This window comes from Stegodyphus dumicola, chromosome 12 (genome assembly GCF_044657685.1).
Source record: "Stegodyphus dumicola isolate Sdum_Otavi_A_Nest chromosome 12, ASM4465768v1".
NCBI classification, from domain to species: Eukaryota; Metazoa; Arthropoda; class Arachnida; order Araneae; family Eresidae; genus Stegodyphus; species Stegodyphus dumicola.
The window spans coordinates 40,222,347-41,332,057 of record NC_140779.1 but is presented as its reverse complement, the minus strand read 5'-3'; the positions used below and the strand labels follow the sequence as shown (position 1 = coordinate 41,332,057).

At 33.2% G+C, this 1,109,711-nt stretch overlaps 3 protein-coding genes and 1 long non-coding RNA gene across 4 annotated transcripts; 3 read left to right on the top strand and 1 right to left on the bottom strand.

Moving 5' to 3' along the window:
• The first annotated feature begins 6,436 nt into the window (after nucleotides 1–6,436).
• Nucleotides 6,437–7,744, top strand: LOC118192497 (uncharacterized protein F54H12.2-like). The gene has a single exon (XM_085827397.1). The coding sequence runs from the start codon at nucleotides 6,437–6,439 to the stop codon at nucleotides 7,742–7,744; it is 1,308 nt and encodes a 435-aa protein (XP_085683523.1).
• A 248,241-nt stretch (nucleotides 7,745–255,985) lies between these two features.
• On the top strand, nucleotides 255,986–677,771 carry LOC118196595 (tyrosine-protein kinase transmembrane receptor Ror-like). The gene is made up of 8 exons (XM_035368066.2): nucleotides 255,986–256,321; nucleotides 388,773–388,881; nucleotides 473,678–473,736; nucleotides 476,350–476,715; nucleotides 490,742–490,814; nucleotides 664,660–665,117; nucleotides 668,645–668,878; nucleotides 673,799–677,771. The coding sequence occupies exons 1-8, from the start codon at nucleotides 256,186–256,188 to the stop codon at nucleotides 675,244–675,246; spliced, it is 2,883 nt and encodes a 960-aa protein (XP_035223957.1). The 5' UTR covers nucleotides 255,986–256,185; the 3' UTR covers nucleotides 675,247–677,771.
• A 1,355-nt stretch (nucleotides 677,772–679,126) lies between these two features.
• Nucleotides 679,127–753,152, bottom strand: LOC118196596 (PP2C-like domain-containing protein CG9801). The gene is made up of 6 exons (XM_035368067.2): nucleotides 752,870–753,152; nucleotides 695,876–696,189; nucleotides 694,280–694,390; nucleotides 688,763–688,944; nucleotides 686,557–686,758; nucleotides 679,127–681,526 (listed from the first exon to the last, which is right to left on the bottom strand). The coding sequence occupies exons 1-6, from the start codon at nucleotides 753,016–753,018 to the stop codon at nucleotides 680,565–680,567; spliced, it is 1,920 nt and encodes a 639-aa protein (XP_035223958.1). The 5' UTR covers nucleotides 753,019–753,152; the 3' UTR covers nucleotides 679,127–680,564.
• A 36,547-nt stretch (nucleotides 753,153–789,699) lies between these two features.
• On the top strand, nucleotides 789,700–1,109,503 carry LOC146993546 (uncharacterized). Its single transcript, XR_015044398.1, has 2 exons — nucleotides 789,700–790,085; nucleotides 1,108,836–1,109,503. It is a non-coding gene; the product is annotated as an uncharacterized LOC146993546 (long non-coding RNA).
• Nucleotides 1,109,504–1,109,711: the final 208 nt, after the last annotated feature.

Sequence of the window (1,109,711 nt, the reverse complement as noted above, 5' to 3'; positions counted from 1 at the left end):
TTGAAAGCTCCTTTTAACAAAAGTGATAATTCTACCGCCGGGTCCGGTTTCTAAATCCGCACAGTAAGTAGCACAGTTTGCGTGAAGCACTTTCAGTGCAGGTTTCAAATGTGTTTCTTGTATAAGAATTACGGCAGGTTCAGGTTCCAGAAAAAGATCGCCAAACTGGTCTTTTCTGCTGAATAGGCCGTTGGCATTCTATGAAAGAATTTTGATGTTTCTCAGGTTAATACTGCGTAATGTGTTAAAGGCAATTACTAATTTTGTCAAGAATATCCACAATTGCACTTAATTTGTCTACAGGCGAAGTTTGCTTCTTCATAGTTTTGAGGCCTTCTATAACAACAAACTATATTGTTTTTAATGAACTGCATGAATGTATGTAGTATGTTTCTCTCCCTGTGAAAAACAACGGTATCTGAGGGCCATCAAATTTTGAATAACGTAGTTCTCTACTCGAGCATGTGAACCTGAAGCCCGAATTTTGTATTTCATATTTTGTAAAATTTTAATGACTTTTTAGCAAACTCAGGGATTTGAAGTGGCAACACTGTACGATTTTTTCCCCATGGCAGGCACTTGCCTATAGTGGCATTGGCCACTCCTAAGGCCAGAAGTGGTGGTCGTTTTATTGTGGAGGCACTGAACAGGTGCCACCATTACCTCCTATGAAGGGATAGACAATTTGACATCCATGCCTTCTCAAGGATCCGAACCTGGGCTCTTCGGTATCGCAGACAGACTTCCCTAACCTCTATACCGTCTAAGCAGCACACTGTACGAAATAAAACGTTTTGTCTCTAGCGCGCAAGATTATATATCTGAAATTCTAAAGATATGCTGTTTTTAAATACTTTATGATTTTCGTATTGAACTGATTTTTATGTGGCCTAAGTGCGGAGAATATATTTAATAATAAATTTAACACACAAAAACGTTAATAAAAAGAAGACAAGAAAAAGTTTTTCAATGCAGTCTTCATGACTCCACTTAGCGAAGGGTAATGAACTATGAAGGTAATTATAAAACTACAAAGGCATAAAAAATTCTTTTTGGTTTATTATAGATTACCCGATTGCTTAAAAGAAATACGGTCGACTTTCTTAGGTTCTAATTAATAATTAATATTAAAAAGAAGGAGATGAGAATGATAGAAAATTATATAATACAGATAGTTCTGCTTATATGTTTATAAATATATATGTGACCTTGAATATAGACTGAAACTGCTTGTAAAAGACTTGAGCAGCATTTGATTTATCATATTCTGCCCCATAAGCCCAAAAGTAACACTTTGTACAGAAACACAGAAAGTCAATTTTGCCTTATAATATTTTTGATAGTATTGAGTATGATAACAGATTATTATTTTTTGCAGAAAAATTATAATATATGAATACTTTTTAGGGGAAAACGTTTTGCGTTCAAGCAGTAGATGGCAAGATTGTGTCTTCTCAGTTTTGTCATCTTTTTCAAAAGAACTGGTAGCTATATGATCAATTTTTTTCGAAACTAATTACTTGTACAAGAATTGTTATTTAAAGTTTTTTTTTTTTTTTTTCTTCCCGTAAAATTTTAGCTTTTCTTACCCGTAAAATTTTAGCTTTGGTTTGAACATGCTTGGCTGAAGTTCAATTCTTAACAAAAAATCTAAATACGGAAGTCTGAAACAATGCAAGAGATTTGTATGATTAATAAAGATACATATTAGCAAATTATAAATAAAGACATTATTATATAAAATAATGTCATATATAAAGATATTATTAATATTGTAGAGACATTAGGTATTTTAAAAGCAGGAAAGATGAAAAATGAGCAAACGCCTTCGTCGGGAATCGAACCACGGACCTATGGAATACGCGCCCAGGGTGCAGACCACCACACCACGAAGGCATGCCAAGAAAGCGGGGAAAATACCTTATATACTCCCCCCTTTTAAAGGGCGACTGGGATTTTTAGGGGACCCAATCGCTAAGTCCTGGGTGAGAATCATCATCCAACACCCTATTAGTTCGGGTACCACTGTAGAGACATTAGGTTAATTGGAAAAGCCGGAGAGATGAAAAATGAGCAAACGCCTTCGTCGGGAATCGAACCGCGGACCTCTGGAATACGCGTCCAGGGTGCAGACCACCACACCACGAAGGCATGCCAAGAAGGCGGGAGAAATACCTGATAATCTAACACAATGAGGTCAAAAAATCTGATGTGCGCACCACATGACTCCGTTGTACGTAATATTAAATTATACGCATTTTTCCTGCATTTCATTTAACCACGTCTGGTTTTAATCACATCCTGATTTTAACCACGAGAAACGTCTAAGCCTAATTGCCCACATGCCTGTACAACACATTAAATTTTCTGTCTTTATAATACAGATATTTAGCCACAAAATAGTAACATAATGAAGTCAAGTGGTTTATACACTAGTTGCTTTGAAACATCTAATTGGGGCTGAATTTCTTATAAATGTATTTCCTCCTGGGTTGCGTACACTGGCTTAGTATTTTATTATGACAGTCGCGGCTATGGGGCGGAATAACACGGACCCGTTTCTTACAGCCAGAAAGGGCAGCTCATGCAGTCCTGGACGGTTGTAGTTTAAGCCATCTGAGTGTGCTATTACGATAGCCAGAAACACAGTGCCTCTCCTAAACTAATTTGCCCCTCCGCCTTGGTGGTCTCCGAGACTAGAGTTAAGAACAAGCGCCTGGTGGCCTTGGAGGTTTAAAGTGAGAACTCATTCAAAATGTTTGCGTTGAGGGATTAAGGCGTATCAAGTGAATGCTCTTAAATCCTCGTTTGAGGTTTTTCTATGGATACTGTTCGGTCCTCCCGCCTAATATTGATGATGCTCACGCGATGTCGCCCTAGCTGCATTTAGTTGCAGGAAAGGTTAAATAAATATGGCTTATAATTCCTACCACTGGGGCTAGATACACTTATTGCCTGAAAGGGGAGCTATGCTGTCCCGGACAGTAGTGGCTTCGGCCGTCCTAGTGGGTAGAGTGACAATCAACGATAGGTTTTTCAATAAGTTTCCCACTCTTTGTGGTTTTCATGCTTCTGGGAGTGGTGACCTTGGAAGCAAAGGATTTCCTTTCTTGGGAAGCCGGTTCAGCAAGGAAAAGCTTAAGAGAAAGTTCAGATTTTAAAACTCTGCTGCTTGTGGTTTAGGTCTTCCCTTGCGTGCGGTTTATGAAAGCTCTTTACAGATCTCCTCATCGGAAGCTTTTTGATTCGATTCCCCACCTTCCGCTTAATATAAAGGTGTGGGGTCGGTCCATATAGTGCTATAATTCAGACTTGAAGGAACAGTTGTAATGAGATGACTTATACTTGTAATACATTTACAGGAGCGGCTTTGTACCCACAACAGATTCTCAGTATTGAAATTCCATTGAAACTCCTGTGAAAATTTGCAAATATAATGCTGATTTTTGTTGTTTGATTTCTAAATTAATATTTGTTCGGAGTGTTATTTTTAACTAAGTTAAAGTTGTTATTTTTAACCTAACTAAGTTGTTATTTTTAACCTAAACTAAGATCCAAGCATCAAGAGTAGATAGAAAATGGGGGTTCACCGACACGCGGTGTGGGGTGTGGGCGTGGCCAATGACGTCACACAGAGGGCGGGACCAAAGGCAACGTCATCACACTATAGGAGGCGTGGTCACGAGTGGAGTTGAGGTGTTGGTAGATTGCTGATTGAGTTGTAGACCTCCTGCTTTTCATTTAAAGTTAGTTTTTTTTAATTTGGCAACGGAGTCATGGCGTCCTCTAGGGACGAAAAAAGAAACTAATTTATTTTAGAAGTTTCTTTTATTAAATGTTCTATGATTCAAAATATAGAATTGAACTCTCAAACAAAATATCTCACCAGCTGAGTAGTTTGAAGATTTTAACCACTAAGCTGACGGGATACATTCAGATTTAGGTAAAAAAAGCCTATATAAGAAAATGCAATTTGAATCAGCTCATCAATTGCAATTATGCCTGCCCCAGGAGAAGCCACCGTTGCGGTGTGTTTATACACTGTTTTATGTGTTATTTTATCATCCATCTATATTTTTACAGAATTTCATAAAATTCCTATTGATTTTACGCTACGTCTTAACGACAGTGGGAACTTATCATTATCCATATGAAGAATAATTCAATAGGCTATGAATATGAATTTAATTTATCGTATCAGGATCCGGCTCATGTTACAAGTTTTGGTGGTGTTGAAGCTTTACATCGTGCTGCAGGAGGTAAAGTTTCCAGGAAAGAGATTCAAACATGGTTAGAGGGAATAGATGCGTACACGCTTCACAAGCCAATTTGCCGAAAATTTCCAACGAATAGAGTAATTGTGTATTCTATAGATCAACAATGGCAAGCTGATTTAGTGGATGTTTCACATTTACGTGATCATAATGATGGTTATCGATATATATTAACCTGTATTGACATATTATCCAAATATGCATGGGCTATTCCTCTGAAACAAAAGAGAGGAGAAGATATTGTGAAAGCGTTTCAAAAAATAATGAGTCAACGTAAACCAAAATTCCTTCAAACGGATCAGGGCACCGAATTTAAAAATAAAGTGTTTATAAAATTTTTAAAAAGAAATCAAGTTAAACTTTTCAGTACATTCAATACTACTAAAGCATCCGTGGTGGAAAGGTTTAATCGCACTTTGAAAACAAAAATGTGGAAATACTTTACGACTCGAAATACATATAAATATGTAGATGTCTTGGACAAATTAATAGAAAGTTATAATGCTACTTTTCATTCAAGTATAAAGCGAGCTCCCATAGAAGTCAATTCAGAAAATGAGAGTGATGTATGGTTTACCTTGTATAAAGATCATCCTTCTAATGTTTCTAAATGTATATTCGCTGTAGGAGATGTGGTACGTGTTTCCAAACTAAAGCTTACTTTCGAAAAAGGCTATGAAACCAATTGGACGGAAGAACTATTTGTGGTGACAGAGTGTGTTAAAAGACATCCAGCTGTGTATAGAATTAAAGATTTACTTGGAGACTCAGTAAAAGGAACGTTTTATGCACAAGAATTGCAGAAAGTGAGACTGAAAGAGGAATATCGCATTGAAAAAATTTTAAAGAAACGTATACATAAAAATCAGACAGAATACTTTGTAAAATATCACGGTTATCCCGACAAATTCAATCAATGGATTCCAGCTTCTAATTTACTCTCGATATAAAGTGTGAGAAAATACTGTATTCGAATCATTTATGAAAATGAGTTTCTACGTAACACTTCCGAGCGATAGCTCTATGAATTATTTCCCCGAAAATAAAATTTCACATTTTATAACACGTTTACCTGTTCCCATTGAATTAAAAGGTATGTGGGAAGTTGGTTTGGTTGAATTGCTATATCCGCACACATGGCACAATGTGAATGCAGACAATAACTTAATTGGATTTGTTTTAGAGAAAGATGGTGAAATGTTAGGTCGTAGATTACCTCCAGGATGTTATGAAACAGTACCTGATATTTTAAAAGCTATTTATATTAAAGAACATCAAAACAAAATAATATTTAATTATAACCCAGTAACAAAACGAGTGAAAATCAAAGTGAAAAATAACGCTAAAGTGATTTTACATGATGGGTTAGCACAAATGTTAGGTTTTGAACCTATGGAAATTACATCTACAGATGATAGTTCCGAAACTGTTGTAGAAAGTCCTTTTGCAGCCGACCCCTGTGCACATTATCGTGTATTAATGATATATACGGATATTGTAGAACCTCAAATCGTAGGAGATGTTTTAGCTCCTCTTCTTCGAATTGTAAGAGTAACTGGTAGCGATGGAGAAGTGGTGAGTGCACTATTTGATAGACCTCATTATTTACCTGTGAATCGGAAAATGATAGACACTTTGGAAATCGATATAAGAACGCATATGGGAGCATTTACGCCATTTGAACGAGGAAGGTCATACGTGAAACTTCATTTCCGTCAAAAATACTTGTCATAATGTATGTACCTTATCAGTGTTGTCAAAAATCTTTTGAAGATTATTATGTACAACAAACAGGACATGGATTGAATTATTATCAAGGTAATCTTTATCAGAGAGGATACGGATTAGGGGGTCTATTCAGATCCTTCTTTCGCGCTGCCGTACCTCTTATTAAATCAGGAGCCAAAGCAATTGGAAAACAAGTATGGCATAGTGGACTGAATTTGTTAAATGATGTATCACAAGGACAAGATGTAAAAGAGGCTGTTAAGCGTCGACTGAAAGAAGCCGGAAATATATTAACAGATAAAGCTGCTACTAAAGTGAAGAACATGATTGGTTCTGGACGAGTTAATAAAAAGCAGAAACGTAGGAAAAAGCGTACCATTTCTCACCGATCAAAGAAGGTGAAAGCACAGGATATTTTCTCTTAAAAAAAAAGTATGACTTCGTATATTCATCGAGACTCTCCCGTTTGCGTCAAATCTGAATTAGATTTATTTACCATTCCTCCTACGCAAACAGCTATAGAAAAAGGACAGTTTGTGGAATATCACCCTCTCGCAAATATACGAGATGGAGGACCTATCGAATTTAATATTTCTGGCAGTGGTGAAGACTATATTGATCTAGCTGCTTCTTATATACACGTGAAATTTAAAGTAGTTAAGGCAGACGGATCCAATCTAACAGACAAAGAACCGGTTGCCCCTGTAAATTTATTTTTACATTCTCTCTTTTCGCAAGTAGATGTAAGTTTAAATGAAAGAAACATTTCATCTGCGACAAATACCTATCCTTATAGAGCCTTCATCGAAACATTATTGAATTATGGGGAAGATGAAAAGAAAAGTTTACTCACCTGCGAAGGATTTTTCCAAGACACTTCACCTAATAAAATAGATGTCTTAGCTCAAGATGCGGATGCTGGACTAAAAGCTCGCGGTGAACTTATAAAAAACAGTCAAAGTGTGGATTTGATAGGACAATTACATTGTGACATTTTTCAACAAAATCGACTCATGTTAAATTTAGGTGATGTGAAAATTAAAATGGTGCGCAGTAAATCTGCTTTCTGTCTAGTTTCTACTGAGAAAGATGCCGATTATAAAGTGATCTTGGATCATGCTTCTTTGTTTATCAGAAAAGTAAAAGTAAACCCTGGAGTCTCTCTCGGACATGTAAAAGCATTGGAAAAAAGTTCTGCTAAATACCCTATAGATCGAGTATTATGCAAAACATATTCAGTTTCTAAGGGAAGTTGGTCTTTTATGCAAGATAATGTATTTTTAGGATTGATGCCCAAGCGAGTCATTATTACTTGTGTAGAAAATGCTGCAATGAACGGACAATATTCAATGAATCCTTTTCTGTTTGCCCATCATCATGTCAACTTTATATCGATTTATGTAGATGGACAACCCGTTCCATGTAAACCAATGGACCTTGATTTCGAATCTAATCATTATGTGCGTGCTTACCACAGTTTATTTTCTGGATTTAATCGCGACAAAGGCATCTATTTATCTCGAGAAGAATTTGTGAAAGGACCTGTGCTATATGCTTTCGATTTAACTCCAGATATGTGTGATGGATCTCATTTTAACTTACAGCATCAAGGCAATTTGCGAGTAGAAATTAAATTTGCTAAAGCTCTCTCTGTGACTCTCTCGGTGCTAGTCTATGCAGAATTTCAAAACGTGATTGAAATAACAAAATCTCGTCATGTACTATGCGATTTTGCTAATTAAGCAATGGACAGCCTTGAAATAAACAGAGCACTCTCTCAGAATGCAAAGACACGAAAAGCATTTCTGGGAGTTTTTGCAAGTGATCGACTCCCTATCGAGATCAAGAAATATCCAAGTTGCTTTATAGCTAATGTAGATCGTGCATCTGAATCCGGTAGTCACTGGTTAGCCTTTTACATTTCATCCCCACAGCATTTAGAATTTTTCGATTCCTATGGACATGACCCATCCTATTTTCCTGGACCGATAGCCAAGTATGCAGAACGATTTCCACAGATGGACTTTAATTCGTTGACTCTCCAAACTAATGTAACAGCAGTATGTGGTCAATATTGCATATACTATTTACATTGTAAATGTCGTGGACAATCTCTCAATGATATATTGTTATCTTTCATACCTCAACATATATCTAATGATATTAAAGTATATAATTTTGCAATCAAGAAATTTCATGTAAGATCTTCTTTCTATCAATAAATACATTTAAACTTTATACATTATGTGTCTTGTCTCATTTAATATGGAATTTCCAAAGCTACAACATCTTTTCACAATGGTGATTTCGGGACCCACTGGATGTGGGAAAACCTATTTTGTACGAGAACTGTTAAAGTATAAAGAGGAAATGTTTTCAACGATTCCCGATAAAGTAGTATGGTGTTATGGAATTTACCAACCTCTGTATAATGATATACCGAATGTTACTTTTGTCGAAGGTTTACCAATTAAATATCAAGAATATTTAGGTTCCAACACATTATTCATCATAGACGATTTGATGAGCGAATGTGGGAATGATAAACGTCTGACTAACTTATTTACAAAAGGAAGTCATCCTTTAAATTTAAGCGTTATTTTTATCACACAAAACTTTTTTCACAAGGGAAAAGAAATGCGTGAAGTGACTTTAAATGCACACTATTTGATTTTGTGTAAAAACAGAAGAGATGTCAGTCAAATCGTACATTTAGGAAAACAGCTCTTTCCGCGTCATTTAAAGTTTTTTCAAGAAGTATATGAAGATGCAACCAAGAAACCTTTTTCTTATTTATTCATTGATCTGCGCAGTGAAACTCCGGAAGAATTACGTTTACGCACCCAAATTTTACCTAACCAAGTACAGTATGTTTATCAAATGAAACATTATTAAAAAATAATAAAAACAACAGCTTTATAAAATGCATCATCATTTTATAAAATGACGCTGGTCAAGAAACAGCTAAGACAGTTACAGCTGTTAAACATTTGTCCGTTAAAGTTACGGAAACAGCTATTAAAGAAAATTAATATCAATTGCATAAAAGCTATATGCGAATGTAGTTTAAACATACTCAAAGGAAACGTTCCATTGTCAGAGCAACAAAAGAAGTCTCTCTGTAAGCATAAAACAACTTTACGAAAATTAGGAAATCGTAAGATTTCTCTTGTGAAGAAACGAAAATTAATTTTACAAAAAGGAGGTTTTCTAAACGTTTTGATTCCTGCTGCTCTCAGTGTTCTTACAGGACTAATCAATGGAGTTCACTAAGAAATATGTGTTAGTTCCAGAAGAGATGATGACAAAGCATACCATTTCTGATAAACAGTTAAGTGAATTGGATAAAGCCATGATGCATATTTTAAACAGTTCAGATGACGATCGTGAGAAATTAGTGCGTTATTATGAACTTTTACAAAAGAAATTGAACTTAAAGGAATACAATTCACCCTTTAAACCTCCTAAAGACGACTCACAAAATTCTTTAGACGATTCAGCTGAGATGAAGAAAGTGAAAGAGGAAGAAGAAGCCCCCTCATCTGTGACAGACGGCGACAAACAGATGACTGTAACTGATTATTCTACTGTTATCTTAGACAGTGTACCTTTACGAATGAGAAGAAAAGCACAAAATGCATTAGCTATTTTAAAGCGACATCCTGATATTCTTAAGTGGAATGATAAAGGCGAGGTACTTTATCATAAGGAAAAAATTAAGCATTCAAATATTATAGACTTATTCAATATTCTTTTTACAACCAAAAAGAAAAAGATTAATATTCCTGCTAAAAACGAATTTTTAAAAGCCTTGACTGAAATCAACATGCCAATGGACTATATCAAAAATGAAAATTTACAGAATCATGAAGTTAACATGAAAAAAAAAGTATTGCATGTTAAATCTGTAAAACATATACGTTCTCCACGAAAATGGGAATCTTATTAAATGAATAAAATTATTATTTTTACATATAGACTCTTTCTTCTCTCTACAATCAATATTTATTTTACATCGTTTTTAAATGTTATGAAAAACATTCATTTCACAAAGAAGCTTTTACCTTTCAATACATTTATTTTCAAAGAATAAATTTCTGTATTATACATAAAATATACTTGGAATTTTCTTTCCTTAGTTAATATCAAATTAACAGCAATATCCATTTACTAACATTTGATATACACGTTTGCTTTAAAATTAAAACTAAAATTTCAATATATTTCTATTAAAAACATAAGGAAAAAAAATAATCATAACATCAACCAAACATAGAAATTTAAATAGAATAGCTGTACTTATATTAATGCATTTTTATAATCTTCATAACATTTCGATTCAAAAAACCTATCACAAAATAAATGAACAATTTTTTTTTCTGCCTTAAAGAATCTCTTATATTTTTAAAATTAATACATAAAAATATATCTTCACCAATATAATTCATCAACACTTACCGTAATACATTCTTGTCTTGTCTTGTTTGGGAAGGACAGTCTATAAGGCGTCATTATATTATTGCGTTATCAGGGTAAGATAGGTTAATGGAAAACTCTGATAATCACTGAAAACTTATTTGAAAGAGTTGTTATTCTTAAGTTTGACATTACTTATACATATATGCATAAGGGTAATCTTAAAAGCATCATCCACTTATCATGATAGAGTAATGGAAAATTTCTAAAACTTTTATAATCATATGTGAAAGAATGTATTATCTTAAGGTTGTTGTTGCTATTCCAAGTTTGACAATACATACAGAAGTGAAGGAAGATCCTTGATAAGCGTTGTAGACTTCACGTTATGATAAGGGTTAATGGAAGTTGAAATCGTATTCGAAAGAAAGGGTTATCATAATGTTGTTGTTGTCCTGGTTCAGATTATACAAATCTGAAATGTTTCGAGAACATTCTTTAATCCCTATAAAAGGTGTTTCAGAAATGGAAAAAGTCAGTTCTCTTCTCAACCTTGAAAAGAGCAAGTCTTCCTGATTTGATTCACAGAGCTTAATATTTTTTTGCGATGGCTTTTGAACAAGATCACCAATCTGTTTCTTCCAATGTAAGTATTAGAACTGTTATATATTATTTTAATTATTATTTTTTTTTCAGACTAGATGAACTTTTTAAAATGAATTATAATCAATCTATTTTTTTAATACATGATTTATATGTTTGCTTCAAGTATGATTTGAATTAAATAGCCTGCTTTTTACATAGTTTAGAGCTCAAAAAAATTTTTTTAAAGCATTTGTATGAGTCTGAAGGAAATCAGTCGAGTTTGTATATCGTTGCATGATATTTTTAATGCATGAATGAACTATTTTTTATGAGAGAAGATGCTTTTATTTTGAATCTTTATTTTAAAAGTATATTTATTATAAGATAATGAATGAAGTATCAAATACTTTTAAACAGCAGTCATCATTTTTGAATATTCTAAAAAAAATATTTTTTATTAACACAGTTTTTTCTCTTTTTTTTTCTTAGTTTATTGACTTTGGAATTCAGGAGGAGGAATTCAACTCTCTAACTTCTGAAAGAATGGAACCTCAACCAAGTACAAGAGAGGTAACATTTTTTTTTTTCTTTTTAATAGTGACTTGCAGGTATAGTTATTTATTCAATGGTTCTCTTTCCCTTCAGTCGTTGTTGTACAATGTGTGATTATTAGGAAAAAAAGTAGTGAGAGAGAGATTTTTAAACTAAATTAAAATTCTTTAAATGTAAAGAGTTAATACTAAACGATTTCTAAAATGATTTATGTAATTAACTTTTTTTTAGTGAGGGATAATTAAAATTGCGTAATTTTATAATGAGGAAAGCATGCATATTGAAAGCCACTTTTCTATCTTTCACAGGTTTGCGACATATGTGGTCAAAGTTTTAGTAAAAAGAGTAATTTAGTTCGTCATTCGAAAACACATGAGGGAAAAATCTTTCACTGTGAAGAATGTCAGGCTCAGTTTACGAGAGCAGATAATTTACGAAGACACATACAAAATATTCATGTTAAAAAAAATACCTTTTCATGTGAAAAATGCAACGACGTGTTTAGCAGAAAACATGATCTAATGAAACATGACCGTACTCAACATGGTACTGTTCAAAGTATTAAAAGGAAAAGTAATAATCCCCATCCATTAAACAAGCGAATGAAGCGTCGGCCTTAAACGTCTTCAGTTCTTTTACAATTATCGCCACCAAAGAAATTAATCAAGATCTAGAAATATTTTTAAATAATATCAAATTAAATATTATGTCGAAACTCGAGGAAGAAATCAATGAGAAAAAGGCTTTAAAATGGTACATTATAGTAACAGCACAGTTCTCTAGAATAGGACATGATGGGGACGAAGAGGTTATTAAACCACATTTTAGATCTACCTGCCTCACAAGTTTAACAATAGAGAATGTTGAAGAACAATTGAATGAGGCCTATAACAAGATAAAAAATCGTTTGAAGAATTTTTACAAAATGGCTCGGGATGGACATTAGATAAAATTGAAAAATTAGAACTCTGCACAGCTCGATATCATCCCTTAGCCGCTAGTAGTTATATACCTCTTCCCAAAGAACTTGCCATGAAAAAAGCCATTTTAAACATTCAAAATGAGGATCAAAAATGTTTAGTGTGGTGCTTACTTGCACACAAATATGATCTTTCTAGAGAAAATAATGCAAACCGAGTAAATCATTATAAACCCTATGAACATGAAATAAAATTGGGAAATATTGAATGCCCTGTTCCTATTACAAAAATACCATCTATTGAAAAACTAAATAATCTTAGAATAAATGTATTTGGATATGAAGAAAAAGAAGTCTTTCGCCTCTACATTTCAAACGGAAAAGAAACTGATTGTATTAATTTACTTTTAATCAGTGATGACAGTAAACAACATTATTGCTTAATAAGAAATATGTCTCGGTTATTAGGTAATCTCACAAAACATGATGGAAATATGTTCTATTGCATGAGATGCTTGCATAGATTCACCCGTGAAAACCTGTTAGAAGAACATGCAAAATACTGTCAACATCAAAACATACAGAGAATTAAAATGCCCTCAGAAGAAGAAAAAATATTAGAATATACTAATTATCAATATGAAGAGTCTATTCCGTACATTATTTATGCTGATTTTGAAGCTTTAATTGAAAACATAGACACTTGTACACCTGATGTAGCTACTGCGTCTTTTACAGAAAAAATACATCATCATAAAGCTTGCGGATATGCTTACATAATTGTAGGACCTGATGGGAAAAGCGTTAAACCTGTAACAGTATACAGAGGTCCTAATGCAGTAGACCATTTTATACAAAATATTTTACGTGAAGAAGAGGAAATAGCTGAAAAATTATATAGTATTGTACCTCTTTCCATGACATCTCAAGATGAACAAAATTTTAAAAATGCAACTCATTGCTACTTATGCAAAAAACATTTGAATAATGATCGTGTAAAAGATCACGATCATCTTACGGGAAAGTATAGAGGAGCTCTGCACAATAAGTGCAATTTGAAATTTAAACTTCAAAAGAAAATTCCTGTCGTATTTCATAATTTAAAACACTATGATGCACATTTAATCATACAAGGCATCGGCAAAATTCAAAACAGGGAGTTTCATGTTATACCTAATAATATGGAAAAATATATTTCTTTCAGTATTAAAAGAAAATGGAATAATCTAAGAATATCTTTAATTTTTATTGATAGTTTACAGTTTATGAACGCGTCTTTGGAAAAACTTGTATCTAACTTGCCTGAAGAAAAATTTAAGATTTTAAAAGAAAATTTTCCCAATGATCAAAACATAAAATTATTATTACGGAAGGGAATATATCCATATGAATATATCAACTCTTTTGATAAATTTAAAGATACTCAGTTACCATCCATAGAGAACTTTCGAAGTACTTTAACTGGTGAAAGTATATCTTCGGATGATTACATTCATGCTCAAACTGTTTGGCAAGCTTTTCATATTCAAAATTTAGGTGAATATCATGATTTATACGTAAAAAGTGATGTTTTACAATTAGCAGATGTGTTTGAAAATTTTAGACAGCTTTGTAAAACTTACTATAGTTTAGATTGTGCGCATTTGATGACTGCACCTGGATTAGCTTGGCAAGCCTGCTTAAAAATGACTGATCAAGCTTTGGAATTATTAACGGATGTTAATATGCATTTATTTATAGAGCAGGGCATTCGTGGAGGTGTGTCCATGATTACCCAGCGTAAGTCTGTAGCAAATAATAAATATCTGAAAAATTTTGATTCAACTAAAGAAAGTAAATATATCTTATACCTTGATGCAAACAATCTCTACGGGTGGGCTATGAGTCAACCCTTACCCTATGGAAGTTTTGAGTGGGTTGAACCTCATAAGAATGTCATAGAAAAGATTTTGACTTTATCAGAAGACAGTTTGGATGGATACATCTTGGAAGTAGACCTGGAATATCCCAAAGAACTTCATAATGCTCATAACGATTATCCCTTAGCTCCAGAAAAAATGAAAATAATAGCTAATCATCTTTCACCTTATGCAGTCAGTGTACTGAAAAATAATAAATTTATCTCGAATACTAAATTAGTTCCTAATTTAAATCCTATATTTAATTATGTCATCTATCATAAAAATTTACAGTTATATCTCTCTTTAGGTATGAAATTAATGCATGTTCACAAAATTATAAAATTTAAACAAAAAGCTTGGTTACAACCTTATATACAGTTTAATACAGATCAACGTAAAAATGCACAGACAGGATATGAGAAAGACTTTTTTAAACTAATGAACAATAGTGTGTACGGTAAAACTATGGAAAACGTGAGGAAACATGTTGATGTCCAATTAGTCAATATAGAAAAAAGAGCGAAAAAATTGGTAGCTGCACCAACCTTTCATAATTTCAGAATTTTTGATAACGATTTGGTTGGAGTACAAAGGTTGAAAAACTGTGTTAATTTAAACAAGCCCATTTATGTAGGATTTGTCATACTAGAACTTAGTAAATATCATATGTACAATTTTCATTACAACCATATCAAAAAACAATATGGAGAAAGAGCCAAGCTACTTTTTACTGACACAGACTCTCTCACGTACGAAATTTTAACAGAAGATGTATATCGAGATATGAGTTTTTATACGCATCTGTACGATATGTCAGATTATCCGAAGACTCATGCTTTGTACAATATCAATAATAAAAAGAAAATTGGATGCTTCAAAGATGAAATGAATTCCGAACCAATACTGGAGTTTATAGGACTGAGGGCGAAAATGTACTCTCTACTGTTGGATGAAAGTGAGAAGAAAACCGCGAAAGGAGTTAAACAAAGTGTTATTAAAGGGAAACTTAAACATAAAAATTATAGAGATTGTTTAGAGAAATCTATCTTCACCAGAGAATTACAATATAATATTCAGAGTAAGAACCATCATCTTTTTACCATGGCTATAAATAAAATCGCACTTTCAGCTTTTGATGATAAAAGATATATTTTAAAAGATGGAGTACACTCCTTAGCCTATGGGCATATCAATATAAATAATGTTTAATGGAAAACAAAATGGATTATTTTTAATGTGGTCAATGCCTTCACAGTGGAGTTATGGGAAGGGGCTGGCACCTGGGTATTCAAAAAAACCCCATGACTGTGAAACTGTGAAGAGAGACCCTCAGGTGTCAGAAAGCTGAGGCTTTCGATAAAAGCCCATGTGTGTGTGTGTGTGTGTGTGTGTGTGAAATTTTAATGAGTATTATGTTATTCTTTCCAATATTTTAACAGTTATTTCTTTCCAGAAAAGCAGATATTTTGTTTCAGGGTTCGATCCTATATTTTGAATCATAGAACATTTAAAAAAAAAAAAAAAGAAACTTCTAAAATAGATTATTTTCTTTTTTCGTCCCTAGAGGACGCCATAAGCAATTCCTAAATAGATTATTTTCTTTTTTCATCCCTAGAGGACGCCATAAGCAATTCCTAAATAGATTATTTTCTTTTTTCATCCCTAGAGGACGCCATGACTCCGTTGCCAAATTAAAAAAAACTAACTTTTAATGAAAAGCAGGAGGTCTACAACTCAATCAGTAGTCTACCAACAACACAACTCCACTCGAAACCACGCCTCCTAGTGTGATGACGTTGTCTTTGGCCCCGCCCTCTGTGATGTCATTGACCACGCCCTCAGCTCCTCAGCTCCTCCTGATGCAGAACTGTCATTTTCATGCTACTATCAAGCACCAAGGGGCACATGATTTTTAAAAATTTTAATTACAAATGGATGAGAATTTAAAAAATAATTTCGTATATGACAAGTTTAAAGTTTCTTTCACTTTCAATTAACAATTTTTTAATTGAATTTTAACGATTATTCTAATACTGCGTCTTTTGTGTTTAATGAGTGAATATATTATTATCTAATATACTAAGGTAAAATTTCTTCCATTATTATCGAAGTTTTAATGAAATATAATTAATATTAATGCATTTTATGGTGCCCTTTATTGTGACTCGCCAGAGTTGGCAATCTTTAATATAATGCTGCTAACTCATGATGTTACGATGCAAGAATAGTAGGTTGCATTGGTGGAGAATGTTTAAGCAAAAGTCTTATTCGAAACATATCGTACTCTAATTTTCGGAATTTAAAAGTTGGTAGGATTTAACCACAACTGGACTTTTGATCTATTATTTACTTTCCAACTGCTTATTTAATTGCATTATTTTTATACATCTAAAATTGTAATTTTACACATTAAGAAAGTGAATGTACATAACTATAACTGTATGTGCATCTTAGTCAGTAGTGTAGTCGCGCTCGTCTTGCCTGCAGAGCATGTTTCTTGTAACTTGCTTCTGTTTGATATGGAAGTTTTTAATGCGAAGATGGCTAATGATTTTATTAAGTGAAATCGTTCTCAGTACAACAACGCGTACAGTGATCTAGTACACTGTAGTGTTGTACCACCCGATGTACTACAAAGTATTCGATAGAAATATCCCAAAGCAAAAGTTATTACCGAACCAACATTATTAACTTTTCCTTCTTCTTACTTAGTGGAAGAAGGTTTCAATAAGTCAGCAACTTACTTACGGAAACAAGAAACAGGTACAGGTAAAAGTTAGGCCAGTACGTCTGCAGGACCACAGGTGATTGAGGAAACAAGAAACAGGCTGGATATTTTTGAACGAAGTGATTTAAAAATCAAGTTAAGCAATTTTCTTCCAAATATTAAAAAGAAATTGCTTCAATAGATCAAACGAAGCCATAACATCAATTAAAATCAAACTTTTATGCAATTACATCATTTAAATTAAAATCAAACAAATGAATAAATAATTAAAATAAAACTTTGTGCAACAAAATTACAGGTTAATGTAACTTTTTTCGGAAAATATATTTATGTTTCAAAAATTATTATAAATAATAAAATATAAATATAATAACCATTTTTTTCAAAACTTTTATTCATATTTTTAATCTAATTTTTGTCTTTACGTTATTTATGTTTAGCTGTTTGTATTACGATTATGTTGCATGCTCTATATATATATTATACAGAAAATCGGGGAGTGAAAAAACAAATTTTTAAAAAAATATCGATGCAAGAAAAAGGTCGGGAATCTCTGATCTAGAACACTGTATATAATTCCATTGAAAATAGTCTAAAAACTTGGAAAAGCAGCCGAGACGAATACAAATTCGTAACACATGATGAGAAAGAATACTTATTACAAATTACAGCACCTTCTTCCTTCCGTCAAAATCGATCATAAGAACAGAAAATTTAAGTCTTCAGACTATTTTACAGCGTGGAACAATTGCAATAAAATACCAAAATCGTTACCTCATATGAAAAATGTAATTTACTAATATTACTCCTCAAGTTGTGTGTAATCGAAGGGGTCATCTTAACGGGTGCGCAGTGACTAGGCGTTTTATCTATCACTTGGGGCTGTAGTTTTGGCGATTTTACTAGGTCGTGCATATTCGAATTCTAAATCCAACAGATCAGCGCAATCATTTAAAATGTCATCAGATAGTACTGGCTTAAAAAAGCGCCAATGGCGATGAAGGAGAGTTGTTAACCCTTCAATTGTTTACATGTTTTATTCTAAAAACTTCAGATTCCCAAAAAATTTTATAAAAAACATATTTTATTGTTCATAATTTTAAACTACCCCCTGCTTTTTTACCTAGAACAGGAGTCGACAACCTTTTTCGGCTGCGGATCAAAATTAAGCAAAATGTGTATATTAAGAAGGCGCTTCGGGTCAGTGGTATTTTCATTTTAGACCAGTCTTTCTTGGTGAATAATAAGATAAATTGATTGAAAAAATCATTACAATACGCTTTACACATAAAAATTAAAATAATTCTAATCATTATAATAAATTAAATATTATTTATTAAAATAAAAACAAACATAACTGAATGAACTTTATTATTTTCTATTATTATTATATTATTCTTTATTATTTCGATATCAATGGCTCCCCTGATGGTGTACTTGTGATGTCAATTTGGTCAAGTCTGGCTTATAGTTAGTCGTCTTAAGATGATACAAGCATCTGAATTTTCGGTAGTTAAGGCTGCTTCTGTTCTTATTTAAAATAAATTCCACGTGTGAAAATATTTACTCACATTTATAAGTTGAACAGAATGTCGACGAAATGGCAAAAGCAGTTTTTGGAACTATGGATTATGCATCGGATATCAATAATCTATTATGGATTATTGGTCAGAATTATGGATTATGAATTAATCATTAATATTAAAAAAAATAAAAATGTGTATTCGTTACTACCACTTTGTAATCAACCAAAAATGAATTGTTATTATTTATGTTCGGTTTATTTTTTTATATATTCTTTAAATGCTCTAAGTGGAACTCAAGTGGTCACTTGAAATTATGAAATAGGTCACTTTGTGACCCGCGGGTCATAGGTTGCTGAATCCTGACCATGGAGGTAAAGCAAAGAATTTGTAAGAGAGCAAATTACTCCCTTACAAATTCCTTGTACGAAGTAAGAGGAGAGGCCAACTGGTTTTTCCCAATTCACTGCCTTGAAGTATTTATTGTCTCACCACTCGTTGAAAACAAAACATTAGTGGCTTGCCATTAAGATTAGTGGGTTTTGACATGAGCGGAGGTGTGAACATTTTGTAATTACGTCGTAAATATACACATAAATGTACATATTTCCTTTTTCTACAGTAGTTCAAAGTCCTAAGTATGTGAAAAGAATACATTTTAAAGCAAATTTCGTTCTGAACGGAATTAAATGCTATACGTTTTCGGAAACAGTTTGCTCAGAACAGTTTAATTTGAATGAAACAGTTTTACAATTTTTCGTTAATTACATTACAAAGAAATTTTAAGGTAATTCGATTTTATTAGGTTAACGATTATAAAAATTATATCAAAGTTTATTGTATTATTAATATTAAAATTATGCATTATTTCTTTTCTATTTACAGAGCCTCTTTCAGAAATACTTTCTCAAAAATGAGACGATTTTTTAGCTTTTGAGGCATCCTTTAAATCAAAAATCAGAGTCACTTTTTAATTAATCTCTGTTCGGTTTATTTTAAATTAGAGCACCTTTTATTTTAATAGTGAAATACGTTAAATATTCTGATGATTTCCATGTACTTAAAAAAAAAAAAAAAATCTGAAATGTTTCAGATTTTAAATTACGTCTAAAGGGGCGTTTTTTAACATTTTGTGTGTTACCTTTCTTTATTAAATATCATGTTCCTCGCACTTAAACCATAAGATCCAGTGCAACAGCAATATCGCAAAATAGTTTTAAAACGAGCATATCTTTAGAATTTCCGATACAGAGACTCACGCGCTGGAGATAAAAATGTTTTTTCTGCACAACGTTGCCATTGCTCGCTTTGAAATCCTTGAGTTTGTTAATCAAAAATTCGTCAAAGTTTTAAAAAATAGGAAATCGATCATAAAACAAATTTCAAATTTCAAATTTGGTCTTCCACATGCTCATATTCGTTGGAGGATTACGTTATTCAAAATTCGATGACTCTATGTACCGTTGTTTTATCACAATACGAGAAATATACATACATTTATGCAGATTTTTCATTATTTAATTTCTTCAAATATAATGCAGGACTCTAACATTTTGTGGCAACAGTTTGAAAAGTGAACCGACATTTATGAGTCCGACGCAAAATGCCAAAACGAAACTAATAGTCCTTCGGGATTCAAATCCCTTTGGACTAAAAATATCCGAAAAAGGTTTTCAGATATTTCTGAAAAAGTTTTTCTTCTTTAATATTATTTAAAACTTGTAACTGAGTTATTATAAAATGTAAGAAAATTATTCTTTTAATTCTTATCAATTTTTTACCCTTAACTTTAACAATACATATTCTAAAAATTCTTCTTTATTACTTCCTTAAATACGCGTCTCATAGACTTATACTCATAAGTATAAGTCTATGAGACGCGTATAATATATATTCTCATAGTCTCATAGGTAGATAATACGCTTCAACACCTTTTAACAGCTTGCTTTCCAGTATGAATAATTCTTGCTTTAATAGCTTTATAAATGTATTTTTCAAAGAAATTTCAATTTATGTTTACAATTAAATGTTAATGTTATTATATATTTAAATAATATTGATAATCATTGCAAAATTAGCTATATTATATAACTAGATTTCTTCACAGCAACATTCACAGGAGTTTATGAATGCATAAATCCTTAATTTCCAAATTCATTTATAAATAATTTAATACATATTTACGTAGTTCGTTAAAGGTAAATACATGCTTTTTACAAGGATATGCATTAATACCCACATATATTTAATATTTTTCATTTTCGACGTGTGCGAATCTTTAATTTCTGGGCATTCACTAGACTTTTCCATTTACAATAATTTGGCATATATCAGAATTTTTCCCATAAGAAATATGTATAAATATAAACTGAATGAAAATTACATGAATTAATGCTATTTTGATGTTGTGGTGCATTCACATGGTCACATCATCTTAACCGCATATGATACTTCCGCCGAATTGGCAAATATTTCTGTGTACAATTTTACACAAATGCGTGATTATAAATAAAGGAAAAGTTGATTTATTAGCATATCTGTCTATATAATTAATGAATTTTGACGAGGATTGTAGGGTTTCGTGGTATTTTCATGTTTCAGTTAACCCAAAGTACTAAATATGTTAACCCAAAGTGATTATTTTTCAATTACATAAAAATAAAATGATGAGTTTAAAATGAGCAACTATTAAGCCTCTCCCCTAAAACGTTTAAAGAAGTACATGTTACAGTATTATGTGGATGACAAAAATATGTTTTATTTAAAATCATTTTGATATTCGGAGTACAAAATAAACGTAGCGAATACTCTATCAAGGGAATCAAAAGCAGTATACGAATTTTCACGCTTATACCACTTAGTTATAACGAAATTGAGGTTTAAAGTGTGTTCTCTTTTTGTGATATTTTCACATTTTAAAGGTACCTTCAGACATTTTTCATTTTTTACAAATTCTTTGAGTTCACTAGAATCTATACTTTTGCAGTCCAGTAGCTTAGAATTTTACGAAACAAATTCATAATCAAAATTGCTGTTGCAAGTTGTCGAAAAATAACCAAGATGTGATTTCTGGGTAAATGCCGCTAAGCTATGCAAATTTCTGTTACCCCATACAACAATGAATGTTTCTTTTATGCGGAAGTGTCCTCCTTTTTCGATTTGTGTAAAACTGTCATCTACGGAAATATCAAAGCGCTGTCAAGGATGTCTTGGATGAAAGCAGAAAACACCCCTTCCGGAGACCAAAGCTTAGAAGCACTACTTTGTCGTAGTGAGGGGTTGGCGACTCCTTTTATTCGTATCTCCATGGTCCTGACCTAGAATCTTTCTCTTCTCTTAATAAAAATTACAGATATAGAAGTTGAACAATTTATTTAGAACTTTTCAACGGATATAGTTACAAAGGAATAAAAAATTACCAAATTTCAAAATTTTATGCAATTTTTACTGATTTATCGATTGACATAAGACATATTTTTTATGAGAAATGCACCTGGAAGGATAATTATTAAAAAAGTAGCGCGTATTTCGACACCTAGAAAGTATTTAGACGCTCTCAAAACTCATTTTCTTATTGCCAAGACCTAGAAAATCATTACTTAGGTTGAAATTAAAAATATGGAGTTAACAGAAGGTATTCTTATATCTGACGCAGACAAATTCACAGCTATTACAAATGATGTGAAAAAGGTCAACAACAGCTTCTTTGAATTGGGATTAAGAAGGTACTTCCGTTTTCTTATGCGAATATTTTATTCATTAGTTCTTTCCGATAACTCTTAGCATGTCTGTTATTGAAGCACTATGGTACAATGTTTACGGCAGACATCTTTTTCCTTTTAAACAGAATAAATAAATAAATGAGTAATCCTTCACAACAACCCCTGACGAAAAAAAAAATCGCTATTTCTTATTAACTTTCTTTGACTGTTTATGGCGTCATATGATTCCCTGCTTCCGTCGACTCTGCTCCGGAAGCTCGTCGATCATCCATAAGTTGAGGGAAATGATGACTCGGAAAGTTCAGGAACGTATCAGTACAAACATTTTCGCTTCGTATGTAATTACTTCAAATATTCATAGATGGCGCTGGTGGAATAACTTCAAATATCATGAACACTCACAGACAATGTCATCTCCAGTTTTCCAGCGCCTTAAAAAAAAATTAATAAAAAAAATAAATGTTGAAAACAGACGGTGAACAAAGAAATTAGTATGAAAGTGGTTAAAAAATCACATTTCAAATGTTTCAATTTAATTAAATTTTGATGATGAGGGGGAAACCGTGATGACAGAAATCTTTTTTTTTTTTTTTTTTTTTTTTACTGTTAGGAAAGGGAGGCTTAAAAGAATTTAAAAACAAGAGAATTTAGTCTCAGCATAACCTTTCTAACTGAGTGAATAAGGATATCTTGAGACTTAATCAATTTATAAAGAATTTTAATGATTTTTAAAGCGAACCTTCTTCGTGTCGCCCAGTACCTCTAGAAAACTGCTAAAAATATATGAGGAAATATATAAAAACATATTATTTTATCTTAACTGCAACATAAACAGTCTAGAAAGTGAATGAGTTGTAAAAAATGACAAATCTTTCTCAGAATTTATTTGCAGCACCTAGCTTACAATCACTGAATAAGCAGCTCAAAATAAAAAAAGCAAATAATATTAATTTGAATTGAAGCATGAATCGTTTTTAATTCACTGAAATGTAAAGTTTTGTGTCTGAGAACTCATATAATTCAAAGAAAAATTCGTTTTTTAAAAATTATCGTTTGAATTCTCTCCTCCGCGGCCTAAAAGGGCCATTAGTCTCGAAACAAAATTTTATATCGATTCATTTTAAATGTCGTGTACTGTAAACGTGTTGCTTCACTTTTCATTCAAATCCGTTGCCATTCGGTAAAATGTAAGATATTTATTTTTCAAATTTAATCTGCTTGTTACTGATTAACAATTAAGTTACCAAAAAGGAACAGATGCAATTCTTCAGAATATTATTTTCTAATTTTTTGGTTCGATCGATTGAAATAAAAATGTATTTTATTCATAATCTATCTAATTAAAAATATTAAATATTTTCATATAATTAAGTTATATATTTTCTGTTTTCAAATGTTGAATGATCTAAAATTCACTTATTTCGAAAAGAAGTTTTTCTAATACTTGCGCAATAGCTACAAAGTAAGATAATAATTTATTTACTAAAGAAATATTGGACCTAACTTTAATTTGCCAGTTTGGCATCATCATTCTTACTTGAGTAAAAGACGAAACATCTTCTTATTTATTCGCATTTATTAACTATTGTTCATTGAACGGGAGTTGGTTTGTTCCCCTTGAAAAGTCAACTAATTTCCGATCAATAGCGATAATTACTTATTTTTAATTATTAATTTCTTTTTCAAAGTTTGAAATTTTGGTTTCATGATTTAAATTTAAGTCCTCGTAAAACATTTATTCATAATTTACATACAAGTTACTTTAAAACACAATATTCGGAATTAAACTTCCTACATATGGGTTCCTTCTTTTATGATACTTCTACTAAATTTATATTAGGAGATAATATAATTAATATTTCTGTTTTCAAATATACAGGAAATATCTAACATTCCCGTGTTTGTATGTCTACTCATCTAGTACGCATCTTATAAGTTGTTTAGCTCTCTATTGATAATCTGTACTAATAAACCATATCAAACTTTAAAAGAGCCTTTTTAAGTCAACATTAAATTCTGCACCCTTTTAGATTTTTAAAAATTCATTTTTTCGGGTGTATTTTAAAAGATAATAATAAAAAAAAAGTCTGAAAGGTTTCAGATTTTAAATTACCCAATTTCAGATTTTAAATTAAAGGGGCGTTTTTTTAACGTCTTGTGTGTTACCTTTATTGATTAAATATCAAGTTCTTTGCACTTAAATCATAAAATTCAGTTCAACAGCAATGTCCATCGTGGCAGTTCAACAGCAATCCAATGCTTGTCATCGTGGTGTAAGTGTTAGCACATCCGCCTAACAATAAAAAGATCTAGAGTTCGAATCCCAACGAAGTCATTGCTGAATTTCCATAGAAGTTTCTCTATCCGTTCATGCCAAACCTCGCCAAATGTGGCAACCCCGACTTCGCTTGCCATTTTATGGCAACCCTAAACCTGCTTTGCGGAGAAGCTATCTTATCGAGCCTGGATATTTCGTAACAGTATGACAAAGTCCACAGAAACCCTTTATTAATGACCCTTTATTAACTATCACAGATGGAACCGACTCGTGCTTACAAAAACCAACACTTTTGTCTTAACTCGAAAGGTAACAAGTAACTTAAAATACAATAGAATTAAATTAGCCTAAAGACCTTTCAGAGGTTACTTAGCGCGCAGGTAAGCTCTGACTCGTAAAAATCGGCGTAAACTAGCTTAATGGCTAGAAGCTCTCAACGGCACAGAAATCTAATCGCTAGTAAATCAAAAATATCAATGTGGCCTTCAGGCAGCAGAACACGCTCTCCTCTCTTTTTGAATTCACTTTCCAAAAGCTCCCCATAAATACTATCTTATATCTACCTCATTTAAATATACATGTGCTGAAAATATTCAAAATATTCTGGCTAAAGCGAGGGTTGAAAAACGAGAATAATAGGAAAAGTTGTTTCAAAAGTAAAATTAACTGTTAGATAAATTTAAAAAATACCCACAAACTTATATTTCTTCTTATTATTATTATAGTACTTACATGTAGTACAACCATTAGATTAGGAAAATAAGAATAAGAAACAGAAGATTTTGCTGAGACCATAGACAACAGCTTTCTTTTATAATATATGTACAGAAATGTTAAGAATGCATGAATAAGAAAAATAGAAAAATGGAAATAAGAAAAGAAAAGAAGAAAAATGGAACTCAACTGAATCTCTCTTAAAAACTTATCAAGTTTGTCACTTGATTACTTGACAAACTTATCAGTTCAAATACAGTTAATAGTTCGTCAACTACAAAGTTAAAAAGTTTCTAAACAGATAATAAAGTTTTTAAATAACGATACTAATTTTAAACAATGTGACATCAGAAGCTATCAAAATACAACTTTGGAGAAGAAACTAGCTATAAATTGAGAAATTCTGTATCCAGAAAGGAATGCCTAGTTTGCATCTCCATATGAATTTGCTCAAATTGCTTACAATTTTATGAAATAAGTAGATTAGAATCTACCTGTTTCTGAAATACCACACCATGATAATTTTTTTCTCATATTATGAGAAAAGAAACTTTTAAAAAGTCTATAACAATACTCGCTTCTCTTCCTAAACCAGCTTATTTCATAGTTATTTCCCACCTAAGTGACTTGATAGCATATTATTAACATTTTCATAAAATTCATGAAACATATTAATATTTTTCCTAACACAATGCTTACAAGAATAAAACATTGCCATTAAAATGGCCTCCCAAAAGAATATAATTAAACATGTTACGCTTTTTGCAGGAAGTTTTCTTCAGAAACTTGGAAAAGGCTCATTCACGCTACAGAATTGCTCACGAATTCACGAAGACTCCATTTAAGAGAACACTTCTTATCTTCTGTTATTAAAGAGAAATCTTTGACATATATATAAAACAGGCTGCAACTTTATATCACTTTATTAGCAGATAAAAAATATGGATTCCTAAAATATTTGACAAGTACCAAGCAACTAATCGAGACATGTGAGACTCTAAGTTACTTAAAAAAAAAAAAAAAAAAAATTAGGATCAAATGGAAGAGAAAGAGGCCGACCAGACATAGGTCCCTGTTAAGTTAGAATATAGCGCCAACTATTGCAGAGAAAGAAAATACTCACTTAGCCACTGGATTCTGCTAAGACAACATGCATAAGCATGTCATTAATTATTATTAGTAAATAATATTAATAAAGTTGTTAATTTTTCTTGGTACAGCCCTCTCACTTAGTTTAGCACATCATACATATTCATCTGACTCTTAAGCCGGAATAGAAAACAAAAATTCTGGTATTCGACAGAAGTAAAAAAGCGTTAAAAGCGGAACTAACTAGAATATAGAATGTAGTTAGGGAATATGATAATAGTGTAAACAAAAATGAAATTCAAATAAAGTATATATTGCTTCAAAATATTCAAATGGACATAAGAAACAGATATTTCGAAAACACTGAAGAAAAAGAAAGATATCACCGCCATCGATGAAAAGACCGCCGAAATGGAAGAAAGAACGGAAGTTTTGGAGGTAAGAATTATGGAAATTTTTTTATCTATTGTACATTCTGAACATGAAAGTGATTGTAGTAAATTTGATTCTAAACTACAAATTCGTTTGCCAGAATTTATGATTTCTTAAATTTTCTAGTAAATACACCAAATAGAATAAGTTGCAATTTGGCAATATTATTGGGAATAACACTCAATTTGCAGAAGTTCAGAAGCTCTATTATTTAAAAGTTACATTAATTGATGAAGCAAAAAATGTTGAATCTGCTCATGATATATTCAGTTCTCTATTTAATCTTAAAAAATTTACAATATTTATTTTGTTAATATCTGATTTAGAGAGAAACTGCAACTGAGAATGACGCTGGTAATAAACATTTCGAAAAAATATTTATTAGGTACTTCTCCATGTTGCCAGTACAGGCGATAAAGTCGCCAAATATGATACAACCGACGCCAAACAAAATATCCCTCGCTGGTAACCTTTTACCGCACATTTTCAAAACAAGCCGCGGCCATTTCTTATCAGTCCCTTCTTTTCCCTAATATGTCAAAAATGGATTAAAAACCTATGAAAATTTAGGTTTGCCCAGAACAGAGGAAGGATCTGTCAGATTCTTTTAAGCGAAAGGCGTTTTGCCTAAAACTGCTACTTGAGATAATAATCATGAAATGAAACTGTATTTCGGAGACTAAATTCAGTGGCGTTGCAACCTTTCAGCTTGTCGCAGTAAAAGAAGTATCCAGAAAGGCACATGGTTTGTCATCGCAACTGAGTTTCTTGGAAGTGTGTGAGATTTATTTATGGTTGGAGCAAAGAATTGACTTTCATTAAATCATGTGAAAAGCAGCTGGAAATCAATTACGGAACAGTTGTGGACTGGAATAACTACATACGAGAGGATTGTGTGGATTCTTTGTTTAAACTTCAACAACGGAAAATCGGAGGACATATAATGATTCTCGAAGTGGATGAAAATATGTTCACGAAGCGCAAAAACAATGCTGGACGGACTTTTCTATTACAGTGGATCTTTCGTGGTGGTGTGGTGTATTTAATTATGGCAAAGCACACTAGGGCTATCTGCCTAAGGGGAGGGATGCCTTCGTGGAGGACTTCCTAAGGGGAACTGGCTGGTATACACAGGATCTTTGGTGGAGTCTGTCATGAAACAAACGAATGTTTCGTTGTGAAGGTGCCAAACCGATCCATGGACATTATATAGAAGCAATTAAGGAAAATATCGAAAAAAGAACTATAATATATTCCAGTTCGTGGAAATCATATTGCACTGAAAAAGGAAATTTTCGAACATTTCAAAGTGAACCACTAATACAATTTTGTCAATCCGGAAACTGGAACTCATACACAAAAAATAGAAAGACTGTGGGGTAGCGCCAAATGACGAAATAAGAAACACAGAGAATGGCACGTCATCATCTGGAAAGTTATCGCTCGGAATTTATATGGAGAAGGGAAACAAAAGACCCATTTGAAAAAATATTAAACGATATCCAAAATGTTTTTGCTTCCAAAATAAAGAATTCTTAGAACTAGTCTTTTTTTTTTTTTTTTTTTTTTTTTTTAATGTGCGTACTGTGTGTTATCGCCAATAAAGTCTGCTTGGCGAGATTTGGAGCATTATGAAATTTTTTTTATGTCTATTCTGTGTGTTGTCGCCAATAAAGTCTGCTTGGCGAGATTTGCGCCTGTAAAATGGAAAAGTACCTGACTTACGAAAAAACTGCAACTCAGACTGACACTGGTAATAAATATTTTGAAATTCTTTTTTATTATTTATATCAAATTGAAAGCATTCATTTTTAAAATTAAATAACAGCAGAGTCGAAATTTCTGAATAGCCCACAGATTTTTATCTGTGCAGCAGTTTTTCTTATTATTATGTTACTGAATAAATATCATATATCGATCTCGAAACAATATGAGAATCTAAACTCTATCTGTTAATAGAATCCGTTAACAAAGTCCAAATTCGGGAGACATTTTATTATAACTTGGATAGAACGTAACAAACATATTTCACCGATTTTAATCAAATTCCATTTCACACATATTATTTCGCAATGCATTTTAAACTGTATGAACACAATCAAAATTTAGAACTATAATTACGAAAAGAAATACATTACAGTATCAGCATTAGTTCAATTAATTGCATGCAAACTTAAATTTGCGGAACTATTCCAGAAAAATAATAGTTTGAGTGCATATCGTATTATGTTGCGCTGAATCAGTTATCCGTTTGCGTTTCGATCAGGCCATAAAAGAAACGCTCTTTATCAGCTGCTAAAGCAAACTAATTCTAGAAATATGGATCAAATAAAGAAGAGGAAAAAAGAAAAGAAAGCGAAAAGAAAAACCAAATTCTTTCCCCAAAAGCATTCGAGCGGTCGCTAGAAAACGCAGGGTGCATTTGTCGAATGTATACAGCAGGCTTCCATAGTGGGCATAATGGTGGCATGGCTGTCCACTATCCCTGATTGAAAGCGATGATTTATCGCCTCGGTAGCAGAGGCCGTATTATTTTGTACAAACATTGGATCCTACTTATTCTTCTGCGGGTTTTATTTATGGTTGTTGGACTTCATCGGCGAACTTTTACAACACTATGCTAGTTGCGTCAGAAGGAGGCTACCACAATAGAGAGAAATTCCCCATCCCCCGCCAAGAGCGCCAAAACAAACTACAGTTTTGTAAAATTCTCGAACAAATTTCAGCATTTGAAGATAGCAGTAAGGTGATGATCAAGTATACTACTAATTTAACCTTCAGATGTCGTTTATGCCATAGTGGTAGTAACCTTTAATAATTAATCTCTGCTTAGTGTACTTAATGATAGATTGTCGAAAAAGTTTTTGAATAATTTCGAGTCTATCCATGAAGATGAGCTGTAACGGTGGCAGGGTTTAATTTCTAAAATCAGAAGTGCTGGAGCCCTATGAAAGGCCGTCAGGAAGAAGGGGAAAATAAAATAACTAATAAAAAATAAAATGACTAATGATTAAAATAACTAAATTAAAATTGAAATTAAATGAAATATAAAGATATAAAAATAATTAATTATGACTTAAATGTCATTCAGAAAACTAAGCAATAACTTAGGCGTCCTCCGGCTGAATTCAAGCGGTATAACGTACTATTTTAAAGGATGAGAAAAATAGAAACCATTCTTTTCCCAGCGTACCAATGAAAAAAAAAAAAAAAAAAAAAAAAAAAAAATAATAATAATAATGAAACTATTAAAGCGGAGAACTGAGAGAATTATAGAAACAATATGGGCGTATGAAAAGAAATTTTAATGGAGAAATGTAGCTTCGGAAACAGAGAGAGAGAGAAGAGTCCTAAGCTTTCTGACCGCGATGCGCCACCCGCATAATTCTACCTTTCAAGCAGAATGCGACTGGGCAAAAAAAAATCCTTCCCCGAGTCCTATCTGATAACAACATAATAACAAATGTAAGATCTGTACAAATGAAAATTTTTGTGCCTCGTTATTTGGTTGAATAGTTCAAGTCTGCTGGAGCTCTGCAGTGAAAGGTCACTGGCGCTGGAAGTGCACAACCATGATAATCATTTTTAGTACTTTCGGGAACAAAACATTTTACCCACTCTCATAAATTAATTAAACTACTTCGAGAATAAGCCTTTGACATGTGGATGGAGGATTTTCTTTTCTTAAAACTGTTAACACCTCCGTCCGTTTTTCCCCGGAGAAAAGCAATTCGGAAGTTATAATCAACTTTTAACGCATATTTATTTTAAAAATAAAAATTTCCCAGCTGAAACTGTGTTCCATTTACATAAAAAAAGTGCCGGAGCCCTTTTATGTAGGGTTCTGGTGCACTCCGGCTAGAATCACCATTTACTTCAGAAACTGAAGAAGTACCGAAATCTGACTCCGGTGGGCTCTGGCGCAATTTAAGCTCTGAAAGGTGAGCAAGTCCTTCATGATTGAATTATAGCATAAGTGTACATTCATAATGAACATCCATGATTGAATTGTAAAGTATAAAAGAATACCTTGATGGAGAATTTTAAAGGCAGACTAGGTCGTATTCACTTTACTAGCATATTTTAACTTCACAGCATCAAATTATGGGACTCTTGTCACCGTACCAACAGCGTCAGACTAAAGAACAATAACGAAATTTTCCATCCTTCATTTTAATGGGCGGACGTGATCCCCATTGAAAGAAATCATTGAAAAACGAAGAGCCGCATGACTTTGCATATTCCTGACTCCTTTTTTTTTCCTAAGAATTTGATTCTCTGGACAAGAGTATGTTTCCTGTTAAATCTCATTTACCTCTCCAAATGAAACATTAAATTAAGACGAGAAATCGCTAGATGTCTTTTCAATTTTAAGAATATTCGCACCTAAAATAAAAATAAAACGAAAATCTGGCACGTGCGTGAGTAGAAATAAATAATTATTATTGAAGTTCATACTATACTTTTTAAAGAATTAAATCAAAGTGGCTTGTTTATGTCATTCAGAGATTTGCAGTCCTACTACGTAGTTTTGCTTCTAAATTTTCATTGTCTAGTGTGTGTGTTGGGGGGGGGAAGGTTAATCTTTATGTTATTAAATTTGAAGAGAGATATTTGTAGCAATTTCTAATATAGGCTTACACTATTCTTGCTTTCTTCATACAGCAAACACTCTCTAAGACGACCACCCGGGATCCAGATGATTGTGGTCTATTCTGTCGATGGTCATCTTAGAGAAGTGATGTTCAAGTTTGATATTTATTCATGTGTCCTACAGTAATGGTCATTTTAAAAGTCGTCTTATGTGGTTATTATAACAAGGCTCACTCTAAATACAGCAAACCTTATAAAATTAGGTAAAAACACAACCTTGAAGAGATTTTTAAAGAAAACTTCCGAAGTTCTTTGGTTAAAGGTAACAACCTAGTTTCCGAATTTGTGGCGGAAGTAGGAATTCTTGTCCTTTCGTGGACTCCAGTCTTATCTGATGTAGCTTTACTTCCTATCTGTTCTTGAGCTAGTACATCCAGTGAACCCAATTTTGCCTAATGGCCCGTATCTGATTCAAAACAGATAAACAGTGTTTACTTTAGTATTGTGAACGTTTATGGACTTCTCATGCATTTCAGGGCATGCAGAAAAGTCATGCAGATTATCGATTTTCCAGCTCTGACATGATGAGAAGTGCAGTGCTGGTTGAACTAAAGAACTTTGAAGAACCAAAGAATTCTTTGGAAGAACAGGCTCCAAAAAGAAGAGAATTTAAAGATACATGTAAGCATTAGCAGAAGTATGCTGCCTGCGAAAAGGTATTACTTTGAATGAATCTCCACTTTAGAGTTATAACTAAAAAAAAGCCATAAAAAATATGGACTCAGTTCCTTAACTTTTGGATCCATATATATATAACAAGCATCTCATGCAAACATTACATTTACAAAGAGTTTTATATACATATTCGTACCACAGGCTGAGTATTAAAGACTGAAGGTTGGTATATGAAAATATAAACTAAAAACAATATCTGAAAGGTTTCAGGTTTTAAATTACGTCCAAAGGCTTTTTTTTTTAAATATTTTGTCTGTTACCTTTATTGATTAAATATCACGTTCTTCGCACTTAAACCATAAAATTCAGTTCAAGGGCAGTATCGCAAAATAGTTTTAAACTGAGATCCTTTAGAAATTCCGATACAGAGTCTCACGCGCTAGAGATAAAAATGTTTTTTCTGTACAACGTTGCCATTGCTCACTTTGAAATCCTTGAGTTTGTTCATCAAAAATTCGTTAAAGTTTTATAAAATATGAAATCGATAATAAAACAAATTAATTCCAAATTTCAAATTTGGGCTTCCAGATGCCCATATTTGCAGTAGGATTACTTCATTCAAAATGTGATGGTTCTAGGTACCGTTGTTGTATTACGATGCGAGAAACATACATACATTTATACAGATTCTTCATTATTTAAGTTTTTCAAATATAATACAGGGCGATAATATTTGGTGACAACAGTTTGAAAACTGAAACAGATGTTCAGAGTGATTCGACGCAAAATCGCAAAACGAAAACAATAGTGCCTCAAGGGACAAAGCCCCTTTTGGACTAATAATTTCATTAATATTCCAGCATTAGAATGGTTTTATTATATTTATGAATTCAGTTTTATCCTTGAGGTTTCTTATGTACAAAAGCTATTCCTAAACTGCACAAATATTTTTCGCAGTTCCGCAAAAAATATATTGCAATTTAGCAAAAAACACCGCTTTTAGATTTTTAAACCTTATGAAGTATCTGAAATATCTTCAGCAAATCCACATTTCATGTGCTCTTATTTAATAGCTTTAACCTTTTGACTACTTATAACCCACATTTCATATGGTCTTATTTAGTGGCTGTAAATTTTAGTGGGACATATACATATATGTCCTACTATATATATATGTCCCACTAAGAGTTTAAAAATTACTGCTGGGTTTAAAAGTACCTAGCATCTTCTGAATGTTGGGGATCATCTTCCAATAGCTGGAAAATCAAGACGCCGCTGTACTCGTTGCACACAAATGAACACAGTGTAGAGTTCCTCACTTTGTAAATTCTAAGTTACTGTTGGAAGTGAAAAATCTTATGAACTGATAAGCGAATAATCGCTTGAGTTCGTGTGACAGGAAACAACAAGATAGAAGGGTAAACTAACCCTTTATTATTCCAACTAAGATTTAACAAATCTCCGTCTTGGAGTGTACAGTAAAGCCGACACTTGGGCTTTAACTTAAGAGACTAAGAATAATACTAAACTAATCTAAACTAAAGAGGTATAACCGAAGCTATCAACAATTCTAGCAGAGTTGGCCCCTTAACCTTAATAGACTGCGAAGCTATCAAGAGCCTAAAGTAAGGCCGAGCGTGATAATACCTTACGAGAGAGTAGCTTAAAAAAGGCAGACGCCTGCAGACAGAATACCTGGTATCCCTCTCACTAAGACCGAAGAACTTCGTGGTTAAATACCACTCTTCCTCATTATGTATCCAGACGTGATTCTAAAACTTCGTTTTGGCCGGAAGTAGTAAGTTGAAGTTAAGAATCGACAGGAAAGGAACTTTAACTCAAAATTTAACTGTTAATAAAATTAACATAATCCTTACAACAGAGAAAGGAACAAATATGAGTTGCCAAATATGTAAAGTTGGGCTATGCAAAGAATGCATAACCAATATTACATATTTTGACATTGTACCATACGATGCAAAATCTATATCATATAATAAAGTTTTCCAGAGTAATAGGTGAGCTTATAGCTGTATGTGAGACATATCTATCCCACCGTTAACTAGGTCTGGGACATATGTGTCTCAGCCTTTGGCCTGAAAACCGTTTGTAAAAAAAATCCCAAATGCTAAATTTACCTTATTTATGACATATTTTGTTCACTTGGATAGAAAAGAGTAATATATTCTTTTTAAATTTGTTGTCAAAGGGTTTAGTTAGTTTAGTGGTTTTACGTTTCCCGTATTTTCGAGTACAAAATTTCTATTGAACACAGGCAGATAAATCCGAAATAAAGGCAACCAATTTCTATTAATTTTTGATGCCCTGAACATTAATACAATTATTAAAACTGCCTCATGGTTTCCTGTTTTGAAAGCCCACGAGAGTGAAATAAATCCAAGATTGATACTGTGGTCAACGAAACAAAACGGCTTGTAGCTGCAAAAATATTGGCTATGCAGTTTTCTTTTATCCAGATCTGAAGGTCTGGAGACGTTTTCACTAAAGACCACTAAATTTCAGGAATATAATTTTCAGTCAGAGTTAGATATCATTTAATTACAACTGCAGTTGATTGATAACTGAATTACAAATAATTCTAAGTATAAGTAATTCAATTACAATTAACTGTAATTATAAATCTTGCAATTGCAATTAAAATTGAATCAGTTATATTGCAATTGTATTAAAAACTTTTTAATTAGAGCATAATTATAATTGCAGTTAATTTAATAACAAAGCTGTTATAATTGCAATTAATTCAAATCCATTGTGATTGTTATTGCACGATTTATGATTGAAGTTACATAAGAATTACAGCTACAATATAATTATACCCTTATACCCAGTGACGTGGCATGTGTAACGCCCAAAAATTTTTCTTGTATAAAAAATTCATAAACATTAAAGATTGCATTATTTTGTTAATTTTTTAGTCAAAGTGATCTTTTCGAAATGTCTGTTGCTCTAATTTCTATCTTTATGGAAGAAATTACATATGCCTATTTTTTTAATATGTATATTCCTATTATTCACTAAACAGTGGAAGAACATACATTGTAGTGATCAAGCTAGGAAACAGTTAATGCGCACATGTGTTAAAAGCGCGTTCTGAGAAGTGCTGAGGGTATGCTAATTAAAACGATCTAAATTTAAGATATACTTTAGAGCCACGGAGAGCCAGTTAAGATCATGCTTCTAACCTTTGAGCCCAGCTAAGATCGCAATTGCTGAAATCGCCCTTGAAAACAAAAAATTAAGAAATGGGCTAATTCAGAAAGCAAACAACAAAAATCAGCGTTATATTTACAAAATTTCCACAGGACTAGTTTCGATGGTTTTACCGAACCACCATCCTCAGCTGCAAAACCGCAAATGAACAAGATAAGAAAAAATTATTAGATAAGATAAGAAAGCCTGGACAAGAATAAGCAAGTGGCGCCATCTGTTGGTGAAACCAGAACTAAAACATAATTTCTTTAAAGGCCGAAGGCGAATTTGGATTGGAATTAGGATCGTTAACTAGAACAGAAAGATTTTTATGAATGTGAAATGCCTCTAGAAAATTCATAAAACTCACATTCATAAAAATCTTTCTGTTCTAGTTAACGATCCTAATTCCAATCCAAATTTGCCTTCGGCCTTTAAAGAAATTATGTTTTAGTTCTGGTTTCACCAACAGATGGCGCCACTTGCTTATTCTTGTCCAGGCTTTCTTATCTTATCTAATCATTTTTTCCTATCTTGTTCATTTGCGGTTTTGCAGCTGAGGATGGTGGTTCGGTAAAACCATCGAAACTAGTCCTGTGGAAATTTTGTAAATATAACGTTGATTTTTGTTGTTTGCTTTCTGAATTAGTATTTATTCGCCGTGTTATTGTGTCTTAATTAAGAAATGGGCCGTTAGGTTCGTTTAGGACCCCACGCCCTGTTACTTTATGGAATGCTTCAACTTCTCTCGTAGAAGAGAAAATGTCCCTTTGCTAATCTTAGGTAAAGGATATTAGTTATTTCTTTATCCTTCTGTCCTGTCATTCGTTTTACTACATTTCTCAATATCAGGTTGTTGCTTCCTAAAACAAGCACATTCATTTCGTCTTTCCGTTTAGACTTGCACTCCAGATTCGAAATAATCTTAATTTGTAGCATTAGTGAAGAATAACACCATTCAGTAATAATAATCATTATTAATTTATGATCGAGCAATCCAAACAGAAAGATATAGTCATGAAATAGGGTCCAACCACTAATTTCAAAATGAGTAAGACGAAACAACATGCCCTTTAAATTATTTTTTAAATTATCACGAAGGTGAATGGAAAAATGAAATGCAAGCAAATAACTGTCCCATGCCATGATGTGTCTTCGCAGAGTGCTAAGATTGAGAGGCAATACAAAAATACGAGTGCTAAAGATAACGTTAGCTCTAAGTTTCACCAGAAAGCTAAAAGTAAACTCATTGGTAAAGTTTTACTTCTAAAGTACTTTTATTCTAATTCAGATACCTCTACGAACCCTTAAGAGGGAATTAAAATCCATCTCCAAGAAGAAAAATATAATGTATCAAATTTCGTAAATCGTAAATTAACTGAAGAAGAGAAATTTGCTTTTCTTGAAAATACTTGGGCCCAACAGCTAAGTACGTGCTTCCAAGTTCTTCCTTTACCAGTGAAATAGTAAAAAAATGTATGTTATTATTCGAATATCCTTGGCTAGTTTATTCTAAAATTAAAGATGAAGTGTATTTTTAAATATTGCGTAATATTCACCAAGGGGCATGCAGGCTAATCAAATAGTCAAGCTTTAGAACAATCAATAAACGACCATTTTCACAACTGGAAAAATTTCCAGGAACACCAAGAGAAGAAATATCATAAGCATCCTTTATTATCTGCTGATACTTTAAAAATATTGTTCTTGATCATAGCAATCCAAAGCTGATAAAACTGATATTGCCAAGGCTCGTCAAACTGAAGAAAATCGAAAAACGTTTATTGGAAAATAAAAACTATTATCTTCCATGGGTGAAATGGATTTTCATCAGTAGGTCATCGTGATTATGAGTAAAGGAATGTAAATGATAATATTTTCGAATGTCACCAGAATGTAGGGAGCTGTTTTCACATTCTGATGAATTCATCCAGATTAAAAAAATTCATTCGGATTTCGAACAGAGGCAGGAGATGATACATTGAAAATCATTTAGAATCCTGTAGCATTAACGCAACATATTGTTGCGGTTTTCTTTTCTGACACCAACGTTATTTTCTTCCTTCATGTTCGTACGGGGTTTGTAGATTTGGAGTGAATAGCGACGACACTTGATGAAGTATCGAAACACACTCTATTTAGCCAATACTGATCAGGACAGCTCCAAAGTCACGTTTTACAGTCGTCGAAGATCTATTATAAATACGCTGACACAATCAGCGACACAGCCTTCAGGTTATCAGGCTATCACGATGGAGATAGCTTCACTGCAAAGCACCAGAGTACAGCTCCCGACTCTGCTTGGTCGTTCTCGGAACTCCACGTACTCTCTAGACTCTCCACACTACAACTCGCAATGCACTCGACGATACACAAGAGTATAGCTCTCGACTCGGCACAGTCTAAGACAAAACTCGACGATGCACTAACTCGCGATACACTAAAAGACTCTCTCGATGCACTTGACGACCAGCTCGGCGCTAGGCTTCGAGACAGTCGCTCAATGACTGACTATCAGCTCGCTAGACGAGGCACACACTCTCGCCCTCTCGCCGAGGCACTCTCTCGATACTAACTAACTCTCCGCATACCAGCAGGGTTTATATAGCTTTTGACTGGTGTTCGAGAACATTCTGGGCTAAACCGGTAAGAAGTCCTTCCAGAAGGTTCTCCATCCGTCCATGGCATATTGCCAATTTTGCCGCCAAATGTCTCCAAATGAGCTATTTCTCGCCAAATGTGGCAACCCGGTCTTCCTTACATTTTATGTCAACCCTAAACCTGCTTTGCGGGGAAGCTGTCTCACCGCGCCTGTACATTTCGTAACAATATATTTATTTTACTGTTGTTGTTGTTGTTGGCTAATGCTCACTTGTCTGACTTATAGTCAGCTCAAGCTCACGAAATTCATCGTGGCAACGCGCAAGGAGCGCAAGATACGCCTGTCGTTGGCAACAGCACTTTTCAGGTGACAGTGTGATTTAGCTCAGTTCCGCTCCCGAGGGGCGGGTCCGAGGGTCTCCCACCCTTCTTCCCCTACCACCAACCTTTTGAGAGGATTTTCGGTTCGCCGCATTTTTAGAATGCCCCCATGCCACACAAATATTATACATTTACAAACATCGCCTTTTCCGAGATTCGAAAGCGGGCCCTTCGGGACGGCAGTCAGCGACACTAACCGCTATACCGGTTGGGCGGCATATATATCACTAAAAATATAAAATGAAAGCAAAAATGCCTCGTGTAAAACTATGTTATGAAAGCGAATGTAAGCAAATGCTTTTCAGTTAAAGCTAATAAAACTATAGGCATCTGTTATCAAAAGCAAGTAGCTATTTGCGTCATCTCCTGCATGTCTGTGTCCGCTCCTTAATTGGAGTTTCTATTGGCGCAGGATCTGGTGCGTCTGCCAAAGAGTGCTTAGACAGTCCCCTTCATATGGTTAAAAAAACAAATGACGCATGGAGTCCGGGCAATTATCATGGTTTGAATGCCATCACTATTCCGGACCGTTATTCTATATTTACAACATTATATTTAATTCGCACGTATCATCATATCCCTGTTAATGCAACCGATACTGAAAACACTTTTGTAACAACCCCATTTAGTTTATTTGAATTTCTGTTTACGCCATTTGGCCTGTGTAATGCAGAGCAGATTCGGCAGAGGTATGTACATCAGGTGTTAGGTGGCCTAGGTTTTTATATACTCTATTTGGATGATTTTATAGTCCTATTGTCAAATGAGAAGCAGCACGAAAGCCATCTTAGGCAAGTTTTAGATCGCCTCAGGTATTATGGATTGAAACTGAAACCAACTAAATGTGTTCTAGAAAAATCATCTGTGGACTTTCTGGGGTGCACTTATAACACTTCTGTAATAAAACCTTTCCCTTAAAAACTCAATAGCCAAATTTTTAAAACTTGAAACTATTACAGAGTTACGACGTTTTTTGACAATGCTTAATTTCTACCGTGTTTTTCACTGCCCAAACCTCAGCTACCTCGCATGAACTGTTGAAAGACTCCAAAGAAATTGACAAAAGGACATTATAATTACCAATAAAATTGACAATTATAATTACCTACTACAAGTACATTGTACAATACAATTACTGCAATTTTAATTAAAAAAGGAATTGCACTGTAATTGTTATTACAAAGTAATTGCATAATCTAATTACAATATTACATTTTGTCCAACTATGTTTTTAATTAGTTTGAGAACTAACTATAACTAATCATTCTATTCCCTTGTTATTTTCATTTTAAAAAATTGTCATTTCACAAATTTCATAACGAGGTTTATTTAACATACGGGATGCAGGAAATAATAAGTTGAAATTTGTAGTTCAGTGATAACAACGGAAATATTAGCCTCTGGTCTTTCGAAATTCGCTTAGACGCAGAAGGAATCCATCATCTCGATTTGCAGCTTTCCATAATAATTGGTCAATGTAATCTATGCTAGCCAATTCCTTTACTCTCTAGGGATAACATTTTTTGAGCGTCTAATGGAGAAGTCTTGTTTTACTTGCAAAAAGCAAGTATGTAAACTTCGTTTATTTAAAAATTTTCCTACTTAAGGTTATTCACCACGGAAAAATCCATGTAAAATAAATTAATTTTCTTTCCTACAAGCCTCAAGAGCATGTGTTTTGTCCCCATCATTCATTTACTGTATTGATTATTGTGTGCAATGTTAGACTTTTTTTTCGTTTTTGTTCATTTTGATAATGAGTTGCGGTTGGGCTATATTTAATTTTGACTTCTACAATTAGCAGTATGACAGAATGGTGAAGAAGGAAGAATAAGCTGTTCAGAACAGAAGCTAATTATTTTTCAAAAAATATTTGCCAGTAATTATTATTTTAAAAGAGAAAATAATAGATTTAATTTTGATGAATTTCTGATTAATATTCAGCATTTGCATTATTGCTAACATAAATTATACGTTCTATTAATATAAATTCCAATTACTATTTGACTAAAAGTCAATCAGTGAGCTGAATGGTCCTCAAACTGTACTCCTCGGAAACCTGAACTTCCATGCAAGCTCCACCAATAATCAAAACTTGAAAGATTTTTTAGGATAACATTTGTAAACATCTAGACTAAATATTTGAAATAATTAACTAAATAGTTTGTTTTGTTTTTCATTTCTGTTGCTATTACTACCTAAAATATCATGAAGAAAATCAGTTTTTATGAGTACATGATAACAGAATAATAACTTTCTTGGATTTTTCTACTTAGAATGCATGCAAAACTGATATATTCTGAGCGCGTTTTTTTTTTTTTTTTAATTAATTTTTCCAAAAATAATAAGAATCCCAAGGGGCAGAGTTTTATCGATTCCTCGAGTTCGTAAAATTTGAAAACAACTTTTTTAGCTTATGCAAATATAATTTTTTAGAGTTTAATATGTAACCTAATCACGCATATTTTTAACCTTTAATCTAAGATAAAAATTAAAACAGACCGCTTAGGAATTCTTTTTCAAACTGGTAACAAAAATAATGATGAAAATTTGACAGCTTCAGGTCACTGTGGAACATGCAAAATTCCAAGCGAAATTCTTTCACCCAAAAATAATGAATCCTTTACTTTCATTGTATAATCCTCATCACCTGCAGAATATATAAATCCTGAATTAAATGAAAAAAATTATCGAAACTTTTTGACTTTCCTGCTTATAATTATTTTTTTTTACTTGAAAACATACAAACTCCCGGTGCACCACAAATGTACAACACGGAGCTTACAGAAGTAAGTTAACTAAAGCATTGAAAGTTGCATACGTAAATAAAAGGAACAAAAGCAGAGAACAGCAGTCTGGACTTCACGAAAACAGATAAGTTCACTGGCCAAGTCACTACGAACATTTCCAAATCGTTCTGCAAACATAATCTAGGGTCATCAAATGTAGGGCATGAGAAAATCAGATGTTCCACAATCTGAGGTACTGTTTTTGAACATTCACATAAATTGTTTGATCTTGGATTAAAATGAAACAGGTAACTTGCAAGTTTACCGTGACCAGATAAAAACTGAGAAACTTTCGAATTAATAATGCCACCAAGCATTACCAAAAGCCCCTTTGAATTCCAGAAAAATAAGAACTAGTAAACTTCATTTTCTTTCCATACAACAAGATATTACAAAAACGAATGATGGCATCTTCAGTAAACTTCCGAGGAATAAACCCGAACTGAGAATCATTATAAAAACATTTCTGTCTCAAATACCAATTTATTCTGTTAATGATGATAATTTCAAGACATTTTCCAAAAGTAGGCAAAAGACTAATGCATCTAATATTATCAAGATATTTATATATTATATATATTCCTGCTTATTAATGAACCTTTTTTTTAAAAAAATTTCTCGCTCACCATCTTAAAATTCAATACTTATACAGATATAGGTGTAACTGTATTAATTAAAATTTCTTAATATGTGTATACATATTGTGTTCATGTTAGTACTATTTATATTCGATAAAGTCTGTTACCACAATCATTAATGCAAAAATTAAAACATAAATTAGTACTTTAATGCAAATTTAGTACATATTGTTACGAATTTGGTATTTAAAAAGCTAATGTTAGTTCAATTATAAATTAAATGGTTTTATTTCTCGCGCAATGCAGCGCGTGACGAATATTAAAAGAAAGCTAAGCCGGAAAATTGAAAATACAAAAGCGCGTGCATTAAATAAATAAATATCTCTTTTTGATTTCGAGAAAGTACTGGAAAATTCTAACGCGTGATTTTAAAATCTTATAAAAGGAGGAAAACATCTCAGTTTGTAGAGTTGCTTAGTTTGTTGTTGTTTAGAAAACTACTCTTGTTGATTGTAGCGAATTCGCGGATTAGCGTTCTTTAGCTGTTTTGAATTACGTTCTATTGGACATTTGAGTAGTTAAAAGAAAACTACTGTGAGATATTGTAATACTGCGTGATAATTTGAGAAAATTTAAGCATTTTTGTTGTGATAATAATAAATTTTTGTTCATTTTTCATCGGACTTGTGCATTCATTTCATAACGAACCCGTACGCATGCAACAATTTTTGGTGTCAGGAGTGGGGTTTGAATGCCAATAACAAGAGCGATGGAAGAGCAGTTAAGGCAGTTGATATCAGCCTTTGCCTCGTTTAAAGAAGAAATGAAAGAAGAGATGAAATCTAGCCAAGGAAAGATGGAAGGGGCCGTCAACTCCGTTAAGGACGAAATGAAAGCCGTTCAAGCTGGTCAAGAAGAAATGAAAAGAGAAATTACTTGCACAATAGAAAATAAATTTGAAGCTATGGAAGGCAGAATTGACGCAGTTGAAAATAAAGTTGGACAAATTGAAGAAAAAGTTTCTTCCATAAAAGATCAAATTGAAGAAAGAGTTTCTTCGGTGAAAGAAGAAATAGAAGAAAGAGTTTCTTCTGTAAAAGAACATATAGAAGGGAGAGTTTCTGCTGTGGAGGAACGAATTGAAGGAAGAGTTTGTGCCGTCCAACACCAAATCGAACAACAAATTGATGAGAGAGTTTCTTCAGTTGCCAAAGAAATGGATACTTTAAAGAAATTCGTAGCGTCGGCAGGGAGCAGGAGTGATGATTTTAAATTCTTACCAATGCCTGCTCGTCCACCTCTGAAGCTATCCACATATGATGGGAAGACCTCCTGGCAGGTGTATAAGACACAATTTTCTATCGTGGCGGATGCGAATGGATGGGATTCCCAAGCTAAGGCCTGTCATCTCGCCGCTTCTTTAAGAGCCGACGCAGCGGATATCCTTCAGACGCTTCCCGAAAACCAAAGACTTGACTTCGAAGCTCTATCCGGCGCATTGGAGCTGCGCTTTGGCGAGAAATGTTTAAAGGACTACAGCAGGCTTCAATTAAAATCCCGTCAACAGAAGCCCACCGAAACACTTCAGGAGCTCGCCACAGATGTTGAAAGGCTGTCACATCACGCCTTTTCGGAGTGCCCGACAGAAACAAGAGAAATCCTGTCGCTGCAATATTTCATCGACGGCATCCGGGATCCTGAAATGCAGAAAGCTCTTCGAATGGCAGATGTAAAGGACATAAAAAGCGCTCTGTTGTACGCCATGAAGTTCGAGGCAGCCCAGCAAGCAACTAGTAGAGATCGCTACCCAGTTAGAGCTGTGCGAGTCCATGAGCCAGTGGATCAACTGATGGCTCGTTTAGATGATTTAGCCAGACAAGTCGACGCTTTGATACGGAGTAGGAGCGAGAAGAAAGTGGCTCTAAGGTGTTGGAGATGTGGTAGTAAAGGTCACCTAAGACGGAATTGCAGAACGCCCCAGGGTACGGAATATAAAGCAGATGATTTTACCAGACAAGTCAGCGGCTTGAGACGGAACAGAAGTGAAAAGAAACTAGTTCTAAAGTGCTGTAACTGCGGAGTTGAAGGCCACATACGAAGAAACTGCAAAACACCCCGAGGTACGGAAAATAAGACCATTTCCCAGCAACGACGCAGTAAACAAATTAGTGACCATATCGAGGAACGGAGGTTGCCATATAATGAAAAACCTTGTTTTAAAGCGCTTAAAATTTATACAGTGAGTGGCAACAGTAACGGACTGTCCATTAATGGGAATATCGATGGAGTTCCTTGCAATATGATCACTGACACAGGAGCTAATGTTACCATCATTAGGAAAGATTTAGCTGAACAGTTTAAAGATAAACTTATTTGGACGCCATCCTGTGTTACCCTTCAGACTGCGTCTGGTGATAAGATCGATATAACTGGGAAGTTAAACGTAAGCATCACGTTTGGAAGTGCCGCCTACCATCACACGGCATATGTGGCGGATATCACAGATCCATGCATACTCGGATTGGACTTTTTAAGGAAATACAATTTTTCCTTAGACTTGAAAAACAACAAACTGCTTTCAGCATCTGATGGCATGACTATCCATCTTCAAAAAGGATCCTCGCCTGGAAATGCCGACGCCTTGTCCGAAAGATCCAGCTTGGGAAGTTGCCGAAATCATACTAGGGTCGAAAAGAAACGCAAGACTACCAGCTCTTCTCCAGCCCAGATGCTCTTCGGTCGAGACCTTCGTCTGCTTTGTGACCGCCTGTTTGATCGCCGTACGGATGCGCCTTCATCGCCTGAGGAACACATCCAAGATGTCCAGGCCCGTTTTGAAGTGATGCCCCGTTTCGCACGAAAGCGAGTGAACTTGGCGACGGAGAAAGGGAAGACCAGATACAACACGAGAGCTACTGGACATAGATCCAACGAAGGAGACAAGGTGAGGTTGTGGAACCCGATTCAACGAAAAGGACTCAGTCCTAAACTACAGTCACCTTCGGATGGTCTATGTACAGTGCGGAACAGACTGAATGACGTCTCCGTAAGTCTTCGAACTCTAAACCTAAAGTCGGTCATTACGACAGGTTAGCTCATTACTATGGCCATAGTACGTAATTTAAATAATTGTAAATAGTATAAGACCATGGTCCTTTTTGTTTTTAAATGTGTATTTGATTTGATTTGTATTTAGTATTTGATTTGTATTTGATAGCATTTGATTTGTTTAAGTTAGTTATTGCATTTATTGTTCATGTTGTTTGATATTGTAATGTAATGTTTATGCCTCAGTTGCATTTATGCCACAGTTGTAAGTTTAGCTTCCTGTCCAGGGATTGCACTGCCCGGGACGTGCAGTCCTTGGGAAGGGGGCAGTGTTACGAATTTGGTATTTAAAAAGCTAATGTTAGTTCAATTATAAATTAAATGGTTTTATTTCTTGCGCAGTGCAGCGCGTGACGAATATTAAAAGAAAGCTAAGCCAGAAAATTGAAAATACAAAAGCGCGTGCATTAAATAAATAAATATCTCTTTTTGATTTCGAGAAAGTACTGGAAAATTCTAGCGCGTGATTTTAAAATCTTATAAAAGGAGGAAAACATCTCAGTTTGTAGAGTTGCTTAGTTTGTTGTTGTTTAGAAAACTACTCTTGTTGATTGTAGCGAATTCGCGGATTAGCGTTCTTTAGCTGTTTTGAATTACGTTCTATTGGACATTTGAGTAGTTAAAAGAAAACTACTGTGAGATATTGTAATACTGCGTGATAATTTGAGAAAATTTAAGCATTTTTGCTGTGATAATAATAAATTTTTGTTCATTTTTCATCGGACTTGTGCATTCATTTCATAACGAACCCGTACGCACGCAACAATATCTAACTTTTCACAGGAAGTAAAATCTACGGTTTTAAATTTACCCATAAATGATTCGGGAGTAAGTGCAATCAAGTTATTAAACAACACAATAAGCATCGTGTGCGTGTTTATTTTTAATAAGAAAAATATGCGTGCGCTTCTAATAAGTGATCCATTTTCTACATATTTTTTTTCCCTATTTATAGCTAATTTTACACTAAAATATCCTAGATTTCTCAGATCATTCGTAATATAGACACAAATATATTTGCTAATATCGCAGAAAACTCTTCCTCATCTACAAATGAAAATGTGTAAGGACATGCATTTCATCATTTATTAGAACTTTTTATTAATTGTTGAAACGATGTTACTGTCTCTAAATCATTGAAACTGGTATTTGAATCAAAATAATTTAAAGTTTCATTTTGATAAATCTCTATTATTCCGTAACTCAGAGTTTGTAGTTAGGCCATTTTCCTAAATGATTTTTATAATACAAAAATTGCTAATTGTACTGACTTTAGAGAAATTTGTTTCAACTTGTCTCAAGTAGTACATTTTTGAAAACATAACGCAGCACTCAAAGCTGCTGTTATATATTTTTTAAGGATACAAAAATAGTTAAAAGTAAACTCAGTGCTGTTAATGGACCTTCAAAGAAAAAAGATGGAAATGCAAATAATAATAATAATAGTTATAATAATAATAATAAAATGTACTTAAATTCAGCCTGGGTTCTGTAATTCTCAGTTTTTGAATTAAACTGTTACTTCAGCCTAAACGAATAACAGTTCTAAAAAATTATGAAATTTGTTTGTCTAGGTATAGTAGCTCCAAATGTTAATTAATTATCCGATAGACTCTGGTGGATAATTATTATAAAATTAAATCGTAGTACTAACATCTAGCAATACCGCAATACCAATTGGAAAATTCCATTACTTAGGGAAGATTTTTTTTAACAATTACCAAAACTTTGATAACAGTATTAAAGATTAAATGTTAAATTTCACTTAAATGCTAAGTTTTTACACTTGAATGTTAAGTTAAGAATGTTAAGTTTTTACTTAAGATACGTTTCGGCTTATTAGTAGCTGAATATATAAGATCATGGAACAATAGCATGCAGGTTAAAAATTTCTGGTGATGGGCTAGCAGAGTCACTTTTTACTTATGAATATAAATTCCAACTAAGTTTAAATAAGAATGAATTAAAGCTATTTGCACATACATTTAGATACATAGATGATATTATAACTTCCAATAATAATTCTGCTTCCGAGCAATTCAAAATTTACCCAAATAGTTTAACACTTAATAAAACGAATACGAATCAAGATACTATTGAGTACCTAGACCTGCTAATTATTAAACACAGCAAAATTAAATTATATGATAAAAGAAGGAATTTCTATTTTCATACTATTAAGCTAATTAATTGGAACTCTAACATCTCTAGAAAAGTAATAGAAAACACGTTTCATAGCCAAATAATCAGAATAAAAAATATATGTACTGAAATAGAAGATTTAAAGGAAGAAATAATAAAGCCAATTAATGTTCAAGTTGATAACCAAGTACCACCAAAATTTATTAATTTATATATTAAAAAGGCAGGCATTAACTTTAATTTATAATTTTTTAGCTCTTTATGGTACGATAACATCACCTTAAACCTTAGCTGGAGGGTAATGGAGGATATAGAAGAGTAAAGGAATTTTCTTGTAAATTTTTATTGTAAATAAATTTGTAAATATGTATATTTAATCAATACTGGATTCTTTCCTTTTACTAATAAAGGGCCAACTCTTTTCAAAAGTCTCAATTATAGACCGAATTTAGTGAAGATTTTATTCTTCTTCTAATTTTCCATACTTTAGCCAGTGTTTAGTAAAGTTTTGATATACCAGTTGGAATCAAGTTTATTAAAACTTTCAATTTTCTTTCTTTAAATTTAGCTTTTATTAAACATTTTTTAAGGCATTGGGAAAAATTTCTGGGAATTTTCTTTTTTAACTTACATTTTCTTTCTTTTAATTTAATAAATAAAATTTTTTTTAAGGAATACATTTCAAAATTTAAATTTAATAAATAAAAAAATTTTTAAAGGAATTTTTTTTCAGGAATTCATTTCAAAATTTAAATCAGTTTTACTTAATTACTTTTTAATTATTACTTTTTAATTTGCAATTTTCACAAAAAAATAATTTTTTAACTTAACGTTTTTATTTGCCTTATTTACACAATTTTGCAACAGAACACACATTTACATTACAAACAAGTTTTCATTTATTAATTCACAATAACCACTTAACTCTACTTCAATTAGAGTACCGTTTTTATGATATTTGCAAAGCAAACTTACATCTCTTGATTGGCTCAGCTACTAAACTCCCTACCTTAAATAGTTGGTCAGTTAAAATTAAAACTTGAATTACATACTTTTAGGATATTCTTTGATTTTTTCTAGATTTATATTATTTAAATATTTTAATATTAAAGTTTACAAAATTTTTAATAAAACAGAGATAGCAGCTTGGCACTCAACTTTACTTTCATTAGCGCCATCTACATAATTTGCAGAACACACTTACATCACTTAAAAAATACTTTTGCAGACCCCAACGCTAATATGGTAGGTAAGTTAGAATTAAAACTTACTATTTACTTGCTTTTAAGTATTTTTAAGTATTTTTATGTATTATTTTTTAAGTATTTTTATGTATTATTTTTTAAGTATTTTTATGTATTATTTTAAGTATTTTTATGTATATTTTTAAGTATTTTCTAGATATTTAATTATATTTTTAAGTATATATTTGTTTTTTATAAATTATGAATTAGTTCTTTCTAGTTTCTTATTGGTTTATATAAATTATGTCTAGTTTCTTTTTAGTTTCTTTTTGATTGATATGCATATTAGTGTCGGGGAGGTTTCTGTAGACAAGGGTTTCTAAAATGCATTGGTTTCTAAACTAATTTTTCTGGAAAATTTAATTTTTAAAAAAATTTAATTTAATTCTAGACTTTACATTGTTTATTTCTCAAAATACTTCATTATTGGTATTTTCCTTTTAGACCTTTAATTTTTAATTGCTAATTTCTCAAGGTACCACTTTATTGGTATTTCTTTTTGCACATTCTTCACTATGTATTTACTTTTGGTTTTGACTTTTACCCTTGCCTGCATGAATGACGAAACACGAATTGAATGATTATAGAGTTAGGTTTGCAGGCAACTTCCCCTTGATAAGTCTGTTTCCTGCCTGCTCAACAGTCATTCACTTATGCATTTAAAAAAAAAAAATTTAGATTAATTTTAATTTGCTAAATTGGTGAATTTATTTTCACCAGTTGGTTTGGTTTTGCACTTGATTTACTTATGCTATCTGAATTTAAATGATATTGTAGATTAGTTCGAAAATTAAATCTTTTATATGTTTGCACATTTTTTTAAAATTATTTTAACTTTAAATTTGCTTTTTACGTATATACATATATGTTAAAACTTAGATTTCATTCCTTGCAGCAATGGTGCAAAGAATTAATTAAATTTGTATTTAAATTCAAATAATTTTTTTGAAAGTTATAATAAGTACTTTCTTTTTTTAATATGAGGAAATGGTGAAAGAGGAAGACAAATGTGCCCAGAATAGGAACTAACTAGTTCTCAAATATTATACATCAGTAATTTTTATTTTTAAACTTGAGACAAAACTACAGATAATTTAAATGAATTTCTGATTAACTTCCCACGTTTGTATTGTTGCTAATACAAATTATACACTGCTGGCCATTAAAATTGCAACACTGTGAAGAAAAGCAAATAAAAAAAAAAAAGATATTTATTGCACGTAAACAGTATGGCATGAAGACAAAATGATTAAATTTGTAAGTATTTTAGAGGTTTACAGGGGTGCGAAATTAGTTATGCCAGGGGAGGGCAGCTAAAACGGCCCTTACCAGTACCTCCTATATACGAAGCCACGGCACGCCGCACACTACGTCACTAAAGTCGTCCTTATGTATAGAAAGCATGGTTGCCACATGAAACCACTTATCGCTGTTATTCCTTTAAGAGGAGAGAAAATGAAAAGTAGTTTTTATTTCCTTGCATAAGGCTTACTATATCGTTTGGTTTTAAATATATATATATATATGTGTGTGTTCAAATATATATATATTCCGATTTGATTTCATCGACTGCATTTTCTAATTTCAAATACCTAACTTTCCTTATATATTTTTACGCTTAAAATAATAACAGTATAGTAAAGAAATTAATTCAACATACTTCAGATTAGTAGTAATAAATATATACTGAATATCTGGCTGATGCTGGTTTGCTTTCTGAAGAATATATATTTTATTAAATATTTTCTTCCTTAACAAAGAGGATAACGCATAATTAAGCAAGTTTACAGTTGATTAACACTAAAAATTCTTAAATTAATTTTAATCAATTTTTAACGGCATTTTCTGTTTCTCGTAAATACAAATTTACACATAATTGTTTAGTCATTTTCCGCTTTTTTTTCACTTCAGTGTGGGACTGAATTTCTTAACAGATGAGAAACCTGGAGAATGATTTGAAAAATACTATTTTTTAGCATCTATCAATATTTATTCATTGGTAGTTTTAAAATACGGTAGCAAAACATTTCATATATTTAGGCATTTTAAATTAGATCATTATTTGAGAATACATAACTGCATCTTCCCCAATAATAAAAAAAAGAAAAATTGTAAAAATTCAACAAACTTGACACTTGCTAGGAATTCAAAATTCTTATGTTTCATTCTTATTGTTAAATGTTTGTAACATCTCTTTTGTCTAATTATGTGCATATATATTTTTTTGTAACTTGTAAATTTTTGTTCCTGAAAGCATTTCATTGTAACTTATTTGAGAATTTTTTAGCAAATGATAAATATGAAGTTTATATATGTACTTACCGGAATTTTTATCAGGGTAATCAGTAGGAACTTTTAAAACATCTAAATAGATCAAATGTCCTCAATTCTTAGAATTGAAAGAATAACAAGTTTTATGTATTTTCCTATTAGAAATGAAAATAAATATAGCCTGATTGTTAAGATGTTGTAAAGTAAGATTTAAAATTTTCAAAATAATTCAGATTTTTATTAAAGGAAAGCAACACAATTAGGATGCAAAACATATAAAAAGGATTTTATTTATTTATTTATTTTTTTGGCCTGAATTTTTGTACTAGTAAATTTATAATTGGAAGTAATAGGAAATGGCATTGCATACTACAGTGGGAAAAAGGGTGGGATGACTATTTATTTATGTAACTTGATGCTACTTATTTTTTATTACAGTTAAGTCTCTTTAATATCAAAATAGTTTAGTATAACTGCATGAAGCCTTACAGCTGGGAAGGATTAAAAATATTTTTTTATTCAATTTATTTTTGATAAGTTTTTCCCTGTATATGTACAACCACATCATTAGAAATTTTAATTCCAAAGTATTTCATTTTAGTTTTGACAGAATTTAGCATGTATTACAATGAAAATATTGTATAAGAATACAGTGAATTTCCTCCATAAAAATGCATGAATATCTATAAAATAACTCATATGGAATTGTAGGTAAAAACAAATTGTATTTATTTCCTTCTTACAGTGTAAAATTAATGTAATAAACATGTCTGCTTCAATTAAAATAATATTAAAAAATTGCAAGATACTGATTTCAAAATCTAAACAATAGTAATATTAATTGGCAAAGTATTTTATCTTCAAAAATCAATATTTCTCTAGTTTACAATAAATACACCTATTTTGCACAAAATGATATTATATAAGAGACTTAACAACTTTAGCACTTTACTGTCATAATTAGTTAACTATTACAAATGCTTTTTTTGTGTGTGTGTGCATACATTTTGAAAGAGTTGGTAAAGATTTCACAACACAAATAGAAAAAGCACTATTTTTTTATTTAACATACTATCCACATTCTGCAAAAAATATTCATTTAAATAAAATGAATTACAAGTTAAGTCTGAAGATAATAAGAAACAATAGATTAGTGTCACTATCTTATTTTATAAAGTTTACTAACTTATAAACATAGTATATGTCATTTCTGCTGTATGCATAAATTATTTTTTTAATGTTTTCAATTTCCGTTGCTTATTTAAATTGTTACTTAAAAGATTATCATTCAACTTTTTGCAGTAATTATTTAGAAAAATATTCGTTGATGCTTGTATGATGTTTTTCAAAATAATTTGAGGGTCATGAAGTTTAGGACAGTCATTCAACTCTAAAAAAAATTTTCATGAAGTAAATTTAGAGTAATTTTACACACTGTAACTCGTGGATTTGCCGAAAATAAAAATTTTTGCTCATATTCATCTGAAATAAGTTTCTTAACAACAATAAAATTGTATATAACAGCATGTAAAATATCAGGATGAGGATACATAAGACCTCTATCAAAAACCTTAATCCATGAATGAATATTTTCATCGTTTTCTAAAGCTAACTCCTTATCAATAGTAATATTGGATTTACATACATCACATTTTAACTTTTTTAGCATACTATAACAGCAATATCCAGCTATATAAGTCAAAATAGGTACATCCAATTTTATGTCGTGTATATCACTATCTTCAACTGTTATTTCATCTATAAATGTTTGTACATCAGTGTCATCAAAAGTTTGTTCTTCGGTGTCTTTAAAATTAGATACATGAAGAGGAATATTTCCAAATTTTGAAGAATTTATTAGGGTTGGTAATGTACTCTGAAGTCTTAATTTACCCTCTATTTCATAAACCTGTCTGATAGAAATATTATGGTGAGCTCCAGCCAGTTGCCTGTACTTACCAAATCTAGCCTCTAACATATCTGTTTGTATTTTTCCAAGTAAAAGGTATTTAAAACCCAACTCATTTATACAATACCTTGATATCTCAATTAAAGCATACGTTGTATGGTATACTGCAAAGTGAGTTTCTTTGGTTAGGCAACCAGAGGTTAAATTCAAATTTTTCCAACTATCTAGCCAATTCAAAAAGTTATTCATAAAAACATATTTTCATCATTTTCTGCCACAGTGAAAGGTGTTTCAAATACATTATTTTTATGAACCCCTTTAAAAATAGATTTCACATTTACAATTGACCACCATGTGTTTATTATTTTAATAAAGTTTCCAGTTTCTTGGAAATTTATTATTTCTTTCTGCTGCCCAAAAGAAAATAATGCTTCAACAACATTATCATTAAAAATCTGCAATGCAAGCTTTACACTTTGTTTTTCTAAGTTAGTTGGATATAGAGCTTTTATTGTCAGACCATAAGCATACTTTAATAACTTACCAGTTTCAGATTCATGTAATTTTTTAATACAAGAAAAAGATGCAGTTTCAATATGTGAAGCATCATCAAAACTTGGGAAAAACATGCTCTGATTATTATTTTTTTGATTTATCCAGTTATTTCTAATGCATTTTAAAATATGCACTGTATCAATAATAAAAAACATTGGCCTAGATTTGTCAACAGGGTTTTGATAAACAATACTAACTTTAGGTGGTTCTGAAAACAGAGACATAGCCTTTTTATTAATCGAATTATTGTCAGTGACAATAGCAATAATTTTAAACCCAATATTTTCTAATCCCACAACAATTTTTTTAATATAAATATACAAATTATCCGCACTGTTTTCACCGGCAAAATATGTACAACATCCTTATAAACAGATAATAGGCTGCGAATCATGAAAACATATGCACTAGACGCAGCATTTTTGCAATTATATGCCATTCCACACAAATTACCACCTTTATAATCAAATGCTTGATTTAGATGAATTTCATCAATCATTAAAATAACAAGCAGATCTTTTTCTGATAGTTCTTGAAATTTAAATTTTATGTAGCTTAGTAACTTTTGGTTGTATTGTTCATTTATTGGATATATATTAAAATCTGAAAAAATTTTCTGAATGGTCCGTGGATGAGGCATAATAATATTTTCTGAATTTCGAATAAAATTATATGCATGTGGTGAAATTGTGTGAAGTAAAGTGGAAAATATTAGAAAGTCTGCAGAATACCTATATTGTTGTTTTTCTGAATTCAAGTTTGATAGTTGCTCAAGGAGAAAATTTATTTCATTGTTTTTATGTGGAATTTTCTCTTTTAAAATTGTCATTAATTCATTTACAATTCGTAAATAATTTTGAATACTGTCTTCAGATGAATCATTTGAGGCAAATAGGTCTAATTTCTCTAAAATACTTAAAAGATCTTTAAGGTTGTTAATTTTTGATGGGATTACATATTGCTTCAGTGATTTAATAGGTATATTTCTAATTGCTACAGATATATTCAAATTACAATCAATAAATAATGATTTTAGAATTCTTGGATGATTGTCATTAGAAATATTAAGAATCATAGTATGTATAGGCCTGTGTATAACTATCCAGTTATCTGGTAAATTCACAGTATTAAAAAAAATTTTTAGTTCATCTAAATTATAAAACATTTGTTTTCGATCATACTCTTCCTTTTCAGCTAAGCTACAGGCTAAGGCTTTTTCGAGTGCATCTTGTTCTCTTTTGAGTCTTTTATGCTCTGGTGATTCCCTTGATGAAACACTGGAACTAAGATGACTCGGACCATCAGGAAACAGACTTGGAATTGCACCATTCTTTAAACGAGGATATGACAATGGTATAATGATCTTCTTTCCAGTTTTCTCATCAAAGAATTCAGTTTCCCTCAGAACATCCTCTTGCTTGAAGTGAAGTTCACACACCTTTTAATATGAAAAAGAACAAATAAATAAACATGCATCAAAAGGTTAAACAATTATAAAATCGTAAGCATTCGCCATCCTTTAAATACATGCACAGTCTAATAAGGGTTTTATTGTATTTTTATTTAATTATGGCAAAGCACTCAAGAGCTATCTGCTTAAGGGAAGGGTTACCGTTGTGGAAAACGTTCATCATTTAATTTCTTTAAAAATAATACAGGGCGATAATGTTTGGATGGTAACAATTTGAAGAGATATAGCCATTTAAAGTGCACAACGCAAAAAAGTGATGCAGCCATTTAGAGTGAATAATACAAAATCTTAAAACAAAACTATTAACTCTTTTGGGCTAAAAAGAGCCATGGATGCTGTCATAAAGTTTTGAAAAGTGCAAATAATTAGCACATGTTTGTTGTCATATGTCAAATGCATATAACATAAGTAATATTTAATTGATACATCCTCAGGTAACATACAATTGCTCATGTAATATATAATTGCTACATCCTAAATATTTCTTTCTTCAGTTATTTGAAAACAACACTTGGTTATGGAATTGCATTCAAAATGATGATAATACAGTTATAAAAAGAATAAGATTAACCATCAGTTGATGGATAAGAATAAGATTAACCACATTCATTCGTACCATTCAAATATAAAGTTACTGGCTCTTTTTCTAAACATTTTTACAAATGATATGTTCACAACCAGAAGTACAAATTTACTTGTGTGCCTATGAATGTTTATATTTAAGAGCATAAAACATCATTAGTCATTAAAAAAATTCATTTTTCTTGAATTATTGAAAACAAGTATAAGTGCTAAAATATGATACACAAAGAAAAAAAACAAGAATTTGTATATTTAACAGTTTATTTGCAGTAATTAAATATTTTAGGCTATTCTTATGTAATTCTTATGTATTATGTAATTTTTGTGAAATATTCACATTCATCAATCGTGTTTGACATTATATTACTGTGGAAGGCTCACTAGATTGCTTATTTTCCATATAATTTTCTTAACTTTTTTCAAAAATTTTAAAAGTTATATAACTTATTAATACAATGAAGCATTTTCATATTCCACTGCAACAAGTATAAATAAACAAAACCCCTTATATAAGTGTTTTTAGATAAGAAATTAATGTAAATTTCAAGCCCACAAGAACTTACTGCCAATAGCAAGTGAACCACTGTAACAAGGTAGGTGTTATTGGCATAAGAAACTCGTACTTTTATAGATGTGTGTGTGAGTGCATGAAACAATTTAATAGGCTAATTAGGATTTATGCTAACATGTAGTGAAAACTAGTAAGCTTACAATCTTAGGCAATATTATTTGTACAAGACAGTTTAATTTAAACACCTTGTAACTTATTCCAGAAATTAAAATAATTACTGTCAAAACTAGTCCATTTATACGATTGTTTTCTTTTACATATATTTCATAATTTTTTTAAGGATTTTAGAATTAATAAAGTTTAGAACATTGCATAATTAGCATTAATTTCCTGTTCAGATGAGTTACGAGCAAAATGCATTCTCAAATGCTCCTAGCATATAATAAAGGGGCATTGCATACATTCAGTTTTAAAAATAAAATAAATAAATAAAAAAAAAAATAAAATAGGTCGAACGAGACTTATCTAAATCAAAAAAAATAGTATACCCAAACAGTTAAATACTTATATCTAAAACAACTTTAAATTGACGGCTTTAAAATTACGACTTGAAGCATTTTATATTTATCTACTTAAAGTTATAATATGAACATTATAAGGTTGGTAGATTTTCTATTGACTAGTTATTGAGAAAAGGGTCCATTTTATAATCACTTTAAAATTCAGTATAAGCTCTGTATAACATAAATTCCTGAAAGATTAATCAATCCCAAATCAATGTGCGTGTTATAAAGATCCCGACGCCGAAAATATAAATTACTGAAAGAATTCATTAATAATACTCATTCATAATGGGATAAGAGAAATTTCTGCCTAGTAAATAAATATATAACTATGCTTGTATAGAAAGTAATTAAAACTTCGTTTTATTTTCTATGGTTGAATGCAATGGAACTTTAGTAAATTATTTCCCTTGCAATCAGAATTTTTTGTTTTCACATTTTCAAGTCATGTTTCTTTCAATGACATTAATTTTTCAGGAATTTTCTAATTTAAAAATGAAATGCATGCTTACCTTTGAACGTTTCGTAGGCTTGAATCCATCTTTTCGTTTGCAGTTCCAAATCCATTGTTTTCTCAGTTGTTCTTCCGTAGGAAAACTAAATACAGCCACCTTCGGGCCATTCTTATAATTTCCTTTGCATGTTGCAACACAGCATTTATGTGGCATAATAAAAAATAAATAAAGTAATTTAAATGAAAAATGTTCTATTAGAGCACACTATACTTTCAAACAACAGTCAGTTCACTACGCTACGACACCGAAGAATATTCTTTCATTCTTTGCCGCGAGGAAGGTGGTAGGAATGACGACTTAGATGACGTCAGAACGTTCAAGCAACCCTAGAGGCTTGGCTTCGTATATAGGAGGTACTGCCCTTACCCCATTAGGCATGGAGTCTAACTGGGCTTGGATGACAGAAATGGGAAACTCATTCCATGTTGCTTCACGCCTATGCCATTCTTCATCAACGTATTAGCTGGAGAGGGGTGGCAGGCCAGTTTCTTTGCAACCCATGACCTGATGTTTTCAATGGGTGACGTATCTGGAGACTGAGGTGCAGGCCACGGCAGCAGTCGAATACTATGTGTATCGAGAAAAGTCAGAACACGACGTGCAACATGTGGTCTTGCATTGTCTTGTTGGAAGATGGCGTTTGGCAGGCCTCGACGATAGAGCACAACCACTGGACGTAATACGTCAGAAATGTACCGATCTGCGTCCAAATTACAGTCCATCCGAACTAGAGATGTGAGTGTCGTGTACCCAATGGCTGCTCAAATCATCACGCCAGGTGCAGGGCCCCAATGCCGATGCAAGCAGTCGACGTGGAGTCCCCTCGGAGCCTCTAGATACAGAATCACGAACACGGGCATCAGAATACTGCACGCAAAACCGGGAATTGGCTGAAAAGACGACACTGTGCTACTCCTGTATCCAGCTTTGTCGGTCGGCGCACCACAGTCACCATCTCTCTCTATGCTGCATTGTCAAGGGACGCCGAAGTAATGGTCGCCGTGCCGATAGTCCACGCTGCTGCAAAAATCGACGCACTCTACGAGCACATACTATGTCTCTCTTCTCGGGCGTTAGTCATGGGAGGGCACTGAGATCCTGTATGACCCTCAGAAACCCATTGATTCCATATTCGCATGACAGTAGTTGGATGTCGACCAGTGCGACGGGCGATATCATGGAACGATAATTCACACTCTCGATAGGCAACGAACCTGCCTCTATCGAATTCCTACACTTGTTGGTAAGGATTTCTTCTTCTTATTCGAGGCATAACACAATATTCTGAGCAAACTCTGACCTTACAAAGCGCTTTTCGAATGAAAAAATCCACTACACAACTTTCCTTTTATGTAGTGCTTCAGACGTCGTTTTTTCCTCCTGCACCGTCTAAATGCGCTGAAATACTAATCATTTGCATATCCCAAACTCTTCTTCTTTTCGTGCGATTTTGATGTTTGCCAGATCATTCCTTCCTGATGTTGCAATTTTAATGGCCAGCAGTGAATTAAAAAAAAATTAAGATATTTTATTTAATATTGAAATAAATAAACACATTCTTAAACTTTTTTTTATTATTAAGTTCTCTGATTTTCATTACGGTAGCTTTCTTTCGCTAATTATTACAAAGCCAGGGCTTTATAAAAATAAGTAACCTCCTTGCATTATATCCACCTACTTTCTATTAATTATGTTCAATATGTTTTCTGATATCTTTATTGATTCTTGCGCTTGTTTGTTAATTATCCTGTAAGCAACAAAGACAGAGAAGCTCTAAAGATAGCATTTTTGTATAGATGAAATATCAGTGAGAAAAATGCACGCTTTTAACTATCAATCACAGCAAAAACTAAATTATTACTGACTGAAATTCATCTCTGAGATATGAACGCCAAAGCGTGCAAGTATCGGTTTAGGCATATTTGCTTCGATTGTGTTTTGAGGAGCCTTTAAATCCCTGCTTTTTAAATAAACACGTTTCTTCTCCCCTCAGTTCTTATTTAAATGAAGCTGTTGTACTTTTCAGTGCTATAACACAAAATTTTAGAAATATAAAATTCAGAGACAATTTTAAGTGGCCTTCTGCTGAGATCAAACTGCTGAGATTTTTTATTTGCTGTTTATTATAAGTTCATTTCATTTTTTTACTTGTAGAATTTTTTAGCTGTCAATATCATGCTTTTTTGTGAGACTAATGCTGATGCCTAAACAACTTAGCATTATCATAAAAGCTATGGCACCTACAACTGACAATAGAATTTGTATGACCGCATTCGGTGCACACATGACTTTCTACAATCATTTATTCCATGTTGGAAAGGATATAATAATTTTTCAAAATGACTTGGAAACTTTAGTATACCCAGATACTCATAAGACGTCATTTAAGCAACATAACTTAATTTTTCACGAAGAATAGTTTTCTAAGTTTATTTTTATTCTCCTTCCATTTTTTTCGCTTGATTTGTTCTCAGACTTATTTGAAAATTTATAGACACGCATCCACAAGGTGGGACTTTAAAAAAATTAAAGCCCCATCTTTCAAGGCAACAGAACTAATTCAATCAATTAGCTCTGTTGAACACCCATTAACGCCTGAAATTTTGCAATGTCAAGAATTCCTAAGAACTTTCAATTTAAAGGGGAATAACTCGTTCTCCAGTGGATGCCTGGCCATTGAGACTTTTAGGGCAATGGACAAGCGGACTTACTTGCAGAAAGAGGTGCCAACTTACTACAATATTCTAATACAGCCATTTCGTGTTGGAGGGTTATGGATCTAAAATATTCGTTTTTTTTTTTTTATGTTCTTAAACGGTGATTTTCCCTATTCACCCTTTGACCACTTCTAGACGATCCTTCCCTCTTTTCAGACTCAAAAAATACATAACATTTATTTGAATTCAAATAATTTTTAATGCGTTTTGAAAATAGATCAAGAAAATGTACAGAAAATATTGATAAATTCCAAAATATGAATAAAATAATTTTTATATTCATAAACTAAAACTAATTTCTTAACAGGCAAATAAAAGGCTGACCGCATCCCCTCTGAAACTACGAAATTCCTTGTTGAGAACCCATATTCTGAAATATTAATTATGCAAGTATTATAACGGCAAATGCATATCTGGCGGATTTCATTTTTTGTTTAAAAACTAAATTTTTAGCTATCTTGCTCCCTTGTACGATGGTTTCTTCCTTATAACTTCTTATAAGTATTTTGCTTAGTAATTAGAACATAAAGAAAATTGACTGATATCGCTAGCTAGCACCCGTTCGAAGTACAGAACTAATTTTTATAACAAAACTGTGTACGGTTTTACAAGGTAAGCATAATAACAAGCTTCTAAACATGTATGTGTGAGTAATGCTATTAGGATAAATGATGACAAGCAAGTAATGTTACAGAACTAATCTCGAAAGAATGCAGAAGGATATTTTCTGTATAAAATTAAGATAGAACTCAGGCTCCTGGTAATCAAATGAAATTGCCTGAAGCTCGATTTTATACTTGTGTAGTTAGTTACACTTAATATTCAGTGAAGAAAATAAATATGTATGTTTTTGCCATTTAGCATTCTCTTTAATCATAACAACAGGCTGATATGTAAAAGATAATGAACTAACTAATTACCTGTTACGGCGCACACCCATTATGACTTCAACCCTACCTCAGTCCCCTGCTATCAATTAAAACAAGGATGTGATTTTAATTGATAAATGACTAGGAAGGAGATATATAAATGCTTAAAATACTCATATTTAAACTGTGTGGCATATAATCTGTATCTATTACTCATTTTCTAATTAGACTTTTATTTATATAACATGCGATTTAAGCACAAAAACAATATATACAAAGCAAAAATATCTCATTTTTACTTCCTTGTACGAAGTAAAAAGGAAGTATTGTAATCGCGAAAAGTTTCAGGCACCATATTTCAACGAAAATATCCATTTTGACCGCTATCGAATACTGCTTTAAAATGAATTCTGAAGAGAATTTTTCGTGGCGTCTATACGAACGTATGTACGTACGTACGTACGTATCTCTCATAACTCAAAAACGAGTAGCCTCAGAACGTTGAAATTTTGTATATATTACTGCTATAACATGTAGATGTGCAACTCATATTTTGGTTGCAATCAACCGCACCAAACGTATATAAATATATTTATATATATATCCACTCTGTTACTCGGCTCAGGGATCTCAGTTTCTTTACTCTTATATGTTTGTAAATTGTACATTTTTTGCTTTAAAAAGGATTGAATTACGTTGTTATTATCTTCCGGTTAAGGTTTTTTAATGCCTTTCGTAAATCTGGAAGCAATATTTGTACAATTATCAGCAATTTAAAAGCTGTTTAAGTGCGGTTAAGTTTTAAATAACATAGCGGACATATTTGTTTACATTTGAAACAGCAGAATAGTAGATTTGTTGCCAATCTAGAGAGACTATGCTACGCAACAATAAAGATAACGCATTCATTTATTATTGCGAATTAAATCATGCTTAATTCTTTCTGGAATTTTTTCGAGGAAATATGTCTTTAAGATTCACTTCGTAATTTTTAATACAGATATTTTGAGTTTTTATGTATTTTTGCGAAGTGATATCGCGAAGTGAGAACTGAATTAATTGCATGAGAAATACTGAATCGTCTGTGAAAAACTGTTTCTTTTTTGTTTTGTTTGCTTAATTTCTTTTATACATCATTCTAGCTTTATTACAGTATTTGAATAGAACATGTGGCAACGATTAGATAATTCTATTCTTTAAATGATATAAATTTTGTGCATTATGAGTTATAATATGAACGAAATATTAAGTGAACCTAACGCCAAAGTGTCGCTATGCTAAACAAATATAGTGAATTTTAAAGAGTGTATTTATTCTATTGTGGTTTATGCGCTGTAGATTTAAGTAGATTTAATTCAATCCAATACGTTTAAATGAAATGCAAGAAAAAATGCGTATAATTTAATATTCCGTACAAGGAAGTGACGTGGTGTACACACCAGATTTTTTATATTGCTAATATAGTATCTAGTAATTTTTGACAACGTTTAAAAAATAAATATTTTTCAACGGCAGGAATTAAAATGTATTTATGTGACAACTAAGAAGAAATACTGAATATATTTCTATAATAAATGAATAATCTGAAAAAGAAAATTAAAAGTATCTTTTGCATAGTAATGGCAAAATAAATAAAAGTTAAGCAGTTGAATATTTCGCGAGATTTGCTAGCGTTAATCCCAAGTGAGGGTCCACAATGACTGTGGAAATTTCATTTTGAGTTTTTATCAAACATTTAAATTTTTTATACATTTTTATCAACGATTCAAACTTTTATTTAATTAGTTGTGCTATCTTTTCCTTTTTAATTTTATTAATGCATAAAATTCTCTTAAAAAGAGTAGGCATGTTGAAGGAGCAAGAAAAATGAGAGCGATCGAGGCATTAACAGAGGAACTAAGCTAAGTTGCTATTATTGCTTAGACAACTTTCCTGGCCGTGCCATGAAGAGGCGAATTTACATGTGAGCAGAATTTTGTAAGAAAATTTGACAATCTTAGTATAAGTTAGATTCTATGACATTCCCTATAAAATTGGGAAGAGATTTCTTGGATCTTGGATCATATCTTTGCTTCTGGCTTCTACTAAGAGTTCTAACCAATAATTATAATCAATAATCACTATAATATATAACCAATAATCACTATACCAGAGGCTATTTAAATTTAACAAAAAACTAGAGATGTATGTTATAAAATACACCAAAGGCGAGAATCAATACTTGAGTAAACTCAGTAAATAAGCATTTGAGGAAATTAACATTTGAGGAAATTAAGATTTGAAGGAATAATTAAGCAATTGATGGCAAGGCGAGGACGGCAATCTTATGGCAATAGGCAAGTAAACTTTGGCGACGATGCATTAGCAGGAGAAAAAGTAAGAGATTAGATTATTTCTTTATTATTATTAGCTGATTGGTATGTATGGGTACTAGTAGCTATTAAACTTGTATATAATTATCTTCATTATAGCTCTTTTTATTTTTAGTATGATATAATGAATAAAGTATTAGTCACCGATAACAACATTAACACTATTTTAAATTAGACAAAAACAACAATTTTACCTTGGTGTTTAAAATAATTTTAAAAGATTAAGGACGATCACGATCCGAAGCCACCCAGGTGATCCCATGCAAGACTCAAGATCCTAAGTAAGTGAAGACTTGGCATTCCAAGTGATCCCCAGTAACAAGAAAACTAGTTAAGCATCTGTTAAAATTTCAAATTATTCCGTATATGTTCATTTCTTTGTGTTTGCAGATCTCCAAAGAAATTGTTTGTTTTTTAGTCATTTGTAAGTACATTAACTTAATGTAATCTACTAGCGAATATAATAGGGTAGCGATTATGTATCATTCCAGAAACATTTCATCATCTTCTCTCATATACTGTGGATATTGCTCTTAAATAGGGCGGGACTATGCGTACTGTTTCGTATTTTCCATTATTTCTCGTAGAAAATATCTGCCAAGGCTCAGGTAAAAACCCACAGATGGCCTGAAAGCTAGCCATGTTCGAAGTAATTTGGCGTAGTTTTTGAGGGCAATCAGACACAGGTCCTTCTTCTTCAGGAGCATTTTCCCCCCACAAATTTCAGGAGCGTAACAGTTTTATATAAAAAGCAATGGAAAGACCTGAGTTATATGAGTCACTAGGATTATTTCGAAGCAGGAGATGTGAAAAAATGAGCAATGCCCTCTCCGAGAGTCGAATCTCGGACCTCTCGAATACGCGCCGAGTGTGCTGAGCACTACATCACGAAGGCATGGTAAGAAGGAGGGACAAATGCCTTATATACTCCGCCTTTTAAAGAGCGACTGAGGATTACAGGAACCAATCGCCAAATCCTGGGTGTGGAGAATCATCATCCACCACTTTTTTTAGTTCGGGCGCCACTGTTGAGTCATTAGGATTTTTTTCGAAGCAGGAAATGTGAAAAATGAGCAATGCCCTCGCCGGGACGCGAACCTCGGACCTCTCGAATACGCGCCGAGTGTACTGACCACTACTCTACAAAGGCATGCTAAGAAGGCGGGAGAAATACCTTATAGATTGAAGCGAAAATGAACGTAATGATATCCAATTTAGAAAAATATTATTGAAAATGATGGCTTTACATTTCTAAAATAATAATTTTATATTTGATTATCTGAATAAAAGGGAAACTTATATTTCCTGAAAATGTTCTTAAATATGATGTTCATAATAACCAGTCACAGCTCATCACCAGTCTTTCTATACACGCTTTCAAATTATTTTCTTGTATAAATTTAGAGTCTTGAAAAGAAAATTTTAAATTAAGCATTGCCATTTCAGTATTTCTTTGCTTTCTTTGACGCTGATTGATTACGAATTATTTCAGGGTTTGGTAAAATATTTTAAGCTCCTCTCTTGGGGAGGGAAAATAAAATACTACGTTTGTATTGAAATATTTGTTGGATACTGAAATTTCAGAGTTCTCGAAAAGTCTTTGTTAAATTTTTCATACACTGTGTTTTTTCATACACACACATACAAGTCCTAGGTATCCACCGAAAACATCACGGACGAAAATGTCGCGGAGAAAATAAAACATTGGGAGAGAAAAGGAAGCAAGGGAAAAAACACCGCATTCTAAAACATTGTCGTAGAAAATAAAGCGGTTTAAAAACACTGAAGTTTTAAAACATCATAGTAAAAAATGTCGGAGTAAAAAATAATGTTGTCTCTGATTTTGCAAATGCGGCCTCTAATTCCGCCGTTTAATAGTTGTAGTTATGTACTTACAGTTACTAAAGTATTTTAGTTCCTGTTTGGCATTTCCAAATTTATAATATCTATTTTATAAAAAACTACAAATACTAACGTTTTATACGGTTTCCCCATCCACATACCACTTATATATTTTATATATATTCTAAAAATCAACACATAAATGTTTAAAACATAAACTAGAGATATTTAACATCAAGTTTGAGATTTTTGCCTTCATTTTCGGCTTTCTTTGAAAATCCAGTTAAAAAATAAACTGTATTCTAATTCAATTTTTCCTTCTTTAACGTCTTTAAAATAAACTGAAATTATTCTAGTTTAATTTTTCCCCCTTTAATGTCTTTAAAAATAAACTAAAATTATTCTAGTTCAATTTTTCCCCTTTAACGTCTTTCGGTGCTATTTCTTAATGATTTCATAGGGAGCTAGACTCTTTAATTTATAACTTTATTGCATTTGATGTGGCAAAAACATTTTCATAATAGTAGTTTTTAATTTTCTAAATGCTAAAAATGTGTTTTTAACATTCACATGCAGTTCTATCACTTTTGGATCATCATTCATACTAAAAAAGAGGTTGTTTATTAATTTTCGCATATATTATTATGGATTGCTTGTGTGCAATTGCTGAAGCCTGCCAAGGTTGTTTACCAGGATACGAATTATATAAGACTTTGTGAATAAGATCTCTCTTTTAGGAAATTTGTATTAATGAAAAATTTCACGAAATTTTGCGTAAAAGACTTCTGATCTAATTTATTAACTTCAGAAATATTTTTCTAAGCTAATATTTTAGTTTATGTACAAATTTAAATCTTTCACTCTTAAATTGGGGAACAACTCCCTCAACGTAATTTCAAATTTTAAAATTAAATACCTTATTCAGTTCTTGTGGTACGGCAATTAAACATCTTGAGCTTTATTTATCATAAAGAGTATAAACTATTACGAAACATAATTGTAGGAATTAAGGGCCATGCAAAGGGACAGATTTCGTAATTTTTACAAAATTGATTTTTTTAAATTACGAATGCCATAACATGAATTATTCTTGCTGAAAACATTTTTGTTTTTGGAAGCATATCTCCACGACCAGCAATTGAAAAACAGAGACCGCGTATGACTTTACGAACGCGGTGTATATTTTATTGTGAAAGAGCATGTTAGAGCAATTTTTAGGATGTTTTGGTTACCTACGAATAACTGGAGGATATAAAAAGAAGAATGTATCATTCTGAAAATTCGGCATACATTCGTATTTCAAACATTTCACATATACCTGAATACACAAAAAACTTCAATTTTCAAAGTGGGAGAGGTAAATTTGTGTTTTTTGGAAGACATAAACATTAAGTTGTGATGTTGCGCGGCCCCAACTTGCCCGCAACCGTAGTAGTGACTGCTATGAACTGAAAATTACACAAACTCTTAAGAAGGGTTTAACTCCCTTTTTATTCCACTTATTAGAAGTTATAGATGATGCTCACAAACTACGCCGACCCGGCGGTTAAATAAAAATCAGAAAGTACAACTAAAAATAAATAACAGGCTGAATAAATAAAGAGGTCACTACCTACGAGGCTCTATAAACGTGACTAACTTAACCGCGTTCTAAGATACAGCTGAGATTTCAGCAAACTTTCTGAATAAGAAATTGAAAGATTCAACTAACTGCCGAAGTAGGCACACAGGCCGAAACGCGCGGTTCTTAAATTTCTACCTAGCAACCTTCACGCTCGTGAATCAAGAAAGCACACCTACGAACTCGTTTCCCTTCTATTTAACTCAAATTACTTCTGCTGAAAATTTGAATACTCTGTGCGTTCTACTAAAATTTACATACCCTGGCATTGGCAATTCCAGGGGAAAGTAAAGGCTTGACAGGAAAGATAGCTTAAAATAAATGTTAGTTAAAATAAATATAAACCCTACAAATTATCTTATTAGTTTCTTGCCTATTTTATTGTCAAATCCTTCGTTCAGTTTAACGTGGCATTCTCATTAAAACCCCCTTTTAACTTGTAGTCCGCCAAATTCGGAAGATGAAATTATATGTTATTATAATGAATGAATTTCCTTTTTTCCTCTGGTGTTCATTATTAAAGTTCAACTGCTCATTACAGTCGTAATGACGAATCTGGATTTTAGAACATATTAAAGCACTACACACACTTTTAAATAGCTGCTCTATACCTACATTAAGTAAGAATCACTACTATTAGTTCGAAAACTACAAAAACAAACAAAAAGTGCTCAAAATATTATTCCGAAAAAGTAATTCAAGCATGAGAGATAAATTAAATTTTTTAACGGAGACTCCATTACATATTGTTATACGCGGAACGTCTAAATAAAATACTAAAACAAAACTGGAAATATTTCCGCTGGATTACTTTAATTTAAAAATATGGACACCTACGGAAAAAACGCTTAAATACCAATTTATCTCAACAAATAGAAATCCCTTTTTTCCTCTCCCCGACTTTCCAATCCCTCTTGCTCCGATGCGGGAAAAAGGTAAGGAGGAGAAAGGGAAAATTTATCTGCTTTAATATAGCCGTCTTAATCATGACGAACTGCACACTCGCCCTGAGGGAACAATCATTTCAATGGGAAGGAACTGAAATGAAGTGAGAACAAGAAATGGATCGATTCCAGTTTTGCCACTATTCGCAATGGCATAAGATTAATTCGCTCGCAATTAGTTCCCCCTTGTGAAAATCAATCCGGATATTAGGGATTTTATCCCCACCACTCAATTTGATTGGTTTAAGACACGAGAAGGTTGCTGATAGTAATAACTTCATTTTATCTTACCCTATAGGGGTTTTCATATTTTATACGTAAGCATTGATTTTCCAGCCAAAAATTCCTCTTCAAAGATTCCTGTTTCCCAAAATGTTCTAAATATCTACAATATCCTTTCCTATATTTGTAAAATATTAATCCTATATGGATAACAATATCTAAAGTTCCAAACATACTTCTTCTCAAAAGTGAATGGTATTTGATAAAATGGAACAAAATGAAACAAGAAACTGACCATGTAGAAGACTTTTACTATCAAGATTTATGTTACTCTGCGTGCACTGATGTCCAAGTTAATTAAAACGAAATCAGTCATTCTCTAAAAATAAATTAATAATTTAAACACTTAGAGACAAAGTGAAATGAATGACCCTCATATTAAATACTCAATAAAAAATTATCCTGCAACTTTAAGAACGTCCAAATTAAGACAAAAATGATCTAATAGTAAAGATGTAGGGTTTACTTTATTTTTCTAATAGTTTATTTTTAATAGTTATTTTGAAATAAGCCTTTTCTATACATCTTCATTTACCACCTACGTTTCCCTGCGAGAGATTTCGGGATTACGATTACGTAAATGAGGTAGAAACGAGTATTTAAGCTGAAGTCTGGGTCACTTCAGTTAAGAGAGCGTATTCTGCCTTTCAGCCATGTTATTGCTGCTAGTCTAAACTTATTGTTTTACGGCCGTATTGTTACGTGCCTGCTAGTATACGCCAGTGCGCTTAAATAAGGGCCAACTCTGTTAGTTGATTTTGTGCAGCTTCGGCTGGTTAATTTGGGTTAGTATTAGATTAATTTTATAATTTCTATCTTGAGTTAAAGCCCAAGGGGGAGGCTTATTGTAAGCCCGAAAGGGGGTCGTCTGTTAATTTATTTAAAGGGTAATTTAACCCTTCTTTGGACTTGTAACTTACAAGAACTCAGCGAATAATCACTACACAGATTTAGATTTGATACATTAAATTATAACAACAACCAGGAAGCATAATAGGAATGAAAAAGAGATTATAGGTACTCGAAGACACCGTTATCTGGCTTTCAGAGTGGCGACTGACACTCAAGTAACCCCAGAGCTCTAATCCAATTCTTTAATTTCAATAACAGGAAAAGAGAGTTACAGAAAGCTCAGTGAAAAAAACATTATTATTCAAAAGCGACAATGCCTCTCATGCACTTCTTTCACAGAAGCATCCGTCTGAGATGACGGAAATGATATCAGGCTGAAATCCCAATAAATGAGCTTGTGCGGAGTCCGTAACAAGACATAATAATAATAAGAATGAACAGCCCGCCAATGTTAAGTTCACTATTAATAAAAATTCACCATTAGATTGACATTGGTTTCCTAGGAAAAATCTGTTGGTTTCGAGAAATATCAGGAATGGAGCACTTGTTCTTCAAGGAGCAAAGAGCTTCTTTTTGCAAAAATCGAACTGGTCTTGAGGACGTTTGCTTTTCTAAGAAGGAAGACTCCACACTTGTCATTCTGAGCCTCAGAATATTTTGTTCTTTCAAGAAAAGTGAACTCATATCTACCGAAATTGGTAGAGTTTTTCTATGAAAGCAGTGTTAATCTACGGTGGATTTTTGCCTACCTTTACAAGTTTATATGAATTAATATTGACCAACAATGATCCCCCCGAAATATATCTTTTAGCCCCAGCAATATTCACCATTTTGGAGTTGAAACCACAGTACGAAATGACATCACGATGTATGTAATTACGTGTCCGCAGTTCCCTTGATTGTTTTAAAACATACGGATGGTAACTTAGAACAACACATAAGGTTTTGTAGACAAGATTTTGGCTTTTTGAATATTAGAATTGATCATACTCTTCAAGGGGAGAGTTAATGAATAAATATTTTGAAACAGAGGACAGTAAGACAGCCAATCGAAACCTGATCTCCATACGTTGCCTTGTTTGCTCTCAAAGAAGTCTCCGCCAAACTCTTAATATCTGACAGGATTAAGAACAGCTTTTGCTGGAAGAATGAGATTCGTTGCCGTAATATCCTTGTAATGTTCTAGATTCTGGGAAACAGTATGAAATTTTCTTGTCAAATTTTGGGGAAAAAATAGAAAGGGACAGAGAGCTCTTCAAAATACAATCTGTTTATAACTTAGGACTGTCAACTTTCAAGATCGGAAAAAGAATAAATAGTTTTACATTTTTGACTTATTACGACATACACTTCTTCATCGAATTTTAATAAATATTTTGCACATTTCATGACAAAGGTCTGTAATTTTTTCTATTAATTTAATTTTGGAACTAAGTTCGAAAAATAGTTATTCAATCAACTTTCGATATATCAAAATTTCTTATAAGCAAAATTTACTAAAAATGGACAAAGTCTGGGGATCATATTAATAACTGAATCGTGGTGAAGCTGCGTTATGTATTTTATTGATATTTGCTATCATAAGATTTTTTTATAACTTTTTGATTTTTTGATAACCAAGGAGTTTTGATAACTAAATATTCATCTTTTCTTTTCTGTTTTTTGGATATTTAACGTTCTCTCTGCATAATCCTTCACCTTTTGAATCACCTCTGAAATCTTCAGCAAGACATATTTCAGTCATAACTTCTGCAGATTATTTTGAAATGGTTTTTCCCCCATTTCATCAACAAAATTCTCAGAAACTACATCTTTCGAGCAGATCAAAATTAACTCCTCAAATGAAATTTTCTCTCAGATTTCGGGTTTAGTTCAAAATTAACTTTGTTATCTGCTTTCTATGGAGACAGTTTCTAATTACGGTAAATATACTGAATTCCAAACAATATGCAGTGGGCGTTGTATTCAAATGCGTATTAGTTTTCGTCTCCTTGTTTGCAATTAAATTGAAAATAATCAGCGTTGTCTCCTCGTATAACAGACTTTCGTGCACAGGTGTCGCTTTTGATAAAAAGGTGCAGTTAGGAGGTATTTTTTGGTAATATACTCAACAATTCGATTGAATCTAGATTAATGGAAATTTTATAGTCAGAAATTTTGTTTTAAAAATGTAAGAATTTTTTATTTTTACTCTTTTTTTACCTCTTTGAACGAAGTGCTGTTGGTACTTGTACAAAGTACTGTGAGTGCAAAAAATTTCGGTTTTCAAGCTTTAATGGAAATATCCATTTTGACTGTTTCTGGATCCACTTTGACTAATATCGTCGTGACCGTACTATGTCGCATAACTACAAAACGGTTCCCTGTAAAATGTTGAAATTTTTTATTTAGGACTTTTCAATACTTTCGGCGAGGCGTCTGTACCTATGTATGTACATACATACGTATGTACATGACTAAAAAACCATTAGCAGTAGAATGTTGAAATATTGTCTATGGACTACTCCGACATTTGTATATGTGGGAAACAGAGAACTCTTGATCGTTACACTTCCCTTAACTGAAAATAATCATATAAAATCCCCACAACTGACTTCCAAAGGTTTGTTTCTAATTAAAGATAAACATCAGTATCCGAAGTTTAAAAAAATTACGCAACGACTCTCTTCCTATGGTCTAGACCTTTGCGAAGTATAAGTTTTCATACTGCATAAATTTAATGAACTTTTACATCCTGCGAATATGTTCGAAAAGATTCAACTTGTCAACTTAATAATCTGTAATAATTTTATAACTGTAATAACCCCGTAGACACGTCTTTATTATTATTATTACAGTTTATTTTAGCATTGTGTTCCCAGTACTTATTCTATTTATCCGTTATGTTCATCTGTTATTTTTGTTACATTGTAGGGATTTATATTTATTTTAACTAACATTTTAAATTTTAAGTTCAGACTTTTCTATAAGCCTTCATCCCTCTAATTGTCAGTGCCAGAATAGTTAAATGTTGTAGCGCGCGTGAAGGAATGCAAATTTTCTATGTTGAAGGAAGTAGTTAAAAGCCGACTTTCGGTAAGAGAAAGAGAGAGAGTTAGGTTTTAGCTGCCGTCTCTGCCGTAGGTTCGTTTGTTTATTTGCTGGTTCAAGTGGCTTAATTGCATTGCTTTGCTGCCACCAGCTTAGAAGGGGGTTGAAGTTCGGGATCTCGCTGAGCCCTGTAGGCTAGTTTACGCATTGTAAATTTTAAAGAGTTAATAAAAGGTTTTAACCCTTCTTCTGTGTAGTTTCCTGCTACTCCAGTATACAGTTAACCCACTTGGACTCTACAACATTAAAGTAGATGTTAAATTTAATTTGTGAATTTCATATTGTATTGAAACTGCATTGCAATCTCTTTATGTCCTAAATCATTATTTTGAATAAATACTAGATCTGTATATAGAACTGCTATAACATCTAGTTGTGGACCTATCTTTTTCATTCCAATCGTCAGTGCCAAAACGACACTTTGAATTAGGAGATCGTATCTCACTTTATTAAATTAAATAAGATTAAATGAAGTGCAGCAAAAAAATTTATAATTCAATAGGCCTACAAGGAAGTCATGTAGTGTCCATATCAAATTCTTTGTTTCTTTTTCTTAACCAAAGTTCGAATAAAAGAAGTTAATTAAGTTTCTAGATTATGCGAAACGTCCTCTAATAGTCCGCGTGAAACCTTTTGAAATGCTAAGGTCTCTTAAATTTACCAAAGGCTATTGTTCTGCTTCTGCTGTCTGTTGAAGGCAAGGGCTATAAAGTGTTCTTTACAGTATTTTAAAAATTGGCATTTTTTGCTTTTGAATGTTAGATTTTTATCAGTCATCTTTGGAAAAGTAAAAAAGGCTCTTCGATATTTTAAATATTTCGTGCATCATATTTTGAGAATATTAGATTAATATTTAACTTCCTTTTATCAACGGTTGATATAGAAGCACAGATAAATTGCCCTTACAGCTAGTGTTTGGCTTATATACTGGTGCAAAGTGTCTAGCTTTTTCTTCCAAAAGAGCACTGCTGAAATGCAGATTTCAGGTATTAATGTTGTAATACCACAGACCATTACGAAAATCAGATCTGTGAAGTTAAAAGCATAAAACCTTTATTTGTGGACTAAAACACAAACGAATAACTATTTACAATCAAAATCATCAAAGAAACATCATTATCGCTCTTGTTGTCTGACGAAACTATTCGCATTTTTAGATGACGCAGCTCTAGTAGTGAGTGATCATTCAAGAGAAATTCTGCAACAGAATGTGAGCGAAATTCTTGAAATTTTTTTAAAAAGATGCTAGAAAAATTTCAGTTTAGTTGAATAAAGACTGTAGTTGCTCTTTGGATGTGATAGTTACCAAAAATTAGTATTTCGCCAAGAAGTTAATGTGAAAAATCCCGCTTTAAGAGTTTTGGTGCCTGGTACTAACATTACCGTGAGAAAAAGAACTCGCAAGAATAGTGACTTACAGAATCGCTTATAAGAATGTTGGAACTTCCGGTGAATGAGGTTGTTGAGGCTTATGCCTAAACGTAACTTGAAGAATATCCTCTAATAGACATGCAAGCGATTTATCAGTGTGTCTAAGATGGAAAAAAAACTTAAGAAGGGTGTAAAGACTTTTATTTAAAACCAAGTAAGTTGAATACGTGGTACTTAAAAATCAGCCAGCATTATGGCGTGAACTCAAAAGCAGAATTTTAAGTTGAAACTAAATCTAGGTGTTTATTAGCCAAAGGCAACGTAGAGATATTTAAAAAGCGGAAATTGCCTCTTAAGCCTACACCGACGTGACAGCACTGTCGGCAAGAAAATAGAAACGCCATAGCCAGTAACACTTATTTAGATTAACAACTAGTAACGTAGCCTTCACAGAATACGCTTTGACTAAAGCAATCCCAAACTCTCACTTAAATACACGCGAGCTAATTTGCATTTTGGCAGAAAAACGGAAAGAGAGAAGTGACAGTACAGATTCAAAACATGAAATAATTGGTTGATTAATATAAGTAAACCTTACACGATCACAGACAATAAACGAGCTGCTGGTCAAATTTAACGCTGCTTTACGAGCTGCTGGCCAAACTTAAAGCAGGTTGAACTTAGAAGTTTAAAATAATATTTCTTTCTCTCGTGATTTCCTCGGAAGGAGGAAAGCAGTTGCTGCAGAGAAGTACAGTTAGGGGGATTTGAACCCTCCTTGTAAAGAGAGCTTAATTTTATCGTGTTCTGTGTTTTTAATATTTTAACAAAGTTTTAAAAATCAGGAAGTATTTAGTTAACAAAATTCGTTTAAACTGTAACATAAATTGAACTGAAATAATTTGATAAAACAGAAGTCAGTAATAATTTTCTCTACTACTGCACTTGTTTTGAAATTTGAAAACTCAGAGTGTTTCTGTATAAAAATTGCACTAAGTATTAGAAAAGCATCAATATGCTAGCTATATAAAACAGCTTTAGTACTAATCCAGCCACTTCGACAATTTTCTTTCATTCTTCATTCTTATCTGTCAGTTTTCTTAAGAACAGTACTTAAGGTTTGTTCTGGTCTTTCTTGAGAAACTTCTTGCGTTTCCTATTCAGTGTTTAGTTTATCACTTGCTCTCCCATTTATTTGATTAAATATAAAGCTACTAGACTTCTATAATAAGTGATTATGGTAATTAAACATATCGTTCAAGAAAAATATCAGATCAAAGGAAAAGACTACATTTAAAAATTTCCATCACGTGTTGTATTGGAGTATTAATTTCAAAAAATTAATTACTCATATAGTGTGCTTTAACTCGCTGCTGGCTGAAGTGTATCTCTAAACCCATTACCGTAAAAGTTAAAGAAATGAAAACGATTCATAACTTATAATAGGTGACCTAGACAAAATCGGGCCGTCAGTGAGGATGTTCACACATTTGTGTAACGATTTTGTGTAAGATTTATGTATAATAAAACCTTTGAATTTTATCCTCTTATATATTCACTCTGATAGCCCTTTTGCTGAACTATCATATTACATCTTTATTTCCAGGATAAATGTCCTTTTCTTAAAACATCAAGGTTGATTATATTCCACTCCTCCTTCACAATCTTCCAGAGCCCATCCAATGTTTTGAGATACCGCTTATAAAGAGCTTGTTTTAGAAGTCCAAATGCACAGTAATCTGTAGGAGACACATCAGGGGATTTGAATGGGATACATTTAAAAGAAATAGCTCCAATTCTGGTTTCAATTCTCATTTAAAAAAAAAATTAAAAAAAAAAAAAATAGAGCAGTATAAAGGTATGACCTGGAGCCTTATCCTGATGGAATTTAATTCAGTGAAGATTGTTTGGATAAAGAGATGGAATTTCTTCTTTAACAATAGGTATTAAAACATATTTCTAATAGCAATCCGAATTAATTTGACTTTTTTTCTACTTTCCTTAAGTTTTCCGTTATAAGAAAATCCAGTAATAACTAGAACCTTTAGAAAAACTTTCCTTGTTTTCTCTGAGCCAAAATATTCAAGTATTTTTCTTCTCTTTTTCGGTAATAAATCGATCTTTTTCTATTGCAATCAACTAAGTATATCCAAACTTCATCAACTGTAACTTTATATTTCCATTTTTCACCTGCCAAATAGTTTTCATTCAGCAATCTGCACCTAGTCTTACGATGAGAAACGTGCTTCGGGGTTAGGTGATGAACATCATGTTTTTTTTTTTTTTTTTTTTTTTTTTGTTTTCATTAGCTTTAAATCAGATTTTAGAATTTTGCTCACAGTTCCAATAGAGATATTTAAAGATTACGTAATAGCTCTTTGGGGGGTCTGGATTTTCCTTTAAAACATGCGACTTTAGATTTAATAAGAGCTGTATGTACCTTTGTTGGGTATACATTTTTTGCCCAGTCAGATGTAAATTGTGACGTTTCTTTCCTTTTATATTAATTATATCACTTACTTTGCGAGTAGAAATCTTTTTTTTAATAATTTAATAAGAGAATTTCTCTTCGGGCAGCCCAAAAATATAGCCTTCGATCCATTGTTTATTTTTCAGCGACATTTTAAAGAAAAGAATATTTTAAATGCTGCAGACGGATAATTAAACTTTATTCCAATTTGATGCTAGTCATGTTTACATTTTAAAATTAACATTTAGATTCATGGAGGAAATTAAAATCGTTACAAAACAGTGTGAAAACCCTCTGAACGTGGTAAATTTTCAAGAGTGTCCATCAGTACTGACTTTCCAATGTAGTCTTAATAGCGAGTTAAAATATGCACGCGCTATTTGGACCGATTATTTCATTTCTTATGTAACACTCACTATTATTAACTCTTCAGGTGTTACCTCTTGTGTGCTCACTGGTACTATTACTTGAGGTGCTGCTTATTATCTCTCGAGTAAGCAACAGTGAGCTGAAACATCAAAATTAGTCTCAAATACCAGAACTCCAGATACCACAAATGCACAGTTTGGTGAATAGTATGCTTTATGATTACTTTATCTAATATTATCGCTTATTATACCTATTTTATCTTAAAAGTTTTCTGTTTATATACTTTAATGAAAATCACTAAATAGAGCTGTTAGTAACCTGGGGTTTCATTCGGAAATAAATCTTGGAATGTGATATTAGCTAAGGTTATGAAAGACTGTTTTACTTCTCAGATTAAGAGGAGTCAAAACAATATTTTGTTAAGGGAATATGTTTTAATTTTTGGATGAATGACATTGTCTTCGGGAAAGGAAGAATCCCTTTCTCCACGGATTGCGATATGAAAGTTTAATTGTACCATTACAACTACACTCTGCGTGGAAGATAATCTATAAAACACGGCACAATATTTGAAGCGTTCGTCTAATGGTTCATGTTTTCAAATAATGAATAATGCATTTTTAAGGGCTTGCTTGGATTGCTTTGCAAAATTTTGAAGAGAAAAGGAAAGAAAGTAGATCAAAAAGTCGTTCCATCATCATCTTTATTGTCAATATTTACTCTCGAACATTGCACAAGATTGTATGTCAGAATTAATCGACCACTTTAGCCGTCCATTTCGGGAGCGGAAAGGCATCAGGATTCAAATACGTGTTTCATGTATAAAAAATAAGCCCACCAAACATTTGCCCCCCAAGAAACCATCATTTTTGATAACAGACTATCTTTCCTGTATCCAGCATAAAAAACATCCCCTCATAAAAACACATTGCAATCGTTTGCTTGTCGTTCTATCATCGATATAGCCATTCCGCTCTCCCTCATTCTATCTTTACATTCCGAATGAAGACACTACGGTAGCGATGCGAATGTATCCCTCCGCTGTTATCATTCATAACTCATTTCTTGCGCCATCTCCGCAGGTTAGGGAGAGCGTGAGGGAGCAGGTCTGAGTGCTTTCTGCTTACGTGGATGCTGGAGTGCCAGAGAAAGTGCTCAGCGTGCGTGCGTGTGTGAGTATGTGCGTTGACTGGTGTGTGTATGTATATATTGATCGAGGTTTGTTGAAAGGTGGGAAGACACCGGTTGCTCGATGTAGAGAAAATTGAGGTTTCAAAGTAAACGGAAAGCCTTCGCAAGGCAGGGAAAACAAAGTTATTGTATGTTTTCTCCGTTTGAAACCATGCTTGTCAAACAGTCGAGGAACTTCTCCAAGGCAACTACAGATCAGTCACCTTGACATTTACTATTATATATTTGCTATCACTATACTATGCTGGTGTATTCCAAAATAAAATGCAAAATATGACTTTAGTCAGAAGCGCTTAAGTATTTATATCCCAATTACTACACACTTTGCTATTTGATTTTCCAGGTTATCTGTTTTACACAACTGGAGCCATTTGAAATTAATTTTACGCTGCGTTCTACTAACGCGGAATGGGCTACCTACGTGGAATTTTACATCATTCATCTTCCATATATTACAAGAATGAAAATTTCATGTAAGAAGACCTCTATAACGTTCCTTTGACGTACACTGCGGGGAAGAAAAAAAAAAAAAAAAAAAAAAAAAAAAAAAAAAAAAAAAGGGCACTCTATATTTTCCGTTCTATTGGGCCGATTGACAAAATTCAAATTGAGTTTTTCATGTCTCGAAAGCGCGACTTAGGATACGTATTAGATTTATATATAGCATCGTTCTAATATAGGTATTTTGACATAAAATTGGACTTTTTCTGAAAAAAAACCTACCAATTTTTTTCCATATTTCAATTCTACGACTCAAATTACGCCAAACTACCAAGTTTTGTAAAAATCGCACGAGTAGTTTTTAAAAAAATTAACTCTCAAAATGATAGCTTTTCAATGTTAATTGAGTTTGGTATACATATTTATTAATTTATCTTTTTTTATTAAACTTATTTGGTTCTTCCGTTCACATTTCGAAATTTAGGTTCATTCCAAATAAAATTCACTCATTTTTTATGATTTATTTTTAAAATTTGTATTTTTAAATAATTTTTATAAAGTTTTCAAAGAACTTTTGGAATTATAATCTATAAAAATTTTACCATCATCTTAAAGTAAATATACTTCTAAGCATACCTGCAAAAAATTACAGTATTTTATTCAAAATTTCCAAAGATATACGTGAATTTATAATTGGCCCGTTTTGAAATTTGGCATATTTGTTGAAAGCGATAAAACATCACATGTGGTTTAGACACTTTGCTAAAATTATTTGGAAGAAGAAACGATGTGTGATTGGCATTGTGTAATTCGTGTTATTTGTGTAGTTGTGTGATGATTTTTGTACTGGCGTATATGGTCATAGGGCAAACTTTGTTTTGCAAGGTGGACCGGGCTGCGTCCTAACACAACAAAACAAAACGAAAAGAATTTCTTTCAGCTCATGCACAATGTAAAAAGGGTAGGAACGAGGTGCCTTTTTTCCCGCTCCGGCATAATGGAAGGGAAAGGAAAATTGATTGCCACATATTAGGAAGTTCGCCAAGTGAATTATTCTTGGCGCAAACTTAAAAAATTTCGCCAAGATAAATTTTTGAATTTCTCCGTAAATTTCGCACCAAATTTTTCAAAATCTATCTAGGCATAATTTGAGTCGTAGAATCGAAATATGGAAAACAATCGGTAGTATGTTATTACAGAAAAAGTCCGATTTGTGTCAAAATACCTAGGTTAGAATAATGCTATATATAAATCTAATATATATCCTAAGTCGCGCTTTCGAGACATGAAAAACTCAATTTGAATTTTGTCAATCGGCCCAATAGAACGGAAAATATAGAGTGCCCTTTTTTTTTTTTTTTTTTTTTTGTTCGCAGTGTACATAGCTTGAACTACAGATGAACTTCGCTGTTAATTATATAAACTAACCTACTAACTCTTTAAAATACTACTAATACATAGGATGTTTGCACATTTTTAGACCATTTTCATTGTATTTACAGAAATATTTTACCTAAAATTTTTGTGTTTAAATATCTCATTTGATAACCCTTATTCTTCACTATCTTTGTACATCGTAATTTCCAAGGTAATAAAGATTTTTTTTAGTAGCGGAATGAGTATTTTATCCCATTCCTCTTGAACAGCTCTCCAAGGAGGGTTGTAGGTCAATGTCTGGACAATGCGCTTTTTAAAAGTTCAAGTTCAAAAGCCTAAACTCCGTTGGCCAGGAGATCTAGTAGGCACATTAGTGAAGGGTATGCCTTGATACACGTTTCTTGTTCCAGTTTTTCCAGGAAATGAGCAGTGGATTTTGGCGTGCAATAGCTTGCTTTGTCTTGATGCAGTTCTATTGATTGATAGCCCTGTGGGTAAAGAGATGGTATTTCATATTTGAAACTTCGGTATAAAATATGTTCTTTATAATATGTGGAGTTGAACTTAACAGTTTTCTGCACTATCTTTTATTTTTATTTATCGTTATATCAAAACCAACAACAATCACAAAATCTCTCTTTAGATTCTTTGAACCATGTTATCAGATTTTTCCTCCTCTTTGATGATAATAAATGTATCTCTTTTTATTGCGGTCATTTCAATATACCCAAGATTCATCTATTGAGACAACATTTTTCCATTTTTGTCCGAATAATTATTTCTCATAGACAGCTCTGCAGCGCGTTCTGCTTTCGGTGATATGTTGTAAAGAAAGACGAAGCACATTTCGTTTTTTTTTTCGCCTTTTCAAGATCAAATCAGCATTAACCACTTTGTTTACTGTTAACACTGAACATTTTAATGATTATGCAACTGTTCTTGGACTTCGAAAATTTCCTTTTTACATTAAAGTTCTTACTTTTGCAACATTCGAAACATTCCGTTTTTTTTCCCTTGGATATGTATTTTGAACAATTTTTCTCCTTGAAGGCAAAGATTGACGTTTTTCTCCTTTCCTGTTGATAATATTATCTACCATTGATTTAGATACTGAAACATCACGACTTTCACAGCATTTTTAAATAACTAATAACAAATAATTTTCTTTGAAAAGAGCATAAACGTAGCCTTCCGGCCATGCTTCTTTAAAAGCCCCTTGTGCATGAAAATAGAAGTGTCAAATAGCAGACGATAATTTGTACTTTTAAAAATATACAGTGTCTCACTAAAGTGATGGAACACTTGCGCTTCACAAAAGGACACTGTAATAAAATAAATTAAAAATACATGTAAAAATTTTTTGTGGGTGTGTTTCATACTTAAATTTAGTAACAATTATTACATAACATACATTTTCTCAAAATATTTAAATATTAATTTAATAAAAATACAATTGTTTAGAACGGAGCAAAAAATGGCTCACATAAGTGATGAGACACCATTAGATACTACTACGTACTACAATAAAAATATCTTTTTTGGGTTTTTACTTTTACTCAAAAGCAATTGGGAATAATTTATGAAATTGTCTGCAGTATTTCTCTCCAAATTGTTTTGGAATTTTTGTGTGTTTTAGCTCTGTGCAGCCATGAATGCTAAACGAAAAAGAAACTTTACCTGAAATTCGAAAATTAGTTATTAATTTGCATATTGAACGTGAAAAATCTATTAGAGAAACTCCTGAAACAGTTAACTTGAGTCATTCGACAGTTTAGAATATCATTAAACGATATAAAAAGAATCATATGATTCAGGATAAAAGAAGACCTGGCCGACCATCAAAGCTATCCAATGGAATAAAGCGAATTATCGTTCGAAATATTAAAAAAAGTCCAAGAATGAGTGCTCCTAAAGTTGCTGCTGATTTACAAGCATTATATGGAGTAATTGTTAAACCTAAGACTATTAGAAGAGTAATTCGATCTGCTGGATATCACGGTAGGGCAGCCAGGAAAAAATTCTTCGTAAGTGAAAAGAATAGAAAACTCAGACTGGCTTTCACAAAATCCAACATAAATAAGAATTCTGATTACTGGAATGAAGTTATATTTGCTGATGAGAGTAAATTTAATATATTTGGTTCTGACGGTAGAATCGTGGTGTGGAGAAAACCCAGGGAAGAATTTCGAAAACAGAACTTGGTGCCAACAGTAAAACATGGTGGAGGAGGAGTTATTGTATGGGGGTGTATGTCGTCCGCTGGAGTTGGTACTCTTGTTTTTATTGACAGTATAATAGATCAGTACAAGTATATTGGCATTTTAAATCAAAATTGGAAATCTTCAGGGCGAAAATTGAACCTTCATAACGATTTTAAATTCTACCAGGACAATGACCCCACGCACACTGCTTTGAACATTAGACTCTGGCTGCTGTATAACTGTTCTGAAATAATAAAAACACCACCACAATCTCCAGACTTAAATCCCATAGAGAATATTTGGCAAGAATTGGAATCATGAATTCGCAAACACACTATTTCTTCAAAACAACAATTAAAATCGGTACTTCAAGAAGAATGGGGTAAAATCACTCCAGAAATCACAAAAAAAAATTAGTCGAATCCATCCCAAGAAGATTAAATCATGTTTTAAAAGTAAAAGGAAATCCAACAAAATATTAAAACCTTTTAAAAAGTAAACTTTTTGGATAAATATTTGATGGAAAAGTAAGTGTCCCATCACTTATGTGAGCCATTTTTTGCTCCGTTCTAAACAATTGTATTTTTATTAAATTAATATTTTAATATTTTGAGAAAATCTATGTTATGTAATAATTGTGACTAAATTTGAGTATGAAACACACCCACAAAAAATTTTTACATGTTTTTTTAATTTATTTTATTACAGTTTCCTTTTGTAAAGCACAAGTGTCCCATCACTTTTGTGAGACACTATAGTTGGAATTAAAAAAATTTCCAAGCAGGCGATTTCTCTTTATATACAAGCAAAGTAGTTTTAGAAATGTGCGAACTGATTCTGTGTATTAAATAAGTTGGCAAATAACATAAAATTCCTCCCCATTTTGCATGAAAACAAAATTGTCTCTCTCTCTCTATATATATACATATATTAACCGCATATATATGAACAATATATATATATAGTTAAATTTTCAAAAATCGGAGCGAAAAAGAATGAAATGCCATTAGCCATAATTTTCAGCTGGAAATGCTTAAACATTTTGTCATCATATTTTACTTGCTTGAAGATATTAAAATTTAATAAATCAAACTTTCAATAAATTGATTTTATCAGTTTTTTTCCAGATACTTCTATTACGCGACAGGCCCTTTTGTTTTTGATAGTCATAAATACACTAAATTTATTTACATGTTATCACTAAATGTAGAGGAAAAAACTTGTAGTAGTATACTCAACCAGAACTGTAACAAATTTTAACTAATTTTTCAGACTGCTGATTCATTCAGTTATATTGACTGAAACTTGTCTGAGAGTTTCTCAAACACAAAATTTTTTCCTTCCTGTGATTTCCAGCAAATTTACAATGTATCACTAAATGTAAAGAAAAAAACTTCTTAGTAGTATACTCAACCAGAACTGTAATAAATTTTAACTAATTTTTCAGACTGTTAATTCATTCAGTTATACTGACTGAAACTTGTCTGAGAGTTTCTAAAACACAAAATTTTTTCCTTCCTGTGATTTCCAGCAAATTTCTTTTTAAATTTTACAAGTTCTCGGGATCCCAGAAGTAATTACTTAATACATAATTAATAATTTTCTTATTATATAATTACTAAATTAATAATTATTAATTTTTTAATCAACAGGTGTCATGCAAATTTCCATTTTAGCTTATGCTCTGATTATATTATTATACTTACGTATAAGACTTACTAGAGTACTCAGATTTTCATGAAGAGCCTTTTATGGCATGTCTTACAAAGTAACTTTTTGTGGCTTTGATAAACAACCATCAGCGATTACTAATTTGCTAATAATTTCTTTTGGAACTTTTTTGTCTTGCCAAAATATTTTAGGTAATATTCCTTTTCCTTTAAACCTAGTAAAGCATATTTCACCATGTTGTTTATGCTTGTTTATGCTTTCACAAGTTGACATCCTTATCTTCATTTCTCATTGCAATCATCTTCTGTAATACTGCTTAAGTCTTAATGGTGAATAAAACCGCTTATTGCTTATTCAAGGCATGATAAAATTGCACTGAAATTTAGGCAGTTAATGCTTTCCTCTTCAGTGTTTTCTAAATATTGCTCGATAAAAAATTTTAAATTAAATGAGCTATTTCAATACATGATTATAATTATCTAATGTGGATATTACATGACTTACATGTATGGCCTATTTAATTATATACATCTTATGCTTCATTTCATTTATTTACTTATTTCTTCGAATTTCATTAAAGATATATTTCGCATTCATTGATTCACTTTACGGCAAGGCAGAAATACATTAAAACTCAAAAACGTGTTCATTAAAAATTGTAAAATGCAGAAAAACATAAAATAACAACTACAGCTAAAACAGTTAAAATAAAACAATTTTTACAATTAAAATTCGAGCTTCTACGCAAAAACAAGCAATTCGGCCAGCAGGCAGGAAGACCGATTTTTCGGTGCACACAATTGAAAGTTTATTTCTTGTCCTATTCAGCAAAAAGACACTGAAGTTGGTGCACATACTGATTTAATTCACTGTTTTACTAAGAGTTTCAAATGTAAACAATTGGCAATCTCGTTAGGCTTAGCGCCACTTAAACTTTTAAGGGAGGTGCTCAGCTACACATTATAGCAGTTCCATATACAAAATATCAATGTTCTGAGGCAACTCGATTTGAGTTATGAGAAATGAATACATAGGTACGTAGGTATGTATGTACAGACGTCACGAAAAACTCTTCTGAATCCATTTGAAATCTATTTTACAGGCCGTTTGGGAAAAAGAGTCCTTTATTCTGTCCGTACGTACAGATGTCAGGCAACAATATCGTTCAAATGGATTCGAGAGCGGTTAAAATGGATATTTTCGTTAAAATATGGTACCCGATATTTTTCGCTATTACAATATTTCGTATAAGGAAGTAAAAGGAATGCGAACATTATTTAATTAATTGCCTAGATAAGAAGCCAGTTCGGTTTTTGATAAAGTTACACGTCGTTCGGATGAAAAATAATTCAGAATTTGCAATAGTCATGTTTTAAAAAAATGCTATATTTAATAAAGAGCTATCTTGTAATAAAAAATAATAAACATAATCAAACCAGTGAAAGACTAATAATAATAACAAATATCTAGAATTTAGCATCCATAGAATTGCATTTATTGTTTAATTAACTCATCACGAGTAGCATCAAGTAACTCACATCAAACTGCTTATCGTCAAATCATCAGGATTGGCAAACCGCCGTTTTATTACCAGATTATAGGACATGATTCTATATCATAACTTAAAAACATATTAGTTGAATAAATTTAGTTATTCCCTGGAAAAGCAATCCTATCCGGAAAGCAAAAGTTTTTCCAGGAATTGATAAACAATAAAACAATATATTTTCCAAGAAAAACGTAATCCTACGTTCCCGAGAAAATAAACCTTAACTAAGAGTGATAAGGATAAATGGAAACCCTGTGATATATTCCTTAAGTATCCGTGGATAACTGCTTTCCATGCAAGTAACACTATGCGCAATGCTTTCATAATAAGAGCTTATTTTTATGAGAAAGCGATAAATAGCCAAATATCGTGCTGTATTTGATTATTAATTTTTCTTTCTCTATACGCTGTCCATTGCCATCTGAGAACGTATTCTTGACAGTTATTGTTCCTTCATCAGATCAGTGGCGTAGCGAGCATAACTGGCGCCCGGGGCAAAATACCTTTTTGGCGCCCCCCCACAAAAAACTTTCAGTATTATAATGTATAGAATATATTCGTAATAAGAAAAAAATGCAAATAATAATAAAATGCTGAATCTGCCATAAAATACTCAAAAATATATTAAGAACACTCACTACCTAACTACACAAGCCATGGATTCGGAAATGCATCTATGTCGGCGAAAAAATCAGACATACGATGATCTAGAATTTGTTAAAAAGGTGTTATTTATTTTACATATTTATATAAGTGTTTTTAAAAAATACAATTCTTAAACAATTAAAAGTTTAATATACATTATAGATAAATAGATATGTGGCAACTTGCCTACTACAACTCAACTCTGCCAATCTGGTAACCCATAGCAACCAAAAACAAAATAATATTTATTCTATTCAATTGTTATAATTATTTAACGATCTGTCTCAAAAAATTGTACTACCATAATTGGTGACCGGTATTTATTAAGAATAGCTACCTTCAATGTTGCACGAATAAGGAGTTTATATGTCAAAATTCTGAGCACCAGTAAGTTATCCAGTGTGATGAAATGCAAGTAACACATTTCACATGTGATTTCAAGCGTTCTGCCGCATTCCGGTGACTCAACATATTTCTGTCATAATTTCATCGTCTGCTGCATTTGAGCCGCCAATTTCTCTGATTTCAAGTACCAGGAAACTGTGTCACTATATACATATTGATTATTTTTTCATACATATTATTACTGTGCATATTTGATTGATCTAAAGTGGTTGACAACAATGCTGCTTCACAATTGGCGCGAGTGGCAATTAAGCCATCACCTTTTCGTCGCTGAGACCCATCGTTATGGTTCCTTCAATTGGATGCGCAGTTACTGCCGACGAAACGCAATTTTATACAGCGATCGCCGCGTTAGAATCAGAGGTGCTGCAATCAGCTCGTGAAATAATTTTGAATCCACCGGTGACAGACAAATACAAATCTTAAAAAAAAAATTAATTTCTGTTTATGAAGAATCCGAGACAGTTAAAATCAAGCAGCTGTTGCACGTTTACAGCCGGGTGGTATAAGGCCTTCTCAATTGCTATCTAAAATGTCAGACTTAGCCACCGGTAACCTAACGGATAACATTCTTAAAACATTATGGATGAATAGACTCCCATCTAACATGCAAACCATTTTAGCGGCCAGTAGCGAGCCACTTAAAAATCTTCCCGAAATCGCTGATAAAATTCACGAGCTGGCCATTTCTGCGCAAATACACGCAGTGCAGACTCCTAATTCAGGTATTGTGGCGTTACAGGCTCAAATTGATGGTTTGTCCAAACAGGTTGCTCAGTTAGTAGCCAATCCAAACTGAACATTTTCAGCGCAACCGCTCTACATCACGTGGTCGAAATACACGTCGTAGTCCACTGAGGAAACGTTATGAAAGCCCTCCTCCGGGTATTTGTTTTTTACCACCACAAATTGGGAAAAAAAGCAAACAAATGCCGCACACCGTGTGTCGTTATAGCGACCAGGGAAACGAGAAGGGCCGTTGCTCGAAGTCGTGAATGACAGCGGCCGAAATCGTTACCCAGTCCTGCACATTATCCAAGTTTTAGAGGGAAAAGCTATTTTTACAACCCTTGATCTTGAGCGGGCGTATCACCAAGTGTCCGTTAACCCAGCTGATATTCCCAGCTGTTAACCCGTCAACCCAGCTGAAACTGCGGTTATTACGCCTTTTGGACTATTTGAGTTTCCGGTCATGACTTTCGGCTTATGCAGTGCTGCTCAAACGTTCCAACGCTTCATGAATCAGGTGTTAATCGGCCTCGAATTTCGTGTACCTTATTTTGATGACGTCTTAATCGCCTCCTCTTCAGACAACACCTATCACATTTGAGAACAGATTTTGAACGTTTTCAAAGGTACAGTGTCAGTCTTAAACCTTCCAAATGCGTTTTTGGCCAACCAAGAGTATCCTTTCTTGGTCATGAAATTTTCGCTGATGGCGGAAACATCTACAGTGAAGGACTGAAGAAGATTTCTTGCTATGCTCAATTTTTATCGACGTTTCTGACCTAGTGCACAACCATACAAGCACCTCTAAATTCTTTTTTGGTTGGAAGCAAGAAAAACGATAAACGTGTTATAAGCTGGACCACATAATTTCGCAAAGGGTTCCAAAAATGATTTAATTTCGGCAACAAATTTGCAGTATCCTTCCGCATCTAAACCATTATCACTCTACGATTATAAGGTATTTCTCCAGCTTTCCTAGCGTGCCTTCGTGGCGTAGTGGTTCTGCACGCTAGGCCAGTACACCAGAGGTCCGCGGTTCGACTCCTGGAGAAGGCGGTTGCTAATTTTTCAATCTCTTTTGTTTCCAAATATCCTAATGTCTCTACAGTGGCGCCCGAACTAAAAGGGGTGTTGGATGAGGAATCTCCACACCCAGGATTTGGCGATTGGGGTCCCCTAAAAACCCCAGTCGCCCTTTAAAAGGGGGAGTATATAAGGTATTTCTCCCGCTTTCCTAGGCTGTGTCTGTGGTGTAGTGGTTCTGCACGCTGGGCCGGTACTCCAGAGTTCCGCTGTTCGATTCCCGCGAAGGCGTTGCATATTTTTCATCTCTTCTGCTTCCAAAAAATAACCGAACATCTCTACACGTTGAGGCATCAACAACAGGTATAGGGGCAGTTTTACAACAAAAAGATCCAAGAATTATGGAGACATATTTTTCTAAAAAACCCTCAACAGCACAAACCAGATACAGCACTTGCGATCGCGAATTATTAGGAATTTATGAAGCTGTCAAATATTTTCGACATATGCTAGAGGGACGCGTTTTCATGATCTTCACAGATCACAATCTATGCTTTTCACCAGGATAAAACTTCTCCTCGTCAAATGAGACACCTAGACTTCATAGGGCAATTTTCAACAGCTATTCGTTATATTGAGGATTCGCAGGATATTGTTGCAGACACCTTGTCTCGTATTGAAGAACTAGCCGTTCCTTCGCCAATAAAGTTTGCTGCCCTTGCGGATGAACAACACCGGGATTCAGAACTACAAACCTTCTTGAAAAGCAAATTTTCCATCAATCTCAACTTGCAGCTAATGCAGCTGTCCCCTGGAAAATCACTTTATTGTGATGTTCAGGATTCAAGATTTCGACCTTATGTTCCCTCCGGATTTCGCCATGCCATTTGTAGTCAGTTACATCGTCTGTCACATTCTGGCATCAAGGCTTCGAGGAAACCGATACAGCAACGTTTCGTATGGCCTAACATACAAAAGGACATAGGCAAATGTACACGTTCGTGCTTGGAGTGCCAAAGATCTAAAATTCTCAGACACACCACTAGCCAACTTAAAAATTTTAATTTACCCTCATCTCGCTTCAATCACGTGCACCTCGACTTAATCGGGCACTTATATTTATTAATAATAATATAATACATGAATACAATTAATTACTGTGCATACATTTTTCTTACTTTGGATGAAGCAAATTTATTATTTACTTCATCAAAGTCGACGCTTTCAAATTGTTCTCTTTCCACACCTAAAAATGCTAGATGACTTAAATCTTGTCTCATCGTTGATTGTAAATATGTGAAAATTTATTTTAATTTGCGGAACGAACGTTCATAGTTAGCATTTGATATTGAAATAGTAAATAGTATTTGAAATGCGACTCTTAGGTTTGAAAAAACATTTTCTCTATAGATCTGTAGTGGAGTTTTAGGTTCCGTTTCTTTTCTACTGCGGAGTAACGTCATGCAGTCACACTCACTGCTCAAAACAATTAGGGAATATCGTGGGTTCGGTATGAAATAACCATATAATCGACAACCTTTTTGAACAAAAGAAAATAGAAGAGATTATAAAGGAAAATTATAACGTTTACAAAGATGGGAATATACAAATTTTGTCTATGACGTCGAAAACTGTGGGTTTTAGATAAGGAGTAAGGAGCGACCTGCAGTATTCCTTTTGTAATAGGAGATTAAAAACAATTGACATGCGTTGAATGCTTCGTAGCAGTTAATATACAATGTCTCAGCAAGATGACTTAGTTGAATCGGTAGTCAGGAAGGCCATCAGCCGTTTACAGGAGAGTCAAACGCAATCCATTGTAGCGGAAGCGTTAGGATTTTCCCAAAATGTCATTTCCAGATTATGGAATCGGATTCTGGAAACTGGATATGTTTGAGAAATTCGGGACGAGGTCGTGTTATCGTTTTAAAATAAAAAGCGGGAGATATACGTGCATTCCGTTTAACAAAATAAAAATATATCTCTGCTTTGGAGAAATAAAGTGGTCAGGAAGAACGTTTGGTTTATGTGCTGCAAACATTTTATTACACATTTTACCAGACAAATCAAGGAAATAAATAATTAATTATATTACAATAGTTATTAATTTTAAATATATTTTCCAGAAATCGATCAAAATAAAAACTGAAATTTTCCGGAAACTCTTGTTTGTAGACCATTTGGCGCCCCTCTACGAGCTGCGCCCGGGGCATCATGCACCCCCTTGCCCCCCTCTCGCTACGCCACTGCATCAGATGATCGAGTGGTTATCAGAAACTCACCTCCTGCGGAGGAATATCTAGTCACTTATTCATGTGTCGGATATTCTTCTGAAAGTATCTGTGTTGAAGGGAACAGGTAGAAATTCAGAATTATCTGCCTTATGCGAGGCGCATTTATTCTATCTCTACAATATATGCATTTTATGACCGAGGAACTAACAATAAATGAGCGTAACTGCAGTTCGGAGTGTTCTAAGCAAATGGGCAACGATCTGAAGTTTATGATCATGATTCTATTTGTTTACTGTTACGTTACACGTTAAATATTGTTATACTGTATATTACAGATTAATATAATCTATTTAGGTATTATCACAGGAAATTCTGTAAGCAAAGAAATCATTTTTTCTCTTAAAATATTCCGTGAATATTCATTATATTCTGTGAAACGCATGAAAGAAAGCTTTACCCGTCAACATTAATAACAGTCTATCAGCTAGTGCTTTATAATATGATTAAAATATATAGAAGTAATTTTTGGGGGGGGGTCATTTTCATCTTGCCCATTGAAAAGGATCTAAATTTTCTCGTAGCAAGATATGCCGGAACATATAATTACAACTGTTTTCAAGACAGATTCAAGTGTCCAGAAAATGAGAACTAAGAACGTAATCAGAATTTCAGCAATAGAAAATGTAATCGTTGAATTATTTAAAAAGGTGTCACTGAATATGAATTTCAAATTATTTATTTAATTAATTTATGTTCCTATTTGTTGATATGATTCTTAGAAAAATGACAGACCTTTGAAATAAAAGGCTGTACGGAAGGTTAAATTTTAAAGCAGGTAAAAGAATTTTAACAAAATAGGTAGCCGAGAAAAAGTTAAAAGGCTTTCTAATACAGGTTGTCCTTGAAAAGTTCATTCTTTAAATAAAGAGTTTACCAAAAATGTTTCCCACATTAAAATCTATTATAATTTATAACGAACAGAGAAATTTCCACGAAAGAAAGTTTGTACTGCCAAGCAATCCCTAGAGCTTTAACTGGTATCACTGCACTCTGAGAGGATCATTGACTGAGAATAAACATGTTATACTTATATGGCGTTTATTCAGAAGGAGAAGCAGTACGTTCTTTAGTATTCTAGAATTGAAAGTTGGTAGGCGTCGTCTGCTCGACAGCGTGTGATCAAAATAAATAAAAGCATCAAGAAATGGCATGAAAAAGTTTCTGAAATCGTCGTAGGTGTATCGAAAACTGGGAGGCCGAGGATCCATTCACACTACGCAGATGGTTTAGAACAGCGATTCTTAACCGGTGGTACGCGAACCACTGGTACGCAAGGATAAAATGGAGTCTACACAAAGAAACAAAGTGTTTTTAACTTATAAATTCAAAAATTAATTACCCCAACATCCAGCAAGCTTTTACTGTAACATTCCTAAATTTATGCGATCTGAACTTTGTTCAATGTAAATAGCCGCTCATAGACTATAGCAAAATAATACGTTTTTATTTTCACAATTATACTTTTAGCCATAGACATAACAAATTTTTTCATAAAAGACGTTTTTAAAAGATTGACAGAAATGGATGTTGTATTTAATGGCAAATAAAAATAAATTTCTATAAAAAGCTAATAGTGTTCAATTAATTCTTTGAGAGTTGACCGATTTATTAACATGTTATGTCGCCACCATTTCCAAACTCAAATTGCTCTCTTTTCAGTTAGAATCAGTTTTTTACGTCGATTTGCAGTATCTAGCAACAGGTTATTTTGTCGTCTTGCAAATGGCTAGGATTGACTAAGCGGAAAAGTGATGATTCACATGTGATTGATCCAGAACAATCTGCTACCGCTAATAATACTGAAAAGAAAAGAAAAATAATATATAAAATGTAATGAAAGTTAAATGGACCTGCAAACACCAATGTGTTATTTGCAGTCAACTTTTATCCAATCAAAGTATGAAACCATCGTTTCTTAAAAGACGTCTTGAATCTGAGCAAGCCAATTTAAAGGATAAATCTGAAGAATATTTTAAGAGGAAATTATCGAAGCTAAAATATAGTAAACAAGAAATGAAAGATTTTGTTACTTTAAATGAAAAGCTTTGGAAGCTAATTACCTGGTAAGCCTGAGAATTGCCAAGACTGGACAGGCTCACACTATTGAAGAAAACCCAGCAACTCGATATCGCTTTAATATTATTCAACAAAAACGCGGCTAACGAACATAATAATATTCCGTTAGCAAATGACACAGTAAAGTCGACGAATTCATGAAATGGCAAATTCCGTAAAAGAGACACTTATTCAAAAAAATAAAATACTTCGTATTGTAACTGGATGAAAGTACTGATACAACGAGCTTTGTTCAATTAGTAGTTTACAAAGTTTCGAAGAAGATAAACGAATTGCCGAAGAGTATTTATTTTGTGAATCTCTTATAAGATTCATGATAGAGCAACTGCATGATAGAGCAACTGCAAATGAAATTTTCAAAATAACTGACAATTTTGTCTGAGAATAATAGCCCTTGGAATAAGTGTATTATCGTGACGGAGCTCGGGCTTTATTAGAAAAACATTCCGGTGTTATTTTTCAAATACAGAAGGTCGCATCTGAAACAAAATTGCTCCATTCATCATGAAGCTTCCGTAGCCAAAACAATCCCTGAAAATCTAAAATCGTTTTGAGTCAAGCTGTGAAAATTGTCAATTTTACTGAAAGCCGAGCTTTAAATTCAAGAATATTTACAATTTTATGCCAAGAGATGGGCAGTGAACATGAAACGCTTTTGTTACATTCCGAAGTAAGTGGTTATCCAGAGGCGAAGGTTTAAATCGCCTTTTTAAACTTGGATCAGAAATTCAAATTTCGATCTGAGATTCATAATTTTAAATGCAAAATTGATAATACAGTGAATTATGGTTGGCGCGTTTAGCATATTTAGCTGATATTTTGGGAAAGATAAATGAATTAAATTTAGGATTTCATGGACAAAGTGTTAATTTGTTTACCATTCGGAATAAAATAAATTCAATGATAAAAAAAACTGGAGCTAATAATGAGAATTGGATAATAATATTTTAAACTTTTTACAACTTTTATAAAGTTTTCTAATCGAAATTAATTTGAAAGTGAAAAAAGAATTAGCATCCGAAATTAAAAATCATTGTTTTTCATTGATAAATAATTTCAACGTGTATTTACCCGAGAATTATGAAAAAGAAAATTGAATTAGAAATCTATTTTTTTCAAATATACCCGAAATTTTATCTCATGAAGAAAACGAACAACTGATAGAAATTTCCTGTGATAGAATTTTAACTAAAGATTTCAAAAATAACACACTTAATAACTTTTGGCTGGACCAAAAAAAAAAAAAAAAAAAAAAAAAAAAAAAAAAAGGAATTTAAAGGCATTTCAAGTAAAGCTATAAATTTTTTATTGTCGTTTGCAAAAATCTATTTGTGTAAACAAGGATTTTCTTCCATTTTATATTTGAAAAACAAATACAAAACAAAATTAAAAGTGGATACTAATTTGCGGTTAAAACTAAATGAAATAAGACCAGACATGAAAACAAGATCAAATTTTGGACTAAATTTTAGAATTAAGTTATTATAACTTAAATTTTGATAATTAAAATGGTAACCAATTTTTAGTATATCTTTTTATGCGCGCATATTTAACACTAATAGATTGTGCAAATCTCAAAATATATACATTTTAAAAAATATTTCTATTGAGGAATTGAAAAATATTGATTGTAAAATGTAGTGCGGGTACTAAAGTTTTTCAGGTTTTGTTTAAATGGTACGCGTTAGTCAAAAGGTTGAGAACTACTGGTCTAGAAAACTGAGTGTTGTGGTTTGCTATTACCTCCAAATATTTTCGACCACTTAAGATTCGATTGTACAATACAGGATTTTTGAAGAGATTATTCCAAACTCCGCACCACACTTAGAGGGACAACTGTTCCTGATGAGTATCTTTTTGTTGCTGTGATGGATTTTCAAGTGCGAATAAAGTGATTTGCATGGATTTAACAAACAACCCCCTGCGATCGAATATTGTCTTGCCCGTCTACGTTATTTTAGCCAAGAAACCTGGTACATCTAGTACGTTCATCACGAAGTTGCTTCAGACAAATCGCCACTGATAAAAATCTGTTGAAAGCAACCCTTCGTTAGTGTTGCATTTCACGGGTAAGTTCGCAATTCATACAAAATTTGCAATACATGACCAAATGTAAGGCCACAGGCTACAGTGAAGTCTCTCATAATGCAGTGTGGGTAGTCTAGAGCAGAGGATAGGTTGTCCATTGTTGCACATGCACACCTGTACGTTTCGGCCTACCTGAACGGTGACAACTTGCAATGCTCCCTGTTTTTCTGAGCTGAAGAGTGAAATTGAACATAATAGCTCTAGAAAGATTGAGAAAACATAATGCATAACTGCTCTTTTCCTTCTTTTGAACAGCGACCGCATTTTTCCTTTAAGAGAATCATCTTATTTTTCAATGCAATGAATACTCTTCATTAGAATAACTAACCACGTTTAGACTAGAAGATTCAATCCATTTACTATCTGATGAACTTTCATTGACTGTCAATTTATACTTCATAATCAGTATGCCGAGGGTTTCAATTTATATATTTTCGCATGAAATCCATTTTGGGCGCCCCACCTTGCAGACAATCATCATACAAGGTATCATCCATTCATCACTGTTTTCGTGGTAGATATCGTTTAACGATTAACGCAATTCATACAAAATTTGCAATACATGACCAAATGTAAGGCCACAGGCTGCAGTGAAGTCTCTCATAATGCAGTGCGGGTAGTCTAGAGCAGAGGATAGGTTGTCCATTGTTGCACATGCAAACCTGTACGTTTCGGCCTACCTGAACGGTGACTACCTGAAAGCATTAGCAACGCTTTACATTTCATTTTGCTTATTACAACGCATTTATTCTGGCGATGGTTTACAAAGTGATTTGAATTTCAGTCTTCCTATTCAGGTTATTGGTGTATATAAAAAGGGGATTCTTTTTATACTAAATCGGTAATATACTACACATCTGGTATTGATCTGTTTTAGTATATTTCATAATTTTTGTGATAACGATTGCTAACTTCCCAAATTCATCTCAAGGGGTACTGCAGTCTGCCCGATAATGATAGGTTACTTTGCTGTAGGTGGGCACAAATTCCATAACTCTAATTTCCCGCGTTCAGGAATAACTTTGGTATTATATAAGAATATATAATAAATCTTACACCTATATACAGGTATTCAGCATTAATATTGTTACGAAATGTGCAGACGCGGTAAGATAGCTTCCTCGCAAAACAGTTTTAGGGTTGCTATAAGTGGCAATGGAAGGTAGGGTTGCCCCATTTGGCGAGAAATCGCCCATTTTGCAACATTTGGCGACAAAATTCGCGATATACCATGGACGTTTGGAGAACCTTCTGGAACGAATTCTTACCGGTTTAGCCCAGAATGTTCTCGAATACCATCCAAAAGCTATATAAACCCTGCTGGTACGCGGAGAGTTGGTTACGAGTTAGTGTGTGTGTGCCTCGTCTAGACTGCGAGTTAGTTAGTATCGAGTTGTTGTCTCGTCAATCCTTGCGGAGTCGATCCGAGTTGACAGCTGGGCAGCGAGTGCCGAGTGGGTCGTCGAGTTCACCGAAGGAGTCTCCTAGTGTATCGCGGTTAGTGCATCGTCGAGAGAGCGTGTTGAGCTCCGGAAGAGACTGAACCGAATGTCTACACATGATAATTCGTGAGCTATTAGGATAGGCAAGCAAAAACAAGGGCTTCAAAAACCGCATTCCTAAATTCTCTGAAATATGTAAAAATGAAATCACGTTTAAAACCAATGATGATAATAATTAAAATCAAATATACTAATAATTTCTTTCAGGGTTAAGTTTCTAGCAAAACAAGATGGGTTTATGCATTGTAATGAAAATATCTTAAAGTATTTCCTCAGAATATTTCCTACAAAGGCAGATCTTCTTAGGTAGATATCCGTCATATTCTTTGCTGCAATTTCATACCTAACCTAAACTAACCTGAAACATATAAATCCATCAGACGAATAACGTTCAGTATTTTAAATGAATGCAACAATCGTTTTTATTAATAACTGATTAATATAAAAACGAGTTTCCTCTTTTAAATAAATTTAATTAAAATAAAAATATCTGTAAATCCATGATTTAAAATTTATCAACTTGTTTCTGATGCATGTAATACTAAGTCTATAACATAGTTCTATAAAATTTTTACGTAAAAAATAATGAGATTATCAATTCATTCGAACAAGTTGTGGTATAGATACATGAACAAATCAAAAATAATCATAATCACTACATTTCGATTCTCCAGTGTAGACAGTACCTCTTTCAACAAATTTTGCATCCTGTGACTCACCTACACGTTGTACTGTTTAGTAATAACTGAAGCGGTGAACTGAAATTACAGTAATAAAACACTCCGAAGCAACAGAGAAAAGCGCAGAATTCACCAGCGTGTAACGAAAAGGATTACACTCTCCCTATTCTCCTAAATTATTTACTGTACTAATGGAACTCGCTCTTTGGTTTCTTTCTTTTTTCTTCACTTCCTTTCAAAAAGCAATAGACTAGGAAAGAACTAAAGAGAGGCAGTCAGCTGTCGCGGCTTCTAATCAAAGGAAGGATAATAGTACCACCCCTTTTTTAACGATGAATGTAAATACACCTTTAGCACCTGGTTAAACTGAAATGAAGTAATTAGCATTTTTTTTTCCTTTTCGAAACAGCTGCTTCATTTGTTTCGGCTTCAGGTATTCTGTTCGTTTGACGACTGTTCTGTGGACTTAGCAGTCAGTGGCTTTGGGTAAATTGGCTTTAAACGACGCAATAGTGACTGCAGTGCGGATGTTTCTGGAGTAACAAGTAATAATATACACTCCCATAAACTTATTTGATTATCTGGACATTACAATGGAAGGAGTCTGAGAGGTGCGCGGGTTTATTGCAGCATATTAAAATTAAAAACGAAATGAAGCCGACAAGGCGCTGGGACAAGAAGGGTTGGGTCTCCCTCGAATAGTTCACACTCCCATAAACTTTTACCGGTTCTTTCACTAAAACAAAATATTTCATTTGTCTACGACTTATTATAGAAATATATTGGCTATATAAAATGTACAGGTAGTTGCCGACTTCGATTCAACATACTCTTTATTCGACGAGAGAAAACTATACTCTTTAAAAACCATGCTTCCGAATTTTCATCTTTGATCTTTTCTGATGAGAAATAGTGGCTTATATTTGTTTCAGGACACTTGCATTTTAGAAAGTTATTTGCATAGACTGTACTGAATTTTGAGACACAAACTTCACATTTTTTTCTAATGCACTATTTTGTCTCTATTTTAAGACTTGCTTGTTACAAAATAAATATTATGAAAACATTTTTGTGATAAAATAAGTTACATTCGAAAGTTTTGGTATAGGACGTTTCTATTATATTCAGAGCCGTGACAATGATGATGCAGGTAAGGCATTTGCTTCAGGTGAACGGCTAAGAGGGAAAACAAATTAATTGCAAAATTTTAGAAAAGCAGTTTTCATACTTATCGAGAAGCATCATTTAAGTAGAGCACTCAAAGCAATAAAAAACAGCTATATTCTCTTCAGCACTTGCATACAAAAATTTCACGCTTAGAAGAATTAACCTAATATCAAATCTCGACGAATGGGTTGGCTGCATAAAAGACTTCGTGGTTTCCCACATATGTAATGCAAATACAAGCAAGTTTCTGCTAGAAAGTCCTCCGCGAAGGTATCCCTTTACTTAGACACATAGTCCTTAAATATATTACGAATTTAATTAAAAAACAAATATATACAAGTAATGTAAAAAAAATTAAGTCAATTCATACTTAGGTCAACAAAGAAAAATTTTTAGTTACTTTTTATTAAAATTTTTCCATTTCTAATTTATGAAGCTATAATTTCTCATTCTATCCATCTCTTGTAATGCTTTATTATTGCAAGAAACCTTTCCAATGAATTTCGAGCATTCCAATTCTTCAATTAATATTCCATCCAATAATTTCACACTACTCAAGGCGACATATGCTTGACCTGCAGCGAAGAGTTTTCGCAGGAAGCTTTTCTTGGCGCTTATGTTTTTTCTTCTCTAATCGTCGTCTGCGTTGTGTTGTGGCATTTTTTTTCGCTTTTTTTTCGCATTCTCCGTGAAGCAAGGGACATTTTAAAGGGTTATATTTTAAATATATATTATTATCCCGTTAACATAGAAAAATGGAGAGAATTTTCACTACATAATGGGATATTACATCCGCTTTATCCAACTCTATAAAACTACAATTCTTCAATTCCATACACTTTAAAAATCTTTAGAACTCTGACTTACTGCTGAGACTTATTTTTGTTAAATATTACAATCCCATTTATCACAGTTATGTACTATTATTTATAAGTTGTTATAAAATTAATTTTTATAGCACGTGAGAATTCCTAATAAACGGTCATTATTTGTAAGTCTTTTAAACTATTTAATAAAAAGAGCATATCTTTAGTTCCGAAAAAAAAAGGAATAAATAAGTAGGAATTGATATTAATATGTGAAAAAACTGTATTAACATCAAGTGTCATCCACTACAAGTTAAAAAAATGTATTTGAACTTGAGTGGATGAATAAAATGTACTTTATTAACGATTGAAAATTTTAACTAGATATAGGGAGAGTGTGAGCTACTGGTAAGAATTTTAAAAGGAATATTTCTTTCTTTACGATAAAAATGTGAGAAAATATTCTTTTGGAATGTGAAAATTCAGCTGTTCTGTCATTTAGCTGTAAAGGCAAATAAATTAACAGAATATCAAAAGGAGTGAAATCATAATGTTAATAAATCAGATTGGTAAAAATCAATTCATTAAAAAACTAATTTTATTTGAAAAAAAATTTTTTTTCATTGTAGAAGTAAAAGAAATAAGAAATATTAAAATTTCCCAACTAAAACAGAGATGTAAAAAATAAATGAGATAACTTTTGATTTCCAACTTCTAACTGATGGAAAATTCATTCCATTGGATTTAACAAATCTGAAAATAAGCAGCAAGTATTTAAATATACAAATAATGAAAATGCTTCATATATTCAATCAGAAACTAATTTTAACCCTCTGAGCGTTACGGGTTTAGCCCTGAAATTTCAAAGTTTCTCAAAATGTCATGACTAAGTGATATTTTCTTGATTTTAATTAAAAAATGACGCTTTCATTTTGTACCTTGATTCCTTTTCTTCCAATATACATCCAAACTGAAATCATATACATTAAAAGCTAGCCGAAATTTTCATGTATAATGAATGTGGAAGGCAACCTTCTGCACGGAATTTTCCGGCCCTAACGCTGAGAGAAACCATGTTATTAAAAGTTCTTTAAAGATAATTCAGGAATGCAGTCTACTTGAAATCATATTTGAATTAATAATATTTGAATCATATTTAAGGTTGTATATCTCAGTTTATTATTTTATTCATCATTTGGAGCCTTCTTTTCATGTGGAAGTTCTGATTGAAAATTTTCGGCTTTCCTTTTAATACTGTTGCTTATTTTGCGCTTAGAAATTTAGTACTCTACATTTCACAACGTTTTTTGAATTTTTGAATGGGAATATTTCTCTTTGGAGAGCGCAAAAACATATTTTTTAATCCACAACTTACATGCAACATTATGAAAGAAGAACACATTTAAAAGCAGCAAATGATATCTTTCATTTCAAATAATACGTTTAATAAGAAATTTTTATTTCGAAACATTTGCCTTTTTAAAATTCTTTACCGACATCGTTCTAAAATTGTGCAAACACTCTCTGTATTTAATTATTTATTGATAATTTTCTTTGTATCTCTCCATGCCCCCATGATCTTATGAAAATTTCAGTGAATTTGAATAAATGCTTCTCTTTCTGACCAATGTTTTTTCACTCGTTTTTTACCGCTTGACGAAGAGTGTAAAACAAGGATGTCAAACTCGCGGCCCGAGGGCCGCATGCGTCCCGCAACAAATATTTTTGCGGCCCGGCCAGTATATCGGCAAATAATAATATATAATAATAAAATAACATATCGACGAAGAAAAAAATGAAATGTTTACTGCTAAGTAATTAACGATAATTTATTCAGTGTTGTTAGATTACTCACAGCGAGCTGACACACACACTACTTAAATTACAAATGCGTGTGAGTAGCTTGCGTTCAGCTACCTTCGGCTTTTGGGGGACACGTGCACTCAGAACTTGTACGCATCCCCCGATAGCCGAATGTGGCCGAACTCGTCGTCTCAGTTTTCCAATCATAGTTTTGTACGATATATTGATGCATGCATGTGCATGCACTTTGCTTTATTATTAATTATTACTTAATTCATATTGTTACGGATTTCATAGTTATTTATTTATTTAGTTCTTTTTATTTAGAATTGTAATTAGATTTGCTTCATGTTGCCTTAGCAACGCAGACAATTTTTGAAAAGACAGCTGCGTTGGAAGGTTAAAAATAGAACAGCGCGTGCATTTAATACCTAATAAATAAATATCTCGTAATTGCTGTTGCCATCCACAAAAATCCAGATATTTATAGATGTTTCCAGTATATTCGAGAAATTAATTATAAAGCTTATAAAAGCCGAGAACAAAAAACTCATCTCAGTAGTAGCTGTAGTTCTAGCGAACTGTTTGTTTACTTAATGCTGTGATTGATTTGTAGCGATTTCGCTGTGAGATAGAATTAGTTTCTCTGTTTTTAATTGATTTTTGCTAAACGTTTGACATTTTGTGATATTGTTAGAATATTTTTGAAGAAATATTTCAGCATTTTGATTTATCTCTTGTGGAAAGAATAAATTTTTGTTAACTTTTTAACGTTAACCGTGTTTATTCCAGCCCTTTGTATTCAGTATGTCTATATCAAAACCAAGTGGTAGTAAAATTAAACGAAAAATCGCTGACGAACATAGAATATTCCAAGTAAAATGGGAATTAGAATATTTTTGCTGTGAAATAAAAGATAAAATAATCTGCTTGATATGTAATAATACTATTAATGTACCAAAGTTATATAATATTAAACGTCATTACGAACAACACAAATCGAAATATAACAATTACGAAGGATTAATGAGAGAAGAAAAGTTGAAAGAGCTCAAGTTAGGAGTGAAAAAGCAACAGTCCATGTTTAGTAAAGTTTTGCAAGAAAGTGAAGCCGCGGTACATGCAAGCTACGCCTTGTCCGAGTTGATAGCTAAACATTCGAAGCCTTTTACTGACGGTGATTTCATAAAGGAATGCCTAATGAAAGCTGGAGAAATTGTTTGTCCTGGAAATGTGAAGGCTTTTCAATCAATTTCATTGTCTCGAAATACAGTTGCGGAAAGAGTTACTGATTTAGCCGCGAATTTAAGTGATCAGATCAAAGCAAAATCATCTAGTTTCGAAAGTTTCTCCATTGCCTGTGAAGAGAGCACGGACATTAGTGGCAAAGCTCAATTAGCAGTGTTTCTTCGTTCTTGTGGCAAGAATTTTAACATTTTTGAGGAATTACTGGAACTAATACCGATGCCTGGTACTACCACAGGAGAAGATATATTTACTTGTGTTTTTGGACTTCTGCAGAAATACAATCTACCTTTGGCAAAATTAAATTCTGTAGCTACAGATGGCGCTCCATCAATGACCGGGAAAAACAAGGGTTTTGTAGCATTACTAAGAAAAAAACTTAGTGAAATTCACGGTTCAAACAGTCATCATATGCATTGTATTATACATCAAGAAGTTCTATGCACGAAAGTAATAAATATGGAGAATGTTTTGTCATATATAAAAAAAGTTATAAATTTTATAAGATCTCGAAGTTTAAATCACCGTCAATTCACTGCTTTCTTAAGTGAGTTGGATAGTGAATATTCGGGTTTGTCCTACTATACCGAGGTACGTTGGTTATCTTGCTCCAAGATTCTCAAACAATTCTGGGATTTGAAAGAAGAAATATGTCAGTTTTTAAAAACGAAAAATCAAGACGTAAGTTTGTTTTACGATCCAATATGGATACAAGATTTATCTTTCTTGGTTGATATAACCAAACACTTAACCGATTTAAATTTATCGTTACAAAAAAAAGATCATATCATTACGAACATGTTTGACATAATTAAAGCATTCAAATGTCAACTAGTTCTTTGGGAAAAACAACTTAAAAATGAAGATTTGATGCACTTCCCGACGTGCATCATGAACAAATCAAGTTTAGATGATACTTGTTCGTATCAAAAATACGCAGAAAAAATTGCAAGTTTAACAACTGAATTTGAAACGAGGTTTAATGATTTTAGTTCCCTCGAAGACAATTTCTTTTTTGTTTTGTTTTGTTTTCTTCGATTTTTCTCAATAAGTATTGACTCAGTACCCAGCCATATGCAGATGGAGGTGATCGAGATTCAATGCAACTCAAATTTGAAAGCAAAATTCATTGAAGTGGGCGTGCCTGAATTTTACAAATATTTACCAGCCAGGTTTGGAAATACTCGAAAATTCGCATATGAAATTATTTCCATGTTTGGTAGCACTTATCGGTGCGAGCCGTTATTTTCAGTCATGAAAGGTAATAAGTCTCCTATTAGAAACCGTATTAATGATGCTCACCTTGGTTCAGCGTTGAAAGTTATCACTGCAAACAAAATTTCTCCCGAAATAGGAAAGATAATAGCAGAGAAGAGATGTCAAGTATCAGGACATAAACATTAAATTTTTCTTGTTCTTTTCTATATAAATATATATATATATATATGTTTATTATTGTATTATTCGAAATAAATCTACGTTTCTATGAATATTGATTTTTTGTTTTTTTGCGGCCCGCCTAAAGTTAAACCTTGTTTGTTTGGCCCAAGTGTACCTATGAGTTTGACATCCCTGGTGTAAAACAATAGTGCTAAGCCCATGTACACTTCCATAAAAAGAAATAGAAATATTTACTAATGTATACAGAACTTAATGCCTAATATGAACACGTTTAATGTTAATGCGAACGTGTTATTGCTATCCAATTAAATTACTATAAACTGTAATTGATAGAAAAGTTCATATGAATGTCTTAATTTCCACTACAGTTCACCGAAAGCTTTTGGAAGGAAAACTCAGCTATTTCTCTGATAAGTTGTCTTATATATGCTCAATCGAATTGAATTGTGGTGGCTGAGTCGCCGTTTGTTTAGATGAATTCCGCAATATTGAGTGCCTTAGTTGACTAGCGTTGCTATGTGCGGCCTAACGTTATGATCCTTAAAGACAAATAAATCACTTACTATGTATTGCAGTAATTCGCACCAAATGCTCCTGAAATAAGCCGTTATCATACGAGAGGCGTACCAACAAGCAATTGGTGTCAGTACAATCATCCAAAGTGTCTGTTGTTAAGCAGAATATAGCGGTTTTGGTAATACCCCTTTTGAAAATTTCACACAGGTTGTATCTTGTTGGTTTCCTTTTCCAAATAATGGTCAGGCATGAATCAAAGTGTATATTGCTAGGATTCATTTATGAATATGATTGAGCTCCATTTTTTGTCTCTTCCATCTGAATCCCTAGCATAGTTCAACTGTGGTGTAAATGATTCTGTGAAGACATTAGCGGTCTTCTGACAAACAGTTTTTTCCCTCAAACCTTCTTGTCACAGTTAATCGTGACAAGACCCTGTCTTCATTATACCAGACGGTGTCTTTATTATATTTATTGTACATATAATAAAGTTTGTTATATATATACATATATGTACTGGTTCCTAAAACAGAGGCCTATAATTACCTCTGTACAGTTGTTCTTTTTACCCTCTTCATGTAAGATAATGTTGGAGGCTCTCATTTCATGAGTGTGTGTAAATATTTTTATATTATTATTATTTTTTTTATTGTGGAATGTATTAGTGCAGTTCTCAAAGGCCAGTTACCTTATGCAAGGAACGGAGGCCTTTTCAAGTAACTGCCTAGGCACCCTGGGCCACCAGTGCAGAGAACACACTGGTTAGCTCAAGAGGACAGCCCTACTGATGGATATGTTTGTTTAGAAGTATTGCGAGGCCTTCCAGTTTGGTAAAATCAGGAATTGGAAATGAAAGATAATAACAGTGAAACCATAATTTCTGAAACTGTTACTCCTATTATATTTATGGTGTTAAAATATAATTTATCAGTATGGAAAATAGTATCATAAATATTTATGTGCGTTTACATTTAATTATAAGTAATGATTATGTAAAAGTTTTATTTTGTGATAATCTGCGATAACAAGAACCTTCCCTGAAGAATTATGATTATGTGAACTCGTGAACTCTCAAACAAAAAGACTTTTGGACTGAAATGCTGAAAAATTTAATAGGACTCTAAAAATTAAATTTATTTTTTTAAAAAATTGATATTTATAAATTATACTTTACAGGATCAAAATTTTATAATTTTATGATTTATGTTTTTTTTTTTTTTTTTTTTTTTTTTTGAAGAATATGTTAAAGATTAAATTAGCAGCGTAAATTAATTTCCCTTCTCTATTCTAAAAATAATAACTCCTCTCTGCACTGCGTCATTTCGAGAAAAATTTATGTCATATGACTCTTACATAATTCTGATGATGTAAACGGAAATAAAACTCTTAATAGCCAATAATAATTTTACAGCAATATTAACCATCCAATCAGAATGCTTTGAGAACCGAAACTAACTCAGTCTGACTTGAGATCTCATCCTGAACATTACGCACTTCACTTTTAGACGATTTTCATTGTATTTAAAGAAATATTTTACCTAAAATTTTTGTGTTTTAAATATCTCATTTGATAACCCTTATTCTTCACTATCTTTGCCACCAGTGGCCGAGCGGTAATGTCGCTGAACACTGGTAGTTCGGTCCGAGGTTCGAATCCCGCGAACCGGCTGGCTGCATGGGTGTTTTCGTGGTTTTCCCCATGTGTAACATGTATACGAGCCAGTTTCCCTTAGAAAGTCCTCCATGAAAGGCATCCCTCCCCTTAGGCAGATAGCCCTAGTGTGCTTTGCCATAATTAAATACACACCACACCGCACTTCACTTTGCATCCTGTCCTCCGGACACACTCATGCATTCACCATACCTGCAGTGTACTTATTAATTCATGACAGCCAGTATAGTACAGAAAGCAAGTGCGTAATTTCCTTTCCACGTTTTGGCCTAGTTACACTTCTGTCTGTCTGTTGCTTCCTTCTTGCTAAACTTATCAAAAATGTAAGCCCTTTGGAAAAGGCACATTTAATGTGCCGACTTGTGTGTAACTGCTACATGTTGCTGAAAATAATATTGAAGATTTAATCTGCATTCGCCTCCAAATTTCCTATTCATTGTGGATCGTTGTTTCTGCATTCTAAGTTTGTTCCTTCTTCTACAACCCCTGCTCCTGAATTTATTACAGATATATATATATATATTTGTAAGCAAATATAACCTTTTGTTAGTAAAAAATATTATGCTGTTATACAGCAAATGAATTTCCTTTGCACGAAAAGCCCAGAAAACGATCATCAAGTAGGGACTGTATATGGTAGTCGACGTGACATGCTCTTCTGAAAATTACAGACTTGTAAAGAGCTGATTGCTCACCGTATTGATGACACTGCTCTTGAAATTTTCATACTATGACGGTTTCTTTTCTTTTCTTTTTTTTTTTTTAAACAGCCAGTTGTTTGCCATATTCTTGAGTTAGACAACATTTCGGACAAAATATTTTAAATATCTGCTATGATTTTATTCCCCTCGAAATAAAAGCATTAATGCATAGTAACATATCGGGGCTTCCGTGTTGTAATATTAAATAAATATATATATATACAATGGTAACGTAATACAATGGTAAACAAAATTTTCAAGCCACAGACGATAATTTTGATTTTTAAAAACATGGTACAATTGCAATTACTTCTTTTGCAGCAAACGATTTTTTATCATCGTTTACCAAAATCGTCTAAAAAATGTGCGAACAGCCTCTGTAAAATGTACTCAGAAGAGACGGCTCGGTGAGCTCAATCTTTTTTTTTTTTTTTTTTTATTTCTGACATTTTAGTAAATTAAGCATTCTCTCTTTTGGGGGGGGCTTTAAAAAGGATTGAATTGTGATATGCTTATGTTCCAGTTAAGGTCTTTATGCCTTTAGTTAATCTGCATGCAATAGTTGTAGAATTATCAATAATTTAAAACTTCAAGTGAGGCTAAGCCTAACGAGGCCGCCATTTATTTACATTTGAAACTCTTAGTGAATTAAGTCAGTTGTGCACCAACAGTGTCTTTTTGCCCAGCAGGAACAAAAGCAAACTTTTAGTTTGTGCACTGAAAATTTTTCTTCCTTTCCGTTGGCGGAATTGCTTGTTTTGGCGTACAAACTCTAAAAACAAAACAAAAAAAAAAAAAAAAAATTACTGTTGTTAATTTTAAATTACAAAAATTGTTTTTAACTGTTATTTTTTTAATTGCTTTTTAACTGCATATGGTGTTTAGATTTTTTTGTATTTTACGATTTTTATTGATGATTTACTTTTTACGCATTTTTAACTTACTACAAAGTGAGAACTGAATTGATTGAATTAAAATTATATCTCTAATGAAATTCGAGGAAATAAGTTTAAATGTGTGTAATTTAACATACCGTACAAGGAAGTCTTGGGCTGTGCACATCAATTTTTTTTTTTAATGCTATAGAGGGAAACCTTAGTTCCTTCACTTTCGGAAGGTAATATGGTAGTGTATTACGTATCTGGTAGAAACCTATTATTATTATTTGCAATACATTTAGTCTCGTCTAACTTTGCAAAATGACGTTGGAATAAAACTATATTTCACCTGTCTAGCATGATTTTTTGTTTATCTGAATTTCAGTTGGCACGTGAAAATATTTTGCAAAACCTCTGTGCTGATTTTGAACTGTGTTGATTGCGATGTTAAAAAATTTGAGACCGTAAATGGGTAAAAATAGTAAAAAGAAAATTAGCTTCTGAAATTTATAATTTTTTTTTAAACTGCTAAGCACCGTATTTTTACTCGCATATTTCCGCCTCCTTTTTCATACTAATTTTAGGTTTGAAAACCTGGAGGAACACAAAATATGCGGTATGTACCGTTTCTGAAAAGAAGACCTAGAATTATAAACATCTCACATTAAAAAACACACATAAAGCCATACTAATGTATTTCAAGGGACTTATCAACTTCAATAATATTCTTTTTACTAACACAAGATTCATTCTTATCTGTGGATACGTTTTACACTGTTATCATAAATCAAAATTTTCTAAATCATACACTGAAAAAACTAGGGCTGAAAGCACGCGAGGCGAGAAATATGCGAGTAAAATATGGTAATTTAAGATTCTGGATCAAGCTGCATCTGCGGTAATCGTAAAGTCAGACATAGAAAGAATAATTTCTGAATGAAAATTTCATATTTCTTGCTCAGTTTTGATGTGCCTGATGAATAGTTATATTTCGTTTGAAAATTTGCATTTCAGATTACTTTCAGAACGCAAGCAAAATAGTTTAAGCAAACACGAATAAAAATGTTGATAATTTTCTGTCATTTGTATTTAAGTAAAAACTACAGAAAGTTAAAAAAAGCTTAAGAAACTATTCACAAAATAGTTTTTCTAAAATGGTAAATAATGAAGGAATTAAAAATTGAAAGCGAAGCAAAACACAAAAATGAATATAAAATAAAACTTTAAAAAATGGACAAATTTAAGAAATGTTAACTCTACATTATTATACAGCAGCACATTTAGTATAGTGTATCTGGAGTGTTTATATTCATAAATAAATTAGGGGTGGTTAACGTGTTTTTACGATGCATTAGTGGCGATTGATTTAAGCTTTCGTAAATGGCGGTAGAGGTTTTGGCCGATGATGAAGGTCAAGAAAAGTCGAAACGCACTCAAACATTATATCTAAAAGACATATACACAGAAGAGAAAATTTTGTTCTTCACTTAACTGTTCCGCTGCATGCAGCTCTCTACTCTTTCCACATTCTTATACGGCTTTGGATCCTCTCTTATGCGTTGTTCTGTAACTATAATTGTGCATAATAGGGTTATCGTATCTAAAAACGCGAGACTCTAGAAAGCACTTTTCCCAGAAACGAGCTTTTCTTTCTCCAGCCATTAGAAGGCTGCTAGCCGAAACAGTTTCGCTGGAACCAATGTCTCCACTAGCTACGCGGGACATTTTGCATGACAGATGAAAATGTTTCCCTTGAAACTTTGTTCTTTTCAATTTTGAGAAAATAACTAAACGAAGTATGTTATCAGTAGCTCATAAAGTTTTTGGTCTTGACGGATATACGGCTCCGGCTATGCTTTACCCTAAGATAATGCTTAAACAGATAATGCTTATAAAGATAATGCTTAAAAAAGGTAATGCTTAAAAGATAATGCTTAAAAAAAGCTTAAACATGCATGTGAAACAGGACACAGATATCACTGGTAAATTGAGGAAAGAATTATTGCAGTGGTTTCCAGAATTAATGGAAGAGATACATATTTCCAGATGGATTCATGTCACACCAGAAAATCTGAAGCATTGACTAGCTCTTACTTTCAAAGATGCCTATGCAGCTGTTGTATTTTTGAAATTAGAAGAGAAAGGTTCGGTTAAAATGCCACTGCTTGCTGCCAGTGGCGTAGCTAGGATGGGGCAAGGGGAGACATCTGTCCCCGGGCGCAGCATTCAGGGGTCGCCAAATTGATGTTACGAAATTTTAGAATGAAATGTTTTCCCTTCTTGGCGCAGAGAAAGAGGCGCAAAATCTTTAGTTGTCCCCGGGCGCCGGAAACCCTAGCTACGCCTCTGCTTGCTGCTAAATCCAGAGAGACGGAATTGGTGGTTGCAAGATTGACAAATTCGGAACCAGAAGCACTGAACTGGATGGATGCAAAATGTTATTAGTGGAATAATTCAACTACTGTACTCGCATGGATGGTTAGAAAACAGAACTGGTCAGTGTTTGTTAGGCATCGAGCATTAGAGTTAAGAAAACTAACTTCTTTTTTCGCATGGAACCATGTAACTGGTGACCTGATTCTTGCCAACTTGTTGTGTATGGGCTGCACACAGGTTTTGTCACTCGGATTATGGGAGGGCTCACAATATTTGACTAAACCATGGAAGTGTAAAAGCATCTTAAATAAAGACATGATAGAAAGGGAAAATTAAACATCTACAAAATCTTTGGTTAACATTGCAATAATATTGTAAAACCAAGCAGAGAAATCGTCTGAATATTTTCGAAAGAGAAGATCTTCTTTTCTTCCTTACGAAAATTCAACCAGACATCAAATATTTAGTTTCGCAGCATCAGGCTCAAAGATTTCATTTATAATTAATTAAGACTTTCACATTCAGTTATCCTTTTTTCATAGTTTTTGTTATTTTTTAATAAATTTTCTAATGTATCGAAAGTATAAATTAACCTATTTGGATAGTATCTGTATTTCTAGTCTCAACTACTAAGAGTTTTTATCAGTACACTGAAAATTATAACCATTTAGACATTTGCTTGGTTAAATTAACCTATTGTTACGGATTCGGTATTTGAATAGATAATGTTAGTAGAATTATAAGTTAAATTGTTTTATTCCCCATTCAGTGCAGCGCATGACGAATATTAAGGAAAGATAAGCCGAAAAATTAAAAATACAAGAGCGCGTGTATTTAAATATCTCTTTTGATTTGATAAATAAATATCTCTTTTTGATTTCGAAAAATTGCTAGAACAGTCTCGTGCATTTAAAAAAGCTTATAAAAGCGGCATGAAAACCTCTCAACTCGTTAGTTAGTTGTTTTATCAGTTTGGTTTAGAAAACTGCTGTTTGTTTACTGTACCGAATTCGCGGATTAGCTTTCTCTACGTTTCTCTGTTTTTGAATTCAGTTCTTTTGAACGTTATAGTAGTTTGAAAGGTAACTACTGTGAGAAATTGAGATAGTATACGATTATCGCTGAAGAAATTCAAGCATTCTGTTTTATTTGTTGTGATAATAATAAATTTTATTCATTTTTCATCAGACTTGTGCATTCAATTCATAGCGACCCCGTACGCACGCAACACTATTTATTTTTTACTAAATCTCAAAAATTTACTTTGCGCTAAATTCAATTACTGCAGAGCCATTGGGCAAGAAATTTTACTATTTACAAAGTGGGCAGTAGTTATAAAATGGCTGACCTACGTGGTGTAAACTGAAGTTGAGAGTTCAGTTTTAGTAAATGAATGATTTTGTATGGTACTATTTTTAAAATGTTTTGTTTCAAATTACCATATCGGTACTTTTCTGTTTTGCCGGAGCAGGCGATAAAGTTGCCAATAATGGTGCAACCGATGCCAAACGGAATATCCTCGCTGGTAACCTTTTACGCCTCTCTTATTAGATTGATTGATTCTATCAATACTGGCATACAATTACACAGAATTTTTACCAGATAGTTCAGTTTTATGCCCTAAGGCCATTCGCGGTAATAAATCGATTAGGATGCAATCACACCGCTCACCCGAAGGCGAAAATATAGAAAAGGCAATATCAAGGGTTAAATTCATCAAATTTAATGAGAATGCACTAGCAAAGTAAAGCACTGCGGTTTTACATAATTTCGGAGTAAGCTATTCGTACGAATTAAAATAATTCTTGCATTGAAACTTGTATTCCAAAATAAGATTTAACTTGAAATTAATGTAGATAATTACTGAGAGAATTAGATTTTTGTACCGTAGTTCACGTGAGATGAGATCATTTGGGGTCACGTGATATGAACCGGCGAATCAGGATGTACCATGAAAGCATATTAAATTCTTAAATTAATGACTTTTTACAAATTTATTGCCTCTTTTTATAAAATTTTAAATGATATTACAATGTTTATGCCTTCAAACAACAGTTGTTAACATTTTTTACGTGTATGCTATGGGTTGCCAATAAAGTCTGCTTGGCGAGATTCGCGCCGGCGAAACGGAAAAGTACCAAAATATCTTAATTGAAAATGCTAAATAGATTAAATGTCCCAAACACTTTAAATAAATGAGAGGTCAGCAAGCTTGTCATGACTTTTCTGGTAAACCTAAGTTTCATTTTAATATTCAAAATATCTGAGTAATATTTGAAAATACGGTGAAGTTCAACAGATTTCTTCAGAAGCTCCAACATAATATATATTCCGATTCAGATAACATCGTCTACCTAGAGGTAAAATTAGCATTAATGAAGATAATAAATATGCATTTCCGCATCTTAACTCTACCCTCATTATACGTTTTCAGCATTTTAATGCTATTTTAATAGCGTTACTTATTCGAGAAATTCCAATGTATGCAAATCTAGCGGGATTATACGGAACGAAGGAAAATGAGTTGCCAAACGTCAGATAACAAATTTTAACATCTATTAGCACAGACGATCCGCTGAGAGTTTATTCTTCTTCTTCTGATTATTCTAAATATTCCGCTAATTTTCCCCTGTTGCTGTCAAATATTATGGACTAGGCAAACATGTATTCATTCTAACGTTGATAGATTATACTGCAAAACGTTTCTGGGAACTCAAATATTCTTGTAAACAAGTTGTTGCAATTCGCTTTCATCAGCAAAAATAGGAACTTTGAAAATAAATCTATTGCGATATCAAAATTATGTTATGTTTGTATTATATTATTAGTCTAAGGGCTGTTAGTCCCGAAACAGCATTTCGCATCGAATTATTATAAAAGATTGTATCACGTTTCAAATTGTTACCACCAAATATTATCGCTCTATATTATAGTTAAAGAAATTAAATAATGAAGAATCTGCATGAATGTATGTATGTTTCTCGCATTGTGAAAAAACACTGATACCTAGAGCCATCAATCTTTGAAGAACGTAGTCTTCCACCCGAATATGGGCATCTGGTAGCCCGAACCTTGAATTTCAAATTTGTTTTGTTACTTATTTCATATTTCGTAACACTTTAACGAATTTTTGATTAAGAAACTCAACGATTCCAAAGCGAAAAGTGGCAACAAATAGTGTACGGAATAAAAAAGTTTTGTTTTCAGCTGGCGAGGCTGTCTTTCGGAGATTCGGAAGATATGCTGTTTTTAAATACTTTCAGGCCAAAGGGACGTTAGGCAGAATTCTCTCGAAACCTGTACGTATCTGCAAATGAAAAACCACGCCTTTCGGAGTAATTTTTAGTTCAAAGTGGTTTGTCCCTGAAGGACTATTGTTTTCGTTTTGCGATTTTGCGTCGAAAACTTTAAAAGGCTGTATCGCTTTTCAAATCGTTGCCACCAAATACTATCATCCTGAATATTTGAAAGAAATTAAATAACGAAGAATCTGCGTAAATGTATGTACGTTTCTCTCCTTGTGATAGAACAACGGTACCTAGTGCCATCCAATTTTGAATGAGGTAATCCTGCTGCGAATATGGGCATCTGAAAGCCCAAATTTGAAATTCGGAATTTATTTTATTATCGATTTCATATTTTGTAAAATGTTAACGAATTTTTGATTAACAAACTCAACGATTTAAAAGCGAGCTATGGCAACACTGTACGGGGGGAAAAAAAAAACCTTTTTATCTCCAGCGTGCGGAACTGTGTATCGGAAATTCTAAAGATATGCTCATTTTAAAATTATTTTGCGACATTGCTGTTGAACTGAATTTTATGGTTTAAGTGCAAAGAACATGAAATTTCAAAGGTAACACACAAAACGTTAAAAAAAAACTCCCCTATGGACGTAATTTAAAGTCAGAAACCTTTCCGACTTTTATTACTTTTCTAATTCGTATGTTACATTTAATATTTATTATTATTATTATTATTATTGTTCTGTAATTGTATTATAATTTGAATATCGTTTCATATCATGCATTTTAACAATCAATAATTTGATTTTTAAAGTTGCAAGATAATTACTGTAACAATTATTCTAATAATTCCGGCTTATAAGTGCGCCGGTGTATAAAGCGCATCTTTTCTTTATGAAGAAACCTGAAAGATTCATGTGTGATACTTTTACTTTTTGAAGTCATTCATTTGAAGTTTTTCCCAGACATTCGAACAGTGGTATACTGAAAAGACAAGCAATAAGGGGAACAATACGTGTGTGCGGGTGAATGCTAGAGGAAGTAAATAATTCTGCAAGGAAGTGGGTTGTACTTTCAGTGCAGGTGGGCACAAGAATATTAATCTAGGTGCTTTGAAAAAAAGAGGAATATAATTTGGGGAAATAATGCTCTTCCGACCCAATGAATTCGCGGAATTAAGCGTCAGATGTTTCCTCTGTAGTCACTTGAAGCCGTGATTTTGAAATGAACATCGTAGGCTTTAATAAATTGCATTTGCTTTATTTGAAAAACAGTTGATTTAGTGTTTCTTTTGGTATCGAATACGGTTCCCGCCAAACTTAACAACACAGTGCTGGTTTCAAATACAAAGCCATCTAGTTTGCGAAAGAAAGTACGGCATTGCTTTAATTGTCAAAGTATGAAACAAAACCCTCAAAAAACTGCATTTCTATAACTTCCTTCGTAATGATGTTTGTGGAATTTGTAGTGGCTGTCCGGACAGCAGAAGCGACATACATCGGCAATAAGCTGCGTTAATGATAAACATTAAATCCTACCAAACGAAGTCGTAAACATAATATATGTAAAAGACATAATAATATTAAAAACATGTCTCGGATGATCCAGTTCATACCTAATGAATAGTTAAATGATTTAATGTATAATCTGCTTATGCTGGTCCTCATTTAGTGGCAAGCCAGTAACTAAGCCATTACTTTTTTGTGCAAAACTCCTGATAACTTGATGGTTTAGTTTACAATAATTTCCAAATTTCAATTTCAGTTTCACCGCGACTATGATGATGAGTTCTATTTTTCAAATTACTCTTTTAGTCCTTTTCTGAATGTTGCCAACTGGCGGCCAAGTTGTCGCTGAATATTGATAGTTACACCCGAGTTCGAATCCCGGCTATCGGTTTGCCTAAATGGGAGTTTTCTTGGTTTTGCCCAATTGTAACGTAGATAAGAGCCAGTTTCCCTTACACTGTTATCTACGAAGGCATCTTTTCTCTTTGCTTTAATCAATTAACCCAGTGATCTCAAATTCAAATTGCCTGCGAGTCGAATGGACGTCTTAAAAACAGCTGGTGGGCTAGCCTTTCTTTTAAGCAAAATTAAAATTTTATATCAAAAATAGATGAAGAAAGAAAAACTAAATTTTAAATTTTGTTTATTAAATACTTGCTAAAGCATATATAAATAATAATAATAACGAAATGGAGGAAAACTCCAAATTTATCGTTATTTTCAATCTGAAAACTATTAGTTTGGTATTTGCAAGACATTTTTGTTGGTTACTACTTCATATTATGTATTAAAACTTTATATTATTTATATAACAAATTTATTACAACTAAATATTAAAACAACAGAGTGATATTTTTTCAAATAATTCCAATATATTATCTAATATCTAGTTTCTAATATGTTGTATATAAATCATTAAACAACTTGCTTAAACTAATAATGAAAACTTCCCAAGATAGGTAAAACTTGAGAATAAATAATGACAATTTAGTCTCTCTCTTATTTATTAAAATTTTTCTTCACGTAAGTAAAAATACACGCGTTTGCATGTAAGTAATTATAAACTTGTTTATTTCTTGCTACAGCTTGACACTTGGTGGTGTTTCGATTCTGATACAGTTTTTGTAGCTTTGGAGAGAACTTACTAGAAATTACCTTCATGGCGGATTATAGATGTTCATCGGTCAATCGGGTTCTTTTCTTCTTAATTTTCGACTGTGAAAAAAGGCCACTCGCTTATAAACACATTTCCAAACAAAATGCTTATTCTTAATGCAAAAATTCGTAACTGAGAGTACTTATTTTTTAACAAGTATAGATAAATGCCCATCAAATCTGCATTTTCAAAATCTTTGAATAACATTTAAATCACATTATAAATTAATTAGCTTAATTTATAGAATTTTCTGTGCAAGTTAGAGACCAATGAATTAACCTAAGCCTCTAATCCAAATTTAAATTTATTTCTCTTAAAATCAACCGATAATTATAATTAAAAGAAAATGCTTGATTTTCTCTTCAAAAAGAAAAATGATCACATCTCCGAAATGTTCAAAATTTGTGAATCGTTCGGACATTTTTTCCTGAATACAGCGTAATAACAACAAGAATTATTTTAATCGTGTGTAAAAATTAGCTAATAAAATATACGAAATTCTTGTTAAGTTATTGGAAACGTTTCTTTCTATCCAAAAATTGCTTTATATTCAAAAGTTATTGCGAAGGAATAAAAATATAGCTTGAATACGTTTTGAAAATTTAGCTGTGGGTCTTAGAATTCTTGAATTCTTATATTCAACTTCGAATGACGTTAAATTTTGCCATTTCTGGTCTGTAAATTAAATTTTCCCCATTCCGTTGCGTTGTACTACCAAAACTTTTATCATCACTATAAGTGTACTAGATCTTCTTGTACACTACATCATCAACGTAGTCTAGCAGCTTACTGAGATGTTGCCATTCTCCGAGACATAAGATGTTTAATTTATTATTTACGTGACATGTCAAATTGCCAATTCTAAGAAGTAATGCCATTTCACGTGCCATAAGATTGTTAATTCATCACTGAGCGATTTTAAACTTCTTTCTTAGTAATTTATATTACTAAAAATATTGAATAAACATTTACACTGTAAAAGGTAGTCAATAACAGAACCATGTTTTTAACACCACCTGTTATAGCTGAAAACATTCATCTGCATGACATGAAAATTTTTAGTCCAAAGGGCCAATTTGCCCAGAAGGACTATTAATTTCGTTTTGCCATTTTCCGTCGATTCACGATAAGCGTTCTTTCATTTTTCAAACTTTTGCCACCAAATGTTATCGCCTTGTATTATATTAAAAAAATAAATAATAAAGAATCTGTATGAATGTAAAGATGTTTCTCGCATTGTGATAAAACAACGGTACCTAGAGCCATGAAAATTTGAATAACGTAATCTTCCATAGAATACGGGCATGTGAAAGCCCTAATTTTAATTTGAAATTTGTTTTATTATCGATTTCATATTTTGTTGCACTTCAACGAATTTTTGATTAACAAACTCAACGATTTAAAAGCGAGCAATGGCAAAACTGTACGGAAAAAAAAAATTTTTTTACCGCCAGCGCGTGAGACTCTGTATCAGAAATTCTAAAAGACATGCTCATTTAAAAATTATTTTGCGATATTGCTGTTGAACAGAATTTTATGGTTTGAGTACATAGAAAGTGGTATTTAATAAATAAAGGTAACACACAAAACGTTTAAAAAAAAAAAAAAAAAAAAAGCCCCTTTGGACGTAATTTAAAATCTGAAACCCTTCTGAAAAAGAATTTTTATTTATTTATTCCCCCTTTTTTTTTCTATATGATTGTGTCAATTGCTTGAAATTTTTATGACGTTTGTTTTCATTTTATTCTTATATATTTGTCTATATTATATACAGTGGCTCCCAAAAGTGTTCGTACACTTATGATTTTCATTGAAATAGGGCTCTATCCATTAATTAAAAGTAAACTTTCTGAATGAGATTTTAATAATAAGATCTATAATCTATTCGTAACAAAATTACATGAAAAATTTTTAAAATATAGCGAAACTTTATTTTTAAGAAATTAATAATCAAAAAATGACAAGCATTTTATCTCACAAAAGTCTTCGTACACTTCAAAACAATCTTGACATATTGGTAAATATTTTCATTTTACATTAAATTAATACTTAGTAGGATATCCTTTAGCATCCAAAACAGCTTTTAAACGTCTGGGAATAGATTTTACTACTTTTTTTTGTAATTTCTGTATTAATGTTCATCCATTCTTCCATCATGGCTGTTTTGAGTTCGCTTTTCGTTTTGATGTCGTGTTTTCGTACTCTAACCTCCAGTTCTTTCCAAATGTTTTCTATGGGGTTTAAATCATGCGACTGAGGTGGTGTTTTCAAAACCTGCGGACAATTATAGAGACACCTCAGGCGAACGTTGAGAGCCGTATGTTTAGGATCGTTATCATGATTAAAAATAAAATTGTTTCCAATACCCACATTTTGGGCTGATAATTTTAAATTGTTTCTTAACATATTTAAATAAAGAGAATGATTCATTATGCCATCAATAAATACCAAATTACTTAGTCCTGATGCTGCCATGCACCCCCACACAAGAACACCTCCACTGCCCTGCTTAACTCTTTCCTCTAAGTTCTGAGAATGAAGTTCCTCATTTTTTCTTCTCCCTACAGTTATTCGACAATCGGACCCAAAAATGTTAAATGTGTTTTCGTCAGCAAATAGGACATTATTCCAGTACGTTTTGGGTGTGTTTATCATTGATTTTTCGAATGAAAGCCTAAGCTTTCTGTTTTTCTCACTAATAAAATGTTTTTTACGGGCAGAACGCCCATGTAATCCAGCTTCTCTGAGAACTCGTCGAGCAGTTTCAGGTGAAATTGAAGTAGAAATCTTTGCATTAAATTCTGCAGAAACTTTACAGCACTCAAACGTGGTTTTTTCACAAATTTTCTAATAATAAATCTCTCATCACGTTTAGTTAACTTTCTCGGTCGACCTTTTCTTACCTTGTTTTCAATCCGATTTTCTTCTTTAAAGCATTTTATCACATACTGTATTGTAGAATGGGATAAATTAACTAATTTAGCGACATTTCGAATTGATTTACCACTACAGTGGCGAAAAATTATCGATTTTCGAATGCTGTATGTAATTTCTTAATGACTGCGACACATTTTTCGATTAATAAATAGAATATTATGAAGTAAACAATAAAAAATTAAAGCAAACGATTTTTTAAATGCCACCACAATGCAAAAATTGAGAAAAAAAGCGACAAACGATAATTCTAATTTTGATTTTATCCAAAAATATTTCAGTGTACGAAAACTTTTGTGAGATAAAATGTTTGTCATTTTTTTATTATTAATTTCTTAAAAATAAAGGTTCCCTATATATAATGGTTAAGGAAGCCTACTGCGATACCGAAGGGTCCGGGTTAAATCCCGGAGAAGCACGGCTATTTGTAAATATATAGTGTCTATGGGGCATGGGGCACTCTAAATATGAGGCGAGCCGATAGTCCCCTAGAGAGGTTGCTGGTAGAGGAAAAGGGGGATGGTAGACCCTCGGACCCGTCTTCCCGGGGTGCTCTCCTTCAAAACTGGGAGGTGGAACTCAGCGAAGTCATACTATCACCTGTATAGTGCTCAAGGCCGTTGCAATCTTGTCCTCCTTTGTCACAATGAATTTCGTGGGCTTGTTCTGATGTTACTACCAGACAATAGAGATAAGTCACAACAACAACACACTGGCTTCGTTTCTGTTAGTTCCATGGACTACTTATCACTTTAATTATTGTTTGAAAAACAATTTTTTTTTCAAAAAACTGAAAAATTTTCTAACAAAATTTCTTAGCATAACTAAAGAATATTTCGTCAGTTAGTGAATAGAAACATGGGTATCTAAAATAAGTAACGAAAGGGAAAAGAAAATCTATAATGTGAGACTTAGGTAAAATTACACAACTTTTCTTAGGTCCACCTCAACAATGACCTCGGGCATATTCAGGTTCTGCCTTGAACCATGTTAAGATCAAAGATTTAATTTCATCGTCCAACCTCGAACCCCGACTGTCACTCAAACTTAATAGCACAGCGGGGCAAATGACTAGCAAATCTTTTTCTTGAAAGCAAGAAGTCCAAATAAATTTCGACGAAGCGCTGATGGAAATTCTTATTTGAAAGTGTTTGCCGATAAACTTAACAAATAGCGTTAAGATCCTGCAGCGATAATTTCGTTTTAGGGTTGCAAAAGGACTTTTTCGCCAATCCGCCAAGGGGAAATGGGTTTTCTTAGTACATTTTTGAGTACTATATTGCAGAGGTTTCTTTTTTTCAGTGTTTCATTGATAATTGCATTTTGAAATAAAATTACATTTAAAAAGTAATTTTATTAGATATTTGTAAGAAAAAGTGTGATGTGTTGAGTGTACATTTCTTCCTTCAGAGAAGAAGTATATAAACGGATTTTAGAGAATTGTGTACAGAATTTATTAGTCTGTTGTCTAATACAATAACGTCACATTTCTGTTGCATTTTCTTTTTACCCCTTATGATTTCAAATGAACAATATATCAGTTTTCATAAAATTAGTGTATACTTCATCCAAATTTACTCCTTTGATATTAAAGACTTGGGATCTGGAATCCACTGGCTTATTTAGAATTTAATTTTGAAGGATGCAATCTCCACAACGTCAAAACTACCATTTCGCAATTTTTCTTATTTATTATTTTTTCATTTTAAAATTTAAATTTAATCTAAAATCATATATCTGTAATTACATTAGGTTATTTAAGTACACTCAGAGCTTAAATCGCACAGAGCCCATCTTTACTATTTTTCCGTTTCTGAGATAAATTGTAATTTTAATCGGAGCGGTCTTCTGAATACGTACCTGTCCTTCCCTGGGAAATAAACCTTTTGACGGAGGTTGAGATATTTAAAAAAAGAAAAAAACCCACCCACATGTTATAAAGTGTTTTCTCCTTTCTTCATGTTTTCGTGGTGTAACAGTAGCACACTCGGCGCGTATTCGAGAGATCAGGTGTAAGTCCCGGCGAGGGCATTGTTCATTTGTCCCGTCTCCTGCTTCCAAAAAATCCTATTGACTCTTTAGCAGACATGGCCAAACTGCGGCTCGTGAGCTACTTGAGATCCTTTGCCATCTGAAACGCGACTTGTTTTGAATAAATGTAGTTTAAAATTTTAATAAAAATGGAATTTGAAACAGAAATCATGCAGTGCCATGTTTCTTTATTAATCGCTAATTTAATATCTGATACTGTGAATGTAAAATTTGGACATATTTCAAACTTTCCACTGGTGGCTTATCATCAGAGCAACAAAATTACAAATAATTCCATTTCTGGTAATTACTATTCCGGTTACTCTACTTAAACAGGTAATGGTCATCGGAATACCCTAATATTAAGTTAATGTAAAACACAATGCTAATATTTTTACTTAATTATTCTCCCTGATATTTTTTCTCTCAAATTAATTTTGCTTTAGGCAGTATCTGCTAACATTTCTGTGTAATCCCATTGTTCACACCACCTGGAAGATTTGCTATTCGTTCTAGGGTACTAACCTTTATTTAATTCTTCAATTGCGTGAGTAACTGCTGAAGAAACCTGTTTTGCCTTGCAATCTGTGTAGAGCTCTTTTAATCTGTTGAAGAATTTTACGAGGATTTTACTCTTGATGGAGTCTCAACTTTCTGCAGAACTCCTTTGAAATTAATTTCCTATCTCTACGCAAGTTAGACATTTTGATGCAATTGCTTCACAGATTTCGCAACCATTTACAATAATACGCTTAATGAAAACTTTCAAACACGAAACTATTATCTTTCATAATAATTCCTTGGTAATCCTAGGCAGAGATCATAATTTATTTTACCAATGGTTATGCATGCTGAAATATTTGGAGTCGTGGGCAGAATCACAGGTTTAACAATGACTTAAATTTTAGTTAAAATGTTTAATTCCCATTTCATAAAACATTGTTATTCCAGATAGAGATCTTTCACCTTAATCATCGAATCTTCATACCAACAACGTTGGGTCAAGCAATGAGAAATCAACAGAACACAAAAGTCTCTCTTCTCCAAAGTTTCTATCAAAATCGGCATATTGATATTGGTGAAATCTCTTTAGCTTGTGATATATTCTCGTATTTTTTCATTTCTTGTTTGATGAACTTTTTCTTTATACCTCGCACTACGTTAGAGGCACTTTGGTGCTCTAGGTTACAGTCGCCGGTAAATATTGCAGTAGGTTAGAGGCAATTTTGCTGCCCGGCATATCTAAAATTTTTCACCCCTTAGTGCCGCTATGCAGCTACACCGGTTGCACAGGCTCTAATGCCAGCATTACGCTTCTTTTGCTGCATTGATGTTTTTTTGCCTTCCTAATATTCGATCATTATGTACGTCTTACACGTTCTTCATGAAAGCTTAGTAGCCAAACGAAAAGTTGTACAATGAACCAATACTTGATCAATACAAATTTAAGGCATTAATATGAAATTTTACTCCCGCAAACGCTTATTTTTAAAGTCTGATCTTTTATTTTCCAAAGTATCCTCTGCCTACAGACTCCTTTTCCTAATCCATTTGAGATTTATTTTCTGTACACAGGTTAGGTAACCCAATGGAAGTATAGAAAGTTGTAAACTTTCTATACTTCTTTTAATACTATAATTTATTTTAAACTTTCTTCTGAGTTATTTTACTTAGAAATTCAAGACAGGACCGTGAGTCATTTGACCGCTTTTATGGGTCCAACAGCTAGGAGTATGGTGAATCCGTACACCTATTTGGCAAGGGCTTAGGAACTAAACTATTGTGCAGACGTCTGCCGTGTTACAAAAGGTCTCCATATCGAACATCGCTGCATGTTCATAGACATAGGAAGAATTACGCGTTCAAGTTATTGCTGCAATTTTCGAAATAAATTTATTATAGTAGTGACAGGCATGTTTCTTTCTGCAACATTAGTTTTGAATTGCCATGTATTTGAAAAACAACTCAAAATTAACCAGGTAGGTTGAAGAGTTCGGCTGGTAGACAAGTAGAATATCTGCTTGGCGAAGCGTTTGTATAGCCCGGCAGGAACTTTTAGATTTATTGGCTATAGGTTATGTATGTACAAAATTATCGTAACGATTCAAAAGGTGGTTTCGCACAATGTTAGACTTTGGTTCTTATATAAGTGTCCAGAAGTAATTAAGTCACCACTCCAGTCGCCAGATCTTAATCCTATTGAACACATTTAGCAGGAGCTAGACTCGAAAATTTGAAAAACAGAGCATATCTTCGCTGCAGCAACTGAAAGCAGTGATTCAAGAAGAGTGGCATGAAATAAGTCCAAGAATAGCTAAGGGAACTTGTGGAATCGATGCCCAAAGATCAAATGAAGTGAACAAGTGGTAATCCTACAAGACATTAAGAAGCAAAAACAATGGAAGTTTTTGGTCATGGTTTTTGTCATGTTTGGCTGCCCTCATTAAACAAACTGTATTGATTTTTTAATTTAATTTTCATCTTTTCGAAAATGTATTTACTATAAAAAATGTTGAATTTATATATAATCAAAATAAAAGCCTTTCTTTTTGTTTTAATTTCTTTTTAGTTTTTATGTGCATTAAAGAATACAAAAATTCAAAGTATCCGATCATTTTTGTGAGCTACTGCATATATTTTTGTGCCAGTGATTGCAACCAAAAAGAGAGATGCACAACTACATGTTACAGCATGTTTGTACAGTCTCATGTACAAAATTTCAACGTTCTGAGGCTGCTCGTTTTTCAGTTATGCGAGATACATACATACGTACGTACGTACAGACGTTACGGAAAAAAAAAGAACTCTTCTGAATTCATTTTAAATCCATTTTACAACGCATTTTGGAAAAAAGAGTCCTTTATTATGTCCTTACGTACAGATGTCACGCAAAAGCATCGCCGAAATGGATTCGAGATTGGTCAAAATGGATAGTTTCGTTTAAATATGGGATGCTCGAAATTTTTCGAGATTGCAATACTTCCTTTAGTTCGCACAAGGAAGTTAAAAATGTTAATTTAGGCTAATAACTATATTATGCTATTTATTCCCGAGTTCAAGTCTCTTATTTTTAATTGGGCGTATTGCTAACTTTCTACGTACTTAAAGTGTTAAAAAATTTTAATTTATTGTATCAAAATCATAAACAAATCAAAAAGTATTCTTTTTCTTATTTATTTTGCAACCATAACATACAGACTCTTTTTTTTTTTTTGTACTTAGCACAAATAAAATAAAATTAATTTCTAATTTATAATTTCAAAATATAGCATAACTACTAGCATATTAGGGGAAATGCTTTTAGTTAAACTTTAAATTAGTAAAAACGAAAACATAATTTATTATAAAAATACGAAACCCAATACTTTAAGAATTCATTATAAGTATCTGTAATGCAGTTTTGTATTTATGTATTTTTTTTTTGTTATGTTATAGTATAAAATACATTCCATTCTTCATACTTTTTTTTTTTTTTTTTTTTGCATATAAGTAAATTCTGATATAACGGGAAGATAACGTATTTTGTAACTTAATGAAGCCTGAGAGAAATGTAATGAAGTAAAATTTCCTTATGCCGGAAATATTCCGCATGTTAAAACAACCATTATATACAGTCGGTTTCTCCAACGGAATTAAGATCTCGAATTTGCTGCCTTCTTCCTCCCTTTCTATCACTTTATAATCACGGTCATAGTTTACCTCCATTTTTGAGCTAATTGATCTTGATTCCTTTCGCTTAGAGGTCAATGGACTAAACATATTCTTACGGAATGCCCAGCCGCGGTAAGATAGCTTCCCCTCAAAGCGGGTTTCAGGGTTGCCAGGAAATGGCAAAGAAAGGCAGGGTTGTCAGATTTGCCGCAAAATCGCCCATTTGGCGACAAAATTGGCGATATGACATAGACGGATGGAGAACCTTCTAGAACGAATTCTTACCGGTTTGGCCCAGAATGTTCTCGAACGCAAGCTAAAAGCTATATGAACCCTGCCTGTACGCGGGAGTCAGCCAGTCTAGTGTGTCACGTCAGAGTCTCTTGGTCGATTGCGAGTCTATCTAATGTCTGGTAATCTAGCGAGCTGATCGTCAGTCTAGTGTCGAGTTGGTCGTCGGTGTATCGCGAGTCTAGCCAGTGCATCGTCGAGTCTAGTCGTCGAATCTAATTTTAAAAGACTGTAGGCTTTGTGAATATGCTGGCTGCATGGGCGTTTTCGTTGTTTTCCCCATATGTAACGTGTATACGAGGCGGTTTTCCTTAGAAAGTCATTCACGAAGACATCGCGAGTTGTAACGTGCAGAGTCTCGAGAGTACGTAGAGTTCCGAGAACGACCGAACCGAGTCGGGTGCTGTACTCTGGTGTTTTGCCGTGAAGTTGTCTTCACCTATATAGCCTGAAAGCTGTGTTGCTGCTTGTTTCAACGTGCTTGTCGTAGTTTTTCGACGACTGTAAACGTGTTTTTGGAACTGTCCTGAGTAATACTGGCTAATAAATTGTGTTTTCATGCTTCATCAAGTGCTGTAGTCAATCATTCCAAATCCACGAATCCATACGAATTTGTACGGGTCCGTCCGATTCGCGGATTCGTACGGAAACACGCAACAATATTATGAGTGTTACATTTTAGAATATCTATTGATAAACTTTCAGGGAAATTTGAATGTAGTTCTCGACGTTTTTTATTTTCATGGCCTGTTTTATGGCAAATATTAAATTCATTGTTGTATCTACAGTTAAATATATCAGTTAAACCTCTGGAGATAACAAGGCTATGTATATATGTATTGTCTGCTGGTATAATATGTTCACAATGCGTTTTTATAAAAGCCAGTGCTTTGATGATACAGGAGTTATTCCTACAGGAGATCATTTTCGAAACTCTAAAACCTAAAAACACTTCTTTTGTGGAACTATGCTTAGAAAATGCGTTACTGCTCACGAATTATATATAAAGATTCCAAAGATTTATGTTTTAAGTTTTCACATTAGAAGTCTTGATATAAAAGAACCATTTTTTTCAATTAATCAAGTTATTCATACTCATAACGTCGTTCAAAACTTACAGTGTTCTTCCTGAATTATGTTGTTCATTATCAAGTTTGCTGAAATTAAATTCTACATATGCTACATCCCTGCGTTATACGTTAGTTTGAATTATGTAAATTTAAGCTTCAGAAATAGGAGAAAGAGAACCAGACTTAAAATATTAAATTTACATAAAAGCAAGTGGATGTAAATTGAAAGCGGTATAAAGTTTATGGGATAAATTCTATTACATATGTATTTGAAATCATCAGCATAGAACGATAATTTCCATCAATTCTTTTTAAGAATCTATTTTTCTCTGTCAAGTTTTATTTTTAGAAAAAAGTATCTGATCGGTTTTTGACAGAGTCAAACCTCGACATCACAGATGCATGACAATCTACCATTAATTATTTGTGACAAAGATGGATACGAGGAATGACTTTGAGATTGGATGGTTTCTTCAATTTGCTCGAAACATGTCAAAGTTACCCCAATAAATCAGTTCAACTACCGATTACAATCGTTACAGATATATATGAGTTTTTATTTCTTCTGCCAATGGTAAGTTAACCCTAAAACAATTTCGAGTTCGAAGTTTTAACAGAAATGCTTTACTTTGCCCCTCGAGTTATATTTCTGCACTGATAATCTCCTGTCTGGTGGTATCTATTTGTGCGTCAAACTATGAGAATGATGCTACAAATAACATGTTTTAAATTATGCCCATTCGTTTATTTGTATTCGGGCCTTCAGCCGAATTCGGCTTGGCCACTACTAAAGCCAGAAAGGGTGTTCACTTTATTAAGGAGGCACCTAATAGAGAGGCCACCTTTGCCTCCTTTGACGGGACGGACAGTTACAACTACGCCTTCTCAGGGATTCGAACCCGGGTCCTTTAGTATCGTAGTTGGCTCCCCTAACCACTATACCGTCTGGGCGGCTTTTATCTAATGTTACTATCAATAAAATACATTTAATTTCATGTTGACATTTAAAAATTAAGTTAATCGAAGAAAATTCATATTCGTTTTTAGAAATTCAAGACTATTAAAGTTTCAATATACTACAGTTATATAATAATATAGTTTCTTATATAATTAACTAAAATTTAAATAAACGTTGGTATACTCACTTTAATGAAATGTATGAGCCCCTAGAGTATAGCACAGCTGTTCTAAGCTTGGATACTATATAGATAAATTTAAGTCTGAGATCACTCCATACATCGATTTCTGTACTTTGTCTTTATCCGAGTTGATGAAAATCCTTTCTTCCACAATACACAGAAGCAGTTTGAATTGTAATTGTTCAAACACCAAGGTACTGTTCATTATACTCCATTTTCATTAGTAATAAGGTCCAGATATTAACCATATCTTCTGCTTGGGATTTTATTTTAATACAGGTATCATTTGAGAATTCAATTAAATGTTCTCTTTCATTCAATGATAGTTTGTTAATTTCAATATTGCAGTGAGAAATGATCCTGAACCTATGAAAATTCGTTATAGTTCTTCTTCTTCTTCGATGGCTTCACAGCCCTTGGGGAGGCCCTGCCCTTCTCCAGAAGTCATCTCCAGATATCTAAACTTTTGGCAACTGTTTTCCAGTTTTTAACCTTTAAAATATTAATATCTTTTTACACACAATCAATCCATCTTAGCGGGGTATGCCCCGAGGTCTGTTTCCCATGGACTTTTCCTGAAAGATTTTCTTCCTATATTAGATCTTTTTCTCCATGATCCATTCACTTGGATCCCACTAAGAACGCAACGTAAGATCTTTCGCTCAAAAATTCCCAGAGCTTCCCCAATTACGTAAAGTCAATGCCAAAGTCTCCGATGCATAAGTCAAGACAGATCTTATAAGAAATCGTTATATTTACCACTTGAAAAATACGTTTCAGACTCCGTTTCGAGATGTTGAAACACAATTTTAGACTTATTTTCCTACTTTTCCACCATGCACATTACATTTCCCAAGGCTTCCATTATGCACACTGAATTTCGAGATGCAAACATATGTTGCTATAGTATTCTTTTTCAATAACGGTATGATTTTCCACTGAAAAAAAAAATTAAAGGTTGGAAATGGTTAAAAATTTCTCTGTTTTATACAATTAATTCACAAAAAAAGTTTACTTTTGAACTTCTTCTTCTTCTTCTTCTTTTTATTTTTTTTTATTTTTTTTTTATTTTTATTTTTATTTTTTTTTTATGATGAATATTGAAAGAATTACCATATAGACAGCATTTAGTTTTGAGAATATATCTGAAAAATATGCGTATGTACTAAGCCACATGTCATCAGCAAAAAATAATGTGGAATCTTCATTAATTTAGTTAATAAGCAACAATATTTCCTTTCTTAAATGAAAAAGCATTATGAATACGTTACTCTGTGAAAGAAGCTGTTTATCCCTGCTGTTTAAGTCAACACAAGGTAACGAAAATATTCTGCTGTTCAGAGGCTCTGCTTAAAAAAATTATCTTAATGGTGTCTTCCAGCAGAGGTTTGAATTTATATTCTATATACAGGGTGTTTCATATATCATGGGACAAACTTGGAGGGGTGGTGAAGCGTACTAAAACATGCATTTTTTGAATAGGAATGTAGGGTCTAAAGTGACGGGTGAAGGCAGGAACGAAAAAAAAAAAAAAAAAAACCCGACACGAGAGGAAAATGTGTCTATGTATAAAATCAACGCAAAGTGCTTCTTTGCAGCAATACAGTATTCACAATAAATGTTCAAAAAAGAGTACACTAACAGTAATAGGTACTACAGCTGTGATTGCCTGGCAATGCAGCGGTAGAAGGTGGTAGTGAGCCGGACAAACCACGATCCGATGCATCAGAGGATCATTCGCAACTCTGATGTCAAGCGTGATGGGTGATTTACAGGAAAAAAGCTGACATGCATCTCATGTATGGTGCTGCTAATGGGAACGGCAAAGCAGCGCCTACGGTAGTACCAGGAACGGTTTCCGAACAGACATATGCCAAAGCACACAATGTTCGAGAGGTTGCATCGGTCTCTGTGTGAAAACGGGTCATTTGAAGCCACCTCTGGCACTAGTAGTGGAAGAAGAAGTGCACGACAACCTCGCACTGAAGAATCCATCTTGAACATTGTGCATGAATCACCTCAGATAAGTACAAGAGCTATTGCACGTCGTCTGCAGCTGAGTCATTCCACAGTTTGGAGAGTATTGCATGAAAATGGTTTGCACCCATACGATTTGCAAAGAGCCCAAGCCTTGCAAGAGACAGATTACCCTCTTCGAGTTCATTTCTGTCATTGGTTCTTGCAGCAGTATGCGGCGAGGCGGATTTCCCATCGGATGTGCTATTCACGGATGAGGCAACTTTCTCACAGGACGGCATCTTCAATAATCATAACATGCACGTGTGGGCAACTCACAATCCACACGACACACGTCCACATGCATTCCAAACCCGCTTCTCCGTGAATGTGTGGGCGAGTATTGTTAACGACTACCTCATAGGCCCATACCTCTTACCTGCACGTACAAATGGCTTATGTTATTACACTTTTCTGCAAGAGGTGCTACCGGAATTGCTGCAGGATGTTTCGGCTGTCGTTCGTGATCGCATGTGGTTCCAGCATGATGGTGCACCAGCCCATAACCACGTGTGCGAGTCCGCAATTACTTGGATGGGACATTTCCGGGCCGATGGATTGGCCGTGGTGGACCCATTCGATGGCCACCCCGTTTGGCGGATTTATCCAGCTTGGGTTTTTTTTATGGGGCCATCTGAAGAGCATCATTTACGAGACTTTTGTTGACTCACTGGAGGACCTCGTTGCACGACTATCCATTGCGGCTGCAAGCGTGCGCGAAATGCCTGTCGTTTTTCAAAATGTTCGTCAATCCCTTCTGCGACGTTACCAAGCATGTATTACTGCTGGTGGTAGCAATTTTGAACATTTATTGTGAATACTGTATTGCTACAAAGAAGCACTTTGCGTTGATTTTGTACATAAACACATTTTCCTCTCGTGTCGTTTTTTTTTTTTTTTTTTTTTGCGTTCCTGCCTTAACCCGTCACTTTACACCCTACATTCCTATTAAAAAAATGCATGTTTTAGTACGCTCCACCTACCCTCCAAGTTTGTCCCATGATCTATGAGACACCCTGTATTTGGACGCCAAGGCTTCCCTGTAAATGAAACAATGGGTGTAGGTAAAATCAAGTGCAACAGCTCTAACTTCAGCTACAATTCTTCTATAAATACCGATGAGTACATGCTATTGTTGTTGTTGCTAATGCTCATTTGTCTGGCCTATAGTCAGCCAAAGCACACGAAATTTCTCGTGGAAAGGAACGCAAGTTTACGCGTTCCTGTCGTTGGCAACAGCCTTAAGCACCTTACAGGTGACAGTGCGATTTATTTCAGTTCCGCCCCCAATTTTGATGGAGAGCATCCCGGAGGGACGGGTCTGAGGGTCTGCTACCCCTCTTTCCCTACTACCTATCTCTCGAGAGGCCTTTCGGCTCGCCGCATATTTAAAGTGCCCCATGCCACACGAACCCTATACATTTTCAAACATGCATGCCTTCTCCGGGATTCGAACCCGGGCCCTTCGGCACGGCAGTCAGCAATGCTAACCACCATACCAGTTGGGCGGCGATGAGCACATGTGCCTCATCTGAACGAAACCTTAACATTTTCCCCAACTTTATGCTCTTGTATATATTCGTTCAGGATTTTAAAAATTTGTACTCGAGTTGTACAAATTGGCATATCTTCATGAATGTCATTATTATACTCATGTCTGACGTAACAAAACAGCTGTGCATCATTGGAAACATTTGTTGTCTCGGTAAATGTGAACTGAATAAAATACATTTCTTTTTAGTCTACTAATTAGCCATGTTGTTGATTCGGAGTGTAACTGTAGCATTTGAGAGTGGTATTAAGTTAATGTCCATACATAATTTTTCAATAAAGCTAGTTTTAACTATTTCTTTTGTAACTGGATGTGAACGTCTCACCTGTAAAATAGGATGCCCCATTCTTCGCATTGTGAAGACTTGAAATATAGGAAGCTTTTGAGGTCTGCTTAGTTACGGAACCTATATTTGAAACAATTTTGATTCCTCTGTCAAATCCTTCAGCACATCGTTGGAAAAATTCTATACGTTATCTTTATACTTGTGTGGTTAGTCTCTAAGGTCTGTTTTAATTTCGCGGGGTTCATGCACTCGTTTTTGCAAACACTTTGTAACATATACCGACCGCATTGAAGTTTGGTTCATTCTCATTACCACACCAAATAAAATCAAATTCCAAATAACTATTGTCATATTTACGAAAGTAATTTTTCTTCGAACAGCTACAAGTACTACAAGTTGTTTCCTTCACAGTTTGTTTTGTGTAGCATTACTTATATTAAAATCACAATCACACAGATTCTGCACTAATAGCTCTGCTTAAATCAAATGTATCATCGTGTTTTTTATCATTTCAAAGATCCCTTTTGAAGGCAGGTTTCCATTATGTAAAATGGGCATTGTGTAATAAAGACAACTACTACGATCACTGGAGAAGGATTACAAACAAATATATAACTTTTAATTAAGTAAAGCAATAAATTTGTGTATGGCACACGTTTTAGTCAAGCCTCTATCGATTTTGAGGGCGAACAGGTACAAGTACCTCTTCCTCAGAAGCAGAAATCTTCGGAAAGAAATTTTGGCAGGTTTCTTTGTTTCTGATAAAGAGGAACCTGTACATTTTTGCCCTAAAAATCGATGGAGTCTTGACTAAAACCGACGCTAAACCGAAAATAGTTGCTTTGCCTAATTTTATGTCGTGTTTCTCTACTCTCTTTAACTACATAACTATTGGACTAATAGACAAGCGACGAATCGACGACGCATATAATTTCAGATGTGCAGCGAAAGGATGGCAAAAAGTACCACAGTCGTTAATCCTTCATAAATTTCATAAAACGTCAAGTCTTGGAAGAAAACGTGACAGATGATTGCCATGTGTAATTTCCAAACTCTGAGATTTTTATCTCTTGTGTAGTATACACATTTAACTAAAATTGTATTAGTTTTTTTCGGAAATCTGAAAGGACCGCAAGGGCAGGCTTCGAGTATCACTTGTGGTCCACAAACCACATTTTAAGAAACGCTGGTTTAGAAAATAAATCTAAAGAATAATATTGTTTACACAATTCATTATGCCTCTTTTAGAATTCACTTCGCAACGCTGTTAGTTTTATAGAGTATTTTTCAAGTGGGGAAGAGGTAGATTCAGAAAGATGCTTAAAAAGAGTTAAGTCTTTTTTGCGAATCCTGGCTACTAAAGTATGAGCATGCTCACCAAAGCATTGATATGATCAAACAGACTGTGCAACAGTTGATCTTCGAATTATAACTGCCTATCAGGTCATTTATTTGCAAAGAAGATCTCAGTAACAAAGGAAGGTCTGTCATCTAACATTTGGATCACTGAATTTAACAGCATACTTGTTTTACATTGCATACATTTACATTACATAAACTGCAATGCAAATGTAGCAGTTTATGTAAAATGTTGTTTTACATAAACTGCTACATTTCCGTCTGATGTCAAAGATTTTTTCAAACAGTTTCTCTCTTCTCAACTAATGTATTCACTATACTATACCACGTTATCGTGATATCGTGATCTATTTCGCACTTTTGAATCAAAAACTGTTAGAACTGATCATAATTCAATACTTTTGAGCTCAAATAATATCACACTTTGAAAGTTACTATTATTTGACATAAAGAATTGCATTCTCGTCTTCTTTCGCAACATTAAACACTTTGAGACTCACGCTGAACATAAGCGACTTATCGCTATGTCCAGTAAGGAGACACAGAACATGGGAAAGGACATAGACGTAGGACTGTGTCTTTCCTATGTACCTATGTTCTGTGTCTTATGTCAGACCTATGTTCTGTGTCTGACATAAGACACAGAACATAGGAAAGGCACAGAACATACGTAGTTTTCGTCATCTTAATTATAGGAAAGGTGTACAAGACCATTTTATTAAGCTTAGTAATTTAACGGAAGGCACTTCTTCTACTTAAAAACCAACCAGCATTTATGGCTTTTCTCAAAAGTTAACGCCATTTTACCCAAAAGCTAACGCTATTTTACCCGGAGCCAGTTATTTATTTTAACAAGATTTATAACAATTACATTCTTGTATTTATTTAATTTTTGAACCACTACGTACTTGTTTTTTTTTTTTTTTTCCCTTTCCTGACTATCGTAGACGGAAAAAGACCTTTTAAAGTTTTATTCTTCTTTTGAATTGCTGTAACGAATTATTGTGTGTGGGGGAAGTAGAGGCTTCTTTATTTGCATGAAAGGGTCACTCAGCTGTTTTCTTATCAACTTTTGACCCTTCACAAAAAGTGTGCCACCTAAATTATTCTTCAGAAACAGTTTACCCATCATTCAAGCCCTGGCGACAAGTCTCCCTTTCCCTCTGCTCTTCCGCAAAGATAAGCAACACAATGGAGATTTATCTTCGCGAGTGCACCAAGGTGAGTTTACTCTCCTCGCGTCGCCGTTGTCTAAACCTATTCGAAAAGCTGTCTCTATCACAAATCGTCTGCTTGTAGGTGGTCCCATCGCCCAAGGCAATAAAAAATAAAATAAAGAAAGTTCAAGACGAAAAACTGATAGAGGAAAGTCATAAAATTATTGGAGATGGAAGAGCAACGAACAAATTATGACCCAAATGGCGCAGTTGAACTACAGAATTTACGGCGACGCCTAAAACACGAATGACGACTTTATCTTTTCGTTAGCAGTAAAATGGAGAGTTCATAAATTTATATCGGATCCTCAGTGATCTTTGATTCTTAAGGAACCTTAATGAGTCTTATATCAGAAGTGGAAGCCTGTTTGTACTTGGAAGTGGAAATTAACGACAGTGTTAACGTACTAACTTTCATTTTCCCTCACTGTGTTTGAGGATGACTTTAGTTTGTGGTGAGTTATTTCTTGGAAGTGGGAAGAAACTACTGTAGTTATTTTCAGTCTCAGTCACGTACGGGGAAATAAGATAAAAAATGTGAGTGAGTGTTACTCTGGGTATTAAACATTGATAAAATTTAGCCATAGACTGGCGACGCTCAGAACGTTACGGTTGATTGTTGAAATGTTGTAAACCATTTTAAACACACAAAGACTCTGAAACGGAAGATATTACTAAAGTTAATGTCGTCAAAGTCATATTACTCCACTTTAATTTAATAGAGCAGAACAAGTTCTCATTAGATCTCCCAAAATTAAAGCATAAAAAATTCTTTTGGGTTCTAGGTATAAAATTTGGTCTTTAGAAGTCTTAGCTTATTTTCTCTTATATTTGCGAAGATAAACTTGATATTTGGAATGAGTATGTAGAGACATTACATAATTTTCATGCGGGAGACTTAAAAATGAGCAATACTATCGCCGGAACTCGAACCCGGACCTCTAGAATACGCGCCGAGTGTCCTAACCGTTACACCAGTAAGACATGAAGAAAGGAGGAAGAAAATACATATAAATAAATTGAATTATAACTTCATCGCAGGGATAACAAGCGTTTATTAGGACAATGAAAAGGTAAGCATTCGTAATCCTGCGATCAACATTACTACGATTACTATAACTGAAGTTCAGACCTTAAAAGTTGGCAGATTGCCCAAAGCACAGAATGCGTCATTTAATGCTCTGAGAGGAAAATACAAGATAACATAGAGAAAAGAAATCACATTAATCATTGCATCTCGGGACATTCGGAGGTATAAAATAGCAACAATATACTCCCCCCTTTTTTAAAAGGAGATTGGGGACCTGGGGACCCAGTCACCAAATCCTGTTGATGAAGAATCATCATTCACCACCTTTTAGTTCGGGTGCACTGTAGAGTCTTTAGAATTTTTGAAGTAGAAAACACGAAAAGTGACCAATGCCCTCGACGGAGCTCGAACCTGGACCTCTCGAATACGCGCCGAGTGTGCTAACGGTTACACCACGAAGGCATGCGGAAAAGAGAGAGAAATCCAAACTTCTCCGTTTAGCGACAAACTCGGCTGAACATTTAATACCGCGAAAAGCAATACATTAAATTTCCAATTATTATTATTGTTGTGGTGGTGGTGGTATTAACACTTATTTAATTAATGCTAAGTGTGGGCTTGATATGTTCTATGTAGTTTGCTACATCTGCTGTAACTATTGATGGGGTTGCTAGCAATTCAAAATGCACTTGTCTGTTTCAGTATTTAGATCTTACTTTTGTCAATCCGCATATAAGTTTAATGTTAAAAGAAGAGGCAAAATGTGTATTTAGAACTACGATGATGAATACTGTCTTTGTCCAATAATTGAAAAGACATTAGAACTTTTATCAGAGCAGAAAACGGGGAAAATGACCAATATACTCGCCGGGATTCGAACTCATGATCTCCCGATTGTTAGCTAGCCATTTTTTTAATTACATTATGAAGGCAATAGTAGGCAGAGAGAAAATACCTCTCTTTTTCCCCCACGTAAAGGACGACTGGAATAGCGTAGACTCAACACCAGATCCAGCTGGGGACGAATCATTATCCAACTCACTTTAGTTCAGGTGTCACATCAGAGTCATTTAGAGTTTTTTAAGGCCAGGAAACAGAATAAATGTGCAGTGCTCTCGCCAGGAATCGAACTCTTGTCCTCCCGATTGCCAGCCGGACGTACTTCCAATTCCACTAAGAAGGCAGGCGGTAAGAAGGGAGAAGATAGCTTACAAAGCGTCTAAACATTTTGTCTTTACGGCAGAGTAACTTGACAAGTATAACAACTAATTTTTCTCATCGAAAATTGAGTAATACTATGTTTGCTACTATCAACAAATACTTCAAAAGAAGAAAATGGCAAAATAAAGAAGTAAAAAAAGCTCAGTTAAACCTCACGTTGATTCTTTCCTGAAAGCCCTTCCTCATCCGAGGTGTTCGTAAGCCGAACCTATTTTACTCTAGGAATTAATGTAAAACGGATTAATTTATTCCTTGACCAAAGATAATTGCTTATTTTAAATTTACTACAATACACTGCGTATAAATTTAAATACTAAACCAATGAAAATTATGTGAATTCGAAGACAAAAATTAAGTAAATATAATACAATGCAGATAAAACAAACTGAAATTATTTGAGTAATTTTAAATTGTGCTACAAATGCATTAACCATGCACGTAATTTGAAAAATGCCATTTTAAGAGCTGTTGCCATTTCTCCTGGCTTTTAATTTAACTTTTAATTTACGTTTCAAATTCAGCATTTTGATATGTATTTTAACTTTTGTAGAAGAATACTTATCGGATTGTAATGTGCATTTTTTAAAATTGATCCTTTCTCAAAGCTCTTTCACATTTATCGAAGTTTTGAACAGTATGAATTTTTCATACATAAATTTAGGTCCAAACGGTTTATTCCGATGGGAACATGAATTGTAGTTTATATTCGACATATCCGATTATACCTATTCGAAAGTGTTTGCTAATTTGAAGAAACAAATCTGTAAAAATTTTCAAATTCATCTTTTTCTTAAATAATCATATTTTAAGAACTACATCTATTCTATGAATCCTTTAAAATTTCAAACTGTAATCACGAAGAAACCATAAAAAATGTATTTGCGAATAAATCTGTTTTCTTTCCTTTCAGCGGGGAATTGTTAAATTTATAAATTAATTAACTAAATCAAAGCGATGAGAAATCTTGATCTTCACAAAGAATAACACGAATGATGATAATAGTAATGGTAAATAAAAGAAATAATTTTAGGTGATTAATGGTATTAATTTAATAAAATGATAACCGCTACACTAAAGTTGTCCCTTAAATTGAAAAAAAATTATCTTCTTTCTTATCGGCTCTTTTCAATACTTATTTTGCTTGAAATAATTAAAACTATATTTAAAAATAGAATTTATCCCGAGAATATCTTTTAAATCAAGTGTTTCAGAACCTTCTCATTAATGTCTTCATTTTTCTTAATAACTCTCATTAACTCCTTCCTTCATTTTTTTTTCTCTGATTTTGCTTCAATTTTTAGTAAACAGCTGTTATTTCTCCAATTTATAAGCTAGGTCAAAACGCTTAAATCTCCTCCAACCATTCCTAATTAGTCTTCTCTTTATTTCATGACTAATGTTACCTTATTTTTACTTCTTATTACTTCTTACTTCGGAGAAAGAAGCTCAATCATTCTAGAACAATTTAGTCTTCTTGTCAAATATTTTAACTTTTAAAACGTTTATCGGCTTTTTCCTTTTGTTGAAATCATAACTAATGAGCGTTGAGGTGTTAAAGAATTAAAAAGTATTTTTCTTCATGCTGGGCGTTATTTAATGAATACAACATCTGGATCTGATTTGTAAATGAGGCCATATTAAGTTTCTTGACAGATTTGACCGTGTTCATTTGTTGCATCTTCAGAGAAGAACTGCAATCTCTAGTATTCTTAACGAGCACAAACTAACTAAACGTCAATAGAATGTGTAAGGAATTATCCTTATGAACGAAAACGTCCAGAGAAAGAGCGTAAAGGACTCTTTATTGACTAAATATATTCACAGATGGCACCGATTCCTGCTCATAGAAGCCAACACTTTGGGCTTAACTCAAGTGGGAACAAGTAGCTTAAATAGAATGGAATTAAGTTAGCCTAACGGTTTTTCACAGGTCACTTAAGGCGCGGGAAGGCTCTGACTCGTAAAAGTCGGCGTAAACAAGCATAATGGCTAGAAGCACTGAACGCCGCAGAAATCAATGGCTAGTAAACCAAAGATGAGGCACATTGATATCTTTGGTTGGCCTTGAGCATGCTCTCTTACTCTCTCACTCGCTCTATTCAACTTTCAAAACCTTATCTTAAATACCGGGTTTACTCGCGTAAGTTGCCCTTGCGTAATAGTTGCACCCCCGTTTTGAAGCAGAAAAAATCGTCAAAAGTGTACAATATTGTGTGCTAGATTTCCTTGTATAATAGTCGCAGTTAGACATTCACAACGAAAATTGACAAAAGTGCGACTATTACTCGAGTAAATTCTTTCTACCTCATTTGAATACATGCGCGCAGACTCATTTTACATTCTGGCCAGTATGCATAGGTTGAAAGCGAAAATAATAGGAAAATTGCTTCAAAAAAATTAACGATTAAATAATTTAAATAAATCCTCACTACTTTAAACTATCAGATAATCGTTCTTATTATAATTCTAAGTGTCTTTTATCCATTTCGAAATTAGTTTACAGTTTTTCACATAAATCACATAGATTTTCCAACTTATGATCGTTCTTTATTTGCTTTTCAAACTGCCATCTACTAATATTAATATAAATTTTCAACTCAACATATGTGAATATTTTAAAATCAACTGAGCTTTTCTCAAATCAATACCAGCGTGACATTTTTTCAATAGAATGAAAATACAAAACTTTGGGTAGAAAATAATCTATTTTTGAGATGATTAACTTGAAGTAATATTACAAACAAACAGGAATTAAGTTTTCTTTAAAGGAATAATTTTTTAACAGGATAAAAGCCGATATCATAACTGCATACATTGAATTCATGTCCCAAAAATTTAAAACATTATTCATTTGCGGTTTTGTAGCTGAGGATGGTGGTTCGGTTAAACCATCGAAACTAGTCCTGTGAAAATTTTGAAAACATAACGCTGATTTTTGTTGTTTGACTTCTGAATTAGTATTATTCATTTTTATGGAACCGCTTTTCACAGAAATCTGTAAAAATTATAAATAATAAATAAAAAAAGTGTTTTAATTAAAGTTTTACTTTTAGTATAAAATAATGACTAGAATAGGAAATTTTCATATGGAAATTATGAAATGTTTTTTATACAAATTGCACTACATTTAGGAAATTTTGTTTATCCTGATAGCAGAATATAGACATGTATATTTTAAAGAGAAAAGAAGAAGTCAACGAGTTGAGAAAAACGTACGCTAGTAGTAAAAGAAAAGAAAAAATTAGCAGGAATCCACAAGTATTTTCTATTTGTGTATTTTGAAGCAAAAAGTTTTTTTATCTGTGTCATTGTGTACATGTAAAATATTTCTTTTTTTTTTTTTTTTTGTGTGTGTGTGTGTGTGTATGTGTGTGTGTGTGTGTGTGTGTTAGAAAGCTAAGACAAATAGGGAAAACGAGCTAATTCAATGACACTTCTCGTTCTAAATATTTGACAAAAAATTAAGTATTGCGTTTACAAGTCTCAGTGAATGTCAGAACGAAATTTGTCTTGACTGTCTTATTAATCGACCAAGTATGGAGCTTCAAAACACTTTTCCCTTGATAAGTTCTGTTATGAAGCTCCAGACAATGGAGATTAAACTTTTTTGCATAATTGTTTAATTTTGTGCATAATTACTTCCCTTGTTTACTTTCTTAGTTCAAATCAATGTCTTAGTATCTTAGTCTTTTATTTCTTCTTTCAAATCAATGTCGTAATATCTTAGATTTTTTACTTTTATGTAGTTTATGTATTAATTTACTTGGTAAAATTCGGGTCTTATTGCTGATGAGTTGGATCTAACAATACTTTTAAACATATATATTTTAATATACGTCTCGACAGAAAGTGAACGTACACATAACATGCATGCCCAAATTCATTGCAAAATTCAAATTTAAAGAAGTTGAAAAAATATCTGCCCGTAGATTCTAAGTATAAAAGTTAAATCATTTATTACTTGTAAGGTTTACTATTGGTTTACATTAACCATATAGTTACATTTTGGATCTTTACTGTCACTTCTACCTCCCGTTTCCTCGCCAAAATGTAAATTGGTCAGGGCTAGTTAAGCTGAGATTTTTAGATACAAAGAGAGAGCGTGTTTCTGCCTGTATGCGAGCACATTACTTTCCTCCCCAGTTTTAATAGCTCGGATTTTTCGGCTTTGCATTATTTGCTCCCAACATCTGAATATCTAAGTCGGTTAGGTTCGGGAGCCAACTTCGTGTTAAACTGAACTGTGTAGTCTCCGACTACTAGCTTATCTAAATTTAAATTACATTTAGTTATTAGTTACAGTTAGTTAATTTAAATTAAATTTAGTTATTAGTGCATTAGTTAATTTATTTATGATAGCTAAGAAGACCAAACTTTGAATACTTATTAGCTGTATTTGAGAGATATTTCTTCCGAGAATAAAAGTTAATTTTGAAAAGAGTTACAGTCATTTCAAAGCTTAGATTGTCAAAAATTTCGAATATTTATATATTTTCCTTTATTTTTCAATTATTCAGTAGATCTCCCAAATACAGCTGCCAATCTTAATGATTCTCAAAACGTTCATCAAGTACAAACTGCAGTTAAGACGAAATATTTCTCTAGAGTTGATCCTAGAAGACAAAGCAGATAAAGTGTGCTTTCCGGTAATATTCGATACACGCCAGTAATTTGCGTGATAGGAAACTACAATAAAATCAATGTGTTTAACTACTTGTTTAAAATTTCTATTAAAAAGCACATGCAACTACTTTTATTCAGTGACGTCTTTTTATCATAATAAGGAATGTATTTTTTAAACTTCTTTAATTTTCTGTAAAGAATTTGTTTTATCTGTGGCTTTTACGTCTAAAATAATAGATAAAAAAAAAGACAGTAAATATTTCTTGTTGTTGCAATTTATCTCAGTTGTCTGGCAGTAACGTCAGAACAAGCCCACAAAATTCATGGTGTCAAGGAGTGTAAGATTGTACCTATTGTTAGCAAGTGCCTTGAACACCGTACAGGTGTACAGTACGAGACAGTAAAAATTCAGTTAATGAATACAAAATTATATTTAAAATAAAAATTCATTACACAGATTCCGATTTCCTTGCTTCAATTTTCTTCACTCGGAATTTATGTTACGTGCCTCTAACTGAAATAAGAAAATACAACTGTTGGACGCATTGGAAGCGAAGTTTCCTCGCTGATCAAGGATGGAAAACATTTTATAATTAAATGTTTTCCATCCTTGGCAAGCAGTAGGGGGCGCGAAATCTTCAGTTGTCCCTGGGCGCTGAAAACCCTAGCTACGGCTCTGTCGCTGATTAAGAATAGGGACTTTCTTTTCAACGATCTTCTAAAATATCAGAACTTCAAACGTTCTTAGGGAAACTGAGAGGGGAAAATTAATGTGATAGATTAAAGGGGCATATGAAAACTTAAATCTTGTCGAAATTAGAAAGAACATCTTTAGAGATATCGATTTGAATGAGTAGCTTGTAAGGTATATTTTAATTTTATAACAGTTATTTTAATTTTAAAATCCCTTTCCTATCAATTCTTGTTTCCACTTACTACTCCCTACCAGAATGTGTTCTTAGAATCGCGCTGAATGCAAATGAGTTAGAAGTAGTATTTAAGGAAGGTTCAGAGCTAGGAATCCTGAGTAGCGCTTGTTTGCCTTTGGGCTAAATATCTCTTGAAGCTGTTACGTTCGGCCGTATTATAAAGGGCTAACTACGTTGGATACTTGTGTTTAGATTCGGCTAAGTCTCCTTTAGTTATTTAGTTAGTTATAGTTTAGTTCCTTATTTCTTATTCTGAGTTAATTTAAATTCTTAATTTTAATTTTATACATCCCCTCTCCAAGGCCTTATATTGAACCATGTTGCATTATGCTTTTCCTGCAGAAACCGCAATGCAAAATATTTTGCTCATTTGCTGCTGAGAATTAAACAAGGATTTCCGTACTTTTAAATACTGCTACAGTTATTTTGCTGCTTGCTCTGCCTGCTTCATTAAGCTTCTTTTTCTATTATCTTAAATAGAAACTGCGTATACAGAAATTCCGGGACGCGTTTAGTAGCAGTGTTGCACCAATTTAAACAAAAATGTATTTCTGAATAATTGGTCCTGTTCAACATAAAAAATGGTGTTTCAAACATCAACCCCGTTGTGAGTTTCGCTCCAGTCAGATCTCCCACCAGTTTTTCTCGGCCGAGACTAAAGAGAGAATTGGTTTCACGTTGCAAAAAATATACAACATTACATAGATGTGTATGTGTGTACAAATATGCATGTGTATATATGTAGGCATATACGTATGGTTATTATAGAAACAGATTCTCTTAAATGTAAATATTTTGTTATCTATCTGTATATCGATAGAAGCAATGGCAGGAGAGAAACGCTGAAAAGAAGAAAAGAGAAAAAGTTGAAAATTGTTTCCCATTCTCGAAAAGCCTATTTATGCCCTAGTTCATACAGGCTGTTCTGACACAAGATTTCTGAAGAGTTTTCATAAATTTTATGTCTTATAAAAAGTGAAACAGCTTAAATATTCTTTTTTTTTTATTTTTAAGTGAGGGAGGGGTGGTGAATGTCATAAAAAGCTTAGGAAAAACAAAATCAAGAGCCTAGTTGAATCAGTCAGCTGCTTATGGCATTTGCCCCCCCCTTCTTATTATCTTTTCTCCTTTTCCCTCATCCTTTTTTTAAACAAACACAACAAGCTGTACTTCCTTTCTTGAAATATCGCCCATTTTTCATTGCATAATGACGAGGGTCCATACAGCTTTATTCTCTTATTTTTGTTTATGATTTGTTTCGCTTTCGAAAAAATAAATCTGCTGCTCGTTATTTCGGCACGGATTGCACTGCAGTAGCTTAAATCTTCCATAGACAGCCAACTGAAAAGGGTAAAGAGAAAGGGAAATGAAAGAAAATGTTTGCTTTTATTCGTTAACTTTTGTTCTTCGTAAATGGCAACGTGTGTAGGTTCAAATGAGTTCAAAATCTCCCACTGTTCGCGTCATTATTTTTTTTGCTCGTGTCTTTACTTAGCGGTACTCGTTGGATTTTTCGGACGATAGAGAGCTTTTCATTCAAAACTGACTTTATCCCAAAATGGAATAACAAAAAGCGACAAGAAGAGAAGAGGGGAAAAAAAAAAAAAAAAAAAAAATCATGAGCTCTCAAAAACATTTGCTCATTATGATTCTGTAAAACATTCAGAGAGTGAGTATCTTTAATAAAAAAAAAGAGATTTCATAGGGCTTTCACTGGGTTAAAATTAAAACTATGATTTTTAGCTGTAAATCAAGGAGACGAATTTAAACCAAAATCTAAATCTTAAAGGCTAAACTTTGACATTTCGATGCCCCAATAAATATGAAAAAAAAGGAAACAGTTCAAAAGCAACATATATAAAAGAAAATTGTTATTATTATTTTTATAACATAAGCTTTTATTTAAAACTCGTGAAATAATTAATGAAAGGGGAAAAATAATTTGTCACACCGTATAATTACATTAAACAAATAGCTAGGTAAGACGAATATGGTGGTGTATTTAATTATGGCAAAGCACACTAGGGCTATCTGCCTAAGGGGAGTGATGCCTTCGTGGAGGACTTTCTAAGGGAAACTGGCTCGTATACACGTTACACATGGGGAAAACCACGAAAACGGCCATGCAGCTAGCCCGTTCGCGGTATTCGAACCTCGGACCAAACTACCAGTGTTCAGCGATTTTACCTCTTGGCCGCTGGTGAGCCGTAACACGAATATGAGCGAGTTGTTCTTAAAAAGGTACTCCATGAAGGCACCTCTTCTCTTAGGCAAATAGCTCTCATGTGTTTTGCCATATTCAAATAAATTAACTACCTGATAATTTTATAGCATGTATAATAAATGCGTGAAAAGCCATTGATAAATTTTTAAAGGTAATAGCTTATAATTTTCACAGTGCAAGTAGATTATTAGATTTCGTTATTTAGGTAAAAATGCTTATATTATTCGCCATATAAAATTATTGATGAATTTTATATAAAGACAATTATTTAACCTCTTGCTTCTATAAATTATATGATAAATTATTTTTCTTCTTTTACTTTATTAATGATTTTATGAAATTTAAATAAAAGATTATAAGTACTTTTTCCTTTATTTTATCTTTTTAGTCTCAACGACCAAGTTATTCAGTTAAAATAATATATTTCATCTTTTTAGTCGCAGTTATTCACTGTTAAAAATTCATTTTTTAACAATGAATAACCATTCGTTTCTTTACAGTTTGTTACGTCAAATAGTTAAAAAAAAAGCTAGCAGGTTTGATAAAAAAGTTAGAAATTGAATCAAAATTTCATATAAACTTCATTTAAAAGAATTTTTTTTTTTTGGCTATATCCGATGGTGCAAACAATAAAATTCTGTGGTTTTTAATTTGTTCGTTAAATGGACATGTCTTCAGACAATGGCGAGCGGAAGATGTGTTTTAACATTAAATTAAAAAATTCTAAGCCGAATTTTGAAAAAAAAAAAAAAAAAAAAGTCTCTTCATTGTATTGTGCCATTATCTATAAACAGCGTGCGAAAAAAATTTGAACGCATCAGAATGAAATTCAAAAACCGATAACAAACTTTTGACTATAGTAACAAACATCATTAGTGAACTAAATAAAAGCTTGTATAAAAAATGGAGAGGAGGGCGAGCATTTAAATATTATGTTCTTCGCACTTAAACCATAAAATTCAGTTCAACAGCTATATCAAAACATAATTTTCAATCTTTCTTATTTTTAGAATTTCTGATACACAGGCTCGCGCGCTGGAGATGAAAATGTCCCCCCCCCCGTACAGTGTTGCTGTTCCTCGCTTTCAAATCGTTAAGTTTGTTAATCAAAAATTCGTTAAAGTTTTACAAAATATGAAATAGGTAATAAAAACAAATTCCATATGCCCATATTCGGGTGGAAACGAACGTTATTCAAAATTTGATGCCTCTAGGTACCGTCGTTACCATACATCATAATAGGATTTCCATAACATTCAACTACTCAGGTTACCATGAATGAAACAACTTAGCGATAATCACAGAATGAAAATTATTCATTATTCTGGCGTAAACACTGTCTACAATAGTGTATTCTAGACCCAGTTGACTGTCAGCAGCTAGCGTTTTCATCGTGTTCCAAGCATAGTCACTCAAAATTAAATTCAGTGAGCACGACGAAAATTCGGGAGTTTCCACACTATAAGCCTGCAAAATATTTTTAACTAGCTTCTGCTATGTGTAGACTTGAACATAATAAAAAATGAATTTTCGATTGCAGGAGCATAATATCCGATTTCACAAATTGCTGCTTAAAATCTGCACACTATTAGATTAAAAATCATTCCGGTTAGAGTAGATTTAAGGGTGCCTTTTGGATTATCGCTAAGTTGTTTCATTTATGGCAACCTGAGTAGTTGAATTTTATGGAAACCCTATTATGATGTAACTGGTTGCGTGATAGCGGTGAATTTGAATTATGGGAAAAGATTTGTAAAGGCTTGTGTATGTGTGTGTTGGTTAGGAAGTACGTTGGTTATTTTGTGTTTTACACGGTAAAATGGCTGAATATGGTAAGATTAGATTTGGAACGAAAGGGTGAAAAAAGCATTGACTGGTGTGTAAATGAAGGTTTACTTAGTGGGCATTAGAAGTGTCCTGTTTGTAGGAAGGAAATGCGTATGGTCGAAAGATACCGGCACTACGGAATATAGTTTTGACTCTTATTTTTGTAAATTTATGCGACGATGCCATTATACAGATTCTAGTTCTGATAATTTTAGGAAGTTTCTGGATGCTATTAAGGAATGTTGTGAATGAAACTGAAGAAACGAAAATCTGTAAATAATGTGAGTGGATATTTCCTTTGTGTTAGTGCTAAGATGAATTTCCTTTTTTTATGTTATTTCATTGTTTGATTTAAAATGTAGTTTATTGAGATTATATACTTTTTGTTGGCTGCTTTTTTAAGTGAATATAGATCGATGTGTACATGGACAAAGTCAAGGAAGTGCGCAATGCCTAGTTTGTGCAATTCTCTGATGTTTTTTAAGTGAAAATAAGTCGATGTGTACATGGATACCGAGTTTGTGCAATTCTTTGACTTGTTTTTACTTCCTTGTACGAAGTAAAAAGGAAGTATTGCAATAGCGAAAAGTTTCAGGCAGCATATTTCAACGAAAATATCCATTTTGACCGCTATCGAATGCAATTTAACGATGTTTTTGAGTGATATCTGTACGTAAGGACAGAATAAAAGACTTTTCCTTCAAGAAAATTATAAAACTGCTTTAAAATTAATTCTGAAGAGAATTTTTCGTGGCGTCTGTACGAACGTATGTACGTACGTGCGAGCGTACGTACGTATCTCGCATAACTCAAAAACGAGTAGCCTCAGAACGTTGAAATTTCGTATATAGGACTGCTATAACATGTAGATGTGCACCTCGTATTTTGGTTGCAATCGGCCACACCAAACGTATATAAATATATTTATATATATATCCACTCTGTTACTCGGCTCAGTGATCTGAGTTTCTTTGCTCTTATATGGTTGTAAATTGTACATTTTTTGCTTTAAAAATGATTGAATTATGTTGTTTTTATCTTCCGGTTAAGGGTTTTATGCCTTTAGTAAATCCGTGTGCAATATTTTTAGAATTATCAGCAATTTTAAAGTTGTTTAATTGCCTCTAAGCCTGTTTTTAATGGCGGCCATTGATGTTTACATTTGAAACAGGAGACTAGTGGATTTGTTGCCAATCTAGAGAAACTTAGCTTCGCAACAACAAAATTAACGCATTCATTTATTATTGCCAATTAAATCATGCTTAATTCTTTCTGGAATTTTTTCGAGGAAATAAGTGTTTGAGATTTACTTCGTAATTTTTAATATAGATATTTTGAGTTTTTATGTATATTTGCCTTCTCGCGAAGTGAGAACTGAATTAATTAAATGAGAAATATTCAATCGTCTATGAAAAACTGTTTCTTTTTGTTTTGTTTGCTTAATTTCTTTTATACATCGTTCTAGCTTTATTATAGTATTTGAATAGAACATGTGGCAACGATTAGATAAATCTATTCTTTAAAATGATATAAATTTTGTGCATTATGAGTTATAATATGAACGAAATATATACGTTAACTGTTATATAATTATTGGATTATATAACAGTTAACTTAGTTTCCGTTATATAATTATTATATAAGTTAACTGTTATATAATTATTAATACCGTTGAGTGAATCTAGCGCCAGAGTGTCGCTGTGGTAAACAAATACTAGAGTGAATTTTAAAGAATGCATTTATTCTATTGTAGTTTATGCGCTGTCGGCGAAGTAGATTTAATTCAATCCAATAAGTTTAAATGAAATGCAAGAAAAAATGCGTATAATTTAATATTCCAATACAAGGAAGTCATGTGGTGTACACATCAAATTTTTTTTAAGGAGTAAAATAGAACATTTTTAAGGTGTAAAATGATTTTACACAAGTTTTCAAAGCATGGTAACTTCCAACTGCGATAGTTATTATTAATAACATCAGTGGGCTGAGATCTTGAAAATATACTGTTTCATACATGTGTATATGTATATACAGTAGAAACCCTCTATAAGGAACTTTAAGGGATCAAAAGTTCGATTTGCTATATCCGACCCGGTAAGGAAAATGGATTATCTCACAAAAAAGCACAAAAATTGATTGATAAATATATAAATAAATAACGATTAATATTGTCCCAACTACCAAAGAAAGCGAATGATAAATCTAATTTAAAAAATCGCACTCATGTTTACTTACAATTATTATCAAGCTCAATTATTAAATTTGTTGTTCTTTCTTTTCTAGTTTCATAGTAAGTTAATAATTTTACATGATAAATTACTTAGCAAAAGTATCATGATTCGGATCTTTCCTTCAAATTACATATTTCTCTCTAAAATAAGCATTCTTAATTATGAATCATTTTTGGCCATAAAATGTAAAAACTCTAAAAATGAATAGCACAAAAATATTTATTGATTTAAGTTAACTTCTTTGTACAAAAATAATCTGTACTTTTTCACTGGCGTGATGCAGGGTGCAAGAAAAATTTATCCATTTTTATTTTGTCCAAAATTGGAGATTCTATCAGTTTTGGTTTCGGCTTCTGTGAACAAACACTTATGAATGTTATTTATGATATACATCGTTGCTTTGACATTCACTGTGGTTCATTTCTACCGAATCAGAATTCTTCCTCTTCAATATAGATTTGAGCCGGAGCTCTCTAGAAAAAGTGGAAAAATAAACAGATAAAGTAAATAATAATTAAAATAAATTTTAATTAAAATTCAATACAAAAATCTTAAATGATTCAGATTTTAAATTACGTCCAAAGGGGCGTTTTCTTAACGTTTTGCGTGTTACATTTATTTATTAAATATCATGTTTTGCACACTTAAACCATAAAATTTAGTTCAATAGCAATGTCGCAAAATAATTTTAAAATGAGCCTATCTTTAGAATTTCCGATACACAGTTCGACGCGCTGGAGATAAAAAGGTTTCCCCCTCCCCGTAGAGTGCCATTGCTCGCTTTTAAATCTTTGAGTTTGTTACTCAAAAATTCGTTAAGTTTTACAAAATATGAAATCGGTAATAAAACAAATTCCAAATCTCAAATTTGGGATTTCAGATGCCCATATTCGCAGGAGGATTACGTCATTCAAAATTGGATGGCTCTAGATACGTTGTTTTATCCCAATGCGAGAAAGATACATACATTTATGCAGATTTTTCATTATTTAATTTCTTCAAATATAATGCAGGACTCTAACATTTGGTGGCAACAGTTTGAAAAGTGAACCGACATTTATAAGAGTCCGACGCAAAATGCCAAAACGAAAATAATAGTCCTTCAGGACTCAAATCCTTTGGACTAATAAATATAAGGATATAAATAAAAATTTGATAAATTATTAAATAAATTATAAATAGTTAACTAAAGGAAATAAAATATCGAACTTCGTCTTATTTGGAGCTTCGACTGGACTTACAATTTCAAACAAAAACTTAAGAAATAGCTGAGCCGTATTGCTTCTGAATTTAGACTCTAAATATACAGTACAAGGTACGATTTCAGTGGGGGAGCGGACTTCTTTTCCCAGCACGCCAGCGAAAAAACGTAAAACGATTAAAGCGTCACTAATGAAAATAGAAAGAATGTTAGAAACAATATGTGAGTATGGAAAGAAATTTTAATGGAGAATTGTAGCTTCGAAATTTTTAACTTTTATTTAGGGCTCCGGTGCGCTCCGGCTTGAATTACGATTTACCAGTACTGAAGCCAAGCACTGGCGCAATTTGAGCTCTGTATGCACATATAAAGAAACATAATAAGAGGCTAAAAATTAAAAGCAAATTTTTATACCCGTCCTGCGCTATAGCTGCAGGATTGAAGAAAAATAGACTTAAAGCATCTAAAATTAAAAGTAAATTCCCAGTAAAAGTAAAATTGAAATTAAAAGAGTCAAAGCAAGGCAGTTCCTCAAAAATATTAATAACTGCAACCGTGCACAACAGCTAAAACAAATCAAATTTGAAATAAGAATTCATAGTAGTACAAACTCTAATAATAAAAATGAAAATGCGAAAGGGATATACAAGATAATAAAAAGATAAAATTATATAAATTAATCTCCTTTTACTGTAATTCTTTTTACTCCAAAATTCAGAACGCATCAGGGCAAAATGAATGAAAGCTTCATAAAAGTCCATTAATATTTTTCGAAACAGTGTTTCGTTCTCCTGGTTTATTTGAGATCGAAAACTGAAAAAGAATCTGTTATTTTTCATTTAAAACCGAAAAATCGAATCTCAAATGCACTATGACACACGCCTTCGAAATATTTGATTGCCCGTCTGTTACCTAGCTCGGTAAGCTCTTTTTTTTTATTCTTATACATTGGTAAATTGTACATTTTCCCTTTTAAAATGATTGAATTACGTTATTTTTATGCCCCGGTTAAAGTTTTTATACCTCTAGTTAATCTGCATGCAATAGTTGTATAATTATCAACACTTTAAAAGCTTAAGTGGCGCTGATAAGCTTAACGAGGCCGCCATTTATTTGCATTTAAAACTTACAGTAGAGCAGTGAATTACGTCGGCTGGTGCACCAACTTCGGTGTCTTTTTGCCCAGTGTAACCAAAAATTAACTTTCAGTTTTTTGCACCGAAAAACACAAACGTGTTCAATTTGTCTTCCTACGCGCTGGCCGAATTGCCTGTTTTTGCGTGGAAACTCCAATTTTAATTGTAAAAATTGTTTTTTAACTGTTTTTAACTGCATTTGGTGTTTTAGATTTTTCTGTATTTTACAATTTTTAATGAAAATTGAATTTTTATGTACTTTTTCCTTGCCGCGAAGTGAGAACTGAATTATTTGAATGAGAAATATATATGTAATGAATTTCGAAGAAATGAGTTTAAATGAAGTGCAGCAAAAAATAGTGTATAATTTCATAAGCCGTACTTAGTCATGTGGTATCCACATCAGGTATCGTGTTTTTAATTTAGAAAGGCTAACATATTATATTTAAATAGAGCAAACTCGAAATTGATGAGTCAGAATGAATGTTTAATGTACTGTGGCAAAATGGACAACTTGCTTTTGTGATAACTACTTACCTGAAAGACAAAAACCTGATGGAAACTAACTTCGTGTTTACACGGCACTTGCGGAAAATCACAGGATATTAGATATGCTGTTTATTCAAAAACAGTACTTTAAAATTATAAGATTTCCCTCCTTGTAGTTTAGCAGAATATAAAACACGTTATCTGAAGCCAAAAAATTCTTTGCCTTTTAAAAGGTCAATCAAGGCTAATTGCCTATTCACGAGAAATTCGTAAGTGCTAGTACTTAATTAACTTTTTGGAAGTCGTAAATCTTTCATGCATAAATTTAACTTCCTTCGGCTACCTTTTGTTTAGTTTTGTTTTCAAAACAGCCTTCCTCGGGATGGGTAGAGCACGCCAATCTTTTCTTCTACTCTTAATTATGTTACTAATTAAGTAACTGTAATGCAAGCATTAAAGCAAAAGCTCCGAAATACGGCCGCTGTTCTTTACTAGTATAAAACAGCGCCATCGTTAAAATAATCAAACATCGTTTGATAATTAATCCTAGTAAAAATTGGAAAAATAATTAATTAAAATCTTTCTTCGTCGAGATCTATATTCATGAGAACGGGCATTAGGGAGATTAAAGGAAAATTTATATGAATAAATTAGCAACTTGAGGAAAATTGCATGTTTTTTCAGCAAGGCAATTTTTCACTAGAATCCACATCAACTGGTATAAGAAAAGCAAGTTATTATTATTCATAAGATCCAGAACTAGGGAAACGATTTATTTGTTTATTTATTTATTACGAAAAGCTTAATCTATAATTTATTGCTTCGCATTTCACACTGAAGTTTACAAAGAAATCACACTATGGCAACTCTAGCATAAATTAGTTTGCGTGATTACAACAGTTACTGTCAACTGAATATTTCGTTTAGAACACAAAAGCTTTAATTCTTTCACTGTAATTTTAATTTTTTAGTTATTTTGTGCATGTTTAGCTTCATGTTACTTATAAAAGTATTTCCATCGCAATATTTTGAAGCAGAAATATTGAGAAACCGTTTATAATTATGTTTAAAAGACGTGTTTTATAAATTCCGACTGAAAACTACTATCATAGTATTTAAGTATTTGCATTACTGAAGCTCTCGGGCTCTGTTTGTATCCTGCATAAGGCCTTTTTAGGATTATTATAAACTTCATCAACGAAGGCTTCTTGCACTGCAGTATGATTCGGCCTATGGTTAAACTCCTGACTGAATTTTTTAGAAGTGTTCAATATACTATTTGGTAATTCGAATATGGAAAGGCAATAAGGACTATCTGCCTAAGAGGACAGATGACTTCTGGGAGGACTTTCTGGAGGAAACTGAATCGTAGTTGACATTACATGGGGGACAAAACCACGAAAATCAGCCACACAGTTATCCGATCGCCTGGGATCCAACCTAAATCAGGTTGAACTAGCAATATTCAGCGGCTTTGGCCAATAGGAGACTCATGTTGCTTTTTATATATGTACTTTAAAATATGAGCCACTTCCTTCTCCTTTGGGAAGAAACTTTTCTGCAGAGCACAATGCATTAACTTGGGAAAAAGTTCTTGGAGCTTACGACAATAAAAAGCCAACATCACCAGGCCTATATTTTGAAGCCTTCGAGAATTTATTAACTCAAATTAACATGGCACATTGGTAGCCTCCTTGTCACGTCACTATGAAAGGGCATTACATACATTTAAATTTATTTTAGAACAACGAGCCATTTTTTACTCATACATCATGGATATCTTAAAGTACTTAGTTGCTTTTTGAGTAAAGAAACATAAACACATTGCTTGCCATGAAAATTGCTACACCAGGAAAGGAAAGCAAATAGCTGAATCTTATTTATTGACCACTCTGAAATAAAAAAAAAAAAAATAAAATAAAATAAAGAGAGGCGGACAGTTCTATATCTCTCGTTTTACCGGGCCGTTTGTCGGAATTTAACTTGCGTTTTTCATGTCTCGAAAGTGCAACTTAGGATATATATTAGATTTATACATATTGCTTCTAACTTAAATATTTTGACAGAAAGTCGTACTTTTTTTTGAAATGACAACGATTTGTTTCATATTTGGATTCTATATAGTTTGATTATGCTAATTATTAAATTTCACAAAATTTGGTAAGAAACTTACCGAGAAATTCAAAAATGTATCTGAACGCACTTGTTTTCAGTTTCCACCAATAATAATTCACTTGGCAAAATTCTTAATTTTTAGTAACCTATTTTCCTTTCCTTTTTACTTCCTTGTACGAAGTAAAAAGGAAGTAGTGTAATCGCGAAAAGTTTCAGGCAGCATATTTCAACGAAAATATCCATTTTGACCGCTATCGAATGCAAGTTAACGATGTTTTTGCGTGATATCTGTACGTAAGAACAGAATAAAATACTCTTTTCCTTCAAAAAAATTATAAAACTGCTTTAAAATTAATTCTGAAGAGAATTTTTCATGGCGTCTGTACGAACGTATGTACGTACGTGCGAGCGTACGTACGTATCTCGCATAACTCAAAAACGAGTAGCCTCAGAACGTTGAAATTTCGTATATAGGACTGCTATAACATGTAGATGTGCATCTCGTATTTTGGTTGCAATCGGACGCACCAAACGTATATAAATATATTTATATATATATCCACTCTGTTACCCGGCTCAGTGATCTCAGTTTCTTTACTGTTATATGTTTGTAAATTGTACATTTTTTGCTTTAAAAATGATTGTATTATGTTGTTGTTATTTTCCGGTTAAGGTTTTTATGCCTTTAGTAAATCCGTGTGCAATATTTTTAGAATTATCAACAATTTTAAAGTTGTCTAAGTGCCGCTAAGCCTTTTTTTAATGGCGGCCATTGATGTTTACATTTGAAACAGTAGACTAGTGGATTTGTTGCCAATCTAGAGAAACGTAGCTTCGCAACAACAAAGATAACGCATTCATTTATTATTGCCAATTAAATCATGCTTAATTCTTTCTGGAATTTTTTCGAGGAAATAAGCGTTTAAGATTTACTTCGTAATTTTTAATATAGATATTTTGAGTTTTTATGTATTTTTGCCTTCTCGCGAACTTGACACTTCACTTGACACTTCTCGCGAACTTGACTTTCTGCGACACTTCATGAGAACTGAAGTAATTAAATGAGAAATACTCAATCGTCTGTGAAAAACTGTTTCTTTTTTGTTTCGTTTGTTTAATTTCTTTTATACATCATTCTACTTTATTATAGTATTTGAATAGAACATGTGGCAACGATTAGATAATTCTATTCTTTAAATGATATAAATTTTGTGCATGAGTTATAATATGAACGAAATATATAAGTTAACTGTTATATAATTATTGGATTATATAACAGTTAACTTAGTTTCCGTTATATAATTATAAGTTAACTGTTATATAATTATTAATACTGTTAAGTGAATTTAGCGCCACAGTGTCGCTATGGTAAACAAATACTACAGTGAATTTTAAAGAATGCATTTATTCTATTGTGGTTTATGCTCTGTCGGCGAAGTAGATTTAATTCAATCCAATAAGTTTAAATGAAATGCAAGAAAAAATGCGTATAATTTAATATTCTGTACAAGGAAGTCATGTGGTGTACACATCAGATTTTTTAATAATACTTTCTGATAACATTTGGTGGTAATAATTTGAAAAATGATTCGGACCCAAAAGTGATACAGACAAAAAGTGAGTTTCGAGAGAGTTAGCATCTCTGGTGCTAAAAACCTGGAAACTTATTTTTTTCCATTGCGCACGAGAAGGAAAAAAGGTGCATCGTTCATCCTTTTAGCAAATTTTAACAAAGTGCGTAAAACACATTTTTTGTAATTGTCGCTTACAACAAATATGCCTAATTTGAAAACAAGCCAGTATGTAAATTCACGTATATCTCGGGAAAGTTTGAATAAAGAAATCTAATTTTTTGCAAATATGCCTAGAAATACAGCTACTTTAAGCTGATGGCAAAACTTTTATAAGTTATAATTCCAAATGTTTTTTCGAAAAATTATAAACGTGACTAAAAAATACAAATTTTAAAAGAAGTAAAAAAAAGTCTGTGAATTAAATCATTTTTGAAAACTTGGGTAGTTGCATTAATTATTTAAGAAGAAATACTCAAGGAATCATAATTTCTTGCTTAATAATGTCCAACAAAGTTACTATTTTTTCCTTATTAAAAGATTTTGGTTAGGAAATTAATTATTTCTAAATAATTTCACAAAATTTATTCGTTTAAAGAGTTCACGACTATAACTTCTCACAGGTACTTGAAATATCCCATTCGTGTCTCTAAGCGTCGCTAAATTCCAAATGAGATTTCTGCGACACTTCCTGACTTAATATTTCGTCACTTAAGGCAAGAGATACATACTCGCTGAGAATACAAAACGTTTCATATACCTTCGTAAATCTCTACCGCAGATCGTCTGCGGTTACTGGAATTCCAAATAGTCTCAAAGAATGAAAAAGAAAGCAATTTAAGTCGTTCCGCTTCTCCCTTAATAGCAGAGGAGGAGTTCCAAATTTAACCTTTCGAGAATGGCAACACTCCGTCACGGAACATTAATTCAGAGATTACATGAAACTCGGTTTCATTTGTCATCATCGGATAAACAAAGCTAAAACCGCACCGAAGTCAGGTTCTAATTGCACTCCTAAAGCAGAAGATGTGGCTCATTGAATATCATTCGTAAATGTCTCCTAAAATTCAACAAATTTCGCTTCGTTTGTAGTTGAAGATTTCAGGAAGTATGTACAAAAGCCAGCTACAGGTTTAATTCGAATGCTATTTATAAAACTCAGATCTCTCCCTTGCATTTGCGCTACATTTATAAATTTCGAGCAACGAAATGCATTCATAAAATCAGAATAGCGTAACATTGTCCGCGAGGTTGGATTAAGACTTTTACAGTCCCTAAGTACATAAAAGATTTTGGTGCCAATATAATGAAAAACTAATATTCAGATTGAAATTATCCGATCTGGCCTATCATATGAGCATTTAAATTTCGAAGTCAAACCGAAAACCAGAGTAACTAGTATGATATATTACGACTTGGACAGTTAAAATTGGATAATTCGAATGGTAATGAAACTGGATAATTGTGGCGACAGTAGATAGAAAATGGGCGTTCTGCATCAGGAGGAGCTGAGGAGCTGGGGGCGTGGTCAATGACGTCACACAGAGGGCGGGGACAAAGGCAACGTCATCACACTAGGAGGCGTGATCACGAGTGGAGTTGAGTTGTTGGTAGACTGCTGATTGAGTTGTGGACCTCCTGCTTTTCATTTAAAGTTAGTTTTTTTATATTGGCAACGGGAAATATTTTGACGAAATGGCGATACTGCCCTCTCTTGACGAAAAAGTGAATTATATGTTTTAAAAATATATTTTTAAGTCTGGTGTTAAATTATTCAATGCGCGACTCTGAAAACAATGTAAAAGAAACAAATATAAAAAACACTTTCCTTTAATGATAGTTCATCATGTTATGAAAATGTAACTACAAGATAATTTGTTTTTATTACTCAGTTTATTCTGATACGTTTATCCTTTCTAGTTTTCCATGAAACTTTAACTTATTTCTCAGGTTTTCTGTTCATAATAACATATTCATTTACTGTCATATTTTTTAATACGTTTCTAATTTGTAATATTTTATTTAATTACCACATACTATTTTTTTATCATACCTTTCATAAATTTCAGCATACCCTGATTTTTAACTTGTAAGGATCTTAAGTTTTACTAACGTTTATTTTTACTTTAAATCTTTACTATCACTTCTTATTTTCTACTTCCGGCCAGAATTAAAAGCTTTAACTTATTTATGCAAATTTGTCTGGCGAACGCCAATTACTTAAGTTGTGGCTTTTTGCCAAGCGAGAGAGAGGAAGGAGTTAGTCGAAGCAGGCCGCTTACCTTAGCAGTTTTACTCGGTTGCTGGTTGCCTTCCAGGCCAGAGGTTTAATCCTCGTGATAATTTTAAACGTATTGTAGTATTAACAGTTCTCTGTACTACATACGGCTTCCTGTTAATATACGGCCAATCTTCCACGTAGGCCCTTGTTTATTATTCCAAATTTAAGTTAGAGTTTATTTAATATTTTTATATTCTTCCGTTCAGACCACAAGTAGTTGGTCTCTGCATTCCGAAGTACGGAAATTATTGTAAATAGAGAAAAATAAAGGGTTTTGTATACCCTTCTTGTGTATCCTGTCTACTTCCCACAGTTATTGAACATAGCTTTAGTAAGCTCTGTGTTCCGAGTCAGGTTCCTCAATGTTCCCCAAGCAAGTAAGGAGAAACACTGAACCTGATAGTGGCACCCAACGAAGAAGAATAACCATGGCCGAGTTTCAAGAAGAACCTGTGCTGCCTGCAGAAGCGGCTCAGAATCCAGAAATGCCAGCTGCCGCCCTGGAAGGATTTAGTTACATCGTCCAAACCATGCGCGCTTCGATGAAACCAGAAGCAACATTTAATGGAAACTCACCGATAACCAGTTTTTTGGAAAAATTGGAGGACCACTTCATGATGTATCCCGTGTACGAGTTCCAAAAAGTCACCTTAGCTACCAGCGCTTTGAGGGGCCAAGCGCTTAACTGGTTCAAATGTATAGGCAGAAGTCTCTTGGGTCAAGCAGGAAGTCCCACCTATACTTACGAAAATTTCAAGACTGCCCTACTAAAAGCCTTCCCTGTCGTAAGGGATCGTGCGAAATTAGAAGCGGAACTTTTCAGCATATATCAGCAAAGAATCGAAAATCTTTCCACCTTTATTTTAAGAAAAATTCACGTCTTCAAACTCTTGTATGGAAACCGTCCGGATCCTGAGATAATTCAAGTGATTTTGCCGAGGTTACTTCCCCAAGTACAAGACTTTATTGAATTAAGGAATCCGACTACACTGGAAAAGTTATTTCAGCTAGCTATCCAGTTTGAAAGTCGAAGAACGGCGGACATTGAAAGAAGACGCCAATATCAGCAACGAAACCAATTTGGTGCGCCAAGACCACAGCAAAGTCAAGCACACGGCTACGGAAGCAAAGCGAATCAGTGGGCAAGGAAACCCGAACATCCAAAAACAGCCGGCGAACGTCGACAGTTCAATAGCAATCCAGGAAAAAAGTCTCAAGGCCAGTGGAAAAAGAAGGAAAGCATGGAAATGGAAAATGATTTAAACTAAAACGGATTTCTGCTGACGGGAGGGAGCGGAAATCCGAAGGCCAAGAAAACCCCTCTTCCTTCAAGTTAAATACAGTAATGGTGAAAAATTTGACTCTTCCGAAGATTGAAGTGTTGGTGAATAATATCCCAGCCACCGCACTCCTGGATACAGGCGCGCAGCGTTCCTGTGTGGCAGAAGATTTTTTTAGGAAGTATTTTCGTAAATATCGCATATATAATTCGGATAATACGACAGTGTTAGCTGCGCAAGGAGAAAAATGTAAGTGCATAGGTAAATTACCGCTATACGTCCGTATCAAGGACGAACAAGTAAAGGTTATGTTTTTATAGTAAAGAATCTGCAAGCACATATTATCTTAGGAATAGATGGATTTTAATGAAGCGTCCCTTAAGCTGACGATGAAACCAGTTCGAGAAGCAAAATCGGAGCCGCCGATGTTAAACCTTGACCCCCTATCTAATGAAGAGCAACAAAGAATCCGACAAGTGGTAAGTGAATTTGCTTCGTTATTTAGTGACATTGCAGGATTTACTCAAGTTACTAACCATAGTATTGACACCGGAGATTCAATGCCAATTCGCCACAAAGCATACCGGTATGATAAGAATAAAGAAAAAATTATAGAATGGCACATCAGCGATATGCTACGTAAAAAGATCATAACGCCCATCTCAAGTAGTTATGCTAGCCCGGTGGTTTTATGTAAGAAAAATAATGACTATCCATTAACACATCCAAAAAGGTGGCGTTTCGCGGTCGACTATCGTAAATTAAACTCCATAACTAAATATCCGGTATATCCGTTACCTATTATTGAAGAAATTCTGAGGAACATAACGTCTACCAAATATATGACGACTTTAGACTTAACGACTGGTTATTTTCAAATAGGGTTTAGACCTGAGGACGTGCCTAAGACTGCTTTTATAACCAAGTCTGGCACTTATGCATTTCTGCATATGCCGTTTGGCCTTTCAGGGGCACCGGCAACATTTCAGCGATGTATGGACATTGTGTTAAGGCCTGTTCTTGGAAAGTCCACATTTATCTATTTAGACGATATCATTATTACTAGTGATAATCTCGACCAACATGTACAGGATTTAAGACAGGTGTTTTCTTTATTAAATGAGGCCGGTCTAAAAGTTAATGTCGAAAAGTGCAAATTTGCAGCCCCTGAATTAAAATATTTAGGTTACAAAATATCTCAGAAAGGAATCGAGACAGACGAATAAAAAATAATCGCTGTGCAAAAGTATCCGCCACCGAATACGGCGAAGAAGCTCTCTTCTTTTCTAGGACTTTGTTCATATTATAGGTCCTTTATAAAAGATTTTGCAGCTATTGCTGAACCATTGTTAAAATTAAAAAAGGAAAAAGGTAAGATTTTCGTGGACGGCCGAAGCCAATAGTGCTTTCGAAAAATTAAAGCAAGCATTAACGCAAGCCCCTGTGTTGAAATTTCCTGAAAAGGATGAGAATTTAGAAATTTCAGCGGATGCTTCGGATTATGCCGTAGGAGCGGTACTTTCGCAAAATCAGCAGCCCGTGGCATTTTTTAGCCGAACTTTAAATCAAACACAAAGAAATTATTCCGCGACCGAGAGAGAGGCACTTGTAGTTCTGTTAGCAGTGCAAAAGTTCCGAGTCTATTTTGGAAAGGCGCCAATAACAGTATACTCTGATCATGCGGCGGTAACTAGATTGTACTCAGGGAAAAACTTATCCCCAAGGTTAATAAGATGGGCACTCAAGCTACAAGAATATAATCTGGTAATCAAGCATACCCCCGGAAAGGAAAATATCGTAGCAGATGCCCTATCCAGAATTAAAATAGATGAAGAAGGTAATACTGTAAAGGTGGCAATGCTCACAGCATGTACAATAAATTCCCGAGAAACTGTAATAACCGAACTGGGTAAGGATCCTGAGTTTGGAAGCATTTATGAGTATTTAAAGGATCCTCAAAATTTTAGCCACCAAGATATTGTGGCGATAAGAAATAGGGCGGCCCATTACGAACTAATAGATGGTCTATTATTTTATACAAAAACTACAAATTCCAACAACGAATTTCGACCTGTTATCCCAGCTAGTCTTAGATTAAATATCCTGGAGGAGTTGCATGACAGCCCTTTAGCTTCTCATGCTGGTATTCGAAAAACTATCCAACGCGTACGCGAGGCAGTCTACTTTCCTGAACTGCAAAAGTTAACAAGGGCGTATGTCCAGTACTGCCCAACATGTCAAGCAGTTAATTATATTAATTTCCGCCCGGCCGGGTTTCTAAATAGTATTAAATCCGAATTTCCAAATGAAATAATTGGCATCGATTTATTGGGCCCTTTCCCAAAAAGTCAGTTAAATAAAAGTCGCTATCTCCTTGTTATGGTTGATCATTTTAGTAAGTGGACCGAAATTGTTCCCTTAAAACGAGCCTCCGCGAAATTAGTTACTGATTCTATTTTAAATAAATATATTTTAAAATACGGGGCGCCCCTAAAAGTTATATCGGATAATGGTCCTCAATTTGTAAGTAATATATTTGAAGAAATGTGCCAAAAACTGGGCATACGTCATTTAAAAATGGTCCCGTACCGGCCGCAATCAAATATAGCGGAACGGGTCAATAGAAATATAGTGAAAATTATCCGTAGTTATGTTAAAAATTTTCATAAAAGCTGGGATAACTATGTCAATGAATTTGCTTTCGCCCTTAGGACCGCAAAACATGATACAACGGGCAAAACTCCTGCTGAGTTATTTTTAGGCAGAAAGATTATAACGCCGTTAGATAAATTATTTTATGTGCAACAAAGAGCCCCAGAATTTAAAATGGGTGATATAGAAAAATTAATTAAAGAAGCAAAAAAGAATACTGAAGTAGTACAGAGAAAACAAAAACTTTACTACGATTTGAAACGACGGGGAGTAACTTATAAAGTAGGAGATGAAGTATTAAGAATTAAGCATTCACTTTCTTCAGCACCAGAAGATAAAACCGCCAAATTTTTTCCACGATTTGAAGGACCATATGTCATAGAAAAAATAACTCACGCTGTAGTGGTGTTAAAAGTCAGGAATGGTGAAACATGCTCCGCAAATATTGATCAAATAAAACCCTACTATGACCGTAATAAAATGCAAATATTCACAGATCTTTTGCAGGATCCGGCACGGCAGGCACAAGCTCCAGAGGTGGAACAACGACAAGTACAAGGGCAAGCCATTAGGAGGCAGGAGCAATTGAAAAGAAAGTTTTCCCGTTGGAAAATTGAAGGTAACAAGAAAAAGAAGCCGTTCCACCGTCCAGAAAAGAGAGCTCACGAACACCCCCAGAATGAAGAAGGGAGAAGTACGACGAATGCAAAGAAAGCCAGGAGAAATAACGGCAACTATAACCCGGCTCCCAAACGGAAGATCTACTCATCGGACAGGACTCTCCGCAGCAAATGTCGCCGAACTGCGGAAGGGCCACTAGCGGCGGAGGAAAAGATACAAGGAAAATTTGAACGGCCAGCAACGAGGTCCAAGCAGGAACGAGAGAAAAGTATCCCTGTTCCGCCAAGACCAGCTGCCATCAAACGGCCAAGACCACAGGCAGAGGCGAAAAAGAAGATATTCAAGGGTGACCGAACTGGAGGAAAAAGAAAGCTTCTAGAGGAAGGCACTGAAGGGCGAGCCCGCACAAGAAGGAGGATAAATCAAACGAGAATCTGTGCCACCTTCCAGGACTGGGCTCAGAAAAGAATGTCCGAATATCACAAAGATAAGTAAAATTTTATGTTACTTTGCAAACTTAAGTTAATCTTTCATTCTTACTGCAAGTGGCAAATTTCAAGAAGTTTTACCTCATATGAGGTCTACCTTTATCGCCAAAAAGGCGAGAAATGAGTTGTTACCGATTTTGGTATTATGTTTTTCAATTACTCGCGAGTAAAACTAAAGTTTATGTATAATAGGAATGTGTAAATACTTGAATATTGTAAAAGTTATTGTACAAATTTTATTTAAAACATTCTGGCAAGAAAGAAGTTTTAGTCTGAAAGACTTTTGAAATGTAGTATTTCAATGTAGAAGAATTGGCACTTGCTTGGAAAAGAATAGAAATTAACAATGTACTACTAATGTATGTTTTAAAATGCGTAAAATTAACGGCATGTTAATATGTTCTTATATACAATGTGAACTGTTATTTTAAATGTCAAGAAATACTGTGATATGGTAAAAGTAAAAGTAATGCCAAAAAATTTTAAACTTATTCGTGTGACTGTAAAAAGACCAAATTATGGTGAATATGTGTTAAAGGTTGAATGAATGTAGTTAGGCTCTCTGACGCTACACTTCAGAGTTAGCCACTTTCAGAATAGTACCTCAGGGTTTAGAGTTGAAGATAGTGTGTGTTACGAGGTCTTGTTATGTTGAATTTTAACACGTTAGTGTTTTGATTGTAGGCGGCAGTGTTGAACACGTATACATAAACACATTCGTGTTTGGTGTTCTTTTACAACACATGTCAGAGAGCACGGGGAGAGATAATTAAAATAAAGTCATGATGGAAATAAGAATGTTAAGAGAAATATAAATATTCGTGTTACTTCCATTTAATTGTGTAACATTTCATTAAACTAGTTTTCCTTCCAGATCTCTGGAAGGAACCAGATTTGAATAAGACCTCCTGTTTAGATGCAGTACAGATGAAAAAATTGGTTGTCCATGGAGCTGATATTGTAAAAACAAATTTTTTTTTTAAATTTCTAGTTTCTACTGAGAAATGTTTGTAAAAGATTGGCCTCGCGTTAGATTCTAGAGCTAAAAGTTTTCAACAAGGTCGTTTTAGACCTCAGTTTCAAACTAATTAACTCTGGCGGGAAGCATGTAAGGATCTTAAGTTTTACTAACGTTTATTTTTATTTTATATCTTTACTATCACTTCTTATTTTCTACTTCAGGCCAGAATTAAAAGCTTTAACTTATTTATGCAAATTTGTCTGGCGAACGCCAAGTACTTAAGTTGTGGCTTTTTGCCAAGCGAGAGAGAGGAAGGAGTTAGTCGGAGCAGGCCGCTTACCTTAGCAGTTTTACTCGGTTGCTGGTTGCCTTCCAGGCCAGAGGTTTAATCCTCGTGATAATTTTAAACGTATTGTAGTATTAACAGTTCTCTGTACTACATACGGCTTCCTGTTAATATACGGCCAATCTTCCACGTAGGCCCTTGTTTATTATTCCAAATTTAAGTTAGAGTTTATTTAATATTTTTATATTCTTACGTTCAGACCACAAGTAGTTGGTCTCTGTATTCCGAAGTACGGAAATTATTGTAAAGAGTGAAAAATAAAGGGTTTCGTATACCCTTCCTGTGTATCTTGTCTACTTCCCACATTTATTGAACATAGCTTTAGTAAGCTCCCTGTTCCGAGTCAGGTTCCTCAATGTTCCCCAAGCAAGTAAGGACAAACACTGAACCTGATAAACTTATATGTTATATTTCACAAACGTTCCCGCACATGCTGTTTATTTGTTACATTACTTAATTTTAGATGCAATTTCACACTTTTTTTAACGTTATAATGTTCAATATATTCTGAATTTTAACTTCATTTACTTTTTTTAAACCATTCTAGTATTCTATACACACTTTAACTTAGTGCTATGAAATTGTATTTAAAAAGAAACGTTTATTTTTCGTGATCTTAATTCTTTTACTAAATTTTCTACAAAATTTCTAATTTCTTTCACGTGTTCAACAATATCTTCCTTACATTACCGAATATTTTTTTTTTTAAACTTAAGTCTATAACTGTTAATTGCTTTTCTTACGTTCATGATTTCCCTTCTGTGTTTATATTTCTTAATTCTAGTTTAACTTATTTATTATAATGTTTTTATTTCTGTCTCATCACTCGTAATTCCAACATTTTATCCCTTTTTTTTATTTTAACGATATGGATTGTTTTCATTTACTCCATATTCAAACACTTCCTTACAATTTTTAAAATACTTGTTTTATTCTCCGATCATAATAGATCATCTACAGGTTTTACTCAGAAATTTCCATTCACAACTTTACAGTTTAAAACATTTATATCTAACTGTATTTCTTTCTCATATAGTTTTACGATCTTCAAAGTTTGTAACATCATGTTTAGTTTTAAATATCTATTACCTTTAAGTGTGTTGATAATTTTCATTTCTAATTTTACAACCACATTCAGTGTTTCATCCACACATACCAAAATATTTCTTACATCTTCTGATATTTAGTCCATGTCATATTTAAGTACTTCAAATGAATTTACACTGCTCACATTATTATTTTTTCATGTTTTAGAGACACTGACTATACTAATTTTACTATTTTTCCTACACTAATTGCATCTATGTCAGCACTCATGATAAACTAGCAATTGTTTTGCATCACATGCATAAAGAAATTCTTAAAACCAACTTTTTCAATATCGTACTCAAATTACTGTTTTCCAGATGGGAAATACCAGTATTCTTTGGTTTTACTCTGTTACATCTTTTTAAATTTTAACATCTTACTTTTAATTCTAACATACATCTTTTGAACAGTTTTTTCTTTTAATGATAGCCTTACCTTATTTGTTCAAATTAATTCTTTCATTCACCTTCTTTACTACCTTTCAGTACCTTCATAATTCACTATGCAAACGCAATGTCTTTCACTGACATTCTGTTTAATAATACTACAAGTTTCGTTAATTGACAAAAAGCAAATTATTTCTCAGTTCAAAATAGAAAGATTCGCATCAAAGCATGTCGCATTCGAATGTGGTGTAAGAGATCACTTTTTCTTTTAAACACTTGTAAACAATGGATGCAATTTATAAGAGAAGTATCATGCTGTTTCAAAACATCATCATCAGCATATTTCTGTTTCTTTTGACACCAGCAAAATTTAAAAAAAAAAAAAAAAAAAAAAAAAAAAAAAGGTTCGTGAGATTTTCTTCAAATTCTGTTTTACTTGAAAAAATGTCCAAACATTCAATACGATGTAAAGATTCATATTGTTTTAAATTCTTATGCTCACTAAATATTTTTTATCATGATTTACTCTTAAAAGTAACTTTATAAGTTTTCATATCCTTTTTACATGAAAATAACTTGTGATTATTCACTACAAAATTCTAAGACGAGAATATTCGCGACTTTTCAAACTATAAACTTAAATTTCTTAGGACATACACTACATCTGATGTTTCTTTCATGAGATTTCAAATATCTCTTCAGATTACTCGTGTTCAAGAAACCTTACAAATATATCACATAAGTTCAGCGAATAATCGCTTCATAAACTGTTAAATTTTAAACACGAGTGAATCACTTGAAGCATATACTGCACTGTAAACATACAATACTTAAAAAAATTGTTATAAAAAATAAAAATACATTCATTTATTTAAAAATATAAGAGATTCTTTAAGGCAGAAAAAAAATTTTCATTTATTTTGTGATAGGATTTTTGAATTGAAATGTTATGAAGATTATAAAAATGCATTAATATAAGTACAGCTATTCTATTTAAATTTCTGTGTTTGTTTGATGTTATGACTATTTTTTTTTCCTTATGTTTTTTTTAATAGAAATATATTGAAATTTTAGTTTTAATTTTAAAGCAAACATGTATATCAAATGTCAGTAAATGGATATTGCTGTTAATTTGATGGTTAATTTCATAGTAAATGGATATTGCTGTTAATTTGATGTGATGATTGTTAATTTGATGATGTAAGAAAATTCTAAGTATATTTTATGTGTAATACAGAAACTTGTTCTTTGGAAATAAATAAATGTATTTAAATAGAAAAGCTTCTTGGTGAAATGAATGTATTTTTATTTTTTATAACAATTTTTTTAAGTATTGTATGTTTACAGTGCAGTATATGCTTCAAGTGATTCACTCGTGTTGAAAATTTAAGAGTTTATGAAGCGATTATTCGCTGAACTTATGTGATATACTTGTAAGGTTTCTTGAATACGAGTAATCTGAAGAGATATTTGAAATCTCATGAAAGAAACATCAGATGTAGTGTATGTTCTAAGAAATTCAAGTTTGTAGTTTGAAAAGTCGCGAATATTCTCGTCTTAGAATTTTGTAGTGAATAATCACAAGTTATTTTCATGTAAAAAGGATATGAAAACTTATAAAGTTACTTTTAAGAGTAAATCATGATAAAACATATTTAGTGAGCATAAGAATTTAAAACAATATGAATCTTTACATCGTATTGAATGTTTAGACATTTTTTCAAGTAAAACAGAATTTGAAGAAAATCTCACGAACCTTTTTTTTTTTTTTTTTAATTTTCCTGGTGTCAAAAGAAACAGAAATATGCTGATGATGATGTTTTGAAACAGCATGATACTTCTCTTCTTATAAATTGCATCCATTATTTACAAGTGTTTAAAAGAAAAAGTGATCTCTTACACCACATTCGAATGCGACATGGTTTGATGCGAATCTTACAAAAACGAAGAAACGTTGACATCGTTAATACATGCAAGTCTTCTAAAATCGCAAGTCTTAATAGTATGTTCGCAATTGAATCAATTTGCTAGACCATAGAAAATGATCATGTCTTAGATGTACTTCTTGAATATATAAAATTGCAGTTAGTAGGGAAAAAATGAGTTATGATGTAGTTTTACACTGAGTTATGATATCGGTGTTTGAAATGGTAATCAATAGTTACATTTAAAATGTGTCGTGAGTGTGAAAATGCAGAAATAAAAGAGCTTTGTCGAATTTAATAAACGTGGTTCAATGTGGTTGATGGAAAAATTTGTTCCATGTGAATTAAATAGTGTAAGATATGAACCTCTTTCTCTCAATAGTTAATTATTTAATTGTAAGACAATTAAACTTTAAATATATATGCATATAGTACATGTAATGATTAATATTACATTGACTAATGTAAATAACTGATGACATGTGTATTAACATAGTGAATGTTCGCTTTTATGAAGTTCTAAGCATTACTTTAAATACCATTTATAAAACTTTTATCTCATACATACAAACATGACAATATCTATTGAGTTTTCGTTTATTCTTTGGAATGTATGAAAGTTTAAATATTTTTTTAATTTAATGTAGATTGGAGTAAAATATCTGTATCTTTCTTCATTTCAATCGGTAATATCTGTATGCTGGTAAAGGTACGTATGTTCGTAAGAATTATACTGTGTCACATTTTTGACAATCTTCTTTCATTCATATTAGCTAATAAGAGAATTACTGAAGTTAGTAAAGTAATGAAAATCAACGTTATTGAAAGAAAACTCTAAAAGCATTTACATTTCCAGAAATATATCAAAGTTCCTTTTCTAAAAAACAGCAGGTGTATCGTAGTTTTTATTTCGTTAAAAGCTGAACTTGTAAAATAAAAATTTTCTTTTAGTGTAAGGTAAACAAAAAGAAAATCAAGAGAGAATCCGTATCATGAATGAAATTCAAGTCTTACATCGGATTTAAAAGAAATATTCTGAATCTAAATGTTTATGCCTATTTAACACAAAATGTGTTTATTTGTCTTATAAATTTAACTAAAACCATTTTTATAACAGTATGTTGCCTTTAAACTGGGTAAAAATGTTAAGTATATTTTCTGATGGTATTGATATACTTGTCAAAAGAAGTTCTAGAAACTTCAAATGTCGAAAGAGCATATGATAAGAGTCTCCTTTCCTATCGCTATGTCAGTTACAGGTTAAGGGGTGTCTTGAATGGATAAAGGTAATGTTTGTGCAAAAATATAGTAGTTCTATTTTGAACTGAGAAATAATTCGCTTTTTGTCAATTAACGAAACTTGTAGTATTATTAAACAGAATGTCAGTGAAAGACATTGCGTTTGCATAGTGAATTATGAAGGTACTGAAAGGTAGTATGAAGGTACTGAAGGTGAATGAAAGAATTAATTTGAACAAATAAGGTAAGGCTATCATTAAAAGAAAAAACTGTTCAAAAGATGTATGTTAGAATTAAAAGTAAGATGTTAAAATTTAAAAAGATGTAACAGAGTAAAACCAAAGAATACTGGTATTTCCCATCTGGAAAACAGTAATTTGAGTACGATATTGAAAAAGTTGGTTTTAAGAATTTCGTTATGCATGTGATGCAAAGCAATTGCTAGTTTATCATGAGTGCTGACATAGATGCAATTAGTGTAGGAAAAATAGTAAAATTAGTATAGTCAGTGTCTCTAAAACATGAAAAAATAATAATGTAAGCAGTGTAAATTCATTTGAAGTACTTAAATATGACATGGACTAAATATCAGAAGATGTAAGAAATATTTTGGTATGTGTGGATGAAACACTGAATGTGGTTGTAAAATTAGAAATGAAAATTATCAACACACTTAAAGGTAATAGGGATTTAAAACTAAACATGATATTACAAACTTTGAAGATCGTAAAACTATATGAGAAAGAAATACAGTTAGATATAAATGGTTTTGAACTGTAAAGTTGTGAATGGAAATTTCTGAGTAAAACCTGTAGATGATCTATTATGATCGGAGAATAAAACAAGTATTTTAAAAATTGTAAGGAAGTGTTTGAATATGGAGTAAATGAAAACAATCCATATCGTTAAAATAAATAAAAAGGGATAAAATGTTGGAATTACGAGTGATGAGACAGAAATAAAAACATTATAATAAATAAGTTAAACTAGAATTAAGAAATATAAACACAGAAGGGAAATCATGAACGTAAGAAAAGCAATTAACAGTTATAGACTTAAGTTTAAAAAAAAAATATTCGGTAATGTAAGGAAGATATTGTTGAACACGTGAAAGAAATTAGAAATTTTGTAGAAAATTTAGTAAAAGAATTAAGATCACGAAAAATAAACGTTTCTTTTTAAATACAGTTTCATACCACTAAGTTAAAGTGTGTATAGAATACTAGAATGGTTTAAAAAAAGTAAATGAAGTTAAAATTCAGAATATATTGAACATTATAACGTTAAAAAAAGTGTGAAATTGCATCTAAAATTAAGTAATGTAACAAATAAACAGCATATACGGGAACGTTTGTGAAATATAACATATTAACATAGTGAATGTTCGCTTTTATGAAGTTCTAAGCATTACTTTAAATACCATTTATAAAACTTTTATCTCATACATACAAACATGACAATATCTATTGAGTTTTCGTTTATTCTTTGGAATGTATGAAAGTTTAAATATTTTTTTAATTTAATGTAGATTGGAGTAAAATATCTGTATCTTTCTTCATTTCAATCGGTAATATCTGTATGCTGGTAAAGGTACGTATGTTCGTAAGAATTATACTGTGTCACATTTTTGACAATCTTCTTTCATTCATATTAGCTAATAAGAGAATTATTGAAGTTAGTAAAGTATTCAAAATCAACGTTATTGAAAGAAAACTCTAAAAGCATTTACATTTCCAGAAATATATCAAAGTTCCTTTTCTTAAAAACAGCAGGTGTATCGTAGTTTTTATTTCGTTAAAAGCTGAACTTGTAAAATAAAAATTTTCTATTAGTGTAAGGTAAACAAAAAGAAAATCAAGAGAGAATCCGTATCATGAATGAAATTCAAGTCTTACATCGGATTTAAAAGAAATATTCTGAATCTAAATGTTTATGCCTATTTAACACAAAATGTGTTTATTTGTCTTATAAATTTAACTAAAACCATTTTTATAACAGTATGTTGCCTTTAAACTGGGTAAAAATGTTAAGTATATTTTCTGATGGTATTGATATACTTGTCAAAAGAAGTTCTAGAAACTTCAAATGTCGAAAGAGCATATGATAAGAGTCTCCTTTCCTATCGCTATGTCAGTTACAGGTTAAGGGGTGTCTTGAATGGATAAAGGTAATGTTTGTGCAAAAATATAGTAGTTCTATTTTGAACTGAGAAATAATTCGCTTTTTGTCAATTAACGAAACTTGTAGTATTATTAAACAGAATGTCAGTGAAAGACATTGCGTTTGCATAGTGAATTATGAAGGTACTGAAAGGTAGTAAAGAAGGTGAATGAAAGAATTAATTTGAACAAATAAGGTAAGGCTATCATTAAAAGAAAAAACTGTTCAAAAGATGTATGTTAGAATTAAAAGTAAGATGTTAAAATTTAAAAAGATGTAACAGAGTAAAACCAAAGAATACTGGTATTTCCCATCTGGAAAACAGTAATTTGAGTACGATATTGAAAAAGTTGGTTTTAAGAATTTCTTTATGCATGTGATGCAAAGCAATTGCTAGTTTATCATGAGTGCTGACATAGATGCAATTAGTGTAGGAAAAATAGTAAAATTAGTATAGTCAGTGTCTCTAAAACATGAAAAAATAATAATGTGAGCAGTGTAAATTCATTTGAAGTACTTAAATATGACATGGACTAAATATCAGAAGATGTAAGAAATATTTTGGTATGTGTGGATGAAACACTGAATGTGGTTGTAAAATTAGAAATGAAAATTATCAACACACTTAAAGGTAATAGGGATTTAAAACTAAACATGATATTACAAACTTTGAAGATCGTAAAACTATATGAGAAAGAAATACAGTTAGATATAAATGGTTTTGAACTGTAAAGTTGTGAATGGAAATTTCTGAGTAAAACCTGTAGATGATCTATTATGATCGGAGAATAAAACAAGTATTTTAAAAATTGTAAGGAAGTGTTTGAATATGGAGTAAATGAAAACAATCCATATCGTTAAAATAAATAAAAAGGGATAAAATGTTGGAATTACGAGTGATGAGACAGAAATAAAAACATTATAATAAATAAGTTAAACTAGAATTAAGAAATATAAACACAGAAGGGAAATCATGAACGTAAGAAAAGCAATTAACAGTTATAGACTTAAGTTTAAAAAAAAAATATTCGGTAATGTAAGGAAGATATTGTTGAACACGTGAAAGAAATTAGAAATTTTGTAGAAAATTTAGTAAAAGAATTAAGATCACGAAAAATAAACGTTTCTTTTTAAATACAGTTTCATACCACTAAGTTAAAGTGTGTATAGAATACTAGAATGGTTTAAAAAAAGTAAATGAAGTTAAAATTCAGAATATATTGAACATTATAACGTTAAAAAAAGTGTGAAATTGCATCTAAAATTAAGTAATGTAACAAATAAACAGCATATACGGGAACGTTTGTGAAATATAACATATTAACATAGTGAATGTTCGCTTTTATGAAGTTCTAAGCATTACTTTAAATACCATTTATAAAACTTTTATCTCATACATACAAACATGACAATATCTATTGAGTTTTCGTTTATTCTTTGGAATGTATGAAAGTTTAAATATTTTTTTAATTTAATGTAGATTGGAGTAAAATATCTGTATCTTTCTTCATTTCAATCGGTAATATCTGTATGCTGGTAAAGGTACGTATGTTCGTAAGAATTATACTGTGTCACATTTTTGACAATCTTCTTTCATTCATATTAGCTAATAAGAGAATTATTGAAGTTAGTAAAGTATTCAAAATCAACGTTATTGAAAGAAAACTCTAAAAGCATTTACATTTCCAGAAATATATCAAAGTTCCTTTTCTTAAAAACAGCAGGTGTATCGTAGTTTTTATTTCGTTAAAAGCTGAACTTGTAAAATAAAAATTTTCTATTAGTGTAAGGTAAACAAAAAGAAAATCAAGAGAGAATCCGTATCATGAATGAAATTCAAGTCTTACATCGGATTTAAAAGAAATATTCTGAATCTAAATGTTTATGCCTATTTAACACAAAATGTGTTTACTTGTCTTATAAATTTAACTAAAACCATTTTTATAACAGTATGTTGCCTTTAAACTGGGTAAAAATGTTAAGTATATTTTCTGATGGTATTGATATACTTGTCAAAAGAAGTTCTAGAAACTTCAAATGTCGAAAGAGCATATGATAAGAGTCTCCTTTCCTATCGCTATGTCAGTTACAGGTTAAGGGGTGTCTTGAATGGATAAAGGTAATGTTTGTGCAAAAATATAGTAGTTCTATTTTGAACTGAGAAATAATTCGCTTTTTGTCAATTAACGAAACTTGTAGTATTATTAAACAGAATGTCAGTGAAAGACATTGCGTTTGCATAGTGAATTATGAAGGTACTGAAAGGTAGTAAAGAAGGTGAATGAAAGAATTAATTTGAACAAATAAGGTAAGGCTATCATTAAAAGAAAAAACTGTTCAAAAGATGTATGTTAGAATTAAAAGTAAGATGTTAAAATTTAAAAAGATGTAACAGAGTAAAACCAAAGAATACTGGTATTTCCCATCTGGAAAACAGTAATTTGAGTACGATATTGAAAAAGTTGGTTTTAAGAATTTCTTTATGCATGTGATGCAAAGCAATTGCTAGTTTATCATGAGTGCTGACATAGATGCAATTAGTGTAGGAAAAATAGTAAAATTAGTATAGTCAGTGTCTCTAAAACATGAAAAAATAATAATGTGAGCAGTGTAAATTCATTTGAAGTACTTAAATATGACATGGACTAAATATCAGAAGATGTAAGAAATATTTTGGTATGTGTGGATGAAACACTGAATGTGGTTGTAAAATTAGAAATGAAAATTATCAACACACTTAAAGGTAATAGGGATTTAAAACTAAACATGATATTACAAACTTTGAAGATCGTAAAACTATATGAGAAAGAAATACAGTTAGATATAAATGGTTTTGAACTGTAAAGTTGTGAATGGAAATTTCTGAGTAAAACCTGCAGATGATCTATTATGATCGGAGAATAAAACAAGTATTTTAAAAATTGTAAGGAAGTGTTTGAATATGGAGTAAATGAAAACAATCCATATCGTTAAAATAAATAAAAAGGGATAAAATGTTGGAATTACGAGTGATGAGACAGAAATAAAAACATTATAATAAATAAGTTAAACTAGAATTAAGAAATATAAACACAGAAGGGAAATCATGAACGTAAGAAAAGCAATTAACAGTTATAGACTTAAGTTTAAAAAAAAAATATTCGGTAATGTAAGGAAGATATTGTTGAACACGTGAAAGAAATTAGAAATTTTGTAGAAAATTTAGTAAAAGAATTAAGATCACGAAAAATAAACGTTTCTTTTTAAATACAGTTTCATACCACTAAGTTAAAGTGTGTTTAGAATACTAGAATGGTTTAAAAAAAGTAAATGAAGTTAAAATTCAGAATATATTGAACATTATAACGTTAAAAAAAGTGTGAAATTGCATCTAAAATTAAGTAATGTAACAAATAAACAGCATATACGGGAACGTTTGTGAAATATAACATATAAGTTAAAAATCAGGGTATGCTGAAATTTATGAAAGGTATGATAAAAAAAATAGTATGTGGTAATTAAATAAAATATTACAAATTAGAAACGTATTAAAAATATGACAGTAAATGAATATGTTATTATGAACAGAAAACCTGAGAAATAAGTTAAAGTTTCATGGAAAACTAGAAAGCATAAACGTATCAGAATAAAACTGAGTAATAAAAACAAATTATCTTGTAGTTACATTTTCATAACATGATGAACTATCATCAAAGGAAAGTCTTTTTTATATTTGTTTCTTTTACATTGTTTTCAGAGTCGCGCATTGAATAATTTAACACCAGACTTAAAAATATATTTTTAAATCATATAATTCACTTTTTCGTCAAGAGAGGGCAGCATCGCCATTTCGTCAAAATTAAGATGCAGAAAATATTTCCCGTTGCCAATATAAAAAAACTAACTTTAAATGAAAAGCAGGAGGTCTACAACTCAATCAGCAGTCTACCAACAACTTAACTCCACTCGTGATCACGCCTCCTAGTGTGATGACGTTGCCTTTGTCCCCGCCCTCTGTGTGACGTCATTGACCACGCCCCAGCTCCTCCTGATGCAGAACGCCCATTTTCTATCTACTGGCGACGAATATCGGAATATAAAATGGATTATGGTGGAAATGAAACTAATCAAGTATTGTTTGCTGCAAATGATCTTGGATATCAGATTTTAAATAACAAGATCGTGTCTTCTATTTAAGACCGAATAAATTTAAAACTTTTGTTAGGGTAATAAAAAAATAATTAGGTCTTTAAATGCTTAAAAGCAGCTCTGCTTAAGCTTTTGAATTTTTTTTCTTTTTTCATAGCTGGTAAAAACGCTTTTCTGATCCAGTTTGACTTTTACGCCTAGAATAAATTCGCAATGTGACTGCATGCTATTTTTAGCCCAAAACGGCTATTAGTTTCGAAAAACTTAAATGCGTTATTTCACTTTTCGTTCGAGACTGTTGATATTCGGAAAAACGTAAGGTAATATTCTTTCATATTTAATTTGTTTGTTTGTTGTTGTTAATTAACAAAATAAATATTTAAAAGTGATAAACGCAATTCATAAGAGTATTATTTTTTATTCCATTTAATTGATTTAAATAAAATGCATTTAATCCTTGATGCATCTAATTAAAAACATTAAATATGTTTAATGAAATTACGTTTATAGTCTCAATTATCATCTTTTGACGAAACTCGCTAAAGGTATTAACTTTATTCGAGTTTTGAGCTGCTTTTTCCTTGATAAATCCGGCTCAAACCTCGGGTTGAGCTAATTTTCCATTTGTTGCAATTTTTTGCTCATATTTACTGTATATTTGAAATGTATTTAATTTTTACAAGCGTCGTTTTAAAATAATTTGTGCATTAAAATTTCTTAATTTTTTCTCACCATTTTTGATTTTGAAGTCATATCGATTTATAATTTTTACATTTAGTTTTTACGAGGTAACTTTTACTACTTTAGTATTGTTTGTTGTTGTTACATGATTTTACATTTTTGCTAAGGAACTATAGTGTCAAATGTATTTTTAGCATTAGCTTTTAAACATTCCTTTTAAACAAAATCGTTGCCAGTTTGGCGATATTTCGCCAAATTAGAGAGATAGCCGTTACTCAATATAAAATAGATTTGCCCCTGTATTCTTGCTTTTCCAGCAAGCTTCGTATCTAGGTTTTCATATTACATTATGCAGGGAAAAAATATAGCAATTTCACATATAATTGCACTAAAATCATCTGTCTATGTACAAAATTCGGAATAATGTATAAAATATGAATTGATATTACGCTATCTTGAAATTTAATAATTCTAAAATTCGCTCTTTCCTTGACATTAGTTTCAATAAAAGAAACTCATTGCATTTTTTGAGATAACAGTACGAGTCTCTTTTCATTAGCAACACTGAGCGTCTTTTAATGAACTTTACTCCAAATTTAAGGGTAATTTAACGGTAATAAAACTGCAATATCTCGTAATATACTATTATAGTATAAATCTTATAAATAAAATTGTTGTAATAAATATACAATATTACATAGTATACTATAATATAAATCTTGTTTTAATAAATAAAATTGTTCAAATGGGATTTTTAGGAATCTGCTCATGTTGATTTAAAAAAAAAACAAAATAGTTACTTTATTTGTTTACCGACTTGGAAATCAAATTCAATGCTGTATTGTTCCGGGAAAGATAAAAATTAAGCTTTGTAATTTATAAGATGGCAACAAAACACAATTCTGTTTTGTTTAGTTTAAATACAGTTCAATAATCAGAATGAAAACAAATTACCATCTATTTTAAAGCAAGTATCTCGGATTTAAGTTTAAACCTATGCATTGCAAATTTACAATCTTCGCTTGAATTAATTATGTACGACAAATCATTATGCTCAAAAAGTTTAAATATGTTTTGCCACAATGGCGATACCTTAGAAGCAAACTACGGTTCGAGTTTGGTGCAAGATCTGTCATCCATGGAAACACCTCAACCTCACTTCATTCCTGGATACACGGGATGCACTCCTGGAGCAGGACCTCAGAGGCATTTCACCTTTGGTGGTACTTATGGGCATTATACTCACGATCTCCTCATTGATCATCCTGTTGGAGGTGGGCGCTTAAGTGTTTTAGCGGGAGATAACCGAATTATTAAACAGTGTGTAGATCGACATCATGTAGATCCTAAGAAGCTACAGGACAATCCTCACTATACTCTAGAGCCTCACGTCATGCCTGGATACACTGGTTGGATTCCCGGATCTGGTGTCAAGCGATCTGATGTTATTGGCGAGACTTACGGTCGCATGTCTCACATTCGATTTGCCAAACACCCAATAGCTGGAGATCGACTTCGTCCAATCCACCATCGGAAACCAGAAACTGTAGCGTCGGAGGAAGAGGTAAAATTTTTCTGCTATTTGCATGAAATCACAGCGAATGATCTAAAACGAAGAGCAGGAACTGTTCCAGGCTATACAGGTCATATTCCCAGGGCAACATTTCGTTTTGGAAAGTGTATGACGAAGATTACGCATGAGGCGACTGCAGAGTTCGAGAAAATACAGGAAAGGAAAGAAGTGTGTAATAACGGAGATCATTAAATGGCTGACTATTGTAAAGCATAAATTTCATGGAATACAATAATTTTGTTAGATTTTGAATGTAAATAGTATTCGATTATTTAGAAGCAAATGTTCTACACGCATATTTTTGTTTCATTTATATAGCAATTTCTGAAATAAAAATAAATATTTTACAAATCATTTCCTTGAATCTTAAAACTATTATTTTGGTTATCGTTGGATCACCCAATTTGTTTATGGCATGATATTAAAAGTTTAAAGCAATAACTTTTTATAGAAAATATGCATAATATATGCTCACTAAATAATCGGATTCTTCAGTTCCATCAACTAAGTCAAAAAAAAATTGTTTTAAAAATTTTTATTGATATTTTGTTGAATTGCAAATAGTTTTGAAAACATAGGTTTATCTTCATAGTTTAGAATCATCTTAGTTTAAAATAATCATAGTTTAGAAAATCATAGTTTATAATGAATTTAACGTTATTTGGAGACTGAATTTTCTCTGCCATCTACCTTATATTACATATTTCGCCTATTCGTTTAAAGAACTACTTTGTTTCCGAATTTGTATTCCATTACCTGCCCCCCTTTTCTTAGATCAAATAGTCCTATATCTGCTTGTTAAGCATTTATTATTTAAGAAATGGCGGCAATGTCAGTCATTAAACAGTCTCATGATTAAGAACTTTGCCCAGGATGCACCACAAGGGATGATCGATATTAACGTCCGCGAAGAAAGAAAGAAGATAACACGAGTACAGATTCGTAAATAGATTGAATGTACACAGAACTGCTGATGGCTTGATAAGATTTATTTTACCAAAAGAAATACTTCATAGTTCACAAAAAAAAAAAAAAAAAAACACTTCACTTCACTTTACACAAAAATACTCGTACAGCTCTCCACAGTATCACAGAGTACAATCAGTAGTTACACTTCAAACTACTAACAACGTTAAACACGGAGTAATGCAAAGCGCATCTAAAAAGCTCACACGGAGACCTCTCAGTACTCCGTACCCAACGCTCAACTGAACAACTGAGAAACTGATGTTCTCCCTAGTCTTATATAGTCTTTCTTCAGTCGCCCAGAATTCTCTAGTACCTTCCAGTCCTAGAAATTACTGGAAGGCATATGAAGCCCGGATACGGTTACACTTACATATAGGGATCAATTACAATGCCAATTATAGTTATACAGGAATCTGTACAAAATGTTCCCAAATTGTTGCCAAGTTTGGCGACTTGTGGCGACCATTCGCCAAATTTGGAGACAACAATCAATCGCCTAAACCTGGTGACATCTCGCCAAATTACTAAGATAGCCATTTATAAGGCATTTCTCCCGTTTTCTTGCGTGGTATAGTGGTTGGCATGTTCGTAATGTCTTTACAGTGGCGTCCGGACTAAAAAAGGTGGTGGATGATGATTCTCCACCACCAAGATTTGGTCCCCTAATCCCCACTCGACCTTTAAAAGGGGGGATTATATAAGGTATTTCTCCCGCCTTCTTAGCATGCCTTCGTGGTGTAATGATCAGCACGCTCGACGCGTATTCGAGAGGTCCATAGTTCGAGTCTCGGCGAGGGCATTGCTCATTTTTCATGTCTTCCGCTTCGAAATAACCTGATGTCTCTACACATTTACCTGAATGTTAGATACAAGTGAATTTGACCTCTGTAATCTTATTTTTCCGCAGAGCTTCGACTCTTTCAAGCATTTCGTGTTACATCATTTAAAAATACTACAATTTCACTTATAATTTAACTAAAATTATTTACATATATACAAATTTCGTAACAATATTAATAGCTAAGCCTCACAAAGGAATTTAGTCTACATCTTATATTTTGGACTGGTAATCCGCCTCCGCTAACACCCTACAGTCCAAAGCTGCTACTTTCCAAACATGTCCGACAGATTTTAACTGTGAACATTTAGAAAGTGTTTTGCACATTTCTCAAGGTAGCTAAACATCAGGCAGAATCTCACGTTCATATCAGTATGCTTAGAATCTCGGATGATGAGTCTCGGATGAATTTAGAATCATTTTGGATGTTAATATTTTTGTGCTAAAGGTTTTAAAATTTATTTCCAAATATCAGTGTATTTGTCCTGATCTAGTACACCATTAATAAACTTATAATTATGGTTTTCCTGGACGACTGGCGAGCTAACTACTATTTCTCTTCTCAATTCTTTCACCACCATATACTACAGTTAGTTCTGCTTCTTTGTTGGAATGGTAGTATGACAGCCGGCTGCAACAACCTTGGGCTAGGCGAAAATCCCCTTGAGAAGCTGGTGATAGGGGAAAAGATAGGGAAGACTCCGTCATACGGGGATTTTCCCTCAAATTTACAACGGAGCGGAATTTAGTCTTGTTATTTCTTTCACTTATAAGATGCTCAAGGCCTAACCCAACAACAGATGCATTCTTGCTTCTTGACCACGATAAAATTCGAGAGTCTCATTTGGCTGCAGGTGCAGATTAGAAGGATTAGAAACAACAAAATACTGTTCCGGTTGTAAAGTTCATATTTGGAGGTTCTCCCTTCTATAAACCGAGTATCCCAAGCAAAGATATTAAATTACTTTTCATAAGCAATTTTTTAGCTATGTAAGTATTCAAATTTCGTATTTCTTATAAATTTTGAGCATGAAAGTTGGAAGATCTTTGACATTTTAGTAGCACTGATTGTTTTCCCTCGCTACCCGTCTACTGAGTTGATCGGGCTGCTATTTTAAAATCTCTGGGTAGACAGATATTCCACAAATGATTTAATATATCCTGCTGAAAATTTGGCAGAACTCAGTCTTGATATGTTTCGATATATTCCACAGGACATCAATGATGGTCTGTTCTTTCATTTTGACTTTATGATGATTTGAATAACATCTCATTTTATCAGAAATTGTTAAATGAATTAAATGAATTATTTAAATTATTTCAGCAACTTTTCTAACATATTTTGTTACTTTTCAACGGCATACTATGAAAAAATTTACAAATTTCTAATCACATCTGCTTTTCTGAAGTTGCGTTAATCAAAAAACAGAGAATAAGAAAACAAGATTTCTATCAAACAAATTACTAAAAAATTTGAGAAGACTATATTTTTATCTACTGCTTATCATACTTAAGTGCAAAATGATGTCATAAATCCGTTTACATTGATTTGATTATTTTGATTTACACAAAAATCCGCTTACATTGCATTTACATTTTACATATTGAGAATATTTTAGATGATTTTCTTTGCAGACCGAAAAATTTTCTTATACGATTTTCCTAGCTAAAAGAGAAGACGTATTGATATTTCATTTTTCAAACAAACAAAAAAAAAAAAAAAAAAAAAAAAAAAAAAAGCTTTAAAAAAGAGGGCATGTTAATTCTTCACTTCAGATAAAGCTGCAACAATAACTGCATTCTTACTTCTTCGTCAACAATAGCTGCATCCTTGCTTCTTGACCACGATTACATTTTGCAACTTCAACAGCATTTGAAATTTTTGTTATTATTTTCGTACAATAGAATGTCCGATTACTTTCATGAAACATTCTGTAACCTTAAGGACATTTAAAAAATTAACAATGCAGTAACAGCAAGCATTTTTAATGGCCTCCACAGCGTTTTTAATAGAAATATCCGTGTAAATATATAGCCAGTTTGCAAGAGGGTATTTTTCGTAAACTTTTTGTAAGAGTAGCCATCTTAAGTTCTGTATCTGTAGAATATTTCCTTCTTACGAAGTGAACCAGGTCCGGATTATAGTTAACAACATTAGTATGTTTCCGACAGATGGGTTTTAAACAGAGGATTTCTGTTAAGGCACGTCAAATTTTTGTTGAATCTTTTACCAAGTCGGAGAATTTTTTAAAGTAATTTTGTAAACGTAGGCTAAAAACTATCGCATCTCAGATATTTTACAAACAGTTTCCAAGAAGACCTTTGACTCCTATCAACCAATCATTGCAAATGGAATGTGAAGCAAGATAGCTATCACTGTAACAAGAGAAGGACTTCACAGGGCGATAAATGTGCAGGGCTTTTGGAAAAAAAAAAAAAAAAAAAAACAAGAGACAAATAGGCGACTGATATCACATTGTGACCTGAACCACACGTAACAAGAAGCTTTCTCAATAATCACATCATTGAAGTCCATGTGCGATTTGTACACTGATGTCGGCTTCAGCTGCAATAAATTCAAAATAAAAAATGTTTAAAATTGTAACTTTAAACATTAGCTTTACATGAAAGAACATTAAAAACAAATTTGATTATGTGTAGCAGCAGATCGTTTATGTAAGAAAATCTACGAAGACATCCATTAAGATATTCGCCATGTGCTTTATCATTACCAGTTAGACAAACAAACAAAGCAAAGTTAGTCTTATTGCTGTTTTATTTAGTAAAGGCAACTAAGACAATGTATGACATTGTTTGTTTTCCATCAAGATGTGCTAGTCATTTACACTCATGTCCATAAATTAAGTATAATGCCAGCTCTCGCAAATAAAGCTTCAGAAACAAAATAAACGTAATTTATTCACAAAGCCCATTTATTAAAAGATAAAAAACAAAAAAGATGATGTATGTATGATATCAGCCATAAAAATCTGATGTGTACACTACATGACTTCCCTGTACGGAATATTAAATTATACGCATTTTTTCTTGCATTTCGTTTAAACTTATTGGATTGAATTAAATCTACTTCGCCGACAGCGCATAAAGTACAATAGAATCTTTAAAATTTGCTCTATTTGTTTACCTAGCGACACTCTGGCGCTAGGTTCACTTAACAGAATTATATTTCGTTTATATTATAACTCAGAATGCACAAAATTAATATCATTTAAAGAATTACCTAATCGTTGCCACATATTCTATTCAAATACTATAATAAAGCTAGAACGATGTATAGAAGAAATTAAGCAAATAAAACAAAAAAGAAACAGTTTTTCACAGACGATTGAGTATTTCTCATTCAATTAATTCAGTTCTCACTTCGCGACAAGGCAAAAATACATAAAAACTCAAAATATCTGTATTAAAAATTACGAAGTAAATCTTAAAAACTTATTTCCTCGAAAAAATTCCAGAAAGGATTAAGCATGATTTAATTCACAATAATAAATGAAGGCGTTATCTTTGTTGTTGCGAAGCTACGTTTCTCTAGATTGGCAACAAATCCGCTACTCTGCTGTTTCAAGTGTAAACAAGCAATGGCCGCCATCAGAAAAATTATTAGGCTTAGCAGCACTTAAACAACTTTAAAATTGTTGATAATTCTAAAAATATTGCATACAGATTTACTAAAGGCATAAAAACCTTAACCGGAAGATAAGAACAACATAATTCAATCATTTTTAAAGCAAAACATGTACAATTTACAAACATATAAGTGTAAAGAAACTGAGGTCACTGAGCCGGGTAACAGACTGGATATATATATAAATATATTTATACACATTTGGCGCGGCCGATTGCAACCAAAATACGGGGTGCACATCAACATGTTATAGTAGTCCAATACACAAAATTTCAACGTTCTGAGGCTACTCGTTTTTGAGTTATGCGAGATACGTACGTACGTACATACGTTCGTATAAACGCCACGAAATATTCTCTTCAGAATTCATTTTAACGCAGTTTTATAATTCTTTTGGAGGTAAAGAGTCTTTTATTCTGTCCTTACGTACAGATATCACGCAAAAACATCGTTAAATTGGATTCGAAAGCTGTCAAAATGGATATTTTTGTTGAAATATGCTGCCTGAAGGTTTTTGCGATTGCAATACTTCCTTTTTACTTCGTACAAGGAAGGAAAAAACTACGATTTTTGCTCCTGGGAACAATCGCAAAACATATCTCCTTTACAAAACTTAACATTGCATGGTTGGTATGATGGTTAATACATTGTGTGTCTCCCAGACGATGAAATACAGTCCGTACAACACCTAGGCATGCTAAGTATCAAATTATCGAGCTAATCTTGGAGAAGATTAGTCAGCAATAAATGCTCTCCGAAGTTCCGGTACACATGTAGGAGGTGCTTGAAGGGCTGCAATTCCTCGACCAAGCATGCCCCACACATACTGCATCGGATACTTTGAAACTGTTCGCTGAAGATAGCTGACGATATAGGTCTGATGCTGAGCTCCATCTGCTTTTTTTGGCAGTTGCTGCCATATACGGTTGTCATTCGGCGTTGTAACTTGGAGAACTCCTGTACTGTAACGTCTATTGACATTTCTGTCATTTTGGAATAGTTGTCTAAGCCTAGAGATGACACGGTTGATCTTTACATTATGGTAACTTGGCGTTTTTTTGGCGAAAATTTGGCGACCAACTCTACTACAGCAACCCTCTATTTTTTTTCCCTCCGCCATTTTGTCTTCACGAAGTAAAGACATGTTTCTTTTCTTTTTATCTACTGAACACTTCTTCCAACAATCTACTAGCCGAATTACACTTATGCTAGAAATTTTATCTAACAAAACTGCTTAATCATGACAAATATTCACTGCAAAATTGGGAAAAAGTGCACAATACCATACTCCTTACGCGTTTTTCAAAATAACACATACACATAAACCATGTACACGCCGACTTATTTTTACTTAAAAAAACATCCCAGAATTGCACAAAAATGGCATTGCGCACACTCTTCATTATATCCATGTACACTGCTTTTTACTCATAAATTAAAAATTTCACGAAAATACATGACAATTTTCTCAATCTTTAAACCCGGTAAAAAGAACATATATGAAATTACCTGATCGCGAAAAAGTATTTACCCTTTCCAAGTATGAACATTTCCACATATAAAATAAATAAAATATCCAAAAACTTTTACCTCTAAATCATCTATTACATTATACACGTCACCAACGAATTCATACCGCAACCATTACAAATACTTAGTGTCAGATATTTAAATTATTTCCATGCACGTTTACTTCAACTAAAACGTATACCAAATTCCTACAAACAAAAAATTCACAAAATAACTATCATTTAATTAAAATATAATTAAATTCAAAAACACTACTTAAAATATAAATGAGCACATACATTAAATTAATACATACATAAATACCCATTTCGAATTCACTTTAGTTACGGCCATGGGATCCAAAAATTCACGAACACTGTTTCACACAACACAGAATAAAGCCAAATACAAAATTTCCAGATTTTTTCCCGATTTCCCCCCTTTTCCGATTAAAGAACCGTAATTTGTCCATTAATATCACATGACATATCCCATGATCTCTCATTTCCCTCACACAAAATAATGCGTAATCGGAACTCAGTACTGCTCACATTATTACCAAAGTCCCAGGTAGTAACCTTTATCGCCTCCAAAATGTCGCCAAACTACCAGTTACCATATTGTAAAGATCAACCGATGACACTTTGGGCTATTCCAAGTACCTGGGATACTTCCATCTGAGTACGCCCACAATCCAAGCGGCCGATAATTCTACCACGTAAAAAAATCATCCACATTCGTCCTCTGTTGCATAACTATTTGGTTGTGGCACTAAGCGGCTTACAAAACGCTTGTGAGTAATTTTCTTTCTTTGCTACACTTCTCTTACACTCTCGTCATTGTGACGGACTATCGGCGTCATCTGATATCTTCCTGTAATTTGCATATTATTCTTAAAGATGTGTTCGATAATTTTGCAGGTGAAATTTTTTATTTAGAGTTCGATTTCCGTATGATTCTCAATTATCCTTAAGGTGATTTACATCATTCTGTAAGACGTATAATGAAACTAAATTTACAAAGATTATATTCTAATGTTTATCTTGTTCAATATATCGATACAATTTTCAGCAGTCAATGTATCAACATTTAAATGTAATTTATTTCCCACATATTTTCCCCAAACTAAAAACTCTCTAAATCAAACAGCAGTCTTATCTTATCAATATTTCTGTATTAGAAATCAAATCATTAACTTCTTTCATCCAAAAATGCGTTGAAAAAAATCTGGTAAACAGATCGATATTCTTATGCACAGATTTCGTTCCCTTCAATAAAATGCGTTCAGTATTTCTATTTTATACTAACTTACTATACCAAATTCATTCTCAAGTAGAGATCATTCTTTTTTAGATTTTTTTTTTTTTTTCTTTCTTTTCTTCCCTCCCCAGAAACTCTTGCGCGAATTTAAATAAATTCATTTTTCTTCCATTACTAGCACAAACATTGAATGAAAAGACTCTTAAGATATAAAAAATAAAACAAAAGAACAAATACTGTAAAATGTTTTCGTGCGTCACGTAATCGCGAGCTATTCGGAAGGATTCTGCGCTTTTAGATTGCAACGTTTCTTCTTCAGAAATTACACACGAACGCTTTTAAATGGAGGAAAAACATTTTTTTTTAAATATCCTATTACTTGAGTGCTTGTTGATATCGATTAAAGCTGTCTTATATTCCATCGCGTGACATCTTATAGAAAAGAATAGGTCTGTCGTACGGAAATTATTCTCCAATGATTTTTTTTTTTTTTTTAACTAGTCGCCATTAATGGTGTTCTTCGTTTTAAGTTTCCTAGTTTTTCTTCATAAATGCCATTTTAAGGGTAGAAGCGCCATCTAGTATTTAAAGTATTTTATATTGAATGTTATAAACAACTGGAACTACTCTTATATACGCCCTCGCTTGGCAACAAATTGAAACTCCACGGTGTCATATTACTATCCAAATTTTTTGTCTACATTTCGAACTTTAAACCTAAAATGTCTCCAAAAACGCGGTTGTCGCACATGCAAAAACCACGTTTGAACACACAATTGAAGCTAAAAATCCGAAACAAAAACAAAAAAATTAGATAGCAAAAACGTAAAGTTTCTAACCAAAAATATTTGACAAGAATCCATGTACACAACGATATGTTTTAACTTAAAAAACATCTACGAATTGCGCAATCTAGGCAACGAAAGAATATACGAACTACTCACACCTCGCTTTAATAAATTAACATAACAACAATAAATTTCAAAGAATACCATGTACATAGATAGCATCCTGTTAAAACTTACTAAGAATTGCACAATCTACGCATTGCGCACAAATCAACAAAATAAACTAACTAAAATTACAAACAATTCAAAAAACAACAATAACAAAAAAAATTCATAGTAGAAAAACAATGAACGTAACATTCTACAAAATAAAAACAATAAAATAAAATGCACATTAGTGCATAATACATTAGTGAATAAAATTTCGCCAGTCACACAACGTCTGTGAACAAAAGTGCCACGATTTTGCTATATCACGTCTTTCTGAGATTCAAAATTTCGAAAGTAACGATAAAAACTTCTTCCAAATGTAACTTACTACACGAAAACCACGACCCAAATCTTAAACTCCGCTGATAGCCACATACTTTACCAACAGCCATTTGACTGCAAACCCACACAAGTCTGTCAGAAAAGCCTTTTTCGTCCGAGTTCTCATATCAGCTTGATATTTCGGACTCCGTTTTAAAAGTCCCACAGAAATTCCAAAAATGCACTTCGATCCACATAAACACACCCGTGAACAAAAGACTCGTTAATAACTCCAACAATAACTCCTTTTATTACTATATTTACTTTCCACACAATTTAAAATACGTGACTGAAATATTGCCACCACGTCTATCATTGCAACATAGGCTATTTCAAAATACGCGGGGCACGAACCAATGAGCAATTAAACCACTGCAGCAAAAGAGTTAAGTTTCAACGTCAAAAGGGTTGCCATACAAACAGCATCGTCCCCAAAACCACCGCACAGCCCGCAATCGTGACAAAAATTAGCGCAGAACAGATATTGCCACATTTGGTGATCTTAAGGCGTATATAAGAGTAAAGCCAAACAAGTTAATTAAGAATTAATTTTTGTTATTCATTTTATGTCGATGTTAAAATTCAGAACACAAAGCAGGACAAAAAGGTAAAATTCCAAAAGTACTAACATTTTAGTTAAGATACAGTTGGCATTTTATTCTTAAAGTGATATTTTAGCTCATTTATATTTAGTTCATCACATTTAGCAAAGGGTCGTTTGCCTAGAGGGCCTGAAAGCTTTCAGTTTTCAGTTCAGTTAAATAATGAAGAATTTGCATGAATGTATGCAAGTTTTTCGTGTCGTGAAAAAACGTCGGTACCTAGAGCCATCAAATTTTGAATAACGTAGTTCTGCACTCGAACATGGACACCTGGAGGTCCGAATTTTGAATTTTGAATTTCTTTTATTGTGTAGTTTGTATTTTGTAAAACTTTAACGAATTTGTGATCAACAAACTCAATGATTCCAAAGCGAGTAATGGCAACACTGTACGGGAAAAGACATTTTTATCACCAGTGCACGCGAGTGTCTATCGGAAATTGTAAAGATATGCTGTTTCTAAATAGTTTATTGTGTATTTCAAATATCGTAAAACTTTAACGAATTTTTGATTAAAACCTCAACTATTTCAAAGTGAGCCGTGGCAAAACTAATGCGGGGGAGGGGATTTATCTCCAGCTTTGCAAGACTGTCTATGGGCAATTCTAAAAATAGGCTGTTTTTAAATATTTTTAGCCCAAATGTTCTCGAAGCCAGTATGGGTGTGTAAATGAAAAATAACCGCCTTCAGGTCGTAGTATAAAATCTGAAAACTTTTAGATTTTTTTTCTTTTTTATGATTGATTTAAGTAAAAATTAATTTAATTCATGATATGTCTAATTAAAATTTTTTATATAATTACATTACGTACTTATTCACTTTTAAATATACAGAAGCTATATAACATTACCATGTTAGTCTAAATGCATATTCAATTAATATCTTACAAAATGTTTCGCTATTTCACCTGGGCCAACTCTATTGATAATCTCTACTAATAAACCATGTTAAACTTTATAACAGCTCTTTTGTGCGATCTTAAAAATCTGATCCCTTCAGAAATTTTTTTAATTTTGTTTATTTTTTATTTTTGCAAGCTTCGCGAAATTTAATTTTAACTTGCAGTCAAATATGACTGCCGAAATATAAAAATTGGAAAGATACAGATGTAGATTTTAAATTCTAATCTGCGTCTTCATTTAGTGTTGTAAATACATGAAATGTGGTCTGAATATTGTTTCAAAATTATAAAACGAGTATTTGGCATTTATAGATAATATTTATGAGGATATTAAACTGAAAAATCTGGTTTTCTGAGATTTTTAAAGGATATGAAAATGTAGAAGAAATTACGCTTGACGAAATAGCAGAAGAAATTTTTGCCTCAAAGGCTGAAAAACCTGGTTCTAAAAATGAATCAGATGACATATTTTAAAATAAACTAAAAATTTTTTCGTCAACTAATAAATTTGACAGGGGGAAAAAAAAAGAAAGAAAGAAAGAAAGAAAGAAAAGAGGAAAAAAGAAACTGAAATCTCAGACATGTGTCATGGGATTAATTATAAGAAAAAAGTGGTAAAATTCTGGCGTAATATAAGAAACGCTTAAAAAAAAAAAAAAAAAAAAAAAAAAAAAAAAAAACTGAAAACTTTTGGTTTTTGCATTACGCCCAGAGGGACTTTTTTTAACCTTATAACGTTGCGCGCCTCTAACTTGCACGCAACCAAGAGGTGACTGTGAAAGCTTGTATAAACCACAGAGTCTTATAAAGGGTTTAAGTCCCTTTTTATTCAACGTAATAAATTACAATGGCGTCCTCTTGACGCTTACAGACTGTGCCCACTAGGCAGTCAAAATAAAAATAATACCCTGAAAAAGAAAGTAAAGACAAGATTCTAACTACGAGGCTCTCTAAAATAACTAACTCACCGCGTTTTACAAATACCGCAGCTAATGCAGCAGACTTGAAGCTCACTGGAACAATTGCAACTACTTCCCGCCAAGCACATAGGCCGCAACGCGGGGTTCTTCAATTCTCGATAACTACCTCCGCGCTCGCTAAGTAAGAATAACTCTCACCGAACTCGTTTCCTTCTATTTAAACCATACTACTTCCGCTGATAATTTGAATGCTTGCGCGTTCTACTCAAATTTACATATTCTGGCATTGGCAGTTCCAGGGGAAAGTAAGGCTTGACAGGAAAGATAGTTTAAACTTAAAATAAATGTTAGTTAAAATAAATATAAACCCTACATTTGCCGCTGCCAGAATTTGGAAAACTTGGAAGCAGGTCCTACAAACGACCTGTTGTAAGTTTATCTAATTCTGAACTAATTGGCGAGAACCTCGTTTACACACAAAAAAAAAAAAAAAAAAAAAAATATCTTATGTAACCATTTGTATACTAAAATTCTGTTGAACGTTACAAAGCTCTCTTCTTACAGCAACTTTTCCTGGACTTCATCAATCAATCTTGGTCTTTCCTTCCAGCATCTGGAAGGAATAAGTATCAGTATCTTTCTACATACATTATAATTTACACTTTCTTGACACAATAAATTTTTGTTTTTAAACGATTCGTTTTTCTTAGTTATTGCTTACTTCACATTCATTCAATTTTTCAAGCATTAATTTAACTTTACCCTGGCTCTCCACCGTGTGTGGTGTCAAACGGGAATATTCGTGTTTTAGTCTTACAACACTTCCCCTAACCACCATGATTTGTTAGAATTCAACGACCAAATAGACACACCTTACTCGACATTCTACAACTCAATGAGCTACTTTAATAGTCTTAAAAATTCAAATGTAGGTGGAGAACCCTACAAAACACATTCATTCTAACTTCCCCCTCATTCATCTTTAAACATGCAGGCTTTCGCTCTAAAGCATGACTTTATCTACAATTTACTACTTAAATTTTGACTCCATTGCTTTTAAGCATTCACTTTTAGCATCTACAATTTTATGCTTATAGACTAAATTCTACTTTTACATAACGTTCAAGTATTTACATACATTTACAAAAGTTTAATACATATGCTTTTTACAATTTACCATAAAATGAATAAGAGAAAATAAATTTTTACTTTACTCATTCTTCGCCAAGCTGGCGGCACTGAAAGTAAAATTCTTATTAATACAAGAATACGAAGTTATTTTTATCTTCGGCCAAATTTTGGCTTTAACATAACAGAATTAGTCTTTCGACCAACAGAAAATGCTTGTTTTTAGCTTTTACACTTAAAGAAAATAATACTTTTGCCTTAGCTAAATAAAGTAAAACAAAACTAAGTCTCAACCGAGACATATTGACTTTCGTCAAAACATAGAACTTCGTACTTATGCATAACATTTCGGAACAAAAGAGAAAAAAAAATTATAGAAGGTTTTAACTTATCTTTGAGTTTTCGATGCTTGAAACTCCGTCATCCGTTTTTGACAAAATGGATCCCAAGTTAGAGGTGTCATGGATGTCAATCTTCTCCTTATTGATCTCCGAGTGTCGTCCCCGTTGCTCTTTCTTTTGCGTCCTCTACATGCTGGCCTCTTGACGGAGTAATCGTCTGGTTGTTGGCCTTTGCGTTTCTGCCTGGGACGGCTGGTCTTGACGTCCTCCGGTCTGGAGTCCTTGAATTTCTTCTGTTCCTCGTACTTCTGTGCCTCCTGTTGGCGTTTCAGTTTCCGGAACGGCGGCCTTGCTGGCATCTGACTCTGTGACCGTGTGCGCGTTCTCCTTGATGTGTAATTTCTCCTGCCATCTTTTGTAGGTGGTGTTTTCGTCTTTACCACGGTTTCTTTACCCGGTTCATCTGTATTTTTGTTTTTCTTAAACGCCGGAGTTTGAAAATCCTTTTTTCTTTTTGATACCGACGTCCGGGTTGTAGAAGTGCTAGGTCTCTCTTCAGTTCTCCGTTTCTTGGGTGGTGGAATAGTTGTTGCAGTCTCTGGCCCTTCTATTTCGTTTAGACTTGAGTCCTGCAAGAAACTTTTAAGGATTTCAAAATCATTTGGATTATAGTATTATTTCACCTGGTCGGGACTTGCTTTACAGATTTCCCCTCTCTCGTTTTTAAGATATAAGACTACTCCTTTGGTTTCCTGAATTACATAGGGGCCTTCAAACTTTGGAGCTAGCTTTGCCATAAAATTGTCTGGGGCACTTGATAAAGAAAATTTCCGTTTCAATACTTTATCCCCAACTTTAAAATCTGCTTCACGGCGTTTTCTATCATAATAAATTTTCTGTCTATTTCTTGCCGTATCCGAGGTTTTAAGCGCCTGATCAATTAGCTTTTGCACGTCTTTTTGTCTAAATTCCTGCTCTCTTTGTTGCACAAAGAATAATTTATCTAAAGGCGTAATTAACTTTCTGCCTAAAAATAATTCTGCTGGAGTTTTTCCCGTAGTATCATGATGTGCCGTTCTTAAAGCATAAGCTAATTCATTTATGTAGCCATCCCAGCGCTTGTGATGTGTGCTAACGTAACTGCGAATTATTTTTACAATGTTTTTATTAACTCTTTCTGCTATGTTAGCCTGTGGTCTATACGGAACCATTTTGATATGGCGTATATCAAGTCCATTGCATATGTTTTCAAATATTTGACTAATGAATTGTTTTCCGTTATCGCTAATGACTTTTATCAGTGCACCGTATTTTAAAATGTATCTGTGTAAGAATGCATCTGCGACTGTTTTGGCTGACGCGCGTTTAAGTGGAACAATTTCTATCCATTTTGAAAAATGATCTACTATTACTAAAAGAAAACGATTTTTATTTAACTCGCTCTGGGGGAAGGGACCAAGGAGATCTATGCCTAAAATTTCATTCGGAAATGTAGCGCGAATGCTATTTAAGTACCCGGCCGGGCTGTAATTAATATCATTTATTAACTGACATTGATTGCAGGACCTGACATACGCCGTTACTATTTTGTATAATTGCGGGAAATATACCGCCTCGCGTACCCTTTTTATAGTCTTTCTGACCCCGAGGTGGCCCGCTGTTTTTTTTTCGTGCAACTCCTTCAAAATGCTTAATCGAAGCGAGGCTGGGATGACTGGCTTATACTCAAGATTTTCGTTTGTTGTTTTCGTATAGAATAATAAATTATCTATTATTTCATAGTTTTTTGCTCTATTTCTTATCGCATCGATATCTGTATGCTCAAAGCTTTCGGGGTCTTTCAAATAAGCATAGATATTTCCAAATTCAGGATCAGCTTTCAGTTCAGTAATAACCGTATCTCTAGAATCTAAAATTTTTGAAGTCAACACAACGGATTTAATTTCATTACCTTCATCGTCCAGTTTTATACGAGAAAGTGCGTCAGCTACATTGTTTTCCTTACCCAGTTTATATTTTATTGTGATATTATATTCTTGGAGTTTTAAAGCCCATCTTTATTAACCTGGGCGTTAGGTTTTTTCCCGAGTAAAGTCTACCAACAGCCGCATGATCCGAAAAGACTGTTACTGGCGATTTGCCGAAATAAACTCGAAATTTGTGTACAGCCATTAATACGGCTAATGTTTCTCTTTCTGTAGCTGTATAATTCCTTTGCGTTTGATTCAATGTTTTACTAAAAAATGCCAGCGGATGGTTATTTTGCATAAGAACCGCACCTACCGCATAGTCTGATGCATCTGCCGCAATTTCCAGGTTTTCATCCCCCTCAGGGAATTTTAAAACAGGGGCATTAATAAGCGCTTCTTTTAATCTTTCAAAAGCTGTGTTAGCTTCAGCTGTCCACGTAAATTTACTCTTTTTTCTTTTGATTACTAAGAGTGGTTCAACAATATTAGCGAAATCTTTTATGAAAGATCGATAGTAACATAGTCCAAGGAAAGACGAAAGTTTCTTGGCGGTGTTGGGCGGTGGGAAATTCTTAATAGCTTTTATTTTTGAATCTTGCGTTTCTATACCCTTTTGCGAAATTTTATAACCGAGATATTTAAGTTCTTTAGTTGCGAACTTGCATTTTGAGGCGTTAATTGTAAGACCGGCCTCTTTTAATAATTTAAAAACTTGTTCGAGGTCATAATTGTGTTGTTCCAACGTACTACTCGTTATAATTATATCATCTAGATAAATTAAAGTTGATTTTCCTAGGACAGGCTTTAGAACAATGTCCATAGCTCTCTGGAATGTTGATGGGGCCCCACACAACCCAAAAGGCATGCGTAAAAATGCATAAGTGCCCGATTTTGTTATAAACGCGGTTTTATGTATATCTTCGGGTCTCATAGCTATTTGATAGTAGCCAGACGTTAAGTCCAAAGTAGACATATATCTTGTCGATTTGATCTGTCTAATGATCTCGTCTATAACCGGCAAAGGGTAAACTGGGAATTTAGTTATGCTATTTAGTTTTCTATAATCGATAGCAAACCTCCAAGCCCTTTTATCCGAAGGAGGAAACTCGTTCTTTTTCCTACATAGTACGACTGGACTCGCGTATTCACTATTTATGGGCGTTATTATTTTATTCTTTAACATCTCCTGAATATGTTCTTCGATGATTAAGTCTTTTTGTTTATCATAGCGATACGGTTTAGTCCTACAAGGTTTTTCGGCATTTAATTGAATCTTGTGAGTCACGATCTGACAGTTTCCCGGTTTTTCTGAAAACAAATGAGAAAAATTACTCACCACTTGCTGTATTGCTTTACTTTCCTGGTCATTCAGATGGCTAAGGTCCAATTCAGGTGTCTCCGCAGGTTCCACCACCCTCTGGTCCATCTCCAGCACCACGGAACTATCTTGAAAATTTAATTTGGCCCTCGCGGCCCTTAAAAAGTCCATACCTAAAATAAGAGAGTGTTGGAGGTCTTTCACCACAAAAATTAATACTTTGAGATTTTCCTCTTTTATCTGTAAGTTTAATGATACTTTCCCGATGCAGTGACATGTTTTTCCTTGCGCCGCTATAATTTCCGTATTTCTGGTTTTGAATAGTCGTATCCTATAAAAATTCTTTTTGAAGAACTTTTCACTCATGAAATTTCCTTCTGCCCCTGTATCGATGAGGGCTTCTACTGGTACATCGCCAACCAGGACTTGTATAATTGGTAGCTGTGAGCTTTTACGATGACTGTATTTAGATGTCTATTTGAGGGTTTTTCTAAAACTTCCGGGGTCTGGACCCTCCCTTTCACAGGCCCCTCTAGTCGTTTAAAGCTTTCCTTTCAATCTGTGTCTTCTGGGTACGCGGATGCTTATTTTCAAATTTTCTTTTTGGGCCTTGACCTTCGAGTTTCGATGCGTTAGCTTGATAGTTCTTTCCCCCATATGAGCGATTTCCATTTCTGGTTTCCTCCTTCCTTCTGGTACTTTGAGAATATGTTTCCCCTCTCGCTTTTTCCGCTATTCTGCGATTTTGAAATTTCACCGCCATTTCGAAAAGTTCCTGCAATGTGGTTGGGTTTCTAATTTCAAAGTAGTCTTGGACAGCGGGTAACAATCTTTGTAATATTATTTCAATAATCTCCGCATCGGGTTTCTTGCCATACAGCATATCCGTTAGCTTGATTTTTCGTAAAATAAAGTCCGTCAATTGTGCTGTATCCCGTTGATAGAAACTATATAGCTCGGCTTCCAGCCGTGCGCGATCTTTCACTATGGGGAAGGCCTTTACTAACGATTTTTTGAAATTTTCAAATGTATACGTCGGGCTTCCAAATTCACCTAGAAGAAATTTGCCTATATTTTTCCACCATAGCGCGGCCTGTCCTCTTAGTGCTGATGTGGCAATAGCAACTTTTTGTCTTTCAGGCACAGGATAGAGCTGAAAGTGGTTTTCTATACCTTCTAAAAATACGGACACCGAATTTTTTCCGTCGAAATAGACGTTTGGCTTGATTGATGCTCTCAAAGTCTGGACCAGGTATCCAAATCCTTCTAACTGCGTTGTCATTTCTTGGTGTTGTCCAGCGGCTTCCATCCAGTTTTCGGCCATTTCAGTTCGATAAGTGTTCGGGCGCCAATATAACGTTGCGCGCCTCTAACTTGCACGCAACCAAGAGGTGACTGTGAAAGCTTGTATAAACCACAGAGTCTTATAAAGGGTTTAAGTCCCTTTTTATTCAACGTAATAAATTACAATGGCGTCCTCTTGACGCTTACAGACTGTGCCCACTAGGCAGTCAAAGTAAAAATAATACCCTGAAAAAGAAAGTAAAGACAAGATTCTAACTACGAGGCTCTCTAAAATAACTAACTCACCGCGTTTTACAAATACCGCAGCTAATGCAGCAGACTTGAAGCTCACTGGAACAATTGCAACTACTTCCCGCCAAGCACATAGGCCGCAACGCGGGGTTCTTCAATTCTCGATAACTACCTCCGCGCTCGCTAAGTAAGAATAACTCTCACCGAACTCGTTTCCTTCTATTTAAACCATACTACTTCCGCTGATAATTTGAATGCTTGCGCGTTCTACTCAAATTTACATATTCTGGCATTGGCAGTTCCAGGGGAAAGTAAGGCTTGACAGGAAAGATAGTTTAAACTTAAAATAAATGTTAGTTAAAATAAATATAAACCCTACAACCTTTTGTGTGTTACCTTTATTTATTAAATGTTCTTTGCACTTAAACCATAAAATTCAATTCTTCAATTCAACAGCAATATTACACTATAATTTTAAAATAAGCATATCTTTAGAATTTCCGATTCACAGTCTAGCGCGCTGCAGATAATTATTTTTTTTTGAAGTTTTACAAAGTATAAAGTCAATAAAATAAATTTCAAATTCCAAATCAGGGCTTTTAGATTTCCCTATTCGGTGGAAGATTACTTTAATCAAAATTTCACGGCTCTAGACACCATTGTTTTATCACAGTATCATACATACATTTATACAGCTAAACATACATACATTTATGCATATTCTGCATTTTTAACTATAATAAAGGGTGTTTTTTAACTTAATATGTTTCATAAACAATAATCAACCAACAAATGGACTGTATTCCTTCACTTTTATTTCATTACACTAATTATAAATAAAATGTCAGCGATGCGAAATAATTGATACAAAATAAGCGAGCCATTCTACATGGCTGTCACAAACACAATTCTATCAATCAATTATCTTGTTGCCACACATAAAGTTCAAAACTAAAGGAAGAAAAACAAAAGAAAATTACGCTGTTTGCAACAATAAAATGAAGCAAACGATAGTCACATAAACATCCTGGCCCTCGCTGAAATCCCAGGGGATTTCAACAGTGAGAGCATTTTGAAACTTCTTAGTCTGTAATAAAAGATAAACATAAGAAAAATAATACAAAATATTATATGCGAAGCAGTTCATAGTTTTTAGTCTAAATAGGAAGAGGACACAATTTCACGACTGGTCGTTTTATGACACCATGACCAGTTTTAATACTAACAACTCTGACTCTATGATCTGAGCCCGGATGAACAGCAATTATTCTCCCTAACCTCTATTTAAGAGGCGGAAGATTGTCTTCTTTGATGAGGACTAAGTCATTGACTTCTAAATTGTTTTGACTTTTTTGTCATTTCGGTCTTTGCTGAAGCTGAAACAGGTATTCTCGACTCCATCTTTTCCAGAAATGCTGAAAAATAAACTGTCTCACATGCCATCTGTAAAGGTGATTGAAGGAACTATAATTTAGGTCTGGTTCAGGTATGGCAGTTAAAGACGTTCCTATTAGAAAATGACCTGGTGTTAATGCAGTTAAATCATTTGGATCAGCCGATGTTGGACACAATGGCCTAGAGTTGAGACAAGCCTCAACCTGCGCTATCAAGGTCTGATTTTCCGGATAGGTCAGCACAGTATCACCAACAGTCCTTTTTAGATGTAATTTCATTGACTTTACTGCCGATTCCCATAGTCCACCAAAATGGGGAGATGAGGGCCATTTTATTTCCTCTAAAGACAAAAATTTGTGAATTTCTTGATTTTGCTTACATTGCAAAAAACATTTTCTGATTTCTCTGTCTGCACCTTTAAAGTTAGTACCGCAGTCACTAGAAATCTCAAATGGTTTCCCTCTTCTTGCAATAAATCGTTTCAATGCACTTAAAAATGCCTTTGTTGACAAATCTTCTACCACTTCAAGATGTACTGCCTTGATTACAAAACACACAAATAAGCATACGTAACATTTAAATGATTTTTGCCCACGTCCTGCACGATGTTTAATCATGAACGGTCGAGAAAAATCTATTCCAGTTCGATGAAATGGTCGCGATTGTGTTACTCTAGATTCCGGTAGATCAGCCATTATTTGACTTGCAGTTTTAGCTCTAAGTTTGCAACACGTGATACAAGATCTTACTACTTTTCGGATAGCAGATCTAGCAGCTATGATCCAAAATTGCTGTCTAATTAAAGATAGAAGAAGTTCCGGTGCTGCATGCAGATATTTGACATGAAAGTGTCTAATTATGATTTCTGTCAGATTGTGTTTTGAAGGTAATAAGATTGGATGCTTTTCATTTTCTGATAGTTGCGCATTTTTCAGTGTTCCTCCTACACGTAACACTTTGTTGTCATCTAAAATTGGACACAAGCTAAGGAGGTTGCTGTTTGTAGGTAAGTCCTTTCCCAACTCCAAACATTAAATTTCTTTAAAAAAGTGAAATCACTGTATTATTCGGACAATACAGAAAGTTGCAGCTCGAATTTCATTACTAGATAAAAAAAAACTTATTTCTTTCTAGATATGCTACTTTAGAATTCGATATGAATCTTAATATCCAAGCAAATATGCGTTGTAACTTTGGAAATGAAGATATATTTGATATCATAGCAAGTTCCTGTACAGGTTCAGAAACTACAAATGAGACTGTTTTACGTGCATCTGGTAATGCCTCTTCATCTATAAGAATATTTTTAGACAAGGCAATCTCACTGCCCTTTAACCAAGAAGGACCATTCCACCACAATTGATGAGATAGTAGTTCTGCAGGAAATAACCCACGTGAAGCACAATCAGCTGGATTTTCCTTTCCATCAACATGACTCCAGTTCTCAGGTGGTAAGACGGATTGTATTTCAGAAACTCTATTGGATATGAATACTTGCCATTTTTTAGGATCTGACCTTAGCCATGACAACGCGATTTGTGAATCACTCCAAGCTTGCACTAAATCAAAATTTATAACTAATGCAGCTTTTACAGACTGAATCAAGCGTGCCAATAACACTGCTGCACATAATTCCAGTCTTGGAATCGTAGTAGATTTTAATGGTGCTACACGAGTTTTAGCTGTTACAAGTTTAACATTAATGTCAGAGTTATTTCAAGTTTTGATATAAATAACTGCTGCATAACCCCTTTCAGACGCATCACAAAATCCGTGAAGTTCACATCGAAAATAATCAGGTAGCAGAATTTTCCTAGGTATATTTATAGAATTCAAAAGTTTAACTTCTCTACATAGATTTCTCCAATTTCGATCAATCTCTTCTGTTACAGGATCATCCCATGATAATTGTAATTTCCACCATTGCTGAAGGATCATTTTAGCGAGAATTACAAACGGAGCTATCCACCCCAATGGATCGAATAGCTTTGCTACGAATGACAAAATAATCCTTTTAGTCGGAACACTTTGATACTCTATTACACCGACATTACATTTGAATTCATCATTGTCCGGATGCCATTCCAATCCCAGAAATTTCAATGTTTTTTCTTCTATTACACGATGAATATTGTTACTATCTGTGTTTGTTAAGCCAGAGGTTTTTAACAATGACGGTTCACTTGTCGACAATTTGTGAAGCTCAAAGCCACCCCTTTTTAGCAGTTGTTGCAATTCGTCTATCAATGCAATACCTTCCGAACTATCTTTTACACCAGTTAACATATCATCAACATAAAAATCTCTTAAAACTATATTCTTTGCCTTTGGAAAGTTCAATCCTTCATCAATCGCTAACTGACTCAAAACTTTGGTTGCAAGATATAGAGCAGCTGCAGTTCCATATGTAACTGTTTTCCAAACGACAAACTTGTATTTGTTTATACGGGCTATCTCTCCATAATATTCTCTGAAAATCTCTATCTTTTTCATGAACCTTTATCTGTCTGTACATCATTTTAATATCAGCGGTTATTGCAAAGTCTAAATCTTAGTAAAATACAAATTAAGTCATCTTGTATTTTTGGGCCTATCTTTAGCGTATCATTTAAAGAAACATCTGTGGTTGTTTTAGCGCTCGCATCGAAAACAACTCTCAATTTTGTTGTTAAGCTAGAGTCCTTCAACACGAAGTGATGTGGGATATAATAGTGTTTATTCTCTAATTCATAATCTGTTTCTGGAACTAATTCTACGTGTTCTAGTGAAAAGTACTCTTTCATAAACTGAATATACTGGTTGTAAATTTCTTTCATAGATAACAGCCTCTTCTCCAAGTATTGAAATCTTCTGTACGCCATTTCACGGGAGTCACCTAGAACATCTCTATTATGTTTGAATGGTAATGCAACTGAATAACAACCTGATGTGTCTCTAAAATGCGAGTTTTAAAAATGTTCTTCACAAAGTTTTTCTTCATTTGTTAAAGGTTGTACATTTGGAAACTTTTCTAACTCCCAGAAGGAATTTACTAACTCATCTGTGTTTGTATTCAAATGATTTACATATACTGGGTCAAAATTTGTAGATTCAAAATTTGTAGTACCCGAAATTATCCATTCCAACCTCGAATTTAGAGCAAATGTTAGATCAGGACCAAGTTTGACAATTTCTCCCGTCATTAAATGCAGAAATACATTTACTCCAAATAAAATGTCAACTGGTTGTGACTTGTAAAATAATGGATCAGCTAATTGTAAATCACTGAAGTTATCGAAGATGATTGATGGCAAAGATACATAGGGAATGTTATCTGTCACCTTGTCCAGTACAAACGCTGATGCTGATACACGAATATCACTTTTAAAATGAGAAGTGAATACTAAATCGACTTCCCCATTACTTATAATATTAAATTCTTCTAGACATGATACAGAAATGGAATTATCTTTCACTCGTAATCCTAATTTCTTCACACAATCCCTTGAAATAAATGATCTCTGAGATCCAGAGTCACATAAACATCTACACTTCACAAATTGTTGCTTAGAATTTTGAACATTTATTAAAGCAGTACACAATAAAATGTGACTGGTTTGATTACCTTTTGCATTCGAATCATAATGAGAGGCACAAACTGTGGCTGAAACATCCTTAGGACTCGTTAATTCATCTCTTTTAGGGATAGATTGCGTAGGCTGAGTTATACTGTTTAAATGTGTTTTATTCTTTGAATTATTTACAATGTGCAAAATACTGTGATGCTTTTTAAAGCAATGTTGACATGTATTTAAACTCTTGCATTTTTTGAGCAAGTGCATATTAGATAAACAATTAAAACAGTAACGATTAGATTTCACAAATTCTATCCTTTGCTGAACCGATAAATTTAGAAATTTCGAACATTTGGCTGAACTATGACCTTTTTTACAATAACCACAACCCAAAGTAGCAACCAGAACATTATTCTTATTTTGAAACACAGATTTAGGTACTTGTTGATTTGCTATTTTGAAGTGTTCTTGCATAGTTTTTTAAGAATTCAATTAAAGTCGTAAGTTTTGGAATCTCATTACATTTTAACTGACGTTCCCACCATAATTTTGTAGAAGGGTCTAATTTTTGCAAAATTAAATAAGTCACCAAAATTATAAATGGTTTAATTCAATACTTCTAAAGAACGAATTACTTCATTAATATTGTGAACTAAATTTAAAATAGCAAATGCTGATTCATTTTAAATAGTTTGTAAGCTTAGAAAACGTTTAATATATGCAAAAATTTGTTCTCTCTTATTTGAATATCTTTCGTCTAACAAATACCATGCTATTTCAAAATTACAATCCGAAATTTGAATGGTTTGAATAATGCGATATGCTTCACCTTTCAACGAAGGCTTCAAATACTGCAATTTTTGAGCATTAGATAAATTTGTATTATTTCTTACACAAGCACTGAAAAGATCTTTAAAAGCTATCCATTCTGTAATATTACCACCAAAAGTCGGTAATGTTAACTTAAGTAATTTAATACTGTCAAGAACCTGTTCTGAAATTACACTATTAGAATTATTTTTACTATTTTGATTTTTTAATATTTTTTCACCTTTAAATTTCCACAAATAAATTTTATCTGTATACTCCTGATTATCTATTTCGTTTTCTAATTCTTTAGTATCTGTAATTAAACTTTCAATTTCAGAATCAAGCTTCCTTAACTCAGTTTCGTTTTGTGTCAATAATTCGACACATTCCTCTAGTTCTATTAAATTAATTTCATCTACAGTTAAAATAGTTTCAATTTTTTTTACATAATTAGTAACACTCCTGCGTAAGACCGCTCTTTTTGTTTTAAAAGTTATAAGTTCACTCATAATTAATCAATTCAGAAACAGAAATTGTTCTTAAATCACTTAACACTATTATTAAAATGAAATCGAAACACTTTTCTATGCTGTATTACAACATTGTTCTTAAAATTTAACAACAAATTAAACGAATTTTTGTTCAAACTCCACTTACCTCACAAAGTGGAGTAATTTTTCACCAACCATATGCATATTTGCGTTGTTAGAATACGCTTAGAACAGTCACTATCTTCACTAGCTCTCCGGCTAGACTTTTGACCAACAATAAATGTTCTTTAACTTAATAAGTTTCACAAACAATAATCAATCAACAAATAGACGGTATTCCTTCACTTTTATTTCATTACACTAATTATAAATAAAATGTCAGCGATGCGAAATAATTGATACAAAATAAGCGAGCCATTCTACATGGCTGTCACAAACACAATTCTATCAATCAATTATCTTGTTGCCACACATAAAGTTCAAAACTAAAAGAAGAAAAACAAAAGAAATGTACGCTGTTTGCAACAATAAAATGAAGCAAACGATACTCACATAAACAAAGAGTGATAATACACTGACTACCAATAAGTATTTGGACACCTGTGATAGAAAAGAAAAACTAACTTTATTCAAAATCAATAGTTGATAGAGCCTCCACGAGAGGTAATTACAGCGTGGACCCTCCGAGGCATACTTTCCACAAGTATTTGTATGACAGCTAGTGGTATTTTCTTCCACTCGGCTTGGAGAAGACATAGAATTTCCTTTACCGATTTTGCACAAGTAGTGCACCCCTGAATTCGGCGATGCAACTCGTCCCAGAGGTTCTCCATAGGGTTCAGGTCTGGACTCTGGGCAGGCCAGTCCATTCGATGAACTCCATTGGCACCATACCAAGCCTTAGTCAACGTCGAAACATGACACCTGGCATTGTCGTCCTGAAAGTGACAGGGGTCCAACCCGTAAAACTGCCACAACGTAGGAAGTACATTGTCATCCAAAATAGTGCAGTAAGCATCGGAGTTGAGCTTACCATGAATGGGGACCAAGGGTCTCAGCCCATACCAGGAGAAACACCCCCAGACAATAATTCCACCTCCGCCGAACTTGACTGTTGGCACAATGCATTCTGGCAGGAGACGTTCTCCAGGTAGACGCCAAACCCAGACCCTGCCATCCGAACGGTAAAGGGTGAACCTTGATTCGTCACTCCAAATAACCCGTTTCCACTGATCCACGGTCCAATTTCGATGTGCTTTGCACCACATTAACCGAGCAGCGCGGTTGGACTTTGTGATCAAAGGCTTATGGACAGCAGCACGACCATGAAAACCAAGTAGATGTGCTTCCTTACGGATGGTATTCACTGAAACAATACTCCCGGATGCCTGTTGAAACTCCTCGCGGATGAGGGCCATCGGTTGGGTGCGGTTCTTCCGAATTTCTCTGGACAGCACTCGTCGGTCTCTATCTCCCAGTTTCGTTGGTCTGCCGACTGGGGGCACATTCCGACAATCACCCCTCACCTTCCACTTCTTAATCACATAGGCCACTGTCGATATTGGGTACTTCAGATCGCTAGATATGTCCCTTAAGGATCGGCCACATTTGTGATACCCGATAATTATACCTTTCTCGAAGTCAGAGAGCTCCGAACTGCGAGATATCTTGCATGCGACTAAAGCCGATGCTGTTTCCTACACGATATATATGTTATGTAGCGAATTTCAATTATTAATATGTGTTTTATATTATTATTATTCTAATATTTTTATTTGTATTCATGTGTATTTTAATCTGGAAAAAGAAGTATTCTTAGGCTCTTAAGGTGTTGTTTAACTTGTTGTTCTTGAATAGGATTTGTAACAAAGGCGAGAGACGGTTGCGAGGACACACATCTGGTTTATGGCCGTTTCACTAACAATGTCGCCCTTTTAGCTCATGCGTGTGAAACGGAAGTTGCTTTCCTGTCGCTTTGTAAGTTTGCAGTTTTATTACTTCAAGACAGTGGGGGTGGCTGGTAATTGGATTTTCGTAAAAGCTTAGTTTCACTTGTTAGTTGGGGGGTCTATTTTTTTTCTCACGTTATGTGAGTGCAGATGTTTTTCGGATTGCATTGTCAGATTTTCTGGTGTTTGATTCGTCATGGGTGTGTCATTTTCTCAATTTAAATAACTTAAAATTCCGGGATTGGTAAGATTTAATTTTATGATTTTTTTTGAAAGCCTATGAACTCACAGAGGCGGAGAAACCGAGATTTCCTGGGTGCTTGCACCAGGCTAGAGTTCATTCTGATTCTGATTTGCAAGAAGAGTAAGAGGAGAAAAAAGCGGGGGCTTGACCCTTCGGGTCTTGCTTCTCGCGAGCCGCGTGAACAGCCGGCAGAGGGTGATTTTTTCTTTCGGCTTTTAGCTGGCGAGAATTTGCGTTGGCATAAGGCATAGAGCTCAGCAGAAGAATTTCGATTTCTCTTATCCCAAGAATTGTTCGGCAGATTCTCTTGGTGATCCTGACATCCTGATGCGGTATTCCTGTTTTTACCGGCTTTGACTTCCTAATTAGATTTTGTTCCAAAGGTGCTCTACGCTTATGGTGAGTTTCGGGGCTTCCAGAATGAAAGAGACTCGTGTAGGACCCTTCTAAGGTGTGCATTGCTGTTTATTCTGCCTGTGCCAGCTGCGTCGATTTTTTTTTCATCATTCCATGCTCTGGAATTTATTTATTGTAAGGACAGCTTCAATGGTGTTGCAACCAAGTCATCTTTAAAATTCGCAAGAACTGTCTGCCTCTATTAACGATGATTTTGTGAATAAAGGACAGCAGGAATAATGTGGTGCTCGAGTAAACTTTGGACGCTGGACGATCTGTTGAACTATCTAAAACTCCATATTAATCCGTCGATGATGGCATTCTCGATCTCTTCGAATAGTGAACGAAATGAGTAGGACGATCTGTTGAACTCTCTAAAACTCCGTATTAATCCGTCGATGATGGCATTCTCGATCTCTTCGAATGGTCAACGCAATGAGTAGGACGATCTGTTGAACTATCAGCACTCCATATTAATCAGTCGATGATGGCATAGGAGTTGAATGTATGAACTTCACCCTGTGAGTGAATTTTTTTTCTGTCTTTTGTATTTAAATTGTAACCGAGTAATGATACTATATTAATATACGGTACAACCGCCTAAATTGTGAGTTATGTAATGTTAAAAAAAATTAGAACACCTAACATGAGTATAAGATTTAAAATGATATATATGTTAATTTACCTCTTAAGGTTAATTTGTAGGGGACTGATCAGTTTACCTAGTTATCATATGTTTGAATATTCTAGAAATTAATAAATGTGTTTGATATGTATTTTATGTTTCATTTGTTTAATTTAGTGTAGTTTCTGTGGTCTGTCATGTCCCTCCATTTGTTTGAGCCGGGGGACTTTTAAGAAGCATGGAGTTTAATTGAATTTGGAGTTATTGATTTTCCCTTTACATAGGTTACTCACAACGCAAACCTCAAAAGTTAAATTTTACTATACCACTATACGATTGATTGATAGATATGATATACGAATATTTATAAGAATGTCGAAATGATATATGAATATTATGAAATAGTTTTTGAATGTGAATTATCTGATTTTGATATTTTTTTGTTAATTTATCTGGCACCACAGTGAGTCAGTTAAGTTTAAGTTATAATGGAATAAAGTATTTAAAATTACAAACATAATTTTTTTATATAACAATAGCCTTTGTTACAATTCCCACTCAAGAATAATGAGTTAAATAAAACCTTAAGAGCTTAAGAATACTTCTTTTTCCAGATTAAAATACACATGAATACAAATAAAAATATTAGAATAATAATAATATAAAACACATATTAATAATTGAAATTCGCTACATAACATATTCCCTCGACATAACATATACCGGCAGAGTCCGTGACGTACCTTAGGACCGCAGATATCGTCATTTGCATAGGTGTCCAAATACTTATTGGTAGTCAGTGTATTTGGTGACACTGGAAAGGCATTTTAAAGTTTTCAACGCAAAATGCCAAAACGAAATTAATAGCCCTTTTGGGCTAACGGCCTTTGGACTAAAAATCGAAATGTAGTTTGCACTGCGTTCAAGATTAAATTACGCTAATGGAAAATATATAGCAATTTTATTCTAAATGAAAATGAAGATTTTTAAGGTAAATGGTTTGTATTTATGTTACGGATTGGGAGGGAAACAAAAAAACTGCCGTGAAGCCTCTTCATTCACGCTGATTTGCACCCAAGTCCAAGTAACTGTATCCAGCAGTTTTAACACTCTCGGTCACCAGGTGCTTTGCCGTTTTAAAGCGATAGTAATTTGATTAAGTTCGCTAATGGCAGGTGGTGTAAAACAGATTACTACCTTGATAATTTTTTACAGCACTTTATTTGTGTTATTCATCCAGTTCGTAATCAGTGTATATATTATTACGTAAAGCAGTAGTGTTTACATCGGGCTCATCATCAAATTTCCATCCGGTATATTAAAACTTTTATTTTAAGTTTACGTGAACTCAGAGTCAAAATACAATCCATTTGATTTTGCTTTTATCTTTTCATTCATTACTTTATATTTTCGTTACGTAAATAGATCAGCTTTGATACTTTTCAAATTCTCAAACCTGCATTTTTAAAATCTTCAAATTCGCCAAATAATACTGTATCGTCAAATCTCCTTACTTTTTTAGTTTTTTTTAGATGCTCTCTGGAATATTAACAGCTTTTTTCATAAAAATTGGGAATTCGAGGTTGAAAGACTTTCCTTGTAAAATGATACTAAGAATTCTTTCCAGCAGCAAAAGAACTGAGCCCGAGAATTCATTTCCCAAGTGCTGTTAAGAGAGAGGACCTGGAAGATCTTCCTTTTCTAGACATCTGGAGGAGTTTCTTGTGATATTTTGAAGCAGTTGAGAGAGAGAGAGAAAGTTCTTCAAGTCATTCGATCTCGAAAGACTTAAAGGGTTTTCTTGGAATATTTCGAGGCAGCTGAAAGAGAATTTCTCTTTGTAACCGCTCTTTACTTATGACTGGTCTTATGACTTACTTAAATCTTGTGACTGGTCACATTAGTCTGGGACAATCCCATAGTTCTTATCGTTCTAATTTTTCTGCAGTCACTTTTCTTGCTTGCTTCGCTTAATGTTTTGTTAGCTTTCAACACCAAAAATAATTCAGCCCGGTTCTATTATCTCTTCTTTGACAGAATCTGCCTCGTTGTGGTATCATAAGTCTGGAGATAAGTTTTAAGATTTTTACTAACTTCGAAAAGAAAATTATGGTTTTAAAAATACTTAATTCCTACCCCAAACTTTCTAGATTTTACGTTTTCCGCAAATACGTGCATAGAAGATAATACTAAAAGTTTGTTATCATGTCCAGATAATCCATAAAAGAATAACTCAATTATCTTGGTTATTTCCAAATTCTAAGCTTTACAAGAACAAGTAAAGTTTCACTTTTCTAAAAACATCTGCAATTTCTATGGATCATTTTTTAATTTAAATCTTTATGGCAAAAGCTGTCTAAGATATAGTACAATACTGCAGAAACTCATAGTAAATCAAAAGAGATACGCAATAGAACTTTAAACTTACCACGCCTTCTTATATATTATTTAAGATCTAAATGAAAAGTTTTTGTATATCTGTAAACATGTTTCTAGTATACTCTTTAAGAATATGAGAGATATAGTGCTTTTGTTGCTTATTCTGCAGTCACGTTACACATAGATAAAAACCAGCATCGTCCTAATATTATTGTGTAGTTGCTTGTCGATCATGCTTTGGGGAAAGTGCAGAATCGCCCACTGCTTGGCGTGTTTTTAAGAATTGCACATACTCGGTATCCGTGTACACATCGGCATATTTTCACTTAAAAAAAAAAAAAATTGAATTGGACAAATGGCATTGCGCACTCCCTTGACTTAATCCATGTACACATCGACGTATTTTCACTTAAAACGTCAAAGAAAATTGACAAAAATCCAATTCTTCTTACTCTTGTAAAAAGCGCCAAACACATAAGTGGACGATTATGCACTTTAGCCCGTGTTTTTTCAGTGTAAGCGAGTTTTTTCAGGTTTTGAGTTTTTTAATATTCCTCAAATAAAAATGATTCTCTAACTCTGCAAGCATCTAGAAGTTTCTATACAAGTTTATTTTATTTTTAAAGAATAGAAGTGCAGAGTAGTTTATCTCTTTCAGAGGAATATTTATTTTTCATTTATTCAGGCCATTCGGATAAGTAGGGAGAATAGAGAGAAACGAAAAACTACATAATAAGGCTTGTCTTATCCTATTAAATATTAAACAGAATTTTAATCTACACAGTAAAATTCCTTGATTTTTTCCCCCTAGGAATCTAATAAAAAATTCCGAAAATCTTATTTAATGAATGACCACCTGGAATACATCTGTTTCAGCCCCCAAAAGATAGGTTAACACTCCTTGAACATGCTTAAAAGTGTATGTACAAAAATAATTGTTCTAAATAATAGCAAAGTTACGAAAAACTTCCAGATGCTTTAGCAATTAAAAAAAAGGGTTCCTTATGATATCATTAGCAAATTATAATGTACTAACATTTCACTGGCCGAATATCTAACTCATATTGAATTTCTGTTCCTGTAGGCATTAAAACTGATCGCAGACCTATTTCATTTGTCTGATTTATAGGTTCTATAATGTTTTTAATCATTGGTATACGTATCTCCTGAAGGAAGAGAAGAGAAAGAAAGAAAATTAAAAAATCTGAAAGATTCCAGATTTTTAAAGGTCGCCCAAAAGGGTTTCTTAAGGCTTTTTACCCTCTCGCTGAGCTCGCAGTCGACCAGTGTGCTGTTACACCCAAAACAGCATATCTTTAAAATTTGCGATAGACAGTCTTGTTGCTGGAGATAAAAATGTTTTATTCCGGACAGTGTTGCCACTGCTCGCTTTGAAATCGTTTAGTTTGTTAATCAAAAATTTGTTAAAGTTTTACAAAAATATGAAATAAATAGTAAAGCAAATTCTTAATTTCAAATTTGGGCTTCCACATGCCTATATTTGCAGTAAGATTGCGTCATTCAAAATGCGATGGCTCTATTTACCGTTATTTTATCACAATGCGAGAAATGTGCATACATTTATGCAGATTTTTCCTTATTTAATTTCTTCAAATATAATGCAAGACTGTAACATTTGGTGGCAACAGTTTAAAAAGTGAAACGGACATTTATAATGAACCAACGCAAAACGAAAACAATAGTCCTTCAGGGACAAAACCCCTTTGGACTAAAAATAAATAAATAAATTTTTAATTACTATAACAGTCATTGTAAATTTTCATATTATTTTAATTAAATTTTAAATATGTCAGGGATTTTTTAATATTACCTTTTGTTACTTCTAAAATGATAGTTTCTGCTATATTGATTTTAACTGCTATATTGACAAATGTCCAGCTCTGAAATAAATGCTGCTTTTGGTTTCTTCAGTTGCTCTTTTTAGTTAGCAGAAATACTTATAAATCATTTCTGTAAGCTGTCACTATTTGTAACCGATATAGAAAGAGGATACATGAACAAAATTATAATATAATGAAAGAAACTATAATAGTTTAAATTTCGGTCTCATACAAGGTGTGACACAAAAAAAAAAAAAAAAAAAAACGAGAGTGGTTCAATAAACCAACGTACTTACAGAATCAGTTCTCCGTAACATTATCACCTTTAAAGTAGTCCCCTTCAGCATTCACACACTTCTGCATTCGGCGCTGCCATTGCTGGCAACAGTTCCGAAGCGAAGTTGTTTGAAAGGCCCTTCAGGAGATTCTCCGTTTCTGCCTGAACCTCTTCAACTGAGGTAAAATGGCTTCCTTTTAAGAAAGATTTAACTTCAGAAACTAAAAAAGAGTCGCAGGGAACCAAATCAGGTTAATATGGAGGATACCCCATCACATCAGTAATGTTTTTACTGGTCAGAAACTGCTTGACAGATGGGGACCGTGTGAACGGTTGCATTCTCCCGGTGCAAAAGCCATCCATCACTCCACAACTGTGACCCCCCTTTTTTTTTCCCTAATTTTTTTCACGAAGTAGTTATACTTCAATGTAGTAGTATTGATTAACAGTCTGACCACTGGGAACCCATTCAATCTTAATGAACGTGCTGGGCACCCAAGGGGACGTCCAGCACGTTCATCATATTCCACATTGTCCCTTCCAGCGCTTATGCCATTCAAACATACGGGCATGAGACGAAGTTTCATCTCCATAAGCATCGTTTATCATTTGAAATGTTTCCTCCGCGGCTGATTTCTTAAATTTCACAAGAAACTTAATTTTCATTAGCTGTTCGGTTGATTAACAGTCTGACCACTGGGAGCCCACTCAATCACTACAATTCCAATGATGTCGGAGAAGGCAATCAACATTGCCTTGAATTTTGATTTTGACATATGTGCTTTGTCCCCTTCCCCTGAAAACCGCTTATGCCATTCAAACACACGTGCACGAGAAGTTTCATTTCCATAAGCCTCAGTTAACATTTGAAATGTTTTCGTGGCTGATTTGTTAAGTTTCACACGGAACTTGATGTTGATTCACTGTTCGGTTTTTACATTAGACACTTTTTTCCGGCAGAATGCAGTTGCACATGTTGAGTCAATGAGGCAGTACTCTCCACTAGCGTGGCCGATTAAGTCGAAACTTCCCGCATGGATAGAGAGGAGCTGTGTGGAATGACGTCCACAAAACAGTTTGTTGCCAACTCCACTCTTTTTTCAAGTTACACAGTCTTTTTTTTTTTTTTTTTTTTTTTTTTTTTTTGAGTGTGTGTGTGTCGTCACAACTCGTATGTTCAACAGATTCTTTATTTATGTATTAGTTTTTATTGACTTCTTGTATTGTTTAATCTACTCAGTTCCGTACCACTTGGAGAACCTCTTATTTATAGACGAGGATTTTACAGTTGCCGAAAGATGTGTAAAAGATTTGTTTTGCAACGGCTCCCATTTTATGTTTATTATGGCGTAATCCTATTTTCTTTTGGTGATATTAAAAAATCTGCAAAACAGTAATTTCCCTAGCGATTACGAGATAATTGAAGTTCTGACTCTAATTAAGAAAAAAAAAAAGTGCTTTTCGTGTCCTCCAACAGCCCTCAGGAGTCAATAATTACAGCAGTGAGAAACTAATTCACAATATTTTTATTTCTTCTCGTTAAAGAGTATTTGTCAGCGTTTCTGGATTTTAGGAACATTATGATGTCTCTTTCGGGTATCATCGAGAGATCCAGATTTGAAAAGACTTAAATTTAATAACCCAATTTTCCACCTAATGACAATTTCGGAGCTCCGTTTTGGGAAGTTCCATTAAAACAAGTTCGGCCATCAGTTCCACAGACGCGAAATAGCAGGAGAACTAAAGGGGATGAGAAACAAACTGTGAAAAAAAAGTAACTCGATAATGAAAGTTGATTGAGTAGAATGCGTTTTGCTTCAACGACCATAAAGCACTAATTAACGCGATTATATGGACGGAAAAATTAAAGGAGAAAAAAATCGTAAAGGGCTTAAAACAGAAAAGGAAATGGTAAATAAAATATTTACTAAGAGTCTGGAGACATTAAAAAAAAAAAAAAAAAAACACCAGGGACAGTTAAAAAAAATTCTTAATTGTGATCCTCAGAACATGGACGTTCCCTCCCATTTCGTAACTGAACACGTGCTGCAGACGATAATCATAATAAATTGAGTTAAAAAAAAAGTGGGTGAAGAACACAGTGTAGCGCACTGTGCTATGTGAATATCGATCCAATGTATAATAACGTTCGCGGGATGATTATCATTTAATGTTGGAACATTCGCCACAGTGCATTAAAAAAATTTAAAGATAGTGAAAACAACTAAAGCGGGAATCAATAAACCAGTTGCCATTTAAAATTTTTAAAAAATTAAAAGTGTGAGTTTTTAGTGACATTGAATGATGAGTCTAAAATTATCTCTCTTTACAGAGTCGAATTCCAGTTCGGCTTGTAGAACTGTTCACTTTTCGTTATCTGATTTTCGAAAAAGCAATTTTTATTTGAAGTTTATTGCTAAAATTTTTCAAATATGTTTAAGACAGTATTACTGGTACGTAAATCTTTCTTTAATGATTTTTCCCCCCTTCGCTGTGTAACAGCTTCGGAAACTGGACAGTTTAAAGACCTTTTAACTCTATTTTTTATTATCATTACACTTAATTCTCATCGTACTCATACCTGTGAGTGTGATTTTGAGAAAAATTATCCCTCCCATACTGTAAAAAGAAAGTAACAATCATTTCCATTCCCAGTTTCAGATCTAATTTTTATTTAAAAGGATTTATTTAATGGAGACTTTCCAAATTTTCGGTGCCGATTGCATTACGTGAAGCTATCATACCATTTATCATTATGCAACCTAACAAAGTTCGTCATTGCAAAAGTCATACACTTTTATCATCCATGTCGTTTGGCAAATAGTCAGCTTCTAGAGTGGTGTTTTACAAGTCATATCACACCATTAATTTATTAAATATATTACCAAACTATTGTATGTTAGATTTGATTACTAATAAATAATGACCCAACATATTTAATTCATTATAATTTATATTACTTAAAAAACTAGGCAAGTTAACGACAATAAAAGCGGAATTTAAATCTTTCTCTTTTTCTTAGTAATTATATTATAAGGTATTTCTCCCGCCTTCCTAGCGTGCCTCCGTGGTGTAGTGGTTCTGCACGCTGGGTCTGTATGCCAGAGGTCCGTGGTTCGATTCCAAGCGAAGGCGTTGCTAATTTTTCATCTTGCCTGCTTCCAAAAAATAAGTTATGTCTCTACAGTGGCGCCCGAACTAAAAGAGTGTTGGATGATGTTTCTCCTCACCCAGGATTTGCCGACTGGGTCCCCTAAAAGCTCAGTCGCCCTTTAAAAGGGGGAGTATATCACGTATTTCTCCCGCCTTTCCTAGCGTGCCTTCATGTTTAGTGGTTCTGCACGCTGGGCCGGTATTCCAGAGGTCCGTGGTTCGATTCCCGGCGAAGGCTTTACTAATTTTTCCTTTTGCCTGCTTCCAAAAAATACATAATTTCTCTACAATATAATTAACTTGCATATTTTAAAATTCAATTAATTTATGATAAAACTAATTAAAAAGTTTTATGAACATCGCAACATTAGTGCAATCAAAAAAAGATTTTTTTATTGCTATATATTACGCACTTTCGTATAAAATGGATAAAAATTTTAAATTAAGGAACCATTAAACCATTTTTATCCACATTAAATTAGATCCATATGATCCATATATCCGCTATAAAAGTCTGAATCACTTTTCAAATTGTTGCCACCAAATATTAAAGCCCTGTATTATATTTAAAGAAATTATGTATGAAGAATCTGCATGAATGTGTGTATGTATGTTTCTCGCATTCTGAAAAATCAAGGGTACCTAGAGACATCAAATTCTGAATAACGTAGTCCTCCACTCGAATATGGGCATCTCCAGGCCGAAATTTGAAATTTATTTTATTATCTATTTCATATTTTGTAAAACTTTAACGAGTTTTTGATTAAGAAACTCAACGATTTAAAAGCGTTCCATTAACATCGCCTGCGTCTTCAAGCACGGAAATTTAATGCACAAGGTGTCCTTTTTGTGATACTGCTGTTGAATTGAATTTTATTGTTTAAGTGCGAAGAACATGATATTTAATAAATAAAGGTAGCACACAAAAACACCCTTTGGGAGTAACATAAAAACTGAAAGCTTTCAAACATTACTATTTAGTTATTTATTTTTATTAGCCCAGAAGAGCTATTCTCGAAACGGCATTCTGCGCCGGACCACTAAAAGTGTTAAATGACTTTTTAAACTGCTGCCACAAAATATTATCGTTCTTATTATTATATTTAAAAAATAAATAATAAAGAATCAGCATGAATATATGTATATTTCTAGCATTGTGAAACAGCAATGGTACCTAGAGCCATCAAATGATAAATTGCTTTTCACTCAAAATTTGTATTAGCGAAAATGCTTAATTCAGAATGAGTTCTTTGGTACTCTACTTTGGTTCTTAATCCCATTACTTCACGGAGTTATTTGGCCTAACTTCATTTGCCAGTTTGGCATAACCATTCTTACTTGAGTAAAAGACGAAACACCTTTGTATTTATTAATTATTGTTTATTGAACGGGAGGTGGTTTGTTCCCCTTGAAAAGTCAACTAATTTCCGATCAATAGCAATAATTACTTGCTTTTAATTTAATTTCTTTTTCAAAGTTTGAAATTTTGTTATTCATGATTTAATTCAAATCCCCGTAAAACATGTTTAATAATTTACATTCAAGTTACTTTAAAACACAATTTTCGGAATTCCTACATATAGGTTCACTCTTTTTTGATACTTCTATTAAATTTATATTAGGAGATAATATAATCAATATTTATTTAGTAAATAAATTATTATTATCTTACTTTGCAGTTATTGCGCAAGTATTAGAAAATCTTGTTTTCGAAAAAAGTGAATTTAAGATTATATATGTAGATATATATATATTTAAACAAAGCTAAATTTAATTTTTAACAAATACGTATAAAAATAAAAAAGCACACTCATATAGTAGGTAAGTTAGAATTAAAACTTACTATTTACTTGCTTTAAGTATTTTTTTTAATTTTTTATGTAGTATCTTGGTGTTTTCTAGATATGAAATTTTTAAATATATTTTTAAATACATATTTGTTTTTTAAAAATTGTAATTAGTTCTTTTTGTTTCTTGTTGGTTTATATGAATTATGCCTAGTTCTTTTTTAGTTTCTTTTTATTGATATGCATATTCGTGTAGGGGAGGTTTCTGTAGACAAGGGTTTATAAAATACATTGGTTTCTGGATTATTTTTTTTATTATTTTTTATAGAAAATTAATTTTTTAAAAAAATTTGATTTTTTAAAAAAAAGTTTAATTTTTGACTTTACTTGCTTGTTTCTCAAGGGACTTCATTGGTGTTTTCCTTTTTGAACTTTAATTCTTAAATGTTAATTCTTAAATGTTAATTTCTAAGGGAACCGCTTTATTGGAATTACTTTTGGTTTTGACTTTTACCCTTGCCTGCATGATTGACAAAACATGAATTGAATGATTGGAGAGTTATGCTGTTATCACATCTATAGACGCGCACGCTTACCCGGGACAATTCCGAGAAACGAGATTCTAGTAGTACGGCTTTAAGCGGCAGGCTTCCGAGAAATGTTTCGTCTAGCTAGGAGGAACGTGTCCCGGCTACGAGCAACATTTTAAAACTTTTCCCAAAATGTTCCGGCTGGAGACGTGTTCCTCGAACGTTCAACCAATCAGACGAAAGGTCAGCTTCTGAAGGATCACCGGTAACTTTCAATATGGCGATGGCTCTCACTGTGAAGTGATGGACGTTGGAAATAGAGGCCGATTTAATTATTGCTGTTTTGTTGTAATACAACTGCCTGAGTCATTTTTTAAATGTGTATATATTCATTAAATATATAATCGTGGAAATTTCAGAGTTGACAGTATTTTACGACGTTCTTGCATTTCGGATTTGTTTACAAATTGTTCGTAGCCAAAAGTTCGCCAAATTTGTCGTATTTCGTGCTGATCGTGTATTATAACACTGTTATATAATAGCATTTTATTTCTTAAATTTGAATAATTTTTTAAAATCCGTTTGTATATGCGCGGAACTGCATAATCAGTGACACATTTTAAACAGCATAAAAGATGCATAAAAAAGAAAAGCATAGCTTATGTAATAATGAAAATACTCATTAAATTTGTCTATTATTTTCATGTTATTAGTGAAATACTTTTTGAATTATAAATACATTAGGAACTATACTTTTATTGTAAATGCTACATATTGAAACATTGAAAATTTATGGATTTATTATTATGCATGATGAAAAACATTTGTATATACATTCATTAATATAAATCTTATTCATTACGTTAATACTAATAAATATATATTAACAACTTCTAAAATATCGCATCTCTCTATCTGTATGTAAATATATGACTTATTAGATGCGTATATATATAAGTATGTATGAATACAAAAATGAACATTGCCAAGAAGTTTATTTGAAGTTACTTTTAATTCAGATAACGATTATGTAATTGGCAGCAACTATAGTTATCAGTTTTTTGCAAATTATTATGGGTATGTAATAATCAGTTGAAAAATAATTGAGTATTTGAGTACTAAAGAGTGTACACATTTTGTTATTGGGTTAATTCATAATTATATCATACGTATGATCTACGTAATAAAAACATGACTAATAAATAATAAGAAATGTAACAGCTGTGCATTTATAAGATTTGATTACTTAAAACAGCGCCCAACTGATTATCACCTTCATGTCTGTTTACATAATGAATTGCACTTTCCAATTAAGTGCACGGGCCTACTAGTGGCCGAAGCGTCGTTGAACACTGGTAGTTCTGTCTCAGGTTAGAATGCCGCGAACGGGCTGGCTACATGACGTTTCCTTGGTTTGCCCCATTTGTAACTGGTATACGAGCCAGTTTTAAAAAATCTTCTACAAAGGGATCCCTCCTGTTGTTATCCCTCGAGGCTTTGTGGTAATCACATAAAACCAACTGAGCCCACCAGCGGCCGAGCGGTAAAGTCGCTGAACACTGGTAGTTCGGTCCGAGGTTCGAATCCCGCGAACGGGCTGGTTGCATGGACGCTTTCGTGGTTTTCCCCATGTGTAACGTGTATACGAGCCAGTTTCCCTTAGAAAGTCCTCCCCGAAGGCATCCCTTCCCTTAGGCAGATAGCCCTAGTGTGCTTTGCTGTAATCTCAATAAACCAAAACATAAAACAAACTCATGATGTGAACACCTAATTTCTAGAGTTGGTATAATTAATGTGTTTTAGGTATATTACCGAGTGTTCTATTGGACAGTAAGCAACTCGCACATGTTTGATTGCTCATGTATTCATATGCTTTATTTGATCTTCATTTTGCTGAATAGTATCTGCTGGCTGTGAGGAGGTAAATATCAGCCATATAGATTTTTGTCATTTGAATGGACAGAACAGTAATTATGAGCCATAAAGTTAGTCAGAAAATGCTTTCACCAGGTCACAAATTTTCCAGTGAGTCATCAAATTTTCATTGAAATGCAGACAACAGAAAATACACATAAGCGATGTGTGATAAATAGACTTATCCAGCACATGTTTTTAAACTATTCTTAGGTGTATACAGAATTTGGCTATGACTGATGTAATTGATTGCTATAACCAGAAGTGTGTTTATCTGTTACATGAAGTGCCAGAGTGGAGATCAAAGTGATTAACTTGATAGCAATCACCTATCTATTATCTTCCATTACTAACAATAAAGTTTAAAACGAAAAGCGTGTGAGCGATACAAAACAACACGAAGAAGCGAATGTCACTTGAAAAGAAACGTCACTTTCGCCAATCTGAGCGATAACTGATTCTTGTTCGGCTTTCAGCCTGTTTGCCAAGTGAAGATGGTAACCCTATTTCGCCAAAGGCCGTTTCTCAGAACTGTTGCTACAAACGTTTTGTCCCGGCAGCATATTTCACAAGTGCCCATCAGCGTAGCTACTGAGGGAGGAGTTTCGAAAATGGACCAATGAGCTGCTATTGCTCTTGTGACGCTAAATCTTCGTGCATGTGAGCGTTTTAATTTGCATTTGTTTCGCAGTTATAAATTATATGGCCCGTAGTGCTTTCGTTTTCTGAGTTTGATTAATCGCTGACATTTCACTTTCGCTATTTTTGTCATGTATTAATGTTAGGATTGGGCATATTATGTGGATTAAGAGAACTCAAGTGTATGTTTTTTTTTTCTTTTTTCTTTTTTTTAAATAGAGCTGAGAATGACTGAAAGTATTACAATGAATTTCTTATTTCAGTGCTTGTATTCTTTTGATTTCAAAGTGTAAGATTCAGAATACATATTGTGTTTGATCTGATTATATCTAGTATTGTTAACATTAAAAGTTATATGTGAATAAATTGAATATATTCGCTGTGAATAATATAAATTCATTCTGTTTTATGAGTATTTCTTGTGTAAACAGTACATTTAAGAACGAGTAGTTATTAAATGTGAAATTTAACACACTAAATGTATTCGATTGCAAATTAGTAAAGTTCACTTTGAATAAAATTCTGCATTGGTTATTATTATAGAACATCTTTTTCATATAGACTGCAATAAAAAGTGCTGACTTCTATTTACATATATAACTGGTGTAAATATTTTTCTCATACGCATAATTTTATGTAAAGATTGCATTTGGGCTCAGATCTTTATCACATATTTCTTTCTTCATCTTATTTACCACTTATTAAGTAATATTTCACACCGATATTTTTGCGAAGTATCCAACATGTGTATTTATTTCAACCAAGTAGTAAAATCTTCAAAATTTCCTATAATTGATTTAACTTCGCAATGAAAAGTTTCAGAAGCAATCGAGGATGCTTTAATTATTTTTCACATAAAATTGCGTGGCAGAATATTTTCAACCCTTTTGCTTAAATCTTAAAGCACGCGAAACGTCATGTGACATGACAGAAATATTACTGGATGCTCATTGGTTCATTCTAGAAGCCACTCCTTCGGTAGCTACACAGATGTGCACTTGTGAAATATGCGTCCCGGCAACAAACAGCTAATGTGATAACGGCTTTAGGTTTGGAGGCAACTTCCCCTTGATAAGTCTGTCTCCTGTCTACTCAACGGTCATTCACATATGCATTTTTTAAAAAAATGTTTAATTTTAATTTATTAAATTAGTGAATTTATTTTCATCTATTGATTTTGCACTTGATTTGCTTATGCTTCTGAATTTAAATGATATTGTAGATTAGTTCGAGTATTAAATCTTTTATATGTTTGCACATTTTTTTGAAAATTATTTTGGCTTTTTTCCTTTTTTTAGGATTTAAATTTGCTTTTTTACTTTTATACGCATTTGTTAAAAATTAAATTTAAATTTCATTCCTTGCAGCAATGGCGCAAAGAATATTTAATTAAATTTGTATTTAAATTTGATTTTTTAATTAAATTCAATTTATTCTTATGAAACAATATATATACCCGCTCAGTTACTCGGCTCAGTGAGTCAGTTTTTTATTCTTATATGTCGTTAAATTGTGCATTTTTTCCTTTAAAAATGGTTTAATTATGTCGTTCTTACGTTCCGGTTAAGGTTTTTATTTCTTCAGTTAATCTGCATGCAATAGTTGTAGAATTATCAACAATTTAAAAGTTGTTTAAGTGCGGCTAAGTAAGTAACGAAGTAGCCATATTTGTTCACATTTGAAACTTAGCAAAATAGTGAATTAAGGCAGTTTCTGCACCTTCAGCGTGTTTTTGCCGAGTGGGATCAAAAGTAAATTTTTAGTTTTGTGCAGCAAAAAATCTGTCTTCTTACCCGCTTGCCTAATTGCTTTTTTTTTTTTTTTTTTTTTTTTTTTTTTTTTTTTTTTGCGTAGAAACTAATTTTAATTGTGAAAATTGTTTCTTTAACTGTTTTTAACTATATTTGGTGTTTTATGCTTTCCTGTATTTTACAATTTTTAATGGAGATGTTTTGAGGTTTATATATTTTTGCTTTGCTGCAAACTGAGAACTGAATTAATTGAATAAGAAGTATATCTCTCATGAAATTCAAGTAAATAATTTTATGTGAAATGTAGCAAAAAATGTGCATAATTTAAATAGGAAGGAAATCATGTGGTATCCACATCAGATTTTTTTAACTATGGCCTACACTTTTAGCAGTGATATATTCTTGAATTAAAAGATTTGATGCTTCATTGCTCTCATGATTTTAACTGATAATGAGATCAGATTTCCGACTGAAGCGGAAATTTAAATTTAAAATTAGACAGAAAAAGAGGAATTTTATCTTCACATAGATTTTGAAAAAAAACTGTACCAATTTCGAGGGCGAAGAGATGGTCCTTGTTCTTCACAAGGAAAAACAAAAAAGAGAATTCTTTTTTCTAATTTTAAACTTTTACATCGGCAGTTTTCTCTTCCATTTCGGATATTTAAATGTTTAATGTAAATACAGATCATGGGCTACATTAGCGTATCTTGAATAAAAGATGATTTCTGATACACTGATAAAATAGGAATAACTTTTTTTACATTCAAATGAGGTGATTTTATTAGATAGACCAAAAAGTAAAAGTTTTAGCTATGATAATATTTTACATGCGATTAATTTAAATATAAAATTTTAATATACATTTTATTATCGGTAAATGATGCATATTAATAACAAGTAATGTAAAAAAGAATTTTTTGAAGTCAATTCCTACTTAGGTCAACTAAGAAAAATTTATTTTAGTTACTTTTTATTAACATTATTAACATTTTTTCGTTTCTAATTTATGAAACTGATAGTGGTCTATAATTCCTCATTCTAGCTATCTCTTGTAATGCTTCATTATTGCAAGGAACCTTTCCGGTGAGTTTCGAGCAGTCCAGTTCTTCAATTAATATTCCATCTAATGATTTCACACGACTCAAGGCGACATATGCTTGACCTGCTGCTGTCTGCTGTTTTACTTTGGTGCTACTTTGGTAGACGGTTGCAAGGATTTTGGCGATTTTTTTTGGCGAGCGATACGACTTATGGTAAACCCATTGCTGGACAAGTTATTTATGGTAACCGATACTTTGTTGTCATTTTATTTTAAAAATAATGCGTTTTATTATGCATAAATTCCGTGTTTTAAATATTATTTATGACTTCTAAATAATAAAAATGAATTAAATTTTGCATTTTTATTGAAATAAAAATTTTATTGTTTATGATATTTTATGGAATTTTATGTTGTGGATGATGTAATGAATGACGCCACATTATTTTAAAAGTAATTGGTTTTAATATCTATAAATTTAATCTAATGTTTTAAGCATTATTTATGGCTATTAAATATCAAAATACAATTTAATTTTGCATTTTTTTAATATGATTTTATTATGAATGATTATTTAAATAATTTTAATTCTATACGTGATGTAATCAGCTCCCTGATTGGTTACTGAATATTTGTGCATTACCGCGCCATTTTAAAATTTTATTATTCATCTCTTCGAATTCCTTAGATTTCAAAGCGAATGGATATGTCCGTTTCGAAGATGAACGTTGTTATTGGTAATTACCAAGAATTATTGGTATCGGAATAAAAAAATTGCCGTTTGAGACCTTATTTTGGCCAACCTGGCTTTCCTAATCAAAGATTTATTTATTATTACAAGGGCCAGAGGAAATTTATCTTTAATTTTTGGAGGAAACCTCGTTAATTGTTTCTTCAATGAAGTGCGAGAGATGTGGATCACAGATGAAGATCTTTTTTTTTTTTTTTTTCCTGGTACTTATCAATATACGACAGGTAAAATACTTTAAAAAAATGCAAGTACATATTTTTCTTTTACTTTATAATTGTCTACTTCAATTTTTATTAAAAAATTAATACACTGTTTTCAAAAATTCCTGAGATATTGATTGCCACATATGCTTTAATGTTAAATAATTATATCCTATAAAACTTATTTTAAAGGATTTGAATTTAAGTAATCGAAAATTTTTAATTCTTTTAATCGTTGGTATGATGTTTTGAATTCAATATTTAATTTAAGTAATATTTTATTCCAATTAAATGTTGGCGCAATGCTTTTATAGAGGTGTTTTTATTCAATTATATGAAAGTAGTAATTTAACCTTGCTTTAGCATTTTATACTCTTAGTAAATGTATTTATTTACATTTGCCAGCCACCTTAAAAAACAACGTTTTCAACAAAAAATTAATCCATTATTTTGAACGAAATTTATTTTTTTAAAGTTTCGAATACTTTACTATGCGTGAACTACGTAAAAACGGCATTTTTCAAGGTGGCTGACGACTGTAAAAACCGCGCCAACAATTGCGCCAATGTAAATCGCCAAAAATACGTGCAATTGTCTACCAAAGTAGCACCTTTTACTTTTTCAAATAGTCGCTTACGTTGTGTTGTAGTTTCTTTTCGCTTTCTTTTCGCATTTTCCGGTTGTTAAGCAAGGGACATTCTAAAGGGTTATATTTTAAACATATATTATTATCACGTTAACATAGAAATATGGGGAGAATTTTCGCTACATAATGGGACATTACATCCGCTTCATCCAACTCTATAAAACTACAATTCTTTAGTTCCATACACTTCAAAAGTCTTTAGAACTGTTGCCACTTATTTTTGTTAAATATTACAATCTCATTTATCACAGTCACGTACTATTATTTATAAGTTGTTATAAAATTAATTTTTACAGCACGTGAGAATATTTAATAAACGGTCCTTATTTGTAAGTCTTATAATATATTTAATAAAAACATCATATCTTTTGTTCCGATAAACAGGAATAAATAAGTAATAATTGATTTTAATATGTGAAAAAATTGTATTACCATCCAGTATCATCCCCTACAAGTTTTTCTTTAAAAAATATATTTGAACTTGAGTGGATGAATAAAACGTATTTTATTAAGAGTTGAAAATTTGAAAAAGATATAGAGAGAGTGTGAGTTAATAGTAGAAATTTAAAAATGGATTAAAACATAGGATTGTTATTATTAAAATATAGTATTATTATTCGGAATTAAGGTTTGGCATTATGCACAGCGTTCTTTATAATTTTAGTGCTGCAGAAACAGGTATATCGTCTGCAGAAAAGATGCATGCAATTTTTTCACCTGACTCTGTTATTCAGGAAAAACAAATGCTTGGAAATATAGCTTGCAAATAGATATATACAGCTCTGAAATGTCATTGGCATTGCTTTAGCTCCTGTATATCATTTCTATTGAGAGCAATCAGAAGGATGGATGGTATGCTTGCAACATACTACGGCTTTTTACATGTACGCGTGCCGTGCCCTTCTAGAAGATAACTGGGTCCTTTCTGTAGTCAGATAAAACTCAAATATAGATACCTTATTTTATAAGTGTTAGTTTTTTATGCTTGTCTTTTTTACAAGGTAGATCCTCTGATCGTGAAACGAAATAGTCGACAATTAATCGACCTTTAAGACTGTATATTTTCTATTTAATTGTAATCCATAAGGAAAGATGAAATAAAAGCTTGTGGATTTCAGTCTGCGTATAGTGTACGTCTGTTTTAATCAGGGATATAACTCGCTGACATTTCTGAACCAACTCACAGCCCATAAGATAAATGGACTTTTAAGGAAGACTAAATGGACTTAGACCGTCTCAAACGCAACCTTCGCTGGCATTCTGCCAAAACACACGGACTTGTCCAAAAGGGGTGTTATTACTTGCTGCCACGTGAAAGGTCACGTGAAGACCTCCGGGAAGAGAATTTATATGCTCAAGGGAAATAAAGCACCCACCCTTTTACCCTATTTTGAGAATAATTCGGTCCGAATGGCACATGCGTGTTTGGGCTCATGGTCGTAGACGAGGCGGTTGAGAAGCTTTACTAGTCTGCATTATTCTTATAGTTCTAAGTAATAATTACGCAAAATTGGCCCAAGTCGATGAAAAGGTTTAGGGATTGTAAAGAACACGTAATTACATTTTCTATTATGAGATTTTTTTTTACAAAAAGTCTGCATGATCTTTCTTAATGTTTAATACCAAGTTAGGAAGCGAGTTAAATAAAGAACTTTCAGGCTGCAATAATTTTTGTCTGTGAATATTTTTAGCAGAAATAACAAAATTTAAATTTTTACGTTGGTCACGTTGACAAAGTAAGAAACAAAAATAAAACGAATGTAAGAAAAAACTGACCTTCTCGGCCAGATTAGGAAATTAGATGAAGAACATCCTTGTACGATTAAAATTACCTAAAGTATCATTAAGCGTATACAAACATTGTTAGAAACAAATACAGATTTTCAAACCATACATTTTACATTAGTCAAACATAAATATGTAAGACTGACTTTCAGTTTCATTTTGTAGAAATGTTAAAATTCAAAACTCTTCATCGAACATAATCCAATTTTTCTACGGCCCCTAAAATCGACCCTCTTACACACTCGCCACAATTTTTTTCGAAACCTATTTTACATATAACAAGACTTGAGAAAATATTTTTAAAAAAAGAGAGAGAGATCTTCAGTAGGACAAGGAGGAACATACCAACTAGAATTTTCTCTACAGGAGGACAAGGCTAAAAATTTTAACTGTTTGTTGTTGTTGCTCATGCTCACTTGTCTGACAGTAACATCAACCCAAGCCCACGAAAATTCAAGGAGTGTAAGATTACACCTGTCGTTGGCAACAGCCTTGAGCACCTTACAGGTGACATTGCGATTGCTCCGCCCCCAGTTTTGATGGAGAGCACTTCTGGGGGACGGGTCCGAAGGTCTTCCACCCTCTCCCTTTCCACCAAACCACACGAGAGGACTTTCGGCTCGGTGCATATTTAGAATGCTGTAACGCAGCATCAACACTAGGCATTTACAAACCTCCATGCCTTCTCCGGGATTTGAACCCAGACCCTTCGGTAAGGCAGTCATATGCACTAATCACTATCCCGGTTGGACGGTACATACGTAGAAAAAATTGTAAATGTGGAAAAATAGTTTAAAAAAATTCTAACATTTCTTATGAAATGAAAAAAAAAGAGGGCGGGCTGATTAAAAATCAGTTTATAAGGTATTTCTACCGCCTTCTTGGCATACCTTCGTGGTGTGATGGTCTGCACGATAGGCGCGTATTCCAGAGGTCCGTGGTTCGATTCCTAGTGAAGGCGATGCATATTTTTCATCTTTCCTGCTTCCAACACACCTAATGTCTCTAAAGGGGCGTCCGAACTAAAAGGGTAGTGGATGATGATTCTTCTCACCCAGGATTTGGTGATTGAGTCCCTTAAAAACCCCAGTCGCCCTTTAAATGGAAGAGTATATAAGGTATATATACTCCCGCCTTCTTGGCATGCTTTCGTGGTGTGGTGGTCTGCACGCTGGGGGCGTATTCCAGAGGTCCGTGGTTCGATTCCCGGCGAATGCGTTGCATATTTTTCATCTTTCCTGCTTTCAAAATACCTAATGTCTCTACAACATGTCTTAACAGTCTGACAGTCTTGAATGGTTCTTCTTGATATTGTGAGTCTAATTGAAATTAATTGTGTATAATACAGTAATGGATGTATTATATTTTGTTTGTTTGTTTTTACCATAGTTTTTTTTTAAATTAGTTGGTCTCAGTTTTGAAAGTATTTCGTATTTTCAGTACAAATTAAGTACAGAAGTATATTCGGTTTATTGTTTGAATGCTATAGGTACTACTTGTAACATGCTTTCTTTAGGGTTTATTAGTGACTATGTTACTTATGTCCTTGTGTTCCTGTAGGCCTTGTATACCACTGTAAACTTATTCTGCTTAGTTGTAATAAATAGTTTCTGGAGGCAGGGGCTTTAATCCGTGTAAGGCAGACATCATGTCATCTAGGTAATGGAGCCCCTGTTCTCTGGTTAACAGTCTGACAGTCTTAACAATGTCTTAACAGTCTCAAACTAGACTATCCAAAATCACAATAGCATTAGAGAAAGTTATAAAAACTGTTCAACTCTTACAGTTTTAAAAAAGTCCCACACAAGGGCATTAGTTTGTCTCGGGCTTGCATAATTCAAGCATACATGGATCTTTTTTGTCCTGTCTTTTATTAACACAATAGGAAAGGAAGTAGTTAAACTAATAATTTATGATCTCTCACATATGAGTGAACAAAAGATTCCATGTCAATATTAATAAACATGCCTGATGGGCTCTTTCTTTGCTACCGAGGTTGAGGTGAGAAGTTAGTCAACGTGTAATAATTTAACACATATAAATATAACACAAAATGAAACAACGAAGGTGAAAGAACATCGTTGTGCATTGAGACTACTTCTACTTACTTTTGCTACTGTTTATTGTGTCTGTTACTCAAAAACAAGTACATAAATAAACAAAAAATTGGTCTGCCTTTCGTATTGCGATTCCAGTTTAAATTTTAACGTCGTTTTAAGTTAGCAGTTATACGATCAGTCTCGTAGTTTAAGAATCAATCCCCGAAAATCCAAGCGACAGAACATAAAATCTTATATAGTATTTATAATGAGTTGTTCAAAATAATAGTAAGCCAGGCGGGACAGAAAAACTTCTTGTAATATTATTCTATCATAAATTTATACTAGGTGGAGGTTTCTATAAGTTTTCAATTCAAAACATTCAGAACACGTATGTATGATTTTCTCAATGGATCCCTTGAGCAGATAAAACGGCAATAAATTCCATTTGGCTGGGACAAGGAACTTTGCACAGAAAACACGATAACGCTTTATTTAATAGTTCAGCTTGGTTTAGGTAAGAATGGCAAAGCACTCGAGGGCTATCTGCGCAAGGAGAAGGATGCCTTCGTGGATGAGTTTCTGAGTGAAACTGGCTCGTATAGCGTTACACATGAGGACCTATTAGAGCGCTCATGCAGCCAGCCCTTTCGTTGGGATTCGAACCCTGTACCGTACAACTAGTGTTCGGCGACTTTGCCACTCGGCCGCTGGTGGATCTTTTTTTGTGTTAATGTGTTAATTTGTTAGCAAATAAACTAAAAGGTGTTTTCTCCCTCCTTTCTGCATGCCTTTGTGGTGTAACAGTAACACACTCGAAGCGTATTCAAGAGGTTCAAGTTCGAGCACCGGCAAAGGCATCGGATATTTTTCCCACCTTCTGCTCCCAAAAAACTCTAATGACTCTACTAAACGTATTAAGTAATTAAAAATATAATAGGTTTTAAAGATTCACGTGCTTGGGAAATAAAATTTAATGAGTAGTCAAAATACAAAATGCACTTTTACAATATGAACAGACTAGCGAAAATTATGTTAAATTTTAGTTATTTTTAAATCAAAGACACGTCTTACATCACGTCCGTTTACATCACGTTGAGTTACAAATTACTAAAATTTTTGTTTGTGATACCTCCTGTCCAGCTGTGCTATATTTTGAAGAAAACGTAAGGAAAATTTTGCTTTTTTAAATATGCCTTTAACGCTGATGTGTTTCGTTTCATATTTTAAAAATGTCTATGTCTTTCCAACATTAGCAAGTGCGTCTTTTTATGTCAAAAATGAAATAATTTTAAAAAGTTTTAGTTACATTTGCTTCAACAAAATAATTTTCATATGTGCTTCACACATTACATCTTTAATTTCGGCATCAAATTATCCCCCATCCATCTTGTATTCATCACAGTTTTTTTACCAGTCGGAAATTCACAAATTTCAATTCCTGAATCGCAGAGTTCAATCGCGGTTCGAATGCGCCTCTTCTAATTTCTTATTCCGACCCGTAATGAAATCGTATGTAACAGTATTGTTGCGAATTGCCTAGCTGCGGTAAGATAGCTTTCCCGCAAAGCGGGATTAGGGTTGCCAGAAAGTGGCAGGTAAAGGCAGAGTTGCCAGATTGCCAGCCGGGGCTCTCTCTCGAAATTGGGTGTGGGGGGGGAGAGAACTGAGCTAAAGCGTGGCCTTCGAGATAACATGGCCTGGTTAGCTACGAGTGACGTCACGAAAGGCGTCCGATCCTTCCGTGACTTTCTTTGCTTCAGATTTGAATGCGAGCGTTTCGTTCGATGTTTAGAGTGTTTTGTTTTTAATAATGCATAATAATTAAATTTCCAGAGGCTTGAAAACGTATATAAAAGGTCGTATATTCATTTGCAGTTAAGATTAATAACTTAATAAATATTATTTTTTAAGAAATATTCACGAAATTTTCTATGCCATGTTTTAGGTTATCTTGTGCATTTTTTTTTTTTTTTTTTACACTGTCTTGTAATAATTTGTTAGGATACACTCGAAAAAGAAAGTTTTGAAATAAATAAATAAAAAGGCTGTTATTTATTAACATAAAAATGTCTTTACAGTTTGAGAAGGAGAGGAATGAAAGGAATGAAAAGATTTAGAAACATAAATAATTCAGTAACAAAAGTAAATATAATTTAGCAAATTAAAAGACATAAAAAATAATTTTTCCTTAAAACTATAAATATTTCAGAGCTTCCAAACATTATGCAGATGTATTTTTAATTCATTTAAATTACTATCTAATAAAATGAACAGAAAAGCCACAGAAAAAATTTAAATCTCAAAACTTTGTAAATTAAATAAATTACAATTTTGCTGCAACATTACAGAAAACGAATAATTTTCACATATTTATATGTTATCTATAGCAATAATTATAAGAATATTTACATCATTTAATAATATTTACATTATTAGTTATACATAGATGCATAATAAATAATATATTTACAAATAAAAGCCATCCATATAATGTTTCCCAAAGCGTAAAATCAATAAATTTGCCAACGAAAACCTCAAAACAACTATACATAGAACAAACCATCATTTCTGTCTAATTAGCAAATACTGTGCAAGTTGTACTAGTATACTGAAGCAATAATTAATCGCAATTGATAATTCATTTTGAAAAATTATGAAGTATTATTAAATAATAAGGAAACAGCAAAAGGATTAATAAATTTAAATGTAAAAGATACATTATTGAAAATATATTTAAACTGCATCATATTTAGTATACTATTTTTAAAAAGTACTTTAGTATAATTGTTTAAACAAATATTTGAAATGGTGCTCATTATTTTTTTTAATCTGCTAGAAAAGGGAATTCCACACATTAAACAAGTTTCATGAACATCAAACATGTTAATGTTTTGTACATATATCTCGGTAAGTTTGACCAGTAAAGAATGCTGTCCAACGTTTTTACTGGTTATTCTTTACTTTCAACTGGAACAACTTTATCTCCTAGATAAACTGCTGTATCTATATGAAGCGATACAAAGATACTTTTCTCAATTTTAGGATATGAATGAAAACTGAGCAATAAAATATAAATACCAGCAGCAGATTTGTGTGAAATAATATTTGAAGTATCTGAAATATTTAATTTATTTGGTAATATAGAAGAAAAATCCTCAAATGATGTTATTTTGTCCTTTCTCAAAAATTCATTAAAAATATGCTTCTCCATCTTAGCTCTTTTTTCCTCCCTGCTCATCCTCTGAGGGGTTGGACTTTCAGATGAGTATTTTGGACAACCAGAAAAAATGCATGGGTAAGCATCATTATTTAATTTAGGATGCCCTCTACACATCTGAATAAAAGTACCTTCGTTTGTTGGTAAATAATCATATCGAATAATATCATCTTTTCGAAATTTTTCACAGACAACGCTGCGATCACTTGAAATAAAATTTTTCCTTGGAATGTTTTTGATCCATAAATCCCGTTTTACTGTATCTTTTGGAAATTTGAATACTGATTCATATTCATTAGTGCCATCGTAATTGGATTTGCATGCTGGAACGCAACATCGTGCAGGCATGATGAAGACAGCTCTACGTAGACGTCGATCGTTATTCTTGTTAACAAATAAGTTAACTAGTAATCTCAATTTAAAAACGAAAATATCCTTAACAATATTACTTAAATTTAGCAATAAAAAAGACACGAATAATAAAAATATAAAGCATGCAATCAACGTAATAAGAAGTCTTCGCTTGCAGTGTCCACACAATGCAATGCGAAGGGTGAAAGTTCAGACGCCTTACGTGACGTCAAATCACGTGATTCTGCAGCTGACCAGGCCATCTAATCTCGAAGGCCACGGCTAAAGTCGGGCTGTCACCTATATGGTGCTCAAGGTTCTTGTCAGAGGCTTTGACTCCTTGTCACGATGAATGTCGTGAGCAAGCAATGGCTTTCAGCACTTGTAAGTACAGTACGCGATATAAAATGTAGGTAAAAGTGTTGGCCTTTCATTTTAATTAATTAAAACCACTTTTTCTTTGAAAGTAGCTTTTTTTCTGTTATTTTCAACATACTGTACATACAGTAATTTATTAAAGTGTACGTAGACTCCTTTCTTCGGAAAAAATCAATTATCCGAATGGGGTCCGATCCCAACTGATTCGGATAATTGGAGTTTTACTGGATATAATGCATTGTTAATAATTGTATACGCATTTAATTAATAGAATTTCTTTATTATATTATTTTCTTCTAAGACTTTTCTATCCTTCCTTTTTTACTTTCTTGTACGAAGTAAAAAGGAAGTATTGTAATCGCGAAAAGTTTCAGGCAGCATATTTCAACGAAAATATCCACTTTGACCGCTTTCGAATGCAATTTAACGATATTTTTGTGTGATATCTGTACGTAAGGACAGAATAAAAGAATCTTTTCCTCCAAAAAAACTAAAAAACTGCTTTAAAATGAATTCTGAAGAAAATTTTTTTGGCGTCTGTATGAACGTATGTACGTATGTACGTACGTATCTCGCATAACCCAAAAACGAGTGGCCTCAGAACGTTGACATTTTGTATATAGGACTGCTATAACATGTAGATGTGCACCTCGTATTTTGGTTGCAATCGGCCGCACAAAACGTATGTAAATATATTTATATATATATCCACTCTGTTACCCGGCTCAATGATCTCAGTTTCTTTACTCTTATATGTTTGTAAATTGTACATTTTTTGCTTTAAAAAAGATTGAATTATGTTGTTTTTATCTTCCGGTTAAGGGTTTTATGCCTTTAGTAAATCTGTATGCAATATTTTTAGAATTATCAACAGTTTAAAAGTTGTTCAAGTGCCGCTAAGCCTATTTTGATTTCGGCCATTGCTTGTTTACATTTGAAACAGCTGAGTAGTGAATTTGTTACCAATCTAGAGAAACGTAGCTTCGCAACAACAAAGATAAACGCCTTCATTTATTATTGCGATTTAAATCATGCTTAATCCTTCCTGGAATTTTTTCGAGGAAATAAGTGTTTAAGATTTACTTAATTTTTAATAATTTAATTTTTAATAATTAGTAATTTAATTTTTAATAATTAGTAATTTTTAGTACAGATATTTTAAGTTTTTATGTATTTTTGCCTTGTCGCGAAGTACTGAATTAATTGAATGAGAAATACTCAATCGTCTGTGAAAAACTGTTTCTTTTTTGTTTTGTTTGCTTAATTTCTTTTATACATCGTTCTAGCTTTATTATAGTATTTGAATAGAACATGTGGCAACGATTAGATAAGTCTTTAAATGATACAAATTTTGTGCATTCTGAGTTATAATATGAACGAAATATAATACTGTTAAGTGAACCTAGCACCAGAGTGTCGCTATGGTAAACAAAGAGCGAATTTTAAAGAATGCACTTATTCTATTGTGGTTTATGAGCTGTCGGCGAAGTAGATATAATTAAACCCAATAAGTTTAAACGAAATGCAAGAAAAAATGTGTATAATTTAATATTCCGTACAAGGAAGTCATGTGGTGTACACATCAGATTTTTATTCAGAGGAATTATACGCATGATTCTCTTAATTCGCAGCTTTACATGCAAGCTCATTAAAAAGTGTAACAAATAACGTGCGTGCGCAATTAGCGAGTTTCCTTTTCTCATGGGAAAAATTTTAGCGCTTACGGATAACTCTAAGCTAGGCCAAGTGAAACTAATAAAAGGGGATGTTTGGATTGCAGCTCTGCAGTGTATATGTAAATGTTGCATCAGATACATCTATTACAAAATAGTAATGTAAAATCTCTCACCTGATACATCTTCAGGGTTCGTGACGCCAGGCTTCTAATAAACACTCTTCCCAGTAAGAGTTTTTTTTCAATTAAGAAGTTATCCTGTCTTTAATAATTTATTCAAAGGAACTTTAATATACAGTATTTACAAACAGGTATTAAATATTTTAAAACAGCTATCTCTTATATTACATTTATCTGGTTTTCTAAGGCAGAAGTTTTTTGTGCTCCTCAGAAAGCGTTCAAATCTAGTCTCTCCGCCAGAGGGCGTTCGTGGAAGCTAAGTTTTAGTAAACAAACGTGACAGTATGCTTTTCTCGTTTTGTAACAAAAGGAAATGTGTCTAAAAATGCCGTTGAATTTAGACTCGTTTTGCGTCAGGGAAGCTTTTTTAACTTTCTCTTGTTTAAAAATATTACTGTAGCCATATTTTATATGCTAATTCAAATCTTGTTGTAATCTAGAATTCACTTGTTCAGTTTTAAAATAAATCTAAAACAACCCGTTTTAGTGTCTTCCATCCTGGAAGTTTCGGCGACGTTACAAAAGGTTTCAAACAGAAGCTTCTTATTCAGAATCAAGTGATTCTATACGACCCGTACATTTTTTTTTTTTTTTTTTTTTCAATCTAAGTCATTCACATTGAATTATACCTTTAATAGAGTTTCTTAGAAACGATTCAAAATCAGGAAATAGACTGTATTGCGTGAAATCCTCTTAGCCTTACGGGCGTGTCCCTCGTAGTTTCCGTTCCAGCATCGAAGGCCCAGAAATCATTTGTAACTATATCTAGACTATATGCAGGTTGATAGGTTTGTTTTAGCTAGTGCTGCCGATTCCACAGCAGTAATATGCACCCGGGCATTATTTTGGAGTAAAATCAATAAAGTTTTGTCTTCTTTATGGTTTCTATGTGAATAAATTTTTAAGACATTTACGTAATAGTGACTGTTCACTGTTCTATCCATGGATATGCAATGTTAACATATATAAATTTAGTGCCAGTTAATGTTAGAACGCACTTTATTGACCATTGTTTGTTACCGCCTTGATGTCTCTATCACTGAAATACTAAATCATGGCTAAATATTTTATCTCCATAAACGTATTGTAACATTTGAACGGTTTATTACAGTTCTTCCCAAGTTTAACTCGAAGTTCAGTCACATCTCTGCATACTTGTCCTGTTACCCCCCTACGACAAAACACACGAGGTATTTCCATTTGCAGTGACCAAATTTCTGAAAGCCATGTCTGCACGTAAGTTTTGCAAGTAGCTTATAAAAAATAAACTCGCTTGGTTTGTTTAATTGATGGCTGAAACATCAGTTCGCTCCAACCGGAAGTGTAAGGTAATTAATTAATCTATAATTTATCGTTTTAGAATGTAAGTTTCTCTTTACTACTTGTTCCCTGAGGCAACAAGACTAGTGGTGAATAGAACTTCGGTCTTGTGACAGCCGTGTGGAAAGGCTCGCTATGTTGTGGTAATTTTTGCATAATTAGAATTCGTGTATTTAAATAAAAGTGAAGAATATACAGTCTATTTTGTCATGTGTTTATTTCTGTGTACCAGCCACGTGAAACCATGTTAAATATGCAACACCATGGTTTTGAAACTGCAACTTCAAACACGTCGATATGTAACTTAACAAAACCCAGTACCGGGTTGCCACGTCTAATATTTTTTTATATTTGCACTAACTTATTTTTTTTTATATTTGCATTTTTTTATATTTGGATATTTTGATAACTATTTGCAGTCATAAAACTTTTCAATCAGCTCTGATATTTGATTGCCGCGAGGCTAAATTTTTGAACAGTCCTGCTCTAAAATATCCTGCCCACAATTATGGCAGCTCATTCATTTGATGCAGTTATGAAGTTTTGAGCATTTAAATATAAAAAAATGTCTGTATTGACGCCGCCTGATCTATTAATTGAATTCGAATTTTATCAACAGTAATAAAATTTACGAATCTTCTGTTGTTCTCAAAGATTCTTCGCAAAATTCTGTTTCGTGATTTCGGTAATATTGTAGTGGCCCAGTTATTGCATGAGAAATCATTTTTTTTTTATTTCAAGTAATTTATATTTTTTCATGTGCTGAATTATTTCATAAAATTTAACATTTTGTTAATATTCTTATTTACGATGCGTATTCGGAAACTAAGTACCGTTTTGAAAAAAAAAAAAAAAAAAAAGTAAAAATTTTTTCGAATCCAATTTTATTTTTACATGAAAATACTTAACTTACGTGTCTTAAACTATTTTTCAACATAGTTTCCGCCAATGATCAAACACTTGTCATAGCGGGTGACCAGTTTTTGTATACCATCGTCAAAGAAACTACCCGCCAGTTTCGATAACCACGACTCCACAGCATTTTTCGTGTCATCGTCAGATCCAAAGCGCTTAACCACCAAGCTCGCGCTTCATATGCAGGAACAAGTGATAGTCGAACGGCGCCAAGTCCGGGCTGTACGGCGGGTGATCGAACTGCTCCCAATGAAACTGTCGAATTAACGATTGAGTGACACCAGCAGTATGGGGCCGAGCATTGTCATGGAGCAACACAATTCCTTTACTGAGCATTCCTCTTCGTTTGTGTTGAATGGCACGCCTTAGTTTTGTTAAAGTCTCACAATATCGTGCCGCATTAATGGTTCCACCTCTGGGAAGAAATTCAGTAAGCAAAACGCCTTTCCTATCCCAGAAGACAGTGCACATGATTTTTTTGTGATGACATAGTCACTTTGAACTTTTGTTTTTTCGGAGAATGTGTGTGTCTCCACATCATCGATTCTTGTTTCGATTCTGGTGTGAAATGACACACCCAAGTTTCATCACCTGTCACAATTTAGTTTAAAAAGATTTCTCTCTCATAACTGTACCGCGTGAGAAATGTCAGGGCACTACCAGGTCGCTTTGTTTTGTGAACATCAGTGAGCATTTTTGGAACCCATCGGGAACACAGTTTGCGATAATTCAAGCGGTCAGACACAATTTCGAACAAAACAGTACGTGAAATTTGTGGAAATGCCTCTGAAAGAGTTGTCATTGTGAAGCGTCTGTTCTCATGAATTGCTTCATCAACTTTCCTTACCAAACCATCGGTGACAACAGAAGGCCGACCACTCCGAGCCTCGGCGTGGACATTTGTTCGACCTGCATTAAACATTCTTACCCACTTTCTCACCATTCCATCACTTATCGCGTATTCACCGTAAACTTCAGTCACTTGACGATAAATTTCGGCCGGTTTAACATTCCTCGCGTTCAAAAATTTAATCACGGCACGAATCTCACAGTCAGCGGGAGAACTAATTGTCTTAAACATTTTGAATGTGCACAGCAAACTGAAAACACAACATAGAGCAACCAAAATTGCGACAATTGAAAGTCAGTGAACAAGAAAGACTAGTGCGCATGCGCGGGACGCCTACCACAGCGCTGCGACGGCGCTAGAATGAAACGCTACTTAGTTTTTGAATACGCTACGTATATTTCTTTTATGCTGAATGGCAATAAGTAGTCCATATTTACATTTATATTTATGTCCAATGGCAGAAAGTTTTTGATTGATGATTACTTTGGTTTCCGAACGTTGTTATTCTGAGCGTCGCATTTTGATCGCTGAAAATCAAAAGCAATAAACTTAGCTCTTTGTTTATAATTGATGCTGTTCCTATGCATAATTTAGTTTCAACATTAATAGCCAAGGCCACAATATAACAACTTTCCTCACCAGTAACTACAAACTTTTATGCATTTAAAATTAAATAGGTGACAGATTTTCTAATTTTAGACTTGACGCCTTTGCTAATTTACCTGCAACATTCTTTTCAAGTAAGAATGAGTATCAATCACCCTATAAGATAAGCATCGTTTTTCTTTAAGTTCCGATCGCAGATAAATTGAGCACGATGAAGTTATTCAACTAGGCATGAGAAGATGGCGGCAACTTTTAAATATAATTCTTGTTTCCTGACATCTGAGTCCCCAATTTCCCCCTTTCAAATTTCTTTTCTTTTCTTTTTTCCGTCATACTTTTACATACAGCACTGAAAAGGAAGGAGTGTCTGGGAGGGGAATGCGGTGAGAGGTTAGCTGGAAAAATAATTCTCGTCCGGTCCATCCGCCCGCCGGGTGGGCCAACTTGACCCCGGAACGAATGGGAAGGTCAAATACGAAGACAAACAAGGAGGGGCGTGTTTAGATCTGAAATAGCTGACACGTGCGCGTTTTCGTTTTGCCACCATCTGATCAGTCTGTCGCTCACTTACCAACTGAAACAGACAAAACAATTGATGACAGACCAACTGCGAAAAAAACTGTCTTCCTTGTTTACGTTTGTCTCTAATATGAACTTGATTGACTCGTTTATTTGACGTATTTCTTTTACTGGATGTCACTCGTCATTTTGATTGCAGAGTTTTCCAGATGTCAAGGAAAGGTACAAATATAAATGTGTGGCAAGATGCATTTGGCGCTTTCCACTGCCAGTTATTTGCTATTTTTTATCAACAAGGATCCAAGGAAGGTAACAGATCCACTGGTTACCTTTATTCTTTCAGTTCAAGCGAAATTTTAAGTATTAAAATATTCCCCAAATCTGTGCTTAGATTGCCCAGGTGCCCTCCGGAGCCGGTTCCGGTACTTCTCAATTATTGAGGTAAATCTTAATTCTAGCCGGAACACCGGCATTTTTTTTTTTTTTTTTTTTTTTTTTTTTTTTTTTTTTAATGTAACTAAACCATAGTTTCAGTAGAAAATTTTATCTTGATAAAAAGGTGAGCTTCAAAGTCGATTATAATTTCTAAATGCATGCCTGTCTTTCCTCGGGGGGGGGGAACTTGGACTGAGGTTAAGACTTTTAAGGGAAGAACTCTTCCCCATGTCAAGGGTGTTTTCCGTAGGATGTGCAATCAATTTATGAGAGCGGATGAATTTTTCGATTCCGAAAGTATTGTAAGTGATCATCCTGGTCGTACACGTCCAACTCTAGTGACTTCCCACGAAAAGAAAGACATCTTGAAACGATGTATACAAATAGAATTACATCGGCAGAGAACTGTAGTCAGAAACGTTTCTCCTTGTAACGGTGTTTGAGACAACACCAGGTGCCTGAGCCAAGGCTCTACCCCTTGTAAAACAGTTTGATAATTTCGAAAGGTGGTATGTATACAATAACCGAAAGCTAAGTTGACTAGTTTTTTTTAGTCCAAAGGGATTTGAATCCCGAAGGACTATTAGTTTCGTTTTGGCATTTTGCGTCGGACTCATAAATGTCGGTTCACTTTTCAAACTGTTGCCACAAAATGTTAGAGTCCTGCATTATATTTGAAAAAATTAAATAATGAAAAATCTGCATAAATGTATGTATATTTCTCGTATTGTGATAAAACAACGGTACATAGAGTCATCGAATTTTGAATAACGTAATCCTCCAACGAATATGAGCATGTGGAAGACCAAATTTGAAATTTGAAATTTGTTTTATGATCGATTTCCTATTTTTTAAAACTTTGACGAATTTTTGATTAACAAACTCAAGGATTTCAAAGCGAGCAATGGCAACGTTGTGCAGAAAAAACATTTTTATCTCCAGCGCGTGAGTCTCTGTATCGGAAATTCTAAAGATATGTTCGTTTTAAAACTATTTTGCGATATTGCTGTTGCACTGGATCTTATGGTTTAAGTGCGAGGAACATGATATTTAATAAAGAAAGGTAACACACAAAATTTAAAAAAACGCCCCTTTGGACGTAATTTAAAATCTGAAACATTTCAGATTTTGTTTTAAAAGTACTTTTTTTTTTTTTTTTTTTTTTTTTTTTAATAAATTTGTTAAGGTCAGATAGGAATACTAGTTAACTTAATAATAACAATTAAGTTGCTGTTAAGGCTGGTATAAATTAGTGCGCGCAGAAAGCCGACGAACAAGACTGAAAACATAGGCAAACTGAAGAATTATTAAATACAAAATTTCAAATACTTAACACACGAACATGGAATAATTTTATACACATACTTTTAACATTGAACAAAAGTGAGAAAGTAGCATTCGAAGAGTAGCAGATGAGGAAAGAAAATAAATGCATAAATAGGTCATACATGGTCAGATTATTAGAGTTGCATATTTACATGATCCATACATTTAATTGGGCCACAGATCTATCCATACATTTCTATCCCTCTTTTCCAATCTGTTATAGTCAAAATCACAGATTTTAATACTGGAATTATCAATATTTTGCTGCTTTTCATGAATGTTTTTGGCTAACTTATAATAATGAGTGCGCAGTAACTCAATGTCCAACTCTTCATGTGTTGTCAGAAAGTGCTAGACTCTGCTCTTCTTATTTTCATACCTATACCTCCTTCGTTAAAATTTCTTTTATAGTCTGTTACTGTTTCTAGCATTCTCTGTGTTCTCATTAGTGAAAGTTTAACAGTTTTATCTTTTTACATTCGTGGGCTGGAAGGGAAAAGAATGGCCTTTGTTTCTATCATCCTTGAAATAATGCATTTTACTGCATATTCGAACTATAAATTCAGCAACACCCAGCTCCTTTGTTTCTTAGTTTTTGAGTGAAATTGTAATTCCAGTCAAGATCCCCGAATAAGACGAGGTCCAGTTTTTCATTATTTAACGTTATTTTTTATTAATTTAATAATTTATTAAATTTTTACATGTCTCAAAATTAGGCTTTAACAACAGAATTCGTTTTGCTGCTGAAGAAGTAGAAGAACCTGTGTCTAATTGTCTTCGAAATCTTTAGAATTTTGTTGCAAGTGTACCAGTTCTTCTTCACGGCGAGTAGTCTTATTATTGCTTTTGTAATTGTCAAGTTTCTGGAAACAAACTGTTGACAGGGTCTAAATAAGGGAAATTATAAAGAAATGCTTGAAAGGGAGTGATAGACGTTCTTCTGCCCAAAACAATCAATTATTCTTAGATTTATAAAATCTTTACAGTTCTATCATTTATTTTAGATTTATTATTATTATTATTATTACTTATTACCATTTATTCAGTTTTTCTTTCATTTACATGTTACGTTATTTATTATTTCCCTATTTTCTTTTGCTTTAAAATTCATTTATTACTCACTTATAGTTTATTTAATTTTGTGTTATAGACTTCCAATTTTCACTTTGCTCAAATATTAATTAATGCATATTTCACAATTAATACTCATTATCATATTAAGCAGTATTTTAGGTTGGAAGTGAGCTATTCAAATGCCTCCAATTTTTCATATTAGTATTAATTAGATCCCGTCTCAGGTTTATTAAAAAAAAGTTCGATCAGCTGACAAAGCTTATGCAGATTTCTACAACATGTAGCATAAACTTAAAAATAAATAAATAAATAAGTCTGAAACTCTTCAAATTTTATATTACGCCTAAGCGGGTTTTTTTTTTTTTTTTTTTTTTTTCCTCCTTCATTTATAAACACATTTACGTTTTGAGAGCATACGGGTTAATGTTCCTTTGGGCTAAAAATATTTAAAAACGGCCTATCTTTAGAATTGCCGATAGACAGTCTCGCGCGTTGGAGAGAAAAATGTTATTTTTCTGCACAGGTTGCTATTCCTTGCTTTGAAATCGTTGAATATGTTAATCAAAAATTCGTTAAAGTTTTACAAAACTTGAAACACACAATAAAATACTAAAAAACCGGATACCTTCGGAATTTCCGATAGTCTCGCGCGCTGGAGATGAAAATGTTTTTTTCCTGTGCAGAGTTGTCATTGTTCGCTTTGAATCGTTGAGTTTGTTAATCAAAAAATTCATTAAAACTTTACAAAATGTAAAATACCCAATAAAACAAATTCGAAAATCAAAATATGGGCTTCCAGGTGTCCATATTCTGGTAAAGGACTACGTTATTAAAAATTTGATGTCTCTAGATACCGTTGTTTTTTCAAAATGCGAAAAACTTGCATACACTCATGCGAATTCTTCATTATTAATTTCCTTAAGTATAATACAGGGCAATAATATTTGGTGGCAACAATTTGAAAAGCGATTTAATTTTTTATAGTGATTCAACGCAAAATCCCGTTTTGAGAGTTATACCCTTCTGAGCTAACACTCCTTTTGGGATTTAAAAAAAAAAAAAAAAAAGAGTATTTTAGCTGAGTATGTAATGGTTAACTTTTATTATTAGTTGTTAAACTATCCTTAATAACTGTAGAATCTCTCACAAAATAATCCAGAAAAGACGATTTCTCAACGTGGCACTCGATTTTTTTGTTTGCTCCAAAACTGACAGGAAATTCTATTTTCGCTTACATTTTTTTTTTTTAAGAGAGCCTTTTTTTTTTTTTTTTTTTTTTTTTTTTTTTTTTTTTTTTTTCCCTCTCCCAGTGACTTTTTTTTATGTTGCTAGTAGTTCGTGCAAAAAGTTAATGACATAAATTTTTCATAAAGAATAAAAATTTGATAAAGGCCTAAAAAAATTCTCTCATTTTGTCTTCGTTAGTTACCAAGTTACAGTTTCAAATTAGTGGAACGTAAACGTTTAAATAAAGAATTTCTCAACCGCTATTAACTCATCAAAATAAATAAAATGTTAAGAATGCATATTAAATACCGGCGAATTAATTTTTGAATACCTTGAGATTAAAATACTTATATATAGCTAGTTCTAATACCTTTCTGTTAAAATAATCGCCACAGAACTGCATTTTAATAGATATTTAGCTAATAATTTTTATCACTTTTAGTAGGCATTGCAGTAGATAGTTTACGCGAAAGAATAAAGAATTCTTTTGAATTATTTTCCGCTTTTAACTAATTAAATCATCATTATAATAAAGCTGCGTTATTTTCAATATTAAGTCAAGCTTATCAGATAAAATATTAGTTGCAAAAAATATTTTCACCTTTTTTTTTTGGTGTGTTCCCTAAACTTTTTGCGCAGAAATATATTTGGTGTTATATATATAGAAATATATATTCTTTCTTTTTTTGTTTGTTATGTTTTGTTTTAATAATTCGGATAACTAAATTATCTCATTTATTTTTATTAATTTTTATCTGTTTTAATTACTTTTATCTTGAATATCCAGCTAGGGAAGAAAAAGCCTAATTCTGCTGTTAGTGAATTAATAACTCTATAACAAAAGCTTGGCTTATGCGAAGGTTAGATTTGCCTAAAATAAGATGCAAAATTCTCTTAAAGTAAACTTCATTTTTCTAATGAGTGTTTAGAAAAGTATTGAAGAGTTTTTATAATTATAATAGAGGTTTCAGGATGTAACACATATTTTTGGATATAATTTTGTTTCATAACATAACCATTGCAAAAGAAGCTTGTGTTCAAATCTCTCTGCTCTAATCTATAGTCTATCTTTAGAACTTGCAATTCAGGTTCATTTTTCTCTGTCCGGCTTCCCTCGTAACCGTGGTAACAACAGCTGCAGCAGATAGTTAATACCCTAATTGTTTGTTTTTACTTCATATCTGTCTAGCGTGTTTTGTGTCGTGACGAGCGCAGGGGTACAGGCAGACATAAAATACAGCCTCCCATGAGGTTGAAAAAATAAGTGCTGTGCAATAATGTACTATGATTACAGATGCGAGAGGGACGGAAAGTCCTTGAAGGGCCTCTTTTAAAATAACAAACTATAGCAATTTATAATATAAATTAGTAATAAAGTTATAAAGTAGTATAATAGTAATTTAATGGAAAAATTATTGATGGTGACGCATTAATAACATTCTTAACGTGGTTCCTCAAATGCACGAACAGAAATGTATAAATGAAGATTGTGCAATATGTTGGAGAAAAAATGAACATGAAGAACATCTGCGTAACAAAAAACATCTAATTCTTTTTAGCCCGAAGAGGCAATTTACCCAAAATTTGGCTTTGGCATTTTGCCTTGGTTTACTATAAACGGCGTTTTACTTTTCAGATTGTTGCCACTAAATGTTAGAGCCCTGTATTATATTGAAAGAAATTAAACAATAAAGAACCTGCATGAAAGTATGTATGTTTCTGGCACTGTAAAGAAACAACGGTACCTAAAGACATCAAATTCTGAATAACGTAATCCTCCACCCGAATATGAGTATCTGGAAGCCCGAACCTGGAATTTGTTTTATTATCGATTTCATATTTTGTAAAACTTTAACGCATTTTTGATTAACAAACTCAACTACTTCAAATCGAGCAATGTAGGGAAAAAATTATCTCCAGCGTGCGAAACTGTGTATCGGAAATTCTAAAGATATGTTCTTTTTAAATTATTTTGCCATATTGCTGTTGAATTGAATTTTAAGTTTTAACTGCGAAGAACATGATATTTAATAAATCAAGGTAAAACACAAAACGTTAAAAAAACGCCCCTTTGAGCGTAATATAAAATCCGAAAGCTTTCTGTTTTTTCTTTTTCTTGTTCACATGCCTAAGACTGAAATGCTCCGCAATTTTGAAAAGGTCTTTCTTACCACTGGGAAATAACAGGTTCCTTAAATATGAAGTATTTTAACAGAAAAATTTCAACGAGTAAGTCAGAAAGTGTGTTATTTAATTGTTCTTTAATAATAATAATAATTTAATAGCATAATACAAAGAATGTTAATAATGCAGTAATTCTTTTCTATATTAAATGGCTGACGAATGTGAAACTTATATATCCAATTAATTATTGCTAGTGATCACTGATCTTCTTAAGGTTCGAAGTCATTTTTATTTGATCAAGGTCTAAAAAATGTAGGCATTATAAATTACTTACACGGAATAGGTGGGCAGAGAAATGAAAATGAAATTGCATGTTACCTAAAAAATTTAATTTAATTTTCTGTGAAACTTTCTCTTTGTACAGTTTTTCTCGAGTCCAGGCAAATCGAGGAGATAACGAAAGAGTCCATACTTCTTATCTGCAAAAGAAATTGTGAAATTCGGAAGGAATGCTTTATTAATAGATAACCGTTTAACTTAATAGATAACACACATTTCACTAATAGATAATAATTAAGTTTCTACAGTTGTGAAATAGTAAATCAAAGCCGTCAATAGTTTCACACAACTAATTGCTCAGACTGTGATCGTTATGTTCTGTTGTGGTTTCCATTTGCGTTTAATTGATATCTGGTAAATAAACATTGATAAAAATTTTCGTATGAGAGATTTTAATTTTAAATGAAAGGATATTTACTGTAATATCCGATGGATGATTTTCAGGTTTTGTTCGTTGCAACTTTGTTTGTTCTTGTGGTTGCCTGTAAAAACTGGATTTTTAAATCACGGTGTTTTGAAATTCTTCAGAATTCTCCAAATCCGCTACTAAAGTAATGTATGTAAATCCTCATGCTTTAATCATCGTTAATAGCAGACAATGTTTTCCCCGAACATGTGTATATCCACATAGGTTTTAAGAGAATACATTTGTTAACTAATATATTGTAAGGATCTTAAGTCTTACCAACGTTTATTTTATTTTAAATCTTTACTATCACTTCTTATTTTCTACTTCCGGTCAGAATTATAAGCGTGAAGGTTTTTATGCAAAGTTTGTCTGGCGAACGCCAAGTATTTAAGTGTGGCCTTTTTGCCAAGCGAAAGAGAGGAAGCAGTGAGTTCGAAGCAGGCCGCTTACCTTAGAAGTTACGCAGTTGCTGTTTGCCTTCCAGGCCAGAGGTTTTAATCCTCTTGATAAATTAAACGTATTGTAGTGTAGTCTCTGTGCTACATACGCTTCCTGTTATTATAAGGCCAATCTTCCACGTGTATTATTCTAAAGTTAAATTAGAGTTTAGTTTTATTTTTATACTTTTACGTTAGACCCCGAGTGGCGGGTCATTGTATTCCGAAGTACGGAAGTTATTGTATATAGAGAAAAATAAAGGGTTTTGTATACCCTTCGTCTGTATCCTGTCTACTTACTACAATTAGTGAACATAGCTTTAGTAAGCTCTCTGTTCCTAGTCAGGTCCTTGTATGTTCCCGAAGAAGGTTAGAAGGAACATTGAACCTGATAGTGGCGCCCAACGAAGAAGAATAACCATGGCCGAGTTACAAGAAGAACCTGTGCTGCCTGCAGAAACGGCTCAGAATCCAATAATGCCAGCTGCCGCCCTGGAAGGATTCGGTTACATCGTCCAGACCATGCGCGCTTCGATGAAACCAGAAGCAACGTTTAACGGAAACTCACTGGTAACCAGTTTTTTGGAAAAATTGGATGACCACTTCATGCTCTACCCCGTGCACGAGTTTCAAAAAGTTACCTTAGCTACCAGCGCTTTGAGGGGCCAAGCGCTTAACTGGTTCAAATGTATAGGCAGAAGTCTCTTGGGTCAAGCAGGAAGTCCCACCTATACTTACGAAAATTTCAAGACTGCCCTACTAAAAGCCTTCCCTGTTGTAAGGGATCGTGCGAAATTAGAAACGGAACTTTTTAGTATATATCAACAAAGAATCGAAAACCTCTCGAGCTTTATTTTAAGAAAAATTCACGTTTTCAAGCTCTTGTATGGAAACCGTCCGGATCCTGAAATAATTCAAGTGATTTTGCCGAGGTTACTGCCCCAAGTGCAAGACTTTATTGAATTAAGAAATCCGACTACACTGGAAAAGTTATTTGAGCTAGCAATCCAGTTTGAAAGTAGAAGAACGGCGGACGTCGAAAGAAGACGCCAATATCAACAGCGAAACCAATTTGGTACGCCAAGACTACAACAAACTCAAGCACATGGCTACGGAGAAAAAGCGAATCAGTGGGCAAGGAAACCCGAGCATTCAAAAACAGCCGGCGAACGTCGACAGTTCAATAGCAACCCAGGAAAAAAGTCTCAAGGCCAGTGGAAAAAGAAGGAAAGCACGGAAAGGAAAAATAATTTAAACTAAAACGGATTTCTGCGAACGAGAGGGTGCGGAAATCCGAAGGCCACGAAAACCCCTCTTCCTACAAGTTAAATACAGTAATGGTGAAAAATTCGACTCTTCCGAAGATTGAAGTCTTGGTGAATAATATCCCGGCCACCGCACTCCTGGATACCGGCGCGCAGTGTTCCTGTGTGGCAGAAGAGTTTTTTAGAAAGTATTTTCGAAAATACCGCATATATAATGCGGATAATACGACAGTATTAGCGGCGCAAGGAGAAAAATGTAAGTGCGTAGGTAAAGTACCTTTGTATATCCGTATGAAGGACGAACAAGTAAAGGTGATGTTTTTTATAGTAAAGAATCTGCAAGCACATTTGATCTTAGGAATAGATTTTCTTTCAGACGCACAAGCTACACTGGATTTTAATGAAGCGTCCCTTAAGCTGACAATGAAACCAGTGCGTGTAGAAAAGGCTGAACCGCCAAGGTTAAATCTTGACCACCTGCCTAATGACGAGCAAGACAGAATCCGACAAGTGGTAAGTGAATTTGCTTCATTATTTAGTGATATTCCAGGATTTACTCAGGTTACTAACCATAGTATTGACACCGGAGATGCATTGCCAGTTCGTCAAAAACCATACCGGTATGATAAGAATAAGGAAAAAATTATAGAATGGCATATTACCGATATGCTACGTAAAAAGATCATAACGCCCATCTCAAGTAGTTATGCTAGCCCGGTGGTTTTATGTAAGAAAAATAATGACTATCCTTTGGAGCATCCAAAATGGTGGAGATTCGCTATTGATTACCGTAAATTAAATTCCATAACGAAATATCCGGTATATCCGTTACCGATCATAGAAGAAATTTTAAGGAACATAAAATCAACCAAATTTATGACGACTTTAGACTTAACGACTGGTTATTTTCAAATAGAGGTGAGGCCTGAGGACGTGCCTAAGACTGCTTTTATAACCAAGTCTGGCACTTATGCATTTTTGCGTATGCCGTTTGGCCTTTCAGGGGCCCCAGCAACATTTCAGCGATGCATGGACATTGTGTTAAGACCTGTTCTTGGAAAGTCCACATTTATCTATTTAGACGATATCATTATTACTAGTGATAATCTAGACCAACATGTACAGGATTTAAGACAGGTGTTTTCTTTATTAAATGAGGCCGGTCTAAAAGTTAATGTCGAAAAGTGCAAATTTGCAGCCCCTGAATTAAAATATTTAGGTTACAAAATATCGCAAAAAGGGATCGAGACAGATGAATCAAAAATAATCGCTGTACAAAAGTATCCGACTCCAAACACGGCAAAGAAGCTCTCTTCTTTTCTAGGACTTTGTTCATATTATAGGTCCTTTATAAAAGATTTTGCGGCTATCGCTGAGCCATTGTTAAAATTAAAAAGGAAAAAGGCAAGATTCTCGTGGACGGCCGAAGCCAATAGTGCTTTCGAAAAATTAAAACAAGCATTAACGCAAGCCCCTGTGTTGAAATTTCCTGAAAAGGATGAAAATTTAGAAATTTCAGCGGATGCTTCGGATTATGCGGTAGGAGCGGTACTTTCGCAAAATCAGCAACCCGTGGCATTTTTTAGCCGAACTTTAAATCAAACACAAAGAAACTATTCCGCGACCGAGAGAGAGGCACTTGCAGTTCTGTTAGCAGTGCAAAAGTTCCGAGTCTATTTTGGAAAGGCGCCGATAACAGTATACTCTGATCATGCGGCGGTAACTAGATTGTACTCAGGGAAAAATTTATCCCCAAGGTTAATAAGATGGGCACTCAAGCTGCAAGAATATAATCTGGTAATCAAGCATACCCCTGGAAAGGAAAATATCGTAGCAGATGCCCTATCAAGGATTAAAATAGACGAACAAGGCAATACCGTAAAGATGGCAATGCTTACAGCGTGTACAATAAATTCCCGAGAAACTGTAATAACAGAACTAGGTAAGGATCCTGAGTATGGAAGTATTTATGAGTATTTGAAGGATCCTGAAAATTTTAGCCACCAAGATATTGTGGCGATAAGAAATAGGGCGGCCCATTACGAACTAATAGATGGTCTATTATTCTATACAAAAACTACGAATTCCAACAACGAATTTCGACCTGTTATCCCAGCTAGTCTTAGATTAAATATCCTGCAGGAGCTCCATGACAGCCCTTTAGCTTCTCATGCTGGTATTCGAAAAACTATCCAACGCGTACGCGAGGCGGTCTACTTTCCTGAACTGCAAAAGTTAACAAGGGCGTATGTCCAGTCCTGCCCAACATGTCAAGCAGTTAATTATATTAATTTCCTCCCGGCCGGGTTTCTAAATAGTATTAAATCCGAATTTCCAAATGAAATAATTGGCATCGATTTATTGGGCCCTTTCCCAAAAAGTCAGTTAAATAAAAATTGCTATCTCCTTGTTATAGTTGATCATTTTAGTAAATGGACCGAAATTGTTCCCTTAAAACGAGCCTCCGCGAAATTAGTTACCGATTCTATTTTAAATAAATATATTTTAAAATACGGGGCGCCCCTAAAAGTTATATCGGATAATGGTCCTCAATTTGTAAGTAATATATTTGAAGACATGTGCCAAAAACTGGGCATACGTCATTTAAAAATGGTCCCGTATCGGCCGCAATCAAATATAGCGGAACGGGTCAACAGAAATATAGTGAAAATTATCCGTAGTTATGTTAAAAATTTTCATAAAAGCTGGGATAACTATGTCAATGAATTTGCTTTCGCCCTTAGGACCGCAAAACATGATACAACGGGCAAAACTCCTGCTGAGTTATTTCTAGGCAGAAAGATTATAACACCGTTAGATAAATTATTTTATGTGCAACAAAGAGCCCCAGAATTTAAAATGGGTGATATAGAAAAACTAATAAAAGAAGCAAAAAAGAATACGGAAGTAGCACAAAGAAAACAGAAGCTATATTATGATTTGAAACGACGGGGAGTAACTTATAAAGTAGGGGATGAAGTTTTAAAAATTAAGCATTCACTTTCTTCAGCACCAGAAGATAAAACTGCCAAATTTTTTCCACGATTTGAAGGACCATATGTTATAGAAAAAATAACTCACGCTGTTGTAGTGTTAAAAGCCAGAAATGGTGAAACCTGTTCCGCAAACATTGATCAAATCAAGCCCTACTTCGATCGTAATAAAATGCAAATCTTTTCAGATCTTTTGCAGGATCCGGCACGGCAGACACCGCAGGTACAAGTTCCAGAGGTGGAAAAACGACAAGTACAAGGGCAAGCCAATGAGAGACAGAAGCAAGTGAAAAGAAAATTGCCCCGCGGAAAAATTGAAGGTAACAAGAAAAAGAAGCCGTTCCACCGTCCAGAAAACAGAGTTCACGAACACCCCCAGAATGAAGAAGGGAGAAGGACGACGTATGTGAAGAGGACCAGGAGAAATGACGGCAACTATAACCCGGCTTTAAAACGGAAGATCTACTCATCCGACAGAACTCTCCGCAGCAAAAGTCGCCGAACTGCGGAAGGGCCATCAGCGGCGGAGGAAAAAGTACAAGGAAAATTTGAACGGCCAACAACGAGGTCCAAGCAGGATCACGACAGAAGTTTCCCGGTTCCGCCAAGACCAGCTGTCTTCAAACGGCCAAGACCACAAGCAGAGGAGAAAAGGAAGGTGTTCAAGGGTGGCCGAACTGGTGAAAAACGGAAGCTTCCAGAGGAAAGCACTGAAGGGCGAGCCCGTACAAGAAGGAGGATAAATCAAGCTACTATCTGCAGTACCTTTAAAGACTGGGCACAGAAAAGGATGTCCGAATATTACAAAGATAAGTAAAATTTTATGTTACTTTGCAAACTTAAGTTAATCTTTCATTCTTACTGCAAGTGGCAGATTTCAAGAAGTTTTACCTCATGCGAGGTCTACCTTTATCGCCAAAAGGGCGAGAAATGAGTTGTGACCGATTTTCGTATTATGTTTTTCAATTACTCGTGCGTAAAACTAAAGTTGATGTATAATAGCGTTGTGTAAAAACTTAAATATTGTAAAAAGTTATTGTATAAATTTTATTTAAAACATTCTAGCAAGAGAGAAGTTTTAGTCTGAAAGACCTTTTTTTGAAATGTAGTATTTCAATGTAGAAAGAATTGGCACTTGCTTTGAAAAGAATAGAAGTTAACAATGTACTACTAATGTATGTTTTCAAATCTGTAAAATTAACGGCATGTTGATATGTTCTGTTATTTTAAATGTTAAGAAATACCGTGATATGGTAAAAGTGAAAGTAATGTTAAAAATTTGTTATTCGTGTGACTGTAAAGACTAAATCATGGCGAATATGTGTTAAAGGTTGAATGATGTAGTTAGGCTCTCTGACGCTACACTTTAGAGTTAGCCACTTTTAGAATAGTACCTCAGGGTTTAGAGTTGAAATTAGGGTGTGTTACGAGGTCTCGTTATGTTGAATTTTAACACGTTAGTGTTTTGATTGTAGGAGGAAGTGTGGCACACGTAGACAGAAACACATTCGTGTTTGGTGTTCTTTTACAACACATGTCAGAGAGCACGGGGAGAGATAATTAAAATAGTCATGAATGAAATAAGAATGTTAAAGAGCAGTATAATTGTATATGTTACTTGCCATGTCATTGTGTAACATTTCATTAAACTAGTTTTCCTTCCAGATCTCTGGAAGGAACCAGAATTGAATAAAAGCTCCTGTTTAGATGCAGTACAGATGAAAAAAAGATTGTTGTATATCCTGGGAGCTGCTATTGTAACAAATTTCTTTCTTTTAAATTTCTAGTTTCTAGCGAAGTTATGTTTGTAAAAGATTGGCCTCGCGTTAGATTCTAGAGCTAAAAGTTTTCAACAAGGTCGTTTTAGACCTCAGTTTCAAACTAATTAACTCTGGCGGGAAGTATGTAAGGATCTTAAGTCTTACTAACGTTTATTTTATTTTAAATCTTTACTATCACTTCTTATTTTCTACTTCCGGCCAGAATTATAAGCGTGAAGGTTTTTATGCAAAGTTTGTCTGGCGAACGCCAAGTATTTAAGTGTGGCCTTTTTGCCAAGCGAAAGAGAGGAAGCAGTGAGTTCGAAGCAGGCCGCTTACCTTAGAAGTTACGCAGTTGCTGTTTGCCTTCCAGGCCAGAGGTTTTAATCCTCTTGATAAATTAAACGTATTGTAGTGTTCACAGTCTCTGTGCTACATACGCTTCCTGTTATTATAAGGCCAATCTTCCACGTGTATTATTCTAAAGTTAAATTAGAGTTTAGTTTTATTTTTATACTTTTACGTTAGACCCCGAGTGGCGGGTCATTGTATTCCGAAGTACGGAAGTTATTCTATATAGAGAAAAATAAAGGGTTTTGTATACCCTTCGTCTGTATCCTGTCTACTTACTACAATTAGTGAACATAGCTTTAGTAAGCTCTCTGTTCCTAGTCAGGTCCTTGTATGTTTTCCGAAGAAGGTTAGAAGGAACATTGAACCTGATAATATGTTCTCATACGTTTGAAAGAATAAGAGATTTACATGTACCACAACTCTTTCGAAACTTCAGGTTTACAGTAAGCAGTCTATTTATAAACCTAACTGGGACAGACAGCTAGTTCATTTAAGTAAGACATTCTAATTAGTTAATGCTAAAGTTACTCTCAGAGTAGTTTATAGTCGCTGGTTTCATTTATTTCGTCCAAACAAGAGCGTGTTTATCTTTAAAGAAATACATTTTGTTAATTAGGCTTACATTTTCCATTTGTCGAGATTATATAGTATTTAAAAGCTTTTCTCTAGATAGTTCGGTTTTGTCAACATTCATTTTATATTTTAGCTGCTAATTCATAACTTTCGCGCAATCAAACTTATTTTTGAAAATTCAGCAGCAACATATAACTTTTAACTTTTTTTGTTACAAATTAAGAGGAACACAACGCTATTAATAGCAAGAAAAACAAGAACTAATTTATTCTATAAGAATTCAAGCTACAAAAGCAGACAATAATTAAAGCTACTATTATAATAATAATAAAACGTAAGTGACCGTTACGTCTTTATAATCAATACTGTCGTTGCCGATTTGGAAGCGACAATTTTTTGCATTTTTTAAAATCAACACTGTAACGATCACCAACATCCCGCCCGACGTTGAAATGTCTCAGCTTTTCAAAATAAACACGTAATAAAAAAATTTCTAAACATTTTTACAAACATTTGCAATAATATCATTAGAGTTAATAAACTAAGACATTTTTTCGTTGGACAGGCAATATACATATTTTTGAAATATATCTTTTAAATGGTCCAGCTGGCGTTCTTACGATCTCCACACGAATTTTACCATCAGGATCAACTATTACTTCTTCTATTCGACAGGGAGGCCATTTGCAGGGAGATAAATTATCTTCCTTCAACAATGTAAGAACACTAAGAGAAACGTTATCTCTAGAAAACTGCCATTTAGTCTTTTGTTGCCGGTGATTAATATAATCGCGGTGCCATCTTTTCTATACTTGTTGGAGAGTTTTTGTTCTTCTCTGCCAGTGTGCTAACTTATTATCTGGATGGTCTAAGAGTTCTGGTTCTGGAGCTGCGTTCATCGAATGTCCTACATGTAAGTACTTCCTATGATAATATTCCATGATACGTTTTGTTAGTTTGTGGCCAGTTGGCAAAACTATAGAATATTTCTGATTATAGCTCAGATTTGACTAACCTCAAACGTCCTCAAACACGAGTGGCACCATTTTTATATAAAAAAAGGATTAAGAAATCTTTTACCTTTTGACACGACAAGGGTTCCTGTTTGAAGGAAGGAAGGCAGTTTCCGAAAAGAAAACATTTACCTGAGCTCTGAAAATTAGCACATCTCGAGCATTATTTATTTCTTCTGACGTTAGTGGTCATCTGTGCTTAACTGGGATTATTGTATTATGCATTGAAACTTAAAACTTATTTCAAATAATTATTAGTCAAATTCATGAGATTGTCTTAAGCATCTTTATCTACAATATAAGTCAATACAGTGTTCAGATGGTCGCAATTCCTGTAGCTAAAGATCGTCTCTAGAACTCGTCTTGTCTAACCTTGGCTCAGATGTCTCTTGTTGAATGAACTGTGGATCATGCCACCACATCTACTTCGATTATATGTCCCTAGCATCCAGTCCACGTAAGATTATGATTACTGTCCGAGTGTATAACGACCCATTTTAATTTCTCGGTGAGTTGCTAGAGTGCTAACCTAGCAACTCACCGAGCAACTAGAGTGCTAACGGGATTGACCGCTAGTAGTTTCTTCACTAGCTTCAAATACCACGCTCAGTCCAGTAGTATTCCTGTAAAGTCTGTAGACCCCACGATAAGATAGGTAGTAAACTACTTTCGAGCTAGCTTCTGTTTCAGTCTAACCATACGATGCAAACCATATTATTGCATTAACTCAGTATCATCGTTGGACTGGTTTCCAGACGTCTCGAAAGCTGATGTAAGCATTTCGAATCGAACTTTGAGGAACTGTTCAAAGTTACGTTTCTTGTAGCATCAGGTTTAATTGGCATCTGTACGACAGAACGACGATCGGGTTTTTGATTGTAAATCCGAGCAAAATGTTCCTCAGAATATCTCAACTCTTTACTTGTGGGTGGACTGTAACGTTCTACATTTTCTATCTTCGCAGAAGACTTATGGTTTAACGTGTACATATTCATAGATAAGTAAAAAAGAACTCTAGATGAATTATTTCCTACTGAACGAGACGTTCAAATTCAACTCGACGCCACATAACCAGATACAGTTTTTTGAAGTTACAGTTTGTTGTTTCCTGTGTGAATCTTTCCACTTTAAATAAACTCAAAAAACAATTCGGCCGTAAGCAATAAATCAGTTTTCTTGGTTTTTCAAAATTCAGGGTTTGCTGAAATAATGTTAGGAATTTTTAGTTCCGAAATGTTAATTAGTTTCAATGGACTATTATCAGTTATTTTTAGTATGACCAAAAAATATGATTTCCATTTATAAATGCCCTTTAAACCTGATAATTCACTTTTTTCTTATTTAATATCTAGAAGAAACTATTAATTGCTGAAAAAGAGCAAAAATCTTTTGCTTTTCTAATTCTATTAAATTAGCATATTCAGCACTTATAAGATTACACTTGGAGGCTCAGTTAAATGTTACGACCACAGAATGTTTACGTTGAAATAAATCCTAAATATGAAGGATAGCAGTACACAACAAATCTGATTTCTTCTAAACAGCCGTCATTAACAACTGAGAGGAAGTCAATATCAGCTGCCTGTGCCTTTTCCGTTTCCGTTTCAGTCAAAGCGGTTGTAATATTAGAATATTTAGATGTGTAAGTTAACAAATCGAACAAGTGACTTTTGATCTACATTCAAATACTTTATGAGATGAGTATAAGCAAGGTCTAGTTTTTTGACGACATCAAAACTCTCAGCATGATTGATATCCTTGAGAATTGTAGATTTGTATGTATGCTTTCTTGCACACCAAATAAGATGATTTTGAAAAGCTATTCGAAAATAACAACGAGGCTTTTTGACTGATGAGATGACTACCGACATTGCAAATTTGTTTGTAACCTTAAACGGCATATTTTGCAATAAGATTTCTAACACCTGGCTTCGTTTTTCAATAAACTGCAAAAATGCATCGAATTCTAGGAGTTATTTGACATTAAAAGAAATTCAAGACCGTCTTCTAGGCTCTTGATCAAGTTTCTTGGATGATAACTTTTATTAATAGTGTATCTGAAAGCACACCTCTATCAAAATCTAATAACTTCAGTGCTCATATGTTCTTTTTTTGCGTGATCTACGATTTCTAGAAGACCTTTAGCCGACTCGTGACTAAGTTTGAGATAGTTAATAATATTCTGGACATGTGCAGATTACGATTATTTATTTTTTCTCATAACGCTCTTCTAATGCTTTAAAAAATGACTCATATGTGCCGACCGAAGTCTCCAGCGTGCGAGGCTGTCTGCCGGAAATTCCAGCGATATGCTGTTTTTAAATATTTTGCGATATAGTTGGTGAATTGAATTTCGTGTGGTTTAAGTGCGAAAAACATGATATTTAATAAATAATGGTGACACATAAGACGTTAAAAAAAGTCTCTTTAGTTATAATATTAAAACTGAAAGCTTTCAGATTTTTAATAGCATTGTTATTATTTTATAAGATTTCAAGGTCGAAAGCAGACGATGCTTGAAGCGGCTAGAATAATAATAAAACATATTTGACAGTTACATATTTAGAATTTATACTCGTCGTTGCCAGTTAGGAAGAGACAATTCTTTACCTTTAAAAATAAAATAAAATAAAATAAATAAACAGTGTGACGACCCCAAACACCTTTAACTTTGCAATTTATGATTTGTATTTAATAGCTGTTGAAGAGTATGTTTGATTTATTGAGTTCTCGTACTTTAAACAAACCTTTAGTGCTTGTCAAATGATTTATACAAAAAAATAATGTGGAGGGGGCACTCTATGAAAAACTTGCTTTCATAAAAATTTATATAAGTAAAGGACTGATAAAGACAATGCAACTTTATGTTGTGTAAATGAATGACATAATAAGTTTAAATTTCAAGTGATTAGATTTGTTTCTGCCTTTCTTTGTAGCTGAAAAGCAAATTCTCATATTCTTCAAAACATCAACAGGAAAAGTGTGGATAAGACAACGGATACTGTTTATTTGTTGTCCTGTGATGATATGAAAGTAAACATCTTCTCCTTTTTTGAATGTCAAGAAAGAAAGCAGACTTTTGCTTAAATTATTTTTGATTTCAGTAGATTCCGGTTTTTTTTTTTTTTTTTTTTTTTTTTTTTCTTTTTTCAGACTATTTCCTTTCAAAACTTTGCAATATTTAAGTTTATTTCCTTCGTTCATTTCTTGATGACTGAGCGGCTTTATTACTGATTAATTAGAAATTTAATTATCTGATTTAAGAAATTAAAACTGAGATATACTGCTACTGTTTTAATCTAAATTTAGTACTTCTTTAAAAGAATATGAAATATGCTGGAGAAATTTCATAGGTTAAAAAAAACTGAAACCTTTCAGATTTTATATTACGCCCAAAGGGGCGGTTTTTTTTTTTTTTTTTTTTTTTTTTTTACTTTTTGTGTGTTACCTTTATTTAATAAATATCATGTTCTTCGCACTTAAACCATAAAATTCAATTCAACAGCAAAATAATTTAAAAAGGGCATACCTTTAGAATTTCCGATGCACAGTCTCTCGCACTGGAGATAAAGATGTTTTTTCTCGTGCAGTGTTACCATTGCTCGCTTTGAAATCGTTGAGTTTTTTAATCGAAAATTCGTTAAAGTTTTACAAAATAGGAAACAGATAATAGAACAAATTTTAGATTCCAAATTAGGATTTCCAGATGCCCATATTTAAGTGGAGTACTACGTTATTCAAAACTTGATGTTTCTACGTACCGTTGTTTTTCACAGTGCGAGAAACATGCATACACTCATGCAGATTTTTCATTATTTAATTTCTTTAAATATAATGCAGGGCTCTAATATATGGTGGCAGCCATTCGAAAAGTGAAAGTTGTTTATAGCGAACCAACGCAAAATGCCAAAACGAAATTAATAGCCCTTCTAGGCAAATTGCCCTCTTGCGCTAAAAATTTCCAATTTGTTACCAAGCGCATTCGTTATAATACTTTAAGGCGGTTTTCCCCATGTGAAACGTGTATACGAACAGTTTTCCTTAGAAACTCTTCCATGAAGACATCCCTCTCTATAGGCAGACAACCCTCGAGTGTTTTGCCATAGTCAAATAAAACAAACCAAATATTATTATTATTTTTTAATTAAAGACTTTTTTAGGCAAATCATTCACATTCACCCCGCCTTATTATTTCAAATATTTCTGAGTAAAAAGTTAAATTTTTCATTCCATAGTCCCCCAGCGTCACGAAATAATTATACATAAATATAGTGGAGTTCATAAATAGGGTCACATTAGTATATAATTAACTAAACTGTAATACAATACATATACAATAATATAATAACTGACAATTTATTAATAACAATACAATAATATAATAACTGACAATTTATTAATAACAATACAATAATATAATAACCGAAAATTTAATAGATGGTGTATTTTTGCTTTTAAATTTCATTAGATTGTTTATAAAATAAACCTATGCAGCCACGGCGCAGGATTCCAAAAATTGTCCTACTTTCCGTTTTGGATTATGTTATTATATAATAATAATAATATTAAATTACTTTTAAAATTTCAAACTTTCCAAAACTAATAAAAGCATAAATCAATGCATATTAACTGAATGAAGAAGGAAGGTTATATTGGAACGGAATCAGTTTTTCCTGTTTTGGATCATTTCCTTAATACCGAACGGAAACAAGATAAAAACATTCCGTTCCAAGATTCTAAGCCTATTTTCTGATAGTTTTTTTATATTGTTTATACCATATTACTATTTTAGTACTTGAATTTATTTTATAAATTAATTTAAATTGTATTTAGTTTTTTAAATTTTTTATTACTTTTTTTCTTATTCATTTCTTAGTCACTATTTATGCTTTTATTAGTGCTTATTGCAAGGTGAGAAATTTTAAAAGTGTGCTTGTAATAATTACTACAATTTAATTAACGCTACATTTGGGCTTAATATTAAATTATTGGGAAGACTAAATTAACTTGTAACTGGGTTATTGAAATAACTTAAATTTCTTCAGCAGAGTGGAATATCAGTTTGCAGTTTACACCTATCGGCTTAATGGAGGCAAATTTTATTAGTTCATTGTTTATTAGTAGTATTTTACATGCTTCTAATTTCAAAAATTAAATGCTGTAAATATTTTGATCATTCTATTTATAGTGAGTTTGGTTATAGTGACATAATAACCTATCGGTGAAATTTTAATCTTAAATGCTTCTTTGTGGATTTTGTGAAGTTCCAAATTAATATAGCATGCTATATGAAAAATAAAGAATAAGTAAAAGATAAATTATAATTTAAACTACCAGCGTGAGAAAAACGAGGAATATCTAAGAGATAAATTATAATTTAAATTAGCAGCATAAGAAAAATAAGGAATACATAAAAGATAAATTATAAATTAAATTAGCAGCATAAATTAATTTCCCTTCTCCGTTCTAAAAATAGTAATCTCTCTTTGCAATGCGTCATTTTGAGACTAATCTATGTCATATGACTCTTACATAATTCTGATGATGTAAATGGAACTAAAACAGCCAATAATAATTTTACAACATTATTAATTATCCAATCAAAATGCATTGAGAACCAAGACTAACTCAATCTGACTTATGATTCATCCTGAACATAACGCACTCGCTTTCTACTATTCGGCCTAGCTAAACTGCGGTCTGCTGCTACCTTTCTTACTGCAAAGCTATCAAAAATGTAAACATTTTGAAATAAGCACAAATAATGATGTGCCAAGTTGTTTGTGGCCGCAACCTGTTTACTGAAAATAAAATGAAGATTTAATCTGCCTCGACTGCCAGTTTCCTATTCATTATGGACTAGCATTCTACGCAATTGAAATTTTTGTTCTTCCTTACGGATTCAACCTTCTGCGTTCTACAACATCAATATTACAAAGTCATTTTGTTTATTACATATATATATATAAAACGAAAATGAATGAAATTTGTTTTCTTCGAAATTTATGCTCGTGTTACTTTTTCAATTAATTTACTTTAGAGAAGCACAAATTTTCCAGATTTTATGCAGTGAAACTCAAAATATGAAAAAAAAAAAAAAAAAAAAAAATACTGATAAATGAATTAATACATTACACATTTGCAATCTATACGATCGCCACATTGTATTAAATTTTGTATCTGAAGATTTTAAGATGTTCAAAATGGGATACTTCTTTGCTGCAGTAGGATAAAAAAAGGGAGGGGAAGAGTTACACGGATGCAAGAACGTGTCCATATTGTTTCGCCTAAACTGACGTTTCGCCAGAATTTCCTTCCTTTATCAGCGGATAACAATTAAATTTATTTTTAATAGTTCTCTCTTCCCCTCTGATAAACCTTGGCCTCAATCCCTTCCACCTCTCTTCCCCAACGGAAGGGTTATCTTTATAATAGCACACCTTTTCCCCTCGTTCTGAAGACTGTTCTATTCTTTCTGCAACGTCTAAGACCTGTAACAGACGTGCAGGAAGTGGAGTAATAAGGATACAAACTAGGTGGAGTGCCGCCCAGATGGTGTATAGTGGTTTAGGGAAGCCTGTTGCGATACCAAAGGGCTAGGGTTCGAATCCGGAAAAGGTATGGATGTAAATTGTCTGTTCTTTCGTAGGAGATAAGGCGGCTGCCTATTAGTAACCTCGATAATAAAATGACCCCCGCTTACGGCCTTAGTAGTGACGATAGTCTAGAAATGCTATTGTCTGCCGGGGGGGGGGACGTAGCTATTGAAGAAACTATACTAAAATTTTTTGAAAACCATTGCAGTTTTCAGGGAAAAAATTTTAGCAAATGGCTCCTGGCTTAAAAATACAGCTTAAAACTTAGCGAAAATTCACGGACATTCCGGTTTCGTATAAATTTAGACGCATTTTTCTTACTCGTGTTACATAATAAATAAATACAAAAATAAATAAAAATAAAAATAATATCTGAAAACTTTCAAATTTTACAATTACGCACAAAGGAGCCCTTTTTTTTTTTTTTTTTTAACGTTTTGTGTTTTACCTTTATTTATTAAATATCCTGTTATTCGCACTTAAACCATGAAATTCAGTTTAACAGAAATATCGGAAAATAATTTAAAAAGAGCATATCTTTAAAATTTTCGATATACAATCTCGAACGCTGGAGATAAAAATGCGTTTTTTTTTTTTTTTTTTTCGTACAGTGTTGCCGTTGCTTACTTTGAAATCGTTGAGTTTCTTAATAAAAATTATAAATGCTTTACAAAATATGAAATAGATAATAAAATAAATTCCAGATTCCAAATTTGGGCTTCCAGGTGCCCATATTCGGGTGGAGACTTACGTTATTCAAAATTACGTTACTCTTCATCTGGAGAACTTTTAGTTCAGTTGAGTGATTTAAAAGGCGTCCACATTATTCCTTTCGAGCTCCTCGCGCCCCCAGATAGCATATTCTTAGAATTCCCATCTGAGAACTAGGGTTTGCATACATTTTATTTTTACATTAGCTATATTATTTCTTATAAAACTAGCTGTTCGTTCGACCAGTCGCCTAAAAATGATAAAAAAGGTATGGAAACATGAAGAGGAAAAAAAAAAAAAAATCTGAAAGCTTTTAGATTTTATACTACGCCCAAAGGGACGTTTATTTAACGTTTTGTGTGTTACCTTTATTTATTAAATATCATGTTATTCCCACTTAAACCATAAAATTCAGTTCAACACCAGTATCGCAAAGTAAGTTCAAAATGAGCATATCTTTACAATTTCGACACGCAGTCTCGCATATTTTTTTTTTTTTTTTTCGATACGCATATTTTTTTTCGTACAGTGTTGCCATTCCTGGCTTTGAAATCGTTGAGTTTCTTAATCAAAAACTCGTTAAAGTTTTACAAAATATGAAATCGATAATAAAACAAATTCCAAATTAAGACTTCCAGATGCCCATATTCGGTGGAGGATTACGTTATTCAAAATTTGATGGCTCTAGGTACCGCAATAATATAATACAGGGCTGAAATATTTGGTGGCAACAGTTTGAAAAGTGAATTAACGCAAAATGCGAAAACGGAATTAATAGCCCTTCTGGGCTGATACCCTTTGGGTTAATAAAAAATAAAAAAACACTATTCTAGAAAATTATAATGTAATGAATACTCGTATAAGGTGTTCCTCCCACGAACCAAAATTTTATCTTCAGCAATGCTTTATCATTTCAAAGGCACCGACACGATGAATATGCATGTTCATGCATATGCGCAGAAATTTACTGCTCTGTGAATGGCAAATTTTAGAGGACTGTTTAAGAAAATTAAAATCGTACGTTTAAAATTATTTTATATAACTTCCCTCGCAACGTAAAATTTTCGGAGAGTTTTCAGATGTGAGAACTAATTTCTCCCGAACTTAAACCTTCGCGCCGAAGTTAACGGCGATAAACGTCATAGAGTAGCAACCCCTGTTCCTCCTCCACGGATCTAGAATATCGTCTGCCTCGGCTATCCGTTTAGTGTTAAGTATCCCGTTCTCCAGTTCGCGCGCGAAGGGTAGTGAGCTCGACAAAACCGCAACCGTGCACTCGTGGAACAGATAGCACCGGCTCTCTGGTGGTGCTTTGGAGAAGTTGACAACAAACTCATTCGGATTATACTTTTCACGTTTAATCTTTCGCCATTGGTGTTGCGGCCGAATTTTTTTCTGGCCAGCTAGCACAGCGGTTCGGAAGATGTTAGGGAAGTGCCGGATCTTAGTTGCTTTATGTTTTTTGTTTGTGATGAAACTGGACGTGAATGGAACATCAACTTTGCGGAGGAGATTGCCGGCACCTCTGCCGCCCGTCGATGAGGACATGCCGCAAGAAGGTGAGTCATTCATTACCTTATCCGTAAACTGTTTTAAAACAATACAAAATAACTAAAAGTAGGAATTAAGGAACCAAGGTGCCAAGGTGAAATAGTACCAAGGTGAATAATATTAAACAAATTTACCTCGATTTCTGCCCTTTTATAGGGCAGAGATTCCCAACGAGGATCGGTATTGACTCCTTTAGCGTCGATGAAATTTTATGGTGGTCAATGACGATTAAGGGGTCGTTAGTCGAATATCCATAAGCAACTAGGAAGTTTGATCCGCATAATCAAGATCTCATTGGTTGCAAGAAAGTTATGAGTAAAATTATTTACAAAGTTAACTCTTATTTAGGAGCGGATTTAGTCTTGTTGGGGCCATAAGCTATTTGAGATCCCTTTATAAATCTGTTATGCTATATTTTAATACTTTGTTGTTTGTACCATATTAAAATTTTTGGGCGTCCTAAGCTATACCTTGTGTAGCTTATACGTAAATCCTGTACTGCTCTTACTCAAAACACGTGAATACACCAAGGTTTAGAATTTAAAGTCATTCAAAAGAAATATCCCAAAATTAAAGTTATTGCTTAAAACACTATTAGTGTTTCCCTCTTCTTACCTAGAGGAATTAGACTTTAGTGAGTCAATAATTTATCTCACAAAAGAAGAAACAAGTTCAATATTTTTAACAAGGTGACTTAAAAATTAGTTTGAGCAAATTTGTGCCACATAATTAAAAAATATCATCAATACTCTCAACGTAGCCGTTACATTAATTGAAATCGAACTAACTTTTTTCTATTTGTAAAATTAAAAATAATAAAGAATAAATGTAATAAACCACATTTTCGCAAATAATAAAAAATACATGTAATAAACATATTTTTGAAAATAATAAAAAATAAATATAATAAGCCATATTTTTGAGAATTTTTGTTCATATTAATATATCGTATGCTGTATATTATAGAGAAAAAGATGAAAGGATCGATGAGGAAAATCATTCTTTTAAAAAGAATCTGTGCAAGAAAATGTTTGGGAATCCATAGTCTACGAAATCGGAGATTGGAAAATCTTGATGTAACAATATGAGGAGAAAATAATATATGCTTTACTTTACTTTACAAAAGCTTTACTTTACTTTTAAAGTAAAGTAAAGCTTTTGTAAGCACTTGGTCTAAAATTTAAATTTTAGGGATCATTAGAGAATTAAAAGAAAATTAATTAAAACTAGGTATATAAATGTTTTATAACACAGCCTTATTTATTAATTAAATATTACGAGTTTATCATGAACACATATTGTACATATTTTTCATTTGTAAAATATATAGAGAGAAATTACATTTGTAAAAACAAATAAGAAAAGTTACTGAGAAAAGCCGTAGTTCTTTGTACGATTGTTCTGACAAGAATATTATTGTAAACGTGTAATGAATAATACTTTACTATTTTTTTTAATATATATATATTCTTCGAGTATCTAACCTATTCTACTGAATTATCTTTGATATTCTAATGTTATACAGAACGTATATTTTATTAGTGATCAATTTAAATTTCCTTTACGTGGCCAGTTTTGAATTAAAAACTATCCTTTCTTTTTTAAGAATAAACGTGGAAAAATAATCAAGAAATAGAATTTGTTTCTTTTTTTCTACCCAAACTTTTCTCTTTAGTGTTATTTTTCCTCAAATTTTTATTCTAATTTTTTATAAGCTGCGCGAAACAAATGAGTTTCGTTACGTTGTTCTCTGCTAAGAATTGCTTTACTTAAATAACCACGTTTTCATCAACTGTTTGCCTCCATCTCTCTTCATTCTGGCATGCCACTTATCTCTCAAATGTAAGCGAAATAAATACCGGCCATTCTGACTCGTACAGTAATTTGCATTTTGCTACGAAGCATTCTTCTCTAATCAACAGATTTTTCAAAATTATATTAAATTTACACTTCAACTTCGGTACTTACATATTAACGCAATCACCTCAGTAGAAATCGCCAAATTTTTAAAATGCGCCAAACCCTGGCATCCGTGCTCGTAACAGCTCTTTAGTTTTAGCAAGCAAAGCTGCAATTTTCTTGAAACATTCTTTTTTGTTGTGTTCGAACGGCTTTTATAGAAAAATTGGGATTTTTTTTTTCCCCCGTCTTAAACTTTGTTTTAAAATATGTGTTTGTGGGATTAACCTGCAGTGCAAGAAACTGTTCCAAAAACTACTGCTGTAGGAGTATTTTGACACCAGCTCGCTTAAAGGGAGCAATTGCCTTTAATTCTTCCGTAGTGCGATAGTCACGAATTTTCCGACCTTTTTTCACGTTTAATCGGCTAAAATTGAATATAGATGAAACTTGAGATTTTACAACCATTTGCATAGAAAGACGAAAATCATTAAGAACTGCGTGCCATTGTTGCTGATATAATGAGACAGAATTAGCTTATTTTTCTATCGAAATTTTTAATGCAGTTCCATATCGTATCAGAATGAAAAATGTATGACTATGAATCGTATTTTTTGCATCGTTACTAGAGAAGGATTGTGTTGTTATTAATCTAACTTAACTGGCATCGGGTACTTTCGCTAGTGTAATATAAAAATAGAGACGAAGATGTGTATTGATTATAGGAAATATATATATGCTTTATACGGCCGTAAGTCTCTTGATTTAAAGGAGAGGGATTTTACATAATACTGATGGATGGAAGAGATAAAATTTCTCACCTACTGACTTTCGTTTCTGGACAATTGTCCCATAATCAGCACTCTGGTGTTAGCACTGCCGGGGGAGATGGCCCCGAAAATTCAATCAAAACAGGCTGCCCACTAACAATAACAGGAACTCATTGTCACTTTCTTCACAGTCTCTTTCATAGCGCGCGTGAGGCAGAGAGCCCTGTCAGTCAAAGAATAACCCCTCTGAGTTATTTATTCCTCCGCGAGAAAGCATGCAGCCTCTCCGTCTGTCCCTTCCTTATCTGTTCTTCCTGCCCGGAATTTGTTGAGGGGGGGATAGGCATGTGTCATTATTTCTTTTGCCCTCTGCAAAGGTTTTGTGCCTAGAAGGGGGGGGGTACATTGTGACACTTTCTCTATGAGGACGCCTCCTGGGGCGATGGGTAGGGGCCATTCGTGTCTGCTTGGCGTGGGAGCTCGAGACCTCTGGGGACACGCGCCTTCGTGTGAAATGTGGGGAGCGGCGACGTATTCCCCACACTTGTGTAGGTATTCGTAATATGTCTACAAACGAGTGTAATCATAGAATGTAATTTTTTAAGACTACTCACGATCCTACCCACTTATTTGCACATTCTTTTCTTTTGGAAACGAAACTTTGTTCTACATCCTTCCCACCCATTTAAAAAAAAAAAAAAGAGAAAAGAAAAGAAAACAGCAGGGGGGAGGGAGAAAAACGGGAATCGAAAATCAGTGATCAGTGTTTTCTAAAATGTAAGGATTCTATAATATTTACGTTTTATAGCTAAGTATTTTGTTTACTTAGAAAATAAGACTCATCAGCGCTGGAGTGGTAAAGTCATCGAACATTGGTAGGTTGACCCAGTTCTCTGCCAACGCCTCGCTGCATGGGTGTTTTCTGACTTTCCTCATGCGTAACGTGGATACAAGCCAATTTCCCTTAGAAATTCCCCTACGAAGATACACATCTCCGTAGGCAGACAGCTCTCGCATGCGTTGCTGTAATGAAACAAACGAGCCAAAAAATTATAATTTTATAAAATTGTTAATTTTGATTAATGTTATTGCTCACGTAATTTTTAGAATTACCCGAAATTTTACGTTCAGAGATGCGTAATTGTAATGTTGATCATGTCGGTCAAGATGCTTTCATATTTTTGTAAACTTTTGGTTGTCTCTCTCTTTTCCTACTGTTGCAGTAATATTAGTTTTATAGCGGGCCAGGTTCACGGTGATGAGAAGGAATAAAGGACTGTTAATTCAGACTCCGTTGGGGGCATGCATAGTCGCCACAGCTGGGCAGAATATGAATGAATATTCATATATGTTTAAAGTTTTTCATTTTCGGCATGTGCAAATGTTTAATTTCTGTGCATTCGCTATATTTTTCGACTAAAATAATTTACAATAACTTAGCGTATTTTTTTACGGAAGGAATAAGTATAAATTCGAAGAAATTACATGTATTTTTAATATGCACGTCAAAGTAAGTTTTCTTCGAAAGTTCTTCACGAAGACATCGCTCCCCTTAGGCAGACAGTTCTTGCATGCTTTACCCTATTCAAAAAACGTAACCTGACCAATGTGCGTAATTACAAATATTTTAACATATGTTACATTTAGTCCACGTTTCAAACTTTTCACGTAAAACAAATTTTTGGATGCATTCATTAACAAATTTAAATTTTCTGGTAAATATATTTTGGCAGAGCATTCAATATCTCTCTTAGGAATTTGACTCGATCCTTTTAGCACCAACCTCTTAGCAATTTTACCCATTTCGGCATTTTTTCATTATGGCCCGGAGAGCAAATATTGTAGTATGCTCCAGTAATCCATTCTTTGGCTATAAATGAGACCTGAAGAGGTCAGAAACCGAGCATGAACAACACCTTCTTAAACAGTTGGCATGAACCTCGAATTTCCGGGAAGAAAAGACTTGCCTGGGAAACATTTAACAATCTGGAATGAATAAGAGGATCGATCATTCAAGATAAGAGGACCTCCTACGACGGAATGCACAAAAGGGTTTTCACCTCCGAGGATCACCATATTTTCAAATTCTTAATAAGCTGTCACGATGAAGTATCAAGTTCACATGGTCACACCACCTTGATCGGACATGGTACTTCCGCTGTACTGGCAGATGTTTTTGTGTACAGTTTTACACAAATATATGATTGCAAATGAAGGAAAAGTTGACGTATTAGGATATATATCGAGTGCTGCTTTACACCTTTATTCCAGATGCAGCTTCGGTTTAACTTTCTTTCACGAAGGCTTGTTAATGGCGTCAGCCACGTCGTCTCCAAACCATTTTCCGACTGTCATTGTTTCCGAGAGCCTCTCTTTTCCTCCCCAATGGCGGGCACTTCGGCAATGGCCACGACTAAGACCAGAAGTGGTGGCCATTTTATTGTGGAGGCAACTAAATAAGCGGCTACCGTTACCTGAAGGAACAATTTTACATCCATGTCTTCTCCTTGATTCTAACTCGGGCCTTTCGGTATCGCAGTCAGATTTTCTCTAACCTCTATACTGTCTGGGCTATTGCCGTCTAGATGTAGATAGTGGCAGCCTTTGAGAGCGATATAATTTAGTTGAGCATCTATCTGTGGTTGTCCGTTTCGTTGCATCGTGCGCCCGCCTTCTAATAGTTTGTGCTGGTAAGAATTAGACTGGTGCACCGCCTAAGCTTAGAATATGATTAGTAAATCTAAGATTCTAAGCCTAAAAGTTTGTGCTGGCAAGAATTAGACTGGTGCACTGCCTAAGCTTAGAATGTGATTAGTAAATCTAAGATTCTAAGCCTAAAAGTTTGTGCTGGCAAGAATTAGACTGGTACACTGCCTAAGCTTAGAATGTGATTAGTAAATCTAAGATTCTAAGCCTAAAAGTTTGTGCTGGCAAGAATTAGACTGGTGCACTGCCTAAGCTTAGAATGTGATTAGTAAATCTAAGATTCTAAGCCTAAAAGTTTGTGCTGGCAAGAATTAGACTGGTGCACTGCCTAAGCTTAGAATGTGATTAGTAAATCTAAGATTCTAAGCCTAAAAGTTTGTGCTGGCAAGAATTAGATTGGTGCACCGCCTAAGCTTAGAGTGTGATAACCAAATTCTGGCCAGAGAATAAACATCACTAGCGATAGTCTTCTAACTTGAGGATCTGACCTGACCCAGTAGAAATTTGCCTCTGGCCCCCGCTTGCTGGCATTTTAATTCAGCGCAATTCTCACAACCGCTGGGATATAGAATGCTGAACAATGCTTTCAGCCTAAACGCGTAAGGATTTGCCAGAGCAATAAGGTAGCATTTTATCATTCCGGCTGAAAAGTTGAAGGATTCTATCCGTTTCGGTTCATAAGTGATGGTAAGTGACGCGTCGACAAACTTAAGCATCAAGACTACCTTATGGGAACCTACCTATCGAGAACTCAAGCATCAACTTAACCTGATTTCTGAAGTCATATGAGCCGAAAAATCAAATTTTAGTCGATGCGGCTTTTGTATCATTTAACCCCTTACCACATACTGATCGCTTAAACATTTGATTTACTTGCACGTCATAATCATACTTACAGTCCCACTAATTTGCATAGCTATATGACTTTTCCTTCTTTATACTTAAGTTTCAACATTGAGCAGCACATTAAAAACAAGACGACATTTTGTTGCCAATCGACGATGCATAAAATCTTTTAATTAAATCTTCGATTCAGCATAACAAAATAAAAACTTATTTTATCTATACTTGTTAATAACATTTCAAAACAAATGTTACTTTATACTGGAAGAGTAATGTGTCTTAATACCCTATGATATATCGAGTGCAAAATTTCTAATTTATTTCTTCTGTACGCAATTTACTTTCATAACAATATCGAATGGGTTAATGAAATTTTAGGCAATATATAAAGTGAAAAATGTTTCTATGAAGGGACGGACAGTTACAACCATGCCTTCTCCGGGATTTGAACCCAGGCCCTTCAGCACAGCAGTCAGCTTTCTTGACCACTATACCGACTGGGCGGCGAAACTGGTTTTGAACTGAATTTTTTATTCTTACTTATAGTACAAATTTGATTGTGAGTTAGCAATAGTAAATGCTATTTTTAATTCGAAAAAAAAAAGGGGGACGAAATATTTGCATAATGTTCTTATACTTTTTAATTTTTCTTGCTAATTTTTTATTGTAATCAGTTGTTTGGGCTTGTTAAGACTATAGTTTTTGTTTACATTTTTTTTTTTTTTCTTTGGCATTAATGCGAGCAGACTGATATCGTAAATATTAGTACTTATTAATCTAAATGAGTATTAAATGTATATACATCTTAAGTTCTAATTTAAGATAAAGTGTGATAGATTTAAAAAACAATCTTTATGGTAATCTATTAAAAAAAAATCTGAAAGCTTTCAGATTTCATTACGGCCAATGGGGCGCTTTTTTTTTAATGTTTTATTAATTAAATGTCATGTTCGTCGCACTTAAACCACATAAAATTCAATTCAGCAAGTAACATCACAAAATATTTAAAAATAGCCTATCTTTAGAATTCCCGATAGACAGTTTCGCACTAGAGGTAACTCCCCCCCTCTCGTACAGTGTTGCCACTGCTTGCTTTAAAGTTTTACAAAATATGAAATAGATAATAAAACAAATTTGAATTTCAAAATTTGGGCTTCTAGGTGCCCATGCCCGGGTGGAGGATTACGTTATTCAAAATTTGATGGCTCTAGGTACCGTTGTTTTTCCGCAGTGAAAGGAAACACACACATTCATGCAGATTCTTCATTATTTAATTTCTTTAAAGAGGCGATAATATTCGGTGGCAATAATATACAGGTAATAGTATTTGGTAGCAATAATTTATTCGCCGTTTATAGTGAAACGACGCAAAATGCTGTTTCGAGACTAATAGTCCGCTAACGTTCCGTTGAGCTAATAAATTTATACGTCATCATTTTGCTATTCAGATGGAAAAAGTATGCTGCAATTATTTTATAAGGCATCTAGAGAAGAAACAGTTTACATTAAAGCCCCAGTATAAAACTCCGTAGATCTTTAAACTTAGCATTCTTTTTGGCCCATTTTATCCACGTTCTTTGTTTTGCGAAGAAAAAAAGATTTATGAGAAATTATGCAATGGTACTTAGGCTCTCTAAAATCTAGGCTGGGTTATTGCAGGCTGAGTAATAATCGCGTCCTCTTCCGAAAATGCCCTCTTTTCTTCGAAACAATTATGCGAAGATACTTATAATTATACACTACAATCCTTTCGAAATTTAATTTCGAAGCATACATAAGCAATTCAAATTATCTTTCACTCCTTTCTGCTAAAAACGTGGAAACGTGTTACAAATTTAAGTGAAAGCATATTCTCTTCAAATTCTAAATATTCTTTCCCATTCTTGAATTCGAGTTCAACCTTCTCTGTGAATAACGACGTAATTTTAAAATTACTTTCAATTTAAAGAAAAGTGTAGATAAAATAAAAATTTGTTTTAAAATTAAGTTCATAGTTCTCTCCAGAGCAGATTATCAGAAAAGAAAAATGATGTGTTCGAACAAATAAATCTAAAAGGATGATTAATATTTTCTAAAAGGGATAATATCAGTTTGTGATTAATATTTTCAAAAGACAGTATAATTTATAGCACAAAGAATGTCGACTCTGCTGACTGTTACTTTAATGCATCTTTGCATATTATACAATTTTATGCTCCTTCGAAATGACAAAAGTCAACAGTTGCCATTTTGAATGGCATTAGCATTTCAACCACCTGTCTATTTTATACACTTCCTTTTCTTTGGGAAACATAAATATTTCCTGAATGGTGATTCGACTTATAAAAGCCTATATTCTCTTTTTCATTTTCCGTGCGAGGCGGTTAGTGTGTTTTGAAATGCCAATTTGCATTCGAAATTGAACCGAGAAGTTTCCCGTTATAAAATGAAAAGCGGAATAATATCGTCTGCCAAATTTTTAAAGGTCTTTCGACGACAGCGCCTCGTTGTTTGGTAGTGGTTTTGTGACGCATCGAAAAGCGTAGCGGAGCTTATGCGCCAGATGCGTACGCATGGCTTTAGCTCGTAAAGGTAAGGCGAGAGAATAAATTTAATTTCTCATGCCGTGTCTTCGTGCCTGTTTCTGTTAAAATTGGAATAACTGGAAAAGAGGAGATAAGATTGGCGCTGGAGGTGTTGCCACATTCATGAAAAATGTCACCTTTTATTTCGTTGATGGTAAAATAAAATGTGAAAATTTATTAAAAAAAGTCTGAATTGAAAGTGATGGAAATTGCAAGAAACTGTTGGAAATGCGTATGTAGAATATCTTGAATTCATGTCATGAAAAAACTGAATTTTAGATTTTCGTTCAATTTACTGAAAAATCATTGTCATAGAAAGATTATTAAATTGTGCAATAATTGTGCAACAATTAATTGCAATTAAATTTTTATTTATTATTTTAATATAAAAATGGTATAATTAATTTATCATGGTAACGAGATAATGATCGTCTGCCAAATTTTTAAAGGTCTTTCGACGACAGCGCCTCCTTGTTTAAGAAAATGTTAACAAAAAACATAAAATCTTTGAAGTTTCGATTTTAATTCGAAAATTTGCATTAAATTTGACAGTTGCAGTTACAATTGAGCATAGCATAAATCTAAATGTTCTAAATTCAAATTTCAATTATCAAATTCAACTCTGCGGATTTTCACTGAAGATAATGTCACTTTTTATCAAATAGTATAGATATTTAATATACAAAACATTTCGAACTGTAAATTTCTAAGGCAACATTTAACTTTAACGTAGAGTTAATCTTGCTTTTCCTGTGTCAAAATGTAATTTAGTTTTTTTTTTTTTTTTTTTTTTTTTTTCCCCCTTCCCCAAGTGTTTTGTACTATTACGCCTTATTCTTTCGCCTTTTTTGAAGATAACAAAATAAGATAAAATTTGGAACTAAAAATTTGAATTTTAAGATTATTTTACCTGTTTTTGCAAACCCTGACTATTGTTTATAGAATGATTTCGCTTCAAAATGGATTTTCTGAACGTTTTATAATAGGAGAACATTTTATTTTAATTAAGAAGAAATTATAAGAATTATTAAGAGAAAAAAGGAGAGTAATTCCTGTGCTTAATCTTTCATCGGTATAACTTAAAGTTAATTTTTAAAGGAATATAAGTTAAATCGAATGATTTTGAAGATCACCAGTCACTTATAATACGAAGACATTTTGAAATTTTGGATCTTTTCCGTCCATAATGAGAGTAATCCCTGTGCTTAATCTTTCATCAGTTTAACTTAAAGTTCATTTTTAAAGGAATTTTAGAAGTTAAATCGGATAATTTAAGGTCTTCAGTCACGTTAAAATACGAAAACAGTTGGAAATTTGGATTTTTTTCGTTCATAATTCCTTTTATTCTTCATTTTTTTTCTTCCCTTTAAAAATGATGAATGAAAACTCTGAAAATATTCTTAAACAAAATAAACATGCAGCTCAATTCAAAAGGAGTCTTAGTGTTCAAATTACTCTACGGATTCTTTGCATCATTAAAGTAAAATCTGAAAAAAAAAAAAAAAAAAAAAAAAAAACCACTTTTTCCTTCCAAAACATGCAGCATTTTTATCTGATCTTGAAGGATTGTTCTTAATTGGGTTCATTTGTTTCCTGGAACGTTTTGACAATTTGTTGCATTTTTGAAGGAAATAAAAATTAGGGAATTATTTATATTTTTCGATGAGCTGAAAACAAATTTTGAGCCAAACACAGTCAGTTCACAAGTCAATATAAGGCGATTGGTCCAACCATCTGTATTTCTGCTTCATAGGTTCTATTTTCGTTTGCCCCCCCCAAAAAAAAATGTGTCAATAGTCATGCTTTTTGAAATGAATGAAACATAACCAGGTGATGAAGGCTATCTGCCTAAGGGAATGGATGCCTTCGTGGAGGACTTTGTAAGGGAAACTGGATCGTATACACGTTACACATGGGGGAAACCACGAACACTTTCTCTCAACCAGCCCGTTCGCGGGATGCGAAATTCGAACCGAACTACCAGTGTTTAGTGGTTTTACCGCTTTGCCACTTGTGGGCCTGAAATCTTAAGGGAAAACATATCTACACGAATTTCACTATTTTTTTACTTCCTTGTGCCAAGTAAAGGAAGTATTGTAACCGCGAAAAATTTTGGTTATCGTATTTCAAAGGAAACATCCATTTTGACCTTTCTCGAATTCATTCGGACAAGTTTTTTTTTTTTTTTTTTCGTGACGTCTGTACATACGAATAGAAGAATAAATTTCATAGAACGTTTCTGCTTACCTACGTTTACTCAGAAAACGTAATGTAAGCAAGCTATACATATACTTAGCATGCCTATTTTTGAAAATTTTCCGCTTTAAATTTTTATTGATGTTAAAAATCAAACAGTTTTTTTTAATCCGTTAAAAACTGAATTTTAAATCATTATGTTATAGTTAAGCTAAATTTAAAATATAGTTACGATGTAGGTAATTTAATTAAATGTTTCTCTTGCTTTTTAAATTTTTGTAAATTAATCTTAAAATACATTTTGTGATTTTTGTAAGGCTAGGGAACCAAGAATGTAGCTGTATTTTTTTTTTTTTTTATTATATTTACATACTTCTGAAAAATTTGTTATTTTTTTGTACAATGCAAAATAGTACGACATCCATGATAACATTTATGTCGAAATTAATTATTACAAAGAGAAAGAAAGAGACAAAATTTCGATGTTTTAACTAGTATTCGTCCTCTCCCTAATGAGTTAAATACATATGGGTATACACGTAAAATGAAACAGAGCGATATTTTGATCATTATAAATGATGAGTTCGTTGCAAATGAACTCCTTTCATTTTGATTTTAAAATAATCTGAATAAAATATTGATTATTCATTTTGGGTTTCTTAAAATATGCCGAATTTTCTTGAAGAGAAGTTTGATCTACTTTCATGTAATATAACGTTTATTTCCCCTAGCTTTGACGTGAGAAAAATTAACGTCAAAATTTTATTTTCTTTAACAGTCTTTTTCTATCGCTGTAGGACTCACGTTTGTCCAGTTATATTTCTAACTCTTAACAGACCCTTGTTGTAAGTTTGTAACAAGGTTGCTAAGCGCTCTGTCCTGATTTTGACATCGTGCCAAAAGGGCCGGAGAACACGTTTTAACTGACTTGTTTACCTTTTAAAATGTGATTATAAATCTCCGGTAATGTGGCATAAAAAGCCAAAAATGGGAACACCAGTAGCGAGTTGGGCGTAATAGGGTTGCCTTCACAAGTTGATGCGTGCCGAAGATGAAAATTCTGCGAGCGCGTGCCGTAGTTGAGTTTGCTCGTCCGTGCGTTCAGCCCCCGCTCTTTACCGCCCTTCGCCACTTTCTGCCATTAACGCAGCAGAAGGTGGTACGGAGGGGGGCGGAGGTGGAGAAGCGGGAAAATTTAATATTTTTTCTTCCCCATCCCGAAAGAGGCGTGGAAAACATATTGTTTTTATAATAGCGTTTTAACGTAAAGTTGGGAGAGTTAACAGAGGGGTTTTATTTATTTATTTATTTATTTATCTGTGTATGGAATGTTTTGGAAAATAGCATAAAAAGAGGGTTTATTTATTATTTATTTTTTTGTTCTGTAGTATTTTTCTGACTTCATATTCTCACTGCTCAGAAAGCTGCTGTTTTTTACTCCGAGTTTTAAAATCGATTTCAGATTTGGCGTGAAATAAAAGAAAAAGAAGAAAAAAAAAAAAAAAAAAAGAACAGAAAAAGAATAAAGTAAGAGGAAACGCAGGATCTTTCCATAAAGAATAAGTCATCAATCTGTCCTGTTTTCTCACACGGATTAAATAAAAAAGAAACTGTGAAATATTTTGGAACTGGTTTCTAACAAAAATGTTCTTGCCAAATGTATGTCAAAATTTTACAACTGCATTAACATGCATCTTGCTGTCCTTTGTGAAAGTATTTCGCAATTTCCTTGCAACGTTATATGAGAGTGTGTGCGTGTGATTATGGCAAAGCCTCGAGGGCTATCTGCTTAAGGTGAGGATGCTTTCGTGGAGGACTTTCTAAGGGAAACTGGCTCGTATACACGTTACACATGGGGAAAACCACGAAAACGCCCATGCAGCCAGCCCGTTCGCGGGATTCGAACCTTTGACCGAACTACTAGTGTTCAGCGACTATACCGCTCGGCCGCTGGTGAACTGCAACATTATATGAAAAAGATTCAAAGGATAAATGCTCCGCATGCACCAAGAATGCAAAAAATGATTTTTGAAATGACACCGCAAATTATTTATAAACCTTTTATTATATAGCAACTTAAAAGCTGAAAAATTAAGCAATTTTAATTTATATAAGGAGATTGGATCTAATAACATTAAATCATTTAGGCATTGGGGGAGATTCGGTGCTTTGCAAATCTTTGAAAATTTTAGGACTGATTTCAAAATATTGATAGCAATGAAGTATTAGGTTGCAAGATGGCGAAGGGGAAAAAAATAAAAGTGTTCAGATTTTATATTACGTCCAAAGTGGCAATTTTTTTAAACGTTTTGTGTGTTACTTTTATTTATTAAATATCATGTTCGAACTCAAAACCATAAAATTCAGTTCAACAACAAAATCGCAAAGTAGTTTTAAAATGAGCATATCTTTAGAAATCCCGATACAGAGACTCACGTGCTGCAGATATTTAAAAAAAAAAAAAAAAAAAGAAAAGAAAAGAAAAAATTTCGTACAATGTTGCTATTGCTCGCTTTGAAATCGTTGCGTTTCTTAATCAAAAACTCATAAATGCTTTACAAAATATGAAATAGATAATAAAACAAATTATAAATTTAGACTTCCAGATGCCCATCTTCGGGTGGAGACGTACGTTATTCAACATTTGATGGCTCTAGGTACTGTTGTTTTATCCCAATGCGAGAAACATGCATACATTTATTCAGATTCTTCATTACTTAATTTCTTTTAATATAAAACAGGGGGATAATATTTGGCGGTAACAATTTGAAAAGTGCAACGCCACAAAATGCCAAAGCGAAATTAATAGCTCTTATAGGCTAACGCACTTTGGGCTAAAGAGAAAAAGAGTAATTAAAGTTTTTTTTTTTTTTTTTTTTTTTTTTTGTTCTGTGTATTAATTGCAATCTAGTTTGCGCATTAAACATAAGTAATATTTAAAATGTAAAATTTTTTTTTTTTCTTTCTGGAACGAGCATTTTTCGTGAAATTATTTACTTCAGTCACTTACGAATCGATTAGCATATTTTTGTTGTGCTTGATTTTCATCTTCGTTTTGTTATATTTGATTCAAACATCTATTTTCTTATGTCTGATTGGAGGTTTTCCACTTAATGTAATAATTCAACATTCAGAAGAAAAGACTAAAACTATGCTCTTGTGATAAATTTATTTCGAGATTTCTTAAATCGGTTACTGTTTTAAATTAACTGAAGAAAATTTCAAAGAAAGAATTCAAAACATACATGAAACTTCTAAGTAAGAAATAAAGCTTAAAAATTCCAGCAGCTTTGAACGCTTTTCAGTAAGGTTGATTGATCGGTTTTCAATACAATTACTACCGCGTAAACCATTTAAACGACATCCAAATTCTTTTTTAATGAAAAGTTTTATCAGCTATGCAGTAAATACGAATTAAAAATTCTATTCTGATAATCACCTTATTGCTTTTAAATTTAAAATAAGTTATTCTTTCAACTATTTTGAAATGATATGAATTATTAAATGGATATTTTTCAGTAACGATTTTTAGTCTTGTTATTAAAAACTTACATTCTGTTTATAAAGAAGCAATATGCTGATAAGGAGAAGTGCATGGCCTTCCTTCTTCTAAGCGACAAAAAAACGAGAGTGTGTTTTACATGCCGTTCATGGTACGTTTTGTAGAAAATAATCTAGGTCATGTTCTTACATTCTGCATTTGGTGAAACAGTATTTACGAAGGATTCCCGATTGTGTGTGAGAATGAAGTAATGAGGATAGAAGAAATGAAAGAATATTAAAATATCTACGCGAATTTTTTTTTTTTTTTTTTAAATTTCTGTATTTGCCTTTGCCCAAGCCAATTTTTTGTTTTATTCCTTTGTATATGTTTAGCCCAAAGGAACAATTTGCCCACAAGGGCTATTAACTTCGCTTTGGCATTTTGCGTCGGTTCACTTTTCAGATTGTTGCCACCAAATATTAGAGAAGTTATATTAAAGAAATTTAATAATGAAGAATCTGCATGAATATATGTATGTTTTTCGCAGTGTGAAAAAACAACGGTACCTAGAGACATCAAAATTTGAGTAACGTAGTCCTCCATTCGAATATGGTTACCTGGAAGCCCAAATTTGGAATTTGTTTTATTATCTATTTTATATTTTGGCAAACTTTAAAGAATTTTTTATTAAGGAACTCAACGATTTCAAAGCAAGCAGTGGCAACACTGTTCCAACCAAAAAAAAAAAAAAGTCTCCAGCGCGCGAGACTGTTTATCGGAAATTCTAATGAATCTATTTAAAATATTTTGTGATTTCCGTTGAACTGAATTTTATGGTTTCAATACATGATATTTAATAAGCAAAAGTAACACAAAAAACGTTACAAAACACTCCTTTCGGCGTAATATAAAATCTGAAAGCTTTCAGATTTTTAGAATTTTCACCATAAAGCACATAAGAAATTTTTAACTGAACAACATCAGTAATGTTTGATTAGTCTAACTATAAAAGTACGCTTCATCTTTTTTTTCTTTCCCCCCCTTTTTTTTTCTTTATTTGAGAAGTCTCCTTCTTAGCATATTTATTTCTATAGCTTAATGAATGAAATTAACGTACAGTTTTTCAAGTTGGTAACAATAGTAAAGAATATTTCATTAGATTTATTTATTTTCCGTTATCTAAATACAGTTTCTTTTCCATTAGGTGGTATATTTTTATACTCTTTCTCTCGAGGCTATCAGGTGAATCTCTTGCTACTGATTTTATTTCCTTCCTGGCATTAAAGCCGCTGCTCGTAAATCTAAATGACGAGATTCTCCCCCTTTCATTATCGTCCAGGTCTCATTTTTTTTTTTTAAATTTATTTTACATATTTGTATTTTTATGTTTTGATGTCCGTATTTTACTCAACTATCGCTGCTGTTTCATTTTATTTTCTTCTCTTAAGTATTCTAACATTTTCTCCTCCTTTTGTTTTTTTGTTGTAAAGTCGGCAGATTCGGTGGAGCAGAAAACATGACAAATGTGCAATGCCCTCTCCCAAATCCCGACCTCCTGATTGCTAGCCTGGCGTGCTTTCAGTTACTCCACGAAGGCACGAAGTAAAGGAGCAGAAAGTACCTTACATTCTGCACCAGTAAATTTAGCTTGGGCGCCACTGTAAGTTATTAGGTTTGCAGAAGCAGGAAAAATTAAAACTGTGCAGTGTCCTCGCCGTGATTCATTCCTCCATCTGAAAGAAGAAAGTTTGTGTGTTTGTCCTCTAATAACTCAGTCTCTACTATAGCTATAGTCGCCAAACTTTCTACGATTACTTTCTGGATCCTGGAAAAGGTCGACGTCCACTTAAAAAAAAAAAAAAGCTAAAATCAGAGATATTAATAAAAAATTTGGAAAAACTATAATTTTCGCCCTCATTTTTCCGAGTGGCAACAGTCTCGCAAGCTGGAGATTGAAATCTGCTTTATTTCGAAAGCTGTCGCCACTGCTCTCTTTCAAATCCTAGAGTTTGTTAATAAAATATTTCCAAGTTTTACGATGAAATAAAAATAGCATTGCCAAACATTAAATACATTATTTCCAATTCCAGAAATTCGTGGGAAGCCATTTCGACTATTCCCATCTTCGTACGACTCTAATCAGCCGAAATACTAATTAAAAACTCTGAAAGCGCTAATTTTCGCACTCATTTTCCGAGTGGCAACAGTCTCGCGCGTTGGAGAAAAAAAATGCCTTCTTTCGAAACGTGTTGCCACTGCTTGCTTTCAAATCGCCATTGATCGCTTTCAAATCGTTGAGTTTGTTACTCAAAAATTCGTTAAAGTTTTACAAAATAGGAAATCGATAATAAAACAAATTCCAAATTTTAAATTTGGTCTTCCACATGCCCATATTCGTAGGAGGACTACGTCATTCAAAATTCGATGGCTCTATGTACCGTTGTTTTATCACAATGCGAGAAATATACCTACATTTATGCAGATTTTTCATTATTTAATTTCTTCAAATGTAATGCAGGACTCTAACACTTAGTGGCAACAGTTTGAAAAGTGAAACGGACATTTATAGTGAACCAACGCAAAATCGCAAAACGAAAAAAACGTCTTTCAGGGACAAAAGGCCCTTTGGACTAATAACATGACAAATTTGCTATTAGCAACTGGTGAATCACGAGTTGTTAATTATTTGATACTCTTCATTTAGGTTTTTTGAAATTTTAATTTCTGGCATTTTATAAGACGTGTGCAAATCACGAGTTGTTAATTATTTGATACTCTTCATTTAGGTTTTTTGAAATTTTAATTTCTGGCATTTTATAAGACGTGTGCACTTTAAGCCAAAACTCACCTTTGCTTTCCGTTGCATGAAATACTACACCACTTTCTAAATAAATTATAGCTTAGTTTATTTATACTTTACTACCTAACAGATTTGCACTAAAATGTTACTCCAACTATTTTCCTTTCTAAAGAGCAAAGCGTAAATCGTCAATCACTAACAGCAGTTAAATCTGTGGCTAAGTCAAATAGTGTTTAGGTTTGATTTGTAGAGGTTGCTATTTTCCTCTCTAACTCTCTAACAATCATCCCATTTCCCGATATCCATTATTCGTTATTCATGGATTAACAATTCGGACATAATAATTACTTTGCAACCGGAGGGGGTACATGATGGACCATTCTCGTGGGCCACATTAGGAGCAGAGTGACCGGTCTTTTGTTGGATAACCGTTTGCACATTAGGTTATTTTATCCAATTGCCCTCGTCTACCCCTTTCTCCCACTCCGAGATATGGTTAGGGCTGAAATTGGATTGTGCCCGCGGACGATAAACAGATGACGATAGGGTGGGCGTGTTTTCTATGGAACGCTTCATCTGTTGTAATCTGATTTGGCGTGGCCTAATCGTGTCCGCACCAAACAGGAAAGGAAGGGTTACCGCATGCAGATGTATTAGTAGAAGAATTAGCTGCTGGACCGGGAAGGGACCTTTGTTATTCCATATATGCAGAGTCACGCCCTCGAAATTGGTAATGTAATAGAAATAAACGTATGTTGGAGATACGGCAAGCCGATGCAATACGACTTCGATAACTAGAACAGTCGGTTAAAAAAAAATAGATTTAAACAGAAGAAATAGGTTTAAAAGCTTCTTTTTACTTCCTTGTACGAAGTAAAAAGGAAATATTGTAATCTCGAAAAGTTTCAGGCAGCATATTTCAACAAAAGTATCCAATTTAACGATGTTTTTGCGTGATATCTGTACGTAAAGACAGAATAAAAGACTCTTTTCCTCCAAACAAATTATAAAACTGCTTTAAAATGAATTCTGAAGAGAATTTTTCGTGGCGTCTGTACGAACGTTCTTACGTACGTACGTATCTCGCATAACTCAAAAACGAGTAGCCTCAGAACATTGAAATTTTGTATATAGGACTGCTATAACATGTAGATATGCGCCTCATAATTTGGTTGTAATCGGCCGCGCCAAACTTATATAAATATATTTATATATATATCCACTCTGTTACCCGGCTCAGTGATCTCATTTTCTTTACTCTTATATGTTTATAAATTGTGCATTTTTGCTTTAAAAACGATTCAATTATGTTGTTCTTATCTTCCGGTTGAGGATTTTATGCCTTTAGTAAATAAGCAATATTTCTACAATTATCAACAATTTAAAAGCTGTTTAAGTGCGGTTAAGCCTTACGTTTTAAATAACATGGTGGACATATTTGTTTACATTTGAAACAGCAGAATAGTAGATTTGTTGCCAATCTAGAAAGACTAAGCTTCGCAACAACTAAGATAACGCCTTAATTTATTATTGAGAATTAAATCATGCTTAATCGTTTCTGGAATTTTTTCGAGGAAATAAGTGTTTAAGATTTACTTTGTAATTTTTAATACAGATATTTTGAGTTATGTATTTTTGCCTTGTCGCGAAGTGAGAACTGAATTAATTGAATGAGAAATACTGAATCGTCTGTGAAAAACTGTTTCTTTTTTGTTGTTTTGTTTGCTTAATTCCTTTTATACATCGGAGCACACCAGCGGCCGAGCAGTAAAGTCGCTGAACACTGGTAGTTCGGTCCGAGGTTCGAATCCCGCGAACGGGCTGGCTGCATCGGTGTTTTCGTGGTTTTTCCCATGTGTAACGTGTATACGAGCCAGTTTCCCTTAGAAAGTCCTCCACGAAGGCATCCCTCCCCTTAGGTAGATAGCCCTAGTGTGCTTTGCCATAATTAAATACACCAACACCTTTTATACATCGTTCTAGATATATTAGAGTATTTGAATAGAACATATAACAACGATTCGATAATTCTTCAAATGATATAAATTTTGTGCATTCTGAGTTATAAAATGAACGAAATATAACGCTGTTAAGTGAACCTAGCGCCAGAGCGTCGCTATGGTAAACAAATATAGAGAATTTTAAAGAGTGCATTTATTCTATTGTGGTGTATGCGCTATCGACAAAGATTTAATTTAATCCAATAAGTTTAAATGAAATGCAAGAAAAAATGCGTATAATTTAATATTCCGTACGAGGAAGTTATGTGGTGTACACATCAGAAGTTTTTCCATTTAAATCTCGAAATATTTGATGAGTTCCGAATAATTTTTTTTTTCCAGTTAGATATTACTCCAAAAAATCGTAAACATCATCTTTCGATCCTTTTTTTCCTGCATATTTTTACTTCTTATACATGTATTGTATATTCTTCTTTGTTGCTGTATACTTTTATTTTATATTTAGGACTTTATTATATATTTTCGATACGAAATAAAAATGTGACTTACTTAATGCGTGTATCACGATTCCATTCTCTTATTATTTTATATATCCAGAGCCTTTCTTCTAACGTAATAATAGAATTTAAAAAAAAAAATCTGATGTGGATACCACATGCACATCGTGCGGCTTATTAAATGATAGACATTATTTGTTGCTCTTCGTTTAAACATATTTCATGAGAGAAATATTTCTCATTCACACTTCTCGGTAAAGCAAAAATATATAAAAACATCTTCATTAAAAATTGTAAAATACATGAAAACCTAAAAGACCAAAAATTAGTTTTAGAATAGATAAAGAAAAACAATTTATACAACTAAAACTAGAGTTTCTACGAGAAAATAAGCATTTTGGCCAACGGGGAAGAAGACAAAATTCTCGGTGCACAAAACTGAAAGTTAACTTTTGATCCCTCTGGGCAAAGCGACAGAGTCCAAGTTGCTGCACAACTGACTTAATTCACTATTCTACTTAGAATTTCAAATGTAAACAAACGGCGGCTTTGTTAGGCCTAGAGCCACTTAAATTTTTAAATTGTTGATAATTCTACAATTTTTGCACGCAGATCAACTAAAGGCATAAAAACAATAACTGGAACATATGAACAACATAAATCAACCAATGCACAATTTACCATTATACAGGAATAAAAACAGAACTCATCGAACCTGGTATGAGGGTGGGTATACGTTTCGCGGAGCCGATTGTAACAAAAAGGGAGGTGCACAACTAGATGTTATAGCAGTTCCATATACAAAGTTTCATCATTCTACGGCTAATCGATTTTGAGTTCGTCACACACACACACACACGAAAAAAAAAAAAAAAAAAAAAAACTTTTGAATACGTTTTAAATCCATTTTTCAATCCGTTTTGGAAAACATTTGCATCTCTTAGTAGAATAGCGAATTAAGTCAGTTTTTGCCCCTTCAGTGTCTTTTTGCCGAGTGGGACCAAAAGTAAACTTTCGGTTTGGTGCACCGAAAATTTTGCCTTTTTGCCCGATGGCCGAATTACTTTTTTTTTTTTGCTTAGAAACTCCAATTTTAATTGAAAAAAAAAAAAAATAACTCTTTTAAGTGTATTTATCGTTTTATGTTTTTCTGTATATATTTGATTCTGTATTTTTCCTTTGCTACAAAATAAGAACAGAATTAATCGAATGAGAAATGTATCTCTAATGAAATTCAAGGAAATAAGTTTAAATGAAATGCAGCAAAAAATATATATAATTTGATTGCCCATAGAAGAAGTCAAGTAGTGTCCACAACAGACAGAACTCAAGAAGCTGGACTTAAGATTTAAGTAGAGCTGTTTTATGCTTTTGTTTATAATTTCCATTCAATGTTTAGTCTTTTAAAACATGTCAAAAAAAGGCAAATCAATGATTGATAGTCCTAGAATGAAAAATATATCTAGAAATAATAATCTGAGTAATTTGTGAAGCCAAGTTTTAAACTTTCGTAAAAATTCCATCAAAAATAAAGAACAGACAGAACTTGAGACTTAAGGACTTCAGGGAAACAGGACTTAAGATTTATGTACGGGTAGAGTTGTTATGCTCTTGTTTGTAGATTTAATTTCAGTTCAATATTTAGTCTATTAAAACATTTCAACGACAACAAAATAAATAAATAAAATCTGAAAGGTTTCAGATTTTAAATTACGTCCAAAGAGGCGTTTTTCACGTTTTGTGTGTTACCCTTTATTTATTCAATATTCTTCGCTCTTAAACCATAAAATTCAGTTCAACAGCACTTCGCACAGTTCCGCGCGCTGGAGATAAAAAGGTCTCTCCCCTCCCAATGCTCGCTTTGAAATCGTTGAGTTTGTTAATAAAAAATTCGGTAAAGTTTTATAATATATAAAATAGATAATAAAACATATTCCAAATTCCAAATTTGGGCTTCCAGATGCCCATATTCGGGCGGAAACGTGCGTTATTTAAAATTGCATGGCTCTAGGTACCGTTGTGTTATCATAATGCGAGAAACAAATATACATTTATGCAGATTCTTCATTATTTAATTCCTTTAAATATAATACAGAGCGATAATATTTGGTGGCAATAATTTGAAAAGTAATCGGTAATTTATAGTGAACCAACGCAAAATGCCAAAACGAAAATATTAGTCCTTCAGGGCAAATTGCCCCTTTGGAGTAAAAATTAAATCAGTGATAGTCGCAGGAGAAAAAATATTTCTAGAAATAATACTTTGAGAAATTTCTGAAGCCAAGTTTTGCTTTCTTAAAAATTCCATAAAAAATGAGGCATCGAAAAATGTAAAAAGACCCTTTGCATTTGGACAATTGATTTAATTGCAATGCCTTTAAAATGTTATTAATTAAATTAATTCTTAATCTTGTGCGAGCTTAAGAGAAAAAAAGAAAATCAAATAAAACTAATTCTTCATCACATTTTAAATTTAAATTGATCTCTCTTTTCGCTCTGTTTAATATTTGGAAAAAATAAATAAATAAAAAAGATACGTGTTCCATTGTGATGACGCTCTTGGGCAATAATTTGTGATTCTCTGAAATTTCGATGACATTCGCTAATTGATGTTAACCCCGCATAAATGGATAATATAATTAGTAATTTTTTCCGCTTGCATGCTTATCTAAAGAAGTATTACGCATTCGTTCATTAATATTTATGATGCTAATTACAATTTCGGTCTCGGAGACTTATGTTCTATTCGTAGCCACATACAATTTTTTTCCCTTTCGGAATTCTAATGTATGGAAGTAAATGTAACTTCTATTTAATTTAATTGTTAAAACTGTTTCCATTGCAATTTTCCAGAAGAATAAAGGGAAAGGAAATAGAATTGTCTGAACTGCAAATAGCTGTTAATGAACAAAAGGATACTTGGATAAATGGTTTACAAATTTCGGGAGTTATGTCGAATGAATTATTTGGTTTTAGAGTGACTGGTGAATAAAGTTCTGATACTTTCCAACCTTAAAATAGCTACTCTGAGTTGCTGTTCTATGTATATATATATATATATTAAAAAAAACCACTTCCATTTTAATTAATATTTGGTACATTTATATCATTTCTGAATTAGTCAGCATGTGTGATTATTTGAACCTGTGTTTAATCAAACTTGATGTTACTGGTTTTAAATCAAACTCATAGAGTATTTACACATTTGGAACATATTCGAATGTTTGCACAAAATATATATTTGTTGTATGTCTCTTAAATAGGAAGTCTAAGTGCAACTTCCATTGCGAAACGATATGATATGTGATGATGTGAAATTAATACATCATCTGTGCCCAAAGTTTCACCGTAGAAAGAAATGGGGCACAATTTCTTTCTGCGCTACCTTTCAGCTCCCAAAAGCGTTACTGAGTATTTCGTCAACGTCAAATGCCGTTTCTTGCGGTTTTGAGTATCCCAAATTCGTTTTCCCCGTCTGATTTACGATTAGAAGAGTCACTGGTTCTCCCTGTAATAATACTAGGTTCAAAAAATAAGTAAATAAAATCTGAAAGCCTTCATATTTTATATTATTCTCCAAAGGGCTTTTTTTTAACGTTTTGTGTGTTACCATTATTTATTAAATATCATGTTCTTCGTACTTAAACCACGTAAAATTCAATCCAACGGTAATACAACGAAATAGTATTTAGAAACATCAAAACATCATAGCTTCAGAATTTGCTAGACAAAGTCTCGCTCGCTGGGCATAAAAAAAAGTTTTTTCCCGTACAGTGTTGCCATTGCTGGGTTTGAAATCGTTGAGTTTGTTAGTCAAAAATTCGTTAAAACTTTACAAATATGAAATAGATAATAAAATAAATTCTCAACTCCAAATTTTGGCTTCCAGATGCTCATATTCGGAGGGAAATGTATGTTATTCAAAATTTGATGGCTCTAGGTGCCGTTGTTTTATCACAGTGCAAGAAACATACATACATTTATGCAGATTCTTCATTATTTAATTTCTTTAAATATAATACAGGGCTGTAAAATTTGGTGGCAACAATTTGAAAAGTGATATGCCTTTTATAGTGATTCAGCGCATAAAGCCGTTTCGAGACTAATATCCTATTCGGGACTAACGTCCTTTTTGGACTAAACACAAAAAGAGTTGAAATGAATTTTATTTACTTAAAAATTAATTGAAATTCCGCCCATTTTGATGGCGATTAAATCTTTTACAAAATCTACATCAAACTAGTTCCCCCCTTAGTTTTATTTTTGTATTGTTTTTTTGTTCCATATATGTTATTAAATAGTTTAATTCTGTGGCTCTGAATGGAGATAAAACGATTACATTGTGCAATTAAATCTTATACAAAATCTACATCAAACTAGTTCTCCCCTCCCTTAGTTTTATTTTAATATTGTTTTTTCTGTTCCATATAAGTTGTTAAATAGTTTAATTCTGTGGCTTTGAATGGAGATAAAACGATTACATTGTGCAATCAAATGTTGATAAGAAGAAAGTGAAGGAAGCTGGAAAACATTTTGACTAATCGGAAATTTCTAGCTAAATAAGTTTTTATTAAATTGCCCTTAAAATACTTCGAATTCTAATTCGTTATAATTCGTTATTCGATTCTACTTCGTTCGTTTTATTAAAACTAAGAAATTCATTTTTTCAGTCATATACTAGGTGATCCAAAAGTCGTGCACATCAGACTTTCAGAAATTGTGGAAATTCCAAAATGAATATCAATGGAAGATGTTTTCAGTGCACGAATCTCTTTAATGTTGCAAATAATTTATCGCTTGAAATTTTTGTTGCAGTTTATGCTGTTAACTTTAAAAATCGTTTCTTTGGTGCAAAATGGAGATGAGTTTTTCTCAAGCAGAATGGAGTTTCTATTGCTGAGCATTTGCTGCCTAGGCAGTATAGTGGTTAGGAGAGCCTGCTGCGGAAATATCCATTTGACCGTTTCCGAATCCATTTGGACGATTATTTTGCGTGACATACGTAAGGACTCTTTTTTCCAAAACGGACTTTTTTTTTGTCACGTCCTACAGACGTCACGAAAAAAATCGAGAAATCACGTATATGCGTACGTACGAGAAAGATACGTATATGCGTACGTACATACGTACGTATGTATGCATTTATGTATTTCGCATAACTCAAAAACAGTTAGTTGTGTATTGTATATGGGACTGCTATAACATCTATTTGTGCACCTCCCTTTTTTATTGCAGTCTCCGACTGTACCAAACATATATATTTATACCCACCCTCTTATCCGGCTTAAAAGTCCTTACTCGGCCATTATTTTCGCAATTGTTGGTCGTAGTCATGTAGTTCCAATGGCAGAAGCGTTTCAAATGACGAAAATATTCATGTTTTTGCAATGTCAAATTTAAAAAAATTAATTTTCGACAAATAACGAAATCTAAGTTTTTGACGTCATTTTCAACTTGCTTTGAGGGATGGGTTATTTAAGTTAGAATAATGCGAGGAAATAAGTTTAAAGGAAGTGCAGATAAAAGTGTGTGTAATTTAAGCCTGTATAAAGAAATTATGTGGTGTTTGTTGACATCAGATTATTATAATCTGGTTTACGGTTTGGTTTATGTGACTACAGCAAAGCCTCAAGGGCTATCTGCCTAAGGGGAGGAATGCCTTCGTGGAGGACCTTTCTAAGGGAAACTGGGTCGTATACAAGTTACACATGAGAAAAGCCACGTAGGCGTCTATGCGGCCAGCTCATTCGAACCTCGGACCGAAGTATCAGTGTTCAGTGACTTATCGCTCGACCGCTAGTGGGTCTTATAATATGTGTCACTTCACAACAATGTTTAGACAACGTATATAAAAACTGATTAGGAAAGTGTTAAAAGAACTGAAGAAACTGACAGCGAAAATGATACAGAAGAAAGCTGACATGCCATCATCAATCAAATTTAGAAAAGCACTGCAAATTTTAAGAAAAAATCTGGAACTGAATGGAAAGCTTAACTATTGTCCTACGCCTAGTAGGGCTTAATATTTAGTTAATAATTTATAATGTACACATCCCTGTATATCGATGCCAATTTGGAAATGTGTAACTTTAATCGGTTGTGCTGTACCGGTTAAGCGTCCGAGTCAAATTGTTTATTCTACAACGCGTTTCGGTTTCACGAACGGTTGAGGGCGCAGATTTCAAACTAGCCGCACGGTCCACTCCTCACGTTATCTGTCTTGCCCAGACTTTGACAAGTCGTTAGTGCATCTCTCCCGAAGCTTGGCGTACAGTTACCGTTCATGCAACACAACTCCTGGGGTGGTCCTTTCCAATCCAATCCTACTCTGGCATCTGTTGCCCGTTCGGAAGACCCGTTCCGCGTGGGTAAGGGGATGGAGAGAGGTCGCCTTGGGAATACACCCCGCTGACTCACGCAGAGTAGAGTTAGCGAAAAGGCAGAGAGAAGATGATTTATTAGACAAGGCTGAGATAGAGGATCCCGAAGACGTACCCTCCGGGAGATGAATGTGCGGGCAGGACGAGTTTGTGTGTTTAGGGGCTGGAAGTGTGGTCTTCTTTCGGGGCGTCCCGAGGTAGAGTTGACTATGGCGTAAACAGAATGAAGGATTAATGCCCAATCCTTTCTTTTGGAATGCACCAACGGTAAAACGTGTTTACGAAGTGTCGCTGTCCCAGGCAACACCACAAATGCTTTTCGTTGTTTGCTACAACTGTGAATTAATTTGAAATGCTTGCGTATAGTCTTAAGAGAAGAAAAATAGGATTTCGGGTGGCTTCAGCAAGTTTAAGAATAATATCAGAATTGCGGTAATAGAAGGAGAATTCATTTAAACAAATCAAGGCAACTTGAAGAATTCTGAATATTGAAATAAAAGATTTAGCTAGAAACAAATGAAACTGAGCTGAAACCGTCATGTGTTCAGTGTAGAATTGTCGCATTAGATTAACTTAAAAATCTAGAAAAATTATAGTTCTTTAATTAATTAAATTTTTATTTCTTCGTCCTTTTCCCAGACGATACAGAATATCGCATCTATTTTAATATTCTGGGAATTTTAATTAATTTATTGCATCTGCGGTACAGCATTGAATATTATGGTTACTAGTCTGTGCTTTTTTTTATGTAAGTGATTAATGCGTAATAGCGTACAATAGTAATAGGTAATAAAGATAGCATTTTCGTGTGACAGAAAATTTCCAAGCTTATTTAAAATAAAGGTGAAATAGATAGGAAGGGGTAAAAAATTTAAAAAAAAATTTTTTTTCGGTCTTTATCGAAAGAAAACAGCGAAAATCTAAACGAAAGTGCAGACAAAAGTCTTTTTGGTATTTTTTATCAGCAAAGTTTGATTTGTGAGAAGTAATAATGCCCATTCAAAAATTATAGCTATCAATTTAAATAGACAAATTCAGATTGTGCGGGCGGTGTCATTTTTGGTTAAATTATTAGCCCAAAAACGTTAGTCCCAAATGAGATGTTAGTCTCAAAATGGTATTTTACTTTGAATCACAACGAACAGCGATTCATTTTTCAAACTGTCGCCACCACATATTATCGCCATGCATTATATTTAAAGAAATTAGATAATGAAGAGCATGCGCGAATGTATGCATGTTTCTCGCATTGTGAAAAAACAACGGTACCTACAGCCATCAAATTTTCAATACCGTAGCCCTCCATCCGAACATAGCCCAAATTTCAAATTTGTTTTATAGTATATTTCATATTCTGTAAAATTTTACGAATTTTTGATCAACAAACTCAACGATTTCAAAGCAAGCACACTCAAAAATGCGCGGAATAAAACCTTTTTGTCTCCTGCGCGCGGGACTGTTTACCGGAAATTTTAAAGGTATTTTAAAATACTTTGCGATTTTCCTGTTGAATCGAATTTTAGGTTGTAGGAAAAAATGTCACCCGGAAAAAAGGGAAACGGAAAGAATGTCCCCGGAAAATAAGGAACGGAAAAAATGTCACCCTTCGTTTGCAATGGAAAATATAAGGCATGTTTAGAAAGATCGCCAAGCTGGGTGATAAAAGTTTTATCTTACTCTTAAAACCTCCCTCAAGAGAACCCGCTATAACCCTGCCCGTTAAATTAGAATTTGGCAGGTTCACCCAACTCCAATCGGCGACATTATTTGGCGAGATTTTAGAGTTCCTCTTTTTCCGTTCCTTATTTTCTGAGTGACATTTTTTCCGTTCCTTATTTTCCGGGGACATTCTTTCCGTTTCCCTTTTTTCCGGGTGACATTTTTTCCGCACACCGAATTTTATGTAGGGTAAACGCCAAGAACGTGATGTTTAATAAGTAAAGTAAACGCATAAAACGTTAATAATAATAATAATAATAATAATAATAATAATAATAAAAAGCTTAAGAAAACTGAACATTGATATGTTGAAGGGAGATAAGAATGGGAAAAGAAATAAACCGAAAAATATTTATACCAACATTTAACGCTGCGTCGGGAATTTTAAACGTATACTGCTATGCTGCTTTTAAAGTTTTTGTAATTTTGCTGTTGAAATGTATTTGGCGCGCACGAAAAAGTTTTTCTTAATAATAAAGCTAAAAAGACCGCCAAAAAGAAAAGGTGTGAGATGTAACAGCACACTGGTAGACTGCGAGATCAGCGATAGTGTGAAAAAAATTTAAGAAACCCTTTTGGGCGACCATTAAAATCAGGAATCTTTCAGTGTTTTTTTAAATTAGTTTTATCGTACTTGTACAAAATCAGCCTTTAGCTGTGGTTCTTTTATTAAGTTTTTTCGACTGACATTTTTTCATTTCTTTTAAAATTTCATTTCGAAAAAAGATTTCCTAGATTTTTCTTTCCTTTTGACCTGAACCATTCATTTCAATATTACAGTATAGAATAGTACGCTAACTTCCCCTTAACTGCATATATAAATTCCCTAATAATCACCAACAGCTAAAACGTGATTTTAATGAAACAGAAATTGATCTGTACCTTAAGGAATATTTCTAATTCCAACGTTTTCACAGAAGTATATCTTTTAATAGTACAGTTATTTCCGCGTTTCTTTGCACGTGCGTAATTACGTAAATATAACACATAAATATAATATTAATCCAAACACATAAATATAATATTAATCCAAACTTAATAATTTTAATATAAAATTTCTGTGATAAATGTAACCCATAGAAAATATTTTAAAACCGATTGTTACGGAGTGTTTTTTAAATGATAGAAATTCTTTTAAGAAATTTACTATAAATTTTAACCCAGCAAATAACACCGAGTGTGAAATTTTCCAGTCTACGTATTGTTCCGAACATCAGAATTGCGTCTTTATTTTACAGGCAAGTCGTGATTTAAAAAAAAATTATTAATTCTTATTTTACTAGCAATGGATGAAAACAAAGGATTGAAGACCATTCTCTTGTCTATAAATCATCCATTGATTTTTGTCGTATCATAAAATCTGGCAGTGCTTATAGCTTTCGGCATTTTTTTATACGCATTAAAAATTGCAATCCTGTTTACACTTTTCTAACAGCTAATTATGAATCTCGAGCCCATCTGAAAGAGAATTCAATTCTAAGACACCCGTCAGATGAGTATTTCTTATTTATTCGTAGGTAGATTGCAGCAAGAATGAATGTTTTTCTTCCGCCCTACCGTTTACGCAATTCTTAACCAGAAGCACAAATTGCATCGCTGAGGTGTTTCCGTGAAAACCGTATACAACAGGGTGTCGACTGTTTTTGTCTCGACACTTATTCACCTTTGGAAGTTGATTTCGTGTTGCACAACAAATTATTGCTTTTCGTTGTCGATGTGATTTGATTTTTAATATATATAATCTTTCATTATTCTTTCCAAGTTCTGCTGTATGCGTCATCCTAAAATTTAGAATAGACTTGCGTAAAGCTAACTGGTTTTTTGTTAATATTCTGACGTAATTTTGTAAGCAACCAAAGCATCATCAAAGGTTCATCTTTCCTGCTAAGATCTGTAGCCTTTTACGACATTGTTCAAGGACATTATTGGAAAAACCACTTATATAAGAAAAAAGTAATTAATAACTTTAACGTAAAGTAATTAATAACTTTGCGTAAGATTTACAAATTATTATGTCTTTTCTTAATTAAACATGCTTGGCTTTTTTGACGTATGACAGTTGATAACTCAACATTAGTACACATTCATGTGTAAATGAAAATTTGTTTTAAATACTGTTTGATGAATTAAAGCTTTTTTCTCCTCTTTCCCTTGTGAGGTATTTTCTCCGTTCTTCCAGCATGCCTTCGTGTTGTAATGGTTAGCTTACTTGGCGCGTATTCGAGAGGTCCAAGTTCGTGTCCCGGCGAGGGCACTGCACATTTTTCACATCAAGAGAACGTAATATTTCTACAGTGGTGCCTGAACTAAAAGGTGGTGGATGATGCTTCTTCACTACCAGAATTTGGCGACTGGGTCGCCTAATCCCCAGTCGCTTTTAAAAGGGGGAGTATATAAGGTTTGCATGTCAGAAACTCTACGGACTTCCAGTAGACTTTCCAGTGGCCTCGTTTTCTCCCACCTTCCAGCATGCTTTCGTGGTGTAATGGCTATAGTAGACCCGGCGCGTATTTGAGAGGTCTAGGTTCGAGTCCCGTCGAGGGCAATGCACATTTTTCAGGTCTCCTGCTTCAAAATATCCTCTTTGTCTCTACACCCTTCTTTCCTTCCCTCCCCTGCGTAAACTGATCTTCTCATCCATCCTGAGATAAGATATGAATAAAAGTTTTCGACGTTAATGTGATGTATTGGATACATAAACATGCACATCCTAGAAGAAACACGAAAGTAAAGAAATTCCGAGCAGTTCTACGCAGGTATCTAAAACTATATTACATTAAAAACAACTTCTATGAAAACTCCAATGGAGCTGAAAATGTTCATAAATTTATAAGTTGAATATAATATAAATTAAATGTATTTTAATTTGTATTAGTCAGACAGATCATTAAAAATGAAAGGAAGATTTTAATTATTTAGAAATGCATTTTTAGTTTTTAAATCGCGCAGTTTTTCCAAGAAATTCTAGAGCAGTTGAATTAAGAAAAAAATTAAATTAAGGACTATATATTTTGCTGAGTGACAGTACTGTGAATTGAATATGCTCGAACCCGCCTGGATGACGTATTAATATCATAAACCGTAAAAATATATTTTGCTCAGTTGTAACAGGATCCAAAGAATAGTGGTATATAACATAGCATAAGGACAAAAAAATTCTGAAAGATTTCGCCAAAGATATTTCTAAATATCTTCAGCACTGAATGGTAATATTCCCATCATAACGCAGAAAATCCTGGTTAAACACTTACATGTTACAATGCAGTGAAAATCTGGTTCAAGCCCATTTTAATATCTACTTTAAATATCTGTTAGCCAACAGAATGTACACTGTGCTGCACATACACACATATAAATAAAAATTCCGTTATACTGGGCCAATTGACGAAATTTAACCTACTTTTATCGTCTTGAGAGCCTCGACTTAGGATATGTATTAGATTTATGTATAGCTTTGTTCAAACATATGTCTTTTCATAGAAAATCGGAATTTGTCTAAAATGACATACCGATTCCCCCCCCCCCATATTTCCATTCTACGACTCAAATTACGCCGAACTATCAAATTTCGTAAAAAACGCCCGGGTAAGTTTTAAAAATTTCAAAATTTTAGTTCTTTAATGGGAATTGAATTCGGTATACATTTTATTAATATCTCTTTTTTATTTAACTTACTTGATTCCTTCTTTCACATTTTGAAATTTAGCCGCAATCCAAACGAAATTCGCATTTTTTTGTGATTTATTTTTAAAATTTATATTTTTAGTAATTTTCATAAATGTTTCGAAAAAATTTGAGTTATAGCCTATAAAAATTTTACCACCACCTTAAAGCAGATTAATTTTCGTTGAAAGCGATAATTACGCCATATGTGCTACGCACTTTGTTAAAATTATTTGAAAGAATGAACGAGGTACACTTTTTTTCTGGTCCCGCACAATGAAAGGGAAAGTAAAATAGGTTACCATAAATTAAGAATTTGGCCAAGTGAATTATTCTTGGCGCAAACTAAAAAAAAGTGCGCCAAATTAAATTTTAAAATTCCTCGGTAAGTTTCCCACCAAATTTTACAAAATTGAATATTTAGGAATAATTTGAGTCGTAGGATGGAAATATGGAAAAAAAAATCAGTATGTCATCTCAGGAAACGTCCTATTTGGTGTCAAAATACGAATATTAGAACAATGCTATATATAAATCTAAGAACAATGCTATATATAAGTGGAGTTGGTATTAAAATATCGATATTAGAACAATGCTATGTATAAATCTAAGAACAATGCTATATATAAGTGGAGCTTTCGAGATATTAAAAACGCAAATCAAATTTCGTCAATCGGCCGTATAAAACGCGAAACATATATATTCCCCCCCTTTCCTCAGTGTACTTTATGCAGATATTTAGTTTATATCCAAGCAGATGTTTGCTCTGTAGATATAACCGCAATGTAATCATTTCCCAGTTATAGTTGACAATAGCGTAAAATTTCTTCTTGCATTGCAGTTCAACATCTGAAATTTTTTCTTCAACGCAAATGAATTGACCTCCAGCATTAATCAGCAAATGCAGGCTATGATTTGAAAGGGACAATCGGTTCTCTTTTTAAATAAATTAATTATACGTATTATAAGATTAATTTTCTGAGTAGCTTTTTTTTTATTCTTCCTGAATATTAAATACTTTTTGGGGGGAGGGTGGGGACCTGCCGATTAGCGGGGTACTTAGCATATTGTTGTAAACCGTTTTACCCAACCTGCCTTAAAGACGCTGGAGTGAAAAAGGATTTACAGGGATCACTAATTCAATTAAAAAAATATAAAAGAGGCATCTTCTTTCATTCCTCATATCATTTGTTAATTAATGAATGAAGTACAGTTAAAAAAAACTTTTTTCTGCTTGAATTATAGGTCATTTACACTTTTTTTTTTAATGAATGATATGAAGTTAAAATTATTGAGCTGGAACTGAATTTTCAAAGCTTAGCCGCTTTGGTATATAGTTGTCCTAGTGCCATAAGAGATTTAGATTGTTTTATTATCAGATATAAAATAAGCTTTTATTTAAAAAAATAATGTACGAAAATTAGAAAAATAAATTAATCGCAGCAAGAGATTAAATATTTTCCTTTACAAAATTCATCTACAGTTTTATATCCCGAGTGATAGAAGCATGGGGAACCCTCGATAAATTTATATAATGGCTTATACTTTTCAGCTTTTGACAATGCAGTTTTATTATTAGGATTAATTATTTAGCGCCGGTGCTTGTGACAGGAAATTGTAGATTAGTTTTTTAAAGTCAATTATTTAATCACTTGTTCCCATCAAACTATATTTAAATTATTTCTCCATATTTAGTTCACTAAAATTTGTGTAGAAGAAATTTATTTATTTTATATAAAAAAAATTAACTCTTCTTTTTTTTATTCCATTGTTTTACTCTGATTGACTATTAATAAATTATTCATCTGAAAAAACATTTTTCAGCAGTGAGGAATTGAGTAATCACTCTTTTACTTACAACAATTCTGTTGCGTCAAACCGTTTAAAATAAAAAGTAGCGATTTTAACCCCCGCATCTCCCCAAAAAGAAATCTGAAAGCTTTCAAGTTTTATATTACGCCCAAAGAGCTTTTTTTTTTTTTTTTTTTTTTTTTTTTTTTTTTTTTTTTTTTTTAAATTTACACACACACACACACACACAAACGTTTTGAGAGCATTGGGGCTCACGCCCCTTTGGACTAAAAATATTTAGAAATAACATATATTTAGAATTTCCGATAGACAGTGCCGTGCCGTGGAGATAAAAATATTTTTTTTTCCCCCGTACAGTGTTGCCAATGTTCTCTTTGAAATATTTGTTTGTTAATAAAAAATGTGTTAAAGTTTTACAAAATATGAAATACATAATAAAACAAATTCGAAATTCAAATCTGGGCTTGCAAGTGCTCATATTCGGGTGCAGGTCTACGTTATCAAAATTTGATGGTTGTAAGTACAGTTGTTTTTTCGCAGTGAGAGAAATGCACATTCATTCATGCGGGTTCTTCATTATTTAATTTATTTAAATATAATACAGGGCGACAATATTTGGTGGCAACAATCGGAAAAGTGATTTAACGATTTTAGTGATTCGGGGTAAAATGCCGTTGCGAGACTAATAAGGCCTAACCTCCTTTGAGCTAAAAATCAAAAATTACATTAAATCTCATTTAAACATAGATTTAAATTTTTTTCTGCTCTATCTGATGGTGCAAACAGTAAAATTTTCCGATTCTTAAATCGCTTGTGAAATGAATATGCACCGAAAACCGTTTCAGCTTAAAATTTCAAAAAGTCTATCTGGAGCTTTGGAAAAAATTGATTTTAAAAATCGACAACAAAATTTTACCATAGCAATAGATACCAAGAGTGAGCTAAACAGAAGCTTAAAAAATAACAATATTTTCTTTAACAACGCTAACAAACAGTTATGGTTCTACAAGTATATTACTTTTCGTTCGTGATATTATCATTTACACGTATGCTTTATTTTCGATTAATTATGTTAACAGCATCATGATGTCAGAAAACATAAAAATTTAATGGAAAATTGAATATAAAGGACTGGTAAGTCAGAATCGAGTTCAAAACATCCTGCAACCTCATCTGCTAACACTAAAACTCTCAAAACAACAAATTGCTTTAGAAAAGCTGGAAAAATTTATTAAACATATAATTTGAACATTCCCAAAATGAATTTTTCCGCCATCTATAAAAAGTATCTGCTTTCAAACTTCCCATTCTCCTTTAAAAGCGTAAAGAATTCTTTAAAGAACCATTTAGGTTTCGAAAACGGCGAGAATTTTCTCTCTCCGCTTACCTTTTTAATGGCTCCCAAAGCGTTGTTGTTCCCGAACTATTAATCTCGTCTTAACGGCGCCAATTTTGAGGGTGGTCTCGTTTGACGTAATTATTATTACAGCGGTCTTAACCCTGCATTAACAGCCATGTAACGGGAATTAGAAGTACCAAAAATGTAACCTGGCGTCGTTTTTATATGCTTGTAGTGTATTCGGTTTAGGTAATCTTCCCATAATGCTTAGCGATTGGGGAAATGTTTGGATTTGGGGTTTGGAAACTGTTTAAGCTTCATAAGCTTAGCATTACTAGTACGGAAGAGAAGAGAATGTAAATGGCAGTTCGCATATGTTCATTTAAAATGAATGTCAAATATACGTATTTCTTTTTATATTATAGCTTATTTGATGTCTTCTTTACTGCCATTGAATAAGTTTCTGTTATTAACGAATTTCGCTTGATGTGTAGCTAATATTACTTTTGCCTTTGATTTTAGAGCTATAAAAAGAGATTTTTAATCTCTGTGGTGAATGGAGAGTTTTAATGGAATTCACATGCGAAATAAAATTAGAAAATGCTAAAAAAAATCTCGAAAATTCAAAGCTGTTATTCTCTGTGAAGAATAAAATAATCATTTAAAGAGTAAAAATCTGATGTGGACACCACATGACTTCCGTGTACGGCCTATTAAATTATGCATATGTTTTGCTGCATTTCATTTGAACTGAATTTAATTAGAGATATATTTCTCATTCAATCAATTTAGTACTCTCTTCGAGGCAAGGGAAGATATACGTAAAAACTTAAAACATCTTCATTAAAAATTGTAAAACACGGAAAATTTTAAAACATCAAATAGAGTTATAAACCATTAAAAAACGATTTTTACAATTAAAATTAGAGTTTAAATTAATTAAAATTAGGCAGAAAGACAGAGTTTTTGGTACACTACCAAGTTTCAAATGTAAAGCAATGGCGCGATGTTAGACTTAGTGAAACTTTTAAATTGTTGATAATTCTGTAACTATTGCACGCAGATTAACTAAAGGCATAAAAACCTTAACCGAAATATAAGAGCAATATAATTCCATCACTTTTAAAGAAAAAAGAAAAAAGAAATGCGCAATTTACCAAAATATAAGAATAAAAAAACTTAGCTCACCGAGCTGGGTAACAGAGTAGGTATATATATGTAGAATCGGTACTTACTGTCTAGGAATATGATGTTTGTAAACTTACTTCCGATGTGGCTGTCTAGGGGCTAATAAACTAGTCCGATTTATCTAAAACTTGAATATTTAATGAAACATGAATAGTTGCAACAAACTACAAAGTAATTACATACGTAGAAGGAAATAGGTGAGATTATTTACAGATGAAGAGAAGGAATCATCTTTAATATGCAAACATCTTTTAGTCGCGTCATCGTCTTAATGGCGGAATCGTCTGACTTCTATCATCGGAAAAGTAAAAGATTTATTCTCACAGCTTGTTGCGTCATCCGATTATAATGAACGATGCCATCCCACATATATACATATATTTACATATTTTTGGTGGGGCCGATTGCGTCCAAAAAGGGAATTACACATCTACATGCTATAGCAGTCTCATATAAAAAATTTCAAAGTGCTCGTTACTCGTTTTTGAGTTATGTGAGGTACGTAGATCCATACGTACAAACGTCAAGAAAAAAATCTCGTCTGAAAATTAGAAATGCCAAAAGAAAAAGAAAAATTTCCTTTTATTTACATACACACGCACACAGATATATATAATTCCAAAACAATACTTTTGAAAACAAAATATTAAAAAGGAAGGATTTTTGTGGAAGAGAGATTTCAATTGATTTCAATGTCCCCCCCTGATGAAGCAGCATTGAAGTTGATTGAATTTTTGTTCTGCTTTTGTTAATTTATCTTTAAATTTCATTAATTTTTTAAATGGCGTTTTGCTTATATGAAAAGTTTTGGTTTTAACATTTTTAAAAATTCTTTGTTGCATTTATAAGATTATTTGAAATTTATTAATTATGAATTTCAATTTTTGTCTTTTGAAATATTAGTTCTAAATTTCTTACATGTCTTCATATATATTTATTTTTTTATTGATTATTTAATGTATTATCTCCTTTGAAAAAATTATGTATATCATTTACATATATAATATTGAGGGCTAGGATTTGTAGAAATCTGTTTAATAATTATGCCATATGAGCAAAAGGAAACAGACATTTTATTGAAATAAATAACAACCCGTTGGAAAGTTAACAGCTATAAATGGCTCAAGAAGAACAATAGAGATAAGGAAAATTTTCTTTTAACTCGCGAAGAATATCGCTAATAACCGATATCCCTCACAGAGTCAGTTGTGAATTCACACTCAGCAAATTCTCTGTACTAACCAAAACCCATGGCTCAAATGCGGTCATATATATAGTGTTACTGGAAAGTCGCTCCTGAACCTGCAAAATGTGTTTGACTGTGACAACTTTCTGTGACTGTGTGTGTGACAACTTTCAAAATGTTGCCAAATGTTGGCGAAACTTCGACAAATATCGCCAAGGTCTGTCAGGAGGGTTTCTGTCTTCATCTCAGCTTCTAATTGATTCAATTCGGAATTACAATATCTACAATATTATACACGAAATAAACGTTTGCAAACACAATAAATGGTCATAAATTCCAATAAACGAAAGTGCAAAAAATTATTATATAAAACGCATTAAATAAACAAGAACAATAGACTCTTTGTATAGCTATTATTTCTCTAGCCATACTAGACACAGGACCGCAAAAGTTTGTTTTATAATGACATTTTTGAATTGTATGCAAATATTATATATATATTTTTCTTTTTCAAGTGCTTTCTAATAAATTAAATTAAATTTTTGGAAAGGCAAGCCTTGCTTCAAACAAGTTTCAAAAACAAAATTTTCGTTTTAACGCTAACATGCAAAATATGATTAAAGACAGAGAATTCCGTATATCTTTTTAACAACGATGTTGAAGAAAATATGGAGTTCTGCCGACGCATTTTTTTGGTAATCTTTTTCCTTCTAAGAAAATGTCAGAGAGAGGGGGAAAAAAGTTTTGAGATCTTGCATTGACACCATATGGCGTATTCACATAGAGCTTCTAGCATCAGCTGCTGTATTTCTTTAGAGTAAAAAAAAAATGGCGATATTTTAAGTACGAAAGCTTTTGAAAACGCTTTATGTTGATGTTCTGCAACTTCGTTTCCATGCAAATTAGGCAGCACATCGATTGAGACGTTTCTTCCTTTGCTCAAGAATCGATAGAGTCCATCTGTCACGACGTCTGCTCGCTAATCTCTAAAGTGAGTCTCTTCGTTTGAATTTTAATTCTGGAGCATTTTTATCTCTGCCTATGTCTTTAACTCGCAAAATTCTTTTGCTGGCATTTTAGAGAAAGCGCTGTTTTATTCTCATGTAGGCTTTGTGATTTGTATGTGTAACTCTGGGAAAAGAGTTGTTTTTTCAACTGCTTTGCGATTGTAGTAAATCTTTCAAGGAAGTTAAATCGATTCGATTTCCTTGAAAATTTGGTGACAGTAGCGTGACGAGTACTCAAATTAAACACACCATCTTCAAGAATGAATATAAACCGTTTAAAAGAATGAATCTGGATGAATTTGAATAATATTTATAACTGTTTAGATTCAACGAGACTCAAAAATTGCTATGTCCGATTTGAAGCGGATTATTCTAAGCTTATTTCAGAATATTTTATTGGAGTCAAATGACATTTTTGTGCTGCGAAATTTAACTCAAATTCTCTAATTAAATAATATCGTCATTCAGTTGTTCTTTTTAGATAATAAGATGCTGTTGCGTGCATACGGGTTCGTAATTATGATAGGTTGATAAAATTCATTTCTCTCAAAAAGAACACTTCAGAGAACTGGAACTTTCCACAGAAATACTCGTGCAACCCTTCACAATATCAGAAAGTATTATCAGTAGTTACACTTCAAATTACTATGAACGTTAAAGACAACGGAATGCAAAGTACAGAGAAAGAATGAAGCTATACTTAACTCACGCTGAACTAACAGCTAACAAACTGAGAGCAGATGCTCTCACTGGCCTTGTATAGTTTTCACCTGGCTGCGAGATATGTCTAGAGCTTTCTGCTTCTTGAAATTACTGAAACGCAATATGAGGGTCCAATTACGGTTACAACTAATAGAGTGATCAATTACGTTTATTCAATAATAATACTTATTGCGATGATACAGGGACCAGACCAAAATGTCTCCAAATGGTCACCCAGTTTGGCGATTTCTAGCCAAATTTGCCGTCTAAAATCGCCAAGACCATTCTTAGCTTGGCGATATCTCGCCAAATTACCGAGATACCCGTTTACTCAATGTTAAACAGACTTGCCCACTGTATTCTTATTTTTCCGGCATAGCTTCTCTCTCATGATTTTTCATGTTACATTACACACACACACACACACAAACACACACACACACACACACACACACACACATACAAAAAAAAATACAATTTCACATATAATTACACTGAAATTTCCTATTTATTGTACACAAGTCATAATAATACTTTTGAAAGGGGTTTCATTTTCGGCCAGATCAGTGGCTATTATTCATCCATATAAAAATTAAATAAATATTTTAAAATTTATAAAAGTTAAATGCACCATTTTACAGATGTATTTATAATATTTTAAACCAGAAATGGCAGAGTTTGGTTTATTTCTTCAAGTTTGAGTTTAGCCAGTGCAAACACGAAAATTGCAGAATTACTAATAAATAATAATTCATGCTTATGAGTGAGATGAAAATAGTTTCTTCTTGTTTTCATTAGATAGAAGTTTTAATTCAACAAAATTTTGATTTTTATTTATTAAAGGGCTATTTAAGGAAATTTTTCATAAGCCTAATGATATTTAGTAGTTTAATGGTTAATTGCAGTTCTTGACCGAAATTTTCTTATACCGTTAATGAAAAGTATTGTAATATTTTAATCAATTCTGTTAGTATGTCCATCTATCTCGCTATTCACAAGTAGGTAGGCAGACAAATGCAGATACGACTAGGTTCACATTCTCAATTTATCTTCCCTATATATTCAATGAAAATGTATACTAATATTTTAACTAGTTCAAACGGTATATTTATCTGTCTATCCATTCACAGGCATATAAAAAAACAGCTGCAGTTACTATAAAGTAAGTAGACGTTATGATATTCTAATATAGGTATTAAATATTTAATAGCAATTTTAATACTACGTTGCAAAATAACAACTTTGAATGCTTCGTTAAAATAGATTAACCTCGTTGTAAAACAATATGGTGGATATAACAGAAAAATTTGCAAGATCAACAAATAAAATAAATGTGCATCCTATAAAACTTTAGGTATTCTGAAACTGTAAAATGAATGTACATTCTATAAAATTTTAGGCAGGTATAAGTGCAGAAAAAAATCTGAAAGGTTTCAGATTTTAAATTACGTCCAAAGAGGCGTTTTTTTAACATTTTGTCTGTTACATTTATTAAATATCACGTTCTTCACACTTAAACCATAAAATTCAGTTCAAGAGCAATATCGCAAAATAGTTTTAAATTGAGCATATCCTTTAGAATTTCCAATATGCAGTGGCTGGAGATAAAAATGTTTTTTTTCTGTACAACATTGCCATTGCTCGCTTTGAAATCCTGGAGTTTGTTAATCAAAAATTCGTTAAAGTTTTACAAAATATGAAATCGACAATAAAACAAAGTCCAAATTGCAAATTTGGGCTTCCACATGCCCATATCCCCCCCCCCACGTCATTCAAAATTCGATGGCTCTATGTACCGTTGTTTTATCACATTGCGAGAAATATACATATATTTATGCAGATTTTCATTATTTACTTTCTTCAAGTATAATGCAGGATTCTAATATTTGGCAACAGTTTGAAAAGTAAAAGAGACATTTATAGTAAACCAAAATCGCAAAAGGAAAACAGTATTCCTTCAGGGACAAAGCAAAGCGCCTTTGGACTAATAAAAAAATCTGAAAGCTTTCAGATTTTACATTACGGCCAAAGGGTTTTTTTAGCTTTCCGTATTACCTTTATTTATTAAATATCATGTTCGTTGTACTTAAACCATAAAATTAAGTTCAACAGCAATATCGCAAAATAATTTTAAAATGAGAATTTCCGATATACAGTCTCGGGCGCTGGAGGTAAAAATTTTTTCCCTCCGTTTTTTTTCTTAATCAAAAACTCATAAATGCTTTACAAAATATAAAACAGATAATAAAACAGATTCGAAATTTGGGTTTCCATATGCCTATATTCGGGTGGAGACGTACGTTATTCAAAATTAGATGGCTCTAAGTACCGTTGTTTTATCACAATGCGAGAAATATACATACATTTATGCAGATCATCATTATTTAATTCCTTTAAATATAATACATGGCTATAATATTTGGTGGCAACAACTTGAAAAGTGATTCAGACTTTTAAAGTTTTCGACGCAAATTTCCAAAACGAAATTAATAGCCCTTCTGGGCTAACGCACTTTAGGTTAAAAAAAAACCTAGTTAAACAATATTTTGTTATTATTCACTCATGAAGTTGAAGAGAATGTGTTAATTCTTCAACATGCTAGCATTCGATAATGGACATAGATATACTGTTATAATATTCAGTCAAATTAATCATATATAAAACTGAAACGACCTGCCCAACCGGATACTGGTAAATGACTCTGACTGTCAGACCGAAGGGCCTGGGTGCGAATCCCGAAGAAATCATAGATGTTTGTAAATATAGTGTCTGTGCAACATGGAGGCACTCTAAATTTTCGGCGAGACAGAAGTTCTCTCGAGAGGTTGGTGGCAGGGAAAGAGGAGTGGGAGTTTCTCCGACTAGTCTTTCCGGGGTGCTGTCTCTCGAAACTGGGAGGGTGGAACTGAGGTGCTCAAGCGTCTTGCCAACGACAGGAGCAATCTTGCCCCCTTGCCATGATGAATTTAGTGGGCTTGCTGTGATATCAAAGACCTGATCTGATGTTACTGTTGATCGAGTGGGATAAGTCACAGGTATAACATATATAAAATGTACATATGTATGCATTATCGTATTAAAATCTGTCTTTTCATACATATGAGTTATTTGCTACATTTATATACAATTCATTATGATGCTAAAATACAATAAAAAGTCCGCTGTGATAAACTGCAGATTTGAAATGGGCTTTTAGTAAAACTTTCGAGCGTTAGAAATTAATAATTAGCCTTATGTATTAATGGCCCATAAATTTTTCCGTAGCCTCGCCTTATATTTTGAGCTGCCTGAATAATTAGATTCATCAATTTAAATTCCTTTTGCTTTCTTTCAATGGACGCTTTCATTAAAAAGCTTTAAATCGGATTTTTCCTTGAGACTAAAATAAATTCAAATCTTTTGAACATTATATTCATTCAAGGAGAAAAATTCTTCTATCTGTTAAGGGACTAATGGTCCTTTTTTTTTTTTTTTAATTGCCGAACCATTTCGCATTTTCATCGTTAACGAGGTCTTTTTATTAATCTTCAAATGTAATCTGGCAACGTGTCTTCTTCGCAGACGACTATAATTTTAGCTACAATTATTAAAGCGAAAATTGTTTTTAATAAGATATTTTCGGAATAATTTCTTTTCTTCCCTCCGATGCGATTATAAATGGTGCAGAAAAATGGTAATTAAACTTTTCAGAAATGAGATCAAAAGCGTGTTTTCTTCTCTGAAATTATTTTATTTTTTAAGCAAAAAATACTTTAACTCATTTTCTACTTTTTAATCAGAAAGTAATCGTTTATAAAGATTCAGATCTAGGCTATTAAAATAATAAAAAATAAGCAGCTGTTTTTATATTTATTTACTTCATTCCTTTATTTAAAATATTCGATAATTAATTAGCATGTTTCTTATATATCTTTATTTTATTTAGGAATTGTCAATTAATAAAGAAAATAGAGCAATAACAAAAGTGTAGTTTTATTTATTCATTTATTTTTGTAATTGTGTTTAAGAACACAAGAATAAGACATCGAAAAAGAATTATCAATCCGAGAGTGGGCGTAATATCTTTTAAAAAATAAACCAGTTTTTGCAGTGTCCTCTTATTACTTTAAATGACGAGAGAAATTCAAATTTATAAGATTACCTAAAATAACGAAATTCATCGACATGTAGCAAATTTGATTTTGTAACATGTAATGAAGATTTTCTGGATTAAAAGATTGAATTCCGATCTTTTTACTTCCTTTTACAAAGTAAAAGAAGTATTGTAATCAGGAAAAATTACAGGTATCATATTTCAACGAAAATATTCATTTTGACCACTATTGAATGCAGTTTAACGATGTTTTCGCGTGACATCTGTATGTAAAGACAGAATAAAGGACTTCATTTTACTCCAAAAGAATTATAAAACTGATTTAAAATGGATTCGCAACAGATTTTTTTTTGTAGCGTCTGTACGTACATACGTACGTATGTATCTCGGATAACTCAAAAACAATTAGTCTGAGAGCGTTGAAATTTTGTACATAGGACTGCTATAGCATGTAGTTGTGCACCTCCTGTTTTGGTTGCAATTTGCAATTATTTGGTTGCAGCACCAAAACTATATATATTTAACTTAAAGCGTCTAAATTTATTATTAAATTGGAATAAAATCACTGCAATTCCTCTATAATATAATAATCGGAAACGTGTAAAGAGGTTTAATAATAAATTTAGATGCTTTAAGTTTATTCTACTTCAATCCTGCAGCTATAGTGCACGACGGGTTTAAAAAGTTTTTAATTCTAATTTTCATTAACCTATTTTTATATTTCTTTATATCTTTCTCTATATGTACAACCAATTTGTTACTCGACTCACCTTTTTTTTTTTTTTTCTTATATGTTGGTAAATTGTGCATTTTTTGCTTTAAAAATGATTGAATTATGTTATTCTTATCTTCCGGTTAAGGTTTTTATGTCTTTAGTTAATCTGCATACAATAGTCGTAAAATTATTAACAATTTAAAAGTTGTTTAAAACCCTCCGAGCGTTAAGGGTTTAGCCCTGAAATTTCAAAGTTTCTAAAAATGTCATGTGCAAGTGGAATTTTCTTAATTTTAATTAAAAAAATGACTCTCATTTTGTACCTTGATTCCTTTTCTTCCAATATACATCCAAACCGAAATCAGATACATTAAAAACTAGCAGAAATTTTCATGTATAATGAATATAGAAGGCAGCCTTCTATGCGGAATTTTCCGGCCGTAACGCTGAGAGGGTTAAGTGCGGCTAAGTTTAATTTCTTTTTACAATAGCAGCCATATTTGTTTGCATTTGAAATTTAGCAGAATAGTGGATTAAGTCTTTCTGCACCTTCAGTGTCTTTTTGCCCAGTCGGACCAAAAGGAAACTTTTAGTTTTATGCACCGAAAGGTCTGCCTTCTTGTCTGCTGATCGAATTGCTCGTTTTTGCTTAGAAACTGTAATTTTAATAATAAAAATTGCTTTAATTGTATTTGGTGTTTTATGTTTTTCTATATCTTACAATTTTTAATGAAGATGTTTTAAATTTTTATGTTTTTTTGCCTTACCGCGAAATGAGAGCTGAGTTAATTGAATAAGAAATATATTTCTAATGAAATGCGAGGAAATAAGTTTAAATGAAATGCAGGAAAAAATGCGTATAATTTAATTATCCGTGCAAGGAAATCATGTGGTGTCAGATTTTTTAATTATAATTCTTCGTCTAGTATTTCACCACTTAAGACGCTTATTGTTTTATTATTGTATGTAGATATAATTGGTAGTCTATTAGGCATATTACTGAATTTCAAATCCGAAGGGGGGAAAAAGAGATAAACTTGAAAGATGTAAAAGAAAAACGGAGTTTTGAACATTTTTCTTCTATGAAAACTATTCTGATTGTTAATAAGAGAACATCTTTGTAATAATTTTGCTTGAAATAGTAAAAGTAAAAAAAAAGTAGTTAAAAAAATAGCGAGGTATATATGCATTTTGAAGAGAGCATACACAGGTATGTATTATCCATAAAGTATATGACATTTTTGTAGAAATGTTGTAACAGAAAAATAATTCGAAATTTTAAACATTGTTAAATTTATTTAAACTATAGGCAAGATAAATTAAATGAAAAATACTTTTAAATATATTTTAAATTTATCAGCTTTTGTTTTACTAGAGTATTAAGTCTATAAGAAAGGAAAATCCATTGATGTGGATTATGGGTGGGCTAACTGGAGTTTGTTTTCCTTGCATAAAGTTGTTGAAACGGGGTAACAAACTTTACAGGACTCTTCGGCATTTGCAAGATTCTCAATCAAGTGAAACCCCACCAAACTAGTTCTTCCTCTTTCTCTTTCTCTTTCTTTTCTTTAAAGAAAGTTTTTAATTCGCTAGAAAAAGGTATTTTTATTTCCACTTCCACAAGATTGTTTTCTGTCAAAATAAGGCGCTTTTGTGTAATTCCATGTGTAATATGCATTATGTTTTTCATTTATCTACCAAAATCTGATAGTACCTTCTCTTAACACAATAAATCATTTTAAAATAATATGTATGTTTCTGATAAACTGATACTTTACGATGGCAACATTATTATTAATAGAATATTTCTTGTTTTCAATTACAAATTTCAGGCAGTGATGCCATTTTTATTTTACTAGATGAATGCTGAATTTTATGGCGCTGGACATATCTTCAAGGACATATTTATAAACATAAGAAAAACGTATGAAAGTTTGTGGCAACTGTTATGCCAAAAGCTGCTTAAGTAATTAAACATTATTAATAATTAAAACAAATGACCTCAATATAGTTTATGAGTATTTCTCAAGAAATGTTCTCGCGGAGAGTGTCATTTTATAAATATTTAAAACATTACTAAATAACACACGGGAATTATAATATCGTTTATAATTTAGCTCAGTTGCAAGGTATTTCTTACATATGTATGCTGTCTGTTTTTGAGTTTCAGTATTTTTTACATTAGCAACGTCTCTGGGAAAGATTTTGTAAATTACTGAGCTATTACGTTACGTTATCTATCATTAACGGTACTTAGCTAGTGTATAAGGTCTTTGATCTAACTTCTGAAATAATTTGCATACTATTGTCATTTCATCTATGGTAAAGCTTTATTTTTCAAATTATGGCAGCCATAAATTGAGTGATTCAAAAGCATTTAACATACTTCTTAAAGTAATTTACGTCTTTACATTCTTTTTCATGTTATGAGTGTATTTGTTACCAAAGCGTGTATCATCCACGCGATCGATAAGTATTGCTGCAACGCGAGAAATAACATCTCTGATTAATCTACTATGTTTCAGTTAACAGGTTGTTGGCATTTGACATTTTACAGGATATTTGTTTGATCCATACTTGTCTTAAAAATTTTTATTTGTCGTTTTACGAGTGAATATAAAAAGTTAAAGATTGAAATTTTTCTCATTAAATTTTCTGTTTTATTTTGTGAAAGTTTCTGGCTGGAAGAACATATCTAGAATAAATATTTTAAGAAAATTAAACATGTAGTCACCATTTTCAAATACCCTGTATATGTATAGTGAAATCTTCTATTGACACCGTCTTTGGATGTGATTGTCTTTGAAAGCAACTTTTTTATTTATTTTTTTTTGGGGGGGGAGAAAATAAATTATCTATACCGGGCATCACTTTTCTAAGGCGATCACATCCACAGCAAACCCAAATCGACTGGAACAGTGGGTTGTCTTCGGGCGATGGTTATTCTGTAGATAATATATATCGCTTTAAGAAATATGAATATTAATGATGTTCAATAGCGCTGTTTACTTAATTTTTTTCAGAAATACTAATGAATTTCAAATATTCCCTTCTTAGAGAGGTAATGCCCGGGAAAGGATCACTATATATATATATATATGTATGCAAATTTTTTAGACATGCGTGCTTTCAGTTATTTAAATTTATTTAAATAACTGAAATAAATCATTATTTATTATTATAAATCATTATTATTTTAATTAACATTAAATAACTGAAATAAAATGTACTTTCAGTTATTTAATGTTATTTAAATTAACAACTTTTTTTCAATATCAATAAAAGAATTAACGTGACAATAACCTATCGCGTGAATTATCCTAGCCTGAAACAAAAAGTTGCCAACAGCAGGTATTTATTTAAAATGCTGACATTAACGAAGCATACAATGACGTCACATGGAATCGCGTGGCTTTCTTCAGCCTCAGAATATGACCTTGTATAATAATAATATGTTTAATGTTTGGTAATGCTATTTCTATTTCATATTTTGTAAAGCTTACAAATTTGTTATTAACAAACTGTACTATTTGAAAGCGAGCAGTGGCAACACTTTTCGAAATGAAGCAGATTTTATCTCCAGCGTGCGAGACTGTTGCCATTCGGAAAAATAAGCTCGAAAATTAACGTTTCCCGAGTTTTTAATTAATATCCCGCCTAATTAAAGTCGTACGAAGATGAGAATTGTCGAAATGACTTCCCAGGATTTTTTTTTTTTTTTTTTTTTTTTTTTTTTTTTGTAATCCGGCGGTAACTCTTTCGAAATTCAATTCCCCACCGATCTGGAGGATGATGTCGCAAACAAACAGACCGAACAGAAGCGCATATATTTTAATAGTATAGATTCCAATTTGTATTTGTTTTAGATATGCTGGCCAAAGACTTTATTTTACAGTCCTGAAATCTATCTTTTTAATCTTTTTACTGTTCTGGCTAGCTTTTCATTATATCGTATAACTTTTGGCATCGCCGACCTTAATGTTGAGCAAGTAACCACACAGTTGAGCAGTATTAAAATATTTATCGGTGATCACTCGGATATAATTGCATAGTTAGAAATAATTCAAACTGTAAACTTTCTGATGCTTTTCGTTAGATGTTTCAGTAACCTGTAGTTAGTAATTAAAAATTTAACAGATTGAATGTTTTACCTTCAGAGGGATACAACCTACCAAAATTCTTAACAGAAAGAAAAAGTATATTGTTACGGTTTTTCTTTTTCTGACACCAGTTGTTGCGTTTTTCTTCTGACACCAGTTGCTACGTTATTTTCTTCCTTCACGTTCGTATGGGGTTTGTAGATTTGGAGTGAATAGCGACGACACTTGATGAAGTATCGAAACACACTTTATTAGTCAGTATTGTCAGGACAGCTCCAAAACACTTTTACAGTCGTCGAAGATCTACAATAAATACGCTGGAACAAGCAGCGACACAGCCTTCCCACTGTCAGGCAACAACGGTGGAGACAGCTTCACTGCAAAGCACCAGAGTACAGCTTTCGACTCTCCTTGGTCGTTCTCGGAGCTCCACGTACTCTCCAGACTCTCCACGCCACAACTCGCGATGTACTCGACGACACACAGAGCACTACTCCCTACTCTTTGGTTCAGTCGTTCCCGGAGCTCAACAGGCTCTCTCGACAATGCACTAATCGCGATGCACTAACAGACTCCTTCGGTGCACTCGACGACCCACTCGGCACTCGTTGCCCGGCTGTCAACTCAATCGAGTCCGCAGGGATTGACTCCCTAGACGAGACACACTCACTTTCGATGAGAGACACACTCTCGATATTGACTGACTCTCCGCGTACCAGCAGGGTTTATATAGCTTTCGGCTTGTGTTCGAGAACATTCTGGGCTAAACCGGTAAGAGTTCATTCCAGAAGGTTCTCCATCCGTCCATGGTATATCGCCAATTTCGTCGTCAAATGGGCGATTTTACTCGCCAAATATGGCTAACCTGCCTTCCCTTGCCATTTTATGGCAACCCTAAAACTGCTTTGCGGTGAAGCCATCGTACCGTGCCATGACATTTCGTAACAATATTTACTTATGCTAAGATACACCGTAAGGTGGTCACAATGAAAGCGCATTTGTTCATAAGGTAGACCCTTGCAGCAGTTACTGGTTATTCTGTAACAGTTACATGTTTTGCCTGCGTTGCTTCTCTTCCTCTTCTTCTTCTTCTTTTTTTTTTTTTTTTTTTTTTTTTTTTTAATTTGGATATTTGAGCAAACCGTATGAGTTCGAAGAAATCAGAATAGAAGAAGTTTTGGATTCATTTAACTGAAAATGAAACTTTACTTCATTTAATAAGAAAAAAACGAGGCACGCTATTTTATTCTTAATAAATACATGCTAAAATATCCAGACATCGCAATTTTTTATATAAAAGTTAGCAGATTCACATTAAGAAATCATTCATCTCCTAAACTTAACTATTGTAAGCCTATAAGTAAATAACCAATAAGTATTTACTTATTGGCTTCAAGATACAGTTTGAAAATGCGTTAAAACAGCTTAATGCAATAATACAGAGTACTGCTCTGCTCTGTTTGATGTTAGAGTAAAATACATGAAAAAGAAAAAAAAGAAAAAAAAAAAAAAAAGCTTGCCGTCAAAGTATTAGCATCGTTCTAGGAGAAGGACGCTCTATTTATGTTCTCACATTTGTTTTCCATAACAGGACGTGATTACTAATTTAGGAATGCTCATCGGGCATTGTTCCTTGCATAGTTAGTTAGACGGTAAAGGAAATAATCCGTAACTTTGGAAGTCAGAAGAGTGGTGACACAAATAATATCTTTCGTGACAGAAGCATTTCTCGCTTCTCCTCTTCATTAATAATGAAAGCAAGCTCCACCTTCAGCAATGTAAGCTCCTTATTAACAACGCTGGCACTCTTAACAGCACACGCGGCGAAAATTCCGAATTTACACTTTGCGTGCTGCTTCGTTCCTCCCTATTACCATATCACAACAGCTGCAGACCTTGTTTCGGAGACTCATTCAGGAAGTTCAAAATCCGAAGCCAGTACAAATATTAACTTAAACCTCGCTCGTCTTTGTCTCTATTCACTTTTTTTAAAAGTTACAGGATCTTTTGTTGGGAATAATGTTTCCTTTACGATATTAGGCGGTGAATTTCATATCCTGGACATAGTTCGGTGGCGAATTCGGAATTCAAAATGAGGCTCCAGCCCGCAGTGCTTTTCTTGCAGGCCGAGATGCTAATTGCCTTCTGAAAGGGCATTATTTCACGAGGCTCCCACCGGTGCGGAAGGGGACTTAATACTTCTGGGAGGAAGAAGGATTCACGTGCAAACTCATCTCTCAGAAAGGATCCAAGAACGACGGCAGATCGTTGAGGTCGAAACTGTCGTGGAGTGGTTTAGAGATATAATGTTTGTATACTCTTCTTCACGGCTGAAAAATCCCTTGATTTTCCTTTTAAGTATCCCGTCCGCATTTCCAGCCGACTGGATCAATTGTAGGGATTTATATTTATTTTAAATAACCAATTTAGTTTAAGTTATATGTTCTTTCCTATAAGCCTTCATTCCCCCAATCGTCGATGTCAGAATATTTAAATTTGTTTGCGCGCGTGAAGTAATGCAAATTGTACCTTGAGGAGATGGTTTAAATACTGAGTTCTAGAAGGGAAAGTTAGAGAGTTTGGGCAGGCGAGAGCTTCTTTTTCTGCATTTATTGCTGGTTAACGTGGTTTAACAGCTATTACTGTGCTGCCACTAACTGTCGACGCGGTTTTTAGTAACAGGAGTATCTGAGCCCTGTAGAGTAATTTCTACTACTTGTTAATATCTTCAAATTTTTATTTTAGTACTTGAGTTACCGCGTAGTGTGTTAGCGCCAAGTCGACGTATTGTGAATTATAAAGAGTTTAATAAAGAGTACTTTTAACCCTTCTCGTGTGTGGTTTCTACACATACTTCAACTAATTTTCACTTTAGAAGATAGAAAAATAGATCTTACATAGTATGGTGGTTGGTAATGTTGGCTACTGCATGGTTAGGTCTGGATCTGGATCCCGAAGAGGGTATGGATGTTTGCGAATGTATACTCTCTGGGCGGCAGGACGACATTTGAAATACTGGTGAACCAAAAGTATTCTCGAGGGATTTGGGGGTAGGGGAAGAGGGATGGTAGACTCACAGATCCATCCTTTGGAGTGTTCTACATCAAAATTGCGGTGCACAATTAATGCTATGGAACTTTACCTGTACGACCGATAGTAAAAGTCTAGTGCCCTGTCTAAATCTATTTATACTTATCTGTAGTTGCAGAAATAAAATGCTATAGTTAAAAAATAAAATGCTATGGTTATTAAATGCTAAGTTAGGCGTGTGGGACCTATTTGTCCATGTCACCGCATATGCACTTTCGGTGTACATCAGTAGGCCTTTTTCGCATTTCTATAAAACCATGATCCAAAATAGCCATGTGCACTAGATACATAATTGATCTTATCAAATGGTCTACGTACATATACATGAGTCTCTCGTATTATTAATTAGCCTACCGATTAAATGAAAATTGCGAAAAATTAGAATTCCTCAAAATGCGAACCTAAAACCTTTTAATTTTTTAATATTTTGGCCACTTAAATGACACGTACATGAAATATATATATATTGTTTTGAAAATGTGTGAAAATGCTTAGTAATAAATATTAAGAGTACAGAAATATAGAAAATTCAACAAATGGTCGTTAAATTTATTATTATATTAAAATTTTATCTTCATTACCAACTGGTGGTGCTATGAAAATGTACTTTTATCCGTCGGTTTTTCATATCCGTCTGTATGACACTTTTTTTCCTGCTCATTCTTAAAAAAAAAAAAAAAATTCAGTAAAGTCAACTGTTTTGTAAAGTTCTAAGGTATTTCTCCCGCCTTCTTAGCATGCCTTCGTGGTGTAATGGTCACCACGCTCGACGCGTTTTCGAGAGGTCTGTGGCTCGATTCCCGGCGAGTGCATTGCTCATTTTTCATTTCTCCTGCTTCAAAAACAGAATTTCTAATGTTCTCTACAGTGGCGCCCGAACTAAAAAAGGTGGTGAATGATGATTTTCCATCACCAGGATTTGGCGATTGGGTCTCCTAATCCCCAGCCATCCTTTAAAAGGGGGAGTATGTAACGTATTTCTCCCACCTTCTTGGCGTGCCTTCGTGGTGTAATGGTCAGCACGCTCGGCGCATATTCGAGAGGTCTGAGGTTCGAGTTCCAGCGAGGGTATTGTTCATTTTTTATGATTCCTGTTTCAAAAAATCCTAATGACTCTACAAAGTCTTTGAACAGCGTTAAAAAAATGTTGGTACTAATTACGAATTTCTGCCGGTTAATTTAAAATCGGTGATTGCGGAACACCTTTTTTTTTCCCTCTCTACTTCCACAAGTCATTTAAAAAAATTCAAAAGCGAAAAAAATGTAAAGACTAGCTATTCAGTTTATTTTAAGATTACTCTAGCGTGAAATAAACGTTACAACAATAGTTTGAAATGCAGTTAACGTAATGTTAACAAGTAAGCACAGTTCCCTCATCCAGAAGGATTTTTTTTTTTTTTTTTCAATTGTGTAAAATATCAGTCCCAACTTATTTAATCTTGCAGTTATTGCTCAATTTAAAGTGTACAGCTTAATTTCCTAAGCTCATATGGAGGATGCGGAGTGTTCGATACATTATCAGCTGCTGATCATTTTAGTCTAAACTTGATAATTATATCAGTTAATGTAATCTAATGCTTCGCGTCCTCGTTTACATCATGTCCTTCTGCTAACGAATTGATCAAATTTATACCTCCCTGTAGAATAACTAATCATGTTTCTGTACTTGTATTAACGTTTAACGTAATTTCGGAAATATGAAAGACTCTACCTGAATCGCTATTTTCTTGTGTATTTGCCGTCAGGTGGCAAACATAAAATTAGAAGCTTTCAGATATGTTCCCCTCTCCGCCTGTTTCTTTTAAACTCTTTATTCTTAGAAGCGAATATTTATTGATGCAAATTTCAAATAACGACGCTGGAAATATTTTTAGCCCAAAGGGGAAATTTGCGCAGAAGGGCTATTAATTTCGTTTTGCCATTTTGCGTCGATTCACTATAAACAGCGAATCACTTTTTAAACTGTTGCCACCAAACGTTAGAGCCCTGTATTATATTTAAAGAAATTAAATAATGAAGAATCTGCATAAATGTATGTGTGTTTCTCGCACTGTGATAAACGGTACCTAGACCCATCCAATTAATAACGTAATCCTCCTGCGATTATGGGCATCTGGAAGCCCTAATTTGGAATTTGTTTTATTATCTATTTCATATTTTGTAAAGCATTTATGAATTTTTGATTAAGAAACTAAACGATTTCAAAGTGAGCAATGGCAACACTGTACTGGGGAAAAAAATTATCTCCAGCGCGCGAGACTGTGTATCGAAAATTCTAAAGATATGCTGTTTTAAATATTGTGTGATATTGTTGTTAAATTGAATTTTATGGTTTAAGTGCGAAGAACATCGTATTTAGTAAATAAAGGTAAAACACAAAACGTTGAAAAAACGCACCTTTAGACGCAATGTTAAATCTAAAAGCTTTTGAGTTTCTTTTTTATTTATTTATTTATTTATTTATTTATTTACTTTACTCTTACAATTGTGTGCTTTGCAATAACAATACGTTACATTGAGTTTGCCAACTCAATAACCATCTCTACGGCTTAACTGTTAGTTTTGAGAGTTGTTTCTTTCTTCAGGAAAAGATATTTAATTTATGTTATAGACTCATTAGGTTTTTTTTTAAGCAGGAGAATTGAAAAATATGCAGGGTTTTTTTTCCAGTACTCAAACCCTGGGCCTCTCTAATACGCGTCGAGTATGCTTCCATTTGCACCACGAAGGCATTCAGAAAGGAGGGAGAAAATACCTTATATACTTTTCCTTTTAAAAGGCGACTGGGAATTAGGAGACCCAGTCGCCAAATCCTGGTGGTGAAGAAGTATTTTCCACGACCTTTTAGTTCGGGCGCCACTTGTAGAGTCATTAGGTTTTTTTGAAGCAAGAGACGATAAAAACGTGCAGTCTCTTCACCGGGACTCGAACCCTGGACCTCTCGAACACGCGTCGAGTATGCTTCCAGTTACGCAGCGAAGGCACGTTGAAAGGACAGCCAAAATACTTTATAATGTTTGAAAATATCCACTTTTAAATTTTTAATAACACATCCGATCGGCAATTTTTGCAATCTGAATGGCAGTACAAAATATTTTTATCAGTACTAAGTAATACCCACAGTCCCCCCCCCTTTTTTTTTTTTTTTTTTTTATCTTTTTAGCGTGAGATCAAAAAACAGGAGAGTATGATTCGTCTTTGTATATTTTTAGCATGAGAGAATAAATAATCTTTCCTCTATTTTTTTATATTTCATACATAAAACCTAAAATTATGTAAAGCTCAAAAATGTTTTACCTAAATTTGCGTTTATTTGATTGAGATGAAGTACCCAAAACAGGTATATTGAAAGCGGGAAATTAAATTCTTCATTTTAATATTAATTTGAATAGTAAAATATCATTAAATACGTAGATTTGTCTAAAGCGAATTAAAATTCATGGAATAATTGTCACCGTTAAAGTTGTTGCTCTGTTAAGTTTTATTTGGTTTCGGAAAGCAGATCATCGATTTCAACTTATGGGAACTTATTAAGTAGAAATTTATTATGGAACTTATTAAGTACTTAAAATTCAAGTATTTAGAACTTATTAAATACAATTTTGATTTTGTTCAACATAATTAATTTCATATTATATCTATTTCTGTTTTTAAACGATTTTCGGTCTTAGGGAGATCCAGTTCTCACTCACTTAGCTAGATATACGTATTTTGACTACTTTGACTTGATTTGTATTTGTATTTGACGTGATACCTCGTATTTTGACTCAACGTAATTAAAATATTACCTTTAAAAAAAGGCTCCAGTTGAATTTATTTCTGAAAAATAATTCTGCTTAAAAAAAATTACGTTTTATCACAAATATGCTATTTGTAGTTAAAATATTTGGAAATAATTTTGACTTTCAGGTGTAGCAGATACATGTTTTGTGCGCTAAAAAATCCCCCCCCCCCAAAAAAAATTATGCTAACATAATTACATAACAAATGTTCTGCAGTTTATTCTACAAAATAGATCTTTTCTTTAAAATAAAAATCATAAATCTCTTTGCTTAAGAATATCAAGTTAATAAATTAATAAAAATTTAGATTGAAGGAGAAATGTATGATAATAGTACAAATAGAGATGTGTAGCATTAAAAATGGGAAAGAATGGCATGTTATTTCTTAACGAAGGCTAGTTTATGTATGGCCATACATTTTTATAAGCTGATAAAATAAAAATTGCATGTGGATAGTAAAAACCATGTAAAGATTCAGCTGATGATTTTGTGACAATTGTTTGAAATTTATGTTAATTATTTACATTAGACCTTCTTATCTAGATTTAAATTTCTAATTTTTAAATGCATTGCACTTATTATATTTCTTCCCCCCTTTTTTTTCTTAAAAACTCATCTGTCATGCAAAAGCGGTGTTGGGTGTGCTCGCTTTGCGTTACCTCGCTTTACGCCAATTAACTTTTATTATGAAAAAACTGCATTAGTATCTTTTTTGATTTGTAAGGTATCTTCTCCCTCCTTTCCACATGCTTTCGTGATGTATTTGGAAGTACTGTACGCGTATTCGAGAGATCCAAGGTTCGAGTCCCGGCAAGGGCATTGCATATTTTTCATGTCTGCAGCATAAAGGGGGGAAAAACTAATGACTGTACAGTGGGGAGTATGTTTTTCACAACTTCCAGCATGCCTTCGTGGTGTAACGGTAGCACACTCGACGCGCATTCGAGAGTTCCAGTTTCGAGACCCAGCGAGGGCATTTCGCATTTTTTACATCACCTACTTCAAAAAAATCCTAATGACGCTACAAATTGATGAAAGAAATTGCGCTTTTAGGATGAAAGATCTTTCACTGTTTCTTTTGTTGTTATGACTTACGTGAAAATACGCAAGTTTACGACACCTATGAAGAAGCGCTGACAGAAAAATTATTGATAAATAGAATGCAGTAATCTACGCAAGCAAGCATACTGTTGTATTCCCTGCCTTTTACGCATCAGCCAGAGCAAATTACAAATCTCGATTTTCTATAGCCACTCAGGTATCCAGACCTGCAGATGTAATGATCAGACGGGTAAAATCAACAATAAAATATTATTATATGATCATTTTGCCTATTTTCTTAATTTCCTGCATTTCCTAACTTTGAATCTCTGACAGCACGATCTAGCATATTGGTATATTTCCACCAACGCTTTAATATACGGTCTATAATTTAACACATTATCGTATCACCTTCCAGTGTCCTCAGTGTCTTCCGAAATGCTCTGCATATATTACTTAGATTTGTATGTATTGTAAATTTACCACATTATTTTTGCTTTTGCTATCATTGCACCTTACTTAGTTTAATAATACATTCCAGAGATTTCTTTTAACTTTTCGTACGTCTTTTAACCACTTTGGACTTACAAAAGGTTTCACAAGAAGACTGTATATACTTGTAAAGCAGGAGAAATTTATATTTTACATTAAGAAGAGTTATATTTTATATTAAGAATAAAATTATCCTTTCAAAAATGCTTTTGAAATAGCATTTGCTTTGCGTTATAAATGCGTATTATAAATTAATATTCACACTATATCAAATATGATATTTGTTTCTAAATTCATAAAGATGAAGCGCGTTCTTGTACCTGCAAATTTTTTACATCATTGCATTGTTGAGTTTATTTCAAATGGCCTTCAAATGGTTTTCGATATTTACGTATAACTGAATTTGCAAAGCTTTGGTGATATTTGATAAATACATGACAGGCATAGGAAGATGTTAAACTGAGAAGTAATTATTCAAAACTATTTTTTATCTTTCTTCTCGAAAGGAAGGGGGGGGGAAAGGAAATAAATCTTTAATATTATCAACTTGCGATTAAAATAGAAAATTCAACTAAATAAACTTTAGAGTATATTTCAAGCTTACAAAATTTGTCAATTTTAGAGGCCAATAACTTCGGTGATCAGAAAAAAAAAAAAAAAAAAAAAAAATGAAAGTAAATATGGAATGGAATACTATTTCTAAAGATAAAAACCAAGAAAAGAACTGCCATGATTGCTACTTGATTATATGATGAAAATATTTTATTTACGAAATATCACTGTATATTATTTACGAAATATCACTGTATATTATTTACGAAATATCACTGTATTTTATTTACGAAATATCACTGTATATGGACTTTTTCCTGGGGGCTATGTGCAAAACTAGTCAATTCTAAATTCGTGTGAAGGAAAAAACGAACCCTTCAACAATAAATGTCGAATTATTTAAAATAACTTCTGAAACTATGCACTAAATTTAAATAAACACGTGGGCAGAACTTTAGGGAGTGATAGAAGGCAGCTATACGAGCAATATTCGTCATAGAATGTATAGTCGGAATGCAAATGACGACCCGATAGATGGCATTGTAAATAAATAGTATCAAAAGATCGGTCCTCGCACCCAACGGCATTTTCTACCGTGGGTTGCCGAGAGGATTGCTGCTTGTACGAATCCCGAAACGTCCAAGGCGATGGATTAGTCGAAATGGTTCCATAGCTTGACCACCAAGGTCACCGAATCTCTCGTATATGGACTTTTTCCTGTGGGGCCATATGAAAAGCCTTTGCCAGGATCGCCCTTGTTGCCGGCAATATTCGGGAAATGCCTGGTATCTTGGCAGAATTGCGGCATGTGGTGAAGCCTGCATTATAGCTGGCGAAAGGTCTTTTGAGCAATTTCTATGAGCATGTTCTGCTAATAAAATGTTTTCTGAAGTGTTTTCCTCTTATTCTTGGGTTAATTCTTTTCAAATGTGTGAGTGGAAAACTACCCTTTAACTTCTCACCGCTTGCCACCCATACATTCTATGACGAATATTGCTCATATAGCTGCCTTTTATCTCCCTCTAAAGTTTTGCATACTTGTTTAGATTCACCTTGTTTAGCTTATAAAATAGTATGTAATTTATTTAAAATATAACATTCTGGAAACAAGCTAGAAAACGATAACTTTATTCTCGCGTCTTCTCAGTGTCGCGTATTCACCTGAGATTTTCTGATACTTTTCTGTATAACAGCGTGGCGTCTTACTAAGGGAGTTTATCTTAAATACGAGAGGTACAGCATGCATCTCGAGAGTGGGGTGGGAACCCTCCGTGTATCGATTGGAGGCACGGAATGAGCAAATGTATCTTGTCCTCACGCGCTCCGTTTTGAAGTCGTTCCAAAGAGCAAGGCCGGTTTTCCCCGTGCTATTGATTTAACTGCAAGAGCTTCGGGAAAATGGTTAATGACCAACGATCTTGGTCGGGGGCGGTAACTTAATACACTGGAAACATCAGGAGTGCAACTTGTTTCCATTTGCATCGGTAGTCGCCGTTATCCTTTTTCTTGGGGAACATCATTAGCATGCCCGGTAATCGGTTGGTTTATTGGTATATCTATTCGGTTAATTTTGAAGGCATCAACGTTTTATTTCATTTAGTTTGCTTCCGTTTTTGTTTTATGGCAGAGTAAACGAATCGAAATATCTTACGGTTATATAAGTTTGTCGATTATTCGGTCGGCAATAAGATCTTGAAATTGGAAAGAGGAATTCCATTTTCGCTTTGATTAAGAGGTTTTCCAAATTTAGTCACTTTTGCGTTCGGAACTGGGGCGTGGTAAGATAAACTATTTTATAATGATGATCTTCTCTATCTATTGAATACTGTTTTCGAAATTTCATTTCTCATATATAACAAGTTTCCTACTTGTGAACCTTATTAGAATGGAATGCCGGTTCATAAAACGGAAATTCAATACTATTTCAATTGCAAAAATTGTTTTTATAGTAAACCTAGAAAAATCTGAGTCCAACATCATTCGCAGTCATTTTTTATTTTATTTATTTATTTATTTTTAAAGCCCGAAGGAGCAATTTTCCCAGAAGGGCTATTAATTTCATTTTGGCATTTTGCGTTGTCCACTATAAAACGGTGTTTCATTTTTCAAATTGTTGCCACCAAATACTAGAGCCCTGCATTATATTTAAAGAAATCAAATAATGAAGAATCTGCAGGAATCTATGTATGTTTCATTGTGACAACAACGGTACCTAGAGACGTCAAATTTTGAATAACGTAGTCCTCTACTCCACTTTTCAACTTCACCAACATTCATTCAGGAGACAGTACGAAAAATGAGAGCTTCTTTTCTAATGTGCTCGAAGTCACCTCTAGGACCATAGTTACTCTTGGTTAAAAATTTTCATCGCCACTAAATTGGAGTTTTGTTTTCAGACTGTACGTGTTATTTATTACAAATAAGTTCTAATTCTATACTCATATGCCGTTTTATGGTTGGAATTTCGCAAAAGTAGAAAACAAAGAAATGGCGCATTATCAGTAGAAACGAGAGACGACCGAAGTCGCTCTCAACCCCGATAGCTCTTTTCATATCTGACGAAAACCTTGTTAAATCGGAAATCTTTACTCGCGATGAAAAGCGATAGCGATAAAAATAATGGAAATATAAAAGGCAAATAAGTCACAGCCCATTTATTTCCTTCTCTATTATTTTCCCTTTATTAGTATTATTATTAACGTTTCTTTTATTAGCCAAGACAAAATATTCAAAATTATTTTTTTTAAAGAGGAATGAATATCTTCGTGGAGAGTTTCTTCAGGAAAGCTGGTATGTGTATTTAGTTGCACAGGAAGAAAACCACTAAAATGCTCATGCAGGTAGCATTTACCCTTCCGAAATCGGAATGGTAAAACCAAAACATGCTTGTGAATATTTTTTTCCAGACCAACAGTGGCCGAATGTATTAAGGTGACCTTTATGATGGGGCACTATTATAAAGGCTTTAAATGCGTTTTGAGAAAAAAAAATTCTTAACAAAAGAGATCGATCATTAGTCTCGTAAAATTCATTGACTTTGCCAGTCAAAGGCAAACAAGTGCACGGTTTTGCAAGTTCTTAATGAAACAAAACAAATTTAAAAAATAAAAGTGGTATTTAGAAATTTATTTATGCGCGCTTTTATAAATAAGTTCATTAATGATTCCAAGTAGCATTTCCATTAATAGCTTTCAAATTAAACAACTAATAAATCTCATAGTTACACCATGATACGAATTTAAATACAATCGTGCGATCAAATCTTCACCTAAAGCAAATAAAGTCTTCTAATTTATGCCATAGTTTTGAGGTAACAGTCGCATGAAATCCCATCACTGAGTTTTCATCTATCGGAAGATATCTGGATGAATTAAAGAGCTTAATAATTAAATTTACTTGAGATATTTCTCGTTATTTACTCGTATTCCTTCATAACGGACTGCTGCCGTATTATCAAATGATGTATGAGCATTAGTGTATATAATACGTTTACGCAGTTTAATGATGTAAGTATGCATGTTTACGATATACAAGGTGCCAGAGAAAAATATGACCAGACATTATTTTCCTAGATATTCATTCTAGGCCTTGTACTTCCAGTTGTAAATTCCAGTTTTGTAAAGTAAGCTAAGAAATTTTATGAAAATAAATAGTTGAGATTTCTCAACAATATTTCAGGGATAATTATGAAACCAAAAATCCTTGTTTAGATAATTAATAGTTATAGAGTCATTAGGTTCTTTTGAAGCTGCAGTACATAAAAAATGGGCAATGCCCTCTCCGGGACTCGAACCACGGACCTCTCGACTACGCGCCGAGCGTGCTGACTCCTACACCACGAAGACATGCTAAGGCGGGAGAAACTCCTTATAAGGCAAAGCAATAAATGTTATTGTATTCATATGCGTTTCATAAAATTATTAATTCCGCATATTTGTATGAATTTAGCACGCAAAGTTGTGGAACCTTCTCGACGTAGCTTTTTTGAAAAATGATGACTTCATAATTAACAGGAATTTTTGTTCTAAGAGGACAACACAAAAGATATATTTTATACCTACATTTTGAAAAATTGTAATGGAAAGTCTTGTTTATGATCTGTGTCTGAGGAAATAAAGTCGTACAACCTTTTACGAACATATATGCCTGTGTAAAGAGACATTGTACAATTAGCAGCGAAATTCTCTGAGTTGCAAAATAGGATCTTGCACGTTCGCCGAACACAGAAATTACCGAGTGTTAGAAAATTCATTTGAATTTGTAGAGTTAGCTATCGCTTTTCATTACATACATACTCAATTAACGAAGGCACAGCAGCTTTCGGATAATTACTGTCAAATTCATTGAGCTCGAAACTATTCGTAATTAGTTCCTATCCTTTCTCAATTCGTTACAATCTTGACACTTGAAGACCATTTCCCGCATACTAATCTGCCACTAATTCAGTAAGTTAAATTACACGTTTTTCGTTTTTTGACAAGGGTGCTGCAGAGGCATTTACTGATGTGTCTTTTCTAAATTAGTCTTTGAGAATAACCTAGGTACGTACTTATACCCGAAATAAACAACTGAACAGTTACTGAAGCTCAAATTAGGAAATGGTGACACCTCGTGCCCAACTATTTCGTTTCAAAATGCTTATGTCGACTTTTATTAAGGCTGAAACGGCAATATTCAGTAGTTAACAGCAGAAATAATCAGTTGGAATGTAAAACAGAAGTATCATTGCTGCAAAGAGAGTCATTAGAAAGAAGCAGTGGATAATATATTTAATTCTATACAAAGCGTTTAAGGCAAATCTTGAATTTCTTAACAAAAATTATGTTTCATTATTTTTAGTTGCTGCAGTGTGAAGAGCTACTATTAAGAAATATCATATTGAATAAGATAAGATTCTAAAGACCTCGAAAGGAACAAAAAGCGAAATTTTGCACAAAACAAACAGTATAAAGCATTCCAAAAAACAAACCTGTGTGCCTCCAGGATGGCATGAAAAAATTAAGTTACACTACTGGAAACATTGATGAGACGAAATGAGTTTGATGAAGAGCGTTTGAATTAACTTCTGCACGAAGACGCCCGTCAAACCACTCGAGAATCTATGGGGAAAGTCCAAAAACTCGGAGCTAGGGTCCCACACCTGTTGAACGAAAACAACAAAAACCAACGATCCACGATTTTTGGCCAGTTTGCTTGCTGGTCATCGCTCAACTCACGGATACAAAAATCGCTTTCTAACCGAATTTTTACAGGCGACGAAAAATGATGTCTGTATGTCAACATGAAGCAGCGCAAAGAATGGTCTGTATGTCAACATGAAGCAGCACAAAGAATGGTCTGTATGTCAACATGAAGCAGCGCGAAGAATGGTCTGTATGTCAACATGCAGCAGCGCAAAGCCCGGATAAACAGGCGACACTGTGAGCAAAAAAAAGATCTTCATCCACGAAAGAGGACGCGGAACGAGCAGCGTCTTCGAGGTCGAAATTTTCATTTTTGAATTTGGCAAACCAATTTCTTGCAGTTCCTTCAGACATTGCACCTTCTCCATACATTTCACAAATTTCTCGGGCACCTTCTGCAGCATTGGCGCCTTGATTAAACGCAAAAAGAAGGCGTCGAAAATGCTTATTTTTGTCCACTTGACATTCCATTTAAATGATCTGAAAAATAACAAAATTCAGCTCAGATAACAACTCAAATATGCCATCTTGTAGACGGAAAGATTCTCTTTCGAATAACACAAAGCATTATGCCAATACATTTTATTTTTACCGCGTAATTTTAAACTCAACATAAATGGCCATTATTTACGTTTCAACCCAATAGATCGTCATGTTAAATAGTTTTGTTATCTGTTGCCATGCAACACTAAAGTGGCTGCAAATCTCTCTTGAACTGCAAAACTGAAATAAAGAAAGAAGCAGCTGCAGTCAGTCAACAACCACCGTCTCCTCCGTTGAAAAATTAGCAATAACAGGAGCAACAAATTTAAATTATCAATTCAGAAAAACAAACTAAATTTTAAGTAACATGTCCGGGATAATTTCGAAGTGTTTGGGCGTTATTAACTTCAGAATCTGAACTATTCTTTCTGATTATTTATAAAAAGCAAAAGTATCAGCAAAAGGGAAAATTCAATTGCTGAAGCTAAATTTCACGCATTACGAGTCATACATTCATTCAGTTATCATTCTTATGGACGCTAATTTTCCAGCATATAGTGCTTTTCTATAGGGAATGGCTGAAAGAGTGCAGTCGTTGACATGAAAGGGAACTTAAAAAATCGTAACTGGGTTAAAAAAAAAAATCATAAATTTAACTTAATGAGCGAAAATGAATAACATAATGTGGGAAAAAAAAAGATTAAGTTAATGCGTAGATGACGGAATCCGGCACTTTAATTTCTGGCCACCGAAGACACTTCATTGCGTAGTTGGAAGGATTAATGCACAAACCAAAAACTTCCAGATATGGCGTTTCGAAACATAATTTTATTGCAGGATAATTCACATCTTATTATCTTTCTGTAGATAAGATATTTTCCAATCATAGTTGAATGCAATAATTTCAATGTACACGGGTTTTAAAGTACTACGTCTACGTCGTCTTAAATAAATAAGCAGCAGTGTGGATCTCAGGAGCGTCTGGAAAGGAGTGAAAGCGAAAGCGAGAGAGCAAGAGTGTCGTTGTCCTTCAGAGGAAGAAGGGAGAGAGTCAAAAGTTTCAGTTGGCGTTAGAAAAAATTTTGATTGGACACGAGGTAGCTGCATTAAGTGTTACGTAACATGGAAAGATCTCAAATTTGAGGAAACAGATGAATTTAGTTGGAGAGAACCCAATCTAAAATCGCTAATTTCGAGGTCGCCAATTATTTTTAAAGCAGCTATCGTATTTTGTTATATCTAATATATATATATATATATCAGAGTTAATGGTATTTATAGCCGATGAAACATGCGACTTCTCTGAATCTCGCGAAACATTTCAAATTTGAAAATACGAATTTTTGCGTTCCCCCCTCCCCCTTATTCGAGTCTTCCGAATCCTAACCTAAAAACCTGTCAGATGTTTTAACTGAAAACTTTGGCGTCCGTTAGAAGCTTTCTTTAACGGCAATTATTGCAATTTTAATCTATGTTGTAGTGTTGGATGGGGTCGTAAAAGAGTCCTTTATAGTTTAACAATAATTTATTAACATGTTTAAGTTACACATGGACATCACATTTAATTTTTAAAATATTGCAGAGCAAAAGTATAATACAACCTAACAGGTTCATCACTTGGCCTCTACTGAAAAGTATTTCTCTGGCTACTCACCAGAGGGCACCCTCGTTGCTAGAGTTAGTCGTACATAGTTTACATTAACAGCAGAGTTTATGTTAAAGGATTGGTTACCATCTGGATTTTCAATATCACCTCATCCCACATTTAGTATTTATTTATATTAATTTTTGAAATAGTCCTATACTTGCTTTGATTTGGAATAATGGTGGGAAAATGTTAAAAAAAGAAAAGAAAAAACTATTACTGTTTTTCATTAAATTGTTTTGAGAAAATGAGCTTCAAGACCGAAGAGTGTTAATTATGTGCTTCATCGTTAAATTTAATTTTATACGTAACCTTTATTCTTATGTATCTTTGTCCCCCTCCTCCCATTAAAAGCAGATTTCAAATTTTGCTTTAATTGAAAACTTTTAATATCAGCCAAATCTTTCATCTTATTATTTTTATATAAATATTTCAAAAAAAGTAGAATTCACCCCACCTCGACTCAAATTATGCCTACGCATTAATTTTTTTAAAATCTGGTGAAAAACTTACCAAAAAATTTAAAAGTTTATCTTGGCACACTTTTTTCAGTTGCGCCAAGAATAAATTCACTTGGGTATTAATTTATGGTAACCTATTTTCCTTTCCCTTTCATTGTGCACGAACGGGAAAAAAGTGCTGTTTTCATTTTTTCAAATTTTAACGAAGTGCGTCAGCCACATTTATTATCGCTTGTAACAAATATGCCAAATTTTAAAACACGGCAATATATAAATTTACGTATATCTCAGCAAATTTTGAATAAAAAAATCTAATTTTTTGCAGGTATGCCTAGAAATACATCTAGTTTAAGGTGAGGGCAAAAACGTTATAGGTTAATAATAAAAAAATTTATAAAAATTACTAAAAATTAGAAACTTTAACAATTAATTAAAAAATAATCAGCGAATTGTATTTTGATTGAATTTCGAAATATGAACGAAGGAATCAATTAAGTTTAATAAATAAAAGATATATATATGTATACAGCAAATTCAATTAACACTAAGGAATTAAACTTTCGAGAGCTAATTTTTTAAAAACTACTAGTGAGATTTTTACAAGCCTTTTCCTCTTTCTGCCGTTATGCTTCGTGTGTAAAAAGTGCGCAGAATATATAAGACAAGTCGGTAATTCACTCAAATCCATCTTGCTAAGCCACAAGCTGCCGAGAGGTTAAACATGGGTAAATCCTAGCGCATGGGGCTACTATATGGAAGTTTTCGGGGTTTTCTTTTCGTTTAAAGTAAATATCAACCAGTTTCTGTAAAAAGTCCTTTACGAAGGCGCAGCTCTTTATAGGCATGTGATCATTGCATGCTGTGCTATAATCGATTGCACCCTTTTAACCATTTTGTTAAAGCAATGATTTCTATTCATTTTATATTTGTAGCTGCAACATAAACATTTCAACTCTTTAATATGTTGCCAATCTTTAATATCTTTAATATATTTACGAAAATAAAATCTAAAAAATATTCACAGCTTTCTTTTTTTTGGAGGGGGGGGGGAAAGCCAAATTTTAAATAAAAGTATTATCATACCTAGGAAAAAGAAACCTGTAGCGCCTTTTAACATGGTAGGACACCGGAAAAACATTATATGTAAATTAATATTTTGACGCATTTAGGACTCAAAGAAAACTAATGAAACACGCTCTTTAATCAATCGCACAGTTTGTGTAAAAGTATTTCTTCTTAATTAGCAACTTGAAATAAAAATTTATTATTATATATTTCCGTGAAAGGGTGCCCCTTCCGGTAAGGCGCCGTTGTGAGCGATACAAACTTGTACACCCTCGCGGGGCGACCCTGGTGAAAGGGGTGCATAGGGAAAACAGGTTGAAAACCGTTAGCACAGCAATCGCTGGCAGTGAAATACTGGTGCAAATCGCTCATACGGGGTATGTGTTTCCGTTTTTGGGATTATCTTCGGAAGGTACTATTGAGTATATTTGGACTGCAGGTATTTCATTGTATTATGGCCCCCTTCTCACTTCTAGCAGGGTTTTTTTTTTTTTTTTTTTTTTTTTTTTTTATGAATTGATTACTTCTTTAATTAAAAAAGAGTTCTTTGGGTTTCAGTAAACTGCAGACACTAAATCAGCAGATGATCCACTCTATTAATATTAATTATTTTTATTTATTCAGAAATAAAGATTCTTCGTTATATTGCACATTTTATTTTTGGTAGGATTTTTATTTGCTTATTCATTCATTTATTTATTTATTGGTAACTACTTCTTACTTTTAGCAATTTATTCAACATAAAATTAATACCTCAAGATAAACTAAGACAAAGGATATTAAATTCTCCAAAATTGAATTATCTGAGGTCGTTACTCCACCATCCTCAAGGTCATTGGCGTCTAAACATAATTTACTCATTAAGACTCCCTCCCTCCTATTTTTCTTTCTCACCGATCGTTTTAACCTAAGGTCCAGCACATCGTTTGGTAATTTACGGAAAGGTGGGGGGGCCGGATTTTTCTTTTTCTCTTTTATAACGTAACAGATGTTGTTGTTTGTTAATGTTTCTCATCACCTGTGTTGATTCAAAGTGACGGTCTTTTTTGGCTTCGTTGAAAGGCGTTACTTTGTTTTTTACGCGGAGGTCGACTTGGATCGGTGCCAGATTTGTTTGCTAAAACCCGGCTGCACCATGAATAACAAAGACACTCCGGGGACCCAATTATTATTCTGGAGCCTTCACAAAGGGCATAACAGCTGAACAATATTATAATGCAAGCCTGTAACTAACCTACTCTGTTTGCTATATTTTACTTTGTTTTTTTAAAAGCAACTACAAAATGAACTTAATTCAGTAGTGGCCAATTTCTGCATTCTGGAGGGTGTACAAATGCACGCATGTCAGTCTAAAATCTATATGTTCGCGCATGGCTGGCTGCACTGTAGGCTTTTTTCTGCCAATATACAGAAATACGTCTTCGAATATTAACTACCCTCCCTCTTCCAAAGTTCAAAAAGAAGGTATGTATATTCTAAAATTTCCTGTATAAACACTTTTGGAATGCTGAAAATTGTCAAATTTCAATAAATTTTTGGAAAAATATTTTTTTTTTCTACTTTAAAATCTGAAACATAGTGTAGTAATAATAATAAAGATACTATTGAACATTCTCGTGCGAAGAATAAGTTCATTTTAAAGTTAAGTTTCAGAGCTAATATTTTCGATAAATTAAAAAAAAAAAAATCTGATGTGTACACCACATGACTTCCTTGTATTGGAATATTAAATTGGAATATTAAATTATACGCATTTTTTCTTGCATTTAATTTAATCTTATTGGATTGAATTAAATCTACTTCGCCGACAGCGCATAAACCACAATAGAATAAATGCATTCTTTAAAATTAACTCTAGTATTTGTTTACCATAGCGACACTCTAGCGCTAGATTCTCTTAACAGTATTAATAATTATATAACAGTTAACTTATATAATAATTATATAACGGAAACGAAGTTAACTGTTATATAATCCAATAATTATTTTTTCAGTTAACTTATATATTTCGTTCATATTATAACTCATAATGCACAAAATTTATATCATTTATAGAATAGAGTTATCTAATCGTTGCCACATGTTCTATTCAAATACTATAATAAAGCTAGAATGATGTATAAAAAAATTAAGCAAACAAAACAAAAATGAACAGTTTTTCACAGACGATTGAGTATTTCTCATTCAATTAATTCAGTTCTCACTTCGCGAGAAGGCAAAAACACATAAAAACTCAAAATATCTATATTAAAAATTACGAAGTAAATCTTAAACACTTATTTCCTCGAAAAAATTCCAGAAAGAATTAAGCATGATTTAATTGGCAATAATAAATGAATGCGTCATCTTTGTTGTTGCGAAGCTAAGTTTCTCTAGATTGGCAACAAATCCACTAGTCTCCTGTTTCAAATGTAAACATCAATGGCCGCCATTAAAAAAAGGCTTAGCGGCACTTAGACAACTTTAAAATTGTTGATAATTCTAAAAATATTGCATACAGATTTACTAAAGGCATAAAAACCTTAACCGGAAGATAGAAACAACATAATACAATAATTTTTAAAGCAAAAAATGTACAATTTACAAACATATAAGAGTAAAGAAACTGAGATCACTGAGCCGGGTAACAGAGTGGATATATATATAAATATATTTATATACGTTTGGTGCGGCCGATTGCAACCAAAATACGAGGTGCACATCTACATGTTATAGCAGTCCTATATACAAAATTTCAACGTTCTGAGGCTACTCGTTTTTGAGTTATGCGAGATGCGCACGTACGTACATACGTTCGTACAGACGCCACGAAAAATTCTCTTCAGAATTAATTTTAAAGCAATTTTATAATTTGTTTGAAGGAAAAAGAGTATTTTATTCTGTCCTTACGTAGAGATATCACGCAAAAACCTCGTTAAATTGCATTCGATAGCGGTAAAAAATGGATATTTTCGTTGAAATATGCTGCCTGAAACTTTTCGCGATTACAATACTTCCTTTTTACTTCGTACAAGGAAGTAAAAATGGTCCTAAGACGCTGAACCATGCCGTGAACGGAAGAGACACTTACTCCAGACAACAACAAAAGGGGGGGGGAAGGAGCGCGCTCCTTCAAGATTAAAATAGAATTTATTCGTGTGAATTCGACCTTAAAAATATATATGGAGTGTAATTTTAAGATTTGTCTCGGAGGTTAAAATCCGTAAGCAGGGTTAAAAGTGTGAAAATATATATGAATCTGAAAATCTGCAGTGAACAGTAATTATAAATTTGGCTGATCTAATTTCGGCCCTTCGAAAATGACTTTATGGACAACATGAAAAGGCGAGCCTTCAGTTCGTCATCTGACATTTGATATGTAAACTTATTGTAAACGTGCTTCAAGCATTCTGATAATTTTCAAAACCTTAGTCCATGCATTTTATCATTCGTGTCTGAGGTTGAAAAGCAATACTTCTGCAGAGAAGCAGCAAAATTATTTTGGCATCCGATTTCATACATGAAAATGAAGGATGCCTCCATCCTCTTGCAATGAAATGCAGTAAAACCTCGTGACCACCTCTATATCGCAGAAGAGCTTAAAAGAATATAATTAAAAAATACAAGTATCATAACAGTCAAATATAAGTATCATAACAGTCAAATATAAGTATCATAACAGTCAGATAAGTATCATCAACAGTCATTACCTCTAAAGCGACCCTCCTCCACAGAATAGAAATATCGTCTATAGCTGTGATTGGTCGTGTTAAAGTCGCTTTCGTTCTTGTGATCAGATAAATAAATTAATGAAAAATAAACAGTGCTTTGTCTTTTCTCCATTGCCAAATAACTTCTGTTTTGATTTTCATGGAATATATTGCTTAATTTTTTCAGCACTGAAAGCTGACATTGTAGTTTTCAACAAGTATATAAAATGAAATCTCCTCTAAGCAAAGAAAATGGCTTTTTGCTAAGCTAGAACATTGTTAGAATGCATATAAGATTACGAGAAGTGAAGAATGTAGTTAGTCCTTTCTGCTATCTGACAGAGAAACCGAGGTGACAAACGGAAGTTAAGTCACGTTAGGTGAAAACCCAGGAATTTAGAGAAATGTGCTGGTTTCAATAATTAATTCTTGTGTTTCAGCTTCTTATATAAATATATTAACAGCTTCAAACTAAAAAACTGTAATGCTGTATACCAGCTTATTCCTAATATTAAATTTCTTCGCCAATACTTACGAAGCTAAGCATTTCTTAGCACTTTTACTGATGGCGGTTCGTGGTTTAAAATTCTGTTACTCGTGAAATATCTTTTAGGAAAAGCGGCGGGAAAACCTCAGAGAAAATTTATGGAAGCCATATTCCCCTGTACTTTCTGACTCTCATAGAAAGAATCTGCCTACTTAACTCGTAAAATATATTTCAGAGAAATCTGTTTCGTAGAATTCGGAATCTTTTAAATCTTCCATATCCACATGTGTGGCCAATTAAATCTTCTCAACTTAAAGAAAGGAAAAAATTATTTGAATGTTCGTAATAACTTCAGTGGAATTCTAATCCTTCCGTGGAATCACACGTTTCATCATTGATCAGACTGCAAAATCTCTTCGTCTCGGCATATAATAATGAACAGAATTAATTACGGTGGCTTAGTTTGTAAGAATTCAAGTGGAAGGGTATTTTGCATAAAACGTAATTATCTTACTTCTATTCAGTATGCATGTGTAATATCGAACAAGCTTCCCTTATCCCTCCACACGCAGAGATTTCAAATCTTGATTTCCAGTGCGATTAGTAAATATTGCTCTAGGATTTCGATTCTGAACCACTGTATTTTTATTTTTTGCTAAAAATACCTTTATTTTATCCCTATAAATTATTATAATTAATAATTGTTACCTTAGAATGGAATTATATTTTCTTTAATATTTTACCTCTCATACCTTTATAGATTTCAGCAATAGTCTGTTAAGCCTCTGAAGGCTGCTTTTTCTTTATGCGATGCTTGCATTCTACATGTAATCGGAGGGAAGCATTTTCCTGTTTGTTATGAATTTGTTGCGAATTCGGTGGGGAAAAAATGCGTATTCAGCATTTATGTATATTAAGCAAAAGGTTACAACTCAATGCTGTACAGATTTCCAGAAGCTTATTATTATGTTCTACGATTTTCTGCTTTCTGGTTCTTAGGAATTGCATCACTACCTTCTTAAAAAATTATTTCAAATTTAGGCTTATTTAAAATGTAGGCATGTCAAACTTAGGCATGTTCATATTCAAATTCGGAAATATACTGTAGTGATAAACGGAAGTACTGTAGGGATCAACAGAATAACAGTAGTAGTAGTAGTAGTAGTCGTAGTAGTAGTAATAATAAATAAATTATAGAGTTGCGCGCCTCCAACCTGCACGCAACCAAGAGGTGACTGTTGAAACTGGAAAATAGACAGAGTCTTGCTAAGGGTTTAAGTCCCTTTTTATTCAACTTAAGACATTACAATTGCGTGCTCTTGACGCTCACAAACTACGCCGACCCGGCGGTAAAATAAAAATAAGAACCTGAAAAGAAATAATAACAAGACTCTAACCACGAGGCTCTCTAAAAGTAACTAACCTCACCGCGTTTTACAATACCGCTGCTAATTCAGCAAACTTTGAATATCACGTTGAACGATTAACAATTCTCCGAGGCAAGCACACAGGCCGAAACGCGGGGTTCTTCAATTTCTGGCTAACTACATCCGCGCTCGTGAAGTACGAACAACACACCTCGAACTCGTTTCCTTTCTATTTAACTCAGAATACTTCCGCTGATAATTTGAATCCTTGCGCGTTCTACTAAAATTTACATACTCTGGCATTGGCAGTTCCAGGGAAAAGTAAGGCTTGACAGGAAAGATAGTTTAAACTTAAAATAAATGTTAGTTAAAATAAATATAAACCCTACAAAATAATAAATAATACCAATAATCTCTTTAACTATATTTTGTTTCAAGTGAAATATACTTTCTGAAGACGTGCTAAGAACTTGGAAACCGCATTTTTAATCTCTGGAGTTAATTAATGTCTTCCTTATTTTAGGCAAGAATTTTTTAATAATGTTTCTCTTTGTCGCTACTATTCCATTCGCCTAAAATGCAGCATCGTTTTGTGTTTCCAAGTTATAGTCCAAGAAGTAGAACAAAAATAAGTAAATAAAATAAAATAAAAAATCTGAATGGTCTCAGATTTTAAATTACCTCCAAAGGCGCGTTTCTTATTTTTTGACTTACACAGACATGCCATGAATGTTTCTGAGAATTTATACTACTAAGCGACGGTTTCATATTTTCTTATTATTCTTTTATGCTGGTAAGTGTGTGATTTTTTAATCTTGACTTTTCGTTTTTATATGGACTAGGACTTGCTTGTTTCTAGGAGACCCACTAGAGCATTCACACAGTCTTGACGCTTAAAATGTCGCAGTTCTTCGAGACTGTGTTAGTAATCCTCAAGCGAAGAGTCTGTGTTATTAATATGAAAAGTATGTATATTAAAATTTACTTTATTTGCCTCGAGCGGAAAATTAAGACTTATGCATTTCTCTAAGGATACTGCTTTACTTTTGAAAAATTAAGGGAGAAAATTGAGAAAGGTGACAAAAACTGATTGCTGGAGTAGAACAGAAACGTCAGTGGAAAGTTATGAATCCACAGTTGAAATCAGCATTGGGAAATAAGCAAGAATTATTTAAATATACGTATCTACTCTAATAAAAGTATTGCGGTAACTGGCAATTTAAATAAGCCTTATGGTAATGACACATTTTTGATTAATATCCGTAATTATTTACGATTAACAATTTTCTCTTTAAATATCACTCTTTTAATTTAATAAATTACGCATAGTGGCGTGAATTTAATTGCTTTTTATAACTATGCCTTTGTCCATAATATTAATCATTCCTCCGATAAAGTGTCGAATTTTTTTAATTATTTAATAATATTAAGTTTCCCTGTAGTTTTGAAAAAGAGGAAAAAAATTCTGAAAGAAACTCAATTAAGAGCGTAATTCTAAAAAATTCTTCTCTCCATGTTTACATCACTTCTTTGCAATGAAATATTTACACACAAAGATTTTTCTTCTAATTACTTTTTTCCGGGAGGGGTATTCGAGCATTCTTTGAAATTGGTACAGAACATACGTTTCAAATGAGAATAGGGATTGCTTCACTTAATTAAAATTCAGCTCTTGGGAGGGGTTAAAGATTTATTAAAAAATAAATATATTTTCGTGTATAATTAGATTTATTGCATACTTCTTTCAGTAGCGATGTGTTTTAAATTTTTTAATTTCCATCTTGTTCTTAAAATCGATTTTGTTTTTGAAATGAGATTTAAAGAAAAACTCAATTATTGTAGTTCCGACTGACAGATTGAAGCATTATAACTGTCAGTTCAATACGTTTTTCTTCTGAGTTTGTCATTTTATGAAAATAATATTTTTATATAAAATAGAAACAACGATCCGGCAGGAAAACCATTTTTAAATTCTTCTAACAATTCATTCGAATTCGTTTCCAAGTGAGGTCAATGTTTATTTATATCATTTTATTTTCATTTTCAGAATATCACCGAACTTTATTAAACTGTTTCAAGTTGTCTGTCTTTCCCATTCTAAAAACAAAATTATATCTGAGTATCAGAGCTTGTATTTCTCTAAATATGTCGGAGGCTTAGTATGTTTAATTAGCCCAAAAGAGGCTGTTAGTCTCGAAATGGGATTTTCCATTGGTTCACTCTAAATGTCGTATCACTTTTCAAATTGTTAGCACCAAATACAACCGCTGTGTGTTATTTTTATAGAAATTAAATTATTAAGTAATGAAGAATCTGCATGTATGTATGTTCTTCGCATTATGAAAATAACGAAGGCCATCAAAATTTTGAATAATGTAGTTCCCCACCCGAACATGTGCACCTGGAATCCCGAATTTTGAATATAATTTATTTGATATTTTGTGAAACTTTAATTAATTTTTGATTAACAAACTCAACTATTTGAAAACAAGCAATGGCAACACTGCTCGAATTAAAACATTTCTATCTCCAGCGCTCGAGACTGTCGCCATTCGGAAAAATGTAAGATATTTTATCTTTCAATTTTAATTGAAATTAATAATAATAATAACATTTAACAAACTCTTTTTAAATATTTTGTAATTTTCGTGTTGAATTGAATTTTATGTGGCATAAGTGTGAAGAACATCATATTTAATAAATAGTTAATACATAAGAGTTAATACATAAGTCATATTATTATAGTTATTAGTTAATACATAAGTCAAAAATTTTTTATTTAATATATAATAGTCAGAAGTTATTGTGAAGCAGAAAAATAATGTTTTCTGATGTAGCAACGACTACATTCTGTTACTTGACACTGAGTCGGGAATTCTAAACATATGCTGCTATGCTGATTTTAAAATTGTTTATAATTTTGCTATTGAAGTGAATATGGCGTGAGTAAGAAGAAAATGATGCTTAAATAATAAAGCTGAAAAGACAAAAATAAGTAAATAAAATAAAATAAAAAATCTGAAATGTCTCAGATTTTAAATTACCTCCAAAGGCGCTTTTTTTTTTTTTTTTTTTGTAAACATTTTGTTTGTTACCTTTATTTATTAAATATCATGTTCTTCGCACTTAAACCATAAATTTCAGTTCAATAGGAATGTCGCAAAATAATTTTAAAACGAGCCTATCTTTAGAATTTCCGATACACAGTTCCTCACACTGGAGAGAGAAAGGTTCCCCCCCCCCGCAAAGTGTTGCCATTGCTCGCTTTGAAATCGCTGAGTTTGTTAATCAAAAATTCGTTAATGTTTTACAAAATAGGAAATCGATCATAAAACAAATTCCAAATTTCAAATTTGGTCTTTCACATGCCCATTACGTCATTCAAAATTCGACGGCTCTATGTACCGTTGTTTTATCACAATGCGAGAAATATACATTTTATGCAGATTTTTCATTATTTAATTTCTTCGAATATAATGCAGGACTCTAACATTTGGTGGCAACAGTTTGAAAAGTGAAACGGACATTTGTAGTGAACCAACGCAAAATCGCGGAACAACAACAATAGTCCTTCAGGGACAAAGCCCTTTTGGTCTAACAAATTCCAAATTTGTGCTTCCAGATGCCCATATTCGGATAGAGACGTACGTTATTAAAAATTGGATAGCTCTAGGTACCGTTGTTTTATCACAATACGAGAAACATACGTACATTTATGCAGATTCTTCATTATTTAATTTCTTTATATATAGTGGAGGACTCTAACATGTGGTGGCAACAACTTGAAAAGTCATACGCCGTTGATAGTCATTCAACGCGAAATGCCAAAACGAATATAATACCCCTTCTGGGCTAACGCCCTTTGAGCTAAAAAAAAAAAAAAAAAAAAAAAAAAAAAAAAAAAAAAAAAGTTAGCAGGAGTGAGTATAAGAGCAGACTGGTAGACTGCGAGCTCAACGAGAGCGTAAATAACCTTAACAAACTCTTTTGTCTGAACTTTAAAGTCTTAAATCTTTCATTAAAAAAGAAAAAAAAAAGTACTTTACACTAATAGCTGAATGGTCATTATATGTGGGTTTCTAAACGCATAATTAAAGCAAATAATTATGCATATTAAAGTGTCTATAACTTATTAGTTAAAAATAATACAATACTGTACATATACTAGTCTCCTTTATCTTTCGTGCCCTTTTTCACAATTTTTATTTTTGATAATTAAGTTTTAGAGTGTGAAATCTTTTGAGCATAACCAGTTTGTGTCAAAAAAACCGATATTTATTAAGCTTGCGACTTATAGGAAGGGCATTAAGGAAATGCAAGACGTTCACGTTTTTGCTTTCAATTTTCGGGTGACGTCATCTAGTACCTCCATCTCTTATACGATTGGAGTGACAGTTTAACCGCAGGGAATCGTGTGAATAATTAAAATTTGATTAATCTCATTCTCTGGATGTTGTGGAGGTAGTGTTGTCCCAAAGGAGGAGTTTTCTTGCAGCATGAGAAGTGCTCACGTGATACTCTCTAGAGAGGTCGATGGAGTGAAACGGTGTCTTGTACAATATTTTCAGCAGGAGACCCTCGTTGGCTAGACATCGCCGCTTTTGGCTACGTCACACAGCAAAGAGTAAACTTCACTTAATGGCGCAAATTTTAATCCATGCTTAAAGTGCGGAAAATCTCACTTTTGTGTGATGGATATACAAATACTGAACTTTTAACGACTGGTATTCATTTTCTTATACGGGTATTCATTTATACGGGTATACAAGTGAGACACTGGATTTATACAGGTACAAATTTCTGAATTTTGCTATTTCGCACTGGTTTGGGATTATGTCCTTTTCCAATTGTTGGATATACTAGTCATACGAGTGAACATCTGACTGTTTCGATTTCAGTTGTAAATGTTATTTAATGGTTTAAGATACCATAAAGTCATGGTTTTTTAATGAAAAACTCTTAAAAGAAAGTGTTTACGGGATGTTTTCGCTACGTTCGGAGAAACATCGAAGAAAATGATACCTTCATTTATTTCATTTCCGTGGAGAAGAAAACATAGAGAAAAATTTTCACCTTTCAAATATTTAAACTGCTTGACTACCGATGGATTAAGTGAATTTAGATTTACAAGTTTTGACTGAGATTACTAATATTTTCAAGCTCAGTCAGCTTTGGGAATAGGTCCTTCTAGATTTCACCCTCCAGTTTTTATCCTATTGGTTTGGATTGGAATAATGCCGTCTTCCGCTGTCAAATTTAGTCTTTGAAAGGACAAGCTATTTTAAAATTCGTAACTGGAATACCAACTGAATGTTTTCCGACTTTAGCAATCGCATTTGCATCTGAGGATTTACCTTTTAGAAGCTGCAGCTGTAAAAGGCGAAATTTTGTCACAGAAGTGAATTCCTAAGTGCAGAAAATGGAATATTGGAATGGTATTAAACGCTGAAATTTAATTTTCGTTTGCGATAATTTCAGCTGTGGATTTAATTTTTTTTTTTTTTTAACAGCAAGAAAATTATTTTGGATTGTGTGTATTTTCCTACTCAATCCAGAACATGACAGTTAAGAGTACAAGTTAATATTCTCGACTTTCACTATTTTTTCCCTGAATTTTGTAAATATGTTTTTTTGAAAACAGATTTATGTTAGAAATGAGTTCTTTTACTAACTACGAGAAAATTCATGCTGTAGTTAAAGATTGTATCTGATTATCACATACTTGTAAAAAGAACACTTTAATTCCAACTTTTATATTTAATTCCATGGCAATGGTAACTTCTTCAAGTTTAAAATAAGCCTTTTTTTTCCTCTCAACTTATTAGTCCCCCCCAAAAAAGAGGAGCCATTAAAAGGAATTAAATATAAAATTTCAGTGAGTGGGAATAAGTCTTGCGTTCTTTTATTGCTAGCCCAAATGGGCTGTTAGCCTCAAAATAGGATTTTGCGTTGAATCACTATAAACGGCGCATCATTTTTCAAGTTGTTGTCAGCAAATATTATTGCCCTGTATTATATTTAAAGAAACTGAATAATGTAGAATCTGCAAGAATTTTTTTTGTAAAGTGAAAAACGACAGTTCCTAGAGTGATCAAATTTTGAATAACGTAGTCCTCTACTCGAACATGTGCATCTGGAAGCCCGAATTTTGAATTGGTTTTATTATCTGTTTTATATTTTTTAAAACGTTAATAAATTTTTGATTGACGAACTCAAAGATATGAAATGCGAGCAGTGCGCGAGACTGTCTATCGAAAATTCTAAAGATATGCTGTTTTTAAATACCTCGTGATTTTATTGTTGACTTTAATTTTATGTAGTATAAGTGCGAAGATTGTGTTATTTAATAAATAAAGTTAACACATGAAATGTAATTATAAAGAGACCCCAAAAAATCTTTTTCTATCCATCTTACTGAGAAAACTGAACACTGATATGATGAACTGAGAAAAGAATGAAAAATTTATAAAGATATATGCAAACACTTAACACTGCTTCAGGAATTCTAAATTTTGTTAAATTAAATATTTTGGGATTTTTTGGATTAATTGTATATCGCGTAAGTGTGAAGAAAATGATGCTTAATAATGAAAGTAAGAAAACGAAACAAATGGGTTATCAGGAGTAGGCGCAAAAGCACACTAAGAAAACTGCGAGCTGAGCGAGAGCTTAAAAAACTTTAACAAACCCTTTTGGGCGACGTTTAAATCTCAAACCTTTCAGATTTTGTTGTAATTGATTTCCAGTTTTCTCCCTATGGTGCATAGATTCGTAGATGTGCTAAGTTAGAATAACTGGTATATGTTTTAACGAACGAAAGAAATTACTTCTTGTTTTGAGACTCGTTGTTTTAGCGAAACTCATTCTGTGTAATTTTTTTAGCAAACAAAGTTAATAGTTAAGAGTGAACATGAGCACCCTCTTAAGTGTGCACAATTTTTGGCCTCTCGTTAATATTCCTGAAGTGTGCTTTTTCTTTGCAATCTCAACGTCAGTTACAGCCAACCTCGTAGAAAAGAATCATAATGAATCCAAATAATTAACCTGTCCAATAAATTAACACGATTAAGTCAAATAACAAGGTTGTGTGCAGGATATTTACTCCATGCATTTGTGTGTGGGGGGATTTGAAAGCTTGTAGATTTTATATTACGCCCAAAGAAGGGGTTTTCTTAACCTTTATTTATTAAGTAACAAGTTCTTCGCACTTAAACCATAAAATTCAATTCAACAGCGGTATCCCCAAAAAATTAAAAAAGAGCATAGAATTTCCGATACACAGTCTCTCACTCTGGAGGTAAAAATGTTTTTTTTTTTTTTTTTTTTTTTTTTTTTTTTTTTTTTTCCACCCCCGTAAGGTGTTGCCATTACTCTCTTTGAAATCGTCGACTTTTTAAATCAAAACTTCATTAAAGTTTTATAAAATATAAATAGATAATAAAACAAATTCCAAATCTGGGCTTTCAGATGCCCATATTCGAGTGTAGAACGAACTACATTATTCAAAATTTGATGTCCCTAGGTACCATTGGTTTTTCAGTGCAGATTTTTCATTACTTAATTTATTTAAATAAAATGTAGGGCTCTAATATTTGGTGGCAACAACTTGAAAAGGGATTTAGACTTTTATAGTGAACCAACGCAGAATGTCAAAACGAAATTAAATTGCCCTTCTGAGAAAATTGCCCCTTTGGGCTAAAAATTAAAAAGGCTAATGTAAAGTCTAAAGTCGTTGTATATGAAATACTTATTATTTGGGAGACAGACTAGGTAGACCATACTTTGAAATTTTCCATTGCCAAAATAGTCGCCAATATGCTAGCTTCCAATCCCATTTCGCCAACCAGTTAGTTTTATATTCCGGTAACCTCGAAGGCGGCATAGGAATATTTTACGAGCTTTACTTCCGAACTAAGTACAGCACGGAATAATTTAATAGACGAGTAAGTTCGTAAATTACGCTGTTGCGGTTTCGGAATTACTTCGGATATTTATTTGTGTATCGTATTCCCGACTTTCACTATTCCCCCCCTCCTAACGTCTTCTTCTGTATTTTGTAAATATTTCTTTAAAAAAAAAAAAAAAAAAATCAGATTTATTTTAGAGATGAGTTTTTTCTTATCTTCGATAAAAAAAAGGAAAAAGACCTGAATTATCCGGCGACCACAATGAACATGCATTTGTTAAGCAGTTTTAAAAAAAGGTGCTCATTATTTATTGGAATGCAAATTTTTTTCTGCCGTTTTCTAAAAAAATTTAATATTAACAATTCTTTTTGAACTTTCTTAAGCTTTTACTATATTTCCTCATATCCATAATATTGCATAATAGTGCTTGTGTATCCAGGTATGCCGGTTATGTTATGGAGCATTGCACTAGAATAACATCTGATCTTAAGATAAGCTTTGGATATAGTACGCAGCTGGTGAGAAAAACGTATTTGCAAAACCCAGTAAAGATCTGGGGATGACAGATCAGTGGCAATGGTGTACGTTAAAGCTATCGTCACCAAACTTTCTACGATTCTTTTCTGGGTCCTGGAAACGGTCGACGTCCATTTCTTTCGAAAAAAAGTAGCTAAAATCAGAGATATTAATTAAAAACTCAGGAAAACGATAATTTTCGCACTCATTTTTCCGAGTGGCAACAGTATCGCAAATTGGAGATGAAAATTTGCTTCATTTCGAAACTGGTTGCCACTGGTCGCTTTTAAATTCTAAAATTTGATGATAAAAAAATTTCTAATTTTTACGATGAAATAAAAATAGCATTCCCAAACATCAAATACATTATTTCCGATTGCAAAAATTCGTGGGAAGCCATTTCGACTATTCCCACCTTCGTACGACTTTAATCAGCCGAGATATTAATTAAAAACATCGAAAATATTATTTTTCGCACTCACTCTTCCGAGTGGCGACAGTCTCGCGGATTGGAGAAAAAAATGCTTTATTTCGAAAAGTGTTGCTACTGCTCGCTTTCAAATCGTAGAGTTTGTTAATCAAAAATTTGTAAGTTTTACAAAATCTATACATATAAAGAAGAATGCCTGTTCGTGTGTTTGTTTGTTTGTTTGTTCGCGTTATTGATTTCTGATCAATTATGATCAATTTTTTGCCACAATTAATCGACTAAAATTGAATATGAGAGAAATATTGAATGGAACTTGAGCTTTTACAACCATTTGATTAGAAAGACGGAAATCATTAAAAGCTGCGTGCCATTGTTGCTGATATAATGAGAGAGAATTAGTTAATTTTTGTATCGAAATTTTTTTGTGGATATGAGGATATATGAAATTCCTCATATCCATAAATATTATGGATATGAGGAAATATAGTAAAAGCTTAAGAAGAAAGTTCAAAAAGAAATTTTTTTTTAGAAAACGGCAGAAAAAAATTTGCATTCCAATAAATACTGAGCACCTTTTTTTAAAACTGCTTAACAAATGCATGTTCATTGTCTTCGCCGGATAATTCAGGTCTTTTTCCTTTTTTTATCGAAGATAACAAAAAAAACTCATCTCTAAAATAAATCTGATTTTTTTTTAAAGAAATATTTACAAAATACAGAAGAAGACATTAGGAGGGGGGGATAGTGAAAGTCGCATCAGAGTTAAAAATGTATGACTGTGAATCGTATTTTTTGCATTGTTGTTAGAAAAGGGTTACAGCGGTATCGTTCTCTCTGTTGTTAGATGCTTTACTCCAAATCTAACTTCACTGGCATCGGGTACTTCGGCTAAAGTATAAATAATTCAGTTATTGTACATAATTTTATTTTTTATGAAAACTTCTTATTGTTGCTGCTTGAGAACACCTTTAAGCATAGTAATTACTAGCGATATAGCAAAAGTATGTAGTAGGTCTGCATAAAAAAATTAAGTTTTAACATTTTCATTCAGTGTGAAATTCAAAATTCTTATGATAAATCGTCACTATGACCCGTTGAAAAGAACATCCCCTACCAGCCACCTCTCTTTTGATATATGATTAACGATACGTCCAAAATTTCAGTCTTCTCACTGCAACCCTCCCTTTTTTTGGAAACCGATAGGTCCAAGGATAGGCAGCGGGTCGGATTCATTTTTCTTGGCTCTGCGGGCGAAGGTGCATAAAAGAAATGTTTGCTGTCCAACTATCTCCTTTTTCTCCCCCGCAATTTTCTTTATTTAGTTTTTATTGTTGTTATTTCTTCGTGGTTGTCTCCTGCAGAAAACGTCGCCACCGAATCGGACACCCCTCACCGTACGGCATCCGCCATTAGGCCGTGTTGTGTTACGGTTGCAGTTAGGTCGACTATTTGTCACGAGAAAATAAATGGCGCAGACGGAGTTTCGAAGCTTTAGCATCTTAGAGATAAATGAAGGAAGTTTCAAAGTGCTTCTGGAACTTTTAATCACTCCAAGCTCCATTCCTTCTCTAGAATATATTTATCGCTTCTTGTGTTATATGTGTCTTGTATTCGCTATCTGAAATTGGTCAGATGGATAAGTATAAACCTTTCTGAAGAAACGACTTGAGATATTTAGCAGCTAAATAAAGTTTATGATGTCTTGTCAACACATGCGGTTCTGAGGTTTATGGAGAGATTATACGGAAGAGTTTCTCATCATTCACATAAAAATTTTACATCAGGTTCGTTTCTTGAAAAAATTCAAAAAATCGGTAAACATTTCTATTTTTTAATTCATTTTAATACTAATATCCTGTAATTTTGAAAAATGACAGAACACTGATTTTCGTCATGAAAAATTCAGTGTCTGATCGCTCAAAAGCTTGCGAAGTGAGTTTTTTGCATTCTCTCTCATAAGTAACATATATAATATAAACCAGCCAATTTCCCTTGAAAAATCATCTAAGAAGGCATCTTTCTCTTTATCTAAACAATTTAACGCCGCCTAACCGGGACAGTGATTAGCGACGCTGAAAGGCCCGAGTTCGAATCCCAGAAAAGTATGGATGTTTGTAAATGTGTGTCTGTGCGGCATGGGGACACTAAATATGCGGCGAAGGGAAAGTCCTTTTGAGAGGTTGGTGGTAAGGGGGGCCCTCGTACTCCTTCATCTTCTTCCAGAGTATGATCACAAGTAAAAGTGAACAGTTACTATGTTTAGAAGCACCTTTGTGTGTTTTGCAGTTCTTTTTAAATAACTTTCTGTTAAATTTACTTCCGAATATTCAGTACAAGTTTTGGGAGGAGTCACTTCAAGAAATATTAAGTTATTGGTTTCTCTAAATTTCTTAGATAAATCGATGATATTTTTACCATAAGTGGGACAGGCCTGAAAGGAAAAAAGAACCTCAAAAGTACTAAAAATAGATGTATCTGGCAATTTAGATCTTGCCGACACGGAACACAGAGGTGTATATATATAATACATCCATGGCTGATTGAACATTTTCTTTTATTGTTAATAAAACAATTGCTTCAGTAAAACACTATTAAATAGGTCCAAAAATCGCGCTTCTTCTTAAATAGTCATATCGGCACATTACTCCTGCAAGATCTCCGAAGAAAGAAAGAGCAGCAGACGACAGCTAGCTAACAAGAAAGAAAAACAGAAAACAAATACGACCTAATACTTCGGAAGTGAAGTTAAGATTGATTCAGTTAATGGTTTCACTTCATTTTGACTGCTTTGTACTCGCAGTTTGAATATTATGCTTGGCTGATGTGTTACGTAAGTGCTTGCGTCATTAGCGTTATGTAAGAGTTGAGAAAAGAATTGATTTTGAAATTTTAGTGTAGAAAGATTTATTATGAGTAGTTACTATTTTTAGTAAAGAAAAGCTAATTAGTCATATTAAAAAGAACAACACAGGCTATTGCTAATTAAAGTTAGTTTTTTACTTTCTTGTACAAAATAAAAGGAATATTGTAATCGTGAAAATTTCGGTTATCATATTTCGACGGAAATATTCATTTTGACCGTTCAAATAGATTATTATTCGAATGATTTTTCTTGCCTGACGCCTGTACGTACAGACAGAAGAAAGGACTCTTTTTGCAAAACATATTGCAAAATGGATCAAAAGAGATTATTTTGTGACGTATTCGTACGTATGTATGTCGCATAACTAAAAAACGATTAGCGTTTTGAGTATATGGGAGTGTTATAACATCTAGTTGTGCCTTTTTTTTTAACCTTTTTTTTTAATATGACCAATTAGCACGTTTGGTACTGCCTTTTTATTGCAATAGGCAGTACCAAACGTGCACATACATACATACATGCATACATAACCGATCCCTTTACCCGGCCTGGCCTTTATTTTCGCATTCGTTGAGTGTTTTATGAAAGTGAAAATGTTTTGACAATGTGAAATGTGAAAAAAAAAAATTCGACAAATAACGAAATTTAACATTTCATGCGATCTCCCGGTTTTTATATTTGGGAAAATTTTATACTCGTTATGGAGAAATAAAGTTATAAGAAGTTTGACTCTTGTACGACAAAAATTGGCAGGGATATTTAATTTCACATTTTGCAATTTTTGATGTCATTTTCAACCTGCCTTGTGGGTTTGGCGTAACCTTGAGAGGATTTAACGGGCTTATAATATTGAAAATATTAGTACCGGTCGTCAAACACATCAAAGATGCAGTTCAGTTTCGCGAACAGATACTGAATTTAGTTAATTTTTCTTAATTATCATGATCTGAGATCGCTGTAAAGTGAGGGATAACCAAAATAACAAATATTAGCTTCTTTATTTTATTGAATAATCGAACTGAATTATTCAATTGTTGAGATGTTCGCTAGAGCTACCTGCCTAAGCCCCATTCTAATTTTGGCTGAGAGGCTGTTCGTAATAAAATCGATGGATTTTCTATCCGTTTTCCTGTACCACAACTTCTCAAGTAGACTTACGGCTCGACAGATTTAATGTCTCCCAATGTCACAAAAACACTATATATTAATGTCACAAAAACACTATAATCATAAGCACTTATGCCTTAACATGAGATTCGAGTCCAGACCCAATGGTATGAAGGTCTGTTAATCAGCCTGTTTTAATCACACTACCGTGTATGACGCGTTCTGTTGAATGACGGAAACAGCTTGTCGATATTCACAGTTTGAGAAATCAGAAAAAGCTAAATTAGCAGTTATAATTAGAAATAGGATATGTTACTATTCTTGTGAAAACTGCGTCGTGAAAGACAAATTTAATGCATATTTATATTATACATTGTCCCCCTCCCAATCAAAAGAAAAAAAAAAAAAAGCATAGTAAACAATTTTATAAAAGATAAAGTATGGTACCTGCAGTTAACAGTGTAAAGAAAAGTTAGAACAAAAGAAGTATTTTTCTTTACATAGCATAATAATCAAGCACGTAACTTGCCCAAAAGCCGGCAACAGAAGGTACAGTCGAAATAAAGAAGTCAAGCAAGCGCATGAAATGGAGGTGGTAATGCAGGATCTTTTACCATATGTGAGATGTACAAAAAGCTGGCTTTACCGCCTTGTTTCTTCCATCTCTGATGAACAAAAAAAGAGGGAGAAAAAGTAGATATCGCTGGCTGAGAACATTAGTTAACGTCAAACGATTCTCGACCACGCAGCTTGGAAAATAAATCTTCGCGCCGAGCGCAATGAGCGAAACTACCTCGAACCGAAGAAGAAAAAGGATTGTTGAAGGAAAATGGCGAGAAATAAATCCCGCGAAATTGCCTCTTTTGGCGGGAAAAAGTACGACTGAACGATTTGTCTTTTTGCTTGCTGTGAAGAGAGAAATATATTTTTTCAAGCTGAAAATATTTTTACGTGACCGACTCGCGTTTGAGATTTCGAACTATGCAGTTTTGCTAAGCCTTTACCTCCTCCTCATCTCCCTTCCTTCAATATTTTGTTCGCTTTAACGGCCCCTCCATCCTTTTTTTCGCACTCGTTCTCTTTTTCTCAAAGATTTATTCTAATGGTTTTCCAAACTTCTTGCGCAAATCGTTGTCCTCTTTTTGCAGCTTTTATCCTTCGACTAAGCTTGTTTTTATTTGTTCACTTAACTTATACATTGAGAGAAATAGATTCATAGATTAGTAATTCTTAACCCTTTTTATTTTAGATTTTCTTTTAGTGTTTATTTTGATGTTACGTATTTTCAGATACATCATCTTTAATTAATTTCGAATTTCGGACATTTTGGCTGCAGCAGAATTCCATCCTTAGAACATACTATTATAAAAAATAATGCATAAATGTTTAATCTTTTATCCAGTTGCATGAAATATTTATTTTTAAATAGTATTTAATTATGCTTATACTAAATCCATCTGAGGGGATAAACTCAGAACTACTCCAAAATGTTACATTCGAGCTAATTTGAAACTTTCTCCTCTACCTATAATTGTAAAATCAGAAAAATAAGTATTTCAGAGTCTAAACGCTAAGCTTCCACACAAGAAACTCAAAATGTTTACATTTTAGGCATTTGTGCGTTTGCCTAAACCAGTTCAGGACAACTAATGTACTCTCGAGGGCGAAAGTATGTCTTGGGTTTATGGGTCCCTCAGTACTCTGTGCTTAGTAAAAATTTCGGAATATATCTTGGAATTATGAACCCCGTTCAAGATACTTATAGTATTAGGTCGTAATATGTCAGTCTTCGTAAAAAATAGATCTAAAATCATTAAAAATAGGCAAAACTGCATAAAAACTCAAAAGATCCTCATTAAAAATTGCAAAATACAGAAAAACCTAAAACACCAAATAAAGTTAAAAACAGGTAAAAAAACAATTTTTACAATCAAAATTAGAGATTCTACGCAAAAACAAGCAATTCGGCCACGGGTAGGCAGACGGATTTTTCGATACTCAAAACTGAAAGTTTATTTTTGGTCCCACTCGGCAAAACGACACTGAAGTTGGTGCACAAACTGACTTAATTCACTGTTCTACTAACAGTTTCAAGTATAAATAAATGGCGGCTTCGTTAAGCTTAGTATCACTTAAACAATTTTTAAATTGTTGATAATTTTAGAGTTATTTCATGCAGATTAACTAAAAGCATAAAATCTTTAACCAGAGCATAAGAACAATATAATTCTGTTACTTTTAAAGAAAAAAAATTGCACAGTTTACCAACATATAAGAATAAATAAACTCAGCCCACCCAGCCGGACATTTGGTGCTGCCAATTGCAACTACAAAGGGAGATGCACAACTATATGTTATATCTGTCACCATACGCAAAATTTTAATGTTTTGAGGCTACTCGTTTTTGAGTTTAACAGACAGATGTCACAAAAAAAAAAAAAAAAAAAAAAAAAAAATCTCTTCTGAATCCATTTTACAATCCGTTCGGGGAAAGAGTGTCCTTTATACTGTCCGTAAAAACAGATGACACACAAAAACATTGTTCAAATGGATTCGAGAGCGGTCAAAATGGATATTTTCGATGAAATATGATACCAAATATTTTTCGCGATTAAAATATTTCGTACAAGAAAATAAAAATAAGTATTGCACTATGCACTGTGTTTTATACCTATATGGAATCTCACCGTCTTTAGTAACATAAACTAGATAAGAAATTAGAGCGCTGGAAGACGTAAGCGACTTCTAAGTTTGTAAGCCTGGAAATTAAATACGCTTTTATGTCACTTTAAGACACTTTTATTAAAATCAGTAGATTAACAGAAGCCACTGCTCGGGCTTACAGAACCAGCCAGCATGTATGGCGCAATTCAGAAGTAAAGAACTTAACTAAATAAATCGTAAGTTAGCCGAAAGACTACACAGACAGAATGCGTGCAAGTTGGCGCAGACCTAATATCGACGTGACAAAACCTAATAGCGAGAATAATGCAACGCCGCAGGTAACCTGCTAGCAAGAGAGTCAAATAATAGCGTAGCCTTCAACAGGCGGAACACGCTCCCATTCTACAATCTAAAAAAAAATCTTCCTTTAAATACTATCTCTTTGAACCTCATTTGAATATGCGCAAACTAGAAAGTAGCATTTTGGCAGGAAAGCAGAAAGCTAGAAACACAATAAAGATAATTAACATACAATAACTGGCTAGAAAAACTGACCAAATCCTTATACCCATCACAAATATATAAAGTTTACAAATTTCTTGTGCATGTAATATTTTATTCTAATTTAGGCCATGACACATTTTATTATGATTTAAGTTCGTGATATAATCTGTGGAAGACTTTGTAGAGTCATTAGGTTATTTCGAAGCAGGAGACATAAATGAGCAATGCCCTCACCGGGACTCAAACTTCGGACCTCTACGCGCCGAGTGTGCTGACCATTACACCACGAAGGCATGCTAGAAGGCGGTAGAAGTACCTTAAAACTTAAGTTTCGATTTTGTTGACGATACACTGCAAAATATTTATGCCTTTTGTAATTTAAATAATTATTCATAAGATTAAACTCATATTTGTTGGATTTAATGACAAAATCGCGGAGAAGCATGAATATTATCTTTCTGCTAAGATTCTTTAACGAGCGGGTTAAACTGCGGCACGATCACCGTAAGTCGCTTTGAAAAAAAGAAAGATACAGACCATAATTGTACAAAGATATCGGATAGATCGTTCTCTTCTAAAGAGAAGATTCTCGGGGATCTTCTGAAGAAGATAAGCCCAGAGGTGGCTTCAGGTAGGGGTAGGGGGAGAGGGGCGGATCGTTTGTCACGATCGGGGCGTTAATGTTCATCGCCCGCTTCTTTCTCTCTCTCGTAGAATGACTTTGACCCCACAACAACAGCTTTGATCGATGTTGTGTCTGAGTTTTCGTCGTGTCCTTGTCCTTTCTGGAGTTGTCCTTGCTATCCAAGCATGATAGCGGAGCGTGGAAAACGGAATTACCGAAAGGAATAAATGATACGAAATTGTTGGAGTATCCCCTGAAGTTGGTATTTTGAAGTATTTATGATTTTCTAATGATTGAAGTGGATTATTTAATTAAGGTAATCATGTACGTACACTGGTGCTAATCATGTACAGGAGATTTCGTCTGTTTATCGCCCCAAAAGGCTTTTCCTTATCGGCAGGTAACACTTCGACCCCTCCCTATGGTTATCTCTCCATCTCTGATACTCTTTCGCGCAAATCGCTTCTACCCCTACCCGATCAGCCATGGAGGTTACTTCCTACCTCCATGCGATCAGCGGAGGGGTTATCCCTCCGATAACGCTTGCTTTTCCTTGTCCACCCAAAAGCCAAGGTTGTTCTTCATTTTTCTGCCTGGTAATATGCTCTCGGCTTAAATTTTTCCTATGACTTATTTGCATAAAATACTCTACACCAGCCTTTCTTAAACAGTGGATCGCGACCGCCACGGGCTCGCGAGACCTGCAGCAGGGGATCGCCAAAACATTTAGCAATTTTGATATTTCTTTAACTTATTATAATAATTTTACAATTACCAAATATTTTTGCACGATGTATCTGAAAATAGATAAAGATAAGGCAATGAAGACAAACAAAAAAAAGGAAAACGCTTCGACGCATTCTTTTCTAATAGAAACGTTCATTTTCCTTGCTTTGCATGTGACACTGCCATTTTGCCTGTTACGTATTTAAAATTTTTACATTTTTCTACGTCTTAAAATTCAAAATTAAAGTTAATGTCCTAAAACTGCAATAGTATATAACAGTACAAGTGAAAAAAATTGAGTTTCACACACGCGTGTGTCGGATTTGCGCAATGCTTATGGGGTCCCACAAAATTTTGGTAAATATTATGGGGTCCTGGGGATCGCAAAAAAAAAATCTTAATGATAAAAAGGAGTCGCGACTGAGAAAAGCTTAAGAAAGCAAGATCTGCACAACAAAACAAGAAATGTAGTAGAATCTTTATTGTATTAATATGATTATTACTAAATAAACTTGCGCGGTATTCTAAAATTTTAATTTATTTTTACGACTTCACGAAATAGTTTAGGATTATACCATGCTTGCTTAACTCATTTCTTAAAAATTCATACATTCTGTCATAATGATGAAGACTTTAAAATGTTTTATATGTTAGCATTCTATTGAGGCAAAAGTTTTAAATTTTCGCATTTAAGCGGCGTTCTTAGAGACAAACCACTTCTGATTCTGATGAGTTTTCTATGATATAGCTAAATAAATCACTAAAGAGTAATCAAAATTTCCCCTCCCCCCTGATTGTACATACGTACAGACGTCACGAAACAGTGTCTTCTGAATCCAGTTTAAATCCAGTTTGCAATCCATTTTCGAAGAAAGAGGCCTTTATTCTGTCCGTACATTCAGACGAATATTTTTGTTGAAATATGATACCCAAAATTTTTACCCATTACAATATTTCTCTTTTTTCGTAGAAGGAAGTAAAAAGTTAAAGCTTATCTATTAATACTTGAAGTTTTCTGATTCAAATTGCCTTTATCGAGTTAATTATGATAAATTTCTACTTTCGTCATTGTAATTTATTGCCAATAAACCCAAGCTTCACTTTTATTCTTTTATCTTTACGTCGGTAGGCGATTACAGCATGTTCCTACGTGAGTCTTAAAAAGATAATAAACAGATTTATGTTTTGGTTGCTTACTTGAATTACAAAATCCATCCTCATTACTTAACAGCAAAAATAGATATTGTAAATAAGTACTGAAGGTACTGCACCGAATGGATACGATAAATAATATTAGTATTTGAGGATGATCATCTTAAAATATAGTAAGATTGCTATAATAACTATTATTAGCATTTAATTTATCGTTAGCTTCGTTTGGTCTTTGACTTCTCTTTCTGAGTTAAAATATGTAAATTTGTAGAGACATTAGGACTTTTTTTTGGAGGCCGAACGGATGAAAAATTAGCAACGCCTTCGCCGGGAATTGAACCGCGGACCTCTGAAATACAGACCCAGTTCGCAGAACCACCACACCACGAAGGCACTCCAAGAAGGTGGGAGAAATACCTTATAAATTTATCTTTCGAAAAATGAAGCATTTTACTTATTGGTAAATGCCGTATTACTAACTACAAATTTCTTTCTTTTACTACTATTAAACTGAATTAAGATTCACCAATTTCGTTAGTTACAAAATGCTTTCAACTATTTTCTATCGTAGAATTTGCACCGGTGTGTGAATTATTCCTTATTTAATCAGGATATTTATTTAGTGGACTAAAGGTATCGCATTAAATTTAAATATCACTCGGAAAAATATTCAAACAAATATTTTTTTGCTCAAGTTTCGAGTTTCACTTGAATGAATGCAATTTCAACTAGCTGCACTAAATTAATTTATTCATGAGACACATACACAGATGCAGGTGTCTGCGTCATCACCGCCGAAAAGGAACAGATGAAGTTATGGCCTTTTTAGACATTATTTTCCTACTGGTCTCTTCAGCAGATGTTTACATACAACGAAGTGTGGGCACGCAAGGTCTGCTGCTGCTACTGTTTGCAGACACAGTAGTGGTTGGGACATCTGACTCTGGTTACTGCTTTCAGAAAAATGTGGCCTTTCGCTTTTGTGCTATTGTTAAAGCGCATTTCTTTCTTTCCCACTTTTGACGGGTATTCCCACCTCTTATTACAAACACATAATAGAGCTCAAGCTTGAATACGTTCCGGAATAAAACTCAAGGAAGAGTAGTTGCTTTTCTTCATAACTGAAGCATGTAGTATACTGGATTTGGATTTATTTAACTTAGTTGTTTGAGCATTGCATATATTCCTCCTTATTTTTTGGAGCACTTAAATTACAAATTTTAAATGTAAATATGAGGCATATTTTTGATTTTTAAATCATTTCCATTACCAAAATGCACCAGCTATATTTAAATACTAACTTGATAACAAATTTATTCATTTATTGCAAATATTGTAATTTCATGTATTTTTATGGGATAAAGCGCTAAATAATTTTACGTTAGTAACGTTTCCTTCTAAGAATTTTAGTGTAATGGTAATTATACGAGGATTGGTTTTATGCTTCAAAAACTATATTTATTTCTGCCATTTCCCAAAATAAATTTAAAACGAGGATATACACTGTAAACAGTATTCACTTCTTTGTTCCTCAGCTGACAGTTTCAAGCGTAGGAATGGGATGAGTCATTATTCTTGGAATGTTTTCTAACGAATAGACAAGTATAGTGCTGTATTTGATGCAATGATTAAATTATTTGAATACGAAAAAACCCACGAAGGCTATCTGCGTATGGGTTAGGTTAAGTTATTTAATTACGGCAAAGCCTCGAAGGCTGTCTGCCTAAGGGAAGGGATGCCTTCGTGGTGGACTTTCTAAGGGAAACTGGCTCGTATACACGTTACACATGGGGAAAACCACGAAAACACCCATGCAGCCAGCCCGTTTGCGGGACTCGAACCTCAGACCGAACTACCAGTGTTCAGCGACTTTACCGCTCGGCCGCTGGTGGACCCATCTGCCAATGGGAACAGATGCCTCGGCGGAGAACCTTTCGAACGGAAAGGCTGATTTTCACGTTACATGTGGGAGAAACTAAGGAAACCAATCATGAGGCTAACCCGTTCGCCTGTGTCGGAACTCAGGTTGAACTACCAGTAATCAATCGTCTTAATCATTCGGCCACTAGTAATAAGATGCAATAAATCTCAGTGCCCAGGCTTGTACATTGCAAACTTAAAATGTAATTTAAGAATGGAAAAAAAAAATCTGAAAGCTTTCAGATTTTATATTACGTTCAAAGAGGCGTTTTTTCATTTACACACACATACATGTGTCGAGAGCATTTCGGGAAAAATATTTAAATCTTTAGAATTTCCAGTAGTCTTGCGCGCTGGATATGAATATGATTTTTCCGTACAATGTTGCCATTGCTCTGTTTGAAATCGTTGAGTTTGTTAATCAGTAATTCGTTAAATTTTTACAAAATATGAAATAGACGATAAAACAAATGCTAAAATTCCAAATTCGGGCTTTCATGTGTCCATATTGGGGGTGGAAGACTACGTTATTTAAAATTTGATGACTCTAGGTACGTTGTTTATTCACAATGCGAGAAACATACATACATTCATGCAGATTCTTCATTACTTAATTTCGTTAAATATAATGCAGGGCTATAATATTTGGTGGCAACAACTTGAAAAGTGGAAGCGGTCATTTATAGTGAACCTATGCAAAATACCATTTCGAAACTAATAACACTTCTAACGCCCTTTTGGGCTAAAATAGATTCCTCCGTTAAAGAAAATTGTACCATTGAAAACGTAACGCAATCTAGTCTTTTAGATATTGGTTATGGCCTTCAGTGATTTGAAAATGTAAGTGATTATTCATGAAAATGGAAGACGTTGGATAAGGGGAAATGAGACGGAGGAAAGCTGCAATATTTTAACGACCACCATTTTTCGGATGCAGGAACTCTATAGAAGACGTGAAAATAAGAAGAACAATAGGAAGATGGAGGTTAAACTTCAGGTTGAATATAAGATGAGGTACTAAAATGCATAGAGATTTCGTTAGACTATGTAGATTAATAAACCGGTGTTTGATTTGGGGACATCCTAGCTCAGAATAGCATTTAGAAAAATTTCTTTGAAAAGATTCTTAATATGCCACACAGAGGAAAGAACGTTATAATTTTATCAATGGGGAAGAGAGGAAAGCTACGAAAACTTTATCTTAATTAAACCCCAAATTAAACATTTAATTCAATTCAAACCTCTTATACAGAAATTTTTTTTTAATCCGCACCTCACTGAGTGCCGATGCCGATGTTTGGATTATTCTTGTTTCTTGATTTTCCATGCAGAAAATTAAGTATTATTCAGTTTGTTAATGGTATTCAGTTTGTGAAATGATATTTTTTATCATTATTATTAAATGTTCTTTAGATTACAATTCAATTTTTAGAAAGTTTGTGAAATATCAATGAGATATTAATATTACATTAAGTTACCTATTATATCAATAGAAGATTTCTAAAAGATATCGCAATAAGGAGGCTTGCCTTTGCGGTCTTAAGCATAGCAGCCTGGATTCTTCCAGGGAATGTGCTGGGGGACGGCAAAGGAAGTTGCTTCTGGTAACAGCTGCAGGACAGGATAGAGTGTTCGCAGCTGAGATGCCGTAAAGCGATAAGAGGGTGGAATTTAACGAAGTCTTTTTTGTGCTGGCTCCGTGGTTAATCCTTTAGACCTGGAAAATGAGGCTGGGAGCACAAAGCCTCACTTACTGCTGTCGTTTAGCGTCAAGAATTGCATCTGACGTCGGTGGCAGGGGTAGTTGAAGACTAGGGATTCTTAATCTTGATCCGATCGATAAGGAGTTAGCAAGGAAGGGTCGTGACCTTTTTCGGTGCCTGGAGTCGTGTGAATTTGGGTTGACTGGTGGTGCTGATCTTTTGGCGAACGGTTTGCTCAAATTCTTCCTAAGTGTATGGCACGTATTTAAATTATCACTCAGTTCTTCCTTAAATTTAATGAAAGAATGACAATTAGTTTCTTCTCATCAAAGAAAGAAACAATTGCTATGACAGTATTATAGAATATTAACTGTATTTTACATTATCATAAGAACCTTACGATTCAATGAAATACAAACTGTTTGTCTTACAGTTTTATGATAATTATTTTAATTACCCGTCTAAGTGAATTAGATCACCGAACACTGTTAGTTTAAGCTGGATTTCATCTTCGGCGAACAGCATACCCGCATAGATATTTTCATAGTGTGTTCGTTTATGTAACGAATAATGTCTACGCAAAATGTCTATGCATGCCAGTTTCCCTTAGAAAGCCCCCCCCCCCCATGAAAGCATACCTTAGGCAGATAGCTCTTGTGCACTTCCCTGTATTTTATTAAACGACCATTCTCTCTCTCTTTTTTTCCTGTCTTTAATATTTAAAGTTTCTTACATGTTCTGTGTTAAACATTTTTTAATGTTTATTTTATTAAGCTTGTAAATAATATTCAACTAAATATACACTTTAAACAAATAAATGGGTGTACAAAATACACTTCCTCTTTCTGTGCCCTGGTAGAAAAAAATTAAAATGTATGTATTTTTTTCACTTTGCAAGCTTTGGGGACAAATCTCTTTTAGATTTGAGAAATGTTTCAATTAAATTCAACAAAATATTTCTCCTAAAGATAATTTTTTCATTGTCCTTGAAAAGGCATCGTATGACAAGAAATAATTTTTGTTTTAATGTATATGTCACTAATTATCTATTTATATCCTATTTCTCTCCATCTATTGTTTGTTAAGAATGGATTTAACGTAGAATATAACGGTAGAAAGACATTGAACTTTTTATTTTTTATGAATAGATGATATTTGTGTAACTGAAGCAAAAGCCTCAAATCCATATTTTTTGTAGGCATTTCTCGCGAGGAACAGATTTAATCACTGTAAACACATTCAAAAGTTATTTTTAGCCCAAAGGGGTTAGCCCAGAAGGGCTATTAATTTCGTTTTGGCATTTTGCGTTGAAAACTTCAAAAGGCTGTATCACTTTTCAAATCGTTGCCACCAAATACTATCGCCCTGTATTATATTTGAAGAAATTAAATAATGAACAGTCTGCATAAATGTATAACAAAATATCAAATAGATAATAAAACAAATTCCAAATTAGAGCTTCCAGATGCCATGATCGGATGCACAGCCTGCATGCACAGGCTAACTAAATTTACTAGGCTAACTAAATTTGTGCCTAGAATGAAGCCAACATTGCTGACGCTTTCTTTTAAGCCCAGAAAAGCTATCAATTTCGTTTTGGCATTTGCGTTGAATCACTGTATTACTTTCAAATTGTTGCCACCAAACGTTAAAGCCCTGCATTATATTTAAAGAAATTAAATAATGAAGAATCTGCATAAATGTATGCATGTTTTTCGCACTGTGATAAAATACCGGTACCTAGAGCCATCGGATTTGAATAACGTAATCCTCCACCCGATCATGGCATCTGGAAGTCCTAATATGGAATTTGTTTTATTATTATCTATTTGATATTTTGTAAAACTTTAACGAATATTTCGATTAACAAACTCAACGGTTTCAAAGCGAGCAATGGCAGCACTGTACGGAATTTATTATTATTATTATTATTTTTAGCTCGTGAGACTGTGTAGGGTATTCTAAAGATGTGCTCTTTTTAAATTATTTTGTGATATTGTTGTTGAATTGAATTTTATGGTTTAAATGCGTAGAACACGATATTTAATAAATAAAGGTAACACACAAAACCTTAAAAAAAAGTCCTTTTGGGCTTAATATAAAATATGAAAGCTTTCAAATTTTCTTTTATTCTAAAATATAAATTATAATTTTAAAAATTTGTTAAAATAAATTAGATCTAAAGGTTATTTTTTTTAACCTATAAATGAAATACGTTTCTTTCGGATAAGTTCGAAAGCTGTTTTCTGAAGCAGTCATATAGCAAATTTTACTTTGTTGGCACATTTCAAAATTTTAATTTCAAATTCATCTAACTTCTAATTTCTGTACTTTGTTTATTAATTTTTTATCATTGGAAGTTGATAAGTAAGGATATGAAGTTTAAGCAATTGAGTCCAAACAACCAGCAAAATAGATATTGGAAAAACTGGCACCAGTAGCAGTGAAAGTAGCTTCTTAGGATTTGTTAGTCAAGAAGGCCGACTAAAAAATTTAAATAATATTCTGAAGTCTGAATCAATTAATGGTCTTTTTTTCCAGCGAACTGGGTCATAACGACTTCTTATTCGGGCTTTAGTATTTAATATATTTTTTTTTCCTTCTGATCCCAACTAAGAAAAAGTCTCCTTCAAAATTTCATTTCTTTAGAATGTCATTCTCCTGGGAAAGTTGAAAGAAACTGAACAATCGAATATAAATGAAAGGAAAAATAAAGCAGGGAAAAATAACCTAGCTATTTTCCCCCAAAATCAATACTTCTCCCTAGGTCTTCTCATAAGAGGGAAAGAAAGCAGTCGAAGCAACAATTGTTTTTCTTGCTCGAGTGTTTTCTCAAATCCTTCGTAAGACTTCGCTCTTGTTACTTTACTTTTCCGTTTGGCAACAGGCTAGAGAAGAAGATTCTTTACTTGAACAAGCTATTGCATCTGCGAGTACTATTTTATTTTGTTTCATCTTTTTCTTTCTTCATTTCTGCGTGTTAAAGAAAGCGTTATTTTCCTGTTAAGAATTCTTTGAACCGATAAATTCAAAACTAAAAACTTTCGCATTGTTTGCGCTATTTTTGACTCAGCTATAATAACTGAATATTATAGTACCTTAAGTTTTTGCTTCAGTATGGCAACAATATAATGGAACTATTTCACAGTTTCTACAATACTTCTAAAGTTTAAAAAGAATTAAGGAAAATACATAGTGTGGTACTCTAGTTTTTATCGAGTCTTTATGTACCGGCTTGGAATAAAATTAATTTCTCATTGTTACCTTGAATAGTTTTACTCGAGGAAGCAATTGAATTAAAGAGCGAAGATTATTATGGGATTAAGAACGTTAATAATTGAATTATTTGAGGCATTCATTTCATTTTGCTACTCAATTTGTTTTAGCAAGTAAATGGGTTGGGTTGAGAAGTCTTTTGAATGAGGAAAATGAGTTTTAAATTATTAAATTAAGAGTTCCTTAATTTTAATTAGGGTATTCATTTGTTTAGCAGTATGATATCTATTTTTATTGGCATTAACTTCAATAAGCATGATTTTACTAGTTTTTATTAAATTCAAAAATTTTTGTTCAAATTTATTTTATTTGGGAACTGTTTCATTTCATAATATTGAACTCTTAGCTTGGAAAGTAGGAATTTACTTTTAATCTGAATAAACACTTAATTTGTTAATGTCGGATTTCAAACATGTGCATGTTTTATGCAAATTAATTGTTAAGAAAACAACTTTATTATGTATTCGAACTTCATAAATATAGCTATTTTATTATATCACTGATAATAAAATAATTTCTTATTACGGAAATATTGTCTTTTCCAAACTGGATAAACTAGGAAAACCAAACGTTTTAGTTTTATCATGATAATTATTGGGAGTAAAGAATAAATCAGTTTAGATGTATACTGTATTATATTCTATTGCGTAAGCTTGGGAATATACTTGTATGTAGACATGTAGACAAGAAGGAAAAGATGATAGACACCAATTTAATTAACTCCGAGAACTTGGAAGCCTGATTTCATACCAGAGAGTGACTCTGTGCAGGAAAAATGGCAGACACCTGTCAGAATTCCGAGACGAATTTCTAGACGATCTAGCCACCCCCTCTATGAGGGGCCGTAAGCTTCCTTGACCCCTCAGAGTTCAACGTTCTTCGCGTTATTTAAGTGCTCAGCCAACCCACAACTCGTTAACAAGCGTAACGAGGTTTCTTCGGGGTCGAAAGTTCGAATTCCTCTTTTTTGCCAAATGAGACTGTGACATTTTTCAAATATTGGACTAACTAGGAAAAAACAATGGTATAATTTAAAATGTTATTAAAATATGATAAACATTTTTCTTATAATTTAAAATACAGTTATTATATTTTTACTGTTCGATGCAAAATTATTGCCCAGTCTCCAATTTATATCAGGATCACCTACCTACCTTACAGCCAATGACCTCAGAGCATTCTAAATGCCTTCTTATATTGCAAATGAAATCTGAGGTCAATAACTTGCATTTTGACAACACCGTATTAATAAAATACCATAATTACCTCCCTCGAATTTATCCTATGATATAAGGCTTCCTTTATATCATAGGATAAATTTTAAGAAATAAAAAATTTTGGGGGTTTGCTTTATTTTCCTAACAGTTACTTTTATTTTGAAAACAGCCCTTCCTTAATCTCTCATTTTCCAGCCCACGCTTTCTTGCCAGAACGAAATTTCAGTTTCGCGCTTTATGTAAATTAGGGTAGGAAGCTAATATTTAAGCTGAGGTCTGAGTCACTTCGGACAGAGCGTGTTCTGCCTTTCGAACACGTTATTTCGTTATCAGTTGAAGTTTGCTACTTCACAACCGTGCATATTTATTGCCTGTTAATCTACATTGGTGATATTATCCAAGCGCCAACTACGCATTAAATAGCTCTATGCTATTTCAGCTGATTATTCGATTTAGTTTTAATTTTACGTTCTATTTTTGAGTTACCGCCAAAAGTGTTGGCGTGTTACTGTAAGCACGTGAAGTGTTTTCTGTTCTTGAGTGAATAAGTTATGTTCTATAATTGTTACTGATAACAGTAGACTTTGGCGAATACCATCTTCGCAGTTCTAGCTTCCTAGAACTTTAATTTAGCTAGAATCTTATAAAATATAGGTGAATATTTAAACAAATGATTTTGATTAGAATTTGTTTCTGAGGAGAATGATAGGCAAGCTGTCTAGCTCAATACAATATTTTACCATGGTACAGAATGGAAAATTAGAACAAATTAACCATGCATTATGATATGATATATTTGCTTTCAAGTGTACAAGTAACCAGCCTAATGGATGCAAGCTTAAATTTAAATTGCTCAACTAAATGTGACTATTATAACTAGCGGTAGTTATGTGGTTTATATATATGGTAATTACCTGTGAGGTGTATTTAACATTTGAATATTGTAATTATTCTGTATAGTAGGATAATTAAACTCTTTCGTCGTTTCAGTCTGCAGTTTCATTTACTAAAATACCCGATCGTAAGAATTTACCAAATTTTAGAACAAAAATATAATAAAAGGTGCTTTTATTTTCGAGTTATACTGCAACTTCTGCAGATTTTTTAACAAATCAGCAGCAGAAATAGATTTCTCCTTGTTTCCCGATAGTGTCAAATTGCGACATTATTAAAAGTTTTCCGTATTCGTTTCAAAAAGAACTGTTTTGAAATCTTGATTAAGCACAAAATGTTATCTGAATACTGTACCGATTTTGATCATAAAACTGTTCATTTAATACCTTGCAAAAACAAAATTGAAACGTCATAATTAAGTTGTATGGCATGTTTTCAATATTATGTTGATCATATTGCTTTCAAAACTATGAAAGAATTGCGAAGTATATTTTCCTGTCCTTTTTACTCATTAATTAGAAATATATTTAATACTGAGGTGCATTCCTTATCTTCCATATCGGATGTACACGTACACAGACACATATGTAATTAACACATTGACTTTGTCATTTTTGGAATGGAAAAGGAGTGACCTGCCGTTTTAAAAGTTTCTAAAAATTTTACCTATAAATTCTCTCATTATTTAGGTTTTCGAACGAAGTTCTTATATTGTTTCAACATCCAAAAATCTTTGTTAATGACTGTTCACTATACAACAGTGAATTAAATTTAATAGTTTTTTGTTAAGAGACATAAGTAAATTGGTTGCAAACATATAATAGAAAAAATATAAATACATCTGCACGTATTACTTGTACAAAAATGCTTGTAACAAATCACAAGATGCTTATTAAATATAACTAATTTATTCGTAATGTCAAAAATGTATATTTAACGTTAAAAAATATTCTTCTGTGGCTGACAAAGTATTCATTTGTGGTAGCGGAAATATATAATGGAAAAAATATAAATACATCTGCACGTATTACTTGTACAAAAATGCTTGCAACAAATCACAATATGCTTATTAAATAGAACTAATTTATTCTTAATGTCAAAAATGTATATTTAACGTTAAAAAATATTCTTCTGTGGCTGACAAAGTATTCATTTGTGGTAGCGGATCGTATCCAAATTGAGATTATTAATATTAATTTAATTTAATATATTTATTTCGTTTTATTTTACTCATTTATTTTGAAAACACAGAACAATTTCAAAAAAATCACTTTTACGTCTTCTCTTTAAAGGTAACGAAAAACGAATCTATGAAATGAAAGTGTAATGTGAAAATTCCATCTTGCGTTTGAGCAACTGCAAGACATATTTAGATTCGATCTCACCTTTTCAACCACCTTCTGCCTCCGGTAGGGATGTTTTAAACATGCCAAGAACAAAGTCTTTTCAAATTGTTCAAACGACATTCATTGATTTCATGCAAAGCAGTAGTAAAAAACATAGAATTCTGATTAGTCATTCCTTCTAATAGTGATGCCTTATCACTCAGTTTTTCTGAAAAATATGAAATTAAAAACTACACCCGTCCTCTTTCTGTGGAAATGCGGCAAAATCCAACGTTTCCCTTTCTTCAGAGTGAAAAAATGCGACGTTGCTAAACGAGTTAACCTCTTACTAACTCATGATAGTAAAACAGTTGAACTCGCTTATAACGAGCGCGAATGGACCACGATGTTTGCTCGTTATAACTGAGTGCTCGTAAAAAAGAGTTTGTGAAAACGTCATTAAAAATTCTTACATACTTATTATATAATATTTATTTATTTTTTATTTCTGTAAAGTGCAAGAGAAGTTTTTTAATTTGCTTTGAACTGTCTTTCTTGTGTTATTGTTCTTCGGAGAAGACTCATAGACTGAAAAAACATCGTCATTTGCACTTCGAAAAAGTTTGAAGTTTTCCTGTGTACTCAAAAGCACTAATTTTCTAATTAAATAACTCGTAACTTAATTTAATTAATGAAATGTTCGGCTTGTTATTTTACCTTAATTAAACAACTCATCACTAACTTTCGGCTGACTTATGAATAGTAAATGAATTTTTTCAAGAAAGGATTAGCCGAACTAAAGAGAAGAAATTTTCTTAAAGATAAGTCGACAGGATTTCTTAAAGATAAGTCGATTCTTAAAGGAAGTCGACAGAAATTTTCTGAATCGCAAAAATATTGCTCACTATAATCGGAGTTTGCTTGTTAAAGCGATTTATGCTTCCATGGACTTAAACATTGTATCAACCAAGTATTTCCGATTTCCTCGTTAAATCCGGGTTCTCGTTAAATCAGGACTAGGTATAAGCGAGTCCTGATCATTAACGAGTAATAGTTCGAAAGCAAAGAATGCAAGGTGCATTATTATCTCGTGGATATAGTTAGTTCTATCTATGAAATTTGTATACATTTGTTTTATAATAAAGATCGAAAGCTAAAACCCCGTAATATTTGCATTTTTTTGTTATTTGCTTATACGTAGCAAATCACTGAAATATAATTTTTAATACTTACTTCTATGAATCATCCCATGTAGTGATAAATTTCAAGAAAAAGATCACAATTTTTATTACTGCTTGAATACAGAAAAGAATTTTCATGGCATATTCTGTCAAATCCTAAATTTTGAAAAGTATATGCAAATGTGCTAAGCGTATTGTTTTGATTTCGTAGCAGCCCATGCTTAATAGTCATTGCCGATTCGTACTGAAAAGTAACTGCAAATGTAAAGGTGTAAGTCATTGCCGATTCATATTCTGTTCCACCGGAATTTAACCCAAACCTTTTGAATTCTACAAAATACGTATCTGATAGTTTTCTGCCCCCATCCAATTGCAATTTAACGAATGAAAGGTATTCATTTCATACCCTGCCTGCCTATGGAAGTTCCAATCCCGGTCGAAGGAAGGAGTACATAGGTGGCTGCACCCCTCCTCGAGGGAAATACAGTAGCAATAACACTTTTCTGTTCTGACACTCTAACACATGACGGGGGGTGAAGGAGAGAAGGTAGCATGCCTCACCTGCTTGGGAAGCGGGCTTGGCAAGAAGGCGAGGGCGGATAGTGGGATCTAGGTGGGATTTCGGGAGTCACCGGAGCGTGGGAGATTTCCCGGAGTTCCCGAATTAATTGGGTAGGAAGACGGGGGAAAAGGGGTCGTATCGATCATGTGTCGGAGGGAGAGAAGTCTGTCAGTATTCCTTGCACAAAATTCCGTAGTTCCGTTCCATTACTTGGGCAAGGATATTGATATACCGAAGTGAAAATTAAGGCTTCGAAATGGAGATTTTAGCATTTGAAGCAGCGATAACTTTGTTTCACCAGAAATGCAAAACTTTATGTAATTTAAAAACTGAAATAATAACCAACAAATTATACGTAGCAAACCTATCGCCATATAATCAATGCGAATCCTCTAAGCCTAATATTATTTAAATTCAAATTCTTGTTTAGTAAATCACAAGACATGAATTCCTGTTTTTTGAAAACGGGAACATTTCTGTGGTTCAGGACCTCAAAAACTCTAAACTCTTACTCTTAAAAACAACAAACCTATATTTTAAAGTTTATTACATTTTATTATTTATATTTGACAGTGCACCAGTGAAAAGAAATATCTAATATATTTCATGCATGTAAACACTGGAAAAAAAGGCCTACTGATATAGTAAATAAGCAAAGTAGGGTATTGACAAGACTTAGTTAACCTAGTTACGCTTATTCAACCTAGAAGACTTAATTTAATTAATGAAAATGACTTCTTAATATGTCATGGAAATCAGAAGTCTTTTAATGACATCAGAATCACAACCAACTATTTGAAACTATATACTTCTCATCCATAGTTGTAAATAGACTCTTTGGCCACGAGATATTTTCTGATTAGAATAGATATCAGCATGCATGAAGTACTTAAGCAAAATAGAATGTTCATTGTTCAAAGATGTTTTCAACTGCTTCCAGAGGTTAACGTCCTGGATTCAAAAAGTGGACGAGAAAAGGAAATTCAGTCCTCATAGTTTAAGTGGTTCCATTTTTGTGCTACTAAACAAAGTTTTCTTAGATTTCGCTGAATTTCAAGGTACGTCAGGCACTTTAGGTCATCAACAATAATCAAATCTACAAAATACTTATATATACTAATATGTGTGATATTTAATGCGTAGTCATGTCGCCTGAGTGGAAAGATGAACAGATGATGCCGACATAAAATGAATAAGAAGAATTCCCAATCTTTATTTCCACGCGTATAAAATCATCTCAGTAGATATATATCCAATCATAATGAATTATAATACTTTCTTATGTACACAGGTTGAGAGGGGCGACATCATTTAGACGGACAAGCGGAGCAGCGGGGATATCATAGCAGTGGCAATGCTAGGTAAAGAATGACTTAGTTTTTTATACCAAGAGTATTTATACTAAGTACACGTAAAAAGTACTCTAAGCTATGATTGGTTAATCTTAGGTTGTTATATAACATAAAAGGATCTCGAATTTGGGAGAGCAGATGAATTTAGGGGGAGAACACCAAATCTAAAATCGTTAATTTTGAGGTCGCTAATTATTTTTAAAGCAGCTATCGTGTTTTCTTATATCTTACATATTGTTACGTTATTTTCTTCCTTCATGTTCGTACGGGGTTCGTGAGGATTTGGAGTGAATATTGACAATACTACTTGATGAAATATCGAAACACACTTTATTGGCCAGTATTGTCAGGACAGTTCCAAAACACGTTTTTAAAGTCGTCGAATTACTATAAACACGCTGACACGATCAGCGACACAGCCTCCAGGTTATCAGGCTATCACGGTGGAGACAGCTTCATGGCAAAGCACTAGAGTACAGCTCCGGACTCTGCTCGGTCGTTCTCGGAACTCCACGTACTCTCGAGACTCTCCACGCTACAACTCGCGATGCACTCGACGACACACAGAGCACAGCTCCCGACTCTTCGTTTCAGTCGTTCCCGGAGCTCAGCACGCTCTCTCGACGATGCACTAACCGCAATACACTAAGAGACTCCTTCGGTGAACTCGACAACCCACTCGGCACTCGCTGGCCGGCTGTCAACTCGATCGACTCCGCAGGGATTCACTCGCTAGACGAGACACCAACTCGATCCTGACTATCTCGCACTTTGCGAGGCACTCTCACTCGCCCTCTCGACGAGGCACGCACTCACTGACTGCGGACCAACGGGGTTTATATAGCTTTCGGCTTATATAGTGTTCGAGAACATTCTGAGCTAAACCATTACGAATTCGTTCCAGAAGGCTCTCCATCCGTCCACGGCATATCGCTTATTTTGCCGCCAAATGGGCGATTTCTCGCCAAATATAGTAAGCTTGCCTTCCCTTGCCATGTTATGGCAACCCCAAAACTCCTTTGCGGGGAAGCCATCCTACCGCACCTGGACATTTCGTAACAATATATATATATGTGTAAATTTAGGCAATTAGAAATTTCAATGTGTAGTCAGCGGTACTCTCAAATCAACTACGCGATTTAAGTACTAATTCCAAAAAGGTCAAAATAGAACAAATTAAAATAACCTGAAAGCTTTATTTTACGCCCAAAGGGACTTTTTTTAACTTTTTGTGTGTTACCTTTATTTATTAAATATCATGTTCTTTGCGCTTAAACGATAAAACTCAATTCAACAGCAATATCACAAAATGTTTTAAAAACGTATATCTTTAGAATTTCCGACACACAGTCTCGCGTGCTGTAGATAATTTTTTTTTTTCTTTCCCCTACAGTGTTGCCATTGCTCACTTTGAAGTCCTTGAGTTCGTTAATCAAAAATTCGTTAAAGTTTTGCAAAATAGGAAATAAATAATAAAACAAATTCCAAATTTGGGCTTTCAGGTGCCCATATTCGAGTGAAGGACTACATTATTCAGAATTTAGTGTCTCTAGGTACAGTTATTTTTTCACAGTGCCGAAAACAGACATATATTCATGCAGATTGTTTATTATTTAATTCCTTTAAATATAATGCACGGCTCTAATATTTGGTGGCAACAATTTGAAAGTGAAATGCCGGTTTATAGTGGACAACGCAAAATGCCGAAACGAAACTATACCCCTTCTGGACAAATTGCCTCTTTGGGCTAAAATGTTTTTATAAGGAAAAATTAATGTTTTTATAAAGAAAAATTAATTTTTTTAATTGATAAAAGGAATATGAAGAAGTGAAATTCCTAATTTTAAGCTAAACTTTTTTCCATTTTCGATTATGTTACATATATATATGTGCCTGTTCTAAAAATTCTTTTTTAGAAATAATGGAAACCATATGTTCTTTGCGTAGAAGGCTAACGGCGTTGTTTTGATTTAACAGAAAAGACATATATATATTTCAATTCCTACCCTCATGTATTTCTCCATCTGTCACCCTCTCCATGTTTATTTGCGCATCTTTTTCTAGATTTTTAGCTATCGTCGTTGAAATTTAAATTTCCATCCAGCCTGAAGTATAAGCCAACCCTGGATTGTCTTGAAATATATTTTCTCTGTATATCAATTTCTGGATATGAAATATTAAAAACTGTAATTTAAAAAAAGAACAGAAATAACTTTTTAAAAATAAAACTGAAATAGATATTTAATTTCCAGAATTTTAAATCATATGACTAGGAAACGGAATGCTTTACTGGAGTGTCAAAGAAGTTTCAGTTTGGGATGAAATCTCCTGAGCAAAAATTATACGATGGGACATGTCAGTATATTATATTTAGTCTCTCCGCTTTGATTTAATGGAGATATACAGCTTCCAGTCAGATATTTTGATGTTTTCCTACTCTCAGTAACGGCATGATGGAGCACCTGACGCGACAGCGTTAAAAGAGCAAATTGAAAGCGTTTTCGTGAGGATAAATACTGCAGTAACGGAGCACGAATTCTTTAGAATTTTGATTCTTATCTCAATCCTATCTTTCAATCCGGAACGACGATAAAGATCCGTGCGTTCTTTTAGCCGGCTCAGATAAAAGAACTCATTCCATCTTCTCGCCACAGACGATGAGGATAAAGGAATTTCCCCACTAATGGAACCTTAATGAGCCACCCTCCTCTGACTGGGGAGAAAGCAGCAAAAGTTTTAATGCTCCATGTGGATATCTTTAACGAGTACCTCCTCACACATATGATTTCGGAATCGATAAAATGAATTGAAGTGAAAAGGCATTCATCATTACCACAGTTTGAGGAAGACTGAAATTTATTCTGGCATGGTTTGAATAGTCAAGAGCCAAATTTCTATTAAACTACGAATGTGTTCTGAACAACTTCATTGGCTTCGATCCAGACTTGTAAATAAATGGGTGACTGGCTAAATTCTACGAGTATTTACCGCGTATTGTTCTTTAGAATGCATGCATGGGAGCTTCTTTTATTGAAGGTAAATGTTAAAGAGACTGAATTCTGCAGTCATTAAATATCACGTGCAAGTGCTGTTTTTGTTTAGTAAGATCATTTTTAGCAAACCTTCTGCGATTCATTGAATAAACTCGTTTCTACAGATTATCTTGAATTTTTTTTGCCTGATTTTTATAGCAAAAGAAATGTCGTGTTCTTAAATACGAAGTGATACGCGGTCATTTCTAATTGTTATAAGCAAATGATTTTTAAAATACACTTAAGATTATTTTAACTTTCGCGTGACATTAAATATTGCTAGTTAAAGTTCGTTACTGAATATCTTTCAATCAGTTGTTGAGAGATTACAATAAACTGCACCATATAAATTTTTAGTATGTCTTGAAAAGCAGTCTCTTTATTTAATTTTTTTTAATACAAAATTAGGAAAGTGATTTTTTTCTGCTTATAACAGTATTTATGATTCAGTGTTTAGCATCAGATATTCAGTAAAATGAAAGAATGCTTGAGTATGTTCTTTATAGCTATTTAAATAGTGTGTATTGTTGTGGAAACTAATTCAATGCCATTTAAATATACCCTTCTCGAGAATTCGAAAATTATAGCAACATTACTAAAAATTAGAACGTTATTCATAAGAGTGTTGACTTTAGTAAGATCTCGCTCGGCTCTAGTCACTAATTTTATATCTGATCCTTATTATAATATCGAGATATTAAAATCAGACTGAAACTATAATGTTTCGTTGCCATTAACTGCTTGCAATCGATTAAAAAACTTCCTAAATAAACTCTGATCATCATTTTGTGCCAATTAACATGGAACCATGCGAGATGTCTAATTTCAATGATGATAAATATGAGGACAAAGAATTTCAGTTGCCAACTGTTTAAGTGTATTTACTTTTCGTATTTAAGATTTCTGTTTCAAGCTTAGAAACAAAACCCGATTTCATGGTCTGTCGCTTTTGGGTTTGCCACTATGATACCAAACCCCATACCGTTTTCTCTTTTAAAAGTACACTAGTACTATGAACGCTGCTTTGAAGCATTGCCCATTTTCCTTTAGAAATTATTTTTCCGGTTCAAGGCTCCTTTGCACAACACGCATGCTACATTTAATGCACAAATTTAAATGCAACAGGCCGTGTGAGCTCTCAGACTTGCTACCTTATAACATGAAATAAGTAATGTAAATAATTATAATACGAAATTCCGAGCTAGATCACTCAAATGTGGACGAATGGATAAGACAGCTGAATTGTGTGGTTCCACTCGATTTCCAGACCTGCGTTATTTATTGCATGGGCTTTTTAGTTATTCTTTTGCTTGAAGAAAATAACTGCAAATTTCCATCAAAAAGTTCTCCACGAAGGCATCATTCCAGTGGAGAGATAGCACTCCTTCGCTTCGTTTTTATCAGTTAAACCTAATTTAAGAAGATGTAGAGTGCAAAAAGATACTTTAGGAAAAGAGGATAACTATAAAAGAATTTTAAGTGAGGAAGATAAAGCATGTTTTAGGTTTAATTTAACGAATTAATTAATTCAGGGTGGATGGTTTTTATCTCATGTTTAAGGTAAGAAAGAAGCCCAAAAGATAAAACGCACTTTTAGTTTAGGATGAATGGCTTCGATTTTTATCATTATTTTCCAGATAGGACTACCACCAAAGGTGTCTTATAATTTCTCTGATTAGCTGAAAGTTCCATGATTGAACCAGTTGTGGAAACTAAAATCGATGGTGATCGTAATCTTTATCGGATTTTCTCTGTGAAATTAGAAGGAAGATACCTGGTACATAAAGATTACGATTAAAATTATTCGAAAGTTAATTATTGGAAACAAACGTAAAATTTATTTATAGAGAATGAAATGGATCACGCGGACATGTAGAATCTTTGACAAATATTAACTCTTTCTTATCCTAAAGGTAATCGAATATTGACTTGATCTTGCCGAAAAGCAATTGAATCAACATTTCTGCAAATATTTTTCGAACTATCAGTAGTTGCTGCTGATTTAAAGCTAAATCATTAAATCTTTTTCTGAAACGCTGAATTAACTGCGTATACTACTATCTTTCAAAATAAATTCAATACAGTAGACCGTGTGTGTTAAATTCATATCGTACAAGAAAGCTCTGTTTTTAGTGTTATTCTTGTTTTTCATTTTGTACTATTTTTGTAACCTAAGCTGCATTGGAGGCTGGCCGATTGCCAGGATCGATCCTGGCAATTGCTATAAAAATCAGCAATTTAGCTCTAGAAAAAAGCCTTTCACGTGATCAAGCTCAACCCTTTCTGAACATATAAATCTTCAGAAGACTTTTATCTTGGGAAATTTGCCATAGCTTCAAAAACTAAATGAAAGCACCACTGCACCTACAGTATCCATCCAACTGTTGTAAACCTTTGTGGGAGCAGGCTGGCATATAATAAATAGGATAAATGGCATATAATAGGTGAGGATTTAGACCTCACCGCCATTTTCTTTTTTCACCTTTTTTCATCACCTTCATTCAGTTATATGACATATAATTAAGTCTCACCACCTTTTTTTTCACCTTTTTTCATCACCTTCATTCAGCTGTCATATAATGAAGCCTCACCACCTTTTTCTTTTTTCACCTTTTTTTATCACCTCCATTCAGCTGTCATACAATAAAGCCTCACCACCTTTTTCTTTTTTCACCTTTTTTCTTCACCTTCATTCAGTTGTCATATAATGAAGCCCACCACATTAGGATTTTTTTGGAAGCCGGAGAGATGAAAAATTAGCAATCGCCTTCGCCGGGAATCGAACCACGGATCTCTGGAATACCGCCCAGCGTGCAGAACCACTACACCACGAAGACACGCTAGGAAGGCGGGAGAAACACCTTATATACTCCCCCTTTTAAAGGGCGACTGGGGTTTTTAGGAACCCAATCGCCAAATCCTGTGTGTGGAGAGTCATCATCCATAACCCTTTTTAGTTCGGGCGACACTGTAGAGACATTAGGATTTTTTGGAAGCCGGAGAGATGAAAAATTAGCAATTTTTTTCACCGGGAATCGAACCACGGACCTCAGGAATACCGGCCCAGCGTGCAGAACCACTACACCACGAAGGCATGCTAGAAAGCAGGAGACATACCTTATACACATTTCAATAATTTTGACCATTATTCAGATATTGAAGCATAAGTTATCAATTTCCCAGGTATGGTTTAATGGATGGCGTCTGTCAGATACCTTTGCTACAGCAATTTTTCCCTCTCATTTTCCATGAAAATTATACCTGAACAATACTTTTTTTTTTTTTTTTTTTTTAAATTTACGATAAAATAAAATGTAGCAATTTGATTAACATTTGTTCTTAAAGGGACCTTGAAACCACTCAGGTCATAGATACTTATAAAAAGCCGTTAGATCTTCATTTACCAAGAGAAGGTTAAAAACGCGCTTGGATTTAGACCTTTTTTATTACTGTATTGAAATTATAGTATTAGATACACAATAGACCCTTGACTTAGATGAAAAAAGGCTGTATATGCAAAATGAAGAAGCAGAAGAATATGATAGTGCTTCATTTCTAAAATGAAGAAATGCAGTCTATATGTTGGAAGACGAATCTAATTAATGCAAATAAATATCACATATTTCTGCAACTGTTAATGAAGATCTTGTGGTTATCTTCAGCAGGATTTTGTTATTTCTTAGAGATATTGTTCTTGCATAAATAATGCTTGCGTTCTGCCAGTTAAGTATTTATAAGGTCATCCATAAGCGCAATGTAAATGTGATAAGATGATACTGACAATTATAATTTCTGTAAAGTTCTTGAGACTGTTGCCGATCATTTCGGTAACATGCTGAGCATATAACATTGGATCTCAATTCATTGGGTAGAAATTGAATTATAAATGTTTACGTTCACTCGAAGACTGTTAAGTAGCTGTCAAAATTATTGAGTTATTCAAAGAGTTAGATCATATTTTTCTAACCAAACTTATGTGTAAGATAACGTACGTGAAGTAGACGACTTTAGAAAAGACAAATGCTTTTGTTGCAGCTCTCAAGGATTTTATTCACAGGCTTTCATGTTTTTCAATTATACTTCTAATCAAACTTTTAGACACCAAATTTGTAAAAAGATACACAAATGCTGTACTCTGTGAAATCTGGCAATTAAGTTCCGCGCCTTCTTGATTAACTGCATAACTATATTATGAAAATTTAGATTATATGATTTAAGATGTTTTTTGATTTTCGCGTTTTGCTGTTTTCTCTGATAATAAGCTATTTCAAAGGTACTTCTGCATACCAAATCTCAAACGCTTCAGCTACCCTGATGACAGTGACGATGAAATTGCATTTTGTATAGCTAAAGCCTGAAACCTTGTCTTCCAGATTCTTCCGAAACGCATCGCAGATTTCATTTATTCGACTTACCCATTTGAGTCAGGAGAGCAGACGAGTTCAGGAGGCTTTCATTTCGTCTCCCGCAGGCGTTCATGTGAGAAATTTTCCGCTCCGCCTATCTCCCGTCCAACTGCAATTTCCTTTAGCGCAAGCTACGCCTTTTCTAGGAGCTGTTGCCATCCGACACGAGCGAAAATTGCCGAAGATTAAACGAATTTGTTTTCGACGCACGTTACTTCAGAATCGATGGCAGCTTGAATTTTCACTGGTACCGCATCAGAGAGGAGGTATTGACGCCCGTTTCCCATGCTGCGTTTTTAAAAATGATCCCGATTAAATGGTAAGAAAAGGATTATTCTAGAGAGTTGTTGTGTTGAAGATAAATGATGACATTTTGATATTTCCGTGACTGCGCATATTTAATACACACGTGGAAACCACATATCCAAAAATGGTATGTACTTATAGATGGGCGGAGGACAGTGTTTTTTCAGATTTTTTGTAAAAATGGAACTCATAAGTACTAATTTCTACTTTTCTAATCTTTTTATCGCTTTTCCCATTCCATAGCCTACTTTAGTTATATAAGCTTGTAGAGTTGTTAGGATTTTTTGAAGTAGGAAGCACGAAAAATGAGCAATGCCTTTGCGGGGACTCGAAACTGGACCTCTCGAATATGCGCCGAGTGTGCTACCGTTACAACAGGAAGGCATGCAAAAAGAAGGGAGAAAATACTTTATATACTCTCCCTTTTAAAGGGCGATTGGGGACGAGGGGACCCAATCGCCAAATCCTAGTGAAGAATCATCATCCACCAACTTTAGTTCGGGCGCCACTGTAGATTCTATTAGTTTTTTTAAGGGGGAGGTTGAAACAGGAGGCATAAAATTATGCAATACCCTCGTCGGGGCTCGAACATGGACTTCTCAAATACGCGTTGAGGGAGTTTTAACGAGAGAACTACAGTTACACCGCGAAGACATGCAGAAAGGAGGGAGAAAATAATGGAACTAGTATCATTACTGCATGTCAACTTCGTAATTGGGAAAATTACGTGTCAGTGGAGTAATTAAAGGGAAAAAAAATAGAAGCATTTACGGTGTCTTAAAAAGTTATTTTAAATGCAATTCTAAAAGGAGGATACTAAAATAAACGCAAGTATTTCACTCTTGTATAATAATTAAAAAGAAAGAAGTCCGTTTTTATAGTAATTTAGTTGATATATTATAAGGTACTCGTGGTGTAGTGGTCTGCACGCTCAGCGCGTAATTGAGAGGTCCGCGGTTCGATTCCCAGCGAAGGCTTTGTATATTTTTCATCTTGCCTGCCTCCAAAAAATACTTAATGTTCCTACAGTGGCGCCCCAAACTAAAAAAGTTGGTTGATGATGATTCTACTGCGCCCCTAATCCTCAGCCGCCCTTTAAAAGGGGGAGTATATAAAGTATTTCTCCCACCTTCTTAGCCAGCCTACATAATGTAGTGATCAGCACGCTGGGCGCGTATTCGAGAGGCCCGTGGTTCGAGTCCCGGGAAAGGCGTTGCTCATTTATCCCATCTCCTGCTTCCAAAAAAATCCTAATGTCTCTACAATATATGATACGCAATTTACTGTATTTGGCACAAGCAGAATCTTCATATTTTAATTATTACCATTAGCTTTAAAAGAAGCATGTATAATTTTGTATTGTTTTTCTGTCTATATTTGACAATTTAAAAAGAAAAAGAAAACCGCTTCTTGAAAATTCTCATATAGACCTCTCTTTTATAAATCAAGCTGTCATACAGGGAGATTTCAACTTTTGTGCAAATTCGATGTATCAATTGAACATTTATAAAAAAGTATTCATATATTAGTATATGATTCATATTATATATCAGTTTATCATTGTGCGAATTTGATATATTAATTATCTCATTCGATATATCACTTTAATGGAAGACAAGGACAAAATGCCAGTCTAAATTATTTATTTTGTCTTTTGAGAAAGCTGAAATAGCGATCTGCAAGGGCATTAGCCGACAATCTATTTTCCTTAGAAAGGAGAGGAAAAACGAGTAACAGACGTTTACAATCCACTTATTAACCGGTATCCTTGTTTTTATTCCATAAATTTCCATATCATTTTTGTGATAGCCTCTAGAAAAACGCCATACCTACTCGATCCTTTATATAACTAATAACTATATACAGATTCAAACAGATGTAAATTCTTTAGATGCTTAACAGAAAGTATATTTCTTTTAACCTGCCATGAATCCTTTCGCTTTCATGTTGGTGAAAGATGAGCAGTAGTTTCTTTTCACAGCTTGTGAAAACGAAAGTAGGCATTTTTTAGATAAAAAAACATCTCATTTTTATTAATCGAAGCTGGCAACAGAGTTATAGCCTTTATATAAAAGAGTGACAAATGAATTGCTCTAAAAAAATCGAAAAGGCATTGAAATCTTCTCTTTGACACCGGCAAACTCATTCAGTGTTCAAGAATAAATGAAAAAGTGCTGTTCCCTTTCGATACCATCTCAGATCATATTTCAATGTCGAAACTTTACCTTTTTCGGACATTCTGGCATCTGTAGTTTTACAGCTGTCTCTAACTTATCTCAATTCTTCTTTCTGCTATGAGTTTAGTTACTCATCTTTCTTTCTCTCGCATTTTTTTTTTTTTTTTTTTTTCCTCCTTCACGAGAGACCAAAAAATGGAATCGCCCTTTCGTCCTCTCTTGTGACCGACCGTTCGAACTAATGAGCGAAAATCGTTCGCTGTTTGCCTTTCATCCTTCTTTTCTTCCTCTTCTTCCTTTTGCATTTTGGTTGAACTTCTGAATTAATGACATTCGAAGAGTAGCAAATGAAAAATACTTTTCTTTTAGCATTTTAAACAGAAATGGCTTTATGAAGTGCGTTTCGCAATAAAAGTAAATATCATCAGAAGTTAATTAATTAAAAGACTTATAAACTATTATTTCAGAAACAAAGTAAAAAATTATTATTTTTTATAAATTAGAGCATTTTTTGTCATATAGTTGTTATTGATTACAAATTAATAATCTCTATTTAAAAATTAAATCGTAATTACATAAAATTATAACACTGTAATTTTTTTTTTTTTTTTTTTTTTTAATTAGAAAACGCTAGCATGATATAACGTGCTTTTCCTTGAAGCATCGAAATTGCATGACTAAGCACTAATTTCGTGAAATTAGACTCGTGATTTTTTTTTCTGCGCACACAGTGGTAACTGCAGGATATAAACATACAAAGCATGCATTCATGACGATCCAAATAATGTGCCATGCATCAGTCATCTGTTTTTAAGCTGCTCCGAGCAATTTATAAATAAATTGAGGGAACTTTGACCATGACATTGAAGATTAACAAAAAGCAAACGAATAATTAATTTTTGATGCTTTAATTACTTAATTGACCATTCAACTGAGCATTCACATAATGCTTAGTATTTACTACATACTGCAATAGTGGTACTTAAACTATAGCGTGAATATGTCTTTAAGTGAATAATTCAATTCAAGAATTCTCAAATTAAAGACAAACTGAAGAATATAATTGAAAATTTGGCATGGAGTTTTTTTTTTTTTTTTTTTTTTTTTTTAAAGGTCTAAAGGGGGCAATTTGCCCCGAAGAGTTATTTCGTTTTTGCCTTTTGCGTTGCCTACTATAAAATGGCGTTTCACTTTTCAAATTGTTGCCACCATATATTTAAGCCCTGCATTATTATTAAAGAAATTAAATATTGAAGAATCTGCATGAATACATGTACGTTTCTAATTCGGAATTTGGAATTTATTTTATTATTTTAAAACTATATTTATTTAACATATTTTGTAAAACTTTAACGAATTTTTGATGAACAAACTGAACAGTTTCAAAGCGAGCAGTGGCAACACTCTACGGGGGAAAAAAGGGAATTATCTCGAGCGCCCGAGACTGTGTATCGGAAATTCGAAAGATATTCTCTTTTTAAATACTTTCTGATATTGCTATTGGGTTGAATTTTATGGTTTAAGTTCGAAGAACGTGATATTTAATTAAAAAAAGGTAACACATAAAACATTAAAAAAATGCCCCTTAGGGCGCAATAAAAAATCTGAAAGCTTTTAGTTTTTTTAGTCCAAAAAGGCTTTTTTCCTGAAGGACTATTGTTTTTGTTTTGAGATTTTGCGTTGGTTTACTATAAATGTCCATTTCACTTTTGAAACTGTTGCCACCAAATGTTAGAATCCTGCATTATATTTGAAGAAATTAAATAATGAAAAATCTGTATAAATGTATGTATATTTCTCGCATTGTGATAAAACAACGGTACATAGAGCCATCGAATTTTGAATGACGTAATCCTAATGCGAATATGGGCATGTGGAAGCCCAAATTTGGAATTTGTTTTATTATCGATTTCCTATTTTGTAAAACTTTAACGAATTTTTGATTAACAAACTCAAGGATTTCAAAACGAGCAATGACAATGTTGTAGAGAAGAGGGGAAAAAGAAAATTATCTTCAGCGCGTGAGACTGTGTATCAGAAATTCTAAAGATATGCTCAATTTAAAACTATTTAGCGATATTGGTCTTGAACAGAATTTTGTGGTTTAAATGCGAAGAACGTGATACTTAATAAAAGGTTGCAGACAAAATTTTTAAAAAACGCCGCTTTGGTCGTAATTTAAAATCTGAAACCTTTCAGAATTTTTTTTTTTTTTTTTTTTTTTTTAAAGATAAAATTAGCATGTGATTTTGAAAATATGTCAGCAATTAGTTTTCAAATATTTTCAGTTCAGTATGAAAATAATGTCAAATTTTCTCAAAAGCAATAATGATTTAATCATCGTTTCGCGTCAGTCTTCATATACAATCAAGCTTCGAAGAACATTTTAATGATCATCTTTGGTGATATTTTTAATTCAACCGAATAATTTGCAGCCGTGTTTACGCTAAGTTTTTTAAGTACATTCTTCGCGTCGATTCCAACTTGATTATTAGTGGAAATTCGTGTTAAAATCAACACGAGATTCGTTTTTAAGCGGTGAAATATGCTTTATTAATTTATTTAATACCTTGAAATACAAACTTTAGAAAGAGAGAAAGATTTATTCGCAGAAAAAATATTCACACAAATGTAAATTCTGTTGCTTTCAAAATTCCTAACCTGTAAAAGAACAAGTTTTAGAATCTCTTTCATGTTGCCAAAATCAAACTGTATTTAAAAAATACGTGCATTGTTATAAATAACTTAATCCTGGTGTTGTTAGATTTGCATCCATTAATTTTTTCCTGTTCTTTTTGCCACAAAAATTTCTCTTCTCTTCTTGTGGAAGTTTGTTGTTCTGTTCACTAATGAGCAGATTCTTTTGTTTCCAACCTTTTTTACCCCCCCCCCCCACACAGTGCATTACGAAGTGCACAAACGGTGTATTCACAGCGAAATAAAGAATCGAATAAAACATTAAAAACAATTAAAATTAATTAGGGAAGATCCGTATGTTTTGCGATAATAAAGGTTGAAAAAATGTTTTTAATGGATGGCAAATAAAAGAAGTAAATTTTAATGCATGCAGAATTAAAAATAATTGAGAACGATTTCAATACCTCTAAATGTTCCTTAGCGAGTTGCTCTCTTTTTAACATAAGTTATTTTTATATATTATGTTTATAATTATTCTGATCTTATCGTTATCAAACAACGTGTGTGTGAGAGCATACATTTTTACAAAACAAATAAAAATTTATTTGCATTTCTACATAGGTTAGTAATTATCATATCGAACGTTTAATGTTCTGTTTTTCTTGTTTAGAAAAGAAAAAAAAACTTTTTTAATGTTTTTTTACTTCTTTGCATTTATTCTTTTTTATATGCGTGTGTGGTTGTGTGTAAGATAAAAATATGTAACGTAAACTTCTACTTTTAACCGGTAATAATCCCTTTTGTTCTTCATTTTTATTTGGTACTTCTTTTCTGTCGACAAAATAGCAACTATTTATAATGGTATATCAATCTAAATTGTGTCATTTCAAAATTAATACGTGCCATGATATTATATAATGCTGCAATGCAGATACCTTTTACCAGGACTTAGAAGAGATTTACTATTTATCCCTTCCTTTTACCCAGTCACTGAATAAAGCTTATATTGAGAACTGAACTCCCTGTTTTTACAAATGCGTCAACTCTCACGCGTTTTTCAAACATTCGTTTCCCGCTTCACATTTCGTTTCCCGCTTCTCTCCTACGCATCCTAAAATATTGTATATAATACAAACATAAATAGATGTGTAAATAACATTGTGTTTATCTGCATCTGCATGTCTTGCTTTCTCTTTCTATTTGTATATATAATGGATATAACATTAACAAGCTAAAACATTTTGAAAGTTTGTTGAAACTATCGCGTATTATATTACTTACTAGCAGCTACGCGGCCAGCCTTCCTCTGACTTTTAAATGTACAGGGAAAATGCCTAAAGGGAACATCAAACGTTATATTTAAAACCTGCCCAGAATTTTACTTTGCAGAACAACTTCGTTAAGAAAAAAAAAATATTACATATAACAAAATTACAATGAAATAAGCAATATGCCTTAATACAAATAGTAATTATCCTAATAAGTAAATTAACCAACTTCCCGTTGCAAAATCTTAAGAATTCAAATGGTATAAAGGAAGTTAAGAACTTTCTTTCCTTAAAAAATCATGCAAAACTTTTTATATAATTAAAATTATATATAATTAAAACATAATATAAAAACATTACATTGAAATAAGCTCTAAATCTCATATTTTCAAGAGAAAACATTCAGCAGGCCAGTATCCAAAGCAATGAATGAAAAACTGTTGCCAAAATCACTTTTCTAAAAGAATGAAAGTATCATCAGAAAGCAATAACCAATCAAAACTGCGTTTTGTGGATGAGATAATTCAAAATATACAAACCTCTTTGCCATTAGCTAATAAAGATAGAAAAGAAGAGGAAGGGAAATTCTTTCTGTTGTGCCTCGCAAGATATACGCGCGTCAGAATAAGAAGATGCGCAATGTGCGTGTTGCGTGTCCAAAAATTCAAAGAAAAAAAAGCAGCATTTTATCTCATATTTTCAACAGTCACCAGTCCATTATACAAAGTCTAAAAGAATGAAACTATTCGAAATGATGCAATAAAATCGAAAAGATAAAATTTAAAAAAAATTCTGATTCGAATTTTGAAAAAATTGTTTCGAGGTGCACTGGCTCTTGTCTAGACGCGCCTATATGCCAAATTTCGTAGCGCTGGGTCCGTTAGCTTACGCGCAGCGCGAACGAAAAGACACACAGACAGATTCTTACTTTTATTTTATGTAGGGATTACGCAAGCACAAAATTACATATAAAGGAAGAAACAACAATATTACAGTAAGCTTTACATACTGTAATACAAAGCTGTGCAAAGTAATACAAAGCTGCAATAATGTAATACTCTTACATAACCTAAAGGAAACAATGTAATTTTTTACACTGAAATTACTTTCAATTAATGGGATTAAAATAGCTTATTATATTATAATTATTTATTTTTTATTATTTTTTTTTTTTAAGTGGAGAACAGCAGGCTGTTAGTTTTTTTTTTTTTTTTGGGGGGGGGGCGTGTACCTTCGTGGTGTAATTGGAACTGCGTTTGAGTAGCATCGGACGGTCTGGAGTTCAAATTCAAGCACTGTTTCCCAGCTTCGAAAAATTCTAAAAGATTCTACAAGTGGAAACAGATCTAAAATGTGGTAGATGATAATGACTGGCTCCTGTCGTTTTCGGTCACCCTTTAAGCGGGGCAGAATATAAGGAATTTCCTTCTTCCTTGCCGCATATCTTCGTGGGGTAATTGGAAAGCACATCCAGTTAGCAATTGAAAAGGTTGGAGTTCAAATACAGCGAAGACATTACAAATTTTTCATGGTTCCTGCTCATACTAATGCCTCATACTAAACATACTACTCACTCTGCAAGCTGCTGAGTTCTTTTCAACAAAGGGTCATTTTGTTAATAATAAAAAATAGTATAAAATATATGATTGATAACAATGGTAAATCACTTTTTTACAGTAAGAAAGAGAATACTAATATAAATTTTTAAGTTCTGTGGTTTAAACGTTTCTCAGATAATCTGAAAGATGTTAATCCAGTAATTATAATTTATTATTAATTATTAGTTTAGTTAGCCTCTGATTACATTAACAGTGCAATCCCAAAGGTTTTTATGCACTGAAATCCAAGACAGAATATCCGTTCTTAATGGCGTATAAAAATATTCTTCGACACATACCTTTTGGTAAAATGAAAAGATGAACAAAAAAAAAAAAAAAAAAAAAAAAAAAAACAAAACAGAACTTACATTAAATTTATGCGTTTGCGTGAAAACGTCTTCTTTATGTTTGACCCTTGTTGTGATTGCAGATTATGCAAAGCAGTTTCTGTTGTTATTTTCTTTATCAGGGGGTATGTGTGAGGCTCCAGATGGTAAAATTTCGATCGAGCAGAAGAGTGTTTTCAGGGTGAAGTTTTATGACCTGTTATTCGGTCTATAATCTGAACCCAGTATTTCAGCTGAATGCTGCATATTAATCCATTTTATTACTCAGTTATTCATATCAGTTACACTGCGAAAAGTCGCGTAATCTAATTTTGGGAACAAACTATCTTAAAAAGAAAAGTATAGTTTCTATGATTTTTATAAATTAAATAAATTAAATTAAAACTCATCTTTAAAAGAAGAAAGAAAATCTGAAAGGATTCAGATCTTAATGTCACGCCAGAAGTTTTGTTAAGTTTCTTTATGCTCTCATTGAGTTCACAAATTATCTATACTTCTCTTAGATTCACTCTTGCTGCCACAACTTAGTCTTTTTTAATTTATTATTAAGTCGGGATCCCGACTTAATAATAAATTAAAAAATGCCTATTCTAAAGTAACAGAATATAATGTCATATAGTGTATGGCACCTGTTTTAATGTATGCAGTCTGTCTAGTGTTTTTTCATTTCCAATAATATTATAGCACAAAATTGTAATATTTGAAATTGATCCTTTCAAATATAAAAATCCAAAACATGAAAGCGAATGAAATTCAGAAATTTTTTAGTAGTTTCTTTGCTTATAATTTTATTAGTCTTTGGAATTAAATCTAAGCGAGGGAGTTTGTGACGAAAGAGGGTAAAAGGAAGCAAGAAGGATTCTAAATTTTTTCCTTTATATGAGTATATAGAGGATACGTAGTAATTATCAAAACATTTTACGCTATGTGATAAGTTTTCTTATTATTTATCTCCTAAGAATTCTTTATCTTCTTTACTATTTCTGCATGCGACTGTCCTTGATTTCCTATCTCTGATGCAGCGTATTGCCAATAAAAAATATTTCAAAAATAAATAATTTTATATGACGCCCAAAGGGGCGTTTTTTTATGTTTTTCAGTGTTACATTATTAATATCATATTCTTCGCACTTAAACCATAAAATTCAATTCAGCAGCAGTCTCGCGAACTGCAGGAAAAAAAAATTTCCCGTACAGTGTTGCCATTGCTCGCTTTGAAATCGTTGAGCTTCTTAACCAAAAATCCGTTAAAATTTTGCAAAATATGAAATAGATAATAAAATAAATTCCATATTTCAAATTGTTTTTCCTGGTGCGCATATTCGAGTGGAGAAGTACATTATTCAAAATTTGATGTCTCTAGGTACCGTTGTTTTTTTCACAGTGCGAAAAACATGCATATATTCATGCAGATTCTTCATTATTTAATTTCTTCAAATATAATACAGGGCGATAATATTTGGTGGCAACAATTTGAAAAGTGAAACGCCGTTTATAGTGAACGAACGCAAAATGCCAAAAACGAAATTAATAGCCCTTCTAAGTAAATGGGCTCTTTGGGCTCAAAAGAGGTACTGAAAATTTTGTTCCTTCTTATTACATTAAAGTACTTTATACACTCGCTTTATATATTAACTAGGCATTTAAATTTAATAAAGTTTAAAGCTATTCGAGAAAACTTTACGGCAATGATTGAAAAAAAAAACATAACGGCAATGGTAGTAGCGATAAAAATTAAAACAGCATAGAAAATGATAGTTTTATTTAAGAAAGCAATTTTCGAAGAATTTATAGGAATATCTACAAATATAAAAACCTTTGAATAATTTTTTTTCTGCTACTGTATTATTATGTGACTTATTTTTAATAAAACTGTTTTGTTGGTCGTTTAAAGAACTTCTTTTGTTCGTTATTGTTCACATCTTTTCAGTCGCTGATTGATGTCTTTGTTGCCGTTTCTTTTTCAAAAATACATTATTCACTTTTTTATTCATTCACCCTCCAATCTTTTCCTTTTATAGTTTTTATGTTTCAGAAGGTTGAATCTTGCAGAATTTTTTATTTTAATTCACTTGCCGTAACATTTTTGAATATACATTATTTTTAAACTTATCCTCTTCAATAAACCTTATGTTCACGGAAACAAACTGTTTATGTTTACGCTAAATTAATAACGGAGAGCTTTTTATTTTGATTTTATGAAACTAATGCATCTAGGTTACAGAATAAAGTTAAAAAAAAAAAAATGTAGGGCAAATCTTTCAAAAATAGAAAACTACAGCCTCGAGCTAAAGAAGGTTAAAAAAATTGATTTTTTATTGAATAAACTCAGAGCGTTTCCTCATTTATCTTCGTTCCATCATCTTTAAAGCTTGCATCGTATAAAAGTATCATCTATTCTGTAAAAATCGAATATTTACTTTATTCAGTGTGAACCTTGTCTCCATCCCCCTCTCAGGCTCTTCTTTTTTTAATATTGCGTTTCTGGATTTCAGTTTTCTTCCCGTGCAAGTAATCGCGTACTGTTCGGAGTGTTTACATTATCTTGCATGAATTTTTTAAGAGCCTACGTTTAACTTTTTATGCATTGTTCTTTTACGTAGATAGTGAAAGGGTTTTCATTTAAAGATGGTTTTTGTTCATTTTTTGTGTCTGTTTTCATGCTCGTCTCGGAATATAAAATAAAAAGAGGGGAGAGTTTTCACTGACTACGTTATAGTTCGTTGTGAACATTCGATGAATTTTTCAATGAGTATAACTTGCTAATAATCCTAATCGTCATTAGGTTTTTCAATGCTGGGGATACAGAGCTTAAATAGTGCCAGAGCGCATCGGAGTCCTAAATAAAAAAGCACCGGCATTTTTTTTCCCCTGTAAGTGAACCCCAATTTACACAGAAAGAATTTATTTTAATAATAATTATGCCTTAAAAAAAATCCTTATTCTAACTCCTGAATGCAAGGCTGTTTTTCCCTTGGATGCAGGTTGAGACTTTTAAGGAAAGCCCCCACCAACATGTCAAAGGCAAGTTCAAATGATTTATGAGAGCGAGAAAAGCTTTCGTTTTTGAAAATACTGAAAGTGATAAGCCGGACCTTCAGTAGACGTTTTTAACGATGTGGCCAAATGCAGGGAATTACTATTATCACTAGTACAGAGGAGGAGTTAAGTTTATTCCCATGTTGTTAATGGATCGTATTTAGGGAAGATTTCTGACGGCTAGAATTATATCGACGGGACATCGCTATCAGAAAGTCGTGCACTTCTCTTTTGATTTTCAAAGCTACAATTTCCATCCGTATCCTCATACTGTTTCTAGAATTCTCACTATTCTTCTTAATGGCGCTTTAATCGTTTCATCTTTTTTCATTGGTATAGTGCAAAAAAGTATAGTTTTTGTAGCTTTTATTCTTTGAAACAGCGCATTATACGTATCACCAGGATTTAAGTTCAGACGAGAATCGGCTGAACTACCTCTTAGCTTCTGAGTGGAATTGTAATTCCAGCCGGAGCTCTAAATAACGTGAGATTCGATAATTTATTTTTTATTTAATTTTATATTGTTACGAAATGTACATTCGCGGTAAGATAGCTTCCCCGCAAATCAGTTTTAGGGTTGCCATAAAATGCAAGTGAAGGCAGGGTTGCCACATTTGGAAAGAAATCGCCAATTTGGCGACAAAATTGACGATATACCATGGACGGTTGGAGAACCTTCTGGAACGAATTCTTACCGGTTTAGTCCAGAATGTTCCCGAACACAAGCCGAAAGCTATATAAACCGTGCTTAGTCTGCAGTCATGAAGGGTGTGTCTCCGAGAGTGTGCGGAGTCGGTCGAGTTGACAGCCGGGCAACGAGTGCCGAGTGGGTCGTCGAGTGCATCGAAGAGTCTCTTAGTGTATCGCGGTTAGTGCATCGTCGAGAGGGCTTGTTGAGCTCCAGGAACGACTGAACAGAGAGTCAGGAGCCGTGCTCTGTGTGTCGTCGAGTGCATCGCGAGTTGTAGCATGGAGAGTCTCGAGAGTACGTGGAGTTCCAAGAACGACCAAGCAGAGTCAGGAGCTGTACTCTGGTGCTTTGCAGGAAGCTGTCTCCACCGTTTTTGCCTGACAGTGTCGCTGATTGATCCAGCGCGTTTATAGTAGTTCATCGACGACTGTAAAACGTGTTTTGGAGCTGTCCTGACAATATTGTCTAAATAAAGTGTGTTTCGATACTTCATCAAGTGTCGTCGTTATTCACTCCAAATCTACGAACCCCGTACGAACGTGAAGGAAGAAAATAACGTAACAATATAATTTAATAATTTATGAAATTTCTATTTATCTCTTTACACTTCTCTTAATTGTGGCTTAATTATTTAATTATTTACATTTTTAAGTATTTTATTTATGTATTATTTTTTCTTCCTTCTTGACAGTCTTCCATAGGGCTCCGGCACTTCTAATTTTCGATTATTAAGCCCTGTGGAGGAAAAAAAAAAAAAAAAAATGTGCAGTGGCCTAGCCAATTCAGCCATGGTTGAATTTCAATACTCTGTCTACTCTATATCGCCAAGAGGACAACAGACCTCCTATTACGCTTAAGTTGTTACTGCGTGTCCTCCGCTGGAGGAAAAATAGTAATAAACCACTAAATCACGACTAAGGCCCGCAAGGGCATTACAAGAGCGTTCAGGGCCCTTGAAGGAAATGCAGTAGAATCCTGTGCTCTACAAATGAATATCATGTTTTACGATGCACACCACTAGGTGCTCATATTTAGACGTTTTCAGCTATAGACTTTGACCGGTCGTATCAAAACGTTTTTAGGATCTTTAGGTTCGTCTGGAAAATGCTTTTCTACTATAACTCCTCCATCTGTCCTGACCAATAATTTCAGCCGATGTTGCTTTCTGGATGCAACAACACTTGGGGCCTTACAGCTAGCATATTTTGTCGACAGATCTGTCCCATTAATATAGGCCTAGCAAACTGAGGTCCATTGTTTCTGACCTACTAAAAGGCTTGGACTGATAGTTGATGACCATCCCTTGTCATAGCAGATTGCATGTCTTTTTTTTTTTCAATAGCTGTGCCCTTCTAGATTCGTAGAATACGAAAATGCCACCCTGTGTATGCTTGTGGTAGACCTTAACACATTTAATTCGCTACACATGTACGAAGCATGTATCAAATGCTTATCATAATCATGTAATTTAATCTTCAGTAATCTGCAGTAAAAGGATTTCTTTGTACTTGTATTGCTTTTGATACCATTTAGCTACTACCTGCTAATTTGTATGCTTTAATGATTATACATACGCGTGGGCCGCTTATCAGGTTCTTGCATAGTTTAAAGATCTTACAAAAAATGCCTTGAATAACAATAGAATCTTACAATAAAGTGCGCATTCATTTATACCAAAATACAAAACAAAAGCATAGGAAATTATCCCAGACATTTAAAATACTAGTCATTAAATCTTAGGATGAGTGTTATGAAACTTCCAAACACAGAAAGAACCCGATTCCTATTTTACATAAAGGAAGATGTTTGGCGTTTAAAGGAATAAAAAAAGTGATTAATTCTAACTATTCATGTAGCAATTACTGTAATTTGTAAAAGGCGAAAAAAATGCGAAACACCTGCATTTACATTTAAATGTGAATGCTGAAAGCAATAGAAGGTTTACTGCAATTTGTCAGACATTTGTCATCCAAAAATCGAAGAACGACATTGACGTAAAAGGGTTGGGGGAGAAACCGGGGGGAGGATAACTCTCACAGTACAGGTCGCACTTCCACAATCCATTCATTAAGCTTGGTCTCCAAGTCCTTCCTGCAATCTGTTAAAAATTATTTCGCGCTAACTCCTCCCTTCCGTTCCTCCCTCGCACAACGTCGACAACAATCTCGTCCCGAGTCTTCTCATTAATCTCGTACCCCTCAAAATAATTCCCGCGAGAGAAATATGTACCAGTACCTTTCTCAGTTCTGCGTTACGAGACAACCTAGAGGAAGTAACTTTGATTAAGAGACTTCAATTATTTACCCCCTTCTTGCCGAACATTTATTTAGCCGCCAGTGATGGATCGTGGAGCACTTTTATCCGTCCGCGTAATTTGGTTTTTGGCGGTGATGAAAAGGAAATTTTAAGCTGAGTATATTTGCTTTCCGTGGACGGTGTATCTGAAGGTATTTCTTGTGGAGTGTAACTGCCTATCTTTCAATTTTTCAAACATTTAACTTTCTTATCAGCTTGACGTAAGTCTGCGAAAGAAGCAACATAGAGACATGCATTATGAGGAACCTTTTAGTTAACGAAAAAGTGTAATGAGGAAAAAAAATCATTTATACCGTTGCGAGTGGCGGTTTCCATACAAGAACCTATTAATCTAAATGCAAAATTTAAACAAATAAGTAAAGAAAGCAATGCATGATATAACAACAATGCAACCTTTAAATACAGGGTACTTTCTACTGTTATGAAATGCCTAGCCGCAGTAAGATAGCTTCCCCGCAAAGCGGATTTAGGTTTGCAAGAAATTACAAGGAAAGGAACGGTCGCCAGATTTGAGACGAAATCGCCCATTTGACGACAAAATCGGCGATGTGCCATGGACGGAGCGAGAGCATTCTGGAGCGAATTCTTACCGGTTTGCCCCGGAATGTTCTCGAAGGCAGGTGACAAAGCTATATAAACCGTGCTGTACACGAAGTAGCAGGGTATCGTGAAGAGTATCTTGAGTGTGTTGACTTCCGAGAGCGATCGACTGAGTCGGGAGCTGCATTTAGTGATTTGGCGTGAAGCTGTCCTGAGTAATACTGGCTAATAAATTGTGTTTTTGATTCTTCATAAAGTGTTGTCATCAATCACTCCAAATCCACGAACCCGTAGAGTGCAACATTATTAAACGGGACAAAAAGGAAGCATACATATAAACGCTGTAATTATTTTACACTCATGTCCATAAATTAAGGATAATTCGGAGTCACGAGGAAATCGAAGTCTAAAATAAATATATCACCTGTAAAATCACTACACACGTCTTCAAGAATCATATGCAAATTTCAGGAAGTAACCAGATGACACCGATGGTACGTCACAATGACGAGAGTGTAAGAGAGTGATATATAAGGAATACAGGCAAAGAAGTAAAATTGTTCGTAGGCGCTTTATAAGCATTTCAGTGCAATAAATATATAATTTATAAGCAATTCAGTGCAACCGAATAGTTATGACACAAAGGACGCATTTGGATGATTTTTTACGTGGTAGAATTATCGGCCGTCAGGAATATGGGCGTACCCAACTGGAAGTATCAGACGAACTTGGAATTGCCCAGAGTGTCATCTCCAGGCTTTTGCAACGATTCCAAGATGATGGTAATGTGAGTAGACGTTACAGCACAGGTCGCCCCAGAGTTACAACGCAAATGAGGACCGGTATTTGGCAGTTACTGCCAAAAGAAACAGGCGGAGCACAGCCTCAGACCTGTCTCGTCAGCTCTCTTCAGCCACTGGTACGACAATTTCAAGGCAGACCGTGTACAGACGCTTAGGGCAGATTGGTCTATATGCTCGTAGACCTGTCAGATGCGTTCCACTTACTGCAACTCACTGTCGCCTGCGGTTAGCCTGGATTAGAGAGCATGCATTGTGGACACCGCAACAGTGGGCTTGTGTGATGTTTTCCGACGAGTCCAGGTTTAGCTTGCAGTCTGATTCTCGCCGGACTTTCATATGGAGAGCTCCAGGTATACCCGTTACCACCAAGAAAACATCATTGAACGACACCGTTACGGTGGTGCAGGAGTGCTCGTTTGGGGTGGAATTATTCTGGGTTCCAGAACTGACCTGCATGTTCAAATTGGAACCATGACAAGCCAAATCTATCGGGACGTCATTCTGGAACAACATGTACGTTTGTTTCGGGGCGCCATGGGCGCACAATTTGTGTTTATGGATGACAACGCCCGTCCTCACCGTGCAAACATCGCAAGCGAATGCCTTCAATCGGAGGATATCACGCGTATGGACTGGCCAGCATTCTCACCGGACTTGAATCCAGTACAGCACGTGTGGAACATGCTTGGCCGACGAGTTGCAACCCGTCAACCTTCTCCTGCATGTCTACCAGAACTTCGAAGAGCATTGCATTTTGAGTGGTGTAATATCCCCCAAGATCAGATCGATAATTTGATACTCAGCGTGCCTAGGCGTTGTACGGACTGTATTGCATCGTCTGGGAGACCTACAATGTATTAACAATCATACCAACCATGTAATATTGGTTTTTTGTAAATAGGTGTTTTTTGTAATTTGCTCACGCTTAATTTTTTTAATAATATCAAACATATAGCATCCTTTTTTGCTCTTTACCTTTTGTTTAATAAATAAGCTTTACAATTAATTCAAATTTGTTTTTCTTCTCTTTCTTTGCCTGATTTTGCATTATCCTTAATTTATGGACATGAGTGTATTTGGATAAATCAAAACTACAGTGAAACTATAATTATCCAAGTTTCTACAGATGTTGTTTATATGTCCCTTCTGTGACACGGCAAATACCTATGCGGTATTCCATTTCCTGTCACACTTGTGATAGGATATTCTTTGTTAATGATTCGAGCACTTCAGTTGCTGTAAGTTCTGGGAAATGGAGGCATGAAAACTTTGCCTGTAATAAAACCCCATAGGAACGAAATCGCAAGGCGTTAGATCTCGGGGATCTCGGTGCTCAACAAAGCAATAGCACATCGTTTGACCCAGCACGGCCAGTCCAGCGATGGGATAGATCATCATTAAGTAATTGGCGTATGTTTTTCCGCTAATGCGGTGGAGCACCGTCTCGTTGCAGAATGAAGCCGGGAGCCGTGGTAAAATCCTAGTATACGGTACGGGCTTGGCGCTATTTTGAAAATTGTCGCCAACACCAAAATGATGCGTGTACTGCTCATCATTAATGTCGCCAAATCTCGTGTGTGCCGTATACTAGGATTAAACCGGGAACCGCTTCCTCCAGCTGAGAACCAACCACTCTATTAGCATATCTTGGTAATTTTAACCGATAAGCGAATTTTTCACGAAGAAAAAAGGGCCAAAAACAGAACTCTTAGAAACTGAGCAGAAAGTGTTTACCTTTCGAGAATCATGCTCAAGTTCCATGTGAATTTTCCGTGTTCCCAAATCGTAAATTATGTCGATTAACTTTGCTAGGAACGGGAAATGTTCCTTCATCCGTAGACACAAGTCTGTTTGCGAAACTATCTACCTCCAGCTTATCTTGCAAACTCTCACTGAAAGCTTTATGCGACGGTTTGTCAGAAGATTTTAACGCCTGCACCATCTGAAAAGTGTATGGCCGAAATTGTACACATTTTCGTAACACACAGCCACATCTGTACACGAGGCGCACTTAGTTTAAAACCCGCATAACGCGTTGATTTTGTGGGACTTTTGTTTTACGAAATTTTTCAACCATTTCGGGTTTGGCTGGTGTTGATCCTGTGCTGGTTTTCTTACACAAGCGACCAGTATCTTGAAACTGTTTCACCTGTCGTTCGTTGTTGTGACGATGCGGTGATTCTTTACCATATTTCGTGCGAAAATGTCTTTGAACGACGATAAACGCTGATGTTTTGGCGTATTTCAAAACACAGTGCTCTTTCTCCTGCATGGATACCAACATTTTGATTAAAACAGTGCCTCTATCGGCGATTTCGCAACCGGAAGATTTCTCGCTGTTGCCAAATAAAACTTGTGTAATTGTAGTTTCAGAATTAATTTGTTTCGGCTTAATAAATCAATTACAGAATTTGTACTATTATTCTTTTTGTCCCATTCAATATGAAGCACCCTGTATTTAAGAAATTTACAGCTCAATCAAAAAGAAATAATTTACTTTATTTGAATATAAATGAATACGCTTGACAAGAAGTAAATAAGGTGTTGTTATTATAAGTGATATCACAGACGATATCATTCTTTAAATACAAGGACATTTGAATTACTCTTTGTATATAAACTTGATGCAAACCCTTAACTCGACAATTGGAATATTTGATACTTCAAAAACTATACTTGGAGGAAAGCACAGGTAAGTTTTTAGAAGTTAGGGTGCAAAGAATAAATTAACTAATTATGGTTTTTGAATGTGTTGTGCACTTAGGGAGGGTGACTGCATTCTAAGGGAAAAAGTATGGTCTCTTATATTTAAGGCATTCGGTATTTCCTCGTTTCCTCGGAATGGTATTTTCGTTTGCATTCTCAAGTAGATTTTCATTCGATGCACCTGTCGCTTTCCATTTTCTTTTCTTTTTTCATTTGGTTCCGTTTGGTTACGTGTTCGTTATTACTCTGCATTGTAATTTCAAAACATAACGAAGCGACTCATTTAAAATGAATCAGTTTCTGCATGCTCGTGAGTATGTCCTTCTAAATTATTTTGTTTCTTAGGGCCCCCAAAATGAGAGTTTTTGCAGGTAGGGAAAACTACTTTCAATTTTCTTTTTCTGCCGAGACAGTGACATTTCCCCATTTTCTTTGCGTCGGGATACATACATATTCTTGAAACGCTATACGTATTACTTTTTGGATTCTTTCCTGCCATCCGTCATGATTAGTGTTGCGCATCCAGCCTTTGTGCCTAACTTCCAGGAATTGCTGAGGGAAAAATATAATCGAAAAAGTCTCATGGATGAAATATTATCGCAGAGCTACTTTTCGCTAGGGTTTCTAAGTAATACTTTTTTTTTCTTTTTGGCTATAAATCTGGGTGTCTCGTAGAAGTGAAGAATTGGTGTAATGGTGGCGGGCCTTTTTTTATTATTTTAATTTTTATTTAGTTCCGGAACAATTTTTTTCTCGCCCTATTATTGTGTTTTTCTTTCTATCCATGTTCTACGTGTGTGGCACTGCAAAGAGAAAATGAAATGTGTCACTTCTTTGCTGATTTAAAGCCTATTTCTTTCTTCTGTCTTTTTGGGCTTAAGTCTACCTGGGCTGCTAGATACTGCCACTACCATGAAAGACTGTAGAAGTTGTTGCCTCGTAAATAGCCACTGTTCGTTCTGCTTCTCGTCTGCCGTCCCCCTCGCTTGGTGTTAACCCAAATCTTCTTTATTCTTCATGATTTAGAAAGGATGACAGTTACAAGCACACTCTGAACATTTAATTAGCATTTTCGCTCAAATGAAAATTAACTTCAGCTTACAACCAAAATACCACGTTATTTATTTATTTATTTATTTATTATTATTATTATTTGAAAGCGCCCAGAAGAGCTATTAGCTATTAGTATCAAAACGGGGTTTTGGGTTGACACTTTAAAAGTCTGTATCACTTTTCACATTGTTGCCACCAAATATTATTGTCCTGTATTATATTTAAAGAAATTAAATAGAATAATTTGCATGAACGTATGCATGTTTTAAGAAACAACTATGAAGAAACAACGGTACCTAGAGCCATCAAATTTTGAATAATGTAGTTCTCCATCCGAATATGGATATCTAAAAGCACGAATTTCGAAATTTCGAATTTGTTTCATTATGTATTGCATATTTTGCAAAACGTTAACGAATTTTTGTTTAACAAACTCCATGATTTCAAAGCGAGCAATGGCAACACTGTATTGGGAAAAAAACATTTTTACCTGTAGCGCGCGAACCTAGTATCGGAAGTTCTAAAGATATGCTGTTCTTAAATATTTTATTATGTATTTGACATTTTGTAGAACTTTAACGAATTTTCGACTAACGAACTCAATGATTTCAAAACGAGCAATGGCAACATTGTACCAAAAAAAAAAGTACTTTTTGTTTTTAGCGCTCATCACTGTCTAAAGTTTGGGTGTTTTTAAATATTTTTAGTCGAAAGGAACATTAACCCAAATGATCTCGGAACGTGTATGTGTATGCAAATGAAAAAAAAAAAAAAAAAACGCCATTCTGGGCGTAATATAAAATCTGAAAGCTTTCAGCTTTTTTTTAAGAAAGAGAGAGTATAGTAGATAAGGTTTTTTTTTAAATCCTTTAAAAAAAAAAGTGTATGAACAATATATGTATTCATTTTTCATTTTTGGAATATTTTTTAGCTTGGAATCAAGGAAATGTGTAAAATGAGAAATACAAAATTTCCGGGTGTGCGAAATGGACCTTTTTGGTGCGCAGGGCCGATCCTAACGGCATGATTTACAGGGGACAAGATGGTTGGTTCACAGCACATACATGGGCGGCCAAATTTAAGGGAGATGAAATGATTATCAAACATATTATATTTTTGTAAAAAACGGACGGCCAATTTTCACGTACATTAAATAGAATCTTTTCTGAATTGCCAATTCTATGGTCCAAAGTTTCCAACTGTCATATTGTTTCTTTTATAAAACTTTGTAAACTGTCAGGCTTCCAAAAGTCCAAAAGTTTTTGACGCTGTTCATTACTGCTTTACTTCACATTAATCAAATAGTAATACAAGGTGTGACAAAAAAAAAAAAAAAAAAAAAAAAAAAAAAAAAAAAAAAAAACGAGACTGGTCTAATAAATCATTGTACTTACAGAATCAGTTCTCCGTGACATTATCACCTTCAAAGTAGTCTCCTTCAGCATTCAGACACTTCTGCATTCGGTGCTGCCATTGCTGGCAACAGTTCTGGAACGAGGTTTTTGGAAAGCCCTTTAGGAGATTCTCCGTTTTTGCCTGAACCTCTTCAGCTGATGTAAAATCGGTTCCCTTTAAGTAACATTTAACTTTAGGAAATAAAGAAAAAAATCGTATGGAGCCACATCAGGTGAATAAGGAGGATTCTCCATCACAGTAATGTTTTTGCTGGTCAGAAACTGCTTGACAGATAGGACCGTGTGAGCGGGTGCACTGTTCTGGTGCAACAGTCATCCATCACTCCACAACTATGGCCTTTTTTTTCCCCCTAATTTTTTAGTACTTCAATGTAGTACTACTGATTAACAGTGTGATCACTGGGAACCCATTCAATCATGATGAACGTGCTGGGCACCCAAGGGAGCGTCCAGCACGTTCACCATCTTCCACATTGCCCCTTCCACCGCTTATGCCATTCGAACACACGTGCATGAGACGAAGTTTCATCTCCATAAGAATCGTTTATCATTTGAAATGTTTCCTCCGTGGCGGATTTCTTAAATTTCACAAGAAAGTTGATCTTCAGTAGCTGTTCGGTTTTTTACATTAGATATTTTTTCGGCAGAATGCAGTTCCACATGTTCACTCAATGACGCAGTACTCCCCACTGGCGTGGCCGATTAACTCGAAATTTCCCGCATGGATAGAAGAGGTGTGGGGCATGACATCTCTTAAACAGTTATTGCCAACTCCGCTCTGTTTTCAAGCTCCACACCTTAGTCTTTTTTTTTTTTTTTTTTTTTTTTTTTTTTTTTTTTTGTGTGTGTGTGTGTGTGTGTGTGTGTGTGTCACACCTCGTATCTCTTTTACATATTATTTTATGAGGAAAATATAACATCCACTTGACTGGTATTTTTTACTCGTACATTAAACCTAACTTGTAACGGGTAACGTGTTAAAAATTATTTCGTCAAAGCCCCAAATATTCAGTATTTTAATGCAGTGAATTGTTATCATTGTTGTTAACAATGATGAGTTGGTGCTTTCCATGATTTACAGGTATTGTCTTATATTATGTATTAAATAATTAATTTCCTTCATTAAAAATTTAACACAACTTGTCGTTACCGATGGGCTTTAAAACAATGCACTTAGAAAATTCCATAAATTACTTAATCGTGCAAGATAATTAACCCTTTTTTTTTTGTACTCTTTCAGGCTGGATGGCAGCCGGACATTCCAGTCCTGTTCTATTTCTGCCGGACGCTCGTGATGCAGTGGATGTGGAAGCAGCAGATGATTTCGAGGAGGAAGAATTTCCAACCACGTAAGCTGCATTCTGATACTTTTCCATTGCATTATTTCATTGCTAGGCAGGGCTTAATTTCTAAAAATTAGAAGTGCCGGAGCCCTATGGAAGGCTGTCAGGAAGGTAGAATAAAAATGAATAAATAAATAAAATGGTGAATAATTAAACAATTAAATAATCAGTTATTAAAATTAAATAATTAATAATTAGAATAATTTAAAAAATAATATTAAAATTTAATAAACTGTAAAGTGATAAATAAAAGTATAAGTTAATAAATGGTAAATAATTAAATATTAAAATTCAGTACTGGACCTCGACTTATTTAAGGCTTCGGCTGCAATTACCATTTCACACAAAAAATAAGAATAGCTCAACCGGTCTCCTGTTCAATTTAAGCTCTGAATAAAATGTCAAGGGATGGTAGAAATGAAGACTATTCTTTTTCCAGCACGCTAATAAAAAACGTTAAGATGGTTAATGCGTCACTAATGAAAATATAGAGAATGCTATTAAACAGTAAGAGAATATGGAGAAAATTTTAACTGATGACCTATAAGTATTAAAAAAGAGAGAGAGAGAGAGAGAAGAGTCCAATATTTTCTGACCACGATCTCCTCTCAATATACTTTTAGCTGTCAAGCGGAATATGACAGGGGAATAAATTTTCACCAAATCGGAGGGTTAGCTGAACAAAAAAGTAACAAGTGGCAATTTTCATTCCCCCATCTTTGTTACATCGTTCCAAAAAGTCTGCAAGTGCTCTTTTCTACAGGAAGACACTAGCGTTCGAAGGAAACTGTCATAAATTCATTGCACTTTCCGGAGGATAATCCTTTGATGTGTGGGTGGGGACTTCTGTTTCCTTAAAAGTCTCGACCTCTATCCAAGTGTTTGTTTCCCAAGGAAAGAGAAGCATACATTAAGAAGTTATAATCGGTTTTTAATATAATTTTATTATAAAAAATAAATTTCCGAGATCATATTTCTGCTGAAATTGTTGTTCAGTTACGTTGCATAAGTGTCGAGTCTTCTTATTTAGGGCTCTGGTGTGCTCTGACTAGAATTATGATTTATACCAAACACTAAGAGGCCTCCAGTGTGCTGAGGAGCCATTTAAGCTCTGTTTCTTGGGCTCTCTTTATAACGCGATGACAACTTTCAAAGCGTTGTGGTCTTAAAGTATGGTCCACATATTTCAGAGTTTAGCAAAACAATCATCTGTCGCTTCTCTCAAGATTGGCATTTTATGAAATTTATTATCAGTTATACTACGTACAGACTTCCACTCTAGTCTTAGCCAGAAATGAGAGATTTAGAGTTCTATGACCTTATGTTGCTTCTTGCCAACATTCGTGCAAACTTACAACAGCTTTGGAAACATCGGCAGGTTCCTTTCTGAATAAAGAAGCGATTGACAGTATGTATTTATTTTTGAGTTAATAAAATAAAAGTTATCCAAAAAAGCAGTAGGGGAAATGAGAGTTCTGGCTCGACAGCTTAGGGAAGGGAACTAACTGATTGGTAATCCGATAAATCTTTCCTTTTTAATGCCTGAAAATATACGAAAACTCACAGAAAAACTTTTCTGTAATGGCTTTCTATTGCGCTGAGATACATGCTAAATAGTAGTTCAACAAAACCAGGACGAATGAATCCCACCTTCTGATGAGTGTGTGAATCCGTTTACAAGTTAAAGCACTTTATCTACGATTCCCCAAATAAAATTTAACCTTTTTCTGAAGCTACTAATAACGGAGCATCTTTTACCTTTAAGCACCTGGGAAATAATAATAATCCCCTTAAAATAATGAGAAGCGGGGTGAAGGTGTACCTAATGCTTTTCACGGCAATATTCCGGAAATTGGTAAATACCGCTTCCTTCATCGATCAAATTAGAAAGAATACTTTTCCCTGTGATAGAAGAGAATAGTGGGGGAAAAAAGAAATAAATACCTCGAGGGGTATCCTTTTGCACCCTTTCTCCCCTACCTTTTATCCCCCACTTTGGGTTTTATCATTCTTATTTTTATTTTTCGCTAGAAATAAAAGGAAAAAATCGATTTCCTCCCCCCTTTTCCTCGCATGTATGTGTTTCGTCAATTCTTGTTATTATCGAGAATTTTAACGGAGATCTTTCATCGCCAAAATTGGCGATTTTATTCTTCTACAGGTTTTAAAAATGAAATAAAAGTTTTCAGTTAGCTTGGAATTTCGGAGAATTGTATTTATTTCTATTGAACATTGTGGTTTTCTAATTTTAATATCGCAAATATTTGTTTTTGATCTTTTTCTGTTTTTTTTTCTCATCCGCTACTTTGTTAAAATAGAGATTGTTACTTAGTAGCGGTCATTTTTTTATTTCGTGTTACCGGAAACAGTTTAGGAAATTAGTAGTTTAAAAATATTTTGAATTGGGTGATGCACATGAATGCTTACTTTATTCATTGCGGTCAAATGCACAAAGGCTCTCACCATAGTTATGAATGAAAAATTATAAAAATGTGAAATTGTATATTCATCTTTAGATATAAATTCCATATTGACGGTAATTTTCTACAATTTTTAAAACAATATCAGATTAATTTTAAGGTATAAGAATTATTAAATTAATAAAATGATCGAAATTTAAATTTTCTGAGCTGTCTAAACTTAAAAAAAATTACTAATACTGATGAAAAAAATTTCATGTAGTGAAATGTATACTTATTAAGATCGATATTATTACTCAGTTTTACAAAACGGCTACATAAATTTACTCAAATGTTTCACAGAGGTATAAAGTGTTTGCAAAAACAAACTATTTTTAGCTGAATAAAGGTCTTCAGATAAATATAATAAGCAATATAAAGCAAGTGCAAAAGTTCTAAAATGTGGGGAAAAAAGATATCCGGGCTTCATGGGGTTGTTGATGAACAACAATTATAACCAGTGGTCCTAAAGGGAGATATGTAGCAAATAATTGGACACCAGAATCGTCTTTAAGTATGAAAAATGCTCTTCATAATCGAGAAGGTTTCATTCTAAAGCTTTCACTGAAAAGTTGCTGTTGCCCTTGTACAAAATAGTCTCTGACGAACGTAATTTTTACACCATGGTGAGTAAAAGTGGTTCTGATAAAGTAAGAAGCATTGCTTATATGGTTCTTGATATTTTTTTTTCTAAAGTTTTGAGTTTTGTAATGCTATTTTCAACTAGTCGCTGTTTATGCAGAAGAGGCAGAAGGAATTTTGGTTTTAAAATTGTTATATAAATTCTTCTCTTGGAGTAGAATTTCAGAATGTAGTTTCTGCTTGTTGGTCCTGCAGTCTTGCTGATATTTTTTTGTTGTTAATAACTTGCTAAGTGTTAAAACTTGGCATGTGTGCTTTCCTTTCTATGCTTCCAAAGGATAATGCGACATTTCACCCAGTTTCGTCTATTCATAAAATCAATCTACAAACATATTAAGCAAAGAACTAATAACTGGGAGATAATTTGAATGTGGTCCAGCTACGCTATTTCTCTATTCATCTTTTACAAATTTAAACTTTTACAATAGAAATTTCCAGATAGGATGGTCTCAAACATTGGCACAAACAAAATATTTCCGTATACATATATAAGTACACATATAATGCGGATCTATACCTTCATTAACCTGTTTTTAATCTTCCATAGTCTTTTTAAGGAATTTAATTTGCACTTTCAGGTAAAATGCGCTATCAAAGGATAGAATTGCGAAAACACTTTTTCAGAAATAAAATATTTGCTGTTAAATTTCTCTGGGTTATCGCAATACTTCATGGAAGGAAATTTCGAAATGATGGTAAAATATTTTCAAAATGTAGGTGTTTTCTCGAAGTTGCAGGAACCTGTATAAAAAACAGCATAACATCCGTTACGTATACATAATTTATTACAATTATATAACTCATTCATGTTTCGAGTATATACTTTACTTGAATTTATAGTTTTTCGTGTTTACTATACCTCGGCGCTACATATTATAGAACTCATTTCACTATGCTTCGTAACGGTACCCAAGTTTTAAACGCCCTATGGATCTACAAGCGAGAAAGAATTAAATTTGTACAATAATGTTAACTATTTCTTTTGCAAATAACAGACATTTTATATATATGTTACGGTGAAACACCGAAATCTGGAGAGTGTCGACATTCACCGGTGAATGTCAACATTCACATAGTCGCTTGGTGTATGTCCGAAATATTCTCCAAATACTCTTATTTCTGACTTACACCGGTAAATGTCGACATTCACCATGTGCCAATGGTGAATGTTGAACATATAAGAATATTATATTTTCTTCTCCGTAATTCAGTCTCGAAAAAACGCACTTGAGACTTAAAATAAGAAGAATATAAGAACTTAAAACACACAGTACATTCAAAATGAGAAAGGAAAATAATAGAAGTTAAAAACTTAATAAATTATGTGATTCCAATATTATTTATTGCAACAACAGAAACTATTATTACACTTTAAATTGCACAAGAGGTCCTTGCTTTTACAACTGCATTTATTTGTGGAACACTTCCTTTTGCAATGACAGCATGTACATATACTCCTCTCTTTTCGACCGACACCAGAGCATATCTGTGATTGTCAATATACACCGGTGAGGGTCCGAATGTACAAGAATGTAGTGCAATATTCGATCTTTCACCAACGCATTTGGTGAATGTTGACATTCTCCAATTTCGGTCTTTCACGGTAACATGTACACAGGATAATTTCTAGACCAAATCTTTTCTTATTCAGAAATAAATGCTGAAATATTGCTTAAAAATGTTTAGTTCGTTCTTACATTTCTTGGTCGTGCATCGCAAAAAATAAGGCACCGATTTTTAAAATGCGAAGAACTTTTGCAGTACGTAAGTCAAAGCAGACGGTATAAAAATCATCTTTTCTTCCCCTTCCACCCTTCTCCACCGTTACAAAGCTCTCGTTTTCCAAATGCCTATTTTATTGCATCCACAGAGAGGAAGAAGGGGATGGAAACTTAAACCTGAGCTCAAACAAGTAAGAGAAGAAAATAGGAGAAAAATCTCAAAGTAAATTCTATGGCTACTTGACTTGAGTCGGATTATTTTCCAGTTGAGGATAGCGGCTGGGTTCGGTTACGTTAAAAAAATTGCCAAATGCCTGCTGGCTGCACTTCTTCGGGAGGAGTGGAGGACGAAGAGCAGAATGTCTTTACGAGAAACACTTGAAAAAAAAAATAATAATAAATAAATCGAATAACAAAAGCGATCGCTTCGCTAGATTTATCTGGATCATAGTTCTGAAGTATTTTATTTCAAGAAAATCCCTTAAGGTTATTAAACAGAATAACGCCGAAAAATGTTCAGTTTTATTTCAAAATATCAATAACTTTTAGGTGAGATGATAGTGCACTTGAATGCCACTGGCAATATATTGTTATTGTATTACATTAGCATCACGCCAGATATTAATGTAATACGCATTTCGTCAATGTTAATGTAATGTTACATTTAAGATGGGTAAACAAGTAAAACCAATGAATTCGAAGAGTTTCGTTCAGGCTGATTTGGAAGTAAACTAGTTGCAGTAGCGTTTCCGCGCTTTCTCCAAAGAATAACTTTAAAACAATATATTTTCTATCAGAAAATCTCAACGAAGGCATGTACACCACAAGGAAGATAATTCTCTCGAGTGTTTTCCGATAAGCAATAAATTTAGCATTATATACTATCTATTTTAATTCATTTCTTGTTTAAATCTAATTTATTGAAAACGTTAAAGAATGCTTCGAAGATCGCAAAATATTGAACCGAAACATTATGAACCTCTTTCATTAAGCAAATGACGTCGAGTACCTGAAAACAACAGCATAACTTGTTGTTTTTGTTGCTAATCCGTGACAAAACAATAAACAACAAACGTGAGATTGTCCACTAGGTTCCATAAATCCAAAAATATCTAAAAAGTCTAAAAATAATAGAGAATCCTGGAGGAACTCGTCTTTGTTAAAATCAAAGCAAGCTAAAATATGGGCTGGGGCTTTACACCAGTCACCAAATAATATGGGCTTTAAAATATGGGCTGGGGCTTTACACCATGTCAGCTTTACACCAGTGGTCGGTCCAAACATCTTCTGTCCCTGATGAAATGCGAGTGCTCTAATATGGCCACTCACGAAGCGCAAGAAGGCGGCCGCCTGAAAGGAACTTCCCAGGTTTCTTCAAAAATACCACAGGTGATTAAGAGAAATCCTTCCAAGATGATTTAATTCCATCTTCCTGAGAGAGAACATTTCGCTATACGTGAGAGCCCCACAAGGGTCCTTCCCCTCCATGGCAGCAGTCCTGGCTAGGTAGAGGGCCCTTTCATTTCCGTTGATCCCAACATGAGATGAGATCCACGGAAAATGGGTAGAGTGTCCAGAAGTAAAACGCAAACCTCATGTTTGACCTTAGGTATGTCCTGATGACTGCAGATGTTGATATCTGAAAGTGAAGCTGAAGCCTGGATGCTACTGTAGAAGTCCATTTATATTTAAATAAGTGCGTACAAATGGATAAAACTGGCTCTAAAATTGCGACCTTGTGAGGTACTTGAGATTAGCTGAGAATATTTTGCAACATTAAACTAAGAGGATAAAAAAATGAAACAAAACTAGTGAGGAATAAGTCATTACTGATCATGGAATGTATCAAGAAGGTGCTGGAGCACGAAACGATGACGACACTTTCATGAACAGTGGGTGGAGACTAAAGGAAACAATATTCAAACTATAACGTTGCGCGCCTCCAACTTGCACGCAACCAAGAGGTGACTGTGAAAACTTGTATAAAAGATAGAGCCTTGTGAAGGGTTTAAGTCCCTTTTTATTCAACGTAATAAAATTACAATTGCGTGCTCTTGACGCTCACAGACTGTGCCAACTTGGCAGTCAAATAAAAATAATAACCTGAAAAGAAAGTAAAGACAAGATTCTAACTACGAGGCTCTCTAAAATAACTAACTCACCGCGTTTTACAATACCGCTGCTAATTCAGCAGACTTGAAGCTCACTAGAACGATTACCACTACTTCCCGCCAAGCACATAGGCCGCAACGCGGGGTTCTTCAATTCTCGCTAACTACCTCCGCGCTCGCTAAGTAAGAATATCACACCCCGAACTCGTTTCCTTCTATTTAAATCATAATACTTCCGCTGATAATTTGAATGCTTGCGCGTTCTACTCAAATTTACATATTCTGGCATTGGGAATTCCAGGGAAAGTAAGGCTTGACAGGAAAGATAGCTTAAACTTAAAATAAATGTTAGTTAAAATAAATATAAACCCTACATTTGCCGCTGCCAGAATTTGGAAAACTTGGAAGCAGGTCCTACAAACGACCTGTTGTAAGTTTCTCTAATTCTGAACTAATTGGCGAGAACCTCGTTTACACAAAAAAAAAAAAAAAAAAAAAAAAAAAAAAAAAAAAAAAAATATATCTTATGTAACCATTTGTATACTAAAATTCTGTTGAACGTTACAAAGCTCTCTTCTTACAGCAACTTTTCCTGGACTTCATCAATCAATCTTGGTCTTTCCTTCCAGCATCTGGAAGGAATAAGTATCAGTATCTTTCTACATACATTATAATTTACACTTTCTTGACACAATAAATTTTTGTTTTTAAACGATTCGTTTTTCTTAGTTATTGCTTACTTCACATTCATTCAATTTTTCAAGCATTAATTAAACTTTACCCTGACTCTCCACCGTGTGTGGTGTCAAACGGGAATATTCGTGTTTTAGTCTTACAACACTTCCCCTAACCACCATGATTTGTTAGAATTCAACGACCAAATAGACACACCTTACTCGACATTCTACAACTCAATGAGCTACTTTAATAGTCTTAAAAATTCAAATGTAGGTGGAGAACCCTACAAAACACATTCATTCTAACTCCCCCTCATTCATCTTTAAACATGCAGGCTTTCGCTCTAAAGCATGACTTTATCTACAATTTACTACTTAAATTTTGACTTCATTGCTTTTAAGCATTCACTTTTAGCATCTACAATTTTATGCTTCTAGACTAAATTCTACTTTTACATAACCTTCAAGTATTTACATACATTTACAAATTTTTAATACATATGCTTTTTACAATTTACCATAAAATGAATAAGAGAAAATAAATTTTTACTTTACTCATTCTTCGCCAAGCTGGCGGCACTGAAAGTAAAATTCTTATTAATACAAGAATACGAAGTTATTTTTATCTTCGGCCAAATTTTGGCTTTAACATAACAGAATTAGTCTTTCGACCAACAGAAAATGCTTGTTTTTAGCTTTTACACTTAAAGAAAATAATACTTTTGCCTTAGCTAAATAAAGTAAAACAAAACTAAGTCTCAACCGAGACATATTGACTTTCGTCAAAACATAGAACTTCGTACCTATGCATAACATTTCGGAACAACAGAGAAAAAAAAATTATAGAAGGTTTTAACTTATTTTTGAGTTTTCGATGCTTGAAACTCCGTCATCCGTTTTTGGCAGAATTGATCCCAAGTTAGAGGTTCCATGGATGTCAATCTTCTCCTTATTGATCTCCGAGTGTCGTCCACGTTGCTTTTTCTTTTGCATCCTCTACATGCTGGCCTCTTGGCGGAGTAATCGTCTGGTTGTTGGCATTTCCGTTTCTGCCTGGGACGGCTGGTCTTGACGTCCTCCGGTCTGGAGTCCTTCTTGAATTTCTTCTGTTCCTCGTATTTTTGTGCCTCCTGCTGGCGTTTCAGTTTCCGGAACGGCGGCCTTGCTGGCACCTGACTCTGTGGCCGTGTGCGCGTTCTCCTTGATGTGTAATTTCTCCCGCTATCCTTTGTAGGTGGTGTTTTTCTCTTTACCACGGTTTCTTTACCCGGTGCATCTGTACTTTTGTTTTTCTTAAACGCTGGAGTTTGAAAATTATTTTTTCCTTTTGATACCGACGTCCGGGTTGTAGAAGTGCTAGGTCTCTCTTCAGTTCTCTGTTTCTTGGGTGGTGGATAGTTGTTGTAGTCTCTGGACCTTCTATTTCGTTTAGACTTGAGTCCTGCAAGAAACTTTTAAGGATTTCAAAATCATTTGGATTATAGTATTTTTTCACCTGGTCGGGACTTGCTTTACAGATTTCCCCTCTGTCGTTCTTAAGATATAAGACTACTCCTTTGATTTCCTGAATTACATAGGGGCCTTCAAACTTTGGAGCTAGTTTTGCCATAAAATTGTCTGGGGCACTTGATAAGGAAAATTTCCGCTTCAATACTTTATCCCCAAATTTAAAATCTGCTTCACGGCGTTTTCTATCATAATAAATTTTCTGCCTATTTCTTGCCGTATCCGAGGTTTTAAGCGCCTGATCAATCAACTTTTGCACATCTTGTTGTTTAAACTCCTGCTCTCTTTGTTGCACAAAGAATAATTTATCTAAAGGCGTAATTAACTTTCTGCCTAAAAATAATTCTGCTGGAGTTTTTCCCGTAGTATCATGATGTGCCGTTCTTAAAGCATAAGCTAATTCATTTATGTAGCCATCCCAGCGCTTGTGATGTGTGCTAACGTAACTGCGAATTATTTTTACAATGTTTTTATTAACTCTTTCTGCTATGTTAGCCTGTGGTCTATACGGAACCATTTTGATATGGCGTATGCCAAGTCCATTGCATATGTTTTCAAATATTTGACTGATGAATTGTTTTCCGTTATCGCTAATGACTTTTATCGGTGCACCGTATTTTAAAATGTATCTGTGTAAGAATGCATCTGCGACTGTTTTGGCTGACGCGCGTTTAAGAGGAACAATTTCTATCCATTTTGAAAAATGATCTACTATTACTAAAAGAAAACGATTTTTATTTAACTCGCTCTGGGGGAAGGGACCAAGATCTATGCCTAAAATTTCATTCGGAAATGTAGCGCGAATGCTATTTAAGTACCCGGCCGGGCTGTAATTAATATCATTTATTAACTGACATTGATTGCAGGACCTGACATACGCCGTTACTATTTTGTATAATTGCGGGAAATATACCGCCTCGCGTACCCTTTTTAAAGTCTTTCTGACCCCGAGGTGGCCCGCTGTTTTTTTTTCGTGCAACTCCTTCAAAATGCTTAATCGAAGCGAGGCTGGGATGACTGGCTTATACTCAAGATTTTCGTTTGTTGTTTTCGTATAGAATAATAAATTATCTATTATTTCATAGTTTTTTGCTCTATTTCTTATCGCATCGATATCTGTATGCTCAAAGCTTTCGGGGTCTTTCAAATAAGCATAGATATTTCCAAATTCAGGATCAGCTTTCAGTTCAGTAATAACCGTATCTCTAGAATCTAAAATTTTAAGTCAACACAGCGCATTTAAGTTCATTTCCTTCATCGTCCAGTTTTATACGAGAAAGTGCGTCAGCTACATTGTTTTCCTTACCCGGTTTATATTTTATTGTGATATTATATTCTTGGAGTTTTAAAGCCCATCTTATTAACCTGGGCGTTAGGTTTTTTTCCCGAGTAAAGTCTACCAACAGCCGCATGATCCGAAAAGACTGTTACTGGCGATTTGCCGAAATAAACTCGAAATTTTGTACAGCCATTAATACGGCTAATGTTTCTCTTTCTGTAGCTGTATAATTCCTTTGTGTCAGATTCAATGTTTTACTAAAAAATGCCAGCGGATGGTTATTTTGCATAAGAACCGCACCCACCGCATAGTCTGACGCATCTGCTGCAATTTCCAGGTTTTCGTCCCCCTCAGGGAATTTTAAAACAGGGGCATTAATAAGCGCTTCTTTTAATCTTTCAAAAGCTGTGTTAGCTTCAGCTGTCCACGTAAACTTAGCCCTTTTTCTTTTGATTACTAAGAGTGGTTCAACAATATTAGCGAAATCTTTTATGAAAGATCGATAGTAAGAACATAATCCAAGGAAAGATGAAAGTTTCTTGGCGGTGTTGCGCGGTGGGAAATTCTTAATAGCTTTTATTTTTGAATCTTGCGTTTCTATACCCTTTTGCGAAATTTTATAACCGAGATATTTAAGTTCTTTAGTTGCGAACTTGCATTTTGAGGCGTTAATTGTAAGACCGGCCTCTTTTAATAATTTAAAAACTTGTTCGAGGTCATTAATGTGTTGTTCCAACGTACTACTCGTTATAATTATATCATCTAGATAAATTAAAGTTGATTTTCCTAGGACAGGCTTTAGAATAATGTCCATAGCTCTCTGGAATGTTGATGGGGCCCCACACAACCCAAAGGGCATGCGTAAAAATGCATAAGTGCCCGATTTTGTTATAAACGCGGTTTTATGTATATCTTCGGGTCTCATAGCTATTTGATAGTAGCCAGACGTTAAGTCCAAAGTAGACATATATCTTGTCGATTTGATCTGTCTAATGATCTCGTCTATAACCGGCAAAGGGTAAACTGGAAATTTGGTAATACTATTTAGTTTTCTGTAATCAATAGCAAACCTCCAAGCCCTTTTATCCGAAGGAGGAAACTCGTTCTTTTTCCTACATAGTACGACTGGACTCGCGTACTCACTATTTATGGGCGTTATTATTTTATTCTTTAACATCTCCTGAATATGTTCTTCGATGATTAGGTCTTTTTGTTTATCATAACGATACGGTTTAGTCCTACAAGGTTTTTCGGCATTTAATTGAATCTTGTGAGTCACGATTTGGCAGTTTCCTGGTTTTTCTGAAAACAAATGAGAAAAATTACTCACCACTTGCTGTATTGCTTTACTTTCATGGTCATTCAGATGGCTAAGGTCCACTTCAGCTGTCTCCACAGGTTCCACCACCCTCTGGTCCATCTCCAACACCACGGAACTATCTTGAAAATTTAATTTGGCCCTCGCGGCCCTTAGAAAGTCCATACCTAAAATAAGAGAGTGTTGCAGGTCTTTCACCACAAAAATTAATACTTTGAGATTTTCCTCTTTTACCTGTAAGTTTAATGATAATTTCCCGATGCAGTGACATGTTTTTCCTTGCGCCGCTATAATTTCCGTATTTTTGGTTTTAAATAGTCGTATCCTATAAAAATTCTTTTTGAAGAACTTTTCACTCATAAAATTTCCTTCTGCTCCTGTATCGATGAGGGCTTCTACTGGTACATCGCCAACCAGGACTTGTATAATTGGTAGCTGTGAGTTTTTTACGATGACCGTGTTTAAATGTCTATTTGAGGGTTTTTTAAAACTTCCGGGGTCTAGACCCTCCCTTTCACAGGCCCCTCTACTCGTTTAAAGCTTTCTTTTCAATCTGTGTCTTCTGGGTACGCGGATGTTTATTTTCAAATTTTCTTTTTGGGCCTTGACCTTCGAGTTTCGATGCGTTAGCTTGATAGTTCTTTCCCCCATAAGAGCGATTTCCATTTCTGGTTTCCTCCTTCCTTCGGGTACTTTGAGAATATGTTTCCCCTCTCGCTTTTTCCGCTATTCTGCGATTTTGAAACTTCACCGCCAATTCGAAAAGTTCCTGCAATGTGCTTGGGTTTCTAATTTCAAAGTAGTCTTGGACAGCGGGTAACAATCTTGGTAATATTATTTCAATAATCTCCGCATCGGGTTTCTTCCCATACAGCATATCCGTTAGCTTGATTTTTCGTAAAATAAAGTCCGTCAATTGTGCTGTATCCCGTTGATAGAAACTATATAGCTCGGCTTCCAGCCGTGCGCGATCTTTCACTATGGGGAAGGCCTTTACTAACGATTTTTTGAAATTTTCAAATGTATACGTCGGGCTTCCAAATTCACCTAGTAGAAATTTTCCTATGTTTTTCCACCATAGCGCGGCCTGTCCTCTTAGTGCTGATGTGGCGATGGCAACTTTTTGTCTTTCAGGCACAGGGTAGAGCTGAAAGTGGTTTTCTAGACCTTCTAATACCGCCACCGAATTTTTTCCGTTGAAATAGACGTTTAGCTTGATTGATGTTCTCAAAGTCTGGACCAGGTATCCAAATCCTTCTAACTGAGTTGTCATTTCTTGGTGTTGTCCAGCGGCTTCCATCCAGTTTTCGGCCATTTCAGTTCGATAAGTGTTCGGGCGCCAATATAACGTTGCGCGCCTCCAACTTGCACGCAACCAAGAGGTGACTGTGAAAACTTGTATAAAAGATAGAGCCTTGTGAAGGGTTTAAGTCCCTTTTTATTCAACGTAATAAAATTACAATTGCGTGCTCTTGACGCTCACAGACTGTGCCAACTTGGCAGTCAAATAAAAATAATAACCTGAAAAGAAAGTAAAGACAAGATTCTAACTACGAGGCTCTCTAAAATAACTAACTCACCGCGTTTTACAATACCGCTGCTAATTCAGCAGACTTGAAGCTCACTAGAACGATTACCACTACTTCCCGCCAAGCACATAGGCCGCAACGCGGGGTTCTTCAATTCTCGCTAACTACCTCCGCGCTCGCTAAGTAAGAATATCACACCCCGAACTCGTTTCCTTCTATTTAAATCATAATACTTCCGCTGATAATTTGAATGCTTGCGCGTTCTACTCAAATTTACATATTCTGGCATTGGTAATTCCAGGGGAAAGTAAGGCTTGACAGGAAAGATAGTTTAAACTTAAAATAAATGTTAGTTAAAATAAATATAAACCCTACAAAACAATGTCAAACCATCACACTTTAATGAGAGTCGATACCTGAAGTGAGTTAAGAAACTATTATTACAATTAAGACATATTAATGCTACGGTGCTGTTGCACATGTAGAAATTTCGCCTGTTTTCTAATTAGGTTTTCAAGAAATAATGAAATAAAATAGTGGAATTAAATGCATAGGATAGATATGAAAGGCTGCAATTCTTCTATTAGTAATAAATTTTGATTTGACGGCGATGGATTGCGATGGTTCCATTATGTCGATGTCTTGTTCCATGGCAGCGATGACTTTGTTCAGTATGGCATTGTAACAATTCTACATACATTTCTTTTCTCTGATGGCAACAAAAATTACCATACGACTTAGGTTGCTATTTATCTTCGATTTAGCAGAATTCTAAAATTATGTTGACGTAGAATTCTATTATTCAGCTAAATATTTATTAAATTTGGATATTTTATAAATACACTAGCTTTACGTGTAAGCATTGGCATGAAAACATATGTTATTACTTTATTTTGAACTAATCCACTTTTATGATGATACAGTTCTGTCTGGTCTTTTACCATATGTCAGCCGAAAAATTATTTTTTTCCGCTCATATTCCTGAAAAATATCAGAGTACAGAAATATTACCTTGTGCAATTGCGAGGGTGTTTACTCTTTGAAATTTCATAGGCTTCGATTTTTTTTAAGGTAGTTTTTAACATGTGCGGCTGTAACACGAGGAAAAAAGCCATTTATCCTTCTCCTTGATGTAAGTGACACATTTTGCGCCGAAAAATTCCTTCGCTTGCCGTATGCTGTTAACTTCAACCTCATCACGCTAGAGAAGATGAGAAAAAAATAAAGTTACCGTCTGGAATGAGTCATTATATTAAAAAAATATTCTCGGAGCAGCAGCTTTGCATTCCAACTTAACTCAACTTCTCCCTCAATCTCCTTCATCAACAGAAATCCAAATATTCCACTTTTATTTTTTTGAATTTTTTTTCCAGATTTTTTCCTCCTGCTTTTCTCTTTTAAAATCTCCCATCTTCTTCCTATCATTTACACTTTTAACTTCCGCCGAGCGTTTGGGGTATTCATGTTTTCCAAAAATGGGATGCCATACGTTTGAATTTATCGCCAAGTTGGCATTTCCAACATTATTGGCTTTTGTTGCAGAATTGAATAGTGTTTTCCATTATCACGAAACTAAAAGATGTAATGTATATTGTTTTGTTCACCTCGGAAATACTATATTTAAAAATTTGCTTTTAAACGCGAAATAATATAGATTGTTTTTAGATAGTACTTTTTTTTTTTAGATCGTATACTAACTAATAACTGACAAGCAAAAATAAATAAAGAAATTAATCTCAATTTTTATAAAAAACTAATAGTTTATTTCTAAATACTGTTTTAGAAATAAACTTTGAAAAAATGCTTTTATACTGATTCAGCTGTATTTTATCCCATTTGCTGATAACGTGGCGTTTCGCAAAACATACGCAGTTCTCAAATTTTGAACCATCCTTATACATTGGACACGTTGCCTCATTTGCTTGGCTCATCATGAATGTTTTCTGAACTGATATTCTGCTACTGACTATATGTGTAGGAAGTAAAAACGGCTTCGCAACTTCACAAAATTCTATGGGCCGGTAGCCAGAACGTTACTCTTTTATGGTTTCGAACTCCTGACTTCTGGGCAACCTAACCATATATTTTAGTCTGGAACAAATAAAATCAAGGTAATATTCGAATTGCTAAGTTCATTCGCATTTATTTCTTACTTAATTCATTAGTAAGGTGAGAGAACAGATCTTGTATGAAATGCACTTGTGTGTATCGAATCGGCAATTGGAAAATATCACCTTAGACATCACTGCTTGTCATTTCAAAAAGGTTTGAAAGTTTTCAGATTTGATGCTACGACCAAACGTTTTGGCGGTTTTTTTTTTTTTTTTTTTTTCCCCTCCACTTACATATACATACACGTTTCTAGAGCATTTGGGCTAAAAATATTTAAAAACAGCATAGCTTTAAAATTTCCGATAGACAGTCTCATGCGCTGAAAATAAAAATATTTTATACCGTACAGTGAGTTTCCACTGCTCGTTTTGAAACCGTTGAGTTTCTTAACCAAAAACTCAATAAAGTTTTAAAAACACGAAAAAGATAATCCAACAAATTCGAAATTCATGATTCAGGCTTCGAGGTGCCCATATTCGGCTGGATGACTACGTTATTCAAAATTTGATGGCTCTAGGTATCGTTGTTTTTTTCACAGTGCAAGAAACATATATGCATTCATGCAGATTCTTCGTTATTTAATTCCTTCAAATATAATACAGGGCGATAGTATTTTTCGGCACGAATTTGAAAAGTGATACAGCCATTTACACATGATTCGACGCAAAATGCCGTTTCGAGACTAATACCCCTTCTGGGCGAATGCCTGTTTGGGCTAAAAAAAAGGATGATATCATTTTCAATTCATTTTAAGAAAGCAATTTCGTATGTATTTGAGTTAATTTGGTAAAAAATAATTTGAATCTTGTATTTTAGACTTGAAGGTGATGATGAATTTCGATCTTTAACTTTATTTGCGTTAAGCTATTTTTAATTCACGAATTTCTGGATCATCATAGTTCTTTTTAGAGCCATGAATAAACTGGAGAATGTTATTTCTCAACTTTAATTAATGTACAATGATTTTAATCGTGTGTGCCAAAAAGGGGCTTTGAAAGGATAGTTTAGAATCTAAGATTAAAAGTATTAATATAGCTTATATTAAATCTTCGAGTACCTTATTAAGATTAAAATAGGAATGATCTGCACATAACGCAGTTAATATTTCAATATAAAACTCGTTCACTTTCTCAAAAATCGGAAACCTGCGCCTTTCATTTAAAACATTTTTAAAGGAAAAGCAGCATCGCGGTAATGCATTCAATACAAGTTAAAATGAGACGAGCAGGGAGATAATGTTTACATTTTGTGGGTTTCGCAATCCCTTCTGGCAAATCCTTTCCAAATTAAAAAAATGGATGTTATATTTCTTTTAAGGATTTTACCTAAAATGTAAATCCTTAATCCATATCACCTCTCTTTACCCTAAGTATTTTACTCCGATCATTGTAATTTTCAACAAAAGGCATCCAGTTGCTACAGTGGCTTTCTGAAACAGCCTTTCAAATGAGTTTTAAACAAAGAGTGCATTTATTAAAAAATATGATTTATGAGAAATTATCAGACAATCTGTGACATTTCTGCTTCCCACCAGAGATGATTAATCTACTGCACCAGCTGACGGTCCTGCCGCGTGTTACTGCCACTGTCCCAGCTGCAGGGTATTTACGTCTCTTCCCATTCAGGGGAATGTATTGTTACGTACGTACGGGTTCGTAATAGAGTGAATGCACACATAACCAATGATAGCTTGATAAAATGTATTTTACCAAAAGAAACAATTTATAGTTCTGGAACTTTTCACAAAAATACTCGTACACCTTTTCATAGTGTCATACAGTGCAACCAGTAGTTACACTTCGAACTACTAAGAACGTTAAACACAGCGCAGTGTAAAGCGCATTTAAAAAGGCAAAGCTCGCAATACTTTTAATATTCCGAAGACAATTCTGAACTGAATATGAGAAGCTGTTGTTCTCTCCGTTCTTGTATATAGTTTTCCCATGCCGCTGAGAAATCTCTAGTACCTCCCACTTCTCGAAATCACTGGTAGGCATAGTCGCCTAGACGGTTAGTGGTTAGGGAGAGGTAAACCGCTGAGTTGCCTTCCAACCCAGGTATAGATATATCCATGCAGAATTGGTTACCAACTCGGCGGGAGTCAACCACTAGCTACCAGGCCGCAGCCCTGGCCAGCCCCGGCTGAGCAGACGACATTTATAAAATGCAAAAAAGAGATATACATATGCATATAAGGCACAAGAAGAAGAGTACAACAATGTACAAAGAAATATATACATGTGCATACAAAGCACTTGAAGAAGAGTACTATCAAAATATATGTATATACATATAAATACCAACTCAGATACAGATATATGCACATATATTCCGAAACAAATAAAAGTATACATACTCTTTATCATCCATACATATATGTTATCATGAGAGTTAAAGTTTACAAGAAGCATGCCATTGAGGTACGCGTGATCCTTAGTATAGATTAGGTACCATAAATAAAAGATATAAACATGTACAGATACATTACAGCATTCAGATACAGTATGAACTTTAAGTATGAGAACCAGGCACAGCATGAATACAAAATTACATATTGAGCATACATATCACATACTCTGTTGCTGACATATTGAACTAGCTTATATAAACTTATATAGTGGTTAGGGGAGCCTACTACGATTCCGAAGGGCCCAGATTCGAATCCCGGTGAAGGCATGGATGTTTGTAAATGCATAGTGTTGGTGAGGTATGGCGGCACTCTAAATATGCGGCGAGCCGAAAGTCCTCTCGTGTGGATTGGTGGGAGACTCCCGGATCCTCCCCGGGTGTTCTACCTGAAAATTGGGGGGGGGAGTCAAACCTCTCTTCGGAGGCTCTGGCAACCATTGTTCCATGTAGTATGGACACGACAACAACAACTGGTAGGCATATGTGGACCGGATACAGTTGCAGTTACATATAGAGATCAATTAAGTCATTCAGTTACAATACCAATTATAGTTACAGAGCGACCAAGCTAAAATGTTGCAAAATGGTGGCCAAGTTTGGCGACTTTTGGCGATTTCTTAGCGAGACAACCGTTATTTACTCAATGTTAAACAGACTTGCCCCTTGTAATTTATTTTTCCGGCAGAGCATCGCCTCTTTCAAGCATTTCATGTTACATTATAACACCCCCCCCCCGTGAAAAAACTCAATTTTAAACATAAATTCACTAAAATTATTTACATATATATAAATTTTCGTAAAAGTATTTCGTATCCAAAAAATTACAAATCTAATTTCTGATCGCTGATCTTCATTTAAAGCGATAATTTTCAGCTTTTATCTGTTTGGGAATTGTATGGGAATTTTTTCATATCGGGAAAGAGAGGAGAAAAACGAATTGCAGAACATGAAATTGAAAACAACATGGAAATGAATCGCTTCGTATGTTATTCGACTTTCTGCTGTTTCTTATACAAAATAACGTAACTTGAAATGACTGTTAAAGAACAATACTTGTTGTCACCACTGGAGTTGTTTTTTTTCCTACCCCCCTTGCTCCCAGTACCTATATCAGATGAATAAAAAGTATACTTAGGAAGCGATACCATAAATTCGTATGAATAGAAGAACATTTAGAACTATAAACTTAATATAACGTTTGTAACATTTATTCTCGCTTTATTTCATCTCGAGGGATTATTCTGCTAACTTAAGTATATCTTTATTAACATCACTTATACGTTTCATCCCATAAAGGACTCTTCGAAGAAAGCGAGCATTTCGTCAAACATACTATCCATAACTGTGATGATAGTTCAAAATATGCTTACGAAAAATGTCAAATGTAGTCAATATTATTTGGCCTACAGCAATTTTTGTGGCTTTTTACTTGACATATAACTTGTTATTTTCAGAAAGTTTTGTTCAATATAGACATGTCTAATCATTTTATATCTAAATATATATATGCATAGTCTTGGCCTTATTGTATTTTAAATATTAAATTCCCTTGAGATATATATCATAAAAGCCCTTTTTTTTTTCATATTCATTAAAATAAAAGACAAGAGTCTCTTCAAAATATGCAACTAGCCTTTAGAAGAGCAATTACATGATTAAAAAAATTTCTTAAATGTATCGAGATAAAAAGCAGTTATATTCACCCATAAAGGGAACGGTAATGAAAAATTTTATTACCATAATTATTTTAATTTATGAAATTGCGCATGTGTGTGTTTTCTTCTATAATACATATATTAAATAATTTGTTTTTAATTATGCTGTATTTTGATTATTATTGTTAAAATTTTTAAATATGAACATAAAAATAGGTGCATATCTATCTGAATTATACCTTTATCCTCTTTTTCTTCTTAAAAAATTTAAAATAGTTCTTTGTTATAAATAAAAGTATATCCGTAAAGGCACATCCTACTGACTCATATGTTGTAGATGCACTTGGCTGCATTTTCTTCGCCAGTTTCACACCAAATTCTCCGGTCCTAGTATTCTTCGGATCCTAGTATCAATACGGCACGTTCTGCAAAAAGTATAAACTAATAAGAAAAAGCAGGGTGTCTCTTGTAACTGCTGGCGCAAGGGACAGCGAATGGAATGCGAGAACAAATATTACCTCTAATTACTGGGGCGGTAAAAGGGGGAGGAGAGAAGGGGGATGTTGAAGTGGAATGCCTCCCCTGTACGCTCAGCAGCCTCATTCATCAAGAAGAGCCCCAAAAATGACATTTCCGCACCCCCAGCGCGGAGGTATTAGTCTTAACTGAGCGTGGCATTAAGTTAATGATGTCATTTTCGAAGTTTCACTCTTTCTGCACGTGCGGACCGGTGGGGCGTCGGAAGAGGTGTGCGCGTTAGACACGAAAAAAGAACCGAAAATGTGTAATTATTTTCTGGAATTAGTTAATTATGTAATATATCTGTTAGGGAGTAGAACTGTCGGTGAAATCCTAGGGCGTTTCTGTAATCAAAAGCGCGAATGAATTTGTTCTCGTAACTGTGCTTAAAATTATGATACGTGTCAAATTATGATACACGTAAGATATCGGCTGTTGGTTTACGAGCTGGCCTGAATAATAGGCTCGTACATGTCCCATGAGTCTGGCTTACAAATAAAAGAAGTCCTATAAGACAAAAAATAAAAAGGATATAATAGCTATAGAAGATAACAGTAATAAAACTCCGTCCTACAGATATGTCATTAGAAACCTACCAATTTATCAATCTATCAGCAACAATATAATTATGCGCTGTGTAAAGTAAATAAATTAAACAGTATATTAAACCATCCACAGACTTAAGGTAATTTTAAAATTAAAAATGCATGTAAAATGAATTTATTCTGTTAATTTTAATACAAATAATTGGTATATTTTAAACCTAGTAGCGATAACTCACCTCTTTCCAGTTCAATAACTGTTAAGTGTGTAAAAGATCTTTTCTTTTTCTTATTATTCAATACGAATGTTTAATCATACATTCTGATAGTTCAATGTAAGACCTTTTTTTTTCCCCTCTTTAACTATTCAGTTCTACATTCTATACATTTGTTGGGTTATCCATTCAGATTAAAACGCTTATGTATGAAAAAAGGACTAACTTAATTTAAACCTATTACAAGTTTACGAAAAGCTACAATTGTGAAAATAAAAATAAATAAATAAATAAATAAATAAATAAAGTAAAATCTGAAAGCTTTTAGATTTTATATTACGCCCAAAGGGGCATTTTTTTTAACGTTTTGTGTGTTAATTTTATTTATTAAATATCATATTCTTCGCACTTAAACTACATAAAATTCACTTCAACAGCAATATTACAAAATATTTAAAAATCTGCATACCTTTAGAATTTCCGATACGCAATCTCGCCCACTGAAGGTAATATCCCCCCCCCGTGCAGTTGTTGCCATTGCTTGCTTTTAAATCGTTGAGTTTGTTAATAAAAAATTCGTTGGAGTGTTACAAAATAGGAAATAGATAATAAAACGTATTCGAAATTCCAAAATTCGGGCTTCTAGGTGCCCATGTTCGGGTGGAGGACTACGTTATTCAAAATTGGATGGCTCTATATGCCGTCGTGTTTTCACAGTGCGAAAAAAATACTTATATTCATGCAAATTCTTCATTATTTAATTTCTTTAAATATAATATTGAGCGATAACATTTGGTGGCAACATTTTGAAAAGTAATTCAGAATTTTAGAGTAATTTAACGCGAAATGCCGTTTCGAGACTACTATCCATCTGGGCTAAAAAGAAAATTGTAGTGTGGAAGTCACATCTACACTTGCCAACTGAATAAAATTAATAAGCAATAAATCAGATTAGCTGCTACAGAGACAGAGGGCTTACTAGCGGCGAGCGGTAAAGTCGCTGAATTGTGGTAGTTCGAGCTAGGATAAAATATCGGCGAACGGGATGGCTGCATGTTTGTTTTTCGTGGTTTTCCCCATGTGTAACGTGGATACCAGCCAGTTTTCCTTAAAAAGCCCCCCACGAAGTCATCCCTCTCGATTGATAGATAACCCTCGAGTTGCTTTGTCTAATGAAGTAACCTAACCTAACCTACAAAGACAAAATGTTATTGATCTTCCTCGACGTATGGTGTTAGCTGCTGATACACATGGTACACATGGTGAAAACTACGAAAACACCTCTATAGGATTTAAACCAGAGACATATCAAACTACCAGTGTTAAGAGGTGTTATCCAATCAGCCAGTGATGGTGATGGACTGTAGTTTTACGTATATTTTCGATTTTACGAAGTTTTCATAATTAAGTGTTTATTTGAAAACAAACTAATTATGATAGCACCCATTAGAAATACAATCTCAAATATTCCCCAGATGTTCATTTAAAGATCTTTATCTGTTAGAACAAATGTCTGTTTCGCATAATGACGATATTAAATATGAATTACAGCTTTAGTTCGGGTAGAATTTTCGATACTTAATCTTTTATTATCGGAGTTTTCTCTTTTCTGATTAAAATCTATAATTCATTTCAGTTGTTTTACAACTGTCCAATATTGCTGCTAAACTGCGTACAACAATATAGTCTTTAACGTCGACAAAATGACTAGCAATTGTCAGTCTCTTGATCTGAATTTCATGGCTGAAAGTTCTCTGGTAGTAATAAGAAGCAGTACTGTTTTCTCCGATAAGGAAACGCAATCTGTTGAGATTAGACAAGTTGCTTCTTAAAGATTTCCTAAAACTGCTATGATAAACTTAACTTTGAGGGGTAACAATTAATATACGAAACCCGATTTATGTAAAGTTTGAAAAAAATCATCTTGTGAATCGCTGTAAAACAGCATTCTCTCCTTTAATACAAGTTTCCAAATCCGTGTCTTTAACAAGAATGCGCTTATTGTTGTTTTGAAGCTGTTGCATGCGTACGGGTTCGTTGTGGATTCAGTGAACACAGAACAGATGATAGCTTTATAAAATTTATTTTCAAAAAAGAAACACGATGTTTTTAGGTCTCGTTCAATATGAGGAATAAAAACTTGAATGAAGCCAGAAGTGGGCAGTTTGAAAATAATTTCAGATATTTTTCACGTATATTGCCTGATTAAATTTCCCCAAATATCAGCAAATAATTAATTTGATTTCTTTTGTTACTTTCATAATAGTTTATTGCTTATCAGTACAAAACTGAGGTGATTAAAAAATGAGCTTTTTAATAATATAGTGCATAAAGACCGATCATAAAGTATATATAACTATATATAGTATATATAAAGTACATATTTTTGGTAATAGTTTCTACAAATATCAACATCATTAGCGTAATTAATGAATATCATTTGAGACCAAAATTGGATTTACTTTAGTGAATTAGTTAAGGATAATGGCCTCGTTTGTTCTGAATATTATTTGGATAATTTAAAGATTATATCCGATAGTATCTTAACTACTAAGAATGCTAAACAGAATTCAATGCAAAGCGCATCTGAAGAACAAAGCTCGCAGAGATTAATTAAAAACTGAGAATTGAATATGAAGTGTAGTACATTACTGCTGGTCTATCGCGAGAGGCACAATTTTACTAGCCTAGATGAAGTTTGTACCCTTCGGCGCTTGACGGTGAATGCTTCTTAAAAGTTCATTCCGTAGGAACGGAAGCTTGAATAGGTGAAAAGAAGAACGTGACCATTTGTCACGGTGTATGAGAACCTGCAACAGAGGAAAACTGAGAATTGATGCTCTTTCTTGTTTTAACAGTTTTTCTCCGTCAGCCGTTAAATGTCCAGTACTTTCCCTTTTTCGAAATTACCGAAAGGCATATGGGATTAAACTTACATATAAGGGCCGGATACAGTTACAGTTACATAGAAAATAAGTTACCGTTATATATAGGGACCGTATCAAAATGTCGTCAAATTTTCGACATGTTTGGTGGCGAATTTTAGCAGCTTATCGCCAAATTTGGCGACAAAAATTAAGCACTTAAACCATCCCCCAACTTGGCGATACTTAGCCAATTTTAACGAGATAGCTATTTAAACCTCTATTAAATAGACTTGCCTCTGTAATCTTATTTTTATGGTAGAGCTTCACTTTTTCGAGGCTCTTCAGGTTTCATTACACGACCAGTAATAGCATTTGTTGCAAATTGGGAAAACTTGTAGTCTAAATAACTTCTCCGATTTTTTTTAAAATGCATGTGTTTGGTTATTTATTACAATAAATGCATTTTGGTCAGTTATGTATGCATCTTGCTGATATTTCAGCAATGACAGAAAGCCCAATGTATGTGAAAAATCATAAGTTGAGATCTATTTCATTTATGGTTGCAGCTGGTCTTCAGAAGGCAATAAAATGGGCGAGAAACTTCGGCGATAAATAACCTAAAATTGTATTTTGTTATTTTGAAAATATACACTTATTGCTTTTCAATATTAAACATTCTCCGTTTTCGTTGTATCATTCATCCATTCAAATAACATTCTCCCTTGCTAGACAACCAGACTCAAAATACACCCTCCGCCACCCCACCAGTTTATGAGCGATTTCCATCAAAACCCATTTAACCTCACTTCCATACGGAAATAACGGCCGGAAAAAATGAACTCGCCAGTACAATGGAACCAGCTTAAATTTCTACGAGGAATACTGAGGTGATGAGGGCACGTGCGATTCCCACCGTCGTGTCAACAATGGGCACGTGCCCCTCTTTTCCTTTCCTCTGTGACGCAACAATGGCCAGTCCATTAAAAGACTGAATCATTCATTAGATTCAATGAACGCACTTTGCTTTTTCTTTTTTGCCTTTTCTCTTTCCCTTTCACCCCATAAAGTACATTGTCCGCCTGCCTGTTCCTATTTCCACCGACGAAGTTAGTCACTTTTTTATCGAGTGACGAAGAACATTTTACCCCAGTCGAACCATTGTCTTCCACTTTCGACCATGATGAGCGACACCCGTCTATAACAAATATATTGTAAGAGATGACCGAAGAAGGGAGAAATATATTCTTTGCAAATTCTGTCCCATTTGGTTCCCATTTTGATTACCTAGTTGTCACTTACATTTGAGTTTGTTGATCGAGTTCTTGACGGTAAAGGTGTGCAAACTCCGTATTACTCGAAACCGTATGTTAGAATTTAGTAATTTCACTTTATTTTACCAAAGTAACAATTATTTTCCCGAGTTTAATATTTCTTTTCATTTTGCTTTCGTTTTCAAGAAAAAGCAAATTTCTTCTTTTTATTTTTTTTACTTCGAAAATGAATATTTTCCCCCCTTTTTGTTTTTACAAAAGTAATAATTATTTTAACAAGTTTTTAAAATTTTTCTTTCCACTTTTTCCAAAAGAAATTTTTATTTTTAATTTTTCTTTGTATTTTTAGGAAATATTTTATAAATATAAATTCAAAAAATATAAATTTTTATTTTGAAGCAATTCTTACATTTTCTTTTCACATTTATGATTTTATGTTTGTAACAGATATGGAAAAAAAAGAGCATTTATTTAAGCATAGTCATACAACATTCCGTCGCAATTCAGTACCCAAAAATCAAACTGGTTCCTTGAATTAAAATCTTAAGAACAAACAAAAAGAGCATGCACTCAACTTGTTGACAGACTTGTTACTTGTTTAACTTTTTGTTTTTCATTGTTTAAACAGTTATCGATATTACACTTCCATTTCACCAAAAGTAAACTTAGACATAATTTATTGTCTACGAAATTTGTGTAAGAACCTATATGAATATCAATCATTCACTAATCATATATTCTGTAACTTAAAATAGACGAAAGCCAATATATATCATGTTCGTTTTATATAATTTAGTCTGAATACATAACAAAAGTATTACACTTCTTACCTTTTTACTTCCTTGTACGTAGTAAAAAGAAAGTATTGTAATCGCGAGAAGTTTCAGGCAGCATATTTCAACGAAAGTATCCCATTTTGACTTCTTTCAAATGCAATTTAACGATGTATTTCCGTGATATATGTACGTAAGGACAGAATAAAACACTCTTTTCCTCCAAAAAAATTATAAAACTGCTTTAAAATGAATTCTGAAGAGAATTTTTCGTGACGTCTGTACGAACGTATGTACGTACGTACGTGCGTACGTACGTATCTCGCATAACTCAAAAACGAGTAGCTTCAGAACGTTGAAATTTTGTATATAGGACTGCTATAACATGTAGATGTGCACCTCGTATTTTGGTTGCAATCGGTCGCACCAAACGTTATATCCACTCTGTTACCCGGTTCAGTAATCTCAGTTTCTTTACTCTTATATGTTTGTAAATTGTACATTTTTTGCTTTAAAAATGATTGAATTATGTTGTTCTTATCTTCCGGTTAAGGTTTTTATGCCTTTAGTAAATCTGTATGCAATATTTTTAGAATTATCAACAATTTTAAAGTTGTCTAAGTGCCGCTAAGCCTTTTTTTATGACGGCCATTGATGTTTACATTTGAAATAGGAGACTAGTGGATTTGTTGCCAATCTAGAGAAACTTAGCTTCGCAAGAACAAAGATAACGCCTTAATTTATTATTGCCAATTAAATCATGCTTTATTCATTCTGGAATTTTTTTCTAGGAAATAAGTGTTTAAGATTTACTTCTTAATTTTTAATATAGATATTTTGAGTTTTTATGTATTTTTGCCTTGTCGCGAAGTGAAAACTGAATTAATTGAATGAGAAATACTCAATCGTCTGTGGAAAACTGTTTCTTTTTTGTTTTATTTGCTTAATTTCTTTTATACATCGTTCTAGCTTTATTATAGTATTTGAATAGAACATGTGCCAACGATTAGATAATTCTTTAAATGATATAAATTTTGTGCATTCGGAGTTATGATATGAACGAAATATAATAATAATCTTAAGTGAACCTAGCGCCAGAGTGTCGCTATGGTAAACAAAGTGAATTTTAAAGAATGCATTTATTGTATTGTGGTTTATGCGCTGTCGGCGAAGTAGGTTTAATTCAATCTAAGAAGTTTAAATGAAATGCAAGAAAAAATGCGTACAAGGAAGTCATGTGGTGTACACATCAGATTTTTTTTATTAAACACTAAGCAAACCATCACGGATTCTGTTTTACACATCTTTCTTTTATTCAAAGGATTCATCAAACCATATGTGTGCCATTACGACTTGTGTTTTACATAACTTATACTTTTATTCAAAGAATTCCCCAAATTATGTACAAATCATCTCGAATTCTATTTCACATATCCTACTTTTATTTAAAGAATTCATTAAATTGTGTCTGTACAAATGTAAGTTTTACACTTTCTATTTACTCATTTTTTTTTTTCTTATATTTAACATTTAACCTTCTTTTAAAACATATTTTTTTTATACGAGTATTTCTAATTCCTATTTTTACAAAAACACAGATTCTCTGTAGACTTACACAGATTTTTTTTTTTTGGGGGGGGGGAGATTTACTGTGAATCAAATCTAATAATTCAGAAATAATAAATTTTCGTGACATAAAGTCTACTTAAACATATGATCCCAAAAATATTTCATTTTTCATTATTTTACGCTATAGAAATTTACGCGAAAATACTCAGAACTCTTTTTACTTCCTTGTACGAAATAAAGGAGGTATCGTAATCGCGAAAAATTTCGGGTATCATATTTCAACGAAAATACCCATTTCGACCGCTCTCGAATCCATTAGAACGATGTTTTTCCATGACATCTGTACGTATAGACAGAATAAAGGACTGCTTTTGCCAAAACGGATTGTAGCATAAATTCAAAAGAGATTTTTTAAAAGACTTTCTGTTGAGCTTACAGTTATTATATGCTTTTTTGGTGGATTTGGATCTGAGGTACTGGTTTCTTCAATAGCGATCTGCTCTCGCATTTCTATAATCTCATCGATTGTCAGTTCTTCGCTATGTGTGTCCAACAGCTCTCTAACGCCATCACTATCAATTTATAAATCTAACTGTCTGACAAGACTGACAACTTGTTCCTTTACATGAGTGATTTGATCGGGTTCTGGCTCTTGCTTTTCGAAACAAATGACCAAACTTTCTTTCAGACACCACTCATTGTTTTCTGGTAAATTTCATTGCAAGATTCTCGAACGAAGCGAGAGAGGTAAATGAGGAACTAAGTAACCTTGAGTTCCTGTCTGGGTATTTCTGTTCTTATAAATATAAATACTTTGCATTAATTCGAAACCGAGTAGTCGCCACTACTATAGATAGTAGTGGCGACTACTCGTTACTTACTCATTTTGAGTTTTAATCTGTTGTCTACAAGTGGAAGGAAATGAATCTGTGGTTAAGTTTTATATTTGTGCAATTAACTGAAGCTCAGTGCGTTTATATAGCAACGAAGATGGTTCATCTGATCAAGGTTAGGAAAAGCTAATGTAAACCTTGTGACTGTGCTCAAATTATTAAATTCTCCACTATAATCCAAATTCAGGATCCATCTGTCTGTAAATCCAATTTCGCTTATAAACTGCATCACCAAGGCGTGCAATTTAATTTTATTACGTCCTTCATCCTCCAGGCAAAGCTCATCAAAATCCACCACCTGTCTAATGCTTTACGACCAAGCCACTTCTCGGAGGGGTGGGGGAGAAAAAAAACTTGTTTAATGCAATTTATATTCCCGCCCAATTCCACCTACAATTTTCCCATCGCTGGTGCAACGGTGTCGTACTTTGGCGGTCGGGTAATAACTGTCAAATTTTCTCGCCACCTCCCCTTCGGACATGCGACCTCATCAAACCGATCGCGGAGATTATCTTCGCTGGGCCCCTTAATATCCGGACCCCACATGAAATGCCCCTAGGGTACTGAAGGGCAATACGATACCCCGTACCGATAAGGTTGACGCTGGTCTGGAAATGCAGTCGCAACGTGACAGCATGATGGGAAGGTAACAATGCGTGAAGACGGTGGAATCCTTTCCCATAACTCCCTCTTATATCTGAATGCGGGTTTTGATACAGGAAGTATTTTAAAACAGGAAATGCTAAAAGAAAACTTGCGTAAAGTCACAGGAATAGCTCTATATATAGTGATCTATTATTTATTTTATAGTAATATCACACATAAAGGAAATAGTTCAAAAGAATCAAAAATTTCTCTATAGCTGGGGACATTCTAACGTACGTATCGTTGCAGAATTCTACTTACTAGTGAATGAATCGAGGAAACATGGTGCATAAGTTTTTCTTGGAAATAGAAGAAAATGCTTTCTGTTTGTTTGCTTCTTACATTTGCGAACGTTTCAATTTGAATGCAGAATTTTCTTGGGATTTTTTTCTTGAAATATTATTTTATATCAGAGATTCACAAAACTATGTTTATTTATTATTTTATATCAGAGATTCACAAAACTATGTTTATTTATTATTTTATATCAGAGATTCACAAAACTATGTTTATTTATTTATTATTTTAATTCTCCATGCATGGAAATATTTGATCAGTGTTTTTATCCCTTTCAAGTGAATTATCACACCCTCCGCTCTTCACACATTGGCAGTCAGCTAAGGGGCAATGTACCATTTAAAATTTCATCTTGCGCCTTCAGGGTGCAGCATCCCGGTTTATGAATTCTTGCTTTAAAGTGAATATTTGAAATTTTTTAACATCTTTATAATGTGTTAAATACTTAACATATCCAAACGTCAAATATAACGCTTTGCCCAACCGAGATAGGGGTTAGTTACTCTGACTGCCGTACCGAAGGGCCCGGATTCGAATCCCGGAGAAGGCATGGATGTTTGTAAATGTATAGTATCTAGCATGGGGGCACTCTAAATATGCGGCGAGCCGTAAGTCCTCTCGAGAGGCTGTGGTAAGGGAAGAGGAGTGGTAGGCCTCAGTACCCGTCCCCTTGGGGTGCTCTCCATCAAACTGGGGGGGGGCGGACCTGAGCAAAGTCGTACTGTCACTGGTATAGTGCTCAAGCAAAGAATATGTATTGTTAAGAAGGAAAGCTTCGCAGCAGCAGGAACGAAAAGGGAAACAGCTGCGCATGCGTAAAATATCTGTCGCCAAAAAGCGCCAAAGCTCGAAGCTGATGTGGAAGTTCGAACAGGATCGACGGTCACGTTTATCAAGAGTTTAAAGCTGTGTGACTCCATTTTTCCCCCTCCATATTGACGAATATAAAAATCAGACATTAAACTGCGATATGGATAATGCAAGTTCAACAGCCAGTGAAAGTGAAACTTCACCTAATTTTCTTATTCATCTTAATTCGTGTTCCTCAATTTTCTATACGCGTGACGGAGGAGGAAAATCTCGGCCAGGTCCAGTACATCACAGGGGGGGGGAATTCTCGCCAACAGGTTCCGTCGCCAAATCCCTTGGCGAATTTTCCCTCTTCTTTCTAGCGGCGTAGAAGACAAACTGGTTTACATTACGTCTATGGAGCCTTTCCTTCTTTACATAGACGTTCTTTGGCTCAAGTCTCTTGCCAGCGACAGGCCCAATCTTATACCCCTTCCCGCTATGAATTTCGTGAACTTGATCTCATGTTACTGTTCGACAAGTGAGATAAGTTACAGCAACAGTATCCAGTTCTAAATAGTTTACTTCTTTTTCTTTGGCATATTTTTTGAGAAAATCCGTAGATTCATACCATTTATTTGAAGCGAAAATTCTCTGTTTATAACTAGAATTCGAACCTCGTTTGAAAGCTACAAGAGGTGAATTGGTCAGAGATATTAGTACCAAAATCGATATTTTAAAAAAAAAATTCTTTTTATTCTTAGTAAGCTAGGCTTCCAAATAATGGAACAAGTGAAATATACCTTAATGTTATAATTAATGAAAAACCCAGGATTGTAATATCAAGATCAACGTAAGTATGACAGAGTTGTGTAGTAGTGACTAATCCTAAAGCTAGCGATATTTATATTGAGATAAAAGAGATCCAGTTTTTTTTTTTTTTCAGTCTTTCACATATTTCAAAATTAATCATTATTTTTTAATTTAACAATTTCTTAGTATAAATTCAGGTATTTTTGCATAATGAAACTGAAAAGTGCAGAAAACGAACGTGCGCCAAGATATATATATTGACGAGAGAAAGCGAAGGTCGAGTGCATTCGATTCTCACCTTAGCTACTTGTACCTGGACTCAAAGGTCTAATTCAGTTAGTGCTTTCTCTTTCAGGTACTCTTTTTATTACCTAAATAAAGAAGGACTGATGATTCTGTGTAAGTTATTCTTTTCAATTCTTCGAATTTTTAATGTCTGTGAAGAATGTTATTTTAAATGGTGTTCTACTTAAGCAGAATTATCATACTTGTTAAAGAAAAATTTCGTAGTTATTTTAATTTATGATTCTTTGATTTAAACTGCGCTAAACAGAAAAAAACGTAATTAATACGCCTTACGTGCTAATGCACAACACAATACAATTACAAATAATTACTATTAATAGTAGTGCAGCCAAAGTAAATTATTAAGCTTTCAGTTTTGTTTGACAACTAGTTAAATTATAATTTTATAATTTTCATTGAGACGTTCTAAACTATATAATTTTTAAGATAATGGTTTTGGTTTGATTTTATTTAATTATGACAAAGCAGTCGAGGGCTGTATGCCTAAGAGGAGAAAGAAAATGGGAAATCACAAAACGCTCAATCGCTGGGATTCGAAACACGGACCGAACTACCAGTGTTCAGCAACTTTACCTCTGGTGGGCTACAATATACCTATTTTATTTTTAATGTATGCAATCAAATTTGCTTTGAATTTTAGCAACGTTTCGGAATTCAGCTTTTATTCGAAATTTTGCTTTTCTTTGTATTTTAACGTGATTATTAAGATTTGAAGAAATACATATTCGTTTAATGATATAGTAGTCGTAATCACACCCAAATGTGTTTGTTCTCTTTCCCTCTTTCAAACTACGTGCAATTTCTATGCTATTTTTTAATGTTTTACACTTGCACGATGTATAAGTTAAATATATCATAATTATTATGAAGTCAATGTCCTCAAAGCAAAAATATTCTCCCTCCCCTCCATGATTTTAAAATTTTATGGCATGGGAATTGTGCCAAATATAAAATTTTTAAGAAATAACACGATGATTTATTTTATGTCTTAAAATGAAACATTCATTCATTATTCAGTTTTGTCTAAAATTCAACTCTTCTGCAGGCAAGAATCCTTTTAACAGACTATTTGATTTACAGTTACTAACTGCAAATAAACTTAAAATAATCTTTGATTAAAGTGCGTTCAATTGCTTTCCTCACTTAATTTGTTATCTTCGTGATTATTGCAAATTAAATCTATATGGCTAAATATAAATCGATAAGCGCTATTGATTCCTCCGAAAGGGCTTTTGTACAGAATTGAAAACAAATGGCCGGTTTTTTTCCTTCATTGCTTTTTATGTGCTATTTTTGAATAGACTTTGTTCATGCCAAGGCTAGAAATATCCTTCTTTCCGCTTTAAGCCGAATTTGTCTTGTACTCAGAACTAAGCTAAGCTATGGCCATTTCTAGAAGCTTTACGACTTCTCGGCACGCTTGTTATTTTCTTTGTCGTGTATAAAATTTCCATCCAATTACCAGTCGCTGCTATTTCCGCCCCTTGGAGGAACCATAAAAATCGTCTGTCCCGTCAGGGAACGTCACTTTTCTCTCCACTCCGCCCCTCCATTTCAATATGTCTGAGAGAAAGAGAGAGAGAGAGAGATGGTGGAAATCCCTTGATATCAGATCCCACAGCTGTCTGGAGTACCACAAACGTTAAGGGATGGGTGCAAATACTCACTCCAAAACCATACCATAAATTGGACACCTCAGCCGGAATCGCGTGACGTCACTTATGAGCATCCCCTCGTCTCTGTTTGCATTTAGATAAGCACCCCCTCCCCTTGCCATCCTCAGGACACTTATGGTGACGGGACCTGAAATCCCTATTCTCAATAGTGAACCGAGTTATCTCTTTGTTGGATCAACTGCGTTCGACCCTTAAAGGGAGGTAGGGGTCTAAAGGACGGAGGGTGTTTAATTGAAGCGTTCAATCATTCAATTTCATTTGCTTGTCAGAATTTGACTGACGTGGAGGGGTTGTGGTATTAGCATAAATTTGCACTTGTATTAATTTCTGGAGCTCTTTGTCCATGAGAGATTTAATAGCATTAAGTCTGAAGATGCATGGCTTCCACGAACTGATTATCTGGGAGTAATTGGTCGTGGAAGGTATTAAACGGAAAGATATGAACATTTGGGTAGAGGGAACACGTCTTTCAGAATAATCTAAAAATCATTGAGCAAGGGTAGAGTTGAGGGTTCTTTGTATTATGTTGAAGCAAACAATAAGAAAGATGTTCTGTAACATTCGGCGAAGTTTATTTCTTAATTCTTTAGTTATTTAATGCAATTTTTCTAAAGTTTCATTCCTAATATGTCTTTTTAGAATTTCGCGTCTTTAAAAGTGATAGACGAAATTTGTTTATGAAAGCCATGAGCAACATATTTATGTTTAGTTGTTGTAATGCTATTAAAATTTAACAACAGCATGTACTCCATTGATGTATAGGGTTTGCGTGATTACAGATTTTTATTTCTTCATATTGACCTTAAATATCTGATTCCAATTACATATTTTTTAGAAAGAAGATAGATTTTTGTAGAAGCCACTTCAGGCTGTGAGTATAAATTAGAAAATCTGAATTTTTGCCCAGGCTTCCCTGCACCGTAAAGGTAGAAACTCAATTAGTAAAATGTTGATTGTGTTTTGATAAGTTAAATTCAGACTGTCCCATATCTGCACTTGCAAAAAATTCTCAGTAATTAGTGCATTAATAGTTCCAGTTGCAAAGTAATTAACTAACTCTGTTTCGCTCTGTAAGGAACTATTAATTACAAAAACGAACAATTTATATTTTGTATTTGCTCCCTAAACTTTGTTAAAAAAGTTTCTAATGTCTCTCCTTAATAACCATTGAGAAATGTTAGCAAAGTCGGAAGTGTAATGGACATTTCATTAATTGTCTTTCAACTGTATAGGAGTCACGCGTTTACATAACCTTTTGCTTTACCTAACTCTCAGTGCTAAAACAGTTTTAGTTTATTTCTTATTATTAGGTCCGTAAGATTCTCTACCTTATTTCGAGAAATTTTATAACAAATGTAGCTCATATTCAACGGAATAAAGTATAGGTAGTCTTTTCGAACATCACACGTACAGCTTATATTATTTTTTTAATGATTTTGAGATATCAAGGTCTCTCTCTCTCATTTTTTTTTTTTTTCCTTCCCACACGAGACCGGATTTATCGTGAAACTTATGTAACATTTTATGTATGTTGATCGTCTGCAAAATTAGACGGACAGGTACAGGAGAAAAATGAAGTTATTCATTTTGGGTCAAAATGTAAACATTTTTCTCAACGATACCATTTGGTAAGGTTAGGCTATATGAATATCGCAAAGTACATGAGGGCTGTCTACAGGGAAGGATGCTTTCATGTAGGATTTCTTAAAGAAAACTAGCTCGTATTCACGTTACATAACAAAAAAGTCACCCCCCCCAAAAAAAAAAAACACTTAGGCAGCAAAAACACTTCAGATGCATCCATTGGAAATTTGCCATTTAACACTAGATAATATTGGAGTAAAATGGAATATGTCACTGACAGAAAATATTTATTTACAACGAGAGTAATATATAAAAACAAAGGACGAGTTCTTAAGTCATTGAATTAATATTGTTGCATATGTACGGGTTCGTAATAGATTAAATGCACACAGGTACGATGATAAAGCTGATAAAATTCATTTTATCAAAAGAAACATATCAGAGCAGTGGAATTATTCACATAATTACTGGTGCAGGTGTTTACAGTATCACAGAGTACAATTAGTAGTTACCCTTCAAACTACTAGGAGCGTTAAACACAACGCAATGCAAAATGAATCTAAAGAGGAAGCTAACCCGGAGATATCTCAGTTCTCCGAACTCTCGCTGAACTAAAACTCGCAATAACACCTGGGAACAGAGGCTTTTTCCTGTCTTATATAGTTTTCGCCTAGCCGCCGAGATATTTCTTGTACTTTATGCTTCTCGAAATTACTGGAAGGCATATGAGGGCCGAATGCAGTTATAGAGCATCAGTTATAGTTATTCAGTTATATAGGGACCGGACCAAAATAACGCCAAGATTGGCTACTTTTAGCGATTTCTCGCCAAATTTGATTATAAAAATTAGTTGCCAAAACCGTTGCCAGCTTGGTGATATCTCGCCAAATTAACGAGTAATATTCTCCAAATAAATAACACAATAATTCGCCAAATAAATGTCAAATAGACTTGGTCCTGTTTTCTTATTTTTCCGACAGAGCATCCTTTCTCTCAGCTTTTCGTGTTACATTATACAAAACAATACAACAATTTCACATATAATTTTACTAAAATTATTTATCTATGTACGAAATTCCTAACAATTGCAATCAAATGAAGGGAAAAATTTACTAAGAATCCGACTTGTTGCAGAGTTGGCGATGTTGGCGAACGAATTCTCAAGGTAATATAATGAGAAGTTCATTCATTGCCTATCATTGTGTTTATTAAACGAGCGTTACGGAGATAATTTTCTTCCAAAACTTTTATACGTGATTGCCATTTTAAAATTTCAAATAATATACGTGTACCTTTCCGAAAAAAGTGGCATTTTACTTACAATTCTTTCGATAGACAGTCTCGCGCGCCGAAGATAAAAAAATTTTTTCCCCTGTACAGTGTTGCCATTGCTTGCTTTGAAATCGTTGAGTTTGTTAACCGAAATTTCTTTAAAGCTTCACAAAATATGAAATATACAATAAAAGAAATTTCAAATCCGGATTTCCATGTGCTTATATTCGGGTGGAGGACTACCTTACTCAAAATTTAATGTACCGCTGTTTTTTCACAATGCGAGAAACATACATACATTCATGCAAATTCTTCATTATGTAATTTCTTTAAATATAATACAGAGCGATAATATTTGGTGGCAACAATATGAAAAGAGAAATGGACATTTATAGTGAACCAAATATTTCCTTTAAGTATGTATATTTTTTAATTTTGGCAGAACACAACTCTATTTAATTCAAAAGTCAAACAACAAAAAATCAGTGCTATATTTTCATATTTTCAATAGGACTAGTTTCCGACGCGAAATTTCGCGTCAAGGAACATGAGGCATATGTTAGAAAAAAAGGAAACACAGAAGTCTTCTGTTGCCCAACATTGTTGGTCCGAAAATCACATTTTCAATTTTTCTGCTCCCCAAATTATTCAAAAAACATCTTCCATTGGAGAACTGGATTTTTTAGAGGCATTTCACATTAAAAAAAAAAATTCTGTTCTAGTTAACGATCCTAATTCCAATCCATCTTTGCCTTCGGCCTTTAAAGAAATTATGTTTTAGTTCTGGTTTCATCAACAGAGGGCGCCACTAGCTTATTTTCTGTCCAAGCTTTCTTATCTGATCTGATCATTATATTCTATCTCGCTCATTTGCGCTTTTGCAGCTGAAGATGCAAACTATCGAAACTAGTCCTGTTGAAAATTTGAAAATATAATGCTGAATTTTGTTGTTTGACTTTAGAATTAGTATTTGTTCGGCGTGTTATTGTGTCTTAACAACTCTATTTATTAACTATATCAACATGGTCCCTTTCAGTCCCTCCTCAGTTAAAACCCTTTTTCCAACGTAGTTTTCCATTGTTGGAAGCTCTGCTGCAGATCTATTTCTGATGGATTTTAAGCTGCTTCGGCATTTTGGTGCGGCTGTATTTTTTTTTTTTTTTTATTTTCTTCAAAATTCTGCCTGTGCATCTTCATTTTGATTTTTGAATACGGAAAATGTCAGGCGAATCAAGTTCAGGGGAATGTGAAGAATGTTCTATCACAGTTATTGAATTATGGGTTAAGAATACATGCTGTGTGCGACAGCGCGTTGTCACGGATGCAAAATTCATTCTCTTCTTTCCGACAACAGCATCGCATGGGATCTCGCAGATGACTCAAGGTACTTAGGTAGTATACTGCATTAATGGACTTCTTTCTTTGGATAAATTCCACGAACGTCGGTGAATGTAAACAACAAGATTCTGATTTTAGATCTTTTTTTTTTTTTTTTTTTTTTCTCTCTCCATGACTTTTGTGTTCGTAGTTCCTCTTTAATTCTAGACTATTTTTTCTGCGACTTCAATGCTTAAATCGCGTTTTCAAACCCAAGATCACTTGTAATCACCATGTGTAGAAAATCAAATGGTGGACGATAATTCGTTACCATCAGGATTTTCCGACTGCGGGTCCCCTAATCCCTAGTTGCCCTTTAAAAGGGGGAGTATGTAAAGTATTTTCTCCCTCCTTTGCGCATTCCTTCTTGGTGTAACTGGAAGTACTCTATTCCGGCAAGTCCGGAGTTCGAATCCCGGTGAGGGCATTGCATATATTTCACGTTCCTGCATCGATATAACCTAATGACTCTACAAAGTTTTAATACTGTGGTCACTCTCTATATTTAGGGCTTCTGTCGCCCTATCTTTCAGTAGCAGGAGACCGCATATTCGTATTGCCCACTCCGTTTAACATTTCTTTAACACGCAGCTGCTCGATTCTTAGTTTGGCCAGCGCGTTCTGAAGATCTCTAGTTACCAAGAGACTGGCACCACAACCACTAGTCAGTACGACGCATACACTGCAATGCCCTTAACTATCATGACAAAGTCGTTCGACTCCATGCCCAGCCGTATAACAGCTGCTATTGTTGCTGGACGGTTATTCTACGCTACGAGAGTCGACAGCAAGTTGTGGGCCGCCAGATGTCGCTGCTAGTAAAAAACAGGTCTGCCCGACATCCTATATTCTCTGAGTACGGAAGTTGTCGAAAGCGCGTGAAAAAATGTTGCCGCGTCGTCAATCAGGGTTGTCCAGTTGACGTACTAAGTAGACAATGACTTTGTATGCGTTTTCGCCTCTGATTTTTTCATATTTAAACGAAGAATACGGTCGTAGATCTCTGAATCGGTGGCGAATTTATAGAAAATATGTTGATGCTTTTGCTCTGCCAAAAGATGTTTTCATTGCGTATTTCAGATTGCCAAAATTTATAGTAATTTTAATTTGGGGTGAACTGAGAGAGTATTTGGAGCCACATTCAGAAAACAAGAAGGCAATTTCTACTAAAAGAAAGGTTATACTATTCCTGAAATTATAGATATAAATTGTAATTGTACGCTTTAAAAATGTAGAAGATAATAAGTTTATCAAGCACATAAACCTTCTTCATTTAATACAAATATAGACATCCGATAAGCTTCTACTCGATTTATGTACAGCAAGAATTACGTTTACTTTAAAATCTAACAGTTGAATACCTTACGAATAATACTGTGAACACAAAAATGTCGTTCATTATTACGCGAAATTCACACTACTGTAAAATAAAATTAAAAAAAAAAAAAAAAATAATAATAATAATTATAAAACTATAAAATAGATTTATAATATTTTTTTCAGTAATTGTACTACTATTAGTGTGATACTTTTAAAAATAAGTTTTAGCCCAGAGGGGCTATTAATTTCGTTTTGCCATTTTGTGGCGTTTCACTTTTCAAATCGTTGCCACCAAGTATTATCGCACTCTATTATATTTAAAGAAATTAAATAATGAGGAATCTGCAGAATACATGAATGTTTCTCGCACTGTGATAAAACAACGGTACCTAGAGCCATGAAATTCTGAATAACGTAATCCTCCATCCTAATAGAGGCATCTGGAGGGCCAAATTTTAACTGGGAATTTGTATTACTATTCATTTCATATATCATATTTTGTAAAGCATTTATGAGTTTTTGATTAAGAAACCCAACGATTTCAAAGCGAGCAATGGCAAAAAAACATTTTCATCTCTAGCGCGCGAGACTATGTATCGGAAATTCTAAAGATATGCTTTTTTTAATTATATGATATTGCTGTTGAATTGAATTTTATGGTTTAAGTGCAAAAAACATGATATTTAATAAATAAAGGTAACACGCAAAACGTTAAAAAAAATGGCCCTTTGGGAGTAATATAGAATCTGACGGCTTTCATTTTTTTTTTTTTTTTTTTTTTTTTTTTTTGTGGTGTGTGTGTGTGTAATTTTAATACGTTTTAAAACTGGTTTTTAAGTGAGGACTTTCTAAGGGAAACTGGCTCGTATACACGTTACACATGGGGAAAGCCACGAAAACGCCGGCCAGCTCGTTCGCGGGATTCGAACCTCGGACCAAATTACCTGCGTTCAGCGACTCTACCGCTCGGCGCCTGGTGGGCTTGTTAGCAGAATTATACTGTATTATTACTGTATTATGCTATAAAGTAACAATGCTATAAGACTGAGGGTTTGTTCATGGAATAGTACTTTTGTAACCTATTATAGTATTAAAAAATCATTGTTTCTTTGCAAACTTAAAAAAATAAATAAATAAATAAATAAATAAATAATAAAAATACTGTTCATAGCATTCTCATTTTTATATTGTAAAAGAGATATTGATTATTATTAGTTTCTATTTAAAATGTGTCGAAACGCTGGTTTGAAAAGGAACTTGAACTGCAGGAGACCTACACTGATTATTTTTACTTTAGTACTTCCATTGTGAAAATATTACTATCTTTTAATTATTTTCACAGAACAAAATCTTTTGAGAAGGAAGAATAATTAAACTGAGCAGTTCTTATATATATACAAAATTAAAATAACAGCAATGTAATATTGAAAAAAAGATATTAGTAATTGTGTGACAAAAATTGCAAAACGAATTAATCACACATACAGGATAGATTAATTTAATTTTAGTTATATATTTTATATTGAAAAAATATTTTCTTTCATGTTAATTATAGAATAAATTATTTAAAATAAAGCATTTTGATGCGTGTCTGATAACTGAATGCAGCAGCAATCGGCCATACTGTAATAGCGAATAAATTTTATTTCTTTTCCTGAAAGAAATAATTTTCATAGAAAAAGAAAATAAAAAAGGGAAGAAATATTAAGAAAGAAATATTTTCTTTCTAATTTCTTATTTAAAGAAATATTTTTCAAATAGTAACTGTAAAATAAATTGCGGGAAAACAGTTTTAATGTAAACATGAAAAAAAAAAAAAAAAAAAAAAAAAAAAAACTTAGTTTGCTATTAGATTGTAATGCAAATTAATCATATTATAAATTTAAATAATTAAAATGGTTTATTTCTAAAAGGATTTGAAGTAAACTTAATTCATTTACTTTTATCTATTTACCATTGCTTTCGTGGTATCCCATATCACTCTTTATTTTTTAGCTCTAAATTCCTGCGTTAACTTTCCCTTTAAAAAACGAGATTTTCTTTCACATAACACAGCAGCATATTCAGCATGTATTGGTCATAATACTGTTTTGTGCAATTTTTTTCGAACTACAAATGCAGCGTGTGAGTTAGTGAAATAATAGGAGAATATTCCTAGAACTTCAGCCAGCGCGCGCTATAAATTTCGTCACTCGGTCTGTACTGCGATTGGTCTAAAGCTCCTTGAAGCCTTGTCCCCTTCCAGTAAAGTTAAATGGACCCACCCGCCCACCAACTGAGGACCACAGAATGGCTTTCTCCGATAAGTTGTGATGGCTGTCTATACCGGTTTTTTTTAGTCAATATTGTTCGCTTAAGTTGTAGACAGATCCAGTGATCATAGAATAAGCTTCCTGGAGGTGGATGCTTGGTTTAGAGAACTGTTCTGAACCTCAAAAATATCTGAAACTTTGATCATTCCATTCATCCATTACAATATAACTGTAAAACAAATACAATTTTACTAACTGCTTTCCTTCAATGTACAACAGTTTTAATTTCCAGCAGTGCATGTATTATAATAATGTGAAAATCACGCACATAAATGCGCATAATCATGCGTAATGTAATTTTTGGTGTGTCTAAAGATTATGATGCGTTACAGTTTTAAAATTACGTCCCACATCTTTAAATACAACAAACTCATCCTTTCCTTACATTTCATATTTGAAACTAGAAGTGAAACATTCAGCTTAAAATCCTGAGCCTTTTAAATCATAGACTTTTTTTATTTTCTTTATTTAAGAACAACGATAGGAGGAAAATGAAAAATCATAAAATTTATCGTTCTTTCGGAAATAAAGTGGACGATAAACAGCACAACTTAAAATGGTTCATACAAAGTTAATACAGTCTTCTCTTTTCTTTCTTTTTTCAGAGAATTTAAAAAGCAGAAAGGATAGAAGAAAGGCTTCCGTCATTTTATTTTCGGAATATATTGTTCCTTGGAAGAACACGCACATCTCTCCCTTTTTTTTTTTTTTTTTCTACTTTTTACTTTCCGTTTTCTGAAACAATATATCGAAACATACTGTTGAAAAAAGGTGTAAAATGCTTCACAAAATTCGATAGACTAGAAAAAAACATCGAAACAAAACACTTTCAAAAAGAAATAAATATCTATCCCCTAGAGAGCAAGTATTACGAAAGATAATAAAAACAGACTTCTTTCAACAGCAGCAACTCATTCTTTTTTTCGACCGTATCGTCTGCTCAAAAATAACAAGAAAAGCTGCCACTTTTTCTTCCGTTGATTTCGATTACAATTTTTTTTTTTTTTTTTTTCGTATCGAATATATCGGGTTACTGCAATCTTGTGACTGCTATTAAAATGAAACGATTGAATTTATGTTAGAAACAGTAATAGAAAGACCTGAGTTAAAATTACGATAAAATGCTTTAAAAATATACAATTCATTTGTTTGGATAAAGAATAGCATTGTTGAGATTCGGAAAAAGTTGCTTATTGATCTCCAAAAAAGATATAAAGAAGTAAAATACTTTACAAGTGCTCTGCTCTTAAAAAATTGAGTCAAAATCATCTCACCAATTTATATTTTTCTAAACTTTCAACTGTTCTTCCTAATCAAACTTCTTAATCTAACAATTCTAAACCTTTAAAAAGAATCCTTTGTAAATTTTAATTTAAAAGGCTAGCTAATTAATTAAGTCTTTACGAGCAACTTAGAACAACTGCGATAGTCTACAGAGCAAGGCATAAATGCGTAAATTATAAACATCATGAAAAAAGAAAAAGAAAAGGAAAAAAAAAAAAGAGGAAGAAAAGAAAGACTAAAAGAGATATTTTCTGGATTTAAAAAGTTAAAAAGCCGTTTTTAAATATTTTGTGATATTGCTGTTGAATTGAACTTTTATGTGGTTTAAGTGCAAAAAATATGATATTTACTAAATAACTTTTATGTGGTTTAAGTGCAAAAAATATGATATTTACTAAATAAAGATAACACAAAAAACTTTAAAAAAACGTTTACTTATGAAAATTTATTGAAAGTGCATTTAACAGGAATGGCAAACTCGCGCCCCTTGAACTGAATGCGATCCATGACTGATTTGTCTACGGCTTTCCGTTCACCCCGAGAAAATAACAAAAACTTATAAGATATTACTAAAAATTCGAATTCCATCGAATATCGAGGCGTATATATAAGCTCAGGTGCTAAAAAGGTGCTCTTTGACCTCTGTTCTGAAAACTGCTAGTGCGAATAGCATTTCTCCAGAATCCGAAACTTGGCTGTAGGAAAAAGATGCCAAGTGCCGGAAAAGGAAGAACTGGTATCCATTGTGCTATCTGAATTTCCTTACTTACCTTCTGTCTTTTTTTTTTAACCCCATGCTCTCAAAATACGATTTTGCGTTAATTCACTTTAAACGTTGTCCACTATAAATGTGCTGTTTCACTTTTCATTGGAGTCTTTTGCTATCAGATCCTTTTCTCTTTTGTAATACATTAGGTGACTTTATCATTAAGTATGAAAATGAAAATATCATTTTGCTTCTTGTGACATGAACTATTTTAATCGGATGACTATTTGGTCCATTTGAGATGCTAATTTTGACACGCCTGATTTTTATGCAAAGAAATGCTTTTAAGCATTGTCGTCATTTTAGGAGCAAACCCACATGTTAAAATAAAGTTACTGGAAAGATTTTTTTTTTTTTTCTTTATTTGAAGAAAGAGTTTATCCTGGAAGTATGCGTCATGGTTGTTCTTCATTGCTAGTTATGAATTAATTCATTTACAGTACTGCATTGTCGATATTTATTTTGTCGAAGTTTGTAAATCTTGAAATGAATTTTTCCTTACCTTATACAGAAAACAAAAAACAACGTTTCTCTTTTGGATTTCAGTGCCAAAGGATAATTGCAGTATAGCTTATCCCGGAACCTATGGCTGCTGCATTCAAAACTTTAAACGCCCGAAAATGGAAAAGCAATTAAGTCATAATTGGAGCTTCGAGCAGCGATTAATACTGTTTGGAGAACTGCATCCGACCAGTGGGCCGTCTTTTTGGACAGCTGTGCAATAGATCTGTCCAATGTCAATTATTTGCAAGGCTTATTGCTTCAAAATGAAGAGATGTACTACAGAACGAAGTTATGTGATCTAAACGAAATTAAGCAGGTTTTGATTATTCTAACAGGCAGCCTCATAAGGAACCATTCATAAACATACTTGTAAAATTGTATATTCGATATCGAGAACTGTGGAGTCACCGAAGGCAAGTTCAGAGAGCTCAGTTTCGTTATATAAACAAAAAAAATCTGAAAACTAAACAGAGTAATTTGATATTATTTCACCACCAGCGTCTAGACTCAGAAGCTCTTGTGCGGTTCATTTGTTCTCATTAACGAAGATATACTATTTTTTAAGCATTTCAGCTGTGGTGACGACAAGATCTGCCACTTGAGTCCGTCATCGTCTACAAATGCTCTCAAGATACCAGTACTTTTTTTTAAAAAATGTTTCTTGCGATGAAAGTATAGTGGGTCTGTTTAGTTTTATTTATCTAAATTTATGAGTGTTATTTAGTGGCGAAGTTCGTAATGATAAGAATTATAAGACTTGTCTTAGTACGGTTGCCATTCTAAATAGTAAATGGCAGAAATATAGAGATTTGTGGCATCAGTGTTATTCTTTCAGCAAACGTTAATTTTCCGGGACCTTGTACTATGAAATATGCTTATAATTACATGTCCTTATTAGTGATGAGTCGGTACTACCGAACCGGGTATTTTGTAACGGGTACTTAGTTGTAACGGGTACTGAAAATCGGTACATCCAAGTACCCGTTACTTCAGTACCGAAATCCATAATTTTCGGTATTCGTTACTTCTGTACCGAAATGGGCACTTTTCGGTATTCTTTACTTCTGTACCGAAACGGATACTTTTCGGTATTCGTTACTTCTGTACCGAAACGGGTGCTTTTCGGTATTCGTTACTTTGTAACGAAAGTATGCGTCTCTTCTCGGTATTTCGGTGTTCGTTACTGGAGGATCGATGAGAGTTCACCTCACTTCGGTTTTGGTACGAGGACAGTAGTATTTGGTTGTATTTGCGAAATGGTGATATGCGCTCCTTGTGTCCATGAATGGTCTGCTCCTCAGACACTTCCGTAGTTGACATGTTTTCTTATATTCAAAATCTTACTCCGTACAGATAAAATTAAACACGTGGTGACGTGGCAGAGTTCCTTCAGTGCGCAAAATCGTTAGCTGCATATTTCGGTACTCAAAATCATTACTAGGGTACTTTGGTACTCCAAATCGTTACTAGGCTACTTCGGTACTCCAAATCGTTACTAGGGTACTCGGGTACAGTAAAGCGTTACTAGGGTACTCCGGTACAGCAAACCGTTACTCCGGTATTTCGTTACTTCGGTACTCCAAATCGTTACTTGGGTACTCGGTACTTGAAATCGGTTTTCGGTACTTTTCAAAGTAACGGTTACTTGAGTAACGGGTATTTTGTACTTGTCTGTACCCGTTACTCTCGTACCGGGTACAAGAATGTACCGAAGTTGCCCATCACTAGTCCTTATCAATAACTGTGTGTCTGATAGAAACTAAATAATTGTACTTTAAAAGGAGGAAACACCGATCTTAAAACAAAACTTTTGTAACATGCATTTCATTGTGCAAAATGATGCCTTGTGGCATTCAGTATTAAATCAGAATGAGGGTGAGGAAAAGTATCATCTTTTTTTAACAGTTGGAATAACTTGGACAAGTAATGCGGTTAACTTCCTCAAAAATACTTAGTCCATTCCGCAATGCTTATAAACTTCTACAAAAATACTTCTTCCATTTTGCTGTGTTTATGATGCTATCAACGTAAACTTAACGATTAAGAATGTCTTAATTGCTCAAATAATTCTTCTCCGATAACCCTAGTTACCTCTAAATGCCCTCGTGCTGTCGCCTTTTATAAATTCTGACTGTGACACAAAATTATAGAAGAAAACGTAAAAATTTACTTTATTTCATCGCCGCTGGTGAGTTTAACTTAAAATGATACAACACAAACTTAAATTCTTCTTGACGCAACAGCTTTCTGAAATACAGTATATTAATTGTTTACACTTCCAACACATTTACGTGAAGCTACAATCTAACTGGGTCGAACAGATAAAGTTGGGATAGTTTACAACACTTACAAACTCTGCCAGTTTTAAATGTTCTCGTCTGTTCTGATCAGCAACCTTTCTACAACAGAGCAGCAGCGATGGCAACAGAAAAATTCAGATTATGCTGGTTACGACTTTTATTCTCTTCTTTTTTAACCTGCGCCACTTGTCATTGAATCTGCATAAGCCTCTGGACTGAGCGAGTATATGAAGATGTAAGGCATGAAGGAAAGATATGTTTAAAAGTTAGTCAAGGAAAATGAAATGCCACAAGCCGTTCTTTGCACTGTGCACATTCACATTAGTTTCTCATCCTATATTGTTAACGAAGTCGTTAGAGAACCTTCACTTGCCAAAAGAATACACCCTTTTCCATTTAAAACGAACTTGATGTTTCAATGCTTTGTTAAAGTTAATCTTCCTAATGATTATAAGTCTAAGTGAATTAAAAGAACAATGTTCCCTTTCAACAAGTTAAAATGTTCTCTTTTGGTCGAAAATTCGTAAGAGCGCAAAAAAAATTTCCCGAAAGTTGCTAAATCGGCAACTTACGTATTGTATGGACAGAATTACGTAGCAATAGGCGTAATTTCTCACAAATATTTTTAAATCTTAAATTCGGCAATTTCCTATTCTTTTTACAAAATGTTCCTATATATGGAATTGAATTTCTAAGATATAGTGCAGTTAGGAAAGCCTTCGTGAAGAACATTCTAATGAAAATTGGCTTGTTTCCATGTTAAATAAGAGGGCATCACGAAAACGGTCGTACAGACAATTCGTTCGCCAGGATTTCTCATATCTGAGATAAACAGCTATGCTAAACTGTATGTAGCATTCCATATTGTGCTGTATTTCTACCAGATACTGTTCTGCAAAGTATTGCACTTAGATTTGCCCTTCTGTTAACCAGATCCGTAATGAGTATGGGATGTGTGAGGCATTTGTTTTAATCGAGATAAATTAAAACATAAGAAATTAGATATAAATGTGAAAGTAGTAGAATAGTATCGAGTGCAACTTCGTGAGTGTCATAACTGTTAAAATCTGTCGACACGACTCTAGTGACTTCAAGATATAGGCTTTTTTGCTTAAAGCTCAGTAAAGCATTTTTATTTGTTAAACAGATACATTTTCTGTTAGTTTATAAGGTATTTCTCCCGCCTTCCTAACGTGCCTTCGTGGTGTAGTGGTTCTGCACGCTGGGCCGGTATTCCAGAGGTTCGATTACCGGCGAAGGCGTTTGCTTATTTTTCATCTCGTCTGCTTCCAAAAATACCTAATGTCTCTACAAGTTTATACATAAATATGTAAGTAATACACTTGCTATAAATGCAATTTAATAGATTTTTAATAATCAAAACTGTGCAATAAATAAAATTTTCAAAACGAAGATTTAAAACTTTTAGTGCATATTTAACACCGAATAATCAATTGAGAAAGTAAGATAAGTGACATTATAAGTTGCTGACAGTGCATCTCAATAACTGGGCACAGCCATTTTTTGTTAAATTTGTTGAAGTTGATACCTTTATATCTAATCAAGCTATTTATATAATATAAAATTATTTATATATGCATCATAGTTTTGGCTAAATAACAAATGAACTCGTATTTACACAGTCATAGGAGATATATACAAATGCGTGCACTGTTTACATTACTGTTCAGTATTAAAATCGAAAGTTACTGTACTCCAATTTATAAAACCTCATAACACGCGGAATTTTAGTTTAAGCATTTTCACTCGCAAAGAAATAAGTGCTGAAAACTCTTTGTTATCAATTAGACCTCAATTATGAGGTCTTAAAATGGCGTTCTTTCAAAGAACCCAGCACTCCTGTTTTACCAAAATAAATAAATAAATAAATAAATAAAATAAAATATCAGAACTGTAAAAAGTTATAGAACTATTTTAAGCTTCGACCTAAATTCTAAAAAATAGAAGACTTTAGGTTGAAGCCTTATAAATCTAGATGACAATGACTCTGCTTCCAAACTTGTACGGTACAATTCAGTTGGGCTTACAGAGATATGTTAAACTTACAAAGGAAGGTAGCTGAAGGACTGCCTGTAGAGAATATTGCATAATCCAGATGATACGGAAGATGCTATTATCTTGCGTAATTATGCATTTCCTACTGATACACGATGAGTAGTAATACGAGCCTAATGATGGTATTAATGTAGAGAATATATTAATCATCAAAGTGCCCGGAATACCAGACTTGATCACAAATCAGAACTTCATGCACTCGAGATGATAGAACTGATGAAGCTATGCCACGGCATTGTCATAATTATGATGAAAATTGTTTATCATTTTTCGCGTGTATGTAAACAGTTTTCAAAAAAGTTTCATTGCGTATTACCATCCACCTTTCATTCTTCCAATGAAGATACTGATAATATCATTGCAACCAGTGTTGAGAACAGAGAAACAGTAATAATAATCTCAGTAATGGCACATATGATCTTAACTCTGTTTCATGAAAATTTCGGTCTGTTCTGCTGCTCATTCACGATCTACTGCAGTTCTGATTTGTTTTACTATAGTCATTCTGTCAATCGCATATGCCCATTCGCACAAAGTATATCAAAAAGAATAGTTTTGAGAAATTGTTCAAGTTTCTTATGTCCAAAGTTACGCCACAGCTGGAGAAAACTGTTTTTATACCTCATTTATGGGACTTCCAGATCTTTGATTGCATAGCAGCGTGAGTTTTGTGCGCGGATTAAATGACAAGCAGCAGCGTGACTCTGCGAAAGTTAGCTCTTTCTGTGGAGTGTCCTATGAGAAAGTGCCTTTTTTTCCCCCCCTTAAGTAACTGTGACTGGCGATTCATTTCTGGCTATTCTGAAAACCGGTAGTCTTTCCCCAAATTAAGAATAGTAGTTGCGATTCCATTGCACAGCTCTTCTCTCTATTTTCCCAAGAACGTGCTAGTGTTTCAAAATTGTGTTTTTCCATTGCGCTGAATCAGTCGTGTTGTAAATAGAGAAAACGGCTCTCCGCGTCGGTACCGTTACACCACGAAGATATGCTGGAGGGAAAGAGAAAACAGCTTATGTACCCCCCTTTTAAAGGGCACCTGTGGATTAGGAGACCCAATTGCCAAATCCTGGTGGTGAAGAATCATCATCCATTACCTTTTAGTTCGGGCGCCATTGTAGAGTCATAAGATATTTTTGAAGTAGGAAGCTTGTGAAAAATGAGCAATGCCCTCGCCGGGACTCGATCCTGGACCTCTCGAATACGCGCCGAGTGCACTACCGTTACACTTGAAGTAATAAAACATGTGGCTTAGTATTAATTAATGGTAAAAAATTCTAGCATTAGCATTATTCAAGAATTCTAGCATTAGCATTATTCAAGAATTCTAGCATTAACAAGTTTTGTTATCATTGCATATTCCAGCATTACTCACACGGAATCTCACGAATAATCATGCATTTGCATTTGCCATTAAGGTCAAATCTTGGACAGCAAAGTTGACAGTGTGACCTTTGCTGTCACACTGTATACATTCATGACAAAGTCATGAAAGTCTCGATTTTAATCGAGAATGTCCTGAAAGATTCTCATACCCTTCTTCCCTTACCAAAAACCCTCAAAACTATTTTCGGACAGATTTCGGATGCTTGGGCAGAAATCATGCTGTCACCACTTATGTCAAATAATCAAAATTTCAGGCAGGTTTTGTTTAACAAGAAAAGTCTGAGGTCAGATAAAATAGTCTTGGACCAGAGACAAAATTCCCATCAGCGATTATTCATAAGCATCATGCATAATATCGATAATAGGTAATAAATTAACAACTAGAAAGATAAAACTTGTCTGTTTCTCTGGTTAAAGAAACCTGAAACTTGTTTTCAGTTACGCCGGCCATCTCTTATTCTTTACAGGTTGTTTCCTGAGCAGGAGCAATTTTGGCTATTAATTTGCATTGATATTTTGCGTCGCCCACTATAAAACGGCGTTTCATTTTTCAAATTGTTGCCACCAAATCTTAGAGCCCTGCATTATAGTATTTAAAGAAGTTGAATAATGAAGAATTTGCATGAATGTATGGTATGTTTCTCGCAGTGTGAAAAAACAACGGTACCTAGAGACATCAAATTTTGAATAACGTAGTCCTCCAATCGAACATGGGCATCTGGAAGCCCAAATTTGGAATTTGTTTTATTATTTATTTCCTATTTTGTAAACCTTTCATGAATTTTCGATCGACAAACTCAAGGATTTCAAAGCGAGCAGTGCCAACCCTGTACGAAAAAAAAATTATCTCCAGCGTGCCAAACTGTGTATCGGAAATTCTAAAGATATGCTTTTTTTTTAATATTTTGTGATATTGCTGTTGAATTGAATTTTCTGGTTTAAGTGTAAAGAACATGATATTTAATAAATAAAGGTATCACGCAAAACATTAAAAAAGGTGCCCTTTAGGGCTAATATAAAATCTGAAAGCTTTTAGTTTGTTTTTATTTCATACCAGCAGCGGGAAGCAGCGGTCATACCAGCAGCGGGAAGGAATTTAAGTACTGAAGTCAGATTAAATCAAATTAAATCAATCACATTCACCACTTCTTCTCAGTTCCTTATAATTTGTTTTTAATTTACACATTTCTACCGGCAGACATAAACGGACATAAGTTATGGTTCAGGAAAACTAAAAGGACGACCTGATTAGCAAGTAAAAACACTTTAGTATTAGGTCTGTTTTACTGAGTAATGAATGTAGAACTGATGTCAGATTTTATGGGTTCAGTGTATTTTTTCCTTTGTGTTCAGACCGCATAATTATATGATCAATTTTTGCGGTAAAGAAATTAAGAGTTGGACACATCTAATTTTCTATCTTTTTCAAACATATTTATTTATTTATCTATTTATTATTCCTCCTGCTTCAACTCTCAATGGGCACTACAGGTCGGTCATGTTATCTTGATCATTGTACCAGCAACCTTTTTTGGTTGTTTATCTTTTCAACCTTATTATTGATAAACAGATTTAACGTTAGTGTATTATTTATGTTGGGTACTCCAACTTACAACGTTTTGGGTATGTTAGCATAAAATTAGCAAACGGGGTTAGTTAGTTTAGAGATATTTACATATATACATGAATGGAGGCTTGCTGCCTTTACATGTCGTCAGGTGCCTAGGTCTGCTTAATCTGCTATGATTACGTTTCTCTTAGAATAGACATAATCTATGATGGTTCTGACGCCCCTCTGTCCGTAATAATCCTGAAGAAGGTCTTGAGGCTGTATGATCCCTGGAGCTGAGGAAGATGAAATTTCATTTAACTCAAATTTTTTTTTTTTTTTTGATGAACAACATAAAAGGCTGTCAGATATCTCAAAGTATTTGACCCAACAAAAATGAAAGGTGTATCTAGTTCATGTTGAACAGAATCAACTATTTCGAACATTTCTATTTTGAACATTTCTTTCCAAACATTCTTCTTCTGGTTATTGAGAAATACACGCTCTGCACGTTTCGACAGTATTTTTCATTCTAGGAGAGTGGCGGTGGTGAGTGGGAAAAGTGCATTCTCTGCATTTCTCGGGAGTTCCATTTTCCCATAGTAACGGCTCGACATTTTGTAATCTGTCCGCGTTCGATTCATAGGGAAGAATACCAATCGGAGGTTTATTAAGGATTCCCTCAGATGCCTTTTTGGCCTTCCCCTCACTCGCCGCCTTCAGTTCGCATTTCCTCGGCTAAGATGTATGTATAGCTTCTGTGATTTATTATTTTCTAAAACGATTGTTCGCTTGGCTTCTTTTTTCCTTGTTTTACTATCACGAAATTTTTTAGATAAAATAACTGTTTCATTTTTGTTTTTGAATCTGGTGTATATTTTAATGCTAGACGTTATTATAACTTATTATTCCATGCAAGTATTTTTTTAAAGCCATTTTATGCGTCAAATAGGTTTTACAGGAGATTTAATGAAATTCTGGGCTTGTGAATTCGGTTTTATAGGTACTATGCATGCTAAGTCTAAAGGGGCTTTGTCCCTGGAGGACTATATTGTTTTTGTTTTTTTGCGTTGGATCACTATAAATGTCCGTTTCACTTTTCGAACTGTTGCCACCAAATGTTGTTAGAGTCCTGCATTATATTTGAAGAAATTAAATAACGAAAAATCTGCATTAAATGTATGTATATTTCTCGCACTGTGGTAAAACAACGGTACACAGAGCCTTCGAATATTTTATGACGTAATCCTCCTACGAATATGGACATGTGGAAGACCAAATTTGGAATTTGTTTTATTATCGATTTCATGTTTATAAAACTTTCACGAATTTTTGAGTAACAAACTCAACGATTTAAAAGCGAGCAATGGCAACACGCTACGGACGAAAAACAACCTTTTTATCTCCAGCGTGCGGAACATCGGAAATTCTAAAGATATGCTCATTTTAAAATTATTTTGCGACATTGCTGTTGAACTGAATATTTAATAAATAAAGGTAGCACACAAAATGTTAAAAAAAACACCCCTTTGGACGTAATTTAAAATCTGAATACTCCGTAGAAGATCTAAAACAAAAGTACAAAAGAGACCTGAAAGACCATTTAAGTTATCTGATGGAACGGAACGCTACATTCTAAGAAATATTAAAAAAGAATCCAAGACTGAGTGCTAATAAACTTGTTGCGGAACTTCTTGAATTATATGGAATATGTGTATATACAGAAACTGTAAGAAGAGTAATGCGATTTGCAGGATATCATGGGCCAGCAGAAAGAAATTTTATGTCAGTTAAAAAAAAAAAAAAAAAAAAAAAAACGAAAACTTCAACTCTCTTTATCAAAATCGATAAAACAAAAGAACTACTGGAAGAAAGTGTTGTTTGCTGATGAAAGCAAATTTAACATCTTTCGCTCTAATGGACGAGTGTTGATGTGGCGAAAACCCAAAGAAGAATTTCGGAAGCAAAACTTGGTACCAAGTGTTAAACACGGCGTAGGAGGAGTTACAGTATAGGGATCTATGGTACATTCCGGCTGTTGGTAATATAGAGTTTATAGATGATATTATGGATAAGTGCTTTGATATTTTGAAGCGAAATTTGGCATCGTCAGCACAAAAACTTAATATACAAAGTAGTTTCAAATTCTACCGAGACAGTGATCTAAAGCAGCGGTTCTCAACCTTTTGACTACTGTGTACCATTTAAAAAAAAAGTGAAAAACTTTTGTACGCCTACTACATGTTACAATCATTATTTTTCAATTTCTCAATAGAAATATTTAAAAAAATATTTGTTGCCATCTGAACAACCTATTATATATTTGTATTAAATGTGCACAAGGAAAAAAATAAATAAATAAATAAATTTGGTTACCATTTTAATTACTCAGGAATTCGACATGAAATTACTTAATTTAATTCTTAAATCCCCTCGTTAAAAATAGTAACTTTGTTTCTTGTTTTCTATGGTAAATTATTGACTTGACTAAAGCCTGCTTCCGCTTAATAAGAAGAGGAAAAAGTCAGTAATATTGGCTAAGTAACTGTGTAATACTGACGAATAAATTGTATTTTGATTCCTCATCAAGTGTTGTCATCAATCACTCCAAATACACGAACCCGTAGAACACAATAACAGGAAAATAATGCTTTTAAATTATTCTAAACAATACTTACGAACTCTTATAACTTTAAATACTTATAGCTTTAAAATATTAAAGCTTTGCTTCTTGGTGTGTTTCCAAGTCTAAGATTAAGAAACCTCGTTTCTTTTGAAAATAAATTTCTAAATTTTGTTCACCTGAGGCAAATGTCTTTCTTGCTTCATCATTCTCCCCACTTCACATGGTTTTTTTTTGAATACGTCGAATACATTTAATAATCTATGTAAATATCAACTCATTAATGATACATAAATAGCAGAAAAAATATGCAAAAATCTGCCAAATGGAGGTATGTCTGTATGATTTTTAATGGAGGAAATGCAATACGCTAAAAGTATAAATTAAAAATAACAGACTATAGGCAAGGAAGGAAAAAAATAAAATAGCAAATCCAACTGAAAGAAAATGTAGTTACTGTCTGCAGCAGAAAGATGCTAAGAAGAAGGATTCAAATAGAACTCCATTGCGAAAACTCACGACGAGATAAATAGGAAACATAAATAAAAAAGATCATAAAAGAGGAAGAGTGTTTCAGCAGTCAGACAATGGAAAAAGACAGCTTTAATAAACAAATGTCACGGAAATAGTAAGAAAAAAGCGAACTACAGCTGTTCGCATGATTTCACAAAGAACGCTTTATTTTACTTCCATTATAGTATGTTTTATGAAACCATTTTCACATAAAATAATATCCCGCAGGTTATTAAACCATTGTCTGCTTTTCTTAGTGAATGACAATTAGTGCTTAATTGTAGTGTAATTTGAAGTAATCCTCTCTTTGTAGAAAATGCTACGACAGATGCTTTTGTGCGTGAGAAGAACGAGTTGAGGCTTGTTTAGCAAAGAAAATTTCGTGTTCCATCACTAATAAGAAACCTAGGCTCATTTAACCAAATAGAACGTCATATTTTAGAGATAAGCAGTTGATAGATATTATATTTGCGTGCATTCTGTTGAAAACTTGGAGTCATTTAACTCTTTAAGTGTAAGATAAAAACTTGTTATCAACTGTAACAGATCGTAAATCAGTAGTCTTTTTATCTATTTTGAAAAAAGAACGACTTGCTGAGAAACAAGCAAATTTAGAGACTAATGATTGAGCCTGTTACACTGTTGTAAAATTTACGTAATATACAACCCGGATGTGGTAAATGTGAACTAGAAAATACAAGGAAGTTGTTTATTTTAAAGATGTTATTACAAAATCTATTCATTTAACAAACGTGATAAAAATGGAATGAAATTTCTACATACTTGGCTACGATGTAAAATGCATATAAATAAGGCATTTTTCCTGCCCAATGAATAAAAAAGTTATAATTCGAACATTTTTTACTACTTCAAAATCCACCTTTTTGCTGTGGTCCACGTGTGAACGAGGGGACAAAACCACTGAATGCTGGTATTCCGTCACAGGCCTGGTGGTAAGAGGTTGTTTGTGTGGTGTTCTTTCGTAGTTTTCACTCTATGCTCAAGTTTCCTCAGAAATTCCGCCAAGAAGACATCCATTTCTGGCAGATAATGGTAAAGTATTTTGCTTTAATAAATAACTGGGCTCTCTCAGCTAACACTTCAGCATCAAAAGCAGTAAAAGACACAAATTAAAATCATAACTTGATTTAAATCAGGCTTTTCTGGTTAGTGCATAAACGAACAAAAAACTTAAAAATCCTAGTATACAGTGCGGCCTTGGCGCGATTTTGAAAACTGTCGCCAACATCAAAATGATTCATTTACTGCTCATCATAAATACCGCGTTTACTACTCATCATAATGTCGCCAAATCCAGTGTGTACCATATACTGGGATTAAACCAAAATTAAAATATGTGAAAGATTTCAAATTTTATGTTACGCCCGAATGGTATTTTTCTCATTTACACTTACATACTCGTTTTGAGAGCATTTTGGTTAACGGCCCTCTGGGCTAAAAATATTTAAAAACAGCATATATTTAGAATTTCCTATAGACAGTCTCCCATAAAATTTCCGATATGCAGATATAATTAAAAATATTTAATTCCGTACAGTGGGTTGCCATTGCTCATTTTGAAATCGTTGCGTTTCGTAATCAAAAATTTATTAAGGCTTCAAAAATATGAAAGAGATAAAATAAATTCGAAATTCTAGATTCGAGCTTCCAGGACGCATCTTCGGGTGGGGACTACATTATTCAATGGGATGTCTCTAAGTATCCAATTGTTTTTTCACAATGCGAAAAACATACAGACATTCATGCAGTTCTTCATTATTCAATTTTTTTAAATATAATACAGGACGATAATGTTTGGTGGCAACCATCTGAAAAGCAATAAAGTCGTTTATAGTGATTGGACGCAAACTGCCGTTTCGAAACTAAACACCCCTTTGGGGTAATAATAATAAAAACGTTCGGTTAAAGAGGCAAAAATTTTATTTATAATGTAGGATGATAAGTTAAGCTTACCTGAGTGCAAATGAATAAACATCGCCTCTGCAAAACTTTAACATTAAACGGAACTATAAACGATAACAGCATTTTCTAAATTTTGATTAGTAATATGAATAATACTTAATAAGTCTCTCGAATAGCTAAAGCTTCTGGAGAGGAGAGAACAAAACAGAAAAACACATCATTACTTTCCACCCGTTTGGCAACAGTTGCGACATGAGATAGATCGATGGTCCGTTAAATATTCCATGCTGCAACGCCGCGTCGATCAATCCTGTCGCCTCATATTTGTCAGTCCCTTTCCCGCCGAATGACAGTTATTTCCTCCTACGATGGGAAGGGATATGGCCCTGATGGTGCAAGGATGACGTCATAGCCGATGTCCCCAGCAAAGAATTCCTAACGGCCAGAGTAATCCGTGCAAGCGATCTAAACCGAATTGTGATCAAATGTTCTTAAGTGCATTTGCTACGACTGGGTCAGTTTGGCTTCAGCGGGAAAATGAGATATCAGAAATTTATAAACTGAATCCAGAGAGGAAATAAATCCAGAAAAATGCAGAGGAAGCCGTATAGATTGGTTTGTTTGAGACCTGCTTTACAGTGCATCATCCATTGCTGATATTTAAAAAAAAAATCTTTTTAGTGTTTCTAAAAATCTTTTTCTGCTGAGTTTTAAGTGAAGAAACATTTCAACTTATGTTTTTTTAATTATCATTGCACATTTCCTTTTTAATTTTATTTTATGATGTATTTATTTACTTATTTTTGTAAAGTAATATGTCGTTGATATTTTTTGATGTAATCACTCCACGGCTGGCAGATTATTTATTTAGTTATCTGGGGAGGAAAATATATTTCCATGAAAATAATTGCGTACATGATTAATGGATTATAAAAGGTAGCAGAAAATTTATCTAGCGAGAGATATAATAGATTAAGCAAAATTAATTACTTTTAACTTGCGCTACATCATAGTTTCTTTTGTTATTTGGAAACGACAAATTTAATAAGTTTTTATAATAGATATCAGTTGAACTCATGAATTAATCGAAACGAATAAAGTAGATAATGGATTTTTTTTACTCGAGCTACCCGCATTACATAAAAACTAAAAAGTATTGACAAACTGTGGAAAACAGTACACAATCGATGCTAGTTTCGACAACAGTAAAAATTTGGACTATATTTAAAGATAGGAATAATTGCATGTTATTTGTAAAAGTATTATTTAATTTGATGAGCATGATTTTTGACTGTGCAATTTCATCCTTTAACAGCTTCTTCCCGCCAAAAAAGAAGGGAAGAATGAGCACAAATTTCTATTTAAAATCATGGCGAAAGAATAGTTTTCTTCTTAAGCAAAACTGATAAAATTATTTAAAGGGCCCGGGTTCGAATCACTAGAAAGCGTGGTTGTTTGTAAGTGTATAGTGTCTGTGGGAGAACTCTAAATATGCGGCGAACCGAAAGTACTCTCGAGAGGTTAATGGTAGGGGAAGAGAGGTGGGAAGACCCTCGGACCCGTCCCACTGGTGTGCTCTTCTTCAAAATTGGGGCGAAACTGAGCAAAGTCGTACTGTCACTTGTATAGTGCCCACGGTTCTTGCCAACGACAGGCACAATCTTCCTTCCTTTCCACGATGAATTTCGTGGACTTGTTGTGATGTTACTGTCAGCCAGTGTTAAGTCACAATGATAAAGGAAACATGGATAACGATCTATTAAGGTTGCTAAGTCGTATTTTAGTTTTAGCGTTAGGAAACAGGTTCCAATAACTTCCGGACACGAGTTATTGTGATGGAAGTGAAACTTCAAGGTTCTTGCAGAGAAGAACATGATAAAATTCAGCTTCAAAATTTTACTGGGTCTGTATTTGAAAATAACCACATAAGTGCACGTAACAGTCTGCGTGGCTTAAACATTAGTTTCTTGAGGAAAATTCACAACTTAATTTTACTCTTGGAGAAACCATAATTCTATCAAATTTTTAATGTGCTAATAAACTTCCAACCATAGCTTACCGTTTTGGACAGGACTTCTCCGGAATCAGTCACACCAGCCGGTATTAAACAGCAATATTCACCAACAGCCTAATTTCTCGCCGATCCGTAGTTGCGCACAGGGTGTGGTTGAGCAACCGACTTCCGCGAACTGACGCTTTTCAGATAGATTGTTAACTAGAACTGATTGCTAAATATCGGTGTTCATTATATTTTACTAAACAAACGCCAGGCAATTGAACATCAAGTATTTAGGCGACAAGTTTTCCAATTCCAACAATCCATTCCAAATCATTTAGTGCAGAGCACACGTCCAGATGAGTAGCCGTCATGTCGACCGGATTCACACAAAACACATTCAGGTAAATTAGTTTAAAATGAAAAAAAAAAAAAAAAAAATAGACACTAAGACAATCATGGCCCGTCAAAAGTCGGCTACGACAGCAGCATAAGGAGAATCCAGGACTCTGTGAATGCCACAAAGCACTGTCCAGGGCTTACCATCAGCGACGTGGAGCAGAAACGATTGCTTGAAAATTCTCTTTATTTCTAATTTGGCAGAATGATCTCTATAAAACTTGGGGAGAACACCAATTCTTTTTGTTTTTTAAAGGTCCACCATCTCGTTTCCATACAAACCAGTATGTGATGGTGCCCATCACATACTGGTTTTTTTCATTTTTTTTCATTCTAATCAAATTCGAATGCGCAATTTAAACACTTTAATTTAAATATGTATAGAAGGAATTATAAGCAAACTAAAATAGAAAGTCTGACAATATTCAGTAGAGGCACTGCTAATACAGAGTTCATAAAATCCGTAAAATTCATACAGGAACATATGTCGGTTCATAAAGTTTAGTATGTTCTTGAAATCTTATGCTTCCTATAAGTAAGTCACCGTGTGAGGGAACATATGAATGATAAAAATTTATATAAAAGAACCTCCCTAATATTCATACTGAGCTAAAGACTAATACCATGAAAACATTTTCTTGATTTTCCTTTACGAGATTTTTGTATGTGATAAGTTTTTTTGTGAATCTTTATCACCTTTTATTTAATTTATGTTCTTTTTAATATTATTTCCTTTGATATGGGAGTTAGCCAAAAAGATAGGAGTCATTGCATTTCTTAATATGATAACGGAGATTTGCTGATTTCTAAGTTCATGCGATTAGAAAGCATTCAAGCGATCAACGATATTAATGCTCTAAAATTTTTCATCTATCTTAACTGTTAATTTAAATTTTACGCCTTTTTTAGTAGTTACTTAATTATTGGAATTTAATTTCTGAGTTTGTTGTTTTCCTTAGAAATGATTCTTCGCTCCTAATACACGTCGATCTTAAATAAGGTATGTACACTAACTATATATTACGCTGTTCGACCTATAATGAAAACTCTTTTTTTTTTTTTTTTCCTAATGGCAGATTGTGAACAGTTACAGTGTAACCCAGTTCATTAATCTATACAAGGCCAGCTGTGGTGGTCTCTTTATTACGGAGGCACCTAATAAGTGGGCCACCATCGCCTCCCATGAAGGGACGGACAGTTACAACCATGCCTTCTCCGGGATTCGAACACAGGCCATTCGGTATCGCAGTCAGGCTTTCCTAACCACTATACCGTCTGGGCGGCATAAGGAAAACTTATTTTTGTAAAATAAGTGCAAACTTCTGCAAATATAAACAGCGTAACGTAAAATTTCTTATTCGGTCTATTTATAGGTCATATAATGTAATGAAAAATCATTCTTTATTCATTGGAGTTCATTAATTTACGTAAAGCCATTCAAAATAAAACATAACTCTAGACCACTATCTTCCACAGCACATGTAGTGAAGATGCTGTTTCCTCTCAAAATATTTTGGGGGGGGGATCCACGATGTCAGGGCTATACAACTCACAAAAAAAGGGGGGATTAATAAAACATGCTAGCAATATTTTTGTGAGAGAAATAAAAATCAAATAGTTTTCGTAGCTAATAAGAGATCGATTGATTTAGTTGTAGCAGTTATAAGGTATTTTCTTCCTCCTTCCAGCATGCCTTCGTGTTGTAACGGTTAGCACATTCCGCGCGTATTCGAGAGATCCAGGTTCGAGTCCCGGCGAAGGCATTGCTCATTTTTCATGTTTCCTGCTTCAAAATAATCTAATGAATTTACAGTGGCGCTCGAACTAAAAGATGGTGGATGATGATTCTTCATCATTGGGATTCGGCGATTGAGTCGCTTAATCCTCACTCGCCCTTTAAAAGAGGAGTATAAGCTATTTTCTCCTTCCTTCTAGCATTCGTTCGTGGTGTAACGGTAGTACATTCGGCATGTATTCGAGAGGTCTAGGCTTCGAGTCCCATCGAGGGTACTGCAAATTTTTCACGTCTCCAGCATCGTAAACCTTAATGATCCTGCAGTGGCGCCCGAATTCAAAGGTGATGGACAATAATTTGCCACAACCATGATTTGGCAGTTGGGTCCTCTAACCCCCAATTGACCTTTAAACAGTTGAGTACATAAGGTATCACAAGTGGGCACAGCCCAACCCACCTAACCAAACAAGTTAGTCTTATTGTTATAGCAGGCTAAGCCTAAGAAATTTTCTCCCCACCCCCATCCAGCGTGCCTTCGTGGTGTAACAGTTTGCATACTCGGCACGTATTTGAGAGGTCTAGGTTCGAGTACCGGCGAGGGCATTGCTCATTTTTCATCTTTCCTGCTTCAAAATAACCTAATTTCCTTTTTGAGTTTCTAGATGGTGGATGTAAATTTAAAGAAACTAAGATCCATTTTTCATTTCATAAGCATTGTACAATTTATTAATAATTTCATTAATTTTAAGCTTTACTTTAAATTCTTCTCTCTTCCTGCTCTCTTGCTGAGTGCCATAGAAAAGTAATGGAAAATGGACTCACAGACTAACAATTATATTAATATCTTCCCTACATAAAATAATATGACAAATTTAGAAAAGAGAGAAAGCAGAGGGCTAGATTATAATACAGATATGACCTAGAACTTTAAACAATATTCCGTTTTATATTGATTAAGACTGTCACAACAAACATCCTTCAGAAAAAGGAATGCCTGTGAAAGGATTTTCTCGGAATAGAATGCTACGACTGGTTTTATTTGACATTTTGAATCCTAATCACTTCATTTTGATAAATCGCGCCAGCTAGAGATCAAATTAATTTCAACTTTTCAAAAAAGTACGTTGCCAGAGTCCTCCCCCCCCCCGGTTGCGATTGGACCGTATTGCCTGTAAACAACCTGCGAATTTCACTCATATTGTACGAATTGCTGTTCATTTAATTCTCAAGCAAGATGCATTATTTCCTAACTTAGCAAGACAAAATTAAAAATATTAAATTTTATATTCCGTGTGTCTAGGATTTTTTGGAAGAAGGCAAGATGAAAAATTAGCAAACGCCTTCGTCGGGAATCGAACCACGGACATCTGAAATACCGGCTCAGTGTGCTGACCACTACACCACGAAGGCACGCCAAGGAGGTGGGAGAAATACCTTATAAGTGTAGGAGATTAAATATCAGAAAATGTTTTGTGCATGTCATTAAACATCAACAACAAAGAATTTAATCAAATTCTCATTTAAAAGAATGACTTTAGAATCTCCTTGAGCAAAATTTATTAGAATTTTTAATTTTATTCAAGAAGTTTTGTTTGCGTGCTTGGAAATATGAGTTTTGGCCATAATCTCCCATGTGATGCGTTATACTAAAACAGTTTTGTATTAAAAAAATTAGCCAAAATTATGTAATAGGTACTGCTTTATCATCATTCTTATGTTCTCATGCAACGCAAACACGTAATGAAAATTAATTATAAGCATTTAATTCAATGCATTAAAATCATTTATTTAAATGAAACTGCAAAGAAACATTTGTGTGCTCACGGATATATTTAAAAAAAATGTATTTTTAGATTCTTAAGCGTATGTTTTCGTTTCGCATCTTCATTTCTCGAAAGGTTGTTTCTTATATAACTGCTGTCTTAAAACAGTAGTATAGAAAGTCGAAAGAATAATATGGAATTTCCGCAGATCGTTCTTAGAGAGTGCCACTCAAAGTTAGTAGAAATCGACAGCAGGAAATTACCTGTCAGACTTGTGATCTCCTTGCACCTACTCGACTGCTACTATTTTGGGAAACATGTATTTTTGTTTTCTCATTTTCTCATTTCTCATCTCACGTTACTTTTTTGCCTAATTTAATGTACACATTTACTTAATACTTTTTACGTAAATAGTTGCGTAAATAATTACGTTTTTACGTATAGTCTTGTATTAGACTAACCTCCGCATCAAATATCTACGTTTGGGGGGGGGAATCGTGAGTTATATCTTTCATAAACGGTTTCTGTGGTGGACGTTGTCTAGCTACTTGCTCATGCCAGCAGTCTGAAATCACATACTGAATAATTTTGATAGAAGTTTCGTTATATTTTTCATGCACACTTAAAAGCTTATTTGTGAAAGGTCATTCGTTTTACACATGCTACGATTGATGGTTAATATTGTTGCGTGCGTACGGGTTTGTAATAAATTGAATGCACAAATCCGATAAAAGGGTTAATAAAATGTATTCTTATCAAAAGGAATATAACAGAACGCAGGAATTTTCCTCAAAGATATTCATACAAGTGTTCACAAAATCACGCAATATAATGAGTTCTTATATAAAAACTTTCAAACGCAACTCAATGCAAAGAGAAAGCCAATCGGATCTCACGCTTAAGTCGCAACAACAAGAACAGCAGCTAACTAAACAATTGAGGTGAGATGTCTCCCTCCGGCTTTTTAAGCTTCCAATCGGTCGCGAGAGAGTTCTAGTAATTTCTTTGCTACTCGAGATTTTTGGAAACCAATAAGAGGAGGGAATTACGGTTGCAGCTAGCATAGTGGTGAATTACATTTATTCAATTTCAATACAAATTAAGCGGCCGAGCGGTAACGTCGCTGAACACTAGTAGTTCGGTCCGAGGTTCGAATCCCGCGAACGGGCTGGCTGCATGGGTGTTTTCGTGGTTTTCCCCATGTGTAACGTGTATACGAGCCAGTTCCCTTAAAAGTCCTCCACGAAGGCATCCCTCCCTTAAGGCAGATAGCCCTCGAGTGCTTTGCCGTAATCTAATACACCACCACACACCAACACTACCAATACACATTACCGAGGTATAGATTTATTCAATGCTAAATGCACATGTTCCTGTATTTTTACTTTTTCAGCATAGCTTTCTCTTAAAATGTGTCTTGCGCTGCATTGCACGGGGTAATAAAACAATTTTTAATTATAATTCTACTAAAATTAGCTATTTAAATACACAAAATTTGTAACACTATGTTCCTTGGAGAGCTTAACGTTACAGGAAAAGGGGTAAGGCCAACACCACCGAGAGTTACGAGAGACATAGAATCTTGGTGGTGTTGGCACGGCGTTCCTTGAAGATTTGTTGCTTCTAGAAGAGTAATCAAAATTATTTACATCTGAGAATAAACTCCCGTAGATGTCTTTCTCATCACCGTTTTTCGATCACTGTGCTTGTCGAACTGTCTTTCCTTTTTCGCCTCGTCGAACTAGATCTCAGTTTGTCGCTGTTTCATGTCAGGGATCGTTAATATAACTCCAAGAAATATTCAAGAAATCATTAAGACTTTCATTATAACATCTGTAGGTTCAATGACTGACATTTTAGAGTTTTTAGATCAAGTATGGTTTCTAGTCGTGTTTGAAAAACACCTGCTTCTAAACATTCTGAATCATGTCCGGACTATTGTCACATGCATGTTCTTTGAGGTATTAAAATTTGTGTCGTCCCGTAAGCAAAACTAGTCACCAAAGTGTTGATTCGAGCCGAATGTCGCACCATAGCATGGCTGCTCTTGAAAGTCTGTCGAGGTGATAATCCTTTCGTGAAACTAGCAATAGGAGAAGAAAGGTACTAGCTTCTGCAATAATATCTCCTGAAATTTTTTCGAATGAAAATTGGTATGGGGCTGGGCAGTATCGTTTTATCGCCATAAAAGCCGGGGCTTTTGAAAACGATAGGCGTAATTTCATTACACTCATGATTATCTATAACGTCATTCCAGTAACTGTATGCCTAAACATAGCGAAAAATAACAATATCAGCAATTCATCTTTGAGATAAAAAGCATAAAATCATATTTAAAAATAGAAATATTACGTACATTTTCAGTTGAACATTACAGGAGCCATTAATGTGATTAAACTTGATATATTGCTTTCATTGACAAGTAACTGTTTCCAAATGAATCTTTCGTTATTTTTACGAATTTTATCTTAAACTGTGGCTTAGATAAGCAGTTCTTAAAAATGGCATCTTCTCTGTGTTCTCCTTCATTATTTTCTGGCGCTGTTTCATGATTTGGAAACTACAGCGGGTGCATCTAATGAGTTCTTTGCCCTTTTCTGTTTATTAGCACGAAATTAATTACTTTTCTTAACTTTTAAGCCGTCCCTTTCAGTAGTAGTAATTTAGTTACCGACATCAAAATTGAAGTTGTGACTTCATCAGTACTTAACAAATTCCAGCGATAAGGGAATTCGTAAGTGCAAGATGGCTTCCCTTTAGTCTCGAAAGACGACTCTGATGTGTTTGGCAATAACTTCTTTACCTATCCATTAAATTTCCAGCGCTGCCCTTGATTAGACAATTAGGAAAGGCACTCGGTCGTTATGGCAATCGAAACAAAGTACTTTTAATCGACTCCTTTCCAATCCATTTAGCAGTTCTCTTAACGAAATTTCCATTGAATCGTATTAGATGTGGAATTTCTAGGGCGTCTGGTGCGGGTGTTTATAGAAGAGGGAAGAGGTAGTTAAATACAGCTAAAAGTGTTTGCTAAGATTTTTGTGCAAAGAATAAAATACATTAGGGATGTTGCATCCTTTTCAGCTTTTTTCCCCCCTCCTCATATTTTCGTATTCCTATCGCTTCAGTTATTACGACAGCTTAATGGAAAACTGATCTTCAGAGTATAGTTCCATATAACGGTTTCAGTATTATTAAGATAGGTAAGCTAACTGCCACTTATCTTAACTGCTTATTGCTTCGTGGCTTGGAATTCGAACCCCGGATCGAACTATCAGTGTTCAGTCACATTACCGCTTAGCCGTAATCCTGTTTTAATACTTCTCAATAGCAGCACAATATCTATCGGTGAACATTCAACTGCTATTCTTAAATATCATTACTGTAGTTATTTACGTTGTACAATTTACGTTGTATTGTAGTTATTTACGTTAAGTAAGTACCTGTGGGAGAAGTGGTTCCCTGGTGCATTTTAAATATATTTAAAATAAAGGGTTGACCCACAGTACTTTAAACTAATATGCTTGTAGTAATTTTGTTTCTTCCTTTATAGCTGAAGATTTTAATGTTGACGAATGTGTGCAATGGTGTTCGAATATCTCCAGATGAGATATTCGGATATCAACGAAAAATTGTTTTAATTACGCACTAAGACTCAAAACTACCAACAAAAAATAATTTTCATTATTTTATGAAATGTCGTAGCTATTTTATATTATTAAAATCTGTGAGCGCGTCTGTCCATTTGTTTGTTTGTTTGTGACATTATCTCCTGCACAACACCGCATAGTTAGTTTCGAGAGAGGTACAACCCCCCCCCCCCCCCAGATTCCAAAAATTCGTGGAAAGCCATTTCGACCATTCTCAACTTCGTACGACTTTAATCAGCCGAGATAATAATTAAAACATCTGAAAAAGCTAATTTTCGCCCTCATGTTCAGAGTGGCAACAGTCTCGCACGCTGGAGATAAAAATCTACTCTTTTTCGAAAAGTGTTGCCACTGCTTGCTTTCAAATCATAGAGTTTGTTAGTAAAAAATTTGTAAATTTTACAAAATATAAAATAAAAATAGCATTGCCAAACATTAAGTATATTACTATTATATAAGGTTATATTCTGAAGTTGAAAAAAGCGCTCGATTTCGTGTGACGTCATTGTATGTCGAAAATGTTTCGTTAAATCTGAGCGTTTTAAATAAATAAATAGCTGCTGTTGGCAACTTTTTTTGTTTCAGATTAAGAAAGCTGACACGGTGTGTTATTGCCACGTTAATTTTTTCATTGATATAGAGAAAAAGTTGTTATATTACATTACATTTAAATCATGACGTCATACGTATACCTATTAACCTGAAGTGTACAAAGTTTTTGTTTCCTGGTTTGACAACAAAAATATTATTTACAAATTGGTTGTTACTTGGAAAGAATGAACTAATTTCACTAATTTTGAAATGTTTTTATGCACTTTCTTTTCAGGTGTACATAAAACTCATAAATTTTGCTGTGGTCGCAGTTAGCAACTTTGTATACGGTACCTTAAATGAACAGTTCATTTTATTTTCAGTTTTTTCAGTGCATAGAAGTTATAAATATCGCTTTGACCGTAACCCGGTCATCTGACTGGCTTGCTGTCTAGTTGCTAATAGTAAATTTCAGAAACAGGTTCAAATTTAACGGTTTCCGTCAAAAAAATTTGACAAAATTTTGGAAGTACAAATCAAAAACTCCAAGGTCAAAACATACGAAAATATTAACGCCATGTTAACAAATGCTTGAAACATTCAAATGAATTCATTATCCATGCTTCTGTGAAGAATAACTGCCCCACATATATCACATTCTCTTACTATCAAGTGAAGACAAATATAAAACATTCAAGATTTTGGCTTTTGACTGAGCTAAAGCGGCATATGCAACGTATAGCATACGAGTAGAGTACATAATTCATTTATATGCAATAAATAGAGTAATTAATGTATTTCTTAAGCAGTATCATAGCAAGAATCGTTACGTTAATTGAATTTTTCTTTTATAGTATTGTTCTTAGATGCTTTAATAAACTTATTTAACGCATAAAATTTAAATTTTTTGATTGTTTTCTTTTAAAAATTTATATTTTAGCATATCTTTGATCTTGCTTGAATATCTTACAAAGGCAAAAGCTTCCACCAAAATCTAAGTAATTTTAGAATTAGATAATTGATTGGCAATCATCGTTGGCTTATGCGCTGAAAAGCAAACACGTTTCCAAAAAGGAATACGAGATTTTCGCAGCTCTATCGGCACTGGCAACTACAAATATCCCGCTGCTTCAACCCCATCATGCCCTTAAAACCCGAAAACATTTTTTTCCGACACATTTTTGCTGAAAATTTTCCCTCTTTTTTTCCTTTCCTCCTGCTGCCAACGTTTTTTTAAGCAAAGAAAAACTTCCGAAAAGTGCAGGCGACTGAGAAGAATTTCGGTTAATTAACTTCGGTTTAATTACTGCTCTGGGGAGCGAGCAAGCTGTGCTGATCTCCCTCCAGAAGAATGTTCGGTGGGTGATCTCGTCTGCTTTTATTCCTGCGTAATGAACGAAATGAAGCAGCTTAGATATGATGGATTGCTTTCCAAAACTGGTGAAACCAGTATTACTTTAACAATTATTATTTAATTCGAACTTATTATCGATTTTTTTCACGTAGAACACTTTTATCGAATATTAATTGTCTGTTCACTTTTTGAAGAGGCACATCCTTAAGCTCTTCATTCAGCAGGATGGTTCTTTGGCTAATGACCGGGAAATTCAGACATGAAATTGCATTTTTAACAATTAATACTTCCGTTTCCCCCCCTCAAGTTACCGTTCGTATCTTAATTCTCAGTTCGTTTTACTGATAATTTATTGATTTTATAGGGTATTTCTCCCACCTTCTTAGCATGCCTTCGTAGTGTAGTTGTCTGCATGCTGGGCGCGTATTCCAAAAGGTCCGTGGTTCGATTTCCGGCGAAGGTGTTGCTCATTTTTCAAGTCTCTTGCTTCCAAATAACCTAATTTCTCTATAATTTAAACTATCATAAAATTGGTGATTTCAAAGCGTACGATTACATATTACCGTTTCAGCTATGTATGTTTTATTGAAGAATTTGAGACACACAATAGATATTTTTTTTTTTTCGTTCAGTTGCAGAGACTGAAACAAGTTATGTAAGAGCAATAAATTGTATATTGTTTCCCCTAGAAAATTACGAACTTTCCAATACATGCAGATTTTTACCCATTGTATGTAAAACGTATGCGTTTTCATATCAATTTACGAATGTGCTTTCGTATATGTACGCTTTTTTTGTATAAGTTTACGAATATTACCAATTTATTTTGCTTTTCATGTTTTGAAAGAACTAACTGTTTCTAAGAAATATGATTTTTCGTTGTCTATTACCATTTCAAATTTGCATAGGTGTTGCAATAATACTTTTGCGAAGATTATGCAAGAAAATTCGAAATGTTTGAATGTATTAATACTTTAATGTAACGAAGAAACACTGAAACATTCTTAAGCAATTCTCTTATGACAAAAAGCGAAACAATAGTGGCATACTTTGCATATAGTATATACTGAGCGCTTTTAATGAAACTACAACATAATATTCGTTTAAATTTCATCATCATAACCATTATGAATTAGAATGAAGCTATTATAATATTTTACGTCCTTAAAATAAAAAGGAATTAAATGGCTTTAAATTAAAATGAATTAAATAGAACTGAAGCGTAGCTACAAAAAATTAGGTTTACTGTTCCTTACAAAGAACAGTAACATGGTAAGAGATTCATTGATTTACCTCTTGTGAAAACAAAATAAAACAAAAAAACGTAGCAGGTATACCTAAGAAATTATTTTAAAGCATAAGTATGATCTTAGAGTCGAACACGAGACTTCCTAAAACTTAACCTCTTGGCATACAATGACGTCCGGGAGATGTCATTGATTTCATGTGCAACTGTAGACTTTGACGTCTCTAAGACATCAAGTACAGTACAACTCCAATTATCCAAACTCCGACTATCCGAATCGCTTTTAGAGTTAAAGAAAAAAATTAAGACGGAAACGTAGTGTTGGACAATCAACGATTTCAGATATTAAAACTAAAAGGAGCAAACCTACACTTTTAAGCTTCGCGTCACTGCTTGAAAAGGAAGATGGAAGTCCTTTAAGAAAATCAATGCAGCAACAAACAAAACTTTAGAAGATGTCGGGTTTTTCAAGTGGTTTTTGCAGCAATGTTCTATGGGAGACCCAATTTGGGGTCCAATTCTTTGTGGAAAAAGCTAATATCTTGGTTGTTCATCCTTTAAAGCAGGGTTTCTTAAACCTTTTTCAGTCGCGACCCCTTTTTATCGCTGAGATTATTTCGAGATCCACAGGACCCCATAATATTTACCAAAATTTTGTAGGACCCCGTAAGTATTGCGCAAATCCGACACACGCGTGAGTGAAACTGTCAATTTTTTCACTTGTACTGTAATATAGTATTATTGCAGTTTTATAGCTCTTTAATTTCTTGTTTTAAGACATAGAACAATGTGAAAATTTTAAATAAGTAACAGACAAAATAACAGCATCACGTGCAAAGGAAAATGAACGTTTATATTATAAAAAGAATGAGTCGAAATGTTTTCGTTTTTTTCTTTGACTGTATTGTATTATCTTTATCTATTTTCAGATAAATTGTGTAAAAATATTTGTTAATCGTAAAATTATTGTAATAAGTTAAAGAAATATCAAAACTGCTAAAATTTTTGGCTACCCCCCTGCTGCACGTCCTACGACCCCCTTGGGGATCGCGACCCACAGTTTAAGAAACCCTGCTTTAAAGCAAGTAGCGGCTGCCTAAGAAAGGCACGATGTCCGATGTTCAGCAAGCAATGACTTTCAGCACTTGTAAGTATACTGTACAGTACGCTATATAACATGTACGCAAAAATGTTGCCTTTTCATTTTAATTAATTAAAACCTCTTTTTCTTTAAAAATAGTTTTTTCTTCCATTTTTAACCCACAGTACATGCAATAATTAATTAAAGTGTACGTAGACTCTTTTTTTCGGAAAAAATACAGTTATCTGAATTTTTGATTATCCGAACAGAGTCCGGTCCCAGTTGATTCGGATAGTTGGAGATCTACTGTAATGTCTTCGGTGAACGCAGCGCAGTATATTATTATTGTTACATAGCAATGTAAATTTGAAAATAAAAAGTTTTGTTTCTAAACTGGCACATGAGTGTCCAAATTAAATGGTATTCTTCGGACGCGTATTTTATTTGTATATCAAGGGGTTAAATGGTTTGTCTCATATCAGTTGAATAACTTTCCTGACGTATTTTTATTGCTAAAAGTATATTGCTAAAAGAAAGCGCATTTCATTTTAGTCCACTCCGAAAAATCTTGCAAGGTGAGCTGTGTCAACCAATTAGGCTATCTCTAGATTGGTATTCTTGAGCATCAGCAGCATCTAAAACATTGAAAAGCTGTAGAAATTCTCAGTGGTTTGTTTTCAGCGTGGAGTAAAAGTGAGAAAGTTTCATTGAATGGTTGTTATTCTTACATAATACAATAATTGTGCGAGAAAAGTTTAAAAGAAACGTATCCTAATTTTGATAAAATGCAGAAGAAAACCTGTCATTAAACAAAATGCTGGATAAGAAAGGAGTCTGGAACAAACCTAACTCCTGGTCCGTGGCCATTTCTTTCTCTGGCAGAGGCTATAGGGATGTGGTGACGTCATTACACGGCTATACCTGCATCACTTTTAGAAATAAAAATTTTACTCAATTAGATTAACAATTTTTTTTTTAAAGTAATGATGGGTTGTACAAAGACCATAACAACATAACTGAGAGGAAACACTTTTTCATAAGAACTGAAATTAAAAAAATTTTATTTAAATTTAATTTTAAAATTTTAAAAATTTTGAATAATATTTTAATAGATTGTTGTCACTTTTCTGTTTGCATACTGTAAACATTATGCATTAACATATGTTGTAATTTAATTGACATGACTTTAAATATAAGAGAATGGATAAAATTCAGTTTCAAGGATCTTCACGCTTAACAGCAGCCGAGCGATTGTCATTGAACACTGGTAGTTTTTCCCGGATTCAAATCTTTGCGAACGAGATGATTGCTTGGACATTTTCGTGATTTTCTCCCTGTGTAACGTAGGTACGAGGCAGTTTCCCACAAGAAGTCCTTCACGAAGGCATTGCTTCCCTTAAGCAGATAGTTGCGTTGTTTGTCTAGTCAAACAAACTAAACTGAACCATCTTTACGCGTAACTTAGCTCAAAAACCTACTACTGCTTGTTTTATGCATGCATAATAGATAAAGCTTAGAAATAATTTATTAATGTAATTGTGGTCTTCTTATCTAACACAATTTACCAAATGGCTACAGAAATAAAAAGTCAAACACGATACGAAGCCACAATCATAAATCCAGCAAAACCGTTAAGTTTAAACAGGATAGTTCTAATGTGCTTTGTCATAATCAATATAATAAACAAGCAAATATTCAGAATGATGGTAACCCTAAAACTCCTTCCATTGTTTGTTCGTATTTTCAATATATTCAATGTAAAAGAACCGTGCACGCATAAATGCCACTCTTTGTAAAAAGCAATAGTAAATTCAGTTTTAATAAATTCATTTAAATGAATTAAGGAATATAAATGGTATTTGATGCATAAGATGAAGCAAATAAATCAGGCTTTATTGTTTTGTATTTCTTTGTTTTAAAATTTTTTCCCCCGGCGTCCTCAAATCTCTTGGGGAGCAGAGATCCGGCCATTTTCTTTTGATCCCGCATGCAGAGCGATGACGATTAATATCGAGGCTGCTATGTTTACGCTCAACTTATTCTTCGCATTTGCTTTAAATTTAATCGAGAGCACATTTTATGGGAGGTGGGAAAGGAAGAATATGGAAACAACTTCGTCCACGATAAACATCCGGCCCCGCAAAGAATAAACAGTACTCGGAATTAAAGTATCATTCGCGAGATAATTTTATTGTCCGTAACCGCCGCCTCTAGCGCATCCGGTGGCAACTTTTAGGAGATAGTTTGCAGATCTGGAATGCATTCATAGCATCCATTCTGCTTATTCCTTTTCATTGTGCCGATTGTCTGTGTCTGCGTTTGTTACTTTCAGGAGATTGGAGCTTTGCAGCTGGGGGGTGAAGTGAAACTTGATTTTAATAATTTCTCGATCGAAATGCGCTTTCCGTGTTCCACCGATACAGTTCATGAAATATCTACAGTAAATAATGAACCCATTATTAGAAATTTGATGTTGTTTTCTCAAACCGAAAAAAATATATATAGTTTTAATTTTTTATAAATTTCTGGAATTCACCAGCAGTCAATCACATATGACAAATAAATTATTGCAACTAGAATTGGATTAAGTTCTCTGTTGCAATACTTTGGCTGAGTATTCATTTATTGTTCACATTGTGGATGCCTATTGACGGCACTTAAGTTGTAACCGTCTACCTATAACTCTGTACATGTGAAACTGAAATTTTTCTCCTCACCCGCATTGCACCTTTCTTTCATCACTGCAACCATAGACCCGCCCAGCATTTTTTTGCCCCCCCCCCCTCTCAGCACTCGTTTTGAGCACAATATGCATCAAAGTGTGTTCGACAAACCTGGGAAGCCTGCAATCCAGGAACTTTTGTAACAATGTTAATTCCGTCAAGGGGCTGCCTGGCCAATATGCTAATTACCCCAGTGGATCGGCTGCCTCATTGTCGGTGGAAAGAAATAAAGATAGCTTTCCACATATCCGAGACGAAAACGAAAATTTCCCTCAAATAGAAAGTCTTCAACAAAAGCATCTTTTTTTATAGTAATAACTCCTAAGGACCTTGTCGTAATAGATAATGTAACCTAAATCATAATCTTTTAATTTTCATTCCCAAAGTTGTGTCCCTGATGACATTCCGATTTTTTTCCCCCTGGGTCGTCTTTTGCCCAAAATAGTGCCACGTTTATCTTTTGGCTTATATTTAAGTTCCCCTGTTTCCTCTTTACTGCTCAAATTATCACCTTTTTCCGAGATTACGAACATATGTTTCATTAATTGTAATATAATATAAATCTTGTTTTTTAATAAACAAAATCAATTTAAAAAATTTCCTTAAGAATGTCCATTAACACATCCATAATCATTCTTTAAAATATGTTGAGGAAATCTTTTAATTGCTAATTAATTATAAACAGGAGGACTCTTTTATTATTGGAAACATACAATAGTTTAACAGCTAATGATTGGTCAAAGAGTCTACAAAGGCGTTTCTGGATACATGCTTCAGCAAATATGTAAAAGTGTAATAAAAAACACGTATATATATATAAGGAGCTTTTAATTTAACCGAATGGTACCGGTAACAGCGCTATTTAGATGATGTCCATTTTGTTTTCACTGCAATTCTTTTAAACGATATTTTCATTCTTCTTTCCCTTATGTGACATAAATATGAGTCAATTTGAATTAGAAAATCCTTCACGAAGCCATCCCTCCTCTTAAGCGTCAGGTAAAAATACAGTTATCTTTTAAACAAATAGATTTTGAATTATGAGGCTTAACTGAAACGTGAATAATTTCGGTAAATATATTGGAAACCTTTTGAAGATTTTTGACAGTTTGAAAAACTCGCAGACGATTCTTGTAATCTAAAAAATCGAAATAACGGAGAAACTTTTAGCTTCATCTTGAATACGCGAAAATGCGTAGATATTATTTTATTTGGGCGTTTTCCATCATTAAAATACTCTCAATTGTTTTAGAAAAATCTTACTTTTTTAAGTACATGCATTGTGTTTGAATCACAGAAGCCTATGATGATACAGTTACTCGGGGTAAAAGGATTCATCTTGCGGACAACGGGCATAAACTTAAGTACCGGTAAATCAAGTACACTTTTATAACGCTATTTTATTTTCATTGTGATAACTTTCTTATTTCTATCTTATTTTATTGTAAGAATGCTGTATTTCAGTGGAAGCTAACTTCTGCGCCTGCTTGAGCTAAATTAAAATGTTACCACAATCTGCTTAGTAACATTTTCTTTAGTTGGTATTTGTAAGGACATTTATATTATGTACACATTAATTATGTATAAATATGTATAATAAATATACATCTATCTCTATATAAAAGAGCTAACACGACTTTATCATGTGGTGACTAAAAGCAGCAAAAACAGGATACTAGGGTCGTTATTGATAACATCCCGAACCACCACTGCTGTACATAATGTATTTTCCAAGTAAACCATGTGCTATTTGCTTGTTTATCGGTAGTATTTACATTCAGCAGCTGATTAATTAGATACTAAGATTTTGGTGAGCTGAAAACTATGCGTTAATGCACTGTTAGACAATGAAGGATGCTGACCAACTTCCGATCTGTTTAAAGATCGGTTTATTTTTACTTTGATTAGTAGGTCCACTACAGGTATAGGTGCGTATCAGCCTGACTATTCCAACCAGTGGAGTTGTCCAGTTTTCCTCTAACAGAGCAATAAATTGCACCTACGGTACATTATTATATATAATACAGTGCAATAGTCTTACTAATGCAATGCAATATTATGCTATTGCGTTCTTACGGGTTCGTGGATTTAGAGTGATTAACAACAACACTTGATGAAGTATTAAAACACAATTTATTTTATCAGTATTACTCCAGAGAGTTCCAAAAAACACGTTTACAATCGTTGAAAACCTACGACAAACACGCTGAAACAATCAGCAACACAGCCTTCAGGTTATCAGGCTATAACGGTGAAGATAGCTTCACGGCAAAGCACTAGAACACAGCTTCCGACTCGGTTCCGTCGTTTTCGAAAGCGGCCGAGCGGTAAAGTCACTGAACACTGGTAATTCGGTCCGAGGTTCGAATTCTGCGAACGGGCTGGCTGCATGGGCGTTTTCGTGGTTTTCCCCATGTGTAACGTGTATACGAGCCAGTTTCCCTTAGAAAGTCCTCCAAGAAGGCATCCCTCCCCTTAGGCAGATAGCCCTAGTGTGCTTTGCCATAATTAAATACACCATACACCACCGTCGTTCTTGAAACTCAACTTACTCTCGAGACTCCCCACGCTACAACTCGCGATGCACTCGGTAGCCTGAACGATGCACACTCTTGATGCACTGACTCCCGATATACTCGACGACCAACTCGACACTAGACTGCTATTCTGCGTACAAGCAGGATTTATATAGCTTTCGGCTTGCGTTCTAGAAAATTCTGGGCCAAACCGGGAAGAATTCTTTCTAGAATTTTCTCCTCTCGGCTATAGCATATGGCTAAATAGGCGATTTCGCGCCAAATATGGCAACCCTAAACACGCTTTGCGGAAAAGCTATCTTACCGAGGCTGAGGGCATTTCGTAACAATATGTTAACAATGTATAAACTCTTCAAAACAATCTGGCCTATTACAGCGTGATTCTAAATAATCCTTCAGCTTCTTATCTCAGTAAATATTAAAGCTGTATGGATCACAATATAAATTTCCATTTCATTTCAAATTTCGCTAATCCTGCATGATTTTGTATGATATTTTGAAAGATAATAGATCTCAAATTCCATTTCATCTCATTATTTGGAATTTAAGAATATCGTTATAGTTAAATGTTGCTTTACAGCCAAATGTTTAATCGCTGGATTTTTTTTATCTTTTAATTTCCAGGATTATTTAATATTCTGAATACTTGTAATGAAGCTGTTCGTAAACTCAATATTTTCTCTCGCGATTGTTCATAGTCTGTTTTGATGAACTGTTAATTGGTACTCTTCCTGTTTTCCGAGTGGATAAGACAGCTGAAAGTTTTATTTTGGTTTTAAATCCCAGGATCGGGCCGATTGCTTCGTGTTTTCGTGCTTTCCATCTTTGTAACATAAGTATGAATCTGTTTCTCTCTACAAAGGTACTTTTTTCCTGGGTCAAATAGTTGTCATGAGTTTTTCTTCCACGTCGCCAAAAAATTTCTATTCTCTGATGTTCTTGTAGAAGAAGCATTATAACACACCGCGTTTCAAAAAGAATATACGTATTACAAAGTGTTATTTTGTCCTAACTGTCGATCACTGCACCTCGGCTCGGCTATTGGGGAAACGGATACATAGTCTAGTTTATACTAATAGCCGCTAGATGTCAGTTGTCTTCTGTTTTGTGTGGTAACCGGCACATGTTTAAAGTGGCTACTCCGAAGCAGAAATCATTTTGTGGTCTCGAGTTTGACACCCTGTTACTTCTTCCTGTGGGGTTTCATTAAAAACAACGTTTATGTATCACCACTCCCACAGAACTTGGAAGAGGTGAAGAACCGGATCCGTACTGTCATAATATCAATGACGATGGACATGCTTGCCCGAGTATGGGAGGAATTTGAGTATAGATGTGATATTGTTCGTGTCGCTGATGGTGGACAAATTGAACATCTGTAATCTGAACTTGAGATGTTCGTACATATATGTGTAAAGTTTCATATTCGTATGATACAGTTTAATAAATATAGGCATTCGAAATATGTATATTCTTTTTGAAACGCGCTGTATTTTCACAGAGAATTGTACTTTAGAAGTAATTAGAAAAAATTCTAAGCAGGCTTAGGCATGATAAAACCCTCAATTTTTCTTGTTGATATTTGTATGTATGTATTTGAAACCAAATTTTGAAAAATTGCTTTCGGTTTGTTAGGCTGATGGTGCATAAGGTTAAATAACAAGACTTTCTAATCTAACTATTAACTAATATAAACTATTTTATTTATTACTACATAAACTATTTTAAAATCGTATATTATTATTTCAATGACGATCAATGACGATGGACATGCTTGCCCGAGTATGGGAGGAATTTGAGTATAGATGTGATATTGTTCGTGTCGCTGATGGTGGACAAATTGAACATCTGTAATCTGAACTTGAGATGTTCGTACATATATGTGTAAAATTTCATATTCGTATGATACAGTTTAATAAATATAGGCATTCGAAATATGTATATTCTTTTTGAAACGCGCTGTATTTTCACAGAGAATTGTACTTTAGAAGTAATTAGAAAAAATTCTAAGCAGGCTTAGGCATGATAAAACCCTCAATTTTTCTTGTTGATATTTGTATGTATGTATTTGAAACCAAATTTTGAAAAATTGCTTTCGGTTTGTTAGGCTGATGGTGCATAAGGTTAAATAACAAGACTTTCTAATCTAACTATTAACTAATATAAACTATTTTATTTATTACTACATAAACTATTTTAAAATCGTATATTATTATTTCAATGACGATCAATGACGATGGACATGCTTGCCCGAGTATGGGAGGAATTTGAGTATAGATGTGATATTGTTCGTGTCGCTGATGGTGGACAAATTGAACATCTGTAATCTGAACTTGAGATGTTCGTACATATATGTGTAAAGTTTCATATTCGTATGATACAGTTTAATAAATATAGGCATTCGAAATATGTATATTCTTTTTGAAACGCGCTGTATTTTCACAGAGAATTGTACTTTAGAAGTAATTAGAAAAAATTCTAAGCAGGCTTAGGCATGATAAAACCCTCAATTTTTCTTGTTGATATTTGTATGTATGTATTTGAAACCAAATTTTGAAAAATTGCTTTCGGTTTGTTAGGCTGATGGTGCATAAGGTTAAATAACAAGACTTTCTAATCTAACTATTAACTAATATAAACTATTTTATTTATTACTACATAAACTATTTTAAAATCGTATATTATTATTTATATCACATTTTACCTGTTTATATTATTCTTAATTATGCTTTGCATATAAAACTTTTAAATACGCATCTATAGTATAGTATATTTTAAATAGTATTTTAGCCACCAATTTTAGATTACTTCGACGAAACTGTTTCTTCAAAATCTTCTATTGTTATGGTCTGCTATCTTTTCATGATCTGAACATAAAATTTACAAAAAACACTGGTACGAATTCAAATTTGACGATTTATCAGAGACGCTGGTAAACGGAATGTTTATTTCGTTTTGTTAAATTCAATTTCTAAAAAATTGTCCCTCCAGTCATAAAACGTGGCTGACCATTATGTAAATATTCAGATTTTTTTTTAATACATAATACCTGAGTGTAAGTTTGTCACTATGTGAGAATTTTTGTATTGACAGAAAAGCTTTCTTGAGCTTATTGCCATTGCTTTTGAAAATTATTATCTTCATTAAGTAAAAAAAAATAGTGCGCTCGTTCTGGGTCAGAAATAAGTTTAATAAGTAAGTTTCTTATTTTTCTTATTTCATCTGATGTAACTGTACTTTTGCGTTTTCCGCTAGCTATAAATGTCTTCAAACGTATCTGCAATCATCTTCCTTTCAAATCGATCTTGTTGCATGTTGTGGATGCGTGATACTGCAAGATCGGTTCAAAGTAGAGATGTTCGTGAACGGCTATTTTGAATGTTGTTGATACGTTTTTAACATATTCGTCCTGTGCATGTATTCTTTTGAGTCATTCTTTCAAAGGATAACTAACAAAATCTTTGGATGATGACCTGGTTACCTATTTATTTAGAATGAAGTTCCTCTGTCCAATCTGTATCTTCATATACGGTAAATCTGATTAGTTTGATAATGCAATGTATTTTTAATATTTCAAATTTAAATATATTAAAGTAATTTTATAGCTTTTTTTTTAATTTAAAACTTTTGTCCTTCAGAAAACTGTACACAATAAACATACTTGTGAACATTTGTAAAATTTTAGTAATATTTCATATATCTTTGAAGTTTTCTCTGTTCAGCAAAATTTGCCACTTTTAGCTCATCTCAGTTCTAAATATCATTATGCAAAAATTTAACTCTCTAAGACCAGAAGGCTATTAGTTTCGAAAGGGCATTTTACTTTGTATCACTTTTCAAATTGCTGCCACCAAATATTATCGACTTGTATTATATTTAAAGAAACTAAATAATGAAGAATCTGTATAAACGTACGGATGTTTCTCGCATTTTGAAAAAAAAAAAAAAAAAAAAAAAAAAATATCTAGAGCCATCAAATTTTGAATAACCTGATCCTCCACCCTAACATGGCCACGCAATGGCAGCACTGTACGGAGGGAAAACATTTTTATCTCCTGCGCGCGAGACTGTTTGTCGGTTATTCTAAATATATGTTTTTAAACATTTTATGATATTGCTGTTGAATTTAATTTTTTATGCGGTTTAAGTGCAAAAAACATGATATTTAATAAATAAAGGTAACATGCAAAAAGTTAAAAAAACTCCTGTTTGGGCATAATATAAAATCTGAAAGCTTTAAGTTTTTATTATTATTATTATTATTATTATTATTTTAACCTGAAAAGGAATTACGAGCCTCTCTATATCTTTAACAGCGTAACATTAATTATGTTAGTTTTCAAATTTAAAGCAGCAATGCAAATTTTGAGAACATGCCGTACCTATTCTATATCATTTTTTCTCTTGTCACAATAATTTCGAAGTTTCTAGTATTTGTGACTTACAAAAAAATTAATCTTTGATTCCCTTCAGTGTAAGTCCATCTAGAAGCAAATACATTTTTTGGAGGTAAAATGTTATATTAACTTTCCTGAGAATTCTAAAGATGATGACCGATATTTTTTAGGCGCACAATGGAATCAGCGTTAGAATCTTTCTTAAAAATAAGTTATTTTGATTTCTCGCTTCCAGTAATCAAGAAAAGAATGCCTTGCTTTAATCGCTGCACGTCCCAAAGAGGGCAGCGAATTAAAGAAAAGGAAGCATCTTTCTAACGTGCCAATTAAATTGGGAAATTCTCATGGGAAACTTTTCCTTCAGTGCGGCTGGCGGGAAAAACCCAATTAAAGGCGTACGCGCTACGATGGACGTTTGGAGAGAAACTTCCTATAGTTTTAAATCGCGCACTTTATCGCTCCAATGATCAAGTTGTAGTACTCTTGGAAAAGATTTTCTGATTTAACTCTTCTTCACACGTTCATATATTCTGCATTAAGCATTGCACGTAGAGGAGTTCGCGGTCGTAACCTGAATTCAGCCCTCAGACTAATTTCCTCCGATCAGCCAATCGTTTGGGAGAAGACTTTTACTTCTTCCTAATTTCTCACCCCCACCGTCACAGCCACCACCTTTCCGATTAAGTCTTCTACGTCCCTCTTTGTTTCTGAGGGAACGACCCCCCGCTGCAATTCGTGATTAGTGACATTCATTACGAGGAACCAACAGTTAATTAAATTCTGAAGCCCCGGAAAAGTTCCGCTGTTAGGGAAGGGTTACCAGGAAATGCGGTCAATCGCTCCGCCAATTTCCGCCAAACTAATTTGAGTTGTTGTTTCTTGTTGGCATCTTTCTTTTGCTGGTGTTGTTTTCTTCCTTCTCCAGTGTCTTTGTCGGGAAATGAAATGAATGGCATTTTGTGCGATCAGTTGCAGTAGCTGGTAATTGCATTAAAGAAATGATAAGAAGTGGCAGTGGTGAATGAACCGTGGCTTGATTCCTTTTCCACTGGGAACTCTTAAATGGGTCATTTAAAGCGAATTAAAACAGTGGGGAGTTAGGAATCAATTGGGAATGATTCTGGTCTCAAAGGCAAAATACAATAGAAAATAACTCTCGGTGGAATGAAATCTAAAAAGCATCTACATTCCCTTTTAAAAGGGACTTGATTAAAATAGTTGAAAGCATTTATTTACTCAGAACCGAATTAATTCTAAGGCCGAAAGAAAATTAGAATGTTACTGATGCATAAAAGTGATGAACATAGCCATAAAGATCAATGATGAATCGTTGTGAATATAATGTTACAGTCGAGAAGCATTATGCAATTTATTTGGTATTATTTGATGAAATTAAGTAAATGGTTATGATAGTTATAAATTTGAGTTTTAATTCTTACTTAAAGTTAAATCACAGCAATAAATCTCCTTGAAATTTTTATCCCCATGTAAATAGCTTGATTAAATCAGAAATCTGCTTTCTGCAGACTTAGTGATAAGTTTTATTTTGGCGAAGTTTGGCGAGGTCTAGTCAAATAGGCGAACTTTGGAAAGTACTTAAAAATGAAATCTGATATCTGAAATTTTCCGTAGAGAAGTCTAAACATATTCAAGAAAGGCTGCGACATTTATCATGTAATCACTGCCACTACTGCTAGAGCATTTAGCCGCTATCTTTGAATCGTTCTCACTTGCTTCGGGATAATTGATGGATAAAATACGGTTTCCCCCCTCTTTTTTCCCCATTTTGAAAATACTTACTGTATCTTCTGTAATCAGTCTAACATGGTAAAACAAAATTTGTTTTCGCTCTGCACTGGTGATGCGCTTCTTACTGCACATGATTTCATAGAATATAATTTCTTTTCATGCGACATTACAAGATCTATGCCGCCCAGAGAATATAGTGCCTAGGCGAGCCTACTGTGGTACTAAAGGGCCTGGGTTCAAATCCCGGAGAAAGTGTGGATGTTTGTAAATGTATAGTGTCTATGTGGCATGGGAGCACTGTAAATACATGGCGAGCCGAAAGTCCTATCAAGAGGTTGGTGGTATAGGAGACCGTCGGACCTGTCCCCCCTAGGGTGCTCTCCGTCAAAATTGGGGATGTTTGTAAATGTATAGTGTCTTTGTGGCATGGGAACACTCTAAATATCTGGAGTGCTGAAAGTCCTCTCGAGAGGTTGATGGTAGGGAAAGAGGGGTGGGAGACCCTAGGATCCGTCGCCCGGGGTGCTGTCATCAAAACTGGGGGGGGGGGCGGAACTGAGCGAAGTCGTACTGTCACCTGTGTGGTGCTCAAGGCTCTTATCAACGACAGGCACCATCTTGCTGTCCCTGCCACGATGAATTTCGTGGGCTTGTTCTGACGTTACTATCAGAAAAATGAGATAAGTCACAACGCAACAAGAGCTATTTAAGATAGATGAGAAAAACATGACAGTATAAACTGCCTTCTAAAGTCTGCTGCTCCCAAATTTTTTGACATTGCAACTCGCTGTATTTATTCGGCGGAGGACGGGAAAGAGGCAAGAACTGGAAAAAGGAAATGGCATTAAAAATTGTGTAACTAAAAATAAATACGATTTTAATAATTAGCAATTAATAAATCCCTTTAAAATTCGTAAGAAATATTGTTTATAAATTATTATTATTTAGTAAAAGACATATGGCAATTCACCAAAAGTTTTCTTCCGACTTACTAATAAGTCCTGATTCGCAGTTTGCATCAAATGTAACTAAAATATGATGATCAGAAAAAACCCAATGAGTGGTAATTGTCTGACACGCTATTATATTTACACACATAAAACTAGGAAACATACTTTTGACATACATACATATATACATATATTTATGCGTAAAAGATAATGTAAACACCCATTAATAAATATCGCCTAGTATAGAATAGCCTTCATTTTCGTCCCTGTAAAATCAGCAAGTCATGCATCTTTTTTGCTCCTGTTAATCTCATTAGTAAATTATATGCTCTCATTCGTTTTTAATAATTTGTTTTTCTGCGCCCACATCCCCAGCGAATAAAAGCTCACATCATTAGATCATTATTTCAGCCATTTTTTGCTTTGGTACAGTCAATACAACTCATTTTCCACCATGCGTGTGTTTCTTTTTCTTTAAAATTATAATAAGCGAATTATTAGTAATAAGTGAACGCTAAAAGAATAATTTGTGTGCTCTATTTTAATTGTTTCCTGGTTTTCTGACCAATCAGCAGCAACGAAATATATGCTTCTTTCATATTATTTGCTGAAAAAATTATATTTAACTGGACCTGCTAACTTCGAAAATTTTTCGCGACAAGTATTAGAAATTTTTATTAAATAAAGCATTCTTAACATAAATTGTGCAAGATTGTGAGGTTGTGATGTTTTAAAATTATTTTATCACCGTAAAAGCTTTAGTTTTTGTTATCTCGTGTTCTAGAATGTTCATTTGAAGTTCCATAAACTTATTTAAAATATACGGCAATTGGGAATGTACATTAATTTGAAATTTGTCGAGATGATTTTATTATGAGAATTTTTGGGTAAAAAATATGTGTGAGAGCTATATTCCGTGACTCTGAATGATATTGAGTTTGAAATGTTTTTCGTTCAGAACGTAAGATGCGTTTGATTGACACTGACACTTACAATGTTGTCTCGAATAATAAGCAATCTGATGTGGGCATTCTTGACTGTGCTATTCTTGACAGTGTGGGACTTAAATATATTTAGTCCCGTAATTTCAAAACTTTGGTAACAGGAAAAATGCTCTATCGACACTAACAGTATATACGAGGAGATTTCCTTGTATAGCCTACTTAAATTATGCATATTTTTTGCTGCTCTTCATTTAAAACTTATTTCATTGAGATATGTTTCTCATTCAATCAATTCAGTTCTCACTTTGCGGGAAGGCGAAAACACATAAAAACTGAAAATATCTTCACTAAAATTGTAAAATACAGAAAAACCTAAAACATCAAATGTAGTTAGAAACAATTAAAAAAATTAATTTTTTCAATTAAAATTAATGTGTATATGCCAAATAAGCAATTCGGCCAACGTGTACAAAGACAAAATTTTCGGTACACAAAAATTTAAATCCTGCTGCTCAAAAAGACAATGAAGTTAGTGCACCAGCTGACTTAATTCACTGTACTATTAAGAGTTTCAAACGTAATCAAAGGCCGTTTCGTTAGGTTTAGTAGCACTTAAGCAACTTTTAAATTGCTGATAATTCTACAACTATTGCATGCACATTAACCAGATAAGCAACCTTAACCGGAACATAAGAACAACATAATTCTGTCACTTTAAAAGCAAAAAATGCACGATTTAACAACACATAAGAATGAGAAAGCAGAGTTCACCGAGCTGCGTAAGAGGGCGGGTATATACCAAACGTAAAAACTTTACTGGTAAAGCCAATATATCTCAATTTCTTTAACTGTTCCGAAAATCCACATGAATAGCCCCTGTAATATGTTTCATACGAAAAATATCGCCCAGTGCCACAGAGAGCGGACCGCCTTCCTTTAGCTACGCCACTGCTTCGGACGTTATAGCTCACTTCACAAGTTTCATTTTGCAATGCTTCTCCCTCCCATCGGTCAGGTCTACCCCCCGTATAATTCAGTTTATGGCTTTGCACTGGGATGATATAATCCAGCGATCTCCAAACTTTTTTATCGCGTACCCAAGATGAAAATAATTATTATAGGTTTTACCTCATATAATATAAAATAAGATGATATAAGATATGTGCGTGTGTATGTAGATGTTGTCAAAAATCAAATTATTGATTATTTACCCATTTTAAATAAGATACAGACATTTAAATTAAATTACGGATGTAGATTTTGAAATAGATTTTATATAAGCAATGCGACTGTGTTCGTTAGTAATGTTGGAATAATCTGGTTTTGTGCCCTGTGTTAATGCAATTCAAAGATCTGCTTCTAATTTTAATTTATTTGTGTATTTCCTTTTAACTGTTTTCCCTGCTGAAAACGCTACTTCATACAGATATCTAGGACAAAATGAATTAGTGCTTATAAAATCTGGAAATTCGTTTTCAGTTATATCCACCAATTATAAAGACATTTTATCTTTAAAATAGGATCGAAACGTTGTTCTTTCTCTCGTGTCAATCAACTGTTTTTGAGTTGCAGGTTAAAAGATGATCTGTTTTTGCACTTTCATGTTCCATTAAAACACTGTTATAATACTAGGAAGATCGTTAAATTGCTTTTATTGCACATTTACTCCATTTGCAGCAGTAAAATCACATAATGATGCAAAAATTTCAAATGAACCCTTTTCTAAAAACCCGTAGTACGATCATACGCTCGCAAGTGATCGTGAGCGTACTTCTTTGGCGTAACCCTAAGTGTCACTCTGCGTACCCCCTGATGTACGCGCACTCCACTTTGGAGACCACTGATATAATCTTACCGCCTCCCCAAGGAAACGATCTCTAAATACAAAAAATAGCAGTAAACTTCCCCCTCTCTTCTCCTACAGTTACCCTTTAATTACACCTTGAACTTTTAACTATCTGAAAATGCAAATGAATTTTCAGCTATCTTTATTTTAAATACACGTAAATACTATTAACTTTTTAACTAATTTCCGTCTTTGTTATATATTTTTAATAACAGGTAAAGCTGGTAAAGGGCTATTAAAGTGTTATTGTAGACGGTATGTGTTGAAGCGTTACTGTAGAATTTAAATACTGTAGGTATATCCAAATTCGTAGACATTAAGATATATGATCAGAGTGACATCAAAACATGAATTAAAAGAGTAAGAATTCTAAAAATAAGTATTAACTTGGGAAAACTGGGGAAAACTATCTCCAAAGACATTAACGGTAATTGTCTATCATATTTTAAGCGTTTAAATATTTTTGTTTCTTAGAATACACATTTTATGTGCTTTTACTTATATATGTCTTTTTTCTTTTAGGTTAACTTCTGATGCTAGAAATGTTAAAGTACAGCCTACATTCGATGAAAACAGTACGAGTAAGTTTCCGATATTTCGATTCATTTTGTGTTCCTAGAACTTTAGAAATAGCAACTTCCCTCATGCCCTTCCCCAGAGAATGGGGTAAGAGAAAGAATATACTGATTAAGGGAGAAAATGCTTTATCTTAAAGAAGCAAAACGGGTATTAAAAAGTGAAGTACTTTATATTTTAAAGGCATTTAAATGATGCTAAAGTGTTTTTCTGATTCTTAGCCCCCCCCGTTTTTTTTACCTTTTTTTATTTTTAATAACAAGTTTTTGCTTTTTATTCAATATCTCGCGAAAGAAACTTATCAAAACTCTGTACTTGTGACGTAAAAATGTCGACGATTATTTCGAATATCTAAGTAAAAGTAATTAGAAAATATTTAAAATAAGTGGCATAAAGCGAATCCTTAATTCACTTTATGCCGAGGATTCTTAAATTCTTCTCTTTACTTCATATAATATAGGAACATTATTAATTTTTACGTGAAGAGTTCAGTGACGATGCATGTATTTGACAGAAGCATGTATGTATGTATTTGGCATGTATTTTGACAGAAGATCGGACTTTTTCTGAAATAACATACCCATTTTTTTTCCATGTTTCAATTCTACTACTCACATTATGCTAAACTGCCAAGTTTTGTTAAAATTGCACGAGTAGTTTTTAAAAAATTAGCTCTCAAACTTTTAGCTCCTCCATGTTAATTGACTTTGATATATATTTATTAATATCTCTTTTTTGTTAAACTTACTTAATTCCTTTTTCCAGAATTCGAAATTTAAGTTCATTCCAAATAAAATTCATCCATTTTGTGTAATTTATTTTATTTTAAAAATCTGTCAAAAATAATTTTTAATTACAACCTATAAAATTTTTACAATCATCTTAAAGTAGATGTAAGCATACCTGCAAGAAATTAGAGCTTCTTATTTAGAATTTCCGAAGATACACGTGAATTTACATATTGGCGCGTTTTTAAGTTTGGCATATTTGTTAAAAGCGATAATAACGCCAAATGTGGTTTACGCACTTTGTTAAAGTGTTTGAAAGTATGAACGATGACCTTTTTTTCCGCTCGTGTACAATGAAAAAAGGAAAGGAAAATAGGTTGCTGTAAATTCAGAAGCTTCCCAAGTGAATTATTCAAGGTAGAAACTGGAAAAAAAAAATTAAGATAAATTTTTAAATTTCTTACCAAAAAGTAGAAAATTTAATATCTAGGCATAATTTTAGTCGTAGAATGGAAATATGGAAAACAATTGGCAAGTTATTTCAGAAAAGTCCGATTTTGTGTCAAGATATCCATGTTATAGCAATGCTAATAGTATATATCCTAAGTCGCGCTTTCGAGCCATGGAAAACGCAAGTTAAATTGCAACAATCGGTCTAGTAGAGAGGGAGATACAGAATTTTCACAGATTAATGCAAGTCTTAAATTACTTCATGGAAGGTTACCATATCTTTTAATGAAAGTTTGCATTTTCTATTTAATAATGGCCTTAATGCTTTAAGAACTAAAGTAAATCTCCCACCCCTTATTACGTAAACTGTGCACCGTGTAATCATTCTCAACATTTTGTCGTCAACGAACTCTTAAAGCATCATTTCTTATCCTTCTTATAGCGTCAATAGCAGCTGAGGAATCGTTGCAGGTGGCTAGCAGCGGATAGCCAGGAGTCTTTCTAAGATGTTCTACTACGTCCTACATGTATTCAGTTGGATTTAGGTCTGGGAATCAGGCAGGTCAATCCATGCGGCGAATATCTTCCTCTGCGGCATCTCAGTATCAGCCACTATACGATGAGGTATAGTGTTATAGTATTACCGTCCACAAAAAGGAATTTAGAGCCCACAGCACCTTGGAAAAGAAGCACTAAAGAAAGGAAAACTTTAATACAGTAGGCGATCGCCAGCGACTGAACTTTTTTGGGAGATGCATCAAACGGCATCAAGTATTATACTTTTCCAAACGAGACCTGTGCTACATCCAGACTGGTCTTTCATTGGTGGTGGATAGGCGATTGTGTGTTTTCCTCTCTTTCCAAACTTCCAAATGTTTAGACGTTAGGAATCGCTAGTCAGATGAAATCGGCTGCCATCTGTAAAGAGCCCTTTTCAGTGCCACAGAAAATGCTGTCTCTAGTGGATATCTATGAATGGCACACATTGTATTAATTGCCGAAAAAAACATTCCTCCAACTTGCGTCTGAAACACAAATTTTAACGTAACACATAAGGGAAGGGTTGGCATGTTGGAAAAGGTAATGGTAAAGGAGCAAAGTGCTGGACTTTCGTCAGAGTATATGTGATCCAAAGCTTTTGAGGGAATCCTACTTTACTTACCAAGTGTAACTAGAGGATTCACATTCGCAAAGTCGTACATGATCGCACATGATTCTCAGGAAAGTGCAACAAAAGATATGACAGTTAAATGTGTCAAAGCAAGTGCTTCGCATTTTTATGTTTAATGCCATTGTGTAATGTCACATTTTATTGAAAATGTTCTATTTTTAATACTACAAGCAATAAATGCATTCAACAAGTATACTAAATTTCCTTAATCATTAATTTATATTTTATAACTTTAGAAATTAATTGTAACTGGCTATCTTTCATTATAGGTGAAGTTTCTGTTCCTTTGCGCACCGATCTTCGGCTGGAACGCTCATTGGTCAACGTAACGCGAGAGAGCGGGGAGAGCGTGAAAATGCGGTGCGATGTCCGAGGACAAGGACCCGTCCATTTTCGATGGTATAAGAATGAGGCCCCTGTCGAAGAGGAAAAGGGCCGAGTAGAGATCAAGAAATACAATCCTGGTCCTGGACGGGTCGGATCAAGACTTCGGATATCAAATTTAGATATCCATGACACAGGCTATTACAAATGTGAGGCCCATAGTGGAGGGCAGGAACCTGCAAATGATGATTCGGGAGAACCCCGTCATCTCCCGCGTGTAGAATCAACGGGCATTCTCATAGTTAGAGCCGGTGAGTATAATTTTAGAGCTGTACTGCAAAGAAAATTACTTTACAAACGGTTTACAAAATTCGTTCTTTGTAATGTTTATGATGATAGAGCTTTAAATGTGGTAAATTTTATTATTATTTTTTAAAAACACATGGTTTCTTTAGAAGTTAAGCAAGTGTGAAATTACACATGTTACACATGTTTGCTTTAGAAGTAAAGTTGTATTCTTCTTGTTTATAAAATTGAAGCAGATAAAATTATGTGTGGATTTTGAGGTATCAAATAATATATATGGTATAAGTAATCATTTCTCTGATGAAAACTAAAATATTTTAAGGAATTCACCATTCAACACGCTCATGGATTTCTGAAAAGAAACAAATTTTAAAAATGCTTACCCAGAGCACGAAAAAAAAAAAAAAAAAAAAAAAAAAAAAAAGAAAAAGAAAATTAACATAAATATTTTCATAAGTAATAAGAAATGATAATTTTGTTCGGAAATAACATTATTGTTTTTATGCACAATATTTTGATTGAACGAATTAATATGACTGTTTCAGGCAGAATATTTAACAGGACAGTACAGAAACTAAAATCTTTTTTTAAATACTATAAAAATAAGCAAGAAAATTTACATACTTTGTTCATCATCCAGTAAAAACTGATAATGATTATTAATATAAAACTGGATGTTATGGTGTAATATATTTTAAAATTTTAAAACTTGTTCGTAAATATGGATAAGAAGTATGTTTAATGTTCTTTCTACTTTCTTATTGTCTTTCGCAATTTAAAACTGGAAGAAATAGAAATATTTTATTAAATAAAAGTTTCCTCCATCCATTTAAATGGATTCATTAAATTTACTCCATCCATTTATTAGAAATTCATTAAATTTACTACTAAATCCATTAAATTCATTAAATTTACTCCATCCATTTATTAGAAATTAAATATCACGAGACTACTGATACGCATCACCTACAATTGCATGTAATAAAATATTTATATTTATGAATTAAATAAATTTTGGACATATTGTTTGCTTATACTTTCATGACACAAATCCTTTTAAAATATGTTTGTAAGTTTGTCTAAGATATTTCTGAAGATTGATAAGATCCAAAGATATGGTCTCTATTAAAATTTTTGGTGAAATTTTAAAACAGACAAGTTTTCAAATAAAATATGTTTCCTAAAATTATCGTTAAGAATCATTGAGATTCTTGAACAACAATATTTCCTTTCTAGAGGGCTTGGACAAATGCCACGCCCATAAGGCCGTGGCTTGGGAAAGGGCAACCTGCATTTTGGCATAAAGTCAAAGAGCAGAAATTCGACCGAAGGTCTGCATGTATTTTCGAATCTTTTTGATGTTATAATTTTTTATTTATCTTGCACTTAGTAATGAATTGTTAATTGATCCTATTCCTCATTTTTTTTAGGAACTTGCACTTAATTGACGGCTGCCTTTACATCTGCCTTTTAGTATTTTTATATTTATTACTTTTTTAAGCTTATTGTCTGTTTAAATCCACATTCGCTATCCGTTGAGGTAAGCAATACAAAAAGAGGGATTTTTATTCTATTGCTGTGATTGTTTTTTAAATCAAACTTTTTCCTGATAAATTGTAATCAACTTTCCTATAATTACCTATCTTATCACTAAAAATTTATAAATTAGAAGATTCTTAAGCAATATACAGCGCAGAGTTAACATTTGAATGTTTTACTCAAATTAATAATAACTATTACATTTTTAGACTATAAATAATAAGCAAAGGCACTGTTTTGAGGACAGCAAGATAACCTGCTTAAAAGGTTTTCCTCATTATCGTTAAAAAAACACTTAGTGTTGATCTAATATTATTAATCAAAAATAAAAACAATACAACAAAAAAAAAAAATCTGAAAGGTTTCAGATTTTAAATTACGTCCAAAGGAGCGGTTTTTTAACATTTTCTGTGTTACCTTTATTTATTAAATATCATGTTCTTCGCATAATTCAGTTCAACAGCAATATCGCAAAATAATTTTAAAAGGAACATATCTTTAGAATTTCCGATACACAGTCTCGATATAAAAATATATTTTATATATATATTATATTTATATACGATATTAAAAATTTAATGGCTCTAGGTACCGTCGTTTTATCACAGTGCGAAAGACATACATGTATTTATGCATATTCTTCATTATTTAATTTCTTTAAATATAACACAGGGCGATAATATTTGGTGGCAACAATTTGAAAAGTGAAACAACGCTTGTAATGAATAAACTCAAAATGCCAAAACGAAATGAATAGTCCTTCTGGGCAAACTGCCCCTTTGAATTAAAAATTTTAATAGATATCTAGCATTTATTGTTAGGTTTAATGAATTAGATTCTCTCTCTTCTATAAGATCCTATTTGAGGGAGGAGAGTTACAAAAACTCTTTTTATGTGGGGACGTATTTCATTCCCCTTTTTTCCCCTTTAATTATAGCTCATATATTCCGGTTACGAAAAGTCCAAGACTTGTTTTCAACTCCCCAACGGTTGAGCTACAAAATCACTGAATACTACCAGTGTGACGCGAATTCAAATTCTGATTTGCTACATGGGACTTTTCGTGGTTTTCTACATGTAAATGCGACTCAATTTCTTTCCAGAACCTCTCCACGAAGGTATCCCTTTCCTTAGCCATAAAGTCCTCGTGTACTTACTTTGTTGTGATCCAAATAATCCAATCCAGTCTCTAAAAACTGCTTTAATTTTACATAGTTATCCTCACATGATAAAATGTGAACATATGACTTAACTGCAGCTCAGGGGTTCACAGTTAAAAAAAAAAAAAAAAAAAAAAAAAAAATTAACGAGAAACTGCGATATGCCATACAGTGTAAGCGAAAGAAGTAATTTTTTTTTCATATATCCGAAAGCTAATTACTAAGTAAAATAAGTTGTTAATTATAAAAAAAAAATAGTACATTTGAGAAACTATTGATGTCCTGTTTTCCAATAGTTCGCGAACGAAATGTTTTTCAACGTGGAAAACATGGGAGGAACCATACTTTAATTTTACAGTAATGATATCATTTTTGCGACTCTTGTATTATTTTTAAAGCACTTTTAACATAAAAAAATCTGATGTGTACACCACATGACTTCCTTATACGGAATATTAAATTATACACATTTTTTCTTGCATTTTATTTAAACTTATTAGATTGAATTAAACCTACTTCGCCGACAGCGCATAAACCACAATAGAATAAATGCATTCTTTAAAATTCACTTTGTTTACCATAGCGACACTCTGGCGCTAGGTTTACTTAACAGTATTATATTTCGTTCATATTATAACTCAGAATGCACAAAATGTATATCATTTAAAGAATTATCTAATCGTTGCCACATGTTCTATTCAAATACTATAATAAAGCTAGAGCTATGTATAAAAGAAATTAAGCAAATAAAACAAAAAAGAAACAGTTTTTCACAGACGACTGAGTATTTCTCATTCAATTAATTCAGTTCTTACTTCGCGAGAAGGCAAAAATACATAAAAACTCAAAATATCTATATTAAAAATTACGAAGTAAATCTTAAACACTTATTTCCTAGAAAAATTCCAGAAAGAATAAAGCATGATTTAATTGGCAATAATAAATTAAGGCGTTATCTTTGTTGTTGCGAAGCTAAGTTTTTCTAGATTGGCAACAAATCCACTAGTCTCCTGTTTCAAATGTAAACATCAATGGCCGCCATTAAAACAGGCTTAGCGGCAATTAAACAACTTTAAAATTGCTGATAATTCTAAAAATATTGCACACAGATTTACTAAAGGCCTAAAATCCTTAACCGGAAGATAAAAACAACATAATTCAATCATTTTTAAAGCAAAAAATGTACAATTTACAAAGATATAAGAGTAAAGAAACTGAGATGACTGAGCCGCGTAACAGAGTAGATATATATATAAATATATTTATGCGGCCGATTGCAACCAAAATACGAGGTGCACATCTACATGTTATAGCAGTCCTATATACAAAATTTCAACGTTCTGAGGCTACTCGTTTTTGAGTGATGCGAGATACGTACGTATGTACATACGTTCGTACAGACGCCACGAAAAATTCTCTTCAGAATTAATTTTAAAGCAGTTTTATGATTTTTTTTGAAGGAAAAGAGTATTTTATTCTGCCCTTACGAACAGATATCACGCAAAAACATCGTTAAATTGCATTCGATAGCGGTCAAAATGGATATTTTCGTTGAAATATGCTGCCTGAAACTTTTCGCGATTACAATACTTCCTTTTTACTTCGTACAAGGAAGTAAAAATCATAAAATATATTGTAATATAATCGATACATGTAAAGATTTATAATTATCTTTAATGCGTTTATTAATGACGCAGAATTCATTTAAAACTTCAGAACAAATTTACATGCCCATTGTGACCCCCCTCCCCTTTTTGTTTCGCTATTTTGCTACGAGGTGGCTCTGAAATGAATTATCAGCTAGAAGAGGCCATTTGCAGTAAAAATGACAGGATTATCTGATTTAGAGCTTTTTCGGTTCCTTTCTTTAAATTTTAGAATCAGTTTTTCCTTTTTTTGTTTCGTTAATTAGTACAAGGCTTTTTTTTTTTTTCCTTCGGTTAATTGCTTTTTTGTATTTTATTCTCGGAATCTAGAATTCTTTAAAATTCCATCATAATGATTTCGATGCTACCAGTTTCTTCTCGCTTTCAACCATAATTGCCATCAATTAAATAGAATTCGCTAATTTTCATCTCTGGCATTGTGTCTCATCTAATAATAATAATCATAATGTTTAGATCGGAATTTTACTTCTATTTATAGCAACCAACATACCAGAGATTCTTGTTAAATTAACTTTTAGCGAAGTTTATTTAGAAAATTTCTTCCAATTACATTTTAGTGTCGTAAATTCAAAAGAACTTTCTTTTTTCTGAGTATGAATTATGTCTGACTAAAAGTAAATGGAATATCGTATGAAGGTAATTACAGATGATATTCTAGTAAATTTGAGAAGTTTGATATATGTTGAAACTTCACGACATTTAAATACACTGAAAACATGATTTAGGCAATTTTGCTGATGTTTTGAGTTTTCAATTCAGTTGTATTAATTTGAAAGTCAAAACTTGGGGATTAATTGTGTTATTTTGATTAGTTATTTAGATTGCGCTCACAACTTTACTTTTCCTTCTGTGGAGTTGCCTAAATAAAAGAGCTGCCAGTGTGAAAGGGTGTAGCAGAATACAGAGCAATAAACGTGGACATGAGGTTATGTTTTAACCTGTTTCATTCAGTATCATTCACGGTAAAGAAATAATATAAAATTTTTTAAATATTTTTTCCTTTTCTCTTTTTCCCCCCCCCTCGGCAAAAAGACACTTAAGTTGGTGCAGAAACTGACTTAATGCACTATTCTACAAAAAATTTCAAATGTAAAAAAAAATGGAGGCTTCTTTGGGCTTAGTAGTACTTAAACAACTTTTAAATTGTTGATGATTCTAAAACTATCGCTTGCAGATTAACTAAAGACATAAAAACCTTAACCGAAACATAAGAGCAACATAATTCAGTCACTTTTAAAGGAAAAAAAAAGTGAACTATTTACACACATGTAAGAATAAAGAAACTGACGTTATCGAGCTGGTAACAAAGTGGGTGCATATATTATAAGGTATATCTACCGCCTTCTTGGCGTGCCTTCGTGGTGTGGTGGTCTGCACCCTGGGCGCGTATTCCAGAGGTCCGTGGTTCGATTCCCGGCGAAGGTGTTCCATATTTTTCATCTTTCCTGCTTCCAAAAAATACCTAATGTTTGTATAATATGTATATATATACATATATAAAGTTAAAAGAAAATTCCTAGTTCGTACGCTAAAAAGTTCCTTAGATACTGTGGTTCCGTGAAAATATTAACATAAGTAAAATAATGTGCAATGAAAAGTGTTATAAAGATAAAATAAACAATACAAACACTTGAATATTTACAAATAAAATTCAATACTAATTGAAAGCAATATGCTAATCAAAGTAAGTCATATTTTAAACATTAGAATTAAAGCGGGACAAATGATTTAAGCAAAAATATAAAAACTAAGAAGCGGTAAAGGGTAGATTAGCCTAATTCGAATCTCATTCTGGCTCTTCAGGGAAAATTATTTTTAATGATTTTCGAATCAAGCTACCATATCCCGTTTCGCCGAAACAGACAATTGAAACTGTATACGAAACACATTTTATAAATTAATTGAAAAAAACTTTGCAAAAATCTTTAGTCTCAATTCTCTGTTCCAATTTCCCGACGCGTCCGCTTGAAGAAATACATTAAGGTGTAATAAAAACTATAGATAACGGATTGGTAATGCCGATGTACAAAATAAAATAAATAGCGATTTGCTATTAGTAAAAATATACAAGATTTTATGGGAGGACCTACTAGCTTAAACTTTGTAAATTTTGGTGAGGCAGATTGCAGCCTAAATGGGAGGTGCACAACTGCGTGTTATAGCAGTCCCATATACAACATTTCAATGTTCTGAGGCTATTCGTTTTTGAATTATGCGAAATACATGCATACGTAGGTTTAAAAAAAAAAAAAAAAAGAATCTCTTCTAAATCTATTTTAAATGCACTTTACAATCCGCTTCGGGGAAAAGAGTCCTTTATTTTGTTCTTACATACAGATGTCGCGCAAAAACATTGTTCGAGAGCGGTCTAAATGGATATTTTTGTTGAAATATGGTACCCGAAATTTTTCGCTATTAAAATACTTCCTTTACTTCGTACAAGATGTAAAAAATGTACTTTTTTACATTTAACATGATTTCTGAAAACTGACTTCAGTTTCTTTTCTTATAATGAAGCTTTCTCGAAATGCAAAACGATGGTAATAAATATAAAAATAAATAAATATAATATATAAATAAAAAAAAATCTGAAATGTTTCAGATTTTAAATTACGTCCAAAGGGGCGTTTTTTAACATTTTGTGTGTTACCTTTCTTTATTAAATATCATGTTCCTCGCACTTAAACCATAAGATCCAGTGCAACAGCAATATCGTAAAATAGTTTTAAAACGAGCATATCTTTAGAATTTCCGGTACAGAGACTCACGCGCTGGAGATAAAAATGTTTTTTTCTGCACAACGTTGCCATTGCTCGCTTTGAAATCCTTGAGTTTGTTAATCAAAAATTCGTCAAAGTTTTAAAAAATAGGAAATCGATCATAAAACAAATTTCAAATTTCAAATTTGGTCTTCCACATGCTCATATTCGTTGGAGGATTACGTTATTCAAAATTCGATGACTCTATGTACCGTTGTTTTATCACAATACGAGAAATATACATACATTTATGCAGATTTTTCATTATTTAATTTCTTCAAATATAATGCAGGACTCTAACATTTTGTGGCAACAGTTTGAAAAGTGAACTGACATTTATGAGTCCGACGCAAAATGCCAAAACGAAACTAATAGTCCTTCGGGATTCAAATCCCTTTGGACTAATAAAAGTAATATTTATTTATATTACTTTTCAATAAATTATTTATTTCATGAAATAAAAGTAATATTTATTGATATTACTTTCAATAAATTATTTATTTCATAAATAAAAGTAGTATTTATTAATGAAACCAAATCTGATAAAAATAAAATAATTACTGTTAAATACAATTAACATTCAATTGAAAAAGAAATCAATTTTAAAAGCATGATTAAAAAAAGCACGTTTTAAAAGCACTTTTTTTTTTTTTTTTTTTTTTTTTTGTCTTCTTTGCGAAGGGATATAAAAAGGTGTTTTAGAAAAGGGGAAAATAATATTAAAAAAGTATACAATCATTTCTATGCAAAGAGGAGGAAAAACATTTTGGAAGGTTTCGATTTTAACTGTTGTTCCAAAGTGTTTGTTAAGGTTTTTTACTCACTCATTGAGCTCGCAGTCTACCTGTCTGCTCTTGCACTCAATCCTGCTAACCCATTTTTTGTCTTTTTAGCTTTATTATTAACCACTTCCCAGTTCTGCCCGAATGCCGTTCGAGTATTTGGAAATGGCACTTCTTTGATTTTCCCGAGCGGCGCTCGGGCAACATTTTTTTCTAGACTAATACACTGATTTGCCCGAATTTTTTCCTTGTTTAGTGTGTAATGTTTCTAACAGATGGTGCTAGTAATCCAGTAAAGTTAGAATTGCAAAGCAACTGGGTTTCAAGGTTAGGTTTTACTGAATTCTTTTATGCAAGTAAAGGCGCAAAATTTCTTTTCACTAGCTCGGTATTCCGGCTACTGCGAATACTATTTCTTTTGAATTTAGAGCTAAAATAAAAGAAGAAATGAATCATAATGAGCAGCTTATAACTGAAGATAACTCTGAAATATTGACTCAGATAGTCAATCTGAAATTTCACTAAATGATTCTGGAAATAATGACATTTTGTTGTCTGACTTCTCTAGTGATGAAGAAACGGAACGTATAGATAATCGAACGCAAATTCGGAACTTTTGTGAACTTGATATTGTTACGAAATGTACAGGCGCGGTAAGATGGCTTCCTCGTAAAGCAGTTTTAGAGTTGCCATAAAATTTCAAGGGAAGGCAGGGTTGCCACATTTGGCGATAAAATTGGCGATATACCATGGACGGATGGAGAACTTTCTGGAACGAATTCTTACCGGTTTAGCCCAGAATGTTCTCGAACACAAGCCAAAAGCTACATAAACCCTACTGGTCCGCAGTCAGTTAGTGTCTGCTTCGTCGAGAGAGTATCGGGAGAGTGCCTCGTCAAGAGTGCGAGTGCGAGATAGTATCGAGTTGGTGTCTCTTCTAGCGAGTCAATCTCTGAGGAGTCGATCGAGTTGACAGCCAGGCAGCGAGTGCCGAGTGGGTCGTTGAGTTCACCGAAGGAGCCTCTTAGGGTATCGCGGTTAGTGCATCGTCGAGAGAGCGTGTTGAGCTCCTGAAACGACTGAACCGAAGAGTCGGGAGCCGTGCTCTGTGTGTCGTCGAGTGCATCGCGAGTTGTGGCGTCGAGAGTCTCGAGAGTACGTGGAGTTCCGAGAACGAAGAAGGAGAGTCGAAAGCTGTACTCTGGTGCTTTGCAGTGAAGCTGTCTCCACCGTGATAGCCTGATAACCTGATGGCTGTGTCGCTGATCGTGTCAGCGTGTTTATAGTAGTTCATCGACGACTGTAAAACGTGTTTTGGAGCTGTCCTGACAATCCTGGCTAGTAAAGTGTGTTTCGATACTTCATCAAGTGTCGTCGTTATTCACTCCAAATCCACACGAACCCCATACGAACGTGAAGGAAGAAAATAACGTAATAACTGGTGTCAGAGAAGAGAAAAACGTAACAATATTAATAATCCTTCTTTCTTTATATTAATAATTCTTCTTTGGACTCGAACAGATATGTAATAACAATAAAACATTTTAAATTCTGACATCTATTTTTGTAAAGTGTTCTTTCCAGTTCGCTTACTTGTTCGAAAAAAAGCCAACTTTAAGGGAAAATGTGCTTTTTACGATGAAAATAAAATTTAGCATAAATCAATAAATTCAACACTTTTAATAATTCTGACTGCCGATTTGGGTTTATTTAATGAATTTCTCCATAAAAATGTTTATAAAAATATGCTTATTTTTTGTCATAATATGATGGAAAAAAGGAACTGGTAAGTGTTTTTAAGCATCATTTCCTTCACACTTATGCCATGTACAATTCAACAGCAAAATTACAAAAATTTTAAAAGCAGCATAACAGCATATGTTTAGAATTTCCAATGTAGTGTTAAATGTTGACTTACATTTTTTTTTTTTTTTTTCAGTCTTTTTTCAATTCATCATATCAATGCTCACTTTTCTTCTTTCTTTTTCTTAATAGTAAGGATTCGTGTGTTCACTTCCGGAAAAAGATAATTTTTAGCAAAAGAAATTCAGTTCTTTCTGAAATCATTACATGGCGCCTTAATTAATTCTAGACTATTCTACAGTTTCATTCGTTTTTAATAAAATTTTGCAAATTCAGCTTAAATTAAATTAGAAGAACATTCACTGACTAACTGGAATTTCAAAAAATAACTACATCTCCCTAAACGAAACCTCTTCACTCTGCCCAAAGCCCGGCAACGTCGGATATTTCATATAGTGATAAATAACATTTATATTTAATTTAAGATGGGTAATTATTTAATATAGATTAGTTAACTATAAAGTCTTAACTGTGGAGTCGAAATTCTATTTCTTACAAAATTCATAATGCTTTAATGTTTTAAACGCGTAACTCATACCTTTATGTATCAAATTCGTATAGAGAAATATAGTAGTGTACAGAATGCTAACAGTAATTTTTACGCTCGGGGTATAAGTTTAATAACTAACATTATTTTACTCAATACAGAAAAATTATTTCCCGAAATGAACAAATGTGTTTCGTAGTTGCATCCTAAATCTAGTCGAAAGATATCGCTAATAACAATAAAATGTGAACTAAATCGTTAAATTCCTCGCAGATACTTTCGGGCGTATTAGAAGATAAATTACGGATTTTTTAGCAGCAAGAGAACGTTAGACCCAAAGGGCTGTTAGTGTCTAAACGACATTTTGCGTCGCTTCATTTTCTGCGTTAGTTCAATTTTCAAACTGTTAATACCAAATATTATTGGTATATATTTAATTTAAAGAAACTAAAAAATGAAGATTTTGCATGAATGTTGCTCGCATTGTGAAAAAACAACGGTACCTAGAGACATCAAATTTTGAATAACGTATTCCTCTAATCGAACATGGGCGCTTGGAAACCCGAATTTTTAATTTGTTTTATTATCTTATCTATTTCAAATTTTGTAAAACTTTAGCTAATTTTGTATTAAGAAATTCAACGATTTCAAAGCGAGAAATGGTAACACTGTACGGAAAAACAGTTTTTATCTCCAGCGGACCATCGGAAATTCTAAAGATATGCTGTTTTTAAATATTTTATGATATTGCTGTTGAATTGAATTGTATGTGATTTGAATTGAATTTTATGTGATTTAATTCGAAGTGCGAAGAATATGATATTTAATAAATAAAGGTAACACACAAAACGTTAAAAAAACGCCCTTTTGGGTGTAATATAAAATCTGAAAGCTTTCATTCCCCTCCCCCATTTAACTTATTTAACTCAGTATTTTTCTTTGGATTCGTTTCTTAACTGAGTACGGCACAGCATGGAAAGACTATATGCGTAAGGAGAGGAGTATCTCTGAGGAAAACTTTCTACGCAAAAGTGGTTTATATATATACTTGTAGAAAACGCGTTAAGTAGCCAGCCGATTTAAACCGGGTGTACCATGTTTTTAATTAAACCTGGGTACTGTAATTACTAGCTGAACAGATTTATGTAAGTCGCAGTCGCCGGGGATAATGCTTTCGTCATAATTTTTTAAAAATTACAATGTACTTTACGATAAGCCCCTCCCCCCGAAAAAAAAGAACTCAGGCGAACGTCCTACTTCATAATCTACCCCTGAATATCAGTATTCAGCAGACTTATCCGCTCGGTCATCGTTTACTATTCTTCTTTGAATCTTTGTCATAAGATTAGTTAGGTTTTATAGTAATTACAGAAGCCGTCCTATCATAGAATTGGAATTGTTTTCATAAAATTCCTTTCTTAGTTTTGAGAAATATTTATAACTGGAGATACAGGTCTAAAATTAGTAGTTAAGGAAATAAAAGTTAAAACCTGTATGCACCATTTCAAGAACCATGCGTTTTACCTTTGGCATACGAATACAGTGAAACGCGATAACGCTTAAGACTAAATATTGGTTAACACGAAATAATACAATTGTCCCGACAAACTACTATATATTTTCATGCGTTTTGTTTCTCTTAATACGAAATGAAAATCGTTTAACACGAAAAGATACCCTTTTGGGAATGAACAAAATACGGAAAACACCGGCCTCACAGGCGAGATTTAAGCGGGGTGTGAAATGAAAGAGAATTAGTTTCACATCTTAACGTGATAATATATATCACACGTGATAATATATATTGTGATAATATATATTTTTATATATATTATTACGTACTAGCCTTGGGGCGTATTTAATAAAATACATGCATTAACACGAACAAATATTTCAGTCCCCTCAGTTTCGTGTTAAAGGATTTTCACTGTATTTAGGCATATATGAAACGCATGGTACTTGAATGGTTTGCTTCCCCTTCCTCGACCCCAAAGGACCTTGCACTTTCTCCTGAAGAAGTGTCTGGTCATTTAGTCGTCTTGTCACCGAAAGCATTATTCAAGGTGCATCACAACGGGAAAAACGATATTTCGCTCGACATAGGAAGAAATGATATAATCAAACAACCAAACCTTCAACAAAATTTGAACTCTCACATTGGAATTCCAACTAGCAATCAGCCTTCGCTAGCCACTTATTTATTCTAATATCGAATTTTGACCGCGGTAATGAAGAGCCATTTTTCTCGAAACGGTAAGTAATATGTAGACCTAAATTACCAATTAACACGCAGGAAATACTGCTTAAACGCTCATACTGAACAAGAAAAAATCAGTTCTAAACTGGGGAAATAAATATTTTTTTTTTTTAGCCCAGGAGGCCTATTATTCTCAAAACGGGATTTTGCGTTTAATCACTATAAAAGTTTGGATCACTTTTCAAATTGTTGCCACCGAATATTATTGCATTGTATTATATTTAAAGAAATTAAATAATGAAGGATTTGCATAAAGGTATGCACGTTTTTCGCATGCACGTGAAAAAACAACGGTACCTAGAGCTATCCAATTTTGAATAGCGTATTCCTCCATCCGAATATGAACACCTGGAAGCCCCGAATTTGGAATTTCTTTTATTGTGTATTTCGTATTTTGTAAAACTTTAACAAATGTTTGATAAAAAAAAAATTAACGATTTCAAAGCGAACAGTGGCAACACTGTACAGAAACAAAATATTTTTATCTCCAGTGCGCGAGACCCCTTATCTGAAATTTTAAAGATATGCTGTTTTTAAATATTTTTCGTCCAAAAGAACATTAACCCGAATGCTCTCGAAATGTGCATGTGTGTGTAAATGATAAAAACGCTCCTTGAGGCGTAATATGAAATCTTAAATTCATATTTTTTTTAATTCATAAAATGTCGGAAACTAAATTTCTGGAAGCTCTAAAGCAATGATGAAAATAATCTTAATTTATTACTTTAATCAGACCTTAGGAACTATTCTGAATGATTTTTGTACTGATAGAAAATATCGTTTGCCGGTACTGTATATTTCGTCTTCTAAAATGCCACAGAAAAGCTGGGGAGGGGGGGGGGACTTTATTCTGCTGCTTTTACTTTCCCACAATTCCCTAGCTTTAAAAAATAAAGCTGTAATATCATTACATTTTTTTAATACCACAACAGCGTGTCTGCTTATTTGCTTGCTGTAAATCTCTTAAGCCCCAACCACAACCATTACGCCTTTTTTTAATCTCCTTCTTTTCGAAACCTGTCCTGTGGAACAAACCCAAACTTCATATAAGTTCATTTCCATGCAAATAAAATGCGAAATTTTGACGTCGGTATAATGTTATTCAAATTGAAAGAAACGACTCACTTCTTAAAATATCGTTAAGACCGAGAGATTATTTTTTTTATTATTATTCTTTTCTAAACTTCGAATCATAAATATTAAAAAAACAGAGAAGGAAAGAAAAACGAACCGGTGGAAACTGTTTTATGCAAATAAGGTATTTCATATATGCAACCGGCGTTTAAAATTCCAGCCTGAAGTCATGAGTTAATGAACATAGTTAAAAAAAAAAAATCCAATCAAAATTCCAAAAGTTGGAGAATAATTATACATTTTTCCAGTATTAAAAGTGGTTTTATGTCTTCATTCCTACGGAATGAAATGTCTTTCTTTTATTGCTGTTTCATTTTCGTTTTTATCATATTTAGTTCATTATATTTTTTAAAACTTTCTTATTATTGTGTTTTTCATCATAGGTCGCATACAGCCTCCAGCGACGATTCCAAATTTCCCACCCGTTTTTCCGCATTTTCCCGCCCTTGGTGGAACGTGAGTAGTTCTTTATTTTTATGTAACTTTTTTTGATTCTAAAATTCTTTCGTTCATTTTATGTTAGCTGATGTTTTAATGAATCACCTTGGTAAAGAATTCAGCTGTCATTCAAATCGCATAGAGCACATGGATTTAATGAAATTTGCTTTAAAGAATTGTATTTACTTAGTATAATCGAACTTAATATAAAGAAATATTTAAATATAAAGGTATCTGCGGAAATTTTGAAGGGAAATGTCATTTTTATTTTAATTTGTTCATATTACCATTCAAGTTACATAGCTGTAGCTTATATTCAAGTTACATACAATGTAGCTTGAAAGATGTAATGAGTAGTAGGTATAAAGAGAAAAGAATTTTGCTGAAGACTTAGTATTTGTTGAGTTCGATTGCTAATAAACACTTCAAATTCTTTCACAGTTTACCAAATTATTCAGTATAATGAAGTCTTCAGAGTAACTGCGCGCAATAGCACTTTTCCCAAATGTCAGCTTGGTTTCCCCCCTTCGGGCATAAAGACTTAGCGGGTGCAAAACAAGACATCTGTCTATTCTGACTGTCTGTCTGTCTTCTCGACTGCTGATATCCGAGATTTTGGAAGTACCGTATTTATTCACTTGTTTATCTCTACGCGTTATATATTATCACGTACTAGTTTTTCAATATAGTGTGATTTAAAAACTTCTGATTTGTGGTAACAATGTAAAAACTATGCACAAATAAGAAAGTATTTTTATGTTAGTAAAAAGAATATCATAGAAATTGTTAAGTCCTTTGAAATACATAATACTATTATATAAGATCGATATTTACTATCCTTGATGTTTGTGAACTTAATATCAGAGATGGCTATCGAGGAACTTCCAATAAACTAGTCCGATTTATAAAAAACTTGAATATTTAATGAAAACACGAATAGTGTTTATATTACATACACTATGGAACTTATATACACAATGAAATAATTACATTCGTAGATTTAAATAGATGGATATTATTTGCAAATGTATATAAGTTTGTATCTTAGAACGTCGCGTTATGGAAGCGTCTTTCATCTTAATGGCAGAATCGTCTGTCTTCTATCACCAGGCAAAAAAAAAAAAAAAAAAAAAAAAAAAAAGAGAGAGAGAGAGAGATCTTTCACACAGCTTGCAGTGCCATCTGATTGTTGTGGACGATGCATTCCACACTTTTAATTTGTCTTTCTATGCGCTTATTAATGTGCTATGTTTATCATTTAAGCCATCTCTTCAGAAATACTATATACCGCGTATTTTTTCCGTCCTGGTTTCCAGAGCGGTAAAATTCCAAAAGTGCGAAAATACTCCGTAAATGCAGTACGTAGTTTCAAGCTTTATATCTACAAGCCACTGCACTATGCAGAATGATTTATTTAAGAAAACAATATAAGAAATTCTTTTATTAACTGTAGGTTTAGAATTACGAATTATAATGGCATATATGATATAGCCATTCTAAAGTATACTTAAATTTCACTTTTAAAAAATGATTTGGTACTACAGAATTTATTTAAAGAACAAGAAGTTCATTTTGAGTTTACCATAATGAGAATAATTTATACATCATATTATGAGTGACGAGTATGCGTATTATGAGTATCTTTGTATTTCTTATAATTTGCTTGCCACCATTTGCAAGTTATAGGAAATTTCAGATGTTATCAATATTATATATCAATTAACCAAATCAGTGCTATTATATATCCATTTAATCAGTTCGGGCCTTGGAAGATTTCGTAAATCATCATAACTTAAATAAATGACTTCAGGTGGCTTTGAGATTCTTTATAGCTTAATGGAATTAGTGTTAAGAAGTCAGTTTAAGGTGTCAAAAAGACGTCTTTAAAAGTTTAAAGTCGAAGAAAATAATATAATTACTTGAAAATTTCCTCAGCATCCAATAAAAAATATAAATTTACATTTATTTTATATTATTTATAATTATTTATTACATTTATTATAATATAAAGCAGAAGAAAATGCATTACTTTGTTGCTTTTGTATTGCTGTAGTTGAATTAATTATCAAATTTAGCCGTATTAGCTCTGCTTTATTTTACTTTCCATTTACTGTAGAAAATTCAAAGACCTTAAGTTACTTGCATACATGCGGTCTAAAACCGAAAAAATAGGAAATGTAATAGAATTTTCAGTCACCTTAAGGTAGTAAGTAGTAAGCCATGAAGAAAATAACTCAATATAAGATGATTAAAAGCCATAATAAGATAATAAATAAAATACATGCATGTGGTCTAAAACCATAAATAAATAAATAAATAAATATTACGGAATCTTCAGTCACCTTAAGTTAAGCCATAAAGAAATTAGCTAATGAGATGATTAAACTTAGATGATATTTTAAAATAGTAGAAAACCATGAAGAAAGTAAGCCATGAAGAAAATAATTGATGAGATGATAAGATAATTAAACCTAAAAAAAAAAAAAAGAGATTGAGGGGAAGAGAAGAAAAGGCCCATTGTTGGAAATGATGGCGTTATTATAGATATGGGTTATTCACTAGTCTTCAATCCAATAAAGACTAATTAAAAAACAATGACTTCCCCCCTCTCGGTATGTTACTTATCTAGTTCATCTCTGTCATAGGACTATTTTTAATATTTGGAGCATTATTGTCAATACTAACGCAACGGAAATAACTTTAATATGTCACTGAAAATTCCTACCAAGGTGTTTTTTAACATGATTTGAAAAGTATAATAGATCTTTCCGCTAATTTCAGCTTAAAATAAAAAAGAATGATAAATAGTTTTTGACTTATCTAATGGACTCGCGAAATGCACCCTGCATTAAAAAACAGAAAATAAGAACTGCATTTTTTACACCGTTTATAAAAGAAATCACATGCTCAAAAACCTGGGAAATGGAAATCTGTTTTTTCGTTTTGATATTATTTCTGAAGCCGTCATCTAATTTTACTTATTTTTTATATTCTTTAAGCTATGAAAACACACTTTCTGGCAAAAATAGCTGGCTGTTTTCTGTCAAATTGAAATTAAACTTGTAAATCTACACATATTAATAAAAAAAATTTTTTTTTTAATTCTTATTTGCAACTTGAATTTAAGAGCTGAAAATCTATACATTTATTTCTCTTTTTCGTTGAAAGCTATTTTATGAGATTTAACGCTTTTGATGTTTGCATATATTTATAAATCCATGTATACAGTATCTCTCTGGGGTACTATTGACAACATTTCTGAATCTGCACAATAATTTGCGTTTCATTTATGAATAATTCATGTAAAGAAGCGATCGTTTGTCAGGGATAAAAATACGAATGACAGGGAAAAAAATCCCTCTCCCGCAGGGTGCTTTTCTCATCATCGACAAAAGTATCACGGTGCAAAAATAAATTAATTCTCTTTATTTGCTTTTCCCGACCCCCGCTCTTCCGAAGGAATGACTTTATGCATCTCTCGATTGCCGATTTTGTTTGTCGTCTATGCAAAGGAAGATATCAAATGGTGGTTCCGTCTTATTAAACGGCCATAGTTAATGTCCCAGTGGATGCATTATAACTCGCTTTTCCGTTGTTTTAAGCCCGACAGGGACCATCCACAAAATGCCTCCGTTTTATTCGTATTTCATTTTTGTAACTTTAAGAATATTACAGGATAATGCGAGACGATTTGTTTTATCATATATCGAAAGCGAAGGCTAAGGTTTATTTTCTTTTGAACAAGAACTTTTGAACTTTTGTTTGTTTATTTTTTGTTTGGAATATCCATTTATGATCCTTAATTAATCCATTTCCATTGATCCTTAACCCATTTCTGAATTCATCCTTAAACTATAAAGAGAAAACCAAAACAAGTCTTTACATAGAAGTGTTTTTTTACTGAAAAATGCTCGGTAAGATAATCCTTAACACGAGAATTTCCGCAGAAACTACTTCGCGTTCTCATAGTTAATATAACAATTTTTCTCATTTTTAGTTCCTGGAAGGTTTATATTCACTATTTAAATGCTTAAGAAATTTGACCAGTGAAAGATATAATGATATTTAAATTAATGTAAATATAACTACTAAGAATGTGAAATACGCGTTATAAGCGAAAATAGCTAACATGAGAGTTTGTAAGCTACCTAATTGTTGTGTCTAATTTCTAGAAAGTTTTCATTATGTTTTTTACTAGTCAAACGAGCAATTATTGCAATATAATATAGTAATTATTTTAATGATATATTTGCTATGTTTATTGATAATAATGTATAAGTAAAGATACGAAAATATATGGTATATATTTAGACGGAAGTATAGTTTTTCCTTTAGAAGAAAAAAATCACAATATGTTTTGCTCCTGATATATATAAAATATATGATATATATTTAGACGGAAGTATAGTTTTTCCTTTAGAAGAAAAAAATCACAATATGTTTTGCTCCTGATATATATAAAATATATGATATATATAAAATATATGATATATATTTAGACGGAAGTATAGTTTTTCCTTTAGAAGAAAAAAATCACAATATGTTTTGCTCCTGATATATATATATAAAATATATGGTATATATTTAGACGAAAGTATAGTTTTTCCTTTAGAAGAAAAAAATCACAATATGTTTTGCTCCTGAAGACTTTTGTACTTGTTACTGATATTTGCTTTCCTTTTATTTAAAGTAACGGATAGAAATTTGAAGAGTATTTGGATAATTAATTGAAAAGATTGTGATATAGAATAATTTTAAATGCAGGCTCTGGCTTAAAGTTACATTAGATAAGTACTAATCTTAAAGCTGCCGCCCAACCGATAATAGTAGGTAGAGTCGCTGACTGCTGTGCCGAAGGGCCCGGCTTGAATCCCGGAGAAGGCATGGACGTTTGTAAATAGGCATGAGGCCCTCTAAATATGCGGCGAGCCGGAAGGTCCTCTCGAGAGGTTGTTGGTAATGGAAGAGGGATAGGAGACCCTTAGACTAGTCCACTCCGTTAAAATTGAGGGCGGAACTGATATAAATAGCACTGTCACCTGTAAAGTGCTCAAGGCTATTGCCAACGACAGTCGTATCTTTGCTACAGTCTCCTTGCTACGAGGAATTTTGTTGACTATAAGTCAGACAAGTTTTGTTGACTGTAAGTCAGACAAGTGAGTCAACAACAACAACAATCCTAGACATAACAATAAAAAAACTGTGTACAAGAAACTGTGAAGATCTTGGAAATCCTTAAGGTGGATATGAGGTTTCGGTAAAAGCGAACTTCGATGCCAGACAAACAATAAAGCTTCTATTCAAACAGTGATTTGCGAAGTAATTTATGCAGATGCATCATTATACACTGTTTGCAATACGAGCAAAGTATAATAGCATCGGATATTTATTCTCCTTCTCTCCTACACTGAGGCTTCAAAGTGATGACCGCTTTGGGCGGGGTTGTGCGTGTATTATTCAACCCGTATGACTGAGATCCCCCCCTTTACGTCCGCGGCTCGCCGGTCCGTTATCTTCGCATATTTGTCAAACTTAATTACCATTATTCGCCCGCAGGAATTAATGCCCATCCGCAGTTAAAACTGGCCGCCGAAACGTATGATTAGCGCTCGACCGCTCGCTGTGGCTTGCTTGCTTGCCACTGCACAAGACATAAAATCTGAACTTCCATCGTAACCACGAAGCCTGTGGACAATCACATAAAGGCACACGTCTCTGTTCAAATATTGATTGTACTTGAATATCTGAAATGTTTGCTTAATAATCTGCATGCTAATGCTTTATTTGTAGTGTTACTATGTAGAAATTTAAAGTCTGAAATTTTTTCCTATGGTCTGACGCTGGAAACGTCTTTAGCGGGATCTTTTAAAAAAAATTTTTTTGGGGGGGGGGCGTTGCGTTACGTTACGTTACATTACGAAGCTAATCATTACTAATGTCACCGCCTGACACTCCACTGCACAAGACTTCTGGCTTGCCAGACAGTCAGTTTCCAGATCGCTATCATTCCATGGGCCACAAAACGTTTAATTTATCTTTAGGTAATAATTATTTAAACTAGGAGGTTTGAAAATATCAAATCAACTCTTTAATATTTTTAATCATTATTTTATTTTTAAAACATATTTAATTGTTTAAAACATAGTTAATTTAAAACGTATTTAATTTATAATATGCCCGTTTAATAATTTTTAACATCCACAGCATTATTGTATTTTATAAAGTATGTATTATTGGATTCCTCACTACAGACTGGTTTGGGCTTTACGTTTTAATTTTTTGTACATATTTTGCATTTTATTTATTTATTTTATTCCGATTTCATGTACGGATATTTTTGTTAATATGCACCAGATAGCTGCATCTTCTATGCATTTCATGACCACAATCATTAAAATTCTATTACACGATTGTGGAATGCAAATTTAATAATAAAGTATTAAGATGATATTTTCTTCGCGATAAAAAGGAAAATAAAAAACCCTTTTTAATCTGAGTTAATTTTAAAACTGTTTAAAGATTTTGTATTTGCGCTTACTTTTTTAATTTAAAATCTTACTGAAATGCGGTACAGTTAATGCATCAAACAAGTTTTCACCCTAAATCTAATGTGAAGATTCTGATACCTAGTAAAGCTGCATCCCTACTTAACTCATACAATTAATTAACTGTATTGTATTTCTGGCCAGTGAATACAGTATTCTACGTGTTTCTATAAATGAGTCGTGTGTTTTGAGCCTAAAGATTATAGAATATACTGTAACGCATTTGCGTTGCTACGCTACCAACATAATTTTACTAAGAAATGTAAATTACCTCAGACGATTATCCGCAAAGAATATCCGCAGACGATGCGCGCGCTTAAAAAATGACTAATAAAGTTTGTTTGTTCGTTCAAAAATGTTTGTTGTGCGTTCAATTCTTTAAAATTTCATTAAAATACCATTAGATAAGGAGAAAAACAATGTTCCCCAAACTGTAATTTACAGACAATTAAATATGGTGAAGAATTTATTTGGAGATATCGAGATCTTTCACAAGAAAAAAGAACTAAGTTACAAAGGAAAATGACTACTCGCAGTCGTTTAAAAATTTCTGCGTTATTTCGTATACTGTTTTGATTTTAGTTTTTGTAATTTATTATAAAATTCTGTTAAATAAATCGCGCGAAGAGTCATATTAGAGCTCTCATTTTTGTCAACATCATTTTTGGAAATTGGTTTTTTAAAAATATATAAAATGCTTGTCTCAGTAATACAAAACTTCAATTAATATTTTAGAACTATGGCTGTATTATTCTAAAAAATTAATTTTTATCATATATTAAATTATTTAATTTAAAATGTAACCCCTTCTCCCCCAAAAAAATCAATTCCCTTAAAATTACAAGCAACTTAACTCTGATGCTGAAATACAACTATTTTCCTGAACATATTACTGGCAAACCATAAGAATTTCGGGCAAATGATATAAAGTTTCTGGAGAAATGAAGAGAGGAGAATGGTTTATGTATAACTCTATAATAAAATATAAAAGGTAAAATATTGTATACTTATAAAACGAAAGGAAATTTTAGGCTAAATTTAGATATATATTACGAGAATTATCATTAATTAATTGACTTAATTCAACTTCTCTTTGGTACTGATTTTAACCGAAAAGACTTATATCATTTCAAAAAATAAAAAATGTCATATGGACACCGCGTGACTTCCTTGTACGGCCTACTAAATTAAGCACATTTTTTAATGCATTTCATTTAAACTTATTTTCTCCAATTTGATTAGAGATAGATTTCTCATTCAATTAATTCAGTTTTCACTTCGGGGCAAGGTACAAATACAGAAGAAGTCAAAACGTCTTCATAAAAATTCTAAAATAGAGAAGAACCTAAAACACCAAATACAGTTAAAACACTTAAAAAAGAATTTATACAGTTAAAATTTAGAGTTTCTACGCAAAAACCAGCAATTTGGCCAGCGGCAAGAAGTCTTGATTTTTCAGTGCACAAAACTGAAAGTTTACTTTTGGTCCCACTCGGCAAAAAGACACCGAAAGTGCAGAAACTGAATTCATTATACTGAGTTTCAAATGTAAACAAATGGCGGCTTCATTAAATCTCAACCACATTATGATTCGGCTACGCGGGACTTGACGTCGAAAGGGACAATTCTCAGAACCAGCACAATTCCGGGAAACACACGTAGCTAGGTTATCATTTTCACTTATACAAAGACTTGAACGCCAAACACTAATCGATTATCGCTCAGATTGGGATCACGTGAGGCTTCGGAAGCAGAACTTTCGTCTGATTGGTTGTCTCTACTCGGGACTGAGGTCCAGCCGAGACATTTTCAGTGAGGTTTGAAAAATCCTCCTTAGCCGCAACATTGTTTCCGAGCTAGGCGGGACTTCGCTTAAGGTGGGGCTCTTTTTTCTAGGAATCCTCCCGTTTAAACCAGTGCTACCAGAATCTCGTTTCTGAGAAAAGTTCCGTCTAGCAGGGACTGTGTAGCCATGTGCGATAACCTCTTTAGGGCTAGCGCCACTTTGAAATTGTTGATAATTCTACAACTATTGCATGTAAAGTAACTAAAGGCATACCTTAACCGAACAAGGGGGGAACGTAATTCAATCACTTTTAAAGCAAAAAAATGCACAATTTAATAACATATAAGAATAAAAAACTGAGCTCACCAAGTAACAGAGTGGATAATTTTGGTGCAGCTGATTGCAACTAAAAAGGGAGGTGCACAACTACATGTTATACCAGTCCCATATACAAAATTTCAACGGAAATAAAAAAAAAAGTATGTCGTCTTCAAGAGTAAATTGTTTTACACGTATACACTTCTTCGTTGATCTTGCTACATTTATTTAGAAAAATAATAAAAGTAAAAAATAGTTGTGTTATGAAGTATACTTGTACCAGGTAACAAAATAAAGGCAATAGTTAAGAGCTAAGTAACAAAGTATAGGCAAAATTTTGTTTAAAACCTACGGATATCTCTGAAGGAAAGAATTTTTCTTCTTTCCTTACTCATAGATAAGCATGTGGGAAAAAAAGCTGTAAATTACAATTAAACTTAAATTTTTATTTTCTAAGTATTCTAAATTCGAAAATTTTTAAATAGAATTTTCCCTTAAATTTTTGTTTTCATAGCAGGTGTCATCTACGGGTATTGAAAATTTAGTGAACATATTTAATGCACTCGGTTTTTGGTATTCACGGCGCACGAAAAGGAAAATTGCTTTTAGTATTAAAGCATTTATTATTTTTTTTTATATTTAAACATCATTAAAATCTTTATAACAGGTAAGAGCCCTTCATTTCGTTTAAATTCTCCAACAGAAGATAGTATTCTGTATGATAACTAACTGTGTAAAACAAGTATTTTTTAATCATTGTAATTTTTAGTAAAAATTTATTCCAAATATACAGAAAAGTGTTTTTGAATTCATCTTTACTTGCACTGGGGATTTTTTTTAATGACATATTATTTCTGTTTGTATGTGAATTAATTAAATTATATTTCTAATAAACATATTAAAAGAACCGTTATAAGTGAGCTTGCATAAAATATAATTTTACTTTTTATTAGTGAAAAAAGTTACCTATACAGCACACTATGATAGTGAGAAAATTCTTCTCTTCCTGTTAATGATTTTCCAAAGACCTTTCTTATACTATTGCTATGTCGATTAATAACCCATTATAGATAGGTTTGATAATTATTATTATAATGTATGCTTGTAAGTGATAATTAAGAGTTATTTTAAAAGAAAAACTCAGTGGTACTGAACTTAATTAACAGCTAAGTCGATGCTAATTGCCCAGAATCATTTAATTAACAAGTTATAAATTAATATTTATTTTACAAAACGTTCGCTGATGTGTATTAATTGATTAATGGTCTTGATAATATTGAATGACTAATACAGAATTTACTAAGGATTAGGTATTAATTAGCATTTGGCTCACGAAGCTTATTAATTGATTAGAAGCTATATTGAGGACTATTACTTGTACTGAGAATTATAAATTAATCAACAAGGTGCTCAGTAAAGATTATTTATTGTAAATAAAGGACCCGTTGAATATTATTATTTTGATTAAATAGCTTCTCGTTGGGGCTTAATTAATAGAAGCTTGACAAGGGTAATTTAGTTTGCTTTTCAATTTTGCACTGAGTAGTTGAGGAAGGATATTGATCTGATGCTAAGTCTAAAGGAAGAGCAAAGAGGATTGTGTGTGCAGGGTATTACTGGTTGTCGGGTCTTTAATACCTTGGACGCCACAGCGGTTGCTTATGGGGGCCAAACTTGCACACGTTCAAACTACTTTGGAATAAATAAAATGGCGTAAAGTTAATGCTAGTGCAAGATGCATGAAAATATGGGATATTTACCAATGATGAAAAAGCTGATTATATTTGTGTGTTAGAAGGTTTTGAAGTAAATATTTCAGTTCAATGTTATTAGCGGCAGCTAAATAGTACTTTAATTAGAATAATGGCATATTTATAATATTTAATTTATAGGAAGGCATCCCACTTTCAGTAATATTCTTTTATTTGTAATTAGATCATTTATATTTGATGCATAGGTTTCTCTTTCGGTATATTTTTTCATGTTGTTGCATATTTAAATGTTGTTTTACGTATTAAATGGGATAAATATGTCACGAAGGCATGCTACAAAGAGTAAAATTTTTTTAAAGGACTCATGTTTAGTTTCTTTTTCTATGGATGCTTCAAATGCATACTGCAGATTTTATTCAACATTTTATAATATGCATGAACATGTCAGTTTTTTTTTAAAATAAAAATAAAAATCTAAAGCTTTCAGATTTTATATCAAGCCCAAAGGGGCGTTTTCTTAGCGTTTTGTGTGTTATCTTTATTTATTAAATATCATATTCTTCCAACATCGCAAAAAATTCAATTCAACATCGCAAATCCAAAAAATTCGATCCAACATCGCAAAGTTTTTAAAAGAGCACATCTTTAGAATTTCCGACACACAGTCTCGCGCTTTGGAGACAATCCCCCCCCTCCCCATCCGTACAGTATTGCCACTTTTCGCTTTTAAATCGTTGAGTTTCTTAACCAAAAACGCATAAATGCTTTACAAAAGAAGAAATTGGTAATAAAACAAATTCCAAATATGGGCCTTCCAGATGCCCATATTCAGGTGAAGACGTATGGTATTCAAAATTCGATGGCTCTAGGTACCGTTGTTTTATCACAATGCCAGAAATATGCATATATTTACGCTGATTCTTCATTATTAAATTTCTTTAAATGTAATGCATGGCGATAATATTTGCTGGAAACAATTTCAAAAGTGATTCGCCGGTTATAGTGAATTGACGCCAAATGCCAAAACGAAATTAATAGCCCTTCTGAACTAACGCTACTTTGGGCTAAAAAGAAAAAAATAAATAAATAAAAAATTCTGAAAGGTTTCAGATTTTATAGTACACTCAAAAGGTTTTTTTTTTTTTTTTTTTTTTTTTTTTTTACACGAGGGATTTAAAACAGGATTTGGAAAGTGATACAGACATTCAAAGTCATTCGACGTAAAATACCGTTAGACATTGTAACGTCTTTGCATTCCTACGTTACCAACATAATATCAGTAGGAAATGGAAAGAACCATCGCGCATAAAATATCTGTGTTTGGAAGATGCACACATTGTTATTGTTAATGGAACGTTTTGAAATCATTGAGTTTGTTAATCGAAAATTCGTTAAATTTACAATATATGAAATAGATAATAAAACAAATTCTGCCCATATTCGAGTGCAGGATTAAGTTATTCAATGTTTGATGCCTCTAGGTACCGTTGTTTTAACGGTACCTAGAGGCATCAAACATTGAATAACTTAATCCTGCACTCGAATATGGGCAGAATTTGTTTTATTATCTATTTCATATATTGTAGAAAAACATACATACATTCATGCATATTCTTCATTATTTAATTTCTTGAAATATAATGCAGGGCTCTAATATATGGGTGGTAACAATTTGAAAAGGGATTCAGACTTTTATAGTGAACAAATGTAAAATGCCAAAACGAAATTAATAGCCCTTCTGGGCAGATTGCCTCTTTGGGCTAAAATGTCTCTTTTGCATACTGTATCCATCCGTTTCATTCCATTTAACTTTGATATGATATTTTTGGAAACTTCATGAATAAGAACGTTTAAGTACTTACAAAAATTTCGCAGACTGCCTTAACGTTCAAGCCTTTTATCACCTACTTTCGTTAAACAGCTCTCGCAGAACTTAAAAGAGAGTCTTAAATTTTAGCTCTTTTAAAGATCAAGTCCATTTTCAAATCTTTCGCATAAAAAGAGTTTCGAAGGATTCGTACCTATGTCTAGCAGCTGAGAAAATAGATTCGGCGATTAAATTTTTATTTATTTTCCCTACTTCATCACTTAAACTGCAACAAAAGAAGACGCGGAGTAGTAAATTCGTGAGAGGACTGGAATTCAGCGTAATTTCTTCTCCCGTGCAGCATTTTTACGAGCGACTAACTTCCACGAGCTGTAACCGTAACCCAGGTCTCTCTCGCTTCACCCTACCTCGTATACCTTCTTGAGTGCCTTAGGTACAACCTGACGCAATAAAAAGGACAAAGTAGAATGGATTCCGGTACTAAAGTTGGACAACAGATGCCTGCTATCAACATTGGCTGCTTTTCGCTGAATTTGGCTGGGAATTAAGATTTTTAGTCTAAAGTTTTAAGTCTAAAGAAGCAATTTGCCCAGACGGACTATTAATTTCGTTTTGGCATTTTTCGTTGGTGCGCTATAAATGTCGGTTCACTTTTCAAATTGTTGCCACCAAATATTACAGCCCTGTATTATATTTAAAGAAATTAAATGATGAAGAATATGCATGAATGTATGTATGTTTCTCGCATTGTGATAAAATAACGGTACCTAGAGCCATCAAATTTTTAATATTGAACGTTTCCACCCGAATATGGGCATCTGGAAGACCAAATTTGGAATTTGTTTTATTATCTATACGAATTTTTGATTAACGATTTCAAAGTGAGAATGGCAGCACTGTACGGGGGGGGGAATTATCTCCAGAGCGCGAGACTATGTATCGATATTGCTGTTGAACTGAATTTTATGGTTTAAGTGCGAAGAGCATGATATTTAATAAATAAAGGTAACATGCAAAACGTTAAAAAAACGCCCTTTTGGGCGTAATTTAAAATCTGAAAGCCTTTCATATTTTTTTTTCTTATATAATAAAATAAATATTAATAGATCAGGCAGAGCTGATTTTGACATCTGTTAAATGCAATAATCTAAGGCTACTTCAAATGCGCATTTTATTTTACTATTAATCTATTTTGAATTAATTATTTGTATAATATCAATACATTGCAAAATATTTTGTTAACTATAATCCAGAAATATCCTCTATTTGAATATATGGCCTTAAAACAATTACAGATACGTTAAGCTATCTGTAGTAATTACTGTATTATACAGTAGTCTTTTTACCAACTAAAGTAAGCAAAGCTATTTCTTTCAAAACACTTTTCCAAGGAAACTTTAAGGTACACAAACGTAATTATGTATAACATTGTTTAGCAAAAGTGTGTTTTATTATACATTTTAATATACAATGAATTTATATATATGTGTGTCTGTTTATAAATATTATTAATAATTTTAAAAAAATTTCATACTATTTTTCTTTTAAGTTGTTTAACTTTATGTCGAAGCTAAAAAAACGGCATAAAATTAATAACTTTAAAGTTTAAAAACATGCATATTTACAAAACTGCAATCAGTTGTTTCTGATTCCAATTTAAAATTTCACATAAAATTATTTATTAAACGAAAGGATTAACACGTCTACGCAACTTGCATCGTTATAGTAGTATCACAGACCGCTATTTCAGTCAGCAACCGGTTAAGAGATGGCACATTTATTTTATTGTGACAGATCAAGACATATTTACTTCTTTTCTTCGTTGAAAAAGTATATTAGTAAATGCAAGTTGATTGCACTGATTTGCAACACTTCAGAAAAACTCTAGAACTGGAAGATGATGTAGCTTTTCTCTTACCATATGTAACATGAACTGATGAGAAAATTTTAGAATGGATTATTTTTAGATCTCAAATCATGTACCTTTTTCCAGACTGTGAGATGTCAAATTACTTCTAAATTTAATTTTTAACACAAAACAGCGTGGCGATAACACAGATAAATGAGAGTGTATGAAAACAAACAGTCATAGAGGGTCGCATCTATAAATGAAGATTCATAATTTATAATCAGACTTACAGTTTAAACTATAATAATAGTCAAAACTGTGTGACTCTTAAAATATTAAACTATAGATTTTTACAGTATTAAAATGCTGGACGGATAGCGGTATTTTTTAAGAGCAATGGTTTATTTCTTTTATTTTCATAAGTTTTCACTTTCTTCAATATTTTTATAAAATTTATTAGGGGTATTTTTCGAAAATTTTACAGTGGTACAGATTTTGAGTTTTTATGTATACAGGGAATTTTAGTAATCGGTTGCAAACTTTCAGGATAGATAGAGTATACCTAGATGATGGATAATCACATAGCAGTGCATGGGCGGAAACGCTTTCCTGGAACGATAATGACTACACAAAACACAAGAAAGGAAGAATACCAACAGAAACATGTTTATTATGCTTAGTACAGCAGAAATCAAGAAATAGAACAAAAATAGACAACGATCTTCATCAAAGAAGTGTACAAAATTACGACCCCGGACTTCACATCTCCGGCAAGTTTAAAAAAAAAAAAAAAAAAGAGAGAGAGAGAGAGGAGTTAAAAAAATCAGTAAAAAATCTGCACTTTATATTGGCCGCTATTGTGATTTTTATGAAAATAAGACGATCTTAAAAGAGAAGCAGCTAAAAATGTATAGGAATTTAAAAGTAAATTTCAATACATGCGAATTTCCAATGCTAATAAACACTTCCTGCTTTACCTTCTTCACCGGTTTAAGACAATATGACCATTACGTTTTTAGATTAAAGATTAAATTTGATAGTTAAAGGGCCAGCCTTTTTTTTAAAGTTAATAAATTTAGTGGGAAGTTTTTGTCAGCAAAATTATTTCAGCTCGTAAGTAGACAATTTCATACAAATATTTTTTATTTTACAGAGTGGTTAAAAAGTCCCTTTACACGTGCAATTATTCATTGTAGCTTTAATGAAACTCACAATTTTTTTTTTCCAAAACGTCTTTATTTGCACCACTATTATCCCTGCACAACTTGATACGCCTGAATGTCTTTCTACTCATCCGCTTTAGCAGCTGCGGTGTCACATGCTGGAAGGCTTCAAGCCATGGAGGTATGAAAAAACTTCTTACCTCAATGCTTCAAGCACACTTGTCTGCGCAGCATTGTCCGTGTTCCGCATCTGCCTGACGTATGATTTGATGATTCCCCGCAGGGCATTGTCTGGTGTCATAAGGTCCCGACTTCGAGGTAGCCAAGGATAAGGGGCTGGTGAATTTGGGGATCCGCCTCCTATCCACCGGCTGAGTGTTCAGACGATCACGAACAACTGCGAAATGGGCGTGAGCTCCATCGTGTTGGTGAACAACGTGTTGGTGAACGTGTCGTAAATGCCCGAATTCTACAGCTGTGGAAGAAGCCAGTCATTCAACGTCTCCAGATAAGTAACCTGGGTCACGGAAATCTCAAAAAGTACGGCCCAAAGATGTGTTCTTCAGTCATTCTTGCCCAAAGCTTTCTTCTCCCACGTGATTCAAGTCTGACGACTTAGTGGCTTCTTAGCGGACTGTTCACGAAATCTATTCATCACCTGTATCTTATTTTCGTCGTTGTGCTTTCGTTCATGGATCTACATACTTGTCATTAAGCGCTCTTCCAAAATGAAGTCGTTGGTACCTGCCATTGTGCTTCGCCAAGCACAAAGACAATGAACTGGTCAATGTACAGTCAATGCAATCACGCGGTAATTACATTGAAATTCGCGTGAAGAGCACGGTTTCCATATCAACGATCTGGATGGGAGATTCAAATCTTAAACATCTTACATCTTACACTGTTACGCGCTGTTAGTTCAGGTGCAAAGGGACTTTCTGGCCACAATGTAGTTAACTGATTAACAATCATATTACCAATGACTTTCTAGAAATGTCAGTTAATTAATGCCAGTTATTTAGTTTAGTACTTATCGCATAATTTTACTGATATCCCTGCTGCTTATTTTTCCAATATTTTCTTCCCTTTATAAAGAAAGCGTTATGCATAATAAAAGAAAGCTGCGTTTAAGAGATCTAATGTCATCAAATTTTTAATACACATGATCTATAGATGAATATTCATAGTTTTCTCTAATAATATAAAATATTTATTATAAGATAAGTGTTTATTTTGTTAATTCCGAATAAAATCTGGAAGCAGTACTCACGTAATTGTACATTTTTTTCATTCTTACTAACCCCTCTGATTTGAATTTAAAAATTTAAAATTAACTTAAATTTAAAAATCCCTTGTTTTATCAGAAGTTTAATTTTATTGTAATTATTTGTAGATCTAATTATTAACTGGGATTTTTTTAAATAATTTTTTGTACCATTAGCTGTAAACCTGAATTTTAGTGGAGTTTTATGAAACTTGGGCTGTGGGATAATCTGTGGTGGTCCGGAATAATTGAAATTTTGAGCTTGCGGTGAAAGGCTTTAAATTTGTTGATAATAGAGAGTTCGTTATTTTTATTCTATTTATTTATTTATTTTGTAAGAAATCGGTTGATTAACTTCTAGTTAGCCATAATTGTCTTTTCAAATAATACTGAAATTATTACTTGCTTTATCAATTTTGGTAATCGTAAATTTATATTTAAGTTAATGTATCTTAGTTTTAAGTGGGTTCTGATTGATATGATCTGTAAGATTTTTAAATTTTGTGAACCTAAATTTGATTTTGTTGAAAACTGCATCTTTCCACTTCCAAGAAGATAGTAGTTAGAAGACTGTGTTTATAGCCGGTTTAAATTATAAACTCATTGAGACTGTTTTCAATACTGTTATAAGGTATTTTCGTCTTCCTTTCTGTATACTTTCGTGGTGTAACGATTAGCACACTCGGCGTGTCCTGGCCACGGCAGTCCTCGTTTTTCGCGTATCCAGCATCAGAAGTACCTAATAAATCTACAGTGACGCCCGAACTAAAAGGTGGTGAATGCTGGTTCTTCACCACCAGAATTTGGCGACTGCGTTCCCTAATCCCCAGTTGGCCTTTAAAAATCGCAGTATATAAGGTATTTCCTGCATGCCTTCGTGGTATAGCGATAAGCACACTCGGCTCGTATTCAAGAGGTCCAGGTTCGAGTACCGGCCAAAGCATTGTACATTTTTCACGTCTCCTACTTCAAAAATCCTGTTAATTCCACACTGTTAAGGCAAAATTGTTTAGTACCTATGATAACCGGTCTAAATTTAGTTCGTAATTTCATCAAGTGTGAAATAATATCCAGACTTCCTGTGATGATGTGTTGATGGTGGTCATTCACAAATGGTTTAGTTCTTTGCATCAACAAATTACTGTATAATCTAGGTCATGGTGGTTGGTAAGCTTGTTACTCAAAGTTTCTTGCTGTTCAAAACAACGTACATTGTTAGTGTTAATTGCCGGGAAGTGATGTTGACAATTATGGAAGGTATTACTGAAATTACGAGTAATTCTATCAAATAGAAGGTAAAGGAAGTTGATTTTGCAGTAAAACTTGCTGGATTTATTTTTCTGATTTGTTAATTTAAATTTACTAAAGTCAACTACGAAACCTTTTAATATAGTGAAGCCTTGATATTTAACCAGGGAAAAAAAAAAAAAAAAAAAAAAAAAAAAAAACTGCTGTATTATTTTTATTAGTTACTCTGTTTCTGTTGTTGTTTCAGTTTTAATTTGTGTTCTTTCTGTTATTGTTGGGCACCTAATTTTTTATTTAATTATTACCCCTTGATGATTTAATTAATTTTGAAACATACTGTGCGACCTTAATAATAATCTTAATTTTGGAATTTCTAAATATTTATTTATACGTTATGAGCGATATTTGCTCTTTGTTACTTGTAAGCTTTGTTCACTTGGATTTTATGTTTTCTATATCGAATTCATACGATGGAAATGATCTCTTAAACGCCAAGACGTTTGGACGGTGCTTTAGATTTAGGCAAATAAATAAAGTATTTTATGCTGCTTGAAATGGCAAGTTTCCTGTTTTGATATAATGTAATTGTTCTTCGGAACCAGATTTCATAGTGTAGTGGAAACAATGACACGTGCTTGCTTTCTGGTTTTAAAAATTAACCTGCAAAAGTTGGAAATTAAAATTTGATAATAGCCTAAAAATAAATATGTAGTTCAGCTTTAAACATTCTTATCTGGAAAACTGTCGACATCAATGGTAAATGTTGATAAATTTCTTTATAGAATGAAAACAATTAATTTAACACATACTGATCGCATAATTTTATTATAATTTTACTGATATCCCTGCTGCTTTTTTTTCCAATATTTTCTTCGCTTTATAAAGAAAGCGTTATGCATAATAAAAGGAAGCTGCATTTAAGAGATCTAATGTCATGAAATTTTTAATACACATGGTCTATAGATGAATATTCACAGTTTTCTCTAAATAATATAAAATATTTATTATAAGATAATTTTATAAAATTATCTAGTGTTTATTTTGTTAATTCTAAATAAAATCTGTAAACAGTACTCACGTAATTGTACATTTTTTTCATTCTTACTGATCCCTCTGATCTGAATCAGATCAGATCCATAAGTTCATTCGCCTTTATAACTTCCAACACGTAATTAGGTCTCTTCGGTAGATCTTCACGCACCAAAGCAACACAACTGAGCAGATGTTGTGCAATAGTTTTTACATTTGGTGCAAGTAGGAAAAGGTTTAGTACCACAGGAATATCTTAATGTCCTTAAATGTCCTGAAGTCAACCGAACCAGAGCCATTTGATCCTTCTGATTCCTTGAAACCAATAGCAGTGCCAGGACCTGTACTACAATACCATGAGTGTGTCGGTAGCTGTCTCCAAGAATTGTTAATTAAAGCTTTTCTTCTCGAGTATAGATAGTTCAAGGTAGGTCAAAGATTCAGCATAAACCTGAAGCATGGAAGTAAGTACCTTCCTTTGCTAGGCTATCAACTATATTATTATATTTTAGATTTACATGAGATGGTCTCCATTGTAGATGGAGGACAGAAGAATGGGGCAAGGTCTTGTGTTTTTCAATAACTTTAATTCCTATCATGCCTCTAATATTTCTCCATTAATTGTAAATTGAGTAAAAAGCCTCCAATGCCATTAAAATGCGCGTTTTATAAACTCTGAAACCTCTGCATTAATGTATGGCATGTTGGTTCACATGCATAAAAATGTAAAAGAAAACTTATTTACAATTTTTTTTTTCAAATGGATTTAATTTTTGCATGCATAGAGCGGGAGGTATTACAATATTTGAGGAATTTATTAAATCTATCACTATCTTCTGTTCTTAATTTACTGTTTTTATGTAAATTGATGGAACTGAACAACTAAAATAACATTTTGTGTTATAAAAAAAATAAATATGGAATTTTAGTGTATTATAAGCAATTTTATTGTCTAAAGTAATCATTTTATAAAACTATCGGAAGCATCGAAAGATGTGTTTCATTTCATTCGGATAAAACTGGAAACTATTTAAATGGTTCTAATATTATTTCCGTCGAAATGGCAGCACTAAAGAAATATGGATCTCTGTTGTAGCAAGACTGAAAAGAAGGTATGAGATTTTTATAACTACTATTGAAACGTTCTTTGTAAAGAAACCTGGTTGATGGTGGTGGCGTTTTGCAACATCTGGTTGTGGCAACCCTGCATCTTTTATGCCAAGCAAATAAAGAAGCAGGAATGGTAGTGTCGCCAATTCTTTCCTTCTATTTTTTCCCCCTCTCCGTCTCTTTTCCTACACTATTTGCCAAAGCAGCGGCATCCCGCCTTTTGCTTCAATTTTGTTTCTTTATCAAAATGTAGTGGCACTCCTTCCTAAAGGCAGCCTATAAATCAGGATCTCCGATTCATTTTAGGAACCCCTTGAATGAGGCTGGAGCTTTTATTGTGCCTTTATTTACTCAGCATAGCGAGATAGAAGAATTCGAATATTTCCGAATCAACCTCGCTGTAGTGTCTCTTGCCATAGGGTATTGTTCTGAAGAGCCTTGTTGATTTTTGTACCTTTTTCTAAAATACATTAATTTTAAGCGACGCTTTCAGATTTACGTATGGGATTGTGACATAGAAAAGATCTTGCGATATTCGTTTGATTCCTCAAGCATGAAGCAAACTTAAAATAAAAATTCGGTATTTCGAAGTATTCCATAAGTTGAAATAGATGTGTCTCCGCAAATGCAATCTGTTAATATTTAATGTTATCAACTTCAAATGGATGCATTTTATCTAATTTTCCATCAGAACATCCGTTGTTTCGTGTTACTTTCATTTTAAGTAGCATTTTCCCAATATAAATAAGTGTATGATAAAAAAAAAAATTGGCTTTTCTGATTCGCACTGCGGTAGAATTTTAAAACTGGAAAATTGGGGGGGGGGGATCGTAGCTCTTTTGAATATAAGCCCAGTAGGTTTTTAAAGCTGGAAAATAATGGTAATAATAATATTAAAAAATTCATAATAAGCACTGAAAAATGAGAAGCGGTTTTAAATAGTTTTTCTTTTTAAATAGAAGCTAATATAAATATAATAAATTTTATAATTTTTTATAACTAAGATATTAAAATATTGGCTTTAAATTTAAGCCACAGCTTGTTCTTTACGTCTTAAAAATCTGAATGACAAGTGAATTTAAATTGGAAGTAATACGCTGTGTATATAATACGATTTTGGGTGCAGTCTACAGATATCCAATTAACTAATGGTCGAAGTTTAGATCTAATCCACCTCTTTATGTGGATAAAATTAGAATCAAATATCATAGAAAAGTATCAACTTTAAATATACGGATGAAATAAGCATCTGAAGAGAATAACTCAAGACACCTTTCAACTAAGATTAAAGGTCTTCGCTTTGAAGAGACGTAAAGATAGTCTTTCAAAGATCGTTTTTCTTTCTAATCTGTTGTTACGAATTTTGTATATTGTAACATGAACGTCTTGAAGAAATGCATAGCTCTGTCGGAAAAAATAAGATTACAAGAGTAAGTCTGTTTAACATTGGGGTAAATATCTATATCACTAAATTGGTGAGATATCACCAAGCATGAATTTGGCGACTAATTATTGTCGCCAACCTTACTGACCATTTGGCGACATATAGGTCCGGTGCCTATAATTGTAATTAGGTAGCTGTAGTTGATATCTATATGTAACTGTAACTGTAGCCGAGCAATTATATATGTAACTTTAACCTTATATGCCTTCCAGTAATTTCGAGAATGGAAGGTACTAGAGATTTCTTGGCGGCTGGGGGATACTATATAAGATCGGGGACAGCATCAGTTCTCGGTTTTTTAGTTCAGATTCGATTTCAGAGTATTGAGAGATTTGCTCTTTAGATGCGCTTTGCGTTGAGTCTAACGTTCTTAGTAATTTGAAATGGTAACTACTGTTTTTGCTCTGTCGTACTGAGAAGAGCTGTATGAGTATTTTTGTAAAAAGTTCCAAAACTGTTAAGTGTTTTTTTTTTTTTTTTTTTTTTTTTTTTTTTTTTTTTTTTAAATATAGTAGGCGAAACCGCTACACAAACCCCAGGTTCTAATACGGGGTTGAAATGAACTTCTAACTCAATAACATGAATTTTAATAAAATAAAAACATTAACATTTGCTATTCTTGACAGTGTGGGACTTAAATATATTTAGTCCCGTAATTTCAAAACTTTGGTAACAGGAAAAATGCTCTATCGACACTAACAGTATATACGAGGAGTGATAGTTCTAGCGGACCAATATGCCCATAGCTCCAGCAGGAAAAAGTCCTTGCTCTTCTCAGGAAAAACCTTTTATATCTCCCTGTGTCGTTACCTGCGCTGAAATCCGGGGGGGGGGGATTCCTTCACTCGTACACATCAAAAGTGTCCATCCCCTGACCATAACGAAAAGACTTCTTTTATCTCTTTGCCCCTTAGAGTAATCTTCGAGGCTGCAACCCGAATCATTAACAAAGACACCTTGTTGTAACAGGATTTCACCACTGATCTGAAAGAGCTACCATTGCATTCTAAAATCATTCATTCTAGACAAAGAACCTCTATGCGTCCTTATCACACTTTGGTGAAAATAAATTTTATCAAGCTAACATCGGTTCCGTGTGCATTCAATCCATTACGAACCCGTACACACGGAACACTATGTTTCAAACCTTTCACTGTATTCTTCAGAAGACAGCATAGTAGCACTTACACAATTAGATTTCGGAATATGGCAAATTTGAGACTGCCGTGTCAAAAGTGTATTGAAACCATGGGCATACACAGTTTGCGAAGAGGCGAAAAAGGTCAGTTCTATTTAAAAAGAGTTTTAATTCATTAACTAAAATTGTATGCCATGCATAATATTGCCTTAATATCTGCCCCTATTTTCGTCACTATTTAATATCACTTTGTTTCACCCATATTCATAGATACTGCTTCTAACTGATCGCTCTAAAATATAAGAACCTTTTTAATCGTAATTTTATTAATATAAACAAGAGGAAGCGTTTAAAAATATGAAAAACTAGATGTTTATTCGACTTCCCGTTCATAAAATTCGATTTCATGTTAAAAATAAGCAAAGGTAATGTCTTTTCCTTTTAGTTACATATTCAGCTATAAATAACAATACTATATACTTACTAACACGTAATTTCCTGTCAGGATTCCCCTTCCCCTTCATCCTCGCCTAATGCTTACCTGGTTTCTTTCTCTGATTTGGAGCCATTCCGCTGGGCGTGGTTCGCGACGTACTCTTATCAAATAAGCATTCGTTTTTACGCTCCGGCTGAGTTGCTACAAATTGATTTGATGCCAACACGGCTCCCAGACGCTGGTGTTTTCCAAGCTGTATTTAAAATTAGGATTGTGCTGTTCTTTCACTTGTTTTCCGATTACAGTGCTTTGATACATAGAAAAGTTTACATTTTGCTTAATGCTTTTAAAGCAAGATTTAAGTAATTTTTATTTTTTCTGAGTTTTAAAGGTGTTGTTGCTATTCTGATATTTAAAGATTATTAATGTATTAAATCAAAAATAAAAAAATATAGTCTCGTATATTTCTTTACTTAACTCTGTTGCCACTAACATTTTAAAATCGGAAATGTTTTTTCAAATTTTAGAGCCAACCAAATCGAATTTTCAATTTTTCTGTTATATCACAAACATTAAATGGATTTCTTTGAACAAATTAGGTTATTGTAAACTTTGGTTTGTAGTTTGTCCTCCTATTTGTGGAATTATGTAATGGAAAACAGTATAGTTATCCTAAGCGTTTGTTGTGTAGAATCCATAATGCTTACTGAAGGATCAGATAGCTTACAAATCAGAGTATTACATATATTTTTTTTTAAGTGGAAGAGAAATTAATAATGATATTTTATTAAAACTGTAGTTCAGAATGCACAGAATAATACAAAAATTCTAATTAAAATGTGCTTGCGAAAAATGTAGTGAGAAATTTTGTAAATGATTTTAATATGATTTTTCGATATTTAATTTCTAGGAATATTGATACAAATATTTATATATAATATTATATAATTAACAAACATTTATAAATAATATTATATAATTAAAAATATTTATATGTAATATTATATAAATAATAAATATTTATGTATTCTATTATATAAACATATGAACCATTCCATCGTGAATTAATTTAGTTGTTTGGAAGAAGGTCCTTGGAAAGAAAATTAGTTGTGGTTAATATTATGCTACAGTTAATATTAACAATCAAAACAGTAACTGTATATTGAATGGAATTCATTAGGCTAGGACGAAAAGATCCATCTAAGCTAAGGCTGCCATGGAATTTTAATCATGTATGCACTGCAAGTGGTAGGAAGTTCTAGAATACTGTGTCCTTTTGACCAGATACATATAATTTGCATTCAATAAAAGTCTCAACTAAGTTCATTTTTGCCGCTTGAAATCTCTGTAAGTTAGCTTGTATTCCCTTTAATCCACATGCAGCAAAATATTTTGTGTTATTGCAGCACATATTTAGGTTTCAAACTTGAAATGCTTCTTTGTATGTTGAGCAATGTAATGAACTCTCGGCGTGAACTTGCTTTGTAATTAGTTTCTTAGCACAGCTAACACAAACGACAAAAGATGCTGCGGAAGCTTTAATATTACGCTTTCTTTACAATTACAGAAATCAAAAGTTTTTTTGTGCCTCGTCTACTACAGTACTCTACTTCTCAGCAATTAAAACAAAGAGTAAGATAATAATTTTAGACAATTACGGTCCGCAAGAACTATATTTACTGCGAGCTTGAAATTCTCAACCTTCCATTCCAGTCTTACAAATTATCGCATTTTCCGTTGATGCCTCTCTCTGCGGTGACTAGTGAATTTTGTTATGTCTAATTGAATGCAAATCTTGATCTGTTAATTTTGACGGCCAGGACAAACTGCTGGGGAGTTATTTGGAAAGACGATGCCAGTTTATTAATCACCGTTTTCTAAATACAACCGCCATCTTCCCAGCACCACACGTCATTTCGGAGATTATTCGAGATGGGGGAGCGTCAAAAAACAACCCATCTAAGATTAAATATTCATTATTAAGCTCCCGTTAATTTAATAGGATCTAGCGGTTAATTTGCTTGGCACCAAATTGCGATTTTCTGTAACTTAAGGTTAACGCTGTTAAAAGTAGATGTCGCGACGGTACGCTGCTAACCGCAAACGACCAGAACGCAGGAGAGTCGGAGAAGGGGAGTTGAGTTGTAATGGCGGTGTCATGTGCGGTCCGAAGGGGTATTAGGGGGAAGGAGAGAAGGTTAATAATGCGAAAATTCTTATCGCGTGTATGTTTCCTGTTGTTTTTATTTTGCTTTCGGGGAATCCCTGCCGCTTATGGAAATTTTGGGGTTTATGGAGATTTCTTCTCTTTCTCTTTGGTTTTGTTTTTCCTCTTCTTGTTCTTCCTTCGGCTGGGAACTGTCGCGTCGGAATATCGCTGCTATGTAAGGTTTTGGGTCGGATAGACATTCTCGTTTGCAGTGTAATCTGCATAAAAAGGTTTTTAGTTTTCCAGGATATTTTGAGAGAAAATTGCCCGGAATAACGGCGTATTCGAGAGGGCGTGAAGGTGGGCGTGTTTACAAGCTCGGAATGCTTCCGTGCACGTGGAATTATGTTTATAAATGGTTTCTTTTTCGTTTTTATTTCGCAAAGAGAATTGCTTGCTATCATAAAGCATGTAATAAGAGCTTGCGCACAGTTCTTAAAACTGGGTATCTGTAAAGCCTTGGTAAATGAGAACGAAATGAGAAGTTCTGCCTTCTACAAAGCGTCTGTCAGCAGGTGTTTGTCACATACATTTGTGTAAGTTATTTTGCGTTCAACAGTTTTTGGTGATTAAAAAAAATCTGAAAGGTTTCAGATTTTAAATTACGTCCAAAGGGTTTTTTTTTTTTTTTTTTACATTTTGTCTGTTACTTTTATTTATTAGATATCACGCTCTTCGCACTTAAACCATAAAATTCAGTTCAAGAGCAATATCGCAGAATAGTTTTAAATTGAGCATATCTTTAGAATTTCCGATACAGAGCCTTGCGCGCTGAAGATATTTTTTTTTTTTTTTTTTTTTTTTCTGTACAACGTTGCCATTGCTCACTTTGAAATCCATGAGTTTGTTAATCAAAAATTCGTTAAAGTTTTACAAACTATGAAATCGATAATGAAACAAATTCCAAATTTCAAATTTGGGCTTCCACATGCCCATATTCGCAGTAGGATTACATCATTCAAAATTCGATGGCTCTATGTACCGTTGTTTTATCACAATGCGAGAAATACCATACATTTATGCAGATTTTTCATTATTTAATTTCTTCAAATATAATGCAAGACTCTAACATTTGGTGGCAACAGTTTGAAAAGTGAAACGGACATTTATAGTGAACCAACGCAAAATCGCAAAAGAAAGCAATAGTCTTTGAGGGACAAAGCCCCTTTAAACTTTAAACTTTAAAAAAAAAAAAAAAAAAAAAAAAAAAAATCTGAAATGTTTCAGATTTTAAATTACGTCCAAAGGGGCGTTTTTTAACATTTTGTGTGTTACCTTTCTTTATTAAATATCATGTTCCTCGCACTTAAACCATAAGATCCAGTGCAACAGCAATATCGCAAAATAGTTTTAAAACGAGCATATCTTTAGAATTTCCGATACAGAGACTCACGCGCTGGAGATAAAAATGTTTTTTCTGCACAACGTTGCCATTGCTCGCTTTGAAATCCTTGAGTTTGTTAATCAAAAATTCGTCAAAGTTTTAAAAAATAGGAAATCGATCATAAAACAAATTTCAAATTTCAAATTTGGTCTTCCACATGCTCATATTCGTTGGAGGATTACGTTATTCAAAATTCGATGACTCTATGTACCGTTGTTTTATCACAATACGAGAAATATACATACATTTATGCAGATTTTTCATTATTTAATTTCTTCAAATATAATGCAGGACTCTAACATTTTGTGGGAACAGTTTGAAAAGTGAACCGACATTTATGAGTCCGACGCAAAATGCCAAAACGAAACTAATAGTCCTTCGGGATTCAAATCCCTTTGGACTAAAAAAAGAGGAGAGGGGAGGGAAACGTGATCATAATGTGTAGTATCAATATTTATTAACTTTGCATGTGAAATATCACTACCATTGAGAGCAACGATAAAAATCTATCGTAATAAACTACATTTGGAAATGAAAACCAAAAGTCTATCACATGCTTCTGTTCGGATTCTATGAGGCACCTTCTTTCAGGATTCTACTAGACTGCATTTGAAAATAAAGCAGCCACCTCATATGACATTAGAGAACTGAAATCTGAAATGAAGGTGCTTTTTGAAGATCGATGACAAGTAGCATTGCAAGAGATACTATATTCTCAGTTGAGAAATCGGAAAAATGTCTTATAATCCATTCTTCATTCCTCGTTTAACAAAAGGAAGAGAAATTATTATTCTAGAGATTGCTTTTCAATTTTAGGTTATTACAGAGTAGCAGAAGCAATGCAAAAAGATCAAGAGAATCATGTTGGAAAGAAATGGGCGAAATATTTAGATAATATTCGTGTTCTGTAACGCTTTTTGCATTAACAAATTATGCAATACGGTACATATATAAACAAGTTTATTTATTTCATTTGCCACAGGGTCTGACGTTTTAAAATGATTTCACTCATGGGAAAAAGACGTTGCAGATGTCATTCGTAAAGAAGTCAGTTTTATTTAATAGCTCATTTACTAGCAAAAGCACCATTGTTAATGTTATAAGCGACGCTTTGGTAAATGTTATTGAAAGGAAGACGCCAATATGTATTGTATCATATCATTCATGGATGAAGGAATGAAAGCTTAAATTTGGTAACGAAACTCTTCTCGACATGTTACTTTAAAAATAAAAATCATTGTTAAAAATCAGTCATAAGGAAAAAATGGCAGAAAGCAAATAAAGAATATCTCTTGTTAATGGATGACATAGAAGGCATTATGATAATCTCCATTCCAAGATGAATTTGGCCAAACTATAAAAAATGAGAACACCCCAAACTATAAAAAATGAATATATTCATTCTTAGTTCAATTCCTCGCGGTAGAATCGATTCAGTCTTGATTGTTTTTGTGATTTTAACGTACAAAGTAAAAAAACGAGTTTTTTTTCCTCACAGTATAAAGTTCTGTAAGCTATCCCTCTTATTTTAGGAAGATATGTTTCGAGTAATTTAGTTAGTTATAGTATCAACTAATGAAATGAAAGTCGAAGCTGCTATAACAGATACCTTCTCCGTCCTCACTGCATGCCTTTGTGGTGTAACGGTAGCACACTCGGCGCGTATTCGAGAGGTCAAGGTTTGAATCCCGGAGAGGGCATTGCTCATTTTTCACGTCTCCTGTTTAAAATAACCTAATATCTCTACAGTGGCGCCCGAACTAAAAGATGGTGGATGGTGATTCTTCACCACCAGGATTTGGCGACTGGGTCCCCTAATCTCCAGTCGCTCTTTGCAAGGGGGGTGTATAAAATGTTTTCTCCCTCCTTTCTGCATGCGTTTGTGGTGTAGCGGTGGCACACTTGGCGCGTATTCGAGAGGTCAAGTTTTGAATCCCGGAGAGGGCATTGCTCATTTTTCACGTCTCCTGTTTAAAATAACCTAATATCTCTACAGTGGCGCCCGAACTAAAAGATGGTGGATGGTGATTCTTCACCACCAGGATTTGGCGACTGGGTCCCCTAATCTCCAGTCGCTCTTTGCAAGGGGGATGTATAAGATATTTTCTCCCTCCTTTCTGCATGCGTTTGTGGTGTAGCGGTGGCACACTCGGCGCGTATTCGAGAGGTCCAGGTTCGAGTCCCGGCGAGAGCATTGCACATTTTTCATGTCAATTGCTTGAAAATAACCTAATATTTCTACAATGTGACGGAGCAACGATTCATGTAACAGATGATCACGATCCACGATACCTTTGTCAAACTAAAGTATCGTTTATTGTACACAGGGCTGTGGAATCGGTAGGAAAAATGACCGACTCCGACTCCTGGAATTTTAAAGACTCTGGCTTCGACTCGACTCCGGCTCCCTCATATATATATATAAACATGGGTTATACACATGGGTTACAGCTTATTTTTTTAATATAAAAGAAGTAATAGATGCTACAGAAAAAAAATTGATGGTATAGCAAATTATTTATGTTAATTAGCATTTATTACGAAATGGAAAAATTGGCATTAGTTATTTCTAAGAAACAGTATAGCTTCGGCAAGATCTTTGTTGGAGGACCATAGATCCGATTTGATAAACTTCAGAGCTGAGAAGAGTCTTTCCACACTAACTTGAGGAGGAGGAAGAGCTGTTACTGTTAGGGCTACTTTTAACTTTTCAGGATAGATTTTTTTATAAGTTCTAAAAGAGTTGTATTGCAAGCGCAATCATATTTCTCTATTTCTTCAAAGGCCGCGTAGAAATCTTGTTTGTATTTTTTCATTTTTATATCTAAAGGCTCTGAGTTCTTTATTTTCATTCGCTTTGTCTTAGCCTTTTCAATATTATCCAAAAATATTTCTCAAAATCTAATTCATCACTGGAAGAGGATGATAGAAACTCAATTGCAAAGTCTGCAGTTTGAATGCCCTGATTCGAATTCTCGAATTGTTCTGAGAATAATTTCATTCTTTATGAAAGCTCAGAGACGGCTTTCTTTGCCTTTTTAATTTGTTCGTCATCCAAGAAAATGCGGTGTTTCGGATCTACATATATTGAACGCAGCAAGATCTCATTGTCTAGCAAACTAGTTTCTCTTTTCTTCGTTGAAGAAATGACTCCTTTTGTAATAACCCCTCCATTTCAGAAAGAACAAACATCCCATTCTTCCATTCTCGCCTCCTGTCAATTCTTCAGATTGCAGCTTTTGGGGCTATATACGGTGTAGAAAGAAAAGTTTCCAATTCTACATTCATTCCACAGTCTTTCTGTTAGTGAAACATTAAGATTATCTATATCTTCTAAAATCGTTTTTAATTCTAAAAACCTATTTATCATCAAATATGCATTTCCTTATCGCGTTGCTTGGTCAATATTTGCTCCTTTTCCTGCTCGCTTCCTAAGAATGACATCAATTTTGGGAGTTCTTGCTGCTATTGCTGCTTACCTAACTTTACCAGTGAGATTTGTAACTAAATGAATCAGTTTAATCACAAATGGCAAATATCACATTCACCCCTTATATTATATCCCTTATATATATATCCCTTATATTTATTCATTAATATGTCAATAAAATAGAAAATAACTATTTATTAATGTATAAAGTTCATAAATAAAAATAATAACTCAGCTTGTCATTAATTTTTTCAATTTAATTTAAATTTTATTTCAAATTCAAACTGTCCAACAAAAACTGGAGTCGGGGTCAGAGTGGACCTGTTTTTAGCGACTCCAGCTTCGACTCCTTTTACCCCAAAACCTGCTCGACTCTGACTCCACGGCCCTGATCGTATACGCTATTTCTGATCTTTGTGAAAAATAGGGTAAGGAATTCAGAGAGGCTTTTAATGATCTTAGAAGCTACAAATTCCAGCGTTGCTCCGTTTAGGAATTATGGTGAAAGAATTCCTGATCAGTATCATCAAAGAATATTTTAAAATAAAATATTAATTAAAAATATGAAACGAGGTAACTTATGTAATTATTATAGTATGCTTTAGTATTGGATTTTTGTGAATCAGCATAAAGTGATGAGAAATGGCAAAACGTTTCTGCTTATATTTTTTAACATCTTTCCATATAATTAAGACACAATAACACGCCGAATAAATACTAATTCAGAAGTCAAACAACAAGGACCCCATTCCGGATATGAATTCCTGGGGTATTTACAGGATTCCTTGCCAGTGTGGTTTAATTTACATTGGCCAAACTAAGAGAGCCTTAAAATTTCGCGTCAAGGAACATGAGGCATATGTTAGAAAAAAGGAAACACAGAAGTCTTCTGTTGCTCAACATTGTTGGTCCGAAAACCACACTTTCAGTTTTTCTGCTGCCAAAATTATTCAAAAAACATCTTCCATTGGAGAACTGGATTTTCTAGAGGCATTTCACATTCATAAAAATCTTTCTGTTCTAGTTAACGATCCTAATTCCAATCCAAATTTGCCTTCGGCCTTTAAAGAAATTATGTTTTAGTTCTGGTTTCACCAACAGATGGCGCCACTTGCTTATTCTTGTCCAGGCTTTCTTTTTCTTATCTTATCTAATCATTATTTCCTATCTGGTTCATTTGCGGTTTTGCAGCTGAAGATGGTGGTTCGGTAAAACCATCGAAACTAGTCCTGTGAAAATCTTTCCATATATTAGGAAAAAATGTGATGTTATGTTTTGGGATACAAATGTGTAAATATCAGGGTGATTGCATTTGCTTGAATTATGTGTGAGCCGTTAAGAAATTAAAATTCTCATTTCCGAAGAATTATTTTTATTCAGCTGATGTTAGGAAATTAATAACAGTAAATCGTATTTAAAGATAAAGATTAAAGTATTTATTGTTTTGTCGCTATTATTATTTTGATTTTTAATACCTTCTTAAAGAGAAGGAAAAGAAAAAAAGATATTGTAAAGTAATTATTGTGCCTTTTCATGTCTGGGCCTAGAAAATGAAAATTATTGGAAATGAAATACTGTCGTCTGCTGGTAATCTTTGCCCTCGCGCAGTTGTAAACGTCAGGTGGAAAACAAGGGACATATTGTCACTTAAAATGGAAGAGAAAATAGCGGTGGCTTAAAAGAAATAAAAAGAGTCTTATTTTATACACTTTTGTTTCTTTTTCAGACGCCTTTTTCTACCTCTCCTGCGTTGCTTCTGATATATTCTGTCGCCATTTGCTGCTTTAAACCCTTTTTCGAAGTAGCAATAAGTTTTTTGGTCTCTTTTCTTACGATTTGAAATCTTTTTTGTGAACGAAGTCAAACGTATTTTTCGAATTATTTGTTTCCTTCTTTTTCCAAAGAATTTTTTGGAAGTAAGAATTTGGAGATAGATCGCAGGATGAGGAGATGGAACAGGAAGAAATTTATTACAAATAATAGTGATTTATTGTGTGAAATAATATTTACAGACTTAATATTTTGTTGTTTTATTAGAGGCCTCCCAACCAAATTTGGGTCCCACAATGAAAGAAATTATACCGTTGCAAAACATGATATGGAGTTACGCAGCGTCGGTTCATATGCTTACTTCATAATATTTCATCACAATATTTCATCGTGCAAACTATTTTTTAAATTTGAATACATATATACATTGTAAAGTAACTTAGTTTTAATTAAATTTGAACTAAGCTGTGAGGTAACTCTTACCAGTCGATAACGCGTATCGTTGGCTACAGTCTGAAGCACCATATAGGCGGCAGTAGGATTTTACCCTGTTCCACTTTAATTTTGAGGAAGAGCACTGGCGGAATGGGTCCGAGGTCTCCCATCCCTCTTCCCCTACCATCAAAGCACACGAGAGGACTTTCGGCTCACCATATATTTAAAGTGTCTTCATGCCGCAAAGATGATGTACATTCACAAACATCCATGCTTTCTCTGGGATTCGAATCCGGCCCTTAAATATGGTAGTCAGAATCTTTAACCCATTTGGACGGCTATAGCTTCCTGTAATAAAACCAAATACACTCATTTCCGAAAGTTAAGTACGGAGAGGAAAATGCTAATTTCCAGAAGCCAATAAGAATTGAAGAGCGTGCAATTCGCTGCAGAGGTAGATGGAAATTTGCAAATATGTTAGGTAACAGCCAATCCCTTCTTCATGTCAAGAAATATGCAAAAAAGGCAGTCTTATAAGAAGCCAGCTTTATGAAGGGTTACAGAAGTTAATTGTAAGTGCTGATGGAAGGTGTTTAAAACTTTCGTACAATTTGTTTTCAAGACATACGTGTTTCTATGACTTCCAGAAAACGAATGGAAGATTCTAAGCGATGGCGTGCTGTGGGGCGCATTGAAGCAGGACAGTCGATCACAGATGTTGCTCTTTTCTTCGGTGTTCATCATTCTGTAATTTCACGTTTATGGAAACAATTTCAAACCACACAGACGGTTGTCCGAAGGGTCGCCCAAGGGTTACAACCCCCGCGGAAGATCGATATATTGCTATTGTATCCAAGCGGAATCGCAGAGCGACCTCCACACGTGTGACATCTATGGTTACAGCGGTGTCCGCCGATAACATCGCGGCAAAAACATCGCGGATGAAAACATCGCGGAGAAAACAACGCAAGGCGAAAACGTCGTGCTACAAAACATCGTGGGAGAAAACATCGCAAAGAGAAAACATGGCAGTTCTAAAACATCGTGGTACAAAACATCGTCGTCGAAAATAAAGCGGTTCAAAAACTTCGCAGTTTGAAAACATCGTCGTTGAAAATATCGTGGTAAAAAATAAAGTATCTACAAATCATCGCAGGACGATAACATCGCAGACATGCTATTTTTCAGGTTTTAATAATTGTAAATAGATATTCCCATAATGATTTGTGAGGGCAAGGTATAAAGAAGGATAATTTTTACTTTCACATTTTTTATTAACTAATAAATTTTTTGCTGAAAAAATAAGAAGGAAACTTAAGCGTAGAAAATTAAATGCGTTTTATAGATTATACTTTTCATGAAAAATTACCAGTAAAAACTTCATAAAAATGATTTATTAATGGCCTTTGTTAGTTAACTATGCCGGTTTAAAATTCTATTAAGTGCTATAAGTTGCATTAATTTTCTATGCTTAAGTTTCCTTTTTATTTTCTCAGCAAAAATTTATTAATTAATAAAAAATATGAAAGTAAAAGTTATCCTTCTTTCCATCTTGCGCTCACAAGTCATTGTGGGAATATCCATTTACAGTTATTAAAGCATGTCTGAAAAAAGCATGTCTGCGATGTTATCGTCATGCGATGATTTGTAGATACTTTATTTTTTACCACGATATTTTCGACGACAATGTTTTCAAACTGCGAAGTTTTTGAACCGCTTTATTTTCGACGACGATGTTTTGTACCACGATGTTTTAGAACTGCCGTGTTTTCTCTTTGCGATGTTTTCTCCCACGATGTTTTGTAGCACGACGTTTTCGCCTTGCGTTGTTTTCTCCGCGACGTTTTCGTCGGCGATGTTTTTGCCGCGATGTTTTCGGCTGTAACCGTTACAGCGTCCATTGTTAAGGCGATACCTGCAGCTACTGTACGCCGAAGATCACATATGTGTGGACTGTACGCCTCGGTACCCCGAGTTTGTGTTCCTCCATCCATCCAATCAAGAGGGGCACGATTACAGTGGTGCCGGGAACATGTCAAATGGAATGTGTCTGACTGGGGCAATATCATGTTTACTGATGAATCAAGATTTGCTCTGGAGCCAGATGACACGCGTATAAGGATATGGTGTGAACAACGAACACGCAATCAGTCCCAAAACATCACCGAACATCACGCATTCCGAGACGGAAGCATTATGATGTGGGCAGGGATTTCATTAGAATACCGCATCGACCTGCACTCTTTAAACGGGGTTCTTTGGCGGCTGTCCGGTATCGAGATGACGTCCTAGAACCCATTGTGAGATTGTACGCTGCAGCAGTTGGCCCTACCTTTGTTTTAATGGACGCAAGTCCCCATAGAGCTCACATCGTCGATGACTACTGGAGAGTGAACGGATTGCGTGTATGACGTGGCCAGCATATTCGCTCGACCTTAATCTTTGGAATTTAATCTTTGAAAATCTTTGGGATGCTCTCGGCCGTGTTGTTTCTTCACGTTTCCCACCTCCAGCCACTCTTATTGAGCTGCAAACTGCTCTAGAAGAAGAGTGGCGATTGCTTAATTCTGCTATGGTTGACCACCTAATTGAAAGCACGGTCACAAGGTGTAAACTTTGTATACAGATGAAGGGGGGATCAAATACCCTATTAATGTCCTATTTTTTTCATTTTATGCTGTTTATTTTCACTTTATACATAATTCTGTTCAAGTCTCCAGTATGTCATTATCTGATAACTTACAAAAATTTAATATTGTTTTAATTTCTGTATATAATTATTGGTTTTGTTTTATGCATAAATATATATGCTACTTTCCTGCCGAATTTTGTGTCAATCAAAGCAGTATTTGTTGATTTATTTATTTATTTATTTATTTTTTTTTTTTTTTTTTTTTCATTTTACATCTTCGTGCTTAACTTTTGGAAGTGAGTGTATTTTAAATGTAGATGAAATATCGTGTAAGTGACCTCAACACGTCGCTACAGAATTTTATCATTATCGCCAAGTTTTGTTCTTTAGAACAACAGTTCGATGCTGAATAAGGTAAAAGATTAACAACACATTTTGAGGCCAAGGTTCATAATTTATAGCATTTTAAAAATTTTTCATTATTTATTATAGTAATGGTATATATGTTAGAAAAACTTGTCACCACTGTGAAGAATCAAAATGGTATTACGAAGAGCAAATAATAAGTACGCAATAATAAGCAAATAATACGAAGAGCAAATTTTTCTTGGATACAGCTCATTTGTCATCGCTAAAAGCTATGGCTGTCCAACTGTCATAAATGAAAAAAACAAATAAAACGAAGAGAAGAAAATCGTCGTTAGTTGTATCACACCACCGAGGATTTTCTCTCCTTCTTCTTTCCCCTCAGCAATGGGACGATGGGGAGCAGCGATTTTCACATTCTTTCTCATTTCAGGTCCACCCTTCCCTCTGCGCCAATCTTCCCCGCTTTTAAAACTCCCCCAACGCCGCGAACAAATTGAGAACGCATTCGCAAAAAACGGGAATTGGGGGGGGAGAAAGAGTAGCAGAAACGAATAAATAAAAGTACCTATAACTTTTAAGCCGAAAACATACTACGACAGACTGACTAACCCGAAAAATCTGTGAGAAGACTACCGTACGCGATTTTTCTTTGCGGATTTTCGAGCTCTTCCCCCCCTCACAATCTCCAAAAAAATGGGGAAAATTCCGCCTCCCCCCTCTTGCTTAGAGTTCATTGTTAGGAAAGGTAGGAATACAGAAGGTTTCGCACGTAGGGTGGAATGTGTAGCCCGAGGGGATTGCGGGGGTGGTGGAATTCTGTTCTGTCGTCATGGTTACGCACTGCAGCGGGGTGGTCCCCACCCCTAAATTTTTCCTCCGTTCCTTTCAGTTAATGGTATCGTGAGAGAGTGTTTTTTGGTAGTCTATTCCCTTGTAAGTAAAGATAAAAATATCTCGTGGGAGTTTTTAAGACGTATTCCTCTTACTAAATATGAACTAAAGCATTTGTTTTGTGTTTTTCATCTTTCGTTTCGAATTTGATAACTTTGTATAAATCAGATACTTTTTGAAGCAGTTAAAAAAGCGATTTTGCTGTTTTATTATTTTCTTTGGGAGTGGGATTTTTTAGTCACAAAGTTAAAAAAAAAGGTGTCGCACTATTACTTTCTGGACGTAACCAAGATATTTTTGAAAAATTCATCATTCTTCCCATGAAAGCATGAAATGCTTTGAAATTAGAATGTAGTATTACCAGACTTTTGAGGTCTTAATCCTATTTGAAGGAATATTTTGAATTTTGTTTCAATATTTTATGTTTATTGTAATTCTGCCTCATATGAAAATATATTCCTTCATATTTTAGGAAGGCTTTCCAATTTTAATTTTTTAATAAATTTACAAACATCGACAAATAGTTTTGTTTCCCCCTCAATAAAATATGAAGTTGTATTCAATATCTGCCTTGCTTCTTTTTTATTCCTCAAAGATAAAAAAATTATGTGAATTATACACTCGATTATCCGGTTTGTGGGTTATCCGTGCATAGCGGTGCTCGTATACGCGCACTCAACGTTCTGCGCGAGAATGTATAAAAAATAAACATGCGCAAATTGATCATGGAAAAAGATTCTTCCTAATATAGAAACTGAAGATAATCTAGTTATGAAGAAGTCCATGCACTAACTGAATTTATATGGCAAAAAATTGAAAATGCAAGATTCTTCTCATATGTCGATCGGGAAAACATTGAGTCATGGTTCGATGACGATTCCGTTTGAGCCTGGCTTTCAGTGCTTGAGTGGTGCGGATATCGTTCCAAGTGTCACAAGAACAGAGGAGGCGAAGAATGATACTAATGCAAATGAAGAAGATGCTGACACTTGCATTAGTCCCGATGAAACTGTATTAGACTTCGTTAACCAAAGGAAATTCGGATACAATGAAAAATACGCAGCAAAATTCGACAAATATTTAAACGTTCTCGAAAACAAAGTAAAATTACTGATGTTTTTAAAGAAGCAGACACATACAATATGCATGGAAACTGATAGTTTGGATTATCCGTGTTTTTCAGTTATTCGTGATCTGCTTCCTTGGCATTAGCCCGGATATTCGACAGTACACTGTATTGTCATTATACTAAAACAAATCGTTTCCTTTTTAAAGTGCAATCAGCTACTGATTACCAGAAGTGGATTAACCGAACTTCTGTCTAAAAAAAATCAAGTTTTTATTGCGTTTTTTATTATTGAATATTTATTATATTTTAAGTTTTTTTATTACTGAATTACAGTATTATAAAATTACTGTAATTAACTGATTAAAAGTGTTAGAAAATTACTGTGACATAAGTCAATTTTTTACAGATATTATAAAAAGGTGAAGCAGTGGCTTTATCAAAAGATTTCACAGTATTTCGGAAATATTGTTATCCATAAACGTACGTAATTTAGTTGTATATAATCTAGAACACAGAAACATTGCTAAATCATTCGTTAAAAAATAGTTTGCTGAATTGTAAAAAGTATTTTAATTTAAATCATTAGTCTTCAGATTTTCAAATTTTCAAATTATAGATTAAGTTTTTTTTTTTTCCTCCCCTGTCATTTACACCGTGCGAGCATTTATATGCTCCTTTCGAGAGCATTTGGAATCATGTACCTTCGGGCTGAAAATATTTAAAAACAGCACAGCTTTAGAATATTCGATAAGCATCTCGCTTTCTGGAGATAAAAATGCCCCCACCCCGTACCGTGTTCCATTGCTGGCTTTGAAATCGCTGAGTTTATTAATCAAAAATTCGTTAAAATTTTACAAAATATGAAATAGACATTAAAACAGATTCTCAATTCGGGCTTCCAGGTGCTCATGTGCGGGTGGAGGACTACGTTATTCAGAATTTGATGGTTCTAAGTACCGCTGTTTTTTTCACAATGCGAGAAACGTGCATACATTCATGCAGATTCTTCTTTATTTAATTTCTTTAAATATATTTCACATAATTTATTTCGCTTTTCGACTTGTTGCCATTTAATTTGGCGAGATATTTGGTGGCGATAATCTGAAAAGTGATACAGCCGTTTATAGTGATACAACGCAAAATGCGTTTGGAGACTAATAGCCCTTCTGGGCTAACGCCTCTTTGGGCTAAAAAGTATTATTATTATTATTTTGCATTGAAGTGCGCTCTTGTGGTGTTTAAAAGCTGATTTAATTTACATAGCGAAGTGAACTTCTTCATCAAATTAAACTGCTTAAAAATACAGGTAAACTGTTAATAACATTTCCTTATGTTAATTGTAATATGGGTTGTTTCCTTTTCTGTTTCTTTTTTTAACTGCTATCGTATTAAACATAATTTTTGGTCTACCTTTCACGTCATCTCTGTATTATCTTGATTAACCTGCAGTATACTGTAATACTATAACGCCTAAATGAGTTTATAATTAAGAGATCTTGAAGTAAATTAACTGCATCCCTCTAAATTTTCACTTTCTAATAACATAAATTTCCTCTAAAAAAATTGCAGATTTTTTTTTTTTAAGTGAAGTAATTACTGTTTTGATTGATAATTGACCGCGTCTGCCACCAAAAATATAAAACTAGCTCCACGAATTTACTCTGTTTAAGACGATTATTAATTTCCTGATTTTAGTGAAATTTTTTATTCTTTTAATTAATCCGTACCAGAATTTAATTTTTAACAAAATACCGCGTTCATTAATGATAAATATGGAATTAAAAGTAAGTAAGGAACAAATCATCCTCTCTTTCGCGGAATTTAAAAATTTAAGCTTAAAAGTAACTGTATAAAAATTAATTGCAACATAATAAACGCTTTTGTTGCTTATTATCTTTGACCTGCATTTTTTATTTAAATCGTAATTTTCATTGAAATACCTCATGGATTCTATCACTCATTTAAAATATTCTGAACTTCCTTATATCGATGAAACTTTGACATTAGAATATGCTCATAATTCTTGATTAAACTTCTGATGTAAACATCGATAAACAATACGAATTTTTAGACCAAAGGGAAGCTGGAACGAAAGGGTTATTTGTCTGAAAACGGCATTTTGCATCGTTTCATTTTCTGCGTTGGTTTACTTTTCAAACTGTTGCCACCAATATAATCTCCATATAGTTATTATATTTAAAGAAACTAAATAATGAAGAATCTGCATGAATGTTTCTCGCGCTGTGAAAACATAATGGTACTTAGAGCCATCAAATTTAGAATAACATAGTTCTCCAACCGAACATTGGCACTTGGAAGTCCGAATTTTGAATTTCGAATTCGTTTTATTATCTATTTCAAATTTTTAGAACTTTAACGGAATTTTGATTAACAAACTCAACTATTTCAAAGCGAGCAATGGCAACACTGTACGAAAAAAAAAAAACATTTTTTAGTTCCAGCGCGCGAGACTGTGTATCGGAAATTCTAAAGATGTGCTGCTTTTAAATATTTTACGATATTGCTGTTGAATTGAATTTTATGTGGTTTAAGTGCGAAAAAACGTGATACTTAATAAATAAAGGTAGCACACAAAACGTAAAAAAAAAAAAAAATAAAATAAAATAAAATAAAATAAAATAAAAAAAATAAAAAAATAAATAAAATAAAATAAAATAAATAAATAAATAAAAAGCCCTCTTGGGCGTAATAGAAAACCTGGAAGCTTTCAGATTTTTTTTCTTTTTCTTTCTTTTTTTCTTTTTCTTTCTTTTTTTTTTTTTTTTTTTTTTTTTAAGCATGAAATTTTTCTGTGTAGCAAATATAAATATCTGAATAATAAAATAAGAATTGTAATAAATTACAGAAGTAATGAAAATTCCGCTGTTCCTCAACATGAGTTAAAAAATTTCTTTTACATACATTAAGTCATATTAAGAAAAAAATCAAAGTACTGTTTATATAATATAATAAGCGTGAAACGCAAAACGCATTTTTTCTTGCATTTCGTTTAAACTTACTGGATTGAATTAAATCTACTTCGCCGACAGTGCATAAACCACAATAGCATAAATGCATTCTTTAAAATTCACTCTATTTGTTTATCATAGCGACACTCTTGCGCTAGGTTCACTTAAGTATTATATTTCGTTCATATTATAACTCTTAATGCACAAAATTTATATCATTTAAAGAATAGAATTATCTAATCGTTACCACATGTTCTATTCAAATACTATAATAAAGCTAGAACGATGTATAAAAGAAATTAAACAAACAAAACAAAAAAGAAAAAATTTTTCACAGACGGTTGAGTATTTCTCATTTAATTAATTCAGTTCTCATTTCGCGACAAGGCATAAGTACATAAAAACTCAAAATATCTGTATTAAAAATTACGAAGAAAATCTTAAACACTTATTTCCTCGAAAAAATTCCAGAAAGGATTAAGCATGATTTAATTCGCAATAATAAATAGAGGCGTTATTTTTGTTGTTGCGAAGCTACGTTTCTCTAGATTGGCAACAAATCCACTTCTCTGCTGTTTCAAATGTAAACAAGTAATGACCGCCATCAAAAAAATTATTAGGCTTAGCTGCACTTAAACAACTTTATAATTACTAATTCAGAAGTCAAACAACAAAAATCAGCGTTATATTTTCAAAATAATTTGTTTCTGTCAAAATATAACGCTGATTTCTGTTGTTTGACTTCTGAATTAGTATTTATTCGGCGTGTTACTGTGTCTTAACTTTAAAATTGTTGATAATTCTTAAAATATTGCATACAGATTTACTAAAGGCATAAAAACCTTAACCGGAAGATAAAAACAACATAATTCAATCATTTTTAAAGCAAAAAATGTACAATTTACAAACATATAAGAGTAAAGAAACTGAGATCACTGAGCCGGGTAACAGAGTGGATATATTTATATACGTTTGGCGCGGCCGATTGCAACCAAAATACGAGGTGCACATCTACATGTTATAGTAGTCCTATATACAAAATTTCAACGTTCTGAGGCTACTCGTTTTTGAGTTATGCGAGATACGTACGTACGTACGTACATACGTTCGTACAGACGCCACGAAAAATTCTCTTCAGAATTCATTTTAAAGCAGTTTTATAATTTTTTTGGAGGGAAAGAGTCTTTTATTCTGTCCTTATGTACAGATATCACGCAAAAACATCGTTAAATTGCATTCGAAAGCGGTCAAAATGGATATTTTCGTTGAAATATGCTGCCTGAAACTTTTCACGATTACAAAACTTCCTTTTTATTTCGTACAAGGAAGTAAAAAGAAGAGTTCAATAATATGCAAGGAATTATCCCTAAGTTTATTAAAGCAAATTGGGAGATTTGCTTTTTGTATTTTATAATAGAATATTATGTTGAGAATAAAAGAATAAAAGTTTAAAAAATATTAATAACTGTGTTCCTCAAATCAAATTAAATGCATTTTCTCTCATAATTTGTAAAATTCCTCTTTTCTTTTACTAACAGTAATCCATATTTAATTCATTCGATGGAAACCTGCATGTTCTTTCCATTGCCTCTTCCACTTCTTTATATTCAGAACTTGACCATTTCTCCGTCTACGTCGAAAGAATCTGAAAGCGGATGGGGATGAAGGTGAAATTTATATCGATGAAAGCTTCCATGTCTCTACGAACAAATAATAAACGACCCATAACTTATGCTGGAACTCAGGAATGCATGTACAACAAGGGAGATTTGGGGGGGGAAGGGGAATTTGGTTTTATTTTTCAACTTGCTCAGAAGGCTAAGGAGACAATACCACTAAACTTTTATGTAAGGAAGACAAGCCAAGACATGCAGTTACGTTATGATACGTACAGTTACAGATGCAGTTACATTTTTATTTATCTTTATTAACTTCATAATAATTGTGTGTTGGCTTTTATCATTCCGCATTTTCGTGAAGCCCAAACCACGGGAATACCATCTAAATAGAGAGTAGTCTTTAATTCAGATGGCTTTCTTTAGCAGAGCTCTATTCTTTTCTTTTAAGGAAAGATATGTTAAATCCACATGGAATTTCCATACAAGGCCTTCTTAGGAGCTGGTATTTTATGGGATATTCCTCTTTTTAAGAGGACTTAAATTTACGTATAACCTGAAAGACTAGTAGAATCTGAATGAATGTTGCAGTGTAATGAACTGGATCGAGATTTGTTGACCTTCATTAACAAATTGCAACACAATTGGTTAAGATAACATTATTCATTATACTGTAGAGACATTAGGTAATATGGAAGCATGCAAAATGAAAAATGAGCAACCGCCTTCGCTGGGAATCGAACCGCGGGCCTCTGGAAGACGCGCCCAACGTGCAGCGCACCACACCACGAAGGCATGCCAAGAAGGCGGGAGGAATACCTTATAATACCGTTTAAAAATAACGACATTAGAAGGCGTAGAGTATTCGTTAGGTTTACATAAACCGTGGAAAGGGTAATAGCACAGTTAAATGAATTTGACCATAAAGAAATAATACGCTTCCTCATTTACCTTGCATAGAAAATGAGACTACATTAAGATCATGCGTAGACTACCTTAAGATCGGACTCTTGACATTTATTTATTCATTTTTGAAGCAGATTAGAAGGGGATGTGTAAGATGGACGCTACATTCTCCTCATCATGAGTAATCTCTATCTAACGGAATAATACCGTCATAATATTAAACGGATCCTAATGCATCTAATAATCATGTTCAGAGCCTGAATGAGCCACCCAACTGGGATAGTGGTTAGCAACGCTGACTGCCGTACCGAAGGGCCCGGGTTCGAATCCCGGAGACGGTCTGGTTGTTTGTAAAGAAATGTATAGTGTCCGTGCGGCATGGGGCACTCAAAATATGCGGCGAAACGAAAGACTTGTCGAGAGGTTGGTGGTAGGGGAAGAGGAGGGGGAGACCCTCGGACACGTCCCTCATATGGTATCAAAATAGGAGGGGGCAGAATTGAGCAAAATCGTACTGTCACCTGAAGGCTTTTGCCAAAGACAGGAGCGATCCTGCACTCCTTGCTACGATGAATTTCGTGGTCTATTTCTGATGTTATTATCAGACAAGTGAGATAAGTCACAATAACTACAACAACAAACTTGAATGAGATAATAATGACTAAAAAATCTTATTATTTGAACGAAAGCAGAACTATATATAAGTCGAGAGATAAGATTTTGCTTTAAAAATTCAACCAAAACTGAAAACTCGGTATGTTAGCGAAATATAAAATCACCCAATAAATCCAGTTGTACGTTGCCGAGACGAGGTGATGGTGAAAGCCAAGTCCTGATCCATTTTAGAACTCGAGAATTTATGCTGGGAAGACAAAACTCAGTCCTTATAATTAGAGATTAGAAGAATAGAAGGTCACCTGGAAAAATGAAGAAAAATCAGTAACTAAAATAATTGATAATTAAAATTAAATAAAATTTAAGTAAATAAATAAAAACTAACAAATGAAGTTAAATTAATGAAAAGTAATCAAGGAATAAAAATAAAATACCGATCTCATCTTATTTGGGGCTTCGGTTGAAATTAAAATTTCATTCCAAAACTAAGACATACGAGATAATATTTTACACTTTATACATAAAAATAAATGGTATATATATATTTCAAAATTTAATACCCATTAATGCCATTTAAATTATTTGTGAAGACTATGAAAAATGTTTCTGGAAAGCTCTCCTTTCTCATACTTTTTTTTCAATGTAGTTTAATTAATACGCAGAGAAATAAATAAATATGTAAAATAATTATTATTACTAAAATATAGTAAATAATAAAAAAATGAAATAAGTTAAATTAATCATACTTTTATTTAAAACGTTTGCGTATCTCACACTTAGTTTCAAACAAAAACGTTTATCGATTTTTCCACGGTATTCAAGAGAAAAACACTTCAGATTAAGGAAGGGGCGAAAAAAAGAAAGAAAGAAAAAAAAAACTTTGCGAAAAAGAGAACTACTCTTTAGTTCCCAGCCAGCACCACTTTATTCGTTAAAAGTAAAAAAATAAAAATATGGAGAAATAACAGGAAGACAACCCCTTAAAAAAATTCTTTCAATGCGCGGCAAGCTAAATTTAAACGCTAATCTTTCAATGTGATGCTAACATCCGGAAAAATACTTTGAACTGAAACGAAGATGGAACGAAAAAAAAAGAAAGAAATAGGACTTTTTTTTTTTTTTTTTTCTTTGCCTTTTGGATAGTAATAAAAAGAAGGAAAAGGGGGTAACTAAAAAGGGCCGCGAAATGGAAATAGGGAGTTAAAAAAAAAAAAAAAAGTTAATACCGTAAATTTCGTTTCGTAGCTCAGAACACATTTACGCTAGCTCATTAACGGTCACGTGACAAGTTCGTAATTGATGCGGTTCGAGAGTCCAAACGAAGAGGTGGAAAAAAGACTACGGGTTTAAAAAATTAAAATTAAGAGCACATAATTGTCGCAATATGAAGCTATAAAAGCGATTCATTGAGCTGCGAAATTGGGTATGGAAGAAGTTTTTATTTAATTTTAAGCTTATATTTTATTACTTCGTCTTGTAGAATTCAGGAAAAAAAATTGAATTTTTGAGAGTTTTCAGTTGTTAAATGTATTTTCTTTAAGAGTTTGAAAGAAATGAATGCTTGAAAACATGTATATTCATTTGATATTTATAACTAGTTTATAGTTAAAAACCTTATAACAGCATTTACTGAATATGCGAAATAGTTTTATATCGATTTTGTTTTAAAATATACGTTTCAAATTCTCAGGTTGTATAGTCATTAGGTTATTTTTAAAGCAGGAATGATATAAGAATGAGCAATGCCTTCGCCGGGAATCGAACCACGGACCTCTGGAATACAAGCCCTGCTGACCACAATACTACGAAGACATGCAAAGGAAGTGGGAGAAATACATTATATACTCCCCCTTTAAAAGGTCGACTAGGGTTTAGGGGACCCTATCGCCAAATCCTGGGTGTGGAGAATCATCATCCACCACCCTTTTAGTTCGAGCGCCACTGTAGAGTCATTAGGTTATTTTTAAACCAGGAATGATTAAAAATGAGCAACGTCTTCGCCGGAAATCGAACCACAGACCTCTGGAATACGCGTCCAGCGTGCTGACCACTACACCACGAAGGCGGGATAAATACCTTATAAGGTTACTAATTTAGGCATCATCGTGTGTCGGATAGTTCGTTGACGTGCCTAATTCTGAATTATCTTTTAAGTCAGCTTTTGAAATCTGGATCTGAATAATAATGAATGCACTATCATGCAAAAATATTTTATAATCTCCAGTGTAACTTAAATATTGAAACAATTATGTTGTCAGTGTATACCTCAGATATATATATATACAGGGTGTCCCGGACCCATTTTTATGTTTAATAACTCATAAAATAATAAAGATAGATTAAAATTAATAACATAAATGGTTAGATAGATTCAAAAGATTTCATGACCCTCGTCCATGAACTTCCACGTGTGCCCCCTTCGTCGCACGGAGAATATCAAGTCGATATTCAATTTCACGCCAGGTACCGGCAAGCATGTCGGCATCCACAGAGGCTATTGCGGTTGTAATTCTGGCTTTAAGGTCATCAATGTTCGACACGCTCCTCCTGCAAAAGTTGTCCTTTGCAAATCCCCAAAGGAAAAAGTCCATAACATTGCAGTAGTTGCCAAAAACAAAAGAGAGTAAAATGCAATTAATAAGCAGACGATATTTAGAAAAGTACAGATATTTAGACTGGAAAATGAAATTATCGCCACTGTAGAGTCATTAGGTTATTTTTAAACCAGGAATGATTAAAAATGAGCAACGTCTTCGCCGGAAATCGAACCAAAGACCTCTGGAATACGCGTCCAGCGTGCTGACCACTACACCACGAAGGCGGGATAAATACCTTATAAGGTTACTAATTTATGCATCATCGTGTGTCGGATAGTTCGTTGACGTGCCTAATTCTGAATTATCTTTTAAGTCAGCTTTTGAAATCTGGATCTGAATATAATGAATGCACTATCATGCAAAAATATTTTATAATCTCCAGTGTAACTTAAATATTGAAACAATTATGTTGTCAGTGTATACCTCAGGGCATTTATAATTAAAAACATATTAGTAAATTAAATACAGATATAACAAAATACGATACCTGCTTTAAGAAATAATTGGCGATCTCAAAATTAACGATTCGTCTTGCCTTTCGACTCGACTAGCGAAAGCTAATTCCAGTCCCCGTTAAAACATTATTAACATTTTACTTTCAAGTTACTTCAAAACATCTTTCAAAATATAACTTACCAGTATGGACTCACTCTTTTAAAATAATTCTACTTTAATTAAACTTAGGAGATAATATAATCAATTAATCAATATTGTTTAGGAAATAACATATATATATATATATATACAGGGTGTCCCGGACCCATTTTTATGTTTAATAACTCATAAAATAATAAAGATAGATTAAAATTAATAACAAATGGTTAGATAGATTCAAAAGATTTCATGACCCTCGTCCATGAACTTCCACGTGTGCCCCCTTCGTCGCACGGAGAATATCAAGTCGATATTCAATTTCACGCCAGGTACCGGCAAGCATGTCGGCATCCACAGAGGCTATTGCGGTTGTAATTCTGGCTTTAAGGTCATCAATGTTCGACACGCTCCTCCTGCAAAAGTTGTCCTTTGCAAATCCCCAAAGGAAAAAGTCCATAACATTGCAGTAGTTGCCAAAAACAAAAGAGAGTAAAATGCAATTAATAAGCAGACGATATTTAGAAAAGTACAGATATTTAGACTGGAAAATGAAATTATCGCCACTGTAGAGTCATTAGGTTATTTTTAAACCAGGAATGATTAAAAATGAGCAACGTCTTCGCCGGAAATCGAACCAAAGACCTCTGGAATACGCGTCCAGCGTGCTGACCACTACACCACGAAGGCGGGATAAATACCTTATAAGGTTACTAATTTAGGCATCATCGTGTGTCGGATAGTTCGTTGACGTGCCTAATTCTGAATTATCTTTTAAGTCAGCTTTTGAAATCTGGATCTGAATATAATGAATGCACTATCATGCAAAAATATTTTATAATCTCCAGTGTAACTTAAATATTGAAACAATTATGTTGTCAGTGTATACCTCAGGGCATTTATAATTAAAAACATATTAGTAAATTAAATACAGATATAACAAAATACGATACCTGCTTTAAGAAATAATTGGCGATCTCAAAATTAACGATTCGTCTTGCCTTTCGACTCGACTAGCGAAAGCTAATTCCAGTCCCCGTTAAAACATTATTAACATTTTACTTTCAAGTTACTTCAAAACATCTTTCAAAATATAACTTACCAGTATGGACTCACTCTTTTAAAATAATTCTACTTTAATTAAACTTAGGAGATAATATAATCAATTAATCAATATTGTTTAGGAAATAACATATATATATATATATATATATATATATATATATACAGGATGTCCCGGACCCATTTTTATGTTTAATAACTCATAAAATAATAAAGATAGATTAAAATTAATAACATAAATGGTTAGATAGATTCAAAAGATTTCATGACCCTCGTCCATGAACGTGTGCCCCCTTCGTCGCACGGAGAATATCAAGTCGATATTCAATTTCACGCCAGGTACCGGCAAGCATGTCGGCATCCACAGAGGCTATTGCGGTTGTAATTCTGGCTTTAAGGTCATCAATGTTCGACACGCTCCTCCTGTAAAAGTTGTCCTTTGGAAATTCCCAAAGGAAAAAGTCCATAACATTGCAGTAGTTGCCAAAAACAAAAGAGAGTAAAATGCAATTAATAAGCAGACGATATTTAGAAAAGTACAGATATTTAGACTGGAAAATGAAATTATCTGAAATTAACCACACGCGCAGACGATATTTACAAAAGCAAAGATATTCAAACCTGAAAAGGAAAATATGTAAGTTATTCCATCAATAAATGCCATAAGTTTGTTTATATCTTCATTATTTTATGATTTATTAAACATCAAAATGGGTCCGGGACTTTATAAACACCCTGTATTAAAATATGTAAATTAGCTTTATCATTTAATTTAGTAATAGCCGTTGAATTCCTCATTTTTAATTTGGGTATTTCTCTCGGTATTCTAAAAGTAATAATAACCTTTTTCCACTGCGTCATTTCTTAATTAATCTGTGTCACATGGTTTGCGTAAACCTGATGACATAATTAATTCGGAACGTGAACCCAAATTTTGGAGACCCTTTGTAACCAAAACCAAAACATTTCCTTGGTGAGCTTCCGTACTGGATAACTGCGCACTTTAATTTCTACCTGTCTTCCTGTTAAGACTCTATTTCCCTCTTCTCTTTTCCTATCGTAATATTATCAAGAATGTAAATGTTCTTGAATAGGAACAATTACAGTGCCAAGTGAACTGTGGCCACAAATATCAGTTTAAATAAAAATGGAATTTAATCCGCCTAGACAGCCAAGTTTTCTAGTCATTATGAATTCAATATTTTAGCAATATTTTATAAAAATTTTTCCGCTTCAATATGGGTCTACTTCAACATAGCTACGTCTTTTTCTCTTTTTCATCTTAAGAAAATAAATCTAATTAATTACCAGTAGAAAATAAATTACTAAATTAATTAGCAGTAGCTAATTAAATTTTGTAAAAATTTGTTCTTTAGATTTAATTACGTACCTTTCTCAAATTCGACATCTATAGTGTGTTCCACAATGCCGAAAATTTTTTACTAATCTCTGCTTAGATTCTAGACGAAGACTTTCCACCCCTATAAATAACCCGGCTTTCAAGCAGGCTATAGACTTTGTTTAATATTTTACTACTTTACTCTACTTTATTATTATTTAATCACTTACTTATTACGTGATGCAGAAACGAAACACGATTCGTTTTCAATTAATAAATTACATACAGTTCGTTCTCATACGAACTAAATTAATTTGGAGCTTGTATATATTATGTTTGTTTTAGTTTACTCTTATCTTACTGTATTTTACCATCAAAAACTTTTGCTTACGTGTTCAAGCTCTTCTGAGTAGTTCCAAGTCAGGATCTTCGCTGAAGATTATGCCAACTTGTCATAATTGCTTTGTACACTGCGGGGGGACGGAACGGATTCTATATCCCCCGTTCTATTAGGCCGATTGAAGAAATTCAAACTGCCGCTTTTATGTCTCGAAAGCACGACTTAGGATATATGTTAGATTTATATATAGCATTGTTCTAATATAGGTATTTTAATATAAAATCGGATTGTTTCTGAAATGACTTGTCAATTTTTCCATGTTTCGATTAACTCAAATTATGCCTAAATATTAAATTTTGCAAAATTGGGTGTGAAATTTACGGAAAAGATCAAAAATTTATCTTGGCGAGTTTTTTTTCAGTATGCTCTAAGAATAATTCACTTGGCGAATTTCTTAATTTACAGCAACCTATTTTTAGCCCAAAGGGCGTTAGCTCAGAAGGGCTGTTAATTTCGTTTTGGAATTTTGCATCGTCCGCTATAAACGGCGGTTTCACTTTTCAAATTGTTGCCACTATATATTAAAGCCCAGCATTATATTTAAGGAAATTAAATAATGAAGAATCTGCATGAATGCATGTATGTTTCTCGCATTGTGACAAAACAATGGTACCTAGAGTCATCAAATTTTGAATAACGTAGTCCTCCCTTCGAAAATGGACATCTGGAAACCCAAATTTGGAATTTGTTTTATAATCTATTTCATATCTTGTAAAACTTTAATGACTTTTTGATTAAGAAACACAACGATTTCAAAGCGAGCAATGGCAACACTGCTTGGGGGGGGGGAAACATTTTTATCTCCAGCACGCGAGACTGTATCGGAAATTCTAAAACTATGCTCTTTTTAAATATTTTGCGATATTGCTGCTGAACTGAATTTTATGATTTAAGTGCGAATATGATATTTAATAAAAAAAAAAAGGTAACGCACGAAACGCTAAAAAACGCCCATTTGGGCGTAATATAAAATCTGAAAGCTTTCAGATATTTTTTTTAGTTTGAATTTATTCTTATTGATTGATTTAGGTTTTATTTTGCAAAGTTTAATATTATATTTGGCTGGAGCGTTCTGTATGAACCCACGTCATTAACAGCGCATAAGAAACATGTCACAAGGATTAATTTTGAAATGACGTAATTTAGAGAGATTTATTATAACAAAGCTAGGATATAAAGAGAAATAAACTATCCTTACGATTTTAAGGTGAAATACCAAAATTAAATAAGAGACTTAAAGGGCTATTTAAAGTTAGATTTAAAGGTTATTGAAAGTTTACATATTTTATCTTACATATACATGAATATATGAACTTTTATAAGTAGCGTTCTTATAGAATATATAGTCAGCCGTCAATGAATAAAGAAAACATTAAGTTTAAAATGTAATGCCTTAAGACGACCACCTGCAGAAGCAATCGCTCTGTACCAGCAATTATATAAATGTTGACGCATACACATAAAGAGAGGAGGCGTTTGTACATCAAAAAGGCATAGATCATATAGGTGTTGTAATTTTTGTGAAAACAATTATTATAAAGTACAATTTAAATAGTATTTAAGTCTAAATAAAGCGACAAAAATGGGGTATTTAAATATTACACTATGGGATATGTGATTTAAATTGCGGAAATAATTTATTCATTTATTTACCGTCCTATTTTTCGCATGAAAACAATATTTTTAATTATATTTTAATCCGTCTCACATTCTCCCCCACCCCCGATCAGTTTTTGCAGATTAGTAGTTTGTAAAAGAATTTTTAATAGCATATTACTATATGTGAAATATGTAAGAATAAAACAGAAAAGCAGGATACGTCCTAAAAGGATATGTATCATTCTTTAAAAATAATTTTAATCGCTTCTTTTTGTAACGGAGTAAACATTTAAGCTACATCTGGTATTTAATGTGACTTCTTGGTCATACACATTATATGAGCAGTGTAAGCTGTTTTACAGGTAATCGCAAAGCGGACCAATTTTGTAACGCTAAGCAAGTGTAATTAATCTACAAGCACTGCGTGGCCTAATTATAAATATCTGACTCAATTAGCATATAATTATATACATAATGTATATGTAATACATATCATAATATATGGTGTTAAATGCAGTTTTTATTAGTTAAATTACAAGATGTAACCAATAATACTATTATTTACTGCATATTATTTGCCAGTAATTATAATTTCTCTTGTTACATACATGTATGTATGTACATTATACTACACGTAAATATATAAATTTACATATATTATACAGTAATGACTGATTTTGATAGGATATCTAGATAAATAATAATGTGCTTAAATGCCTTCGGAGGAATCCATATTAAATTTATTTTAATCCTTCGCAGATTCCAAACTGACCCAATATTACGTATTGCGCGTTTTTTCTTCTTTCTTTGAATCATAAATAATGATGTGTGGAATATAATTTATTTTATACTTCGAAAAAAATTATATAGTAATTTTATGTAAAAAATATACAAAAAATTATTTGCAATAAAATTTTTGGTATGATTACATCAAGAAACGTGAAACATATTACTTTTATTTACTTAGTTCTCATTTTTTCTTTCGTAATTTTAAAAATACAGTTTTTAGCACACTTTAAAGAGTTTACAAATGAGAGCGAGTTAAAGAAAATCGGCATTTCCAAGCTCCTATTTTTAGTGCATTTTAAAGAGTTTATAAATGAAAGCAAGCCGAAAAAAGTGATAAAGCAAGCTAAAAGGAAAGTGACATTTTCAAACATAGAAAAAAAAATTACAAGAATTCAGTAACGAAAAGAAGTGGTATGATGTTTTGAATTTGGAAACAGAAAAAAGACATGCGAAAACAGAAATTTTATAAAAGTCTGTAACAGTTTCTGATGTTATATAAAAGTCTGTAACAGTTTCTGAAGTTCAATTTAAAGATAATCTATTTCTTTATTGTATTGTAATGACTTTGCACGTGCGTTCATAAGGAAAGCTCTTTCGGAATAATTCGCGGAAAAAAATAAAAATTTCATCAATCTTCTCCAGTGGTGCTAAGTAATTATTATGCTTTTGCTCTCGAACTTAAGTTCATAAAAATGATTATTTTTCATTGGTGAGAGTTGGACGTTTAACTTTTAAAAAGGATAAATAAAAATGAAAATATACAGGATCAAATGCTAAAATTTCTTCATGTACATAACACAATACATGGCGTTAAATACTGCTTTTATTAGTTAAACTAGGTGTATAACCATTAATATTATTATTTATAATTACATTTCTTATTTTCAAATTGCTAAGTTTGTTACTGCGGTACGTAATGTACTATAATTATATTAACTTAAAAACCAACTCAAAATTAGTATACGCATGGTCTGGATACTACTCAGAGTTGGCAATGTTAGTTGAATGATCATTTAAAGCAATAAGTCAAAGGCAATGAACGACTGTAGTAGAACTTGACTAAGAAATTTGAAATATTAGATTTATTTTGATAGGAAGGGAAAATTACGGAGAAATTGCTAAGGATTCATTATTACAGAAATTGATGATTTTTAAGTTTAATGCTCGGAAAGATATCCTAATTATTTGAATATATTTTGCTAGATTTCCTCCATTCAGGATAATATTGATGTTGTTAAATATTGATAATTCAACATAATATTTCTTCAGTACCAAGTATTTGTCGCGGTAAATCATTATAAAATAATGAGTGGTAGAATTTAACAACGGCAAATTTTTATTCTATTACTAGTATTCACCGCATAAATTTTTGCGACTAATATATATTCAGAAGTTAAGATTATATTCAGGGAAATTTTATATTTCTGTAATAGTTATGCAAAACTTAATATGATTAATAAACAACTCAGAATTATTATACCTCGTATCAATCATATTAAGAATCCTTTAACTCTTGAACAATAGATAAAATAAAGTTGCAGAGAGTTTTCTGCAGTGCAAAATAAAGTTTGCTACAGTGCTGACGCTTGCTTTTCTCGCAGTGTTTTGGCAGCTTTCGCTGTACCCACAGCAAAAGTTTCTTCTACCTGAAAGGAAATTTCCCTGCACTGAAAAGAAGAAAGCAACTAAAAAGAGAAACGAAACATTCCATCAAATACTTCCTTTTCAAACGATTTCAAAGTTCGTCGATTTACAATTAAACAAACACACTTCACTAAATATTTGAGTTAAAATAAACGATGCCGTTGTATCGCTGCAGACGATTTTGATCTCTTTTGAGACAATGCGGAGCGTAAACCGGAAATTTCCGGTTCGCAGACTTCAATTAAAAGCACTGCAGCGTTGGGATTAAACGCTCAAGTTCGGAAGGAGCGGTTGGAGGAGAGGAAAGACAACTTCTGTCTTTCTCTTTTGCAGCAGATGTGTTTGGACAGAGTCAACTTTCCAGAACTTCCGCTCTTTACCAATTATTCTTGCTTCGTTACTTCGTCTGTTGTTTAGAGCAGTGGAATGGAGGATATTATATTATCGTTTGGGTAAAGCATGTTCGGAAAGAAGTTCTGCAAAATTGCTGGGAAAATGTGTGCTTAATCATGGAGTATTAAATTCTTTTGTATTCACGGAAGCTTTGTTGAAGATGTCGCTCCCTTTGGCTCGTCATCCACCTTCGAAGTGATGATACTATTACTGCTAGACGAATAGGAAGCAGCGGATTGCTTTATTGATGAATTAAGATCGTTCGGAACCGTGACAGCATCTCTATAGCAAATATAAAAATAAATGTAAATATTGAATTTTCAAAGTATTCATTATGCTCGTTGTAAACTTTTGTTTTGACGTTATAAACGTCTTTAGCTAAATTTTTCCAAATTTTGGGGCTTTGCATTACTGAGGTTTGCCATATGACATCCACGCATCAACAAGCAAGGCTTACTGTTGCGCGAGAAATAATACGTTTAATTCATCACCATGCTACATATCAAACTGTAAGTTTCCCATTGTGTTCCCATTCGACTTAACATAATACTAATTTTCATCAATATGCATCTCTGAGAAAAAAAATAACTGAGTATTGCCCCTCCCCAAAGTGTTCTTGCTAAGTAAAATTCTTATGATCTTCTTCAAAAGTCTTTCTTAGACCAGAAGGGCTATTAGTCTCGAAAAGTCATTTTGCGTTGAATCACTTTTCAAATTGTTGCCACCAAATATTCTCTCCCTGTATTATATTTAAAGAAATTAAATAATGCGGAATCTACATGAATGTAGGTATGTTCCTCGCGTTGAGAAAAAACGGCAACGCCTAGAGCTATCCAATATTGAATAGCGTAGTCCTCCATTCGAATATGAGCACCTGGAAGCCCAAGTTTGGAATTTGCTTTATTATCTATTTCATATTTTGTAAAATTTTAATAATTTTTGATTAAAAAACTCAACGGTTTGAAAGCGAGCAGTGGCAACACTGTAAGGCGGAATATATATGTAGCTATTTCCCTGAAGGACTATTGTTTTCGTTTTGCGATTTTGCGCTGAAAACTTTGAAAGGCTGTATCACTTTTCAAATCGTTGCCACCAAATACTATCGTCCCTGTATTATATTTGAAGAAATTAAATAGTGAAAAATCTGCATAAATATATGTATATTTCTCGCATTGTGATAAAACAACGGTACACAGAGCCATAGAATTTTGAATGACGTAATCCTACTGCGAGTATGGGCATGTCGAACCCAAATTTGAAATTTGTTTTAAAATGGATTTCATATTTTGTAAAATGTTAACGAATTTTTTATTAACAAACTCAAGGATTTCAAAGCGAGCTATGGCAACGTTGTACAGAAAAAGACATTTTTATCTCCAGCGCTCGAGACTGCGTATCAGAAATTCTAAAGATATGCTCAATTTAAAACTATTTTGCGATATTGCTCTTGAATTGAGTTTTATGGTTTAAGTGCTGAGAACATGATACTTAATGAATAAATATACTACACAAAATGTTTAAAAAAAACGCGCCTTTGCACATTATTTAAAATCTGAAAACTTTCAGATATTTTTTCCCTAAATTTTTTACTGTAAAAGTGAGTTTACTCTCCTAGTATATGAAACAGTAGAAAAGATCATCGACTGCATGATTGACAGCACCATCATTGTCCGAAAAATGGAGCTATACTAACAGCACGCAAACTCATTAGAAGCGTTATGTAGTTGACTTGAATAAAATGGTAAGAAACCATCATTACATAGGAAGGAAAAGCTATTAATGTTTACGTGTTTTAGAAAATAAAAATAAACGTGTAATAAATAAAATACAGGGATTTTAAATTTGATCAAATGATGTCAGTTGCAGCTATTTTCAGGCAAATTGCATTTTTTAATCCCCACGACGCATTTAAGGTGACTTTATACTTGTTTGTTAAAACTAGGTGCAGACATAATACACGACTAAATTACACATGTATAAAACTGATTTAGGAGTTAAAATCTAGCTAGTTGAAATTAATAAGGCTCATTTAATTTTCTTTGCTTCTTTTGTTAACAATTCTATCGGCGACTGCCTGTTTTATATGAAAAAATATTTTTATAGTCATCTAGCGATTAACTGCCTGTTTTATATGAAAAAGTACTTTTTATTGTCACCTAGCGATTAATAAGTTACTGAATTATGGGAAATAGCTCTTATTGTTAAAAAGTAACTTTAATTTGATGTAGATGTTGAACAAAATCCTGTCGATTTCAAGGACTATTAGACACATGTCCCTTTTCTTTAGGAAGAAGGGCGGAAATGCATAAAATGGAGAGCACAACCGTTTTGTATTCAATGCTACGGGCGATGGTAAAACTAAGTTATTAAAATCACAGAAGCATTAAGAATAATGAATTTTCGAATTAATATCGTTAACTTTATAGTTATAGTTAACTTTATAATTTTTTGTGAATGTGAAAGGCATCAAGGAAATTCAATTCGTTAACTAAAGGAACTATATGGCACCAATCTAATAAACCCCGCCCCCCCCCTAAAAATACCTTCTGTTGTAATATCTGTCACTGTTATTCCACATAAACTAAATTAGATCCTTCAACGAACCTGGAGAATTCTTGCACAGGCGTGATTGAATTTAACCAGCACAGAAGAAGGGTGAAAATAACCTTTTAATTAAATTATTATTAATTCAAATTATTTAATTATTATTAATTAGTTAATTATTTATTAATTCAAAACCAAAACAGAAAGGCACGATCTTCGTGCTTTACAAAAACACCGTCGACTAGTGATGAAATTTAAAAGTAAAATATAAATCAATTCAAATATAAATAGAATAGTGCTGGATTAGCACATTAAGTTATTGTCTAACAGGTTGACTCAACAAAAACCTAACAGCCCCTTGGCCATTAGCGTAACAGCGAGATAGCAACGAAACATTCGCTGGCTAGCGAAAACACGCTCTGAATAAACTCAGAGATGCACCCGTTTAAATACTCGCTTCACTCAACTTTAAATTTACATTCTGTCGAGAAAATGCGAGGAGAAGTTGAGGAGTTCAGGAAAGGTATCAAACTTAAAATAAATTTGTTATGCAAAATAAGATAAACCCTACACTATTAAGAACACCTAAAAGAAAACCAGTGTTCACTCTCTCATGCAGTGCTATTTTGTGTAGAGAAAAAGCAGATAACGCGAAAATGAACTAATAGATCGTCAAAAGGAATTACTAATAAGAGGAAGAGAAATTCTCTGAGGGTGAAGTGACTCAATTGGAAGTAGAGAATGAAAGTTATGTTGGAGTATAAAGTAACATAAAAAAAGTATAAGTTTTCTAACATCATATGTTTTTCCAAGTTAGTGCAACAGGGCTACAAAAAGCGGAGTTAATTTTTAGCCATTTCTTTCTCGCAAGTGAACCTTGCAGAAAAACAATTCTGTCTTAATATCCCCAGCTTTGCGCACGTATCCCCCAGTCTCGTCTGGAAACAATGAGCAGTAAGTAAGTGCGGGGGTTGGATGAAAAGACCCTGACCAGTTACGCAAGAACCTCACTTCTCTCCAGTCCCAATCACGCACGATACAAAAAAACATCACTTGGAATAGAAAGAAAGCTACCATGAGAATAGCACGGAAGAAAAGAAGGATGATGGGATGGAAAAAAAAAAAAAGATAAAAAAGCAAAAATTAATGAATAGGATGAAGACCCCAGCGCTTAACGCTGATTGGAAGACCCCCACCAAGAAAAGAAGATGGGACGGACAGACAAGAGCGAGAAGGTGGTCACGAAGGCCAAGGAGAATGGAACATTGTTTGGAGGGGGGGAGTGCAGCCGCACGCGATTTTCTGAAGTAAGAAAAGAGGAGATATAGACCTTTTAAGAAGAATCCTATAATGCTGCTTTCCCACCTGCTGTTTTATTTCAAGACTTTCTCGAAGCGTTGATTCGTTTCATAACAAACAATGGAGCGCAAAAATACTTTTTTGAGTGTTATAAGCCAAGGATTATAAAGAAGACTAAAAACATATATAGGCAACTTATTGTCATTTTAGTGATTTTCGCTAGTCTTATCTCCAAGCAGGTCTCTACAGAGAAAATTCGCAATGTTTTTTTAAGAATATGCACGGCCTAAATTGGATGGGATCATTTTTATACGGTTCTTATATTTATGTATATGTCCAGATTCCAATTTATGGTTTGTAATTTCAAACTGATGTTACTGTTACCATTGAACTTCTTCTAATTTGGAAGAAGTTTAATGGTAATCCATCTAATAACTTCTGAAAAAAACTAACTTCACAATTTTTAGTTTTCCATTTGAAAACTAAAATTCTGTCAGTGAGCTGTTGAATCTTCATCAAAATTCAATATTGGTATAGGTTAATGTTACCAATTTCAAAATCTAAATTTGTTTGCCTTAAGTAATACATTGAAATAATTGATGCACTGGAACTAGCTGTATTAATCAATTTGTTCTATAAATCTCTGTCATCAATGTCCACTGTTATTCGTCAGGGCTCAAATCCTTAATGCTACTGGAATAATACAAATAAGTTTGGTTGCTGTTTTGGCTTCGATCTCGCTTTAGCTACAAAATTGTTTTGTTGATTTCGTCATGTATAATGCAACAACGACTTATTCTCTCATAAAAGTATCCTTCTTTGATAAATAGTCTCAAATACTTTGGGTTGCCCCATTAGTATAATTTGCATACTCTTATAACATGATCAAGTATCGAAACTTTCCCAATATTCATGTTACACGAAATGTGTTTGTTTGCACATACATCATTTGTTATCTCGTAATCGTAATTGTGAAATTTGAATTACTTTAGAATTTTGATATTAAATATGTCTGTCCAGTATACTTTGCAGCTGCTGCAAAAGACTGGCTTAAATTAGAAAATCCACTTGCATAAAGTTTATTTGATAATACTCTCTAGTGGCAGACTTTTGTTATGATATAATAGATTTTCAGATATCAATTAAGAGAAGGGCCTCTGTAGTGCAGTTAACGGACAGAAGAGTGCTAAAATTTGATTAATTATCATATATAACAATTTATTGAAGAGCAACTGAAATCATTACACATCAAATTACATTAAAAGTGCAGAAACACTAACTTATTCCATCTCGATATGTTCACAAAACTGCAGCTCTGCATGACGAATCAAGTCCCTTTGTTGGAGGAACTTATCTTCAAAAAAGAAATCAAACCAATCAATTATCGACAATCTGAACTTCTTTTTCTAGGCTTCCTCTTTGAGTACTTGACAATTGATTTTCCCCACGTTATCGCAAAACCGACATAGGCTTTGAAGAAGAAAAGGGGTTCACCACGTGCAACAGCTTAACTCGGAAAGCCCGCTGCTTATCTGCGTTATTCTCTGAGCGAGGACATCAGTTGTAATCGATTAATCGATTCCTTCTCTCTTATGTACATTTTTCCAATCGAACTACGCACAATCTGTTGCGATTGTCATTTTGAAGAACTGAAAATATCGCCTATTTTCGCACAGACTCCGTGAGGATTGGGTGGCTTGGGACGTGAATAGGGTGAAAGACCTGAACAGCTTCATTTCAAATTGAAAGAACAGAATTTATTACTCGAATCGGTATTTTTTCTTTCCTTCCAGTATGCCTTCGTGGTGTAACGGCAGCACACTCGGTGCGTATTCTAGCGGTCCAAGATCGAGTCCCAAAGAGAGAGGTCCGTGGTTTGATTCCTGGCGAAGGCGTTGCTAATTTTTCAACTCTCCGCCCTCCAAAAAAATTCCTAATGTCTCTACAATGTTTGCAATTGAAACATTTAATTATTTCATACTATGATACTTTCAACTTCGATTATTCACTTAGATTCTTCTCTTTTTTTGGATGATAGAGCTTTGATAGTGCTTTGCTTGGTCCAAAAATGTAGAGTCATGAAGATATTTTGAAGAAAGAGGCGTAAAAAAATGTGTAGTGTCTTCGACGAGACTGGAACTCTGGGCCTCTCGAATACGCTTCGAGTATGCTTTCAGTTGCACATCGGAGGCATGCGGAAAGGCGGATGAAAATACCTTCTATACTCTCCCTTTAAGAGGACGACTTTAAAAGGTGAGGGAAACAAAGTGAAACGGGTGAAGGGACCCAATCGTCAAATCGTGGAGGTGATGAATTATCGTCCACGGCCTTATAGTTCGGGCGCCGCTTGTAGAGTCATTATTATTTTTTTTTTTCCTCTGAAGCAGGAGACGTGAAACATATACCGCGCCCTTACCGGGTTTCGAATTGTGGACATCTCGAATACGCGTCGAGTATTCTTCGAATTACACCACAAAGGCATGCGGAAAGGAGGGAGAAAGTAACCGTATATTCTTTTTGATACATTTGAGAGATTTCTTTTTTCTGTATTGGGCTGGGCTTCGTCTCAGTTCCCGTAGATTTGCCGTATGTGAGAACTTTGCATTGTTTTAAGGAAATTTCTTACACCAGAGCTACTCTCCAACAAACCAAATGCAATTCGGACAACTTCTGAAACTTTAAGTGATTTTGTCAGTATGAGATATAGATGTAAATAGGGAGGTACTCAGATTATGGTATGTGGGCTATATCCCTCCATGAATGGTTTCCAAGAATGGATTTTACATCGTGCATGAGAAAAGTTATTCTTATCTGATTTCTTAGATTGACAAGCTGGAGTGGAATTACGAAAAGAAAAAGTAAATTTCAGTGCGTTTGTTCAATAAATCACAGTCAAAAAGGACGTATAGACTAATATTAAGATTTGACTTGCGGTTTCAGATTGTAAACTGAAAGGTATAATGTCGACTCAATCTTACAAATTATTATTATAAATATTTATACACACCATTATAAACTACGATATTTATTCAAAATTACAGCTGAAGATCAATTTTCGTATACCGTTTTATCTTCTTGCTAGACAACTGTGCTCTTCAAGAATATTTACTTACAGCACCGTGCTTATGGTTTATTAGCACTAAAAGTAGGGAACATACAAATAAAGTTTTCGTTGAGAATGAAGTGTTTATTCAAACTGCGTTGGTGTTATCTTAACGACACACGAGTATACGTAAGATTCAAGGATGGACGAGATAAAGGTGTCCTCACTTTCTGCTCTCCTCTTCGAATAGGGCTAAAGAAAAGGAGCTCTGCTTCTCGAATTCTTCCTTCATTGACTAAACAATACACCCTAAGTCTCCTAAATCGCCTCTTCTCGAACTTTCGACAATCGCTGGAGATGCTCTTGCCTGCACACGACCCTTTCACTCATCATCCCTCCATTCGCTGTCGACAAAGGAACCGAGAGAGCGGAATAAAATAGTTCGGGAAAGTGCCGAGAAATCTGGTGGAGGGGGTGACGAAAGAAGCGGAAGAGAGAGTAGTGGCGGTGGGGACAATGATTGAATATTCAGGGGTCTGATGCCACCCACGCCGAAGCTGAAGGAGGGTCAATCATGTTAAAAGGAAGGGAGATGCGGTGACGTACGTTCTGTTGCTTCTGGTCCGAAACGGAAATGCGATTTAGAAATCCTAGGTGTCCAGGAAATAAGTAGCTTCAGCTATATGTTTCTACGGTAATATATATGAAACAGTAATAAATGCTTTATCCGGTATTATATTAGATCAAGTATTTTGTATCAAAAATGGTAGTTTTGTGATTTAATTCTTTTATCAAGCGATATATGTACTCCTAAATCTGTGACATTTTAACGACATGTATCTTGAGCTTGATTATTATTGTTATTCGTACAATTTTGTACCAGTTAGTTAAAACATGGTAACCCTCTCGTCAAGATAATAATTCGCATGTTAGATGCAATACTAGTGGGTCGATATGTTAGAAATCCAAGTAAAGCGCGGATATTCGCAGTGATAGGTCTTTATCGAGAGGTGGTCGAAAAGTGCTTTCCTGTAGCATTAGGCCCTTCAGTGGAGTATAGTCTAAGTTTAGATGGGATACCATCTAAATGGTAAACTAAAGTAACATGGTCAAGTTACCGCCATGTAAACTAAAGTAAATTTCGGAAAAAAAATATTCTAATTTTGCTGTAATATCTTTATCACACACTGTCTCTGTCAAAAGGTCGTGAAAGGATCCACTTAATACTATGTCCAGAGTCACTGTCCTTCTGAATGAGGTGAGGAGCGAATATTTATTAACGCATACAGTTATTTTGACAAAATGCTCAATAAGAAAATTTTAAATCAATGTAATTAAACTTTGGTATTTGAAAGTCTCTGTAATGAAAGTTAAGTCTTGTTGTTTGAAGAATTGTATGTAAATGTTTTCTTATAAGATAATAATAATTTTAATATTTCTGCCAATGCATCTAAAGCCATCAGACAGTGTGTGAGTAGAAAACTATGGAAACTGTTAGGTAACTTTGTACAGACATTAGGTTAATTGGAAGCAGAAAAAATGAAAAATATGCAACCGCCTTCGCCGGGAATCGAACCACGGACCTCTGGAATACCGGCCCAACGTGCTACCGTTACACCACAAGGCACGCTAGGGAAGGGGGAGAAATACCTTATATACTTCCCTTTTTAAAGGGTGACTAGGGTTTTAGGGGACCTAGTCGCCAAATCCTGGTGCGGAGAATAATCATCCTCAACCCTTTTAGTTCGGGCGACACTGTAAAGTCATTAGGTTAATTGGAAGCAGAAAAGATGAAAAATATGCAACCGCCTTCGCCGGGAATCGAACCACGAACCTCTGGAATACCGGCCCAGCGTGCTAGGGAGAAATACCTGTAAACTGAGAATAATCGATGACCTGTAAACTGTAAACTGAGATTAATCGATGACCAGACCACCTTATAACCTGTAAACTGAGAATAATCGATGACCAGAAAGATTTCGAAGTGACCATTTTCGTTTCTCATCTTTGGTTACATCAGTCAAAAGAAAAGAGGCAGATGCTCATGGTCAAAACTGCTGTCGGATGTAATATAACTGCCATATTTATCGCCACTGAAACCACGGATACCAAAGCAGTGGATATGGGCATTTTTCCTCCCCCCTGCTCTTCACCAGCTTTTCAATTTTCGGAGGATCTAACAGAAATATGAAAAGCTATATATCTCTCTTTTGTAATTTAAATTATGAATTAAATATTCTAGCATATGAAGCAACTAATCGATTAAAAAGGAAACAGTGGAACTAATTTTCAATTTTTTTTTTTTTTTTTTTTTTTTTTTTTTTTTTTTTACGTTGGTTTGCGAAACAGACTTATTTGGTATAAATATATGATATAAAGGCGTTCTTTTTTATATTTACAGTAAACTCCATTATATTCCATGCATCCATGTCATACGTAAAATAATTGGCTTCTGAAGAAAGGACGTAACGTCCGTTTGTCTTTCGAATTGCATTGACCCTTTTACTTTGAAATTAATACTAGCAAACTCTGATCTTGCAGTTACTGAAATTTAAGATAATATACACTTTTCCGCCTGTTACAAATGATAAATTTTACAATATGTTTAATAACCAACTGAAAAATGAAATTTATTGCACATTTATCGGGCATAATTGAAGAAACATATCAGAAAATTCTTGAAAATACATTCTTAGATTACCTCTGATCTTCTATTGGATGGCAAATCTCAGTGATATATATAGTATTTCCTCCCTCCTTCTAGCATGCCTTTTGGTGTAATTGAAGCACGCTCGGCGAGTATTCGAGAAGTCCAGGTTCGAGTCCCGGCGAGAGCATTTCACATTTTTCCCATCTCTTGCTTTAAAATAACCTAATGACTCTACAGTGGCTCGCGAGCTAAAATGTGGTGTATGATAATTCGTCACCACCAGGATTTGGCGACTGGGTCCCTTAAACCCCGGTCGCCCTTTTAAAGGGGGAGTAATAAGGTATTTTCTCTCTCCTTCCAGCATGTTTTCGGGGTGTAACGGTAGCGTATTTGGCGCGTATTTGAGTATTCCAGGTTCGTCCCGGCGATGGCACTGCACATTTTTCACAGTTCCTGCTTAAAAAAAAATTACTCTACAACTATTTCCAAAGAATAACCATTAACTCTTTAAGAATAATGACTCATGCTTTTTCAGTAATAATCCGTATTTAGAAGAAGAGTAAATCGAGAATTTTATTCATTTAAGCTAATTGCACAAATAATAAGAATAAAAATTCGCTTGAGAAAACAAATGACAACTCACAATTATTTGAAAAGCATTGAAGAAAAATGGTTTAATCCGTTAGCTGTTGTCTTCCAAAACTTCCTTTTTAAAGTCAGGAAAAGGATTTTATTCTTAGAATTCAATTCCCATTTATTTGGAATCAAATTAAAATAGTGTGGAAGAAACAGGAACGACTACCGATTAAGTGAAACTTAACGCCTATTAAGTAAGGAAAGCTACAGAATATTCCGAACATCCGTAATCTTAAAGATTAAAACAATTTCCTTGTGAATCAAAGAGATTTATTTGGGAATGCAAAATCAAAAAAGGGGGTCACTTAAAAATTATTCTGGGTTCTGGATTTAGTTGCAAATTAGTTTATAAGCTTTGGATGTTTAACTCTGTTCTTCAGAATGGTTTATGCAAATTTCAATGTTGTGAAAATATAAGAAAGCCAAATGAATATTGAAATTTTGGCTTTAGATAGAATTGATGAAATAAGATATTTGGTTTTAAATTTTTTTAAATCTTTTATCTCTATTAAGCTATAAAGTACTTTTCAGAAAGTAGCAAATAATCGCACATACTCCGTCTACTAGAAAAACGGATTATTTTTGGATTATTCAATTATGGCAAAGCACACAAGGGCTATCTACCTAAAGGGAGGGATGCCTTCGTGGAGGACTTTCTAAGGGAAACTGGCTCGTATACACATTACACATGGGGAAAACCACGAAAACGCCCATGCAGCCAGCCCGTTCGCGGGATTCGAACCTCAGACCGAACTACCAGTGTTCAGCGTGTTTACCGCTAGGCCGCTGGTGGGCCTACTAGGAGAGGGAAAAAAAAAACTTATTATCCTGATTTCGCTATTAGAAAAACGAATCAGGATAATAAGTTATGGGAATTCTAAGTGCAATGAAAAACAGTATCCCGTTTTCGAAAGATTTTGAAAGTAATTATATCGTTACTATATGATGTTAATTTAATAGATCAAAGTAATTTAACTCGTCGTGAAAGCTGGATCTAATGACGGAGCATAAATTCCGTACATATATTTTTGCCGTTATTCAGCTGCATGAATAATAATAATAATAAAATTTAAGATTTTTATATTATGCCCAAATGTGCGTTTTTTTAACGTTTTGTGGATTACCTTTATTTATTAAATATCCTGTTCTTCACACTTAAACCACATAAAATCCATTTCAAGAGCAATATCACAAAATATTTAAAAACGGCGTATAGAATTTCCGACAGACAGTCTCGCGCAGTGGAGATAAAAAAATATTATTTTCCGTACAGTGTTGCCATTGCTCGCTTTGAAGTCGCTGAGTTTGTTAACCAAAAATTCGTTACAGTTTTACAAAATATGAAATAGATAATAGAACGAATTCAAAATTCGGGTTTCCAGGTGCTACGTGTTCGGTGGAGGATTACGTTATTCAAAATTGGATGGCTCTAGGTACTGTCGTGTTTTCACAATGCGAGAAACATACATGCTTTTATGCATATTCTTCATTATTTAATTTTTTTAACAGTAATACAGGGCGATAGTATTTGGTGGCAACAATTTGAAAAGTGAAACAACACAAAATGCCGTTTCACCCTAATAGCCCTTCTGGGATATCGCCTGTTTGGGCTAAAAAAATTAGAAGCAAGAGAAACACAGGATATTTTGTAACTTTACCAATTATCATTATAAACTTTAAAAAGAAAATTGCTGAATTTTAAATTCTTAAGATAAATCTATGTGGAATCTTAAGCTTAAGAGCAGAGTAATAATAAGGCAATAATTATGCACTTAACTGGTGAACTGATATATATGACAACGGGAAATTGATTCGTATAGTTTTTGTGAATTTCTTAATGCTGTAATAAGATGTAACTCTGGTAGCTTCAATCTGGGAGCTTAAGCAAAATCATATCTTAGGAACATATAATATTGTTATCGTATGTAGTTCATCCGTGATAATCTGTAACTGTGGATTAAGACTCACTTGATTCCTTGCCAAGAATTGTTGAAAAAGCATCTGAATATCCGCTTCGGGAAAAGCGTAGTAAAGCTAGGGAAAAAAATGAACTTAGTCTTAAATTAAGATAGTCGCTCTTCGTAATGATTTTTTTTCTAATTCGTGTGGAATTTAATGAAGCAAAGAAAGTACAGAAAACAGAATTAAATCAATTATAACAAAATTAAGCTAAATTAATATTTAGTTATTTTAGTGAAAGTGGAATTAAATCATAATAATAAATAGTTAAGTTATTATTTTCCTAACAATGCACGATATTACAAATAGGTGCAATAATAAAATTATTTACTAAACTGTAGTTTTGTGAGGGCGACATATCTACAGTTGTATCCGTGGAATTAGGGAGTTGAGTTTTCTGAGTTTCAGGTTATTGAGAAATTTCTGAATTCGTTGAGTTCACGAACGCGAAACTGAAATCGGAACTATCGAACATTTCTGAAAAGATCAACAGTTCAAAAGAGGTTTAGCATAACTGAAATACACAGTTTCTGTAACTCTATTTTAATTATCATCACACTGGATCTGTGGTATATTACGTATGTCAATTCCTTATCGAACTGCTTTTTTTAATTTAATTTTATATTTATTTATTTCGGGGGAGGGAACTGATTTCGTTTCTGTTGGGAAGGATCTGTAGCATCAGAAATGTCATACTTACTGTTTACTTTATCTTAAGTAAAGAGTTTACAGTCTGGGGAAGGGCTTTATAGCATCAGTGTTCTCTTTCTGTATCTGTGCAGGGCTTTTATATTACACTTCTCTGTTTGGATACGATCATTTGGGCAAAGGAAATTTCTTACCGTATTTAGCGGTTTAAAGATTTATACCGGCATATTCCCCCCCCCCCATTCGAAGGAAATCGAAAATTACTTATCTTCTGACAAATCATCTAAAACATTCCATCATCATCCAAAACATGGTATGTTAAAACTAATTCTGAATCACATGTCAACACTGTAGCAGACTGCAATGTTGACATGTTTTGACTTTACCAAAGTGTTTTACTACATGTAATAAAATTGGAAAGTCTGCAAGTGTTAGTTGTCCCAAATCATTTCTCTGCACGATGATAGCTTCAAATCAGTTCCGAACTAAAACCCAGGAGAATATTACATGTGCTTTCCTCCCTTTCCATTTCTAACTTACTTTAACTAACTTCTGTAGGAGAAAATGTAGACTTTACGGACTTACTTGATGTAGACTTTACAGAAATGCAGACTTTACATGATTCTTCAACTGAGTAACATAAATAACAGGAACTTTATAAGCCGATACATTTAGCTAGGTAATTTAAAAAAAAAAATTATCTAGATATAAGACTGCAAAGTTTGATAAATCTAGATATAAGACCATCCAACGAGGAAGCGTTATCAGTTAAGAGCAAAATGATAAATCAGAAGAAAATTTATGGGAAATATCATGAACATTTACAACCAGTGTATGAGAAATTCAGCATGCAATAGTAAAATGCACAGAGTATAAGTTTAAGGGGAAGAGCTTACAGACCTAAGAAATTTTCACTGTTAAAATATTGCCCTACAACTGTTTGCGGCGAAAGCGGCCCTGAAATATAACACTCAAGAAACGAATGAGTGCAATTTACTTTGTTTTCCGACAAATGAGAATGGATCAGACGTTTGCCGCAAAATGATATATTCGATTATATTCTGTACCGCCAACTACAAGTGATGAATCAGAAAATTTGATGCCAAGCGAAACCGCCTAAAGCGAGTTCGTATAATGGACGAACTGTTAGCTTTCGGGAAAATAAACAATATCTTAGGTCCTCCGATGGTGCGTCTTCGTACTTTTTTATCTCGACGCTTTCGTCGTTTGCTCAAGCTCTTCCAACCATGTAACAACCTCACTGCATAAGAAAACATTCTGCAAGAGAAAGCGCTCATTCACAAGCACCCTCGAAACTGCTTACCTCTAGAGTGTGAGAGGGGGAGGATAGAAAAGAGACCCTCTTCCAAAAAAAGTGGGCATCGGTAAACAAACCTCTATGGAAAACCCTTTTTGCCTCTCACACAACATGAGACACTCGCAGATGGATACATTTTCAGAGAAAGCGAGGAGTAAAAAAGAATTAAAAGTGGTCTTCTTTTTTTTTTTTTTTTTTTTTCTTTTTTTTTCAGCATTTTCTTCCTCCCGTTTGCGTGCTTGGCCACCGGTGGCGTTGCGGAAGCTGTCACATCGTCTGCTAGGATTACGCGTGCAACTGTCACGCTCACTCAACCAGTCGTTTTCAAAGCCTCCCTCCCTTTTTTTCCTGCTATTATAAGATCTATGCAGTGTTTCTTCAGGAATTGGCTTCTGTTTTGGCGATAGGATCAAGTTTGACATATTTTATGGCTTTCAGCTTTTTGTTCTCCCAATATTATTTATTTCCAATAAATGTAATATTATTATCAAGCTATCTGGAAATTAGTGTGGTTAAAATTAAAAGTAAGACTAGGTTTTTAATAGTTATCTATCCAAACAGGGAAACGTATACTGTAAAATATATAATAAAAAAATGGAAATCAATAATCAAAGACTACACAATTGAATATTTACTAGAAGCTGGCTCAGTAACTCTGCGGGGGGGGGGTCAAAACCAAAGAGTCGGCAGCGATAAGCCGAATAATTACAACTATCAGAGCTGGCAGGGAACTGACACGTACTCAGTCTATGTCTTAGCATTCAAAAAACCGCAGTTTAAATCCTGGCTTCCTCATTTGCATTCTGATTTACAAATGCAGAAAGGTAGAAATAAAATGACTAAAAATTGTGTACATGTAACTTTTTTTAAGTCTATTTCATGGAGATTTTTGATTTAGTTGTGAATAGCTATACACATCATTATACATGCAAAGTAAGTAATATTCTATAAAGTTTATTCCTGAAATTTTTATTTTAATGCAGATCGTTTTAAAAATTTCCTAATTCGTATGTATAAGACCCATTAATTAATGTAATTCTTTGAAAAATTCTGCATATATCGGTATGTTCATAACACTTCTAGATGCTCCTTCAAAAGTCAACGCTGGAGTTATTTTTAAAATTTCCATGTAACATTTTTCAGAATATTCCGAAATGATCTCAAAATAGTGCCCTTTAAACAGAAAGTTTGTTTTGCAGAACTGAAGTAAATGCGCAAGCGCCAAACTGGAGAACTAAGGAGATGATTAAAAACGGTTACATTTTTTTTGCTATAAAACTGATTACCGATGGCATTTTGTGACAAAGAAATGAAATAAAATAGCATGGGTCATTTTTATTAAAATTAATATTATTTATTAAAATTAACCTATTAATTTACTAATGGGTCGGTTTTATTAAAAATATCCTTAAAATGGTATCATCGGAAGAGTTACTCAATTTATTTTCTAAAGAAACAAATGTAATATTTTAAAACAAGTAAAAATACCATCATACTCGAAAATAAATTTTCATTTACATTCTGTATAAATATTTTCATACATATTTTATATTTTATATAAGAAAAAATGCTGTTTCAGTACCTAAAATTTAGCCTCCCTCTTCCAAATTTTCAAAGCTAAGATTTTTTTGCGGAATATGTTTTTAACAGGAATTTAATAGGCTCTGTTATGCTTGCTTTTACATATAACCTTAGTATTTGTTCCACGTACAAAAACTGTGCTGCTTGTACTGGAAATACTTAAGTGCTTGTATTGAAAGTTAATCAAACAAACTACCTGGAATTCGTGAAATTTCTTGTGCAAAGAAGCTGTTAGTATTTGCGGTGATTAACAATTCTCACCCCTCCTAATATTCCTTAATAAACTTTAATAAATAATTTTATCTTTAGGATGTATCTTTTGGAAATCAATATCTAGATACTTTTTATAAAATTTAATAAAAAATCAGTAAACTGGGGCTTAATTGTAAATGGTTGTGAAATTTAAAAAGCATATTACCTCGTCCTAATTAAAATTTTCTAAATATATAACACACATTAAGACACTCAGAAGAATGAATAAATTACAAACAGAAATTGCATTTGCAGTTAAGAATATTCGGGTTTATTAAATTTTTGCAGCTTTCTTAATAATCCCCAATCACACTTTGTGAATAGGAAGCACAGCAAATTTCTTAAAAGGGGAAAAAGAGCCAAATCTGGCAGCCTTCCTCAATTGTGTCATCTAAACTTAAATGCCGCTTCTCGTGTTAAGTTTCGCACCAAAGGAACAATTTTTTCCCGCGCTCTCTTTTGTGATGTGTGAAACGGTCTTCGCATCCAGCACTTTCAGCTGCCTTATCCTCTTTCGCCATTCTTTTCCACGCTCCTTCTTCATCTCTTTCTTCTCCATTTATTATTTTTTTTCTTTTCTCGACACATTATGGAAGGTATCGCAGAGACAGCGGAACTGGCGCTGGTTTCGTATTGCGTGAGGAAGCATTTCGAAATAATTCTAAATGGTTTGTAGGAACAATGATTTCCATTCATAATGGGGTATCACCCTACTATGGTATCCCATTCTTCACTTATGTGTTATTCAATATTTTCTATGGCTTCTTGGTGATCAGTATAAGTTCTTGTAAGCGGAAATTAGAGGTCAAAGTTCAGCTTTCCAAGCTTGAATTTCATGAAGTTTTATGATTTATACATAGCATGCGTTTCACCTATTTTCTACCGAAAAAAATCCTTTGATGATGGCTACCGACATTTCTTCGGCTTTGATTTAATGTTAGAATTAGTAATAAAATGAATATTAATGACAAAATTCCACCAGCGGAATGGTACTAGTAATTTGCAAAATGCTAAATAGCACTAGAGTAATAGAAAATCATAAATTAAACAAGTAATTTCCATTTTAATGAGACGGAATATTAAATTAAAAATGCAAGGGTAAGGCAAGGAAAATGCAATACGATTCTTCAGACTCCATCATAGCTAAGAAACCAACTTTTTTCTAATGATATAATTAGGTAAAATCAGTAATGTTACTTGATAAATGGTGACAGCGATGTCATTTTACATCCGTAACGTTTTGCAGGTATAGAAGTTCATTACGTAATCATACGAGCTATTTAAAATTTTTAAAAAAGTTCTAGTAATTTATACCTTTGTTTAAATTGTTTATTTAATTTTTAGAATATAGCTTATTCATATAATTTGTAATGTATCTAATTCATAACATTTATAATATACCTAACTGGAAATTTTAATTTACGTCATTATTGTAAATTGTAAAATTTGTTATTATTGTAAAAGGTGCTTACGTAATAAATTACTGTTAGTCGCCTAGCAATGAATTCCCCCCTCCCTGCTCAAATTTAAATGGAATCCGAGAATTTATTTGGTGTTTTTATTGATTTTTTCTCATACTGAAATTGTTAACAAGAAAAATACTATTATTCTTTATCAGCATTTTTCAATAGTATATGTTTCAATAGTAATGTTTTAATCATTTGCAAAAGAAATATTTTACTTTCAGAAATAAAGCACTTTTAACGTTTGTAAAGCTATATTTAAGAGACATACTTTCCAAAGTTTCATATTTGTTTTTCCAATCGCTTTGTAGCTTGTCGATTTATTACCATAGGTAATTAAATAAGTAACTTACTGTCATAGATTCACAACTCTAAATCTTTACAAACAGACACATTTAAAAAGAAAGAAAGGAAAAAAAAAAAAAAAACATGCAATAACTTAAAAATCTGTGCCGCGATTTATGCTTACAACAGCAAAATGTGACAGCCTGTTTACAAAATGGCTAATATACAAGTAATTTGATTATCTTATAAAATTATATTTAATTGAAGCTTTTTTTTTATGATTCTACTTTGAATTTCCTGACAATGTTTCAGATCGACCTGATTGTTGCTGGAAAGCTAATATTAAGTAGCCCTCAATATCTTTCCCGGGAAAGCATCAATCTTTAGAAAGTTTTTAAAAGAATTCCCATCTCTCTAGTTTTAATACCCTTGGTTTCCCACATAAGCTAAAATTCCAAATCTTAATATTTTTAATACAAAAAATAACATTCATACAATGATTATAAATGCTATCTTATAGTTGGTCCCATGATTACTGTATGGTAAGTTTAAAATACCGAAGTGTTTCCGAACATAGGAAAGACGTTTTTCATGTTATGGTAGACATTCTATTAAATATTTCTATAACTGCTATTGCATAATTGAACAGCTTTCTAAGTGTTCATTTGTAGATTACTTCATCTTCATCTTCACCTTGATGAATTTGGTGTCCGTGATATCACTTTTCAAATTTTTATACGTTACATTTTTTTATGATGCTACGGGGCAAACTAGGTGAAAGTATTTGAGTTTTTTGGGAGATAAAGTTTAGTTTTTTCCCACAATTTTTTTATGTGCTCTAGGCTTAAATTCCATTACAGTCTTAACAGCATAAAATTCTTTATTTACTCTCTTTCCTTTTATTATTTGATTATTTGTCATTAATTTAATTTATTAATTTTCTGTTATTTATTTACATTTTTATTTAACTCGATTATTTATTATTTTATTTTTCCTGAGGGTGCCTAAGCTTCCGGCACTTCTAATTTTAGAATTTAAGCCCTATATATACCACATAACTGCATAAAGAGTTTCTTTAAATTATGTTCGGATACAGTAAGTGATATATTAAATCTAGCTCTCTGGATGGCTTTCTATGTAGACGATTCCTTTAATCCACCACTGGGAGCATCTATTAAGCAATACAAAGTTTTCTTTTTTCTTAGAAAACATGTCCTTTTCTCTGAACTAATCACATTCGTCGAAAACGCAAATTGTAAAACAATGAAGTAGGGAAGGTGTTATTAGCACCAAATTTTAGAATGTTAACTATATCTTTAATAATTGCAGCACCGAGAAATGTTAAAATCTGCGATTTAAATAAATTAACTTTTGATATACTGTAAAAAAAAAAAAATAATAAATAAAAAAATTTAAAAAAATTTAAAAAAACTAGTTAGAAAATTAATGAACGGGTTTTATGCAGCGTTTTATAAAACAAATAACAATAATAAATTTATAATTTTAAGCAGAATTTTATTGCTGTGGGTATGAATGATCTTTTTTTTTTTTTTTGCCACAGTTTCGAACGAAGCAATCACATAGTGATTTGGGAAGATGACAAGAAAACGCAGAGATGAAATTTGGACTAGATAGATACATTTTGGACTGGCATCTCCCGCGAGAGTCGGACGACGATAGACCTTTCCTAATACAATATATGTTACCGTAGAGTAGCATCTATCTGTCCCCGGATGCAGTGCAACCCTGTCTCTCAGTCTGTGGTTCATAGGTGATAAAAGGGACTCGCTCTCTTCTTCCTTCCTTCCCTTATCTCGCGAAGTGGTGTAGCAGATGTTGGTGAGGCATACTGGGCTACCACATTTGACACATTAACATTCTTTTGGCGATTAATATGACTACTGGCTGCCGCGCTGTAATATTATGGTTTTAATTGCCCCGCAGGTGAAAATGAAAGTGGCTCATGAGAAATTTGAACTGTAAAAGTTAAAAAGTTTTACCTCAAGTCCATACTTCACATTTACATTACACATGCCTTATTGATGACTTACCTGAAGTGGCAACGCATTTAATTTATTAATAAAAAATGTATATAAGCGCCCGATTATAGCCTAAAAGCCATTTTGACCTAGTGTTTTTTAAATGCAGCAGCTGTGATTTAGAACCAAAAATAAATCAAAAACAAATGCTTACTTTCTGATTTTTACGCTGTGTATGTAGTTACAAGTGAAGATATCGTTCAAATTTTAGTTTGAGACTCTAATGCAGAGACAAAAAATTGTCCTTAAATTCAGAAATGAAAATTTAAATATTATTGTTATCAGGGTCCGTCTATGGATTTGCTGAAGTTAATGCTCCTTCGAATTCATATCTCTGCAAAGTAATTTTGTTGCTGAACGATATAATGCTGAAACGGTAAAAGATATCATTCTGATTATGAATAATATCATTGATATAAACAAAGAGTAATAATTACGAAAAGTACAGATTAGATTGAGTTAAAAGCTGTATAAAGCACACACCTTGAAAATTGTCTCTTAAAAAATGGGCGTTTCAGTCTTAAAGTATAACTTTATCTTAATTAACTAGGTTTGTTTTTGTAACCTAAACATATACCAGGGGTGACCAACCTGCGACTCGCGAGCCACATTGAAGGATTATTTGTGGCTCTCGATAAATGTACCCAAGTTCCCTTTTCATTTTTGTGTTATATTGTAAAAAATTATTATTGTTCCGTATGTGTTTCAAAATGTCTTTTAAATTACAACAACAAATATGAAAGACTAAGTGCAACGTTGTGACAAATTTCATTTCCGTCCATCGTCTCTTGATTTTTTTCTGAATCCATTTGAAATTAACATAATTCAAGGTGAGTTTTCCATTTCCAATATAATTATGACACCAAAAGCATCTGGAGAATTATAATTAATAGAGATGCAAGAAAATCAAGCTCTACAATTAAAATATAAATCGACGGCGATTACTGAATTTTGGAAATTTGTACCAGAATCGAACTATCCTGAATTAAAAAAGGCTGCTTGTCGAATTATTTTAATATTCGGAACAACGTACTTATGTAAATCATTTTATTCCACTTTAAAATTCGCGAAATCCAAACACCGATCAGTATTAACTAATTAGCATCTGAAAGAATTACCAAGAAGTGCTGTCACCAATTTTTCACCAAATTTTAAAGAATTATCAAGAAAAGCAAAATAAATGTGTTTAATTTTTAATATTTAAATTCAGTACACATATTTTGTACTTTTATTTATATGTTTTCAATAAATATAACTTCTGTAAAAAAATTTTTAATACCTTTTTTGCATACCTTTTAAATACGTATTTAATTGCGGCTCGCGAAAAATTTCAAATTTTGAAAAATGGCTCGGACTGTCAAGGAGCTTGGCCACCCCTGTTATATACTATTTTTGGAATCACCAAGGTTCATGTTATTTTTGAAAAGAAAACTGAAAAATTGATTTTCGGAATCTTAAATTTGGTCTTACTATTAATCCAGTATCTTTGCTTTGATCCGTACTTTCACTTCTACTTTTCATTAGCTTCCTAACTGAGATAGTGTATATAAGGAGTGAGTTCTTAAAAGCTAGCTTTGGCAGCGGCGTTGGCCGTTGTAACTACAGTCAAAAGTCGTTAATCCGGAGTCGTCGGGACTTCGGCGATTCCGGATTATTGATTTTTCCGGATTATAGATCATCAGTTTAAATCTGGTAAGATGGCATGCAGAAATTTTAAAATTAAAAATCATCAGTTTAAATCTGGTAAGATGGCATGCAGAAATTTTAAAATTAAAAATATGAAACCGTAATTTATGAAATAAAGAACAATTATAATCTAAAGGGTATCAAAATTTACAAAAAAAAAAAAAAAAAAAGCTTAATATTTATTTGTTTACTTTATTAAACATTTCTTTCAATGTAAGTTGTTTAAGTTGCTTCGTTTTATGTGATAATACTTTCTCTTTAATTCTATAAACAGACATAATTTCTTCTTCAATTACAAAGTTCCGCTGTTGAAGTCCTATAATTGCTGTGTTGAGAATACCGACTAATTTGTCAATCGAAATTTTTTCGTTTTCAATAACCTCTGTGTCACTTTCTTCGCTATCGGAAGCGAATTATAATGACGAGGAATTTGATTTAAATCATATAAAAGACGGGGTACATCGAGATGAAATACTACATTTAGTAAGGAATTATAAGCCAAATAAAATAAGAACATTTGCCCTGAAGATAAGGATAGTGCTGACAGATCAACTTCCAATTCATTGCGCTCCGCGGCGTCCCCCCCCGGCCGCAGAGCAGCATGAAATTGATAAAAAGATTTCGGAATGATTAGATAAACAAAGGATTATCCATTTTTTGCAGCAATTTCACTTTTTGTTTAATGAACTTCGAAACATACTTTCGCTTTGTAAATCTGTTTGCATTTACGTATTAGTAAATATATATCGGAAATTCTATTTGACATAATTGAAAGTTCAAGCTTACTTTTATAAAATTGCTCTAACCGTCTGAAAAAAATAATAAGCCGGATGCAATTCGAAGATTAAGGGACAACGCAATCTGCAACATTAACTGAGTTAGATAATTTTAGCTTAGCTTATACCGTCCGTCATACAATAAACGCGCATACATAAACGTGTTATGCGCATGCGCACCCGCATATTCGTAGTCGTGAAGGTCTTACGCGCATGCGTCAACCGGACGCATGCGCAGAAGGTTTGTAGCTTTGAGGTCTGGCTTATAGATTATTCCGGATTATGGGTGTCCGAATTAACGACTTTTGACTGTATTACCTCGCTTAGTGCTGAGAATTATATCACCGGCGTTGGCCTTTCGCCAACCGAGTTATTTGCGCAGTTAGTGAGAATGAAGTGAGACAATACTCGTTAAGCTTTTGTAGCTTGAATCTTCAGCAGAAATTAATTTTGAATTTTAAATTGCCATCTTGAAATCCTGCAAACAGCGGAAATTGATTTAAAAGCTCAAGCCGTGCATTGTTAAGTTGAAATTCAAATAAAAAGTTTTGTTTAAGCTTTCTTCTGAATCAGTTGTTATTTGCACAGATGGAGCAATGAGTCTGTTGACAACTGTATATCTTAATATGTGAATACATCAATAACTAACAATAAAAATGTATCCAGCAGTGTTAAAGGGAAACCATTTCTGACCAGTTCTGGGGACTTATCTACGAAGATAAACAATGATCAATCATTAGTGTGCATAACAACTGTAAATTTAATGAAACGAAAATTTTCGTTTGTTATCAGCCGAAGAAACGATTAAAATGTTCAAAATGCCTTCAGCTGGAATCTACGCATGCTGTCTTTCCACGCCAGTCAGCTTAAGCATGCCTGCATTCAGATCGATATGTTTACATACATTCTTTTTAGCCCAAACAGGTTATAGCCCAGAAGGGCTAATCTCGAAACGGCATTTTGTGTAGAATCACTATAAAAGTCTGAATCACTTTTCATATTGTTGCGACCAAATATTAAAGCCTTGTATTATAGTTAAAGAAATTAAGTAATAGAGAATTTGCATGAATGTATGTATGTTTCTCGCATTGTGAAAAAGCAACGGTACCTAGAGACATCAGATTTTGAATACCGTAATCCTCCTGCGAAATACGGGCATTTGGAATTTGTTTTATTATCTATTTCATATTTTGTAAAATTTTAACGAATTTTTGATTAACAAACTCAACGATTTCAAATTGTTCCATCAGCATTAACATTGCGTGCGTCTTCAAGCACGGATAATTTATGCACGAGGTTTCGCTCCATTTCTTAGTGGTATTATGTTGGTAGCGTAGCAGCGCAAAGACGTTACAATGTCTAACGGTATTTTGCGTCGAATGACTTTGAATATCTCTGTATCACTTTTCAAATTCCGTTTTGAATCCCCCGAGAAAAAAACGCCCCTTTGGGCGTAATATAACATCTGAAAGCTTTCGGATTTCTTTTCCCCCTCGCTCCATGTTTTAACGATTTTCAAGTAACTGAAATTGTAAGACAGAGGAAACCGATAAGTCGTATTGCTAGAAAAGTAATAAAACTTTAATTGATAAATCTTCGTTCTCCAACCTTCTTAGGTCATGATGTTTCTTCTGAATATTGCAATAAAATGTCAGTAACAGTCGGGCTTTTCGCATTTCGACAATAATTTTGCCACTTAATAAAATGCTGATAGTCTTCTCTTTTAATTGCTCTGGTTAGAAAGGAATGGCTAACGATTTCAAACGATCGACTAAAATATGTGGCATTACTTGCGTTATTCTTTTCATTACGAAATTAATCTTATCATTACGTTCATTTTGTTTTTAAGATGTTTTTGTTTATCGTACGCAATAACATGCAATAACAATAACAATACGTACATGGTTTGAAAATTTTCCGCTGCTTCTCAGTAAAGTGGAATTTCGTCAAATATTCTATCCTTATTCACATAATGGATACTTTTCTTAATATGTATTATTGAAAATTTTGTGGCTTAGCTACGTCTATTTAAACAAACAGTGGAAACAACTGCATCAGAAATATTGAGGATTTACTGCACCTAATCCGTCTAAATAGAAAGCAGTTGAAATAAATTCTATTAGTTACTATAAACTTAATTTTATTAAAAGTCATCCTTAACTGAAGCCTCATTACCCGTACATTTCTGTAATGTGGGTATTACAACTTTCAGTTAACATTTCAGCAGAAAAAAAAAAAAAAAAAAAAAAAAAAAAAAAACCAGTAATCCATAAAAATTATTTTTTGGGATTAAAATAATTTAAAAAAAAAAAAAAAAAATTGGCTCCATTTTTCTAATTGATCTCGGTTGATGAAATAAACAAATCATAAATTCTTTGCCATGAACTGCATTTATTATCGTTCATCATACACGTTCAGCTACTGCAATCTCAGATGGCAGCGGTCTTCCGAAAAATCGTATAGTTGTCTGTATTCTTCATGATTACATTGTCAAAACGTGCTTTCATCAATACCATCGTACCGATAAATCGATAGAATATTCATCTCCATTAGCATCTTCAGTGTTCGCACAAAGTTGCCAAACGAAACAGAAGGGAGGCATTTAAGAAAACGTGTGTCCTTAGCCAACAAACAGAACTATCGCCCCTCCCCCATCGCGTGAATGGTGTCACGAATATCGTTTGCTGTCGAGAACGTGTCCGCGAAGTCCTCTCTCGAGCGCACTTGCTGTGGTCGTGACGTCAGGAAAATCGAAACATCGAATTTCTTCATCGATTCCGCTTTGTCGATAATTTAGCGGGTCACGGCCGTATCTGCAAGCTATCTCGCATTTTCGAAGCACACGTTTGATCCGGAGCAATGATAAATCGATACCCGAGAATTAATCGTAATTTTATCGATTTTATGAAAAGGCCACCACAAGAAGTTTTTAAAACTGTCACGATAGGTAAAAAAATATTGAATAAAAGTAAGATTTATCTCCTAATTTTACCCAGCTTGAAGAATGACAAGCAATTAAACCACCTTCATTAATTTGTTAAAAAACAACTCCCAATATTAAAAAAGTTCATTTTTTAATAACATTTATAATTTATAGGGTCGTAAAGTGTTCCATTTGGAGCCGAATACTCAGTTAGTTTATTTTTCTTGGTTTCTTTAACCTTTTTGCTTTTTCAAACAGAGTTTTTTAAAGAGTTTTTAATTATTAGGATTTTCGGAGAAATATGAAAACTACGATTCGTACCACTGATCTTTTAGCGCTAGTTGGGCGTGCTCATCCGATCACACGACAGAAGCACGCACAGTGAAATAAGATCATCTATACGTACGTTCTCCTCCATTTAAATGGCTAGTAGAAAGAGACGCAGGACCCAATCAACCAAATCCAGTTGTTGACCTCCCCCCCCCCGATGGCAGGACCTCAGCCGATTTCGGCTTGGCCACTACTAAGGCCAGAAGTGGTCGTCACTTTATTATGGAAGCATTTTAATAGGTTAGCCACTTTTGCCTCCTATGAAGGGGCGGACAGTTACAACCATGCCTTCTCCGGGATTCGAACTCGGACCATTTGGTATGCCAGTCGGCTCCCCTAACCACGATACCTTCTGGGCGACTCATGACGGATTATTGTCCATTGCGTTTTAATTCGGCCACCACTGTGAGATAGTTATCTTTCGGGCCAAGAAGCATGAAAAATCAACCATACCTTAGGAAAGGAGATTCAAACCTTGGATCTTCCAATTGACTAGCGGGATATTTAACCATTTACGCTATGAGGACACGCATAGCAGAATTCTACATTCTGACCAGCACAATACTACTTCAGTGTTAATTCTGAGATTTTCGCATCGCTAATTACGGCAGCTATGCGACTTACAAATTCATGTTTTGAAAGACCGTATACTGGGCTTTTAAATCTTGCTATCATACCATTTTTAAAAATATTTTTTTTACATTTTACGCATCTTGCTTATATTTTTAATGTGGACTTTAATAACGGTGTCGCTATAGTGTATTAAAATTAATACAGAATTGATTAATGTATATTTTAAGAATATGTAAAATTTGCATTTAAATTGCTGTTAATTTCAGGCTGTTAAATTCGCTCTGATTCTGTCGAAGTGCATAAGACTTTTGCTTAAAATCAACTTCAATACAAATTAACATTTTCGCTTAATTCTAAGGTTCAATATGAACCTTAAAATCTTATTAAAAACTCTCTTATTAAAAACGTAAGACATTCGCGGAATCACATTCGCGGAAAAGGAAAAACTAATACATATCTTTTCTGTTGCTTCAGAGGAGAACTACTGCTGTTATTATTCTTAATCCCCAATGAAAATAAAATGTGGCCTCGGTGATCTGGTATGAAAATTGACGTTGAGTTTTCCTTCACCGAAATGGATCCCTGGAATCTCTGTATGCCTCAAGTCGGCGACAGTTCTTAAAGTAATTAACACTGAATTTCGTTATCTGTTTGTATCCCATGCGGCACTGTGTGTGCTTCCAGCTAGGATTCAGCCAAAGTACTCCATCAAAACTAAATTAACGTCAGCATAAACATCTACCGCTTACCTCCGACGCAAGCTCTCGTCGCTGCCAGACATTGATGCATAGACGCAGTTTTTGAAAAAAGAAAAAAGAAACACGTGTTCGTTTCCCCCGTTGCCACCGAAACAAGATAAATCCTTAATAAATAAGTAACAAACGATGAAAAAAAATGGAAAAAGATGTGCAACCAGTACCCTCATTCATCATAAGCTTCTGACGTGTGCTGGAAAACAAATCCTGGCGGTTACAGTTCTTGATCTTCTTCCATTATTGCAAAGGGTGGATGGGAGAACATGTGGCTTCCATAAAGGAGTTTTTCTTTTCTTTCTTTGCAGTTCGTTTGTTTCCTGTGTTTGTATCATTCTCACTGTGCTAATTTTGTATCAGCTGTTGTCGTAGAATCGAAAAGAAATCAGAATATATCACTGCGTCATATCTGAAAACGTATTCCGCATTACGTCATCTTGAAACTTCTGCATTGCCTATAAGTTTTAGCCAATCAGATTAACGAAAAATTTTACTATAAATATCGTTGCAATCCTACTACTTTCTCTGCCTATGCTTGCTGGCTGAAGGATGTCTCTTGCATGCTGCTTTTGTTAAAAATCAAATGCGCCATCATCAAAATTGTGGGGGTGCAGATTGGCCCCCCATTGTGAAGTGCAACAAGTAATAAAGATATATCTGGAATATCAAGTGATTTTGTGATTCTTCAAATGTTCCCGGCATCTTTCCGCTACGTAATTGATATTTTCAGTGATCTTCTAATCGTCAATCCACTCGAGACTGCAAATATTGTCTTCCCTAGTTAAGCATTCGTCTTTCATCAATTTACTGCATTTTACTTACTAAATCTTATCATCACATAATATGCATATATCTATTTCCAACCAACAAAAGCTCTTAAAAGTCTAATTTAAGTTTCTAGCTCTAAAGCAGTTCTATCAGAGATCCATTATTCAACAAGCTATTCCTAATATCATAAAGTATAAATCTGTTGCTTATTTCCAATTGCAACTGAAAGCAGACGTTAATGATAGCCACTTCAGCTAAAACCGAAATGAATTCTAGGCTATTCTGGGCTTAATGAGTAATTAAAATTATAGCTATTGAGTTTTGACTGTATACTTAACATCAGTAACTATGAATACTGCTAATGATGCCTAGTGAACGTTTAATTACTGTTCACTGAGCATCCTACTTGTTTGTCAGCAACTGTACGGATATTAATGTTCTCTGTGATGCTGATTCTCAGGGCTTAGAATATGCAGGAAATTATAGTGAAATTTACCATGCATTTTTATTTTGATTTGATTTAAATTGAGCCACCATTATTAAGCTGCCCATAACTCCATAAAAAAAAAAAGAGAAAGAAAGAAAGAAGAACCACATATAAAGAATTCATGAAAAAATGGTATTTAAAATAATAATTTCTGTTATGTAAAAGTAAGTTAAAATTCAACTTAAAATAATTTTTCTCTGAATTCATGTACGAATTTTAATACTTCAGGCAACAAATTTCGATTTCGAATTTCCGTGAGTAACGAAAACCTACACCATGCACAGGGAAAAAAAAAAAAAAAAAAAAAGTATATCATTTCAGAAAAAGTCCGATTTTGTGTGAAAATATCAATGTTAGAACAATACTGTATATAAATCTAATATATATATCCTAAGTTGTGCTTTCGAGTCATGAAAAACACAAGTTAACTAAGTTTAATGAATGTAAATTATCTTTAGCACTTCAAAGAAGTGTTATTTTTCCATTTTGCGATGAAACCTTTCTCATCATGTACGCATGTTATTGCCGGTCAATCTATCAATTATTTTCATTATTATAAACTGTTCTTGAATAAACAAAACAAATAAATATATGAAAAATTATAAAAGTAATTTTAGCTGGGCTTCTTAACACTATTTTGAAATTACTTAATTAATTTTATATATGATATTTTGCTGTTTATAATATTTTACATTGAAATGAAAAATGGAAAAAGTAATTCTAAGACTTCTGAAATTGAAATTCTTTTTGAGTTAGAGTTTGATTTTTTATTCAACAATTAATATTTAACGTAATAAGTTGGCAATAGCAAGTATTGCATAAGCTTACTATTTTTCCTTTGTTTTAATCTCTTCTGACGTTTCAGAATGAAATTATATTGGAGGACTAGCTAAAGAATGTTTCTGCAATGTGTGTTGAACTGGAATCTTCTTTTGTGTCATTAATCATCAAAACATTAAAACAATAAATTCGACAAAATTATTCAGTGCTAATATAAATTCATTTTATGGTTCAGTATTTGTTTGAAAATCCAAGATTTATTGAACATAATTTTAATTTGAATTTTTATATGTTTTATTTGTCTCTACATTGTTCCAAACTGAAATTTAATACTTTGAAACACTTGTAAAAAAAAGTATAACTTCTCAGAATGTATGAACAAAATTCTAGAAGCAAACCATGAAAGTATTTGAAAAATTCTAGAGAGATAAAAAGCCTTAGTATTTTTTTTTAGAATATAATTTTGTAGAAAGTAAAATTTAAAAAATATGGCTCAGAGACGAAGGTTACTTATGGATGGAACGTTAAGAACTCAAAGCTTTAAAAATTTTATTATGCGCTAGTTGAGGCACCTTTATTCTGCATATAATCGCACAGTTTTACTGTATTACATACTGATTGCAGTTATCCTGATGTTCTTTAAATATTTCATTGCTGTTCTAAAAATAAGTTTAGGCAATGAATTGCATTGAACTTAATCAATGCAATTACGTCAGATTGTGGCAAAGCACATTATGACTATCTGTTTAAGCGGAAGGATGCCTTCGTGGAGAACTTTCTAAGGGAAAATGGCTAGCTTTCAGATCACTTGCGAAAACAATAAGATGGTATAATAGGTGCCATGTAAGTATCATGTTTTAAAAATCGGTCAACCTCTCTGAGACTGTCTGTTATATCAAAAATCGATGAAACGATGAAAGTCAAACTATGTGCTCTAAATTATCACTGGTATAAAATCGGTTATTTAAAACAAATATTTTTAAAATTTCACACGCTTCTTTCTTAATTCTTATGCAGAAAACAAATATTCCAATGTAAAAATTGAGGTAAGGGGAATCAAGTGGCGTAGTTTTAAGTATAAAATTTGTGCAATTTAATTATTTGGTTTAATTATTTAAAATCTACGCCCGTCTAAATCCCCCCCCCACTATTGTACAAGGTAATTTCTCTTGCCGTTATTTTAATAAAGTATATGAAAACAGCTTTCGAATGAAAATTGAGGGGGGGAGAGGGGAGAATTTGCTTTTCTCAGAAGCTGTTCGAAATGTGGTGGCGGTAGTGTAGGCGGGGGTAGACTTCACGAAAATGATTAATGCCGTGAGCGCGTGCAAAGGGGCGGTCATCTGAATTATTAATGGAACCCATTAGCGGTATCTTTCCGTGGCATGTGAAGCAAAAGATAGAAATTGGGCATTTCTTAACTCGGATTGATCGTCTGCGCTTTTTCTTCCTATTCCTGTTACGACTTTTCCTCCACAGAAAGCCAAGATGTTGAAGCCAGATTATCACTCTTATTAACGGCACGTTTAAAGAAAGAATCGACACTCCCATTTTCTTATCTAAAATAAGTATAATTGCGTAATTCGATTTAAAAAAACTTTTCTTTTGAAGAATTCTGAAATTGGGAATAAAATTAGTTTTAGTTTTAGATCGAAATTGAATACATTAATTCCCCCGCCCGAGTTATTATTCTTAGATGCGAATTTACAATATCTTCAAAATTTTGGGTCTTCAAAGTCTGGGATATACGATACTTTCAGAGCAAGGGGGTAGACCAATTATTTCCCTTTAGGTTTTAAATTTTTTTTTATTCGTATGAATATCTCTGCATAGATAACTACAAATATTTTCAGTTTTGTATTAGAAACTTGGGAGAGGGTTTGCTTTGTTTATGGCAAAGCACTCGAGGGCTGTCTGCCTAAGGGGAGAGACTCCTTCTTGGAAGACTTTCTAAGGGCAACTGGCTCGTACACACGAGGAAAACTACGAAAACGTCCATGCAGCCATCCCGCTCGACTCAAATCGAACCCACGTTGGAACTACCAGTGTTCAGCGATTTCACCGCTTGATCGTTTGTTGTCTGGGAGACGGAAAACCGGAACGAATTGCACAGTTTACGTAAATTACAAAATCTTTTACGTTTTAATGAATAGTTTCAGCTGGAAATATTCACAGCATTATAAATTAGCGAATGAGAATCACAACAAATATTAGTTGTAATGATAGATGATGTACGCCATTATAACGACCACCTGCAAAATTTATAAACTTACAGAATTTGTGTGTTGCCTTGATTTATTAAATGTCATACTATTCGCACTTAAACAATAAAATTAAATTCAACAACAATATCACAAAATAATTTAAAATTTCTGATACACAGTCTCGCGCTTCCGTACAGTGTTGCCATTGCTTGCTTTGAAATTGTTGAGTTTCTTAATAAAAAACTCACAAATGCTTAACAAAATATGAAATAGATAATAAAAGAAATTCCACATTCCAAATTTGGGCTTCCAGATGCCCATATTCGTGTTGAAGACTACGTTATTAAAAATTGGTTGTCCCTAGGTTCCTCTGTTTTTTCACATTGCGAGAAACATGCATACATTCATGCAGATTCTTCATTATTTGATTTCTTTAAATATCATTCAGGGCTCTAATATTTGGTGACAAAATTGCCCCTTTCGACTAAAAATAATAAGAACAGCTGGCTAAGTTCATTAATATTTTCTCAAACTTACTTTTATGCATTCTTTTAGAAAAGAAATACGGCGAAAATGCTTATTTTGAAAATACTTTTTAAATGCATTAGAAAAGCAATAGTTTAAATTTATTCTAGTGGATTCAGCACTTGGTCTTCATTTTTCAAAGGTTTATGGAGAAGTAGAGTTTGTGAAACATTACTGAAGTAAAATTCGCACGTATCATAACAAGCTTAATGTCGTCGATCTTAACTGTGGTTTACTTTAATTTTATCTACCCTACCGCAAGAATTAAAAATATTTAAGATAAGCAAAACCAAAGCTAAAATACAAAACATCTTCACTTTTCGAATATTGAAGAAGCAGCAGTAATTTCATTGTAAAAGATAAGAAGGGATTTCCTCCATCTCCTTAGAGATCGATTTTAACCTTAAAGCGCGCTATTTGGCCATTGAATGAATGACAAAAGAATTATCACCTAGCTGGAGAGACAGAGATGTGCAAAACGCGCTTTTTCCTTATAAAGTCGCACCGTGCTATAGATTGAATAATGCATTCGGTTCTGCAATGATAGAGAATTTTCTCCGGTTGCCATGGCGACGGGACGCTGGGACGAAATGTCTCTAGAACCCTTAATCTCTTTCCCCCCAGAAGACGTCACCCTTCATTACGCGTTGGGTGTTCGAGTCTGTTTATACGGGGTCAACAATTCTCAATCCACGGGTTCATGAGGATTTTATGCGTCCATGGCGTACAATGCTTCATTCGAATAATATTTGCAATGAGAAAGAGAGCTTTCCTGTTTCACGTATATATGAGACTGCCGCTAGGGGCTAGACTATGTATGCCATTTATTGCGAATTAGTGTTATACGGACCAGTGAACCAGACAGAAAAACAGAGTAAACCGCAAAAGTTTTTTTAGCCATTTTGTAACTACGAGAAACATGTTCATTAAAACAATAACTGGTCAAAAATGTTAAACGTTAAATGTTGTAGGGTTTCTCCCAGTTTGCATTACCAAATTTTAATTTTGGTATCTTTCCTGAACCTCTCATTTTTGCCTCGCGTTTCTTCGCCAGGATGCAAATTTAAAGTTAAGTCAAGAGGGCATAAAAACAGACGAAACTAGCAGTTTATTCAGAGCGGGATTTCGCTAGTCAGCGCACGTTACTATTTTGTTCTTGCTGCTGTTACGCTGAGTTGCTGATACGCCTTTTGACCATTTACTAAGTCTATCGCTGGGTAGGTTGTTGAATCAGCCTATTTAGCCTTAAACAAAACTGTTAGTAAAGCACTACTATTTATCTTTGAATGTATTGTTAAATTATTCATAAGTTCCGCCGCAAGTCGTCGGTGTTATTGTAAGTGCGAAGTACATGGATTTGTATTAAGAGTTTGACGAATAATAAAGGGTTTATTTCACCCTTCTTCTGTTCTGGTATTATTCAAGCCTATGTGAGAAGTCGTCAGGTTTCCTAGTTAAGATCACGTTAACTTTATGATAGTAAAGAAAGTTAAGTATATTATTAAAAGTTCCCCTTATCATCATTATGATAACTTTTACCAGACCGAGGGTATTTTCATTTTTTGGCGGAATATTCTCATCTGAGTTTTCTTCCTTAACATCTTTTGACTTCTATGTCATAATTTTTTTTGGGGGGGATGCTTCTTTTTTGCTTTTAGCCAAAAAATCTGTATAAATTTCATTGTTTGGATTTTAAGCAACCTAAGTTCTCTAAAAAATTGTGCGATTTCTTCAGTGGAAGGATCTTTATTTAGAAAATTTGACTGCTCGCCTAAATAGGGCGCAATTAACTTTCTTGTTTTTCAATTTTATACCCATTTTATTGACTAGATCAGGAGTTCTCAAACGGTGGTACGCAAGAGAAAAAGAGGCACAAAGAAGCAAAGTATTTTAAATTAACCCCAACATCCTAATTGTTTTCTTTTTTCTCTAACACTCGTAAATTTATGCGATCTAAGCTTTGTTCAAGAGTGGTGGTGGTAGTCAGTGCTAAAGAAAGAGAGCCCTGATTACCACCACCACTGGGTGGTAGTAGTACTTTGTAGTAGTGGTACTAAAGGTTTTCAATTTTTGTTTAGATGGTACACGTTAGTCAAAAGGTTGAGAACCGCTGGTCTAGATTGTGATTTGCTTCCTTTTTTAATGACTCTTTATTTTTATTACATTAATCTGAATGACCTATTTCAGGCAAATACAGAGGGCATTCACACATTTATGTAACGATTTTGATTTTCTCCATGTATTTAAATATTTAAAATACAAATGTAACTGGAATTCAACTGGAGTAAGGTTTAATTGTCGTCTGCAGCATTAAAATATTCCTTTTCTTTGAAATGGTGCTGAAAAATAAACAATGCATCGAAGGCTATATTTTTGCGCTGTCCGAAGAGAAATGCTCTCATTCAATTATTTTTTAAAAAATGTGAAAAGCATGGTTTTTAATATTTCGACATGTAAAATAACTGACATAATTAATATGAAACGAAAAAAAGTCAAAGTTTACATCTCACTGGGAAAAAGGCAAAAAATGCATACCCAGCAAAGGTACGTACAGCTCTTATTAATCTAAAGTCGCATCTCATGTTTTAAAAGAAAATCCAGCCCCCCCCTCCAAAGAGCTATTGCAAAATCTTTAAATAACTCTGTAGGAACTGTAAACAAAATTATAAAACCTAATTTAAATCTAATCGAAACACACACACACACACACACACACACACAAAAAAAAAAAAAAAAAAAAAAAAAAAAAAAAAAAAAAAAAAACATGATGTTCATTGCCTAACCCCGAAACATGTAAAATGTTTCTCAGCATAAGACTAGGTGCAGATTGCTGTATGAAAATTATCTGGCATGTGAAAAATGGAAATATTAGTTAATTGTTAATTAGTAGATACTAATTGTTTAGTTAGTAGATAAAGTTTCTAATTGTTAGTTAATAGATAAAATTAAAATGATCTAATTGTTAGTTAGTAGATAAAGTTACAATTGGTGAAGCTTGGATATACTTGTTTGACTGCAATAGAAAAAGATCGATTTACTACCGAAAAAGAGGGAAAGAAAGCTTAAATATGTTAGTTCAGAAGAAAACAAGGAAAGTTTTTCTAAACGTTTCATTGTTATTACTGGATTCTCTTATAACGGAAAACTTAAAATAAGAAAAGCAGGAAAAAAGTCAAAATTAATTCGGATTACTCTCAGAAATATGTTTTAACACCTATTTTTAAAGAAGAAATTCCATCTCTTTATCCAGAACAATCTTCACAGTGTTAAGTTCCATCAGGATAAGGCTCCAAGCCATACCTTTAGAAGTATGGCTCTGCTCTATTTTTTGAAGAAAAAAAATGAGAAATGAAAGCGGAATTAAAGCTGTTACCTTAAAGTGCATCTCACCCAAGTCCATTGACGTGTCTCTTATGGATTACTGCGAATTTGAACTTTTAAAACACGCTCTTTATAAGCGACATCCCAAAACGTTGGATGGACTCTGGAAGATTGTGAAAAAGGAGTGGAATAAAATCAACTTTGATGCTTTTAAGGAAATGACTTTTATCTTAGAAATTAAGATGCAATATGATAGTTGAACAAAAGGGCTATCAGACTGAACATATTAGAAATTAAAATTATAAGGTTTGTTTATATATAAATCTTTGCAAAATCGTTCTAAAAATGTGTGAACACCGCTTGTATGGTTGAGAGTATTTTTCTGCTTGGAGAAGAAAGACCAGTGCCAGTCTACCTATACCTACAGAATATGAGATTAAGTTCTGCGTAATTTTCATTTTCATATTTCAAGATTTTCATTAGTATATTTAAAAACCTTTCATATTAGTGACACCGTAGCATGCTGATAAATAGAAACGCATATCAATACTCGATTGTTTTAATCCAGTCGTTTCAAAACGAAACAAAATACTCGCCCCAATTTAGTAGTGGCTTTTAAATACATTTCTTTTCCGGTTATAAAATGTTAAGGATGTAAACATTGTTCAACCGTTTAAGGATCACCATGAATGCTTTGTATGCAGATGATCTTCAGTCCATGGTGTGTACGGAGGGAAGAGCGTCTGTGCAGTTTTACAAAAAAGCAGCTGTACATGCGCTATGGCCATATAACACTATGGCCCATAAGCTCTGGTCGTTAGCTTAAGGGCCGTAGCGTCGTTAAAACTAATTCTTATATTTTGGATAACTTAAACTTTTTGAAAATGAACATTCCAACTCATTTCTAAAAAATAAGTAAATGAGGCTAGTAAATTTTTTAATAAAATGCTATACACTTCCCCTTCATATTTTCAATTTTTTTCTTTTTTCCAAATAGTCCAAAAGGTTTTTGTGAATTAGATTTTCTTCAAATCATCTGTATTTATCAAAAAATCAGTAATATTATGTCTGATCATTCCACGTGCAGTGCTTGCTGTCTAACCGTTTCCGTATACTCCATTCTCTTTTTTTTTTTCTTGAATAGATAATTAACTGCATTAGCTACTGGTTGTGTCAACTGACTATTTCTGACATACTGCACTTGCGCAGCCGTCTTGATATATAAATCAGTAACTAAATATGTCAAAACATATACATGGAAATAAATTTAAACTCTATGTTTATTTTCAATGAAAAATTTTAATTCTAACATTTTAAAATTATGTTATCATTTTGCTTGTATTTAATATTTAAATGCTAAAATTTCGTATTTGGGATTCTTTTAATATCTAGTAGCACACTTCTCTTTTTGGTTGCCAAAAGGATACATCACTCAAAGGGCTTTTTAAACCCAATAAAAGCAAATGCAAATTAAATATTTAGTAATCTTTCAATGTTTTCTTTTTCTTTTTAGTCCAAAGGGATTTGAATCCCGAAGGACTATTAGTTTCGTTTTGGCATTTTGCGTCGGACTCATAAATGTCGGTTCACTTTTCAAACTGTTGCCATAAAATGTTAGAGTCCTGCATTATATTTGAAGAAATTAAATAATGAAAAATCTGCATAAATGTATGTATATTTCTCGTATTGTGTTAAAACAACGGTACATAGAGTCATCGAATTTTGAATAACGTAATCCTCCAACGAATATGAGCATGTGGAAGACCAAATTTGAAATTTGAAATTTGTTTTATGATCGATTTCCTATTTTTTAAAACTTTGACGAATTTTTGATTAACAAACTCAAGGATTTCAAAGCGAGCAATGGCAACGTTGTGCAGAAAAAACATTTTTATCTCCAGCGCGTGAGTCTCTGTATCGGAAATTCTAAAGATATGCTCGTTTTAAAACTATTTTGCGATATTGCTGTTGCACTGGATCTTATGGTTTAAGTGCGAGGAACATGATATTTAATAAAGAAAGGTAACACACAAAATGTTAAAAAACGCCCCTTTGGACGTAATTTAAAATCTGAAACATTTCAGATTTTTTTTTTATTATTATTTTGTTGATGTTTACATCATAATAATTTAAAATACGTGGTTTTAGATGGATTTCTTTAAATAAAGACTTGCATTTATTTAAAGGAACTTTTATTCTATCCTAATGTTTCAGGCAAGATTGTTGAGTTAATAATTGCATAAATATTTGATGTTACTAAAATTTAATATTTTAGCAATTGTGTAACTGTCTGCTTTATTAATGAACTCGAGGATCGTATCTCACTTTTAAATTAAATAAGTTTAAATGAAATGCAGCAAAAAATATGTATAATTTAATAAGCGTACAATGAAGTCATTTGGTGGCCATATAATTTTGTTTTCTCACAAAACTATCGATGATATCTTTTGAGGTCTATTTGAATGTTCAAGTTACGGTAATATAGAGAGTATAGAAAGATTTCTTGATGCAAATGAGCATTCACGATTCCCAAATACTTTCTAAATGATTTTTATGTAGAGCAAGCACTCTTACCACAACCAATAGTGGAAACAGCATTTGTGAGGGAAGTTTACATATTTGAATTTTCTTCTGAAGATTGTATTTTAGAATAAACTGCAAAAATTGAAAGTTTCGTTTTCCCTGCCAATGACGAGTATAAAACTCAACAGAAAATTTTTCATTATTACTGTTAATAATTTATACGTGTTAATAATTTAGTTTAAATATCACGCTGAATAATAATAAAAACAAAGTCTAACATTAAGAATCAGCATAAACTTTTAAAAATTTACGCTGATTCTTAACGTTGGATTTTGTTTTTGAAATTTAGTTAATATTCGTAATTTTCGTTCAAAAATGTAAACAGAATTAAAAAGGTATCACAAGGCAAGGTAACTGTTGAAATCTCATGTCGATTTCGTTGAATACATTATCTCGAGTAAAGACTATTTTTTTCCTCCGTTTAATTCGCTATGCAATTTAGAATGCTGCGCCACTGGTTTTCGCTTGTAAATAAAGCATTTAATTGGAACGTTTTTGTTATCCGATAACACTTCAAGCTCTTAAATTCTCGGCCATAAGTTTGTAGAGACATTAGGTAATTTTTGGAAACCGGAGAGATGAAAAATTAGCAACGCCTTCGCCGGGAATCGAACCACGGACCTCTGGAATACCGGCCCAGCGTGCAGAACCACTACACCACGAAGGCACGCCAAGAAGGTGGGAGAAATACAAGTTGAGATAATTGTAGAATGGTTATTGGAACTCTTTCGTTGCGTACCTGCACGAGAAAAGGTGTTGCTCTAGAATTTGACTCGGGATTCGGAGTTCATACGCATTTGTAAAAGTTTATAACTTTTATTAATTCTGAATTCAGTAATAATATAACGTTTGATGTTTCAAATTTATTAAAGTGGTATGTATCACTTCGTTGTTTAGTCTTTGCTGTGCTAAACAGTTGTTTCATTGCTAAACAGTACTAAACAGGCATTCGTTACTAAACTTATAAAAACAATGTAATGATTATGCTAATTTTATTAACAGTTAAATTTTGAGTTAAAGTTCCTTTCCTATGAATTCTTAATTTCAACTTAACTTCTTACGGCCAGAACGTAGTTTTAGAATCACGTCTGAATACATAATGAGGAAGAGCGATGTTTAGCCGCGAAGTTCTTCGGTCTTAGTGAGAGAGATACTAGGTATTCTGGCTACATGCGTCCGCCTTTTTAGGCTACTCTTTCGTAAGTTATTATTACACTCGGCTGTACTTTAGGCCCTTGATAGCTTCGCAGTCTGTGAACGTTAAGGGGCCAACTCTGTTAGAATTTTGATAGCTTCGGCTATACTTCTTTAGCTTAAATTAGTTTAGTATTATTCATAGTCTCCCAAAAACGACCAAAAATCGAATGAAAAAGGCATTAAAAACGATCAAGAACGAATGAAAAAACACTAAAAACCCATCAAAAATCAAATGAAAAACACACACACACACACACACAAAAAAAAAAAAAAAAAAAAAAGACAAAAAACGAAGTGTCGGTTTTATTGTACACTCCAAGACGGAGTTTTGTTAAACTTTAGTTAGAAAAATAAAGGTCTACTTTACCCTTTTATCTTGTTTCCTGGCACACGAACAGAAGCACTCCAAGACGGAGTTTTGTTAAACTTTAGTTAGAAAAATAAAGGTCTACTTTACCCTTTTATCTTGTTTCCTGGCACACGAACAGAAGCGATTATTCGCTTATTGGTTCTTAAGATTCTTCACTTCCAACAGTAACTTAGGATTACAAAGTGAGAAACTCTACAACAGTACTAAACAAGTATTTCAGTACTAAACAGGCATTCGTTGTTTAGTGTTTTTGTAGTTGTCGCGAATAAAGATATTCGTTCTGTTTGTAGTTGTCCCCCCATTTAAACGACTAGGTTCACTGTACAACTACAGCCCCACTGCTACTCTGACCATTACAGCTCTATGTTCGGTTTTCCGTGGAATAAAAGAATAAAGTATTGCAGGACTATTCCGCCCTGCACTCTCTTTTTTACAACATTCTTGTTCTGATGAAAAGCTCGAGCAGTTCTTATTGACAGCTCCCGCTGGGTTGAGGCACACCAGACCTGCAACGCGATGGGAATATGGATACGAAGCTTTCTCGATAGCGAGGAATTCTACGTAACCCTGTATCGAATTTCTGTTCTGGTTTCGAATATTTTGTTATTCTTACTTCTCCTCATTCCCTCCCGTCAAATTCAAAATGTGATAATGGACTGTTTAATCTGGTTATTCAATGCAATTTTTCTAAGCCTCACCTTCCCATTAGGGTAAAATGATTACAGTTTTTGAAATCGTGAATTATCTTACAAAAAGGGGGAAAATTCTGTAATTTATTTATTCTGCTTTCATTTTTGTTAATATTTTTAAAGAGCAGTTACTTTAATGGAATAAAATTAGTTGCGGAGTATGTTGTCATAAAAAATGAATGTAGCATCTTTTTGAATCAAAAACAATAAATAGTTTCAACAATCGAAAATTAGATTAAAAATACCGAGATTTGCAGTTTCGTACAGTGTTAGGTTCTCAGAAGGAGTTTCGCCCATGAAAAATTTAGTTATCCTCTGCGTAAAATACACGCCAGCTAATTTTTTTCAAACCATTGTCTCCAAAACCAGTTTTCCAACGCAAATAGTCCTTGCTCTCTGAGTGGAAGACGAAATAAAGATATTATAAATAAAGTATCCACATAGAAGGGATTGTGCTGAACGGCTGTTGTGTAAAAAAATATTAACTTGGGATAATGTTCGCTAATTTTTATGCACACTTTTATAACATTTTTCCAACGGAAAATATCCAAGTACATACATATATAGGGTGTCCATAATTAAGCTTGAAATTTGCGAGCAGTCTGTAGCAAAAACTATACAGCGGAATTGCATGAAAATTGGATAATGGCGGTATGAAATGATGGGAATTTTATCGAGGGAAAAAACCACAATGAGTTTAAAAAAACCACACCTAAATGGCGTATCATAGCTTTATTAAGAACATATAAATAATCTACCAAAGTTTACAAAACATGCTCGATATGATGTCCACCATTGTCTGGTACCATCTGGAAGCATAAAATCGCATGTTCGATTGTTGAAAGCAGCATGAACTGGGGAAATTTACGCACATTACGTTCTATGCTTTTTTTAAGCTCGCATAGAGATATGATGGGATTCCGGTAGACCATGGCCTTGAGGCATTCTCACAGCCAAAAGTCGCAAGGATTCAAGGTCGTAAGGAAAGTCGCGAGGATCTAGGAGGCCAAGCTGTAGGAAATTGCTGGCATGTGATTCTGTCGTCACCGAAATCACGTTTCACACAACGGACGATGTGTGGAGGAGCACCATCCTGCATAAACGCTGCGGTTGTATCACATCGCCTTGCCTGAAGAGCCGGAATAACGGATTGCTTCCAATAATGAAGCGTATCGTTGAACGGTAACGGTGCATGTCACAGATGTGCTCTTCGAAGAAAAAAATGGACCAACAATAAAGATTTCAGTAAAGCCGCATCAAACCGTTATATGCGAAGAGTGTAATGGAATTTGTAGGAATTGATGTAGGTTTGTAGCAGCCCAACTACACGAAGTCACACCCAGCCATTTCCACCCCAGGGGGAAAAAAAAAAAAAAGAATAGTCATGCGATCTTAAAGCAGTCAATGCCAAAACCTGTTGCACTATTTTCGAATAGAATACAATGTTGAGCATTTAAAAGAGCATGCTAGGTAACAGTAACTAAATTTTCATAGTTGTTCCCAGAGTTCTCATACTAACTTTGCCCCTAATTTTTATATTTATAGTCTGTCATAAAACGTCCAACCACTCCAGCAGAAACTATGGGTTGTAGGTTTCCCATAATTTCAATATTCAAATGTCTTTTATGGGAGAAATTTCGCTTTTTAAAAATGTTTTATATTTAAAAAGTATATACACATTAATGGTTTTTATAAACGTCCTCTTTATTCGTTTTATTCAATTTCTCCGGTTACTTAATCATCTTTAAAATTTAAATCATTACTGGCGCGCACGCTGTTTTACGTCGCGTGATTTGAAAAACCCATCAATCATTCTAATGTTGTTTGAATAATTAATGAACGGCTCGCCGTCTGCCACAGCGTATCTTTTAAAGAAAGAATAGTATTTAATTTTATTATTTTATTCGTTTCTTTACTTTTTTGTTTATTTTCCTCATTAATATTCATAAGTTAGGATTACTAACAAATCATTTCGGTTTCGTGAAGTCACGTTATACATGTGATTCAAAATGCTATAAATCATTAGAACAGTATATTACTCTTTTGATATTCAAATCGCTGCTATCCAAGTTATTTTAAAAGGCATGTATTTTAAAAGTGTGCTATTTTCATTATTGTTTGCTACGCTTTTCTTTTGTACCTCTTTACTTCGCTGTTGTTTAAAATAAAAAAATCGTAGCATTATGAAGCATTCTTAATTAAGTAATATTGCTAAATAAAATTTTGCTTGTTTTTGAAAAAAGGGAGAATTCGATTGAGTCTTTTTTTTTTTTTTTTTTTTTTTTCCACCGATAGTGTTTTAAACACATCATAGGGCCTTTTCTCTCATGCTGTTGGTGCTCTACCATTACACTGTTGCAATAGCCGTACTTCAATGTGTGCTGGAGATATTTTTTTTTTTTTCCTACAGTGTTACCATTGCTCACTTTGAAATCGTTGAGTTTCTTAATCAAAAATTCATAAATGCTTTACAAATACGAAATGGATAATAAAACAAATTCCAAATTTCACATTTGGGCTTCCAGATGCCCATATTCGGGTGGAGACGTGCGTTATTCAAAATTGGATGGCTCTAGGTACCGTTGTTTTATCAAAATGCGAGAAAGATGCATACATTTATGCAGACTTTTCATTATTTGATTTCCTTAAATGTAATTCAAGGCGCTAGTATTTGATGGCACCAACTTGAAAAGGGAAACTCCGTTTGCGCTCTGGAGAGATATATATTTTCCGTACGATGTTGCCATTCCTTGCTTTGAAATCTTTGAGTTTGTAAATCAAAAATTAAAAAATTCGTTAAAATTTTACAGTAGGAAATAGATAATAAAACAAGTTCCAAATTAAAAATTTGGGCTTCCAGATGCCCATATTCGAGTGGAGGACTACTTAATTCAAAATTGGATGTATTTGTTTTCTTTAAATATCGCATTGTGAAAATTGTGAAACCAGAGCCATGGAATTTTGAATAACGTAGTCCTCCATCTGAGCATAGGCACCTGGAAGCCCGCATTTTGAATTTCGAATTTGTTTTATTATCTTTTTCATATTTTGTATAAGTTTAACGAATTTTTGATTAACAAAGTCAACATTTCAAAGCAAGCAGGGACAACACTACGGATTTTTTTTTCTTTTAAATTGTCTCAAGTGCATGAAACTGTCTATCGAAAATTCTGAAAATATGTCGTTTTTAAATACTTTGTGATTTTCTTGTTGAAACGAATTTTATATGGCGTAAACGCCAGGAACCTTATATTTAATAAATAAAGTAAGCACGCGAGACGCTAATAATAAAAAGACAAAGTTTTGTAAGATCATCTTAGTAAGAAAACTGAACATTGGTATGATGAACTTAGACTTGAGATTGGGGGGGGGGGATGTCTGAAAGCTTTCAGTACACCCAAATGGGCGTTTTTTTAGCGTTTGTGTGTTACCTTTATTTTTTAAATATCATGTTCTGCGCACCTAAAACATAAAATTCAACAGCAATATCACAAAATATTTAAAAAGAACATATCTTTAGCATTTCCGATACACAGCCTAGCACGCTGGAGGTAAAATGTTTCTTTTTTCATGCAGTGTTGCCATTGCTCGCTTTGAAATCGTTGAGTTTGTTAATCAAACATTTTTTAATGTCTGACAAAATATGAAATCGATAATAAAACAAATTCCAAATTAGGGCTTCCAGATGCCCATATTCAGTGGAGAATTACGTTATTTAAAATTGGATGGTTTTAGATACCGATGTTTTATCACAATTCGAGAAACATGCATACATCTATGCAGATTCTTCATTATTTAATTTCTTTAAATATAGTACAGGGTGTAATATTTGGTGGCAACAGTCTGAAAAGTGAATCAACGCAAAATGCCAAAACGAAATTAATAGCCCTCTTGGGGGTAACGCCCTTTGGGCTGTAAAAAAAAAAAAAGTGTATGCCAACACCTAAACGCTGCATCGGGAATTCTAAACGTATACTGCTATGCTGCTTTTAAAATTTTTGTAATTTAGCTGTTGAATTGTGTAGTGCGAAGGAAATGATGCTGAATAATAAAGCTAAAAAAAAAAAAAAAAAGGTGGGGAGATTAGTATGAGTGAGTGTAACAGCAGACTAATAGACAGCGAGCTCAGCGCATCTTAAATCTTCTTATCTTCATCTTATCTTCTGATAAATCTCTTAGTTAGTTAGTCAGTCAGTAGTTTGTTCTTATTCTTACATTTTGAGTTTAAACCCAAGTGGAGGCTTTGCTGTACGCCCCGAGAAAAGGGCCAACTTATTTTGAGTGAATAAAAGGGTACTTAACCCTTCTTTACGTTTTCTGTTCTTGGAACTAAGCGGTTATTTGCTGTAACATATACACACCTCTAACACACAGGTGCTTAATGAGAAGAACTTCCTGTTTTTGTTCAGAGACTAATCGTTAGTTAGGACTTTGAGGAAAGGTGTTGCGGAAATCCCTTGGTGCGGTTTTTGGACATAAGGGACGTAGTAATTACCCCATTCCAGGTACTTCCGATAAGACTTTTAACAAAACGAAGGAGAAGGCTTTTTGTGTGAGCTTTTTATGTAATGAAAGACTCGGAAGAGGACGCAATCCAGCGTAGTGGTTGCATCCAGCGGCCATTGTGTGAGTTATGGCTATAATGTTTGATTATGATTTTTATAGTAATCAAGAAATTCTTATTAAGTTTTTAAAATAAATATTTAAAAGACAACAATTCTTTTCCTTCACCTAACACGGGTTTCAGACGTTACATCGATTAGCGGTTCTCTAACTTCCTCGACAGTAAATTTAACAGAATAAAAGAGAGGAACTCTATAAGCTGTAATATAAATTTTAACCTTTCTAAGCTTAACACAGGCTGCAATTCGTGGTACTGAATTTGCGTGGAAGATATCCCGTGTGTGATTTCGAAGCTGTAAGTCTTCAGACTTTTGCTGAATGAGTCAGTTCCATTTGAGGGAACTCTATTCCATTCATCCCAAGATTTGAGGCAAAAGCTATTGATTAAAAAAAAAAAAAAAAAAAAAAAAAAAGAAAGAAAGAGGCTAAAGGGGAAAAAATTTTTTTTTGCTTGATGCTTACAGTTGACTGGTAGTTTAGATTGTATGAGCATGAAAAATATCGCTGCACATGGCCGAAGCATTTACCCTACAAATTCGACTGCGGATTATCTTGGACGATAGTGAGAATGAGGAGAAAAGGGCGAAACTCTAAATCTTTAACACATGTGATTTTTTTTTCACACCATATCTCTCTTTTTTTTTTTTTTTTTTTTTTTTTTTCTTTACATCAAATCCCGCCGCACTTTTCCCAGCTCTCACATTTCCTTTCGCGTTTTCGTTCCGAACCTGAAAAATAAATACGATGAAGAAATAGAAAAGTAAAAAAAATGAAGTAATATATATCTCACCCATTTTATCATCTATACCGAGAAAATTTCTTGACAGCAAGTACTCGCACAACTTTCTTTTTTTCGAATCAGCGGCGAGTATGAAAGCTGTGGATTTACTGCCATGGAATCCCTCGGATTAAAAGATCCGTGAAGCAGATTCCGGTTCACTTCTTAGTAAGTAAACGCAGCTCGATAAAAGTGCGGTTGCGATTTTCGACCATTCGATTCAATTTATTTACGCCATAAACTCTCGATATCTCGGCATTATCGAGAATTTATTTGGAAATAACTGAAATTCGAATTATCCAAGAGGTCAGAGAAATATAAACTCTTTCATTCCATACTACTATGGAATTGTTTTCAGTATTAGTAGCATTGAAATCCTTTATTAAACTGATTTTCCACCAGTAAAAATATTAAAAAGAAGTACATATTATCAAAATAAAATAATTTCCTCACTGAACCAAGTAATTGCCACCGATATAAAACTTCGTAATGTGAAGTTATTAAACATACTTTACTAAGTATTTCACAATATGAGCTTGTCTTTAAGACCTTCGGAGTTTCTTTGAAAACAAACTTGAGATTTCTTTATTCTTCTGTTTTCTTTTCTATTATTTCAAAATTTGTTTATTTTGTTTAGAGGTTCAACTTCCTTGTTCTTTTTAATTTTACTAATAAATTTCGCAATTAATAACCTTAGTGGCTCCACATTGCGTAAATTTTTGAAGATCTTGTTGTGTAAGGAATTATGATACGCTTCTTGTATGTATTCCTCTCGTGTGTGCCTTTGTGGCTGACACATCAGCTGAAGATTGGAAGATTCGTGATTCAATTTTCAGAGGGACTGTAGTTAATATTTTGTAAAGTTGCGCGCCTCCAACCTGCACGCAAAAAAGTGGTGACTGCAGAAAACTGGAAATTAGACAGAGTCTGGAGAAGGGTTTAAGTCCCTTTTTATTCAACTTTAGAAGTTACAAATGCGTGCTCTTGACGCTCACAAACTACGCCGACCCGGCGGTAAAATAAAAATAAGAAACTAAAACGAGATACTAACAAGTAACTAACTCCGAGGCTCTCTAAACGTAACTAACCTCACCGCGTTCTAAAATACCGCTGATAATTCAGCAAACTCTGAATATTACGTTGAAAGATTAACAATTTCTTAGGCAAGCACACAGGCCGAAACGCGTGGTTCTTCAATTTCTGACTAACTACCTCCGCGCTCGTGAAGTAAGAAAAGCACACTTCGAACTCGTTTCCTTTCTATTTAACTCAGAATACTTCCGCTGATAATTTGAATCCTTGCGCGTTCTACTAAAAATTTACATACTCTGGCATTGGCAGTTCCAGGGGAAAGTAAGGCTTGATAGGAAAGATAGTTTAAACTTAAAATAAATGTTAGTTAAAATAAATATAAACCCTACAATTTTATGAGCTCTGCGTCAAGCTATACCAGATAGTCCCTAGAATAGCATTTTACATAAGTATCGAGTGAAGGTAGTTTTGAAATTTCCGATTAAAGAAAACAGATTTTATGCCAGAAAAGAGAAATCCGTAAATTTCTATCGTTAATCGTTGTTGATATTTTTATCAGCCTTTTAATTATTATTTTGGTGAAATTGCCCAACAAAATGATGAATCTAGTTTTTTTTTTTTAGCCCAACAAAATGATGAATCTAGTTCCCCCATTCAAAAATATCTCTCAGTTTTAATTCATCATTTTAATTCTAATCTTCAATCTTTACACATCGTATACCATCAATTAAGTCCTCTTTTATTTTTGCTTTCTACTGTTTTTTTGAGTAGGACGCTATTTTTCCGTTGTATTTAGAACGGTAGTTCTCAAACTTTTAGCCTCACGCGCAACCTATTTCACCAATGCTAGAAGATCATTCTCCCCTTTTTTTTTACAAAAATAAAAAAATACCTTCATAAATTCGTTTAAATTTAACTTATTTTTAGCTTGTTCATAAATTAAAAACAAAAAGCACAGAAAATGTTGGTAAATACCAAAACTTGAATAAAAGTTGTAGTTTATATTTATGAACTATAACTAAATACGTAACACATAAATAAAAGGCTGACCGTATTTCCCCTTGAAGCTTTGAAATTTCCCCTTGGGAGATTCCTCCCTGGTTGAAAACCCCTCATTAGATTAGAAATTAATTCGCCTGCTCGGAATAATTCATTTCTGAAGAAGAAACCTTGTTTATTTTGCCTCTGGAATTATTTGAAGATTTTTCAGTTGAAAATAATGAAAACAAAGTTGAATTTAACCCAAAAGCTAGTTTTTTACTTCCTTGTACTAGGTAAAAAGGAAGTATTGTAATCGCGAAACGTTTCAGGCATCGTATCTCAACGAAAATATCCATTTTGACCTCTATCGAATGCAATTCAACGATGTTTTTGCGTGGCATCTAAATAACGACAGAATAAACGACTCTTCCCCCCAAAAAATAATATAAAACTGATTTAAAATGAATTCTGAGGAGAACTTTTCGTGGCGTCTGTGCGTACGTACGTATGTACGTATTTCGCATAACTCAAAAAACGAATAGCCTCAGTTCGTTGAAATTTGTATATTGGATTTCTATAACTGTCGCATTTTGGTTGCAAGCGGCAGCACCAAAAGTTATAAACATATGTGTATATATACACTCTATTACTTGGCTCAGTAATCTCGGTTTCTATATTCTTATAGGTTTGTAAATTGTTCATTTTTTGCTTTAAAAATGATTGAATTATGTTCTTATCTTCCGATTAAGGTTTTTATGCCTTTAGTAAATCTGTATGCAATATATGTGGAGTTATCAACAATTAAAAAGTTATTTAAGTGCAGTTAAGCCTAATGAATTTTTCGATGGTTGACATGTTTGTTTGCATTTCAAAGCTGGAAAAATAGCGGATTTGTTGCCAATCTAGAGAAACTAAGCTTTGTAACAACAAAGATAACGCCTTTTTTTATTATTGTGAATTAAATCATGCTTAATCCATTCTGGAATTTATTCGAGGAAATATGTGTTTAAGATTTACTTCGTAATTTTTTAATATAGATATTTTGAGTTTTTATGTATTTTTGCCTTGTCGCGAAGTGAGAACTGAATTAATTGAATGAAAAATACTCAATCGTCTGTGAAAAACATTTTTTTTTTTTTTTTTTTTAATTTTTATTTTTTTTATTTTTATTTTTTTTTTTTTTTTTTTTTTTTTTTTTTTTTTTTTTTTTGCTTAATTTCTTTTACACATCGTTTTAGATTTATTATACTATTTTAACAGAACATGTGACAACGATTAGATAATTCTTCAAATAATATCAATTTTGTGTATTTTGAGTTACAATATGAACGAAATGTAATGCTGTTAAGTGAACCTAGCGCCCGAGTGTCACACTGGTAATCAAATATAGTGAATTTTAAAGAATGCATTTATTCTATTGTGGTTTTTGCGCTATTGACGAAGTAAATTTAATTCAATAAGTTTAAATGAAATGCAAGAAAAAATGCGTATAATGTAGTGTTACCGTACAAGGAAATCATATAATGTACACATCAGTTTTTTTTTTTTTTTTTTTTTTGTATACACGTTTGTTAATAGTGAATCTTCAACAGTTTTTATGTCATATTCGCCGTTGATTTTTTAGTTACATCACACCACCCTGCGCAATGACTGTGTTCGTCTTTCAGTTCTTTTTATTAACTCGTCATTAGTAACATTTAGAAACATACTGTCCATTTTCACCAAATGTGTTTTTGATACAATCCCTATGCGAATGTCTTTGCACCTGAGATCCGCAACGTTGGCAACAAATATTGAAATAAATCTTGCTAGTTACTATTTTTAATTTTGATACACTTAATTTAAACGAGAGGGAAAATGTCTCGTCACCAAATAATATGCTTGTTTAAATTATAATACGTTTCCTTTTTTTTTTTTTTTTTTTTTTTTTTAGTCCAAAGGGATTTCAGTCCCGAAGGACTATTGCTTTCGTTTTGGCATTTTGCGTCGGACTCATAAACGTCGGTTCACTTTTCAAACTGTTGCCACAAAATGTTAGAGTCCTGCATTATATTTGAAGAAATTAAATAATGAAAAATCTGCATAAATGATTGTCTATTTCTCGCATTGTGATAAAACAATGGTACATAGAGCCATCAAATTTTGAATGACGAAATCCTACTGCGAATATGGGCATCTGAAATCCCAAATTTGGAATTTGTTTTATTATAGATTTTATATTTTGTAAAACTTTAACGAATTTTTGATTTACAAACTCAATGCTTTAAAAGCGAGAAATGGCAACGTTATATAGAAAAAAAATACTTTTATCTCCAGCTCGCGAGACTGTATATCGGAAATTCTAAAGATATGCTTAATTTAACATTATTTTGCGATATTGCTCTTGAACTGAATTTTATGGTTTAAGTGCAAAGAACATGATATTTAATAAATAAAGGTAACACTCAAAACGTTAAAAAAACGCCCCTTTGGACGTAATTTAAAATCTGAAAAATTTCAGATTTTTAGTCCAAAGGGATTTGAATCCCGAAGGACTATTAGTTTCGTTTTGGCATTTTGCATCGGACGGATAAATGTCGGTTCACTTTTCAAACTGTTGCCATAAAATGTTAGAGTCCTGCATTATATTTGAAGAAATTAAACAATGAAAATCTGCGTAAATGTATGTATATTTCTCACACTGTCATAAAATAACGGTACATAGAGTCATCGAATTTTGAATAACGTAATCCTCCAACGAATATGAGCATGTGGAAGACCAAATTTGAAATTTGTTTTATGATCGATTTCCTATTCTTTAAAACTTTGACGAATTTTTGATTAACAAACTCAAGGATTTCAAAGCGAGCAATGGCAACGTTGTGCAGAAAAAACATTTTTATCTCCAACGCGTGAGTCTCTGTATCGGAAATTCTAAAGATATGCTCGTTTTAAAACTATTTTGCGATATTGCTGTTGCACTGGATCTTATGGTTTAAGTGCGAGGAACATGATATTTAATAAAGAAAGGTAACACACAAAATGTTAAAAAAACGCCCCTTTGGACGTAATTTAAAATCTAAAACATTTCAGATTTTTTTTTTTTTTTTTCTTTCCTCCCCGTAGAAGAAATTTCAAGTTTTGTGAACAACTGAATGAATAATACATGCTTGGAGTAAATATCCTTTTATGCTGCTTTTCCCATGGGATACTAAAATTAACCTTCCTACTATTCTACCGAACGAACAAAATGACATAGTTATTCGAAGTCGCCTGGGGCACAGCGTTTGCAGGAGAAGACGTGTTGAACCATTTGTTGTAGTTTAATATTATCTTAATCTCCCAGAAGACTCTGAACATGGTTCGTCTCTGGAAGTAACGAGGCTTTTCGGTAAGTGTAGCGTAAAAGGGCAAAGCAGTTGAACTAGCGTAGATTTATTCTTTGCGCACTAGAGAAATGTAGCGTTGCCAAGAACTCGCATGAAATTAAACTTTCAAACGAATTTTAAAATTCATATTCAGTGACTTTCATAGCAATGAATCATACTGTCCGTACGCTGTGCTAGTAAAATTTTCAAAAGAAAGATCTTGGGTTAAAACTTAATTATATATAAAAGAATAATATTATATCCTCAGAATATGAATACAGGATGATAAAAATTCATTCTGTAAATTGGTATTCTGGTCTTCGAATTCGTGGTTTCTGCAGTAAACACTACTAATTTACATTAATATTACTAAAAAATAAAAAAAAATAAAAATAATAATCTGAAAGGATTCAGGTGATTCAGGTTTTAAATTACGCCCAAAGGGGCGTGTTTTTATTTTATTTTTTTATTTATTTATTTATTTTATTTATTTATTTATTTATTTTTTATTTTTTTATTTTTTTTACATTTTGTGTGTTATCTATTTTTATTAAATACCATGTTCTTCGCACTTAAACCATAAAATTCAGTTCAACAGCAATATCACAAAATAATTTTAAAACGAGCATATCTTTAGAATTTCCGTTAACAGACAGGGTTTCGCGCGCTGGAGATAATTTTTGTTTTCCTCCTTACAGTGTTGCCATTGCTCGCTTTTAAATCGTTTAGTTTGTTAATCAAAAATTCGTTGAAAGGTTATAAAACATGAAATCGATGATAAAACAAATTTAAAATTAAAATTAGGGCTTCGTGGCCATATACTATGGAAGATTACGTTATTCAAATTTCCAAATTCCAAAATTTCAAATTTGGGCTTCCAAATGCCCATATTCGGGTGGAAACGTTCACTATTAAAAATTTGATGGCTCTATGTACCGTTGTTTTATCACAATACGAGAAACATACATACATTCATGCAGATTCTTCATTATTTAATTTCTTTAAATATAATACACGACGATAATATTTAGTGGCAACAATTTGAAAAGTGAAACAACGTTTATTGTGAATCGACACAAAATGCCAAAACGAAATTGATAGTCCTTCTGGGCAAATTGCTCCTTTGGACTAATAATACTAAAAAATTTTATAAAATTCATTTGGGCAAACTAACAAAAATACAGATGAACTAATGTTTGCGGTATAGAATTTGAACAATCTTTGTTAAATGCGTTTTTTCCCTGCGAATATTCAGGTTTTTCGAAAAAGATGACTATAAGGTATATTTAAGTATGTATCGGAGACATTTTCTTCCGATCAGAAAATATCTGAAATATGTGTAGTAACGAATTTTGCGAAAGCAGTTCAAAACTACGGGGAGTGATCTGTGGGGAATAAAAAAATACAAATAAAATAAAATGTTTTGTATTGTGCTTTGAGCCTAAAAATTCCGGTTAGTAAATATATCCATTAAGTTGAATTTGTAGTATCAGTAGTTCGTGTATGGTGGTTAGGGGAGTTGGCTGCGATACCATAGAGCCCGGGTTCGGATCCGGTAGAAGGCATGGTTTGGAACTGTATGTCCTTTCTTAGGAGGCAGCGGTGCTGCCCGCATATTATGTGCCTCCACAATAAAACGACGACCACTGCTTGGCTTTAGGAGTGGCCAATGTCGAATAGGCAAATGCCCGCTCTTTGATTAAAAAATTTTCTCAGGGGAGAGGCTAGAAACTTAATAACGACTTTCGTATTATCTATTACGAGAACATAAATTGGAAAATAACAAATTTTGTTTTGCAGTTGGTCCCTGAAGTTTGGTGTAAAGGTCTTGAGCTAGGATTGATGAAATGCATGGAATAATAACAAAAGTCAATAAATTTGTACCTAAATATTTCATTAATTCTTCTTTAGCAGAAATAAAAATTTCTTTCAAATTACTAATTGGTTGATGTCATAGTTAAAAATTAGTTTACCCAACAGCTATCAGTTATGAGGATCATAGGAAATGTTTCATTGATAGAAAAGATATAAGTTATTTACATTAGATAAGTATTATTTAATTTTCTTTCTCCAGAATTCTCAGAAATTGTTCACCTTCTTCCTTCAACATCTTTGAGATTTTGCATTCGGTTTTCAAGAATCTCCTTAACACTATAATTAGTATCTGTGGAATTTACGTCGCTGAGACAAAAGGCCGCGTTTCATTTATTGAGATAGTAAAAGTCGAATTTAACTGAATATAAAGCAATAGCTTCATGACAAGGCTTTCTTTTCAAGATATTATTTCTGATCCCATTAAAGAAAAAAGTAATATATTGTATGTTGGGCTTACTAATATTAGATACAATAGCAATAACACTTAAAACGCTTTCATAGGAATACAAACTAATTTAATGCAGCAAGAGAAATACATACTCGTCTTAATAATGATCCCTTCGCAACAGAAATTAATTCTTGAATTTCGCAACACTTTATGTTACGATGTCGTAAAATATCTACTTAATTAGCTAGTTTATAAATACCAAATTAATGAGGAAATTTCCGGTATTCAAACGTTTAAACAAATGCAAAATCAAAACAGGGAATTTGCAAGTAATATTGTGTAATGTAAATACTGCGGAATTAATAAGACCTAATATATGATGGCATAAATCATGTGCTTCATATAATACAAGTATAAAAATTATATGTATGTGTATATTTTTATAAAACTATTCTGCACATGTTTTTTTATGTGGGTTTATCACTTCTATTTTATTTTGTTATTTATTAAATTTCTTTTATTCTTTAACTAGTATTTATCACCGAAGGAGCAGACATCTGTACAATATTCCAAATTATCAGTACCAATTAATATATTTATTGGTGTATACTGATACACCAATAAGTCAAAATTTTTGAAGAATTTAAAACTGTACGTTTCTTATATTTTAATTCGGAAAATAGATTTTGTAGAAAAGAATAAAACATGATTTAGACGGTTATTATGAAGTCAATAAAATTCACAAACGTTTCTGAGCTATCATTCTTCAGTTTTCAAAATTCATTGCTTCTAGGCAATATGTTCTTAATTATAACAAAATTCTGAATTAAAAAAATGTTTTACAAGATTCCATCGTTATTAATACTTGAATTAATATTTTCCTATTCCTCCATATTAGGTAAGATATTGTAAATAGAAGCATCAGTATAATAAAAGCAGTTAATTAAATTCGTCAACGTAATAAAACAAATAATTTCAAAAATTATTTTATTTTTATTTATTGCTATCATTTTACAGTAACTGTTATTTTTTACCATTATGATAAACTGCGTTTCAAATACAATATGGTATATTAAATTCCAAATTTCTGACTCTTCTTCTTTTATGCTTTATCCATCTGCAGCCAAAATGAAATCGAATGATGTTGATGAAAATTTGTAGTAACATATAGATCGCAATCTTGTATGCATTTCTTTTCTTTTTTCTACACTCTTTTTTAGTTTAATCAAGCATTAATATATGTTTCAGTGTTTTCATTTACAGCATTTTACATTGGAAAAAGGAATATAGAAACAAATCCTGGAGTTTTTAAAACTGGTATTCGTTTTGAATCGATCCTAATCGGTAAAGATTTAAGTTCTTTGTGTTTGTAACTGTGGACATGATTTTTGTTTAAAAACTATGTAGAAATTCTCGACGGTATTTACATTTTTAATGCGTTTTAAATTTTAAATGTTAAACTTTTTTTGAGATGTTATGGGTATTTTTTTTAAATGTTTTGGGATGTATGGATATCTTTTTGTTTTGCTTTGTTTACGAAAGAGATTTAACGAAAATATTTGGCGTCGTTTTCTGCCTTTAGCGAACATCAAAAACAGGAAATGCTAACAAACCTAAAAAGGCTATATTGTTAAGAAGGCTGTGCTTTGAATATGTTGCAAAAACAGTAATTTTTCGATCGATTTATTTCTGTAACGAATAATTTCAACATACTGACACTGCTGTGAAAGCTAACCAAACTGTTTTAGGCATTCAATCTTAATATTAGCTTCTAATTAACTATCATCTTCCATTAATAAAGAACGAATGATAAATATGCTTTAAAATATAACTAAGACGTTTTAAATGACATGGCAGCCACGAACATCTGTCTTTAATCTATTAATAGAATTACTAATAATTCTATTAATTTCGGTTCGGCTATTAATTATATTAATATTCCATTCCGCTATTAATAAAGCACGCATAGATTTTTATTAGAAGAGCTATATTTGCCTGTCTTCTATAAATTATTTTCCCTTATATTGTTGCCACTTGTTGTGCAAATGACCCGAGAAATAAATCGATATAGTATAACAGTAACGATTTCTACTGTGGGCTAAATGTCAGATTTGAAAATCATAATTAGCTATGAAGGCAGAATTTCCAAAATTTCTTCTTCCGCAAATATTATACCGTCCCTCAGAATCTGCCGCGAAAATCGAAAAGCAAGCTAACCCTTTAGCTCCCTCTCGATGGAGTCCACTCACCTCTACTCGATATTGTAAGAGGCGTTCATTCATTAAGTGGCGAAGCGTCATTCGGAACAAAACCCGACTCTTCTCAATTAACTCATTTTAATTAATCACGTTCCATTGATTAGGTGGCATTCTTGTGCTGTATTTGGGATGCGGTTGCAACTACCGTCTGCGGTTAATCCGATCAAAAGATGAAAACGTTAATCCTTCCTCGTTCCTTTTAAGATTCAGGTCGTTGAATTGTAATATTTCGTAACGCTTGCGATATTAAGCAATATCCATATTTCTGTATTTATCAGTTAATTAGAAAAATTTTTGTCTTGTTCAATTAATAGAGTTCGTTTAATTTAATTAGGTAAACAAGTGTTAAAATGCAGCTCACGAACACTCTTTTAAGAGAAAGTTTTATTAGACGTTTCATTTTAAATGTGGGGAAATAATAATATAACTTTTATTATTATATATGCATTAAAGAGGATTTAATAACGCGTAATGGATCGCAAAATTTCTTGTTGTTGGAAAATAATTGTTGATGTTACAGCGTTCTGTTTTTTAATAAACCATTATTTCCTTTATGCTTAAGCAAGACTCCGGAACAAATGTGCTGTAACTGCTTTACTGCTTATGTTATTAGAAACTTCCGCAGCTTCGTAAAATATTGTTTTCGTTTACATTGTACAATGTAGAAACGGCACTGCACTTTTTTCGCTATTTTTTTTTTTTTTTTTTTTTTTTCCTTCTTATCCGCGGTTTGCCTGAAATGCAAACACTGAGAGGCAAAATAGCAACCGACGTCACATTTCCGCCCACCATGATGCGCACTTCCGTAAAACATGGCTGCTTGAAAAGAACGGCAGAGCAGTATGTTTTATAAGATTTTATCTTCATCAAAGCTATGAGAATATTTAGAGCTTCCCATTGCGGTATCAGTTTGTTAAACTTTTGCGAAAATATCCTCAAGTAAGTTTAAGAGTGAATTTTTTGTTCTAAATGCATAGAACTGTTTTCCAACGAATTCAGATTGTTAGAAGCTAATATTCTCTTATTTTACACATTATGATTGTGTTTCAAAATATTCCCATATCGTAAATTTTTATTTTTTAAATTGTTACCTTTTAAATAGAATTTTAGTAAAAATATGTTTATGTAATTACTTTGTAAACTTTATATATCTGAAGTATTTATTTTAGAATAAAATAATACTCTTGAAGAAAAGGAATCGACTTATCCGAAGTCTTAAATTTATTTAGAGGAAATCTAGAAAATTAGATTACATTAAATTAAAGTGGATCATTAAAAATTCGGTTTTTATTAATTGGTTGCTATTGCAGTAATTTTAAGACAGCATGGGAATATGATGATACCGTAGTAATGACATTTTACAATATATATATATATTTCGAAGGAAAGCTTTTAAATCATTCTTAGTTAGAAATATGAAACAAATCATTGTTATTAAGAAATCATTATTATTATTAAAAGAGATGAAATATGATTTTGAAAGAATCGTAGTGTTTTTGTAGAAAGTCTTATTCCGCTGTTATCATGACCGAGCCCGAAAGCGAAGCTGTTGCCAATTTGTACGGCATAAGATCTTTCATTTTTCTTCCATATCATGAAAAGTGAATTTTTTGTTATTCTAACAAAATTAGTGTTTCAAATCAATCTGTATTTCTCAATGTTTATACCTTTCATGTAGTGAGCAAAAGACGTTTCTAGCACCATGTTTTTTATTATTTAAGTACGCAATTTTCTCTAGATCTCTTGCAGATTATCGTCTGCTCAGAAATACAGCTTACTAGTGCAAATTTCGGTAGCAAATGTATATTGTAATCATTTTTATATGTTTCTTCCATTTTTTTTCAAATTTATTCAAATGCACTTTTTAATAATAAAAGAGTATTTTAACTCCTCTCAAGCCTACGACTTTAGTATTTTGAACTCACCGATAAGTCGCTACAGTGTTCATTAGGTATCTCGAATATTAGACAAAAGAAATGAGGAAACCTACAACCTTATAACCGTATTTCCTTAATTACTGTTAATGGAGAAAATGTTTGTAAAAAATCGATTAAATGTATTTTCCCGCGTATTTTTGGCACCTTCGTTTCCTAAATATACTATTAGAAAAAATATTTATGTTACAAATATTATTTCTATATATAATAAAAGAAAGAGTCTGTTTGTGTGTCTTTCGTTCGTGCTGCGCGTAAGCTAATAGACAGGGCTACGAAATTTGGTACATAGATGCATCTAGACAAAAGCGAGTGCACCTCGAAGCGATTTTTTTCAAAATTCGAGTCAGATTTCTTTTTATTTTATCTTTTCGATTTTATCGCATCATTTTGAATAGTTTCGTTCTTTTAGAAATGTGGCTTTGGCAACAGTTTTTCATTCAATGCTTTGTATACTGGACTGCTGACTGTTGAAAAAATGAGATAAAATGCTGCTTGCCTCGCGAGGCACAACAGAAAGTATTTCTTTTCTTTTCTCTCTCTCTCTCTCTCTTTATTAGCTAATGGCAAAGAGATTTGTATATTTTGAATTATGTCATCCACAAAAGCACAATTTTGATTGGTTATTGATTTCTGATGATAGTTTCATTCTTTTAGAAATGAAAATGGCAACAGTTTTTCATTCATTGCTTTGGATACTGGACTGCTGACTGTTTTCTCTTGAAAATATGAGTTGTATTGCTTATTTCATTGTGATTTTTTTATATTATGTTTTAATTATGCAAAAGGTTTTCCATGACTTTTTTAGGAAACAAAGTTCATAACTTCCTTTATACTATTTGAATTCTTAAGATTTTGCAACGGAAAGTTGGTTAATTTATTTATTAGGATAATTAATATACTTATTGAGGGATATTGCTTATTTCATTGTAATTTTGTTATACGTAATGCACTTTTTTCGAAATTTGTGGGGTTATTATTAGTTTTATTATTATTTTAGTGAAGTTGTTCTGCGGAGTAAAATTATGCGCATTTTTTTAAATTTAACGTTTGATATTTCCTTTAGGCATTTTCCGGTTACATTTAAAAGCCAAACGCAGACTGGCAAACGCTGCTAGTTAAAAATAAAGCGAAGAAAAATTATGCCACGACGAATGGCAATATTTTGAAAATTGGCTATTAGCAAGCACAATAAAGTAACTTAAAGAGATAATTTTTTTTAGAACAGCAACATCTGCCTGCGGCGTTTTAGTGTTCTGCGGTTAATCATTCTTGAGTTATACAAGAGACATATGTACGTACGTACGAACGTACAGACGTCACGAAAAATTCATTTTTAATCCACTTTATAAAATGTTTTAAAAAAGCAGTCCTATATTCTACAGACGTCACGGGAAAAAAAAAAAAAAAAAAAAAAAAAAACTTCCGAAGGAATATTTCCATTGAAATGTGATACCCGAAATTTTTCGCGATTATAATACTTCCTTTAGTTCGTACAATGAAGTGAAAATATCAAAGTTTTTTTGTTAGCTCCCTCCCGTTATAAGATATTTCAGCCGACTCACTGTGTACTCCGTTTTGCGATTTCGTTAAGATTCTGTCAGAGAGCAAGTGAAGCAACTTACTGTCAAGGTGTACTTTTTAGTATTTTTTAGGTTGTCTATCTCACGGAAATATCTATTTAATCTTAAGTCTACTAAAACTCATTATTTTTAGCCCTTATTTTCCGATAGATAAAATTTTACGTTTCCGGAACATTACTTGTAATTTTCTTAAAGTTTTCTAAAATACTCAAGCGATTTGAAACTCTCTTTGTGTTTGAGTTATCTCTCTGGTCAATGCAATCAAATTTCATGGCTATTATCAAATAAATCGGACAAACATAAATGCTGAAACACTATAAGATCATATTATACCTAATCCCTAATAGAATACAATAGTATTAACAGAGCCGGCTGTCAAGTTAAGGAAATCATTGGTAAAATGTGGTAATATTATAAAGCGTTAGTAATGTAGTGTAATATGCAAGTGTGCTGTAACCCTCCTGACCAATAATACTCGGCCTCATGGTTAACGCAGCACACCCAACACGGATTAAAACAAAAATACAGTTTAAAAGCTTCAAACCAAAATTCACAGTATTGTTCAATTGCCATTTATAAAGTTCTTATCACATCCTTTGCATCCTAAAATTAGTATCATTCGCGAATTCCCTTATCGGCGATTGATCTCACGTCCTTTCTTATCAGTGATGGGTCATGCCATGGCCTTCCAAATGTATTGCGAAGAAAGACTTGGACTTACAGGTATTAAAAACTCAAACAACACTGTCAGTCATGTATTATCAAATGCCAATGAATTCGTAGACATGCTCAAAAGGATAAAAGAATAAGAAGGCGTCGTTCCAGATGACGTTTCGGAATGGATAAGTGGAAGAAGACAATGAATCAAGTTTTAATGTGACGAAAAAATCATTTGCACCGTGAATCCGAAGAGCAATAAAAAAGCGCAGATTGTTAAAATGGATCTTTAGTTTATCGAACAGTCGCGTGATCGCGCGGCGGCTGATAGACTTGCATATCTGTCACAAAAAAGGGTAACCTATTTTTTCAAAGTAAACAAATCATGCCTCATAAAAAACTAGACATTTCACAATTTCATCATTTTGTTGAAGTTTGTTTAAGAGTTTGTTATAATGTTAATACTCTGTTTCCTTCCGTATTTTTCCCCCTTTTTAGCCCAAAGAGGTTTTAGCCCAGGAGAGGTATTAGTTTGGAAAGGGCATTTTGCATCGAATCACTTTTCAGATTGTTGCCACCTAATATTATCGCGCTGTATTATATTTAAAGAAATTAAATAATGAAGAATCTGCATGAATGTATTTATGTTTCCCCGCATTGTGAAAAAAACAAAAATACCTAGAGCCATCAAATTCTCAATAACGTAGTCCTGCACCCGAACACGGGCACCTGAAAGCCCGAATCATGAATTTCGAATTTTTTTATTATCTGCTTGATATTTTTTAAACTTTAACGAATTTTTCATTAAGAAACTCAGCGATTTCAAAGCAAGAGTGGGAACGCACTGTACGGAATAAAATATCTTTATTTCCAGCGCGCGAGAGTGTTTATCGGAAATTCTAAAGATATGCTGTTTTTAAATATTTTTAGCAAAAAAAAAAAAAAAAAAAAAAAAAAAAAAAAAAAAAAAAAAAAAAAAAACGGCCCGTTTGGAAGTAACGTAAAATCTGAAAGCTCTCAGGTCTCTTTTCGAACAATAGAAGATTGAGAGGGGAGAATTATGTGATTAATTTAAATTCTGAAGAACGTGGTATCAATAAGAACATGAAAAAAGTTAAGTAGTCATGGACAAACTACAGGTAACTATTACAATACTGTTTCTTCAAAAGACATCTAGGTCCGAATAAGAATGCATAATAATTTTAAAATTACAATATCTAATAAGATATCTTCATTTCCATTTCCCTGCAACTTTGTAACTTGAATCTCCCTCGTTCTTATTGTTATCTGTGCTACTTCTTGAGCCTCAAATGAAGCATAAATGATTAGAAGGTGAATGTGCAGCTATTTCAATGAAACTTTAGAATGAATGTCAGTTCGTATTTTCTTCGATGTGATGGTTCGGTTCTTGATTGTCTTAGTCTTTGTTCAATAGTTAGTTGTGGGAAGTTTGACGTACCTTCGCAGCTATTTTGGCGAGCGTTTGTCTTTGGTAGTAAGACAGAAACAAACACCAGGTTGATGAATCCATTTTAAAATTTAGGGAAGTTCGTTCTCTGAACGCATTGATGAAGGGGAAAATTATGCGAATATTTTAAAATTTTTCAGAAAACGTTAGAGGGATAATACACGAGAAAAAATGGTAATAGTACTTGTGTACTTATTTTTAGAATTTAAAATAAAGAAAAACTTCTTGGGGAAGGGAATGGCGTGATTATAAATTTACTCTTTTAAACAAGCTTTCGAGTATCCTAATGGTTATGCTTCTAATTACCCCGCATAATCGAGGTTTACTTAAAGAAATATATTTATTTCAATGTTAAAAACATCTATAGCGTTGCTCTGTTTATGGCATGTTATGCTACGATACACCATACGCTATTATATCGATATCTCGCCACTGTTCTCTGCCTCACTATTTCATCCACGCAGCTACTGTTACCACCACCTCACGACACCTACCATCTCAACAGCGCTTGGCTTAGACTTAGACTCTATAATTGACCGAGCTGTTGCGAAGAGCAATGTTGCCGGTTCCAGAATTGAAGCCCATAAACAGCAGGCACTTGACATAAAGAAATCCGGACGTGGAGAAAAACTCAGATGAGAAAACGGATATAAGGGGAAGAAGAGAAGTACCAAAAGGAGCAAGACAATCCAATCGGACAAGTTCGCAAAACGTGACGAGCGATCGTAACTTTCAAGGAGGACCCAAGACAATGTAAATCAATGAAAACAATATAAGAAGATACACTACAGCAATAGTTCCAATGACAAATTCAAATACAATTAAACAACCTCAATCAGTAGTGCTAAATACGACACAATACAAAACAACTATACAACACAATTTAAATACTACTATTCAACGCAATACACAACAGCAATTCAACAACAACCTAAGCAACCTATTTACAACATCACTATATCATCACAATGCGAAAAATCTCACAGCATTAGTATTATCAATCTCCAAGAATAATATTCAAGGTACAGAAGAACTTCAATCAAAATCAGATGCATTGGAAGTATAAACAGCTACCAATTGAGGATCTAAGTGAAAAAGTTGTCGTCTCCTCCCATCAAGGTGTGAGCTGCAAGTGGTTTGATGCTTCTATCTTCGAAGAGAATTTCATAATTAAAGACTTGGGAGTAATTAACAAAGTCACATTGCATAGCTTTGTTGAAGAATTTTTCATTAGATCTTCTGATGTAATCTGGAATCGTCTCAAGTTTTAAGTCTCTGTGCAAAAGTTTATTGCGGATAAGATAGTGTGAATCAGTAATAATGCGCAGAAATTTGTTTTGCACTACTTGTAATTGATGCAGTTGAGTTTGAGTAACCGTGTTCCAAGCAGGAGCAGCATAACAAAGTATCGGTCGAATGCAAGTGGTATATATATGTTTTTTGGTACGCAAGCTAAGATTTGAATATTTTCCAATGACCGGGAGAAATCTGCATATTATACCCATGGCTTTGCTCTTGACACTATTAATGTGATTAGACCATGTGAGCCTTTGGTTCAAAATAATTCCTAAGTATTTGGCCTTTGTGACCAGAGGAACAGCTTCCTGAAAAAGGTAGAGATCTTTAAAAGCAATGTTTTTCTTCGTTTTGCTAAGAATTAAAAGTTGTGATTTGCTAGCATTTATTTTTACGCGCCAATTTGTGCACCAGTCTTCTACGGTATAGAGGTAATTTTGCATTTTGTCTATTGCATGATTAGCTTGGATGGATTTAATTGCAATCGCCGTATCGTCGGCATAACATGCTAACAGAGAGTAATTGTCCAAACCAGGGTGAGGAAAATCTGATATGTAGAAAAGATATAGTACTGGACCGAGAATACTTCCTTGTGGGACGCTGGATCTCGGCGCTTGGCTGAGACGAAGTCTGCCTTTATCTTCAGACGACTAGCGGCGTAGCCAATCGTTATGGCTGTCAATCATTTAGCATCTCGCAGTGTTCAGCGATGTATCCGCCTTCAATCTTGGAACAGATGACTTTTGGGTCCGTGAGTGGAGAAACCAGGGCCAGCGGCCCTAATCAGCCTTTGTTTTACAGAGACACACAACTATTACCTCTGGGTACCATCTCTTACGACAGCAGGTCGACCCTAGTCATTCTGCATACAACTTTAACAGCTCGACGACATGTTGATGACATCCTGCTACCGTTTGCGTTACCCTTCATGGCACACCATACTGGAGCCATTTTTAACCAGATAATGCTAATTCTATACGAGTCGCATATCTGTGGATTTTCTCAGAGATTCTGATACTCTTCCGTCGTTGGCAAGGTTACCAGATCTCTCACCAATCGAACATGTATGGGGTATGATAGGTCGCCATATTCGGTACCCCAAACTTCAGATTGTCTGTCTCAGATCTGGAGCAATAATTGAGGAGAGCCTGGCAGAAAGTGTCGCAAGATGAATTAAGAATCTTAATCACTCATTGTCTCAACATTTACAAGCATGCATTGCTGCCAGAAGAGGTTGTACCAGTTACTGATTCATTCAATGTGCAAGCAATTGCCAGTCCTATGACTTTGAATTTTTAATCATTTCATTACCTGCGTACGAGCTTTACGCATATTTAATTAAAAAAAAGAAGTTACTTTCTTCGTGGTACTTCGATTTTTGTGCAAAAGAGTATACATAACTTCAAGAAGGTTTTCTTTTACATAACTAGGTAGTCTGTGTGTCCTTTGCCTGAGCAATTCGTCTGTTTGTAGTCTTTGTGTGCTTTGCCTGAGCAATTTATCTATTTAATATAAAATCACTGTACGTTGGCAGTTTCGATTCTTACGTGGAGGTAACAAGCTGGATGGATGGAAATTAGGTATTCGAATTATCAGTACCTTCCCATTTCCATTACGTTACAGAACGCCATTCGGTTTTTACCTTTCACGCTGACTGGCGAATTCGTCAATTCTCAGAAGCGTTGCCATTCTAATGGGCCATAAGTTATTAAATTTATCTCCTGTAAAAACTATACATTGGTAAATTTATTGGGATATCTAGAAACAGTGTTCTAATAAATTTGCAGAGACATTAGGCTATTTCGAAGCAGGAGAGATAAAAAATGAGCGATACCCTCGCCTGGACTCGAACCACGAATCTCTCGAATATGCGCCGAGCGTGCTGACCACTACACCACGAAGGCATCCTAAGAAGGAGGGAGAAATACCTTATAAATTTATGTCTTTATTTTCATTTTTTGATAATAAGTTGACTACTGATTAAACGAGGGCAGATTAACTGGGGAAAAGGATAACTGAGCTCTGACTAAAAAAGGAAAAGGTAAGTTTGTTTATTGCGAAATGATGGAAAAACTACCATCACGAATTATCAGCAAAATTTCCTGGGCAGTTTTGTTTCGCGGAAAATAACTAAAAATGTTTAGGATAATAACAGTGATAGTTAACAGATGTATTCTGCCAAAAAATATAAAGGTCTAATAGATCTGTTATTATTATTAACGTAGTTTAATCTCGGTGAAATTGCTCGAATTCACTTGCAAATATTCTTTAATTCCATTTAAACTTAGTTTCTTTCATTTTTAATGATGTTTGTTTTACAGTTTCTTTTATGTCTAATTAAGTTTACTTTTCTATTTTGAATGTTGATTTAATTTATGTAACCAAATAGACTTTTCTCCCTCCAAATTAAACTACTTAAGGATGCAGATAAATTATTTATAGATTTTTTTTTTTTTTTCATTATAATATGAATTATTTCAGTTTCCTGTGTTCATCTCATTGCTCTCGGATTAAACATGATTTTGAACTAACCGCAGAATTCATTCCCAGTATAACACCCTCTCGTCAACTGAGAGTCGACTGGTCTTTAACTCATTTAATTTATAATATATCTGATTTATGTAATTTATTATAAACTTAAACAATAATTTACATGAATATTTGCTGCATTGTAATTGCTAAAATATGTTTCATACATCGGTACAAATGTTAATTGTTTGCATCTCGCGTAAAATAATAGAATTTTATTGTTATTGTTATTGAACTTAAGATTTTTATAAATTTGCAACATCGAATGCAGGGTATTACTGTTTAAAATCCCCCAAATCACAAACATTGCTCTCATACTTTAGAGATGAAATAACTGGATCAGAATAATGCCAAAAAAGAAATCATTGAGAGAGAAATATCGCAATCAGAAAGCTTCTTTGGGGCACTCAGATCCATTTTCGTCTGGTTTCGTGAAGTGCATTATCATCTTCATCCGACTGTTCCCCGAGGGATTCACTGGGGATCTTGGCTTTTAGGTCGCGGAAGCCTTAAGTGTACTTGCTATGTTTATCGGGGATTTGTCGGTCGTTCTTTATTTCGACTCCCTCGCGTTTTGCTTGGCGGAATACTGGCTTGGAGGAAGTGTTTGTTTTGATCTCGCAGTGCCATCTATCCGATGATATTGTAACCAATTCGCTTCAATTATGTGTTGCTTTCCGAACAGTTTCGAGATGTAACTGCTTGTTTCATATGAAAATACCTTATGTTCGCCAGAGAATTTGATATTCAAATTAATGCTTGGATGTTTAGAAATCATATAAAATTCCCTTCTGCTCTATTAGGCTAAAGAAAATTAATTATATTTTTTACAATAGTATGCAAATATAAAATACGAGTTTTAAATTAAGGAATTTTGTAGCCAAGATGCAAAATTTAGGGCATTAAACGCATGTTTTAGTATGCGAACGTCTGCAAATTAGCTAATTTCAGAAAAAATTTTAACAAAAACAATCATTTCTTAAAACATTTCTTACTCAGTTTTACTGAACTATTCATACATTCGTTTTTTTAATTAAATACCAAGTATGTAATAAGTAGTCCACAGCATCGGATTTTATGCCTTGCTTTTCTCGATTTAGGAATTTTATAATGCTGTGTACTATTAATATTTACAAAAGTGAAAAGGTAACAGAATGGAATGATTTGCGAAGGTAGCATGTTCTGTCGTATTATTATCGTAAAATTGTATCTAATTATTTTAAAGTTGTAGCTCTTTTTAAACTTTAAAATGAGCAGACTAGTAACAACAAATCTGAACTCTTTCGATAGTTAATAGCGGCCATTTTCAGTGAGGATTTAATACGCAGTAATTTACAGTACGAAAACTTCTAAATTTCGCATCCGAGACAACGAGCCTGAAATCGAAATAGAAGAAACAGTATAGAATAGAAGTACTATTATCACTGTTGTTGTCTTGCATAATAAATCAAATAAATAATATAAAAATTTCTGCTGCTGATAGGTTGCATCACTTTGAGGTCTACATTCAACAATATGTATCAGTTTTAATAACAAATGAAATTACTTGCTATATTCGCTATCTTTACTATTACTTGTTGTAGGAAATTACTATTTATCTTGGTTAATGTTTGTTTCCCTTCCCCCCCCCCTCCTTATTTTGCTCGACAGATGGTATTCAGCAACTGTTGCACTTAAAATGATTGAACCAATGCGCATGCTCTGAATAAATTTCCTTTGACGAAGAATACCGATCAAGACCTTTTTAAATCACAATTACTGTAGTAAATACAAATTGAATTTAGATAATTTTTCTTTGGGGGCGGGGCAGAGGCACAATGGTTCGTAGCGACTGCGTCTATTAAGACTTTGCTTTTTTTTTTTTTTTTTTTTTTTTTTTTTTTTTATTTATGTAAATATTAACTCTGGTAAATTTTCGCCAGGGGGGGGACTTCAAAGTTTATTTTCTAAATTAAAGAGATGAAGAAATCTTTCAGGCCTAAATGGAAGTTGTGCATTGGATGATTTTGATTTTGAGATTTACGAGTGAATCAGAAAAACTTGAAAAGTTCCCTCAGCGTGATTCCTTTTCCCTACGTACTCTCATCAAAATTAGTCAGTCACTAGAACTTCCGGATTCGTATCTCAGCATGATATATTTTGCTGTGGGGATTTTCAGATATTTGACTTTATTCTTCTATATCTAACCGTGTAACATATCAGACTGGATATTAAAATAGGCGTGATTAAACTAAAAGATAACTTATCTTTTTGTGTCGCACCTCCATTGGAAGACAAGAACCTTTCACCTGGATTTATGTTTGCGTAGAGTGAGGTGTTTTTTTTTTTTTTTTTTTCGATATATCTCATGACTGCGAAAGAAACGTTCAGTAGGTTCGAATTTCCAGGTAGTTTTCTGTCGTAATGCTGCAGTACAAAAATTATGATTCACAATGGTCTGCTTATTGTCCTTTTTTAAAAATATTCGAGAACTAACTGCCAAGCAAAGGAACATCTTTCACGCAGAAGTAAGTAAAAGGTTCTTTTTTTTTTTTTTTTTTTTTTTTTTTTTTTTTAAATTCAAGAAAGACAATAAATATTTGATGCAACTGTTCGAAGAAGCTATTTAAATAACTTTTACCAAAGATAAATTATGATTATTGGAAAAGCATTCGCGGATTTAAAATTTTAATGTTTAAAAAATACTCATTTTATATCTGTGACGGAATCGAAAATTGAAACAGATATAAATTCTTAATTTTGTGTGGCCACTGATTTATGTTGAGATTGGTCAACTCAACGATCGCTTGTTATGCAACTATTACATAATTAGATCATTAATTTATAACCCCTCTCCACACCGGCAGATTGCGATGTCGTTTGCTTATGCTTCGTGAAAAAGATCCGGTAACTCTCATCTGTATGCATTGTTGCGAATGATGCTGACCGGTATAATTTTGCTTTCTTCTCGAATTTCGCAGCAAGAGGAAATTTAATTTTGAGTAAATCTGAGTATTGACGTCGCTGTAGGAAATTAAGTTTTCGTAAATTAGTAACATTTTACTCAGGTATAACATGCTGTTGTTTTCATTTTTTCTGAAAGTAGAATTGATAATTTTTCGTCTTCGGTGATCATGTCCGGTACGAACGAGAGATTTAGTTTTTCGGAAAATATTTATTATTATTATTTTTTAATTTTAAACAGAGGCAATACATTCCATTATGAACAGTTATAGAGTATGTGAAATTTCATGTTTTGAGTTGCCAGTTTAAAATCTGAGTATTACTATAATCGCTAAAGTTCGCAAATTAATAAGAATTCTTGCAGATTTAATACACTTTCGGGGATTATAGATTTAATACACGTGTAAACGCAACGTATTAATTTTATTTAAAATGTATTTTCCCGATTGGCAACAACAGTTTTTTTTTTCAGAACGATAATATTTTGAACGGTAAGTTTTTGAGCAGTAATGTTGATGGTAATGTTTCTGAATAAAGCAAGTATTTAACAATTAATGTTTTGACGGAATGTGTTTTTAATAAAGGAACTAATTAATTGCTAACATTTCAGAAGTGGGATAAACTTGAATTATTATCTAGATTTAACAACGTATTGCCTTAACGTACGCTAAGCCTAAACTGAATGTGGAAGCTTGCCAAAACTGAAAGTAGAAAGGTACGTGAATTTATAAACTGTTTATGTTATGTCTAAGTATTAAACGGAAAGAACTTAAGTATAATTATTGTATTAGTATTTGAAAATTGAAGTCTAAGATGGCTTATTTGGCAAGAGGCAAAAAATGTGATTTAAAAGAACTTGCTTTGGAACTTGATGTAGATGTCCCTTCTGATATTAAAATTGTAGGCTTAAGAGATATGATTTTGAATAGTAAGAATTATAACGAAGACTTTACTAGGTGCTACTTTGGTAGACGGTTGCACGGATTTTGGCGAGTTTTTGGCAATTTTTCTTTTGCGAGTAATACGACTTATGGTAAACCCATTGCTGGATAAGTTATTTATGGTAACCGATACTTTGTTGACATTTTATTTAAAAAATAATGCGTGTTATTATGCATAAATTCCGTGTTTTAAATATTATTTATGGCTTCTAAATATTAAAAATCAATTTAATTTTGCATTTTTATTTGAAATAAAAATTTTATTCTTTATCATATTTTATGAAATTTTATGCTGTGGATGATGTAATCAGTGACGTCACCTTACTTGAAAAGTAATTGGTTTTAATATCTATAAATTTAATCTAATGTTTTAAACATTATTTATGGCTATTAAATATTAAAATACAATTTAATTTTACATTTCTTTTTTAAAATGATTTTATTATGTATGATTATTTAAATAATTTTAATTCTAGGCGTGATGTAATCAGCTCTCTGATTGGTTATAGAATATTTGTGCATTAATGAGCTGTAATCAGCTCCCTGATAGGTTGCTGAAAATTTGTGCATTACCGCGCCATTTTAAAATTTAATTCATATCTTCGAATTCCTTCAAAAATGTCTCCTTCAAAGATGAATGTTGTTTTTGATAAGTACCAAGAATTTTTGGTTTCGGAATCAAAAAATTGTCCTTTGAGACCTTATTTTCGCCAGCCTGGCTTTCCTAATCAAAGATTTATTTAAAATTCTTACAAGGGTCAGAGGAAATTTATTTTAAATTTTTGAAGGAAACGTCGCTAATTGTTTCTTCAATGAAGTGCGAAAATGTAGATCACAGATGAAGACCGTTAGAAGAGCCGATTCTGAGACAGCCGTATATGATATTGTGGTCATGTTGGAAGAAATAAGCTCTGTAACGGTAAGAAGTTATTAGACATTCCTCCTTTTTTACCAACAATAAACTAATTGCTGTCATTTTAGCTCTAATGTACGAAGCGTTCTTATTTACTTATTTTAAAGTATTTAATTTAAGTAATATTTTAATTCTTTTAAATGTTAGTATGATGGTTTTTAATTCGATATTCAATTTACGTAATATTTTAATCCAATTAAATGTTGGCGCAATGTTTTTATAGTGGTATTTTTATTCTATTTCTATGCTATATGAAAGTAATAATTTAACCTTTCTTTAGTATTTTATACTCGTAGTAAATGTATTTATTCTATATAATATATATTATATTCTATATAACGTATTTTAAAGTATTTAAATTTAATAACATTCTAATTCTTTTAAATGTTGGATGATGTTTTTTATTTCGATATTCAATTTCAGTAATATTTTAATCTAATTAAACGTTGGCACAATGTTTTTATAGCGGTGTTTTTATTCTCTTCTTTGCTATATGAAAGTAATAATAACCTTACTTTAGTATTTTATACTCATAGTAAATGTATTTATTTACGCTTGCCTGCCATCTTAAAAAACGACATTTTCAACAAAAAAATTAATCCATTATTTCTAACGATATTTTAAGTTTCGAATACTTCACTATGCGTAAAAACAGCGTTTTTCAAGATGGCTGACGTTTGTAGAAATCGCGCCAACAATTGCGCCAGCGTAAATCGCCAAAAATCCGTGCAACCGTCTACCGAAGTAGCACCCTTTACTAAACAAATGCTAGATAGAATTATAAATGATCGTTTAGACAAGGAAAAGTTAGAAATTTTAGAAAAAGATCTTTTTATTAATTAAATTTAATTAATTAGTTTGAATTAAAAGATCTTTTTAGATAAGCAAAGAGCATTTGAAATGGAAATTTTAGAAAAAGATAAGCGAAGAGCATTTGAAATGGAAATTATAGAAAAAGATAAGCAAAGAGCATTTGAAATGGAAGAAAAAGATAAGCAAAGAACATTTGAACTTGAAAAATTGAAAATAGAAGCGAAAATCAGAAGTAGTAATGTAAATGATTCTGTTCCTTCTAATGTTAGTAGAAGTAATATTTGTGATATGAGTAAATTAATGCATAAGTATGATTTGAATGAAAGTGATAGAAGTTTTTATCTAGTTTTATTTGAGAGACAGGCACGACGTATTGGGTTAGAAGAACAAAACTGGGTTTCTCAGCTGTTGGGTCTATTGCCTTATGAAATAACTCAATTAATTGCCCGTGAATCAGAAGAGAAAGCTAACGACTATAAGCACGTTAAACAACTGCTACTGAGAAAATTTAAGTTAAGCCCTGAACAGTTTCGGCAAAAGTTCGTTGATCATATTAAAACGTTGCGTAATACGTGGAAGGACTTCACGTTTGAATTAAAAGATTATTTTGAAGAGTGGCTTGCTGGATTAAATGTAACAGATTTTGACTCTTTAAAACAACTTATTATTACTGATCAATTAAAGAAGAGGGTCCCCGCTGCTATCCGAGACCATTTCATTGATGATTGGTCTAAATTCATTAATCCTGAAGAGTTGGCTGAAAAACTAGATGAATATGAAAATATTCGGGCAGGGATAAAAGTACTTCAAGTAGAAAATAAAACTTTTAGGCATAATTCTAAGCCCAAATCTGGTTCTAAATTTTATGAAGGATCCTATAATCAGTATTCAAGACAGAGAGATGTTAACGATTCCATGCAGACAGATGGTAATTTCAAAGTGGGTTTTAAAAACAGTTTTGATAATAAATACAATCTGAGAGATAAGTTTTATAAAACAGACGAAAGGAAAAGGGAATATAATTCTGGCATCCGCAATGAAAAGGGTGAGCCGAAATGCTTCAATTGTGATGATTATGGACATATAGCGACGGATTGTCCTCAGCCTAAAAAAGAAATTATTTGCAGGAAATGTAATGAAAAGGGTCATACTTTTAAAAAGTGTACGTCTAAGAATCCAGACTTGACAAATGTTAAAAATAATTTATCCGTGAACCAGAATTCAGGTGTTTCACCAGCTGTATATTTAAAGTATGCTCGCATCAATAATGGAGAAGAAATTACTGCAATCATAAATACGGGTTCTAGTTCGGGTTTATTGAAACAGTCTGCGGCTAAGAGACTGAATCTTATTATAAAACCTGATGTGGAGGAATTGTTTGGCTTTGGTAACCAGAATAAACCAGCCGCTAGAACATTGGGAAAAGTGACTGTTAACTTAGAGATTGATAATGTGGAAGGAAAGGACATTACAGTTCTAATTGTAGGAGATGAAACGTAACCATGCGACTTATTAGTTGGTCGAACATGGATTGATTTACCGCATATTGCATACGCCAAGATAGGAAATACCTTGCACATACGCTATGCTAATGACTGCCCATTTTCACAGTTGCAAAATGATAGCAACACTCCGCGAATTAAACTGAAGGCTTCCCAAGAAACTCAAATCGAAAGTAATACGGTTAATTTCGTGAAAGTTAAAACTGATGAAATAAATAACGGTTATGTTTTAATAAGTGGATTGGAAGATGAGTTAGGCTCATTATTGGAAGTAATACAGGGAGAAACAGTGATACCAGTCACTAACTACAACGATGAAAAGGCAGCAACTCTGGAAAGTTTGAAAATACACATACTGTAAAAGTCACTAATTCCAAAGGTAGAAAATCACTGAAAAGGAAAGGGACTTCAAAGAAAATCGTTAAACAGAATACAAGTGAAGAAAATAAGTATCCTAAAGAAGAAGCTAGAAGTGATGGCATCAATGATATTAAAGAATGTAAGCCTATTCAAGAAAAGCATTATAATCAAAAGCTTAAGAAATATAGTAATAAGTAAGAAATATAGTAATAGTAATAGTAAAATTACAGCACTTGAGAAAGAGTTTAATACAGGGAAAGAAAAAAGTTTACAAAAAGAAACTGTAATAGATAATTTTGCTGGTGAAGAAACAAAATTAAAAGGAAATAAGTTTGTTGAGAAACAAAACAAAAGACAACCGGAGAAAGATATTGCAAAAGGAAATAAACCTCGGGAAGATGTAAATCCATCTGCAAAGCAATCTAAGATAAATGAGGGAATAGACAGATCTCCTAAGAAAGTAATTACTGGTAAAAGAGAGCATCTAAAAAAAGAAGAAGTTAAAGAAGAGAATTGAAGATATACAGATGAAAATGAAAGCAAATTATGACAAGAAGAAAAGTAATTCTTTAACATTCGAACGAGGAGAAATAGTAGTTATGAGAAGAGTACCTAAATCAACTGGAGAATCAACCAAAACACAACAAAAGTATCGAGGACCTTTGGTAGTTACAGAAGTTTTACCAAGTGATACCTATAGAGTGACTCAATTAGAAGAGAATGTGAAAGGACATTTCTTTAGTACGACAGCTCATGTGAGCCAATTAAAGTCATGGCAGTGTCAAGCTGAATCAGAAGAAAACGATGATGATGGTGATGACATTAGTGTTACTGAGGATAACGATAACAACACGCCGCATATTACTAAAACTAGGACACGGAAAAAGAATAGAAAACGACGGTGAATCTATATGACAGCTAAAGACTTTCGAACTATAAACATTAATATTAAAGATTTAATTTTTTTAAATATAAGTTCTTAATGTTCCGAGGTCGTAACTAAGTCAGGATGCCCGAATGTAAACGCAACGTATTAATTTTATTTAAAATGTATTTTCCCGATTGGTAACAACAGTTTTTTTTTTTTTTTTTTTTTCAGAACGATAATATTTTGAACGGTAAGTTTTTGAGCAGTAATGTTGACGGTAATGTTTCTGAATAAAGCAAGTATTTAACAATTAATGTTTTGACGGAATGTGTTTTTAATAAAGGAACTAATTAATTGCTAACACACGTATGTGCTTTCACTTCTTTAAAATACTTTTAAAATCTCTCATAACGTATATTATGCTGAATTCTATAGCTCCTCTGTGGGCCAAAATTTAAAATTATATTATAGTATTAAATATATTTAATAGTTAATGTGCACTAAATGCATTTTGAAATATATTCAGAATCTTTACTTAATCTTTACTTAAGTTTCGATGATCAATCGTTATTGTAAAACATGTATTCTATTAAAAAATTAAATCCATCTAGCAGAAAATAAAAAGAATTATGAGAATGCTAAGTAAAGTTAAAACTTTTTTCTAACTTGACTAATTTCTTTAGTTTGTATCGCCATATGAAAAATTCTCCATATTTATTTTTAAAAATAATAAATGTCTAATCTATCGGCGCTGTTTCAGGCTTGAGCGAGTTCCCCCCCGCCCTCTTTTTTTTTGGTACGAACATACAAAAGTAAAGGAATAATTTATTTAAAGTAAAGGAGCTATTGTACTTAGCAAATATTGAACTTTGATTTTTCATCGACTCTACTAAATCATGCTACTCTAAGGACTTTGTCAACTATCTCCTTATTATGCTAGCCAGCATTCGAAAAATGCAAAAATTGTTCTACTGGGATGGGGTTTTACCCGGGTGTCCCCTACAACTGGACGCATAGCACCGAGGAAGTATTGTAATCTCGAAGAATTTCTGGTATCGTATTTTAAAAGAAGTATCCATTTTGATCGTTCCCGAATCCATTTGGGCAATTTTTTTTTTGCGTGACATGTGTACGTACAGACAGAATAAAGGATTGTTTTTCCCAAAACGATTGTAAAATGGATTTAAAAGTGGATTCAAAATGGATTTTTTCGTGACGTCTGTACGTACGTATGTATGTATCTCACATAAATTAAGAGCGATTAGCCGTAGAACAATGAAATTTTGTATATGAGACTGGTATCTAGTTGTGTACATCTTCTTTTTTTTTTTTTATTGCAATCGGCAATACCAAACCATTCCTTTACCAGGCTTAAAAATCCGTACCCGGCCTTTATTTTGGAATCGAATTTTAAAAATTATGAAATTCTAACATGTCATAAATAACATCAGCTGGAAATATGAATCTAGCCTACTCTGTTCAGTTTTTAGACGTAGAAAATATACATCTAGGGGCTAGAGCGGAAGCTTTGAAGCTTTTCTACAGGGAGTTTAGAGTAAAGTCCTAGAAAGAGACATTAAGATATTTAAGGGTGAAATACTTGTCGATTTATATTGAAATCTTAACCATATTTTCAAATGAACAAATTTGAATGATTCTCTATTAAAAAGTCGGCCACCCTGATTAGACTAACTGTATCGATGGGTCTAGATTCGAATCTCGGAGAAGCCATGCTTATCTGCAAGTATATAGTGTCTGTGCGTCGTGTGCTTGCTTAAGATACTGGCGAACAGAAAATCCTCTCGAGTATTTTGGTAGTGGGGGCCAGGAGACCCTCCAACCGTTCGCTGGTATGTTCTTCAGAATTGAAGAAGAGCCTCATAGTTAGTGCGTTGGGACTATACCTGCAAGATTAACGGTGAAATTCAGGTGGCCTGCCCACTTAGCAGCCCAGCCGCTATGTCAATACTCTGATTGCAGTACCGATGGACCCCGGTTCGGATCACGGAGAAGGCGTGGGTATTTGTAAGCATATAGGGTCTATGTGGTAAGGAGGCATTCAGAATGCATAGCGAGCCGAAAATTCTCTCGAAAGGTTGGTGGCAGGTGAAGATGGGTGGCAGACCCTTTTACTGTTCCTCTGGGCTTTCTTCCTCATAACTGTGGCGATCCTGTACGATCAATACGATCTGCAACGGGACTTACGCATGACAAATAGTGAACTTCCGGTGTCCCGCTCACGTATTTCTGTACATGTGTACTTGCTTCCTTCTTCAGTATCAACTCATTTTTCTGATTGACGATGACTAAGAATAGTAAAAGAAATTGACTAAAAACTCTCTTGAATAACGGCTAATTTTAACAAAGAAAATAATTAGAACATTTATCAGCTATAGGTTTGCTAAAAGAGTTTATTAATTTAGCAGCATGTGCTTAAATAGTGACTAAATATTTTCAGTGGTTTTTTTTATAAGTGTGTATGTAATTAGTGTATTGAGCAAATATTCTGTATTTGTCAGGCACGTTAATTTAGCTGTTTTGCATTAAATTGATTTATGGCGTAAGAAATTTAAGACCCGATTACCACATAGGCTTGTAAGAACCCCGCGTTTTAAAGGGCCTCTAAATCATCCTATGTGTTCTCACAATCAATTTCTCTCTAAGGAAACAAGAAAATGAGCGTTGGGAACCACAGAAAACTGTGGTAAGTGTTCAGAGTAGCTTAGTCGCGCCCCTGAAGACAGTATTATCATAAAATACTTTAAAGAAAGTAAAATAAAAACAGATAAAAAAGTGTATCCCTTAATTCTAGTAGCATTTTGTTTCATCATTTAGTACGAAATATCTTTATTGGGTACGAAATAACCCGGCTGTACCCATGATTCTATGCATATGTCGGATAACATACGCTCATTATTCAACAAAGTTTTGTCAATCCAACAAAGTGTTTGTCATGATACAAAGTGTGTTCATGTGTTGGAGATTCCTCGCTGTTCAAGATCCCAAGAGCGTCTCTAAATGAAGGTTTATTTTTACCTTACTCCTTTTCATTTTCCTAAATTCCTTGAATAATGCCGTTAGAGTCATTTCTTAAGTTAGGCTGTAACCGCAACTTCATTTCATTATTAAATGTTTCCTGGAAAATAATTTATCTTACTAATTCTCATTTTAAAGGCCGTCATTTAGGGGGGTAGAGGAATCATTCTTTCATTGCTATAACAATACTTTCCAATGCTAAACATTTTCCTATCGAAAGAGCCTCATAAAGACATTTGCGGCAGAATATTCCCTCAATTTTTAATTCTCTCCCCCCCCCGTTACGTCTTTAACAATTACCCCTATATGTTAGTGCCACGTGAATGTTAGTTACTTCGGCGCTTAATTAATGATCATTTTCGGGGCTTTGAATTTTTACTAAAAGAACAATAAGCTGAAACTGCTGTGACTAACGATACCCCCCTCTCAATTACGGAGACTGAAAAAGAGCTGGTGTATAATTTTTCAACGTTGTTTTAAAGGGGGAGAGAAAAAAGTTGCTCAAAATAAGCAGCGGTTGTAATTATGAGTAAAGAGAGTAGAGCATTGGCGGGGGGAGGATGGGGCGTGATCTATGCGTGTATCGTCTGCCGGGAGGGGTAATCAAGGGTTGAGATGGGGTCATTACACTTAGCAATCCCCTCACCATTCCCTCGAGGCGGATGGCTGCGGGGGTGAGGGATACATTATGTTCTCCTCATCCTTATTTCTGAAATCTCCCGTATTCCTTGCCGTCTGAGAGATAAAGAAATATGCATTTTACTGAATGTAAAACCCATTCTGAGACACATAAAAATAAATTGTGAAATAGCGGAGTATTATGTTTCCTGCAGAATAATTGCACGTGAGCTTTCTGAATGAAGTTTACTTGATATCAGTTTTCATTTAGCCTATTCTACATTTGATAAATTGCTAGGGAAAAATGTTTGGGCATGTGATTGTGAACTGCTTTCCTGAATGCGGAGTAAAATCAGTAAATAATAAACAAGAAAAAAGATATCTCCGAGAGGTTGTTTGTTTGCTTTTTGCTGTGATTGTTATTACTGCTCCTCTTCTCCGGCAACCCCTCATTCAGATTTTAGACTGAATTGGCCTTCGTTTCAAATGGAAATAAATTATAAAACTATGAAAAGTTCTGTGATTTAATCCATCATAGCTGAACTTCCTTTTAATCTTCGAATACTTTTTTTCTTTAATATGCAGCGCTTTTAAAACAAAATTTTTAAATTTTGTAGAAAACAGCTGAAGAGTACATCTTCATATTCATGTAAATAAAATTACTATGAATTTGTGAGAAACTTAAAATAATAATAATAAAATGAAAGAAAGAAAGAAATTTGAGCGAAAAAAAAATCTTTAAGGTTTCAGATTTTAAATTACGTCCAAAGGGGCGGTTTTTTTTAACCTTGTGTGTGTTACATTTATTTATTAAATATCATGTTCTACGTACTCGAACTATAAAATTCAGTTCAACAGCAATATCGCAACATAATTTTAAAATGATCATATCTTTAGAATTTCCGATGCAGAGTCTCGCGCGCTGGAGAAAATGTTTTTTTTTTTTTTTTTTTTTTTTTTTTTTTTTTTTTTTTTTTTTCGTACAATGTTGCCATTGCTCGCTTTGAAATTGTTTAGTTTGTTTAACCAAAATTCGTTGAAGTGTTACAAAATCTAAAATCAATAATAAAACAAATTTCAAATTCAAATTAGGGCTTCCACATGCCCATATTCTATGGAAGATCACGTTATTCAAATTTTGATGGCTCTAGGTACCGTTGTTTTATCACAATGCGAGAAACAGGCATACATTTAAGCAGATTCTTCATTATTTAATTTATTTAAATATAAAAGACAGGGCGATAATATAGGGTGGCAACGATTTGAAAAGTGAGCCTTTTAAAGTTTTCGATGCAAAATGCCAAAACGAAATGAATAGTCCTTCAGGGCAAATTGTCTCTTTGGACTAAAAATGCCTTTTAGAAAGGTTGTATTTAAAACATTTAATGCAAAAATTAAGTATCCTCTGAATTTATGTAGATAAGAGGAAATAAGGAAATGACAACTCTTATAATAAGAACAATATTGGCTGCCCCGCCTCGTGGAACTAAATCACATTACGGGTCCACTCCCCCTTTGGGCACTTCGTAGAGGTTCAACCTCCACTATTACCCTTCCAAGGGAGCAGCGCACCACCTGGATAGGACACCAGGCAGCACCGGTCGACAAGTTGCTCCTGTCAGTCGCATGGGCGAGCCCGTCGCAGTGGGCCGTTACCCAGCAAACCGAGAGGAACTAGCCCTCCGGCTACGGTTCCGTACCGCTCAGGACATGCCAGTCCCCGAGGCCGGCCAATAAGTGACCTTTTCCGGGGGCTTCACAACCACCAAGTTCAAAAATTTTATTCCCCGTGGCCGAGACTGCCTAGGTACAGATCCTAGCCAGTAGCTTCGCAGAGTTCTCTACGTCGACCCCCGGGGGGGAACCCTTATAATAAAGTGATGTTGTAGTTGGAATATTATTATATGGGTCCCTTATAATAATAATCGCATATATATAAGGAAATGACAAAATTCCCTTATTCCTGTTTATGAGTACGGATTTCATGACCCCACCATAGGTTTAACTTTTTTCATCCTCAAAATTTTGAAAAGTGTCCAGTAATGATTAGCTGTCGGAGATTTGTTTATTTCTGCTCTTCGAACATACGATTCATGTTCGGCGCGAAACTTATGTGCTCTTTTATTGTGGCCATTATGTGACCAACCCAACTTTTTGAAAAGTGTCCAGTAATGATTAGCTGTCGAAGATTTGTTTATTTCTGCTCTTTGAACATACGATTCATGTTCGGCGCGAAACTTAAATGCTCCTTTATTGTGGCCATTATGTGACCAACCCAAGCCTAGCGCTAGACATTTTGCCGCCGTATGCAATCTCTGCCGGTCCTGAATCCTCCTGGTGCTTATTGCCCCTCTAAATTCTAAAATGTTTTTCACCCCTAAATTCTGCGGCCTATTAGTTCAAAATTTTTCCATCCTTTTTTCATCAGTGCATTGTTAAATTCTGGGGGGGGGGGAAATGCCACTGCTAAATTCCGCCGCACGGTGCGGCACCAGTTGCACCGACTTGATAAACCACACTGACAAGATATGCCATGAATTCGCCAAGAATAAAAATCAGAAATGGGTCTTTAGGAATTGAACAGCATATTTTATTGGTAGGTGAGAAAATGACCTGAGGTGACGATTTCAAATAATCAAGTTCATGAAAAGGCAAAAGAATCTGAACAAACTTTGAGAACACTATATACATAACTGTAAAAAGTAGCTATTTCTTTTTCTTTTTGTTTAGCAGGGTTATATAATTTAGTACGAGCAGACAGCCAGAGAAATGGCTTATTGTAAACAGTAGAGCTGAAGCCAATTAGAATAATAAATTACTCTCCTAGAATTAGCCTCTATTAGTTCTGTTATTATCTTTGTTTAGACTATTACATTGTAGCTGGAAGAAGGGAGAAAATACTTTATAACAGTTTCCTTATTTATCTAAAGGTGCCAATTCTGTACAGATATTATATAAGTAGGGTTATCTCAGTTACCCTATCGTAGCCTTTAATATACACTTCTGGCATTACCCTAGCGGTTTATTTCAGAACCACCAGAGAATCGATTGAAAGGTTTGTTTTCAAATTCTGATCTACCTACTTAATTCCGTGCTGTGAGTCAAAACGGAAAATGCTTTTTCTTCTGTTACTGATAGCAGGAGAACGATTACTCATCTCCACTCATCTGCATATCTCACTGGGGATTTGGTGAGAAGTGCAGAGCTTGCTATCAAATGCGACGCTTTTCTATAAATTGCTTAAAATTCGATAAGAAAACGAGAAAATAGTTGTAACCGGTTGGGGGGATACTTAATTCTTCGCTTTTAATATCAGAACTCTAATTCTTTGAATACATTTGCATGATAACTTCTATAATTTAAAATACGTATGTCAGGTAAATATGGCTTTCAGAAAATTTGCATATGGTGCTTGTGTTCCATTTTACTGTAGGACCTATTATAGTAGTGTAAAGTAAACAAGTGCTGAAAAGCGATTTTAAGGTGAAAACTTACACTCTGTAAGAAAAGTTATTACACGTTGTAAATAGGTAGGTAATCTATTTAAAATTATTCATACGTAGTACTTTGAACATGAGTGCATTACATTAAAGAACTGTTTTTTATCAAAGTGTCGTACATATTTTGCTTCTTGGCTGAATTTTGATCAATGTCAGCGGTCAAGTGTTCGATAAAGTAATAGTATTTGGTTCAATAAATAATATTGAATAAATTATTATTATTTAATAATATTATTATTTATTAAATATATTTAATGTAAAGTGAGCATATTAGGTAATTTACAATCAGATTATAATTTTAAAAAATGGAAAAAAAAAAGAAAATCTGAGAGGTTTCAGATTTTAAATTGCGTACAAAGGGGCGTTTATTTAACATTTTGTGTGTTACCTTTATTTATTAAATATCACATTCTTCGCACTTAAACCTTAAAATTCAGTTCAATAGCAATATCGAAAATAATTTTAAACTGAGCATATCTTTAGAATTTCAAATGCACAGTCTCGCGCGCTGGAGATATATATATATATCTAACTGTATGTTCTTTTCATTTTTAATGGCGACGGTCTCTTATTTGAAAGTACGTGAAATTAAATCCACAGCCCCGTAGTCAAGTTGTTTTTCCCGCCTTTTCTACACGTACAGTTATAGAATGTTCTGGAGGTATTTAAAGCGAACTGGAATGGCTGACGAGGCTGACGTCATTTCTTTGAAGCTGCCTTTCCAGAGGCTATAAAAGGACTCGCAAAGGAATATCGGGGTCTTTTCTTTAAGGTAACGATGCAGTAAACTTCAAACAAAAAGTTATTAGTAATTCTTTTTTATTTACTCCGGAGATATGATTTTTTGTAACTGCTATTTCTCCTGACCAATAATAAATGGATCCTGTTTTTTAAACGTATCGTCTGATAATTTAACCTACGACTACATCTATGATTCTTCACCAATCTATTTATTTCGGACAAAAGCTGGTACATCACACACACACACACACACACACACACAGATATTCTGTACAACGTTGCCATTGCTCGCTTTGAAAACCTTCAGTTTGTTAATCAAAAATTCTTTAAAGTTTTACAAAATAGGAAATCGATCATAAAACAAATTCCAAATTTCAAATTTAGGCTTCCAGATGCCCATATTCGTAGGAAGATTACGTCATTCAAAATTCGACGGCTCTATGTACCGTTGTTTTATCACAATGCGAGAAATATACATACATTTATGCAGATTTTTCATTATTTAATTTCTTTGAATATAATGCAGGACTCTAACATTTGGTGGCAACAGTTTGAAAAGTGAAACGGACATTTGTAGTGAACCAACGCAAAATCGTAGAACAAAAACAATAGTCCTTCAGGGACAAAGCCCCTTTGTCCCTTTGTCTAACAAATTCCAAATTTGTGCTTCCAGATGCCCATATTCGGATAGAGACGTACGTTATTAAAAATTGGATGGCTCTAGGTACCGTTGTTTGATCACAATACGAAAAACATACATACATTTATGCAGATTCTTCGTTATTTAATTTCTTCAAATATAATGCAGGACGATAATATTTGGTGGCAACAATTTGAAAAGTGAAACGGACATTCAGAGTAATTCGACGTAAAATCACAAAACGAAAACAATTGTTCCTCGGGGACAAAGCCCCTTTGGACTAAAAATTAGCAAAACTTAAAATTACTATACTATATCCCTGCCCCAAAATATGACAACTGAAACACCAGAATGCAAAGATTTAGCCATATTCTCAAAACTTGTTGAACAATAAATAAACTATGTGTTAATTAATTTAAATAGTTATCTGCAGTTTTGAAGTAAGGGATGAAAATTCTTCGTCCTTTCTATTGAAAATACAGATCACGAAATCATGCAGAGAAGTTTTTTTGCCAAGTCAAACCGGAAATAAAATTTTTCCAGAATTGCATGTTGCCAATGCAAATCATTCCTCGGCGGACGCCTGGGGAAAAAGAAATGTAACTGCATAATGCAATAGCTGAGTTTGAGGTGGAAAAGGGAAAGAAAAAAGGAAAAGGGAAAAAAAAAAAAAAAAATGGTTCTCCATTTCCACTTTAATCGAGAAGAAAGGTACCAAAAAAAGAGAAGTGATAAAAAAGAAAATCCCGGAAAGTCTTCCACTTTTCGGAATATTTTGGCGGGAAAAATGCAAATAATATTCCGAAAAGTAAAACGCCGGCGCATGCTTTGGCAGATAAATTAGCCAATAAGGTAGTCCGTCAGTTGTCTTGTTAGTCTTTGCGAGTCGTTGGCGAGATTGGCTCAATTTTCCTTGCTCTGGAAAATACCAGATTTGATCAGATGCTCCTCTCCGCCCCGCTCGTACCCTTCTGTTCTTCTCCAGAGGATCAAAAATGCAAGCTGTGCTTTTATCTTGTAAATATTCTTCGTTTCTAAAGTGATTCTTGCTCCAAATCGGGCATTTATTTTTGTTTCTTTTTTTTACCTTCCTGAAATATGAGTCCGGAAAAGAACCATAAAAGAGAACGAAATCGGGAAAATAAATTTTGGGAATCAAAGACATCCCTTTTGTAGTCACGAGAACTGGAAAAAGACAAGAAAAGGGCAAAAAAGAAGCCAGAGAGGAGGGAAATCCTACGTTACAAGCAGGCCTTTTTTGCGTTCTTTTTTCGTAGCTTTTGTGCACCGTTCGAATTTTGAAGAAACCGTTTCCATTCCTCCTTGAACCGATTTTTGTCAATTTGTTCAGCTGAAAAAAAAAATTTGTTTCCTCTTTTATTTCCTTTTTAAATGTATGAAGAAGAGGAAGAATGTGCGACAAATTCGCAATTTTCATTCAGTTGTCGTTATTATTTTTTTCTTTTTGAATGTCTACAGAGTAGTTTTCTAATGCACGCAAAGCCATAATTTTTTTTGAAAAAATTGGAAGTATTTAGATCCCCCGTTTAGTAAGATTTTAGAAATAATGTTTTTGTGAAACCTTTGACAGTGATGTACTCGTGAGGAAGCAAAATAATCCGGCGTTCCATTCCCGTGGAATTTTTTTAAATTACTGTTTTTGCATTTAAAAAAGAACTCTTAAACTTTCTTACGACCAAAGTTTGTTAACTGTTCTGAAGTATTTGTATCGTAAATCATTTACGAAAATCTTAATGTCTTCTTTAAAATCAGAGACATGTACATGTTCCAGTACTCGCCGATTCTGTGTTCGCGGTTTTAGTTATCCACAGTTTATCGCGTCTCTCAACCCCCCTTTTGAAACTTAAAAAAAATAATAAATAAAATAAAAATATGTAGCAAGTGAGAACGAGTTTAACGTGATGAAATACAACATAAAACGGAATGCATACGTGTTCGGGTGGAATGTATTTGATCAAAACACACTTAAGTTGTGTTAATTCGGAACTATGTGAGAAAGAGGAGGGGTGCCTTCATGGAAAACGTTTTAAGGAAAACTCGCCTGTATTACTTTTACACTTGGAAAAGCACACGAAAACCAACCATGCAGCCAGCCCGTTCGCCATGGTTCGAACCCAAGCCGGGTCGAACTACCAGTATTCAGCGGTTCGAACCACCTATCCACTGGTGCGGCCGGCATCCTTTGAAACTGATCAAGTACAGCATTTTGTGATATTCATTTTTATCCCGAGAATTAGACTAAAACGTCCAGAATTATTTGCTTTATATACGGTATGAGAGAAACACGCCAAAGTGAAACTTAAAATTAGTAAAGAAACAACTTTGTATTTGGCGTAGATTTAGATAAAAAAAACTCAATCGATTCCGCGGGTAAACAAGTCCCTCTTCATCAGGACCATATTCAATTTTCGTTACAAGTTTCGCCGACAGATGACGCTAACTTCCTGTTCGCGTTATTTCATTAGGATAGAAATAGGAACCCTTACAAATTTCTTTGCTCCTGATGAAGAGGGACCCTTTTTGTCTAAATCTACGCCGAATGCGTTGTTTCTTTACTAATTTTAAGTTTATATACGATGTTGGGAGGAAAGAAAAATTAAGCTGTAAATTTTCAACATGGCATTCATGTTCACTGCAGTTTGTTTAATATTGGTCATAACTTTCTTTGTAATTTAGGAATTGCACTTATTTATGAACTGTACAGGAATATCGCGTTCGATATAACTCGTAGGCTGAAACTATTTTTGACAACTGCGTAAGTCTTGAAACTTATTACCCGCAGATTTAGGAAGCTGCCGTAAATTTCGTGTAGTTAGTCTTGTCTTCGTTCTTTGATATGTATGCGCATTAATTATTACAGTAATGTACATAAATAACGAAGTTTAATTTATGAAGCAACGTATATCGCACCCTTAATGAAAAGTTAGAATTAAGAAATTAGAACTCTTAATGAAGAGTTAAAATAGTAAAACAGTGCCTTTGAAATAAAAAGAAAACGAATAAATTAATAATAAAGCTTGACACCGATGATGAAAGAACTGCCAATATTTTATTGCAGTATTTATTACTTAATGCTACAAGATTAATACTCAGAATTTTGTGGAATAAACAATTTTCTTTTCTGAATAATTCAGCTCTTCGTTACTGTTCCCAAGATTAGCTGTTTCTTTAGAAGAATGGAGTACAGTTGAACCTCGGGTATCCGTACTAATTAAAACCGGGAGTGATTTGGATAGCTGAGATTTTCAAAAAGCGATTGTGTAAATGCTCATTAAGGCAACAGTTACTTTACTTTTATGATTTAAAATTAGTTAAGAACTGAATTAAACATCAAATCACATTTTTGACATTAGTAGAAATATTGTAATTTAGTGCACAAAGTTCAGTCAGCATGAAGTTTAAACTAAGTGCATGTGATTATGGCAAAGCCTCGAGGGCTATCTGCCTAAGAGGAGGGATGCCTTCGTGGAGGACTTTCTAAGGGAAACTGGCTCGTATACACGTTACACATGGGGAAAACCACGAAAACGCCCATGCAGCCAGCCCGTTCGCGGGATTCGAACCTCGGACCGAACTACCAGTGTTCAGCGACTTTACCGCTCGGCCGCTGGTGGGCCCGAAGTTTAAACTAAGAATATTGAAATATAAAGTTTCTTCAGTTGGCGTTTGGTACTTGGAAGCTGCAAATCAAGCAGTGTTTGTAGAATTAGAAAACTCTAAATCATTAAATCTGTTTTGTTTTGTCATACCGATCCACAGCACTCTGTAGTAGAAAAGAAGATTCGCAGCGAAGTATACTTAAGTCTCATTTTCAATGTTTTGTGGCGCCATCTCTTGGTTAAAGATGTAACAATAAGATTGGCATGCTTTGTAAAATTTTATTTATGATGAACCTTACTGGTAATAGAATGATATTTGTACTCTTAGTTATACATAGTATAAAAATATATTTCTTCTTAAAATACTGAAGCAGAGAGAATTAACATGACGTTTCATTTGTCATATGTTTCATCTGATGTATAATTTCAGTTGTCTTTTGAATTGGCAGAGGAATTCTTATTAAATACAAATATTATAAATAGGATAATTTAATAGCAAAAGTTGTATTAAAATTAAGTCCCAAGGTGCTTCGTTTCTGTAACACTAAGCTATCAAATATTTTAATTTCAAATTTTGTACTATTCTAATTTTATATATTTATAATCAGTCACAAGATTAAGCATTAGATACCAAAATGAATTCCATCCAAAAATCGAAAATATATCAAGCATACAAAATACATGTATAATTTATGAGTTCTTTTATATCAAAAGAGTTAAACTTTTTGTAATTAAATGTATTTTTGAATTCTTTGATCTCGAATTATGGAAGTCATGCATTTCTGAAGACTCTGAGAAATCGAAGTGGAAAAATGATGAACAATATGAAAAGAAATCTAAAATGTTTAATAATTTATGCAGCTACTTGTTAAATTTTATTATAAGAATTGAGATTGAAGAAAACAAACTTCTACTGCAGTGCATTTAAGTATTCTTTGTATTTCATACGCAATTCGAATGGAGCAGCTAATTTTGTTCATATATATATATATACTTACCATTAATAGATTTCAATTAACTAATATTCAGTTTTTTAGTACAAATAATTTTTGTTAGACTAATACATGAATAATAAATTTGCTAACGTTACAGTATAATAAATGGTGGCGTCATCTATCGGTAATATGTACTTTCATGACACCATTAAAAATCTGCTCATGTTGTTATATGGTAATACAAACTTAATTAGGAGTATAAATTATGGATATTCATTAATTCGCAGAATAAATAATAAATTATAGATATTCATTCATAATTCAGAAGAAAATTATACAGCATAGAATTACATAGGAATTTTAAATACATAAAAATAATATGTAATCTCCAATTTTGTCTTCTGACTATTAATTTTAGAAAATTTAATCAATTATATTGTAAATAAAATACAATTTTTATTATCGAAACTGAATAGGCAACCAATTAATTAGCTTTTACTCTAAATTTTTTTGAGAAAAAGAATGTAAAAATCTAAAATTTGAAATTTGAAAACTTGGCTTTAGTAAATCCTATCCTTTCAAACTTATATTTACAATATTTGATTTTCCTTTTACGATGATATTTGCAAACTTACCCTTATGAATGTTAATGATAACTTAAATTGAAAGATATGAAATTTTGTTACCAAAGTCTTGCGCAATCCAGTGAATTTAGATTAGACTGACTGCCAGAAATTAAATTTCCCTAAAAGAAAATTTTAGAAGCATTCATAAATACTTCAGAAAATATCTGAATCTTCGAATATCAGAAAATTCATTTATTTCACATATAATCTTTTAGTCATCATAAGTGAAATAAATTTCATTACTGCAAACAGAAGTGAATTTCAGAAAATATTAATTTATTAATTTAACTGAAGAATTAAACAAAACAGTGAATTTATTTTGATAGTAATTTAGCTATCTAACGAAGAAGCAGGTAAAATGATACTAAAATGGAAAATCAGGTAAAATGATACATAAAATTCTTAAAAATAGTCACTCAGAAAAAGCACTTGTAAATATGAATAATTAATTAAAGTCCAATCATAAAAACCTATAAAATCATGGTTAATGAATATGCTAACAGTATTATATAATACTTTATTAAAAAAGCATTTAATGGGATTATATAGGCCATATTCAAACGTTACATATATAATTTCATAGGTTTACCCAGTGCTGAAAATTTTATGCAAATAGTGTAGAAACAACTCACTTCTTATCTAGATAATTATATATTACTCCTCTAACACATTGCTACTAAAATGAAATGTAAGTAGTGTAGGAACAACTCACTTCTTATCTAGAAAATTATACATTACTCCTGTAACACATTGCTACTAAATTAAGTAGTGTAAGTAGTGTAGAAACAACTCACTTCGTAATTTAAAAAAAATTATACATTCCTCCTGTAACACATTGCTACAAAATTAAATGTGCCAATAGCGGGTCACTGAAAAGCATTCAATACATTACCATTGAAACTTTCAACAACAGTGTAACCATAAATATATTTTTTTTATTGCTGTCTGTATTTCTTACTTTAGTCAGGCTATTTTTTGTTTTTCATTGTTGTCAAATTTTTTAGAGATAATAGATAAAGTCCCAAATGAAATTCTGAAAGTTATATAAGAATTTAAAGTATTTAACTTCTCCAGAAAAAGGCATATTAAATTTCTGATGTACCTATTAGTGAGTCAGTCAAATATTAAAAAAGGGTTAAAAAAGGTAAAAGCTACATTTTGCGATATGTATTGTCTTTCTTTTAATTGCTAGGAAAAAAAAAAAAAAAAAACCGAAATTGGGAGCACAAAAATTATTTTATGAAAATTTTTCAGAATTGGGTGAAATGCAATCTAATTTTATTAATAATTTTCTTAAAAAGCTAACTTTTTTACTAAAACTGTGTGTTAGTTAAACTTATTTTATTCCAAACTCTGGTTACAGTAACACTGCAGCAATTTCTGGAATAGTTAATTTTGTTGACTTAAGTCTTTGAACGCTTATTGTCACGCTTTATATTTTGTGCGTTTCATTTTCTGCGAAAGAGTAATATAAATACAAATTGTCCGTTCGCCACTTCAGTCATTTCTCCAGTCTCATAAGTTTCACCTCCAAATGAATCGAATTGCCCTTCTTCAGAAGTTCTGAATAAGAGAGGAGGGAGCTTCGGATTCTCTTTCTTTCCTGATTTTCTCGTTTATTTTTAGTTTTTCATATCCTTTCTCCTTTTTTGTGTGTGTGCGGGGTATCATTCATATTTTTAATATATCTCCTTTTTAATATAATATTAAAGGATTTGAGACAAAAGTTCTCGAATGTTTTTTGAGAAGCTTCTTTGGCTTTCTCCTTTTCTTTACCTTTACAGCTTCCACTTCTGGTCCTGAAAGACCTTTTTTGAAAGGAGATGGTCAACAGTGACGATATTCAATGACACTCAGTTCACTGCGTTTGCAACAGACGGAGCTTCTTGTGTAACGGTTAGATTACTTTAACATACTTATTGTGTTCTCGCTTACCGTACTTTTCTTTGCAGAAGTATGGTATAAGAATGCATTTAATAATAAAAATTTAGTGAACTAGATCTCTCAGTTTTGAGCCTCTTACAATAAGCCACCATTGTTTTGGCACGTTTACTAGCTGCGCTAGCTCATAAAAGAACGGTCAGATTCTTCCTCAACTTTTGCACTGCAAGCACTTTTAAGTCTTTTAGGGAGATTTTTCTCTACCAAGGAATTAATTAGGCCCGGTGGCGCAGTGGCTAGCATGTCGCGCTGCAGCATCACAGGTCCGGGGCTCGATCCCCGGGCTAGGCAAGGCTGACCACTTGTCCAGGCAATATGCACAAGCACTCCGGGGCCCACGGTCTAGAAAAGCAGATATCAGAGCACTGCCGGCCATGGCTCTCTAAGGGCTGTTTGTACCGCCGAGTTTAGTTTAGTTTTTATGGAATTAAAAACGAAACGGCCTAGTCACATTTTGAAAAGACTGTGTGGATTACGTGAAATATATTCACATTTGTTGCATTTTAAATAAGTCTAAACTTATAGAAACTAATTATTTGCGCTTTTTGAGACTTTCCTTGTCTGAGTGTAGTTAAATTTTGGCCTGTCTGCATTTTCATTCGGGAATGACCTTTTAAATTTGTCTCGGATTATTTTTTCGCGGAATACTGTATTTTCTTGAGAAATTAACTTGACTTTCTTTTCCCGGTTTTGTTGCACTATGTATAAGTGTCTCATTTGAAACAGGAAACAAAGTGCCCTTATATAACTAATTTTGCTACTTGCGATTTCTTTTGCAAAATTGTTCTGTAATACTTATTGCGGAACGGACAGCATTATCTTTATCAAATCATTTTCCATTATTTATCTTTCCTAATTCTTCTTCCATATATATTTTTGCTTCTTCTTTCATCTATTGCCCTACCAAAAAACTTTGAGAAACAAATCAGCAAGACCAAGTGTTCATTGTTATAGTAGCTGGTCACAAGTGTTGAGGTAAAGGACCATATGACGAACTTCTGGTTTTCGTTATTATAAATTTGAATGAAAGTTAAAGTGAGTGTTGTTAGAATATGGATACTGAATATAAGCTCTTATAATTCGCAAGTAATATGCATTTCATATTATTCCACTTCAGAATTACGGGGCCCATTATTGAAGCAACTTGAAAAATAATGATACAGAAGAGGAGGTTAAGAATTTTTTTTTTAACCGTTTTAACAGGAAAGTCAAGAAAAAGGCCCCTTTTTACTTTAGCACAATGCATGAGCTAGGCACTAAACAAAGAAAAAAAAATATTTGAGTCATTGCTGCTCAACTCTTTTTTGTGTGTTTCTGTAGGTTGCTTCATCGGTTAAAAATAATAGAGCTGTGTCATGTTTATTCCATCTAGTCAAAGCAGGTGTAGTAATGAACTCTTCAAAAATGAGACGACTGCAACAATATTAACCTTTTTCTATTTTTCTCTTGGAGGGGGGAGGCTGTTCATTTTATTGGTTCTTCAGTATCGACATTGATAGCAACGATCCTACCTATTACATGCGTCGTTTTTTGTCAATAAATAACCAAATACCGAATTCTGCCCTTTCGGTTTAAAACCTGACTGCGACATAATCAAAACAATTTTTATGGAAGGTAAATTCATAAGAAATCGTTTCTTTTCGTATTCTTTTGAGAAAACAGCGAAGATCGAAGGCTAGGTAGGTGATTTTATGTTTTCCATAAAGAGATTCTGATGTTGTTGTTGTAACTGATCTCGCTTGTCTGAAATCAGAACAAGATCACAAAATTCATCTCGGCAAGAAGTACAAGATTACGTCTCGATCCAGGCTCTTAGTCAGAGTCACTAATCGCACGAACGGGAGTTCGAGCGGCTAAAGAGATACTAATTTCAAAGAATGCTTTAGATCCCTTGTAAATTCGAATTCTTTAGATGATGACTCGGTGTAACTGAGTTGTTTACTTTCCTTCAGTTCCTGATTTGCAGATTTATGCTTAAATGGCTCAAAATGTTGCGCTAATTTTTTTTTTTTTTTTTTTTCCCTCGAAGCATACCAGTAATTCGCAATATTTGCAGAATAAATCTCTTTCATCCGTAAAGAAAACATCTTATCCGAATTTTTTCACTCAGTTATTGATCATCATTGCATCAGGCATCGTAAGCGTAGACGAATTAAAAACTCATATCTGTGACCTTTAATCAATAAGAACTTTATTAAGACCATATATACAAAAGGCAAACATATTTCTCATAATTTCTACAGATTGCTAGAAAGACAGACTGCCATTCGGTGGTTAGGTTAGCAGATGCGCGCCTCAACGTCTCAGGTGACGTCACAGGTCAGCATCACATATTGAGAAAACTCGGAAGCAAAAAAGCGCGGACTATTAGATAGCCGCGCATGAACCAAGGAAAAAGAAAAACAAAAAAACTGATAAACTACCAAAAATACAAAAATAAATATTTAAATCATAGAAGGTAAACAAAAATACTCCGAAATAACAAAATGGACATTTCTGACGGAAAAATCGCAAAATGCAATTTCCCCCCCCCCTCGAAAAAAATTTGCGAAACAGCAGAGTATGGCATTTTGCCTATCTGGTCGAATGTCATTATTAGAGACCGAAATTTGTTGTCATCCGTTTTACAGCCTTTTGTTTAAAAAATATTTCGTCTTGGTTAGAAACATTAGCTATTCAGGTTACTTTCTTTTCAGACGTAATACAATCTCTCCGGGTTTTATAATGAATTCCAAATACAGACGTTTTGAATTTCATTTTCCTTTTTTTAAATACTTTAGCTGCCTTAATCATTCTCAGTGCTTTCAAAGAATTCGTGGGTTAAAATTCTAGAAAGTTCAATATACTTGATGCTGTTTGTATAAAATACAGAATTATTTTATGTAGAATAGATAAATCAAACATGGTTGTACACCCTGTCCCAAAAGTTTATAGACTTTTGGGACAAAAAACTTCTTTTGGGAAAAGTTTATAGATATGTTTTAGAAAAAATGAAAAAGAACAAAAGCACCAAATAAAAATCTGTTTATTTACATCACATGCGACTTGCATTCCAGTAAATAGTCAACTAAAATTGCAATTTGTATTTTAGAAAAAATAAAAACACAGAAGAATATGCGACCCAAAATTTTATAGAATATTAACATTTTAACGACTTGTGATAAATTTTAAATCTAAAATTACTTACTTCAAAGACGCCCCATTATTCCGTATGACGTCAAAACTGCCTTCCAGTGTCGTAAATTCTCCGAGATATAATACCTCACTCATTCTCGATCGGGTTTGATGGGTGGCCACTAAAGAACAGTGACATTTTCCATCTTTAGGTAAATTTTTGTACCATTGTCATGATGGTACACCCAATTTTGTCCTCCACTGTTTTCAGTAAATGTCATAAGATGGTCTGTTAGTGTTTCTGCGCATTTAGACGAATCTCGCCGACCATCTAAGAAAGGTGAAACCCTCTTGTCCGTTGATACCAAAAACTGCCCACATCATAACAGATCGACCTCCACTTTTCCTACTGAAATAGCTCCGAGGCTCTTTGCGTAAGTGATGCCAATAATATGAATGAATACTCATTAGAGCCATCTAATTTTCACCTAAATTTCATTCACTGAAAATTACAGAGAACCATTTGTCACCATATGATGTGTGATCACGGGCCCATTGCAATCTCATTCATTTTTGAAGCTTCGAGAGTGTTAATGATCAAACAATTTTTACGTGAATTATATAATCAGATTCCTTGATTGGATATTTGCAATTCACAAACCCTTGTAATTTAGCGAACCGACTTTTTCTGTGTCGAAGCCATTCTATGCATTCGCCTTTCGCTGCGACTATCTGTCTCGGGGTCTTCTTGAACGTGGCTTTGACTCATTCTGCGTCTTACGAGACATTACACGATAACTCATACTTACAGATCGATTTAGAAGTTTCAAATTTTCTCTAGCAGACCTATCGTGCAATTTGAAGTTCTGATTCTTATTAACCTCAGCATTAGAAAGTTGCGTAGCTTCATACTTAAACACAGTTCATATAATCGTTTTTCTTTTTAAATTGGAGGTTTAAATGAGGGCATTATCACATCAAGGACTCAAGTTTCCCATCGTGATTGTTACTTACCAATTTGCATAAAATTACATTTGTCTACAAACTTTTGAGAAACACATTTTTTTTCTCTTTTTATTTTTTCTAAAACGCAAATGGATATTTTTGTTAAATATTTACACAGATGCAAGGTACATGCGTTTTAAATAACCATATTTTAACTGGGTAATTTTATAAATTTCTATTTTTCTTAAACTTGTAATTTACATTCTTAAACATGTAAATTTACATTTTGGGACACAGTGTATTTCATCCAAAAAAATTTAATTCGTTAATATAATAATTCAGAAACATAAAACTGTGGTATTCAATGATATGGAGCGCAATTTAAAAGCAGTAAATTTTTTTATTTCCTTGTACGAAGTAAAAAGCAAGTATTATATTATATATATATGTGCATATATAATAAAAGCCTTCCTGGTTTTACTATAACAGCAGCATAAATTTGCATGTTTTATTATTCAACAAACAGTACCCATTAGAAGAAAAAACATTTCTCAAAATTTTTTAAAATTGTTTGATTCCTCTGTTTAAGGCAATAAAATAGCGAGTTTTTGAAAAGTTATTCAGTTTGCAGTCTGATTCATTTGTTGCCTTTCTCCAAGTGGCTGCGCAGCACGTATGTCTAATATGCGAAATCATCAATTTCAGGCAATTTAGCAATTTAAAGTAAGTTTTTCTTGAATGACGGGTTTTGGGGTTTGCATATCAAAGTCATTGTAAACAGACAATGACGAAATCAATAATTTAGCATTTTAAAAGGATGTTAGCAAAACATCTAAATTAACTGTTCTAATAATCAAGTAGCACAGAGAGAGTATCTTCTTTCAACTTTTTTTCCCCCTCAAATTTTGAAAGAGGTGGTTATTGTTTTCTTTTCGTGAGGAAAATGAAAACTCATGAAAACAGGAAGTTGTTGCCAATTCACACATCGTAAAATCTTTCTGTTAAATGGCGTTTTTTTCTAGTGTAACAAAAACTGGTTGTTTTGTAAGAACGCTTCTTAATAATATTTTGAAATTTTCTAAAGTTATCAAATTTTGTTATTATTTATACAATAAATATGATAAGTAAAAGACACTTCCGACATCTTATGTAACAAATCTTGAGTGAATTATATTTACAGATAAGTTTCTTAAAGTGTGAAATTTATGAGTGTTTATTTTCTTTTCTAATGTACTTTTTTTTAACACTTCTTTTCACACCGATAAACATTATGTATTCAATTTTTTATTTCAAAGGTGTCTTGTTTTCCTGTTCATCGCCAAGAAAGAGCTATTATTTTCACTTAACGTAGTCATGGTAAAATAAAATCTGTAATTATAATCATGGTTTGGGTAATGAGAATGAACATAAAAGGTTTAAAAGCCTGGCTTCTGTGTTGCTACTGTGCGAAACATTAATTTTTCTCAATGCAATCTATTCGCAGTGAGAAAATAATAAATGAACTTCTTAATAATTTAAATCTTTGACTTTTTTAATAATGTGCCTGGCTGATATGAACTAAAGTATATTTAATTTATAATACCGTATTTACCCGCATATTTTCCACCCTCGCGTGTTTCCAACTAGCTTTTTTATCACAAAGTTCCGAAAATTTAAGTATTCATTTAATTTTCTTCTTTCTCACAGTGTTCATAAAGCGAGCTTCCCTAAATTTTAAAATCCATTCGTCCATGTTTTCATCGTACTGTTGGATTTGCTCGTGGATATGAATTCTGATGAAACAATAATAGTGAAAAGCTTCAAGAAAAGGGGATATGTTTCTGATGGTTCTGAAGATCATTGCATGCGGGAAGACAGCACTTTACAATGGCGACGATTTGCAAGCTGCCGCAGGCGACATGCTGCTGGAATTATTTAATAATGATTTGAGGCCTAGTGGATAGCAGTAGATAGCAAGAAGAGCGGGCGAGATTCAGAATGCAGGGAAGTTAAAATGGAAGTGTCTTATTAGATACTGTAAAGTTGATAGATGTATTCTTACTGAAATATAAGTTTATTTCAAATAAATAATGTGATAACTACCGGTAGTTTATCCATGAACCATTTTCATTTGTTATGTTCTTACTGTAACCGCATCTAATTTCGAAGGCAAAATTTTCGCCTCTATATTTTTATTAATTTTTTCTCTACTTTAAAATTTTTTGCTTAATTTTTTTTTAAATTTTGTCAGTATCAATTTTTTTTTTGAAGCGTAGATGGATTATCCTAATTTTTCAAACTCTTTTCACCCCTTTTCATGAATATTAGGAATGATTTTTTAGCCAGAATTTTATGTCTTGGATATAATATGAGCGAAAGGAAAAATAAACGAATAATCTGCCACCTATATTAAAAGGGAGTCATTTTTTACATGTTTAATTTTTTTGCAAATTTAATTTTTTAATACATTTACTTTTTTGTACATTTAATTTTTTTCCATTACTTTTTTAATACATTTACTTTTTTTTACGTATTTAATGTTTTACAAAACCTTTTTACATGTTACTTGAAGACTTTTAACATGTAATTTTTTAACTGCGTAAATTTTACATGCGAGTTATATTCAAAATAAATTAAGGCCAAAAAAAAAATCGATATTTTGCTAACTTGATAATAAAACAAAGTCGTAGCTGGAGATATCAACGCCCGGGAATAACTGAAAATTTCGCGCGCCGTCTCCTATTTGCCAAAAATGAAAAACATTTAATTATAAAATTGCGTAACATTAGTTTGGAGTCCCCTGGGTACTGCGTCCAGGGACAGATGTCCGACCAAAATCATGTGGGAAGAATTAATTTGTCCTGAAGTTTAATTGGTGGTTATACTAGTAGTGATGTGTATCATAACCGTAGCTCCTTCATCATTTGATTAATTATCTCTGTGCAATTAGTTCTCAATCAATGCTTTTTTGAAGCCTCTAGCCTACAGATAGCAGTTTCCCCTTTTTGTTGCTGTTAATATTTTTAAACAATCGTATTGCTTAGATATTTCATTTCTGAATTGTCATAGATACGTGAAACTTATTTTTTTATCAAGTTGTGTAAGTTTTTCTCCTCCCTAGGTATCCATTGCAGTCAGTCAGTAACATTATGTTCTCTAGGCGACTAAAAGTAAATGTGGCTCATATTTCGATCAGCATTTTGAATCATAAACTTGCTGTTTTTAAAAAAGATATTTCTTATTTCCTCATTCCAGACGAAACGTGTCGTCATTTCGTATCTAAATTTATTCAAATGCCTTCTTATTGATTTCGTAAGTATCTGCATGTTTATCTCATTTAGATGTTTCTTGTTTTCATGCTTATCTTTTGCTTCTCATTGAAGTCCTTGAAAATTATCATCCTTCTTTTATTTCTTCTATCGCTCCCCGTATAATGAGTTCGATTCTGCGTCAGTTGTTTTCTTCCCCTGATTTATGTTCGTAATTACGATCGAGAGCGCCAATATGTGAGTAATTTTTTCCCCGAGTTTGGTATGAATTAGGTTGTAGTGTAGGTGTAAATGTAGTGTTTAAAAATTCTAAGTGAACAATTTTTAATGTTGTAATCTTCCAAATTTTAATATACTACGTAATAATACGTATAATTTCCATTTTTTGTTTGTTAGTTAGGAACATGAAGTAGATTTGAAAGTATAAGATGGTAGAAATAAAAGAATTGACTTTTTCTAACTCGATAATATTTTGAATAACTATGTGAGTAAAGAAAGGGAAGGATAAAAAACGGAAAATTAAAAAAATAAAAATGAATGTTTCCAGCTGGATTCGTCCATAAAATATAACCGTATGTATTCGAAAATAAGACCTCTTCCCCCCTTTTTTAGGCTATATTTTTGTTTTAAATTTGGTAGCGTCGTATAACTGAATGTTTTGATAAATGACATTGAAAATTGAGAGGAAGAAATTTAATTGTTGTACTGTATGGAATAATTATGCTATTTAAATGCTAAATTAACCACGCAGGCAATTACCATATATATAAAGTGCATAATTGCTGCGTTTAGCTGAGCGATTTCATTTTTGCCCACTATACTCTTCACTCGTATGTCTGAAAAGAAATATGTTGCAATAGATTACTAACAGTATCTTTAGGATCGTAAGGATACAGCTTTTATAAGGTATTTCTCCCACCTTCTTAGCATGCCTCCGTAGTGTAGTGGTCAGCATGATCGGCGCGAATTCCAGAGGTCAGTGGTTTGATTTCCGGCGAGGGCATAGCTCATTTTTCCTCTCTCCTGCTATGAAAAAAACATAATGACTCTTTAATTTCAAGTAAATTCTAGAAAAACTTTGGGAAGAGGCTAATATTTTCATTCGCAGAATTACTGAACGCAAAATGAATATTGACCTGCATTTTTATTTCTTAAAACGTAACATATGATGTCGAGGGTCTTACATTCGAGGGGGTCTCATGTTTAAATAAATACGCTAGTAGTTAATTGAATTATTTTTCATATATCATTCATTAAACTAACTGATTTATTTCAACGGTAACTTGACGAGAACTGTTTTTTATAGTTCGTTTAACGAAAATGTAATTTTTAACTTTGTAGCGACGCTTTTTGAGTCGCATTTCGAATTTCGTTAAATGTTTGCCTGGAAATCTCAGAAATTAAGTAATAATAAAATTAAACAATCAGAATAATTTATTGTTAATTGCTTAATGGGAATATAGATATGAGATTTAGGAATGCATAGTACAAAGGAATCCAGTAACGTAAGATGCATATCAGCCATATATGTGAGTGTTTCCAAACAGAAACACGTCAGAACGAATTGCAGGCCCAACATTGGCCGAGCGGTAAAGTCGCTGAGCACTGGTATTTCTGTCCGGGGCTCTAATTCCTATGAACGTGCCGGCTGCAGGGGCGTTTTCTTGGTTTTCCGCACGTGTAACGTGTATATTAGCCAGTTTCCCTTAGAAAGCCCTCTGCGAAGGAATCCATCCCCTTAGGCAAATAGCCCTCGAGTGTTCTGCCGTAAATAAATAAACCAAACCAGAAAGAATAGCGTAGAAAGAGATATTTCTTTCATTCGCCATAATTAAATTATCTTTAGCTGGGTGGTAAGGGAGGAAAGGGGATTCTAATAAATAAAGAATAAAAAATATAATTTTGGGTAGAAATGCAATAAAAAGTGCATAAAATGGTCACCTTAAAATTTGTTAAAAAAAAAGGCAAACTTAAAAAAATGATTTAAAAAAAAATTCCAGATAGGATTCATAGGAGCTGATTTTAGTTTCGCTTAATTATTTACGGATACACATGAAGGGACAGAAAAATCACGCAGATCAGATTTTAAAAGTATATTCATTGCTGAAAAACTGAGTTTATATGCCCCCTGCCGTTAAAAACTATTATTCCATTATTGAAACATAATATCAAAACTTTGTTCTCTGTGTTGAACACACATGTACAAATTACTGATATCCTTACAATTTAATGATATACGGCGCGTTTTCGTAAACTAGAAATATATATATATATATTAGAGAGATACTTTTCAAATAAATTTTCTTTTCATTCTCTCTCTCTCTCTCTATGTGTATATATATATATATATAAAGTTTTTGACCACATAGGTCTTTTATCGTTTGTTCTGTTTACTTTATTTTAAATTATATATATATATATATGTTTAGTGAGTAGTTTAAGACGGAATATTTTTCTACTAAAGCCTGTAATTTTAACAGTTCGACCTGTTGGGGATGAAATGAAGAATAAGCAACAACCAACTGGCTGACTAACGAGATGTGTTGCAATCTCTTGCAAAATGACTCAGAAAATTGGCAATACGAGAGTTATAAGAGAGTGCCACATACCACACATACATTGAAACAACAATGAGTCAGTATTTATCAAGAAACTTTTGGCGGCCGTCTCATTTATAAAAAGATTTGTTTGTCGCTCGCGTATTGTTTTCTTAGGAGTTATATTAAGATTCTGAATGTAAAAATAATCCTCGCATACGTAGAGAATCAAAAGGCTAACGTTACATCAGTAATTGATGACATTTTTGGATTCAACGATCAAAGATGATTCTTTCAGAATGCCTGGGCGAGTTGCCTACGTTTTGAAGATTGGCGCTGCATCTGGGAAAAATAGTGCGCACCTGTATTCTCGTGGAAGGTGGACTTTTGGAACTAGTATATTGTAATCATGTAACATTAATGCTGTTATTTAAACAGTTCAGGTTTATTCTTAATGCGTAGCAAAATAATTTTGTGTAAACGCTTTAGCATTGTTAATAAGTTAGTTAAAAATTGTAGTTTATGAAATCATTATGCGAGAAAGAAGTATGGCTGTATAGCTGCTTAAAATTTAATTTTGGTAAAATTTAATAACATTCAATTTTTTTGGAAAACCTCTGTTCGTTTTAAAAAGACTGACATGGATCCCTTTTCTTTAAGGATCCAAATTATGTGTTATATTCAGAAGCGTAGCTAGGGTTTTCAGCGCCCGGGGACAACTGAAGATTTTGCGCCCCCTTCTCTGTGCCAAGAACGGAAAACATTTCATTCTAAAATTTCGTAACATCAATTTGGCACCCCCTGAATGCTGCGCCCGGGGACAGATGCCCCCCCTTTCCCCACCCTATCTACGCCACTGGTTATATTCTTGCCTTTGATAAGCGTGTCTCTTTGATCTACGTATTAGAACATTTTAATCAGACATATGCATTTACCTGACCTTTCATTAAAGGCCTTTGTACTACTGTTAAATGTAACACCATTTTTGTCTTTTTGCCTTCTGCCAGAGCTTAATATCTAAAGTACCAGAGTCTTAGGGTGACACAGTCCGACACGGACATTTAGTCCTCAAGACATGCTGGTTTGACCGACAACAAAATTAGCTGGTAGCACGTTTAGTTGGCAGTGCCTGTATTTAGGCAAGAGCATGCCTCAAGATGTTAGTAAAATTTGTCTACGTCTCCAACAAATATTTAATATCTTTATTAATCACAAAATTGCTCGAATTCTACATTAGTTCATTTTTCAAGCCTTTCCCCTCTCCCTTCCATCCTATTCATCAAAAATTTGATTCTTAAAGATCCCATCTCTGTGATTAATTCTTGTAAGATTTAACATGTCGTACAAACTGAAAAAGGTTTGAAATTATCGTCAGAGAGCATGAATAGTATTTTCGAAAGGGATACGCAGGTACCCATAGGTTACCATGTAATACAAATACTGAATAGGCATATATGATATTCAAGATACATAAATACATAACTATCACTACTAATTACGAATACAAATTCAGAAAAGAAATTCAACTTCGAATACTTTAAGTACACTAGGCATAATGCATAGATTACCATGAAATACAAATACCAGGTAGGCATGTATACTGTTCAAGATACATAAATACATAAGCACTTTAAGTACTAAATACAAATGCACTTAAAAGAATTCAACTTTGAGTATTTTGGTTCATTAGGCAATGCTTAGGTTACCATGTGATGCAAAGCACTTGTAGCAGGCGTTTAGCCCTAGGAATAATTATTTAAGTGTTGATAACAAAAAATAAATGATAAGTCAAAGAAATTGGTAATGAGATAAATGCACACTGATTACAGCAAGTTCTTATACGTCAGAACTGAATTCTTGCTACTGTTATTGAAAACATAATCTAAGCTATTTTGAGTATGCTATATTAATAAAAGTAATTTGAAAATAGTTTTTCTGTTATGTTCGTTTCTAGTATAATTATGCTAACAACACTTAACAGAAGTATTTCACAGTTATTGGTGCACTACTACAAGCACTAATTTGGCACAGTTATAGCACATTGATTACTTGTAGATTTCATAGCAAGCTATGTTAAGAATTGGAGACGCTCATTGAAATGGACACGTAAATGTATTAATTCAGCTTCCTAAAAAATTGGGGCAAATAGGTTGAAGTTTATAGCCTCCTGATTTTCGTTAGACGTTAATTCTATTAAAATTGAGTTATTCTTAATTCGTTAATTAGTGCTAAACATCGATAATTAAAAGTTAGTTCAGTTCCTATTGCCCACATCAATAGCTGTTCAGATATTATTGCCCTATTGTCCACGTCAAAAAGCGGTCTAAAACTTAGTGGTTAGTGACACTGACTGCCCTACCGATGGGCCTGGATCTGAATCCCGTTGATGTTTATAAGCTTATAGCGTCTGTGTGGCAAGGGACGATTCAAAGTATGCAGCCGAAAGAGTCTTTTCGGAAGTGGTAAGGAAAGAGGGGTAAGAGGCCATCCGACTCCCCCCGGGGTGCTCTCCCTAAAAACTGGGACTGGAGTTTAACAATTAGCTAAGTTCAAGAACACCTACAGCAGAGTTGCTGACTTATATTCTACTTGTGTCTTTCTAATTCTTAGAATGTTCATCATTCTGGTCCATCGTCGTAAAAGATTATAGTAATGCTGTACCAAAAGTATTTGGTTTAACAATGGAAAAGTACTGAAGCGTTCCCACGAAGCCTTTGCGATCATAAGTAGCATAAGCCGAAATTCCTTGCTAGGTAACTAGACTTGCTACGTCACGAAAACTAATAAAAGGATTTTTGTCTAAATGTTCTAACTGCTCAGTTTTATGCCAACGTGGTATAAGAATCAGTGGCGTAGCTAGGGGGGCAAGGGGAGACATCTGTCCCCGGGCGCAGCATCAAGGGGCGCCAAAATGATGCTACGAAATTTTTTAATGAAATGTTTTTCACTCTTGGCACACAGAAATGGGCGAAAATTCTTCAGTTGTCCCCGGGCGCTGGAAGTTCTAGCTACGTCCCTGATAAGAATCAACCAGTCGCAACGAAGCAAACACAAACTGGCATTCCTGGATGATTTCGCTAAATCAGCTACGCATTTACGCATGCGCAAGTAGCCGCCAGTTTCTCAGGCAATAGCTATAGAATTTTCCAGATTCAGTGCAGCCAAAGGTACTGCTTTTTATGGCGCCTTTATGAGCTCTTTAGGTCGAATTATCCTGTACATTTATTTACCTTGTATGGACATAAAATTAATCTTAAAGTTAAAATGAATTTTTGCGCATTTCATTAAGTTGGGGTCCTTTTTGAGCAAAATATTTAAAATATATGTATCTAGCCTATTTATTTCACCTATTCATCCTCATCTTTACAATACATATTTTCAATAATATTTTTACTCTAGCTTCATTCATATTTTCCTTAAGAATATCGTGAATATATGCAATGCTTCATAAGGAACTAATATTATTGCTAAAAATAATGTTCTTTTGTTGTTAGTATAACTTGAAACGATGTGCAACATTAAGAACAACGTTACTAGTGAAATTCCATCTGAGGCCCAAAATAACGGAAATAGCAATATTATCAAATGAGGTTCAAAAGTTTATATTTTGACCTTCGCTGATTGGATAAACGTTTCTTTCTGTATTGCATTAGATAGAAAAAAAAAATCAAAGTTCCTGTTTTTCAAAAAAAAAAAAAAAAAAAAAAAAGAAAAGAAAAAGAAAGAAAGAAAGAAAACCGCTTTCGAGATTTAGCCCGAGAAATCACGCGAGCTTCTTGTAGTAGCGGAAGAAGCAGAAATTATCGAGAAAGTTCTAAAAATATTTCTCCAGTGTCATGACCTCAGGATTTGGTGGGTGATTAAGAAGTATTCAGTCATCTGTCGGAGTTTCGTATCCTATTTTTTTTTTTTTTTTTTTTTTTTTTTCTCTTTAAATCCGCGCGTACGTTTATCTAGTCAAACTCGACTACTCTATCACAATTTTTCTTTCTTTTTTTTTTTTTTAAAGCGTCCTTTTTAGTGATATTGCATTTTTTTTACTTGTTTTTACACTCTCACCCATGGCTTTATTTTGGACGCGTTTAATTCTCGTTTCTTTCAAGTACAGACGGCGCCGTTCGGATCATATTTTGCCGTTACAGATCCTGGGAAATATCAGATTGCACTTAGCGGTTGACGAAGTGGGGATTTGGTGAGGATCGCACCACCTTGTGGGCGCCTCTCAAAAGATGGATGGATGGTTGTTATGTTTTCTGGCCGGGATATGTTTTCTTTTGCTCAAAATATATATTCTCAACTTCGAAGCTCGGGTGCAATTTTCAGAGAGGATTGGAAAAAGCAATCCATGTATAAAAACTTTAAAATTTGTTTTGAATGGTTTTGTAGGAGAGGGGTACATGTTCTCTTTTCATTACGTAAAATTCACGTCATATGAATCTTGGCAAAAGTTGTAAATATCAAACTGCTGTTGCGTTTCTTCGTCAGCTTATTTCCTTAATATTATAAAACTCAAGCAATCATTATCTTTTCTTGAGGCCTCAGCTGCGAGTGAATAAAATCCATTTGGGGCATAAATAGAAACTCATGTTTGTTAATTATTCCTTGTAGATATATTTTGCCTTATTTATTTCAATTTTTTTGCCGTGCACAGAGAAAATTTGAAATGTGATGGAATAAAATAAATATGCCATGAAGGTAAAATTCTAGAAAATTTATTTTGCGTTTATTAGATAATTTGCTTCGATGAATGTAGAGTTACGTGTGAGTTTTCAGTGTTTCCCCGATAAAGGGATCGAGAGTTTTGTCCAAATAAAATAAATCAAATCAAACAGTTAAAGTGGCCAGTCGCCAAATGTGCGCGAAAAGGCCAAATGTAGTAGCCTATTTATATCGCTGTATGAAAAAGTTGCGCAGTGTTTAATGTGCGCGACTCCAAAACTGCGCGCGATGCCAAGTTTATGCAATTCTAAGCGAAAGCAGATCGCTATTTGATGTGGGAGAACCAAGGTCAGCCAGACAAGCAAAGTTAGGCTAAGGAAATCGAGCATTCGGGGACCTTAAAAGGGGTTCTTTAAGTTGCTAACTTGGGTAGAGGAGAAATTTCGGCTAAAAATCCACTATTTTCCTTTTCAGCTCAACTTCCACGGTTGAAAGACGGCATCACCATGTCGTTCACCACCTTTTAGTTCGGGCGCCACTGTAGAGTTATTAGGTTTTATTGAAGCAGGAGACATAAAAAATTAGCAGTGCCTTCGTCCCGACTCGAAACTGGACCTCTCGAATATGCGTAGAATATACTACTGTTACACCACGATGACATTCTGAAAGGAGGATGAAAATATAAAATTTATAAGTCTTATAATGTTTCGACTGCTGATTTTGTAACTGGATTGAAGTATATTGAAAATTTCCAAACTGGAGTTTTGGTAAAAAAAGGTAGAATTTTATATTTCTAAACAGAAATCCGGGGAGGGGGGGATCACGAAATTCACAGTTATCTGAGTACCTTTTATAATCTTCTTGAGTTATACAGAATGGCACAGCTGATATTTTCGGTGATCGGTGAAATTCGGTGATATTAAAAATCCACAAATTAATAATGTCATCAGTACTTGGCTTGTTATACTTAAGATGAAATTCAGTGCTTTCAATGCAGGAGTAACATTTTAGTGATATGTTTGGGCAGAAAGAATGAAGTTCATGTTGAAGGAAAAACTCAATGTAGAATTTCATATTTACGTTTCACTTAAAATTATTTTTTAAAAGTTTTCATTGCAGGTCAACATCCCGATATTTGTAAGTCTGTACGCCATGGTGTTACTTAGAATACCGGCGAGTCAAAAGCCCTATCGAGTGGTTTGATAATAGGGAAAGAGGGGTGGAAGACCATCGGATCCCTTCCCCCCAGGAGTGCTCCCTCAAAACTGGCGCGGAACTGTGCAGTTTGTGCGGTGGGACTAAATACTTGTGAATTCATACGTGTGGTGAAGTTCTGGTTTCCCGCTCACTTCTTTTCCTGTCCTATCCTGAAGGCGAGAACAGCCAAACGAAACTCGATAACGCACTCATATTATCACGACTGAAAATCGCCTTTTTACCTTATAGAAAAGAACTTATTACTAAGTAATTCGCTTGTGAGCTGTTAAGATTTTAAAGATAGCTTTAAAGTGCTATTAGTCTTGCTAGTTACCATCAGTTCCACTTCAAAAGAAACATTTCCGGGAATTATCGCTTTGAGCCTATCTGATCGATTGACCTACGCGAAAGCTCATTCTTTGGCGAAGACCCGCGTGAGATAAAGCTACATAATTACATGCGAAACATTTTCGCCAGCCTCGTGAAATTTCCCGGATACATTACCGCAACATATCGTCGAGCTGAAATGTTTCAGTTGGGAACTTCCTGCAGTGCTAAGAGAAATGCGTTTGCCGGAAAAGTTTCTTATAGCATCACGCTGTAACGCTAGTTAATAATGCTTTAACGGGATTGGCAGCCTATAGACTTAATAATCCAAAATTTCTGTCGGAGTTGTTTTTGAATAGGAAATATTTTCCTGCGTTTATTTCAGTTCATTTTGTCCTATTATGTTGTAGGAGGGAAGCTGAAAAACAATAAATCCTATTTTTGAGGAAAGGGACCCTTCTGGCGGGAGAGACATTAGCTCTTTTCATTGATTTAAATAAAAATTTAGTCTCCCCCCCCCCACTTTCTCGTTTAATTTTTTTATTGTATCCAAACAGGAGTCAAATTTTTATCACATTTCTACTAAGCTTGAAGATAATGAAATTTGCAATATACGAAGTTACTTTTTTCCCACTTCATTCTTAAATGAATGACGCATGGGCTACTTTAGCTAGCAGAAAAATGTAATTTAGCTTATCATTATTTTTTCAGTATCAACCTTTATTTACAGATTAGCGGGTTGCAGAATTTATAAGTTGTATGTACCCTTGAAAAGCAAATGTATAAAAACATTTCAGTGTGAATGAAATCAGTTCATTCTTTCCAAGCAACAACCAATTCGTAAATAATTTTTTTATTGCCAAACCAGAAAATGAAAACTTTTGACACTTCAGGTTAATACGTGGGTCGTCTTGATTTAAATTTAATGTAATATAATAATATAACAAGTTTTTCTTAATATCAATAAAAGAATTAAACCTGTCAATAACAAACCGTGCCAGCTATCCTAACCTTAAAAAAAAAAAAAAAAAAAAAAAAAAAAAACTTTGCTAACAGCAGCTATTTATTTGAAACAAAAGGTTTTCGACATTACAATGACGTCACCTGCAATCGTGTGCTTTGTTCAACGACAGAATATCACCTTGTATAATAGTAATATGTTTAATGTTTGGCAATGCTAGTATTATTTCGTTTTGATTTTAAATTAACAAACTCTACGGTTTGAAAGCGAGCAGTGGCAACACTTTTCGAAATAAAGCATTTTTATCTCCAATGCGTGAGACTGTTGCCACTCGGAAAAATTAAGTGGGAAAATTAGCGTTTTCAGAGTTTTTAATTAATAGCTTGGCTGATTAAAGTCGTACGAAGATAAGAATGGTTGAAATGGCTTCCTACAAAATTTTCGAATTTGGGAGTGCCTCTATCGAAACTCTTGATCGCCGTTCCGGAGAAGATGATGCCATAAACAAACGAAGAAAAAGACGGACGCGCACCGATTTTAATAGGGTAGATTTTTATAAATATCAAAATCTTTCGAAAGAAATCTGATCAGTTATAAACGGCATAAGCTCAAGTGGTATTTAATTTTCCACAGTTAATAGTGACTGGCAATTAATTATTCGCAAATGCAATTAATTTTCTTAGTATCCCGTTGAGATATATTGTTCTAGTATAAATAAAACACAATCCTGTGTCTCTGCAATTAGATTATATATTTTTGTACAATACAGAAATGCTTATGGTTTCCCTTCTGTTTCTTGTTATAGAGCACTAAATAATAACGCTTAGTTTCCACTGAATTGAAAAATCTGACAATATTGAATGTATTGATAAGTGTACTTAAGGCAACACCACTGTGGTGGAAAAAAAAATACAGTAAATTTCAAAGAAGACTTTTCTTTTTCATATATACTTTTCCTCCTTCGAATTATTCCCATTGGTTTAATGCAAATAAAAAATAAAAGTAGATCTAGTAAAAGATCATTTTTACCAGTATGAAAGCTGACCAGTAGTGTAGAAAATGCTGGGAAAGGAAGAAAGAAAAAAGGAGGTTGTATTTCAATTTTTATGCAGTTCATCGTGGAAGCCTCGCTTAGTCATTCGCTAAATACTCCTCCCTTGGCTTTCATTATTAATGAAACTCATAGATGCTCTTCAGTGTAGCCGTCATTAAGGTCGTCGAAACGGGGCGAATTGCTGAGTTTCCGAAATCTTTTTACCAGCATGAAATTTGAGATCCCAAATGTGGGAGAAGCTTCGTAGTCACCCAGGCGTGGATTTCGCAGGGGATGGAATCAAATCGTTGTTTTAACTTTCTAGATCTAACGAGAAAGACTAAAATTTTGCTTCGGTGATTTGATTTGAAAAATCCCAGGGTAGCATGGCCTCATTTCTTCGTAAGAAAATTGTTGAGTTGTATATCGATAAAAATAAATAAAATAAAACTTAGCAACAGTCAATTATATTTACTCTGATAATCAATTTTGTTCTTATGTACACTATCTTGAACCGCCCTGATAGTGATTAACGACGCTAAATGCCGTACCGCTGGACCGGGTTCGAATCCCGACCGAAGTGTTTATAAGTATATAGTGTTTGTGAGGTATTTAAGTTGGACGATCTTCTCCTGAACTGATTCAAAGAACCATCACTTTACAGTATGAATTTACTCCGATCCTGAAAGAAATCAGGTCGTTGGGTTGAGTCGATGCTTCCGATCCCACGCCGCGATTATTTTCTCCCTTAGTTTCAAACTTGCTAACCGTTCCCAATCCCACTGCTTGTTCGATTCTTTTCGCTCTTCGCTGCATCCTGGTTAACCGCTCTTGATTCTGTCGCATTTCCAGATCTTTTTCATCAAGGTTGTTGTCAGTGAACGATGAGTTATAAAACCTAACCGATTCATTTAAATCAGCAAACCGTTCTGATCCAATTTGTTTGCAAAGCAAGCCCATCTCTGTGCGACAAAGGGAATTTAAATACTTTCGTGCTGAGAGTCTCCGAGAAGAGAGGTGAGAAACTTTTTCGGTCCGTTCCCCAAGGTATTATCCGTCAAAAATGTGCGGAGCTGCCTTCTTTCGGCGGTGGGAATATACGAATATGACCAGTGGTGAAATTATGATGTCCCGCCCATTTGAACCTGTAAATTAGACTGAGTGCCAATTCATTGGCATGTACGGGCAACAGATCTATCGTTTTGGGAGTAAAGGTTTTATGAGCCTAAATCTGATCGTTAAATGGATTCTGCACCATCAGAAATTTAAGAAATGCTTCCATACGCAAAATTTTTATCCACAAAGTCGAATTCAACTCTCCTGAAAATTCAGAAAATGACGCAGGATCGCTAAGTGTCTGGGAAGATTATAAATTTGACTTCTTTGCACATAAGTAACAAACACATAAGTAACATAAAACTATGCTGAAACCTTTGTGAAAAAGACCGAAGATCGGGTTGCGTAAGAAAAAGTTGTAGGGATTTATATTTATTTTAAATAACCAAGTTAATTTAATTTCACGTTCTTTCCTAAAAGCCTTCATTCCCCTAACTGTCATTGCCAGAATATTTAAATTTGGTAGCGCGCGTGAAGAAATGCAAATTCTACCTTGAGAAGAAAAAGTTTAAATGCCATGTTTTCGAAGGAAAGTTAGAGAGAGTTAGGCTATTGCCGTTACCTCTGTAGCGTGAGCTTCTACTTTCCGCAGTTATTGCTGGTTTGCGTGGCATAACAGTATTTACTTTTCTGCCACTACTTTCGACGCGGTTTTAAGTAACAGGAGTTACTGAGCCGTGCAGCTTAATTTCTATACTTGTTAACATCTTCGAATTTTAGTTTTTTGTTATTTCAGTTACTGCCCAAGTGAGGCGTAGTGTGTTAGCGTCCAATCGACGCATTATGAATTTTAAGAGTCTAATAAAGGGTACTTTTACCCCTTCTCCTACATGTTGTACAGTTGTCACTTAGAAGTTAGACAAGTGGGTTCTACAAAGTTTAAAAAAAAAAAAAAAAAATTAAAATGCTTATAATATAAGACCTGAAGACTATAAATGAATTCAGAAGTTAGCAACGGGTAAATTATGAGTGCAATTTAAATTGCTACTCTTTTTTTTTCAAGCAAGACGATTAATAACTATGAATATTTTTTAAAAAAAATTATGCACGTGGTGAATATAATGTTTTGTTTGTATATTGCATGGTTGATTGATATGTAGAAAACTAATAAAACAAATATGCCGTGTTATCCTTAGAAGTGCTTGTTATTCAGTTTGTTCAGCATACAGTTACGCAGCATACAAATAAATAGCAAAATCACAAAAGTGTTAAAATTAGCACAGCAACATATGTTTAGAATTACCGATGTTAATGTTAAGTTTGACTAACGTTTTCCTGTTTTTTTTTTTTTTTTTTCGGTTTTTTTTCTCAGTTCATCATATTAGTGTTACGTTTTCTTAGTACGATGGCTTAGAAATATGTTTTTTGTCTTCTTATTATTAAATTTTGTGTTTTTTCTTTATTTATTAAATATCACGTTCTACGCACTTACGACACATGTAAAATTCAGTTCAGTTAAAAAAATCACTTGCACAGTCTGGCGCCTAAAATATTTATCATAAAAAATAAATAAAAAAAAAAAAAAAAGAGAGAGAGAGAAAGGATATTATGATTTCAATGAGTCCAGTTAGTGTTATTTTATAAAAACATTGAGTATGTCTAATTAAACATTCATGATTTTAATACATCTTAATGTAAATCAATCACATTAAAAAGTTATATATATATATTCTCAAGAACAGTGCTTATTGCTTTTAAAGCCTTACTTAATTACTTAGTAACCTTCTAGATTAAATTTGCAAGTATCTTAGGCAACACTGAATGGCAACAAGTTGGATAAATTTGTTGGAAGATAAAAGTACATTCTTCCGGCCGCGGCAACACATTACTTTCTCAGAACCGAGTTTAATAATTAAAATTAAAAGCTATATATCTCACATTTTTCCGAATGGCAGAAGTCTCGCTCGCTGGAGATAAAAGTGTTTGATTTCGAACTGTGTTGCCACTGCTCTGTTTCAAATCCTTAAATTTGTTAATCAAAAATTCGTTATAGTTTTACAAAATATGAAGTAAATAAAAAACAGATTTGAAATACAAAATTCGGGTTTCGAGTTGCATACGTTCCTGTGGCGGATTACGCTATATAAAATTATTGGCTGTAGGTCCCGTTGTCGTGAGCAGAAATTCTTACTGCAACAGGTTCCGACAACGGCGAATCACTTTTTAAATTGTTGCTACGAAATATTATCCCCCTGTATTATATTGTTGCGTTTCTTTTCTTCTGACACCAGTTGTTACGTTATTTTCATCTTTTACGTTCGTACGGGGTTTGTGTGGATTTTGAGTGAATAACGACGACAGCACTTGATGGATTCATTCGTTTCCGGAGCTTAACACACTCTCTCGACGATGCACTAACCGCGATACACTAAGAGACTCTTCGATGCACTCGACGACCCACTCGGCACTCGCTAGCTGGCTGTCAACTCGATCGTCTCCGCACGGACTAACTAGATGAGACATACTAACTCGCCCTCTCGACGAGGCACACCCCCCTGACTGCGGGCCAGAAGGGTTTATATAACTTTCGGCTTGTGTTCCAGAACATTCTGGGCTAAACCGATAAGATTTCGTTCCAGAAGGTTCTCCATCCGTCCATGGCACGTCGCAAAATGTCGCCAAGTAGGCGATTTCTCGTCAAATGTGGCGACCTTACTGCAACAGCCATCTTACCGCGCCTGCTTTGCGAAGAAGCCATCTTACCGCGCCTGTACATTTCGTAACAATATTTACAAAAATTAAATAATGAAGAATCTGCATGAATGTATGTATGTTTCTCACACTGTGAAAAAACGATGGTACCTAAAAGCCGTCAAAATTTATATAATGTAATCTTCCACCTGAATATGGGCATCCGGAAGCCCGAATTTTGAATTTGTTTAATTATCTATTTCTTATTTCGTAAAACTTTAACGAATTTTTGATTAAGAAAATCAACGATTTCAAAGCGAGCAATGGCAACACTGTATTGAAAAAAATCATTTTTACCTCCAGAGCACGCGAGACTGTCTATCGGAATTTTTAAGGATATGCTGTTTTTATTTTGTGATATTGCTGTTAAATTGAATTTTATGTGGTTTATGTGCGAAGAACATGATATTTAATAAATAGAGGCAACACACAAAAACTTTAAATAAAGTCCCTTTGGGCGTAATCTTTCTGAATAATTAGATTAATAATTCTAGATAGTAATAGATTCTGAATAATTAGAATCTTTAAATCTGAAAGCTTTCGTTTTTTCCGTATTTGCGTCACACCTGCAAAAAGCACACCTTTTCTAACTTAATTATTCTTGGTAGCATTTTTATTTGGTTGTGTGAGAAAAAAACTGATACAGTATCTTTTGCGACCTCAAAGTACGCGTATTTTAGCACTTAATATGCTTTTATCTTATGTAAGAGATACAGTGCTGTTCTTTGTTGTTTCCTTGTAAATTCTCTTCGTGCTTTATTTTCGCAGACTTCGAATTAAATATTGTATGCAAAGTGGGCGCAATGTAATTTATTTTCTTTACCATGGCCTACTAAGCGAAAACTTATATTTGTCTTCTGGATTTGGAAAAACATTATCTCTCAGCCACTGTGGAAACAATTTAGGTCAGAGTGATGGAATGTTAAAGAGTTTATGAATGAAAAACTTTTAATCTGTTGAAAAATACGGAATTTTTAAAGTGCTTTCGAAACATTACTGTAGGAATAATTTAGGCAAGAGTAACGGAATGTTTAAGAGTTTATGTATGAGATCTAATAGTGTCTTTAAGAACGGAATTTAAAAAATGTTTTATAGGTTGAATTTTTCTAGAGTGCAAGAAACATTTTTTTTTTTTTTTTTTTTTTCGAATCATAGTTAGTGTGTATGTATCATGTGTAATTGGTTGGCTTCTACATCTGTTAAATAACACTTTGTATGAGGCCATACACGCGCATCTCAGATTTGTAGAATGAAAAAACTTGCATTGATCTTTTCGCACTACACGACTGTATAAAATTATTAAATTTTTATTTCATGTTGAACGATATTTTTTTTAGAAAAAGCTTACATAATTTTAATGATTACAGAAATTACAGCATAGTTTTTGATAAAAATTTATTAAGATTGTGATTTAAATAAAAATTTCATTCAATGAAAAAGGAAGGAGAAACATCAGAATAACTATAGAAACAAACGTGCGTTAAGAAATTATAGCCAGTGATGATATTCTGTTGTGAAGAAAAAGAAACCGGAACTTCTCTAGGAGGAAGTGAAGTGAGAGTTTTGTTCGCTGACCATCTCCAGTTTAATTTTGACGTCAGATTCTTAATTTGTTATTTCCCCCTTTGCCATCCGACGTTTCACTACAGTACGCAGCTGTTTCGAAGCACATGCGTGCGCGTGTAGCAACTCAAAACCCCCCATCTCCACCGAGTTCAACAACATGGCGGCGACGCTGTGTTGTTTTCTGTTATCTGTGCTGTATATTACGGTAGCTGCATCTTTGAATTATGAAAATGCTACTGACCTCATGGAGGAATTCAATTCTAGGTTTGTTTTATTTTTCTCTCCGTCGTCTTCCGCAGCAGAGTTTCTGTTTCACGCGGCTGCTGCTCTGAATAAATATTGCCTTTTTCTGCATGTGCTGCGGTGTGATATTAAAATTAATTTTAATATATGGACGAAATTATTAGAGGCCCAACGTCTTGTTTGAATTTAGATGCAAAGATTAAAATCAGTTCTTCCCAATAATAAGTTCCGTGCATTGTTCTTAAGAGTATTTTGAATGCTTCGTTAACGTATTTTTCTCACTAATTTTATTGCAGTGTTTATTTACTCTTGTTTGTGTATGTATTTGCATTACTAGTATAAATTTGAATCCCCATTTCGTCCACAATTACATAATGTTTGTAATATATCACCTGCTTAATTCAGATTATTCTGTATCAGAATAATTATGCCTGAATTAAATAGTTGAACGTAATAAATCTTCTTAAATGTGTACAGAGCTGTTATTAATTGTAATTATTGATTAATCAGAAGATAGCTGTATTAATATTATAAATATATGATTGCAAAGTTCATCATTTACGATTGGTTTGTACTTTCAGTACATAAAGGGTAAAAATTGTCTTATTTTGTGTTTTTTTTGGGGGGGGATTGATGTCTTTAAAAGTAAGCAAAGCTATCTCATTATCGTCTTAAGTAGTTTATTTTTTATTTGCAGTTTGTAAATATTCATTGTATTCTTTTAAATAATCATAAATCCAAGTGCTGCAATATTATAATATTTAATTTATTCATTTTCTCTAAATTATTCTTTTCTGAAGAATTCTATTTACTCGGAATTATTTATAGCATTTGAAATTACTGTAGGCAGCAAGTTTGAATTATTATTTGAAATGTTTTGCATTTGACCATTTTACTTTTTCCCTATTGTTATGCACATCTATATTTGAAGAACCTAGGCGTCTGTCTAAAAACAGATATTTGGAAAACTTTCAAAACATTGAAAAATAGAAACTGATTTAAATCTTTCGTTTCTTAATTACAGAAATGGAAAAAAAAACTTTCTGTGTATTGTATATGTGGTACGACTTTGTTATTTGTGATGTCTTTTTGAATTTATAATGAATTATGTTACCATAAAAATCTCATGAGCATAAATTAAAAGATTATATACCAGAAACATATTTAACATACAAAACTTGGCCAATAATTAAAAATATTCGAGATATTTCAAACTAAGTATGTGCAACTGATAATTAGCAAGAATTTTCTTTAGTAATTATAAGAGCGACATATTATTCTGTAAAATAAAAATTTGTATATACTTAGGTAAAAACTGACGGAGATTTTATTGATGCATATGCAGAGAATTAAGTAGCTTGGAAATAAATTTTTTAAACTTTTGTTTTCTTTTATATGAAATTTTTTTTTGTATTGTAGGGAGAGAAAAAAATGACTTATTACATTCATTAAAAACCTTTCACATATATTACCTCTGAAAATGATTAGTGTTTTTAAGAATGTAAACATTAGCATTAAATGTAATCTTTTAAGGTGACCAGTTCCACAAGAGAACAAAATTATTCAGAATTGTAGGTTATTTTTCTTAAGCAGGTTTCACTATAATTTTGTTTAAGTAACTTTGTTATGTCAATAGGGTACTTGAGTATTATCGCAACCACCTTAGTAGAAATCGCCAAACTTTGGCAACCATGCGCATAAGAGTTTAGTAGTCATGTTCATTGTAAGTTGGCATCCAAAAATTCATCAAATCACCTTTCTTTTCTGGGGGAAAAAAAAAAAAAAAACCGCCAGACTGCACCAAGGTGGTTGTGCTAGTATGCAAGTACCATCAATAGTTATTTATACAAATAAATCATTTTACAGTTTTCCCCCCCTTCAGAAATTTTACAAGTGAATGGGATTTTCTTTTTAATTCTAGAGTATAACCCTTATTTTAAAATAGCAAGTCCACAGTATTCAGAAATTTTGAATTTAAGCTAGGTAGCTTTATTTATATGCAAATTTTTTAAAGTAAATATATTTAGAAATTTATTTGGTTATTTGAAAAAGTTGTTGACAATGCCTATAGGGGTATACATTGGATTCTAAATTAGATTTTTTTTAAATTTTGAAATTACATAAATGAATTCATATTTATAAGTGATATACTAGTCAAAACATATACATTGGGTTCTAAATTAGATTTTTTTAATTTTGAAATTTGTTATAACATAAATGGATTCATGTTCATATATGATATAAAAGTCAAAACTTAGTCTGTAAGTATAAATATCATGCTAATGTATTTACTGCTCTAAAATGTGAGATTATTATAAACACTTCATTTTTGATGTTTTGTAATACGCTCAGTTCCCAGTTTACCAGGATGTCAACAGTTTACTCAGAATCACTCAATATCATACACTCAATTCCTGGGAATATCAATTTGTTACTCAAAATCACTTAATATGAAGTCCATGAAATGACACAAGAAAGAGGAATAACCCATATTATAAATGATGAAAAATATTATTGATAATTTATCTTTAGTTTTAAGTAGTATAAAAGATAATGAGTTTAATTTGATTATAGGAATTAATTTGGTATTCAAAACAAAATAACAACAGAAAAAAAAGGGAAGAAAAACACATTGTAAATAATAGAAAAGTGTGAAAAAATATTTAAAATGAAAAAAATTTAACTGTAAATGACATTAAAGAACTGTAATTACAAAAGAATTTAAATATCATTTCAATCAAATATGCTGAAAATGCATGAGAACTTTTTTTGCATAATACTTGCATAATTTGAATAATAACTAAATTATGTTCTGTTCTGGACAACTCGGATACTGCAACATCTCTTATCACGCGAATTTTTTTTTCCTTTTTTGTATTTCCTTTAGCTAGTTCTGTTTTAGAGGTTTATGGATAAGTAATGGTTTGTGATTAAAAAAAAAGTTTGTTTATACAAACTTTTTTTTTTTTTAAATTGGGAGTTGATGCAGTGTTACTTCAATATACAGTCAAAAGTCTTTAATCTGGACTCGTTGGGTTCCGGATTATAGGTCATCAGTTTAAATCTGGTAAGATGGCATGCAGAAATTATAAAATTAAAAATATGAAACCGTAATTTATGAAATAAAGAGCAATTATGATCTAAAGGGTATCAAAATTTACAAAAAAAGCTTAATATTTATTTGTTTACTGTATTAAACATTTCTTTCAATGTAAGTTGTTTAAGTTGCTTCATTTTATGTGCTAATACTTTCTCTTTAATTCTATAAACAGACATAATTTCTTGTTCATTTTCACTGTTCAAGTCGTGTAATTGCTGTGCCGAGAAAACCGACTAACTTGTCAATCGAAATTTTTTCGTTTTGATTAACCTCTTTGTCACTTTCTTCATGCCTTTATTCATTTAATCGGAAATTGTATTTGACATAATCGAAAGTTCAAGATTACTTTTATAAAATTGCTCTAACAATCTGCAAAAAGATAATAAGCCGGATCCAATTCGAAGATTAAGGAACAATGCAATCTGCAACATTAATTGAAATAGGTAATTTTAGCTTACCATCCATTATACATTCAATGTGCATGCCTAAATATATTATGCGCATGCATAAAGGTATTGTGGGTTTACGCATGCGCAGAAAGTTTGTAGCTTTGAGGTCTGGATTATAGATCATTCCAAATTAAAGACTTTTGACTGTATATAATTAATCTATTCCAGAACCTTGGATGTAAACCAGATGACCTTTTCCAGCAATAAATAAAAGGGAAAAATTAATCCATTCTTATTAAAAAAATTAATCCATTCTTATTAAAAAAATTAATCCATTCTTATTAAAAAATTCCTATTATTATAGCTCTGTTTAAGGCTAAAATACAAATATAGTGACTGAAATATGTACTGTACGTAAATGAAGCACTTCACATGATATTGTACATAAATCTTTTTCTGATATCCAGATCAAGAGAAATTTTTCAGCATGCTCTAATTCAGCTCCTCTGATAATTGTTTGTTAATCAATTTTACCCACTCCTTTGCCTGATTTAAGAGTGTCTTTGTTTTTCACAATCATAGATAACATCATACTAGGTGTATGGCATGCAGCAGCCAAGTCCCAGACACGTATGCCTTCTTCATGCTTTACAATAATCTCTTTTTGTTTTCCCCATCCATGGTGATCCTAACAGTTTTTTTTTTTTTTCTTTATTATTGCTTGACTCTCATTACCTGTCCTAAAACCCATTGTGAGTGAATTTACAAAAACATTATAGAAAATAGAACTTCTTGTCAGAGTTATAGTACAGGTTGTTTACTGAATAATAGCAACATGCACATTGACACTTATGATCAGTTGTAACATTGTCTCAAAAGAGGTAAACAAGTGTAGTGCATGCAGTTGCTACTCATTGAAATCGAGTCGTATATTGAGCAAAAATTTTTGCATCGAAATACATATAAAAAGTTGGACATATTTCAAAGTGAACATATATCAAGGTACTGCTATAGTTCCAAAATAGTGTTTTAACACAAATCTACCAAAATTACTAAATGTATTTTGTAGAGTGTTTTCAGTGTGTTGTCCTGTTAGAAGATGCATGTATTTTCTTTGAGATACGTTTAAAATTATTATGCAACTGATATAAATTGATTTTCTTGAAGTATCAGCTATTTAAGCACATTTTTATCAAAGTAGTATTTTATGAATTCATTGTTTGATTTGGTACTGATGTTTTACATCAATAAATATACTAAAGTATTTGAAATATTTTATTTTTCTTAGTGATTCTTTTTCTCTGTAAATTACTTGATTATGAGAATATTGTATCTAGCACACATAACCTACAAAATATATATTATTCAAATAAAACAAAATAAATGTTATTCAGTGCCACTCAGCTTTTGTGGAAATCCATGTAAGAAATTCAAGTGTAGTGAATTAAAAAAAAATTTCTAAGCAATAAATATTTAAATATATATCACTGTAACTTACATAATTGTGCTATAAAAATTTTACTAACTAAATGTAGTTATGTTTAGTTATATTTTACCAACTCAATATAATCGGTGTATTTCCTTTTGTTTTTTTCATTGCAGAATAAATAATTTCTGTGCTTTTCTATTAACTGGGCAGTACTTAGCACAAACAACCATTGGTGCAAAATTTAACTAAATGATGGCAACTTTAACAATATGTTAAGTTTCATGGAATAAATGAACTTTTAGTAACAATAATGTATCATGAACTTTTAGTAACAATAATGTAAGTGTTTAATGTGAACAGTATTAAAATTTTGCAATTCAGATGCTTTTTAAATGAAAACAGATAGCTGCATGTATGGATAAGAGATCAAGTGAATGAGTGAACATCAGATAACTGCACAGATGCAGCATCTCTCTGTCTTGCGATTGTGCAGATTAGACATTGCACTGCAGTTTATGATGCAATATAAATTAGGCTACCACATTTGACACTGTGGTATACATTTGGTGATGGTGCCTCATTAACAGAAAAGCACCTTAGTATAGTATTTCATGATGCTGATCAAGGCCAAAATAAGCCTTAAAATTTGAACTGGTTTGTCTAATAGTATTTATCCATTACTGTTTTCCAAGTCATATCTACTTCCTTTTTATTCTGCAAGTTGGAAATATTTATATGGTCTTCCTGTATTCTGTCCATAATCTATGTCATCATCTTGAGTTGGGCAGATGTATATACAGCTATTGAGAAACCAAAATATTCTAATTTACCGTATATACCCACGTATAAGTCGATACCACGTATAAGTCGACCCCCTCCCACTTCGAACATAAAAAATTCGTAGAAAATGAGAAACCCGCATATAAGTCGACCCCCCCCCCACTTCCGAAATCGATCGAGAAACTTCGAAAAATTTTTTTATAAGTACTACATTTATTCAAAATCATCTGAGGAAAAAAAGTAAATATGCGATAAAAAATACCTTGGTAAATAAACAAAATCAAAATCCTTCAACGTCCGATTCATGGTCAGATTCGCCAAACATTTCATAGAACTCTTCTGTCGTCATTGGCTCGTCATCATACATATTTTCAGTCTCGAACTCTGTATTGTTACAATCATTACTAGAGCCTTCGTCGTCATTTTCACTTTCAAAAACAGCATCATCTTCCGTGCCGTCTAGTTCGTTGCGAATACAACATATTTTAAATGATTTTAGAATCATTTCAGAGGGTATTTCGTTCCAAGCATCTTTAACACACTGAGCAATTAATGTAACATCGGGCTTTTTAATGTTGCCTCCCTTTGTAAATGTTGGTCGACCGGAACTAATCCACTCTGCCCAATATTTTCTAACATTTACTTTGAAGAGCTTATTGAGACAGACATCTAGGATGTCAATCCTCCCGGAATTATGGCCAAAGTCGTTTTTAGGTGTTTTGACATTTCTTCAGAAAAGTGTCCACGAAACAAATCGTATACTAAAAGAGAAGGTTTTTTGAAAGCTGCTCCTGATCTTTTATCCCACACATTTTTAAGCCAATCGACTGTTCCGTCAGCATCCGTCCATCCCTTTTCATGGGCGCGAACCTTTGGTTTAATCGAAACTTACTTTAGTTAAAGTATGAAACTCTGTGATTAGTTCATCACACAATTTAAGTCATGAAATTACTTCAAGTAAGTGACTTATTTGATAAGTTGTCCAATTTGATTGCGGGAAGAAAACAAGAACAATTTAATGGCTGGCAGATATACTCAGATGTTATAATTAACAATTTGTGAAAACTCCCCTGGCTATGATGCTATAATGCAGCATTGCTAATATGCCTATGTAATATGCCTAGGTAAGGAATAATTTCTGATATCATTCTAAGATAGAATTTGTTTAGCATCCAACATGACATTTCAGGTGTTTGATATTCTGTCACCTGAACTTGATGATTTAGCATGTCACTGCATTATACAAAGAAATTTTTGAACTTCCGATTCTTTTAATTTTTATGGCCCCGCGTATAAGTCGACCCCTCCCCACTTTGAAGTCTTTTTTTTGTCCAAAATATATTGACTTATACACGGGTATATACAGTACTTGGTTTTTAATGAATAATTTAAGAATTTTTAATATTATAGTTTTTTTTTCTTGGAATATCTGTAGGAACAGTTGTACTTAGCAAACAAACTGTTAATCTGTCTATGTTTATTAATAAGACTGTATATTGTTTCTTGCTTGAATTGCCCCTTATCTAAAAAACAAATATTAAATTTGTTTAATATGGAACAGTGGGAAAATTACTATCACAAGTCATCAGCATAAAGCAAAATTTCTACGAGAAATTACAACATGAAGAAAATATGTGGACTAACAGCAATGATAGCAGTATTTAGGAATAATTTTTATTCATAACAGTATCTAATTTAATTGCACATAATTTGGAATATGTAAACATGACTAAATCATCTGTTCAAAATAAATTTCTTAAGTCTTAAAAATAAATTGAATGTACAGCCATTAGCTTCGGTTTCTCATCGACTCCCTTGAAATGCAGGGCCCACCAGCAGCCAAGCGGTAAAGACGCTGAACACTGGTAGTTTGGTCCGAGGTTCAAATCCCGTCAACAGGCTGGCTGCATGGGCGTTTTTGTGGTTTTCTTCATGTGTAATGTGTATACGAGCCAGTTTCCCTTAGAAAGTCCCCTATGAAGGCATCCCTCCCTTTAGGCAGATGACCCTCGTATGCTTTGCCATAATTGAATAATCTCAATCCCATCCCTTGAAATGAAATAGCATTGTTCTTTCTGTTTGGAATGATGGCTTAATATATGCAATCAAATGAATTTATTCTCCTAGTTAGATTGCTTAAAAATACAGGTAGATTGTTAATAATATTTTTCTGTTAATTATTAATGTGATTGTTCCTCTTTCTTATGGTTTTCTTTTTTAAATGCTGTTAAATTAACAGTAATTTTGTTCTAACCTGAGATGTCTTCCTCAGTGTTAATCCAGTTAATCGTTAATCTGTTATGTTTTTACTTTTGGAAGTATGAATTTTTTCTTAATTAAGTTTTTTGTAATTAACTTCTTTTTGTGAATTTTATTTTGTAATGAAATTTCTTCATGAAATATTCTAATCGCAAGAATCATTTCAGTATAGTATTTGATTGAATTATAAATGACCCAATGAGTTTCACATTAATAATAATTAAGGAAATAGTAACAATTTTTTTTTTTTTTTCCATTTGCAGTTTGCCAGAGGTAGAGCAACAGAATGCTGCTGGTTTCTGCCATCTGTATCGTGGTGTCACATGCGTTCAGTTTATTGGCAACAGGACTGTGTATGTTAAATCATCACTCAGTCTCAGTCATATGGAAGAAAAATTGACTGCAGCCTTCACTGTTATTGCCACTTCCCATGATGTTTCGGAAGAATGTCACAAGTATGCAATTCCATCTTTATGCTTTTTTGCATTTCCATTATGTGATACTGACAGTCCATATCCAATGCCAAGGCAAGTGTGTAGAGATGAGTGTGAGGTGCTGGAAAGTAATATTTGCAGAATGGAATATTCTATTGCAAAACGACACCCACTGCTCGGACAGCAGAAAATTCTGCCTGTTTGTGAGGAATTGCCTCCTGTTGGATCCAAAGAAAGTGAAACTTGCATGCGTTTGGGAATTCCTAATACTGTTTTGGTGGATAGAGGTAATTTTAAACATTTTTTCTTTAATAAGAACTTTATTCTTGAAAAATATGTGATGCAAATAAGCATGAAATTTGATGATTTTGATGTATATGTTTTTGTGACATGTGAAACAGTGTAACATTTTTAACTCAGTGTCTGAAATACTTTAAATTTCATGTCATTCATAAGAAACTAATTTTTATATTAATTTATATTTTGCATTAGTGTTTCTACATTTAATTATGCATGATAATACAGGGTGTCTCACTCAAAAAAAGGAAGTAACAAGAGGAAAAGAAGCCAAAATTTTCTATGTCATACCTTTATATTTGAGAAATGAAAGTTCATTACAAGAGGTGCTGGTTGTAACATCTCCCATCTGTATACACAGTTCAACATGCTGCTGCATGTTCATGTATGTTGCTGCTAAAGAGTATTGGGTATCACCTGGATTTCATGTTAGATATTCTGACATAACTAGTTGATGTGGCGACAAGGGTTCTATGAGCTCTGTGAACTCTTAGGTTTCAGTATAGCATGACTTGCTGTTCATGGTGTTTTGTGTAACTTGTTTTCTTCTGCTGTGAATGATTTTGGAACATTTAGGTGGTTGACATCTAAACATTCTACTCAAAACTTGGTGAAGAAGATAGAGACAAAGGGAACATTCATTGTCAGACAAGCACAGTGGTGGTGGGGAGACCCACAGTTATCTGAAGAAGGTGTATTTAATGTAAAGACATGACTATTGGCCTCGCACACAAAGTTTGTGCAGTGTTTATCACAGGAATCTGAACTATAGCGTAGAAGTGTCAAAGAGCTGTTAAGAAAGCGGGCCTGTATCTCGACAAGTTCACAGTTCATAAACTGATATAGGCTGACCATGATAAACACCTAGCATACTGCCATTAGTTTTAAATGATTTATTGCTGAAAGACCGGGAATATTGCAGTACATACGATGAAGTGTGGTTTCACTCGCAAAACGCACATTTATGGAGCAGTGACAACTAGCATGCAGTTGTCAAGGGACCCCCTTCATTCACATAACATCATAGCGGCACATAATTGGGCCAATTTTTTTTTACACTATTGTTACCAGTAAAGTGTACCAGGTACTGTTTCATGAACTTGTGAACCAGCTGGATGATGAGTAACTGACGCTGTAAAAAAATTCTTTTGAAGTTGTCGTTACAGATTTTTCTCCCCTGCATTCCATTATGGTTTCTTTTGATGTGAAATTGCTGTTTACTAATGTTCAAGTCGAAGGAGAACTAAATTATCTTGAAATTAGGCTTCGAGAATTTCATTTCACACATACTGAAATTGAAGAGCTAATTTCTCTTATAAAATCTCTTCAAGTCAAACACGCCTTGTTTTCCAAAATAAATATCATCACGAAATTGAGGTATTAGCTATGTATAATCCCCTCAGTCCTGTACTTGCTGACATTTTACATACACTATTTTGAGGTCAAATTATTTTTAAAATTTTTCAATCTCTGGATTTGCTATGTAGATGTCACATTTGCACTTTTTGATAGTAATCAAGAAGATTTATCCCAATTTCATCTATTATGAATTTGTTGATCTAGCCATACAGTTCACTATTGAAATTGAATCTGACAATTCCCTTCCCTTCCTTGATATTCTTATTTGCAATGAATTTGATTTCAGCATTACTGTTTACTGTAAACCCTTTTCTCTTTATAACCGCCCCATGTTATGTGACCCGGCTAAGCAAATAATGGCTTCTTTTTACTAATATATATGTATTGTGCTCTCAGAATTTGTATCTCAGCTTGCTAATGAACTCAGTTATTTGAGATCAGTTATTGACCGAGGATTTTCTTCCTATGTCATTGATAAAGCCTTTAAAATACCTTTAAAATAATTTCTGCTAAATGTCAAAGAAGACATTCCACTATTAGAAATGGCATTCATAACCTTGTTGGGCTCCCATTTTATACTTCTGTCAGTTGTGAAATTGAATGGATTCTTCAGAAGTTTAATTTTCAAGTCATTTTCTCGGCTATCAATAAAATTCATGGTTTGACTCTAAGATTCTGTTTTTAACTTTGATTCTTGGGGAATTTATAGCATATCATGTCAGTGTGGTTTGAGATACATTGGCCAGACTAAAAGAGAATTAAAGTTTCATATCAAGAAACACAAATCTTATATACCAAAAGGCGAAATTAGCAAATCTTCGATAGCTAATCATTGTTGGAAATTTTTAATCATAACTTTAACTTTGGATCTGCAAAAATGGTTCAAAAAGTTTCTTCAGTTGCTGAATTGGATTTTCATGTGGCTCTTCACATTCACAAAGATTTATCTTGTTTAATCAAGTCAAATCCAGTCCTTCCTAAAGCTTTTGAAAGTCTGTTAACGTAGCTTTTGAATTTCATTAATATTTTTGCCGATAGATGGCGCTACCTTCTTGTTCGCTTTACTGTGAAGCATAAATAGGACTGTTAGGCACACTGCTTTGCTTGTTTCTTTGCTTCTGATGAAGGGAAACCTGTACGCCCTCAAAATTGAAAGTGATCATGAAATTATATGGAATGTTAAGATATTGGTTATATACGTGTGTGTTAACGATATTATATGTTAAATTTGTAGGACTCTCTGTGTTTGAGATTCATGTGATTTGTGTTGTGTCTGAATTCCGTGCAATTTTAAAAGAATAATCTCTCTGGGTCATTTTATTTAGATTAATCAAGTCTTCCTTCAAAAAAACACTATGTTGAAATACTTGTTTTTGTCATTTTTTAGAATTGCTATAATCAAAATTTTTTGATTTATTTCAAATAAAATATGCTTGTTTTATGTGATGCATAAAATTTTTGGTTTTCCATATTTTTGCCAATATAGCCGATTTCTTTTTTTCACTCTTGATTTTATTATGCATTTGAAATTTATTTTAACCTTTTTGGAGCAGATGTGTTTTTAGAATGAATTTTATTTTTTAATTATTGGCCTCAAGTGTTCTAAATTATTATTCAGAATTTTTTAAAACTGCTTCCAGAAACAAATGGAGAAAAACAGTTGATCATGTGAAATTTTGATCTGCTGCCCACAGAAGATCTACGGATTTGCAAGATCTTCTCATTTATTTGCATTAATTGCAATTTTCATTTGTTTATTTATTATTATTTATCATTATATTATTTCTATTTCATTTTGTTTTTTGTCTTTAACTTACCAATCATGAAGGATAAAAAAAAAAGTTTCTTGCAATTTGTTCCCCCTCTCTTTTTTTCTGTATTTATTTTGCAAATTATTATTGAATTAAATATATGGAAAATTTTTTATACTCTTATTTTTATCAAGACCGAATTCAGAAATGTATGTATGAATGGATGTGTTCATGTAAAGAACGTATAGTATATGTAAATATGTTTGTGTATACACGCACACATATAAGCACATACATATATTTCTGAATCCTGTCCCAGTAATAGAGGAGTACATAATTTTCTTTAAATTTCAGGTTAAAATGAGGACCATATTTTTTCTTACTTTTTATTTATATATTTTTATTAGAGGATACTTGCTTTGAAGGAAATGGTGAGAAATATAGAGGTACAATATCCACTACAGTCTCTGGATTAAGGTGTCAGCCTTGGAGCGATCAAATCTTTTACAAGACTGCAGATTATCCAGAATTAGTAGGCGGTCATAGTTATTGTAGGAATCCGGGTGGCAAAGAAACACAACCTTGGTGCTTTACTACTGATCCAAATGTCAGGAAAGAAATCTGCAATGTACCACAGTGTGGTGAGTAAACTGATTTTTATTTGAATTAAATATTATTATTTAAGTTAAGAACATGATACATGATTATTAAAATGATAAATAAAATCATTATTTTGGACCATTTTATTTAATGGAAAATGATTAATTTGTGGAATAATGGAAATTCACTGCACCTTTTCTTTGTGGCAGTGAAATTTGATTTTGATTTGACTTGCGTAGAAATCTCAATTGTGAACATTTGCACATTTGACAGCAGATATCTTCTTTCCTTTTTTTAAATCAAGGCACAGAATTATAATCAAGATGAATTAGGATAAAATAATATTTTAAATTTTAAGCAGTTCCTAAAATATCATTGCAGTAATCATGGTACTGTTTCTTCCATTTTGGTAAAAATCTTATTACTGTCATATTTATTTTATTTTATTTTATTTTTAGTATACTTTTAAAAGTGTTTTTTGTTTCCCATTTGAACTTGACAGCTGCTAAAATTTAGTAGGTAAAATTCAAGATATTGATGCCCGGTACCTTTCTTCTTTTTATTTTTCCACTTGCAGAGTTCCGTATATATTTTACAAGTTTAAAGTGTACACCTCTTTTAGTGTACAAAGATGTATATGTGGTTGCATTTTCCATGGATGAAACTAATTTCCCATAGTTCTCTCTACTTGAACAATCCAATAATTTTTCTTTTCATCTGTTTAATATGCTTAATGATTTTCTGCATTATAATAGGAGTAATTGTAAAAAAATAACAAGGAAGCTTTCTTTTGTACTTATGACAGATATCACCAAAAACCCTTTGTTATAAGAATATACATTTAACTTTTTAATTCTGTGAATATGCTTTCAATTGGCTTTGACAATACTTCTACCTTTTCTTAAAAACCTTATTTTTTCTATTACTATTTCTTCCTTTACTATTATTAAAAAATACAACTAAAAAGCATAATGAAAATTGACATAAAAGATTTAAAAAATTGAAAACTCATGTCTTGGTATTCAAACATGACTTGGTAACATAAACTCTGTAGTATGTGAATATAAAAAAAAAAAAAAAAAAAAGTAAAAACATGAAAATATTTATGTTTTGGCAAAGTCAGATTTAAATAAAAAATTTAACTTTTGACAAGTAGCAAAATCTATCTTTTAATGTAGTCAAAGATTTACATTTATTATAAAAAAAACAAATTTACTCCCATGTGACAAAAATTACTAGGGATATTTAATTTCAAATTTGCAATTTTTGATGTCATTTTCAACTTGCCTTGAGGGATTGATCAATCAAGTGAGAATAATTCAAGGAAATAAGTTTTAATTGAAGTGCAGGAAAAAATGCGTATAATTCAGTAGGGTGCACAAGGATGTTCTGGCCTCCACATCAAGTTTTTTTACTCATTCAATATATTTCCTTGGCATTTTCATAAGACTGTGTGGATCATGTAAAATGGAGAATGAAGAAGTTTAAAAGAGCAAAACAAATCATGTTTGAAATCAAAGAAGTTCACCTGTGTTGAAGCAAAATGTACTAAAAAGTGAGACCTACATTGCAAAAGAAATGACTTCATGATGCATGTTTTATTAAACATTATTTCTAATGTATAAAAAAATATAAAATTTAAAATTATGCAATATATGAAATGTAAATTAAGTTGTGATATATCTTCTGCAGACTATCATATTTACTTAAAATTAAGACCCCATTCTTTTCTATTTTTTGCTATATTTTAATTTAAAAATTTGATAAGATCTTATAAATGGCTATTTTCATAAAAGAAATTACAGAATGAAGGAAAGGATTTTAATTATCACGCAATAGAAAATAATTATATTATTTAAATGCTAAATAAACTGTTTTGAAAATTACTATATAAATAAACTGTACAAGTGCCACTATTTAAAATACCTATGTCCAGCTGACTGATTTCAGTTTATGCTTCCATTCACCATGCTGGTCACCAATATGCCTGAAAACAAACACATAATATGTTGCCAGCATTTCCCATTTTTTTTATAAACCACAGAAAAATATTGTATTTTATTAGGCACTTTTAGCAATTATGTCATTTATTCTAATTAGAACCATAGATGTTCTCATCTAATTAGGACCATAAATGTTCTCATCTAATTAGAACCATAGATGTTCTCATCAACCTACAGTTTTTATTTTTAAAAAGTAATTCAATATAAGGAGGGGAGGATTTTATGTGTTGAGTAAATGTTATATTTCTAGCAGCTGAAAGCATCTTGCAGAAAAGAGCAAAACATTCTGCTTTGGGGGCCAACTTTTATTTATTTATATGTACGGGTATCCCTTTTATTACACAGTTTCCTACGAACACTGTTTCACTTTTACATTTAAGTTTTAGTAGCCATTTGTAATGGCTTCAAAATCCTTATTCTCTCATGTTGCAATTCTTTTGAAGTTGAGTTGTGCCCATAATTTGCACAGTGTATATTGTGCTCCAAGTATTCAGTTGGTAGATTGCATAAGTTATGTAATTGTGATTTTGAAAGAAACATTTTTTTAAATGGATATGTGTTACTAATTAGCTTTGTTGTTCTTAGTAATTACTGTAAAACTATCTTTCAGTCCCAAATTATGTCTGAAAGTAAGAAAAAAACTTTTAAAAGAAAACTTTTTTTCTTTGGCAGTGAAAATATTAATTCTGAATTGTTTCTTAAAAGGAGAAAAGGAATCTCATGTTCCAGTAAGTCGATTTAAATCACGTAGCAATGAGAACCATTAAAAAAATTGAAAAAGAAATTAAAAAGTGCAATTAACACAGAATCTTCGAGATTCGCAAAATATGCAGCTCATTCCTATGCATCAGTTATTGATAAAATGGAAAGGACACTAGCCATTTGGATTGAAGAATGGGCAGAAAGGATTTCATTGGCAGTAACATAATTAGAGAAAAGGCTGTTGAAATTTAAAAACATCTGAAAGAATGTGGAGAATCCTTCTTAAACTTAGACTTTTTGGGAAGTAACAGTTGAGTAGAGAACTTTAGAAAACATTTTGCAATTCATAGCAATTGAATTCAAGTGACCATCATCCATGTGACTGATCATGAAGGTGCCAAAACATATCCAGAAAAAATTCAAGGGATAATTGAAAAATAAGGATGTTAATTACGTTTTTAATACTGATGAGACTGGCTTTGGTTTAAAAAAAAGCCCAAGAGAAGCTTTGTGTTAAAAAAAAGAAAAAGATAAAATATATCTGGTTTTAAGGCATCTAACAATCACATAACATTACTTTTGTGCAGCAGTCCATCAGGGGAATTAATAACGAAGCTCTTGCTAGCTTATAAATCTTTCAAATCCTGTGAATAAACACCTTAGCAGTACACTGGAGAGCAAATTTAATAGCTTGGGTGAAAGGAGATTCATTTAAAGATTTTGTTTTTCAACTCGTTTGTGCTGGAGGTAAAAAAATATGAGCTTCAAGGTGCTATTATTGTTCACCCACTGAATTTAACAGATCCCAGTGTCACAGTAGAATTTTCACCACCAAATGTTATTTCATTGATCCAACTTTTATATCAAGGTTGTTATTTGCAACTTTAAAAGTATGTAGTAGTAAAAGTAGTATTGTGATTTCATTCAATTTTAGATTCAGTTGCTTCTCAATCAGTCGATGTAATGAAAGCTTGGAAAGAGTTTTCAATTGAAGCTTGTTTTGAAATTGCATATCTTTCGGTAAGAGAACTAAAGTAATCAACTTTAAATGCACGTTAGCCATATCAGAAAGCTCGCTTGGATCTTCAGAAAATGGGATTCAGGAGCTATTAGAATGTGCTATATTCATCGGATGTGAAAGTTTTCTGGATATGGTTATTAAAGTTGTCCAAGAATAATTAGTGGAAGAAGAAATTGGCAGATTTAGTGAGAATGATATCGAAAATTCTGAATCAAATCAATTCTGAGGACAACATCTCTGATGAAAATCATGAAAATACTAATTTTACTCTGAAAATGTTATAGGAAGGACTTATATTAGCAAAAATCTTGAATAATTTTTCTTGACTGAAGATCTTTATGCTGAAAATTTAAAAGGGAGCTGGAAAATTACAATGAGATGTACTACAAATATAAAAGTTGCAGTAATCAGACTGAAATAACATATTATTTAAGAGAGCAGAAGATGCAAAAAATCCTAGCTAAGAAATGGATTCAGAAAGAGTTTTTTTTTTTTTTTTTTTTTAATTTAAAGAAAAAGAAATCCTTGTACACCACAAGGTTTGTTTGACCTGAAAAATGCTTTTGCCTCATTGTGCAGAGAGTTATGAAGAAATATAATTAAATGAGAAAAGAAATATATATTATATATGTACTTATGTTTTTATAATTTTAATAAAATTGTCAAATTTTAAAAAGTAAGGCTTTCAGAATGCATCCCTTCATATAGTATTGATTGTTAGGTTTATGTAGCATGGTTTCAAACAGTACAGTGTTTCTAGGAACCTGTCTACTCCATGTTATTGGAAGGATACCTGTATGTGATTTAATATAGTTCTTCAGAATATATTATATCTTTTCCTCAATTTTAGTTTTAGTTTATTGGAAACTGGTGAAAGAGAATTTAAAGTAAAACTATTTGAATTAAGTACTGTATTTGGAATTTGATTGTACAATTTCTACTGTGAATATTCCATCTAATTTGTAGTTATACTTGAATGCATGTTTTATATGATTAATAATTTCCTGCAGTTTCACGTGGTATCTCTATTTTAAATATATATATTAAAACGTTTTGTGATGTGCAAATAATCTTTTATACTTTCTATAATTATATATTAGGTTTTAGTGTTTCTTAAAAAATAAGAAGTTATAACTATTAAAATATGCTTTATATGCTTTTCAAAACTCAGCATTTATCTTTGTGTAATTATATGAATATGTACAGATATGCTAATTTGTGCTTTTCTGTTTCAGTTGACTATTTGTGGTTATATATTTTGGTTCCTACAATTGCCTTGGTTGCAATTTTGGGGTTGTTGCTGGGATTATGGTGTGTCCGTAGACGTACCAAACCTTCTCCTAAACCTGTAGCGAAAAATTCCAAAATGCCTGTGCGTCCAATTAGTCAACAAGGTCCACATCAGCAAATGGAAATGAAAACTTTAATTCCACGTCCAAATCTACGTGTGCCCGAAGTTCCTAGGAATTCTATAAGATTTCTGCAGGAACTCGGTGAAGGAGCTTTTGGTAAAGTCTATTGTGGAGAATTATTGAGTCTACATGGAAATGGTAGTGTCACTGCTGTGGCAATCAAAACTTTAAAAGAAAATGCTACATTAAAAACACAGCATGATTTTCAGAGGGAAGCAGAACTAATGTCTGATCTGCATCATCCTAATATAGTTTGTCTCTTAGGTGTATGTTTGAGAGAAGAACCTATGTGCATGCTCTTTGAATATATGTCACAAGGAGATTTGCATGAATATTTAATTTTACACTCTCCAAGATCAGATGTTTCTGCCAGCAGTGAAGATGGCACTCTTCAAATTTTGGAGCTTCCCGATTTCTTATATATCGCAAAACAAATAGCTGCAGGAATGGAATATCTCTCTGGTCATCACTATGTACACAGAGACTTAGCTGCTAGAAACTGCTTAGTTGGAGATAATTTGACAGTCAAAATTTCAGATTTTGGATTGTCTCGTGATATCTATTCTTCTGATTACTATAGAGTTCAGTCAAAATCACTTTTGCCAGTGAGATGGATGCCACCTGAATCCATACTGTATGGCAAATTTACTACCGAGAGTGATGTTTGGTCATTTGGTGTGGTTTTATGGGAAACATTTAGTTATGGCTTGCAACCTTATTATGGGTATAATAACCAAGAAGTCATAGATATGATTCGTTCCCGTCAATTATTGTTACGCCCGGAAGATTGCCCCGCTCATATATATGCCATGATGATTGAATGTTGGCATGAAATACCATCTCAGCGGCCAACATTTAAGGAACTTCATACTCTCCTCAGCAGTTGGCATTCAAAAACAATGAGTGTTACCCATTCTGGTAGTACTACCCAGAATGTCAGTCAGCATAGTAGCACAGGTCCTAGCAATAATACTGGATCTACGAACATGACCAATGCTAGCACTGCCACAGCACCTCTTGTAACTACAGGAATACATGTTCCTGTTTTCCCTCAAGCTATTTTTTCTAATGCTGGATCAAATTTGTTGCAACAGAAACTTGGAAATAACCATCATATGGTGCTTGGTCCTCATATTTTATCTAATCCATTTCCCAATGACCAACTGAATGTCATGTCTTTGCCAAGGCCTACAACCCCTAATGTTAGGCAACTGCCACCTCAAGTGATACCACCGTATCACATGTCTGATGGAAAAGTTTCTAAAGTATGATTTCTAGAAAAATTTTCAAAGGAGAAAACTTTTGAGATAATGCATCTGCATATTCCCAGTAGATTGGTTCCACCCGAGAACGGAGCAGAAAACATTGAAGTCAAAGATTTTGCAAGTTTCCAGGAACTTTTCTGTGTAGTGTTTCCGAATATAACCAGTCTGTTGATTGAAAGCAACAGAATAATGGAAACTACCTCGCGTACTAGTCCAGTAATGATCTGCTTCAATTGTACACAGTATGTGAATTGAGAGGATAATTTTTTTTTACCTCCCACTGAGAGCTTTATTTTAACAAAGTTTTAACACAGAGCTTGTACTGTTTTAGTCCACAGTTCTCAAAACATAGTTAATATGTAAAAAAAAAAAAAACTTTTAAGAGGGGAAAAAAACTTTTTTGAGCAGCAAGCCATTTCAGGCTTGTGAAAATAATTTATTTAGATGTCTTTTTTTAAAATGATGTATTAATATGTAAAGACTTTTCACAGAATTGCAGCTTTCCAAAATTGGATATGAAAATGGATTTTGCCTTGTTTAAGCAGTACCAGTGTAAGTTCCAAATAGTTGGTGTTCACATTTTTTAAAGATATAAAATATGCCAGAAACCATATAGTTTAGAATAAAATAGTGCCCATTTCATAGTGATTGAAGAAGTTAAATGAATGTATTTGTAAATGTGTAAATATGTGATACTAATACAGAATATTGGTAAAATTAGTCTCAAGTTTTATGAAGAGTAAATATCGATTTCATACCATGTCATGAAAAGACTCATCAACATCTTTAGTCCATGTAATGAATTAGAAAATACTTTAATTGTTAAGACATTATCCATATATTTTTATATAAGAAGGTTTTGTAAAAAAAAGGGGGGGGGGAACTAGTATTTTTTTGTAGCTTTTAGGATGAGTCAGAAAATATTAGTTTTTAGAATGGGAAAATATATTGAATAAGGCAAGTCCATTTTCATTTTCAAAATGTATGTGGAGTGACTAAAACTTACCCTGTAAAAAAGTCTAACTTTTTAATGCAATGTACAGAAATGTTTTATATGTATAAATTTTTACTTTTATAGTATTTATTTATTCCTTTCCATTTTGCACACTTTTCTTAAAATGCTGATGGTGTTATATATAAGTTTTCTTCAAAAATTATAACTTAACCTTAAAAATATGCATTTTCACCAGTTATGAATTATTTTTTGTAGCTGCATATCTGATTTCATAATTTTTACTGCTCAAAACTTATTTGATGAATTTGATATCGCATACCAAATTCATGCTGTGTTTGGTTGTGTGTGCTTTGTTTCTTTTGGTGATATGGAAACATCAAAATTGTGAAATGTTAATGTCAAATGTTAAGATGAATGAAATCATTACGACTTTATATTTAATCGTTAGTGAAATTTTTAAGATAAAGCAATAACACTCGGACATCCCTGCATTTTTTCACTTTGAATATCATCATACCATTTTTTAATGTTTGTTTTCATTTAACTTGTATAAAGATCTTGAGATTCTCATTTACTAGCATTTAATTTTTGCATTCTCTGTTATTTACAGAATCATTTATCCATCAGCATTTCATATTTATTGTACAGTTACATGATTTAATTTTTCTTATTGCATAGTTTCATAATTTTATACATAGTCGTTGTGTTTCCTAAATGTTTTTGATAAATTTATCAGAGCTTCAAATGTGACTTTGGCTTGTGAAGTGTTGTTTGTCAGAATATGCCAGTTGAATAAAATTTTGTATATAATTGAAATTTTTAAGAAGCTTGTCATGTTAGTCGCTTTCTGAAATTCACTTGCACAGTATGGAGATTCAATTTTTATTTCTTTGACACATTTTGATATTTGATGAGTGTGCTTTACTTTTCTTTAATTCACATTATTTAAAATTATGATGAAATTTATTATATGTAAATATTTTAAAAGTTTTGTAGCAGCAGCAAATGCTTTTTCTAATTTACATAAGTTGACTTTTAGCTATAATTTTATTAATTTCATATGCCACTAAAATACTCAATTTGAAGTAGTTTTAAAATTTGGAAATACATTTTTTTTTTTTTTTTTATTTTAACCTTAGGAATTAAGAGTTAAATAACTGGACTTTGTATAAGTAAAATTCATTCATTCCATGGCTACCTCGTTTAAAATTCCGAAGCAATATTTTTTAAAATACAGTATTCTTTAGAAATAATAATAATAATAATAATAAAACTTCCAAAATTAAAGCACTGAAAAATAACTTACTTTTAATACCTTTAAAAACTAGTTTCACTTTTATTCAAAAGATAAATGTTGATAAAATTGGTTAAATTTTTGGAATATGAATTAGGATTAAGGACACATTTTCTGTTAATGCTATTTTAAGGTATAAAAATGTTTGCTGCCATAAATTTCAGTGCCATATTTTAAGTGTCTGGCTAGTCAGTGTTTACTGTACCAAAGATTTCTCTGTTATGATCCAGTATGTCTGTATTTTATTCATGAGAATAAAATTTTCACACACTTTTGTGAATATTTCATGTTTAGTTAATTGAACTTATAGATCCTAAGTTTAATAATGACACTCACAAACCTCTCCACATGTATTCCATGCCCTTCATTATATTTAAGTACACATATATAACTCAGTATATATGTTATAGTGTTTTTATAAAAGAAACCTTGAAGTACTGACATTTCTGGCTACGTGAAACGCTTTATATTAAAATTTATTTCTAAATATGGAATTAGTATATTCAAAGTCTTTGCAGCAAAATCTAATAATGAAGTACTGATTTATTATTTGATACTTTTGCTCAAAAAATTTTTCTAGAAGAAAATCTAATTACTAAGATTACTTTTTATAACTGAAGTTCTAGTATGAATGACTGTCATCGTATAGTAAATAATGCATGTCCGCTCTTCTCATGTAAGAACCAATTTTTAAGATCCCTTTTTTATCAGATGAAATTTTTCATATCAGTTTTAATCAAGTCAGTCTAGCATAGCTATGTAATTGTTTTCCTATGCCATCTGTTGTTTTAAAGTAAACGTTAAATGATAAGTATATTTTGTTTATTTAAGAGTAGTTTGATATTTTGGATGAATATATAATTTTATATCTTTATTGTATTTTCTGCTTACTAAATAACTAATTCGCCCTGCTTTCTAATCAATTTAAATATATATACTTTATACACATTTTAAAATTTTAAATCATTTTTAGCTTGTAAATTATGAGGGAAACATGAATTTTAAAGAAATTCTAGGATTGTGATTTTTGAAGTATTTAAGATTTCCAATATTGAATATCTTTAGTTAAATTTGTTTGATCACAGCCAAACTCGACTTATTTTAGATAAGATAACTGTTTACACAATTTAATCTTTTATGCATATGTAAACGTTTGGTGACAAGTATGTATGATTAATTAAAATTTTACTCATATATTAAAAAATTATAGTAATTAAAAATATTTTTAACTAGGCATTTAAACAAAAACAGAAAGATAAAACAAATGCACATAAATTTATGATTGAATTTCTGTTTAAAAAGAAATATCAGTAAAAAGTAAAATTTTAGGTCTTTTAAAGACTGTAAAATATTAGGCAATGAATTTATTAATTTTTAAATTACCATTATAACAACAGTTTTAATATCAAAACTGTGGGATGATAAATAAAGATATTTTTAGTGTATATTTCTTGAAAGGTTTACTCAATAATATAAAAATGACAATTGATGTACGTGTATAAATGTTCAAAATCTCGATAACTCATTATCTTAAAAAAAAAAAAAAATTATGAAGCAGTCTATTAAATAACATCTAATAAATTCTCAAAGGTAAAAAAAGTATACAAATGTCCATTATTTCAAAATACAACAATGAGTAAGTTTTTTTCACTTGTATGTATATTATTTAATATGCATACATATGAATATTTATTGTATATTCATTTACTATTTGCACTTACATCATTTTAAATGTGTTCTGTTTGTTCTTTATACCAAAAAAGTTCACAATATGCAACAGCATACTGCTTATTGGTAAGTATGCATGCACTTACTACGTCAACATAAAAATAAAACACATTCAACTTAAATATTTACACAGAGAAAATCTTTACTGCAATTTTTATTTCATGGGCTTACATGAAACAAAAATATTTAAGGTCAGCTTATATTTCATACATTAAAAATTATCTATCGCTAAAGATTCAGGTTCAGTATCTTGCAGCAGATTCAAGTTTAAGTAACATTCTGCATTTAATCATTACAATACTATTAACCTCTCCATGTTAGTTGTAATTAGTTACTCTAATAAAATTTAATGCAGATGAGAGAGCTAAATAAGCATAAGTGAAAAGTAATATCTTGGGTTTAGAATACATTTCACTACAACATATTCATAGTCTATTTATTAAGTTTTTGAAACCTGATGTAAATTTTATTAGCAAGAAATTCATTAGCATTGAATTGGGTGCCATATAGATCATCTGTATTCTTAAATTCAATTCCTTCATACATTTTTTACTTTCATTGACACATTTTGAATTTTCAGTTTATTAAGCAAAATGTAGTTAAATATATTTTTAGAGTAACTGCTACAATAAATTACATATCAAAGATACTATTTTTTTTACTAACTTTTTAACATACAGCATTTCATTCATATGCATAAAAATGCTGGATTTTTCTATGTAGTAGGATAATAATAAATATATTTATTTATTATTGAAAAATTTAGCTAAGTTAATGAAAGTTCTAGTTTTTTCCTTTATAATCTATTAATAAATTATGATAAAAATAACACTCTCATGAAATATGCAGAAGTCTAAAAAAGTTGAAAATGATAAAAACTAATAAGTTACATAGAAAAAATAAAAACTATAAAAGAGAATGCCACTGAAATTTTATCGTACAGTTTTACATAGTATCATGCAATCAATAAGGAATGATAACTATAATAAATATATTTTAGCTAATACAGATTGTATGAAGTAGAATAATATATATGGTTAGCATTTACATAAAAAAGATACAACAGGAATGGTTTTATCTTTTGAAAGCTACCCAAATGTATCCATGTGGAATCCCTGCTCCACAAATAAGCACGAATATCTCTAAATGTTCTGAAAGTATTCTATAGAGATAAAAAAAAATATGGTTAAGTTCAAATTGTCCACAGATCACATGACTAAATACCATTCAAAATATTAATCATCACATATGGATGTATATTGTCCATACTGAGATCACTGTATATGGAACGAAACAAAAAGAGATAGGGCGGCAGTGAAAAGAAATATTTAAATCTAGTCTACTTGTTTAAATACTGGATTCAAAATGTTGAGCATGATCCTCAGTTTTCATACCTCTAGAAACTTTTGCATTAATATTATTATTGTTGTTATTAGCCACATTCGATTGATGATGGTGGTGGTGGTGGTGACGGCTGTGATGGTGATGATGTCCAGAAGACTTGGATTTGTTGCTTGATGCAACAGGTGATTTTGAGTGTGATTTACTGGAATCCCTGTTTCTTCTTACTGGTGAATGAGGTTTATAGTTTCCAATACGGCAAGCAACAACAGAAGCATGATCTAATTTTCCGGGTACAGTACACAACTTGTCTCCTACCTTTCTTCGACGAGATCTCTGTTCTTGCTGAGAATCAGGCTCACCATTCTGATATAATTCAGGATCTTCTAGAATTTTACGTTTTGCAACAGTTAACTTCATTGCAAAATCGATCAAAATATCACACAACTTCTGAGCTGAATCACAAGCTTTGTCATTGTCATTTTGTCCATTGTTCAAAAGATCTTCCATTCTTAATAGTGTAAGCTGATGCCTCTGATGAGCCTCAACAACCGGAAGTGAAGGCTCTGGAGCTCCAACACTGGAACGCTTATTGACTGTATCTGCAGAACTGTTGCTCTGCCTCCTTAGCATTGATTCCAGTTTGCTATTCTGTCTTTTCACAGTAACTTCCTGACTGTTGCTGTTTTGTCTTTTAACACTTCCATTGCTGTGCTTGGACGAATCCGGTTTTCCGACATCAGAAGCTTTGCGATGAACTTTTTCTGGCCTTTTGGGAATTGCAAATTTCCCAACAACAGGATCAAAATTATCAGAAATTCCATCACTGCATAAAAAGAGGTAATCACCCTGTTCCACTATGGTCATCGAAACAGTCAGATTATTTAGCTCGGGATTAACTCCATCTACTGGTCCTAAAGCACCCAATGCATCACGCATGTCTCTCATGGAATTAATATCATGGGAACCTAAGATTATAATTAAAAATTATTAACTAAATATACATTTAATAGTGTCATAATTTGAATATACTAAAACATAAAATCTCACAATTAGCAGCAATTTATAAAGAAATGATAAGGCTGCCATTTGATTTTAATCAACAACTCTCAATGATGCTTTAAAATATAAAAGTGCAAGAGCTGATTTAACTCTCAGAGTGGCGCAGATTTTAGGACCTACTTATAAACAGCACTTTTTTAAGCACTACTTATAAACTACACTTTTGTATTTAAATAGCACTTTTTTTTTTAAACTCAAAGGAGCACTAGCCCAGAAGGACTGTTAGTCTCGAAATAGCATTTTGCGTCAAATTACTGTAAACGGCTGTATCACTTTTCAGATTGCTGCCTCCCCAAATATTATTGCCCTATGTTATATTTAAAGAAACTAAATAATGAAGAATCTGCATAAATGTGTATATGGTTCTCGTATTTTTAAAAACAACGATACCTAGAGCCATCAAATTTTGAATAACATAATCCTCCACCAGAATGTGGGAATATGGAAGCCCGAATCTTGAAATATTCCTTTTATTATCTATTTCATATTTTTAAACTTTAATGAATTTTTTATTAAGAAACTCAACGATTTCAAAGCCAGCAGTGGCAATATACTGTACGGAATAAAATATTTTTATCTCCAGTGTGCAAAACTATCTATTGGAAATTGTAAAGATATGCTGTTTTAAATATTTTCAGTTTAATGTATGTCTGTGTAAATGAAAAAAATTCCCCTTTGGGCTTATATAAAATCTTAAAGCTATCAGATTTTATTTATTTATTTATTTTGGTCCCCTGGAAAAGTCAACTAATTTCTGATCAATAGTGATAATTACTTGTTTTTTAATTTTAAATTTTTTTCCCAAAGTTTGAAATTTTGTTTTTCATGATTTAAATTCAAGTCCCCTTAAAACGTTTTTTTCATGATTTACTTTCAAATTACTTTAAAACACAATTTTCGGAATTAAACTTCCTACATATGGGTTCCCTCTTTTTTGATACATTCTACTAAATTTATATTAGGAGATACTATAATCAATATTTCTTTAGTAAATAAATTATTATCTTTCTTTGCAGCTATTGCACAAGTATTAAAAAAAACTTGTTTTCGAACTCAGTGAATTTTAGATCATTCAATATATACATATATATAATTGCTGAGCTATTATATTGTTGCATTATTTGAATATTAGATATGTATTATTGAAAATAATTTTTCATTTCTTTCTTTAATAATTATGGGAATGTGGTTCCTACTAAAAGATAACTATTATCTAATTTCCTGCACAGCTCCAAAATTTCCAAACAAATTAAGCTGACAAATATTTAATCTTAAAAATAGAGCCAAACACAATTGACCATAATTCCAAGTACTACAGCATATTTACTTTATGGTTGGTTCATTTGCCATGCATGTTCTATGAATGAAATCAAATTTTTACCGTCACACTTTCAGAATTGCATTAAAAGTTAAGTTCCTCTTACAAGACATAACAAGATAAAAATTCTGTCTTCTGTTAAGCTGTTTGGAAAGCAGATTTTGCAATATGTAAAAAGGCTCAAGCTGAGCTAAATTAAGTGCTATATTTTAGATACATTCAACAAAGACATTTTACATGGCTAAAGATGCAAATTAAAATAAATCTTTTTCAAGAAGCATTTGTTGTACACATTAAAATGAAGAATTTCTTAATACTTGAATCTATAGTGACAAAATTATGAAGATGTATAATTAGCAACATTTTATAAGAAATATCAAATTAAAAATCAGAACACTTCAAAGAGTGTTACAAATAAATAATCAGTCATGACTATATAACAATGCTTTGTTCATATTAAAATCACTGATGATGATATCATATGCTCAATGCAATACAGATTTGTATTACTTAGAAATTCTCGGATAAAAAAAAGTTAGCATGCAAATATATGAGTGTTTATTTCATAAATTAAATACTGAATTAAATTGTTTTAAAGTTATTACTTTACTTGATGAAGAATGGATGAAATTATTTTATGGATAACACACATATATCCGAAACATTTATATACAAGTCAGTAACTGAAGACCTAAGAAACTGTTCCACTTTAATATCAAAATGTTTTGATCACTGAAATGCATACTGCTGTCCTCTTCTTTAAACAATACATTTAAGTGAATAATGCAAATACAAAAGCTCTTCTGGATTCTGTTGAAATATGACTGAAATTTTGGCCTTATATGTTTCCTGTGTCTCTGTTAACATTTTTGATACCTATTGGTCTTGCACATATTTTCTTAAAATTTATTCTACGTTAGCAAATAAAATGCTTACAGTCTCAGCAAGGCATATAATAATCACTCATCTATTGGGTTTTAATGAAAGTTTCCTATCAGTGCAAACAGTTCGTGTTGGTGTGTTTAATCATAATTTGTCAAACGATTTTTGGCATTTGAAAGAACGAGACTTGTTTTAAAACACTGTGTTGTGAAATTTCTAAACAAGTATCATTATCATTTAGTATAAAGTGTCTGAAATGGAACTATCACACTACTAGATTACAAGCATCATTTACTTCTAGTTGTGTTGCAAAAAGTAAGCTACATAAGCTACAAAATGTCACCAAATCATGTGTACAGCTTTAGGTACTAATATTGTATCATATGATGCTGTGAAGGTTTGGTACCAAAAGTTTAAAAACAAGGACTATGACATTCAAGAAGAACAGCGCTCTGACCGGGCAACTGATGTTGATCAGGCCCACCTGCAAGAATTTGGGAAGAAGATCTGTATGCAATTATCCGAGAGCTTGCTAAGGAGATAGACATTAGTGCCATGTCCATTAGTTGCACTATGCATATGAATTGACATACAAGTTCAGTCGCTGGGTGCTACATGATCCGACTCAAGCAGATAGACAGAGATGTTTAGGCCTGCACTAATCTGCTCAAATATCAACGCAAGGACAAAATTCTGGACCAGGTCGTCACTTGTGATGAAAAGTGGATTTACTTCAACAACATAGCCGAAAAGGGGGTTGGTCTTTGCCCTTTGGGCTCATCAGCAGCATTGCAAAGTGCAATTTGACTAACAAAAAGATCATGTTTTGTATCTGGTGGAATTGCCGTGGTATTATCTATAAAAAGTATCCGGAAAAAGGTAAATGAACAGTAATGACATAAATGAACCGAGTTCTGGCACAAAAATGTAATTTTCCATCAAGATATTGCAAGAACACGTGTCTGAATTTACCGGCTGTACTCTGTACGGACTCAAATGGGATTTTTTGCCACACCCACCATATCGTCCTGACATAGCTGCTTCGGATTTCTCCCTTTTTTCACACCTACAGCTACATCTTGCTGGTGCTGTCTCCCATTCTGCACAGGACGTCCGAAATGATTTTGATCTGTTTTTGGACTTAGAGCCACCAAGTTTCTGAACCTGAGGCTTTGAAAATCTTCAAAAACTTTGGCAGAAAATCATGGATTCAGGTAGTGATTACTACCTGCACTAAAGGCACTGCTTTATGTTTTTTTTTTTTTTTTTTTCGAATGTTATTAAGAACATTTTTGGCAGAAAACTTTTATTACAACCAGATATTTGGCATCATGATTTTCATCACTTTGGCAACCATTTTCTTTGGAATCAATGTAGCTGGATGAATGCAATGTTTACAGTGCAGGGAGTTCTTTCATGGCAAAATTCTGCTACCAATTTGGCACCTGTGACATACAAGCTGCAGCACTACCTCCTAATGTCTCACACACATAAATCCTTATGAATGTCCCTCATAAAAAATGTGCTTTAAACATAAATACTTTATTACTGCTCGATCTTTAGTCTGACCACTTTTGATTTTATTATTTTTTAAATAAAAAAAGTTATGAATAAAAATTTGTCTTTAAAAGTTACATAAAATTATATACCACTGTATTAATTTAGAAGTCAAACAGCAAAAATCAGCATTACATTTGCAATTTTTCACAAGACTAGTTTCGATGGTTTTACCGAACCTTCTTATCTCATTCATTTCCTCTTTGGCAGCTCAGGATGATGGTTCGGTAAAACCATCAAAACTAGGCCTGTGAAAAATTGCAAATATAATGCTGGTTTTTGTTGTTTGACTTTTAAATTAATATTTGCTTGGTGTGTTATTTTTCCTAAATTATATGCCATTGTGTTTAAAATTCCAACTAAATCTGCCTACTTTTTACCTCCCCTCCTATTAGCATTTTGATTATGCCTTGTAATTTTAAATTCTATAAAAGCAATTAAAATTGATGAAAGTGTGTTCTTTTGAATATGTAATGATACTTTTCTACGATTTGACATTTTTTACTTTCAGACCTTATACTCCTACCAGTAAGTTAGTATATTGTATACCATTACAATACATCCTTTCTTTTTTCTTTTAAAATTTATTGGAGCAGGTAAAGATTTGAGTATCATGGAATTTTTTCATTGTGATCATTTTTCATCCACGATTTAATAAAATTCATTTAACTTTGAGTATACGAGTGTTTAACTCTTTAATTTTACTGCTTCAAAACTAGCATAATGATATGCAAATACAAAAGAATGACTATTTTACCTACTACTTTACAGACAAACTAACTTCCCAGTGGCAGAAATACTTAACAGACTGATATCAGGATCAATAAAATAATTAATTGCTATTTTTTGGAATTTGTGTATATTTATTTATTATTTGCTGCAGAAAAAAATGCAACTTAAGCATACAAAATCACTTTATTGTTGATTTAAAATTTATGTATCACTCGCAGACTCACGAAGTATCTTTTACTTTAAAATACACCTTTTTATTTGTCCAGTTGATTTCAGACATCAAACATTTTATTTTGGGGTGCAAATAAGAAGCATTAAACCAAACTATATAATAAAGATGAGAAATATGTTATAAACTGCACTGGCAGAAGTATCATAAAAATCTTGTCTCATATTTAATAGGGTACAGCAGGCAAGTCTAGCTTATTAACTGTAAAGTATATTTACCTTGAGTTATTTCTCTAACTCCATGTTTTTGACTGTAAACATATGCTAAGCTGTCACCAACATTGCATGTACAAACAATAAATTTGTCAGAATTCCTTAACTGGCAGACAACAGCTGCACAAAGTGTTGTTAAGTTACCTTCTTCTTGCAGGATTAAATTGTGAGCAGCGTGAAATGAACGGAGAAGACAGACGAATATATCCTGAAAGTTAATATAATTTTAGAGAATGAAAATATAAAAATTTGTTACATTAAAATATGCCATTACTTAAAACAAGAAGTCTAATCAATCACAGTATTATCATTGATATCACGGTATGTTATCGTTAATAGTCATAGCTTTGGAAGAGACATCAAATTTGTATATTAAAACAGTCTAGAATGACAGTGAGAGAAATCTTGTAATTAACTAAAAAGTACTAGTTATCGTTATTAAAACTTCATAAACATTTTTAGTAACAATGCTTGTATAGATTTTTAGGGATCTTTTGAAATTCTAAATGCTTGATTGGTTAAATTTTGTTAACACTGTCAATCTTAAATTGTAATGTGCAACTTTTAAATTTCACTAATGCCTTATGTGATGAGTGCTTTAATTAGTAAATATCCGATAAATTAATAAAATATAGTAAAACAGCAGCAGCCAACTGTACTATTGGTTATATTTTTTAATTGGGTAAACCCCTTCCCTCAGGACTGATATAGGCCATAAAATTTTTTTGAATGGCAAAACTAGGATAAAAGGATTTAGCTGAATAGGAAAACACACTATTCAACTAAATTAAGATTCAACTCTGTAGGAAACTTCATACTATTCAACTTTATAGGTAAACATGCTCTATATGCTCCCTATATATATATATATATATATATATATATATAAAAGGCGGGAACAGAAAATATTGTGAAATACAAGCCTTTCTTATATTATTATTACATAAAGGACAATAACTATTATTTATTCCTCACATTCTAGTTTCTTCATTAACAGATTTATTCCAATTATTACTTATATCACAATTTATCAATAATTGGAAAACAAACTTTAAGTTATGACTCTGATGCCAATAAGAAGATATGTTTTTTGTGGAAAAGGCAGGTCGGCCTATAAAATGACATTATATGGAATGTATATTATTGAACATACCTAATAATTTACTTAATCCAATAATAATAAATGATTATCAATAAATAATTATAAAGCAAAAAGTGTTTAAAAATGACTACCACAGACGACCACAAATACTGAATTAAAAAAAATGGAAAACTTCCACATTACAATTGCTCTTAAAAATAAAATTTTAGTCATAATTTGAATAAAAATTAGGATAAAAGGATTTAGCTGAATAGGAAAACACACTATTTAACTAAATTAAGATTCAACTCTATAGGATACTTCATGCTATTCAACTCTATAGGAAAACATGCTCTATATGCTCCTCTTTAAAAAAAAAAAAAAAAAAAAAAGAGCGAGAACAGAAAATCTTACAGATTATATTTATGAATAAAATATTCTTACATTGTATAAGCTTAAAGATAATTGTATATACTTAATTGTAATCCTTATGTATATGCTTCATATATTCTGGATTGCCACTCATCCTTTCTATACAACACTTATTTCCTATTATAGTAGAAATATAGTTCGTATTTGAAGAGGAATTTGAACTAAAAATCCATATCCATAAGACTTGTTGTTATTGTCTTCTCCATATCACATGGAACAATGGTTGCCAGAGCTTACTTTGAAGAGGGGTTGGATTTCTATTTTCCACCTCCAATTTTGAGAGGGAGATCCGGGTGTCTCTCACCCTTCTGCTCTTCCACCAATCCACATGAGAGGATTTTCGGCTCGCCGCATATTTAGAGTGCTGCCATGCTACACTGACACTATACATTTACAAACATCCATGTCTTCTCCAGGATTCAAACCTGAGCCCTTTGGTACCGTAGTAGGCTTCCTTAACCAACTATACCATCTGGACGACTATATAAGACTTTACTTTTATATAATAGTATAAGAGCATAAATCAATACTAATAAATAACTACACAACATAGAAATGAAAACAGAAGAATGAACAAATTTTTCAAGAAGTTTCACTCTTGAATGTAATATTTAGCAGGCATTAAATATTGTTAAGTTGGTAAACATACTTATATTTTCAGAATCTTATTTACAAATATACTTTATGGAGCTAAATTACCATAGTTGTCTCTATCCTTCCACCTTCTCTGTACAACGCATTGTTCAAGTAATCCATGCAACCATGGACAGCGCATCTTGCAGCAAGGCAGGACTTCTCACCCCAATTGACACCATCAGCTAGAACCAGAACTGCACTGTTTTCACGCAAACAAACAGCAAAAGCGTCTGCAACTGGCTCCCCTGTGTTATAATTAACATGACAAAGCATAAATTATCTAATACTTTAGGAATCAATGACGCAAACATTTTCAGTTTGTTTGCTGGTGAAGATACGTATTAATCTCTTATTAGAATTATATTTTCACATGTACGCTTCTTTTTTACATAAATATATACATCTTCTAAATTTTATTTTTAAATAAGTAAGTAGATACGAATTTAATCTATATAAATATAATATATAGGAAGATGTATAGCATTTTAGACTTAATTAGAAATTAATTACATATAATTCTTTTTTGCTTGTTTATTCTATTACAATGCTTAATTATCTGTATATTATATTATTTTTTTAAAGTATTTTATTAATATTTTGTATCATCTACTTGCATTATGCACACAGACTTTAAGGGATGCGAAACACACAAAATTGCTCATGACATTTTTGAAAAACTAAAGTTCAATTCTAACTTTACATATATATAGTATGGCAAATTTAAAAATTGGCAAAATGATATTTTAGTTTGATGTTGATTTAACCCTCTAAGTGATGTAGATTTTTTAATTTTTAAGTTTAAATTATTTTTTAATTTTTAAGTGATGATGAACAGCTGTATTTAAATAACATTTATGAGCTAGATTTATATAATGACTTATTTGTTTTCGTGAATCTCTATTCAATGGGATAATATTTTGATCATTAAAGAATATAAGAAAATAAAATATTTTAAATAAATAAAAATTGTTTGTTATCGTTATTGTTTGATGAAATACGCTAACGATATTAGCTTAATTACAGTTTTGAGCCGCTTTTCCTTTGATAAGTCTGACACAAACCTTGGGTTGGGCTAATTTATCATTTGTTGCAATTCTTTGTACATATTTACTGTGTATTTGAAATGTTTTTAACTATTTGCGAGCATCTTTTTAAAATTATTAAAATTTATTAGGTTTTTTTCTTATGCCTTTTTGAATTTGAAGTTATCTCGTTTTATAGTTTTTACACGATAACTTAGACTCCTTAGTATTGTTAGTTGTTTTTACATGATGTAACTATTTTACACAGGAACTGCAGTGTCAAATGTACTTTTTAGCAATAGCTTTTAAATATTCCTCTTCTTTGCAAATATTTTAAATAAATAAATATATGCTTATTGACTGATAAAAATGGTCATGTTGCTCAGAAGGTTTAATAATAAAAAAAACTCAGCGTACTTTAAAAGGCAAAAGACATGAAGACTTAAAATGCAAACTGACCTTTTATTTTAATCAGTATGAAACTAAGAAGTTAAATTTAAAATTTACCATACAATAAACATTTTAAAAATTTTGTAATTAATAAACTTAATAATAATAAAGACATTTGCTTAAGAGCAATTCATTGGGAATGGCCAAACCTAATACAGTCAAAAGTCGTTAATTCGGACACCCATAATCCGGAATGATCTATAATCCGGACCTCAAAACTACAAACTTTCTGCGTATGCGGCGCGTTCACACATGCGACAGGTGTTTACGAGTGCGCGTAAGACCTTTACGGCTGCGAATATGTGTGTGCGCATGTGCGTTTAATGTGTAACGGACGGTATAAGCTAAGCTAAAATTATCTAATTCAGTTAATGTTGCAGATTGCGTTGTTCCTTAATCTTCGAATCGGATCCGGCTTATTATTTTTTGCAGACTGTTAGAGCAAGTTCATAAAAGTAAGCTTGAACTTTCGATTATGTCAAATAGAATTTCCGATATATGTTTACTAATATGTAATTTGTATCTACAAAGCGAAAGTATGTTTTGAAATTCGAAATCTGTTTATCAATTTCACGCTGCGGATTGGAAGTTGATCTGTCATCACTATCCTTATCTTCAGAACAGATGTTTTTATTTTATTTGGTTTATAACTCCTTACTAAGTGTAGTATTTCATCTCTACGTACTCCGTCTTTGATATGATTTAAATCAAGTTCCTCGTCATTATAATTCGCTTCCGATAGTGAAGAAAGTGATCTAGAAGTTATTGAAAACGAAAACATTGCGATTGACAAATTAGTCTGTATTCTCAACACAGCATTATAGGACTTGAACAGCGGAACTTTGTAACTAAACAAGAAATTGTGTCTGTTTAATAGAATTAAAGAGAATTATCACATGAAACGAAGCAACTTACATTGAAAGAAATGTTTAATAAAGTAAACAAATAAATATTAAGCTTTTTCTTTTTGTAAATTTTGATACTCTTTAGATCATAATTGTTCTTTATTTCATAAATTACGGTTTCATATTTTTAATTTTGTAATTTCTGCGTGCCATCTTACCAGATTTAAACTGATGATCTATAATCCGGAAAAATCGAAAATTCAGAATCGCCGAAGTCCCGACAAGTCCGGATTAACGACTTTTGACTGTAGTATTTTAATCATTACATCACTAACAGTGTTATCCAAGATGCACAACAAGAGATAGATACATAAGAAACAGAGAACATACACACACAGCCACAACTTACGTAGGAGTCAGTGCTTAAATTGCGCTGGAGCCCGACTCCAGTACTTCTCAATTTTTAAGATAGATTACAATTTTAGCTGGAGCGCACCCGAGCCTTAAATAAGATGAGCTCCGGTACTTTCTTTTATAAAACTGAACCACAATTTAAAGGGAAAAAAATTAGAATTCCTAACGATTTAGTTTAACAATCAGCAAACCTTGCAGTTCTCTATTTCCCTAGAAATACAAACTCATGAGAACATGAGATGTTCAAGTGTAAAGTCCCCTCACTTACATGCTGAAACCTTTCCCTTTAAGAAGGGCGATAAATTTGGGGGAGTTTGTTTAGGAACGCGCAAATTTCTTGCCATTCCATCGTATCTAGTGTATTGTTATCGATGCTTACAGTTAAGTTATCCTCCCAGGAAGAAAAATTTGTGTTCTTAAGTGACAGCGAGTACAATAAGAGTGAAATACTGAGATAAACTACTCAAGCACATCCTATACATTGTCTTCCCATAGTATCCACTAATGGGGGGGAAAGCGCAACTAACAACTTTACATTCATCCTTAGGAGTCAGATTCAGGACTCATTTTATCCCTGACACACATCTGCTTGATGGCTATCAGCAGAGAGCCGCGGTCAAAGAAAACGTTCTCTCTCACCAAGATTCCCCTCATTTTTTGTTTCCACCCACTCATGCCCTCATTCTGTTTCGCCCTGGAAATTTCATCAGCTATAAGTATATTTAATTTTTATGTGACGATAAAAGAACTTCCCCTCCCCCATAATCAGAGCTTAAATTGGGCTGGAGTACACCTGATCTCGGCTCCGGTGTTTCTTAGTTTTTGTAATAAATCATAATTCTAGTCAGAACGCACCGGAGCCCTGAATAAGAAGGCTGCCACACTTCTTTTATGTAACTGAACAAATTCAGTAAAAATTTGATCTCGAAAGTTTTATTTATTGCAATAAAATTATATTACAAATCGCTTATTAAGTTTTAATTTATTTCTTTACATTTTATTTAATTTTAACTATTTAATTATTTTAACTTTTACCTATTTAACTATTTTAATAAGTAATAATTAATTAATTTTATTTAAATAAATAATAATCATTAATCAAATAATAATTGACAAATATTAATTATTAAAATTAATTAAATAATAATTAATTTCATAATAATTAACTATTTAATTTTAAAATTATTAATGAGTTTAATAGTCATTTTATTTATTTATTTACTCTTGTCCCTCTTTGCTGACAGTCTTCCATACGGCTCCAGCACTTCTAAAGCCTTAGCCCCTACTCCCCCAGCACACATGATCATCGCACTTCCAATCAACCTCCTCCTCACAGCCACACTGGATGCTTTCCTGACTCCATTCAGCCTCGGATCATCGTCACTGCTGCCTGCACGCTACTCTGATCATCACTCTTTGGAAGTTTTATCTCTCAACGCCGCTTCTACTGCATTTTAATTGCTATCATCACTCTCTAAAATTGACATTTACCTCAGGACTCTCTCTACACACACACACGCACACGCACACGCACAAAAAAAAAAAAAAAAAAAAAAAAAAAAAAAAGGATTCACCTGCCGTACCTCAACATTAATTATGCTTATTATTGCTACTCTTCAACCCAAATTCCACGATTGCCAACATTCAGAAGCAGATCCAATTGCTAAACTGGGATAGAGTCTCTTACCCAGGCGCCCAAACACATGAAGAAATCAGGGGCGTAGCTAGAGGGGGGGCAAGGGGGGACATCTGTCCCCGGGCGCAGAATCCAAGGGGCGCCAAATTGATGTTACGACATTTTAGAATTAAATGTTTTCTATCCTTGGAAAGCAGTTAGTGGGCGCGAAATCTTCAGTTGCTCCTGGGCGCTGAAAACCCTAGCTACGACTCTGGAAGAAATTAAGCCCTGGTAGGAGTTGAACCATACACCAGAATTTGTACTAGTAGTCAATCTTTGTACTATCCCAGAGCAAACATTAGTAATTACTTTCTTGGATTTTAATGCCCACCTTCATTATCTTGATTAAAGACTATGCTATATACTTAAAGTTCATTGCATTTAAAGAACATGAAGAGAACAATACATGTACTTTCAATCCATAATTTTTATGCAGATTATTGTCAAATTTCTTAAAAATATATCACACAATTTTAATAAGCTTCACTGTGTATGTTTATTTTTTATAAATTAATTAATAATTTCTGATCTCATGACTGAGGCTTTAGTGACTTCAAAAGTCCACTTCTGTTAGTCATAGCATATAATTAAAATAATTTACACAGCTTTCCCCTCTTCGAAATTGTACAACAGTAATTTTCTTTAGTATTATATAGCTCTAACAAACAGATATATACAATGAATTTTTTTATGCATTTTTATTAAAAAAAAAAAAAAAAATTCAAAAATCTCTTATAAAATTTTAAAGTTAAAACAAACTTTTAAAAATAATAAAAAATGAAATCATTCTTTACATTAGATGGAAGAAATACTGACACACTCAACTTATATGTTATATATCTTTTAGTCATATACTGCAACAATCATTAAGCCAATGTTACAAAAGAGCATGTGTTTTGTACATAACACAATTTGTTTCCTCTTTTAGGGGCATGTTGTCGATCAGTATTAAAAATTCCATTAATATTCATTTAAAGAATCTTTTATGCACACATTTTCAAATAATTTTTCATGCTTGTTTAAATAGTCACATGATGCGGGAATTTGTGACACTATTATACAGAAAGATATACGAGGTTCTACACAAAAATTTCAAACATATTACTTATTATATTAGCAATACTTAACACAATATGGACATTTTTGATACACTGGTACGGAATTTGATTACCTGCATTGGCATTTGTTACAGGATGCTTTTCGTATAAAGATGTTGCAGTTCCGTAGGCTCTTTCATCTGGTTGATTCCAGTTTTTAATTCCAGCAATTTCATCTGGAAAATCTGTAATGTAAAATAAGTTTATAAAAAAAAAGACTACCTTAATAGTATTTAAAAATTTAAAATATACTATCAATAACAGACTTAAAATATTAGTCACTATTTTCAGTTAAAAGAAAAGGGCTAAATGTATGTCAAAACAAAATGGCAGCAGAAACAAAGATTGTCCCTGTGCTCTAATTTGAAAAATATAAAATACTGAAAAAAATACATGCTAAGAAAAAAAAAATACCAGATATGATATATAAAAACAATTATATAATAAGGATTAATGTAAGATTTAGCAATTATTTTCCTTTGATTTTCCTCAACAGGAAGTATTCTGCAATATTTACTGTTAGAGTGAATCATTCATGCCAGGAAACAATTATAAGCAATAAATGTGTATAACAACAAAGACACAATTATCTCTTAATAAATAAACTCTTAACACACAATTACCTCTTAGCTTATTTTTGTTGTTGCAATATGATAATAATGAAATATAGCAGGATTAGCTTAAATGCCGTGCATTTATAAAACATTTAGAACAGTTTTTCATGCTTCATATAGAGTTTTAATTAAAGATTTTATATAGATATTCTTTACAACTTTAAATTTTTATTATATATAATTTAAATATTATAACATATTACATAACATAACTTAAATATTACATCACATTTTCTTAAAAATATTTCATCAAGATAATTTGTATTTAGCAAAGGAAAACATAAACTTGGATTTATAAGAGTTAAAAACTTGGATTTATAAGTGCACTTTACAATATTTGAAAGAATATTTATTAAATTAGCATATGACGTCATTTTTTTAAAAATATCAACGAATATAAATGCCCTACAAAGGTCAAATTTATGACTTTTTCAGCAGAGACTGATCAGTGCCATGGAAGAAATATCAGCGATCTTTTTTTAACAACAAAGAATAAAAAGATCTCCATTTATAAGTTTGTCATCATATCAGTTGTGCTGAATGCAAGCTTCTTATTTCTATATATTTTTCCAAACTGCAAAGAAGGTCGAGAAAAGGAGGGGAGGGGGAATTATTCAGCTGTTAAATTTTTTAATTAAATTATTTATGGAAAAATGTTTTTTAAATAATAAATGATAATTTTTTAGGCCAGTTACTCTCAAATGTAAAAATCAATTCTCAGTTAATTATTTAATGCAGAATGATACCAATTACTTTAATTGATATTTGTTGAATACAGGATAATACCATTTATATTAATTGCTATTTGCTGCACTTAGCTACTGCAGCATTTGTGAGTAATATAATTAGCTTATAACATCAGCATAAACTATTACAACAGAGATCAAGGACTTTTATGCATGTAACTCATGTTTAAAATACTCACAAGTGTAATAAATACTCTAGCAACGGAAATAAAGCTTCACAAGCAGGATTTTATAAGAAAGGATGCATAATAACTTAGCTTACAACTATAATATTAATATCAAATTTATACAATAATATAAAAGAATAAACCTTGAGCAACTGATGTGATTTTTTCATTAACAGGTGCTTGTTCATTTATCTTTTCTTTGTTCTCAACAGCATTTGATTCTTCAATATTCAGCTTGTTTATGTTCTCAGAACTTCCTTCATAGTCTTCATCTATAAAGTCAACGTCTAAATCAAGATACTCAAAAGGTTTCTGTTTTCTGTTTACTTGAGTTAAACCTCCCGCTGGTCCGGTGTGTGCAGCAAGAACTACTTTTGATAATTTAGCAACTTTTTTCATTGGCAAGTCATAACAGCATTTTCCAAATATTATTTCCGGCTGATTTCGCTTGAGTTGTCTGCAAATAAAAGTAAATAATAAGACAAATAAAGAGAGACTTTAATAAGACAAATTCTTAAACTAATAATTTTATAAACTCAAAAAAGATATTAACTTTTCACGTATCCAATACAAATTTTCAAATTAGTCTTTACTTTACAATTGAAACTGGAAATTCGAACTTTATTAACTCCTATACTATTATATAACTAGTTGAATAATTATCTTTTATTTGCTTTCGACTTGACAAGCGGAAAGACTGTGAGGTCACATTTTAAATAGATTATTCGTCAGTAGATGGCGCCACAAGCTCTCAAAAAGTGAAATTTCCAGGGTAATTTGAACATGACTCCAACAGTGAATTAACTTTGCATACTATCAATTTAATTATTAAAAGCTTTTATTTAGTTTACTCATAATGTTTGTAGCTACGATTAAAAGACTGCCATCGGTTTTTAAACCACTTCTTGATAAACTTAATTTCAAGTATAAATTTTGTACACATTCTGTGGGTGACAATACATTGATTATAGTGAAGTGATTTCTTTTCAAAATTCCATTTAGATTTTTTAAAATTTAATGCTGAAACAATTTTTCCCGCATATCTTCGTTTGACGAAAAAATAAAAATCTCAGAAGTTTTATTAAAAAACTGTAATCTGAAAAGTTCAGATAGTAACAGTCTAACATCTCGCTAAAATGTTTAATATAAAAAAAATTCTAGAAAAATGTTAAAAATATGAAGTATTATAAAAAAATTCTATAGCATTTATGATGACATATGGCATTAGAAACATCTTTTATTAATTATAAAAAGCTGCAAACGTTCATAAAAATTATCAACAGGATGTATTCCATACTAAATGTTCTTTAATATGTATCACTTAGTTATACTACTAATAAAGATTTAAATTGTTAAAAAGAGCGTTTATTGTTTTTAAATTGAGCAGTTTGATAACCTCTAAGCGAATGATCAAATCAGAAATGTAAATCAAGGAACAGTAACACTCTGAGAACAGGCTATGCACGAAGACACGCATAGAAGATAAATTAAAAGGTTTTACATTTTTCAGAATGGCAACACTTCCTAAAAGCGCTCGAATGATAAATGCTACTTCTAGATTGTTTCCGTTCTTCGTCCACTAATTTCAGACGCACGATTATGTCTATGGATTTTATTTCCTCATTTTATATGTTAACTGAACAATGAAGAATAGTGAGATAAACGAATAAAATACCATCAAAACCGTGCTATCAAATCAGTTGAATGAAGATGGTGTTATAACAAAAGCCGAATATTTTCAGAAATAATTAATAACTGAAAGGTGAAGTAAAACATTTAAAATCGCGAAAAATTAAGACATTAATTTTTAGGAAAATAATTAATGTTGTGACTTTTATTTCAGTAATTCTGGCACGTCAGTTTTTCGTGAACGACCCTTTTTATTTTGTAACACTGTTAATACTTAAATTTCAATTATTAAAAAATCTACCAAAAAATTTTCCATCTTATGTACTTCCACGATATTTGTCTCATGGTAATACAATTTTTTTTTTTTAAATTACGTACAATATTTATCTTACAGCAACATAATGTCATGCCCGTTGGAAACATATTTATATTATTTTTTATGTTGATATTTAACTTTTCATTTTTAATGACAGAAATGCCTATTTAAGTAGATTTTATACAGCCCACGGACTATTGGGAATTATAAAAAAAATCTTTAAAAGGAATCTTTTTAGAAACCACAAAACTCCTAACCATAGGTATGCGGTTTGAAAATAAAAATAAAACTAGCAGAAAAGTCTTCTGAAAAATGAGAACGTACAGTATTTTTGAAGTTTCGGGAAGTCTATTCCATTGCAAGCAGAAACATTCAGGTATAATAAATTAATTGTGGGATGTTTCAAAAGAACAATTTTATTTTATTTTATTTATTTATTTTGTGTGTATGTAAAGACGGTAAACAGTCGGTATAAAATGATGCTAATTGTTACAAAAAGATGAGTATTAGCTGAGTACGAGTGAATTTAGGTTGGATGTGGTTCAGGATTTTGAACTGAAAATCCCAATGATAATGTTTTAATATTATAGTAAAACCTATGAGCAATTTTAGAAACGGAATTTTTTGATGGTTACGATTTTTAAATTGGCATCCAATGTGCTATTCCTTATAAACCAAGGTATATTGACTTTTCTCTAAGGACTTTATTATTTTATAAAAAATTATTTTTTTTAGTGGCATTTATCCATAAGACATAAAGTAAAGTTAGACGGAATACTGTTTTATACAATGTCATTTTATTATGAAGAGAAAGACTACGATATTTTTCAAGAAGAGGTCAATGGAAACACTAAATTTATTTCTGAGTTTGGCAAAGTGAGGTCTAAAAGTGAGTTTGTTGTCAAGCGCGATGCCTAGATATATGACTTTTTGTTTTCAGAGTGTTATTTCTTCAGACAACGGGGGGAGTAGACGGTAAATCGAGTGACTGGCGTTTTCAAAACAGAACTGCATTTGATGGGTCGATATTAATTGATATTCCCCAGTTTGCAAGCCATGCCTCTACCAAATCAATATAATGCTGAAGCTGAATGTAAATATTTTTTTAGTGTACCAGAATCACCAGCCTGTATCAGAGCAGCTGTGTCATCAGCGAAGAGTGTTTAAGGGATTTGTTTCCGCATGCTTTCGTGGTATAATTGGAAGCGCGCTCTAAGCGTATTTAGAAGGTCCAGAGTTCGAATCCCGGTGAGGCCACTGCGGATTCCTTCAGTTTCCTGACATTGAAAAATTTTAAAGGACTCTACACGTGCTATCTGGGCGTTGAGGGATACCGTAAATATATATGTTATATAATAAGGGACTTAGAACTGAGACTTGGAGCATTCCTACATAACTGGCCGCCGCAATGAGTATGGATTTCCATTTCGGATACTAAATGATGTCATATGGAGTAAAGAGAGAATAATTCGAATCAAATTATCTGGAAAATTAAGTTTAATCAAATGAACTACAGTGTCAAACGTTTTTTTAACGTTTGACCATGCCTGCGGGCAATTTACTATCGAAGCCTTTAGTAGTTTCCTTTATTCTGAAATAGAGAAAAACCATGGGAACAATAAGGGCGACGCTATCCGCCATCACGGGTAAGTGTTGCCAACCAAATGTACGACAATTTTACCAAACAGATTTCACTGGGTTGATTTGCCCACTAAGAGACAGGAGAAAAAAAAAAAAAAAAAAAAATTATCTTTTAGCATTCAGATTTGTAGTGTCTAAGTTAATCGTCCATCCGTAGTAGTATTTTTGCATTTATTGCATTTATTATACAAAAGAAAGTAATCATTTAATGACAGTTCTGTGGTCTTAATTTAATGACACTTCATAACCAGTTCTGTGGTCTTTTTGATGTTTCGTTTTCATCCAAATCTGAAGTCTTTGGCCCGAGAATTTCATCCGAAAGTTTTAAGTCGCCCTTCCATATAAAATGGTTAAACAACCTTATGTTAAACAATCCTTGATTCTTGTGGGAAGGACCCAAGCAAGGACATTTTAAGCATTGCAACTCATGTTATTTTCAGTTCCACATGAAACATTATTATTTATACCCTACAATGCAGAACCATTAGTCCGATTTCAAAGACGTCCTCAAATGGCAATCCAAACACGTAGTTGTGAGATATTCAAATGGTATATTATTTTAAATTTAAGAGCTTCTACAACTGGGGAACTTGGCGATTCATCAAGAAAAACCCGCCGGCGGTTAACATTTCAGTCGAACCATAAAAGCTATTTTTCATTTACAATAGCAGATTTTCAGTTATTTCACCATTAAACATTATCATTTTCTTACTAGACAGGAAAAAAAAACAAAATAAAAATGACATATTTGAAAAGCAAGGTGAAAGCCCTTGACCTCTTAAAAGGCAAACAAAAAGTTACTTAATCGTAATCGCAACAATTCCATCAGAAGAAGACTATAACGATGCCCTCCTGTGAAACAAAAACTTTCTCCCGCCATCGTTAGGTAGAAACTTCCATTATCGTAATATTTCGAACTGCCATTACGCACTCTATCAGTGATGCGCGAAGCAAAGCTGCATGGTCATGTCCTTAACATGCTTTCTTCTATATATCCTTAAACATTCTTTTTCATGCTTAGAACCGGTGCTACTTGCTTATTTATCTACTTACTTCGCATCGAAAGTGACTTCAAGAAAACAGATTATGATATTATTTTTTTGCATGTACATTTCACAGTATTCTCACGACCGTGATTTTAGATATAGTGATGCGGAAAGATTGCAGGGAAGACTTAACAATTTAAAATAATCTGTAATAGTATTTTGTTTAAATTTGGAAGCGAAATAATGGAATCACATGTTACGCGAAAATTGTGATTTTATTTTCGCAGTTTTTTAACACTGGTACAAGTTACAAAGCTTTTTATGTAATTTGATGGTTTAGGTAAAAAGTTAAAATAATTCACCGATTTTCGTACACACTTAATTGAAATTTAAAAGCCAGTTCTCATTAGACGGTGCACAGCGAATATGAAGCACTGGAAGGGAATTACTCACTGAAAGCTTCTAACTTCATTAAGTATAGTAGCTGCTCCTTTTTTATACATATTTTGCTTGCGCCATTTAGAATACTATTTCGTGGCCCTTTTCTTAACAGTTGAAAGGGAGTGGTCCTCTTTTCATTACGTGGAAATTACACTAAAGAATTTGCAAAAATTATGCACACAAATGAAAAATTAACTACCAATAATTTGTGAATTCCAATCCAATTTTTTCATTTTCCGCGTCTTAAAAATAGTATATATATATATTATATATTTGAATTAAACAAATATTCTCTATTCGTATAAAGCTAGTTAAAGTTAATTTAAATTTAAAATTATGAAATTTTAATTGCATATAAATAAAAAATTAATTATTGCTCCGAACTAATTTACAATATCATTTAAATTCTGAGAGTATATGTAAATTAAGTGCAAGTACCTAAAACCATATATATATATATAAATATAAATTCTGAAAGCTTTCAGATTTTATATTACGCCCAAAGAGGTTTCCCCCCCATTCACACATACATACACGTGTCGAGAGCAATTGGACTAACGCTCCTTTGGGATAAAAATTATTTAAAAACAGCACATCTTTAGAATTTACGATAGACGCGCTGGAGATAAAAATATTTTATTCCGTACAGTGTGTTACCACTGCTTGAATTGAAATCGTTGAGTTTCTTAATAAAAAATTCGCTAACGTTTAAAAAGTATGAAATAGATAATAAAACAAATACTCAAGATTTGGGCTTTCAGGTGTCCATATTCGGGTGGAGGATTACGTCATTCAAAATTTGATGGCTCTAGTTACCGTTGTTTTTTCGCAATGGGAGAAACATACATACTTTCATGCAGATTATTAGTCCAAAGGGACTTGAGTCCCGAAAGACTATTACTTTCGTTTTGGCATTTTGCGTCGGACTCATAAATGTCGGTTCACTTTTCAAACTGTTGCCACAAAATGTTAGAGTCCTGCATTATATTTGAAGAAATTAAATAATGAAAATCTGCGTAAATGTATGTATATTTCTCACATTGTCATAAAATAACGGTACATAGAGTCATCGAATTTTGAATAACGTAATCCTCCAACGAATATGAGCATGTGGAAGACCAAATTTGAAATTTGAAATATGTTTTATGATCGATTTCCTATTTTTTAAAACTTTGACGAATTTTTGATTAACAAACTCAAGGATTTCAAAGCGAGCAATGGCAACGTTGTGCAGAAAAAACATTTTTATCTCCAGCGCGTGAGTCTCTGTATCGGAAATTCTAAAGATATGCTCGTTTTAAAACTATTTTGCGATATTGCTGTTGCACTGGATCTTATGGTTTAAGTGCGAGGAACGTGATATTTAATAAAGAAAGGTAACACATAAAATGTTAAAAAACGTCCCTTTGGACGTAATTTAAAATCTGAAACATTTCAGATTTTTTTTTTTTTTCATTATTTAATTTCTCTAAATATAATACAGGGCGATAAGATTTGGTGGCAAGAATTTGAAAACTGATACAGCCGTTTATAGTGATTCGATGCAAAATGCCGTTTCGAGACTAACCCTTCTAGGCTTAGGGGAAAAAAAAAATCTTAAGGTGGAATCTAAATAAGTTTCAGTTTGAACGTTTTGTTGACATGGCAATTAGATCGCTTTTCAGGCATACTGACTAAAGTGAAATGTTCTAAAATGTTCTCTAAACTTAAAGCAAAAACTGCAAAACAAAAGTTGCTCATCTGGAAATTTAATGATACACGTAAAACAGCGCTAATTTTTAACTCTGTAGTTGGTCCTAAAATTATTAATTATGAATGTTTTACTGAATTTTGTACTGACAGGCAGAGAACATTTCGGATTTAACTTATTAGCACAATGAACAATGAACACCTCTTTTTTTTTTTCTCCTAAAGAGACCACCTAATAGTTAAATTTTATAGTTTCAAAATCATATAGCTGAAAATGTTCTCATAAAATTCGCTACCTAATTTAGAGTAAATCTGTATTTAGAATTACATACTTAGAAAATAAATAAGACCAGCTGGGAATGACATTTACGGCCGTTATTTGCGAACAATTTCTACACAGCCAAAGGTTACCTCATAAATTATTTGGCACAACAAATCTTTGCATTTATAAAGTCAAGTTAACTAGATAAGACTGCTTTGAACTTGACATGTATTGGCTGATCAAGTGATCGCAGCAGAGCACGAGTAGGCAATCCACTTTAAGAAGGATGTTTTCGAAGGGTATTTTCAAAGGGAAAGTAGACCACATTTGTCATACACATGGGGAAACCGCGAAAATTTCATGCAGTTGTCCCTACCACCGGAAGCTGGACAAAGAACAAATAATATTCATAGTTTTCGTCACTGTTCGATCCTTCTTTTTAGCACCTGAGAAGAGTCATATTTTAGTTGTCTGTCAGTAATGAGGAAGTAAAATTTTCAAGTTCGTCAATTTTTTACTAAAATTTTAAACCAAATTTATCCATGTTATAAAAACTATTACGGGTTTTATGCAGCGATAAAACAATAGAAGTACGTTTAACATTTAAAAAATTACAGAGCAACAAATGTTTCAGAATTCCTTGCTATTACGAACACAATATATGATAAATAAGAGGGAAAGAACAAGAGTTTGGAAACAGCTATCCCATATTGTTACCCTTTTGGTATGGCAGAGAACAGAAATAAATTTGAAATCCGCTGCATTCTGCATTCGTAACTAACTCAAAAATTAAAATGTTTTCCTCCCAACAAGTGAATTATTATGCAAAAAGAAGACATTTTGCCTCAAACACGCCAAATAAATAAATAAATAAATAAATAAATAAATAAATAAAAAATATTACATGTTAGTTTGTTGTTTAGAATACATGTCTCGTTTCCTTACCGTTAAGAGCAGAGAAAACTCTTTTTTCTCTTACTTTTGCACTGAACTACTTCAAATGTTTCTAATATGATAATAAAAGTCATCAAAAACGTTACAAAGAAGCTTGATTACTGCCGGTGAAGTTATAACAGCTGAAAATCTAAAGCGTGTAACTGCTATCATAAACAAAATTTAATATTATTGCCAACACATAAAGAAGAAAACGTAAACCTAGCATTTTAAACATAAAAAAACAGTTAATAATAATCAGAAAAGGAAATTTTGTTTAATTTCCGGCCAAATACCGAATAAGAAATCACATGCAAAATTTATTAACTTTTCCTTCTCCTACCGAAGCAGGAAGCACAAAAATAAATTCAAGGAATAGCCTCTGTTTCTGCAGCAAAAGTTATTTCTATATTCGTTTTAATTCTTCTGCTTGAAGCAAAAAGGAAATAATGTATAACAAAATTCGAATTCAGATTGAAATGAAAATAACTTTACCAAACACGATTTTAATATTCGTTTAGCATCAATTTCTATACGAATAAATTTTAAAATCCTTCTAAGGAAGAAGATATCGTGAAAAACATTTTGGCTCTAAAACTGATAAATCAGTTTACAGAAATAAAAAAAAAATTAAAAAAATAGGAAACAAAACAAATAAATAAATAATCTGAAGGGTTTCAGATTTTAAATTACGTTCAAAGGGGCGTTTTTTTAACGTTTCGTGTGTTATCTTTATTTATTAAATATCATGTTCTTTGCACTTAAACCATAAAATTCAGTTCAATAGCAATGTCGCAAAATAATTTTAAAATGAGCCTATCTTTAGAATTTTCGATACACAGTTCCGCGCGCTGGAGATAAAAAGGTTTTCTTTTTCCCCGTAGAGTGTTGCCATTGCTCGCTTTGAAATCCTTGAGTTTGTTAATAAAAAATTCGTTAAACTTGTACAAAATATGAAATCGATAATAAAACAAATTCCAAATTTAAAAATTGGTCTTCCGCATGCCCATATTCGTAGGAGGATTACGCCATTCAAAATTCGTTGGCTCTACGTACCGTTGTTTTATCACAATGCGAGAAATAGTCATACATTTATGCAGATTTTTCATTATTTAATTTCTTCAAACATAATGCAGAACTCTTAACATTTGGTGGCAATAGTTTGACAAGCGAAACGAACATTTATAGTGACTCAACGCAAAATCGCAAAACGAAAACTATAGTCCTTCAGGGACACAACTCCTTTGGACTAATAAATTACAATTAATTAATATTAAATAATTAATATTCTCAGTTTTTATGGGAGACATTTCTCAGCAATTTCCCAACTTCTCAATTTCAGCTTTTTCAAGAAATTTCAGGATCTCTCCAGAAATGAGACATTAAAAATTTGATTTTTCTCGGAAAAGAAACAGTACCCCTGGCCATTCAGTACGACATCCGAAATTCACTACCTTATAATGCTTATATCTGCCTTCATATTGTTCGACGTTCCTAGTAGTTTGAAGTGTAACTGCTGCTTATACTGATACAGTTCTTCATAGTATCAATATCTAAAACATAGCATCAATTCTTCCTTAATGAAAACAAAATTTCAGAAATCATGTTCCAGCGCAATATTTCGATATTTTCATTATTTTGAGAGAAAATACTTTACCTTAAAATGAATCACTCATTTTTATGCATTAATTATTCATAAGAAGACATGAAAATAAATTTAAAAAAAAAGAATTCAGAAAATGTACGATGCATTTATGAATCCGTAACATCCAACCATAACAACTATCGATAAATGCATTTTGCAACACCAGTTAAACCATGGAGGTAGGAAGTAAGAAGGAGTCGCCCTAAACAAGTTTCTCCGTACCCTGCTCTGAAGCACCGGCGATCCCTACGTGGTGACCAAAACATTGGGTCATTTACCATTGAGTTCTATGGGATTTGACGCGTTCGGGTGTAAATATTTTGTAATTACGTCGCAAATATACATATAAATGTATATATTTTCTTTTTCTACAACACTTCAGAGTCCTAAGTATATGAAAACAACATATTTTTAAACAATATTTCATTCTGAACGGAATTAAATGCTATACTTTTCACAAGATAGTTTTCTCAGAATGGTTTAATTTGAATGAAATATTTTCACAAGTTTTCGTTAATTACATTAGAAAAAAAAATTAAGGTAATTCGATTTTATTCGGTTAAGGTACAAAAATTAAGATCGAAGTTTATTGTATTATTAATATTAAAATTATGCATTATTTCTTTTCTATTTATAGAGCTTCTTCCTAAAATACTTTCTTAAATATGACATGATTTTTTTGGCTTCTTTTAAATCGAAAAATGTAAGTCAATTTATAATTAATGCTCTATTCGGTTCATTTTAAATTAGAGAATTATTAGGAAAATAGTATTTGACTTTCTCTGAACATTTCTGAAAAGGAATAAAATAAGTTTTTTTTTTAAGTATTATTTAAAACTTGTAACTGAGTTATTATAAAATGTAAAGGGAATAATTCTTTTAATTATACTTATCAGATTTTTTTTTTTACCCTTCATTTCAACAATACATATTCCAAAACTCTTTATTACGTTCTTAAGTGCGCATCTCATAGCATTTGTTTTACAATACCTTTTAACAGATTGCTTTCCAATACGAACAATTCTTGCTTAAAACGTATTTGTGAACAGGATTTCAATTTATGTTTACAATTCAATATTAAGGTTATTATATATTTAGATAACATTTATAATCATTATAAATTAGATACATTTAATCATTAGATTTCTTCACAGTACTATCACAGTTGTTTATAAGTGAATAAATTCTTCATTTCAAATACATTTATAAATAATTTAATGAATATTTAAGTATTTTGTCAAAGGCAGATACATGCTTTTTGCAAGCACATGCATAAATACCCATACATATTTCCGATTTATCATTTCCGGGATGTGCAAATCTTTAATTTCTGTGCATTCACTATATTTTTCGTGTAAAGTAATTTACACTAATTTAGCATACACCCGAAAGTTTTACATAAAAAATATATATGAATATAATTTGAATGAAAATTATAAGTATTATTTTTAATACCCACTCATAGGTTAGTTTTTCTTCAAAATTCCCCCACGATGGCATCTCTCTCTTTAGGCAGATAGCCCTTGCATGCGTTACTCTATTTAATAAAAACTTAATCTGACCTATGTGCCTAATTACAAATATTTTAACATACATAATTTTATATTTACATTTAGCCATCAAGTTTCAAACTTTTCAAATCTTCTAGAAAATAAATTTTGGCAGATCTCTTTTAACAATTTTCTTAAAATCTATATTTTTGTAGTGCAACAGCTTAGAATTTTATAAAACAAATTCATAATCAAAATCGCTGTTGTTAGTTATCGAAAAATAACCAAGATGTGATTTTTGCGTAAATGTCAGTAAACTATACAAATTGCTATTATCCATCACACTATGAATGTTTCTTTCATGCGAGAGTGTCCCTTTTTCGATTTCTATGGAACTGTCGTGTGTCGAAATACTATCAGAATTTTGTCAAGCGAGCTTCTGAATGTAAACAAAAAACACCCCGTCTGGTGACCCAAGCTTCAAAGCAGTGCTTCACTTCTAGCGCGGAATGGCCCCTCCTCCCTTTCCTACCTCCATGAGTTAAACATATCATAGGCAGCAACTGGCCAAATGAACAGCAAATTAATATAAAAATAAAAATGGTAAATTTCTTAAAATATTAAAAATCTGAAAGTTTTCAGATTTTACATTACGCCCAAAGGGGGGTGTTTTTAACGTTTTGTGTGTTACCTTTATTTATTAAATATCATGTTCTTCGTACTTAAAACATAAAATTCAGTTAAAGAGCAATATGGCAAAATAATTTTAAAATGAACATATCTTTAGAATTTCCGATACACAGTCTCACGCACTGGAGATAAAAATGTTTTTTTTTTCGTACTCTGTTGCCATTCCTCGCTTTGAAATCGTTGAGTCTGTTAATAAAAAATTCTGACAAAATATGAAATAGATAATAAAACAAATTCCAAATTAGTCTTCTAGATGCTCATATTCGCAGTAGAATTACGTGATTCAAAATTTGATAACTCTAGGTACCATTGTTTTATCACAATGCGAGAAACTTACATACATTTATGCGGAATACTTCATTATTTAATTTCTTGAAATATAATACAGGGTTCTAATATTTAGTGGCAACAATGAACCGACATTTCAACGCAAAATGCCAAAACGAAATTAATAGTCTTTCTGGGCAAATTGCCCCTTTCGATTAATAAACTACCGAAAATCAAAGAGAATAATTTCTCGCATTTAATAAAACTTTTCGAGAAAGGAAAGCTGGAATTATGGTTAAGAGAAACAGACCTCACTATATACACAATCAGCGCTCTCTCAAGGACAAAGCGACAGGTGACACAAGCCGATGTCGGAAGTTCGCCACGGGTTTCACATCCTAAGCGCAGAAACAGTTGGACAACAGTTGTTGAACAGAAAGAGTATTACCAAAACATCGGCTTTTCGAAGGGCAAACAAAATTAGCAAACCACAAAAATTCCATTGTTTATAATCATTACGTTAGCCATCAAGCGGAACCACAAAACCAAGTAAATGAAACATTCAGAATGAAATGTGAAGTGTGAGTTATAAAATTATTATTTCACTTTTAAAGATAGCTTTCAGAAGTTTCTAAACCTGTTTACGGATTCATATAACTGTTTAGCTTCTTATTTAATTCATTCAGTGACTAAAAATGTTTCTCTTTCACAGTAAAAACAGCAAAAGGTATTTTAAAGAATTTTAAAGATCATGATAACAAAGCAAATGTTAGACATCCTTCCGTCTCGATTCTTTCAACTATTATTAAAGAATCTACTTTCCCATTAAGTACAAAACATTCTCAGATTTTATTTTAGGAAGTCATTACCGAAGATTCAGGGAAAGCCCTGAGGTTCTGTTTCAGTTGTAGTACTTTTGTGAAGAAACAAGTGGTGGAAGTGAAACTACATTGAGGAAGCAAAAGCGGTATATTATCTTCGACAAACGATTTCAAACCTAGCGTGATCAAAATTTATAAGTATTAACTAAGTCTTAACAATTCTGCTCGCATGGTTAATTTTTGGTAGAAATATGTAGGATATAATGAACCCTTTTTTTTAAAGCGCTGGAATTTTCTTTCCCTATTTGTATATTCATATTTTTACCTAATAAAGGCCACAATTTAACTAATTTCGGTAGTTAAAAAAATTCTGAAACGTTTTTGATTTTGACGAAGTTTATCATACCAGATGAGTTTCTTAGTAAGATGGCTTGTAAAACTTTTTTCTTTTTTTTCGTCTTTTTCTATTTAACATGTTATGTGTTAATTTTATTTACTAAATATCATGTTCTTCGCACATAAAATTCAGTTCAAAATAACGAAAACGAAATATTTTAAAGCAGAATATCTTTAGAATTTTGATTCGCGCGCTGGAGATAAAAATACTTTATTCCGTACAGTGTTGCCACTGCTGGCCTTCATATCGTTGAGTTTGTTAATCAAAAACACATTAAAATTTTAAAAGTATGAAATATAAAATTCAAAATTCCAGCTTCCAGGTGCACTTCGGGTGGAGGACTAAGTTATTCAAAATTTTACGGCTCTAGGTACCGTTGTTTTTTCCCTCAATGCGAGAAACGTTCACACATTCATGCAAATTCTTAATTATTTAATTTCTTTAAATATTAATAACATGTGACAGGGCAATAATATGTGTCGGCAACAATTTGAAAAGTGATTCAACGCTTTTAGTGATTCGACGAAAAATGCCGTTTTGAGACTAATAGCCCTTCTGGGCTATCGCCCGTTTTGGCTAATAATATAAATATTTTTTCTAACTAATGATGATAATTTTTAATTACCATGTACATTTAAAAAACTTTCTTTCCCTATAGAAAGAAAAAAAAATACGTCTTGCACACAGACATTTGAATAATCAATTTATTTATAGACCATCAAAATACGGTTTAGAATATGTAGTAAAACTGCGTCTTGATTTCCTGGATTCCTCAAGCTTCAGCAATGCTAATGTATTAATTAGCACGTAGTCCATTTTAACACGCTGTTCAGAATTTCAGTTTCAATCAAATTAATCTGAAAGACAGCAAAAGTGCCGCAGGAAAAGAATTTACTCGTGCTTTAGAAATCTTATTCTGTGGTCATTATTTCTAAATATTTGTTCCTTCACACAGTTCGATTTTTGAAATCTTCAATCAACCTAATCTGTGCCTGCGAATGCATAAACTTTTTCTCATCTTCAAAAAACGAAGAGAGGAAGTTTAACATAAAACTTCATTTCAGAAGGTCAAATGATATCAAGTAGACATCCTGTAAAGAATATTCGCACACTTTTCGAAGAATATGGTTACGCCCATCCGTCAGTGTCCGATATGGTTCATTTGATTACACACTTAAGTATTCGAGATCTAAGCAGATTCTGCATCCAAATGAGCAAGAATGGTGGAATAGTCGAAGATATTAAGACAATGTGGTGCCACAGTGTTTATTTAGCTTTTAAACAACTTCAGTGCACACATGAAAATGTTAATAATTACATATGCACACTAATTAACATTAAGTACCGTAAATACATTTCACAGTGCTGTAAGTGAACATTTTACAGGATTTACAGTAATTGGTACAATTCATATTGCGAATGTTCAATCATCTAACTGATATCACATTACCTTCGCCACACATAATATTAAAGGCAGTAATCATTTAAAAATTTCTTATGACTCCGATAGTGATAGGTGAGAAGTGTGTTCAGACATCGGGGGGGGAAGGGAGTTACATAAACTAATTGTGTGAAGACCGCAAATCATGACTCGGACAGGATGTCGGCTAAAAAAACTGCAGACGAAAACTCGCGGAGAAAAGACACCAGATAGCTGAAGCCACTGTAAATTAAGTTTTCCGGGCTTAGTATGGCGAGATAATTCCATAAGGTGAATTATTTATTTGGAGATTAGAACATTATGAACATTTAAAACTTGTCTGTTGGCGTCACCTTCTGCAATAGTCCAAGGAGCGCAAAGATAATAAAAGTAAGTAACTTTTCAACAATCAAAGTGGATTTAGACTTGGAAATGATTCTGGACATAAGTTAATCTTAGAAAAGATGGTATACGATAACTTCCACAAACCTTACAGGCAAAGATAGACATGCTGGTGGATCGACATGAGGTGAATCCGAGGAAACATACTGGCTATACTTAAAGAGCTGTAGCTAATAGAAGCCGGTTACGTTACCTCTGAATGCTATAACTGCATTGAGATGAAGCGTGTCCCGTGCGCATTTGTTCCAAATTGCCAGAAAACTCTAGTTTATAGTCGATAACGCGACACACCATCGCGTTACAGCTAGCATTAAGCTATTAGAAAACTAGACCTTTTCTCAAACGAAAAAAGCTGTTTTTTACCCCACTTCTTCTGAATATCGTTATATAAATCTATAAATTAAGTTACACCCAATGGGCAGACGATTTGCTGTACATGCACCAGCAACTACTCAACAACTGAAAACGGTATTAACAAAGGAATATATAGGGAGTTATTGCAAAAAATTATCAACAACCATAATCGAAACATGCACATGCTATGCAAGTGTTACAAGGTATTTCTCCCACCTTCTTGGCATGCCTTCGTGGTGTGGTGGTCTGTATTCTGGACGCGTATTCCAGAGGTCCGCGGTTCGATTCCAGGAAAAGGCGTTGCGATTTTTTCATCTTTTCTGCTTCCAAAAAATCCTAATGTCTCTACAGTGTGGTTGCGTAAAGTTACTGAATACCGGCAAGTCGTCCTAGCTTCAGTTTCTATTCACCAAACGTTCTCGCTGTATGAGGTTTCTGTTGTTTCCTCGATGTCAAATGAGAATATAAGCAGTATTTTTCAGAAAGTCTTCCACGAGGGCATTCCTTCTAAAATAGTTAACATCTAAGTTTTACCTTCGCTAGGAGCCTAACCAAAGCATATATCAAATTTCGAATTCTGATAAAAAATTAACATCCACGCCGAGCTTTCCAAACTATTATTATATTCCAAACATTAAACTCCTCTACTCAGATTTGACAACAGTTGTATATATATTCTGATTAAGTTTCACAGTTTTTGTTTTAAATTAGAACAGCTTTTATGCGCTATGTTTATGATAAATCCTTTAATATAATTATAGAGGTTATTTATGCAATAGCATCTTTTTGTAGCACGACAGCTTTTTGCCCAAACAAGTTCATACAACAGCTGCTTACAAAATATAACTCCTTTTACTTTTGATGTTTATGATTTTAATGGTATCGATTTCTTTCGTGCTACAAATGTCAATGAACAGCAGCTTTGCTTTTAGCATTTTAAAAACATAAGCTAATTTTTAACTAATTGATTTTATTCAAGATTTATTTATTTCTTCATTTTAACAATTACGAAACATTTCAAAACGTCACGTCAAAACACCATTAATATCATCACTTCCTTAATAAAACATTCTAATTACATATATTTTTTTAATTCTGCAATAGTAATTTTTGCTATGTGAATGAAAGCTGTATAAGACAAATATATTTTAGATATTTCATTTAAAGTCGCAGAATTAATATTCAATATTCTAAAAAATTAGGATGACTGAAATATTTGGATCGATTACATAACATATTTACCCTAATTCGAAAACTGGTGGATTTATGAGTGAAACAGATTTTAATGATTTTATACAGTGAAACAGTGATATACAGTGATTTTTATACAGTGATATACAGTGAAACCTTGGTTCAATTTAATTCGTTCTTGAAAGCCGTTCGTCAGTTGAAACATTCGTAACCCGAAACCGTTTTTCCCATGGAAATAAAGGTAAAAGAGATTGATTTGTTTCTTGACCATAGAATGTTTATTTAGTCTTTACAACCGTACTTTGTACGCAAGTACATACTCAAAAAACAAGTGAAGATCACTAAATATAAAACAAAAAAGATAAACACAATGCTAAACAGATAAAATGGGCGGTGTAGGTGTGTATTTAATTACGGCAAAGCACACTAGGGCTATCTGCCTAAGGGAGGGATGCCTTCGTGGAGAACTTTATAAGGGAAACTGGCTCGTATACACGTTACACTTGGGGAAAACCACGAAAACACCCATGCAGCCAGCCCGTTCGCGGGATTCGAACCTCGGACCGAACTACCACTGTTCAGCGACTTTACCGCTCGGCCGCTGGTGGGACCGGATGAAATGGACGAAAATTTAATTTAGTTTTGCAGTGCCTGTACAAATAAGAGCGGGCGGCATAAGTGGAAAATACTGAAGATGTTACTGTTTGCATGCGAAATTACATCCATAAAAACAATATGTCTTAGGTGGCATGACTACGTTTATGTTAAGGTTTCCTGAATTTAAACTGTGACTGCAGATGAAATTAAACTAGGTTTCTTTGCTTAAGAAGCAAAACCACCACATTTCCATATGTGTCCATCACAGCATTAGATCCGTCACACTTGTCTGAGCTTGTTGGAAAAACGTTTCATAGTGAAGGACGAATTTGTAATTAAAGAGACGAATTACTTGTTCCTTTTGATTAATGTGCAGCTAAAACCAAAAGCAACGGAAGTATTTTATTAGAAAAATGGAAGAACAAGAAATGCGTGGTGCTTGATGATTCTACCACAATCCTTTTCTCCGCAAAACAAAATAAGGAATTGTGTCTTCAGTGAAACATTAAATTGGTGACATAAAATATCTCGCTTAGCCGACTGCAGAAGATTTTGACGTCTAAATTGAAAAGCTATTTGATTAATTAAAAGATGACAATTTTAATTAATGAAATTGCAAATGAACAAAAAGAGTTACTTAATAAAGCTTCACCTTTTATCGTAATGACAAACTAATTAAAGAGAAACAGATGGCATGACAGTCCTATTAGAGCACTGTTCATGTAACTGTTTCAGTTACGGCATAACATGTGACAGTTTAAAAAGATTAGCTAAGCATCACCTCGGCTTCACATAGTTAATAAACAGGTGAATGTTGCTTTGAAAAATTTGCAATGGAAAAGTAATGTACGATAGTAATTAAGTACAAGAGACACATTTTGAATTAACAATAGACAAAGCTCTCTACAATAAATAGGCAGAGTTTCAGAATATTTTGCTGTTCTGTGACTATAATCGACTTAGAGAACATGAATGTTAGCGATTTTCTGGCCCATTGCTTGTTTATTCAAAATTCAAAATATTTTCAGAAATATTGGTTACATTCAAAGGGATCATCTACGGGAGATGGTCACCATGGAAGACTTCACTGTAAATTATAATGGAAGAACTTAACTATAGCTGTTAATAGATACATTGATGTTTTGTGATTTGATGGACACTTTTTAAGTAACTGTGCACACTTATTTGAAAATAGTACATCGTTTATTTGAGGAAAATATGACAGCCGGTAAACTTTACTGGAGGATTTTCAAAGCTTTGTTTTTAAAGACCCAAGGATATGCCCAATGAAGATTTCAACAAAGAAGACTAAATTTCTTTCCTGGATAATCACGAAAAAAAAAAAAAAAAAGTAATACTACTAATAATAAAATAAAAACAAAAGAATATCTGAAAGATTTCAGATTTTAAATTACGTTCAAAGGGGCGTTTTTTTACTTCCTTGTACAAAGTAAAAAGGAAGTATTGTAATCGCGAAAAGTTTCAGGCAGCAACGAAAATATCCATTTTGACCGTTATCGAATGCAATTTAACGATGTTTTTGCGTGATATCTGTACGTAAGGACAGAATAAAATACTCTTTTCCTTCAAAAAAATTATAAAACTGCTTTAAAATTAATTCTGAAGAGAATTTTTCGTGGCGTCTGTACGAACGTATGTACGTCCGTGCGTACGTATGTATCTCGCATAACTCAAAAACGAGTACACTCAGAACGTTGAAATTTTGTATATAGGACTGCTGTAACATGCAGATGTGCACCTCGTATTTTGGTTGCAATCGGCCGCACCAAACGTATATACATATATTTATATATATATCCACTCTGTTACCCGGCTCAGTGATCTCAGTTTCTTTACTCACTCTTGTTTGTAAATTGTACATTTTTTGCTTTAAAAATGATTGAATTATGTAGTTTTTATCTTCCGGTTAAGGATTTCATGTCTTTAGTAAATCTGTGTGCAATATTTTTAGAATTATCAGCAATTTTAAAGTTGTTTAATTGCCGCTAAGCCTGTTTTTAATGGCGGCCATTGATGTTTACATTTGAAACAGGAGACTAGTGGATTCGTTGCCTATCTAGAGAAACTTTTAGCTTCGCAACAACAAAGATAACGCATTCATTTATTATTGCCAATTAAATCATGCCTTATTCTTTCTGGAATTTTTTCGAGGAAATAAGTGTTTGAGATTTACTTCGTAATTTTTTAATATAGATATTTTGAGTTTTTATGTATTTTTGCCTTCTCGCGAAGTGAGAACTGAATTAATTAGATGAGAAACACTCAATCGTCTGTGAAAAGCTGTTTCTTTTTTTGATTTGTTTGCTTAATTTCTTTTATACATCATTCTAGCTTTATTTGAATAGAACATGTGGCAACGATTAGATAATTCTATTCTTTAAATGATATAAATTTTGTGCATTATGAGTTATAATATGAACGAAATATATACGTTAACTGTTATATAATTATTGGATTATATAACAGTTAACTTAGTTTCCGTTATATAATTATTATATAAGTTAACTGCTATATAATTATTAATACTGTTAAGTGAATCTAGCGCCAGAGTGTCGCTATGGTAAACAAATACTAGAGTGAATTTTAAAGAATGCATTTTTTCTATTGTGGTTTATGCGCTGTCGGCGAAGTAGATTTAATTCAATCCAATAAGTTTAAATGAAATGCAAGAAAAAATGCGTATAATTTAATATTCCAATACAAGGAAATCATGTGGTGTACACATCAGATTTTTAACATTTTGTGTGCTACCTTTATTAATTAAATATGATGTTCTTCGCACTTAAACCACAAAATTCAGTTCAAGAGCAATATCACAAAATAATTTTAAATTGAGCATATCTTTAGAATTTCCGATACGTAGTCTCACGCGCTGGAGATAAAAATGTTTTTTCTGTTGTCACTGCTCGCTTTGAAATCCTAGAGCTCGTTAATCAAAAATTCGTTTTATAAAATATGAAACCGATAATAAAACAAATTCCAAATTTCAAATTTGGGCTTCCAGATGCCCATATTCGCAGGAGGATTATGTCATTCAAAATTCGATGGCTTTAGGTGCCGTTGTTTTATCGCAATGCGGGAAGCAGACGTACATTTAAGCAGATTCTTCATTATTTAATTTCTTCAAATATAATATAGGGCGATAATATGTGGTGGCAACAGTTTGCAAAGTGAAACGGACATTCAGAGTGATTCGACGCAAAATCGCAAAACGAAAACAATAGTCTCTCAGGGACAAAGCCTCTTTGGACTTCGGACTTTGAAAAAAAAATCCATTAAAAGTAGAGAAAATTCTTACTTCATAAATACATTCGCACTTACGACACAGAAAAACATTTAGAAAAATTTCATTTACAATACGAGATATCGTTTCCTATGTGGCATATTTTCATAGACAGTTTTCAATGGTATCCTTGCTAACATTTACTTAAACACCTCGGCCTTTTCATAGAAAGAAAAAGATTCAAATGTCTAATAATTCAAAAAGGCTTTGAAAGAAACCATCGCTTCAGTTCAAAAACATAACTTCAAAGAATAGGCTACAAATCTTAACACTCCTTTAAATGAAACTTTTATTAGAATGCGAGTTAAGAGCAAAAACGAAATAAAATTCGTTATTTTTAACACTCTTCAATATTTCCAATCCATACTTTCCGACAATTCTTTGAAACAGAATGTTCCGTTACGTCCTGATTCTCGCACGAGATGGAGAGACATTCTTTTTCGATTTATATGGATGAGTGGCTCAGGAAGCTGGTTATGTTCTTTTCAAGATTAATGGATATTATCACAGCTCGCTGGGCTCCAACTATTAGAAGGATCTGTCGCTCTTCGTTTTGCTTTTGTTACAGACACGGAAATAAAACTATACAGTCCAAAGATCTATAAATTTCGGGCCATAATGTATTTCCATTTGTCTTCATGTGAAAGGTTCTCCCTTTCTTTATCAATATTGAAAAATGGTAGAAGGTAAAGTAAACAGTAATACTTCCAAATTCTTTTGAACAAACTTTATATATGAAATCTAAGAAATCAGATTGCTCCAGATATGCAATGTTTTTATGTACATTAATCTCACTTATTCACATAGGTATTTGAGAACTAAAATGGTATTGTTACTTTTATCCAAATTTGTTTACAGTAAAACGTTGCTTAATCGAAATCCATCTATAAACTAAAACGCTTAAGAAAACTAACATCAAAATCCCTCAACCGGCCAAGTGATACTTATATGTTTAACTATATTTCTGAACATATGTGTGCATCTTATCCAATATACTGGAATGAGAAGGATTCAAGTACAATCTAAAACGGCTGAAGCATTTTGGAATTATAACACTGGAAATAACTCTCTCATGACCTTCTTTGGAACTTCGAGGTCAAGCTCTTGGCCATATGATGTTAGGAGGTTAAATCAATGGTTCCGACCATCAGTCATTTTTCAGTTTTTTTAAACCATTTTTTTTCTTTGATTTTTATTCAAATAAATGTAGTATACAACATAATCAAATAATCACAATAATATTGGATACAAAAATAGTGAATTGTGAAATCTGACCAGATGATGACATTAAGCATATAGGATGGACTTATATTAATTAAAATCTGCGCAACTTTTTCTTTCCATTTTTTTTTTTTTTTTATAAATACAATAATAAAAATGGAAACATCAAGGAAAAGGGAGAATCTTGCAAGCAGATCATTTCTAAAACTGAAAAAATTCAAATTATTTAACATTTGCATATTTTTTTAAATAACACTTTTTTATATCTTGCATTTTATTATAAATGTTACTGTATTTAAAATACACTAGCTAAAAGTGACAAAAAATAAAAACAGAAAGTTTAGGTCTACATTTTTCTAATCGCATATGTATATTATTACCGTGCGTCGGATAATGTTCTGTCGGTTAATATTACTGTTGGCCGGATATTGTTCTGTCGGTTAATATTACCGTTGGTCGGATAATGTTCTGTCGGTTAATATTAAGAATTATTAACCTTTCTAGAGGTATTAATTAATTATTCAGAATTTTAAGAAGCAGATGGATAAGAATTCATGCCCTACGCCTTTGATTAAGTTTATCCTAATCGTTAATTAAAAATTAAAATTTTTGAATTTGAAAATTGAAATCAGAAATTACTAAAAATTCGAAAAAACAGGTTTTAAAAACAAAATATTAGAGCAACTACAAGGGCCTGAAAGATTTTAATTTATTAAATTTTTCGGCTACTATTGCCAGCTATCAGATTAATTAACTGCTCTAACTTAGGTGTAAGAAAAACTGATTTTCTAGAATAGTAATTTGTCGTCATACTATATACCAAATTTAAGATAGAACGGGATAAGGCAGCTTTGTTTGAATATATGTCGGTATTTTCAATAAGACATATTAAAACAACTCGTCATGAAAATTCGTTACTTTAAACAACTAAAACAACCATTACTTTTTATAAGACCTCCATAATTAATTAAAAGCACAAACAATATTTTATTTCTCATTAATGGAATTTTAACCGCTTCTCTGAAAAATATCGTGATCTTAACTTTATATTAAAACCACAAAACAAACTACCTTTTGACAAATCAATACAAATACAACGAAATTTTTAAAATTAACAATTATTGAACTGTGCAATAGTAGACATCTTAATTTATTTAAATGCGATAATGTGTATAATCACGTGATTCGTACTGTAAAATGTAAGCCATCAGTCTGATTACCGTAACATGTAAACCAAATAAGTGAAAAAAACCACTTTGCTTCTAGGATATGGAAATACTAAAAAATTTTTGGAAACTTTATTCAATATACTACAGATAAAATATAAATATTTATTGTTTTTTATTAAGTAATAATAATATTTTTACGGGTACCATTAAACACAAGAAATATGCACATATATCTATTTCAACACTCAAACTTGCATGAGAAATGCAGATTAAATCAAAATAAACAGAAATGCTAAAATTAATTACTATTCTAAAATTCATTCAAGTTACATAATTTATTACTTTTTATACTTTTTGGCAGTTTTATAATAAATATTCAAATTATATCATAATATGCTCTTCCCGTAAAGATAAATTCTTCTGTCATTTATAGTCTCATCTAGTGTATTTTATTTGAACATGAATTAAAGAAAAATAAGCTTCGCATATTCTTTTCTTTGTTATTATCTTCTCTATTTACAAATATAATGAATTTCCTTCTAAATGAAAATAATTGCTGACTTATTCTCGATTCAAAAAAATAAAATCACACTTCAATCATCACTAAATATGATCTTGGCCTATCCTTAAATACTTGAATACAGAATTCAGCCTGAATAAAACGGATGGTTATCCCATGCATTCATTCTCTCAGGCTAAATGTCACAGAGGCATAGAGACCTTAAACTCAAAAGTCTGGCGTTATTCATCAATAAATAAAATAATAATTTTTTCAACAAAGCCATCACCAACGCGGAGGTAAATTATTCAGACAATTTTAAGTACGAGCTCCTAGAAATTAACATTAATTTAAGGCCCTATGCAAACCACATTTACCCGAATCCCCCATAAATAATCTTAACTTCTTCCAGCCAATTTCGAAGTTTCAAAGTATGACATTTTCATTTACACTGGCCTGGGCCACATCTACACAATCTTCCTGCAGTTCCTTGTTAAGGTATTCCTGCGAAGCACTGTATGTTATGTCTCCTCTAACCGGCGTTATTTGAGGTACCTGTAATAGCGGGATATAAACCCTGATAAAAGAGGCACATCTAAAGTATCAAAGTATCATAAGGCATAAAATGCGCGAGTTCCGTTCACATATGCAAGGTAGAGTCTACGTCGTAACCAATTAGAGAAGCTAAATTTGCGCATGCGTGGATGTGTCTACAGCCTTCTCGCTCAATAGGTTTTGCAAGTTCGCTCTGATTGATCGACTCTTGTATTAAGTCGGCATAAGATTGAAAACTTCCTACTTTATGCCCAGATACTTAAATCAGTTTTTGTCACGTAGCAAGGTCTGGTTACCTAGCAACGAAGCTCCACTTAAACCAGTTATGACATTTAAACCACCGGTCTGAATCGAGCCTAAGGAACGACACCCAACCATCAGCTACAGAGATAAAAAATATAAATAAACAGTCACGTCATAGCAAGATTAGCATTCTTATCCTCGACGTTTCCCAGACATGTTATTTTTTCTTATCTCCTCATTTTCTTGAATCTTCAAATTAAGGATGATAAATGTCAAGACAAATTGCAACGCGAGTCAGTTTTCAATTACAGTGCGAGATAGGATTACATGGAGTTTCACACGCAAAGATATCAGATATCAACAAGTACAAAAGCCCGACCCGAACTTTCCCTTGAGAGGCAAAAACTCTTCATAAATAATACAATAATTAAAAAAGGTAAAGAGACAGGTTCCCACGGCGGTGACCTCGCCTAATAGCCACAGGCTACAAAAATATTGCATAAGGGAGGGTAAAGTTTTTTTTTTTTTTTTTTTTTTTAAACTTAATTCCGCCATGTCTTGCACACAAGGTGAATTAGCGGTTCGACGAGTTCTTGAGATTGCGTCCCAATGACACACACTACCACTAAGATTTTATATGAAAGCAACAGGAAGTGACGTTGATTCGTGAACTTTGCCCGAGGTGTCACCAAGGCGATATTATCAGTCTTAAGTTTAATACGAGGAATATGGAGAATAAGCAGTTTGCCATTAAACTTTTCTGAATTATCTCAAACCGAAAGGAAATGCTCTTAGCTAAAATGCTTTAAAATTTATTCCTGAATCTCTTATTTCAAAAATGAGCGGCATTTTCGGAAAAAAAAAAAAAAAAAAAATCTTTTTTTTTTTTGTTTGTGTGTGTGTGTGTGTGTGTGTGGCAGTTCATTTGGAATAATATTACGAGGTCTAACAAATAAATGTTGTTATCACGACTGCGATCGAAATTTTGTGCTTTGAATTACATAAAAACTTTTAATGCAATCAATACATTTACTTTAAACAGTATTATAAAACATACTTTATAGCTAATGGATTAAAAAATAATTTTTGAAGTCGATGCTACGATTATTACGCAATTAGAAACATCATCATACATAATTTGATTTTCAATGATGATTTCATGAACGAGAGCTCCATGAAAACATGTTTGAACCTATGATGTATTTCAAATTACAATTCTGTTATAATTAATTTATAATTATAAGTAAATTTTTTGATAATCAAAACGTGGAGTAAACGATAAATCTGATCAGATGTCAGTCATGTCAGTTTTGCCAGTCACCGAACAACAAGCTTAGGAATTTAAAATACAAACCAATGATGACAAGTTTACAAGACTTACAGAATGTCCATTTTACCAGATTTCTGTACGCCATGAAGGATGATAGTAATAATTTACGTGCTGTCGCAATAATCATCCTTATACTATTGTTTGTTTGTTGAATGATTCACAAGGTTGTTGTTGAAATAACTGTCCCAGTTCTTGTTTGATACTGAAGGAATGACATTAAAAATAAGTCTAGTGAAACATTGGGTATGTCCATTACCTCATGTCATCAGTGAAGAAAATGTTTTTCTCCTGTTACTAACATTTCTATGAAAAATACACATTTGTTACAAATTAAGAATTTGTTATATATCCAATCTTTCCCCTGTTAATATACAATTAGTTTAAAAAATCACAACTCTATTGAACTTCGAAACAGAATTGCAGCTCACATTTAATACAAGAGATGACGTCACATTTTTTAATCTAAAGTGACAGGATTCATTGACCTACTACACGCTGAATGATAACAAACAGCACAAAAAAATGGCTATTGCTGCAGGTTAAATGTGACGCTACTGTCAACATCATCTATGCCAAATTATCCCATACCAACTCAATGACTCACTCAGACCCGTTTAGATCTTCAATTGCCATCTAAGTGATTCGACTAAATGTCGCATTTAAAGCAAAACAAGCAAAATGTCAGCTACTGAAATGGTAAACAATATCTCTGAGCCGGTACATGGCGAACGATTTGGAAGCAAAATAGAGTTTGATAACACACAGAGGTTTTTGATTTCATTTTTAAATTGAGAAATAAGCAACCAGTTGAATATACGTTTGAATGGCCGTAAATAACATTACGTGTGCCACTTACGGAACAATAACGACACATGATAATGTAAACAATGAAAACGAAAAGAGGGGGGGGGGAATAATTACGTGCTGTAACAATGAGCCGGAATTTCGAATAATGCTGTCCTTCGCAACGCTGAGATGTTACTTAATGTCGTTATGTAAAATTGTATTATGTTTATAGTTTTCATCCTCATTCCATTTAGTCTCATATTTCTTTAAAAAAAAAAGTTTTGAAATCCGCAATAATTTAGAGATAATAGAGAAATAAAAATCTGAAAGGTTTTACGTCCGAAGGGGCGTTTTTTTAACATTTTGTGTGTTACCTTTATTTATTAAATATCATGTTCTTAGCACTTAAACCATAAAATTTAGTTCAAGAGCAATATCGCAAAATAATTTTAAATTGGGCTTATCTTTAAAGAATTTCCGATACACAGTCTCACGCGCTGGAGATAAAAATGTTTTTTCTATACAACGCTGCCATGGCTCGCTTTGAAATCCGTGAGTTTGTTAATCAAAAATTCGTTAAGGTTTTACAAAATATGAAACCAATAATAAAACAAATTCCAAATTTCAAATTTGGGTTCCAGATGCCCCTATTCGCAGGAGAATTACGTCATTCAAAATTCGATGGCTTTAGGTACCATTGTTTTATCGTAATACGAAAAGCAGACATACATTTAAGCAGATTTTTTATTATTTAATTTCTTCAAATATAATACAGGGCGATAATATTTGGTGGCCACAGTTTGAAAAGTGAAACGGATATTCAGAGTGATTCGACGCAAAACGAAAACAATAGTCCCTCAGGGACAAAGTCCTTTTGGACTAAAAATAACGCAAAATAAGAAAGAGGATGATTGTAGGGATAAGGAAAATGTAAAACTGAAATTGTATTTCATTTTTCATGATTTGTTATAGAAGATAGCAAGATCCCATGTTTAATTAAACATAATCAATTTTATGAAAAAAAATCACCTATGATAGACATTGAAACTATAGACAAAATATTTCAAATAAACGCTTCGAATCTGCTATACTACTATCTCCTTTGCCTATCGAGCTTTATCGATGAAAGAGAAGCATTGTATTTAAAAATAAGCAGATTAGGTTCATGATTTTCAAACCCGCATATAAATGCAAACACACAGCCCTTCTAAAGTATTTATTTCATTAAAAAACAAGTAAGTGTCTCCATCATTTCCGACGATTCGTTCTTTGAACTTTTCTTTTAGATTCAAAAAACATACATGCAACACTTAATATGTAAAAGCTAACTACTACGTAAGGTTTTGTAAATTTGATACATTTGTTAATTTTACTGCAGATTTACTGACTGTTACATAAAATACCTCACTACACAAGAATTCTCAAAAATAGACTAAATTGCAGGCATAGACAAAACAGGTGAAAAAGAATTCAATTTTAATACTCAAGCCGCCCAGAATAGTGGTTAAGGGACCCGACTGCGATACCGAAGGGCACAGATTCGAATCCTGGAGAAGGCATGGATGTAAATTGTCTGTCCCCTCAAAAGGAGGTAACGATGACCGCCTGTTAGGTGCCTCCATAATGAAACGACCACCATTTCTGGCCTTAGTAGTGGCGAAAGTCTAAAAATGGCTAATTCGTGCTATTAAACAACAACAACAACAACAAAAAAAAAAAAAAAAAAAAAAAAAGAACAAGATTTCAGTTGTTCAAAATGATGAACAAAAAAGGGGATCCTGATTTAGAGTGATATATTGCGGAATCTGATGTGTCAATTCCAGAGTCTGGATACTATTTTTGGGGGTATCATAAACTGTACGGAGTGGATCCAAATCCATACGATCACCTTTATTTTGTGGCGATGAGAGGTTATTAACTGTACCACAGATTCTCGATTGATATTGTCTGCCCCTATCAAAAACCACTTCAAAAGCCTTTTTTTAATTCTATCCGACGGTGTTTGTTTGTGTGTGTGTGTGTGCAAAGATGTAAAATTTAAAAAAAAAAAAAAAAGAGGTTGGGGGGAAAGCTGAGTTAAACTGAATAGATTTCCATCACGACGGTTGGGTAAAGAATAATAAGGTTATGGATTTTATTTGATTTTGGTTTGTTAAAGTTTTGGTGTGCAAATTTTAATATTATTAATGGCTGAATTTTTTTTACGCTATTTAATGAAAAGCGTCATGAGTGTTATGTAGGAATTATATGGCAAGGATTAATTTTAATATGACGGAATTCAGAGAGATTTATAATAAGCATGTTACTGCTTTTATGCTAGAAAGGAGAAATAAACAAAAGTCTTTCAGATTAATTTAAAGCCGCTAAAACTGGAAAAATGGTAATCAGTGTTGAAAATTAACAGATTCACATTTGTACGTGAAAGGAATACTGGTTTCCGTACGTGGCGCCACAGTCGCGAGCTGACAACAAAACATCAGACGAAAGTTACGCTCTTAATGAACTAGCATATACCACGTGTAAATCGACGTACACAGCTGCAGCTGAGAATACACACTTCTACATGAATTAAAATAAACGAAAATGAAAGAGAACATTTAGTCATTTAGATTATTAAAACAAAAGATTCAAGTTTTAATCAAAGCAAAGAAAGAAAATTAAAAAAGTAATGCATGATATTCTGTTATGATTATAAGAACTAAAGGAAGAATTATTACACCTGCATGGTGTTTAATTCAAACGTAAACAATATAAATTCATTAATAATAAAAACTTGAGACCGTTTCATTACGGGTAATCTTTTGTAAACTAAAATCAAGTATAGAACTGCGATCAGTGCAGTCTCAAATGATTCTGCACCGTATTTTTAAATGTAAGCGTCCTATTTCCTTCTTTGTAACTACAGCTGATACTTTGAGATTTATTGGATAGATTTTTAGTTCAAACAGATGGCAGCAGGATAAATGATTTTCTGTCTTGAAACGAAATCTACCATGAAATGGAAAGCGGAACTATTTCTTCACCTCCCATTTCTTTTTCTCGTTTAAGGAAGGGATAAAAATAATATTAAAAAAAAAAAAAAAGTAGAGAAAAGAAGGGGGAAGATATGTGAGTGTTTTCTACCCCGATAACGATTTCTATGGTTGGGATATGCTAGTGCATATTTTCTATATCAGAGGTTCTCAATCACGGGGTATTATCCCCCCTTGAGGCATTTCATATTTTCAGGGGGGATGCTGTCAACCTTTTATTTAGTTATTTAGTTTTAGTTTATTACTATAAAAAACTACTTTTATTACTTAAGTTTTGTCATTTATCGATATTTTCATTACTTTTCTTGTTTAATGTATACAACACATTTAAAAAGGATCTAAATTGAAATTAATGTACATGTATTTTTCGAGTTTCGGGAAGACGGGGGGGGGGGATGATCGTCTAGCTATGGTAAATAGGGTGCATAGGGGTAAAGAGTTTAAGAAACCACTGGTCTACATAATCGCCACTTCCACAACCATAATTTAAATAAATCTGCATTCCTAATAATTTCTCTAACTTTTATTCAAGAAAGAAATTGAATCATAATATAATTAATTATTTACTTAATTATTATCATTCAAATGTAAATTTTCATAACACCAAGAAAAGATAAAGTTTAAATTTTCAGCAATTTTTTAAAATCAAAATATACGTTAGCAATATTTATTTTTAGAGGGAAAAATTATTGAAAAATATGTAATTAAAAAATCTATGTCATGATTTTTCATAAAATATTTTAATTAAATAATTAAGTATTAAATGGAAAAATTAACACATTTTCCAAATAATCGGTAATATCGATCAATTTAATTTTTTAGTATTAAAAAAATCTCTGATGAAAATTTTGATGTGAATGACGTCGATGCATGAATGCTAAACTGGCGCATAAAGATAGGCGTACTTGTAGCCTGTTATATACTTCTTTATTCCCAAAAAACTTTCTTTACAGACATTGTTAAATTAATGTCATCTACAATCCCATTCTTGAACTTTTATATATAATTTTTATAATATATTGAAGATAAGAAAGATAAGCAATGGATTACATGCTAGCAAGATAGCAAGCAAGAGAAAAAAATGCTTAGATTATAATATGAAGGTTAAGTTAGGATAAATACAGGTATGGTTTTTCTTTACTCCTATTTGCCAATTAAGGTTGTGGTTTGCAAGTTGTTTGATTGAGAGAAGTTTTGCATTTTGTACGTACACGGCTTCATGGACGTTATAAAAGAACGGCATGACAGTAATTTTTGAAACGAGATTTATTATGAGGATATTACTATTTTTAGGATGTGCTCTCCCTCAAAACTGGGGGTGGAGGTGGAACTGAGCTAAAGTCCTGCTGATATGGTGCTCAAGCCTCAGGCTAACGACATACATTTGACTCCTTGCGACGATGAGTGCAACGGGTTTCTGCTAACCACTATCCGGCAAGTGAGATTGGTTACAACACGACTATAATACCAGATTACGAAGTTCAGGTTCCGCTTTACTTTTCATTGTTTGATTAAAAATTTTAGTTTGCAAATTTTTCATTACATTTAGTTCCTCCAATTTTGCCGATATATATTTTAGGTAAAATTAAATTAATATTAATCAAAATCTAAAAATCACTTTTGCTAATTTCTTTAAATCTTTTTTTCTTCTTCTTCTTTTCTGAGAATAACAACATATTTACAAGAAATCCTTCAGAAACGTCTCATTACGTTTAAACACTGTTATATTTGATTCTTACATTAATGCTAGTGGGGCGGGTGTTTACGCAAAGGCAAAAGTAACAGAAGTCTTTTACTCAACAGTATTCAGACTGTTGAGACTCAACAGTATTTGGGGTATTTCCAAAAAGACTGGTAACTCCGAACATTATCGCACAAACATTCTTGCTCAAGGGAAGTCAAGGGCATACATTGTCAAAGTTGTGTCCTTGCCCTTTTTAAAAACAATAATTAATTCACTTTCCATTAATTTATGCAAACTATATACTATTAAAATTTGTGCGAGTCTGTCCGTTTGTTTGTGGCATCATCGAGTTTCGAAAGGTAACCCCAGATTCCAAAAATTCGTAGGAAGCCTTTTCGACCGTTCGCATCTCCGTACGACTTTAATCAGCAGAAATATTAATTTTAAACTCTTAAAACACCAATTTTCGCACTCAATTTTCCGAGTGGCAACAGTCTCTGGAGATAAAATTGCTTTGTTTCGAAAAGTGTTGCCACTGCTCGCTTTCAAATCGTAAAGTTTGTTAATAAAAAAAGTTGAAATAAAAACAGCACTCTGCCAAACATTAAACATGTTATTATTATATAAGGTCATATTCTGGCGTTGAAGAAAGCACACGATTGAATGTGAAGTCACTGTATGTCGAAAATGTTTCTTTAATATCAACATTTTAAATAAATAGCTACTGTTGGCAATTGTTTTGTTTCAGGTTAGAATAACTGACACGGTATGTTATTGCCCCGTTAATTCTTTTATTGATATTGAGAAAAAGTTTATATTACGTTAAATTAAATCATGACGTCATAGGTATGTAACCGCATTAACTTGAAATGTCAAAAGTTTTTGTTCTTGGTTTGGAAACAAAAAATTATTTACGAATTGGTTGTTGCTTGGAAAGAATGAACTGATTTCACTCATATTCAAATGCTTTTATGCATTTTCTTTTCAGATGTACATAGAACTTATAAATTTTGCTTTGGCCGCAGCCCGCTAGTATATGTTAAAAAATCTTTCACTTCCCAGTATGAATTTTAATTAAATAAACTACAGTAACTGAGTCACTGTTCAAAATGCTCTCGAGTAACTACGCCCTTAGTTAATATTACAAACACCATTCTTTAGTTATTTCTTAACCTTTGATTCCAAATGAAGGCACAAACGATCTTATGGGGAAAATGCAATTTGAGAAAAAATAACCTTAGCCATTGTTCAAAGACAAGGTAGACATTAAATTGATAGTATCTCACAAGCAATAAATACTATTTCCTCTTAAGGTTCTGACCACAAATAAATTGAAAAATTCGTATTGCATAACTAACCCTTCGTGAAAAAAACTACGAAATGTACATATGGAACTCAAAAGGTAATTATGTCAAGGCTTTGAGACACGAGTAACAAACTTGTAATTAAAACTTACCGAAACAGAGCATGACACATTTTTGTCCGGAATCATTTTTATATGCCGAGAAATTTTATTTCATAAATACAGAGAATATGCATATTCTTTCACACGTATTTCTGGCTAGTTATGAAAAATAACAATAGATTTGTTTAAAAAATCTATTGTTAAGAACGCAGTTTCAAAAAGGAATTAGGTAATTTTACACATTAAATTAGTGTTACATAAAAAACAAATATAATTTGTCCCATTTGGGTAACTCAGTTCTTAATTTTATCAGAAACGGTATACAGCCTCTTTCTGCCCCACTAGTATCAAAGTGGATAAGACCGCTGAATACTGGGAGTTCGATCCAGGTTAGTCGCAAGGTTAGTTTTCTCTGTGTGTAACGTTGACTACGAGTCGGTTTTCTTTAGAAAGTCCTCCACAAAATCATCCCTTTCCTGATAGTATTCCTTAGCTTTGCCCTGCTCAGCTGTAAAACCTACAGCTTTTTTCCTCTTATATAAAACCAATTTTGAAAAATCTGAAAAGCGGCAATAAATCATTTAATACAAAACATATTCCAGTCTATGAGATCGTCAGATTACTTCGTCACTAAGAGCAAAATGTGTAGAGATACGTGTATTAATTAAATTTTCCTTTGTTACGGCAAAAAAATCCAAGAACCATAAGACCAGCATCAAAATTAATTTTATGATGCTGGTCTTATGGTTCTTATGTATACACTTTAAAATCATTATCGTGAAACATAGCATTCGCGTGTATAATAAGCATTCTTTTAAATATTAAAATCTTGTAGCTTAGTTCTTTGCCACACCACTTGCAGTTGCTTAGATGTGCATCCAGTGTAAATTTGTCCTATAAATTAATAATACAAATACTTTTGAAGTTAAAAAAGACTACTAATGAGAAGCGAAAGCACATTTAAGTGTCACTAATAATTACTTCTAACAATAGGTTTCAATAAAATCTCATAACAGGTCAAACTTCAAGCAAACTAAGAAATTTAAAATAACTAAAAGTCAACTCTACAAATGCAGAAATAATACAAGGTTAATATAAAATCGCAGGGAAAGAAAATCTGAAAAGTTTCAGATTTTAAATTACGTCCAAAGAGGCATTTTTTTTAACATTTTGTGTGTTACATTTATTTATTAAATATCACCCTCTTCGCACTTGAAATTCAGTTCAACAGTAATATCGCAAAATAGTTTTAAAATGAGCATATCTTTAGAATTTTCGATACAGAGATTCGCGCGCTGAAGATCAAAATGTTTTTTCTGTACAACGTTGCCATTGCTCGCTTTGAAATCCTTGAGTTTGTTAATCAAAAATTCGTCAAAGTTTTAAAAAATAGGAAATCGATCATAAAACAAATTTCAAATTTCAAATTTGGTCTTCCACATGCTCATATTCGTTGGAGGATTACGTTATTCAAAATTCGATGGCTCTAAGTACCGTTGTTTTATCACAATGCGAGAAATATAGATACATTTATGCATATATTTCATTACTTATTTTCTTCAAATATAATGCAGAACTCTAACATTTGGTTGGCAACGGTTTGAAAAGTGATTCAACGCGAAATCGCAAAACGAAAACAGTCCTTCAGGGACAAAGACCCATTGAACCAAAAATAAAAAATTCGGGGCTTGCTTAGTATTCTAATACATAAATATAGGGTGTCTGAAGGGGTCGTTGCCAAACTTAACATGCTGGTTTTTTATACAATGACAAACAAGATTTACATAGAAGTCCCCAAATGTGAATGGCGACCGCTAGAGAACAATGTTCGCAGGCTTAATGGGAGAGTGGAAAAGTGTGATCTTTTCAGGCGTTGCAGGAAAAGGATGAATCGCTTTACTAACTCAATTCTTTACGGACATTTTGTGGAAAGGGTGTTGCCGAACCTCATTTTTGACGTTCAAGTAGCCACACGCCGAAACACCTGGTTTCAGCATGATGCAGCGCTTGCATATTTTCCTGTGAGGGAATAAATACCTCGATAGCGCATACCCTGATAGCTGGATTGGCAGAGGTGGACCAATGGCATGCCCACCGCTATCTCCCGACCTGACTCCCCTGGATTTTTACATACATGAAGTTCATGATGTACGAGATGACCGTAACATCGGACATGGACCTTGTCGCCAGGATCTTAGAAGCGGAGGCACGTGTCTGTGACACGTCTGCTCATATTGAACGGTCCGTGAATCCATGCGTCTACGTTGTGAAGCTTGCATTGTGGCGAATGGAAAGAATTTTGAATATCTTCTATGATTTAACTATGTTCTTTAATAAAAATCAAATGAACACCTCTTTTGACATCCTTTCTTTCTTCCTTTCTACGATTATCAACCTCTAATGGTCGCCGTTCGCATTTTCGGGCACAAGTTCCTATGTAAATCTTCTTTATCAGTTTATATGTAAATCTTCATGTCATATGACATCATATCTTCATGTCTATGTAAATCTTCTTTAACAAGCTGGTCTGTCATGAGCATGTTAAGTTTGGCAACGACCTTTTGAGACACACTTCATGGCAAGAACACAAATGTTCACATATTAATCTAAAAATAATAAAATAAATGCATTGTGAAAAGATTCAGGATTATTTTCTAGAGTAAGATCTATCGTGATTTTCCAAGACCTTAATCATAAAATTATTAAATTTAATGTTTATTCGAATAAATATGTCTACTGTTTGCTACAAAGGGAAAATCAGCAGCACAGTTGCTGCAATATAAATAATAAATAAAACCATACACGTCGTAGTGAACAACTAAGAACAACAACCCCTCAGTGATTCTTCAGGTTATTTTTGGAAAGTTCAGCCTCAGACAATAATTTCTGCTTTCATAAAATATTAAAAAAAGTTTACAATTATTTTAAACAGCGAGTTTTTTTTTCTGTAAAGACGTTAAACATTACTTTTATAATTTTTTTATGCTTTTAATGCCGAATTTTACACAAGAGAAAAAATATTCTAAAATAATAATTTCTAAGCAAAATGTCATTCTTTTCTTTCCTCTCACAGATGGCAATTTTATTTATTAAACTGTAAGCAATGTGTTAGAAATACAGTATTCTCATACATGAACTTGCAAGGAATTAATGTATTCTTTAGAAATACTCTTTATGATGTAATGTTCAGTACACCTACACTGGTGTGCAAAAATTAAGGACGAAGTCGAAAAATTAGCATATCAGCTGAACGAAGAGGCAGAGCGGACAGAAAAACCAATCAGGAGATTAAGTAAGGTGATGTACGGTAGCACATGCGCAGATATGCAGGTAGACGTAATGGGGGAGTGTCTGAGTAGTATAAAGCATGTTGTCGGTGTAAGATCAGTATTTCTGGCAAAGAGATTGCACGCCGTATAGCAGTTAAAATCACACCGAATTGCTGCCTCAGCGAAAAATGGCGAATAATCAATCTGTTAGACGATATCTGGATGCTTTTAACCGAGGTCGAATCATTGGGAAGTTGGAGGAAGGCCGCAGTGTGACAAGTGTGGCTGCAGAGTTCGGAATTGCTCACAGCATCGTTTCACGACTTTGGAGACAATTTCAAACTACAGGAACAGCTATCCGGGGGTTTAGTAGTGGTCGTCCACGAGGAACCACACCCGCAGATGACCGGTATATTGCCTTACAGGCCAGAAGAAACAGGCGGCAGACAGCGGGAGAAATCGCTAGACACACGACACAGGCGACTGGACGACCGATATCGCGTTTTACCGTGGCCAGAAGACTGCACGGTGGTGGTCTGTTTGCACGACGTCCTGTACGGTGTGTACCTCTAACGCCTGCCCATCGGAGAAGGCGTTCTCTGTGGTGCTGGGAACACCGGAATTGGAGAGACAATGAATGGGGACGAGTACTCTTTACAGATGAGAGCAGATTCAGTCTGAGTAGCGATTCTCATCGGATACTCATCTGGAGAGATCGGGGAAGCCGCAATCATCCTTCGAACATCATTGAAAGGGACAGGAATGGAGGTGGCGGTGTTCTCGTTTGGGGAGGCATCATGCTTGGTAGTCTTACAGACCTTCACATCTTCGACGCAGGTTCAGTCAACGGGACCCGTTATTGTAACGAGATTCTTCTTCCATATGCGCGTCTTTTTAGAGGCGCTATGGGTCCGCAGTTCCTTTTCATGGACGACAATGCACCATGTCATCGCACAGTAGCTGCCGAACAGCTCTTAGAGAGTGAGGATATTGAATGTATGGATTGGCCGGCACGATCTCCGGATCTCAATCCCATCGAGTATGTATGGGATTATCTAGGCAGACGCTTGGTAGCTCGTACCTTACCACCAGTAACGATTCCGGAGCTTCGATTGGCACTGCAAGACCAATGGGCAGCAATGCCTCAACAACTTATTGACACCCTCATTCTCAACATGGACAGACGCTGTGAAACCTGCCTAGCAGTCAGGGAAGATCATATCCCCTATTAAAGACCGGATGTTTCTTGCTGGACACCCATCACAGGGATGTTTCGGCCTTCAGTCGCATTGCGCTCCATGCTACTTTTTCAATAAAGCTACTTTTTATCCCTCTGATTTCTCTTTTAGTAAGTGTTGCTTACATTACTCATGTCCTTACGTATTGGGGATCTTACGGTATTAAATGTGTTGATTTGGAAAGCTTTCGTACAAAGTTATATTGAAAAAACCGTCTCGTCCTTAATTTTTGCACACCAGTGTAGTTAGGAATCAAGACTCGCGTTCAGCTCCCATAGCTGGCAGAATCTTCAAGGTCTCTTTTCCTCCACAAGAAACTCACAGTTCTTGAAAGTTAGCGGCAAATTTTCAAATTTTTAATTTTCATTTACCTCAGTTCTTCCTTATTCACCATATTTGCCCTTTATTTTGGTAAACTTTCCATTTCTTTACACTGTTTCCTTTCACTTTCCATTGCTTTCCACCTTCCTTGCTTTAGGAGTCAATAGCAGTATTTTCAAGTTAATAATAATATAAGTTTCAGTTTTAATTTGAACTTTAGTTAATATCTAGAAATTGCCGATTTTAATCGAATTGTCATATGAAATAACTTATAAAAGGAATAATGAAAAATGCATTTACTAATGAGAAATGAAATCAGTAAACCCGATGAAGTAAATTTATACATGGGATTCTAAACAGTTACTTTAAAATATATATTAAACTACACTTAAGAAGCTACCAGAACAAGTGCAGTTAGGAATATTGGATAACATACTGACATCTATATTCCTTTCTCAGCGATAACTTAAAGAGTGATTGTTTCGACCCCCCGCCCCAATTTTTCAGATGTAAAAACGCTTGAAAATACTAGTGGTTGTTTCAATAGAAATTATTACCCCACTGAGGGTTAGAGAAAGTCTGCAATCTCAGTGTAGCTGGTACATAAATCAAACAACTTTAAATATATATGTGTTAGTTTCAAATTCACTCTTCTGACGTAGAAAGCTAATAAATTTATTAAATTAATCAAGATTCCATATTTTCCTACTATTCAATTTAAATATTAAACCATTTGTCCCTGAAGGACTATTATTTTCGTTTTGTGATTGTGCGTTGCATCACCATACATGCCCGTTTCACTTTTCAAACTGTTGCCACCAAATGTTAGAGTCCTGCATTATATTTGAAGAAATTAAATAATGAAAAATCTGCATAAACGTTTGTATATTTCTCGCATTCTGATAAAACAACGGTACGTAAAGCCATCGAATTTTGAATGACGTAATCTACTGCGAATATGGGCATGTGGAAGACCAAATTTGAAATTTGGAATTTGTTTTATTATCAATTTCATATTTTGCAAAACTATAACGAATTTTTGAGTAACAAACTCAACAATTTGAATGCGAGCAATGGCAACAATCTACGGCAGGGAAAAAAAAAAACTTTTTTTTATCTCCAGCGCGCGGAACTGTGTATCGGAAATTCTAAAGATAGGTTCATTTTAAAATTATTTTGCGAGATTGCTATTGAACTGAAATTTATGGTTTAAGTGCGAAGAACATGATATTTAATTTATAAAGGTAACACACAAAACGTTAAAAAAAGTCACTTTGGACGTAATTTAAAATCCGAAACCTTTCAGATTTTTATAAATGTTTTTATTTATTTATTTATTTTATTTTATTTTTCCCACACGAAAGTTTAACTTTAAGACTCCACATTTCTGACAAAAGAATATTTTCTTAAGACTTCAAATAAACGATTTAGTAATCCTTAATTTAAAAGGAATGCCTTTGAAAAAAAAAATTATTCAAAGATCTAAAGTGAAAATTTCTGGAGTTTTGTACGGTTTCACAGTGCTATAGGAGGGTTGGTGCAGTAAAAACAGTTATCTGAACAATTCTAATGTCTTTTTTTTATTTTTATTTTTTACCTTCGTCTATTGTATTAATGAGTTTTTATCCACATTATTCCTTTATTTGTCTCTGAAGATACCTCTTAAGAATTAGTTATTATAATTTAATAAATGTAATTTAACAATTCCATGCTATTTCCGATTTTTAAAACGGTATTTTTTCATTTTCTAAACAATGCATATAATGCACTGAATTAATTTGTACAACTACGTAATTCACGAAGTTATCTACCCTGTTTCATTAATAAAGCTATTCTATGTTCACTTCACACATAAGAATTATACGGCGAAACAAAGCTGCGACAGCTTTCAGTAGCAGATTAAAATCACGGAATTAACTTATTAGAACAGCACAAGAGATGACGAAAAATTATTTTATCGATTTACAGCTCAAATAAAACAACAAATGGTAAAGGAAAATTTTTAAATGTATATTCACACTGCAGTCACAACCTCATAGCTTATAGCTATTCACACTGCCTCAGAGCACTACTTGTGTTCCTCAACAACTGACAAAAAATTCAGATAAAAAAATTCAGTCATAATTCTTTACACACCAGAAACGATGGGAATTTCAAAGCACTTGCAGACTAATTCAAGGGCAATATTACGTAGAACCGAGAGAGTGGCAAATAGACGAAGGCCAACATCTCGACAACGTATTTCTTCTGCTTTTTTTTTTACCTTCGAATAAGGTTAACCAGAATGAGGCCAACATCATTTGCGTTCACAACAATACCACAGCGACTACTGAAAACAATAGACGAAGAAATTTATTATTTCATAATCATTTAAACCATATGGAATCAAGCCTTTTGTGAACATGGCGACAAATACGCGGTTTCAGTTACTGAATGGTTATTTCCTTATACATTTACTTTATGAAAACTATTGTTTATAGATCTGTTAAAAACTTCACCTGAAGAAATATAAAAATGAGTTTTAATCTAATTGCTCCAGAGCTCATAAAATGTGGAGCTGTAATCTGTAAGTTTTTCGGTTTTAATGATGGTCGATTTTTGGTACTTTTCACAGCTAATTCTACTTTTATTAAATTTATATGCGTAAGACAATTATCAAACCTAAGGACTGATTTATAATTTATATTATTGCAAATGGAACAAAAACAGATTAAATTATTTCAAACAATGAAAGGAAGTAATTCTGAAAAATAATTTTAAACTGAAGATTTATTTCTTACAGAGTATTTTAAAAACTACGCATATACAACATAACCCGTACCAATTTAATAATTATTAATAGTGCATTTTTAGAATTCTAAGCTGCACTTTTCTACTCATATATCTATCTCTAAAAACGAGCCATTCTAGCATTTAAGGCATCTTACATTCCCAGCTTTTACTCTCTGTTCAGTATCCACCCGAATTTTCTTGAGCTTTGTATCTCACTGAATTGTTTTTATGTGCATTTTTACTTCCTCGTACGAAGTAAAGGATAGTGTAATCGCGAAAAATTCCAGGTATCATATTTCAACGAAAATATCCATTTACACCGCTCTCGAATACAGTTGAGTGATGTTACAGGAGTTGGTACATAAACCAAACATCTTTAAATATATATGCGTTAGTTTCAAGCTCACTCTTCTGACATAGAACGTTAATAAAATTCATTAAATTAATGAAGATTCCATAGTTTTCTACTACTCAATTTAAATGTTAAACCTTACCTAATAGTAAACCCTTACACTTTTTAAAAATTTTTTTATTTTATTTTATTTATTTATTTATTTATTTTCACACAAAAGCTATACTTTAAAACTTTGTGTGACATCTGTACGTACTGACATAATAAAAGATTCTTTTCCCCACAACACTTTGTAAAAAGGATTTAAAATGGAATCAGAAGAGATTTTTTTTCGTGACGTCTGTACGTAGGTATATATGTATGTGATGTATCAGCTTTAGTCGTAGCTTAAATAATCAGACGATAAGTTTAAAAAACAGGATCCATTTATTATTGGTCAGGGGAAATAGCAGTTACAAACATCAGATATCCGGAGTAAATAAAAAGAATTACTAATAACTTTTTGTATGAAGTTTACTGCATCGTTGCATTAAAGAAAAAGCTCCGATATTCCTTTTGCGAGTCTTTTTATATAGCCTCTGGAAAGGCGGAGCTTCAAAGAAATGACGTCAGCCAATCCAGTTCGCTTGAAATATCTCCAGAACATTCTAAAGCTGTACGTGTAGAAAAGGCGGGAAAAACAACTTGAATACGGGGCTGTGGATTTAATTCCACGTACTTTCAAATAAGAGAACGTCGCCATTAAAATGGAAAGAACATACAGTTAGAATTTTAAGCGTATTCTTGAATATGGAATTTTATTATTACATGTATGTATCTCACATAACTCAAAAACGAGCAGCCTCAGAATGTTGAAATTTTGTACATGGGACATATACATTTATATAAATATATATACTCACTCTGTTACCCGGCTCGGTGAGATTTTCTTTTTTTTTTTTTTAATAATTCTTATATGTTGGTAAGTTGTACATTTTTGGCTTTAAAAGTGATTGAACTACGTTGTTCTTATAAGTTGTTTAAGTGTTACTAAGTCTAACGTAGCCACCGTTTGTTTACATTTAAAACTTTTTAGTAGCATAGTGAATTAAGCCAGTTTCTGCACCTTCAATGTCTTTTTTTTTTTCTTCGAGTAGGACCAAAAGTAAACTTTCAGTTTTGTGCCCCGAAAAATCTGCCCTCTTGCCCCTGGCCGAATGGCTTGTTTTAGTGTAGAAACTCTAATTTTAATAGTAAAAAAATAAAATAAAATAAGGTAAACTGTTTTAACTGTATTTGTTCTTTTTTTATGTTTTTCTGTATTTTACAATTAAATGAAGATGTTTTGAGTTTTCATGTATTTTTGCCTTGCCGCGAAGTGAGAACTGAATTAATTGAATGAGAAATAGATCTCTAATGGAATTCGAGGAAATAAGTTTAAGTGAAATGCAGCAAAAAATGTGAGTAATTTAATTGGCCATACAAGGAAGTCACGTGGTGTCCACATCAGATTTTTTTTACTAATAGCTCTTTTTGTTGATCATATTTCACTGTACTTCATAATAAAAGTCTCTGACAGTCAACTTTCTCAGTTTGAACTGTTGAAACTCAGTTGAAATCTGTTAAATAATTTGACACTTCTCAAATAATCTCCACGTTTACTTCGGCCGGATCATCAAGTACTTATTCTAACTTCGAAAACGGTTCTCCTGCATTTCTTTCCTTTCATTTTATTACAGCTCTTAAAGTTACAGCACTAATTAGTGATACCGAATTAGATAAACTGAAGCATCATACAGCCGTTTTGTAAGATAAAATAGATAAATGCTGTATCAAAACGAAGAGCAGCTTGCATACAAGAAAGTCTGACAATTAACTGTGGCTTAGTGGGCTTCAAAGCATGAAAGTGAAAAATGGACAAATTTCAGCAAAAAGTGAAAACTGGATCTAGCTTTTTTGGATATCTGATTATGGAAATAAAAACCGGATCGTGTAAAGTGACCTTTATTAGGGAAATCTAGCAAGATCTGTTTCTAAGGCTTTACAGATTCGCCGCAAGTAGTATAAAGCCATGAGTTCATCTCCTGCAGAGGTCACACCGGATGCTGACAGCGGGAAAGCAAGTTCCCAACGAACCACCCTCAGCGATTTTTTTTTTTTTTTTTTTTTAATTTTTTTTTTTATTTGATTGCCAGAGTTAGCGCAGAACTTTTTTTTTCCCCTTCGTTTTTTTAATGTGGTTAGATAGTACTGTTAGGCAAGCAAATCTCATTTGACAATAATAATAAATGAACATTACTCATGTAAGCACTGTTCATGATAATGCGTAACACTTACATTACAAATAAAAAGTTAGTATTTTTTATACTACAACTATCAAAGTTGAATGTTTATAAAATATTTTATTTACATTTTTCATATTTCTGCAAAATAATTGTTTAATTTCACATAGCTGTTCTTCTCTATTTGCTGAAAAACGAATTATAATGAACCCATATTCAAAATTTGAAGAAGAATATCCATTCTGAATAGAAATTCAATTTTTTTTTCAAACACAGCAGGTCATATAATTATGTGAACGACTCTTATTATTCAAAAAACAAAAACAAAAGTGGTGAATTTGTGAATTAGGTGGTTATTTTTTCTACACATTCGACCATTTAAGAAATTTACATTGGAAAAATCACAAAGTAATGTAATATGTGATGTTTTTTATCGTAATTCTAAGCAATAGAATTAAAATTTCGAAAACCACAAATATTTTTCTTCTTTCTCATTTTATTCTCAAACAGCAGAACAAAAATGTGTTAAAAGAAATATGCAAAGTAGTATTCCAACAATATAAAAGCGAAATGGAATCTGTTTCTAATATTATCATATAAAAGGAAAGCAAGAACATATTTTCATCTATTTGTTTCTTCTTAATCCTCGTGTGTGCCTTTACACTCTTACAGAAGTTATGTTAATTATAGTTCAGAGTAAGAAAATATGTATAATTTATACAAATCTAAGTTTTATTGTAATTAAAAGTGAAAATGAAACAAATGTTAATCGAAAGGATTTTTATTTGTGCTTAATAAGTAGGAACATGATACTATTATTATTATTTTAAATAGCTGGGGATATTTGCTTGCGACAATGTCTGACGCTACTCGTTAAACGTTTCACGGAAAAGATTTCAAAGTGTTTCAATACTTCTCATAATGTATCCTCTTCTTTCTTCATTTGAGTCAATCTCCATTACAAAATCAGACAATTTCTGTACCTTTTTTAACAACTGGTTTAACTTCTTGTATCTTGCAGGTTCTTTACCTTCTTCACTATCGCTGCTTTCATCGTCTGCTGGTGTTATAAAATCTCCAATACTCCATTTGTCATTTCAATGATCGTCACTCTCGAGTAATTCTTTGATTTATCCTTCTTCCATATCTGAAAAATCTTCGCCATCTATTGCTTTTACAATTTGTATAATTTCTTTGGCTTCATTTTCAATCGATGGAAATCCTTTAAAATCGTTGACACCTTCTGGGCTAGTGCTGATGCCAGCAAGAATTTATTGTTGATGAATCCATTTGTTCCCATGTAATGACTTTTATGCAGCGTCTTATGTTGAATTGCTTCCGAAATGCGATTAGTGTGTCGTGCTTTTCTTCATCTTATTAGCAGAGATGTAATATAAGCACAGCCTGACATATGGCTGAATGTTTTCACGATTTCTTGATCCACTGGTTGGATTAAGTAAGTGATGTTCGATGGAAGGAATAAAACCTTTAGATTTGGATATAATATTATGAGGATATCAGCACAAAATCCTGGAGAATTACCGACAATAAGGAGAATTTCAAAGCTCAGATTTTGCTTTTCTAAGTAATACTTGGCTTTTTTTTTTTCTCTTTAATGAATGAATTTTCAAACCAGACATTAAAATGAGCTATCGCAACGCTTTGCAGCGCACTGCATGTACTTGAAATTTTTGCATTGGACAAATTAAATGGAGGCATTCCCCCTTTCCGGCGGACACTTAGTCTTGGCCACTACTAAAGCCCGAAATGGTGGCCACTTTATTGTGGAAGCATCTAACAGGTGAGCCACCGTTACCTACTACTGAAGGGACGGACAATTACAGCCATGCCTTCTCCGGGATTCGAACCCGGGCCCTTCGGTACTGCAGTAGGCTTCCTTTTCCACTATACCCGGGGTTCCTAACCCTATGCCTGCGGGCACCATGGCGCCCGCTGATCGTTTAACGTGTGCCCGCCGCTAACAATAAAAATGCTTTAGTTTTCAATAAAATTCTATGTGAAAGTTTTTTCATTTTTAGTGAAACAGAAATTGTGCCCAACACAGACAAATTTTGCTTTGCCCAACACAGCCCATTTTGCTTTGCCCAACACAGCGCAAAGCAAAATGCGACCGATCTCTTTTTTTTATGTGTACATTATAATTCTATCCAACCATAAATTCACCTTGAAAAAGTCAATGGTGCCCGCCGTCCAACAGCTATTTTAGAAGATGCTCTTAGGGACAAATAGACTGGGGACCCCTGCCCTATACCGTCTGGCATGCAAAGAGGCAATTAAGACAACGCGTATAAGCAAAATCGCGTTAAGCAAGTCCGCGTTCGGCGAGGGTTTACCGTACCCGCAAAATTAATCAGCATAATTCCAGAACAGTTTTACAACTTTTTAATCAAAGTAAAATAAATAAATCTTAAACTATATTTGACAGAAATAACACGTAAACGTGCTTGTTCACAAATTATTAATTAAATTAATTATTACACAAGTTATTATATAAAGCTCTCCCCCTCCCCTTCAAGAAAAAACAGCAAATTCCTTTTCAGAAACCATTCTTCTGTGATTTAGGTCGGAGTAATTAAAGGGAATGAATATCGACTCTGAGGTTACGTTCAAGCAAAACACGCCTTCTGCAGCTGGAAACAATTCTGAAGATAACAATCCCCGATAAGTACAGAACACGAAAAGATAAAGAGCTAGATAATAATCAGCCGAGGCAGATACGGTAACACCACAGGGAAAAGGCACCAGATTACACCAACAGCATTATTATCGGCTTATGCATCATAACAGATCGTTAATGCCGAAGATAGATAACTTGTCATTTGAATGAACAACATGTTGACTGACAAACTCCGCTGAAGTTTACTGATTAGAAGTTCTTAAGTTTTAAAATTCTAAAAGTTTACTTAATAGTTACGCTTGAGTAATCGCAAAAACGCATAGATGTCACGGGAATAGGTACTAATTAAAAATGTCAAAAGGATATAAACTCATGCAAACCTTAAAATGATGCTACAAAAGAACCAATGCTAAAAATTTCTTTTCATCGTACGATATAGAAAAGATAACACAGCATAACGGAATAACCGAAAAACGAATCAGATATTAAGAATTAAAAGGTTTGTTCGGGTCTTCAAAATTTGATGGCTCTAGATACCGTCGTCTTTACAACAATGCGAGAAACATACATACACGCTTGCATGCAGATTCTCCATTATTAAGTTCTGGATATACAATACGGAGCGATAATATTTGGTGCTAACAATCTGAAAAAGTGATACAGCCGTTTATAGCGATTCGTCGCAAAGTGCCGTTTCGAGATTAACAGCCCTTTTGGGGTAATGTCCCTTTCGGCTAAAAATAAAGGATGTTTCATACGATCAAAATATATAAATAACCATAAATTAGGCCTTATACAAATATTACTTCTAAAGAAAACTGGAGGTCCAGTTTATACACGCAGGTTTTTAAAAGATACCTTTTACATTAGCAAACATTAACTTGGAAGCAGTGGTTTCAAATTACCATTTGCAGAAATTTTAAAATACAAAATATTTGTTCAATGAAATTTAGGTTTATACAACTTCGAAATCAAAGTTCTTTTCTTCACACAAAAGTGGTTTAAGTTACTTAATTTTAACATTTTTTTCAAAGGCGACTTTCTTATCACAAACCTCCTTTTTCCTTTCTTCTGCTCTTTTTCTCTCCTCTTTCTTTTCCTCCTCTCTTATCACAAAACTCTTTTCTTCTTTTCCCTCCTCTTTTCTTATCACAAACCTCCTCTTTTCTTCCTCTTTCATATCCAAACCGCCTCTTTTTCTTTTTTCCTCCTCCTCTTTTTCTTTTCTCGATTGGTATTCTAATAAAGGTTTATTTGATTATGGCAAAGCACTTAAGGAATATCAGCTTAATGGAGGATGCCTTCGTGGAAAACTTTCTAAAGGAAACTGCCTCGTATGCACGTTACATAAGGGAAAAACCACAAAAACACCTATGCAACCAGCCCTTTCGAGTAGAATGGAACCCAGGTCAAACTACCAGTGTTCAGCACCAGCGGCCAAGGGCCTTTATTCGAATAAAGAACAACTTATTAATTGAACCTTTCTCTGTAGATTTATATAAAACTTAAATTTCTTGCATTTTTACTAAATATGTCACGAGACAAAAATTGTCAAACAGCCTGTCTTATTTAAGTCATTTCTTGAAGTGGAATAATGTGTCTATGAATAATCATTTCAATGATACCTAGAGTTTATTCTTTTTAAAACTCCCCGCGCAATACACACACAAGCAACCTTCATAGAATTACTAAAAATCCTAAGACTGTTTCATGTTCTTGTAAAATTATGAATTATAATTACTTTGGAACATTAACACTTTCGTGCAGCCTTTCTTTTCTATTTACTGTTAGAAAAAAGACGATGTCCTTGCCATTTCGGGAAGGTCACAGACTGTATACCTTTCATAAATTTCCAATCTACATTACGCTAACAAGGGGAAAAAAATTATAGAATTAGAAGCCTCCAAGCAAACGAAACACCAGTTCACTTAATCTGATAATTATTAACTAACAATTTTTAAAATAATTTATTCATCTGATTTGCACTGAATGATGAAGATATTAGAATTCGGCTTAAGGACAATTATTTAATATTTCAACCAGTTGTTGGAACTGACATTTGAAATTAAATCTCATTTTAGAATATTACCAAGCAATCTTTGAATAATAATTTGGCATATTCATACAATATAATTAATTTCCGCATTGATGCCGCACGTGGAAAGATGTCTTCCGGTGACATGCGGAAACGTGCCTGGAAATTAATGAGACACACGGAAGGCTTCATGGAAAAACAGTCTTAAACTGAAGAAGAATACTCTTTGTATTTCAATTTTAATGTATATAAGATCTTCTTACACATCAGGATCCATCACGCCTGTGATACTATTTTTTTAATCACTGAGAATGACATAATTGCAAAATGAATTTATGTTTGAATTTGTTCTTGTCAATTACATTATAAATTTGTACACTATTCCATTCCTTCTAGAATTCCGTCACAATAATTTGTATAGTTCAGAAAAATCTCAACTATGCGGTAGTTAGGCTAATTACCATTGGTTTTAAATTGCTGAGTCTTGGAGAAATTAATTGATGTTGGCGTTGCTCGTCGCTGTTAGCTGGTTGTTTCTGCTTTGGTAGTCAAGTGTGACTCTAAGATCCTGTGTTTAGGGATAACTGGAAGCTAATTTTTAGAGGTCCCAGTTAATTGAGCATTTAGAACTGCGAATTTTTAGAGGTTACAAGACAAATAATCATCTCAATTTTATATTGTACATTATTTTAAGTCCAACAAGAATCTGGGAAAGGAGGGGTCACTACATTATCAGTTATTGTTAATTAGTTGTTTGTAGGTTTATTCTTGTACGGACGAAACGGGCGTAGACAATTGGGTAGAACATAATATAGGCCATTAGGTTCTACACACCTAACAAGCAAGAAGCTAATAGTAGCAGATCGAACAGTATATTTCTAAAAATGCAAAAGATAGTAGCAAAATATTTTAGAAAGTATAGCAGTTTATTGCACTCTGAGTTGCAACAACAATGGTTACACAACAAAACAGTCATACACAGCAAAACTAGCTTTGCAGGAGATACACAGGTTTATAAAGATCCACAACGGAAAGTACCTGGGTACTTATGTGTTATCCTGTGGACGAACAACTGTCGCCAAGCAGCTCGAGTTAGCGCCAATTATAGATAAATGTAACGTCATAGCACACTCAGCGCTTTCGTCTTATGTAACCCCTTCTGATTCTCGATAAGCCACCTTTTGTTTTTATGAACAAGGATATAGATCAACAGTTATTGATTGCATTTTCAGTTATTGCTTGCATTTTTTCTTTTCTGTTTTATTCCCCTCCCCCCAACGGCGGGCCCTCAGCCGACTTCGGTCGAACCCGGCCCTTTGGTATGGTAGTGGGCTCCCCTAACCACTCTACCGTCTGGGCGGCAGTTCGATGACTGTACAATTGCTTTTTTCACCGCACTCTGTTTCAGTTGCAACTGAATGCAGAGTTAACATTGCTGAATGTTGAAAAGAGCAGCTGGATATGATCAAAAAAGCACTATGAAATTGGAAAAATCCCCCCGCGGGAAGATTTTGCTCATAGCATTCTATAGAAAGTTCTGGTAAAATCGGAGGCCCTAACATAACAACAGAAATCGACGAAAGCTTTTTTACGAATCTAAAAAACGAAGCGGTCGAATATTTCCGCAGAAGTGGCTATTTGGTGGATTGTGCCTATAGGCTACCATTGTTTCATTGTAAACGTTGCAGATAGAAGTGCGGCTTAGAATTATGCAAGAACGATAATTTCGGGATGTCCACCGAATTCATGGTTCGACAACACACATGGTTGATGGGATAAGTATTAGTATCTGTGCATGTTCCTATTCGCTCCACAATTCCCTCGCACATACGAATAATTAATGCCGTAACTGAAAATGACATTATCTGACATACGACATATTGCAGCAACAGCGACGATATTTCAATGCAGTGTCCACCACCGTTCGAGCGGTAAAGTCGCTGAATACTGGTAGTTCGACCTGGGTTCCAGCCTAGGCGGGCTGCATGGGCATTTTCGTTGTTTTCCCATTGTATAATATAAATATAAATCGATTTTCCTTAGAAAGTCTTCAACAAACGCATCCCTATTTTTAGGCAAAGCGTACTCCCTTTGTTTCCCACAAACAATTAAACAAACGAACAAATCTTTTTACTTCCTTGTACGAAGTAAAAAGGAAGTATTGTAATCGCGAAAAGTTTCAGGCAGCATATTTCAAAGAAAATATATCCATTTTGACAGCTATCGAATGCAATTTAACGATGTTTTTGCGTGATATCTGTACATAAGGACAGAATAAAATACTCTTTTCCTTCAAAAAAATTATAAAACTGCTTTAAAATTAATTCTGAAGAGAATTTTTCGTGGCGTCTGTACGAACGTATGTACGTACGTGCGTACGTACGTATCTCGCATAACTCAAAAACGAGTAGCCTCAGAACGTTGAAATTTTGTATATAGGACTGCTACAACATGTTGATGTGCACCTCGTATTTTGGTTGCAATCGGCCGCACCAAAGGTATATAAATATATTAATATATATATCCACTCTGTTACCCGGCTCAGTGATCTCAGTTTCTTTACTCTTATATGTTTGTAAATTGTACATTTTTTGCTTTAAAAATGATTGTATTAGGTTGTTTTTATCTTAGGGTTAAGGTTTTTATGCTTTTAGTAAATCTGTATGCAATATTTTTAGAATTATCAACAATTTTAAAGTTGTCTAAATGTCGCTAAGCCTTTTCTTTTGACGGCGGCCATTGATGCTTACATTTGAAACAGGAGGCTAGTGGATTTGTTGCCATCTAGATAATTTTAGCATCGCAACAACAAAGATAACGCATTCATTTATTATTGCCAATTAAATCATGCTTAATTCTTTATGGAATTTTTTCGAGTAAATAAGTATTTAAGATTTACTTCGTAATTTTTAATATAGATATTTTGAGTTTTTATGTATTTTTGCTTTCTCGCGAAGTGAGAACTGAATTAATTAGATGAGAAATACTCAATCGTCTGTGAAAAACTGTTTCTTTTTGTTTTGTTTGCTTAATTTCTTTTATACATCATTCTAGTTTTATTATAGTATTTGAATAGAACATGTGGCAACGATTAGATAATTCTATTCTTTAAATCATGTAAATTTTGTGCATTATGAGTTAGAATATGAACGAAATATATAAGTTAACTGTTATATAATTATTGGATTATATAACAGTCAACTTAGTTTCCGTTAAATAATTATTATATAAGTTAACTGTTCTATAATTATTAATACTGTTAAGTGAATCTAGCGCCAGAGTGTCGCTATGGTAAACAAATACTAGAGTGAATTTTAAAGAATGCATTTATTCTATTGTGGTTTATGCGCTGTCGGCGAAGTAGATTTAATTCAATCCAATAAGTTTAAATGAAGTGCAAGAAAAAATGCGGATAATTTAGTATTCCGTACAAGGAAGTCATGTGGTGTACACATCAGATTTTTTTATTTAGCGTTAAACCTCTGTTTTGGCTCAGCATCTGGTGAAAAACTAATGGTGTGTTTCGGTTATCCCTCCTTCAATTTCATGCAGCGTGTATTCACGGATAATGGCACAACACTGAGTTGCATGTCTTTTAGGTTCACCTTTCATATGAACAATTTTTCGGTTACAATGAATAACAAACAGCATTTTAAAACCACCAACTAATTTTTAGACGATAATTATTACATCTCAAATCCGTCTGCTTATTTCCAAATTTTTCCTTTTTCTAAGACAGCATCATTTTTATTTCTGAAAATTCTTGGCCTTAGTATTTTCACTACTGCTTTTTTTCACAAAGAGCCAATGAAAATAAATAAAGAATTATTGCATTATTATAATTAACAGCCAGTCGGAAGCTTAAAACATTTAAGGAATTTTTAATTAAAGCCACATATACCTTTTTTTATACAAAGCAAGTCTTATTTCTTCTGATAGATATTCTTCTATCAGAAGAAATAAGACATCTGATAGATATTTAAAGCATTTTATAAGTGAGAAAAATATTAAAAAAGTACTTCATACTTTCCCATTTATTGGCAAATCATTCATATTACACTTTATTATAGATTCAGGTCGTCAAAAGGGGGAATAATAAAAACGCATTTTTATCAGAGTGATTTTTTTTTTTTTTTGCTTAATTTTCTTTTTATATAATTATTCTGAGTTTTAATAATAAAGTCCTAAAATCAAATTAATTATTTTAATAGAATAAATTTATTAAATAATTCACTTAATGCAATAAAAGTAAAATTCGAACATACACTTTTATATTAGCTCACTTTCATTTGCAACAATGGCAGCATTTTTATTCCCTCATCAAATTTCTCAAACTCTGGTACTTTTATTTTTTAAGAAATTACTGAACCCATACTTTTCCCTTTCGTAGAAAAACGACGACATGTAGGAGAAAGCAGAGAGAATGCAGTGAATGGAAATTTTCTCACCAAAAATCTTCACGCAGCATTGCAATATGCACCGTTCTATTTTAGGAACAGAACAGGATGGTTCGTGTGTTTTACGTTCGAAACGTCTTTACATTCACGTGTCCTGGTAAAAGGCGAGTTTTCTGCGTTACAGCCAATACAATGCTCCTTAAATTTTTAATTTACGTTTCAGATTAAACTAATATTGCCAAATGAGTGGTTTAAAAATATATATGTACTGCTTAAGTATTTATATCTCGTTTTTAATGATATAAAGAAATTAAAGTAAACAATACAAATAAACAAAGCCGTTTTAAGTTAGTAATATACTGGAAGCATTCAAATAACTAAAACTGATGTCATTTTTAATGCATATAATTGGTACAATTTATAGTGTATTTCACAGATAATTTCTACGTATATTAGCACTATTATTGTGCTAATATACATAGAAATTATCTATGAAATATCTGTGATAATTTCTACGTATATTAGCACTATTAATATCAGTGCTGCACTTCACGTATTCAAGCATAGAATAATCGTCTGCGCTCCGCCCAACGATGAATTTTATTTCGTGGCTCCCCATAACAAATTAGACATCAAATGACTCATTGACATCATTTACTGACATTTAAAGACATCATTTACTGACGAACTCTACACTGACGTCAAAATACCTGCTAATAAAATAATTCCATAGAATTCATGAATAAATAAATAAAAATTATAAAAATATTTAATTCAATTACTGTCTTTACCCATTAATATTCTTTAAATGATTTCTAATAACTGAAGATATTCTTTCAACTGCATTATTTAGCGAATTACACTGCTCATAACTTTCGGTATCTTCAAATTAAATTTGCTTTTAATGTGGAAAAAAAAGCCACGGCAATGTATTAAACTTTTGATATTACCGACGAAATTTCATACACCTGTGACATAATATATCGTTTATAATTATTATTGTTAAAATTTCTTTAAACTATAACTAAATCACATGTTCGAAAGCACTCCGTCTTTCACACTATTTCTGTAGAAAATTGGCAACCGTAATCGCGTCCAAATTTGCTAAAAATGCTTTTGTATTCATTTTTCAGTTGTTTGCATTTTAGCGCTGAATTTAATCTGTCGTATGACAGACATGAATAATTTTTCGTTTCCACTTTTACTTCCTTGTACGAAGTAAAAAGGAAGTATTGTAATCGCGAAAATTTTCAGGCATCATATTTCAACGAAAATATCCATTTTGGCGGCTATCGAATGCAATTTAACGATGCTTTTGCGTGACATCTGTACGTAAGGACAGGATAAAAGACCTTTTCCCCCCAAAAAATTATATAAAACTGATTTAAAATGAATTCTAAAGAGAATTTTTCGTGGCGTCTGTGTGTACGTATGTACGTACGTATCTCGCATAACTCAAAAACGAGTAGCCTCAGAACGTTGGAATTTTGTATGTAGGACTGCCATAACATGTTAATGTGCACCTCGTATTTTGGTTGCAATCGGCCGCGCGAAACGTATATATTTCTTTTTGGACATTCTTCACTATGTATTTACTTTTGGTTTTAACTTTTACCCTTGCCTGCACGAATGACGAAACACGAATTGAATGATTGAAGAGTTAGGTTTGGAGGCAACTTCCCCTTGATAAGTCTGTCTCCTGCCTGCTCAACTTATTCACTTATGCATTTAAAAAAAAATTTAGATTAATTTTAATTTGCTAAATTGGTGAATTTATTTTCATTGTTTGGTTTTGCACTTTATTTACTTATGCTATCTGAATTTAAATGATATTGTAGATTAGTTCGAAAATTAAATCTTTTATATGTTTGCACATTTTTTTAAAAAATTATTTTAACTATTTAAATTTGCTTATTTGCATGTTTGTTAAAATTTAAATATATGTATATATATATCCACTCTGTTAACCGACTCAGTCATCTCAGTTTCTTTACTCTCATACGTTGGCATTTTTTGATTTAAAAATGATTAAATTATGCTGTTCTTATCTTCCGGTTAAGGTTTATATGCCTTTCGTAAATCTGCATGCAATATTTGTGGAGTTATCAAAAATTTAAAAGTGCAGCTAAGCCTAATGAATTTTGCGATGGCGGCACATGTTTGTTTATATTTAAAACTTGGCAAAATAGCGGATTTGTTGCCAATCTAGAGAAACTAAGCTTCCCAACAACAAAGATAACGCTTCTTTTATTATTGCGAATTAAATCATGTTTAACCCATTCTGGAATTTATTCCAGGAAATAAGTGTTTAAGATTTACTTCGTAATTTTTTAATATAGATATTTTGAGTTTTATGTATTTTTGCCTTGTCAGGAAGTGAGAACTGAATTAATTGAATGAGAAATACTGAATCGTCTGTGAAAAACTGTTTCTTTTTTGTTTTATTTGCTTAATTTCTTTTATACATCGTTTTAGATTTATTATAGTTTTTGAATAGAACATATGGCAACGATTAGATAACTCTTCAAATGATATAAATTTATATGCATTCTGAGTTATAATATCAACGATATGTAACGCTGTTAAGTTAACCTAGCGCCAGAGTGTCGCTATGGTAAACAAATACAGTGAATTTTAAAGCATGCATTTATTTTATTGTGGTTTATGCGCTGTCGGAGAAGTAGATTTAATTCAATCCAATAAGTGTAAATGAAATGCAAGAAAAAATGCGTATGATTTAATATTCCGTGCAAGGAAGTCATGTGGTGTACACATCAGACTTTTTTTTTTCGTAAATCTACTACCTGTTTTGTTTCAGAAAACATTAAAATAAATATTTTGTTAAAAGCATTTAAATAATATAGACCAGCGATTCTCAACCGATGGTACGCGTTCCTTTGGTGGTACGCAAAGTATTTTTAACTTTTAAATTCAAAATCTCGTGAAGAAAAAGAACAATTGATAAACATTTCCCATGGTTGAATTCTAATTGAAGATTGCAAAATGGCACACTTGTTAACTTTTAGCTGAACCGGAAAATAATAATAATAATAATTTAAAGGGGGAAAAATTAAACATTTCAAATAAAGCTATTAAATTTGTATTGCCTTTTTGTACAACCTATTTGTGTGAACAAAGATTTTCTTCAATGTTATATTTGAAAAATAAAACAGAAAATTAAATGTGGATCCTAATTTACGGTTACAATAACATAAAACTCACACATAAAGAAACTGATCTCTCTTAAACAGGCCCACGTTTTACACTAAATTTTAGAATTAAATTATTATCACTTAAATTTTGATAGTAAAAAATGTAATAAATTTTTAATCTAATATATTTATGTGTTCAAATTTAATATAAATAGACAATAGGTTGTGAAAATGGCAAAATATTTTTTTTAAAGATTTCTATTGAGAAACTGAAAAAAAAAAAAAAAAAAAAAAAAAAGAAGAAAGAAAGAAAGATCATTGCAAAATGTACTAGTGTACTTACTACTAGTACATTTTGCAATGATTACTAACATTTTTCAGTTTTTGTTTTGATGGTACGAGTTAGTCAAAAGGTTGAGAACCGCTGATATAGACTATTTATTCTTCATCAAATAATCATCAGCGTTTTTACATTTTCTACAATAATTAAAACTTTAAGTCACAGATACCGCGCTCGCAGTGAAATGATAACCATGGATTATTTTATATAAAATCCTCAAAACTTTAATCAATAGGTTTTAGCAATTTTATTAGAAATCTAAGTGAAATTATTTTACATAATTTAATAGTTTTTCATTCTATTAGGTTGTGAAAAAAAAATTGTATCCAGCAACAGAATGATCACTGGCAGTAAAACGGCCTGAGAAATAATAGCATCTTGTTAATTTAAATTATAGTTTTTATTTACAAATGCCATTACATTTCTCAAATAAAAACTATTTTGCAGCAAAAGAATTCATAATTCTTAACTGATGTTACGGTAAGTAGATCAACTAAATGCTGTTTCGTTTTTATTTTTAGTCAGGAAGTTTTAGTATGAATAACTGATAAAAGTAATTCAATATTACTTTGAAAATCAGACACTAACACATATATTAATTAGGATTACTTTAACTTAGTAAAATTTTCTGAGTACTACTAAAATCTGTTTAGACAAAGCAACGAATAAAATATTGTGCTGAAATTTCGATACTACATCAAAGCTAATAAATATAAAAGTAAAATACTACACAAAATAGATAAAAGTAATGTTTTAGAAATTTGCCATAATAAAGAGCATTTACAGAATTAAAAAATAATTTTTAAAAAAAGGCATGCTTTCCGATTTTAAATTACGTCCAAAGGGGCATTTTTTAATGTGTGTTACCTTTTTTTTTTTTTTTTATTAAACATCATGTTCTTCGCACTTAAACCATAAAATTCAGTTCAACAGCAATATTGCAAAATAATTTTAAAATGAGCATATCTTTAGAATTTCCGATACAAAGTCTCGCGCGCTGGAGATAAAAAGGTTTTTTCCCCGTAGAGCAGCGGTTCTCAACCTTTTGATTAACGGTTAACGCTTTTGACTAACATCTAAACAAAATTTGGGCTTCCAGATGCCCATATTCGGGTGGAAATGTACGTTACTCAAAATTGGATGGCTCTAGGTACCGTTGTTTTATCACAATGCGAGAAACATACATACATTTATGTAGATTCTTCATTATTTAATTTCTTTAAATATAATACAGCGCGATAATATTTGGTGGCAACAATTTGAAAAGTGAATCAGACACTTATAGTGAACCAACGCAAAATGCCAAAAGGAAAATAATAATCCTTCAGGGCAAATTGCCCCTTTGGACTTAAACGAAACCAACAGAGAAATTTTCAAATTAATTTTTTTTTACAAATTACTTCATAATCTGTTCTTTAAATTATTTAGCTTCTTATTCTAAAATTTTAATTTTTCCAGTGACATAGAACAAAATAATTATGAAAATTTTGCTTCAATGATAATATTTAAAAAAATTAATGGCAAGTCATAATAAACAAAAAAGAAATAGCCATTTATTCCTTTTTTAATGACTCTCAACGGATTATCAACAAAGATGTGAAAAAGTTGATAAGAGCTTCATTCAAACACGTAGATAACTAACATCTCCAGCATAGAACAATTTTCGTTTATCTAAAAAGAATAATGCTCGCGGGAACAATGGCAACAAAGTTGCAATCAATAAATGCATAATTCCAAACTACCAAGAAACGATTTTAATATTTTTTTAAGTGCGATTAACGATAACGAATCAAAAAAGTTCCAATTCCTTTTTTTCGCAGAATAATTCGAAAAAAGTTTAGCATTGCCCTGCGTAACTAAACTTCAGAGCGAAGTCAGCATGCGCGAAAGCTTTGTTTACTAACGAATGCGGCGCTTGCTTTGCAGCTCCTGACAAAGAAAAGGGGAGGGAGATGATACTTACCCATTCAAATATTTCTGAATGAAAGATTCCTGGGGCGTAGAGCCGGCTTGGGATGACACTCCAGCCTGAAGATTCTCGATTTTGGAATTATCCGTGTGAGGTGGTATCTGCCTTAATAATCCTGCGATTTTTTCTCGTAGCGTGGGCATGGCGATGCCGCAGCCGACGCCACTGTTCAGAGATGTTCGACGATAGAAATCCTCTTTGGAAGTACCAAACAACTCCTTACTCTTCACTTGCAGGAGCTACTGCGCTGCATCCGCGTCAAAACACACCATGGTGTGGGGACGGGATTTGTTGTATAGGGTTGCTATTCATTAAGCAAGTGATGCGTTGTTGGCACGATTTGGCGAGGATGTTCGTTTCTCTTCGAACGCCATCTGTGCAAATGGTGTGGCGATGTTCTTGCAAAATCCTGCGTTGCATTAAATACATTTAAATGGTTTTTTTTAAATAAAATAATATAAATTTTAATAAATTTAATATTTTTAATAAAATAATATAAATTTTAATAAATTTAATATTTTTAATAAAATAATATAAATATTTTTAAAATAAATTTTAAATGGTCGATAAATCATTGCACAAAAAGTAAAATGGTCTTTGATTCTATGGCCAACGACAACAGCAAAAAGCTAGTCAATTTTATTAGGAAGTTTATTAACTCAGATGCATATTTAAAGAGCAACGTTTGCTTGCGTTAGTGTAGCTTTTCTGGATTTTATTTTAGCCCAAGGGTATTAGCCCAGAAGGGCTATTAATTTTGTGTTGGCATTTTGCGGCGTTTCACTATAAATTTCACTTTTCAAATTGTTGCCATACAATATTAGAGCCCTGTATTATATTTAAAGAAATTAAATAATGGAGAATCAGCATAAATGTATATATGTTTCTCGCACTGTGGTAAAACAACAGTACCTAGAACCATCGAATTTCGAATAACGTAAGGGTTTACGTGTGAAAACATGATATTTAATAAATAAAGGTAACACTCATAACGTTAGAAAAACGCCCATTTGGGCGTAATATAAAAATCTGAGAGCTTTCAGATTTTTTTCTCTTCATTTGCTAAATATTTCAGAATTTCTGAAGTAACCAAAATCACAGTTTATTAGCTGTGTTTGGAAAAATCCTGATCAGATCGTTTTAGTTTATAAATTATCATTTAGTTAATAATTTTATTTCGGGGAAAAAGAGTAACATTTTTGGTAAATAATAATCACCAAGAAAAGTTTCAGAAAAAAAATGATTTAATAATTTTTAACCTACATTTAAAATAGTTTAATTTATTTTTCCTTCCAGGATCCATGTTTCCCGCTTAACAAATAATACTAAACCCTGTTATCAATAGAATTTCATTAAAATTGCATTTTTAGAATTACGAAAAGACTCGTTAAGGATCTGTTTAACAGTTAAAACAAACTATTTGGTAGTTAAATAGTTTCATGCTACCACCTTAAAAGTCAATAATATACTCCCAACAAGTCATCAGACAAACCCACCAAGTCAATCAGAATCATAATTTTCGTTCTGCAGCTTCTTTCCAAATTTAACACTTATAGAACAAATTTAAGTCTTTGACAGGTGGCGAAACTGATCTAAGTTCGTAATTTCCTCTCAAGTGTCTTTTTCGAATTTTGTACGTGAAGATATGGAGTATTTTAATGTATATTTTACTAAGAGGATTTTTCGCTGCGTGTGGAATCATATAAATGTAGTTAGATGTTCCGTATACCAACAGGACAGCCACTAGACTTTTTTCCGCTCGGTGCAAACTCCGAGAATTCAAAATTTGGCTACCCGGTTCCTTACTAAATTCTAACAATTTTGCCACCCCTAAATTCTATCGTCCGGTGCTGTCGCCCCGGTTGCGTACACTCTGGTGCCGGCCCTGTATACAAACTCTTCCATCCCCAGGTTTGAAAATATTTTCACATATCCTTTATCTTAACCCTTTATCTTATTCTTTATCTTAATCTTTTATCTTATTCCTTTATCTTATCTTTTATCTTTTCGAGTAACTTTGTAACTGGAAATACATATTCAGAATCAATACGTGAAAAATAAAAAACGTAGGCACTCTTTTTACAGGAGCACTGTATAATAGCGCATTATTGATAAACATATTTATTGAAAAGATTATTGCTTATAGCCGGTAAAAGTGTTTCTAAGATAAATGCGTCTTTTTACAGGAAATAGTGTAGTAAAACTTGATTAGATATTGATTTCTGTAAAACGAAAGTCTGCGAAATTTGTTATTTGATAATCTACCAATCTTTTATGTGCACTAGACGTCGCTTAATGTGGTCGCAGTGAATGTTATCATTCGGGTATTGTTATCGTATTGCCGAATTTTCTCATGTTTGTATATAATAACATGGAGAATACTTCGCTTATTATGGTGAAAAATTCGGTTAATATGATCGAAATGTTAAAGGTTATATTTTTTAGTCGTCAAATGGGGTCAGATTATTTTTAGTTGGCAAATAAAGTCAAATTACAAAGTATGGCAAATGACAAAGAAACGTCGTCTGATAATGGATTAAATCGCCAAACAACTTGGTTTCGATTTGATCAGAATTATTTAAAATTAACCAAAAAAAAAAAAAAAAAAAAAGCAACTTCAGTTTGGCGTAGATTTTGAACTGCTCTATTAATTTTGTGTGTGATAAGAGGCAGGTCCCTCTTCTTCAGGAGGAAAAGCATAAATTCTATAGAATTTTTTTTGTTTAGAGTTCTACCAAAAAAATATTAATTTAAAACCCTATTAGAAAAATAGGGAAAATTTTATAGTATTTTGTCTCCTTTTTCCTTCCTCTTGAAAAAAAAAAAAAAAAAAAAAAAAAAAAAAACATTTACTAGATTGCTTTCCCCTCTTTACCCCCCTTAATTTTTAATTTTACATTAATTTTTAATTAATTATTTTTAATGAATTTTACATTAATTTTAATTAACGTAAACTTAAAAATTAAGCCAACAAAAAAGCTTGTTCATTACCTCGTGAGAGAGAACATTAGCTTGTTCTCTCTAACGAGGAATGCCCTCTACGTATTAAGATTAGAAGCTCAGCATCGGTGAAATAATTTGCAGAAACGTTATGAGCGGTTCATAAATGAACTTTTGCGTTAAAAACATTGTGAAACAGATCATAATTATTATTATAAATTGGTATTAGCCCAAATAGGCGTTAGCCCAGAAGAGCTATTTGTCTCAAAACGGTATTTTGAGTAGAATCACTTTAAATGTCCAAATCACTTTTCAGTTTGTTGCCATCAAATATTATCGCCCTGTTTTATATTTAAAGAAATTAATGAAGAATCTGCATGAATGTATGTATGTATGTTTCTCGCACTGTGATAAAAAAAAAAAAAGTAACTTGGTTAATTTATTTATTAGGATAATTAATATTTGTATTAAGGGTACTGTTTGTAATTTTTTATTATTATTTTGTTGTAATTTCATTGTAATTTTTTATGTGTAATATTTATTGTAATTCCATTATAAATTTTTTATATGTAATACATTTCTATTAAATTTTTTTTGATAAAATTGTTCTACAGAGTAAAATTCTGTGCAGTTTTTAAATTTAATGTTTGGTGTTCCCTTTACACATTTTCCCGGTACATTTAAAAGCCAGACGGAGGCTGGCCGCATAGCATCTAGTCTATTTCATATTTTGCAAAATTTTAACGAATCTTTGATTAAAAACTCAACGATTTCAAAGCGAGCAGTGATAACACCACGGAATAAAACAATTTAATCTCCAGCGCGCGAGACTATCTATTGGAAATTCTAAAGATATGCTGTTTTTAAATATTTTAAGCCCAAAGGGGCATTAGAGGATCAGCATCGGTTAAATAATTTCCAGAAACGTTAGGAATCGTTCATAAATGAACCTTTGCGTTAAAAACGTTGTGAACAACTCATTTTTTCCCTTTTTCCTATTTAAAATGCTGAGAAGATTCATATTTGTATGTTTCTAATAACTTTTATATTAAATTAGTTGAACTCTATCGTTGTTTTGTAGGGCATTATTTCTCATCGTTTAATATTATTAAAATAGTGGTGGACAAACGGACTCTTAGTAAGAGGCGCCTACTATATTATGATAAAAAAATAGCTATGTGTTTTTTTTTTAGGATACAAGCAGCTTTTCTAGTCACATTACGACGTTAGTTATAAAGCCGTACCTTAGAAATAACATCTTTATTATTCCAAGAGAACACGAAGTATGCCTGAAGAGTCTAATTTGTATGCATGCCTAAATTTGTATGCATGCAGGGTATTCCCATTTCTATGCCAATGCCACAAAGTTATTTACAAAACAAATTTCTCCATTCAGTTTTCCATATCTAATTAGAAGGGTGACAAATCCTAAATTTCTCAAATCTTTCACATTAGAAGAAGAAGAAAAATCTGATGTGTACACCACATGACTTCCTTGTACGGAATATTAAATTATACGCATTTTTTATTGCATTTCATTTAAACTTATTAGATTGAATTAAACCTACTTCGCCGACACCGCATAAACCACAATAGAATAAATGCATTCTTTAAAATTCACTTTGTTTACCATACCGACACTCTGGCGCTAGGTTCACTTAACAGTTCATATTATAATATGATATTCGTTCATATTATAACGAATATATTTCGTTATAACGGAATAACGAAATATATAATAGAATATATATTTCGTTATAATACGAATATATTATAACGGTAATATATTATAACGGTTATATTTCGTTCATATTATAACTATGTCTATGGCTATGTCTTATCACTTAGTAAGAGGCAATCGACCATTAACGGCCTTTACCAATATATGATTCATACTATAACTCAGAATGCGCAAAATTTATATCATTTAAAGAATTATCTAATCGTTGCATCATGTTCTATTCAAATACTATAATAAAGCTAGAATGATGTATAAAAGAAATTAAGCAAACAAAACAAAAAAGAAACAGTTTTTCACAGACCATTGAGTATTTCTCATTCTTTCTTCAGTTTTCACTTTGCGACAAGGCAAAAACACATAAAAACTCAAAATATCTGTATTAAAAATTACGAAGTATCTTAAACGCTTATTTCCTAGAAAAAAAAAAAAAACAGAAAGGATTAAGCATGATTTAAATAATAAATGAAGGCGTTTGTTGTTGCGAAGCTAAGTTTCTCTAGATTGACAACAAATCCGCTATCCTGCTGTTTCAAATGTAAACAAGAGCAATGGCCGCCATCAAAAACATTATTAGGCTTAGCGGCAATTAAACAATTTTAAAATTGTTGATAATTCTAAAAATATTGCATACAGATTTACTAAAGGCATAAAAACCATAACCGGAAGATAAGAACAACATAATTCAATCATTTTTAAAGCAAAAAATGCACAATTTACAAACGTTTAAGATTAAAGAAACTGAGATCACTGAGCCGGGCAATAGAGTGGATATATATATAAATATATTTATATACGTTTGGTGCGGCCGATTGCAACCAAAATACGAGGTGCACATCTACATGTTATAGCAGTCCTATATACAAAATTTCAACGTTCTGAGGCTACTCGTTTTTGAGTTATGCGAGATACGTACATACGTTCGTACTGACGCCACAAAAAATTCTCTTCAGAATTAATTTTAAAGCAGATTCATAATTTTTTTGGAGGAAAAGAGTGTTTTATTCTGTCCTTACGTACATATATCACGGAAATACATCGTTAAATTGCATTTGAAAGAGGTCAAAATGGGATATTTTCGTTGAAATATGCTGCCTGAAACTTTTTGCGATTACAATACTTCCTTTTTACTTCGTGCAAGGAAGTAAAAAGGGAAAAAAAAACTTTTCCCTTAATATTTAAAGTTTTCAATTTTAAGTTAATATTGTTTAACTTTTAATCAGAGCCAAACTGAAATTTGCAGTTAAAGAAAAATAAACGTACAGTTCTTAAAAAATATATATACATACTATAGTAAGAAGAAGATACAAATGAAATTTAGCACATAAAGAATAGAATTAGAACTCCAGAATTTTGGAATTGCTTTCCTAAATATAATTTGACAAAAAATATTTATATAGTAATTAAAAAATTTCCCATTTGCCCAGAACTTCTTAAATCAAAGCAAGAGATAACGGTTCTTTCAAAAGGTAGCGTATATAAACTCCATACACGGAATACTAAGTTCTCGGCAGAAAAGTACGAAAAAAGACCTACATATAATAATACTGGTAATTTAGATATTACTGAAATCGCAATAATCGCAATCTTTATTTAATAAATAATTATTAGGCATCAATAAAACTAATCTTTCCAAACTTTTGAAATAAAAGGTGTGACTGTACTTTAGGTTAGGATTGAAAAGATTCGAAAGTCCGAAAAAAAGTGAAAAGTTCGAATTTTCGAATCTTCAGTCTTTTTTTAAGATTCGTACGATTCGAAGATCTAAACGTCCCATCCCCACATATTAACATTACAAAACTTATTTAGTATATCGAACAGGTTATGTATGTGTATCTTAAGTAAATAATACCTATCCTTAGACGGCTGGTATTAATCTTCGGAGTGACAATTTGTAATAATACAAAACACCTGCCTATTACAGTCTGGTCATGTATAACAATAATAGCTCTTAGGTAACATAATGAACTGCCTCATTTATTCTGTAATAAGAGATACTTTTGTTGTTTATTCACTGTATTTTTTGCTAGATATGATTCATTTACCCCAGTATATTGATTACTTTAAGCAAACTAACGTCTAACTTAATTAAAGTTAGACGTTAGTTTGCTTAAAGTAATCAATATACTTTTAAAGTTAGACGTGCCAGAGCCGTATGGAAGATGAGTCAGAAAGGATGAAAAAACAAATAAGCTGAATAATAATAATAATAATAATAATAATAATAATAATAATAAAAGAAAATCTAAAAAGTTTCAGATTGCTTTGATTAAGTTACGTCCAAAGGGGCGTTTTTTAAACATTTCATGTGTTACCTTTATTTATTAAATATCATGTTCTTCGCACATAAAATTCAGTTCATGAGCAATATCGCAAAATAATTTTAAATTGAGCATATCTTTAGAATTTCCGATACACAGTCTCACGCGCTGGAGATAAAAATATTTTTTCTGTATAACGTTGTCATTGCTCGCTTTGAAATCCTTGAGTTTGTTAATAAAAAATTCGCTAAAGTTTTATGAAATATGAAATCGATAATAAAACAAATTCCAAATTTCAAATTTGGGCTTCCAGATGCCATATTCGCAGGAGGATTACATCATTCAAAATTGGATGGCTGTATTCAAAATTGTATTATCGCAATGCGAGAAACATACATACAGTTATGTAGATTCTTCATTATTTAATTTCTTCAAATATAATACAGGGCAATAATATTTGGTGGCAATAGTTTGAAAAGTGAAACGAAATGAAGTTAAAAAAAAAACAAATATTTTAAATAACATTCTTTGCAGCTAAATAAAATTTTATTTTTGGTTTGGCTTCAAATATATTTAAAATCTTCTTGATCGGATAGGTAAAGTACATAAATATTCAACTTTTTAGAAGAAAGATATCAATTATATAGAATTAATACCTTTCCACAATAGTGAATGTACTAACAGAAAAGCATAAAATAGCATAACCCATAAACTTTAAAACTAAAACAAAAGTAATTGAATACAAAACAAAAAAAAAATTAGGCAGTATTGAATAATATAGTTGAAAATTCTTTAGGTCTTTGTTATGGCGAAACGAATTATCAACAATGCCGCGTTTCTGAATTGTATCTGGATAAAAAATAAAACCTATTAAAAATTTTTTAAAAAATAATTTTAAATAATAAAAATTAATTAAGTGAGAATACATCAATACAAAATAAGAAATTAAAATTATTTTTTAGATAATCATAAAATTTGGTATTATTTGAATTCATTTATCAAGATAAAAACCTGTTTTAGCAGGATTCGAACTTAATTATACAATACGAAAAAAATCTGATGTGGACGCCACATAACCTCCTTGTAGTGGACTATTAAATTATACATATCTTTTACTGCCTTTCACTTAAACTTATTTCCTGGAATTTCATTAGAGATATATTTCTCATTCAATTAATTCAGTTCTCACTTCGCGGAAAAGCAAAAATATATTAAAACTCAGAACTTCTTCATTAACAATAGTAAAATACAGAAAAATCTAAAACACCAAATACAGTTAAAAAAAAATTACAATTAAAATTAGAGTTTCTACACAAAAACCAGCAATTCGGCCAGGGGGCAGGAAAACAGATTCTTCAGTGCACAAAATTGAAAGTTTATTTTTGGTCCTATTCGGCAAAGACACACTGAAGTTAGTGCACAGATTGACTTAACTTACTTTACTACTAAGAGTTTAAAATGTAAACAAACGGCGGCCTCGTTAGTACCACTTAAAAAACTTTTAAATTATTGATAATTCTACAACTATTAGATGCAGATTAACTAAAGATATAAAAGCCTTAACTGGAAAGTAAGAAAACATAATTCAATCACTTTTGAAGCAAAAAATGCACATTTTACCAACATATAACAAAAAAAAATATATATATAAGCTCACCGAGGCAGGTAACAGAGTGGGAATAAATATATATCAACAAACGACTGGTATAGCCGATTGCAACGAAAAAGGGAGGTACACAACTACGTGTTATAGCAGTCCCATATACAAAATTTCAACATTCTATGGCTACTTGTTCTTGAGTTATGCGAGATACATGCATATGTACGTACCGACGTCAAGCAAATATTCTCTTCTATGATTTTACAATCTTTTTTTTTGGCATAAATAGTCCTTTATTATGTCCTTACGTACAGATCTCACGCAAAAAACATCGTTTAAATGGTTTCGAGAGCGGTTGCAATGAATATTTTCGTTGAAATACAATACTCGAAATTTTTTGCGATTACAGGACTTCTTTTGCTTCGTACAAGTAAGTAAAATGAGCTAAAAATCAAAATTGTTTTTAAATAAGAACAAAATTAGTTAATTTAAAATGTGGAAATGTTTTAATATTTAGTAACTTGGGAAAACGAATTGGTATATTCCACAAGCCACCACGAAAAAGGCAAATGCAGAATCCAAAACCAGAGTAAAGGCCCAAACTCTGCAAACGTGGAATCGTTAAAAGTCCGAAATAAAACATTTTTTAATGTAGTTTGAGAAGAAATAGTCAGAAACTAAAACAAACACAGGGAAACAAAATCTCTGCGAAATGGAACACGGGTGAAAAACAAAGAACAAGGCCAAATAAAAAACCAAATAAAAACCAAATAAAAACAGAAGTAATAAGGTAAATAGTTACTAACATAACTCGAAAACAGACACGCAATATAAAAATTAAGTTAAAAGCATTTTTAAGAAGAAAATTTAACTATATATTTTTTTAAAAACTAGTAACTTCTAAAACCAAAATTTTACAATGCATAATTTAGATGTTCCTTCTTTACCTGCTGAATGTTTCCTGTGTATTTCACCCTTGTCAAAGAACGTGGGACAAATATATAACACCTAACATTAAATTGCTAAAAGTAATGTTGTATGAGTTACAGAATTTTCTGTTGATGTGATTGTTAAAGATTGTACAATAATTAATATCGTTTTTTAAACTTAATTGGTACTTTTACCTATGGTTTTCAACTAATGTTTATGTTATTACTTTTCTTGTTGTTGAATGGCAACGATGATTATTGTTATTAAGAAAAATATTCTCATCTTTTTTCACGTAATGTTTAGAATGCAGAGTTTTCAGGTTTTTTTATGTTAACAATGCTAATTTGAGGCTGCATTTTAACCGAATAAATAGTTGTTATTTTTTTTAAATTATCGTATTCATTCATCTGGACAACTTGTAGTTCATTTGGTTGATTTAAAAATTGTTTGCTGATGTTCTTTAAAGTGATTCAATTTTATGATAAAGTGATTCATTTCACGTGGAACAACACTACGCTTTGATTGAAGTACTGCCAGATTCCGGAGGGCTTCATCTCCCTACAAAATGCAAAACTCTTACTTACTGAATCATTAATCTTAAATTTGAAGACCTGAGAAAATTCTGGGATAAAATATCGAGTTAAATCAATCAAAGTTTGAAAATAAAAATAAACTGGATTTTCATTAACGGAAAAGTATTTGATCTCCAACATAAGGACAACAGCTGTGATATTGCTGGAAGTAAAATCTAATAAATAATAAATATCCTTCATAGTAGTTCAAATATCAGGTTTTTAGGTCGTTAACAATCAATCAAGCTCTTTTTGGTTCATTAAATCAGCAACTATCCTGTCTGAAGTAAACTTGATATCTTCAATCATCCTAAGATCCAGTATAAAAGCTCAAGTTAAAAATTATAAATGAAAATAAAATAAAAGATATTCATTGACTTCAAAAGTAATCAAACACAACTATTGTTCATTCCTCTTATCAAAGAATGTACATAATGAAGCACTGATAAATAATTGGATCGTAAATTAGGAGTACTAATATCCTTAACATAAATGCTGCAACAGTTAATGAAGCATTACTTCGCTGAACTCTTTTCTTATCCTATTTTTTTGCTGTTGTTTTTGTAAATTTGTGCATTTTTTATCGGCTGTTCTCAGCTGATTTTATATATTTTTTATAATATTTTTTATTTATTAAAATTTTTAACCCGAAGGGCGTCAACCCAGAAGGGCTATTAATTTCGTTTTGGCATTTTGCGTTGAAAACTTTAAATGTGGGTTCACTTTTCAAACTGTTGCCACCAGATATTACAGCCCTGTATTATATTTAAAGAAATTAAATAATGGAGAATCTGCATAAATGTATGTATGTTTCTCGAATTGTGATAAAATGATGGTACCTAGAGCCATCAAATTTTGAATAACGTTCGTTTCCACTCGAATATGGGCATCTGAAAGTCCAAATTTGGAATTGGTTTTATTATCTATTTCCTATTTTGTAAAACTTGGACGACGTTTTGCTTAACAAACTCAACTCTTTCAAAGCGAGCAATGGCAACACTGTATGGAAAAAAATATCTCCAGAGTGCGAGATTGTGCATCGGAAATTCTAAAGATATGCTCATTTTAAAATTATTTTGCGATATTACTCTTCAACTGAATTTTGTGGTTTAAGTGCGAAGAAGATGATATTTAATAAATAAAGGTAACTCGCAAAAGGTTAAAAAACACCCCTTTGGGCGTAATGTAATTATTATTATTTTTTATTATTTAGACGCATTTAAAAATCTTTTACTTACTTTAAGAGAATTATTTACTAATAATTACATTTTAATATTAAATTTAAAAAAATAATTGTGCATATTTAAAAAACCTAAATTATTAGCTGTAATAATCCAATATACACTTTTTCACTCCGATAAAATAAAAATATAGCTATCAGTATATGCATTCCACCTTAGCATCCATTAATATCCATAGGTCGAAATTAAAGACCGAATGATAGAAACAGTTTTGTCTGCCTAATTCCAAATTTTTCGCTTTTTGCATCAGCTTAATACAAATGGCAATTTACAATGAACGTTTTTCATTGGAAACGACAATTTTTTTAAAAAAAAATTTGCTTCTTTATTTATTAACTTCTGCACACGTAAAACCACGTATTAATAAAAAATTTACCCAAACGGTGTAATTTTAATTCTACATATGCAAAAATATAAATAAAAAATCTTGAAATGAACATAAAGTATGTTCTTAACATAAGGAAAGCAGTAGAATTAAATATTTTTTTTCACTATGTTTTCAATATTTTTAAATAGTTTCATGGTTATTTAGCAAGAAGGGTGATTTGGTTCTAATTTATTTGATATTTAATTTAATTAAATTTTAAATATATATATGCAAACTATAACAAAAATGGATAGCTGCTTTAAAAAATAATTGGCGACCTCAAAACTTAGCATTCTAAATTTGCTGATTTCACCCTAAATTCACCTGTTCTCCCAAATTCCAGATTTTGCTATGTTACATAAGATCGCATGATTAATTTGAATGACGCAATTTATACTCTATTTTTAAGATAGAGAGATGAAGTCCTCAAATTAAATAAAAAATAAAAGAAGTTATAGTTAATTAAAATTAGAAGTTTGCTTTCATATTTTTTATCTTAGATATATATATGTAATAATAAAATTCCATAGTCAAAAATACACTTAAAATAAAAGTACGTGGAATTAAATCCACAGCCCCGTAGTCAAGTTGTTTTTCCCGCCTTTTTACACGTACAGTTATAGAATGTTCTGGAGATATTTAAAGCGAACTGGAATGGCTGACGAGGCTGACATCATTTCTTGGAAGCTCCGCCTTTCCAGAGGCTTTAAAAGGACTCGCAAAGGAACAGCGGATTCTTTTCTTTAATGTAACGATGCAGTAAACTTCATACAAAAAATTATTAGTAGCTCTTTTTTATTTACTTCGGAGAACTGATTTTTTGTAACTGCTATTTCTCCTGAATAATAATAAATGGATCCTGTTTTTTAAATTTAACGTCTGATACTTAGAGCATTCGACTACATCTATGATTCTTCACCATCGTATTTATTCCGGACAAAAGCTGGTATATCACATATATATTTAATTTTATTATTTGTTTATAATAAATGTTTATTATTTATAGAATATATATAATATTACATTATAAATTAATTATTATTATAATAATTTAATTATTATTATATTATTATAAATTATTTAATTTTATTAAATGTCATATACAAACAAGGCAAAAATTCATATAAAGCGATTCGAATAAAAAATGTTTATTTGTATTGTATTTTATTTTTAACTTACTCTTCTTATGCAAAGCAATTTCTTTTTTTTTTATTTAGCTGTTCACTGCCGTTTACCTCCGATGCCGCGCTGGAGTGCGAAGTGCTAATATCTTAACCAATCACGCGTCAGTGATCAATTATATATCAACACTTCGTTTTCACATTAGACGATTTAGACTACAGGCAGAGTTGGATTAATAATTAAGCACGTGCTTTGGATATCAACGATAGGGGGCACCACAAAAAAGATTCTTAGAAATCGTGAAAAGAGATCACCACAAAAATTCTCATTACTGGTTATATCGTGGAATGTATGGTGCAGCTGAGGGTTCGAAAGGCATCCAGTTATGGATTGAAAATTTATATTTCATCCCATTATGAAAACATTTTGCTCCAGTTCACTTAAATGTACATAATCATTTTAGAATAATTTTACCTCATTTAATTAAGCAAAGAAATTTTATTTTAAGTAAATTCTTAATTCAATCCTGTTTTAATCAGTATGCAGGCAATCTTCATAGCTATGAGAATTTGCAAGAAAAAATCATGTGATGAATTGTTAATTCAGTTAGAGATATTGCTATTACAAAAAACATTAATTTTATTCCTTTTGCTGTATACTGATGTGTACTTTTTGAGAGAAATAATTCTTGTAAAAAGGCAGATTTGAAGTCTGTTTCCCTTTTCATTTTTAATTGCATGAGTAAATAAATTGAGGCAATTAAGCACAATATCAAACGAAATAAAAAAAACAAGTAATATGATTTATTTTATTCTAGCTCTGTTTTATTGAACATTTCAAAAGACTTTAAACATACTCTACGTTCGCTATCTTAAACCGTTAAAAATAATCATCCATGTTGGCAATAAACAGCCAAATGTGGAAAAGCGCATCAACATCACGACACTACCGCCATCTTCTGGATTTTCTCTCGAGTATCCGAAGTAAACTGGTTGTTTAGCTTGGTGATTATCAAAAGAATAACATTTTCCAGTCTCCGGCCTTGTGTCGAAGGAAAAAGCCACAAAAGTATCAAATAACCTTGCTGTTAATTCATGCGTCACTAATCAATGCTACGTTGTTGATAATTAGACAATGTACATCATAATGGAACGATTATTATAAAATTCAAGACACACAGTGCATAAAACATCTTTGATTTCTGGATAGACCGCAGTTCACGGAATTACTACTGCCTGTCACATTTGTTCATAATTAGTTTCTGGATAGTTTTGCAGCAAAGTTATTATAAATTAAAAATTAAAATTAGAATAATGCGTATATAAAAAGTATAATTTAATTTTGCTGTGGGAATTTCTGTGTAATATTGACGTAGGACGTATTCAGTTTTTTTCCCAAAAATCGAAATATTATTTATTATTAATGCACATATTATTTATTTTTCATTAAGCAAGAAAATATTTCAGTATCGAAATTTAGTTAAGAATAAGAAATTTCAGAATAAGGTTTGTAATATTTTCAGATGCATAGAGAAATTAAGAATTTCATCTGGAAAAAAAATAACAAAGAACAAAGCAAAAAACTAAATTTAAAATGAAATAAAATAACTGAAAATTTATATTTTTTGCAAAGATTTTGTTATGTGTATAACTCAAAATAATAATAAATAAATATATAAAAAAAGGAAATTATATATATAATATATAATTATATATATAAAAAGGAAATTTCAGATTTTACATTATATCCAAAGGGGTGTTTTTTAACGTTTTGTGGGTCACCTTTATTTATTAAATATCATGTTCTTCGCACTTATCCATAAAATCTAGTTCAAGAGCAATATAGCAAAATAATTTTAAAATGAGCATATCTTTAGAATTTTCGATACACAGTCTCGCGCGCTGGAGATGAAAATGTTTTATCATTTTGTTAATCAAAAATTCGTTTAAGTTTTACAAAATATGAAATAGATAATAAAACAAATTCCAAATTTGGGCTTCCAGGTGCACACGTTGGCTTATTCAAAATACATTACCATGTTGCTACCAATTAATTCACCCACATTTAGAGTTTCTAATTCAAAATACCAAAATGAAATTAATAGCCCTTCTGGGGCCTTTTGGGCTTAAGCAAAAGTAAACAAAAGATTTTGAAAGCGTCTTATTTAGTTTCTTAAGAATGAAAAAATGTTTTATTAACTGCAACAATGTATTTTAATGTAAATCAATTAGATACATTGCTGCTAAATAAAATAAAGACTTGAACTGATAAAAAGTGCAATTATTTTGTTACATGAAACTGGTAAGTTGCTTATTTAGCAACAAAGTTTGCTTTCATTAATATTTAATAAGCAAAAATTTATTTATTAATCACTATTAAGAAATATTTTAAAAAGTGCAGGATGAATTTTTTGAATGCAAAGCACAAATGGCTTGTTCAATCAATCAACAAATGGCTTGAAATCAATTGTTATTTCGACGAATGCATAGAGAGGAATGGAATCTGAGGATAATATGTACTCTAGTTCTTCTCCCGCCAACCGCTCGAAATGACTTTCGGGTCGAGTGATTTTAAGCGCTCCCATTCCGCGAACGTATTGCAGAAACGTTTATGATTTATCCAGGAGTCGAACTATCGGAACATAACTAGCCTTCGCTAACCGTTTTACTGAGAAGTGTGACATAAATAAATAAATAAATAAACCTAAGTAAAGAGATGGAATTTTGGTATTCGAAAGCCTCAGATATAGGTACATCTTAGACGACTGAAAAGAAATATATATTACAACACGCTTGAATTTTTGTAGTAAAAGTAGCATGCATGAATCATAGCACAGATGAATTTTTGTTTTCGTTAATTTGAATGAGAACCATGAATTTTTGTTTTCGTTAATTTGAATGAGAACCATGAATTTTTGTTTTCGTTAATTTGAATGAGAACCATGAATTTTATTAGAATTATGTTTGTTGTATTTATTAGAATTATGTTTACACTATAAACAGTGTAATCCAATGATTCTCAGTGAGATATTCTTGGTAAAAGTTCTGAAATGCATGCTATGAAAGCTCAAAAGTCTTTAGATTTAGTAACAGAGTAGGTAAGCTGGCAGCATTGCTAATGTTTCTGAGAACATAGAAATTATGGGACCGAAATGGAGAAAAATATTTAGTTTTAACAAGAATTGTAGTCATATGTGTGGTACATTTCGCCCCTTATTTATGTGTAATTACTATTTTCATAATTCACTACTTTAAAGAATAAATATACTGTAGAGAGATAGGTATTTTTAGAAGCAGGCAAGATGAAAAATTAGCAACGTCTTAGCAACGCGGACCTCTCAATTGCGCGCTGAGCGGGCAGACCACTACACCACGAAGGCTCACTAAGAAGGCGGAAGAAATACTTTATATACTCCCCCTTTTAAATGGCGACTGGGGATTTTAGGGGACCCAATCGCCAAATCCTGGGTGAGAATAATCATCATCCAACACTCTTTTAGTTCTTGCGCCACTGTAGAGACATTAGGTATTTTTGGAAGCAGACAAGATGAAAAATTAGCAACGCCTTCGCCGGGAATCGAACCGCGGACTTCTCAATTATGCGCTGAGCGTGCAGACCATTACACCACGAAGGCTCGCTAAGAAGGTGGGAGTAATAACTTATAATACAAATAAAATAAATCTGAAAGCTTTTAAAGTTTACATTACACACAAAAAGGCGCTTTTTTTCCATTTACACGCACACATAGATGTTTCCAGAGATTTTGGGCTAATGTCCAATTGGGCTAAAAATATTTAAAAACAGCTTATCTTTGGAATTTCAGATAGACAGTCTCGCACGCTGGAGGTAAAATTTTTTATTCTGAACGGTGTGTTACCACTGCTCGCTTTGAAATTGTTGAGTTACTTAATAAAAAATTATTTAAAGTTAAAAAATATGAAATAGACAATAAAACAAATTCCAAATTCGGGCATCCGTGTGCCCATATTTGGGTGTAGAACTACATTATTCGAAATTTGATGGCTGTAGGTACCGTTGTTTTTTCACAGTGCGAGAAATATATATACATCTATGCCCATTCTTCATTATTCACTTTCTTTAAATATAATACAGGGCAGTAATATTTGGTGGCAACAGTTTGAAAAGCGAAACGGACATTTATACTGAATCGACGCAAAATGCCGGTTCGAGACTAATAGCGGGTCTGGGTTAACGTCCCTTTGGGCTAAAAAGATTAGAGCAATTTGCGACTAAATAATCAAAATCATTGACGTTTCAAGCATATAAAGCGCAACTAACAAAATGCTTGTAATTAATTTTACAAGTCTATTGAAGCACCTTTTCTGTTATCTAATTCAACTGTACACTCATAACAATATTAATTTCAATTTAATATTAATGAAAAGTTTCACATTTTACAGAATATAGATGGTAATTGGGAATTAACCGGCTATGCATTAAATGTACTAAAATTACTGCAATATTCTGAAGAGGAGAAATTCAAGAATTAAACATCACCCAGCTATGTTTTTTGTCTGTTTTTAAATAACAAAGAAAAAACTGGAAATATTGCGAGAAATAACACATATTTTAATTTTATCTATTGCGTACATAACTTGGCTAACTCTGGAAAGGAACCTTAATTTACTGCTTGACTCAACATTAAACGTGCCTTTCTGTAATTTGCCATTTTAAAGTTATGATTTAAAATGAGAGACGTGTAATAATTTCTTTCATCTGAACACCTAGATGTTATTGTAGACTCAATGTAACGATAATAGATTAAATACAACAGCAATAGAAAGTTTGAAATCTTATAAAAACTACTGTAAAACAATAGGATCAAATGTATTTAAGAAAATGGCGTTCCGATTTGTGAAATAAATAAATAAAATAATAATAAGAAAACAGCATTCGAGAAACGTAATAAAAGCGAAATACGTCTATATCTAAACTTTTTTGGGTAAAAATGTTTGTATTCGGTATATGTTTTCCATGCTTCTCTTAGTAATAATTTCCTGTGCCAATGCTTCGAATTCTAAATAAAGCTTCTTAAGGATTGCTGGAAGCAAAGGATTGCAAATACAGTGAACTTATAAATAAAAACAACAAACTCTTCGTGACCAATTGGATTCTTCTTTTGATTTTTTGAAGAACAAAAGTATTAATATTCATTATAATACTCAGCATATCATTATTATTTCGAAAGAAAATTAGAAAGCTAAAAAGAATTGCAAATATTTGTTTATAATAAATTATGTAATAATGTAATAGAACTAAATAATGTTTTAACATTGAGCTAAAACGCTAACGGAAAAAAATCTGATGTGTACACCAAATGACTTTTTTGGACGGCCTATTAAATTATACATATTTTTTTGCTGCACTTCATTTAAACTTATTTCCTCGGATTTCGTTAGAGAAATATTTCTCATTCAATTAATTCCGTTCTATTTTCTCGGCAGGGCAAAAATACATAAAAACTCAAAATATCTTTAACAAAAATTTAAAATGCAGAAAACTTAAAATAATAAATACAGTTAGAGGAGTTAAAAAAAAAAAAAAAAAAAAAAAAAAATTACAATTAAAATTAGAGTTTCTACGCGAAAACAAGTCATTCGGTCAGCAGTCAAGAATGTAGACTTTTCGGTGTACAAAACTGAAAGTTTACTTTGGTCTCACTCGGCAAAAAGACACTGAAGGTGCACAAACTGATTTCATTAGCTATTCTACCAATAGTTTCAAATGTAAACAGCAAATAGCGGCTTCGCTAGCTTGGTAGCTCTTAACCAACTTTTAAACTGTTGATAATTCCGAAATTATTGTATGCAGATTAACCAAAGGCTTATTAACCTTAACTGGAAGATAAGAACAACATAATTCAATCATTTTTAAAGCAAAAAAATGCGCAATTTACCGACATATAAGAATTAAAGAAACTGAGTTCACGGAGCCGAGTAACAGAATGGATATATATATATATATATATATATATATATTCTGGTGTTGCCGATTGCAACCAAAAAGGAAGGTGCACAACTACATATTATAGCAGTCATATATATAAAATTTCAACTTTCTGATTCTACTCATTTTTGAGTTATGCGAGATACATAGATGCGTACGTACATACGTAGAGACATCACGAAAAAAATCTCTACTGAATCCATTTTACAATCCGTTTTGGGAAAAAGAGTCCTTTATACTATCGCTACGTATAGATGTCCCGCAAAAACATCTCGAGAGCTGTCAAAATGAATATTTTCATTGAAATATCACACCCGAAATTTTTAGCCATTACAATACTTCCTTTACTTCGTACAAGGAAGTAAAAAAGATAAATAATTGCTTTAATTCTTAACAGTTCCAGCTTATTATAATCATGCACACAATATACGGGACTTTTTTTCAGCCTCATGCGAATGAAAGAAGGAAATTTCTTAGAAATATTTTGAATAACAGCTACGACTGACAGATCTGACACACGAATTTCGAATTCTGGAATCACTTTCATACCGTAACTTAAAGGCCAAATAGAACGAAGTAAAAAAATGTAGGGCAAGTATAGTGAAAATTTGTAGAAGCGTTACTGTTTAGTTTATTAACAATAGAATACCCCGGTATACAGAGCTATTGATATGTAGCGTTTATTTACTCGAATAATGGAATGTATTCCATTGTACTTCAATACTTCATGGTATAACACTTTTTTCGTTATTCATCACGTATCATAGTAATATATCATTATCATTATCATTATAAGGGCACAGTTATGATCCTCCTAGCTGGAACAAGATAAAAAGATCTTTAATAATTTTAAAATTAGCATATCTTTAGAATTTCCGAGATACAGTCTTGCGCGCTGGAAATAAAAGTGGTTTTTTTTTTTTTTTTTTTTTTTTTTTTTCCCGTACAGTGTTGCCATTCCTCGCTTTGAAATCGCTTTTCTTAATCAAAAATTCTTTAACGTCTGATAAAATATGAAGTAGATAATAAAACAAATTCCAAATTAGGGCTTCCAGATGCTCATATTCGGTGGAGGATTACGTTATTCAAAATTGGATGGCTCTAGGTACCGTTGTTTTATAAGAATGCGAGAAACAACATACATATATTTAATGGAGATTCTTCATTATTTAATTTCTTTAACTATAATACAGGGCTGTAATAGTTGGTGGCAACAGCTTGAAAAGTGAATCAACGCAGAAAGCGAATAGACGCAAAATGCCAAAACGAAATTAATAGCCCTTCTGGGGTAACCCCTTTTGGGCTAATAATAATAAATGTATTTTATTGAATTTTCCATACTTTCGTAAAAAAAGTGCAGACCTATTAAATTTTACTTTGGACTATATTAAATCTCGGACTTCGGTTATTCAAAAATTTGGCTGAGCCTCAACAACCTCTCGACACAATAGGAATCGTTCCAAGTTTTTGGAGTTGATCTGATTCAGTTTCGAATTTGATTGTTCTTAGTCTAAATTACGTGTGAATGAGTCTCTTTTTTATGAATCAACGAATTTTCATGGATATAAGCCAAATCTCTCTCTCTCTCTTTTTTTTTTTTTTTTTTTTTTTTTAAGATTTGTTATTTAAAGGCCGTAGATTGAATGAAGTCTCTTTAAGTTGAATTGATAATTTTCTTCTGAAATGGAATTCGTAGTTTCAGCGTGCTACAAATAAGGACTTGCATGATCAAAATTTCTCCAAGACAGACAAATGAGAGTTCCATTTCGAAATGGTAGACAATAATTTCATCAGTTCGGTGCCCTATCTCGGTCGTACAGTGACACTCGGAAGCGAGTTAATAAACGAAAGTTCGTTCAATTTAATGAGATAGAAATCTCAGTCGTTTAGAAACTCAATACACGGTTAACACAGGTTATTTGGGACCGCGCATGCGTGCAGTACGACCGGTTGCTTGCACGGAAAGCTATGAAGTCGTGACATTGCTTACCGACCGAAAAAGGTTTAAGAATTTCTTGGTGTTATTCTCAAACTTTATAAATAAAAACACATGTTGCTCATAGAGCGTGAATGCTAAAACTGGTTACTAAGCCATGCAAATATGAGTCAATGTTACATTTTTGTCTTGGAAAAAAAAAAAAAAATGCTCAGTGAAAAGGAAATAAACCTAATAAATAATTGCATGTGATTCACGGAAAATAGCAGATAGAGATCCGTGGCAGCTATGAAGCGCGAATATTCAGTTTCGTCTCCTCTCTATACCAGCGGTCTTCAAACTTTGTTTGCTCACGGAACCTTTGAACTCTAAGGTTTATTCGAGCGGGGAGGGGGGTGGGGGGAGGAACCCCATCCCACTCTTAGAAAAATAAACCTTAACTTAAAGTAGATCAATATGAATATTTAAAGTGGATCAATTTGCTATACGTATTTTATGTAAAGACAATTAAAGAAAAATGTTGCATTTTTTTATTAAAACAAATTTAACATAAAATTAATGTAATTTATTTATTAATAGCACTAACTCGTGCTCTGGCCGCCAATCGAGATAATGGTTAGTGTCTCTGACTGACGTACCGAAGAACACGGGTTCGAATCCCGGAGAAACCATGCATGTTCATAAATGTATAATGTCTGTGCGCATGTGGGCACTGTAAGTCCTCTCGAGAGGTTGGTGGTATTGGATACCCTCGGACCTGTCCCCCCCTCGGGGTGATCTCCTTCAAAGTTGGGAGCGGAACTGAGTTAAGTCGTACTGTCACCTGCATGATGTTCAAGGCTGTTGCCAACGGCAGGCGCAATCGTTCACTCCTTGCCAAGATGAATTTCGTGGACTTGTTTTGATGTTACTGTCAGGCAACTGAGATAAGTCACAACAACAACGTGGTCGAGGTGTCACCTACGCTTGTATTACTTTAGTGACAGACGTGTGTTGTTCTTTTTACACACACTGTCGGGTGTCCGCCAATAACATCGCGGCAAAAACATCGTGGACGAAAACGTCGCGGAGAAAACAACGCAAGGTGAAAACGTCGTGCTACAAAACATCGTGGGAGAAAACATCGCAAAGAGAAAACATCGCAGTTCTAAAACATCGTGGTACAAAACATCGTCGTCGAAAATAAAGCGGTTCAAAAACATCGCAGTTTAAAAACATCGTCGTCGAAAATATCGTGGTAAAAAATAAAGTATCTACAAATCATCGCATGACGATAACATCGCAGACATGCTTTTTTCAGGTTTTAATAATTGTAAATGGATATTCCCATAATGATTTGTAAGCGCAAGGTGTAAAGAAGGATAAATTTTACTTTCACATATTTTATTAACTAATAAAATTTTGCTGAAAACGTAAGAAGGAAACTTAAGCATAGCAAATTAAATGTAACTTATAGATTATACTTTTCATGAAATATTACCAGTAAAAACTTTATAAAAATGATTTATTAATGGCCTTTGTTAGTTAACTATGTCGGTTTAAAATTCTATTAAGTGCTATAAGTTGCATTAATTTTTTATGCTTAAGTTTCCTTTTTATTTTCTCAGCAAAAATTTATTAATTAATAAAAAATATGAAAGTAAAAATTATCCTTCTTTCCATCTTGCGCTCACAAATCATTATGGGAATATCCATTTACACTTATTAAAGCATGCCTGAAAAAAGCATGTCTGCGATGTTATCGTCATGCGATGATTTGTAGATACTTTATTTTTTACCACGATATTTTCGACGACGATGTTTTTAAATTGCGATGTTTTTGAACCGCTTTATTTTCGACGACGATGTTTTGTACCACGATGTTTTCGAACTGCGATGTTTTCTCTTTGCGATGTTTTCTCCCACGATGTTTTGTAGCACGACGTTTTCGCCTTGCGTTGTTTTCTCCGCGACATTTTCGTCTGCGATGTTTTTGCCGCGATGTTTTCGGCTGTAACCCACTGTCGAAGTCTAGTTCTATCGATGTTACATCTGCAGTCGGATTCCATATTCGGCATTTAATTTAGTTCTATTTTTTTGTTTTTGTTGCCACATATGTTGAGAAGGATTTTTTACTTAAATACTTTTTCCCAAATGGCATTAAAGTGTCTATTAGGCGTATGAGAAAGAGAAATTTCTAGGTATTCTGCAGAAATTAAAACCAAAAATGTAGGAGCTGCTCTAGCTTCAATTTAGATTTTAACGTTGAAACGTCTGTTGGTATATCGATATTGTTGATATATATTGTTCACATTTCTTCATTGGAAAGTATTCTGATTTACCGTTGTACTCGAACGGATTTTTTTATAAAATCATGCTTACTTTTTTCTATTAGGGAAATATTCTCTTATAGTGTTCTCCAATTGAAGAAGAGGCTCCATAGTATACATTTTAACACCACCATCCAAATTCAATTCATTTTCCATTAGAAAACTGCTTAGTGTTGCAAAGCACTGCAGGTTGACATATGATGATCTCATGTTAAATTTTAAAACTAATCTATAACTAAATGTATCTTGATATATCTTAGTTCATAAACACTAGTGAACTATTGTGAGTGCTTTATAATTTTTTTCTCAATTTTTGCTTCCTTGTACGAAGTACAAAGGAAGTATTGTAATCGCGAAAAGTTTCGGGCAGCATATTTCAACGAAAATATCCATTTTGACGGCTATCGAATGCAATTTAACGATGTTTTTGAGTGATATCTGTACGTAAGGAGAGAATAAAATACTCTTTTCCTTCAAAAAGAAAAATATAAAACTGCTTTAAAATTAATTCTGAAGATAATTTTTCGTGGCGTCTCTACGAACGTATGTACGTACGTATCTCGCATAACTCAAAAACGAGTAGCCTCAGAACGTTGAAATTTTGTATATAGGACTGCTATAACATGTAGATGTGCACCTCGTACTTTGGTATACGTACCAAACGTATATAAATATATTTATATATATATCCACTCTATTACCCGGCTGAGTGATCTCAGTTTCTTTACTCTTGTACGAAGTATGTTGGTAAATTGTACATTTTTTGCTTTAAAAATGATTGTATTATGTTGTTTTTATCTTCCGGTTAAGGTTTTTATGCCTTTAGTAAATCTGTATGCAATATTTTTAGAATTATCAACAATTTTAAAGTTGTCTAAGTGCCGCTAAGCCTTTTTTTAATGGCGGCCATTGATGTTTACATTTGAAACAGGATACTAGTGGATTTGTTGCCAATCTAGAGAAAGTTAGCTTCGAAACAACAAAGATAACGCATTCATTAATTATTGCCAATTAAATCATGCTTAATTGTTTCCGGAATTTTTTCGAGGAAATAAGTGTTTCAGATTTACTTCGTAGTTTTTAATATAGATATTTTAAGTTTTTATGTATTTTTGCCTTCTCGCGAAGTGAGAACTGAATTAATTAAATGAGAAACACTCAATCGTCTGTGAAAAGCTGTTTCTTTTTTTGTTTTGTTTGCTTAATTTCTTTTCTACATCATTCTAGCTTTATTATAGTATTTGAATAGAACATGTGGCAACATTAGATAATTCTATTCTTTAAATGATATAAATTTTGTCAATTATGAGTTATAATATGAAGGAAATACATAAGTTAACTGTTATATAATTATTGGATTATATAACAGTTAGTTTCCGTTATATAATTATTATATAAGTTAACTGTTATATAATTATTAATACTGTTAAGTGAATCTAGCGCTAGAGTGTCGCTATGGTAAACAAATACTAGAGTGAATTTTAAAGAATGCATTTATTCTATTGTGGTTTATTCGCTGTCGGCGAAGTAGATTTAAGTCAATCCAATAAGTTTAAATGAAATGCAAGAAAAAATGCGTATAATTTAATATTCCAATACAAGGAAGTCATGTGGTGTACACATGAGATTTTTATTTTGACTCAAGGAACCCCAGGGTTACCTGGAACATAGTTTGAAGACCACTGCTGGAGATGAAGTATAAAGACTATTACAATGGGGGAATTACAAGAAAAATAATAGTGCTAAATTTTAAAAAATTTAAAAAAAAAACTTTCAGATTTTATATTACATCCAAAGGAGTGTTCTTTTAACGTTTTGTGTGTTACCTTTATTTATTAAATATCATGTTCTTCGCATTTAAACCATAAAATTTAATTCAACAGCAATATCCGAAAATAATTTAAAAAAGAGCATATCTTTATAATTTTCGATACACAGCCAAGCACGCTGGAGATAATGATTTTTTTACCTGTACAGTGTTGCCGTTGCTCGCTTTGAAATCGTTGAATTTGTTAATCAAACATTCGTTAAATTATCATGAAATTATCATATTTCATGATAATTTAACGAATGTTTCATTAAATTATCTTTTCATGATAATAAATCGTAATTATCTATTTCATGATAATAAAACGTAATTATCTATTTCATGATAATAAATCGTTTATTATCATGAAATAGATAATAAAAATTCCAAATTTGGGCTTTCAAATGCCCATATTCGGGTGGAGGGCAACGTTATTCAAAATTTGATGTCTCTAGGCACCGTTGTTTTTTTGCAATGCGAGAAACATACATACATTCATGCAGATTCTTCATTATTTAATTTCCTTAAATATAATGCAGGGTTGCAACGTTTGGTGGCAACAATTTGAAAAGCGAAATGCCGTTTATACTGAACCAACGCAAAATGCCAAAACGAAAATAATAGCCTTTTGGTGCAAATTAGGATAAAAAGTAGAGTAAATAACAAGAACTCCTCATCCTGATTCTTCAGCTGACAATTTTGCGACTTTCGTTTCAATGCTAGGTAATTTATTCCCTTGCTTTCGCCACCTTTAATAATATTTTCTTAAATTCTTTGATGTAATATTTTTAAATAAAAACAGCATTTAAGATTTTATTGTTTTTCTCTTGATTAAAGATCAGGAGCTATTGATCAAAGACATAGCAGTAATTACAGTTGTCTCTGCTGGATATGCAGTTCTGTTCTTTTTCCCAAACCAGTTCTTAAATTCTTTGTAATCTACGTGATACAGGTTTCGTCATGATATGATTATGAATGAAAAATAATTGTGAAGGTTAATAATAATCAAAGGCTTTCCTAGACAATGCTGTATCAGTTTCAAAAATAAGCAAATACTACAACTGCATATTTAATACTATATCTGAAAATACCTCCATGAGCTCACAAGGCAATATTCATGCTGATTTCATGTTGCTTTCGCAATTCTTTAATAAATTAAAATTAATCTATACAATTTTAAAGTAAATGTTAAAATTAAAATGCACGAAAAGAAGAGAAAAATAAATATATTAATAACAAAATATGGAACTAATGCTAGAGAAAATGCGAATATATTTTTATTAAACATTCAGAAGAAATTCGTTTTGAGATCATTGTTGTTTTCAGACCGCAATGAATCACATCCGTGATAAATTTACGTCGTTGTCAAATGATGATGTATAAGATGTTTAAATTATCTTCAATATAATATAAGTATGAAACGCAATACAGCATTATTCATTTAAAAAGGCGTTTTACTTGAAACCTTTTAATAAAATTTAACAACAAATGCTGTCAACAACTAACAAATGCTGTCATAAGTAGAGCAGACTTCTAATATTTTGTATTTGGTAGATTACAAACTTCCTTAATGCAGTTTTTGGGAACACTATCGTCTGCTATGTGTTAACTTCTTGTGTATTTAAATTAATCACTCATAAGAAAACAAACATTTATTGAATGATAAAATGTACTCGTAACTTACGAAACCTACACATAACTTAATCTTAAACATAAATATTGTAACAGACTTTCATTCTGAATCGTGCATGTCTATAATTTTTTTTTGAATGAAAATCGAATGACAACCAAAACAAGCTGTTGCCATTTCTCAGTAATTATTCTGTCTAATTACAATAAGTAATTTACAGTTATGCTTATATTCGACCCTCCTGACTTTACAATTGGCCTCAACCGAATCTAATACAACAAAAAACAAGTAATAATAAGTAAAGTAAGATAAAATGGAATATAATTAAAAAAATCTGATGTGTACACAACATAACTTCCTCGTACGGAATATTAAATTATACGCATTTTTTCTTGCATTTTATTTAAACTTATTAGATTGAATTAAACTTACTTCGCCGACAGCGCATAAACCACAATAGAAGAAATGTATTCTTTAAAATTCACTTTGTTTACCATAGCGACACTCTGGCGCTAGGGTTAATTAACAGTATTATATTTCATTCATATTATAACTCAGAATGCACAAAATGTATATCATTTAAAGAATTATCTAATCGTTGCCACATGTTCTATTCAAATACTATAATAAAGCTAGAACTATGTATAAAAGAAATTAAGCAAACAAAACAGAAAAGAAACAGTTTTTAACAGACGATTGAGTATTTCTCATTTAATTAATTGAGTTCTTACTTCGCGAGAAGGCAAAAATACATAAAAACTCAAAATATCTATATTAAAAATTACGAAGTAAATCTCAAACGCTTATTTCCTCGAAAAAATTCCAGAAAGAATTAAGCATGGTTTAATTGGCAATAATAAATGAATGCGTTATCTTTGTTGTTGCGAAGCTAAGTTTCTCTAGATTGGCAACGAATCCACTAGTTTCCTGTTTCAAATGTAAACATCAATGGCCGCCATTAAAAACAGGCTTAGTGGCAATTAAACAACTTTAAAATTGCTGATAATTCTAAAAATATTGCACACAGATTTACTAAAGGCATAAAATCCTTAACCGGAAGATTAAAAAAAATATAATTCAATCATTTTTAAAGAAAAAAATGTGCAATTTACAAACATATAAGAGTAAGGAAACTGAAATTACTGAGCCGGGTAATAGAGTGGATATATATATAAATATATTTATATACGTTTGTTGCGGCCGATTGCAACCAAAATACGAGGTGCACATCTACATGTTATAGCAGTCCTATATACAGAATTTCAACGTTCTGAGGCTACTCGTTTTTGAGTTATGCGAGATACGTACGTACATACGTTCGTTCAGACGCCACGAAAAATTCTCTTCAGAATTAATTTTAAAGCAGTTTTATAATTTTTTTGAAGGAAAAGAGTATTTTATTCTGTCCTTACGTACAGATATCACGCAAAAACATCGTTAAATTGCATTCGATAGCGGCCAAAATGGATATTTTCGTTGAAATATGCTGCCTGAAACTTTTCGCGATTACAATACTTCCTTTTACTTCGTACAAGGAAGTAAAAAGGTAGAGTTCTATACAAAATCTCTATAATTCATTTATTTACGTACAGTTCACTTCGGATATTGCCTTTTAAGTTTTGCATCATCATCACTGTAGTCACTGTCGTTGTCATCATCTTCTGCATTTCTGATAGCCCTCGAAGATCTGGCCTAAGATGTGAACCCCCTCGGCGGGGCCGTCTTAGTCTGCTAGGTGGACGAAGTCTAGAACCTTTACCACTAGGCTGATTTTCTTCTTCATCTACTTCTGTACTTTTGGTAGTTGTTTCTCCATCTACTCTATTTTGGCTGCGTTCAGTTTCATTCTTGGGACAGCTGAGGTTGCTTTTAAAGTACCGTTGATAAATTCACCTAGGAGCCTAATAATTACCTCTTCCATCTTTCAGAACTCTTTCTTCATTTTTCCTTTCACTTCGTTCTCCTTTGTTCCCAAAACGTTCAGCGTTTTATGGAGGCCCTCTAGATAGACCTCTATAATACTGCCTGATAAAAGGATGATGTAACTGCCTTCGTACGGGTCTTTGATACTTTGATTGCTTCTTTTCATCAACATTCTCCTGACTTTGACTATCACGACTTCCGTCATTCTGTCTATGCCTTTGCATGAAGTGGAGTTTAGTGAACATCGGCTGTCGGTCTAGTTCCAATTACACTTACATATAAAATAAAATTAAATATTATGATGAAATTTTGTGGTAATAAATAGATAGCAAACCTCTCTAAATTTTTTTTTAAATTTTTTTTTGAGATGGTATTATAATTTTTTAAAAAAATATTTTCATATTTTTTTTTGATTATTTAATTTTACGTTCCAAAAGAAATGCAGAAAGAAGCGGAGATTTTAAAATTAAAATTCTGTTGAGGGTAATTTTTAATTATATTCAGCGCTGAAGATGCTAAGTTTCATAAACTGGCAACAACAGATATTGGTTTAAAGAAGAGCGAAATAATTTTACCAGTTTTTGATAGTTTCAACTTTTTATACATTATCTCACAAAAGTCATCGAGCACTTTTGGGAAAATAATGTTAAAAATTGTAGACGCAGAAAATTGGAATTATAAAATACGGTTTACACTGGAATATGCGTTTACCGAGTCCTTATTTATCCTTTTTTTTTTTTTTCAAAAAATTAAAAATGAGCTTAAAAATCAACGGCATAATCTTACAGTAGGATTTGGTTTGGTTTACTTGATTATGGCAAAGCATCTCAAGTTATCTGCTTAAGAGAAGGAATGCCTTCGTTTAGGACTTTCTAAGCGAAACTAGGGGCCGAACGGTAAAGTCTCTAAACACTACTAATTCGGTCCGAATCCCAGCGAACGGATTGGCTGCATGGTCGTTTTCGCAGTTTTCCAAGTGTAAAGTGTATACGAGCCAGTTTCCCTTAGAAAGTCCTCCACAAAGGCATCTTTCCTCTTAGGCATATAGTTCTCGAGTGCTCTGCCGTAATTAAATAAACCAAACCAAACTAATTCGAAGGGAATGCATTCGTATACGCGTTACATAAGAGGGAAACCACGAAATGCCCATGCAGCCAACCCGTTCGCTGGTATTCGATTCCCGAACCGAACTACCAGTATTCAGCGATTTTCTGTCTGACCATTTCCCTTTCTACATCATATATTTGTATTTATTGCATATATTATTGAGTTTTGGAATTTGTATATTCTTGTATTGTATTCACGCAATTTATATTTAAATGATAATTTGTATACGCTTTCGCATTATAATTCTAGTTAAGAAACAGAAGAATGTTCCTAACGTCTTCGTTGTGAATGGTTTATATGCAGCTAATTTTTTACTCTAAGTTTAACTTTCAATGAAATTATTTATTATTATTTAAAATTATTTGTTATGATTTGAAATTATTATTTAATGAAATAATTCTCGGGGAAAACTCCTAAAATGATGCCAGCCCGTTTGCCGGTTTTTGAACTCCGGACCAAACTACCAGTGTTCAGCGACTTTATCATTCGGCCGCTGATGGATCAGATTTTAATGTTAGTTAATTTTATAGTCACGTTGCGCATGGGAATAACCATGAAAACACCCATACGGTCAGTCTGTTGCCCGAGATATAAACCCGGGTTGAAATGTCGTGTTCAGAGGTTTCACTTACAGTGAGTTCAACACACAGTTACGATTTAATGAATTTCTTTAATTCCAAGAAGTCACCGGGATGAATATATACGCGGGTGGATGGTGAATGGGTGTGAAAGAGTGTTAGCTATTTCGCTTCACGAGCGTACGACAGGTGGCCCCCGGTATCCTTTCCAAAGTCACGTTCTTTGGCGTGGTACGACCGGGAAAACGTGTTTCCGCTGACCTCAAAAAACTGATCCCACATAGGGGGTAGCGGTGTTACTTAACATGACCGTGGGTGAAGCTCGAAAGATTTCTACCTTTCACTCCGTAGTCTCACATCGCTTTCTTTTGGAGGAACTGTGATTTCTAAGAGCGATTTATACTATGAGATAAGATATTTTCTTAACGTCGATTAGTTTTTGTCGTTTCAAAAAGTAACACGAAATTATTACATCAGATTAACTTTTTTTATCAAAAGGAAAAAGAAATACGCCAAAGTAAAATTTAAAATTAAGCAAAACAGCAGTCTTGTATTTGGCGTAGATTCTAATTAAAACCCCAACTAAGTTTTAAATTAAAATCCGTGCCAAATACATAGTTGTACTTTTGCCTAATTTAAGTAACACGTCTTTCATCATCATCATCATCATCATAATCATTATTACCACTATCATTATTATCAAAATGATAAGAAAAGGTTTCCTTCGGTAGGCATGGCTTTTACGAAATATAATGATAGGATAAGTTTTTAGAGAAGTTCCCCAATTAAGTACACTCTGGAAATAAAAAAAAAAAAAAAAAAAGGGGGGACAGTTCTATATCCTCCATTCTACTAGGTCGATTGAAGAAATTTAACTCCGTTTTTCATGTCCCGAAAGCGCGACTACTCAGGATATATATTAGGTTTATATATAGCATTGTTCAAAAGTAAGTATTTTGACGAAAAATCGAACTTTCTCTTGAAAGGGCAAAACCTATTTTTTTCCCCCCATATTTTGATTCTGCGACTCCAAGTGAGACGACTAAAGTTTTGTAAAAATCGCACGAAAACTTTTTAAAAAATTAGTTCTCAAAATTTTAGCTCATCAATGTTAACTGAATATATTTATTAATCTCTCTCTTTTTTTTTTTTATTTAACTTACTTGGTTCCTTCTTTTCCAGTTCGAAATTTAAACAAGTAAAAATTTTACAATACGTAAATTTATATATTGACTCATTTTGAAATTTGGCATATTTGTTATAAGCAATGACAACGCGAAATGTGATTTACCTAGTTTGTTAAAAATTGTTTACAAGAATGAACGATGCACATTTTTCCGTCCGTGCACAGTGAAAAGGGAAAGTGAAACAGGTTGCCATAAACTAAGAATTTCGACACGCTAATATAAATATATATAATGCTAATATAATATAAATCCACTTACTCCTCCCTGCCAGAATGAGCTTTCAGGATTACGTTTTATGTAAATGAGGTAGAAACCAGCATTTAAGCTGAAGTCTGGGTCATTTCACTAGAAGAGTGTAAGAGAAGGCGTTTCAGCTTCCGACAACGTTATTGCTGCTAGTCTAATGCTAATATTATTCGGCCGTATTACGTGCCTATTAGTATACGCCGGCGATCTTAAATAAGGACCAACTCTGTTAGTTAATTTATTATGCCGCTTCGGCTGGTTGAACTAAAGCCCAAGTGGTGGCTTACTGAAAGCCCGAGAAGGGGACTTCTGTTAATATATTTTGAGTTGGAATAAAAGGTAAATTTAACCATTCTTTGGACTCCTAACTTAGAAGAACTCAGCGAATAGTCGCTACATAGTTCTTCAATATTCTAGCTCTCAAGAATTTCTAATTTAGGTACGATATTACAAATGGTTTTCTTCGTTTGATGCACCGATGTCTCAGCCGCGAACTCATTAATACTTTTATTTTCAGATTTTGCCACATTTAATTGGAAATCGATGTTAAAAAAATTTTGTTGACTATTTTTGGTGAAATTAATTCTCCATTCAAAATTTCTTTTTGAAACTCAGCTGTTGTGTTTTAAGTGTTAAGTTGTGGTTAACTCTGGCTACCAACTCTGAATAAAACTTTGAATTTCAATTTAGAAACATGATTAACTAAAACATCAATAAATCTGTAACATTGGAGTTAAGCTTTTAGGAGCTAACACCATATCCTGTCATGAGCTATGGACAATTTAACAACAACAATTAACATTAACTCTTTATTTTATAAAAACAAAATATCGAATTCTAATTAAATGTTTCACTCTTTACAAAAACAGGAAATATAAATAATCGTGCATAAAAAATAAACAAAAACTAAATAAATATATAAATAAAACTTATTTAATTAAACAGACAAACGGGCACAGATTTTTAATAGTATAGGTAATAAACGAATTTAATTATGCGGCACAATTCATGCTGGAAGTTGGCGTGCATTATTTTATTTCTTTACATAAATTAATTTTCGGAAGAGAATTAATTTCTGAGAGGATTTTTCAGAAAGTTATTAAATTAAGTTAAGGATTAATTTTTTTTAAAGGTTACTTACTCATTTAAGGAGATTATTATTAAAGCTGAAATATGACGTACGGTCAAAGATCTTCTTGCGAAAATACTGAAAACGAAATGTGACTGAAATAAAAGCTCTTCAGATTCAGTGTCATTAACAGAGAAAATTATTAGCTATTTTTTTAAAAAAAATAATGTAAGGAATTTCATTATACAGTTTTCCTTTTAAAATCGTTTCAGCGAAATCTCCAAAATCATTTATTTTTATTCCGCGTTTTAATATAAAATAAAATTATCTAGTTTCTATTATCTTTTTCTGGGTATTGGTTATGTTAGTTCTTCCATGACATATGTCTTTGGATGATAAACGTTAAAAATCGCTTCTAATTTTTCGTCTGTGAGCTCTTCACCATTTTCATCTTTTTATTTGATAATTACTTTACTGCAATAATCTATTTTGTACAGATATCGCAAGGCAGATCAGGAACTTCCTCGAAGTAATTTCTGGAAATTATTTTAGCTTCCAATCGTAAATCCTTGAAACGCTTTTGGTTTTTAGCATAGAATTAATTTACTTGTTTTCAGCAAACAAAAAGAACAAAGTAAAGACAACTATAACAAAGGATTCGTAATATTTCTTTGCGAGAATTCGTTAGCTCATCACTATATATTCATTCTAAATTAAAAAAAAAAAAAAAAAAAAAAAAAAAAAAAAAAAAAACCTTCCTATCGCCTTTATTTAGATGACCACATTAACCTACTTTTGCCTTTACCACTCAGAAGAAGACTCATATATATATGTGTGTGTGTGTCTTTTATTGTATGTATAGATGTTTCTAAAGGGTAAAGAACAAGCATAAATCAGTGGCATATAAATATCTCTGCTGAAATACATTGAACTTATTCCATTTGTTGTAAAGTGTAAATGCCATGTAACAAATGAAAAATTGTGACAAATAAAATAGACTTGCCAATAATGTTCCTTCATAATGTTTACAAGACAGAAAAAAAATTAGTTACATTTAAACTATCAGTAGGATGAAGATTGAGGGAGGGACCAGCCGCACTGGGTGGCAGAATTTAGGCGCCTGGGGAGGGAGCAAGTTTTAAAACTTGAAAAAGAAATATCAGAAAAACCAAAAGATGAAATGATACTCAAAATCCAAATGAATAAAGAACTTTATTGTGCATTTTTTATTCGTTTAGAGTGCTGCGATGATTATTTTGTATCCTAACGCATGTAACAAACATTATTTCGTAACTCATTCACCTAAAATAAATATTATTGAAGAAAGATAAGTATAGCGCAAGTAAAAAGTAAACATATTTTAAGAACATTATGCAACTAACACGAAAAGGGATTAAAGTAAGTGTTAAATTTCAAGGATGAACTACGAGGTGATTCCTAACGTCGCCTATTGAAGAGAGATAAAAGAAAACATAAGAGAAAATCGATAAAATGATTAAATTAAAAAAAAAAAGTAAAGATAAATCAGTAATTTACAGGTTATGATGACTGTAAACTTGGGAAAGTAACTTCAGATCTCAAAATATATGTTTTGCAACCAATGAAAGAAGACTGGAATAGTTTTTTTGAAAGAATTTGAAAGCCTTTTTGGAATAAATATTTCAAAAATTTGTATCATCGTTACTTTATCTTCTTTCATACTATTATTGATATAATGGATATGTAAGAATTATTTTAAGTTTCTAAACAGGTGTTATAATTTTTAAACATGCTTTACTGTCTATTCTCGTTTCCCACCTACTGTTTGTTCCCTACCAGGATAAATTTTTAGTATCGTATTGCATGTAAATGAGGTAGGAAGAATATTTAAAGGAAGGTTTCGCTTACTTTAGCAGAAGATCTTAGGAGTCCTTAGTGCCTCCTGTTTGCCATGAGGCTACTTCATTGTTTAAAGCTAAATCTTACTACGCTTGACCGCATTGTACCGTGCCTGTTAATATTCACCGGTTAATTTAATTAAGGGCCAACTACGTTAGATAATTTTGTACAGCTGCGGCTAAGTTCGGTTTAGTTAGCATTAGCTTAGTTTCTTACCGTGAGTTAAAGCCCAAGTGGAGGCTTTTCTATAAGCCCAAGAAAGGGGCCATCTGTATTTTGTTACCTGTCGATTTTGCTTTTTCTCGCAAGATAAAGGGTGCTACGAAAAGTCATTTATCCTTATTATTGGGAAATTTCATTGAGACTAAAACCCTCTGTTTTCGTTTATCAGATGTTGTAAAATTGTGCACACAAAAATAAATATTAAATTAAAAATCTGGTATGTGCTAAAGTAAAAATTAATTACTTTTACAATCATCTTATAGTTTTATAATACTTAAAAGAATAATGGGCTTCTCTATGCATTCAAATATATGCGATTCGCTTCCAAAAATAAATCTTGCAAATTTATACAAAGAGAATTAAGAACAAACTTTGTAATAAATAAAATTAATAATAATATGTTATTATCATCATTATCCTCCTGATAACCAAGAACCGACCTGCTGTGTTACTGTAAAGGCCTAATTCTCGTTTAAAGCCCGAAAGCCAAAGTTAAGGATTTCAGATTTTAGAGGGCTCCAAACCATTTTTTATTAGTTCAAAGGGGCAATTTGTCCAGACTATTGATTTCGTTTTGGCATTTTGCGTTGATTCACTATACACGGCGAATCAGTTTTTAAATCTTTGCCACCAAATATTAGAACCCTGTATAATATTTGAAGAAATTAAATAATGAAGAATCTGCATGAATGTATGTATGTTTCTCGCATTGTGATAAGACAACGGTACCTACAGCCATCGAATTTTGAATGACGTAATCCTACTGCGAATATGGGCATCTGAAAGTCCAAATTTGAAATTTGGAATTTGTTTTATTATCGATTTTATATTTTGTAAAAATTTAACGAATTTTTGATTAACAAACTCAAGGATTTTAAGGCGAGCAATGGCAACGTTGTACGGAAAAAATATTTTTATCTCCAGCGCGCGAAACAGTGTATTCGAAATTCTAAAGATATGCTCTTTCGAAATTATTTTGCGATATTGCTGTTGAATTGAATTTTATGGTTTAAGTGAGAAGAACATGATATTTAATAAATAAATCTAACACACAAAAACGTTAAAAAAACGCTCCTTTGGACATAATTTAAATATATGTTTTGCATAATTTAAATATATGTATAAAAATCTGAAAGGTTTCAGATTTTTATTTATTTATTTAATTTTTTTTAATAATTCTGTTTTTCTCTCATGAAAGCAAGAAAATCAGTATTTAGGGTCTCCTAAAAGAACGTTTGTCTACATCGCATATTGTTCTCTGGACGCTATATTGATTAAAAAGAATGAAAGACTTTTGATAAGGCCGAAAATATTAAATTTCTGTTGATGTTAATATTTTAACAACAACAGCAATGGTATTTTAACTACAAAAGCTACGTTACCTATCAGTATATTGTATCAGAGCTATTGCTATTATTATTCAAATTCTGCTAGAATATAAAAGAGTTATCTAATTAAAATAAGTTGCTTAAAATGAAAAGATTATTCCCATGCAGCTAATAATACTAAAATACTGATTAATATATTTTCACGGTAATATTTTGCATTTCAGTGACATTACCGAAGTGCTTTAGTTTAGAATCGTAATATAAAGCGTAACTCTGTTAAGTGTTAAGTTCGGAAAAGTTGCTTTAAAAATATTGATATGCTATTAGTTTTCGTTCTTGTTGACATTAGTCTTGACAATGATGGATGAAATATGTTCACTAACGATGGTATTTGAAATGCAGTTTATTGATTTTCTTTTTGTATTTAACAGGCCATGTTGTGATGTTCCTGTGAAAATACCACAAGCGTGGCTTTGGACCAGCTTCAAATAATGGATTAGGAAATAAGCATCGATTAGGTTAGTAATGACGTCAATAGAACTATTTTGTTTTATCGTAAGTAAACGAAATGGAGTATCATCGAGAGCAAAAAGAAATAGAAAAGTTAATTTGGCATTATGCTTTTACTAGTTACATAAAGTATAGAAAATGTCGTTTAATTTATCGAAGATTCTGGGAAATTTTTACGTTGTTTCATGCAAAGATGAGAAAGAATGTATTTGCAATATTAAATTTCAGTATATAAACTTTATATTACAATTAACAAGAACATACAGAATAGAAATTATTTCATTAGACAAAATATAAATGAAAAAAATAAAATTACGGCCAATTTAAAATACTTCATAGCTCCCTTTTTCTTATAATTTGTTTTACTGAAATCAAGCGAAACAAACAACCAGTGGTGAACTATATTCTTTTAACTGAAGCGAAATAAACAACAGTTTCGTTCTGTGATTTTTTAATCACACAGAACGAAACTGCTGTTTCTTTTGTTTCGAAATGTGATAAAACTTTTAATAGATTACGTTTTACTTTGTGAGAAAAATGCATTTCGATACCAGCAGAGAAAAGGCATCTGGACCTGCTTCTTTCATTTTCTTGCAACAATCACATCGTCGGTAGAGAAGGCCATATTCCTAAGAACTGGTTCTCTTTTAGCCCTTATCAGGATTCTGGTTTTGACTGATTTTTGAACTCATCTCTGCTAGGCGAGATGCTCTGCTTCTGAGTTACTGAAGTCCGCAACCAGGTTTGTAGGATTCTATTACTTTTATTAATGGTTATTTTAATGTGTTAGCATTTTTGTCTTCGCTTACTCCCCTCACATTTCTTCGCCAGTATGTAAAGTAGTTAACGAGAGTGTACTTAAACTAAAGTAGGGGAAAAGTTTAGTCAGATCGTGGTTTCACTATTGTGAGCGCACGTTGTTAATTCTACCAGCTGTTAACTTTGAATCTTAGCTTCGCATTCTCGCCGCAGGAAATTATTATCCTGCAGATGTAAGTTTCTGAGTCAACCTGCTAGACAAAATCGCAATGTGTAGTCTTGTACTATTCTTTACCTTTGAATTTGGTGTTATCTTTTTAAGTTACGCATCACAAGTAGTTGGTGACTGTATTAGCAAGTAAGTCTGTGCCATCTGTAAGCTATTGTGTTCAATAAAAGGGTCTTTTACACCCTTCCTTTGCCGTATTCATCTTCGAGTTTTTGCAAAAAGACGCAACTTAGACTTTTAAGTAGATCTAGTTACATTGTATGTTAGTTAAGAAGACTAGTTCCCACAAGTTCAAACTTCTGCTTGGAGCATTTCCTTCCATGGATATTCCATCTGCCTATGTAAAAACACCCAGAACTACTTGAACGTTTTTAGTGTATATTTTCTGCTTTGACTGATATTGATGGATTCTTCTTTTTAAGAAACTATGAATTAATTTCTATTTGGATACCTTAAGTAATGTCTTTATCATTCTCCGCCTAAGAGAAAGAATCTTAATAGATGTTATTTATTTGTTTCATGTGAAAGTGATAAATGTTTTATGCTGGTAAAATCATGCTCGATTTTATATTTTATTATAGTTCTTTATTTATTTATTTTGAAATATTCTCCTGTTCCTTTTCTTATAGCTATGCATGGTTTGATTTTATTTTGGCAAATAAATCGCTTTGATTCAGTTCCTTGACTCCCCCCGTGCTCTCTACTTTATAAACTAATTTTATAAAGACTCGATTGCGCTTGTTTATAAAGCCTTGATTATTGCTCTGTTTTATAAAGCCTTGATTACGCTTGTTTGAGTTATATGACAGAAATTTTTTTTTTTCAAAAATAATATGAGTCTTTTTCTTACGACTCTTCAGAATATATGAAACATCGCAATAAAATTCGATTGCATCTTTCACTTTTATATTTTAACATATGTTAGCTGAAAATAGTTGCTATCTGAGAATAATTTAAGAATGAAAAGCATTAATTCAAATATATTTTAAAACCTTAATTGCATTAATTTTAATATAAAAATGGAACTTGCTATTAGAGTAATTTTATTATTTCAATAGAATGGAAATAATATTGTTATTGAATTATTGAATTATTTTATTATTATCATAATAACATAATTCAATGGTCTTAAACTGGCGGCTCGCGTGCGCCTCCCCCAAAGCAATTTTATGCGACCTGCAAATACATTTCTATTACTAAGTATTTGCTTCAAAGATTTCAAGATTTTCTTTGTTTTGAGTTAGAATTTACATTGTTTTCTTTAGCATTAAAAACGAGCATGAATAAGTACGCACCTATATCTTTTTCAAAGATTTGAAGATACAGGTTTTATTAACTTTTATTCGTACTTGACAAAAAACCAAATACGCTCAGTTACGAATTTTTGAACTAAAAATAACTGCTTTGTCTGGGAATATATTTATATGTGAACAGTTGAAAATATGAATGAAAATGCTTAATATGTGAACAGTTGAAAATATGAATGAAAATACTTATAATGTAAACAATTGAAAATTAATAAGAAAATAACTTGATTGATGAATCCACAGTGAAGATTTCTCCTCACCGCTTATCAGAATCCAAACTTTATCAGAATCGAAATACCAACAAGTGTCAAGTTGTAGTAAGAAACAGAAAAATTTGTAAATATTTTATATACAAAGACGTATATGTTTATTTAAAAAGAAAGCGTCGAAGAAAAATTTAATATATAAAAGAAATAGATTATATTGCTATCATTTATTCTCAAGTTTTGTTCTGCTTGTAAAATTTCTGTGAAAATTAAAAAAGTTTCCCTAATTTGTTTAGTTTCAGTTTTAATTAAAGAAAATTGTTTAATGATTAATTAAACATGTTAGAATTATTTGAAATAAATTTAAGTCTAAAATTTTAATATTTGAATATCAGTATATTTGATTTATAAAGTGATTTATAAAGTCTAAAAATGTCTTGCAGGTACGAAATTTTAGATTTCAGTCAGAAAATAAATATAAATTTGAATTTTTTTTTTCTTTTTGCGATATTCTCCCTCTTGTCTATATTGGGCTTTGATAAATATTTAGTAAGTGAAATTTAAAATATATTTTATTTTATTAATAAAAAAGTTTCATTTTGGTTTTTAAAAATGGCCCATTAGCAGTTTTCAGATTGCGCGTTCAGCCCGAATGAAATTTGAGACTGTCATAAATGATTATAGTTTGGAATGACATTTAAAATCAATCCATATGTTGAAAAATAATTTCAAATCATTATTAGTACAATAACAGGAAATCGAAAACTGCATGTCTAATAATATAATTTTTAATATCTTTAAGAGCATTATTTTGTCTTTTACAGGGTAATTAGATCTTTTATTAAGGAATTGTAAATTCAGATTATAAATAATCTAAAAATTTTTTAAAGAATTTAAAAAAGTCTGAAAGTTTTCAGATTCAATTTGATATTACGCCCAAAGGGGCATTTTTTAAAGTTTTTGTGTTTTACGTTTATTTATTAAATATCATATTGCTGTTGAACCAAAAAATTCAGTTCAACAGCAATATCGCAAAATAATTTAAAAAGAGCATATCTTTAGAATTTCCCATACACAGTCTCGCGCGCTGGAGATAAAAATGCTTTTAGTGTACAACGTTGTCATGGCTCGCATTGAAATTATTGAGTTTGTTAATCAAAAATTCGTTAGAGTTTTACAAAATATGAAATCGATAATAAAACAAATTCCAAATTTCACTTTCAGATGCCCATATTCGCAGTAGGATTACGTCATTCAAAATTCGATGCCGTTGTCTTATCACAATGCGTGAAACATACATAAATTCATGCAGATTCTTCATTACTTAATTTCTGTAAATCTAACACAGGGCGATAATATTTGGTGGCAACAATTTGAAAAGTGAAACGGACATTAGAAGTTTTCAACTCAGAAACGAAATTAATAGCCCTTCTAGGCTAACGCCCTTTGAGATAATTAATTATTTCTTAGCAACACAAAGTATAGAACGATTTATAGAATACGAATGTTGATTTTTATTAGAAACTAATTATTAAAAACATACGTAATCATTTTTAATCTACATTACATCATTATGTCACGTTATTTAAACGCCCATGAGTATTGACTTAGCTGATTTTTTGGAAGTGTCGATATACATGTTTGTAATAATCGAAAACTCTGGTTTAAGCAAGTAATGCTACATTCACTCATAGAAATGGATAAGCCAAGCTATAGAGTATTATGCTGCCGATGAACTTCTGGAACTCGGTCTTTTTAAATATCAGATCGATTTGCTTTCAGACGTGGCCTTCGTATCCAGTTACGGATAGATGGAGTGTTTTCCCAATGTCGCTACTGAACAGCAGATGTCAACTCCAAGTTATCATCGAGAAGATAATTCTTATCTTGTTATCACTTTTATTTAAGTGCTGCGAAAAAGTTTCCTGACAGTTGTTTTGGATGTGTGAAGTTATCAGTCATCTTTTGAACTTTTCGCTGCAACAGCACGAGGCTAGCCAGTGTAAATTCTTGCAAAATATCAGAGCAAGGAAGAAAAAATAGCATCAATATCAGGGCAAGGAAGAAAATATGAACATAATTTTCCTGAAAAATATCCGATTTCTACGTTCCATAATATATGCTGCAGAAAAGAATAAAAAGCACTAGAAAGAATAAAATGCAATAGCAAAACGTTCGAATGTTAAAAGCGTACGCCAGGGAGTAAAAGCATTTATCAGAAGTGCCGGAACACTATGTCAGAAGTAGTAAGCTAAAAGTAAATAATAAATAATGAACTAAAAGTAAATTAGTAAAATAACCATTAAATAATGACTATTCAGATTAAACAAAAGGTATAACACAGATATTAATACATTAAAAAACTAATGCTAAATAATGAGTTAATAAATTAAGATATAACAGAAATTAAATGAAATAATTAAAGAAATGAAAGATGAATATACTGTTATCAAGAAAATATTTTTTTTACATTAAAAATTGGAAATTTCGCAAAAATGAAAGGCAAAAATGAAAATTTCGCATTTATTAGTGGAAACTAACTACTTAAATAAATAAAATTAAAATAAAAAGTATAAATCGCTGTTTTTCGAACTTACTGTGGTATAATAATCTGTCTTCTATACGTATACGGTATGTTATAGCTACTAAAATATCTCACAGCGTCACACTTACTAATGGCACTACAGAAGATTCGACGAAGATTTTGTGACAGAAATTGTTGTTGCTTTAGGAATCTGTATGACACCAAAGTAAGTGTTTTGATTGATCACTGTTTTGTTTTGATGGAAAATGATTACATCCAAGTCATAGCCTTTTGGAATATCTTTAAAAATAGAATTTTGGAAAAGCTTTTCGATACTAAGTTTAGCTTCAAAGTTTACATAGGATAGTTCACCGCTGCAGGTAGATAAAATATTCTGCAAATACGCTTATAGGATTCATTTTCTGCACTGGATAGCATCTGTACAGTCAATTTATCAGCATCATTTTTTACTGCTGACCAGTTACGCTTTTCTTGCTTGTCAAAATACATTTTAATCTTATCCCCAAAATAGCTATCCCTTGGCGTTCAAGACTTTACAACACCTAAGGGACAAGCGACTGCAAAATTTGACTTTTGCAAACTGCATTCAAAAATTAAAGCCATTAGAATCCGTATTTCATGTGACAGAATTTCATTTTCAAAACATTTCTTTAAGAAATTGAGTGCTCGAGTTGTTATCCTCATAACTGAGAAAAACAGCAATATGCTGTTATTATTGGCTCAAATAAACTATAGCTTCGAATCAAGAATTTCATCTGGTTATAACTGATCTAGGATAAAGTTTTGCTGCTAGTTGAGGGTTTTTTTAAGCACTTCAAATACGCATTTTTCAATTGTTTCAAGCGCTAAAAAGCTATTTTTAGTTGGCTACAATGGTATTTAATTTGAATTCTTTTAAACATTTTTCTTTATTGTTGTTTACCATCAAGTTTTGCTTCACGTTCCCAGCACTGGGAGTGCAAAATACGATTTCCAACAAGTATTTTCAATAAGCTGAAGCGGACAGTATTTGCAGTGCTCAGAGTCTGATACTAGGCATTTTACTTAAGAGTATTCTGTTTCTCAGCAATTGCTTGAGAGCCAACTGAAAAATTAAGAAAATCTGAAATATTGCATTTAAAAAAAAAAAAATCTGAAATGTTTCAGATTTTAAATTACGTCCAAAGGGGCGTTTTTTAACATTTTGTGTGTTACCTTTCTTTATTAAATATCATGTTCCTCGCACTTAAACCATAAGATCCAATGCAACAGCAATATCGCAAAATAGTTTTAAAACGAGCATATCTTTAGAATTTCCGATACAGAGACTCACGCGCTGGAGATAAAAATGTTTTTTCTGCACAACGTTGCCATTGCTCGCTTTGAAATCCTTGAGTTTGTTAATCAAAAATTCGTCAAAGTTTTAAAAAATAGGAAATCGATCATAAAACAAATTTCAAATTTCAAATTTGGTCTTCCACATGCTCATATTCGTTGGAGGATTACGTTATTCAAAATTCGATGACTCTATGTACCATTGTTTTATCACAATACGAGAAATATACATACATTTATGCAGATTTTTCATTATTTAATTTCTTCAAATATAATGCAGGACTCTAACATTTTGTGGCAACAGTTTGAAAAGTGAACCGACATTTATGAGTCCGACGCAAAATGCCAAAACGAAACTAATAGTCCTTCGGGATTCAAATTCCTTTGGACTAAAAAAAAAAAAAAAAAAAAAAAAAAAAAAAAAGGTGTGCTGCATTCTTTCTCAATCAAGAGTTTCATTGAAGACTACTTGTGTTTCAGATGCTTTATCGCACCTTTCTCGGAATATGCGCAAAGGGATACGTACTTACGTTATAAGGTATTTTCTCACTCCTTTCTGCATGCTTTCGTAGTGAAACGGTAGCACACTAGGCGCATATTCAAGAGGTCCAGGTTCGAGTCTCGGCGAGGGCATTGCTCGTTTTTCACATCTCCTGCTTCAAAATAACCCAATAAATCTACAGTGGCGCCCGAACTAAAAAAGGTGGTAGATGATGATTTATCACCACTAGGATTTGCCACTAGAGTCTCTTGATCCCCAGTCACTTTTTGGAAGGGGGAGTATATAAGGTATTTTCTCCCTCCTTTCTGCTTGCCTTTGTGGTGTAACGGTAGCACACTCGGCGCGTATTTTAGAGGTCCAGGTTCGAGTCCCAGTGAGGGCATTGCACATTTTTAACGTCTTCTGCTTCCAAAATAATATAATAACTGTACATCGTGTTAAAGTATCGCTAGAACGAATTTTCTAAATAATCACGCACAGCTGACGATTTACGGCGATTTTTGCGATCTCAATGCAATTTGCGGCGGAATATTGACTTTTAAGCAAATTTTCATCATAGCCGTATACGACTGAAGGGAGCATTATTGTTTAATTAGTTCCCCCTGATAGCCGCTCATCTTCAATCGTTACTGAGTGGCCGATGTGCTGCTTTTTTCATAACTGACTGTAGAAACAAGAGATAACACAAAACTGTCTAAAATTTAATTTAAACCTTTACATTATCTCACAGCTACTGAAATGAACTTGAAAAAATAATAAATCATAAAGTCTTTTGACTGTAGCTACTCGCTGAAAGTTTACAATAATTCAGTTGGCCACAGCTTCAGAATCCTACACGAAATTACAAATAGCAGCTGCGTTGGGTAAACTAAATTATCTTAATTTTCAACACTAATGAAACCCTGCCAAACTATTTACGTACAGTGTCTCACAAAAGTGATGGGACACTTGTGCTTTACAAAAGGAAACTGTAATAAAATAAATTAAAAACATGTAAAATATTTTTGTGGGTGTATTTCATATTTAAATTTAGTAACAATTATTACATAACATACATTTTCTCACTATATGAAAATATTAATTTAATAAAAATACAATTGTTTAAAACAGAGCAAAAAATGACTCACATAAGTGATGGGACACCATTAGATACTACTACGTACTACAATAAAAATATTTTTGGGGGTTTTTATTTTTACTCAAAAGCAATTGACAATAATTTATAAAATCGTCTGCAGTATTTCTCTCCAATTTGTTTTGGAATTTTTGTGTTTTTTAGCTCTGGGCAGCCATGAATGCTAAACGAAAAGAAACTTTGCTTGAAATTCGAAAATTAGTTATTAATTTGCATATTGAACGTGGAAAATCTATTAGAGAAACTTTTGAAACAGTTAACCTGAGTCATTCAACAGTTTTCAATATCATTAAACGATATAAAAAGAATCATATGATTCAGGATAAAAGAAGACCTGGCCGACCATCAAAGCTATCCAATGGAATAGAGCGAATTATCGTTCGAAATATTAAAAAAAATCGAAGAATGAGTGCTCCTAAAGTTGCTGTTGATTTAAAAGCATTATATGGAGTAATTGTTAATCCTGAGACTATTAGAAGAGTAATTCGATTTGCTGGATATCACGGTAGAGCAGCCAGGAAAAAATTCTTCGTAAGTGAAAAGAATAGAAAACTCAGACTGGCTTTCGCAAAATCCAACATAAGTAAGAATTCTGGTTACTGGAATGAAGTTATATTTGCTGATGAGAGTAAATTTAATATATTTGGTTCTGACGGTAGAATCTTGATGTCTGGAAAACCCAGGGAAGAATTTCGCAAACAGATCTTGGTGCCAACAGTAAAACATGGTGGAGGAGGAGTTATGGTATGGGGGTGTATGTGGTCCGCTGGAGTTGGTAATTTTGTTTTTATTGACAGTATAATGGATCAGTACATGTATATTGACATTTTAAATCAAAATTTGAAATCTTCAGCACGAAAATTGAACCTTCATAACGATTTTAAATTATACCAGGACAATGACTCCAAGCACAGTGCTTTGAACGTTAGACTCTGGCTGCTGTATAACTGTCCTGAAATAATAAAAACACTCCCCACAATCTCCAAACTTAAATCCCATAGAGAATATTTGGCAAAAATTGGAATCAAGAATTCGCAAACACACCATTTCTTCAAAACAACAATTAAAATCGGTGCTTCAAGAAGAATGGGGTAAAATCACTCCAGAAATCACAAAAAAATTAGTCGAATCTATCTGAAGAAGATTAAATCATGTTTTAAAAGTAAAAGGAAATCGAACAAAATATTAAAACCTTTTAAAAAGTAAAATTTTTAGATAAATATTTGATGGAAAAGTAAGTGTCCCATCACTTATGTGAGCTCTTTTTTGCTCCGTTCTAAACAATTGCATTTTTATTAAATTAATATTTTAATATTTTGGGAAAATGTATGTTATGTAATAATTGTTACTAAATTTAAGTATGAAAAACACCCACAAAAAAGTTTTACATGTTTTTAAAATTTATTTTACAACAATTTCCTTTTGTAAAGCACAAGTGTCCCATCATTTATGTGAGACACTGTATATTCTAAACAGCGGCTTCCACTAGGCAAGCAGACGCAGAAAAGGTCTCACAAGTTACAAATTTTTATGCCGTAGCCATGAAATATGGAATAAACCAGGAAAGAATCAACCAAGCCTTAACTATTCTTAAAATTTAAATAAAATATCATAGCTAAATATCGAAAATGAAAATGGTCTGAGAATGAAACGTTTATTCTTAGCTTAGAGATCAACTGTCTTGTTTTCGTTTTATCACATAATCTGCTTGACAGCTGTAATTATATAGGCGACATATCGTGATCAGAAAATGCCCAACTCTTCCTTCTTGTTTTCATACCTACACCTACCCGTTAAAAGTTTCTTCCATGTTCACATACGGTTACTAACTCTTGTTAACGACGCTTTAATCATTTGTCTATTTTCATTGATATACCGCTAAAGAATGATTTTGTTACTCCTATGTCTTGAAATAGAACATTGTACTGTATATTTAGGGCATAAATTCAACTAAACCTTGGCTTCGTTACTTTCTAGTTTTGAGTGGAATATTAACTCCAGCTGAAGCCCCAGATAATAAAAAGTCGGCTATTTTATTCTATTGTTTGCCATTAATTTGACTTAATATGTTACTTTTTTATTTGTCTTATTATATTGCGTTTAATTATAATTATTTATTATTTTATTCGTTTATTTTTTGTTCATTTTTTCTGGTTGTCTTCTATAAAGGTCTAGCTCTTCTAATTTTAGAAATTAAGCACTAGCGCTAATAGGATGATTACGATTAGATCGTAGTCATTCTCCTTGAATTGAGTGAACTGATTTTTTCTTCTTTGCACAATCTTTGAATTTGAATGAATTCCATAACTATTAATCTTTGAATTTGAATGAATTCCATATCTATTTAAATATTATTGTTTTGTTGTTAAGTAAGATCCTTTTAAACTATTCTCTAATTATACGTGCAATATATTCTTAAAGAGCTCGGTTGGTTTTAACGTTGCAGACAAGTCTCTTAACTATTTTTTACTTTCTTAATAAATTTACGTAAAGAATATTTTCATTGTTATTTAAGCATAGAAAGCATCATCTAGTTCCCAAACTCGCTTGAAACCTATGTTTCTTCATCGTTCCAAAGGTAATTATCAAATGAGTTCTTCTTTGCGAGTATTTTTACTGTAAAGTGAGAAAATACAGCTGATCAGATCGCACGTGCTGACATTTATAATTCACTTACATTTGCTTAGATATTGTTGTTATTGCTAATGCTCACTTGTCTGACCTATAGTCAGCCCAAGCCTACGAAATTCCTCGTGGCAAGGAGTGCAAGTTTACGCCTGTCGTTGGCAACAGCTTCGAACACCTTACAGGTGACAGTGTGATTTAGCTCAATTCCGCCCCCAATTTTGATGGAGAGCACTTCGAGGATCATCTACCACCCTCCTCTCGAGACAATTTTCGGTTCGCCGCATATTTAGGGTGCCCCTATGCCGCTCGGATCGCTATAATCATCATTTCAGACAGAAATGATCAAAAGATGAGAACCGGAAGCCAGCTATGGTAACATATCGGTTTACAGATGGAAGATCGGAGGTTTGAATTTTAGTCAAATACCAGACTTAACTATGGTGCCTAATGTAAGTAGAATCTTAGAGGATGGCCTGCAATAGTCACTAATGATTCACTTAAGCAATATGTATCCTTCCCCAAACAAATAACGGGAATAATACGATGATACTCATATCCAGGTTAGAATGGGAGATACTAAAAATCAACATTAAAAGCAGAAAGTATATATATATATATAAAGCTGTTGAGTTCCGTAACTGAATGATAGCAAGAGGAAGTTGTTCTTCTTGCCAATTCCAAGCGAGACACAGCTCTTTAGAAGTTCACTTTTAGTTAAGTTCTGACCACATACCCAGCGTTGCCAAATAGGATAAAGAAAGATCTCGGATACCTTGACGCGGTAAAAGAGGTGACATAATATTTGGCGAAAGGATTCCCATAATTTCTTAAAAACGTATGTGTATATTTTTCAAGTCCATTTTTAAAAGCAGAATATTTGGAACTTGTTTGTATCAGAGGTGTATTTTATAACGCACATGTTCTAATCTGTAAATCAGTATTAAATGATTTTAAACTTTTTGGGGGGGGGTTAAAAAGCAGTAAATCTCTAGGTGAAAATCTTTACTATCGAAATGGGAGGAGGAAGCGTGGAACAAAAACTCTTAATTTTATTTCATGATATTTTTGCAAATAAATAATATTTAGAACTATTTGTTTCGGTAAAGTATTTATGGATGAAAAACGTATTTAATTTCTATCATTTTGCTCTCTCATACGAAGTTTCGTTGCTAAATAACTTAATTTCTTTTTTGATTTTATCTAAATAAGTATTAGAATAGTCATTGTAGAGAGGAAATATAAGGAAGAGGAAATTACGAGAAAATTATAGAGGAAATTATAATAATCTCTATTTAAATAAATTCGAAACTATTATTTATATGTGATTTGTTATATCTTTTGTTTAGACCTAAATGTTGCAATGGTCCTCAGTAACTGCTTTTGCGAATGGTACTGCAACCAAACAGAAATTCCTCGACTTTTTAAGAATTCATTGGGGTAACAAAAACCGAACTGACCCACTGTCACCACAGACGCGACACGATAAGACCACACTGACCAGGTCAAGCTACTCGAAGCGTAACGGTCGCGCGTATTCAGATGAACCGACAGATAGCGGAGTGAAATCTCCCCCATTGTCCGCATTGTACACCAGTCTAGAATTCACATAGTCTATGGACTTTGATTCTTTTTCCCGAACAACAACAGAAAAGACTGCATATAATAGTAAAAAATCTATTCATGGATTAATGTTAGTATAATGAGTCGACCGCGATTTAAATAGAAATAAATAAATAAATAAATAAATAAAAGACTTACATGTTAATTTTATTTAGGGTGAAACGGAACTATTAAATAAAAAAATCCAGCTTAAATTGTCTCATTTTATAGCGAAGAAGTTTTACTCTACAATTTTCAGTTTCTTCTTTCGATATGACATTTTGTAGTAATGCTTTTTTAGTAACCCATTTCGCTTTTTTCCGAATCCAGTTTTACGTTTTAAGGGTCATACCTTTCCTTGTATATTTACGCTGTACAATTTATGTCTCGTTGGGAACATATAAGGTATTTCTTTCGCCTTCTTAGCGTGACTTCGTGCAGTGGTCTGCATTCTGGTCGTGTATTCCAGAGGTCCATGGTTCGATTCCCGGCGAGAGCGTTGCTCATTTTTCATCTTTCCTGCTTCTAAAAAAATGCCTAATGTCTCTAGCTATTGAAAGGGCTATTGAAGAATTATTTTCTATCCTTGTGAAACGAAACAGAAATGATAAGAAGGGTGTGTAAGACGCTTTTATTCAAACATAAAATCAACAAATGACCCAGTTTGGGTTACAAGAAGCCAAGCACATCTGGCTTAACAACTAATAATTTCAAGGTGTAGTAGATTAGCCTAACTGCTCACAAAATAATTTAACGCGCAGGAAGAGCTCTGGTTTGCAGTAAACTGGCGAGACAAACCTTAATGGCTAGAACTCTCAACGCTGCTAACGTAAGTCGGTAATAATCACAGTATAGCGTGGCCTGGAATAGGCAGACACGCTCTAAAACTAACTTCCGAAACTTTTGCTTAAATAGCACTTCATTCTACCTTAATCTGAATAATTTCTTGCTATATCATTTAAATTCTGGCATCATAAGAGTGGTGAAAAGAGAGTAATAGGAAAATCAAACTTAAAATGAACTAGTAGTTTAAAATCAGCAGATAAACCTCACAATGGTTAAACAAGGACTTCAGTATTATATTGAAATTATGAACAATTCTGTTATATCTTTGAAATGTTGTATTAAATTTACTTCGAAATGCTGAAAATTACCTTATTAATTATTTATCCTTAAATTTACGTTGTTATAATTTTTCCTATATTTTTTACTATTAAATAATTATTTTCGATATCACATGTTCGGAAGATAAAAATACAATAAAACAGCAAACTCTTCCTACTCCAAGTGAGGCACGATGAATTCGTAAATATCAAAATATCAAATATAGCAGTTTATGGTAATAACAGTTAATCTTATGAAATGTATCTGGTTGTAAAGAAAGTTTTCCGCCAAAAAACGTTTTTAATAAAGTTAGAAAAAAGTATGAAAGAAGTACCTTAGTAAGGGTAGCAATCACCAACCAAATATATATGATTTTCTGCCAATGTTTTGGTAGTTTTTCAATGCCTTCGGCTCAGAAATTTGGTGGCCGCGAGTCCGAAAACAAATCAACCTCATTTTGCACGTCCTGTGCAGGATGGAAGATAGCACCAGCAAGATGTATCTGCAGGAGTGAAAAAAGGTAAAAGTCCGAAGGCGTTATGTCGGGGCTATATGGTGCGTGTGGCAAAAGGTACCATTCGACTCGGTATAGAGTCCAGCGTGTGAATGAAGACACATGTGGTCTTGCATCATCTTGATGGAACATTACCTTTTTTGCGCCGGAACTCAGTTCGACGGTTTTCCATGATAGCAACGTCAACACGGACTAGCATCACGCTGTACACCTTACTGTCGATGGTTTTACCTTTTCCCAGGTATTCTTTGTAGATTCACGGCAATCCCACCAGATACAAAGCAGGATTTTTTTTGTTAGTCAAATTGTGTTTTGTGACGCTGCCGACGGGCTAACCGGGCGCAGACCAACCCCCTTTTCAGCCTGTGTTGTTGAAGTAAATTCACTTTACATCAAAAGTGACGATCCGGTCCAGAATTTTGTCCTTGCATTGATATTCGAGCAGATTTAGTGCAGGCCCGAACACGTCTGTCCTTGTCTGCTTGAATCAGCTTATGCGACACCCAGCGATTCAACTTGTACATAAGTTTTTCTGATGCATAGCGCGACTAATGGACATGGCACTAACGTATAACCCCTTAGCAAGCTCTCGAGCGGTTGCATACTGACCCCCCCCCCCAAGTTCTCGCAGGCGAGCCTAATCAACATCCGTAGGCCGTCCAGAGTGCTCTGCTTCTTGAATGTCATAGTCCTTGTTTTTGAACTTTCGGTACCAAACCTTCAGAGTGTCATATGATACAACATTAGTACCTAAAGCTGTAGACATAATTCGTAGTAGACCTTTTGCAACAGAACTGGAAGTAAATTATGGTTTTAATATGGTAATGCGATATTCCCTTTCAGAAATCTTGCACCTAATGATAGCGATATTTTTTTACAAATTTCACAACACAATATTCTAAAGGAAGTCTCTTTCTTTCAAACGCCAAAAATCGTTTGATAAAATGCGATTAAACACGCCAACGCGAACTGTTTGCGCAGACGATATTTGCGGTGGTTGGAAACGTTTGTTAAAAACCCGATATTTAGCATTTATGTCTTATATTATGCTTTTCACGAATAATAAATCAACGAAAATAAAAGAACATAAAACAAAATAAAGTATTTAATTTTATAGCTATTAAGTTCTGATAATGTTAAAGTTACGAATACCTATATGCATAAAATGCTATGATTTCGTAAAAATGCGGGCACATACATGAAATTCTTGGAATGAAATATTATAAGCGATTTGCAGAGAAATCGTTTAATTCTCTTCCCTAAGATGGAAAGCAGACAACGGTTGTAAACGGGTTGGTCACAGGATGAAGTGGTAAAGCTCTGAGTCATAAATACGCTGTGGAAACAGTTCCTTATGAATCTACAGGTTGGGAGAAAGCATTCTCGGGTCACCTCTATACAGTCCTTTCTGATGGTCGCTTTTCTGTGCTATTCGCCCAAAAATAGAGTAAGCGTAACTGTATTTCAGGTTATTCCCGATCATTTTATAGCAGGAAAGAGAATGGTATTTACTTTATTTGTAACAGGACTTTATGTAATAGGATTACTGGAAAAAAGACAATTTTTACTGTCTGTACCCCAATTCATTTATAGAGAATATTTCGATTACTCTAATCAAGAGAACATACATAGAGCTCAACAAGAACATACCTCGTACTTTGTATGGTATGAATATGTTTTAACATGATCGCTATAGTGAAAGAAGTATGATATAAATATTATATAATCCAACGTTACTGAAACTGATGCTAACAGAGAAAGACATAATCTGATATACGTAGGAACCTTTTCTAGTGCCCACACTAGATTTTTTCTGGTTCATCTTTGAATAATTAAGTAGTATAAAGACGGTGACCTTGATCAACATGTGAGGCCTTCTTCGCCGTCGCAGATGATTCATATCTTTTAATGGAGAATAATGTTCGGTCACCTCAGCGGATATGGACAATCGGTACTTTAAATAGGTCACAGAATTTTGCAGCATTTCGGAATATCGATCATCAAACTTCAATCCGATTAAACAGTTATGGACGAGACAGAGTTGCCCTATTTCCTTCAACTCAAGATCATTGAATAATTACAATATGATTTTTAAGTTGACTGTTAATTTGCCGTGTCTGTTAACTTGATTGATAGCCTTTGGAGAAGGTGTGAAACTTCCATTCAGATCCGGAATTAATGTATTACGCATTAAAGTTTATTTTTTCAAGAGGTGTTTATTTTTTCAAGAGGGTTTTTTTAAGAGGTGTTTATTTTTCAAGAGGTGTTTATTTTTTGAAGAGGTGTTTATTTTTTCAAGAGGTGTTTTTTTCAAGAGGTGTCTCCTTTTTCTTCTTCTAGCCCAAAAGAACAATTTTCCCAGAAGGGCTATTAATTTCGTTTTGGCATTTTGCGTCGTCCGCTATAAAACGGCGCTTCAGTTTTCAAATTGCTGCCACCAAACATTAGAGCCGTGAATTGTATTTAAACAAATTAAATAATGAAGAATCTTCTTGAATATATGTATGTTTCTCGCACTGTGATAAAACAACGGTACCTAGAGATCTCAAATTTTGAATAACATAGTCCTCCACTCGACTATGGGCATCTGGAAGCCCTAATTTGGAATCTGGAATTTGTTTTATTATCGATTTCATATTTTGTAAAACTTTAACGAATTTTTCATTAACAAACTCAACGATTTCAAAGCGAGCAATGGCGACACTGTAAGGTGGGAAAAAACATTTTCCTCTCCAGCGCACGAGACTGTGTATCGGAAATCCTAAAGATAGGCTCTTTTTAAATATTTTGCGATATTGCTGTTGTATTGAATTTTAGGGTTTCAGTGCGAAGAACATAACATTTAATAATGAAGATAACACACAGAACGACCAAAAAAAAAAAAAAAAAAAAAAAAAAATTTTCTTTGGGCGTAATATAAAATCTGAAAGATTTCAGACTACTTTTTTTTTAAAAAAACGAAATGCCCTGATACTTCTTTTTACCTTTCATGCGATTTTTACAGAATGATAATACTTAATAATACTGCAAAGTATAAGGAATTATTTTAATTTTTATACCTACGAAAAATTTGTGATTAAATTTTGTTTCTCATAAGATCTGTAGCTAAAGCTTATTTATTTCTTAAATGCTAAACAACAGTGTAATATATCTGCTAACTGCTAACAAAAACGTTGAATGAAACAGAAATAGGAAAAATGTGATTATTTTACATATTCGATCGTGCTTTTAAGATTTCACATTGGTTGCATTTATTTATTATGATTTGGCAATTTTTATTGTTTGTTATTATAGCGTCATAATAGTTATTACAGTATCAACATTCACCAGTCTTTGATATTCAAGAACGTTGGATTTCTGTGCAATAGAAGTAATAGTCGAAAAAAATTATATGAGATTTTTATCTTGCAATCCGTTTAAATGCAATTTAAAGAAATGCTAACTCGTAATGCTCGTCAAATCTGCGCTATAAGAAATTACTTGGTATGCTGCCGTATGAATTCATACTCCGCTTTCCCCAAAAACATAACATGACTCTGAGAATAGTCCAACCAAAATTTCAGACTACAGCCAAATTTCTTAAATTTCTCTTATTTTTTAGGGGAGGGGGTGAAGAAGCAAGGGAAAATTCTTAACACAAAAACAGAAAGAAAACACTAGAAAAAAAAAAAAAAAATTCAAATTCTCTTATCTCGAGAAAGACCATTAGACAAGAAATTTTCAGCTTGAAGGTTGGGAAACTCTCTTTTCATAAATAAAGAGGCGGAGGCGAGGGATATCAAATCCGACGGAGAGGTTCCTTCAAGAAGAAAATCAAGATAGCCGGTGATGCATAAATTCATGAGGTCCATGATGCATCCTTTCCTGCTTAATTTTCCCAATTTAGACCCCAGCCTGCTTCTTCATTTCGATGATGCGGGACTGTATACGAGGAGAAATTCTTCCATGCATGTTCATATTGAATGATTTCCAAATATCTAGAGCCAAACTCCAAGTCCATTGTAGCTATATAAACATCGAATTCAAAACTGGAGGTCTTTAAAAATAAATATTCCCGATATCATGATTAAAGTATTAAATTTGTTTGTGGTATTTTAAGGATTTTTCAGTGCACTTCTTCCTATAATCCACCAAAAACAGACTTGGTTTAGATTCGGACATGTGCTGTATCATTATTTATTTACAGTCATTTTTCTTAAATAAGAGCAGAGCTTGAATAGGCTTATTTCTACAGTTTGTTTAATAAGAGTAATTTCAGAGGTAATTTATTTTGATGACAATAGTATACAGGACAAGTGCAGATAATTCTTGGCCTTACAGCTTATAGGAACGAACAGCTGTTTAAGTAAAAAAAGTTAGTAAGTTAAAGAAGTTAAAGTTAAAAAAAAGTAAGTTAATAAAGATAAGGCTTTTCGATTATTATTCACTAAGTGCTGCTTAGGGTTAACACGAGGAAAAAGGTAAATAGGGTTAATATATTTAATATGAGGATTTACAATTCTCAAGCGTGTTTTCTCCAAGTAAGTTGTTTAAATGCTCTGTTTCAAGAATAACCTTTCTTTTGAGAGGTACGTTGCATCAAGTTGGTTAAAAAAAAATTTTTTTTTAAATAATTGAATTGATTATAGAGTTCCTCACTTTTATTCTGTTAAATTAAGTGTCGTGGAACCTCCTGAATGCTAAGCGAATAATTACTTAGTTCCAAGAACGAAAAGCATAAATTCAAGAAGAATTAATCATCTTTATTCACTCAAAATAAGATGATCAGTCGGTCCCTTTCTTCGGGCGTACAGCAAAGCCTTCACTTGGGCTTAAACTCAAAAGTAAGAAATAGAAACTAACTATTGACTAACTAAGAGCTTTAGCCGAAGCTAACACAATTCTGAAGTAGTTGGCCCGTAATCTTTAACTAGTCGGCGATCTATCAAGAGGCACGTAATACTACGGCCAAGCCAACCATAACAACAGCTTAGAATGACGTAGCCCAAAGACAAACGCATGCTACTTAGGAATCCTAACTCTATCTGTTAAAGTCTCTCAAATCAGTTTATAATGTATTTCTTCCACCTTCTTAGCATGCCTTAGTAGTGTAGTGGTCAGCACGCTCGACGCGTATTCGAGAGGTCCATGGTTCGAGTTTCGGCGAGGGAATTATTCATTTTTCACATCTCTTGCTTCCAAATAACCTAATGTCTCTACAAGTTGAACTTGACTTTATTACTATTCTCTTCCTCATTTGCATTCAACGAGATTCTAAAAATTCATTCTGGTAGGGAGTTGTAAGTTGAAACGAGATAAGACAGGAAAGGTTCACTCAATTAAAATAACTGTTATAAAATTAAAATACGAGCCAGTATACGAGCCCGAGGTCTTACATTTTACCCCACCATAGTGTAAGTACTCGAAGGAAAACGTCTCACAACGATCTTGTTGACAGTTTTAAATTCTAGAAAAACATCGAATTCATAATGGTAATTCCAGTTTTAATTTATAATACTTTCGATTTCTTAATTCAGTTGCACTATTGAAATCGAAGTTTTAACTTCCTTTTAGGGCCAGCTTTACAAAAGATCTAAACCTAATTTAAAACTAAGATAAGAAAATTTCTTTATACAATTTTTCTTGGTTGACTTGAATTACAAACATCCTCTTGATCTTGAGAACATCGTCATATATAATCTGGTCCTTCCAAAATATCTGAAAAAAAAAAGTATTAGTACTTGGTACTAGGAAAAATTTCCCCAAATCCCCTTCTAATTTACATTTTATTAAAATTATTTGGCCCTCAAACTGGTTTAATTCACTCACATTTTAACTCATTTCCCTCCAACGCTCTCTAGAAGTTTGTTTTGTGACGAAATGAGCGCGTAAGTATTGTGTTAATACGAACAACACTACTATTTAACCATATTGCTAACAATAAAAATGAAATCTAGACATACTATACCTTCTGTGACACCTTAATATCAATACTACACCTGGTGTGCTACACTCGTGAAAGTGTTTTACGCTTTCGTGTTGCTGGAAAGCCTAACTTAAGCACATTCATTCTTATTACCTTTCTTTCCCATCTTTCATTTAAACAAAGTATAAAATTTAAAGCACTTTTACAATCACAATATAAAATTTACTTTTAGCACAAATATTTTTACTACATCTAAAATTTTAGATTCATTTTACATCAAGACGAGCATAGTTGCTATATATAGTTTACAATCTTTTCCTACAATTGAATTTTAAATTCTAGTTTACAACAATTTTTCATCGTAAATTTAAGTCTTTCCGACTAAAATGTATTACACTTCCTCGCAAACTCAATCTGAATGAAATAAAGCATCAAATGTTGCGAAACTCGTCACGTTGTGCAATCATTTTGCAGCAAAATATATATCTATTTGCCATCTACATTACTTCTAAATTCGGTTAAAACCTTCAAGTAGATGTTGACTTAATATATATTTGGATTGCTTTTGCTTATCTACGAGAAAGTAGCTCTAAGCCTGAAGGAAGAAACTAAGTAGAACATACGGAGCTAAGGCTTACAGAATTATTTGATAAAAATATAGGCCATGATATAACATTTAATAATTCGTTCATATCGTAAGCACTAGCAAAAGAACTGATAAATACACAACGCCTGTAAGAAATGTGAATATCGCCTAAAGAAAAGTTCTAGATAAGTTTCAAAAGTTGGATGGATAATTTTTGCTTCGCAGATGTATAAAAGTATGAAAATACGTACACTACATTAGCGTAATTTTATTTTGATGACCTAAACACAAACATCCCAATAGCTCCAAACGAATATAAACTTATAGTTAAATTTCATTAATAATTACTAGATGCTATATAAACCATTATCCATGAATGTATTTTCTGAAAGCTGTATCGAGAGCGATAGTCAGTTCGTACCTTTTATAGTAATTTGTACTTTAGATTATGCAGTTCTAAGAGTTTAAATCATTTACAGCGCCACATTATATGTATAAATTTCAATTAGATGTGGTGTGGTGTATTTAATTAAGGCAAAGCACACTAGGGCTATCTAAGGGGAGGGATGCCTTCGTGGAGGACTTTCTAAGGGAAACTGGCTCGTATACACGTTACACATTGGAAAAACCATGAAAACACCCATGCAGCCAGCCCGTTCGCGCAAATTTCAATTAGAAAACGAATTATAGTTACAATAACTGTAAATGAATTGAATTGTATGAAAAATAAAACAAATGATCCAAAACCGAATCTTTAAATCAACTGAAGCAGGTGAAAATGCTATAAAAAATTATTTCGAACAAAAAAGAGGCTGCAGGAAACGCACCAAAAATTCCTACAACTGTATAAATTTCAAATGAGATATGTAAATATTAAAATTTATCAAATTAATATCTATTTCAAATATTATGTTATCGAAATTCGACAACAAGTTTAATTGATTTTATAAAATTTCAGTCATTTACTTTTCTAGTCTATAAATTAAATTTAATTGATTTAGCGTGTTTTTTACTAAAATAGGATAACATCTATTTATAAAAATATTATAAAATAAGCTTAATTTGAATAAAATAAAACATAAGTATCTTACATACAGAATTTCAGACATATTTAAGTGCATATATTGAAATGCTGAATATGTTGAAATTCCAGGTATCGGGAAGGCGGGACATTCTATTATTAAGTTAACCTGTTATTAGATATTATCTGCTACTGAAGGGATTCTTAATGAATGCCCTTCTATGAAAACTGGGTCGTATCCATTTTTATAAATGATTAAAACTAAAAACTCTTGGCACAGCTAGCTTCATTCCGGTAAACGGGCTGGGTGCATAACATTTTCGTGCCTTTCCTCCCGTATAACGTGAATATGAGCCAGTTTTCCTAAGGAAATTCTCCTCGAAGACATTCTTTCTCTTGCTCAAGTACCCAAAGAAGTATTTATTGGGTGCGTGTTGCAATCATGAAGGGGCCTAAGGAGTCTTCAAATCATTAATTCATTTTAAAAACGCGTTAAATCTACTTTGCCCGAACGTCCTTAGTGTGCTTATAATGCAGATACACGTGGTCTTGCATCATCTTCATGGAACATTACCTTTTTGGGTCGGACTTAGTTCAACGTTATTATCAAATAATTCAATTATAAAATTAATTCAATTATAATTATTGAATATTAAATATTCAATAATTCAAATAACACCCATGCTTCATCTATTGTGACAATTGTTTTCCATTTTCTTTGGATAAGTGTTTTTCATATAGAATTCTGCAGCGTGTCCTGCGTTGAGCGATATGCTTTGGAAGAAGACGATGCACATTGCGTTTTCTCGCTTTCTTAAGATTTAAATCAACGTTTATCATTTTGTTTACAGTGGACACCGAGCATTTTAATGATTTTGCAACTGTCCTTTGACTAGGAGGATTTTCGTTTAACATTAAACAACGTACCTTTGCAATAGTGGAAGATGTCCGTTTTTTTTTTTTTTTTTTTTTTTTTTTTTTTTTTTTTTTTTTTTGATACTTGTTTGGAATTTTTGTCCCACTTGAGGCTCCAATTTGACGTTTTTTCCTTTCTTGTTGATGATATTACCTATCGACGCTTTAGATATCACAAAACCATGACTCTCACATCGTTTTTGTATAATGGAGTATGCATATTTCTCTTCGGAAAGAGCGTAAATGTAGCCTTCGAACCACTGTTTTGTTAAATTTGCCATTTTGAATAAAAACAAAACTTTCAAGCCACAGACGATAATTTTGACGTTTAAAAAAATAGTACAAAGTGACCTTCATCAAGTTGTTGCTCGCTGTTCGCATTTCTTTCAGCACAGTTGATGCATTTAAGATTGTACTGTCGCATGCTTTGTGAGAGTGACCAACTTCACCGCAATGACCACATGCCTCTTCTGTTTGGCATTGTTTTGAGATGTGTCGAAACTGGCAACATCTAAAGCATTGCGTTGGTCGAATATACTCTTTTGAATTAAATCTTTCCCAATTAACGCATACCTTTTTAGATTTACATAGATGCTTGAACATTTCTGGGTTGGTCTCACATACCCAGTGACTTTTGTTCTTTTGCTTAATCCGAAATTTCACTAATAGACTGCCGCCATAAATTCCATCATTTTGAGCTATTAACGCTTCTGAGAGTTCCTCTTTGGTGATATCCTTCGGGATATCGTAAATGATAATTTTTGGAGAACGTTTTAGCGGTCTGACTATTTGAAGTTCCTCTTTTAATTCGGGAACAGGACTGATTTCTTTTTCTAATATTTCTAAGTCATTTTCTTTTTTAGTTTTAATCAAGAGTCCTCCTTTCGAAACTTGTTTTACTCTTTTGACTCCAATATGGAGTTTAGAAGGCTCGATGGTTTTAAGAATTTTCTTCTTAACTGAATCAGATTTATTCCCTTCTCTTGTGGGGTAGAGGATCGTGACAAACTGTTTTTTTTTTTTTTTTTTCCTCGTTTTAGATCGCTCTCGAGGAGGACGTTTTAAAACGTCTGCATATGAGTCCTTCTCTTTGTCTGTTAATGCACTAATTTGTCCTTCTAAGTGAGCCAGTCAATACATTGTTCGGTAAGAAGATTGAATATCAGTTGAAACTGATGTCTGATATCGGCGGCCACAGTTCTATTAAGTAAGCTGGCCTTGTTTTTGAGTATCGTTTCAAGGTTGGCTACGTGAGCCTGGCCTTCTTTAAGAAAGTCTTTTGAGTCCATATTTATAAAATAATCACAGATCACCAAATATACAATATATACAGGCCACTAGGATGACTACTGACTTGGGTAGTCACTACTGCTGACTTGGATAGTAACCCTGGGGTTCTCACCAAGTAGTAGGCTCTTAAAGCTCAGGGTTTCGATCCTTTTTTGTGAGGGAGACCCCTGATCACGCCAAGGTACCCGAGCTCCTGGGAAAGCACAAGAAACTAGTAACAAAATATAACTAACTCAAAATCGTTTATAGCATGATTTTAATCGCATATCATTCGCATAAATAATCGTATTTCCAATCGCTTTGCCACGAGGGGTTCATTAGCTACAGACAGACTAAATTTGAAAGTTAAATATCTTACGTTTTGTCTAATGACAAAACAATGGAGCGAGGAAGACAAAAGAAAATATCTGGTTGTAACAAAATAGTCCGCTTAAAAACGTTCTTAATAAAGTTAGAAAAATAAAAACATGAAAGCAGTACCTTTAGAGCGGGTAGTAATCGCACCCAAATCTATGATTTTCTGCCAACGTTTTGACAGTTTTTTAAAGCCTACCGCCCAGAAACTTGGTTGCCGCGAGAACAGAGACAGATCAACCTCATTTCGGATGTTCTGTGTAAAATAGAAGATAGCACCAGCAAGATGAAGCTGCAGGTGTAAAAAAAAGGTAGGAATCGAAGGAGCGATGTCCCTAGGCTATATGGTTAGGTGTAGCAAAAGATCCCGTTCCGAGTCCGTACCGATTCTAGCCGATGACCATAAAACAGCAAACTCGTCCTATTTCATATTGACGATGACTTCGTAAATATGAAAATATCAAATATAGCAGTTTATGGTAATAACAGTTAATCATTTGAAATGTAACTGGTTGTAAAGAAAGTTTTCTGCCAAAAAACGTTCTTAATAAAGAACCATAATGAATAATAATAAATAAATAACCTTAATAAAGTTCTTAATAAAGTCCAGCCCGCGAATCCAGATACATGTGGTCTTGCATCATCTTCATGGAACATTACCTTTTTGCGTCGGACTTAGTTCGACGTTTTTCCTTGATAGCAACGTTAACGGACTAGGCATCTCGCTGTAGACATAACTGTCGAGGGAAATAGCGCTTTCCGACGCTGTGACGAGCTCACGGGGGGGGGCAGACCAACCCCTTTTCGGCCTATGTTGTTAAAGTAAATCCATGTTTTATCACAAGTGACGAACTGGTCCAAAATTTTGTCCTTGCGTTGGTATTAGAGCAGAGCCCCAACACGTCCATCCTTATCTGCTTAAGTCAACTCATACGGCATCCAGCAATTGAACTTGTACATCAAGTTTATGCGATGCATAGCGCGACTAATGTAGACTAATGGTATTCTGATATCCTATTCCAGCCTGATATTCTAAATGGCACTAACATCCTTAGGAAGCTCTCGAACGGTTGCATAGATTTTCTTCCACAAGTTCTCGCAGGCGGGCCTCATCAGCATCAGTAGGCCGGCCAGAGCGCTCTACTTCTTGAATATCATAGTCCTTGTTTTTGAATTTCCGGTACCGAATCTTCACAGTGGCATATGATGCAACATTAGTACCTAAAGCTGAACACATGATTTGGTGACATACTGTGGCTGACTTTTTGTAACAGAACTGGAAGTAAATGATGGTTCTAATCTGGTAATGTGATATTTCCATTTCAGATACTTTGTATTTATTGTTAACGATATTTTTTTTTACAAATTACACAACACGGTGTTCTAAAGCAAGCCTCTTTCTTTCAAATGCCAAAAATCGTTTCGTAAAATATGATTAAATACGCCGAGAACTGTTTGGGCTAACGATATATGCGGTGGCGATAAATTGTTATTGAAACTGGATATTTTATTTAAGAGTGACAATACGTTGCTTTTAAATAGCAGCGTTTGTTTTTTAAATTTGATATATGAAATAATAAATACGAAATATGAAATATGAAATAAAGAAGAAAAAAATTCAAAATTCGGGCTTGTGCACACGGTCAGGTAAAGGACTGTATATGTTTAAAATCTAGCGGCTCCAGGCGTCGCTGTGTTCTCACAGAGCAAGGAACAAACATGGGTTACATGGGTACAGATTCTTCAGTACTTAGTAATATATTTAACCTTTTTGAATTTTCTGCAAACTGTAATTTAGAACCTGATAAATAATCCTAGCCATGGGTATCCTCACTGGTAAAATAATTCAAGACTTAGAATTATATTTCTTCGAGAAATTTTATTATTCTATCGTCTTTGATAGCGAATAGCTTGTTTTAGATTCTCGACCTTATTACCTATGTTTATTGAGTTCATTTCTAACAGTTTGAGGATTAAGACAATTGTTTAAATGTTTTTTCAGCTTTAGTTGCTTAGGGGCATTCATTAGGGGATTATTTTCTCACTTTTAACGAGTCATTGTTCGCTGTAAAAGGTTTCTTCCCTTCTCGCCTTTGCTTGCTTTATTTTCATGTTTTATAACTTTTATTTATTACAGAAACTTTTTTCTAATTCCCCAGACAGCTGTACAGTTTGAAAAACAATTAAAAAATACAGAAGTCTTATTTTTCATCATTCAAGATTTATGATCAACTGATAAAATATTCGACGCATCAAGACAAAAATGAAACTAATTTATGATCAACTGGGTAGGATATTCGGCACATCAGAACTAAAACCAAACTAAATTATTATTGACTAATAAAGTATCAGACAAAATTTAAAGCATATGAATTTATTCTGTGTTCATCAAAGAAAATGAAAGAAAATGTGTTCAAGTTTAACACTGCCACCGTAATCCCACGCACATTTTTCTAGATATTATCCATGTCTTATTTAACTTCAAATTTTGTTTTCGGATTGAATTAGACTACACTAACTAATTATGGGAAGAAAAAAAAAAAAAAAAAAAAAAAACACGAAAAAAGCACGTGCTTTGAAAAAAGGATAATTTCCTGGAGGATTTCCTAAGAAAAACTACCTTTTAGGCAAGACAGATTCCCTATAATAAGTTTGTTCAATAGCCAAGAACAGAACTAACAGTATTTTGCGCCGTTACCATTTGGCAAATAGAGAGCCTCCTTTTTTACTTCCTTGTAGGAAGTGAAAAGGAAGTATTGTAATCGCGAAAAGTTTCAGGCAGCATATTTCAACGAAAATATCCATTTTGACCGCTTTCGAATGCAATTTAACGATGTATTTCCGTGATATCTGTACGTAAGGACAGAATAAAAGACTCTTTTCTTCTAAAAAAATTATAAAACTGCTTTAAAATGAATTCTGAAGAGGATTTTTCATGGCGTCTGTACGAACGTATGTACGTTCGGACGTACGTACGTATCTCGCATAACTCAAAAACGAGTAGCCTCAGAACGTTGAAATTTTGTATATAGGACTATAACATGCAGATGTGCACCTCGTATTTTGGTTGCAATCGGCCGCGCCAAACGTATATAAATATATTTATATATATATCCACTCTGTTACCTGGCTCAGTGATCTCAGTTTCTTTACTCTTATATGTTTGTAAATTGTACATTTTTTGCTTTAAAAATGATTGAATTATGTTGTTCCTATCTTCCGGTTGAGGTTTTTATGCCTTTAGTAAATCTGTATGCAATATTTTTAGAATTATCAACAATTTTAAAGTTGTTTAAGTGCCGCTAAGCCATTATTATTTTTTTGATGACGGCCATTGCTTGTTTACATTTGAAACAGCAGAGTAGTGGATTTGTTGCCAATCTTGAGAAACGTAGCTTTGCAACAACAAAGATAACGCATTCATTTATTATTGCCAATTAAATCATGCTTAATTCTTTCTGGAATTTTTTCGAGGAAATAAGTGTTTAAGATTTACTTCGTAATTTTTAATACAGATATTTTGAGTTTTTATGTATTTTTGCCCTGTCGCGAAGTGAGAACTCAATTAATTGAATGAGAATATTGAATCGTCTGTGAAAAACTGTTTCTTGTTTGTTTTGTTTGCTTAATTTCTTTTATACATCGTTCTAGCTTTATTATAATATTTGAATAGAACATGTGGCAACGATTAGATAATTCTATTCCTTAAATGATATAAATTTTGTACCTTCTGAGTTATAATATGAACGAAATATAATACTGTTATGTGAACCTAGCGCCAGAGTGTCGCTATGGTAAACAAATAAAGTGAATTTTAAAGAATGCATTTATTCTATTGTGGTTTATGCGCTGTCGACGAAGTAGGTTTAATTCAATCCAATAAGTTTAAACGAAATGCAAGAAAAAATGAGTGTAATTTAATACTCCGTACAAGGAAGTCATGTGGTGTATACATCAGATTTTTATTGTTTTAGGTACATGAATCAATTTGCAATCAATCCAGGTTTTATTTAAGATTGTACTGGTATACAAATCTCAAGGAAGAACGCCGTTTTATAGATTACAGCTCTTCGGAACTTCAAAATAACCTCTAGCGATTTGTAGAGCTGTGCACTTCAAGTAAGAATCTGACGTATATTGAAATTCTGAACTATAACCGTAAGATCAGCAATTAAAGAATTCTAAGAACTTTTTGAAGAATGAGCAGATTAGCAGCTACTGGCTCCCAGTGAGTTTAATTTTCTATTGTAGATAATGAATGGCCAGTAAGAAATATTTATGATATCAATTGTAAAGAATTATCGCTTTATCCTGTATTCGCTTTCGTTGTAAAAGTTGTTAGCAAGTCTAACTAGCAGAATGAAGATCAAGAATTCGAATCCAGGCGAGAATATTAGTGATTTTTCATGTTCTCTCTTCCAAAATCCTATTGGTCTCTATACAGTTGAGGTGGATAGTGGGTAGAGAGTTAATGAAAAGAAAAGTGAGGTATATGAAATCGAGGAATTTAATATTTCAGCATCGTGTAGTAAGAATGATACTTTTTAAAACGATAGGTATAATGTTCGAACAAATGATGGACGTCTACTAGCAAGGTGGAGTGATGGCGTTTTAAAATCTTACAGCTTAAGAGGACTGACATCGGACAGCGGGAGTCATCTCAAACCACAGTCATAGCGGCAATAAGTGTTAAGTATCGAAGTTTATCTTGGCCACACTACTTCATAAAGGTGGACTGTTTTTTCCGTGGTCTGTACACTGTCTCTTCAACACCTAGCTATCCATCTCACTGTTTACAGTGATACAAAGAACATATAAATTGGAGTAAGGTGATATATACTGATAAGAATATAAATAGTCTCGGTAGTGGTTTTAAATATCAGCTAATCTCTGGAAACACAAGCAAACGATACCCCCTCCCCCCAAGAGACATCACTGAAGCAAATAAATATGACGGAGAAGGCGTTTTCGTTTTACGTTTGATGGAATACACAGCTGTACACAACAGAAGCCAATAATACATGTGTGAAAGCTATTTAGTGGAATAAATACTGTTCCTGTGCATCTATTCATGCCGTTAGCCTCCAGTTTATGCTTTTACAAAGTAAACTGTCAACTTCATTTATACCGCCGCCCATGAACCCAATCACACTCGGGGACTAGTACAAAGTACCAGTTGAAGTCCCACAAAAGATGACTTTAAACACGCCTGCTGGACCCAGAGTCACACACCCCCGAGACACTAACAAATTTTAGGCTCCCTCTTTTCCCACCGCTAGACACAGGCCAGTCAGAACCACCGTCCCGGCCAGACCGTGACCACAGTGGGGTAGGCTTGAGAACTTGGAGCTACGACTGGCCGTTAATAATAGCTACCTGCCAGCACTACACGGGATGCCCCTCTCCTTAGGCTTTATATGGAATACCAAGGACAGCAGTGACTGGACGCTCAATGGCCCAGGTGCTATTTGGCTACCAATAGCCTGGTGGATGAGGACTTAAACCACCCAGCCCATGAAGAGATCGATAATCGATATAAGATCGAAGAGATCGATAATCTATATAAGATCGAAGAGATCGATATAAGATCCACCCATCGAGAACCACCAAGTTCAAAAATTTTATACTCCCGTGGCCGAGACTATCTAGGTACAGATACTAGCCAGTACTTCGCAGAGTACTCTACGTCGTCGACCCCGGGAAGGAGTTTACAAAGTAAAGACCTTATTGAAATTAGCTTAGCCGGTTTCTTTTTTCTATCTATCTAAAAAAATCCCCATTGACCACACACCAGCAACGCTTCGGGCAGACGTTTTGAAACACATCCATTTTTGTTAGAAAAATGCGTGTACCAGGCAGTGTATCTTTCCAGACGTCATGTAACTGGAAAAACAATGTATCTTTCCAGATTTCCTGTGTAAAATGCTAGATAATGTACTTTTCCAAGTGTCACATATTTTAGCTACCTAAAGCTACCTCAAAAGCGTTTATCTCTTAACATTTTTCCAAATATGGCATCCGGTGCAAAGCATGCAACGTATTCTAGGTGATAGCATTCGCTTCTTACTGTATGTCCAGTAAACATTGGTCTATATCATAAAATTAAATCCAGTGTAATAATGTTTGAATAAAGATTCTTTGCAGATGCTGTTGTTGTTTCCTATCTCCAATCGGTATGTCTTGAAGTAATATTTAAGTCACCGTTCACCATTCAGCACACTTCATTTGAACGCCTTAAATTTGAACAACTTAAATTTAAACACCTGAGTATACGGATGCAAGTGTTTCACTTTTATTAGCCTCTCCTTTTGTTTTCATTCCCGAATAAATACTTTTGTATATCTTTTACAATATGCTGCTAAGTCACATATTTTCATAAAATAGGAAACTAAGACTGAATTCTTTTATCCAAATAGTAGTCACATCTAACATTCAGTAACCAGTAATAGCATAGAATTTCTGCATCTATATGACACGAAGTAAAATTACCCTCTCCATACTTAATTTATCACTCAAATATAATCCTTGCCTTATAGCTATTCTGAATGTTAAAGAAACATGAAGATTTCATGCTGTAAATTTTTTTAATGTAGGGACATGCTTAATGCTTTTTCTTCTGTCATTTGTTTTACCATGATGCCACGAACGCTATTTAAATGTTCATCTGAATTAATTCTGTTAAAACATAAAGATGACATTTTAAACTGCAAACTATTTCTGGAATTTGCCACTTATTATATCATTACATACATACAGTAACAAAAACGTAACAAAATAGAAATAATCGAAGTTAAAGACACATACCAATCTTAGAAATGAAACAAAATTAATGCTGTTAACTCTTGTCAACAAGAGCTTAATTTCTATTATAGTGCAGCTGTTTTATATTGTTTTATCATCTGTATCATTCAGTGGAAAGTTTACAAAAGTTATATTGCAAATTAAAGTACCTTAAAATTTCTCTGTGATACCAGCACATCCTATCTCAACTACAGCATTTTAGGAATTTAGATTTAGAAATTTAGAAGCACAAAAATCAGTTGCAAATCCGCGACTCTAGAACAGAAGGGGGTAAGATATAAGAGATAAAATTTGTTTTTATGTTGATTTTAGGGATGAGATACTGCAAAATTTTCCTAGTAGGCTAAGTTGTATAGAATGAGGAAATCTAAGCTCCTCATTCTAAGTTTAATAGAATGAGGCTAAGTTGTATATAATTCTAGAGTAGGCTAAGTTCTATAGAATTCTAGAGTAGGCTAAGTTCTATAGAATTCTAGAGTAGGTTAAGTTCTATAGAATTCTAGAGTAGGTTAAGTTCTATAGAATTGTACAGTAAGCTAGGTTTTATAGAAATCTAGAGTAGGCTAAGTTCTTAGAGTTATAGAGTAGGTTCTATAGAATAAGGAAAGCTCAGATTAAAAATATGCTCAGGCCATCTGTATGGATCATAAGATGATCCGTGCGATACGATGTGAAAAACTTGAAGTAATTACAGTGGAAATTATGTTAGATATTAATTATAAGACAGCTGAAACTCCAAATGTTAATAGTTCCCATTAGTGAAAATACGTTAGAACTATATTTAGCAGTGCTAAATTTCTTGTCACCATCTTTTACATAATTACACAGAAAAACAAAACTTGGATGAAAAGAGGAAATATGAATGTAGAAACAGCAGGGAATTTTTTTTTCAGGTTCAATTTTATTCAGCTGTCGGAACTGGAAGGTTTTTCTCATTTTGTCAAATGCTGATATTGATGAAGATTTGACTGATGACAACTAAGCTTCAGCGATTTCACTTGCTTATGCGTCATAAATTTAAAATAATACTCATTGCTGATGACTCTTTCCGGTCTTACATAGTTTTCCTCCGGCTGCTGAAAAATCTCTAGTACCATACATTTCTCAAAACTACTGGACGAAATATATTTTTACGAAATGTACAAGTGCGGTAAGATGGCTTCCTCGCAAAACAGCTTTAGGGTTGCCATAAAATGGCATGGGAAGGCAAAGTTGCCACATTTGGCGAGAAATCACCCATTTGGCGACAAAATTGGCGATATACCATGGACGTTTGGAGAACCTTCTGGAACGAATTCTTACCAGTTTAGACCAGAATGTTCTCGAACACCAGTCAAAAGCTATATAAACCCTGCTGGAACGCGGAGAGTTAGTTACGAGTTAGTGTGTATCTTGTCTAGCGAGTCAATCCCTGCGGAGTCGATCGAGTTGACAGCCGGGCAGCGAGTGCCGAGTGAGTCGTCGAGTGCACCAAAGGAGTCTGTTAGTGTATCGCGGTTTGTGCATCGTCGAGAGAGCGTGTTGAGCTCCGGGAACGACTGAAGTGAAGAGTCGGGAGCTGTCTCGTGTGTCGTCGAGTGCATCGCGAGTTGTAGCGTGGAGAGTCTCGAGAGTACGTGGAGTTAAGAGAACGACCGAGGAGAGTCGGTAGCTATATTCTGGTTCTTTTCAGCGAAGCTGTCTCCAGCGTGATAGCCTGATAACCTGAAGGCTGAGTCGCTGATTGTTCCAGCGAGTGTATACAGTAGATCTCCGACGACTGTAAAACGTGACTTTGGAGCTGTCCTGACAATACTGGCAAATAAAGTGGGTTTTGATACTTCATCAAGTGTCGTCGTTATTCACTCCAAAGCCACACGAACCCCGTACGAACGTGAAGGAAGAAAATAACGTAACAGCTGGTGACAGAAGAGAAGAAAAACGTAACAATATGGTTAAAGTTACATGTAATGCCGGATATGATTACAGATACATATAGGAATCAATTACAGTTTTTCAGTTACACCTGCAGTTATACAGGAACTGCAGTTATACAGGAACTAGACCCAAATGTCGCCAAATGGTCGCCAAGTTTGGCTACTTTAGGCGATTTATCGCCAAATTTGGTGACAAAGTTTCCAAAACCATTGCGAGCTTGGTGATATCTCGCCAATTTAGCGAGATAACCACGCACTTCAAAGTTAACTAGACTTGCCCCTATAATCTTATTTTTTCGGTATAGCTTTGTCTCTTTAAACTTTTAATGTTACATTACAGAAAAGATACTACAATTACACATGTAATTTAACTAGAATTCTTTACATGAATGCAAAATTCGTAACAGTAGATTAAAAATTCCAGTAACAGTACGTTAAAAATTTTGAAACAAGGCAGGCTGTATGCCATACCTTAGCTAAGTAGAGAAAGGGGTGTCACAAAGTTGTTCAGTTTGTGTTGAAAATCCGGTGAAGGGCTTTGCAGTGAGTAAAAGTAGAAGAAAAATTATAATATATAAATTTTTAATCCGATTCTAAATGCAGTACCTACATGACTTCTGAGGTGGTTTGAAGATGATGTGGCTGAGGTGGTTTCAAATTGATGATCTGTTTAATAATCAACTGCCCAGGGTTAGATTTTGCCATGGCAATATAAACATCGGTGGAAGAAAATCTAAGAAGATCTAAAATATAGATAATTAATGAAAGGATCTCTTGGAGTTATTGGTAATGGATTCTAGTTTTATGAATATTAGTGGGAGGATTTACAACAGTAGGACCATTATTTCAAAAGCTCTAAATCGCGGAACTAAAACTTTTCCTTTCTCATGGATGTCCCTGGATCTATATCCTATTCAGCACATTTAGGCTGAACTACAAATTAGTCTTCTTTTATTGCCAACTATAGCCGATTTCGCCTACATCGCCGAGGAACTTTGCCCCAACAATAATATAATTCACAGAACACTGTAGTCATAAAACGAATTTCGCTACGCACTTCGCTACAAATATAGATAATTAATGACAATACACAATTTCGCTACTAAAACAATGTTTTCAAGCATGTTTTCCTTTCGTTGCAGAAAAGCTTCGCCCATGTTAATACATGCTTTCTTCATCTTTTTCTTTCCTTTGCATTTTCTGGTACGTCGCGATGGGTTTTACTCATTGTTCATTTAATGAAATAAACAATGAGTATTAAGTCATTAGGTACAGGTAGGGTACATTTCAGTACCTCAAACCTTTTTGTAAGCAATGTACAGGAAAATCTGATAATATACCTCAGAAATCAGACGTGATGGCAACATTTTTCTGCTCCAAATGCGTTTTTCCAAATTCGTCAAACGAAGTATTTTTCAAACGGAATCGTATGGGATGCTACGAGAGGTAGTTTAAAAATGAAAATTATGTTAAAAAGTTAGGATTAGTTAAAAATTCAAAACGAAAGAGCCGAATAAAGTCAAAAACAAGATACAGCATTTCGTTTACCTACAAAAATGAAATTATTCATTAATTATGAAAAGTTTTGCATCTGGATATCAAAGAAATAAAAATTCTATCTTTACATGAATTTTATTTTATATTTTCTCCGAAGTGTTTATTGGAAAACACATCTGGCAACCGAAACTTGAAATGAAAAAGTTTTTTATGATTACTCCAATACTTCTCATACTATCAACTAAAAGGAATGAAGAACTTCTTAAGAGATACTTTTACCAATAAGTCCGCTGGACTCATTGTTTTTCTCTTCTAAGCAATAGCGGTACTTCTTTCATTACGTCGGGATCAATGGCTGTATTTTTTCTTAATCGGACTCTGATCCTGATATCTTATTGCCATTTGCAAAGGCAGACAGAAACTTTGCCATTATTTATTGATAAAGAAAGAAAGAGGCAATTGGCACGTGACTGCGTTATCTCACGTCCAAAGGCTAAGATGAGACTTAGATAGGAAGACGAATGCTGAACATTTTGGGGAGAGGAAGGAAAAATGCCGGACACCACCGTTACATTTATTTCCGATTCCATTGCGTAAATAACATTCGAATTAAGATTTGTCTTAGAGATTTTATTTTCTTCATAGATCATATAATAGATATACGAAGAATTAGTAACTATGGCATTTAAACTTCATGAAAGAGACATATATTTCTGTTTAACTTGTGTTCTAAACATTAATAGCAGTTAAAATTCGTAACGCTGGTAGATTTAGTCAAGACCTCAATCGATTTCGAGGGCAAGCAGGTACAGGTCTCTCTTCGTCAGGACTTGCAGATTTCTTTGCTCCTGACGAAGAGGGGCCCGTACCTGCTTGCACTCGAAATACATTGCGATCTCGGCTAAATCTACACTAAACTCAAGACTGTAGCGTTAAAATTTTATGTTTCATTTGACGTATTTCTCTTCTGCTTGTAATAGCAGTTAAATGAAACTGCTTATCCATTATGTAGAAAAATGTTGTTAAATGTAATCTTTGTTTTTTACTTTATAATAAATATATTTTGTTAAGATTTAGTTTCCGAAGAGGGGAGGGGTTAAAGAAAATATTGTATGTAAGTATTCGTGTATTAATGTATTATTGTAATCCATTCTAAGTATTCGTGGATTAGGAGTGACTGATGACAACACTTGAGGAATAATCAAAACACAAAAACGTCAGTATAAGCACAGATCTGAAGACACGTTTACAGTCGTCGAAAAACTACGATAAACACGATGAATCAATCCGCAACACATCCTTCAGGATATCAGTCTATGAACCGTGAAGACAGCTTCACTGCGGCAAATCACTGAAGTACAGGTCTCGACTCTGTCGATCTCTCTTGAGCTGATCTCTGAACTCAAGACACTACTACTGAATTCAACATAATCTCCACTACTCGAGGTACTCTCGATACTCCGCATACAGGTAGAGTATATATCGCTTTTGACCTGCCTTCGAGAACATTCTCGGGAAAACCGGTTAGAATTAGTTCTAGAATGTTCTCACTCGGTCTATGGCCCATCGTCAATTTTATCGCCAAATGGGCGATTGCGCGCCAATCTGGCAACCTTGCCATTCCTTGCCACTTTCTGGTAACACTAAACCATCTTTGCGCGGAAGCTATCTTACCGCAGCTGGGCACCTGAAGCTATGGAAAATAGTTTCTAATGGGCATTTACTTTTAAGTATATCTAACTTTCCAACTATTTAATGAAAAATACGTCTTTCATTTAATAAAACACTGTTCGTAATTACTACAGTTGTCGAACATTTCGAAAATATGGCAATTAAGCAATATGATTGGGGATAGAAATTGGAATAATTTTTCTGTCAGCGAGGTCGAGCAGCTCTTCCAGTTGAATAAGATTGCAAAACACCTGTAGTTAATCTATTTTTCTGATCACTTTCTTAAAATCGGTTGGCTAAATGAAGTCTTCGTTATTGATCTTCTGTATAATGCAGAATGGAGATAGATTTCCTTAACAAGTCTTCCAAAAAAGGCATCCTATCCCATATACGTACAGCCTTTGTGCGCCTTGCCATAATCGAATAACTCAAATCCGTCTATCGGCGGACCATTACGGACACACATTTTTGCTTAACGAAGTTACTCACATTTATTTCTATTTGAAATGGCCGAAATAAATTCTTGTAAATGCATTTCGCTTTAATTCTATTTCTGTTATTTACTTACTGAAAATATGTGGTAGTATTCAGTTCTTCATTTATATCGTTACTACTAATTTGCTTAAAAGAGAAAGTTAAGCAGGATGATTTAAGATGGAAAATGGTAACATTTCTTGTAGGCGACCATTTATTTAACAACTTGTTATCCAAAATTGCTTCGGTTTCGATATGCTAGGATCTAAAGTAATTTTTAATTATGATAACGATTACAACTACGCAGCTGTAAATGTATGGTCAACTGCTTTCCTAATTATGTAACTGCAATTATTTACCTCAATAATAATTACACAGTAATTTTAATTCTAGTATAATTATACAGAAGGCAATTATAATGTAATTGTATGCTTCATAACTGTATGATTTAACTCGAATTATACATTTAATTGCATTTACATTATAATAAGAAAAACACAATTACATTGTAATTGCAATTACACATTGTAATTATAATTGAAATTGCACATTGCAATAGTAATTACAATTAACTTTTGCCCAACTATGAATTTTCGCATCTGCCAAAAATAAATATTTAGGTATAGTTTTTTTTAAATTTCTTCAGGCTTTTTACAGGTTTACGGGATGAAATACTCAGTTCTTATATAAAATCAATCGACATACTTCTTCTTTTTTTTTTTTTTTTTTTAGATATTAGAATTATTCTGAAATTTGGGAAATTATAGAAATTTAAAGTTTTATTAATAGGAAAACATTCAAAGACCGGAGAGTTATTATCACCCATTTTTCAATGAAATTTCATTCAGAAGAAAGTGTTTAATTTGTACAAAAAGGTATAATTTGTATTTTTTTACAAAAATTTCATTAATGAGGTTTTATTTAACTTTGGAAGAAAGCAATCTTAGAAAGCGGAATGCCTCTGTTGTAAGTCTGCTTATTTATTTCCCATTCAAAACGAAAGCAGATGAAACTTGGTTTTAGAGTATTATTTCCAGGCTTTAATCAAGACCTTCTTGACAGGACTCATCTTGGTTGATGGTTCAGTCCTGATATGCTCATCCCAGGACGGTTGTAGGGCTAGACAGGAGGGTTGTATAAAGTTTATTTGATTTTCCAATTGTAAAATTATTAAAAGACTCTTTCGTATAAAAAGCACTTGATGGAGCTATCTTTAACTAGGAAGATAGCCTTAGGACGATTTTCGTAATAAATGATCGTTGGATATGCTTAGATGGAAACTTAGATAGACAGATTCAAAGCTCACGTATCATGTGGTAGAAAATTCCTCTTGTACAGTACAACTCCAATTATCCGAACCCCGACTATCCGAATTGCTGATTATCCGAACCTCTTTCAGAATTTAAGAAAAAATTGAGATGGAAACAATCGGTAATTAATGATTTCAGACATAAAAGGAGCCAACCTACACTTTTAAACTTCGTGTCACTGCTTGAAAACGAAGATGGAAGTTCTTAAAAAACTTCAATGAAGGTAAAAAATTTAGAAGATGTCGTTTTCAAGTGGTTTTTTGCAGCAGCATTCTATGGGAAACATAATCTCGGATCCGATTCCTTGTGAAAAAGCTAAGATCTCAGAAGTTTGGTTGTCAAGAAGTTTGGTTGTCAATTGTAAGAAATTTTAAGTACAGGCACGGTGTCCGTCAAACAGCTTACTTTGACCGAGATGTTCAGCAAGCAATGACTTTTAGCAAGTACTGTACAGTACGCTATCTAACATGTACGTAAAAGTATTTCATTTTCATTTTAATTAATTAAAACCTATTTTTTCTTTAAAAAAATAGTTTTCTTTTCCATTTGCAACATACAGCACATATAGTAATTAATTAAAGTGTACGTAGATTCTTTCTCCGGAAAAAATCCAATTATCCCAATTTTCGATTATCCGAATGCGGTCCGGTTCCAGTTGATTCGGATAATCGGAGTTTTACTGTAGACATGTAGTAGGAATACTAAATGAATAAATTGAAATTTTCGTTAGTGAAACCAACTGTGTTCTTTGGTCTGTTTGTTGCAAAATGGTTAAAACTGAATATCGTTCTGTGATTAAATTTTTGACTATTATTTTTCTTAATCCCAAAGAATTAAAACAACGCTTCGGTCATCTGTATGATGATTTGCCTTCTTATTTTACAATGAAGGAATGTTTTAAAATCATTTCGAATGCCGCGAGAATCCGTAGAAGGATTCTCGTAAAGGTTGCCCATTGGAGGTTACCCGTATTAGAAAACACTGCTCGCGGCCACGGAGAAATATTGAGTCACAAGAGATTAAAACTCAAAGAGACAGCAGATCTATCTAAAACAACGGTACTGCGCTTTCCACATGAGCACTCTCATATGAATATAGTCTCCTCAAGATGGGTACCTAGACTTTTCAGCAATCTAAAAGCAACAACATGTAATTTTCTGTGAGCAGTTGTTGCAGGTTTATAGTGAGCTAATTAAATAAATTTTAATGCGATCGTAACTAGTGATCTAACACTAGTCCTATACGCTTGCTTATATACTTTCAGGCCTTTCAAGCATTTTTCTCGCTGCTTTTAAGCCAGAAACTTTCGAATATTCAGTATATTAGCTTAACTCATGAGCTTTCGTCTTGGGATGTTTTAATTGTCAACTATCCATACACAAATTGGAACTGATGGAAAAAACCATTGTTCTTCAGTAGATCCCGGTTCACTGTGGACTACTATAAGTTGCAATGAACAGGTTAACGCACTTGCGAAGAAGGGTGCTGGCGTATTACAACTCGTAATTAGAAATGTTCCATTCTGTTCGATAAAACGCCTTGTCAAGAATTCTTTTTCTTCCCGGCATCATGAGGGATTAAAGGCTCGAACTACTTCCAGAAGTTGGACGTTTTTGAAGCAAATAAACATACCTGACTGGCCCTGCGGGTAGGCAGTTGTAATTTTTAGATTCTTCATTCAGCGGGACTGTTGGCTGGACTCTCCTTAAAATTGCTTGATAAAAAGTTCCCTCATTTAATTTTAATTAAATACCTTTTACTTCCTTGTACGAAGTAAAAAGGAAGTATTGTAATCGCGAAAAGTTTCAGACAGCATATTTCAACGAAAATATTCATTTTGACTGCAATCGAATGCAATTTAACGATGTTTTTGCGTGAAGGACAGAATAAATACTCTTTTCCTCCAAAAAAATTATAAAACTGCTTTAAAATGAATTCTGAAGAGAATTTTTCGTGGCATTTGTACGAACGTACGTATCTCGCATAACTCAAAAACGAGTAACCTCAGAACGTTGAAATTTTGTATATAGGACTTCTATAACATGCAGATGTGCACCTCGTATTTTGGTTGCAATCGGCCGGACCAAACGTATATAAATATATTTATATAAATATCCACTCTGTTACTCGGCTCAGTGATCTCAGTTTCTTTACTCTTATATGTATGTAAATTGTACATTTTTTGCTTTAAATATGATTGAATTATGTTGTTCTTATCTTCCGGTTAAGGTTTTTATGCCTTTAGTAAATTTCTATGCAATATTTTTAGAATTATCAACAATTTTAAAGTTGTTTAAGTGCCGCTAAGCCTAATACTTCTCTTGATGGCGGCCATTATTTGCTTACATTTGAAACAGCAGGATAGTGGATTTGTTGCCAATCTAGAGAAACTTAGCTTCGCAACAACAAAGATAACGCCTTCATTTATTACTGCCAATTGTATCATGCTTAATCCTTTCTGGAATTTTTCGAGGAAATAAGTGTTTAAGATTTACTTCGTAATTTTTAATAGAGATACTTTGAGTTTTTATGTATTTTTGCCTTCTCGCGAAGTGAGAACTGAATTAATTGAATGAGAAATACTCAATCGTCTGTGAAAAACTGTTTCTTTTTTGTTTTATTTGCTTAATTTCTTTTACACAACATTCTAGCTTTATTATAGTATTTGAATAGAACATGTGGCAACGATTAGATAATTCTTTAAATGATATAAATTTTGTGCATTATGAGTTATAATATGAACGAAATATAATACTGTTAAGTGAACCTAGCGCCAGAGTGTCGCTATGGTAAACAAATACTAGAGTGAATTTTAAAGAATGCATTTATTCTATTGTGGTTTATTCGCTGTCGGCGAAGTAGATTTAATTCAATCCAATAAATTTAAATGAAATGTAAGAAAAAATGCGTATAATTTAATATTCCGTACAAGGAAGACATGTGGTGTACACATCAGATTTTTTTTTATTTTACTCGGTTCTATCAATTATTCAGCCCCGTTCTCAATAGATGAACGATAGAAATTTATTTTCTTTAGGCCAATGCTAAGCATTTTCGATTGCACTATTAAAACGTTTTTCTGGATGATTTCTCTAATATGATTAAATTTCGAACATATTTAGCTTCCATTTAATATCTAGACTCTCCCCGCTTACTTATAATCTTTGCATGAAGGTCATACATTATCCCTAGGTGAAAGTTACCTCTGAAATTTCATCGAAAAAGTATAAGCTAACGGTCCGAAATAGATGAGTCATGATCACGGTTAAAAACCAACGAGGATCTTATGAAACATTCAGTGATCGCTTGCCATTTATTCCGCTGTGGCTCTGTTTCTCTTGCGGGAATCTTTTTCTTTGCTTTTCTTGGTTTTCTTTCCTCTCCAATGCGGCTGTTAGCCTGCTTTTGTTATTCTCTTTATTTTTTGTTTTCCAGCTGTTACAGCTACACCATTTGAAGCAATAAAGAATTATTTCTTACCATTGCCATAACTACATTTTCAGTATGTGACAGTACTATTTTATCAGTAAATGTACGTCAATTAATGTTTACCAACGCTTCGCATAGTCTTTTTAAAAAATTCTCATAGAAGATTACTTTTGGTTATTTATAATAACATCTCTTGTGTTAAAAATTTGTTGCTAGTTTATATACTGTGATGTTGCGTGGCCCCAACTTGCCCGCAACAATAGTAGTGACTGCTATGAACTGGAATTACACGAACTCTTCAGAAGGGTTTAATTCCCTTTTTATTCCACTTTAGAAGTTACAGATGCGTTCACTTGACGCTCACAAACTACGCCGACTCGGCGGTTAAATAAAAATAAGAAAGTACAACTAAAAATGAATAAATAACAAGTCACTACCTACGAGGCTCTATAAACGCGACTAACTTAACCGCGTTCTAAGATACAGCTGAGATTTCAGCAAACTTTCTGAATAAAGTTAGTTGAAAGATTCAACTAACTGCCGAAGTAGGCACACAGGCTGAAACGCGCGGTTCTTAAATTTCTACCTAGCAACCTTCACGCTCGTGAATCAAGAAAGCACACCTACAAACTCGTTTCCCTTCTACTTAACTCAAATTACTTCTGCTAAAAATTTGAATACTTAGCGCGTTTTACTAAAATTTACATACTCTGGCATTGGCAATTCCAGGGGAAAGTAAGACTTGACAGGAAAGATAGCTTAAAATAAATGTTAGTTAAAATAAATATAAACCCTACAATACTTTCACTCAGCAAGTGTTATTGAAACATAACACATTTCTCGGTGAAGTAAACCATTGAGTCGATATTATTTGTGATTTTAATATTATGCCAGTATTATCATAATAGCATTATAATAACGTTAGTTAAAATAGCTTTCTTTCACAACTGTTTTTATAATTGAAAAAGAATCTAAGAAATCACTGAAGAATTTGTATGTTTTCTTGTAAGAAACTTTAAACATTCAAACGCATCAAAAGGTTCTTCAGAAAAATAAAAAGAGCTTTAAAAACAAAAATTGTGAATAACTCTAAAAACGCTTAAGAAACCTATTAGTATGCGAAACATGTAAAATAAAATGAACAGGAAAAACTAAGAAAGTTAAAGCACATAAATAAATAAAGGTAGCTTAGAAGAACTATTCCAAAGATAGACATAATTTCTCCCGCTCTCCCAGAAGGGACGGATTTTTTTTCGGATAATGTGAAAGACGTCATTTGTACAAATGGAGAAAATGCTGCGACTGCAGAAAAATCTGAGTAGTTTTGGAAGATGTAACAGAAAGAAATTTCTTTATGGTACAGGAACTTAAACACGTCCTCTGCGACAACAGACCCAAGATAAAGATGTCAGTTTATCTCACTTTTTGGAAACAAATGTTAGCCTTCTTATTTGTGATTTCACAGTCATTCAGTTTGATTTTGCTACAATTTATATTCTATACTACGTGTGCTGAAAGGGTTGCCGTGTTTTTGAAGACGTTGAATATTTTGACATCGTTTAGAGAAAAGAGTTAAATTTATACTTTGTATAAATGAAGACGTTTAAAACGCATGTAATATTGCTGTCAGCATATAACAAAGTTATTTCAAAAAGTACTAGAAACTCAAAACACACAGGACAAAAAGCAGAAAAAAAATTACTTCGGATTCTAGTAAGTTGCCTGATACCTGATACGTTTACCTGATAAGTCAGGATACTACGTTTATACATGAGAGAACGTAGGATATACCTACGTACTCTCAGGTATAAAATTCGGCATGCTAATTTTGGGAACGAAATTTATGCAGTATGCTGTAATACAATCGAAATGAATATTACTTTTTAGCCCGAAGGGGCGGTAGCCTAGAAGAGCTATTAGTCACAAAACAAAATTTTGTGGCGTTTCAATATAAATGGCGAATCACTTTTTAAATTGTTACCAAAAATATTATCGCCCTATATTATATTTAAAGAAATTAAATAATGAAGCATCTGCATATATATGTTTCTCGCATTGTGATAAAACAACAGTAGCTAGAGCCATCAAATTTTGAATAACATCATACTCCACCGAATATGGCATCTGGAAGCCCTAATTTGGAATTTGTTTTATTATCGATTTCATATTTTGTAAAACTTTAACGAATTTTTATCGACAAACTCAACGATTTCAAAGCGAGCAACGGAAACACTGTACGGAAAAAAACATTTTTATCCCCAGAGCGCGAAAACTGTCTATCGGAAATTCGAAAGATAGGCTTTTTAAAAATATTTCGTGATATTACTGTTCAACTGAATTTTACGTGGTTTAAGTGCGAAAAACATGATATTTAATCAATAAAGGTAGCACATGAAACGTTGAAAAAGGCGTAATATAAATTCCTTTGTGCGTAATATAAAATCTGAAGGCTTTCAGATATTTAGTCCAAAGGGGCTTTGTCCCTGAAGGACTATTGTTTTCGTTTTGCGATTTTGCGTTGGTTCGCTATAAATGTCCGTTTCACTTTTCAAACTGTTGCCACCAAATGTTAGAGTTCTGCATTATATTTGAAGAAATTACATGATGAAAAATCTACATAAATGTGTGTATATTTCTCGCATTGTGATAAAACAATGGTGCATAAAGGCATCGAATTTTGAATGACGTAATCCTACTGCGAGTATGGACATGTGGAAGCCCGAATTTGAAATTTGGAATTTGTTTTATTATCGATTTCATATTTTGTCAGACATTAAAGAATTTTTGATTAACAAACTCAAGGATTTCAAAGCGAGGAATGGCAACAGAGTACGAAAAAAAAAAAAAAAACATTTTTATCTCCAGTGCGCGAGGCTGTGTGTCGGAAATTCTAAAGATATGTTCATTTTAAAACTATTTTGCGATATAGCTCTTGAACTGAATTTTAAGGTTTAAGTGGGAAGAACGTGATATTTAATAATTAAGGTAACAGACAAAATGTTAAAAAGGGCCCCTTTGGACATAATTTAATAATAAGCGATTCCCGCTTATTCGAATTAATATGACTGAATGGTGAACGGATAACCGAAAAGGCCGGATAATACAAAAATAGTGTAGAATTATTTTTAAAACACATTCGATGAACAAGGAAGATTTCATTTCTAACTTGAAGAAATAAATAAATAAATAAAAGGGGGCATAAGTATTGCATTTCATTATCAGTACGTTTCACCTTGAACGTCCTTCCTTTGCAGTATCAGCAGACCACAACCTTTCTAGTTCACTTCGTTTTCGCTTTCAATCACCAACAGTTCCTTCTCGTGCATAAAAATCAACAGCAATTTTTTACACCCGAAAAACTTTTTTAATTCAAAGGTACTGTTTAAATTTAAGAACCGTTTGCTTCCGCTTTTCGATTGGTATTTTTTTAGAAAAAACACTGACTAAAATACGAACTGGTGAACAGACGTAACAAAACTAAGAAACAGTGGCATAAAAATAGCCTGAATAGCTAACGCATGTAGATTGCTTCAGTGGGTTTGCTGTGTTTTCATTGTGAAAGACCAAGGTTACTATTCTCAAAGCTGTGAATTACTTGGTAGCAACATGGTAATGTATTGCGAATAAAACAAAGAGTTTTGCAATAATAATAATAAAAAAATCTGATGTGTACACCACGTCACTTCCTTGTACGAAATATTAAATTATACACATTTTTTCTTGCATTTCATTTAAACTTATTGGATTGAATCAATCTACTTCGCCCGCAGCGCATAAACCACAATAGAATAAATGCATTCTTTAAAATTCACTCTAGTATTTGTTTACCATAGCGACACTCCGGCGCTAGATTCCCTTAGCAGTATTATATTTCGTTCATACTATAACTCATAATGCACAAAATTTATATCATTTAAAGAATAGAATTATCTAATCGTTGCCACATGTTCTATTCAAATACTATAATAAAGCTAGAACGATGTATAAAAGAAATTAAGCAAACAAAACAAAAAAGAAACAGTTTTTCACAGACGATTGAGTATTTCTCATTCAATTAATTCAGTTCTCACTTCGCGAGAAGGCAAAAATACATAAAAACTCAAAATAGTTGATAATTCTAAAAATATTGAATAAAGATTTACTAAAGGCATAAAAACCTTAACTGGAAGATAAAAACAACATTATTCCATCATTTTTAAAGCAAAAAATGTACAATTTACAAACATACAAAAGTAAAGAAACTGAGATCACTGAGCCGGGTAACAGAGTGGATATATATATAAATATATTTATATACGTTTGGTGCGGCCCATTGTAACCAAAATAAGAGGTGCACATCTACATGTTATAGCAGTCCTATATACAAGATTTCAACGTTCTGAGGCTACTCGTTTTTGAGTTATGCGAGATACGTACGTACGGACATACGTTCGTACAGACGCCACGAAAAATTCTCTTCAAAATTCATTTTAAAGTGGTTTTATAATTTTTTTGGAGGAAAAGAGTCTTTTATTCTGTCCTTACGTACAGATATCATGCAAAACCATCTTTAAATTGCATTCTACAGCGGTCAAAACGGATATTTTCGTTGAGATATGCTGCCTGAAACTTTTCGCGATTACAATACTTCCTTTTTACTTCGTACAAGGAAGTAAAAATCTGAAATGGTTCAGATTTCAACGGTCGTCCAAAGGGGTTTGATAAGGTTTTTTACGCTCTCGCTGTACTCGCAGTCTACCAGTCTGCTGTTACACACACTGTTGCAAACACTTTCTTTTGGCCCAAAGGGGCGGTAGTCCAGAAGGGCTATTATCTCAAAACCGCATTTTGTGGAGTTTCACTATAAACGGGAATTCCTTTTTAAATTGCTGCCACTAAATATTATCGCCCTGTATTATATTTAAAGAAATTCAGTATAATGAAGAATCTGCATGAATGTATGTATGTTTTACGTATTGTGAAGAAAAGACAGTACCTTAGAGCCGTACAATTTTGACTAACATAGTCCTCTACCCGAGCATGTGCACCTGGAAGCCCGAATTTTGAATTTCGAATTTGTTTTATTATCTATCTCATGTTTTGTAAAACATTAACGAATTTTTGATTAAAAAACTATTTTTCTGTTCTGTTAACATTTTGTAATCACTTATATTGACAGTTAAATATTAAATTTTCGAACTGATATTTGTCTAAAATAGTTCTAACACAGTTAGTGAATCATTAAATAACTTACTTTAGTTTAAATTGAAAGAAATTATTAATATTTTTCTTAACTTTCCAGAGAAATATTTCCAAGTAAAACAAACCTTCAGAATAAATAATGACAACTTAGTCTTTCACTTATTTATTAAATGTTTTTTCGACGCATAAATAGAAATACATATATTTGTGTGTAAATAATTATAAACGTCTTTTAGTTTTAACTACAGTTTGACGTTTGACGGCATTTCGATTTTGAGACATCTTGTAGAGTTGGAGAGAAATTATTACAAATTATCTTCATCACGGATTATAGATGCTCATCAGTTAATTGTGTTTTTTTCTAATTAATCTTCAACTGTGAAAAACAGCTGTTCCATTATAAATGCATTCCCGAACAAAGAGATTATTCTTAGCGTAAAAATGCATAGCTGAGCTTATTTATTTTTGACAATTGCGAAGGAAAATTAATAAAATCTGTATCTTCAAATCTTTGAGTAAGATTTGCAAAGGCTGTTCGTACAGTTTTTAGATGACTTTGCTTTGCTGTAAAAAATCGCCTGCTTGCAAAATTCTTTTTTAAATACAACTATGTTTTGAAAGCATAAATTTTCGTCTGCTACTTAACTTTGTTTTCATGTAAAATTACCCTTTTAAGGATGCAATGGACGGAAGGCTATGTTTGTGCTCTTTCCGAAGAAAATTATTCGTATATAGTTACTAAAAATGCTGTGAAAGCCATGATTTTTCTGTATCTAAGTCAACGATAGATAAGATTGTCAAGCATATCTCAGCTGAGACGTCTGAATGTCATTTCTATTCCTCCTTTCAACCCTTCCTCACATCATGGAATGTGCCAACAGGTAGTCATATGACTTTGTTTTTCTACTGGGTTTTCGCGGTACATAGCAGCTTCTTCGTAAAAGTTACGACACGCGCGAGGTCAAGGGTGAAAATTCGAAACGTATTTTTCTCAAATATTTTGTAATTTTGTGTTATTAACTGACATGTATTATTTTAATTTGTATAAATTCGACTTTACATCGAATGTAAATTTTACATCGGTTTTCATGGCAAAAGAACATGCGCAACTAAACGATTTTGCTCGTATTCTTCAAGAATTATCTGATGAAGAAAAAGAAGACAAGAAAACCTTTGGATGCGAGAATAGTAGCTATCTGAGTGAGAAAAATATAGAGATAAATAATATCAGCAGTAAATCTGAACAATATATTTCAGATGATGATTGTAATAATGATATAGGAAAATGGAAGGATGATGATACATTCTATGTTAGTAAGGATAAATCTTCTAAGTGGCAAAATCAGAAGTATGCAAACTGCTGTAAGATGAATAAGATGAATATTGTGAGCGTTACCTGGCCTAAAACACCATGCTAACGATATAAAGGATGGAGAACCTTCTGGAACGAATTCTTACAGGTTTAGTTCAGAATGTTCTCGAACACAAGCCGAAAGCTATATAAACCCTGCTGGTTCGCAGTCAGGAACATTTTTGAAAATAGTTGATATAAACATGCTTGATGAAATTTTGGAATATACAAATAAATATATAAGTTTACTAAAAGGCAAAATACTCATAGAGACTGCACTGTTACCTGAGGGGAAATGATGGCCTACTTTGGATTGTTATATATCATAGGACTAAAGAAAGGACACCACATAAATGCAGAAGAATTGCTCTGACGGCACTGGAATTGAAATAACAAGAGCTGTGATGAGCTAAAGTCGTCTTCGATTCGATGATAAATCAACAGTACAGGACAGATGAATAAAACTAGCTTTGATTTTAAAACATACTTATTAAGTAATAAATTTTTAAATTTCTATAATAAAATACATCATTGCTTTTCCCCTGACCAATATAAGCGTTTAAAAATAATTTACTATCATTTGAATGTGTCATCATTTGTATTTTGCAATAATAAGGTAAATATTTTATGTTTTAACAAATTTATTATCAATATTCTCTCATTTATATCATTTTTTGTGCCAAAAACGGTAAAAGGCACTGTTACCTGAGGGGAAATGATGGCCTACTTTGGATTGTTATATATCATAGGACTAAAGAAAGGACACCACATAAATGCAGAAGAATTGCTCTGACGGCACTGGAATTGAAATAACAAGAGCTGTGATGAGCTAAAGTCGTCTTCGATTCGATGATAAATCAACAGTACAGGACAGATGAATAAAACTAGCTTTGATTTTAAAACATACTTATTAAGTAATAAATTTTTAAATTTCTATAATAAAATACATCATTGCTTTTCCCCTGACCAATATAAGCGTTTAAAAATAATTTACTATCATTTGAATGTGTCATCATTTGTATTTTGCAATAATAAGGTAAATATTTTATGTTTTAACAAATTTATTATCAATATTCTCTCATTTATATCATTTTTTGTGCCAAAAACGGTAAAATATCAGATGTCGTAAAAAATACGACGCGCGCGGGTTCATATAAAATTGCCAAGCGGGCGTGCTGGATGTTTAAAAGACAATTTGCGAACTCACAGGACACTTGCATAAACATTAAAATGCTCAGTGTCGACTGTAAACAAAGTGATTAATGCTGATTTGGAGCTTAACAGGGTGAATAAAACGTAATCGTCTTTCTCCAATCGACGAAAGAAGAACACGCTGTAGATAGAGTGCTCTATGAGAAGCAATTATTCGGATAAAAATGGGAAAATGTTGTCACAATAGAGGAGTCTTGAGTTTAAATGACCGTAATAGAAAGTGATCCATTTATTATCATCAAAGAGAAGAAAAAATCATAGAACGTGGTTCAAAGAATCTAAAGAAAGTTTTTCAAAGGGATTTAAGATTTCTTTTGTTTTTTGATATAACGACAAATACAAATTAAAGAGAGTGCATAAAACTGTTTAGGTCAACTCCATATATTACAAGGAGCAAATTTTATGCTCAATTGTCAAATATGAAATACCTTGTCTTTACCCACAGTGCCATCAATCAGTAGAACTACATCAAGACAAAGCAAGTAGACGCACGTCAAAATCTACTGTTACGAAATGTCCAGGAGTGGTGGGATAGCTTCCCCGCAAAGCAATTTTAGGGTTGCCATAAAATGGCAAAAGGAAGGCAGTGTTGCCATATTTGGTGAGAAATCTCCCATTTGGCGACAAAACTGACGATATGCCATGGTCGGATGGAGAACCTTCTGGAACGAATTCTTACAGGTTTAGTTCAGAATGTTCTCGAACACAAGCCGAAAGCTATATAAACCCTGCTGGTTCGCAGTCAATTAGTGTGTGTGCCTCATCTAGAGTGCGAGATAGTTGGTGTCTCGTCTAGCGAGTCAGTCCGTGCGGAGTCGATCGAGTTAACAGCCGCGCAGCGAGTGCCGAGTGGTCGTCGACTGCATCGAAGAGTCTCTTAGTGTATCGTGGTTAGTGCATCGTCGACAGAGTGTGCTCAAGGAACGACTGAACCGAAGAGTCGGGAGCTGTGTTCTGTGTGTCTTCGAGTGCATAGCGAGTTGTAGCGTGAAGAGTATCGAGAGTACGTGGAGTTCCGAGAACGACCAAGCAGAGTCGGGAGCTGTACTCTGGGCTTTGTTGTGAAGCTGTCTCCAACGTGATAGCCTGATAACCTGGAGGCTGTGTCGCTGATCGTGTCAGCGCGTTTATAGTGGTTCATCGACGACTGTAAAAAGTGTTTTGGAGCTGTCCTGATTAATACTGGTAAATAAAGTGTGTTTCGATATTCCATCAAGTACTGTCGTCGTTATTCACGAACCCCGTATGAACGTGATGGAAGAAAAACGTAACACTAATGTTAATCTCTTGGGAAAAATGGAACAAGAAATGTGTATCAAGGCACCCTTCACATCCCTACTAAATCTCCTGATGTATCATCCAGGCATATTTGCGCATTTGGACTTTTAAAAAATGGATTGTCCAAACTTCAACCTACAACTCTCCTTGGACTTTGGAAATCTGTTCACGATGAATGGGATCAAATGCCTCTTGCACTACCGAGAAAAGTTTTATTTTGTTGGAAATTACGGTGTAGAAAGATAGCGAAGAATAGCGGTTATCAAATGGAACATTTAAAACACGAAAAGTTTAGGAAAAATATTTCTATAAATGCAATGAAAATCCTTTAAGAAGTGTGCGAATAATCTCCGTATATGAGAGTGTAAATTCGTTATCTCCATTTATAGATTTTTCTGATGCATTAATCCCGTTCATGTTTATAATGTAAATTTATATTTCAAATAATTAAAATCTTGAAATCTCTGTAACACTGTATTTGCAACAAAGACATAACTTAAATGTCCTTGAAGACAGCATAAAATAGCTTCAGGAGTCACCAGTTTAAGACCACTCCATTATTAGCACAATTTTAGGCATGGAATGAGATATCATGCATAGGACTGGATTCTGCTGAAGAGTATGTTGATTAGCGTATTTTTTCAGTGACTCTTAATTAGGTCTTAGCTTCAGTATCATAGAAAAAAGTTAGAGAATTTCAAAAGTTCTATCAATCATTTAAAATTTAGTGTCTAGTTTCTTTCCGGAGATTTAGCTGGAATGTATTCCTGAAGTTAAAGCAATAATTCATTCAACTGGCAATATAACTCAGGAAATTCAAGGAAGTCAGGTAGAAGATAGCGACATGGAAACTCTCTTTAGTCCTTTCTGTCCTTTATCGTTCTCAGGGAGAATCTATCGTTCTCTTCAAGGAAGATGAGTCCGCATTCGTTCTTTTCCGAAGTAGCTGAAAATGCTCGTTTACATCCTCCCCCTTTTCTCGATTTAGCTCCCGAAATAAATTATCTGTCTCCTCCTCGCCAGATAGAACAGCTCACCCAATCGATGACCTGCAATCCCTTCTTTCTCAAACGACTTTACGGAACATTCACCTTTCCATTTTATCAGCATCTGTTTGAAAGAAGAAATTGAATTTTGTAAATTTCTCACATTTTATTACATTATAGTTATCTCTTTCATAAATGAATATTGTCATGTTTGAGTGTATAAGTATATATATATAGCAGTGAATATTTTGCATGTTTGATCATACAGGAATTTCTATCTGGATTTTATGGAGTTTCATAAGCAATATTTGTAACATAAGCTATAACCGTTTTGAAACTTGTTTTGAAAATACTTCCACGCCAAATCTACACTTAAAAAATTCTTCTACATTTCTTCAAAGGGAAGTTAAAAAACAATCCAAAACACCGGATAACAAATATACCTCTTCAGGGAAATAAAAGTCTTAGTGTTTTAAACAGTAGCTCTTTTTCTTTATATATACTCTGATAATGCTACCTTTCCCATGTAGGTAATAAAATATAAATAAATGACTTAAACATTGCGCAAGAAAACAGGGGCAGTTCTATATCTCCCGTTCTACTGGGCCGATTGAAAAAATTCAACTTGCGTTTTTCATGTCTCGAAAGTGAGACTTAGGATATGTATTAGATTTTTATATAGCACTATTTTAATATAGATATTTTGACAAAAAATTGCCCTTTATCTGAAATAATGTGCCAATGTTTTCAAATGTTTCGATTCTACGACTTAAATTATGCCAAACTGCCAAGTTTTGTAAAAATCGTACGAGTAGTTTTTAAAAAATTAGCTCTTAAAATTTTAGCTCATTAATGTTAATTGAATTTGATATATATTTATTAATATCTCTTTTTTTTTATTGAACTTACTTGATTCCTCCTTCTAGAATTCGAACGTTAGGCTTAATCCAAGTATAATTCCCACTTTTTTATGATTTATTTCAAAAATTTGTATTTTAAAATATTTTTTATACATTTTTCGAAAAACATTTTGTATTATAACCTATAAAATTTTTAACATCATCTTAAGGTAGATGTATTTCTAAGCGCACCTGCGCAGAAAAATTAGAGTTTTTTATTCAAAAATATTTAAGATATATACGAATTTACATATTGGCGCTTTTTAAAATTTGGCATATATGTTATAAGCGATGACGCCAAAATGTGGTTTACGCATTTTGTTAAAATTGTTTGAAAGTATGAACGATGACTTTTTTGCTAGTGTACAATGAAAAAAAGGAAAAGGAAAATAGGTTGCTATAAATTAAGAAGTTCGCCAAGTGAATTATTCTCGGCGCAAACTGAAAAAAATACGCCAAGATAAATTTTTTAATTTCTCTGTAAATTTCGCTCCAAATTTCACAAAATTTAATATTTAGGCATAATCTGAGTCGTAGAATCGGTGTGGAAACAAACTGGCATGTCATTACAGAAAAAAGTCCGATTTTGTGTCAGAATACTTATGTTAGAACGATGCTATATATAAATCTAATATATATCCTAAATCGCCCTTTCGAGACATTAAAAACGCAATTGAATGTCGTCAATCGGCCCAGTAAAACGGGAGATATAGAACTGTCCCCCCTTTTTTTGCGCAGTTTACATGTATATAAAAAATATCTGTATATCTTAAAAAGACAACTATGCATTATAATTTCTTTTTCGTGCTTTGTTCTTACTTATTAAGATATCTGTAATTAAAACCACTCATTATGTCACTGATTACTGTTAAGTTTTTTGTTTACATTCGAGCGGTGTATGGGCCTACCAACGGCAGAACGGTAAAGTTGTTGAACACTGGGAAGCTCAGTTCGGGGTTCGAATCCCAGCGAATGAGCTAGTTGCATGAGCGTTTTCGTGGTTTCCCTCATGTGTAACGTGCATAACGTGCATAATATTCGGGTTCTTAATAAAAGGGTCTTTTACATCTTTCTTACTTCTCTGTTCGCATTCCAGACTTAGTGGTAATTCGTTTGTGTTTATTTAGAATCTTGACTTAGTGTACGTTACCAAAAAGAGTGATACTCTACACAGTAAATACGTATTAAAATGTTCAATGTCAAAATTGATAAACCCGGAGACATTTTCAGATATTACTGTAAGAACTGAAAGAAATATTTTGGATGCAATAATATTTATTTTGAAAAAAGAAGAAAGAAAGAAGGACCAGTTAATCAAAAGTTTATATTTAGAAGAACTGTTTACGAACAATAGGTTAAAAAATTAAGTGACGTTATCTGAATACGGCAAAGCACAAGAGGGTTATCTGTCTAAGGGAAAGGATGCCTTTGTGGAGACTTTTTTAATTATGTAAGCAAAAATACTAATTATAGATTATATTTATTAACTCTTATATTCGCATATCGATGATTCGAACTAGAAGTGTAAGAATATAATAAGATTGGATAGGGTAAGCTTCTTAAGGAAATGATACTTCAGGTTTCCGAAAAGCTTTCGGAATTCAAAAACTAAGAGCTGTGAAGATGAACCTCATGAATGATCCGCTCAGCTGAGCTTTAGTGGATCATCGCTCGAATGATTCCTGTAATCCGGTCACATATTAGCATAATGTACTGTTAGATGAAGTTCATATGTTGCTTGAATAAATGAAATGGAAAATCTGTTGTTTATCCAGATACAAAATACTGTTCTTCTTCTTCACAGCTGAATAAATAGGTGAAACAATCATGTAGAAACTGAGCCTCTTTCATTGAGATGATCCCTAAAAATAAGCCAAATACAAATCTCTCTTAACCGACATAAAACATATTTATACAGCATAATTCCAAATCCTCGATAGACAGGGCTCCTATATTATTCAGGTTATGCCTCAGGAACTCATCCTACTTTTATCATCGATGCTTTTATCTCAATAATTCACAGAACGTTTTCCATGAATATCACTAACAAAACGCATAAAAAACGAGCATGGCGTACTAAACGACGCATATTTACACACGTAAAACTACCGTACGTATATTAGATTATTAATAAACTGTATGTAATTCGACCGTCTCAAACGCAACCTTGGTTGGCATTCTGCCAAAACACATAGACTCGTCCAAAAGGGGCGTTATTACTTACTGTGACGTCAAGGTCACGAGAAGACCTCCGGAAAGAGAGAATTTATATGCTCGAGGGAAAGAAAGTCCCAATCCTTCCACCCTATTTTGAGCATAATTCGATCCGAATAGCGCATGCGTGTTTGCGTTCGTGGTCGCGGATGAGGCGGTCGAACTATACTAGGAAATAAATGAGAATGCACATATTTTTCTTTGTTTTTAGATGTCATTAACTCATAAAAGCATGAAAATAAAACAGTTTGAAAGTAAAAACAGTTTAAAAGTAATGTTTTAGCGTACAAATTGGTGAAATGTTTTGTGGCTGTAATATTTTATTCGAAATGATTGTAGACTATTTTTATCCGAAAAGGAGTCCGAGATGGCATCAATCATTCAAATAAAGATCGAAAATTTACTGGACTTATAAATTATACTTTCTTATTAAAAAAAAAAAAAAAAGATACTAACATCGTATTCCAGAATCAATAAGTATTCATATTTGTTTGATATTTTAAAATTCAAGATTGCTAGAGAGACATACAAAGCCCAAAGCAGATTATGGTTAGCAGTTTTGTCCCAGACATTTCATTCGAAGTTCGTGTCGATAAAACTATAGTTTGAGAATAATCCATATTCTGCTCGTATCAAGCATAGCTGTAACTGGAAGATCTATCCTATTTAAATTGCATTTCTGTGCGCCTATCATTTATCACTATCTGTCTTGAATGACTTATTTGTTGTCAACAGTAAACGCAATGTTATCGATTCTGTTTTCTTGGGATCAAAACAATCTCATTTGAAGGTTAAAGGCCTGTCGAACAAAATTAGTCATGGGGTAATATCGCATGCATAGAGTTTTTTTATATCGCTAATTTGAACCACTGCCAAATATCGGTAAACTGTATTAAAGATTCCGAGAAAACTCCCCATGGAAAAAGCACTCAGGAGTAAAAGAGGTAAAAACATTAACAAAAGTTATAAACCCCAAGAAACCATCAAACAACGTATTAATAAATTTGAAAAATCTCTTTTATAAAGCCAATTTTGTTAAAAAATTCAATTAATCTTATCTACGCCTTAAAACACAAATATTTAAATGAATTTATAAGGTATTTCTCCCGCCTCCTTAGCATGCCTTTATGAAATCAGAAATTAAATATATCCTCTAGATGAGGTGAATTTGTGAGGGAAGAAGTGTGAAGCACTTGCCTCTTGAAAACAGATCGGAGGCATAATTCACAAGTGCACATCAATATAGCCACTGTAAAGAGGTGTCAAAAATGGACCAATGAACTTCTACTGCTCTTGTGACTTTGAAACTGTGCATAGGAGGGATTAACAATTACTCCATATAATGCTTGTAAATCAGGCAGCAACTTTAGGAGCACTCGTTCTCGGATTTTTTTTTAATATTTTGAACAATAATTCGCTTTATTCCATTGGATAACTTTGATGGTCGACCAGGTCTTCTTTTATCCTGAATGATATGATTCTTTTTATATCGTATAATGATATTGAAAACTGTCGAATGACTCATGTTAACTGTTTCAGCAGTTTCTCTAATAGATTTTTCACGTTCAATATGCAAATTAATAGCTAATTTTCAAATTTCAGGCAACGTTTCTTTTCGTTTAGCATTCATGGCTACACAGAGCTAAAAAACAGAAAAATTCCAAAACAAACTGGAGAGAAAGACTGCAGACGATTTTATAAATTATTGCCAATTGCATTTGAGTAAAAATAAAAACCCCCCAAAAATATTTTTACGTTTACGTTTTATTTTACATTTGTTTCGCAGTTACAAATGTATGACGTATTAAATGCTTCAATAATTTTAGTAGAAAATCTCGTAGTGCTTTATTTTACATGTTTATTTTATCATCAGCATTTCATCTTCACGAAACTCATCACGTACTAATATTCGAATTAAAGTTCGTGACATATTGTCGCTTTTTATATCGAGAAAATGACTAGAGCTACAATTAGCCTCGAATATTATGCATTTACTAGCACCTGTCGACTAAGAGAATTGAAGTGTATAATTTTTTTTTATTGAGCTGAGAATAATTGGATGTGTTTTTTATTTTTTGAGCTGAGAATAATGAGAGTAGTATTTTCTTACCTCAATGCTTGCATTCCTTTAATTTTGAAAGTGCAAGATTCAACATATGCATTGTTAATTATCTGATTATATCTGTTATTAATATTAAATTTATATATGAATAAATTAAATATATTCGTTGTGAATAAGAGAAATTCATTTTGTTGAAAGAGTGTTTCTTGTGCAGGCAATACATTTAAGAGTGAAGAGTTATTAATGGGAAATTGAACACACTACATGTGTAGGAATGCAAATTAAGAAAGTTCACTTTATATGAAAAAGATGTTCTATAATAATAGCTTATGCACAGTTTTATTCAGACTGCAATAAAAAAATCTAAGACTTCTACTGTTAAATATATAATAATGTTAATTAAATATATAATAATGAAATCTACGATGCTTTAATTATTTTGTACAGGAAATTGTGTGACAAAATATTTTCAACCATCTTGCTTAAAGCTCGGCAAAGGTCATGTGAAATGACAGAAATATTACTGGAAGCTCATTGGTCCATTCTAGAAGCCACACCCTCAGTGGCGATACAGATGTGCACTTATGAAATATACAGACCGGAGGCTTGGAGCTGGTCATGTAGGTTTCTTCGATGAATCCTGAGATGAGGGGATTATTTGCAAACGATATGCAACGACTAATCAAAATGCTCAGAAAGTTACATTTCATATGATGGAAGCTACTGGCTTGTTTCTACGCAACCATATTATATGATTGGAAATCTCATGACATCATTTGCTTGTGACGTAAAAGCACTAATAAATACTAAAAAGCTATCGATATTGCCTTTGCAGCAATTAAAAAAATCGTAGTCAATATAAGGCTAAAAAAATTGACCAGAATCAAAGTTATTTTTGGATCATTAAAAATGACGCAAGCATTACTAAAACAACCAAAAGCAAATTATCATTGCTACAATTCTACGGTTGCTGCGACTAATTTCAATGATTAATTACGACATCAATAGCTACCATTTCGAGAATATCTTTACCACTAAAACTCTGGACTAAATTTTTAAAGGCTTAATCAGATTACACGAAACGTTCCCTGGTTCAAAGGAACTTATTGGGCAAGATAAATGGATCACCTCTCGATTAGATGCTTGGATTCTAGGATTTAAACTGACATGTTGCCGCTATTTTTAAGCAGAATTTCCCAGTTATCCCAATTTACCCCTTAAACTAGGTACCTGAAAAACAGATAAACAGATGTAAATATGTATCGATTATATGTAAATATGCATAGATTTAGAACTTCTATCTCTTTTGATGACAAATGGGTAAATTTGTATTCTAGTCTTTTTGTAACCTTGTAAAGTGATGACTTATCCGTTTTTCTTTCCTTACTTTTTACACGATAACGTCTCCCACATAATGCAGTTTTTAAATGATCAAATGATATTAACATTTTATTGATTTACATCTATCACCATTTTATGTATCAAATTCTTTAGTGCTTTTAACATAAAGAAAACAAACAACTCCAGCTTCATTGATTTTACGTACTTCATTCTGCATTATTCATTACTCAGCTATAACAGTTTTACCGTTTTTAAGGCTGCCGATCAAAATCTTTCCCACTACTCCAAATTATCGTTTATGGCAGACGACTCAACATGGTCCAGACTAATTTAACTTTTTCTCTTTCGCAACTCCGGAGGATTCGCCATTTCTAAATAGACTCATTTCGTTGAACACGTGAGCTGTGAGTGTTTAAAATTTCCCAGTTCTCTTCTATTAATTTAATTTAATTCAGTCTGAGACACTGTTTATATTTTTCGTTTTTTATTTCTTCTTTTTAATGGACTATCACTTAGTTGAGTAATTTACCACCTTATTTATATCTTAAATACTCGTTTTAAACTTTGAAGCTAGAACCACAAAAAGTTAATCGTCTTTTCAAATTTTAAATTTTAATTATGAAAGAAGAGAGCCGTTTCGGGGATAGTATGCGATCAGACAAAAACTGATTAATTAATAATGTTTACTTAAGTTAATGATTTTTCAAATATTTGCATTTTCGTCTGATGAAATGTCAGAAAAATGGCTCCGAGGTTTATTAATATATACTATTAAGAAAGATCTTAACTCAATCAATCATATATTATTCCTCTATTATTGGATTTATTACAGTTTTTGCAATTATTTAGCGTTTGATTTACTAATGACCACTTGAGTTTTAGTGTTCAGAGTAAAAAAAAAAAAAAAATTCTAGATTAATTCATTTTAATTACTTCATAATTCAATTCATTTTATTTAATCAACTATTTAGAATGTGTTTTGCCGTGATTTTTTTTCCCTTATATGAAGTAAAAGAAGTATTGTAATTTCGAAAAATTTCGAGTATCATATTTTAAGGAAAATATCCATTTTGACGGCTTTCCAATCCATTTGAACGATGTTTTTGCGTGAAGTCTGTACGTACGGACAGAATAAAGAACTCTTTCTTCCAAAACAGATTGTAAAATGGATTATTCAAAAGAGACCTTTTCTGTAACGTCTTTACGTACGTCTGTGCGTTCGTCTGTACGTACGTCTGTACGTTCGTCTCGTTTTTGTGTCTCGCATAACACAGAAACGAGAAGCCTCAGAACGTTGAAATCTTGTCCACAAAGACTTGTGGAAAGTATACTCCGGAGAGTCCACGCTGTAATTACCTCTCGTGGAGGCTCTACCAACTATTGATTTTGAATAAAGTTAATTTTTCTTTTCTGTCACAGGTGTCCAAATACTTATTGGTAGTCAGTGTACAAGTCATGTGGATCCACATCAGATCTTTTTCTTCATGTTGCTTTTCTCATGCTTAATTGATGAAGAATTGTGAAGTGTTAAGTATTGCGTTAAAATAACACATAGTGAATCGACTCTAAGGCGACCACTGATGATTCCAGATGATTTTAGTCTTCTGAGGAGGTTAAGAAAAGTTAGCTCCAGGCTAATGCTTACTCAAGTTCCAAGAAACCCTGATTACTTTCAGAGATCGACGTATTAGAAAATGGTGGAAATCAGAGGGTTCATTGAATAAAATTTTAGTCCTCATTATAGTTTTACATAAACAATACGAAAATACAATGTTCCAATAAATAAAGTTTTCAAATTTATATGCAGATATTAAAAAAAAATGTACATCGGCTTACGCATTTGACTTTAGAGTAAAAAATTGAAATTTAATTTTTGAGGTAAAATTTATATTTCGAATTTCTTTAAATTTCTCTTACGTTTCAAACATGTATACCTAATCAAAATAATACATGTTTGTGAAATCGTTATATTTTCACAGGTGACGTGTACATCAACAGAGATGGCATCTCTTCCATTAAAAAGTCTGTTTTAATACGTACAGAAAGAATAAAAAACTGAAAAGGATTAATTTATTCTTTCACAATTATTAAAAGAGTATTTTTTGCCTTGCGAAATGCACCGCGATTTAACATTTGAATCGGACATCAAACTCTAGATGAAATTAGTCAGTTATTAAAAAACAAAGACGTAAGTACCAAAGCGATGAATCGCTTTCAAGAAAAAAGGAAAACTCCGTGTTATTTTCAAAATAATATTTATTATGTTTTTGCTTTAGGGTCAAAAGTATTTTACTAGGCCTGGATAATAAATAATTACTTTTGAATTATTAGCCCTAAAGAACGTTCCTCGAAATAGAAATTTGCACCATCCTTTATAAGCGGCGAATCATTTTTCAAATCGTTGCCACCAAATATTATCGCCCTGTATTATTTTTAAAGAAACTAAATGATGAAAAATCTGTATGTATATATGTTCTTCGCATTGTGAAAAAACAACGACTATAACTAGAGCCATTAAGTTTTGAATAACGTCGTCCTCCACCCGAACATGCGCACGCAAGAGCCCAGTTTTTGAATTTCGAATATTATATTCCATATTTCGGAAAACTTTAATGAATTTTTGGTTAACAAAATTAACAGTTTGAAAGTAATCAGTTGCAACAGAGTACGGAATAAAATATTTTTATCTCCTGCACGCGAGACAATCTGTCGGAAATTCTCAAGATATGCTGTTTTTAAATATTTTGTGATTTTGATGATGAATTGATTTTTAATAAATAAAGTTAATACACAAAACGTTAATAAGAAAAAGAAATAAATGAATAAAATCTGAAATCATCCAGATTTTATATTACACCCAAACGGACGTATTGTTTCATTTACAGGTAGATACAAGTTTCGAGAGCATTTGAGTTAACGACACTTTGGACTAAAAATATTTAGAAACAGTCAAAAAACGTATAGAGCCAAAGATCTCTGTTTCCGATAGACATACAACACAGAAAATATATAAATGGTGCTATACATCACGCGAGTCACAAGATCAATTAACAAAGAAACTATCTTTCAATGAGGTATAGGAAATCGAAAAAGTCTGTTTATTAGTCAAGCAACTGACTGAGGAAAAGCATGGGACAAAGCATCTGTACAAATAAGCCCTTCAAAGCTTTAGCTTCAGATATTTGCCTTTCTGATTAGGTTAATGATTTTCATCAATCATTCATCTATTATTTCACCAGTATTTAGTTAGCATTACATATTTCTTCAATTAACGCCTCACTCGGATATGGAATCCTCTAGCAGTTAATAATAATTCTTTAGATAGTCCTTTACCCCGCAAGTTATGAGCAAATAGAATCTTTCATATTTAACCTCCTACTCCAGAGTCTCCACCTTTCCTAAAAAAAAAAAAAAAAAAAAAAAAAAAAAAAATCTGATGTGTACACCACATGACTTCCTTGTACGGAATATTAAATTATATGCATTTTTTCTTGCATTTTTTTTAAACTTATTAGATTGAATTAAACCTACTTCGCCGACAGCGCATAAACCACAATAGAATAATTGCATTCTTTAAAATTCACTCTAGTAATTGTTTAACATAGCGACACTCTGGCACTAGATTCCCTTAACAGTAGTATATTTCGTTCATATTATAACTCAGAATGCACAAAATTTATATCATTTAAAGAATTATCTAATCGTTGCCACATGTTCTATTCAAATACTATAATAAAGCTAGAACTATGTATAAAAGAAATTAAACAAACAAAACAAAAAGGAAACAGTTTTTCACAGACGATTGAGTATTCCTCATTGAATTAATACACTTCAGACTTCGCGAAGGCAAAAATACATAAAAACTCAAAATATCTATATTAAAAATTACGAAGTAAATCTCAAACGCTTATTTCCTCAAAAAAATTCCAGAAAGAATTAAGCATGATTTAATTGGCAATAATAAATGAATACGTTATCTTTGTTGTTGCGAAACTAAGTTTCTCTAGATTGGCAACAAATCCACTAGTCTGCTATTTCAAATGTAAATAATCAATGGCCACCATAAAAAAGGCTTAGCGGCACTTAAACAACTTTAAAATTGTTGATAATTCTAAAAATTTTGCAGACAGATTTACTAAAGGCGTAAAAACCTGAACCGGAAGATAAATACAACATAATTCAATCATTTTTAAAGCAAAAAATGTACAATTTACAAACATATAAGAGTAAAGAAACTGAGATCACTGAGCCGGGTAATAGAGTGGATATATATATAAATATATTTATATACGTTTGGTGCGGCCGATTGCAACCAAAATACGAGGTGCACATCTACATGTTATAGCAGTCCTATATACAAAATTTCAACTACTCGACAACTACTTTCTGAGGCTACTCGTTTTTGAGTTATGCGAGATACGTACGTACGTACATACGTTCGTACAGACGCCACGAAAAATTCTCTTCAGAATTAAAGCAGTTTTATAATTTTTTTGAAGGAAAAGAGTATTTTATTCTGTCCTTACGTACAGATATTACGCAAAAACATCGTTAAATTGCATTCGAAAGCGGTCAAAATGGATATTTTCGTTGAAATATGCTGCCTGAAACTTTTTGCGATTACAATACTTCCTTTTTACTTCGTACAAGGAAGTAAAAAAAAATGTTTACATTCCTTACGGATTGTAATGGCACAAAGTTTCGTTTCTTTTAACATACAGAATTAAATCAGATCACAGAATCTTCATTAAGCCCGTATACTTAAAAAGCATTCTTGTCAAATGACAGCTTAATTAAATCTTATAGGAATAAATTTATACTGTAGATAGACTTATATATATTTATATATACAAAAAATATGTAAATGAGCTTTATAATTCAATTTAGTAATAGCCTTTTTAATTGTTATTTTTTTTAATTTGGTTATTTCCTCTTTATTCCAAGAATAATAATAACATTTCTGCCTGCGTCATTTCTAGATTAATCCATGCCACAAAGCTAGCGTAACGCTCATGACGTTTTTGTTTCGGCACCTAAACTATTGAGACCTTTATAAATCAAAACCTTTTTCTTTGGTGAGCTGCCGTATTGGATAAATGCTTACTTCGCTTGTAACTCTGTTGCAGCTTAAACGTTATTTCTCTGTACTCTGTTCCTGTTGCAATTGTATTAAAAAATGTAAATGTTCTGAAAACAGGCACGATTAGAATGCCAAGTAAACTGTGTCTCTAAATGTGAATTTAAATAAAAATGGAATTAAAATCTGCTTCAACTTCCAAATTTCTTACTCATTGTGGATCGGTATTTCAGTATTCTACGCAATCTGTATTCTTCCTCTTCAGTATGGATCTGTGTTCTATGCCTAACAATCTACCTCTATGTTCTATGTTTTTTCTCTTTTTTTATCATATGTGATATATATGTAAGATATAACAAAATACGATGGCTACTTTAAAAAATAATTGGCAAACTCAAAATTGACTATTCTAGATTTTATGTTCTTCTCGTAAATTCATCTGTTCTCCCAAATTCGAGATCTTTCTATGTTACATAATAATCTAAAATTAACCAATAGCAACTTAGATATACTTATGCATCTACTCGGTATAAATACTGCTTTGCAAAACAACTACATCATTCCTTTTCGTAACTTCTACCCTGCAAATAGCTCTGCGCCGCTTGTGATGTCCTGTCTAAAATGCATACATCCTACTTTTTAAAACCAGTGTGCATAAAAATTATCGTATTTAAATATGATTGAAAAAATACCCTGTCTACAAAATGGATCCGATGTGAATTACCATGAAATAAAATAATGTTTTGAAACGGCCACGTCTGGAAGTTACTGGTTTTTACATTTATCTTTCCAACTGCGCACTTAAAATATCACGTGTATATATATATATATATATATATATATAAATTAACAGACAAGAAGAAAAGGTACTGTGTTTTATTACAGGAATTAATTTTAATTGGTTATACATTACTTTGTGAGTCTTATTCATTAGTTATAAAAGCGATACCAATATTTAGATGCTTCTTTGAAATGCAGTGAAATTCTGGTTCATGAATTTAATTCGTTCCTGAAGTTCGTTTAATTCGTTTCTGGTACACAGATGATTACTCATTTAAACCTTACACAAGTTCACTTGAGCACAAGTTCATAACTCATAATCAAGGAAAGTTACTAAAATCTAAGGTAAAAAAAATTAAGTACAGTATTAAAAAATAGATGAAAATTTAGTGTAATTTTACCATATTTGTACGAAATAGAGTGGACAGCCTAACTGGAGAGTCACCAAGAAGAGTAAAAAAAACCGATGTTATTGTTTGGATGAGAACTCCTATAAAAACATCATGTAATTGTATTCCTAAGGCATCTCCTCTTAGCGATACTAGACCCTGCTTGAAACTCACTGGGGGCCGGCGGACTGTCTCGAAAATTTCTTCAGTGTTTTACTTAATCTGTATTCTTCCTCTTCAATATGGGTCTACGTTCTATGCCTAACAATCTACGTCTATGTTATATGGTTTTTCTGTTTTTTTTATCATATATAATATATATATGTAAGATATATATATATTATATATGATTGCCGTCTACGTTTTAAAATAATCCTAAAGTGAGATATGGCATTGCCATTGAAAATGCTTTGCAACAGCTACTGTTTGCTACTGCTTTATTAGTGTGACAGCATTCACATGAAACTTTGCACTTTAAGACATTTTGTGGATCAAAGAGCTAGGTTCATCTTCTTTTCCTTCCTCTTTGTCTGTGGAATACGATTTCTCTACAACTGCCCTTTGTTTCCGCTTCTGAAGGTGTTAATTTCGTTCTTGTTAAACTCATTTTTATGTTTCTCTAGCAACTTCTCCATGTCTTCATTGTTAACTTCCAAGCTTATGGTTTCTACTGACACAGTATAATAGAAAATACAAAGTGCTGCAATATAGTCAATTGTCTGGCTACCATTGTCAGTACCATCTGGCTGTAATTTCTTCCAGGAGGAGCTCATGGTCCTGTAACTCATTCGCTGCCAAACTTTGTTATTGACAGTAAAGAACGGAAAGTATTAAAATGACGTTTCCGGAAGTCCATGAGTGTTCATTTTGTGTCAGAGCACCTCAAAATATCTTTGAAAATCATTTGTTGTCGAGCCGAGAATTCATCATTCGAGTCATAGTTTGTAATCCGAGATGGGTTTTGTTCAGATAATTTGTTTGTGATCCATTTTGTACACAGTGAGAGATATTCTCAACCAAGGTCCATTGTAGTCCAAAAATAGATGCATCAAGAGCCAAAACCCTTGTTAAAATATACAAAAAATTACACACAGAGCTTACCGCCCAAATGGTATAATGGACAGAGGAGCCTACTGCGAAACCGAAGGGCCCGGGCTGGAATCCCGGAGGAGGCAGGACTGTAATCTTTTAGGTGCTTCTACGATAAAGTGGCCACCACTTCCAGTCTTAACACTGCGTCTGATAAATTTATATTTATTTTTTAATTAAAGAATGTTCATTAAGAAAGACATAGGACCATAACATTATACAAGATGTTCCATCAAGACCTCCCGAACTCTGCACAGCTAGATTCCTCGCTTGGCATACATAAAAAAGTGCGAAAAGAACTATAACTGTACGACACAGGTTTCGAGAAAAATGCGAAAAAGTAGAATGATGTTATTTATGTTCGGTGCAAGAAAAACAAAACATTACTGGAAGCATGAACGCGCGTACATGCATACCTCGTTATGGACGGTGGGCATTTTGAACATCTTCTTATGTAAACATGCAAATATCGATATTCAAGTTTCCAATAAAGTGTTTCTTTCCTTGCAGCGGATGTGGCATTATACATTTCTTTCACATTTTCCCGAAATCGACTGATTTTCAGCAACTGCATTTACTTTGCTAAAACTAGTAGCGACTGAGAATAATATATTAGAGTTGTTCGTCTGAAATCTTTTGTTATTATTTTAGGCTTCATACGTAAAAAAAATACTGGAAAATAAACATGCTTTCAAAAAGAGATGTCGTAAACAGAAATGTTCATAAAGCTCTGAAAATATTCTGTAACGGAGATATAATTTTTATATTTGTTTTAAATATATTTTCTTTTACTCCCATATTTGATTGCAATTCTATTAATTATGCTCGTAAATTCGTAGTTATATTTGATGTCAACGAAGAAAAGGCTAGCAAAATATATTGAAATGAAGATGACATTTTTTGAAATTTTAAAATATATTCTTGAAGTCTTTCTGCAAAATGGCAGCGACCAACGTCGCTTGTTTTTCGGTGTTTATATAATTCAGATTGTCAGAGTCAATTTAATTGTCGATCTTTTAATGCAAGATATTGCTGCAATTTTTATTTAATTTTGAAAGCTGCCTTTCTTTATACTGTCTTTTTTAGCTGCTTTTGCCATGTTTAAAGTCGCATGTTTGCCTTAAAGACGCATCTAAATGGACAGTCATCCCCTAAAAGTCAATTGACCAGTTTTCATATTGAAATTAAGCGTTACAGGCGTTCACTTTTTTAAATATTTTTTCTTCGGTTATACTATGAGGGACGTATGAACAAACTCTAAAAGCAATGATTAGACACCACTTTTCTATGCATGAAGAAAATACCTTGAAAATACCTACGAGTTTGTCATTTTTTATTGAAGAAAAAATATATTACTTTTAAATCTTCGTATCTAAATATATCATCGTTAATTAAAAGTGCAAAACATGCAAAAAAAGTTTTCTATTATAGCATATATCTGTTCAAAAATCAATGGCTTAAAACACTTTTATATAATTAAAAAAAAATGAAAGGTTTCAGATTTTAAATTACGTCCAAAGTTACGTTTTTAACATTTTACGTTTACGTGTTTTTAACATTTTGTCTGTTACCTTCATTTATTAAATATCACGCTCTTCGCCCTTAAACTATAAAATTCAGTTCAAGAGCAATATCATAAAATAATTTTAAATTGAGCATATCTTTAGAATTTCCGATACACAATCTCGAACGCTGGAAATAAAAATGTTTTTTCTGTACGACGTTGCAATTGATCACTTTGAAATCCTTGAGTTTGTTAATCAAAAATTCGTTAAAGTTTTACAAAATATGAAATCGATCATAAAACAAATTCCAAATTTCATATTTGGGCTTCCACATGCCCATATTCGTAGTAGGATTTACGTCATTCAAAATTCGACGGCTTTATGTACCGTTGTTTTATCACAATGCGAGAAATATACATACATTTATGCAGATTTTTCATTATTTAATTTCTTCAAATATAATGCAGGACTCAAACATTTGGTGGCAACAGTTTGAAAAGTGAAACGGACATTTATAGTGAACCAACGCAAATGAATACTTAACTGCGGGAGGCATGAAGAAGCAGTATGTTTGTTAAGAAATCCTTCGAAATATGATTCGATTTTATAGGATACTGTTAAAACTGCACCCCAGAGAAACATTTCGCTTTAGAAACATAATCTGAAATGAAATTACCATTTTCTCGCAGTTTTCTTTTTTCATTTAAAAGTGTGTGCGTGTGTGTGAGAAACAGATATAGTAACTAGAAATATATTCAAAAGATAAGTAATCTTCCAAAGGAATTGAATAGGCTCACGAATCTTCAGAGAGAATAGAAAAGTATTGGAATAGCTTTAGAATTTATAGGAAATGGCATTTTATCAGATGGTTTAAGCCTACGACTCGTAAAGATATATAAGCATTATTAGAATAATACACAGTATTATTTTGGATGTCACTACTTTTGCTTGATCTTCTATATATAATGATAGTTAAATTTGAAAGGGTTATGTTGAAAGCGGTTATCGATATTTGAATTTATTGCTTTATATAGCAGTCGATTATATACTGTTAGAGAAGTAACTAATAATTAAATATATCTGATGTGGAAACCACTTGGGTTCCTTGTACGATGTGTACGAAATTATTCACATTTTTTGCTGCATTTCATTTAAACTTATAAATTTCTCATTCAATGAATTCATTTCTCATTTCTCAGCAAGGCAAAAATGCATAAAACTCAAAACATCTTTATTAAAAATTGTAAACTACAGAAAAATATAAAACTCCAAATACAGTTAAAAAAATTTTTAGAATTAAAATTAAAGTTTCTATGCAAAAACAAGCAATTTGGCCGTCGGGTCAAATTGGCCGTCGGGTCAATTTGGCCGTCGGGTCAATTTGGCCGTCGGGTCAAAAGACTCTTTCGGTGCACAAAACTTAAAAAAGTTTACTTTTGGACCCACCCGGCAAAAAGACAGTGAAGTTGGTGTACAAATTGACTTAATTCACTGTTCTACTAAGAGTTTCAAATGTAAACAAATTTCGGGATATTAAGCTTAGTACCATTTAACAACTTTTAAATGGTTGATAATTCTACAGCAACTGAATGCAGATTAATTAAAGGTATAAAACCTTAAACCGGAACATAAGAACAAAGTATTTCAATCACTTTTAAAGCAAAATAAGCTCAGTTTTACCAACATGTAAGAACAAAAAGAAACTGAGTTCACCTAGCCAGGCAATAAGTTTAGTAGTGCCGATAGCAACGAAAATGTGACATGCACAACCAGATGTTATAACAGTTCCATACATAAAATTTCAACTTTCTCTGGCTACTCGTTGAGTTATGGAAGGTACATACATACGTACGTACAAACGTCACGAAATAAACCTCTTCTGAATCCATTCTTCTTCTAAATCAATTTTATAATCCGTTTTGGAAAAAGAATCCTATAGGAAAAAGAGCTCTGTCCGCGCGTACAGATGTCACGCAAAAACATCACTCAAATAGATTCGAGAGGGATCAAAAGAGATATTTTCACTGAAATATGATAATCTAAATTTTTCGCTATTACAATACTAGCTTTACTTCGTACGAAGAAGTAAAGAAATAAATGTGCTTCGTAAAAAAATCTATCTAGTTTGATATTAGTTTATAGTGCTGAAAGCAAATTCTTCATCGTGAAAAACAGTAACAATAATCTGCCAAGACAATTATGCTTGTTTGAAATTTAAAATTTCGATAATTTAAAAAATTATATTAAAAGCAAATAGTTCTAGATTAGGCGCAAAATACTTCGCGTACGAAACATCTCACAACAATGTTCAAGTAATCATATCACGTTTGTTTATAAAAACTAATGTGAAAAATAAATAATAAAAAAAAATAAATCTGAAATCCTTCAGATTTTTATATTACTCCATAAGGGAGTTTTCTTAACGTTTTGCGAGTTATCTTTATTTATTGAATTTCATGTTCTTCGCAATTAAACCATAAAATTCAATTCAACAGCGATATCACAAAACAATTTAAAAAGAGCATATATTTAGAATTTCTGATACACAGACTCGCGCGGAGAACATAAAAATGTTTTTTTTTCCCCGTACAGTGTTGCCATTGCTCGCTTTGAAATCGTTGAGTTTCTTAATCAAAACTCATAAATGCTTTACAAAATATAAAACAGATAATAAAACAAATTCCGTATTTGGGCTTCCAGGTGCCCATATTCAAGTGGAGGACTACGTTATTCAGAATTTGATTTCTCTAGTACCGTTGAGTTTTCACAATGCAAGAAGCATACATACATTCATGCAACTTCTTCATTATTTTAATTTATTTAAATATGATGCAGGGCTCTAATATTTAGTGGCAACAATTTGAAAAGTGAAACTCCGTTTTATAATGGATGACGTAAAATGCCAAAACGAAATTAATAGTCCTTCTGGGTAAAGTGTTCCTTTGGGCTAATAACACAGGGAAAGATCTTTAATGCAACTATATAATTATATAAATAAATACATACAACTTTAATGCTATATTCATACATGTATCAAAAGAAGGGATTCAATCTTAAACTAAACAAGGAGCCTTTTTCTTTGCGAACTTTAAATGACATTTAATCACAGATTACTTCGTTTTATATTTTAATTGATATATCTGTAGCTCAATTTCTCTCCCCCCTCCTAAAAGGGACATGTTGGGGACTGTACATTGAATTTTTATTTCACACAGCCAAAAATAATCGTAGCTTCAAAAATTCATCGAATACACGTTCATGCTAAAAATGTACTTCATCTTATTGCAGGCCTCAAAATATTTCTAACAGGAATAATAACTTGTGGAGAATAACAAGAAAAAAAATCTGAAAGCTTTTAAATTTTATATTACGCCTAAAGTGGCGTCTTTTTAACGTTTTTAGTAAATTTCTACTATTAGCTCACACTCTCCCTATATCTTGTTGAAATTTTCAATCGTTAATAAAATACTTTTTGGTCATCCACTGAAGTTCAAATACATTTTTTTTAAACTTGTAGTAGATGACACTTGATGTTAATACAGATTTTTCATAATAAAATTTTTTTGTATTTAAAAAAAAAATTGTATTTTTAAAATTTTTCTTTGTTGACCTAATAATTTTATGTTACTTTTATTTAATAAACATCATGATTTTTGCACTTAAATCACATAAAATTTAATTCAACAGCAACACAAAATTTGTATAAACAGCAAAACATTATATACATTATATAAACATTTCTAAGAATATATCTTTAGAATTTTCGATACACAGTCTCGCACGCTGGAGATAAAAAAAAATGTTTTTTTTCGTACAGTTTTGCCATTGTTCTCTTTGAAATCGTTGAGTTTGTTACTCAAAAATTTGTTAAAGTTTTTACAGAATTTGAAATAGATAATAAAACAAATTCATAATTCAAAATTCAAGCTTCCACGTGCCTATGTTCGGTTGGAGGACTACATTATTCAAAATTGGATGGCTCTAGGTACCATTTTTTCTTCACAGTGTTCACAGTGCGAGAATCATTCAAGCATTCATGAAAATTCTTCATTATTTAGTTTCTTTAAATATAATACATGAGGATAATATTTGGTGGCAACAAATTGAATCAACGCAGAAAGTGAAACGACGCAAAATGCCGCTTTGAGACTATTAGTCCTTTGGCTAATAACTCATACTATGCATACAGTATGCAAAGCATATTACAACGAATATTTTCAAACAAGTTTTGTCATCTTTTAGCTGCGTAGATTAAAATCTGTGTTCAAAGAAACAGTAGGTTATCTTTCACACCCCCGACCCATTTTTCAAATGAGAAACCCGCATATGACTATCACCATCAAATCAAATTGTAATTTGCTTTAAAACTATAGCGGCGAAACTTCTTATTGACAACAGCATTCTTTAATAATCACTAATAAGATGGTGTCAGTGAAGGATAAGCTACTAATTAGTGTTACGAAGACAAAAGGCATGAGGATGTTATTTAAAGAAAGGATTATATCTTCCGATTCAAGCAGGCGTAACAAGAGATTATCATGTGTCTTTGCTCCAGCGCAATTATCCAGAAGATTTCTAGTGGCAAATCATCTGTCGCAGAGGTCGCATAAATGTTTCCTGTTAGGGTTAGCGTTACAAGTGTGCCTCCATGCGCGAAAGAATAATTACCGAGGTCATGTGACCATTGAGACAGTTAACACGTTGCTTAGCCGTGTTGTATAATTCAGCTTAGTAACACAGACAGAAAATTTAATTCTGTGATATATATGTTGGAGAATTATGAAATGTATTTTGTCTAATTATAGTCAATGAATTTATCGTTGCCAAATGCTCGCCTTTGGAAAGAATGAATATAAATAATTCCTATTTTTGTTCCAAAAGCAGGAAGTATCTGTAAATCAGAAATCTTATCATGACGCTCTATTGTATTTAAAAAAAAAAAATGTAGAAGTTAATTATCGTTATTTAACATAACAAGTAGAAGATTGTTTATTTCTGTCGTGTTCTTAATTGGTTTCATTTTATTAGTTGTTTCGGAAAAGAAATACAGTGAACCTCTCTTGGTGACCACTTTCCTTAAGGGAGTGCCTCTGAAAATGGCCAGAAACTTTAGAAAGTAATAAGAATGTTCTTTACAGAACGTAAACTAACAAAAGTGCAAAATATCGGTTCAAAACGACTACCTGTACAGAAGATCGAAATCATTTAGAACAATACAGTGAATCGTCTTAGATTTGTATACATTAAGTCCCAATGATAACTTTGTCACAGTGATTTGTATATATAAGTGATTTGTATATATTTGTATATATAACAAATTTAAATCTGCGTATGAATTAGATACTGGAGACATGAAAAATGAGCAATGCCCTCGCCGGAACTCGAACCTGGACCTCTCGAATACGGACCGAGTGTGCTAGCGTTACACCACAAAGGCATGCAAAAAGGAAGGCGAAAATGCCTTACATACTCTCCCTGTTAAAAGGCCACTGGGGATTAGCAGACCCCAAACTCCAAATCCTGGTGCTGAAGTATCATCATCTACCACCTTTTTAGTTTTGGCGCCACTATAGATTTATTAGGTTATTTTGAAGCAGAAGACATGAAAAATGAGCGATGCCCTCGCCAGGACTCGAACCTGGATCTCTCGAATACGAGGCGAGTGTGCTAGCGTTACACCACGAAGGCATGCAGAAAAGAAGTAGACCATATAACTTAAATGATACCTTATACATATATTTATGTAAGTTGCTTTATTTAATTTAAATTTGTATTATTTAAATTTAATTCTTTAAGTATATTTATAACTTTTCTGACACTCAAGATTTAAATTTTAATGCTACTTAATTTTAATGCTTTTAATATATGTTTAATATCTTCAGTTGTGGAACATTGATTTAATAATTTAAAAAGGGTAATTGTAATAAAAAATTAACTTCTTTTACTCTCCATAATTACACATACTATTTTTTAATTTATGTGATCTAAACGAAAATAAGTAGTTTATAAAGGCAGTTTTGAATTGTATTATGCATAAAATAATGTTACGAAATGTAAAGGCGCGATAAGATAGCTTCCCCCAAAGTAGTTTTGGGGTTGCCACAAAATGGCAAGGGAAGGCAGGGTTGCCACATTTAGCGAGAAATCGCCCATTTGGCAGCATTTGGCGACAACACTGGCGATATACCATGGACTGTTGGAGAACCTTCCGCGGAGAGTTAGTTACGAGTTAGTGTGTGCTTCATCGAGAGTATGTGTGTGTGCCTCGTCTAGAGTGCGAGTTAGTTAGTATCGAGTTGGTGTCTCGTCTAGCGAGTCAATCCCTGCGGAGTCGATCGAGTTGACAGCCGGCCAGCGAGTGCCGAGTGGGTCGTCGAGTGCACCGAAGGAGTCTGTTAGTGTACCGCGGTTAGTGCATCGTCCAGAGATCGTGTTGAGCTCCAGGAACGACTGAACCGAAAAGTCGGGAGCTGTGCTCGTGTGTCGTCGAGTGCATCGCGAGTTGTAGTGTGGAGAGTCTCGAGAGTACGTGGAGTTCCGAGAACGACCAAGCAGAGTCGGGGAGCTGAACTCCGGAAAGCAGAGTCGGGTGCTTTGCAGGAAGCTGTCTGCACCGTTATTGCCTGACAGTGTGAAGGCTGTGTTGCTGATTGTTCCAGCGTGTTTATAGTAGATCTTCGACGATTGTAAAAAGTGTTATTGGAGGCTGTCCTGATTAATACCGGCCAATAAAGTGTGTTTCGATAGTTCATCAAGTGTCGTCGTTATTCACTCCAAATCCTCACGAACCTCGTACGAACTTGAAGGAAGAAAATAACGTAACAACTGGTGTCAGAAAAGAAAAAAACGCAACGATAGTTTAAAATGTAGTTGCTTTTGGATATAGTAACTTTTTAAGATCAGCCGTTAGGCTTAGCAACAAGCAATTCCCAATTAATTTAACATGCTATAAGGTAAGCATTCCAATTATTTATTCGCCCTGCAAGTGTATGGATTCAAAAGAATGAATAGGAAAGGCATCCTGCAAAAATATAATTTGCTATAGTCTTGAACACTAGTCTAGCACTTTAAAAACTGCGATATATTACACAACGCATGTATAAGCAACTTTACCAGTGTGAATAATATAAAACAAGATTAAGAATATTCTTCTCAGAAACAAAATAATAAAAAAAATTGAAATATCGTTTGCCAAAGAATAACAATGATGCGAAAGAGCAGCTGCTGCAGCGAGGTTTTTTTTAAACGCAGAAAAGAATATTGATGATAATAACAGCTGAGAACTCGAAAGAGTTTCGAATTTCCAAGAGAGCTCATGTTTACTAATGTGTTGAATCACTTACGTTTCTTTAGAAAATGGATATACTTTTACCATTTTAATGCAATTTGAATAAAACTGCAGTTCGAAATGAGTAACAAGACCAAAAGTGTTATATATTGCATCAAATTTTGAGAGGCTATAGCTTCTGTTATTCTTCTGAAGTTATATAGCTTCTATCTGAATTCATTCATATATTTAGAATTTAATAATGGGAATCATTTTAGGAAGATGATGGATTTGACTGAAAAGTTTATAATTATTGATGAGACTCTTCTTATGTGAGAAGAGAACATGCTACGTATGCTCAGAGTAATATCAAATCAGGAATATTGTGATCTGAGGTAAAAATAGAAAAAAAAAATAAGAAAAAAATCTGAAAGCTTTCAGATTTTATATTACTCCTGAAGGGGCTTTTTTCAACGTTTTGTGTGTTACCTTTACTTATTAAATATCATGCTCTTCGAACTTAAAGCATAAAATTCAATCCAACAGCAATACCACAAAATATTTAAAAGAGCAAAACTTTAGAATTTCCGATACACAGTCTCACGTGCTGGAGATAAAAATGTTTTTTCCTAGTCTTGCCATTGCTCGCTTCGAAATCGTTGAATTTGTTAATAAAAAATTCTTTAATGTATGAAAAATATGAAATAGATGATAAAAACAGATTTCAAATTCCAAATTTGGGCTTTCAGATGCCAATATTCGAATTGAGGACTACGTTATTCAAAACTGAAAGTCTCTAGGTACTGTTGGTTTTTCACAGGAGAAATATACATTCATGTAGATTCTTCATTATTTAATTTCTTTAAATATAATGCAGGGCTTTACTATTTGGTGGCAACAATTTGAAAAGTGAACGGACACAAAGTGCCAAAACGAATTTAATAGCGCTTCTGGGCAAAATGGCTCTTTGGGCTATAAGCCATAAATACACAGTGGAAAAGTAGCTAGACGACTCTCAAGCAACTGCAAATACAAACAGTATTACACTGACTATAATTATAGCACCAAGTGATTCAAACTAACTAGCATCAAGTGATTCAAAACTAGTACGCAGTGCAGTTTTAATTAGTCTGTATGATTATTATTTAGTTTCACAAAACATCAGTTGTCAAGAACATAACAGTATTTTGAGGTCCTGCAAGTAACGCAGTGTACTCTGTTGCAGGTATTGAGAGTAAGGTGTAATAATTAGCAGTAGGGTGTTCTGAAAGAACATATATGATAGATATATTGTGACTCATATTTGTTTATATTAAATGCACTTAATTTGTTGTTTTGAAATTTAATTTCTAAAGATCTTGTACTAAATATTAAAACCTAGGCTCCAAATTTTCTTCTAATGTTTTATTTTTTCTGTATTTTGTTGAAAATTTTTTCTCATATATTATTTTTTCTGTGTTCCTAAATATTCTTATTTTAAGCTTTTACTTGAAATAATTTATTCAAAATGTATTAATCGGTAACTGTCATAAAAATTCGGACAGTCGAGACTTTTGTTGAGATGTTTTGTTAGGTGAAATTTCTTATTGAATTCTTTATTCTAAATGAAAATACATTAAAAGATATATTGTCTGCGTATTGAACTTATTACTTGTTTTGCAAATTGAAATCCACACGTATTGGTCCATTCTCGACCTGATCCTCTATCTCATTTATGTGATGGACTTTCCCATGTTCGAAGACGATGTACAACTGTCGCACCGATTGTTATGCGGATGAACATCTTCTCTGAACCATTCTTCTGTTCAGAATCTCTGAACCCCTGGCTATCGCTTAGCTCAAGAACATAGCACTTGATACAGACGATTGAGTCTTGGACTTGAGGACCAGCATGTAATATATTTGACATCAGAAATCTTAGTCATTCGCAGACATTAGAGAAAAGAGATAAACGAAGAAATCATTCCCTTTAATAAAGATATTCGCCGAGTGGCTAGAGCAAACTATCTGGGAGTCCACTTCAGCTGCACGCTCACCTGGAATGCTCAGTCACCAGCACTGTCGGCCAAACCACTGAGATGGCTTCCAAGCGTCTCCTTGATAGCGTCTCTGTATTTGTTGGGTTTGTTTACTTAGTCATGGCAAAGAACAAAGGGCTTTCTGTTTGAGTGGAGGGATGCCTTGATGGAGGACTTTCTTAAAGAAACTAACTCGCATTCATGTTACATATGAGGAAAACCATGAAAACGGCCATACAACCAGCCAGTTTAACATGATTCGAATCCCGGACGAACGACCACTGTTTAGTGACTTGACCACTTGTGGGCTTTCTGTATTTGACCTCACACATAAAAAGTCCATTCACGCTGCAGTTATCCAGTTTTCTCACCTATGCTTTGCATGAAGTGGCGTCACAAAAACAAATTTCAGTATGCTGCAGACTTTTCAAAACATATTTTCATCTCACGTAAAAAGCTCATTCACACTGCAGTCATCCAGCTTTCTCACCCATGCCTTGCATGGAGTGGCGTCACAAAAACAAATTTCAGTATGCTGCAGACTTTTCAAAACACATTTTCATCACACGTAAAAAGCTCATTCACACTGCAGTTATCCAGCCTTCTCACCTATGCCTTGCATGGAGTGGCGTCACAAAAACAAATTTCAGTATGCTGCAGACTTTTCAAAACATATTTTCATCACATGTAAAAAGTTCATTCACAATGCAGTTATCCAGCCTTCTCACCTATGCCTTGCCTGCCTGGAGTGGCGTCACAAAAACAAATTTCAGTAAGCTGCCTACTTTTCAAAACACATTTCTGAATAAAGTCTCTGGAGCCACTGGATTCATTGGGAACGAAATTATTTACAGAGACCTAAAAATTGATCCCATAGTAGACCACATCCACAGACTGAATAAAAATTTCTTCAGCAAAGCCAGAGATAATGACGTTCTACACTACGCTGACAACTCCATATACTACCTTAATTTATACAGACTACAATCTCAGATCTTATACTACCCGCTTGCTCAGAGATTCTTCTCTCCTTTAATAAATTTTTTTCGCTAGAAAATCACAAAAAGTTCCACTTCACTCAAATCACTCTAGTTTCATGACTTTTGCTGACGGACGAATTTCCTCAGCTATCTCCCAGCATCCAAAATTTGACAACCGCTCCTATTCCTGATTGGTCGAAGATCTTGTCGCTTTCACTCCTAGTGGTTTGTAAAATTTCAGTTCTCTGTGAGCAAAACTTCTGCTCTTCACTGGCAAGTTTCATTTACGAGGCCCGAGGCTCATTTTATTTATTTTTCTTTCTGCATTTCTCCACCTTTGGATCTTCATTAAGGATTCTGTACGCATGGTTTGCCTACTGGGACTTCATTGAAGTGCTAGTAATCGCGCATAAAATTGTGAGCTGAAAATAGCATAGCAACAAAGTATCAAAGAATTGCAAAAATCACAAAATAAATTACGAAGATCAATAAATCCCAAGAATTACAAAGAATTTTTAGCATATTTTGATTTTGTTTCTCCCTTCCTTGGCGTTGCCACGGGTCTTTGGTTAGAAGAAGGTAACAAAATTGCGACTATGTATATCGAAATATTTGATTTTATAAACTGATTTAAATTCAGCAAAAAATAGCTATAAAAACCACTCTTTCATTCCCATTTAACAAGCAAAAGGTTAAAATTAATTATTTAGTGTTATTAGTGTTAGGATTAGAAATTTTGTATATTGTACTGGCAACAAAAAGGGTTGAAAATTGTTTTCTACATTGTAATTCAGTTAAGCATAAATTAACTGATTCCGTATATCTCTACATATAATAAAAGGAAGAGTCTGTCTGTGTGTGTGTCTTTATTTCGTGCTGAGTGTAAGCTAATGGACCCAGGGTTACGAAATTTGGTACATAGGTGCATCTAGACAAGAGCCAGTGCACCTCGAAACGATTTCTTCTTTTTATTTTATGCTTTTTGATGAAATCGCATCAGATCGATAATCCTCTCTCATTATATTAGCAACAATGGCACGCAGCCATTGTTGATGATATATCACTGTTGCCATTGCTGCTGATATCAGCACTGTTGCCACTCGAAAAAATGAAGGCGATAATTCTGTGCAGTTTTCAAATTTAATGTTTCTCTTGGATACTGGACGTTTGTCGAGAGGTACTTGGATACGACGTTTGTCGAGAGGACGTTTATTTCCCGCTACACTTAAAAGCCAGACAAAGGCTGGTCACATAGCGGCTAGTTTATAATACATAAAAGGCTGCAACAACCTAAAACAATCAAAAGGGTTTATTTCATGAAGTTTCTAACAGTCTTGTGCTGTAGAACATAAAATTTCATTTCATTCCATTTAAATTTGTCATTAATAAAAGCACTTGTATAGGGTTTTCACTACTCATTGAATTCAATACTATCTTCTTAACTTACGTAGAGAAACATTTTAATCAGTTTATAAGGTATTTCTCTCACCTTCTTAGCATGCCTTCGTAGTGTAGTGGTCAGCACGATAGACGCGTATTCCAGAGGTCCGTGGTTCGATTCCCGGAGAAGGCGTTGCTCATTTTTCATCTCTCCTGCTTCCAAAATACGTAATGTTTCTACAAGTCATAAGCATAAAAATTGTGAAATATATATTTAAAAACGTATTGCTCAAGAACTTCGGGTAATGCTTTAAATACTAATTTAAAAATAAATTTGTTATGTTGAAGAAAATGAATTTCAAATGTTCTTGAGTAATGTTGTAGAAAACACTCTTGTACATTTCTACATATCATGAAGAAAACAAAATTACCATCTACCTATACGAAGCTATCGGTCTTTGGTTAAATACATATTTCTTGTTTTACGTGGGTTGGACGCGGTGAAGAAATATTATACAAAAATTAATTACTATTTCTATTTGTGTTATTTTTAACAAAACTTCGAAAATATACATTTAGTTATAGGGTTACTATCTGTGTAAGTCTAAGTTAAAATTATTCAACACTGCTTAGGTTTTAAGCGAGTTTTCACTCATTGCGTGAAAGAAATCCTCGGAAGATTTTAAATGACCTTTTGTGAAAGCTTGAATTTAACAAATCGCCAGAAGCTCTGCAATCTGGCTGCAAATTTAAACAAAAGAAACATAAATTAAATGTACATGGATTCCTAGTTTGAAACTCCAATATAACATTAACAAAAGTAATGCAAAAATGCATAGAAAAATGATCTAGTTGCTATTATTTTTTAATGTGTGCTAACTCTTTCTGACTATTTACGACTAATCCAGTATAGTGGAGTTTAACAACAAAAATGATTTCTTAGGAAGCAGATAAACTCATTAGCAAAAAGAGTTTCTTTCGAATACCTATGTTCTATACTTAAGAACGTAAATCCCCGTTTGAGGCAAATTGAAAGAATACTCGGAAGTTTGTACACTTAAACATAACATAATATTTCTGATAAATCAAACTTCCACTCGTGTTTTATTTTCTGGTAATCCTTCATGCTCCGGTCTACAAATTCCTTCGATATTGGAAAAAATATCGTGTTCATCCGAAACCATTTTTGCGAATGATCATATCGGCCATCTCCAGGTACCGGGCTATCAAAGGCTAGACATTTAAACAACGTTAGAAAAAACTCTATTTCCCTTCTTAATGCAATTTTCTATTATCTGGCACAAAATTATATTGCATTATATTATTATATCTATTAAGGACTAGTTCTGTGGTTGGTTTGTTTTCTCTTAAGCGGAGCTGTTTTAAAATTTATTGCGAATTATTTTATCAAATCCAGTGTAATATAACAATACATTTTCGGAAAGCTAGATTACTTAACTATGACAAGCTACAACCAGAGTTATCGACCTGTGGAAAAGAATGACTTAGTGACCTCACGGTTCCATATTTCTTTGCAGTGTCTCACTTCAGGATATTTCTCGGAACAGGCCTCACATTTTATAAATATTTTCCGAATTTTATTTATAAAATTTAAACGATCTTTATAGTACCACTTCATACGAACATGAAGATGCTTTTGTGGGATCATAAGTATATTCAGTTATCAAATAATAATGTCTCATAGATATATATTTTAGGAAGATCACGAGGTCCCCAAAAAGACCGGCTCGTGAAAGAATTAGGTTCTGTATTTTATTTCAATTGTATTTTTTCATCGTCAGAAAATGAAAAATGAAAATGAATCCTCTGAAGAATTTTAAATAGAATTTTTAAAATACCTTAGAATGTATGCTTGTGTAGGAGAAGGTAATATCCGATAGATAATATTTTTCCGAAGGATAATTATCCAATAAAGCACTTATAATTCGATGAAGTATTGTATTTAGAAATATATGAAATACTTGAAAAATTAAACAGTTTTCAGGAACAAAAATTGCGCAAAACGGGGCGAGATGTTTTACATAATAATAAAGAAAAAAAAATCTGAAATGTTTCAGATTTTAAATTACGTCCAAAGGGGCGTTTTTTAACATTTTGTGTGTTACCTTTCTTTATTAAATATCATGTTCCTCGCACTTAAACCATAAGATCCAGTGCAACACAACATCGCAAAATAGTTTTAAAACGAGCATTTTAGAATTTCCGATACAGAGACTCACGCGCTGGACATAAAAATGATTTTTCTGCACAACGTTGCCATTGCTCGCTTTGAAATCCTTGAGTTTGTTAATCAAAAATTCGTCAAAGTTTTAAAAAATAGGAAATCGATCATAAAACAAATTTCAAATTTCAAATTTGGTCTTCCACATGCTCATATTCGTTGGAGGATTACGTTATTCAAAATTCGATGACTCTATGTACCATTGTTTTATCACAATACGAGAAATATACATACATTTATGCAGATTTTTCATTATTTAATTTCTTCAAATATAATGCAGGACTCTAACATTTTGTGGCAACAGTTTGAAAAGTGAACCGACATTTATGAGTCCGACGCAAAATGCCAAAACGAAACTAATAGTCCTTCGGGATTCAAATCCCTTTGGACTAATAATAATAGTAATAAATGTTTCTTTTAAATTTGTACATGAAAAAAAACTTTACTTACTGAGAGAGATGGCAACACCACATCTTTTTTTTTTTTTTTTTTTAGTCCAAAGGGATTTGAATCCCGAAGGACTATTAGTTTCGTTTTGGCATTTTGGCGTCGGACGGATAAATGTCGGTTCACTTTTCAAACTGTTGCCATAAAATGTTAAGAGTCCTGCATTATATTTGAAGAAATTAAATAATGAAAATCTGCATAAATGTATGTATATTTCTCACATTGTCATAAAATAACGGTACATAGAGTCATCGAATTTTGAATAACGTAATCCTCCAACGAATATGAGCATGTGGAAGACCAAATTTGAAATTTGAAATTTGTTTTATGATCGATTTCCTATTTTTTAAAACTTTGACGAATTTTTGATTAACAAACTCAAGGATTTCAAAGCGAGCAATGGCAACGTTGTGCAGAAAAAACATTTTTATCTCCAGCGCGTGAGTCTCTGTATCGGAAATTCTAAAGATATGCTCGTTTTAAAACTATTTTGCGATATTGCTGTTGCACTGGATCTTATGGTTTAAGTGCGAGGAACATGATATTTAATAAAGAAAGGTAACACACAAAATGTTAAAAAACGCCCCGTTGGACGTAATTTAAAATCTGAAACATTTCAGTTTTTTTTTTATTATTTTAAATTTCTTGTGCGCCACATAGTATTACACAAGGCTCACAGAAGTAAGTAGAAAAAAATAAACAAATACTACTACACAACCCAAAATAAAATAAACTTGCAAATTCACAGATGACACGTAAGAAATAAATTTACAGAAGACAGAGAAAGCTATTTTATCTTGGACAAATACGTGAAGAGGGGAAGGAAATGCAATATTCACAGAGTTTTTTAACCTAGAAATGAGTTCTTTTCATCCTTCCGCGAGGTTTGAACAATAGAACAACAAATGTTCGACATTTTGCACTCCCCCGAAACTGCATGAACACAAGTCTGTATTAGATAATTTAAATCTCTTCAGATATGAATTGAATTTACCATGTCCAGTCAGAAATTGAGTAATTTCAAAGTTGCAAAAAAGGGTTTATTATTCAGTCTGTGAGGAATGGAAGAAAATATAATTTAGTCAAGGAAGCAGTATATATTTCAATAATAAATATAATGAAACACGTGGTATAGAACATACTTTATTGCCCATGTTGGGAACATTTTGAAAAGTACCAAAATTGTACGTTTAGATGTACGTTCTAAGAACACGCTTGTAACACGCACCACTTTATCACGTTTTCTAGACCGTTCTAATTACATGTAAAACAGTTATAAAACGAATGAAGTGCTGAACGTTCCAGTGCTGCTTGGGTCAAGGCGATTCCCTCTAAAAGTGGACAGTATTTTTGAGGATATAAACAAACACTGATTTCGAACGTCTATTGAACATCGTTGATGGTCATTTTCTCTAAATTGACCACTTTCAGAGACGACTGAAATCATTTGGAACGGTAGCAGTCTGTTTCGAAGGTTTCGCTGTGTCCTGTGACTGTGAACAACGGACAAAAACCCAACTAAGTTGTTATTCTTTAGAATAATGAGATAATGATTCAAAGTTTTTTTCTTCACTCGCCGACATTACTTCGTTTCAGTATTGGCTTCGGAAAAATGTAGCCACTTTAAAGCAAGATATACGAGAGAAACTGTTTAATATTTGCATTACATTGTGTGGTAGATCACGAAAACTTCGTGCAACCAGTCCGTTCAACCTCGAGGAATAGAACGCGCGCCGAACTACCAATATTTCGTTCGCTGTCGTCACTTGGGTTATTGGTCGGCCGATTTTGAAGCTGTGATAGAAAGAAAAAAAAAGAAAATCTGAAAGGTTTTCAAGTTTTAAATTACGTCCAAAGGGACTTTTTTTAATATTTTGTATGTTGGCTTTATTTATTAAATACCACGTAACATTTTTTTAAAATTGTTCTATAAGTAAGAGAATTAAATTAATATATTGTAAATATCAACCGTTGACTTAAAATTAGGAAATGTACTTCCTAATTCACGCGCTGGAGATAAAAATGTTTTTTCTGCACAACGTTGCCATTGCTCGCTTTGAAATCCTTGAGTTTGTTAATCAAAAATTCGTCAAAGTTTTAAAAAATAGGACATCGATCATAAAACAAATTTCAAATTTCAAATTTGGTCTTCCACATGCTCATATTCGTTGGAGGATTACGTTATTCAAAATTCGATGACTCTATGTACCGTTATTTTATGACAATGTGAGAAATATACATACATTTATGCAGATTTTCATTATTTAATTTCTTCAAATATAATGCAGGACTCTTAACATTTTATGGCAACAGTTTGAAAAGTGAATACTGTAATGACTTAGAATTAGGAAATGTACTAAGATAGAGTGATAAAGTAGTTGAATAATGTTTTAAATGTTTGGCTTTTATATAAGCGGGCGAGGTTTTTCACAGAAGCAATTTAAGAAAAGAACGTCTATTATTCTTAACACCTAGATCTCAAATCGAAAAATCGGGGTATTGAGTTCTAAAGCCATTAGGTTATTTCAGAAGCAGTACACACGAAAAATGAACAATGCCCTCACCAGGACTCGAACCTGAATCTATCGAATGTGCGCCGAGTATGCTACCGTTACACCACGAAGACATGCTGAAAGAAGGGAGAAAATAGCTTATATACTCCTCCTTTTAAAGGGCGACTAGGGATTAGGGGACTCAATCGCCAAATCGTGATGGTGAAGAATTATTGTCCACCACCTTTTTTTATAGTTCGGGCGCCACAAGTCGTTAGGTTATTTTTGAAGTAATTAATATGAAAAATGAACAATGTCCTCAACGAGATTCGAACCTACGCGCCGAGTGTGCTACCGGTACACCACGAGGGCTTGCTGGAAGGAGGGAGAAAATACTTTATAGAGTACCAAATGAAAGCACAGTGCACCTTCCGATTTTATAACACGAATAGAAAAAAAAAAGAAATGTTTTTCTTTTAATATACATGCAGTTCTAGTTCGTAAAAGAAATTTTAAAACCGGATCCTTCTTTGCTGCATTTGGAGGAGGCGTGTTGTTACATGCAATAATTCTTGAAAATATTTATTTATAATAAAACCACTCGGTAGGTAATTAATGCTTGTAACAGTCGACGCAAAAGGAGAAAAGTTAATTTCTAAAAATTTAAGAAAATGTAAGAGAAGAAAGTGAAAAACTAAATTGCTGTTTGGTAAAAGTAGAATGAAAAATATTATTTTACTGGCTAAAGAATGTAAAGTAAAATAAAGTGTGTATCTGTCTGGGAGGAGGGTTAAAACATAACGTTGCATGCCTTACTGGAAACAGTCTAAATAATTTACATTCTTTTAAAAACGCATTTAGACCTTTTCCTCCTTCATCACACGTGCAACGGCGTCTTTTTTTTCTGCCCGGGAGGGCGGAATGTCAACACTGCGAGTTTTGCGAACTCAAAAATAGACGTACATACAGACAGAACGACTGCGAAATAATGCTTTGCAAGCAAAGGGTGAGTCAAAAAGGGAACAGGAGTTACGGAGTTCAGACGGTAGAATTACCTCTACTGATGTGTAAACTGGGAGAAAGAAGCTCTGAAAATCTGATTATAAACAATCCTTTTTCTTCCTGGAATCTTTTAAGAAACACTTCAAGCAGCAAGGAACTGCTATGTATACATGTGTAAGGGACTCGATATTAGGGCAATATCTAGAAGAGTACCTTTAAAAAAAAACATTACTTATATTCTGTGCAAGTATATGTAAGAAAGCGTTATGACGCTTGACAGTCATGCAAATAAGGAGATAGATTTTCTCCTTCTTCCTTTTTACTTCCTTGTACGAAGTAAAAAGGAAGTACTGTAATCGCGAAAAGTTTCAGCCAGCATATTTCAACGAAAATATCCATTTTGACCGCTATCGAATGCAATTTAACGATGTTTTTGCGTGATATCTGTACGTAAGGACAGAATAAAAGACTCTTTTCCTTCAAAAAAATTATAAAACTGCTTTAAAATGAATTCTGAACAGAATTTTTCGTGGCGTCTGTACGAACATATGTACGTACGTGCGTATGTACGTATCTCACATAACTCAAAAACGAGTAGCCTCAGAACTTTGAAATTTTGTATATAGGACTGCTATGACATGTATATGTGCACCTCGTATTTTGGTGGCAATCGGCCGCACCAAACGTATATAAATATATTTATATAAAAATTGTAGTAAGCTCGCCTAAAAGTTACCAAGAGCTGCTGCTCCAAAAGGTTTAACACGTTTTCAAAAAATTAATACACATGAAAATCAAATCATTAGACATGTAAAACATTAATAAAATTAAAAAACAGAAAAAGTTAAAAAGTAAGCGGAAAATGGTAAATTAGCCCAATTCGACTTCCAAACAGGCTTTTCAAGGGAAATTTCATTTATTTGAACGTCGAATCAAGCTAACCCCATTACGCGTTTCGCCGAAACAGACAATTGAAACTTTTTCGCTAAAATTTTTTTAAAAATTAGACAAAGTGTCTTGGAAATTTTAATAGTCTCAATTCTCTGTTCCAATTTCCCGACGCGTCCGCACAGAATGACACATTAAGGTGTTAAAATATGTTAATCAAAACCTAAACTTCCTAAATCTAGACTAAAATTAAAATCAAAAACGAAAATAAATAGCGATGAGCTATTAGTCCTAAAAATACAAAAACATACGGGCTGGGCCTGCAAGCTTAAAGATTAACAATTTAATTTTTAAATAATAGATTTTAGAAAACTGTAATGAAAACCTGTAATTAATATAAAATAAAACAAAAATTAAGAAGAGAACAAACTCAGTGGGTCTTGCTAAGACCAAGAAAAAGTTGTAACAAAAGAAACAAAAACTGACCTTTGGCGATGCAAAGCTGTCCCTCTTAAAACTTGTTGAAAAATGGCTGCTATACTTCTAGTGTCTTCATTTGGATGACGTACGTAGGGGGGAGCGAAGTGCTGTGGGCGTTTAGCCAATGCGAAGAGATTTTCGTTATCTGCAACTCGTCTCCTATTATCGAAGGGGGCCGGAAACCTCGGAAACCGTGTAAAAATCTCAAAAATGGCGCTTGGCTTGTAGTAGGATGGAAAAAAATTTTTTCAAAGTGAAAATGGCTAATTCAACTAAAACTATAAAAACTTGGCCATTAAAGCAAGAGAAAAAGGAAAAAACAGTCATTTGTTAAAAAAGTCGTAATTCTTCAAGCTAGCGGGCGATCAAGCTACTATGAAAAATGAAAAAAGCCCGATTTGTTAATAAAAGCAGTAAAATTGGCCATTACAGAAACTTAAAATTATGTACACAATAGTATTTAAGATTATGTACACAATAGTATTTAAGATTAAAGTGCCAAAATTTTTTTGGAGGAAAGAGAATGAATAAACAAGAATTATCTGTACATTTTTACAATAGATTCTCTGAATTAGTCATCCTTCTTAAACCGTCCGTAGCTTTAGGTATAAAAAATCATTATCTAATTCAAAAAATGTAAAAATAGGTAAGGCTAATGCCAGCTTTGGTAAGGGAATTTTTAATTATTTTATGTGGTATTTGGTTACTTTTTAAAATAGTTACGAAGTATAGTATTTCTTCTTGTAAGTGTTCCGCAGTATTGCAAATTCTTTTTATTCTAAGTAGCTGTGAATAAATTGTGTTGATTATGACTCTTTTGGAAATATTTGAATTCCAGTTAGTTAATTTAAGTGTGGAAAAATTAAATTCTCTTCTTTTGTCGTAAACTTTAATAAAATGGTAATCTATAATATGTAAATCAAGGTAGACTACATTGTGCTGTTCTGTATTGGTTTTATTAAGTTTTAAGCAAGCAGGGTAGAAATTAGCGATTTCTATTTTGTTGTAGTTATTAAACGCAATGACATCATCAATATATCTATAGATGTGTTGGAAAAAGAGACTTTCTTCCGTACTGAGTGAACGTACATAGGTCAGTTCTTTAGTAAACAGGAATAATACACAAACTGAAGTTGAAAAATTCCCGCCGATATGTATTCCCTGAACTTGTTTATAGATGTAATTGTCAAATTGAATAAAATTATTGAAGAGTACGCTGGTAAGGAATAGCTGCCATTTTTCGTTGCTGAGAATGGTAGAAATTTGTGGAAATAAATCTGGAAGAGCAAGTAAACTTGTAAAAATTTCTTCGAGTGGTAGAGATGTATAAAGGTTTTCAAAGTCGTAGCATTGGATATGTTCTATTTTAAGTGAATTCAGAGTTTTAAGAACTAGTTCATTACTAGAGATCATCCAGTTGCAATGCAAACCCTCAAAATCATAGTTATTGATTAGGTCACGAATCATACGAAGTTTTTGTGCAAAGAGATAATCTATTTCTTTGAGATAACTTTTTGTACTATTAGCTATGAACCTAAATTTAATTGGAGACTTATGAAATTTCGGTAAGGCATAGAGATTTGCAAACCTGTTGTTATATTTCTGGGGTTGTATTTTTAGTCTTTTATGGAGTGCTTTAAATTTATTGAGAAGAATCTGAGTACTGGTAGTTATTTTTTGGTAAGTGCAGGTGTTATTTAACTCTTTATGCAGAAGGTTGTAGTAGAATTGTTGTCAAATAATACTAAAATTGTTGCTTGCTTTGTCTATCTTCGTGATGATAAAGTGATGTTGCAATTTTTGAATTAGATCCTCCAGGCGTTTTTTATTGTGTAAAGAGTTGAAATAAGATGCCTTGAACAGCAAACATTGAAATTCTTTAATAAGTGCAGCTTTCCATTCAAGAAAAGTTGTAGTGGGTAAATTGGATCTATTACTAGCAATAATAATAAGATAAGATATTTATATATATACCCACTCTGTTACCCGGCTCAGTGATGTCAGTTTATTTACTCTTATATGTTTGTAAATTTACATTTTTTGCTTTAAAAATTATTGTATTATGTTTTTTTTATCTTCCGGTTAAGGTTTTTACGCCTTTAGTAAATCTGTCTGCAAAATTTTTAGAATTATCAACAATTTTAAAGTTGTTTAAGTGCCGCTAAGCCTTTTTTATGGCGGCCATTGATTATTTACATTTGAAATAGCAGACTAGTGGATTTGTTGCCAATCTAGAGAAACTTAGTTTCGCAACAACAAAGATAACGCATTCATTTATTATTGCCAATTAAATCATGCTTAATCCTTTCTGGAATTTTTTCGAGGAAATAAGTGTTTAAGATTTACTTCGTAATTGTTAATATAGATATTTTGAGTTTTTATGTATTTTTGCCTTCTCGCGAAGTGAGAACTGAATTAATTGAATGAGAAATACTCAATCGTCTGTGAAAAACAGTTTCTTTTTTGTTTTGTTTGTTTAATTTCTTTTATACATCGTTCTAGCTTTATTATAGTATTTGAATAGAACATGTGGCAACGATTAGATAATTCTATTCTTTAAATGATAGAAATTTTGTGCATTCTGAGTTATAATATGAACGAAATATACTACTGTTAAGGGAATCTAGTGCCAGAGTGTCGCTATGTTAAACAATTACTAGAGTGAATTTTAAAGAATGCAATTATTCTATTGTGGTTTATGCGCTGTCGGCGAAGTAGATTTAATTCAATCCAATAAGTTTAAATGAAATGCAAGAAAAAATGCGTATAAATTAATATTCCGTACAAGGGAGTCATGTGGTATACACATCAGATTTTTTTCTCTTCTTATGGGAGTTGTAACTAAGGAGTTAATTGCATCGCAACACGAAATTTTCGCAAATTTTATTCGACATTTTGAAATTATTAGAATTTTTTCTGTTACTTTATAATTTCTATTGCAATTATTACATTATTTTTCAAATTTAAATAATTTTAATCCTACCTTCATTAGTTAAATAGAACGATAAATCTGATGCAAATTATTTTCCAAAATTAAAACTCTGATATTTGAATTCCTTCTCAAGATTCCATGTTTGTCAATGTAGAGACTTTTGGAGCCAACAAGAACAACAACAACAAAAAAAAAAAAAAAAAAAAAAAAAAAAGGAGAGGGGTAAATATTATATGTGTCGTAAACAACATATTGAGTTTTGAAGCTATATCCTAGAGGCAGTGTTTCTTAAACTTTTTTCATTCATGACCTCAGATATTAAATATAAAATAAAGATATAAAAATAAATATTCTCCCATAAATGAAATTATTTCTTTGGTAAACAATATAGTATTCTTGAAATGAAGTAGTTTCAGAATTTATTTCAAGTGTACAAAAATGAATGAAAGAAAATCAATGAGACGGATTTGTATTAGCATTCTTTTTAAATATTAATTTATTGTTATTATTACTGTATTATTATTCTAGAGTCATTAAGTTATTTTTAAAGCAGGAGATATGAAAAACGTGCAATAGCCTCTGCGGGACTCGAACCTGGATCTCTCGAATACGCGCCGAGTGTGCTAACGTTACACCGCGAAGGCATGCAGATAGGAGGGAGAAAATACTTTATATACTCCCCCCTTTAAAGGGCGACTGGGGATTAGGGGATCCAGTCGCCAAATCTTGGTAGTGAAGAATCATCATCCACCACCTTTTAGTTCGGGAGCCATGTAGAGTCATTAAGTTATTTTTAAAGCAGGAGACGTAAAAATGTGCAATGCCTTGGCCGGGATCGGAACCTGGACCTCTCGAATACGCGCCTTTACACCACAAAGGCATGCAGAAATTAGGAAGACAATACTTTTTTATATTATAATTTTGATTTATTTTCTTTTTAGTAGTAGTATTATCACAGTGTTATTATTTATTATACATTTTAATATTCTTATTACGGTATCTGAAAAATGTCAACATTCACATAGTTGCTTACTGTATGTCCGAAATATTCGCTGAATATACGTATTTCTCACTTACACCGGCAGATATCGACATTTACCATGCACTGATGGTGAATGTTGAATAAAAATATTTTTGTTATTTTCTAAATCATACTTTATTATTAAACCATATTATGATACATGTCAAAATAGTAGAAAGCTAACAGGTAACAGAGGGGATATATATGTAAATATATTTATATACGTTTGGCGCAGCCGATTGCAACCAAAATACGAGGTGCACATCTACATGTTATAGTAGTCCTATATACAAAAAATTTCAACGTTCTGAGGCTAGTCGTTTTTGAGTTATGCGAGATATGTACGTACGTACACACGTTCGTACAGACGGCACGAAAATTTCTCTTCAGAATTCATTTTAAAGCAATTTTATAATTTTTTTGGAGGGAAAGAGTCTTTTATTCTGTCCTTACGTGCAGATATCACGCAAAAACATCGTTGAATTGCATTTGAAAGCCGTCAAAATGGATATTTTCATTGAAATATGCTGCCTGAAACTTTTCGCGATTACAATACTTCCTTTTTACTTCGTACAAGGAAGTAAAAATATCCGATGCGAACACCGCATGACTCCTTTACGCAGTTTATCAAATAATAAATATTTATAGCTGAAGTTCATTTAAACTTATTCTCTCGAATTTCATAATCAATTCAGTCACACTTCGCTCATTCAATCAATTCAGTTCACACTTCGCTCATTCAATCAATTCAGTTCACACTTCGCTCATTCAATCAATTCAGTTCACACTTCGCGACAACGCAAAAATACATAAAAACTGAAAGCATTTTCATTAAAAACAGTAAAAGGCACCATATCAAATTAAAATAGTTAATTTTTTAAATTAAAATGGGAGTTTCTAGACAATAGGAGCAATTCGGCCAGAGGGCACGAAGACAAAATTTCCGTTGCACTAAAATGGAAGTTAAAGATTGGCTCCATTGGGAAAAAGAGACTGATGTTGGTGCACCAACTGAAATAACTATTCCATCAAGCGTTTCAAATTTAAACGAATGGCAGCCTCGTTAGGCCTAGCTCCACTTAAACTTTTTAGTTGATTATACTTCTGCAACTGTTGCATGCTTATTGATTAAAGGCATAAAAACCTTAACTGGAACATAAGAATAACAAAATTCAATCCCTTTTAAAACAAATTTAATTTTAAAGCAAAAAATGCACAATTTATGAACATATAAGTAAAAAAAAATCTGAGCTTACCGAGCCGGGTAACAGAGCGGCCGATTACAACGAAAAAGGGAAACACACAACTAGATGTTATAGCAGTTTCATGTACAACATTTCTACGGCTTCAGCGTCCTACGGCTACTCGTTTTTGAGTTATGTGAGATACATATATGCATAAGTATGTACAGACGGTCAGGAAAAAATTGTTCTGAATCCTTTTTAAATTCATTTTGCGATCTGTTTTGGGAAAAAAATCTTTTATTCTCTCCGTACGTACAGATTTAACGCAAAAAAATCGTTCAAATGGATTCGAGAGAGGTCAAAATAGATATTTATATTAATTTATGATTCCCGGAATTTTTCGGGATTACAGTACTTCCTTTACGTTTTACAAGGAAGTAAATAATAAATAAATAAAATGAAACGGACGTGCTTGTTGTTTGCTGCAACAACAAATTAAATCTTGTTGCAATATTTGGTACAGCTGGACGTAAACTTGCATCATTTTTCAGCGTTGAAAGATTTGATAAGCAAAAAAAGTAGTTTCAAGTAAGTATATGGTGCGGATGGCAGAAAATTTAATGTTATTTCAAGGCATGGTGGGAAATTCATTCTAGCTCCAATCCAGAATTCAGTCAAGGACCTTGACCTTCAGTCAAGTGTAGTGGGTGAGTTTTAGGAACTCAGGGGAAACTCAAGTTTTAAATTTTACTCTCTCGACCGCTCAATAAATTCCGTTTTGGCTTTAATAAATAAGTTATGAATCCAAGATAATTTACTAAAATCAAAATTAGATATAAAAAGCATTTGCAAAGAGCGTGAGACTACTTCTAGGCTTTTTAAATTATCGATAATAATTTTTGGAATTTAAAGTTTGTGATTACATTTTTTTCATTTAAAATATTGTCGATAGTGAAAACATTTCGAATGAACCATTTTATACCCTGTTCTTCCAAACATTAATTTTTTCAATAAAACCTTCAATTATATCATTTAACCCTTCAATGCATGGTGTTTTATATTTTTACCAAACATTTTTACTTCCTTGTACGAAGTAAAAAGGAAGTATTGTAATCGCGAAAAGTTTCAGGCAGCATATTTCAACGAAAATATCCATTTTGAACGCTATCGAATGCAATTTAACAATGTTTTTGCGTGATATCTGTACATAAGGACAAAATAAAATACTCTTTTCCTCCAAAAAAATTATAAAACTGCTTTAAAACTCAACTCTTTCTTCAGCTGCTCATCTGCAGGGAGTTTGCAACCTGGAATTCTGTTCCTACGCATTGTTTCCAAACAAAGAATGCCCTTATCAGCTACATAATTCATTATGTCAACTGAAGTATAAAAGTTGTAGAAATACAATTTGAAATTTTGATTTCGAGGAATTTCTCAAGAAAGCCTAATCACAATATTTCCACTGACGCTCAGTTCTTACCCATTTGCTAAGCAATTGTGAGGTAGATTTTCTTGGCCTGAATATACATCAAACTTGTGAGCAAATCCACCGAACTCACAAAAAAGATGTTTGAAAAAATTACTCACTAAATGAACATAAACAAAAAAGGTCAAAGGAATTTTCAATACAAACAAACAATATCGATACTACATAATTAGAGACAAAAAATTATTTTATGACTCTAAATAACAACAATGCATGCAAATATCGAGTGGGTATTGTTGATATAAAAATAAGCATGAAATAAAAAGTATTATGAAGTCTTATAATTAAAATTTCATTCTAAATTTTAAACTGATTCATATATGCATCAAACTGCATTCTAGAGTGAAGCCCAATCATAAATGCATAGTGATGTATATATGAATGAAACAGAAAAGTTAAAATATTTTATTTTAAAACAATTCCTTGGTTAAACCTGAACACAGAAATGAGAACTGCATACCTTCAGCTATATAGAGTACAATTTTTAAGCCTCTAATAACGAATTTAGGAATAACACAAAGCTAACTTGACCCCCGAAAAAACAGAAATGAATTCCGTGTTCTTGGCACTAATGAATTACAGAGTACAGTTTTACGTTGCCACCTACTCGGGAAAAGAACAGTTAAACATTGATATAGATATATTAAGATAAAAATCAGCCCAGCAAACCGGTTGCTTTGTAAATGTTTTAATGCTAAATTCAGTAAAGATTAGTATGATTCATATATGCATCATCATGCATTGAAGGGTTAAAGTAAACTGCTGTGCAAAAATTAAGGACGAAGTTGAAAAATTAGCTTGTCAGCGGCACAAAGAGGGAAAGCAGACTGAAAGGCCAATCAGGAGATCGACTAGAGTCAGGTGCGGTAGCACATGAGCATATATGCAGCTAGACATAATGGGGAGAGTCGGAGGGGTTATAAAGATCGCTGGCGGTGTGAGTTCAGCATTTCCAGGAAGCTATTGCACTTCGTATATCACCTTTAACAAACTTCGAATTGCTGTCTCAGTGTGAAATTTTGAACAATTCTGGATGATTTTACCCGAGGTTGAATCATTGGAAAAACTGAGGAAGGTCGAAAAGTGACAAGTGTGGTTGCGGAGTTCGGGATTGCACACAGCATCGTTTGACGACTTTGCAGAGCATTTTAAACTACAGGAACAGTTACTCGACAGCTCATCAGTCGTTGTGAACGAACAAACACGGCAGCAGACGACTGGTATAATGTCCTACAGACAGGAAGGAACAGGTGGCAGACGGTGGGAGAAATCTCAAGCCACATGGAACCGATATCTCGTTTTACCATGGCCAGGAGTCTGTACAATGGTAGTCTGTTTGCCTGTCATTCTGTACGGTGTATACTACTGACGCCTGCTCCTCGGAGAAGGCGTTTTCTGTGGTGCAGGGAGCATCGGAATTGAACAGATAATCAATGGGATCGAGTACTCTTTACGGATGAGAGCAGATTTAATCTGAGTAGCGATTCTAGCCACATACACGTCTGGAGAAAGCAGGGAACACGCAATAACCCCTCCAACATCATCAAAGGGGACTGGTATGGAGGTCGCGGAATTCTCGTTTGGGGAGGCATCATGCTTGGTAACTGTACTGACCTTCACATCATCCAAGAAGGTTCAGTTTACCGGAGTCCACTATTGTAACGCGGTTCTTCCTTACGTGCGTCTTTTCAGAGGTTCTGTCAATCCTCAGTTCCTCTTTATGGACAACAATGCTCCACCACATCGCACAGTTGCTCTCAAATAGCTGCTGAAGAGTGAGATGTTGAATGGATGGACTGGCCAGCAAGGTTTACGGTCCTAAAATCCCATCGAGCGTGTATGTGACTTTCTAAGGGAGACACGTGGCAGCACATAACGTATCGCCAGTAACGATTCTGGAGTTGCGATTGGCACTACAAGAGGGATGGGCAGCTGTGCCTCAACAACTCATTGACAATCTCATACCCAGCATGGACAAACTATGTAAAACCTGCACAACAGTCAGGGGAGATAATATCCAATACTAAGGATGGATATTTCTTGCTAGACACCTGTCACATGAATGTTTCGGCCTTCTGTTACATTGTGCTCTATGCTACTGTTCAAAGCTCCTTTTTATCCTTTTGATTTCTTTTCTGGGAAGTTTTGCTTACGTTACCGATATTCTTAAGTCTTGGAGATATTACGGTATTATTTGTATTCATTTGGAAAGCTTTTGCACAATGTTTTATTAAAACAATAGTCTCGTCCTTAATTTTTGCAAAAATATGTAGCTAATTTTGCCCTGAAGAGATAAGTTGATATCGTTTAGTTTCTGACAAATAGTCCAGATTATAAAACATTTTGAAAAAGGAACGGTCAGGTATTTATTTGGTTAAAAATATAACAATTTTGTCTTTTAATAATAATAATAAAATATTAATAATAATCTTAAATTTCGTACTCTTGACATTGATCTTAAATATCTCCTAAATATCTCCAGCTAATTTACTTCTTTCATCATCTTTTATCTTCTCACATCTTTTTCTAAAAAAATGTTTGTATTCGGATTCCATGTCTTTACACAGATTTAAAAACACAACGACTGATCTTGATAGTATTCTGAAGCACATCGTTCAATTCCGTTGTTAATATTAAGTGGTGTCTATGTTTTGCGACGACAGTCTATGTTCTGCTGACTTTAGAAAGACTTAAAAAATGGCTTCATTATTAGCAACTCACTATAGCAGATTACCTGGCTGCGCTTAAAATTATGGCAAAAAATAAATTTTAGCTTAAACCTAAATTTAAATATAAACCTAAAAATAATTTTTTTGGCTTAAAAGATGTTATTTATATCTTTGTTGGCAACATATCTGTCACAAAAAGGAAGAATTGTGACATTCTAGCAGCTTCTTTTTTAATGCAAACATTCAGAGAAAGCTTGGACTTAACATTAAAATATAGCGATAATAATAATGGTTCCTGAAATACACGCTTGTTTAAAATTCATTGATCCGGAAGTAAATGAATTGTAAATAATTCGTGTGTAATTCGACACGTGGCCCCGTAGAAATGTGATCTGAAAGCAAAAGAATAGCATGCACCTTGAGTGAATTTACAAGATAGTGCGAATTTTAGATAAGGAATAAAAAATTTTAATTAGCTGGATATATTTAGGGCCCTGGTTATGAGTTAGCATCAAAATGCAAAATGAAGAGCTTCTGTCTTCTTCAATCACGCTATCTTTTATCAGCGAGATCAATTGGCAGTTTTTTGGGATGTATAAAAGATCGCCCGTATATCCCATTACGACTTTGTATTATTGAATAAATAATAGGATGAATAAGTGCAAAAAAGGGCGATATAATATGAACAAAACTGATAAATTGGAAGTTAAATAAGTTTTTTTTATTATTCCAATTTTTAGTACTGTACATGTTGATAAAAATGTTTTTCTTTCTGAAAATTCTGAAATGAATAACATGCAACAATAAAGCACTTGTTACTGGTTTTTTTATTTTTTATTTATTTATATAATTTTTTAATATTTTAGTTTTATTGCTTATGGTCTCAAACTCAGATGCACCATCTGAAAATAACTCACAGACCAGAATTTTTATAACAAAATTTAAAAAAATTTATAAATAGTATAAAAATATTTTGTTTCTTTCTTTGTTCTTTGTTTAACTGTCATTCGAAGTATTCTTTCTGTTTATTGAAAGATGAATAATGCTTGATTCAAAATGCTTTTTTAATTTTGATGGTTTTATACTCTCCAGAGCTAAAACGTTACAGCAAATTAAAATATAGGTGTTGTTCATTGCCTTCACAGTTGAAAGTAAAGCCAAACTGAAGAAATGTCTCATCAAATTCTCTGGGCCCACCAGCGGCCGAGCGGTAAAGTCGCTGAACACTGGTAGTTCGGTCCGAGGTTCGAATCCCGCGAACGGGCTGGCTGCATGTGCGTTTTCGTGGTTTTCCCCATGTGTAACGTGTATACGAGCCAGTTTCCCTTAGAAAGTCCTCCACGAAGGCATCCCTCCTCTTAGGCAGATAGCCCTCGAGGCTTTGCCATAATCACACACACACACATCAAATTCTCTGGCTACATAGAAGTTGTTTAAATATTAATTCCAAGATTTTGATCCAAGCAAACGAGCACAGAGCCAAGCTTTGTGATAAGTACATATGTACACATTTTACTTTATTTTTAAACGCTGTTAGGTTAGAAAAAAGAAGAAAAAAAAAAAAAAAAAAAAGATACGAAAGCTTTCAGGTTTTATATTGCGCCTCAAAAGGGCGTTTTTTTTTAACGTTTTGTGTGTCAACTTTATTTATTAAACATCACGTTCTTCTCACTTAAACCATAAAATTCAATTCAACTACAATATCACAAAATAATTTAAAAAGAGCATATTTTCTTCAGCGCACGACATACAGTCTCGGTGGTTGGATATAAAAAAAAAAAAAAAAAAAAAAATTGTTTTTCGTACAGTGTTGCCATTGTTCGCTTTGAAATCGTAGAGTTTGTTAATCAAAAATTCGTTAAAGTTTACCAAAATTTGAAATAGACAATAAAACAAATTCGAAATTCATAATTCGGGCTTCCAAGTGAACATGTTCGGTTGGAAGACTACGTTATTTAAAACTTGTTGACTCTAGTTACAGCAGATTTTCACAATGCGAGAAACATTCATGCATTCATGCAGATTATTCATTATTTAGTTTCTTTGAATAAAATACAGGGCGATAATATTGGGTGGCAACAGTTTGAAAAATGAATCAACGCAGAAAGTGAAACGACGTAAAATACCATTTTGAGACTAATAGCCCTTTGAGTCTAACGCCCCTTTGGCCTTAAAAACATAGGCTAAAAATTTAAGTCGGCAAATTGTTTTATATCCGATATTTTTGTTATGAAATCTCGATCCTCCCCTCTTCCCGAGGCAATGCCGCGATCTTCGATGCGTCAGGTAATTTATCTGACGTTTTTCATAATTTATGAAAATGAGAACTATTTATTTGTATCTGACTTTTCAAAACCATAACATACTCCATTCCAAATATTTTTAAATAGATTTCATTATATCTAAGTTTTGCATACTATTGTTGGTATCTGGATTTTGATCTATGTTTATTAAAGCAGCGCTACTGATTTATTTCAGTTGCCACACAGCTGAATAAAAAAACAGAATTTCGAGTTACATTTAATATGAAATGTTGCATTACATAGTTTTTCAACTATTTCTCCGCACACGCGGCACGATTTCAGTATAAAAGAGAAATGGGAAAAAAAAGATATGACAGTTTTACATTCAAATGCATACAAAAGAGTCCTTTTCAATGCTTTTCAAACAACATAATTTCAGGTGGTACACCGTACGAGCCAGACGACCCTTTTACCCAGACGACAATTGTCACGAAATTGTAAAATACAACCTTCTACTCATTTCTTGAAGAATAAATAGAATAATAAGGATAAGAGATAAATAATATAAAAGGCTATAAAACATACTTCAAAAGAACACGATGATTTGATTTATAAACATTTCTCTCAAATTCGTAGGCTTGAGTCACGATTGTTCACAGTGAACAATAGCTAGCTCACAACCGCTGTATAAAATGCAATGAAAGAACTTTAAACATAAATGTTCACTTAGGCTTAACACTTTATGCGCTAAGTGCCATTGTGCCTAGTGTGACAGGCATACAAAAAATAACGATATTGAAATGTAAAACAGTTTTTATTCATGGGTTGAGAAGATTTAAAGAATACTTTATTCTGGCTGCTAAGCTAAGGTGTTAAGTATATTGTGATTATGCATAATATAAACAGACTGAATTTAAAAGAATATTCTAAAGATACCATTGTCATGAAAAATAACTGAATCACAAATAAGGCTTGAGGAAAATTGAGACGTCGCGGAATTTAATGTTCTGCGCATGACAGACGTTACGCTTATCTAGATATTTTTCACTTTGATAACATCTTCAGTTTTACTAAATAAATATATTTTTCTTTTTAAAAAAAATTCTTTCTTTCCTTAACGGGAATTAACTTTTTCTCCTTCAATCAAATTCATGATCAGAGAAATTTAGTTCCTAAATAGAGAACACATCTCCTCCTGTTGCCTCACCCTTGCCATTGTTCGGAAACACACTTAGTCAGTTCCTAGGACTACTCATAGCTCACCTTTAAAAAACTAAAAAATAAATAAAAAAATGACTGACTGAAACATGAGGCAAAGATCCCATCCTCGATACCAAGGATCCTCTATTGGTGTAAATCACTACACACTGAATTTTGTATAACTTTAAAAAAAAACTGCATTATAATCAGAATATTATACAACTGAGAATTCACGTTACTAAAATATAAGAAAACGTTAAAGGTTCACAAATTATATAATTGTTGAAATATTATACTGTAAAAAATTCGCCCTAAAGTAAGCCTAGTTGAGCTTATTTATTGAGAACATATTTGTGTATGTTAAGAAGAAATAACAGTACATCCTTCAGGTTTTTTAATGTTCCTATAACCCTAAAAAGAACCCTTTTCTTTGAGAAAAGGGTCTTTCTTTAAGAAAGACCAATTAAGAAAAACTGCCAGAGATAAAATTACAATTTTTGATCACACTTAAAATTTCTCTGACTGATCTTACGTTTCACTCGTCTATGAAATCAATAATCCTAATATCATGCCATGCTCTTCCAAATATGGTTTTCAAACAGGTTGCAATTCAACAATATGCTACTGCAGGAAAATACCTCTATCTCCAATAAACTGTTTAATTAATTAAAAACAGTTCTATCTCTTCGAGATTATAAGTTCAAATGATAATGAAACGTAAAAATCAGAATAAAAAATTAAATAAGGTGAGCACTGATCTAAGCAAGTACACAGTATTCAGGCTCAAACAACAACAATGTGTATATATGTAATGAAACAGACATAGATATAATGATGTAGAAACATTGATTTTGAAATATTGGATTTTGTAGATGTTAATCCGTAATATACGAACAGCGAATTTGGCAGGCGAGACAGATTAAATATTCACTTTTATTTTAGAAACTACGCTACGGCCACAAAAAACTCGTCACTCTAATTCATGTCTCTTTCAAAGCATTTACCATTCGGATAGCTTTGAGGTAAAAGGAGAAGCAGCAAGCAGCAGTGCATCTGGGCCGAAGTGCAAAAAGCAAGTGACTTGTATTCAGGACGAAATCTTAATTCTGAATGAATTAATTTCGGTTTGCAATGCATTTAATTGGACAATTAATAAGGCTGTAAGATTATTATTGGCTGTCTGAGATTTAATTCCAGTTACATCACTAGCGTTATGTAAGAGTCCTGTAGCATGGATCAGTCTCGAAATGACGCAGTGCAAGAAAAATATTACTATTTTTTGTATAGAGAAGGAGGGGAAATGGAATTTCTTAATACTTCTTAAGACTGAAATACTTAAAATCAAGGTTATACTTCTTAATAAATTACTTCTTAAAACGGAATGATACTTCTTTAACAGTTCGCCGAGAACTGTTGTTGGAAAGTGTTCCAAAACATTTGATTAATCTTAACGTTAACACTAGCGTTTTCTCCTTTATTTACCGGAAACGCCTCTGACCTACTTTTTACGTGTGTATGTGCGTTACGTATGCATATATGTGTGCTTCTGGTTTGGTCTGTTCCATCTAGTATTTAAAAAAACAAAACATTAAGTAAACCGACACATCTCAGCGAAACTGACCACCTCTGTTTGCAAAAATGGGTGAAGTTTTTTCCCCCATTTGGTTGTGCGAGGATCTGTTTAAAGTACGTAGATTATACGAGGAACTAATTCCTCGCATTCCCAGCTGTCGCTGCGGTAAAAGTCGAAGATCTGGGTCCTTCGGAGTCGTGATTATTTGTTCTTTCATCGCTCCTGTTCCAGCCGAGGATTTTAATTTCTACGGAGTCTTCATTATTTGCTCTTTTCGCTTTCTCAGAGCTGTTCTTTCGAGTTTCATTTCGATTCTTTGAATACTGTGTCGTAGTATAACTATGCACATTAGAACCTTTTTTATACAATATTATTGTAATGTTTATGTAACATAATAAATTATGCAGAACAAAATGTGGACCCTACCGAACAGAAGAATTTCGGGCGATATTTGGTATCATTTTGTCAAATTAGATGAAAAAAAAGGAAAATGCCGGTGTTGTCAGCAGACAGTTTCCTGTTTTAAGGATCTGTCTCCAATCTAAAAATTTATTTTTACACTGTGATTTGTAGTAGGAACAAAATATCAATTATAGTAATAAAATAATGTAATCTTAAACAAAAGTGAGTTTAGTTTTCATTATCTTATAACTTTTAGCATTTCTTTATTCCAGAATTTTATTGTTGTTCTATGTAGAAAGGTTTTTTTAGGGAATCTCAAAAGTAGAGTTGAAAGAAATCAGTCCAGGAAGTGAGCGGTTTGGTCGAGTTGATTCTATCGATCCCACGCCTTGTTCACTTCTTTCTGCTTTTCCGCCCATCTTTGCACACCGCTCTTGATTCACGCCTGTTCAGAGCGCATTGTCCACGATCATTGTTAGTGAACGGTAAATAGTTAAAAAGAACTGATTCATTTCAGTGGGCGAACTGTTCCGATCTGATCCCACAAAGGAGCGGTTTTGGTTGGTCATCACTAGTGCGGCGTGCTATGACCCTTTTTGAAACCGAACTGAGAGCTATCAATAAGTCTTTCGAGGTGTTCAGTGAGCCGTTGATTTAAAACGTTTCCAAAACTTTTACCAAGACTTGGAAGAACACTGATCGCTCTGTAGCTGGTAGTTAATTTTGGAGTTTTCTCAGGTTTGAGAATGGAATGCTTCCATTGTTGAGGGAAACAACCGTATTTGATGCAGGCATTAAAGGTATTAACAAGTTGAACATTGCAGTTTCTTGGGAGAGCTTTAAAGTCTTCATTGTTGATATTGTTACATCCTTTTGCTTTTTTACTTTTCATATCTTTGATGATATTTTTGACTTCATTTGGGGAGGTGAACAGAATGTAATTAATATTTGTGTGGTGTTTTATGGTGCTTATTGAAATGTCAATTTCTTCCTCGTGATCAGAGTGGGTGGGTGGGTGACCGAGAGCAGATGCTTTATCCGTTCTTATATAGCTTTCACCCGGCCACCGAGGTATTTCTAGTATCTTCTACTTCTCGAAATTACTGGAAGGCAAAGAAACTGAGGAGGCGAATAACGGTTACGGCTAATACTGTGATCAATTGCATTCATTCAATTAAAATACCTATTACAATGATACAGGTACCGGACCATTATGTCGCGAAATGGTCACCAAGTTTGGCGACTTTCGAAGATGTCTCGTTAAATTTGGTAACAAAATTAGTCGCCAAAACTATTGCCATCTTGGCGATCCCTCGCGAAATTACCGAGATACCTATTTATTAATTGTTAAATAGATTTTCTCCTGTACTCTTACTTTTCCGACATAAAATTTCTCTCTAGATTCTTCATGTTACATTACACAGAAAAAATACATCAATTTCGTATATAATTGTACTAAAAATCATCTATCTATGCACAAAATTCGTAGCAATGTCTTACCCTTTGGTGAATGACAACAAACTTATTAAAAATATTTTAATTTGGGCAGTGGCAATAAACTCCTAAATGCCTGAGTTTGTTTATTAATTTCAAAAGACACATAAATATATTGGGTTCTCGCGAGTGGCAACACACTTACTTAATATCGCTGAGTTTTCTGAATAAATTTGAAACATAAATATCTTACGCTTGGCAAAGTGGTAACACAAAGCTTTTAAATCGATGAGTTTTTAATAAAAAGTAGGTTAAATCAGCGTATTATATATGTATATATATATATTTTACGCTGATTTAACCTGTAATGATATGTAATGTAATCTTATGATATGTAAAGAGTGTGAGATCTGTGGAGTGCAAGTTCCTTGAACCCATGGAGAGCAAGATCGTAATAAAACTGTAGATTTTTATGAAAGACAAACATACGGATACTCTTCGTTATCTATATATATTTATTAAAGTCTGGAGCTGGCAGTTCAATCGGCATAGTATTTTCTCTGGAACCGCGAAATATTTTGTAGAATTTCCATCATTTTAATTGGTTTTAATTTGAATATTATGGCATTTCCACACGCATGTAACTGCGAAGTTGCGCAAATCCATATTAACCTTTGCCAGAAAATTATTGAATTTAAATGCCCAGGGTTTAGGGTTCAAAAAAAAAAAAAAAAGATATCGAAAATTGTACGTTAATGTTTATAAAAATCTAAACTAATATTTTCTGGATAAAAATAACAGTGTGTAAAAAAATTTAAAGATTCGAAGAGTACAAAATTCTCTAAACGCATATTTTGATAGCTCCAATTTCCTAAACTGCCTTAAGTGTGTTTATACGCTTTCGTCGTTCGTCTCTTTCATGAAAGATAATTCGATTTCACGTATTTCATTCAGTTTCTATACGGGAATGGGAAAAACTGAACGAAAGGTAATGAAATTTCGCTCTTTGATTCGTATTACAGTCCAAAAAGCAGAAAATAATTTTAAAAAATTGTTTGAAGGAATATATCTTACGTTAATTTTATGCGAACTGAAATTCAAGAAGATAATTAAGACAGCAATCATGTTCGAATTTATGGAACTTTCGGAAGCAGAAAGTTATCTTGAATTGTTGTTTAAGATACAAGAACTTCTCATAGCTAAGCGCACTTCTCATCAACACGTAGGTAAAAATTGTCTATATATCTATTATTCATCAAGCTATTGACGTACCCATCCATAGAATACTTGTGTAGATAGGGGTTTCGTAACTCTTTCTATACTATTAAATGTATCCAAAAAGTTTGAAGCTTTCAAAGAGTGTTTGGTATTTATGACTCACTCTTTCAAATATTTATCTTTTCGTTTATAATTGTCATCGTTTATTGAAAAACTACCCCTGTCACTGTGGTCTTGTTCAAGGACTAGATGGGTATTTAAAAAAAAAAAAAAAAAACCCAAAGTTTCAGTTACAACCGTCTTTTTCCCATATTTCCACTTATTGTCCCCACGAAATGATATTCGTTTTTCCTCCCACCAAAGGGAAGGAAAAAAAAAAAAAGAAGAAGAAAGGAGAGAGAGGAGCTCCCCATTTTTAACAAAGATTGTTGCTTTGGGGTAAAAAAAATCATGTATACGTTAGAAACCGTTTATTATGGTGTATGGTTCAATGATATAAAATGTTTTTTTTTTTTGAGGAACCCGCGCGGAATGGGATTTGAGTACGGGGGAATGTGCGTATGAGTCATCATAACCACCTGCTCACAGTGCAGACGATCCGCTTTCGAAATGACCTCTGAAAGTGGCCTTGGAATTCTCTTTAACAGCACAAAATTTCTAATAGTTTTCAGAGAATTATAAATGTTTTGCTTCAGTGTAGCTATTGCCATTAGGCACAACGCTAAGATAATCATTACTCGCCCCCTAATTATTTTGACTCTCGTACTCGTAGACTGATTTTTAAGAACTGCTAAGAAATTATTCTTTTAATTTTAATTATGGTTTTCTGGCCACAATCTATTGCGGAGAATCTATGTATTAAAATTTTAGCCGGATGTCTCCATAGGAGGCCAAATAAAAGGACAACGTTGTAAATGTATGTGTATTTTTACACACATACACGTTTATATCTAACGTTCGACTATTTACTAAAGGAACGACACAAAAAGCAAGTAAAATTTCATTTATTGAAAAATCTCAAAATTGAGATAGAAGATATATCTACCTTGATGACATTATAAACAACTTCTGCATGTCTAATTGTGGTTTGCTTCTTGACGAAGAGTTACGATTTTGGTTACAGAAGACCGACATCGCGGACCAAAATATCGCGGTAAAAAACAACAAAGCGCGAAAACATCGTGGGAGAAAAGACAGCAAAGGAAAATCATCGCAGTTCTAAAACATCATGATGTAAAACATCGTCATGGAAAAATTAAGCGATTCAAAAACATCGCAGTTTTAATACGTCATCGTAAAAAATATAGTGGTAAAAAATAAAGCGTTACAAATTATCACAGACATGTATTTTTCAGGATTTAAATGTTGCAAATGCATCTTCGCATAATGGTTTGTAAGCTCAAGTAAGAATGAGGAATATTTTTACGTCTATATTTCATACTTTTGGACTAATTAATAATTACTTTGTCAAAAATAGCAAGTAAGAACTTTAGCATTCAAAAGCTGAAAATGAGCAGAAAAATAATGCTACGTATAGCAATTAATAAAATTTTAAATTTCTGTATTTAACTATTAAAAGTTATTATTTAATTATTCTCTTTTATAAAGTAATATTGGCAGTTTTTAATAAAAATATGGTCTAAAAAATTAGAAAAAGAATTATGAGTTATTTCATGAAGTTACCTATATCAAATTTTTTTAAAATTTATTATCAAAGTGAAATAAAAAGTGTAATAATTAATATCAAAGTGTAATGTAGCTCTTTTACCTTCGTTAATTCTTTTAGCAAAATACTCTTGGTTTTTTCTCTCTCTCTGTGTGTGTATGCATGTGGGACAGCAGAACTCGTGAGAAGCATTGGATGCAGTCGAATTGGCCGCCAAGATCAGACCTGAAACTTGGTGATCCATACATTCTATATCAGCCACTTGTTGACAGAAAGAAAATATATTTCCACTCTTGGATATAAAACTAGGTCCCTTGAAGCGATTTGTTAAAGCTTTGCCAATTGAAGGAGTCTATTTCAAGTACCTCATTTCGGCATTTCTTAGCCTGTGATTTGAAACAAAAGTCGGTGTATTTGATGGTCCATAGATTCAGCAACTCCTTAAAGATGAAAATTTCATCGGAACAATGACAGAACTTCGAAAGAATGTTTAGTTGGCATTCAGAAACATTGTCAAAGACTTTTTGGAAATAAGCACGTAATTTTAGCGAAATTGTCCAGCAGCTTTTCGAGAACTTCGAAGTGCTTGGTTGCAACATAAGCATCAAATCGCATTTTTTGCATAGCCATCTTCATAATTTCCCGAATAATCTTGCTGCAGTCAGTGAGGAGCAGGATGAGGGAAGATTTGAAGGTCATGGTTGGCATGGTATCAAGGTAGAGGGGATGTACTTATGATGGCTTACTATTGTTGGAGCATTAAGCGAGAATGTCCAGAGATTAAACACTCCTTTTGGTAAAAGAATTTACTATTTGTCTGAACAAAATTTAACTTGCAGTAACTATATATAGCCTTTGTATGAATAAAACTATTCTTTGTGAACATTGTATTTGATAAGTTTTCCCTTTATTTTCCTTTATATGCATAATTTGCTACAGGATACCTTATCTTTGTCTCAAATATTTGAGACAAAGATAAGGTATCCTGTAGCTTAAAAAGTTGATGTGACGGACAAAAACTGAGGTTATTTTTAGATTCAGAAGCCAAATATCAGTCAAAAACAAGTGGCAGATCTAAGACAACAAAATTGTTGTTCCCATTATTATAGATAAAATTTAAATTTTACTCGAACCTGGAAATTTAAATGAACACAAAAAATGTCCTTCAAATTCTTTTTTTATTTAAAAAATAACTGAATAGAAAATTATAAAATTTCGTTTTTATTCTGATCTTCAAATTAATAGAAGAAGCATAATTTTTGAGGTTATTGATGGTTTTCAGATCATCAACGAGAAAGTAACATATAACATACAGAAGAATTTCGATGACATTGCAGAACTTGGCTTACATTAAAAAATTAGTATAATCTGTTAATGGAGTTTTAATGATTTTTCTGACTTGTTAATTAATGCGAGGACTTCAAAATTCAAAATTTATTAAATTTATTTAAAGACTGTGGATAACTCAAATTGCGTTTTGTGACTTAGGACTTTTAATTACAAAAAGTGCCTATTGATTAGGAAGAAAATAAGTAATAAACACGTCAAAAACGGTGTGGTTACTGTGGAATTTGACTTTTCAAATTTATGAATGTCTCTTAAAAGTTCGCCAATGAAAGACAGAAAAAAATGTGTAATAATAAAAAGAAAATGATAAGGAAAAAAAGTAATTATTATCAACGATTGAAAAAGTGCTACTATAATGAATATTCGAAGTAATATCACTAAGTTATTTTCCTAATTAGGCAGAAATATAAAAAAATGGAACAGCACATCTAAAAGTGAATACATCATCAAAAATAAATCTTCTAATCTCGATTTTTTCCCCTCTTGATTAAAAAGTTACATTCGAAAGACAAAACTCCAGCATTTCAGGTAATTAAATGCACTCATATTTTAAATTTCTGATAACAAATCCTGAAAGAAGACGAAAAAAGCGGTGCCTTACTCCCCAAATGAGCATTAAATGAAATGGGGCGGACAACCGGCTTCTGTAAACAAGATGCGGGGAGGGGAGAGACTGCCATTAATTACTCAACATAGCAGTAAATCTAATGGACACAAGGTCGCTTTGTCTCGGAGCTGTCAATTGATTGCTTTGCTTCCGACGACTAGATAATCAATGTTTTTCTTTTTAATGTACACAATAAAAGCTGATGGACATTTTATCCTTCTGAAGGATAATAGCAGTAAATCTAATGGACACAAGGTCGCTTTGTCTCGGAGCAGTCAATTGATTGCTTTGCTTCCGACGACTAGATAATCAATGTTTTTCTTTTTAATGTACACAATAAAAGCTGATGGACATTTTATCCTTCTGAAGGATAATAGCAGTAAATCTAATGGACACAAGGTCGCTTTGTCTCGGAGCAGTCAATTGATTGCTTTGCTTCCGACGACTAGATAATCAATGTTTTTCTTTTTAATGTACACAATAAAAGCTGATGGACATTTTATCCTTCTGAAGGGTTTTCATAAGCCTGTTCAGGGTGCAGCTAAATACAGACGCACGCTTTGTCAATCAATTTAATTAGACATTAAAATTAATTTTTGTTGTTGCTTATGCTGTATGTTTGAACAGATAGGTATATGCAGACTTGATATGCAGTGTCTGTTACTCTTCGCTCTAAGGTAAGGTGACCGGATTTTAACATTGGTAAAGCGGGACACCATTGACCGTGGGGGGGGGAGAGGATGATTAAACATTTGCTCTATATGAAGCAAATTTTCATAGAACAAATTTTCATGGAAAATTTGGTTCATTTTTCATTTTTTGGTTCATTTCAATTAGAAAATTTGGTTCATTTCAATTTGGTTTCATAGAAAATTTAAATTCAAATTTTTCAAGCACAAATTTTCATAGAACAAAAATAGTATTGTAATATATTTTTAAAATTTCAACACAAGTACAATTTACAAATACATTAAAAGAAATTATGCATAGTATTATTTTATTCTTTGGCATCTTTCTCATTTGGGTTAATTTTTTTTTCCTTAGATTGCTAGGCCGTAATTTCAAATTCAATGACACCCTCAAATATCTCGGCGTCATCTGGGACCGGGGTTTAACTTGGATCCCCCATCTCTAACATCTATGGAACAAAGCAAATGCAATAACTCTCAAATCAAGGCAGTTTCAATCCACCAACTGAGGACAAAACCCGTACATTACCAAAATCTTTTATCAAACAGTAGTCGAACGCATCGTCCCTTACGCTACAGCCATCTGATCCACATCCATGCAAGACGCAAACAAAAGCAACTTCAGTTTATACGTCCCTTCGCCCTCATGAAGCGCAAGGGTTACCGCGCTACAGCCACAAATGCTGCTATTGTCTTGGCAGGCATTTCACGTCCACACGTGCGAGAGGAGCAAGAGAGCGCACTTACAAGAATTCTACAACTCAGCAAGGATTCCAGTTTCCACGGTACCCCCTCTACCTTGATACCATGCCCTGCAAGGTATGAACGCCGCCCCAGCACAGCTCCTCACTTTCATCCTGGTTGCAAAGGAATCGGCATGCACACCACTGTCTCTACCAGCCAACCTCTCATACTCCCCGCAAATGGCTACACATATTACATAGATGGATCCATAACAGAAAACGGGGTCGGCAGCGCTTACGTACTCTACCACCACAACCAAAAGATTTCCAACTGGAAAGGCCAACTCTACCAACATAATAGTGTCTTCCAAGCCGAAGCACAAGCCATTCGCAAAGCACTAAAACAAGCTACAAGAATCGCACAGCATCCTATTTATATCTGCTCCGACAGCCAATCATCTCTCCATGCCATCCTGAATCACCGCCACACATCACCAGTAATTACAGGCGTACAAAGTCAACTTTACCACAGCAGATATTCAACAAACCTGGGTCAAGGCGCACAGAGGGTAACGAGGCTGCAGACGTCCTGACAAAGGAAGCTGCCAACGGAACCGATGCCCACCCAGAGAACATCCCAGCTCCGCCGTCTCATCTAAAATCAAGATTGCATCAAGCAGTCCTCAGACAGTGGCAACATGAATGGAACACAAGTGAAACAGTCGCCGTACCTATATCTTCCTTCCAAAAGTGTCAACGGCCCGTCTCATTGCAACCCAACTCACAAGATATATCACTGGACACGGCCCCTTCCCTTCATATTACTTCAGACACTATATCTCCAACACGGACACTTGCATCTGCGGCCGAGAAGGAGCACCCGATCATTACATCTTCCACTGCCCACTGACAACCTTAACTCATATTAAGCATCCTACAATAATAACTGAGGCCTTCCAGGGCTACATTATCAGCACTAAGCCAACACAAATCTGCAAAACCATTGACGCATTAACCTCCATGGGCCAAGATGAGTGCTAGCCATACTAAACCCTCGCCAGCTTCCCGATAACAGCCCACCACACGATCTACATGAGCAACCAAAGAGCATCGACTTCAAACATTTTAGGTTCCATAAAACTCCACGCAGTTGTCACAGGATGCAATGCCTTCACTCCATTGTCACAACTACTATAATTTATGTAAACTGCAACTATGTGAACTGTGTTACTGGGCAAACTACGATCTGTGTTTACCGAAACCACGAATTGTGCAAATGCTCAAACTGCGAAACTGCAGAGTGTGTAACTGTGCATCCTCCAGTACTACAATTGTCGCTATTAGCATCACTACAACCTCAGCTTTCTGTTTCCTCCGTCAAAATTCTCGCAACGATCTGTGTACTACGATCTTATAAGTGCACGTTCGCAAATAGAGACTTCAAGCAACTGTAAACTATGTGTAAATTATGAACAAGACGCGCAAACAGCGAATTATTTGCGACTATGCACATGTGCAAACTGTTTACCTATGTGAACTGCGCAACCGTGGACAACCTTATGTGCAAACGCTTGTGTAATCTACTATGCCCTACGAACTCCTAGCACAGTACTCGACTTATAGTTCACTACATGCCAGTTGAGGTCATCATCCTAGCAGCTTAGCTCAACACATGCCTTAATTTTATTTCTTTGCATGTTTTAATTCTTGCTAATTCTTGCTCTTGCCTTTTTTTTTTTTTTTTTTTTTTTTTTTTTTTTTTAATTTTTAAATTTTGCAACATTTTTGTTTCCTTGCCATTTCTGTTCAGTCAAAGTCCCTCCAAATCTGTAAAACAAAACACGAGCGCCCTTGTTTCACCCTGTACAACCTTTTTCATATCGTCTAAATAAACTCCCGACGCAGCTTCTTGGGGCTCCAGGGAGTTTTTGCCGCTAGATAGGCAAGGGCGTGGGACATACGTCTGTTCACCTATGTTAGACAACAGGCGTCCCCGTCTTCCATAACCTGTAATCTATATGGAAAATTTTTAGTAATATGATCGAATGATTTTTGCATATTCCAAATAAGTTCTTATTTTAATATAACCCAATGAATATGTTCAATATCATTATAATGTACTGTCCAGTCTTCTAAATAATCTATGCAGTTACTATAGAACTTATTAATGGGATTCATGATATATGCACGGTTTATTGCACTTTGTTCTTCTGGATGGCTTATACTATTAAGGATAGTTAATGGAAGAAAATTATTTTCTAACCGTTCTTGACTCTTAAATTTTAAATTATTAACTTCATTTGTTACTTTGATTACTTAAATTTTATCACCTTCAATATGTTTTATAGCATTTTGAAAAAAGCTGGGTGATTGTGTAAAAACTCTAGCCAAATTTTAGAAGATTCTTTTTCAGAAAACTCTTCTAAAATTCTAGAATATTTATCCCGTGATAGAAAGTAGGATTTCAAAGGATCGTATATTTTCAAAATTCTTTCGACAGCTGGTAAAGAGCTAATCAGCCCGTTTTACTGTACCCAAGTATTTTCTGATATTCAACTTCCGCAGTTTCACAAAATTCTTTAAGCATTTTAACGCGCACAGTGCATATATAGAAATAAGAATATATATTAATAACACTATTCTCCACTCTACGGGTGTACGTATCCAAATGATCAGAAGGTTGTTGATGCGTGTTCCTTGATCTATTGCACCAAGATATTTTACTGTACATTTATTTACAATTTATTTACAAGTCGTATACCACCTGGCATATTTACAGGCGTTATGCCTCCTGGCATGTACATGATACACATATTCTGCCACCTGGCATGTGAATTGATACATCATACTAGTTTTCTGCCACCTGACAGATACGATGCAATTACCTCGATTAGCGGTAATACGCCCGACATTTTGGCGTGTCCGCTTCCCTTACGTTCTGTAACGCAACTAACTTTTTGTGCGGTGCGCCCTCTGGGCACAAATCACCGCAATCACCGAGGAGGCCAAAACATCCTCCCCCCCGATGAATTACATTCATCTTAATACAATCTTCGATATATGCAAACAAGTAAATGCAAAATATAGAAGCTGAAAACATACAAAAACCTTCAAAAAGTATAAAATTACATGTTACACTTACCAATCTACACTTACCATCTTATATCTTACTATATTGAAACGTTAACTATGAGGGTTAAACTAGAACAAACAAATATAATTATTAGTACAATAAGAAATGAAAATAATAATAAAACATATTCAATATAAACCAAACACTTAAGTTAATGTTCTTCAACTGGTAAAAGACACAGTTTGATAATAGGACGTTTAATGTCCCCGTGCACAGTTTTTAGTCTAACCACTCGGACATTATTGTCTCTTCCAGGAAACACTTCTATTACTCGCCCGAGTTTCCAACGTAATGAAGGCATATTATCTTCTTTAATGAGAACCAAGTCATTTAGACGAATATTTCTGCTAGGCTGTCTCCATTTGCTACGCTGCTGTAGTTGGCACAGGTACTCTTTAGACCACCGCTTCCAAAACCCTTGGAACATCTGCTGTGTTAGTTGCCATCTTTGCAATGGAGACACTCGTACTTCGGTTAAATCTTGTTCCTGAACAGCTGTTAAAGAAGTCCCTATAATAAAGTGTCCAGGAGTCAAAGCTGTCAAATCATTGGGATCACTGGAGACCGGTGTTATTGGCCTCGAATTTAAGCATGCTTCAATTTGTGCAATTAGAGTTAGAAACTCTTCATAAGTCAAAATTTGAGTTCCAACACATTTCTTTAGATGCAGCTTCATAGATCTAACAGCTGCCTCCCATATACCACCATGATGTGGAGCAGCTGGCGGGTTGAATATCCACCTTATGTTTTCATTTGCTAACCATCTTTGAAATTCTGAGGTTGACTGGACAGATGAAACTGCTTCCTTGAGGATTTTATTTGAACCTATAAAATTAGTTCCACAATCACTTCTTATTTCTTGAGGTTTTCCTCTCCTCGAAGCAAATCTTTTTAGAGCAGCTAGGAATGCTTCACTTGATAAGTCGCTAGCAATCTCTAAATGGATGGCCTTTGTAGCTAAACAAACGAAAATACAGATATAACATTTAATTGGTCTTATACCTCTTCCCCTTTTCATTTTCACAGAAAATGGGCCGGCATAATCAACGCCAACCTTTGAAAAGGTTCTACTTGGAATCACTCTACTTGCAGGTAGTTCTCCCATTAATTGAATAGATGTTACTGCTCGTACTCTGCAACATTTTATGCATTTCCAAATGCATTTTTTAATTTCATTCTTTGCACTTATTATCCAGTATTTCTGGCTTATTGCGGATAACATTAAATGCAACCCTCCGTGTAAATGTTTTTCGTGATAATGCTGTATCATTAATTTTGTGAAGTGATTATTATTTGGCAATATAATGGGATGTTTACTTTCTCTGGTAATTTCTGCATTTCTTAATCTACCTCCTACTCTTAAAATTTCGTTTTCTTCTAGAAATGGATTAAGTGAAATGATTTTGCTTTTAGTTTTAATCGGTTGTTCTGTCTTTAAAGCCTTAATTTCTTCTGAAAATTCATTAAGTTGAACATTTCTTATAATAAATTCTGAAGCCTTCCGTAACTAATAGGCGGTAAGCCCACCAGATTGCTTTTCACGAGCGGATTTACAGTTGTTCACGAAGCGCAGAACATAAGCCATTATTCCCAGTACTTTGTTTAAATTTCCGTACAGTTCAAGATTTAGTAACGGTTCTGTAGATTCCACAAGTGTTTTCAAAGTAACACATTTACGTTCTTCACTAACGTTTTGCAAGTCAGCTTCGGTATTCATTTCATTTATGTGATGTCGAATATCTACTTCTGAAAGCCAGGGTGGCCCAGAAAACCAATCACTATCATTAATTAGAGCTTCAGCATCCATCCCCCTCGTAAGTTTATCAGCAGGGTTTGTCTTCCCACTGCAAAAGTACCAGTTGTTTAAAATTGTTTTCTCCTTGATTTCTACCACACGATTTCTAACAAATTGTTTCCACTCGTTGGCAGATCCCTTGATCCAGTGAATGCAAATTTGGGAATCAGTCCAGTAAAATATATTTCCCTTATCCAACTGCGGAAATATCGATTGCAAATACGAACCTAATCTTGCAGAAATTAATGTTCCCAAAAGTTCAAGCCTAGGGGGTGTTACCCTTTTTAATGGAGCCAAACGGGATTTCGACACTATGAAACTTGTTTTACATTTATTTTTCTTCTTAAATCTAAAATATGCTACGGCACTATAACACTTGGGACTGACATCAGAAAATATGTGAACTTCTATAAACTTCCAACACATATCACTGAAGTACTGTCTGGGAATTTCGAAAAACTTTATTTTTTCAACTTCTTTTAACCATTCCTGAAATATGAATTCTGTATCAAAGGGAACACTTTCGTCCCATTGAATATCCTTTTCCCACATAGTTTGCATTAAGAGTTTAATTCGAACAGTAAATGGATTCATAATTCCCAAGGGATCAAAGAGCATACCACATGCTGCTAAAATGATGCGTTTAGTTACTTTGAGATTTTGTAACTTCTCAAACTGAGATACATCTATTTTCAAATTATCATTGACATTGTCCCAGATAAGACCTAAAACTTTCAACGGTACCAAAGAGTCTTCAGATGTTTCACGAGAGTCAATTCCATTAAGTTTCCATAGTTCATTCAGCTCAGGTGAGTTTGAAACCCATCTACGTAAATTCATACTGGCCTCGCTAAGAATGAAAATCATGTCCTTGCTTAAATGTAAGGCCTTTGCTACATTAACTGTCCCAGAAATTAAATCATCTACGTAAAGCTCTTTTAACATACTGCATGCCTCTTCGTAGGCATCTTCATACTTTTTTAAATGCAGTCTTATTGTAGCTGTTAATAAATAAGGTGAGCACTTGACCCCGAAAGGAACTCGATTGTGTTGAAGAACTTGTAAATTGGAATTACTGTGATCGAGATTTGACCCTTCTTCATTTATCCACAAAAACTTTAAAAACTCCCTATCTTCTTTAGCTAAGCCTACCTCTAAAAATGCATGCTGAATGTCGGCACAAAACGCAATTGAATGTACCCTGAATTTAATGATAATCTTTAGCAAATCAGGATTTAAATTAGGTCCGCTTTCCATACAATCATTAAGTGATAAATTTCCCTTACTTTTAGAAGAAGCGTCAAAAACTATTCGAACCTTTGTAGAATCCTTCTGCTCGCGCACTACCGCGTGATGAGGCATGTAATACCCCGTTTTCAAACTACTATTTAAATACGTATCTACCCGTTCCACTATACCATCTCTCAAGTGTTCATTAATTATCTCATTATATTTTAAATATAGCTCGCTATTTTTCTGAAACTTATTATTTAAAAATTGTAAACGCTGTTTCGCGATTTCATAATTGTTATTTAAACCTTCAACACCCTCTTTCCAAAATAATCGAGTTTCATACCTTTTATTCTTGTAAGTTGTATTTCGTTCAAATGACTCTAAAATTTCTTTATCTGATAGAGATATTTCTTTATCCGAACTTATCCCAATTGCTTCTAATTCCCATAATTTTTTAACTCTTTCATAATCTAAGACCTCATTTACAACGGTTATATGATTAACTCTTGCGTCCTTACACTTTGATCCTTCGTCCTTGCCTTGAATCACAAAACCGAAAGTGCTTTCTGTTGCGACTAATTTTTTACAAATCTTCACGTTTCGTTCTAAAATTTCCCAAATATAATCCGAACCTATTAATACTTGAATTTCGTCATTTGTACCAGCATCTGCTAATTCTATTCCCTTCTCAAACGCTATCTGTCGTATCCACCGAGAAGGAACTTTTACTTGCTCTAGTGTTATAGAATCAATGACTATTGAGTTAATTTTTATCTTTTTATTGGGATGGCTTACATTTTGCAATACGATTTCTACCATATCATACAAGCGCTCTTTTGCATCTTTGCATCCAAATGTGAAAATAATAAGCGCTTCTTTATTAATAATTTTCAACCCCAGTGAATCAACCACTTCTCGTAAGATGAATGACTTTGTTGACCCTGAATCTAGCATACAACGTAATACCTTTTCGTTCCCCCTTTTACACCTAACTGTTGCCGAAAACGTCTGTAAAAGAACGGAAGTCGGTGGTTTAATTTTGTTATTATTTTCATTACATAAGAGCGAAAGAGAAGGTTCAAGGATTGGCGTTTGTTTTGTCTGATTGGAAGTATCCGTCTCTAAATCTTTCGATGCGGCGTCACATATTAACGAATTATGTAAACCTTGGACATTGCACAGTCTGCATTTTTCATCTTTATGAGCACAGAAACGCCTTGGATGTCCTTTTCGAAAAGCAAATAAAACATAAACCTCGATCCATTAATGCTTTTTGGCGAGCCTTTAAATCAAGTGCGCAATCATGATTCATATGACAAGCAGATAAACAAAATATGCAGACATTTTGATTCTCTTTCTTAGGCGGGGTAGAGAACTTTCGATTTGGATTAAAACGTGATTTTTGAAAGTATTTAGAGGAAGTTTCACTTTGACTAGTTAATACCGAAGCACCTTGCTTATTCGTATTGTAATCATTTCTTTTAGAATGCATGTAAGATTTATTTTGATAACCTTGATGGGAACTTTTGTTTCGTATTGGTGTTTCATTTACATCAAAATTCTTAGAACGCGCTAACATCATTGATGTTTCCCTACATTCCACTTCAGTTTTCAAGAACGTTAGTAGTTCATTAACATCGAAATTTTGTTTATCACTTCTTTTCCTAGTGAATTCTAGAGTTAAATTCTCGGGTATTAACTTTAACAAAATAGGGGATAATAAATGTCCATAAGAACCACTAGTAACATTTAAAGAATTTAAATTCCTTATTTGTATTTCTATATCGTCATAAAGCTTCCTCAAAGAAGCCGTATTTCCGGAATATTTTACAGGTTCTAAACTCAACAATTTATTCATATGCGCATTAATTAGCAGGTCATCTCTGCCGAAACGGTTTTTTAGTATATCAACAGCCACCGTATAGTTTTCACTAGTAAATGTTAATCCACTAATAGCATTTAAAGCTAAACCTCCCAAAAGCGATTTTAAATAACAAAACTTGTCAACCGAACTGAGACTTTCGTTTCGGTGAATGGAATTACTAAACTGATTCCAGAATTCAAGCCAAGAACAAGGATCACCGTAATATTTTGTAATCGTTAATTTTGGCAATTTTAAAGTATTAACTTCACAAGTTTTCAACTTCGGAGATATAGTCTCCTCACTAGAATTTCTAGATTCAACTTTAAACGCGTTTTTTCTTAATTTTTCCTGAATTTTACATTTAAAACTTATAATTCTTTCTTGATATTCCTGCGCGGAAATTACTTCTGTTTCCAACTCCTGTTCCGTAATTATAAGTTTTTCAATCTCAGAATCGTATTGTTTCAACAACTGCGATTTTTCAAGTAACATTTCGAGTAATTCTTTTAATTTCTCATCCGCGGTTTCACCCTCTTCTAACAATGCAGAATCTATTTTACTCATCAACTTAGTAGTTAAGTTACGCGTCACCGTACGCAACTTCTTTGCCTTATTCATAGCCTCCATTTTACATTAGAATCTATCAACTATAATAATCACCAAGATTTTTATTCAACAATTCTATTCAAAACTGGAAAAATGAAAAAGGGCCTACCTCGAATTTCTTCGCGTTAAATCCTGGCTTTTCAGTCATGAACTCACTAATTTTCTTCGTCCATTCTTCATCTCCACAAATCACGTCCGGGTCACCAGAAAAAATGTACGTATCCAAATGATCAGAAGGTTGTTGATGCGTGTTCCTTGATCTATTGCACCAAGATATTTTACTGTACATTTATTTACAATTTATTTACAAGTCGTATGCCACCTGGCATATTTACAGGCGTTATGCCTCCTGGCATGTACATGATACACATATTCTGCCACCTGGCATGTGAATTGATACATCATACTAGTTTTCTGCCACCTGACAGATACGATGCAATTACCTCGATTAGCGGTAATACGCCCGACATTTTGGCGTGTCCGCTTCCCTTACGTTCTGTAACGCAACTAACTTTTTGTGCGGTGCGCCCTCTGGGCACAAATCACCGCAATCACCGAGGAGGCCAAAACAACGGGCAACAAGCAACAGCTGTTTGAATGACGTTATATATTATGTGCGCTGCACAACCAACACCAATAATGTTCTGATTAAGGTTTTTGTTTAATTTATAAAAAATATTATTTGTACCTCGTCTCGCTCTTTCTCCAAAATTTTCGTTCGTGTTGTCTGCGCGATATGCAGTCATTTTAAGTTTTAAATTGTTTCCCCCCCCCAAAAAAAAATATTCATAATAGAACTGAAAATTATTTCAGAAGTTTCGGCGGGCAAAGAAACGAAATCTAAAATTCTAACTTTTATTCCAGCTTCTGAATCAAAATATTTAACAATGGTTGGAAATAACTTTGTAGATGCATCAAAATATATGGATATAAAATTTTTTTTAGATTTTTGTTAATTCTGAAAATGCATATGGGAAAAGCATATTACACACAATTGCCTCAGATTTTGTTCTAGTAAAGGCAAATTTTTTGTTGAATAAATTTTGGACAAGTTGCGATATACATTCCATAGATCCGAAGGAATGATTGCGATGAATAGTATAAAAAGGCATAAATCCTTCTGCTAATGCTAATTTATTTTCTTCGTCTCCGTAGCATAAGTTGTTTTCTGAAAAAAATTCCTGTATTTTGGCGGAATATGCAGCAGTATTTAAATATCTTTTATGTTTCTGTGTCTCTAAGTGCTTTGAAATATCAATCTTCCAGCAATGCAAAATAGAAATTTCACCATTATACTCGCATATTACCATAGGTAATCATCGCTGTTTTTTTTTTTAAATAAAAGGAAATTCACATCTTAGATCATGGTTGAATTTTCATCCTCTTTTCTTAATCATTATGTTAAAAATCTAAAAAAAATTCAAATTTAATTTAAATATGAATTTTTATATACATATAGCTTAAAAACACAGTGAGTAGGTACATGCTTACATGAACATATTTTATTGTTAGTCTATAAATTAAATTAAGTTCATTGTTATAAAGTAACTGTATTTTAAAAATTATTTAAATTTGAATTCTCTATTTCTTTCTAGCTGTAACGTAAGTGTCACTTCCAAGGCCGGTGCTAGACTTTTTGCCGCCATTGTAAAATATAAGTAATACGAGTATTGTTTGCTAAATTCAAGAAAATATGTGTATTTATGAAATAAATAAATAAGTTACCTAATTATCTGAATAGCTGATTTGTTGGCATCATTTGTTTAATTAGCACTAGCACGCAGTGCGACTTGTACCGTCTGAGAGAGAGTTACAAAATGTTTTCGTCGTTGCTAATGCCATTGTTCTTTAAATCCAAATAATAGTGGTGAATTCTAATAACTGATCAAGAATGCGAACTTTGATAAGCAGTTTTCGATAATCAGTTCTCAACAATTAACTGTATTAAAGTTTGACATTATAAAATTAACAAAAATAACATAACTTATATCCTGGCGAAATAACCGTATATTCCCTTCCGTTCTCCGCCATTCCCTAGCTTGTCGTGCATCCCTAAATCGGGACTTTTTTAAAACGCCGCGGGACGCGAGACAAACTTAAAAATCGGGACTGTCCCGCCAAAAGTGAGACGTCTGGTCCACGGTCAACTGGAAGAACACGGAATTCACGAAGGTCACGAGTCACCTTGCTCTAAGGGTTATGAACGTAAAATTCCGTGTATAAAAATGGCTTTCTAAATCATTACATCCGCAAATTTCCTCAAGCTTCTAAAAGTATCCGATTTCAAGTTGGATGCATATTGGAAGAAAGGCGATACCCACTTTCAACTGATAGAAGTTCAGCCGAAAAGGAAAACCGTGAACTTTAGCCGAAAATTCCCTATCCCCCTTCACTTGCAGTCAAGATAAAAGTTAGAGGGTCATTTTGAAATGATAATCAGGAAAATACCATTTATTCATAACAGTTTGGGGATTTCTGAAATTTTAGGGCCAAACCCGTAACTCTCGGAGGTTTAACCACAAAAAGTAATGGTATTATTTTTGCCCAGTAGGTTCTAATTTTAATCGAGAACATTTTGGGAGATCAAGGTTGTCTCTCTTCCTCTACCACCGGAGAATTTTCGAACTGTCATAATTAAAATGTTACCCTTTCCCTATTGTACTTATAATGAGAATCGCAAATATCCAGGTCTTTACGCAAGATTCGAACCTCCCTTCATCGACGAGGAAGCAATCTCCGTTGGCTATCACAGTGAAGGAGAAGTTCGCAAAATTTAATTTTAAAATAGAAAATTTTAAATATGGCATCCTTTTTAAGACAAAAGAAATAAAAAGGAGCATACTATCAACTTGTAAAAGAAACAATGAAACATTTCATTAGTAGCTGTTCACTGAATTTCCAGTAACTGATTCTGTTCTGCCCAAAATCATTTCACTCGTGGAAATTTCCACTTTAAATTTTCACTTTAATCTTCCTCATTAATTTCCTTACTTTCACTTATGACAGTTAGGAAAGTAATAAGAAAGATTTGACGTATTTAGTGGGATATTAGACCCAGGTTTTTCCTTCATGATCTTTGGCGCGAAGGAAACTATAGTACCATATTCAAGGAGCAACGGGATGAAAAAATGTCTATTTCTGTAAAATCTCCCTCAATCGTTTTACAAAACCTCTTTTTTTAATAAAAAAATTTTAACCACGTTTCTTTTTCCATGTACACATGATTTCTCTTCTCGAAGATGAGGTTTTTAGCTAAAATATTAACCATCCTTTCTCCATCAGAAAACATAAAAAATAACTCTACTAACCATTTACTTTTTCCCTTTTTAAGATTCTTCACCATACGATGAGTATATTTCTCCAAAAGATTCATTTCGCGGCTTTATCATATCACCTCTAGCCATACTGCCGCCAATTTATTAAAGTTGCCATGACGACGGCGGAGAAAAAAGCAAGAACGTTAAGTTTTTGCAGCATTTTCAGACACAGGCAGTTTAAGAAGCAGAGTCACATACTCCCAGCCTTTCCCGTGGCCTTTGAACGCAAGCAAACCGATTCTTTAATGCTTTATATATTTTTTTATGTATTTTTTTTTGCTTAGCAGAAAAGGGTACCTCATTCAAAAATTTACATAGATATCACTGCATTCACAGGCAACGGCCGGTAATAATTAAATTAGTGAGTCGCCTTGCTTATTTCAAGCATGTATACGTTCATAAAAAGATCTGGATTCTGGCTACAGCTTTGCACAAGCCAATAATCTGCAGCAATGAGTGAAACGTGCTCAAATACGTGTGGGGGCACGTCATAGCCTAAGACGTTGCTAAACTACAAATAAATGCAGAATTATTTTTGGCTTCCGAAAGTTCTGCAATTTTTTCCGATTTACATAAACTGCTCGTTAAAATTTTAACTATTTTGGCAGTAAATTTTTTTTTGTGTGTGTGGGGGGGGAAGTCATTAAAAAATCAAGTGTCCTTTTGTAAATTTCTCTTCAACTGCATGTTCTAATCATCATTATTTTTTTAACACTTTTTTTTCTGTTTCTTTGGAGGGGGGCTAATCAGCCTTTTTTTCTTTTCTTCTATTCCTTTCAAAATTTGTATCACTTTGTAGAATCTACATTTATTACTACGATAGCATATTAATTGCTGTCCAGATAGTTAAACACGTCATCGAACTACACTCATGTCCATAAATTAAGTCATGCGGAATAAATTAAGTCACAATAATTCGGAGTCACGCGGAAATTGAACTCTAAAATAAACATATCACCTGTAAAATCACTACACACATCTTCAAGAATCATATGCAAATTTCAGGAAATAACCAGATGACACCGATGGTACGTCACAATGACGAGAGTGTAAGAGAGTGATATATAAGGAATACAGGCAAAGAAGTAAAATTGTTTGCAGGCACTTTATAAGCATTTCAGTGCAATAACCGAATAGTTATGACGCAAAGGACGCATTTGGATGATTTTTTACGTGGTAGAATCATCGGCCGTCTGGAATGTGGGCGTACGCAACTGGAAGTATCAGACGAACTTGGAACTGCCCAGAGTGTAATCTCCAGGCTTTGGCAACGATTCCAAGATGATGGTAATGTGAGTATACGTTACAGCGCAGGTCGCCCCAGAATTACAACGCCGAATGAGGACCGGTATTTTGCAGTTACTGCCAAAAGAAACAGGCGGAGCACAGCCTCAGACATGTCTCGTCAGCTCTCTTCAGCCACTGGTACGACAATTTCAAGGCAGACCGTGTACAGACGCTTAGGGCAGATTGGTCTATATGCTCGTAGACCTGTCAGATGCGTTCCACTTACTGCAACTCACTGTCGCCTGCGGCTAGCCTGGATTAAAGAGCATGCATTGTGGACACCGCAACAGTGAGCTTGTGTGATATTTTCCGACGAGTCCAGGTTTAGCTTGCAGTCTGATTCTCGCCGGACTTTCATATGGAGAGCTCCAGGTACCCGTTACCACCAAGAAAACGTCATTGAACGACACCGTTACGGTGGTGCAGGAGTTCGGTGGAATTATTTTGGGTTCCAGAACTGACCTGCATGTTCAAATTGGAACCATGACAAGCCAAATCTATCAGGACGTCATTCTGGAACAACATGTACGTTTGTTTCGGGGCGCCATGGGCGCACAATTAGTGTTTATGGATGACAACGCCCGTCCTCACCGTGCAAACATCGTAAGCGAATGCCTTCAATCGGAGGATATCACCCGTATGGACTGGCCAGCATTCTCACCGGACTTGAATCCAGTAGAGCACGTGTGGGACATGCTTGGCCGACGAGCTGCAGCCCGTCAACCTCCTCCTACATGTCTACCGGAACTTCGGAGAGCATTGCTTTTTGAGTGGTGTAATATACCCCAAGATCAGATCGATAATTTGATACTCAGCATGCCTAGGCGTTGTACGGACTGTATTGCATCGTCTGGGAGACATACAATGTATTAACAATCATACCAAACATGTAATATTGGTTTTTTTTTTTTTTTTTTTTTTGTAATTTACTCCTGGAAGAAAAAATCGCTAATTTTTTTAATAATATCAAATATACAGCATCTTTTTTTGCTCTTTACCTTTTGTTTGATAAATAAGCTTTACAAATAAGTCAAATTTGTTTTGCTTCTAACTCTTCCTTTGCCTGATTTTGCATTATCCTTAATTTATGGACATGAGTGTAGATTTGTTTCGTAATGTTTGTAGCCAAACTTCTCTTTTGCGTTAAATGGCCAACCAACCGGGACAGTGGTTAGCGACGCTGACTGTCTTACTGAACTGCCTGGGGTCGAATGCCGGAGATGGCATGGATGTTTATAAACGTATAGTGTCTGTTCGGCATGGGGCACTCTAAATACGAGATCAGCCCAATGTACTCTCGAGAGGTTGGTGGTAGGGGAAGAAGGCTGAGTGTCCATCGGACTCGTCCCTCCCGGGTGCTGTCTTTCAAAACTGGGGGGGGGACGGAACAGAGCAAAGTCGTACTGTGACCTGCATTGTGCTGAAGGCTCTTGCCAACTATCGGCGCAATCTTGAATGCTTGCCAAGAGAAATTTCGTGGGCTGGCTTTGATATCAGAGACCTGATGGGCTGTGACTGTCGATCGGGTGGTATAACACACAAATAAACAAACATAGGGTAAACTGGTAAGCTAATAAAAATGAACACGTTGAAAGTCATTTCTCTCATTGAAAATCGAACTTCGAGCTCTTTTTACAATATTTTACATCTCTAGACATTTGACAACTAGCGAATAATCATGCAACTTTGGGTTTGATTTATTTGATTATGGCGAAGCAATCGAGGGGTATTGGTCTTCGTGGAGAACTTTCTAAGGGAAACTGGCTCGCATACACTTTACACATGAGGCAAAACACCCATATGTAAAGTATATACGAACCAATTTCCCTTAGGAAGTTCTCCGCGAAGATATCCCCCCTTAGAAGGATAGCTCTAGTTGTTGTTGCTGTTCATGTAATTTCATAGAAGAATGGTTGCTAGAGCTTCAATGACGTCGAACTTCTACTTTCTACCCCAATTTTGATGCAGAACATCCCGGGGATGATCCGGGGGTTTCCCACCCCTCTCCCTTGCCGCCAAACTCCACGAGAGAACTTTCAGCTCGCCATATATCTAGTGTAGACCCATGCCGCGAAGACACTATACATTTACAAACTTGGCAGACCATTCGCCAGTGATTCGACACAAGGACCGAACTTCCAGTGTTCAGCGACTTTACCGCTCGGCCGCTGTTGGACCTAATGCAGCTGTCGGATTTAGACTCTTAAAATGGAGCGTGAAAGAAACAGCCAAATTCGAAACCACAAAGTCGTCAAATATTTACCCACATATAAAATTAGATTTCTTTTTTACTCTTTCCCTTCTACCAGCTTATACAATATACAAGTCCATAATGTAAAAACTTCGGTTGGGTTAAACTATTTTTCGTCACGGCAAACACTTTTATTTTTCTTAACTATTTTCATTCAGGAGTTTGGCTGAGTTCACACATTTCAAGAAACAAAGAGGTCATAGGACTTAAACCCGACATAACTAACACCGAAACGTCTCAACAAAGGTCCCAAACTAAAATACTCGAAACTCCTTTTAGCAGCACAAAAGGAATTCTTTGGCGCGATAATAAAAGCAATTAGAGCGTACGGCGGGGTACACAGGCACGCATGAACGACGAGGTAACTTTTTTTAACGCTTAATTTAACGTTTCCTCCTGAATTATCAGTTGGACAGATTTTGGTCAGATTAACTTTGATGAACTGCGCAAAGAAATGCTGACTGTTCTCCGGATCTTCTTTTTATTCTATTGTTGTTTGTTTGTAGAGTAAAGATAAGTTGTAGGAAGGAGAATAATTGCTCGCGTTTGTTAATACGTGCATTACCGACAATTACAGTTATGCTCTGAATGTTTAATGACGATATTTAGGTAATCGTGTCGTAGAATTATCGCATTTTACGCAAGCTGCTGATGCCCAATTAAATACAATTTTAATTATGGGATGGTGGTGATTTTTATCTTGCGCATAGTCAGCAGTTTTCGAGGACTCATTTGAAGCACGCAGCTGTTTTGACTAACCAGCTGAGTGAAGGGAAATAAATAAGATATCTAAAAACAAAGTAAAATAGCAACTACTGTATTGTAGAAATATACTTGTAGCTATATTTATTAACTAAATGAAACAGCATAAGCTATATTTTAAAGCATTTTCTTTAAAGAGCAAGAATCTTAAAAATGTTGGTATGATCTTCTGGGTCATTAGCTTATTTTAAGCAGCAGATGTTAAAGTGTGCAATACCCTCGCCGGGATTCGAGCCTGGACCTCTCGAATACGCGCCGAGTGTGCACCACGAAGGCATGCAGAGAGGAAGAAGAAAATGGGCGTGGTCTGTTATGACCTTACGACCAATATGTTTGGTTAGGTGGGTCCGGCTGCTCTCACTTCCGGTACCTTATATACCCCCCCCTTTTAAAGGGCTACTGGGGATTAGGGTACCCAGTCGCCAGGTCCTGGTGGTAAAGAATCATCACCCACCATCCTTTAGTTCGGGCGCCACTGTAGAGTAATTAGGTTACTTTAATCAGGAGATGTGAAAAATGTGCAATTCCCTCGCCAGGACTCGAACCTGGACTCAGTTTTTGAGATAAAGTGTAACTTTAGCCGGAGCGGCACCGCAGCTTAAATAAAAAGCATCCGGCACTTCTTTCATGTAAACTAACCTCAATTTCAGCCAATAAATTTTATTTTAATAATAATTATGCCTTAAAACATAATTCTAGCTCCTGAATGCACTCCTGTCTTTCCCTGAGACAAAAACTTTGGACTAAGGTTGACATTTTTAAAGAAAGAACCCCCTACCACCCCCACATGTCAAAGGCTTATTCTCTAGGAACTGCAACGAATTCATAAAAGTGGCTAAATTGTTAGGGTTCTAAAAATACTAAAAGTGATCACACTCGTCGTGAATGTGCAATGCTAGTGGCTCCTCACTGCAGAGCTCCTGCAGAGATTTTGAACAATGTAACCAAAGACGGGCACGAGACAAATACCACTTCTACAGAAGAACCATACGTTTATTCTCCCGTTGTTATCGGATCGGATTTAAGGGAAATTTCTGCTTGTCGCTTAGAATTGTATCGGCAGGGCATCGTGATCAGAAAGAGGTGAACTCTTCCCTCTTTATACTCTACCACGACTACGTTAAAATTTCTGTCCATACTGTCTCTAGTATCTCAATATTTAAGGACCATCTAATCGTTTTATATTTTTACATTACCATATTGCCAAAAGAATGTTTTTTGTATTTACGTTTCCTTGAAATAGTACTTTAAATCGTAAATTTAAATATAGATAGGCTGATCTATTTCTTAGTTTCTGAGTGAAATTGTAATTCCAGCCGAAGCCACAAATAAGACGAGGTCCGTTATTTATACTTTTTTTAAATTTAACTATTTATAATTAATTTAACAATTCATAAAATTTTTATTTATCTCTTTACATTTATTTTATTTTATTATTAGTCCAAAGGGCGTTAGCCCAGAAGGGCTATTAATTTTATTTTGCCATTTTGCGTTGAAAACTTCAATGCTGGTTCACTTTTCAAATTGTTGCCACCAAATATTACAATTATGTATTATATTTAAGGAAATTAAATAATGACGAATCTGCATAAATGTATGCATGTTTCTCGCATTGCGATAAAACAACGGCACCTAGAGCCATTCAATTTTGAATAACGTAATCCTCCACCGAATAGGGGCATAACACTTTAACGAATTTTTGATTAACAAACTCAACGATTTCAAAGCGAGCGATGGCAATAGTGTACAACAACAGCAACAAAAAAAAAAAAAAAAAAAAAAAAAAAAAAAAAAAAAAAAAATTATCTCCTGCGCGCGAGATTGTGTATCGGAAATTCTAAAGATATCCTCATTTTAAAATCATTTTGCAATACTGCTGTTGAATTGAATTTTATGGTTTAGGTTTAAGTGTGAAGAACATGATATTTAATTAATAAAGCTAACACACAGAACGTTAAAAAACGCTCATTTGGGCGTAATGTAAAATCTGAAAGCTTTCACATTTTTTTTTGGGGGGGGGAGTTGTATCTTTACTTCATTTCTTTTGATTGCGTGCGAGGTTTCAACAAATATTTCCTTCAAACAGCAATACATTTTATTATACCAGGGCAAGAAATTAAGCGAACAAAAAATAAGAAACAGCTAGAAGTTTCCATGGAAGCGTTTAAAAAGCACAACAATATCCAAAATCCATAACAAAATTAATAAGTAAATTAAACGTCTTTTAAAAGTGTCAGTTTAAATTATAAGTTTTAAGAGACCTCTTTGCATTATAGATAAAAGAAACAAAAAAAAAATACTTTCAATTTTTTAATCTATTCGAGAGTATAATTAGATTTAAGATCTGCATACCACTTTCTCTTTTATCTGAGAACAAAATGCAAGACAAGAATTAATCGATTTGTAAATTAAGAATGGGTTTTAGCATCGCAGCCCCAACGACGCCAAATTTTCTTTGCAACATATCGGAAAACAAGTAAAAACTTTCTCCATAATAATACTAATGATGTTAGAAGAGTTGACTTTCTTTCTTTAGTTTGAAATTCTAAACGAGCAATTGTAATGGAAATGCTTTTGTTTGAAAAGGCTGCTAATGAACATTCAGGATTCAAGTTTTGAACGAAGTTGATTAGTACATAAACTAAGTAAAAAGTATACGTACGTAACAACAGGATCACAGTTGTAACGGGTGGCCATAATTAAACTGACAGTGCTTCTGTAGCGCGATCTATTTGAGAGAATGACGCCACATTTTGTAGGAAGATTAAACAAGACGGGGGACGAAGGATTCCACGAAAAAAATTAGTTACAAAAGTCACCGCTAGGGGAATATTTGGCGCTGCGTAATAGAAAATAGAGTGTTAACAAATGCAAATTAATACGGAAATTATCTTTTATTTTGCATTCAAATGAGGTTCAATGTGGCTGCCGTTGTTGTGGACCCCATATTGCATTCTGTACACAGTATGCACAACAGCAGAAAGTAACATGTCTGCAGGAATCTCCCATACAGTCCGTGATATGTTATCCTTCAACGTAGCCAGGTCCTGGACCACTCCTTGATAGACCTGGGACTTAAGGTAACCCTATAGCCAGAAGTCGCATGGGGTAAGATCAGGCGACCGAGGTGGCCATGCAGTTGGAAAGTAGCGGCTAATGACTCTTTCTGTTGTGAATTTCTGTCGTAGCATCTGTTGCACCCGTACAGCAACGTGTGGAGTGCATGAAAATGATTTCTCCCAGGCATTGTCTTTGCTGAAGTGCCGGAATGACAAAGCTGTTCAACATGGGGCGATATTTCTCTCCGGTAACAGAACAGGTTTCCGGTCCTGTCGGGGTAAAGTTCTCATAGAAGAATGGCCCTACGATAAATTCCGCTGTGAACCCACACCAAACAGTTACCTTTGGTGAATGTAAGGAAATTGCTGTGACTGCATGTGGTGATTTGTCATCCCAAATTCGGCAGTTCTGGGTATTCACAGTTCCATTCAGGTAAAAGTGGGCCTCGTCTCCCCATAAGATTTTCCACGGCCAAGCATCATCCACCTCCATTCTGTCAAGAAAGATGAGAGCAGAAGTCAATCGCTTATCATGGTCGGGGTACAGTATCTCCTGTACACGGCTGATCTTGTACGGATAGAAGTTGATAATCTTTCGTAAGATTTTCCATACTGTACTGTAAGGCATATCCATATTCCATAAGGCATATCCATAATAAAAGGTAATTTTATAATTTTATTCAGCGCCAAATATTCCCCTAGCGGTGACTTTTGGAACTAATTTTTTTTTCGCGGAATCCTTCGTCCCCCGTCTTGTTTAATCTTCCTACAAAATGCGGCGTCATTCTCGCAAATAGATCGCGCTACAGAACACTGTGAGCAGTGTCAGTTCAACTATGGCCACCCGGTACATAATTTACAAAATTATTCACTAATATTTAAATTGTACTGAACTTTTAAAGTCTGTTCGAGACTTTTTTTTTTTTACTCTTTAAAGATCGTTAAGAAGGTGTCATTGTTTTCAAACCAAGCATAAAATACTATCCGATCTGAAATAAACAGTTGTACAATGAAAGTTATTTCCGGATCACGCATTATTAGATATTTATTTTTCTTTTTCGAAAAGAGTGATAACAGATGCTTGTTATTAAAACAAAGTAACCATTTTAAACTTAAAAGCGCACCCCTTTAACAGCATTTTCTTGCTTTTCAGTTACAGTAGGAGTATTCGCATACAGCATCCATTGCTTCAACTTTCATGCAATGATTTCAATGTTATTCGAATATGTAATAATAAAACTTTTGGAAAGACTGCTAAATTTATAAATATCTCCAACTGAACAGCTGTCTGCCTTTGAGATCATAGCTTTGTGTGTCCAGCCGATGGGAAGAATTTTCATAACTATTCAGAAAAATGAACAATACTGACATTATAACTGATATGTACGAACAGACATGTTGCAGCAAATGATACGTACAAAATGGTGCAATAGAATGCAACGCAATACTGTTGCACATAATAACGCAGCGTATGCATACTGCGCAAAAGAAGGGGGGGCAGTTCAATATCTTCCCTTCTACTGGGCCGATTGATGAAATATAAATTTCGTTTTCCACGTCTCGAAAGCACCACTTGGGATATATATTAGATTTATATATAATTTTGTTCTAACATAGGTATTTTGATACAAAATCGGACTTTTTCTGAAATAACATACCAATGTTTTTTCCATATTTCGATTCTACGATTCAAATTATGCCTAGATATTAAATTTTGTAATTTTTGGTGAGAAATTTAGGGAGAAAATTAAAAATTTATCTTGGCCAATTTTTTCAATTTATAACAATCTATAAAAAAAGAGATATTAATAAATATATATCAAAATCGATTAATTCTGAGAAACCACTCGTGCGATTTTTACCAACCTTTAGCAGCTTGGCATTGTTTGAGTCGTAGAATCAAAATCTGGAAAAAAATTGGCATGTCATTTCAGAAAAAGTCCGAATTTGTGTCAAAATACCTATATTAAAACAATGCTATATATAAGTCTAATACATATTCTAAGTCGCGCTTTCGAAACATGAAAAACGCAAGTTGAATTTCATCATTCGGCTCAGTAGAACGGGAGATATAGTACTGACCCCCCCTTTTTTTTTTCTTTTTTTCCGCAGTGTACAATAACCAAAATGTCCTATGTATAATAACATAAGTATTTGCAATAAAATAAGTTTACGGAAAGATCAGTTACCTGTAGTATATCATAACATGCTGCAAGCAGTGCTATTATGTAAAAACAAAAGAAGCATCAATAAAATAAATGACGAAGAATGTATACAAATTCAAAGACACAGCAAAATTTAAAAACATATAACAGAAAGTGCAATAGCGAATTAAGAAAACAAAGAAATAGAAATATTGTCATATATATATATTGTAGAATAATACTATTATATATATGAATGCAATCTTAAAAGTAATAGACTATTAAAACTTGAAGTGGTAAATTAGTACAGTTATAATAACGAAAGCACAGTAGTAAGTCTTAAGCAAAGTTGTGAAAAGATTGTTTTAATTTCTTTGTTTGAACTTGCGTGGTCTGCTGTTTTTCAGTGTCTTCTTAGACCATCCTATTCTAGCATACCTCATTATGTTTCCCAAGATGGACATAGAAAATCAGTGGGCAGACGAAGCTAGAATGTGAAATGACAGTCTCTGAGATAAGAGTATGAGGTTTCCTGCCACTGTCTGAATTATCGTTTGGAAAGAAGATGGCGAGTGATCATGTTTATGTACCTCCGGGAAGAAGAAAATATGAAAAGCAATGGGTGGTGTGGTGTGGTGTGGTGTATTTAATTACGGCAAAGCACACTAGGGCTATCTGCCAAAGGGGAGGGATGCCTTTCGTGGAGGACTTTCTAAAGGAAACTGGCTCGTATACACGTTACACATGGGGAAAACCACGAAAACACCCATGCAGCCAGCCCGTTCGCGGGATTCGAACCTCGGACCGAACTACCAGTGTTCAGCGACTTTACCGCTCGGCCGCTGGTGGTCTGAAAAGCAATGGGAAGTTGAATGTAAAAGTAGAGTTTCAGTCAAAAGTATGGGGGGGGCACCATCGATATACCATGTGTCAACGGTTAATGCCTACCCTTGCTAACTATTCTTCCCCGCACAAAAAAAAAAAAAAAAAAAAAAAAAAAAAATTCAAATTTGGAAGCCGTATAAATTTGCAAAAGTGAAAAAGTCCAAAGAAAGTACCATAAACTCATGAGATTTGTAAGACTATACAGGAATAATCCTCTTGTGTTAAACTCTAGACAGTCAAAGTCAGAAGAAGGGTGTAAATAGCCCTTTTATGTGAACACAAAGAAGTAACAATGACCCAACTTGGGTTTACACAAGCCAGCACGTCTGGCTTAACTTAAATAAGTAATGTTGAACTAAAATAAAATGTAGTTAGATTAACCTAACGGCTCACAGGATAAAGTAACGCGCAGGAAGGCTGTGGTTGGTAGAAAACCGGCGAGACAAGCTTAACGGCTAGAAGCACTCAATGCCACAGAGTCAAATCGCTATTTAGTCACGGTTAACAACGTGGCCTCAAGTAGGCAGAACACGCCCTCAAATCAACTTACGAAACTTATGCTTAAATGGCATTTCTTTCTCCCTCAATCTGAATAAACGCTCATTATCTCATTTACATTCTAACATGAAAAGCGTGTGTGAAAAGGAGAGCGACATGGAAGTTACTTTACCTCAAAAGTAACTAACTATTAGTCAAAAATAAATAGATAAGTCCTCACAAGGAATATGTTGAGTACCGCCGAGGATATGAGCATCCTAAGCTTCCCAAAGGATCTGCAGTGTACTTGTTATGGTACATCGAGCAATTCAACCGTACATAACCCGCATTCAGCGTTATTAAAAATAATGCTTTAAGCATAATAAAATTACAATACAATTTACGTACAATACAATGTAATTTTATTCTGCAATTACAATGCATAATAAAATTACAATGCGATTTCAATGAAATTTGAGATTGACAAATTAAGCTGTGAAACATTCATTTCAATGTAATAAAAAGAGCATATAAACAAAAGTATAATAGGAAATAATATAACAAATGCTGGCAACACAAAGGTTATAATAAACTGTACTAATTCTATTTAATAAGTGTCCACGAGGTCAAATCTTTCAAGTATAACATAGAAAACATTGAGTTAAGAGTGAGAGCTCAAAGACTTTAGAAAATTTATCAGATTTTTCAATTTAAAAAAATGAATTTTGATGTCAGAAATGGAGAATCATTATCGACTCATGGACAACATATTCAGTTCATATGCATCAACTGCAAATTTTCAGTATCTGTAAGCCGTAAGAATGAATTATTAATTCTAGAAAAACCATGACTCGTATGCAAAAAAAAAAAAAAAAAAAAAAAAAAAAAAAATATAAAGATAGTTATCAGATAGGGAATAGAGAAATTAATTTTGACAAGAAACCAATACAATTTTTAAAAAATGCATTAAAATAGTATATTGCAATAAGTTATTACAGTTTGTAAAGTTCATTAACGGAATCATTTTTAACATATTCATAGGACGATAAAGTATATTAAATTTATACCGCACGTAGGAACTTATCAGGGATAAATAGAAAGGGCTAGCTCATTTCTTTGTTCGACTCCTCGCCGACGCGAGCCTAATCATGAAGCCTAATGGGGGGACTTAACAGGCAGTAATTTGACGTCACTGTGATGCCACCTGTTCTGATTTCCCGCGTTTAAAACTGTAGTTTCATTCAGCTGCGCGACGATTTCTACAGGTTACATATCCCAAATTAATTTTAATCATATATATATCTGTTTTCTAATAATGTATATATTTAAAATAATTTATATATATGTAATTTTAGTCAGTTTTTATTTTAAATTCTATATTGTAAAGTGCCGTTTACGTAATATGGCTTTTTGCGCTGTAGTAACGTGTCGTAGCACTTACAGAAGTACAAAAGGATGAGATATTTTATTTCACGGGACCAAAGGATCCAAATGAGATTTTGCTTTTGACGAAAGAATGGATACACAAATGTCAAAGACAAGATTATATTAATGTGAAGAGCGGAAAAATCTGCAGCGAACATTTTCTATGCAGTGTTTATGAAGATGATATGAAAAATCGCTTCTTTGGATAGCCACAAAAAGAAACTGTTGAAGTGGAATGCTGTGCCGAAAGTAAATTATGATGACAGTAATAAATCAAACTTTAATGATTTTGAAATAAAACTCACAAATGAAAATGTAGATATTCCTGAATACCCTAAGTTTAAGGATAAACAAAAACGCATTGATAATTTGAAGAACAAAATAATATCCTTAGAAAATTGTATTAAAGTATTGAAAAATAGAGAAAAGAAAAATTTTAGAATGTTTGTTCAGCGGCAAAGAAGGTGGACGACATCTAGACAGAAATTGGTATCAGAAATTAAAATCTCAAAATAGCGAAATTTTGGGGGAGGGGCAGCACAAATCCTCCGAATTAGGAAAAATGTCTAAAGTCTATTTTTACAAAGACGCAGATTAATGTATTACTGAAAAAGAAGGAAAAAATCAGGTGGACTAGTGAAGACATTTCACGTTGCATTGTCGTAAGAGCTCTGTCATCTTAAAGCTATGATTTTTGGAAAGAAAAAAAATTAAGAAAAAAATTGGAATATCTTTACCTAGTATTAGCAAATTAAAGAAATGGTGCGCTAAATTTTAGTGTAGTCCGAGAATTCAAAGTGATGTTCTTACTCTAAAGAAGGAAAGAGGCGAATATTTGTATTCTGTAGAAAAAATATGCGTTCTCAGTTTCGACGAAATGCATATAGATTGAAAATTCTGCTATGACTCTAAACTGGACCAAGTTCTCGGTTCTTTTCAAAATGTGCATTTGTTTTAACCAGAGGTCTCATTTCACGCTCTGCCTCAAATTACTGAGAAACCACGTTTTAGATAAAGGATTTGTTTTAGAAGATGGAACTGTTTTAAATTTTGATATTATTAAAGAGGTTTTAAATAGAGATTGAGAAGAAATCAAATTGTGTCACAAATTAAAACCGAATTATTTTATGGTCAAGGGAAACGAGAGACAAAAGGTCGCTCCAGAGAAAACATTATTTTCAAAAAGTACCGCAAAAGGTATACTCCACCCCACAGGAAATCAAAAAAACATCTGACTTCTATGAGTTAATCGATAATATCTTCGGTATTATGAATAGTACCAACAAGAATAACAAGTATTTAACAAATTAATTTTGTTAAGTACTTATTAAAGTTATTCTTATTGTATCCTTTGTAACTAATTATTGATTAGATTTTGTGCTAGATTAGCATTCTAGATAAAATATAATAGTGTAAAACATCAAAGTAATTGGCATAAAAAGAACTGCTTCCTTTACTCACGCTTTTTAAAAATTAAATAATTGTATTAGGTACTCTGAGTAAAACTATTTTGTCAAAATTAAGGTAACAATCTTGCATACATTTATTTAATTGTAATATAGATATAAGTATAAATTACAAAATTATTTTAAAATATCTATTATTATATTGAATCGGAAGAGAATTATAACAATGTAAAATTTACAATTAGGCAAAATATCAAATGTAGGTTAGCAGAAATTTTGCCATATATGTCATATATATTTAAAACTATGTCAATGTAAAATTGTTTTTTGAGTAAATTTAAACAGCTGCTAATATTATAGTTATCTTAGAAGCAGTATAAATATTCTCTCAGTTAACATGCAGATAAAGAAATGATAAGAAATAAACGTGCATTAAATAAAAAAACCTGAAAATAAAAATAAAAATAACCCACGGAACTTTATGTTAAAAGAGTAGCACATTTTATCAATTATTTTAAAATTGAGTAAGTATTATTAAATTTTTTAATGGCTCAGTCTAAAATGCATAAAGAAGTAACATTGTTTCTTCCAAATTATAGCTATCTTTCACACACAGCTCATTTCAAACGCTGGTTCAAAAACGCTAATTTCCAAGCTATGAATTGCATCTGCGCGCTCAGTGTCATCATGACTACGTCATCACTTCTCACTTTCTGCTTCAGGGGGAAAAGCTCTATGAGCTAGCCCTTCTCTTCTAAGTCCTGGGAACTTATGCTTTACGCAAACATTTACGCCGTAGGAAGAAAGTCGTGGCATGATTTCTTGAAACATAGGACACTGATATTTATCTTTAGTTAGAAACGTTTGAAATGCCAGGAGATCAGCTTGTGGAGATTTTATATGATTATACTCAGTTCAGGAGCATAAGAAAGTGTAATGAGCAGGAGTTCCCTGTTGCCCGCATTACAGATGGCGGAGTTTGCGATATTAAATTCGTCGAAATGCGTAGGAAAGGATAATGTCCTTTAGGGTACTGAGCATTTTTTTCACTTTTTTTTACTCCGAAATAAAAGAATGCCTAATGTTCTCCGCAATGAGTTTCACTGGAATGCTTTTCACTTGTTAACACGGATACTTGGGTCCTTTCATCAGTCCGGTGCAGCTGGGAACCGGATTCATCTCAACACAGAACTCGGTGCCTTTCTATGAAGTCCAGTTTTGATGTCTCGTTACTAGGCAAGACTCAGTGCCATCAGCATTTGTACACGAGAGCATTTCCACCTCCGTGAACTAGAATATGCCATGTACTTCGCATCGTTGCTAGCTGACGTTCCACGAGGATTCGGTATTCAACCTAGATGCAGTATTGGATACCATTGCTGTTAAGTCGACTTGGATGAGCCGTGGTTCATCATTGCTACAGGATGAGTCTTCATGTGATTTTACAATTATCGCTGCTTTATGAATGGGATGACTCATCTGTCTTGCACTAAAAATGCATACATGACCAAAGCTGCTAAGATCAGGACACTTATTCATTTTCACGAACTGCGACACACCAGCAGAAGGTCTAGAAGATGTAAATTTCTGTGTATATTTGAATCCATTTATCATTTTTGTGTATTGTTGTAATAATGTGTACAGCTTTATTTATTTATTTCTGTAATTCTGCATTTAGGGTAATGCTTTTAAGGTGTACTTTTGTATAACTGGATTTGTGTCTACGCATTTTGCATACAAATGCCCATTTCTTCCATAGAATTTAGTGATTCTGAATCGAACAGTGTTTAAATTGTGAAAATAATTCGAGCAGAACTTTATATATGGGCAGAAAGTCTTCCATTTCCTATCCTTGGTGTCAATTTTTGTTACCAAGTGTTGAGCAATTTTTTTTTGCCGGTTAAGCAACGTTTTTGGAAATTTCGGGAACACGCATTTTCAGAGTTCTAAGGGCGATTTTTCTAGAAGCTTCTGTTTTATATAAAAGCTGATTTTTTTAGATGATAGCAAATGAATCCAATATTTTTTGTTATAATTCACCTCTCTGAGGAATTAATTTCTCAGTTAAGAATAAAATCCATTTCCCATTTCAAACGAAATTCAGATACGTGCTGTTGTCAGTCTTTTGTGACTGACATCACAAAGGCAGTCTGTCAATCTGTGTATGTAAAATAATTTATTTACCTTCCATGTTATAAAACTACTTTTCTCATTTAGTGCAAGTTGCATTTTCACATGTATATTTTATATCATTCATGTGATAAATAAAATACGTTTTGTTATGCCCTGTAATATACCTCGCAAATGATGGTGCCATAGATTCTAATATTCTGTACATTATTTAAAAAAATAATAATAATCTAAGGCATGAAATAATTTTTTAAAAATATTTTGATGTTTTTTTTTATACCTTTTTATTTTTATTTTATTTTATTTATTTTAATTTTTTTTAAGAAATTCAAAGAACGTCTTTTAAAATTGACTTTTTGGGGGGGGCTGTTTAGTCTTAATTTTATTAAACAATAAAGTTTTAGTGTTATGCCAGCAATATCTATTATTTTTTGCTTAGGAAAAGAAGAAAATGTCTGTAAAAACATTTACACTTTCTGACTTCTTAATAGCTTTTTTTTAATTAAAAAAAAATCTGAAAGATTTTAACAGTCGATCCCAAAAGAATTTGTTAAGGTTTTTTACGCTTTCTCTGAGCTCCCAGTCTACCAATCTTCTCTTGCACTCATTCCTGATAAACTATTTTTATTGTCTTTTTAGTTTTGTTTTTAAGCATTATTTTCTTCTCATTAACGCCACACGCAGTTCAACAATAAAATCACAAAATTTTTAAAAGCTACGTAGCAATGTAATTTTAGAAATCCCGATGCATTGTTAAGTGCTGCATACAATTTTTTTATTTATTTTTTAGTCTTTTTCCAGTTCATAATATCAACATTCACTTTTCTTAGCAAAACAAGTAACAATTTTTCTTTCTTTTTATTAAAACCTTTTTATGTGTTGGCTTTATTTATTTCAACCATTTCCGCCACATAAAATTAAATTCAACAGCAAAATCACAAAATATTTAAGAACAGCATATCTTTAGAATATCCGATAGACAGTCTTGCGCCCTGGAGATAAAAATATTTTATTCCGTACACTGTTGCCACTGCCTGGCTTTCAAATCCTTGAGTCTGTTAATCAAAATTTCACTAAAGTTTTACAAAATAGGAAATAAATAATAAGAAAGATTCGTAATTCAAAATTCGGTATTGCAAGTGCACATGTTCAGGTGGAGCACTAGGTTATTCAAAATTTGATGGCTCGAGGTACAGTTGTTTTTCCACAGGGCGAGAAACATGCAAACACTCATGCAGATTTAATAATTTCTTAAAAAAAATACAAGGCTATAATATTTGATTGCAGTGATTCTCCGCTTACAGTGAACCGACAGAAGTTATTTAATAATATTATGCACGTATTTAAATCAGGTTAACGTACTCAGCAGATTATTCTACAAAAGTCTCTTCGCACTTCGAGAGCAGGTCCAGAATTCCTTTTTTTTCTTCAATCAACATGCGTTTCTTTTATAAGTGTTACTGTTTCTTTATACATACAAAACTTCCATTTTTGCCGCATTAAGAATCCTAGAATTCTTCTAAACATACTTTGAAAGAAGAATAAAAAGTTTTTATGCTTATAAATAACGTTATATAACATAACACCTATTCTTTTTTCTGAATAATTTCTAAAAATAACAGAATTCCGTTCGAAATGCTGAAATACAGTTGACATTGGGAACTGATCCTGAACCCGATTCATATTTAATTATTGAACCCGAACCATCTTTTTTTTCATAGTTTCCGATCTACATAAGATCTCTCCTTTCGTTATTATACTTAGTATTGAAAGGTGTAGATGCGCAATTTTCCTATTCCGGCACTTCCGCGCACGTTCCACACACTTGGCGCATTGCCAGAGCAGCGGCAAGGCCGTCGAACTCAAGCAACGTGGGAGCGGAAATCACGTACCCCCAATAGCTTTTTAAGCCCACGTTACTTAAGGTCCGTTCCGCCATTAACGAAACATGCACCAGAAGTTAAGTAAATAAAAGTAAAAAGTACGAAAAGTAAATATTGGTGTTATTAAGATTTTATTTACTTTATGCCTTCGAAGATTTACGAAAAGGACGTTTTTATTCGACTCGTTCACTACTTATTTCCCCAAGTTCTTATGTAATTTATGGGATAAGAACTTTTTTTAAAAACTCTTCCATGAAAGAACGAAGGAAAAAAATGCTTTTGTCTAAATCCAAGGGTGAATTATGCGTAAACTAAATAACAGCAATTAGTTTCCATTACGTTTTATCACGGTCTTCGGCTGATTCTTCCTTCCTCGCATAAATTGTCAATCTGCCGTACGATGCTCAGTTTAATAATTACTTTAATAAGAAATTACGTTCCTTTAAAATTATATCTAATGTTCTTTAGATTATTTAATGCTTCCTTCAAGGCCATCCCAGCGCAATGGAAAAAAACATGGGATAAAAATTTTTCTTTAATTTCAAATTTTAACGATTGCCCAAGGGTTTGTTAAGGTTTTTTACGACCTCTCTGAGCTCGCAGTCTACCAGTCTGCTGTCGCACTGCATTTTTTTTTTTTTTTTTTTTTTGTCTTTTTAGCTTTATTATTAAGCATAATTTCCTTCACACTTACGCCATATTAAATTCAACAACAAATTCGCAAAAATTTTAAACACGGCATAGCAGCACATGTTTAGAATTCCGGATGCAGTGTTAAATGTTGGTATAAATTTTTTACATTTTTTTCTGTCTTTTCTCAGTTTAACATATCAGTTTTCTTAGTAAGATTGATTGTGCATTTTTTTTTTTGTCTTTTTATTTGTTTACTTTATTTATTAAATATCATGTTCTTGCCGCTTAGGCCACATAAAATTTGATTCAAGAGAAAAATTACACAATATTTAAAAGCAGCATACTTTTACAATTTCAGATAAACAGATTCATGCGTTGGAGACGAAAATGTTTTTTTTTTCGTATAGTGTTGCCAATTCTCATTTTGAAATCGTTAAAGTTTTACAAAATATGAAATAAATAATAATACCTTTACAATTTCAGATAAACAGATTCATGCGTTGGAGACGAAAATGTTTTTTTTTTTTTTTTTTTTTTTCGTATAGTGTTGCCAATTCTCATTTTGAAATCGTTAAAGTTTTACAAAATATGAAATAAATAATAATACCTTTACAATTTCAGATAAACAGATTCATGCGTTGGAGACGAAAATGTTTTTTTCTTTTTTTCGTATAGTGTTGCCAATTCTCATTTTGAAATCGTTAAAGTTTTACAAAATATGAAATAAATAATAATACCTTTACAATTTCAGATAAACAGATTCATGCGTTGGAGACGAAAATGTTTTTTTCTTTTTTTCGTATAGTGTTGCCAATTCTCATTTTGAAATCGTTAAAGTTTTACAAAATATGAAATAAATAATAATACCTTTACAATTTCAGATAAACAGATTCATGCGTTGGAGACGAAAATGTTTTTTTTTTTTTTTTCGTATAGTGTTGCCAATTCTCATTTTGAAATCGTTAAAGTTTTACAAAATATGAAATAAATAATAATACCTTTACAATTTCAGATAAACAGATTCATGCGTTGGAGACGAAAATGTTTTTTTTTTTTTTTTTTTTTTTTTTTTCGTATAGTGTTGCCAATTCTCATTTTGAAATCGTTAAAGTTTTACAAAATATGAAATAAATAATAATACCTTTACAATTTCAGATAAACAGATTCATGCGTTGGAGACGAAAATGTTTTTTTTTTTTTTTTTTTTTTTTTTTCGTATAGTGTTGCCAATTCTCATTTTGAAATCGTTAAAGTTTTACAAAATATGAAATAAATAATAATACCTTTACAATTTCAGATAAACAGATTCATGCGTTGGAGACGAAAATGTTTTTTTCTTTTTTTCGTATAGTGTTGCCAATTCTCATTTTGAAATCGTTAAAGTTTTACAAAATATGAAATAAATAATAATACCTTTACAATTTCAGATAAACAGATTCATGCGTTGGAGACGAAAATGTTTTTTTCTTTTTTTCGTATAGTGTTGCCAATTCTCATTTTGAAATCGTTAAAGTTTTACAAAATATGAAATAAATAATAATACCTTTACAATTTCAGATAAACAGATTCATGCGTTGGAGACGAAAATGTTTTTTTTCTTTTTTTCGTATAGTGTTGCCAATTCTCATTTTGAAATCGTTAAAGTTTTACAAAATATGAAATAAATAATAATACCTTTACAATTTCAGATAAACAGATTCATGCATTGGAGACGAAAATGTTTTTTTCTTTTTTTCGTATAGTGTTGCCAGTTCTCATTTTGAAATCGTTAAAGTTCTACAAAATATGAAATAAATAATAATACATTTTCCGTATTCAAAATTCGGGCTTCCAAGTGCCAATGTTCGGATGGCGATTCATGTTATTCAAAATTTGATGGCTCTAGGCACTGTTGTTTTTTTTTTTTTTGTCACAATGAGAGAAAAGTGCATACATTCATGCGGATTTATTAATTTCCTTAAATATAATACAGGGCGATAATATATGGTGGCAACAATTTGAAAATTTATCCGCCGTTTTTAGTACTTTAACGTAAAATGCCCTTTTGAGATTAATATCCTGTTTAGGAATAATGTTCCTTTTGGGTTAAAAATATGTAACGTCCTATGAAAATAATGAATATTTTTAATTAGATAGATCATGAATTAAATACATTTTTATTATTTAGCCCTTCAGTTAAGTTCTGTTATGAAACTCCAAACAAGGGAGTTTAATCTTTGCACTTTTACTTTCTTAGTTTTTAGTTTAAACATTCAGATCAATGTCTTAGTATCTTAGATTTTTACTTTGCTGTTCTTCACGTGATAATATGCTTGGTAGAATTCAGGTCTTCTTGCTGATAAGTTGGATCACACATTACTATTAAACTTTTTATTATTTAAATCAGTCCTATTCAAAAGTTAGGAGCGAATAAAATTTTAAAAACTTCATCTATTGCTCACAGATAGCTCAGTTTGTTAATCCACAACAGAGAGATTTAATTTGAAAGATAAATATTTTGCATTTTGCCGAATGGCAACAGACTGGAATGAAAAGCAAAGCGATACATTTACAGTGATTCATGGTAAAATTCCATTAAGAAACTAATAGCTCTTTTGGATTAATAAAATATTGTGCTCGAAAATTTAATTGTATATTTCACGCTTAATTTAAATAAATGCACACATTTTTTTGAATTCTTCAGTTTTTAAAATTATACGTTGCCTTGACTTTTTATTTAGATGAGAACGTGGCTAAGGTAAGCCTGGTTGAACTAAACTGTTTATTTGATAGCCTATCTAAATGTTTTTATATACATCACAATTAAACTGCACAGAATGACCGAAGAAAGCCGTTCTGCAGAAGTTTTCTGTAACTGGTGGTAATGGACATATAGATTCAGTTAATAAAATTTCTTAAAATAAGATGGAAAATTTCATGAAAACATTCCAACATATGCGTGGAAGGATTCTTCAAAAATAAAAACCGACTTTTTTTTTCATAGAAGGACAACAATTACACCTCTGACCATTCAAATTGCAACACCATGAAGGAAAACAAATACAAAAAAGATATTTATTGCACGTAAACAATATGGCATGAAGACAAAATGATTAAATCAAAATGATGCATTTTGGAGATTTACAGAGGTGCGAAATTAGTAAAAAACAGCTGCCATCCCTGGCGGCTAAAACGGCCCTTACCCCATTAGGCATGGAGTCAAACTGGGCTTGAATGACAAAATGGGCAACTCATTCTATGCTGCTTCAAGTATATGCCACACTTCATCAACGGTAGTAGCTGGAAAGGGGTGGTGGGCCAGTCTCTCAGCAACCCATGACCAGAAATTTTCAGTTGGTGACAGATCTGGACACGGTGCAGGCCAGGGCAGCAATCAAACACCCTCCGCTTCACTTAGAGGCGACCCAAAGATCATAAGGCCTATTTTTTGACCAGGTGGATCGAGTCGTATTCCTCTCATTTGTAACCCTGTGTACCGAGAAAGGTTAGAACACGACGTGCAACATGTGGTCTTGCATTTCCTTGCTGGAACATGGCGTTTGGGAGCCTCGAAGATAGAGCACAACCACTGGGCGTACGATGTCAGAAATGTACCCATCTGCATTCAAATTGCCGTCGATTCGAACCAGAGATGTGCGTGTCGTGTACCCAATGGCTGCCCAAACCATCACACGAGGTACAGGGCCCCATATATCGAATGCAGGCAGGCGACGTGCGGTCTCCTCAGACACTCCAGACACAGATACGGCCATCAGAATACTGAACGTAGAACTGGGACTCGTTTGAAAAGGCGACATTGTGCCACTCCCCTGTACCCAGCTTTGTCGTTTGGCGCACCAGAGTCGCCGTCTCTCTCTATGCTTGCATTGTCAAAGGAAACCGACGTAATGGTCATTCTGCTGATAGTCCACGCTGCTGCAAACGTCGACGCACCTTACGAGCAGACTGGGCGTGCTGCAAACATTCCCATTACCTGACTAATGGTCCGTGATGTGGTCATAGCGTTTTGCAGGGCTGGCCTCACAATATGTCTGTTCTCTCTGGCGTTAGTTATGGGAAGGCGTTTAGGTCCTGCATGCCGTTCAGTATGACCCTCAGCAATCCATTGATTCCGTATTCGCATGACAGTGGTTGGATGTTAACCAGTGCGACCGGCGATATCACGGAACAATAATCTACACTTTCGATAGGCAATGATTTTGCCTCTATCGAATTTCGAACCTTGCTGGTAAGCATTTCCTCTCCTTATTCGAGGCATAACACGATATTCTGAGCAAACTCGAACCTTATAAAGCACTTTCCGAATGAGAAATCCCCCGTTTCTCCTTCCTGCGTCGTCTAAATGCGCTGAAATACTAATCATTTGCATGTCGCAATTTCTTCCTTTCATAAAATTTTGACGCTCGTCAGTTCTTTCCTTCCTGGTGTTCCAATTTTAATGACCAGTAGTGTACTAAAATATTATGCAAGCTTTGATTAGTTAAATATATCTGAACTGTTGAATTTTGCATCAAGTTATTGAACATTAAACACTGTACTGAAGTTAAATTTATTAAAAAAATAAATTAAATCATTGGTTAATTATCACAGAAAAAGTTTTGTTGATGGGAAAAAAATATGCACAGTATTATAAAAAAGGCTTAGTAGTATTAAATGGCTCTGTTGCATTTAGATAAAGTTCCTTTCTCGATAAAGCCTCAGATTTTATTTTACGGACAGGAAATATTTCACATCTGTTTTTCATTCCATTTTTCTGTTATCTGGTATTGCATAATACGTACTTTATACGAAAATGTAGAGTCTGAATTAATAATTTCTAATATATTAAATAATTATCGTCTCATTCATAAAAAACGTAATAAATTCTTCAAAAATTAAAATTTGACAAAGTAAAAAAAAATTCGATATAAAGTACGTTAATATCTTTCGATACTAGTAGTTCGTCTTTGATGATAAAATATTCCGAAAAATTCATGATATTATGACAAACATCTCTGGCCCTCGTATAGCAAAACATTCTTCCAACACAGTTTTCCTCCTTTGTCCATGGACCAAGCAAATTGCCAATATGAAGTGTCTATGGCATAGTTGTTGATGCCTCCATATAACTAAAGTGAAATAAATCATAGTAAAGAAAAAAATTAAAAAGACTAGGACAGAAAAGAAGAAATAGTTGCACCTAATTATTCGAATAACTAGAGCAAAATTTAAAATTTTCCAAATGAACCATTAACTGAAAGAAGTTGAAAATTCTAACGAGAACTTCCAAGTGTTTAGCTTAATATAACGAAATTTATAATGTCACATCAGCTAAAAGCAAACATTCCAAAATAGCAAGTTTATTTTTTCTTTTTTAGCCCAAAGGGGCAGTTTGCCCAGAAAGGCTATTAATTTAATTCTGGAATTTTTTGTCGTCCATTGTAAACTGCGTTTCACTTTTCAAATTGTTGTCACCAAGTATTAGAGCTCTGCATTATATTTAAGGAAATTAAAGGATGAAGAATCTGCGTGAGCGTATGCATATTTCTCGCATTGCGAACAAACAACGGTACCTGGAGCCATCAAATTTTGAATAACGTAGGCCTCCACTCGAATATGGGTATCTGGAAGCCCAAATTTGAATGTGTTTTATTATCAATTTCATATTTTCAAAACTTTAAAGAATTTTTTTATTAAGAAAGTTAACGATTTCAAAGCGAGCAATGGCAACACTGTATGGAAAAAATACATTTTTATCTCCAGCGCACGAAACTGTGTATCGAAAATTCTAAAGATATGCTCCTTTTAAATATTTTGAGTTATTGCTGTTTAACTGAATTTTATGGTTTAAGTGCGAAGAACATAATACTTAATAAATAAAGGTAGCAGACAAATGTTAAATAAAACACCTTCTTGAGCGTAATATAAAATTTTTGCTTTCTCTCTTTTTTTTCCCCAAAATATAGATTTTCTTGCAAAATATAGATTTTTTGCAAAATATAGAAGCTAAACTTACCCACTCATAATTTGTTCAATGCACTTTGTTCTTGTCTATGTTTCAAAATATATCTAAGCTAAAACGAAGCATTGTCACTGAAAATACTTTAATTGTGGCTTCTTACTGCCCTATCAAGGGTGACACCATTGCATGAAATTGCGCACTTTACTCCATTTTGCACAAACTTTAGCGGATCAAATACTAGGTTCATACTAGGATTGAAATACTAGTTTCATTGAAATTGATTACAAAATGTTTACTTTAAAAGCAAGAAATTCAGTTTATCACGCAGAATTGTTGGCAATTAAAATGGCTTTATCCTGATGGATCAAGAAATTATCCGTGGGGTATTACGTTAATTTATACTCAAAATGCCTTATCTGCTCTTATGGCGCTCTCCCGCCCTTTTCAAAAGAATAATATTGTTAATGAAATGAAGCATATATATTTAGAACTACGAAAGAAGCATATTTTGAATTTAGATTGGATCAAAGCTCACGCTGGTCATTATGAGAATGCTCTAGCGAAAGATGCCATCCTGGGGACCGAAAAGGTTTCTCTTAAAGAGTCGGAAAAGAAGACATGTACAAGCTTGTTAGAGATTGGAAAAGATTATGGGATCTCTCTGAAAGAAACAAAAACTACCTAAAATGTTTAAAAATTAGAAAAAAAAAAAATGCGAATTTTAGGAGATGTAGATGTCAATCAAATTCTCACTGTACGTGGAAGGTTCCCTGCTTACTTAAAAGGTTCCACCTCCAGGGAAATGATATATGTAAAGTTTGTAATAAATTCAGCGATTCAAAGCATTTTGTCGAGGACTGTTGCCTGACTGGAAGTGTGAGAGGAAAATATAGATTTGTGATGTTTGAGGATTTATTTAGTAATTATAAACTGTTTAGAAAATTCGAGAGAGATATCATGCAATCTGTGAATGAGAATAAAAAGAATATTGGTATCGAGATATAACAAAGCAGAAAATCATACTGAAAACAGAAATAATTGAAATAACTTATAAATTTAAGATGAATTTTGATAACATGAAGAAGATTTGAATAATAATAACTAGTTGAAAGTAAAACTGATAAAAATTTTAAACTTAGGAAAAAACACAGATATGGAAACGACATATCTATATATTAGTTCACTCAGAGTGTCTGGAAATGCATATATCTGCTTTACGGTTTTTTTTAGCTTTTATGTTTGTTTTGTGCGATTGTATGATCTGAACTCATTACCAGATATTTATTAAGTTTGTTATTTTCCGTTGTGTTAACCTTTTTTTTTTTTTTTTCTGTTATGCTTTGTGGTTTGGCCTGTCCGCTCATAGCCATATTGCAGGTTTCGCCTGCTAGGCGGGCTGGGGGCCAGTGCTTAGAACTAACTAACTAACTAGGTTCATATTCTCTTTTCCTTTTTCGCTGGAGTTCCTTTCCAACGTGCCTTTTATTGCTGCTTTTGAAGGTGTGTAAGTTCGCTGAACTTATTTTTATGGACCTCTAGCAATTCCTCAACGACTTCAACGTTAACTTCCACGCCTATGCATTTGCCTACGGACACGATACGATCGAAAACAAAATAATTCTTAACATCAAAGCTTTCAAAATGTCTGTTTGCAACAATCTGACTATAATTTCATTCAGATCGAATTCATAATTTGGTCATTTCCTGCCAGGCTTTATTAATGAAAATTAAGCAATGAGGAGAATATTTAAATGATGTCTGTAGTAGTCCCTTAGGATGAATTCTATGTCAGGAATCACCATAAAGAGACTTCAAAAATCAGTTATTACTAACTTGAGTTTTCGTAATCCCAGAATAGTAACTCGCAATCCGAGAATCTTGGCCCACCGTTCGTAATCCGAGATTTATTTTCACTCACATAATTTGCACGTGATGTGAAGCTTTCGCAACTCAAGGTAATAATGATAAGTAATAGCTTCTCCATTTGTTGTAAAAATTAAGTCATGCTTCAAAAATATAAATTTAGTATTTTCAAGATAACGAAAGTTTCTAATATCAAGGAGATAGAAACGTTTCTGGAACCGGCGTTAAGTCTTAGGAGGCAGTGATAAGATGATCCTTTGCATAATTTTTCACTCTACGAAGATTCTAATAGGGAAACTTAAAAATAATCTTTAAGCAAGATTAAATAGTGAGATGTTTCATAATCCACAATTAATATCTTCTCACACTTTCAGAGGCCTCTTGGGTTTCTCTGAAATAGCATCTGGGATGTCTACTACATGCCGCACACACACAAAAAGGGACAGTTCTATATCTAATGTGCTACTGGAATGATCGACGAATTTGAATTCGAATTTTTCATGTTTCAAAAGCGCGACTTAGGATATATATTAGATTTATATATAAATTATTCTAACATTGTATGATCTTAAAATTCACTTAGTTCGAAAACAAGTTATTCTAATACTTGCGCAATATTAATTAGAAGTATCTAAAAGGAGTGAACGCAGAGGTAGGAAGTTTAATTCTGAAAATTGTGTTAAAGCAACTTGAATGTAAATTGTTAAAAATGTTTTACGGGGACTTGAATTAAATCATGAATAACAAAAATTTCAAACTTTGAAAAAGAAATTAAATTAAAAGCAAGCAATTATTGCTATTGACAGGAAATTAGTTGACTTTTCAAGGGGAACAAACCAACTCCCATTCAATGAACAATAATTAATAAATACGAAGGTGTTTCGTCTTATACTCAAGTAATAATGGTGATGACAAACTGGCAAATTAAGGCAAAATAGTTCAGTGAAGTGAAGGTATTTAGAACCAAAGTAGAGTACCAAAGAACTCATTCTGAATTAAGCATTTTCGCTAATACAAATTTTGAGTGAAAAACAATTTATGTAGTAAAATTGATAAAATGCTTGAGTAATTGTCCCCCGACACCCTCGCTTTCATGCATGTTAATTCAAAACTATTTGTATAAAAATTAAACATTGGTAATCTTAAGTGGAATAATGAAACAGAACTCAAAGTAATTGAAATAAACATTAGAAAATTAAGAAACATAATGCTATCTTTGCAAAAACAAAGCAAATAATAAAAATTGAAATATTAATATATATATAATAAGAAAAAAGTGAATGTACATGGAGATATAAAAGGCCAGAAAAAGCATTAATTACGTTCTTTCTAGTGGGATGTGGGCAAAGTGTTTTCTTCGGTGTCTTACTCAGAAGGGTTGTGCGTCCGAAATTCCTTATCGGCAGCGGGGGCTTTGAATTATTTCAGAGAGTGAAACTTATGTGAAGTAATTTATTGGACATGGGAGGGACTAGGAATGCTTGGGGAACGTTTGTTGCGGAGTTCTTATGTGAGTGAAAACGTCTGTTAAAATGTTGAATATATTAACTAGTGAATGGAAATTAATTAATTTCTGGCTAATTGTCGTGTCGGAACGAGGAAGAATTTAAGAAAAGGAAAAAAGTAATTTTCACTGTCAAAGAGCTATTTGACAGACTAAAGATTATGAAATAGGCCCATTTTTTTAGTAACAGCATAAGAAAAGTCTGAAAACAATTAGCCTTTTACATTATATACAACTTTGTAATTACACTTTGTAATTACAAATCCTCCAACTGATAGTCATGCAACTTATACCGCCTTCTCCGCAAAATCGGACTTTTTCTGTAATGACATACCATTTTTTTTTCCATATTTCGATTCTAAGATTCAAATTACGCCTAAATATTAAATTTTATTAGTTATTTAGTTTATTAGTTATTAGTTTATTAGTAACTATTATTTATTATTTTAGTTAGAAATTTACCGACAAATTAAAAAAAAATTACATCGCCTAACTTTCTTTAGTTTGCGCCAAGTATAATTAATTCACTTGGTGAAACTCTTAATTTATAGTAACCTATTTTCCTTTCCTTTTCACTGCGCACGACGGAAAAAAAGGCACCCCGTTCATTCTTTCAAATAATTTTAACAAAATGTGTAAACCACATTTGACGTTACTTTCGCGTATAAAAAATAATGCCAAATTTCAAAATGCGCTAATATATAAATTCATGTATATCTTGGGAATGCTTGAATAAAGAAATTTTTTTGCAAGTATGCCTTGAATACTTTAAACTAATTTAAAAAATATTATAGGTTATAATACAAAATGTTTTTTGAAAAATTTACAAAAATTTCTGAAATATACAAATTTCAAAAAGAAATCAGAAAATATCTGCGGATTTTATTTGAATTGAACCTAAATTTCGAATTATGAAAGAAAGAATCAATTAAGTTTAATGAAAAAAGCTATATTATTAAATATATACCAAATTCAATTAACACTGAAGAGCTAAAATGTTTGTGAGCTAATTTTTTAAAAACTCTTCTCGCGATTTCTGTACAACTTAGTGCTTTGGTAGAATTTGAGTCGTAAAATCGAAATATGAAAAAGGTCGGTATGTCATTTCAGAAAAAGTTCAATTTTGTGTCAAAATACCTGTGTTAGAAAAATTCTATACATAAATCTAATGTAATATATCCTAAATTACGCTTTCGAGACATGAAATTGCAAGCTAAATTTCATAAATCGGTCCAGTAGAACAGGATATATAGAACTGCCCCATTTTTTTTTGGGGGGGGGGGAGTGTGCACACGCAGAGAAATTTTAATCGTTGCAACATGCTAGACCCATATTATAAAATTATCTAAGGAACTTTCCTAGCCGAAGATTTTTATTTAAATAAATAGTCATTCTGAAAATTTTTTCTGTGAAAATTACAATGATTTTTTAATTGCTTTAACAAAGTTTCTTCACCATCTGGACGAGCTAATGTCCTTGCATCACATATTAAGCTTCACTCCTTTTAACCAAAGTACTAAAGGGTTTTTTTTTTCTTTTTTATTGGGAGCTATGGTATAATATAGTCAAAATTTATTGGGCAAATGTGTATTTTAAAGCTTTTTCACTTTTTGAGTTATCGTTTTAAACTTTTGAATTAAATCAATGTTCTTCAAAACTAAAATTTGCAACTTTATCTTAATTACTTTTCATAAAGAATGAAATATGAAACTCATCATACAGCAAGTAGGAGCAGACGATAAGACATTTGGACAAGGTGACAACTACTGATATGACATTCTATTCTAAAACAATCTTCGTCACTGTTTCCATTTTAGAGATTAAAGTAACCATGTAAATAAAAGGACACATCTACTAAACTGAGTGATAAGGATAATTGACATGAGCTATTGGGAAAGGGTATAAACGAAACCGCCCTCTAGCGTGAGCGTCAGTGAACTAATTAAAACTTCGCTTTGATTCAGTTCAAAAGATGCTTGAGTATTATTTCTCCACCGTGTAAAATAGACAGATCCATTAAATTTAAGTATTAAAGCTGATGAAGAGTAGTTATTATACAAGAGAAGTATAATTCTGTTTGCTCTCAAAGTCTATTTACCTAAATATAAAAATTTATTGCCCAGCTTTTCAGATTCAGACATAGCTGTAGTAAATTCAAAAACACCAATATTTCCTGTGCACGTTATAATCCAAAATAATTGATATTTTATAAAATCATTTACATAAATGCAAAATGTACAGTAACTGGTTCGACGGTAGAGAATTTACTGACTGATAAATTAAAAAAAAAAAGAAAAGAAAATCTCAATTTTATCATATTGTCTAGTTAACTAGCAATTGCTATTTCTGAAAACTGTTGCGTCGCATGCAAAAGCTAAATGAGGGAAAGAATATTTCTAAATATCCATTTTAGAATACAGGGACAATAAATAAAAAAAATTAAAAAATGTTTTAATTACTGTAAATAATAATGAAGAGTTTATTAATAGCCATATCGTTGCAAAGATATTTTATAGCGGCATCTTGCAATTTGTTTTCAACGAAAATTATTAGAAAAAGGGCTAATTCCGAAATATGCTTCCTGAATTATTACTTTTTCTTCCAGTTTAAGCAAGAAATCCCATAAGCGAAACTTTTTGAAGTTTCCCCAACTGTATAAAAACTTTTCCTTTCTTTAACATCTTTCTTTAGCCTATCATCTTTACCTCCCAGCAGTTACTTTTTTTTTTCTTTTTCAAGGCTGAAGACATTATCTCGCATCCGAAGCACATCTCTATGTCATTAACATCCTAACGGCAACTGTGACTGAGCAGAAAACTATTTTCTCGCTTCTGCATATTCCTTAATGACTGTTGTCCTCGCCTTTATTCTTTGCCAGTTATTTATATATTGATGCTAACGGTCGAAGAGAAAATGTCGCAGACGATAATGTCATGTTTTGTTTTGTTAGGAAATGCTGAAAAAAAGGTGGATACCGATTTCGGATTTTAGTCATGTTTTCCTTGGATAACCGTCGATCTGTGACACGTGACCTGAAAACTAGAATACGGATTATGATGTCTTTCGTTCGATTTAAGAGAATTTCGAGCTCCCTGTGCTATAATTTAAGGATTATTTGGCATATTCTGACAGATTCGTTGTAAATTTTCTTGCTTTCTCTTTTTTTTAGACGTTTATGGAATAATATTTTATTTTGAGTTTGTATTTGTTTCGTATAATTACTCTAGTTTGATCAACTTTTTCAGTCTGAAAATTTCAGATTACAGTTTTTCCATCTTCATATGGTGGACTGTATAATGCGAGCTTACGATTGTCAAATCTTCAGTTGAATTTCCAGTAAACATTTAATCTCCCAGTAACATCTTCTTAAAACTGAGTAAGATAATAACCTACTCTTCTCATTTTTTAAATCCAACTTTACACAACAACAAACTTTGCGCAACACAGTTAAAACAACAAACTTTGCGCTTTTGTAATAAGTTCTTTTATTTGCTTTTGGAGCGTTCTTTCGCATGCTGACAATAAATGAAAATAAATTTAAATTTACATAACACTGAACACCTCAAGTTAAAACATTTTAATTTTGTTTTTAAAAAGAGTATATGGAAACTTATTATTATTAAAATTAACTTATTATTAAAAATTTGATAGCTCTAGTTATCGTTGTTTTTTTTTTTCCAATGCGAGAAACATACATAAATTTGTACAGACTCTTCATTATTTAACTTCTTAAAGTAAAATAAAAGGCGATAGTATTTGGTAGTAACAATTTGAAAAGTAATACAGTCGTTTGCAGTGATTCGACTCAATATGTCGTTTCGAGACTAATAGCCCTTCTGGGCTAACGCCTCTTAGGGCTAAAAATACCTAAAACAACTCTACAGACAAGAAAGATGTGACAAATGCACGACATATATGAACAAAAATTTATACTTTGTTCTTCCAAAACAGAGAAGGCAATGAGGAAAGGCTTAAGGTCATATCACACATCTAAAACATTTTGGTGGAACAACCCTTTAGAACAATTTTTCTGCTTTGCCACACGATATGAAACAGACAATCGCCGCGGATCGTTTTGAGGTTACCATGTAAAACGAAACTAGTTTTCAAAGACGGGTTTTCCCAGATGGTCTATGACGGGGTATTCGATGCTGATAGCTTACTGGTTGCTTAAAAGGAACATCTTACAGTTTTTTGCAAAAGAAAGGGGAAAACCACGTGTATTTCTTTCAATGGTCTCAGTAACGGCTAATTTAGGTTAAATTGATTGGCTACTGTATAACTCACGTAGACTATCTGCCTAGACGGTGGTAAGCTTTCGTGAAGGACTTTCTATGGGAAACTTGTATTCATGTTAGATATGGGAAAAGCCACGAAAACCAACAAACGCAGCCAGCCCGTTTGCTTTGGATGAAACTAGGGACGAATTCCCAGAATTCAGCGATCTTAACAAATACACACATAAAATTACCACTGGCCACTAGCAGCAATTACGGAAGATGTATTAAATTAAACCAGAAGAGATTCGATTATGAGGAATGCAGGAGGTTAGGCTGAAGGAAAAAGAGATATAGAGAGAGGGGGTAACATTCATTCCATTGATATTTTATCGTCGTGTGTATCCATCAGGTATGTGTAGCTTCTTCGTCCTCCCAGGGTTAGATAGAGGTGCAGCTTTATCTTCTGTTCTTACTGACTGGAAGTATCACAGTACGTTAAATATCTCTGAGTACACATTTTTCGATCGTACAACAGCTCATCGGTAGTCAAAACTTCCAGCAACATTGCTGTTAATCTGCATATTCTTCGGATTTAAATCACATGCTTCTACAACCATTTCATGAAACACAAACTGAGCTGCTGGTTATTTATTTTTCCTTCTGCTAATTGAGAAAATACTGATATACATATGTGAAGTGAAGGGAGTTTCGTAAAATGAGGGGCACCTATATATTCTTCAGTCATGCCAGAAAAGAGGAAAATGGATAACCTTGTTACCTTTCCATCCAACAAGTTAGCTTTGAGGTTTGATATAGTTTAGGCCGAATATGTTTTACAGCTATACGATAATGATGAAGTTCCTGTACATCTAATCTATGTTTCACTGTCAGCACAATCCTCAATAAGTTAAATGAGGTATTCTGCTTTTAATACAAAACATGCTCTACGAAACTGTGAAATGTTTTTTGTTTGACCATATGCTAATGCATCTGTGAACATGTAAAATACAGCCTAGACCAGAAGTCTCATATAGAATCAAGTCGTTCTGATATGATCTAAAAGTTTGACAAGCCAGAATTTTAAAAACATTTTGGCTTAATTTTAAATTCCACCTATTAAATATTTACCAGTACATACATAAACAAAAATAATAATAACGCAAAGGGAAAAAAAAATAAATTCGTATTGATTTTTTGTCTGGTACTTGTAAGACATTTTTGCTGCTATTTTTAATGCTCATTTGTCGTCTGACCTATAGTCATCCCAAGCGCACAAAAATCCTTGTGGCAAGGAGCGCAAGTTTACGCCTGTCGTTGCCAACTACCTTGAGCACCCCGGGGAGGACGGGTCCGAGGGTCTCCCACCCTTCTTCCCCTACCATCAACCTCTCGAGAGAACTTTCGGCTCGTCGCGTATTTTCAGTGCCCTCATGCCGCACGGACACTATACATTTACAAACAACGATGCCTTCCCCGGGATTCGATCTCGGGTCCTTCGACGCGGCAGTCAACGACGCTAACCACTGTACCGATTGGGCACCTCATATTAATTTTATGACTACTAGCGGACAAATCCTCCAGATGAGAGTGCTGCGACCAAAGCAAAATTTATGAGTTCTATGTATACCTGAAAAGAAAATGCAGGAAAACATTTCAGTATGAATGAAATCAGTTCACTCTTTACAAGCAACAATCAATTCATAAATAATTTTTTGTTACCAGACCAGGAAATAAAAACTTTTGACACTTGAAGTTAACCCGGCGGAAGTCGCACCAAGAAAAGTTACTAGAGTGGGCGCGTGGGGTATCACATACCCCAATATTTAAAATACGATAAAAATAGTTTTATTTAGTTTTAAAGTTGTTTTTCTTGTTCTCGTGTATTATAAAATCGTGAATAATAAATGTGTTTCAAAAAATTAATTTCCAAAATAATCTTAGAGTTAAAATTAAGATAAATGAAAATAATGAAAAAATAAACATTATCCCTCTAAGTTTCATTGTATACAATACACAATGCTCATTTTATTTCTTCACACTTTGAACGAAATACATTCATGTGTTCTTGACACAGAATGTTTTCACATTTTAAACATTGCATTCACGTTCTTCTGTCCTTGGCGCGAGATCAAAAAATTTTCGCATCTTTCGAATTTCATGTAGTCGTTTTAATTCTTCGTCGAAACTTCTGCTTTTGTTTTGCATGCAGTACGTCAGTTTCTTGGTAAAGTATTAATCTCTGATTCTTTGTTCAATATTTTTTTTATTATTATTAATTGTAATGCTAAGTTTTTGAAAAACAGACTTATGTTTCTGGTTGGTGGATTAGCAGTTGAATGTAATATAATTCAAGTATTTATTATAGCAACATTCAGTGCAGGAAAAAATATTACCATTGGCCACCTCGTTGTTATTCTGGCAATTGAATAATTGGCTGACATTTCATCCCCCATATCCACTGCTCCTTTAGTCATATTATAAAAACATATAATTCCTGACGTTTTATTTTCTCCAATAGTATCATCTATAGTATGATCGTTATATAATGTTGAAAGCATAAGAACAATTTTTCCTTTTTTAGGAACATCAGGAATTAATGTTTTATCTTTTTCGAAACCAAAACAGTGTAGAAAATATTCCTAGTTTCATCTTCAGTTTCCGAAATGCAGTCTTCATCGCTTTCAAATATTTCTAATAAATCTCACAGGCGTTGCATCTCCAGTTCATAGGGAGTCATTCTTTTTACCATAATGCAGTTAAAAATTTTTAAGAATTTAATGTCAAGTACTTTAAAATCACTTGCGAGTAGAAATATTTACTGTTACCCTCTAGAAATAAATTTCTGAACTAAATATTCAGTCAGAAAAACACTTACGCGGACAGGCGCGTGGTGTGTCATACCCCAGTTCCAACAAAATACCGATAAATCTTTTTCTGAAACACACAGACAAAGAAAAAGCGGTTCTTAAAGTCAACCACAACTAGAAACTCAGCTACTGAAAGCAGCACAGAATTTCAGTTTCACAAATTAGGAATATTCCACTTTTATGTAGGGTTGGGGTATCATACACCCCACGCGCTTTCCCGCGGGTTAATACGTATACGTATGACATCATAGTCTAAATTTAATGTAACATAGCAACTTTTTCTCAATATCAGTAAAAGAATTAACGTAGCAATAACATGCTTTCAACTATCGTAACGTGAAACAGAAACAGTGCGAACGGCAACTATTTATTTAAAATGCTGATATTAACGTAAAATTATCGACATAAAACGACGTCACATGCAATCACGTGCTTTCTTCAACGTTCATTAACAAACTCTACAATTTGAAAGCGAGCAGTGGCAACACGTGTCGAAATAAAGCAGATTTTTATCTCCAGCGCGTAAGACTGTTGCCACTCAGAAAAATAAGTGCAAAAATTAGAGTTTTTAATTAATATCTCGGCTGATTAAAGTCGCACGAAGATGAGAATGATGGAAATGGCTTCTCACGAATTTACGGAATCCGGTGGTACTTGTAATAAAAAACTCAACTCCCTACCATTCCGGAAGAGATAATGTCACAAGCAAACAAACAAACAGATTTAATTCATTTCAATGTTCTAAAGCTTTTTGATGTGAGACTCATATGAATGACGTGTATATCGCAAAATTTGCGAAATTTCACTCGCATCATGCTATCTGTTTCCACTAACATTAAATCGAACTTTTCCTCACCTTTACTACTCTGAATAAAATTTATATTTATGTGAGAATGTCAGAAATGGAGTAATAAAAGATTTTTCTCTAGTCGCATATTTTGAGAGAAAGAATAAAACAGCACAATCTTTCTTTTTATTCATTTAGGAGAAGGAATAGAAAACACATTTTTTGTCATCGTACATATCTAAACATTATGTGCTTACGTATATAGAGAAAGAAGGAAAGAAAAAACTTTGATTTCAGGAGAAAGATGAAAACACTCAGACGCCTTTCAAAATACGGTTCTTAAAAGATACGAGAGGTGCATGAGAAATCGATGACTTTCTAAAAACGATTTACTGAAAAGAAATTCAAAATCGATATATGTAGGAAGATCTTACTTTTTTTTTAGAAGCAGTTTATTGCTTGTTCATAGAATTGGAAATTCCCAAAACGAGCTACATATTCAACGTGATGGATGAAACTGATATTGTATTACTGTCAATGTGTGACAGAAATTTTTTTTTTCGAAAGATATGAATTTGAAATTTTATTGCTGAATTAAATCAGGTACTTCTTTGCGTTTATGGAAGGGTAGATATGATAAAGTCTGGCGACTGACAACATGGTATCCACCGATAACATCGCGGCATAAACATCGCGGACGAAAACGTCGCGGAGAAAACAACGCAAGGCGAAAACGTCGTGCTACAAAACATCGCAAAGAGAAAACATCGCAGTTCTAAAACATCATGCTACAAAACATCGTCATCGAAAATATCGCGGTAAAAAATAAAGTATCTACAAATCATCGCATGACGATAACTTCGCAGACATGCTTTTTTCAGGTTTTAATTATTGTAAATGGATATTCCCATAATGATTTGTGAGCGCAGTATGTAAAGAAGGATAATTTTTATTTTCACATATTTTATTAACTAATAAATGTTTGCTGAAAAAGTAAGAAGGAAACTTAAGCATAAAAAATTAAATGCAAATTATAGATTATACTTTTCATGAAAAATTACCAGTAAAAACTGGATAAAAATGATTTATTAATGGCCTTTCTTAGTTAACTATGTCGGTTTAAAATTCTATTAAGTGCTATAAGTTGCATTAATTTTCTATGCTTAAGTTTCATTCTTATTTTCTCAGCAAAAATTTATTAGTTAATAAAAAGTATGAAAGTAAAAATTATCCTTCTTTCCATCTTGCGATCACAAATCAATATGGGAATATCCATTTACAGTTATTAAAGCCTGAAAGAAGCATGTCTGCGATGTTATCGTCATGCGATGATTTGTAGATACTTTATTTTTTACCACGATATTTTCGACGACGATGTTTTTAAACTGCGAAGTTTTTGAACCGCTTTATTTTCGACGACGATGTTTTGTACCGCGATGTTTTAGCACTGCGATGTTTTCTCGTTGCGATGTTTTCTCCCACGATGTTTTGTAGCACGACGTTTTTGCCTTGCGTTGTTTTCTCCGCGACGTTTTCGTCCGCGATGTTTTTGCCGCGATGTTTTCGGCTGTAATCGACAACATTGCGCCGAATCTGTAGTTGTCGTTCTAGAAATTGTTACGAATTTTATATATATGTAAATAATTTTAATGCAATTATAGTATTCTTTTTGTATAATATCAGATGAAATGCTTGAAAAAGCGAGGCTTTGCCTGAAGAATAAGATTGCATTGACAAGTCTATTTAACGCTGAGGTAAATGGATGTCTTGCTAAATTGGCGAAATTTCGCCAAGTTGGCAATAATTTCGGCGATTAATTTTTGGCGCCATATTTGGCGAGAAATACCCAAAACTCGTTAACCTTGGCGAGCATTTGGCGCCATTTTGGTCTGGTTCCTGTATAACTAACTATAATTGGTTTTGTAATTAATCCCTAGATATTACTGTAATCGTATACGGTCTTATATGTAACCGTGTATGCTTTCGAGTAATTTCGAGAAATGGAAGATACTAGAGCTTTCTTGGCGGTCGGGAGGAACTATATAAGACCGGAGAGAGCATCAGTTTTCAGTTTTATTTCAGAGCTGATTTCGCAGTATTCAGAGTTCTCCGTGCGAGCTTCGCTCTTTGGATGCGTTTTGCATTGCGTTGTATTTAACATTCTTAGTAGTTTGAAATTGTAACTATTGATTGTGTTTTACCCTACTGGGAACAGCTGCAAAGAGCTTTTGTGAAAAGTTCAAGAACTGTAAAGTGTTTTTGTTTTGGGGGAAAATTTTTTTTATCAAACTGTCATCGGCTCTGCGCGCATTCAGTCCATTACGAATCCGTTCGAAAGTAACGCTATTTTTTGCTTCATTAATGAGAGTATAACCAGCTTGCAATTATCGTTTGTTTTGCTCGCTGTGTAATCGAACTACAGTGCGCATCAGAATAGCAGATGAGAAGGATATACCGTTAGAAGCCAGCAAAGGATTGCTAATAAACTTTGTGTCAAACTGCACAAAGCTAAGAATTGTGTGAGATAATCAACATAGTGTGCATTGAATAAGAAAGAGCAATATTCATATTGAATAAGATAAGGCAATACTCAAGTGGTGGAAGAATTTTAAGTGAAGCAAACGTAATGTGCAAAATGAACCGAAGTGCGGGTGCCAGAGAATGACGAGACACTATTGAAAAAAGATAACTATTTATCTATTCCGGAACTGCTGACTAAACTTAAATAACAAAATGTTACAACAGAGCTTTAAAAAAAATAAAAAAAAAGGGGGGCCTGGAAATATGTCTTGTGTTTCTGCTAGATGAGCGTCACGTATATTTGATATGTCGTGCATGTAACACAGTTAAGGTGTTTCAGTAAACTGTCCTCTACTTAGCACAGTTTTATTAAAGAGTCATACATTATAATAACTATAAAATTTTTATTTAACAAGTTAGGGAGTTTGTTTAACTAACTCAGATAGAACACAAATAGAATACAAATTAAAGTTAACAGTCTTTGCAAACATTTAAATCGAAGTATTAAAAAAAAAACTGAACTTACAAGAGATTCTTTTATAAGTTTTAAATATTTTCAGGCTTAGCTATTAGGCAATATTATCAGGAGTATATACCATAAAAGAAAGTAACAAGCTGAAAAGAATGAAGTGTAAATGTAATGCAAGTACAAAATCTTTTCAAGACTTCTGCATCAGAAAAAAAATATACAGGTAGAATTCTCTCTCGCCAATAAACCGTTTGGCGCTCGTTTGTTTTAGACGTTGCCGAGTTTCGTTATGTAAATGTGATATTTATTCATTCTAATAATATTCAGTGAAGAATATAAGTAAAATCGTGTTCAGTATTGCTTCAATGAGTAGAAACATTTATGAGTTCTTGAACATATTAATCATTACTGATGACTCCTGGATCATATTGTTACGAAATGTACAGGCGCGGTAAGATGGCTTCCCCGCAAAGCAGTTTTAGGGTTGCCATAAAATGGCAAAAAGAACAAGGTTGCCACATTTGGCAAGAAATCGCCCATTTGGCGACAAAATTGGCGATATACCATGGACGGTTGGAAAATCTTCTGGAACGAATTCTTACCGGTTTAACCCAGAATGTTCCCGAACAGAAGCCGAAAGCTATATAAACCTGCTGGTCCGCAGTCAGTTAGTGTGTATCTCTCATCGAGAGTGTGTGTGTCTCGTCTAGCGAGCTGATAGTCAGTCATTGAGCGAGTGTCTCGAAGTCTAGTGCCGAGGTGGTCGTCGAGTGCATCAAGAGAGTCTTTTAGTGCATCGTCGAGTTTTGTCTTAGACTGTGCTGAGTCGAGAGTTATACTCTTGCGTATCGTCGAGTGCATCGTGTGGAGAGTCTCGAGAGTACGTGGAGTTCCGAGAACAAACAAGCAGAGTTGGGAGCTGTACTCGGGTGCTTTGCAGGAAGCTGTTTCCACTGTGATAGCCTGATAACTTGAAGGCAGCGTCGCTGATCGTGTCAGCGTGTTTATAGTAGTTCATCGACGACTGTAAAACGTGTTTTGGAGCTGTCCTGACAATACTGGCCAATAAAGTGTGTTTCGATACTTCATCAAGTGTCGTCGTTATTCACTCCAAATCCACACGAACCACCGTACGAACGTGAGGGAAGAAAATAACGTAACAACTGATGTCAGAAGAATAGGAAAAACGTTACAATATATTAGGATCCAGACTCAAAGCAGTAATTCAGCTTAGCGATTAATGCCTTTACAAAAATCTTTTGAGTTTCTGGTTTCTCAAGGAAACTAAGGTTAATTTTCGTTTTAGAAATCTATGGAATTATACTACAGGAGTTGTTCCCAGATAAACAAAATGTGCAAAATAACTAGAGATTATTCTGCTAATGATTTGTATATCATTTGCAGAGAGCAATTCAGAGAAGAGGAAGATACTAGAGCCTCTTCACGAAAAATTATTACTCCTTCAGGATAGCGTAGGTCACATATAAATAGGATCGGCTATGGAAGTTTAACAAAAAATCAGTGAGTAGTTCATGCAACTACCCTCCATACAATATAAATTTCGCAACAATCAAGGTGACGGAGGTTTAAAACAAACCAGGAAATGGAAGCTGCGTCATGTGTTTTCTTGCAATAACCCCCGAAAAATAGTCTACAACTTCCATTCGTGAAGTTAGTACACGTCTGTGAAGGAATGTTTCGGACGCGAACCCACGCGAAACCTTCTGATGACTCGGAATCTAAGTAGTAATCTCAGTCTAGCGACCGCACAATCCTAGTAACTTAACTGTAACCGAAATGTGTTTGAAGCACATGATTGTAATAATCGTTGAACTGTCTCATATAATGGTTAAGAAGATTCTTGCGTTTCATCTTAAGGAAAAGAAAGAAAAGATCTTTGCGTTTATAGCAAATAAAATTTAATTGCTTCAAGAAATTCTTTTGGTGAACTTGAGGCCTTTTCTTTTGAAACAAAAGTTTTCATTTAACTAATGGAGTAGATAATTATATTGTTCACAGCACAAAAATAAAGTAAAAAAAAAAAAAAAATCTGATAGCATTCAGCATTGGGCATATTACGCCCAAGAGGGCCTTGTTTTAACATTTTGTGCGTTACCTTTATTTATTAAAAGGTAATAACCACACAAAACTTAAACAACATAAAATTCAGTTTAACAGCAATATCACAAAATATTTAAAAACAGCATATCTTTAGGATTCCCGATTCACAGCCTCGCGCGCTGGAGATTACTTTTTTTTCCTTACAGTGTTGCCATTGCTCGCTTTTAAATCGTTTTGTTTGTTAATCAAAATTTGTTTTACAAAATTAGAAATAGATAATAAAACAAACTTGAAATTCAAAATTCGGGCTTCCGAGTGCTCATGTTCGGTTGGAGGACTACGTTATTCAAAACTGTATGGCTCTAGGTATCGTTGTTTTTTCCCAATATGAGAAACATTCATGAAGATTCATCGTTATTTAGTTTCTTTAAATGTAATATATGGAGATAATATTTGGTGGCAACAGTTTGAAAAGTGAACCAGCGCAGAAAGTGAAACGACGCAAAATGCCGTTTTGAGACTAATAGCCCTTTGGACTAATAAATTAATTTTTTTAAATAAGACATCTTACTATATTTAAATTTTACAATTTATTTGTTTAATCAAAATTTAAAAATATATGTCTGTTGCAATAACTTTAGTTATCAGTATTTTATTGTTTCTTTGCAAATAATATGACACACGTACTCTAAAACACCTATGATAAAAATTGTGAACATAAAGTTTCTTGCACACGTGTGTATATTTGTCTATTTACGAGTATTTATTTGCCGGATTGTTAACTATCTTCGTATGATTACGCCTAGATAAAGACAGATAATACCGCAGCCAGATAGTGCTGTGGCATTCTGTCTTTATCTACCTGGCTAATTATTTATCGATTTATCTACGTGCCATTGTATATGTTTACGTATTGAGATATTAAGAGAATTATTCAGTGTCATCAATTTAAATTATAAATTCAATTCTACACATTCACTTCTATATGGCTAATATGACACACAAACATGAAGAATAAATGATACAAACTATGTAAGCATTGTAATTATTTCTGTGAATGTGGTAATTACTAAATTATGTTTATATTGTTACGAAACGTACAGGCACGGTGAGATAGCTTCCCCGCAAAGAAGGTTTAGGGTTGCCATAATATGGCAAAGGAAGGCAGGGTTGCCGCATTTGGCGAGAAATCGCCCATTCGGCGACAAAATTGGCGATATGCCATGGACGGATGGAGAACCTTCTGGAACGAATTCTTACAGGTTTAGCCCAGAATGTTCTCGAACTCAAGCCGAAAGCTATATAAACCCTGCTGGTCCGCAGTCAAGTGAGTGCCTTGTCGAGAGGGCGAGTGTCTCATCTAGATAGTCCGTGCGGAGACCATCGAGTTGACAGCCGACCTGCGAGTGGGTCGTCGAGTGCACCGAAAGAGTCTCTTAGTGTATCGCGGTTAGTGCATCATTGAGAGAGCGTGTTGAGCTGCAGGAACGACTGAACCGAAGAGTCGGGAGCTGTGTTCTGTGTGTCGTCGAGTGCATGGCGAGTTGTAGCATGGAGAGTCTCGAGAGTACGTGGAGTTCCGAGAACGACCAAGCAGAGTCGGGAGCTGTAGTCGGATGCTTTGCCGTGAAGCTGTCTCCACCGTGATAGCCTGATAACCTGAAGGCTGTGTCGCTGAACGTGTCAGCGTGTTTATACTACTTCATCGACGACTGTAAAACGTGTTTTGGAGCTGTCCTGACAGTACTGGCTAATAAAGTGTGTTTCGATATTTCATCAAGTAGTGTCGTCATTATTCACTCCAAATCCATACGAACCCCGTACGAACGTGAAGGAAGAAAATAACGTAACAATTGGTGTCAGAAAAAGGAAAACGCAAAAAATATTACTATGCAGTGAGCAAATTTCGAACATGAATTTCGAAATGTGAAAGGAAGAATCAAATAAGTTTAATAAAAAATATATTAAGAAGTATATACCAAATTCAATTAATTAACATTGAGGAACTAAAATTTTGAGAGCTAATTTTTTAAAAACTCGTGCGATTTTTTACAAAACTTGGCAGTTCGGCGTGATTTGAGCTGTAGATGGAAAAAAAATTGGTATGTTATTTCAGAAGTTCGATTTTGTGTCAAAATAACTGTATTAGAAGTAAGCTGTGTGTGAATCTAGTACATATTCTAAATCGAGCTTTTGAGACATGAAAAACGCAAGTTGAATCTCGTCAATCGGCTCAGTAGAACGAGAGATATAGAACTGTCACCCACCTTTTTTTTTTCTCAGTACATATTTAATTGAAAACAATCTGCAGGAACACTATACTGACTGAAAATCTAGACGCAAAAAATGTTCTTTTGACAAATGTCAGGCTGTGTGTTTTGTGGCGAAGCACTGCAGAATGTTTACAAATGGATTTGACTCATCGTGTCTTAAGCGTCAAAATGTACGAGTAGACCAAAAGCATGACACGTAAGAAAGACTAAAGAAAAGGCATGGTTTATAATATAGAAATATTATAGGAATTTATCCGAAGAGTTACTGGGTTGTCCAAATATGAACAAACACCACTGGCAGAGAACTCTTCGAGTTTTTATAGATAGGTAGCTGTTATGCGTAATATGGATGTAGTTAGTTATTTGCAGTTAACATATACCAGTATCACGTGGTCAAAATTAATTAATAATGACGCTCGGGCGGTATAGTGTTTAGGGGAGCCTACTGAAGTATCGAAGTACCCGGTTTCAAATCCCGGAGAAGGCATGGCTGTAATTGTCCGTCCTTTCATAGGAGGTAACGGTAGCTCACTTATTAGGTTCTTCTGCAATAAAGTGACCACCACTTCCTGCTTTAGCAGTTCAAGCCTAAGTCGGTTAAGTGTCCGCCAATGGAGAAAAAAAGTGATGCAGTTTAGAGACACTTTTTATAAGCATGTTACTACTTTTAGCACAGAAAGGGAAACTAGCCAAATTAAATAGGAGATTAAAGGGCTACTGAAAATTAAATTTAGAATTTTGACTTACATATATTCTTTACCTGACATGTATATACTAAAAAAACTACATCTGTCGATGAATTCAAAACTTCAGATGGATGTTTTCAAGATTTTAAATTATGAAATGAACTTACATATAAAAATATTATATAATACATATAAAAATATTCTATCATGCTTAATTCTATAATGCATATAAAATATTCTATGATTCTTTAAATGAATAATATATAAAAATATTCTATTATTCTATAAATGAATAATATATAAAAATATTCTATTATTCTATAAATGAATAATATATAAAAATATTCTATAATTATATAATAAAAATGTTCTATAATTCTATAATGAAAACATTCTATAATTCTATAACTTACATATAAAAATATTCTACAATTCTATAATTCTATAACTTACATATAAAAATATTCTACAATGCTATAATTCTACATATCTGAAAGAGTGTCCGCCGATAACATCGCAGCAAAAACATCGCGGACGAAAACGTCGCGGAGAAAACAACGCAAGGCGAAAACGTCGTGCTACAAAACATCGTGGGAGAAAACATCGCAAAGAGAAAACATCGCAGTTCTAAAACATCGCGGTACAAAATATCGTCGTCGAAAATAAAGCGGTTCAAAAACTTCGCAGTTTAAAAACATCGTTGTCGAAAATATCGTGGTAAAAAATAAAGTATCTACAAATCATCGCATGACGATAACATCGCAGACAAGCTTTTATCAGGCTTTAATAACTGTAAATAGATATTCCCATAATAATTTGTGAGCGCAAGATGAAAAGAAGGATAGTTTTTATTTTCACATTTTTTTATTAACTAATAAATTTTTTAAATTTTTGCTGAAAAATTAAGAAGGAAACTTAAGCAAAGAAAATTAAATGCAACTTATAGATTATACTTTTTATGAAAAATTATATGTAAAAACTTTATAAAAAATGATTTATTAATGGTCTTTGTTAGTTAACTATGTCGGTTTAAAATTCTATTAAGTGCTATAAGTAGCATTAATTTTCTATGCTTAAGTTTCCTTCTTATTTTCTCAGCAAGAATTTATAGTTAATATAAAATATGAACAACAAATTATCCTTCTTTCCATCTTGTGCTCACAAATCATTACGGGAATATCCATTTATAGTTAGCATGTTCGCGATGTTATCGCCATGCGATGATTTGTAGATACTTTATTTTTTACCACGATATTTTCGACGACGATGTTTTTAAATTGCGATGTTTTTGAACCGCTTTATTTTCGACGACGATATTTTGTACCGCGATGTTTTAGAACTGCGATGTTTTCCCTTTGCGATGTTTTCTCCCACGATGTTTTGTAGCACGACGTTTTCGCCTTGCGTTGTTTTCTCTGCGACGTTTCCGTCTGCGATGTTTTTGCCGCGATGTTTTCGGCTGTAACCATCTGAAAGTGTTCAAAATTGTTCTTCGGCGGATAGAAATAAAATTAAGGAAATTCTGCGGCGAATTTAACACAAAAGATGTATTTTGACACTGACAAAGCGAGATAATTTAAATTCATATTCAACGGATGATATTTTTCAGGAAAGGAGAAATGCAGTGCACAAATACTCTAAGGAGAGCAAATTAGCTCACCTGGCTCCGAAAATGTTGTTAACTGAAAAAAATCTTTTTTTAGGAGCAAAGAAATGTCTAAAACTTTGCTACTTTAACGATATTAAATCTTTACTTCATGAAGCAAATAAAAAAATTGTGTTGCACGAAATAAATATAAAAACATAGATGAAAGATGTAATTTTTCAAAAAGAATTCAAAATATTAACACCCTTCGTGGAGCCATTAGGTTGTTTTGAAACAGGAGACTGGAAAAATGAGCAGTTCCATCGACTGGACTCGAATCCTGGACCTCTCGAATATGCGTCGAGTGTGCTACCGTTACACCTTGAGGCATGCATAAATGAGGGGAGAATTCCCCCCCTTTTAAAGGGCGACTGGGGATTAGGGAGCCCAATCGCCAAACCCTGGTGGAGTAGACTCATCATGCACCACCTTATAGTTCGGGTGCCACTGTAGAGTCATTTTGAAGTAGAAGACATGAAAAATGAGCAGTGTCCTCACCGGGATTCGAACCTGGACCTCTGAAATACGGGTCGAAGGTGCTTACCGTTACACCACGAAGGCATGCTGGAAGGAGGGAAAAAATACCTTACACCTTACCCTCCTCCGCCCAAAAATTATATCAAAGAGATTCTATTATTCCTTAATAATTAATTGCACTACACACTACCGAGGTGTTGGAAAACAAAATTAAATTGCACTAACTGCTACATTCCTTTCTCCAAATGGTATGCTGATTTTGCGATATATTGAAAAGGATTGAAAAAGAATTTATAACTTCAAAATGTGGAGAAAATGAGCCATAAATAAAAATTTTAATTGGATTCGAAAATGAAAAACTTTACGATACGGATGTGGAAAATCCTCATCACTTAAAACTCTTTGAGATTAAATTTCTACATCGACGAGACAGTGTGTGATAGTAAGTGTTTTATAGTTAAAAGAAGATACATAATGGATTTCATAACACGAGATTTTCGACGAAAAGTATTATGAATTTCCTCACACTGATGAAATATCATAATTGTCTTTCCGCTTTTGATACCGATAAAAATGTGAACGGCTTACTCAAAAGTTTGCGAAATAACTTGAATATTACAGAAAATTTCATCTTTGAGGATTACGTTTCAAATGTTAAAAATGTTCAATGTTAGAAGATTTAACGGAATGTAATTTAATTGCAAGTTCGCTAAATTCTCAGCTAATCATTGCTAGACAAGAATAATTAGCAAGTGATGCAACACATGTAATTGGAATTCTGCGAAATTTCTTCCAAGAAGAAAAAAAAATTCATGTGAAAATTTTATATCAGCTAATCTTTGGAAAATGGGTTAAATGAGGATTCAGAACGTTAATTAAAACAACATGAAGAAGTTTATCTATAGATTGAGATATACATGTTTGAAAGTTGCTTTATAATTCTTATTTTTTATAGATTAAATTACGCTAAGAGGAAGTTTATAAGTATGAACTTTTATTTAACAAAATATCAATTATTAAAAATTAATTGATTTAAATTGTGCCTGTTTAGGCAAAGAAATTAGAAAGTTATTGTACTGTTTAGTACAATAACTTTCTAATTTCTTTGTTGTTCAAAGATTTAGTGGAATATCCTCTTGCCTTATCAATAATTTCCCTTGGCGAATCTCAAATTATCCTCATGAGAAAGACTGTTTAATACAGCGTCCATTTTCTTTTTTCCTTTAGATATCTTTATGCAACTATTTTCTAACGAATTATCACGTTCCCCCGTGCGTACTCTTGCAGTGTAAATATTCCCATTCAATCAGTAATAGGAAAATGTGTGGTTTGAATGCCAGAAATCAGCTCAGAGCTCAGCTGATACATCTTCTGCCTGAACCAAAGCATACTGGATGATGAACAGTTACTAATATCTTCACCCTTTAGATTTGGTCATCTGGGTCTCTTGCTTCTTCCCACTTGCTTTATAATTCAGGTAGAATGTAAGAAATTACCATATTCTCGCCTGATTTATCTCGTGGTGCAAGAGGTTAACACGTCTACCCAGCAGCTGGTAAATCCGTGTTTCGAAACCCAGGACAGCATAGATGATTTTCACATTTCCCCTCCGAAAAGCCTAATAAATCTCTGAAACTTGACTACATCTTGGTTCAGTTGTAGAATAAATTTTCACGTTCATTATAATAAAATAAAAATCTGAAACTTTTCAGATTTATATTACGCCCAAAAGGGCGTTTGTTTAACGTTTTGTGTGTTACCATTATTTATTAAATATCCTTATCATTATTTATTAAATATTTATTAAAATCCTCTTCGCACTTAAACCATAAAATTCAGTTCAACAGCAATATCGCAAATAATTTAAAAATGGCATATATTTAGAATTTTCGATGCACAGTCTTTCGCGCTGGAGGTAAAAATGTTTTCTATTCCTGCACAGTGTTGCCATTGCTCGCTTTGAAATCGTTGCGTTTGTTGATAAAAAATTCGTTAAAGTTTTACAAAATATGAAATTGATAATAAAAAAATTTGAAATTCTAAATTATTGCTTCCAGATGCCCATATTCGAGTGGAAGTTATTCAAAACTACGTTATTGAAAATTTGATATCTCTAGGTGCCGTCGTTTTTTTCACAGTTCGAGAAACATGCATACATTTATGCACATTCTTCATTATTTAATTTCTTTAAATATAATGCAGGGCATGTAATATTTGGTGGCAACAATTTGAAAAGTGAAACGCCGTTTAGAGTGAAGCAACGCAAAATGCCAAAACGCAACTGGTAGCCGTTCTGGGCAAATGGCCTCTTTGGGCTAAAAATGTTTAATATTACTCATATTTATTTCATTAAGCATTGCATGTACTAATAATAAAGCTATGGTGCTTTCTTTTACTTATTGGGAATCAGACGTTAATCAGAGCTTCAGAACTTAGTACATAAAATCATATGTTGTGCCAAAATCTGAAACCAATAGAATAAAATAAATTCCGAAATAAAATTAACAGCGGAATTGCTTGCTCTGGAGCAAGTTTTAAAGCTTCCATTTACATCAGATATATAAAAAAAAATTTTTGCCGTCAGTGTTAACCTTATGATCACAATTTCACAATTGCAGCTAAAAAAGAAACTTTGTAATGAAGTTATTATGTCTTATTCACATAACTTTTTCTTGCGCAGGAATATTTATCTGGTGTACTGACATACAACAGATTTCTCAGCTATTACAGCAACATGTAAAATAAAATTACATATAAAGTCATCTTTCTCGAAAATTTACATCACCCGCAGAAGAAATAATTCACAAGAGTCCTCGTTATCCAGCAAGACAACGTCACGTTTTGCAAGCTGTTCGTTCGCAGGTTCATCATTTGAAGAGTGCGAGTGTTATTTGCAGCACAATGAGTCGTCAGCGGTTAAGAACCCTTAACCGCAGACCTGCGAGCATTTTAATAGTTACCTGTCAGTGTGTGGAAGCACGTGATTTATGGTAAAAAAAAAATGAAAGATGCCAAGGAATTAGAAACTCCGGCCATAGTCACGAATATGTCGAACACGTGACATTCCTGTCTGAAAAGAATAACTACTCACATGGATTACATTACTGGAGAATTTTATTTCCTGCTTTGCATTAGAAATTAATTAGAAAAGGTTAGTATAAAATCCCAAATTTCAAATATGTAATTTAAATTAAACTCCCAGATCATTTATAGCTAACTCTTCGTAAGTCTGGGCAATGGAAAATAAGTGTAATATGTAAGCATCAGCGAAAATTTTTTTGTTGTATTTCATAATATTTCCTTGTGAGATGTGGCATCACATTCCAATTTTTCATATTAGCAAAAGAAAAAGGGTTTTAATGGTTTTTCTTTCAGAGCCATCAAAATTTGAATAACGTAATCGGGTGTACTCCAACTGTGCTAATGAAAAACCCTCCGGGTCGAGCTATAATCCAACTGCGCCAATCAAAATTTTTCCCCCTGCTGCCTACAGGGTTACAATTTAACTTTTCGAAGCCAATTGTAGCCAAGAGGAAAATAAAAAATAAATAAATAGAATTACATATCACAAGAACAAGTAAAAAATATCTAACAAGCAGGATAATTACTTGAATAACAGTAATAAATGCGAGAGAACAAAGAAAATAAAAGGTATTGGTAAACATACATATTAGCATTACAAACATCTTTCATTTATTATAATAATATCATAAATTAAATAATTATAAAATATTCCATATCAACATGTGTTAAAGTGTGCTAAAAATATTTTTTGTTAATTAAAGTAATCATGTAAATGTTTGCAGAAATTAAATTTAGTTAAATTTAAAAAAAACTTAGCATGAAATCTATTATAACATTACTATGCATTTGCAACACTGACGTATAAATTGTAACTAAATTTAAATTATTATGCTAAGAAGTTTTTTCTAAAATTTATCTAGAAAAAAGGAATTAGATAAACAATACTGCAAGTTAATATAATCAATCAGGCCTGTCAATAAATAAAAGTTTAACCAAAAATTAAAAATAGGGATGTAAAAGTTTGAGTAATGTACTTGGAAATATCTAAACATATAATTAATTAGAAAAGTATAATTAAATTAATAACAAGCTAATTAACAGTAACATTAAGCTTAATTTCATTCAATCTAAAACAAGCAATCGATTAGGAGCTCTGCATAACTGAAGTTTTAATGCTATTTTTACGTAGATTTGAGTATAAAATAAAAGTTGCACTTGTGAAACAAGTGAATAATGTACTGATAGTCAACAGGAATCAAAATACAGTGGTTAAAAATATAACTACTTGTTAGAAGGTATGCAAAGTTGCCATGGCTAGAGAAATTGAATGATTATAGAAAACTCATAAAGTTATGCGCTACAGTGTGAAAAGAAAATTCTGGAATAAACATGTTAAGAAAATTAGATGGAGAAATAATCCTTAATTTATTGATATCCGATATAAACTGTATGCTTTTGGAAAAAATGTTACATGTAATTTGCACCGAGGTATCAATCACCGAAAGAGTTAATTTCTTTCCTTATTTTTACTTATTAGAGGGCCCAACAGCGGCCGAGCGGTAAAGTCGATGAACACTGGTAGTTCGGTTCGAAGCTCGAATCCCGCAAACGGGCTGGCTGCATGGGGCGCCTTCGTGGCCTTCCCCATGTGTAACGTGTATACGAGCCAGTTTCCCTTAGAAAGTCCTCCACGAAGGCATCACTCCCCATAGGCAAATAGCCCTAGTGTGCTTTGCCATAATTAAATAAACCGAATCTTATTAGAGGGATTTGTAAAAAGATATGCTAAGATAAAGGTGAAAATTTTTGCAATATTTTTAAAGAATAAATTAAAAAAGTATTTTCACTTCATTAAATTTCAAGTAATTAATTTTACAAACAATTCAGCCTGAAACTGCGTTGGAAAATAAGCTACATGCTGAAGATTAAGTTTTGCCAAGGTGTTAACTAGAGTTGTGATGAAATAATTTGTAAAAACTATCATTTAAATATAAATTGGGATAAATACAATACAAAGTATATAAAATACATACATGAAAACTTGAGTACAATGCAACAATCTGTGAAAAATGAATGGATTAAAAGGGAACTGAAAATCCCATGATATGAATATAAGGGAGTTTGATTTTTTTTTGTTAATTATGAAAATTCTGCTGACGCTCATAATTATTAATTTATTAATTAAATGTGTATTAGAAATTAAATGTATGCCAAAGTACATCAGGTGGAAAACAGAATGAATATTTAAACGTTTCTACTATTAAAATATGGAATTTGTAACAAAGTTAAATAACCTTAAAATAACTTCAATGATTAAAAATGGAAAGCTTAATACGGGAATATATTGCAATAATATTAGTCTGAATTTAGAACGACTTGAGAAGTCCAATTTTTAGATTTAATAAAGAGAATTATTTTTAATTAAATTAGAACTGTTTACCTAAAATGGTAAATTTAAAAGTTAAAACCATTCTGCTATCTAAGAAGATTTGTTAATATTTATCTAGACAAGAAACTTATTTAAGGTGACCTACAAATCCAATATTTGATACGTTGATTATGTATCAGTTTTGTGTATGTCATTAATCTATCAAATTTACTATTCAAAACTGATATATATGTATATATATAAATCAGCGATTAAAATCTACAACTTGGAAAGTTTTTATTTCTTACAGAGAATAAAAAAGATCTGGCTCATCATTCCTTTAAGCATCACAAAACTTTAAAATGAGTGTAAAAGAAATTTATTTTTACTTTAGCACACGCCAGATTTTAAATTAATATTTGTTTTGCATGCACAATTTTTACAATATTGATAAACGAAAAGTCAGTGCCAATAGAATGTCCCATTAATGGCGATAAATGTCATTTTGTAGCACCCAATCTTCTTGGAAAGAAATAGGGACAAGAAACGTCGCGCAGTTCGTGGATTAGAAAAGAGGAGGACGAGGATCTTCGATCAAATTTGGCGCAGTTCGTACCCTACCACGTAATCTTCCGTAGAATATGGACATGTGGAAGCCCTAATTTGAATTTGAAATTCGTTTTATTATAATGAATTTCATAGTTTGTACCACTTCAACGAATTTTTGATTAACAAACTAAACGATTTCAAAGCGAGTAATGGCAATACTATACGAAAAAAAAAAAAAAATATTTTTACCTCCAGCGCGAAATTGTCTGTCGAAAATTCTAAAGACAGGCTGTTTTTAAATATTCTTAGCCAAGAGGAAACAAATGCCTTCAAAAGGTTTATGTGTACGTAAATGAAATAATAATAATAATAAAAAAACACCTTTGTGAGTAATATAAAATCTGAAACCTTTCAGATTTTTACTCCAAAGGTGAAATTTGCCCAGAAAGGCTATTAATTTCATTTCGGCAGTTTGCGCTGATTCGCTATAAATGCCGAATGACTTTTTAAATTGTTGCCACTAAATATTAGAGCCTTGCATTAAGTTTAAAGAAATTAAATAATGAGTAAATCTGCATAAATGTATGTATATTTCTCGCATTGTGAAAACAACGGTCCCTAGAGCCATCGAATTTTGAATAACGTAGGTCTCCATTCGAATATGGGCATCTGGAAACCCAAATTTGGAATTTGTTTTATTATCAATTTCATATTTTGTAAAGCATTTATGAGTTTTTGATTTAAAAACTCGACGATTTCCAAGGAAGCAATGGCAACACTGCACCGGAGGAAAAAAAATTATATCTCCAGCGTGCAAAACTGTGCATCGGAAATTCTAAGGATATGCTCTTTCTAAATTATTTTGTGATATTGCTGTTGAATTGAATTTTATGGTTTAAGTGCGAAGAACATGATATGAATAAATAAAGGTAACACACAAAACGTTAATAAAAAGCCCCTTTAGGCGTAATCTGAAATAGTTCTTTAGGCGTAATATAAAATTTCAATTTTAATTCAGATTTAAAAATTTTTTTTTTCAGTATATACATATATTTTCAGTACTTAGTTCACTTTCTATATGTATTTCATTCGATGAAGGCAGACAAGCTTCTCTCAAAGTGATTAAAAGAACTGATTATAGCTAGTTAGAAACCGTATAGTATATAAACTATTACAATATCTAGCATAAATGTAGTAATAACTGCTAGAAACCCGAAACAGAAAAGGATGCGTTATAGATAATTATAGATAGAATTTCATATTATGCTATTTATAGATAATTTTATTGTAGGTAATGAACGCATTTTAAAGTAAATAAATTAAGCTGTTGTTGTTACATATTCAAAAATTGCATAGCATTCAAAGGTAATATTTATCGTTCAAATTTAGCTTGAATTTTACAGACGGACAATTTTGCTGCTATGTTGAAATCCAAAGAATTTCCTGATTTATTTTTCTGATATTATCATGGTTACTTGTATCAGGTAGCTTACAGTGCTTTTCTTCAGTCTTTATTTATATTTTTTTTTTCACGTCTTGTTTTTGAAGAATTAAGGCAAATGCATTTATTATCAAGACGCATAAGACTAAGCCAAATGAGCATCTTGGATTATCATGATTATCATGGACAGGACATGACTATGACTATCATGCCGGATTATCATGGACTAATCACTATCCAGATTATCATAGGATAATCAACAAACGAATTATCATGGACTAATCACCAGTCGGATTATCATGGATGGCATTCCAGTTACCTTGAATCATTGTAATTATTTTATTACTAAACTTACTTACTTTTATAAGTATCTGACTTTATATTTTTATATTTTACATAGCAGGTTTCCAGCCGGATAATTTTTCATAGAAGTTGTGCAATGTACAGTTATTAAACTGATTATATAAGCAAAAGGAGGATGTTTGATTGGCACAGAACATAATTTAACTGCTGTATAAGGATTTTGTTAATGCTGCATCAAATTGCAATTTGTTATTGCTGCAGATTCTTTGTCATTTGCAGTTGTTTTAACGACAAAGTCTCTCATATTGGTCTGCAGCAACGTCTTCATTTTCTTCTCTCTATTTTGATTTTCTTACAAATGGAAATGAATTATCTTGTAAATGCCTAGGCACTTGAATAAGTTCCGTATCAGAAAATAGCTCTATCTGACACTGACATTTTTCTGACACTCTGAGATTATGTAAGATTTAGCTGCAAGAAATTGTTTACAATTAACACGTTTTATTACAATATATTTATTAGCTTTTTTTTGTACATAAAAATCTCAAACTGTATTTTCTTCAACTTTAGAAACAGAATTAATGTGAATAAATGTCTTCTTTTTACTTCCTTATACGAAGTAAGAAGGAAGTATTGTAATCGCGAAAAGTTTCAGGCAGCATATTTCAACGAAAATATCCATTTTGACCGCTATCGAATGCAATTTAAAGACGTTTTTGTGTGATATCTGTATGTAAGGACAGAATAAAAGACTCGTTTCCTCCCAATAAATTATAAAACTGCTTTAAAATTAATTCTGAAGAGAATTTTTCGTGGCGTCTGTACGAACGTATGTACGTACGTACATACGTACATACGTGGCGTCTCTACGAACGTTGAAATTTTGTATATAGGACTGCTATAACATGTAGATGTGCACCTCGTATTTTGGTTGCAATCGGCCGCACAAAACGTATATAAATATATTTATACATATCATTATTACAAACGTATATAAATTATTTATACATATATATACACTCTGTTACCTGGCTCAGTGATCTCAGTTTCTTTACTCTTATATGTTTGTAAATTGTACATTTTTGCTTTAAAAATGATTGAATTATGTTGTTCCGGTTAAGGTTTTTATGCCTTTAGTAAACCTGTATGCAATATTTTTAGAATTATCAACAATTTTAAAGTTGTTTAAGTGCCGATAAGCCTTTTTTTTTATGGTGGCCATTGATTGTTTACATTTGAAATTGCAGAGTAGTGGATTCGTTGCCAATCTAGAGACACTTAGCTTCGCAACAACAAAGATAACGCCTTCATTTATTATTACCAATTAAATCATGCTTAATCCTTTGTGGAATTTTTTCGAGGAAATAAGTGTTTAAGATTTACTTCGTAATTGTTAATATAGATATTTTGAGTTTTTATGTATTTTTGCCTTCTCGCGAAGTGAGAACTGAATTAATTGAATGAGAAATACTCAATCGTCTGTGAAAAACTGTTTCTTTTTTGTTTTATTTGCTTAATTTCTTTTATACATCGTTCTAGCTTTATTATAGTATTTGAATAGAACATGTTGCAACGATTAGATAATTCTATTCTTTAAATGATATAAATTTTGTGCATTGTGAGTTATAATATGAACGAAATATAATACTGTTAAGTGAACCTAGCGCCAGAGTGTCGCTATTGTAAACAAATACTAGAGTGAATTTTAAAGAATGCATTTATTCTATTGTGGTTTATTCGCTGTCGGCGAAGTAGATTTAATTCAATCCAATAAATTTAAATGAAATGCAAGAAAAAATGCGTATAATTTAATATTCCGTACAAGGAAGTCATGTGGTGTACACATCAGATTTTTTAGTTATTGAAATTACATACTGATAAGTTATGTTTTATTTGTGCTGATTATTTTATAGAGTCATTAGGTTATTTTGAAGTAGAAAACATGGAAAATAAGCAATGCCTTCACCGGGACTCGAACCTGGACCTCTCGAATACGCGCTGAGTGTTTTACTCTTACACACGAAGGCATGCAAAAAGGAGGGAGAAAATGCCTTATAAGTTGTTCGTTATTTTATATATATATATATATATATATATATATATATATATATATATATATATAAAATACTGTATATATATATATATTTATTACTGTATATATAATATATATACAATAATTAAAACATACGCCATAGTTTTTTCATCATAAATAATGCAGTAAAGCTAACAATTACTATTATATAAAAGAATTTTTAAACCATTTTAATTATTTTCTGCAGCTTTAAACCGACGATATCTAGTTTCTGCCACTGGCAGGGTAAAAACAATTTTCTGCCACCAGAACCCTAGCCGTGCTTTTGATAAAGTATCATTTTGATGGATTATTTACGCATTATGCTGGAACTAAATGGGTTGAGTCAAGCGATATGTTCGATTTTCTTTAAAGATGTTCGATTTCCTTCACTACCATCGCTCCTTTCCTCACTAGACCATTAATATATCCTACTCGTGCAACTCCGTTTCATTCGGAAGATAAATTCGGAAGATAGATCCTGGAGGGTTTCATTCGAAAGATAAATTATATATAAGGACGTAAAGGAGAATTAAATATACATATTTTTCTAATGGAAGAACGCAAAACATTGTTGCTTCGAAAAACAGATTCTTCTCCCCATGCATCTAGACACTTTGCAAAACAGATTCTTCTCCCCATGCATCTAGACACTTTGCAAAACAGATTCTTCTCCCCATGCATCTAGACACTTTGCAAAACAGATTCTTCTCCCCATGCATCTAGACACTTTGCAAAACAGATTCTTCTCCCCATGCATCTAGACACTTTGCAAAACAGATTCTTCTCCCCATGCATCTAGACACTTTGCAAAACAGATTCTTCTCCCCATGCATCTAGACACTTTGCAAAACAGATTCTTCTCCCCATGCATCTAGACACTTTGCAAAACAGATTCTTCTCCCCATGCATCTAGACACTTTGCAAAACAGATTCTTCTCCCCATGCATCTAGACACTTTGCAAAACAGATTCTTCTCCCCATGCATCTAGACACTTTGCAAAACAGATTCTTCTCCCCATGCATCTAGACACTTTGCAAAACAACTTCAATACGAGATTACAGTTTGTTTGATTTTAAAATGCAAACCTATTGTTATCAAAAATACGTGTTTTTTACACTTTCGTAGTATCTTGTTAAGACTTTGGCTAAACTTCGAAATGCTAGTAATTCAACTTCAGTTTTAGTTTTGATTGTAGAATGGCTAGTTATATTAAGTTAATGCGCTTTTCCTTATATATATAGCTTGCACCCCCCCCTCCCCCCAAAAAAGTAATTCAGCCAGTAGGCAAGAAGACAAATTTTTCGGTGCGCAAAACTAAAAATTTCCTTTTGGTCCCACTTGGCGAAAAGACACCGAAGGTGCAAAAAGAATTAAATTACTATTCTCTAAGTTTCAAATATAAACAATCCTGGCTGTTATCATTTAAAAAATTAAACGATTTTTAAATTGATGATAATTCTACAAATATTGCGCACAGATTAATTAAAGCATAAAAACCTTAACTGGAAGAAAAGAACAACATAATTTAATCATTTTTAAAGCAAAAATGCACAATTTACAAATATATATGAATAAAAAAAACTTAGTTCACAGAGTGGATGTATATATATTCTTTTGGTGCGGTCGATAGCAACCAAAAAGAGAGGTGCACAATTGCATGTTATATGCAGTCTTATATACAAAATTTCAACGCACTGAAGCTACTCGTTTTTGAGTTATGCGAAAGACATACGTACGTACGTACAGACGCCTCGAAAAAAAAATCTCTTCTGATTTCGTTTTAAATCAGTTTTATAAAAAAAGCGAAAATAGTTTGGGCAAAAAGAGTCCTTTATTCTGTCCTTACGTACAGATGTCACTCAAAACCATCGTTCAGTTGCATTCGATAGCGGTCAAAATGGATATTTTCTTTGAAATATGGTACCTGGTATTTTTCGTGATTACAATACATCCTTTACTTCGTACAAGGACGTAAAAAGGGGGACCAGTTCTTTATCTCCCGTTCTAGTGAGCAGATTGACGGATTTTAACTTGCGTTTTTCATGTCTCGAAAGCACGACTCAAGATATATATATTAGAATTATATATTGTCTTGTTAAAAACATAGGTATTCTGACATAAACTGGACGTTTTCTAGAATGACATATTTTTTTTTCCATATTTGCATTCTACGCGTCAAATTATGACTAAATATTAAATTTTTGTAACAGGAAAAAGAAAAAAGTGCGCCAAGACAAATTTTAAGCTTTCTGCGTAAGTTTAAAATTTGTCTTGGCGCACATTTTCCAGTTTGCGCGAAGACTAACTCACTTGGCGAAATTCTTAATTTATGGTAACCAATTTTCCTTTCCCTTTCACTATGCACGAGCGGAATAAAAGGTGCATCGTTCATTCTTCCGATTAATTTTAACAAAACGCGTAAACCATATTTGGTGTTGTTATCGCTTATAACAAATATGCTTAATTCCAAAACTTGCCGGTATATAAATTCACATATATCTTCGGAAACTTTAAATAAAATATTCTAATTTTTGACAGGTATGCCAAGAAATACATCTATTTTAAGATGATGGCAAAAATTTTCTAGGTAATAATTCAAAATTTGTTTCGAAATATTTATAAAAGTGACTAAAAAAACACAGATTTTAAAAACAAAGCACGCAATAACTGAGAATTTTATTTGGATTGAACCTAAATTTCGAAATGTGAAAGAAGGAATCCAGTAAGTTTAATAAAAAAAAACAAATATTAATAAATATATACTATATTCAATTAACATAGAGGAGCTAAATTTTTTAGAGCTAATTTTTTTAAAATCTACTCGTGAGATTTTTACAAAACTTGGCAGTTTGGCATACTTTGAGTAGTAGAATCGTGGAAAAAAAATCGATATACCATTTCAGAAAAAGTCCGAATTTGTGTCAGAATACTTTTGTTAGAACAATGCTATATATAAATCTAATATATATCCTAAGTCGCGCTTTCGAGACATGAAAAAATGCAAGTTAAATTTCGTAAATCGGCCTAGTAGAACGCGAAATACATTAACTGTCCTTTTTTTGGGGGGGGCAAGGTGTACATACGGGCTAGTGTCCTGAAAATGTGTTCACAGAGGATGTTAGCTCATAAGTATGTGGGTTTATCGTGGTTTTCCGTAATCCAGTAAATCAATATTAATTGTTTTCAATCAAAAAATAGACACTCTAGAAATATTCATGCACATATTTCATTTTTCATACAGGCTGGAAAAGTTTCACTAAGACAGGTTAGTTTAAAAATGTCCATTCATTTTAATAACATCATTAAAACTATATTAACTTCTAATTTATTAAAATTAATTTATTAATGTGATTTAAATTTTTCGACCACAAGGAAGAAGTTTCTTTAAAAAGAAATTTGATATTTCCACTTCTTAAAATGAGAGTTTGAAAAAAAAAAAAAAAATCATCTTCCATTCGACAAGGAAAACTGTTAAACATAATTAATAGCTAAGTAATCAAGCACATTTTGGAAAAAGAAATCACTCATTATTTTATGTTTTATTTTAAAGGGAAAAACTGAATCATAAAACGATGCCTCAATTTTAGCAATAAAATTTTTGCTTTAATTATTTTAAGGTCACTCTTTTTTTAGTTGTGACTAAATTATTCCTGTACCAATCGATTGCATGTTCTATGGGTACAAGAGGGCCAGTTTGTTTTAGGTGACATTTCGTAGATGACATACTCTTAGCGGCAATACATGGTTTATGGTTCCAGCGTGAGGTATCTTCGGCTCGTTTCAATGCTCCTGCACGTGACTGGCTGGATATGGAATAACTAGGCTGCTGGTTTGGACGTAGGGCTTCGATTTTACGGCCACCACGATCGCCAGACCTGACACCTTTAGATTTATTCCTTCGGAACCATATGCAGGAACCACTCTATCGAAACCTGTTTACTGCATAGAGTAACTTAGATGTTGTTCTTCATGCTGCGTGTATTTTGGTGGACACTACGCTTCTGCAACGTGCGAAAGCAGCCATTCCATGGCATGTACATACATGCCTCGATATGGGCAGTGGATATTTTAAGCATATTCTTATGTAAACATATGCAAATACCGATACCCTTGTTTCTAATAAAGTTTTATTTTGCAGCAGATATGACGTCATGCTTTTCTTCTGCATTTATCTCGAAAACTATGGGTTGTACAGGTACAGTCCTTTGGGTATGTTTTATGCATTCCAAGCGAGGAATTAGGCTGTGCTGAGTTTGGAAGGTCTTGAAGGGACACCCTGTATAGCATCAGAAGAAAGCATGCAGGAGGCGAAAGGGTGAAAGATTTATTTCCTTTATATCGCGAATTTTTATGAATTTACTACTAAAACTTTATAGACGTGTTATATAAGTCAAGGAAGGATTAACATAGTTTATAACAACATTACGCGTAGTGGGAAGAAATTGCTCGTTTTCAAATCTTTTGGCCCCCATCCCCCCCAAAAAAATTATAAGTTTAGAGCAGATTTTTTAAAAAAACGTTTTATCAAATCCAAATTTCGTACAACTTAGTTTAGTTTTAACATATGCTAAATTCTTTTGTACATTTATAGAATTTTTTGAAATTTATTGCTTATGAATTTCAATTTTTGGTCTTTGTGTAAGATTGGTTCTAAATTCCTTACTTTATGTACTATATATATATATATATATATATAAATAAAAGTAATCAATCAATATATTAAATAAACAAAGGAATAAATAATGAATGCATTAATAAAAATAATATAAGGAAAAATATGCATAAAATGATTAAAGTTTAGACAGAAACAGGGAGTTTTTCTAGTCAATATATGAATAATTTTTGTATTCTAAATATCAGTCTTCGTTATTATATCAAAAGGAAATTTAAATGGGCATTGAACATTGCTTACTAAATTAATTACTACGCTTTTGAGATTTTATTTCAGCTTATATGGAAAAGATCAGATATTATATTATAACAGCAACCGTAGCTATTTTCTAAAATAGTAGTATGCACAGCAAGAGGTTATGTTTTTATTTCATTTTAATAGAACATACATAATATACGCTATAAATAGTTAAAACATTGCTTTCCACTTAACAACTCGACGACAGTCACTATATAATTTTAAGGCATAAAAACGTAGCGTAAACCACCTGCAATATTCCAACTTGTTGCACATCTTCTTTTTCCAAGTATCGCACGCAATCCTGTCGTTAAATTGCTTTAATCTGAGAAGTTCCTCCAACGAAAAGTAAGTTGAAAACTAGAAGAACTGCTACTCGCAATTGAAGAAAAGAAACTTTATCGTCTGGCATTACAGTTACTATTATTGGGAACATATATCCTTGGTTTATCAATCAAAAATACTTCTAAATGAATTTAAAGAATTTTTAAAAAAAGTAAACATGAAACGTTTTAACGTTTTGTGTGTTACTATTATTTATAAAATATCACGTTTTTCGCATAAAACATAAAATTCAGTTCAAGAGCAATATCGTAAAATAATTTTAAAATGAGCCTATCTTTAGAATTGCCGATATACAGTCTCGCGCGCTGGTGATAAAAATGTATTTTTTTCCGTAAGTGTTGCCATTGCTCAATCAAAGTTCTACAAAATATGAAATAGGTAATAAAACAAATTCCAAATTTCGGCCTTCCAGATGTATATATTCGGTGGAAACGTATGTTATTCAAAATTGGATGGCTCTAGGTACCGTTGTGTTATCACAATGCGAGAAACATACATACATTTATGCAGATTCTTCATTATTTAATTTCTTTAAATATAACACAGGGCGATAATATTTGGTGGCAAAAATTTGAAAAGTGATTCAACGCAAAATGCCAAAACGAAATTAATAGTCCTTCTGGGCAAAGTTTCCGTTTGGACTAATAAGTAAAATAAAATAAAACAAAAAAGTAGCAAAAAATTTTAAATTTTGCATACTATGCAAATTAAAACAGAACGTATACAGCGTGTTTAAACGGGAAATTTACATTTTCCTATGTCTGTACAAATTTCGGAGTATCGGTAGCATAATTTACTTTAAAAATGGCGCTAATTTATAAGTTTTTAATAGATATAAATGATTTCGCTTTTAGCGTTTGACGTAAAACTAACTCGTAGACATTTTTATTTCCAATGGCAGGTTGTGAACAGTTACAATGTAACACAGTCCGTTAATCTATACAAGGCCACATGTGGTTCCTTTTACATATTTATGCTGTTATGGTATCATTAATTTTTGAAAACGAAGTTAAACTCTTATTTAGACACTTAAATGAAAAGCGTCTAAACAAATACGTAATCTTCAAGTTTTTTTCTTATTTTTACGGCGCACTGGTTTTTTGAAGTTTTAGATTTTTAAAGGGACCTAAAATGTAAACAATAAGTTAAGCTGTTTTTATTTATTAAACAATATAAATGCTCAAATCTTGTTTTAAAGTGTAGATTCACGTTTTTCTTATTTTCTGTTATTTTATTTGCATCTGGCATCTATTTCGTTACTTTAATTTGAGTTACTGAACTACAATGCTTTTATTGTTTGAAAGCTGTTTACAATCTTTTCGCGATATCGCTATAGTTAGTTTATTGCTGTAGTTAGACCCGAACCCACTACCAATATGGAAAAGAGCCGGTCTTGCACTCTACCTCTACGCTATCATTTCATCTATTACAAACAGATTTTTATTCTTTACTTCCGGCAAAGTTGATTGGCATCTGAGTGGCGCGGAAATTGGCGATCGGTGCAACGTCATCTATTGGTGACGTTGTCAAATGCTCATTAGTATTATATGGTTTAACCTCCATAATAATGTAATTTTCTGAAATTTTAGATTTTTTACTTTGTACGAGGGTTGGAACTTTAATAGTGGCAACACAGCTGAAAAAACGCTACGCAACAAAACCAAAGAATATCGCGTATACCACACGTAAACTACATACCTACCTTACCTCTCAGCAAAAAGACTCGTCCTGCCTACGTCACGCGCATGCGGAGTGACGCGAAGAACGAATCCTTGTATTAGCTCGCGGTCTAAAGTAAGTGTTGTCAGGATGTTTTCAAAACAAGAACAACGATGTTGGAGAAAAATTGAATGTGCCTGAGGTCGTACAGCATGACAGTGTCATCAAGAGCTTCAAGAGGCTTGCGGGGAATCTCCATTGCCTTACAGAACCGTAGCAAGATGGGTGAAAGCATTCAATGAAGGACGCCAAAACGTGGCAGACATGCTGCGGCCAGGTCGTCCGAGTGTCAGCGATGCAGACGTGCAAGCTGTTGCCGCCCTAATGGACAGTGATCACCGCCAAACGATTCGTCAGCTGGCCGGACAAACAGGATTAGCGCATACGACTGTGCTGCACATTCTGAAGGAACGCCTGTCCACGAGAAAAATTGCTTCACGATGGGTTCCACATCAATTGACGGAAATGCAGAAATGGCTACGATACGATGATGCCCGAACCCACATGGAGCGCTATGAGCGCGAAGGAGATGCTTTTTTACGCCGTATCATTACGCTGGATGAGACTTGGGCCGGATCGTACCATCCAGAAGTGAAACGCCGATCAAACGAATGGCGTCATCACGGGTCACTACGACGTTCGAAATTTCGTCAGAACCCCATCAATGTGAAAGTTATGGTGATTCTCGTGTACGACTGTGATGGTGTCATCCTTACGCATACCGTTCCCCCACAGCAGACCGTCACTGTGCAGTATTAATGTTCATTTTTGGAGCACAATCTCCGACCAGCTTTGAGAAAAAAACGGCGACACTTTCTGCAGAACGATCCTCTTATTTTGCATGACAATGCTCGGCCGCATGCAGCGCAGGCTGTGACTGATTTTCTCAAGCGATGGGGCTGAGTAGTGCTTTACCATCCACCATACTCCCCAGATCTAAACCTTTGTGACTATGACTTAATTCCTAAGATGAAGGAACCACTTCGTGGCACTCGCTTCCAAACTGTTCCTGAGATTCTTGCGGCAGTAGACCGGTCCATTCAAACTATCAACAAAACAGGCGCTGCTACAGGTATTCTGCGACTTCCACATCGTTGGAAACGGGTTGTACACAATGCTGGCGACTATATTGAAGAACTGTAAAACATGGTGACATGAATCACTTTTGTATTCCTTGTAAATAAATAGTTGCCACTTTCAAAGTTCCAACCCTCGTATATGTCTAATGATCTACCTTAATGCCTAATTTCTAGTATCTATGTCATTTAGAACTGGTCTAGGTGTTTGATGAGTGAGTCAGTCAGTGAGTGATAAAAGTAATACTTTTCAGATATTAATAATTCCATAACTGCGAGAGGTAGATTAATGAAATTTGAGATTCTAGGTGTTCAAGGGAGAACTATTAGCCACACAAAATTGCACGTTTGTAGGTCTAATAGTTTTCGAGTAATGCGGAGGTCGAAAGTAGCTTGAAATGATTCATGTAAAATACACATGGCCGGTGTCTCCGTGTATTCTTTTTCCATCTATTCTGAACTTGACTGACACACTGCCATGTGTCTAAATAAGTAAGAGAAGACATCTTTGATTCAAAGGTAATGTCATTTAGCATTAAAGAGCACATTTTGCATCATTTCTAAGAAAACTGCTGCCGCTCATAAAAGTTTAATTTCTGTCTTGATTTGTTTTGATTTTTTCAAATGCTGAACACCGAAAATAAAAAAGGAGTATAAAAGTTGTATAGTTAACAGAGTTACACTGAAGTTCTGTAATTTAGGTTAAAATATAAAATTAAAGGTCAGTTTTCATTTGATTAAATTAGTAATACAGTAGAAGTCCGATAATCCGGCATCCAATGGCTCGGTAAACCCGATAGTTCGTCACTCTTTTCATCGATATTCCTCCAATAATATGGCGCGATCACTTCGGCAATATTCATAAAGGCTCGGCAATTGTTTCTCTTTTTTGCCTTTTTTAATCAGTCCTTTGTTTAAAAAAATCGCGCTTATATATAGTTTCCTTGCTTTATATTCCCACTCTGTTACCCAGCTTAGTGAGCTCAGCATTTTTATTCTTATATGTTGGCCAAGTGTGCATTTTGTTGCATTAAAAGTGGTTGAATTATGTTATTCTTATCTTTCGGTTAAAGAGTTTATGCCTTTAATTGATCTGCATGCAATAGTTGTAGAATTAACAGCAATTTAAAAGTTGAAGTGGCACTAGGCCTAACGAGATCGCCATTTGTTTACATTCGAAACTTGTTATAGGATAGTGAATTAATTAAGTTGGTGCACCAACTTCAGTGCCTTTTTGTCCTGTGGGGTCGAAAGTTAACTTTCAGTTATGTGCACCGAAAGTTTGGTCTTCCTGCCCATTGATCGAGCAGCTTGTTTTTGTGTAGAAACATCGAGTAGTTGTTTTTGCTTAAAATTTTAATTGTAAAAAATTTTTCTTTTAATTTTTTTTTTTTTTTTTTTTTTTTTTTTTTTTTTACTGTATTTTGTGTTTTAGGTTTTTCCGTATTTTACAATTTCTAATGAAGTTGTGTTAATATTTTAAGTATTTTTTCCGGAGTGAGAACTGAATTGATTGAATGAGAAATATATCTTTAATGAAATTCGAGGTAATAAATTTAAACGAAGGGCAGCAAAACGTGTGTATAATTGAATAGGTTGTACAAGAAAGTCACAACAAGAAAGTCACAATTTTTGGCATGTTTTCAAAAACGCGGTCAAATACTACGAAGTAAAATTCTATTAATGAAGGCGAAATATTGATGCTCCACTGACCAACTACTCTAAGTTATAGAAAATAGTTGAAAGCATTCCTTCGAATAATTTGAAGTCATTGAAAGTGATAAAAATGAGCTATAATGGGGGAAGTAAGTGACAAGGCCCTACTTCAGTCACATGTAGAAAAAGAAATGGAGAGGGCTGAAGAACATTCAATCAAGATATTTCCGGTGTGGAGCTCGTAAAAAATATAAAAATTGTAGAAATAATATGTATATTCTATGGAGTGATATTTTGTCTTTAATATTCCCCTTCTTCTTCCTCCTCTTTTTTCTTTTTTTTAAAAGGGAAAATTATCTATGAAGTAAGTGGACATTCGAACTTTATTTGAAAAGACTTCACGCATTATGAATAAAGGAAAAAATTATTAAAATTAATTAAACTATGAATAAATTTATTTACTGATAAGTTTTGCTCATTAATATGTGTTTGCAATATTTCCTTTCTTACTTCCATCACTCGAAGAAATCCTTTTGCAATCCTACAGTTTTAGTTCAATAATCCGTCATATTTAATAATCCCGTATCGTTTAAATACTGAACGTAATTGGATTATTTTTGCCGTATAAATGCTTTGAAGCAATATTCTAGTCTTTTTGTATAGGAAAGTATTTATTAGTCCGAAGGGACTTGAGTCCCGAAGGACAATTACTTTCGTTTTGGCATTTTGCGTCGGACGGATAAATGTCGGTTCACTTTTCAAACTGTTGCCACAAAATGTTAGAGTCCTGCATTATATTTGAAGAAATTAAATAATGAAAATCTGCGTAAATGTATGTATGTTTCTCACATTGTCATAAAATAACGGTACATAGAGTCATCGAATTTTGAATAACGTAATCCTCCAACGAATATGAGCATGTGGAAGACCAAATTTGAAATTTGTTTTATGATCGATTTCCTATTTTTTAAAACTTTGACGAATTTTTGATTAACAAACTCAAGGATTTCAAAGCGAGCAATGGCAACGTTGTGCAGAAAAAACATTTTTATCTCCAGCGCGTGAGTCTCTGTATCGGAAATTCTAAAGATATGCTCGTTTTAAAACTATTTTGCGATATTGCTGTTGCACTGGATCTTATGGTTTAAGTGCGAGGAACATGATATTTAATAAAGAAAGGTAACACACAAAATGTTAAAAAACGCCCCTTTGGACGTAATTTAAAATCTGAAACATTTCAGATTTTTTTTTTTTTTTTTTTTTATTGACGAAATGTAAACTCTACGAATAGTAAAATTTTCTCTTTAAACAATCATTACAAAGTTATATGTATTTATTCAGACTTACTTTACTGAGCAACAATAACGGTGCATATTAAGTAATAACAGACTCTGTTGAGTCTGCAGTTGAGCGAACTGCAATAATAGAACTACCGTTACTTCTCTAAAAGCCGTTATGTTAATCTAATCAAATATTTTACACACGGAAATTGCGGAAGTAACTGCAGGCCATTTTCATCGTTCCGGGAACTGAAAGAAGTTGAAGAACCATGAACTGAAAGAAAGAACAATTAGGAATTATTAAATTATCTAGCTGAAGATGCTCAAAAACGTTACTTTAATAACGAGCAAGGCTTGAATAATTCTAGGATCTATTGACGTTTTTAATTTTGTATTATAACGACTTTCTGGTGACATCAGAGAAAATAACTAATAGATGAGGTGTAGAAATTACGCAGTAGTTTTTTTTTTTTCTCTCTAAAGATGGCATTAGCCTTTACGTGGACGGTTTGGAATTATTCCAGAGTTCGTTGAAAAGTTTTGTCACTTTTGTATTCTTTTTTCTTGGCAATGATCGTTGATTCAATGACTTCACTTTCACAATGAGGAAGCTATTAAACAAAAGTCAAACATAAACATCGGAATTATTAAATGTTTTTAATTCTGTAATTTAAAGGACTGGAAATTGCTTCAAGGTTCTGATTAACAGGTAATTATTGTTTTATAATTTCCAGTAACTTCTGGTTTAAAGAAAACACCACTTTAATAAATTATAGAGCCTCACTTTCTTAGGCAACATCAACTAAGCCAAGACTTTATTGAAGACTTAAGCGAATTATCGCTATGTTTAGATTAACAACAGAAACATAAGAAGGGTGTAAAAGACCTTTTTATTAAGAACTCAATATAGTTGAACAGAGGGCACGTTTTGTGCTTACAAAACCAGCCACCATTTATAGTGTAACTCAAAAATCAAGAATTTCAAACTAAAACTAAGTCGTAAATTAGCCACACAGAAGACTACATAGAAGTGATTAAAGCGCAAGTAGACAAGCACTATTAACAAGATTAAAACAACATCGAAGATAGACTGCTATTGTCAGGTCTAAATTTTTAAAATTAGAAGTGCCGAATGAACGAAGAAAAAAATAAATGAATAAAATAACTTAAAGACTGAAGGCTTTCAGATTTTATATTACGCCCAAAAGGGCGTTTTCTTAATTTACATACGCGTTTCGAGAGCATTTGGGCTAATGTTCTTTTGGGCTAAAGATATTTAAAAATAGCCTATCTTTTGAATTTCCTGTAGACAAACTCGCGCGCTGGAGATGAAAGTTTACTTTTGGTCTCACTCGGCAAAAAGACACTGAAGTTGGTGCAGAAACTGACTTAATTCACTGTTCTATTAAGAGTTTCAAATGTAAATATAAATAAATTCGTCTTCGTTAGGCTTAGTAGCACTTAAACAACTTTTAAATTGTTGACAATTCTACATTTTGCCTAGTTGAAGTTCAAGAGGAAGTACTTTGAAATCGTTCCAAATATTCAAGTTTTTTTTTAATATAGTAAATATTTCGTATTTTTAAAATTTGAATGTAATTATTTGTTACAAAAAAACTTTAAATTTAATTGAAAATATCAATAGCCACGAATATTTGTTGATAGTAACAAGCCGGACTGACAGATATAAGCGCTTATCTTATCAATGCTGGGTAATCTGTTATTCATAACAAGATCACAATGCAGAATATTTACAATCATATTGTCTTTATTCACATAGTGACATTCATTGTTTAGATAAACAAAACACTTTCTTCAAAGAGTACTGTGACAGACTGAAAGATATAACTATTCATTTGTGTAATTGAAATGAAAGGTAATCAATTGATGAGATTCACATAGTGACATTCACATATGATTATTCACATAGTGACATTCACATATGATTATTCACATAGTGACATTCACATATGATTATTCACATATGATTATTCACATAGTGACATTCATTGTTTAGATAAACAAAACACTTTGTTCAAAGAGGACTGTGACAGACTGAAATATATAACTATTCATTTGTGTAATTGAAATAAAAGGTAATCAATTGATGAGATTTTCAAACTGGAGAAATGATATAAAAAGGCCCTTCGGATAGTTTCAAAACGTCATATTTAGGGCTATATTACATAGTCAAAGAGCTCTTTACCGAAGAAACTGTGTCTTTAGCTAGATATGAGGTTTTTCTTCAAAAAGACGTTTTCCCCGAAAATATAAGAATAAGGTTTAGCTGGAATGATTGGTTCTGATGGGATGCAATGTCACATGACAAAATACACGACCTTTTTCTTATACGAGGGTTCTAGATTCCTGATAAAAGACCACAGCCAAATCACTAAGTCTACAGTCTGCATTGGCCTCCTCATTCCCAGAATTTGAATCAGCTCGATTTTTTTCTTCAAGTCTTTGTTAAAGTTTATTATGGGGCCTAAAATGAATTGAAGACATGAAAACAGTTCTTGTTAATGATTTTTGTAACTTTCCTAACGATATTTTGTTAAAGGTCATCGATAATTGCATCACGTACATTGCCTTTGAAGGCAATCAATTCGGTTAACGTCATCAGTTAATTGCTTTTTATTTCAAACAGACACTAGAGAAGTTATATTTCTTAGCGTCCTCTTAAAGTAAAATTTTTCGTTTGTCTAAGGTTTAGCTGGAATTATTGGTTCTGATGGGATGCAGTGTCACACTACAAAATACACGACATTTTTCTTATGCGTTGGATCTATATTCCTGATAAAAAACCACAGCCAAAGCACTAACTATACAGGATGAAATGACTGTAAAGAATTTTCTTTTACCTACCTTACTTCAAACTTTTTAAAGCGAAAGAAAACTACAGCCGAACACGCGAATTTTACATGAAATTATGTTTTATTTAAGACACAATAACACGCCGAATAAATACTAATTCTGAACAACAATCAGCAACAATCACAAAAATCAGCGTTATATTTTAATTACAAACAAACAAAAATCAGCGTTATATTTTAATTTCCATAACGCTGATTTTGTTCAAAATTTTTGTTCAAAATCAGCGTTAAGAAAACAAAACAAAAATCAGCGTTATATTTTAATTTCCGGTTTTGCAGCTGAGGATGGTGGTTCGGTAAAACCATCGAAACTAGTCCTGTGAAAATTTTGAAAATATAAAGCTGATTTTTGTTGTTTGACTTCTGAATTATGTTTTATTTATTAGCCCGACGGGACAATTTCCCCAGAAGGGTAAATTCGTTTTGGCATTTTGCGTCGATTCACTATAAACGGCGAATCTCCTTTTTAAATTGTTGCTACCATATATTAGAGCCCTGCATTATATTTAAAGAAATAAAATAATGAAGGATTTGCATAAGTGTATGTATGTTTCTCGCACTGTGATTTCAAAGCGAGTAGTGGCAGCACTGTACGAAAAAAAAAAAAATATCTCCAACGCGCGAGACTGTGTATCGGAAATTCTTATAAGGTATTTCTCCCGGCTTCCTAGGGTGCCTTCGTGGTGTAGTGGTTCAGCATGTTGGACCGGTATTCCAGAGGTCCGTGGTTCGATTCTCGGCGAAGGCGTTTGCTGTTTTTTGTCTTTCCTACATCCAAAAATACACCTTAATGTATCTACATTCTGAAGATATGCTGTTTTAAATATTTTGTGATATTGCTGTTGAATTCATTTTTATGTTCATGTGCACAGAACGTGATTTTTAATAAATAAAGGTAATACACAAAACATTAAAAAAACGCCACTTTGGGCGTAATATAAAATCTGAAGCTTTCAGTTTTTCTTATTTATATTTATTTAGTTATTGGTATGGAACTGCTATTCATATTAAATTGATACTAGAATTCATGGAATAGTTAGCTTAATTGGAATTTAATGCAAAGAAATTTTGTCCATCTAAACCAGTATTAGAAAAAGTTTGGACTTAGCGTGAACTTTTGTATATGCGGAAACTCAATTTAACCGGATTTGCAAAAAACGAGAATTTATTGTATTTCATATAAAAAAGGAAAGTAATAAAAGTTCTTACAAACATTTCTGTATAAAGCATAACGAATGGTGGTGGTGGTGGGGAAAGTAGCATAGAATAAAATACGGTTGCATAGTTCATCAGAAACAGTTAAAAATGAATCATCCGTTAACCGCACTTACCGTGCTGCTGCCATTTCCGGTTTTGTGTACTTCCGGACCCTACCTTTGCCTCAAATTACTGAGTACTCGAAATGTTGTTTATGATTTTATTTGAGTGCATTATATTACTTTGATAAATTATTCTAGAGATGGGTCACGTGCATTTTTGAAGGTTAAAGCGACTGTAAAACTTAACATGAAGCGACTAAATAAATTGGAAAGGAAAATGACCCCTAATTTTCCAATTCAAACGACGGAAATTCGAAAAAAAACTGCGACAGATAGTTCTAAAAACAATGGCGATATTACGTTTACGTGGAGTTCGACACACAAACCCCGTGAAATGTCAGATTTATCAGAAATGCGGAACATTTCGTGACAATAGAATTTATGCCCCGTTTCTTGTAAGAGATTTGTGTCACTGAAAACATTCTCAAAACAAGAAGAAAACTTTGAAAAATAAAATGGTAAAAATGTGTGTTTAGTGTTAGCTTTAAGGTTTTAGGATACACAGAACTCAAAAGTTTGCATGAAAATCTGAATATGAAATAAGTGTTCATCAAACCGTTTCAGCAACAATATTTTATTTCCATAAAGAAACAAATAGATTTGTTTGCTGCAAACATTTTTTTTCTGGGTGGGGGGTGATTAAAAACATGCACCTCTTGATTATTAGCCCAAGGGGCTATTAATTTCATTTAGGCATTTTGCGTTTAAAACTTCAAATGTCGGTTCACTTTTCAAACTGTTGCCACCAAATATTACAGCCCTGTTTTATATTTAAAGAAATTAAATAATGAAGAATCTGCATAAATGTATATATTGTGATAAAACGACGGTACCTAGAGCCACCAGAATTTGAAAAACGTACGTTTTCACCGGAATATTGGCATCTGGAAGTCCAAATTTGGAATTTGTTTTATTATCTATTTCATATTTTATAAAACTTTAACGAATTTTTGATTAAGAAACTCAAAGATTTTCAAAGCTAGCAGTGGCAATACTGTACGGGAAAAAAATATTTCCAGCGCGCGAGACTGTATCGTAAATTCTAGAGATATACTCATTTTTAAAATTTTTTGCGATATTTCTGTGAACATGATATTCAATAAATAAAGGTAACCCACAAAACGTTAAATGACGCCCCTTTGGGTGTAATATAAAATCTCAAAGCTTTCAGCTTTTTTTTATTAATTGTTTCCTATTTTATGGCGATACAAAATTTAATAATTTCCAAACTGAATGCCATTTTTCTTTGGAGATAATTGAAAAGAGTCCTAGATAAGGACTAGAGTTAAAAAATAATATCCATATTTATCTCTATATACAAAAACACATAAATACAAAAAGAAAACCAATAAGATGCAAAATTTTATATCCGTCCTGCGCTATAGCTGTAGGATTGAAGTAAAATAGAGTTAACGATTCTAAAGTTGAAAGTAAACTGGAGTCAAAGCAACGTTATTCCTCAATAATATTAATATTAGCAATCGTGTATAAGAGATTTAACACAAAATTCAAGCATATGAAAATTAAAATAAGACTTCTAGTATTTCAAACTCTAAAAATAAAAATGAAATTGCAAAAAGAGAAAAGATACAAGATCCCCTTTTATTGAAACCCCAATTCAGAGCTTATCAGGCGAAAGTGAATTAAAGTCTCACAAAAGTCGATTAATATGTTTCGAAAACGTGTTTCGTTCTCTTGGTTCATTTGAGATCAAAAACCGAAAAAATAATGAATTAAATTTTCATTTAAAACATTAAAATTCGTATAAAACCGAAACATCGAATCTCAAATATACTGGGATTTTCCCTACACGCCTTCGAAACATTTGGTAAGACGCAACGCATAAAACATAACATTGTGCTAATTTGACTACTCAAATAGCCACAAAACTTTGCATTATGTAAAAAGATCATTAAGAAAAATCCAATTGATCTATATCTATCTATATCTCTCTCTATATATATGTGTGTGCGTGTATGTGTGTATACACGAAGCTAACTTACATAAGCTAATTTTACAAAGATAACTTACATAAGCCAATCATAATTTTAAAGAGTTAATAATTAGCCAACCACAAAATATCGAAATCTAAACTAACTTCTTTTGGGAACCATAACTTTTTTCTTCTGTTCCAGGCTTTCATTTTGGATGTGTCACATTTTCTTTCTTACTTCTATCTTATCAACTGCTAACGCTTGCTGCTTAAAACCTATTAAAAACAGTTATCGGTATCGATGCAGTTTTTCAAGAACAAGCGCTCATTGTGCCTATATATTTATATGCTCTAAGAAAAAATGCACTGAAGTGCCCCTAAATTAGGGATAGACATGGCTATGCAAATTTTGCAGCGCTGCATTGCATTTATACTCACGTGAGGGCGTTGTGGTAACTGTATATATAGCTAGTATTGTGGTGGTTGTTAATCAGTCAATTTAATTATCAGTATCGGTAAAAACTTCTGATTTAGACAGCTTCGATCGCGAACAGATAGTAGGCGCCCGAAGCATGGGCCATTCAGTTTCCAAAATCGTCAGAGGGCTAGGATTTTCAAGGTGTACAGTGTCAAGAGTACACCGAGAATACACGGATAGTGGAAAAAAGAACTAGCAACGGGCAGAAGAGCTGAATCAGGGTGCCAGTCGTATAGTTAGTAAAGGAATCGTGAATGCTCCCTTCACCATCTACGGCTTAGAGCCGAAGACCCACTAGACTACCATTGCTGAATGCATGCCATCGAGCTGCAGTTCTTGTCTGGGCAAGAAAACACAAAGAATAGACTCTAGAGGACTGGAAACGAGTAGCATGGAGTAATGAGTCTCGAATCCGATTAATTAATACCCACGGAAGACTGAGAATATGGTATCAGGCTCACGAAGCCATGGATCCTGCATGCCAGGTTGGAAATGTACAAGGCCATAGCTGCTCAATCATGGTTTGGGGTATTTTCTCTTTGGCAGTGCTTGGGATCTTTGATACTTGTACCACCGTCGGTCAATATCATTTGGTGCGTACAGTTGCTGGGTGATCATCGCCATCTATTTATGTTGTCCTGTCATTCAGACGGAAATGGGGTATGCCAGCGAGATAACTGCACATCTCCACAGGTCCCGGTTGACTATTGCTTGGTTGGATAAGCAATTCTTTGACGTTTCTGCCATAAATTGACTATCCAGAAGCCCTGACTTAAATTGTATTGAGAAACTTTCGGATGTTTTGGAGAAAGGCGTAAAACTGCGACCCATCCCAAATTATAGACAGTTCTATCCGATGTTTGGCAAGACATTCCCATAGAATGCTTCCTCAGACGTATTGAATATATGCCTCGTTGTTGTGTGGCAGCCATTATCAAGGCCAGAGAAGGCCCAACTCGTTATTGACTAGCTATCCCTAAATCAGTGGGACTTAAGTGTGAAAAAGAATATTTAAATCGGCCATAAATATGAGTTTATGCTTTACGCTTCTACTACGTCACCAACTTATTGAAATATTTCATACATATGCTGAATATAAACATTTATATACTGGGTTGTAATTTAGTTCATTAAATTGTGATTCAAGAACCTAAGCGGAAAAAAATCATTTATTAAATAAATTAAAAATTTTTTAACATAAATAAAAGCAAAAATTAAAGCTGTCACAGAATTTTCGTTTTTAAAGTAGTAAAATACATACTCAATAAAAGCTATTTTTAGTTTCTTATAAAATTAAATTTTGGGATTATTTTATGAACAAGATTTTCATTTACTTAAGATATTACCAGCATTCATGGTAAGAGGATAGTAGGAAATCTAACGCAAAATTGCATTGTAAAAGAAATCAGGTGCCACACACACAGAGTATTTAAAATTTTTTTTTAAATACCTATCAAGCCCATTCCTGAAAATTCACTACCAGTGCAATCACAAAACCCCTCCCGTGCAAAGAATTCTAAAAATGTGCAATCATCTTCTCTCAAGAGACACTTAAGTTCCATAAATCACATCTAACCAAAATCAGTTTTCGAGGCCCTATCGAATGAAATGGACTTTTCCGGGAAGAGATCTTTCATTTTGTGGCTTAGAATGAATGCAAAAAGTGGCGAGAATCGGGCAATATAACAAAGAGTACTTACCCCCCCCCAAAAAAAATCGGAAGGGATATGCAAATGCATGACGCATGCGCGGAGTTTTGTCAGGGGATTTGAGAGGGTTTACGAGCTTTGTCAACGCAGATCGAAGTGTTCATGGCTACTGCTCTTCCCCTCTCTTTAAACTTTGTTTAGTTTTTTTTATTATTTATTTAAATTAGAGGTTTTCTTGTGCAAAGCATTCAGAGGTTGCCAGATTAGTCGACGTATCTTTTGTAATACTGCTTATTTTTATGCGAAATCACTAGCTTTTGTTCCTTGAAACCATACGAAGAAACTGAAAACTAAAATCTTGCACAGTAAAATGTTTTAAATGCCGGTTGGTACGGGTTTAAAGTTGTAAATACGTGACCTGTAGAGACTTGCGAGAAACGTTTTATCGACGGACAGCAGGTAGTCGCCATGAAAGTGGAGCGTTGTGGCTTTATTTTCCTAGTTTTCTATTCGTTATTTTTGAGTCAATCTGCCTAGAATAGTTTAGTTTGATAAAACCTGAGTTTTTCTTATAAAATATTCATCCTACTTATCTTTCCTCAGTTATTCCATATTTGCATTTCTTGCATTTTGAAGATAATTAGAAATATCAGAAATGGTTTCAGTAAGGAAGAAGTGTTGTAATTTTTTCATCGAGAAATATATTATTCTAATATATAGTCTAATGTAATATACTATACCCTCTACGATATCAGAAATCCATATATATATATATATATATATATATATAAATTGTAGTAAGCTCGCCTAAAAGTTACCAGGAGCTGTTGCTCCAAAAGGTTCAGCATGTTTTAAAATATTAATACATATGAAAATCAAACCATTAAACATGTAAAGCATTAAAAAAACAGAATCAGATAAAAAAGTAAGCGGAAAATGGTAAATTAGCCCAACTCGACTTCCAAACTGGCTTTTCAAGGGAAATTTAATTTGTTTGAACGTCGAATCAAGCTAACCCCATTACGCGTTTCGCCGAAACAGACAATTGAAACTTTTTCGCTACAAAATTTTTTTTAATTTAGACAAAGTGTCTTGGAAAATTTTAATAGTCTCAATTCTCTGTTCCAATTTCCCGACGCGTCCGCACAAAATGACACATTAAGGTGTTAAAATATGTTTTCCCCTTCATCAGATATAAATTAACGTTCAGATTTCAACTTCGTGCAAGTCTTGCAATGAAATTCAGTGTATTGAAAATCATAAGTTTTCCTAGAACTAAATAACGTTTTTGCATTCTTATTACACTTAGATGATTATCCTAAACACATTTTTTCCGTTAGAAACTACGCGATAGCTCGTAAAACTTATAATTTCTGCCTAGTTGAGCGAGAGCTGAAAATAAAGTCACACAAATATATATTACATGCAACTTAATATAAATGCAAATTAAACATATAATATAAAAATTAGTTACTTGCTGAAATTATAAATTTTGGTTTCGAAATAACTTTATGGGGGGGAAGGGGGTGCTAACTGCATTTGCAACTGCAAGCCAATTTAAGAGTTTCTCATTTGCTAATATCTGGTTTACAAATTCAAGATGCAGTGTGCCACCCTTTTAGATATTCTTGGTCTTGTGTGAAGATGATCATATTAGACAGCTCATACTCTAAACCATATTTGTTTATGTTCTTAGAGATTCTGGTCACTCTTAGAGGGTAGTTGTCACAGGGAGGTGATCACGGCTAGAAGGTTCGTTTTATATTAAAGAAATAAGTTCTCAACTATTAATATCAGTTTTGTAAAACTTAAACTTTTTATTCTGGACTATGACCATGAAGATAAAAGAGATTGTAAAGTACTTTTGAACGCAAGATCTTCAAAAGTGTTTTGGAGGAATTCGGGAAAATGGTATCTGGCATAGGAGACCAAAATTATACCGAATGTTCAAAGAGCCAGGTGTTGTTCATTACGTTAAAATAAACCGCCTCAATTGGGCTGGCCATGCTATGAGAAGCATTACAATTTCTTAAATCCTGAATTTCAGCATTTATTTCATTTTAATGAATTTTTTAGACTTTTCTACAAATATTCGTTTTATAATTTCAAAGCAACTTCTCGAACTACATAAAATATCGCCAAAGACTAGGAAATAGCTGACAATCTGTTAAGTAAAAATGAATTTAATTTCAGCACATGGATAGTAAACCTATCCTTATGTTCCATATTTAGCTTTTAAATCTTAACTTTTTAAGTGATCTGGTCCCAATCGAAAACGATATTTTTTCGAAATTTTAAATTAATTGTTAAATAGTTAATACATTTTTAAAAGTGATAAATTATTTAAATTGGTTTATAAATACAGGATAATAATAATATATTGATCTGAAAATTTCTTTTTTTTCTCTCTCTCTGTATATACACAAATGCATATAGTGTGTCTCAAAAGTATTGTTAATAAACATCAACTTAATGATCATTTAGAATATACACACATTTTGAGACACTCTGTATGTATATACCCATATATAAGTGTATTTATTTTCAAAATTTAAAATATAATTCAGAGAAATTAATAAATTTCTTTTGTTGAAATTATTTTTGAATGTAGACTCGTTGCTTCAAGCACTTTTTTTAAACTACACATCTGTGCATATATTGCTAAATATAATTTACAAAACTTCATTCATTAGTTTGTATCATATTCACTGAAAGCAAGAATTTTTCTTGGAATGTAAGTTTTCCAGTGTTGCACTTTCCTTAATTCTGGCGATATGTTTCCTTTAGCTTTTGCTGTTCCCTAGGTATTTTCTCTTTGCTTTCAGCATGTCTTTGTAGTGTACCTGGGATCACGCTTGACGCGTATTCGATAGGTTTGGAGTTCGAATCCCAGCGAGAGCTTGTTCATCTTTTACATTTCTGCATCGATGCAATTTAATGACTCTATAGCATTTTGGAGCTCACTGATGTCCGCGGCTTCTATGAACATTCACTTGTGTGAACATTCTTAACAGTTTCATCTGCTTCAATCTTATCTCTAATTCAAGAGATGATTAATAATCAATGTAAATGATGACTCAAGTGTCTTAAATCGATTTGTTTGAAACTCTATCCTAAAACTGTCTTTTCATTTTTACTGAATTTTCAATTTCCAGTAACATTTGGGAATCAATTTTCCTAATGTGTTAAATGTAGGAAGATTCCATTAAAAGTTCTCACTTGGTCAAGGAAAGGAAATCAGGACATGAGTAGGAATATCCAGAGATAAATTTCTCTATATTATTGCATATAAGTTTCCAAAATGACTTTTTAAATTAAATTCTTGAACCTGGTATTTTATAGAATTTAATTTCAAGCGATTGATATCAGAGAATTCGTGTGAAACTCAAGCTTCTTTATTTTCTAAGTATCTAAATTAGTCATATGGAATTCACACACAATTTTAGATTTTCTACCATGGGAAGAAGGTGAATGAAAACGAAACACATTTTGACAGTGTCTTTCTCTCCAGTATAAAGCTTATAAATGCTCACAACTTTGTAATTCAACAATACTGAAAAATGTTTTCTTTGAAGCAAAACACAGTATGTAGTGTTTCACGTTATTCTTACAGTAATATGAAGTTTCTAGCAATTTATAACATTAAATATTTCTTTTGAGTAAGTCTGAATAAAAGAGTCCCATTACATTTCAAGAGGCAAGTGTGCGAATGTTCTTTCACCAAGGAAAAATTATTCTAGAAAATAAAAAAAAATTAATTTTAATTAAAAAAATATTTTAAGTTTTGCCATGGGACTCCACTCCTGTTCGCTAATGCTGTTCAACTCCTAGAAACAAGTTTCTTGTGCTCCTGCAGGTTTGCTCGGCTTCCTTTTAAAACATACATTAGCGTCTGGATGAACTGCCGCAGAGAACCGATTGATGACACCGCACTGTATATTGAAATACGTAAAACTTAGAAAAAGGTAATATTAGGTACTATAGATTTGAAAATTTGTGTTACTGAACAAATGCAAATAAATATTAAACGAACTAATCTTATTGATTTTAATTACTGTTACACTTTACAAAAATCGTAAGAAAATGTAATCAAAAGTAAGCTACAGGTATCAAAAATTATTAAAGCTTCTTCTCTTTCTTTTCATGTCATATGGTCCTTGGTCTATTTTTATATAATATTATTAAAAATTACGTCTTATCTTACAAGAAAACAATCTGCGGCCTTTAAAATTTCACCGAAAAATCACTGCCATTACATTTTAGACGATTTTGCTTTGCTATAAAGAAAATCGTCTGCTTGAAAATTCTTTTTACTTCCTTGTACGAAGTAAAAAGCAAGTATTGTAATCGCGAAAAGTTTCAGGCAGCATATTTCAACGAAAATATCCATTTTGACCGCTATCGAAAGCAATTTAACGATGTTTTTGCGTGATATCTGTACGTAAGGACAGAATAAAAGACTAGTTTCCTCCAAAAAAATTATAAAACTGATTTAAAATCAATTATGAAGAGAATTTTTCGTGGCGTCTCTACGAACGTATGTACGTACGTGCGCACGTACGTACGTACGTATATCGCATAACTCAAAAACGAGTAGCATCAGAACGTTGAAATTTTGTATATAGGACTGCTATAACATGTAGATGATCATCTCGTATTTTGGTTGCAATCGGCCGCACCAAACGTATATAAATATATTTATATATTGTTACCCGGCTCCGTGATCTCAGTTTCTTTACTCTTATATGTTTGTAAATTGTACATTTTTTGTTTTAAAAAGGATTGAATTATGTTATTTTGCTCTTCCGGTTAAGGTTTTTATGCCTTTAGTAAATCTGTATGCAATATTTTTAGAATTATCAACAATTTTAAAATTGTTTAAGTGCCGCTAAGCCTTATAATGTTTTTGATGGCGGCCATTGCTCTTGTTTACATTTGAAACAGCAGGATAGTGGATTCGTTGCCAATCTAGAGAAACTTAGCTTCGCAACAACAAAGATAACGCCTTCATTTATTATTGCCAATTAAATCATGCTTAATCCTTTCTGGAATTTTTTCGAGGAAATAAGTGTTTAAGATTTACTTCGTAATTTTTAATATAGATATTTTGAGTTTTTATGTATTTTTGCCTTCTCGCGAAGTGAGAACTGAATTAATTGAATGAGAAATACTCAATCGTCTGTGAAAAACTGGTTCTTTTTTGTTTTGTTTGCTTAATTTCTTTTATACGTCTTTCTAGCTTTATTATAATATTTGAATAAAACATGTGGCAACGATTAGATAATTCTATTCTTTAAATGATACAAATTTTGTACATTCTGAGTTATAATATGAACGAAATACACTCATGTCCATAACTTAAGGATAATTCGGAGTCACGCGGAAATCGAACTCTAAAATAAATATATCACCTGTAAAATCACTACACACATCTTCAAGAATCATATGCAAATTTCAGGAAGTAACCAGATGACACCGATGGGACTTCACAATGACGAGAGTGTAAGAGAGTGATATATTAGGAATACATGGAAAGAAGTAAAATTGTTCGCAGGCGCTTTATAAGCATTTCAGTGCTATAACCGAATAGTTATGACACAAAGGACGCATTTGGATGATTTTTTACGTTGTAGAATTATCGGCCGTCTGGAATGTGGGCGTACCCAACTAGAAGTATCAGACGAACTTGGAATTTCCCAGAGTGTCATCTCCAGGCTTTGGCAACGATTCCAAGATGATGGTAATGTGAGTAGACGTTACAGCACAGGTCGCCCCAGAGTTACAACGCCGAATGAGGACCGGTATTTGGCAGTTACTGCCAAAAGAAACAGGCGGAGCACAGCCTCAGACCTGTCTCGTCAGCTCTCTTCAGCCACTGGTACGACAATTTTAAGGCAGACCGTGTATAGACGCTTAGGGCAGATTGGTCTATATGCTCGTAGACCTGTCAGATGCGTTCCACTTACTGCAACTCACTGTCGCCTGCGGTTAGCCTGGAGTAGAGAGCAGACATTGTGGACACCGCAACAGTGGGCTTGTGTGATGTTTTTCGACGAGTGCAGGTTTAGCTTGCAGTCTGATTCTCGCCGGACGTTCGTATGGAGAGCTCCAGGTACCCGTTACCACCAAGAAAACATCATTGAATTGCATCGTTACGGTGGTGCAGGAGTGCTCGTTTGGGGTGGAATTATTTTGGGTTCCAGAACTAACGTGCATGTTCAAATTGGAACCATGACAAGCCAAATCTATCGGGACGTCATTCTGGAACAACATGACTGGCCAGCATTCTCACCGGACTTGAATCCAGTAGAGCACGTGTGGGACATGCTTGGCCGACGAGTTGCAGCCCGTCAACCTCCTCCTACATGTCTACCGGAACTTCGGAGAGCATTGCCTTTTGAGTGGTGTAATATCCCCCAAGATCAGTTCGATAATTTGATACTCAGCATGCCTAGGCGTTGTACAGACTGTATTGCATCGTCTGGGAGACATACAATGTATTAACAATCATACCAATCATGTAATATTGTTTTTTTTGTAAATAGGTTTTTTTTTGTAATTTGCTCCAGGGAGAAAAAATCGCTCATATTTTTAATAATATCAAACATATAGCATCTTTTTTTGCTCTTTACCTTTTGTTTAATAAATAAGCTTTACAAATAAGTCAAATTTGTTTTGCTTCTGACTCTTCCTTTGCCTGATTTTGCATTATCCTTAATTTATGGACATGAGTATAAGTGAACCTAGCGCCAGAATGTCGCTATGGTAAACAAAGTGAATTTTAAAGAATGCATTTATTCTATTGTGATTTATGCGCTGTCAGCGAAGTAGATTTAATTCAATCCAATAAGTTTAAGTGAAATGCAAGAAAAAATGCGTATAATTTAATATTCCGTACAAGGAAGTCATGTGGTGTACACATCAGATTTTTATATAATATTATTAAAAATTACCTCTTATTTTATAAAAAAACTATTTGCGGACTTTAAAATTTCACCGAAATGCCACTGCCATTACATTTTAGACGATTTTGCTTTGCTATAAAGAAAATCGTCTGGTTGAAAATTCTTTTTTTTTTTTTTTAATTGCAGCTCTATTTTTGAAGGTATAAATATTCATATGCTACTTGACAGTTTTGTTTTTTTATATAAAATGACGCTTTTAGAGAAGTAATGGCTGGAAGACTATCATTGCGCTTTTTCCAAAGAACATTTTTAGTATCTAGTTATTAAAGAACGCTCTGAAAGCCATGCGCTTTCGATAGCTAAAGCTACGATAGGTAATATCGTCAAAAATTAAAAAAAGTCAAAGTTTGGCTTCAAGTGGAAATTGTTCCAAATAATAGCCAAGCAAAAAATGGAATTTTTCGAATTTTGCAAAAGTAATATCTTTACTGTTAAAAGAAACTCCACTAACTCAAAGGACAATAGCAAAGTCATTGCAGTGTTCACCGTTAACTGTAAAGAAAGTGATTAATGCAGATTTAAATTTTAAAATGGCGAAAAAACATAATATTTGTCGTCTTTCCCAACGACATATCGCCGAACGCGAAACGCGCTGCAGAACTCTTTATGAAAAACATTTACCCGGAAAAAATGGGAAAATGTTGTCAGAATAGATGAATCTCGGCTGTGTTTAAATGACTGCAGTAAAAGGAGATCCATTATTATCATCAAAGATGAGAAAAAGACATCTTAGAACATGGTTCAAAGAATGTAAAGAAAGTTTTTCAAAGGGATTTATGATTGTTGTTGGTTTTTAATGTAACCGCAAATTAAAAATAAAGAAAGTGGAAAAAACAGTTAAGATCAACTGCGCATATTATAAAAACATATTTTATACCCAATTTTCAAATATGAAATACCTTTTATTTACCCACAGTATGATTAACCAGTAGAACTGCATCAAGACAAAGCAAGCAGCGATACGTCAAAATCTATTGTTAATATCCTGCAAAAACGGAACAAGAAACGGGTATGAAAGCCATACCCTTCACTCAGATCTCTATGAAATCTCCTTTTTTATACTTTTGGAATTTTAAAAGGCGGGTTGTCCATACGTCGACCTACAGCCTCCTTAGACTTTGGAAAGCTGTTCAAGAGCAATGAGATAAAATATTTCTTCTGATACTACAAAAGGCTTTATTTTCTTGGAAATTACGATGCATAAAGATAGTGAAAAATAAGGGTTATCAGACAGGATATTTAAAACATAAAAATTCCAGGTAAAATATTTCTGTAATTATAATGAAAATCGCCTAAAATTGTGCAAACAGCCTATGCAGAATTTTATCTGCTAGAGAGCTATTAGAGCCGTGAAATAATTAAATATAATATTTCTCCCTCAACATAACATTGTGATGTTATAAAAATAAACGCTGTTAGCAAAAAATAATAATAAAATGCAAACTTCACATTTAACATACTACACGCATGCAAGTGATACCTTATATATTGTTCTTAAACACGCATTGCGCATGTGTAACTTATTCAAAATCTTCATTACAGTTTCTTGGTTTAATATTCCAGAGTGCAGGTGTGAGTAAGTATTCTAACGATGCTCTTTTAACGGTATTCTGAAGTTAATTATGCAGTAAATAGATAAAGAAATAATAAAAGCCATCACAACGACAGTGGAAATTAAGTCCACCCAAGAGAAAGAATGAAACGATGTTACAAAGGAAAATGGGTCATGTTGATACTTCAAGCAAGGAAAGTAGGCAATTAGTTAAGATATTTTTGGGTGTCTTCGCTCGCAGTTTGGTAATAAATATTATTTAAATGCTGTTTATTTTTCTTCCTATTCACTGTTTTCAAGACGACATTCATTTCTTTCGCCCGACATGCGCACACTTTGCTTAAAATAAACTGGACATTTTAATACACTTGATAAAATATATTTTAAAAAGAAGTCTGTCTATTATATGTAAATATGTCGGAGTATTTTTACCGTGAGAATGCGGTTCATTTATTTTCTTTTATGGTTCGATATTTATAAATGTGATAACTGCTTACATAAATAGGAAAACGAACTTTATATATAGGATATTTCTCCCGCCTTCTTAGCAAGCCTTCGTGGTGTAATGGTCAGCACACTCGGCGCGTATTCGAGAGGTTCAAGGTTCGAGTCCCGGCGAAGGCCCTGCTCATTTTTCATAACTCCTGTTTCAAAAAAAATCCTAATGTCTGTACAGTGGCGCTCGAACTAAAAAAGGTCGTGGATGATGATTATCCACCACCAGGGTTTGGCGATTGGGTTCCCTAACCCCCAGTCGCCCTTTGAAAGTGGTAAGTATATAAGATATTTCTCCCTCCTTCTTAACATGCCTTCGTGGTGTAACGGTCAGCACACTCGACGCGTATTCAAGAGGTCCAAAGATTGAGTCCGGGGTGGGCATTGCTCATTTTTCATGTCTCCTGCTTCGAAATAAACTAATGTGTCTACACAGATATAATCTAGCTTGTGAGAACGATTTTGGACAGACCATTATATAAATTACAAAAATAATGGTTTAAAAAATTAAACTAAATCTATGTAATGTCATTAAAACGAATAAATTAAAATATTTGAAACAAATCTGATTTTAAATAACTTTTGATTTGAAATTGTTTGATAAATTATGCAGCGATCCTTCTGTAAGATTATTCTATATCTGTAGGATCGTCTTTTGTGGTGCTGATGGCTTTAGAGATGTGTTATTTAATACTGAAGTTTTTTAAGTTCTCAGAAAAACTGATCACTTGCAAAGATAATTATTTTAAGGAGAAGATCGCCTACAGAAAACTCGGTATATTTTGTTATTTTGAATCGAGAGAATAAAAGTTACAACAAATGTTTATTTATCGAGAATAAATCAATAACATTTTAATAATATATTGTTACGAAATGTCAAGGCGCGGTAAGATGGCTTCCCCGCAAAGCAGGTTTAGGGTTGCCATTTTATGTAACGGAAGGCAGAGTTGCCACATTTGGCGAGAAATCGCCCATTTGGCGACAAAATTGGCGATATGTCATGGACTGATGGAGAACCTTCTGGAACGAATTCTTACCAGTTTAGCCCAGAATGTTCTCGAACACAAACCGACAGCTATATAAACCCTGCTTGTCCACAGTCAGTGTGTGTGTGCCTCGCATAGAGTGCAAGAGGGTCAGTATCGAGTGTGCGTCTCTCATCGAGTGAGTGTGTCGCGTCTAGCGAGTCAATCCCTGCGGAGGCGATCGCGTTGACAGCCGGCCAGCGAGTGCTAAGTGGGTCGTCGAGTGCACCGAAAGAGTCTCTTAGAGTATCGCAGTTAGTGCATCGTCGAGGGAGCGTGTTGAGCTATGGGAACGACTAAACCGAAGAGTCCGGAGCCGTGCTCTGTGTGTCGTCGATCGCATCGCGAGTTGTAGAGTGGAGAGTCTCGAGAGTACGTGGAGTTCCGAGAACGACCAAGCAGAGTCGGGAACTGTACTCTAGTGTTTTGCCGTGAAGCTGTCTCCACTGTGATAGACTGATAACCTGAAGGCTGTGTAGCTGATCGTGTCAGCGTGTTTATACTACTTCATCGACGACTGTAAAACGTGTTTTGGAGCTGTCCTGACAATACTGACTAATAAAGTGTGTTTCGATACTTCAGCAAGTGTCGTCGTTATTCACTCCAAATCTACAAACCCCGTACGAACGTGAAGGAAGAAAATAACGTAACAACTGGTGTCAGGAGTAAAGAAAAATCGCAACAATGTCAATCAGTACATAACCTTATAGAAAAATTCTATGTATTTTTAAACAAAGGATGTCCAAATTGCTGATCGCAAGCTGTCCAAAGCAAATATCAATGTGGCCCTTCTTGAAGCGAGCACGAAGCGCAAAGAAATATTAAGACGATGATGATACATTTTGTTTTTGCTGTCGAGGTTCGAGGCTGGCTTTTAACAACTCCAAGTTGAAGGGTTATTTGAAGCTGCAAGCATTTGCCAAGAATAAACTAGCTTCCGTATATCAACAGATTCATTCGACCCTTAAATTATTCAACATTGAAAATTTCAATTTGAAAGAATGAAAGAAGGCCAGCATCAGAGCCTATGCAACCAGTGTGACCGCATCAGGCAGTAGAATTTGAGGTTAAGAAAATCTTGAAGGAACCGGAAGGAGAAGCCTGCATCAGGAGAAACAAAGCCTAGTGCTGGCCCTGGAATGGGATAAATTACGAAATTACTTTTGCAATGTAACTATCAAATAATGTATTTTCTTTCTCTATGTATGTAGATATTCATTTTCATTTATAGAAAACACGTGTGTTGCAACTGACATCCTGTAAAGAGCTAAACTAAAACTCTGCGAATGGTAGACTAAATGATTTTTCTTTTCTTTTTGTTATTGGCGAATGTACGTGAATAAAAGCAGTTTAATATGTGCGTGTGGGATGCCACTTAATGGTACACGTGCAATAGGTTTGCCATCCCTAGTTTAGGCGAAGCAGCGCCCTTATGTCTGGCGTAGATTTTATTTAAGCCTCGGCCAATTTCGAGGGCAAACAGGTTAAGACCTTCTTCATCAGGAGCAAAGGATTCCGCCAAAGCAAGAAGCAAAGAAAAGAGCATCCTCATGAGGAACAAAGAAATCATCAAGAGCAAACAAATATAAAGTGGCTGCTTTGCCTAATTTTATGTTTTACTTTGACGTTCTGTTGTCAAGATAATGTTCTTTTTTCTGATATACACACTAATTCACATTTTTCAAAATGTAGGTCTTTGTGAAAGCAACAATTTTTACGCGGATTTTGTCGTCAAATTGAGACTTAAATTCTAATAACTATTTTACACTTGTGACAATTCTGTGAAAGTAGTGCTACCAAGTAAAGTTAATTATATTCTTTTCAAATGAAGTTACGAAGATGCTCGACCATTTTCAAACTTTATTTTCAAAGACAAAAAGTAATTTCAGCAACCTAACTTTGTTATGTCCGTCCTCCTTCAACGACTATTCCATCTTAAAGTGAATAACATTTCAAAATCACTTGCGAAACCAAACCATTTTATGACAGGACTAGAATCCCCATTGCTGGCAAAAAAGTTTATGTTGACACTACGTTTCTTTCTGCGCATAGAACTTTCTTTCAACTCGCCTTTCAACCCAGAAATCAGTTAAAATGAATAGATCTTTCTTTTTTAACTCGTTTTTCAATCAACTAATCATTTTTACTCAAACGCAATCACGTGCAGCTTCTTTTTATTCTTTTAGTACTATCTTCCAAAGCATATATGGTTTCCTTTCCTTTTCTTTGTGTTAAAGCGTAGGTTTTCGTGGCTGAAAAACCTCAACTGCTCATCTGATAACTCTCTGTTCTTTCAAAAGAACGGGTCACGAAGAATTCTCATTACTTTTGGTTTCCTTTCAGAAATCATCAAAGAACTTTTTACGTTTATCTTTGAAAACTTTCGTTTAGTAATGATTTATTGAAAAGCGATGCTGAAATATGGTCTTCGAAACTTGTTTGGAAGACGATTTATATAAAAAGCTTTATTATTACCATAATTTAATTTAACTGTCCAGTGAGCTTTTATGTGGATTTAATCCTCTTTCATGTGCTGTGATAATAAGATAACACTGATGGTGAAATGGGCTTGAATTTCGTGAAATAAGATCCGTGCAATCTGTTGCTACAAATTGGTTTTAACTTTAGATAAAATAAAATTTGAATAACTATGAGCGAATATTGAAATAAATAAAAGAAAAAAATCTGAAAGGTTTCAGATTTTAAATTACGCCCAAAGGGCATTTTTTTAACGTTTTGTGTGTTACCTTTATTTAATAAACATTATCTTCTTAGCACTTAAACCATAAAATTCAGTTACACAGCAATATCGCAAAATAATTTTAAAATGAGTATATCTTTAGAATCTCCGATACACAGTTCCGCGCTCTGGAGATAAAAATGTTTTTTTTCCTTTAGAGTGTCGCCATTGCTCGCTTATAAATCGTTGAGTTTGTTAATCAAAAATTCGTTAAAATTTTACAAAATATGAAATAGATAATAAAATAAATTCCAAATTCCAAATTTGGGCTTCCAGATTCGGGTAGAAACGTACATTATTCAAAATTGGATGGCTCTTGGTCCTGTTGTTTTATCACAATGCGAAAAACATACATACATGGAAATTCAGATTCTTCATTATTTAATTTCTTTAAATATAATACAGGGCGATAATATTTGATGGCAACAATCTCAAAAGTGAATCGGACATTTATAGTGAAACGCAAAATGCCAAAACGAAAGTACATACAGTAACTGTATACAGCAAAACATTTATATAAAGTAAAAGAGTTTATATACAGTTTATAAACATATATAGAGTTTATATACAGTAAAAATTCTTCCCGATATTTTACTGTATATTAACGTATATATTTCATAGAAATTAACGTAGATATTCCCCGTATTTTACTATACAAAAAATATATATATTTGATAGTAATTGACTAAATCTTCCTTCAGAGCAAAAGTTGCCCCTTTGGACTATTAGGTGTTGTTAGTTTGTACTACAGCGCTTTTCATTGTTTAAGCTAAATACGAAATATAATAACTGGCGGGTATGCAGGCTGCGGCCAAAACAAAATGTATAAGTTTTATGTACAGTGTCTCACAAAAGTCATGGGACACTTGTGCTTTACAAAAGGAAATTGTAGTAAAATAAATTAAAAAAACATGTAAAAATTTTTTGTGGGTGTGTTTCATACTTAAATTTAGTAACAATTATTACATAATATACATTTTCTCAAAATATTAAAATAATAATTTAATAAAAATACAATTGTTTAGAACGGAGTAAAAAATGGCAAACATAAGTGATGGGACACTTACTTTTCTATCAAATATTTATCCAAAAATTTTACTTTTTAAAAGATTTTAATATTTTGTTGGATATCCTTTTACTTTTAAAACATGATTTAATCTTCTTGGGATGGTTTCGACTAATTCTTTTGTCATTTCTGGAATGATTTTACCCCATTCTTCTTGGAGCACCAATTTTAATTGTTGTTTTGAAGAAATGCTGTGTTTGCGAATTCTTAATTCCAATTCTTGCCAAATATTCTCTATGGGATTTAAGTCTGGAGATTGTGGTGGTGTTTTTATTATTTCAGGACAGTTATACAGCAGCCAGAATCTAACATTTAAAGCAGTGTGCTTGGAGTCATTGTCGTGGTAGAATTTAGAATCATTGTGAAGATTCAATTTTCGTGCTGAAGATTTCAAATTTTGATTTAAAATGTCAATATACTTGTACTGATCCATTATACTGTTCAATAAAAACAAGATTGCACAACTCCAGCGGACAACATACACCCCCATACCATAACACCTCCTCCACCATGTTTTACTGTTGGCACCAAGTTCTGTTTGCGAAATTTTTCCCTGGGTTTTCTCCACACCAAGATTCTACCGTCAGAACCAAATATATTAAATTTACTCTCACCAGCAAATATAACTTATCAGTAATCAGAATCAGTAATCAGAATTCTTATTTATGTTGCATTTTGCGAAAGCCAGTCTGAGTTTTCTATTCTTTTCACTTACGAAGAATTTTTTCTTGGCTGCTCTACCGTGATATCCAGCAGATCGAATTGCTCTTCTAATAGTCTCAGGATTAACAATTGCTCTATATAATGCTTGTAAATCAGCAGCAACTTTAGGAGCACTCTTTCTTGGATTTTTTAATATTTGGAACGATAATTCGCTTCATTCCATTGGATAGCTTTGATGGTAGGCCAGCTCTTCTTTTATTCTGAATCACATGATTCTTTTTATATCATTTAATGATATTGAAAACTGTTGAATGATTCATGTTAACTGTTTCAGCAGTTTCTCTAATAGATTTTCCATGTTCAATATGCAAATTAATAACTAATTTTAGAATTTCAGGCAAAGTTTCTTTTCGTTTAGCATTCATGGCTGCACAGAGCTAAAAAACACTAAAATTCCAAAACAAACTGGAGAGAAAGACTGCAGACGATTTTATAAATTATTGCCAATTGCTTTTGAGTAAAAATAAAAGCCCCAAAAAATATTTTTATTGTAGTACGTAGTAGTATCTAATGGTGTCCCATCACTTATGTGAGCCATTTTTTGCTCCTTTCCAAACAATTGTATTTTTATTAAATTAATATTTTAATATTTTTAGAAAATGTATGTTACGTAATAATTGTTACTAAATTTAAGTATGAAACACACCCACAAAAATGTTTACATGTTTTTTAATTTATTTTATTACAGTTTCCTTTTGTAAAGCACAAGTGTCCCATCACTTTTGTGAGACACTGTACATCTAAAAAGAAAATGCATAAAAACATTTCAATATGAATAAAATCAGTTCATTTTTCTTTCCAAGCAAAAACCAATGCGTAAATTATTTTTCGTTGCCAAACCAAGAAACAAAACCTTTTGACACTTCAGGCTGATACGTGTATGTATGGCGTCATGATTTAAATTTAATGTAATATGACAACTTTTTCTCAACATTAATAAAAGAATTAACGTTGCCATAACATATCGTGTCAATTATCCTAACTTGAAAGCGGGCAGTGGCAACATTTTTCAAAATAAAGTATTTTTATCTCCAGCGCGCACGACTGTTGCCACTCGGAAAAATGAGTGCGATATTTATCGTTTTCAGAATTTTTTAATTAATATTTCAGCTGGGTTAAGTCGTTCGAAGATGATAATGGTCGAAATGGTTTCCCACGAATTTTTGGAATCTAGAATAATATATTTTAATGTTAGGCAATCCTATTTTTATTTCATATTTTGTAAAACTTAACAATTTTTCTTTAAGAAACTCCACGATTTGAAAGCGAACAATGGCAACACTTTTCGAAATAAAGCTGATTTTTATCTCCAGCGTGCGAGACTGTTGCCACTCGAAAAAAATGAGGGCGAAAATTAGCGTTTTTCCGAGTTTTTAATTATTATTTCGGCTAATTAAATTCGTACGAAGATGAGAACGGTCGAAATGGCTTCCCAGGAATTTTTGGAATCCCGGTCTACCTCTCTCGAAGTTCAACTACCAGCCGTTCCGGAGGAAATAATTCCACAAACAAACGAACAGACAGACAGACGAGAAAAGTTTTTAATAGTATAGATAATGCTAATTTATGTCTGGATTTCAATAATTTAACTACTGTTGAAAATCGGCGTGCCATTGTCTTTTCCGATTATGCCATTTATTAAGTTTGGTTATAGTTTAAAATCATTTAAATTAGAGCTACAAATCAAAGGCTATGAATTAATCATGATAAAACAACATCTATTCTATCGGGTTTATAATCAGACAATTATAATCAGACACGGCAATTATATCCATTTCTACAGGCAATACAATATTATATTAAGATGGTTTTATATGAGAGTACATTGCAGTAAATTAGGACCTAATAGAACCAGAACTATCACATGTTAGTTAATTAGAAGACACTAACATTTGACGAAATATCGCCAAGCAAAAAATTTTCAAAGTTATTTGAGTTTTACACTTTAGAGCTGAGATCTGAAATTTTATATTTTATTCCTTACTTAATCCTGTACATAAATTCGAGATTGGAATTTCTTCAGTCTAACTGAATCATCAGTGCCTGTCCAGATGATTGTAAATGTAGTGAAAATTACGTTTTGAGCCCGCGATGATTCATTTTCTTCAAGGAATTTTGCTTTTGACTCTGTGTTCCAACTTTTCACGGTGGAATGAATAGCAAAGAATTTGCTCCTGTTTGTTAAGAAAATTTGCTATGATTTTACTCCATAGAGTTTTCAGAATCTATGTTTTACTGCCTTATATTGATTTATGAGGTATTACCGAAAATGAACAAAAATCAAGATTTTGTTACGTGCAATTTGTATCTCACATAGATATCTTCTTTAACGTTTATTTTCTACAGGAAAAAAACAAAAAATAGAGAAAACAAAATCTGAAATGTTTCAGATTTTAAATTACGTCCAAAGGGGCGTTTTTTAACATTTTGTGTGTTACCTTTCTTTATTAAATATCATGTTCCTCGCACTTAAACCATAAGATCCAGTGCAACAGCAATATCGCAAAATAGTTTTAAAACGAGCATATCTTTAGAATTTCCGATACAGAGACTCACGCGCTGGAGATAAAAATGTTTTTTCTGCACAACGTTGCCATTGCTCGCTTTGAAATCCTTGAGTTTGTTAATCAAAAATTCGTCAAAGTTTTAAAAAATAGGAAATCGATCATAAAACAAATTTCAAATTTCAAATTTGGTCTTCCACATGCTCATATTCGTTGGAGGATTACGTTATTCAAAATTCGATGACTCTATGTACCGTTGTTTTATCACAATACGAGAAATATACATACATTTATGCAGATTTTTCATTATTTAATTTCTTCAAATATAATGCAGGACTCTAACATTTTGTGGCAACAGTTTGAAAAGTGAACCGACATTTATGAGTCCGACGCAAAATGCCAAAACGAAACTAATAGTCCTTCGGGATTCAAATCCCTTTGGACTAAAAAACAAACAAACAAACAAACAAACAAAAAATCTGAAAGCTTTCAGATTTTATATTACACCAGATCTTATATTACGCCTAAAAAAGCGGCTTTTTTAACTTTTTATGTGTTATTAAATATCATGGTTTTCTCGATTAAACCACATGAAATTCAATTCAACAGCAATTTAACAAAATTCTTGAAAACAGCATTTCTTTAGAATTTCCGATATACAGTCTCGCTCGCTGGATATAAAAATGGTTTTTTTTCGTACAGTGTTGCCATTGCTCGTTTTGAAATCGTTGAGTATGTTAATCAAAAACTCGTCAAAGTTTTACAAATTGTGAAATAGGTAATAGAAACAAATTCAAACTTCAAAATTCAGGTGGCCATATTCGGGTGGAGGATTACGTTACTCAAAATTTGATGGCTGTACGTACCATTGTTTTTTCACAATGCGAGAAACATACATACATTCATGCAGATTCTTCATTATTTGATTTCTTTAAATATAATACAAGACGATAATATTTGGTGGCAAAAATTTGAAAAGTGATTCCGCGCTTTTAGTGATTCAACGCAAAATGCTGTTTCGAGACTAATAGCCTGGGCTAACGCTCCATTGGGCTAAAAGTAAAATAAAATTTTCCCAAGTCTCGTATTGTTATGATCATACTTTGCGAAACCCGATATTTTCATATGAAAATATAATTATCACATGAACAACAGTTAGAATTATGCAAATGGTACATTTTAACTGAGAATAATTATTTTCTAATAAAATATTTATCATTTATATATGCATTATATATAGATTTAAAGAATGTAAAGTTATAGGTAGATTGAATTCAAAGCAAGGTTATTCCTCGACAATATTAATAATAGCAATCGTGTATAAGAGGTTTAACACAATATCCAAGTATATAAAAATTAAAATAAGAGTTCATAGCTGTAGTACAAACACTAAAAATAAAAATTAAAAATAAAAATGCAAAAGGAAAAAAATACAAGATAATAAAAATATAAAAATAAAAATCAGTCTCCTTTTACTGAAAATCCAATTCAGAACTCACCAGGGAAAAATTAATTAAAGCTTCATAAAAGTTGAAAACGTGTTTTGTTCTTCTGATTCATTTGAGATCAAAAACCGAAAAACAAGAATCTATTAAATTTTCATGTAAGACATTAAAATTTATATAAAACCGAAAACTCGAATCTCAAATATACCAGGATTTTCCTACACGCCTTCGAAACGCTTAGTAAAACGAATAAAACATAATATTGTGCTAAATTGACTACTAAAAAAAGACCCACAAAATTTTACATTATGTAATAAGACCATTAAAAAAATCAAATTGGTCTAAAATCATCATATGCAAATCAGAAATTCGAAAGCAAGTAAATGTAGAAGTAAAACAAATATACTTTAGACCAAATTGTCATTTAAACATCACTGAAAAATTGGGTGGTCCCCGATTATGCTAAACTAAACTTTTAATGCCAATAAACCGAAACAAATGGCATTGGTCACTACTAAGGCCAGAAGAGGTGACAGTTTTATTGGAGGCACCTAATAGGCGGTCACCGTTACCTCCTGTGAAAGAACAGACAATTTTACATCCATGCCTTCACCGGGACTCGAGCCCGGGCCCTTTGGTATCGCAGTCAGGTTTCCCTAACCACTATACCGTCTGGGCGTCTCACAAAGATTATTTAAATAATAAAATAAAATCTGAGCTTTATCAGCTAAAAACCGGAAGCCATTTAAAAGCCAAACACACACACACACACACACACACACCAAAAAAAAAAAAAAAAAAAAAAAAAAAAAAAAAAAAAAAAAAATGAAATCTTAGGACAACTTTCTAAACGAAAATATACTTAGAATTGAAAGCTGCTCTGTAGATGAAAAAAATTGTAGTTTTTGGAAAAAAGAATTCTATAAGGTTCAAAGTGTCCAATAACAGAACTAAGTATTTGAACATGTGTCCAAAATGTTCCTATCCTGTTATAAAGTATTTCTCCCGCCTTCTTAGCGTGAACTCGTAGTGTGGTGGTCTGCACGCTGGGCTCGTATTCCAGAAGTCCGTGGTTCGATTTCCGGCGAAGACGTTGCTCATTTTTCATTTCTCCTGCTTCCAAAAAATACCTAATGTCTCTACACCATTAAACTTTGTGTGCGGGGTGCCAAGTGTTGTGTGCAGTCTGTAAAAATTATGAGGGTGTTCGTCGACTCCAAAATGGCGGTGCAAGAAATTCCTAAAAGATGCTGTCTTCTGTAAAATTTTAAAACGCGAAAACAGTACTGGCTCAAAGTTGATGAAAAGAAAAATATATGTTATAAAAATCTTCACGTAATCGGGGTACAGTACGTCTTAGAAACTACAGAATCCCATTTTTTTTTTAGTAACAGCTTGAAGATTTGCCGGTTATTAAATTTACAAAATAGTAGAAAGACAGTATAAATAATAATTGAAAGGGAAAAAGAAACAAGATCTTTGTACATATTTACATTAAATTTCTTATCGTAGTCATCCAAATTTTACCTCCGGTTAAGTTTTAAGTAATAATTATCATATCACTTTAGATGAGAAATTTAAAAAAGGTAATTAATACCAGCTTTCTTTAGAGTTGTATAAATTTTGAATAGAGGGGTATTATTCTCTAAGAGAATTTCGACTAAGTTAGATTAATATTGTTGAGAATTAACCTTGCTTTGACTTTTGATTTACTTTTAACTTTAGACCCTTTAAATCTATTTTGCTTCAATCCTGCGCAGGACGAGTATAAACATTTACTTTTAATTTTAGCCTCTTATTATGTTTCTTTTTACATTATATAAAATATTGGAGTTATAATCAAAGAAGATTAATTTTTATTTGTATAATTTTGTATATTTTCCCTTTCACATTTTTATTTTTCGAGTTTGTTCTACTAAGAATTCTTTCTTTAATTGATTTGTTTTGATATTGTGTTAAACCTCTCATAACGGTTGCAATTATTATATTATAGAGGAATTGCTTTGCTTTTATTCCAATTTAATAATAAATTTAGATGCTTTAAGTTTGGTAGTTAGCCTATTAAAGGTATTATAATAAAGGTTTATTTAAGCTATAAAACTTGTTTCATTGATTCTCCGAAGATTCTTCAGCTCAGTGAACATCATCAGGAACTAGTGAATTTGTTACAATTTTATAAATAGCTTTAGGCAAAACGCAATATTTTCGTAATATGTTACCCCACATACTTTTGTTAGCTGTCACACACCCATAAAATTCGGTAGTACTTAGTGAGTAATCAGTACTCTTTTGATATTCCGCCTATCAACGAACTTCTGGATGAGTGGGCGGGAATGATTGGAAAAACCCCGTCGAAAACCTGTGAGTCACACATCAAGCAGAACGTGAGATCCCGAATTCAGATAGCCCTTCCTAATGTCCTCATCACGTGACAAACTGACTCGTCGTCGTGGGTCGTTAGTATGTCGATTTTGAAGAACAGTGGCACGATTTGTTTCGCGAAGTGAAAAGGAATAATTAACAGGATCTTTTTCATTTTTTTGTTCCATCACGATGGGGAGAATTCTTTTTCTTAATGAAGAAATTCCCTTCATTATTCTTCTTAGAGAATCATTAACTTCGATATTTTCTCTATGCTTAGTTAAAAAGAAAACGCGTTTCTGTTTCTTCCCCGAGTGAAGACCGTTTCTCAGCTATTAATGCAAATATATTGAACATTTACTGCCTACAGTTCCTGTGAATTTGATTTTCTGTAGGGGTCTAGGCTTATAAAAGATGGCTACTGATGATCATGATTATCTATTCTTTAGAAGATTTACCCTATTCAAGGCTTTTGGAAACTGTTAAAAGAACACACTGAAATAGGCGCGGGTATATCAATTTATTAATCTCGTTATTAATAAAATTATGAATTAAAGGTCAAACGGCTTCGGTCCGGGGTTCGAGTCCCGGCAAGCGGGCTGGTTGCATGGGCTTTTTCATGGTTTTCCGCATGCGTGGTTGATGCAGATGCGGACCTTTCGCATTTGGCCTCAGCTTCTAAGAGATTTCGCTAATTGTTCAAAGCAAGCCATAGGCAGTTCACTTTGGTAGAGAAAAGTAAGGTGTATCATGTGTACACCTAATCGTCCGGGGGCGTAAATGCAGATAGACTGTAGTCAGGCAATTCTGGTCGCTAGAAGTGGCCGAAGGATTGATACCGAGTAGAAAGTCAGGTTCAAGGGAGAAGTATGAAGGAGCACGGGATAGAACCCGGGAAGTCAAAGTAAAATTTTCATAGCATTACCTCTGTCCATAAGTCAGCAATTGCACTGTGGGCGGGGTTTGCATGTCCAGTGACTATTTCTCTTCTGCAAAAGCAACCAACGTTTTGACTGCTTCAAAAGCTGCTTTCAGCTTTTCCAGTTGAGTTCTTGCATTCTGAATTTTCACGATGCATTGAATGATTATCTCCATGAGATTTATGATGTTTTCGTCAAACAACCAGTTTGCCGAATTTTTTAGAGCTGTGGGTAATTTCGTGAGATTGTAATTTATGGATTCCTTCAATTTCTTACTTAGGAATCTTGCTGCTCCGTGTTGACTACTTTCTCGGTTGTCTCTACCAGCCTCGGGAAATCATTTATGCTGGGGGGGGGACGGCGACTTTCTTTTCGAGTTACAGACTTTGTTTCCAATTTCGAGAATTTTTTCTGATTCTCCCTACAGCCTCTATAACTACTTACGTGGTTTTCACCGCAGAAAATACAAGTCGGCTTTTCATCTGGCTTCTTATTGCATTCGCTTGTTCGGTGCGGTTCACCGCATTTGCAGCATCGAATCTGATTAGAACGTAGGTGTTGTGTATGGCCGAAGGCCTGACATCGGTAGCATTGAGTTGGCCTTTTCCTCGGAGAGTATTTTTCAATGCGGATATTTATACTGAACGTACTATTTAAATCAAAGATCGCATTTCCGGCCTTACTTCTTTTCAACTCCAAAAAGAAAATTGGAAGTTTCTCTGCTTCTCCTCGTCTAGTCCGTGAGAATTTTTTCACCTTAATAATTATGTACTTGCGTCTTTCAAGGTCCTCGTAGATCGCAGCTTCAGTGATGGTTTCTGGTAGGTCCTTCTTTATTGCACGAACAGTCTTCTCACTTGACAACTGATACGTGTGAAATGGGATTTTACCTGATTCAAGCCTTTTCGTAACTCGTCTATAGTCATTTACTGATTTCGTATAAACATGAATCGAATTTGATTTCATGGAGGCTTCATGTCCTGATATGCAGCAAAGTCCGATAATTCCATCTAATTGAAGCCAATCAACATCTTCATGTGGAATTACAATTGGTGGGGGCGTCTCCGTTGGGAAAGCTCCTCCTTCTTCATCTTCTGCTCCGCCTACTTCTAAGCCTTGAAAGCGGTTACCATGAGTAATTTCCATCGCAACAGGAGTTTCTTTAGGTTTCGCTGGGTTTCTAGGGGTTTTCCATTCATTTTCTGAACAGTGTTCCATTACTTCTTCCTTTTCGCTTGGCTTGATTTTTCTTAGCAGGTGGGTCATCTTTTGTTTGAGGTTTCTTCACTATAGCGTCAATAATCTTCTCAAGTCCGTGCACTTTAATCATTTCTATAATCTTCCTCCGTCAAACATAGGCCTTGAAGATTTCTTTTTGCTTTATCCTTTTTTTTTTGATCCGCAAGACCTTTTAGGAACTCATCTTTCCTCGAGAAAACTGGTTGCGATTTCGTTGAAAACTCAGAATCCGGATAGTAACTTACTTCATCGTCTTAGAAAAAACTAAGGCGAATGCAGAAGCGTGGTTGATACGAGCCAGTTTCCCTTAAAAAGACCTCCAAGGGGCGTCCGTTCCGCTTCGTGCAATGCCTAAAGGCGGAGTGCGTAATAATCCCCCCCCCGAAAAAAAAGTAAAAGAGGAGTTGAAAAAGTTAGTATATTTTTGCCGTTAGTTCTCTGAAATACCGAAAATAAATAATATACTGATAACGAAAACTTACATTATAAATTTTATTTATTGTTAAAATCTTTCTCTAGCACAGTTTTTCAGTCTCCTTAGCGACTGAGCACCAGCAGCACCATCTAAATTTAATGCATTTATTTTAAAAGGAGGTGCACAACTAGATGTTACAGCAGTCCCATCAAAATTTCAAAGTTCTACGGCTACTCCATTTTGAGTTCTGCTAGATATATACATACGTACAGATTTCACGAAAAAAATTTCTCCTGAAACTATTTTAAATCCGTTTTGGAAAAGAAACGTCCCTTATTCCATCCGTACGTACAGATGCCACGGAAAAAAGATCGTTCAGATGGATTCCAGAGCGGTCAAAACGGCTATATTCGTTGAAATGTGGTACTCGAAAACTTTCGCGGGTTACCTTTTCCTTCACTTCTTACAAGGAAGTAAAAACTAAGCGTTTAAATATTTTGAACTGTCAACAACGAAATAAACAAAACCGTTTGCAATAACTTAAATGAAAATGAATTAGTTTGAAGCCACATGAAATTGCTACTAATTTGCTAACACTGATAGTTTTGTAACATTGATATAACATATTGATAACATTGATAAACATGATTAGCTACACATTACTGTTCATTTGCTAATAATATTAATTTTCGATTTTGCGCAGAGAAGAAACAAAGAAACTAGCATATTTAGTTTATAATTGAGATGGATGATTTAAAGAGAGCTGTCGAGAATCTGAATTAATTCGATATGATAAATAATGTGACGCTGAATTAACAATTGAGTTTTGCTTTTCCTTTCAAATTTGATCATTCTGAAAAACGCCATACAAGTCTTTATTTCTATAAAAAAAAAAAAAAAAAAAAAAAAAAAAAAGAGCATGTGGGTGTTTTATTTTAATTTTATTTTTATTTATTTATTTATTTATTTTTCCTTCTTTCTCTCCAAATGGCTGAATATTTATTCCTCAAGCATGTGATTAAGCAGCATCAGTACAGTATTTTGCATTAAGAAGGGATATTGAAACAAAGGACCTAATTACAAATTATTAAGTAAACACAGGAGGTAATTTCCAGGAGAAATTTAAATAGAACTAATGGAACTGTTTATTCAAGTTTGCTAAATCTGGTTTGATTAATGGTGTGAGAAGGAAATGGAGGGTGAGAGAAAAAAGGTTTTATTACACTAAAGCACAAATCGGTTATATTTGAACTTTCTAGAACTTCTTGAGACCATATATATTATTCTTTTTCGGTATTTAATTGAGTTCTTCCAGACTGCTAGGAAATCAAAGTTTAAAAAACAAGTTTTAAATAATATTTGTTTTTACGAAGGTTAAGCAGGTTTAGTTTCTTTTTTAACTCATTTTTGTTTATCAGTTTGTAGAGTCCAGTGAATGAACTTCTGTCTGAATATTAGAGTAGCAGTAAACTGCACAGAGGAAGAGTTTAAACTACCCTTTATTAAATCTTTGAAAAATTTACAATGCGTAACTCGACGCTAACAAACTTCGCCTCTGCTTGAGCGGTAACTGAAAGTCAAAGTCAAGTAATTGTAACTAAAAGTTGAAATATTAACAAGTGATAAAACTAGCCTACAGAGCTCAACGAGATCCCGTAACTTAAACCCCCTTGGAAGCTAGGGGCAGCAGATAAATGGAATTAAGCCCTTGAACCATCAAAAAGCAAACTTACCTATAGCAGCTAGAACCTAACTCTTCCTTTCTCCTACCGAAACTCGGCTTTTAACTACTTCCTTCAAGGTAGAAAATTTGCATTCGTTCACGCGAGCTACAATATTTAACTATTCTGGTACTAACAATTAGGGGAATGAAGGCTTACAGAATGGGTCTAAACTCAAATTTTAAATTGTTAGTTAAAATAAATATAAACTTCTAAGAAATTTATTCATTCGGAAGCTTGTAGTTTTTATAATTTAAGTTCAAATTACTTTTCATTAATTTTTTTTCGTATATATTTTGGCTTGTCACGCTACTCACTTAGACACTTAAGCAAACTTTATAGCAAGCGACGTAGGTTAAAACTAGGATCTGATCTCCACCGGAAGCTCAATGGTATTCGTCCCGCAATGCCACCATTTTGCTGAAGAAAGCTTCTCACAGAGCAGATTAGAACTTCCGTAAGCTGACCGAGTACGGCACGCGTCAGAAAGTTGTTGGTTTCCCTCCTGACCCAAAATGGTGTAAATCTGATTAATTTTTGTATTGCAATCACATCGTATATTCAGCTTCTTAGCAAGTTGCTGTAATTGATCGTCAACAAGAAATCGCATCATTTATTTCATTACTACTGAACTGAATTGAATTGACTCTATCTATAGATATACACACAAACTCATTACAGAATAAATGCAATCAATCTTTAAATTTCACTATGTTTATTTCCTATAGCGATACTCAGGCGCTAATTTCTAGAACGTTATATCTCAGTAACATTACAGAAGAGAATGCACAAAATTATATTACTGATGAATTATGAAATCGTTACCACATATTAGATGCAAATATAATAAAATATAATAAAATGATATATAACAGAAATTAAACAAATGAAAAAAAAAAAAAAAAAAAAAACAGTCAACAGACGATCAGCCTCGCTTGCAATTAAAGCGCATGCGCCGCTTCTAAAAGTTCTCCTCTGCTTGAAACAGACTAGCGACGGTATTTTCCTGCTATTTCGTCTTCGTCACAACTTCTTTTAACCATATTACCACAAGTACAGGCAAATAAAATTTGTGTTGGATTTTGCTTTGAGTTTTATCTTGTACGTTCGTAGTTTATAGGGTCCTAACTGTGTTAACTCAAAGTCTTTCCGGCTCTACTGAGTGTTATCTTTGAAATAAACATGTCAGAAAATTCAGTAAGAGGATATGTTTAAAAAAAATTGCTGCAATTTTAAATCCGTGATTTTATGTAAAATTTCTTTGCAATGATAATTTAGTGTCATTTAGTCGCTTATAAAACGCATTGGTGTTACTGTTTGACAGAAAAAAAAAAAAAAAAAGAAAGAAAGAAAAGACAAGAAAAAAAGAAAAGAAAAAGAGAAAATTTCTTTCTGTCTCAACAGGAAATGTTAACAAATGAAGAATCACCGGAAGCTTAGCATTCTGCGATGTTTGCTTTTAAAAGAAATTTCATCAAAGTATACGTACTAGAAAGGACGAAAGTTATGATTGTGCGTATCTGAATCTTGTTATTAAGAAAGAAAAGTACTGCAAATTTATTTCATTCCTCCAAACACTATAAATTTATTCTTCTTCCTCCCCACTTTTTTAAAACGTACGCAGAGTAGAGAGAGTTTACGGATATTTTTTTTTTACAGTATATAAGTTTTGATTTTTCTTTGGTTTTTGTTTTTAAATACATTCCAACGATTTCTTAATATTAATACAATTTTAATTAATTCTTTCAGTCATAAGTTTCAGTATTTTAAGCTAGCTCTGAAATGCAACACAACATAAATAGTTTTGTTTACTAGCCGTTAATCAAATGGCGCCGAAGTTGAATGACAAGTTTTGTTTTGAAATAACTTTAATAAATTCATCTATTTCCAATTTATACAAGTCAAATTTTAAACATATAATAATTAAATATCCACACATAAACATCTAATAATAATCTGATAATATACATAAGTTAAAATTAAGTATTCAAACAGTTACAGGTTATCTAAATTCTACCGATCGAATTCTATGGTCGACAGTTCTGAAGCGTGTTGCCAACTCAGAGCAACACGTTTTAGAATTATTTTAATTACAAGAGGCATGAAAGTAAACACATTAATTCTCCTAGTTTCGGCTATTAAAGTTTGGCTGTGAAGATAAATTTTTCATGATGTATGATATGAACATAATTTTAAACGGATTCCTTGAAACAATAGCTTTTATCTTCTTTTTACAAAGGCCGCCTCAGTTAAGCCTCAATAAGATCGACATATGAATTTCTACTTTCAGTCACTGCAACAATAACTTTTAAGTTATGAAAATATGTACAGCACATCTGATACAAAAATAAACTAAACGGAAGGATTTATCACGATTCATCATAATGCAGGATATTTGCCGAAAAAAATTTCTAATTAAGGCAATGAAACTTGGCAGTTGGTTTAGTTAATTGCTGCAAAGGCAATTTGTTCCCACACCATACCGATTGCATTTAATATAATAAGTGGATTAAAGGAGAGTTACAAATATTTTATGTCCTCATCACGATTCCACAATGGTAATGAACGAAAGGTTAAAATGAGATGAATGTAAAATGGTTTAAAATGAAAAGCGGCAAAGTTATCGTTCTTTTTAATTCTTCCACTACATTTCATGTAACATTCGTACAAGCTATTTATTTATATTTTATAACACTATAAAAATGGCCGTATATTACCTTTCTAAGCTAACGATAGAACCTGAGATATAACATTACTGACATAAACCACTTTCAGCCTCACGCTTCCAACACTATTTACCGAAGGTTGTCCAGTACGAAAGTGAAAATAGCTACAGGCCATTTGCAGTGTCTAGTCGTACATTTCTTTGCACTTTTCTGATAGGCGAGTACATAAAATAAAAATTTCAAATGGCTATTTTGTAAGACATCTTTCTAAGTAACGCCTACGATTATGGCTGTAATTTAATTTTTATACGCTTTCGGGGCATTTTATTATAAAAATTTACTTCTGATAAACTGAGCAATTTTTTTTACGCCTGAGGAAAAATATAAGTTACGCATTGAATGCCATTTTTAATACAAATAGATGATACTAATTAACAAAATTATAATTTGATTTAAGCTAAACATTTGGATAGAAAAAGCATAGTTATTTCCTCATTACCAATTCTACTCATAACTTTGCACTCAAGCACTTTGATGCTACCAAAGTAAATTTATCGCCACTTGCAGTTTTTGTTAAAAAATTGGAAAAGAGGGGAAATGTATCAAAAAAAAAAATAATAAAAAAGTAGTGTATAATGTATTATCTGAAATAGCCTTATTTTGCGTTTTTTTTTTCAAATTGTCATGAGACTCTTCTGTGCACATAGTGTCTGAAAGATTTAAACAAAAAAAAAAAAAAAAAAAAAAAAAAAATTCTTCATGATTTTAATCTGAAAATGAAATCTGATATATTTTAGAAAGATCTGCCGCATTTATGTGCAAAGTTTCATGCAAAGTTTTTTTTTTTTTTTTTTTTTTTTTTTTCCCCCTCTAAAACTACCAGTCTTGAAACTAGGTTTTTGTGTCGAATCACTATAAATATGCCGTTCATTTTTCATTTTCAGTTTATTGCCTTTCGGCAAAATATAAGATATTTACCTTGTACAGACATTAGATTAATTGGAAAAGCCGGAGAGATGAAAAATTAGCAGCCGCCTTCGCCGGGAATCGAACCCCGGACCTATGGAATACCGGCCCAGCGTGCAGAACCACTACACCACGAAGGCAAGCTAGGAAAGCGGGAGAAATTCCTTATATATCCTTTCAAACTGAATCTGTTTGTTGAGGATTAACAAACTAAGCTCTATGAAAGCAATGGATGCAGTTCTTAATTTGATTTCTCATTTTTCAATCGGATTGTTTTAAATATTAAAAATGCATTTAATTCGTGATCTATCTAATTAAAAATATTCAATATCCTCATAGAATAACATTATATATTTTCTTCCTACTTCGTAAAGCTTTAATGATTTTCTGATTAAACAAACTCAACGATTTAAAAGAGAGTAGTGGAAACCTGTACGAATGAAACTTTTTTGCTATCGGAAATTCTAAACATATGCTATTTTGTGATTTTGCTGTTCAACTGAAGTTTGTGTGGCTTTAGTGTGAAGAACGTGATATTTAATAAATAGCGTTAACACGTAAAAAGTTTATAATAAAAAGACAAAAAAAAATTGTTAGCCATCTTTCTAAGAAAAGTGAATATTAATATGACAAACAGAGAAAAAAAAAAAAAAAAAAGAAAGAAAAGAAAAGAAAAATATATGCCAACACTTAACAATGCGCCTGGAAGTTTAAATTTATACTATGATGCATTTTTAAAAAATGGGTTTTTACTGTTGAGTTGTGTGTGACGTAAATGCGAAAAAAACAAAGCTTACTAATAAAGTTAAAAAAAAAGGGAAAAAGAAAAAGATAAGAAGAAAGAAAAAAGAAAAGTGAGTAATCAGGAGAGAGTGCAAGAGCAGATTAGTGGACTGGAAGCTCGACGAGAGAGTATAAAACCTTTAACTAACCATTTTGAGTGACCGTTAAAATCTGAAACTCTTAGTTCTTTTTTATTGTGTCTATATCTGGACTTTATTTTTAACATTAAGTTATAAAGACATAGGTTATTTGGGAAGCAGGAGAGATGAAAAATGAGCAGTACCCTCGCCGGGAATCGAACCACGGACCTCTCGAATACGCGCCGTGCATGCTGACCACTACACCACGAAGGCATGCTAAGAAGGTGGGAAAAACACTTTATATACTACCCCTTTTAGACGGCGACTGGGGTTTTGGGGACCCAATCGCCAAATCCTGCTGGTGGAGAATCATCATCCACAACCTTTTTTAGTTCAGGCGCCACTGTAGAGACATTAGGTATTTTTTTTAAAGCAGGAGAGAAGAAAAATGAGCAATGCCTCCGCCGGGACTCCAACCACGGATCTCTCGAAATCGCGTCGAGCGTGCTGACTACTACACCACGAAGGCATGCTAAGAAGGCGGGAGAAATACCTTAATAAAGCATTATACTAATAATGAAATTATGCGGATTGTGTTTAAAGTATTATTGTAGGAATATAGCTTATAAGAAAGTTTTCAAGTAAAATGACGTTTACGTACAAAGATTACAGAACGAGTACATTTCATATGTTTGTTCTGTAACTATTCATCTAACCTCAGCTGATGAAAAAGCCAGTTTTAGTGTAACCTGAAAACGTAAATGTAAAAGATACATCAGTCAGCAAATATGCTTTTTCTGAATTTTAAATATGCTTATCCTCTCCAGGGATTTTGCAGTTCAGTTAGGAAAATGCTGGCAAAAAATAAATTTAAAGCTACGTTGGTTTATAAGAAAACTCTATCGATTTCTAGGAGATAAGGAGTTAAAGTCCTTCTTCTTCAAGAACTAAAAGTATTCGCCGCAGAAAAAGAATGATCAAGAGACATAAAAGTCAAACTAAACGAGTAAATAACCACATCACATATTGCGCATGAACGCAGGCAAAAGTGCTGTAACTATTATAATAACAAAAGAATTTCTCTACAAGAAAAATAAATAATGTGTAGGGTTTTATGTTAATTAACCATTTATACTATTATTCTGCCTTTACTTCTGCTCTCACAAAAATACAAATTAGTTAATGCGTATAAGCAAGTTCCAGTCCGTTTTCTTTTGGTTGGCTTACTTAATTCGGCAAAGCGTAAGAGGACTATCTACCCAAGAGGTGAGATTCCCTCTTGTAGGACTTTTAAGGAAAATTAGCTGGTATCCACGTTACGCAAGGGAAATACCATGAAAATGTTCATGCAACCAGCTTGTTCGCAGGGGGATTCGATCCAATCGTTTGATCGTTTGAACAGATCCGATTGCTACAAAGTGCAACTAATAGAAATGTTTTGCAGGTACCAAACTTCAGATCTGAGATCGGTAGTAAATATAATGTGAATTTGCGGTCTACATGCAATTCGTGTCTGAGGCCATTTAGACGAATGCCGGCAAGCGCGATAGAAGTTCCGGGTATCTCTTAGATGAAACGCGAGCTTCAATGAAACCATCTGTGAATTTTGATAGTAGGAGCTCGATATAAGTTTTCTGGAAAAGCTCGAAAATCACTTTCTTTTGCACTCAGGTTAGAAACTATAGAAGTTAAAGATAGCAATACTTCCTCTGAAAGGGCAGACATTAAGCTGGTTTAAAAGCATGAGAAAGTCGATTAGAGAACGTTGGCAGTGAGTTTATTATTTCCAAAGACGCATTCATCAAAGCATTTCCAATAGTAAGGAATATAGCTTGGTGAGAATCAGAATTAGTCGAAAACTATCAGATGGTTAGGCAAGAATTGAAGTTATTTTTTTTTGCGGAGAGCTGAAATTTAAAGTTATTTATTGCATGGAAGAATAGCGGATTATGCCGAGATTGCTGCCCAAGTACAAGACTTCGTAGATTTGCCAAATGCTGATGGTTTGGAAGAATTGCTCAAATTCTGAGATTGAAGTTCGAAAGTCGAAGGATGGCTGAAAATATATGTGTGGGAAGTGGGGTGATGCCATCAGTGGTAGTTACGGTAATAGATTTGGATGAAGAAGTGACGAAAGGTTCGGTGGAAGAGGTGCAGGTATTCGTAGGTAGATTAGGTGGTGAGATAAGCAAACCATGTCAGCAGAGTATGAAGTCAAGAGCGATGCCAAGAGATTACGAAGTTGGATTAAAAAATATATATGTTTAAAAAAGTAACGCAAGTCGTTTAAACTAAGAATGGGTGCTCAGACTCAGTAAGATCAGTCTCCCCGGGATAAAACGAGAGCCTTTCAGCTGTAGTTCAATATGGTGTCGTCAAAAATCGTGGAGCTGCCTGATATGCAGGTAGTTTTAAATGGAATTCCTTCAGTAGTGTTGTTGGATGCAGGGACACAAAGTAGTTCCTTGGCGAAGAAGTTTTTCAAGAAATGTTTTAGGAGGTGCAGCTTGTTCTGAAGTGACGAGACTAAAAGTTATAACGGTGAATATAGTCATAACGGTGGTATTGTGAATGCATAAGCAATGTCATGTTGAATATGCAAGTTAAGAATGAAGAGCATCGCGTTCTGTTTTATGTGGTGAGGAATTTGCAGGAGAACAGGAGAATATGTTTTTGGGTTTGGATTACTTGAAGACGGCAAGCGCGCGAATTGACTTTCAGCCAGACTCAGTAGAAGTGGACATGAAGGGATTTCAACAAAAAGATATACTTGCGATATACTTCTACCCAGATCTGCATTTGTAAAGCTACTGCTATAAGACAAAGTTCCACAAGTTGATAAGCACACTTGCTGTTTTGCTCGATAAATTCAATTTACTATATTTTAGATATAAGATGGAGTAGTAAATCATTACTCTGTGTTTATGGTTCTAAGAGTTGACACGCACGTAGTGAGAAATCGTATATATTTAACGTAGATTCTACCTAGCAGAATTGCTTTCAGGGTTCAAGCCGTATTCACTTCAACTGATAAAATTTAAATTTTTCGTTGGTTTTTTTAGAGTTTTACATCACTTCTTATTCTTTCCCAACTTAACAGTTTGTGGGGTTATACTTGTACAGTTAATGCGAATTAGTCCAATAATTGTAACAGACGTGAAGTGAATTATCACTATGTCTAAAGCAACGAAAAGTGGTGAGAAAGTTAAAAATAACCATTTTATTTAAACAGACTTTAGAACAAACATCATTTCGTTGAAACAGCGAAAAGTGGTGAGAAAGTTATAAATAACCTTTTTATTTAAACAGACTTTAGAACACAAATTCACTCCCTTGTGCTACAGTATAATACAGTATAATCTACAGTATAATATACAACTCGTAGTGCTGTAACTTAACAGAACAGTTAAATTTAAATCAAACGTTGAACAATATTCAAGGACTACACAATTATATGTTATTAGAAACTGGCTAACTACTATACTGGGGCGTCAGAAGTGTCGGCAGTGATAGAATGTAAGGCTGAATAAATTACAACTATCAGAGCTGGCAGGCAACTAATACATAACGTGCACGCTAAGTCAGAAACACTGTCTGTATAAAACTCCAAAAACCTCAGTTTAAATACTGGCTATCTCATTTTCATACTGGTTAATAATACGGAAAGAAGAAGTTGTGGTAAATACCTAAATTATTATAACTGATTAATTTCAAAAAACAGCCTTTCAAGTTTATTGAGAGCATTGGAAGGTTATTTGGTAAATGAGAAGTTTAGGGAAATTGCGATAATTTGTAAAAGTCTTGTAATCAGTAAGTTACAGTAATTTATAAAATTTGGAACATCAAGGTAAATTAGTAAGATTACTTATATGCCATATAATTAAAAAGTGATTCAAAAGTACTTTTGCATATGGTTAGTTTTTTCCGACACTATTTTTAGCTGGTCTTTAGTAGTGTATTTTCGAACATTAGAATTCAGTGGAACCTTTGTGAAGAGGGCTGATTTAATTTATAACGCTGCCGATTAAACTAAGAACTTCTGTAGCCTTGAGATCTTTGTTCTCTAACTCTGTTTCTTTAACCTATACTTTGAAATGTTTTGTAAGATATATGTGCCCAGAAAATTAACATTTGTGCGTTTGCATGGGCAGTTATGTAAAACTGAAACATTCCATGTAATCACAGAGCTACTTTAAAAAATTCGGTTTATTCGCAGAATTCTATCTTTCATATATATAAAAAAAAAACTACTTTCTAACACCAAAGGTTTTTTCCTGCCAGCGCCTGATACCTGAGAACAGACTGAGTAACGAAAAATCTTTGTTCTGGTGGTTCTTATATGTCTTCTGAAGTTTATAAGATCTAACGTATAAACTTTAGAAATAAAGTGAGCATTACGTAAATTTATCTTTCTAAAGTCTATACGATCATCTCGTATTTTGTTCAGTCGATATAAAATGTGAAAGTCTTACAGATTTAAGTAATTTGCATCGAAAAATCCATGGACACTTTCACGAAATTTTTTTTCTTTCCTCTATCGAATACGTCGGAAAGTAAACTTCCAAATAATGTTTTTTACGAATCTATAACATAATTTACCAGTCTTCAAAAATTATTTCGAAATAGTCTGCGATTATTTCGGAGTTAAAAAAAACCTAATTTTATTGCCCTCTTAGAGAATCATTGAAAACTGAAATAATAATAAGGATGATGATTAAACAATAATAAAAATAAAAATAATGATGATGATGATGATGAAACAATAATAAAAATAATAATGATGATGATGATGATGAAACAATAATAAAAATAATAATGATGATGATGATGATGAAACAATAATAATAATAACAAGAACAACAATAACAACTAAAAAATAAAATTTTAAAAAAAATCTGAAAGTTTCCAGGTTTTATATTCGACCACAGCAGCGTTTTTTAAACTTTTTGTGTGTTCCCTTCATTTATTAAATATCATTTATTTCGCAGTTAAACCATAAAATTCAATTCAACAGAAATATCACAAAATATTTCGAAGAGCATATCTAGAATTTCCGATTCACAGTCTCGCGAGCTGGAGATATTTTTTTTCCCGTACAGTGTTGTCATTGCTCGCTTTGAAGTCGTTGAGTTTCTTTATCAAAAACTCATAAATGCTTTACAAAATATGGTATAGATAATCAAACAAATTGCAAAGTACAAATTTGTGCTTCCAGAAGCCCATATTCGGGTGGAGAAGTGCGTTATTCAAATTTTGATGTTTCTGGGTACCATTGTTTTATCACAATGCGATAAACGTACATACATTTATGCAGATTCTTCATTATTTAATTTCTTTGAATATATTACAGGGCGATAATAATTGGTAGCAACAATTTCAAACGTAATTCGCTGTTTATACTGAATCAACGCGAAATGCCAAAACGAAACTAATAGCCTTTCTGGACTAATGCCCTTTGAGCTAATAAATAATAATAATAATAAAAAAAAAAGCTCTGTGAAATTAGGAAGCATTTTAAGAGGATGCCGGATAAAAGGTAAAAAGGAAGTATGATAAGATATAGAATAAGTCTGAAAAACACAATTATTGAGAATATTTTAGCGTTTTATTCGATAAAAAATTAGTAGATCAAAGAATCCTGAAAAAACTGTGCATTTGTGATGTGAGAAAAATATATAAACATATCACATTTTAAGACCCATTGCCCTCTTTAAATTTCAAACACGTACTCATCTCAGACAACGGCAGAAGAAATGTTCGATCAAAAAGAAATAAATATTCTGATTCATGGTCTCCGTGCGTTGCTTTTCATTACCAGGTCACGGATCTTAAGTACATTGATCTGTTTTCTTGATAGGATCCCATGGTGATGTCTGATTTCGACGTTCGAAATCTTGGGATCGATTGGATCAATAGGTTTTCTTCTCTATTACAGACGAAACAGTAACAAACTATAATAAGGAAGTCATTCCTTTTCAAACAGTAGATTTACACACAATTTAGTAATTACGGAATCCGGTTGAAAAATTCGACTAAACAAGATATCTAATACTTCAGAAATTTTTCAGTCTCTTAAAAAGTAGTGAGGAAGGAGCTTATCTATCTGTGTGTCATTTAGTGTAAAAAGGAAAAAGTTTTTGGTTCCGGAATGTGAAGATCAAAGGAGCATTTTCAAAGGACCGAAGATAATTCGGTTTAGAATTTTTTTTATTTAACGTTGAAGGGATTTTTTATGAATTTTTTTTTGTAAACTTCTTCGCTTAACGATCAAATTAATGACTGCGGAATTCCATTCTTTGCTATATCGAATACGTAGGAGAATAATCTTCAAAATGATGTTTTTTCCGGATCTACAACATAATTTACCGGTTTTCAAAGATTATTTCGAAACTGTCTGGGATTATTATAGCGACAGTATACTGTATTATATTTAAACCCCATCATAGAAAGAACTTGTGAATTTGCTTACGATCTTGATAGATTATAAGAAAGATCTTTCGCATTCTTTTAAAACGAGCGATCAAAGATGATTTTGTTCATATCTTTATTTCACTACATTACATCACTTCTTTCTGGGCATTTAAATACATTTCTTTCAGAATATTTGGGAAATTTTCTGGGCCAACTATAAAAAAAAGCATACTAATAAAGCGGAAAGTAAACTAATAAAGCGATTTTTAACTCAAATGATGTTAGCTAAGAAGGGCTGTTAGTCTCAAAAGAGGACTTTGCGTTGAATCACTATAAAAGTCTGAATAGCTTTTCAAATTGTTGCCACCAAATATTACCGCCCTGTATTATATTTAAAGCAATTAAATAATGAAGAATCTGCATGAATGTATGTATGTTTCTTGCATTGTGAAAAAAACAACAGTACCTAGAGACATCGAATTTTGAATAACGTAGAACTCCACTCGAAAATGAACAACTGGAAGCCCAAATTTCCAGTTTGGAGTTTATTTTATTATCTATTTCATATTTTGTAAATCTTTAAATAATTTTTTATTAAAAAAAACTCAACGATTTCAAAGCGAGTAATGACAACACTGTACGAAGGAAAAAATAACCATTTTTATCTCCAGCGCGCTAGATTGTGTCTCGGAAATTCTAAAGATATGCTCTTTTGAAATGTTTTGTGATACTGCTGTTGAACAGAATTTTATAGTTTAAGTGCGAAGAATATGGATATTTAATAAATAAAGGTAACACAACGTTAAAAAACACTCCCTCGGGAGTATTTTAAAATCTGAAAGCTTTTATTAAATATGCCTTTTAGAAAAGTTTTTTTTCTGTATTCGAATAATGAGTATATCGAAATAAAAGCGCAGTGTAAATAATGCAGTTTTTGTTTTGTTGGCCTAACCTTTCAGGATATGAATATTTTTTAATTAATTATTATATGAATATTCTGTGAAATTTTAAAAGTAATCATTCATTCAGATACTTCAAATTTGGTAAGATAAATAAAGTTTGTAAGTCTATAAATGTGTTCTTATTGAATCCTGCGAATGACAAATAGCAAATGTACAAAAGATTTTAAGTATTGTGCAGTGTAAGCCACTAATTTAATGCTCTGCTTCAAACTTAGTAACAAAGAATTATCAATAATGCAAAGTTTTTCCACTATGCTTTTTTATTATTTTTTCCCTTAGCAGAAAATTTTATCTGAAATTTATTTATTTTATCTGAAAATTTTATCTTTCGATATTTTTTTTATAATTTTTATAAATAATTATAAGCTTTAAATTCTAAGCTGAAATGTTCTTCATAGCAATTATTAAAAATTATGGTTGAATACAAAACTAGAGATTTTGTGCAACTGTTGAATATTTCATTAGAAAGTTTCACAGTGCAAATATTATATTATAGTTTCGTTGAAGAGAATCATACTTTGGATGTTTAATGACGAAATAAAAGAGAAGAAAGGCAAGATGTTCTGCGTATTTGGTTTAAAAAAAAAAAAAAAAAAAAAAACTCTTGAAAGGTTTCAGATATTAAATTACTTTCAAAGGGGCGTTTTTTTAACGTTTTGTGTGCTACCTTTTTTTTTATTAAATATCTTATTCTTTGCACTTAAACCATAAAATTCAGTTCAAGAGCAATGTCGCAGAATAATTTTAAAATGAGCATATCTTTAAAAGTTCCGATACGCAGTCTCACGTGCTAGAGACAAAGATGTTTTTTCTGTACAACGTTGCCATGGCTAGCTTTGAAATCCTTGAGTTTGCTAATCAAAAATTTGTTAAAGATTTACAAAATAGGAAATCGATAATAAAACAAATTCCAAATTTCAAATTTGGGCTTTCACACGCCCATATTCGCAGAAGGATTACGTCATTTAAAAATTCGATGGCTCTATGTACCGTTGTTTTATCACCAATTCGAGAAATATATATACATGGATGCCGATTTTTTAGTTAATTTCTTCAAATATAATGCAGGACTCTAACATTTGGTGGCAACAGTTTGAAATGTGAAACGGACATTTATAGTCAACCAACGGAAAATCGCAAAACGAAAACAGTAGTCCCTCAGGGAAAAAGCCCCTTTGGACTAAAATTTTGAAGTTCCGTCAGATTTTTGTCTAAAAATCGTTATTTTGTAATGAGTTGTGCTTATGCTTAATTTGGTTATGATTTCTAGAAGGCCAAAATGAAATTGTGATAACTTAGTTAAATCAGTTCTCAGAAGAATGATATCCAAATACATATACAGGGTGATTATAATTAAAGTTTAAGTTTCAAAACGCTATAAAAAAAGAACCACTCATGAAAATGACGTCAAATTTGAAAGGAATGTTATTGAAGAAGGCGGAAAGCGTATGGCAGAAGAAAAAATTTAGTTTCAAAAGTTAGCAACAGATGGCGCTGCAAGCGGAAGAAGACGTAAATTAAAATGTTAGTTAAATTTCAGTGTTATAAAGCCGTCAGGTACCAGGCTGTTCCTCATTTTGCGTCTCAGACGTTCGCCATGGGTGTTTCACTGCAGGACCGCGCTCTGCTGGTAAAGCTGTATTACAAGAATGATGATTGTGAAGAGTAGCTCTGCAAAAATTCAGGACACTGAAGGGTATAAAAGAAGGCATTGGTCCAATGAGTGTCGTATGTCTAAAGAAAATGATGCAAAAATTCGAAGCGACAGGTTCGTTTGATGTGCAATCTAGTAGAAGGAGAAAACGAGTGCATTCGACGGTAGTTGAAGAAGTGCCCCCAGCATTACAGGAGGGGTCGGCCGGTGGTGTGCAACCGTGGAATTGCCCGAACATTGGACAGGCCTACGAGCACGGTGCTGAAAATTGTACGAAACATCCTGCAATGCTATCCGTACAAAATTGGCTATGTGCAGGATTTGCTTCCGTCTGACCTGACAGCTAGGGAGACGTTTGCGTTAGAATTCCTGGCTCGCATGGAAATGGACAATGAATGGCCGTGGAAAATTTTGTGGATAGATGAAGCCCATTTCTATCTGACAGGATACGTGAATACCCAGAATTGTCGAATACGGGCAACAGAAAATCCATTGGCAAAGCACCCCGTACCACTTCATCCTGAAAAGGTCACTGTATGGTGTGGCTTTACGGCATCATTCATCCTACAACCATATTTTTTCGAGCAGACGGGTGCTTCCGATCCTGTTACCGCAACCGTCACTGGTCAGAGGTATGCGTCTCTTTTGCGCAACCACGTGATTCCAGCTCTGCAACAGCATGGATGTGTGGATGAAATCATTTTTATGCAAGATGGCGCTCCTCCGCACATTGCACATCACGTGAAGCAGCTGCTGAGGCTCCATTTCGGAAATGCTCGAATTATCAGCCGTCATTTCCCTACAGCCTGGCCGTCCCGATCGCCTGATCTTACTCCGTGTGATTTCTGGCTGTGGGGATATCTGAAGGATGTTGTGTTCCGTGCTCCAATTGCAAATTAGCGGAATTAAAGGCACGCATTTCACAACACATTCTGAACATCACCCCAGAGACACTGCGATCCGTTGTGGAACATGCTGTTTGTCGCTTTCAACTTGTTGCACACAATGGTGGACACCATATTGAACATGTTTTGCGCCAGTCTCGTGACAGTTCCGAACTTCTTTGATGAATGGTTCTTATGCGGTACGTCGCCGCAAAACTCATGAAACAGATTTGTCCCTTTCGATGTGATATGTACAGTCATGCAAATAAAATTATTCAACAATTGTAATTTGTCAATACGTTTTAATGTGTAACTTCCACCTTAGCCGTTGTTTTACGAATCATTTCTCGTCGTGATTCGGCCGCTTACAGCGCCATCTGTGGCTAACTTTCAAAACTAAATTTTTTCTTCTGCCATACGCTTTCCGCCTTCTTCAATAACATTCCTTTCAAATTTCACATCATTTTCATCAGTGGTTCTTTTTTATAGCGTTTTTAAACTTAAACTTTAATTATAATCACCCTGTATATATAAATAGAACAAATACGAAGACATAAATAAGAAAAATTGGGCAGAATTGAGCTTTGTAGTAATTTTCATCAGTTGTTTAACAGCATTAGATTCAAATTTCACGATACGATTTTATTTGTAGGCTGGCGTTAGCGCATGAAAATATTTGGTGAGCGAGTTGATTCATATATACATTTCGATGTTACTTTTTGATTAACCCTCATCAACTTATGTGTAAATGAAAAAAAAAAAAATATGAATACAAATAGCAATCCAGTCGGCCAATAAAAATTTTTCAATTTTCTTCGTAAATGAGTGAAATTTGACTGCAGCTTTTCCTTCGATAGATAGTTTACCTAGGATGTGTGCTGGAAGTCTATTGGAAAAGATAGATGTAATGTTGAAAAGCAGAATAGGTTTCGTGAAACTGACTAGGGATGTAAATTAAAATAGTTTTTAAATATTTTTCTATATTAATGTAAGCTAGATTGGAATAACATTTAAAACATGGAAATTTCAGCTATAGTACTTCATGTACATATATTAATAACTACAAGATAATTTGTTTAAAAAGACACATGTCATACAATTGGTTCCTGCTGAAAGAGCTCAAGATTAGGCTTTAAATGACAAATGTAGAATTGTTTCCAAAAAGAAAGAAAATCTGAAAGCTTTCAGATTTTATATCACGTCCAAATGCACGTTTTTTTTTAGCGTTTTGTGTGTTACATTTATTTATTAAATATCATGTTCTTCGCACTTAAATCACATAAAATTCAATTCAACAGCAATATCACAAAATAATTTAAAAAGGGTGTATATTTAGGATTTCCGATACACAATCTCGGGCGTCGGAGATAAAAATGCTTTTTTTTTTTTTTTTTTTGGTACAATGTTGCCATTGTTCGCTTTGAAATTGTTGAGCTTGTTAATCAAAAACTTTTAAAGTTTTACAAAATTTGAAATAGATAATAAAGCAAATTCGAAATTCAACAGCCGGGCTTTCAAGTGCCTAAGTTCGGTTGGAGGACTATATTATTCATTATGTGATGGCTCTAGGCACCGTTGTTTTTTCACAATGCGAGAAACATTCATGCTTTCATGCAGATGCTTCATTATTTAGTTTTTTTTTTAAGTATAATAATACATGACGATAATATTTGTGGCAACAGTTTGAAATGTGAATCAACGCAGAAAGTGAAACGACGCAAAATGCCGTTTTGAGACTAGCCTTTTGGGTTTAAAGGTTCTTTGGGCTAATAAATTGTTATTTGCTGATGAACTTGTATTAAAATCAGAATAAACTAAGGAAGCTGTCTGAGGGGAAGTTTTTGGTCTGTCTCCTATGTGGCATTTCATTACGACTTTTCGATCCGCTATATGACACACATTTAAAGCTCATCTTATATTGCCCTTTCTGGAAAAATGTTGAAGATGAGACAAGGGATTATGAAAGGATTACTGCAAACTAGAAGTTTAGAAAAAAACGGAAGAGGTTAATACCAGCTTAAAGGGGGACATCACATTTCATGCATTCTGCTTTTATCCTCCTAATCATCCGTTCAAACATGTCGCAAACTGTGAATGTCACCGGTACAAGTACGGTGCGTCATACGAACTGCCATTTGTAAGAAAAAGGGGGAAGAATAATGGGTGGGACTCGATGTTCACGCAGATCACAGTCGACGGCGATGACTCTAGGATTTAAAAAGCGTGACTGTTGGATGGATAAGCCCCTGACAGTGCCCCTCCGAGCAACAGGGACAGAGAGATTCGAGTTTCCTCTTTTAAGGACATTGTTTTAATAGTACGTGATCTTGCAACCAGATACCCAAAGCTAATTTTTTTGATGTATGGTGAGCTTGATGTGTTTTTATTTCGCAAAGCATGTCATACTTTTGAATTATAAAAACACTCCGTTTGATGTTTTGATTTTAACAGGATGTGAAAGATTTAAAGAGCACTGTTAAAGCACTGTGCAATAAAGATCTGAGACAAGATTTTCTTTTGTTTTGTGAATTTTCATATTGTTTTTGATCTTACTTTAGAGAATTGATTGATAAGTTTGAAATAGATGCGCTATAAATAATTTTTAATATTTCGTTATATTACTTCATTTTGAGTAATATATTATAAAATTAATAATAATTTCAATAAGCGAATATGTTATTATATTTACTCATAACAACAGCAACAAAATAAAAGCAGCATAAATCTTCATAAACTCAGCCTGCCAGTGGCAGAATGGATAAGACTTCTAAACACTGGTAGCTTATTCTGGGCTCGATAAACGAGCTCATTGCCTAAATTTTCCATATGCCTAATACGAATATGAAGCAGTTTACTTAGAACTTTCCCTTACGAAAACATCTAAATCAAATAATCAACAAAGCAACTGCCTATTATAGTTTCCGAGCGGTAAATTCGCTGAACACTGATAGTTTACTCTGAATTCGATTCCAGCGCTAGATGCATGAGCGTTTTCGTGTTTTCTCATATGTAACGTGAATACAAGCCAGTATCAATTAGAAAGTCCACCAAGAAGGCATCACTTCTCTTAAGCAGATAGCTCGTATGCTTTGCCATACTTATATCAACCCACCAACTTCTTAATAAAATTTTGATTTAATTAAAGTTTGAAGATTTCATTCCAATCTAGATTTTAAGCAAATTTTTGGTGTTATTGTTTCTTGCATGTAGGCATTAGAGTATGTGACGCTTCTCCAGTCAAATAAAGCTTAGGCGCACCTATACATTGTATGTCTGTCTATCTCTCGTTCTCTCTCTCTCTCTCTATATATATATATATAAATTTTAATTTGGATAGTTCCCGTTTCTCTCCTAAAATAATAACTGCTTCAAATAAAATAAATCTCTCCAAAGCGCATTTCAAAATTAATGCGCTAATTATGAATTTTGAAATTAATTAAAATTAATTTCAAAATTCATAATTTCTTCAAAATGAATTATTTTTATGTAATGCTTATGATGCACCTATTAACATAATGCTTCAGCCAGTAATAGATTCAAATCTGGGAACCAAACCTTGTAATTAGCCAACAGAGAAAATTCTTAATCGAAACTAAATCACACTGAACTAAACTTGCATCTTGGTCACGTTATGTTTGCTTTCTGATTCTCTTTTTAGTTAGGTTGCTGCCGCTGCTTTTCTTACCGCGAATTCTTAAAAAATAATTGGAAATTACTCGCATAACTCAAAACGAGTAGCTCAGAACATTGAAGTTTTCTGTATGGGACTGCTATAACATATAGTTGTGCACCTCCCTTTTTAGTTGGAACTGGCAGCGCCAAACAGGTGTTTATATATACACCCACTCTTACCCGGCTGAGCTTAGTTTTTTTATTCTTATATGGTGATAAATTATGCATTTTTTGCTTTAAAAGTGGTTCAATTAGGTTTTCCTTATGTTCCGGTTAAGGTTTTTATGCCTGCATGCAATAGTTGTAGTTTTGTGCCTGCATGCAATAGTTGTAGTTTTGTGCCTGCATGCAATAGTTGTAGAATTATCAACAATTTAAAAGTTTTCACGTGACACGAAGCCTGATGAAGCCGGGATATAGAACTGTCGTCCCCCTCTTTTTAAGCAACGGGGATATAGAACTGTCGCTTCCCCCTTTTTATGCATTTTTATGCAGAGTGTGCTCCAGAAGAGTAGTGAACATTACATAGACAGATCATAATTACACTATATAAAATACTGTAACAGTTTTACTTTCAAAGGTCCATCCCAGTGGTATGCTTCTTAAGTACATAGTTTACCGTCCTATGCTTTGCCATAACTGATTATGCGATGACAAGAAACAAGTACGCATGAAATATTAGCCAAAGATTTAAGAAAACTATGAAAAGTAATTTTTTGCGTTACATTATTTTCACCTTATTTTTCGAAGTTTTGCTGCAATGAAACAATGGATAGTCATAGAACTAATGGCTTTTAAAAAATATGCATAGTTGATGGTTAAGACTTACTGCAGAAATGTTAACAATAAATTCTTCCAAATTCTCTTTGTCATGTAAATTTTGTATCCTGAGGTAGATGAAAAGGAATAAACTCTTTCATGCAAGTTCTGTACCCAGAAGGGATAGACGATAGTAAACTTCTTCATTTTCTCCGTGTAAAAATACCACTGTTTGAGTCGCTGTATTGTGCTTAGAAGTCTTGTGGTGTTTGCGATGAATTTCTTAGACGTCAAGGTGAAAGAAGTGTGAGTTTGCTAAAGGAAAAATAAAACACTTTTCCACAAATCCTTCCTCCAGAAGGAGAGAAGTTAAATGTTTCATAAGCCCTTTCCTCAGAGGTGTCTCGCACATTTTTCTTCCAAGTGAGACTGTCAGAAAAATTTTAACGGTTTCAAGTTGTCCCCCAACATTTTTTTTTTTTTTTTTTCAAGTTTCTCGCGTTCTCTAAGAATGCAGTTTCTCATAACAGTTGTCACTTAAAAAAAATGAAGAAAAATGGGAAGAGGAAAAGGGATCTGTCTTTAGTTCATATCTTTAACTCAAGCAGCTCAAACAAAGAAAAAAAAAAGGTTTGTAAAAGAAAGCATAAGCTTTGAAATTAAAGAAGGGCAGAAATGTACTAGTGAATAATACAAGAATGAGGAAGTTCTTCAGGTTTCGCCCATTGTTCACAGAAGTTTCCTTTTGAATGAGTATAGCAAAAATGCGAATGTAAAACTACTTTAAATCTTACGCATAGTTAATATTAATGCAGGTTTCTTTAGAGGTTTAACTGTTTCTTGAAACATATGTATACGTAATAGAATGAAAAAAGAATTGTTGAAAAGGGGGAGGATTTCAGTTCTTGGCAACATACTACATGTGGCCATACCATTAACATATGTCAAGTGGCGAGTTTTAAAGACAATCCGTACCACCTGTTTTGTTGCAATTGCAGTTCCGCTTCAAATATACGATCAAGCGTGAAGATGAAGATTGATGTTTGATTCCCCCCTTCCCATTCATACCATTATAAATCTTCCAACAACTGCATCTAAAAATATGTTTTTTTCGACTGTATCACACATATAACTAGATAATTCACATATGATTTGTTTAAGGTTTCTCAGATAATACTAAGAAGATATCTAATGTTTCCCAAAGGATAATTTGGGTTTCCGTGATTTAAGGCTCCGTGTTAATATTTATATTTAACTAGAACTTAATTTAGCAGAAAGATTTATTTAACAGAAGATTTCTAGATATGTTTTCATTTAGAAGCTCTTTTTGATCGAATTGCTAGTATATTGCTCTCTTTCCCTCCTACCAGAAGGACAAATACATTTTCTGCTTAATTAAAATTAATTTAGTAACTTTAATTATACATTTGAATTAGGCATTGAAGAAGCATTCGATTTAGTATTTAAATTTCAGAAATTAAAAAGACGAAATCTATGCCATCGATCATAATGACTTACATAATTTCTCTTTCTGAGGATTATAAATCAAGTGTAACGTTTAAAATATATAAAAGTTTGGTTGAAGATTTGAAAGATAATATGGTAAAAAAAATTTTTAATGAGGCTAAAACATTAGTTTAGTTCTTGACTGCGATCGAGAATGCCGCAACCACAGAGAAAAATTGCAAGGTTAAAAATACATTCTAACGCGTTTTATAAAGTTAATTTATAATAGTATTAAAAACCTAAAAATTATCTTTTGCGTATTATTGAGCTAATTTATTATGTAGTAATAGATTTACAGCATTTAAAAGTATTTTATGTTTGGATATACAGCTAATTAAGAATATTATTAAAATATTAAACTGAAGCTTTAAAATTAAATATATCTGTCAGTTTTTTTCGTACGTCAATTTCTCAGGTTATGCTTTATTTTTACAATTAGAATTTAGAAATGCAAGCATAGGGACCGGGAGAACATATAAAAAGTAAGATTTTGTAACTTTTTATAAAATAGGTTTTTTTAAAAAATTTAAAATACAAAAACATGAATAATTGTTTTAAAACATTTCTCTGATTGGCAACCGATTGTGAAAATAAAAGCCGAATAAGAACGTTCATGAGTACAGTATACATATAGGCAGGTAAATATAAATATTACATTGTTTTCTTCTCAGTGAATTGTCGGTAATAAGCTTTATGCGAGTGAATGAAAAAATAATCTCTAACTAATCATATCAATACATAGAAAAAATAACTTTTATATACCTCTTTTTTGTCTAAAAACTTACAGTGTTATCTAACATAGTAGTAGTAAACAATAAAGATTTTTCACAATCCCTAAAAAATTATCTGGAACGTTTCTAGAAGGAGGAAAAAAATTGCTTTTAAACATAATTACTTCTCAAACTGTACAGTTAAATTTTAATTCCAATTGGAAACATATGCATTTTTCATTTAAAAACTATTATGAATGCAATGCCTTTAATCTTTCAGACATATTTCAAATTGCTTTGAAATGAGGAAAAAAAGCCAGAAAAAACATTATTCTGTAGTCTTCATTCATACTTTTTTTCTGCTAGTTAATGTGAAAATTAAAGGTAAAATTAAAGAGAAATTCTTTCCTTTTAAAGCCAGCTTTATATTTCAAATTTTAGTTTTGTTTCTTTGCTTCTACGATAATTATCGTCCATCGACCGAAAAAAATTTTTTATTTTTTCTTTAGGATCGTAGGAAAAGTGGAATTTTAAAAAAATGCCGAAAGCGATAGTTTTTTAAGATGTATCATTCCTCATTCTTTTCTAAATATATAACAAAATCTCATTATTTTACATAAATATTAAAAATTAAGGTGAAAATGATATTTGTATTTTAACTAAAAGCATTCTAATGAAACTAATTTATAAATTTTTTCTCTTTTAATGTCATCTTTTTTCTTATTTATATCCTGTTGTTGAGAAAGTGATATTACCGCGCGAAAAAAGTGTCTATATGGAATTAAAACCTGATATAATTATTAGGTATAAATGTAGGATAGAAGGGTTCTCGAAATGCGGTTTATTTTTATATCGAATGCAAAATACGCAATAGTAATTTATTACTTGATATAGCTATCAGTTTACTAAATTCATACTGGATTATGTTTACAAATGCTCTTAAAATGTGCATGGAAAGTTTAAAAAAAGTATGAAAGAGATGAAAATGAATGATTATATTAGATGAAATTCTTATGTGAAAGAAAATGAATGCAGTGCCATAGAAAAAATCTGATGTGTACACCACATCACTTCCTTGTACGAAATATTAAATTATACGCATTTTTTCTTGCATTTTATTTAAACTTATTAGATTGGATTAAACCTACTTCGCCGACAGCGCATAAACCACAATAGAATAAATGCATTCTTTAAAATTCCCTTTGTTTACCATAGCGACACTCTGGCGCTAGGTTTACTTAACAGTATTATATTTCATTCATATTATAACTCAGAATGCACAAAATGTATATCATTTAAAGAATTATCTAATCGTTGCCACATGTTTTATCCAAATACTATAATAAAGCTAGAACTATGTATAAAAGAAATTAAGCAAATAAAACAAAAAAGAAATAGTTTTTCACAGACGATTGAGTATTTCTCATTTAATTCTTAGCGGCAATTAAACAACTTTAAAATTGCTGATAATTCTAAAAATATTGCACACAGATTTACTAAAGGCATAAAATCCTTAACCGGGAGATAAAAACAATATAATTCAATCATTTTTAAAGAAAAAAATGTACAATTTACAAACATATAAGAGTAAAGAAACAGATTACTGAGGCGGGTAATAGAGTTTATATATATATAGAAAAGCCAGTTTGGAAGTGGAGTTGGGCGGGCTAATTTACCATTTTCCGCTTACCTTTTTATCTGATTCTGTTTTTTTAATGTTTTACATGTTTAATGGTTTCATTTTCATATGTATTAATTTTTTTAAAACGTGTTGAACCTTTTGGAGCAGCAGCTCTTAATAATATTTAGGCGAGCTTACTACATTTTTTTTTTTTTTTTTTTTTTTTTTTTTTTTTTTTTTTATATTTTACTTATTTTGCAGCATATTGCGCAAGATGTTTTCTAGACCAAAATTAGTTTTTCAAAATTGTAATTACTACCTTGCTTGATATATAAATATATTTATATACGTTTGGTGCGGCCGATTGCAACCAAAATACGAGGTGCACATCTACATATTATAGCAGTCCTATATACAAAATTTCAACGTTCTTGAGGCTACTCGTTTTTGAGTTATGCGAGATACGTACGTACGCACGTACGTACATACGTTCGTACAGACGCCACGAAAAATTCTCTTCAGAATTAATTTTAAAGCAGTTTTATAATTTTTTTGAAGGAAAAGAGTATTTTATTCTGTCCTTACGTACAGATATCACGCAAAAACATCGTTAAATTGCATTCGATAGCGGTCAAAATGGATAATTTCGTTGAAATATGCTGCCTGAAACTTTTCGCGATTACAATACTTCCTTTTTACTTCGTACAAGGAAGTAAAAACATATAAAAAATCTGAAAGGTTTCAGATTTTACATTACGTCCAAAGAGGCGTTTTTTTAACATTTTGGGCGTTACCTTTATCTATTAAATATCATGTTCTTCAGGTTTAAAACATAAAAAATTCAGTTGAAGATCAATATCGCAAAATAATTTTATAATGAGCATATCTTTAGAATTTCCGATACATAATCTCGCGTACTGGAGATAAAAATGTGTTTTTTCGTACAGTGTTACCATTGCTCGCTTTGAAATTGTTTAGTTTTTTTATCAGAAATTCGTTAAAGTTTTACAAAATATGCAATCGACATTAAAAGAAATTCCAAATTTCAAATTTGGCCTTCCAGATGCCTATATTCGCAGGAGGAATACGTTATTCAAAATTGGATGGCTCTAGGTAGCGTTTTTTATCACAATGCGAGAAACATACATAGATTTATCCATATTCTTCATTATTTAATTTCTTTAAATATAATACAGGGCGATAATATTTGGTGGCAACAATATGAAAAGGGAAACAACGCTTATAGTGAATCAACGCAAAATTCCAAATCGAAATTAATAGTCCTTCTGGGCAAATTGCCCCTTTGGACTAAAAAGGTAAGAAATTTATGCCTTTTTATACATACGTTACACGAAATTACATTCGATGAAGGTGTTAAAATAAAATTAAAAAAAAATCTGATGTGTATACCACATGACTTCCTTGTACGGAATATTAAATTATACGCATTTTTTCTTGAATTTCATTTAAATTGATTGGATTGAATTAAATCTACGTCGTCGACAGCGCATAAACCACAATAGAATAAATTCACTCTTTAAAATTCACTATATTTGTTTACTATAACGACGCTCTATGTCTATGTCTATGTCATAACACAATTAAGAGGCAATCGACCTAGTGAGGCCTTTACCAATATATTACAAGTAGGGTGTCTTTAATGATGAGTTGAATCTAGTAAGATGGAACGTACTTTTTGCACCTGGTGCAGAGTCTCTAGAAGAGAAGTAAACGTGGCCCCACGATGTGAGGATCTGCAACTTGAGAATTTCTGCCGCTCGGCTATGCTTGTCTTGAGAGAAGCTGCGAATTAATCTTTATCTGCACAGTTAAGAATCATCTCAATGGCTTGAAAAGCTAAGCAAAGTTTCTGCATTTTCTGCACATTTGATTTAGCTGATTTAATTCTCTGAACTATTGTGGTTATTGATTTCGTGAGAAAAAGGGTTTTCTGATCTTTGAAAATGTTAATGATTTCTTCTAAATTTTCCTGCTGCTTTTTCTGCTTAACTTTGTCACTGTAAAGGTTTTTAGGCATTTCTTGATTAGTTTGGCCTGGAGCTTGAATAAATTCGGGGAAGTCATCTTTAGTGGGAATTTCTTGTGGTTTTTCTATCTTCTCTAAATGATTAAATCTTTTTCTGTATACCTTACAACCACGATAAGAAGAAACGTGATTTTCGTGACAGTAAATGCAAGTTGGTTTTTCATCTGGTTTTAATTTACAGGTATTGGATCTGTGATTTTGTCCGCGTTTAATTGATGAATTTTCTCTCCTGCAGAATTTCTTTTTAGTTCAAGGAAAAATATAGGTAAATGGATAATTTGGTCTTCTGCTTTCTTCGTGAATTGCTTTACTTTAATTATAAGGAAGCTTCTGCGTTCTAAGTCTGCGTGAATTGCTTGCTCTGTGTAGGATCTTCGGATATTCTTAAGTATAACTTTAATTGAAGAGGCTGAGGAAATTTGGTACTTATGAAAACTAATCTGTGCTTTCTTGAATTTATCAACTGTAGCTTTATAATCGGCTTCGGTGGTAGTGTAAAGGAAAATCTGTCTGGCTTTGATTGTAACTTCAAATTCGTTTTTACATATCTCTCTGAGCATTTTATCAATTTCAGGCCAATCAACATCGTTTTCTGGAATGACTAATGGGGAAATTTTCGTTTTATTTTCTGCTTTATTCTGTGTTGTAGTCATCTGCGTTTCATCTTCCATATCTTCGTTATTTTCGTTAAGAGTTTCAAATCTGTTATTTTGCGGAATAGCTGCTGGTGGGATAGGCTCGGAATTTTTCGCTGTTTTCTTTGGAGTTTGCCAATCCTTCTGATTTATTGTTTTATCATCTGTTTTAGAATTTGCGAGCTTTGGGGTGTTCTGAACGCTTGCTAAAATGAACTGATTTTGTTGAATTTCTTCTTGTAACTTTGAACGCATTTCTATCCCTGGTGGGAAGGTTAATGTCTTCATAGACTCAATACAGTTTAATTTATCGGCGATTTCGTTTTCTAATTTGAGTGAGAGATCTTTTGGGTTAGTCGGAAGCTGAGTATTAAAATATTCTTGCGAGATAGCTTCTGTTAAATTAGGAAAAACTTTTCTGTGTTTGTTAACTACTGCTTCAAAATTTGAAGGGGAGTGTTTGAATTTCTTAGTATTATCGGCTATTTTCTTAGGACTTCCTGCAGTTTTCTTTTCTTTTCTCTGGGATTTACTTTTCTTAGTAGAAATTGGTATACTTTGAAGCGCCGGGTCATCTGAAGCAATTACAGGCATCTCTTTGGATGTAGTCGATTTTCGTGAATAATTCGAATAAGTAGAATCATTATCGCTATCATAATCGCTGAAAGTAGCATGCCAAGGAATTTTGCCTCTATCTGGTGGTTCGATATTACTGGCAAAAATAATATTTACCAAAAATCAAGAAGAACAGTCGTTTATTTATAACTCAGAATGAACAAAATTTATATCATTTAAAGAATTGCTATAACAACACTCTGAATTCACAAAATTTATATCATTTGCCTATAACGACACTCTGAATGCCCAAACTTTATATATCATTTGAAGAATTATCTAATCGTTGCCACATGTTCTATTCAAATACTATAATAAAGCTAGAACAATGTATGAAAGAAATTAAGCAAACAAAACAGAAAAGAAACAGTTTTTCACAGACGATTGAATATTTCTCATTCAATTAATTCAGTTCTCACTTCGCGACAAGGCAAAAATACATAAAAACTCAAAATATCTGCATTAAAAATTACGAAGTAAATCTTAAACACTTATTTCCTCGAAAAAATTCCAGAAAGGATTAAGCATGATTTAATTCGCAATAATAAATGAAGGCCTTATTTTTGTTGTTGCGAAGCTTAGTCTTTCTAGATTGGCAACAAATCCACTAGTCTGCTGTTTCAAATGTAAACAAATATGTCTGCCATGTTATTTAAAACTTAACCGCACTTAAATAGCTTTTAAATTGTTGATAATTGTACAAATATTGCTTCCAGAATTACGAAAGGCATAAAACCCTTAACCGGAAGATAAGAACAAAATAATTCAATACGTTTTAAAGCAAAAAATGTACAATTTACAAACATATGAAAGTAAAGAAACTGAGATCACTGTGCCGAGTAACAGAGTGGATATATATATAAATATAGTATTTACATACGTTTGGTGCGGCCGATTGCAACCAAAATACGAGGTGCACCTCTACATGTTATAGCAGTCCTATATACAAAATTTCAACGTTTTGAGGCTGCTCGTTTTCGAGTTATGCGAGATACGTACGTACGTACGTACACACGTACGTACATACGTTCGTACAGACGCCACGAAAAATTCTCTTCAGAAATAATTTTAAAGCAGTTTTATAATTTTTTTTGGAGGAAACGAGTCCTTTATTCTATCCTTACGTACAGATATCACGCAAAAAATCGTTAAATTGCATTCGATAGCGGTCAAAATGGGATATTTTCGTTGAAATATGCTGGCTGAAACTTTTCTCGATTACAATACTTCCTTTTTACTTCGTACAAGGAAGTAAAAAGTTCTCCGAATAAGTTCAGAACTATTAACAAAAATTCACAGAGCCAGGAAATATTTGCATTTGTCCATGACACAAAATGAAGAGTCATAGAATGATTTCATAAAATATGTGGGTTGAAAAATTAATAACAATTTTTTTATCAAAGAGGTACATGACACTCAAAATAAGCCAGGATTCAACGCAAGCCACCCACATCCCTCGAGATTTTATCTGCATACCCGTTGTTAATTTTCCTGTTCTTCTTGCAATGGGAATATTTATGCTGATGAAAAGCCTTTCCTCCACGCCCTTAATGTTTGTCATATTTAATCACATCCAATGTCGTAGTGAATGATTAATTATTCAGATTCTGCTAATGTAACGCTCAAAGAGGTCTGTTTTGAAAAACAAAATGTGTAAGTTTTTTATTCTTTTATTAACATTTTTCCCATTTATGTCAGTTTCAGCTGTTTGTTTGGCTTATCATTGATTTTCCACTTTATTGCACTTGCTCACTTTGAAAATTTATTAAAAATGACAAGACCGGATTATGACATAGATGAATTGGTGCTTACATTCGAGACTAGCGGTCGTCAACCCTTAGAACTTCACGGACCACTTCATATATAATTTTATATTTGGCGAATCACTAATATGAATTAAAAAAATGTAAATACATTTATACAATAATAATCAACAAATTACGCATATTTCGTTCACATTGAAAAATTATATGAAAAGTACAAAAATCTTTCCTTCTTATACAGAAAGCTTCACATTTCCATATCACTGAAAAGGAACAAACCGGCAAACGCAAAAGCAATATCAATGAATTGAAAGTGTTATGCCGCCAATTTTTAATTATTGTAAACATAATGATCTTGCTTACTCAGCAATGGCGCCATCGATCAACAGTCACACAAAACAAAAACGGAAACTTCCAGTTATGCAATTATAAACAAGAATGCAAATGGTTCTTATAAAAATACATCAAGTTGCCTACTGACACGGATAAACTAATACATAGCATATGTTTGTAATTGAAAAGGAAGAAGAATTCCAGTTCGCGCTATTATTGATAACAGCAGCATATCTATGAACGGCAACTCTCACTTTCAAATATCGTTAGATACACCTGCAAAAGTAGCTAAAAAGTGGAGATAGGGCTTCGTTGCTATTGGAAACAGTGGGCACATGAGAAAGACTACGAAAATGTCCATATAGTCAGTTAGGTTTTTGAAATTTTCGAGCCCGGGTTGAATTATCAGCATTCAGCGGTTATAACTTTTCGGTTACTGACGGACCTCTGACAGTTTGGAGTATTTTAAGGACATTTCTTTCTTATTCGTTACCAATTAGATATGAAAGCTCATTGAGTTTAATAGAAGTCTTCAGAACATAATGTACTGCTCTTCGTTGACGTGTATTAGAAAGGAACATAAAATGTAATGAGCCATCTTGGTGAGCACCTTCCTAAGAAGACACTTTGTAAAAATTATCAGAATTTCTTAAAGCATAAATAAACATTGTAATGAATATCACATTTATAGGACGACCTTTCTATAAAAGACCATTACCTGGTAATGTATCAACATAGGCAGGGTTCACTCCTATTTGCTGAGAGTATTGTTAAGAAATGTACAGGCGTGGTAAGATGGCTTCCCAGCAAAGCAGTTTTAGGGTTGCCATAAAATGGCAAGGGAAGACAGGGTGGCCACATTTGGTGAGAAATCGCCCATTTGGAAACATTTACCGACAAAATTGGCGATATACCATGGACGGATGGAGAACCTTCTGGAACATATTCTTACCAGTTTAGCCTAGAATGTTCTCGAACATAAGCCGAAAGCTACATAAATCTTGCTGGTCCGCAGTCAGTGAGTGCCTCATCAAGAGAGTGTGTGTGTCTCGTCTATCGAGTTGACAGCCGGGCAGCGAGTGCCGAGTGGGTCTTCGAGTGCACCGAAAGAGTCTCTTAGTGAATCGCGGTTAGTGCATCGTCGAGAGAGCGTGTTGAGCTCCGGGAACGACTGAACCGAAGAGTCGGGAGCTGTGCTCTGAGTATCGTCTAGTGCATCGCGTGCAGAGTCTTGAGAGTATTTGGAATTCCGAGAACGACCAAGCAGAGTCACGAGTTGTATACTAGTGCTTTGCCGTGAAGCCGTCTCCACCGTGATAGCCTGATAACCTGGAGGCTGTGTCGCTGATCGTGTCAGCGTGTTTATAGTAGTTCATCTACGACTGTAAAAAGTGTTTGGGAGCTGTCCTGATTAACACTGGTAAATAAAGTGTGTTTCGATACTCCATCAAATAGTGTCGTCATTATTCACTCCAAATCCATACGAACCCCGTACGAACGTGAAGAAGAAAATAACGTAACAACTGATGTCAGAAGAAAAAGAAAAACGCAACAGTATCCTTTCTTATTTACTTTAATCATTTTTTTTAGGAGAGAAAAATAAAGATAAAAATATGTGCTTATATTGCATTATTTTTGTCCAATAACTTTCTAAAAGAATTCGTTTATTATCCAAATAAAAAGATACCTCTGATGCTAAAAAAATTAGCATAAACGTTTTGTAATTTAATCTTCGACCCAATATTTTTTCTTTAATATAATCAACAGCGAAGTCCTAACAGCAAAGATAAATAGACCCAAAACTTCCCCGTCTTAAATATTTATCTAATCACAAAACCGTGCGATGACGATGACGATTAATATTCATTAAAAGCCATTATCCGTGAGAAGGCTGCTCGTTGCATCTTTGGCATTAATGAGCTCTCTCGAATAGAATTCTTTTGTCAAGAAATTTAGTTCATAATGGATTCGCCTTAACTGTCAAATCATGCTTATCTGAGTCATTAATTTTGCATGCTTCATTTATAGACTGGATTATTTCATAATCTTAATTATTTTTTGGATCTCAAAAGGGATGAATTTAGGTATTTTGCATTAAAACGTTTGTAATGTATTTTAAGAAGAATTTTAGGAAAATTAGGAATATTTCCACTTACGAGATGATAGAAAGAACTGCTAATTTAAGCCAGGTGTGCAAACAATTTAGTGGGAAAAAAATGCATAGTTACACTTTGAACAATTAAGTCTCTTAATAATTAAATATAACTTAATAAATAAAAAAATCCTAACAAAGGAAAGTTTGAAAGCTTTCAGACTTTATATTACGCCCAACAGATAGTTTACTTAACATTTTGTGTGTTACCTTTATTTCTTAAATATCATGTGTTTCGCACTTAAAACACATAAAATTCAATTCAAAAGCACTATTACAAAATATTTAAAAACAGCCAAACAGCATATCTTTAGAATTATACACAGTCTCGCGAGCTGGAGAAAAAAATGTTTTTTCCCGGTACAGTGTTGCCATCGCTCGCTTTGAAATCGTTGAGTTTGTTAATCAAAAGTTCTCTAAAATTTCACAAAATTTTAAATAGATAATAAAACAAATTCGAAATTCAAAATTTGGTCTTCCAAGTGCTCATGTTCGGTTGGAGCACTACGCTATTGAAAATTGGATGGCTCTAGGTACCGTTGTTCCTTTACAATGCGAGAAATATCCATGCATTCATGCAGATTCTTCTTTATTTAGTTTCCTTAAATATAATATATGACGATAATATGTGGTGGCAACAGTTTGTAAAGTGAATCGACGCAGAATGCCGTTTTGAAATTAGAAAATTTGAAATTGAAATTGAATTTTGAAATTGAAAATTCTAGGCAGAAAAATTAGGATAAAAACATTTAGGCTGGAAAATTTATGATGATGTTATTTTATCATTGAAAAATATCACAACAATTCCTCCCCCCCCCTCGTATGGTTTCAATTCATGTGCGAGTGTGCTGTGCGTATTGCCTTTCCCGTTCTTGCGGATAAAATATTGATCGCACTCTGTGGCGCACTCTTGGTACGTGCCCACAGGTGATACGGTTAAATGACTAATGGCTTCGATGATAATTATAGAAAATGCTTAATTAGCAAATTTGCGCAAGCTGGAAATGGTAATATTAATAACAGCTCTTTTTTTGCTATAGTTTGAATGTCTTGTTATAAATACACGATTTTATGTTCTGTAGCTTGAATACCGGGGCTTAAAACTCAAACTAATAAGCCTGCTTAGCTAAAAGTTGCTTCAAATATTAAACTGGAATTTAAATACGAACAAGCATATAGCCATCTTTTAAAATTTTCAAGTTTTTTCATATTTTTAATTATTTAAACACCTTGAAGAAAACCCTATTCGAGATGTCTTATCTGCACTTTGTGGTAAAAATCTTACCCGAGGTAAATATATCCTGTCGCCAATTAACAAAGCATATCTTTCATTATCATCAACATTGCTTAGTACAACGTAAGCTTACTATTAATATAGTTTCAAAATTTTTTTAAATAATAATAATAAAAAAAAAATTTAGTTCGAGAATCTCAAATTATAGCCTCTGTGGTGTAATTGGAAGCATACTCGGCGCGTATTCGAGAGGTCCAGGTTCGAGTCCTGGCAAGGGTAATGCATATTGTTCACATCTCCCGCTTCAAAATAACCTAATTATTCTACACTGGCGGCCGGCTAAAAGGTGGTGGACGATAATTCGTCACCACCAGGGGGTCCCGTAATACCCAGTCGCCATTTAAAGGGGGAGTATATAAGGTATTTTCTGTCTCCTTCCAGCAAGCCTTCGTGGTTAACGGTAGCACACATGGCGTTTAATAGAGAGTTCCAGCGTTCGAGTCCCGGCGAGAGCAATGAATTGGAAGCCCGAATTTTGAATTTTGAATTTGTTTTATTATCTATTTCATACGTTGTAAAATTTAACGAATTTTTGATTTACAAATTCAAAAATTTCAAAGCGAATAATGGGCAACATTTACGAGGAAAAAAAAAAAAAACTTTTATCTCCAGCGCGCGAGACTGCGTATCGGAAATTCTAAAGATATGCTGTTTTTAAATATTTTGTGCTATTTCGGTTGAATTGAATTTTACGTGTTTTAAGTGCGAAGGATATGATATTTAATAAATAAAGTTAAAAATGTTAAGAAAATGTTAAAAAAAGCCTTTTTGGGCGTAATATAAAATCTAAAGACTTTCAGATTATTATTTTTTTAGCTTTAAAAATTTCTTGGACTTTTTCATACTCGTCGCTATTTCTCCTTTAGGATGTTAGACTATATTCTGAAGTTTCCAGAATGGAAGATATTTTAATTAGTTTTAAAAACTTTTCACTTTTAGAATGGTAAACCTTTTTTTCGAGGTATTAGACTGATAATTTGCTGGGCAAGAGCAGCAACGAAAAATACAGTGAAACAGAAAAATGAGAGTAGGCAATTATAGACCGAAGGAAGCCAGTTCATACCTAAACAGAGCCACGCAATGTATTTATTAATTTTTTAAAGTTTTATAACTTTGTTTGAATGTTGTGTGTTAGTCTAAACGGAACATTTTTATGAAGATTATCCCTTTTTATAGAGGGAAAAAAATAAAACTAATATGATTAGAATTTCATATTTTAATTTAAAATATAAGATTACCTGATATAATAAATTATTCGTATATGCGTATAAGAATAATTTATTATGTTCTATCTTTCCAAATGTTTCGAATGTGTGTAGGGAAAATTCTGGATACATTTGAGATTCGAGTTTTCGATTTTAAATGAATTTTAATTTTTTAAATGAAAATTTAATTGAATCTCTTTTCGGTTTTTGATCTCAAATGCACCTGAAGAACGAAACATGTATTCGAAACATATTAATCGACTATTATGAAACTTCCCCTGAAGAATTCTGAATTAGAGTTTCAGTAGAAGGAAATTAGTTTTTATATTTTTATAATTTTTGTACATGTTTTCCTTTTCGCATTTTTAATTTTAGTTTTTGAGTTTGCTCTACTATTGAATCCTTATTTTAATTTTGATGTGTTTAGATATAGTGTTAGACCTCTTATTCACGGTTGCAATTATTAATATTGTTGAGGAATTACTTTGCTTAGATTCCAATTTAATTTTAACTTTAGATGCTTTAAGCTTAATTTACTTGCAGCTATAGCGCAGGACTGGTTAAAAAAATTTTTTTTTTTAATTTTTGGCCTATTACTATGTTTCTTTTTGTACTTACACACACACACACACACACACACATATATGATGAAACTGTGATTCGATGACACGGCATGCAAGATTTGATTATGAATACGGCACAAACTCGCATTAAAATTTTCGGTGAAACAGGACTTTTTCCATAATTCACTGTGAACATAGAATAGCAAACCCGTGTAGATTGCTTCATAATTAGAACTGGCCAAAGAATGCAATGGCAGAACAGTTTTGGAGGCATTGAAATACGAACGCTGAGACGTAGAGGCGTAGAAATACTAACTGCGTAGATACTTGATGCTTAGAGCGTGTCCATCCATTTTTGAAGAAGACGCAGTCGAGCCGGATTAAATTCCTTTTATTTATTTAAATTCTCATTTTGTGGCCACAACTCACATGGCACTCTACTCGTGCCTATTAAAGAACACGTACAATTTTGATATTATTGCCATAGAAGCGAATGTAGCAGCACACACATGATTGGAGAAAGACGTCTGGCCAAGAGGAAAGCCAAAAGTGACGCATCGATCAGTTCATAGAAAGAAGGGAGGGAGTCAAAAGTTTCAGTTTTTAATTTTGGTTTACAATTTGGTAATTGGTTAAGGAGCATCTGCATTAAAAGTTACGTAAGATCGCATGATTCATTTGAATGACGTAGTTTAGATTTACAACGCTATTTTTAGGACAGAGAGATGAAGTTTCCAAATGAAATAAAAAATAAAAGAGGTTATAGTGAATTAAATTTAGAAGTTTGCTTTCATATTTTTTATCTTACATATGTATGTAAGAATATGTAAAAAGATTAAATTAGCAGCGAAAATTAATTCCGTTCTGTATTCTAAAAAGAGTAACCTCTGTTTGCACTGCGTCGTTTCGAGAAAAATCTATATCATATGACTCTTACATAATTCAGATGATGTAAATGAAACTAAAACAGCCAATAGTAATTTTACAGCAATATTAACCATCCACTCAAAATGCATTGAGAAGCAAAACTAACTCAGTCTGAATTAAGATTTCACCCTTAACATAACGCACTTGCTTTCAACGCTTTGGCCTAGCTGGACTGCTGTCTGTCTGCTGCTGCTTCTGCTTTCTTACTACAAAGTTATCAAAAATGTAAACTTTTTCAAATAGGCACAATAAATGTGTCAACTTGTTTGTGGCCACAACATGTTTACTAAAATAAAAGATAAATTAAATATACCTTGACTGTCATGGCATTTGTCTTCTTGTTGTCATTATATTTTTCTTTTTCTTTGTTTGTTATTTATTTAGTTTGTAATTTTGTGCTTGACTGGAAGTTTTTTATTACCTTTTAATTTGTTGGACTCTTGTGCCTTTATTACGTATGTGTTTAATTATTATCTTCGTTATCAGGGATGCCCACCAGCAGCTGTGTGACCACCAGTGTTCAGTAAAGTCGCTGAACATTGGTAGTTCGGTCCGAAGCTCGGACCCCGCGAACAGGCTAGATGCATGAGCGTTTTCGTGGTTTTCGCCATGTGTAACGTGTATACCAGCCAGTTTACCTTAGAAAGTCCTCCATGAAGGCATCCTTCCCCTTAGGCAGAAAGCCCTCGAAGCTTTGCCGTAATACATAAACCAAACCAAACCCTAAATTTTCAAGAAATGTTTCCAAATGGGAGAAAACTTGAGCCTTAACAATAACAACCTAGTTAGTTATTTATGAATTTTTCTTCCAAACATAAATAAAAATACATATATTTGTTTGTAAATAATTATAAGCATCTTTATTTCATACCAGATATTTTTTTTTGTTTCGATCCTGCTTAAGTTTGTAGCTTTGGAGAGAAATTAATGCATTTTCATTACGGATTTGTTGATGCTCATTCATCAATTGGGTTTTTTCTTACTCATTTTAAACTGGGAAAAGAAAGACTGTTCACATATAAATGTATTTCCAAACAAAGTAACTATTTTAGGGCAAAAATTCTGAATTTTCAGAAATACGAATAAAAGTTAATAAAATCTGTATCTTCAAATCTTTGAGTAAGATTTATATCACACCGTAAATTAGTTAACCCCATTTATAGATTTTTCTGATGCAATATTCATGTTAGCTTTTAATGGTAATGAAAAAAAAAGAAAACTTGGAGTTCAAACAATTAAAATATTGAAATCTTTGCAGCACTGTATGTAACAAATTCATAGTTGAAATAAATTCATAATCGCCAAACAAATTCATAATCGCAGGCCGTATAAAATTTCTTCAGAAACCGCATGTGACCCGCGAGCTGCGAGTTTAAGACTACTGAATTAGTCAATGTGTAAAAGTGATATGTTCATTAACCAGCAAGCAGCTTTGGCAGACGATTAAGAAACCGACATTTTTATCCGTCATCGCATTTACGCCATCTGTGCGTACTATGCAAGAATTTTTCTATTCTAAACTTGAATTTAAAAGAATTCGTCAATTTTATAGGTCTTCCCCTTTTGTTCTTTCAAAGTGTAACAAAATAAATAATAAGTTTAAAAGTACTTTAAACTCAGATTAAACGATAATGTAAACGAAACTTATCTTTTCCGTTGAAATTGTCCAGTTGATGATTCGATGTGCTAGCAGCACGGTATGACAATTTTAATTCCAGAATTGGTTTCCAGAATATTTGACCAGTAGTCCACACCTGAAAAGAAACTGAGCCGATCTCCAGCAACTAAAAGTTAAATTCGGGAGTAAGAGTTTGTTAAAGCCAAACAGAAATTCTAAACATTTTGTTGCGCCATTTTGGATTCAAATTTAGTTGGGCGCCAATGTGATGTAGCCGTTCCTCAATAGATACTAATGCCGGCTAGCTTTAAAAGGATTTATTAACAGAGCACACAGGAACGGTTACAAACAAAAGAAATATACATAAAAATGAAACATAAACGAAATGGAATATCAAACATTGAGAATAACATAACATAGTAAGCTATCATCATGGCGGCTGGAGTTCGACTAATGTTTTTTCATATCGCCACGAGATGGCGTTTAAATAAAATAGTTCGGTTACAGTTCATGAGTTCATGGCGTGAATAAAATAGTTCAATTACACTTAAATAGGTCTGTTACACAGTTCTCTTTCGATGTTTTTCTATAAATGTGTCTGATGACATATGTACTAACAACTGAGCTTCTTCCAAATAATAAATAAAACCGAAATATACAGATTTGGCCAACTATATTTTAAATTTGGACTTTCTTTAAGACTATTAATAAGTTACTCGAAATGGTCTTTGCTAATTTCTGAAATTTTATTGGCAACGGTGTCGTCTGACAAACGAATTTTCCGAATTTCATCGCTATATTTACCATTTTAATAGTAGCAGGTGTTACAAAATCTTCTAGAATGGTGTTGTAATATCTTGTTATTTAATAAATAAGTATAATTATTGTTGAAGTGGCAACGCAATATTTGTATCAAACCGTTACTCAGCAACGAGAGATATTGTTAAAAAAAAGATTAGTATTCTGAAGATTTTACAGCAAGGAGTAGGATGAAAATTTTGCCACTTAAGAATTGTATAAAATTTGTCTATCACCGTGAACTAGAAATAAAATTTATGTTCTACTAAGAAGATTGTCTATTTTGTAAATTACTGCAAAATACATTACAGTGTAATACTTTTAGTTTTTAGCAATCCCCATAAAACTTCATGTAACGCGAGTAAATATTTTTTTACTAACGGTCATAAATTTTTAGTCCAAAGGGGCTTTGTCCCTGAAGGACTATTGTTTTCGTTTTGGGATTTTGCATGGTATCATTCTGAATGTCAGTTTCACTTTTCAAACTGTTTACCACCAAATATTATTGCTCTGTATTATATTTGAAGAAATTAAATAATGAAGAATCTGCATAAATGTATGTGTTTCTCGCATTGTGATAAAACAACGGTACCTAGAACTATCCAATTGTGAATGACGTAATCCTACTGCGAATATGAGCATCTGGAAGACCAAATTTGAAATTTGGGATTTGTTTTATTATCGATTTCATATTTTGTAAAACTTTAATGAATTCTTCATTAACAAGCTCAAAGATTTCAATCTAAAGATATGCTCAATTTAAAATTACTTTGCGGTATTGCTCTTGAACTGAATTCCATGGTGCGAGGAACATGATATTCAATAGATAAAGGTAACGCACATAATGTTAAAAAAACGCCCCTTTGGACGTAATTTAAAATACGGAACCTTTCAGATTTTCCTTTTTTCAAACTATTGTTTTTCTTGGTTTGAAGATTTTAACACTCCTTTAAAATATTCTTTCGTTTTATTCATGGCGAATTTAACTAATGACTTTTCCTATGTATAATTGTTCTATTAATTCTAATTTAATGTGTTTCTAAGAGCTGAACATTATTTTAAGACTTCCTCTACGATCAAAGGTTTGAGAAATGTCGTTTTAAGATCCCGACGCAAAGCTTTACCTTTATTTTCGGTTACGAATGAAAGTATGCTACAACTTAAATTATCTTAGGAGAACCATTTATTTCAATTTAGGAATGGTGCTGAAGTGTGGTAATATACAGAGATTCCTTTTATGTCTTGATTTATGTCTGGAAACCGGTAACTATTCACTGCCTACCAAGTTTTAACATTTGTTGATAGGTTCTTTGCACGCACTTATATTGTGTTTCTGAAGAAGGGCCATGTGTTAGCTCTCGAAGACGCAGGTTCGTTCTCTCGTGAACCATAACTCAAGGATTACGTGAACCGAGGCGTGAAAATTCCAGTTACGGTTAAGATTTTCTTGATATTTGTAAAGTAATACCTTACCATATTTTCTGTTTCTTCTTTAATAGGTATGAAATGAAGTTCAAGAGAGGTGGCTGTAATATTTCATCTACAGTTTACGTTATAATATAAATAACAAACTTGGAAAAATGTTTTTTGCAATAAAGAAATAATAAGAGAAAGTCACATGTGCAGTCTTATGTTTTTGGCTTCGAAGATAAATTTGGAGCTAATTCTGAAAGCGTATATTCCAGACGCTATTCGCACATTTTTTAGATGATTTTCATTGTATTTATGGAAATATTTTACCTACATTTTTGTATTTTAAATGTTCTGTTTGATAACCCTAATTCTCCCCTGTTTTTACACCGTAATTTCCAAGATAATAAAGTCTTTTTTAGTATCGGAATAGGTATTTTATCCATTTCTCTTGAACAGATTTCCAAAGTCCGAGGAGGATGTTTGGTCGACGTTCGGTCAATCTCTTTTTTAAAAGTCCAAAAGCGCAAAAATACATGGACGATAGATAGTAAACGAAATAGGTACCACAAAGGGTATGTAAGTCTCTAATAAATCAGACTGGTTCGAATGTAAAGTAATAAACAAAGAGCTTTATTTCACACAACGTTCATTGACGAACACCAAAGACGAACTAAAACATATACATAATTAGGACATGGAGGTTTCTTTTTACAAACAAACACTACCGCCATCTATTGGCGATCGGAGGATACATAATCATAACTTATATTTAACAGATACATCAGGAGATTTAGTAGGGATATCAGTGAAGTGCATGGTCTTGAGACCAGTTTCTTGTTCTATTTTTCCCCAAGAAATTCACAGTGGAGTTTAACGTGTGGCTACTTCTTTCTTTTGATGCAGTTCCATTGATTGAGGGTTCTGTGCGTAAAGAGAAGATATTTCATATTTGAAAATAGGGTGTAAAATATGTTCCTGATAATATCTGGAGTTGCACGTAGCATATTGCTGCAATATCTTTATTTTTGATTTGCCGTTATATGATAAACTAGAAACGATCATAAATCCCTTTGAAATACGTTCTTGAGATTATTTGAACCATAATTTAAGACTTTTTCCCTCTTCTTTGATGATAATAAATGGATTACTTTTTATTGCAGTCATTTAAATACATGCAAAATTCATCTATGTGACAGCAGTTTTCCATTTTTGTTCGGATATATGTTTCACATAAATAACTCTGCAGCGAGCTTTGCGTTCTGCGATATGTCGTGGAGAAAGACGATGCACATTATGTTTTTTCGACGTTTTAAGATTCAAATCAGCATTAACCACTTTCTTTACAGCTGACTCTCAGATTTTAATGACTTTCTAAATGTCTTTTGACTTGGTGGATTTTCTTATAATATTGAAAATCTTACCTCTGGAAGATTCGAAATACTTTTTTTCCCTCGGACACATATTTCGAACAATTTATCAATGAAGCAAAACTTTGGCAATTTTTCCTCTCTTGTTAACAATATTTCATTAAGATATCGAACATCTATGGCTTTTAGAGCGTTTGTTTGATGACTAGATACGAAAAATTTTCTTTGGAAAGAGCACAAACATAGCCTTCCATCCATTGCTTCTTTAACAGCGCCATTTTGCATGGAAAAAAAAAAAAAAAAAACTGTCAAGCAGAAGACGATTATTTATACCTTGAAAAAATATAGCTGCAGTTAAAAATAATAACTCCCAAGCAGATGTATTTTTTTTTTTTTTTTTACAGCAAAGCAAAATCATCTAAAAATATGCAACCAACTTCTGTATTAGCATTATTCGCTGTTTCATAAGTAAACCAGAACAGTTATAGCCCTTTGTATTTTATAAATGTGCATTTGGCCTATGACGTGCATGCAATGAAGAATCAATCTTTAAATAAGGAAAAAAAAAGTGAATGAAACTAGAATTTAAGGAAAAAAAATTCTCGGCATTAATTTCAGATATTTAAAATATGCATATCTGATCGACTTATACAAAGGATTTGATGATGGTACTCAATAAACTTCTGCGAACACAATTTTGAAAATACGGCAAATTTTTGCCTACGTAACTAAAATTATGGCAACGTAGGTGCTCGAAGCTCCGTAAATTTATATATTAGACATATTCTCACGCTAAATATTTAAAACCTGCCCCTCGGCTAATTCTGTAGGCTAAGACATCTTCTTCATATAAATATGTGCTTAATCACTAATATACCTAGTTGTGTGTACCAATGATTTAACCGTCTTCACATAATTATAGCTACTTAAAGTGTGTTCATTTGATTTCTAGCTTAACTGCTGTCCGACAAGTGATTTCGTTTGATTTGGTTTATGTGATCACGGCAAAGTCTCGAGGGCTATCTCTGTAAGGAGAGGAATGCTTTAGTGGAAGACTTTCTAAGGAAAACTTATTTATATACATATTATACATGGGAAAAATCACCGAAGCGCCTATGCAGTCGGCTAGTTCGCGGGATTCGAGCGTCGGTTCGAGATACCAGTGTTCAGCGATTTTACCACTCGGCCGCTGGTGGCGCCGCCTCACAAGTGGCTGAGTAATTAAGACCGTCGAATAATGGTTAGAGTTCGAACCTGGTGGAAGAGGCTGGTTGCATGCATGCGTTTCCGCGGCTTTCCCCGCGTGTAACGTAACTATGAGCCAGTTCCTTTAGAAAGCCCTCCACAAAGGCAATGCCTTCTATTAGACAGGTAGCCCTAATGTACTTTGCGCATTTCAGTAACTTAACTCATCGAGAGTGTAAACTGTAAGAGCATATGATTTGATCTCGCGAAGCTTTGAAATGCAGCTTTAGAATAATTTTGCACTAATAATTTATCAATTTAAACTACTTATTAAATAATCGTTTAAACTTAATATACCCTATTATTTTATAAAGACCATAATTTTCCTTATAACCAGAAAATTATTTTTATTGTCTTCCACCATTTATTCTATCCCAAAGCTGAAACCAAATTTACTCTTTGAAACGTCTGAAAATCATAGATTACATTCAATCTTCATTTGGTGACTTAGAAACTGACTCTGCAAAACTCGCTGCTAGTCAATTAATCAACAGAGGAAAGGAGTTGCCTCAAATGAAGTTTTTTGAGAAGTAAAGGCTTTAGTAAAGAAATTAAGTTTGAAAAGATAAATCTTCTTTCTTTTGTCTTTGAAACATATTAAAATTCCTAATGCACCTTTCCACTGCAGACTTTTCACTCAAGAAAGACATAAACGCAGGTAATTAAGAATGCATCACTGCTTAGCAGGATCAGCATTCTTTGCCAAAAGTAAATGAAGAGACCTTCATATATATATAGAGAGAGAGAGAGAGGATTTTCGAGAGATTCCAGAAAATTGATGGCACGTCAAGGCCTTGCAATTTATCTCAAAGAGAAAAAAAAAAAAAACCACTTTAAAAAATATACGAGTAAGTATTTTTTTTCTTGTCTTTTTCTTCGGTGGCAGACCGTGGAAAGGACTGTGGGAGAAAGAGGGTCGTCGAACTTTAGAGCTCTGTTAAATTTCAGAAATCGATATAGAACTGCACTAGAGATAGAATCAAAGCTTCCCTCATTCTTAATGTTCCGGTCTCTTAATCCTCTTTGACATTAATCTCAGGAACTACTTTTCCAATTATTTTCCAAACGTAATTAAATCCTTAGATTTTGGACCACTGAGATATAAAAGACTGGAAGCAAGCAAGTATATACGGAAAAGAAGTAGAATGTACCAAACAAAAACTTCTATTTCTTTTTATATTAAACTATGTTAGGAATTCTAATTCTTATTAAACTTGTTTGGTTTGACTCTTTGTATTGAAACAGTTATTTGCGTAAAATTATGCCGATTTAGAGCCTATAAAATGTGTATTAATCACAGTTGCTGTGAAGATATCATTCAGAGGCAAATCGAACATTCGGGTTGCTTCAAAAGATATACCGAAACGCAAAGAAGGAAAACGTTTTATTTTTATGATTTTATCACTTTTTAAAGATTGAAGTCTAATTTTTTAAGTTTAACGAACTTTAAAAGTTATCTGCTTTTTAAGTTATACATTATTCTAAAGATAAAAAAAAGGTAACTTTGTTATTCTCAAGTAATATATGCAGTACTCCACAAAGATTTTTTACGCACAAAACGCGGAACAATTTTTTTCCTTCAATTCACATGTTAATGAATACGACTATTCTTCTACAACTAAGCCGGAGAAAACTTATACTGAGGAGCTGATTATATACCGTGTTCACAAAAGTCCTTGCCCAGCTTTTATTTTTGCAGCTGTTGGTCATAGGCATATATACTGTTTGACCAAAAGTATCCGGACACCCACTGGCGCGGCATATATTAATATGATGTTGGCCCTTTTTTGCACCGATGACAACCTGCACACGTCTGGAGAGACTTTCCACCAGTTTTTGATAGATGGCCATAGAAACAGACTACCAAACGTCCATCACAGCTGAAGTGAGTGCTGATAATGAGGATGGTCGATTTGGCTGGTTACGTAATGTGAGTTCTATTTCATCCCAAAGGTGTTCTATGGCGTTTAAATCGGAACTCTGAGAAGGTTAGTCCAGTGTTTGAACACCCAATTCGTCAAACCATGGATGCGCATGTCTCTTTGTGTGAATGGAGCAGTTATCCTGATGGAGGAGAAATAGGCCTTCCCGAAATATTGCCATAGATTTGGGGAAGAAGATTTGTCCAAAATGTCCACTTACTTCTAAGAGTTCACGTTTCCAACCATAGGAACTAAGAGACCCAGGCCAAACCATGGAAAACACCCTCATACCATGATGATCCCACCACCAAACTTTACAGTCGGCATAATGCAGTCACCATACGCCAAATTCAGACATCTGGCGATCATCGGACAGCAAGATTGTAAAGCCAGATTCACCACTCCAGAGAACACTTTTCCCACATGTCTACAGTCCAATAACGGTAATTGCACCATTCCAATGGACACTGCGCATTCTGGGGAGTGATGGCTTGTGAAGGGCTGCACGACCATTAGGATCCGAGGTTTTTTAACTCTCGACGAACAGTCCTGCTGCTAGCACTAACGCTTGATGAACTTTGGAGTTCCTGACTGATTTCAATCAACGAGGATTTTGTTTTACTATCCTTTTCAGAGTTATACGGCTGCGTTCACTAATTCGTTTCGGCTCGCCATTTCATTTTTCGTCAGTTTCACTGCCTCGACGCTTCCGTTTTACAAGTACATCTCTCACAGTAGATTTTGGCTTCTGTAGAATGCTCGAAATTATTAAAGTCACTAACCTCCTTACTCATTGTCTCACAAACGCATAAATATGATCGAAAATCAATCAATCAACACGTTTATAGCTTTCGGTTACCCATCAAATTACATCACCTGCCAGATCCACGTCTTTAGGTGGGGGGGGGGGTGTCCGGATGTTTTTGGCCAGTGAGTGTATTTCCAAATCCTAAAATGTTTAAAATAACGTAAATATTCATGTTTTGGCATTTTTTAAAAAATTTAAATAAAAATTATTTTGTGAAAGTTACGAAATCTAACTTTTTATGCTTTAACCGGTCTCTGTACTTACATTCAGGAAAGTTTAAGATATTCATTATAAAAAGTAAAATAGAAAACGTACGATTCCCATACAATGAAAACTGACCGAGAGTTTTAATTTTGGGCATGAAATCAGATGAAAATCATATCAAGGGGCCATGCAGAAATTAATGGACGAAAGGTTTGAATCTGTATGTAAGGATTTGTAACTAAAAGGATTTATCAAAATAAATTATGATTGTGTGGGAACTTAACAGCATTTAAGAGGAAGGGAACTCTGGAATCATTTTAAATTTATTTATTAAAGAACCTTCAAGAGAAGATGAAATTAAATATACAAAATTAAAAAAAATAAATATCTCAGTAAATTTTGTGTACTGTTTTTATTTTTTATAATGAGTACAAAAGTTAGATTTTCATCAGTTAATTTTTTTTTCCTTTCTTTTCTAAACAAATCTGGTATTTGCGCTATTAAACACGGGCAAATCTTAAAAAGAAAGCTCACATTAAAAGAAGTCCATTACGAAGCGTGGTAAAATCTCAAAACACTGGTTATCTGTTTGATCAAGGTTCAAATCCCGACGAAGGAATCTGAGGCATGAGAGTTCTGTAGGTTTCTCCCAAGTGTAATATGAATGTGAGAAAATTTCTCTTAAAAAATCTCCCACGAAGGCATCCCTCTCCTTTCATGTTTTTCCGTAATTTAAAAAATTCCTTCTGCTAAAAAAACATACTGTTTTTCTACGATTTTTTTTTTATTGGAAATAGTGTGGAGTAAAAATCGAATATAAATTATTACAAAGAGTTTTCTTATATACTTTATACAAATAATAAATTCTTTATAAATTGAGGTTTAAGAATTATAACTGTAACTGGAAAAGATGATCGAGCTTAATTTAAAAAAAGTTTGTGCCATCTAATCAAAAATAATTTACCATCGAATAATACATCAATTAAAAAGTAGTTACCGTCGAATAATATATTAATAAAAATTATCAAAATTATTAAGAATTGGTGATAGAAAGGCTTCGATTGATGAGACTCGAAATTTTTGTGATGGTAACAAATTATTCTAAAAGAGTATTTGTCACGATTCACTATTTTTCAAATAGAGGAACAAATTAAAGCATCGTTTATAGATTATGCACACACACAACACACACACACAAACCATAAAAAAGAGAGAGAGAGGAGGACGATAGACGTTAACATTTAATTCGCTTTCTAAGCACGTAATTGAAAACGGGAATGAAAGAACAAAACAGTGCTTTGATTTTTAATAACGAATGGACCGTGCCGTTCGCAGATGGAACCATTCTTTTCTTGGCGCCCTGTCAGAGCTGTTTGGCGCCAACGGGCAATTCTGCCAGACTGTTACGTGAGTAGAACTACTATCCCTTGATCTCGACTTCCGCTAATAATTGTTTAATTTTGTTCTCTTTATTTTATTTTAGCTGGCTATACTAAAAGGCTGGTGTCAGTGACATCGGATGCACGTGTTTTTTTTTTTTTTTTTTTTTGTCAAATACAGAATCTTATTCTGTTTGTTCAGCGGCAGTAATGACTGCTAATATGTTCCATCCTGCTTTATATTTTTATTTTTCGTCTTATCGCGCGTATGAACAAACTGATCGGAAAGCTTCTGGGGGGGTAATATTGAACGTGAGCTGAATTTTCGTGTTCAGCTATTAAACCCAGCATGTTAACAATGTTGAATAAGGAAGTTGATCGATGAGACATTTCTTGCGAGAAATATGGGATTGGATTTACTAATTATGGCAAAGCACGTTGTAGGACTATCTGCCTATGGAACGGTGTGCTCTCTTACAAAGGGAAACTGGCTTGTGTTCACATATTACACACGAGAAGCATAAGATGACAGGGTTTTGCTAGAGAAATTAAAAAACACTTTTACGACAAAGCGACTCTTTTATGTCTGTCTTTTGTGTATATTTCTTTGTCCTCATCTTGTCTTAAATATGACGTACCACATTTGGGTTGTTACAACCCCTCCCCCGGGGGTTGACTCAGGGGAATCCCTGGGAAGTACTGGTTAGGATCTGTACGTAGGCAGTCTCAACCCATGGAGGTAGGAAAGGGAGGAGGGGCCATTCCGCGCTAGAAGTGAAGCACTGCTTTGAAGCTTCGGTCACCAGACGGGGTGTTCTTTGTTTACATTCAGAAGCTCGCTTGACAAGATTCTGATAGTATTTCGACACACGACAGTTCCATAGAAATCGAAAAAGAGACACTCTCGCATGAAAGAAACATTCATAGTGTGATGGATAATAGCAATTTGTATAGTTTACTGACATTTACTCAAAAAACACATCTTGGTTATTTTTCGATAACTAACAACAGCGATTTTGAGTATGAATTTGTTTTATAAAATTCTAAGCTGTTGCACTACAAAAATATAGATTTTAAGAAAATTGCTAAAAGAGATCTGCCAAAATTTATTTTCTAGAAGATTTGAAAAGTTTGAAACTTGATGGCTAAATGTAAATATAAAATTATGTATGTTAAAATATTTGTAATTAGGCACATAGGTCAGATTAAGTTTTTATTAAATAGAGTAACGCGAAGAAAAACTGACCTTTGAGTGGGTATTAAAAATAATACTTATAATTTTCATTCAAATTATATTCATATATATTTTTTATGTAAAACTTTCGGGTGTATGCTAAATTAGTGTAAATTACTTTACACGAAAAATATGAGTGAATGCACAGAAATTAAAAATTTGCACATGCCGGAAATGATAAATAGGAAATATGTATGGGTATTTATGCATGTGCTTGCAAAAAGCATGTATCTGCCTTTGACAAAATACTTAAATACTCATTAAATTATTTATAAATGTATTTGAAATGAAGAATTTATTCACTTATAAACAACTGTGAAAGTACTGTGAAGAAATCTAATGATTAAATGTATCTAATTTATAATGATTATAAATGTTATCTAAATATATAATAACTTTAATATTGAATTCTAAACATAAATTGAAATCCTGTTGACAAATACGTTATAAAACTATTTAAGCAAGAATTGTTCGTATTGGAAAGCAATCTGTTAAAAGGTATTGTAAAGCAAATGCTATGAGATGCGCACTTAAGAACGTAATAAAGAGTTTTGGAATATGTATTGTTGAAATGAAGGGTAAAAAAAAAAAAAAAAAATCTGATAAGTATAATTAAAAGAATTATTCCCTTTACATTTTATAATAACTCAGTTACAAGTTTTAAATAATACTTTAAAAAAAAACTTATTTTATTCCCTTTCAGAAATGTTCAGAGAAAGTCAAATACTATTTAATACCTATTTAATTATTAGGAATTAGGGAAATACTTATTTAAAGTATTTCGCTAATTCCTAATAATTCTCTAATTTAAAATGAACCGAATAGAGCATTAATTATAAAATGACTTACATTTTTCGATTTAAAAGAAGCCAAAAAATCATGTCATATTTAAGAAAGTATTTTAGGAAGAAGCTCTATAAATAGAAAAGAAATAATACATAATTTTAATATTAATAATACAATAAACTTTTATCTTAATTTTTGTACCTTAACCGAATAAAATCGAATTACCTTAATTTTTTTTTCTAATGTAATTAACGAAAACTTGTGAAAATATTTCATTCAAATTAAACCATTCTGAGAAAACTGTCCTGTGAAAAGTATAGCATTTAATTCCGTTCAGAATGAAATGTTGTTTAAAAATATGTTGTTTTCACATACTTAGGACTCTGAAGTGTTGTAGAAAAAGAAAATATATACATTTATATGTATATTTGCGACGTAATTACAAAATATTTATACCCGAACGCGTCAAATCCCATAGAACTCAATGGTAAATGACCCAATGTTTTCGTCACCACGTAGGGATCGCCGGTGCTTCAGAGCAGGGTACGGAGAAACTTGTTTAGGGCGACTCCATCTTACTTCCTACCTCCATGTCTCAACCACGGGGGCAAACAAACAGACTTCACAGAAGGCCTGAGGTTTCTCGGGACAGAATAAGGCTCGGCAGGGACCGTACTGGTACTGCCTTGTCTGCCCTAGCTCTGTGGGGTCGCCACATTGTAGATTGATCATGTGGCGGGACGGCACTTAATTCTGATTGGTGCTTAAAGGCAGCCTTAGGACAAAAGCTGTCCCGTTTCACCTTGCGTTGTAGGTGTGAAACACTGATTGTGTCGCAAAGCTGATATCAAAGAACATATGTATAAAAATATCCCATTACCATTTTTATTGTGTTCCTCCGACCACAATGTCTCAAGCGATTAAATTTATAAAATACATTGATAAAAGGACATGATTTAAATAAATAAATGTGTCCTCCACCAGCGGCCACCTCCAGTTTTGAAGGAGAGCACTTCGGGGCAACGGGTCCGAGGGTGTTCCATCCCTCCTTCACTATCACAAATCTCAAGAGAGGATTTTCGGCTCGCCGCATATTTAAAGTGCCCCCATGCCGCACAGACACTATACGTTTACAAACATCCATGTTTTGTCCGGGATCCGAGCTTGGGCCCTTTTATACGGCAGTCAGCGTTCAACACCACTGTCCCGGTTGGACGGGCAGTATAAGGTCAAACTTTGTAATACATGCGTAAACTCAAAATTCCCCCAGACCCAGGAGCCTGCCAAGTAAGTTATCAGTCAGTCTGAAAATGTATGACAAAATCTTACAAAGGTTTTAAATAAACGTTTTTATTTAAGTTAAACAGAAGGCACCACATGAGCGTACATTCAAAACTCCGCCAGTAGCGGGATTAAAAGAACATGAAGTTGAATTTGCAATTTATAAATAATCGTAGTTAGACACTAGACAAATTTGGCCTAACTAAGGTAGCTCAACATTTAACGGAACATTTTGTTGTTCTTGTTGTTGTTGCTAATGCTCACTTGTCTGACCAGTCAGCCCAAAACCACGAAATTCCTCGTGGCAAGGGGCGCAAGTTTATGCCTGTCGTTTGCAAGAGCCTTGAACACCTTACAGGTGACAGTGCGATTTAACTCAGTTCCTCCCCCCCCATTTTGATGGAGAGCACCCTGAGGGGGGACGGGTCCGAGGGTCTCTCATCTCTCTTTCGCTATCAGTAACATCGGGAGAGGACTTTAGTCTCGCCGCATATTTAGAGTGCTTCCATGTCGCCCGGACACTCTACATTTACAAACTTCCATGCCTTCTACGGAATTCGAGCCCGGGCCCTTCGGCACGGCAGTCAGCGACGCTAACCTCTATACCGGTTGGGCGGCATGGAGCGTTTTTATTTCGACTAGCAAATGGCTAGGCGAGAGTTGAGTACAAGCTGTCAGAGCTGGCCGATAGAAAGTGAAGTTCCGAGAGTCGCTGCAGAAAGCTGTATAGCTAAAACATTAAAAAATCTTGCCTTAAATACCGAGGATTAATGAAGAGGAAAAATAATAATACTGATCAAAATCAGAACAATCATTTAATTAACATAAAATGTCTTATAAAGGACAAAGATTAAAAAAAATCTGATGTGTACACCACATGACTTCCTTGTACGGAATATTAAATTATACGCATTTTTTCTTGCATTTCATTTAAACTTATTGGATTGAATTAAATCTACTTCGCCGACAGCGCATAAACCACAATAGAATAAATGCATTCTTTAAAATGCACTCTAGTATTTGTTTACCATAGCGACACTCTGGCGCTAGATTCACTTAAAAATTATTACTGTAACTAAATTTGTATTACTGTCAGTTTGCGCGCAGTGCTTCAGTACAAATTTTAAATTTTCGGAAAATACAGTTAGTTTTTTTTTTCTTTATAAAACAAATTCTTATACACTATTAAGTAAAATAAATAAAGAAAGATAATCATCTATGTATAAAGATGACACACTCAAAATTTTATATATGTATGACAAAAACAATTTGACTTATTAAAACTCGAAAATCAGCTAAAATTCTCACTTTTTGTGTTGCGCAAAAGTGGTGACTCCACTTCAGTATTATATTTCGTTCATATTATAACTCATAATGCACAAAATTTATATCATTTAAAGAATAGAATTATCTAATCGTTGCCACATGTTCTATTCAAATACTATAATAAAGCTAGAATGATGTATAAAAGAAATTAAGCAAACAAAACAAAAACGATTGAGTATTTCTCATTCAATGAATTCAGTTCTCACTTCGCGAGAAGGCAAAAATACATAAAAACTCAAAATATCTATATTAAAAATTACGAAGTCAATCTTAAACGCTTCTTAAACGCTTTTTTCCTCGAAAAAATTCCAGAAAGGATTAAGCATGATTTAAATAATAAATGAAGGCGTTATCTTTGTTGTTGCGAAACTAAGTTTCTCTAGATTGGCAACAAATCCACTAGTCTCCTGTTTCAGATGTAAACATCAATGGCCGCCATTAAAAAAGGCTTAGCGGCAATTAAACAACTTTAAAATTGCTGATAATTCTAAAAATATTGCACACAGATTTACTAAAGGCATAAAATCCTTAACCGGAAGATAAAAACAACATAATTCAATCATTTTTAAAGCAAAAAATGTACAATTTACCAACATATAAGAGTAAAGAAACTGAGATCACTGAGCCGGGTAACAGAGTTGATATATATATAAATATATTTATATACGTTTGGTGCGCCCGATTGCAACCAAAATACGAGGTGCACATCTGCATGTTATAGCAGTCCTATATACAAAATTTCAACGTTCTGAGGCTACTCGTTTTTGAGTTATGCGAGATATGTACGCACGCACGCACGTACGTACGTACATACGTTCGTACACATGCCACGAAAAATTCTCTTCAGAATTAATTTTAAAGCAGTTTTATAATTCTTTTGAAGGAAAAGAGTATTTTATTCTGTCCTTACGTACAGATATCACGCAAAAACATCGTTAAATTGCATTCGATACAGGTCAAAATGGATATTTTCGTTGAAATATGCTGCCTGAAACTTTTCGCGATTACAATACTTCCTTTTTACTTCGTACAAGGAAGTAAAAAAGAACTGAAGTTTTACTGAATTATACGACAGTATTTTTCTAAACAGAAATAACCAATCAAAAGCGATTATATCTAAGATTGAATTTTAAGAAAAGTATCTATAGAAAAATATTGTTCCCTTAAAATGATTTTATTTCTGGATTATTAGGCTAAAATAACATGCACTGTTGTTATTAGAACTAAAAATTATTTAGAGACTTCCTTCGTTGGCAAATGGGTCAGAACAGCCGCTTTAAAAATGTAATAATTTTGGTCATGAAATTTGAAAAAGAAGGACCCCCCACAGAATAAATACCCTTATTTATAACGAATTAGTTAATTTCTGTGTAAATTCCTTTTGTCTGTGCGTCTCAGTCTATCACAGACAATCAAAATGAATTGCCCAGAAGTAATCTCACGCAAAAGAGTCAAATATCCAATTATTTAATAGTAGTAAGGGATGGAGTCTGATGAATAAAAGAGAAATTCACATTTTGGCTGAGCAATAAAATCTAATTCATTTTGCTCCTATGCACTCATTTCGCTTGGCTAAACGATTCTATCTGCCATGACGATATTAAACGTTACCATAAGCTGGTAAGCTTCGCTGAAACCATTAATCCAAATGAGGCGATAAAATGCTGTCTGAGAGGTGCCATCATTTTCACGCAATATAGGAAACTTCTAATAGAAGTTGAATCATCTGTTAGTTGTTCGTAAAAAAATTCTGAAGGCTTTCAGATTTTATATGACGGCCAAAGGGGCGTTTTTTAACGTTTGGTTAAATGTAACGTAACGTACCTTTATTTATTAAATATCATGTTCTTCGCACTTAAAACACATAAAATATAAATCAACAGCAATATATTTAAAAACAACATATCTTTAGAATTACCGACACACAGTCTCGGGCGGAGATAAAAATGTTTTTTATCCGTACAGTGTTGCCATTGCTCCTTCTGAAATCGTTGAGCTTGTTAATCAAAAATTCTTTAAAGTTCTACAAATATAAAATAGATAATAAAACAAATTCGAAATTAAAAATTCGGGCTTCCGGGTGCATAATAATTTTGAATACCGTAATCCGGTGGAGGATTACGTTATTTGAAATTTGGTGGCTCGAGGTAACGTCGTTTTTTCACAATGCGAGAAACATACATACATTTATGCAGGTCTCTATTATTTAATTTTTTATGTATAATACATTGCGATAATATTTGATGGCAACAAGTTAAAAAGTGATACACCGTTTATAGAGAACCCATGCAAAATGCCGACTATTAGCCCTTCTGGTTTGACGCTCGTTTAGGCTTAAAAAAAGAACTGAAATTGAAAGTCGATTTTAATCATGTGACAGATAAGTGTATTATTCATTCATCTCTTTTGCCTCTTTACGCCAGGCAGCATTTGCAAGGTTAATTATGTCATCGCGTACATGAAGAGTTCGATGCTCTGGTTTGTAATTCAGACAAGGGATGACAGCTGGCGCTGTCCGTTAAGAATCATATGATCCAGATTTAGAGTAACAGCGTATGAATAAGAAGCAAGGGAATTTTGCAGTGATGCTCGTAATGTAGTCATCTGCTTTGGGATTTTAAAACTGAAATCGAAGAAAATAAATTAACATCAATCTAAAAATGCCCACCTTAATATTTATCGAACGAAATGATGAATGCACAAATTCCGGCATTCTCGCGCACAAAAGCCGTACTCTTAATTTTTACCTCTAATTAAAAGAGAAAAAAAAAGGTCTCAGTAAAAATTAAAAAAAAAAAAAAAAAAAAAAAAAAAAATTAAAATCTTTCAGATTTTATATTACGCCCCAACAGGCGTTTAAGTAACGTTTTCTTTGTTAGCTTTATATTTTAAATATCATGTTACTCGCACTTAAACCACATAAAATTCAATTCAACGCAGCAATATTACAAAATATTTAAAAACAGTTTGTCTTCAGAAATTCCGATAAAGTCTCGCGCGCTGGGAATAAAAATGCTTTTTTTTTTTCGTAGTGTTGCCATTGCTCGCTTTGAAATCGTTGAGTTTGTTAATCAAAAATTCATAAAGTTTTAAAAATATGAAGCTGATAATAAAACAAATTCGAAATGCAATGGGCAATATGTATGTCATTTTCACTAAATAGGCATTGTAGCTCATCTCTCTCTTTAATTGTTCCATTAATGTTCAACTGTAAGACATTAACTGTCTTTTTAGCATATTTCCCGGACAGCAGAACCAGACCCCGGACGCGTAACTTGATCTAAATCCATAAAATGCCCTTTTTTTAAAAAAATGGTTGCCATTGCCGCAAGAGATCGGACTTCTGCCTGTTGGTCCGCGGAAGGTATTTTGTTTCCCTTCTACCACCCGAAGGAGGCATTCCTCTATCCGCCATCTTGGTGACACGCCATCTAAGGGATACAGGTTCCCTCAAGAATTTCCCACTAGAAATTTTCACTCTTGAGTATTCTTTTGTCCTGGTTAATGATTATCAACCTGATACCACCACCATCAGCACAGATTCATTTAGTGAAATAAGTTTCATTCTGCTTGGACACTTTAATGCAAAGAGTCCCACTTGGGAATCACATTTCATGGATACAAATGGTCAACAAGTGGAAAGACATTGTGATGGATTTATGAATGATCATCATTATTGATAAAAAAATTATGTACCTATCAAGATCAATTGGCACACAATCAGTTCTGGACCTATCAATCGTCAGTTACCAGTTTTAACACCTTTGTAACTGGAGAATTTTGGTAAATGCAATGAGTGATAATCGTCCTATTATCACCATTCTTGATATGAGGATGGAAGTGGCCGATCATGGAACTTCATCGAAAAAGATACTTGAACAATTGGAGTCCGTTTTGGGAACTAATTTGGTAAAAATTTGCATAGCTGGTTCATCAGATGAGACTATCCAACAGGGTAGACTCGGTATTCACATCACTCTACCAAATGGAGCAACTATACTCCATTAAACCATGGAGCAGATAAAATCACTTCCAACTTCACATGAGAAGTAAAAGCAATCCAAGAAGCCTTGAGAATTTACATCAACTTAAGGATAAAGCTTGCAGACTTGTAATTTACTGCATTTACTGTGATTCTATAGAAAATATTACAAGGACATTCAAGACTCACCCAAGCTGTACACCAACACTTAGAAACAATCAACCAAATTTTCTGAACGGAGTTTCCGAATTCGGATACAATTTAAATTGTATTCCTAGATTAACTTTTTAAGATAAAATTCTAATTTAGTCACTAATATTATTGAAGTAGCGTGGTTTCTAAACTAAATAGATTTGATGAAATTTCTGCAGTTTTTATTCCTTCGAAAATTTAAGGCCTAAATTATTAACTGCTCTTTTTAATACACATAAATCCAACGCCATTTACTTTTCACCTGTTAAAGAGGTAGAAATGGGAAGCTATCGCTGTTGACTTTTCATATCTACATTTTACTAGTTTTGGAATTAAAGCACCTGTGTTTTTCCTTCATTTTCCCTATTAAGAAAAAATATTTTTCTGAATGCAACTTAAAAACAAATTATCCTCTCATTTTTGAAATGTGATTTATTAACCTTCCATTTTTGTTTCTTTTTAAATTCTGTTGATCCAAAAATAAATGTTCGCCTTTTTTGTTAAAGAAAGGATAATTATTCTATTGTGCATGTTTTTTATTCAGTACAGCGAATTATACAATGGCTATCTGCCTAAGGTGAGTGGCGGGTTTTCTGAGGTTAACTGACTCGTACACGAGGAAAAACTGGAGAAGACACACCACACACACACACACACACACACACACACACACACAAAAAAAAAAAAAAAAAAAAAAAAAACACTACCAGTACAGCGATCCCATTCCCCGGAATTCGAGTTACCTTTATTATAGGGCTTCTCAATGTATGGATCCCCTTATGGGATCGCGTAATTGAATTGAAAATTGCAAAACTGAAAAATTTGTCAATGCACAATGACTGAAAATTAATTAAAAGTAGTTTGGCAACACTACAAACATCGCACGTTTGTGAATTTATGACAGTGAAAGAGAGCTTCTCGTACTCCACTGACTAGTAATTGGGTTATGACAAAACAAGCGAGGGCTATTTATCTAAGAGGAGGGATGTCTTCGGGAAGGACTTTCTAAGGGGAACTAGATTATATCCATGTTACATGGGGGGGAGAAGAAACACGAAAAGCCCATGCAGACAGCCCGTTTGCTTGGAGTAGAATTCACGTCGAACTACCAGCCTTCAATGACTTTACCCGCTTGGCCACTGATGAGCCTATTGACTAGTGTCTCTAAACAGTTTCTAGGTGGCTCCTTCTGAGTAAAAGTTTTGCTTGAACTGTGCTTGCTTTGTTTTTATTGTAAACAAGTGATGTTATATTTTCCTTCATTTACTTTGAATTAGATTAACTACATGCATTTTGTTTTGTAGAAAAGCACTGTCTTTCGAACTCTTCAGCCCTTTTCACTATACTATGTCTTTATTTCGTGATAAAAAATTTTTCAGAACTATTAGAGTGTTTAGAGTATGAAGGAAAGAAAAAGAGTATTTTTATTTTCAAAGTAGTTTTTTTTTTTTTTTTTTTTTTGTATCACTTATAACATTATTCTTGCTTTGCAGTGAAATTCTTCTAAGCATTATTACATCTTACAAGCTTACAATTTTCCAAACTTCTGCAATGTATAGTTAAATTACACAAATTGTAGTTAAGTTCAGTATTTTGTTTCAAGGCCACAATAGCTTGTGGGTAGCGCAATCAACCAACAGCAAAATCAGTCTGTTAACTCCTTATAACCCTTTTTCCCGTTCATCGAAGAGAAGAGAAAGAAGCTTTGTAATAGCTCAATTTATGTATTTAAAAGCATCTGCTTTTAAATACTTGATATGTGAGTTTTAAAGTATGATTATTCTAATATACGCTAATTTTCTATCAAGAAAAATTTCTTGATTCTTTAAACAAAGTAAAGTACTGTTTTGTGAAATTTGTGGCTATCAACGAAATATATTTATGTTTATATAAAGAAAATTCTAATTTAATTGAAAAGACAAAAAATCGCACATGATAGGTGTTTATGTGAGTATCGTTTGCTTCATTTTATTGTTGCAAACAGCGTAAATTCCTTTTGTTTTTCTTCTTTTAGTTTTGAACTTTATGTGTGGCAACAAGATAATTGATTGAGAGAATTGTGTTTGTGACAGCCATGTAGAATGGCTCGCTTATTTTGTATCAATTATTTCGCATCGCTGACAAGTGTAATTTAATAAAAGTGTAGGAATACAGTCCATTTGTTGATTGATTATTGTTTGTGAAACATATTAAGTTGAAGAACATAAATTGGAGATCTCGAGTCACCGACTGCTGTAGAAAAGTCGAAAATATGGAGGTGAAATTCGTCAAATTCCTATATCAAATTATTCTGTTTCGATTAGTAATGCTTAAGAGCAGCCGAAAATTTGCTATTCCATTGGAAGAAACAACAATTATTTCGAACTTGGCTCAGTTTATCAAAGATATGGAATACGAAGGGCGTATGCATGAAGGAAGATTGTTTTGTCATCTTTTGACAGCGTCTTAATATTGGCGAAGATATTTATCGTAAAAGCTGATGAATTATTCATAAATAAGGGTATAAAGTATGAGGTAATTATTCTGTTTCAGTTAATTTGCCTTGGTGAAAGGCTTTCTGTGGGAAATTGTATTATACATATGTTGTAAGAGCTTATCACACTACCCCCGTATAAGTTCTCGTGGTGTAAGTGGTAGCGCATTCAATTAGTAGTTGAAAGATCCATGATTCAAATCTCGGTGAGGGCATGCTGTTGATGATTTTTCGTATTTCCTGCTTCTAAATGTCTAGTAGTCTCTGCAGGAAAGCTCAAACTAAACTATAATAGGGGATAATCCATGGAATTCCGAATAAGGTCTATTAGTTCTGGTGCTTATCCCTAGTGCCCGTTTAAGTGAGGAAAGATATACAAAATCATCTCATTCCTCAAATGCATGCTTTCATTATGTAATTGTTTAGAAGATCCAGCTGCATTAAAAGATTCATGGGTCTAATTCCAGCGACTTCCCACTTAATTTTTCACTCTTGTGGCTATCTCTGCATTGTCACATGTGGAAAAGCCACAAAAGGCTAATTCCACACCACGCCCATTCGAAAGCACTTACATTCAGCGCAAATAAAACGTCTTCAGCAGTCTTACCCACCGGACACTGACGAGCAAAAAATCTTTAATTTCGAATATTTCCTGAGAACTTTAGCTATTATCGAGCATTATTATCTTCTTAAATTAGCTCCTATGATTACAGTATTGGCAAAAATCAGAGTTTTTTAATACCTAATGTTAGTTAATCTAAGAATTAGCCAAACGGTTTGAATTATTTGTTCCATAAGAAAATTTTAAAATACTATTTAAAAAATTTCTCCTTTAGTATTTTTATTACTTCCTTGTACGAAGTGAAAAGGAAGTATTGTAATCGTGAAAAGTTTCAGGCATCATATTTCAACGCAAATATCCATTTTCACCGCTATCGAATGCAATTTAACGATGCTTTTGCGTGACATCTGTACGTAAGGACAGGATAAAGGACTCTTTTCCCTCCAAAAAAATTTTAAAAATAATTTAAAATGAATTTTCAACAGAATTTTTCGTGGCGTCTGTGTGTACGTACGTATGTATCTCGCATAACTCAAAAACGAGTAGCCTCAGAACGTTGAAGTTTTGTATATAGGACTGCTATAACATGCAGATGTGCACCTCGTATTTTGGTTGCAATCGGCCGTACCAAACGTATATCCACTCTGTTACCTGGGTCAGTGATCTCAGTTTCTTTACTCTTATATGTTTGTAAATTGCACATTTTTTTCTTTAAAAATGATTGAATTATATTTTTTTTAATCTTCCGGTTAAGGATTTTATGCCTTTAGTAAATCTGTATGCAGTATTTTTAGAATTATCAACAATTTAAAAGTTGTTTAAGTGCCGCTAAGCCTAATAATGTTTTCCATGGCGGCCATTGCTTGTTTACATTTGAAACAGCAGAATAGTAATTTTGTTGCCAATCTACAGAAAGTAAGATTTGCAATAACAAAGATAACGCCCTCTTTCATTATTGCGAATTAAATTTTGTTTAATCCATTCTGGAATTTATTGGAGGAAATAAGTGTTTAAGATTTACTTCGTAATTTTTAATGCAGATGTTTTGGGTTTTTATGTATTTTTGCCTTGTCGCGAAGTGAGAACTGAATTAATTGAATGAGAAATACCGAATCGTCTGTGAAAAACTGTTTCTTTTTTGTTGTTGTTGTTCTTTGCTTAATTTATTTTATACATCGCTTTAGATTTATTATAGTATTCGAACAGAACATGTGGCAACGATTAGATAATTCTTAAGATGATATAAATTTTGTGCATTCTGATTTAAAAAAGGAACGAAATGTAACGCTGTTAAGTGAACCTAGGGCCAGAGTGTCGCTGTGGTAAACAAATATAGTGACTTTTAAAGAGTGCATTTATTGTATTGTGGTTTATGCGCTATTGACGAAGTAGATTTAAATCAATTCAATAAGTTTAAATGAAATGAAAGAAAAAACGGGTATAATCTAATTTTCCGTACAAGGAAGTTATGTGGTGCATACATCAGATTTTTTTAATTCGGAAACAACTCAGAAAAATAAAAGTCATGCCTTACTTTATTATATACCTGATAGAGTCTCGTTCGTTTTGGTAGCATAAACTAACGAGCTATAGAAAAAATATATGTTGAATTATGCCCTGGTCTTGAGACAACAAAAAAGTCAGAAGAAGTGTGTAAAGGACCCTTTATTGATTCATATATAGTTGAACAGAGGGCCCCACTTGGCTTACATAAATTCAACAATTCTGGCTTAACTGGAACAAGCAATGTTGAACTTAAAATAAAATGCAATTAAACCAGCCCAACGGCTCACATGATGATTTAAATGCGAAGGAACGTTCTGACTCGTAGAAGCCGGCAAGAACAACCTTAATAGTTAAGCGCGCAACGCCACAGAATCAAATCCCTAGTAAGTCAAAGTAACAGCGTGGTTTCAAGTAAGCATAACACTCTCTAAAATCACCACGAATGACAGATCATCACTTTGGTACTAGGCTTCGTCTGAAACCTTCGCTTAAATAGTACTTCTTTCTCCCTTAATCTGAATACACACGCGCTATTTGATTAATATTCTGGCAGAAAAGAGCGGGTGAAAATGAGAATGAAAGGAAAGTTGCTTTAACTAAGCTGTTAGTCAAAATAAATAAATAAATCCTCACAACCTCTTTATATGCAGGTTTTGATAGAAAATGAAACTCAACGGCTGATTCGCTTAATAACGGTAGTTCGCGTTCTAGTAATAACTTTAGCTTTTCCATGCATAACCGTAAATGAAACGTAAACTAATGTTATAATTATAACAATTTCCTCACGGACTGGAGGAAACGGCGTTCGCCAAAGTCCTCATCCCCTTTCTTCTTGCTTGAAAGCAAGATTGCTAAAGATTCCTAACAATTAGTTATAAGAACAAAGATTAATATTAGAAAACAGCGTACATAGTTTTGTGAATAAACTATTATTAATTCTTCCCTTTATTCAAACCGATTATTTACAATGCAAAATATTTTAAAATCCTCTCTTAGCATTAACAAAAATTGTACAATAAAAAATGTACATTAAAGAATCCTGATTACAATAAGGTAGTAAAGTAAATCAGCTAATTTATATTTAAACAATTTTGCTGATTACGTTAATACGTAAGTAACTCTGAAATTTTTATATTTTTAAAACAGGAGTAGACAGTGCTAAAAATCAGTTATTTGTTAGATACGTAAATTTGAAATCTCTTTTGTTCGCAGATAATAATTTGTGGCAATAATAGTAACTTATACTAGTATTGCTAACTACAGGTAATTTCACTATTAATACTAATTAGTCATATTAGTTATTTAATTACAGGCAATAACTAATTTTGTCAATAATAGTGATCTATACTATTATACAGCTAATTACTAAATATTTTTCCAGAAAATCTTCAAAAAGTGAATTTTATGGGACTCTTGCTTCGTCATGGTTCTTCTCATTCACTGAGAGTACACTGAGAGTCGAATTTCTTGAATTAAAAACACACCAAAGTGATAGAACATCCACCCTATTCTCCTGATCTTGCTATGTGTAACCTTTTTAATCTAAAACAAAACTGACAATCATCGTTATTCCAAAATTGCGATTGATGAAGCTATAAAGGTATATTTTTTATCAATTCCAGAAAATAGATAGTTTGAAATATTTAATCTCTGAAAAATTCGCCGACAAAAGTGCATTGTGTGGGAGGAAACTGTTTTGAACAAACCTTAAGTTAAGTTTTAATTTCCACCATTTTGCTATATCTGAAAAGTGTCGCGAGTGATCCTCGTACTATGATGTGTGAAACATAAACTGAGAGACGCCATCTTGACCAAGAAGACGGATACGAAAAATGAATAATTATAATCAGACATTTATTTGCCCATATAGCGCTGAAAAAGATAGGAATGCCAGGACTATAATGGTTAATAATACTAACAAAGTTATAATATTTTTAATATGATACTTTAAAACTGTGTTTCTTGTTTCAAAGTTTACAATTAATAATTATGAATTTTTTTTTAGAAATGGGTTTCTAATTTTTCTTAGCCAAAGTACCTAACTAACCTCAACCTTGTATCGGCTCTATGAATATGGATAACTTTTACTCCTATTTTTAGCAACTCCCTTATTAGTTTTATCTCTTATCTAATTTACACAAGAATTCAAGGAACTCTAAACGTATTTGTAATAGTATCTTTATGATTAGCTAACCAGTGCAGAGACCAGGTTTTTATCTCAGATGTAATTAATCGGAAATTCTTCATAATAAAAAATTCCTAATGAGATAATTAGTCAAATAACACCATATCATTTCGACTACATCAATTTACTTTCAGAGATACCTTAAATTCATTAACGTAATTGTTTCCGAAAGTTAGTGCTCACTTTAGAAGTATTATTATCATTTTTTTTTTTTTTTCAGTCTCAGTGTGAAAGTACAACATTTTCAACTGCTAATGTTTTTCCTGTAATGATAATATCATGAAAAAGAAGTTTAAGCTTAAATCCACGACAAATTTCTGAGAATTATTGGGGTAACGACAGAGACTGACTTCCGGGGAAAATTATAATAACTTGGTTTCAAAGAAGATGACAAGGAGGAAAGAGGCTGCTCGTTAATTAGCATCTAATCTAATTTTGAAAACGCTCTTGCTGTCTCCTTTTATGTCTCCAACAAATGTGGTTGTAAACAAGAAACGTCTGATGTTATTAAAATACTAGCGGCCAAGCCCGCCAGATAAGCGGGCTGCAGCCAAAGTAAAATTTATAAGTTCTATGTACCCCTGAAAAGCAACGTATGCAAACATTTCAATATGAATGAAATTCAGTTCATCCTTTCCAAGCAACAACCAATTCATCAATAATTTTTTTATTGCCAAACCGGGAAATAAAAACTTTTGACTCTTCAGGTTAATACGTATGACGTCATGATTTTAATTTAATGTGACATAACAACATTTTTCTCAATATCGATAAAAGAATTAACGTGGCAGTAACATACCGTGATAATTATCCTAACCTGAAACAAAAATGTCGCCAGTAGCAGCTATTTATTCAAAATGCTGACATTAATGAAAGATTTTTAACTTGTCACATACAATCGCGTGCTTTCTTCAGCATCACAACATGATTTTATGAATTAATAATATATTTAATGTTTCGCAATGCTATTTTTATTTCATTTTTTTTGTAAAACTTATAAATGTTTTATTAACATTCTACGATTTGAACGCGAGCAGTGGCAACACTTTTCGAAATAAAGGAGATTTTTATCTCCAACGAGCTGACTGTTGCCACTCGGAAAATTAAGGGCGAAAATTAGCGTTTTCAGTGTTTTAAATTAATATCAAGGCTGATTAAAATCGTACGAAGATGAGAATAATCGAAATGGCTTCTCACGAAGTTTTAGTATCCGGAGGTACCTCTCTCGAAACGTAACTCACCGCCGTTCCGGAGGAGATAATGCAACAAATATACAGACATTACGCATAGATTTAATTAATAGTATACATTTCTTTTCCCTCTATTTCCTCTCAACCGCGTTTCTTTGTTCTGTGTCCAGCTGTAACCGAAACACCAGCCAAGTTGGTGCATGCATTTTACTTCGGAGCGAGATTTCAAATTATTGACCCCTATATTATCATATTCTTCTAAATTCCGAGATTATTTTTTCCCCTTTTTCGCCATATTCTAAATATTTCTTTAATACATCTGCTAGTCATTTTTACCTCCTTGTACAAAGAAAAAAGGAAGTATTGTAATCGCGAAAAATTTCGGATATCATATTTCAACGAAAATATCCATTTTGACAGCTATCGAATGCAATTTAACGATGTTTTTTGCGTGACATCTGCACGTAAGGACAGAATAAAGGAACCCTTTCCCCCCACAAAAATTATAAAACTGATTTATAATGAAATCTGAAGAGAATTTTTCGTGGCATCTGTGCATAAATACGTACGTACGTATTTCGCATAACTCAAAACGAGTAACCTCAGAACGTTGGAATTTTGTGTGTAGAACTGCTATAACATGTAGATGTGCACCTCGTATTTTGGTTTCAATCAGCCGCACCAAAAAGTATATATATCCACTTTGTTACTCATCTCAGTGAGCTCAGTCTCTTTATTCCTATATGTTTGTAAATTGCGCATTTTTTGCTTTAAAAATGATTGAAATTTCCGGTTAAGGTTTTTATGCCTTTAGTTAACCTGCATGCAATAACAGTGGAATTATCAACAATAGAAAGGTTTTTTAAGTGCGGATAAGCCTACTTTTTTATTACCATGGCGGTCATGTTTGTTTACAATTGAAATTTAGCTGAATAGTGGATTTGTTGCCAATTCAGAAAAACTAAGCTTCGCAACTACAAAGATAACACCTTTATTTATTATTGCGAATTAAATCAAGCTCAATCCATTCTAGATTTATTCAAGGAAATAAGTGTTTAAGATTTATTTCGTAATTTTGAATATAGATATTTTAGTTTTATGTATTACTGCCTTCTCGCGAAGTGAGAACTGAATTAATTGAATGAGAAATACTGAAAATTGTTTCTTTTTTTGTTTGTTTAATTTCTTTTATACATCGTTTTAGATTTATTATAGTATTTGAATAAAACATGTGGTGTAACGATAGTCACACTTCTGATAAACATTCGGTTAATTAGAGAACTTCCTGTTTGTCCAAAGACTTATAGTAAGTGAGAGATAGGTGGAAATGAGTTAAGGAAATCTCCTGGGCAGTTGCCGAACAAAACTGTCATTTTCTTTGCCGATAAATGGCCAATGTGCTCAATAAAAGAATGACGTAAAAGACATCCTCTGAAGCGTTCCCAGAGACATTTTACTTAAAAGGAAAGAAAGAGGCTTTTTTGTGCGATTTTATGCAGAGAGAGACTTGATGTACTGTTGTGATTTTATTACTTTTATGATTCAAGAAAACCTTATTAAGTTTTAAAATAAATATTTAAAAGGCAACTGCTCTTTTTCCTTCATCCATCAAGGGTGATCAGACGTTACAGTGGCAACGATTAGATGATTTTTCAGGTGATATAAATTTTGTGCATTCTGAGTTATAAATGTAACGCTCTTAAATGAACCTAGCGCCAGAGTGTCACTATGATAAACAAATAGAGTGAATTTTAAAGGGACAAATACACCTCAAAACCCATAAGATGTTCGAATAGGTGACTGTTGCGAGAGTTGGGATAACTTATTTATTTTAAAAGCAATTACTACCAACTTTTTACTGACTACATAATATGGCTGCTTTCTGAAATAGTAATCAGAAAGTTTGTGTTGCCACAAATATTTTTATAATTTAATCCGCTTTGTGACAACATTTTTCGTCATGTTTCCAACTTGCGCGCACAGTTTACAACATTCTGTTTCATAATTTGATTCTATATTTAATATATAGCTTTTATAACATTTGGAAACTACTGTGAACCTAAAATTTTAAAAATTTCATGTTAAATTTTTATTTTATTTTGAGTTGAGTTTATAAAATGTATTTTATAAAAACATTTTTTAATGTTTTCGCCCATAAAATTTTTCAATATTAAAATATTCATCAGATTGTTGGTTCAGTTAGAAAATAGTGCCCATATAAAGAATTCCATCCAATTTCAAGTATGTACCATTAGCCATTTTTAAAATATCATGCGCGCAAGGTGGAAACACGGCGAAATATTTTGTCACAAAGCGGATTAAATTACAAAAATATTTGTGGCAACACAAACGTTCTGGTTACTAGTTTCTAAAGCAGCTATATTATGTAGTCAGCTGTAAAAAGTTGGAAGTAATTGCTTTAAAAATAAATAAAATATCCCAATTCTTGCAACAGTCACATATTCGAAGATTATGAGGGGTTTAAGGTGTATGAATTCCCTTAAAGCGTGCATTTATTCTATTGTGGTTTATGCACTATCGACGAAGTAGATTTAATTCAATCCAATAAGTTTAAATGAAATGCAAGAAAAATGCGTATAATTTAATATTCCGTACAAGGAAGTCATGTAGTGTACACATCAGATGTTTTGTAATAAGTCTGCTAGTCATTTTTTATACTTCTGTTAAAATACGAGTAGCATTTTCCTGGCCGGACACAGTATATTGAATCGATTAAAAATGAGCGAGCGACATCATACTGTTTCATTTTACGGCGGCACGGGATGAAAAATGTACTTTATCGCAAAGTAAAATTTACTTCATAATTTCTTATATTTTATTTATTTTTTTTTTCTAAAAAATATGATTGTCGACGATCTCTTTTTTTTTTTTTTTTTTTTTTTTTTGTAGCTGTCATTATTTTCTCAACAGAAAACACAAGGAAATAAATTGCTGTGCACCTGCTCAAAAGAAAAGACCTTGAAGTTGATTGGCGTGGGGACGAGACAATTTGATGTTCTTTTCCGCCAAGCAAGATGACAAAAAGCGGGGAGGGGGAGGAAGCGGAGTATAGAAAGCATATTTTATGATTCATGGGTGATACAAATCCCTTATCCCAATTGCAAAACTTTTATTCGACCCAGAAACTTGCGAAATCTTTTTCCCAGTAAAAATGTGAATTCTAATTGCGTTTAGAAAGTTGAATTACTGAATGTTTAAATTGCTGACGTTAATTTAAGGTCGTGCCTGAAACTAGTAAGATATTTTATTTATTAGTTATTGTTAAGGCAAAAGTAGCAGTAAATAATAGGAGGTTGACTTGCCTTCAAGGCAATATTTTGTCTAGCAGTGTTCTGTAATGCATAGCAGCTGTCTTTTCTCTTCAAAAAATTTGACAGGAATTAAAAATTTTCTAAATCACTTTTAACCGTAGATCAAATTATGAAATTTCAGTTGTCGTTTAAAATTTCTAAGTTACTCATATTGTCACAGGAATCGATTTTTACGTGTTTCATGAAGTTATTACAACGACGATGCTTCCGCGTGATAGTAATAATAATAATAATAATTTTTCAAGTACTTTGGATACAAAGTATACTTGAGTATCAAACACATGCCATTAAGTTAAGAAAGTTATCACAAAATTTTAGCCAATAAATGGTACGTATATTTTGCGGCAGATAAAAATATTCTTTATTTACAAATATATTTAAGTTGCTTTGATATCCTAAACAATAGTAAAGTAAATACTTAATTTTATTTACTATTAATTCCTGCCTAACACAATTAATTAATATTTAGCAAAAATTTACGTTTTCGTAAAAAAAATCACATTTAAAAGTACGAATATATTGGTATGAAAGTGCCATCTTACCTACAACAGCAAAGGATAATCTCTCAGATTCTGGTTTATTGTCGAGTTCATATTTCATGGAACAATGGTTGCCAGAGCCTCAATGAGATTGGACTTCTACTTCCACTCTAATTTTGGGGAAGGGTGCCCAGGGGGTGGGTCCGTGGACCTCTTGCCCCTCTCCCCGAACTTTCGATTCGCCACAGAGCGCCTCCATGCGGCAAAGACACTAGGCGTTTACAAACATCCATGCCTTCTCCGGTATTCGAACCCGAGCCTTTTGTTACGGAAGTCAGAGTCACTAACCACTGTACCGTCTGGGCTGCCCTTAGATTCTAAGTAAGTAACATGTGTCTTTATAATGTTCAGTTATGCCCACATTTCATATACCTGGTACAAAATATACTCGATATTTTTAAATTCATGTACCTTTTTAGGCAGTGCTAGTATATGAATGATGCTGTTGTCAAATGAATTCGTAAATCTGGAAGTTTCAATCTTGCAATCTTGGAGAATTACTCGTAAGACAAATATATTGTCATAAAAAATCAAAAGGCTTAATACAGCAGAACACCGCCGTACTGAAAAAGACGTCGGGTATTATCTGAATGAGTATATGCAGTACAGAATACTATTTCTGAACCCGTAAATCATTAGCGATTTGATGGATAAGATGGTTTGAATTGTAGTATGTAGCATATGTAAATGCCAGCAATGTTTTTTAAAGAAAGATAAAGTTCTCAAAAGTGATCCAAACATGACAGAAACCTTATCAGAGTGGTTGTGAAAGATTTCTATGATGAAATGCAAATTGCTCTAAGGAAACATTTTTGACGAATTATGTAAAGAATACTGGGTATAGGAGAATCACATATTGAAAATCTTACAATTTGGATCTGGATACAAACTTCAAATTTGACTCTTGTTTGATAGTAGTACCGTTTAAGATGCTACTTATCAAACGATATTTTCACTTAAAAATGCTGTTTCATTTTGCAAAGCTAAACACTTTTATAGACCTACATAATCAGGAAAACTCTTTTGCTTCATATGACATATTTTAAACTCTTACATAAAACCAGTGAAAAGTTCCATTTAGAGCAAACAGTAAAATAAATATATATTCTCTGTCTGAGAGATCGATCCGAATGAAATGAGAAATTCTTACATTTAAAAGCAATTGATAACACTTCTATACTAATTTACCATTAACAGTTCCAAACGAAATCCCACATAGGCTGCTGATCCTGCTGATCACACATAATGGCAGCTCTTTTAGATGTTGATAACAATGGACGTCACCTAGTCTCGAAGTTTATACAACTGTTTTCATTGAGAAGCAGGCTGATTATAATTATATATGTCACATCAAAAACTAAATAAGTAAGAAGGTTTTGTAAAGAATATGATAGTAAAAAAAATTAAACATTAATTACGTTAGAAATATTGAATACAAAATATTAATGTAGAGAAACACAAATCTTTTATATAGATTGGAAGAGAGTGCATATCCTCATGCTGAGTTCATGAATGTATATTTAAGACAAATTCACTTTGGACAACAAACTTTGATTATTTAATATCCATGAGTAATGGTAATTGTACTTCAACGAGCAACGGGAAATGCATTGTACTCTTGACTCATTACTTTTCTCTCATCACTGCATAATTTAATTCGATGAATTCGAGCATGTCTTTTGAAAGTCATTGAAGAAAGCCAATTTTCTATTCTTTGATATTTCATTTTTGATCATTTTTCATCAATCATATTTGATGTCATGGTACCAAAACAAAACTTTACAATGGAATTAGTAAGCGTACAGGAAAAAAAATTAATATTAAAACAGAAACAAACAAACAAACAAACAAAAAAAAAAAAAATCTGAAAGTTTTCGGATTTTACATTACACCCAAATGGGCGTTTTTTTAACTTTTTTTTTTGTGTTATCTTTATTTATTAAATATCATGTTCTTCGCACATAAAGCATAAAATTCAATACAACAGAAATATTGCAAAATAAATTTAAAATGAGCATATCTTTAGAATTCCATTAAACAAAAGACAGTGTAACTATTTACTGCAATTAAAACAGATACCAATTAAAAACCCGAAAATTTCTGCTCCAAAATCTATATAATAAACTCCTTTTGACGACTGATTCGTTGTTGTAGAGTGCAGTGTTTAATATTACCAGTTTTCAACGTGAGACAATATACGTGGCAATAAATACAGGTGAACACAGTTAAGTCAGTCAGTCAATTCACAAAAGACTTCACTTCTTCAGTACTTGGACCATGTCCTTAAAATGACAATCAAGACAATAGTGACATTTCCCAAATATACTTGTCATGGCGCCATGTAAAGTGTCTTGCGTAACATTCACATTCTCCTGGCAAGTTCGATTTTTAGGTTGTTAATGTTAGATAGGATGTAAGCGGAAATCGTGAGATTTCAAGGCTTTCGATCACCTTCTAAAAAATTCTGCTGCATTCCCTGAGCGACTCCTCTCTTGCCTGGAAACATTTTCTTCCGGATTTTGACACCGGATAACAAAAAAGACTACTGCAAGGTTACTCAATATATAAAGGCTTCTTAATATGAATAATAATTCTTTTCTTAGTATGTAATGAAAACATAAACTTGTAAGGTATTTCTCCCGCCTTCTTAGCATGCCTTCGTGGTGTAATGGTCAGCACACTTGGCGCGTATTCGAGAGGTCCGAGGTTCGAGTCCCGGCGAAAGCATTGCTCATTTTTCATCTCGCCTGCTTCAAAATAACCTAATGTCTTTATAAACCATATCCCTTTAAAAATTTTTCAAAAAAAGCACGTTTCCCTTGCTTTCCCCGAAATTAATAACCAGTCATTAACGCATAACATACTGTTGCGTGCGTACGAGTTCGTAATGAGTTCAGTGCGCGCAGAATAGATGACAGCTTGATAAAAATTTATTTCACCAAAAGACATACTTCACAGTTCTGGAACTTTCCACAAAAATATTCGTACAGCTCTATTAAATCTCATCTATGTCTCGCCAGTTTAGCGAGATAGCAATTTACTCAATGTTAAATAGACTTGCCTCTGTATTCTTACTTTTCCAGCAAAACTTCACTTCTTTAGATTTCCATGTTACACTGTAAGGAAAAATTCTGTAATTTTATATATAATTCACTAAATTTATTTATGTATGTAAAAACATTTGCAACAATAAAGTTTGCTTTTATCACACATTTAATTAAATTTGGCAACACCTTTATAGATTTCGTACCAATAAATAAATAAATAAAATAAAATAAAAAAGGAAATCTGAAAGGTTTCAGATTTTAAATTACGTCCAAACGGGCGTTTTTTTAACATTTTGTGTGTTACCTTTATTTATTGAATATCATGTTCTTCGCACTTAAACCATAAAATTCAGTTCAAGAACAATATCGCAAAATAATTAGCATAACTTTAGATCTCGGATACACAGTCTCACGCGCTGGAGATAAAAAGAATTTTTTTTTTTTTTTTTTTTCTCGTACGACGCTGCCATTGCTCGCTTTGAAATCCTCGAGTTTGTTAATCAAAAATTCGTTAAAAGTTTTACAAAATATAAAATCGATAATAAAATAAATTCCAAATTTAAAATTTGGGCTTCAAGATGCTCATATTCAGTAGGATTACGTCATTCAAAATTGGATGGTTCTAGGTACCGTTGTTTTATCACAATGCGAGAAATATACATACATTTATGCAGATTCTTTATTATTTAATTTCTTCAAAAATAATACAGGGCGATAATATTTGGTGGCAACAGTTTGAAAAGTGAAACGGACATTCAGAATGATTCGACGCAAAATTGCAAAACGAAAACAATACTCCCTCAGGGACAAAGCCCCTTTGGACTAAAAAGAAGATTGAATTACTGATTATTGAGATAACAGAAGATTGATACATATTGATAAATTACTGTCCTTTATCAAAATCTCTTAAGAGTATTAGAACTTATCGTATAATAAATCATAATTAATTTTAACATCAGGTAAAATAAAAATTGCACTCAGATCTTGGTAAGCATATTTCATTCTAATGCATTCATAATAATTCATATTTCATTCTGGAATAATTTTAAACAGTTACGATATGTTTATGTAGATTATAAATCAGTTTCCCTCCACATTAAAGATAGATGGCACACATTTTTCCTTTTTAATGCGATGTTCAAAATGACAAACATAAACTGTAAAAAAAAAAATAGTAGGGCATTATTTAGTTATAAATTAACATTATGCGTAGACTCGAGTATTTATTTGATGAGAAAAAACTTTAAATATTCAAACTATGCATTTTTTTTCAACGGATCGTTTGCGTTCTAAGTTTAGAATAAATACTCTCAAGTTTTTATTTTGCTATCCGCTTGCCGAATAATCAACACCTCTTTGAGGTATGTAAATAAGATCATCTTTTTTCCTTCTATGTTGAAAAATTTAGAATGCAGTTTTCTAAACACTTCCCAAATAAGATTATTTTGTAAATTATGGGCTTGTTATTTATTTTCAGAGATTAGTTTCAGTGTTTTTAACAGAAGGGTATACTGTGATTAAAGAGATACATGACAATCTTCCGGACATTTTAAAACAAATTTATTTACTTCCATGGAATGAAGATTAAGTATATTTTGTCTTTGCCATTTACATAGTTAACGGTGTGTGATTTTACTAAGTATTATATAGTCAAATGGAAAAATCCTAACAATCCAATACTTCAGTTAAATTAGTTTCCGTTCCATGTCGTGGATTTACAAGCTTGTTTTTTAAATTTCATCAGTTATCTCCAAACGATATGCATTTTCATACAGACTGTTGACCTTTTCCACTATACATACTGCGCAGATCAACAAACCGAAGTTTTTCCTTAACAATATCAATAGTCGTTGACTTTGCAAAAGGTTATTTCCTCAGTTTCAAATATAAACGTTTCTATTGTGAAACTACGATGTTTCGCTTATTAGGAACAGGTGTATTTTTCATGTGATTTCGTAAAGTATACAATGATTCGATTACCTGGACTGTTGAAACAGTTACCCAGCTTTGTTTAAATGAGATAATAACGTGAAGTTACTGTTTCCACTCTAAAGTTTGGAGTTCATATTAAAATTTCTAGAAAATTAAACTGCTTTCGCACAGGTAATCTATTCTGCAAACACTATTGGAAAAGAAATATATTTTTGATTTACAATTAGTATACTTTCCTGCGTGAATAAATAATAATATCTCAGTAAACGCAGTATTATTTATTAACTCGAAGGCGCTATTAATTTCACTTTGACATTTTGCGTTGACACAATATAAACGTCGTTTCACTTTTCAAATTGTTGACACTAGTATATTAAAGAACCTTGGTTGACACCATGTATTAAAGCCCTGCATTATTTTTAAAGAAATTAAATAATGAAGAATCTGCATGACTGCATGCATGTTTCTCTCACTGTGATAAAACAACGGTACCTAGAGATATCAAATTCTGAATAACGTAGTCTTCCTTGCACTTTATAACGTTGCGCGCCTCCAACTTGCACGCAACCAAGAGGTGACTGTGAAAACTTGTATAAAAGATAGAGCCTTGTGAAGGGTTTAAGTCCCTTTTTATTCAACGTAATAAATTACAATTGCGTCCTCTTGACGCTTACAGACTGTGCCAACTTGGCAGTCAAATAAAAATAATAACCTGAAAAGAAAGTAAAGACAAGATTCTAACTACGAGGCTCTCTAAAATAACTAACTCACCGCGTTTTACAATACCGCTGCTAATTCAGCAGACTTGGAGCTCACTGGAACAATTACCACTACTTCCCGCCAAGCACATAGGCCGCAACGCGGGGTTCTTCAATTCTCGCTAACTACCTCCGCGCTCGCTAAGTAAGAATATCACACCGAACTCGTTTCCTTCTATTTAAATCAGAATACTTCCGCTGATAATTTGAATCCTTGCGCGTTCTACTAAAATTTACATATTCTGGCATTGGCAGTTCCAGGGGAAAGTAAGGCTTGACAGGAAAGATAGTTTAAACTTAAAATAAATGTTAGTTAAAATAAATATAAACCCTACATTTGCCGCTGCCAGAATTTGGAGAACTTGGAAGCAGGTCCTACAAACGACCTGTTGTAAGTTTCTCTAATTCTGAACTAACTGGCGAGAACCTCGTTTACACACACACACACAAAAAAAAAAAAAAAATCTTATGTAACAATTATATACTAAAATTCTGTTGCTCGTTACAAAGCTTTCTTCTTACAGCAACTTTTCCTGGACTTCATCAATCAATCTTGGTCTTTCCTTCCAGCATCTGGAAGGAATAAGTATCAGTATCTTTCTACATACATTATAATTTACACTTTCTTGACACAATAAATTTTTGTTTTTAAACGATTCGTTTTTCTTAGTTATTGCTTACTTCACATTCATTCAATTTTTCAAGCATTAATTAAACTTTACCCTGGCTCTCCACCGTGTGGTGTCAAACGGGAATATTCGTGTTTTAGTCTTACAACACTTCCCCTAACCACCATGATTTGTTAGAATTCAACGACCAAATAGACACACCTTACTCGACATTCTACAACTCAATGAGCTACTTTAATAGTCTTAAAAATTCAAATGTAGGTGGAGAACCCTACAAAACACATTCATTCTAACTTCCCCCTCATTCATCTTTAAACATGCAGGCTTTCGCTCTAAAGCATGACTTTATCTACAATTTACTACTTAAATTTTGACTTCATTGCTTTTAAGCATTCACTTTTAGCATCTACAATTTTATGCTTCTAGACTAAATTCTACTTTTACATAACCTTCAAGTATTTACATACATTTACAAATTTTTAATACATATGCTTTTTACAATTTACCATAAAATGAATAAGAGAAAATAAATTTTTACTTTACTCATTCTTCGCCAAGCTGGCGGCACTGAAAGTAAAATTCTTATTAATACAAGAATACGAAGTTATTTTTATCTCCGGCCAAATTTTGGCTTTAACATAACAGAATTAGTCTTTCGACCAACAGAAAATGCTTGTTTTTAGCTTTTACACTTAAAGAAAATAATACTTTTGCCTTAGCTAAATAAAGTAAAACAAAACTAAGTCTCAACCGAGACATATTGACTTTCGTCAAAACATAGAACTTCGTACTTATGCATAACATTTCGGAACAAAAGAGAAAAAAATTTATAGAAGGTTTTAACTTATCTTTGAGTTTTTGATGCTTGAAATTCCGTCATCCGTTTTTGGCAAAATTGATCCCAAGTTAGAGGTTTCATGGGTGTCAATCTTCTCCTTATTGATCTCCGAGTGTCGTCCCCGTTGCTTTTTCTTTTGCGTCCTCTACATGCTGGCCTCTTGGCGGAGTAATCGTCTGGTTGTTGGCCTTTTCGTTTCTCCCTGGGACGGCTGGTCTTGACGTCCTCCGGTCTGGAGTCCTTCTTGAATTTCTTCTGTTCCTCGTATTTTTGTGCCTCCTGTTGGCGTTTCAGTTTCCGGAACGGCGTCCTTGCTCGCACCTGACTCTGTGGCCGTGTGCGCGTTCTCCTTGATGTGTAATTTCTCCTGCCATCCTTTGTAGGTGGTGTTTTTCTCTTTACCACGGTTTCTTTACCCGGTTCATCTGTATTTTTGTTTTTCTTAAACGTCGGAGTTTGAAAATCATTTTTTCTTTTTGATACCGACGTCCGGGTTGTAGAAGTGCTAGGTCTCTCTTCAGTTCTCTGTTTCTTGAGTGGTGGAATAGTTGTTGTAGTCTCTGGCCCTTCTATTTCGTTTAGACTTGAGTCCTGCAAGAAACTTTTAAGGATTTCAAAATCATTTGGATTATAGTATTTTTTCACCTGGTCGGGACTTGCTTTACAGATTTCCCCTCTCTCGTTCTTAAGATATAAGACTACCCCTTTGATTTTCTGAATTACATAGGGGCCTTCAGAATTTGGAGCTAGCTTTGCCATAAAATTGTCTGGGGCACTTGATAAAGAAAATTTCCGCTTCAATACTTTATCCCCAACTTTAAAATCTGCTTCACGGCGTTTTCTATCATAATAAAGTTTCTGCCTATTTCTTGCCGTATCCGAGGTTTTAAGCGCCTGATCAATCAACTTTTGCACATCTTGTTGTTTAAACTCCTGCTCTCTTTGTTGCACAAAGAATAATTTATCTAAAGGCGTAATTAACTTTCTGTCTAAAAATAATTCTGCTGGAGTTTTTCCCGTAGTATCATGATGTGCCGTTCTTAAAGCATAAGCTAATTCATTTATGTAGCCATCCCAGCGCTTGTGATGTGTGCTAACGTAACTGCGAATTATTTTTACAATGTTTTTATTAACTCTTTCTGCTATGTTAGCCTGTGGTCTATACGGAACCATTTTGATATGGCGTATGCCAAGTCCATTGCATATGTTTTCAAATATTTGACTAACGAATTGTTTTCCGTTATCGCTAATGACTTTTATCGGTGCACCGTATTTTAAAATGTATCTGTGTAAGAATGCATCTGCGACTGTTTTGGCTGACGCGCGTTTAAGTGGAACAATTTCTATACATTTTGAAAAATGATCTACTATTACTAAAAGAAAACGATTTTTATTTAACTCGCTCTGGGGGAAGGGACCAAGGAGATCTATACCTAAAATTTCATTCGGAAATGTAGCGCGAATGCTATTTAAGTACCCGGCCGGGCTGTAATTAATATCATTTATTAACTGACATTGATTGCAGGACCTGACATACGCCGTTACTATTTTGTATAATTGCGGGAAATATACCGCCTCGAGTACCCTTTTTATAGTCTTTCTGACCCCGAGGTGGCCCGCTGTTTTTTCTTCGTGCAACTCCTTCAAAATGCTTAATCGAAGCGAGGCTGGGATGACTGGCTTATACTCAAGATTTTCGTTTGGTTGTTTTCGTATAGAATAATAAATTATCTATTGTTTCATAGTTTTTTGCTCTATTTCTTATCGCATCGATATCTGTATGCTCAAAGCTTTAGGGGTCTTTCAAATAAGCATAGATATTTCCAAATTCAGGATCAGCTTTCAGTTCAGTAATAACCGTATCTCTAGAATCTAAAATGTTTGAAGTCAACACAGCGCATTTAAGTTCATTTCCTTCGTCGTCCAGTTTTATACGAGAAAGTGCGTCAGCTACATTGTTTTCCTTACCCGGTTTATATTTTATTGTGATATTATATTCTTGGAGTTTTAAAGCCCATCTTATTAACCTGGGCGTTAGGTTTTTTCCCGAGTAAAGTCTACCAACAGCCGCATGATCCGAAAAGACTGTTACTGGCGATTTGCCGAAATAAACTCGAAATTTGTGTACAGCCATTAATACGGCTAATGTTTCTCTTTCTGTAGCTGTATAATTCCTTTGTGTCTGATTCAATGTTTTACTAAAAAATGCCAGCGGATGGTTATTTTGCATAAGAACCGCACCCACCGCATAGTCTGACGCATCTGCTGCAATTTCCAGGTTTTCGTCCCCCTCAGGGAATTTTAAAACAGGGGCATTAATAAGCGCTTCTTTTAATCTTTCAAAAGCTGTGTTAGCTTCCGCTGTCCACGTAAATTTACTCTTTTTTCTTTTGATTACTAAGAGTGGTTCAACAATATTAGCGAAATCTTTTATGAAAGATCGATAGTAAGAACATAATCCAAGGAAAGATGAAAGTTTCTTGGCGGTGTTGGGCGGTGGGAAATTCTTAATAGCTTTTATTTTTGAATCTTGCGTTTCTATACCCTTTTGCGAAATTTTATAACCGAGATATTTAAGTTCTTTAGTTGCGAACTTGCATTTTGAGGCGTTAATTGTAAGACCGGCCTCTTTTAATAATTTAAAAACTTGTTCGAGGTCATTAATGTGTTGTTCCAACGTACTACTCGTTATAATTATATCATCTAGATAAATTAAAGTTGATTTTCCTAGGACAGGCTTTAGAACAATGTCCATAGCTCTCTGGAATGTTGATGGGGCCCCACACAACCCAAAGGGCATGCGTAAAAATGCATAAGTGCCCGATTTTGTTATAAACGCGGTTTTATGTATATCTTCGGGTCTCATAGCTATTTGATAGTAGCCAGACGTTAAGTCCAAAGTAGACATATATCTTGTCGATTTGATCTGTCTAATGATCTCGTCTATAGCCGGCAAAGGGTAAACTGGAAATTTAGTAATATTATTTAGTTTTCTGTAATCGATAGCAAACCTCCAAGCCCTTTTATCCGAAGGAGGAAACTCGTTCTTTTTCCTACATACTTCCTGGACTCGCGTACTCACTATTTATGGGCGTTATTATTTTATTCTTTAACATCTCCTGAATATGTTCTTCGATGATTAGGTCTTTTTGTTTATCATAACGGTACGGTTTAGTCCTACAACGTTTTTCGGCATTTAATTGAATCTTGTGAGTCACGATTTGGCAGTTTCCTGGTTTTTCTGAAAACAAATGAGAAAAATTACTCACCACTTGCTGTATTGCTTTACTTTCCTGGTCATTCAGATGGCTAAGGTCCAATTCAGGTGTCTCCACAGGTTCCACCACCCTCTGGTCCATCTCCAACACCACGGAACTATCTTGAAAATTTAATTTGGCCCTCGCGGCCCTTAGAAAGTCCATACCTAAAATAAGAGAGTGTTGTAGGTCTTTCACCACAAAAATTAATACTTTGAGATTTTCCTCTTTTACCTGTAAGTTTAATGATAATTTCCCGATGCAGTGACATGTTTTTCCTTGCGCCGCTATAATTTCCGTATTTCTGGTTTTAAATAGTCGTATCCTATAAAAATTCTTTTTGAAGAAATTTTCACTCATAAAATTTCCTTCTGCTCCTGTATCGATGAGGGCTTCTACTGGTACATCGTCAACCAGGACTTTTATAATTGGTAGCTGTGAGTTTTTTACGATGACCGTGTTTAAATGTCTATTTGAGGGTTTTTTTTAAAACTTCCGGGGTCTGGACCCTCCCTTTCACAGGCCCCTCTAGTCGTTTAAAGCTTTCCTTTCAATCTGTGTCTTATGGGTACGCGGATGCTTATTTTCAAATTTTCTTTTTGGGCCTTGACCTTCGAGTTTCGATGCGTTAGCTTGATAGTTCTTTCCCCCATATGAGCGATTTCCATTTCTGGTTTCCTCCTTCCTTCGGGTACTTTGAGAATATGTTTCCCCTCTCGCTTTTTCCGCTATTCTGCGATTTTGAAACTTCACCGCCAATTCGAAAAGTTCCTGCAATGTGCTTGGGTTTCTAATTTCAAAGTAGTCTTGGACAGCGGGTAACAATCTTGGTAATATTATTTCAATTATCTCCGCATCGGATTTTTTTCCATACAGCATATCCGTTAGCTTGATTTTTCGTAAAATAAAGTCCGTCAATTCTGCTGTATCCCGTTGGTAGAAACTATATAGTTCGGCTTCCAGCCGTGCGCGATCTTTCACTATGGGGAAGGCCTTTACTAACGATTTTTTGAAATTTTCAAATGTATACGTCGGGCTTCCAAATTCACCTAGAAGATATTTGCCTATATTTTTCCACCATAGCGCGGCCTGTCCTCTTAGTGCTGATGTGGCGATGGCAACTTTTTGTCTTTCAGGCACAGGGTAGAGCTGAAAGTGGTTTTCTAGACCTTCGAGAAATACCGCCACCGAATTTTTTCCGTCGAAATAGACGTTTGGCTTGATTGATGCTCTCAAAGTCTGGACCAGGTATCCAAATCCTTCTAACTGAGTTGTCATTTCTTGGTGTTGTCCAGCGGCTTCCATCCAGTTTTCGGCCATTTCCGTTCGATAAGTGTTCGGGCGCCAATGTAACGTTGCGCGCCTCCAACTTGCACGCAACCAAGAGGTGACTGTGAAAACTTGTATAAAAGATAGAGCCTTGTGAAGGGTTTAAGTCCCTTTTTATTCATACAATTGCGTCCTCTTGACGCTTACAGACTGTGCCAACTTGGCAGTCAAATAAAAATAATAACCTGAAAAGAAAGTAAAGACAAGATTCTAACTACGAGGCTCTCTAAAATAACTAACTCACCGCGTTTTACAATACCGCTGCTAATTCAGCAGACTTGGAGCTCACTGGAACAATTACCACTACTTCCCGCCAAGCACATAGGCTGCAACGCGGGGTTCTTCAATTCTCGCTAACTACCTCCGCGCTCGCTAAGTAAGAATATCACACCGAACTCGTTTCCTTCTATTTAAATCAGAATACTTCCGCTGATAATTTGAATCCTTGCGCGTTCTACTAAAATTTACATATTCTGGCATTGGCAGTTCCAGGGGAAAGTAAGGCTTGACAGGAAAGATAGTTTAAACTTAAAATAAATGTTAGTTAAAATAAATATAAACCCTACAACTTAAACCATAAAACTCATTTCAATAGCAATATCACAAAATATATAAAAGAGCAAATCTTTAGAATTTCCGATACACAGTCTCGTGTGCTGGAGATAAAAAAATTTTTTTTTTTCGCACAGTAATGCCATTCTTCGCTTTGAAATCATTGAGATTTTTAATCAAAAATTCTTTAATGTCTGACAAAATATGAAAGAGACAATAAAACAAATTTTAAATTCCAAATTAGGTCTTCCAGATGCCCACACTCGGGGGGAAACGTAAGTTATGCAAGATTTGATGGCTCTAGTTACCGTTGTTTTATAACAATGCGAGAAATATACATTTATGCGGATTCTTCAGCATTTAATTTCTTTAAATACAATATAAAGCTCAAATATTTAGTGGCAATAAGTGAAAAAATTATTCGTAGTTTATCATGAATCAACGCAAAATGCCAAAACGAAATTAATAGCCCTTCTAGACAAATTACCCATTTAAGCTTAAAAAAAAAAAAAAAAAAAAAAAAAAAAAAAAAACTTTCAGATTTTACATTACCTTCAAAGGGCCGTTTTTTGTGTCTTACCTTTATTTATTAAATATCATGTTCTTCGCACTTAAACCATAAAATTCAATTTAACAGCAGTACCGCAAAATAAATTTAAAATCAGCACATCTTTAGAATTTTCGATATTCAAACTCACGTACTGGAAATAAAAATGTATTTTTTTTCCATACAGTGTTGCCATTCTTCGCTTTGAAATCGTTGAGTTTGTTAATAAAAAATTTTTTAATATCTGACAAAATATGAAATAGGTAATAAAACAAATTCTAACTTCCAAATTAGGGCTTCCGGATACCAATATTCGGTGGTGGTGAATTTGATGGCTCTAAGACTGTTGTTTTATCACAGTGCTAGAAACATACATACATTCATTCAGATTCTTCATTACTTAATTTCTTTAAATATAACACAGGGCTGTAATATTTCATGGCAACAAGTTTGAAAGGTGAATCAACGCAGAAAGTGAATCAACGTAAAATGTCAAAACGAATATAACCCCTCTGCACTAACGCCCTTTGGGCTAAAAATCTCCAGCGCGCGAGTCTGTATATCGGAAACTCTAAAGTTATGCTATTTTAAAATTATTATGTGATGTTGCTGTTGAATTGAATTTTATGATTTAAGTGCGAAGAACGTTATATTTAATAAATAAAGGAAGGCTGGAAATGTTAAAAAAGGCCCGTTTGGGCGTTATATGAAATCTAAAAGCTTTCAGATTTTATTTATTTACTTAGTTGTTTATTTATAATAGCCATAGCATCCAAAATGGCTAAATCACATTCACTTGCTTACTGGACTGCAGATAGCAATCGCGATTTAGAAAGAGGCATGTATAAAAACGAATGGGTGTCTTTACCAAATAAATAAAGTAAATCGATACAATTTCTTCAGCGGGGAGTATTTTTGAAGATTTTCTATCATGGATAGAAATATTTTTACTTTATGAGATAAGAGTCTATACTTGGCGTATCTAAGAGGTTTGGCGGAATGCCAACAAAGATCGCGCTTCGCTTGGGTAAACAATACTATCAATATACAACATTTTCACTGAATTATGCATGCTATTAAATATTTTTGTTTTTCAGCTTGGATTCAATAAAGCTTAATCTTCCTGCTTTTGCTGTTAATTTTGCTCCATTTTGGATGCTCTGGAGATTGTCTGTTCCTCTTCAAATGTAATGTAAGAAAAAAAAAAAAAATAAAACGCCTTTTCAATCTTCTTACTTGCCAAACATTTTCCTTTATTTTCCTTTTAAAGAACAGGGATCTCATTTGTACAGCAGTGCTCTTTCGTAATAAATAAAAGAATGCTTTATTTGAAGTCTTAGGCTCGTGTTTCCATGTTTGTGTCTTGAAATTCATGGAAATCAGTGATTTAACTTTTGAAAACGATTATTTGAAGAGCATTTCTATTTATTTTTCTCAGGAATTCCATAGAGGAAAATAAAGCGTAGCGGCTAGTAATAAAATAAAATGTATCAGTTAAAATTATGGTTCACTTAACGTAAAAGAAGTGCCGGAACCTTTTATTTAGTGGTTTAATGAGTTCCGGCTAGAATTACCATTTACCTCGTAAATTGAGAAGCACCGGAGCCGTATATATCTCAATTCGTAAAGTACCTGGATTACAGTGTACGTTCTGGTCAAGATAAATCAAGCATATAATGGTATCAACCGTACATACAAAGGTGAACGATTTGAATGTTTTTGAAATAATCTATAACAACAGCTTTCTTGTTTTCGTATACTGTCAATAAAACGTTTTTAAAGTGTGTTATTATGTTTCATTGTTTTTTAATAGCAGTAACTAACCTAAGGGATACATTTCATAGTTTAGAATGTTTAGAAAAACCTTTTACCGCAGTGAAAATTAGCTGCTGATGAAAGTATTTTTTTTTTTTGTTGAATTTTCTTGTTGGAAGTGTCAAGTTTGGGCATGTATCTATCTAGAGAATATTAGGATATAAACATATTTTAACAATATTTGAATTTAATTAATTTTTAATTCGTCAAAATTTAAGTAAATGACGTTTGAATAAGTTATAATATAAACGCCATTTCTTTTCGGTTCTGTTTTAAGAACTATTAACTGTCAGGAAGATAAGAATAAAATAGATAGTTTTTATAAAATTCTGAGGTATGGCTTTTCAATTTCAGAATTAGGAATTACATTTGTGGAATAATAAATAATTCAAATTAATTATTTTAATAAATTATTTAAATTTTATTAATAATTTTTATACTAAAATTTAAAATTATGTGTCCTATAATTTTTAATTTAATTAATTTTTAATTTTAGTATAGAAGACAACGAAGAAAAACAAAGTAAAAATACTCTAGATTGTAAATAAAAATTGGAAAATGAAGTTAGGTTTCTTACTTAATTTTTGTTTTATGGGTTATTGTAAGCAAAATAAACTTCCGCGGACGCGGATCGAGCTCACAATCTTGGCATATCTAGCCTCATTTGCCATCTAAGTACGGACCAGAAGCCTCTTCACATGCTTTAGCATATCTACCATTGCCATGAGTGCAATATGCATTCCTCTCCTTGGTGGTGTGACAAGACTGATGCAATTATTCCATTCAGTCAGTCCATCTCTCCTGCAACCAACAAGCGTCATATTCAGATCACTTTAGTTTGTTTTTATCCAGTATTAGCGGAAGTACCCGATGCCAGTTAAGTTAAATTGAGAGTAATGCATCTAACAACAGAGAGAACGATACACTGTAAACCTTCTCTAATGACGATGCAAAAAATACTATTCATAGTCATACATTTTTCAGTCGGGTGCGATATGGAACCCACATAAAAAATTTCGATAGAAAAATAAGCTAATTCTCTCTCATTATATCAGCAACAATGCCACACAGTTTCTAATGATTTTCGTCTTTCTAATCAAATGGTCGTAAAAGCTCAAGTTCCATCCAATATTTCACCTATATTCAATTTTAGTAGATTAAATGTGGCAAAAAATTGATCAGAAATCATTAACGCGCACAAACAAAAGGACATTCTTCTTTATATATATAAATTTTGTAAAACTTTCAAATTTTTTTTATTGATAAATTCTACAATTTGAAAAATAGCAGCAGCAACACTTTTCGAAATAAAGCATTTTTATCTCCAACGCGCGAGACTGTTGCCACTCGGAAAAATGAGTGCGAAAAATAATATTTTCGAAGTTTTTAATTAATATCTCGGCTGATTAAAGTCGTACGAAGATGGGAATAGTCGAAATGGCTTCCCACGAATCTTTGGAATCAGGAATAATGTATTTAATGTTTGGCAATGGTTTTTTTTTTCATTGTAAAACTTAGAAATTTTTTATTAACAAATTCTAGGATTTGAAAGCGAGCACGACTTTCGAAATAAAGCAGATTTTCATTTCCAGCTCGCGAGACTGTTGCCACTGGTAAAATTAGGAGCGAAAATTATCGTTTTTCCTAGTTTTTAATTATATCTCTGATTTTGGCTAATTTTCTTTTAAAAAAGTGGACGTCAACCTTTTTCAAGAACCCTCCCCCCCCAAAAAAAAATCGTAGAAAGTGTGGAGACGATATCTGTAGTAGTGATTGAGTTATTAGAGTACCAAACACACAAACTTTCTTCTTTCTTCTTCCCTTTCACGTTGTTTGTGACGGTCTGTTTGTAAAGCACTACACTCTGGGGGGGGGCAGACAGTTCTATATCTCCCATTCTACTAGGCTGACTGACGAAATTCAACTTGCGTTTTCCATGTCTCGAAAGCGCGACATAGGATATATATTAGATTTATATAAAGCATTGTTCTAATATAGGTATTTTGACACAAAATCGAACTTTTTTCTGAAATGACATACCAATGTTTTTCCACATTTCAATTCTACCACTCAAATTACGCCAAACTACCAAGTTTTGTAAAAATTGCACAAGTTGTTTTCAAAAAATTATTTCTCAAAATTTTAGCTCCTCAATGTTAATAGAATTTGGTATATATTTAACAATCTCTCTTTTCTTCCCAATGAACAATATACTTTAGATGAAGAAAACGTCAGATTTTTTACAGCGAGGACTGGCAATAACATTTTGTTCCCGAATATGACTGAAAGAAATGAAAGCAATAAAAGCCGAAGAAATATTTTAGATATGAAAATGTCATACATATTAAATCATCCGTACATGTAAAATGTTATGTTCCCCCCTTTAATTTTGAATAATATTAATAACTGTAATAGAAACTACTTAAAAATAAGCCAAAGGTTCGCGAAAAAGTAAAACCAAAACGAATTTCCTAATCCTGAATTGAAATTTTACAGCTCCTAAATACGGAATTTGTCTAGACTTAATTTTCCAGACGTATTATTAAATTTAAAAGGCAAAGATTTCATTGGTAATGGAATGTGGTATTTAACTTTGAATCGAACAATGGAAGGAGATTATTCAAAAGGCTTTACAAAGCTTGTTTATTCGTATGCAAATTGGCTCTTAATTTTGTTTTGACTCAGTTTAATTTAGATTAATAGTAGCATGGATGATAATGTTTTCTATAGGAGACATTGATTTAAATATTTACCTGCTTTTTTTAAAAAGTTTTCTGAAGAAATTAAGCTCTGTGCAATCTTTTGGCTATGTCTATGGAATCTTGTTGGAAGCATTTATGAATTTCGTAAAGAGCTTTCAAAATAAATATTAATGAATTTTTCTGGAGCGTCTGTAGACATGGAAGCTCATTTAAATGCGACATAAGTCTAAAGTAATACCACAGCAGCCTAATAAAAAATTCTAAAGCTTGACTCCACAATATCTTTTGTAATGTAAATGTTTCTTTCTGATTGTTCTTGAGGTTGATATCATTACCCCTTCACAACATTATATAGTAAAACCGTGCTTGTGGTCTTACCCCTACGAGTGGAAAAAGTGTTTAATACACTAATAAATTATGCTGTTTCTTCAGAAAATCGATGGAATTTCCTAATAAAGAGAAAAAATTAAAACGCGTGTACAAAATCTAGAATCGTAATAAAATCCAGTGCTGGCAGTGCATTGAAATTGCAAAGCTGAAAGTAGAATTCTCAGGGAAAAAAAAAGTATTGATAAATTAACTATTGAACAATAAAAGTCTCATAATCATCTTTAAGATAATATGCCAACAGACTGCCTAATAATTACCTGCTAATATGTAATTACTTCACAGATTATCTTTGTGACGTAACCAATGATAAGGAAAATTCTTCAAAATGCAAATTGTTAGTGCTATTATGTTGATTTGTACTTTCTCTGTATATTTGAGATTATTACGATTAATTATGCTACCTCGTAGAATACATTTAAAAAATAAGTTAGGATGTGAATATCTTTCGAATAAGAAAATCAGGTTATGCTTTTTGTGATAACAGCAGCAATGTTTGTTTGTTTTACTGTCCAGAATAAGATCAGATCTACCAAATTCATCATATTCGAAAGAAAAAGAGTAGCGCCTGCCATTGTGTACATCACTGGGCACCATAGATGTATCACTATGTTTTTTACCCAATTCCACCCCGATTTTGAGCGAAAACATCCTGGGAGGACAGAATTTAAGGATCTCGTACCCTTCTTCCGTTACAAAAATCTCTCGAGGGAACTTTCGACTAAACAGATTTTAAGTGACACTGTGCAGCAAAGGTCACTACGCGTTTAATTTCTAATTTGAACACAGATAGCGCAATCTTCATTAGCATTTTACCAAAAGTTTAGAATAGTGGAATGTTTAGAAGAAAGGCAGGCGTCTTAGTCAATATGAGACGCGTTTCTGTAGCTAGTTGACTTTGTGAGCAATGTAGTCATATTGCTACTTTGTGAGCAATGTAGTCATATTGCTAGATTTTAAGTGACACTGTGCAGCAAAGGTCACTACGCGTTTAATTTCTAATTTGAACACAGATAGCGTAATCTTCATTAGCATTTTACCAAAAGTTTAGAATAGTGGAATTTTTAGAAGAAAGGCAGGCGTCTTAATCAATATGAGACGCGTTTCTGTAGCTAGTTGACTTTGTGAGCAATGTAGTCATATTGCTACTTCGATAAAAATAATTTAACCGCGCGGATCGCATTTTTCTGTAATATTTATTAAAAATATTGACTCAGAAAATATTCTTCTGAAAAATCTGTGGAAGCGTCGTATAATAATATGAAAATAATCATAGCTGTAAATAAAGTAAATCAGAAGAGATCTGTGAAATCGAAAACTGCTGCTTCTTATTAAAGTTTTATAAAAAGAAAAACTTACATTTTGTGTTAACTCTAAGGATTGATTTTATCTAAATTTTCTCGCCGTAAAATAAATTTTAAAAAAATCTGCAAGGTTTCATATTTTAACGGTTTGCTAAGGTTTTTTACGTTCTCGCTAAGCTCGCAGTCCACCAGTTTCCTGTCGCACTTACACCTTAATAACGCATTTTTTTGTCTTTTTAGCTTTATTATAAAGTATACAATTCAATAGCAAAATTACAAAAATTTTGAAAGTAGCATAGCAGTATACGTTTATACGCAGCGTTAAGTTTTGACAAACATTTTTCTGTTTTTTTTCAGTCGTTTCTCAGTTCATTAAATCAATGTTCAGTTTTCTTGCTAAGATAGCTTTACCAAACTTTTTTTTTTTTGTCTTTTTATTATGAACGTTTTATGTGCTTAACTTATTTATTAAATATCACGTTCTTGGTTCTTACGTCACATAAAATTCGTTTCAACAGAAAAATCACAAAATATTTAAAAACAGCATAGCTTTAGAATTTCCAATATAGAATCTCGCGCACTGGGAATAATACTTTTTTCCCCGTACAGTGTTACGACTTCAATCTGGGATGGAACAGTAACTCATATGTTCGCTTTGAAATAATTGAGTTTGTTAGTCAAAAATTCGCTAAATATTTGCAAAATATGAAACATAAAATTCGAAATTCAAAATTTGGGCTTCTAAATCCTTACGTTCGGGTGGAGGACTAGTTTATTCAAAAGTTTATTCAAATTCGATAGCTCTAGGTACCGCCTTTTTTTCACAATGCAAAAAACATGCATACATTCATACAGATTCTTCATTATTTAATTTCTTTAAATATAACACAGGGGAATAATATTGGTGGTAACAATCTGAAAAGTGATGTGTTGTTTAAAGTGATTCAACGCAATATGCCGTTTCAAGACTAATGTCTCTTTTGGGCTAAAAAAAAAAGAGAGAGAGATTCTTTTTTTAATCACCTTAATTCACGGCAATAACAATGCTTAAATGTTTTTGCTTTATGTAAAAAATCTGATGTGTACACCACATGACTTCCTTGTACGGAATATTCAATTATACGCATTTTTTTCTTCCATTTCATTTAAACTTATTGGATTGAATTAAATCTACTTCGCCGACAGCGCATAAACCAAGAATAAATGCATTCTTTAAAATTCACTCTGTTTGTTTACCAAAGCGACACTCTGGCGCTAGGTTCACTTAACAGTATTATATTTCGTTCATATTATAACTCAGAATGCAGTTCTATTCAATTACTATAATAAAGCTAGAACGATGTATAAAAGAAATTAAGCAAACAAAACAAAAAAGAAACAGTTTTTCTTAGACGATTGAGTATTTCGCATTCAATTAATTAAGTTCTTAAAAAATCAGTTAATTCAGTTAAATCTTAAACACTTATTTCCTCGAAAAAATTCCAGAAAGGATTAAGCATGATTTAATTCGCAATAATAAATGAAGGCCTATCTTTGTTGTTGCGAAGCTAAGTTTATCTAGATTGGCAACAAATCCACTATTCTGCTGTTTCAAATACAAACAAACAATGGCCGCCATCATAAAAAAGAAAAAAAGAAAAAAAATTAGGCTTAGCGGCACTTAAACAACTTTAAAATTGCTGATAATTCTAAAAATATTGCATACAGATTTACTAAACGCATAAAAATCTTAACCGGAAGATAAGAACAACATAATTCAATCATTTTTAAAGCAAAAAATGCACAATTTACAAACATATAAGTGTAAAGAAACTGAGATCACTGAGCCGGGTAACAGAGTGAATATATATATAAATATATTAATATACGTTTGGTGCGGCCGATTGCAACCAAAATACGAGGTGCACATCTACATGTTATAGCAGTCCTATATACAAAATTTCAACGTTCTGAGGCTACTCGCTTTTGAGTTATGCGAGATACGTACGTACGTACGTATATACGTTCGTACAGACGCCACGAAAAATTCTCTTCAGAATTCATTTTAAAGCAGTTTTATAATTTTTTGGAGGAAAAGAGTCTTCCATTCTGTTTTTACGTACAGATATCACTCAAAAGCATCGTTAAATTGCCTTCGATAGCGGTCAAATTGGATATTTTCGTTAAAATATGCTGCCTGAAACTTTTCGCGATTACAATACTTCCTTTTTACTTCGTACAAGGAAGTAAAAAGCAGAAAATATAGGTTTATATTAAAACAAAAGCAACAGTTTCAAGTTTCATATTTGTAATAGGCAGAGTGGAGAAGTCAGTTGGTATTATATCAAATTCGTTTGAATATAACATTTTGTAAGGGAAAATTTATGAATATTCGTTCATTGGATTCCCGAACGCATGGGCAATTACTGCTGCATTATTAATTTTCTTTTACAGCAATTCTATGCACAGCTGGAGTAAATTATTCTGAGTATTTCGCAAGTAATATGACTACTCTTCCAACTGTCCTCTCGTTTGCAGCAAATTAGTTGCCTCATGGCAGTTGCTCAACAGCTGACACATGTAAATGTTTCTCCGAATCAAATTTCGAACTGCAATTCGAGTTCACTCGCCTGTGCTTGCGAAATTAAATCAGTCGTAAAAGGAAATAGCAGCTTTCAACAATAGAATATTATAGGGGAAACTTAAACATAGAAAGGTACTTGATAAATATTAGCATTTTAGTTTTTTTTTAATGCAGGTCATTGCACTTTAAATGTTATGTAATTGTATAACAGTCAGACATCTATAAAATGAACTATCGTGTTAAAAATCTCCCTCTAAGCAAAAAATAATAATAATCAAATAATAACCATTTCTAATTACCCAAGTGTTGACGGTAATAACTATATTATGATTATTAACGATTGTGTTTTATAGTGACTGCAGTTTTTTTAACTATTCTAGACCACAAAATAAAACCGGACAGCTAATTTGTTTTCAACGAAATACTCAAATGCACTCAAGAAATTAAATTTATGTGGAAAAATATTCTAAGCATAAAAATATCATTTCGTAAATAATGTAATGTTATTTTTAATACAGAAGAACGTTATGCGGCAAATCTGCATTTTCAGTTCGAACGTAGATTTTGAGATTTCAGTGCCATTCAAACAGAACTGGATATTTATACCATGCCTTTCAACATAAATTCTGAAGCAGTGAGGTCAGATTTGCAGCTTGAGTTAATGGAGTTGCAATCTAACAATCATCTCATGCAGTTGTTTCTAAGTATGCCAAAGTTTGAGTTTTACAAATCATGATTGAAAGTAAGTTTACCAAATTTAATATCTCACGCCCAAAAAATCAGTGCTATGTTTGCTTCATCTTATATACGTGAACAAGTGTTTTCAACTATAAACCTTAGAAAGAATTATTTCAGAAGTAGACTAACAGATGAGCATTTAGCCTCTTTCCTTAGAATCAGAGTACATTTCACTTCTTCAATATAAGGAATTTTAAAAAATGAAATTGCAACTTCAATCATCTCATTAATATATTTAAATTGTAATACTTGTATTTTGTTTTTAAAATTTTAAAAAATTTTATCTTGGTCCCTTCAAACATTTTTTTTTTCGATTTTTGGCCTGCGACTGAAAACGTTTGCCCATCCCTGGGTAAGAGAATAGATAAATAACAGAAGCTCCTCCCACCACTACTATTAGAAGCTAACAGTCGTTAACAATGATAAATTGATAGTAAATTGCACTACGTAGAAGGGTTAAACATTCAGATTAATATCGAAAACTAGAAATATAATTCTTAAAACGGGTATCAGCAACCCCTATACCGACAATGTTAAATTGGCCATTTTCGATGTACCTTTTCTCAAAATCTGCTGTAGATACATACACGCTTGGAATTTTTTGTGTAATTACAGTATAGCTATCTAGAGCGACCAACTCCGTAGAAGCATCTGTAGTGGTAGGAGATTCGGAAGTGTGAAACTATCTTTGGGAGATTACATTTTATATGCTTTTTATGTTAAGAATTCCATGCATACAGTTAAAGCCTAATACTAAAAAGAAAATTCAGTTGTTGAGCTTTCTGTTTTCATAATTGCACTATATAATCTCGTATGCTTTGATAATATAAACTCACGAGCTATAGAAAGACTGCAGACGAATTTTCCTCCTGTCTTTAACAGTAGGCAGACAAAATCAGAGGAAAGGTGCAAATAGTCCTTTTATTCGATCACAAAGAATTGGCTTAGCCAAGTCGACCCCACTTGGCTTCACATAAGCCAACAGTTCTGGCTTGACTTAAAACAAGTAAATCTGAACTTGAAATAAAATGCAACTTAGACTAGCCTAACTGCTAACAGAATAAAGTGGACCTGCAGGAAGGCTCTGGCTCGTAGAAGCCGGTGGGGCAAGCCGAATGGCTAGAAGCACTCAACGCCACAGAATCAAATCGCTATTAATCAGGGTAACAACATGTCCTCAAGTAGGCAGAACACGCTCTGAAATCCACTTGCGCAACCTTCGCTTAAATAGCACTATTTTCTCCCTCAATCCGAATAAACCCTCGCGATCTCATTTACATTCTGGCATGAAAAGCGTGGGTGAAAAGGAGAGCGACAGGAAAGTTTCTTTAACTCAAAATTAACTATTAGTCAAAACAAATAAATTAATTCTAACAGCACAATTAATTCCTTTGTTTCTGAGATACATTTCCTTCTTATCGGCGTTTCAAAGGATATTCTTCAGGAGCTAAATATCTCTCAGTTTAAAACTCTCCCTGAATACTTGTTTCTTTGAAAATATTTTCTATTCCCTTCTGGCAACGCTACAGAAATTCTTAAATGCATGCTAGACATCTAGACATAAAAAGTTGCTTTTGGCACTCTTTTGCTGGCACAATATCAACACTTTGGGACCCAATTCCTTACCAAATGTGTGTGTTGTTTTGTGCTTGTGAAAGAAAGCTTTCGATTTTCTTCATGACCTAAAGATTTTATTTATTTCGTTTGGCTTAGTTTGTCATTGTGGAATTTCTATTCTCAGATGGGTGGAGGTTTTTATAAGTATGCAATATAAATGATTGCTGGGGCGTACACAGCTCATATGTGGTAGTGGTATCCATATGCTGATAGAAATTTTAGGAAGAGACACAATTTTTTCCCTTAAGTATTCTATATAATACATACATAAATGAACAAGAATAAAATGTTCATTATACTTTACTTCTTTGTTAAAAAATTATAATCATATGAAACGTTTTACAGAGCATAATATATAAATATAGACCCATGTAGATATTAAATTTATTTATTCTGTGTAGACGATACCGGAAGAGGCTGTTCCTTGTTTTCGGGTAGGTATGAATCAATTGCTATTCTAAATTACGCTAAGAAGATAAGTTTACATGACGTAATTTTCTTCATAACGTAAATTTTCTGTATGCCTAAGAAAACGATACGAAGCAAAGCATATTTAAAAGCACAGACGAACTATAATTTATAAAAAAATTGCGAGCATAATTTTGGACTCGGTACATAATCATAAATCTCATATCTGCAGTTACAGTGTACACAGAAAATACAGTAATTTCATTTTACACACAAAGATTTAGGAAAATTTATAATTTTTAGCAAAGTGTTTAAAAAATGCTTTTTTATATTAAAAAGAGTTTTTATGACTTTATTTATTTAATTATTAAGAATTTTCTTCCGTAAATAAGCATTAGTTTCCATTCTTTACTTAAGAATTTCAAGTTCATATTTGACAACTTTTAGTAATAATTATACTCTATAACAACAACAACAAAACAACAACAAAAAAATCGACACACCAAGAAGAAATCATCCGACTGCTTGGAAATTTCGTATGCATAAATTTTTTGACCCAATATGCACATGATTAAAATTTGGTGTCCAGTGTATGAATGCTATCTCTAGCGCATCGGAGCTGGGCATCCAGTAGATGTATATAAGGAGCTGTTCTTGATCTGTTGGTTAAAAAGTTCTGTTGCACTAAGATTTAGGATACCTTTCAACGTCTGAAAAAATGCCTCGCCGCAGGATTCGAGCTCATTACGAACAACTATCAGAGCTTAAAAGAGGTCGTATCATTGGATTGAAAGAGGCAAGTTGGGCAAATCGGAGAATCGCTCGTCCTATGAGTCGATGCAATGCGGCGATTAGAAGATGCTGGCAAGAATGGGTGGACAATGGCAGATTTCAGCTTCATGATGGTAGCGGTCGACCTAGGGCCATAGCAGATCGGGAGGACAGAGCGATTATGAGATCATCTGTCACAGAGCCTGATTCATCCCTAATAACCATCAGACGTGCACTCGCACAAGGGTGTCCACTATGACCATTCACAGACGGCTTTTGATAGAGTGAAATCTACGCTCGTACAGACCGTTACGCCACCTGCCACTTATGCCTGCACACTGTCGAGCCAGATTACAGCGGTGCTTGGCTCGATCAGGTTCGAAGGATGCTGACTGGGAACGTATACATTTTAGCTACGAATCCCTCTTCCAACTGTGTCGTGACGATCATTGAAGACGTGTCTGGAGACGCCCATAGCACCGTGCCGATCCTGCTTTCACTATTGCACGCCAGACAGGCCCTCATCCAAGAGTTATGGTCTGCGGTGCTACTTCCCTTGATAGTCAGACCCCTCTGGTCGTCATTAGAGGCGCACAGCGGTACGTGAACAACATTCTGGGACCTGTTTTGCTACCGTTCCTTTTGCAGTACTCTGGTCTCATTTTTCAGCAAGGTAATGCTAGACCACATACAACACACGTTGCTATGAACTGTCTTACAGCTTGTAGAACACTTCTTTGGCCAGTCAGATCTCTCTCCCATCGAGCATGTCTGGGATATGATGGGAAGGCGACTTCATCTACCAGGAAATGCTGATGACCTAGCCCGACAATTGGAGCAAATTTGACAAGAAATACCGCAGGAGACCATCCGGAAGCTTTATCAGTCTATGTCACACCGTGTGGCAGCTTGCATTCAGGCTAGAGGTGGGTAAACACCTTACTGAGCACGATATTTTGTAACTATGTAACTCTGAATAAATCATTCAATTGGTCTGAAATTTTAGTCATTACCTATTCTGTACATAGATCTATCCACCAATTTTTGTCTCCATCAGATATTTCTTTCTTGGTGCATCGATATTTTGTTATTTGTGTATAAATGACAAGCAAACTAAAAAAAGCAATATGAGTGTAATGATGAGCTAAATTCATAGTTCTGAGCAGATGAGCTAAATTCAGTTCAACTAACATACAGTAATGAAAACAGCAACAGCTCAACGCAGAATGATAGGTAAATATATCCTCAAGATAAAGGCATTTTATTTATTTCTTTTCTAATAAAATATGTTTCACAATATTGATGAAAGACTATGATTTCGAGCTTTTCTAACAGATTGGTGTTATTAAGAAAATATAGCGAACGAAGATCACCTCGATTTCTCTTTTCATCATGAACCTAAATATCGTGAATGTATTTTGTGGGCAATATATGCCACAGCATTATGGTCATGAAAAAAAAATGTCGGTAGAGGCTTTGTCTACGGTGTTCCTATAAAATGTTCAAGCATGTTTTAGTTGCAACATGGTTTCTCTGAAAAATAAAGACAGAGTTGGAACATGTCAATTAAAATTGTGTACTTCCGTTGAATATCTTCATGTTCTCTCAGTGGTACAAAGAAGTGTTTACCCATTTTTAGAGCAATTTCGATAACAAAATTTGTAAAGAAAAGCAAATGTTTTGAAATAATTTCTGGCAACAGCTTATTATTTGAAATTAGAAATATCGTCTGTTGCTTTTATATTTATTCTCCTTAAAAATGTTGCATGTAAACAAGCTGTGGATGGAAGGATATGTTTCTGCGCTTTCAAAAGGGAAGTATTCCTACTCCTTAATTCTAAAACACGCAGTGAAATTATCGGTATTAAAATTTCTAAGTGCAAAATAAGCAAAATCATTAATCGGAAAAGGAAAAAACAGTCAATTATTGATTTTAAATGGAAAGAAGGCTTCAAACGTATACCCGTAAATGGTACGTAATGTTTTTAATGTGTCTAATGTTTTTAATGTGTGAAAGTTAAATCATTGGTAATAAAGGAAAATCTGTCCAATCAGTATTCAATTGCAAATTCTTTAAATATATGTGCAGGAGTAATAAATAAAATAATAAACCAAAATTTACGACTTAAAAAAGCTAAAAATCAATGTGCACCAGCTTTTGCCAAGGCATGTGGCTCAACACGGAGCAATTTGTTTGTAGAACTCTGTATGAAAACTACTATTTAGCAGGAGATAAATGGAAATACATTGTGGTTCTTGATGAAGAATGAAACTACCTAAATGACTGCAACAACAACAACAACAAAAAAAAAAAAAAAAACTCTATTTATTATCGAAAAAGAAGGGAGGAATGCACAAAATTAGTTCTATCAATGCACAGAACGTTCCAGTTAGTAGTTTATGATTGTCTCAGGATTTTCTTACAATGGGAATTAAAAATAAGAAGAGTAGCAAAAAATGCTAAAATTAAGTCAACGTACTATCAAGAGAAAGTTTTGCGTTTGATATTTACAGAGGAAATTCCATTTCCTTACCTTAATAACTTTCAAAGACTGATACTTCATCAAGACAAAGCAAGAATTCTTACTTCGAAAAGTATCACTGCATTCCTTAAAAAATGAAAACTGGTACAGGTATTGCATATATATCTTTTCAACGTATTCTTGGCGAAATTCCCTGACGTGTCACATATGAATTCTTGTTCCTGCGGTCTCTTGAAAAGAGCTCTTTCTAAGTGCGAACCCACGATGATGGATGGAACTATTGGAATAGGAATCAAAATCAATACCCCTGTAAATTTTATAAAAAACACTTCTGTCGTGTAAATCACGATGCAGACTTATAGTAAAAAACAATAGAAAATCGAATCAAATATTGAAAAAAGTACTGTTTATGTTTCAAATATTAATTAAATGGCCCTGTAATCGTTCTAAAAATGTTTGTGGAAACAAAACACAAAAAACTGATTGCAATTTCACACCTTCACACCGTTCTGTACAGTTTGTGACACTAGTACATGTAAATAGTGGTTCACATATCATAAAACAGCTGTACAGACCAAACATTCGGAGAAACTGACAATTTTGCAGCATGAGCTAGCACTTTTTCGTACATATGCTGACGTTTCTTCATTTTTTTAAATACAGATCAGTTATTTTTTCTCATTTCGTGTTGCCTGTTTTCTTTTGATTGGTGTTCTTTTCTTTTTATTATTTAATATAGTACTTACACATAATTTTCAATACCGATGTTTTTGTTGTTCGGTTTGACATGCTGTAATACTCTCACTTAAAACCGGCATATTATTAATATTTTCTCCTCGATTTTTAACATTCGATAACAGAAAAGGCTGATAGAGGTTTCCTTAATATATAAAGACTTCCTAATGCATAATAATAATTTTCTTAATATATAATGAAAAGATAAACCAGATGTTTTTTTTTTTTTTAAATGCACCTTTCTCTTACTTTCACCGAAATAATAATTAGTCATTAACGTACAGCGTACAGTATGATTTACATATAACACGCAATTTACTTTTATCACGTATTAAATTAAATTTGATAATACCTCTGTAGATTTCGTACAAAAAATGATTAAATTATTGAGAAAACAGAAGATTACATATTAAATAATAGTTATCCTGTATCAAAATCGCTTAACAGCGTTAGAACTTATCATATAATAAATCTTAGTTAATTATTACACCAGTGGCCGAGCAGCAAATTCTCTTAACACTGCTAGTTCAACCTAGAGCTCTAATTTCGACAAATGGACTGGTTGCATGGACACTTTCGTGATCTTCTTCCATGTATAATTTGTATACGAGCCAGTTTCGCGTAGAAAATCCTGCACGAAGGCGTCCCTCCCTTTAGGTAGATAGCTCTTGAGTGCTCTGCCATTATCAAATAAAACATGATTCTTGTGGGTTTTCCCCCCTGAAATATAGTTTTTTTTTTTTTTTTTTTTTTTTTTTTTTATGTCACGCATGTTGAAAACTGGGAAACCCATGCTGTTTCCTGCCGGGAGTTGCAATAATTATATATTAATATCTGTAAGAAAATATACTGAAATAGTATTTTGAAAATTTTTAATGAACCATGCAGCATTTTTGGCAATTCTTGTATATAAAATCCTATAATAGCATGCAATGTCTATGTATTACTTCTTTGTACATATTTCATGTTTTTAACCTGCGGAAAGGAAGAAAAGAAAACTTGTATCGAGTTTCAAAATAATGATACAGATCATAGTTTTGAGGTCGAATAAGTATAACAAGCAGGTTAAACAAAACTATTTGAAAAGTTCAAAACTCTTTGCACTGTGTTGCCAACTCAGCGACAAAGGAAACAAAAAAATGATTTTTATCTCAACAACTGAGTTTCTTTTCCTCGCATTGAAGAGAGAATGAGTTATTGAATGGGTTGTTACAATCGTTGCTGGTATTTTACTGACAGTTTTGAATTTATGAGGAAAGCAGCTTGTTAGGCAAATTAAGCGGTCGAACGTGACAAAACTGAGTCAATTGTTTGCTCTTTTTTTTCTGCTTTTCTTTTTTTCCGCTACGAACTGAATTCTCTTGGATTTTATTCTATGAGTTGTTGATAACGCTGAATCGTATGGCACAAAGTAAATAATTAATTTGATTCTTAACCATGTTCAAATTAGTTTTTAAATATTGATATTAAATCTATAGAATTTTAAAGCAATACTTGCATAAATTTAGGTAGAAAGGTAGAAAGAATTAATATTAATCCTGAATCTGAAAAATCGTCAATTCCAGTTTTCTATAAATCAGCCTTTATCTACTTTAATTCTTTAGATATGAATATGTACTACTACTACCACTTCATGGGATGAAAATGGTTATTTATGGAACGGTTATGGTCACAATAAAATGAAATTTCTGTTGAGAAGATGACTTTCATAGTGAACCGCTCATAAGTACCGCTAAGACGTACCTATTCGTAAGCGCTGCGAGAAGGAACAAAAATGGCCGCTCTGTATGTTTAAAAGTAAATGCACTGCAAGCTTATTTTTACATAACGATGTGTGGGGAGTTTATTTAGTTTTATTAACAGTTAATTTTATTTTGGAAGGAACCTTTCCTATATCACTTATTTTTCAACCCACGCTTTGTTGCCAGAATGAGATTTTAGTTTCGCGCATAATGCAAAGTAGAGCGGAAGCTACTCTTTAAACTGGTGTCTGAGTTATACTTTACACAGAGCGTGTTCTGTCTTTCGGACAGGTTTTTATCTGCTATTTATACCTACTATTTTACCGCCATGTATATTAATTGCCGGTTAGTCTACGTCGGTGGTAGGGCCAAGAGCCAACTTCGCGTTAAGGGGACTCATACACCTTAAAATCCATAAGATGTTCGAATAGGTGACTGTTGCAAGAATTCGGATAACTTATTTATTTTAAAAGCAATTACTACCAACGTTTTATAGATGACTACATAATATAGCTGCTTTCTGAAATAGTCATCAGAAAGTTTGTGTTGCCACAAATATTTTCATAATTTAATAGATGACTACATAATATAGCTGCTTTCTGAAATAGTAATCAGAAAGTTTGTGTTGCCACAAATGTTTTCATAATTTAATCCGCTTTGTGACAACATTTTTCGTCATGTTTCCAACTTGCGCGCACAGTTTAAAACATTCTGTTTCATAATTTAATTCCATATTTAATATATAGCTTTTATAACATCTGGAAACTACTGTGAACCTAAAATTCTAAAAATTTCATGTTAATTTTTTATTTTATTTTGAGATGAGTTTATAAAATGTATTTTATTAAAAAAATTTGTAATGTTTTTGTCCATAAATTTTTTCAAAATTAAAATATTCATAAGATTGTTGGTTCAGTTAGAAAAGAGTGCCCATATAAAGAATTCCATCCAATTTCAAGTATGTACCATTAGCCATTTTTAAAATATCATGCGCGCAGGGTGGATATATGGCGAAATATTTTGTCACAAAGAGGATTAAATTACAAATCTATTTGTGGCAACACAAACTTTCTGATTCATGTATCATGAAGTCAGCTGTAAAAAGTTGGAAGTCATTGCTTTTAAAATAAATAAAATATTCCAATTCTTGCAATAGTCACATATTCGAAGATCAAGAGGGGTTTAAGGTGTATGACACCCCTTAAGTATTTCTCTGAAGCTTTGGCTGATTATTTCACTTAGGATTATTTTTTAATTTTGCATTTCTGTTTTGACTTGCCCTTAAAAGTATTGCCGTAGATCTGTAAGCATTAAGAGTGCCAATAGTAAATACTTTTCTTGAGTTGAACAAATGGATCTTTTCCCCCTTTGCACGTGTTGTTACTAATATAGTTGAACTTAGCGAAGAGTCGCTTCACAGTTTAAGTTAGGATCTAGCGTTCCAGTAACTGTAAATAAGTTAGAATCTTACAGATGTTTTAATGCAAGAATTGGAGGCTCCCTTCAGCCCACCTGGACACGAGTGTCCCCATAGCTCAAAAGAAGGGCTCCGTAGATGTTTTAATGTATTTTATTATAATTTTAACAGCAGAAAATGATTCCCTTGGATCTGACTCATAAGTGTTAATCGAAATGGCTCCTTTCACATTAATTTGAACAAGTATGTTTCTTATATTTGAATAAGTGTTTAGTTAAAACTCTACATCTGGAGCTACTTTTTATTTTAACTTTTTCTCAAGGATGCCAAGTTAACAGCATGAAACAGAAGTGCAAACATCCCTTTGAAGACCATATACATATTGTTACGAAATACCCAGCTGCGGTAAGATAGCTTTCCCGCAAAGCGGGTTTTGGATTTCCAGAAAGTGGAAAGGAAAGGTAGGGTTGCCAGATTTGGCGCGAAATCGCCCAATTGGCGATATACTCTACCGTACGATAGACCAAAATTGGCGATATACCATAGATGGAGCGAGAACATTCTATAACAAATTCTTATCGGTTTTCCGTAGAATGTTCTAGAAGGCAGGTCAAAAGTTCTATATACCCGAGTAATATAATACCTATATATAGTTCAGAGATTAGCTGCAGAGTCGGGAACTATGCTTTAGTACTTTGCCGTGAAGCTACCTTCACCGTTAAAGCCTGATGGCCTGAAGACTATGTTGCTGAATGTTTCAGTGTGTTTATCGCAGTTTTTCGACGACTGTAACGCATTTTTGGAACTTTCCTGTATAATACTGGCGAATAAATTGTACTTCTTCATCAAGTGCTGCCTCCAATCATTCCAAATGCACGAAACCGTAGAGCGCAACAATATTAGCATTTTAAATACCCGAAATACCAGTGCTCTGGCTTTTGTTCCGTAAAGGTGAATCGTGTGATTTATTTATAAATTAAATTATTTTCACCGAGAAAACTTTTGCTTGCTTCTGAGTATGGAACTTGATAATATACATTTAATTCATTCCGCTTTCGGTTTGTCACAATAAGCACGTAAAATGATTAAGTTTTAGTAAAATGATTCTTCCTCTGTCTATAAAAGATTCCTAAAATTGTATACACACTTTAACAGTTGTTAAACTACTTCTTTTTTCCTGTTTTCAGATTTAACAGATTTCAAGTAATAGGTGGAATTATACTAAGCTTTTAACAAAGAAAATTTGTCCTGAAGTGCTGCTGGAAGTTTAGAAATGCAGTTGAAGCGCAGAGATTTTAAAAGAGGGTTTCGAAAAGATCCATCTACGTGACTTACCATCACTCAAATTTCGAATACAACTAAAGCAGATGGAAGTCTTCAGAATACTTGCAAATATACTCTGGGAGACTATACACATGAAGGATTTCTTTAAAACAAGAACAGCTGATGCAAGAGTATCACCAAATTAAAGAAAATATCAAAGAGAAATCTGACGAGACAGAAATCTCAAAATTCCATACCGATCGTATTATAAAAAGCTGCCAGTAGAAAAGTTACATTCTGAGAATAAACCATGCTATCGATGAAGATACTCTGGATTGAAGAATGCAGTTTTGCAAGCGGTACTTTTCAGTGTATATGTTACGGTGAAACACCGAAATCTGGAGAATGTCGACTTTCACCGGTGAATGTCAACATTCACATAGTCTCTTGGTGTACGTCTGAAATATTTTCCAAATACTCTTATTTCTGACTTACACTGGTCAATGTCGACATTCACCATGTACTAATGGTGAATGTTAAACATATAACAATATTATATTTTCTTCTCCGTAATTCACTCGCGAATAAACGCCCTTGAGACTTGAAATAAGAACTTAAGAACATGAGAACCTAAAACACACAATACATTCAAAATGAGAAAGGAAAATAATAGAAGTTAAAAACTTACTCAATTATACAGTAACTTCTAAATGAGAAAATAAAATAACAGTAATAAAAAGCTTACTAAATTATGTGATTCAAATCTTATTTATTGCAACAACTTAAACTATTATGGCACTTTATGACCTCTCTTTTCGACTTTCAACAGAGCATATCTGTGATTGTCGACATACACCGGTGAGGGTCCGAATATACAAGAATGTAGTGAAGTATTCGGTCTTTCACCGACGTATTTGGTGAATGTTGATATTCTCCGGTGAAAGTCGACATTCTCCAATTTCGGTCTTTCACGGTAACATATAGACTATACAGAATGCACTATTCCAACGAAAAATATTTGGAGAGATGAGACTGCGTTTAAAAATACGCATCGACAAAAAATAAGTTTTCATTTCTGAAGATTATTTTACATTTTGAAAAGTAACCAAATGTTTATAAAACCCGACTTCATGATGATTCAAGTGTGCACATAGTTTTTTGGGACTCCTCGTATATTTTACTTTCTGATTTATACCCATTTTTTCTAATTACCAAAATAATTAAAAATAAAATTTTGATTTTATATTCAAAGTGTACATATATGTATAATTTTGCTTATTTTATATCTGTTTTCGATCTTGCAAGTACCTTGTCAATTTTTTGGAAGATGACAAACTTTAAAAAATTCTTGAATTATTAATTGCATTCAATTTACTTTTTCCCAATTTTAAAAATATTTTTTATTTATTTAGGATTTCTGAAGCAATGTCCTGATAAAGGAAAGATGTTGAGACCAGAGGTTCCCAACGGGGTAGATATGCACCCAATGGGGATCGATGAAGTTCTAAAGGGAGTGAATGATGATAAGAGCGATCAACAGCTGAATATGCACCGGCAATTGATCGGCATAGTCAAGATTTCACTGATTAAATAATTGTTAATAAACTTACTAATTTTTTATTGATATAAAAATGTATCAAGAAGCAAGGAAGAAATTTTATAAAATAAATATAAGGAGAAAATACACTAAAATTATGTAATACATTTTAAATATCAATAACATAATTTTAAATATATTAATTTGTTTAATGCAGTAAGTGCAATACGAAAATGTAAAACGCTACAACACAGGAAAACGCAATAACAAAGACAGAACTTAAATGAGAAACACGACGCATGTTGAATATTTTAGAGCGACGCGATTTAAAAAGTAAATTAAGCAATTTAATACCAAATATTTAAAAAATTGCATCAATACATCAATCAAAACAATCACAATAATTAAAACTGAACTTTTATGTAATTAGAATCTGTACTTTTATTTCTGAAAATCTATTCATATTTATTTGTAAAATTAAAGATAATACTAACAGGAAAAATTATTAAATATAAATCGAATAAAACAAATTTTTCAAAAGTTTTTTCATATTTTTGATATAATTATTGTCTTTAAGTTATTTATCTGCAATTATTTGTATTATGATTATGTTGTGTAGTGTATATTACAAAAAAAGGTATAAAGGGTCGAAGAATATCTTTGTTGTCTGCAATTACCTGTTGGTCGGTATCAGTTTGGGTTTAAACAAAAAAACCATGCAAAAGACAAAGGAAGAGCCTTTTAAAAGAAA

Excerpts from the sequence above, each read along its gene's own strand:
- LOC118192497 (XM_085827397.1), top strand. The coding sequence starts at position 6,437 with ATGACTTCGTATATTCATCGAGACTCTCCCGTTTGCGTCAAATCTGAA.
- LOC118196595 (XM_035368066.2), top strand. The coding sequence starts at position 256,186 with ATGTTAGGGAAGTGCCGGATCTTAGTTGCTTTATGTTTTTTGTTTGTG. Across the intron at positions 665,118-668,644 it reads TACTGTTTTGGTGGATAGAG|AGGATACTTGCTTTGAAGGA; the intron begins GTAATTTTAAAC and ends TATTTTTATTAG. Across the intron at positions 668,879-673,798 it reads CTGCAATGTACCACAGTGTG|TTGACTATTTGTGGTTATAT; the intron begins GTGAGTAAACTG and ends TTTCTGTTTCAG.
- LOC118196596 (XM_035368067.2), bottom strand. The coding sequence starts at position 753,018 with ATGCCCACGCTACGAGAAAAAATCGCAGGATTATTAAGGCAGATACCA. Across the intron at positions 696,190-752,869 it reads ATTCAGAAATATTTGAATGG|ACAACTCAAGCGAAATCAGC; the intron begins GTAAGTATCATC and ends TTTTATTTGCAG. Across the intron at positions 681,527-686,556 it reads AGTTAGAGAAATAACTCAAG|GTTCCCATGATATTAATTCC; the intron begins GTAAATATACTT and ends TTATAATCTTAG.